Here is a 1,153,433-nt window from a genome sequence, read left to right as displayed (position 1 = left end):
GCTGCGATGAGGGCAGTCTCGGTGCTGTGGTTGGCTCTGAAGCCGGACTGCAAGGGGTCGAGGGATCCGTTCGTCTCGAGGAAGGCGGTCAGCTGTCTGTTGACGATCTTCTCGATGACTTTAGCAGGAAAAGGGAGGAGCGAGATGAGGCGGAAGTTTTTGAGATCGGTAGGGTCCGCTGTAGGTTTCTTCAGGAGGGCGCTGATCTCGGCGTGCTTCCAGCTCTCCGGGAAGGTGGCGGTGTTGAAGGAGGCGTTGACGATGTTCCGGAGTTGGGGTGTGATGGTGGAGTCGGCCTTGTTGAAGACGTGGTGTGGGCAGGGGTCGGTCGGTGATCCGGAGTGGATGGTGTTCATCGTGCGGGCTGTGTCTTCGGTGGTCACCGTGGTCCAGGTGCGAAGGTTGGCGGTGGGGGGCGGTGGTTCGACGGTTGGGTGCGTGGGTGGGGCGCCGAAGCTGTGGTGGATGTCGGCGATCTTGCGGTGGAAGAACGAGGCGAGGGAGTCGCAGAGGTCTTGTGACGGAGTGATGTCGTTGGTGCCGGTGCTGGGGTTGGAGAACTCCTTGACGATAGTGAAGAGCTCTTTGCTGTCGTGGGCGTTGTTGTCCAGTCATTCCTTCAGGGAATTAGGCTAGGAGTAGCGAGACGCGCTGGCCGGCTCCAGGGAACAAGGAGCGCGAGCGGAGCAGTGTCGTCCTCGCTCTAGAAGGCAATTAGGAGAGGAGTAGCGAGACGCGCTGGCCGGCTCCAGGGAACAAGGAGCGGGAGCGGAGCAGCGTCGTCCTCGCTCGAGAAGGCAATTAGGGCAGGAGTAGCGAGACGCGCTGGCCGGCTCCAGGGAACAGGGAGCGGGAACGGAGCAGCGTCTCCTACTGCAACCGGGGATAAAGGAGGAAACCAGAATCGAAAGCAAGGCTCCACACAGAGTCGAAGTTCAGCAACCAAGGAAGGAACACAGGAACAAGGAAGGGGGCGTGGTCACGGTCAGAAACAGTAAGCCAAGCATCGGCTTACAGGGGGGACGGCCTTTTAAAGGAGTAAGGGACCATCTAAAAAGTATCCTCACAGTAAACTAGTGAAGTCTACACATACACTAAAGCTCTGATTTTCCAGTGTCTGCCACCTGTACCTTAACAGTTCTCCCACCCAAAGGTCTATACCCGGGGCGTGGTTTGGTGGGATGGAGTGCATGAGACCTGCAAATTAACACAGGGGCATGAATATTTTCAGCAGGTTCCCAAGACCGGTCCTCAGGGGCATAACCTACCCAATCAATGAGATATTGTAGTTGTCCTCTGTGTCTGCGTGAATTTAGGATCTTATTCACCTCATATTCCTCTTCACCTTCTATCGGTATTGGGGGAGGTGGTGTTTCGGGAATTTGTGGGGGAATGTATCTCTTGAGTAGGGAGCAATGAAAGACAGGGTGTATTCTCATGTCATTGGGCAGTTGTAGATCAAACAAATAGAGAGTCAGGGTATAGACAGCCACTTCTGTACCCCTTGGATCAATACTCATATAACAACAAAAGAGTGATGTGAAGAAAAATATCAATAAATTTCCACTAATTCACCTCCACAGGAGATTAAACTAGGAACACTGGGAAAATACCACATAACCAAGTGAAAAAGAAACAAATTCTTTTAAAAGAACCCTCACTCACCAACCTGGTTGGTGACATGCTTCATCATTGGGTTCCCACTGGAGGGATCGAATGTCCCCCCAGTGTGCTACTACGCCTGTTTACAGCGGAGCTGGTTCTTTTGTGTGTGAAAACAGTGAAAAACCAATTAAGTGTTAAATGTTTGTGAAGTTAGAAAATGCCTAGCTGTGACTTATAATCACTTTATTAAGAGTCCAACTGGCATTAGGTTAAAAAACAAGCGAGATGGGACTGAGTTTTATGGTTGAAAACCCCAGTCCTCTGAGATAATGGTCAACATGTTTCTGCTCTTGAGCTAAATTCGCTCAGCATTCGTCAGGACCTTGCTGTTAATCCCCCGGTGGTATGCGCGCGCTAAGGTGCACCCAGCCGTGAGGATATTAATGTGAAAATTTTAACAAAAAATGTGATTTTACTCACGGATTTACCCGTGGGGGCACAACCAGTATTTTCTGGGGCCCGCTATTGAATTCGCAATGGATTCTCATGTCATGGGCTTACACGGCAGGGGTTATCTTCACGCCGTGCAACTTTCTAGCCAGCGACTCCCCGCGGTCTACCTACTCAGCAGCACTTCCGTGGCCCGATTGACACAGGAGTGATTACTTGTTCTATGGTATAATGACCAATATAACGAGGCTGTAATTTTCTGGGTCCTCCCAATCTCAGGTTTTTAGTTGATAACCACATCTTCTCTCCGACTAGGTAAGTAGGTTCAGGACGCCTGTGTTTATCAGCCTGTTGGTTCATGGATTCTTTAGCTTGTTGTAATTCTGTCTTAGCATCTTGGACAAAAGTACCTCATGATGATCCTTGAGGGCTGGTATACATGGTGGCCCTCACAATTCGAAGCATCCCCCGTTCCTATACAATGTGTAAAAAACGTAGGTCTAAAACTGGATCAGACATTAACAATGAAAGACTATATTGCTGCCACTGCCAGCTCCTGCTATTATAGCCTACATCTACTGCGCAACATTCATCCATATCGGCCTACTAATCATCGTAGAACTCTAGTAGTTCAAGCCATGGTGATTAGCAGATTAGACTATGGTAACGCTCTGTTGGCCGAATTGGAAGAGACCCTGCTCACTAAATTACAGGTGATCCAGAAGACTACGGCCAGAATGATTTTGAACCGCCCAGCAGGTTCCCCCTCTGGCCCCTTGCTGAGAGAGTTACATTGGCTACCTGTAAGGAAGAGATCATACTTTAAAGTTTGCTGTCTCACCTATAATGCTTTGAAAGGCAGAGGCCCTTACTATCTGCAAAAGAAGCTCGTTAAACATGTACCTTTCAGAAATCTCAGATCCAGTACATTAGCCCTTCTAAAGGTACCCAGTATACGTCTGCTCCAAGATACTGGAATAAACTACCCATGGCCCTGCGTTAAATCTCCATGTATAGTACCTTCAGGAAACAACTAAAAGCTTACCTGTTTTAATTTTTGCTGCTGATCCGATTTCTGGTTCTCAGGCTTCATTTCTAGGCAAGCGCCTAGATGCCCCCGGGTGAGTCGTGTTCTATAGAAATAACCATAATATAACAGAACACTGGATCGTATTATTAACGGACTTCCTCCTTATTATTTGGAACTATATAATTGGATCAAAGGTGGGTTTTCTGTGCCTTTGCGCTTTTTTCCCCACATTTATTGTTTTTTTCTACACCGTATTTCTTCCTTGAACCTTGTGCAGTACACAACTGCTTGGTGGGTCTCCATTTTTCTGCTTGCATCATACCAAGAAGGAGACTTTGTTCGGAACTTGTGCAAACAGGTCCCTATTACAAAAAAGTGAGTAGGGATGTTCCTAGATGGTTATGTTCTGGGTAGTACATTCCCTTTCTCTTAGGGGATTTATTTTACTGCTGTCTGGTTTTTTTTCTCCTCTGCAGCATGACTCTCTCTAGGGTTTATTGGTATGCCTGAAGTGTTGCTGCAGTCCCAAGAGAAGCAGTCCTGTGTCCTCACTGCCATCCTTGTTTTCTTTTCCTTCCTACCATTCCCACGGTGCGTTGTCTGCCCGTGCGATAGTCTTGGTTGGTAAGAAGAGTCAAGGCGCCAGGGGTGAACGAGACTCACTTCTTTCCCGCAGTACCTGTAATTCAGGTGAGTGAGGCTGGCACATGCACCTCCACGATATCAGTGACCAATTATTTTTGAAGAATTTATTATTCAAGAAAAGTCTTGAAGCATTCAAAACTATGAGGTACCCATAACTGCCCAGAAGAACTGCCATTATACTGAATCAAATACCTTTCCAGCATCGAGCAGAGTCAGTCCGACGGGAGCCTCTACAGTTGAGGCTAACTCCAAAGCAGTAGGAGCCATATTAAAATGTGAGGTTGTATCATGTCCTGGGATAAAACCATGCTGATTTCTATCGACCAGATCAGAGATCACTGAGGATAACCTGCTGGCTAATATCTGAGTGTAGATCATCAAATCTGCATTGATCAGGTATATCAGAAGATAGGAACCGCAGCGTGTAGGATCCTTCCCTTTTTTCAAGAAAGTAATAGGGGTGGATAAGCTTTGGCCATTCAGAGTCACACATGTCACACGAAGTTCCAGCCAAACTCTGTCAATCGCCACGTGGCAGAGTTTTTTTTCGCGTTCAGTTAACCAACAGTAAATTGCCAATCGAGAATTGGCATCCCGTAGCATGATTTTTGGGTGCTAGGACAGCACCCGTTGAGATTTTCCTAACCCTGGCAGTCATGGGCTGTGAGAAAGCTGCCGCTCAGATAGAAAATCTATTTGAGCAGTAGCAAGATCAACACAAGCAGCAGCACCCTGTGGTGTGCTGCGTGGTGCCCCTCGCCATGATCTTTCAGTGCAGAATGAGCTTCTGGTGCTAAAAATCAGTGTGAGTAGTTAATTTTGCCAACTTTCGCCAGTTCGCAGAACTCTACGGAGTCTCACAGCATTTTCATGTGACTCCGCGAGATTCCACAACCCCCATTTAAGAGATCTTGAAGGACCGGTATAAGGAATTGTGAAAAGACCTGGTAAAATTCCAGAGAAATTTTTATGTTGAGCCTGCCTTACCTTGAATCTGGCAAGTGCTGGTTCGATTTCCAGAGTCTTGCATGCTGTACTTGGGCCATAAAAACAAAGGAAGGACACTGCTGTAGACCTGGTCACGTCAGATCAGGTGGCCATGGTCAACGGTTTCTCTTTGGCTCATCAGGCGATTTCCTCAACTTATTCCAGCAATACAGAAGAAAGGAAACAAAAAGGGAATTCAGTACTCTTCAGGTGGTAACCGTGTGCACACACAAATATTTTGGTAACGTATCATTTTATGTTATTAAGGTGGACTGCATATGTCTGGCGTTTTAGTGCCTTGACCCTGAATAATATTGTAAACAGAGAAAACGAGTGTTACTTTGGCGATTTTAATCTTTTTGAAACAATTTTAATAATTGAGCATTTCTTTATGTTTTATATTGTTATGACTTGAAAAGAGTTTTAGGGTACTTGGATTCATGTTGAGTGAATGACTTTAACTCATTAAGTATCCCCTATAAGTTTCCTATTGTATGTATTTGTTTATAACTGCTCTGAGAATTTAACTTGACCATTGTATTACAGTAAAGCATTGAGCTAAAGATTTTGGATCTATGGTATGTAATCTGTTACGTACACTATTATTTATATCTTCTTGAATCCAGGAACCCAAATACTCATCCAGAATGTTGTCACTCCAGGTTTGCCAATGCCAGAGGTTTTCCTAGGAAATATTCTCTGGGACCATCCGTATAAACGAGGAAGAGGGAATAATCAGGTAGTACGTCTATCACTGGGGTATTGAGGGGAACTTTTTCCAGCACTTAGGGCTAACCCGATCTCTTATTCTCCCAACAAGAAGCAAAAGTGCAGACCTTACCATTGGTTATCAAGAGATTCAGAGCCAGGAGCGGTGTCCTTTTTCTATCATCCCATTCCCCTTTCCCTTAGAGACAGACGTCAACGAGATGAAAGATAGTCTGGTGGTTTGCGCCTAGTGTGAGAGTTGGGACCTTTCCACGTACTTCTCAGCTCACTCCTTCAGTGACCCCAAGTGATTGCTTGACAAAACACCTAGCCCACAACAATTTTCCTTCTTAAGTGAGATGGAATCGCAGGATATCACACTGATTGATTCAGCCTACTTGATAGGTAATTTCCAGAAGGAAACACAAGCCTTTACTCAGAGAGTTGATGCATTGCAGCAGTGAGGTGGGATCTCTTTTTAGCGAAAGTGGCCAGGGATCAAAACCTGCTAGTTTATCTTTTCTGCAATCCTCTTCATTAGGAACTATTGATGCAGGAGGGAGTTGAGTCATCCATATAACCGCACCTCTTGCTGTGCCTCTGGCTCCTCCTGAGAAAACTTCACTGTTGAATCATCAAAATGTTCAACCTTTATTAATCAATGCCAATTGTGCTTCATGTGTAAAGTGCCGTATTTTACTATAGAATAACCGATGGTTGCGTTCGTATAATCATATTTGGGAGGCACTGCAGCTTCTCGGTCTACTCCATTGGGGGAATTCGATGATCCTATCTTATATAATTATACTGCATTCAAAGCAGACATTAAAAAGCTTTTTCATCGGGGGCGCTAGGTGCCGCTTGACCTCAATGGCCGCGCTGTAGCCCGGCTCCTGCCGATCCGGGCGGCTCGATGCACATAACCCCCATCCTGGCAAACCTAATTAGCCAAAACTAACACAGCTGGGCAGCGTAACGAACATTGCAGCCACGGGTCAACTCTGGAAGCCCTCCGACGCACAGGGACGGAGTGGTGTGAGGCTGTTGCTGGCAGTGAGACGGAGGGGTGATGGTGCTGGAGCGCGAGCTGGCAGCTCCCAACTAAGCAAGGCCAGGGATCCACAGGCCTGACCACTCTGCTGCCGTGAGTGCTGCGAGCTTGGAACTACGAGGAGGAGCGGCCCATGGAGGCCAAATTCTCTGCAATTTATACACTGCTGTGGGCACGACCACTGGATGGGCAGCAACATGAACTGGTGCGCCGGGCGAGGTAGGTCTATGGCGGTCTGCGGCCTAGTTCTTGAAGCTGTGCACTGGGACACCACACAACTGGATGTGTCAGAGGAGACATTCTGCTTTGACAGCGGTGCCTGCTGGGGTGAGTCGCTGCTGGGACTACCGGTGGGCAGTGGACACTGATTCAAGCGGCGGCGCTGAGGACACTAGCATTGCCGGACGGGCTGCCGGGTGCCATTTTGAGGGGAACTACTACCGACTATCCATTTGGCACGAAAGGCAGGGACAGCGCTGGATTGCTGGGGGAAGGTGGCGGCTGCCCTCTGTGTTTGGGAGGCCACGCTGTGGGGCTGCTGTACGACTGCCACCCTGAGACCCGAAACAGGGAAGGGGGACCACCGGACCTGTGGAGCTGCAACAGATTGTGGAGGAAGGCGGGGAGAGCAAAAGGGTGCTCCCCATTGCGGATTCCGCGATAATTTCACGTGGGGCGCGCCGGGGCCATTGGCAGCACAACATGGGGCGTACTGAGCCCAAGCAGGCAAAATTGTCCTTTGAGGCCAGAAGGACGGCTGGCTCAAGTTCCAGGGATCGCACTGACCCAGACCCCCCAGAACCACGCGAGGATGATTGGAAGGCGCTCCTGGTGAGCATGCAACAGAGCCTTACCTCCATAGACTCCAAAATGGATGCGATGAATAACCGATTGGACAGAATCGTGGAGAAACTGGATCAACACGAGGAACGACTGACGGAGGTGGAACGCAGAGTGTCGACATTGGAGGACGGGGCAGGCACCGCAAAGCAACACATGCTGCAGATGGACAAACTATTGAAAGTCATTGCGGACTAAAATGAGGAGTTGGAAGCCCACTCCCGAAAGGAATAACGTGAGACTACTGGGCCTGGCCGAATCGACCAACACTGGCAGACTGGAGGACTTCATGGAACGACTGCTGGTAAATTATTCGGCAAATACTCTTTTTCCGCCCACATGTTTATTGATAGGGCGCACAGATCCTTGGCGGCCCGCCCTCCACCGGGCGCCCCACCTCGGCCGTGATAATGCGACTTTTAAATTACCGCGATCAGGACGCTGTGTTGCGACTGGCCCGAGAGAAAGGTGAAGAGCGCTATGACAACACCATTTTGTCGTTCTACCCGGACTTCACACAGGCGGGGCAGGAGGCCCGCCGAAAGTTAGCGGGGGTAAATAAACATTTGCAAGCCAAAGAGATCACATATGCCATGCTCTACCCGGCGAGATTGAAGATTAACCATCAGGGGAATCAGCACCTATTCAACTCACCCCAGCAAGTTGAGGACTATCTGAAGCGGGTCCGCAGCGCCGACCTACGAGAAGAAGCCACCCGAAGACGATCCAGATCCCACTCGCCCCTGTTGGACCCTGGCTGACGGCGTGCTCCTGAGGCAGCGGGCGGACGTAATCATGAACTGTTGGGACTACTAGCTGCTGTTCCAAGCTGGTGATGTATATGTATTGTTTGTTTATAGGTTGAAACTGACATTGCCGCCAGGACACTTGCCGTCGTCCCGTCATTGAGTACTCTGAGGTTTCAGGGGACCTGATGGGTGAAATAGAACGGTTGAGTGAAGTGCGGGAGCCCCCAGCGGTCCCCTTTGGAGGGCATTCCCTGATTTAGAGTTTGACATCGGGCTGTGGGGGGGTGTATGGCTGTTACTGGGTTGGATGACTGGAGGGTGAGTGAGGGACATTCCTGGCAAGTTGGGGGAGCCGGTGTGGGTGGGGGTAGGGGGGGATCGGGAGGGTACAGGCACACAGGGGAATTGAGCAGGGTGGGTATGATAATAGCAATAGGCTGATTGAGTTGTGTATGAAACATGGCCCATAGTACTGGTACTAAGAATTATCTGCACGTAATGACATGGAATGTTAGGGGACTCAATGACCCTAGAAAGCGGAGGCAGGTATTTAGTTATATAGAGCGCCATCAAGTCCAAATTGCCTTGTTACAGGAGACACACCTCCCCCATGGAGGAATTTCTCTGTTTGCCACACGCTGGGCCTCTCAAAGATGCTTTGCTTCCTACTCCAGTTACTCCAGGGGGGTTGCCATACTCGTCAGGAGGGGGGTGAGGTTTGTTCTGGGGGGAATGGACACTGATCCTGAGGGAAGATACTGCCTGCTCTGGGGGAGGCTGAACTCTCATGACGTTGTGATTGCAAATTACTATGGCCCTAATGTAGATGATGTACACTCCCTTCTTCTACTAAGAGGCAAGCTTAACACACTAGGAATCTCCTATGTGATTGGGGGGGGGGGGGTGATTTTAATACCGTTGTAGATCCTAAACGTGACCGTTCCCATGCTGTACCAGCACATTACACTGTTGCGCAACGCACACTACAGGACATACTGGAGTCAGATTACTTGCTAGATGAGTGGCGGCAACTCCACCCTACTGAAAGAGAAGGTACGCACCACTCGGAAGTGCACAATACATGGACTAGACTAGACTACGTGCTGGTGGCAAAGGGTATGGCGGCTTGGATAGGCAAAGCATTACACCTGGCCCGAACGTATTGAGATCACTCCCCGGTAATTGTGACACTGAACCCTCCGGTGGATCTTCCCCCCTTCCTGGGTTGGCGATTGAACCCACGTCATTTGCAGGATGCAGTGTTCAAAACGGAGTTGGAACAGGATATTAAGGAATTTTTTGCTAGGAACATTGACTCGGTGGACAGCCTAACAACGGTGTGGGAGGCATTTAAGGTGACAGTCCGCGGGTGGTGCATTGCCAAAGGGGGGGGGGTATACTTAGGGACCTCAGACGGGACCTGCACAGACTGGAAGTGGAACTGAAAACACTGGAAAGGGAAATTGGGGCTGGCGGGGATTCGGGGGAACTACGGGCTAAATTGAGAGAGAAAATATCTAAATATGAGGATGCAGCAGATAGGGAGAGCAAATTTCGAGGGAAGCATCATGCAGCCCGGGTGTACGGAGAAGGGGATAGGCCGGGTAGGGCACTGGCTGGCGTAATACGGGCCCCTAGGTTTCAGAACTATGTAATGGAACTGCAAGATGAACAGGGGAATGTGCGAAGGGATCTCCCAGACCAAATGGATATTATGGTGAGATTTTATATGAAGCTTTACACGTCGCAGAGGGGCGCTCCATTAGACCCTAGTGGAGAAGTGTGGCTCACTGGTTAGAGGAGGCAGACCTGGAAGCAGAGGTCAGCCCGGGACCAGGGTTCAATTCCCGGCTCGGCGGGGTCTTGAGTCCTAAAATGTCCATGGACTCGACAATTCTCGCTCCGGTGCCTACTCGATTCACGGGTTCACACTCTGCGACTCTGGGCAATAGCTTGCTTAATCTCCACAACGGCCCCTCGCAGCGGGATGCCTGGCTTTCACCTTGCGGATACCCTGCCGGGGTTATCTCACAGGGGAATACCAGGATAGACTGCTGCGCAGAGGAGGAGGAATTGCTATTCTCTTAAAATCCTCTCTTCCCTGCACGATCAAATCACTATCCATGCCTCAAGATCGGTTTGAAGCTTTTTATTTTTGTATCACGTGTGCCCCATCGGCCTCTTTCACAGGGATTTTGATTTATAGGCCGCCGAGTCCTAGATCTGGCTTCTCTTCGGACTTGTTAAGAATTCTCGAACCCTACTTTGGTAAGCCCTGCCTCACCATCTTAGGTGATCTTAATTTTCATCTCGATGAGGCCAACTCAAAAGATACTTTATCATTGGTTGAGTCACTTGGAGCCTGTGACCTTCTCCAACTTGTGAATAGTCCCACTCATAAGGCTGGTCATATACTTGACGGGGTATTTTCTAATGACCTGAAACTCTCTACTGGCCCCCCTCTGCCGCTGGTCTGGACAGACCACTTTGCAGTACCATTGGAATTTGCTCTTCCTGCCCCTTGTTCTGGCACCCAGGCTACCTCTTCACTTACTTTTAGGAGAAATTTCAGGAACATCACGGATGAGGCCCTTACCTCTCTGGTCTCCTCTACTGAATCTCTCTCCCGGAAAGACGCAGCTGAGGCAGCTCAAGATCTGATGGATTCTATTTCCAATGCAGTGGAAAAGCTTGCCCCTGCATCACCTTAGTTCTCTGACCAGCTAAGACTTTTGAGGCAGGGATGCAGGAGCAGTGAGAGAAGTTGGAGGAAATCTTGGGACCCTAATGATCGAGAGGATCACAAGTCTGCACTGCGGGAGTATAAACAGAGAGTGGTCATGGAGAAGCAGGAGTACTTTTCCAATCTTACCAGCTCTCTCACATCTTCTAGGGAGCTTTTTAAAATCGCTGATTCGTTATGCTCCCTTCAACTCCCTGATCCTGTAGTCAGTTCGCAGGAACTATGCAATAATATCTCAGACTTTTTCCATAAGAAGATCCTGGACATTCATGTCTCTTTGGAAGCCCATTGCCACTCTTTAGATCAGAACATCCCTCCTGTCATATCAAATCTTGACTCTTTAGGTAAAGACACTCCCAAATCACTTATGGAGTTTCTTCCCTTGTCTCTAGAGGGACTGAACCTCCTACTTGACAGGACTAAATCCGCTTCCCCCATGGATCCTCTACCTCTTAAAAAACTTAAAGAGTGTAGAAGCAGTCTTCTTCCTCCCATGCTCGTGGCCATGAATAAAGCCATTGTCCAGGGCTCTTTTCCATCTGTATGGAAGAAGGCTATTGTGAAGCCTCTCCTTAAAAAACCGTCCCTCGATCCCGGCCTTCTTAAAAACTTCAGGCCTATCTCCCTTCTCCCTGCTCCAGCAAAAATATTGGAGGCGCATCTCAACCTCCACCTGTCCTCTTTTCTCGATGAGTCGGAATATTTAGACAACACGCAACACGGATTCCGAAAACACCACAGCACAGAGTCCGCTCTTACCCTTGTGGTCGACAACATCCGGCGCAAAGTGGACTCTGGCCAAACTACAGTTCTGGTCCTGTTGGATCTCACGGCCACGTTCGATACCCTGTCTCCCGCCATTTTAACATCTTGGCTCAGGGAGGCAGGGGTTACTGGACCGGCCCTGAGTCTTTTGAACTCCTTTCTTCTTGAAAGGGAGCAGAGAGTAATGCTTGGGAACTACCTCTCCCCTGCCAAGTCTTTGCAATGTGGGGTGCCACAGGGGTCGGCATTGAGCCCGACCCTGTTTAACATCTATGTGGCCCCCCCTTGCTAGACTAGTAAGATCGCAGGGGATGGAGGTGGTGTCCTACGCCGATGACACCCAGATCATGGTGTCTCTGGCTCATTCCTCTGCCATGACATCCGCCTCCAGCTTTAGGGTATGCATGCAGTATGTGGCAGACTGGATGACTATCAATTCCCTCAAGCTTAATGGCGAAAAGACAGAGGTACTGATCTTTGGGAAGGACCAGGATGTTTGGTCGAGCGAGTGGTGGCCTTCCTCTCTTGGCACCTGCCCCACTCCATCCCAATCAGCCAGAAATCTTGGTGTGATATTCGACACCTCACTCTCTCTGTCCCTACAAGCTAACAGGACCGTGGCCACGTGCTGGGGTGTGATTAGGATACTTAACAGAATCCGTGGTTATCTCTCCCCCCAGGCGCGCAAACAGGTTGCAGTCGCTCTTGTTGGCTCCAGGTTAGACTATTGCAACTCTCTGTATATGGAGTCTAACAAGAGCCTTATACATCGGCTGCAAATTGTGCAGAATGCTGCTGCACGCTTTGTTTTGGCTCTTCCTAAGACATCATCTGCCACCAAGGCCAGGAAAGACCTTCACTGGCTTCCTGTGCAGCACAGAATTTCTTTTAAAATTCTCTGCTTGGCGTATAGAGCACTGACGGAGGGATCAACGAGTGCGATTAGTTCCTTACTCACTCGCTACGTTCCAACAAGAGGTCTTCGGTCCGCTGGACTTTTCCAACTTGTCGTGCCCCGCTTTAGGCTGACTAGATGGGGAGCTAGGGCCTTTTCAGTTGTTGCCCCGCAGTTTTGGAACTGCATCCCAATTGAGATAAAAACGCTACCCTCAATTGACCTGTTTAAAAAGGAACTTAAAACTTGGTTCTTCAGGAGGGCCTACCAATGACAGAATGCTACATGTGGTGACGAGCTGTTATTTTCTTGATGTAGGCGCCTTGACGCCCACTGGGCAAAGTTTGCGCACAATAAGAATCTCTTCATTCATTCATTCACAATCAAAAATTGATACCCATTGCCTTTGATTACTATTCTGTTAGATCAGGTTAAGAGAGCCAAGATTTTACAAACCTTAATTTAAGGGGAAATTACCTTCTTGTGCGCGCTCGAGATGGTGATGAGTGAAAGACTGTTTTTTGCACAAAATTTGGTCTGTACAAGTACCTCACCATGCCTTTTAGATTGTGCAATGCCCCAATTGTATTTCGATATTTCATTATCAAAGTGCTCAAAGACTTTTTGGATGTCTGTGCAGTTGCTTATATTGATGATCCTTTAGATACTGCATGACAACCCTCTCTTCATTAAACTAGAAAAGTGTGCATTTCATGTACCTGGGGTGAATTTCTTGGGCTATGTCATATCATTAAGGGGAACAGAAATGGACACCCAGAAGGTTACAGCAATATTGCAATGAAGCTCTCCCCACAGCGTAAAAGAAGTTCAAAGCTTTCTAGGTTTTGCCAATTTTTATGGAAAATGTATAGACCACTTCTCCACCATGGTTTCTCCCATCACTAGACTACTAGTGAAAGGAGATAAGTTTCAATGGAATGCAGAGGCAGAAAAAGGTTTTCAGCAGTTAAAGCAATGTTTCATACAGGCCCCAGTGTTAGGACATTCAGATGCAACACAACCATATGTAGTTGAGGCAGACGCATCACATGTGGCAGTGGGCAGGGTTCTCGCACAAAGGGATGATAATACTAGAGAACTACACCCAGTCTCCTATTTTACCTGTAAATTTAATTTGGCTGAATTTAATTATTCTCTGGGTGATGAAGAATTGCTGGATATAGAGGCCTTTGAATAAAGGAGGTATTATTTACTCGGGAGTCTTCATACAGTAACAATACTAGCTGACCATAGGAACCTAAAGTTCTTAAAATCTGCTTGAGCATTATCCACCCGCCAATCGCAATGGACACAACATTTGAGCTATTATGATTTTGTGATTCGATTCCATCCTCGTAGATGTCACAGTAAAGCAGGTGCATTGTTACAATTAGGTAATTATTTCACAGAACAACCCAGTGACCCTCCCTACATTATCCCTTCAGAACGCTTTCAAAGAGCCTTAATTAGAGGGCATGACTTTCTCACCCAAATAGCTGTAGCACAGAAGGAGTAAGGATTGCTCATGGCTTGTAAGCATCAAGGAACAGACTATCCGATGCCCACCATCTCCACAGATTGCAAAGAGGTTTGCCAGAACTGTGCTATATGTGTCCAAGGTAAAGGTTCCCTTTTGGCTCCCGCTAGACTATTAATGCCCTTACCTACTCCACCAGCTCCCTGGCACACTGTTTCTTTGGATTTAAAGGTAGAATTACCTACAACTGAAAAAGAGTAAATAACTGTGTTGGCAACTGTTGATCACTCAATTTACCCCTTTAAAGGGGTTGCCTATGTCTAAGGAATAAGCAGTAGTGTTTATTCAATCAGTTGTTTGTTTATATGGACTTCCATCAGTACTCATTTCTGATAGAGACTCTCACTTTACATACAATTCTGGAAGCCCCTTTGCAATCTGTTCGAGATGAATGTCCTCTTATCCTCTAGCCACTACCCTCCTACGGATGGGCAGACTAAGAAGATAAATCAGTGCATGGAGAAATATGTGAAATGTCAATGAATGCAGTGTGACTTAGATTGGGTTGAATGTCTCTGGGTAGCAGAATGTGCATATAATAATGCTAAAAATAGCTATAATATTCACTGCCCACTGCTAATCTCGTCCCATAATGCTTTGCAGGGCCTTTGGTTGGGAGTGTTTTTTTGCCAATAACTGTGCTTGGGGTGGTCCTAAAAGGATGGGACCATCACTGAAGTTCAACAAAATGTGCTTTTTGTGTATGCTCTTTGTGTTCAAGGCATCTGCTTAGTCCTCTCCCTAGTTTAGGAGGGACCCCAAAATCATCAGCTCTCTCATTGCCTAATGTTTTCATTGTAAAAGAGCAATTTTGTGAATTGGTTATATGCTTTTAAGCATGTAAAATTGCTTTTTCAAAGCATCTGAGGATGTTGTTGATTTAGCTGCTACGTGATTAAGTACAGTTTTGGTACTGTAACTTTGCATGCTCCGGAAAATCAATTATTTTATTTGATTGATTGGAAGGGTTATAGACCAGAGTGTCGTACATGGGAGCATGCAAGACATGTACACGCCCCCAGATTGGTGCACCAGTTTCATTGTAGATATCCCCCAAACCCAACACCTGTGGTAGGGTCCCTGGGGAGAGTATACTGTCAAGCCTGTCTTTCCTTTAATTTGGGAAGTGCTGACTGGATTGCCACTGAGTCTCGCGTGCTGTGTTCTGAGCCATAAAAACAAAGGAAGGATACTCTCGTAGGCCTGGTTGGGCAAGCCCATGTGGCTATGTTTAATCAGGAAGCTATTGTAGGCACGCTCAGCACAAGGGAAGCGCTTGGCGTTCTAGTGTTCCTGGCTCCAAGTGTTCTCGCTCAACTGTATTTTTGATCTTTTGCGTCTTCGGTGGTTGCTCCCAGTTCCTTGTTTGGCAGCATCCTCGGATTCCTGTTGTTCCCGGTGGTATTGGGTCCCCTTAACGGTTTCTCTCTGGGGGCGAGTTCCTCAACCTACTCCTGCAATGCAGGAGAAAAGAAAAAAAGAGGGAATTCAGTACTTTTCAGGAGGTGACAGCGTTTGTGCACGTCTAATATTTGTGTTACTTAACTTTTTATGATGATCCAGGCAAACTCCACATCTCTGGCACTTTTGTGCCTTGACCCTGTATAATACTGCAAACAAACAGAAACGTGTTACTCTTGGAACTTTAATCTTTTTGAAACAATTCTGATTATTGAGCATTTCTTTACGTTTTACATTGTTATGATATGAAGAGATTTTGAGGGTACTTTAATTCATTAATTATCCCCTAAAGGTTTCTTATTGTATGTATTTGTTTAGAACTGCTCTGAGACCTTACCTTGAACATTGTATTATGGTAAAGAATTGAGGTACAGTTTTCGGAAAACTTCCTTAATTCTATGGTGTGTTTGCTGTTGTGTACACTATTATTTATATCTGCTTTAATCCATGGGCCTAATTACTAATCCAGAATGTTGTCACTCATGGTTTGCCAATTTCAGACGTTTTCTTGGGAAATATTCTCTTGAACTATCCATAAATGCTTGGAAGAAAGAATCAATAGGTAGTACCTCTTTCATGAGGGTATTAAGGGGAACCTTTTCCTGCGCATAGGGCTAACCGATCTCTTATTCTCCCAACAGGAGGCAGAAGCGCAGACCTTACCACTAGTTATCACGAAGTTCTGAGCAAGTAGCTGTGTCTTTTTTTCTGTCTTCCCATTCCCTTTTCCCCCATGGGTAGGTGGCTGGTGCCTAGTATGGAAGCTGGGGTCTTGCCGCATACTTCTTAGCTCACTCCTGCAGGAACAGCAGGTGAGTTCTTGACAATCTGGTTCAGCATGATGCTTTGCCCTTTGCTAGTTGGCCAACAGCTGTTTCAACCTTGATCAAAGTAATTAGGCTCCTCCGGCTGTGAACGATCTTGCTGAATCAATTTATGGAGGTGAAATGTGTCTACATAATTTGGAAACAGACGGTATTGAGGCAACACAATCCTCCCTATACATATTTTGATAACATTTCCTAAATGTATTCTTGATTTTCACCTGATATACAATTTGTTCCCTTTATCATTCCCAATCTTCTGTGCAGCACTGCCATTATCTCTATATTTAACTCTAAAAGCCAGTACCTGACCCATCACCTCACTATTCTGAAAACGAAACATCTGCTTAGCCTGGATCCTTTTGTTTGCTCTATCCCATATATTGTTTTAAGGCTGCATGTAAGTTTGCCAATTGCTCCAAAAGAACAGTGAATCTTTGCCAGTCTTGATTGACTAGATATATCTTCTGATGGATCCTGCCCAGCACCAGGCAAACTGTCACACAAGCCGTAGACACTAGCAGACTCGACAGCACAACTCCCTCTACATAGTAATCACCAAGTAACTCTTGAATAAACTCCAGACCATCCAGAACACAACATCCAGACTCATCCTTGATCTCCCCAGACAGATACACATCAACCCTCACCTCGGGAAACTCCATTGGCTCACAGTCGCGAAGAGATGCCAGTTAAAGCGGATCACCCATGCTTACAGGGCACTACACAACGAAGGCTCGGCATTCCTCAACAAACAAGTAAACTTCCACCAACTTACCAGGAAACTCTGTTCAAGATTCCTCTCTCTAGCAACTACTCAGTGCATCAGTTGGGCGAATAGTAGAGGCCGCTTTTTCTCCCACCTGGCGACTAAGACCTGAAACACGCTCACCCTACATCTTAGAGCAGCTCCATCGCTACAACAGTTCTGGAAGGACCTCAAGACCTGGATGTTCAACCAACAGGAACGGGTAGCAAAATCACACAGCAGGACCCCACAGCACCTCGAGGCCCTCATGGATGAAGCAGACTATACTCTGTACCAACATTTGCTCATTTTCTGACCAAAGGAAGACCACATTCATGCCTTGATGGTGTATCATTTCTTCTGTTGATGTATAGAGAAACCCAAGGTTTGCCCCCTACAAAACATTTTAAGTGCGTCCCCCACGTAGATCACGGATGCTGAGTTGATATTATCATCAAAGTAATCCCTTAACTTTTTGTTCATTGACCAGATATACTCATCATCAAGCAATGACTTCTGGTCAAAGGTCCAGTAATATGGGATAGAAGAGAAGTTGGACCAATCAGAGCTGAAATACATAGATATTTGTTATGGTCCGCTAATATTTTTGCATTTGAGGGAATATTTAACATTCGCCTGAATTAAGTGGCTAGCTAAAACATATCGATCTGTGAAAGGGACTTGTCAGGTGCTGAATAGAATGCGAAACCAGAATCCTCAATCAATCAATCAATCAGGGGTTTATAAAGCGCACTACTCACCTGTGAGGGTCTCAAGGCGCTTGGGGGTGGGGGGAGCCGCTCCGGATCAGGCGAAGAGCCAAGTCTTGAGGTCCTTCCTGAACGTGTGCAGGGTCGGGGAGCGTCTGATGTTCACAGGGAGCTCGTTTCCAGTCCTGGCTGCAATGTAAGAGAAGGCTCTCCCGCCTGTTCTGTTTCAGCAGATGCGGGGGACATCTGCCAGGGTGAGATCGGCGGAGTGGAGGTTCCTCTTGGGTACGTGGAAGGATACTCTATCATTGAGGTATTTGGGTCCGATGTTGAAGGATTTGTAGGTGTGGGTGAGGAGTTTGAAGGTCTGTGGTCTACAACAAAGCCAAACATCCTCTAAAGCATAGGTGGTCATGAGTTGCTTCAGTGCGTCTCTGAGGTGTCCCCCCCGTAACCATGTTTCATGGTCCCCCACAAGTACAGTTAAGACCTAGACTTTAAGTGACGTTAAAATCCCCACAAATGCTTGGGCTATTGATGAAGTTCGGCCAACAAATGACCAAAAGTAGAGGAGTCATCTTCATTAGGGCCATAGATAGAACAAATAGCTGAGTATCCCCCTTTTGGATTATCGCCCCTCCAAGTCAGATTTAGATTTCATCATAACCCGATTGTTGTCCCTGACCAGTAGGGCTACCCCTTCTGATCAGAGTTAGAGCTTGTACAAAACTCTCTAACCCAGATCCATCAATAGAGAAGTTTGTTCCTGAGACAGGTGTGCTACCAGTACACACTTCATGTGTGGTTTTAGAGTATGTAATTCTTCCTTAATTAGCTAATTATATGCTTTTATTCCGTTAATATTCCAAGAAAGAATATGCAAATGCTAGTCAGGACCCATTCCATTGTTAGTCATCATTATTAGTTTGACTTAAGTGACGTTACATGCACTGATTGTCAAACTGCTAGTGAGATTCTCCTGCATCTATGCTATTAGCCTGCTTATTCCAAAATGTCCCTGAGTTTTGAGCCTACTGCTCTCAGCTCCCTCATAAGTGAAATTTACACCACCACCTGATTTTGAACCTTGATCACACTCAACCCTTAGAACCACCCTGCCTCCTGATATCTAAGCCCAAACAATAGGGCATCAACCATGTGTCCCTCTAGACATATCCCAACCACTAGGCTAGACACCAGAACCCCGCCTCCCCCAAAGGTGTACAATAACTAACCATGAGAAGACAGCTAGACCTAATACACGCGGCCATAAGAAGGCAAGAGAGAAACAGAGAAAAAAAAAAAGGAAGAAAACATTTTCTCATAAAGTTCTTATCCAACAGCAGATTAGCAAATTCGTTTAAAAGAGGATAATAACAGGATATAGCTCCAAATGAAGAAAAACATACAGATATAGCTAGATTACTAAGAACCACCAACTAGTCATTTTGCCAATTGCCATTTATGTAACAATTCTGCATCATTAACATTCGTAGTTGATCTGTAGGATGTCTGGCTCCATCACAGAAACCATTGCACCACTATTCTGTAATGTCGGGATGTGTTCATGGAGCTACGAACAACACACTACTGTCTCACGGCAAAAGTTAAACCGTACAAAGTACTTCACAACACAGGGTGTGACCAGAGATCAAAGACGAGCCAGCTGAAAGATCGCCTGCCGCAAGGTGAAATTACCCCACATAAATTAAGAGAGCTCGGGGTTAGTGGGCAGTTCTCTCCTTCCTAGACTTCTGAAATGGAAAACTATGTGCCCTTTGAATCATGTAATCTATATCCCAATCACTTAAAGCTCAATGGCTTCTGTTATACCTGACACCTTTGGCGTGGTTTTTCCCCCATCTTTTTGCCTCTGAATCATGTATTTTTTTATGCTGTGCTGGATTTCGTTTTTGCTGGTTTAGATGTTTTGGACACTCTGCCACTGCTGATCAGTGCCAGAGTGTAAGTGCTCCCTCTGTAAATTGCCATATTGATTAAATATACCTGATTGGCATATTTCTATCACCATGAAGTCCCTAGTAAAGTGCACTATGTGTGCCAGGGCTGGTGATGACAGATGCTACTAGTGGGCCTGCAGCGCAGATTGCGCCACCCACATGAGTAGCCCTAAAAAGGTGACTCAGGCCTGCCAGCGCAGGGCCTGTGTGCAGTCAGTGGACTGCCCTGTCCCCCTGGCCAGTGTCTCCACTGGCTGGGCCTAACCCTTCCCTGTCTGTGCACATCAGTCACCCCTATGGAAGGATCAAGGTACCCCCCTGGGCAGGGTGCAGTGTATGGATAAGGTAGAGCATGTACTAGTGCAGGTCACATGCTCTGGTAGTGGGCAGCAGCCATTTTGTGCGCTCACTGCTGTAAGGCTATCTTGCTCCATAGAATAACATGGGGGAGGCTGGTCCCAATGGATACCAGCCTATCTCCTCATAGGAACAAGATGGGACATAAGTGAAAGATATCCCTGAACTCAGAATTTAATAACACATCTTTTAGTGAAGGTTGTTTTTAGATCCTGTGTTGGAGAATAGTACTTTTAGAAAGTGGCTGTTCTCTTGTCTAAACCTTTCTGTGTGCCTGGGCCTGTCTGGTATGAGGGTGACAGGGGCTGCAGAGCCCCCGGAGGGAGGGGGTCGGAGTCAGCCCGTGGATGAAAGGCCACATCTGCTGCCAGGGAGGCGGGAGGAGAAAGCGCCTGATAGTGCCGGGCTGTGCCTGCCTGACCACCATGCTGGCTCCCCCTCCTGCCGGCCAAACTGTCAACTCTGACCCTGATGCTGACAGGAGACGGAAACCAGAAACACCCAGCGCTCCGCAACCCCCAGAACTGGTTTAGACCGGGCTCAGGGCCCCCTTGCACAAAGACTTCAAAGGACTTCAAAGACTTTCAGGGGTATAAGGGAAGGACCCCTGACTACAGAAGATTAGATTCTAAGATTCTACAATCAAGAAGGAACCTCTGCTGGAAGAAGGACTGCTGGAGAACTAAAGGAAGATTGCCTTGCTGTGTGCTCTAAGGGCTGACCTGTTCTGCTGTGCAACTGAAAGCTGAGGAGGAGAAAGGGACTTTGCTGTGTGCTGTGAGCCTGCCTGCCTGAAACTACCAAGACTTTGCTGTGTGCTGTGTCTACAAACTTGAATCTCCAAGGGCCTGAGAAGAGCTGGCCCCCTGTCTGCAACCCAGGGACATAAAGGTTGCCCAAGGACTACGAAACTCTGCTGTGCCCCCTGAAGCTGCTGTGTGGTGACGAGATCGTGAAACACTGTAGTTTGGCTGTGTAGCGCACTGGCCGCTCTCTAATCTGGGTGAGGGCGCCGCGCTGACCCAGCCTGCCGTGTGGCCGAGATCGACGTGTTCATCGACACGTGTGGGGTGAAGAGCGAAGTTTGGGGGCCTCCCCAGTGCAAGGCGCACTGAAAACCACTGTGGGCTGCGTCACCGCCGCTGCCCGGGGGCCAGGAATATCTCCAGAAGATTACCGATCGCTGGGGAGCGGCAGCGGCGAAGATCGGAGCCGCCGCGCTCCCATTGGATGAAGGAGCCAAGCCCCCTCACTAACGCCGTGACGGGATTGGCCCGTGCGGCGCAGCGTCATCGCCGTGGCTGAGCAGTGATTGGGTGAGAAAGCAGAGCATCACGACAAGCCTGTCCCGGGAGCCGCACTGCCATTGGCTGACTCCCGGGTGTGCCAGAGGCTCGCCCCCGACGCCGCAACAGGATTGGTCCCCGTCATCGGGACCTTCGGAATTGCTGTGTGATCCCCGCTGGGACCGGGGAAGACCCTACCGAGGGAATCCTCGAGGTGCCCCCAGCCCCCGGCCTGCCCGTCGCTGCTCCCCGCCGCTCCCCGAAGGACCGAGAGCGGGCGGAGAGGCTGCTGTGACCGGCCGGAGCTGAGAGCGAGTGTGCTCTGCTCGGCGCGGGGCGCCTGAGGCGCGAAGACACGCGGAACGGCAAAAAGGAGTCCCCAGGGAATCTGGGGAGGCGCGCATCTCGCGCTTGGGCTGCAATTCTTCAGAGAAGGTATTTACCTACTGGCATAGCGTGGTGTGCTCGTTTTGAGAGCCCACTAAACATAAATCAGTGACCATATTTTTGAAGGCTGATTTAAGTGACTTGAGACACTTTTTGATATACGAACTTCCTGAAATTAAGTACCACCTTAAAGATTAACTGCAACCATTAAGATTAAGCGCAACATATTCTTGAAAAAGTGATTGTCGTGCACATGCGTTATTTACCTTGCTGAAACTAGATAAAGATATATATTTTTATAAAATATACTTACCTGTGTGGTCTCAGTTTGTGGTGGATTGGGGATTATTGTTGTGTTAAGTGCAAATATTATCCACATTGCCTTTGGTTAGCCTAGACTGCTCGTGCCATGCTACCTAGAGGGTGAGCAGGGGTTATCTCAGAGGGTTATTCCTTCACCCTGACTAGAAGCAAGGGTCCCTACTTGGTCTAAGGTACGTACCTCTGCCAACTAGAGACCCCCAGATCTAACAGCTTCTCTGAAGAGACGAACAACATAGCCTCCTGGATCATCTCCTTTGCAACCCTCAGGAATACCTAGTATTATGACACTATTCTTTTGAGATCTGTTCTCTAAATCTTCTTTCTTAGATGGCCGACCTTCCACCTTAATGTCTTGCTTCTGATTAATAAACTTAATTGGTCTCTAACCACCTCTTGAAGAGTGACCTGACTATCCTCTACATCTCCCAGTAGGGCATAAAGAATGTCAATGTTTCTTGAAAATTTCTTAGAACCACCTGCGTCTTCAGGTGAGCTGTGCAAATGAATAAAGTAAATAGCCAATAATGTGGGAACACTGGCTGAGATTACTTTTTGCGGTTCTACACTGGATGACTTCACCAAATTAGCAATAGTTAGAGTTTAGGACAATTATTGCACAGAAGGGCATTTGTAGGTGTAAGTTTCAGACACTCAGGATTCCAGAGCAGTTTTTCCTCAGCTTTGCAAATAACATGGTCAAGCTCTCCCTGGACAAAAGCATTGGTGACCAGAACTTCCAGCTGCATTGCCCATAGGGGTCTGGTCCCTGCCTCCATTATACTGCTACAGACTGTCTCACTTCCAGTAACCCCTTAGAACTGAAAACCAATGACTACCTGAGACCCCCCTCAGCCATGTCGCCTGTGTTGCCAACGTAGGAATCGTCATCTAATCTTTGTGATCGGAAAGGCTGCCGGTGTCTGTAAGTGAGCAAAAAGCCTCAGGGGGCTCCTATTGGTTAGAAATGGGGAAGGCAGAGCAGGACCAAGGGGCAGAGCCAAACCAGCCTCTAAATCCCCCTTAGAAGTTATCTTCCTCTGCTGCAACATTGCCCCTGGATAACAATGGAGGTCCACATCTGCCATTAGCTCCACCAGTCACTCCAGGAACATCTCCTTCAGCCAAGTTCTTGCTGCCTTTAACAAGCGCCCTAATGATTGTGTCTGGTTACCCTAGGATAGGCTTATTTGACATAAGCCTAAAAGACGTAGGTGAAGGCACAGAATTAGTGGCCATCTCCTCCCTCTCAACTGCTACCCTTCGGTCCCAAGAGCCTGTACTGCTCAATGAGTTGGGGGCAGGCTCTACCGTATCTAGATCTGCCATTGAGATAGTGTTAGCAGCGCATACATACTGATCAATAGTATTTTGAGACATAGTTGATAAAGAACCCACTGTTGCCATTTGAGAGGACAATGGTGAGCCAGAATCATGCAGCAGATTACCCTTTGCCCCTTGCGTGTTAATACATTGCTTTGGCTTTTAGCCTTTAAGAAAATAATTCTGAACAGTCTATCCAAGCGAGCTTATTGAGGTATCCAGTCCCTCCAATGTCTCCGACTTGCTGAAGGCCATTTTCCCAGCTGGGATTTTCTTACTTACAGCACTGCGTGTGTTTCGGGAGTGTCCAGTGAAAGCTCGACCAGTGCTACTTCTTGTTGCAGACTTTGCTACCATCCTGGAGAAGGTTAGCTTATTGCAGACTTTGCTACCATCCTGGAGAAGGTTAGCTTGTCTGCTGCTATAAGGGATTCAATAAGAGCATCTACATCCTACATTCAGAGCAGCCAGTTTTTGCACACTGCAATCCCATTTATTTAGGCGAGACTCTAGGCCTGCTATCAAAAGCAATAAGTGACTGCCATACTGAGGCATGCCTACTTGTGCCTCTCATGCCTCAGAGGGGAGCAACAGAAGTTTGTGGTCTCCTCCTTCCTACGGCAGGGATTAAGTGCTCACTTCCTCAAGGTGTCCCAAGCCAGTGCTGAGGCCACCCATTGTGCTTGTCATGGACTTCTCCCCTCTGACCCATGAATATTGCAAGCCACAAGCCACCAGTGGCCTGATCTTGAGTCCCTCCAAATTATGCCACCTCACCCATCACTGACTGCCAAGGACCCCTCAGAACATCAGCACCTCCAAGGCCACCTCATGCCAGACCAGAGCAGTAAGCCAGGACTCAACCGCTGGAAGTCAGAGGTACAACTCGGGGAAGCTCTGTGTCTACCCGTGGCTAGCCCCAAGGCGCCATGTTTGTTTCCATAAAGGCTCACCTTTAAAGAAGTTATTCGGGATGCCTTATGGGACAGGGCTCCATATGTATGAGATATTTGGATAACCCTGGTGGCATCCTCAATGAGTATAGAGGTTCCTGTGCTCTGGATAGAGTAGAATTCTAAGGTAGTGGAAATAATAAGTATCTTATTTTTAAATGGTTTGTTAAACTATATAGTACTATTATACTGAACTGAAGGAGGGCTGTGCCCTGGAATTCAGGAGTAGTGATCTGAAATATCTTGTTCCCCTTATAACAGTTGAGGGGGAGCCATTGATTTAATTGCTGTGAACACAGGTTCGACTGAAGGAACTTCAAAGTATAATTTTAATGTAATCATCCCTGCATCATGGATAGCTCCTGAATTTTGAAAACTTCTAAGTGCATCTTCCACTGTAGATTACTATTAGATATCATACCTAGTTACTTATAGGATCAGGCTTTATTCACTAACATTTCTCCATACCTCCACTTAAAGTGCTTACATTTTTCCCCCAATAACAATGTATTCTTTTTTTCTATATTCATTATTAATGTATTAGCCTGGCAGTATTTATTGAAGGCATCTAATTTTCTTTGCAAACCCACCACTATTACATTGAGAAAAACTAAATCATCTGCATACAGTAGACATGTTATATGCCGCTCCTCATACTTGGAGAGGAAGAGTGAGTCATTTGTAAGGCTGAAGAAAGGTCTGCAGGATACAGTGCAAACAGCATCAGTGTCAATACGCACCCCTGACGTGAGCCATTTTTCATTAGAATTTTAAGGGAAAACATGCAATTATTATCTAGCACTACCTTAGCCCAGTTCGCTTGAGGTGATTTTTTTTAACACTGCCATTCAGGAAATGTTCATACTACCTACTTTCCCCCAAAGAATATCTCAATATACTAGTTTGAAAGCGGCATGGAAATTGACAAAACAGCAAAACAGATTACCTGTTGTTTCCATTGCTTTTTGGCCCTTTACCCATAAACTAAAACAGTGGTCGTCGCCGTTAAAACCATTGTCTTCAATGGGAACTAGATCATGATCCTCATGCCAGACCTCAAAATATTCCAATACAGTTTAATAGTACATTTTTACACTTATATCCAGTAAACTTAGATCGAAAACATTTTGTAATTAGAAGGATCATCTCTTTTCAGAATTGGTCTTAATATTTATTTATTTAAAAGTTTTATATAGCGCTGGCTAGACCCAGAGGTATAGGAGCGCTTAACAGAAGCAGGAGCAAGACAAAATCAAAGGAACAGTATTTACTAGCAAAATACAATCAAGTACATGAGAATCTAATCATCAAAACAAGAGAAAGGCAAAGAATCTTGGGTTTCGAGGGTTACATACAGTTAAATAAAATAAGGGAACTATAAGCTAGGAGCAAACAGTAGAATATAAAAAGAAACATTTGTAGAGGAAGAGGGATGAGGTAACTGAAGAGAGGTCAAGACAAATTAACAAAATCAGGGGAGAACGCAAATAAACTTACCGAAAGACGTTAGAGTCAACAAAATAAATGCAAGAACCAAGGAGAGCAAATGAAGGCGTTCACAATAAGGAGAACACAGGGAAAACGAAAGGTCCGCAGGTTAACAGAGATATGACCTGTACAGGAGATCAGAGAATAACAGGATCTGAAAAAAATATTGACTCCAGTATTTATTGAGGAGATGGCATTTTAGGTCTCTTTTGAAACCAAGATAGGAGGGGTTGCAGCGAAGGTCCTTCGGAAGGGCATTCCAGATGCTAAGCGCATTTCCTGAGAAGGAGTGAGTCTGGGTGGATTTCTTTTTTAGTAACGGAGGCACAAGGTGAAGAGTATTAGAGCTTCTCATCGGTCTGGCGCATCCGCTCCTGTAAGTTTATGAGTTAAGTAAACCGGAGAAAATCAGTGAAGAGCTCTGTGAGTGATGCAGGCAGTCTTGTAGATGCATCTTCCTTCGATGGGGAGCCATTTAAGGGATTTGAGGGGAGGCATGTTGTGATCAAACCATTTTCAGTCGGTAATAAGCCTGGCAGCCATGTTAAGCACAGCTTTGAGGGGGGCTATGTGAGCTTTAGGGGCTCCAGTTAGAATAGCGTTACCGTAATAAGGTTTGGAAAGGACTAGTAATTAAACAACCCATTTAAAGTCTTCTTGAGGGATGAATGTTTTTTTTTAGGTGTTTAAGAGTGAAAAGTGCTCCTTTGGCTGCATTGTTGATATGGTCTTTCAGTGCCAAATTTGTATCCAGGATGAAACCTAGGAATTTTGCCGAGTTGAATAGGTTGAGCGGACAGTTAAGGGCGTTGAGGTCAAAGATCCAGCCTTGGATAGGGAGACGGTTGCTTTTGGGGGAGAAAATAATTATTATTGTTTTGTTAGGGATCAATTTTGAATGGTTTGAGTAAAAGCAGGAATGAATCTTGCACAGAGTGTTGTTTAGATGAAGGACATTGCTGTGAGATATGATTTTGTTAAAGACTTGCCTGTCATCAGTGTAAATGTGATAACTGATCCCAGATTGTTCCAGAATGATTGTAAGGGGTTCCATGAAGAGGTTGAAGAGAGAGGGGGAGAGAATTGACGCCTGGGGGACACCCAGAGAGAAGGTTGTAGGATTGGAGAGGCAGTAGATTATTTTAATTTGTTGTGTTCGGTGTTGAAGGTAGGAAGTGAACCATTTAAGGACAGCGCCATTGAGGCCAGAACAAAACTTGAGAGATTCAAGTAAGGAAGAATGATTGACGGTATCGAAAGCAGCTGAAAGGCCCAGGAGGATAAGAAGGCAAGCCTCTCCATTCTCTAGAGAACGATGAATGTCGTTGGCAATGTTCAGCATGGCGGTTTCGATACTACAGCCTTTCCTGAAATCAGATTGAAAGGAATCAAGTAAGTTGTATTTGCCAATGTGGCTGTTGAGTTGTAGTAAGACATATTTATCCATGGTGTTGGCTACGATTGGTGGGTTAGAGATGAGACGGAGGTTATTGGGATAATTAGGGTCAGCCTTTAGATTTTGAGGAATGGGAGTGATTTGCCCAAGATGAAGGGAGTCAGGAACGCATCCAGAGGCAAAGGAGGTGTTAATAATTTTTGTCTAACATGGGGCAATAATGTGGTTAAGGTTTTGTACTAGCTTAGCAGGGAGTGGGTCTTTGGTATGAGAGGTCGGCTTTAATTTTGCAAAGATTTTAAAGGATTCAAGCTCAGTCATGAATTGAAATTAGTCCAGGTGGCGCAAATAATATCTCCAGAACCAATTAGAGTAGAATGGTGAAGGAAAGGATTAGGAGGGTGGGTAGATGTGGAAAAAGGGGGGATGTTAAGAGATGTTCGAGGATTGATAAAGGCCAAGATTTGCAACAAGGATTGATCAAGTTTTGAAATTTTGTCCGTGAAGAAGTTGCCAATTCCCTCACATCTTTCGTTAGAGGCCATTGGTTCCGGAGGGGCAGATGAAGTTTGTCTTCTGACAATATTAAAGAGTTCTCTGGGCCTATTTTTAGCACGATCCAGTTGGAAACTAAAGAAAGATGCTTTTTTCATTAAAATGTGCTTCTTGCAGATCTGAGGAGAGCTAACTGAGAAGGCTGAGGTCTCTGAGTTCTTTCTGGTAGTCTACGTTGTCTTCTTTCATTATTAAGTTCAGGACTGAACCAAGATTTAGATTGGTTTGCTCTTTGTTGTTTTAATGTAAGCGGTGCGACTTGGTCAAGATGTGAAAAACAAGGACCCCCTGGGTAATAGTTATGTAAAACTCCTAGGGCAGGGAAAATCAAGTGTGTGCAAAATTCCTAGGCAGTCTTAGTGATAGACAACAAGTAATGATACCCACTAATAGCTAGGACCTGGCGTGCAAAAATAACATAATCATATGTAAAAAACCAACATGTTTTTAATAGACATAATAAAATTCATATGTAAAAAATACACAATGACATACAATAAATTGTAACAATGGATTAAAAAGACACCACAATAAGTTATTACAGGGTGCCTATAAGCAAATGAAGAAGAAATACTCGACGCGCGTTTCGGCGAAAACGCCTTCTTCAGGAGTCACAAATAACGATAGAATAGCATAAAAACAACCTTCGGTTTGGTAGTTTCACATGAAGAGATGGCCAGACAAGTACCTGTGAAACGCGATGAAGTGTTTCTTTTAATGGTCATCGCTTTAGAAATCACAAGTGTTTAAGGAGGGTCGTTTCACTATGGGTCATATAACTTAAAGTTTAAAACTGGCCATATATTCTAGGTCCATACATTTACGATTTTTCGGAACCGTGGAATTTGATATAGTTAATAAATCTGAAGGAGAGAAAAGGGTGTATGTTGTCTCTCCTAGCGATACAATCGGTCAACATTCACCATTGGGGTACGGGCGTGTTTATTAAAGGGTCATACGATATAGTTGATGTATAGACACGCTGAAAACCGAATGACACCGTCGGCGTTTCCGTGATGTGGCGTGCCGACAGTGAGGCAGTAATCCCAGAGGAGAGACAACATACACCCTTTTCTCTCCTTCAGATTTAAACACTTGTGATTTCTAAACCGATGACCATTAAAAGAAACACTTAATCGCATTTCACAGGTACTTGTCTGGCCATCTCTTCATGTGAAACTACCAAACCGAAGGTTGTTTTTATGCTATTCTATCGTTATTTGTGATTCCTGAAGAAGGTGTTTTCGCCGAAACGCGCGTCGAGTATTTCTTCTTCATTTGCTTATAGGCACCCTGTAATAACTTATTGTGGTGTCTTTTTAATCCATTGTTACAATGTATTGTATGTCATTGTGTATTTTTTACATATGAATTTTATTATGTCTATTAAAAACATGTTGGTTTTTTACATATGATTATGTTATTTTTGCACGCCAGGTCCTAGCTATTAGTGGGTATCATTACTTGTTGTCTATCACTAAGACTGCCTAGGAATTTTGCACACACGCGACTTGGTCAAGGACATCAGAAATAGCCTTGTAGAAATGTTCAGTGAGCTCGTTAGCTTTTTGGGAGTGTGGGAGAAGATGCAGTTGAGCTTGAATTTTTGACTCGAGTTCAGTAGGAGGGACTTTTTTGAGGTTTCTGGTCAACGTCTTGGGTTTGTTATTTAATAGTGGGGGAGGAAAGATGCTGGTGAAGATGTTCAACAGAATGAGATGGTGGTCTGACCAGTCAATGGGTAAGGGTGACCAGATCAGTGCTAGTGATTATTAAGTCAAGAGAGGCACCTTTGATATTTAATTTTATTTATTTTACGGAGTTTTATATAACACAAACATGACCCCAATCGGGTATCAGAGGGCTTTTTTTTAGGCACGGGGAGTTTAAGTGATTTGCCCAAAATCACAGGATGTTCAGCGTCGTTGCCGAGACTCAAACCCAGTTCCCCAGATTTGAAGACAGCCGCACTAGCCGTTAGGCCAACTCCTCTCTACCTATGGGTAGGTTTGTTGCAGAGTTGCTTTAGGTCATTCATCTCAAGAAGGTTAATGAGGCGCCTAACTGTCGGATCATCAGCATTATTCCAGAGAATGTTGTAATCTCCTAAAAACAAATTCTTTGAGGCAGAAAGGGAGAAATGAGTTAGATGATCGGATAACTCATCAGCAAAGGGTAGTAGCTCACCCGGAGGTTAGTAGATATTATGCAGTCTGAGAGGAGGGAAGCCTTTGACATTGAGTTCTACACCGAGATATCCAAAGGTCAAGTATTCAGCTTTCTTCAGAAGGGAGAGTTGAAACTCAGTTTTGTGGATTATGGCTAGGCCACCACCTGTTCTGTCAGGTCTGTCCTGTCTAATGGTGGAGTAGCAGGGAGGAGTGAGCAGGTCCAGGATGTTGAAATTGGCATTGTATATACACATAAGCGGCGTTCATTTGTGTTCACTGTACCCCTTGTTGTAAGCAGAACGGATATCGCTAAAACATTGACTGTGTTATCCCGCTAGCATAGACCCATGCACACACGTACACGACAGCCATTTTAGGTATCATGGTCTCCCAGTTTGCGATCGATCACCAGCGCCCCTTCCCTGACCCTGCAAGCTTCCCCCATGTACCCTGATTGCCCCCGCTCTCACACGCACAAGTCATGAGCCCTCCCCTCCCGCATGACTCTGTCTCTGAGAAATCGCACCCCGCGCCTGACCAAACCCCTCCTGTCCCTCCATGAATACCCCTCCTTTGATGACCTCTTCCTCTGAACCTAATTGTTTGCACGGACCGCTGGTCATCCCTTAGCCCGAGGATACAGTTTATTGCCCACTACTGTATGCACTCGCCTCTCTTGAAAGTAGCCACTATTGATCATGACCACCCCACCCCCTGAGATTCGATCAGGCGCACACATTCCAAAGGAATCAGCAGAACACTCAGCTGCGTGACAGCCCCCTCCTATTGTATGGAGGATAAGGGCCCCTACTGTAGCCACGTGTTGGAATATCTTCACACTTCACAATGTCTTGATTGTAATGAAGGATGTGTGTGCCATAAACCTGTGTATAAAAGACGAAGCCTCAGAGAAAATTGTTAGAGCACCTCCCGAAGACACTATGCGAGTGTCCCAAATGACATGCTCTCCTCATGAGTAATAAACTCTGTTCTTGTTTTCCTACTTCCAGTGCCCGTCTCTTCATTTGGTAATTATTTATGATGGGAACGAAGAGTCGCCCTGCACCAGCAGCCTGGGCATCGGGTGCGATGTGGGCTGACTTTTCCACAATTGGCGCCCAACGTGGGGCCCATCAGCGACATAAGGTCCGGTAAGAGAGGTCCAGACGATGAGGTGAACATCTAAATGATTGGAGTATACCTGCCTTGAGAGGGCCCTCGTCCGGCTGCCGATTGAATGAACTTCACCGATTCCGAACGGACCTCTCTCAAATGACCTATTGTCCTGACTGGAATCCCACAGGAATGCTGCGGTAAAAACATGGAGAAAGAGAACGATCGGGCGCTGGAAAAAGGAAGGCGAAGAACTGTCCACATGGTCCGGTCCGGGTAAGGTCGTGACACACGACAAATTGCGAAATTGATTGATTGATTGTTTGAAAATACTAGTATTACTTATTGATTGTCTCTGAGAGATTCTCTATTTGCAAACAAGCACAGAGTCGCCATACTCTGTTTAGTCTTTGCAGATAGTGAAGGATAGGTAATGCAGACTTTTGTCCCCATTGTAATCCGTCATACCTATTTTTCTCCCCATTGATTGATTGATTGAATCGAGCATTGAATTGTTCGAAGTTGGTTCTCTTAAGGATCTTCTCTGTCTGCAAACGGGGAAGAATAGGAATATTCTCTCTCCCTTTGCAGATAGTGAAGGGAAGGTAACGCAAACCTTTAACACGTCGTACCTATTTCATTCCTCATTGATTGATTGTTTGCCCGAACATTGACTGTTTGGAATTGGTTCTTTTTGGAGGTATTCTCTATTTACAAACAAGCACAGAGTCGCCATACTCTGTCTAGTCTTTGCAAGTAGTGAAGGGTAGGTAATGCGGACCTTTGTCCCCCGTTGTAATCTGTCATGCCTATCTACTCCCCACTGATTGATACGCCAGTTTCACCCGGACCATTTACTAGAGATAGGTCACCTGGCCCGACCAGAGAGCACCCCTAGTGAAAAGGACATATGCAATAATAACGAAGTGATCACTGTATCCTGTTAACAGAAACTTTAGCATGAAACAACCTGGAAAGAAAGGAATAGGAGAACGAAATCAGTAGGCCACTGATGAACTTTTTATTAAATAACGAACAAGGAAACGATAACAATACTGAATGATAAAATCTATTATTGTCCTAGAAACAAGAAACGTTAGAAATAAGCCCGTAATAAGAAACCTGAAAACAGTAAGAGAAACCAAGCGTGGCATTGCAACGGCCACAAGGCAACGATGCTCATCGCCCCTCACTGCCCCAAACGTGTCTGTCCCACCGCCTGCCACGCCCAAATAACGGCAAACTGGGAAAGATACAAGTCAGCAGACATCCGCCCCCATTCTGGAAATTTCCAAAGTGCAACAGGTTTGCGGCTACGCCCAGCCGGAAGCAACACATATAGGGCGGGTCCTGCTGCCAACAGTCGGCCGGAGATCATCACGTAGGGTGTAGCCGGAGGAGAGGCCGAGGCCGAAGGGACCCGGCCAAGGGGACTGCTACGACAACCCTGGAGAGTTGCAAGGGGGGGGAATGTCTATGTCCTCGACCCTCCCCTCTCTCTCCCAGTCATGGCAAGGAGCGTCCGGCCGCCATCAACCAGAGGCCCGGCCCAAAGACGGACGGGGCATTTCTTTTGTCTTCCATAATGGCTGCAACAACACTGGGGGGGGGGATGTCTTGCACATGCCTCCGACCCCCCCCCTCGTCCTCATCGCCTGGTCCGGCCATAACAAATGTCAAGCGAGACGCCGTGGGGTGCACTGGGAGGGAGAGACGGTGCGAACAAGCCTCTCCCGCCTCCCCAGGTGGAGGCTTCCCAGCTGCACCCTCAGCGCTCCAGGCGCCCGGAAAAGGGTTCTTCCACTGTGGCGATGCTGCAACGCCTCGCCCGGCAGGGTGGAGCCCGTCCGCTCATTTGACCCCGCGATCGCCGGTAGCTGCCGAACTCTCAAAATGGCGATCGACCTGGCAAGAGCGGGCCCAGCATGAAGGAATGGCCCGGTCACTTGTTGACTCCACCATCATAGTTCTCCACGACCTTGAAGATTCTAGAGGAGCCGTGGGAGTCCCCGACCCCCGCAGATACCCCCGATGGGGAATGACTGCCATGATTGCCCACGGAACAATGGAAATGTAGCCGCAGGACGTCGACGCTTCCATGCTGTCGCCAGCCTCAGTTTGAATGACTAGAATCCTGCAGACTACAGTTCGGATCAGTTCCGGTGAAAGCACAGTATGACCTGGTAGGAACATTGTTGCCTCCCTCCCCTTTTTGATTGATGGTTCAGACCACCGATCCCTTCTTTTACCCTTTTACGGAACTTTTGGACTGCCGAAAGAAGCTCTGGGCCAACCACGAGTTAGTAGACATTTAGACTATGCCTGGTCTGCCTGACTGCACCCAAAATGGCGCCGATGCAAATGAAACTTTCAACTCCTTGTTGTACCCGGATTGTTCAGCCCTGGTGTCATGAGATATGTATGAAGGTTTTTTTTTAACCACATGAATTGATATAGGATGTGTACTGATTACATGTTTGGACAATTAATGGATTCAGGATGTGTACTGTCAGTTCGGGAAATGAATTGATATGGGATGGGTACTGATTATGTGTTCAGACGGTAAATTGACATCAGATGGGTATTAATTGAACATTCGGACAATGAATTGTTGTTAAGTTTGGCGCATCATGATTATTGAAAGTTGGAAGCCCAACACTCATGACACTCGCTCACACTGAAGTCTCGACATGATCTTGTTGCACTTGTCGCACTTTTAGATTATGAAATAAACGACCACCGACTCCACTAAAGTTTTTACTAATAAAGTATCCCCACATCTACAGTTCCAGCCTGCTCCGTGGCCGGCCCACGGGGTTGTAGGCCCATATTTATGCACCGACATTCTTATTAAAGATTTTTTGGAAAAAGCAAACGTAGTTGTCACGTGTGAATTGGTAATTTTCGAATAAATGACCACTGTTTAAAGGATTAAAAAGTATAGTACGTAGAAATATTGCAAAAATGAAGGGTCCAAGTTTTCGTTGTGTGCGTTTTTCCTTTTTGCAGCCAAAAAAAAAAAGTCACCGCTAAAGATCCTGGTGTTTAGCCTATACTTTATGTGCTACCTGTATAAAAGAGTCACACTAACGGTCCACCCGGGCTTGAACGCCCAGTTGACAGGGACTGCATCCCGTGGAGATAGGCCGAGTATGCAGTAAGTAAAAGCCTTTCTGGATTTATGCACGCTAATGTGTCTATCAACGTAGCCCCTGCCCCCTTCTTTTTCCCTCTCTCTGCAGGTCACATCGGAATATCGATCAATGTATGAAAACGATGATCTAACGGACGAAGAGACGGGAAAAAGGGTTTGATTATGGTACCTAACCGCAACAAGCAAACCACGACTATTTTCTCTCTCTGAACTTAGCGCCTGGGAGGGCAGCCTGAAGGGAAAACCACAAAATATAACTTCGCTTGGCACCCCGAATAGTACAACTAAAATGACGTGCGCTAATGAATAAGCATCCTACAATTAATTGAATAGGGAAAGTTTAAGGAATATTTTGAGGTGAGGTACATTTAAAATCTACTGCATCCTTCTTCGCACCCTCCTAGACATGTAACTCCAAGCTGCCCCATTGTTCTCCAACTGACACCAACCGTTGTCTCAGCCTGGAAACGCATTTGCTAAAAATGACTCGAATAAACCACCGCGAGCATTAGCCCGACCAGGTTAGTTCATGACCAATTGCCAAAGGCGTAAGTGTGTACAATCAAAGCCACCAGTAAGGGCAGCCGACGGTTAAAAGAGAAGAAAAAGGTAAAAAGAGCTTAGGATGCTAAGAATGCACAGCATACAGAAAGGGATAATTTTGGCCAATAACTGTTTTATGTCTTGTCTTGGATTTTCGTACATAATACATGTACTGTCTTCTCCGCCTGAGTTTGTGTATACGTGATGCATGGATCTACGTCATCCCTCTGTCTGTATTTCCGTATTACTTAATCCCTGTTGTTCTGTGTGCACTGGATGGCCCATTATTGTACACGTCTCTCTCTCTCCTCCATGCCATGCGTGTACAGAATGGACCATTTAGAGTGCGATCTCTCTCTCTCTCTCTCTCTCTCTCTCTCTCTCTCTCTCTCTAAAAACCCCCTGTTCCCTCTTTTCTTGTAATGGTAACGTTGTGCCCCTCCCGGCACAACACCTAATTGGGTTTCCTCGAACACAAAGGTGTTTGGAAAAATTGACATGAACTAAAACGACTGTAACTTGCCATGTTACTACCTCTCCTTTCTGCAAAACAATAGGACCCGAGTTGGTCATGAAAGAAAGGACGGGTCAGACGACTAACGTCCCCTAATCTGGCCTTTATAGGGGGACTATAACGTCAATGGCCTCCTGTTTCTCAGTTCGCTAAAAATGCAATTCCCAATGCACAGATTACTTCGCTCCTCTGCACTAAAGGGTGGATGTCCAGAATACCCCACTTCTCCCGATCGACCCCAGCTCCCTGTCCAAAACGTCCCCTTTTCCCCCGATTAACCCCAGCTTCATGTCATCTACCCTCGAAAGCGAAATTGATGACCTTGATTAACGTTCACTCCCCAAGAAGAGCATGTTTTACGTCCACCCCCTCCCCCTTCTTCATGACGATAACGCCCCACTTACAAGAGTTAGCCGACCCCGAAGGGAGATGTAAGATGGTCGATACTTGGGTTAAAGGGAAGGACGAGTCTCTACATAAGGACTCGATTTTGAGTTTGATATAATACACTGTGTATAAAAGTCCAATTTCTCTCCACGTACGTCACGAATGAGCGCCGAACAGGGTTATGAATTCCATAGCAACGCACTCCTACAGACTCCATAAATGACGACTTCTGACTGTGACCGATGAACTTATCCCCCACCTACATAGGATTGGGGATGGAATTGAGATGTATAAATGTCTTCTCCTGCCAGTTTTTCTAAAAACTTGTTTTCTACTCATTTAAAGATATAATAACTGGAGGAGAGGAGCTGGACGTGACGCACAGCCTGGCCACAGATCATGAAGCACATGTGACCGCAACCAAAGGTGGAGCCGCAGAGCAACGAGACGCGGGACGAGGCACAACTCTCAAACTCGGCAGATGAAAGAATGAAGGGCTACCTTGAAGCCCTCGACTTGCTGACCCACTCGTGCCTGAAGTCCCCGTCCCCTTTTGAGTCCGACTGATGGGCCTGCCTGCTCATTGTCCTTTGCTCCCTTGGTCTCTTGGTGTGTTCAAAGATCTGGCCCCATTCCGCCCTCTCTTCCCTCGATTATTCAACAAACTTTTTTCATATAAACTTTGACTATGGACTGGGATTTTGCCACGGAAAAAGAAAGACACGCAGGTGCCCAGCATGAGGCACCCCTAAGAAAATGGGTTAGGAAACAGGACTGTGATCTAACAGCAGAGGACTGATCGCACCCTGCAACGCGTAAGGATGATTCCGAGCTGGACTTATAGCTCCACCGCCGGTGCTCAAAAGCGCCAACGAAAAGAAAAACGGACTAACAGAGTCTACCAGTGGTGGCTCGTCGTTGAAAAAGACATTTTCACTAAGACCCCCTTCCTGAACTTTCTCCCTCAATTCTTGTTGCTTTCAAAAATGTTTTTGGTCACTTAAGTCCAAAAGTCTCATATAGCACTTTTTACTATATGTTGATGTCATTGAAAAGAAAGTCAGAACCTGAGTCTACAATATGTCGGAACGTTTTTCCTGATTGCCCTCGACTACGTGTTATGCCGATCTATGAATAACGCAGCGAATGTAAATTCATATGTACCGTATTCCGCCAATTGTATCGACTGCATATGGCTACACACAATTTGCTAGCATTCGACGAACGTTATTTCATTGGCCACACATGACTATATGTACACTCCATCAGTTGGGGTAAACACAAATGTACTAGCTATGTTTAAAAGCGGCGACTGTTGAAATTGGCATTGTATATACACATAAGCGGCGTTCATTTGTGTTCACTGTACCCCTTGTTGTAAGCAGAACGGATATCGCTAAAACATTGACTGTGTTATCCCGCTAGCATAGACCCATGCACACACGTACACGACAGCCATTTTAGGTATCATGGTCTCCCAGTTTGCGATCGATCACCAGCGCCCCTTCCCTGACCCTGCAAGCTTCCCCCATGTACCCTGATTGCCCCCGCTCTCACACGCACAAGTCATGAGCCCTCCCCTCCCGCATGACTCTGTCTCTGAGAAATCGCACCCCGCGCCTGACCAAACCCCTCCTGTCCCTCCATGAATACCCCTCCTTTGATGACCTCTTCCTCTGAACCTAATTGTTTGCACGGACCGCTGGTCATCCCTTAGCCCGAGGATACAGTTTATTGCCCACTACTGTATGCACTCGCCTCTCTTGAAAGTAGCCACTATTGATCATGACCACCCCACCCCCTGAGATTCGATCAGGCGCACACATTCCAAAGGAATCAGCAGAACACTCAGCTGCGTGACAGCCCCCTCCTATTGTATGGAGGATAAGGGCCCCTACTGTAGCCACGTGTTGGAATATCTTCACACTTCACAATGTCTTGATTGTAATGAAGGATGTGTGTGCCATAAACCTGTGTATAAAAGACGAAGCCTCAGAGAAAATTGTTAGAGCACCTCCCGAAGACACTATGCGAGTGTCCCAAATGACATGCTCTCCTCATGAGTAATAAACTCTGTTCTTGTTTTCCTACTTCCAGTGCCCGTCTCTTCATTTGGTAATTATTTATGATGGGAACGAAGAGTCGCCCTGCACCAGCAGCCTGGGCATCGGGTGCGATGTGGGCTGACTTTTCCACAATGATGGCTATCGAGTGGTCATTGATCCAGGTTTCAGTGAGAAAAGCAATGTCAATAGCCTCACTGAGGACGTTTCATAAATCTCTGTAGCATGTAGTGCTGCAGATCTGCAGTTAACGAGAATGCAAGAGAGATTATTAGGATTATCCTTAACTGATTTGAGGGTGTGGATGGTGGTGAGTTGAGCAGGTTTAGGCGAGTTGCGAGTTGAGGGGACTCAGTTAACGCCCAATATTACTGGGATGTTGGAGTAGGGGAGATGATCAGTTGCCGGGGGCTAAGGGGCAAAGGATTTGCTAAGGGCATTGAGGTCAGCAGTGGAGAGAGAACAAACAGTGCGATATTGCATGTTTTTAAATACTGGGAAATAAACATGTGATGGTAAATGCTTTAATTGCTGTACAAAAAATCATTGACACCAATCTATGATGGTTTTAATTCTAATTGCTGGAAGGTGATCTGGGATTGCAGCCCTAGACAGATTAGACATAAAGATTATCTTTATTATGGCATTTCCTGACAGATAGCACAATAATTGCACGTCTGGTTTGAACCCTTCCCTGATCAATATCTAATTTTCATTAATATAAATTGCTGACAGGTTGCTGACCCAGTCATCTTCGGGGACCATTGAATTTAGGGCTCTATAATATTTGGGTGACACTCTTTGAATATGTTTCCAAAACATTTTCATATCTTTCGTAACCAACACAGATAGCATTTCCTTCCAGTTTAGTTTATAAAGCAGCCTCTTAGCTCTTTTAAACAGTTTAGCATATGCTGACTTAGTTTCTCAAAACATCTTGCCCCCTTGCAGTATTAATCCCCTTATTTTGTCTTAGATTTTTCACTTTCCTCTTTACAACCTGACACTGAGCTTTAAAGGAGTGTGGCGGGGTTGAAGTGAGGGCTCGGAGACTAGATCTTGCTAAGTAAGGTTTTATTTTGGTATAGGTTCTTTTGCTCCTTGAGGAGAGTCTCTCACGAGAAAAGGCAGCGGGATCCGTGGTGAGAGGTTCCCCCTTCTGGGCGTCTTCCTTGGCCTTGCTCTGGTCTCGGTGAAGTCCTCTTCCACTTCGTCCCGATAGAGCATGCAGAAACATAACAATTGAATGGGTCAGGACACCGTCCTTTGTGTTTTATTGCCCGTGAGGAACCAGGGGGTGAGAGGAGCACCGCTGACTTAGTGTTTTGTACAACTTTTATCTACATGGGCGGTGCAAGGGGAGAAGTAGTGAGGAAAGCGTGTTTTGGGGAAGGTACAGGGTTAGGCCGGAAAGGGTATTTACAAGGTAGTCAGAGGTTATAACAGTCGGGTATCTACTAGCAAGACGAGTTTCCCCGCCTCCCCACCCAACCTGTAACCCGCTGACGTACCTGCTGAAGCCACACTCCTCCAGGAGTGTGGCCTGGCGGCTCGTGGTGACGTTGACCTCCTGGCGATCCGACACTCTCGCCCAAGCAGCTCGTCTCTCGGTTCGGCAACCCTTCTCCTTCCGCCTCCTAGATTCCGCTCGCCCCACGGCTCCGGTAATCTTCGTACTCTCTTCCTACTATGCTCTCCAAGACCAACTCCTCCGGGGTGATGTCACACGCCAGGCCTTCTCCTTCCTCCTTTTTGGCCAATCCGACCAGCAGCGCGTCATTCGGGGGCGGACCTTCCTCTTCGGCACCGTACGCCCAATTAAAGGAGCCAAGTCCTAAATCTTCCTCTTGTGTGGTCTATAGGTGTCGTTTATCGTCTCTCCATTCGCTCTGGTTAGGTGGGAGAGAGGGGGCATCATCAGAATCAACGGTCCATCATTCGAGAGGAGGGGGTCCCTTACGTACCTGTTCATCCACCCCGCTACAAGGAGTCAGATCTATTTTTACCTCACTTGTGTACTACTGATTACATTTTTCTTAAGTACTTGCAAATAGTCAAAAGCTCCTTTTATTATCAAAGAGTACTAATCTATTGTCCTCTGTTGGTTTCAGTTCCCAATGTTCAATTTGATGGAAAACTAAAACTGTGCTAATAATGTCAGCTGCTTTTCATCTATAGGTGCTACCAATCATTTAGGGTAACTAATTTGTAAAGGTATTGTTTGTTCTTGTTTTCAAGTCATTTTCACATTTAATGTCAGAGATAAGGGCCAGTGGTCACTGTCTTCTAACTTTAGCACCTGGATGTTTTTACACAAACTCCCAGTACTGAGTAAATATTTAATCAATATTTCTGTTCTTATTGCCTTCAGGTAATATTTGTTTTGCTGTCATATCAGAACCCTCTTGACCATTAAGGGTAATTCCCCTTCAACTATGAGTTGTTTGAAATTACAGTGTAATTTTCATATAACCACATTTTGGATAATACAGCTAATGGTGTATTATGCACAGAAAGCAATTCCCCTGCAAGAACTTCAACCAGAACTTGATTCAGGCATTAATTAAAATCTTCCATAATTAAAACTGGAGTGTTTTCATACACAGCACATAGATTACAGAAAGAAGTACTAAACAGTGGTACTTGCTCTGTTCTATGTAGCTTCCGACCCAAATCTGCAAACGTATTCACCACAGTTATATCAGTAGGTGCAGAATTTAAATTATACTTATAGCACATGCTTGCAGCCATTCACATTCTGTTCTTAATTATTCTTTTCTTTGTGCAATTTTGATTGATACCTGGGTCACTAGGCCTTTGGAGGGACACCCGGGTCCCTAATGACACACTTCCATACAGATTTGGGAAAATTCAAAGCTTTCCCCGGATAGCCATGAAAATTACATTTTCAGCTAAAAGCAGTCTAATTTTGACAGTCTTTGTGGTCCATGTATATCCCAGGAGAATGCATCTATGTTACTTTTAGAGCCCTTATTCTGATCTATTTTGCTGAGATTGGACAAACCCTCTTCCGGATACTTGCTGAGGGAGGGAAATCAATTGTGATCCCTGGGGTCTTTGTCTGGCTTATCATAGAGAGGAATCTTGAAAATATTTTACATTGAACAAATGAAATAAAAACACAATTTAGAAAATAACATGTTGCACTCATTAGATAGAAAACAACATGAAAATTGAGTTTAGAGTAGCAGAAGCACTGTAAAAGAGTGCTTTTCTTAATAAGAGATAAGTATACATGCAAATGTATACCTTTAAATACAATACGTGGAAAGAGAAACTTGTGGCCTAGTGTCATAATGTTGTGCAATGGGAAAATAACATAGAAAAGAAAATGTGGCCAAAACAATTGCTCGACATAAACTGAACACCACTAAAAATTCCATTTTGTGGGATGCTCTAAAGGCAGCACTTAGAGGGGAATCCTTGAGTTCTAGATTATACGTTCAAAAGCAGAAGAGACAGCTTACTGAGGAATTGAATGACAGCCTCAAACAAGCTGAATATGTGTTAACTCGTGCTGTGATGGAAAAGGGGGATAGCTCTCAAGCACAATTCGAGGTAGCACGTTATACGACTGAGATAAATGAGGTATGGGCAAAAGATAACGCCAAAAAATACTAAACATACTAAATATGAAGGGAATGCTGTGAGTATGGGGAGACTACGGGAAGGTGTCTGGCCAAAAAAAATTAGGAATAGGCAGGTAAAAGACGCAATTACCGCAATTAAAGATGCTAATGGGAAAACTGTAGAAACACCGGTGGAGATCTTAGAAGTTTTTAAAGTCTTTTATGAGGGGTTATAATCAGAGGAGTATGAAAATCAGGATAGATCAAGATCATTTTATAAAGACCACATAGGAAAACATTAAGTGTAGAAGACTCTGCATATTTGGAAGAACCTATAACTTTGGAAGAATTAGTGGAGGTGGTTGGATATTTAGCAAAAGGGAAAGCCACTGGGTCTAATAAGCTTCCGCTTGAAGTTTATAAGATTTTCTTAACGGAAATACGACTAGATATGCTGACGGTTTTTCGGGAGGCACACAAAGGGGATGCACCGGCATCATGGGATGAGGCGCGTATAGTTATCTTTTAAAAAAAAGACAAACCATCTATGCTACCTGGATCTTATCGACCCATTTCGCTTTTAAATGGCGATGGAAAGATTTATGCAAAGATTCTGGCAACACGCTCCTCACGTGTACTAACCCCCATAGTATCTCTCCATCAGCATGGTTTCATCCCAGGACGAGTCAACAGAGTAGGACATTGCTAATGTACAGAAAACACCTTGTGGAGTAGTGCTACTTGATGCTGAGAAAGCGTTTGACCGTGTCTCTTGGGAGTTCCTGTGGGCTACTATGAAGTGGCAAGGCTTTGGACCTGGGTATATTCAAGCTTTGTGAACTATGTATAAAGCACCTAAGGCCAAAATATGTGCGATGGGTCTTGAGTTTGATTCGGTTGTAATATCAATAGGCACCCGGGAAGGGTGTCCTTCCTCTACTTTATTATTTGCCCTGTATATTAACCCCTTTTTGAACCTATTGGAAATTAGGTTAAATGCATCAGAAGCTCGGTCTGGAATGGGAGTTACTACATTAGTATATGCAGATGATATTGCTGTTAGTTCACCAGATCCAGCTAAACCTATGATAGAGATTGAACAATAAGCAGCTGTATTTGGGGAAAGATCTGAATTTAAGTTAAATATCACAAAAACACAAATAATCTGCACAGAGCAAGTACGTATTAATGATGCTAGGGTTATAGAAGAGGCTACATATGTGGGGATTCGAATGAACGCATGTTTGGAAAAGATGGTAATATCTAATTGGGAACCTTTGTTATCCAAAATAAGGAAGGATTTGGATAGAATAGATGGCCTGCATTTATTCCTAGTAGGTAGATGTAACTTTTTAAAAATGGATGTTTTGCCCAAAGTGTTGTTTTATTTTAGATGTGTCCCCTTGGAACTTACTCGGAAGCAACTTCAGAAATTACAATCTATTTGAGGTAGCTTCTTGTGGGCACAAGGTAAACCCAGGCGTGCAATGAGGTACAAGACTTTACCACAATCTCGAGGGGGATGGGCTGTTCCTAATTGTTTGTTTTACTATTGAGTATGCTTATTACAACAAATGGGTATATTGCTGATTGGAGAAGCTGAGGGAGAGGTAGAATAGTCCCTGAATATCTATATAATCTTGTTGGGCTCAAAAACAGAGGAATTTTTTTCAAAATTAAGAGCCTAGTTACTACAAAAAAACTTTTAAGGTTCATCAAGCTGCCCATAAAGCATGGTTACAGATTTGTAATATTTTGAAGATTGGTAAACTCAATTTTTACACACCTACCTCCTCCCTAGTACTACCTCCCTCAATCTTTTCTGACGATGTCACGGCCAGATGGCGGAGAAAGGGTCTTATGACCTTAGGGGATTTCATTAATAATGGTGTTATCAAGGCTTACTCTTCGTTGGTGTCCGAATATGATCCCCCTCAAGCTGATTTTTAAAAATATTTACAAATATGGGACTACTTAACAAGAAGCGTAGAAGTAATGAATTTGACTAGGAAAAGTAATTTGCTGGAGATATTGAGAAAGCACAGTAGGATTGGTAATTTATATCAAAGCCTTATTGAATTACAAAGGGATGAACTCCAAATACAGAATCTTATATGGAATAATTAACTAGAACAGGAAGGGGATATCCTACAGGAATCAATTGCGATGGCTGATAAACTTCTGGTATCCTCCAGTCTTAAATCACAATAAAACAAAATCGTATTCAATTTGTACTATACGCCTGCTAAAATAGCACGGTGGGGGGAGGGCTAAATGCGGGCAGATGAACGTGATGTGGGAAAGACCAAGCTGATAGTATTCACATGTTTTATGAAGGTCCAGAGTTGAAGCAATTGATACATAAAATGGAAGTCTTTCTGACAAGGTGATAGGGGAACAGATTGAGATTAACCCCAAAGGGGATAATGTTGGGAGTACTGGATGATTCATTGCCGGAACAGGGGATTTATCAATTTAGATATCTTATTTTTATCGCTGTAGCAGTGGCCAGATTATGTATTGCGTCATTATGGAGGGAGAAAGAACCACCATCTTTTGAAATGTGGACGGGCAGATTTTATGCTATGTATAATGTTGAATATAGTCTGTATGCCCTCAAGGGGATTCTTAAGCACACGCTAGGCATGAGGGACGGAATATTTAAAATAATCATGATTTTGTTTAACTTGTGTTACGTATGTCTTGGCTTTAAGATTTGGGCGTCTCTAAGGCTCTGTGATCCGATATGAGTATTATATTGTTTCCCCCTCTTGATTGAGTTTGATTTGTTGCTAGGCAGATTTGGATATGTAACAACCTTCTTGGTTTTTTGTGTATTGTGTAATGTACTGCAATGATATATATATATATGGTGATCCCTCTCGATTTGCTTTTTGTGTGTAAAGAAAGTTTTCGTAAATGTTTATTGATTGTTTTTGGCTTACAAAAAAAAGAAAAAGAAAATGTTACAGTATTAGTTCTAAATTATGTGCTAGGAACTTGGAACTGTAGAGGATGAAATTAGAAGTGGTATAGATTATGAAATTGTTGAAATGTTTTTTTAGATTGTGAAGTTAGAAACATTTGAGATTTTATAGAATACTTAGGCAAAAGTAATGTGTTATGATAAAAATACATGAATAATAATAAGTATTAATGAAAGTTATTGTGAATTTATATCATTTTAGAAATACGTTTAAATGCATTAGATGAACTGAATGTAAAATGAAGTAAGGCTTCATGCTAGGATGACTAGTCTAAATGTGTTCTACGTCTTAACAATGGCCTAGTGATTATGATAATGTTACTTTTCGTACTGCAAACTGTACATTGCATGATCTCTATTTCGTTTGATTCCCATGAAAATAGTGAGACCCTGAACTGAGATACCTACAACATTAGATATTGCTATTATGTTTCTTTTTGACAGGCGAATTGGACTTGTGTTTCCTTTTAATTCTCAGGGAATACATGGGAAAGGATGGCAAAGTTTTAATTCTCCGAATGACTTAAAGCCCATCATGAACTGGTTATGGTCTTTCGATGGTGGTGTGACACCACCTGACTTGAAACGAGGGGCACCGCACTAAAATGATTTCTCTTTGGGCAAACACACTCACATTTATTTCTCTTATGAGTTACGGATGCCCTACATTTTATTTGTTTTCTCAACTGACTGATACTTTGAAAATTAATAACCATTTTCTTTTTGGCTTTACGGCTTAATGCTACAAGCGGTAGCGGATAGACTGAGCTCTTTCTTGCCGAACCTGAACTGAACTCGAACTAGACTTTTCATTCCTTAGCTAATGGACAATGCCCTTAGAGACATTAAGACTTACATCCTTGGAGTAGAGTAGATCATCTCTTATGACAAATACTGAAGAGATTACTCACACTAATGAATTTTGATTCTTTAATACATTAGCTTGACAATAAGTTGGAGTGTGACTTTAATCTGTGTCTTCATTGAAACTGTACAGATTTTTGAGAGAAATTGGACCCAAGAGAGGAAGTGATGAAGAGGTTTGGTAATTTCTAAAATCAACCCTCCTATCGTTTTAAAAAGATCCATTGAGAAACAAGTGCAGTTAAGATTACTCTAATCGTAGGAGGGCCCAGTGAGGTTTGAGTAAAGTAAAGGAAATTAATTACATGCTATGCTTCCGCACAATGAGATAGTATAGTGAGTTTGATTATCGAAAATATAAAATGCTCCGGCACTTACCATTACTATTTCACAGGGTGGATATTCGTATATTCCCACAACTAAAACATATTGTTTGTTTTTGCACCTTCCAAGACACTTCAACCGGAGATAAATTAATCTGACTTCTGTTCAACTTTGCACGGTTATTAGGAAATGCATTTTCCGCTCTTTTCTCTAGTTCCACTTGATGCACTATGGACTATCTCCCTGGTCATTTAGATTCTTCTCTACATTCAATATTACATGTTCATCCAGTGTGGAGTAGAATCCCACTTTTGTCCTCTCTCTGCCCTTCTTAATATAAAGAAAGGCTACCTGTTTTAGATTTTTTGTAAGGATGGCTTGCTGTGAAGTACACTTTTCAAATGCTTGAAGAAGGTGAAATATATTTAATGGCCTCCATTTGTGAGCTTTCTTTCCTTAATTTACAATGTCGAAGCATAAAATCCTGTTGTTTTCCTCTAAACCACATTCTGGTTTAATGTCTTCCCCGATCCTAGGGGTAGAACAATGTTGCTTTCCCCCTCCCCCCCTTCTGTATCTTGGTACACTATATCACTTCCCTAAACTCTCTTTTACTATTTGTTAGATTGTTTCCCTGACTTTTGTTTTTTTTTAAATGGATCTATAGGGCACCTTGTTGGACTTACTTTATCTAATTTACCGTTAAGTATTCTTTCCTTCGTTCTACATACTTTCGTTCCTCCACTGGGATCAAAGAATTTCGCCAGACATAATAATCCCTTATTTCCAATTTTCAATCTGTTCTATGGCGTCACTTTGGCCTATGAGCCCCTCCCCATAACAGATGGTTTAAGAGGTCTTTTATTGTGGAACCCACAGCTCCGGGACCCATAACACCCACCCCTTCTTTTTATATGCATTAGGACTCTAGAGATGTAAACCGAGGAGAAAGTGATGGCTTTTTTCCTTAGATCTAAAACCTTTTTACAGTTTCACTCTGCTTCTGTTTGAGCACTGGTTCCACTAAAAAGGACATAAGTAACTGATTTGATTTAGTTCTTTGATAATGTTTCTCAGTCTACCAGTCTGCATTTTCATACTGTTGCTATTTTAGACATTGGCTTCAAGTTTTCCTTGTAAGGTTTTTTGCATAAAGAACAACACATCTAACATTAGCAATGGAGCCATTGTGGATGTCTCTGTGGAATATAAAGTATGTTGACATTCTTGATCCACTGACATGGGGCCTGCTGCAACCCTTGATCTTCTGCAACACCTGATCTTGACAAGTCCTGTCTCCCACTTTTGTTTGAATGTTCACTGCTGGTATTGTTACCCATCTCTCCTCTTACCCAATGTCCTCTGGAAAAATGGGAAATTTCAAACGCAATTTGCGACAACTTTGGGGAAGAGGTGAGACCCTGGGTGATTTACCAAGAGACTCCTAGATTTTCTTCTCCAGAAATGATCATGTCCTCTTCCTGAATAGGGTCATCCTAATTTGGCTGGGTACTAGGCATAAGAGACTCACACCAGATTTTTTGCCTAAAATGTTTATCTATTAACGCTCTAACTAAGATTGCCAAATGAACTGCTGATCTGGGGCCTTGTATTGAAACTCCTTAACTTGTAAGGGGCTTTGGTGAGATCACAAAATCCAGGTGATTTATGATGATGTCATTATTTATCGCTTGTAATTGCTCACTCTTCCCATTTCCAGTTGTTTCAGAACCTCCTTGACATTTCCCTTGTCTCTTCCTCAACATTGGTATCCTTTGTACGCTTTTCTTTTTAATGGTGCTTAGTTGTATATTCGACACCCTTCAGACCATAAATAACTTTGGGTTAAATTTAAAAGAGTGCCCAGACCGGACATGGGGACTGCTACTCTTGGAGCCCTTGTTTGCTTCTAAAGTGCCTCCAAAGTAAACATCAAGCTAAAGGTCCCTTGTTGATATACAGTATCCAAATTTGAGTAAATACATGGGTCTCTGGTTGAGCATATGACAATTTCTCCCAAAACTAAAATACAGTACTCACTTACAGGGCAGATTAAATCCTTATTTTCCCAGTTATTGCCTTAATATGTGGATCCTAATTTTAGAGAGAAGGGTAATTATCTCCATTTATTCCGCTCAACATTGCTCTCCCTTTTCACTTCTGCTGGCTCTGTGCTCCTCCTCATGCACTGCTTTCACACATGCTCTCTCCTCCAAGAGCACGAGGCATGAGGCCCTGCAAAGCGCCTGACCTTGCTGAGGGGGCAGACTCAGTGGCAGTGCACCAACAGCCCGGATTCATGGGTTGCAATGGAGGAGTAGCCAGATCCAACAGAAAGGACAATTCAGGAGTAGTTTATAAAGGTTTTCTAAATATACGCAGATTCCAAGCTCCCAAGTTTGAGAGTAAAATTGCCTGTGGGCAGGCTGCCTCGCTACCATTGCGACCCTGAATGCAGAGGGCGGGCATGAGCACGGCGTTATGTGGTCAATGTGGTCTTGAGGGAGGATTGTAATGGAAATGCCTACGTTTATATACAATTCTTCTTTGACTTTGGATCACTTAGAAGGTGCTACTAAATTTACACTGTTTCGTACTGTCAAAATGATTAACAACATCAGGGCTACAGTGGCAACGGATTAGGCCACTCTCCCTACGGCCAAATGGGTGATTTCCTTAACCCATGAAACGCTATTTCATAGGCAATAACCCCAACAACGTTGCTTCTCCCCCAGGACCAACCTACCCCGTTTGAGGGTCACTCCAGGAAGGAAATCCTTGGGCTGGGAGCCTGGGCTTCGTGAAACTCAAACAAACGGAAGATCACACCCGGCCAGCACTACCCGACATTGCCAGTCAGTACCACTCCTCACTGGTGCAACAAGGGAACCTGATGAGTGGGTGCTGACCTGACCATCGACACAACTACCTTGTTGGGGTCTTTTTCGGGTGACTGGGGCTGCCTACCCTTTCAGCTGCTCAGATCTTCCAACTCTAGAGACTACACTATTGTGAAGCCAGATCTAAGCTAACAGATTTATCATTTAACTGTGTGCTGGATGTGAGTTGATGAGCCCTTTCAAAAAACACCTCCTGAGGAACACTGAGCACTCACTGATGAATGCAAACTATCTATCTTAGGGCTCAAAGAGCAGAAACAACAACTCAGCTTCCAGGCTTATGGATCCAGCTGACACGCGAGGGAGGCTCGCTGACTCCCAACTACAGACATCATCCATTTCATTTCAGTCCTTTTGGTGCACATATATAGCTATCTACACTCCACTACATCGTGCATGCCATTACCTGTACACCTAATAAAGAATGACATTGCCAGTCAGAGCAGAGGAGGGATATGAAAGTGCTCTCCTATATACAGGCAATGTCCTGGAAAAAAAAAGATCACAGTCTAAAAGATAAGCTGACCCAGCCTCCTTGTGCCCCGGCTGGGCCAGCACAGGCCACCTACAAGAAAGCGACAGCATGGAGGAACAAGTTACTCTCTCCTTCCTTGAAGCCCATTTTGCCTCTCAACGAGACGATCTCCAGCCGGTCGAACAAGATCTTTCAAACAATATCAAAGAAGTCTGAAGAGACCTAGATATGATTGGAGGGCGAGTCTCAGCTATTGAACACAGGAAAATAACCGTGAAGAAGAAGTGGAGCAGCTACAGCAGGAGTCAATCCACGTCTGGGAACAGCAGATCGACTTGCAGGCTCATGCTGAGGACTTGGAAAATAGGTCAATGTAGAATAATATTCACATTAAGGGAGTGCCATCACAAGCAAAAGGTTCAGACCTTGTCCTCTAGCTTAGAGACCCATTCCTACACATTTTGGAAGCTCCACCAAATTTAAAGATCCTAATGGAACAAGCGTACAGATTGAGTTTTCAATTATCTGAATCAGCTCTCCCTGCTGGTATCCTAACCTGTATCCATGGTTTCAATTAAAAGGAAACATCCTGCGAAAGGCCCACAAAAAATATACAGAGCACTTTAGGGGAAACGCACTGATGCTCTATCAGGACCAGGCTGCAATTACTATACAGAAACTGCAGAACTTTCGCCCAGCAGCTTCTCACTTGCAGAACATTGGTGTTACTTACTCTTGGGGACAACGATTTTGACATATCTTTTGATTAGATGGCAAACTACACCAACTGCATTCACTGGAGGAGACGTGGCGGTTTCTCTGCATTGACGATTTAACTACTAGAGCATACAAAACGAATCGCCAAGAACAGCAGACGTCCACGTGCCAACGGCATATAACCGAAGACATGAGACCTGACCCAGCGACATTTGCAATGGAGTGACAGGTGGTACCAGAGAAGCTATCCGGAGATTAGAGCAAGACGTACACCCTAAGAAATATCTGCGCGTGGACATCAATATTTATTATTGATTAGGCCAGGGAGGGGTGGCTTGTTGCCACAACACCAACCCACTGTCACTGTATTCTGCGGGACTGTAAATTTGCTACGACAGTATCGGACTAGATATTATTGTTCCCATGTTACAGCTGTTGGTTGTTTTGGTTATCTGGAGAAAGTTCTCATTTTTGATAATGGCACAGTATTGATAAGATGCACTTCTACAGGGGTTTGGCGTAGGACGAGAGGGATACAAGAGAAATGCCACTGGGATATCGAGTTTTAGCACTTTTCTACCATACCACAGACTTAAATGACCCATACAACAGTCAAGTCTCAGAATTAAAGGGCAGGCTACTTGCTTATAATATAACCACTGGGTACTGATCCTTCATAGTGTGCTCTATATACACCCCTAACGAGGGACAAGAACAATTTCTATGCAAAGCTGTGTCGGAGGTGATGTCCTTCTCGGAACGGCAAATTCTTTTTGGGAGGCGTTCTCAAAGTAGTGCTCAATAACAAAGAACTATACATTGACATGGCCAAACTCGAGCCCCCTCTGGGGGGCACCCAATGGCAGCAAGACATAGGGCTACCAGACCTTTGGAGAGCATTTCACCCACACGCGCTCGAATATATTCTTTTTTCACATCTCCATAAAACATGTGCACGGCTTGAATACTTACTTGGGATTAAAGGCATGCATGCTTTAACCGTAGCGTCTGAAATAGAACCCTCTGCCCTCTTGGACCATGCAGTGGTATCCCTCACCATGGAACTCCCCCCGATAGAGCACCACACACTGACCTGGGGACTGCTAAGACTTTCCTACACCGCCCGAGGTAGTGACCGACACAGACAAGCAATGAACACCTTTCTAGAACTAAACAATACTCCAAATATCTCCATCACCACCCTTTGCTAGACCCTTAAAACCATCATAAAGGGAGAGCTGATAGCTACCTCAGCTGTGGACAGCAGAATCCGCAGAGGGCCTATTTAACTAACCAGATGAAGGAGCTAGAACGTATCGATCACCGCACAGAGTCCCCGAGAGTATGGCCTCAATTACAGGCTGCTCGATCCCAATTAGCAGGTATAGATGTAGACAGGGACGGATATGCAGCGCTTAGATTACGGCACTGCTATGTAGGGGGGAGATAAATGAAAGTGCCTTCTAGCCAATTGTCGTGTGTAGATTTAGATGCTGTATATAGATTTCCCGATTCATGCCCTTATATAGGTACAATTCACTTTGCCCTTATTTAGGCATAGAAATCCAGCCTTATTTAGGCATTGCTCATGCTAACCAAATACAGGCATGGTCAACTACATCCGATCCTCTTCGTCAGAACGAGTTCTTGGAAAACCAGACTCTTAAGCCTTTAGGACTTCCCCTTGCCTGAATATTGATTTCTCCAAGAACTCATTTATTATGCATGAACATCTATTCCTTAGGGGTTCATTCATGACGTTCTTATGCCCGACTTGTACGTCAATACTGTCATTCCTAAACACCTTCAAGGTATAAATATACCTTCACTTGCTATGGCAAGGCACGGTGCGGTTCGGCTACCTACTTGCACGACGCGGCTTGCCACAGAAAGTCCCGAAGGAAGTCAACTCCCCAACTGATGCACTGACCAGACGCTGTCATCCTCCTCGTAGAGAATCCAGTTCCAGTGTTTCTGACTCCCCTTGCGGGGTGTTAGAGATCGAGTCCCGGGAAAGAGATACCAACCTCTCTCATTCTAAGTTATGGAGCTGATTAGAACCTAAAGAGACTTTTGGCAACTCTTGGCACAACTAAACTAAACTATAGCTAAACAGCACCTACTTCTTCCCTCGTACTACACTGGGGTAGGATTATTTTAGAAGCACCAGTTGAGTATTTTAGCCTGTGTTATTTATGTATGTATTTTTATATATGTCATAGCTACAGACCATGCTATTGCAGTATTACTTTATAGTACTGCTAACATTGTACGTATTATACTTCGCATTCTGTCTTACGATTGTAGCAGTTCATATCTCTTGCATGAGAAAAAAGACTGTTCAATAAACCCTTTTATTGAAACGCCCGTCTCTCTATTTCTGTGCAACTATGTAGAAATGAAGCATGCACGATTGACTGAGTGAAACTGTTATCTATTGTTTCCACGACTCTGAAGATATTGGTCCGAGTCTAAGGGAAACAAAGTTGTCATGTTTATGCGGTAGTAAGAAACTAATCCCTTCTTGTTCATTCAATAAGTTTCTAGTGACCTCTGAGTTAGCTGGCACATGCAAGTATTTAAGTTTAATGTACTCAATAGAGACATACTGACCTCAGTCCTAAGTCAAATCTATAGTGTATATTATTTCAATGCGCAGAGCCTATAAGGGAAATAGGAACTACGCAACACAATAAACTACTTGCTTTGAGAGATTTTTATATAGAACGCTGTATAGTACAAGTTCTAGATCCATACTGCCCCTCTACATATCTACATGAGGTAAACATGACACGACTTTCTCCAGAACAAGCGGCTTCCTTGGATTGCCCTATTCATCTGGAAGAGGTCATTTTTGTTATATACCGGCAAAAACCCTTAAAGCCTCCGGGACCAGATAAGTTTCAGGCTATCATTATAAAAACCTTTTGCTATGCCTTATCCCCAATGTTAACCAGGCTGTTTAACAGGTTTACTGGACCGGGATCCATTCATTCCACCCCCCTCCCCATTTATTGGCAGCCATAGTGGACATCCTGAAAACTGGGAAGGACAAACAACGATGCAGCTCGATATTACCAAAACCTGCATCTATCCCATACTTGGAGAGCCAGCTGGCCTCCTCAGTACAAATGACTGCCATACTGTACTACAGATCTCTACTTTGTCAGCTTAGAGACGATATTTCTTGCTGGACACCATCTTTCCTGGCAGTCATTTTAAGGGGGTCGCCCTTAAAATGACCGCCTTACCTAGAATTCTGTACCTTTTCCAGGCCTTACCGGTGCCACCCCTGGAGGGGATGATCCAAACTTTACAGAAAGAAATGAATCAATTAGCTTGCATGGGCAACAGACCAAAAATAAGAAACGACTTGAGCTAACAACATCCAGATGCAGGAGGCTTGGCTCTACCAAACCTTCAGCAATACTATCAGGTGGCGCAGTTGAACTACCTTGTAGAGAGGAACAAGGACAAATCAGAGAAGGTAAACAACCTTTACAACGCAACTTTTACCACGCAGTGCCTTTACGACGCAACTTTTACAACGCAAACCATTACAACGCATTGCACTGGGGGGCGCTCTAGGATAGGGAATAGGTTTAATGTACTATCCAACACCTTCCCTACTATCCACGGGGACTGGAGTTGGAATAGTAAATTAAACAATTCACTATCCAGCGCCTAAAAGCACTATGCGTTGTAATGGTATGCGTTGTAAAAACCGCGTTGTAAAAGCATGCGATGTAAAAGCATGCGTTGTAATGTCATCCATCCATCAGAGAAACAACGGTTATTCCAAGATAGGGCGATAGCAGGGCTATATCTTTGGAAACTCCCCTTCTTAATGAAGCTACATCGACCAAAGAGTCTATATCTGTCCCCATCGCCAGGGTGACAATGGTGGTCTGGGATCAAGTGAGGCCCCGGCTGGGCCTCACATCATTCCCCTACCCGTTGACACCCTTGATTAATAACGCCGATTTCTCCCAAAACATGGACCCTTGGGCATTTGCACCATGGCGACAGGCAAACTGCCATTCGGCGGGTCACTATTACAACCTTCTAGAGTCCAAGAGGATGCATTACATACAAATATGCCATTGGCTCATGCACCCATCAAATTGCTCTGTGGTACAAAGATACTTCACGCTCTATGAGAAATGGATGGTGACCAAAACATCAGACAAACGACTTATCCCAAACTATACAACAACCTACACCAGCCTTCCATCCCTGCTTAACACAGGATAGAATTAAGCAGACAACTGACCTTAAAGGAATGGGGAGAGGTCTATCACAGAGCGCGACACACAGCATGCAATACTGCTAGCATCGAAACCTCCTTTAAGATAACCACTTACTTGTAATTTACAAACTGGTTTCTATGTTATTCCTCTCTTCAAGGGAGTAGCTGTGTAAGAGAAGTATGGTGGTAGGATCTCACTCTTCCCTATAAAGGGTAGTAGTGGGGATCCTTTTGTTGGATCATAATGCACTCACACACCCTTACAGGTGTCATGCTTCATCATCTGGGCTGCTCCTCGTTGGGGTGGCGGTGCAATCCCCAACGGGCTCCCTAAAAAGGGGCTCTTTGTCTGAGATCTTCTATCCAACTTCCGTATGATGGGTGCGGGTGTGGGGCCAAGGAAGTGTAGATGCTTAGTGGTGGTTTAAAATAGAGCTGGGAGTACCTGGAATGAACACATTGTATTCTGGGGGTCTTCTGTCCTAATTAAAAGAAGTAAAACAAGGCATTAACATGAGCCTCTCTGCGGATCTATGTGCTCTTGTTATTGTGTGTTGGTCGACATGTTTCTCGCTTTTTGGTATATTAACCTGGGGATTCTTCAGGACCTAAATAGTGAGCTATCTACAAACATAAATGAGTGAAAATAAGAAAAGAAAAGAAAATTTGTGTGTCAGGGATAGCAATAATACGGAGTCTTCTTCTACCTGCCTGGATCTACCTGTGTGGGAGAAAGAGACATTCAATCAACGAAAGAAATTTCTTTTAGTACACATTGTTCATCTATACCAACAATGATTCCCTGGTGATTCACAACATGCTACTTATTTATCAGTGAGTCTGCTCACTGGCAGACAGAATACATGGTATTTAAAAACAGGTGAACTGTCTCAGTGAGTGAAGATGATACAGATCCCTGTAAATAAAAGGAAGACATTGAAGGACCGAGCAGTAGGAAAAAATGGCTTGACGGAGGACTCACACACTCTTTGTGGTCCCCAGGCTTCAACAGTGCCCGGTGGAACCTATTACGCGGCTCTGCTCCTGTGCGTGTCAAATAGTGGGAATTGAGGGACAAAATAGTTGTGTAAAGACATTGCAGGAAAATACGGTTGGTTATCTCATGTCCATATGATTAAGAAAAGGTTTAGGAAGGTGATGCCTATACTAACCCATCCCGCCCTATCACAATTATAAGGTTTAGAAACCAGTAGTAAAGTGGTAGACACTGGTTGTGGTATGGTGTGCCTGGTGTCAAGGCAAGTGGTTGCCTGATAAAAATGTCCTTAAAGAATTGTACATTTATAACTTTGTGTGTGTACTGGTCGCGGGCTCATTGCTGGAAGTACATACGGGGTATCCGCCTCATTGTTGTGGTGGGCCCCGTATTGTGGTAGTATCTCAATTCTATGGTCTTATAAACGAGTGAAATAATTGCCATCACTGTTAAGCAGAGGCCTCCGCCGTGTTTTCTCATGTAAAGTCAAAAAGTATCTGCCAATGCTGGGAATTGCTGGAGGAGTTTAAGCATATATGTCGGCAACCGGTAGGAAGTGCCGCACTTAATGGTAGAAAGCGCCGCATCTCTAGGTGATAAAAAAGGGGGGCGGGGGAGAAGTGTACTTATATGAGCCCTGTGATAAGTTGGCATCTCAATGTTAGCTCACTTGTGTGTAACGCATTGTGATAAAGGCGGCGCTGCTCTTTGAGACTGTTCTCAGCGCTTCTCGCTTCTAAGTCCTGGCGTTACTTCAAGACTAAACTGAGTAAATAAATCAATGCCCACATTTGCGCTCTAAATTAGAGTTCAAACACGCACAAGAGAGCAGAGCGTTAAATCGGTGTATTTAATCCATGCCTAGAATGCAACAAACTAATAAATGCTCAGTCTAATAGTGGCTTCTAAGTGATAACTTACTCGTATATAGCGCCTTGTGGTAATGGCAGCGCTGCTCTTAGAAACTACTCTCAGCGCTGCTCGCTAGCGTTAGTCCGAAAAACAACTAAACAATTAAATCACTGCCCACATATGCGATCTAATTGGATCACGCTCGAGAATGCGAAGCATTTCATCCGCTGTGTATTTGAGCCAGGCCTTGACTACAAAAACCACTACATGTTTAGTCTTATTTGTGAGGCTGTAACAATGGTGGGGGTTCTGTGCTGACGGTTGTTTGTTACATTGCTATGTTTGAAACGATATATACATGGCGCATAGATTGTAAAGTCGCTTGAGGTGTTCAGTATCTAAACGGTATTCAGGTTAGGTACTGATGGTTGTTTGTAACGTTTGCTATGTTAGAAACGATATATACATGGCTCATGGGTTATGAACTCACTTGAGGTGTTCAGTCTCTAAACTGCGTTCAGGTTAAGTACTCATGTGTGCTGTATGATTGTGGCGTCCTCAGATCTACCCTCCTCCACCGGGCCCGGAAGATAACTGCGACACCCGTGGAGGGTTATTTTTGAGGAGGAGTCTAGGTCACATGTGGCATCACGTGGATCGTGGTGGGCGCGGTTAGGCGAGTGGCAGCTCAAAAGTGATGTTAATGTGGCGGCCATTACTGAAATAGGTTGTAGTGAACCTTTAGCGTGCATGTAGTGGTTTCAGTGTTAAACACTGCGGTGCTCAAGGGCGATGTTTTTTAACTGGGGATGTAATTCTTTGTTTATCCTGTACATAAAGCCTTTATGAGCTCGAGCCGGTTATCAGATTGTCCGGAGTATGAACCATGTTGCTTACATAACTTCAGGCAACTGTTGTGCGTGTTGGTTAAAAGTCAAACGCCTCATCACTCGAGGGTGATAGAATGAAGGCATTGCCTCGGCATGTATGAATAAGATTGTGCGCAAACTAAGATGATGCATCATGTTGTTTGATATATGAGTCTAGTGATCGCACAGTGGGGTCAATCATAAGGGGATGCCTGTATTCAAGCGAGGCAGTTAATTAAAGATAGTTAATTAAAGGTAATGAGCAAGGACCCCATTGTGGTGGCAGCCTAAACAATTAGTATCTATTTTTCTGTATTGTGGGCAGTAGTTCAGATCTAGGAGCCTAGTCAGTTGTAGGGTGTCATTAGAGGGCACTCCACAGGATATCCTCATTAAGACCATTGATATGTGTCGACAGGCGATGTATCCATCTCTGCTCTTGAAAAAACAGATTTCTTTTGGAGATACCGGGGGAAGCCTCTAGAATCATCCATTTCAGGGAGTCCGGAGAGTGTTTTTTGTCCACATAGTGGGTGCACATCTTAGTGTTGGTTCTTTGGCACCGAAAGTTGCTACGGTGTTCTGAAATGCGTAGTTTAACAGGTCTTGTTGTCATGCCTATATAGTATAGGTTGCACGGGCAATCAGTAGGTATACACAGTTTGCCGTATTACAGTTAGTGTGTGAGCGCAATTCACACCTGAAGTTGGCGTTCATAACAAGACACATAGATCCGCAGAGAGACTCATGTTAATGCCTTGTTTCACTTCTTTTAATTAGGACAGGAGACCCCCAGAATAAAATTTGTTCATTCAGGTACTCCCAGCCCCATTTTAAACCACCACTAAGCATCTACACTTCCTTGACCCCACAACCGCACTCATCATACGGCAGTTGGATAGAAGATCTCCGACAAAGAGCCCATTTTTAGGGAGCCCGTTGGGGATTGCACCGCCGCCCCAACGAGGAGCAGCCCAGATGATGAAGCATGAAACCTGAAAGGGTGTGTGAGGGCATTATGATCCAACAAAAGGATCCCCACTACTACCTTTTATAGGGAAGAGTGAGATCCTACCACCATACTTCTCTTAAACAGCTACTCCCTTGAAGAGAGGAACAACATAGAAACCAGTTTGTAAATTGCTTATATTGAGGCACCTTTATTGTTGGACCTCCCCACTTTATAGGGGGAAAAAGCTTCTAGTCCCTTCCTTTTGTTCTCGGAACCACTTACTTGTACATTATGCCAGTGCATCTCCACAAATGCAATCTGGAGCAGAGTCCAGATTGCTGGAGGGGCTGTGGCTCTCACGGCATTCTGTTGCACCTGCCATGGGAATGCCCCCAAATAACGGATTATTGAACCAAGATTCTGGATGACATAGACCTACACTTAGACACGCAACTCCCCAGATTCCACGCTTATACGATCCTAGGGTTGGCCCAACCACTAAGATCTCGACGTGGAGACAGATGGGACTGGCTTTGGGGGCTGCACTCCTGCATGTATATACATTGTTTTCTTTCTACATTCTTTTATTGAGCTTTTTCCAAACCCCATAAACAGACAGGCCTCTCCAGCATACACAGTTCCCTTTCAACAAGCCACAATATGCCATTGTAGCTTTACAGTTTCGTAAAATACATAAAAGAGTGATGCCTTAATAACCTTGTATATACGTAGGAACCAACCGTCCCTTCTGCAGAGTCTCTTGAACATAAAGATAATATAAAAGAGATGGGAAGCTGGAAAGAAAAGAAAGGGAAAAAACAACAACCAGCCCCCCCCCCCCATCTCCCATATCGAAGCAAAATATTTTTTCACACTGGGGTACAGGTGTATACCTACACATCAGTCATTACTTCATCGCTTAGGGCATATCCTAAGTATGGAAAAGATCACCCGCTCCCTTGCTGCTCCAAGTGCCTCGTTAGGGGAGCTTTACCACTGTTCCTTTCTCTTTAATCAATAGAATTTTGAGAACTCACTTGCCCCAAATACCTATGCATCCTCCGTTTGACAGATGTTCCCCCCACTGTCCTGTTGAGTAACATTAATTAGGCAACTTGTGCAAGGTCTCCTGTGTCGTAACTATAGTTTTACTTAAGTGAGTACTGAGGGAGGTGGGTGAGGGAGGATGGTTTTGTTGGAGGTCCCCTTTTGTTATTTACTAATATTGAATATATTATATAGGTCTTATGCAGTGTGCTGTGACCCTCTTGTTGCTATATCTGATATGAAAATATGTATGGAGAGATTTGAACCAAAAACAGATTTTGACTTTTTTATTTAGAAACTTTGTATGGCCGCAACCAGCGATATGCAGCGTCTTTTAGCTTGAAAAACACTGTTGTTTTATCACTGATCATTCCTCTTTCTTAGGGAAATAGAGTCGGTAGCTCTTCTCACACACTCCCAACTTATCAAGGAATATCCGTTTTATACCCTGATAGGCTATGGTTATGGTTCCTCTGGTATTTACTGCTTGGTAAGCTGCTCGGGCTTCGCCTACTAACAATGGGGTGAGATAATGTTGACACCTGGCCTTTGGCAATTGACTAGTCTGCTCAGCTTGATCGAAATTGATAAGGAAGGCCCCAGGGCTTCTAGAGAAGTATTTTTTTACAAGGAAATGGTGGGTCCAAGTCCTTTACTTTGAACTCCCACTGCCAACTGCAATTGACTTTCTGCAACTTTATGCAGCTGTTCTGCCTGGTTCTTAAGACTCCACCTGTTGTCAGGAGGGGGAAGTGGAAGCACTAGAAATACCATACAAGTTTGTGAGATACAAAGTTGTTATGATTTGGAAAAATTGATTGCAAGGAAAAACTTTGCTGCAAAATGATTGTTCTTGATCTATGGGGAGGAAGAAGTCAAGTTTTTATGTGGTCCTTTTCAAAAGGGCAGATTATTTTCCTTTTTCTCTTCACGGGTGCAGAGCTATTGCGGACTGGAGACCTGCGGGAACATGGAGGCATTCCCCTCTTCTGTTTTCTCTGTCTTCTCCTTCCTCAAGGTATTGTTCTCTCTTTCTATTCTTCTTTGATCTTTATTTTTTGAGGGTTCTTAGAACAGCAAACTCAAAATAGTAACAAAAATAAGGAAACGTCTCCTCCAAAGACATGGACTACAACAACTAAAGGAAAGTGTCCTTCTGTTTCCCCCCTTTTTTTATTGACGAGTGTTCTCAAGTTATATATGACTTATTGCCTTTCACCTTTTATTATGGGAAAGAAAAGAAAAAAACTAAACTCATAATGCGAGATGGCAGTACTGCCCTGTTGGTTAATCCCTCAGCTTACTAGTGCCTCAGAACCTGTCCGCTAAACCGTTTGCACCCTTGTCGCGTATGCACTGAGTAAACTATGTGTGGTAATTGAAAGTCCTTGGAGCCAGGTGTATAAAATAGGTTGGATTTATTAATGCTTAGTTCCAGGTTAAGATCATTAGCAGAAGATGGGTAGATGGAAATTAACCCCACCAGGAGCAGCCTCCTTGCCGCTCAGCCTACCATCAACTAACACTCTACACTCAAGCCAGGCACTCAAACATTCCATGAGGTCATTAGACATTCTAACACTCATACTAGCTGAGCAACAGGAAAGACACAGCCAGAGCAAGGAGAGACACAAGTCAATTATAACACTATGCCCCTCTGGGAGTGGAGTGGGAATCCAGTGTTCCTCAGGTCCTCACTGTAGACCGGAGGCTCAAGAGCTTCTCGGAAAGCCCCCCCCCCCCTTCACGGCTGTGGATCCTAGGAGTGTCCTGTTCTCCACTTGGCCCTGCTACCTCTGGGTCCCACGCAGCGTTAGTTCCCGGGTCTCAGAGTTCTTCTCCCTCTGCACATCTCTGGCGTACCAAGACTGCTTCTCTGGTCTGCCTCATTCTGGTGTCGGGTTCTGGGGGAAAAAAACAGAAGCCCTTCTTTCCACCTTTTCCTACTTGTGGCCCTTGTCCTTTTTCCCTGTTATTGTTTTTTTCTTTTCTCTTCCAGGTCGTTCTTGTGGTGATAGGATGGCTGGATCCAAGGTAATAGGAGGTAGGTTCTCAGTTTCTTGTCCATCCCGTCACACGAGCACCTGTTTTCAAAAGGTGTCTTTCAAAGGCCATGCAAATTTTTTAACCACCCTTTTAGATCAGATCTAAGGCTTTGTCACTCAGTTGGGTGTTAGTATGTTAAAATTTGATTACCTGCACTGCACTTCTTTTGTTGGAAACCTCACATCCACCCAAATCCTTTCAGTAATCCTTGACCAGCTCGGCGCTCGGCCCCCGGATGTTAGACGGGACCGCACTGCACAGGGGTGACGCTCTAGTCTTTTTCCGCCCTCCACCACTATATTTAGCATGCTGGAGCGACCAGCCAAAGGCCCCGGAGCGCGACCAGCGCCAGAACCCCTGGTCGTACTGGGTCCCATATATACGGTAGGCAAAAACTGCGAGGAAACACATGTGCATTCCACCGCATACTCCCTCAGAACCTGGGTGGGGCTGTGGCTCGCTGCACTAACTGCTTCTTTTGCACTAATCCTGATTTTTCTCTGATCCCTATGTTCCCAAATACACCAGGGAAAGGGCGCGACGCTATCGAGTTTGCAATTCAAAGAAACAGAGAGAATGGCTGCAGGGACAAGGTCACGAACCGGACCATCAAGTACTCTAAGGCAACATCTATGGCGTTCGCCAAGTGTCTTCTTCTGAATGCCCGTTCCGTAGTTAAGCAGAGACACGAGTTGGAAGATCTAATCCAACTCACTACACCAGACTTAGTCTTCGTGACCGCAACCTGGACTGATACCACATCAATCAATCAATCAATCAATCAATCAGAGCATTTATATAGCGCACTACTCACCCGGAGGGTCTCAAGGCGCTGGGGGGAGGGGGTCCGCTACTGCTCGAACAGCCAGGTCTTGAGCTGCTTCCTGAAGGCGAGGTGGTCCTGGGTCAGGCGGAGGTGGGTCGGAAGGGAGTTCCAAGTCTTGGCGGCCAGGTAGGAGAAGGACCTTCCTACTGTGGTGGCTCTTCGGATGCGGGGGACGGCGGCGAGGGCGTGGCAGGTCGAACGCAGCTGGCGTTTGGGAGCGTAGAAGTTGAGGCGGCTGTTGAGGTATCCTGGTCCTCGGTTGTGTAGGGCTTTGTGTGCGTGGGTGAGGAGCCGGAAGGTGATTCTCTTGTTGACCGGGAGCCAGTGCAGGTCTCTCAGGTGTCCGGAGATGTGGCTGCGGCGGGGGATGTCCAGGATGAGTCGTGCTGAGGTGTTCTGGATCCGCTGGAGTCTTTTCTGGAGTTTGGCGGTGGTTCCAGCGTAGAGGGAGTTGCCGTAGTCCAGACGGCTGGTGACGAGGGCCTGGGTGACCGTCTTCCTGGTCTCGGTGGGGATCCATCGGAAGATCTTTCGAAGCATGCGCAGGATGTTGAAGCATGACGAGGAGACGGCGTTGACTTGTCTGGTCATGGAGAGGGAGGAGTCCAGGATGAAGCCCAGGTTGCGTGCGTGGTCTGTTGGTTTGGGTGCGCTGCCCAGGGCTGGGGGCCACCAGGAGTCGTCCCAGGCGGAGGGTGAGGATCCCAGGATGAGGACTTCCGTCTTGTCTGAGTTCAGTTTCAGGCGGCTGTTCGACATCCATTTGGCTACGTCGGTCATCCCTTCGTGTAGGTTGGCTCTGGCGGTGGCGGGGTCGTTGGTGAGGGAGAGGATCAGCTGGGTGTCGTCGGCGTAGGAGATGATGTTCAGGTTGTGCTGGCGTGCGATGTCTGCGAGGGGGCTCATGTAAACGTTGAAGAGTGTTGGGCTGAACGAGGAGCCTTGAGGAACGCCGCAGATGACTTCGGTGGCTTCCGATCTGAACGGGGGGAGGCGGACTCTCTGTGTCCTTCCGGCGAGGAAGGAGGTGATCCACTCCAGTGCCTTTTCCTGGATTCCGACGTTGCTGAGGCGCTGTACTAGGGTACGGTGGCAGACAGTGTCGAAGGCCGCGGAGAGGTCCAGGAGGATGAGGGCCGCTGTTTCTCCGTTGTCGAGCAGGGCTCGGATGTCATCGGTGGCTGCGATCAGGGCGGTCTCGGTGCTGTGGTTGGCCCGGAAGCCAGACTGCGAGTGGTCGAGGGAGCCGTTCGTCTCGAGGAAGGCGGCCAGTTGCTTGTTGACGGTCTTCTCGATGACTTTGGCCGGAAACGGGAGCAGAGAGATGGGGCGGTAGTTCTTGAGGTCGGTTGGGTCTGCTGATGGTTTCTTGAGTAGAGCGCTGAGTTCGGCGTGCTTCCAGCTCTCCGGGAAGGTGGCGATGTCGAAGGAGGTGTTGATGATGTCCCGCAGGTGGGGTGCGATGACAGCGTCGGCCTTGTTGAAGACGTGATGAGGGCAGGGGTCTGTCGGAGATCCGGAGTGGATGGAGTTCATCGTGCGGATGGTGTCTTCGGTGCTGATCGGGGTCCAGGCGCGGATGGTGGTGGTGGGGGGCGGTGGTTCGGTCGTGGCGTGCGTAGGTTGAGTGCTGAAGCTGTTGTGTATGTCCGCGATCTTGTTGTGGAAGTAGGAGGCGAGGGAGTTGCAGAGGTCTTGCGAAGGGGTGATGTCGTTGTTTACGGCGTTGGGGTTCGAGAGCTCTTTCACGATGTTGAAGAGTTCCTTGCTGTTGTGTGCGTTGTTGTCCAGTCGTTTCTTGAATGCGGTTTTCTTGGTGGCGTGGATCAGCTGGTGGTGTTTTCGGGTGGCGAGCTTGAGGGCAGACATGTTGTCCGGTGTTGGGTCTCTGCGCCAGGTTTTCTCGAGTGCTCTGCAGTTCTTCTTGGAGCTCTTGAGTTCGTCGTTGAACCATGGGGCTTTCTTGCTGCCGGGTCTGCTCGGCTGGGTCTTCAGAGGGGCGAGGTCGTCTGCGCAGTCGCTGATCCACTTTGTGAGGTTGGTGGCTGCTTGGCTGGGGTTGGTTGTGCTGGTGGGGGGGTTCTTGCTCAGGGAAGTTGCGAGCTGGTCTGCGGTGATCCTGTTCCAGCTTCTGCGGGGAGCCTGTTGCTGGTGATGGTGGAGCGTGGTCCTTCTGAAGTTGAAGTGGACGCAGCTGTGGTCCGTCCAGTGGAGCCCCGTGGCGTGCCTGAAGGCAATGTCCTTGCTGGAAGAGAAGATCGGGTCGAGAGTGTGTCCGGCGTAGTGTGTGGGGGTGGTCACCAGTTGCTTGAGTCCGAGGTTGGCGAGGTTGTCCAGCAGGGTGGTGGTGTTGCGTCGTTGTTGTTCTCCAGGTGGAAGTTGAGGTCCCCGAGGAGGATGTAGTCGGCGGAGGGGAGGGCGTGCGGGCTGACGAAGTCGGCGATGTCCTCGCTGAATTGTGTGCGTGGTCCCGGGGTCTGTAGATGAGGGTGCCTCTGAGGGTGGTCTTGGGGTTGACGTGGATCTGGAAGTGCAGGTGTTCGGCGGGTGCGAGGGTGTCGTCGGTGTTGGTCGAGATGCGGATGGTGTTCCTGTGGATGATGGCGATGCCTCCTCCTGTCTGGTTGGCGCGGTCCCTCCGGGTGATCTTGTAGCTCTCTGGGATGGCGATGGCGATGTCGGGCGCGGAAGAGGCGTTCATCCAGGTTTCCGTGAGGAAGGCGACGTCAGGGTCTGTGGTGTCGAGCAGGTTCCAGAGCTCGACGGCGTGTCTGTGGAAGGAGCGGGTGTTGAGCAGGATGCACTTCAGGTGGGTGCTGCTGGAGTTAGGCTTGGTGGGAGCTGGTGTGGCGTGGGTCCGGTTGCAGGTGAACTTGCAGGAGTGACAGCTGAAGGGTCCGTGGGTGCGTCTCGGTGTGGCTCGGTAGCAACCCGGGGTTCGGCCGGTGTTGAGTGCGTTGAGTTCGGTGGCGTCGTAGGTCCGTCTGGTCGGCTTCCGGCGGTGGGGGCCAGGGGTCATGGCACTGGGCGCGGTCCAGGCGCGGACGGGCGCAGACGGGCTTACCTTTGGCGCACCTTCGGCGCTCAATCGGTGCTCCCGCTGCGCGCGTCCGCTGCGCGGTCGCTGAGGGGGCGTCATAAGAGGGGAGCAGGTAGGGCGGGTCAGCTGGGAGGCGGGAAGGGGTGCCCAATCGTCTGGCGAGGGGGCGGGGCCGCAATCAGGAGGCGCGGGAGCGGGACCGGCAGAGCGGGCAGCCCAGCGGCGGCTGGGGCGCTGCTGACGGCGTCGGCGAGGAGAGGTCTCGGCGAGGGGGCTCGGTGTGCAGGTGAGCAGGGGCACAGAGGCAGGCGCGGCAGGGAGCAGGGGGGCGACCAGGCCAGAGGCGCAGTGGTCGCTCCCTAGATGCAGGTGAGGGTCCCCTTAAGAGGGGAGCAGGTAGGGCGGGTCAGCTGGGAGGCGGGAAGGGGTGCCCAATCGTCTGGCGAGGGGCGGGGCCGCAATCAGGAGGCGCGGGAGCGGGACCGGCAGAGCGGGCGACCCAGCGGCGGCTGGGGCGCTGCTGACGGCGTCGGCGAGGAGAGGTCTCGGCGAGGGGGCTCGGTGTGCAGGTGAGCAGGGGCACAGAGGCAGGCGCGGCAGGGAGCAGGGGGGCGACCAGGCCAGAGGCGCAGTGGTCGCCAGCGCCAGACTGGAATATTGGACTACCAGTAGGCTATGCTTTCCTCTCACAGGACAGGGAGAAAGGCATCTAGAATACAAAAATAACTCTGACACTATTAGACTACTGGATAATCTAGAGGCCTTTACAAGTAATCCTGATGTTACTCTGACTAACCAGTTAGCCCTGCCATGGACAGACCACAAGGCTATTTATTTTAACATCAGAGTTATGCAGCCACATCTCTGTACACAGGCCAAATCATCTAAGGTACACATCAGGCGCTGGAACAAAGTCAAGGGTAGTGACTTCGAGTCAGCCCTTGACCATTTTCCTGCTACGCCAGAAACTGACAACAAAGCAGCATCCCTGCAGTTCAATGGCTGGTTACTGTCAGCAACCGATCAGGTTGCACTAAAAAAACTAGTGACAGTAAAGAGGGTCAAGACATCTTCACCTTGGTATACCCCAGAGCTCAAACGCCTAAAATCAACTCCAGAAGAACCGAGCGCCTCTGGAGACAAGACTACAACCCCAAAGAAATCCACATATCATTTAGCTATTCTACAATACAATGAGGCAATCACTGCCGCAAAAAATCTTTTTTTTACAACTAAAATAAAGGAGGCTGGCAATTCCACAAAGGAACTGTTTAAATCTGTTAATATGCTAGCCAAACCGCAACAGGACAATGCCTTTAAGCCCGATCAAACTTTGTGTAACAAACTCGCCGGGTACTTTCAAGACAAGGTGCAAGGAATCTAAAATGACTTCCTAACTGCCCAAGGACCTAAGGACATAAAAGTACCAATGGGACCCACCCACTGTAGATTGTCCCGCTTCCAGTCAATAACCAGCGAGGAAGCACAAAAACTCCTGCTTTCCATAAAAACCGGCTCACCTACCGACCCTTACCCCCCCTTTATCATGCATCAGTACGCTCACAAGATTTGTGACAATCTCACCCCCCTCCTAATCCAAGTCCTGGAATCTGGCTACTACCCAGAAACCTGGAAAAAATTATTGATCACACCCCTTTTGAAGAAATCCAATGAACCAAAAAACTACCGTTCCATTGCTGGAATGCTGACCGACTACTCGATGTTAATAACTTGGTGGACACCTCCCAGCACGGCTTCCGTTCCCGCCATTCCACCGAATCTGCCTTAATCCTTGCCACAGAAGAGATTCAAAGGGTGCGGGAGGGCGGTCCTCGTGCTCCTGGACCTACCGGCCACGTTCAACACCGCGAACCATACAGTTCTGGTGCAGGGGCTGAGGAACGTAGGGGTTGAGGGGACCGCCTTGGCCCTCTGTCCTCCTTCTTGGAGGCAAGAGAGCAGAGGCTGTTCTGGGATGGCCTGAAGTCGGACAGTTTCCATCTTCCTTGCGGTGTTCCACAAGGGTCCACCTTTTCCCCGACAATGTTCAACCTCTACGTCACCCCACTGGCTAACCTTATCAGGAGGCATGGCTTCGTACTGGTCTCTTACGCTGATGACTCACAACTTGTCATCTCTGTCCCCAATCAGCCTGAGACCACAGCAGCTAGGTTCCATGTCTGTCTCACTGAGATTATGACCTGGAGGAGCCATAGCTTCCTGAAGATAAATACAGACAAGACAGAGGTGATGGAATTCGGCCAGGGCCAGCCTCTGTGGAACAGGTCCTGGTGGCCAACTGAGGCCGGAGAATGCCCCAGCCCAGTGAACAAGGCCAGGAACTTAGGGATCATCTGTGATGATAAATTGAACTTTGGCGCCCAGGTACACAGCCTCACTTCATTCTGCTTTCTCCTAATAAAAACTCTGAGAAAAATGTTCCCATACATCTCTCAAGAGCTGCAAAAGATGGCGATGGCAGCACTTTTCCTATTCAAGCTGGACTATTGTAATGCCCTATTTTTGGGCATCGACAAATTCCAACTGAGAAAACTGCAGTCTTTACAAAACGCCGCAGCGAGACTACTCCTGGGCATACCCAGAGGACAGTCAACCTCTGTTGGAATTAAATCACTCCACTGGCTTCCGATCAAACAGCGTGTAGAATTCAAGTCCCTCAGCCATGTGCACAAGGCAATATATGGAGGTGGAGCAGATGGCATTCAAAAACTGTACCCACCATACATCCCTCCAAGCGCTCTTAGATCTGCCAGCCTGGGCCTCATTAAGATAGCTAAGACCCGACGGGCAAGATGGGGGGCAGGGCAATATCTCAATGTGCGGCAAAGCTCTGGAACAAACTGCCACTATCTATGAAGCTCTAACCCAACTTGCAGCTTTTAAGGAAGAGCTTGAAAATCTTGCTGTTTACATCTGCGTAGGCCTCCATCAACCATAGTGCACTATTCCTGTCCACACACCCAGCGCCAAGACGCCACAGCATTCGAGCGCTATACAAGCATATAAACATAAGCTTAAACATATGTACGGATTGCACCATTTTCTGGCAGTCTCATTGTTGCAGTGCTAGTGATGCTGGCTATCTACCAGGTCAAACAGTTATGGAAACCACTTGCCAGTGTGGTTTATGACGTCAGTCCCAGCACTACCAATTAACAACCAGGATGAAACTGTTTTGAGGTACAGTGAGGTGTGCAGCTATAGGTCTGCAAGAACTGTTGAATGGCAAGTTTAATGTCCTCATTTTGCTTCAGGCATACAAGGATCGCTTTGTTGAGGGTTCAATAAGACGTTCTACCTCAGCATTACCCTGGGGCCAGAAAGGAGTAATTTTCCTATGGTGGATTTCAAATAAACGCACATAAAGTTTAAAATCAGCAGTCTTAAACAGTGGTTCATCTGCATTTTTATTGTCCTTGGTACCCAAAAACTGTAGATCATCTTTTCTAATTTGGGTTGTTCATGATCAAAGGCCATGAAAGCCAGCATCTCCACTACCTGAAATTTAGAGTACGTGTAAGAAAAAACGAGCATGTATCTGCATCAGGGAGAGAGCCGATGCGGGCATCTTGCCAAGGGCCATTACTGGGGTCTTCGGTAATCACAGTTGAAGGTCTGCCAAGATCGCTGGACACTCAACACCACTGACATTCAGCCACTACTAAGTCAATGATGGTATTCACTGTTTCCTGAAGTCTCTATGGCACCATACACTGGCCTATGTGGTAGGCGAGTGTCTTTGAGAATCTGCCACGTTTTCAGGAGGAAAAAGCCAAAGGAGTAAAGTACCTCTTTGCGGGTAAAGTCTTGACACAGTTGGGAAAAGAAAACAATCTAGGAAAACGGAGGGCACGAGGAAACAAGAGAAGGAATGCAGCTTTGTTGCAATGCACCCTTCAGCAAGACTGAGGCTTTTAAGCAGTAAAAGAACAGTTACTGGATTAGGAAAGCCAAGAGGAACAGCCATGATGGAAAGAGAAAAGAAAATGAAAAACTGAAGCGGACTAGCTGTGGAGTCGCTTTAAAAGGCAGCTGTAAACCACCAAGCAGGTGATTGCCATTTTGGAGTTAAGAGAAGGAACATCAGCCTGGTGCCCAGGAGCATGAAAGGAAACAGTCCCAGGAGAGAGACGCTACAAGCATGTTGTTGTGGGTTTTGTACTGTGTCTTTTGAGCCCAGGAACTGCGGGACAGCACAAATTACTGCAGTGTGCCCTAGGGCCTCCAATACTGTGTCAGAGGCAACTATCAAACTGTCGTAACTTTTGCAAAACTACTTGAGAAATGTCGGTGAAGCAGTCAATAGGATACCTCGATGAATTAAACTCAGATATATTTAGTACAGTCAGTTCACTAATTTGATTCTCTGATGTATGCAGACATTGGCAAATCACAATTTTGAATTACAGCTCAGTCTTCGATCCTTCATAGGTCAGCAAAGTACAATTAAACTTGGGTTCCAGTCAAGGCCACTGGTATTATGCAATTCTGCCACATAAACTATCATCTGCTACAAAATATGTCGCTTTTTTTTTTAAAACCAACTTTATTGCTTTTTTCACTAGTAACAGTACCCAACAAACATACACAGCTACCACTCCTATAGTTATCCCTAATCCCCAATACATCATAATTTGACAGTATCAATCGGTTATCAGCTATCAATCCCACTCTTCCTAACCATGGTACTCTCACCATTTGCCCCATGTCTTCCCATGCTTTTGTGGTTAACCCCAGCCTTCATAGGAAGGCTTTTCCTGCTGGGCCCAGCAGTCCACACCCGCCTTCAAATCGGCCATCGTAAGGGTGTCCCACGGATTTCCACTTCTGCGCAATATACCTATTAGCGACCACTGTCGCTATCCCAATGAACAGGCATTCCACCGTCGGTCTATCCAAGTCCTCCTGCAAGCCCAGCAGGATGTCCAGGATCCTGTGTAGGAGAGTTCTTGCTCTATCCTCCTCCAGTATTTTATTATCATTGGGCAAGACCACAACACATGAAAGAGGTCCACAACTGGTGAGAGGCAGCAGAAGCAGACTACCTGGGAAATCATGTCCACCCTGTGTAACTTCTGAAGAGTCATATATGTGAGATTCTGAGCCTTGTGATTATGGCCCATTCTCAGGAAACCATCCTGGCTCCCGCCACTCTGTGTCCTCCAGTTCGCCTACCCATGCTTCCCCCATGCTTCCCACTTCAGTCTGTCTGCCGAAGTGGTCCAGTGCATTGAAAAGTAGGGTGGGTAGGCAGGATATGGCGCCACTGTGGAGCTTCCTGCTTAGTAATTTAGTCTTAAAGCGGCTAAAATCCAGGTGGATGTTGACCAAGAGAGCGTATTTCAACTGTATTTGTGAAAATGATTGTGACAGTTGGAATTGCTGATGGATTTCTTGCAACGCCTGTAAGTGACTAACTGCCAATACATCTCAGAGATACACGATACAAATGGTGTCCCACTTTGAGAACCCCTCTGGCCCTGCAGTGTGATCCATATATTCCTCCGTCAGCAGGGAGTCATCCTCGTCAGTCTACCATCCCTGCCTATGAACCGAAGCGCTGATGTCCAAATAAGGACTATCGCCTGACTTATAACCATCAGAGAGTGTGGGATTGGGCCCCATATATAATGCCCATTATTGTATCAAAGCCCATCAGGTTTAGTTCCACTCGGTAAGCCGGACCCTCTCAGTCTCCCCTTAAAATAATATGCAAATTTCAAGAAAAAAATTGGTTGTGGATCAAATGGATCAAGAGTTGCTAAAAATGTGACTGCACGATTCCCCGTGCAGTGGAAAGTCCTTAGAAAAGGTTGACTGGTCATTTTTCAATTGCCGATCGCTGTATTTGGTGTAAAAAATGCACTAATAAGTGCCAGATAGGGTTACCATGTGGAAAATGGCAAAATTATGAAGTAATACTGCATAAGTGCCAACAGGAACGATTCAGGCAGGAGACACTTTTTTTAAAACTCTAAAATAGCTTTATTTTAGTAATTCTTGCAAACATACCTAGAGCAAATGTCCTAGAACCAGCGTGTACTGCTGTGCCCAAAGGCTTCCAGTGTTCAAAATTAGTCAATCTTAAATCAAAATCCAAACTCGAATTAACAGCAGCTGCTCCAAACAAGCAATCCTTTTAATCCAGTTGATTGTAGAAATCAAGAATAAGTCACCAATGTTGACATCACACTTGTTACTGTAGTTGAAAAAAGCATTAATTTTTTCTCTCAACACAGTGTGTCACCAGTGGCCATGTATAGAACCCAATGCATTTCAGGTATAATCCCCTTCATCACGGGTAACTGGAAGAATAAAAAAGAACAACCAATTTTACAACGAGAGAGAGCATTTCTCAAGGCGCAATCTATTACCAACATAACATTGTGTATACACCAGGAAAAAACAGCTGTGATTCATGTCTATTAGATCACACTAGATTCAACATGCCTCAAGAATCTTATTAGAAAGGAACCAACCTGTATTTTTGAGGGATGAGTAAAGACTTCAAGATTCAGCTTGCATTAGTGTTGTATTAGTAACAAACGATCCAATATTTTAAAGACGTGTGATAAAAGAAATGGGTGCTCAGTGAGAACATGGGAGAAACCCGCAGTGACCGGGGAATACAACACCTGTGAAGTGCGAACAGAAGACAAAACAGTTCAGACACAATGAAATGTCTGCAAAATCTGTAAGGCTAGTCAAACACGTGTCAGAAAACTTCAATATTTCCGTGCTGTCAAAAAGAGTGTTAGAAATCAGCTAATACCGTATCCATAATGGCACAATGATTCACCCCAAAATGAGAAAACAAGCCCCTACGTTTTAGTAATGCACAAAGCGTCTAAGTACATCAAAACAATAAAATAGTCTAAACAGTGTTATCTAAAGAGTACGAAGAACTTAAGTGAGGATTTAGACTCAACCACATCTGTGAGAAACCGGTGGCAAGCTATCACAGGAGACGTGTTCAAGTGAGACTTAAACCTTGCTATGTGCCAAAGTGTTAATAATCAGTGAGTCACAACGCGACGTGTGCGCGTAATGAAAAGGGAAAACAGGCTTTTCCTAGTGCGAGCACCTTGATTAAAATGCTAAGGAAAAAGACAGGGAATGAATAATGAAGATGTCCCGTATCATTTTAAAGAAATAAAACTCTGAAAAATGGCATAGAATGAATTTTAAATCACGCTTAACATATGATCGTACTGGTCTCTTAGCTCTGATGTTGACATAGTGACCAAGGCATGGGGTTATCTGATCACTACAGGCAGATCTAAAGTTCTAACAACAACGATTCCTGAGATTTCAATGCATGATAGGTATTGTGAAAAATAACAAAATATAGTAGTAAACAAAACATACAGTTATATGATCACTGCTAACAGATATAAAGTGTCGGCAACAACAACTCCTGAAATTGCATTGCATTAACATTGATAGCAGCACATAGTAGGGTAAAGGGTGAAATGTAATTTGAAATTAATTATTTCTCAAGTTCAAACTGAAAATTAATGACGTGTGATAAGTCCTGGAACAACATAATGTGTGAATGACAGTCTCTTGAAACTGTGTGACAGGAATCTCTGCACTATTGATGAAATGAAAATGTTTTGCTATTTTGTTCGTGCTTTGATCTCGTTTTAAGTTAGCATTTGCTGCTCAATTTTAGGTTCAGCCGCCATTTTGAATCATGTCGTTAGCTATATATTCCCTGACTCGAGTAGCAGGCTGCGGAAATTTTAATTTCTCCAAGGTTAGGCCTTACTCTGCTAACGAATACACTATTCCTATTAATGCATTCCATTCCCATAGATAGAGACTTTCTCACATTAGCCTTGCTGTAGACATGAACAGAATGTCCTTGGTATGAAGGTAACGTGTGCCCGGTCCCAGAGTCGAAACTCATCTTATTGTACGTCTTTGTTTTAGCTGTGCCTGCTAGTAGATTTCCATTAGGGGCAGGTCATCCTTGATTCAGAAAGCGTACATATTGTATCTCTATGTTTGCTGAAGTCTGTCCCTCTGCAGCAATCTCAGCAGGCTGGTCAGACTGGACTCTGCTCGAGTGTACCTTAATAAAATATACTTGGTTTGTATTCTCTACTGTCTGACCGACTCTGTATGGAAGGCTGAGAGGTAGTCGAGAGTGACCCTAATCGAGTCACTTCCTTCAGTTATCACCTGAACAGGGACTCCATTGGGTGACCCATCCTCGCCCGCAGACGGGTGAGGAGGTCGAGGCCATCGCCGGGTCGGATGGGCGAACCAGGGATCCTTGTACGAGAGAGTCCTGAACTTGCAGCTGCCCCCTCTGTCTAACCGGGGAGTGCCTCTCCCAGCGATCATCCCAACTGGCGTCCTGAACGGCAAAACCCTTGGATCTGACCGTTTGGTCCAAAGAGTCGGCAGTGGAGAATATATTTGTTTGACCTGTGTGCACCAGGTGAGTTTGTTTTAGTTCTTTGTGGATATGGTACCATTGTGGCTTGTCTTTGGTACGGTCTGAGGATCGATTTTGATTTGTGTCTGGTATGGTCTGAGGACCAATTTGGATACAACGTGCTTGTGAGCACGTTGCCAGGCAGTATAACAAATTTGGCTTACTTTTGAAAATGCCAGTGTTTAGTCGCTTTTTGGTTTCTTGTTGTCATTGTTGTTCTGCTGATAATCGACTGGAAGAAAGTCAGCCCGAATTTTGATATGTATGGTAAACATGGCCTTGGCCCTATTATGTTTAGTATGTTATGGCACAAATATACGAGAGACAATGCTGAGTTACAGTGGCCTTTGAGGGGCACCTTTGATGAACACAAAATTGTTTTTTTTACAAGAAAAGTTGTTTGCAAGAAGAAGTAGGCAGTCTATGTTTGATTCCCTCAGAACATGGCAAAAAGAGACTAAACAGAGGCAAATGAAAGCAGAGAAAGAGGCCCGGAAGGGGGAGAATGCAGACATTGACTCAGAAAGCTGTAGCGCATGATAGAGAGAAGCAGGAGATAGGAATTGAGCATGAAGATAGGAGGTTTCGACTGAATATTGATAAATCTTATGTAGTCCAAGAGGAAAATGATGCTTTAGTTGAAGAATTGCTAGATGTTCGACCCCCACCTAGTATGCCCCGCAGAGGGTATATCCGGTTCTTCTGTCTCTGCTGTTTCTGCTTCTACGACTGTCGCTCAGTCTGCCTTGGCCACGGCACCTCCTGTCCTTTCTTTGTCTTCACCTATTGCTTCGGCATCCCTTTCGCTAACTCTTACACCAACGACCCAGCCAGCAGCGACAGTAATGCCCACCAACTCTATTATCACTCCCACCTTTTTCCTCAATTCCCTAACATTGCAGGGTATTGGGACACCAGAATGTGGCCATGAAGATAGAGACTGAACGAAATTCAAGGAACGATTAGGGCGATCATTGATACAATCTGACGTCGGTGAGGCATAAAAACAGGTAGCAGCTAATCAGTCTGTGCAGTGGGCCTTAAATCCCGTTCATGGTGCGGAGTATGCGTGGAATGTGAAGAAAGATTATGAGCCTTTTGTGCAGCAGCATGCCCTTAAACACATGTCGGCTACTATGATTGGGCTTTGGGAGCAGTTTTTCAGTTATGCAGCACCACAGTTTATCTATGATATTAAGGATCATGTCTACATTGCTGATATGGCGCCTAGTCAAGTTTTTGGTAATGTTGCAGTATTGGTTGCTTTTAGGAGTAGGCTGCTGGAGAAGAGCCAGAAGATGGTATCTCAGTTTCCGATGAGGGAGGTCCACCCCATAAATCACCTTGAAATACCAGAGCTACGGGATCAGCATGATTTTGTTACTAGACCATGGGTGGCGGCCCGTTTCCAAGAATAGTGGGTTTATACTCCATGGAAAAGGAGTGAGGTTTTGCCCCTTAAGTCTCAGTTACCGGACCCTAGAAATAAATCCAACTGCATATTATAAAGAATTGACTGAGGCAGCTTCTTCGATGGTGATGACGCTTGCCGATATTGAAATGTTCTTCGGATTGTAGGTTCCGGTTGATATTTGGTGACAGGTACACGCACAGGACCACGTTGCAGAATTGGGTGGTAACTGGGATCAAATTAAAGTATGGGACCAGGAAAGGAAGCCTGGTGAGAAGCCTAAGGCAGAGATATTTGCTTTGAAATCAGTGGTACATGATAAAATATCGCGACCTTACAAGAGGCACAGCTAGTAATGTTTGTCTTCCTTTTCAAATTTTAAAGATATTAAGGATTCTTCAATACGCATTTAAAGTTTTCATAAGATTCTCTTATTTATTCAAGAGTATTTACTCTGATATTTCTATTTTGTGAACTCTTTGTAGTTCAAAACATATTAATTCATTTCAAAATTTGTTACATTCCAATGCAATTTTCGTCATTACATCATTATTAGCACTGCTGTTTTCATTTATATACATTTCATGAACATTTTTCAGCGATAGTTGTGAATGTTGACCCGATGCATTTCGAGACAAGTGTCTCCTCTTCAGGGGCCTCTGTGGAAGAAGATGATACATCATAATTCCATTTATTATTGATAAGAAGAATTAGAACTAAATAAATCAGGTGTGCCAGTGGCCGCTACTTATTATTCTCAGAGATATTTGCTTTGCCTGGCCGAATTATCACTTATATGCATTCTCTTATTCCATCCCGAAAGATTGATTGGGACAAGCTATTGGTTTGTCGCCAGAAGAAAGATAAGTGTGTCTGATTTTTTCACCCGGTCTGAAAGTGTGTTTCTGGATTATAGTGGACAGGATTTGTTGACTGAAGGCGGTATGCGTTTGTTTGTTAGTAAATTTGTTTCATACTTGCGCCCCGAAATCGCGACTCGATTACAGGCTTCCGAGAGTACCTGGTCCAACTCTTCTCCTGTTATCTTGAATATGGCGCAATATTATGAGCAGAGGGAGAAAGAGGATAAGGAAAAGATGGAGAAAAAGCATAAAGATTTGAAGACGAAGGTGTTGTTGCATCAGGCTTCTCGAGGTAATGGCAGAGGATGCAGTGGTGTGGCCCGACAGCTTCCCCGTACTAGTAGGAATACTACGCCTGTAGAACCAAATCAATGTGTGTATTGTAAGGAGGAGGGACACTGGCGCAGCGAGTGTCCTGTGCTTTTGCAAAAGGTGGCGGTCTCAAGAGGATGAGGTTCTCCTGGAAGGGTCGTGGAGATGGAGGCCAGGACAGAGCTGAGACCGCTGAAACATCGCAGGGTCGTAGTGATCAGAACTATTTTGACGACCCTTGGGACAAACAGTACTATCATGATGACTATGATATGGATGAGGTGATGGGGATGTCTTACGGTTAGAACAGCCGAGGACAGGGTGAGGGACCAGTCTTGATACCTGTAGACCAGCGACGTCCGTACGTTAGTGTGGATGTGCATGGTTCAACTAAGGAGTTTTTGTTGGATACTGGTGAAACAAACAGCTCAATATCTCGTCCCTTGGTCCCTGGGGCTGCTCTGTCTGGCCATAATAATGTTTTAGTAGGATTTTCTAGTGTACCGGTTGTGAGCCCCATTTCCAAACCTCTTGCGTTGACCATTGGTCCTTTCACAGTGGATTCGCCATTCTTATTGGCCTCCAATTGTGGAGAGAATTTGATGGGTCTGGACTTGTTGAAGAAATTGCATTCTACAATTTACTGCTCCCCAGCCGGCATATATATGACGATGGACCCTGCTGTGGTGTGCCCTACGCAATGTCTGTCCAAAGATGCGCCCCTCCCTGCTAAATTTAAAGATATGCCACCCACACCGTGGGCAACGGGCGACACAGATGTGGATTTGTTGCAGATATTGCCTGTTTCGATTTGTGTCTAGGAAGGTGCTATTTTACCCCATATTCCTCGGTATAAGATACTGCAGGCAGGTGAGCGAGCTTTCATACGAATTGTGCAAGACTTAATTGAGAAAGGAGTGGTTGAGGAGACAACTGCAAATGTTTGTAACAGCCCTATTCTTCCAATCCTCAAACTGACGCCTTCGGGTCCTTCTGAGTATCACAAAGGTGTTTATCGTTTTGTGATTGATTTGCGTGAAGTTAACAAGATAGTGATTCCTCAATTTCCCATGGTCCCTGACATTATGGCTCTCTTGACAATGATTCCTTCTTTTGCCAAATTCTTTTCTGTCATTGACTTGAAAAATGCATTCTTCAGTATTCACATTCACCTTGACAACATATATCTGTTCAGGTTCACCCTCGCTGGTAGAAGTTTTAGGTTCTGTTGTGCTCCTCAAGGGTATACAGAGTCCAAGTATCTATAGTAAGGCATTGAAAGGTCAGTTGGATTCCATGTCATTCCCTGCAGGTAATTTATTGCTTCAATATGTCGATGACTTACTCATCACCTCGGATACAGAACAAGGTTGCAGAGATAGTACGTTTAAATTGCTGCTACATTTAGCTCAAAATGGCGATAAAGTGTCTCTTTCAAAATTTCAGTATTGTTGACAAGAGGTCACCTACTATCGAAGGAGGGTAGGAGACTGACCACTGAGCACATCAGTACCATTGTTAAATTTTCTGCCCTGAAAACTCAGAAAGATGTGCATGCTTTTATAGGTATCATTTCCTATTGCAGGCAGTGGATACCAGGCTACCCGCTGCTTATTAAGTCCCTGCTTGCGCTAACACTAAAAGATATGCATGAGCCCCTGCCTTGGGCACCAGAGTGGTAGCAGTCTTTTGAGAAATTAAGAACTGTGCTTTGCTCGGCTCCAGTACCCCTAATTATGCAAAGTGCTTGATATTGTACATCCATGAGCTGGGTGGTTGTGCGCTTTCTGTTTTAACACAAACATTTGGAGATAAGCAACATCTGAGTGCTTATTTCTCTGCTGTGCTTGACCATGTCGCCTGAGCCCTCCCGAGATGTCTAAGAGCAGTCGCGGCTGTGGCCGTCTCAATAAGACAATCAGAGGGACATGCACTCGATAGTGACCTCACAATTATGGTACCCCAGGCTGTGGATACCATTTTGAATAAGACAAGGACCCAGTACCTCACCAGTGCACGTCTGACAGGTTATGAGCTAACCTTATTTGAGTTGCACATTACGATCAAACGCTGTGCCACTCTGAATCCAGCCACATTACTACTCCTCCCTTCTGAAAATGAGGAGATTGACACACATGATTGTATAGTCCTAACAGAAGAAGAGACGAAGGGACGGGTAGACCTGACTGATGCTCCCTTATCTGACCCCCAAGGGTAACTTTATGTCGATGGCTCTTGCTTTAAGTTACCAGATGGCACTACAACTGCTGCATACGCAATTACAACACTGCGCACGGTAGTTGAGACATCACGAAATCTCTATCAGTCGGCCCAAGCTGCAGAGCTAGTCGCCCTTATTCGAGCCTGTGAGTTGCGTGAGGGACTGGTTGTTAATATTTATACTGACAGCCAGTATGCCTTCTGGGTCACCCATAATTTTGAGTGGCTCTGGGCAGAGAGGGTTCCTTACTTCCCACGGGGCACACATTCAGCATGGTCCTCTTATACATAGGCTTCTGTCTACTTTGACACTCCCTAAGAAAGCGGTATAGTGAGGTGCAGCGCCCATAAGAAAATTACTGAGGATGTGGGTAAGGGGAACATTGTTAAGGATCAGACAGCTAAGGAAACACCCCAAACAAAGATGAAAAGAATGTTTATAGCAGGTCCCGTCAGTTGGGTGCCCGAGTTCTCCATGTTTGAGGATACACTAGAAAATGTGAAGAAGATGCAGAGTGAGGCCACGCGGAGAAATTAGTGGTGTGGCAAGAAAGTACAGCGAATTTGAATGATGAAGGATGTTGGATTGAAAAGTCAGGGAAACAAAGATGGATGTTACCAGATGCATATGTTCTTCCTATAGTCACTATGGCTCACGGACCAGCTCATTTCAGTGCTAAGGGTATCTGCAAGTTGTTAGACCCCGTATGGCAAAATGACAACATCTCCAAGACAGCTGCACATTTAGTAGAATACTGCATGGTGTGCATGATGCACAATCCTGGCAGGGTACCCCTATGCCACCCGGTAATTTTGCACCTCCCACTTTCCCTTTTGAGGTGCTTCAAATGGACTTTATTGAAATGGACAGGGTCAATAATTTGAAGTATGTGTTGGTGGTTGTTTGTGCATTCAGTAAGTTGAGGCTTACCCCACTAAAGAGAATACAGTCATGGCAACTGCAAAGATGCTCCTGAAGGAGTTCTTTCCTTGCTTTGGCTTGCCCTATTTGACCTGGAGTGATAACGGAAGTCATTTCAATGCCAAGGTTATTCAGCTAGTTTGTGAGGGACTACACATCAGCCAGAAGTTCCATGCTGCCAATCATCCACAGTCAGCAGGTTTGGTTGAGAAGTACAACAGTATTCTCAAACTGACATTGGCAAAGATTCCGGAGACAACAGGGTTGCAGTGGCCAGATGCTTAACCATTGGCCCTTTTGTCCACAAGAACAACAGCGCATTCTAGAAAATGATTGTCACCTTACGAGGTCGTGTATGGACGCCCGGCGAATGTCTGGGGCGTCTAACGACTGCGTATGTTTTCTTGGAAATTGAGTATCCTTTGCTGACAGATTACCTGTGTGAGCTAACTAAAAGTCTGCATTCTATTCACCAACAGATCTACGACTCCCTTCGGCCCATACCAGAGGGCCTGGTCATAACATCTAGGGTGCTACTGAAGAACCTTCAGCGAAACAAAGTGCTTGGAACCCAGCTGGAAGGGGCCAGAATTGGCCCTCCTCGTCACCAGGAACGCAGTGAAAGTCACTGGCCGAAAGAATTGGATACTTTGCACCAACTGCCGCAGAGTGCCTTTGCCCTTACACTGTGACGAATGAGTGACGAATGGTATTGGGGATGCTGAGGGAAGAAGATTCAATTCATCCCCTTTAGTGACGCGCTGGTTTTATGGACCCCAACAGATGCTGAGAACAACGATGCGCTAAATGCAGCAGTCCCCCCTAAGATCCAAGCCATAAAAGAGCCCCTCTTCATTGACCCATCTGTGCCTGGAGTCACCAGGTACAACTTGCATCCTCGGTTGAAGGACGGTGCACCAAAGGAGAAGTCAGATTAGTTAGGGATGGACTGTGCAAGTCAGCATATACTTTGCCACTAGTACCAACAGTGTTATTAGGGTGAGGCAAGATTGGTGCATCATTCTGACATTGGTCAGGATACATCGAACATGCTCCCTTGAAGGGGGGTACATTATCCTGCACAATGTGGGATTCTTCAAGAGCTAGGAGTGAGCAGCTCCACTGCCGGTGCTCAAGAGCGCCAACGTTGATGAACAATAGGAGCCTGTACCAGTGAGGCTCAGGCGGACACTGGGAACAATTGCTCCGTTATTGCTTTTACTGCATTCCCCTTTTACTTCATAATGTATCTTTTGGTCGGCCTATTACTGAGGAGGGACAGCTGTTCGCACCATCGCATCCAGTGTGGGGGTGGTCAACAAAAAGCAAAATTGTTTTTGCATCAATGGTTGTGATTGGGTTAATAATTGTATTGGGGATATCTTGGTTTCTGGAAGAGAAGTATCCTGTGCATTCCTTGATTGGTATAACACCACCTCCCCCTGAACACATATTTCTCTCTTTGGCCCCTCACAAAGTAGAGCACCGAAAGTCTTATAAAGATAATGTATTTCTACAAATGTAGCATCAGGCTCATGAGGTGTTGAATACAACTAAATGTTGGGTTTGTGGATTACTTCCCTCAGTAACTCATTAAAGTTATAACTTCTTGTCCATGCCACTGTCATACATCAATAGTTGTGAGGGTTGGTTTGCATTGCCCAGAATGGTGCGCACCATCCCCAATTCTATACTCTGGATAGGATACCTGCAGATTCTCGCACAGTGGTACAGAATGTACACTTCCATCACAGGGATCCCACCCAATGGTACGACAGGCCAAGAGGCGTGTGGTAAATTGTTTGAAAGGTCCTGTATGGAAGCATACAGAAGTGTAAAGAACGAGACATGGTCTCAAATGGAAATAGCTGATTTCCAAGGGTTTATGTCAGAGTATTTCCAGTTTTTCCAGGCTCGTAATGTTTCTGAGGACCGGCCAATACCAGTGTCAGTGGTCAACACAACAACTAGTTTCTTCGTCCAGGGAACTGGGAGGATAAAAGTGTGGGAAAGCAGATGCAATTCCACATCTAGGTTCAGAACGACCAATAGTCTGCCCGTAATACCACCCCTAATGTCTATTTTGTCTGTGGATCCCAAGTTTATGTCCGGCTCCCGGGGGGATGGTCGGGCAGGTGTTATCTCTCCTTTCCCCTGTGTATATAGCTCAGTCCAATTACCATAAAGATCATCAGCTGCAGAGTAGGAATGTATACTTACCCCGAGTCAGAAAGGTTATTGACACAGAAGATATAGATCAGACAGATACCACTTTGCAACACTTTGAAGATGCCATGAAGTGTATCGTACCATTTTGGGGCCCCATGTCTAATAGCCTTAACATTTGTAGGTTAACAAGGGTTGTTGAAGGGGTTATTAATACAACAGCTGGTATACTGTCAAATATCACTGCTGAGCTTCAGGCTACGAGGTTAGTTACGTTACAAAATCGGATGGTGTTAGACGTCATACTTGCAGACAGGGGTAGGGCCTGCCGTGTCATTGGCAGTTGCTGTTGCGTGTACATACCTGATCATGCCCCCAGGGTGTATTCTGCTATACAGAAATTGCATAGACTATCGTCTGACATACACCAAGAGAATGGTACTTGGACTCTCTCAGGATGCTTCCGGAATATATTCATGTCTTGGGGTTGGAAGATCCTTATCTTTCTAGCTGTGATTGCTGGTAATGTCCTCACATGTTGCCTTTGCATACCCTGTCTCCTGACCTGCTGCACTTATTGTATTAGTGTTCTAACCCCTAAACGGAAAAAAACAGCTCCTGACACTAGTGCTGCCATCATGTTGTAGAAAGACATTGTCAATATGATGCAGATTGACGAGGGAATTTTTGGATCTGCATCATCCCTTGCAATGTCTATCCCCGGTACTGAGTATATGGATAGTTCTGAGTGTTGATGTCCTTTGTTCCGCTGCATATTACATCCTTTCCACCCCAATCCGAAAATGTTTAGCAAATGCTAAAAGGAGGTCTGTTGAAATGAATATGTTTTGCTATCTTTTTTGTGTTTTGTTCTTGTGATCAGTTAGCATTTGGTGCACCATTTTAGGTTCAGCCGCCTTTTAGAATCATGTCACTAGCTACGTATTCCCTGACTTGAGAAGCAGGCTGCGGAAATTTTTGTTTCTCCAAGGTATGCCTTTCTCTGCTATCGAATACATTGTTCCTATTAATGCATTCCTTTCCTATAGATAGAAACTTTCTCGCATTAGCTTAGCTGTAGACATGAACAGAATGTCTTTGGTATGAAGATAATGTGTGCCCGGTCCCAGAGTCGAAACTCAATCTTGCTGTACTTCTATGTTTTAGCTGTGCCTGCTAGTAGATTTTCATTAGGGGTGGTTCATCCTTGATTCAGAAAGGGTACATATTGTACCTCTATGTTTGCTGAAGTCAGTCCTCTCTGCAGCAATCTCAGAAGGCTTGTTAGACTGGACCCGGCTCGAGTGTACCTGAATAAAATATACTTGGTTTGTATTCTCTACTGTACGCAAATAGGAGCATAGAGGGAAACACAAGAAGCTGGTCGCCCTCCACTCATTAAGTCATACAAACAATATTGACCAGGTCCCCTTCGGCAATATCTAATATTTTAATCAAAGTAACTCTAGTTGCAATATTTTAACAACAACCTCCCCTTCTTTTTAAACCTTGGGGTAGAGAGTACAGTGTATTAATTCCAAGATTAAAAGGCCTCAATCCCTTCTAAGACAGTCAAGAACAATGTCAACAACCAACAACACAGTGTATGGTGAAAAAAAGTGTGAGAAGCGAGATGACCCCTCACGGGCGCACCACCAACGGGAAGCCTGGTAGGTACTCACCAGTGTTGCCCTGTTATCATCATCGGCGGTCATCAAGCTTTAAAGTAAAGTGCCCAAAATAATGTGTAGGTGCATTTTAAGTGCAATATGAAGTGCAGTGGATAAAAGTGCAACACACATAAAACAACCAGTGTAATGCAACGAGATAGGACCTGCACACATACACAATTTTTATTCTTCTTCTTAGTGCAGCCTATCCAATTAAAAACAACAGGAAGTGGCTATTAATTATATAGCCTACTGTCGTGTATTTCTATAGGTTCTGAATCGATCCCCCTATTCCTGACCCTATTCTGGTTAAACTACCTAGCTAGTTAACTAACAGTCAGCCCATGAGGCAAGAAATCCCCCATGATGCAGATACCGTTATCTGACGCAGTCACACTACGGCACAGGAACGTGTTATCTGATTAGGTCATAACGCTTGAGATCTAATTAGACAAGCGACATTCCTCCAGCCCCTGATAAGGCATACGACGTTCTCATAACAAATCAAACCTATGACAACCTGGATAATCCGTGCGGCCATTGTTTTGATTTCACAGAGAACTTTAGTAAAGAATGTGCTAACGAGCAAGTCGTATGACATCTTTATTGACGTACCTATGTCCATCCTTACGTCAATCCCGGCACCTTTAAGGTATAAATATTGCCGACCTTGCCCTATGCAAACACACGCGTGGTGACAAGACGGAGCAGCCATACTTGCCGAAGCCGAGAGCAGAAGCAGACCCCGCAGGCAGCAGCCCCGCCTTCCTGACGCGCTGAGAGACGCGCTGCTATCTCAAGCCGAGAGACCCAGCACCGGCGTTTCTGGGCAGCCCTCGCAGGCAGCCTGGAATATCGAGAGCAGAGAAAGAGATACCATTCCTCATTCATCCTAAATTCCAGGTACAGAACTGAATAACCCCTCCTAGAGAATTCTTTAGTTATTCACTTGGCAAAAACAAACTTAACTTAAACTGTAACTTTCTATTCCCGCCCACGCATTAGACTTAGGTCAGGTACACGGGGTAGGCGTATTTAGAAACACCAGTTGAGTACGTTTAGTCAAATGTATATGTGTATGTAAATATATTTTAATCATTTTAAAGCATCATATGGCTCAGAAACCATATCAATGTTTTTACAGTATTATTTTATACTATTGCTTTTAATGTATGCACTTTACTTAACTATAAGTATTGCAATAATATCGATCCATTTCTCTTGTACGAGAAAAGAGACTGATCAATAAATAACATCTTTTATTGAACACGCCCGTCTCTTCCTTTTCTCTACATTCTGATGAGACTAAGAATGCACGTACTGACTGAGTAAAATAATTGCCTTGTGCTCACACAACTCTTGAGATTGACTCTTGATTAGGGGAGAGCAAAGTTGTCATGTTCTATGGTTGTCAGAAACTAAATCCCTTCTTGTCTAATCAGGGGAGTTAATCCTTCCTTGAACATTCGAGAAAGTTTCTAGCGAACTCTGAGCTTAGCTGGCAAACCCAAAAATTAAGTCTAGTATCGACAGTAGTAGACCTAGTTAACGTCTGGTCTAGGCCTTTACTATCGTAGGTACTATTCCAATGCGCAGAGCCTATTGGGAAAATAGGAGCTACACTACATGGCGCCCAACGCGTTTGGAAAGGGCGATAAAACTAACGTAAGACATTTAGAGTAACTCAGTCGTGCTTTCTCACTCAGACCCCTTTTCCCAAATACTCCAAAGACGTCTGGAGTGGGTGAAAGGTTATTATATCCTCCAAAACCTCGCAGGAGGGAACTCCTATGTATGGTTTTTGGTCAAGTCAACGTTGAAGGATAAACAGTTCCAAAATATTGTGCATCTAATCTCTGTTTCCATAAAGAAACCTGATCTGCAAATAAACATAATACCATCCTGTCAGCAAAATGGACAGCGATGAAGAACGAGAGGTTACTAGATTAGCTACTGAAATAGCAGATGCTGATGCTACCATGCAAACAGCAGACCCGGATATAATACTCATCCAGGTCGCAAAAAGAAGATCTATAACCTTAAAACTTATAGAAAATGGACTGACACCTAGAGGTGGCACAGTCATATTCGTAATCGAGGCACACGAATATCGGCAGACAGAGGTATACTATACATGGATACATTTTCCAGCAGCTAATGCTGTAACAAAGTACTTCCACTATTACAAAGTAGAGGAACCTCCTAATGAGTACACTCCTTTCGAGGAGGTGGAAGTACCACTCAAATTCCAAGAGCATTTGCTCTTATTTGATGGCGCCCTAATACATAATCACATTACAAGGCTCGGTCCTTTAGGAAGACCAGGAGCAACGTGGCCGGTCCTAGCCGGATACACACCACATCCAGACATCGAAAGAATGCCTGCAGCGGAGCTGTTAATACAGCTAAAACAACTACTAAAAATTCACAGACAATTAGTTCAGTATGTAATGCGGACTTCAACAATTCAGCCAGCGATTAAACTTCCACAGCTGACCCCTCACCAGGGGAACACAAATAAAATTACACCACAGAACATCCAATCCTGCCTAGGTAAAGTCCCAGCAAAACGGGAACAAATACCATTCTGGTTGGCACAGAAAATTACCCAAATAGAGGCGGTGTTTCCTGACACCACCCCATTAGAAAAACACAGGATTCTGACTATATGTCTCCCAATGGGAATCGCACCACACATTGAGGACTGTGACACTTGGGGTACAGTCTTTGCTTCCATCTACACAAAAACGCACGGTGTTCCATCCATTTCGGTAATACCAGATGTGCTAAAACAAATTCAAGATGAATACGGTCCAGAACCTGCTTTAACTCTTGGTATGAAATTACTGAAAGACTTCAAGCAGGTCTCGGCTATATTACTAGCCAACATAAAAGGTGAAGCAGCAAACGTGGCGATCCGCCAGAGGTTAAAAGAGACAGATATAGCAGACCAACCAGCTGAAATTGCCAGAATCATAGAAAAATCCTATGAAGAACTAGGCAGAGATAGTCTAGGTGGAATACCAGTAAAACCGCAACTGACTACAAGTCCAGAAAAAATGTTTTTTAATAATAATAATAATTCACCAAAAAAGCACTGGGATGGGAACAAACAATCCAATCCTAAAGAAAAGAAATTCCAGTCCAGAGGAAGGTCTCCTAGGCGAAGAGAGAAATCTCCAAACCCGAGACAAAGGTCACCCCAGAGTGAACCCTCTGGGAATAGATATAACCTTAGAAATAGGGATAATATTAAAAAACCTGATAGATATCAAGACATTGATACACGTCCCTCTCAATCTTTTCAGAATTCCTCGCAGAAATCGGAAAGAAGAGGACGATCAGAAGAGCACGCCAAGTCCAAAGACAAGGAACCTGCTCAACTGAAAAAGAAATTACAATTTCCAAAAAAGAAGGTAGCCAGTATCAAGGTAGTTAACAATGCAGAGAATACTGAGGACACAACTGAAAAACGGAGAGTGGGCTCAGACAATGCTAGACAGCGCAGCAGAGGTGAGCATAGCTCGCAAAGTCCTTATGAATCATCTGGAGACAGTGGACACGAATGAATACCTTCAAGTGGAAACTGCAGATACCAGAGTTAGCAAGCCCCACAAAATATACGAGATAACATTACGTATAGAGGGAGATAAGACTAGGAAAATAAGGGGACTATTTTGGGATAACCTCTCAAAGGGTTATGACATCCTTTTAGCTGAAAAAGACTGGCCACCAGAGTTTGTCAGGGAGTGCCCTCATGGCGAAGAAGTAATTATGCCTGCCTTCTCGAATCAAATCCCGATTCATAAAAAATACACACTTGCTAGAAAGTGGGCAGTGGCCTTAGCACCTGCTTTATACAAAAATCATGTAGGATGGGATGAGGATTCTCCTCCTCACAAAATCCAGCTAAAATCACAACCAACTGCACAAAGGCAGTACCCAATTAAGCAAGAAGCTAAAAAACAAGTAAATGAAATACTAGATCAGCTAGAATACCAGGGGGTGATTGAAACTTGCACCTCACAAATGAACAATCCTTTGTTTCCGGTCTCCAAACCAGACAATTCATATCGTCTAGTTTTGGATTACCGACACCTTAACACATGTTGCAAAACCTTTGCAGTGCAAAATTCACACAGTGCTGCACTAATGAATAACATAGTGCGCAAAAAATACAAAACTACCTTGGACATCTCCAACGGATTCTTTTGTCAAAACATAGCACCAGAGAGCAGATATTTAACAGCTTTCTCAGTAAATGGCACTCAAAAACAATTCTGTCGGTTAGCCCAGGGGTACAAGAATAGCCCGGGGGTATTCTCAGCGAGAGTAACAGAATTACTACAACAATATGATGATGAAGCATTATCTTATGTCGATGACATTTACTTAACAGATGATGACTTGGAGACTCACTTGAAAAGAGTGAACACCATAATACTTGGTTTCGCTGCAGAGGGTTACAAATTCAACTTCAAAAAATCCAGAATTGCCCATCTGAAAATCCAGTACGGAGGATATGAACTATCAAGTATTGCCTGGTTGACAGTCTTTTAAGAACTAGAAGAATTGGAAAATCTAAAATATGAAAAGACGTATCCTCTGCCAATCGACATTCTGCCTCTACGACATTACGCCTGTGTAATCTATACAGACGGACATGCTCAACCCTCCGTTTGGGGAGAACATGCATACAATCCCACATGTGAGATTACAAAAGAAGTGTGGCGCGGAGGTAAACTAAGACCTCTATTAACAAAATCACACTCAGTAGAAACTAATTCAGAACTGCAAACTGAAATAATAGCTTTGAAAATGGCGCTAGATAATGCGGATCGCGAATTCCCGACACTTATAGTGTCAGATTCATATTTCTGCGTCAAAGCATATAACAAGGATTTGCAGACATGGATTCAGAACGGTTACAAAGATGACACAGATGCACCAATAAAGCAGAGACTTCTCTGGGAACAAGTAGCTCTTTTGAAGAAAGAACTACCAAAGACTCACGTGACTCACTCACTGAGTCATCAGCGTGATGGCGTTCACGTTGTGGGGAATTCATTGGCTGAGACAGCCGCAGCGGCAGCCACTAAATCGGCTCCCGTAGATCGAAAAAAGCGTACATTAAAATACATTGACGGTGAAACATTGCTGGCGGTGAAAACGTCATCAAAAGGCGACTGCTCAGCGTTACCGATCAACTATCCACTCAATTATACATACATAATCGATGCAAACTCTGTCCCTTTTGCTCGAATCCCTGGAGTGGGGGATAGAGTGATTCCAAACATGGACAGGAGAAGCTTGTTAATCGCAGACGCACATATGGGTGAGGGTCTTGAACACCTCAAACTAAAAGATTCTCTGGAAGATTTACAATCACGGTACTGGTGGCCAGGCATGAGCCTCCATCTTACCATCTTTGTAAAAAACTGCCCAAACTGCAACAGAAATCGTAGTGGGGAGAGAAAAAATAAAATACGGTGGAATCTGACTGCAGATAACATCACCACTAAAAAGAATGGCTTGCGATTAACATATACAGGCTAGTTCCCACTTATAATGTAGATCCACAGCACTCAGCTGACGTCCGGACTGTTATACAAGATTTGCGAGTCTAAATGGCATATACGCTAAGAGCATGCTACGTTCGACCATTTTTTTCTTTTTCTCAGGCAATCCAGCCTGGGGGGGGAAAGAATGGCCAAATGAGCACAGCCCAGCGGGAATCTTCTCACTTCCTTCCTGAGGGTATGGGATGGTGTAAAGAAAAAACCAAGACAGAAAGCAATCTATAATAGAAAGGATATTAGGTTCGGGAGCTGGGTGGGTCAAACATCTAATAAGTGTCCAACGTAGTCTAAATAACTTGCCAAGAAATTCTCTGAAGGGATTCAGTCCGTACGAATTATTATTCGGAACTAGGATGTTGATCTCTGACCTTGATAGTCAGACTTCAGTGGTAATAGAAAAAAGCTTTGATGTCAAAGACCGTTTGGCTATTTTGCAGGACTTAAACAAAACAAGAAAAGACCTGAGCAACATACAGTTGAAACAACAGCCAACAACCACTGAAGAATCACCACCTGTCCCAGCAAGACCTGTCTGGATTCCAAAAGTTGGGGATCTAGTCAGGGAGAAGATCGCGGTAAAGAAGGAATTTGGGCCTTCTTACAGAAAAGCAGTTCCTGTCTTGTCTGTCAACGGGACAAGATCAGTTGTACTACCGCCACTTGCTGGAAAAAAGGAGAACCGAGTTGTATCCATCGACCTGGTAAAACCACAACATGTGGCCGATAACAAACAGTAGGCCAAGTGGACTCCCAATAAGTAGCAGAACACCAAGGTTTGCTACCAGTACAGAGGTCCTAACAAAGAGGCTCATCACATTCGAAACGCCTACAGAAGAACAACAAGGACTATGCAACAATGCAATAGAACTAAGACCTCTGAAAACCCAAATAAAGACATTTAGCAGAGACATACCAATCTATACTGAAGTACCAAGTGAAAATGCAAAAATCAAAAATCCTGAACCAATTGGAACAATTGACAGAACTGCATCCGGTTACTTCATCAACTTCGATGATTCCTCTGAAGGCTTCAGCGAACAAAAGACACAGCCATCATCAAAATCCTTTAAAGACAAAGCAAAGGAACTTTTGAAACAACTAAAAGAAACATATCTGATTTCTCCATGGATTGAATTTTGGGTGGGTTTTGGTGCATTTATCCTCATACTTTGGCTCATCGTGGTATTTACTTTGGGACGCTTCATTGAGGGAAAATATGCTAAAATGGACACAGCAAGTCAGAACATCAACTTGGTCCTCAAACCACACACATCTTCACACGTCGAGAAACGAGAACTTTCTTCAGAACTTTCTTCAGCCAACTTCACAGCAATTCCAATACCTGGTGGGGTAGCCTGGGACAACACTGACTATGAAATTTATGGTCCGGTCGAGATCCTGAAATATCCACACCAAATTAAGATCTCTTTGAGTGACTTTGCAAAACCAAACTCATTTGCTGATGATTGGGACTTTGAAAGTATAAACAATATGATGTCTGACTTAGTAATGTCTGCTAAATTTACAAAACATGATTATTTGCAAGGTTCTACAAATTATGATAGTATGTATTGCTATAACCACTATGGTAACCATTTCTTGCATAAATCTGCACAACCTAGAAATGTTTTAAATTATAATCAATGGGAACATTGTGCTACACCTCCAAAAGGGAGCTCTAGAACCGTTTATGACAAATATTCATACTTTCAAGGTTTTAACACTAGTAATGCTGAAACATTTTATTATAAATTGTCAAACAAGACAGGGACCAAAACCATGATAACCAACACAAAATTGATTTATTCTGATTCATTCTTTGAAAAAATGAATACTTTTGGATTCGATTATTGGGACAAAAATGTTGATTTGAAAAGTGTTTGGGGTACAAAAGAATGGCAAGAACAGGGTATAGAAGCTTTGTTTAGAGCCTGCATGATCCCAGAACAAATGATATTTTTAAATGACACTGTTCAACAAACCACCTGTCTTGGCTTAGCCAAAATCAAAGATTTAAATAACCCGTCTATTCCAAAGCCAACAATGTTTAGCAATAACTCTGATACAGATGAAGAAATAGACATAAACCATATACTTAACCAAAACAGAACACATCCTGATTGGAAACAATGGTTGATCTGGCCCACAGATACAAATAACTGTCAAGATAGATTCCTGAATAAAACACAGGGTTTCAAAATGACCAGGCCAGACCCTAGATATCCCCAAAGACATCACCCAGGGATAATAACAACCTACAGTGTGGGCAAATTATGCCTTCAATGGCTACAGTCTTCCACACTGCCTGAAATTAAGCAACACCTAACTTTACTTACTAATGGTGCTGACTTGCGTGATTTCATAATGGGACCACGCAAACAGCGTCAAAAGCGTTTCATAGCAGCCTCTGTATATGCAGCATACAATGAGGCCTGGAAGGTTACTCAAATTGAAACAGCAGAGAGAATACGTGAAATTGATCGTATTAATTTGGAAAAATCACTTTCTGTAGTGGACAATGGGTTAATGACTCTGTCCTCCAGAATTTTTTCATTGGACAGCATTGTGTCTTCAGCAATCGATATATTATCGCAAGACTTACTGTTATTACAACATGGTCAGTCACAATTGCGTTCTATTGTACAGCTTGGCTGGACGTTACAAAATCTGCGTTCAGGCTATGTGCCTTGGCGTTTAACCAACACAACGTCACTATTCCAAATCTTTAACCTTACTGATAGACAAATCGGTATGGCGCAGAAGGGTGCTGATTATACAATCTTGAGCATTGAAAAACTAGAAAGATTACCGTTGACAATGTCAGAACGACCTGTCAGTGAATGGATAATCCACGGAATCATAAATATTCCAATCTCAACCTTCAGGTTTCAATACTGCCAAAAATATATACAGGCTGGCATGTACGAGAAATTGGGAAAGGGGTACCTTAAAACAACTTGGAACCTGCCCTATTCACATGCATGTGTCAGTAACAAAGGACAGAAAGTGTTTCTTAGTGGCAACAATTGTGCTATGTCACTAAGCGGCACGCTTCTGTGTAACGGTATTAGTTTGCACGGAGCCTGTGAAGGGAATTCATACAACCTTTCATGTCACCAGCAAGGCGCACCTGCAACTGAAATAGAACCATTCTTTCAAAGACTCTATAATGGGAGTTACATTCTTATTGTAGACCGCAGATGTTGTAGTCTTATGCCCGGGACTCCTTATCTCGTCACTACGACGGCGAAGGTCAAGTGCTGTGGACGTTCTTTGTTCCCCAGCTCCTTTCCAGACAGGGAGGCAAGGGCATGGCCCGGTTTGAAAATTACTTCTATTCGAATAGACACTTTAAGCAGAATGAAAACAGTGCTTCTTCAGACGCCTACAAGGCTCACGTCATCTAAAGAAACGTATGATCTACAAGTCGCAAGGACGACTGCAGAGATACATACATTATTATCAACTAATTCCCCCGTACATTTCGCGGAAATCCTGAGCGAAATCTTAAATATTTCTGATACCACTGGGGTCTCAAAGGTATTTAAGACAGTATTTTCGATGGCATTAACACCATTCAAAGCCATACTGGGTATTTTTCCAGATTTCGTCCATTCGATTTTTGGCGGACTTCCCCTGATCCTGGGACTAATTGCAGGAATCCTATTCCTAGTCCTTATTTTTCGTTATGGCAACCCATGTCACAGATCAAACTCTCGCGACAATGGAAGAAACGATCCTAGCCATTGGATACCGGGACCGGATATCAAAATTCCTGGGACTCTCCCGGCTTAGAGACCTGAACATGACTTGGTTTCTATCATTTCGACCAATGTGGCAAAGGTGTGTTTTACCTGTACTAAGGTGTCTGCTATGCGGAGAAGAATGCGTGTTAGACACCTGTCTGACGCTACAATCGGATGCGCCGGTGGATGCAGATACACTGCTGGTTCCTACCAAGGTTCACGCTTTGTGCTGCCCTCAAAGGCTGCCAATTCTGATGACGGCATTCCTGGAATCTTCACCACTGCGATTGAAGGGTAGTGAAGTTCAAAATGAAAGCAGCATCGAACAGGTACGACCTTCTGTCAGCAATGCAAATCAGAATGTCAATGCAGACAATCATGCGCATGAATGCATGGTTACCCCTATTTCCGACTTAGTGGAACTTTCCCATGAAGCTGTTGACAGTTTTTTCGAAAGCCTGAATGATATGATGTTCTCTCCGGAACAGAAATAGAGACTTTTGAGTAAACTCGCACACGGCGTTCCCTGAATCCGGCCTTCAACTTTCAAAATAAAGTCACATGAACAATTACAATCCAGTTCACGGACAGCAATTTTTTCAGAAAGCCCCTTAAAATATTTTTCTATATATTTTTTTCCGGGACACTGATCTTCTGCTTAAAGTAAGAAACTATTCCTAGAGAACTAAGATTTCTATTTTTTAGATACTTTATAGACTTTATATAGACTTTAGCTGCCCGATGGTATGTTCACAATATATTTTATGTGATGAAATGGTTTCGACTTTTTTTCTGTATAGCCATATTAAGAGCCATTTCATGTGTATTTCTCATATACCAACAAGCAATAATGCATAACAATGCGTGTTTACTTTTGCATTTAATTCATAGCTTAAGTGCATACAATATATATGACTGCAATTTTTCAGTATATTTGAAAATTTCAAAATGCATTTATGTATTTTGGGGTGGTAAGGTATACACTATACTCTATAGTATGTTGTACTATGTTATACTATGCATAGATTAGTAGATATGACCATAGTTAGCGTGGAGTGGGTGTCGTGTATTTCTATAGGTTCTGAATCGATCCCCCTATTCCTGACCCTATTCTGGTTAAACTACCTAGCTAGTTAACTAACAGTCAGCCCATGAGGCAAGAAATCCCCCATGATGCAGATACCGTTATCTGACGCAGTCACACTACGGCACAGGAACGTGTTATCTGATTAGGTCATAACGCTTGAGATCTAATTAGACAAGCGACATTCCTCCAGCCCCTGATAAGGCATACGACGTTCTCATAACAAATCAAACCTATGACAACCTGGATAATCCGTGCGGCCATTGTTTTGATTTCACAGAGAACTTTAGTAAAGAATGTGCTAACGAGCAAGTCGTATGACATCTTTATTGACGTACCTATGTCCATCCTTACGTCAATCCCGGCACCTTTAAGGTATAAATATTGCCGACCTTGCCCTATGCAAACACACGCGTGGTGACAAGACGGAGCAGCCATACTTGCCGAAGCCGAGAGCAGAAGCAGACCCCGCAGGCAGCAGCCCCGCCTTCCTGACGCGCTGAGAGACGCGCTGCTATCTCAAGCCGAGAGACCCAGCACCGGCGTTTCTGGGCAGCCCTCGCAGGCAGCCTGGAATATCGAGAGCAGAGAAAGAGATACCATTCCTCATTCATCCTAAATTCCAGGTACAGAACTGAATAACCCCTCCTAGAGAATTCTTTAGTTATTCACTTGGCAAAAACAAACTTAACTTAAACTGTAACTTTCTATTCCCGCCCACGCATTAGACTTAGGTCAGGTGCACGGGGTAGGCGTATTTAGAAACACCAGTTGAGTACGTTTAGTCAAATGTATATGTGTATGTAAATATATTTTAATCATTTTAAAGCATCATATGGCTCAGAAACCATATCAATGTTTTTACAGTATTATTTTATACTATTGCTTTTAATGTATGCACTTTACTTAACTATAAGTATTGCAATAATATCGATCCATTTCTCTTGTACGAGAAAAGAGACTGATCAATAAATAACATCTTTTATTGAACACGCCCGTCTCTTCCTTTTCTCTACATTCTGATGAGACTAAGAATGCACGTACTGACTGAGTAAAATAATTGCCTTGTGCTCACACGACTCTTGAGATTGACTCTTGATTAGGGGAGAGCAAAGTTGTCATGTTCTATGGTTGTCAGAAACTAAATCCCTTCTTGTCTAATCAGGGGAGTTAATCCTTCCTTGAACATTCGAGAAAGTTTCTAGCGAACTCTGAGCTTAGCTGGCAAACCCAAAAATTAAGTCTAGTATCGACAGTAGTAGACCTAGTTAACGTCTGGTCTAGGCCTTTACTATCGTAGGTACTATTCCAATGCGCAGAGCCTATTGGGAAAATAGGAGCTACACTACACTACTGCCATTTGCCAACATGTTTCATTACCCTATAGATTCTGGGCAATTTCGTCAGGGCTAGTAGTTTTTGCCACTGCACTCAATGCTGGACACACCATTCTTCATGACCTTCCACGGCCCAAGTGACTCCTACCAGCCGTGCGGTTGCGATCAAAATATAGACTAAACCCCAATCGTGGGTAGTCTCAGGTCTCGTTTCGTTTTGTAACGATTATTACGGACCCTTTGCGTTACCTCCTGTCTGACCGACTCTTCATTTGTATGGAAGGCTGAGAGGTGGTCGTGAGTGACCCGGGTGGCCCTAATCGGGTCACTTCCTTCACTATGTGTAGAATGTGCAAATGTAGAAAAGAAGGAAGTGAGAAGATATCATATGTGAAGAATGTGCTGGGTTTTGAGCTAGCGCTTATAGATGCAAGTCTTGTGTAATACTTAACAAAAAGCATGGCATTTCCAGTTAATCATTTAATTCTCTGGGTGCCAAACAATCCAGATATTTGATTCAGAATATTTCACGCTGAGACATTACCTCTATGTCGCTCGTCCTCGACCCAGTCATAACTAATGAGGTATATTCCACGGACAGGAAACAAGAAAGGAACCTCTTTTAGGCTCCACCCACACTCCTGCCAAGGGCTATAACCTCATGGCCAGCAGAAAGCACTTCCTATTTTGTTTCCTGTTGGTGGACATGACAGGGGACACTGTGTTAATTGCCAGGCTCTTACCTTGTTGCTGGATGACCTCTGGTTGCCTCCTTTGCCGGGTTATGGGGGTGCTTTTGGACTTTCATGGGAGCAGCTGGAGTCAGGACGAGTGGCCTCCTGGACTCAATGAGTGATGCAGGGTGCCTGAGTTGCTGGGCTTGTCAGGCCTTGGTTGTCTTAGGCTTCTTCTTCCTGCTGGAAGGTGCAAACTCTACGTTCTCTTGGCTCCATGGCGGTGAGGTGATTTGCTTCGTTGCCCCAGGATGGCTGGATGCCCCCGCGGTGTTCTCTGATGGCGCGGTGGGGTGTTGCCGGTTTTCTCCTTTAGTCCAGCTGGTGGGAGAACAAGGGTAATATACATTTTTCCTATTGGATTCTTCTTCTGCTCCACTGTAGGTTTGAGTAGTGGGGATCCGTTGCTGACGAGCTGGACGGCTGCCTGCTCCTTGACGTTGTTGGCTCTCGCTGCTGTGTGCTGCAGCGAGAGCCTCACTGTTTGCAGTGTGCATGGGAGGCACGGTGATGATGGCTTCCTTGTGAGCCAGCTGGCTGTGTTGTCCTCCATCCTCCCCTGTTTGCTCTGGCTGTTGCTGGGTGGAGCTCCATGGTCGTCGGCATGGGCAGGCTCGCCTGAGTCTCGGCGGTTTCGTTCCGGTTCTGCAGCAATGGGAGGCAGCTGTTTATAGGTCTGCTAGTCCACTCCTGTGTTCAGTGTGAGCCCTTCCCACTGCAATTGTGGCCTACAGCGGCCAAAGTTTTCCTTGCCTTCTACGTGTGGTGTCATAGGCCACGCTCCCTCCTTCATTTCTCAAGTCAGCTGACGGCTGGGTGTACTGCCTGTCACTGAGCTCGCTGGCACTGGTGTGAGCTGCTTCTTCTACACCCTTATTTGCATAAAAGGGGGAGAGTACATTTCTTTGTGATCTGCTGTTGATGCTTAGTCACTTACGCTTGTTGCCACTATAGGGAAGCATCACCAGAAGCGCAGGCATGCTTTTCCTGTGTCTTCTCCAGGGGACATTGTGGATTCCGGCCCTCCTGGAAAGGAACCAGGTTAGGAGATGAAGTTTGTTAGAGAAGGCTGATTTTGGAGACTTTGTCTGATTTGAAGTCTTCCAAGAAGTTTGCTGGTGTTTGTTCTGGTGGTTCGTCACCTCTACTCTGGTATTATTAGCTCTGAGTCTTCTGTGGGCTCTTCTTTGGGTGCAGTGGACCTTAGGGGGAAATATATTTCCAAGGATATGCTGCAGGACATTTTTTCCCATGTCAGTCAGAACATGGGTTTCCCTGATGAGGAGGTTGCCAGCACATCCAGGAATAGGGTGTTGCTGCAGTCTCGGAAGCAGGCTACTAAGGCTCTGCCCATTCATCTTACAGAGGTTGGTGGAAGGTTGCACTTTTTCCTGGCGGCTTGGCGTCTCTCTGAGTCCGACCAGTAAGTCCTAGATGTCCTGGAACGGGGTTACCGGATAGAGTTCATATCCCCTCCCCCTGCATCTGGCAGGGTGTGGACCCGATGCCAAAGAGCTTGTCGAATCCTCGAGCCCTGTTGGGAAATTCAGGCTAAATTTCAGAAGAAGCGATTGTGCCTGTACCACGTTCAGAGTGGACTCAGGGGACTTAGTCTGTCATCTTCCTCATGCTGAAGGTTACGGGGGCTTTGGGATCGTAATAAATCTCCGGCCTCTGAACCATCTGGATTTAAGCAAGCCAGGCTGAAGACGGCTGTAATGCCAGAAACCGGTCCTCGGAAGCTTGTTTCCGGTCCAGGGAAGGCATGGCTTGGCAGTTCGGGCTGGACTGTTCCTATGAGGCACAGGGTCAGACTGATTTGCATATAGCCATGTCTGAACTGGGGTGGCAGAGTGGGCTAAAGAACGGTGATGGATCAAACCCAGATCTTTTGACTGGGTGTGAGTGTTTGATTGGTTCAGTTGCTCCGTCCATCATCACCCCCTTTTGTACCGCTTTGGCCGCCATAAGTGTGGCAGGGTATGCTCAGACGTGAGTCCCTTGCTCACTTTGCCACTGGATTCAAGCAAGCCGGGCTGAAGACGGCTGTAATGCCTGAAACCGGTCCTCGGAAGCTTGTTTCCAGTCCAGGGAAGGCATGGCTTGGCAGTTCGGGCTGGACTGTTCCCATGAGGCACAGAGTCAGACTGATTTGCATATAGCCATGTCTGAACTGGGGTGGCAGAGTGGGCTTAAGAACGGTGATGGATCAAACCCAGATCTTTTGACTGGGTGTGAGTGTTTGATTGGTTCAGTTGCTCCGTCCATCATCACCCCCTTTTTGTACCGCTTTGGCCGCCATAAGTGTGGCAGGGTATGCTCAGACGTGAGCCCCTTGCTCACTTTGCCACTGGATTCAAGCAAGCCGGGCTGAAGACAGCTGTAATGCCAGAAACCGGTCCTCGGAAGCTTGTTTCCGGTCCAGGGAAGGCATGGCTTGGCAGTTCGGGCTGGACTGTTCCCTTGAGGCACAGTGTCAGACTGATTTGCATATAGCCATGTCTGAACTGGGGTGGCAGAGTGGGCTAAAGAATGGTGACGGATCAAACCCAGATCTTTTGACTGGGTGTGAGTGTTTGATTGGTTCAGATGCTCCGTCCATCATCGCCCCCTTTTGTACCGCATTGGCCACCATAAGTGTGGCAGGGTATGCTCAGACGTGAGTCCCTTGCTCACTTTGCCACTGGATTCAAGCAAGCCGGGCTGAAGACGGCTGTAATGCCAGAAACCGGTCCTCGGAAGCTTGTTTCCGGTCCAGGGAAGGCATGGCTTGGCAGTTCAGGCTGGACTGTTCCCATGAGGCACAGGGTCAGACTGATTTGCTTATAGCCATGTCTGAACTGGGGTGGCAGAGTGGGCTAAAGAACGGTGATGGATCAAACCCAGATCTTTTGACTGGGTGTGAGTGTTTGATTGGTTCAGATGCTCCGTCCATCATCACCCCCTTTTGTACCACTTTGGCCGCCATAAGTGTGGCAGGGAATGCTCAGACGTGAGTCCCTTGCTCACTTTGCCACTGGATTCAAGCAAGCCGGGCTGAAGACGGCTGTAATGCCAGAAACCGTTCCTCGGAAGTTTGTTTCCGGTCCAGGGAAGGCATGGCTTGGAAGTTCGGGCTGGACTGTTCCCATGAGGCACAGGGTCAGACTGATTTGCATATAGCCATGTCTGAACTGGGGTGGCAGAGTGGGCTAAAGAACGGTGATGGATCAAACCCAGATCTTTTGACTGGGTGTGAGTGTTTGATTGGTTCAGATGCTCCGTCCATCATCACCCCCTTTTGTACCGCTTTGGCCGCCATAAGTGTGGCAGGGTATGCTCAGACGTGAGTCCCTTGATCACTTTGCCACTGGATTCAAGCAAGCCGGGCTGAAGACGGCTGTAATGCCAGAAACCCACTCCTCGGAAGCTTGTTTCCTGTCCAGGGAAGGCATGGCTTGGCAGTTCGGGCTGGACTGTTCCCATGAGGCACAGGGTCAGACTGATTTGCATATAGCCATGTCTGAACTGGGGTGGCAGAGTGGGCTAAAGAACGGTGATGGATCAAACCCAGATCTTTTGACTGGGTGTGAGTGTTTGATTGGTTCAGATGCTCCGTCCATCATCACCCCTTTTTGTACCAATTAATGTTACTTACCGGTAATCTTAATTACTCTGAGTATTGTCTTCCTCGCAACATGAGTTACGTAGTGAGCTTTAGCTCCACACCAGAACCCTCCAAAGTTAATTAGCATCCCATGCCTCCCCAACATGGCCGACCATTGTCAACCTTGACCCAGTTCATGGGGAGGGTCGACCCATCCCTCTATGTAGTGTAGTTCCTATATTCCCAATAGGCTCTGCGCATTGGAATAATATATCCTATAGATTTGACGGAGGACTTATGCCAATAGATCTCTATCAAATATACTAAACTTAATTGTGTGTGTGCTAGCTAACTAAGAGGTCAGTAGAAACTTTCTTGAATTCCCAGAAGGGATTAGTTTCTGACAACAGCATAAACATGACAACTTTGTTTCCCAAGAATAAGTATATATCTCTCAGAGTCGTGGAAACAATAGATAACTAGTTCACTCAGTCAATCGTGCATGCTTCGTTTCTACAGAGTTGCAGAGAAATAGTGAGACAGGCGTTTTCAATAAAAAGGACTTATTGAACAGTGTTCTTTCTCATGCAAGAGAAGTGAACTGCTCCAATCGTTAGGCAGACTGCAAAGTATAATGCGTACAGCGTAAACAGTAATATGAAATAATACTTTAAGAGCATTGTATGGTTTCTAAGCCATATAAAAATACATACATAAATAACATAGACTAAGATACTCAACTGGTGCTTCTAAAATACGCCTACCCCAATGTACCTAACCTAAGTCTAGTACATGGGAAGAAGTAGGTATTGTTTAGCATAGGTTTTTAGTTTTGCCAAGAATCTACCAAAGGTTTCTCTAGGTTTGTTAGCTTGTGGGGGAACTCAAGAGGCAGACACTTAGGTATGATGCTTATTGTGGGGATACAAAATAGTTTAAGGTGGCTTTCCAACAAAAAGGGCGTCTTCTTCAGGGTAGGGGCTTCTCAACCGTCCTCCTCCTTGACGCTTGGTCCCATCCCATGCTTCTCCCTGTCGTCTCCCGGTCTCAGGACATGTAAGGAAAGAGACAAGGGAAACAATTTAGGGAGACGTTTTGTAGTGGGTGTAGGGAATCAGAGGAGTGAGGGAACACACCCGTCAGACGTGAGGAAAACAAGGGGGGGTCCAGACACCAGATGGGTAAGGGCAGTAGATTCTGGATGAACGGCTCTAACCAGAAGCAGGTGTTTGGCCAAGCCCAACCCGAGATCCAGCCCTACCGGCAGTCCCTGCTCCCAAATTCCCGGATTTTGTCACGCACCTGTTTAAGCCATGACCCTCCTGGGCCGTGGCAGAGTGCAGCGTCCTCCTGATAATGCCGCATAGTCCTTGGTTCCTGAGCAGTCGCTCCGTGTTCGTCTCCTGCAGCAGCTCCGAGGGCTCTTGTTTCCGGGCTCCGGTCGATGACGACCACCTGTCCGGCCTCTTCCGCTCTTATAGGCCAAAGAGCTTTGTCGGCGTCATCCCTCCAAGCGGGGTCTTCGTTTACCTCGGAGTCGTTAAAGGGCCAGTCCGCCGAGGAGGAGTGTAACATCCGGGATCCCCGGTCGGCGTGAGTGTCTGGAGGCTGTTGAAAAGAGAAAGAGGCTGTTCGCAAGGGTGAGCGCCTTTCTTGCATGGCTCGGGATGGCAGTGAATCCCGACACATCCCCCCCTAGAGTCTTACCGCTCGGGGATGAATCAGGACAAGAAATCGGCATTAGCGTTGAGTGCCCCCTTATGGTTTAGAATGTCTAAAGAAAAGGGTTGTAAAGAGAGGAACCAACGCATTACACAATGGTTGTTCCCCTTATTCCGACTCATCCATATCAGGGGAGCATGGTCAGTAAAGAGTGTAAATTTGGTCCCTTCCAAATAGTGGCGCAGTTTATCAATGGCCCACTTGACGGCCAGGCGTTCTTTTTCCAGGACAGGGTAATGGTGTTCCCGGGGGAACAACTTTCTGCTGATGAACGGGATAGGGCGTTCCTGTACTTCCTTTGTAATCTGGGAAAGAACAGCTCCGATGCCCATATCAGAGGCGTCAGTTTGCAGAATAAAGGCCCGAGAGAAATCAGGTGAAATGAGGACCGGACTCTGCGCGATGGCATTCTTCAGTTTTTGGAAGGCTGCTCTGACCAATGGAGAGGGCATTTGAAGAACGCTTTTTGGGGTATCCTTCTTTAACAGATCTGTAAGCGGGGCAGCCAGTTCGGAATACTGAGGAATGAATCTCCTGTAATACCCTAGGAGACCCAAAAAAGCCCTGACTTCTTTTGTATTGGTGGGGAGGGGTGCTTCTGTGATGGCTTTTATTTTCTCTTCCTGAGGTGCAATACACCCATTACCCAACACATATCCCTGGTATTTTACCTTGGAGAAGCCCATGTGGGATTTCCTTGAATTGATATGGAGTACTGCGGACCTTAGCTCTCGCAGAACTGCTTGACAGTGTTCCAGGTGATTCTTCCAAGAGGGGCTGAATATGATTATGTCATCAAGGTAAGCAGATGTATAGGCATGATGGGGGCCAAAACCCTGTTCATAAGTCTTTGGAACTTGGCTGGAGCACCGTGTAACCCAAAGGGTAGTACGGGAAACTCGAATAGTCCCTCAGGGGTGGAGAAGGCGGTCTTTTTCTGGTCGGTGGTATGTAGTGGAACTTGCCAATACCCCTTTGTCAGATCTAGAGTGGAAATATACTTCGCATCTCCCAAACGCTCTATGAGTTCATCAACTCGAGGCAAAGGGTATGCGTCCAATTTGGGAATGGAATTGACACGTCTGAAGTCAATACAGAATCGTATACTCCTGTCCAATTTGGAGACTAGAACTATGGGAGAAGACCAGTCACTCAGTGAGGGGCGAATTACCCCCATTTTGAGCATTTTGTCTATTTCTTCTGAGACTGCCTTTCTTCGTGCTGTAGTGTTGTAACTTAACCACAGCCCCAGGAGGGGTGTCAATGTGGTGTTCCACCAAGTAGGTTCTGCTGGGAAGATCATAAAAGAGCGGGGAGAACTCAATCAGGGCGTCTAACAGAGACTCCTGTTGTTGTGGTGGTAACTGTTGGTTAACCATGAGGTGCTCAAGGGTACATGATTCTGTCTGAAGAGTAAGGGCCAACTGGGGGGGGAGGAGGCCCTAACCATTTCTTCAAGAGGTTAATATGAAATACTTGGAATCTGTTAGGGCTCATTTGTAGTCGGTAGGTGGTGTTCCCAATGGTGTTTACTACCTTGTAGGGCCCCTTCCACTCGCTTTTCACTTTTGAGATAGATGTGGTTAGAAGAACCAGGGCCCAGTCCCCTACCTTCACATAACGTATCTTTTTTCCTTTGTCGTACTGTTGTTTTTACTGTTTTTGGCTTTTCTCCGGGTTGGTATGGGCCAAATCCCGTAGTTTCCCTAACCGGGAGCGAAGATGCTGGATGTATTCCAGGAGGCTGGTGGTGTTATCAGGGTTTTTTTCCCAGGCTTCTATGGTCATCTCGAGCAGACTCTGGGGTTGTCGGCCATATAACATCTCAAAAGATGAATAACCCAGGCCACTCTGAACCTGCCCTCTGATGACGAATAGAAGCCTGTCCCATTGCTTTCCTTCAGCCGTCAGCATCTTCCTCAAAGTCAGTTTCGGGGTCCCACGGTATCTTTCTACTAACACTTCAGTTTGTGGGTGATAGACCGACGTTTTTATATGTCTTACGTCCAATGCTCGACAAACCTGGGTCATGAGTTTGGATACAAAGGGAGTACCCTGATCTGTGAGGATCTGTTTGGGAAATCCAATCCGAGAAAAGTACTCTAGAAGCTTATCCGTAATGTTTGTAGTGGTAGGGGCTCGTAATGGAGAAGCCTCAGGGAAACGGGTACAATAGTCCACTAGGACGAGGATGTACCTGTATCCCTTGGTGGAAGGAGTCAGGGGGCCAATAATGTCCATCCCTACCCTCTGAAAGGGCTGTCCAATAATGGGTAATGGTTGTAAAGGAACGCTGGGAGGTTTATATGGATTCTTCCTTTGACAGACTGGGTACTCCTGGTAAAAAGTTTTATCTGAGCATAGATACCCGGCCAATAGAAGTGTCTTAGGATGTTTTGGTTGTTTTCTGAGCCCCCATGTGTCCAGCTAGAAGGTGGGAGTGGGCGTAAAACAACATTTGTTCCTGAAAAGCACAGGGAACTATTAGTTGGGGATCTACTTGGTCATTACCTATCCGATACAAGAGTCCATTGATTACCTGGAAGGACAGATAGCCTACCGTGGGGTTGGGATCACTGGCTTGTTGCCAGGCCACTGCTAGGTAGGGGTCATTGTTCTGGGCCCACCTGAAGTCCTGGTCGTTCTCCCATGGCTCTTGGGTAAGTAGTGATTGTTTGACAGAAATTGTTTTGGCACCCTCCTTAGCTATCCTATCGATAAAGAGGGACATAAACCCAGGGTTGTCTATACCCAATATTAGCTTCTCAGGGAGGTGAGGAAGGACCCCAACTAGGGCCAGGGTGCTACCGGTGCCGGGGCAATGGATGGAAACCCGTGCGGTAGGATAGCTTTTAACATCGCCATGAACACATCGTATGCGTACCTGACCCCTGGGTAAGTATTGTTGGTCTTTGACTAACTCTTTTCCAATTACCGATTGTCGACATCCAGAGTCAAGCAGGGCAGTGACCGGTTTCCCATTAAGTAATAAACTTACATAAAAGCACGCCCCCATCTCTTCTGTATACATCAGATCCCTTGGGAGAAAACTGACATCCATGAGTTCCTCGGTTTTTGTCTAGGACAGGCCCGGGCAATATGGCCCCACTCCCCACAGTCAAAGCATTAGGGTCCCTTTGATGTGGAGGTTTCTGGTCGGGGCAACCGGACCCTTTCCGGTTGTTTAATGGGTCTGAGAGGCTTCTGAGGAGCCAGGAGAGCACATGAGGGTTTCTCTTGGTCCCAGAAGGATCCACAGGGTTGTGCCCTGGAGAAGGAGGCTGCCATTCCTATTGCTTGTTCCGGTGTTAGGTTATTGTGCTGTCTGAGCCAGCGCTGTGTGGGAAAGGGTATCACCTCTATGAACTGCTCTAAGTATATAGCATGCATTATTTCCTCTTTGCTTCTATCCAAAGGTCCCAGCCCCTTGTCAGTGGCCATTTTTAGCTTGAAGTACAGAGTCTTGGGGTTGTCCCCAGGGCTCCCTCTTTGTTTTCTGAATCGCATGCGGTACGTCTCAGCATCCACCCCGAGATGGTCAAGTATAATGGCCTTCACTTCCTCATAGGGGGTCGTTCTCCCTGAATTAGCGATCTAATAAGCTGCTTGGGCCTCTCCCGTCAACAGGGGTGCAAGGAAAAAGGGCCAAAGGGCCATATGGCGACGGGCCAGGAGGAACGCATCCGGGTCCTCTCCTGTTGTAAACTTCTGCAGTGACACAGTAGGTGCAGAGGGAAAACTTCTAGGCGATTGGTGTCCACTGCCGCTCTGACTGGACCCCTCTCCTGCTTTCTGTAGGACGTTCAATTCCCCCTTTATAATGTCCTTTATCATCTCTCTGTCGGCCTGGGCAGAGGACATCTGCCTCTCCACTGCCCACTCAAGCTTCTTCTGGCCCTTGACAATATGTTGCAGCAATGCTTCAATTTTTCTTATAAAATGGATGATCTAGATTGCCCACATTCTCCACCATATGTTAGCGTGTAGGGGTACTCAAGAGGCAGACACTTAGGTATGATGCTTGAGGGTTGATTTATTTTGGGGATACAAAATAGTTTAAAGTGGCTTTCCAACAAAAAGGGCGTCTTCTTCAGGGTAGAGGCTTCTCAACCATCCTCCTACTTGATGCTTGGTCCCGTCTCGTGCTTCTCCCTGTCGTCTCCCGGTCTCAGGACATGTAAGGAAAGAGACAAGGGAATTCATTTAGGGCAGCGTTTTGTAGTGGGTGTAGGGAATCAGGGGAGTGAGGAAACACACCCGTCAGACGTGAGTAAAACAAGGGGGGGGTCCCGACATCAGAGGGGTAAGGGAAGTAGATCCTGGATGTTCTGCTCTAACCAGAAGCAGGTGTTTGGCCGAGCCCAACCTGAGATCCAGCCCTACCGGCAGTCCCGAGGACCTCCTCCCTGCTCCCAAAGTCCCGTATTTTGTCACGCACCTGTTTAAGCCACGACCCTCCAGGGCTGTTGCGGGGCGCAGCATCCTCCTGATAGTCCCGCGTAGTCCTCGGTTCCTGGGCAGTCGCTCCGTGTTTGTCTCCTGCAGCAGCTCCGAGGGCTCTTGCTTCCAGGCTCCGGTCGATGACGACCACCTGTCCGGCCTCTTCTGCTCCTACAGGCCAAAGAGCTTTGTTGGCGTCATCCCTCCAGGTGGGGTCTTCGTTTACCCCGGAGTCATTAAAGGGCCAGTCCGCCAAGGAGGAGTGTAACATAAGGGATCCCCGGTCGGCGTGAGTGTCTGGAGGCTGTTGAAAAGAGAAAGAGGCTGTTTGCGAGGGTGAGCGCCTTTCTTGCATGGCTCGGGATGGCAGTGAATCCCGACAAGGTTCTAATCAGCTCCATACCTTAGAATGAAGGAGGTCTGGCATCTCTTTCTCGGGGACTCGATTTCCCAACACCCCGCAAGGGGAGCCGGAAACACTGGAGCTGGATTCTCGGCAGGAGAAAGGCAGCTTTCTGATCAGTGCATCAGCTGGAGAGTCGGCTTCCTTCGGCACTTGCTGTAGCGAGCTGCGTCGGGCAAGTAGGTCTTCAAACTGCTCCGAACCACCGTATCTTGCTATAGCACGTGAAGGTATATTTATACCTTGAAGGTGTTTAGGAATGCCATAATTTGACATAAAGTCGGGCATATGAACGTCATATATGAACCCCTGGGGAATAGTTGTTCATTGTAAAGTAACTGAGTTCTTGGAGAAATCAATATTCAAGCAAGGGGAAGTTGCTAGTTTTCCAAGAAATCGTTGTGATGTTTGGTGAACGGATGCAAGTAGCCATGCCTGTATTTGGGTAGCATGGGCTATGCCTAAATAAGGGCTTGATTTCTATGCCTATATAAGGGCAATGTGAATTGTACCTATATAAGGGCATGTATCGGGAAAATGTAATCGGAGCCTAAAACGCCACACAACACCCACTCCACTTTCTTTTGTATGACATTACTAAGTTCTAAACACATTAAACATATCTAAACATGATGTGTTAAAACCCACCTAAAATACATAAAAATGCATTGGTTCTGGTTGTACATGAAAAGAGAATTTGTGCTGTACGCATTTAAAGCAATGTTTCATTCAAAGCATACAGTTTGACATTTGAAAATGCTAACCGAATGAATCATGAAAAAATACATTTATGAAATGGCTTAAATACAGAGGAAAAAAGTTCAGACCATTTCATGGCAGATTATATAAACTGTTTGAATGTGGACAAAGTCAAATATTGTCTCTAGAAGTTTTCAAAGAATTCTAGTTCTCTATGAATAGTTCTACTTTAAGCAGATTACTTTTGTGCCAAAAAATGAAAAAATACAAATTTGGACAAACAAAAGTTGAATCATAGAAAAAAAAGAACGGAGTCCCAACGTTAGAACTTTGTTTTGAAAAATGAAGGTCGAATTCAGAGTCACTCAGAACACTGTGTGCCAATTCAAAAGTCAGTGTTATTGTTTGGGGAAAACATCAAATCTTCTAAGTCTCTAAAGAATTTGTCTACCATTGTAGGTGAGAGTTGGATTACCTTGTTAAGAAGATCAACCACACATAAATGTGAAGCATCGCCGTCAGCATTGGTCGCATTAGCAATGTTCGTAGGGGATGATACCCGTGTGCCTGTTTCCTCTTGTACCTCACCGTCAGCATTTTGCGTCTGTGAGATCTCAATGAATGCCGTCATCAGAATTGGTAGCCGTTGGGGGCCACACTGCGCATGGGCCTTTACCGGGTCCAGCAAAGTATCAACATCCGTTGGCATGACAGATGGGAGTGTGAGACAGGTGTCTAACACGCATTCTTTTCCGCTTAGCAGGCATCGTAGAACAGGTAAGATGCAATCTTGCCAAATTGGTCTGAACGACAGAACCTATGTGGTATTCAATTCTTTTAAACGAGTTAATCCCAAAATTTGGGCTATGCGCTCACGACACTTCATCGCCAGTAGAGTGTTCTCCACGGTGAACTGGGTGTCGCTTGTGGGTTGGCTTGCCATATCGAAGCAGTAGGAGCAAAAATAGTATCCCGCAGCTAGCCCCAAAATGAGAGGCAATCCCCCAAACACAGAGTGCACGAAGTTTGGAAATATTCCTAGGTCTGCTTCAAAAGGTGCTAACAGTCCCAAAACAACTGTCTTAAATACATTTACAATACCACTTGTATCAGACATGTTTAAGATACGACTTAACATTTCTGAGAAATGTACAGGGCAGTTTGTAGTTAAGAGGGCATATATCTCTGCAGAAGTCCTTGCGACTTGCAGATCATAGGTCTCTTTGGCCAAGGTCAGTGGCACAGTTTTCTGTAAAAGAATGGCTTTCATTTTGCTTAAAGTATCAATTTGTAAAGAAGAGATGTTCAGTGAAGGCCATAACGGCGTCTTGGTTTTAGGAAACAATACTTGCATACAGCAAGTGACCCCGGCTGACAGTTACGAGATAGTGTAAACCTGGCAACGTGCCACAGTAGCTGTGATCATTCAACATATTGTAACTTCCATTGGAAAGTTGCCTAAAAATTGGATCAATCACTGCAGCTGGTGAGCCTTGCAGGTGGCAGGATAAGTTGTTAGAGGAACCATCGCAGGCCCCGTGTAAATTAATATGCTGACAAAGGAGAGAACCGCTTAGTGCGTTTTCGCAACTTTTACCACTAAGAAAAACTTCTCTACCCCCACTCCAACATTTGTATGTGTATGGTAATTCCCAGGATGTCTTGATGTATTCTTTACCCAACCTTTTAATATGTGCCTGCTGGTATATGTTTGAAGCAATACTGAAAATGGAAAATTGTAACAGGCAGAATGATTGTTCCGTGTATTATCCATTCAATTGCTGGCTGTTCAGCGACTGTAAATGGCAATCTTTCCAGTTATTCAATGCTCAGCACCGTATAGTCTGCTCCCCTTTCTGCCAGTTTGATCTGTTTTTCAGTGGGATTGAATTCTGAAAACAGTGACGTAGTATTGATTAAACGCCAAGGCACATAGCCTGAACGAAGATTTTGTAACGTCCAGCCTAATAGCATGATAGAACGTAATTGCGACTGACCATGATGCAACATGACCAAGTCCTGTTCCATGATGTCTATGGCAGAGTATACTATGCTGTCCAAAGAATATACCCTGGACAACAGTCGTTAACCCATTGTCAACAGAGAGAGATTTCTCTAAGTGAATACGATCAATTTCTTGTATTCATTCTGCAGTCTCTTCTTGCGTAATCTTCCATGCTTCATTATACAAAGCATAGATACCGGCATATATAAAACGTTTATGACGCGGTTCAGTAGGTCCTTGCAAGAAGTCCCTTAGATCAGCGCCATCTTTAAGTAAAGAGTAGTGTTGTTTAACATCCTTTAGTGTAGATCTATGTAACCATTCAAGGCATAGTTTCCCTACACTGTATGTTGTTAGTATTCCTGGATTCTGTCTCTGAACATATCTTGGGTCTGGCCTAGTGAATGTGAACCCTTGTGTTTTATTCAGGAATCTATCTTGACAGTTGTTTGTGCCTGTGGGCCAGATTGACCATTTTTTTCAATCTGTTCTGTTGTGAAGCAAAAAAGGATGTACGTCGACCTCCCCTTATGGAAGTGTTACTGCTATCAGGTGTAGGTATAGGTATAGACAGTTTGTTTAACTCTTTGATCTTGGATAACCCAAGACAAGATGTCTATTGGGCAGTGTCATTCAAAAACATTATTTGCTCTGGGATGGTGCAGGTTCTAAATAAGGCTTCCAATTCCTGCACTTGACAGTCTTTTGTGCCCCAGACAGTTTTTGTCTCAATGTTGTCTTTCCAAAAGTCGAAACCTAACGAAGACAGCTGAGCATAAAAGGCCGCAGAATAAATTTGTTTGGTATTTGTAAACATACTTTTCATTCCTGACCTATTAACATTTTAAAGGAAAATGATTCTGGATTGGATATATTAAAACCAGAAAAGTATGGAAATTTGTCATAACATGTTTTTGAGCTACCCTTTGGTGGCGTCGGACAATGTTCCCATTGGTTATACACCAGTACATTTCTAGGATTTGCAGATTTGTGCAAGAAATGATGACGATAGTGATTGTTCGTAATCTGATGAACCTTCTAAGTATTCATGATTTGTAAATACAGCAGACATTTCTAAGTCTGACATCATATTATTAACAGTTTCAAAGTCCCAATCATTAGAAAAGGTACTAGATGAAACAAAGTCATTTAAGGAAATCTTGAACTGGTGTGGAATCTTCAACAGCTCTGCCGGACCAAAAATGTCATATTCAGTTCTGTCTGAAGCTATACCACCAGGTATAAGAATGGCTGTGATATTCACTGATGACAAGTCTCTTTGTTCACGATGAGATGATTTCCTTGGGATCTCATGCCGGCAAAAATTACTACTTCTCTTGCTAGCCACCTGTCCCCCTTCATTGCACATCTCCTCAATCTCTCCCTGCGAGAAGGACTGGTCCCATTGGAATGGAAGGCAGCACAGGTTATGCCTATCCGAAAGAACTCTAAGGCCCCACTAAATGAGTTTTCCAATCTCCGTCCTATTTCTCTCCTCCCTTTCCTGGGCAAGCTTTTGGAGAAATATATAAACACCCATCTCTCCAACCATGTCGAACGGACGGGCAGCCTTGATTCATCTCAATCAGGCTTTCGCCCAAAACACAGCACAGAATCAGCCCTACTAAAGGTAACCGATAACATCAGGATGACCCTAGATAGTGTCAGGTCGCACTCCTCGGATCGCAAATGTAGCAAGAATGGTCCACCTCCTGATCGCACCAACACCCTGGCAATTATATATACAGAGTGTTTAAGTGATCGGGAAAGGTAAGGAGAGGAAGGGAACTGCAGGGGAAGGAAAACCTGTAAAACAAGAGACACAATTAATACTAAACTCACATATGCAGTCTACGCTCATAGTATCTCGCTAGTTTCTGTTTAATCACCTTGAGAGAGCACCTTGCTTTCCCTGCTCTTGCAAGCATCACATCAGGCTCTCAAGTACTTCCAAACCCCTGCAGAATGAAGAAATACAGGTTAAGAGCTTTAAAGATGTTTCAGCAACTACTATATGTATACTGTATAGGGATGCCAACCTACCCCTGATCCCCAGAGGCAAACTGAACATTAATTGAACACTCTTTTCCTATCAAACAGATTTCACAAGGCTGGTCACGGCTTCAAAAAAGTACAGAAAAGAATAAGGGAATATATCGCACTCGATACTACTAAGGCACATTGAAGAGATCCTTCCTCAGTGTATCCAAGAAGCAGAGTCATAGGACCACGTGGTTGCTTCACCACAACATCAGCTCTGACTATAGAAATACGGCCATGCACAGAAGAAAACAGTCTTCCAAATACAGCAAAGCGTAGTGTTAACCACAGCTTTCCGCTTTGGCAATTGTAATCCACAAGGTAAGTTCTCTAGCTCTGATCATAAACATCCACAGCAAGTCACATAGGAACAAGCCTACCAAACACGGCAAAGCATAGTGTTAACCACAGCTTTCCGCTTTGGCAATAGTATTACACCAGGAAAGGCAAAGTCTTTATCAAAGGAAATATCCACTCCCTTTCTTCGTAGCGGTGAAGCGTGGCGCTAACCACAGCATTCTGCTCTCTCTAACTCCTGACATTAATCACCGCCGTAACTGAAAGCAATAGTATCGGTAATTAGGCAATGACGGGAAACCTCACCGCCTTGCACCAGCTCACCTTCCTTTGGCAGCGGACTTCCCTGCGAGCTCCGGGTGAAGACGGGAAACGGCAGCCCTTAAGGAACACTCCAGCAGCCTCGGAGCGTTCAGAAATCCACCAGCCAGAGAGACGTGCCTGAGTCCTCAAGCACGCCGGTGCATAACTCCTGCTCGCAAAAACTGGAACACAACAAATCACGCACGACGTTGTTCCTGGCAGCCCTCCTAAAGTGTCTTACTTCCTGGCCCTATGCCTCATGGGAGGTGTAGTTTTAGAGGGCCAGGTAGGCGCGGCTGCGCTAGAACCTGACAGATAGAGGTCACTCCACGATTCTGGTGCTGTTGGATCTGTCCGCCGCGTTCGACACGGTTTCCCATAGGATCTTGCTCAGGAGATTGGAGGAGGTCGGACTTAGAGATTTGGCCCTTCAGTAGTTGACGAGTTTTCTTTCCTCTCGCTCCCAGGTGGTCAACCTTGGTTCATATAATTCAGCCACAACAGAACTGTCCAAGGGAGTCCCACAGGGCTCCTGTTTGAGCCCTACTATGTTTAACATCTATGTGGCTCCCTTGGCCAATCTGTTGAGGAACAGTGGGTTTATTCCTGTTTCTTATGCGGCCGATACCCAACTGCTTTTTCCATTTGCAAAGTTTACTACATCAGTGCAGGGCGCCTTCTCCCAGGGCATGAGAAACATCTCTCAGTGGATGAGGAACTACTACCTTCAGTGCAATGTGGGGAAGACGGAAATCATGCTTTTTGGGGAAGCTCAATTACTTTGGACCTCCAACTGGTGGCCCTCAGATCTAGGTACTCCCCCTGCTCTAAAAACCTCTATGAAAAACTTAAGTGTTCGCCTTGAACAGACCCTCACCAGGAAAGAGCAAGCTACTCAGACAGCTGGCTCATGCTTACACGTGTTGGGTCTACTGCGCCGTATCCTTCCTCTGCTCCCTGATTCATCTAGGAAGATGCTAATCCAGGAACTTGTATCAAGCCGCCTGGGATATTGAAATAGTCTTCTGTTGTCTGCCAATGAGGCCGCTCTTGACAGACTACAGGTTGTCCAGAACACGGCGGCTCGTCTGATTCTGAATGCACCACCAAGGACGGCCTCTTGGCCCCTGCTCTGCCAGCTCCACTGGCTCCCGATACGGAAGCGTGTACAGTTCAAGGTTTACTGTACCATTCACAAGGCCTTGTCCAACTCTAGCCCTAGCTATTTGGCAGATAAGTTTATTCCCTACATCCCTTAGCGGTCTCTCTGCTCACAATCTAAATACCTGCTCACAGTGCATAGAATCAAACGAGCCAGGCAAGGCCCTATCTTATTTAGGCCTTTGCCACTGGAACAAGCTCCCTGTACAACTAAGACAATGCACGGAACATCTCCTCTTCAGGAAATAGCTTAAGACCTTTCTGTTTACCTCCGACCCCTAGTTGTTTGGTACTTCCTGACGTGGCCCGTCTACAGCGCAAAGATACCCCTTCGGGGGTCGATTCTGGCGCTTTATAAATAAATAAATAAATACATCTGTGTGGCTTGAGGGGTAAGTTGATGTTCTTACTTGCTGTGTCCTTTTTTACATATCTTCCATTTATGAGCATTCCCAAAGTTATCACCAGAGTCAACCAAAGTAGAAGAAAAAGTACATCCGACACAATCCAAAGATCAATCCATGGTGAAACCAGATAAGTCTTTTCCAGGTGATGAAAAAGTTCTGTGGCTTGTTCTTTAAAAGTTCTTTTTACTGGTGTAGTTTCAGGCTCGCTGGGATCCTCGGAAAACGTATCAAAGTTAATGAAATAGCCAGAGGCAGTTCTGTCAATTGTAGGGATTGCATCAGGATTAATTGAAATCGCTGGAACCACTTGATCACATGTCACAATTGTTTAGTCAGATGCTATTTCATTGTAGACAGGCGTTTCTTGACGATCTGTTATTTGGGTTTCAAGAGGTACAAGTTCCATAGCTTTGTTGCTTAGTCCTTCATTTCGCAATGCAGATTCTTCAAAAGTGTTGAGTCTTTCAGTTTGAACCTCTTGGATGGTAGCCAGATTCGGGCGTCTGCTACATCTTTGGAGTCCACTTGGCCTACTGCTTATGATCGGCCACATGATGTGGTTTGACCAGGTCGATGGACACAAACCTGTTCTCCTTTTTACCATCAAGGGGCGGCAGTAATACTGTTCTTGATCTGTGGATTGCTAGGACAGGTACTGGTTGTCTGTAAGAAGACCCAAATTCCTTCTTGTCCGCGATCTTCTCTCTGACTAGATCCCCAAGCTTAGAAATCCAGACAGGCCTTGCTGGGACGATTGGTTTCTCTTCAGTGACTGTTGGCTTCAGGAACACGTTACTTTGTTTCGTTCTTATTTCATTTAAGTCCTGCAAAACTGCCAAACGGTCTTTGATATCAAAGGGTTTTTGTTCTACCATTGAAGTCTGACAATCGAGATCCAAAATTATTGTTCTGGTTCCAAAAAGGACTTCATATGGAGTGATACCCCATAGAGAACTTCTTGGCAGATTGTTAAGACTACGTTGGACACTTATTAGATGTTTGAAACACCCATCACCCGAGCTGAATACCCTAGCTGTTATATATTGCTTTATGTCCCGGTTTTTTCTAACCACTACTGGATTTCCCTCAAGATGAAATGGACTAGAGTACCGCCATGCAATGCCCAATTTGGCCATGGCCTCCTTGTAAGCTAGAGAGCTAAACACAGGACCCTGGTCAGAATGTAGCGTGCAGACTGCGTATGTGCCGATAAAGACTCGCAAATCTTTTATAACAGTTGGAGCGTCAGCCGAGCGCTGAGGCCACATCCAAATGAATCTGTCCTAATATTTGTGGAACCGCATCTGTCCATAGGGACGTCTGCGTGTAGATGGTCTAACGCTGTCTAACAATGGTATCTGTACTGGATTGGCTACACTGTAGTCAGGTATCTGATGACATTCCCCGCTGCGATCTCTGTTGCAGTCATGGCAATTAATTGCAAATGTGGGAATGTGGGCATTCATCCCTTGCCACCAGTACGTCTCTTTTAATTCTAGTATAGACATAGAGAACCCTTGATGTATCAGACCCTCTGCCAAATGTGCTTCGTGTATCAAAGCTACTCTACGTTTCCTGTTTGGAATTACTCTATCCCCCACTCCAGGGATTCGAGCTAAAGGAAAGGAGTTTGCATCAGTTATATACGAGTATTTGAGTGGAAAACCTTTTGGTAATGTTTTACCACTGTCTTTGCTTGAAGCATTGACAGCTTGCATTATTTCGCTGTCTATTTTTGTTTTTGAACGAGTGATTGCAGCTACGGAAGCCATTTGCAGAGCTGCCTTCGCGGCTTTATCAGCCAATGAATTCCCTGCAACATGCACGCCATCACGTTGATGACTCAGTGTATGTATCACGTGAGCATTTTGTAGTCCTTGTCGTCACTGAACTACTTGTTACCAAAGCAATATATGCTTGATTGTGCCACCTTTTGCATCTTTGTGAGAGTTCTGCGAAGGGTTTTGAGTATTCAGAAATAGTTGGCGCATAACAAATCGCGGTGAAAGAGTCAAAAGAAATGCTGAAGTTGAAAGGTGCTACTTGGTCAGAGGAAACCCCAAACCTCTGAAAAAGAGTAGGGATAGAACCCCCTCTTGTTTACATAAGCAAAGTCCAGAGCACACAAGGGAGTATATTATACTGTGAAAGTAATCACATACGTCATGGAAGGTTAAGATCGCACACCAATGTTTTTTTTTGTAAATAACAGTTTTTATGGGTCAAAATGAAACTCCTGTCAAGGAGATCCAAAAAACATGAAACCAGCCGACACGTGTTTCGTCAATTCGGGATATCACCTGTGACTCTTCAGGGCTAAAAACGTGTAATGGGGGCGGCATCGGGGGACTGGTGATAATTCCAAATCGGTCCTGGTCGGGTAACGTTAAAAAAAACACGAGCCAACTGAGGCTGAGGTATCAAGCGGCCTACAGAGATCTGCAGTAGAGATTCCCTGAACGAGGTCCAGGAGACAGACAGACCCCTGGTAGACCGACCCTGCACGCGGGCAGACACCTCAGAACTCGTGCAACCTAGACCAGCAAGACAGACAGCTGAGCCCAACCATCCAGGTTAGAGAGAGAAGGCTAATGACCAGATCGGACAAGACCAACAGTGACAAACAAGACGTTGCAGCAGCAACAAGACGCAGCCCGTGCCAAATACAGCAACACCGCACGTCGGACAACCAACAGTGAGAGAGCAGAATCCACCCCAGACTCAACGACCTGGGGAAATGTAGGAAACACAACCTTCCAGGTCCAGAGGACAAACGAGGGGACAGAGGGCAGAAGCCCAGGATCTGGATGCAACACAATACGGTCCGGCAGGACCTGCAAGAATGGAGGAGAGCACAGAAAGGACCACAGCTCCCCAAACCGATCTTCAGAAATAAAAGCCACCAAAAATACCACCTACATGGCAAGGAACCAGAAGGCCACAGACCCAAGGCGCTCAAATGGACCTCCCAGAAGGGTCCGCAACACCAGCGGAATAACCCAGGATGGCGCAAGGCAACCTGCCCTAGGACGGTGCAGGAAACAACCCTGAAGCAACCCGGCGTCAAAGGAGCCAAACCGTCCAACAGCGGGGTGCCGAATACATGCAAGGCCTCCCACTGAGCCCGGAGAGAAGAAGGGACCAGGCAAAGCCATCAGAAAGGAAAGCTAACACCCTCTTCGGGCCAAAGAAACAGAGCTGAACCCCCACAGAAACACACCAATAAGAAAAAAAGACCCCCATTGGTATGAATAAGACAGAAAGGAGCTGAAGCAACACCATCACCCCTAGGGAGAAACCCTGAGACAGCAGGCTCAACAAAACCAGAGCCAGGCCCAAGATGAAGACAATGCAGAACCCCCACAGGAAGCGGAAGGCCCGCAAAGGGAAAGGAAGAGCTGAGAATGACCATCACTCCAGGACTGCCAATTCCCTCAGCCGAGGAAACCAAGGGCTGTGTACCCATCCGAGTACCACCAACAGAACAAACAACCCGTCCAGGCCAATCATGCACAGAACTCGTGCAAACAAATGAAACAGAGGAAAAGCATAAAGCAGGGAGCCCAGCCAACAGAACAACAGTGCATCCAGCCACCACGCCCCAGTGCACGGGAGGAGAGCAGAGAAGAAAGGCAAGTGAGCAGTGAATTCGAAAGCAAACAGTGCCACTGACGGGCACCCAAACCGAGCCTGCAACAGAAGGGACACCGCCGCCCACAGGGATAAGGAAGCCATGGGAGGAAAGACCCTGCCCAAGGGAACCGCCATGCAGGTTGCCCTCCCCGGGAGAAAAACAGACAAGAGTGACAACACCATCACCCCTGCTCGGAACAGAAGCACTTGGGAAAGGAACCAGAGGGAACCAGAGGGAGCGACTCCAGCAACCGCTCAGGGGAATGAGGCAGCCCATCACGAGAGGGCTGGGGCATAGGCCAGACAAGCCCAAGAAATGGCCCACATATCCCGCAAGCTGTACCAGCAACCCGCCTGCAGGTGATCCAACTGACCCTGCACAGACCGGGAAACCAATGTCGCCCCCCAGCACTCAGACACCCAATAGACGTAACCACCCGGGAAGGGGATACCAGAAAAGGAAGACTTCAGAAGAGATTGGATACCACCAACCACCAACCCATATTGGACCGAAACTGTGGAGACACAACCACTGGCAGAAAGGAATCCACGGAACAAGGAGACCACGGGGACAAGAGAAGGTTCACCAATGGGAACAGATGAAGACGAGCCCAGGGAAGCACACGACAGCCGTAACCATCCACCCCTGCAACCGCAACCCCTGATGGACAGGGGTGTACACCGAGGCCAGTAGACAACACAGGTTCCCCCTAAATGGGTGCCCTACATCCTGCAGGAAATAACACCATCCCCTTGACCAAGTCCAGGGGACTCCTGTTGAAAACCAAGTCCTGGGTAGAATCCAGATGGTACTACATGTGGGTGAACCGGAACCCATGACAGCCCAGGACCACATAGACCCTCCGTTCAGGAAGAGCCCCCTTTGAGAAAGATGAGGCAGAGAACAGCCAGTCAACGAGGTACAAGAATACCCAAAACCCTTTCCCCGTGGAGAATCCCGACCATGGAGGCCAACCCCATCTCAAAGACCCATGGGGCAGAAGACAAACCAAGGGAAAGGACCTGGAATCGGAAGAGCATGTCCCGCACACAAAAGTGGAGGTAACAATTAGATGAAGGGGGAACAGGCACATGGAGGTAAGCAACCAGCAGATCCAGGAAGCCAACACAACCCCCTGAATCAGGAAGGGAAGAATATCCTGCAAGAGAGAAACAAACGCAACCTCTGGAAATCCAACACCTGACGACAGAACCCAAACTCACCAGAAACAGGACAGAGGAAATTCCAAGTCCCTACCAACAAACAGAAACGGGACGAATGGCCCTGCACGAGAATATCCTGAATGCCAACGAACAGTGCCTCCCAAGTAGGCGTGGCAGAAGACAGGTGTGTCAATGAAAGCCTCCAGAGGGAGGGAGGAAGGGAGGGATGGAGGTAGTCAAAAACAACCGGGTACGTCCTTGCACAATCCGCTTAGCCGACAGCACCTGGAATTCCCAGGCAGGATCCCATCCAGGTACTAACCAGGCCTAACCATGCTTAGCATCTGAGAATAGGTACCTTCAGGGTAGTATGGCAGTAGGCAGAGCCCACGGATCCGAAACTGAGGCCACCCCAGGTCGTGATGAGAGGCAAAAGACGCTCCCCTATCGAACAGGGACGGCTGGTGACATTTGAAAGTGGTGGGGCGCAAACGGATTTGCATACTGCACCATAGCGAGCGAGCGAGCCAGAACCCCATAAGAGGGGATTGGGGGGGTTACCCCCCAAGAAAATTTTGAAAAAAGAGAAGAAAAATCGGACATTTTAATGCAAATTTGAGAAAGCAGGAAGGTTAATAAAGCAATTGCAATTGTGAAAGTGCAGGTATTCCCCCCTTTCTTCTTCCGGGATCATTCGCTGCTCGCCGGATTCCCAGAAATCAGATAAAACCAGGCAAGACATTCAATGACACAGTTATCAAAATGCTCACATGTAATTCCTCCTAAATATCCAGCCAACATTCCTTCTGTCAATTCTTTTAGCTTCTTTGATATTCATTTACACTGACTTTTCCCTTTCACCAATCTAACCTAATAAAGCTTTTTTTGATTGATTGAGCACTAACTTAAAGGGCGCTGAATGTCTTTGTAGTTATGGAAAGATTGACTCTACACAGTGCCCAGAAGCGCGTTGGTTGTGGGGTGTGTCGTGTGAGTTTGAGTGCTGTGCACCACTGTTTGAGCTCGGTGGCACTGTTTGTGTGGGACTGTGAATGGGTGGGGTGGGCTGTGGTGAGTGCCGTGCGCCAATGGCACTGCAGAGAGGGGCTCTGAAAGGCTGGAATGGTACTGTGCTGAGAAGAAGTCTTTCAAGAGGTGAGTGGCGCTACAACAGCCTCGGATGGAACTGCTAAGGGGGTTGATGGGAACTGTGATATTGTTGAATGGCACTGTGATGTGTTTCATGGTGATGACCCGTGCTGTGATGAGGAAACTGAGGCAGGTGCTGACTGGCAGTGTTGAAAGCTGAGTGGTGTTGTGGTAAATGCACTTGGATGACTGGTGAGGGATTCTATAGTAAATGCTGAGTCAATGTGATGATTGCATTGTTGCACTGAGAAGAGTGACACTGAAGTGAGTGGCACTGAGATCAGAGGTGTTTGCCCCTCTGATGGGTGCTGAGTGGCACGCTAAAGCGATGACTTCTGGGAAGCACTTACATGAGTAGCAATGTAATAAGTTCTGAGTTGCCATGCAATGTCTCCTACGTGGCACTAAGATGAGATGCAGTGTTATGAATGGCACTCTGATGAGTGCTGAGTCATGAATGTCGAGGGCCTCTAAGTTGACTGGCACTGTGAGGAGAGTTGAGTGGCACTCTGCTGAGACATTGGTGCCATGACTCTTAGCAGTTTGTAAAATCAGTGGCACTGTGATGATTGCTGTGTGGAAATCGGGTGAGTGGCACATGGCATTGTAGAGTACCACAGTAGAGAGTGCCACAGTGATGGAAGGTGAGTGGCCTTCTGCCGATGGGCACTGTGAGGAGTGCTGAGTGGAACTCTGATGAGTGGCTCCTTAGAGTGCAAAATGCCACAGTAGTGAGTGCCGAGGGTAACTGAAGCGTGGCATATGAAAGTGCTGAGTGCCACATTACTGAATGCAACAGTGATGGTAGGTGAGTGGCCTCTGCCGATGAGCACTGTAATGAGTGGTGAGTGTCACTCTAATGAGTGGCATATGCAAGCGCTGAGTGCCACATTACTGAATGACAGTCGAGTGGCCCTTTGACAAACAGCACAGCGATGAGTGGTTGAGTGGCACGAGGTAAAAGCTGAGTGGCACTGCCACGTGACACTCTGATGACAGGCGAGTGGCACTCTGACAAAGGGTCCTGGAGTGAATAGGACTGTGATTATTAAGTGGTGTAGGATAGGTGCTGAGTGACACTGATGATTGGTGGCTGGCCTTGTGATCAGTAGCATGATGATGATTGATGGGTGGCAGTGTGGGTGCTGGGAAACAGTGTGTATAAGCAGATAATGGCACTGGCTTTCCAGATGTTGTGTCCCATTACACAGATCACCGACCAGCCCAGTGCTTTCCTGGCATAGCAGGAGATATTTAAATGGAGGAACCAGTTATCGACATGACAGAGCAAATAAGACAATAATTTAAAGGCTGGGTTGGCTTTTTCAAGAACATGACAAAGCTGTAGAAAATGACAGGAATGCGGTGCGAATAGTTGTATCAGGTCAGAAATATTCAAAGCAGGAAACTGCAGAATGAAAAGCCGAGCCTCCAAGTGAACAAAAGCAAACCCAATGCCAGACGAAGATGAAACTACAACCTGAAATGCAAACATAAATGCCTAGAGATCTAAAAAGATCTGTTTTCACAAAGGAAAAGCTCACGGAATAAAATTTTGCTCGAGCAACACTCACAAGAGTAGCTGGGTTGCACATACCTAACCGACCTCGAAACTTCTTAAAAGGTTCATTTATGCGCTCCTTTCATGGTAGCAGGCTGGCGAGCCGCTCGCTGGTTTACAGAAGGAACAGAGCCCTTCTGACCTGGGTACTGCTTCCAGAGAAGCCACGGTCCAGCCTCTGAGCAGTGTCACAAAAAACTCTAAAGCACAGAGCTCGCAAACCGCTCCTCCCTCATACAGCCAGACTCATGTGGGCAGCTGCAGAGCCCGTAATGGTAACACACAATGGCACCTGACCCCTGGCCCCTGATGTCGTTCCTGGGTTGCGTACATCGGTACATGATGTTTCGGGGCCCGTGGGAAGGACTGACTATGTGGAAGGGTTCACACCTTGAAGCCGGAGCTTATGTAATACGGCCGGGTGAGATTCGTGCTGGCACTGCAGTGGACTGGACTCGGAGGAGAGGCACTGGCAGTAGTAGTAGCAGGCCGCCGCCTACTCAAAAGACTGACGCTTAGTTTCTCTTAATTAATTACTATTAAATGCACTGTGCTGTGGCCTTACCTGGTAGTGTGTACTGTGTACGCACAGTCGCAGAGCACGTGACGAGTCACGATAACAGTGACAGGGGGTCACACTGACTCCTCGCCCCAGTCGCCCTTTGTAACGCCGGGTGCTGCGGCCCGGTTAAACCTGCACCCCCTATCGCTCTCTCTAAGGGGAACTTTCATATGCGCATGCTCGGGCTAGTTTCAGACCCAAGCTACACTTGCGCTGTCTGCTGCTGCAGTGGACTAGTGTGACGTCACTCAACCTGCGCGCAGCGCACTCGGGATAAATCGGGTGCTGCCTGGATTCCCGGCGGCGGCGTGCGGCAGCGCCGCTTATTAATTCATCATGATTATTATTTATTGCATTCATGCAATATGTGTCCTTGCAGCCACGACGGTGGTCCATGTGGTTAGTGGGGCTACGCCCCTACGCTCCAATGGACGCACCGCGCCTGCTATCGAAGCCCTGACAGCCGGAACTAGAGGATTAGCAGGACTCAGACGCTGGGGAAGAAGCAGCCTGCCAAGACCGGGAGATGGCGGAGAACGGGGTGCCACGGCCATACCACGTGCACGAAAGTGCAAGACCCTCTAGGACCAGAAATAGAAGTAAAAAGCCCACATGGGACTAAAGAATCAGCCCAGGGAAGGACGGACCGGAGCCAACAGCTTCCCTCCCTCAGCAGGCCTGTACACCATATCCTCCAAGGAGGAACCAAAGTCAGGAAAAGGGAATCAGCAGTGCAGGGCCAAATATACCCAATACATTCATAGACTTGGCTTGTGAACCACAAAACCAAAGGGCATGCGACCAGCGCAACAAATGGAAACCATAAGTGCAGATACCCAGTATGGAGAGTACATGTTTTCCCCAGAGAAGTGCTGACACTCTCCCATAAAATGCATTGCAGCAGAGCCGAAGAGGGAAGGAAATCTCCCTTCCAACAATAAAGAAGTGCTCAGCACCAGAATAACTGCACAATGAAAGCACCGACTGCGACCACAAAAGGTCTTACGCAAAGTAGCAGCCCCCATTGCGAAAGTAGATTTAATGAATCATTAGGAATATGAGCAAGTCAGAAGGTGGAGGGAACGGGAAGTCACCACCAACTCGCTACGCAGAATGAGAAGAATCAAAGATATGTGCCCACAATCGCACATACCAAGCAAAGAAAAGATATCAGTACCCCACAGAGGGTGACAACCAAATCACAAAAGGAACATCGTACGTGCACTGACAGCAACATATGGAGAGAAGCAGTCTGTGGGCCGCAGGATCACCGCCTGCCTCCCACTCCCCCACGCTCTCAACCCAGACAAAAATCATGCCTAGTGCTTACTAGCGTGGGAAAGATAATATAAAGACAGTGGCATGCCATCCATAGAAGGAGACCATGCATGCATTTCTCGTCAATCTAAAGGGGTCACAATCAGCATCTGCCCAAAAAATAACTATTAGGTAGGCCATACAGCGTACCCCTGCAAATGTGCAATGTGAGACGTGCATAATGCAAAAAACACAACGACAGGGTTGCAAAATAAAATACTGTAGTGCATTGGGCCCATGAGCAGCGAGAGGCGCTGCCCCCTGGGCAGACATGCCAACCCTCCCGATTCAGGCGTGAGACTACCGATTTCAAGGCTAGTCTCCCGCCTCCCGATTCCTGCAAGCGGAAACCCGATTCCTTGGGGTTTCAGCTGAAAGGGCTTGGTATTGTGTAAAGTGCTAATTCTTCCAGCAATAGTCAGAGTGGCCATGCTGGGGCTCTAGAAGGGGTGAAAAACTAACAAAGCTTCATTAACAAGGGAATGGTCTTTTAAAGACCTGTGAAGTACTGGGGGGGGGTGTCGGTGCGGCTGTGTGTGTGCGTGCGCGCACGGAAAGCCTGTTTCAGCCTGGGCTGTCACACAGGGGGATGGGGCGTGGGGGAGGGAGGGAGGGGGGAGAATGCACTGCCAGCAACCTGCCAGACCAGTGTTCAACACTTGCATCACCCTCTCTCTGCCTGCCATTGCGGTCCATACTTCTGAAAGGTAAGAAAAAAACGTGCATTTGCGTTTCAAATGTCCAATTTGCAGCAGCGCACTTCAAAAGCCCATACATGACAGCAACCCGATTCAAGGCCCCATTCTCCCGATTCTGTTTTTAAAATCTCCCTCTTTGCTCTTCTGAAATGTTGGCATGTATGCCCCTGGGGCAGGACAGGAAGGAAACCGGAGGTCGTAAGAACCTCTGGTCGCTCAACTGCAATATCAGGAGACCCGTAGGAGAGCGTCACGTGCCTCTCAACCCCTCGGAGAGACGCCACAGAGGCAGAAATGCAGAAGTCAAACAGACCACGAAACAGGCACGTCGGTCAGCAAACATTGCTGCATACTCGCGACCACCGCTGGAGCAGAGACCCGGGCAAACCAAGATGAGCCTGCAAGTGCAGAGACGCACAATACGGTAGAGTCCCATGCCGCCAGAGCCCGCTAGTGCAGAGGAAAACCAAACAGCAGAGTCCAAAACCATCAAAGCTCAATAGAGCAGGGCGGAATAAAATAGCAGAGCCCGATACCACCTGTACCCGCTAGTGCAGGGCAGCCACAGAAGCAAACAGCGCAAGGGGAAGACACCCTTGACACCAGCTGGTAGCCGTGAGGCATGGGGGGGGGGAGAAGGTAGGGGAACCCAGAAAATGAGCCTGCGTGCACAGGGCCTCCTCGCCAGGGCCGTGGGACCAGCTAGAGCAAGACCTTGCCCCCACTTACCTGAAACGCGCTCTGGAAGAGTCTGCAGCGAAGAACAAAGAAACAGGTAGGGGATGGGTCGACCCTCCCCTTATACTGGGTCAAAGATGACGGTGGTTAGCCATGTTGGGGAAGGATGGGAGGCATGGGATGGTGGGAGGCTTGAGGGTTCTGGTGTGGAGCTATAGCTCACTATGTAACTCTGGTGGCGAGGAGGTAATATACCACCCCTTGTGAGCTGCAGTCGGCTGAATACTTCAGCTTGATTTGCGTGCCTCTTAGTTGATGTGAGATGAATTTGCTCACAATGACATTGCTGCAATGTATACAATTGTAGCATTTACTTTTTGCCATTGACCACTGCCTCAACAAAAATCAATGTGAAAAATAAGTTCCCGCATTTTTCCAAAATCTTCCTCTTTCCAATATCAAAATGTTTTCCCAGGTCTGTTGACTGGGGTGTGGGTGTTTGATTGGTTCAGATGCTCCGTCCATCACCACCCCCTTCTGTACCGCTTTGTTCACCATAAGTTGGCAGGGTATACTCAGATGTGAGTCCCTTGCTCACTTTGCCACTGGATTCAAGCAAGCCGGGCTGAAGACGGCTGAAATGCCAGAAACCGGTCCTAGGAAGCTTGTTTCCGGTCCAGGGAAGGCATGGCTTGGCAGTTCGTGCTGGACTGTTCCAAAGAGGCACAGGGTCAGACTGATTTGCATATGGCCATGTCTGAACTGGGGTGGCAGAGTGGGCTAAAGAACGGTGATAGATTAAACCCAGATGTGTTGACTGGGTGTGAGTGTTTGATTGGTTCAGATTCTCCGTCCATCACCACCCCCTTTTGTACCGCGTTGTATGTGATGGAGCAGGGTTTGGAAAAATGAAACCTGCTCAAATTTATAGCCTCATAATATGTACTAACAGTAAGTAGTTGAAAAAAAAGGAATGTACACCCAACATGAACGCAAGGGAACTGCTTTGCGCATGCCTGAACTAATACGTAAATAAATATTATTGTAATAACTTTTGTGTTTTGAAAGAAAAACAAAGAAGTTGCATGAATAGGCCGCATGTGCATCAGTATTTTGCATGTTGCATCCTGCTTTAAAGTAATGATTAGCGCCGCTTTTGCAGTGAGCTTATGCTAGGTAACATTAATGAGGAATACAGTAAGGTGGTTGGTAAACAGTGAAGGTTTCATTGTCATATAATGAATAAATGTTAATTTTCATTTACTTCAGTGTGCTGGATGAAGCAGCCATCTTTTAAACTTAGCTAATGTGGGAGGGGTGCTTCAAGGAGTGAGTCTGTTCTGTCATGAGGCAAGACAAGACGCGCTGTGCACCGCAGATGACATGAAAAGGCTGAAGGACAGAATGTTAAACGACTGCCAAGTGCTGTACCCAGGCGTGGGTCCGGAGATGTACTCTGCAGATGATGTTAATTTGTGAAAGGAAAAAGATAAATTTTGTATCTTATGTGGAGATCGTGAGAACGAACTAAGACTAAAACCATGGGAACTAAAATTACACAATGAATTTGTTGAATTAAGGTGATGTCATGGTGGTGTGACAACACCACCTCCCAAACTCACCAATCCCTTTGTAAGTCTGATGATAGTTTGCAACAATTGTGGGATGGACATGTCAGTTTTAGAGTATAACTGGGGTGCCTTTAGGGGTGTGGTTAGAACTTAGGCTGGAAGGAGAGAAGAGGGGAGATGTGTCACTGTCCGTCGGTTTGCAGAGAGGCCTGGTTGTTCCTAACCTGTCCTGTTCCTGTCCTTATATCCTTTGTTGCCTGTTTCGGGGAACCCCCACAACTTCCTAGGCTAAGGGGTTGGTTTTCCTACAGACCAATAGGTTTGTATTTAGCCTAAATCGTTCTCAGAATTTAAATATTAATGTACGTTGTCTCTGAAACTTTTGTGTCCCCCACCTATCCACTCCGTCAATGAAATATTGATATGTATTATTTTAGATGAACCTATTGTCTCTTCATCTATCCCTTCGTTAGGTATATTATGTTGCACAAATATTTTTGCTGAAACTTTTGTCTCTTACTCTATCCACTCCTTCATCTGAATTTCATACATAATTTCCACTTTCGTGAGATGCAGTGTTTGTAATTTGTGAACAAATGCAATTGAGCATTAACCCATTATATTTGAGATAAAATTCATTATTAACCTTACAGAGAGTCTGTGATTAATTTAATTAACTAAATGGTTGGTAAGTTAGTGGTTATAATTGCCATCAACTATTCAACTAATTGGTCCATCGACCAAATAGAAGGAAAGTGTAGAAAGGAAAAATAAGTATCTTGTTAAGTTAGCCTCTGCTCTCTGCCATTTTGTGTTTCTGCGTGGGGTGGGGGGCTTTGTGAGGTCAAGGAGTTACGTGTTTGCCAAAAGCTGGTTGTGCTGATAAAGCTTGCATGCAAGAATAAAGGATTGGCCCTGACGAGCTGCACCAAGCACACAGATGTTCCTATCTACAAACCTACAGGCCCGGACTGGCCGTTGCGGGCACCGGGCAATCCCCCGGTGCGCCGCAAGGGTGGGGGCCGGTTTTGGGCCCTGGGGGCCGTTTTTGTTACAGGGACGTTTTTGCAGCACAGCTGCAAAATCGGCCCTGTAACAAAAACGGCCGAAAACCTGCCCCGGCAATGAGCTCGGTCGCACCCCCGGGGGGCCGGCCGAGCACTTTGCCAGGGCCGATTTTCGTTCTCAGTCCGGCCCTGCAAACCTACCAACGCCTGTAATATTTCCTATCTATCTTTGAGAGTTCTGTGGGTGGGGGCTTATCAGAAGTTAACAGTTTGCATTTGGGCATGACAGAGGGGTTTTAGTGAGTGTCATGCTGTACCAAAACTCTATAAAAAATGTGTTTGAAACCATGCTTAAGTAGTTCCCTCTCAGGCACTTGCAGTGTCTGTAAGATGGAGCCCGCTCATGAGTGTAATAAACTTGTATTTTGTTTCCATTCCAGTGTTGATACTCATTTGTGAACCCATACACACAGGGTGTCCCTGCACCAGTGAGACAGATACAAATCTCACTTCTACAATTGGCGCCGCAACATGTGACCCCATTGAAGACCGCAGCTGGACCAGAAGGAGGTCATTTAGATGAGACAGAAACACTGAGGGGCGCCCGCAACAGCAGAATTGTTCTCGCGGCCAAGGTGATTTTCAGCTAATCGACCTGACCTTTGTGGCGGCTGTGGGCCTCAACTGGGGGCCTTCGGTTGGCATTTGATGGTGATCTATTGATCTGAGGATCGGCAGGAGGGAGTTGAAGAATTACGATCAGGTAGGATCAAAATGGTTGTCTTTTTGGTTTTGTCTCAATAAAACATTTGCAAATGTTTTAGGCAGGTAATGTGAGAAATATTTCTAATTTTTAAGTTTTGGTATAAGAGTCTCTTAGTAACATTGTTAAGAAGAGATTGTTAAACATGCCTGCTTTTAGCTCACTTCGTGCATTGTGTTGTTGTTGCGACAAGAGTAAAATATTAGAAGAAAGACATACCCTATAGAGGGTACTCCTAATTATGAAATGTACATAATTATGGTGTTTCTTCCATGGATGTATGACGTTACAACGCATGCTTTTACCACGCATGCTGTTACAACGCAAGTATTACAACGCAACCCTTTACAACGCATTACACTTGGGGGTGCTGGATAGCGAATAGTTCCTGGAACATCTCTTTACCCAGCAGAGTCATCAAAACATTACTGTGAATAGGGAAAATCCTATTAGTATGATTGTGGCTGCATCTGTTGTCTCTTCGGAACAGGATGGCGCTGACAAGGGATCAAGCGTTGACTGTGCACTAGGGCATACCAGAGGCCCCCGGGAGGTCTCAGGTGGGGATGTTCTGGTTACGGATGAGAAAGTAATTGCATGCAGAAAACCCAATCAAAGGGAAGACTTTACACTCCCAGACATTGCTATAGAAGTACAATCAAAGGGTTGGGAAGTCCCTTTTGACAAAGTTGACAAAGATGGCTATTCTAAGAGCAGATTCAGGGAGAAGAATACCCCAATAGTAAGCTCTTCGCCCAGGCGACTCTCATTGCCTTTCTGATATTGTAGCTCAAGTCATCTGACTGGTACTTCCGTGGAGTCTGATTGTGATGCACTTGATGTACATGATGTTTTCTTGCCTTGTTCTCAAGTGAAGCTGGGAAATGAAAATGAGAAGCAAGATGTGCCCTCTGAATATTTGGTCTGCATTGAAAGAATACTAGGTTCAATTCTTTCTTTACTGGAGAAATCTGTATTGAGTTCAGACCATGTGCTTGAAATGATCTCTATAATGTTGTTCGAAGTGCAAAAGGTAACAAAAACGGACATCATTAACCATTCGCCTTAGACATGTACGCAAACGGGAGACCAGACAGACGCTAGGCCTCTTTCTCTTGCTCCCCGGAGAGAGCTGAGTGATGTGTCGGTTCAAGCAGGAATACCCCTTTTTCTATTAGCCGCCATTGAACCTTTGTGCAATCTTGACAGGGAAGAGCTTTGTTTAAACTCGCTCTTCGGGGAGTCCATAGTGGGCCCTCCTCTGGGAAATGTCACACTAAAACCTTACCCCTTGTTTATCAAGTGAAACAAGGAAGGGGCAGTATGGATAACAAGAAAGATGAAAAATCAGGAGCTATATGGGGCAAAAAGGTAGGAGAGAGATGGAAGGGGAGGCCCCATCCCCATCCACCTCTCAGGGTCAACCCCCTACTTCATCAGGGAAAGGGGGGTTAAAAGCTAGGAAGAAGGGAGGTCTCACAAAATCTCCTAAAGGGGATAATATGAAAAAGAAACATAAAAAGAATAGATTCACAAAATGGGGTCGCACACTGCTAATTCACCAGCGGGATCGCCCCTAAGGACCATGGTAATTGTAGAAATCTTTCGAATTCTCACGTATCTTCAAATCTTCGCCATCCCTGTACACGTGTTTCGGGGTATTTACCCTTCGTCAGCAGGGATTAGGCTATCTTCTGGGGTTGCTGCGTGCTGCCAAATATTACCAGGTATAGTACCACACAAAGGCACGCAGGTGCGGGATCCCGTGCTCGTCAGCACACCGCTCCAAGGAGCATAAACATTCACAAAATGGGGTCGCACACTGCCTGAGTGGTACTATACCTGGCAGATATTGGCAGCCATCGGCAACCCCAGTACACGGCCTATCCCTGCTGACGAGGGGTGATACCCCGAAACACGTGTCCAGGGATGGCAAAGACAGCGAAGATAGCAGAAGATCGAAAGATGGATGCATCGCGAACACTTTACTACATTGACCAGAGTCCTTAGGGGGCGATACCGCCGGTGTGTGAGTAGTGTGCGACCCCACCCCCATTTCTAACTTTAAAGCTCCCGTGAGCAGTGGGCTGACGAGCCTGGCATCCTGCACCTACGCGCCTGAGTGGTACTATACCTGGCAGATATTGGCAGCCATCGGCAACCCCAGAACACGGCCTATCCCTGCTGACGAGGGGTGATACCCCGAAACACGTGTCCAGGGATGGCGAAGACAGCGAAGATAGCAGAAGATCGAAAGATGATGCATCGCGAACACTTTACTACATTGACCAGAGTCCTTAGGGGCGACACCGCCGGTGTGTGAGTAGTGTGCGACCCCACCCCCATTTGTAACTTTAAAGCTCCCGTGAGCAGTGGGCTGACGAGCCTGGGATCCCGCACCTACGCGCCTGAGTGGTACTATACCTGGCAGATATTGGCAGCCATCGGCAACCCCAGTACACGGCCTATCCCTGCTGACGAGGGGTGATACCCCGAAACACGTGTCCAGGGATGGCGAAGACAGCGAAGATAGCAGAAGATCGAAAGATGATGCATCGCGAACACTTTACTACATTGACCAGAGTCCTTAGGGGCGACACCGCCGGTGTGTGAGTAGTGTGCGACCCCACCCCCATTTGTAACTTTAAAGCTCCCGTGAGCAGTGGGCTGACGAGCCTGGGATCCCGCACCTACGCGCCTGAGTGGTACTATACCTGGCAGATATTGGCAGCCATCGGCAACCCCAGTACACGGCCTATCCCTGCTGACGAGGGGTGATACTCCGAAACCATTGTCCAGGGATGGCCAAGACAGCGAAGATAGCAGAAGATCGAAAGATGATGCATCACAAACACTTTACTACATTGACCAGAGTCCTTAGGGGCGACACCGCTGGTGTATGAGTAGTGTGCGACCCCACCCCCATTTGTAACTTTAAAGCTCCCGTGAGCAGTGGGCTGACGAGCCTGGGATCCTGCACCTACGCGCCTGAGTGGTACTATACCTGGCAGATATTGGCAGCCATCGGCAACCCCAGTACACGGCCTATCCCTGCTGACGAGGGGTGATACCCCGAAACACGTGTCCAGGGATGGCGAAGACAGCGATGATAGCAGAAGATCGAAAGATGATGCATCGTGAACACTTTACTACATTGACCAGAGTCCTTAGGGGCGACACCGCCGGTGTGTGAGTAGTGTGCGACCCCATTTGTAACTTTAAAGCTCCCGTGAGCAGTGGGCTGACGAGCCTGGGATCCCGCACCTACGTGCCTGAGTAGTACTATACCTGGCAGATATTGGCAGCCATCGGCAACCCCAGTACACGGCCTATCCCTGCTGACGAGGGGTGATACCCCGAAACACGTGTCCAGGGATGGCGAAGACAGCGAAGATAGCAGAAGATCGAAAGATGATGCATCGTGAACACTTTACTACATTGACCAGAGTCCTTAGGGGCGACACCGCCGGTGTGTGAGTAGTGTGCGACCCCACCCCCATTTGTAAATAAAAAGAATAGATGATTCCCTAAACGTAAAATGGCAAAATTATATTTCCCCCGGACTCCCGATTGTCAGAGTGAACCCCAAATTACAATGGTGGAGGGAGGTCCTAAATTGCCAGTTGAGGAGGGTGCTTCCAGAGTCCCGAATATAGTACATTTTACATTAGACGGGGGTATGGGAGCGACAGGAATGGCAGATATTCCATCAAGCCCAGTGTTGCAGTCTCCACAAGTACCTTATCCCCCCAGACCAGTGAGTTGCCCGTTCCCTCGAGTAGGGGGTTTGTAAAGGGAGGTGGGGCTGTTGTACCGCAGACACAACCTAGAGCATTGGGGGCCAGAGTGGATGTAAGCTTAATGGTGGGGTCTCATGTACTGGGTAACTCACAGATGGGATCCAATAGAACTTTCACAGGGACAACAACATCGTATAACAGAAAATCAGATATCCCAATCACCACTACAGTATCGCATCTAACTACTCTGTTTAAAGAGGAGGCACAAGCTGTCAGTTTTGGCGATAGAGCGCCTCTATGGATCCCTCCAAAAGGCGTTGTAAAGAAAGATAATGGGGTGCAGAAGGTCTCCTCTTCCATTGTGGATTTTATATGGCTATTCGACGGTGAATCCTGCCCGGTAAATAGAGGATTCATGCTCAAGCTCTTTTCTGAGATAGAGGCACTAAAGTTGGTGGAAAGTAGGGATATCTCATTTGTGAAGATTAACTTGCATGAGAGCTTCTTTTATTCCAGGGTCGTTTTTAGCTCTTTGATTGTGGCAGATTTGGTCCTGCAAAACAGCGAACATTTTTTAAAACGAGGGCTGGATTTAATGCCTGTATTAGACTCTAAGGAATATCACACTGTGTGCCCTACACTTCAGTCCCCGAAAGCACAGAGGTCCAGTAATCCTGTGGTGTTAGACACTTTGGGCCCGACTCAGAGTTCCCATCGGGTAACGGTCTAAATATTACGGTGTCATTAGATAAAAGGGGCCGTTCAATACACTTGGTGTCAGATACCATTGGCACTCATTAGGACACAGACATAGATAGGCGATTTGGCTCAGTGGAGTTGGGTCGCAAAATCCTTGAATACCAACTGCCCGCAGGTAGAAAAAAGTGGTTCATTGAGGTAGCCAGGGAGAGGGGGGGGAGTACTTCTGTCCTGGAATATGGCCGGTTTAGGTCATAAAGATGAGAAACTGAATTGTCTAAAATCCTTGAATCCCTCAATTTTATGCTTACAGGAAACCTGGGCGTGTAAAGATTTCGATTGCGATGGCTTTTTTGTTTTTTCTTGTTATGCCAAGCACTCCGAAAGGGGTCAAGCTAGCGGGGGGTATCCATCTTGGTTAACAATACGACAAACTGAAATCAGAAAGTCGTCCGCCATCCAACACATCTTTGTATCTGCCTCAAGCTGTCATGTTTGGGAGAATCCGGCAGCCTTATTTTCTTTCTGGTGGCAAATCTATATATCCCTCCAGGGAGCACCTTTGACTATTTGTTAAGTACAGTTTTCTCATGTATTCATGAGATAGCTACCCTGGAAGAATGCCACTTGGTTGTTTTAGTGGGAGATCTGAATGCGAACATTTCAAATTCTGCGCTGGAGATGTATGCCAATCCAGAAAAAGAGAAGATTTAGCATATTCCAGATTCTGTTCTACCTCATAATATAAAAACTGACAAACGGGGTCTACTTTTGCTTGATAGTATCAGAAGCATGGACTTGGTCATTTTAAATGGTAGGGTTCCGCTTGATAAAATAGCAGATTTTACTTTCAGCTCCCACCATACACAAAGCTTATTGGACTACCTGGTTGTCTCCTACCAAATGTTTAGGGCCTGTGAAAAAGTAGTGGTATCTCCGTCAATATGGAGTGACCACAGTGTACTGGGTTTGACAATTGCTTTAAATTTACCCGCATTGAACCAAGGGAACCTGGACCAGGGCTCAGTGATCTTCAATAAAGCCAATGGCCGCTCCTTTTGGACCCCAAAAGATACCAATGAGGTAGGTGTGATGGTGAAGAAAGGTTACGTAGAATGGCAGGGTACTGATTCCTTAAACATCTACAGTTTTTCGAGGCACAAATGAAGGAGATAAAAAACTTAAGTACTGATTCAACTGGCCCCTGTGTAGCAAACCAGGGGTTGCCACTGCTGAAAGTATTCAATTAAGAAATTAACTTTTTAATCAGAAAACAACATTTACAATTCTCCATTGGTAAACAACAAGAAATCAACCGCCTTAAGAAAGCTAGAAATCGTTTTTACTGTCATTGATAAATGTGTTCGACATTTCTGTGTCTTTATGATTCACGCAACTTGGTTGAAGAATGCTGTAGTGTACTGGACTGAGTTATTTTACTGTATTTGAGATGTTTTGTTTTTCTCTACAAACTCAATAAAAAGAATACAAAAATAAATAAATAATTTAGAGAAAAGAGAAGGGAGTTTGATGCCAAATGGATCGGGTTAAGGGAAACCGCCAGAGCCAAACACTCAAAAAAATACTGCCATCTGATCGCAGAATACTGTGATTCAAGACAGAGGGCTCTGCCTATTCCAATCCCAGAAAAGGAGCGGGTGGTCTATATCTCACTATTATATTAAAATAAGGGTACAGTAGCTTTTTTGACGCCCTCAATTGAGGAGTCTTCTCTTCTGGAATATGGTCCTCCATCAAGGGATGAAGTAGTGGGTTACATAAAGAATAGTAGATCCTACGGCGCACAAGGGCCGGATGGAATTCCGATCGTGTTAATTAACAAGCATTTACAATGCAATGGCCTCGGCATTGTTAAAGTTAGAGCTATTGGCATTGCTCATGACACTATTTTTATTTATGTTTTGGTTTTTAAAACATATAAATAAATGGCATTGTCATTTACATTGCCAATAGCTTAATCTTTCGCAAATGCGAAATGTGCCATAAAAGTTTGGGTTCGAAGTGGGGGTATTTTAATTTACTGACTACTGCCTTGCTCAGGACACTCAGTAACAGAGGGATAGAGAGAGTCTTGAACTGGAAAAACATGGCGGTTCAGCGAGCCAGAGAAAGGAATACGAGAATAGATGGATCGGTTCAAAGAAATGGAGCACAGGTAGGTGACACAGACTCTGGATAGACAGCCCCAGGGAGAGAGAAAGGACCGATTAGAGGAGAAACAGGAGCTAGAAGTAGCAGAGGAAAGGGGTGTAGTAAGAGGAAGAAGGTGGGAAGAAATGGAGATAGAAAGAGCATGCAAGCAAGATAAAGGCTGCGAGAGAATGAGTTGGAGATGTTAAGAGTGGGTGGGAGAGCAAAAGAGAAAGAAGAAGTGAAAGGAGAATTGAACAAAAGAGAAACAGAGAGCAAGAGGAAAGAGAGAAAGGGAGGGGAAGAAAGAACAGAGATGGAGCGAATGTGAGACAGAGAGATATCTAGATAGAAAGGGCGAGGTAAGGGGCATTGCCAGATGAGATGGGTTCTAGAGGGATAGTGAGAGAGGGCAGAAAGCGAGCAGAAGGGGACGGTAAAATTGGTGATCAGGACACGAGAATGCTTTAAAGTGCAAGAGAACAAAAAGAGAGCGATTCAGACCAAGTTAACTCAATATAGTTAATGACGGGAAGAGAGGGGAGCTCTTGGCATAAAGTTAATCATAATAGTGGGACTGTAAAGTGCAGCAGTGGGCGACAGAGTCAGCGCGAGGGAGACACAGGAGATGGAACGTCAGTGAGCCGGGAGGGTCGGGAGAGCTCTCACCTGGCCCCACCTCTCTGCCCTCACTCACACAGAGCGCTCACCTGAGCCGGGAAGAAGCCTCCACACCACCTTCTCAGGACTCCCCCGGCAGGGGCTCCGCTTCATCCGGTGCCCGCTCACCCGGGACATCGCCTCAGAGGGACACCGCCCAAGGGCGCCTCACCTGAGGGCGGAGATGCCAGCAGGAAGGGCCCGGGCGCCCCGGACAGGCAGCGACTAGAGCCCTGCGGACAGGTACGGAGCCTCTGACCCCGGGCTCACTGGACCGAGGGGGTCCAAAGACGGGACCCTGGCAGCGGGCAAGTGAGACAGGCGCAGAGTGGAGAGACAGGGCCCGGGAGAGAGAGCAGTAAGCAGGGGCGACAGAGCATGACACCGGGGAAGGGCAACGCGGCACGCCCCAGGGTCACAGGGCGAGGGGCAACAGGGCCCGGGGAAGGAGGGGAGGATATGAGACACAGGGAAAGGAGTAGCCCAGCAAAATCCGAGAGAACCACAGCTGGTCACACAGAGGGGTAACTGGACATAACAAGAGGCAACAGGAGGCAGGGAGAGGGGCAACAAGACACAATGATGGGGCAGCAGGAAGGACACGGAGACATATTGACACATATTGTCATGGATGCACAGGCAGGCTGGGGCCAGCAGGCCAGCCCTTACGGCTGTTTTATGGCGCACGAGCCCTTCACTGCCCCCAGTCTGCCCGTGCTCTCTCTTCAGTGCCTTTTGCATAGGTTTATACTCGTGCTTGCCCTGCCATAAGTGACCTTATTCTGTCCTCTTCAATCCCACCCGTTCACGAACATCGAAATGACCCTGCAGGGTTCGTATTTCTGCCCCTCATCACGCTGCCTGCACGCGCCAGTCGGCCCTTTGATTGGTTAATAAGGAACAGCAATCAGAGGGCCGACTGGCGCGTGCAGGCAGCGTGATGAGGGGTGTTCTCTCTCCCGATGACGTCAGGGAGAGAAAGAAGAGCAAAAACACACCCCTCTATCCCAAAAAGACGGGGCGTAATGGAGTGACGCCCCTCTCCTCCAATGGCTGGCCAGCATTTACGAGGCCAGCCAATGGAGATGAGGGGCAGGTTTAAGCCCCCAATATCTCAAACATTAAATCTCGGCTGCGACGTGTACGCTAGGCTGAGACCTAAAAAGGAGCCAGCGGCTTGGGGAGCTTTTTTAGCACCTTTGTTTGATTTCTGCTTCTGAACTACTAGTATCCACTCCTCCTGGAAGGGGAGCATTATAGTTCCTTTGTATAAAAAGGGCCCAAATAGTCAAACTACTAGTTTTAGACAGATTGCGCTGTTGGACGCTACAGGCAAATTATTTGCAAAAAGCATACTCTGTCACCTGCAGCAATGGGTCAATGTTCATACCATCTTACCACCAGAACAGGCGGGCTTTAGAAAGAATCACAGAACCCTGGACAACATTGCGGCTGTCCAGACCATTGTAGAGAAATTTACTTACTCACGATGCTTTCCAGTCTATATGGCTTTCATTGATTTTTCAACAGCATTTGATAAAGTGGACCGTCAAACGCTGTGGCGAAAGCTTCATCATCTCGGAATGCCACACCATCTCCTGGGCCTCTTGATAGAATTACATACAGATACTTGGTGTCAAGTGATGATGGGAGGCCAGTAAGGTCTATCTTGCAGGATCGAGACTGATAATGGGCTGAAGCAGGGCTGCCTGTTGGCCCTTCTTCTGTTTTCCCTCTATATATATGATCTTCCAGGCCCGTTAGATTCAGTGAGAGGGGATGCCCCTAGAATTGGTTCATTATTTATAGCTTCCCTACTTTATGCAGACGTTGTTGCTATTTTTGATTTAACTCCTATTGGCTTGCAACTTCAACTGGATGTCCTAACTAAATGTGCGGAGGGTCATTTTTTGAAAATTAATATTTCCAAAAGCAAAATCTTAATCTTCTGCAAGAAAGGTCATAGAATTAAGAAAGGGTATAAGTGGTTGTTAGGGCATGAAGAACTGGAATTGGTCGACTCATATTTGTATCTGGGAAAGGTTTTTGCAAAAAACAGGCGAGACTCAGAACATATTAAATTATGTGTTGGTAAGGCTGCCTCCCAGGCTGGAACTCTGAATAGATTTTATAAAATTTGTGGGAGACGTCATTTTAGTCATGTCCTGTCAGTATTTAAGTTTCAAATTCCGCCCTCATTAACTTATGCTGCAGAAGGGGCGGAGCTTGCCGGCAACCAAGATGGCCGAATAAGCCCGGTGCTCCGCTAAGTGGTTTCCTACTATCCTTTAGAATCCTGCACTAGCCCTCAACTCGGCACTCGAGGCTTGGTCCCCTGCACCGGTGAGGAGCTGAGGTACTCGGAGATACCCTCCCGAAAGCGCTACGACGCCGAGATCCCAGGAACAGAGAGTGCGGCGGGGAGAAGACTCGGTAGGCCGGACAGCCGCGACCTAGAGTGCGGACTCGGCCCGCGCTGCGTCGCAGTGCGTGCGGCTGTGAAGCGACGCTGCCCCAGGGGGGCCAACGGGTCGAATCACACAGACCCAAGCAGGCATCGGAGCCCAGCCTGAGACAACCTCGGTGACAGCGCCTCACTACCGCAGCGCTCTGCACTTCCCCTGCACTGCGGGCGCGTGCCTGATGCGGACAATTTACTCCGGACGAGCATGGGGCCGAGACACAAAGAGCCGACCGCCATTGCTACGCGGCGGGACCTGGAGTGAGTAAGGTGCTATTCGGGGCCGGGCCCCCAGGGAGGTACGCACACTCACTTGATCACTGTGGTCACTTGAGGTTTTGGGACGGCGGTGGAAGGGCTACACAATAGAAGCCTGACCTGAGAGAGATTTGCCCACAAGGGCTGATCGGTTGCCTACGCTGGAGCGGTGCTGGGCTATCAGTGGAGAGCGGGGCCGACCATCGGGAGCTGCACAACGGGAAGAGGCGGTTTCTGGTGGCTGCCGTGCACAACGGAGAGCATGAGAAGAGGGACAGTTGTTTAGGCGCTGAGACCTGTGATTCGGCGTATCTGGGGGTGCTCCTGAGTGGGCATCCTGCACCACGTCCGGCGTGACCATACGGACTGCTTGAGTTCGAACTGCTGTAGCTACACACACAGTATACACAGGTGACTAGCAGCTGAGACCACGATAGGCTCAGCGCGCCCTGCGGAGGTTTGTTCCACCTCAGCGGACTTAGAGCGCGCTGATTTGCACTGAGACTGCACAGGGGGGCAGCCCACACATAGCGAGGCGCTTCCGGAAACCTGCTACGGCTAAGAACTAGCAGAAGCATAGTGCACATAGTGAGGCACAGTGGTGAGTGCTGCTGCTGATATCCTACAGGATGGGTCAAGGCGATAAAACACATACGACACTTTCCTTTGATCGGCGACGCGCGAAGTCGCAGGAAGCCGTGAACATGGATAAGGGTAACCAGCAGACGGGCGGCGACGCTGCAGACGACACCGACATCAAAACTATGCTATTGGCTATGGAAAAGGGTCTCCAGTCCAGCATGTCAACATTAGGCTTGAAGATTGATGCCCTTACCTACAGGAAGGACAGAATGGCGGAACGGATCGATAACCATGCAGAGAGATTGGATATGTTAGAGAGGAGGTTGACGGAGCGGAGCTCGATACAGATCACAAGAAGCTTGGAAAACTGATGCAAGTCCTGCAAGATAAGACTGAGGACTTGGAGGCGCAGTCGCGATGCTGTAACCTGAGAATCACTGGTCTTCCCGAGACGACACAACAGGCAACATGGAGAGATTCATTGAAAAACTGCTTACCACCTTGCTAGGTGAGGAATCTTTCTCCCAAGTCTTCGTCGTAGAGCGAGCCCATCGCTCCTTGGGTCCGCGCTCGCGCCCGGGTGCCCCACCACGCCCGATCATAGCCAAACTGCTCAATTACAGAGACAGAGATGCAGCATTACGCCTGGCTAGAGAAAAGAAATCGCCACAATATGAGGGCTCGGAAATATCTTTGTACCCTGATTTCACGGCTAGGGTACAGGAGGCTCGCAAGCACTTTGCTCCTTACAAAAAGTAACTTAGGGACCTGGATTATGCGATGCTATACTCAGCAAAATTGAGAGTCAACAGACAAGGTCACTCCCAAATATTCACAGTCCCTCGAGCCTTGCAACAAGCCCTGAAGGGCTGGTCGAGGGAACGTGGCAGAGATGCACCTGAGATGCTAGAAGAAGTGGACGGGAGCGGTCACCTCCACGATCAGGAGTGATTACCTTCTTGGCGTCTGCTGCCTGTAGCGGTAAGGCGAGGAGACTGCGCTACCTTGGGTGTCATGTTCGCAGTGACTGTTCTATGAGCTGAGTCAAGGATGGGCTAGCTGTCTCTTGAGCCCGGGAGGGATTGCTTAGCTCAGAAGGGATATGTCCTGTAGCTCATTGGGTTAAATAGACTAATGCGCATCTCTGGGACACCAACTTTAGATAGATGATAAGAGGGTTTGGAATGGATTGTGGAAAAGTAGTATGGCAGTGCTGTTGCTAGGGAAACGAGACTATGCATATAGTCATACCATTCTTCGTAATCTTAGCGTTGCAGTGCAGGTGTCTGCTCTACTAGACTTGCTAGTGCGAACTATATACCACTGCGGGAGGTATGCGGAGCAACCACGACGTAGTGTTTGTTAGCACCGATTGCTGGTGGCAAGGCACTCTCGGCCCCCGCGCGCAATGCTCCCGAAAGACTCTTTGAGGTTTAGAATGTTGGTGGAAGGGAATAAGGGGGGGAGGGGTGGAAATGGGTTCTGCAAGGCCAGGTTGGGGGAGGTCTGCTGTGGGAGGGGAGAGGAATTGTTGTGTTATTGTCATTTGCACGAGATAGGAAGGGGGGTTTGCTGATTCATTGTATACGCACACGGCCTGCCCTGGGGCTGGAGGATAACTTTGCTATCAAGCTACACAGGTACGAGATTGATGGGCAGTACACCTGAAACGGATAAATGTGATACGCCTGCTGTGCTTCGAGCCCTCGCGTGGAACGTGAGGGGCCTTAATGATTATCGCAAGCGTAGGAAGGTGCTGAGCTATTTGCAACGACAGAAGGTGGATTTGGCCCTCCTACAGGAGACTCACCTTCCTCTTACAAGTAGGATGTTGCTTAGTAGGGGTCTGGTAGGAAATATAGCGACTGCAGGCTTCACGACTCACTCCAGGGCCGTACTAACCTGGGTTAACTCTAGATCGAAATTGACTTTGACACCACTAAAGGTTGACTCTGAGGGCCGCTTTGTGATCTCCCACTGTACAGGTTTGGGGCTTGATTTGCTAGTCATCAATGTACACGGTCCGAATTTTGATTCCCCGGAATTCTTCCATAGTTTGGGGACGGTCATACGCACTTACTCCACTGCACAGATATTGTGGGGGGGGGCTAAATTTGGTACTTAATCCGGCACTGGACAGGTCTACTGGCCCTCCACGCAAACCCTCTGCTGCAGCACTGGCGCTACAATTGGAGCTAACTGACTTAGATTTACAAGACGTATGGAGAAACAGACACACGACGCAGGGAGGGTACACACACTATTCGGCCTACCATCACATCCACACCAGGATTGACTACTGGCTAGCGTCCTCCTCCATGATGGCTCGGATCAAGGCCTGTACAGTCCTTACTCGCACACTATCGGACCACTCCCCTCTCCTGATTGTATTGGAGTCACCTAAGAAATTGATTCCTCCATTTACGTGGCGCTTTCCTCCATACTCCTTACTAGACCCGGTGTTTAGGGGAGAAATAGCGGAGGAGATTGATATCTTCTTTGAGGCCAACATAGGCTCGGTGGACGACTTTCGCATGATATGGGAGGCATTTAAAGTTTACATTCGGGGCATAGTTATGTCAAAGCACTCGAGTGTCCTCAAATCAATCAGACAGAGGCTGTCGATGTTAGAGAAACAGCTAGCGGCACTTGAGAAGAGACAACAGACCACAACAGATGTAGCGGTAGCCGATGAAATCAAATCCCTGATCTCTGAATATAATGAAGACGCTGACAGAGAAGTTCAGCATATGGGGAAATATGCGACGGCACGTACCTACGGAGAGCGGGAACGGCCAAGTTCGCTCTTAGCTAGAATACTTAAGGGCAACAGGGGGAAATCTCTAGTCTCGGAGTTGAAGACTTCGGAAGGGCAAGTCGTTACTGACGAGAAAGATATTACAGACAGGTTTAGGGACTATTACTCTGACCTCTACTCCTCTAGAGGTGGAGACCTCACTGATGAGGCTAAAGATTATTTGGAGCACATAGAACTGCCCATGCTTACCAACACGCACTGTGAATTCCTGATGCAGCCCATAGAGAGGGATGAAATAACTTAGGCGCTGGCGGGCATGCGCTCTGGAAGCGCACCAGGTGCTGATGGTCTAATGGTAGGCTTTTATAAAGCCTTCCAGGATAAGCTGATCCCCCATTTATCTAGGCTGTTTGATGATATCTGTGTAGAGGACACCATGCCGCCATCTATGAGGGAGGCTTTAATAGTCACTATACTCAAACCTGGTAAAGCACCAAACGAGTGCAGTTCATACAGGCCACTATCCCTGCTCAATGTAGATGCCAAGATCTACGCGTAGGTGCTGGCGACCCGTCTTGCCCTCCTGGCCCCCGGGCTAGTCACGCCAGAACAGGCAGGCTTCAGCCCCAGCAAAAATTTGACATAAAACATTCGGACGATCCTTGGCACTATGCAACATATTAGGCAGGATACGAAGGCTGTGGCGGTTTTCCTTGATATGGAAAAGGTCTTCGACTCTGTTGAGTGGCCGTTCATGAAGCTAGTGGTGCAGCGACTGGGCTTGGGTGAGCCGTTCCTTCAAACGATAGGGGCTCTATACCATAAACCCACAGCAAGGCTCCGCTTAGGCGATCATGTGACGGACTCCTTTCAGATAAGCAGAGGAACAAGGCAGGACTGTCCGCTATCGCCACTGTTTTATGCACATGTGGATGAGCCTCTTGCCTGTGCCCTGCGTGAATATCATAGTACCGAGCATGTCAACTTCCCGACATATAAGATTGTAATCTCGACATATGCGGACGACACACTGCTATATGTTTGTGATCCGGAGCACAACCTGTCATCAATACTCAGAGAAGTGGTTCGTTTTGGGGTGCTTTCTGGATTGCGGGTCAATTGGTTGAAGTCGGTCGCCTTCCCTCTCACCCCGGTGACTGAGCAGTTTGATATGGAATTCCCCCTGCAATGGACAGTTGACCCGTTCGGTATTTAGGAGTTAGGATGCACACGGACCCGGAAACACTACTCAGAGAAAACTATGGGGTTGCCTACAGCAAGTTGGAGGACGATGTGGAAGTCTGGTGCAAGCTCCCGCTTTCCCTCATGGGTCACATAGCCATCATGAAAATGGTGGTGCTCCCAAGATTCCTTTTCCTGTTTAGCGCCATCCCGATGGTGCTATCGAAGGCCTTTTTCCAAACTATGACACAGCTTATGGTTAAGCTTGCATGGGCAGGCAAACAACCCAGAGCACGGTGGACACTTCTGACGTTGCCGTACAGTATGGGCGGATTGGGAGCACCAGACATAGAGCTCTATTACAGGGTCGCGCAAGCCGCTCACCTCCACACTTGGATACACGGAGACACACGTATCTCTCATGTTCGCATGGAACGGCTCTTTGTTGACCCATTGCCTCTACCGGCTACAATTTTCAGACCTGTGGATCGTAGAACGGGCCTCTTGGATTCTATAACTGCTACGAATCATGCCTGGCACTCCCTCTTGCAGGCACAAGGAGGGGCGTTGCTGTACTCACCTAGCATGCTACTAGACTGGGCTATTTGGCTTCCGCCTCTCAGAGAGCGAGGTGTAATCCAAGCGCTACACAAACTGGGCTTTAAAGTAATGGGAGATCTATTCCTGGATGGCACTGTCAAAACATGGGAACAGGTGGAAGCGGGTGGCGGCGACTTCACATTGCTGCTATGTTTTCAACACCACAGAGTCCACAGAGCCCTTTTGGACCTACTGGGGCCTGATCAGGACAAAGCATGACACCGGGGAAGAGCAACGCGGCACGCCCCAGGGTCACAGGGCGAGGGGCAACAGGGCCCGGGGGGGGGGGGTAGGAGAGGGGGATGAGACACAGGGAAAGGAGTAACCCAGCAAAATCCGAGAGAAGCACAGCTGGTCACACAGAGGGGTAACAGGACATAACAAGAGGCAACAGGAGGCAGGGAGAGGTGCAACAAGACACAATGATGGGGCAGCAGGAAGGACACAGAGACATATTGACACATATTGTCACGGATGCATAGGCAGGCTGGGGCCAGCAGGCCAGCTCTTACGGCGCACGAGCCCTTCACTGCCCCCAGTCTGCCCGTGCTCTCTCTTCAGTGCCTTTTGCATAGGTTTATATTCATGCTTGCCCTGCCTTATAAGTGACCTTATTCTGTCCTCTTCAAACCCACCCGTTCACGAACATCGAAATGACCCTGCAGGGTTCGTATTTCTGCCCCTCATCACGCTGCCTGCAGCCGCCAGTCGGCCCTTTGATTGGTTAATAAGGAACAGAAATCAGAGGGCCGCCAGTCGGCCCTTTGATTGGTTAATAAGGAACAGCAATCAGAGGGCCGACTGGCGCGTGCAGGCAGCGTGATGAGGGGTGTTCTCTCTCCCGATGACGTCAGGGAGAGAAAGAAGAGCAAAAACATACCCCTCTATCCCAAAAAGACGGGGCTTAAATGGAGTGACGCCCCTCTCCTCCAATGGCTGGCCAGCATTTACGAGGCCAGCCAATGGAGAAGAGGGGCGGGTTTAAGCCCCCAATACTTTAAACAGTAAATCTAGGCTGCGCGACACTGCTGCGCAGTGTACGCTAGGTTGAGACCTAAAAAGGAGCCAGCGGCTTGGGGAGCTTTTTTAGCACCTTTGTTTGATTTCTGCTTCTGAACTACTAGTATCCACTCCTCCTGGAAGGGGAGCATTATAGTTCCTTTGTATAAAAAGGGCCCAAATAGTAACCTACTAGTTTTAGACAGATTGCGCTGTTGGACGCTACAGGCAAATTATTTGCAAAAAGCATACTCTGTCACCTGCACCAATGGGCCACTGTTCATACCATCAAACAGAGGTATGGGCTGACAGAGGGCTTTGTATAAACGGTGGCATGGAAGGGGGTCATTATGACCATTCTTACAATAATAGCCCCAAGGTGTATGAATGAATGGGTATGTTAAGCCCCCAAAGGGGCCCCCAAAGGGTTCACCTTTAACTTAAATGTTGCCCTGTCAATCTGTCTCTGGCCAAGAAAAACCTACTAAAGAGTAGGAAGGAAATAATCTTTGTGGAATAAATTTTGTGGAATAACTTTAAACCTTAATACACGATATACGGGGTAATGTTGATAAATATCCCTCATTTGACTATACCATGGATTTAGCTAAATATAAGCCTCTTGATAACACTCAAGTCTAAAAGAACTAAGAAATGTAAAAAAATCCTAACAAAGATCCCAGAGAAAATCAAAGTTGGGGTAAACATTTGTAAAATTTAAATTATTATTTTTGATCGGGTCGAAATAAATCTTGTTCTTTTAGATATCGTTGACCTGATAATAAAACCACAGAGTGGAGGTGCATAATTCAAAGAGCACACCGGCAACTCCAAACACTTGTAGTTGGTGAGTATATTATGGATAGACTATAAGCATTCGCTCCCATGAATCTTCTTGCCTCTGATTTTTGACCCATACATTCCAACAACAACTAAGGGCAGGCATGTATTTCTCTAACAGGACATCCAATATAAATCCAGTGTTGAAAGATTTTACTACTATACGGTGGTTCCTCCGTGCAATGAGAAAACGTTGAGGCATAATCAAAAGGTAAATGGCCTATTTTAGAATATCAAAGCCACCAAGATATCAATAATATAAAATTTAATTGCTCACAGGGGCCCGGAGCTATAATATATCATTTTACACTCTTTATAGCTTCCCAGTGTGACTCAATCACCATAAGCCAGTCCACGCTGAGAGAAAAAATTGAAGACATTGATTAGACTCGAATCTGTAATCACATTGCAGGTATCAGATTTTGATGACTAATAGTAACAAAGTGTACTTTTTGTTAAAAAAAGAGTGGGGTAGGAGAAACTGTTTAGGCAATATGTGGATACTATATATGGCGAAAGTTAGCCTTAAGGGGATGCAATACTGTTTAAAAAGAAGAGAGTAAGCCAACTGTATTGTTATAAGTGTGAAACGTGAAATGGTACTAAACTCCTGTTGTTTGACTTATAGATACTGTGAAATATATGTTTGTCCTGATGAAGGTGTAAAGATTGAAAGCCACCGAAACGCCGCGTCGACTTGTTTTGCATATTGATTTGTCTTGATTTTCTTTTAATATATCAGTTTGAATTTTCAATCCTTTTACAAAAAGGTTGTTTTAGTTGTTTTTAATTATTTTTAGATTGTAACCCATTCGGGAGGTCCAAATAAATCACAAATTGATTTTTCATCTCTTTGTTTATGCTTATTATTCAATTATAGTTGATTTTTTGTTGCTTACTGTTATTGGCTCACTGCTGTTTTCGCCCCGTAATAGTTTCTCTGTAAGAAAACCCCTCAGGGAGTATTTCCCTCAGTAATTCAAGGCTGCTGCAAAACACAGGGACTTTTTGTGTCAATTTTAACTCCCCCTCCCTGACATCCGTCACTAGGGGATCCTCCATTTGTTTGAGTCTTTCTACGCACAGCTTGTTAGCTGGGAGGTTTATTCTTCCATCATTGATATGGTCCAAAAGCGTTCCTAATTGATAATGGACGCCCTTAAAACTTATGGATTCTCAGAAGAGGAGTTTAACAAAATCATAAACGGTACCTCAAAAAATTTTACATCAGTCACTAGTACTAATAATGACGATGATAAATGGCGGGAGCTCTGGAACAACAAAAAGAAATTGGTTCGGACAGAGCTACACGCAGACTTTCTTATTGATTACCTGAAGAAAGGCATAATACCAAATGGCTTACAAATCAAAAACGAACCAGGAGTCTTTATACGCCATCCCAAATTCATAGAGAATTGGACCCTGATTGCTAACAGGTGCAGCAGGGATTGGATGTTGCTTATAATTGAAACCGCCAACACCATTCTGATAGTAGAAAGAAAAGAAATAGATGACTTAGAAGCTAAACTAGATAGCAATGCATACGAAGATGCAAAGAAAAAACTAGAGGAAATCCAAAGGGATGTGACAGGATACAGGGACTTCCTTTATGGGAAAAAATTAACCAAATTAAACAAAGAAATTGCCAATTACAATACGGAGGTAATTTACCCTTACACACAAAAAGATTTCTTTGATCGCCCCAGAGAAAACTTTCACAATAGGAACAACTGGCAACAACCACGTAGAACATACCCCAAAAAGAGAGTAGGGTTCAGTGACTCCTCATACACGAGCACAGACTCTGATAACGATTCCAGAATGGACAAAAATAAGGAGGGAGAAGCCAGCTCTACCCCAGCCCGTGAATCCTTACCTTTTTTAGGACAACGGGGGCGGGGAAACTATCAACACCAACAGAGAGGGAGCGGAAGAGGGAAATTCTACCCTCAACCTCAACAGCAGAGGAGATACTACACACGGAGTCAACCCAAGTGGGACTAAACCAGAAAGCTGCTATTATAAACCTTTCAGATATTACCCTAACCACAGCAGAAAAGACAGTTTTAGAAAAGGGATTAGGATTCGCTATTAATACCAATGTTGATAAGTATAATTTGGAAAGAGACCTTCAAGGGTTTTTTAGGAAAATAAGACTCCATGAGTTTTTTAAAGATAAACCTCCAAGAGAGGGCCCTAGCAATAAATCTGGACTAAAACCAAAGTCAGACTGGACTCCAAACATAAGCATGGTAAACAAACAAGTAGATCTCTTTGAAAGAGCAGTAGAGAGTAATATCACTGACCTACTAACTCATCCACTAAAAGGACCGAGTAACATGAACAGGGAAGAAAGATTAGCTTTAAAGAACTTGGAAAATAATCAAAACCTGACGATCAAACCAGGTGATAAGGGAGGGAGCATAGTACTCATGCAAACAGAGGAATATAACAATAAAATGCTTCTCCTCTTAAACAATCCTGAACATTATTGCAAATCCAATAGGTCAGAGTGGGATGCATTGATCCATAGGGTAAATACCCTCCTTGACTATGCGAAGGAAGATGAAATTATCTGTATGGATGAATACAAATTCCTTAAAAATGAGAATCCGGTCATCCCTGCCTTATACGGGCTCCCTAAGGATCATAAGAATATAACTAATCCCCCCATGCGGCCTATAGTGTCCAGCATTAACTCTATAACTGAACCTTTAAGTAAGTATATAGATAGATTTCTTCAACCCATTGTCAAGAATCAGAAAGCCTATATAAAAGACACCACCCACATGATTGATAAAATAGAAGGTATATCATACAATCCCTCAACCCAATGGCTGGTCACTTTAGATATAGAGGCCCTCTATACAAATATCCCACAAGACGATACCATCAAAATGTTAGAGGGCCTACTTAAAATAGAGGATGAGGACCTGAATGACCATTCAACATTCATTATAGATTGTGCAGAAATTATTTTAAAAAATAATATTTTTCTATTTAGAAATGATCTTTTTAAGCAAATCAAAGGGACCAGCATGGGCGCAACCTGTGCGCCGAGTCTGGCCTGTCTCTACGTGGCAGCCTTCGAAGAGAAACACATATACAATGACATGGCACCCTTCAGTGAAAATATAACATGTTGGTCGAGATATATCGACGACGTTTTTTTCATCTGGAGTGGCACGGAGGAGACGTTGATTGAATTTATTGCATGGTTAAACCTAGGCGATCAGAATTTGAGATTTACCTCAAATTATAACAAAGAGACCATTGAATTTCTCGATATTAAGATTAGAGTAGAAAACGAAGTCCTAGGGGTAGATCTCTATACGAAACCGTCTGATAGAAACACCCTACTGCATTACAAAAGTAATCATCCAAGGAGTCAAAAGGATAATATACCTTTTGGACAATTTTTAAGAATAAGACGCAATTGCAGCAACATCAAGGACTTCGAGAAACATGCCAGCACTCTATCAGAGAAACTAAAGAACCGAGGATACCCCAGGGGCTTAATTAAAAAAGCGTACAAACGCGCAAGATATTACAACAGAGAAGCGCTGTTTGAAAAAGACAAACAGAGGTCTGACGAAACAAAAGACCAATTAATTTTTGTGACCAACTACAGTGCGGCTAGTAATAAAATAAAGAACATCATTAACCGCAACTGGGGGGCGTGGCTTGGACGCCGATCGGGATGGCGGCGTGAGCTCGTAGCTCCGCGCAGGATCCCGCTAATTCTCCTGTTTTCGGAACCCTGGGCGGCCCGGAGACGACTCTCCTGCCCTCTGAAGTGTGAGGGGACAGCTGGGTGCACTTGATGAACTGCTGGGGGACTGCCGCCCCCGAGGAGACAGTGCTGAAGCAGCGGCTGAGGTGTTGCCGAGGGTGCGAAGAAAATGGCGGCGGGGAGGTCGGAAGGCCCCGAACTTCAGCCCTGAGCCGAGTTGTCGCCGACTGGCGAGGGATCCTGGCGAGAGATCCTGCAAGCCGCTGACTGGGGCGCTAGGGTCGGCGGGACTGTGATCTGAGGCCGTGGTGCGCTGCCTTGGCTCGTCCGGAGCTTGGGGACCCTAGCTGGATACCGTCTTGGGACTTCTCCTCTTCCCCTCAGGCTCCCGTGGGGACGGCCGAGTGGAGTGGGCGTCGCAGGCCGTGGCTCTTGTGCCTGTGAGTGTCGGTGGAGACATTGCACTGCCGGCGACCGGTGCTGCCCACGGGCGCTGACGGTAACCGAGCTCCTGGACTTGTGACGCAGCACCCTGGAATGGCGGCGACGAGTGGGTCGATGGCCGCGGGATGCACTGAGGGGGACTCGGCAACTTCCACCCAGCTGGGCGAGAGTCCCTCCTCGGAGCTCGATCGAGACCACCGGCTGAACCAGCGACTAGATGCCATACTTGATGCGATCGCCTCGACTAAGGACGTGTTGCACCAAGACATCGCCCAAGTGGCCGTGGGCCTGGGGCTGCTGCGCGCAGATCACGCGAAGCTAGCGGACAAAGTTAAGGACCATGACCAACTATTGCTGGACCTGAAACCGTCGGTGGTGGCCGCGGAACATAAGATCACTGATATGTTGGCCCGGTTGGACGCGTTGGAACGGAGGGCGGAGGATGCAGAAGGCCGCAATAGGCGGAACAACGTGCGGGTCGTCGGCCTTCCGGAACGGATTGAGGGGGAGGATGCAGTGGCCTATATGGAGAACTGGTTCCGCACTGTGGTGGCGCCGGAGGGGCTCACTCCTTTCTTTACGCTAGAGAGGGCCCACCGGGTACCTGCTCGCCCACCGGGGCTTGGTCGCCCCCCCCGCCCGATGGTGGTGAGACTCCTCCACTACAAAGACCGGGATCTTCTCATTCAGCGGGCCAGGATGTCGGGCCCCTATGACGTGGAGAATAGTAGGGTTACGATCTTCCCGGACTACACCCAAATGGTCCAGAAAAACCGGGCGTCGTTCCTGGCAGTGAAAAAGGAGCTCAGGGAGGAAAGCATTCAGTACTCCTTGCTCTACCCAGCTAAGTTGCGGATCATGTTGGATGGGTCTACGCACTTTTTTCAGACTCCGGACGAGGTTTGGCAATGGCTGGAGTTGTACAGGGCGGGTACGGACAGATCGCATAAAAGCAGGCGAGATGAGCCCAAGCAGCCCTGGGTGAGACAATCGCAACGCATCCGATCCCGCAACAGGCGCCAACGGGAGAGGCGGGAGGCCCAAATGGCGGCGGAAAAGAGGGATGCACTCGCAGCGACGGCGGCCATTACAGGGTCGCAACAGAACAGTGAACGTGCGGACACTGACTCGGGAGGAGAAGGCGGCAGGTCGGGAGAGGAACTTTCAGAAGCGGACAGTTCGAAGGGGCCGGAGGTGACCCCACAGACCTCGGATGGTATCTTTTGCGGCTGACATTGGGTTGGATTGAGCTAGATCGGGACTTCATGGTGGGGCGGTATCCTGTTGATAGGGGGCCGGGACGCCGGGAGGGGGGGATCTGTGCTTCAAGAGGGATGGAGGCGCGGGGCGTGGGCTCCGCTCGCTGAGGTCGGCGGTGACTCACCCCCCTTGGGCCCTTAAGGCCGCCTGTGGTGGAGACCACAGGGTTATGAGTGTGAGAAGTTGTTTCAAGGTTTGGATGGGGGCGGACATTGGGTTCGTGTGCTCTGTCCTGGGGAGCGGGGTTTGGGAAGTTTTTCTGTTTTGGGTGTGTTTGGGGGGGGGCAACTGCACTGGGGGGGTTATGAACATTCGTTATTTGATTTGGACTGTACGAAGTTGGAATGGGGACATTACCTAATCTGAAATGCCTAACGTGGAATGTCCGGGGGCTGCGAACTATGGTGAAGCGCCATAGGGTCCATGCATATCTTGTACGCAGGGGGGTTCAGATTGCTATGCTTCAGGAGACTCATCTCACTAAGAAGGAATGTACTGCCTTGCAGAAAAGATGGCGGGGCCAGGTGTTTGGCACCACCTACTCAGCGTATGCCAGGGGGGTGCTGATCTGGGTGAGGGCGGGGATACCCTTTCAATTGCTGAATCAAGTAGTGGATCCGGATGGCCGGTTTGTGGCGGTGGAGGGGAGGTTATATGGCCGGGATGTGGTTTTCTGCTGTGTGTATGCGCCAAACACTGATCAAGCTCGATATCTTGATAGCCTCTCAGGGGCGTTAGCCTCCTTCCTGGCGGGCCCGATAGTGCTAGGGGGGGACTTTAACTCGATTACTGATGTGGCTCTGGATAGGTCCCATCCCCCTCTGGTGGACTCCCCGGTGCGCAGGCTGACCGCGCACAGGAAGGACTGGCAGGATAGGTGGGGGCTGCTGGATGTCTGGAGGGAGCGGCACAGGGAGACCAGGGATTACTCCTTTTACTCTGCGCTTCATGACCTGCATGTCAGGATTGACTCGGTGCTCTGTGGTGGATCCCTAGCTCCGTTGGTCTCCCATGCGGAGTACTTAGCTAGGACTATCTCAGATCATAATCCCCTATTGGTGCACATTCAGTGGCAGAGGGAGCGCTCAGTTATACCAACGTGGCGGCTTCGGCCGGAGACACTTGAGGATCCTGTCTTCCAAGACGTGGTTCGGCAAGGCATTGATAGCTATTTCGGAATGAATGCGGGCACGGCCACGAGTAGGTCCATTGAATGGGATGCAATGAAAGTGGTGGCGAGGGGAGTGTGTCTGGGCAGGTTCTCGAATGCTCGCACGGCTGTGTTGAATGACCTCGTGACAGCGGAAGATAGGTTGAGGGACCTGGAGCGCCGCAGGCCGGCTAGACCGGACTTACAAGCCCAGCTATTAGAAGCGAAGGAGGTGGTTGCCACTGAGACGGAACGTTTGCGATGCTATGACTATAAGCAGTATATCGTCAGGGCGCATGCGGAAAGGGACAAGGTGGGTACCCTCTTGGCCAGGCTGGCCAACCCGGAACTTAGGGGCTCCCCGATCCTCGGCATTCGCACTGCGCAGGGGGAGATGGTGTACAACCAGGCAGCGATATTGGAGTGCTTTAGGGGGTACTATGAGGAACTGTACCAGAGTCAGCTGGAGGTGGGGGTCCAGGACATTGTGGAATACTTGGGGGAGAGGCTGCTTCCGGTCCTTGCTGAGGAGGACTCGAAGGAACTGGGCGGCCCGGTAACGCTCACGGAAATACGGGCGGCCATAAAGCATATGGCCCGCAACAAAACGCCCGGGGTGGACGGGTTACCGATTGAATTTTATCAGCTGTATGCGGATATTTTGACACCCAGATTGCTGACGGTGTATGCTGAAGCATTCGAGGCTGGGGCGCTGCCCGGATCCATGCGGGAGGCCTTGATTGTGCCGCTCCTGAAGCCAGGCCGGGACGCAGCGGACGTGCGGTCTTACCGCCCGCTGTCCATGCTGACGGTGGATTATAAGATTCTGAGCCGGATACTGGCCACCAGGCTGGCCCCGTATATGACGGGCCTGGTACATAGGGACCAGGCCGGGTTCATACCCACGAGGAGCACGGCGCTGAATGTTCGCCGACTGGTGGGGATAATGGACGCCATCTTGGACGGGGAGGGTGCCCCTGCGGTCCTATCTGTAGACATCGAGAAGGCCTTTGATAGTTTGGAATGGCCGTTCCTGGACGGAGTTTTGGAGAGGTTTGGTATGGGCGAGGGGTTCCGCAGGTGGACAAGGGTCTTGTATGCATCGGCGACGGCGAGAGTACGTTTGGGCGGCCTGGTGTCTGCGGCGTACCCGGTGGGCAGGGGCACGCGGCAGGGGTGCTCTCTGTCTCCCCTGTTGTTTGCTCTGGCAATGGAACCTTTAGCGGTCCATGCGAGGTCGGGTGTCGTGTACTTGGGGATAGCCAGGGGCGAGCAGTGGCATTATATATCGCTTTATGCGGATGACTTGCTCCTGTACCTGGCTGACACCTCCCGGGCGTTGGCCGGTGCTATGGAGCTGCTGTCGGAGTTCGGCCGGCTGTCGGGCCTTAAGGTCAATTGGGCGAAGACTTGTGTGTTCCCGCTGCGAGCAGGCTCACCTGCTCCTGACGGAGACTTGGACGTGGTGTGGGAACCATCTTGTTTCACCTATCTGGGTGTTCGCATTTACCACGCTACCGCAGACCTATTGGAGGGCAACATTGGTCGTTGTGTCCGGGCACTGCGGGGCAGCTTGTCTTTCTGGTCGACCCTCCCGCTGACGGTTCTAGGCAGGATTGCCCTTCTGAAGATGGTGGCACTCCCCCGCTTTCTCTATTATTTCCGGACGCTGCCCATATGGATTCCCCAAGGGGTCTTCAGAGACCTGAGGTCGATGATTATTGGCTTTCTGTGGGGGCATGGCCGCCGTAGAGTGGCCCTGACCACGCTCCTCCGCCCGAAGATGGAAGGGGGTATGGCTGTGCCTGACTTTGAGCTGTATTACTTAGCGGCACAGCTGCAGGTTCTAACACAGAATGTGGCTAGGGTGTTCAGGGGTCCGGAGGAGGACCGGGATCGGGGGATGCAACGCCATGTGTTGTCCTATATTATCATGCAGCAGAGGCTTGAGTTGCGGGCCCTCACCGTGGAGGAAAGGACGCTCCGTTTGTGTTGGCAGAGGAGCCTTCGGAGAGCGAGGGCCTCGCGGCCTTATGCACCGGAGATTCCGATCGGCATGCTGACGGCCTTGCCGCACGGGGGTGATTGGTCCCCGTTGCTGGCTTGGGAAGAGATGGGATTGCAGGTGGTGGGCGACCTGTACATAGATGGGGCGTTGGCACCGTTTGAGGTGCTCCGGGACCAGTTTGGGCTGCCTGACGGGGGGTTCCTCCTACACGCGGCAGTGGTGGCTGCCGTACAGAAGCACTGGAAAGGGGGGCTCGTAGAGCCAACGACGACTATGGCGTGCCAATATGTGGTGATGGCAGCTGGTACGGTTAAGGCTGTGACGTGCCTCCATAATAGGATGCTGCATGAGGGTCTGGAGCCGCTCCTGGGGCTCAAGTCTAAATGGGAGGAGAGTGTGGGCCGCCCCATACCGGATACGGCGTGGGGACACATCCTGCGGCGTACGTGGAAGGGCACGAGAAATGCGCGCTTTCAACAAGTGCATTTCTATGTGCTTCATAGGGCCTATTTAACCCCGGAGAAATTACAGCGGTACTTCCGGGTGCCGGATGCCCGATGCCCACGGTGTTCGTCTTTGGGTGCGGACATGGATCATTTGTTTTGGGGGTGCCCGCAATTGGGGACCTACTGGGCAGAGGTAGGGGAACTCCTGAATGAAGTGTCTGCCAGGGAGGTGGACTTTGATATGGCGGCGTGCCTGTTGCTCTGGTTCCCGCACACCAAACGCACCAAGGTGACGAGCAAATTTATTGACCTGGGTCTGATACTGGCGCAGAGGGAGATATCGTGGCACTGGAAGTCCAGGGGGGGGCCCTCGCTGCGTAGGTGGAGGAATGAATTGCTGCGGTGGTCTGCTTGCGAGAGTGTGCTCCGGATGAAACAGGCTGTTAAGTTGGGGAATGAGAGGGTTCTGGACGCGGCGCGTGCGTGGGAGCAGGTGGTGCAGGCCTTGCGTGACTCTATGGTGGATGACGGGGATGGAGAGAACTGAGCCGGTGGACACCACGGGGCGCACACAGAAGAGCTAATTTCCGCGCTGTGGTAGATCCATCCAACTCGACAGGGCGAGGGGTACTCCTAGCAGTTGCCAGGGGGGGGGGGCCTTGGGGGGGACTGGTTTATGGGACTTGGGGTGGGACGGAAGCCGTTAGGGGGTGGCTAGCCTGGGTGCCTAGGCTCTATTAGGGAGGTTGCGTGCTGTGGCAGTGGGGGAGGGCTGGGGGAGCGGCCAGGCGAGTTGGGGCGGGGGCGCTTAGGGGGAGCCCCGAAGCGCGGGATGTTACTGCATTAGTTTTGGGATGGCTGACGGAGATTTTGTTGTGGGGGGGGGGGTAAAACGCAGATACGTACGATGGCTTTTCGACCATGGTCCCTGTGGGACTTGCACTGTGATTTTCTCCTATTGCTTGGATCAACATGCCGCCCGGCCTCCGGGATGCGGGCTGAATGGCTGTGTACAGTTTGGATTTATTATTGGACAGTGGGGTGTCGCGGGGGCACGGGTTGATTGTTTGTATCCTGTGGTTTCTAACTCTGCAATAAAAATATGTTTAAAAAAAAAATAAATCATTAACCGCAACTGGTCCCTGCTAAATGACAAACAGGGTACAAAAATTCCAAAACCGATGTTTAGCTTTCGCAGAAATAAGACTATCAAGAACTGTCTGGTACATACCTTCAAAGAGACTAAATTAGAACCCCGTCTAACAATCCAAAAAACACCTCTTCCAACAGGAAACTTTGCTTGTAATATGTGCTCCAACTGTGAATCCCAAGTAAAAGGGAACACTATCTCTCATAATGGCATAAATCATAAAGTGAAAAGTTTCATAAATTGTAGGACCAAAAACATGATTTATATGATCAAATGTCCATGTGACAAAGTTTACATTGGAGAGACAGCCAGGGAGATCAGAACACGAATAACGGAACACAAATCCGCAATTCGCACTAAGAAAAAAACTGCCCCCCTAGTGGAACATTGGCTTACTCAGAACCACAGTGTCAATGATTTAAAATGGTGTGGAGTGGAAGCTATTACCCAAAATACAAGAGGTGGTGATATCACCACAAAAAGAAAGAAAAGGGAACAATTCTATATGTCCTTATTTAACTCCTTTAGAACCGGTCTAAACAACAGAGAAGAATGGGAGAGACTTATTTTATAATACTTTAGAGACCCATATATTAGACTAGGAGGGTCAGACAGATGACACAAAACGGGAAACTGTATCCCACTAATGTTGAAGATAAACGGATGTTGTCTTGCAAAAATATTTGTGTCTGTACCAAACGACTCATGTGAACAATAATGTTGTATAATATATGTGTATCAAGTACTAATTTAGTGAAAATAATCTAGTTTTTTCTAAATTACTGCAATGTATTCCGTCCATAATATAAACTGTAACACAATGTTTGCATGAATATTGATAGTATTTGGTGCACGTATATGGTGTATGTCAGTCAGTCAAAAATTTACTTTATTTGGTTTATCACAACCATAAAGCATACATGTACAAAATTCTATTAAAATGACAGTAGGTTAAAAAGTTCATATATTTAAAATTTGTTTTTGCATCCATTAATTAAATACTTCCTCCCCTGCATTATCTGTGGTCTGTTTCTATTTTTTGGAGCAAATTCTCTACAGAGTTCATAAATTTTACCCCGCGGCATATTAGAATGTTTGAACCCGCTCCCATCCAACTGGTCACAGCTTGCCTGCAGGTACGGATCTGTTGCATCTTAAAAATCGGTTTCAGTAAATTCTTCCTCCTTTCTATGGAAGATTCGCATGTGCACAGGAGGTGACACAAGGTCTCACTGTGGTAGTCACATAACCTACAACTTCGTCCCTGATGCGTGGCTTTCCATGATGGAATCAAGTCTTTGGAGCAGTGGTCTCCCATTCTGAGGGCCATGAATTTTGTTTTTAAAGATAGCCGGAAGTGCGCTATGAGGTAGGCTTGAGGTTTTAATTGTTTGTAAGAATTTAAAACGGTCCATGCATGGCGCCGCTTGGCCAAAGTCTTTTTATCTTCTATCAAAGATAAAGCTTTTGCATTTAATTTGCAAATCTTTTTGAAAGATGATTCTTCCAGCGGTTTCTTCCAGATCTCCTCTATTCTGAGGGTTTCTAGTGATGTTCGTAGGTCATTGCCCCATGAGTTGGCTTCATGTCGGTCATATTGTTTTTTAACTTCTTGCCAACATAAGTTGTTTAAAGAGCCCATTTCCGCAGATCTTAGTTTCCAGCACCATTTTGCTAGCGCCGCTTTCCGTTGGTATATTTGGTTTTGTAATCCAAATTCCAGTCTAATTTGGGCCGGGGCTGCTCCTTTGTATAGATGGAACACAGATTTGTATATTTTTGTCTGGAGAGTGTTTAGAATTGCTGCTTCTTTTCCATGCCATATTTCCAGTCCGTATGAGAGTGATGGTAAGACTTGGGCTGCCATTACCTTTAACAGGTGGTCGTATGATGGACATTGCAGTTTGTCTTGAAGTACTTTATAAGCGAAGCTCAATGATTGAGCTTTAGCGGTTATGATTCTTTTTTGATCTGAAAGTGACATGTTTTTGCTTATTGTAACTCCCAGATATTTGTAAGCAGTTGTTTCCTCAATTTGTCTGCCGTTTGTGTACCATTTAAAAGATCTTCTACAATTGCCCGCTAGTCTCACCACTTTTGTTTTTTTGATGTTTAGTTCTAGGCCCTCTCTCTCAAAATAATCTGTTAATTCTGATATTATTCTTTGTAGGCCTATTGGCGTTTGACTTAAGACTACTATGTCGTCGGCATATTGGAGAAACTGAATACTTTCATTGGCTAATTTTGGCGGATGTCCGTTTGCATTCTGTAGATGGTCTTTTAGGTCGGCCAGGTATATATTAAAAAGGCTTGGGGAGAGCACGCAGCCCTGTTTGAGGCCATTAGTTATTTTTAATTTTGCGGATATTCTTCTTCCGTCTCCCAGTTTTATTTTTGCCCATGTTCCGCTATATAGTGCCATTAATGTTTCCATTAATGCCGGCGGTAGACCCCAAAGATCCAGTTTTTTCCATAGGCGTTTTCTGGGGACCCGGTCGAAGGCGGCTTTCAGGTCTATGTAGCAGGCTATTAGTCCAGTCTTTCTTTTCCCTGCTCTTTCGATTAATAACGACAGTGCTGACAGGTTGGTTAAGCAGCCCATGCCTTCCCTGAAACCGGTTTGGAATTTAGGTATTATATTATTGTCTTTTATCCAAAGTTGAAGTAGGGACAATATACAGGATGAAAAAAGCTTCGCCTCCACGTCAATTAAGGCTATTAGTCTGTAATTCCCGGGTTCCATTCTACATCCACTTTTATGAATTGGATGGAAGATGTTTCCTTGCCAGGACGGTGGGATCTTTTTTTCTTTATAAATATAATTAAATAGTGGAGTCAGGTATTTTGCCCAGAAGTCGGTGTCATATTTGAATAGGGCGTTCGGCATACCATTTGGGCCGGCAGCTCCTTCCGCTTTCATTTTCCTTATTAATGCGGTTAGGTGTTTAATCGTTGTCAACGGTGTTTGTTCCTCTTGGGCAGCGCTTTCCTGCTGGACGTTCGTCCATTGCCCGTGAACTGTATATGGTGTATGTAAAAGGGAGAAAATATATATTTCTTCATTAGTACTATGTATTACTGAATAAGAAAATTCTCCTATCCAAAATATTCTTCTATTTTTGATATGTAAATGTTTGAATATATTTGGGCAATGTGAAAAAATGCATATAAACATACTACCTTGGCAAATGTTTACTTATCTAAATTGAAATATGACTGAACTACCTATGTGGTCGCTCTAATACTACCCATGTGACTGTTTAGTCCCTTTTCCGTTTAGATTTTCCCAATCCAAGATGGCCGCGATAGATTTTTTACCGAATTACCTAATATTCCTAAAATAGTGGAAAGAAAGCGGAACAGCGGAGTTTCCCTAGCAAATAATAAGTGTGGGATGGGGTATTTCCAGCACAAGATTGGAATGATTACACCAACGCCGAGAGTACCCGTGAAGTACTTCCGGGATGACGGCTCGAAAATGTAATTAATTAGAGCCCAAATACTTTTTTAAAAAACATACGAGTAAAGTACCATGTGGCACAATAGTAAAAATCTAATCGAATCCCAAGATTCTTGAGATTTTGGCCGCGATAAAACCTCGCAGAGTAGAAAGCCGACTTCAACTTCCGGGTGAAGTCGAGCAGAGCCAGCATAAAAACACAGCGCTGGAAAGTCCAGATCACCCTTTGAATCCAGACGAAGGAGGACGCACGGAGGAACAGGGAGGCCGACTAAGAAAACAGAGGTATGGGCTGACAGAGGGCTTTGTATAAACGGTGGCATGGAAGGGGGTCATTATGACCATTCTTACAATAATAGCCCCAAGGTGTATGAATAAATGGGTATGTTAAGCCCCCAAAGGGTTCACCTTTAACTTAAATGTTGCCCTGTCAATCTGTCTCTGGCCAAGAAAAACCTACTAAAGAGTAGGAAGGAAATAATCTTTGTGGAATAAATTTTGTGGAATAACTTTAAACCTTAATACACGATATACGGGGTAATGTTGATAAATATCCCTCATTTCACTATACCATGGATTTAGCTAAATATAAGCCTCTTGATAACACTCAAGTCTAAAAGAACTAAGAAATGTAAAAAAATCCTAACAAAGATCCCAGAGAAAATCAAAGTTGGGGTAAACATTTGTAAAATTTAAATTATTATTTTTGATCGGGTCGAAATAAATCTTGTTCTTTTAGATATCGTTGACCTGATAATAAAACCACAGAGTGGAGGTGCATAATTCAAAGAGCACACCGGCAACTCCAAACACTTGTAGTTGGTGAGTATATTATGGATAGACTATAAGCATTCGCTCCCATGAATCTTCTTGCCTCTGATTTTTGACCCATACATTCCAACAACAACTAAGGGCAGGCATGTATTTCTCTAACAGGACATCCAATATAAATCCAGTGTTGAAAGATTTTACTACTATACGGTGGTTCCTCCGTGCAATGAGAAAACGTTGAGGCATAATCAAAAGGTAAATGGCCTATTTTAGAATATCAAAGCCACCAAGATATCAATAATATAAAATGTAATTGCTCACAGGGGCCCGGAGCTATAATATATCATTTTACACTCTTTATAGCTTCCCAGTGTGACTCAATCACCATAAGCCAGTCCACGCTGAGAGAAAAAATTGAAGACATTGATTAGACTTGAATCTGTAATCACATTGCAGGTATCAGATTTTGATGACTAATAGTAACAAAGTGTACTTTTTGTTAAAAAAAGAGTGGGGTAGGAGAAACTGTTTAGGCAATATGTGGATACTATATATGGCGAAAGTTAGCCTTAAGGGGATGCAATACTGTTTAAAAAGAAGAGAGTAAGCCAACTGTATTGTTATAAGTGTGAAACGTGAAATGGTACTAAACTCCTGTTGTTTGACTTATAGATACTGTGAAATATATGTTTGTCCTGATGAAGGTGTAAAGATTGAAAGCCACCGAAACGCCGCGTCGACTTGTTTTGCATATTGATTTGTCTTGATTTTCTTTTAATATATCAGTTTGAATTTTCAATCCTTTTACAAAAAGGTTGTTTTAGTTGTTTTTAATTATTTTTAGATTGTAACCCATTCGGGAGGTCCAAATAAATCACGAATTGATTTTTCATCTCTTTGTTTATGCTTATTATTCAATTATAGTTGATTTTTTGTTGCTTACTGTTATTGGCTCACTGCTGTTTTCGCCCCGTAATAGTTTCTCTGTAAGAAAACCCCTCAGGGAGTATTTCCCTCAGTAATTCAAGGCTGCTGCAAAACACAGGGACTTTTTGTGTCAATTTTAACTCCCCCTCCCTGACATCCGTCACTAGGGGATCCTCCATTTGTTTGAGTCATACCATCTTACCACCAGAACAGGCGGGCTTTAGAAAGAATCACAGAACCCTGGACAACATTGCGGCTGCCCAGACCATTGTAGAGAAATTTACTTACTCACGATGCATTCCAGTCTATATGGCTTTCATTGATTTTTCAACTGCATTTGATAAAGTGGACCGTCAAACGCTTTGGCGAAAGCTTCATCATCTCGGAATGCCACACCATCTCCTGGGCCTCTTGATAGAATTACATACAGATACTTGGTGTCAAGTGATGATGGGAGGCCAGTAAGGTCTATCTTGCAGGATCGAGACTGATAATGGGCTGAAGCAGAGCTGCCTGTTGGCCCAACTTCTGTTTTTCCTCTATATATATAAACTTCCAGGCTCGTTAGATTCAGTGAGAGGGAATGCCCCTAGAATTGGTTCATTATCTATAGCTTCCCTACTTTATGCAGACGTCGTTGCTATTTTTGATTTAACTCCTATTGGCTTGCAACGTCGACTGGATGTCCTAACTAAATATGCGGAGGGTCATTTTTTGAAAATTAATATTTCCAAAAGCAAAATCTTAATCTTCTGCAAGAAACGTCATAGAATTAAGAAAGGGTATAAGTGGTTGTTAGGGCATGAAGAACTAGAATTGGTCGACTCATATTTGTATCTGGGAAAGGTTTTTGCAAAAAACGGGCGAGACTCAGAACATATTAATTTATGTGTTGGTAAGGCTGCCTCCCAGGCTGGAACTCTGAAAAGATTTTATAAAATTTGTGGGAGACGTCATTTTAGTCATGTCCTGTCAGTATTTAAGTTTCAAATTCCGCCCTCATTAACTTATGCTGCAGAAGGGGCGGAGCTTGCCGGCAACCAAGATGGCCGAATAAGCCCGGTGCTCCGCTAAGTGGTTTCCTACTATCCTTTAGAATACTGCACTAGCCCGCATCTCGGCACTCGAGGCTTGGTCCCCTGCACCGGTGAGGAGCTGAGGTACTCGGAGATACCCTCCCGAAAGCGCTACGACGCCGAGATCCCAGGAACAGAGAGTGCGGCGGGGAGAAGACGCGGCAGGCCGGACAGCCGCGACCTAGAGTGCGGACTCGGCCTACGCTGCGTCGCAGTGCGTGCGGCTGTGAAGCGACGCTGTCCCAGGGGGGCCAACGGGTCGGATCACACAGACCCGAGCAGACACCGGAGCCCAGCCTGAGACGATCTCGGTGACAGCGCCTCACTACTGCAGCGCTCTGCACTTCCCCTGCGCTGCGGGCGCGTGCCTGATGCAGACAATTTACTCCGGACGAGCGTGGGGCCGAGACACGAGGAGCCGACCGCCATTGCTACGCGGCGGGACCTGGAGTGAGTAAGGTGCTATTCGGGGCCGGGCCCCCAGGGAGGTAGGCACACTTACTTGATCACTGTGGTCACTTGAGGTTTTGGGACGGCGGTGGAAGGGCTCCACAATAGAAGCCTGACCTGAGAGAGATTTGCCCACAAGGGCTGATCGGTAGCCTACGCTGGAGCGGTGCTGGGCTATCAGTGGAGAGCGGGGCCGACCATCGGGAGCTGCACAATGGGAAGAGGCGGTTTCTGGTGGCTGCCGTACACAACGGAGAGCACGAGAAGAGGGACAGTCGTTTAGGCGCTGAGACCTGTGATTCAGCGTATCCGGGGTGCCCCTGAGTGGGCATCCTGCACCACGTCCGGCGCGGCGTGACCATACGGACTGCTTGAGCTCGAACTGCTGTAGCTACACACACAGTATACACAGGTGACTAGTAGCTGAGACCACGACAGGCTCAGCGCACCCTGCGGAGGAGTGTGCCACCTCAGCGGACTTAGAGCGCGCTGATTTGCCCTGAGACTGCACAGGGAGGCAGCCCACACATAGCGAGGCGCTTCCGGAGACCTGCCACGGCTAAGAGCTAGCAGAAGCATAGTGTGCATAGTGAGGCACAGTGGTGAGTGCTGCTGCTGATATCCTACAGGATGGGTCGAGGCGATAAAACACATACAACACTTTCCTTTGATCGGCGACGCGCGAAGTCGCAGGAAGCCGCGAACATGGATAAGGGTAACCAGCAGACGGTCGGTGACGCTGCAGACGACACCAACATCAAAACTATGCTATTGGCTATGGAAAAGGGCCTCCAGTCCAGCATGTCAACATTAGGCTCGAAGATTGACGCCCTTACCTACAGGATGGACAGAATGGCGGAACGGATCGATAAGCATGCAGAGAGATTGGATATGTTAGAGAGGAGGTTGACGGAAGTTGAGGAGGCGCAAACGGAGCTCGACACAGATCACAAGAAGCTTGGAAAACTGATGCAAGTCCTGCAAGATAAGACTGAGGACTTGGAGGCGCAGTCGCGACGCTGTAACCTGAGAATCACTGGTCTTCCCAAGACGACACAGACAGGAAACATGGAGAGATTCATTGAAAAACTGCTGACCACCTTGCTAGGTGAGGAATCTTTCTTCCAAGTCTTCGTCGTAGAGCGAGCCCATCGCTCCTTGGGTCCGCGCCCGCGCCCGGGTGCCCCACTACGCCCGATCATAGCCAAACTGCTCAATTACAGAGACAGAGATGCAGCATTACGCCTGGCTAGAGAAAAGAAATCGCCTCAATATGAAGGCTCGGACATATCTTTGTACCCTGATTTCACGGCTAGGGTACAGGAGGCTCGCAAGCACTTTGCTCCTTACAAAAAGCAACTTAGGGACCTGGGCCTGGATTATGCAATGCTATACTCAGCAAAATTGAGAGTCACCAGACAAGGTCACTCCCACATATTCACAGACCCTCGAGCCTTGCAACAAGCCCTGAAGGGCTGGTTGAGGGAACGTCGCAGAGATGCACCTGAGATGCTAGAAGAAGTGGACGGGAGCAGTCACCTCGACGATCAGGAGTGATTACCTTCTTGGCGTCTGCTGCCTGTAGCGGTAAGGCAAGGAGACTGCGCTACCTTGGGTGTCATGTTCCCAGTGACGGTTCTATGAGCTGAGTCAAGGATGGGCTAGCTGTCTCTTGAGCCTGGGAGGGATTGCTTAGCTCAGAAGGGATATGTCCTGTAGCTCATTGGGTTAAATAGACTAATGCGCATCTCTGGGACACCAACTTTAGATAGATGATAAGAGGGTTTGGAATGGATTGTGGAAAAGTAGTATGGCAGTGCTGTTGCTAGGGAAACGAGACTATGCATATAGACATACCATTCTTCGTAATCTTAGCGTTGCAGTGCAGGTGTCTGCTCTACTAGACTTGCTAGTGCGAACTATATACCACTGCGGGAGGCATGCGGAGCAACCACGACGTAGTGCTCGTTAGCACTGATTGCTGGTGGCAAGGCACCCTCGGCCCCCGCGCGCACTGCTCCCGAAAGACTCTTTGAGGTTTAGAATGTTGGTGGAAGGGAATAAGGGGGGAGAATGGGTTCTGCAAGGCCAGGTTGGGGGAGGTCTGCTGTGGGAGGGGGGAGGAATTGTTTTGTTATTGTCATTTGCATGAGATAGGAAGGGGGGTTTTGCTGATTCATTGTATACGCACACGGCCTGCCCTGGGATAACTTTGCTATCAAGCTACACAGGTACGAGATTGATGGCCAGTACACCTGAAACGGATATATGTGATACGCCTGCTGTGCTTCGAGCCCTCACGTGGAACGTGAGGGACCTTAATGATTATCGCAAGCTTAGGAAAGTGCTGAGCTATTTGCAACGACAGAAGGTGGATTTGGTCCTCCTACAGGAGACTCACCTTCCTCTTACATGTAGGATGTTGTTTAGTGGGGGTCTGGTAGGAAATATAGCGACTGCAGGCTTCACGACTCACTTCAGGGGCGTACTTACCTGGGTTAACCCTAGATCGAAATTGACTTTGACACCACTAAAGGTTGACTCTGAGGGCCGCTTTGTGATCTCCCACTGTACAGGTTTGGGGCTTGATCTGCTAGTCATCAATGTATACGGTCCGAATTTTGATTCCCGGAATTCTTCCATAGTTTGGGGACGGTCATACGCACTTACTCCACTGCACAGATATTGTGGGGGGGGCATAAATGTGGTACTTAATCCGGCACTGGACAGGTCTGCTGGCCCTCCACACAAACCCTCTGCTGCAGCGCTGGCACTACAATTGGGGCTAACTAACTTAGATTTACAAGACGTATGGAGATATAAACACACGACGCAGGGAGGGTACACACACTATTCGGCCTACCATGACATCCACACCAGGATTGACTACTGGCTAGCGTCCTCCTCCATGATGGTTCGGATCAAGGCCTGTATAGTCCTTACTCGCACACTATCGGACCACTCCCCTCTCCTGATTGTATTGGAGTCACCTAAGAAATTGATTCCTCTATTTACGTGGCGCTTTCCTCCATACTCCTTACTGGACTCGGTGTTTAGGGGAGAAATAGCGGAGGAGATTGATATCTTCTTTGAGGCCAACATAGGCTCGGTGGACGACTTTCGCATGATATGGGAGGCATTAAAAGTTTACGTTCGGGGCATAGTTATGTCAAAGCACTCAAGTGTCCTCAAATCAATCAGAAAGAGGCTGTCGATGTTAGAGAAACAGCTAGCGGCACTTGAGAAGAGATAACAGACCACATCAGACGTAGCGGTAGCCGATGACATCAAATCCCTGATCTCTGAATATAATGAAGAAGCTGACAGAGAAGTTCAGCATATGGGGAAATATGCGACAGCACATATCTATGGAGAGCGGGAACGGCCAAGTTCTCTCTTAGCTAGAATACTTAAGGGCAACAGGGGGAAATCTCTAGTCTCGGAGTTGAAGACTTCGGAAGGGCAAGTCGTTACTGACGAGAAAGATATTGCAGATAGGTTTAGGGACTATTACTCTGACCTCTACTCCTCTAGAGGTGGAGACCTCACTGATGAGGCTAAAGATTATTTGGAGCACATAGAACTGCCCATGCTTACCAACACGCACCGTGAATTCCTGATGCAGCCCATAGAGAGGGATGAAATAACTGAGGCGCTGGCGGGCGTGCGCTCTGGAAGCGCACCAGGTGCTGATGGTCTAAAGCCTTCCAGGATAAGCTGATCCCCCATTTATCTAGGCTGTTTGATGATATCTGTATAGAGGGCACCATGCCGCCATTTATGAGGGAGGCTTTAATAGTCACTATACTCAAACCTGGTAAAGCACCAAACGAGTGCAGTTCATACAGGCCACTATCCCTGCTCAATGTAGATGCCAAGATCCACGCGAAGGTGCTGGCGACCCGTCTTGCCCTCCTGGCCCCCGGGCTAGTCGCGCCAGAACAGGCGGGCTTCATCCCCAGCAGAAATTTGACATATAACATTCGGACGGTCCTTGGCACTATGCAACATATTAGGCAGGATACGAAGGCTGTGGCGGTTTTCCTTGATATGGAAAAGGCTTTGACTCTGTTGAGTGGCCGTTCATGAAGCTAGTGTTGCAGCGACTGTGCTTGGGCGAGCCGTTCCTTCAAATGATAGGGGCACTATACCATAAACCCACGGCAAGGCTCTGCTTAGGCGATCAGGTGACGGACTCCTTTCAGATAAACAGAGGAACAAGGCAGGGCTGTCAGCTATCGCCACTGCTTTATGCACTTGTGGCTGAGCCTCTTGCCTGTGCCCTGCGTGAATATCATAATAACGAGGGTGTCAACTTCCCGACAAATAAGATTGTAATATCAACATACGCGGACGACACACTGCTGTATGTTCGTGATCCGGAACACAACCAGTCGTCAATACTCAGAGAAGTGGTTCGTTTTGGGGTGCTTTCTGGATTGCGGGTCAATTGGTCGAAGTCTGTCGCCTTCCCTCTCACCCTGGTGACTGGGCAGTTTGATATGGAATTCCCCCTGCAATGGACAGTTGACCCGGTTCGGTATTTAGGAGTTAGGATACACACGGACCCGGAAACACTACTCAGAGAAATGGGGTTGCCTACAGCAAGTTGGAGGACGATGTGGAAGTCTGGTGCAAGCTCCCGCTTTCCCTCATGGGTCGCATAGCCATCATGAAAATGGTGGTGCTCCCCAGATTCCTTTTCCTGTTTAGCGCCATCCCGAAGGTGCTATCGAAGGCCTTTTTCCAAACTATTACATAGCTTATGGTTAAGCTTGCATGGGAAGGCAAACAACCCAGAGCACGTTGGACACTTCTGACGTTGCCGTACAGTATGGGCGGATTGGGAGCAACAGACATAGAGCTCTATTACAGGGTCGCGCAAGCCGCTCACTTCCACACTTGGATACACGGAGACACACATATCCCTCATGTTCGCATGGAACGGCTCTTTGCTGACCCATTGCCTCTACCGGCTACGATTTTCAGACCGGTGGATCGTAGGACGGGCCTCTTGGATTCTATAACTGCTACGAATCATGCCTGGCACTCCCTCTTGCAGGCACAAGGAGGGGCGTTGCTGTACTCACCTAGCATGCCACTAGACTGGGCTATTTGGCTTCCGCCTCTCAGAGAGAAGATGGCCGAATAAGCCCGGTGCTCCGCTAAGTGGTTTCCTACTATCCTTTAGAATCCTGCACTAGCCCGCATCTCGGCACTCGAGGCTTGGTCCCCTGCACCGGTGAGGAGCTGAGGTACTCGGAGATACCCTCCCGAAAGCGCTACGACGCCGAGATCCCAGGAACGGAGAGTGCGGCGGGGAGAAGACGCGGCAGGCCGGACAGCCGCGACCTAGAGTGCGGACTCGGCCTACGCTGCGTCGCAGTGCGTGCGGCTGTGAAGCGACGCTGTCCCAGGGGGGCCAACGGGTCGGATCACACAGACCCGAGCAGACACCGGAGCCCAGCCTGAGACGATCTCCGTGACAGCGCCTCACTACTGCAGCGCTCTGCACTTCCCCTGCGCTGCGGGCGCGTGCCTGATGCAGACAATTTACTCCGGACGAGCGTGGGGCCGAGACACGAGGAGCCGACCGCCATTGCTACGCGGCGGGACCTGGAGTGAGTAAGGTGCTATTCGGGGCCGGGCCCCCAGGGAGGTAGGCACACTTACTTGATCACTGTGGTCACTTGAGGTTTTGGGACGGCGGTGGAAGGGCTACACAATAGAAGCCTGACCTGAGAGAGATTTGCCCACAAGGGCTGATCGGTAGCCTACGCTGGAGCGGTGCTGGGCTATCAGTGGAGAGCGGGGCCGACCATCGGGAGCTGCACAATGGGAAGAGGCGGTTTCTGGTGGCTGCCGTACACAACGGAGAGCACGAGAAGAGGGACAGTCGTTTAGGCGCTGAGACCTGTGATTCAGCGTATCCGGGGGTGCCCCTGAGTGGGCATCCTGCACCACGTCCGGCGCGGCGTGACCATACGGACTGCTTGAGCTCGAACTGCTGTAGCTACACACACAGTATACACAGGTGACTAGCAGCTGAGACCACGACAGGCTCAGCGCACCCTGCGGAGGCGTGTGCCACCTCAGCGGACTTAGAGCGCGCTGATTTGCCCTGAGACTGCACAGGGAGGCAGCCCACACATAGCGAGGCGCTTCCGGAGACCTGCCACGGCTAAGAGCTAGCAGAAGCATAGTGTGCATAGTGAGGCACAGTGGTGAGTGCTGCTGCTGATATCCTACAGGATGCGTCGAGGCGATAAAACACATACAACACTTTCCTTTGATCGGCGACGCGCGAAGTCGCAGGAAGCCGCGAACATGGATAAGGGTAACCAGCAGACGGTCGGTGACGCTGCAGACGACACCAACATCAAAACTATGCTATTGGCTATGGAAAAGGGCCTCCAGTCCAGCATGTCAACATTAGGCTCGAAGATTGACGCCCTTACCTACAGGATGGACAGAATGGCGGAACGGATCGATAAGCATGCAGAGAGATTGGATATGTTAGAGAGGAGGTTGACGGTAGTTGAGGAGGCGCAAACGGAGCTCGACACAGATCACAAGAAGCTTGGAAAACTGATGCAAGTCCTGCAAGATAAGACTGAGGACTTGGAGGCGCAGTCGCGACGCTGTAACCTGAGAATCACTGGTCTTCCCGAGACGACACAGACAGGAAACATGGAGAGATTCATTGAAAAACTGCTGACCACCTTGCTAGGTGAGGAATCTTTCTTCCAAGTCTTCGTCGTAGAGCGAGCCCATCGCTCCTTGGGTCCGCGCCGGCGCCCGGGTGCCCCACCATGCCCGATCATAGCCAAACTGCTCAATTACAGAGACAGAGATGCAGCATTACGCCTGGCTAGAGAAAAGAAATCGCCTCAATATGAAGGCTCGGACATATCTTTGTACCCTGATTTCACGGCTAGGGTACAGGAGGCTCGCATGCACTTTGCTCCTTACAAAAAGCAACTTAGGGACCTGGGCCTGGATTATGCAATGCTATACTCAGCAAAATTGAGAGTCACCAGACAAGGTCACTCCCACATATTCACAGACCCTCGAGCCTTGCAACAAGCCCTGAAGGGCTGGTTGAGGGAACGTCGCAGAGATGCACCTGAGATGCTAGAAGAAGTGGACGGGAGCAGTCACCTCGACGATCAGGAGTGATTACCTTCTTGGCGTCTGCTGCCTGTAGCGGTAAGGCAAGGAGACTGCGCTACCTTGGGTGTCATGTTCCCAGTGACGGTTCTATGAGCTGAGTCAAGGATGGGCTAGCTGTCTCTTGAGCCTGGGAGGGATTGCTTAGCTCAGAAGGGATATGTCCTGTAGCTCATTGGGTTAAATAGACTAATGCGCATCTCTGGGACACCAACTTTAGATAGATGATAAGAGGGTCTGGAATTGATTGTGGATAAGTAGTATGGCAGTGCTGTTGCTAGGGAAACGAGACTATGCATATAGACATACCATTCTTCGTAATCTTAGCGTTGCAGTGCAGGTGTCTGCTCTACTAGACTTGCTAGTGCGAACTATATACCACTGCGGGAGGCATGCGGAGCAACCACGACGTAGTGCTCGTTAGCACTGATTGCTGGTGGCAAGGCACCCTCGGCCCCCGCGCGCACTGCTCCCGAAAGACTCTTTGAGGTTTAGAATGTTGGTGGAAGGGAATAAGGGGGGAGAATGGGTTCTGCAAGGCCAGGTTGGGGGAGGTCTGCTGTGGGAGGGGGGAGGAATTGTTTTGTTATTGTCATTTGCATGAGATAGGAAGGGGGGTTTTGCTGATTCATTGTATACGCACACGGCCTGCCCTGGGATAACTTTGCTATCAAGCTACACAGGTACGAGATTGATGGCCAGTACACCTGAAACGGATATATGTGATACACCTGCTGTGCTTCGAGCCCTCACGTGGAACGTGAGGGACCTTAATGATTATCGCAAGCTTAGGAAAGTGCTGAGCTATTTGCAACGACAGAAGGTGGATTTGGTCCTCCTACAGGAGACTCACCTTCCTCTTACAAGTAGGATGTTGTTTAGTGGGGGTTTGGTAGGAAATATAGCGACTGCAGGCTTCACGACTCACTTCAGGGGCGTACTTACCTGGGTTAACCCTAGATCGAAATTGACTTTGACACCACTAAAGGTTGACTCTGAGGGCCGCTTTGTGATCTCCCACTGTACAGGTTCGGGGCTTGATCTGCTAGTCATCAATGTATACGGTCCGAATTTTGATTCCCGGAATTCTTCCATAGTTTGGGGACGGTCATACGCACTTACTCCACTGCACAGATATTGTGGGGGGGCATAAATGTGGTACTTAATCCGGCACCGGACAGGTCTGCTGGCCCTCCACACAAACCCTCTGCTGCAGCGCTGGCACTACAATTGGGGCTAACTGACTTAGATTTACAAGACGTATGGAGATATAAACACACGACGCAGGGAGGGTACACACACTATTCGGCCTACCATGACATCCACACCAGGATTGACTACTGGCTAGCGTCCTCCTCCATGATGGTTCGGATCAAGGCCTGTATAGTCCTTACTCGCACACTATAGGACCACTCCCCTCTCCTGATTGTATTGGAGTCACCTAAGAAATTGATTCCTCTATTTACGTGGCGCTTTCCTCCATACTCCTTACTGGACTCGGTGTTTAGGGGAGAAATAGCGGAGGAGATTGATATCTTCTTTGAGGCCAACATAGGCTCGGTGGACGACTTTCGCATGATATGGGAGGCATTAAAAGTTTAAGTTTGGGGCATAGTTATGTCAAAGCACTCAAGTGTCCTCAAATCAATCAGAAAGAGGCTGTCGATGTTAGAGAAACAGCTAGCGGCACTTGAGAAGAGATAACAGACCACATCAGACGTAGCGGTAGCCGATGAAATCAAATCCCTGATCTCTGAATATAATGAAGAAGCTGACAGAGAAGTTCAGCATATGGGGAAATATGCGACAGCACGTATCTATGGAGAGCGGGAACGGCCAAGTTCTCTCTTAGCTAGAATACTTAAGGGCAACAGGGGGAAATCTCTAGTCTCGGAGTTGAAGACTTCGGAAGGGCAAGTCGTTACTGACGAGAAAGATATTGCAGATAGGTTTAGGGACTATTACTCTGACCTCTACTCCTCAAGAGGTGGAGACCTCACTGATGAGGCTAAAGATTATTTGGAGCACATAGAACTGCCCATGCTTACCAACACGCACCGTGAATTCCTGATGCAGCCCATAGAGAGGGATGAAATAACTGAGGCGCTGGCGGGCGTGCGCTTTGGAAGCGCACCAGGTGCTGATGGTCTAAAGCCTTCCAGGATAAGCTGATCCCCCATTTATCTAGGCTGTTTGATGATATCTGTATAGAGGGCACCATGCCGCCATCTATGAGGGAGGCTTTAATAGTCACTATACTCAAACCTGGTAAAGCACCAAACGAGTGCAGTTCATACAGGCCACTATCCCTGCTCAATGTAGATGCCAAGATCCACGCGAAGGTGCTGGCGACCCGTCTTGCCCTCCTGGCCCCGGGGCTAGTCGCGCCAGAACAGGCGGGCTTCATCCCCAGCAGAAATTTGACATATAACATTCGGACGGTCCTTGGCACTATGCAACATATTAGGCAGGATACGAAGGCTGTGGCGGTTTTCCTTGATATGGAAAAGGCCTTTGACTCTGTTGAGTGGCCGTTCATGAAGCTAGTGTTGCAGCGACTGTGCTTGGGCGAGCCGTTCCTTCAAATGATAGGGGCACTATACCATAAACCCACGGCAAGGCTCTGCTTAGGCGATCAGGTGACGGACTCCTTTCAGATAAACAGAGGAACAAGGCAGGGCTGTCAGCTATCGCCACTGCTTTATGCACTTGCGGCTGAGCCTCCTGCCTGTGCCCTGCGTGAATATCATAATAACGAGGGTGTCAACTTCCCGACAAATAAGATTGTAATCTCAACATACGCGGACGACACACTGCTGTATGTTCGTGATCCGGAACACAACCAGTCGTCAATACTCAGAGAAGTGGTTCGTTTTGGGGTGCTTTCTGGATTGCGGGTCAATTGGTCGAAGTCTGTCGCCTTCCCTCTCACCCTGGTGACTGGGCAGTTTGATATGGAATTCCCCCTGCAATGGACAGTTGACCCGGTTCGGTATTTAGGAGTTAGGATACACACGGACCCGGAAACACTACTCAGAGAAATGGGGTTGCCTACAGCAAGTTGGAGGACGATGTGGAAGTCTGGTGCAAGCTCCCGCTTTCCCTCATGGGTCGCATAGCCATCATGAAAATGGTGGTGCTCCCCAGATTCCTTTTCCTGTTTAGCGCCATCCCGAAGGTGCTATCGAAGGCCTTTTTCCAAACTATTACACAGCTTATGGTTAAGCTTGCATGGGAAGGCAAACAACCCAGAGCACGTTGGACACTTCTGACGTTGCCGTACAGTATTGGCGGATTTGGAGCAACAGACATAGAGCTCTATTACAGGGTCGCGCAAGCCGCTCACTTCCACACTTGGATACACGGAGACACACGTATCCCTCATGTTCGCATGGAACGGCTCTTTGCTGACCCATTGCCTCTACCGGCTATGATTTTCAGACCGGTGGATCGTAGGACGGGCCTCTTGGATTCTATAACTGCTACGAATCATGCCTGGCACTCCCTCTTGCAGGCACAAGGAGGGGCGTTGCTGTACTCACCTAGCATGCCACTAGACTGGGCTATTTGCTTCCGCCTCTCAGAGAGCGAGGTGTAATCCAAATGCTACACAAACTGGGCTTTAAAGTAATGGGAGATCTATTCCTGGATGGCACTGTCAAAACATTGGAACAGGTGGAAGCGGGTGGCGGCGACTTCACATTGCTGCTATGTTTTCAACACCACAGAGTCCGCAGTGCCCTTTTGGACCTACTGGGGCCTGATCTGGCGGAACCGCCGGAGGTCCCGGAACTCACATACGTAATCAAAACGGAGACTTCCCGAAAGCTCATAACGAATCTGTACAAGACGGCGATGGCCCACAGAGAGCAACAGCTCATGAAAGCCAGAACGGCTTGGCAAAGGGATCTTCAGGTAACTATTGATGATGACATGTGGCGGTATTGCTGCACGAGCACTAAGAAGATATCGCTGAATGGCAGGCACAGATTGATCCACTTCAAGTTTCTCCAGAAACGTTGGGCACACGATATGCTGTACTGCTGCACGCAGTCTTAGCACTATAGTGAGTTATTGCCACCGACTAGTAGGCCGAAGAACTTTTGGGGCCTGTATCAAACACATCTGAGAGCGGGGTACTCGGAGGCCACAATGGAAGAAGACCCTGATAACGGGAGAGAACGGTCAGACACAGCCAGCCACGCAGAGACAGAGTAACAGTCAACCACAACAGGGCAATCGGGGGGGGAATTCAAGGGGAGTATAGGACCGCTGGGGTGTTAGCAATCTACAGGAAAAGATGGCCCAGCTGGACGGTAGCTTGTCACTGACGTGCAGGGTTGCGCTGGAGGTGTAGGGTAAAGCCACACGTCGCCCATACTCGCATGAGGGGGCACGTCACACATTAAGGCACAATGAGGTATCAGGTTAGCCTAGATCTGGGTGTATACAGTGGTGGAGGTCCTGGGGTCAGGGAAGGGTCTTGTGTGCGTAGGGGAGGTGGGTGGGGGGTCCCTAGCAGCGATGTTTAGCTGTGTTGTAAGTTTACTAAAGGTTGCATTGTATGTAGAAACGGCGGAGATGAGTAGCGACGGGGTGCCGTCTCCCATAAACTACGGCTCTTCTAGGGGGGGCATGACGTGACCCCATTTTATAAGAGTACTGGCTGACGGTATTGGGTGTCAGGTTCACTCCGCCGCCGGACCTCCGGGTTGTCGGCTGAAAGTCTGTGTTATTCTCAATGTGATTTGCTTTCTATTTTGATATTTACTGCTGCCAGCCTCCGGGTTGTAGGCTATGGGCTGTGTGCAACACTTGACGTAAACAATAAAGATTTTTTGAAACTTAAAAAAAAAAAAACGTATCCTGCAGAAGTATTGGATAATAATTACTGGCTCGCCTTTGACAAGGCTGATGGCCGGTTCTTCCGACAAATTTGTAATCTAAATTCTCTGGCCGCCCCACATGTTTTACGCTTGGAATTTGGTTTAGTCTCCTCTTTTATTTAAGCTTTGTCAGCAGTCCTGAGGTGGGGGAACGCTCTCCTTTGGGGAGATGAGGGTTCTCTCTGGGCTGCCCTGAGAGTGGAAATCTTTGACAAGCTAAAGGATCATTCAGCATTTCTTGAATCTTTTGCTTATGCAAATGACTTATTTGGGCTCGGCTTAAATAGTAATTCACCTATGCCAAAGTATGCATTAAAGCTATTCATAAAGTAGTCTGCAAGCTCTCTTAGCATGGCAAGAAATATTGCTCCGACTAAATAGTCCCAAAATGAGTTGGTTTGTGGTAGTGCCTTGGGTAAAAGGCCACAACCGTATTTGATTTGGAATCATCCATACGGGATTAGAAGACTGATGCTTTCTTTGAGAATTAATCTGTTTCCCTTAAGAGATGTTACTGGCATATGGGATAAAATCCCGAAAGAGGAGAGAATTTGCGAATTATGTTATACTCAAATGCAGGATCTTAATCATGTCTTATTTGTGTGTCCGGAATTACAAAGGGCAAAGCGTTTGTTTTTAAGACCATCATTTATTAAATTTAATATTCATTCAGCCCAGGAGGCCAGAATATTTGTTTTAACCCCACCAAATGAAATGGTCTGTTATAGGATATTCCAATAAAAAAATAATTCTGGCTATTTATTAGGGATTACTTAAAATGTTGCTATTAGCTGCTATTACCGTATAAAAAGCATATTTACCCTTTTACCACACTTTTTAATTTATTGTTGTATTTTAGGGAAAAAAGGGAAATATTCTTTGTATTGTATTTCAAATTGTCTGTTTTATTGTATTGATGTATTTAGTGGACCTCCATAGGAGTTCCTTAACAAATAAAACTTCTTGACATGGCACTTGCACTGTGGCACTGAATAGCAGTGGCACAGTTCCCAAAACATGTAACCTGCAAAACATATCAAAAACAGAGGAGACGGGGGCTTGGCTAGCAGCCAACAATGGCGGCCGCAGCTTAGAGAGGCTCCCGAGCGGTGGTGGCTTCCCGCATTCATCCGGCATAATAATCCTGTAGTTGAAGGTGCCAGAAGGGGTGGACTAGACCCGGAGTCCTTGCAGCATCCAGCGCTGCGATTTTGAAGCGGAGACGGCGAGGCTGCAGACCCAGAGAGCTGACGAAGCCTGAGGAGAGGTGGGGCCTGACAACAGCCTGGAAGCAGCGGAGCTGCAGTCACCTTTGGGTCCGACCGGAAGTTGACTCTCGGCGGCCGCAATTGGCCGGAAGTGCCGGCTCGTCAGGGGTGCTGCCCAGGCATCCGTGACCTTCTCCCCGGGAGCCCGGTGGCACGGGCGGAGCTCCGCGGCCTCCGTCAGCGGCCGAGGGGGCCGTGGAAACAGACCCGAGGACTCGACCTACGCCGCTGGTCACGAAAAACAGAGCCGCCATCTTCAGCGCTAGACGCGCATCACATCCCTGCGGCAGCGGCCCCCGTTTGGCGGTGGTCGGGCCGGGGTCCCGGGTGCTTGAAGGAGACTCCGCGACCTCAATTGTCTCACCCTCGGGGGCGGACGGCCGTCGGCGGCCGCGAGCGGCGGGGGACAAGCAATCTCCCCCCCCCTCCTTTCCCAATACGACTTTATCCGGGGTGGTGAGATCATCGGCGGTACACACACCAGGGGGTACGCCTCATGTCGGCGGCACACGGGGTCACACCCGGGAACTTATCTGGACCCACAGCACCCCGCTGACCACAGGAGCTGTGAACAACGTGTCTTGATCGGAGGTGGGGGGAGAAACCGCGCCACTTGCCGTTTGTGGACGCGGCGCCCTGCATTACCCTGCGTGGCGACGGTGGACAGGGCCAGCAATCACGGACACGAGAGAAGTCGCTGTCTACCCTCACGACAGGCCTTACAGTTCGAAGGGTGACCGGCCAGCCCTGACCCGGGCACGCTCTGAAGCATGGCACACAGAGGCCCCTGACAGAATGCCACCCAGGCCAAGCTGGACAAATTCGCCTATGAAAGGCACTCTCCACCCCAGGAACAACGCAAGACGGCCGGGAAAACGACGGAGACGGAGGGGGCCAAAAAGGCCACTATCGAGGACGTCTTGGCGGCATTGGCGCAGGTACAAGCAACAGTGGGAGCTACAGCTACCGAGGTCACCCTGATCCGGGCAAACCTCCACAAAATGTCCGAAAGGGTCAAACAGGTGGAGGTTGTCACCAAATCCTTGGTCGAGGATGTGTCCGAACTGCAGACGGCAATGGAGCGACTGGAACTGATCAAAACCAGGCTCCAGCCTAAGGGGCTATCACATTTCTTCTCGGTGGAGCGGGCCCACAGGGTGCCGGGGGGGAAGCCTAAGACTGGAGGACCACCTCGGCCAATATTGGCAAGGCTATTCAATTTCAGGGACCGCGACGCCATCCTGCAGGCCGCAAGAGTGGCACCGGCCATACAGATCCAAAACTCAAGAATAGCGTTCTTCCCAGATTACACGGCGGAGGTCGCTAGGAGGAGGAGGACGTTTTTGGAAGTAAAAAAAACATTGCGTGAAAAGGAACTACAATACTCGATGCAATTTCCAGCCCGATTGCGAGTTGTAGCAGACAAAAAAAGTATGGTTTTTCGACACCCCGGACGCTGCCCGGGATTGGTTGGAGGGATGGCGTACTGTGGATCGACAGCGGAAACCGCCCAGACAACATCACGACCGCGGAGGGAACAACGGGACAGGCTCACAGTCATCCAGTCGAGGTGGAGCAGAGGGATCGCCCTCACGTGGATTTGCAGGAGCTGGCGGTGAGGAATGACCCCTACTCGGAAAATGGCTTCGGTGAAGACTGCTGATCGTCGACGCATCATTTAATAGCTGCAGTTGGACTCTGGCGACACTACCCCGGAAGCATGCAGGGATGCCGCCTGCTCGGGGAGACACTCTCCCCCTTACACGCAAGTACTCTGGTTGTGGGATGGGTAAAGCGCTCTGCTCAGTTGGGGAGGCGGGCAGTTGAAAGTCCGTTAGGCAGGGATGCAGGGAGGGGGAGTTGGGGGGGGATGGTTTTGTTAAAGTTAGGAACACACTTACACGGTCAAGGAAGGTAACTAGACTTCCATATGAATCTAGACAAGGCAAGAGAAGCGAGCAGGGGGGTACAGCTCCCAGCAGAGCCTTGGACAATGGATCAACCCTAGGCGGGAGGAGAGGACGGGTAGATGGGGCTCCCATGAGGTCCTCCGGATCCTCCATGGGCAATTGTACGCCTGGCACCCAAGCCGCACTTCCCCATCGTTACACTATTAACTCCAGAATATCCAATGGCGGGTGTTTCAATTCCTGAGAGGAGTGATGTAGAAGTTGAGACACGATGCCCCGCCTTGCGTATCATGTCCTGGAACGTGAGAGGGCTGGGGGACAAGGTTAAACGGGGGTTGGTCCTTACCGCGATTAGGAGACAGAAACCCATGATAGCACTACTGCAGGAAACACATTTAACAGGGGGAGCGGTTAAAGCCTTAGATAGACGAGGCTACAAGATGATAGTCCACTCGGATTTCACGTCCGGCTCCAGAGGTACCGGTATCCTGATACAGAAAAACACACGATTTATCCCCCTACTTACAAAAACGGATGACCAAGGCTGTTTCGCAGCCCTGCAGGGGCGGTGGGAGGGGAAGCTTCTCAACCTGCCACTCGCAAGAAGTTTTCTCACTGATTATTGATGAAAATCCGGACATCTTCTTTTTTACCGAAACGTGGCTCCATGACAATTCTATGGCTGTGATTAACTTAGCCCTCCCAGTAGGCTATATCATGCATACATTCCATCGTAATGCTAGAGGTGGAGGCATCGCAGTTGCGGTAAAAACTTGCTATTCGTGTGCCTGGTCTCCCACCACTATAGTTGGATGTGAGAGTGCGTACTTTAACATCACTGTAAGTCCCCATTTCACCTTCGCGGGACTCTTAATCTATAGGCCTCCTGGTCCCGAGGGAGCGTTCCGTGTCAGTCTTCCGGAAGTGGTCTCCTCTATAGTTTTGAAAACCAATAATTTTACGATCATTGGTGATCTTAACCTTCATATGGATGCCCCACTTTCCAATTCAGTCCAAAGCTTGCTCTCTGATCTTGAGGCATTCCAATTAGTCCAACTGGTTGATCTCCCGACCCATATCGGAGGACACCTGTTGGATCCCTTTTTGATGAACATTTCCCCTAATATTGAAGTGCTCCAGCCAAAGCTTATGGCCTGGACTGATCATTATCTGATCGAAACGCACATTACTATCAATATCCCTCCAGCCAATAATAACTTGCCTAAGTGTCCTTGGAGAAACTTGAACCTAGAGCACTTTCATCATCTTCTGCTGCAGCATCATCCCCAACCTCCTGAGGAAGTTTCCCGTGGTTATGACAACTTTTGCAAGTGGCTTGAGCATTCTCTGGATACCCTTATACCAGCTAGGTGGAGCAAGGCCAGGTCTAGCCCCCCCAGTCCCTGGTATGATGAATCCCTTAAATTGTTGAAATCATCTTGTAAAAAAGCAGAACGTGCGTGGCGCAGAAACTATGATACTGATCTTAAAGCAGCCTACAGATCCTGCACCAGAACGTACCATAGGGCCATATGTTCAGCCAGGGCTGCCTTTTATTCACAGGAGATAAAAAATAGTACGAACCCCACCAAGACCATTTTTAGGGTGTGCAAAGACCTCACTAATAAAAGAACTGCCTCCACGTTCATTGCTTCTATGACACAAAGCCCTGTGGCAGAGGGCAGAGGTTTAGCGCGCTGAGCGCTGTGAAGCCTTGTATTTTTAACTTTGTTCTGCTTGCCTCTCTGCTGCTGAGTGCTAGCAGCTTTAAAACTTCATTTCTTCATTTCCCCCGCTGACCACTAGCGGTGAGTGGCACACCTTGTGTTTTAACTTTCCTCCCCCACCCCGCCCTCCTGACTCCTCCCCCTCGGCGTCATCGCCTATTTAGGCTCCGCCCACTTTTTGCCTCGCGATTTACCAAAGCCCTGTGGCAGAGGGTAGAGGTTTAGCGCGCTGAGCGCTGTGAAGCCTTGTATTTTTAACTTTGTTCTGCTTGCCTCTCTGCTGCTGAGTGCTAGCAGCTTTAAAACTTCATTTCTTCATTTCCCCCGCTGACTACTAGCGGTGAGTGGCACACCTTGTGTTTTAACTTTCCTCCCCCACCCCGCCCTCCTGACTCCTCCCCCTCGGCGTCATCGCCTATTTAGGCTCCGCCCACTTTTTGCCTCGCGATTTACCAAAGCCCTGTGGCAGAGGGCAGAGGTTTAGCGCGCTGAGCGCTGTGAAGCCTTGTATTTTTAACTTTGTTCTGCTTGCCTCTCTGCTGCTGAGTGCTAGCAGCTTTAAAACTTCATTTCTTCATTTCCCCCGCTGACTACTAGCGGTGAGTGGCACACCTTGTGTTTTAACTTTCCTCCCCCACCCCGCCCTCCTGACTCCTCCCCCTCGGCGTCATCGCCTTTTTAGGCTCCGCCCACTTTTTGCCTCGCGATTTACCAAAGCCCTGTGGCAGAGGGCAGAGGTTTAGCGCGCTGAGCGCTGTGAAGCCTTGTATTTTTAACTTTGTTCTGCTTGCCTCTCTGCTGCTGAGTGCTAGCAGCTTTAAAACTTCATTTCTTCATTTCCCCCGCTGACCACTAGCGGTGAGTGGCACACCTTGTGTTTTAACTTTCCTCCCCCACCCCGCCCTCCTGACTCCTCCCCCTCGGCGTCATCGCCTATTTAGACGGGCCCCATGCGTCAGTGCAGCGGACGAGCGCAGCGGGCGCGACGTAGGCACGCCGGAGTCGCACCAGAGTCAAGCCCGTCTGCGCCCGTCCGCGCCAGGACGGGCCTAGGGCCTAGGGATGTGGATACTACCATCTCCTACTCTTCCCCCGCCCTGATGCACCTTCGAGCTGCTGACTGCCCCCTACCGTTTGACACCTGGACGCGGATCACTACTTTAGGAATCACTGGTAATCTACCCCCCCACCTTGGCCCACTCACTCCTCCCACTCCCCTCACTATTCCTGAGTCGCAGATCCGCCTACTATATTTGAACACTCGTTCTTTAGTCAGGCATCAAACTGATATTTTCCATCTACTTACGACTGAAAGACCTGACGTTCTTCTACTTTCTGAGACCTGGCTTACGGACGACTCCCTCCCGGACATACTGGCAGCATTACCTCCTGACTACTGCCTGCTTAACACCAACCGCCATGGGGGTCGCCCTGGAGGAGGGGTCGCGGCGGTAATACGTAAGGATATTCAGGTTATCACCCCCACTTCCATGATTTTTCCCGATGTAGATAATCTTGTCTTCAGTCTTGGAACTGAGGTGGGCGCTGTTACCTTTATGGTACTTTACCGCCCCCCACAATCCATGCCCTCTTTCCCCGCACTGTTTATTGAGCAGCTTGCTAGCATTGCTACCTCTTCTCCTCGCATAGTTATTGCTGGGGATTTTAATTATTGGTTTCAGCACAGGGACGCCGGCCCCCATGCCCTCGAATTGTTTGAAGGTCTCTCGAGCCTGAACTTCAGCCAGTTAGTCACCTCCCCCACCCATAGTGGTGGCCATATACTTGATCATATCTGGGTCTATGGGGTGAAGCCCTCCCACCCGCTTATTACACCCTGCGTGTGGTCGGACCACCGCCTCATCGATACCACCATCTCGATGGCTGGTCAGGCCAGGATCCCTTCGCGGGAGGGTGGCATGGCTCGTAAGTGGAAGGCCGTCGACTCTTCCAAACTGCTAACTCATCTGTCTCACACACGTCCGCCTCCCCCCAATAACCCTGACATTAATGAGCTAGATGGGCAAGTCTCTAACTGGCTCATATCAGCCAGCGATATCTTTGCCCCACTAACCAAGTTCCCTCGCTCTCGTCATAACCATTCTCATAAATGGTTTACTCCACTCCTCAAAACTTTACAGTTAGAACTTCGTCAATTCGAACGCAGATGGAGAAGAGACTACTGCCCGTCAAGTAGAGATATCTATGTGGCAGCTCGTAACAGGTACAAATCTGCTATCTCTGCAGCCAAGAAAGCCTATGTCTCCGAGCGTATCCTGTCAGCTCCCTGTAAGTCGAAGGAGATCTTTAGAGTTCTGGACGAGTTCACGTCTGACGCCAGAACGCTTTTGTCCCAGGCCCCTACCCAGGAATCTTGCAATGCACTTAGCACCTTTTTTTTACAGAAGATTGTTTTGATTAAGGGCACTATCCCGGTCACTTCATTGGATGCTGTTCCCATCACACCCCCTCATAATGCTTTCTCTATCACCCAGCTTCCCCCACTAGACGCCAGATCTTTAGCCAACCTGGCTGCCCGGATCAAGTCTGGCTCCCCTGACGACCACTGTCCACCTTCCATACTTTGCGACATCTGCCACTCTCTACCCGACTGTATCCTTCCTCTGCTCAATTCTTCTCTTCTTTCCGGGACGGTACCCAGCTCCTTCAAGGAGGCCGTTCTAGTGCCTCTGTTGAAGAAGCCTGGAGCCGACCCTGCCGTCCCGGCAAACTATCGTCCTATCTCTCTCTTACCTTTTTTCTCAAAAATCTTGGAAGCCCATGTCACTGCCTGTCTCTCGGGGTTCATCGAGAGTTCCATCTTTCTCGAGGCCAACCAGGCCGGCTTCCGCCCTGGTCATTCTACGGAGGCTGTGATCCTGGCTGTCCTAGACACCTTGAGAGACGGAGCTGACAAGGGTACCTCCCAGGCCCTGGTTTTACTAGACCTGTCGGCCGCTTTCGACACGGTGGACCATAACATCCTCCTCCACCGTGTCGAACAGGCCGGCATCCAGGGCCTGGCGCTGGCCTGGGTGAAATCTTTCCTTATGGGGAGATCCCAGTCCCTCAGCCTAGGTACATTTAGGGCCCCTAGGGAACATCTGCCTTGTGGGGTCCCTCAGGGCTCCTCTCTATCCCCTCTTCTTTTCAATCTCTATCTTCGCCCTCTTCTCTCTTCTCTGAGGCAGTGGGACGTCCGCGTCTTCAATTACGCGGACGACCTACAACTCATTTTCTCTCTTAACTCTCCTTCTTCTATTCCTACTTTTCAGGCAGTCATGTCCCATATCTTTCAGTGGATGTGTCAAAACCAGCTGAAATTGAACCCCGGTAAGACGGAGCTCCTCCTGCCGGGTAGGAGCGCCGTCCACTGGGGTCCATATTTCTGGCCGACAGAGCTTGGCTCTCCTCCCTCCCCGGTAACCTCGGTGAAAAGCCTCGGGGTCACTATTGACGCCGGGCTCTCTCTGGGGCCGCAGGTGGGGACAGTGGTTTCCTCCTGCATGTTCCAACTGCGCAGGATCAGGAAGGTGGCCTACCTTCTTACTCCCGATGCCTTGCTTCAAGTCATCATGGCCCTTGTTCTCTCCCGCCTGGATTTTTCAAATTCCATCTATCATGGCTTGCCCAAATGCTCCATCAATAGGTTGCAAGTCATTCAAAACCAGGCGGCGAGACTGGCCCTCGGGATTCCGAAGTGGCAGTCCGCCAAACCCCTCCTTATCAAGCTACACTGGCTCCCGGTTAGCCTAAGGGCTGCCTTTAAGGTTGGCTGTCTTATTTTCAAATCTCTCTCTGGTTCCTGTCCCGCCTTTCTGAAATCCCTTATCTGCCCCTACTGTCCCTCACGTAACCTTAGATCACTTCACTTACATCTTCTGGTGGTCCCTCCCTTCAAACTCTGTAGATCTGGGGGTCGAAGATTTGCCTTTCTCGGCCCCAAACTTTGGAACTCTCTTCCCCTCTCAGTTAGGACTTCCGGTACTCTCATTCAATTTCGCAAATCATTAAAAACCTGGCTTTTCCCACAATCTCGCTAAATTCCCTCTGTTTCCTCAGCACCCTTTCAGCGCCATGACACCTCCGGTGACAGTGCGCTATACAAAATCCCCTTAACATAACACATTGCGAAGATTTGGCTTCGTTTTTCGTCGAAAAAGTGGAGGCCATATACAGGTCGTTTGCTCTGCCTTTTGTCAGGGAAATTAATAGTGCCCCTCCGGTCTCTAAATCCCTGCTAGCCATTCCAGGTCCCACTCAAGAGGAGTTTATAACTCTGACGATCAAAGTTAAATCTGGGCCTCCGGATGACCCTATGAGACCCATGCAATTCCGCGATTTCGCCGACTGCTGTTACCCGGCGATGCAGAGCTTGATTGATCTATCTTTTAGAACTGGTAGTGTTCCTACTGCTTGGAAGCAGGCTACTATTATACCAATCCTTAAAAAACCTTCTCTTGACCCTTCCAAATCAGAGCACTACCGACCTATTTCCCTCCTTCCTTGGATGGCTAAAATAGCCGAAGCTCACGCCAATAGGATTTTATCCTCCCACCTGCAAGAAGCAAACATACTGGACAACTCCCAGAATGGGTTTCGCACCGGCCATAGTACCGAGACTGCCCTCTTGGCTGTGGTGGAACACATTAGAAAAATATTAGACCAAGGTCAGACGGCGGCACTGATCCTATTGGATCTAAGTGCCGCCTTCGACACGGTCTCTCATTCGATCCTTCTACATCGCCTCGTGGAGGCAGGAGTTGGAGAACAAGCACTTGAATGGTTTCGATCATTTCTCACGGATCGAACCTTTAAAGTTTCTACGCCTCCCTATATTTCTGCCCCACGCCCCATTCTGCAGGGAGTCCCACAGGGTTCGGCTCTCAGCCCCACCCTTTTTAATTTGTATGTTGCACCGCTGGCGCAGGTAGCTGCCAGTTTTGGTCTCACAATGGTGTCATACGCCGATGACACTCAGCTGGCTGTGTCACTTAATGGCGATTCCAGCATGAACGCCCCTACCTTTCAGGCAGCCCTTAAAGCTGTGGCCGGATGGATGGCGAATAATCGTCTACAACTTAACGCCACCAAGACGGAGGTCATTATCTTCGGTAGAGACAGCGGGCTCTGGGGAGACCAATGGTGGCCTTCTGAACTGGGTCCTGTTCCCACTCCTGTAGCCGAAGTCAGAAATCTGGGCGTATGGCTTGATGATACACTGTCCTTTATTCCTCACATCAAGCGTGTCGCAGGAACATGTTTCGGCGCTCTACAGTGCCTACGGCCCATTTTTAAATTCTTTGACGCGGACACCAGGCAGATTATAGTCCAAGCTCTGGTGTTGACCAGATTGGACTATGCTAGCTCCTTGTTTCTGGGTGTGAATCAAGCTGAGCTAGCCCGCCTTCAGCGGGTACAAAACGCGGCGGCCAGGATGCTGGTCGGCCTTCCCAAATTTGTTTCTGGTCGCCGCACTATCCACGACCTTCACTGGCTCCCAGTAGGCCAAAGAATTAAGTTTAAGGCTTTGTGCCTTACTTTTAAAATTCTTAAATTGGCCTCCCCTCCTATTCTCACCCAGACTATTTTCCACTATGTCCCCTCAAGAGCTCTTCGGTCTGCAGGGTCTAACTTAGCCATTATTCCTCGCTTTAAAAAGTCCAGAATGGGTGGACGTTCCTTTTCGGTGATGGCGGCTACACTGTGGAATTCTTTGCCTGCATCACTTTGTTCCATCCCAGATCTGTTTCAGTTTAGGAAACTATTAAAAACTCATTTATTCTCCTCTGCTTAGCTTTATTGCTACCTGGTTTTCTCTGTTGTGTTGTGTGCTTCATCTCCAAAAGCGCCGGGACGCCTCTTGGCTGCGGCATCTGTGCGCTATATAAAATAAAATAACATAACATAACATAACCTGGTTTCAGTGTACATTCCGCCGGCATTGCACTCAGTACACCTCCCTAAATTGGGCGATTTTGTTCTGACTCTCCCTGAAGGGGAGGTTATCCTGGGAGGGGATTTTAACGCGATTCTAGACACACAACTCGACAGGTTCCCCATACAGGCCCCCACGGGAGGAATCCCCCGCCTCCAACGATTCTTAACAGCCATAGGCCTGACTGATATTTGGAGACACCTCCACCCCAGCACTAAACAATACACCTTCCACTCCACAGTACATGGGAGTTTGTCGAGAATTGACCACTTTCTAACCCTGGGAGACGGTCTCCAACATGTAGATACAATGGTGATTCACCCTCGAGGGATCTCAGATCACTCTCCGCTTATGCTCACACTATCCTCACAGACACGAACGCACAGGCGCATGTACCCCATACAGGCTACTTATCTCAGGATTCCCCAAGTCCTTAAAGCTCTCAAAAAGGCAACGTCACGGTATTTTACTGAAAATTTACACTCAGTACGCTCCTCCGAGATATTGTGGGAGGCATATAAGACGGTCCTGAGGGGGGAAGCCATAAACACCATCACGGGTTACAAGCGTGAACGTTCTCAGGAGCTGGATGGTATAGACCTGACTTTGCAGGACTTGACGAAGGCACACGAACAATGCCCCACTCCTTCCACCCTGCACGCACTGACACTGCAACAACAGCTTTATAACGACCACCTACGTATACATGTCAAGGGGCATCTGACGGACACCCAGAATTGGGTCTATGAGGTGGGTGATAAGGCGGGGTAACTACTGGCGTGGCTTGACAAGCGGGAAGGGAATTCTAGGGGAATCCTACGTCTGAGGGACAAATATGGAACGCTACATACTGACCCAGAGCAAATTGTGGATCTGCTTGCGGACCACTTTGAGCAGGTGTACACCCCTGACCATGTAATCACCTCGGAAATGGCCAGAGACGTGCTGGCGCCGATCGAGGTCCAGACACTGTCCTCGGAGGTATCCGGTGAACTGGAGGCTGATATCACCGCGGAGGAAATACAATTGGCTATTCGTGCCTTGAACCCGGGTAAGGCTATGGGGCCTAACGGGATACCGGTAGAGTGGTATCAAGCAATACCTGAGACTCTCAGTCTAGATCTGCTGGAAATGTTTAAAGAATGTCAGGAAAAGGGCACACTCCCGCCAGACCAAAGAGTAGCGACTATAGTGACCATCCCCAAGCCGGGCAAACCGCCTGAAGACTGTTCCTCTTACCGCCCCATCTCGCTGCTTAATGCAGAAGCAAAAATACTCGCTAAACTCCTGGCGATGAGACTCTTGCCCCACTTGTCTTCTCTGATACACCCGGATCAGTCCGGGTTTATGCCACACAGAAATACATCGTTGAATCTACGACGCCTACACGGGGTACTGGCCAGAGCAGACTCGGTACCGTCCCAGGCAGTGATATTAGCCCTTGATGCCAAGATGGCGTTTGACCTGGTGGAATGGACGTACTTGTTTGAGGCGCTGTCACGCCTGGGATTTGGGCCCCGATTTATTGCATGGTCAGACTGTTATATACTGACCCGGTGGCCAGAGTGGTGGCCAATGGCCATATCTCACGGATGTTCTCGATGGGGAGAGGTACGAGACAGGGCTGTCCCCTCTCTCCCTTGCTATTTGCGATCTCGCTGGAACCACTCGCCACGCTCATTAGAACCTCGCCCCTGCTTAAGGGCATCTGCTGGAGGGAGGGCTGGGAAGACCGGCTGTCCCTATACGCAGACGACATGCTGATCTACCTAACTAATCCCGACGATGGAGTGCCGGCCCTATTACAGCTTTGTGACGCCCATGGCAGGATCTCGGGATACACATTGAATTGGAATAAATCGGAATTATATGTTCTGAGGGGGCAGTCTCCAGCCCTTGACCCGAGTTGTCCTCTACAGATGGCGGGCTCATCGTTTAAATATTTAGGCATTCATATTACTAGAGACCCCGCAGAGTTCATTGACAAAAATCTGAAACCGCACTTAGATAGGCTCAGACGAGATGTCAAATTCTGGTCAGAACTTCCGCTAACGCTCTTGGGACGAGCTGCACTTTACAAAATGATGGCTCTGCCCAGGTTTTTATATGTCCTTGAGAACACGCCTTACCCGATAGCCCCTAAATTCTTTCAAACGGTCGCTGCATTGGTCTCCAACCTCCTATGGGGGTCCCACCCTGCTCGTATCGCCCAATCAAAACTACATAGAGGTTGGTTTGATGGTGGAATTGCCCTGCCCAACTTAAAATTTTACTACTGGGCGGCACACCTCAAACCCATCAACCACTGGCTTCACGCTTCACAAGCCGAGCCAGCTTTTCAGGCTGACAGGGGACAACTGGGCACTAACAGCATGCTAGCTCCGCTATATGACCACCGTAAAATCCGCACTTTAGTGGGACCCACCAAATTAACGGTCACGATCTGGCATACGGCGACAGCTGCTCTGGGCTGGAAAGGGAAAATTACCAAGCTAACTCCACTGTGGGACTCTCGAGTCCTCGGACACATGAGAAACAGCAAAGGATTTTCACACTGGGACACTATAGGGATCTCCACGGTGGGAGATCTTTGGGAAAGGGGAGGGGTAATACCCTTTAATAGGCTGAAAGAAATGTATGATCTCAGTGAGAGGGAACTGAATAGATACATCCAGATACGGCATGCATTACTAGCGGTTTTGCCCGTAGACACAGATTTGCCTGAGTCATCCCCGCTGGAGGATCGCCTTCTTACGGAATTCATGGTTGAGCGCGCAACATCCCTTACCTATCGCAAATTGCTTAACAATTTACCAGACCCGACACTGACATTAAAGATAAAGTGGGAGGGGGACACTAGCGAGATGGATGAACACGAGTGGAATGAGGCACTGGCGTCACCTAGGGAGGTCGGCATCTCTGCAAGACTACGACTGGTGCAATTGAAAATAGTACATAGGGTATATTATACTAGAACAATGTTACACCGCATACACAGGATAGAACACCCTTACTGCCTTCGTGGATGCGGGGAAGAGGGTACATTCTTTCACACCATATGGGACTGCCCCCGAATTCAAGAATATTGGAAACAGATACTTCGTACAATCTCACAAACACTAGAAACAACACTGTTACCTGACCCGAAGAGATGCCTTCTAAATGTATGGGAACTTACAGATCTCACCAGATTCGGACGGATTTGGGTTACAGTAGGGCTGATGGTAGCGAAGAGAGATATCGCGCAGCGCTGGGGGGCGCCGGAAGTGCCGACCAAGTCGCACTGGTGCTCAAATATGGATAAGGTAATGGTGACAGAAAGGGCGGTATACTCTAACCGTGCCTGCCCGGGGAAATGGAATAAGATCTGGTCCAAATGGAATGTGTATAGAGGCGAGATTTGTGACCCCTTGCCAGAGGTTAAACCAGACGAGTCGGATGATGAAGGGGAGGAATGACAGCGCACGACACGTTGTAGGAGAGCAAGAGGGACGAGCTTTAGGTAAGGGGACCCTCACTATGTGGCTTCGCAAGATTACAGGGCCGGAAGCACATGGAACTCCACGTTAAAGGCCTACTTGACTAGTTACAGATTAGACCCTTATGGGGAATGGTGTGCTTACGCCGGGATCTATCGTGGGACACCTAGGGAAGATACTTACAGATGATCAGTATTCAATTACAAATGACCACACTCTTGTTCCTAACAGTTAATTTGTTTGTTTTCTTGGTTGTAAAAATGGGAAATCAAAAACCACTAATTTCTGGAAAACTGCGATAAATGCCGCACCTTGTTCTTGAGACACCTGTAATGCGATATGTTTTGATGAATGACCCTTGGAAATCTATGTGGTGTTACATCGAGAACTCGACCATACTATAGCGGCCGGCCCATCGGGTTGTAGGCATTCCGCAGTGTAACTGAATGATGCAATAAAAGTTTTTGCTTCCAAAAAAAAACAAAAAAAACAGAGGAGACAACAGCAACAAAAATGGAAGGGAAACTCATGCCAATGGTACCAGGTCTAACACTGGCAAACACCTATTTGTAGATAAATTTGTAGCCAACTTGTTACCTGATATTTCGCAAAAACTACAAGTGGCTGAGAGTACATGGGCCACTTCCACTCCACCTAAAATTCTGTATATGGCCCAATAATATGAGAATCAAATTAATGACGAACGAGACAAGAAAGAAGATAAAAATAAGGACTAAAAACTAAAATATTGTTTCAGCAGCCCTATGGATTAAAGAGAGGTAGGGGGTCGAGGGATTTTCAAGGTTGACCCCCAAGAAGGTTTATGCAAGATCCCCTGATGTCTGACCCATTAGGGCCAAACCAATGTGCGTACTGTAAAAAAAAGAAGGACATTGGTGACCTGAATGCCCAGTACTCCGCCAACAAGGTAGAGGAATGGGAAGGGGAATGACAAGGTGTCCCCTACAATGACCTTTTGTTAGTGACAGATGGAATCACTTTGATAATACTGCCCTGAAAAAAATTATTATGCACATGACTTTAACGCATCAGACGCCACAGGCATGAAGGGATCAGTTTTTATGTCGGTAGATCAGACAGTCCCATATGTTACTGCTGAAATATTGGGGACCCTGCAGCAATTTCTGGTAGATACTGGGGCTACACGAAGTGCAATTTCCCAAAAACTGATCTTTGTGATTCCCTCGTCTGGCTATAACAATCTATCTGTAGGCTTCGCTGGAAAGCCAATTCTTAGTCCCATGTCGAAGTCCCTGGATCTTACTATTGGTCTGTTCACCACCAACACTCCATTCCTTCTCACACCATATGCCTCGACAATCTGCCAGGATTCGACTTACTCAAACATTTTCATGCCCGTATTTATTGTTCACCGGATGGTGTATATATTACGTTTGGTAGGAGTAGTCGCGATAAGCAGTATTTTATTAATGAATTATCACATGAATTATCTACTGTACCGCCTTCTGTGTGGGCAGAGGGTGACACTGATGTTGGCTTATTATCCATTGAACCCCTACACATACAGGTTAAACAGAATGCCGTTTTGCTTTGAATTCCGTAGTATAAGATGTCGCAGGAAGGCGAAGGTGCATTAGTTCAAATAATAGAAGACCTAATTGAAAAAGGGGTGGTGGAAGAAACTGATAGCAATATCTGTCACAGCCCTATTTTACCGGTTTCAATGCGTTCCACCTGTGATGATATGAAAGAAAAAGTCTATAGATTTGTCATTGATCTGCGTGAAATTAATAAAATAATGGTGCCACAGTTTCCTGTAGTCCCACACATTACTACTCTATTGACAATGATCCTGCCAACAGCTTATGTTGTTTCTATCATTGACCTTAAGAATGCATTCTTTTCTACTCCTATTGCACCTTCTAGCAGGTATTTATTTGGATTCTCCATTAAAGGACGATCCTTTCGATTCTGTTGTGCTCCTCAAGGGTAAACAGAAAGCCCGAGCATTTATAGCCAAGCTCTTAAACGCCAATTTGATACCTTACAGTTACCCCCAGGCATCTCTTTGTTACAATATGTTGATGATCTGCTGATAGCAGCCGACAACACAGGACTTTGCATTGAGGCTACATTGATGTCATTGAATCACCTTGCTAAATTGAGCCACAAAGTGACAAAGAATAAGTTACAGTTTTGTCGACCAGAGGTAACCTATTTAGGTCACCTCTTGTCGAAGGAGGGAAGAACATTGACAAAAGACAGAATCTAGACTATCATACACACACCTATTCCTCTTAAACAAAAGGAAGTTAGGGCATTGATTGGTATGACATCTTATTGTCGCCATTGGATCCCAGATTTTTCCCTCATTTCAAACCTCTCCTTGCCCTTACGACTAAGAATACCCCATCCCCTTTGCCTTGGTCTTCAGAGTGTCAATATGCATATCAACAACTTCCAGCAGCACTATGTTCTGCCCCTGTTTAAGGAACACCTGATTACACAAAACCATTCTCTCTCTATGTACACGAATGCAAAGGTTGCGCATTGTCTGTCCTAACACAGCCACACGGGACAAACAACACCCATGCGCATACTTTTCTGCAGTTCTGGATCCCATGGCCAGGGCCCTCCCTGGTTGCCTGAAGGCTGTGGCAGCAACTGCCATTTCAAGCAGACAATCAGCAGGACTTGTACTGGACCACAAATTGACGGTTTTGGTACCCCCACTCGGGTGATGTATTATTGAATCAGACTAAGAAAACACTTGAGTGCTCATCTTACTGGGTACAAACTCACTCTGCTAGCGCCACACATCACACTTAAATGCTGTTTGACCTTGATTCCAGCTACTTTGTTGCCATCACCCGCCGAAAAACCTAGTGACATACATGACTGCATTTTTACCACTGAAAAACAGACGAAGGGTCGAGTGGACCTTACTGATATTCCCCTGCCTGAAGCTTAGGTTGACTTGTATGTAGATGGATCTTGTACCAGTACAGCAGCTTATGCTACCACTACACTGCAAACAATTGTGGAGACAGCTCGTATCTCCTACAAATCTGCGCAAGCGGCAGAACTCATTGTACTTTTGATGGCTTGTGAGCTCAGTCAAGGGTTAACTGTAAACATCTACACGGATAGCCTTATGCCTTTGGAGTAGCACACAATTGTGGACGCCTATGGCAGGAGAGAGGGTTATTGACATCACGTGGCACCAAGATACAACATGGGGAATTAGTTAAAAATGTGTTCATTGCATGAAAACTACCAAAGCAAGTGGACATCATTAAGTGTAGTGCACATCAGAAAATAGCAGATGTTGTGGGCCGAGGTAATGCTTTTGCAGAAAGTACAGCAAAAGAAACAGCATGTAGTCAACAGGAGAAAATGTATGTGATGCACTCTACAGCAGAAAAAATTACAAATGTGAACAAAGAAATCAGGGATATTCAGCAGATGGTGACAGGAAAAGAAATAGAACAGTGGGAAAAGACAGGAATATTGGACAGTGAAGAATGTTGGCGGAAAGGGCCAGATGGGGACAGGTGAAAATTATCCAGCTCTTATATCCTACTGTTCGTCACCATGGCGCACGGTCCAGCACATGTCAGTGCCAAAAGTATAGCTACACAATTAGAACAGCTATGGGAACACCAAGACATAAGAAAGACAGCTGAACACCATGTTAGAAATTGCATAATCTGTTTGCAACATAACCCAGGGAAAGGAGTAGCTACCCCAAAAGGAGGGTTTTCCCCACCCAGTGCACCATTTGAAGTCCTACAGATGGACTTTGTTCAGATTGAAAGATGTAATAATCTAAAATGTTTTAGTAATAGTATGTGCCTTTAGTAAGTGGGTAGAAGCCTATCCTCCAAAAGATAACACTGCACTCACTACAGCTAAAATACTCTTGAAGGAATATTTCCCAAGATTTGGGATTTGCTGAATTTTATGGAGTGATCATGGACCTCACTTTATTGGACAGGTTATCAAATTGATTACTGAGAGTCTAGGTATATGCATGAAGTTTCATGCTGCTAATCATCCACAATCAGGATTAGTTGAAAGATATAATGAAACCCTGAAACTCAAATTGGCTAAAGTACAGGCCTCAACGGGACTCAAATGGCCTGATGCCCTGCCATTGGCACTTATGTCTACTCATGAAGTGGCACACAGCGGAACGGGCCTTACGCCCTATGAAATAGTCTTCGGGAGGCCAATGAATGTATGGGGCCCTCCACGTCCAAAGAAAATACGGAACCTTGAATATCCTATTTTGTTGGATTATATAAGAGAATTAACAGACAATCTTTCTTTTATTTACCAACAGGTACATAATTCATTACCTGACAATTCCAAAAGGTCCCTGGCATCTGTTGCAGCCCAGTGACGGGATCTTGACGAAGACTTTTCAGCGCTCAAAGAACCTGGACCCTTGTTGGAAGGTGCCTGAACAGGTCTTATTGGTGACTTGGACTGCAGTGCAAGTTACCAACAGAAGGAAATGAGTGCTTGCATCGCACTGTAAAAAAGTGCCAAAATGCTGGGGAGAACATGGCGGCTAGCAGGCGTGGCTAGTCGGGAGACTCCGGAGGCTCGGGTGCCTGTGCTCCGCGGAATGTGAGTGAAACGGCGAAAACGGCGAAACAACCTTCTGATTCTTTCAAATTGACGGCGGAGAAATTGCATAAGAATCGCTTACCTATATGCGGTCTACTTTAGTGTAAGCGCTGCAAACAACATAAATAATATAGCCGCTGCAGTAAACAACTCGAGCTGGTGGAAAGCAGGCGGGGGCTGTAGCCCGAGGTACAAGCCGGTTACGGAGGTAATGGCAGCGGCAGCAGCAGCGGGCTGTGCTCCGATATTCTGTTTTTTTCTCTCCTCGTTGGGACTCTGCAATTAAGGCAGTCTGGTGAGGAATACCTGAGTGAAACGGCAAAAACGGCAAAACAACCTTCTGACTCCTTTAAATTGACGGTGGAGAACTGCAGAAGATGCGCTTACCTATATGCGGTTCACTTTAGCGTAAAGCGCTGCAAACAACATAAATATTATAGCCGCTGCAGTAAACAACTCGAGCTGGTGGAAAGCAGGCGGGGCTGTAGCCCGAGGTACAAGCCGGTTACGGCGGTAATGGAAGCGGCAGCGGCAGCGGGCTGTACCACAGGGTTTCGTGCAGTGTGAGGAAGGAGATCGGCCCTAGCTGTCTGCGCCCCGATATTCTGTTTTTTCTCCTCGCTGGAACTCTGTAATTAAGGCAGTCTGGAGAGGAATATCTACATTGATACGGCGAAAGCCGTAACTTCTCTTTTTTTCACGGACTGCCCCTTGTATTTCAAAGGTAGGATCGCATAATGCTTCAGAACAGGGGTTGATACGGTGGTCAAAAGCAGCGTATGAGCTCAGGAAGGGGAGAAGAGCTGGATATAGGTTTTTCTGTTTAGGGGGAAACATTGAAACTATAAAATCAAAACTACCTAGTCCACAATGCAATGGGCTAAGCAAATCTTTTGTTGAAACAGCCCCCTCAGTCTCTAATTTGTGTATGTCAGAAAGAGAGACTCAAGGGTCCCAGGCTTCCGGGTATACCCTCAGAAGCAAGGGAGGAAAGCAACCTATACAAAATGTCCCTATAGATACCCCCTCTTCAGCTAAATCCAAGGCAAAATCCTTAAAGAAAATTGGCAAAAAAAACGCGAAAATACAGAAGTCAGTTGAAAAGGCTAAACCACCTCCATCTTTGAAGGCATATTTTAAAACCGTGCTTTCAGTTCTGGAACTTAAATTGTCGGAAGGGACCTCAGCCGGGGTGTCTTTATGCGGAGTGCAAACTGCTAACAAATATCAACCTCTGGAGGGTTTAGAGATGGACTTGGAGTTGGAGCAACCCTCTGGGTAAAACAAAATATCATGCACAGCTCTGAGGTTAAGGAACCTGAGTTAGAAGGGGAAGTATCAACGCCATTAATGAACACCAATGGTGAGGATGATGTATCTGTAGCTCCCCCAAATATACTAGCTACAGATCAGTCCGTCATAGCAATGCTAAGACCCCTGAGTCATGAGGTAAAAAGTGGTTTTGAAGCGACACTAATCAACCAGCAGGAGATAAAGGAGAAATTCGATGCATTAGCTGCCAGAACTACCAAACTGGAAACTTCAGTGACAGATTTAAAAAAGGTTGCTACCCAGCATAGTAAGAAGCTTGAGGATCTCAGACTAAAGGAGCAAGGACTCCAAGAAAAAATGGAGTCCTTAGAAAACGCACAAAGGCGAAACAATTTGCGCCTACTGAAATTCCCGGAAGGGGCAGAGGGAGGAAATATTAAAAGGTTTGTAGCCAGACTAATTAAACAAACTATTGAGCTTGATGTGTCAGAAGAAGAAATAATAAAATATATCCAACGAGTTCACAGAGACCCATTCAGGCTGAATCCAAATAAAAGCAGACCCAGGAAGATCTTAGTGCATTTTCTGACTTATACCCTAAAAGAAGAGATACTTAATAGACCTTTAAGAACCAGCGAGCTGTCGTTAGACTGATTTTCTTATCAGATTAGATCTGATATGTCCTCTATTACAGCATCTAGGAAGTGGGAGCTTGGTAAGCTGCAAGAGCCCTTTAAACAATTAGGTGCCACTGCCCAGCTTAAGTTTCCGGCATCACTAAAAGTGATGTATAAAAATAAATGAAAGTCCTAAAAAGGTTGGATGAGGCAGAAGAATACCTTTAATTACTCACAGATGAGAACCATAGAGAGCAAGCCAACAAACATTAAAGTTTCTGAAGATTTTAGCTTAGATACTATCTATTATTACATGTTCAGTTATATATTCTTACTGCTCTCAACATACACTGATTAGACACCCGGGGGGAGGAGTCTCAATGGTCCTAGTTAGGCCAAGAAAAAAGGAGGGGGGTTCTCCAGGGGAGCACAGGAGGGTTAGGACAGGGGGAGGGGGAGGTGAGGGCACTGGGTGGGGAGCATCAGAAGAAAAAAAATGTCCAAATCGCCATATTCAAATTCTAATTGTTTATACCTTTGGTAGGAGAAATTGCGCAAGGTAGGATAGCTCCTTCATCATATATTAAGATTCTGTCGTGGAATGTGAACGGGCTACGGGTTAAACATAGAAGAGAGAGAATTCTTCAGTATTTAAGGGATGCACCTGAAAACATTTTTATTTTACAAGAGACTCACTCCACCGAACAAGAATTAAGAGATATTTTTACGAAGGAAAAATGGATCCAGCAGGTGATAACTACCTCACAACAAACCTCCACTAAGGGGGTGGCTATTTTGATTAACAAAGTAATCTCAGAATTAGATTTACAGGCAAAGTCTGATAAAAAGGAGAGATGGGTTATAGCAAAAATAAAGCAACATTCGTATAAATTTACGATCGTAGGATACTACGGTCCTAATCTGGATGATACCCTTCCTCTCAAAGATCTTTTTGTTGAACTTTTGGATTTTGAGGATCCGGTGATTCTTGCAGGGGACTTTAATTTAGTACTTGACCCACAGTTGGACAAGTCACCCATTGTAAGGTTCTCACATAACCCTAAAACCAGGGCTGTATTATTTAACGCGATCACTCAGTTCGGTTGGAAAGATATTTGGCGACAAAAAAGCGGCACAAAAAGAGAATTCTGATTCCACAACAAGAAATTACGACATAAATCTAGATTAGACTTTTTCTTAATTGCAGAACACCAAGGTCAGCAAGTGGAGGAGATAAAACATCTTGGTGCCCACATTTCTGATCACTCAGCGGTTACTTTAACCTTAAAATTGTCCGGTCCACAGTTGCTTAAGAGATGGACTATAGACAGAAGCATTCTGTTGGAGGATGAAGTAATGGATAAATTGCTGGAGGATTCAAACAAGTTTTTCACTTTTAATTTAGGTACAGCTACACTCCCGGTTGTCTAGGACACATATAAAGCCTTTTTGAGAGGGCGGCTATTAGCATTTCAGGCTGCAAAACACACAGCATATAAGGCGCAAATCTCACAGATTGAAGCAAGAATTAAGGTCCTCGAACAAGCTGTATCAGATCCCAGTCTTCCAGATGGAGATAACAGTAAAAAAGATTTGATAACTTGTAAATCACAGCTGGAGCAGGTATTAGATGGAAGGCTGAGGAAACGATGGAAGGCTAGTTCATTAGCACACTTTGATTATGGAGAGGCGAGTGGAAAGCTCCTAGCATGGAAAACAAAAAAGGGAATCAAGAAGAGTAATATTAAGGAAGTACAGACCACAAACACGGATGTGATCTCAGATAATAGAACAGATATTGAACAGGCTTTTTACCAGCACTTTGACGAAGTTTATAAAGAAGGTTTACTTCTACAACAACAATTAGTACAGTCATGGCTTGACCAATACCATGTTCAAGCTTTAGATGATCAGGCTTCACATAATCTTAATAGAGAGATTAGCTCCACTGAAATAGCCCCGGGCCCGGACGGTCTACCTTCTGAGATTTATAAAGTTTTAGCACCAGTAATAATACCAGTTCTAAAACTGTTATTTACCTTTATATATGAGGAAGGAGGCAAAATTCCTGTTTCTTGGAATGATGCCATAGTGGTCCTTATTTTAAAACCAATGAAGAGACCATCCCAGTGTGATTCATACAGGCCAATCTCACTTCTTAATTCAGATTATAAACTCATGGCAAAAATATTAGCGGAGAGATTAAACGGGGTAGCAGGCCAATTATTACACCCAGATCAAAAGGGCTTTGTCAGATGTCGCTCCATACAAGAGCTTACACAAGCTTTGGTGGGCGCAATTGATGTTGCCTCTCAATATAAAGTTCCACTAGCGGTTATCACATTAGATGCCGCAAAGGCTTTTGACCGCGTTAATTGGGAATTTCTGGCTAAAGTATTAGAAAAGGTTAATCTAGGCAGAAACTTTTGCAGGGTAATCGCAGCATTTTACCAAGCTCCGATAGCTAGATTATTAATAAATGGAAGTTTATCTTCTCCTAAAAAAATCCAAAGAGGGACAAGACAAGGGTGTCCGCTATCACCCTTGCTTTTTGATCTATATATGGAATCATTCGCAGAAAAGATCAGACAAGATCAAGACATCCTACCCTTTAAATACAATAATTGGGTGAAAAAAGTCGCTCTATATGCGGATGATTTGATGTTGTATACCACAGACCCTATTAAATCAATTCCTCTTATATATAAAGCAGCAGAGCAGTTTGGCCAAGTTTCTGGATATTTGATTAATCAATCTAAATCAGAATGTATGTGCTGGAATATAACTCAGGTTGACCCCATTTCAATTTTGAAACACCAAATTAGATAGCTGGAAATTCAAATTACGCAGGATATAAATCAACTTGCGGAAAATAATCTTGTAAAGATCGAGAAAGAAATGGCGGAATCCTTAAAAAGCTGGTCATTTCTTCCCTTGACCCTAATTGGAAGAATCAATATAGTAAAAATGATGCTGTTACCTAAAATAATATATATATTTCAGAATATTCCACTCGCTTTTAAAGAAGCCAAACTAACCAAGATCCAAGCTAAATGGAATTCTTTCATTTGGGCCTCAAAAGGCATAAGAATCTCATGGAAGAAGCTCCGCAGAAAGAAAGGCAAGGGTGGACTGTGCGCACCAGATTTGAGAGTATATGCCTGGACCCTATTATTGAAGGCAGGAATAAGGTTATTTGATACCCTAGGGGGGACAGAAACAGACTTTATGTTTCAAAACATGCTTTCTGAGATTCAGGGAGGGTCTCATGCATTCATGTTTAAGTTTGGAGACATGCGTCTTTTTGAAAAAGTGCGATTAAAGGTCCTTAGAGACATGGCATATGTGTGGGCCAGAGTTAGGAAAGTGTTGAACATTCCATATTACTCTGCTACGGCCCCAATTTGGGACTCCCCAGGCTCTCCAGAATGGACTAAAGACCTATTATCCATAGCTCTTCAGAGCGCAAACATCAGATTATGGGGCCAGTTATTGCCTGAAGGGAACCTTTTGAGCTGGGAAGACATTTCTGTTCTTACAGATAAAAACTTATCTAAATTTAAGTATTTACAAATTAAAAGCTGGGCCCAGGCTGTTACAGAGGATAAAGGCGTTAAGACTGTTTTGGATGAACTCTTATTGAAGAAAACAAGAATCCTCAAAACATCAGTGCTTTATTGGAAAATACTTGAGGGAGAAGATGGAGAGTTCAGTTTTCCGGAACAACTATGGAGGGACCAAGTTTTGGATGCTGACTTGCAGAATTTATGGCAAGTATCCTTTGACTTACTACATCTTACGGTTTCACCTGCCAATTTAAAGCGGAATCACTTGTTTTCTCTCCATAGAGTATACTGGTCTCCGGCTAGGCTTGCCAAATTTTCGAAGGGGACTACTCCATGTTGTCCAAAGTGCAATTTGGAAAAAGCAGATGACCTCCATATGTTTATGACCTGCCCCGCACTTAGAGAATTTTGGTTTGAAGTACAAGAAGGTATGAAAGCACTTTTTGGGTATGAAATACAGGTTAGTACGCACCAAGTTTTTTTTTTTTAATCCCTTCTAATTATGAGGAAATAACTCAAGTAGTAAGTTATTTCTTTATTTAATTATCCTAGCCCGTAGGGAAATTTGTAAACTGTGGGTGAGCACTATTGCACCATCATATGTAGATTGGATAAGGGCAATTAGGCATACTCTTAGTTTGGATAAAGTGGTATGGAAGAGAAGTAAGCATTTTTGGATCCATTGTATTAATTGGCTTGATGGACTATGAACAACTTTGTCCAATGATTATGCCTTTTTGCGGAATGAACCACCCTAAGATCAGTTTAAAGGTCTGGTAAATTGGGAGACTGAGCTGACTGTTGACATGGTGGTACCGTGAGATACATACTGGGTGTCTGCAAAAAGAGCATCCATAAAGATTCTCGGTATAATCAATACTGAAAATATCTTTACTGGCTTATGAGGACAAAAAAAAAAAAGAAAAAAAAAAGTGCCAATGGATCTGGTTCAGACAAAGAAAAATGAGAACTCAGGAATCGCACAGAACATTCTCAGTAACGAGGAGAAGACGGCCCATTACCTTGCCACACCTGAGGAACTTCTCTTTGCAGATCTGACAACAGCTGGAAGAGACGGATATAATTTGAGACCTCGTAAAACCAACTAAACAGAGGCATTGAGAAGAAAGGGGTTCCCGTGAGTTCTGGTCCAGTTAGAGGGCCTGCTTGGCGGGAGGCTCTAGGTTACGGAAGCGGCCGAACTAGGTCCAGTGCGGTTTGTGGCCTGAGCATCCTGAATCTGTAGAAACACTCTGATTCTTAATGTTCCTAGTATCAGACTTTGTGGCAAATCCGTCCTACAATATCTGGATGGAAAGAATAAGAGGATTCACAGTGCAGAAAACGACTGACACTCTACGTGTTTACATTACAATACTTTGTCCAGCATTAGAAATTGAGCTTGAAATTTCAACTACTTGGCCAAGGAATCCGGTGAAAAGTAAAATTGCTGCTGCTTGCCTTGGACCACAACTTCAGTTCCCTGACTGGTCCCCGGCTGGATATTATATGGGACTAGAGTTGCACCCTTTGAAAAAGGCAATATATCTAACGGTCCTTCAGGCCGTCGCAGATGAACTTGTGGATGACCTTCCTTGAGTACTTGTTATACTGCTATAGTCATCCTTGGACTGCAAGTTCCAACGATTTTGTTCAAGCTCTTGGTTTGAAACCCGTTGAGGTGAAATTGTGTTCGTTTACCTCCAATGTCTTTGTTTCCTTTGCATCTTCCCCATTGACTAACCTATGAACTGTGCATAAAGTGCAAAATTCGGGAAGGAACATTTACAGACTGAGTTGGCGAGTTATAAGAGGCAATACATTTAGAGAAATTTTGATTTTGATATTGTAAATGCCTATCATGGGGGAAGATCGCCTGAATATTGAACACCAAGCATCTAAAAGGATCAAGCATAAACGGACAATTATTTGCTTGATAACGAGTCTCCTTTATTTATTTATTTATTTAACACTTGTATGGCGCAACGAATCATCCCCGAGGGGATCTCTCGGCGCCCGGCAATACAGAAAAGCAAGCCCCATGGACGTCCAAAGCTTACTCAAACATCCAGGTCTTTAAGCCATTTTTAACATGTGCCAGGGAGGAACAACAACACAGTGGTTCTGGTAGCTTGTTCCAATGGGAGGGGGCTACAAAGGAAAAGCCCGCCCACCCATTCTCACTTTTTAGATTTTGCATGGGGCCAACAGATTTTGGTAGCTAGATCTCAGTTGACGTCCCGACTCATATGCTCTTACCTTCCTTTTTAGAAAAGACGGACGTAGGCCCTGCCTAGCCTTAAACACCATGATCAAAAGTTTAAAGACAGTTCTCTTCTTCACAGGCAACCAGTGCAGAGCCTGCAGCAGAGGACACGATGGCGTGCGTCTTGGCTTATTCAAAATCATTCTCGCTGCAGTGTTTTGCAGTACATGTAACCTAGAGAGCAGATCTTCTCTAGCCCCCACTAGTAGGGCATTTCCATAATCCAGCCTGCCCACAATTAACACCTGAATGAGAGTTTTTCTTGCCTCCACAGGAATCCAGGGAAAGATTTTCCTTAACATTTTCAAGGTGCCAAAGCAAGAGCTAGACAAAGGTTTTACATGCTCTTCGAAAGAAAGGTTGTTATCCAGTAAAATTCCCAGATTCCTGGCCTGCTTCGTGGGGCAGGGACACTCCCCCAGTTCATCCACCCACCACTCTGGAGTTCATAGTTCCTCTGCCTTCCCGAACAGGAGAATCTCGTTCTTATTAGAATTCAACTGGAGGAAATTGTCCCTCATCCAGGCCGCAATGTTCAACATACAGGTCTTAAATTTGATTTTAGTGATCTCAGGATCCAGATCGAATGGGATAATCACCTGTGTGTCGTCTGCATATGAGATTGTCTCAAATCCAGACTTCCTTATGATTGCAGACAATGGGGACACGTAAATGTTGAACAACGTTGGGCTCAAAATAGAACCCTGTGGAACCCCCTTCTCAACTAGGTTGCTTGCTGAAAAAAATGGCTCTAATTTGATCTGCTGAGATCTCTAAGACAGGAAGCTACCCAACCATGCCAGGGCTTGCCCCTCGACACCAATCTCCTGTAGTCTGCAAAGCATGATGGAATGGGAGATGGTGTCGAAGGTCGCCGACAGATCTAATAAAATCAACATAGTAGGCGTCCCTTTATCCAAGGACATTCTAATTATATCCGTTACTTTCATCAGGGCCGCCTCCATACTATGTCCGGCCCGAAAGCCAGATTGGGCGGGATCCAATAGTTTGTTCTGCTGCAGGTGATTTGTTAGTTGTTGATTAATCAACTTTTCCATCACCTTGGCCCCACATGGCAGCAGGGATATTGGCCTGTAGTTCTCCATTTCCAAAGGGTTGGCTAATTGCTTTTTTAGAGCGGTCTCACCAAAGCGTGCTTCCACTTATATGGAAAGATGGCTGTAGATAGAGAGATGTTACAAACATCCCTCAATGAAGGAGCTAAGGTGGCAGCCAAGGCTGCCATGACAAAAGGAGGGGCGCAATCTGATTCTGCTCCTGACTTGATTGCTACCAGGGCTATTTTTATTTGCTCCGTAGTAATAGTGGAGAAGGCATCCAGCTTAGGTAAAGAGGGGATCATAGCCTTTTCATTTGGGGGCATTATGCTGTTTCCTCCCCGCAGAGAGTTATAGATGATATCTATCTTATCTCTGAAGTAACTGCCCACCTTTGTGCAATAAGTATGTTTGTAATAGCTTGGTTTTCACATGTGAAATTTCCTATGCACATGCATGTACGCCCAACACCTACACCTCTCGAACATCAGCACCTAATGCAAAGGTTTTATGTTGTTCCTGTATCCTGCACTATGTATTTTGTATTTTTGTTGTACCTATATTTATTTATTTGTTTGTATACCCACCCTGATTGAATGTAAAGCGCTCTGATATCCGCAAGGATCTTGTTCGCGCTATAAAATTAAAATAAAATAAATAAATACATTTGACCTTTCCATCACTAGACAAAAGGCATAGGCTTTTTTACGTAAATAACTAGTTCATTCAGATGTTGCATTATACCCATAGCATTGCTAACGTTTCTAATTGTTGGGTATGTACACCAGGGGCCAGGCGGAACACCTCTTATACCACTCCCATTCTCCCACAATGGTTCCTGCACGGCCTGGTTTGGAATCCTAATTGCAGCATACGTTAATAAGATTTTTAACTTTGATATAGGAGGTCATAATAAACAGTTGAATTTGCATTGTTATCCAGATGAATGAATGAATGAAATTACACTTGTATAGCGCTATCTACCCGGAGGCCTCGTAGCGCTTATGACTGAAAACTTACTTAGCGCGGGCTCAGGGCAGATCAGCAGGCTTTAGCATACAAGTGAGTTTTCAGGGCTTTCCTGAAGGAGAGATGATTAATAGTTCCCCGGAGGGGTAAAGGGAGGGTGTTCCAGAGCTTGGCCGCCGTATATGAGAAGGAGCGGCCTCCCCAACGGGTTTTCCTAACTCTGATGGAAGAAGCCAGCTGGAGGGTACAGGAACGAAGGGAGCGGGACGGGACATAGGGAGTGACCAAGGACTGTAAGATTGCAGGGCCAGTGCGATGAAAGGCTTTGTGTAAAATACACATAGCCTTGAATTGTACTCTAGCCGCGATAGGGAGCCAGTGAAGCTCCCTTAAGGCATTCCTTGCTGACTGCCAGCGGGGAAGATTGTAGAGTAGGCGCGCCGCACTGTTTTGGGTGACTTGGAGCTTCTGGATGACAAAGGAAGGGGCTCCCATAAAGAGGACGTTCCCGTAGTCCAGGCGAGATAGTATAAGGGCCTGGACCAGGATCCTCCTAGCCTGGAATGGAAGCAGGGGGAGCACCTTCCGCAACATCCTCATCAGCCCAAAACAGGTAGCCGCAGTCTTAGTAGCTTGGACCGAGAAGTTCAAGACTGTATCAAACCAAATCCCCAGGCTTTTTATTTGGGGCTTGGGAACAAGGGGCAGGCCCAAACATGGTGGCCAGATGGATGCAAAGACAGAGGGTGAAGATGACATCTGTCTTCTCCCCGTTGAGTTTTAAACAGGAAGATTGCATCCACCTGGCAACAGCCTCCAGACAGGGGCCTAAGGTGTGGGACGATCCCTCCGCGTGGTCTAAGGAGACTACCAGTTGGGTATCGTCCGCGTAGGTGACAATACGCACACCGAAGGGCTGGACTATCCTGTCTAGGGGTTCCATGTAGGCATTAAACAGAGTGGGGCTCAGGGAGGAGCCCTGAGGAACCCCACACCTGAGTGGATGTTTAGGGGACACTGCCTCGCCCTCAAAGACCTGGAAGAACCGGTCAGCCAGGAAGGATGTCAGCCATTCCAGGGCCGCGCCCGACACGCCCATGTCCGCCAGTCGTTGCAACAGCGTGACATGGTTGACCGTGTCGAACGCGGCGCTATGATAACCGATGATATGATGCCAATGATAACCCGCAGGCAAAAGGATCAGATTTAGAAGTACAGGAATACGGTGGTCATAATGATCTAGCCACCAATTATGTTTTTACCCCACGAAAAATAATAACAAAATTGGAGAAAGGGTTCTCAGTTATACCAGTTACAGAAGCACAAGCACCTCTCTGTATAAGGAGCATTGGTCCTATTTCTGTAGAAAACAGCAACTGCAGTACTGTCTTGACGTTGACAAGTCCGAATCACAGTAGTTTTTTAGCATCTCATACCTATTTTATCTGTGGGAATAAGGGTTATTTTTTCCTACCACAAGGGTGGTCAGGGACATGCTATGTGTCCTTTCTCCTCCCTCCTGTTTATTTGGCCCCTGCTTGTTATCACAAAACTCGAATACTGTACCACAGTCCTTTCTTAGCTAGAACTAAGAGAAAGATAGATGTCAATACAGTAGATCAGACCAATACTTCATTGCAAGAGTATGTTGATGTGAACTTAGGAATATTTTTCCTTGTTGGTCCACCTCTCAATAGTAGGAACATACGAAGTCTCACTAGAGTAGTTGAAGCAGTAGTAAATCAGACGACACTAGCTCTAGGTAATATTACCAAGGAGCTTCAGGCGAAAAGACTCGTGGCTTTGCAGAATCGTATGGTTCTAGACATCCTCCTTGCAGATCGTGGAAGTGCATGTCGCATCATAGGTGTCGGATGTTGTGTTTTCATGTCTGATAACGCACCTTCTGTTTATCAGGCTATCTCCAAGTTGCATACGGTAGCAGCTGAAATACACCAGCCAACTGAACATGTACTTGGTCTAGTTGGTTCTGGTGTATTATAATGTCATCGGGATGGAAATTACTTATCGTAGCGGCCTGTGTAGTAGGGGTTATTCTAGGCTGTTTCGTTTGCATTCAGTGTATGCCCTTTATATGCTCCCTCTGCACTTCTTTATGTATGTCCTGTATCCCTAACAAAGTAAACACCCACGATGTTAATATACAGCTTATACTTCAGCAACAGGTAGATAACTTTATGAGTATAGATACAGGATATTAGAATGCCTCAAGTTATTGCAGTACAACTACACAGACCGATCTAGCTCCCTATTATTGATGTTTTCTAAGCTTTCACTTGCCTAAATTTATCATTAAATATTGCTATGTAATGAGACAAAATGTATTTAGCAGAGGCTAAAAGGAGAGACTGTAGAAAGGGAAAAAGTATCCTATTAAGTTAGCCTCTACTCTCTGCCATTTTGTCTGTGAACATCCATTTTGTGTTTCTGAGGGGGGTCTTTGTGAGGTCAGGGAATTACGTTTTTGCCAAAAGCTGGTTGTGCTGATAAAGCTTGCGTGCAAGAATAAAGGCTTGGCTCCTGATGAGCTGCTCCAAGCACACAGATGTTCCTGTGTACAAACCCACCAACGCCTGTAATGTTCCCTATCTATCTTTGAGAGTACCGTGGGTGGGGGCTTATCAGAAGTTAACAGTTTGCATTTGAGCATGACAGAGAGGTTTTAGTGAGTGACATGCTGCACCAAACCTGTATATAAAATGTGTTTTAAACCATGCTTAAGTGGTTCCGTAAGACAGAGCCCGCTCATGAGTGTAATAAACTTGTATTTTGTTTCCACTCCAGTGTTGATCCTCATTTGTGAACCCGTAGACACAGGGTGTCCCTGCACTAGTGAGACAGATACAAATCTCACTTCTACAAAAGTTGATATAAACTGTTAGTTATAAAAAGATGTCTCACTTGAATCTATGAAAAGAAAAGAATTGTTTGAACGTAACCGCTAAGACGGCCTTATTGAGGACCGAAGTTTGGTCGTGTATCCCTTGCAAACCCTGCCCCTTCAGACGTTTGATTTGCTGACAGCCTGGCCCCGAGGGCTCTTGACCTGGCGCCTTCTTCAACACTCTTTTTATCCGACTTAACTCTCTCTAAGGCAGCTAAATGGACTTGAGCCAGGACTATTGAATTGGTGGTCATTTTCCTCTGTCTGTTCCTGCTCAGCCATTTAAAAGCCAATGTTTTTGTAAAATCCTGAGAGACAGAAGATGTCCTCACATGCCCCTCCTCATAGGAATTGAAAGAGGACTGTTCGAAGAGCCTCTCGGTAATAGAAAGAGGACTGATCGAACTTCAGCAGTGGCCATCTTGGCTTGGGCATACGATCAACAGACTTTTCAATCTATTTGGCTGAATGAGACCTGGTAATCCCCATTGAAAAATGGATGGCATCATTTTTATGTGATATGATTTTCATTTGCAATTGCTATGTGGCTGATCATTTAAGATGGGGCAAGTCTTCATCTAATGCAACAACACCACATAATTCTGGCGTAATCATTACATGATTTGATATTAATTTGCAATTGCTACATAGCTGATTATTTAAGATGGGGCAAGTCTTCATCTGATGCAACAACACCACATAAATCTCCCGCACCCCAAAGTACATACACAATGGCGTTATAGCACATTCTTTAAGTAGGCCTAGCTCATAGGTCATACCTTTTTGGGTTATGTCTACTTATACAGTTCACTATTCTTAACTGACCTACCCTATTAGCAACTAGAACTGACCCAAATACTCACCCTTCCCTAGCATTTTGCCCTCCACCTACCATGGCTACATCTATCCACCGTCCTGCTGAAAGCTTACTTTCTCAAGTTGGTTTCAATGCCTTAAGATTACTTATGCCCCTAACCTTACTAAAAATGGTGCTACGAAATTCAAACACAATATAATCAAAAGACACACGGAATTGCTTATATCTGATACTTATTTCTGACTATCTAATGGCAACATCCTAAACGACCTAATCTTTTTCGTGAACAGAAGAGCCCAATAAAGGAAAACCCTCATATCCTTATTTCAGGTCAAACAGATAAAGAAAACACCTCATGGTTTCAGTCTTTCCGTTCTTTTCCTCTCCAAACTTCGAAGGCGATCTCACCATTACCATTTACAACAAAAGGATCGTTCTCACTCAAGCATCGGATCGAAATCTAGAGCAGTTTCACAAACTCTTTATGAAGATCAAAAACTCATTATCTAACAAAACAGCCTCTTTGCAACAAAATCTAGAGCTAGCAACCACAAGGGTACTCCTAAGCGTTGTTCCCAGTTCCTCTTTGGATACAACTCCCTCCTCGCCCTCCTATCGACCTTCGTCCCTGCAGGGTGGCCGGTTGAATGCTTCACTCACTGCACTACCAGTAACCCTCTCACCTTTACCAACCTCTCTATCAAGGCATACTGGAACACCGCGAATTCTCAGTGACCAACTCCTCCCTCTGGAACCTCTCAATACCGCCACTGACCCATCTGGCACTCAACGAGTCCCTTCCTCTTCACCAGTTCTCCCCACACAACCTCTACCCCTTCCCCAGCACCCAGAATTGGTGGCACGCCTGGATGATATATCCCTCCAGATGCACCTTCTCACCCTCGAACTTCAGGATCTGAAAGCCCTTTCTTTGGAACCTCTTCCCCGGATAAGCTCCCTCCTCCCATGTACGAATCTGCCCAGGGGCCCTGCTAGTGCTAGCGTTAGAGCTCGTTCTGACCAAATCTCGCCATGCTCTATCTCTAAAACCGTACCCCTACCTAATGCGCCCTTCAGTCCCAGAAGATCATTGGCCTATCTCGCCCTCAACGATATCGATGACTTACTCAACTCTTACTCGCTTATCCTAGACACCAACAAGATTCCTGTGGGGCAAATCCAAGCAATTCACGCAAACCCGAACAGAGAACCCCCCCCACAAACTTAGAGTCATAAACAATGACAACCTCATGATAGTGAATATCATACAGACTCCTCCCCCCTTACAAGGCACAACTTAAATGTGTACTACTCAACTGCAGGTCAGCCAGCAAGAACTTCTCTGATATCTTCGACCTCATCCAACACAATGAGATAGACATCACCATCCTCACTGAAACTTGGCTCAATCCCTCCTCTACTTCTATCACAGACCTCCTAGTGCCCCCTAGCCATGACTTAGTTTGTCTAGACAGAGCTTTGAAGCTGGGAGGTGGCCTAACCTGCATGCATTGGAGCACACTCGCGGTTTCCCTCTCTGAGTCTTCTACGCCATCCTCATGTGAATATCTTTGTCTCAACATCTCCAGTTACAATCACGCGGTGTGCAAACTACACACATTCTATCACCCCTCAGGGGACAACCTCCCCTTCATCGAACAATTAATCGAAATCATCTCTGGCAATGTCGATTCCGTTCTGTCCCACATCTGCCTCGGTGATTTCAACCTCCACTGGTCTAACCCTAATGACCAAGCTGTAACATCCTCAAATCTTTCCTGAGTGATCACGAGTTGATTCAACATTGTGACCATCCAACCCATAATAAAGGATAAACTCTGGACCTCATCATCACCAAAGGACACACCATCACATTAGATATCATCACCCCTTGTGATTGGTCCGACCACCACAGCATCTTCTTCCATATTAACATGGAGGCGTCTCGAAGGCAGGGTCCTTGGAAAAGGGACCTCAGAGATATCAACGCAGCCGATGTAGCAACCCACTGTAAATTTGCCCTCTCTTCCCAAGTCGATGTGTCTGAGGGTCACGCACTCACTGATTTCTACAACTCTACCATCTCTAGCATAATGGATTATGTTGCCCCACTCCAATAAAAAAGTGCCTCAACAAAAATATCCAAACCATGGTTCAACTGAAACTTAAACTCGGAAAGTTGCAACCTTAGGGCTATCGAATGACCCTGGAGATCCAAACCAACATCGGACCAGCTAAAAATCCTTAGAACGGTTAGGAGCTCTTATAAGAAGCAAATCAAGAGTGCCAAGGTGGACTGTTTCATATCCCAGCTTAATCAAGCTGCAAATCGCCCCAAGAAACTTTTTGAACTGGTTAAACAACAATCGGTGGAAGCACCAAATCACCCTGACTTTGAAGTTAGCCCTCCATCATGTGCATTATCTGTCAGCAGCAGAATCCATGCAGAAAGACAGTTGCTAGTTGGGGATGAATTGGGAGAGCAGAAGGTCCATTTACCAGGCTCCAGCTTGATTTTATCGAGCTCCCCCCTTTCAACAGGCTAAAATATGTGCTAGCCATTGTTTTTTTGTTCTCTTGCTGGGTGGAAGCCTATCCCACTAGACAGAATGACAGCGTTACAGTAGCTAAACTACTTTTAAGAGAACTGATCCCTAGATTTAGAATTCAAATCACTTTTGGAGACAGCTAGAGGAACACCTTTTAATAATGAGATAATTGGGCTGATTTGTGCAGAATTTATTTTTGAACAGAAGCTGCATTGTGCCTATCGACCTGAAGCATCTGTCAGGGTTGGATTGGGATTAAAAATCGGCCCGGGCAAGATAAAAAATAGTGGCCCACATTTGCATGTTGCCTGTCCACAAAACCCTGCTTCAGCGAAGTATTATTAAAAAAAAGGAGGTGGGTGGTAAAAAAATGTTCGGACTAGCTTGCACTGGTGAAACACACCTGAATACAAGTAAGGCCACTTTTGCTCCGGCCCCCTGCCCCGCTCGATATGCATATGTAAATGAGCCGGCCCCAGCGAGAGAAAGGGAGTGACACCTCTGCCCTTTAATAAAAGGGAGGTAATTGAGCCCACTCAGGCACCCACTGAGCTGCTGGTGGCATCGGAACAATGCGCAGAAACCGCCAAATCGCCCCCCAGACTGCTAAAAAAAAGCAGCCCACTGCTGGAACTGGACACTGGCCCCTCGGGCATTGCCCGAGTGACCGCATTACCTATCCGACGCTGGCATCTGGAGTAGTTGAACAAATCAATGGCACTATAAAATCTAGGTTAGGGAAACTGTGTGCATCCACATCACTGAAATGGCCTGACGCTTTACCCCTTGTGCGAATGAGTCTGCGAAGTGTTCCTGACAAAAAGACAAGATTGAGTCTCCATGAAATTCTCATGGGAAAGGCAATGAGACAGGCATATATACCAGCGAAAAAACTGATGAGTATATCTGATAATCTGGTGTTTGACTATTGCAGAGGACTGACTGAACTGGTACGTTCTGTGTCTCACCAGTTTGGAGAAGATGCCACAACAATACATCGAAATCAAGCTCATGATTTTAGTCCTGGTGAATGGGTTTTCATCAAGAAGCACATAAGGATATTGTGTTTAGAACCCAGGTGGCACGGACCCTATCAAATCATACTGATGATGACAATAGCAGTGAAGCGTGCAGGCTTGCCAAATTGGATTCATTCGAGCCATACCAAATGAACCCTATGTAATGACGTGTTTCTCCTTATGTTTTGGTGCTTCTGTCAGTCACCAGGTCATTACTTACCACATCCTTTCTCAGGTTACAGAAAGACACCACATTTCACAATACTTACCCAAGAAAGGAATAAACACTGACAATATATAATACCATTGCTGAGGAGCTCGCAAATAACAACAAGTCACAACACCTCCCAATCTAAGAGGGTACACAACGCATGCTCCTCCTGGCAATGTAATTTAGACATCCCTGATGGGAGGCATTTTCCCTTCCATATCAACAATTACCCATTAGAGGGGAATCGCCCATCCCTCTGTAAGTACTTGGTAAAAAAGGGCTCAACCTTCCCTCACAAGGAATACCAACAAATGATATGCTCTAGGGTTTCTTTATTACATGATAATAGGATGACAAAAGAAAGAAATAACTAAACATCAGCAATCATCAGCACATAGATATACATAGAGCCTGAAAATAAAAGCATAGTTAGATAAAGTTAGATATACATCGAACACCTCACCATAATCTTAGGCGTCTTGTCATCTGAAGAAGGGTCCGTCTCTCTTTGCCTCACTGGTTGGTTCCGGACTCTCTGTTGCACACACTCACGACTGCACGTCTGCAATGTGATGTATCATCAGACCGCCAAAACACCAGACCAGCATCTCAGCTCAGCATATCAGCATCTCTCAGCATCTCAGAAGCTCTCTGAATCTGACCATCTCTCGGACCCCCTTTCTCTAATATAGAATGCAGCTCTCCATCGAAGTTTCTAGCTAACTCCGCCCACAGTTCTCACTGGATTCCTGTACCACCTCGTACCAAGAGCACAACAAGCTGCTGGCCAAACGTTTTGCTCTGACTCGGCACGAAGAGAGCACATTCCACCCGATAAGAACCGGTTCTGTCTGGTTCACTACTGGTGGACAACACAGGTAATCTCAAATATCACCTCTCACCTACAGAGGCTCAGAAGATGGCTGCAGTTTAGAATATGGAGTTGCTCAAGCATAGGCCTCTACTACTTGGAAAGCAGAATGATATTATACCACGTCAAAGCCAATAGGCTAAAGTCATAATTCACTTAACTCAAATAACACTATGCCCTTAATCCCTCAGTATCCCCTATGGAGCACATGTGTGCACCATCACCAACAACACTGCACCTTGACATCCCATACCTTCTACTCTTTGGCAAGATTATTCTATTGCAAGACCACCCTACATTAAGGCTAAAGGAGCATAGCACACTAAAGTCAGTACACAATGGTGGTGATCGAGGGTCATCACAGATCATCAGACCACTAAAGTGGCTCATTCACTACATTACACCCCTTGACCAACACCATTCACATATATCAAAATTAAAATCACTGAACTAAAGGCACCGCTATGACGAAATCATTTAACTGCAAAATTGGCATGATTGCAAAGTAACTAGAAAAACAAAACAATCATTTGGGCACCATATCTGTTAACTGTAAAAGCAGTATCAATGTATAACAACCAGCAACTGAATAAAATCTAACTGAAGATCTGATTGACATTGAAACATTACATATCTCATATAAAGGCAAAACTGTAAAAAACTAAATTGTCAGAGTGAATCATTCAAGACTGTAGGCCATATTTGAAAGAGTAAAAACTGCACCACAGAATCAAAAACATAAGCAATAACTCTTGTGTTAAAGTGACTACTCAAAAACATTGAATTCAAAGCAGATCATAATTAACTGGTTTTCTCTTTTTGTTCTTTTGAACTTTCATAACTCAGGTAAAATATCTCAAAATAATTCAGCTTGTGTCATTTGAACCACACTAATGAAACTGCAAATTCTACTGCCAAGGCAGCCAACTGTAGCTCAGAAAATATCTACTCCAAGTACAGAACAGTGTCTCTATGGGACAAAAGTGTTCTTTACTGTGAAAAAAGCAAAACAAAAAACACCACTATCTCTTGTCAGGGTGCACAAGCAGTTCTCCTGTGCAAAAGACTTCTCTCATTCTTTCAAAGTCAGCCTCACTCGAAGGGGACAGTTCCAATTGCAGAACACTCTGCTGATCCCTTCTTCGCTTAGAAAGAAGCAGTCCATCTATGTAGATGACAGCTCTCTGGCATCCAACTTCATTAGTATCCCCTCGGCAAAGAAGAACCCCATCAGATTTGGTCCTCCATAGATCATCAGCTCCCCTCTGCCATCAGCCACAGGACATCACCGTCCGCTCCGGTCTGGCTCCAGGCTTGGGAGACTTCCAATTTAAAAAAAATAAACTAACATAACAACATAAAAATAAAAAAGACAAAAAAACAAACAGGGCGGGGCGGGGCGGGGCAAAGAATCACTCGCAGCCCATCCCAGCAACCTGAACGATAAACAAGTATCACATGTCTTGCAAAAAACTTCAATTCAAAAGCAGATAATTTTCTTTTTTACATCTCTCAAAGTTCAATATTTTAATTTCTGTCTGCAAAGCTCTCCTCTAGATCTGGGGAATAGCTTAAGAATGCTACCTGCATTATATTCTCTAAGTTTATTTGGGCAAAATCTAATTTTTTCTTACACAGTCAGAAGGGCTGGGGCAGTCAACTGTACGCTCTTCTCACTCCTCGCTAACATACCCCCTCCCTTCCAGAGATGTCCGCGTCTCAAAGCTGGCTCAGTGTCAACCATAACAGAGACACACTGCTCTGCCTCGCACCCCTCCCTTACAAAGAGCTCACATTCCAAGAGTGAAGCGCATGCCCACTTCTGTCTGCCCTGCCTACCTCCTCATAAGGATGGGGCATGATGGTGATGAAGCCTGCACCTTTGTGCAAGCCTCCCTATCATTCCAATTAAAGGAAGCTTTAAAGTCTTGACACAGAGCTCTTCCATGGACACAATTTGGGTGCTCGCCAAACATAACAAACAGAGAAGAGACTGCCCCTGCGATCGAGCCCCTCCCTTACAAAGAGCCCGGGGAATAGGAGGCTCCGTGGAATGCATGTTATCTCCCAAGGTCAAGGCATGTTAGTTTCCAGCCGTTACCAACGCAAAAGCTGTGGAATTTTCCATTCGTAAATGGAACAGCATGATGTATAAAACAGTGACAACCGTAAAAAGTTGCATACCAACATCACATTACATGTGTGTACTATCTGGGGTAGCATCAGTCAAAGAAGGTCTATGTTTGTTTAATTTGTAACAGTCAACTATCATGGGCAAAGAATTATCACATTTGCGCACCAGCTACATAAAATCATTTTAAACATTAGTTGTTGGGGTCACCAACCCTGCTTCTGTGAAATCCTACCCAACTGCTATTCTGTCTATATGGGCCATTTTACTACTAGTGCAACTTCCCATACGCAACTCACATTTCTTCTCACGCTGTTTTGTCCAGTATCATTTAGTGTGCCAAAGCACATAGTCAGGGGCATTTGTTCAGCATCTGAATTGCTAAAATGGGCACTTTGCTTTTGGGTAAAAATACAAAATACATTTTTAAAACCTGGAAGTAGCCAGTCATACTTAATTCGCTGTTGTACACTTTCAAAATCATATGCTTGCATTTTTCTTTTAAAGTAAAATGTATCGTGCACGGTTAGGTCTGATTTATTTCCACCACTGGTGATTAATTCTAAAACACGGGTCTTCTTATCTGACTGAAAACTCTCTTCGGAAGAATTAATTAAAACAACCTGTGCAATTGGCAACCTGACTAGATTTTCTGTAACATTTTTCACATGTAAATCATGCACGTTTAAGTCTGTTGTCAAAGGAATATTTTCACACTGGGCATCAATTAAAATTTCCTTCAGCTATTTTGGCAAATGCTCAAATTGTGGCTGCACGTTAAACAACACATTAAAAATAATCCCACTATCTCTGTCTGAAACATCATCCCACCTTTCAGGGTTATATTCTGAGATGTTACATTCACGTTGCAGCTGCGCACATTTTAAATGCATTTCTTTTACTGAACACTGTAAAGGGATCCCGCCCTTTCTGCCTAACGTAAAAAAGCTATTCACAAGCCCTTTATACAAAACACATTTAAACACACAGCAATTCTCGTTCAACCAAACACAATTAGCTCATTCCTGAGCCAGAAAACCATATGGGCTATCCCCATGCAAATAAATCAACTGATATCTGAGAGTCTGCTTTCAATTGCAAAAAAAACAATATTTTCCCCTTTTAAAATCAACGTTCAAATCCTGCCGACTACGCCAATTGTAATGACGTGTTTCTCCTTATGTTTTGGTGCTTCTGTCAGTCACGAGGTCATTACTTACCACATCCTTTCTCAGATTACAGAAAGACACCACATTTCACAATACTTACCCAAGAAAGGAATAAACACTGACAATATATAATACCATTGCTGAGGAGCTCGCAAATAACAAGTCACAACACCTCCCAATCTAAGAGGGTACACAACGCATGCTCCTCCTGGCAATGTAATTTAGACATCCCTGATGGGAGGCATTTTCCCTTCCGTATCAACAATTACCCATTAGAGGGGAATCGCCCATCCCTCTGTAAGTACTTGGTAAAAAAGGGCTCAACCTTCCCTCACAAGGAATACCAACAAATGATATGCTCTAGGGTTTCTTTATTACATGATAATAGGATGACAAAAGAAAGAAATAACTAAACATCAGCAATCATCAGCACATAGATATACATAGAGCCTGAAAATAAAAGCATAGTTAGATAAAGTTAGATATACATCGAACACCTCACCATAATCTTAGGCGTCTTGTCATCTGAAGAAGGGTCCGTCTCTCTTTGCCTCACTGGTTGGTTCCGGACTCTCTGTTGCACACACTCACGACTGCACGTCTGCAATGTGATGTATCATCAGACCGCCAAAACACCAGACCAGCATCTCAGCTCAGCATATCAGCATCTCTCAGCATCTCAGAAGCTCTCTGAATCTCTCTGAATCTGACCATCTCTCGGACCCCCTTTCTCCAATATAGAATGCAGCTCTCCATCGAAGTTTCTAGCTAACTCCGCCCACAGTTCTCACTGGATTCCTGTACCACCTCGTACCAAGAGCACAACAAGCAGCTGGCCAAGCGTTTTGCTCTGACTCGGCACGAAGAGAGCACATTCCACCCGATAAGAACCGGTTCTGTCTGGTTCACTACTGGTGGACAACACATGTAATCTCAAATATCACCTCTCACCTACAGAGGCTCAGAAGATGGCTGCAGTTTAGAATATGGAGTTGCTCAAGCATAGGCCTCTACTACTTGGAAAGCAGAATGCTATTATACCACGTCAAAGCCAATAGGCTAAAGTCATAATTCACCTAACTCAAATAACACTATGCCCTTAATCCCTCAGTATCCCCTATGGAGCACATGTGTGCACCATCACCAACAACACTGCACCTTGACATCCCATACCTTCTATTCTTTGGCAAGATTATTCTATTGCAAGACCACCCTACATTAAGGCTAAAGGAGCATAGCACACTAAAGTCAGTACACAATGGTGGTGATCGAGGGTCATCACAGATCATCAGACCACTAGAGTGGCTCATTCACTACACCCTAGATCCACTTGAAATACCAAAAGAGCAACAACTGGTAAAGCAGAGTCAAAAACCAGTGGCTGAAGTGTGTGGTGCTAATGAATCTAGAGTGATAGATCCTGACGAACAAACAGATGGTGAACAGTCGAGCACAAGTCAAGTAGAATGGACGCAAGATTCTAGGATTCAAGAGACTGCTATTGAGCCAGAAAGAAGTGAGTTCACTGATGGTCCAGAAGAAAGTGTACTGCCAGCTGAACTTGAAACAGATGAAACTGTATTTGAACCAGAAGCAAGTGAGTTGATAGTTGAATGCAAAGTTATTGTTGAATCAGAAGAACCCAAAGAAACAGCAAAATCAAGAAGAAGATCAGACAGAAGAAAGGGCAACCAAAAGAACCTGTGAACCAGATACAGAAGGTGAAAAAGTAGTAGAGGCAAAGAGACCAAAAATAGGTGATAATTGGCCAAGTGGAGTGAAAAAACTAAAGTAAACTCTTGTAAAAAGAAAATTAAGAAAAAGACCAGAGCAAAGTAATGAGGTCTCAAGTCAAACAGAACTAGAAGAGTCAGGAGAAGAAATAGTACGAAAAACAAGAAGAATAAGAATTCCAAGTAGAAAATATAGAGCACCTGAATGGACATATGTCATATAGCCTCGGACAATATAGAGATGGCAATGTCCAAATACAACCATGCCGTTCTTACTGCGGTGGACGCCTTTGTCATATAAGAACGGCACTGCGAAGTTTCTAGCTAACTCCGCCCACAGTTCTCACTGGATTCCTGTACCACCTCGTACCAAGAGCACAACAAGCAGCTGGCCAAGCGTTTTGCTCTGACTCGGCACGAAGAGAGCACATTCCACCCGATAAGAACCGGTTCTGTCTGGTTCACTACTGGTGGACAACACACGTAATCTCAAATATCACCTCTCACCTACAGAGGCTCAGAAGATGGCTGCAGTTTAGAATATGGAGTTGCTCAAGCATAGGCCTCTACTACTTGGAAAGCAGAATGCTATTATACCACGTCAAAGCCAATAGGCTAAAGTCATAATTCACCTAACTCAAATAACACTATGCCCTTAATCCCTCAGTATCCCCTATGGAGCACATGTGTGCACCATCACCAACAACACTGCACCTTGACATCCCATACCTTCTATTCTTTGGCAAGATTATTCTATTGCAAGACCACCCTACATTAAGGCTAAAGGAGCATAGCACACTAAAGTCAGTACACAATGGTGGTGATCGAGGGTCATCACAGATCATCAGACCACTAGAGTGGCTCATTCACTACACCCTAGATCCACTTGAAATACCAAAAGAGCAACAACTGGTAAAGCAGAGTCAAAAACCAGTGGCTGAAGTGTGTGGTGCTAATGAATCTAGAGTGATAGATCCTGACGAACAAACAGATGGTGAACAGTCGAGCACAAGTCAAGTAGAATGGACGCAAGATTCTAGGATTCAAGAGACTGCTATTGAGCCAGAAAGAAGTGAGTTCACTGATGGTCCAGAAGAAAGTGTACTGCCAGCTGAACTTGAAACAGATGAAACTGTATTTGAACCAGAAGCAAGTGAGTTGATAGTTGAATGCGAAGTTATTGTTGAATCAGAAGAACCCAAAGAAACAGCAAAATCAAGAAGAAGATCAGACAGAAGAAAGGGCAACCAAAAGAACCTGTGAACCAGATACAGAAGGTGAAAAAGTAGTAGAGGCAAAGAGACCAAAAATAGGTGATAATTGGCCAAGTGGAGTGAAAAAACTAAAGTAAACTCTTGTAAAAAGAAAATTAAGAAAAAGACCAGAGCAAAGTAATGAGGTCTCAAGTCAAACAGAACTAGAAGAGTCAGGAGAAGAAATAGTACGAAAAACAAGAAGAATAAGAATTCCAAGTAGAAAATATAGAGCACCTGAATGGACATATGTCATATAGCCTCGGACAATATAGAGATGGCAATGTCCAAATACAACCATGCCGTTCTTACTGCGGTGGACGCCTTTGTCCCATAAAACTACGTAAACTGTGCCCCGCCCAACGGCAGGAAGTTTAGTTTTCTGACCAATTGCGCTTACAAAAAAAGGCTTGCAGAGGTTGACATAAATTGCTATTATGCTGCTTTGGCCCTATACCACAAAAATATCAGACTGGCCAGAAAGAACCATATTGCCTTGCAACTTACTGAGGCGGGCAACGCTCCCAAGGTGTTGTATCGGATTCTTCAATCCTTTACTAAACCCATTGCCTGTGAGAGTCTAGACTCATCATCACAACAATTATGTGATGATATCTCTCAATATTTCACCAACAAAATAGAGATGATTTATGATAAAATCATTAGTACTAGCCTCTCTTCGGGCTGCCCTTCGTCATCTTCTCTGAAGAGTGGGTTTTCTAACTCTCTCTCGCTATCTGAGTTCCCAGCGGTCTCTCAGAGCGAGGTAGAAGCTTTATTGGGCCAAATTAAGAGTGGATCCCCCCTAGATCTTATTCCAGCTAGAATTATGCCATCATTAGGCAAACTGCTTGGCCCGATGATTCAGCCTTTGGTCAACCTCTCTCTCTCTCTGAGGGTAAAGTACCTCAAGAGTGGAAGACGGCTCAGGTTAGACCTATGCGCAAAAACTCAGCCATTCCCTGGACAGAATTTCCAACATCCGTCCCATCTCTCTCCTCCCGTTCTTGAGCAAATTATCGGAAAAGCACGTCAATATCCATCTGTTGAGCTTTATCGAACATACTGGAGGCCTGGATTATTCCCAGTCTGGCTTCAGGCCAAAACATAGCATGGAATCAGCTCTCCTTTCAGTGACAGATGACATCCGATTGTCCTTGGATAAGGGGAACTCGATGATTCTGGTGCTATTGGATATGTCAGCAGCGTTCGATACGATATCGCATGACATTCTGCTCAGGCGCTTGGAAGAGGTGGGGCTTGAAGGCCAGGCATTGGCGTGGATGAGGAGCTTTTTATCGGGCCGTACACAGTGTGTCGGCAAACACAACAATGATGGACAGAATGTGGATCAATGTCACACATTCACCCCAGTCCAAAGATCTGGGCCCAAATCCATCGTTTTTCCACTCCACACCACCCTGGGTTGGACAATGGCGATATGCAAATCAGCGCTGACCCTGTGCCCCATGGGAACAGTCCAGTCCAAACTACAAAAGCCATGTCCTTCCCAGAACGGAAACAAGCATCCGAGGACCGGCCCGGTTTCGAGGTAACACCTCTCATCAGCCCGGCTAGCTTGATTCCAGTGGTGTGGAGTGTCTGGGACTCACGTCTGAGCATCCCCAGTACACTTAGAGCGGTAACTGCAAACACAACAATGATGGACAGAGTCCCAGGCACTCCACACCACTGGAGTCAAGCTAGCCGGGCTGATGAGAGGTGTTACCTCGAAACCGGGCCGGTCCTCGGATGCTTGTTTCCGTTCTGGGAAGGACATGGCTTTTGTAGTTCGGACTGGACTGTTCCCATGGGGCACAGGGTCAGCGCTGATTTGCATATCGCCATTGTCTAACCCAGGGTGGGGTGGAGTGGAAAAACGATGGATTTGGGCCCAGATCTTTTGACTGGGGTGAATGTGTGACATTGATCCACATTCTGTCCATCACTGTTGTGTTTGCAATTACCGCTCTAAGTGTACTGGGGATGCTCAGACGTGAGTCCCAGGCACTCCACACCACTGGAGTCAAGCTAGCCGGGCTGATGAGAGGTGTTACCTCGAAACCGGGCCGGTCCTCGGATGCTTGTTTCCGTTCTGGGAAGGACATGGCTTTTGTAGTTCGGACTGGACTGTTCCCATGGGGCACAGGGTCAGCGCTGATTTGCATATCGCCATTGTCTAACCCAGGGTGGTGTGGAGTGGAAAAACGATGGATTTGGGCCCAGATCTTTTGACTGGGGTGAATGTGTGACATTGATCCACATTCTGTCCATCACTGTTGTGTTTGCACGTACACAGTGTATCAGCATGGGTTCATTTTGATCTGCCTCTGTAGAGCTCACCAAGGGGGTGCCACAGGGCTCCTGTTTGAGCCCAACTCTTTTTAACATCTACGTGGCCCCCCTAGCAGGTCTTATGAGAACTCATGGATTCATCCCAGTGTCTTACGCTGATGATACTCAGCTTCTTTATCCTTTTAAGACACTTAGCGCCACGGTCAAACAGTCCTTCCCTGAAGGTATGAAGGCCGTAGCGAGATGGATGGCCTCCAACTTCCTACAGTGCAATGTGGGCAAGACTGAGGTGATGCTCTTTGGGGAAGCCACATTAATGTGGACCCTGGACTGGTGGCCGGCAGACTTAGGCTTCGTCCCCAGCCCTAAGCAGGTTGTGAAGAACCTTTGTGTACGGATCAATCAGGGTCTTTCATTAAAGGAACACGTAAATCAAACTGTAGGATCCTGTTTTCACGTAATGGGACTTCTTCGTAGAGTGTTCCCTCTTTTACCAGATTCTGTTAGAAAGACTCTTGTTCAGGCCCTGGTACTCAGCCGCCTGGATTATTGCAACGGATTGTTGCTTTCAGCAAATGACAGCCTTCTTTGTAAACTCCTGGTGGTACAAAATACTGCTGCCAGGCTGGTCTTAAATGCACCACCCAGATCTCCTTCACGCCTGTTGTTGGAAAAACTACATTGGCTGCCGATCCGTCAATGAATTATGTTCAAGACCTGCTGTGTTGTTCATAAGGGTTTACACGGCTTGGGCCCTGCGTATCTGGCAGGAAAGTTTGTTCCCTACAACCCAGTACGCAACCTTCGTTCCAGCAACCAGTCCCTTCTTCAAATTCCAACTATCAGAAGGGCCAGACAGGGTGGAAAGCTCTTTCCTATCTGGGCCCATGCCTTTCCTATCTGGGTCCCTGCTTCCCTTAGACCAAGGGTACTCATAGTACGGCCCGGCAAGCCTTCCCTGGCGGCCCGCGGACCTTGCAGAAAATGTACGTGTAAAATAAAAAAATTAAGAGTGTCTGCAAACACTGCCTGCCGACTCTGCTGCTCTGTGGGGGCCCGGGCATTCCAGTGATAGTCCGAGTGGAGCTGCAGGGGCGCCAAGAGGTGAAATAAGAAAAAAGCCTCATTAACATAGGAATGGTCTTTTAACGACCTGTGAAGTGCTCGGGTGCGGCTGTGATGAAACCTGATTGTCAGTTACGGCTGGGAAGTGCAGGGCTTAAACCTAAAGCCCTTGGTCTGCCTACAAGGCTGATGCCGGAGTGTGTCACAAATGGGGTGGGGGTCTAGGTGTGGGAGACCCCTGAGGCCAGGGCTGGGACTTTGCTTAATTCTGCCGATCTCTGAAGTGCTCCGTCCAAATACTTTCAGCTTTAAAAGTGACTCAAATCGAGTTAAAAGTGAAATTTAAAATCATACTGCCATTGTGCGGCATTGTGACAAGAGTCTTTTGAGTTAATCATATACCCTTAAGGGAGCATCCTTAATGCACTCTATCATCAGTGCGCGTGCTCTGCATTCTCAATGTCTTGTTGTAAAATTGCATAAACAAGGCCCCGTTTAATCCTGACTGTGGGTGTCCCTACTGGTCCAGATCTCGTGTTACATCCCCGTGGAACAGGGGGTTAAAACAGAGGCCGTTTGTTGCAGAGAGCCTCTCCAGCTCTTGCCTGAGCGCCGCACTACTCCGAAGCCCGGCTGACGACATCGAGTGATGTGCACTTTTCACAAGTGCATCTCTACGGTGACCCTGTTCTCCCAGCAACAGCATCCCCCCATGGACTGGCAGGTAATCTTGTACATGGCATCCGCATGCAGCCAGGGAGGGAGGGAAAGGAGGGACGGAGTTAAAGGGAGGCAGCAGAGGGAGAGCGAGGGAGGGAAGGAAAGGAGGGAGGGAAAGGGAGGCAGACGGAGGGAGAGCGAGGGAGGGAGGAAAAGGGAGACAGAGAAAGGGAGACAGAGGGTGACAGAGAAAGGGAGAGGAAGACAGAGAATGGGAGACAGAGGGTGACAGACAGAGAAAGGGAGACAGAGGGTGATAGACAGAGGGAGGGTGGGAGGGAGGAGGGTGACCGACAGAGGGAGGGAGGAGGGAGGGAGGAGGGTGACAGACAGAGGGAGGGAGGAGGGTGACAGACAGAGGGAGGGAGGAGGGTGACAGACAGAGGGAGGGAGGAGGGAGTGGGAGGGCGACAGAGTGAGGAGGGCGACAGAGTGAGGAGGGCGACAGAGTGAGGAGGGCGACAGAGTGAGAAGGGTGACAGAGAGGGAGACAGAGAGGGAGAGGGAAGGAAAGAGAGGGAGACAGAGAGGGAGAGGGAGGAGAGACAGACAGAGAGGGAGGGGGAAGGAGAGAGAGGGAGACAGAGGGAGAGGGAAAGAGAGACAGACAGAGAGGAGAGGGGGAAGGAGAGAGAGGGAGACAGAGAGGGAGAGGTAAGGAGAGACAGAGAGAGAGGGAGAGGTAAGGAGAGACAGACAGAGAGAGAGAGGGAGACAGAGAGAGAGAGAGGGAGTGAGACAGTCAGAGTGAGTCAGACATAGGTAATCAGGGAGAGAGAGGGAGTGAGACAGTAAGAGTGAGTGAGACAGAGGGAATGAGGAAGAGAGAGACGGAGTGAGACAGTCTGAGGGAGAGGGAGAGAGAGGGAGGGAGAGAGAGGGAGGGAGAGAGGGGGGAGAGAGGGGGAGAGAGAGAGAGGGAGAGAGGGGGAGAGAGAGAGGGAGAGAGGGAGGGGGAGAGAGGGGGAGAGGGAGAGATAGAGAGAGGGGGAGAGGGAGGGAGAGAGAGGGAGAGGGGGAGAGGGGGAGAGGGAGGGAGGGGGATAGAGGGAGGGGGGAGAGGGAGAGAGAGATGGAGAGAGAGGGAGAGATAGTGAGAGAGGGAGGGGAGGGGAGAGAGGGAGGGGGAGAGAGAGGGAGGGAGGGGGAGAGAGAGGGAGGGAGGGGGAGAGGGAGAGAGGGAGGGGGAGAGGGGGAGAGGGAGAGAGGGAGGGGGAGAGAGGGAGGGAGAGAGGGAGGGGGAGAGAGAGAGAGGGAGGGGGAGAGAGGGAGGGGGAGAGAGGGAGGGGGAGAGAGAGGGAGAGGGAGAGGGAGAGGGAGAGGGAGAGAGAGATATGTGTGTATGCGGGGTCTGGTGGCTCAGTGGATGAAGCCGTCCACTGTAGGGACCTGTGTTCAACCTCATGGTGACAGTTTTTTTGTTGCTCTAGCCCCGCCCCCTCCCCCAATGACCCCGCCCCCACTGGTGCGGCCCTCGGACACAACACACACTGTAAATTTGGCCCCCGAGAGAAAGTTTGTCAGTACCCATGCCTTAGACAGTGTACCAATCATCTATCTTTCAGTAAACTGTTAAAAACATTTCTGTTTTTACCTTAGCCCCTTCTCCAGCTCTCTAGTTTTTCCATCTTGTTAGCTGTTTTCTTGCCTTGGCGCAGAGATACTCCTTCGGGAGTCGATTCCAGCGCGGTACAAACCCATAAATAAATAAATAAAATTGGAAGAAATTGGCAGCTCAGATCCAAGTGAAGAAAAAGACATTTCTGACACTGAACAAGTTGGTGAAAGCAAAATAAGACCCCCTTAAAAGAACTGTGGGAAAATTAAGGTATAACCTTGCTGATTAAAAGAAAACTAAATAAAGACTCAAAGCTGACTGAAGAAAAAGAATAAAAGAAGGGGGTAAAGAAAAAAGTCTTAAAGTGTAGGATTTCACTACTATTTTTAAGATTTTTTGAATATGTTTAGAATTTAGAAGTATAGATAGATTTTTATTTTTTTATAGAAACAAAATGGTTGAAGCAGAAGTGACTGAACGTCCAAAATCTAGTCTATAACGTAGGTGTATTAAGGCTTGCTTATGTGGTGTATTGTTATTAACATTTATGTGGTTATTTTTAACTGTCTTTGTACTTATTCTAATGGAAACTGATAAAAGAAACAATACTAATGATGTAACAAGTGAAAGAATGAATGATGTCACTAATGAAACCCCAAATACTAATATAGTGCCCTTTGATGGAAGCATTCTCCATCAATTAATGATTTCTCATTAAATGTCTTTACTAAATTACTCAATGAATACATCAAAGCAATGAATGTGAGTGATTTTTACGTATGCATACAATTAGGTCTGTCTCAGAAGGGGTGACCTATCACCACCTTCCATTAACCTATGGTGTGTCTTGCAGCATACATACAAGTCTGTTTTGTTTAACAGGGAAGCTCGAATATCACTTCTCCAATATAGATTTTAGTATTCTCACAAATTCCTGTCATTAAAGAACTAAACAAAGTATTAAGTGGTAAGAATGCACGATATATGGGAGAGTTTTTCCATATTACCAAAATTTTAAACATAGAGTATGCTTATAAGAATAACTTAACTTATAGTTTGCGGGTTGAGGAAAAGATTTTTATAGAGATGGTAGAAGATAGAAGAGAAAGTTTCCAGAAGAAAGCTGCTGAACAGAAGTCACAGGAACCTCCATGGGATTCTATAGAAGGAAATTATGAGAAAGGCGAAAAATACGCTGCAATGTCTCTGGACTGGTCACAGAAGGGAAAAATGTGTTTGCTTAGAACGAAAACTAACTATAATAATTATTTTATTGGTTCTAGTGAATGTGAGCATACCTTCCAAATTACTGGAGGTTTAGGATTGAAAGGTGGAACTGATCCTGTCTTTCCAGGAGTCTATCATATGTGTGGGAAGAATGCCTACAATATGTTGCTTGCACATTGGTATGGAAGATGTTATTTTGCTATTATCTTTCCGAGGGTATATCATATGGACCGCAGTAGTCATAAACTGAACGAAATAAAGCAAGGAAAAAAACGTAACAAAAGAGCACGTTTTTCAGAAATAGTGGGTAATAATTTTGGTACACTGATAACCTCAGTTGGAGTTGTTCTGAATTCACACAAAAATCTAAAATTGTCCAGAGTGGTTGATCTACAGATACTGCTGAAGGATTCTTGATGATTGACACGAAAATGGTTGCTATCAGATCAATGGTTTTGCACAATCGACTTGCCCTTGATATCCTATTAGCAAAAGTGGTATGTTGAAAGTCCAACATTACTGAACATATATTCTTGATAAGAGTAAAGGAATAGAGGGCTATATAAAGAATATTATGAAATTACATGAAGATTTGACCCAACTTGAGGATGACGGCGTTTGGAAGAGACTTGGTAAGAGTTTCTACTCTACAGGTAAATGGTGTTCTCTCTTAGGAAGTAGTCTATTAGTAAAAATAATAATGCCAATAGTCTCAATAGCAATTGTAGTTTTAGTGATAATAACAACATATAAATGTTATAAGTGGAAGGGTGAAAGAAAAGAAGTGTCAGAAATAAAGAGTAAACGAAGAGCGAAAAGGAGAAGAGGTAGAATTAGAAGAAATAAAAGGAGAGTGACATGATGAAATATTTAGATGATGGTGCCATAAAAAGAGAGAAGAACACAGAATTTTAAATTGAATAAAGATGACAATTGGTATGGTAGGTATTTTATAATGGATTCTAAAAAGCCATCAGAGGGGGAAGTGTTGGAGCAGGATTTCGCAAAAATGAAACCTGCTCGAATTTATACCCCCATAATATTTACTAACAGTAAGTAGTTGAAGAAAAACTAATGTACACCCAACATGAACACAAGGGAACTGCTTTGTGCGTGCCTGAACTAACATGTAAATAAATAATATTGTAATAACTTTTGTGTTTTGAAAGAAAACAAAGGAATTGCACGAAAAGACCGCATGGGCATCAATATTTTGCATGTTGCATCCTGCTTTAAAGTAATAATTAGCTCTGCTTTTGCATTAAGCTTATGCTAGGTAGCATTAATGGGGAGTAGAGCAAGGTGGGTGGTAAAGAGTGAAGGTTTCACTATCATATAATTAATAAATGTACATTTTCATTTACTTGAGTGTGCTGGATGAAGCAGCCATCTTTTCAAACTTAGCTAATGTGGGAGGGGGAGCTTCAAGGAGTGAGTCCGTTCTGTCATGAGGCAAGAGAAGACGTGCTGTGCACCGCAGATGACATGAAGAGGGTGAAGGACAGAATGTTAAACGACTGCCAAGCGCTGTATCCAGGCGTGGGACCGGAGATGCACTCTGCGGATGATGTTAATTTGTAAAAGGAAAATGATAAATTTTGAATCTTATGTGGAGAACTTGAGAACGAACTAAGACTCAGACCATGGGAACTAATATTACACAATGAATTTGTTGAATTAAGGTGAAGTCATGGTGGTGTGACGAAGCCACCTCCAAAACCCACCAATCCCTTTGTGAGTTTGATGATAGTTTGCAACAATTGTGGGATGGACATGTCAGTTTTAGAGTATAATTGGGGTGCCTTTAGGGGTGTTGTTAGAGCTTACGCTGGCAGGAGAGAAGAGGGGTGATGCGTCACTGTCCGTCAGTTTGCAGAGAGGCTTAGCTGTTCCTGACCTGTCCTGTTCCTGTCCTTATATCCTTTGTTCCCTAATTCTGTTTCGGGGACCCCCCACCATTTCCTAGGCCGAGGGGGTGGTTTTCCTACAGACCAATAGGTTAGTACTTAGCCTACATCGTTCTCAGAATCTAAATATTAATGTATGTTGTCTCTGAAACATTTGTCTCTCCACCTATCCATTCCGTCAATGATATATTGATATGTATTATTTTAGATGAACCTATTGTCTCTTCATCTATCCCTTCGTTAGGTATATTATGTTTCACAAATATTTTTGCTGAAACTTTTGTCTCTTACTCTATCCACTCCTTCATTGCATGTAATTGTTTAATTTGGATGAGTTTGTATTTCATACATAATTTCTCCTTTCGTGAGATTCAATGTTTGTAATTTGTGACCAAATGCAATTGATCATTAACCCTTTATATTTGAGATAAAAATTCATTATTAACCTTACCGAGAGTCTGTGATTCATTTAACTAACTAAATGGTTGGTAAGTTAGTGGTTATCATTGCCATCAACTATTCAACTAAATGGTCCATCGATCAAATAGCAGGAAAGTTGATATAAAAGTTAGCTAGAAAAAGATGTCTTATTTGAATCTATGAAAAGGAAAGAATTGTTTGAACGTATAAATTGACCCCAGCGCATCAGGGATTTTGCGTGAATGTGCATGGGCCATTGTGTTATGATGTTAATGATTATTAATCCCTGATCCATTTTTGGTATTGCCGCTGGATCATATGATACTATAACAAAATGTGCAGCAAATACCTTGCAAATTCCAATGGCCATGTTTATGGTAAGACATTATTCTACAGCAGTTACAAATAGCACTTGTGTGGTGACGCAGTCTAGTTGATGCACGTCCCGCACCGACGTGACGTGCTGGCGGCCATGTTTAGGCTGCGCGCGCAGAGCACAGGGGCAGTGGCGCGAGAGCCGAGTACGGAGAAGTAGCGGCTCGGCGCTCTTTAGGAGAGAACTTAATAAATTACCTGTTAAATCAATTACTGCAGACCACAATTCAAGGAGTCAAAACAGGAATTACCACATCCGATTAGGAGTCAAAACAGGATTACCACATCCGATTTGGGTGGTAAAGAAAGCCCTCACACACTGACCTGGTCCTCGGGGTCCGACATTGAGGCCACAACCAGGTTTGCAGCGGGTCGAGAGCGCTGAGGGCGATGTGCCAGGTCGCTCCGATCCCCTCCCGAGACCCATGGTGCTAGTAGCGCCCCTTTTGAAAGTGCAGTGACACTCCAAATTTACGGAGTATTTTTTGGAATTGAGTATTTTACTCTTCCAACATTTTTACGCACTTTTTTCACTTTTATAATTTTCACTTTCACGTCCCCAGGTTAGGGTGGGTGATTAGAGAGCCCATACCGCCGGGGTTTAGTCCTGAAGAATGCCTCGGTAATATACCACCCTTATGGCTGAAACAAGTTGACTAAAAGAATTTGAGTATATCCTGTATTTTACCAATCCTGAACCTTGGCAAGTAAATACAGACACATAATACTCTTTGCTTTGTGCCTCAGGGATCATTCATTAAAATTTGTTTTTGATACCCTTTTTTTAGGCACTTTTAATATTTCACTGTAAACAAGAGCACGCCCCCCACACACAAACCTGCTCCGCAGTCTTTCTGGCGTCGTAGCACACCGAAGAGGCATTCGGCCTCTTTCGGTGGGGCCCGATGATGAAGCATGACACTGACCAGGTCAGTGTGTGAGGGCTTTCTTTACCACCCAAATCGGATGTGGTAATCCTGTTTTGACTCCTAATCGGATGTGGTAATTCCTGTTTTGACTCCTTGAATTGTGGTCTATAGAGATTTCACTTAGATTGACCAAGTGTTTGATCTGACCTCTCTTTTCTTGTTTTTGCATAACTGACTGGGGACTAAGAGAGTGTCTCCTTCTCCCTACCTCTCCCTTTGTTGTTAAATCAATTACTGCTGCAGCGTCTTCATTTGGGTGTAACAACAACGTTACAATGGCGACGAGGGGTGCGAGTAAAGTTGGCCACGCTACAAAAGAAAGGAGACAGTAAGTACAGCAAACCTATGCAGGTCAAGGAAGTGCTGGGCAGAGCGGCTCTGTTAAGTGATGGGAACGTGTGGTCACTGGACCGCATGGCAAGATGCAACAGAGTTCTACGATGGGACCAGGCCGGAGCAGACATGGAAGACGCAGAGGAACGAACAGTGGAGCAAGAACAATCGGAGATGGACATGGATGTGAGAAGGAAAGAGCAGCAAGAAGAGAGGGCTGATGACGGCAACCAAGGGTCCGTGAGTGAAGAAGACCCAATTGAGCGAGAGGGAAGTGCAGCCGCACTAGGAAGTGGAAGGAGTAATGAAGGGACTCAGGAAGGAGGGGCCCCGTATACCCCAGTGAGACTGAGGGGGAGAGCGGTGGTCAAACCAGCAAGGTTCAGAGACTTTGACATGAATGGCGGACTGTGAGTTAACAGTTTCATTGTGGGGAAAAAGGGGAGATATGTGGTGACACAGTCTAGCTGATGCACGTCACGCACCGACGTGACGTGCTGGCGGCCATGTTTAGGCTGCGCGTGCAGAGCGCAGGGGCAGTGGCGCGAGAGCCGAGTACGGAGAAGTAGCGGCTCGGCGCTCTTTAGGAGAGAACTTAATAAATTACCTGTTAAATCAACTACTGCTGCAGCGTCTTCATTTGGGTGTAACAACAACGTTACAACTTGTGCAGGTGCTTAATAAAAACGAATTATTATAATTAAAGTTACACTTCAAAGTGTTATTTCAATTATTGCTTAATAAGATAGGAAACCCCTGCGTTACACAAATGTTTGCGAAAGAAACTGATGGTGTCAAATTCTGAGCAGACTTCAGGGGCAAGGTCAGGCAGCGTGTGTCAGTCAAGTCAATTTCTCTTTGACGCTCAATTCCCTTAAATGTACTTTTTAAAATGTTAACAGGTTCCGATGAAAACATGCGAGATGGATCACAAAAATAGGGAATGTATTAATCTTTGTGAGTGCTGTTATTAGGCACATGGTTTTGGGTCGGCGCAACGCTTTCCCTCCCAGCCCTGCGACGACATTAGACGAGGAGCCGCGATTGCCTGACCTGAAATTTCCCAGCATGCTCCGCAGCTACTTCACCTCGTTAGGAAGCCCCGGCGCCGCTTACTGCCGTCAGAGCTCCTGAGTGGACCGATGGGTCCCTTTTAAAGTCGCGTACGGTAAGACACTTTTCTTTTCCGTTTGAGTGCCTGTGGAGGGTCCGGGTGCGCCCCCTGGCTGCACCTGCCTTCCTTAGAAAGGACGGTCTTGTAGGCCACTGTGGTTTGCCGACTACTGCCCGTGGCGGTCGCCATCTTGGGTTGTATGTTACTTTTCGCACTGCCACCCCGAGAGACAGCCAAGTGGCAGCAGGTATTAAACAAAAAAATAGTTCGTCCAAGGCGCGTGGTGCGGCTGAGGTTTCTGCATGAAGGTTTCATCATAACGGACTCGATCTCCGTTTCCCACACTGAGCGTGATGCTGCATTGAAGGCTGCTGACCATCCTTGTTTTGATTTTACGGGGCTCGTGCAGGGGAGGAGTGAAGGCGGGACACGTAGCTTGCTTTGCCCTCTGCTTGTGGTTGGGAAAGTACCTGCTTCTTGCTCGTGGTTCAGACTCTTCTGGGCGGCAGTTAGGGCCCTGGTCCTGTCCGTTTTGTTTATGAGGCAGTGTTTGTGTGCGTGATGGTGCAGCTAGGTTGCATGGGAAGAGGTCAACCCCCCCCCCCTACATTCTCATCAGACCAGCGGAGCTGATACAGGAATTTTAGCTGAGCAGAACTCTTTGTCTCCTGTCTCATAGTCGGGCACCTGTTATACGGGCAACGGCTATCCCGAGAACTAGTTGTAGCACGTGGAAGCCCTTTGGGTCCCATCTCACATTCAAAAACTTGTCGGTACCCACCGCCATCTAATTTGTGTAAGAAAGTGGAATTATTTTGCCTGCGGCTTTCCAATGTAAACCATGTTTTAGTAGGTAGATGAATAACAATTTGCGAAATAAACTTTTTGTTCTGGAGTTTTCTTTTTTAAGTAGGTGGACAGAATGGACATATATATAGTTCAAGATGTTGGAGCGCGTTTCCAACTCTTGCATACATTTTTCCCTTTTTAATTTTGAGTACATTGGGTTTCCAGCTCACGAGATTGCAACAGTGCTTTACCTTCCCTTTCATTCCCATCCAAATTACCCTTTTTTTTTTAACCCTTCTTTACTAAAGTTATTAGTAGTAAGAGTCCCGTGTTTTCATGTGTGTATAGTTGGGCCACCCAGCAAATTCACAGTGAGAGCTGAAACTGATCTGGCCTGGCAGCAGGAGTTCCAGAGCATTGAAAGAAATATGTACTACTATTTGTGTAGCCCTTTCTACTACTAATGTGCTGAAGCACTTCGCTGACGGGTAGCGTGTACTCCATGACATTCTTACAATGCCGTCGACTACAACCTTGTAGTGGTCATGCAGGCCCGAGGGCATGTCAGAGCTCATGTCCTAGTTCAGGGTCATTCCTCTATCCATGATATGCTTACATGCTTTTCACCTAATCTCGGTCTGTGTGTTTGTTGCAACTCAATCTGGTAATATGAGCAGTTTAATTAAATGGGCAATTTAATGACCTTTAATTTATGGCAGATTTTGATCTGGGCTCAGTTTTTGCTATTTTGCGTTTCGATAAATGAATGCAAAATTAGCTGTCAGGCTTCATAACCGTGATGTTCCAGGGACAGACGGCAATAAAAGCAAACCAACCTTCCAGCATGTGAACACAGTGTCGGAGGACAAGAGACTGCAGTAAATCCCTATTCCCATTTGCTTCTTGTATTAAAGTTTCTGTCTGACACTGTTAAGTCTCCAAACTCAATTTATTGAAATTCAAACTTCAAATCTTGATATTTTCTTTCTCAAATTGATAAACTCAATTTTTAAAATGTTCTTGTTTGACACAGTTCGTTGTCTAGCCTAAGGTGTTTTCCATTTTATTTTGTATGTGATCCATAGTGGCTGATGTGCTTATAGTGGGCTTTTGGCTCTAGTTCAATTTCGTCAGGTTTGCACTGCTGAAATGTAACAAAAAGCGCTATCTTTATCACACCGCGACACTGGGTGTGATAAACGTCGCACCACTTGTAATTGGATCCTAATTTAACAAGCCACCTGTAGTGCTATCCTTTGTGGCTTACGAAACAATGGGCACATATGATAACCCACTGTCAGCCACTTTTGTGATGTTTTCCAGTGGGTGAATGTTTTGGGACCGTACTACAAGCATGTTTGAGTGGCCTGACCTATTTGTATGCCTCCAACATAAAGTATGTGATGCTCTGGTGCTTGCACAAAGCTTTTGATCAGAGCCTCTGCTGGTTTTGCTGAAGGCGAGGAGTATGGACCTCGGGAGTTTGTCCATTAGGGTGGAGTATTACTGTTTAAGGTTTAAAGCGGTTTCAAGATTGGTACAGTATCACTAACTACACCCGTGACATCTTAGTGATGGTCATAATTGACTTTAACAATGTATCTTTAGCAGGTTTGGTTAGGAAGGTTGTATCTCCAGCACATGCATCAGGCCATTGGTGCATGGAGGATGCAGGCAGCAGTCCGCTCCATCCGTAGGCAGATGCAACTGTTTGAATGATGGTGGCATCACCAACATACAGCTCCACCTGGCCAATAGCACATTTCATTAAAGATGTGCAATATTTAATGCAAAGATTTAACACCTGTCATGTCAGGGGATTTTCACATAACCCCCTTCACTTTTGGCTGGAGAAAGGGTAACTTGGGGAATTAATTTTCTCCCTGTGATGCAGGCCTACCCAAGAGGGAGGGGTGGTGAATGCATTAACTTTATACACCAATTTTATGAAGCACTCCAGTTCTCTGAATGCATGTGGAAGTAAACAGTCAGCCTGGTAACACCTGGTTCACAAGCATGCCTGTCTTGTAGTTCTCATGGATACAAAGAGTTTGTGTCATCCATAGGTAAAGGAGGGTAAACAAAGTCTAAGAACAATACCATGCAAAGAGAGTGATATAGATATACGAGTTTTGGACATACTTTTAGGCGTCTTTCTTTAATCCATTTTGTGAACACTGCTGTTGCCTAATGGCCTGGACCTCAGAATGGTCTAGAATAAAAGGGACTGGACATACTTATATGCCAGAATTGCAGAAACAACTGCTGCATATGGAAAGCGAGTTCACTAACTGCTGTGTGAGTTTCAGTGCAGCGATGGAGAGGAGTAGTTCTTTGGTCACACTGAGCAGTGTTTCCTTGTGTTCAACACTGCACTGGAAGGAATCTGTCTCTCTCTTTAGATCCAGTTGGTTGTCGGTAGCACAGAGCAATATCTACGACTGATGGGAAAGGGAGGTACAGTAGAGCTGCCTGAAATATGAGATTTGATATACCTGAAATGAATAGTGGATTGATGACTGAGTTGTGGTTATTTGAACGGTTGTAGAAGTAGTGAGTGACTAGCTGAGAGGGGTAGAGCCATGGAGCGAAAAAGTTAAGTGGTTGTTGGGATGGCAGAAACTACCTGCAGTGATGGCTAAGGTAACAGGTGAGGGGCTAAAGGGGTTTACTGAACTGGTTAGTTTAGGAGATTAATTGGAGTGACTTCTGGAGCTGTAAATTAAGTGACTTGATGATGGTCAATGTGGTGATTGGTAAATGAGGTACCAGCCAAGGAGAATACTGGTGTGTCATTGTTGGCAGAGCAGTCCAATTGAAGTAGTTGTGAGGTAACATAAGTTTCAGGGTAATTCTGGTCAAAAGAGTTTCAGAACAATTTGAGACAGGGTATGGAATGTCTAGTTGGATAACTTGATGAAACAGGTTGAAATAGGTTAAGGGACTCTTGTAGCCGTGTCAAGCCTATTCTGGTTTGGGAGTCTATTTACAGTTATTCCCGGTTCTTCTCCCAATTTCAGGTGAGGCGGTACTATCCTCCTGAAATGGGTTTGTGTGCATATACTTGTAAAGATGCTCCTACTACCTTGATTTACTTATACCACTGGAAAAATCCAGGGATAATATAGGAAGAATTTTTTTGAAAATAATGACACATTACTCAATTGTTCTTGCTTTTAGATTTCCTTGTTTGTTCTCCTGATGAAACGTACAGTTTAGACTAATTCTGTCCTGAAGAATGTGGTAAAAATTGGTGCATAGCCACTGAAACGTGCGACGACTGTTGGTGTGTCCAATCTGGACCGATGCCCCGAAAGGAGAAAATAAATCAGTATTTGGCTGATGAATAGTGAATGCAGTTTTCTCTAGACCAATATGTGTTAGGTGTATGGAATGTTGAATGAAAGGTGTCTGAGATGGGAGTGTGATACAGGAGAGCTTATGGGGTGATATGTATGCTGTTAGTACTGATATCGTTTCTGGTTTGAAATCGGTTAATCTATTGTAATAAGAAAATCATGTTCTAATACACGCAATGTTATAAAAAATCATGAAATCGCATTTAAAAAAAAAAGAAATTAGTCTACCAAATAAAATTGTAGAGTCAATCTGGACTAGTTCACGGTGCAAGGTTTTAATTGTTTTCCTTCTTTTTTCCCTTCCCAGTGGTATACGTAAATCAGGGAAGCAGGACCTTCTTTACAAGTTTTGTTCTGTGCTTCCCCCGGTCCTATACCTGATGTTTCAAGGTGGATGAGTTGAGGGGGGGTTTCTTTTTTGTGTGCATATATTTGAGAGATGTATTCATTAACCTGTTGCCACCCCCCCCAATCAGAACATAGTCTGGGTTAAGGAGGCAGTAGCCACTCCCAGTCAGAAGATTGAGTACACATTGGGAGACCCTGGTCACCCAAGCACCATTCGATGACTAACAGGAAAAATGCATCACAGCCAATGGATTTCCATGAGTGTTTAGTTCAATGAAGGAAAACGAGACTTCTGAAAATAATGGACACAGCTGGAATGCACAACTTTTTTTCAGACACAACACCTCTACTTCTAAACTTGACACAGTCTTTTGGGAGGGCGAGAGAGAGACAGAAAATGCAGGATGCTAGAGATATTGTTCTTTGAGGAGGGGTCATAGGCAGAAGGATGGCCAAATGGTCTTTTTGGGAGGGAGTATCCCACTGAGTCATGAAAAAAAAGTAATTCTAATAACTACATTTGCGGCAAAAAAATGCCACAATAAATGCAGTTGTGTGGTATAAAAATTGTCTTGTTTATGCTGTAAAATGTTCAAATCAATGCTGCAGCATCATGAGGGGTCTGAAAAGTATTTAATACATATTTGATTCATTTTCTAAAGGTAACAGTACAATTATTATTGGTGCCATTTCCTTGACTGGATACCCTTGGTTCCAGATGCTTAAGTGTAACATGGTACAATTAGTAATAATCAATAGTTGCCCAGTTGGGTGGATTACTGAAACGCATGGCATTCAGTACTAAAATACCATATCGGAATAGGGTAGTCAGTGTAGTTCTACTACTTATTCACGTCACAATTCTTTCGCTGGGGTCTATTGGGTGCCAGCCCATATCAATTCGAAATATTTACTTCACACCTGGAGTGGCTCCGTGAGTGATCATTTGTGTGTGTTGCATATTTAAGCCATAGGCTCAACAGGACATAATCGGTATTCATTATTGGTGTGACTGACTGAGTAGGTCTGGCCACACCCATGTTTTGTGGCCTTACCTAAGGAAGAGACTGGTCTACACAAACCTCCTTCACCCGTTCACTGCGGTGTGTTGACCAGTGGCTGTTGCAAGCACTACCTCCGTAGTGCTGCGCACGTCCGTTGGTCGACGTGGCCCCGCCCAGTTAATAGAACGTTCTGTACTGGCACAGAACGTTCGAAGCAGTTAAGGTGTAATTCCAGGTGGTTGACTTTGTTTGGCTTTCTTGCCAAGTGCGTTCCAGAGTTAAGCTGCCTGAAGAGAGAAAGTACCACCTATGTGTTCTTATTGAAAGATGGGAGGATCAGTTGTGGTGCTAGTTGATATCCGTGTTCTTTTCTGAGATTCTCACTTAAGCTTTACATTATAAAAAGGCTGAAGCCATGGTGTTAATGGCCTTATGTGTATAGCATAGACCCTTTGATAGTATATCTTCACGCAATAGGAAGCTAGTGAAGAGATTTTCACATGCAGTTGTCTTGCGCCTGCATATTGAAGTCCTTATAACAGTTCAAAAACTTAAGTTAGGATCCAAGGTACTATCAGTTTGCATAGTCCAGATGTGGTGTGATTAGTAAAGGGTCATTTGGATTTTCTGCTGACATCCCTTATGCAGGAAAGGGATTGCATTGTTCACATGGTATGGATGGTACTTCAGTAGTTAGCTTGCCGAGCCATGGTGAGGATGGTATCAATCCTACTCCCCATATTTCTCATTTTTAGGTCTCGCCTATTCCATTCCGCAGGAATGAATATGCGAGTCTAATGCCCTCAAACCAAGACTTAAACCCAAGGCTCCCCAAAAGCGGATTTCCAACAGTTCATGTGAATCACGTGACCACAAGCACGCGCATTTCCCCACATGAAAGGCAGCCCCCCTCCCACAGGCTTCCCCAGCGTGCGCTCGGCCGGCCTCTGCCAGTTCTCCTCCCCTAATTATTTACTTCACTTTTCACGGCCGCAGGCCATGACTCTCATTTCTACTCCCCCCTGGTCTCACATCAAAGGAATCAGCCTCCCACAGGCTTCCCTCCCCCCCCCACCCCCCGTCTGCACTCCCCAACCAGGCTGCCTCACATAATTGCATCAGACCCGAGCCACATGTCATCCTCTTCCTTTTCATGCCCCCCTCTCCTTTACACTTCAGTGTTTACCCCGTCTTCCTCTCCTCTCGCTCACTTACGCTCTGTTTATTCTCTCCTTTTCCCTTATTGTTACTCACTATATTAATGCGTCACTTCCCTTTCCACAAACTCGTAATGCGTGTGTTTTGTGAGCTTACATGAGCCGACAGGTTGCCAGTGCCAGCTTTCCTTCCCTCGTGCACACTGCCGGGGACGCAGACCGAGCCCAGCCATCCAATGAATGCATTAGTCACGCGCCTACCCAGGCCTCGCTCTGGCCTCCGGTCTTCCTGCTACCTCCTCCCCGCCTCCCCTTCTGGTTTACTCACTTCCCCTCTTCCACTCATAGCCAGAACCCGACCCAAAGGCATTGGAGCGCTTTATAGAGCAACAGTTGCATCACACAAGGACACGTTCATTATTGTAGGCACGGGGAGAGCAAGTGACTTGCGCAGAATCACAGGACGTTCAATGAGTTTCCAAACGCAGCTTCCCAATTCCAAAGCCGGAAGCTCAGGCCCGTGCGCCATATCTTCTCCCGGTCGGCACCTTAGAGGCTGGTGGGACATGGGCGTGGCTAAAGAGCAGCAGCCAAACACGCATCGTTTATACAGAGTCCTTCATTGCTGGAAATGTACTGCAAACATGGAAACCGCACAGGGCTGTGTTACAATCTCAAGTGGGGGCTTCCCCGAATTCCACGCAGAGATCTTACTCCACTCTATTGTTATGTTTTATGTTGTTAGTGTACTCATTGTGTGTTCTGTCATGGGCATTTTGTTTTGTTCAGCTACTTTTTGGTGTATTACTATTTTGTATTGCTCATGCACGAGCACATCCCCAAGCCTTCTGCCTGCCTCCTGCCTTGTTGTCGAAGCCTCGCATGACTTCAAAGGCTCACCCAGCGTGCGCTCGGCCGGCCTCTGCCATTTCTCCTCCCCTAATAATTTACTTCACTTTTGATGGCCGCCAGGCCGTGACTCACTCTCGTTTCTCCTCCCACCAGCCCATCGCAGCCTGCCCAGCCTGTGCCGTCTCTCCCTACCCCTTAACCCTGCCCCCACCACCTCTCGATATTGCTGCTTGTTCTGGTGCTGTGCTTTGAAACTGTATCGAACGATGGAATCCTACCATTTGTCATTTTTTTCAGGGAGGAAAGGGTACTCTGTTTTCCCCCAGCAAACATTACCCCACGAATTGGAGTTTGGATTTTTTTTATCTCTGATTGAAAAACGAAAAAAACGATTTACATGTAGTGTCTACTTTTTTAGGTCTCGCTGAGCCAACGCGCACACACAACCAAACACACACAACACCCCCCCCACACACACAACCACACACACCACGCGCACACACACAACCTCACACACACACACACAACCACACACAACCCCAAACACAACCCGAACACAGCACACACAACTCCACACAACCACACACATACAACTACACACACAACCACACACATACAACTACACACACAACCACACACACACACACACACACACACACACACACACACAAAACACACAACTATCTATCTATCGTCCTCCCTCTATCAGCCCTCCCTCTATCTATCGCACTCACTCTATCTATCGCATCACCACAGCATCACTCAGCACCACCACAGAATCACTCAGGGGCACCACATCATCACTATGTGCTACTACAGCATTACTGAACACCACAGCATCACTCATCCCCACCAGAACATCACTCGGCGCCACCACAGCATCAATCTGTGCAACCATTCAACAACAACTGGTTCAAATATGTTCTCTCAATGTTTCAAGCTTTATTACAAATGTCACAAATGTTTCAAGCTATATTACAAATGTCACAAAAAGATGTTAATATTTCACTTCTGTTCTTGGATTTTCGTGACAATAAAATACACTGAACATAATCTTCACAAGTTATTTACAAAAGTTAAAGCTATTGCCATTATAAATTACAATAACTTTTATTTAAGTACTAATTATTTAAAAAAATTAAGCCATTTTTATTAGTAATATCAATACATCTAAGTCACGTAAATACAACACATATTGCATTACAAAAGCTATAGGTGTCACATTTGCAAAAGTTAAAACTATTGGCATTGTAAATGACAAAGCTAATAATTTCGCTACTTTCAAAACCAAAACATAAATAAAATATTTGTCATTTATAATACCAATAGCTCAAACTTTCCTAATGCGAGACCTATTGCATTGCAAATGCTTGTTTTATGATGGGAATATTCAAGTGGCGTAACACAAGCCAACAAGCTCCAGGGCGCCCCCTCAGCACAGTACTCTGGAGAGCTCCAGATTGAGTCTGTGGGAGGTACATGTACTTTGCATGGGGGCTCTCCTCAAGTTTCATTACACCAGTGGGAATATTCCATATACCTGATGACAATTTGCATGGCTTTTTTTTTTTAATTCAGTAAAAGTGCATTGAGCACCGTTTATTATAGCCAGTAAATAGTGATTATAAATTTACCTATAATCTTCAAGAGGACTACTGTAACCAAATACTCCAAAGATGTTGCCAAGAGTGATCTAAAGAGATAATTTAATGTGATATGCCTTATTAAATAGTAGTAATATTGATCTAATACAAGAAGCAACAGTAAGGTTAATTCAGCCATGTATGATCGAGCATTTTGTTTTTGTTCACACACTCAGCTGAGTTAATTTCATTGTGCTTCTCAGTTAGTCCGCCATAGAAAACGATAATGCAAACATGATACAGTGATGAAGAGTGATTATCCTAGAATCACTCAGTTTAGCAGGTTGAGTAGTAGGGGTGAGCAATATATTCCGCTCCGTTGGTGGAATTTTGGCCACTCCAGGTTACGCTTGTAACGCTGAGTTTATGCCAGCTGCCGTGTGGCAAATTATTTTTTCTTGCACATTGCTCAAACGGTAAGTTTGCAAGTGAGGTTTAGTGCCCCAGCACGATTTTCAGTCTCTCTAAGAGGGCATACAGCAAAATTTCTCCAACACGGACTGTCGGGACTGTTGGCGTTTGGAAAGCTGTCGCTCTAGTAAAAAATCTACTTCTGCACCATCACAATCAACTCAAGAAGCGGCGTTGTGCTGTTTTGGCCTTGTTTTTCAGACACAGAATTATCTCTCGGCACAAAATCTCAGCGCAATGTGCCTATATTTTCCCATTTGCGGATCTTGAGGAGTTTTTGTCCTTGAACTCCTCAGAAATCCCGCGAGTTCAGCCTAGAAGCCTACCTGCCACTCGACCACTGTTTCCTCAGCACAGCCGATCTAAGCGCTGTCAGGGAAACCTTCCACGGCTGACGACACTCAGCCCAATCACAGCGGCCACGCCCACCAACCTTAGGCCACGCCCCCTCACCCAGTACTTAGGCGCGCTGAAACGATAGCGCGACCAGAGAACTGGTTAGCTCCTGAGGCGGAAGCCGGGAGGAAAAACGCTAAAATTGCTTGTGTGTTTTAAATACTTTTACTCTTTTGTGATACTGTGATTTTAACTATTTAGAAGCCTACCTGCCACTCGACCACTGTTTCCTCAGCACAGCCGATCTAAGCGCTGTCAGGGAAACCTTCCACGGCTGACGACACTCAGCCCAATCACAGCGGCCACGCCCACCAACCTTAGGCCACGCCCCCTCATATCACATAAATGTGCTTCCCCCGGAAGCGCAGCGGACGAGCGCAGCGGGAGCGCCGTTTGCGCGCCGAAGGCGCGCCTAAGGCAAGCCCGTCTGCGCCCGTCCGCGATCGAACGCGGTCCAGGGCCATACCTTATGCCCCACAGGAGACTAGCATCCGTTGGAGCAAACAGGAACTGGCAAAATTTCGCCACAACACGGCCACTTCCTGCACTCATACCTTACGAGTGGAGGATAACATAGGTTGCGAAAACTGCCACTTCTCCTATGACCCTGACCCTGACGCGAACATGGCCACTTCTGATCACACCTTGCAATGCGGATTACTTAACTTGCGCTCGTTGCGGAAACATAAGCTAGATTTACACGACCTACTCACAGAGAAACGGTGGGACCTCATGTTTTTAACTGAGACCTGGCTTGACGAAGGTTCCACTCCGGATGCCCTTGAGGCACTCCCAGAGGGCTATACTATGCACAGACAGGATAGACCCAAAGGTAGAGGAGGCGGAATTGCAATCATAGCCCAAGAGAAATTACACTGCCAACTAGATCACTCCCCCATCCTACACAGTGAAGCAGGGAACTTCACCATCAAAGTGAATAACGGATATACACTGAAGGGCGTGCTAATTTACAGACCCCCGGGACCACTGGCCAGGTTCGAAGAGAGCCTGGTTGAGGGTATCATAGAGATGGCGCTATGTAAAGAAAAATTCCTGGTACTCGGAGACCTTAACCTTCATCTCAATGACCCCTCCGATAGCGTCAGTAAGAACTTCTGTCAGGCACTAGGAGCCCTCCAACTGAGCCAAATCGTTAGGGGTCCTACGCACCAACTTGGTCATCTGCTTGACCCTATTTTTGTTAACTGGAAAGAAATAGAAGCTTCTACCCCTATCCCGATCCCCTGGTCTGACCACCATTTAGTACCTTTCTCTATATACATTCCTGAAAGGAAAACCCCGCCACCAGTGGCACTTTACCACCTAAGGAGGAGATGGGCCACCTTCTCCCAGTCCAAATTTTGCGAGGCATTAACCAAAGGGGGTAACCCCGGAGGGAATGATGCCGATACAGCTAACATCAATCTGTGCAAGCGCATTAATGAGGCTCTTGACGCCACCGCTCCCCTCTCAAAAGCTAAAATAGGCAATCGTGCTCAAAAAACAGCCCCATGGTTCAATGACGAACTACGAGTCAGGAAAGCCGCACTGAAAAGAGCAGAAAGACACTGGCGGGGGGCACCCTCTAAAGAAACCAGGGACATCTACCTGAGTGTGAGGCGCCTCTATCATGGGCTAATTAGAAAGTCCAAATCAACCTACTATTCAGCTAGAATCAGTGAAGCTGGTAACTCTATGAAGGAGCTCTTTTTGATCTATAAAACTCTTTCTAGTGGAAAACCTGCTATTACCCCAACCGACTGCTCGCCTGAATCCTGCAATCAGATTGCAGATTTCTTCGCGAAAAAAATAACTAATATTTATTCGGCTTTCCCAACCCAGCCCATCACCGGGCTAGAATTCACTGAAAGACCCAGAACTTGGGGGGATAGACAAAGACTGACCAACTTTGTCACCCCGCCCTCAGATGAACTTCTAAAAATCTGTAGGTCCGTGAAATCGGGTTCTCCACGCGACCCTACTACCCCCAAACGTCTAATAGATAGTTTGGCGGTATTAGAACCCTACATACGACACCTACTGGACACATCTTTCAGCACCAAGACTGTGCCAAATGACTGGAAAAAGGCGGTGGTCCTACCCCTTAGAAAGAAACCGAACGTCAGTTTCGATAAACTTGACAATCTGAGACCAATTTCCCTTCTACCCTACCTGGCCAAAGTGGCAGAAAAAACGGTCAACCGGCAACTAATGGAGTTTGTGGATAAGGCAGCCTTACTTCACGACACCCAATTTGGTTTCCGTCCCCGCCACTCCACAGAATCTGCGCTGTTGACAGCGGTGGAGTCCCTACGCCAGGGGGCGGATGAGGGTCACACTATGGCCCTCATCCTATTGGACTTGAGCGCAGCATTCGACACTGTAGCTCACACCACCTTGCTACAGTGTCTGAATAGTGGAGGAATATCAGGAGCTGCACTCCAATGGATCCAATCCTACCTGACTGGGAGGAGTTTTCAGGTCCGCCAGGGAGACCACTACTCCAGGGACATAGATTTGGGCCAGGGAGTTCCCCAGGGATCATCCCTGAGCCCCACTCTTTTTAATCTCTACGTCTCCCCATTAGCCTCCATTGCCACAGGACACGGGCTGCAAATTGTGTCCTACGCCGATGACACGCAGCTGGTAATCTCCCTCTCGCGTGCACCCGACCTTGCTATGGACAGCTTCAGAAGTTGCATGCAAGACCTGGCAACTTGGATGTCCAGCAATTGCCTCAAACTTAACGGCAGCAAGACCGAGGTGCTCGTGATAGGGAAGAATCCGTCTGCGTGGTCATCGGCGTGGTGGCCACCATGCCTGGGGGAAGTTCCAACACCCCGACAGGAAGTCAAAAACCTAGGCATTTGGCTCGACTCGGACCTTTCCTTTGGACCCCAGATAGATCGGGTGGCGGGCGTCTGCTTCACTGTTCTGAAAAGCCTGCGGAAGGTCCTTGTCCTCTTGCCAACTTCGGCCCGCAGAACGCTGGTGCACGCGCTCGTTACATCACGGTTGGACTACGGTAACCTACTGTATCTGGGAGCAACCTGTAAGGCAGCTAACCGCCTTCAGGTGATACAGAATGCGGCAGCCCGCCTTATACTCAATCTCCCCAAAAGATCCAACTCCAAAGCTGCCCTTCAGACCCTCCACTGGCTGCCAGTAAAGAGCAGAATTGCATTCAAGGCCCTATGCACCTGTCATCGCATTTTGGCTGGAAAGGCGCCAGCCCCACTCAATAGCCTTATCACCAGGTATACACCAACACGCGCCTTACGCTCCTCTCACGGAGGCCTGTTAAAAGTCCCTAGGGTTAGCAGGACTCGCATGGGAGGGAGGTCCTTCCGTTACCTGGCGGCGAAGAGTTGGAATGACTTACCCCTCAACCTTCGCTTGGACCCCTCTGAAGCAAGCTTCCGAAAGAAATTGAAAACGCACCTCTTTCAAAATTAATTAGGCCTCCCCCTCCTTCTGTTTCTAAGCCCCAGTTCCAGCGCGGGGACACGCTTTCTGCGTAACCATGCGCTTTACAAAAATCTCTAATAATAATAAGAAGGTGGGAGTGTAGCTCTGGTTTCGCAGTCTGCAGCTGAACCTCAGGAAAATGTCTTATAATATCTGCCACACTCCAGTTTCTTAAAAACGACCAAGACTTTTTGCTAATTTATATTTCAAAGTTTTTTTTAATAGTTTTAAAACAGGTTTGCAGTATACATGTCCTAAAGTAAAAACAGATTGTTGCACACATAACTATAATAAACATGCAGTTAACACCTTAGCTGCGGCGGTTATTTTGCGGCAGTGCTGCAGTTCCGCGGAGGGGGAGGGGGCGCGTCGGTCGTTCGCAGCACCAGTGAGGTAGTGCTTGCGACGGCAGCAGGGAAGGGGTTCAAAAACACTGAGGTACCATAAACCCCTTTTATTTATTTATTTTTATTTATTTTAGAGGTTTTATATAGCGCTGGCTGGACCCAGGGGTATCAGAGCGCTTTACATTTTTGAGACAAGAAGGTCAGTAAGACATGGGTCATACATAGCATAAATGAGTATAAACAACATATAAGTCTCCGCCATACATATTTCAAAATGATAAATATGGGAAATAAGAACACCGAAAAGTGGGAGATGTGATAATCAAAAATAACCAGGCATACATTGAAAATTGCAGAGGAGGATAGGGAGGTTGGTGGTCAGAATTGGGTTTGTAAGGACGAGAGCTGTAGGGTCAGAAATGAGGGCAGACGGAGGACAAGGGAAGGGGGGGTGCAGGGTGGAGTGAAGGTGGTAAACAGGGAGGTGGAAGTGACGAGGAGGAAGGGCGAAGTAAGGCTGAAAAGAAGGGAGGCAGATGTATCTGAGGTCGGACAGAAGTGGCCAGTGGAAGATGGCAGATATGGATTATGGTCCCCAATATTTATTGAGGAGATGTAGTTTGAGTTCTTTTTTGAAGCAAGGGTAGGAAGGGTTGCAACGAAGGTCAGTTGGAAGGGCATTCCAAATGCATGGAGCGTTGCCGGAAAAGGACCGAGACTGGGTGGTTTTCTTTTTTTGAAGGGGGGGGATAAGAAGGAAGGTGTTTGTGCTTCTCAAGGAACGGGAGCAACCGGCTTTTGTGAGTTTGTTAGCGAGGTAGGTCGGTGTATTCTGATGGAGAATTTCGTGTGTAATGCAGGCTGTTTTGTACGTGGATCTACCTTCAATGGGGAGCCATTTAAGGATTTTAAGGGTAGGGGAGATGTGGTTGAATCGCTTGCAGTCAGAGGTAAGCCTAGCTGCAAGGTACAGCACAGATTTAAGCGGTGCGAGGTGGATCTTGGGAATTCCGGTGAGAATGGCATTGCCATAGTCGATGCGAGAAAGAACAAGGGATTGGACTGCTAGTTTGAAATCATCGATAGGGATGAAGGGCTTGATTTTCTTAAGGTGGCGGAGAGTGAAGAGGGCTCCTTTGGCAGAATTATTGATGTGTGTCTTGAGGGTTAGGAGGTCGTCAAGTGAGATACCTAGTGATTTGACTGAGGAGGACAAAGATAAGGAGCAGTTGAGGGCATTAAGGTCAGAGATCCAATTCTGAATAGGGAGCTGGTTGTTTTTAGGGGAAAAAAGAATTATTTCAGTTTTTTTAGGGTTGAGTTTGAGGTGGTTAGTGTGGAACCAGGCTTGAATCTTGATGAGAGTGTTGAGGTGAAGGATGTCAGCATGGGTTTTAATCTTATAATAGAGTTGGGTGTCATCGGCATAGAGATGGTAGTTGATCCCGGCTTGTTTAAGAATGAGTGTGAGGGGTTCCATGAAAAGGTTAAAGAGAGAGGGAGAGAGGATGGATCCTTGCGGAACTCCTAACGAGATGGAGGTAGGGTAACTCAGAACCACCTGAAATGCGACGTACGAGGTGTAGTGATCAGAGCTCTTTCTTCCTGGTGAAAAGTTTGATTTGGTTGAGTCACACAACTGCATCTGAGCCGTCAGGTGTCTTTCATACCGTTTTTCCATGTATATATTTTCCCAAATGAATTGCTATATACCCGGTACTTAATACAAAAATCATTGCAAGACGGTGCTCAGTTATTGGCTCTGGGTTCGTCGGGTTCTTGGTGAACCTACAAGTCCTATATATCCCCACAACCAGAAAGGTCCAGCGGATGTAACTGTATACTGCTTTCAAACAGCTGTCATAAGTAGAAGTTATTACAGGTGAAAACGTTGACACAAATAGCTGTTTTTTTTCAACTAATTTTCAATTTTTCCTTTATTCAATAGTTAGTTTCCATAAAGAAACCTTGAAGGATCTACACAAGTGACCTCTTGCTGAATTCAGACTTTTGTCTACTTTTCTCAAATGTATAGCTTTTCAGGATCCATTATTGCTTTCATACCTGGAAAGAGACTGAAAGCACAAAAAATAGCAAAAATAGTCTTGTGTCCCAACATTTATTTTAAACGGTGTAAAAATCTTTAGTTTTTCTGACAAAAGTCTGCTTGTCCCTGAAAGCTGGGAAGATGGTGATTTCAGCACCACAACCCCTGTTTCGATACCATTTGCAGGGGAAAAAAACAGACACTTTCATCTGTAGGCCCCCCCATGTTGTATTTTGGCTAATTTCTGGGTTCCCTCCAGGGGAAACCACAAACCCGGAGTACCTTTAGAATCCCCATGATGTTGGAAAAAAGGACGCAAATTTGGCGTCGATTCTTTATGTGGTTAAAAAGTTACAGGGGCCTAAGCGTGAACTACCCCAAATAGCCACAAAAGACTTAGCACGGGGGATGGAAGGCCTAGCAGCGAAGGGGTTACGTTTTAGAATTCTGACTACTAATTATTGTCCCTGCATGGGAAGACTTTTAAATTATTCATACCAGCAAGGCACGATGAATTAATCTGAAAGGCAAGAGGCAAAGAGTTTCATATTTTTGGAAATTTTGGAACTTATTGAGTAGTATGGATTTTATTGAGGCATATAGTGTTTTCTTTGTCCATAGTTGAAGTTTTAATTGAAATTCGGCAAAATAATTGATAAGGGTACTGAGAGACAGCCTCTTAACTAAAATGAACCATAGTGAGCAGGGATGTGGAATTCCTATAGCCCGAATCTCGTTTGGGAATTGCTAGTATTCAAACCCTACTATGGAAGGAGCCCTGGCATAATCAGAGAGGTTATTTCGGAGCTCTTCTATAATGAGATTGCTGCCATAATTTGTCACCGCATTGCATAGCACAAAAGGGACGAGCATTTGGTTACAGTACAAGTAGATTTATGAAGCAACCTGCCCCATGGACAAGTAGATACTTTATTAAATTCCACACCCCTTGGAGAGTTTGTAAGTAGAAAGCTTTTAGCCTGGAATGTTAATTGAGTCAAACCAGAACTTAACAGATCTCTAACTTGAGGAAGTGCTATGAGGAAGAAAATTATTTTAGATTGATTAAATGTGAGAGGAGTTTAGGAGCTGGCTCTTTATATAGTATACCAAAAAGTGAGATGCTGTCTAAAGATTACAGGTATTCCTTATAAGTGGACTGGGGCTTGTTTTAACAATTGTAAGGTGCTCTATTTGTGGCAGTGTGGTCGAGCAGCCTTGCGCTTATCAGAGAGAAGTTTTGGGCATTTGTTGCATACACAGTCAGTAGATGATACACACACTCAACAAGGAGATCCACATCAATTAAGAAAAATAGCAAATTTTTTATTTATATTTCAACATCAAAAACTTTGTAATTGGGTAAGTGCGTTTCAAGTTATCACTTTTACAGTTTTTAGCAATGTTAGCACATGGTGCATTTTTACGCAGAAATGTTTAACTGTGGAGAGAAGGATATTTACTGCATGCAGGCATTTGCAATATGATATTGCCCTTTAGGTCGTGGGTTCTTAGAGCGCTAAGTTCCCAAGTTCCACCAGCAGTTTGGTTTTACCTGCCCTGGTGTGTCTGGGATCAGAGGTGCTGGACGTATTGGTAGCCTTGCGCACTACACCGTAAACAAAGAAGGGTTGGCAACCGGAAATAGGATGCAAACGGGACAAGTCCGGGAGCAAAGTGGGGCAGTCTGTGTTCATGGACCCGGGCCGGGAAGCTTGGGTACAGGTAGTTTTAGTCGACTGGCCCTAGTTTGTCGTAGGTGGTCACGGTTCTTGATCTGAACTGCAAAGGGGGACAAACAGGACAGCCAGGCCAATCTCTGTGCTTTCCTCTGCTGAGCTGATATCCCTCATTGGCTGGTTGACCTTCGGATTGTTGCTGTCCGGATTAGTCTCTAAACAAGCGTTGGTCACTGCTAGGGTCCAGTACCCTGGCTATTGGTGCAGGGAGCGGCTACTGCTACAGTGGACCCAGTGGTGAGCAACTACTTCGAATTGGACATCCTGGTTGGTGCCTGTAGGATGCAGACGAGTAGCTCCTTCACTCTAAGGGAGATGCTGACTGGTTTTCGAAGTACTTGCAGGGCTCAAAAAATGTTACTAGTCCTGCAGGACTAGTACCTTGAAAAATCTCCTCGACCTAACTCCAACCTACTTGAGCTCCGCCTTTGAAAAGCGGAGCAAATGTGACAAGATAACAATATTTAAAGGCATCATTATTGCTCATTACTTTTGTGAGCAATAGAAATGCCTTTAAATCTTATCTTGTCACATTTGCTCTGTTTTCACAAACAGAGGACAAAAGTTAGTTTGTCTTCCTACTCACCAGAAAGGGCGAGTAGGACCTAAAAGCAGCTCGACCTCGTTAAATTTAGCTCGCATATGCGAGCGGTCGAGTGGATTTTTCGAGCCCTGACTTGCAACCCTCCAAGACTTTTGGAGGATGCACAACTGCAGGACGAGTTGGATCTTTGCAATTGAGTCTGTAGTGTGCAGGCAGGGTTTGGTGCCAAAAATCCACAGCAGTCTTTAGTTCTCGCATTGGTTGTCTCTTCCGTGTCCTCTTCTTCTTTAGTCAGATAAATCTGAAGTTCCGGTGTCGGGGGGACCTTTGAAATACTCATTGTAGGGGAGTGTAGGGTAGAATCCAATGGGCTACTTACCTACGCGATCGCTGCGCCTCTTATATGATGTCTTCCTGTGGGTAGTGGGCCTAACCCTATCTCAGTGTTCCTAATTCTACTAGCACCAAGATGGTGGAATTTTCCTACAGTCGGGAACATCAGGCAACTCGCCTTCGGAGTGTCTGACCTGGGTGTGCTCCACCCCTCCTCGGATAACTAATTTCCTGCTTGTCCTGGTGCCAAATGGGCTTCAGTGAACGCTTTCAGTGGTTGTCCATTTCGAGACAATGCGGAGGTGTGAGGCCCAATAGTATTCCAGAAGGTTGGGGCATGCTACCCCCCCCCCCTCTGTCCCGCGGTAGCATAAGGATCTTGTGGGAAAACCGTGGTCTACGTCCACCCCATATGAAGTTAGTGATATCTCTTTGAAGGCCCTGTATCTGGTGTTGTGGGATAGGGGTGGGGAGACATTGGAATAGGTACACAATTTTAGAGAGTATCGACATTTTGACGGCATAAGCCTACCCAGCCAAGAAATAGAGATTTCCACCACCTTAGGTCCTCCAAGACCGTTTTCTTGCATTCCCGCCAATTTACCGGAGTTTGTGTCCAAGGAGGGGGTTAGTTGAAGCCCTATGTATCGGATATGATCTGTCGCCCATTGATACGGAGCAAGTGTCTTCAAGGCTGGTATCCCCTCTTCCTGGATCGTAAGGTTTAAAGCCCAAGATTTGTCATGGTTAATTTTAAGGCCTGATGCCTGCTCAAAGGACTGTAGTAGAGTGTGAAGCGCTGGGAGAGATATACGTGGACGCGATAGTGTGAGGATAAGGTCATCCACGAAGAGTGCTACCTTGTTCTGCCGACCTCAAAGAGTGAGGCCGTGTATGTCTACATTCTGCCTGATCATCTCTGCTAAAAGGCTCTATCACCAGGGCAAATAGCAGAGGGGACAGGGGGCAGCCTGCCGCATACCCCTAGGTATGGAAAAGGGTTCTGTAAGCTGCCCATTAACCTGAACCCTCACTTGCGGAGAGAGATAGGAAGCCATGATCCTAGAAATCATGTTTTGTCCCAGTCCGATCTTGTGTTACACCACGCGAAGGTAACCCCAATCCACCCAGTCAAACGCCTTATCCGCATCAAGCCCCAGGAGGCAGGCCGGTATGTTCCAGTGGTATGCTTTCCCCACCAGGTGCGCAATTCTACGCAGATTATCCGTCCCTTGTCTATTGCGAATGAAGCCAACTTGATCTGGCTCCACAAGGTCAGGCATGTGGGGGATCGAGGCGTTTAGCAAGCATTTTGGTGTAGATTTTGAGGTCTGTTTAGCAATGCTATGGGACGGTAAGATGCACACAACATGGGGTCCTTTCCTGGTTTGGGGATGAGGGCTATTTCTGCCATACCCCTGGAGGGTGACGGCCCCTGAGTGTCCGAGAATGAATTATATAATCGCAGTAGATATGGCTGAAGTTGTGCTATGAACATATGGTAGAAGGCCAGCGGCAAGCCTTCCGGGGCTGGCGTCTTTCCGAGCGGGAGGTCTTTCAGAGCTGCCGTCAGTTCCACTGCCATGAGAGGGCCGTCCACTTGTTTGGCGTAGTGTGGGTGTATTTGGGTCCAGGGGCACTGGTTCAGAACGTCGTCGATATGGTCTTGAGAGGGCACATCCACCGCATAAAGGGCAGTGTAATAGGTCCTAAAGGCCTCGCTTTATTGCTGCGCAGGAAGCGAAGCTGACCCCGGAGGTTTGCAAGTCTCCGCCCACATGTGAGTGAAGGTTTTTCCTGGTCCTGCTTCTCCAGTTTCTTAATCTTTGGAGAGGCAATCTTCCAGGCAGCGGGCTTCCCGTGCCATAGATGTGATGTGGCCGCAGATTGTAGCCTTAAAGGCATCCTACACCACAGGGAATGGGGTCTCGGGTAGATTATTACTCGCAAAGTAAGAGTCAATGGCAGTCCGTATATTGTCCACATTGGCTGGGTCCCGCAGGATATGCATGCACCACCGCGGCAAACGGGTGGGGCAAGTGGCCGGATCCTGCAGGAGAAGCTCAACATGAGCATGGTCGGATATCGAAATGGCGGACAGGGATGTCGCTAACGTGTCCCTTATTAGGGCGGGCAATATAAGTAGATAATCAATACGAGAGTACGAGCGGTGGGCATGTGAGTAGTACGAGTAGTCACGCACCTCAGGAGAGTAGTATTGCCAGGAATCTATCAAGCCAAGGTCTGTTATCTGTTTCCGGAGTGCAGAGGACATGGCCTCCGACCCGTTTGAGGAGGCTTCACTGCGGTCCAGCGCAGGATCCCACACCAGGTTAAAATCTCCCCCCCAAATCAAGGAGGGGTCGCCCTGTGGCACTTGTTCCGTAGTAGCGTTCGGAGGTAGGAGTTCTGCATCTGGTTCGGCGCGTAGACATTACACAGTGTGAATAGGCGTTTCCCAAGCTCCACCCCTGCTCTGATGATACGCCCATCTGGGCTACGAAAAACTTTCAGTTCCCCCTGCCTGATACCATTTCTGCATAGAATAGCCACTCCAGCTGTTTTGGTGTCAGCTGTGGCCCAGATTTGGAGGGGATATTTAGGGGTGCGCCATGCGAGGTGTGTCTACTTTCAACATATGGGTTTCTTGAAGAAAAATGATGTCTGGACTGTGTTGTAGTAGGTAGCGCCACACTTGTTGTCTCTTGTACGGAGAATTAAGCTCCTTGACATTAAGGGATAATACTTTTTAAAGGGTCGGGAAGAGCCATAAATATATCTGATCACAAGTTAGGCTATCATGCCACCATAGAAAACTTGTCAGCATAGGGGAATAGGGGCTCAGGAGTGGATCCTCCCCATGGACAGGGACGCACCATAGCCTTGTAGTCTCCCGCCCGCCATACCTAGTAGACAGAAGGAGGAAGAGAAGAAGAATCAGGCAAGTAGGCGGAGAGAAGAGAGAAAAGTGAACAACCAACATTGACCAACTGGGCCACATCGTTCTGTACCAGTCGTGGGCCAGCCTGCACCCTAAGGTTTGGGTGGACCCAGAGACGTCACTCTCTCAGGAACAGATGGGGGTAGGCCTTCTGCTGCACTGGAGTTCATTCAGCTCTGGCACCAGGTACACTGCAAGAGGGGAGTTGGGGTGGCGCCTTCAACGCAGCGGCAAACATTAAAATCGACCAAGTGAGAGCCATGTTCCCCCAGACAAGTCTCGGAGTTTGTTACGGGCACATGAGATGCTCATTAAGGGACAGGGGAATCCGGGCCTGTCTCTGATTTGCCCTCTTCCAAGGACCTGATTTATTTGATAATGTCCTGTTTAGCCTGCGAAGATGTTTGCTCATCAAGGGGTGGTGTGCGTCTGCGCCGACGCACGGTGGACCAGGACGGCTTTGCAGGCACTCGTGTAGGAGGCGGAGGATGGGTGGGGCTGGCAGACCGTGACGTGGGAAGTCGGAGTAGTTGAGCCGCTTCTTGGTAGGACCACTCTACGTTTGGACTCACATGGAAAAATAAGGGTGAATGGGTGACCCCACTGATATTGAGACGCCCAGGCTCCGCAGTTTGTCTGTCACAGGCTTAAAGTCGCGGCAGCGTCGCAAGGTATTGGGTGCTAAGTCCTGGAATATCTGTATCTTGTTCCCATCATATGCAAGATCCTGCTTGGCTCTCGCCGCCCTAAGAATAGCTTCTTTTTCTGTGAAGAAGTGGACCCTGGTTAAAATGTCTGGGAGGAGAGCCGGCTGGCCAACGGGCCTGGAGACCTGGTGAGCCCGGTCCAAAGCCGGAGGGGAGGCGTCCTCATCCCCCCCAGACCTCGTGGAGTAGCTGTGCCACATAAGTCATAATGTCCTTCCCATCCGCCCCAAGAGGAACCACCCGGATGCAGAGGTTGTTCCGGCAACTTCGATGTTCCAGATCCTCCTGCTTCAGTTGCAATTTTATGTGTTGGTCGTCCAGGGCGGCCAGGCGCTGCCAGAGTTCCTCCTGATCCTCCGTGCGGGCGTGCACTGTCTTTTCCAGCCCGTCCACTCGCTCGCTTAGGTCTGTGACCTCTTTCCTGAGTTCCTACTGTCCTCTGCCGCATACTCCAGACCGGCCCCTCCACCTCTAGGACTGTGCTCGCAATCAAGATGGTGGACAGCCAGTGCAGCCGAAGGGTTCTCAGTCCGGTGCGTCCGTCGTCTCAGATATGCCCCACCACCCTTGCCTGGGCAGCACGACACCGTTGGGGTCCAAGGATGTTCGAAGCGGCACTCGCCAATCCCACGTCTGGCCCAGACCTGATGTCGCAAAATGGCGGCCGCCGCGGTCAGAAGGGTGAGGCCGGGACAGCACGGCCATTTCCCCGCAGCCGGCGCAGTCTCAACACCACCAGCTCGTCAGGAGACGCTCCTCACCTTCCGCCACCTATGCGCCCTAAAAAGCGACAGCAGACGGCCCCTAGCTCCGCTTATAATTGCTAATAAAGGTAGCGCTCTGCCGGAGCTCCCGCGGCGTGCATCTCACCTCTTCTGCAGCAAGACCACGCCCCCAGCAGGTATTCAGTCTTAATGCTCACAAGAATCTGGTGGTGGTGTCTTTAACAGAACCATCTTTCAGATAGAGATCTGTATTAACAGTATTAAATTAATAGGACTATCGGAAAAGTTTTGTAGTTCTTTAGGGGTAAAGTGTGTACATTGCAGAGAATGATTCCCCGAATGGAAGCATTGGGGTACTCTTATCTGTAGGAGAACAGGATTTCACGAATCCTTTCTAATTTTTGTTTGTTGAAAGCCATCAGTTACGAAGGATGCAAGCCAAATTACTATCATCTCATTGAAACTCATACGATCTTGAATGTTTTTTTAATAAAGTGCTGTTGTGTTTCTGGATATTAATTATGAGGGATGGTAAGAGTGCCAAAGAAAAGTAATATTAGAACATATAAAGCGATACAGAAAACATATGCAACATCTTCATTTTTCCTGCATCAATAAACTCCTCATTGTGTTTAGCAATCAGATTACTTTGTAATAGAGTACACGCATACGAGTTACACGTGTACAGCTTAAAATATTGCATTGGTTGTTCTGTAATAGAAAGTTGACTGCAGCTTAAAGCGGAGTATTCTACACATGCTAATATGAATGGACTTGCAAACATAGCAAAAGTACAGTTTTAGGACAAGACCAGCACCTTTACAGGGTCAACCAGATAGTGTTATGGTAGGTCCTATAAAGCTTGATTTAAATGGGACAGATTTGCAAAACACAGCTTTAGGACATAGATCTGCCTTTGCTTGCTTGCTCTGCATCGGATGTACAATTCAGTGAAAAAACGCAATACAAAAGATTCTTTTTAGCCTTGCTTCATTCGTATGACATATGCTATCCTTAATTTAGAGGGTGGTAAATATTTAGGCAGGTGAGTCATTGGACAAAATATTATTTCTTATCATCATGTATCTGACTGTTGAAAAAGGCAACAGTGTTACTCATATGGCCTATGACCTACTTGTTACTTGAACTGTGGTGGCCCTGTACTTTAGAGGGAACATTGGAGGAGGTGACCGTAACCCCATGTGAATGCTTTAGGCTACCGGTGCTGACATATCCCCACCTGTTAATCGTTTTATTGATACCTTCATGAGAAACACACCCATTTGTTCATGTTTCAGAGAAATTTTTAGGCCGATCTAGGACAACTTTTGGGGCAGATACACAAAAGCCCCTTTTTACTTTGGAATATTGTATCCTCAAACTTCTTTGACTTTTCTTACTTTTCTCAAATCCCTGATAGCCAACCATTTGTTCAAGCAACTGGAACACTTTTTTACAATGTATGCTAGAGTCTGGCATCAATTTGTGTGCAGATGGGAAGTATTCTTACATTGGAGATTTTTACCCTTTGACTTCTGTGGAACCCCACTGGATCATTAATGGATACGCTGGAATCCGAACATATGTAATTTCTTAGATTTGAGCCTCTATACATAATAAATACTGAAACAAGTGTGCATCGCATAAATTCACAAATGAAGTATTTCATTTAAGTCACAAACAAATACAGGAATATTGAAGTTTAATGGGGAGGTTGGAGCTTTTTCTAAATTCAGATCTTTATTTGAAATGAAGTGGTATACCAGACTCTAGCATATCGGTGTTTTTTTTTTTTTTGCTCCTTATACATACTCTCTTTTTGTCAAAGATTAGAGTCATCCTTTCATACCAAAAGGGACAAGGTGGGTTATACCACAATCAAAAGAATCTCCCTTTTGTGTACCTAACTCTTGTGTGTTCCAAGTGCTGTCTGTCCAATTAGGATGCACTAAATAATATGAAATGCAATATCACGATTGACAGTAATAATGTAAGCTTTACCTCAGTACAATCATACGTCTCCTAATAGTGGGATTATGATATAACTCATGTCATGCATGTTTACCCCAGCTGAAGCAAAGCGTATATATTTAATCGCAATTTAGAGCACTTTGTTACTGGTCGGGGGGTGACAGTATCCTCACAGGTTATCCCCTCATTATCACTAGATGTATCTGCAGTGCTCAACAGATATACCTGGAGAGGTCCCCAGATATCCCTAGGTCTGCATTTCAGTGGTAGTGTATCTGCATATACCGCATGTTGTTCCTGGCTATATGTGAGGTCTAATAACCAATCCTTGAATTTAGGCGCCCTTCCCCAGTCCCCGACGACATGCCACCCTGCGTTTGGCTAGTAGTAATGCTACGTCTATGAATTTCCGATGTTGCTTAGGTATCTGCATTGTGTATCCCAGTAACATTATTAGGGGGTCTTTCTCAAAGGAGCATCGATTGTCTGAAGTGCCGTATGTACTTCCGTCCAGTAATCCCATACTTCAGGGCATTCCCATGCTAGGTGTATGAAGCCTACGCCTTCTGCCCTACATCTTAGGCATCTATCGTCTTCTGATAATTGAAATCTAAGCTTCAGCGCTGGCGTATAATAAAGCCGTTGTAAGAACTTATAGTGTATCACCTTTAGTATCACCTTTAGACGGCAGCTTGCTGATATGCGAGCGGTCATTGCACAGCAGTAACGCCATTGTTCTACTGTGATATCGCCTCCCATATCCATCTCCCATTTCGTACGTGCTGGGTTGTCAGCCTCTGGGCTGTGCATGCTTATATTCTTGTATATATTTGACACGAAGTGTCCATTTATACCCGAGCTCAGCATCTTATCTAATGGGGCGGTTATCTCAGGTTCAGTTGGGAAGTCCGGTAGTACCTTTCTCAATCCCTGTGAGAGGCGTATATAATAGAACACTTCTAGTGGGGTGGGTCGATGTTCCTGGAACAGGTGTTCCTTCTTTCTGAGTTGCCCATCTTTGAATAAATCTCCCCATGTCGCAATCCCTATACGTCTGCACATTGCTTTAAATCCTGATTCCTGTAAAAGAGGCATTAGTGGATGATATGTGAGCGGCATCTTCGGGGAATAGAGCAGTTCCATCTGTAATGTGCGTGCTATACGTTGCCAGGCATCTACCGTGCCTGAGACCATGGTAGAATTGGTGTCAACTGCCGCTACTGGACCGTGTATAAGGCCGGATAACGGGAGCGGATGGGCCACCCAATCCTCTGCTGCCAATTGTGGCATGAATGGTGTTGGGACCATCCAATGATACGCATATTGTGCCTGTGCACTCAGATAGTATACCTCAAGATCTGGCACGTCAAACCCTCCCCTATCATATGGAAGTGTTACCGTAGCCCACTTAAGGCACGGTTGCTTACCTCCCCAAAACAGGCGTATTAATTCCGATCGTAGTGTTTTGAAAAAAAACCTACCTGGATAGTAGGGTATATTCGAAAATAAATAAAGGAAGCGTGGTAAAATCATCATCTTTATGAGAGATGCCCTGCCTGCTAAGGAAATCGGTAGTGAGATCCAACGGTTGGTGATCGCCGTTCCATAATTGAGACGTAACGTCTCTTCCCTATCTATAGATATCTGTATGTCCAGGTACCGAAGGTCAGAGTCGCACCACTCGAGTGGGTAGTCTAGCTGAAACTGCTTGACAGCAGTAGTGAGGGGAAAAAATTGCGATTTATTTTTTATTTATTTTTTTCTCCAATTTATCTGTATATCTGACATCCCACCATACACCAGTATCTCTCGTAGCAATGGATTGAGGTTCATTTGAGGGTCCCTAATGTACAGTGTCAAATCATCTGCGTATAATGATAACCTTATTTGCCTCTGATAGCAATTGAATGCACTTGCCTTATGCAATTGTCTTATCCGACATGCTAGGGGCTCTATTACCATAGCAAACAGCAAAGGAGATAGAGGGCACCCTTGTCGAGTGCCTCTTGTGATCGAGAAATGTGGTGACAGTCGCCCATTAATCAAAACTCTAGCTGTGGGTTGTGTGTAGAGTAATCGGATCCATTCTATGAACAATTTGGGAAATCCCATTCTGTATAATACAGTGAATAAGTAATGCCAGTCAACGGAATCGAATGCTTTTGTAGCATCTAGGAATACTGCGGCCACAGGAAGGTCAGGTGCGATGGTTTGGATCAGAGAGAAAAGGGTACGTAAATTGTCGCTTATGGAGCGTCCCGGGACAAAACCGGCCTGGTCCGGAAGCACTAATTTGGTCATAAGCAACGGACGATAAGAATCTCAATCCGAGGGATCTTTCCCTGGTTTTAGGAGGGAGGTAATAATCACCTCTCGCATCGAGCCGGGTAGTATACCGACTTCTAGTGATTCTTCGTGAACCTCCTTGAGAACTGGCGCCATTATGTCTATGTAATGTTTGTAAAATTCAGCCGGCAGCCCATCACTTCCCGACGCCTTACCGTTTTTAAGGGACATGAATGCTGCCCTAATCTCATCAAGTTCCAGGGGGGCTGCTAGGAACTGCCTATGCCAATCCTCGAGCCAACACAGTGCTATTTCATCAAAATACCGTTCGGCATCCTCCACCATGTGCCCTTGAGTCGTGTAAAGTGTTCTATAATGCGCGTGAAAGGTACTGAGCATGCCCTTCGCGTCTCGGCAGTACTCACCATTCTTTGTAACTACCTCCTGCACATTATTACACGTCCCGGTCTTTCGCCTTCACAGTACCTGCGGGCTACCCAGTGTTTCCCTCTGAACTTCACCTCTCTATCCGCTTCTGCTTCAAATGCCGAAGGTTTCTGCCTGAAGTCTTTATAAAGTCTACCATCGCTAGTTCTCACCATCTGCATTTCCAATGCCTTCAGCTCACGCTCCAGTGTACATATAGTGCCCCTGATGTCTCTCAATATCCCAAAGCTTTTAGATATACAGAACCCTCTCACCGTGACCTTAAACGCCTCCCATATTGTTTCAACACTATTCACTGATCCTTTATTTCGGGGGAAGAAACTAGTCATTTCCTCCCCCACTTCCGTGCTGAAAACATTATCCAGCAAGGCTGTGGGTTGCAATTTCCACGTGGGTCTAACTCCGTCATATCCTGGAAGTTTCAATTGAACTAGTACGGGGCAGTGATCTGAGTAGGTCCTGGCTAAGTGGATGGCCTTGCCTATGTCTACGCTGAGACCCTTAGAGAGGAGACAATTATCAAGCCGGGCCCATGTGTTGGTATAGGACGTGAAGTGTGTGCCTTCTTTCACACAAGGATGTAAAAACCGGCAGCTATCATTTAAGCCTCCCTCTTCTATAATACCGCTTAATACGTCTCTGGATTTCTTATTATATTGCGCATAGCCATCTGCTCTGTCCAATGCAGGTGTCATTGCAATATTGAAATCCCCTCCCCAAAGTACGTGCATTGAGCCAATATCAACCACTTTCCCCCACAACATTGTAAAAAACTCTGGTGTGTCTACATTAGGTGCATAGCAGTTAACAATGGTAATTGTGTCTGTACCCAACCTTCCCCATAGGATGACATATCTGCCCTCAACATCTGAGTTCACCAAGCTTTGTAAACTGTACGGTCTTCTTGACCAGGATAACAGTGCCCCTGGAATACGAGGAGTAAGAAGAGAACACCCTGACAGCCGCCCATTTGCTCGCAAAGGCGTGAGTCAGTCGGGGTGCCAGGTGAGACTCTTGTAGGAGTGCTATGTGCACTTGCTGGCGTTCTAAGTAAGCTATTACATTTCTGCCTTTCCGTGCATCGTTAAGCCCCCGAACATTCCAAGAGAGAACAGTTATGTGAGACATTTCATCAACAGCCATATCCAAATATTATCGTGTTAAACACTTTAGCAAAGAATTCCCCCTGCGCCTCGTCGACATGGACCCCTGAAAGATTGCCAATAGTGATTTGTGCCCCGTACCATGCAGTACCTGTCTTGTCCCTCTTCACCACTGACTGACTGAACATCTGCCCAACCCCCCCCCCCCCACGCCTCAGCCCTTTGTCCTGTGCGGGCTCTTTCGAGGGAAGGGGGAGGTGCCTGGAATACATTACCACCAGCAGTCAAGTATCAGTCCACGCCATTCCGGCGCTGCGGCAGCTGTTCTATTCGATAGAAGCTTACATAGAGACCTCCTAGCAGATGCCATCGGGACATCGCAGTAACTCATCTGTCAGTACTCCGTGTCAGAGGTCGCTTGCCATCAGATTTTCATCCTCCTGCCAGTCTTCTTCACGATGACCATTTCCCGCAAGTGCACCTTTCAGTGTTTTCAGAAAATCTTCCACTTGCTGTGGGTTCATGAAAAAATGCTGTTTTCCTTGGTGAGTCACTCTCAATTTTGCCGGGTACAAAAGTGCATAGTCTATCTGCAGAGTACGGAGTTTCCTTTTTACCTCTAAGAATTTACGTCTCTGCTCTTGTACTATTGGTGTGAAATCATGGTAAATGGAGAAGCTAAAGCCGTCACATGATAGTTTTTGGTTAGACCGTGCAGACCTCCACGCCACATCACGATCCCTGTAGTTGAGGAGTCGTGCAATGATGGGTCTTGGCGGTGCACCGGGTTTAGGTCGCGGACCAAGCGAACAATGTGCTCTCTCAACTATGAACTGCTTGGAAAACGCCTCCGGTCAAATCGCAGCGAGGAATATCTTCTCCACATAATCCTCCATATTTATTTATTATTGACATTTGTTGAGCGCACGGCTACCCCCAACGGGGGTGTCCCGGCGCTGAGGATTGCGAATCGAGGGAGAAAATGTAGCAGACAGAAAATAAGAAGGTCTTTAATTTGCCCCTGAATTGAGATTCGATGTCAATGAGACGGAGGCTGATGGGTAGAGAGTTCCACAGTTTTGATACTATCACAGCAAAAGCTCTACCACCCTTTCTCGCAAGGCGGAATCTGGGGGGAGGGTAAAAGACGGAGGTGGTTGGATCTCCGATTAAGAGAAGATTGGACTGGTTTTAGTCTGTGTCTGAGGTATTTGGGGCCTTTTCCGTTCAGAGCCCTGAATACTAGTACCAGGGCCTTGAATTTGACGTGAGCAGTGATCGGGAGCCAATGCAATTTCCTCAAGTGGGGTGAGATGGAATGTCGAAAGGGGACTTTACAGATCAGCCTGGCAACGGCATTCTGCACAATCTGCAGCCTATGAAGGAGGTAGGCTGGGAGTCCCACATATAGGCTGTTCGCATAGTCCCAGGTGCGAGGTGATTAAGGCGTGCGTCACTGTCTTCAGTGATTCCGTGGGGAGAAAGGGGGAGATTTTTTTAAACATGTGGAGTTTACCAAAACATGCCGAGGTGACTTTCTGGATCTGGGATTTTAAAGGATAATTCGTTGTCGAATTGGACTCCAAGATTGCGTACCACCATAACCGGGGAAGGCGGTGGATTGAGTTCAGCCGGCCACCAGGTGGCGGGTGACATGGGAATCGTTTGATTAAAAAACAACACCTCTGTTTTGTCCGTATTAAGTTTTAACGTGTTAAGGGTCATCCAGGCTAGAATATTGGAAAGACAGGTTCTGAAATTTTTAAAACAAAGGGGCGAGTGATCTCTAAAGGAAAAAATAAGCTGAGTATCATCAGCGTAGGAGATCACTCTCACCCCAGATGACTCAATCACCTTTGCTAGGGGTGCAACGTAAACGTTAAAAAAAAAAAAAAAAAAAAAGAGGACTGAGGGCAGATCCTTGGAGCACCCCACAACCAAGCGGTTTCTTGTCTTTAGACCAAAATGGTCGACACCATACTTGTTATGTACGGTCCGTTAAAAAGGAGGTGATCCAGGCTAAAGGAGTGTCACAGATACCCATCTCTAGAAGTCTGTTCAGGAGGATGGCATGGGAGACCGTGTCGAAAGCCGCGGACAAGTCGAGGAGCACAAGCATGGCTACCTCTCCCCTGTCCACAGTCTCCCGCACGGTCTCTTGACACCTCCAGAAGTGCTGTCTCCGTGCTATACCCGGTCCTAAAACCGGATTGCGAGTCTTGTAGGAGATCATTGCTTTCAAAATAGTCAGAGAGTTGTTCTTGGACTATTTTTTCCAGGATTTTAGCTGGTTTTGGTAGCAACGATATCGGGCGATAGTTGCTGAGAACAGCAGGGTCTGCCTCAGGTTTTTTCAAGAGGGGGATAAGAATGGCCTGCTTCCATGTCTCCGGGAACTGGCCTGATGAAAGAGAGGAATTCCAAATTGATAAAAGGGGTAGTATAATCGCCGAAGCAACTGCAGAGAAAACTTGAGCGGGCATGGGATCAAGGGGTGAACCCGATTTACAAAGCTGAAGTTTATTTAATGCAATATCTAGGGTGATAGATTTAAACGCACTTGGCCTTGTGTCCTTGGAAATGGGATGTGTAGGGGGTATGGCCTCTAAGTCAGATCTATCCGCTGCCTTAAAAGAAGCATAGATGAGATTGATTTTGTCATGAAAGAAATCTGATAATTTATCACAGAGTTCTTGGCAGGGCTCTGTGTTGTGCGTGAGGGCAGCGGGGTTGGTGAAATCTTTCACAATTTGAAAGAGCACCTTGGCTGAATTATCTGCAGATTTAATTTTACTGGCAAAATATTCCCTCATGATGCTTTGTTTGATTTTATGAATTTTTTTTTTAGTGGCACTCTATAAGTTGTTTTAGCAACTGGATCATAGGTCCGGCGCCAAAGGCGTTCTAATCTTTTACATTTGCTTTTTTTCTTCCCGTAACTACTGGGAGAACCAGGGTGCAGAGGGTTTGGTTCTAGCTGAGGTGAGAACGGTAAGGGGAGCTATGCCCTCAATGGCCGTAGTGAGGTATTGATTTAAGTTTGCTACGTCCTCATTTGTTTGTGGATGGTTGCCAATTAAGCTTGGCTAGAGCAGGCTCAATCTCTTCCGGCGTTACTTTGAACCACTTTCTTTCCATCCTTTCTGTCCTACAGACTGGGAGCATAATTGGTGGGAATTTAAGGTTAAAAGGAATAATGAAGTGGTCAGACCATGTCACAGGGAGGGGGGCACGGGTAAAGAGGCCAGGTGAATTCGTAAAAATAAGGTCTAGAGTGTGACCGGCAGTGTGTGTGGGGCCCACAACTTTCTGAGAAAGGTTAATGCCTGCCATAGTTTCTACTAGGGAGCACGCCTTTGCACAGTCACTATCATCTACATGTAGATTAAAATCCCCAAGGACGATGAAATGGGGGTGTTTTAGAGAGAGGTCAGCTAGGACCGTAAGTAAGTCCGTGGTATGGGTGGGGGGAGTGTTAGGTGGGTTGTAAATTAGCACCCCTGCACCAATAAGGAGAGCGGCCTTGGAGATACTGAAGTACATGGCTTCAATAGGTCCCAGGTTATCTAATTTTCTGGAAGAGATTTTCCAGTGGGGTCTAAGGATAATAGCTATTCCTCCCCCTGCTTTTGATCCGGGTCTGTTTAGCCCAACAAATTGATAGTCTGGGGGGACTGCTAGAGCAATATCGGGGTTAGAGGCATCTTTTGTCCATGTTTCCGTGAGGAACATCAAGTCCCAGGCATTCCATGTAAGAGAAAGCCAGATATCACTAGCATGTTTCGGTAAGGACCGGCAGTTGACAAGGCAGGCCTTCAATTCACGTGGGGGAGTGGGGAGGCGTCTCTCTCTCGTGTCCCTGCATGAATTAGGCGGAGGGGAGTGCAGGACATATTGGCAGTTTGAACAGGTGTAATGTTCCTGGGCTGAGGCAGGGTTGTACCTTGTATGATTGTCTGCTAATGAAGGTTTTAGATCTAGGAGCCTTTATCTGGACCATCTGCGGCATTCTGTTGGGTCAAGTTGGGCATAGTGACCGGCGCTGGGCGCGGGCCAGGCGCAGACAGGTGCAGACGGGCTTGCCTTAGGCGCGCCTTTGGCGCGCGCGCTGACACATGGGATAAGTAGAGAGCATACGCCCTGTATTGGTGGATTCCGGCACACCTATAACTTGGATATTGTTTCGCCTGCTGCGCGCCTCCAATTCCTCATTCTTTGCAGCAATCACTCTGAGGATATTGTCCATTCTCGTAAGCTGTGTGGAATGTGAGGCTGTGGTGTCATTGTTATCAGAAATTCGCCTTTCAGTTTCCGTGATGCGCTCTTCATGAACATCTAACTTGTGTGCGATAGCATCCTTTCGAGATGTCATGCGGTCCATCTTATCCACAACAGTGGCAAAGCCTTGTCTCATTTCCTGCACCAGCTGTTGCATATCTGTGGTGGAAGAGCTAGAGCCTGCTCCTGTCGTCGACGGGCTTTGTGATCTGCCTACATCCGTCGTAGTCCTCGTCGCTTTTTTGGGAGCTGTAGACTCAAAGGGCAGCCTAGTTTGCCCATAGTGTCGTTTGTTGCCGAGACTATTTGCTGTAGATGACTTTTGCTTTATACGCACTTGTCGGTGAAGGCCAGAGCCTATACTCTCTTACACCAAGTGGCCTGTCTATGATTCACCGGTGGGAATGATCTCGTGGTTTCTGACCGGATATTATCAAAATTTATGTCCGAGTAGAAGATGGTCAGGGGTACATCACCGTCGTCTCACGCATCTACACTCCGGGTAGCCACGTGGTATCTGCGGTACCGCGACCGCAACGGCCAGTGCAGAGGAGCCGTTAACGCTATATCGATGGCCACCTTGCAGAGCCCTAGAGATGAGAGCTAATATAGGAGACAGGTTATCCGTGATCTGAGCGTCACCAAGCTGCGTCGTCTGGTGAGGGAGTAGCAGCATCTATTCCCAGCCTGGATCAGAGATGCTATATAGCAGTCTGACGTGACCCCGCTTTGTTCGTAGGCTCCGCTGAAAAGTATTGACCCTACACTCGTGTCCGCAATTTCCACTGGGTCTGCAAAGGCACCAAAGCAGCAATTCACACCATACGGCCAGGGATCATACCGAAGCGCTACCATGCGCCGCAGCGTCCAATCCACGGACCCCAATTGCGGTCAGGGCAGTTCACCGTTTCGTGGTGTCTTCGCCGTCAGGCAACAGAGATCCCGCCGGGCCGAATTTCACAATAGTGCAGACATAGGCGTCCACGTGACTCTCTTTCCGTGTGGATATTGTCCGAGTCGTGCCTGAAACAACGAATGTCTATTGGCGCCCCCTCTGTGAGACCAGCTGTCCCCTGTTCAATGACCGGCCGGCCCCAGCACAACTTCCGGTTGCACTCCAAATCTCTGTCCCGCTGCTCTGCCTTTCGCTAGTTGCAGTCTGCAAACCTCCCCTCCGACATAGGGGACAGCAGCGCACTACTGTTTGTGACACTGCGGTGCTTTTTATATGGCCTTATCCAGAGAGATATTGCACCCGGAGTTCATCGCAGTGATGTCATCCACCGGGCCTGCTCTTCCGGCGATCAGCCGCGGTCTATCGTAGCTCCCGGCTGCCGTCCACACTGACCTTCACTCTTCGGCGGTGCTGTCGGCCGGAGGCATTTGTGCTTCTTTTTCCGGATTGCCACGACTGATTCGCTCCAAACTTTCACAGAGTGTAGAGATCATTGCATGAACCCTCATATGCGCTCCGATCTGGCAACTATGCGGGTTTTATAGGATAAATGAAGGATTATAATTCCAGGCGTGCAGGAGCCTCACTTAGGTGCGGCCATTCTGCATGTGCCAATTATTTGAGTCTCCTTGCTTCTTTGCTGGCAATGCTGTAAGCATTGTCTTTTAAACATTATCTTGTGGGATATTGTTTGTTCTTTATATCCTTCTTCCCTGATCCAACCTTGGTTTATGGGTTATACTCCTGTTGTTTTTTTACACAAGATAGTGAGAGGCAGCGTCTCCCACCTATTGCGGTTCAATGTTAAGCCCAACAGCAAGGGGCGGACGTTTCAGCTCCAGGTGAGACTAGGCTCTAAGGCCACCTACATGCCCACATACTGGAAGCTCAGCCTGCACACCGCAGGCCTCACAAGCCATTCTCTTTCGATCTGCGTCCCGTTAGGGGGACTAAAACCGATTTTGGCCAGTTAATAGTAAACCTGACGCTTCCCCATATAACACCCTAGAGATAGATCGTGATAGACAGGTGTGAGATGTAGAGAAGCACATAGTCCGTACCCTCTTCGGAGTGCTCCTCTCCACACTGTTGCTGATAGGAGTCCGGGCCCGCATAACCTTTGTGTGTCCTGCTTTCCGCATTAGTTTGTAGGTCGCACTGCTCTTAATTGGGCTGACCACCCTTGTCCTAGGGATCACAGCCCAGTTTTCACTGCAGTAGCCTGGTGTTGCCTCAATCGAGGGGTAAAAGAGGAGATGGGGAACTCTGACCCCAATGGGCCCAGGGCTTAATTTGATGGTCTCAGCGGTCGCGGTGAACAGTGCTGCTTCAGGGGGTCACCATGTTGGACCTCGCTGCTCCTGTGCTTACAGCATTGTATGCTGGGTCATCGACTAGTGTGACCGTCCCAGGGCAACAAAAACCTGCCACACTCCTGGAAAGCACTGCACCAGGATCAAGTCTGCTTTGGCATGGCCGGCGGGATCTCTAACAAGGATAACGGGTGTTTTTTTCCTTCATTTAATATACCTATTCAAGTCAGCAAGACACTCAAGTCAGGCATCTCGAAGTTAGTTCTGGTGTACATCCAAAAATAACCAGAGGAGTTGGGACAAAATCCACGATTAGCTGTATATGGCATACATTTTCAGTGTGTAAGTTCTTTTGCATCCGTGGTTGTAGCCTAAGGGCAAATTTGATTCCTCACCTGCCACAGTCTAATTTTATTTTGTGTAATTTTCTAGTAAAGACATAACATGTTTGTCAAGAAAGATCTTTTTAGAGTGCCTTCCTTAGACATAATCATAAAATTAGTCAGGATCTACTGTGAGAACAAAATTTCCTTTCAGCAAACGTGTAGAGTTGTGTGACAGCAGAGAACCATTGTGCACCTTGAGGAGTAAGAGCTGATCACTGATATGAGTAAAAGTGGGCAACGCATACACCATTACGCTGTTTCTCAAATGTAACTTTTGAAGAGAAATCCTGGTTCTTCTTGCGTACTAGAAAAAATGCGATATAATCTCAATCAATGATTTAAATGAATCTTATGAGAGTTTGTTGGTTATTATGCCTATCAGGAAAGTTACAGTAGACAATTAACTTAGTCTTCCATGTTTTTGTTCTCCCCTGATGCATAATACATTTTGTCCACCAGTTGACAGTTAGCTTCTTGATTTAGCAATTTTTTGCGTTTTTCATTCACCCCATGGCTGTGGAGGATTAACACAGTGATGTGTTGGACATTGGGGACCACCTATAGAACTTTCCCCCCCACATACAGTATCAAAACCAAATTTGTTGATTTCCCCTATGTTGGGGTACTCAAAGTATGTGAATGTCATATAGAGCACTTAAAAAATAGCCAACATTTGCTACGTTAAGTGTATGTTTAAAAAAAACTATTTTAGAACAGTGGGGGCAAAGTGCTGTGCAAGTAAGTGTGTGTGCATGTATATTTTTTCTTTAAAAAACTTAGCAAAAAATCATTGATGTGCTAAGATCTATTCCCAACTTTCAGGAACAGGCACAGACAGTTTGGAAAAAAACATACTTTTTATTGCCAGACGTTTTGCAGTTTCCAAATATTTTAGCGGGTGGTTACCATATCCTATTTGTGTGGCTTCCACCTACTCGCGAGGGAAAGGTGTGCGACTCATCAGAGCCTGCGAATCTATACATTTTTTAAACCTAGACAAATTTCTGGATTCAGCAAAGGCGCTGTTGTGTATATCGCGCTTGATTTTACCCAGAATAACTATTAGTTGAAATCTAAATATAGTGAAAGTAAGTCGAAAAAAATAAGTAATCCTATTTTCACTTGTATTGTTTAGCACTGAATGGCTACAACTGTATTATACTATTACGTCTCTGAGACTCTTTCAATAGTAGAGATATATAGTATGTGTTGGCAGTCCAGAAACATGCAGCCTTAGAGCTATCAACTGAGCTGTGGCTTACACTTCTTTTTCTTACGTTGTGTTTTGACAATGGAAAAATTCATAAGTTGAAATCTGTTAATTACATTTTTTTTTTAATGGGTATGAAACAAAGCTATGATTTAAAAAAAAAAAAAAGTTTTTTAATGAACTTTATTTAAAATTTGGGTGCAAATAATATTATATCATTTAACTGATTGGATTTTCAAGACTAGCAATCTCGACCCATGACCCTGTCACCAGGCAGGTAGCTCCCCTCATCACCACACAGCCCCCTGTGTGCCTGTGCCCGCTGCTGCAGCCGCTCCTGATTTGTTTGTGCCCGCTTCCTTGCATTCTGTTCCATTGCTCACTGTGCTGCTTTTTTCTTTTCTGTCTTGCCCCTTTTTTTCCCTTTGTGTCTCCCTGTGTCCCTGTCTTTGCCTGTGTCCCCTTGCTTTTGTTACCCCCTCCCGCCTTCGTGGTTTCGCGCCGCTGCGTCCCCTGCGGCCCGCCCCCCTGCATTCCCATTCGCCACCCCACTCCCGCCTCCCAGCTGCTCCTCCCTCCCACTTCCCCTGTTATGGAGGCCGTGCAGAAGGCGTGCCAAAGGCAAGCCCGTCTGCGCCTGTCCGCGCCTGGACCGCACCCAGCGCCAGGACCCCTGGCCCCTCCGAACGCCACTACGCCCGCCTCTGCTACGACTCCAGCACCATCCATGCACTCGACGCCGGACGATCACGCACCTGCTGCCTGGCCGCCCCAAAGCGTGCCAAAGGACCCTTCTCTTGACGGAATTGCAGCTTCACCAGCATCCGGTCCGTCAACCCGACCAACAAGGAACCCAACTTCCTCAGATGCATCCTGCTCAACACCCGCTCCGCCTGCAAAGAAGCCGTCGAACTCTGGGACCTACTTGACACCAACGCCCAAGACGTCGTCTTCCTGGCAGAGACTTGGCTGACCCCATCCTCTGCACCTGACATTGCCATAGCCATCCCGGTAAGCTAGAAGATCACCCGCAAGGACCGCCAAACGGAATAGGAGGAGAAATTGACATCGTCCACAGAAACACTCTCAAAATCTCGACACACGCCGACGACCCCCTCAGCACCGCCGAACACCTGCACTTCCAGATCCTCACCGACCCCCCAACACCACCCTCAGAGGCACCCTCATCTACAAACCCCCCTGACCCAGACCGCAGTTCAGCGACTCCATCACCGACTTCATCAGCACACACGCCCTCGCATCCACGGACTACATCCTCCTCGGGGACCTGAGCTTCAACCTTGAGAACAACAACAACTCCTCCACCCTGATCGGCAACCTCGGACTCCGACAACTCATCATAACATCCACTCACTCCGCCGGCCACACACTTGATCCCATCTTCTCAGCAAGCACCCACGCCTTCTTTGACCGTACCACCAAACTCCACTGGACCGACCACTGCTGCATCCAGAAACCCACCACACACCACCGCATCCAGCAGATGCCGCGCCGCAGCTGGGGCAAGATCACCGAGGACCAGGTAACCGCCGCCTTCACCCAGAGCCCATCCGTGGACCCGACCAATCCTGACGCCGCAGCCTCAGACAATGGATCGAAGACTGCGCCAACACCCTCGCCCCGCTCAAGAAGCCCCCCTCAACACCCACACCAGCATGAGAGCCACCTGATTCCAAACGAACCTGCCGAAAACTAGAAAAAAACTGGACCCGCGAAAGAACACTGGAAAGCTACACAGCCCACAGGAATGCCACCTGCCGACACCTCAAACTCATCAGATCCGCCAAAAGGAACGCCTTCAGAGACCGCATAGACAATTTCGCACACAACAGCTAAGAACTCTTCAGCATCGAGCAGGAACTCTCCAACCCCAGCTCCAGCACCAACTACATCCCACCATCACAAGACCTGTGCGACTCACTGGCCACCTTCTTCCGTCGCAAGATAGCAGACATCCACAACAGCTTCAATGCCGCCACCACCCCGGCAAGCGCCGACGGCACCGTTCCCACGACCACCGCCCGCACCAACCGCCTGCTCGCCTGGACCAACATCAAGGACACCATCAAGATCATGAACACAGTCCACTCCGGATCCCCGGAACACCCCTGCCCACACCACACCACATCTTCAGCAAAGCCAGCTGCATCATCGCACCCCACCTCCGGAAAATCATCAACATCTCCTTTGAGACAGCGACCTTCCCAAGGACCTCAAGAATGTCCGCTTTTGACACAGTCTGCCACAGCACACTAAGAGCACGCCTCCACGATGCCAGAATCCAAGAGAAGGCCCTGGACTGGACCACCTCCTTCCTCACTGGGAGAACCCAGATTGTCCGGCTCCCCCCTTCCGCTCTAAAGCCACCGAGATCATCTGCGGCGTACCTCAAGGCTCATCCCTCAGCCCAACATTGTTCAACGTCTGCATGGCACAGCTCGCCCACGTCGCCCAACAGCACGACCTAAACATCATCTCCTACGTCGACGACACCCAGCTGGTCCTCTCGCTCACCAAAGACCCCCACACTGCCAAAACCAACCTCCACGAAGGACTGAAGGCCGTCGCCGACTGGATGAGGAACAGCCGACTGAAGCTGAACTCCGACAAGACGGAGGTCCTCATCCTCTGTTCCTCAGCCTGGGACGATTCCTGGTGGCCGACGGCACTAGGAGCACCCCTCCACACCCACCAATCACGCACGAAACCTAGGGGTCATCTTTGACTCCACACACTCCATGACAAAGCAGGTCAACGCCATCTCCTCCTCCTGCTTCAACACCCTTTGCATGCTTCGCAGGATCTTCCAAGTGGATCCCCACCGAAGCTTGGACGGTCACCCAGGCCCTCATCAGCAGTAGACTGGACTACGGCAATGCACTCTATGCAGGAGTCCCGGCCAAACTCCTGAAACGACTCCAACGCATCCAGAACGCCTCCGCACGCCTGATCCTCGCCATCCCCGCCACAGCCACATCACACCCCACCTGAAGGACCTGCACTGGCTCCCCATCAACAAGAGGATAACCTTCAAGCTCCTCACCCACTCACACAAGGCACTCCATGATACCGGATCAGCGTACCTCAACAGCCGACTCGGCCACTACACCCCTGCCCGCCAGCTCTGCTCCGCAGACTGCACCCTCGCCACCGCCCCCCACATCCGAAGAGTGAACGCCGGCGCCAGATCATTCTCCCACCTCGCCGCCAATATGTGGAACAGCCTCCCCATCCACCTACGGCAGACCGAAGATCTCCTGACCTTGTGGAAAAGTAAATTTTGTCATGTTCTATGTCACTACGTGTCATCCATCATATGTTATGTGTGCATGACCAATATGCATATGTTATTCCCCATGTCCGATTCAAGACGCAATTATAGTTGTGTCCTCCTCTAGTATGCCAGTTTCCAGTCCTCGTGAATACTACGAATATCAGGCCTATGTAAAGCTACGTTGCCACGTTTCTCAGTGTGCACGTTATTTCATTATAAAGTCCCCGTTTCCAGGCCTCAACAGGGCCCGGACATCAGATTCAGCTCCTGTCTCCTGAACCCTTGCTGAGGAGCGATTCAGCCCCCACCTGTATCCTCGACCCTTCACTTACTTCCTGCCTCGCAGTGCCCGGTGCAGCTTGGCCCTGCCTCTGAGTCTGCCAAGAATATGTTATGATTCCAGTTATCAGTTCAGTCCTCCTTCTCTGCATTCCTAAGCTACTGAACTGCATCAATAGTTTCCGTCATTGTCTAGCCTATGCGGCTCCATGTTATGTTATGTTATGTTATGTTATAGTGGCTTTTATAGAGCGCACGGCTACTCAAAAAGAGTGTCCCGGCGCTTTTAATTAACAGGCTGCAGTAAAACTAACATAACACATTAAAAAGAGAGTAACAGCTACACAATCAACAACAGAAAAAAATAAAACACCGAGGGCCTACTGGGAGAATAGCCACGTTTTAAGGTCCTTTCTGAAGGCTAATAAACTAGATGCTCCCCGAAGAGACAGGGGCAAAGAGTTCCACAATTGGGGCGCCAGTAAACTAAATGAGCGACCTCCCAGGCGTGCACGCTTTACTCGAGGAACGGTCGCCATGTTAAGAGAAATACTGTATTTAATGGTCATTTAATATTCTTCATCACGCACTACATGTAGAATAAATGCATGCTCTAGTCTTAGAGTCAATTAGCTTTTCCCCTCCTAACTTCTAGTTTATATCAACATGTTCCCTAAACATTAGATACTAGATAGGGTTTAGGTACATGTCGCTCCGACCCTCCAGACTTTAGTCTCTGCTCCTAGCACAGAGTTCATAGCCCCCAGCTTCTCCTCGTAACACGTCATTGCCAGTTTGCGCGCACCACCAGGTTAGAGGTCCCGGCTCCTTAGGTAGCCCCCTCCTATGTTTCCGCCCATTCATGACATATTCTGTTACGTTTGCATCACATGTCTGAGTTACACCTTCTTTTTACTCTTATCTTTCGCGACTGCTACGCGTCACGCCTTCTGCTCCACCCACTGCTACGCCTACTGCAATGTAATGCTATGTGTTTGCGCTATGTATATATGCTCATGTATTGTTATTAAAAAGTTAGCGCGCTCATCCCAGCAGCTGCTGGGCCCTGTCATCCTATTCCTATGCAGGTTGTCCTGTTCCTGTCCTTATGCTGTATTAAACCTGCAAAACTCCTACTACCTCGAATCTTGACTCTTATTTATTGAGCTATCTGTTATGATATATGTCTAGTCAAAAATAGGGTATTATTTATTTATTTACCACAACCTTCAGGAGACTCCTCAAGACATGGCTTTTCAAACAGTAGCAGCGCTCCCCCCCGCCACCCACCTCATGCGCCTTGAGACCCTCATGGGTAGGTAGGGCGCTTTACAAATGCTATGATTGATTGAGTCGTATCCTCAAAAATCAATCAGGGGAATTGTAAGTGCACTACTCACACGGGAGGGTCTCTAGGCACCAGGGGGGCGGGTGGGGTTAAGCAGCTCCATTCAGTCGAAGAGCCAGATCTTGAGTGTCATCCTGAAGATATTTAGGGAGGGGGTGTGTCTGATGTTGATCGGGAGCTCTTTCCAGGTAATAGGCTGCGATGTACGAGAAGGCTCTTCCACATGTTCTAACTTTGCGGATCGGCGAGGTTGGCTGAGCTGGGCGGTGGTTTCTCTTGGGTACGTGGAAGGAGACTCTTTTATTGAGGTATTGGGGTCCGGTGTTGTCGAGGCATTTGTAGGCATGGGTGAGTATATCGAAAGTAACTCTCCTCAACTGGGAGCCAGTGGCGGTTATGCAGGTGTTGGGTGGTGCGTTTGTGTCGAGGGATGCAGAGGACGAGTCTGGCTGCGGCGTTCGGTATAGTTTGGAGTTGGGGAGCATAGATTTGTTGATCCCGGCGTAGAGGGCGTTTCCTTAGTCCAGTCTGCTGGTTATGAGTGTGAGGGTGACGGCTTCCTTGATTTGGGGGCGGGGGATCCATTTGTAGTTCTTTTGGAGGATGCAGAGAGTGTTGAAACTGCTGGGGGCGACGCGTTGACCTGTCAGGTCATGGAGAGGGAGGTGTTGAGTATGATGCAGAGGTTTTGGCCGTGGTCCGTGGGAGTGGGAGGGGTGCCTACCGTGGTGGGTCACCAAGTGTCCCATGCTAAGCGGGAGGGGACGAGGACCTGTGTCTTCTTCAAGTTGAGCTTCAGGCAGCTGCTGCTCATCCAGGATGCAATGTCCTTCATTCCTTTTCTAGAAGTTGAGTCTGGTGATGAAGGGGTTCTTGGTGAGGGAAAGGATGAGCTGGATGTCATCTGCATAGAATACTATGCTGAGTCCGTGCTGTCTGACGGTGGCGGCGAGGGGGGCCATGTATTTCTTTTTTTTTTTTTTAACACAAACTTTATAGCATTTTTTCAGATTTATATTCCATCTACCATAATCGCAGTAAATCCCAATATGGACCCTGTGGCACGTCGTTGTGCACACTGCTAATATATACATGAACAAGTTGCCAGTACAACTTTACAAATTGCGTAGTTCTACGACCTCAATACATTACTGTGTATACATCTTCTGACATTAGGTATTCCAGTCTATATATCTTTAACTTACATTATGAGATTCCAATTATTCCTGAAAAAACAACTACCCTGGATCCCTCCCTCCATCCCCTACCGCAGTTATCTAACTGGGAACACCATCTATATCCGCCAAATAATCAAAGTAATATGACATTTCGCGTAGAGACCTGCACGAGAACTAGGACTTGCAACACAATCCACCCCAACCAGATATGCTCAAGGATAACTTATGATCGACATCTACCCTCCTCACACTGTTCTCCAGCCTCAGCCGTGCTCATGCCTCTTCTACCTGCGTTGGATCCACCCAAATTTTAAACGCCTAACACAGCACATACCACACCATCGCTGTTGGTATCTTTCTCAGTCCCTTCTGCTCTTCCCTGCGTATTGCAGCACTTTAAGTGAGACTCCATTTTATCACTTCCTCCACGACTCTAAGTTGGGCGGCCTAGCAGCCTTCCACCGACTAGTAATATGTCTCTTGTGAAGCCTACGCAGAGTGAGGTATGCTCTCTGAACAATCAAAAAGAGGGGGGCCATGTAGATGTTGAACAGCGTGGGGCTGAGCGACGATCCTTGGAGTACTCTGCAGTTGATTTGCGTAGGTTCAAAGTGGAAGGGTGGCTGTCTGACTCTTTGGGTTCGGCCGGAGAGGAGGGAGCGGATCCAGTCGAGGCGGTTCCCTGTATGCTGGCGTCATGGAGTGTGACGGTGAGTGTGCGGTGGGAGAAGGTGTTTGAGGCTGCAGAGAGCTAGAGTAGAATCAGGGCCGCAGTATGTCCTTGGTCGAGGAGGTTGTGGAGGTTGTCTTTGACTGCAAGTAGAGCGGTGTCAGTATTGTGGTTGCTGCAGAATCCAGATTGGGAGGGGTTGAGGATGGAGTTTTCTTCGATTAATTTTGTTAACTGGGCATTGACGGTCTTCTCAATGACTTTGGCTGCAAAGGCGAGGAGGGAGATGAGTTGGAAGTTCTTGAGGTCCGTGGGATCTGCAGAGGGCTTCTTGAGGAGGGATCTGACTTCTGTGCGTTTCCAGTTGTCAGGAAAGATGTCGATCTTGAGGGTGGCGTTGATAGTGCTTCGTAGTTCTGGAATGGTGGCAGCTCTGTGACAGATGTGCGGCGGGCAGGGGTCAGTGGGGGCTCCTGAGTGGATGCCTTTCATGGTTCAAGTGGTCTCTTCGGTGGCGACTATGGTCCAGGAGGAGATGGTGGGCTGGCTGGCGTTGCTGGAGAAGGAGGTGATTTTGGAGTCAGGTGTTTGGTAATTGAAGTGGTCGTAGATGCCCTTGATTTTCAGATGCAAGTAGGATCCGAGCTTGTTACAAAGGCCTTGGGAGGGAGTGATGTCCGTAGTTTCGCAGAGTGGCTTGGTGAATTCCTGGTGACGCTGAAGAGTTCCTTGGAGTTGCTGGAGTTGGCGAGGATCTTGTTTTGGATGAAGGTCTTTTTGGTGGATCTAATGCGTTGGTGGTATTCCGTCATGGCGTTCTTGTAGTTGGTGTGATCTTCTGACGTTTTGCTGTTTCTCCAGTTCTTCTGGAGGCATCTGGAGGTGCATCTGGATACTTGGAGGTTGGCGTTGAACCAGGTGGCCTTCCTGGGGTGCTGTCTGTTGGAGTTACGTAGAAGTGCGAGCTCGTCTGCGCAGTTGGAGATCCATCTGTGGAGTTCTCTGGCTGCGAGGTTGATGTTGGTCGAGGTGGTGGGGGCATCGTGGTTGAGGGTGGAGTTGAGCTGCCCCTCAGTGACTTTGCTCCGGTTCCTACTTGGAGTGCGCGGTCCATGTTTGGACGTTATGGGTTTGTCAACATGGTAGTCCGTCCATGGGGGTTTCGTGGTGTGGCTGAAGTGGATGTTATCGCCCGTGAAGATGGGGTCGAGGGTGTGTCCTGCCTTGTGTGTGGGAGTGGTGACTAGCTGTTTCAGTCCGATGTTGGCAAGGTTGTCCAGGTGGGTGTGGGAGTTGGGGTCGCTGGGGTTGTCGAGATGGAAGTTCAGGTCTCCGATGAGTATGTAGTCCATGGAGGCGATGGCATGGGGTGCGATGAGGTCGGTGATGGTAGTGGCGAATGATGCGCAAGGTCCGGGGGGGGGTCTGTAGGCAAGGGTGCCACAAAGTGTGGTTCTCGGGCTGGTGTGGATCTCGAAGTGAAGGTGTTCGGTGATGGAGAAGGAGTCACTCACGTTGGAGAGTCGGAGAGAGTTCTTGTGTGCGATGGAGAGTCCTCCTCTTGGGCCGTGGGGGTGGTCCTTCTGTTTTTTGAATCCGTCAGGGATGGCCGTGGTGATGTAGGGGCGGAGGAGGCGTTGGTCCTCGTTTCTGTAAGAAAAGCGACATCTAGTGAGTGTGTCGCGGCGGTCCCAGATCTCTACGGCATATCTGTGCAGGGAGCGCAAGTTGGAGAGGATGTACCTCAGGGTTTCGGAGGTGTTGACATTCGGTGTGGAGGTGGTGGCCGTGGGGTCGCGGACGATGTTGAAGGTCTGGCGGCAGTGACTGCAGGAAAACAGTCCGTGTGTGGTGCTTGGTGTGGGCAGCTGGCAGTTGTTGCTCCTCCCGGTGCCAAGTGCCCGGAGGGCAGCTGAGTCATTACGGTGGCTGGTCGGAGGACGGGCGCAGATAGGCTTAACTTTGGCGCGTCAGTAGCGCGCCCTCTGCACGACTGCTGTGCGGCCACAATTAAATAGGGTTGGGGAGGGAAAGCACAGCTGGGAAGCGGGTAGTGGCAGTGGGAGTGGGGCCGCAGGTGCAGCAGTGGCAGGGAAAGGGTGGCGGAGTGGGCACTGAGGAAAACACAGGGGCATAAGCGAACAGGCACAGGTTAAAAATAAAGGCACAATTCAAGGGCTCACAAAACAATATCTGGTATATATGATGCGTTTTATCAACATCATGTTTTCAAGAAAAAATACATTATTCAGGCCTGATATCAATATAACTTTCAATCTGACTTGTCACTAAAACATAGCTAGGGCCTCTGGAAATATGCAGTTTGGTTGCATTGGCACTTTCTGCATAATTATGCATTTTGCATGTGCCACACAATTTATTATCTGCTGCCTAATGTACAGATTTTAACTAACAAAATTTGTTTGTAGCTCAGACATATCAAAAGTTACTAAAACATGTCAGCAGTGAAAGTCCCTTTGCAAAGGTTCACTATATAATTTTCTATTGCTTATTGCTATATTTTGGTGTTAAGCTGGTATTAATGAGGCTGAACATATTCTGTGTTAACAAGTGTAAATAAATAGGCAAAATGATGAAGTAGCGCAGTCACAAAATGTTGCATTATGCCACATAATTGGTCTTTTTTTGCTGCATAATTTAATCAACTGTGCCACAAAATTTGACTGTCCACCCCCAGTCCCCCGCGTTATTCCATAATTCCAAATTCAATCACTATGACGTAGGTAGCTCCAGTATTGAGACCTTGGTTTTTTTGGCACTCAGGGAATCCTACCAACCCCAGACATTTATTAAACAAGCATTGGCATAACCAATAGTTCTCGCCTTTGGGACCTTATACGTTTTTAGCCATGCAGCAGTTCATGTTTTTGCACCAAGGATATTGTGCTGCATACTTATAAGGTTCCAAAAGCGAGACCTATTGGCTATGCAAGCAACGTGGTTAGTGCAGGCATGACTACTAATTTATATCATGATTACCTTGGCGAATGGGTTTGGCCAACTTCTAGTAAAGTAAACTCTTGTTACTGTCCTCTGTTTTTGAAGCACACATGCCCCGATTATTTTCAGAAGCTTTTTTCTACACTTGAGTACAGTTTGGATACCTTAATTAATTTGCTGTTGGACCATTTGTCTTTCATGTAGTATCCAGTTTTTAAGTCCCGCTGAGCCAGCGCATGCGCTGCTCTGTGAGAAATTTATTAAAAGGGCTTTTAACAGTCCTACCAGAGGCTTTTCCTGGCCTCAAGCTTGCAAGCACGTGCACATGCACGCGCACAGCCGCCATGTGGGTTTCTGTCAAGGCTCATTAAACCTTGCGTGCCTCTTTTTGCACTTCATTTTCCTCCCCCTTCCCCACCACAGATCGCGTCACTCTGCTCTCTCGTTTGGGTCCCTGCTGTCTCTTCAATTCTCACAAACAAGATTAGTGTGTCAGTACACTGTGTTGGATGACATACTGATGTGCATATACAAAGTTTTAAAGCCTCTCTTGCACTCTTTATCAGCCATGTACTTCATGAGAAATGTCACACAGTCCCTCTCTGTTCTCTGCTGCTTAGTATGTAATTCCAGACTTAAATGGGGGTGTTTTGCTTTTTTGTCTGCAATCCTGTCTGTTCACATTCCATGGTCTGTCCATTACCCTTTCTGCCAATGCCCTCTGACCTGCTAAGTGAAGCCAATGACCCGTTTGCTGTCAACTTCTAAAAGTGTTTCTATTTCAGTCCCTGTTGTGCTGCATGCTTTTATGTATGTCACCCTGGTCTCACTTCCTTCCCTGATAATCTGCTCCCATGATGTATCCTCCTTCCATGTCTTAATTCTCGACTCCTTCTGCCGCCTGCTTTTCTGCCTCTCTGCTCCTACGGTGACATGCTCACTGCTCCATCAGGATTCAAGCAAGCCGGGCCGACGAGGCTGAAATGCCAGAAACCGGTCCCCGGTAGCTTGTCTCCTCTCTGGTGAAGAATTGGCTTGGTAGTTTGGTCTGCCCTGTTCCCATGATGCACTGGGCCAGGGACAGACTAATTTGCATATAGCCAGGTTCTGAGCTGGGATGGGGCAGTGAGCTAAATAACGGTGATGGATCAAGCCCTGATCTTTGGACTGGGTAAGAGTGGTCTGCTTAATTCAGACACTCTGTTCATCACCACCCCCTTTTCTGAATCGTTTTTGGCCACTATAGGTGTGGCAGGGTATACTCAGACATGAGTCCCTTGCTCACTGCTCCATCAGAATTCAAGCAAGCCGGGCCGACGAGGCTGAAATGCCAGAAACCGGTCCCCGGTAGCTTGTCTCCTTTCTGGTGAAGAATTGGCTTGGTAGTTTGGTCTGCCCTGTTCCCATGATGCACTGGGCCAGGGACAGACTAATTTGCATATAGCCAGGTTCTGAGCTGGGATGGGGCAGTGAGCTAAATAACGGTGATGGATCAAGCCCTGATCTTTGGACTGGGTAAGAGTGGTCTGCTTAATTCAGACACTCTGGTCATCACCACCCCCTTTTCTGAATTGCTCCTAAGTTGCAGCATGCTTCTCTGCTTACTTGATCCCATGATGTCGCTGCTACCCTGCCTGTTTGCTCCCTTGGGTCAGCCTGCACTGCTTATCTGCTCTTGGGTCCAGGCGTCCCTGTGAAAGATATGTGGCGGGCAGGGGTCGGTGGGGGCTCCTTAGTGTATGCTCCTCATAGTCTTGACTAAGTCTACTGTAGTGACATGGGTCCATGCGGTGATGGTAGGCTGGGTGGTGTTTTCGGTGTTAGGTGTAGTTGCGGTACCTTGGTTCCGTTAATTGAAGTTGTTGTAGAGTGTCCTGATCTTGTGATGGAAGTAGGAGCCAAAGGTTTTGCAGAGGACCTGGGAGGGAGGGGAGTCTGAGGTTTTGCTGTGGGGTTTGGTGAATTCTTGTATGATGCTGAAGAGTTCCCTAGAGTTGCGGGAGTTGGAGAGGATTCTGTCCTGGATGAAGTTCCTCTCCGTGGATCTAATGAGTTGGTGGTGTTCTGTCATAGTGGTTTCTTAGGCAGTGCGTGCTTCCGAGGTTTTGCTGTTCCTCCATGCTTTTTCGAGTCGTCGGCCCGCGTGTTTGGATTCTCAGAGGTTGGTGATGAACCAGGTGGCTTTTGTAGGGCGTTGAATGTCGGAGTTCTGGAGGGGGCGAGCGTATTTGCGCATTCATTGATCCATCTGTTAAGTTAGTTGGCAGCAGAGTTGGCTTCGGTCGTCTTGGGTGGAGAAGTGTGGTTGAGGTGCCCTTCGGTGACCTTGCGCCAGATCCTGCGCGGGGGTGTGGTGTAGGCCTGTGTGCAGTGGGTTTCGAAAAGGAGAAATGGGTGCAGTGGTGGTCCGTCCGAAGGGGTTGCGTGGTGTCCTGCCTTGTGGGTGGGGCTTGTGATCGGTTTCAGAACGATGTTGGCGAGGTTTTCCAATTACATTTTCTTACCCTGAACGTTCTGCAAAGTTAATTTTCTGGTTTTCTATTGTGTCTAGAATCTAGCATATGAGTCTGTATTTCTTGAGTTATTTGATTACGCTCTTCAAGTTGGCCTTTAGAGCATCCAACCATACCTGAGGAGATGTGCATTTTCCTTAAAGTAGTTCCAATTCTATCTTGTTGTTATTGTTTGGAACATTCATCCTCCACACATTTTTATTTGGATTCGGTTCACCAAATAATTTGTGCATGGATACTGAGGTGTGATTTGATGTTAGCCTTTACACTGTTTTGACGTCACCACCACCCTATCAATCCTCATAAAGAGAGCCTTTTTTCTTTGTGCTAACCTTGGTTTCCTAAATAAAATTGACTTTAAGTTTATGGTAGTAGTGTAGGATCTTTATGCTTTTTTACTGGGTGATTTAAGGTCTTGTATTTAAACGGTGTGCTAAAGATCAACCATAGTAGTAGAGCAAGACTAGTTTTAGAGTGGAGGAGTAACATTGAGAATTGTAGACTAAGGAGGATCGTGTACATAATGTACATGAGAACCTTATGCGGAATTGCATACTAGCCGCTTCTAAGATCAGAGTTATCAAGCTTATAGATTCACAGCGTATATTAAATTGAATCACTAATGTATATTGAATATCAAAAGGATAGAGGGCGAGGAGGGCCAGCACACCCACCCAGACTAACACTTCACTCTTTCATCCGTGCCATTATATTGAGCTATCGGTAAAGCACACACACAGACTCTGTTTTCATCCTGGTAGATCATTAACTGTAACTGTGAGATACCCCGTACAAGGACAAAACTGTAGCACGCTAAACTCAGAGCCTTGAAAAACAGGGATTATCTATATTTCTAAGGATCGACTTGGGATGAGAAAGTCAATGTAATGTACACCCCCAGAGGCAAAATCTGATTGAGGCAAGCAGTTTGAAGAGATGAGCTAATTTTATAGCTTCAAGCAAAATCCAGGGGTGTGCAATATCTGCACCATTAGTGTTAAATGTATTAAAAGTGAGGTGCTACTCTTGTCATCTTGTGTTTAGAGATGCAGTTTTGACCTGCCTATTGTTTTCCCCATTTAATTGCAATATTCCAGAGACCTTGCCTTTGGCATTTTCCCTAGATATGTAAACCTCTTTTTCCCCCAATCATTAATTTATGTCCGCGGATTATGCCTTGAGCATAACTATTCCACAATGTGTATTATGCTTTTGAAAAAAATTTTAAACACCTTGTACGACACGTTGATTTTGAGTCATTTAAAGTGTACTGCATTGTAGCAATTATACTGAGCACTTATTATTTATATTTCAGCAGAATGGATCATTTGGTCCCACTTGGGTTTAGATCTGAACATATGTGAAAAGACGTAATACAAGTGCACGCACACTTTTTTTTTTTTCTCCATTGTGTTTAACTTTGGAGAAATCTGTATTTGTCATTACATGTATCAGTAAATTTAAATAGCTAATACTTTTGTCTGGTAACCTATCCGCTGTAGTCCCTCCACTCCATAAGAGCAAAGTACTTCTCTCTTGTACCCTCAGTTATGTTCCCTGCACCCTTCTCATGACATTTGGCTCATTAGATGGTTTAGCGTTCAAAATTTTATTTTCCCCAAGTTATATTTTGTTTAATTTAGCATCCCTATTTCTAACATGTTTGCTTTGTACTTTGAAATGGTCTGTGAAATCATTATTTGACCAAAATAATTTTGTTATGCTATTTGTTGTTTACATGAGATTTTGCAAATAGCGTTAGTGTTTTGTTTTTGTGGACACTCAAAATAGCCTCACTAGGACACCTGGGGCCCCATTACTGATTGAGCAATTTGCGACTCGCAGTTAAGGAATTTGTAGGAATCGCTAATTTATTTGCAATTCCTACATGCATAGCCAATAGCGAATCTTTAATTGCGATTCCTTTAAAATCGCGATTAATGATTTGCTATTGGCTAATTTGATGCATGTGGGGGAAGGTCTTGTGTACCAGACAGTTAATCTTAAAACGTATCCGTTTACTTATTGGGAGCCGGTGGAGAGTTTTCAGACTGGGCGCTAACAGGGACTGAGGTGGAAGGTTTAGTACCAGCCTGGCAGCTGTGTTCTGTAAGACTTGGAGTCTGGTGACAAGCTCTTCATTAATTGAGGCCATCATCGCATTTCCATAGTCAAGACGACTGATGATTAAGCCTTGGTCAAACAGTTTTCTTGACTATAATGGGATCCATTAGAAGATCTTTCGTAGGCTCCTCAATAGGCCATAACCGGTGCTCACTATTTGGTTTACCTGATCTTTCACAGATAGTTTGTCATTGATTTTTACTCAATGGTTGCGTACCATGGGTTTAGGAGAAGGACAGGGGCCAATACTTTAGGGCCACCAGTCATTTATTCACTTTCCAAATCAGGAATTCCTTTCTTCTTACATTGATCTTAGAACTAAGGCAATGGACCTTTCTTAATACGGTTGGCATGCAACCAGTGTTTGTGTCCCATGCACTTAAACAGCAGTCTGAGTGGCGAGTAGCACTCTCACCGGTCCTTTCCAGTTATTGGACCAGTGTTCACGAGCCTTGCCAAATAGAATGATCTTGGTCTTACTGGCATTGAGTTGCAGATAGTTAGCTTGCATCCAGAGGTTAATATGAGTCATACAGTTTTTAACTCTAATTCTAGTATCAGTTGGATTGGGACCAAGGGTGATTAGTAGCTGGGTGTCATTAGCGTAACCATACACGTCAAACCCATAAGATCTGATCACCTTGGACAGGGGTGCCACATAAAGGTTGAAAAGCGTAGGACTAAGTATAGATCCCTGGGGGACCCCCTTGTCGACCATCTGGCTAGGAGAAGCTAGGATGCCCCTTTGTACAATGATAGTTTGGTCTTTTAAGTAGCCTCTGAGCCAGCTTAGGGCTGTTCCTCCGATACCCGTCTCCCACAGTCGTCGTTCTAATATACTGTGGGAGATGGTGTCGAAATCGGCCAACAGGTCCAACAGGACAAGTATGGCTGACTGTCCGAGGTCCTGGGCAAGTCTTATATTGTCGACTACCTCAACCAGAGATGTTTCAGTGCCATAGATTCTAACAGCATTTGGCCTGCATAGATAATAAAGGTGATCCCTAAGCTGGCTTCTGTTCTGTTTTATTAGTAACGTTGATATGAGAAGCAAAATTCAGTTTCCACCAGGCACTACAAGACCCATTATAGGATAAAGGTAGAGGCTAAGAGGTGCCTTACTTTTGACTGAAGACTGCAGGAAGCCACATATTCAACAATCTGTAGCATTATATCCAAGATGGGAATTATGTAAAACCTGAATGAATGTATTATTCACATACTGCCAGTGCTGTACTTGCTTATAAGGGGCAAGGATTATGTACTGATTGATGCTCTGGTATTGATGTAGTTACCGATGTCACTGATTTTGAAACTAGGTTGTTTTCTTCCAACCACCAGAACAACCCTAGCATTCCTAATATTATCAGAAGACACAGAAGCACAACAATTTTCACTTTCCTGGCCCAAAATTGTTGTATACCAGACACTGGAGTCTTCTCCTCCTGCCATAAATCAGAAAGTGATTTCCCAAACTGTCTCAGTTCAATACTCCTAATCTTACCCATATTGTATTCTTTGTGTGTGATGTACAAATACCTGTTCTTTATGAGTGAAGCTTCTCATAATATTTGCCTTTATGCTCAGACCCTCTCCTTTTTTTCTCTTTTCTACCCTTCCTTTCCTTGGTCAGATAATCTTGTTTCTGCAGGCCTCTTCTTTGTTTTCTTTTCAAAAAGAGAAACGAACCAAAAACAGCTAACAACCAAAAGCAGAGTCACGTGGCTAAGACCTCCTACAAATCCTTAATCTATCCTACCAAAGAACATCAAGGGTTTCTCATGTCCTTTACTTCAGAGCCTCACTGGCAAGCTTATTTACAGGTCCAGACGTTGGCGGTCTTGACCACTGGCATGGGTTGCTATCTCGCCAGAGATTGTTTTTTTATTTAAAGTCTATAGTTTTTGACAGTCCTAGGTCTCGAATTATACCTAGGCAAATCACAATCCGGATGCTCAAATAGTGGTATTGGTATCAATTAGGGTTCAACAGAAGTGAAGTTGATCAGTGGCTGCGCCGTGTGTAGTGAGTTTCCCCGGAGTGTCTGCCGGCAGTCCAATAGGACAACCACTTAAGTTGCGCCGCTAAGAAGTATGACTCGAAGGCAGGGGCGCCCAGGGCCCCCTGTGTGGTGGGTAGTTGGAGTTTGCCAAGGGATATTCTGTGGCGGACGTTTCCCCACACGAGTCTGCGTAGCAGCGTGTCCAGCTCTCGGAAGAAACTTTTGGGTGGGATAACCGGAAGGTTGGTAAAATAGTATAGTAGTCGGGGGACGATTATCATTTTAGCGAGAGCCACTAGACCGATAGGGGCCAGTGGGAGGTTTTTCCAGAATCCCACCGAGGCGCGGATGCTGCTGAGGACTCTGCGATGGTTACCCTCGTATATGTCGGAGGGCGAGCGATAGAGGCGAACACCTAGATAGCGAGGGGCGCCCGTGGCCCAGGAGAGGTTCTGCATACCGATCCGGACTTCCTGAGGGTCCAGGGAAGAATATAGGGGGTACACCACCGATTTCTCCCAGTTCACTCGGAGGCCAGATGCCTCTGCGAACTCGGATAGGATCGTCCAAATGGGGTTAGGTCCCCAGTGATGTCCCGAACATATAATAGAACATCGTCCGCGTACATAGAGACACAGTGGATCGTATCGGCTATGGGGATGCCCCACTCTGCGCCCTCCTGGTGCAGACGAATCGCCAGCGGCTTTCCAGCCAAGGCAAAGATCAGCGGCGAAAGGGGGCAGCCCAGTCTTGTACCTCGTTCGACTCGTAGCGGGGCTGAGATGTATTTGCCGAGTCTGACTCGGGACGTTAGCTTAGTGTAGAGTAGCCAAGTGTATTGTAGGAGGGTGGGACCTATGCCGTTCGGGGAAGAACGTCAAAGAGGTATGGCCATGTTACGGTGTCGAAGGCTTTTTCGAGATCTAAAATAATACAGGCCGCGCGCGGAAAGGCGTCACCCACCTGATCCTGAATATGAAACACCCGCCTGATGTTCTGGGAGGTGTTCCTGCCGGGGACAAAACCGTTTTGGTCTGGGTGTATTAGGGGACGGAGTATATGCTCAAATCGGGTTGCCAGAATTTTCCCCAGGATTTTGCAATCCGCTGGGAGAAGCGTGATGGAGCGATAAGAGGACAGCAGTTCCGGGTCCCTATGCGGTTTAAGAAAGGACACAATCACTGAGTCCCTGAGAGAGCTTGGGAGTTCTCCACGCTCGAGGGCATCGGCAAACATGGACGATAACCGGGGGGGTCAACAATTTGGAGAAGGTACTGTAGTACTCGAGAGGTAGTCCGTTTAGGCTTGGGGCCTTGTTCCGAGCGAGGGAGCGTATCGCACTAGAGACGTCGGCCGCTGTGATTTTCACGTCCAGGGTATCCCTGCCTGCCTCCGCTTTATGGGGAAGTGGCAGTGGATCGGGGGATCGCCTCCCCCCGTTGGTGTGTCTGTGTGCTGTACACGGTGGCATAATAGAGCTGGAACGCGTCGAGTATGTTCTGCTGGGACCGCACCAGAGTGCCCGCGGGGGTCCGAATCTCGGTAATGGGTGTCGCGTCCAAGTCCTGACGCGCCAGCTACGCCAGCAGTGTGCCCGTTTTGTCCCCTCCTTGTGGACACGGGTGGCATAGGCTCGGAAATTGAATTTGCGCATATCCGCGACAGCGGTTGCATGTTTCGATTTGGCCTCTGCCACCTGGGCCACTGTGGGCCGACTGAGTATCCTCCTTCTTGGTGAGGGTTGCTAGTGTCTGCTCCGCGTCGGCGAGTGTGCATTCGAGCGTGCGGCGGGCCCCGGCTATCTGTTTAATGCATCCCACCAGTCTGGTGGTGGCGGTCCCGGCGTTGCAAGAGAAATATTCTTGAATTGATTGCGCATGATCGTGTCGAAATACCTGATCCGTGAGACAGTCTCTCGGAAGGCGCCAGGTGGGCACCGGAGGGTGGGGCGGTCTCCACCGGAGCCGCAGGACGTGTGCGTCATGGTCGAAGATCACCTGGCCCAAGTAATCGGTTTGTTGAACTTTGGGTATGAGCGACGGGGTGCATAGAAACCTGTCCAGCCTGGTCCGCAGATTATGTGGAATGGAGTGGAACGAATATAGCCGACTATCAGGATGGTGCGCTCTCCAAGCGTCCATTAGGGACCAGTGTGTAACCCAGCGACGGAACCTCCCGGATCGTGTGTGGGCCGGGGAATGTGGAGGTGGTGGATGGGATCTGTCGAGTGTAACGTTGAGCTCACAGTTGTAGTCGCCCCCTAGTATCCACGCTCGCTCGAGAGGGAGTCCAAGTACCTATCTTGCTCCGTGTTGGGTGCGTATATGCTACCTAAGAGGACTGGCTGCCCGTCCAGTAGACCCTCCAACAGGACATATCTTCCCTCCTTGTCTACCACCCTACGTGTCTCCCTACGTGTCTCCCGAAAGGGGGCACCAGGGCGGACCCGGATTAGCGCGCCGCGCGCGAATGCTGAATAGGACTTGGCGCAGATGAGTCCGCGCCAGCGGGATCTGAGTTTGTCTGTCTCCGCTTCTGTGAGATGCATCTCTTGCAGCAACGCGATTTGGGCTTGTTGGCACTTAATATAGGCAAAGGCCGTATATCTCTTACGTGGTGTGTGTAAACCACGCACTTTCAGGGCGAGTATGCTAAGATCTGCGTGCTGCATGAGATGGTAGAAGAGGGGTGGCTTGCGCCTATACGTGGCTTCCCTAGCGTAGGATAGAAGGGCGCGCCTACGTGTGTGAGCGCGCGGCGGTTGGAGAAATCCCCCGTGTGCCTTTCTCTACGCGTGTCGTTTGCCCTTGCGCTCACGTCTTCTTTGAGGTGTAGGGGAGAAGAAAACAGGGGAAACGAAACCAACAACAACTGAATGAGGAAACTGTCCCAATACGTGGGGCGCATCGGCAAGCTCGATGCGTCCAAACTAGCTCTCCTGGAATCAGGGAGCAAACAGTCAAATCTAGGGGGTGGCTGGCCTGGCTTGCAAGGCAAGTTCCGTATCGGGCGTTTGCAGGAGAAGTGGTTGTCCATACGGGGTGTACTGTGTTCATCGTGTCTTGACGGGGGTTGTGAGCAGACCCCAGAAGGGGTGCCCATCCGCAGTGGTTTTTCAGCCAAGCACATCGTCTGTGGGCAGTCCGTGATATCGCTATTGGGCAGAGTCAGCGATCAAGGGTGTGACCGGGGGCAGGGTAATGGGGTCAGCCGTGAGGTGGGTTGCTGTCCTCTTCACCACTTGACGTGAACAGGTGTAGGATCCCCTCAACGTCGTCCTCCGACTGGGGTGCCCCGAGGTCAGTTACAGCTTGTAGGGTATTGCGCCGTTCCTGCATAAGCTGCTCCAGGTCTGGGGATTCAACGTCGTGGCGTTTAGCAGGATCTCTCCAGTTCCATTGCCCTTGCAGATGTGTATTCATTGTGGCTCTCTTCCTATTACGGGGTGTTATTTTACTGCGTCGCTGTGGTTGGGTCGCAGCCGGGCCACGCGTGCAGTGGAGATCCGCCCAGTCGCACGCCTCCTCGAGTGTGGCAAAAAAAAGCGTGGAGCCTGCGTGGATTACTTTCAGGCGGGCAGGGAAGAGCAGAGAGTACTGCACGCCATTCTCTCGTAGGCGTCGTTTCACCTCCAGGAAGGACACCCGAAGTTTTTGCACCGCCTTGGCGTAGTCCGGGAAGATCATTACGTGTTGGTTTTCGACCTGCAGGGGGCCCGCACGCCTGGCAGCCCGCAATACAGCATCCCGATCTTGGAAATGGAGAAATTTCGCCAGCAGGGGACGTGGAGGGCGGCCGGGCATTTGTCTCCCGTTTGGGACCCGGTGGGCCCGTTCCAACAAGAAGAAGGCGGTGCGGTCTTTCGTCGGAGTAAAGGATTTTACCCAGGCTTCAACATATTCGATGGAGTGTGCTCCCTCGACCCCCTCCGGCAATCCAATTACACGTTTGTTGCAGCGCCGGGAGCGTCCCTCCAACTCGTCCACCCGGTCCTCCACCGTGGCAAGACGGTCCATGGCCGAGCGGAGTGTCGTTTGCTGTGTCTTCAAGGTTGGGTGCACGTCCGCCAAAGTCTTCTCCCCCTCCAGGACCCTGTCCGCTAATTTCCGCTGGTCGTCACGGAGTAGGTTGATGTCTGTGGTGAGAGAGCCCAGGCGTTCCTCCATGGAAATCCTGGAGAGTTCAATGGCCACCAGGACTCTGTCCAGTTTGTCAGATATGGTGGGGTCCGGCTGCTGCGAGGACGTCTTGGCGAGGGTGCTAGCGCAGGGTTGGTTTTCCGGCGCAGTTTTGGGGACCGTCGTTTGCTGCACGGCTCTTGGTTTCCCCATGGTGTTGGCCCGGGGCGCAGCGTCCGCATTTTGGGCCTGCAGACGTGGGAGCGTGGTCGGGGCGCTGTCTCCCGGTATGGCTCGCCGCTTTCTTATGATAGGGGGCGTAGTGTGCCCTGAGATCGCCCGCGCCCCAACGGGGGCCGCTTCGCTGTGTCGCCAGTCGGGCTCATTAGGTGGGGCCCACTACACTTGGCAAACCTCGCGTCAATCCACACCTCGCACCCGCCTCAGCCAGCGAAGCGGGAGATCACCCCTCGAAGGACGCTGGACGCCAGTCTGATATGGATGGACAGGTGTAGCCCCAGGAACGCTGTCTGCTGTGGAATGATCGAGAAATCAGTCGACCCCGGTCGCCATTTTAGGGTCAGGCAGTGAAAGTCGTAGCTGTCTGTGTGCCAGCAGGGTGCTCGGGCCGTTGGGGGGGCAATCCGCAGTAGAAGGGAGAGGGGGGACCCGGGATCACACTCACCCCAGAAGACTACTCACAGGGTCGGGAGCGTCTAGTGATTCAATGGTGTTCCTGTGTGGGCGCCATGTTGAAGTCAGGCAGGCTTCGATGTCCGGCGGCTCCCGCCGATTCTCCGTGCCCCGGGGTTGGGGGGGGGGCTGGGGCTGACCCACCGGTCCCCCTCGGGTGCACGGTGTGTGCCGGGGAGGGGGGGTGGGGGTGGGGGTGGGGGGAGTCCTCTCAACCCCCTGCAGCAGTCCGCAGCAGCGCGACGGCACCCAGTGCCTGCCGGGCATCCCCGTCGGTTAATCAGGTTACAAGCGCGGGCTTCTGGCACCGAATCTGATGGCAGGAGGGGGTCACCATGATGGTAAGATCGGCTCTTGCCTCTGCCGATCAGCTCTAGCCTGGGCAGGACGTAGTTGGCCTCCCAGTCACCACCACCGACAGGCCGCCGCAATTGCAGTTTCTGGCGCGCAGCGCCGGAGCGATGCAGGATTCTCGCTCCTCCAGTGAAGCGAACCCGGGTTTCACCGACACGCTTGGCGCTGCAGGTGTTCCCGTGGATGGAGGGGGGTTCTGTCCCCAAACGGACCAGGAGAAACTGGCTATTAGGCCGCCCGTGTCAGGAGCCTCAGCAAGCAGCAGCCGCCATCGTGGCTCGCTAAGCCACGCCCCGATTACTATGGGATCTATATCCATCTTTCCAATATCATTTTCTCCTGATGCCCAGAACGTTTTATCAGTTGCTTAGTATTCAGGTGGTAGGTGAGTAACATCTGTCATTGTAAAACATTTGCTTAAATTATCAGAAGCTATTCATATATAGACACCCATCAGGAGAACAATACATTTTAGCATTCAGTCTTTTCACTAGGTCCAGACCTAGTAAGTTCTCAGCACAATTTTTAGTGAGCACAAATGGCGCAGGGGTGGTGAAGGGACCTATAGTAACATCTAGGTGTTTGGTGATGGGGCTCTGGATGGGGATACCTGAGAATCCCACTGATGTGTTCATTCTGCTGGGGAGAGGGGAACCCCTGGAGATTGGTCATGAGCCACAGAGGTGCGTGTGGCACCTGTATCAACAAGGATGATGTGTAATTCCCCTTCTAGATCCACGGTGGCATATGGACCTGCTTGATTAACAGGAATCATTACCTTATTTCCACACTTTTTTATTGCTATCCTATTTTGAATACTCAAGGGTTTTGTAATGAGTCAGTAAAATCCAGGGGTGTGGAATTTAGTAAAATATCTACTTGTCCATGGGGCAGGTTGCTTCATAAATCTACTTGTCCTGGAACAAAATCCACTTTTCCCTTTAGTGCCATGTAGTGCGGCGACAAATTATGGCAGCAAGCTGTTATATAGTCTCTCCGATTGATGCCAGGGCTCATACCAAAGTAATGTTTGAATACTAGCAATCCCTTTACCACGTTTCCACAGATCCACATACTGGGACTGAAGGTAGTGGTAAGCAATAGCTCCAGGCTTGGAATGCCCTTTTGATCTGTGCAAATCTACTAACTTGCATGTTTTAAGGGTTTTCAGCAACTCTTCTCTAATCTTTTCCCATACTGAGAAATGTTGGAAATTCACTCCTGACAACAGCAGATGTAAACCTTCTTCCAGAGTTGGGAAAAAAGTGGTTGGAGGGAAAATGAACTTTCAAACACTCAGGTTTTCGCATGAGCAAATCTACACATGCAAATTTGCTCATGCTAAAATGCAGTTCACAAATATTTTCTAGGAGTACTATTTATTGCCCTGCTTCTGGAAGTTCTTGTAAGTTCTTGGAAGTCTCTTTTGAGACTTTCTTTAATAATTGGGCCCCACATTTTGGTCTGGCGTCAACCATGACCTTTTGTGTGTATTAAAATTCTCTCTCACTCTCTGTATCGGCTGGCTTCACTGAGAGTGACAGCAGTCTGCTCTTTCGCAAGTAGTTTTGTTCAGTGCTAGTAACTAATTTAGCAGCGTGTGCTTTTTTGAGATCAAAAATCATTTTTGATTTTGCCAATGTTTGTTACAATGGTGAGGGCGCGGCAGCTCTCACATCAATAAGGTTTTACAAAAACCATGCCAAAACAAGTCACGCATTGCCAAATAAAAAACTGACCACCAATTTCAAATCTACTGGCTTTGCCAATGCTTGTTTAATTTTATGTTTCCCATATTCTTATTGAAATTGGTTACACTGATTTTTCTAATATGAATATTTTTGAGAAATAAGAGCATGCATCAACACAGTCATAAATGATGCTGCAAAGAAATGGTACGTGAAATTTGATAGTAGTTTAACAAATTGTCTTTTTTTCCTACTTTCATTTTTTGGGGAACATTTTATATTGAAAGCAAAGAATCCTTAATCTTGCTTTAAAGCTTCTGCAAATAATTACATCTAATCAGAGAGCATTCTGGGAGCAATATGCATAGCCTCATATTGCCAAACTTTTAAATCGTGTGTACACATTTTTATATTGGAACCACTGTCAGCAGTGCATTAGAACTTCCATTTACTTAGAGCGCTCACTCTAAAAATAAAGGCTTTCAATTAATAAACCATAAACACAACTATGAACAGCATTAACATATGCACACAAATATTAACTTAACTGCAGGCAGTGCCCTTCCCTGATCCTTAATGTGGTACTGCAAACTTGGCAGCCAAAGGGTTTGTGCTGCAAGGGGTTGGGCCTACTTGTCCCAAGGACAAAATACCATTAAAACTTGTTGCCCTTGACCCCAAACAATATGTCCTGGGCGTCGGGCTATAGGAATTCCACATCTCTGAAAATCTTCAGTTTAAAAATGTCTGTCAACTTGCTGACCATCAAAATAATTCTGACGTCTGTTGTCATTCTGATGCTGGGTAAAATCTGGCCTATTTGTGCCACCTTTCCCTGTACCCCTTGACACTGAACTACCTCTTGCCACAGCTGGTTGGCCCTGTAGGCTAGGGCATCCATCCTTCCAATGAGCTTCCTGAAAGCAATAGGCACACTGATTTTGGCCTAATCCTGCTCTGTGTTGCTGCGCAGGAGCCGATGAGACTCTGCCAGCCCCTCTTCCACGTCTTCCTCCCCTCAAATTTCCCATACCCTTTTGTTTTCCCCAGACAAGGTAAGATTTCAGGGACTCTTTATTAGCCATCCACTCTCCGAATCACCAGTGGACTTCAACATTCTAAGGTAGACTCCCATGGGAGAGTCCACTGGGGAACAAGGGCAGCGGTGGAAGGGACGTACCAAGGTACGGAAAGGAGATTACAACACACCTCCCCAACAATACAGGTTTAAACATTTGACAATCCTGTCACAACTCCACACTTGTCCATTCTCAAATAGTACCACATTGTTGTAGGACTTGGCTACATGACAAGGAGGGTAAAATGTACTTTAGTTCTGGTAGACTTTAACACTCCTTTTGACTTGGACCCAATCTCCTACCCTCCACCTGGGATCTTTCACCCCATTCTTCCCATCGTACCACTCCTTGTATTTCCCTTGGTTTAGTTCTCGTTTCTTTCCTGTTTCCTTAAGATTGGACTCAACCACCCTACCATCCCTCAACCAGATGGGGTTAAACTTTGTATAGGGTTCTCTTCCTCTGAGAGCGACAAACGGGGACACCTCTGTGATGATGTTGAGTGACGTGTGGTAGGCCCATAAGCAGTCCCGCAAGGATGACTCAACCTTGTGACCATTTACTACAGCTAGTTGTATGTGTTCCTTAATAAGTCTATTGGCTCTTTCAAATAGGCCGTTTGCCTTAGGGCAATATAGTGCTGTTCTCTCGTTCTTGATATTTTCTAGAAAGTCCTTTATCTGTTGGGAAGGAAACTGTACCCCATTGTCTGTGACCAGGGTAGATGGAATACCCTCCCGTGAGAATACGCCGTTGAGGAAATCTAAGACCGCATTTGTGTTGACCCCATGGATGAACTTGTGTGTGACCCAGTGTGAGGTGTAATCAACCAGCACCAGCATGAACTTTCTGTGCATCCCTAAATTGTTCATTGGCCCAATTATGTCAATGGCCAGTTTGCAGAGTCCATCCTAGGGAACCAGTCGTTTACTCTAACTCTTTTCTTTGTCATGCTCCGCTCCAGGTGTCCTTCATGGGCTAATTACACACCTCTGGGCTAATTCCACAATTCTTCTCCTCAACCCTTCTGGAGGTATAATCTTATTGTTGCGAAATCTTTCCCTCTTATGGTGCTCAATTCAGACCTGACCTCCCAAAAGTCTGATTGCCTCATCAGCCTCCCTGTATTTACTGAGCCACCCTTCTACCATCATCTTTTAACTTATACAGCCCCTTATCTTCTTCCAAAAGACACACAATTGATGGTTGGAATGCAGAACAAATCAAAACATTCTCCTCCAGTCAATAGATCTGGGTTAAATCCATAATTATTTTGCTCACCATGTTTAGACCTGGCCATATGCAAATCATTCTTGACCCTGTGCCTCATGGGAACCGTCTAGCCTGAATTGCCAGGGTCAAGACTGATTTGCATATGGCTGGGTCCAAACTGGAATGGCACGGAGAGCAAAAAAACGATGGATTGAGGCCCAGATCTCTGTACTGAGGTGAATGTATGACATTGTTCTGCATTCTGTCTATCAATTGTTCTTTTGCCCTTATCTTCTTCCATGTTTTTACCCCACTCTTCTTCTGTTAATGCAGTATCAGTTATGGCTAGAATGGGACTGTCTAGCACTTCCTCACACGGTTCACTGTGTAATTGTGAACAGGACAAGAAGTCTGCAGTTTTGTTTTCACCCCCCGGAACATACTCCACCCTGAAGCAAAAATTCTCAAGTCCTAATATCCATTTGCAAATGTGGGGTGTGCCATGTTCCATTCCTTTGACCGTGAACATGAAGGTAAATGTTGTGGTCAGTGTGGATAGTGACATTCACCCCCCACAGGAAGAACTTAGTGTTTCACTTCCCAGTAACATGCTAGGGCTTCCTTCTCCACTACCGAATAGTTGCTCTCTGCTTTAGTAAGACAGCGGGAGGCAAAGGCAATGATTTTTTCCGCACTGCCTTCTTTCTAAGACAGTGTTTCTCCCTGGCACTTGCTTGAGGAGTCTGTAGTAAGAATTGCTTTTTGCCCCACCCCGGAGAACTATCAATTTCCTCTTTTAATGTATCCACTGTACACTTTTGTTCCTCTAGCCACTCAAACTACTTATTTTTCTTCAATAGCTCACAAAAGTATTCACACTCCTCTGAAAAGTTTTAAATGTAGTTTGCCATATAGTCCAGTAAACCCAAGAATTATTTCAACTCATCCCTGCTCTTGGGATGCAGGGCGTCTCTCACAGCTTTCAACAAGTTGTTTTTTGGTCTAAAACCATTTTCTGAAATGGAGTGCCCCCTATATTCCACTGATGTCACTCTGATGTGGCACTTAGATTTCTGTACTGTCAATCCAGCCTCCATCAGCCTTTTGTAGACGTCCCTGAGGGTCTTGTCATGGGCCTCAGATGTCTGTTCATACACAAGGATGTCATCCTGGAAACTCATGGTGTTGCCCACGTCTCTCAAGACTTGGTGCATTATCTTTTGAAAGACTGCCGCACCGATGCCAGACCGAACAGCATTCTTTGGAACATGTATGTTCACTGTGGGGTGATAATGGCTGTGAACGATCTAGAGTCTGGGTGGAGATCTACCTTGTGGTAGGCCATGAAGAGGTCAATGACCCTAAAGAACTTAGCTGGTCCCATGGTATTAAGCATTTTGTTTATGTTCGGGAGTAGGTGTCTTTCAACCCAGATGCTTTCATTGAGGCTGCGCAAGTCCACTCATAAACGAATGCTGTTCCCCCTGGCTTGAGATGAAATCTCGATTGGGGCCAACCTTTCGGACGTATAAATTGGTTAGATGACGCCCATATTGCACAATCTTTCCAACTCCTTCTCTAAGGGTTCCTTCATTAAATGAGGTACCTGGGGCGAAGCTTGTACATAGTTGGTCTAGCATTAGATTTGAACTTAATCTTATGTTGGAAATCCTGGAGAAGACCAAGCTTCTCCGAAAATAACTTGGGGAACTCCTCACATATACTTGCTCCGGTTTGTGTAACATCCAGCACAAGCACTTTTTGGTTTTAGGGGTTAATCATTATGCCCAACTCTTTCTGATGTTGCCATCCCAATAAATTGGATCCCTTTCCTTCCCCTCCTTATTCCTTCCTTTAAATTCAATGTGCATTTTTTAAATTCCCATTAATGGTATGGGTTGTTTGGTATAACATGAGGGTGACAGATCGGGCTTTTCTAGAATCACATTCACATCAACATTCATGTTTACAAAACTGGCATGGCTCAACAAAGTATGTGGCGTACAAGAATCTGCATACATGGTGACAACATTCTTGTTTAGCATCACATCACATTTGGGATAACTGACATTTATACTTCCCACTGTGTCTGTTACTTGGAGGACAAATCTTCTTTCACTAGGAGAGACATTGTGAGGAAACGCACTGAAGGGGGGGGAAACAACAACCAGCAGAAGAGAAGGCGCTCCACTCAGAGTTTGATATAGAGGTGCGCTTTTATTCTGCACGTCAAAAGTCCAACAGAAACAACAGGGCTCTCGGGGTTCCGAGATAACACACAAAAGGTCCTCAGTTCTGGACGTTTATGGCTTCCTGAGCCGGCCGGTGTGGATCGACTTGCAGCAGGGGTCCACGTCTCAACAATAGAAGGTCTCCAAAGGCACTCAAAATAAGGAAAGAAGAGACCCGGGGTTACTGGCGCTGCCAGATTTCTGAATACGAAGGAGGGGGAAGGGGGAGTGAGGGGGATCACCAGGGACCGCTACCACAGTGTAAAATAGAAACTGCAAGCGTTTGTGTGCATACAACCGGGGGGGGGGGGGGTGCGAAAACGCCTAACATGTCCTGTGACCACCCGCAACCACCCCTACCCTCCCTGTGAGAACAGTCCCCTTAACCTGGCCCGTACCTTGTGGAGCCACACTTCTCCTCCTGAAGTGTGGCGGGCGGAGCGTGGTCTCGTTGGCCTCCCGGCTTTATCTCTTCTTGGGGCGAAACGGCTTCCGAGTCCTCCTTCCTGGCTTCCTGGGACGATACCGCTTCCGCGTTCTCTCTCCGTGGGGCACCGTAGTCTTCACGAGGCTCGCTGGACGTCTCCTGCTCTCCGGTCCTGTTCGCCGCGTTCTCTTCCGGGTCTCGCGCTGTGAGCGCCACCGTTGTTCCTGATTGGAGGGAGGGTGATGGCGGCAGCGGCGGAGTTCCCTCCTCCGGGAAGGCCCACGCTGCCTTAAAGGGACTGTATCCGTTCTGTAGTTGGGGCGGAAAGGAATACGGGCTAATGTCGTCACCCGTTCCGTGGCAGGCAGGGACCCCCTGACGGACATAACTAACTGTTTTTTACTGAACTCCCTTCTTTTCCCCCACCCTCTTGAACTCCCTTCTTTTCCCTACCCTCTCTATTGTTGGGGTCATTTTCTCTACATACTCTTGCGAAATGCCTCCTACGTTTGCAATTCTTGCATGTCACGCTTTTGTCTGGGCATTGAGCATTGTTAGCTAGATGGTTGCTGCTGCCACGTCTGTAACATCTGTGTTTCCTTTCATTAAGGTGCGATTTTGTTCTGTATACTTTCCTTCCCTTTGACTTTACAAATCTTGGTCTCCTCTACATACTCTTTTACGCTGGCGACCAACTCAGTAGGAGATTCAATTTCTCTGATACACTTGCCTGTGTGCTTTACAGATTGGGCAATGGCATTGTTTCCCGGAGAGAAGGATTTTTGGCCAGCAATTTTTCCTGTATGCGCAAATTATTCGCGCAGCGTACCAGCTGGCCCTTTATAAGAGAATCAGTTAGGTTCCCAAAGTCACACAATTGGCTTAGGCCCCATAAGGTAGCTATGTAGTTGCTGACAGACTCCTGTTTGCCTTGTGTTCTGCAGAAGAACCTATGATGTTCCAACACCACGTTTATTTTGTGTCCAAAATGAATTTCTAGTTTTGCCACCTTGTTTGCAAAAATGTCCAATGCTCCCTCTTTCCCTTCTCCATTATTCTCTGGTTCTGGCAGTGTCTCATAAATTTTCCGACCTTATACACCCAAATTATGTAGTAAAATGTGCTGTTTCCGCAACAGAGAGAACCGTCCCCCTCCCATCCCAATCTCTACCAGATAAGATTCAAAAAGTTTGACCCAGTCTTTCCAATTTCTCTCTGGCTCTCCGCTCTCATTAAGGAATGATGGGGGTTGGCTCATGCTCGCTGCGGCCATCATTGTGCACAGTAGGGGAGACTTACTGCACAGGGAAGCTAACAGACAGCGGGACAGGGAGACAAGTCATACCGGAACCCAAGAAAACGGCAACGGGTGCTGTTCTAACAAAAGCAAAAGAAAACACCCAAGCACAATACTACGCTAGGCTGGTGCTGGTTTAACTGGGTACCGGTGAATCAAGCGTGTCCCCCCTCTCCCCCACCTCCTACCCCCTCCCCCCAGCCCACACACACCCTCAGGCAGAGTGTTGCTGAGACACTGATATAGATGTCTCTTGTAGCACGCTGTTGAAATAGGCGATCTTTCAACCCAATCGATATGTGTTGAAAACAACTCTCACCCTTCGCGCAGGCTCCGTTCCTCTCGAAAGACACTGCTTCCCTGCAGCTGTCTCTGGAGCACGCCTGCACTTTTAGAAAACCGCGCTCCCTCGTCTAGTAGACTGTTTTCTGTCGGGGAACGGCTCCGCCACACACATGTGCAATACATGACGAGGCTACAGCACGCTGCACAACCCCCTGCTCACGGAAATCCAGTTAGGAGGCACCCCATACACTCGACACTGCTGCAGAATTGCTGCTCGGATTGAAGGGGTCACTCGCTTCGTGGATACTGTAATTCTGAAACACCACGAATAACCCTGCGACACACAGCCAGAAGGGAATTCTCCTCCACTCCAGTCAGGCGGCACCCCAGACACTCTAAACCACTGGAGGTTTGCTGCTTGGCTAAAAGATTGAGCCCTGCGGTACCCCGTGTCTAAGTGATCGTACTTCTGATTTGAAAGGTGGGCAATGGACTTGGAATTGTCTATTTGCCAGGAATGCGCGCATCCATTCGTGAGCCAGGTCCTCAATTCCAGCCTCGCTAAGGCGCGAGAGTAGTAGGGGGTGTGAGACGGTATCAAATGCCGCGCTCAGATCTAACCAGAGGAGCGCAGCTGTCCTCCCCTTATCTACTCTACCTCTTAATAGCTCTGTGGAAAAGAGAAGAGCTGATTCGGTAGAATGATACGCTCTGAACCCTGACTGCGAGGGTTGGAGATAATGACCCTCTTCTAAGTGTTTTATTAGCTGGGCATTGACTATCTTTTCCACCACCTTAGCGCATAAGGGCTGGATTAGCGAGAAAAGGGTCCTAAAATTTATGGGACGTGGCCCTACCAGGCACAAAGGCCGATTTGTTAGGTAGTACAAGCTTATCAAGTAATAGGGACAGTCGATTGGCTAAAACTTTCACTAAACGTTTTGTGTCGCTGTTCATCAAGGACAACGGCCTGTAGGAGTCGCAAGACTCCAGCGGCTTCCCAGGCTTCAGAAGTGACGTGACTATCGCTTCTCTCATCGAGGATGGTAATATGCCCACCTCTAATGACGCCTCATACACCTCCTTCAGTACTGGAGCCATATCCTCAATATAGGCCTTGTAGAATTCGGCCGGGAGGCCATCCGACCCCGGCGCCTTCCCATTCTGAAGCTGCATAATAGCTTCCCTGATCTCATAGAGTTCAAATGGAATACTTAAAAATTCTCGCTGGGTATCTCCAAGCAGCCGAGCGCCACGTCCCCCATGAATTCCTCTAAATCAAGACCCCCTGCCTTTGAGACGTGTATAGTGTAGTGTAATGTGTAGTGTAATGCGTAGTGAATGCTTTGCGAGTCTCGATGTGCTGAACCATCCACCTCCTGAATTTCTATGATGTGCGCTCTAAATCGAGGGTTTCATGTCACCGCTGCCAACACCTTCCCTGGCCTTTCATCCTACCTATATCTACGCGCTGTCCAGTACTTGCGCCCGGAACTTCGCCTCCCCATGCGCAGTATCCTCGTATTCAGTCAAAGTTGTACGGAAATCTTTCAACACTTGTCCCACCTCTCCCCGTCCCATGCGCCTCACCATTTCCTTCAGATCTCGATCCAGTTTACGTATCGTGTTCTGTAAATCCCTCGGAACCCCAAAGCTCTTAGACATGCAGTGCCCACGAATCGTGACTTTGAATGCTTCCCATATCATTTCAACATTGTCAACTGTACCTTTATTTTGGACAAAGAAGTCTTTGATTTCTTCCTCTAGTTCTGCGCGGAACACCATATGCTAGAGAGCCGTGGGTTGTAACCGCCAGCTCGGCCGAGGCCGATCATACCCCGGAGGTGATAGGGAGACCTTAACCGGGCAGTGATCAGAAAAGGTCCGAGCAAGGTGTACGACATTTCTAATGGTCGGGCACAGTCCTCTTATTAGCAGGCAGTAATCTCTGCGTGCCCAGGTCTCTCTACAGGGCGTAAAATGTGTACCTTCGTGCTGTAGGGGATGCATGTATCTCAAACTATCTACCAGTTCACCTTCGGCTATGATTCCCTGTAAAACTTCCTGCGCTTTCGTGTAATGTTGCAGACCTGTATTGGATCTGTCTATGTGTGGTTGAAGGGCAACATTAAAATCGCCCCCCGAGATAATGTGGGTCGAGCCAGCCGCCAGAATTTTACCCCATAAATTTGTGAAGAATTCCGGGCAATCCAAATCGGGACCATAGCAGTTAGCTATTGTAACCGTTTCACTGCCCAACCGCCCCCACAGTATGGTATACCGCCCTTGTTAATCCTCTAGTACTCCCATCTTCTCCAATTTTGTATGTTTACTAATTAGTATGGCCGTACCTCGTGCATAGGACGAGTAGGATGAGAAAACACGGCAGCTCGTCCAGCGACTAGCGAAGACATTTGTAGCACTTGGTGCAATGTGTGTTTCGAGCAGGAGTGCCACTTGAACCCGCTGCCCGTCCAAATATGCCAATACCTGTCTCCGTTTCCTCGGATCCCCAAGGCCCCGAACATTCCAGGATATCACCCTGAAGGTGTTACTATCCTCCTGTGTCATCAAACCGATCCCTTCCCACCTGACCTATGTAATGTAAGGGTGTATATTCCAAGATTTGCGTGCAGCCACACCCAACTGGAAGAAAAAAAACCTGTGTACTTAACCCACTGTGATTATCAAACTCCCCTCCCCCCCACCCCCTCCCACTGAAGCATCCCAAACATGCCAGTAGATAGCTGCCCTCCCACCTCCCTCCTCCCCTACAACCCCCATCTCCTCAGGTAGTCCAACTGGGTCTGAATCATGTCCTCGTACACCTGTATGGAGATGCTCGAAAAACAACAACATCTTAGTAGCAAAAAATGGGGTTCTCCAAGTGGGGAATATGCCTATGTAGCACACGAATGCCTCTCATCAGACCGCACTCCATGTTCACACAGCGGTGTCCAGGTCTGACTCGAGGGTGACAGACAGTACATTACCCACTCTCGTCTCTCCTGTTGTCTGTGAAGCAAGGGCTTTGATGCACACACACTCAGCGTCCTGTCCCATGCTTCTCTTGTGGATTAACGCATCAGCCATATTTGTATAGTATGAGGTGCATCTCTACAGTACGAGGAATCCATGTGCTGCAGTGTTCATTCTTGCTCAGGTGATTGCGATCTGGGGGGGGTCTTCCGGGTCCCGTTGCATCCTATTCTGCCGCTTAATGTGTTTCAAGTAATCTTCCACCTGCTGTGGATTAGTGAAGAATTTTTGCCTCCCCTGGTGGGTAACTTGCAGGCGAGCAGGATATAACAATGCGTAGTCTATCTGAGCTTGTCTGAGTTTTTGTTTGACTCCCAAAAATTTACGACGTTCCTCCTGCACTTGAAGCGTGAAGTCCGGGTGCATAGTGAAGGGTATAACATCATGCGTCAGATGCTGTTTCTCCCTGGCAACTCTTAAGGCGACGTCCCTGTCCCTGCAGTTCAACAGGCGAGCAATAATAGGCCTGGGGGTATTGTCCGGGGAGAGTCTCGGCCCTAGGGATCGATGTGCCCTTTCGACAACTAAGTGAGGAGAAAGCACTTCCGTACCCACCACTGCCTTTAGCAAGCGCTCAACGTACTCCTCCATTTGCCCTGTATTCGTACTCTCTAGTATACCTAAAATCCGTATATTATTCCTCCGGCTTCGTGCCTCAATGTCCTCTTTTTTTTGCCGCTATGACCCTGAGTAGCTTATCCATGAGTAGCTTATCCATTTGCGCTGCCGCCTTTATCAGTTTGGCCGTGGTGTCCTCTACCTCTGAGACGCGCTGCTCCGCTTCCTTGAGTCGCGTCTCGTGCACTTCTATCGTTCGAACTATGGCGCCCATCTGCGTTGAGACTGGTTCCATTTTCTGTGCCACGGTCGCTAAACCATGTCTGACTTCATTAAGAAGCGACTTGAGATCGTCGCTAGGTGCTTGCTGAGGTTCTTGCTGAGGGGCTTCTGCTACAGTATCTGCCTCCGCGTGTTGCTGTTTGGAGGTTTTTTTGGTCTCAAATGTGAGACGTGGCTGGGCGACATCTAAACTCCCCATCCTGACGCTGACTCTTAGCCCCGGGTATTCTCTGCCACCCGTCAACGCGAGGCACAGCTCGTCTTTTCTTTAGACAGCCCTCTAGCCCTAAGGAATATTTAAAAGTTCACCCACTGCTATGTGTCAGCAGGGCTGGCTGGAGCTCCGGGCTTCACTAAGGCATAAACAGCGCACACGCGTATAATGGCTAGCGCAGGCCTAGTCTGCCCCTACTCCAATGTTACTTCACTCAGTCAATTCAATGTAGCACGCTCCCTGTTGTTTTTCACCTCTACGTCGCTGACAAGGAGCAAAATGTTCCACACCGTCTTCCCCAATCCTCAAGACATGCAGCCCCTGTCTCGCTGCGCAGGACTCTCTCCCAAAGTCTGCAAGCTGAATCCGTTGTTCCCGCCAGTTAGTTCAGCACAGGGGCAAGCACACTCTACTGCCTCTCCCTATGCTCATCCCAGCATTACATCGGGTGGAGTGCAGCGCAGTATCTTCTCACTCGAAAGTCTATGTATAGCGCTGCCCCTCTCTCCTCTCGCCGCTAGCACCTCAGGTCATCCACTCTCGCCTCCAGCTCTCCGTACATCAGTAGCGGCAGTCCCTGTCTCAAGACCTTCCTCGCAACCTCGCTCCTGATTGACAATTCCCAGCATCCTCACCTGCACTTCTCAGTCGATGCAAGCGGAGGTCAAGTGCTAACTATATGATGCCTTCTCCTGGCCCAGTCTTCCTCTATGGCCATTAGTTGGCTGCGCCGTTAGTTGTCTGCACCCCCCACAGCGCGCCTGCCTCCTCAGCCTGCTCTTTTTCAGCCTTCAGTAATCAGGCACACAGCGGTGTCGGACAGCATGCAGGAAATCATACCCGTCTCCCAGGCAGATTATCGTGTGTGCTGATGGTACGTGCTGGCACCTGCTGCGTTGCGCTGACGCTAGGATCGTGGACAGGCAGTGTTGGGGTCCGGAGCCCCGCATCCAAGATGGCCGCCATGTATGTCTATGAACTGCGCCTCACCACCATTAAGTCCCTGAGGCCAGCCCGCCGCTAGTACGATGCAGCCTATATCCCTCCCGTCTCACCGCACTCTCAGGTCGCCGCAATGTAGTTTCCATCTGATGCTCTTCCAACGTCCTGCTGCACCGCAAGCCTGATCGGTGTTTTCTCCTGCTGGCTGAGCTGCCACGTTTGGGACCAGGGTCTCTCTTACTCAGCAGTGCCGCCCGTACGTTCCAGAGGCAGCAGGCTCCACTCCCGGCTCTCACTGCTCCTGCCTCTCAGCCGCTCCGAACAGCACTGCCAGCCGAGATTTCAGCACCTCTGGGATTGCAGGGCTTGTAGTTTGTCACCTCACACTTTTTCACACAAAAATGTAGACGATGAGCCGGATAATTAATGGTTTTATATGCTGCTCTGCGGGAGCCTCACTCCATGGCGGCCATTCCGCTAGTGCGCCACCTAGCGCCCCAACTCTTTTGGATCAGCTCTCTGCGATCCATATCTAGTATTAGGTCTGTCCCACTCCTATCTCTCAAATTACCACTATACTTGTGAATCGCAGGTGGGGTACTTGCAGGTGTGTTTCCAGCCTATTGGGATGCAGAAGGGGTTTGTCCAGTCACTAGCTTTGGTAAAAAATGTACCTGCGGGGTAGTCCAATTAATTTGGTGCAGGTATTGCTTGTCCTGCTTGTGACTGCTGATAAATTAAGTATTGGTCTGGGTAGGACAGGCAGTGGCTGACCTGGTAATGGTGAATAGGTAAGAGTGCCAACAAGGGATTTACTTTAGAAAATCAAATAAACACCAATCACTTGAATAAATCTGGTGTCAAGTCAAACAATGGTGGCTGACTCATGAACAATCAAAATTAGAATAAACTTATTTAAGCTTTGAGAAAATCTCCCAGAAAACGTTTTAAACACGGGTGTGTAGTTTCGCAAATCTAAATATTTAATGCAAACAAGTAAACTGGGTACAGAATTCTATACCTACATACAGAGACCGAGGTAAATCAGTTTTGTACAAAAAATATGACCTCTGGGTACAGTATGTGAACATCTATTCCAAGATTTCTATGTAATATAAAATGTTTTCCTGGAATTGTTTTCTGTTGCTCCCGATTCATTTTCCATTACAAAGAAATCTTTCCGGTCTTTTCTCCCTCTGCGTCCCTGGACCATTGCTTCCTTGTAGGCCTGAGCCTGGTGTTTCTGTCGATTCTTGTCTACGTCTTATAGGGAGCCACTCTTAAAGCCAGACCCAGGCCCCTTCTAGAGTTTGGAAAAAGTGTGAGGTGTCCTGGAATATCACTCTGAATTTTTCTGGGAATAGCAGCATATACTGGCCTTAACAGAGTCAAAGGTTCAACGTTGTTTCTGCACGTCCCGGGAGTAATCTGGGAACACCATTATCCGTGTATTAGTATACTTAATGTCACCTTTTTGCCTTATTTCTCGCAGTATGAGTTCACAGTCTTGGAAAATAAGGAAGTGTGCAATCAGGGGTCTAGGTGGGGCTCCCGGAGGTGGTTGAAAACTCTGTATCCTATGAGCTCTCTCCATTATAAAGCAAGGTGAGAACTGTGTGTTTGGGAGAGAGTCTTTGAGCCATGTTCTGAGGGAATTCACCGGTTCCTTTCAGTCAGATACCTCCGAGAAACCAACGAAGCGCAAGTTATTCGTCCAGGCCCTGTTTTCCGCATTGTCTACCCTCCAGGCCACCTCCTACAATGAGGCAGTCAGTCCTGTGACCTCCTTCCGCATGGAATTGGCTATGTCTTCTACTTCGGATATGCGCGCTTTCGTCACACTTTCCGAGACTTTACGTAGGTCCTGGTGCAGCAGAATCACCTCTGTATGCACCTCCGCCATCTTCCCCTCTAAAGCCTCTCTTGAAGCATGTATGGCCTGCAATATGGCCGCGTTGTCCACCTCACCCTCCGCTCCTTGTGATTGGAGGACTACTTCAGTATATTTTTCCAGTTTACCCTGTCTTGTGGGTTTTGGGTCTTTGTCGCATGTCATGTTTACGCCTGTAACTAGGATAATAAAATAGTTTTGTCAGGGTTTGGGTTTCTGTACCTTCACCGGGAGGGGAAGGGGGCACCCCATGGTATCTATGTCGTGTTATTCTGGGCAGTGAGAAAGAACCCACAGTGCCTCGCCTGTGACAGCCAGTTTGGACCCTTAATCGATCACTCCTCCTGCACGCTCTGGCCTTGACTACTTGTCTTCCTGTTGGTTCGGGGTCCCCCGATCATCACAACGCTGCCTCAGACGTGGAGCAACTATTCAAGCGTATTTGCCCAGGGAGGGGGTAACCGATCCATAACACAGCTTCAGGGTATGGCACATTGTCCTGTACTGCTCGTTGGCCCTTGGTGTGGTTCCGACACCCCTTGTCATCAGTTTGCTCTCACTATAAATCCAGCGCTGGAGCAAGGGAGAGCCTAGAGGAGCCCACAGTCTAAGTTCGCCTCCCGTTCACCTGTTCTCGTCCCTACCGGGGGCGTGTCTCCCTTCTTGCCCAAGTGACCCCTTCTCGACCTGCGCACCTAGGCTTGGAAAGAGGGGTATATTTCCTCCACTATCTTAAAGAAATGGGGGGCCAGAGTCTCGGATCAATACATGGAGCAGTAGCCCCCAGGTTCTCTTTCTCCTTCTTCAGAGGTATTCTTGGCACCTTCCTCTTGCCGCCACCGCCCCCCTCCGTTCTCCCCGTCCCAGCTCACCGCATCCGTCCTGCTCGTCTTTGTCCACTTGGCCGCTGGTCTTGCTGCTAATATTCAAAATGTGGGTGATGCCTGTGTGCTGTGTCCCCACGCTCGTATACTCCTGCACAGGCCCGGCATGGAGTGGTCACTTCTAAATTTCCTTTAGGCAGGTCCTCCTGTCTTCTCTGCGCCACTGGTCCTCCCCTATTACACCATCACCTCAATTTGTGCGTCTTGCTGTGGCCCTCTCCGGTGCCCACGGATACTCCCAGTCCCTGTCTCGGGTGTGTGGCAGTGAATCAGGCTTACCAGGCCTCCAAGGCCGCGTCTCGCTTTTCCGCTTCATCGGCCCTTCCTGTTATTGGCCAGTGCTCGTCAATCTGTCCTTCTTGGTCTTTTCTCCCTGCTCCTGCTTTCTTCAATGGAGATCACTTTATTATTGTTTTGCTGGGTTCTTGAGATGTAGCTCAGTGCTCGTACCTCCGCACTCCTCAGTCCTCTACTTTGCGCTTCACCGTGGGGTTAAGTCCCCCACTCGTTAGAACCGGGCAGCGCTACCCTTTGTGACTCTGGACGGGGCTCCGCGACGGCGGTCTTCCCGATCTCAGCCAGGGGGATGGTGGGGCTCCTGTATCCTACCTCAGCCCTCAACGGTCTCTTGAGCGAGTTGGTCTTCCTCAGTCCTCTCCTCTGGTCAGCTGATATCCTCCGTTGCTCCTGTAGTTCCGGGGTCAGGTCTCACCTTCTCCTCACTCTCAATCCGCCGTTAATATGTCAGGCAGAGGGGAGGCTGGATGCCCGCTTCTCACTATACTCTCCTAGTCACCACCGTCATCAAGGTGTACTCTGTCAGCTTATTCCACTAGCTGGCTGCTGCCATCTAGGGAACACGACTACTGCCACCCCTCCACTCTCCAGGGACCGTATCTCGCCCGTTATGATTTTTTGGGGGCTCCTCCGCAGCAGCAATAGACATGCGTGGGTATACAGTCCCCACCAGTACCTCAATGGTTTTCTAAGGCCAGGATTAATATACAGGATTCCTATCGGGCTGTCGGAGCCGCAAAGAGGCACAGCTACTCTGTCATCTTTCTGGCCACGCCCTGCATATACATACTTTTAAACAATTTTGAAACACATTGCTAAAATAAAAAATTTATATTATTTATGAGTATGCATATGTGCATCAATATGGGTTGACATTTCTATAGTGATATGTTTTAACCGCATGCGCGCTAGCGGTTTTCCCGCTGCACACTGCGATTTAAAAAAACCCGCGTTACGTGACGAGCTCAGGTCGTCTGCGTGGCGCAGGTTACGCCCATGACGAGCAGAGCTCGTCATCCGCCCCGAAGGGGTTAAAGATAGAAGTATGTCATATATATTGATAAGTGTAGATGAGTGCCTGTATATTGGCGTGCGTGCCTTTCTATGGCCCATAAATATATGCCTACCTATGTAACTGTGATCATACGAAAGGTACTTATAAGGGTATAAGAATATTTTTTAGATCTTAAAAAATATTGCTTATGTATAATTTTGCACAACATACATGTGTATTTGACCATGTAAATATTATATCATATATGTACATACAGGTATAGATAAATTGGGATCAGTTAAGTTCATTGTGCATGTATAAGTATATATGTGTATATATTTAGAAATGTGGGTTTGTCTGAGTACATGTTTATATTAATATTGTTAGATATATTAGAACAAAAAATGCTGCTGCTTACCATGTATGTGTCATATAGATAACATGCGTAGATGACACTGCTTAGTGTTTTTGTTTTAATTATACGTATATATCGCAGTATTACAGGATGTATATAGGATTATAGGGAAGATGTGTAAGTGTTAAACAATTTATTTAAATATGAAGTAACTGACAGCTCTGGCATGTGGAAGCAATTCCAGAGGTCCTTGAGGAGCATCACAGGCTTACTAATGAGAATATAGAGTGGCCCTTTAGGATTCAATCTCCTACAGGACATACTTCTCAGTTTACACAAAGCTGTGGTGCCTGTTGTAAGAACAGGCCTCCTTGCATAGATAAATTGGCATAAGCCAATAAGTAGCTGCATAACTATGTGCTGAATGGGAATGTAGGTCTAGCGTATGTACCAATTTCTTCTTGGTCCTTGGGTCGTTTTCATGGCTTGAATGAGTACTTTGTGTCCCTCATAAATGGGCCACCCAGGAAAGAGAAAATGAAAGGGGCTCTTTACCCAGTTCCGACTTACAAACAGGCAACAACAATAGGCCTACCTGAATGTTCTTTTATTTGATCGTCTGGCTGGTTTTTGAGACCGTGTGACGTTCACTGATAAGCTCTTTTAATCACTGCCAGAGTCCACATGTGAAGACTTTTCAAGCTATGGTTGCCAGACCAAACCGGCTGCATACACTTTGGAAATGAATTCTCCTGTGAGGGGCATGTTTACCTTTCTTTTTTGAGCTCGAACACTGGCCTCAGAAACTATAATGAAATAAACTGTATTTGAAGATAAGAGGTCTTGGAGGATTGGGGGTAAGGGGGATATTAAAAAACTATTTAAATACTATTGCAATCATACGGAATGTGGTCACTGGATAGCATTGCTGTAGACTGTGCCTCGTAAACTACATTTTTCATGTTTTCACATTATTTACATTGGTTTATCTTTTTCCAATAAGACTACAGCAATATAGTGGAAATTCCTTATGTGCATTACATTTAACCCATGACAGCTGCATTGTTTGTAAATTTTTCCGACTCTTTCACCATTTTTACTTTATGAGGATTTTAACCCAGTACAGGCATAGATATGAAGCATGTAAATGGTTACACTTTATTTACTATAAAATAATCCTATGTTTTTGTTGTTTGCAAGTGTAGTAAAGATGCTTAAATAGTGTCATCCTGTTTGTTTAGGTTCACAATGGCTGAACTATTCATGGAGTGCGAAGAAGAAGAGCTGCAACCATGGCAGAGAAAACTGAAGGGAATAGTAATAGAGGATGACGATGATGAGTTAATATTTGTTGGTGAAATTGTCAGTGCCAAGACCGCCAGTACAAGTAATTTTCTTTTTATTGCTATTTGCATAGATTTGCTCGGATTGCTTTGGGCATGATTGTTTTATCAACATATTTTTGTGGTATCTGATTGTGTGATATCGTGCAGTGCAATGTTTGAACCAAAACCAATCTTGGGAACATGTAATACGTTACTTTTTGTAGATCTCCAAAACTCTTTAGGCTTAAGTATTTATAAGCTTAAATGTTTGTATCGATCTGTGCAACAATACATATTCTGGACTCGTTCGTAATGGGAGTTTACTTTAAAAAAAACTCACCTTAGGCTTGTAGGTCTCATTCCGTTGGCTGTTCTGTTAAAAAATCCATAATATGGAAGTATAATTATGTATTTTAGAAACGCAAGTGTAAAATGCTCTGCATACTTTTCTTTCAAGTTTCTTTACAACTATTACACTAAATTGGCATTTGCAATATTCCCTTTTCTGCTTGATGGACACAAGTGATTCACATGGCTGGTCACAGACAACCTTTCCATACAGCTTCCTAGAAGTCTAGAGTGCTTACAAAAACTGGTCATTGGTTTTCCAAAGAAGCGTGTGATTTGTTTTAAAGATTCCTTTCCAGGCGTGGCATCTTGGACTTGGTAAGTGTGCATCTGCTGTGATTTTATTCTTGTACCCCTGACACTTTAAATATCCTAAGGTACTGCGTGTTATCTCTGAAAAGAAACAATTGAGCACGGATGGCAAGCATTCAAAAGAAAAAGAATGCAAGCTTGATTAAGCGCGCCTTTAAAAAAACGTTAGCAGGACCGGCAGAATACAAGCTGACCTTCCAACACAGCCCCAGCCCAGCCAGCTCCAGCCACGGAAGCTGCCGGACGGGCAATATCCCTCAGAGCAGGGCCGGTCCTAGGGTTCATGGGGCCCTGGGCAGAATAGGAAAATGCGAGGCCCCTATAATTTGCATATGATTTAACTTAACAGGAAGTGACATCATAGGAAGTCATTTTAATTGGCCATTAATTATATTGATATTGATATTGAAATTGTTTATAGAGCATGCCAATGTGGTACTGCCATCTGCAGCTGTAACAGTAAATGAAGCTAATTGGGCAACATAGTTGAAAAAAGCCAGGTTTTACGTTTGTTTCTAAAACAGATAGAATTGTACTGGGCTTTAAAAATGCAAAGATGTTTTGTTTCAGAGTTTGCAAGGAATTAGATAAAGCTTCTGCCACACCAGGACTCTTTGTTTATTTTAGGTGTTTCCACTGTTTCCAAGGGGGTTGATCGAAGAGCTCCCCTAGGTGTGTACCATATGAATTTTCTCCAAGGTACTGAGGACCTATGTTGTGAGCAGTATACAGTGCCTTGAAGGCTACTTCCTTTCTAATGGGAAACTAGTGTGGCTCCAACAATACATGTGAGAAAGATTTGAACTTTGGAATTCTCATTAAGAGATGAGCTATTGCGTTTTATAAAATGTGCAGTTTATTCAGAGATCACAGATTATATGGCATTATTGAAGCCTTTTTGCAAGAAGCTACTTACTGAGTTTGGATGCGAGTATAATGGTTAAAAATTAATAATACTTAGAAAATGCATACCTATATTTTACATCTGCATTAAATGATTTACAATGTGTTATTGTTCTATTGAATGGGATAAATGAATTTGATAGGCTAACCGGGCCTCCTGGCACCAAGAGAGCTCCAAAGGAGAGTTGCAGACTTTACTAATGTGGAGAAGGACAGTTTTAAGTGTTTTTGCAAAAGATTGGAGTTACACCATAGTTCAAGAGGGAGAAAGTTCCAGTCTTGCACATCTAAAAAGGAGAAGGATCTGCCTCCAATTAGGGACCTCTAAATTGTTGGTGGCACAGGAGTTTGATTGGCACAGAGTATAGGATTCTGGAAATAACATAAGGAGTGTTGTACAAAGAGAGAACCTTTTTAATAAAGTGCCTAATGATGAATGGATGGTGCCTTGTAGATAGAAGGTTTCAAACCAAAATCCCAGCAGACAGCCTCCTTCACACACATTTGCACAGAATCACACCTGCAATTTGAATACTGTATTGTTGCACTGTGTTCTCTGCAGAGAGGCCGTGTATTGAATGATCATGCATTCTGAACACCTTTTTGATCCCCAGGTAGGCACAGTGAGAAAGGTATACTGCCTTCAGCCTCAAATACAAACCTCTCAATTGTAGCCTGTTATAAACACCTGGATGCAACTCAATACAAAGTGTGCACCATACAAGAGTAATATGCTGTGAAACGAATTACAGAAACACACATCTTGGAAATACCTAAGATTTTTAAGGAATGCAAAATTAAGTGAAGCAAGTGAACTCCAAACAGGAACTAATTTGTTGCCATGTATTACCCTAACATACGTTGTCAGACTGAGACAGGAAATAGGCCCCCGCACCGAAATAAAAGTGGCCCCCATTAGTGAATTAGGCAGCTAGAAAAATGTCTGTATTTGCAAATTATATCAGTTTTTAATTTGTAAAGAAATGCTGTATACGATTTTGTAAGGTATGGAAGACTGCATATATTTGAGTTTGCTGGAAGCAATGTTTGTTTTAAAATATCATGAACATCAACAGTAAAAAAAAACGGCTCACATGACCATAAAGCAGACCTCTAAACATAAAAAAAACAGCCTAAATACTGACCTGACAGATTAGACCGTTGGGCACACACAGCCTGATTTGACAGCCCTATAGGTCAGTCCGACCCTGTAAACGTGTCATACCTCATCATTGTGCAGACACTAGACCAGTTTTTTTAGCAGGTCAGGTTAGTACATGAATTAGGAAAAGATATGGGTCCGTTTCATCTCCGTTCTAATTAATTGCTGGGTCTAAGACACGTAAAGCCTTCCTCCAGCCACTTGTTAACGCTGTTTCTGCTCCTTTGCCTGCACCCCTTGTCTCACTGTCATACGGATCATGTCTGGAAAATGGGTGGACAAACAAATCGATTAATAGGGAAAGACCAGCTGGAGCCAAACCAGGGGTCTGAATTGACCTGAAAAGCCAAAGTATGAGCCGAGAAATCAAAACATTTGGCATGTAAATCAAGCAATAGACCTCTTGTAAAACAAGCATTTGCAATGCAATAGGTCTCGCAGTTGTTAGACTTTGAACCATTGGCATTGTAAATGGCAATGCCTTTTATTTATGTGTTGGTTTTTAAAACGTAAATAAAAGACATTGTCAATTACAATTCCAATAGGTTAAACTCTTGCAAATGCGAGACCTATTGCATTGCAAATGCTTGTTTAACTGATTAGTATATCATAAAGCAAAGTACGTACATGTCGTGAATTACAATGGCGAAAAAACATGAATGAATGAATTGAAATTATAAAAACCACAAGTCCCATAATACCTCGCGTGAAATGAATCCCTCAGCGGGGGCCGAGTACTTTTAAATGTTGAGCGAGCTGATTTGTCGGGGGTAGCTCTCACGCTTTCAGGCATATTAACATGGTCCGTCGGAGCCTTGCTTCCTGTGCGGGGGTGCGTGCGCCCCTCGAGAGGTAATTCTATCCCTTGCCCTTTGATCTGTGCCCTTGTCTACACTGTGAGTAGATGCTTTTTTTTTTACAAAACTTAAAGAAAAATCAACATATGTTTGTGAAAAGTTACAGTGCTGAGCATGAATGAATGACAATTGCGAGACTACGAATACCATGATGCAAATGAATCTAAAGGGGCTGGACCTGCCCAACCTGAAAAAGCGTGTGATCTGCAATTACTTTATATCAATTTCATTTCCTGTGTTGTCATTGGGACATCCTTCAGAGCATTAGATTTAAATATAGCACCCAGAAGCGATCCAGTCTATACAGTGCTCTGTGAAACTAGAAGTTTGCACTTAATGCTAACAAAGCGCACAGGGAAATAAATAAAATGTCATGCAAACTCAACCTCAGCCTCAAGTACCTCTGGCGCTATTACCGGACTGGTGGTCTGAGCGCCTCTTAAGATTTGTGGGCGCTATGTGTGCGGTTGGGGGTCAGGGGTCTGGTTTCAAACACATAAGGGCAGCATTGTAAAGAACAGCAGTGACAGAGTGTCTGAACTGTTTTGTGTGTTGAAAAATTGTCATGTAGCGCTCGTATCTATGCTGCCTGTCTGCCGTTTCAAAGCGCTTTGAGACACTGTAAACATGCAGGCAAGACAGGGCTCGGAGAATACAGCGATAGTGTAATATGTATGCAGGGTAGAGCCCCCCCCTGGGTTCAAAGTGTTCCAGCCAGCAGGATATATTCTAGTTGTCTATCTGTCCACCCCAGCTGTCAACGCGTATTTACAAAACAAGCTCCTGGCATTGGAGGGGGAGGGGAAATGCGGCTCGGGAGCAAATGGTAACGAGCGCGTGAATGGGAATAGCGGCCGTGGGAGGTGGGAGGGGAAGTCGGAGAGTGCGAAGTGCAGGCGGGGGGCGGGAGCGGAGCCTTTGAAGTGTGTGAAGCTCTCGGCAGGCAGGCGGAGCGTTCACGAGACCACATGCACTTCTTGTTTGTAGTGGCTCGGCTTCCTCTTCAGAAAGAATCCAAAGGCAGCTTTGCAAACCCTTGGACTCTCTCAGCTGAGGTCTTAGAGTGAGAGGCATGACGTTTAAACTGCCCACTTCTAATACCAAATGTTTGTGGAAAAATATTTGTTGCTTCTGTGCTCAGAATAGCGCCTATGTGGTGTGAAGCGCTATTTACAACACTCCCCCGATCGCTGAGGCAGAGTGGATAAGTGAGTCATCTGCCATTACCCTAGCCTGGACATTATTGATGATTGAGGAGGGGTATGCACATATGTACTACCGCTGAGTTGTGATTTGGTCCGCCCAGATTAGCACTGCACCACTGTAATCGGTGAGCTGTACTTACAGCACCGCCACTTTAAAACAATATCTTCTCTTTGTCTGGTGCAGCAGCATCGTTTTAAAGTGCTCCGTTCTAGCTCTCTGCTGCAGCCGGCAAGCAGTCTCTCTTCAATTGCGCTTTCTCTTCAAACCCGATGTCGTTTCCTGACAGTGCACACATATCACGCTTGTGAAACAGGCATAAGGCTGATCAGGGAGCTTATGTGGGACGATGGCGCGATTAAGAAGAACAAGACTGCACTGAAAGTGTAAGCGCAACGACGACGAGGCAGCGCTGGAGAGTGTCAGCTCCGATCGTCAACGTAGCACTTGAATGAATAAGGCATGCCTTTGAAGTGAAGCTCTTGGCGCGCTAGAGAAGCGTGAGCCTGGTGGGGGGGCGGCGGGATGCTAGTGAGTGGGAGGGAACGGGCCAAGCGCGCGCTCGAGAAGTCACGGATGAGCAAGGCTGTGTTTGCGCGCGATTAAGGGAAAGGACAGCTGAAAATAATTTAAGACATTGCGCGGCCTGGCAGATGCCAGCTGTAAAGTAAAAAAAAGGTTTTTCTTTCTAATTATTTTGTTTTGCATCAATTGGCGGAGTGAATGCGAGCGAGCGAGGAGGGAAGCCGGATGGGGGTGGGAGAGCCTGGGAGAGCCTGGGGAGTGAATTCGAGCGAGCGAGGAGGGAAGCCGGGTGGGGGTGGGAGAGCCTGGGGAGTGAATTCGAGCGAGCGAGGAGGGAAGCCGGGTGGGGGTGGGAGAGCCTGGGGAGTGAATTCGAGCGAGCGAGGAGGGAAGCCGATTAAGAAGAACAAGACTGCACTGAAAGTGTAAGCGCAACGACGACGAGGCAGCGCTGGGGAGTGTCAGCTCCGATGCGGGAGAGCCAAGGCTTCTGGCGGGGGGAGAAAGGAGGGGCAGCGGAATGGGGAGGAGAAGTGTGGCAGGCAGATGTGCGGCCTGGTGAGGGGGCGGGAAAGCGAGCCTGGTGGGGGCAGGCGGATTAGGGAGATTCTCGTGCTTGTGTGGTCACGTGACCCGCTTTGTGGCCACGTGACCTCACATGCACTGTGAAGAAACGCCAGTGGTTTCACTAGCCGATCAAGCACTATAATTCTCCCCCATTTCCCATTGCTTCGCAATGGAAAAGGACGAGACCTAAAAAACTACAGTAAAGAAAAAAACTACAGTAAAAAAAATGTCAATTTCTTTAACATTTTTTCAATGGGGTACATGAGTGTATATCTCTGCTTAGAATGGCATGTATTATAAATGCTAGTTTTACACTAATTTACAAATATTCATGAACTCCCTTTGTTCTGCTTATAATGCAATTAGTTAATCAAGAATTACAAACCCGTTTGTCATGCTAAAGAACATATTATACATTGATTAACAGTATCGTCTGTTTAATGATATAAAAGTGAGTTTTTGTATTACACACATCCTGAACTGAATTACTTCAAAGTGCTCTGAAATTTGACAGTCATTGACCAGGGCGTGCAGAGACACAAAGTGGTTTACTGAGGATAACACTATTTGGTCAAGTGGATGATCGGTATTTGAGTGCAGGTTTCCTCATCCCTCACTCACTGTGCAGTTCACCTACTGATATCTCCTCCTGTCTCCCAGATACAGGGCAATGTTTTTTGTCTAATTGTTTCAGGAGTTAAATTAGTAAACAAACTTAATAAAATACATGAATCGTGTTAAATAATTCGGATGCAAAAAGTAATAAAAGATGCATAGGAGAAGGCAGGTAATTTTTTTAATGTTAATACCGCTACATTCACCTGACGTAGCAAGCACAATGATTTTCAGAACAGCTCAACACATCATTAAAGGCAATTGCAATAGTTAGCAAAATAAAGGGGTCAGCTTATCTCACAGATAGCTCACAATTTAAGAGCTATCTATAGACGAAATGCAAAGCGAACGTGGCAACAGACAAACTCTGTTTTTAACTTTTAGAAACGTGTTAAAGCTGTAATTCTTGTACAGCAGTATCATTTGAGACTTCCTTATTTATTTACATGTCTGATGCTACAGCAACCCAACGAGCTCTCCTGCTGCTCAGCTGCAGGGCCCTTTCTGATGGGCGCTCCTGATGCTACCCTGTGCATTGAGAAATTGGAGACTGAGTGACCGCCCCACTCACACCTATCTGCCCCCCCCCCTTTTTCTCACCTCTATGCTTCCTTCCCCAATTTTCCCTCATCGTAGGTGAGCAGTTTTCAAGTGACAGGACGTCATTCTATCCTTTGTTGTGCGCCCTGCAGGATATCCTGCTTTTCATTCATACAGGGGCAGGGCGCACTTCACACATAATGGCAGTTTAAGGACCTATGAAATCGCTGCCATCATCATGCAGCTGCAGCGATTAGGCCCTGCGAGAGGGGCCAGCAGGGGAAATGGGTTTAACCTTTAAACTCTTCGGGGGCCCTGGCCTCGAAACACGTCTTTAAAGGTGCGAGGCCCCCCTCCTGCGAGCAGACCGGGGGGCCCTGGGCAGCCGCCCATGCTGCCCATGCCTAGCGCCGGCCCTGAGTGTGCCAGTCTGAGACAGATGCCCTGCTGGACCACTACCACCCCACGATCCACTGAGCATGATTTGAGTGGGATGCGTTCTAGGTAACCATCTTTCCTGTGAAATTTCACCGGGATCGTTATTGAGAGAAACTCAAACTCTATTTCGCTATCGAAAGGTGCTATTAAAAACAGAGTCCAGAAATAATTTAATCGATTTCAAGATCAATTTTAAATCAAAATGCTATCCTAGAGCATATAGTATGAATAGTAACTGGTATAAAGGTAAATGATAAACAATATGGGTACGTTGTGATGCTATCTTAAAGCTACTTTATAACAATCTCTTTATCATCTCCTTCCCGTCTGCTTAACGTGGCACCAAAAGAAGGCTTCTTAGAGTTTCAGAGATGGTTCACACCTGCATACCTCTTCTGAACAATAGAACTAATGTTGAGCAAAGAATCTGTGTCCGCAGGCAGGCATATAAGGCTTCTACGTGAAGGCTGGTTGTGTCTTCCCTGTAGCCGTCAGTAAAGGAAGGTGATAACTGCTCTCTATGACCCTTAGTTTTGAATCTGATACTATGTCCCCCTCTAGCTCATCGCACTCAGTTTATACATGAACATTTTCAGAATAAACAATTGGTAGTAAAGTCCTGGCAGCCTTTCACTTACCGTGCCTAATGTTTAAAAACAATAAACAAGAAGTGAAGCTATCCGCTTTTATAAAAGCTTGTTTCTTACTTAAAAATAAAAATCCATACTGAAAAAAATGAATATTTTCAAGCAGATTCAATTATCATGCTCCAGTGAATAACAACCTAAATAATTGTGCATTTATATGAAACCTGTACCTAAATAGACAGCTTGTATTATCTGAGAAGGGAGCTGCCCAGAGAAGAAAATAGGGTAATTATAATGTGTGCATATCATTGAATTGGGCTTTGCGAATGAGTTGCTTGACACTGTTTGACAACACTGTAGTAGCAATACTATCTTCAGAATGTAGACTAACATTTATGATTTTATTGAATATTAACAAGAATATTTGCCTGGTGCTAAACACCCAGGTCAGTGTAGCTCATGTGGCCATATGATTTCATATTTCTAAGAGTAGAACACAACTGTATAAATATAAAAATCAATCCATCTTTGCTCTTTAATAAATAAAGTCTCTATTTCTATCATAAATTTCTTCAATTTCCAAGATATTTTTGAAATACTCATATCACTATGCTTTATACCACTGTAACAGTCGATCGTATATTAAAGTAGCAGCAGCACATCTTTTGTGACACAATCGCTTCTTCAAGGCTGTTAATAATAATAGTTAAAATTGACCTATGGCCCATATTTATACTCCTTATTAACCTCAGTAGCATAATAACAAGAATGAAAACTTAAATTTACCAAAATTACACATATCACATGTACTGTAGTCAATAAAATTAAGGTATTGTCAATCAGCAATCATTTGTGAACATGGAACTGTTGATTACACGGATTGTAATCAATTGAGAGTAAGGTTGTCCTTTGATATATACTTATTAACATTTTTACAATATTGCTCTTTTGGAATTAGCAGTCAAATTTAAAATATTGAGAGAAAACACAATGCATACCCAATCCCTATATCATCTTAGGATCTGTTAATAGATAAAATGACTAAATATATTTGACTAACATGACTTAGTTGCTCAAGTCTTTCACTACATTCTCTGGTGAGAAGATTCATACTCAAATTTGTATCTTTAAAATTCATTGCTTGGGTTCCTAAAGTATGAGTTAATGGACCAACAACACTAGTACTGCTTGTGCTATCCTAGAATCCAATTGGATATGCAAAAACAAACATACACAAATTTACCCACCTCACCTAGGTTACTTAAATAGTGATGCCTTCTCGCCCTTCACTGATTGTTCCCTTCTACCTTAGCAAATCATCACTTGATTAAGAGACATTAATTATTATTGCTTGTATATCGAAGTTTGTAAATGAAAATGATCATTACTAACATGTGGACACCATTTAGTTCTTAAATGTTGTCTAAACCCCCATGGATATGTGTTGCGTTGACACTTTTTTAACAACCCTCTTAAACACAAATAAATAGAGTTGGAATAAATCAATAATGATCATATGTCTTAATTGACCCAACAGTCCATATCTGAAAGAGACACGTTAGTGATAGATTCCTTACCTTGGAATTTCCCCTAGGTGTTAGACTGGATCCGGAAAGGTTTCGTCAGCAGTACCCCTGAACGTCAGAAGGAGGCGTTGTGCGGCTCCACATCAGTCGTAGGCGTCGTGATCACTGGGATGACGTTAGACTGGGACCTCGCGCGCTGGCGCCAGTTCTTTCTTTTTCCGCCCCAGCAATCGCAGATCCGGAGAGAGCGGATTCCCCCAGTCAATTTTTTATTGAGTTTTTGGGATTTTAGCCTGTCTTTTTTTTAATCTATCGACTCCTTGTGCTGTAGGGATGCCCGGTTTTAAATCTTTCAAAGTTTGTCCCCGCATGATGTCAGTGACAGACCCACAACGCTAGTGTCTCTACTGCCTGGGTCGCGACCATGACTCCACATCGTGCCCCAAGGGACCGGTCGCTGAGCAGCCATCATCGTTCGAAGTCTTCGCACTCGGGGATCAGGTAAGACAAAGAACAAGAAGTCGAAGAAGTGATGTCGCTCTTCGCCTAGCCTGTCGCGCGACATGGCTGAGTGCCACCCGTCAGCCATGGCTCGCCTTTTTGGCCTATTTCGTCATCTGCTCCGGCCCCGACATCGTCAACGGTTCCGGCCTCGGCGCAGCGAGACCCCCATGGATCCATGCATGGATCACAGCCGATGTCGGTTGACCTCGTACGACCTCCACAGACATCTACGGCACCGGCCGGCCACCCTGCCGATGTCGGCCCCGGCGTCAATCCCGACATGGAGACGTGCCGGACTGGTGTTGATTGACCATTTCTCCTTCTTTTCCGCCTGCCCAGCAGGTTACGGAGGACGGGGATGACTGGGAGGGGCCAGAAGACCCTCTTGCAGCGCAATGCGAGTTAGAAACGGACTGGGCAGAGGATTCGGATGACGAAGGTCAACCTGGCGCACTGTCTCCTTTTACCGTGGCTACGGAGGAGGGTGGTACTTATTCAGTGGTGTTGCATAGGGCAACCGAGGCTCTCCACCACAAGCTCCCTACAGTGGACGTTCGGACTAACCTCCTTACAAAAGTGCTTCGGCCGGAGGCTTCCTCTGCGGAATCTCCTCAAACGGAGTTTAATCCGCTGGAGCTTCTTCATGTGTGTAGTTATTTAAAAGTTTTGTTAGAGCATCTGCTTCTGGGAATGTAACCCAGGAATAGAATACCTCTGTTTTGAAATCTTCGTGTACCTCTATCACGAATATTACTACACCTCCTCTGGGTTGTAACCCATGTTTGAGTAGTTTGACTGTAAGTGTTTCTTACTTTGGGTGCAATATGTATTGCATCCGTATCTACCTCACCAGTCCTATTCAGTACCTGGTCTAAATCTCCCTCTTGTTCAACCATTGTGTTTTAGAACACAGGCTAACTTTCCAAGGAAGTTTATGAAAGGTTTTATGCACAATTTGGAGAATATTTCTGTTATAAATGATGACAGGCGGCACACCAGCGTCGTGTAGGTTAGGGTCTTTTATTAAGCAGAGACGTAGAAAACCCAACCATCAGGAACGGGACCAAACGGGCAACTAACCGCCGTTGGACAGAACACTGGACATGTCACAGAGTCAGGAAGCATGAGCTCAGCGCGCGACATAGGCTGAGACACAGAGCGAGCAGGGTGAATATAACACATCTCTTTCCCTTAAACAGAGAATGGAAAAAGGTGCAACAGAACAAATTGGACAAAAGCTTATAGCAACCTTTTGCAAGAGAACAGGTGTGATATCAAGAAAACAACACAGCATTGAATACATTTCATACTCTTGAGAATGCAGGGCCAGGTAATACAGGCCATGTAACCCCACACCCCCCCTTAAACAATCAAAATTAAACGTAGTCTTTTAAATAGGCAGGAGCAACCCTACGGCGAAGAGGTCTGTAAATCCCTTCAGCAACAATATTCTTAGTGATTGGCACTGAACAATCAGGCTTAATCTTTTTCTGGTAAAGTGCCACCCTGCGGAGGTTCCACGTTTGTCCATTCTGCAACTTAACGTAGTTGCCAACTACCGACCTTACTTGGTAGGGCCCTCTAAATTTGTTGAACATCCTCTGATTGCCGCCAGGTTTCACTTTTACCAGGTCCCCTTCAGCTATTTTAGTAGAGACGCATTTTCCCGGGATGTTGCCTCCCACCTTTTTTTTCTCTCTCATGTAGCCAGGTAGGAATTAGTTTCGTACCTGCCGCCCTCCCCCTCATGAGCTCAAAGGGTGTCACGGACATGTTGCTATGGACTGTAGTGCGGTATGCCCACAGCATTTCTTTAATTTCCTTCTGTACCGAACGGCCTGAGGCTAAAGCAAGCTGCATAGTGCCCTTAACAAGTCTATTTACCCTCTCACAAAGTCCATTCCCTTGGGGGTTGTAGAGCGAAGTACGCAAATGCTTTAAGCCCAGAAATACAAAATAATCCTCCATAATGGCAGAGGGAAGCTGTGTGCCATTATCTGTCAAAACCATGGAGGGAATCCCTTCACGCCTAAAAACCTCATCAAGTACCTTGACAGTGGACTCTGCAGTGATACTTTTCATAAAGGCAACCTCCACCCACCTGGAAGTTGAATCCACCAATACCAAAGCGAATTTCTCAGAATCTAATAGGTCATGAAAAGGACCTATGAAGTCAACGCAGACCTTCTGCCACACACCATCGTCAGAAACAATCTTTCCCATGCCATCCTTACTTGCACGAACCTGTAACCTCTTTTCAGACTCCTTGCATAACTGGCATTGTTCAACCCAACTCTTTACCTGTGCATCTACCCCCGGCCACCAGAAGTCAGCTTTGATGCGTTTGCCAGTAAGGGTTTGGCCTAGATGGCCCTCATGCGCCAAAGCAATGATACGGGGTCTAAGGGATACCGGAGGTATATATTTTTCGCCCCGCACAAGAATATACTCTCCCTGTAAAGAAATCTCATCCTGTAACTGAACATAAGGCCTAAGAGCAGGTGAGACCGTACTCTGCCTTGACACCCCTTCCTTGCACATCTTAATTAAACCAACCATGACAAGATCTTTTCTCATTTCCTCCATCCATTCCCGCCTAGATATAGAACTGGGTAAATCACTTTCTAAGTCATCTAAAAACGCGACCACATTCTCAGTCACCAACTCTTTAGGCAGCTCTTTAGTGTCGGGCAATCTAGATAAACAGTCCGCAACACTGTTACACCAACCAGGTAAGTATTCCACATTGCATGTGAAATCTTGGACACTGACAGCAAGTCTCGCTAACCTCCCTGAGCAATTTCTAATTCCCTCAGGGACTAGAACCTTCAACAGAGGCTTGTGGTCCGTTCTGAGCGTGAATGTGATTCCCCATAAATACACTCGAAAATACCGGGTTGCCCATGCAGCCGCCAATGCTTCACGCTCTATGACCGAGTAATTCCTTTCGGTCTCAGTCAGAGAACGCGAAGCGAATGCAACAGTGTTTTCTTTACCACCCCCTTTTTGTGTCAGGACCGCTCCAATACCAACAGAGCTGGCATCGACAGTGAGGATGGTGAAATACGACTGTACAAAACTTGAGAGAATATTAGCATCTAAAATGTTTTGTTTGATCAATAAAAAGGCATTTCTTTGATCTGCACCCCAAGTGAAACCTTTCCCTTTCCGCATGATGATTCGCAAGGGTTCTACCTTTTCTGCAAAGTTTTTAACGAACTTCGCATAGTACTCAACCATGCCCATAAAAGACCTTAGTTTGTCTTTGTCATCAGGTTCAGACACATTACATATTGCGCTTACAAGGTCTTTTTTGGGTTGTATCCCAATGCCAGACACGTGGTACCCCAGGTAATCTACTTCCTCAACAGCAAATACACATTTTTCTCTTCGCAATGTCAAACCAGCCCTTGAAAGAGCAGTGAGAACCTTGTCAAGAATAACATTATGGTCATCAATGTTCAAACCATGAATCAGGATGTCGTCCTGAAAGAATACTACCCTTTCAATGTCTTTGAGGACATCTGTGATGATTCTTTGGAACGCACTTGCAGCCGAACAGAGGCCAAAGGGAAGTCTTTTAAATTGGTATGTACCCTCCGGAGTGATGAAAGATGTGAATTGCTTCGAGTCCGGATGAAGCTTTACCTGGTGATATGCGCTGCGGAGGTCCAATTTTGAAAAGATCTTTCCTCCACCCAAACTCAGGACAATTTCGTTTATGTTGCGAAGTGGAAAGTTATCCATTATCACAGCTTTATTAAGGCTTCGCATGTCCACACAGAAGCGCAAGGACTTGTCCGGTTTCTGTGTGATCACTACTGGACTCAACCACTGTGTGGCCTCCACAGGTTCAATTATGTCATCCTCCAATAACTGCTTGATAATCTTTCTGACCTCATCTCTTGCAGATAGGGGTATCTTCCTTGCGGTGTGTTTGACAGGTGCTGCACTCTTCTTGGTTTTAATAACATGTTGGTACCCAACAGCCTCCCCCAATTTCTCATTGAAGATGTTTTCATGTTTTTTAAGAATGGCTTCTAAGTTATCGTGAACTATATTGCAAACATTTTCTCCTTCCACACACATTACAGGTGGATCAGCTCTCGGGTTCACTCTTATATTTAGCTCATATTGGTGTAACCATCCCAAAATTGCAGGGCCATGAGGGGATACATAAACCTTTCCCTGAGTAGTTCTCCCTTTAAACTTAATATTTGCCTCAAAGAACCCAAGGACACCAATGCTCACCCCTTGATAACCTCTTAAAGTGATGTCAGATTTTACCAGAACAGACTCGGTGCAAGATGAGTTATACAATTTCTTTGGGATGATTGTATAAAGTGACCCAGTATCCACCATTAAGTTCACAACATTCCCATTCAGCTCAAAATCTGCTTTAGGCCGAGATAGGACAACACCCTCTGTTAACTCCTGGCTGCCAGCGGACGTAATCATCATTACTTCCGCTTCATCATCAGTAGCTTCACTCTCAACCATAGCAACTTTTTTTGCACTATTTGTTCTACACATGCGTGCATAATGCCCTTTCTTCCCACATTTTAAGCAATCCCTAGACAAAGCCGTACAATTCTTGGAATCAGCTAAGTGAAAAGGGCTTCCACACCTGTTACAAGACCGAGTGGTCTGTTTAAACTTGCTTGTTGTCCCACTTCTATTAAAAGAGGTTGTGGGTTTCCCCCCTTTATTTGTTTGTCTCCCTTGTATTAAACCTATGCTTTCTAAAGCATCTGCCTGTAAAATTGCAACTTCTTGACTACTTGTGTGTCCCAGTTGTATCCTTTTAAGTTCCTTCATGCACCTATCGCTTTCCTCAGCAACTTTAGCGATAGTAATGGCCTCAGTGAGAGTGGGGTTTTTGGCTGCCCACAACTTTTCTTGTGTTTTTTTTGCTAAAACATTGCACAATTAATTGATCCCGAATCATCTCATCCTGTATGTTCCCAAACTGGCATTTCACAGAAAGTTCTCTTAGCCTAGAGATAAATTCATCTATTGTTTCATTTTCCCTTTGAGGAGCAGTGTAAAATGTATGTCTGCGCATTACTACATTCTCCTGTTTAGCAAACCTAGTATACAGTCTAAATAGCGCATCTTTATACACATCATCAATATCTAAAGGCGGATTCGGCAAGTATTTAAATACTCTTTGTCCCTCCTTCCCTAAAGCACCCAGTAACAAAGCCTTCTTTCTGATAGCAGAAAATTTTGTACCATCTAAGGCTATGATGTAATTCTCAAACGCCTCACACCAATCATCCCATTCTATGGATGGTTCACCAGGAGCACTTAGGAAGGGGACAGGGGCTTGGATGGCATTATTCACATTCATAGTGAAAACCCTAGAGTAACACTTACAATAATGTGAAAAAGTTTACCCAACACAGATCACTGAAAGACGTGAGGTTCGTTATTCCCCAATTTAAAGTGTGTGTGTCACTGTTGTTTATAATTGTAGATGCGTGACACACTGTGACGAAGATAGCTTTAAAGTGCGTGTGTTACCGTAGATTGGGCTTATCTCCAAAAGCGGCCGTTTTTAATGATGATCGCGTTTACTTATTTAAAGTACAGTTCCCTTGTGATTGCGTGACACACGGTGACGAAATTGCTTTAAGGTGAGTGTGTCACTGTAGCTTGAATTACGCTTGTGTCTGTTTTAAATGCACCTCCTTTGCTCGAGTGCGTTTCCCTTTTTAAGTTGTTCCCTCCCAGTGGTGGGGCTCACTGGTACTGCCTTTCCGTTTTATAATCGTTTCCCCTTTAAGAGCAATGGCACCATGGGGGCGCTGTTGCTTGCGTTGACGGGCTGAAGATCAACAGTTAAGACTCCGTCACGCCTCATACGAAGACAGTTCCCTTCACGGTGAGAGATTTCTCAACATACCTTCTCTTGAGGCTTACGTTACTTGTTTTAATTTCGATCCGCCTTCACTGGACTGCGGGTACTTCCCTTGGTCGGGTTTTCTTTCTTGCGTCGTCTCTTCGTTAAACTCTGTCTTTGCCTTCTCACGTTAGCCTCCGCCTTCGACTGTCGCCAAAATGTTATAAATGATACCAGGCGGCACACCAGCGTCGTGTAGGTTAGGGTCTTTTATTAAGCAGAGACTTAGAAAACCCAACCATCAAGAACGGGACCAAACGGGCAACTAACCGCCGTTGGACAGAACACTGGACATGTCACAGAGTCAGGAAGCACGAGCTCAGCGCGCGACATAGGCTGAGACACAGAGCGAGCAGGGTGAATATAACAATTTCCTTTCAAGCTTGATTAACCCACAGTCAATACGTAGGATATCTCGCCTACTCAGCTGTGGAGGAGTTTCTTCCCACCTACTCCAGACGACTCTGGGTTTTGTAAGTAGGGTCTCTGAGAAGAAGCACGACTGAGCTACTCCGATTCTACTTTTGAGTATGTGCGCCATGTATTTACCACGTTGGGCAAACCGTGTTTGACACGTTGTGTGCCATTAGACCTCGTTGGGCGCCATGTAGTGTAGTCCCAAAAGTACCCTGTCATGCAGGACCTACGACAATTATGGATAACATGTACTGTCGGTCTGGTTGCAGACTGACTCTGTGTACACCCCTGCCGCATATATTAGCTTATGGTTCGCATTAGCTAGCTCGCAGTGGCACTAGAATCTCCTGTTATCAGAGAGATTAGTATGTGCAACTTTAGAATACAATAACCTCAGACTCGTGGAAACAATATATTACTTTTCACCCAGTCAATCGTGCTTGCTTGTTTTTGCTGTCAGAGATACAGAGAAGAAACCGTCGAACGTGTTAACAATAAGAATTTATTGAACAATAGTTCTTCTCATGGAGAATAAGTTCGCTGTTACAATTGTAAGACAGTAACAGAGATATAGAGCCAGCAGTACAGTGAATAAGAAGAAATTGTATTGTTCTACCATTTTTGCAGCGGTCATGAACCTATACATGAATATAGAATGCATTTATAAAATATAGGTCTCGCTCCTAAGATGCCTGACTAGATGTACTTAAGTGTGAATAGGTGCGAAAGAGATAATGAGCCTAAGAGCCTAGAATCTAAGAGCCAAGAATCCTGCTAGGATTTAGTCCAATCCCCAATACCTGAGTGGTACTTTGGCCTGGTCTCGAGTTGGACACCCCGCCAGGGATCGTCAGACCACTGTCAGCTGGAGTGATGGCATGCCGGAGCCCCAGCGTCTCTGGTCAGTGTGTCAGCCTTTTAGTCTTGGTTCCCTCCTACTTACTGATAGCAAGAAGTGATGTATTTATACAGTGTATGTATCTGTGTTACCCATTGTTCAGTATGAGTATGAGGATGATGTTTGGGGATTAAACCTTGTGTGTCGATGGGAGAGGTGAAGTGTACCTCCTGGAGAGTGTACTCCTTAATTATTCATATTTGCTAAGGATGACATCTTAGCAGTATTCATCGGGAAGAACCCACCCTAGACATGAGCTAGGTGAAAGGTTTAGTCCATAAAAGGCTGCAGACCTTATAAGGTTTCCTTATTTGGAGTTATATCCTTATGAGGTTCGTTCATATGAAATGACGGGAGCTGATGTAGGGAAAGTGTACGATGTTCCCTGGACCTATATTAGGGTACCGATATCGAATATAACACTGTGGGTCCCGGAGTAGCATGTTACTTGCCGAAAAAGCGCTTCAACGCCTCGTTGGGGGTAGTAAGTGCTATATAAATTCAATTATAATACAATACGATGCCTTGACTCTCCTTCGTCCACTGTGGGTGAGCAGACCAGGCTCACTCATGGGAGGTGGGTTAGTGACCAGGGCCAGTTGTACGACCTCTTTTTGCAGCCTCAAATGGGATTTCTGACCGTTTGCTACCGCAAAATAGGTTTGCCCCATGTACAAACCCTATTTTGAGAGTCTGTAATCTATCACCGACTCGCAATGTAGGGTTTGCGACTCACTATTAGGAAGGGGTGTGCCAAGGGGCATCCCTTCCTAATAGCGACTTGCACTTCTATGTAAAATTGTTTTGCGTCCACAAAACACTCGCACTTTACCACCTACTTGCAGATGGAAAGGGGTCCCCAAGGGAAAACATATAGATGGTGCTATCCAAGATATTAAGGAGGATACAGAAACAGCAAAATCCTTAGGGACTCTGCAGTACCGCAAGTTCCCATTCCGAGGAGCGAGGGGGAAGAGGTAACTCTACATATAGGGGAGGTTACCAACAGCAACGGTACTCCTCGTATGGTTCACAGTCACATTCCTACAAGCCGAATTATAATCAACGGCAGAATATATCTTTGTCTTCTTTCTCTCGAACAACAGAGGAAGACCAGGTCGCCAGGGCGGATACAACTCTAAGCGCCAATAGCTCCTTGCTGGCTCTGACTACTGCCCCCTCTCCTCCTGTGTCATCAGTGGGAGGCAGAGTTTCATATTTCCTCCACAACTGGCAGCTAAAAACATCAGACAGTTGGATATTGAACATCATTCATTATGGCCATACACTGGAGTTTGTCCAACCACCATCATCCAAGCCCCCTCGCGCAACGAAATTGAAACATCTACGCCTGCTACGGTTAAAGGTCCATTAAATGCTCCTCAAAGGAGTTATAGAACCGGTCCCTAGCTCTCCAAGGGGAAAGGGGTTTTACTTCCGGTACTTCCTGATCCGGAAGACGTTCGAAAAATGGCACCCTATACTAGATCTGAGGGAGCTCAAGACCTATCTCATCAAACAATCCTTTTGGATGGTTTCTCTACAAGACATCCTCTGACTTCTCCACTCAGGGGATTTCATGGCCACTCTGGACTTAGAGGACGCTTTTTTTCACGTACCCATTCACCCAGCTCACAGAGGTTTCTTCGCTTTACAGTAGCCAAGAGCCATTTTCAATTCAGGGTTCCTCCCTTTGGACTGCGATCTGCTCCACGGATCTTCCCAAAGGTATTGGGTCCGGTAGCAGCCTTTCTGCGGAAACAAAAGCTTCAGGTCTTCCCTTACCTGGACGACTGCTTGCTAAAAGATCCTACCAAACAGGCAGCCTAGGAAGCAGTCATAACATGTACACGCCTGTTTGCCAATCTGGGCATAACAATCAATGAACAGAAGTCTAATCTTCGTTCGTCAAGGACAGCCAGATTTCTGGGAGCCATTCTAAACACTTTCGTGAACAAGGCTTTCCCGACCTTGGAGAGGCAAGAGAAGCTGAGATCCATGGCTTCCCTATTGTTAAAAAGGTCACTTTCAGTTTGCCTCTACAAGTCCCTGCTGGGTTCCATCTCCTCATGCATACCCCCGATTCCTCACTGCAGATTAAGAATGCGTCCACTCCAGGAAGAGTTAGACTTGCAGTGGCGCCAAGTCGATGGATCATTCGACGACAAGATCTCAGTTACTGAGGCCATGAGAGAGGCCGCATCATGGTGGATGACCAAACAAAACATTTCTCAGGGTCTATCTTTCAGGCTAGCCCCGGCTCCACACATAATAACTACGGATGCCCTTCTCGAAGGCTGGCGAGCGGTGTTACAAGACTGTCATGTAAGCGGCCGGTGGCAGCCTCAGCATAGTCTGTTGCATATCAATCTGCTGGAGCTCAGAGCGATTCGCCTAGCCTTGCAAGCCTTTATTCCACAAATACAACAGTCGACAGTTCTTATACGTATGGATAATACAACGGCCATGCATTATATCAACAAAGAAGGAGGCACCAAATCTCGACTGTTGTTGCAAGAAGCCCAATCAATCTGGGAGTGGGCAATTCGTCAAGTGATCACTCCGAGCGGAACATCTTCCAGGTGTCCTCAACAAAGCAGCAGACCCTCTCAGCAGACTGAGGTCTGTCAGCCACGAGTGGGAACTGGACAACTTCACTCTTCAGAAGGTTTTTCACAGATGGGGCACACCTTCCATAGATCTCTTTGCCACTCCGGAGAACAAGAAATGCTGGTTCTATGCAAGCAGGATTCGCCATTTGGGATCATTGGGGGAATGCGCTTTCGATGGCCTGGTCAGGCGCATTTGTTTATGCTTTTCCCCCCCATTCCTCTGATCTCAATAATAATAATAATAATAATCCACATTTGTAAAGCGCACAATCACCCGTAAGGGTTTCTAGGCGCTGGGGGCCGTCGGGAAGATTAAGCAAGCTATTGCCCAGAGTCACATGGTGCTGGGCTAATCTGCCGCCGGTGCCGGGGATCGAACCGTGATCCCCAGATTCCGGAGTCAGTCGCCCTGGCCGCGGCGCCACACCTCTTCCCCATTCTCAAGACTTCTCAGGAAGCGCAAGGCAGAACCGTGCAGGATGATTCTGATAGCCCCTGTGTGGCCCAGACAGTTTTGGTTCACAGAACTTCACTTTCTCTCCCTGTTCCTTCCTCTGCCTTTGCAGCCGATTCCTTCGCTGCTGATGGTGTCCCAGGGCCAAGTCTGGCATCCTGATCCTCAGTCTCTTCAGCTCTCGGCATAGCTCCTGAGCAGCGACAATTTCTTGGTCTGAATCTCTCGGCAGAATGTAAAGAGGTGCATTCTCAGACAAGAGCCCCAAGTACGAATAAAACTTACAGATTGAAATGGAAGCGTTTCTGTATTTGGTGTCGACACAACTGCCTCCATCCTTTTGAATCGGAGCAGCATGAAGTTCTTCCATACATGCTATCGTTAGCAAAAGTGGGACTGGCTCACTCTTCTATCAAGGTGTATCTGGCGGCAATTTCTCGCTTCAGAGGCACGTCTTCAGGCCTTTCTCTCTGGTCGGCAAGGATAGTTAAACAGTTTCTCAAGGGACTTTTCCAGAGTTTTCCCTCCAGTCAAGACTCCTCCTCCTCTTTGGCATCTGAACTTGGTTCTCGCCCAGCTTATGAAGCCTCCTTTCGAGCCTATTCACAAAGCAGAGTTGAAATTCCTCTTCTGGAAGGTAGCGCTTCTTCTAGCTTCTGCGAGGCGTGTGGGAGAAAGGCAGGCTCTCACCATTCTGTAGCCCTTTCTACAGTTAAAAAAAAGGAATAGTAAGTCTACGTACTAACCCAAGATTCATTCCTAAAGTTCCTTTGGACTTTAATTTGAATGAGCTGGTAATTCTTAAGACTTTTTTCCCTCAACCGACTACACCAGCAGAGAAATCACTACACTCTCTGGACATTCAGAGATGCTTAAAGATCTATCTTCAATGAACTAAAGACTTCAGAAAGTCTTCTCGAAACGTTTGTGTCTTTTAGTGACCCTCGTATGGGATTTCCCCTTTCCAAGCAGGAGATCGCTCGTTGGATCACCAATGCTATCAAATGTCACAAGGCAGCGGGCAATCCCCTGTTTGGTCGAGTCCGGGCTCATTCCACGAGGGCGATGTCTTCTTCCACAGCCCTCTTTGCTGGTGTTCCTATCCAGGAGATCTGCCTGCAGCGACCTGTAGCAGTACTCCTACGTTTAGAAAGCATTACTGCCTGGATTCTGAGGAACCAGGACTTCAGTAGATGTGAGCTTTCCCTTTTATCCCTCCTTCCATGTTACTGTTTTATCAGCTCTAGCACATTTTTTAATCTTATGTATTTATGTTTGAGATTTCTAAGTATGTTGTTGACCATTGAAAATGTCTTTATGATTTGTTTACTACGGCTTTGTTCCTAGTTTGATATTGGTAATGGTTCCAAAAAACGTGCTGATAACGGCCAGCTACTCTGATACAAGCATGGGAATCTATGAAAGTTCCAATACTGGAGCAAGAAAACAAGTTATTTACCTGTAACTTTGGTTCTCCGGTATTGGAAACTTTCATAGATTTCCATGCGACCCACCCTCTCCCCTGGGAAAGCTCAGCCTCTTCCATTTACAGTTGTTTGGTTACACAACTGGCTACGGTAATCTGAGGTTCTGAGCTTCTCTCAGGAGGGTTCTAAGGGGTGAGGCTATTCTGATTGGTGGTTCATTTTTTTTGGTCTCTTCTACAAAAAGAGGTGGATAGATTGCAAAACAGCAATGGGCCTAGGTTCTGTTTTAGTGATGGTTTCTATTGTTTTTTTTATGTACACCGGGAACTCCCATTCAGACGATTGGGAATGATACAAGCATGGGAATATATTAAAGTTTCCAAAACTGGAGAACCAAAGTTAATGGTAAGTAACTTGTTTTCTTATCCTTCAAGGGCAATGCATCCCAAGTTTAGAATTCCATGCCACCAGCAATTGAATCCTTATCTTCTTATGAAATCTTGAAAACCACCAAACCTGCTGCTCTGTTAGCTAAATGACAATACTTGTCTGAGATCCAAATGATAAGGACTCGGAGCTAACTACTTAATTGTAAAGATTATAATTTTTTTCATTTCTGTTTTGTGTTTCAGTTGTTCACCTCACTTACTGTATGCATTGTAGCTCTGTATGTACTTCATGAATGCCCGCATTTAAATCAACCTCAGCCTATGTTAACATTGTATTCAATGCAATAAAAACCTATGTTAAATGCTCTCTTCCATTTCTAGTTGGGTATGCATCACATTAAACAAAATGGCTAATAATCACATTATAAAAAATATTTCTTCATCTCAATACACGGAACGGAGGTCTTTTTAACTTAAAACCTTTGCTCTCTTGAAAGGACTTGCCAGTAATTTTCCTAACTTGATGGTCTCTTCCAACTGCCTGACATTTATCGAGCCATTTTGTACAGACCAATAAATGGACACCAGCATTAGGAGAGAATTCATATTTCTGATGGATATGTCTTCCTACATATTTCTCATCTCCTGACTCCTTTACAACACTGTGCTGAATCTAAAAACTTGCAGTAGCTTTCCTGCGTCAGCAGGTGTAGTTTTGGTAAGCGCTTTACTCAGTGCCTCCCCAGTCCGTGCACTAACTTAGGGTAATTTTTTCACAACTATCCATGTAGTTCCTTTTTTTAAATACCTTTTTGGACATCTTGCCTGACTCAGTGAGCAAGCCAGTCGTATATGTTCTTATTACATCCAGATGAAATTATGCTAATTTACTTTGTCTTCCTCAATGTTTGGTTAGGCATCCTCAACTGGTACAAAATGCAGCAGCCAGCCTTCTTTTTGAAGATACCACAGCTTCAACGATCTGAAAGAGACGGTTAGTTACAGATTCGTTACAGTAGAATTTCCCCCCAGGATCAGACTGGATTCGGAGAATTTTTCTTAGCAGTACCCCTGTGCGTCAGTAGGTGTTGTTGATCAACTTCATGTCCTTTGTGATCCATTGTGGTCCATTGTGGTCTCCGGGATGACATCACTGTGCCTACTTGGACGCCACACCTGCGCGCTGACAGCAGTTCTTTCTTTTTCCACGCCAGCCTAGCGCAGATCCGGAGAGAGCTATCCCTTTAGTCACTTTTTGACTAAACCCTTTTTGACGTTTTGTCAGCTTTTTTTCGAGTCTTCGACTCCTGGTGTACAATTGATTTCTCATCGGACCAGCTTCAAGCCTTGCGAGGCCTGTCACAGGCCGATGTCGGTGACAGACCCACATCTCGAATGCCTTCGGTGTCTAGAGGGCGACCACAACCCGAAGTTGTGCTCCGACTGCCGGGCCATGAACACTAAGTCTTTGCGGGAGCAGTCCTGAAAGCTCTTGGAGGCCCGTCGGTCGGCTCTGCATCATTCCTGGTCTCGCGTGAGGGGAAGGTCTCGAGACCGGTTGCGAAGCCCCCACACCTCTTCCCATAACAAGTTTTCAAAGTCTTCAGGTAAGACTAAGCACAAGAAGAAGGCGGAGAAGCACCAGCGCTCTTCGCCTTCTCCCCGCCGGTTGGTATCTGAAGCATTGTCGCTCTAAGGCTTTGTCTCTGGTGCGTGATTCTGGGACGACCTGCGCCTCCCCAAGTTTCCAGGAGCCGGGGTGTCCCCTACCCAACTTTGTACATTTTATGAAGCCCTCCACTGTATCGTTTGGCAGCCTGAATTCTCTGGCGCGCCGTAGGTCCCCGCAGAGCCGGTCGGGGCCCTGGGCATTCGATGCCGGCGGCTCCAGCCCCGGCAACAGAGGGCCCCTGTGGATCCAGGCCTGGATCCGAATCGACGCCGGTCTATGTTACTTGACCTTCCCCTGCGACGATGCACCTGTCATCAGGTGTGTCCCCGGCTGACGACGTCTCCATCCTCATCCCTGAAATGGACCCAGAGCCGGAATGACGTCAAAGTCGACTCTTGAGGGTGCTTTTGTTCCCCTGTTCAACCCTGGTGTTCCCTGTCACCCAGAGGGTGGTAGTGAGGACTGGGAGGGTTCATCAGACCCTTTGGCAGACCAGCTTAAAGAGCCAGACTGGAGAGACGACCCTGGTGATGCCAGTGGTCTGGACACTTCTCCAAACCTTGTCATGCTTGCTCCCCCAACCGAAGGAGGGAAACATCCTACTCTGTAGTGGTGCGAAGGGCAGTTGAGGCCTTAGGCCTAGAGCTCCGTTCAGGGCTAACCTCCTGACAGAGGTGCATCAGCCTGAGGCAACCTCCTCTGAACCCCTCCTGCCCTTCAACGAAGCCCCCTCTGACGTCCTTCATGGCACCTGGTCCATGCCCAGCTCAGGGGCTCCTGTAGATTCTCGAGATACGGCCTGATCATTGGGCGTCACTGCGTCTTCCCGTCCACCACAGTCTGCCTTTCGTGGCAACGGATGAGGCACCCCACCACATCTGGCCCAGTCTAACCACCAGTTCATGCAAACTGCCCAGCCACTGCGAGGCTGCGGATGCTTGGGACCCAGCGACCACGCAGGCGAGTTCACCGGTTCCCCCCTCTGCAGCAGCCTCAAACCTTCATAGTCTGACCTTTCAAGACCACCAACGCCCAATGGGTGGCAGGATTCGCATCACCTCCCCCTCGCCATCACCTCCCCCTCCATGTCAGACAGGTGGGCTTTTGCAGATAGTCCTAGGGGTCTACTCCCCCCGGCCCCCCAACTCCCTCCCTCCCTTTGAGACTAACCCTCTCTCCGTGCCACTGTCTTTTGATCGCATGTCTGATGATCATTTGGCACTTCTCCACTAGGAAGTTTCAGCTCTTTGGCCAAGGGAGCTATCGAGAGGGGCCGTGCGGCAGAAGTAGGTAGTGGTTGCTATATTTCCGCTACTTTTTGGTACCCAAGAAGGACAAAGGCCTGCATCTTATCCTAGACCTGGGGCCCGCAACCACTTCTTCTGGAAGGAGAAGTTCAAAATGCTCACGTTGGCCCAGGTCCTGTCTGTTCTTCGACCCTGAAGACTGGATGGTGGCATTGGACATGCAGGATGCCTATTTCCAAATCCCCGTCCTTCCAGCCCACAGAGGCTACCTATGGTAGGCCAGAAGGATTTTCAGTTCACTGTGCTCCCCTTTGGCCTTACCAGTGCCCACGGGTGTTAATCTGCGCAGATCAGGGGTTCCAGTTTTCCCCTATCTCAACAACTGGCTGTTGAAGGCAGCTTGCCCCAGGCTTCGTCTTGTGGTAAATAAATAAATAATACCTCTATTTTTGGATGAATAAATGAATAACAGCTCAATAAATAAGAGTCAAGATTCGAGGTAGTAGGAGTTTTTGCAGGTTTAATACAGCATAAAGACAGGGACAGGACAACCTGCACAGGAATAGGATGGCAAGCCCTGGCAGCGCTGCCAGGATCTGGACAAGAAGGCTAGGAAGGATAACTTTTTAATAACAGTACATGAGCATATATACATAACGCAAACACATAGCATTACATCGCAATAGGCGTAGCAGTGGGGAAGAGCAATAGGCGTGACGCGTAGCAGTCGCGAAAGATAAGGGTGAAAAGAGGTGTAACAGGGCGTATACATAGACATGTGATGCAAACGTAACAGAATATGTCATGAATGGGGTGGAAACCATGGAGGGGGCTACCTAAGGAGCCGGGACCTCTAACCTGATGGTGCGCGCAAACTGGCAATGACGTGTTACTAGGAGAAGCTGGGGGCTATGAGCTCTGTGCTAGGAGCAGAGACTGAAGTCTGGAGAGTCAGGGCGACATGTACCGAAGCAGTATCTAGTATCTGATGTTTAGAGAACATGTTGATAGAATCCAAATGTTATCGGGGTAAAGGCGAACAGACTCTAAGACTGGAACATGCATTATTCTACATGTAGTGCGTGATGAAGAATATTAAATGATCATTAAATGCAGTATTTCTCTTACATGGAGACGTAGAGGCTAGACAATGACGGAAACTATTGATGCGATTCAGTAGCTTTAGGAATGCAGAGAAGGAGGGCCGTACTGATAACTCGAATCATAACATACTCTTGGCAGACTCAGAAGCAGAGCCAGGCTGAACCGGGCACTGTAAGGCAGGAAGTAAGTGAAGGGTCGAGGATACAGGTGGGGGCTGTATCGCTCCTCAGCGAGGCTTCAGGGGACAGGAGCTGAATCTGGTGTCCAGGCCCTTTTGAGGCCTAGAAACGGAGATTTTACAATGGAATAACGTGCACACTGAGAAACGTGGCAACGTAGCTTTACATAGGCCTGATATTCGTAGTATTCACGAGAACTGGAAACTGACATACTAAAGGTGGACACAACTATAATTGCGTCTTTAATCGAACATGGGGAATAACATATGCATATTAATCATGCACAGATAACATATGATGGAGGACTCGTAGGGACACAGAACATAGCAAAATTTACTTTTCCACAGTCTCCCACCTCCAGACTACGGCAGACCTCCTGCACTCTCTGGGGTTCACCATAAACTTGCTGAAGTCACACCTGACTCCCTCGCAATAGCTCCTTTGCAATGAAGCAGTTCTGGTCATGGTGCAGTTTCGAGCCTATCCTGTCAAGCAGCGAGTCCGGGATATTCGGGCTATGATACTGATGTTTCAACCTCTATTACAGATTTTGGTGAGAATGACCCTGAGGCTGCTGAGCCTCAGTGCCTCGTGGATCATGCCAGGTGGCATATGTGGGCTCTGAAGTTCTAGTGGGCAGCGCATCAGGAGACTCTTTCCAACTATGTCCAGATCTCGTACGGAACTGCACAACAACTGAAGTGGTGTTTAACTGACCAGGATTAGGTCAGAGACAGATCCCTCTCCCTTCCCCAGCCAGAACTAAGCGTGGTGACCAATGCGTCACTTCTGGGATTGGGCGGCCACCTGGGAGAGGCAGAGATCAGAGGAGTCTGGTCTCCCCCAGAGTCCGTATGCGTTGGAGTTTCCATGGCGGCACTCGCTCTGCGGCAATTTTCGTCGCAAGTGGAACTGCTGCCTCCTGTACGCCTTCCGCTTGTACCACTTTTGCCCCGAATGCTGAAGATCAAGCGCGACCGGGCCCATGTCATTCTTGTGGATCTGGACTGGGGACGAAGAGTCTGGTACCCCGAGCTTCTGAGCATGGCCATCGACCCTCCAATCAAACTGCCCCTTCAGTAGGTTCTTCTGTCTCAGCAACAGGGAACGTTCCTCCACCCGAACCTGTCCTGCCTCCACCTCCTTGCGTGGTGATTGAGTGGCGTCAGTTCACAGCTTTCGACCTTCCGCCTGAAGTCTGTAATGTAATCTTGGCATCCAGGCGTCCCTCCATTAAGATGGTATAAGCCTGTCGATGGAACAACTTTGTGGCATGGTGCGCAGCAAAGGCTGTGGACCCCCTCTCTGCCCCTCGTTCTGAGGTTCTCTTGTTCATTCTTCCTTTGGCCCAGCAGGGCTCTGCTCTGGGCACTCTAAAAGGCTATCTGGCAACCATTTCTGCTTTCCTTCGGCTACCAGATCAGCCCTCTTTATTCAAGTCCCCTATTAAAAATAGTTTAAGGGCATTATTCATCTATATCTACCATCTCCTTTCATAATGCCCCAGTAGGTCATAAATCTTTTCTTAACTTATCTTGTGTGCGCTCCATTCGAGCCTCTTCACAACTGTCCTCAGAGGCTCCTCATTCTGAAGACTGCCATTCTTGTTGCCATCACCTCTGCTCGCAGAGTGAGTGAGCTTAAAGCTCTTTCTTCTAAGCCCCCTTTCTTCTCTGTACATCCGGACAAAGTGGTGCTTATGGCGAGACCTTCGTTCCTTCCTTAAGTAGTTACACCTTTTCACATAAGACAAACTATCACTCTGCTCACCTTTTTATCACCTGCGCACCCTTCCAAGGTGGAGGAGAGACTCCACCGTCTTGACCCAAAATGTGCACTGTCTTTCTATCTGGACCACACTAACGATTTCCGGGTGGATGATCAACTCTTTGATGGCTATGTGGGTGCCAAGAAAGGTCGGGCTGCCCAAAAGCGTATCATCTCCCCATGGGTTGTCCTTTGTATAAATATTTGTAAAGCTTTAGAGAACAAGCATTTGCAATGCAATAGGTCTCGCATTAGGAAAGTTTGAGCTATTGGTATTGTAAATGACACTTTTTGTATTTATGTGATGGTTTTGAAAATAGCGAAATTAATAGCTTTGTCATTTACAATGCCAATACTTTTAACTATTGCAAATGTGACACCTATAGCATTTGTAATGCAATATGTGTTGTTTTTACGTGACTTAGATGTATTGATATTACAAATAACAATTGTTTTTAAATTTTTTAAATAATACTTCAATAAAAGTTGTAATTTATAATGGCAATAGCTTAAACATTTGTAAATAACTTTTGTGAAGATTATGTTCAGTGTATTTTATTGTGACGAAAATCCAAGAACAGAAGTGAAATATCAACATCTTTTTGTGACATTTGTTACAAAGCTTGAAACATTGAGAGAACATATGTGAACCAGTTGTTGTTGAATGGTTGCACAGATTGATGCTGTGGTGGCTCTGATTGATGTTCTGGTTGCGACGAGTGATGCTGTGGCGTTCAGTGATGCTGTGGTAGCGCATAATGATGTTGTGGTGCCCCTGAGTGATGCTGTGGTGATGCGATAGAGAGTAATTATGTGGGGTGTAACTATGTGGCACTGAGTGGTATTTGGAGTGATTGTTGCATTGAGTGCAGTGGTATTATGTGGCATGTCATTATGTGGCACTGAGTGGTATTTGGAGTGTATGTTGCATTGAGTGCAGTGTAATTATCAGGGGTGTGGAATTTTTAAAATAGTCTACTTGTCCAAGGACTAAAAGGAACAGAAATCTACTTGTCCTGAAAAGAGATCAACTTGTCCCAGGTGTTACCTAAATGGATGTGCTGGCCTATGGGTGCTAAACCTATTGGTTCCTTTATTCTCACACACCATAGGCTTTCATATCCCCAAACACATTAGACAGAGTCATGAGCTCCTTCTCTCAACTATTACAGTACTAGCAGCCCGTCCCGACGTTGTCCGGGAGCAATCCGGCTTCTGGGCCCCCGCCCGCCCCGACGTTGTCTCAGGCTTCAGGGCCCCCGCCCCAACGTTGTCCATGGGTCCCCCGGAGGGCACCCCCCACTTTCAGGGCCCCCAATGAGCCGCACACGGGCAGCTTCACCTACCTCAGCCGCCGCTCCTCTCCGCTCCTCACCACTCCTCCCCGCCTGTCCGCCGCTCCTCCCCGCCTGTCCGCCGCTCCTCCCTGCCTGTCCGCCGCTCCTCCCTGTCTGTCTGCCGCTCCTCACCGCGCTCATGTCCGCCGCTCCTCCTCGCGCTCCTGTACGCCGCTTCCCCCCGCGCTCCTGATGTCAGCACGCACGTCGCGGCCAGCGCTACTTCCAAGGGACTACTTTGTTTAATTGTAAATATTTTAAAGAACGTATATTTTATTTTTTTATATAGCCTATGTCCATCTGCAGACCCTGACAATTACAACGATGTATCGGGTGTTTGGATTGGCGCTGTGGTTCCCGAGTTTACCCGCCTCAAAGGTTCAAAGTTCTCTCTTTATAATAGTAGTATAGATACCATACATTCCCTTTATCCTCTAGTTCTTTAACTCTCCATGCTTTCCCCCTGCTCTCCCTTCTCAGCCTACATGTTCCCTTTTCGTATATTCTCTTACAATGCAGTCTTCCATTTTGTTTCACTATTTCCCCAATTCCTTTCATTGCCAATTTCTCATCACAGGTCCAAGCTTGCCTTATGGTATCCATTCTGTCACCAGCAATGCCATTCCCTTTTGCTTCCAATCTTTCACCACAGGCCTGCTTCAGAACTCTTGCAATATTAGTCACCCACCTTTAGCTACATACCTATTTTACCTCAAATTTATAACCATCAGCAGGCTGTTCTGTCTGCACAGCTACTCTCCTACCACACTCTGCATGTTCCACTTTCCTCTACTCTTTTAACAAAACGCCCCATTCCACTTCACCTCCTCCCTGTCACTGCAGACTCCATTTCATTTCCACATCACACCAGAGGCCCGTTCCCATTCATTCTCCAGCACACTTGCTCGAAATCCCCTTTTGTTACCTGACAACTGCTCCTACTCCATTGCCCCCTGCTCACAGCCCTTAGGCTGCTTACAACTCCTTATTCAACATGTAAATTGAGCTGTGCTTGCCAGTGGTGAGAATTCACAAAGTGGAAATGCAGTCAGAAGGTAAAACACTTGCACGCAACCACCTATTATTGCACTGGAAAGCAAGACAAAAAGTAATATTTTAATAGTCATTTGAAGTGGCAATTGCCACCATGATAATGCAAAAAAATATAAGTTGCTCTGTTATTTGTCACTAGAATAAGTGGGAACTGAGGGGACTGTGCTTTGGTGTCGGTGACTTAATAGACATATACCAGAATGTACTTCATTTTTTTCTGACAACTTGGGGTTGAAAAAAGTGGTCCATGGTAGTTGCTGCTGCAGTAAAAAAGGAAAAGTTGGATGAAGCTGTAGGGGCAGGATTTTCTTTTCCTAACAAAATAAAGGTCATGTAATACTGACTGCAGTTTGAAATATAAAGGGCATGCAGGTGTTGCGGCTATAACATGTTCTGATAGTCACAAATGTAGATTAACCACTGAGAAAGAACACTCCACTCTGTGCCAGATTAGAAGTTGGAAATCGTGCATTAGATTTTGTTTTATGCACATTTAATTGTAACAAGAATTGTTACTTTGTCACAAATTGAATCTTTTAAATGGACATGTAAAAAAACGTACTTCCACAGGTCGACCTTGATCCAGCGCCCTTATAGAAAATATGTCATAGCAACACTACCCAACACCACAATACTCACCATTAACTATAAATACTTATAAGGCCCATAAACTAACAGGACGTATTTTTGAGCAACTGAATCATGTGACCTAATTAATAAAACCTATTCACAATTTATATACACATTTATATACAATTGCGGTAAAATGACTTTACCATGGATTTTTCAAAATACTGCATTTAATTAAGTCACTTAGGCAAATGGATCTGCTGATGGTAACTAAAACTCATGAAATAACAAGGCCAGCTTGTATTTTCAAAAATCTTATTTATTAACTATTTATTCAAAGAAAAGTGCATTTTAATTAGAATCTTTATTATTCAAGCAGCATGGTTTGAGGAATTGCAAATTAGTCAGACAGTTTCAAGCAGAATCAAATAGCATGTTTAAGACGAATAAACCGTTTTTCCATCACCTAAGCCCTGTCTAAAACTCACTTTGTCTAAAAGAAATAAAGAATTAAAGTCATTTAACCCTATTGATCCTTACATGCTCCAAAAGTCCGTCTGCCCGTCACGCCCTTCTGGATTCGAAAAGTGAGAAGCGCCCTCCCTCTAAAGGGGTCAGTTTTTTTACCTTTTTCCCTAACTAATCTAACTAAAATGAATACTTTTCCCTGCCATCCAAAGTTCTGATTGGTCAACAAAACGTCAGACCACATAATGTCATCGCATTTTCGAAGCCCAGTTCCGACTCTTTCTTAGAGTCTATTGTCCCTTATTCTCAAGTCACGCAGCTTCCTCCAATTTGAAACATTTGTATTAGTCAGTCCGTGACTTCCTTAGCTTGACAATCTCTCTGCCGGTTTCCGACCTTGCTAGTCCGTCCAAGAGCACGAATAGTTCATTGTTCAATTAAGTTTGCATTTTTTTGTTTATAAACATGACAATTTTTCCACACTGGGCTTTTGCTTTTTCTGAGCAGGACTTTGCCAATTCCATATTAAAGATGTGCTAGGCCTCAAGCCTTTTTCTCAGTAACTAGTATTCAAACAAACACAAAAGAATAATTAATGCAAGAATTAGAAATCATTCTGTTACCCACCCACCTTTGCTAAATAATAACCCATTAATAAATGTTATCTAGCAGAAGCAAATAAAGCAACGAACAGATTTGTGCAACATGAAAACGAAAAGACAAAACATGAGCACACAGAAACTAGCACATGCCATTAATAAAACAGCCGCATTTTAATACTGACAAAACACTAGACAGGATTAGTTTATTATTTTTTAACAAACAAGTCCAAAGATCAGGGCTTGATCCATCACCGTTTTTTAGCTCACTGCACCATCCCAGCTCAGAACTTGGCTATATGCAAATTAGTCTGTTCCTGTCCCAGTGCATGATGGGAACAGGGCAAACCAAACTACCAAGCCAATTCTTATACTGGGAAGGAAACAAGCTTCCGGGGACCGGTTTCTGCCATTTCAGGCGTCGTCGGCCCGGCTTGCTTGAATCCTGATGGAGCAGTGAGCAAGGGACTCATGTCTGAGTATACCCTTCCACGCTTATGGTGGACAAAATGATTCAGAAAAGGGGGTGGTGATGAACAGAGTGTCTGAATTAAGCAGACCACTCTTACCCAGTCCAAAGATCAGGGCTTGATCCATCACCGTTATTTAGCTCACTGCCCCATCCCAGCTCAGAACTTGGCTATATGCAAATTAGTCTGTTCCTGTCCCAGTGCATGATGGGAACAGGGCAAACCAAACTACCAAGCCAATTCTTATACTGGGAAGGAAACCAGCTTCCGGGGACCGGTTTCTGCCATTTCAGGCGTCGTCGGCCCGGCTTGCTTGAATCCTGATGGTGCAATGAGCAAGGGACTCACATCTGAGTATACCCTTCCACGCAGACACTCTGTTCATCACCACCCCCTTTTCTGAATCATTTTGTCCACCATAAGCGTGGAAGGGTATACTCAGACATGAGTCCCTTGCTCACTGCTCCATCAGGATTCAAGCAAGCCGGGCCGACGACGCCTGAAATGGCAGAAACCGGTCCCCGGAAGCTTGTTTCCTTCCCAGTATAAGAATTGGCTTGGTAGTTTGGTTTGCCCTGTTCCCATCATGCACTGGGACAGGAACAGACTAATTTGCATATAGCCAAGTTCTGAGCTGGGATGGTGCAGTGAGCTAAAAAACGGTGATGGATCAAGCCCTGATCTTTGGACTTGTTTGTTAAAAAATAATAAACTAATCCTGTCTAGTGTTTTGTCAGTATTAAAATGCGGCTGTTTTATTAATGGCATGTGCTAGTTTCTGTGTGCTCATGTTTTGTCTTTTCGTTTTAATGTTGCACAAATCTGTTCGTTGCTTTATTTGCTTCTGCTAGATAGTGAGTCTAGTGAGTCTAGACTTACTAAGGCGTTGCACCGCTGCAAAGTCATGCAAACCCTCGCAAAGTCTGGAAAGGGTGTTTTACTTTCCAGTACAAAGGATTCCTGGACAAGGTGCAACAAGCATTTGCAATGCAATAGGTTTCGCATTATTAAAGTTTGAGCTATTGGCATTGTAAAGGATAATGCCTTTTATTAATTTGCATCGGTGCGTAAACAAGCACTTAGTACTTATAGTCCATGCTTATGAGAAGCAAGGCTGGTAGTCTCTTTTACTGCCAGCCTTGCTCATCGTAAGTAAGGACTATACGTTCAAAGTGCGTATGTATGCACTGATTGCAGGTTTTAAAAACAAATGAATAAAAGGCATTGTCATTTACAATGCTAATAGCTCACACTTTAACAATGCGAGACCTATTGCATTGTAAATGCTTGTTCTTTTTCTCCCTGCCCCACCTCTTCCCCTCATTTCCCCCATGCCCTTTTTTCCCTCCTTCTCCCTTTTTTCCCTTTGACTGGTTTGCCACTATTCTTATTACAGGCTTCTAGCTTGATCTCATCTGCATTTTCCCCTGGTGAGCATTTGGATTTTTTGGATGGACAATGAAGATCAAGAGGGCAGTTGCTCTCCTGGTTCAGGTCCGGTCATGGAAGGATTCTCGTCTGGTGGTGCTACTGTAACAGGTCTCTTTGTCTGGTTCCCTGACTTCACACTTGGTGTTGTCCTCTAACTCTGCTCCTTCCCAGTTGGGCTGAGGCCTGTCACCGTGTGCCTGACTTTGTACCCAACCCTGCCACTTGGTCTCACTCTCTTCCAAGTGTCTGGTGCCAACAAAACTTCAATGACTCTGTTCACCTAAGCTCTCCTGGTAAACTTCATCCTCATTTGGCCTTTGTTGTTTTTTCAATGTTGGTTCGACCTTGACTGGTGTGATTCTTCTGCCAGAGGCTTTGTAGATTCATTCACCCTCTGTACCTGTGATGGCAGCTCCAACTCCCTTTTCCACTGTTACTCTTGCTGGGAGTCAAACCTTTTAGTAAAGGTTTGTCTGGCTGATGAGCTCAAACTACATGCGCTGCTGGGGTTCCGGGATTCTCTTTTTTTTGGGGGGGGGTTTTGCCTCTAGCGCCTGCTATGAGTTGTAGCCCATCAGAGTCATGTTCTGATACTGGTGTTGGAAATGGGACAGCTGTTTATGCTTCCTCCTCTGTCTTTGAGGATGTATAGTCAGGATTTACATTCTGCCTGTAGTTTGGCTTCTGAATCGGATGTCAGCCTAGATTAGATGTCAACCCTCTATCGAGGATATCCTATCTTTCTATTAAAATTCATGTACATCGGTCTCATTGCCCTGTACTGTGATGTAGTTGACAGCTAGCTTAATGGAGAGATCCACCAGACTTGTTAGTTCGTATCAGAATCTTTGTTGCCCTTCCATGATGTGCTCCAGGCCCCCTGTTAAGGCAGTATGGGGTAAGCCTGCTTCTGCTGTGGATGTTATTGCTAAATTCTTGCGCAGGTATCATTCAGATGGGGGGGGAAGGATCAGCCTTTTTGTCTCTGTGCCCATACTTGGTGATTTTAAGCCACCTTCCTCTCTGGTCAATGGTCCTGGACCCTGAATCATTTCTTTTGCTTCTTCCTCTGTTCTGTCTGAGGAGTGGAATCTTGTTGATGCATTGAGGAGGAAAGCATTTTTGTAGGAGCCGTAGCCCTACTATTTGCATTTCTTTGTGCTTCTTGGTCAGTTACTATAATGCCCTCTGGAAGATTGCAGAGCTCGAAAATTCCGCTCGCATAGTCGAGCTAAATTTAACAAGGTCGAGCTGTTTATAGGTCCTACTCGCCCTTTCTGGCGAGTAGGAAAACAAACCAACTTTTGTCGTCTGTCTGTGAAAACGGAACAAATGTGACCAGATTTAAAGGCATTTTTATTGCTCACAAAGTTAATGAGCAATAAAGATGCCTTAAAATCTTGTTATCTTGTCACATTTGCTCCGCTTTCAGAGACTGAGGTCAATTAGGTTGCAGTTAGGTCGAGGACATTTTTTAAGGTACTAGTCCTGCAGGACTAGTACCATTTTTTTGGATTTTTCGAACCCTGGATTGTAGTTCTGTTCCAACTAGATCACAGTTGATACCCTGTTCGCATCTCTTTGTGGTACTTTGACACCACCAATGAACGTCTGTGGTCTGACCTTGACTCTGTCGCTAGAGACTCATAATTGTACCAGAGTCCTTTTTCTTGTGTGTCAGGCTTTGGCCTCCCTGGGGAGGTTTGGGATAGCTAGATAGATTCAACCTTTGATGGCGATTGCCTTTTTGTGCAAGGGCTTTCCGTCTCTGGAAACATTTAGCCAGGATGGACCTTTAGTCATTCTGATGAAGGGATCTTTTCTGCTATTTGCATATGGAGACCAGATAGATTTTTTGAATGTTGCTCGAAGGCTAGATACCACAGAGGGCAAAGATGTAGGTGGCAGGTATGTTCTAGATAAGATTTCCCTGTCCCTACATAGAAATGTTATCCTGCCTTGTACTCCTCCTTGAGTACCAAACTGCTGGGGATGGGTTTGCTGTGTTTTTGTTTGATAGTCTGCTCCCTCCAGTCAGCTGGATTGCTATTTTGTCCTTGTTGATCTTTTTCCCTGGTGTATGCTTTCACCATCCTGTATACATGTTACTGAAATGGCTGATAAACGTCCCTTAGTGGTTCTGTTTGTGTGATGTGCCATTTCCCATATGGCTGAGGTCCCGTTTGATTGTTGTTCAGATACCCATTTACCTAGTGTATACTTACTTCAGGCTTCTTTGGGCTACTTCTGTTTTGGAACCGTATGTGTCTCAGTTCCTGAAATCTAACTCTCGGTTGGACGATGTTCAGTTCGGCTTTCGACCTGGCCATGGAACTGAGACCGCTTTAGTGACCGTGTTAGATGACCTTCGGCTGCGGGCAGACGGGGGGGAAATCGGGTATTCTTATTTTGCTTGACCTGTCTGCTACTTTCGACAAGGTCAGTTATGGTATTCTGCTGACCAGGTTGGAAGAAGTCTGGGTGTCAGGGACGGCCCTAGAGTGGTTGCGCTCTTATCTAGCTGAGAGATGTCAGGCGGTTTCTCTTCCGCCATATTAGTCCAGGTTTTCCAACATCCACCATGGCGTTCCTCAGGGCTTGGCGATAAGCCTTATTCTTTTTAATATCTACATGAGAACCTTGATTGGAATTATAAAGTCGCATGGTGTGAAAGTAGTGAACTATGCCGACGACACCCAACTCTTCTTCTCCCTAGAGGGAAATCAGTCGACTTCTTGGGCAACTTTTCATGACTGTATGCAGGATACTGCCCACTGGTTAAGAATTAACTCGCTTCAATTCAATTCAGATAAGACTGAAGTCTTATACTTGTCCCAGGGCAGGGGAAACCTCTATGTCGGATTCGGGGCTCTGGGAACTAACCAGGGGTGGAGAAGGAACGATAGAGACAGAGTCTTTTAACAGTGCTTTTAAAGAGGGCTTTATTTTTATATAGCAGCGTCTCTGCCGACTCGTTATCCGTTCCCGGGCAAATGCTGCGGAGTCAAAGGGCGGCTTTCACGGTGGCTCCAGTTTGCTTCACAGGATCCACGGGGCTGTCTTCCTCTCTCTTCATCTCCAATCACGCCAGGTGGGCCCAAAACAAAAGAGAAACGGAAGTCAGGCAGCCATACGCGACCATACAGTTCTTAGGGCCAGGGGTAAGGTAACAACCGGTGAAGGTGCTCAGCCTGTACACGCAGTGAGGGAGTGCTCGTGCTGGGAAGGGTCTTGGAGGGGGCTAAATTACAAGGGACTGTACAACTCTTCGGTCGGCGGTACGTGCTGAGCCACCCAACCTCCTGCCCCGTACCTGTTGTAGCCACGCCTCTCCCTTGGGTGCGTGGCGGGGTGACTCGTGGGTCCGTGGGCCTCCTGGCTTCGTCTCGGCTCCTCCGCTCCACGCCTCTCGTCTCGGGTCTCCTTCACTGGCCTCTCCTCTGCTCTCCGCTCTCGATCCACCTCGCTCCTCCAGGGATACGCCGTCCGTCGTTTTCGGGGCCGGTCTCTCTTTTGCTGTTTCCGGCCTGCCGATGGGCGGGGCTGCGTCAGTCCATGCCGAGGAGTTAAAGGGACCTCCGTCCAACTTCTCACTCGGCCAACCTGATTCCTGTTCTTCCGTCCATGTGGGGTCAGGCAGCTGTTGGGAACCAAAGGTAGTGGGTGAAAGGGGGGTGGTTTCCCACCAATTGCTGAGTTGCTCAGTGTTCGGAGGAGGGACCCCGTCACAATACTGTACCCTGGGGAAGGTCCCTCCCCCTTTTCCGGACAATTTTTGGCCTTCTCCAACTACGTCCACGTTGGCTCCGGCTAAAGCAGTAAGTAATCTGGGAGTTATGCTTGATGCTTACTTAACCATGGAAATGCATGTAAATAAGGTGATGGGGAACTACTTTTCCCTGATTAGAGCTTTAAGGAAGATCCTCCTACTGCTGCAAAGATGTCTAGAGCGTTGGTTGTTGGTAGTATCATTCTCAGTAGACTGGACTACTGTAATGCCCTACTTTTGGAGGCCCCTAAATTCTTGATTGAACGCCTCCAAAGAGTTCAAACTATGGTGGCCAAATTGCTACTGATGAAACCACGACGCTCGTCTGGCTCATTGGCCCTTGCAGAGCTTCATTGGTTGAATATAATGCAGAGGGTCCAGTTTAAGTCTCTTTGTATGGTCTTCAAGGCCCTTCATGGCTTTGGACCCCTACCTCTTCAAGAGACCTTTGCATGGTATACTCCAACAAGGTGTCTTCGTTCTGCCACCGCCTGTTTGGTGAAAGTCCTGAAAATTCGAAGAGCTAAGTCAGGAGGCAGGGCGTTGAACTCGGCCGCTGCCAAGTTCTGGAACAGCCTCCCTTTGGAATTTAGACAGTTCCATGATCATCTGCAGTTCAGGAAGAAGGTCAAAACATGGTTGTTTCCCAGAGCCTGAGAGCTCTGGAATTGCCCTGTTTAGTTAACGCCTGTTTCCCTCTACTGTCTGATGAGGATTCATGTTCTATAGCTCCAAGATACCCGTTGGGTGATAGCTGCGCTTTACAAATGCCGTATACAATTCAATACAATTAATGGTAGTGGTTGACCTGTGGTAACTTCCAGTTGGGGTGCCGGGCAAGGGTCGAGTTGGGAGTTGATCTCCATATGTAGAGTTTATTACCAAACATTGCATTTATGGCCTATGTGTATAGTTTTCCCATACATGTTCCTACACTTCGTATTCTGTTATCTTGGGAATGTGGAAGGTATGATACCCCTCTGTGGGTGTCCTGAGTAGCGGAGTGTGTCGTGTGTCTTGTGGATTGCGTTGGTAGTTGGTTTTTCAGGCTGGCATCCTTAGGCATTCACACTCCAATTTGGTGGGCTACACATGGCTATTTGGTTGTGTGGCTAGTCCTTGCTTGTTGGTCTCTGGGCAGTTTGTCCCGGGGCTTCCTGTTCTCACGATTGGTTTAACAGGCGTCATGTGTGCAGGTCTTCTGTTCTTACTGGACTTGATGTTTCTTTTTTGGGTTCCATGGCACGATCCGATGTCTGTCCTTGAGGATGGCTGTTCTGCGTTCATGTGGCCTTCCTGGCCTCTATGCGAGCAACAAGGAAATCTTGTCTTGGATCTCACTAGGATGGGGTAGCTACTTGCTTGTTATGTGGTTCTTAATTGTTTGGCTTCTCCTCTGCTTACAATAAGTTTTTCTTATCCATATGTTGTTGGTTCACACATTTTGTGGGTTGTTGGGCGCCATACTGGAGAGATATTGCTCCGTTTTTGGTATATGTGTTTAGGAATTGCGTTGGGTGCCCTATGTTAACTGATGTATTCCCATGTGTTTTCCTAAGTGGTGGTCTCTCTACATTCTTTTTGCCCAACTAGCCATGGACACTTGCTGAGGATAGTTATTCTTGTTTTAGCCTTGCGCTGTACCAACCAATTTCACCTTCTGCTGCTGTGGCGTTTGACCCTGGGGTCCCATGGTGGCTTGTTTTATTTCTCTGTTAGGCGCTGTAGTGAAGTAGACGTGTCCCTGTTTCAAGAATCTTTACACTTTTGGACCCTTACTGCCCTCTTGGTATCTCGGTCTACCCTAGTAGTCAAGAGCTGTTATGCCGTTTGAGCTTGTACTTCGCTTTTGATTGCGACTTCTGGTCCAATGTATCTAACCTGTCCTTTCTGGTGAGGTACTCTATATAACTGCATATTCCTCCCCCTTTCTCACCTGCCTTCCCTCGCGGGTGGTGGTTATGTGGGAGCCTTGTCCATGACTATCTTAAGCCACGCCTTGCTGCTTCTTTCGTTGGTTCCATCTCTGCCTGTAGGGGTTTGGGAAAAAAAAAAATTGAAGCAGACGTCATTCCACCAAATCAAGCCCTATATGACTCCATGATGTCATGACTGGTGAGTCAGCCAAGGGGTTAACGGGGTCTGGTGACTTAGTGGATTATTGCATCAACTGTAGGGGTCTGTGTTTGACCTCATGGTCTCAGGTTCAAATACTGGTGGGTCTGCTCAGCCTTTAATTCTTCCGAGGTCAATACAATTAGTTCCATTGAGTTGGATAACACTCCACATCTGTTATTAGCACCAAGATACCCTTCTGTGTGAACGTGCGCTTTACAAAGGCACGTTATGCTAAATCTAATGTTCGCATTGGATACCTATTTCAAGTTGAGTCTGAATAGGGAAACCACCAGAAAGATTTCCTGAGGTGAATAACTTTTTCTTTGGTGTTTTGGTTCTCTTTGTGGTGAAGGGATCTGCAGCTATCTGGAGATGTAATTATTTAGTAAATTTCCCCACCTTCTTAGCAGGAATGACTTAATCAGTTGTTCATGTTCAGCTGCTTAAGCCATTAGTTTATATAAACAGCACACTTAGTTGAACCTGAACACCAACACTAATGTTAAGCTTGAGAGATGGCTTTTTTTTTTTGCTCAACAGTTTTTTGTAAGTATCTGTTGTAATGTTGGAATTAGATTGGACGCTTGTCTTTAATGTAAGCTTAATTGTTTTTCAGATAATCTAAACCGAGTTAATCCTGGCTCTTCACCAAGAGGAATGCAGAATGGTTCACCAGGCAGAGGTACTAACCGTTGAAACAAACATGTGCTAGTTGTAATTGTCTTGAGTAAATACAGTATACTATGTATTGCTTGCAAGATCCTTTATTGAAATGTCTAATTTAAAATTAATAGGTGTGGTTACTACTTTCAAGTCTCCCAGTCCACAGTACAAGAATCTTCCCTCAGCTGGTACTATGGCTGTTGCGCCAGTTTATCAAGCTGCATCCAGACCTACGACAACCTCTGTAGTCCTCCAGCCAGTATCTAGGTCGAACGCTACTGGATCAACACATTCATTACTAAGACCTGTTCCTGGTAGTCTATCACCACAACAAACGCCTAGACCAACTTCTGGAGTGCTACAGCCAGCTAGCAGACCTGTAACGATTCCTGTAACATCTCAGCCAATCTCAAGAAATGCAGGCATTCCAATAACTGCTCCACCAGGACCCAGACCAGTCGCTACAGTAACAGCACAGCCAGTGACTGCAAATCAGGTAACGTGTGGGCACACATTTATCAAATATCTGGTTAAGAAGTCATTTGGAATTATTGGCTCACACATGTTGGTTAAATGTTTAGTTCTGCATGGTAAATTACCAATTAGAAAATGTTATTTTTCAGCTCACTCAGACTTCCAGTAACAAGAAATCAAAATGGCAACATATATAATAATTTTCAATCCTTAATTATGCAGTTAATCAAACGATCGCCTACGGCGCTCTGTATAATATGAAGGCAAGCATATCTGAGTGATTATAACCCTTCCTTTTCGAAATTGAACCACTCAATAAAGTCCTGTTATATTCGAGTATGAGACCGTCAACTGATATCACCACATTTTCAGAATCTTCTTTGTGGTATGCCTTTTTACTCGTATATGTCTTGGATTTATAGTGGGCTAATAACCTATTAGGAGTTTTTAATGCATGTTTCTCATATCTAAATCTGCTGTAATATGGTGACATGCTTTTTCCATTTTCCATTGTTAAACGTGTTCCTAATAGGAATTCTTGCAAATGCAATTTAGGTGATAAAATAGCATGAAGATGAAGTATATTAATTAAAATCTTTTTAAACTATTGACAAAGCTATTTAAAGAAAGGCTATGCACTTTCGGTTTTAAATTTGCTTAGGGTCTTTAATATTTGGTTCCTTGTTTTATAAAATATAACCTTCTCTCAACAATCTTTCTCTTCTAGTAAATTATTTCCTTTTAAAAGCATCTGCATCTGTTATTGATAAAACCTTATAGTATGCCACTAGGAATTATATTTTGTACTATGCAAGGTTATTATAACTTATTTTCGGTAGTAAACCTACAATATAAATGGCTAAAATGAGAGATCTCAGTGGGGGGGCCAAGCAGGATACGATGGCGGATGTGCTCTGCTGAGGCTCCGCGATTGGGCAGACATGTAGACCGCACCACATCGTCGATTCTGGCACCAAATCGCCTCAACTGAAATCGGAACTGAAGCTGCACGCAGTGATACTAACACAATTCTGAATGCTGCGGTACTCGCAGAGAACACCAAAGTTGTTTCACCCCTTGGCCCGATAGCGTCCACCCGCGTTCAGTCCTGACTTCTGCGTGGCTGTGCTTTGATCGCCGAAAAACGCATCTCCAGGCCGGGAGTGCATAACTACGGCTTCCGACGACGACCGGACAAGACTGTGCTCACTCGGCTGTGATCGCCCTCGCCAGTTGCCGCATACCCAGTGAGTTGTGGAAAGGGCTGGGGGCAGTCAGCGGCAGCCCGGCACAAGTGACAGCGCGACCTCACCTGAGCGGTGAATACCCATGACGAGCGCCGAGAGCTGCCACTGAGGTGGACTTTACCGGCACCAGCGTGCATTAATTGGGGCGTTTTCGCGCCAGATTCCAAAATGGCACCCGTGAGCTGAGACAATTTGGACCACCAGGCGAATATCCCCAGTGGACCTTCGTGCGGCATCCCAGGAGGTGAGAGGCGGGGACCCGATCCAATTTCACTGGTGCTTGTTATACAATCCTCCCAACCCACTGCAATGCCTAAGTGTTGGCCGTGCATAGCGACAGCCACTGCCTGACCCTAACATGGAGGCCTCAAGAGTGGATTGCAACCGGATATCACGTTGCCGCTTCACCCACAAAAACTGCGGATGGGTGCCTGGAACGCCCTCGGCGCTAGCCTTATATATACTGCACCGCCAGCAGTGCGCATAACCGCCCAGCAACTAGCATTGACGCTTTGGGTGCACAGAGACCCTCTGAACGCCAATAATGGGTGTTGCCATGATGAGAACGCCAGATGGTATAGACTGGTGCTGAAATAAACACTGGGTTCAGATAACACACGCCACACGTGCTAGGAAGCAAGAAGCAAGCCGGACAGGGTGAGACTGCTGCTGAAGGGGCCCACCAGGAGCGTGACTGGCGACTCGACGGAGCAGGCCCCACTGGGGCGGGAGTGACCTGCAGGGACACTACACCCTATATACATTAAGCGGTCAACAAGAGCGCTAATTTGGCCACAAAGAGGCACCAGACCGACTACATCCCTACTGCCGACAACACAGGGCACGAAGAACTTCACCCCAAACTACAAAATGGGAAAGCCCAGAGCTACGCAGCAGACGACGGTCCCAGAAACGCACCGGAGAACCTACCGCTCACTCATGCACTGGCCAAGCTGTCCACGACCCAGCCGGAACCGACCATCTCGAACAAGCTTGGCCAAGTACTAGCGGCAATCGAACTTTCTAGAGTCTCCATGGAGGAACGACTTGGCACCTTAACCACGGACATTAGTCTCATCCGTGACGATCACCGGAAACTGGCCGACAAGGTAAAAGATGGAGAGAAGTCTATAGCAGACCTGCAACCCACCGTTAACGCACAACAAAAAACTCTCTGGTCCGTCCTGGGCTGCCTAGCCACCGTGGTGGAGCGTATGGATGACTTGGAGGGGCGCTTGTGGTGCTGCAACATCCGCGTGCTTGGCCTTCCAGAGGGAGTCGCATACATAGAGGCCTGGATTAAATCTTTCACCTCAACGAAGGAACGAACAGCTTTCTTCTCAATAGAACGAGCCCACTGGGTTCCAGCCCGCAAACCGCTGCCCGGAGCCCCTCCCGGCCGATGCTCTCTAAATTTCTGCACTTCCAGGACTGCGGTGCTCAGGGCTGCCAGAAGCACAGGCCCCCTACAGTTGGAAAACAAACACATCATGATCTTTCCTGACTATGCACCGGCGTTGCAGAAACAAAGATCATCGTTCCTAGAGGTGAAACGCCGACTGCAGGCGAATAACATACAATATTTATTACTATTCCCAGCCCGCCTAAAAGTCATTCATGCTCGCACCACCTATTTCTTCTGCAATGCCGAAGAAGCGTGTGAGTATGCAGACCACCAATGCACCCAGTGCTCCACAGAAGAGGCCATTCGGGAGTGGAAACAAAAAGCACCACGAAACAGACGGCGCAGCCCACAACAAACACAAATGCAGAGACTGCATGGAAGGAGAGAGATGACAGAACACCACGTGCTGGAATCCCCGGACCTGGAGCAAATCACGCAGGAACGGTGCAAGGACCGGCATGTGGTAACATATCTGGGGACCACTCCGCCGGGGAAGACCTAGACTGAGCCCCCCACGTTTTCTCATCGGAAGGAGAAGACGATGGCGATGAGACTCAATCAAAAAACAACTCCATCACCTGGCCCCAGATCACCCCACAAACTGCTGATGATATGTAATAATGGATGCGAAAGTTTGTGATCGGAAGTGTCCTGTCCGACCGGTGGACATAGGCTGCCACGCCCAAATAGAACACACCCACACTGCATCAGGGCATCCCTGATGATCCACATTCTAGATGATGAACATTTATCCTACAGATGCCCCGACGGGACTCCGCCTCGCAGGCACGAACTGCCACCCCCATGTATCAACTGTTTACTCTCTAGTTCCATGAGAGTCAGTTTGGACGTATCGGCCCCGGCGATAGGTCCCAGGTATTAGGACGGTTTCCCAACCCCGTTTCTTGTTTCACCGACCCAGTTTACTCCAACCCTTTACTCCTCAGGGAACGCATTACACAGGGCAGCCATCACACTTGGGTGGATGTCACCGACCTCCATGTCTGGCGAACACAGGGCTAGGGCTCCGCCAGAATCCATGACGCAGCCACCCTTCATCACACCAAAGTGCACAGGTAATGAACACCGCTTACCCAAATGCAGAGCGCAGACGTTAGTATTATAACCTTAAACACAAGGGGCCTCCATATGCCAAGCAAAATGTACACAACATACTCTTACATTAAACGTCAAGACTCACAAATTGCATTTTTAAAAGAGACGCTCCTCACAGCGCCAGAAATCAACAAACTACGGGCCAGATGGTGCGGTACCATATGTGCCACTTCATTCTCTGCATGTACATGAGGCGTGCTGGTCTGGGTCTGCACGGGCACCCCTTTTCAAGAGCTCCGGAAAGTGGTGGACAAAGAGGGTAGATTTGCACTGCTAGAGGGGCTCTTGTACAGACAATCCATCCTATTGGGTAGCATATCTGCCCCGAATATTGAACAGGACAGGTTCTGGGAATCCCTTACTGAGGTTCTAGCCCAATTCGCATAGATCTCATGGATCCTAGGGGGCCGACTATAACTGCACGCTCAATATTGCACTATACAGATCTCACCCGCCACCGCCGCATTCTCCCGCTCCGAAACAAACGGAGTGCTTTCGAAGTTGGGTCACTCACTGGGCATTAGTAGACGCATGGAGAACACACCACCCTCTATCACGACTATACACGTTCCACTCCATTCCGCGCAACTTACGGATCCGATTAGATAGATTTTTATGCTCCCCATCATGGATTCCCAAAGTTCAGCACACGGACTACTTAGGCCGTGTTATTTCTGACCACGATGCACATATCTTAGGCATTAATTGGAGGCCCCTACATCCCCCGGTGCCCACTTGGTCGCCTACCACGTGACTGTCTGACGGACCAAGTGTTCAAGCTTGACCATGATGAACAACACATACAGGACTACTTTACCAATAACGTGGGGACAGCAACTTCCAAACTGATAGAATGGGACACATTTAAGATTGTAGCTCGGGGAGCAGGCATCAAGCAAATAGTAGGGGTGAAACGCACACTAGAACAAACACTCACCACTACCGAAATAAAGTTAGCTACCCTCACAAGACGAGAAGATGCAGATGCTGCGACGGCGGCACAGGTGGCGGAGGCCAAAACACAGTAGTCTACTGCCATGGCAGACTTGCGCAAATACAAGTTGAGAGCCTACGCTACTCGAATGCATAAGGAGAGAGATAAAACGGGCACACTCCTAGCATGGCTAGCAACAAAATCCATCACTGAGATAATAGACCCCTCTGGTAACTTAGTGCAATCCCAAATGGACATCTAATGTGCATTCCAGCATTATTATACCACGATTTACCTCACCCCGACACAGCGCAGACAGGAGGCGATAAGCCACTTTCTGGACCCCATACCTATCCTACACATTACAGAATTAGAGTAAACCACACTAGATGCCAAAATAATGCCGACTGACATAACCCATGCGATCCGTGCGCTAGCGCGGAACAAGGCACTGGGCGTGGACGGTCTACCTCTCGAATATTACAGCACATTCTCCTCCCTGCTAGTCCCTTGTCTCGCAGAGATTGTTTGGGACCGCACTCGAAAAGAGAGAATTGCCCAGTTCCCTTCGCGAGTTGGTCATTGTAACATTCCTCAAACCACACCGAGACTCAATTGTCTTCTTACCGCCCCATCACGCTCCTCTCTTTGCCGGCTGCAAAATACTGGGGAAAATTCTGGCGGATAGGTATGAAAAAATTCTGCGACCCCTAGTCCACCCGGATCAATGTGGGTTTGTACCCGGCAGGATTACGTCCCAAAACATACGTTGCTTGTTCCACATTCAGGATCAAGTGGGAGATATGCACCCTAACGCGGCCTGCTTGTTTTTAGAACTCGAAAAGGCCTTCGATACCCTCACTTGGTCATACCTTTTCGCTGTTCTGCAACGAGCAGGGATAGGTTAAACTCTCCTAACGTACACGCAGCTTCTCTACACCAAGCTTACATCTCATATTCAAATGGGGCGATACATATCATCATCATTCAAGGTAGAGCGAGGTACAAGACAAGGGTGCCCACTATCGCCCCTGATCTTCGCCCTGGCGGTAGAGCCTCTGACAATACGATTACGCCAGGAGGGAACCGAATGGGGCGTCCCATTAGCGGACACCATCCATAGCGTCTCCATATATGCGGACAAACTCCTCCTATACATCGGAGATATCAGCGCGGACCTCACACCCATCTGGACACTCTTGACTGAGTTCCCGGAGGCGTCCGGACTTAAAGTAAATTGGGACAAATCTGCAATCTACCCACTACACCCAAACCTCGTGCCGCAGGAGGTACGAATTGGTATGCAGAGCCTGCCTTGGAGCACAAACGCCCCCGATATCCCAGCATCCGCCTGTACCACTCTCCTACTGACATTTGAGGCCAATCATCGCAACGTGCTGGCTGGAATCAGATTGGCGGTGGGATTTTGGAAGAACCTTCCGCTGGCCCCGATTGACCCTGTGGCCTTAGCTAAGATGATCATTGTCCCCCGGTTGCTGTACCACTTTATGAATTTACCGGTACTTCCACCCAAAGCCTTTTTTCATGACCTCGACACGCTCCTCCGCTCGTTCATCTGGGGAGCAAATCGACACCAGACAGCCCTCACTTAAATGCAATTGCCCACTACACAAGGCGGTCTAGGGACCCCCTCCTTCGCTATTGTACTGGACGGCGGGTAGGCATACAAGTGAAACACATACGACTCGGGCCCAGTTCCTACCCTGGAACTCCGTCGCCTGCTGCTCCCAGGCACCAAACCACGACGGATATATCCGTTCCAGGTGTCGGTGGCCCGTCGATGTTTTCAAAGAATCCACCGCATGTCGGCAGAGACCCCACACTACTCACTTCAGCTGCCGCTAGTCAGTTGGCTCAAACAGGAGAAATACTTCACAACTACCATGCTCCGAAAGTGGACAGACCGCGAGATAACTGAGGCTTAATCGCTGTTCGCGGATGGGCAGCATAGAACTTATGGCTAGCTCATGGAGGACTACGATATCCCCTCAGGACAGTTTTTAACCCACCAACAGCTCCTAGAAAATTATCGGCACCTAGTTACATGGCTGTATAAGTCCATAAAAGAACTAGCTCTCCGAGCCACATGGGAAGACAAACTTGAACGTCAATTACACGACAGAGAGTGGGAAAGGGCCTAAGAGTTCCCCAAAAAAGTATCAAGGAACGCACGTTTAAAAAATATACAGTTTTATGTCCTACATAGAGCGTATCAAACACCAGCGCGCCTACAGCGGTTCTACCCGGACACCCAATTTCTCTGCCCCAGATGTCACTCACCAGACGCCCACTTTTGTCACATGTTCTGGAGCTGCCCCACCTTCCAACCGTACTGGTCTATAGTCCTTGAGACACTCTAGGAACTCGCAGGTCTTACAGATATGCACATTTCAGAGGCAGTCACCCTCGGAATATTCCAAAGACACAAAGTGCCCGTCCGCTTCATGTCACTAGCAACGCTACTTGCTAAAAGAAGTATTGCCATGAACTGACGAGCCCCATTGAGCCCCCGATAGAGGCGTGGGTGGGAGCGGTACAGAAGTGGGCGACAGCAGTAGAAGAAACACAAAGGGAGGAGGTGAAAGGACTGCTAAAACATCCCATATTTATGGAATGCGCCCTATTATCACACCAGTTCAAGCAATTACACACAAGCACCGACCCTAGCACTTCTCAGCCCAACTCAACAGACTTGGAAGCACGAACCTCAAACAGGAGTTCACATGACACCGCCCCCACCACCCCAACCAACATGTGATGCACAAAAACTCCACCGTGCACTGCACCATATACTGCAACTGGCAACGTTGTCCAAATGATAGCCCATGAACAACGCTGTGACACACCTACAGACTATGGTTGACGTGACCCAGATGCCCTACCAGATGCACACACCCTGACTCCACCCTCAATGCATCCCCAGTTAATTCTCCCCAGTACCCCCCCGACATCACTTTACGGAGAGGATATGTAGACTGTAACAGATAACCCCTTTGAGTGCAGGGTGTATGTTCTACTGCTGAACAGCAATACTACTGTCGCTCATATAAGTATAACGAGATGTAATCTGATTTTATTGCAAAACTGTTAATAAAAATATTAAAAATAAATAAATATGAGAGTTCTCAGAGGTGGTTAGAAAACGCTCATCTACATAATCCCTTGAAGTTGGAAGTTGTTTAGCGGTAAATGGTCTTTGACTGTTTTGTATGTTTATAGAATGGTACAAAATGTTGAGTATGTTTAAGTCTATTACCACTGCTTTTAACTCTGCATAGAAGCCTTGTTACTGTATTAAATATAGAAATTCATTTTTTTTCCCTGTAATGTTTGGATGAACCAGAATTTAGTAGGTTGCCAAATTGAACAATGCTTCTTTGTGATTTTATGGTATGATTCATGTAAATCACATTTCCTTTTGTGAATTTAATTGCATATATATTTTTATCTGACTGCACATCACACTGTTTGGCAAATGTCTTCTTTTTATCTAATTCAAACTGATCAAAAGTCCTTCATCCCAAATTGTATTTGTTATTAAACTCCTCGTGGCAAAAGATATGTTACGGACAATAAATCCGTTTTAGGTCAGTAATCACTTTCTCAATTAATTTTCTGATGATCCTGTAATTTTCTTACAATAAGTTGCATTGTACTTAGCTACATTATTATTTTGGTATTCCTTTCATGTTTTCTTACAATAACTTCCATTGTATTCAAGTAGCTAAAAAAATCCCAAAATCTTGCTAGTCTGAAGAATATCTGTAACTAGATGGTTAGGATGTTACCCCATGTTATGTTCTTTAGTTTCCACATATTAACATGTTAAATGTATGTGTTTGCCACAAAATTGTGTTGTATATTTTTTTTTAAAGATTGTCTAACTCTTAGAAAAGACTGCAGAGTTGTGCTTCCCCAAAACATGTCTACCTTCATTCAAGGAAGATATTAGTGCTTTCTTCAATTTCTGCAGTTGGATGCATTTTACAGTTCGAGAATATTATTTTGGATTAATTTGCAAAGTGAATTTGTCTTGATGTTTGGACAAATGATTTATAGAATGCAATTCAGTGCTAGAAAAATACAGTAACCTATGCTATACAAGGTCTTCTTAAGTAGACCTTATACTATCACAATCAAAACATGAAAAAACAAGTTCTAACTGGCACTCTTCAAATTAAGTTTATGCAAATAAAAAAGACCACTTTCCAACCTTCAACCTGCTTCTACTATTCTCTAGATAAAAATAATCATCTTTGCTCCCACCCCAAACTACCCCACTGTTTACTGTGCAGAAAATCATGGGGCAGGAGAATGAAAGCATTTGAAAGCATAGTCCGAGTCAGACAAATCTTTATTCAAATTTATATACAAATTCATAAAAGATAAACATGTTCTTAAAAACTTAGCATCCTGTTGCGCCATTATGCTAATGATTATTGTATGATTGCTCAGATTTGTGTTCTGCAAACACACACGCCATATCTAGTTTTCTGTGTCTAATCAGCAGTCACATTTAACATTTTTGGAGTGAGGGGGGGGGGGGGGGGTTTAAGCGACTTTTCTGCTTTTAGACATCATGTAATCTCAGTTTTTCTGGTTATGTACATAGCTTAATGAAAGCTTTTATGATGGACATTCTGTCATCCGTAAAGAAGAGCAAAAAGAATGAATCGGTTAACAACTTGCAAGCAGCTTTAACACTCTATAGCAGGCATAAATGACAAGATATTGGGCAGCTATTTGTCTGATCATCTTTGTAGAAGGGCAGAAGAGTGGAGCTAGTGGTGCAAATCATGTCATTTCAAATGCTAGTTCTCTGTGTTCCTTGGAGGTAGCACATTTTTACATAGAGACAATTCCGCACCAGTATACCTGTTATGGATTCCGCACAGAGCTAGTCCCTTCATTTTGTCACCCTACCTTTTGTTGGGTAGCACTTTTTGTTTGGCCCTCTTGTGGATGACTTTCAGAAAAATTCAAGCTCATTGACACAGCTAGTCATGGGTGCCAATAACTGCAGCAACTGTCTACATTGTGTTGTGGATAAACATGTCACTTGAGCAAAATGTTGGCAGTCTGTCAGCCATTGTATTCAATTTGACACAAAAGTAATACAGGCAAGGTCAGTGCTCCAGCTGAACCGTATATATTAGTGGGTGCTCTACGGATTACAAACCATTTTTTCCTGCGATGCTCCAAGACGAGAGGTGCTTAAGGAAGGGAGACCTCTTTCACCAAGCATTGACTTTACATACACGTTCACAGACCACACAACACTGGTCAGACGAGGACTTTGGAGTTACCTTCCAGAGTGAGTCAGCATAACCTTATACCAGCTGTTTTTCTCCACCATTGTCCACTGATAATGTTTGAAGAATAATTCTGTTCCACTCAGTCACCTTCACGAGCTTCATAAAATCAATCGATTATGGGATAAAATACAATTGTTTTATTTGCTCAGGGGCTGTAGAGATTGTACATATACATTAAAAACTAGCTTTGGAAACGTGAATCTTTGTTTAGACTGAAAGATGAATAAATAGAAATGTTGGTTTATACATGAAAAGGATGAAGAGTTTACAATGTAACCATTTCTATCCATCAAATAGATCAAATTTTAAATGTTAGTCACAGGAATGCATTTAACAATCCCTGGCAGCTGGATTTAAATGTCTGGTGGCTTTCCAAGCCTTTTTTGTGAAACATTTTTTGTATGGTATTAAGTTTTTCACATCTAGCCAATCAATCAATTCTTTCTTTATAGCCACTCTATTGCTGCCTCCACCGCTGTTTGATGGAGATGGGCTTGCATTTATGTTGCGTTGTTAGGGCCATCAAAGATGCCCTTGTATCAAGGTAATTTCCACATGATTAGGCCTGAGGTTGATGTAGGAGGTCAGGTTTATTTGAAGTAACCCCCCCCTTACCCCTGCCCCACACACTTTTTGCCAGATTACTAATGCACTTTGACTCGATATGCCCTGGGTCCCTGACAATCGGTTACACAGGGCCTGTTTTTTTCCCCCCCAAAACTGTACCTTTGTAACCCAAATTGGTACCTCTATGGACACATGTAAGTGCCTTGTAAAAGGTACCATGGGTACCACAGGCACGGCGACCAGGAAAGGCCTCTAAGGGCTGCAGCACATATTTTGTCACACTTAGAGGTCCTGTACCTTGACATACACACACTGCCATTGCAGGCTGCGTGTTTTGGTTCAGAGAAAAGTGAAGGGTCAACATGGCACCCACTGCCTATAGTATATGGAATGTGTATAACCAGAGGGAAAAGGAGGTACTAAAGAGCAGGTCGCCCTCCTAGGACGTCTTGTAAAAAGTGTGAGCCCACCTTCCTGGGTTCAGAGACCTGTCTTGTGTTGTGGCTCTTCTCAAACAAATTATAAGTAGAGCCAAAACATTACAGAAAGAAAAAAAAAATTCTTTCTTGAGTCCCCTCACTCACCGCAGTTTCCTCACGGTGACATGCTTCATCATTGGGGCCATCCCAGTTCTCTACGAAAAGGGGCGTGCTGCGACTTGCGAACTACGTAGGAGCACTTAGTTGTGAAGGACTATGTGTGGTGCAAAAAAAGGGTGTAGTGAAGTGGAGTGGTGAAGGTAAATTAAAAATACCGTGCTAGTGGGCCTCAATAATTTATTCTGCTCCTAGGTTGGTATGCTTAAAAATGGGGTACATAGTGAAATCCGACCAACTATGAAGGTAGGGTCAGTATATTTATTTATTTATAAGATTTCTAAAGCGCATAGCTGCCCGTAAGCGTCCCAGCGCTGACCCATTACTGATGAGATAGGAAGAGGGGGCTCATGGGAACAGCCATGTCTTCAGTGCTTTCCGGAATGCAAGCAGATTGGGTTGTGCCCGAAGGTCAGAGGGCAGGGAGTTCCACAATTTGGGCGCATTATACGAAAAACAACGGCCTCCTGTTCGTGCTCTGTTGATCTTAGGAACTCGTGTGAGGTGGGCGTTAGAGGTGTGAGCCCACCTTCCTGGGTTCAGAGACCTGTCTTGTGTTGTGGCTCTTCTCAAACAAATTATAAGTAGAGCCAAAAAATTACAGAAAGAAAAAAAAATTCTTTTGTCCCCTCACTCACCGGAGTTTCCTCACGGTGACATGCTTCATCATTGGGGCCATCCCAGTTCTCTACGAAAAGGTGCGTGCTGCGACTTGCGAACTACGTAGGAGCACTTAGTTGTGAAGGACTATGTGTGGTGCAAAAAAAGGGTGTAGTGAAGTGGAATGGTGAAGGTAAATTAAAAATACCGTGCTAGTGGGCCTCAATAATTTATTCTGCTCCTAGGTTGGTATGCTTAAAAATGGGGTTCATACTGAAATCCGACCAACTATGAAGGTAGGGTCAGTATATGGTCAACATGTTTCACGCCACCCCTGGCGTTTCTTCAGGACCATACAGGGTCCAGCCCTGTATTTCCACTCCTAAAAACCTAAAATAAAGGTTAGGTAATTAATTAATGAAAAAAGAATTATGCACTTGTGACCGCTGCTCAATATAGAAACATGCGTGGTTCAAAATACATACGCTGTTGCTTACTGGCGTATGTTTAGCTCATTGATGAACCTGTAAAAAAATTGACAGAGTTTAAGGCACCTTGCCCTTTCTTTAAGCGATTGGGTACATATATGTCCTTCATGCCGCACATTTAAGAAATATATAATGGTGCAGATTGCCCCATATTGGTGCGTGCAAGCTCTCCGGTCCGGTGCATAGTCAATATAATACACACAGTGTGATTGTGGTGTGAAATCACACACGTAAATAACACACGACTTAGACCCGAGCTCAATCAAGGTTTTCCAGAACACAAGCAACCTTGAGCTAAAAGCAATACAGGAACTGTCCAAAAATGATCAAATAACCATAAAACAAGCTGACAAAGGTGGGACAATTGTGCTGCAGGACTCTGAAAACTATAGACAGGAGTGTCTACGCCTCCTTGCAGACACAAGGAATTACACCATTATAAGGGAAGATCCTACTGAACGCTTACGGATATGCATTGCACATCTGATTGAAGAAAGCATGGTGAATGACTGGATGGACAAGAAAGAATCAGGATTCCTAGTAAATACAAGACCTACTATCCCTTACTTCTATACAATTCCAAAAATTCACAAATGTTTGGACAATCCACCCGTGAGGCCAATAGTCTCCGGCATTGGATCTATTCTGGAACCCCTATCAAAGTACGCAGATGCGTTCCTACCACCCATAGTACAGAAGACAGACACCTACCTACGAGACACGAAGGATGTACTGTGCCTACTGAAGGACCAAAACTTTGACCCCACATCTAGCGTCTTAATCAGCCTAGATGTGGAGAGTCTATATACCAGTTTGCCACACAAAGAAACACTGGAAATCCTGGAAGAAGTCCTTTTTGAAGAGAACTGGACTTATCACACACCTAGACATATAATCCTTGAATGTTGCCGCCTAGCCCTTACTGAAAATTTCTTAGGTTTTGAAGAGACACTGTACCGCCAACAACACGGGACCAGTATGGGCAGCACATTTGCGCCGAGCGTGGCCGGATTGTACGTCTATCAATTAGAGAAGAAGATCCTCAACAGGAACAATCCATACCTAAACCAGATCAAACTGTGGAAGTGTTACATTGACGATATCCTACTGATCTGGGACGGAAAAGAAGAAGAGGCTCAGAAATTCTGCTCTTGGCTAAATTAGCAAGATTTGTTCCTCAAATTCACGAATACTATGAGTAGATCACATTTGGTGTTCTTGGATCTAAATATCTGGGCTACCGATGGGATCCTAACCACAACAACCCACCATAAACCAACTGTGAGGAACTGCTTGCTCACCTACAACAGTTTTCACCCAAGACATCTGAAACAAAATCTCCCGTTTGGGCAATTCATACGGTTGAGAAGAAACTGTTCAAACAAATTGGATTATCACTCACAAGCTGAAGAGCTGAGTAAAAAACTAAAAGAAAGAAACTACCCCAGGAAATTGATAAAGGATGCTAACAAGAGGGCAGGCAACAACAACAGGGAAGCCCTCCTGGAACCTAAGGTGAGGAGCGCTCTGACAAACGATAGACCCATTTGCATCACCACCTTTTACAAGGCATCTGACCAAATCACAAAAATAGTGAAGAAGCATTGGCCCATACTGAACAGTGGCGACCTAAACATACCCACACCAATGTTTAGTCATCGCAGAGGAATGAATCTGAAAAACTACTTGGTGCATACTCGCCCAAAGCCTATGGAAACCATCAACAGGTTGCAGCCACTACCAAACGGTCATTACCCAGGCAATAATTGCAGCGTCTGCCATTTAACATCAGTTACGAAGTCAGTAACTTTCAACAACAAGGCAACTAAGGCATTACTCAAACTGCAATACAAGCGGAGTAGTTTACCTTATCACCTGCACCTGTAACTTACACTACGTGGGCATGACCTCAAGAAAGGTCAGCACCCGCATTGTGGAGCACAGAAGCAACATCCGCTGCAAGAGGGCCACAACACGCATGACCAACCAGTTCATCGAAAGAAACCACACACCAAATGATCTCAAATGGGTGGTTTTAGAATGCATCAAGAATAAAGAGAATCTCGAGAGAACCCTTCATGAACGTGAACAACGTTGGGTCTTCAAGCTCCGAACTGATACACTTGGGCTAAACGATGACATACCCTGGGGTGCGTTTAACCACTAAGAGCTGAAGTCTGAATAGGCAACAAGTACTTTTGAGAATCACTGCCCTTACCCAGCGCAAAATAATTTATATGAATAACTTGGGTCGAAATGTACCCGTCTATACACCACTTGGACCCAAGTGACTACTTTATATTGAGATACCCTGCCAGAGAACCCCTTCTCCACGAGTCATTAATGATGTTCTGAAGGAAATGCCTAAAAAAAATTCGTTTCCTCTGAATTTCAAGTGAAGTAAGATCTAATTATTTTTCCTCATTTTTCTAAACATTTTTCTGCAAGAAAGCATTCCTTAACTAGTTTCACACCGGGACACAAGTGACTACTTTCTAGCTAGATAGCTTACGAAAGAATCACTACTCGTTGAACCATTATGCCGTTTTTTATGAACTGCCCAAAAAACGATCGTTTTCGCTCAAATATATCTAGTTTTTGTTGTTCATCCTCCGAGAATTACAAAACTTTATTGACAGGAGGAATCACATCCTCCTAAAATGGCCTCCGTGATCTAACGGTCTAGTGTTTCCCTACCAACAAACCCGGAATCGAAGGCAACTTAAACATCCCCCCGCCGAACGCACTTAGACACGGTCCGACGGGGAAGCAGCTAGGTAATAACGCGCGGTGTGGCTGATCAGGAAGTAAGTCTACCATTCCGTTTCAGTGAGGAAGATAGAGCAAGACTTTAGTAGTCTGCCCGCTCGTTACAAACACTTTGTTTCTTAAAAACGAACCGAATTTTTCACTAATCCCGATTTTTCAGCAATGCTTCCATAGAAGGGACACCGCCCCATCTGAGACCATGAAGTGCTATTAGGCACCCGCAAATGTAAATATCGAGATTCTTTTTCTAATTTTGTGTTATCTGCAGTGTATGTTTATCGTCTTTGTCACAATAAGTCGTGTGTTATTTACGTGTGTGATTTCACGCCACAATCACTCTGCGTGTATTATATTGACTATGCACCGGACCTGAGAGCCTGCACGCACCAATAAGGGGCAATCTGCACCATTATATATTTCTTAAATGTGTGGCATGAAGGACATATATGTACCCGATCTCTTAAAGAAAGGGCAAGGTGCCTTAAACTCTATCAATTTTTTTACAGGTTTATCAATTAGCTAAACCTACGTCAGTAAGCAACAGCGTATGTATTTTGAACCACGCATGTTTCTATATTGAGCAGCGGTCACAAGTGCATAATTCTTTTTTCATTAATTAATTACCTAACCTTTATTTTAGGTTTTTAGGAGTGGAAATACAGGGCTGGACCCTGTATGGTCCTGAAGAAACGCCAGGGGTGGCGTGAAACATGTTGACCAGGATCAGTGGCAGTGATCCTCCTGGACCTAAGCGCGGCCTTCGACACGGTCAACCACCAGATCATGGTCCAGCGACTCAGAGACCTTGGGATCACAGGCATCGCCCTGTCTTGGCTGAAATCATTTCTGCAGGACCGCTCATTCCAGGTCATAGAGGGCAATTTTACATCGAAAGAGACCCCTATACGTTGCGGAGTGCCTCAGGGCTCCTCCTTGAGCCCTACACTCTTCAACGTATATATGTCCCCCCTGGAAAAGATAGTTACCCCACACGGGATAAAACTCCTGACATACGCAGATGATACGCAGCTGGTGGTTTCCCTCTCCCAGCAGGAAAATTCCACCATAGACCTCTACTCCTGCTTAAAAGACATAGTCAGCTGGATGAACAGATCTCACTTGAAGATGAATAGCGACAAGACCGAGATCATGGTGATGGGGAACCAAGCCCACTTCCATCCAGACTCCCTCTGGCCCCCCTGTATGGGTAAACCCCCAACTCCCAAGCCTGAGATTAAAAGCCTCGGTATATGGCTTGACAAAAACCTCACCATGCAAACCCAAGCCAGGAAAACGGCTGGAGTTTGCTTCGGTATCCTACGGTCCACCCGAAAAATTCTGCCATTGCTCCCTTTTCAATCAAGGAAACTCTTGATCCAAGGTCTTGTCCTATCAAGACTGGACTACGGCAACGCACTGTACCTGGGTGTCTCCCAGAAGGTTATAATTAAATTACAAGTAGTACAAAACGCTGCTGCTAGGATCTTGACCAACACTAAGACCCGTTGTTCGGCCAAACCAGCTATCCGCGAACTACACTGGTTACCCATCATAGAAAGAGTACAGTTCAAAGCGCTCTGCCTCACGCACAAAATTCTCAATGGAAAAGCTCCCCCCATACTCAAAGATCTGGTCACTCCTTATATCACCTCCAGACCCCTCCGTTCCTCTAACGCCCACCTCACACGAGTTCCTAAGATCAACAGAGCACGAACAGGAGGCCGTTGTTTTTCGTATAATGCGCCCAAATTGTGGAACTCCCTGCCCTCTGACCTTCGGGCACAACCCAATCTGCTTGCATTCCGGAAAGCACTGAAGACATGGCTGTTCCCATGAGCCCCCTCTTCCTATCTCATCAGTAATGGGTCAGCGCTGGGACGCTTACGGGCAGCTATGCGCTTTAGAAATCTTATAAATAAATAAATATACTGACCCTACCTTCATAGTTGGTCGGATTTCACTATGTACCCCATTTTTAAGCATACCAACCTAGGAGCAGAATAAATTATTGAGGCCCACTAGCACAGTATTTTTAATTTACCTTCACCACTCCACTTCACTACACCCTTTTTTTGCACCACACATAGTCCTTCACAACTAAGTGCTCCTACGTAGTTCGCAAGTCGCAGCACGCCCCTTTTCGTAGAGAACTGGGATGGCCCCAATGATGAAGCATGTCACCGTGAGGAAACTGCGGTGAGTGAGGGGACTCAAGAAAGAATTTTTTTTTTCTTTCTGTAATGTTTTGGCTCTACTTATAATTTGTTTGAGAAGAGCCACAACACAAGACAGGTCTCTGAACCCAGGAAGGTGGGCTCACACTTTTTATGGTATATGGAAGACACCCCTATAACTGGGAACACTGATGCCACTTTTGAGGGTATAGTTGAATGATCACTGTACTCCTGCAGTGTTAAGTCCATACTTGGGTATTGTTAGCGCAGTAAAGCCATAAAGAGTATATCGTCTGGGAGGTTGTAATTACAAACTCCACATCACCATAATGGCATTACTGCATTTGTGGAAGTTTTGTATCAAACTTCTCAGCATAATAAACCCACACTGATGCCAATGTGGTATTTATTATACCATCCACTCAGAGGGCATCTTAGAGATGACCCCTGAAAAACTACCAGCCTCTGGTGGGTTCCCTGACTGGTAAACATCAGCCTGCCACGCAAGACCTGTTTCTGGAACCATGGGGTGGGAACCTTCGCTCCCTGAGCCCGGAAATAAAGCCTTGTCTGGACAGAGGAGGCAACACCCACCCCTCCCCCCAAGTGAGGAAGAACCATCTATGGCTAGAGAGCTTCAAAGGCCTTGCCGCTTTGCAACGCGGCTCCAAGCTTCTCCTGCTATCAGGAGCAGGCACCCCTCGCAGGTGGAGTAGGCGAGGTGAAGCCCATTCTTCAGTGCCCACCATCTAGCAGATGGCAGGCACTCTTCAATCCGGATTAGGGATTGTGCCCCCTTCTCCACGTGGGGTGAGCACACCAAGGGTGTAGTCACCCTAAGGTCAGTAGCCCATTGGCTACAGACCTTGAGACCTCTAAAACGCCCCCTAAATACAGTATTTAGGGAGCAGCACCGAACTAAGGAGACAGATCCCTGCAACCTACGAAGAAGGACGAAAGAAGACGCCCAGCAGAGGAGACTGGAGAGAAGAACTGACTTGGCCCCCAACCCTGCCGTCCGTGTGCAGTTTCCAGAGACCCTGCGCCAAAAGTCACCTTGTCCTGCAGCCAGCGACCTCCAGAACCTTTGGGAGGACTGACTGCCTTCAATAAAGACCAGATCTTCTGTGAACAGCAGCTCTGTTCAAAAGAAACTCCCAAGGCAGACTCTAAGCCTTCCCCAGTGGTCTCCTTAACCCACGCCTAATTTAATCTTAAAACTTTAAACTACGAAATATGTTAAATGTACTGTTTTGATTTAATACAGTTGTGAATGTTTTTTAAACTCTTATGGTTTTTATTAAAAAATAAAATATTCAGATAAAGACATTCTAATTTGGGATGACTTTCTTTAAATAGTTATCCCACAATCTTTTAATCGTTTGTCTGTGAGCTATATGTGAAAAAATGTTTTTCATAGTTTATAAATACCATATCACATTTCATCTGCATTCTAAGGTTTGCCGGTTTGTCACATAAACCTTATATTTTGTATTCGGTTGATGAGGAAAAGGGTTCCTTTGTTGTTTGTCTAATATAATCTGCCACATGACTCATAGGCCACCTGTCAGATGCTCTGGGATTACGTATTTCCATAGGGTCAAACAACTTTTGACCTAAAGGATCAACCACAATTTTATCTCCTCTCATGTTGCTATTCTCACTTCCAAAATCATCCTCTAAATAGTCTTTATAATTTGAATTCAATATATATTCGTCCAAGTCAGTATTATCTGCAGGGTTATCCTGCCCATCATTGCTGTTGCCATAACACCCAATCTCTTTGAGACGCTTTGGACTCAATATCCTTCAGCACTGGAACCCAGATGCTTCCTTTTGCTATTACATTTACCCCCTAGGCCTCTATGAGCTTTTTCTTCCCTTTCCGATATTTAAAAATAATTATCATAATCATTCATCGTCGTCGCATCCATCATTCATCCATTATCTTCATTCATCATCATCTTCATCCATCATCATCATCTTCATCCATCATCTCCATCCATCATCATCTCCATCCATCCATCATCATCTCCATCCATCATCATCATCTCCATCATCATCATCTCCATCCATCATCATCATCTCCATCCATCATCATCATCTCCATCCATCATCATCATCTCCATCCATCATCATCATCTCCATCCATCATCATCATCTCCATCATCTTCTCCATCCATCATCTTCTCCATCCATCATCTTCTCCATCCATCATCTTCTCCATCCATCATCTTCTCCATCCATCATCTCCATCCATCCATCATCTCCATCCATCATCATCTCCATCCATCATCATCTCCATCCATCATCATCTCCATCCATCATCATCTCCATCCATCATCATCTCCATCCATCATCATCTCCATCCATCATCATCTCCATCCATCATCATCTCCATCCATCATCATCTCCATCCATCATCATCTCCATCCATCATCATCTCCATCCATCATCATCTCCATCCATCATCATCTCCATCCATCATCATCTCCATCCATCATCATCTCCATCCATCATCATCTCCATCCATCATCATCTCCATCCATCATCATCTCCATCCATTATCATCTCCATCCATTATCTCCATCCATTATCATCTCCCTCCATCCTCTCCCTCCATCATCTCCATCCATCCATCCATCCATCCATCCATCCACCCACCCACCCACCCACCCACCCACCCATCCATCCATCCACCCACCCACCCACCCATCCATCCATCCATCCACCCATCCACCCATCCACCCATCCATCCATCATCAATATCGATCCATCCTCATCAATATCGATCCATCCATCCTCATCAATATCGATCCATCCATCCTCATCAATATCGATCCATCCTCATCAATATCGATCCATCCATCCTCATCAATATCGATCCATCCATCCTCATCAATATCGATCCATCCTCATCAATATCGATCCATCCATCCTCATCAATATCGATCCATCCATCCTCATCAATATCGATCCATCCATCCTCATCAATATCGATCCATCCATCCTCATCAATATCGATCCATCCATCCTCATCTATATCGATCCATCCATCCTCATCTATATCGATCCATCCATCCTCATCAATATCGATCCATCCATCCTCATCAATATCGATCGATCCATCCATCCTCATCTATATCGATCCATCCATCCTCATCTATATCGATCCATCCATCCTCATCCATATCGATCCATCCATCCTCATCCATATCGATCCATCCATCCATCCTCATCCATATCCATCTTCATCTTTCATCATCCTCCATCTTTATCCATCTTCATCCATCATCTTTCATCCATCATCTTTCATCCATCATCCAGAAATACATTCCTCCCAAGGCTGCCCAATGTACTAGACCAGGGGAAGAACCATTTAAAGATCCTGCTGCATGCAAAGCTATCACACCAAGAGCAGAAAAGTATAAACACTCCTCAAAGGATCCTATGTACATCAGGGGATCTGTGCCAGCTGAATATTAGTACTTCAACAGCAAGGAAAAGAGCAAATGTACCAACTACAGTGGGACCACCTCCAGACAAAGAATGCAAGAGAATGGACCTGGTAGGAAGTAAGGTAGAAAGAAGTGCAGCGAATCAATGGCGCTTAGCCAATTCAAATGCCTTGTTGAACAGACCTGCTTATGGCCATGTCTGAATTGGGGTGGCGGAGTGAAAGCTTGGCAGTTCGGGCTGGACTGTTCCCATGAGGCACAGGGTCCGACTGATTTGCATATGGCCATGTCTGAACTGGGGTGGTGGAGTGAGCTAAAGAATGATGATGGATTAAACCCAGATCAGTTGACTGGGGGCGAGTGCTTGCAATGTTCAACACTCCGTTCATCATCCCCTCTGGTTTTGCTTCAGACATGCTTATCAACATTAGGAGGAATTAGGAGAATTGTTAAGAAATCTACTTGAACAATTCCAAGAAAGAGCTAGCCACCTGATAGAAGAGGGTAAAAACATTGCAAATACATGTTTTAAATCAGCCCAGAATGCTGCGGAAATATCAAGCAGACAAATGATGATTGGTATCACAGAAAGGAGGAACGGATGGCTAAGAATCTCAGGCTTCAAGCCAGAAGTGCAAAGTAATATCATTAACTCGCCATTCAATGGGGAGCAATTGTTTGGGAGTGTGGTTGATGAAAAGCTCAATCAATTAAAAAAAGGATAACGATTCTGCAAGGACCATGGTGGCTGTACAGTTCAGAGGCATGTTTGAAGGTACACCATCAAGGAGACCAGCGGTTCAAGATGACAGTCCGCGGCCTCATATACTTATCCAGAGCTGGGGATCTGAAGTGAGGACAGCGTCGCGGGCACTGCTTCGCTGCCAGACTCCCTGGGCCTCCGCCTCAATCTGCAGAGATGAAGTGGATAAGTAGACGCCCACGGCCCCACTTACCGACAGGAGGCTCGGCACTAAAAGCTGCGGCGGAGCGTCTGGCATGGATACGATGCTAATGAGAGGCTCCTGATTCTCTGGAGGTAGGCAAGGGCTCCTACCTCAAGTAACCGGTCCAAATCACCCGTGGGAGACAGCGGGAGGACATGGGGGGGGGGGGGGCCCGTGAAGCAGCAGCAAGGTAGTGGGGAGCCCTCCTTTAATACTGCCTGACTCCAAAATGGCGGACTCAGGCCCACAAAGCTGTGTTTTCAAGCACACAGCACTGGGCACCCAGCGCAAGCACCGAAGCTTAAAGATACTGAAGATTGGGGAGTAGCTTGCCTCCAACTGGGCACAACCGATAAATAGGGAGTGCCTGACCCTAAGATGGCCACCACAGTGTGATCTTCCTCCTAAGCATTCTCTCCTCTTTTGGGGCTGTGGGAGCTAGCATTGTTTATGGGGCCGCAGGGGCCTTTTAGTGAGTGCTTACAGCGGCACGAGGGGAACATTAAGGAGAAGCTTGGAAGTCTGAGGTAGCCCCGGTTCCTAATAGAGACCGCATCTATGCCACCTAAGAAAGTGACCTCTAAGGTTTCTAGCTACTTTACGCCTGCAGAGAAGAGGCAAGCCCAGGAGAAAGAAACCCCCGATCCAGTCATGGCTCTGACCAAGGTAGACCTGCTCTTTGGAGGACATTAAAGCAGAACTCCGCGCGGAACTTAAAGGAGACCTGCAGGCCTCCATGGCTCTATTGAAAACCGATCTCTCTGAAAAAATGGTCTCTCTACAACAAGACGTGGACTCCATCGGTACCAGACTGATGGACACAGAGTCCCAAACCCAGGAGCTCGACAAGCGAATGACATCAGTTTGCAGGCGCGCTACCAGCTGGTGTCTTTTTTATGTTCCCCCTTGCTGATCTTTTACTTCTACTTTTACTTAGGACTGTGCCTGATCTCAAGAGGATTTCTGGAATTCTCTCAGACCATGGCTACCCCCCACCCCCCTCACCCGCACTATACTGACATTCCCCAGAGTACACCTGACCCCTACCTGGACAGCGGAGTTCAAGCATTTTGTCCGACGCCCGTTGGTGCTGCTCTGTTCAGCTAATTGAGGAGATTGGCCTTGGTTCAACCCCTGACCGTCACCTGCTCAGCCGGACACTGGACACAGTTTCTCCCCTTCTCCTGTCTTCGCCATCCCCTCTGCGTATTTCTGCCGTTCTGCCTTTTCCTTGTCTCCTTTCTTTCCATTTTTGACTGATGCCCATAGGAGCTTCCTAGATAGCTATAGGGAAGACTGGCTTTGGATTTCCTCCCTGGCCGTCACCTACCCTTCCGGTCTTTGGGCAGACTTTCTCTTTATCTCTCATTCCAGCTTCCCCCTCGTCCACTCCCTTCTCACTCACCCTCTCCTCCTTCCCTCTCTTCTTGTCTTGTCCGTAGTACACATGATCTCTACCCTGACAGCGGAGTACGAGCATTTTGTCCGACGCCCGGTGGAGCTGCTCTATTAAACTATTGAGGAGATCTGTTTTGGTTCATCCCCTGACCGTCACCTGCCCAGCCGGACCTTGGGCACAGTTTCTCCCTTCTTCCCTGTCTCTCCCCCCACCCTTTTGTCGTATTTTTGGCGCTCTGCTGTCTCCTCGTCGTCGTCTTTCTTTCCAGCTTTCGAACCGATGCCCTTTGGAGCCTCCTAGAGAGCTATAGAGGAGACTGGCTTTGGATTATCTCCCTGGCTGTGTCCTACCCACTCAGTCTTTGGGCTGACTTTCCCTTTATTTCTTTTCCGTCTTCCCCCTCGTCCTCTCCCTTCTCACTCCACCTCTCCCCTTTCTCTCTCCATTTGTCTCTCTGGACATTGGACACAGTTCTTCCTCGTCTCCCTGCTATAGCTCCCTCCTTTCCTATAAATTCTCTCAACCTTGTTGTTTGTTTACTGTACCTTACTACGCTATTGTAACTGATGTAATTTGTAACGCAATGTTCCTCTGTTATAGCGTTCTGATACCTAGGGGTCTAGCCAGCGCTTTATAATCCTTTTGATGTACCGTCTAATACAACGTTTCCCTGGTTATGCGCTCTGTTACCTCCGGGTCTAGATAGCGCTATATAACCTTCGCAAATCAAATAAACTAAACTTTTTTTTCCTGAACGCGAAGACCTGAGCAACATGGCTGAGGACCGTTGGAGCTGCTTGACAGCTAATGAGGAGATTGGCACTGCTTTCCCCCTTGACCGTCACCTACCCAGCCGGACATTGGGCAATGTTCCTCCTTGTCTCCCCGCTATTACTCCTTCCTCTCCTCCCTCATACGAATTACTGAAACATTGTTTATGTGTACTGTACCTTACTATGCTCTTGTATCTGATGTAACTTGTAACGCAACGATCCTAAATTTAAAGTGCTCTGATACCCTCTTGGGTCGAGTTCGCGCTATATAAAACTTATAATAATTCAATAAGAGGTATACACCAAACTACTACCTCACATCAAGGTTACCAGCAAACGTATCAAACTGGAAACCAGGGCCCACAACAGGGACAGCCGCATGGCTGGCAATACCAAGAAAGAGCATCCTTTTGAGGGCGTCCCCGTGGCAGAGGTCAGCCACAAAGAGGTGGACAACAAACCTCTACTAAGTGATTGCACTCACAAAAAGGTACATTCACGAACAACAGCAGTGAGGGTACACACAGAAAAACAACATATACAAAGACAAAAACAAACCAGTTTACAGGTCCTCCAACATACCACCCCAGTAGGTGGCAGACTACGTTTTTTCCAGCAAAAATAGAGGGAAATAACCTCAGACAAATGGATTTTAAACATAATACAGTACGGTTACTGCACAGAGTTAACAAAACAACCTCCAAACATGAGGTCAAAGCAAAAGAGACAACCGAAAGAAGAATTATCTCACCTAATCCGAGGTGCAGGAACTTCAGCGAAAACATGCAATAGAGCACGTAACTCACAGAGAAAAGAACAGAGTATATTCAACATACTTCCTAATTCCAAAAGAGGACGAGCATTAAGGCCAATATTAGACCTAAGGTTTCTAAACATATTTATAAAAACACAAAGATTCAAAATGACTACACTGCAAGAAGTGTTACATCCGTTGCAAAAAGATTACATGGCAACAATAGACTTAAAAGATGCGTACTTTCACATCCCAATGAACAAGGGACAAAAGAGGCTGTTCAGATTTGTCGTGGACAAAAAAACACTACCAATTCAAAGTACTCTCTTTCGGACTAAAATCAGCACCAAGAGTGTTTACAAAGTGCTTGGCAGCAGTAGCAGCACATCTCAGAAGGCAGGATATTCATTTTTACCCCTATTTGGAGCAAACTCTTACAGTCTATGCAAACGGCATATACAACAAGTGATACAGACACTAGTAAATCTGGGCTTCTCCATACATGGGGAAAAGTCATCAATAGAACCAGAACTCATAAAGGTGTTCTTAGGTGCAGAGATAAATACAGTGTTAGGGAGAACATTCCCAAGTGAGAAAAGAAGATCAGCCCGATTGAAGGAGACTCCTCTATACCAGAGGGGGCATCATCTGACAGTAAAGACAGTGGGGAAATTGCTAGGAATGATGGCCTCATGCATTCATTTAATTCCCTACGTACGTCTACACATGAGAACATTTCAGGAATGGCTCCAGACACAGTGGTCCCTGGCAACAGGGAGTTGGGAGGATCTATTGGTTGTCACAAACAGAGTTCATCAAGAGACGGCATGATGGAACAAAACAAACATAACACAGGGGAGAATTTTAACACCACCAACCCCAACAGTGACCATAACAGATGCGTCCCTAATAGGATGAGGAGCACACATGAACAACCTCAAAGAAAGGGGATTTTGAACACAGCAGGATGCAGTGTAACACATCAACATCTTTGAGCTAAAAACACTATTCTTAGCCTTAAAAGCCTTTCCGAAAGAGCTCTACGGGAAAAAGGTGTTGATGCAAACAGACAACACAACAATGTTTTACATAAACAAGCAAGGAGGGACTCCGTCTGTAGTACTCTCAACGCTAGCTCAAGAGTTTTGGAGATGGTCAATCCCAAGGAGAATAGACAATATAGCAATATACCCACCAGAAAAAGACAATATGGAAGCAGACAGACTAAGCAAATTCATCCCTCAAGTGGGAACTAAATCAAACAGAAGTGCAAAAGATTTTCATGAAATGGGGTACATCACAAATAGACCTATTTGCAACACCCCACAATGCAAAATGCCAAAGCTTCGCAACCAGGTGACCTTGCAGTTAATCCCTAGGGAATGCGCTATGGATAGACTGGTCAGGGATATTTGCTTACGCTTTCCCCCCAATACCATTACTGAACAAAGGGATCAGCAAATGCTGGATCAGCAAAATTACAATGATACTCCTCGCATCAGACAAACATGGTTCTCAGAAATAATGGAAATGTCTTGAGGAACAATGCACAAACTTCCAAAAGGAAAGGAATTGCTAACAATGCAAGACGGGAAAGTGCTTCATCCAGAACCAGAGAGCTTAGACCTAGCTGCAAGGCTCCTGAGGACTTAGAATTTGCACATCTCAATCTACCAGAAAGCACAATGGCTGTCCTGCAAGAAGCTAGGAAACCAACAACAATAAAATGTTATGCAGCTAAATGGAAAAGATACACACAATGGTGCCTTAAAAGACGTCTTTCAAAAAAAGTTTACAAAAGAAAGAACTGTGCTAAAGTATTTGACCCATTTACTACGAAGTCAATTATGTTACACTTCGCTAAAAGTACACTTAGTAGCAATTGTAGCGCATACAAGAGGGGAACCGCGAAGAGTTTCTTCACTTCATATGTGGTCAAATGATTCCTTGAAGGAGCAAAAAGATTTGCACCACCAAAAATGGCACCAGCACCAACATGGAATCTGAACATAGTTCTAGCGCACCATTTGGACCCCTCCACAAAGCAACCCCACAAATGCAGACGCTAAAAACAGCCTTTTTAGTTGCAATTACATCCCTACGTAGAGTTAGTGTACTGCATGTACTAACACTACAGGTACCCTACTTCCAAATACGTAGTAACTGGATTGTCATGAGGATAGATCCTCCGTAAATAAGTATCAAAATTCCACATAAATCAGAGTATTCAGATACCAAGTTTCTTTCAAAATCCAAAGACCAAAGCGGAAAGTGCTTTGCACACACTTGACGCAAGAAGAGCAATCATGTATTACATTGAAAGAACTAAGGAATACCGAAAAACAAAACAGTTATTTGTATCCTTTGCAAAAAGTTTTCTGGGAAGGCAAGTAACCAAAAACACAGTTGCAAGATGGATAGTGCAAGCCATACAATTATGCCACAGGCAACGAGGACAAACTTTACTAGATGCCCCACGGGCACACTCAACAAGGAAGAAAGGAGCAACTATTGCATTTCTAGCTAACACTCCAGTTCAAGACATCTGCATGGCTGCAACATGGTCTTCAGTACACACATTCACAAAGCATTACTCTATGGACATTCAAATGAATAAAGAAGCACAAGTAGGACAGAAGGTCTTACAGCATCTATTTACAAACCAAAGTTCATCTTTCACCCAGCCCCCACAAGACTAGCAAACCGCTACAAAGTCTATGCACAGCATGTGATTCAAGAAAAGATTCATGCTGCAAAACACATAGTTTATTACCGGTCAGTGTAGTTTTGCAGCTTGAAGCTTTTCTGGATTCACTAGCGAACCCACCCTCCTCCGCCAAGGAGGCAACCGAAGATGGCAACCAAAGGTGGGAGCTACCGGAGGAAGCACATCGACATCACAGAAGACTACAAATGGTGGTATGTCAACGCCCACCAACAACAACGAAAAAAAAGAGAAGAAATTCTACAATTCCAGACCCAACCACTAGATGGCGGAATAATGCACAGCATGTTAATCCAGAATATTCTTCAAGCTGCAAAACTACACCGACGGGTAAACTATTCAATATCACGCTGGGGCATTTCATAGAGAAAAGGTAAGTAAAACAGTTTTTACACTTTTGCAGTTTCTTAGGGTTTTAGACAAACCAACCCACACTTAGAACATTTTTCATAGAAAAGCAGTCCATGTAGTCCAATGGGAGGAAACAGAGTTATCGGAAAGTATTTGAGTTTAGTAGTTGGTATTCAGGGGTTAGAACCAGGGTTACCCACGGTCCAACATGCACTCTCAAAGCACCCTTAGCGGCACTAGGGTAGCCGGGGACAGAGTGCTGAGGCCCAATGTTATCCAATGGAGTATTGGGGGCCTACGGTTGGTGGCTGCTTACGAGCAGGCTACAAGGTTGTTGGAGAAAAGCTCCTTGTGTTAGGCACAGGGCAAAGGGGGATCCGATTTAGAACACAAGGTGCACCCACAGCAGCACAGAGGCGGCCAGGTGCTGTTTTAGCATTGGGTGCCCTGTTTGCTTCCCTTACTTTGGTCAGATCAGTATGCTGTTCACTTTACTATCAACATCTCTAATACTAACATGTGCCGTAGAAACCGACCCCCTGTGAGCAAAGTACGTGCTTGGAAAAAATTATCCCAACAAGAGCTGACCACAGCCTTGAAGGAGAATCTAATCTGTAGAGCAGATCCCAATGAGGCAGCTACTGATTTCAGTAACTGGATCACCCATGCAATAAATCGGTCGGCACCTGAAGTTACCAAGACGGCTAGGAAAAGACTTCTGTCCGCTCCTTGGTACTCAGCAGAGCTGAAAACAATAAAAATAAAATGCAGCCTTAAGGAACACATTTGGCGATCCTCATATAGTTTGGCCCTTAAGATCGAATATGGCTCAGTCCTAAAAGAATATAAGGGAGCATTAGTATCGGCTCAGACAGCCTACTTTACTTTAAAAATTCTAGAATCCTCAAACTCCCATAAAGAACTGTTTAAAACAGTAACAGCACTGTCTCGCCATCTGAGAGACACTCTTTGTCCCTGATCAAGCCTTTGTGGATAAACTTGCGGTTTTCTTCCAGACCAAGGTCCAAATGGTTTATGAGGAACTTCTGAAATCAGCGGAGGTTAACAGTACAAACCATCTAGAGACACGGGAAGAACACTCTCTCCAAGGTAGCCTAACACAATTCACCGTTCTGAATGAAGAGCAAGTGGTAGACATACTCTCACTAACCAAGTCTGGGTCCCCACTTGACCCCTGTCCCCCACACATTCTACATCTAGCTATGGATGAGGTTGGCGCGTCGTTGAACCCTCTGTTAAATCTAGTTATTAGAACAGGGACCTAACCCTTAGGATGGAAAATGGCCTGTATCAGACCTATCCTAAAAAAACCATCACTGGAACCCTAGGAGGCTAAAAATATTTATTTATATATTTATTTATTTTAAAGGTTTTATATAGCGCTACTGGACCCAAGAGTATCAGGGCGCTTTACAGATAGGTAAACAACATAGAGACAAATTACAAAGTGAATTAAAATAAACATATGATAAGGCATTTCAGTTATATGAGGGAAATGAGGAAAGAGGGAAACTAAGAGATAAATAAGGGAGACGAGGGGGAATAGAGGAGTAGGAGAGAGAAGGGAAGAAGGAGAGGAGGGCGAAAATAGGAAAAGGAAGACTGAGGGGGTGTGTTGAGGAGAATACAAAGTAAGGACAGTGTCATTTATTTCAGTGACGTTAGGTACCCCAGTATTTGTTGAGAAGAAGCACCTTGAGTCTTTTTTTGAAGAGAGGGTAGGAGGGGTTGCAGCGAAGATCTTTGGGGAGAGAGTTCCAAATCGTTGGGGCATTCCCATAGAATGCCCGTGATTGGGCCTTTTTACATTTGAGTCTCGGGGGGGGGGGGGCGGGGGGGAACAAGGGCGTTGGTGCCTCTCAAGGATCTGGAGCAGCCAGCTTTTTGTAGTTTTTCAGAGAGGTAGGAGGGGGTGTTTTGGTTAAGGGCTTTGTGAGTGATACATGCCATCTTGAAGATGGATCGACCATCAATTGGGAGCCAGTTGAGGTTTTTGAGGACAGTAGAGATGGGATCAAATCGTTTACAGTCAGAGATAAGCCTGGCCGCCAGCTTGGGAACAGATTTTATCGGGGCAAGGTGGACTTTAAAGGTGCCTACAAGGGTGGCGTTACCGTAGTCAATTCTGGAAAGTACAAGAGATTGGACAACGATTTTGAAGTCATCAGCAGGAATAAAGGTTTAATTTTTTTAAAGTTGAGAAGGGTGAAGAGAGCACCTTTGGCATCATTTTTAATGTGAGGGTTGAGGGTAAGATTCTGATCAATGCTAATGCCTAGGGGTTTGACAGAGTTGGAGGTGGAGAGGGAGCAGTTGAGAGCTTTGATGTAGTTGATCCAGAGTTGGATAGGCAAAGCACTGTTTTTGGGAGTGTAAAGGATGATTTCCGTTTTTTTGGGGGTCAGTTTGTGATGGTTAAAATGGAACCAGGCTTGGACTTTATTCAAGGTATCATTGAGGTGAAGGATGTCATGGTGGTAGTTGATCTTGTAATATAGTTGCGTGTCGTCAGCGTAGAGTTGGTAACTGATATTAGCTTGTTTGAGAATGAGGGTGAGTGGTTCCATGAATAGATTGAATAGGGTTAGGGAAAGGATAGAACCTTGCGGGACACCCAGGAAGACGGGTAGGGATTTGGAGAGGCAGTGACTGAGTTTAATTTGTTGAGATCTATTTTGCAGATATGAGGTGAACCATTGGTGGACAGTGCCCTCAAACCCAAAGAGGTCTTTGAGAGTGTTAAGAAGGGTGGGATGGTGGACAGTATCAAAGGCCGCAGAGAGATCAAGGAGGATGAGGAGGGAGGATTCGCCTTTGTCAAGAAAGCGATGAATATCATCAGTAATACTGAGCATAGCAGTTTCCGTGCTGCATCCTTTCCTAAAACCTGATTGGAAAGCGTCAAGGAGATTGAAGGAGATGATATGGTTGTCTAATTGGGACAGGACTCATTTTTCAAGGGCTTTGGAGAGGAAGGGAAGGTTAGAGATAGGGCGTAGATTGTTAAAGTCATTAGGGTCAGCGGTGGCGTTTTTGAGGATGGGGGAGATTTGACCTAGTTGAACGGAAGCTGGGACACAGCCAGTGGCAAAGGAGGAATTGATGATATTGGTCCAAATGATGGGCAATGATGTGCTTGAGTTCCTGAACCAACTGAGCGGGAAGAGGATCTTTGGTGTGTGAGGAAGGTTTTAGTTTGGAGAAGATGTTGAGGACAGTAGATTCAGATACTGGACAGAATTCACTCCAGGAGGCATTGTTTTTAAGCATGGGTGTTCTTAGAAATAGAGTCAAGGTGGGGTAGACTAGGGAGGGGTAGAGCGGGGTCAGGACACGCTGGGGAAGGGGAAAAAGGAGTAGTAGGAATGTTAGGGAGGTGGAGTTGGCTGAGGGTAGATTGGAGTGGGAGAGGGGGGAAGAGAAGGATAGTTCAATCGAGTTGACTTTGTCCGAAAAGTAGCAGGCAATTTCTCCGCATCTTTCAAAAGTGGCTGGTATTTTAGGGGGACCAGAGGAAGTTTGTTTTTTAACAATATTAAAGAGTTCTCTGGGACGGTTTCTAGCCTGGTCAAGTTGCGAATGGAGGAAGGAAGCTTTTTCGTTGAAGATGTGCTTCTTATACTTGGCTCTGGCGTTTCTCAGGAGTAACAGGTTATCGGAGGAGGGATGATTCCTCCAAGAACGTTCAGACTGCCTGAGGGCCCGTCTTTCATTATTAAGTTCGGAATTGAACCAGGTTTTGGGAGGTATTTTTTTTTTTTGTTTAAGTTTGATTGGGGCAATTTGGTCAAGGGCTTGAATTATTGTAATGTTCAGTTAGGTTATTAGTGCTGTGAGGGGGGGAAGAAGTGGGTAATGATTGAGGATTCCATCTCGCCCGGGGGAATAAGGTGAAGATTACGGGTTATGTTTCATGGGTAAAGTCCAGATAGGGGTGTGGCGAGTAACGGAGCAGTTCAAAGTGAAGAGGATAAGGTGGTGATCCGACCAGTCAACGGGAAGGATCGTTGAGAGAGAGGCCAGATCCTTGCTAGGCATAATAGCATCAAGGGTGGTGCCTTTGGAGTGAGTCGAGGATTGGCAGAGTTGAGTCAGGTCAGTAATGTCCATGGTGTCTTTAAAGAGGATGACAGCAGGGTCATCATTTTTATTCCAATGGATGTTATAGTTGCCAAGAAAGAGATTCTTGGAGTGAGTGAGCGAAGATTGAATGATAAGGTCAGACAGCTCCTCGGTGAAGGGGATTGAATTACCGGGGGGGTGGTAGATGGTATGTAAACGAATGGTGGGGGAGCCAGGAATAGTAAGATCAGCGCAAAGGCTCAAAGGTGGAAGGGTCCTGGAGATGGACTAGCGTGAGATTAAGTTCATCTTTAAAGATAAGGGCAAGGCCACCACCTATTTGCTCGATTCTGTCTTTCCTAATGATGGAATATCCAGGCGGAATGAGCAAGTCAAGGATAGGACTGGAGTGGGGGTTGAGCCAGGTTTCAGTTAGGAATGCAATGTCGATGTTTTCATTGAGAATGGTTTCCGCAATATCAGTCGTGTGGCAGGAGGCGGATCGGCAGTTAATCAACATGCAGTAGAGGGGTGATGGGTCAGGGTGTTGGGTGGAGGGATCAGGGAGGAGAGATGTTAGTTGTTGCGGAGGTCTAGGTGATGTAGGGTAGAGGGGGAGTCTGCTCGTTCCCAGGAGAACTGGGATAGTAGACTGCGGGTAGTGGGGACTAGAGGACGAAGATGGAGTGGGAGAGACGGGGGGTTCGGGGATAAGCTAACCTCCGAGGATATTGGGCATGCCGCATGTTGAGGAGTGGAGATCGTAGTTGCCGCGTAGGTGGGGGGGGGGGGGCATTGGAAAGGTCAACGGGTTTGGGTGGGATTTGGGAGTTAGTAGGGAGGGGTGGGCCTTGTGGAGCGTAGTCTGTTATTAGTACTAGGGGAGCTGGTGCTAGGGGAGGTGGGAGGGGTGCTAATTTGCGATAAGTAGTTAAGGTAAGGGTCCGATGTGTGTGCGTTATCCGAAGAGTGGGCTTTGACAAGGAATAAGAGATCAGATCTGAGGGAGGAGAGTTCTAAAACAAGGGAGAGATTCAATGTTAAGGAGTGATGGTGTGAGAAGTGGGGAGAGGAGTGGATCAAGAGTTATTGGGAGGAGGAGAGCAGAGTGGGAGTCATCGGGGGGGGGGGGTTGGGGAGAGGAAGAGGTGGGTAACCTGGGGGGGGGGGGGGGGGGGAGAAGTGAGTTAGGATGGGTTGGAGGTTTCGTAATGGGGGGCAAAGGAGGTAGGAGTGGTTGAGGCATTAGGTTTAGGAAGATTGTTAGTTGAATGAAGGGGGGACAGTATGGGGGTAGGGGCAGGTAAAATGAGGTTTGTAGGATAGGTCAAGGGAGTGTGCGAGGGAATTGTCAGCGGAGGGATGTGAGGGTGGTTGAGGGGGTATGGGGGGCGGTTAAATGAGGGGGGAGAAGATAAAGTGCATCAAAGGGGGAGGTGTTACAGGAGTCAGAAGGAGAGAGGTGAATGGACGAATGTGTGTTAAAGAGAAGAAAGGGTATAGGGGGTCTGTGAGAGCTGCTGGGGAGGAAGAGTTGTGAGAAATGGAGGGTGGAGGGCGTTTGTTCAGGGGGAGATCACAAGGAGTGGAGTGTTCTGCAGGACTTAAACACTGCTGAGTTATAGGGGAGGCAGGAGTAGGTGTGCAGGCAACAGGTGTATCAAACAAGTTTGAAGGCTTAAGAGAAGTGAGTTGAGTAGACCCTAATTGAGGGAGGCAGTGGGCAGGGAGGTGTGGGGAGGATGGAAGGGTAGGGGAGGGAGAAAAAGACGGGGTGTGGGGAGAGGTGGACAGAGGGTGGTGTTGGGGAATAGAGGGATGTGGAAGCGAGGACGTTAAGGTGGGAGACAAGGTAGGAAGAGGGTGGTGTAGGGGGATAGAGGGGTGAGGGAGCTCGGACGTAGGGGTGGGAGGCAAGGATGGAAGAGGGTGGGGAAGGGACAATGGGGGAGTGAGTGAAGGAAGGGGATGTGAGAATCATTGGTGGAGGTGGATGGGGGAGAGGCAGAAAAACTAGGTGATTGGGAGATAAGGGCATCATTACAGGTTATAGTGTTAAGAGTAGGGGCGGTTTGTAGTGATGGAGAGAGGACGTCATGGTTAGTGCAAGAGGTGGTGGAGACAGTGAGAGGAGATAAGGGGAGCGAGGGTTAGGGGAGTCAGTGCTGGTAATATAGCAGTCAGCTAGGGAGGACAGCTGCGGTAGAGTGTGTGCATCAGGTCTGAGTGAAAGAGTGGATGAGTCAGTGAGGAGGGAAAGTGGGGATAGGGGATGTAGGGAGTCGATGCTAGTAACGGATTCGAGAGTTCGAGTAGTCAGTGGAGGTTGGATGTAGACATCGAATTTGGGAGAGGTTGTAGGTAGAGCAGAGAGAGGAGTTAGGGGGTAGGAGACGAGGGGCGAGATGATGGAACTAGGAAATGAGGGGGTGGGGAGGGGGGTCAGGGACTGAGCGAGGGATTGGGATAAGGCGCTAAAGTGGAGTTCAAAGATGTAGAGGTGATTTTCAGACGCTTGGATGAGAATGTTTCCAGATTTGAAGATTTCACCAGTTAAGGAGGAAGAGGGAGTGGTGGAGAGTTTGAGACCGTAGGGAATACTGCGAGAGTTAGTGATAGGGAGGTGTCGAAGAAATAGGCTTTTCCATTTTGAAGGGCATTTGGAAAAGAAGATATAGTTGGTGATTAAGGAGGAGTTAAGGCTATTATGGTAATCGGCAAATAAGGTTTCATGGTGGAGACAGAGGAGCTTGTGTTTAAAGTTTTTCTTACCATGCTTGGAGAGGTGGGAGGGGTAGAGGATAGACCAAGAGTTAGGGCCAAGTTTTGAGATAGGTGATTCTGAGGAAGAGGGGGAAAGAGAGGGGGGAGGCATGATTGGGAGAGTAGCGCGACGATTAAACCATAGGATAAATCGGGAGAAGAGAGTAGAAAGGCGGAACCATGGAAGAGATAAAATTTAGCCAAAGCAAAATTACAACAATGAAATGGGGGAGAACAGAATAAAAGAAAAGAACATCCTCTGGGGGGACAACAAAATCAAAACAAATAAACAACAATATACAGCATAGTTATATAAACTAAACAACAATAATAGAACACGTCACAATGTACATCCAAGGATAAATATTAAGAATGAGAAAGATGTGAAGTAAACAAAAAATGAGAGGAATGTGAGTCAGCTAAAGCAAGTAAGCACCAGCGAAAAACAGTAAAAGCTATATAGATATCACACTAAGGCTACGTTAGGCCAAAAGCAAACCCCAAAATTAAGAAATGGGGGTGAACCATATAAAGGAACATCTTTAAGGGGGACTACAAAGTCAGACTAATTACAAAACAGTGATAAAACACATCTAAAGGAACAATCGAGGATTAAGGATAAGCGTAAGAAAGATGTGAGTAAGGTTAGGAGAGAAGGAGATGACTAAAGAGTAAACATCGAACGAAATAGGGTGCAAGAGGCACCTAATCAGTAGAATACATATAAAAATGATATATAACACAATATTCTGTACAGTGAGAAACAGGATAAGAAGCAAATTAGAGCAAGGTGGATGGGGGTGTAATAGGGGGGTGACAAAAGAGCGCACTAAAAAATACAATTGTATAGTGTAGGGATAGGATTGATAGGTAATATAGATGGCCTAGAGTTGAGAAGTAGCGTAGAAGAAGGCATCAGAAGGACGGGTAGCGAGCTCAGGGAGAACGCATGTGCAGGATAGTTGAGGGTGGACAAGGAAAGGGGGGAAAAAAAATTAGATAACGATAAAGTAAAGAGGTGGGGACAGTTTAAAGTGATAGAACTACAGAATAAAAGGATAAAAAGTAAAGAGGTGGGGACAGTTTAAAGTGAGAGAACTACAGGATTGAAATACCAGCGGAGTTGTATGTGGGGCTCCATTCAAAGATGGCCGCCAAATTGGGAGAAAGTGGGGCAAGTCCTTTTTGCGAGGAGTGTAGGGAGTTCTTGTCTATTGCTGCCACCATCCGCACTCCTTCAAATCCCCTAATGTAGACTCCTGTCTACCTCTACCCTCTAAAATTTTGGAGAAAGCCATAAACCTGGAACTGACAGCTTACCTTGAGTATAACTCAGCATGGGTTCAGAGCTCGGAATTCTACAGAATCAGCTCTGATCATGCCCACAGAGGAAGACTTCCAGGAAGAACTAACAGCTGGTCAGGTAAGTTGGAGGGCTCCTCGAGTGCACTTAGAGTGCTTTTCTCCATGGCGCATGGCGGCTGGAAGCAGGGGTGTGTATTGAGGTCGGATTTCACCTTACCAGGCCACTGGAGGTTGGGGGGTGGTGCAAGGGGGATACCAGGGGGGTTGGGGGAGTCTCCATGCAGAGACTGCAGACAACAGCGGTGAGTCCTGGAGGGGTCAACCACGGTGGACTGTGGCTCTAGAGCATTGGGGGACCTAGCCGGGACTGGTGGGCCACCTGGATTTGGGCCGTAAGTGAGGTAAAGTGGTGGTTACAGGCATCAGATTTCTTTGTTTAAGCAACAAAACATATTGAAAGAAGAAATAGAGCGTATGCTTTTCAAGGGGGCAATTGTGGAAGTAGAAGAAGACCAGGTAGGCTTCAGGAGTACGTTATTTCTAGTAGAAAAGGATAAAGGATGGAGACCAGTGATCAATTTAAGGGAACCAAACTATTGTATGATATACTAGCAGCCCGTCCCGACCTTGTCAGGGTGCAACAGGCTTCTCCGACCCCTGCCCGCCCCGACATTGTGCAGCAGCCCGGGCCCCTACCCGGCCCGACCCCCGCCTGTCCCGACCTTCGCCTGCCCCGACCCCTGCATGCCCGACCCGGGGCCCCTTACCTGAACCGCGCCACGTCTGCCGCTCCTTTACGTCAGCCGCCGCTCCTCCAGCCTGTCCGCTGCTCGCACCGCCGCTGGCCTGTCTGTTGCACCTCACGTCACCACTCCTCCCCCCGCGCCATGTCCGCCGCTCCTCGTCGCGCTCCTGGACGCCGCTCCTCCCCGCACTCCTGACGTGAGCACCCACGTCGCGGCCGGCGCTACTTCGGAGGGACTACTTTTATTTTCTTTACTGTAAATTTTTTAAATCCCGTTTAAAAAATTTTTTATATAGCCTATAACCATCTACACACCCTGACGACTCCAACGGTGTATCGGGTGTGTGGATTGGCGCTGTGGTTCCCGAGTTTACCCGCCTCAAAGGCTGAAAGTTCTTCCTTTATTATAGTAGTATAGATGTAGGCTTTTTAAGTTGGAGGGAATTCATCTGTTGAGAGATGTTGTACAAGATTTAGATTGGTTAGTAAAGTTGGATCTTGAAGATGCATACTTTAAGATGCCAGTGTTGGAGAACAGTCCGAGATATCTCCAGTTCATGTGGGAAAGACATGTCTTTCAGTTTGTTTGTCTACTTTTTGGATTGTCCTTAGCCCCTCTGTGTTTTTAGAAGGTGATGAGATCAGTTGTTACTTTTTTTTAGAGAGAGGGGAATTTGGATGATTGTGTATTCAGACGATCTACTGATTATGAATCAGGAGGTGATGGTTTTGAGGTCTCAATTAGAGACTGTCAAAGATTGGTTACAATCTTTGAGTTTTATGATTAATGTGGAGACATCAATTGTAGAGCCTGCTCAAGCTTTAGACTATTTTAGATTTGTAGTGAATCTGTTCAAAGGTCGTTTGTTACCACAAAAGCAGATAAAGAGATTCCACGGAAAGTGAAATCTTTATTGAGGAAAGTTTGTGAAAGTTAGCAAGGCTAATAGGTAATTTCTTCAGTATTGAATCTTTCATAGATTCACATGCTTGTATATTCCCTGTCGTCCTGGTGGGAGTCTCACGGTAACAGAAAGAAAAACTGCATAGAAAACCCCATAGGCAATGGCATAATTTGGTAACCAGGCCTCCTTATTGTTTGGCCCAAAACTCAGCCAAGCAGCAGAAAACCCAGACATCACACTCCCCAGCAGAGTTCTCCTACCTCAGATTTCCAACCGCCTTCATGTGAAAAGGAGTCTCCCTGAGCTTTGCTCAGTTCTGTTCCTGAGTGAACTTTTGACCTTTTCAACTGACAAGTTTCCTTCTGGATTGAAGGTACTGTGCTTCATCCAGTGTCTTAATATGGCTGAAACCTCTAAAAAGAGGCTTTTCAGGCCCTGCAGATCTTGTGGAAAAGCTAGACTTTATTCTGAAGATCCACATAAAGACTGCTTATATTGCCTTCATCCCAAGCATGTGGGTAAGGACTGCAAACACTGCAGAACCTTTTCAGCTAAAACTTTGAGGGATAGAGAGGCACTCTTCTGTTGTGGATTCAGAAGAAGAAAGCCACCTCAGATTCAGAGGAAGAATCCACGAGCCAGTCTACTAAAAAGAGGAATTAGTGGATCCTAAAAAACAAAAAACTAAGGGAAAAGAGACCTCTTCATCTTCTCTCCCTCAGACTCCTCTGAAGAAATCCTCAGTTTCAAGGGGAGTGTCTTCTGCTCCGTCGACGAAGACTGTGGTGTCTCCAGGGCTAGTATCTGTGAAGACATCATCGACGCAGTCGATGACAACATCGTCGATGCGACTATCTCGACGACGACTGCGGCGTCGATGGCAGTGACCGAGACTACACCGTCGACGGGAAGAGCAGCATCCTTGTCGATAATCCCAGCGACAATAACCTCTTCGACGACTACTCCGTCGACGACCATTCGATTCTCGACGACGGGAGCTTCGTCGGCTGGGGCTCCGTCGACGACTACTTTTAAATCACCGAAGTTGGAGACTATGACCTCTATCAGATCTTTCCAATGGTCGACAGGCTCGTCGACGGTTAAGAAATCCTCTGGGTTCACAGCGTGGACAAAAATTAATCCGCTTCCTCACTCAAATTTACTAGAACTGCAGGTGTCGGGTGACGAGGAATCTTCAGGAGTGGCTCACAGTCCCTCTCAACTGCAGATTAAAAGTCAGGATAGTGACGAAGAGGAAAGCCAGGAGGTTCAAGAGGTTTATTCTTTTAAGGATCGTCCTGAGGCAAAATCTAAGAGATACGAGCCATTTCAAGAATCATATGACTAGGGAGGAAGAAGAACCACATACCGAGGAGAGGGAAGAATCCATCTCAATGCCTGTCTCTCTGGTGACTGATTTACGTCATATGATTAACGACTACTATTGAGGTATTCCCGAAGCTAATGCTCCCGCTGCAAATGCTCCAGTCACACCTGCCCAGGTTCCAGTAGTTCAGCCTACGGTGCAAAAATTGCGATCTCCTCCAGTTGTCACAATATGGGATGACTTTACAGGGAGTGATGGAGAAGACCAGCCAGAAGAACACTTCTTCAAGATACTCCACTTGGTTTTTAATGGGATGAATATATTTTGCCCACAACTCCTTCGCCATCACCTTCACCAGCCAACTCTCCTCCACAGGACATTGGAGGATTCCATGATATTATGGAGAAAGCAGCTAAAAGGTTTGAGCTCCAGCTGCCAGTACAGGAAACAGAATGTTTCCTATATGATTTCAAGGAGGATTCGAGGAAGTCGGTAAGATCAATCCCAATCATCCAACACATCTGGGATGAAGGTTTGAAAATCTTGAAAACACCAGCATCTGTGGTGGCTTCTGTGCCTAGGATAGAGAAGAAATACCGGGCGCCAGAATCTTCGCCTGCGTGTTTGATTGGGCATCCATGTCCAGAATCGGTGGTAATGCAGGCAGCACATCCACGTCCAGAATCGGTGGTAATGCAGGCAGCACAGAGACAATCTAAAAATCCTTTCTCGACATCAGTAGCTCCCCCTGACAAGAAAGGAAGATGAATAGATGGAGCAGGGAAGCGTTTTGCAATAATGGCAGCGTCTTCCATCCAACTGGCAAATGCTATGGCTCTCATCATTCGTTATAACAGACAGATGTGGTCCGATTTAGCGCCATTATTGGCTCACCTTCTGGAGGATAATAATGAGGAAGCAGCAGCTATTTTACAGGATGGGGCTAGGGCGGCCTCCGAATCCATTGATATTGCTATGGACATCTCTTCAGTGACGTTTCGTCAAATGGCGGGAGCAGTGGCTCTCAGAAGACAAGGTTGGCTGAAGGTCACTTCTTTTAGACCGGAAATACAGGCAAAAATCGTTGACATGCCTTTTGATGGAGAGAATCTCTTCGGTAAACACATCGATGATGCTCTCCAAGGAATCAAGGCGGATACAGACACAGCGCGGGCGCTGGGGTCTCTTCAACAGGGCAGATTCCAGTCCTTTCGGAAGAGAGGATCTAGAGGCCAATTCAGCCAAAGATCTTCGTACCAGTCGAACAGGTACCAGCCATACAGTCAGCAAGGTTATCGTCAATATTCCAGTAACCAGCAATATCGTTCCTCAAATCCCTCTTACCATCCGCAATCCAGAGGAAAAATGCCGCGAGGGGAAAAGCACAGCAAACTAATAGACTGCACAGACTTCATCAAGGTGCCCCCCACTTGGTCAGACCCCGACAACGACCATTATCTCTTTCTTTTTTTGAAACAATGGCTGTCGATAACAGACAGATGGGTACTGGATATAATTCACCAAGGCCATACCCTGGAATTTGCACAGAGGCCACCAAATCAACCTCCTGTCTTCAGACAGCAGCAACATCTATCAGCTCTCAAAGCAGAAGTATTATCTCTGATAGAAAAAGGGGCTATAGAGGAAGTTCCGTTTCCTCAACAAGGGAAAGGATTTTACTCACATTTCTTTCTGATAAAGAAAAAAACAAACATCAAAATGGAGGCAGGTAATGGACCTGAGCGATCTGAACCTATTCATCAAGAAAATTCCGTTCCGCATCCTCTCACTTGAGGAGATGCTCTTCTACGCAAAAAAGATTTCATGGCATCCCTTGATCTCTTAGATGCTTATTTCCACATTACGATTCATGTAAAGCACAGAAAGTATCTGTGTTTTGTAGTGGAAGGGCGCCACTACCAATTCCAAGTTCTGCCTTTTGGACTAAAGTCGGCTCCAAGGGTCTTTACAAAGTGCATGGTGCCAGTGGCAGCTCACCTGAGACTACAAGGGCCCCACATCTTCCCATATCTGGATGATTGGCTTATAAAAGGATCATCTTACAAGGAAGTCCAGATCTCTCAAAAATGCTGCATGGATCTATTTAATTTCCTGGGCCTACGAGTCAACCTGCAAAAGTCGTCCCTAGTACCTTCGCATTCCCTTCAATTTCATGGAGCCATACTTCACACAAGAGAAGCGAAAGCCTATCTGTCCGAGGAGCGGACTCAAAAAGTTTCAAATCTGATATCAACCATACAGTCAAAGTACACTTCAGTGAGAATATACAAGTCCTTGTTGGGGATGATGTCTTACTGTATCCAATTGATACCAAATTGCCGTCTACATATGAGACATTTGCAGGAACTCCTCGACAAACAGTGAATTCAATCCCAGGGGTCCTTCGACGATCGGATCTCCATATCTCCTCAAATCTGACAAGCTTTGTCATGGTGGAAGATAGGAAAACATTTATTACAAGGTCTAGTTTTCGAGCCCCAACGTCCCAGTTACGCAGTGTCAGATGGTTTGCTTCAAGGTTGGGGGGCACATCTCCAGGACCTCGATATCCAAGGTAATTGGTCCAAGCAAGAAGCTCAACTATATATCAACATGATGGAACTGAAAGCAGTGTTCCTGGGTTTAAAAGCTTTTCTCCCCAGGATACACAATTCTACAGTTATGATAAGAACAGACAGTACAACAACAATGTTCTACCTCTGGAAACAAGGAGGTACAAGATCGAAGCTGCTGTCAGCACAGGCACAAAAAATGTGGAGATGGCTACTGCTTCACAACATCTCCAATCAGTTACAACACATTCCAGGGATAAGCAACACAAGGGCAGATATTCTGAGCAGATCAACCAGTGTGTCTCAAGAGTGGGAGGTAGCTCAAAATCATCTCCTAAGAGTGTTTCGTTGGTGGGGCACACCAACGTTAGATTTGTTATCAGACCAGAACAACTCAAAATGCAAACATTTCGCAAGCAGGTTCCAGCAGGCGGGATGATAGGGCAATGCGCTGCACCTTCGTTGGACAGGAATGTTTGCTTATGCATTTCCGCCATTCCCTCTGATATCGAGAGTACTGCGGAAAATTAGATCAGAGCAATGCCACTTAATCCTGATAGCCCCAGCTTGCCGAGGCAAACTTGGTTCTCGGAGCTTCTCCATCTTTCAATAGCTCCCAGGATTCAGTTTCCGATATCACAGTATCTGATCTCTCTGAACAATGGACAAATTCTCCACCCAAATTTGACATAGCTGAATTTATCAGCATGGAACCTCACAAACAAGAATTCCGATCTCTAAACCTCTCTAAGGAATGCTGGGACATACTTTCTCAGTCTCGGGCAATTTCAACAAACAGAAAATATACAGCAAAATGGAAGAGATTTTGCCAGTGGTGTGCATCTCAGGGTTTACACCTATTCACGGCCTCTCCGGAACACATTTTGCCATATATTCTTCATTTATCTAAAGCAGGTCTTTCTCATGCGTCCTTAAAAGTACACTTGGCAGCAATTTCAAGCTATAGAAGAGTTCCAAATCAACCATCTCTCTGGTCACAAAGAGTAGTTAAAGAATTTCTCAAAGGACTTTTTAGAGTGTTTCCTCCGATTCAACATCCTCTGGTCCCTTGGCACCTTAATACAGTTCTATCACAACACATTAAGCCTCCATTCAAACCGGTGCACAAAGCAGATTTACAGTTAATTTCGTGGAAGACGGCTTTTCTGCTGACCCTCACATCTGCAAGGAGTGTTAGCGATATTCAAGCTTTCTCAATTGCAGAATCATTCCTTCAGTTTCGACAAGACAAAGTAATACTGAGGACAAACCCAAAATTCATTCCTAAGGTTCCTACAATCTTTCCTCTAAATCAACCTGTACTGTTACCTACATTTTTCAGAAATCCTTCGACAGAAGCCGAGAGAGCCCTGCACTCTCTAGACATTAAACGAATGTTTAAAGTTCTACGTCGACAGAACGAAATTGTTTAGAAAACCAAAGCAGTTGTTTGTAGCTTTTTCTGGACAGAGGAAAGGTCTAGCTTTATCCAGATCAAGTATCTCGAGATGGATTGCATCGGCCATTCTCAAGTGTCCCGAGAAGGCTGGGAAACCCCTGCGTTCCAAAGTGCAAGCTCATTCCTCCAGGAAGATGGCGACCTCAATGGCCTTGTGTGCCGGAGTGTCACTTCCAGACATCTGCAGAGCAGTAACTTGGAAGAGCGTACACACTTTTACTAGACACTATTGTCTAGATCCTGCATGGAAGGAGGACACAGCAGTGGGACAAGCAGTTCTTCGATGTTTATTTCAATATGGCATTTTTTGTTTCAAACTAAATGCTTCTTTGGCAAAGTATACATGTGTATAAATATAGATTTAGAGGCTTATGGATATATGTTTGGATTATGCACTAAATTAGTCCTGTTCTGTGTATGCTGCATTTCCCCTTCATGGTTAGCGGAGACTATTTATTAATACTGGATGGTGTCCAAAGTTTATACATCACAAGGTTTAGGAGCAGAGGCCAGAGATATTAGGGTTCTGTCCTGGAAACGCTATGATATATGTACTACTTGCTACTCTGATACAAGCATGTGAATCTATGAAAGATTAAATACTGGAGAAAAAACAAGTTACTTACCTGCACACTATGGTTCTCCAGTATTATCTTTCATAGATTCACATGCGCCTGCCCACCTCCCCGTTTCTCAGGTAGAACATTTTACCTCCGGATATATCCATGTCTCTCACTTGGGGCTGGAAATCTGAGGTAGGAGAGTTCTGCTGGGGAGTGTGATGTCAGGGCTTTCTGCTGATTGGCTGAGTTTAGGACCAAACAATAAGTTACCAAATTGTCATTCCCTATGGGATTTTCTATGTAGTTTTTAGGTCTCGTGACCTACAATGCGCGGGAGCGAGAATTCAAGTAGCCAAAATCCTCGTCAAACCAAGGGCTTTCTGCTGCGGTTTTCTTGAAGTTCACGTGAATCACGTGAGCAAACAAGCACGCGCATTCACGGCCAGCCCAGCACATCAAAGGGCTTCTCCTCCCCTAATTATTCATGGCCGGCCGTACTTTCAGTTTCCCGGCCGCTCTCCCCAGCCAGCTTCCCCCAGGCCGTAGCAGCACTCCTCCCACACCTTTGAAGTGAAGCTTAGCTTCACTTCAAAGGCCCATGCTGCATAACACCATGTCGCATTTCTCCTCCCCCCTCCCCTTCTCTGCCTTCCCTCCGTCTTGTTTGTCTTTGTCTTAGCCTGCTTTTGACTTCAAAACAGAAAGAGCCACTGGTACGTTTCATTAATAATATTGTGCATGGGTATTTCTTACACTTCGTTGTATAAAATGCTTTTGACTTCAAAACAGAAAGAGCCACTGGTACGTTTCATTAATAATATTGTGCATGGGTATTTCTTACACTTCGCTTTATAAAATGCTTTTGACTTCAAAACAGAAAGAGCCACTGGTACGTTTCATTAATAATATTGTGCATGGGTATTTCTTACACTTCGTTGTATAAAACGGCAGTCAAATCTTTCTAAAGTGTCCTCATTTTAAATGTCATTAACTTGTGTGTGCCTGTGCACGTGTACTAAGTACCTGGCACACTTCCGACTTGTTGAAGCCATGAAAGTTCACTTTGTCGTTAGATTTGACTGGTCTGTTCCGACCCAATGTTTAGATTGATTCTGGATCGTGTTGTTGTTCTTCTCATCCTTCCGTGACTCACAGTACTTTGCGAGCGCGGTGGGGCCGCCCCGGGCTGCACAGTGAACATCTCCAGCGATGGGAGTGCACCAAAAACTCTGCACACAGTATGTTACCAAAGACCATCTGGCTCATGGAAAGGAAATGTTTGCTCAACTTATATCGATAGAGAGAAGGCGTAAGATTGTCCTATGTCATCATCTGAAAATTAAATCACGAGTGTGGATAGGCGATCTTAATTTAATTTTACACAGGGGCACATTATATATTAAGCAAGCGTGATTTACGAATCGCAACTGCAATCGATCAGACACTTTGAAACATACACATTTTAAAAGGTGAAAGCGGCAACTAATAACTTTCCTTATGAAGCAATCCCTTGTTTAAAGAGGAGTTACATTGTCACAGCTATGAGATAATGTAAACAAAGTTGGTTCCTGCTGAATGAGATAAATAGATGTGTTGGTTTACATTATGATAGCTGTTCAAACAACCGCCTTTATTACGGAAACTAGATGAACGCTCTTCTGCGCTAACTTGCAGTTCCGTCGTTGCTGTCGGCGTCTGACAGAGTTCTCCTATAAAGCCACTCCCAGTAGTAACGATTGTTCTCATGGTTTTGTTCTGATGGTTGTAAAATCAGTTTTATTCTTTTGAACTTTTATACAACACACCTACGGTTCAGAAATTATATGCATAGCTGACACGTTTTTAAGATTGTGTGTTTTGAAAGGGAGTCAGTGATACAACCAAACGTGCAGCCTGCGGCACTGACACCAGGAAAGCGCTTTGATCTATATCTCTTCCCCTCTCCCACTCCCTCCTGCTGAGCCTCACAAGTGGTTGCATCTCACCTACAGACTTCCTGGCTCGCATGCGTTATGTTAAAAGACCAACAGTCTATTTAATGCTGCCAGCTCCCTCAGTTTCCTACCAGGGCACCCATCATGGGGCATTACAGCACCTCATCCCTCTGCATTGATAACTGCGTCACAGCTCACCTCTCGTTCCTAAGCCTCCCGCAACGTCCATATTTGACGCCGCTTCTCATTCTTGTGCCTCACCCCGTGCCCCAACAGGCTCTCGTTTTTTTTGTCACAGCATTGCCGTCCCATGCCTCACAGTATTACAACTGTGTAACATAATCACACCACGGGACACTCCTCCATCAAGCGCTTCACATCTCAATCACCCGAGAGGCATATTTGGTGCTTTTTTAGCAGCCTGTGCGTTACAGCACAAGTCAACATCTCGACAGGAATAGTAAGGCGCTATGTAAATAAATATATACATCCTGTTCATGCCACCCTGTTAGCCTATTGCAATTGCGTCACATTGCATGGCAATACTGCATCTAGCGCTTTGCATCTCACCAGACGCCTCTAACTGCGTCAGAGGTGACCTCAACAGTATATATGGTGCTTCCCAGCCTTGTGAGTGGCACTCAACAGGACACACACACAACCACGCACACAACCCCCCACACACGCAACCCCCCACATCCCCCACATACAACCCCACACACACACACACACATACCCACACACACGCACACACACACACAACCCCCCACACACACAACCCCCCACACACACAACCACACACACACACAAAACCACACACACACACAAAACCACACACAAAACCACACACACAAAACGGCACACACACGCAAAACCCCACACATGCAAAAAAACCCACACAAACCCACACACACACACAACCCCACATACACTCACAACCCCACATACACTCACAACCCCACATACACTCACAACCCCACATACACTCACAACCCCACATACACTCACAACCCCACATACACTCACAACCCCACATACACTCACAACCCCACATACACTCACAACCCCACATACACTCACAACCCCACACACACACAACCCCCACACACACACAACCCCCCCACACACACCCACACACAAACACACACAACTACACTTACGCACTGCCCCCTCACGCACTGCCCCCTCACGCACTGCCCCCTCACGCACTGCCCCCTCACGCACTGCCCCCTCACGCACTGCCCCCTCACGCACTGCCCCCTCACGCACTGCCCCCTCACGCACTGCCCCCTCACGCACTGCCCCCTCACGCACTGCCCCCTCACGCACTGCCCCCTCACGCACTGCCCCCTCACGCACTGCCCCCTCACGCACAAACACACAACCCCCCACACACAAACACACAACCCCCCACACACAAACACACAACCCCCCACACACAAACACACAACCCCCCACACACAAACACACAACCCCCCACACACAAACACACAACCCCCCACACACAAACACACAACCCCCCACACACAAACACACAACCCCCCACACACAAACACACAACCCCCCACACACAAACACACAACCCCCCACACACAAACACACAACCCCCCACACACAAACACACAACCCCCCACACACAAACACACAACCCCCCACACATACAACCCCCCCCACACACACATACAACCCCCCCACACACACACACAACCACACACACACAAGGATAGCATAACAACACATAGCATAGCATAACAACACATAGCATAGCATAACAAAACATAATATAGCATAACAAAACATAATATAGCATAACAAAACACATACACTCCAAATACCACTCAGTGCCACATAATTACGCGCTGCCAATAGGTCTCGCAGTAGGAAAGTTGGAGCTATTACAATTGCAAATAACAATGCCTTTTATTTTTCTTTTCATTTTAAAAACATAAAGGGCTTTGTCATTTACAAAACCAATAGCTCCAACTTTCCTACTGCGAGACCTATTGGCAACGCCAGTGCTTGTTCTCTATGGTACTGCTATGGTCATTCTGTTACCGTGAAACTCCCACCATGACGACGGGGAAGTGTGAATCTATGAAATATAATACAGGAGAACCATAGTGTACAGGTAAGTAACTCATTTTTTTATCTTCCTCGATAAAAGCAGTGTTCACAAAGGCGTTTGCATTACATAGCTTTGCAACATTTAAAGACGTTGGGTCTAGCAGTTGGCTTATGGTACGGGGATTGTGTACGAGTGATAGAAGAAGCAAGGAGAGAGCTAGTTTGGTGGTTGGAAATCTGGAAGCCTGGAATGGGCGAGCGATTTTTGGTACAGAACCGGATTTTGTGTTGAAAACAGACGCAAGCAACTTTGGTTGGGAGGCAACATGTTTGAATACGGAAACAGGTGGGATTTGGAACAGATTGAGCATATACATTATTTGGAAATTAAACAAGGGAGTTTTGCATTGCAAAGTTTCAGGTCTCTATTCCAAGGCAATTCATTTCTTCTCAAAATGGACAATATCACAGCAGTCACTTATATAAACAAGTTAAGCGGAACCAGATCAAGGAGATTGATGTTAATTGCCAAAGACATTTGGGAATTTTGCATGGAACACAGAATTACTCTTCAGGCTCAATATCAACCAGAGCAGCAGAACTTGGTAGTGGATTGGTATTCAAAAAAATTGATAGATTTCAGCGATTGGATGCTGAACACAGAGGTTTTTTGAGAGATTTAAAGTCAGCTAGGTCCCTTGGACATAGATCTGTTTGCTTCCAGGCTGACATATCAGTTGGAGGATTACTTCAGTTGGAGACTGGATCCGGGGGCCTTAGCAGTAGATGCTTTCACTCAGAATTGGAAGGAGAGGAGGGGCTGTGTGTTTTTCCAGTTTGCATTAATTCAGAGGGTGTTGATACAGTTGCGGAAACAGGTTACTCGAAGTGACCCCGTTTTGAATTTCTCAATCATGGTTCCCTTCAGTATTGAATATGGTGATGGAGAATCCCCATTTGATAAGGACTTACAGTCAAATGTTTATTGGACAGGAAGGGATAGAACATCGTTTGGTGGAGGAAGTTACGCTCAACCTGCTAGTGTAGAAAATATCAGGGGATCCAAAAGCTTCTCAGGCCTTTCGGGAACAGCTTCAGCATTACTCAGTTAGTAATGGGCTCCTGGGACTCTAAAGAGATAGAGGGGGACGCGCTAAACTATCTCTCAGCTTGCCGTGAGGGGAACGGCTACCTCAACTGTTTATCGGGCCGTGAGGGGAACGGTTCCACCAGACATCACAGCGCCGTGAGGGAAACTGCTTTGCGGTATTTACAAGCAACCGCCTACAACTCCCAGTGGCCCAAGGGGGAGCAACGTCAGACGCACGCCGGCGCCAGCCCTCATAGCGCTCCCGCCCCCACGCATCGCGGGACGCGCGCGGGTGTGCGCCGGGCAAAGGGCGGGCCCTCAGAGGCCAGAGGAGGCTGGGCTGGGCCACGGACTTTGGCGATGACTTCAAGGATCTTTGACTTAAGTGAATCCCATTTAAATGTTACCTGAGTAAAGTGCCTGTGATTATTTGTATTTGTATCCTGATTAGCCTTGTGGAAACTATGTCTATGGTGAAGACAAACAAAACTGCACCTGCCCTCGGAACCATGGATAATTACCTGGTAAAAAAAGTGACCCAAATTAATACCGAGCGAAGGGCTTCATTGGGTCGAGGGAATCATTTTGATGTACATAAAGAGTCGTCTTTCCCAATGGCTGATCTGGTCGGAACTGAGAATCTGGATCAAGGCAATGGGGGTACTACTATTATAAAGGCCGATGCACAGGTCCATGTTGAACCAAATGATGATCGACCTGATTTAACTAACGATACAGTAGAAGAGTTACTACCATCCCTTAGGCCAGTCAGATCATGCAGAAAGCCCCAAACCAAACGGGGGGGTAAGAACAGTAAAAGAAGAGTAGAAAAAGGTCACACAGCCTCAAATAGTGCTGCAGATATAACTGACCTGCAGGAAGGAAAAACTGCGGATGGTATAAATATAAATTCGGAGCAATTTACCCTCCTAATCCACACAATGGAAGCTAAGATAGAGGAAAAAATTGCAGAGCTGATGAAACCCCTGATCTCTAAATTCGATACCGTGGCTTCAGAATTGGTGAGACTGGGTGTCATGTTGGCAACACACTTGGCCTCAGCCGCTGCTGGAAGATCAATAGCGGTGGATAAGAGACCAGCTGCTGAGGGGCAAGGAGCTGGCAGAGTGACTCTACAGCAAACCAGCCAGCTATCACCTGTAATCGAGCCTTTCCCTCCTTTGTCTGTCCTCCAATTACCCGGAATATAAAGGCCACTGCAGACCCAGAGGGAACGACAGCTCCTATGTATGCAAAGAAAAGCCGCCATGCTAATCTTCCTCCGGATTGCGCACCATATGTGGTTGTTCTTACAAATGTCCCTCCCACTGAGTGTCATTTTCTTCAGTCCCATGAGGAATCTCATGATTCACAAAAAAAACAGAACCGTATCATGGCTCAACAAAAACTGTGGGTTCCCATTTACATTTGCTGATCAAGTTCTGTCAACAAGGAGGGTCAACTGGGTTGGAACTTCCAAAAAGACAATAAATGGAGACTGTATTATTGTCAACTTTAAACATCCCCAACATGTTGCCACAGTCTTACTAAGACGATTCAAAAAAGGGGGTGGTGATGAACAGAGTGTCTGAATTAAGCAGACCACTCTTACCCAGTCCAAAGATCAGGGCTTGATCCATCACCGTTATTTAGCTCACTGCCCCATCCCAGCTCAGAACCTGGCTATAGGCAAATTAGTCTGTCCCTGGCCCAGTGCATCATGGGAACAGGGCAGACCAAACTACCAAGCCAATTCTTCACCAGAAAGGAGACAAGCTACCGGGGACCGGTTTCTGGCATTTCAGCCTCATCGGCCCGGCTTGCTTGAATCCTGATGGAGCAGTGAGCAAGGGACTCATGTCTGAGTATACCCTGCCACACCTATAGTGGCCAAAAACGATTAAAAAAAGGGGGTGGTGATGAACAGAGTGTCTGAATTAAGCAGACCACTCTTACCCAGTCCAAAGATCAGGGCTTGATCCATCACCGTTATTTAGCTCACTGCCCCATCCCAGCTCAGAACCTGGCTATCACCTGTAATCGAGCCTTTCCCTCCTTTGTCTGTCCTCCAATTACCCGGAATATAAAGGCCACTGCAGACCCAGAGGGAACGACAGCTCCTATGTATGCAAAGAAAAGCCGCCATGCTAATCTTCCTCCGGATTGCGCACCATATGTGGTTGTTCTTGCAAATGTCCCTCCCACTGAGTGTCATTTTCTTCAGTCCCATGAGGAATCTCATGATTCACTAAAAAAACAGAACAGTATCATGGCTCAACAAAAACTGTGGGTTCCCATTTACATTTGCTGATCAAGTTCTGTCAACAAGGAGGGGCAACTGGGTTGGAACTTCCAAAAAGACAATAAATGGAGACTGTATTATTGTCAACTTTAAACATCCCCAACATGTTGCCACAGTCTTACTAAGAGCGGCTTCTCTAGTTTACACTGTGAACAGTATATGTGTACGCCCTCATGGTTACTTTTATACCCACTTGATTAAAGCTCCACTGAATCCTGGGTCATTTAGACCATTTACTCCTAGTCAGCCGCTGACCCCGAATGAATGGAGCATATCAGTACAATGTTGGTAATCAGTGTGGAAATTGGTTCAACATTGGAACACAGAATAGATATGACACACTTTCAGGTTTAGAGTCCTGTGATTGACTTGAGGAATCTGTGGGTCAGGGAATTGATAGTTTGGAGGAAGTGGGGTGTATAGAGCGAACCCGTGCAAAAACGAGGGAGAATAATGTAATTTCATGGAACATTGCGGGCCTAGGTACCAAGATGGAGGATTGTAATTGGATCAAGTACATTAAGCAGTATCAAATTATATGCCTGCAGGAGACTTGGTCTATTGAATGCAATCACTTTCTTGAAGGGTACAAGGCTTTTTATATCCCTGCAACGGCAACCATTAGGGGCAGACCCAAGGGGGGAATGGTTACGTTTATCTCTGTTGCATTATCTAGCAAAGTTCTTAGAGTGCCAACTTGTAATACTGGTATTATCGGTCTAGTCTTATCGAGGGATAACTGTATGGCCGGTGTGGTAAATTTTTATAATGCGATTAATTCTTGTTCCGCTCCTAGTCAGATAGTAGCATTGAATGTTTTTATCAGCACTTCAATGAAGGCCTGCCTGCATAATCTTTCGATTATAGGGGATTTTAATGTTCATCCATGTGGGGACCCCCTCCTCAAATGTATTAGGGACCTTCACTGTGCACAGTCCGAGGGGTTTCATCTTGAACACACTACCGAGGGGGAACATTTAAATGATATGCTTAATGATCTGGACTTAACAGCGACAATGGCTCTGATGGACCCTACTATGCTTTTTGAGATACCGACCTTTAAGGGTCATGGGAGGGAACCTTCATTGATTATGTATTTTTAACATCATCAATGCAGTCCTTTGTGGACTCCTTCATTATTGACGACAGTGAATTTAGTGACCACAATCCACTCACTGTACATATGAGGGGCCCATGGATAGCTAAAGAAGGGCTGAATCACACTTTAGGTAGGGTGACCACGACAGATGGGAGACGGCGATTAAGATGGTCCAAGATCACTCCAGACCTGCTGTACAAAGAGATTAAAGTTGCCTGTGCAGATGAGTTCATGGTCTGTATGCAAGAAGGCGCACAGCCAAATAATATCCTTAGCGCTTTCCAAAATCTAACGGTCAAGGTTTCAAAGCTGTTGTCAGCTCCTGCTAAGAAGATGGAGATCGAGGGACCTAAATGGTTTAATCATGAACGCTCAAAAGCAACCAGAAATTTAAGATTAGCACTGGCTACTAAACCAAGAATAAAGGCAAATGTACAGTTATGCTGGAAGAGCTATAAAACTATTATCGCCAGTCATAAGGACTCGCTTAGGAAAGAGGCCTGGAGCGAGATTCTTGATCCCACTACTCTGCAGTGTAGTACTAGATTCTGGGCAATGATGAGGAAACCTTTCTTGTCCCAGGTGCAGGGTGATGGTCTAGAATGTCACATATCTAAGGATGACTGGGAAGAACATTTTAAGAAATTGTATTGTTGCTCGTTGGATGTGTCTCATAATACTGCCCCTTTAGTCAGTGGGGGTGAAATGACTAGTTTTAATAGAGGTGAGGTTATTAAGGGCATTGTTGGACTAACAGCTGGGAAAGCCCCAGGGCCTAATGGGATCCCACCGGACACATTCAAGTCCGAGCCCAATATCTGGGCACCTATACTAGAGTCTGTTTTTAATGCTGCTGTGTAAGATGGTTGTCTGCAATCATGGGGTGTTTATACAATTGTCCCGGTCTTTAAGAAGGGGGACAAGGGTAGCCCACATTGTTACAGACCCATCTCACTAATCGACTCCATGGTTAAAATTGTGGGGACAATGGTACTGCAGAGACTATCTGATTGGGCAGAGGAAAAAAATATTATGTCCATTGCTCAGTATGGATTCTGTAGCGGTCGTTCTACAATAACCCAGTGCCTGAATCTTTAATACTAAGTAAGTACACTGTAGTGAAAAGGGGCACCATCCATCTCGCCTTCATGGATTTGTCCTCAGCCTTCGACTGTGTCAACAGGGGAAGGCTGTGGCAGTCCATGAGGGAGAAGGGGGTGGATGATGGTCTGGTAGGTTTCTTGGCTGATTTGCATAACAATACCAGAGCTAATGTGAGATACTCCCAAGACCTGCGTGTAACGAATAATTTTAACATTGGAAAGGGTGTTCGCCTAGGATGCATCTTGGCGCCCTTCCTTTTTAATTTTTACAACAATGAACTAGATAACGTGCTTCAGAAAGTGCCGGCAGATTGCCCTAGAGTAGGAAGGCGGGGAATTCCGATTCTCCTGTACGCAGATGATGCGGTTTTAATATTGAGAACTGAGAAGGGACTCCAATCTCTGCTAAACGCTTTTAATTTGTTCATGACAGATAGAGATCTTTTGGTTAACAACTCAAAATCATTTGTCATGCAAGTAGGCCAGCCATCAAGAAGAACTTTCTTTTTTTTTATTTTTATTCGAGAAGCTGTAATCCCTTTAATAAAGACGTTTTCTTATCTTGGGGTTCTTTTTGACACTAAACTCAATTGGGCCCCTTATCTTGCAAAAAAGAAAGGAGAACTTGTGCAGGTTAATGCTTCCATTTTCAATTTTGCTGCAAAACTGGGGCAAAAACCTATCTGTGCCATGCTGAAATTGTATAATGCTGTACGGGAGTGAAATTTGGGGGTATCTTGGTGGTGAACACTTGCAGATCGCTGAAAACTGCTTCTTGAAGCGCCTTTTGTGTGTCCCGGTAGGCACCGCCAACTTTTCTGTACATGAAGAGTTAGGGACACAATATTTAAGTGATCTGTTCTCTCTACGTCCCTTGATTTGCTGGCTAAGAATGTGGTTGAACCAGGATATACCACTTATGCATTTGATTGTGAGGGATTTTCTGTGTCAGGATAATGCAATGTGTACCCCTTGGCTGAAATATTTGAAATCTAACTTTGCTAGGCTGGGTCGCCTGGATCTGTTTGAACATCCAAGTAAAATTGTAAAAGGGGATCCGGAGCTCATTAAACGGGCCTTCCTTCTGGACAGGAGAATGCAGAGAGAGGAAGTGGAGCTTCAGAAACAAAGTGTGAGGAAATTTGCCATGCTGAAAACTTGTGAAACTATAGAACCATACCTGGCTGGCTCATTGACCTCCCATGAAAAATATCTCCTAACGAGGTTCAGGCTAAATTTATTCCATCATCTGCTGATCACACCAAAAACAGACATTTTTAACAAACTGGCAGCAACCCCGCGGCTGCGACGGAAAGTCTCCGCAGGACATGCTGCATTTTATATTTTTATGCAAGTTTTATGAATTCCCACACAAGCGTTATCTGGTAATACTTTTAAAAAAACTTAATTTTACACAAATCAGACCGGCGTTAATGTATTTATAACTTTTGTATAGTGACAGTATCCTCCAAATTAAGGAATTTTTAAAACTGACTGTTAAATTGTGAAACTGTTTGGATCAGTAATGACTCACTGTGAATTTTGCATCATTTTATATCTCCATTATTTGTCTTGATCCTATTTTGTGGAAGAAAGTAGATCTTATTTTTCACTTTTGGCGCTTTACATAATATGTATTTACATCTATCTGTGAAATATGATTTTATACTGTATGTGTACTTTTATGGTTTGCAATATAACCGAAATAAAGTTTTTATTGATAGAGGGATGCATGTTCAATTTGGTTACGTTGGTGCGTGGAAAGGGATTTGGATCCCGTGGAGGCTGATGAGATGATGGTATCACATTTTTTCGCTGCACAGTTTGGAAAAGGATTGTCACACAGAACTATAAATTGTTACAGATTTGCAATTTCAGCTGGCCAGCCCTTTAAGCCAGGGTGTATATTGCTTGGTAGGAGTCCAATGGTGTGTAGAGTACTGAAGGACAGTAGGTTGAAAAGACCTCCTAAAGCAAAGTATAGTTCTGTTTGGGATGTTAATTTGGTTTTAAAGTTGTTTGAAGGTTGGCCTGCTAATAAGTATTTGAGCTTGAGAGAATTGTCGTGGAAATTGGTGACTTTGGTTATGCTTGGTTTCAGTCCAGAGTGTTTCAGTTGTAAAGGCATTGGATGTTAGTTCTAGGTTTTTTCAACCTAAGGAGTGATGTTTGAAATTTGGAGAAGAACTAACACTATGTCAGGGTCAGGATTTTATCCTTTGTTGGATGCATTCCTGAAGTTTTGTATAAAGTGTTTGAAGGAATACGAGAGCAGGGTTTTGGCGTTTAGAGCTGATGGTGTAGATCAGTTGCATATTTCGTATGTTAAACCTTATAAGGCGGTTTCTGCAGGAATTATTGCTAGATTGGTAAGATGAGTTATGAAGGAGGCAGGTGTGAGCTTAAATGTTTTTACAGCACAATCTGTTAGGTGTGTGATGACTAGTAAAGCCTTTGTGTTAATGGTGGAAGTTTAGATTGGTCAAATGCTGAGGTTTTCAGAACATTTTATTTCAAACAACTGAAGCATGTTGCAAAAAAAGTTTGTTGGCTTTGAACATGCATAATGCTACCCTCCTGTCGTGCCATAAAATGCTGATTCTCATAGATTTATTGCATAGAGAATCGTTATTTGAATAAAGACAAGCAGGCGAGTATTATCCCTCCCTCCAACCCTGGGTTTGAAGTAAGCTGGGATGTGTTTTATGATGAGCGCTTTTTTAAGAAGCATATTTATTTAAGAATATTTCTTTAGTAAGTTAAAGTCTTGAATGTGTAAAAGTAATGGTTTAGAGTTTTGCTTAAATAAGTAATTTTTATAATTTACAGAAAATTAGGATTATACATTTTTGAATTTGTGTGGTTACAAGATACAGTTACAGAATAAGTTAAGTTTTGTTCAAGAGGATGTTTGGAGAAGAAGAAACAGAAGAGGTAGAAGATGGCAGATGACAGGATCTTATAGGAACTTAGAGAGTTTTTTCTATTGTTTGATGTTGAGGGTCTATTCTAAAGTTCTTTAAAGTGCTGCTCAGAAGTGGTAAATAAAAGCTATATGCATAATGCTAGCCTCCTTATCTTTAATAAAATCATGATTCTCTATGCAATAATCTATGTGAATCGACATTCCCTGCCAAATCTCTAGCGGGCAGGCAATCACACAATGCTCCCACCTGATCGGAGCAAAAGAAAAGCTGCTCCCATGGGGTGGGAGCAATGTGTGGCCAGCTGCACTAGAAATGGATGCAGGCAATGGAGCAATTGAGGCCGAGCGGTCCTCACACCACTTGGATAGGCCAAACTGTCACACCAGAATGGCTCTCAAGTAGCATCAATAGTATGTCTTGACTTCTACCAGTGCACAGCATGCTTTTGATTATCTTGGTTTCATCAGCACCATGTGTGTTCTCTTTTTAGAAAGCTCAAATTAAATTCCAGGTAATGGTCAAGGGAAACCTTTTTTCATAATTTATAATTTGAACAAAGTGTTTCTAGATCCAGGTGAGTGCATATATTTCTGTAGTAAACACATAAAACAATTTAAATAAGATGTGTCAAATTCAGAAATTATAGCTTCATGCTTTGTTTTTTCTAGGGCTACATTTTGACTTCTCCGTCAGTAACACAGAATAATTCTCAGGGTACAATGTTTGGTGTGCAACAAAAAGAAATTAAGCAATACCCGAGTAGTCCAACAATTCCTCTGGCTGGTGAGTAAGTAAAATAGTTTTTGAGGGGAATATTTGTTGGATGGGTATGAGAGTGGACTTGGATTGTTGTATGCTGTGAACTGAAAATATTTTCCAGTTCTTCTCTTTAGGGAAGTTTTCTTGCCCTTAACATCGTCCTGATATGGTACACTTCACAGTTGGATCCAATTTAGATCTGTTCATACTGCTTTGGGTTTCTGTTACATGAGAAAATGGATTCAGAGAAATGTTTCATCTGTGAATTCTATTAGACTGCATTGTATTGGGATATGTATGTAGAGCATTGTGCCACTAGATATGTTTCTATGTTAAGCACAAATAAGTGAGTTTTGGTTGCTATTTTGCTTAATTTTTTTGTCAGGCACTCTAAAGCATACATCACGGTTGATTAAGTCCCCCTTAATTTTTTTTCCCTGGGTTTAACATAGCGCAAACTTGACCCGAAGGTATCGGAGCGCTTTACATGAGCACAAGTTGCCTTACAAAAGGGCACATTCATGTTTTGTTAGGCATGGGGAGATTAAGTGATTTGCCCCGAACCACGAAAGTTGCGCGGCCCTACCGAGACTCGAACCTGGTTCCCCAGCTTCAAGGTCGACCGCTTTAGCCGTAAAATCACATTCCCTCTTTATTGATCCTCTTTTGCCAATTTTTCAGTCTGAGGCAACTGGAGCCCCTCTCCACAGGTCTTTTTTTTAAGCCAAGTTGGCACGCATGTACCTGCTGATATGCACCAAAAGCTCCATTCCTGCTCTCTCTCTGTTGCAGGAAAAGGCACTTTCATTAAATACTTATGACATATGTGAGTATTTATGTAGCAAAAACCATTTTATGAGCAGGGAGTACTGTACTTAACAGCAAGAAGACGTGAAAATGATTTCAGAGAAAATTAGGTAATGCTAAAGAGTGTGCAGTTGCAAATTGAAGGAGGAGGAATTCGTGTAGATGAGTTAGCGGCTGAAGATGCTGAAAAGGCTCTGTTTGTAGTGCTTATTGAAGAAGTAGGTCTGAAGGTCCTTAGTTCATGAGAAGGTGATAAAAGCCAGCTTTAAGAGGGATGTTAATCAAATGCTCTGTCATTTGTATTTGTGATGTTCATAACGACTGATTACCTCTGACCGATTTTCCTTTCCTAATTTACATATTCGGTCTTGATTCTGCTTTGTTGCACTTGATAGAGCATAATTATGGTTTGAAACCCCAATGTTAAGCTGACAATACTATAATGAAAAGGTAAGAAGATGGAGAGAGAAACTGCGGGTATGGAGGCTCACTTTGTAGTGGTATTCCTGGTTCCTCATACGGAAGAGTGAGCATGTTTGTAAATATGAAGAATTGAAATAAAACCTATAGTGCAAAATTAAACACATCAAAATCTTTTGTTGCAAACAGTTCAGTACAAGCCAGTTAAAAAAAAAAAGAAGCAGCTATAGCTCAGAAAGTTAAGAAACATGCAGAAAGATCCAGCTTTTCTCCATCTAAGGAGTGCAAAAAGTTAACATATTCTCTGTGATTGTCATTGTAAGTTATTAAAATAGAGCAGAAGAAAGACAAGCAATGTTCCGTTTGTTGTTTTACACAGCTGCTTTAATTATGATCCATGACCTGAGCTGCCTTTCACCTCCGCTTCCGGATCCGGCAGCAGCCATTATTATGTCGGAGCTCAAATGTAATAACAGCATAGTAGTGGAGTTCTGACTTCTTTTGTTTAAAATTGGCGACGTGGTGCGTCACAAGCTGCTGAATATAAATAAATTAGTTACCGGTGTTTTACAGGGATTACAGAATCCCATGTGTCATTTATAATAATTTTAGAAAACTATCAAAAAGGTATTTGGCACTCTTTTTCATGCCATCCAGAAGAGTGGAAAGTTCATAGCTGTTCAATAAGTAGCAATGGAGCACCGGTGAATCGAATATTTCTCAATGTAGTTCCATACTCTATCACTGTTAAGTAAATCGCTGGCTACATCCCCAGCAAAGAGCACACCAGCATCAAAATGAGCTGTAATGTGAACAGTTCCAGCAATATCAAAGCATTCAACATTGAATGATCCACCACAATAAAACAATGCAGGAACATCAATAGAAACTTAAATGCTTAAGAAAATTATTGTAAACTGGTGGCAGAGGACCCAATAGTTCAAGGGCTGGCAAGGCACTAGGGTCAATTACACAAACTGCGTGTTCATCAAAGTTGCCAACATGCTATTCACTAAGTGGTCTAAGAGAAGGTTTTAAGACCTTTGTCGTCCTGGGGCAACTATCATGCTGTATTTTGCTTGGGGACTCTTATGTACCAGTGGTGTCTGAGAGCCAATAGTGCTACTGCACTCCAAGGTATAACTGAGTTGGTTGGTTTGGGCACTTGACTTCTCACATGTAGCAAAGTATAGGAGTGAAACCTTGCTCGAGGTTGTTAAAATCAAAGTTGAGTCCATTTGTTATCTGAAATTTAGATTTCTCAACCCAATGTCTCCCCCCACAGGGAATTCTTTCAAGCTATTAAAAGGACTCACACACACTAGAACACAGGCTAGTGGTATGATTCACCATTGAGTCTTCACCCAGGCACCTAGGGTGTCTGGGATCAACCTTCCGATGAAAGGAGCTCTTATCCAGGTACTGGGTTCTGTGCTAAGAGTTAAAATTGCCTTGAGATCCCTCTTATCTAATTTAATCTAATACTGAGGGACTACATGTTTCTGCCACCTCCTCACAGCTCAGAGGGGTCTTGTGGCTTTTCTCTGGATCTATAAAATCAGATTCCTAAATGTGAACAGAGCAATTTCCCCTTAGTTTCAACTTTGTTGTGGCCAAACAATGTATTGATCTCTAGAATATGCGAGACAAACGCACTCCGTCATGCATATCAAACTTACACAGCCATGCATATCAAACTTACACAACCAAAGGATTCACTGGCTGTTTCTTTAATTTGATTTAGGTCTTGCTGTGCCCTATAGGTAGTTTAGATGCACAAATTTGTCAAGGTGTCCTCCCTGACTTCTGCATTCTCCAAAATCCTGCATGTTCTCTCAACTTTTATTGTTGTCTATGTTTAGTCATGTTGTTCCACAGTACTACTGCAGCAAGACAAAGAAAGAAAAGTGCTATGACATGGACAGCAGTGTCCGCATCGTGCATTTTATTTTTGTCATGGTGGATGGGTAGGTTGAAGCAACGATGGGGGGAAGAAGGTGCTTTCTAAATGTAAAAATCATACTGCTGTTTTGTTATAGCAGGTGAGTGGAAGGGGCAACATGTACAATGGGAGTGGGATAGCAATAACACTTGAGAGCTGGAGTGGGCAGACAACACGAAGGGTCAGTAGGGTCAAGCAACAACACGAACAGCGGGAGGGGGCAGCCATTATTATTATTTATTTTTGCAGTATGGCTGAATAGCGTACTTTAAGGGTTGTTTTTGTCTTATCGCCTGCATTCCCCGAAAGCATAAGCTTTAGCACACACAGGCTTTTATAGCTCTGAGAGAAGAGCTATACTCTCCACTCAGTCGGCTGGCGTTGAAGGTGTACTTAGCATGATACTTCTCTTGGCGGACTATAAATCTACACCCTGGGCTACTGCAGAGAATTTAAGTGGGTACAAGCATTGGAAAGTAAACTAGGCTTTGGCAAATGTTTTTAACATTTATTTTTTATTGATTTTAGCATAGGTACATACAGTACATCTACTGTTCAGCAGCACTTCAAGAATAAACAATACAGGTCACTTCTTGTATCAATCTCTCTTCCAACAAACTGCTTAAAACAAAGTATATACACCAAACAAATACATCGATTGGTCCATGTCTATCAGCTAACTTCCAAATGTCATAGATAGTATTAGTTGAGCTGGCAGTAATATCATCCTAGGCACAATACAGTTCAAGCATAACACAGTCCCATTTGTAACCCACCCAATCTGTACTTGGGTGTCACATCCACTGGTGATTACTGCAAGACCGCAGCAGGAGAGGCAACAGTCTCAAACAATGGCAACTACATAGTATATCTAAACATCCTGTTCCGAAGGGGCATTCTCCGAACCCTCTGTGTCTCGCAATAGGAGATAATCACAAAGCGGCCCCCACATATCCCTAGGTCTTGATGCCTGTGGAAGTGTCTCCGGTTAAATAGCCAACTGCTCCTGACAATTGATCAGATCTCCCAACCAGTCCTTGAACCGTGGAGCTCTCCCCTTACCCCATCTACACACCACTCTGCGTTTTGCAAGTAAAAAAGATACAGCCACAAATGTGCGATGTGCTTTGAGTATCTGCGCAGTGTAACTTAAAAGCTCCACCAGGGGATCCCTGGCCAAGGTGCTATTTTTCATTGTGTCAAGCGCCTCGTGAACCTGGTCCCAAAACTCCCGCACCCGGGGACACTCCCACGCCAAGTGGAGAAATCTAGCTGCTGACCTCTTAAACCTCTCAACGGTCAGTATCGGACAACTGATATCTAAACTTTTTTACCGGAGTATAGTACAAGCGGTGCAGAAATTTATAATGTATCACACGCAGCCTACAACTAGCAGAGATCTCCGTAGTCTGAATACAACAATATGACAATTTTTCGTCATCCACCTCCTCCCCCAGTTCCACAGCCCAATATGCTTGGGCAGAACAGTGAGCACCCTCCTGCTGTGTGCGTATGTTATTATACAGACAAGACACCAAATGTTTGCCATCCTTGGACCCCAGCATGAGATTCAAGGGGGCTAGGTCCACGGGCTCCTGTGGGAAATCCGGGACGATTGAGCGTATCCCTTGCCGCAACTTCACATATAAAAGAATATCCAGAGGGTTGGGCTGCACTTCATGGAAAAAAGGCCAGACGAGCGGAACACACCTTCGTGAAACAAATCCTCCCATGTCGCGACCTTAACCCTCTGACACATCTTTTGAAAGCCTGTTTCCTGCAACAATGGTATGCTGGGGTGGTAAGACAGTGGTAACTTCGAGGAGTACAGCAGGGGAGCACTGAGAAGGCCTGCGATTCTATGCCAGGCGTCCCCCGTACTAGTAACTGTGGTGGGCGGTGAGGCACGCTTGCGAACTGGAGCATGTATGAGACCAGTCAATGGGATAGGGTCTGCAAGCCAGTCCTCTGTGGCAATATGTGGCATATATTTAGGGGGGGGGTTAACCCTGTAATATGCATAGTGGACCTGTGCACTGAGTAAATAGACCTCAAAGTCAGGTATATCAAAGCCCCCCTGGGCATCAGGTCTTGTAAGTACAGACCATTTCAGTCTGGGCTGCTTTTCTAACACTTCCTTGGTATTTTTAAATTCTCTGCAGTTTCCTCAGTGAAACGTGTTTAGAAAAGGCACCCTGACGTTATAAACATTTGCAAACTTTGAATTCAATGTGCAGTTTTGTGATAGCATAAGATGTTTGGTTTTTCTTCACAATTTTGAAATGTTTTTTCTTTTACTTTTTTTTCAAACAATATATAACAAACATTGGCATACCCAACAGCTTGGCACTCATAAAGGCGAGACGTTTTGGTGATAGTTTTACAGGATCCAATACAAAATAAATGTGAGAATAACTGAATTGTCCCAGTTGGTTTACAGCATAACAAATTAAAAACAAATAGTTTTATTCTGTCAAAAATGAACTATAATAACACAACAAGCAAGACAATAAAATGTACACAGAGCATTTGATTAAGAGACTTTAACAATCTGATCTTATATGCATGGCCATTTTTTTTTTTTTTTTTTTATTTCACAAAAATTTTATTGAGAGAGATAGTTGAGCATTACAATAATGAGCATATATCGGACATGGTTCCAGTAGCTACATAATCAAGTATACCGGGAAAAAAGGAGGGGTAAATAAGAAAAAGAAAAAGAAAAAAAAACAAATCAAAAACAAACAGAAAACAAAAACAAAACCCCATTAAGGAAAAAGAAACAGGCATTGCATCAGTACCTTTACAAGTTACACATCCATAGGGGTGCAAGATAAACACGCATTTAGTGAGGTCAGTAGATTGGTTAAATTGGCAGTGCACACAAAGACATAGCGTAGAATCACAATTAAGCCGGTGGTTGTTGAAGGAGTTCCACCGGGCAGGGTGTATATATGCAACCGACGATCATGGTGGTTTGAATAAGTCAAAATGGACGTCAAGCGAGGTCCATATTTTCCTATAGGGGGGACGCCATGGTGTAGCGGCCAGCGCAATATTGTCGGCTCCTCTGAGGTTCGAGACCCAGTTGAGCCAGTGGGGGAAAGAGGCTTTGCCGGTGTCTTTCCAGTTATTCAGTATGATTTTAACCGCCGCTGTCAAGAGCAGGTCAAGTAGGGTTTTGTCGTTTTCCTCGAGGGTGTTAGCTTTGGTGAAGCCCAGGACTAAGGTTGCAAATTCTCTCGGGAGCGAAACATGTAGCACTTTGGTTATGAATTCGAATATTCTATCCCAGTAGACCGAGACACACGGGCATTTGAATATTAGATGTTCAAGGTCCCCACCCTCCGCCATACAGTTCCAGCAGGAGTCATCTTCCTTGATGTTGTGCAAGAAGAGTCTCTTAGGGGTCCAGAAAGCTTTATGAAGTAGCCAGAATTTAGTTTGGGATAGTGTAGGGCTGATTTTGTTTCGTGTGGTAGACTCCCAAACTTTGGCCCATTCTGCTTCCGTGGTTGGTGTGGAAGAGTATGAATCCCAGAAGGACTGTGCTGATGTTGTCAGTTTGGTGCACTGAGGGCGGATCAGTTTGTATATCCTGGACACCTGGTGACCCAGTCTATTAAGTGCGTGAAGGTAGCTAGGGAGGGAGGGGGTGGTATTGGTTAGGTCTGCTTTGGAGAGTGCCACTTTGAGGTGTAAGAAGTAATAGAAATCTATGCTCTGGAGTTGGAATTTATTTTGTAGCTCGCTGAAAGTGAGAGGTGACGAGCCATCAAATAGCTGGTGTGGGAAGTGTATACCCTTCTCAATCCAAGTAGGATTATTCAGTGGTTTCCCTTTGTATAGGAGTTTGGTATTATGCCACAGCGATTCCCACTGTGATTTACAAAATTGGTGGGGAAGAAGTTTGCTTACATGAAGGAGCGCAATCTTCGTGTTTCTGAAGATGGTACCTGAGGATACATTGGGATGCGGTTTGGAAGTGAGGAGGGTGGAGGGGGGAAGGCCTTGTAATAGGGATTCTTCCACCATCAACCACACCGGGGTGTAGTCTGAGTGTGGAGTTAGCCAAAAAGACCCTTGTCTGGCCAAGAAAGCGGTTTGATAGAGTTTAAAATCAGCCAGATTGACGCCTCCTAGTGATTTATCAAGCCTTAGTTTTTTCATACTAATTCTGGCTTTTTTCCCCTGCCAAAGGAAAGAGGAAATCATTTTATCAAGTTTGGAGAGGAATTCTTTGGAGAAGGTGAGGGGTAGCATTGTGCTCAGGTAGTTGATTAGTGGTGATATCATCATTTTTATAGATTCGACCCTTCCCCACCAGGTAATAAATCGTGGGGACCACCCATCAAGGATTCTTTTAACTTTTGTCAGTGTCAGCGTTTCGTTGTGTTTAATGGTGCTTATTAATTTATCGGTGAACTCTATACCTAAATATTTTATAACACCTGTTTGCCAAGCTAGACCCGAGTTACCAAGAACGTCTTTGGTGGTGAAGATGTTTAGTGGTTTAACCTCGGACTTGTCTCTATTTAGTTTGTATCCCGATAGGTTCGAGTATTTGCTGATTGATGTCATGAGACCCTCGATTGATTTGGCCGGGTTTTCTGTCGCAATCAATATATCGTCAGCATATGCTGCAAATTTTATTTGAGTATCCCCAAAGGAGACTCCCTGAATGTCCTCATTCCTTTTGATGTCTGTTAGAAGTGGTTCAAGGGCCAAAAGGAAGAGCGCCGGTGAAAGTGGGCAGCCCTGTCTGGTGCCTTGGTAGAGGCGGAATGGGTTGGAGAGGGTGCCATTGATTGCTATGCGAGCCGAAGGGGCGGAATAAAGGGCCATCACCATTGTGATGAAGGATTGACCGAGGTTGAATGAATGCATACATTGTTGAAGAAAAGACCATGATACCTTATCGAAGGCCTTTTCAGCATCCAGGGTGATCGCGACCATCGGATATTGGCAGTTGTTAGCTTTCTCTAGTATATGACACAGAAGTCTGGTATTGTCATTCGACATCCTGTGTTTCAGGAAGCCAACTTGCGATGGGCTTATTAATGTTGGAAGTAGAGCGTTTAGGCGGTTTGCCAGGATCTTGGCATAAATCTTGCAATCAAGATTTATTAAAGAGATGGGACGGTAGTTCTTGGTGTGGAGAGGGTCTTTTCCTTCTTTCGGAATCACGATTATGTTAGCCTCACTCATTGAAGATGAGATACATCCCCTGGATGCCATAGAGTTGAGAGCAGTGTGGAGTGTAGGGGTAAGTTGGTTTTCAAAGGCTTTATAGAAGGATGCCGTAAAGCCATCGGGGCCGGGGGCTTTGTTAGTCTTTAGAGATTTGATGGTCTCTGTGATCTCTGTTTTACTGATGGCGGAACCTAGTCTTAGTTTGTCCGCTTCTGATAGTTTAGGAAGCTCGAGAGATTCAAGATAGTCGGTACAAGCTGCTATGTCCAGCGGCTTTTCGTTTTTGTAGAGCTCTTCGTAGAAGGATTTGAATGTATCTAGGATTTTAGTCTGATTGGTATGGGTGATGTTCGCGGCGTCTTTTATTGATGAAATGGTTGATAACTTTTGTTTATGTTTAAGATATGAAGCTAGCAATTTACCTGCTTTATTACCATCGCATAGCTTTAGGGCTTTGAAGCGGTTAATCCAGACGCCCGCCCTTTTACTAGTTATGGCATTATATTCATATTTCTTTTTAGTGAGGAGGTCGAGGGGTTTCAGGTCTTGGGGGTTGGACTTGTGCTGGTCTTCCAGGATTTTGATATCTATTTCCAATTGTTCCAGGTCTTTGTTTAGTTTTTTATTGGTTTTAGCTCTAATATTTATGATGACTCCACGGATTGTGGCCTTAAGAGCATCCCATAGAGTATTAGGCTTGGTATTAGCGGTATTGTTTAGGAGTAAGTATTCCTCAATAGCGTTTGCTATCCTGAGTTTGTCTTCCGGGTTGGTTAGAATTTCATCATTAAAACGCCATCTTCTGGGTGGGCGTATCGAGCGGGAGCCTGCGAGTTTGGTGTGAATACAAGCATGGTCGGACACCAGTTTGGGGGCAATACCAGTTTCTTCGATCAGGTGTGCGAATGAGGTGGATAACAGGATAAAATCAATTCGTGAGTAAGAGTTATGTGGAGCGGAGTAAAAGGTGTAGTCTCTCCCATCGGGGTTCTGGAGACGCCAAGAGTCTTTGAGGCCGTAGCGCTCACAGAGGCGTAGAAGGGCCTCATGTGACCGTGATGGTTGGAAAGAGCACTTGGATTGTCTATCTATTAAAGGGTCTAGGGGCAGGTTGAAATCTCCCCCCACTATAAGTAGTTCATCTTGGGGGATATGTTCGATGGAGCGAGAGACAGAGTCCCAGAATGTGGGATCGTCGGAATTCGGGCCATATATATTCATTACGTGAATGGGATCATCCTCTCTGCGCAGATGAGTCACTAGTAATCTGCCTTCCGTGTCGTGAGTGTGTGATAGCAGTGTCAGATTGGCTTTTTTCGACAGCAGTGTTATTACTCCACCCTTCTTTTGTGGCGCAGGAGAGGACAGGACATGGGACGACCAATGGATGTTCAGGAATCGCAAGTCATCTTCAGAAAGCTTGGTTTCCTGCAGAAGGACGATGTCCCCTTTTGTTTTTGCCAGATATTCGAACACTTTCCGCCTTTTCACCGGATGGTTAAGTCCTTTGACATTTAGTGATATTATGTTAAGATCGTCTTTGATTGAGTTGGAGTTAGCCATCGGTGATATATTTTATCGCTCGCTGGGAAGCTGGCGGTGAGGTGTGTGATAAACGAATTGTGGCGATAGATTCGTGCACCCTACTCAGCCTAAATCGGATGAGTGTCGATGCAGTCTGTATTAATAAGACGTAAAAGTAGGATAATTGAGATGCGAGCCTACAACAAGGGGTGTAGAAATAACAAAGGAAACATTGGTCTTGGTGTGATGATTCGTGCATGGTATCTCTGTGAAAATTAAATAACATCATAAAGAACAGGGTGTGAAACAGAATGAGGATGAACCTATTGAAACCCTGACAAGCGCATGCTACTATATACTCTCTCTTTTCCCCATCTACCTGCTGACCCCTCCCTCTCCCCCCTCCCTCCCTCCCCCCCAAATACGTACGTAGGGAGTACGACGACAGTACCACGCTACGCACAACAGGAGTAACAATAACAGAAATGGGTAAATATTAACAATCCCAAAATGAACTCAGCCGGTTAGCTTAATTAACAAGGGAATGACACAGAATACATTCTTAGTAAAAGAACGAATAAACAGGTCAAAGTAGGCTTGGCCTGGTCTAAAGTAAGTAGGCAGAGGATTGTTCCAAAATTGTTCCAAGATTATAAGTCTATCTAGTAAATACGCCATTGTGTACCAATTGGGATGAGCTACACCCCATCAGTGGGTAAGTTCGTGGGGTATCAGGACCCTGTTTGGAGGCGCTAACTGGAAATTAGCAATTTGCATTGTTGTACACAATATACTAATTGTAACAAGCTGTGTGAGACAACTCAATCAGAATCATAAGCATTCATGCATTAAGGAAGTCCCTGCGGGGGCCACAGAGGCCACTTATACATAACTCACGGTACTGAGGAATCGACTAACTCGGCATGAAGTGTTTAGGGGCGCGTGCCAAGAGCCGAGTGTAGTTCTACGAAGGAAGGTCCTAACGAGGTAGCCGCTGCAGGACCACTGGATCAATGGTGCAGTAACTAGAGGCAGGTGGTCTATTTAGCTGGCTGCGTCTTGTTGACTTGGAGAAGTGGTCTTTCTTTTGTTAGATAGGCCTGAAGATTGGTCCATTTCTTGAGTTGGGCATTCCTCGAGATGATGTGCCAGGTCTCTCGGGTCCGTGAAGAATCTTGGACGTCCATTTATCATAATTTTGAACTTGGCTGGTCCTGCGAATGAGAAGGGGATGTTCTTGGATCTAAGTTTGGGACGGAGGTCCAGGAAGCCCTTGCGTACATCCACGGTGTCTTTGGAGAAGTCCTGAGTGAAGATGATCTTGTGACCTTCCCAGATAATGGAGTGATTCTTCCTCGCATATTGGAAAATCAGTTCAGCATGTTGAAATCTGAGCGGTTTGCAGATCATTGGTCTGGGCCCTTTAGCGTGCTTACTCATGAAGGTAGGGATCCTATGTGCCCTGTCCAGTTCGAGGCCATGTTGGAACTCAGTTTTCGTAATCATGGGGATCCACGATTCTAGAAAGGCCACGCAAGAATCAGCATCTTTCTCAGCGTTTTCCGGAATGCTGAAAATTCTAACGTTGCCCCGTCTGTTACGGTCCTCCAACTCCGCGTTATGGCGTCTGAGGGCTTCGGTGGTATTTTCCAGGCGCTGGATTCTGGATGATGATTGTCGCGACAGATCCTCCACATCGCTAATCCGTTGTTCTGCGGCACCCAGACCTGAGTTTAACGCGCTCATGTCGGCTCTAATCGCGGTCAGTTCGAGTTGCATTGAGTCCGTGTTAGCTTTGGTTGACTTGGAGATTTCCGTGAGGTCTGACAATTTTCTCAATATCATCTCCATCGTAGCCGCCATGTCTGCCTTGCTTTTGATGGGTGAGTCGGAGATCAGAGGTTCTGGTTTCACCTTCTTAGGATTGTTCCTGTCTTCTCTGTTCGCCATTGTGTTTGGCACTATTAATTCCGTCGGCCTCGTGTATCAGGAGCTTGATTCAAGAGGGACCAGATGTCGAGTGCGAAAGAGCAGTGGTCAGTGACCGGAGCGTTGGTAAGGTTTGGTGGGCAGGAGACGAAGGTAACACGACTCCAAGAATGGTACCTGTCAGTCACCAGACGCACAATAACGTGGGTAGAATTTTTTTCTTTTTTTCGTTAGTGCTGGCTTTGGGTTGGGAGCACACTTCACGTGACAGTTATAGCAATAGCAACACCCGTGCCCATATTTCCTATGCTGGTTCCGGTGAGGTAAATTGCTGTACAGGGGCTATGTAGGGTGAAGATTCTGCCTCTTGACCTTGGTCCTGCCGGTTTGATAGAGGAAAGAGGTGCTCTCACTACTATCCCTGTGTTGGTTGTATAGGAGACACCACAGTTGGAGATAGGCAGTTGGAGAGTGACCCAGACTATATATGGCCAAACGCTGGATAGATCGCTGGATAGAACGCCTCACACAGTGTCAGGGAGAGGAGGTTAATCAAATTCCCTTCTTTAGACACGCTTGCTTGCTCCCTAGGTGCTCGTTGAAGGCGCTCGCGTTATTGAGGAGCCGCCATCTTGGGGTCAGGCAGGACGTGCCGGTCCGAACGACGGTGCGGGCAGATAGGTGATAATCCTCACCTTATTAAAGTAGATCCGTGTGGTTGTGGAGCGGCCCATGTCCCCACTTGAGCTTCGGTCCAGAATCGCTGTGTTAGCGCGCAGCGGCGCTACTCTCCGTCAGGCGGCATCTTTCAGACACCGAGGCGCCATTTTGGCTCACCTAGATGCCGGCGCGTGGAGGGGAACCAAAGGACTGTTTTCGTCCTCAAATATGAGTCAGCCACCCCCGATCAGGACTGCGGAGGGTGCCCCATGACATTAGGCAGCAAAGTCTGCGGGCAGCGGTTGCAGCAAGTCCTGGTATCTGTGGAGAAGGGATCGATGTCGCTCTCCTGTCGTACGGAGCTCCAGGTTAGGCGGCCATTCCCACTGCCGTCCAAGCCACGCATGGCCATTTTTAAAGATCCCACTGCATAACTTTGGAGTACTTCCCACTTTTTCTTTCAAAGGCAGTTCCTTAATGTGGGAGGGGGCAGTGCATGTCTAAATTCAGGATATTTATACAATTGTTGTTTGTTCAAACAAGCATATAGTGTGATCAGTCATAATGTTACCAAGTTTGGATGGAACCCTGTTGGAATCTCCAGAGTAGTGTCGCTCTATAGACTTCGGTTACGCTGCTGTATTCTCCCTAGTGTTTCATGCCATAGTTTAATGACCATGGCAGGTGTGAGTCTCCCATTATCCATTTTTCTGTCCTGAAGGTGAAATCCTTCTGTAGGTCACCAAGTCAGTTGTTTACAGTGATAAAGTATTCTGCATGGTAGTATGCCATACCGTCTGTCGCACATATTCCACCATCCTGAGGAGATTTACAGCAGTTGGTCAAGGTAGTCCACGGGATAGCCCCGCCCCCAGCCCCTTGGAAGTACTGGATAATTGCATCAATGCATTTGTAAAAAATCACGTGGGATATTTTATGGATAATTTTGTAACTGATACAGCAACCAATGTAGTGAGCCTATATTAAAGATGGCTGCATGACCCATCGATGGCAACCGGAGAGGGTTCCAGAAGGCGTAGTTGATGTGCAGCCTTGCTATCTGGGGAATGAGATTACTCTCCCAGTCACATCCTTTATGTCTGGCTATGTAAATTCCAAAGTATTCATTCCCTTAAGTGGCTTTCATTAATCCTGCAGCCCATTAGTGGTTTGGTGTCTGAGGTTTTACTAGTTATACCACTGTTTTCTCTCCATTTGATTGCAGGCCTTTGTTTTTTTCAAACATTTAGATCATAATTCATGCTCTCTTAACAGAGTTTGATTTGGAGCCTAGAGGAGAAAACTAGGACCTTCTGCAATTCCTTCAGCAGCCTGATAAGCCTGGGACAAGTAACAGTTGTGCCAGTCATTAGAATGAGAATGACCAGTTGGTGAATATCCTCCACATCAGCAAGTGGGGCAAATCTATTTGATAAGAAACAGGGATTGATTGATGTTGGTACGGCGACAGACAGGAGAATCTTTTATGGAGCAAGTTTGCGAAGCTCTACGACTCAAGGAGTGAACTGTCTTTGGACTATTAAAAAATAACGAGGGGTCTTCTTTAATGAAATGTAACGCCTGACAGGGTATACTCAAGGTGAAGCGACACTTGAATAAATTGCTTGAAAGTGACAGCAATTCAGCCCCCGTCTTTCAACTTGCTCTGTGTCCCTACTTTTCTAACCATATTGATATCCTTATGGGATACCCTTGACACTCTAATGTACCTTCTGCTTAAGTTAAAGCAGAGTACTACTTTATTTTTGAGGTCAGCGTAGTTTTCTTTAGTTTCTTAGACAAACAAGAGGCCTTGTTCAATACTGTTATGCAAGGATATAATTGTTGAGGTAATTGAAGTTCATTCAGAGTTGAAGTGTATTGTTAAATTGGTTTCAACAATGGTATGCTCTTTAGCTTTGAGACTGATTGGTGAACAAGATCACACTGGATGTGTTGGCTAAAACACCCTGTCAATGGCCTGGCCAGGAGGAATCCTAGATTGTGAGATTGAAGTATTTTCACTAGGACCACACAAAGTTTTCTCCTCCACAGGGTCAATAATAAAACCAATTTGTAATTATAATCATGCGTTATAATGTTACTCTCATAATATGTAATGTTACTTAAACAAAATTCAATGAAATGTACTTTACTCCAGTATTGGAGCGTTCATAGATTCACATGCCTGAATCATTCCCCGTCGTCGAGACGGGAGTCTCCGGTATATAACAAAGCTAGGCTTAGTAGTAAAGCAAACTGAAAAAAGGCCTAGACCCATTTTCCCTTTGCAACCCATTACATTTGTTATGTAAAAAGGACCAAACTTTTCTCTGAACCAATCAGAGCCCCTCACCCTCTAGAACCCTCCTGAGAAAACCTTTTGCCCCTCAGATTTTCTATCGCACGTTGTGCTAGGGAGTCTCCTTTGAGCTCTGCTCAAACTCTTCAATTCATCTTACTTTGACTGGGATTTGAGGTTCTCTCATTTTCTAGTTTCTTCTTATTGAAGTTCCTTATTCCTCTATCATGACTGATAAAGAGAAGAAAGGATTATTTAGAGCTTGTGCCACCTGCTGTAAGAAAAGGCTTTATACAGATGACCCTCACAAAGACTGCCTGATGGTCTGGATAGAGGCAGTATATGCAAAGGATTGCAAGGTTTGTCGAACCTTTTCAAATAAAAAACCTTGAGGGATTGTGAGGGAAGATTACTTCTTTGGCTCCAGAAGGTTAAAGCCAGAAAGGAGAACCTCTCAAGTGAGAGTGAGGAGGAGTCATCTTCGTCTAGGAGATCTCAAAAAAGGAGTAGATCTCCTCAGGCACATACCTCAGGTGAGAGACCTGAGAAGGCCCCAAAAAAGACCACTCCAGGGTCTTCAGGGCACAGTCCCTCAAAATCTCCTTCAGGCAAAACTAAGGAGAAGTAGGGTTCTGAGTCGGAGGTGAAACCGGGGAAGAAAACTGCCTCGGAACATTCAAAATCTCCTCCAAGAGACAAAATTACCATCAAAAAGACTTTCTCTACACCTTCTGAGGAGAAAGTGAAAGGATCTACACTGTCGACGTCCGGGACGTCGACGAGGAAGATGACATCGTTGACGACGAAAACACCATCATCGTTGACTAAACAGGAGGTAAAGACTGTTGCTAAGACGCCGTCGACACTTTCACTGTCGACGGCAGTATCGATGACGGGTTCGTTGTCGACGACTATGGCTACATCAACATCGGCGATGGTCCGTCTACGACGGTGACGACGCCGGGAGCGTCGACGTCGAGATCGTCGACGACAACAGGAGGGTTGACGACGACTACATTGACGGTGACTACAACGTCGACGATAGCGTCGACTACGATAATATTGTCGGCGACGGGGATGTCGACGAGAGAAAAGACCCCAGAAAAGAGGTTTTCATCCTGGAAAAGGACAATAACGCCAGAAATTACGTCTCCAAGCAAGGTGTCTCCATTAGTCCCTACTCACCTTCTGGAAGAGGAGGACACATAGGACGAAGAGGAAGGTGGTCCTTTTGGATATGCGAGTAGTCCTTCGCAATTAAGAGTGACATATCAGGAAGATTCGGAGGAAGAATATGGGGAGTTTCACCATCATCCCCAAGAATAGCAGCAATTCCACCAAGAGCATCATGAGGAGATGACTAGTGTGCCTTCATCTTTACTGAAAGATCTACAGAGCATGCTGGAGGATTATGGAAGAAGGTATCCAGTGCCTCAAACCTCTCAGGAAATTCCTGAGGTTACGCCTCGACCTCGCTCTGTACCGGGTACACCAGTACGAAGAAGGGTGATCTTGCCGGAGTCCATTCCTAGGTCTCCACCACCAAGATCTCAACGTGATCCAGATACCTCGGACGATGACGATGACCATGAAGATGGAGAGATTGCAGTAGAGAATGGGATGACAATTTTATTCCTTCTCCTTCAACTCTGACTCTCCACCAGAGGACATTGGTGGTTTTCATAACCTAATGGAAAGAGCCACTAAAAGATTTGCACTTACCATGAAGGACGATAAGGCAGAATGTTTCTTGTATAACTTTAAGGAACCCTATTGAAGATCTGTTCGTTCTTTACCTATTGTTAGTCATATTTGGGAAGAAGGCTTGAAGGTTATAGAGACGCCGGCTACAGTGACTCCGGTTCGAGCCAGACTAGATAAGAAATATAAAGTGCCTTCAGATGCACCAGCGTGTCTTTTGGGTCATACAAAACTGGATTCAGTGATTACGCAGGCGGCGCAGCAGAAATCGAGAAATCCGTCCGCTACAATTACAACACCACCAGACAGAGAGGGTAGGAGCCTGGACAACGCAGGAAAGAGGTTTTCCTTAATGTCTGCCCTGCTGGTGAAAGCTGCAAATGCCCTCGCTATTCTAGGAAGATACAACAGGCAAATGTGGTGCGACCTGTTGCCCTATATTGACCGGGTGCCGGAGCCAGAGAAACAAAAGGGCAGAAAAATTCTTCTGGAGGGTGAGAGGGCTTCGGCGGAAGTCATAGACTGCGGTATGGATATAGTGACCATGGCATTTAGGTCTCTGGGAGGAGCGGCAGTTCTGCACAGACAAGGATGGCTATAAGCGACAGCTTTTAGGCCTGAAGTGCAAAATAAGATTTTAGACCTGCCCTTCAATGGTGAAGATTTATTCGGTAAACATAATGATGTCACACTACAGAGTATCATGAAGGATATGGATACTGCGAAAGCATTGGGAACTCTACAAAACAGAAAGGTTCCTTTTCGAAGCTCTAGAGGTAGAGGGCAAGCTTCTTAGAGAGGAGAATATCAGCCGGGGAGATATTCCTCTTACTGCGCTTCATCCCAGCCCTACCGCCAGCAGTATTCTCAGCGTCAATCAGGAGGTTATATGAAATCGACTCCGAGAGGCAAAGGAGGTCGTCAGGGGAAGGACAACACCCAATGACAACCTTCAATCTCCGGCTACATCAACGCCTCTAAGATCAAGTGCTCCCCTGGGTGGAAAGATTGCTTTTTATTTTCAAAATTGGCAAAAAATAACAGACCAATGGGTCCTCAACATTATTCGATTCGGCCACACTCTAGAATTTCTACAGACACCTCCTTGTACGCCACCGGTGCATCAAAAGGTCAGTCATCTGCATCAACTCCGGAAGGAGATTCGGACAATGCTCCGAAAGGGAGCAATAGAACCGGTACTGAATTCCCAAAAAGGAAAGGGATTTTACTCCCGATTTTTTTCTGATCAGGAAAAGCATCCTCCAATGGCGTCCTATTCTGGATCTCCCATCCCTAAACACCTATCTAAAAAAAAAATTCATTCAGGATGGTGTCTCTTCAGGACATCCTTCTACTGTTGAACCCAGGGGATCATAGATGTTGGACAGGCCGCATGTTCGAGCTGTACCCCCTCCCCGCAATGGGACCAGGACCCTGGCTCTCCCTGCATCCCCAGCCAGAGTCCATCAACGACCACCCGAAGTACCCTGCAATCCCTCCACTACAAGACACCAGCTCCGGACCCCGCTGGCCCGGGTCACCATCTACCCCACGACATCGACCCGGCCGCCATCTTGGGGCGCTGCAGCACGAGGCCGCGTGGCCTCAACTCGACCCTCACCCTGGGCCCGGCCGGGCCCGACATCGAGGCACCAACCTCCCCCCAGGAGGCAGAGTGACCACTTGGCGAGTCAATGGGAGAAGGAATCGTCAACGGCTCTCCTCCGCCAGGTGTCGATCACCCCAGGCCGCCTGGGCGCTGGCTCCACCCCCCTGCTGGGTGTCTGGACTCCCTCATCCCGGACCTCCCGGCCCCCAGGCGCGAGGGTCCGGACATCAAAGGGGACCAGACCTATAACTGGGGCAGGACCAGACCAGGAAGGCAGTTGTATCCTGGAGTCGAGAGACCCGAGAAGAACTCATCCGTGACTTGGCCTGCTGGCGCTGCCGCGGCCCTCTGCCTCGTGAAACCATCGTCTTGGCCTGCTGGCGCTGCCGCGGCCCTCTGCCTTGTGAAACCATCGTCTTGGCCTGCTGGCGCTGCCGCGGCCCTCTGCCTCGTGAAACCATCGTCTTGGCCTGCTGGCGCTGCCGCGGCCCTCTGCCTCGTGAAACCATCTTGGCCTGCTGGCGCTGCCGCGGCCCTCTGCCTCGTGAAACCATCTTGGCCTGCTGGCGCTGCCGCGGCCCTCTGCTTTATGAGACTATCACCTTGGCCTGCTGGCGCTGCCGCGGCCCGATCTACAGACCCTCCAGCTCGAGGATTGTGAGCTCGCCTTTTACCACCACCTGTACCGATCCGGTACTAAGACTGTCCCGCTACCCCCTTTCCCTACAGAGACTAGAAGTGAGAGGACCCCCGGGTCCAAGTTATCCTGTATCGCTGATATCCTTGCCTTAAGAACCTTATATAAAGCCTTGAACTCGACTTGGTGTGGTGCCTGTTTGTGGGGAGGGAGGGTACTTGTCTGTACGATCGCCGGAGACGGTCCCCCTCGGGGATCTCTCCCTCGGTATCCGGCCGACCCTCAGGGTCCCCGTCTAACATTGGTGGCCAGCGACGGGATCCGAACCTACGCATAATCGTACAGAAAGTCACTCGCCCCACCACACACAACAACCATGTCAATAGAGAGCGGAACAACGGAAAAATTTCAGATGGAAAAATTGGAAGACTACAACCACCGGGAACTGAAGCAATATTGCATAGAACTTGGACTTCCAACCACAGGTCTTAGCACAAAGGAAGACTTCAAACGAGCCCTAGAAGCTTGGGCAGAAACGGGTACGGCCGTACCCCGAACACAAACAACCGAAACGAGCCCCGCACCAACTAAAGAAAGAACGGATCTCTCCCTGGAAGAGATCCGAGAAAGAGAAAAAACCAGACTCCACGAATTAGAACTTGCCCGACTTCGCTTGGATGGGGAACTCAAGCTGGCAGAACAAAAAATAACCCTGGAACACTTACGACTCAGGGAAGAGCGGGAAGACAAGCAAAGACAGAGGGAGCTAGAGGAAAAGAGACTAGAATACGAACATGAGCGCAATCTCAAAGCACTGGAGATTCAGAAACAGAATAAAGACCTCGGGCTCCCCGAACGACCGACCCCGTCTGCCTCGACCGAACCCAAGGTTCACATCCCCAAAGATGTCATCCGGGAATACCACAAGAACGATGATATCCAGCAGTGGTTTAAAGCCTATGAGGTGGCAATGACCTCCCACCGGATTCCCCGAAGCGATTGGGGAGCCGGATTATGGGGGAGGTTTGTCAACGAAGGGCGGGACGCCCTGCTGCAACTCCCGGACCAGCTGATGACCTCCTACGACCACATGAAGGCCGCCCTCCTCACTCGATACGGGCTCACACCTGAGATGTACCGCCAACGGTTCCGCGACTGCAAACGGATTCCGGGTACAACTTGGGTGGAGTACGTGAACTTTTTTAGCCGAGCCTTCGAGGGGTGGATCAAGGGCAACAAAGTAACCACCTACGACCAACTCTTTGACCTTATCGTATGGGAACACCTGTCGAACAACTGCTTTGTGGAGCTCCGGCAACACCTCCTGGACAGCAAGCTAACCGACCCTCGACAACTCGCCGCCGAAGCCGACCGGTGGGAAAGCACCCGAGTTGGCCGGAGCGCACCCAGCGAAGTATCCAGATCGTATCGCCCCCGAGGGGGAGGAGGAAGTCAGGGTCGGGGGAGAGACCCCGGCCCCTCGTCACCCCCCAGAAACCCCTCGACCCCGGTTGGCCGGGGAAGCCCTGCCGTCCGGGCCGGTTTCCGGGCCAACATTACGTGCCACAGGTGCCAGCGACCCGGCCACTACGCCAGTGATCCCAACTGCCCAAAGAATCCGAACACTACTCCCCGCCAAGTTGCAGCGGCGGCCCTAGGGGAAGAAATAATCCCGGAAGACCAAGAGGAGTACGAGACCGATCCCTCTGAATGGGCACCCGCCGCCATGGCACTGGTCTGCTTAGGGGAGAGAGACATGATTCCGCGGGCCCCCCTTCCCGCCAACACACAGAAGTACGGTCAATGGGTCAACATCAATGGCCGCCGGGCGGAAGCCCTCCGCGACACCGGGGCCAGTGTAACGGCGGTCCGACGCCACCTCGTCACTCCAGACCAAATCTTGCCGAACATTCTTTGCCCTGTTCGATCAGCCGACAACTCCGAAAGCCTATGCCACATGGCCTGCGTCCCCTTCGAGTGGGGAGGAGTAACAGGGATGTTAAAAGTAACTGTCCGCGATGATGCCCCCGTGGACTGCCTCCTAGGAAACGACCTTGAAAGCTCTCCCTGGGCAGCTGTCGAACGGAGAGAGCACCTGGGGATGCTTGGCCTCCCCGAATGGGTCTGCGTCACGACCCGGTCCATGACCGCCCGCGCGGTCCCCAGCCCAGAAGAGCCCGAGTGGCCAGAACCTCCTCCCGCGCTCATCCCAGAGGAGGCCGCCCCAGAAGCCATTCCCTTGACCCAAACCGAAGAAGGACCCGACCAGCTTCGGGACGTCCCTGACCTGGCACAATGGCGGCAGGAGGGAGGCCCCACGCAGGAACAATTCCGGGCCGAGCAACAAACCTGTCCTTCTCTCGAAGGACTCCGGCAGCAAGCCCTGGCCCAGAGCACCGGGGATACCTCGGGGGCCCACTGGATCTACTGGGACCAAGACCTGCTCTACAGCGAGCAGAAAATTGCAGAACTAGGGGCCAGTCGGGTGCTGGTGGTGCCCCTTCGCTTCCGAGACTTCCTCCTGAACTTAGCCCACGATGTCCCCCTTGCCGGACACCTGGGGCAGGATAAAACCTACGACCGCCTGGTGACCCATTTTTTCTGGCCCCACATGCGGAAGGATGTCACCAACCACTGCAAGGCCTGCCCCACCTGCCAGGCCAGCGGAAAAAGTGGCCGAAAAATCAAAGCACCATTACAACCCTTTCCTGTCGTCACCACCCCGTTTGAACGAGTGGGAATAGACATTGTGGGGCCCCTCGACCCTCGAACAGCCCAAGGACACCGGTTCATCCTGGTCCTGGTAGACCACGCCACCCGCTATCCCGAGGCCATCCCTCTTCGGACTGTGACGGCCCCCGTGGTGGGCCGGGCCCTGATGGGGATCTTCTCCCGGGTGGGGTTCCCCCGGGAGGTCGTCAGTGACAGGGGCACGAACTTTATCTCCAGATATATGAAGTCCCTCTGGCAGCAATGCGGGGTCACCTACAAATTCACGACCCCCTATCACCCGCAAGGAAACTGACTGGTCGAGAGATTCAACCGCACCCTCAAGGGGATGATTATGGGTCTAGAAGAACCCCTTCGACGCCAGTGGGACGTACTGCTGCCATGCCTCCTGTTTGCCTATCGGGAGGTCCCGCAGAAGTCCCTCGGCTTCAGCCCCTTTGAACTACTGTACGGACACCCCGTCCGGGGCCCCCTCAGCCTAGTCAAGGAAGGTTGGGAGCAGCCTCCCCAGAAAACTCCCCCGGACATCTACCGGTATCTCCTGGCTCTCCGCAACCAGACCCGGCGGTTCCGAGACACCGCCAAAGCCAACCTCGAGGCCAGTCAGGAGGACATGAAGAGGTGGTACGATCAGCACACGTCCTCCATTGAGTTCGAACCTGGACAACAGGTCTGGGTGATGTCCCCGGTTGAGCCCTGTGCCCTCCAAGACAGATGGTCCGGGCCCTTCAAGGTAATCGAACGCAAGGGGCCCGTCACCTATTTAATCGACATGGAGACTGCCCGGAACCCCCTACGGGTCCTCCATGCCAACAGGCTCAAACCCCATTTTGTGCGATCCGAACTCAGCCTCCTAATGGCTACCGATACTGGGACAGAAGAAGACTCCGAACCCCTTCCGGACTTACTGAGGGCCTTCGAGCAGGATGGCTCAGTGGAAGGGGTCCAGCTCTCCGAGGCCCTGTCCCCGGAGCAACGCCAAGACTGCCAAACGCTCCTGAGGCAGTTCGCCTCCCTGTTCTCCCTCACCCCCGGAGTCACCCCTTGGTGCCTCCACGATGTGGACACCGGGGACAGCCCTCCTATTCGACACCGAGCATACCGCGTACCAGACCGGGTACGAGCCTGCATCCAGACCGAGGTGTCCAAGATGCTGACCCTAGGAGTGATCGAACCCTCAGACAGTCCCTGGGCGAGCCCAGTCGTCCTGGTTCCCAAGGCAGCTGCCCCGGGCGTTGCCCCTGAGCTCCGGTTCTGCGTGGACTATCGAGGGCTGAATGCAGTTACCCGGACCGACGCTCATCCCATCCCCCGGGCAGACGAGCTAATTGACCGGATGGGGGCCGCCCGCTACCTGAGCATCTTCGACTTAACAGCGGGCTACTGGCAGATCGGCCTCACCCCCAGGGCCCAAGAACGATCCGCCTTCTCTACCCCAGACGGGCACTACCACTTTAAAGTCATGCCCTTCGGCATGAAAAACGCCCCGGCAACGTTCCAACGGCTGGTAAACCAGGTACTGGCGGGCCTGGAAGACTTCAGCGCCGCCTACCTGGACGACATTGCTGTGTACAGCCACCAGTGGACCGACCACCTCCGCCACCTGCGGGAGGTTCTACTCGCCCTCCAGCAAGCCGGGCTCACCATCAAGGCCAGCAAGTGCCAAGTTGGCCAAGGGTCCGTGACCTACCTGGGACACCAAGTGGGAAGCGGGCTGGTGGCCCCTCTCCAACTCAAGATTGCTGCCATCCAGGCCTGGCAACCCCCTACGAGCCAAACGGAGGTCCGGGCCTTCCTGGGGCTCACCGGATACTACCGGCGGTTCGTGAAGGACTATGGCAGCATCGTGGGGCCCCTCACAGAGCTCACCTCCAAAAAGAGCCCCAAAACCGTCAACTGGACCCCGGGCTGCCAATCAGCCTTCGAGAAGCTAAAGACCGCCATGTGCACGGCCCCCGTGCTCCAGGCTCCCGACTACAGCCGGGAATTCATTGTGCAGACGGACGCCTCCGATCATGGTGTGGGGGCCGTCCTCTCCCAACTCAACGCCGAAGGGGTCGACCATCCGGTGGTCTTCATCAGCAGGCGCCTCTTGCCCCGAGAACAGCGCTGGAGCACCATTGAGAGGGAGGCCTTCGCCGTAGTCTGGGCACTCAAGAAGCTCCGGCCATACCTCTTCGGCACCCACTTCCGGGTGCAAACAGACCACCGACCCCTGCAATGGCTGATGCAAATGCGGGGGGAGAACCCGAAGCTGTTGCGCTGGTCCATCTCCCTGCAGGGGATGGACTTCACGGTGGAACATCGTCCAGGCCAGGACCACGCCAACGCCGACGGCCTGTCACGCTTTTTCCGCCTCAGCGAGGAGAGTCCCCAGGAAGATGGCTGACTCTCCCCGCCTTCAGCTGGGGGGGACGCATGTTGGACAGGCCGCATGTTCGAGCTGTACCCCCTCCCCGCAATGGGACCAGGACCCTGGCTCTCCCTGCATCCCCAGCCAGAGTCCATCAACGACCACCCGAAGTACCCTGCAATCCCTCCACTACAAGACACCAGCTCCGGACCCCGCTGGCCCGGGTCACCATCTACCCCACGACATCGACCCGGCCGCCATCTTGGGGCGCTGCAGCACGAGGCCGCGTGGCCTCAACTCGACCCTCACCCTGGGCCCGGCTGGGCCCGACATCGAGGCACCAACCTCCCCCCAGGAGGCAGAGTGACCACTTGGCGAGTCAATGGGAGAAGGAATCGTCAACGGCTCTCCTCCGCCAGGTGTCGATCACCCCAGGCCGCCTGGGCGCTGGCTCCACCCCCCTGCTGGGTGTCTGGACTCCCTCATCCCGGACCTCCCGGCCCCCAGGCGCGAGGGTCCGGACATCAAAGGGGACCAGACCTATAACTGGGGCAGGACCAGACCAGGAAGGCAGTTGTATCCTGGAGTCGAGAGACCCGAGAAGAACTCATCCGTGACTTGGCCTGCTGGCGCTGCCGCGGCCCTCTGCCTCGTGAAACCATCGTCTTGGCCTGCTGGCGCTGCCGCGGCCCTCTGCCTCGTGAAACCATCGTCTTGGCCTGCTGGCGCTGCCGCGGCCCTCTGCCTCGTGAAACCATCGTCTTGGCCTGCTGGCGCTGCCGCGGCCCTCTGCCTCGTGAAACCATCTTGGCCTGCTGGCGCTGCCGCGGCCCTCTGCCTCGTGAAACCATCTTGGCCTGCTGGCGCTGCCGCGGCCCTCTGCTTTATGAGACTATCACCTTGGCCTGCTGGCGCTGCCGCGGCCCGATCCACAGACCCTCCAGCTCGAGGATTGTGAGCTCGCCTTTTACCACCACCTGTACCGATCCGGTACTAAGACTGTCCCGCTACCCCCTTTCCCTACAGAGACTAGAAGTGAGAGGACCCCCGGGTCCAAGTTATCCTGTATCGCTGATATCCTTGCCTTAAGAACCTTATATAAAGCCTTGAACTCGACTTGGTGTGGTGCCTGTTTGTGGGGAGGGAGGGTACTTGTCTGTACGATCGCCGGAGACGGTCCCCCTCGGGGATCTCTCCCTCGGTATCCGGCCGACCCTCAGGGTCCCCGTCTAACAATAGACATCACTTTAGACCTGCAGGATGCGTATTTTCATCCTTCCTATCCATCCTTCACACAGACAGTGCCTTCGATTCATGGTAGCCGGAGAGCATTATCAATTCAAGGTACTGCCATTCGGCCTAAAGTCAGCACCTCGAGTATTCACAAAATGCCTGGCTCCAGTGGCGGCGGTGTTGAGGAAGCAAAAAATCAAATATTTCCTTACCTCGACGACTGGTTAGTCAAAGCACCATCGGAAACACATGCCAGGTCGTCGACACAGGCCTGCTTAGACTTATTTACCAAACTGGGTTTGACTCTGCACGAGGGAAAATCAACCTTTCAACTGACAAAACTGATCACGTTTCTGGGAGCAATACTGGATACGGAAAGAAACAAGGCATTTCCCTCCAAAGAAAGGCAATTGAGGATCCTGTCTCTCTTCCAAGACTTTATAAAAAGAAAGTATCTTTCAGTACGCAAGTACAAGTCATTACTGGGCATGATATCATCTTGTATTCCCCTCGTGCCTCACTGCAGTTTAAGGATGCGCCCGTTGCAAGAACAGATCGATCTTCAGTGGCGTCAAGTGGAGGGATCCTTGGAAGACACAATCCAAGTGACACCAGTCATGGTCCAAGCTGCGACATGGTGGACGCAAAAAGAAAAGGTCTCTCAGGGTCTGTCATTTCTTTCAAAACCAGCTCCATTGGTAGTGACTACAGATGCGTCCCTGGAAGGATGGGGAGATTTTCTTCAAGACCTTCAAGTCAGCGGTCGTTGGAGATTGCACGAGCAGCAATTACACATAAATCTGCTAGAACTCAGGGCAATCCGCCTCGCATTGCAAGCTTTCCTACCAAGAATAAGGCGCTCGTCGGTGTTAAGAACAGACAACGCTACGGCAATGCACTACTTAAACAAGCAAGGAGGAACAAGATCACTCTCACTGGCCCAGAGAATATGGGAATGGGCGCTACAGCAGGGGATATCCTTGACAGCAGAACATCTCCTGGGAGATCTGAACATCAAAGTGGATACTCTCAGCAGGCTCAAATCGTCCTGCCACGAGTGGGAGCTGGATCAGGGGATCCTGGACAGCATTTTTCAAAGATGGGGAACACCAACAGTAGACCTCTTCGCCACAAGACAGAACAGGAAATGCTGGTTCTTCTCAAGCTGGCTTCCTCAAAAGGGGTCTTGGGGTTATGCGTTTTCGATGGCATGGTCCGGCGTCTTTCATTACGTTATTCCCCCAATTCCTCTCCTGCCCCGAGTGCTTGTGAAGATCAAGAAAGAACCGTGCAGGCTAATCCTGATAGCCCCCTGGTTACCCAGACAGCACTGGTTCACAGAACTCCTGCTGCTGTCTGAGGATCGTCTAGTTCGTCTCCGACCGATTCCATCGCTTCTGACAATGTCCCGGGGGCAAGTGCTCCATCCGGACCCGAAATCCTTGCGCTTAGCGACCTTTCTCCTGAACACTGTGAATTTCAACATCTGAAAATCTCAGAGGAATGTAAGAGAATCCTCTCCATGGCTAGGGCGGATAGTACCAACAAAACCTACAGAATGAAATGGAAGAGATGTTGTCTATGGTGTCAGAGAAATACCATTCACCTTTAACTGCGGCACCTCATGAAATTATCTCATACATCTTACTTCTAGCCAAGTCTGGATTGGCTCACACTTCTATTAAGGTGCATTTAGCTGCATTATCCCGCTACAGGAGGTCTTCCTCGGGTCCATCCTTATGGTCTGCAAGGATCATCAAACAATTTATGAAAGGGCTATTCAGAGTTTTTCCTCCAATTAAACCACCACCGCTTTGGCGTTTAAATATAGTGCTGTCTCAGCTAATGAAACAACCCTTCGAACCTATACATAGAGCAGATTTGAAATTCCTATCATGGAAGGGGGCGCTTCTCATTGCCTTGACATCAGCAAGACGGGTAGGAGAACTACAGGCTCTCACGATGCAAGCTCCTTTTTTGCAGTTTCAAGAAGACAGGATGATTCTTAGAACTAACCCAAAGTTCATTCCTAAAGTGCCAACTGACTTTCACTTAAATGAACCGTTAGTATTGAAACGCTTCTTTCCTCAACCCGTGACAGCGACAGAAAGTGTACTGCATTCACTGGATGTTCAGCGATGTCTCAAATTCTATTTGCAGGAAACTAGAGCTTTTCGTAAGTCCTCACAGCTCTTCGTCGCTTATAGTGCACCCAGGAAGGGTTTCCCTTTATCAAAACGAGGGATTGCCCGATGGATTTCCAGTGCGATTGTCTACTGTCACCAAGCGGCTGGAAAACCTCTGAATGCACGGGTTCGTGCTCACTCAACGAGGGCAGTGTCCACATCCACTGCGTTGTTTGCAGGAATGTCGATCGAGGACATATGCAGAGCAGCAACCTGGACATTCACGCATACCTACACCAGGCACTACTGATTGGAAGCGACAGCTGAGACAGATGTGGGGGCGGGAGAAGCAGTTCTGCGAAATATCATCCATTGACGGTGAGCCTCTTTACATCCCTCCTTCCTTTATTTTTGCTCACAAATGCACATTTTTATTACTTGCTGTGTATAAGATTATTCATACTGTTTTATATGATGTAAGAATGCAGAGGACAAATATGCTTTGTTATATCACTGCTCGCTATTCTGATTCAGGCATGTGAATCTATGAAAGCTCCAATACTTGAGTAAGAAAACAAGTTACTTACCTGTAACTGCAGTGCTCCAGTATTGGAAGTTTTCATAGATTCACATGCAACCCACCCTCCTCCCCTGAGAGGCTCAACTTGGATTTGGCACAGAAAGTGTTTTATGCACAAGTGCGCGAAAATCTGAGGGGAAAAAGGTTCTCTCAGGAGGGTTCTAGAGGGTGAGGGGCTCTGATTGGTTCAGAGAAAAGTTTGGTCCTTTTTACATAACGAATGCAATGGGTTGCAAAAGGAAAATGGGCCTAGGCCTTTTTTTAGTTTGCTTTACTACTAAGCATAGCTTTGTTATATACCGGAGACTCCCGTCTCGACGACGGGGAATGATTCAGACATGTGAATCTATGAAAGCTTCCAATATTGGAGAACTACAGTTACCGGTAAGTAACTTGTTTTCTTCTCACGTAGAATCAGAGAAGCTAATTAATTATATACAATTCTGTTCTCTGTGGAACAGTGGTTCATGTGGCGCTGATATTGCATTTCTCCTCTCCATGAACACTAGACTCTTCAGATAATTTGCGAACATCTGCTTTACCTATAATTTAAGTTCCCTGGGAATTAATGGACTGATTCAATGTGGCCACTTGCAGAATGCTAGAACGGTTGTCTGTAGTTAGCAAAGCAGAGACCTACCGTAATGCTTTCAGACTGCAAAACATTATTATAGGAAACTGCGCAAGCAATTTCTTTATCTAGTATCCCAGTCACTTTATATAAAAATGTATCAATAGTGGCAGAAGGCATTCTGTTCTGACTAGCAGAGACTAAAGCTGGTGGGCGCAGTGACTTTCACTTACCCATAACGCATAACGGGTATATGACAAAGGACGAAGAGGTAGCCCAGTCATACCTCTCTGGCCACTTGTACGCCATTGACAGGCCCGGGTGGGCGTTGTCTAGAAGTTCATAGCATAACAAAATACACATGGAAAGTTCCAACAATAAAGTCCTTTCGCTGAGGCCTTCCCCACCCAGACTGTTTAGTACAGATTTTGCAGACACACTGAGAGACCCTCAGCATTAAACCGCACAACCAATTGGGTTCAAATGACTGTGTCATTCCGTTCTATAAACGTGCAAACCCACTTTCCTTCCTTGTTTAGTCTCTGCCTTGTAGTGAATCTGATAAAAAATCCACATTTTGCAGTGCTTTTCCATTTCAGATATGAGGAGGCAAACATGCCCAATGTGCTAGTTTGCACCCTTATCTGGACTGCAATTGGACTTGAAAAACTGCTCAGAATAATCTTGGCCAACTGCTGGATCCCAGAACATTTGGAAAATGGAGAGAGAAACAATTCTCAATTAAAGCAAAATAAGACCGCACTTGTCAGCATTCAACATTCTCAACATTTTATTTTTGTTTTACAAAAAGATGTATGATAACAAAACCTGCAGTACATTTTTTTGTTCAAATCTGTTTTTATTGTGAACACAGCGATAAGCCTACAACCCCTTTCCGGAGCCGGCCGCGCATGGAAGAGCCAGTAGGTAGAACTAGACAGGGGAGATGGAGTTATTAACACAGCGCCCTGCCTACAACCCCCGGAGGGGGGGCCGGCCGCGTGGCTTAGGGGAGAGCAGAGCAAGAGGTGTCCATAAGCTGGCAATGCGCCGTTGCGTGGGGTAGGCACGTATGTGAGGAATAGCAATGGTGTCACATTTTCAACAGGCCCAACAGGGACCTAACTGCCCCAAAGAGGGGTGGAAGCCAGAGTGGCAAGTAGGAAGGAAGTAAAGTCAGGAAAGGAGCTAGCAGTGACAAGGTGAGGAGGAGGTAGAGGGGCACACCCGTGGCCACAAACAGGGAGTGCAGAGCACAAAGCGGCGCTGTGGTTAGCGGTTAAGAGTCTCTAGTCTGCTGGGGTCAGCAGGGATGAGGGCGTCCTCGAACAATTGCAGAGCGCGGAGCCTGGGTGGCATGTGTCGGGTATAGCTAATCGAGCACAAGAGGCGCACCAGGGGTTCCCACACTGCCTTGAAGCGCACCCCCCTGAATTGTATCCGCGCTGTGAGTAGTTCCAAAGTCAGGATCTGCCAGAGGCGCACGAACCAGGATGCTATCGGCGGCGCCTCTGTTCGCTTCCAGTACAGGGCAATGAGCTGTTTGGCAGCACCTAGCATGTGGAGGGTGAGGATCCAGTCGCTGCGCGTGAGGGCCCTAAGTGTGGGGGGTCGGATGCCCAGTAGGAGTGTGCAAATCTCTTCAGGGAGGGGGAAACCCAACACCTTCTTGATGTGACTGAGGACCTCCTTCCAAAAGACAGCTAGGGTAGGGCAGGACCACCAGATGTGTACGAAGTCGCCAGTCGCAGTGCCACACCTCCAGCACAACGGCGAGGAAGCGGGGAACATTTTGCTGAGTCGCAGGGGGGTGTAGTACCATTGCGTCAGCATTTTGTATGCGTTTTCCCTTTGCGGGATGCTGCGGTAAGTTTTGGGGATGTCGTTCCAGAGTCGAGTCCATTGAGAGGGCGTGATGTCAGCGCCTGTCGCCGACTGCCACTGTTTCTGATAGGGGTGTACAGGTGAGGCGGTGGGGTGTTGCAAGATGTTGTAGATCTGGGAGATGAGCCGTTTCAGCCCCCCGAGGGATCGTGCCAACTTCTCAAAGGGGGTATACGTCCTAGTAGCAGCTTGGTACATGTCCTCCCCCGAGGTCCAGTGGCGCAGCTGCGTGTACTGTAAGTGGGCGGTGGGGGGAAGCCTAAATTCCTCCTTGCAGTCTAGCCATGTTTTAGGCGATCCGCCAAGAAAAAGGTCCCCTGCAACTCTGCAGTCGCCTTGCGTCCAGCTCTCAAAAGCTCGGGTCCGGGCGGCTGGAGGGAAGTGTGGGTTACCCGCAATGGGAGTATGCGGAGAGGGAAACGTGGTGAGACCCTTGGCCACTGCCACCCTGTCCCATACCTCAAGAACCGTCCTCGTGGGGACCGCAAGATATGCACTTCTGGAACGTGCCACTCGTGGCAACCAAGGCAGGTCCCATATGGTGCGCCCCGTGACCGATCGGTCCATGTGGAACCAGTGCTTGTCGCTTTCGCGTGCACCCCATTCGATCACGTACCGGAGGTGTGACGCCCAATAGTAGTGGAGGAGATTCGGGCAGGCAAGACCGCCCCTGTCTCTCGGTTCCATCAGGACTTTCTGCGAGAACCTGGGTCTTTTGCCCCCCCATATGAAGGACGTAAGGTCGCGTTGAAGGTTTCTGATGCAGTGAATCGGGATCGGGGTGGGGAGGCACTGGAAAACATACAGAATGCGGGGAAGGACGGACATCTTGACAGCGTTGAGCCGCCCCAGCCAGGAGACCATCAAGGGTTTCCATTTTCGCAGGTCAGCCAGGACTTCCTTGCGGCAAGAGGCCCAATTCCTCGAGGACCACGAGTCAAGATGGGGCGCGAGATCCAGGCCCAGGTACTGAATATGGCTGTCCGCCCAGCGATAGGGCATGACCCCCTGCAGGAAAGAGATCTCCTCGTCGGGGACGGTGAGGTTAAGCGCCCAAGACTTGGCATGGTTGATTTTAAGGCCGGACGCCTGTTCAAACAGGGAAAGGACTTCGTGCACCGCGGGGAAGGAGACCCGAGGGTTCGTAAGAGTAAGAATCAGGTCATCGGCGAAGAGTGCTACCTTATTGGTGCGCCCTCCGAGGGGGACACCATGAATATCAGGGGTACGCCTAATCAGTTCCGCCAGCGGCTCAACCGCAAGGGCGAACAAGAGCGGCGACAGCGGGCATCCCTGCCTCGTACCCCTGTGGACCGAAAGCGGCGATGTCAATTGGCCATTGACCCGAATTCGGGCATGTGGTCCTAGGTAGGGGGCCATGCACCTGGAGATCATGATAGGGCCAAGACCTAGTTTCTTGAGGACCGCCCGCAGGAAGGTCCAATCGATCCGGTCGAAGGCTTTTTCTGCGTCCAGCGAGAGGAGACAAGCCAGTAGTTTCCAATGATGTACCTTTCCCACCAAGTGCGCCAGCCTGCGGACATTGTCGGCTCCCTGGCGGTCTCGGATAAATCCCACCTGGTCCGGATTCACCAGGCCCGGCATGTGTGGGTCGAGTCGTTTGGCCAAGACCTTGGTGTAAATCTTAAGATCAGTGTTAAGGAGGGCAATGGGGCGGTAGGAGGCGCACAGGTCCGGGTCTTTCCCAGGTTTGGGGATCAGGGCTATTTCCGCCAGTCCCATGTCAGGGGAGGGGCCGACGGTGTCAGAAAAGGAGCTGTATAGTCGCAACAGATATGGGCGGAGCTGGGTCAAGAACAGACGATAGAAGGCCAACGGTAGGCCGTCTGGCCCCGGGGTTTTCCCCACGGGGAGATCCTTAACAGCCTCCGTTATTTCCTCCTCCTGTAAGGGGCTCTCCAGCGAGGCCGCACATGCCGGGGACAGGGTAGACCCTCCGTAGTCTGCGAGGACGGCCTCTCGGGCCTCCGGGGAGGTGGGCTCCTCGGCATATAGGGAGGAGTAGTAAGCAACAAAGGCGGCCTGCTTGGTCTTCTCGGTGGTGGCGCAAGTGCCGTCCTGCTGCTTGACGTTGGCGATGTGGGCCCTAGCGGTACGTGCCCGCAGCCTGCCGGCCAGTAGTCGGCCAACCTTGTCCCCACCCTCGTAATATCGTTGCTTGAGTGCTAGCAGGGAGTGTTCCGCCTTGTTGGTGCGCAGGGTGCGGAGTTGCCCCCGTAGGTTAGCTAGAGCTCTCTTTGACGCCCGCGAGGGGGAAGTCCGGTCTCGGGCCTCCGCAAGCTTGATTTCGCTAGCCAGGTCGGTTTCCATCTTGGACTCCTCCCTCCTCCGTGCCGCCGCCAGGGAGGTGATGTGACCCCGAATGGTGGCCTTGAAGGCGTCCCAGATCGCGTGGAACGGCAGGTCAGGGGTGTCGTTAACGGCGAAATACATGTCTATGGCGTCACGGATGCTGGCGACGTCGTCCGGGTCCCGAAGGATCCTCGGGGGGAGCGTCCATCGGCGTTCACGAACGGCGTGGGACAAGGGGTCCTGCAGCAAGAGCTCCACGTGAGCGTGGTCTGACAGGGAGATGTCGGAGATAGCAGCAGCCAAAGAGTCTCGGGCCATCTCGAGGGAGGCGAAAAGATAGTCGATCCGGGAGTATGTCCTATGAGAGTGTGAGTAGAAGGAGTAGTCCCGGGTCCCCGGATTGTGGTAGCGCCACACATCCACAAGTCCCAGGTCCCTTAGCTGTGATTTAAGAGTGGAAGACATTGCTCCCGCTCCATTTAAGGGGGCTCCCGCCCGATCTAGCTCGGGGTCCCAAACAAGATTGAAATCGCCGCCCAGGATCACATTACTATCGCCCGATGGGAACTGCTCCCGCAGGAGTGTCTGGAGGTATTTGTCCTGCGACTGGTTGGGAGCGTAGACACACCCAAGCGTGAACTGCGCACGGCCCAGCTGTACCGTGGCTCGGAGGAAGCGCCCGTCAGCACTTTTGAAAGGTTTCACGGATCCCCGCCTAATGCCAGCCCTGCATAGGATTGCCACCCCCGCAGTCTTGGTGTCAGAGGAAGCCCAGAACTGTGTAGGGTATCTAGGGTGGGCCATGCGTTTGGTGTCTCCCCTGAGAAGGTGCGTCTCCTGGAGGAGGATAATGTCAGGGGCGTGGTGTAGGAGGTAGCGCCATACCTGCCGCCGCTTGTTGGGGGAGTTGAGCCCTTTGACGTTGAGAGAGAGGACTTTCAAGGGTGTAGGGATGTTCGCTGTCATAGCACTAAGGGGGAGTGGAGTCGCGCATAACCCAGTGTAGCAGACCCTCCCGTAGACAGCACAGCGGCAGCCGCTTCTCGCCTCCAGCGCGGCAGCCCCCGCAGAACCCACCCCTCCACCCCACCGCAGGCGCAAGAGGGGTAGTATAAAAGTAAAGCAGGAAGAGAAAGGTGAGAAAAAAGAAGAAAGGCACAAAAAAGAGATCGAACCAAAACAGGCCAACAGGGCCAGCATACAATGTCCCAGGTACCGGACATCCTCTACCCGAGGGTTTGGATGAATCCAGGAATGTCACTTCCTAAGGGACAAGGGGAGGAAGCGGAGATCTGGGCAAGTAGAGTATAATCAAATCGTCTCAGAGCCCGTCCACCCCGCTGCCCAGAGGTAGTCCGGGGGTGTGTCAGGCTGCGGGGCCACTCAGTCCGTTTAGGCGCCAGTGGGGCGCAGGGGCCCTGCGGTGAAGTCCATGACCTGAGGGAGGCAAGGGGCGACGTCTTTTCCGCGAACATTGGGGGTAGGCCAGCATGGAGCAGGGAGACACGCTGAGGTGCCTAGAAGGCGAGCGTGTGTACGGGGTAGCTGGAGTCACAGTGGCAACGTTCAATGGTCAGCCGGAGTTGAGGGGCGATCCCCACCCTCAGATCCTGAAGCAGGGGGCTGGGAGGCTCGCTCCTCGCGGTCGCCCTCGAGGGAGCGGATGTGGGCAATGATGTCCTGCTTAGTTTGCTAGGTAGAGAGTGCGTCCACCGGAGGGGACCGCCGTCGTCTGTGCACAGTGGACCATTCAGAGCGTGGAGGAGCCTTCTCCGAGGGGGGAAGACGCGTCGGGCTGTGATCTGGTGACTCCGGCAAGTCCAGCAGTTGCGCCGCCTCTCGGTAGGATCTAAGTGACCTGCGCTTGCCTTCCCATCTGAAGATGAGTGCAAAGGGATGCCCCCACTGGTAAGAGATGTTGAGGGTCCGGAGCTTCTCCGTGATCGGGCGGAAGACTCGCCGTCTGTGGAGTGTGGTGGGGGCCAGGTCCTGGAAGATCTGGATCTTGTGGCCTTCGTAGCGCAGGTCCGGGTTATCCCTAGCCGCCTTCAAGATGGCCTCCTTCTCGGTGAAGTAGTGGAGCCTGGTGACGATGTCAGGCAGGAGACCCGCTTTTCCCCCCGCTCCGAAGACACGGTGCGCGCGGTCCAGGCGCGGTGGGGGGGCGTCTTCTTCGCCCCACACCGCTTGCAAGAGTAGGGCCACATAGGCCATAGTATTAGTCCCCTCTTCTCCGAGTGGCACACCCCGTATGCGGAGGTTGTTGCGGCGCCCCCTGTTTTCCAAATCTTCCTGCTTGATCTGGAGCTGGATATGTTGTTCCTCGAGGGTCGCCACTCTCCGCCAGATCTGTTCTAGGTCCTCCGTGCGGGAGTCGACCGTTCTTTCTAGACCGTCGACGCGATCGCCAAGGTCGGTGACTTCTCTGCGCATTTCTTTGACGCAGGTGTGGACCTCCGTCCTGAGGGACCCAATTTCAGTCTTCAGATCGGCCATAAAGGAGGTCATGAAGGCCTGCGTCACCGGTGGGGAGTCGGGTGACGGTGGGGGCTTCCCCCCTGACGATGCCGAGGACCCACCGGAGGGTGATGACGAGCCTGCCTTACCCCACATAGAGGCTACTGACGCCCCTCTGGTCGTCGTGGGTGTGGGGTCCGGTTTACTCCCCTTGCCGCGGGTCATGGTCCACGTGGGCCGCACTCAAATAGGGGAAGTCCAGGCCGTGGGGGGGCCGCCGGAGCTAGGGCGGGCAGCGCACCTGAGAAGATGAGACAGCGCGGAGGCAGGGGAGGCGGCGGAGAGGTGAGGACTGTAGATGGGCCACAGCAGGCCGGGCCGGTGTTCGCAGGCGGGTGGCCTCTCGCAGTCTCGTGGTGTGACTCAGTACCCCGGCGCCGTCCAGGCCAGGGCCTCCTCCCAGCGTCGTGCCCAGCCGGTCCCACCGCAGCCGGCAAGGAGTGTCCAGGAGGGTCCCTGCCTCCCAGTTCAGTGGCAAGGGCCAGTAGGCAGCAGAGATCCCTGAGGTCCCCGCGCGAGTACAGCAGGGTCACCCAGTCCGGGGTCCGCCAGGCGTGGTCGGGTCGGGTCGGGTCGGGTCTCGGCGGCTAGGTGGCCAGGGGTCAGTTGCTGCAAGGCCGGGGCCCACCAAGGCTCAGGGGTCGCCAATGCACCGCGGTCAGCAGCGCGCCAGGCCGCAGTCCATGTGTCCAGGGCGGCTGGGGGCGTTCAGGCAGGGATCGTCGGTGCGTGGGGTCGGCCCGCCGTCAGAGGTGGGGAGTGGCGGGAGGAGCAAGCGTCGGGCCCCCTCGGGAGATGGCAGGCGGGGGGGGGGCAGCGTGCTGCAGCTCACCGTCTGGGCCCAGGACGGGCGATGGAGTTCCGACCAGGATTCGGGGGCCGCCGGCAATCCCACAGGTCAGGGCCTGGGTTTCCCGCCGAGGCCGGGGGCTCAGGTAGGAGCGGCGTCCGGGCCGCCGCTGTGCCTCTCGCTGGTGGCAGCCCGGCAGTCCGGCTCCAGCAGCTCCGGCGCGGCTCCGCCGGCGACAGACTGGGTCCGCTGCACCCGCACGGCCACAGGTGAGGCCAGGAGTGTTCCGGTGTCCCCTCTGGGCCGCAGTGTCGGTCCCCTCCCCAGGGGCTCGTCCCGACACCACAGCAGCAGCCTCAGGGCAAGATGGCGGTCTGCAACCGTTGGTGGATTCCCCGCCGGCTGGCGGTGTGGCCGCAGGAGCTTTCGCGGCCACGTCTCTCCGTCAAAGAGGGGCACCAGCAGGGACCGTGATGTGTGGGGGTCCCCCGGAGTGATCACCCCCCGAAAACTACGCTGAAGCAGGCGAATTAAAGCAGCGGGGCGACGGAGCTCAAGTGAGACACGTCTGCTCACATTGCCGCCGTAGCCACGCCCCCCTGCAGTACATTTTTAAATGCATCTAAACCACATATGAGCGCTTTGCTGTGGAGAAGCTATTCTCATTCCACTGCTTCTAAAACTGTTCCTCTTTTTAATTTGGTACGGTACTTTAAAAAGGATTTCAGACATGCTGCTTTAGGAAATGTTTCATATTTTTGTGTTAATTTGAATATATTAGTTTACATTTAGTGTACATTTTGCCTAGGTTTTCACTTGCAGAAGACATGCTCTTTGGGAGCCACTGTGACTATTACGAAGAAGTTTCACAGTTTTTTCTCTTTTACAACTTTTCTCTTCGAGATGGGTTTTTCTCCCTTGAAAGGGGTAACTGAAATGTTTACAACTTTTTGCTGTTCGAGAGAGTTGAACCCTGTCTAGAGTTTCTGTGTATGTGTATATAATATGAGAATGTACTTTTTTTTAAAATCCTTGTTCCTTATTGGCTTTTCAGTGCAAGTGACTGATACAGTTTGTATATTTCTATGTGTGCACCAGTAAAAATACAGAAGCTACAACTCATACAGAAACTACAGATCATTTATATATAGTATGTAGTGTGTGAAACTACATTGAAGATAGTTAAGTATATTGTTGTATCCACACTTTCACCCTCAATTACAAGGTGGATCCATGTCAGATTTTGCTTCTGACACTTAGTATTTTGACCCAGACATTCATAGCCGTCTGTGTGGTGCTTCTTCTGTTGAGTGCCCATGTTGTCTTTCGCTTTGCCCCTTTATTCAAGTCCCTCAATCACTTCACACTAGGAGCAGTGTGCCCCTTCCAGTCCATAAAGATGTTCCTCTTGGCCACGGTTAAGGTCAAATCTATTAACTGATATTGGTGTCTGATGGATTTACAGCTAGGAAATTGGCCCAATTAACATTGCAGTGGTACCATTAGAGTTATGCGTTCAGTGATATCATTTGCAGCTCCCAGTATCTCCCTCCATTAGGTCTTTATTAGAGTGCACTCTCACACCATCTGGTAGAAGTTGGCTTCAGGTTGCATGCATTTGCGTCCAGTGTCAACGGCTCAAGTACACATTCTGTCACGTCTATCTTGAGGGGATAAGTGGGTCTGATATTGGTAATATACCTATGTGAATCTGAAACAATTGTTCCTTGAAAGCTAGTGCACATTTTTAAGCAAGTTTTCTCTAGTACCATCCACGAGCTCATTGCTAAGTTCACCTGTGGCGTTTCTTTCATGTCTCGATATGGAAAACTGTGATAAGTGCACTGTGTAGGAGTGTTAATGCATTTGTACTTGTCATGGTTAAGGATCTATGATGGTACTAGGACGCCTTGAACATTCTGGATCTCCGGCCAGCCAAGTTGTTGGTGTCACGAGGGCTGCATGTGCCATGAATTGACCCACTGGTAATTCTGTTTCATAACATTTAACATCAAAGGACCTAAAGGATCAACCTCCTGACCCACCAGAGAACAGTTTACCCCACCCTCCCTAGTCTGACATTGTTCTTTTCTGCATATCATAGTGTTTAGGCAAGCAACTAAATCGCTGGTGGCACCACAGTGGGACCTCCGGAACATAGATATTTTTGGCCTCCAATATTTTGTGCAGCAATATCGATGGGCAGTCAAATGTTTCTTAGTAATCTATACCCTAAAGTAGTGCAGCTACTGACCATCCTGAACCAGCTCATTGGCCAGACCAGTTCCGCTGCCAGGTAATCAGATTCCATGATTGCCACTTCCAGCCCTCCCTCACACAACAGCAGCATCATCCTGCTAAAGGCTAGTCTCTCCCTTTTACCTAGCCCTCCACCCCCTACCCCAAATATCAGACCAGAATGTAACATATTTGAATCGACAAAAAAGCATTGGTATTGCTTGAAAGTGGCCTATTTTCATAGTGATTGAGACCCTGCATAGAGGGGACAGTTAACACCCCCCTCACCCACCCCGTCCAAGAAGGTCCTTGAGGATTTCCCCCTGATACCACAGCCTTTTACTGATTTATTCTTCTCTGGTTGTTGCAAATATGAGAATGTACATAACGGTTAATTGTGTAATGTGGGCAGTATTGCAATTGAGGGGTTCTGGTGACATAAACCACAAAGCAGAAATGTCAATAAGCATAGTCTGAACCCTGAGATGGCAATATGATACTTTACTGCATGCATTTTTATATTCTGATTTAAAAATTTAGTTTATTACTCTTCAGAAGTGTACGGAGGATTTAAGCACTCTGTTTAGTAATGTTATGTTAAGGGTTTGTTGAGCGCGACAGCTGCCCCAGCAACGGGGCGTCCCGGCGCTAAGAACGAAAGCACAACCTACTGGGGTGAGGGAAGGGAGAGAAGGGACTTATAGACATGCAAAAAGGTGAGTTTTAATAGCTTTGCGGAAAGTGAGTAGGTTGTCGATGCAGCGGATGTGGAGGGGTAGGGAGTTCCATAGTTTAGCCGCCAGGAGTCTGAAAGAGCGACCTCCGATGCGGCTGAACTTAGTGCGGGGGACTGCTACTAAGTGTTGACCCATGGAGCGCAGGTTGCGCTTGGGGGTATATGGAGTAAGCAGCGATTGGAGGAGTTCAGGTCCCTCCGCATTCAAGATTTTAAAAGCAGTGGTGAGGGCCTTGAATTGAATGCGAGCTTCCACAGGAAGCCAGTGTAGTCTCTGGATGGTGCCTCTAACGGAGCACCTTCTGGGGAGGCCTACAATTGCCCTGGCCGCAGAGTTCTGTATTCGCTGGAGCCTAGTAGTTTCGGCTTTGTTAGCGCCTAATAGTAGTACGCTCGCATAGTCCAGTCGGGACAGGACTATGCTATAATCATTGTTGTAAATGTGTGTTTTTTTAAATTAACGTGTTATTCAACAATGTGCAATAATGCAAGTCATATTGCAAATGCAAACCTCATTGTAAGGTAATTGAAAACACAGATTCTAAAATAAAATATGCCTTCTTCTGTAGAGTATTGATGCTATCACGTAGGCTTAAGAAGCTCTTGTTTAGGGGTCACAGGGCAGACAAGGGTCGCGGGCGTAGTGATTGAGGTGGTTTTTCACTATTATCTGACCTACTATGGTTGCCGGCAAGCCTCTTGATCTGTCGGCGGCATTTGATACAGTGCTGCATCCTATTCTGATTTAATGTCTCCAGGAGATAAGAATACCTGGAACCGCCTTACACTGGTTTACCGACTATTTGAAGGACGTGGATCAAGCTATCACTTTTGGCCTTTTTCAGTCTAAGACTTTGTCCCTGAGCAAGGGAGTTCCTCTGGGCTATGCCTTAAATCCAACTATTTTTAACATTTATATCGCTTGCCTTGCACGGCTAGTCAAGTCATGTGACGTAGAAATGTTTTCTTCTGCAGATACTCAGCTGGTCATCGCTTTTGGTCAAGACATGGCGGATGTTACACAGCGCTTCACCTCCTACATGAGAAAAATTGCCAAATGGATGTCCCTAAACTGTCTGCAATTGAATGGGGACAAGGCTGAGATACTACTCTTTGCAAAACACATCTTCACTGGACAGAGGATTGGTGGCCTATGGAGCTTTGCTCTGCCCTATCTCCCAGAAGCACAGTGTGGAACTTGGGCATTCTCTTTGATAACAAGCTATCAATGAAGGACCATGTGGCATGTGCTTTGGGACAATGTGACTTCATGGGATTGTCCGGTGGCTGCCACTGGCCTCTCGCAAGACTCTCATCCAGGCCCTCAGAATCAGCCGTCTGGGCTATGGAAACCCGCTTGTGGTAGCTTCAAATGCATCTCTTCACGCCAAGATGCAAGTGGTACAAAAATACGGAAGCTTGACTGGTTAATAAACAGCCATCAGGCACCTCTTCAGTCCCCCTGCTCATAGCCTTGCATTGGATTCCCATAAAGAAGAGATACATTTTCAAACTCCTTTGCCGGACATATAAAGATCTGGCAGGTAAGGGACAAAAATATCTACAGGACAAATTTGTTCCTTATCTTCCGGATAGAAACCTTAGATCAAGAAATTTGCTCCCTCTCTGTCCTCGACAACGCATTTGCACATCCAAGTATGATAGTTGTGCCTTTACTTAACTTTCCCCCTTACTACTGGAATAAACGCCCCTTTTTATTAGGCCTTACACTCATTTCGTAGGTTTTAAAAAACAGCTAAAAACGTAGCTGGTTTAATGACTTCTCTTGACTTATCGGTTACCTCAGCGCTGAGATGCACTCCGGGGGACGAGTCGAGCGCTATGCCAAATATGAATTAACATATATCATGGCTTTGCAAACTGGGCAAAGTACACCTCTTTCTGCATTTGACTCTCTGGCTAGAAAAGACGAGCCCGTCACATGCCTCTCATAGTCGTAATGACGGTGGCGTGGGGAGCAAGAGCTCAGAAATCAACACTCCTCCAATAGAAACAGTATTGCAGGGTTCATCCCAGTACTTCTCTTTTAAGGAAAACGTAAAGTACTTAAATCACAGCACAATATAAATGGTTGCAAACTAAGTTGTGAGGCCCTATAGCTCTTCTTCCCGGTGTACTCCTGGTATCATCCTTCCTCTTACAATGGTAGATATCCCAAACGTCAGTCACTAACTCACTACGGGTTTAGATTGGATAAGGTGAAGATGGCTCATATAATCACACAAGTTCATGTGCTACTCTGTTCAGTATCACTTTACCCCTTCGTCAAAAAGTCTTGATGTGTGTGGCAAGCTGAATCTGTGTGTGTTTGTCTTGTTCCTGGTGAAGTGTTTTCCCTGCGTTTTTACATACTAGTTATTTTAGTGGGTAGTGCTATGTGTTGGATGCAGTCTGAGCTGCCCCCCTCATGGCAGCGTCTCCTCTCCTCCAGTGCTATTAGCAGCCTCTCTCTGAATGAAGTTGGTGGGGTAAATTAAGTAAGAGTGGAATCTGCAGTCAATTCTTGTCTTGGGCTGAAGTGGCCCTCCAGGCTTGCTACAGAGACCGGTGTTCTATTTTGGCAATAGATAGTCTTTGACAAAATATTTTTACTGTCTTTCTGAAGGTTACTTTGCCTGCAGTGGTGTTTTCATCTCTCGCCATCTGCAAAGAGTTTGCTTACTGGATAACTGGTAATGTTTGGTACAAGGGGCAAGGAGTGTTTCTCTTTGAAAAGTGGAATTTATTTTGCGGCAAGGACCAATGTTGAAGGTGTAGGGAATATCTGAAAACAGACTACTGAGTCACAAAACAGAGCAATAAAAAATTGCAGGGAATAGTAATGTGGCCCTCCAGGCTTGCTACAGAGACCGGTGTTCTATTTTGGCAATAGATAGTCTTTGACAAAATATTTTTACTGTCTTTCTGAAGGTTACTTTGCCTGCAGTGGTGTTTTCATCTCTCGCCATCTGCAAAGAGTTTGCTTACTGGATAACTGGTAATGTTTGGTACAAGGGGCAAGGAGTGTTTCTCTTTGAAAAGTGGAATTTATTTTGCGGCAAGGACCAATGTTGAAGGTGTAGGGAATATCTGAAAACAGACTACTGAGTCACAAAACAGAGCAATAAAAAATTGCAGGGAATAGTAATGTATCTGATGGCAAAATCGAGTGGCAGATTCCCTACCTTAGGTCCTATCCTGGACGTCAGGCTAGATCTGGTAACTTTTACTCTGTGCGCTAGTAGGTGGCATCGGCGTTGTCCGTGCCTGGAGTGATGTCCGTGTCGGCTGTATAGGCTGCCACCACGTCATGTCGGTGACGGATCCACACTTAATTTGTCTCTGGTGCCTGGAGCGTGACCATGACTCCTCATTGTACTCCGATTGCTAGGCTATGAAGGCTTTGAGGGAGTCCCCTCACCCCACCCCGCGCGTCTAGTCATTGAGTAGCTCAGGTAACCGGCATAAGAAACACAAGAAGTCGGTACATTGTTTCCTGTCCATCAGCTGACCCTTGCTGCTCCAGGTCTTGTTCTGCTGAACCTGCGCTTGGGCCGGTTCCATGCCTCCCTACATTTCTGGGAGATGGAGCAGCCCCTGACCAGCTGAAAGATATCTGTGACGCCATGTGCCCTATATTTGGGCGTCCTGACCCTCCCGTCAAGCCTCATTGCCCTGGAGGCATCTAAAGGGCTCCATCGGGTTCCAAGACACCGGCTCCGGCCCCAATGGATCTGGTGGTGTATCGGGCCGTTGCCGGCTATCCCCCTGTAACCCCCCCCGCTAAGACTTCTGGCGCTACCATGATGGCGCCAGTCCCATCCCATCCTTATCCCCAATAACCCGGAGCTGGATCAGCGCCTATTGATGCAGATGCCGACGGCACCTTTGTGGAGGGGCTAGGTATGGAGGAAGATTGGGAGGGGTTGCTGGGCCCTTTACAAGACCAGACTGAGCACGAAATGGACTGGTATGAGGAACTGGGTGAGGCCAGTGGCCTGAATACCTCCCTGGATTCTGTCCTGCTTTCTCCCCCCTATTGTGGCTACGGAGTAGGGAGCTTCATATATTATGGTGGTGAGAAGGACAGCCGAGGTCCTGGACCTTCAGATTCCTTCAAGGGACATCAAGACTAACATCTTGATGGAGGTCCTGCAGCCAGGTGTATCCTCATTGGAACCCATCCTGCCTTTCAACATGCCTAAACTGATGTCCCCCTGTTCACTTGGTCCAAGTCCAGCACAGGGGATCATGTGAATAGGCTCCTCACCCGGCTACATCGCCCTGTGCCGGGCAATCCCAAAATTCATTACTAACCACCCTGCCCAGAGACCTTGGTGGTCCAAGCCTCAACCTCACAAGGAGTGTTCCCTTCTGCACCCTAATCTAAGAGGCTGGGTAGTTTGGGTAAGAAAATGTTCTCCTCCGCCAGCCATGCATTGCTGTCCGTGAAGACTGTATGACTATTGAGCCGTTATGCCCGCTCCTTGTGGGAAATGGTTGTGCAGGTGCTCCCATAGGATCCGGAAGAAACCTGGGCCCTTCTCTCCCAAGTGGTATCGAACAGGCGAGATGCGGGCAAGTTCACAGTTTAAAGTAGGCATGACATCACTAACGCATCCAATGCAATGTCGTCAACAGTGCCTGGCTGTGGACTTCTGGCTTTTCTGGGGATGTCCAGGCTTCCTTTATGGACATGCCCTTTGATGGTGCAAGTCTCTTTGGAGACCAGGCAGACATGGCCCTGGAGCACTTTAAGGACTCGCGGGCTTAGGCAAAGTCTTTGGGCCTCTCGGTGTCCACTCGTTCCCAGTCTACTTTTCGGCCTTTCGTGGCAACAGAAGAGACTATCAGTCATATCTCTGCCACAAGCCTGCTCAAGTTCAGCACCCTTTGAGGGCCCGTGGACACAGCTCCTATCCACCCAGAGGATCGGGTTGCCAGGTATCCAATCAGTCCACTCCTCCCCCTGCAGCCTCTAAACTTTCCTAGTCAGGCCCTTCAGGATCCGAGGCGGCTGGTTGGTGGCAGGATCAGTCATCACCTCCACAGCTCGCAAACCATCACATTGAACAAGTGGGTTCTTCATGTAGTCCGGAAGGGCTACTTCCTACCTAAGGTGACTATTCCTCCCTCCATGCCTCCAGCTTACGACCGGCTGACGGAGGACCACTTGATCGTGTTTCAGGAGGAAATCAAGGCTCTGTTGACCAAGGGAGCCATATAGATGCTTCCGGTGCCAGAAGTAGGCTGTGGTTGCTATTCCTGCTACTTTTTGGTCCAGAGAAAGGACAACAGCCTTCATCCTATCCTAGAGCTACGAGCCCTCAATTACTTCCTAAACCAGGGACAAGTTCAAGATGCTCACTCTAGTACAGGTCGTGTCTGCCCTAAATCCCGAGGAGTGGATAGTAGTGTTGGACTTGCCTGATGTCTATTTTCACATTCCTGTACTGTTTGCACAACGGTGTTACCTGAGATTCATGGTAGGCCATGAGCACTTTCAGTTAACAGTGCTAGCCTTTCGTAGTACCCCTTGGGTGTTCACCAAGGTGATAACAGTGATCACAGCTCATCTGCGCAGAGCAGGAGTGCCAGACTTCCCCTATCTGGATGACTGGCTGTTGGAGGCGAGATCGCCCCTGGCTGTCGTCTCCAACCTCCTGACTACGGCAAACCTCTGGCTTTCCCTGGGTTTCACTTTCAATGTACTGAAGTCACACATGCCTCCTTCTCAGATGCTCCCTTTCATCAGAGCTGTTCTGGACACAGTGCTGTTCAGGCCTATCCTTCAGAGTGGCGAGTCCAGCATATTCAGGCTATGATACCGATGTTTCAGCCTCTATCCTGGATTTCCTTGAGCCCGACACTGAGGCTGCTGGGCCTCATGGCTTCGTACTTCCTGCTAGTAGCACCTTCCAAATGGCATTGGAGGGCTCTGCTGTGGGACCTGAAGTTCCAATGGGCGCAGCATGAGGGAAATCTCTCTGACATGAAGGGAACTGCACAGGACATGCCTTGGTAGCTGCCTAACCGCGTTTGGGTCAGAGGCAGACCTCTCTTTCTTCCCTAGCCAGATCACACAGTAGTAACAGATGCGTCACTCCTGGGATTAGGCGGCCATCTGAGAGAGGTTGCAATCGGAGGACTCTGGTCTCCATCGAAAATCAGAATCCACATCAACTTGCTGGAGCTCAGAGCGATTCGCTTGACTTTGAAAGCTTTCCTTCCTTTCATCAAAGGTAAGCTGGTTCAGGGATTCACGAACAGCGCCACCTGCATGTGGTACTACAACAAACTGGGCAGAGTGGGTTTTTGGACCCTGTGTCAAGAGGCCCTGCATCTCTGAAAGTGGCTGGAACAAAGGGCATATCCCTGGTGGTTCAACACCTGGCAGGTTCCCGGAGTCTATGGTGGGCGAACTCAGCCATCATTGTCTAGCGGATCAGGAATGGTGTCTCCATCCAGAGGTGGCCCAAGGTCTCTCTCCTAAGAACACTTTGGGTGGGCTCTTAATCAGCAAGGCTGAGCCAAAATTATGAATCAACAAAAAACAAATGCCTATACTGATATTGTTTAACAAAGATTTTGCCACCAGAGCAAAGAATGTTTATCCAAGCTGGGAAGTGCTTATAAGTAGCCTTTTATTAAATTGTCTTGATCCAAAAAACACAGGGGTATATTTGTATTAGTCATATACATTTGAGAACAAAAGCAACACTTTTACATACACTAAATACAATACGGACAAAAAAGGGGGTGAATAGATTCTTTAAAAACAATTCAACAAACATACCAAAGTCAGTCGTATCACAATCATACCTTACCATTCATACATGGAAAACATACAAAAACAAATACATACACGATTAAGTAAACAGATAAACAATCATGTAATGTATTAGGTCTGCTGCAATCTATACAATTTATATACACAATAATATTTACAAGTATAATTCCAAATTACTCAAAGAAATCAAGTATCAGCTTGAGATGTAAACAGCAATTTTTTATACGCCAGTAATGTGACACTGTATTCACACTAAAGGACAGAAACCTATCGAAGGAAAGCAGACACTGAACATGGAACGGCCTACGCGTTTCAAATCCCAGGGTTTTTAGCCGGGATTTTCGTCAGGGCCAGGTCATTCTAAAAGAAGAAGAAGAGAAAAAAGAGAATTCTATCGTGTGGATCTATAAAACTATTATAGTAGAATATCAAGAGCGCTCTTCAGCATAACCACCCAAGGAGCTTTCTGCTTACCACTATGGAAAATATCCAGGGAAGGAGTAAAACCTGTGTGATGAAAAGAACAACATGTAGAGGACTATATGAGTGAGTTGAAAAACACGCAACGAAAATGAGGTTTGCCATGTGTCAAAACAAAGTTTACCTTAGCGGTATCTTGTGTTGTTGCAAGTTCAAGTAGGGGGCCTGTAACAGAGCAACGTTCGTTTTAGTGTGGCATGATCGAAGACAGGGCTCATGAACCAAACCAAAAAAGGGGGTTGTAGAGTGCTTACCAGCCAGTTATGGTCAAATGCGTCCTTGAACGAGGACAATGCGGGTACAGATTTGAATCAATTTCTTCCAAAAAAGCGGCCTCTATTTGAAAGGAAAAACAAATCTGCTTCCAACAGGCAAGTTTGTGTAACTACTTATTGTCCAAACGCCAATAATCTTAAAAGAATCATCCTGCAAAATTGGCACCTTGTAAAATACTTGGACAGTAGTATGGAAGCCCCTCCTTTATTTGCATTTAAAAAGGAGAGTAGCGTGGCCAATCATGTGATTAGAGCAGGAACCAAAAAAGACAAACAGCCATCGCTAAGACAGATGATGGGATTACCACCGATCACAGGCCACCACAAATGTGGCACTTGCCTGTGCTGCGAACTGACCGTCGAGGGATCCCTCTTCCAACATCGTGGGATATCATGGAAACATGACAGTTTCAGCAACTGTAGAACTAAATATGTCATATATGGCATTACCTGTCCATGTGGGTTACTTTACATCGGAAAAACTAATCAGGAAATTCGGACACGAATCACACAACATAAATCCAGAATAAAAAATGGGATCGACACTGCCCCGTTAGTTAACCATTGGAAACGTTGTAAACATCTGTTCAGTGACCTTAAATGGACTGTGATCTCACGTGTTGAAAAAGATGCACGAGGAGGAGACATGGAGCTGAAATTATCCAAAAGGGAAGCCCACTTAATTGTAAAGTTTGACACAGCAGTCAAAGGACTTAATGAGATTTCAGAGATATATAAGCTATAACTTAGGAGTTATAACACCACACAATGAATCTATGGGACGCTATACATGCGCAATCTATACTACACCAGGAAATGCCCCCCCGGCCTGCCTTTGTTCCGCGCATTAGCGCTATATATTGATTAGACCTGCAATGTTTCCCTACTCTCCACGCATGCGCGAGGAAATGCCCTCTCGGCCTGTCTTTGTCCCACGCATGCGCATTTGCGTTACATATATTGAGTAGCCTTGCAAAGTTTCTCTACTCTCCACGCATGCGCGAGAGAGCAGTGCTACAGGGGACGCCGATTGATTGAGAACAACGGAGCTTCATGCCGGTAAGCCCGAACAGGACTAGGTTGTTTGTCAAATATGCCCACAGTAATCTGGTACATGGAATAAACGAGCCCTTCGTTTTTCCCTTTCAAATAGAGGCCGCTTTTTTGGAAGAAATTGATTCAAATCTGTACCCGCATTGTCCTCGTTCAAGGACGCATTTGACCATAACTGGCTGGTAAGCACTCTACAACCCCCTTTTTTGGTTTGGTTCATGAGCCCTGTCTTCGATCATGCCACACTAAAACGAACGTTGCTCTGTTACAGGCCCCCTACTTGAACTTGCAACAACACAAGATACCGCTAAGGTAAACTTTGTTTTGACACATGGCAAACCTCATTTTCGTTGCGTGTTTTTCAACTCACTCATATAGTCCTCTACATGTTGTTCTTTTCATCACACAGGTTTTACTCCTTCCCTGGATATTTTCCATAGTGGTAAGCAGAAAGCTCCTTGGGTGGTTATGCTGAAGAGCGCTCTTGATATTCTACTATAATAGTTTTATAGATCCACACGATAGAATTCTCTTTTTTCTCTTCTTCTTCTTTTAGAATGACCTGGCCCTGACGAAAATCCCGGCTAAAAACCCTGGGATTTGAAACGCGTAGGCCGTTCCATGTTCAGTGTCTGCTTTCCTTCGATAGGTTTCTGTCCTTTAGTGTGAATACAGTGTCACATTACTGGCGTATAAAAAATTGCTGTTTACATCTCAAGCTGATACTTGATTTCTTTGAGTAATTTGGAATTATACTTGTAAATATTATTGTGTATATAAATTGTATAGATTGCAGCAGACCTAATACATTACATGATTGTTTATCTGTTTACTTAATCGTGTATGTATTTGTTTTTGTATGTTTTCCATGTATGAATGGTAAGGTATGATTGTGATACGACTGACTTTGGTATGTTTGTTGAATTGTTTTTAAAGAATCTATTCACCCCCTTTTTTGTCCGTATTGTATTTAGTGTATGTAAAAGTGTTGCTTTTGTTCTCAAATGTATATGACTAATACAAATATACCCCTGTGTTTTTTGGATCAAGACAATTTAATAAAAGGCTACTTATAAGCACTTCCCAGCTTGGATAAACATTCTTTGCTCTGGTGGCAAAATCTTTGTTAAACAATATCAGTATAGGCATTTGTTTTTTGTTGATTCCCAAGGTCTCTCTCAGCAGTGGGGAGAGCCTGGGTTATTTGCCTCTGCCGAAAACGCATACGGTCAGCAGTTATGCGTGTTGGAGCTTCCAAGGTGGTTGTCGCTCTGAGAAGCTTTTTGTCTTATGTGGAGCTCAGGTCTGCTATATGCCTTTCCGCCCATGCCATGGCTGCCCAGTGTACTCAAGAAGCTCATGAGAGACTGGGCCCAAGTCACGGAGAGTCTGATACCCTGAGCTTCTCCAAATGAACATCAGGCTTCCGATCAGGCATCCCCTTTGGGCGGACCTTCTGTCGCAGAGGACGGTCCTCCACCCAAACCTGTTCACTGTCCGCCTTGGTGTTTGGAGATTGACCGGCAGCAGTTGACAGCATACAACCTTCATCCTGAAGTCTGTGATTTGATATTGGAAGTCGGGCATCCCTCTACTAAGACAGGGCACACCTGTTGGTGGCAGAAATTAGTAAAATATTGTACAGAAAGGTCTATTGACCCTCTTCCTGTTTCTCTTTCTCAAGTCCTTCTCTTTATTTTGACCCTTGCCCATCAAGTATTTGCTCTGGACACTCTTAGAGGAAACCTTTTGGCCTTGTCTACCTTCTTGAGGCTGCCAGAACACCCCTCTTAATTTAAATCCCATGTTGGTGGTGTGAACAAATTTCTTAATGGGCTTATACATATGTACCCACCTGCCCCACTGATCATACCTCATTTGGATCACAATTTGGTTCTCACCTTCGTCATGTGTACTCTATTCGAAACACTGTACAACTGCCCCCTCAGGCTGCTTACCATAAAAACAACCTTTTTGGTGGCAATAACTTCTGCCAGGAGGTTGAGCGAAAAGCAGGCTCTGTCATCCAGCCCTCCTTACCTGACCATCCTGATAAGTTGGTGCTTCTCCCTAGGGCCTCTTTCTTACTGAAAGTTGTAACACCGTTTCATGTTGGTGCTTCTCCCTAGGGCCTCTTTCTTACTGAAAGTTGTAACACCGTTTCATGTGGGGCAATCAGACCCCTTGCCCACTTTCCTTGCTCCACCACACCCCTCTAAAGAAAAAGAGTGACTCCACATTCTGGACTTAAAGTGAGCATTGTCGTTTTACCTTGACCCCACTGAAGAGTTGCAGGTGTACGACCAGCTCTTTGTGGTGTACGTTGGATCAAACAAAAATTGTGCAGTGCAAAAGAGGACTACCTCACAATGGTTCGTCCTCTGCATAAAACATTGCTATGCTCTGGCCAAGAAGCAGCCTCCTGAAGTCTAGAGAGCTTATTCCATTAGCTCTAAGACTGCTACAACAGCATTGCAACGTGGTGTTCCAGTCCTTGACATTTGTCAGGCAGCAACGTGGGCATCACTGCACACATTTACCAAACACTGCTGCCTGGACAGACAAGCCCTTTGGGATTACTTTTTTGGGTGATCTGTTCTGCAGTACTTCCTTGTCCGCAGTCCCTCCTCTAGGTTAGTATTGCTCGGGTATCCGTTCTAAGGTAAGAAATCTGCAGCTATAGGTCTCTATCAGATGGAAAAGTTACTTACCCTCGGTAACGCCTTACAGCTGTGGATTCCTAACCGACCTACCCATCCTCCAGGCACTGCGAACAGGGTTTCCGAGTCGGGGCTGATGCCTTTCAAGGTCCTAATTCTATGCACACCACTGTTGGTGCACTTGATGGAATTCGTGAACAGTAACTGACGTCAGCGTGCCGAGGTGGCACCTATGTAGGTGACGCTGGCATCTCTTCCAGCGCGGACAATGTCAAGCGGAGCTGATCAACGCCATCTACTGGTGCACAAGGGTATTACTGAAGCAAATGTTTACGGATCGAGCCTGCCTCCTGGGATGTTCTTAAATAAGGAATCTGCGGCTAGATTATGTCCATCAGAAAAAGCGTTACCGAAAGTAACGTCATTTAGCGTCATTTAAAATTGTGCTGAAATTTAGCCTGTTTCATATGTGATACTTTGTTATGTTTACTTACAGCCACTTTAAACTTGAAAGACAACATGTTTGCGAATAAGCGTCCTGCTACATCTGAAGTAAATGTGGTTCCCCCGAAAATCTCAAAACCCATTGAGGCAGTTAAAGGAAACCGTGTATCCAATACATTGCCTCCAGTTCAACCTGCCGCAGTGTCCCTATCCCCATCAACATTAAGTTCTTCCAAAGGTAGGTGAAGTCAATTCATGTCTTGTGAAATACATTGTAAATGCTGACTTAAAACTGCTAAATGTACAATTGATGTACATTTAAACCCAAGTACCTTTTTACAGTGGTTTATGTACAATCTTGGCACTCCATGTTTGTTGGATTGAAAACATTCTGAAGTAAATCCTATGTTTGTACTTGTCTTTTTAGGTATAAGTGCTGTATCCAACCACATGAAAAATGGAACATCTATTCCTAAAGCTTGTCCAAAATGCAGTATTCACTACAGTCTCATGGATCCATTAAAAAACCATATGAAGGTAAATATTGAAACCAATAAATTACATTATTTGAAAGAGACACGTTAGTCTTAGATTCCTTACCTTAGAATATCCCCAGGCGTCAGACTGGATCCGGAAACTTTTGCGTAGCAGTACCCTTGCGCGTCGGTAGGCGTCGTCTGCGGCTCCGCGTCCGTCGTCTGCGTCGTGGGCGCCGTGATGACGTCGTCGGAGTACTTACTCCAGTATTGGAACTTTCATAGATTCCCATTGCTTGTATCATTCCCCGTCGTCGGAATGGGAGCCTCAGTAATCATATATATATATATATATATATATATATATATATATATATATATATATATATATATATATATATATATATATATATATATATATATATATATATATATATATATATATATATATATATATATATATATATATATATATATATATATATATATATATATATATATATTCACCACAAAATGCCCAAAGCATCTGGGGGCGTACACACGGCAAGCAACAGACATCAGGCTTCACTTTGAAGAGTTACACCATCCGCCGTTTATTATTATTGCCGTGTGTGCGCCCCCAGATGCTTTGGGCATTTTGTGGTGAATAGACTTGCACGGCAGCCCTGCCGTGGGGGGCAGCAATGTCCAGTTAAGAAAGGAAGCCGAGGGTGGAACAGAATCTGCCCGAATTCGGCACAGCAAGTGGGACTAACCACGAACACGAGCGCTGCTTTGGGACTCACTCAGAGATTAAATATGATGAATAAATGCCAGTAACAGGACCTACTTAAGGTTTTAAACATTGCTCTGCCATGAACTCAAGGCTCCAGAATGCAAAGCGCAGACAGAGCGCAGGTAATTAAAGGCGGAGTCGGCATGGTCGAAACTGACGACTAACAGAGCTTCCTGAAACTGCCAGATCAGCCACGACCTTTGATAAAGAAGTATGAACTTCGAAACGCGTCAGGTCTTTAATGAATCAACTGCAGAGCAGCATTGCGTGTTCCTTCCTAAATAATAAACGGCGGAAGGTGTAACTCTTCAAGGTGAAGCCTGATGTCTGTTGCTTGCCGTGTGTGCGCCCCCAGATGCTTTGGGCATTTTGTGGTGAATATATATATATATATATATATATATATATATATATATACACACACACCTAGGTAAATACACCCTAGTAGGTACAAAAAAAATAGGCCTAGGCCTAATTATATTTTGTAGCCTATAGGTGTCCTTATGTAAAAAAGACCCAAACTCACCTTAGCAACCAATCAGATTAGCCTCACCCTGTGGAACCTTCCTGAGAAAGCTCAGAACCTCAGATTTTCTACCTCATCGTTGGTGACAGGGAGTCTCCTTAGAGCTCTGCTCTAACTTCTACTTTGAGGTATTATTTAAACTGTTTTCTGACAGGATTTGTTCAAGATTTAACAATGGCTGATAAGGAAAAGAAGAGCCTATTCAAGCCTTGTGCCACTTGTGGCAAAAAACGGCTTTATGTTGAGGACAAACACAAGGACTGTATATATTGTTTATACCCTGACCATAAAGCAGAAGATTGTAAAATATGCAGGATGATGTCTGTTAAGACCCTCCGTGATCGTGAGGTAAGATTACTTATTTGGCTCAGGAAGTTGGGAAAGAAGGATGGAGTGGTATCAAGTGATGAGGAGGATGCCAGGTCAACGTCTTCTAAAACGTCTCTAAAGAGGGGTAGATCTGTGGAGGTATCATCTGAACCCCCCTCAAAGGCTGTGCGTGGGACCTCTGATAGGTCTGGCAAGCCCGAGCCTGGCGAATCTCCTCACGGAAGTGTAAAGGAGAGGGAAAGGCAAGCACCTCAGGTGCAGAAGGCAAAACTTGATGAGGGCTCGGCCGGGCCTACACATCAGGATAAAGTTTCTAAGTCCTTCAAGAAGCCAACTGTAGAAGTCTCAACAGTGGTTAAAGAAGGCTCTAAGGCCTCTTCAGTGACTTTGTCTCCTCATCCGTCGACGAGCCATCCAGCGTCGACGAGGACGTCGACGAGGACTTCAACGACGATGCCGTCGACGAAGACTGGGGCGACGACAGCGTCGACGACGATAACTACGTCGACGGTTACCACCTCTTCGACGAAGACAATTCCGTCGACGATGACAATCCCGTCGACGATGGCAGTCTCGTCGACGACGACAGTCCCGTGGACGATGACGAGCCCGTCGACGGTGACGGGCCCGTCGACGGTGACAATAATCTCGTCGACAGCCCCGTCGACGATGGCAGTACAGCCTAGGGATATGGTGGACTCATTTATGACGCCTTCGACGGCAGGTGCAAGGGAAAGCACCAGGAAACGGAGGATAACTCCGGATATGACTTCACCTAGAAAGGTGGATCCATTACCCCCAGCCCTATTATTGGACGAAGAGGACTACTCAGAGGAGGAGAATGAGATGTATGGAGATGCATATAGTCCATCACAGTTGAATCTTAAATACCATGATTCTGACCAAGAAGATGAGTATTATTATCAGCAAGAACAGCGACAGCAAGATCAAGTCGCATACCAGGAAGCCCAGGGACAGCAGGGCACGGTTACTATGCCTATGAGTCTGTTGACAGACTTAAGAGCTATGCTGGAAGAATATAGAAGCAGACAAGGGTCGCGGCCAGTGGAAAGTAAAGTGCAAGTTCAGCCACAGGTGGTGGCGACTCAGTCTGTGCCTCCGTCACATGTGGATGAAGAGAGGGAATATCCTAGGCATACACCACATCGGGATGACACCTCGGATGAGGATGCAGCAGGTGACAACCAGGATCAGAACCCGGATAGTGAATGGAACCAGTATATTATTCCGGATCCGGCTTCTCCGGTGCCTGACCCGATAGATTCACCTCTGGCGGAGGTGGGAGGTTTCTTCAGCTTAATGGAGAGAGCCATGGCACGCTTTAAACTAGCCATGCCTTCAACATCTACGGATTGTTTTTTATATGATTTTAAAGGGGCTTACCGTAAGGCAGTGCGTTCGATTCCCATTGTAGAACATATATGGGAAGAGGGAAAGAAGGTGATGCAGGCCCCGGCGACGGTCATTCCAACCTTACCACGCCTAGAGAAGAAGTATAAAGCTCCTGATGACAGTCCCGCCTGCTTGATTGGACAACCTCGACCAGACTCAGTCATATCACAGGCAGCACAGAAAAAATCGCGAAATCCTTCGGCCACCCTCACAACTCCACCAGACAAGGAGGGTAGAAGGTTAGTCAACGCTGGGAAGCGTTTTTCATCAATGGCTAGCCTGCTGGTGCGGGCGGCCAATGCCCTGGCGATTCTAGCAAGGTACGACCGTCAGATGTGGAGTGATATTGCAGCCTATGTAAACCTACTGGCGGATGACCCTAAGGCTGAAGCACAAAAACTTCTGGAAGGTGAGCAACGTTCTTCTTCAGAAATGATTGACTGTGCGATGGACATCGCAACCACTTCTTTCCGTGCTCTGGGTAGCGCGGCTGTTCTTAGACGGCAGGGTTGGCTACGAGCTACTTACTTCCGACCAGAAGTTCAAAATAAGATTCTGGACTTAACCTTTGATGGGAACATGTTTTTGGAAAACATATCGATGACACACTGCAAGGAATAAAAAAGGACACAGAGACGGCTAGGGCTCTTGGTACCTTACAATATAGGAAAACACCGTTCCGTGGGGCAAGAGGAAGAGGCTTCACTTCGACAAGAGGTGGTTATCAACAGCAACGGTACTCGCAGCAGTCGCAGTCGTACAGACCTCAGTACGGCAATCAGTATTATCAGCGGCAGTCACAATCTCAGTCGTTCTCTCGTCAGAACTCTCGTGGAAGTCAAAGCAAGGACGCTGGCAAGCGTCAATAGCGGCCTCCTGACTCTGCCAACTGTTCCTCCGCTCCATGGGTCTCCAGTGGGCGGCAGGATAACTCAACATCTGAGCAGCTGGGAAGAAATAACATCGGATCAGTGGGTATTGAACATCATCCGACATGGGCATACGTTAGAATTCCAGGAATTTCCACCTACAAGAGCTCCCCAGCCACTACTTCAAAACATCTAAACCTTCTGCAATTGGAAGTTCAACAAATGCTTCGGAAAGGGGCGATCCAACGTGTTCCCCCTATCGCAAAGAGGAGAAGGTTTCTATTCAAGATTTTTTCTGATCCGCAAAACAAAGGAAAAGTGGCGTCCGATCCTGGATTTAAGGGAGCTCAACACCTATCTCCTAAAACTGTTGTTTCGGATGATTTCGCTCCAGGACATATTGGGCCTCTTAAATCCAGGCGACTTCATGGCTACGTTAGACCTGGAAGATGCCTATTTTCATATCCCAATCCACCCAGCTCACAGACGTTTCCTTCGCTTCACAGTAGGCAAGAGTCACTTCCAGTTTATGGTGCTCCCATTTGGATTAAAGTCCGCACCCCGGATATTCACAAAGGTGCTGGCCCCGGTAGCAGCGTTTCTGAGAAGACAGTCGCTGGAAGTATTCCCGTACTTAGACGACTGGCTGCTGAAGGCACCAAGTTTCCAAGCGGCAACAGAGGCGGTGGAAACATGTTTAAGTCTCTTCATTCGGCTGGGTTTACAACTCAACAGAGAAAAATCGGTTCTTCGACCGGCGGGTACAGTGAAGTTCCTGGGAGCAATACTCGATACTCAGGTGTGCAAGGCCTTCCCTTCGGAAGAGAGACAAATGAAACTCCTGTCTTCAGCCGCTCGATTGCAAAGGAGAAGTTGGATGACAGTCAGGATGTACAAATCTCTTCTAGGGTCGATTTCATCCTGTATTCAATTGATTCTGCACTGCAGGCTGCGAATGCGCCCCTTGCAAGAGGAACTAGACCTTCAGTGGAAGCAGGTGGAAGGGTCTTTCAACGACAGGGTAACTGTCACCCATCAGATGAAACAGACGGTTTCATGGTGGATGAAAAAATCTCACCTCTCGGTGGGTCTCAGTTTCAGAGCGGCGCCGGCTCCTCGCGTCATTACAACAGACGCCTCCCTTCAGGGTTGGGGAGCGGTCATGCAAGATCTCCAAGTCAGTGGACACTGGACGCCCAAAAAACGTCGCTTGCATATCAATGTTCTGGAGCTACGAGCTATTCGATTGGCAATGTTGGCTTTCCTTCCAAAGATTTCAAATACTGCATCCTAGTGCGTACGGACAACACCACCGCAACGCATTACGTCAACAAGCAGGCAGGCACAAGATCGCCACTGCTTTCTCAGGAAGCCCAGCTGTTATGGGAATGGGCAATCTCACAGAACATCATGCTTGTGGCGGAACACCTTCCAGGAGTATGCAACACGAAAGCGGATACGTTAAGCCGCCTGAGGGCAGTCTCACACGAGTGGGAATTGGAAAACGCAGTGGTCAAGGACATCTTCTCCCGCTGGGGGACCCCAGCGATCGAATTGTTTGCCACTCCGATGAACAAGAAATGCCGGTGTTACGCAAGCAGGGAACACCATCGAGGATCGCTGGGGCCCTTTTGATGTCTTGGTCCGGCACATTTGTTTACGCCTTTCCGCCATTTCCCCTGATTCCTCAAGTCCTCAAGAAGCTCAAGATGGACAAGTGCAGGATGATACTGATAGCGCCCGCCTGGGCTCGCCAGTTCTGGTTCACGGAGTTGCTTCTTCTGTCAGAGGAACAGCCTCTTCACTCCAACCAGACTCTTCTATCCATGTCCAACGGCCAGGTTCTCCACCCAAACCCGAGCTCGCTTCAATTGACAGCATGGCTCCTGAACACAGAGAGTTTAAGGATCTAGACATTCCGGAGGAATGCAGGAACATCTTCGGACAAGCACGAGCTCCTAGCACTAATAAAACATATAGAGCGAAATGGAAAAGGTTTTGTTTATGGTGCCAGAGAGAAGGAGTGCATCCATTCTCATCAGCTCCGCATCAACTCTTGCCATACATTCTTTCTTTGGCAAAGGCAGGTCTGGCTCATGCTTCCATCAAGGTCCACTTGACGGCTATTTCCAGGTATAGAAGAACAAGATCTGGTCCTTCTCTGTTATCAGCAAGAGTGATAAAGCAGTTCCTGGAAGGACTCTTTAGAGTGTTTCCGCCAGTTCGGCCTCCACCTCCGGTTTGGCATCTGAATGTGGTCCTGGCTCAACTGATGAGATCGCCATTTGAGCCGATACATAAGGCGGACTTGAAGTTCCGGTCATGGAAAGTGGCGCTTCTTCTGGCACTCACCTCGGCAAGGAGAGTGGGAGAACTTCAGGCTTTAACTATCAAGGAACCTTACTTGCAGTTCAAAAATGATACCTTGATCCTCCGAATGAACCCCAAGTTCATTCCGAAGGTACCGACAGACTTTCATCTTAATGAACCGGTGGTTCTGAATTCCTTTTTTTCTCGGCCTTCAACCCAGGCTGAGAGGACACTTCATTCTTTGGACGTACAGAGATGTTTGAAATTCTATCTTCAACGCACAGCTGGATTTCGGAAGACGCCCCAGCTGTTTGTCGCTTTTGGAGCCCCAAGGAAAGGGTTTCCTTTGCCAAAGCAGGGAATTTCCAGATGGATATCGAGTGCGATCCGTTTCTGCCACCAGGCGGCAGGCAAGCCGTTGGAAGGACAGGTGAAGGCGCACTCCACAAGATCGATCTCATCGTCTACAGCACTGTTTGCGGGAGTATCGATAAAAGATATTTGCAGAGCGGCCACCTGGAGCAGTACTTACTCATTCACGAGACACTACTGCCTTGAGGCGGCTGCAAAGGGGGATTCGGCTGTTGGTCAAGCAGTCCTGAGAAATCTCTTCCAGTAAGAGGTGAGCTTTCCTCTCTTCCTTCCTTCCTGTTTTTTCTCACATTTCGTTGATTACGCTATGGTTACTGATTGATGATTATTATGATGTGTTATATCATTGGTTGATAATAGATTTGTAACTATAAACGAAATGTTTGAGGCATGCTAACTGCTATCTACTCTGATACAAGCAATGGGAATCTATGAAAGTTCCAATACTGGAGTAAGAAACAAGTTACTTACCTGTAACTTTAGTTCTCCAGTATTGGTAACTTTCATAGATTCCCATGCGCCCACCCACCTCCCCTGGGAAAGCTCACTTCTGGTCTAGGTGACTCTGTGGCAAGGCAACCGCTACGAAAATCTGAGGTTCTGAGCTTTCTCAGGAAGGTTCCACAGGGTGAGGCTAATCTGATTGGTTGCTACGGTGAGTTTGGGTCTTTTTACATAAGGACACCTATAGGCTACAAAATATGAGGCCTAGGCCTATTTTTTACTTTTTTTGTACCTACTAGGGTGTATATATATGATTACCGAGGCTCCCATTCCGACGACGGGGAATGATACAAGCAATGGGAATCTATGAAAGTTACAGGTAAGTAACTTGTTTCTTAGACGCCGCCTCCGCGTGCTGACGTCAGTTCTTCTTTTTTCCGCGCCAGCAAGCGCAGATCTGGAAAAAGCAGTAACCCTTAGTACATTTTTGACTAACTTTTTGGATCATTTTTGATCATTTTTCGAAGTCTTACGACTCCAATCGGTGCCGTAGGGATGCCTGGCTTTAAGCACTGCGAGGATTGCGACCGCACGATGTCGGTCACGGATCCTCACCACCTGTGCCTAACTTGTCTAGGCGTCGACCACGACGACAAGGCCTGCTCCGACTGCCAGGCCCTCCCTTCGAAAGCCAGGCGGGAGCGGTCCCGTAGGCGACTCTAACTCCGGCAGTCGGTCCCGCGCCGCGAGAGGTCTCGGTCCCACGGGAGGTCGAGGGACAGGTCGCGGGCTCGGAGCCACCACAGTTCCGAGAGTAGGCCGAACTCCTCCGGGTCAAAGTCGTCGTCAGGTAAGAAGCACAAGACGTCCAAGAGGCGTCATCGCTCTTCGGACTCCCCCCCCGACGCTCGCGCGATGCGGCCGGGGGTTCGGGTGACACCACCCACGTGTCTCCGGCGCCGCGTCCAGCTCCACACCCTCCGGTCCCTTGGCAAGACGCGACGCCGGAGGAGATCGAGCGCCTCCTCATGGCCATGAGGAAACTCTCTCCTCCGACGGGCTCCGCGGCGCCTCCGGGCCCAGCGGACCCGTCTGGGGCCTCTAGCGGGTCAGGGCTTCGGCCCCGACGCCGTCGGGTGCTTCGACGCCTTCGGGCCTGGCGCCGCAGGGCCCCACAATCCCGACACCGTCGGTGCCTTCGGGGCCGGCGCCGCAGGGTCCAGCGGTCCCGGCGCCTTCGGGCCCCGCGCCGAGGGACCCCGCTAGACCTTCTTCGGGATCTGGGTCGTCGCCGGTGGACCTTACGACCTCCCCGGCGTCGGACCATCAGGTGTCTCCTCCGGCGCCGTCCTCGATACCTCCTTCGTTCCTGTTCCGTCGCCGGGACGGCCCCGATGGGCGCCGCTCCCGACGCCGCTTGGGGAGTTTCACTTCTATGAACAGGCCCCATTGATTGAGAACCCGGAGTATCAGGAGATGGGTGATGAAGGGGATTGGGAGGGGTCTGAGGACCCTCTGACCCGAGAGTGTCAGTCTTATGAGGACTGGGCAGGAGACCTCGGGGAGGCCAGTGGCCTGGACACCTCTCCAGACACTGGTTTTGTCTCCCCTCCTACCGTGGCTTCGGAGGAGGGGGCAACCTACAGTGTGGTGTTGATGAGGGCTGCCAAGGCCTTGAGGACTAATCTCCTCACTGAGGTCCTTAAACCGCAGTCAAGCTTGGCCGAGCCTCTGCTGCCCTTTAATGAGGCCTTGACCGACGTTCTTCTGGGCACTTGGTCCAAGCCCGCTACGGGTTCGCCCGTAGATAGGAACGTGGCCAGACGCCAGACGCCACCGCCCACCCCCGGGCGACCCATGTTTCCTGTCCACCCATCCCACCCCCGAGAGCCTGGTCATCCAGGCCTCCAATTCCCAGACCGCATTCCCGTCGGCGCCGCCGGACAGGGAATCCAAGAGGTACGAGCAGTACGGTAAAAAGATCTTCTTGTCCCTTAGTCTGGGTCTGCGGTCTTCCAATACCGCATGCCTCTTGGGCCGCAACACTCACTCTCTGTGGGATACAGTTGCGGAAGTGCTGCCAGAGTGTCCGTTGGAGGTACGGGCCAAACTCGGCCAAGCCCTTGTGGAGGGCCGGGATGCAGCCAAATATTCTATCCGGTGTGGGCTGGATACCACCGACTCACTAGGTAGAGTGATGGCAACGACGGTGGCGGTCAAACGCCACGCCTGGTTGAGGTCCGCCAACTTTTCGGCCGATGTCCAAAACACACTGATGGACATGCCGTTTGATGGCCGTCGCCTCTTTGGCGACAAGGCAGACCATGCGCTTGAGTGCTTTAAGGACTCCAGGGCTACGGCCAAGTCCTTGGGCCTCTGGGCCCCGCGCCAGCAATCGGCTGCCTTTCACTCCTTTCGTGGCCACGGAAGGGGTGTACCCACACGTGCTGCCAGCCACGCTCTGCAAGGTAATACCCAACGCGGTGGCGGCCGTGGGAACCGCCGTCCCGGCGGTCGGGGACAACGGCGAGGTCAGTCCACACCTTCCCCCGCAGCATCCGCCTCTAAATCCTCCTAGTCCGTGCTGTCAGGCCCATGTGACGCCAGTGGGGGGCAGGGTTCGCCATCACCACCTCCACTGACGCACTGTCACTTCGGACAGGTGGGTGCTGCAACTCGTCCGAAGGGGCTACTCTCTCCCCTTCAGGGCGACTCCTCCAGCCATGCCACCGCAGAACCACCGTGTATCGGGGGATCATTTGCGACTTCTGCAGGAGGAAGTTACGGCCCTCTTGGCCAAGGGGGCCATCAAGCGCGTTCCTGGGCCAGAAGTAGGATGTGGTTGCTACTCCCACTACTTTCTGGTACCCAAGAAGGGCAAAGGGGGCCTACGCCCTATCTTGGACCTAAGGAACGTCAACGGCTTCTTCCGGAAGGAGAAGTTCAAAATGCTGAAACTGGCTCAGGTCCTAGCTGCCCTGGACCCAGGAGACTGGATGGTAGCGTTGGACTTGCAGGACGCTTATTTCCATATCCCCGTCCTGCCGGCCCACCGGCGCTACCTGCGGTTCATGGTTGGCCGCGAGCACTTTCAGTATACCGTGCTCCCCTTCTGCCTTACCAGCGCCCTACGGGTGTTCACAAAGGTGATGGCGGTGGTCGCAGCTCATCTGCTCAGGTTAGGGGTTTCAGTCTTCCCCTACCTCGACGACTGGTTGTTGAAGGCGGGCTCGCCCCAGACAGTCGTCAGCCACCTCCAGACTACGGCAGACCTCCTGCACCGGCTGGGGTTCTCCATCAATGTGCCGAAGTCACACCTGTGCCCCTCTCAGAAGCTCTTTTTCATCAGAGCAGTTCTCGACTCGGCGCGGTTTTGGGTATATCCACCCGAACAGCGGGTCCGGGATATTCAGGCTCCGATTCCCATCTTTCAGCCGTTATCCCGGGTCTCGGTCAGGTTGACGCTGTGGCTTCTGGGGCTGATGGCCTCGTGCATCCTACTGGTGCATCACGCCAGGTGGCGGATGCGGGCTCTGCAGTGGGACCTGAAGTTTCAGTGGGCCCAGCATCAGGGCAACCTGTCCGACCACGTCCTGATTTCGGAGGGCACTGGTGGCTCACGGACCGCGATTGGGTCAGCGGCAGATTCCTCTCCCTTCCCCAACCGGAGCACGTAGTTGTGACGGACGAGTCCCTCCAGGGCTGGGGGGGCCACATGGGAGAGGCCGAGATCAGAGGCCTTTGGTCTCCGTTGGAGACCTGGCTCCACATCAACCTGTTGGAGTTACGGGCGATTCGTCTAGCACTGAAGGCATTTCTCCCCTCTGTCCGGGGGAGTGTAGTGCAGGTGTTCACGGACAACACCACCGCCATGTGGTACTGCAACAAACAGGGCGGGGTGGGGTCGTGGACCCTTTGCCAGGAGGCTCTGCGCCTCTGGCAATGGCTGGAACGCCAGGGCGTGACCCTGGTGGCTCAACACCTGGCAGGTTCTCTGAACGCCAGGGCGGACGAGCTCAGCCGTCGGTGCATGATGGATCACGAATGGCGTCTGAACTCGGACGTGGCGCAAGGCCTCTTTCAGCAATGGGGAGAGCCTTGGTTACATCTATTCGCCACCGAAGAGAACGTGCAATGTCATCAGTTCTGCGCGTTGAAATTTCCAAGGCTGCACTCGCTCGGAGACGCTTTTCGTCGCGAGTGGAGTTGCGGTCTATTGTACGCCTTTCCGCCTATACCACTTCTGCCCAGAGTGCTGAAGAAGATCAAGCGCGACCGGGCCCAAGTCATCCTGTGGCTCCGGACTGGGCACGAAGGTACTGGTATCCAGAGCTACTCAGTATGTCAGTCGATCCCCCGGTTCGTCTGCCTCTTCAGGAGGACCTTCTGTCTCAGCAACAGGGGACGGTCCTCCACCCGCACCTCTCCGGTCTCCACCTCCATGCTTGGAGATTGAGCGGCGACAGTTGAGGCCATTTGACTTGCCTCCTGAAGTCTGTAACGTCATTCTGGCAGCCAGGCGTCCCTCCACAAAGTCGGTATACGCCTGCAGGTGGAACAGATTTGTGGCATGGTGCACAGCAAAGGCTGTGGATCCTCTTGCTGCCCCTCTTTCTGAGGTTCTTCTCTTCCTTCTTTCTCTTGCCCAGCAGGGCTCTGCTCTGGGCACTATCAAGGGCTACCTTTCTGCCCTTTCAGCCTTTCTAAGGTTGCCTGATCAACCTTCTTTGTTCAAGTCCCCTATTGTAAATAGATTTCTAAAGGGCATCACACACACATTCCCTCCTGTTCCGTTTGTGATGCCTCAGTGGGACTTGAACCTGGTACTTACGTTTCTGATGTGCGCTCCCTTTGAGCCACTTCACAATTGTCCTCTCCGCCTTCTTACTCTGAAGACTGCTTTCCTGTTGCCATCACCTCTGCCAGGAGAGTGAGTGAGCTCCAGGCCCTTTCTTGTACTCCACCTTTCCTTTCTGTCCATCCGAACAAGGTTGTGTTGCGTACTAAGCCATCTTGCCTGCCCACGGTTGTCACAGCCTTCCACATCGGGCAGTCGATCACCTTGCCAACGTTCTTCCCGCCACCGCATCCCCTAAAGAGGAAGAGCGGCTCCACCGTCTGGACCCAAAACGTGCGCTCTCATTTTACTTGGATCGCACACGCCAGTTCCGGGTGGATGACCAACTCTTTGTTGGTTACGTGGGCGCTAAGAAGGGGAAAGCGGTGCACAAGAGGACCATCTCCCGGTGGATCATCTGGTGTATCAAGGCATGCTACTCCTTGGCTAAAAAGGAGCCCCCTGTTGGATTGCGGGCTCATTCTACTCGAGCCACGGCGACTACAACTGCCTTGGGCCGGTGAGTGCCCTTACAAGCCATCTGTCAGGCAGCTAGGTGGGCATTGCTGCACACGTTTGCAAGACACTACTGCCTGGACAGCCAAGTCCGGAGGGATGGCTTCTTTGGCCGTTCTGTCCTCCAGGACTTTCTGGTGTGATTATTGGTTCGCAGACCCACCACCGGGGTTGGTATTGCTGGGGTATCTATTCTAAGGTAAGGAATCTAATACTAACGTGTCTCTTTCAGATGCACAAGTTACTACTTGTGTAACGATATATCTGTAAGAGACATTAGTTAGTATTCGATTCCTTACCGACCCACCCATCCTCCCCGTTCTGCGAACCGATATCTAGGGTTAGGGTTACCCCCTTTCAGGGCCCTAGTTGCATGGCACCAGTGTTGGTTTTTAACATGGCTCTGCGTTTCTGGCGCGGAAAAGCTGTGTCTAAGAACTCTGACGTCAGCACGCGGAGGCGGCGTCTAAGTACTCCGACGACGTCATCACGGCGCCCACGACGCCCACGACGGACGCGGAGCCGCTGACGACGCCTACCGACGCGCAAGGGTACTGCTACGCAAAAATTTCCGGATCCAGTCTGACGCCTGGGGATATTCTAAGGTAAGGAATCTAATACTAACTAATGTCTCTTACAGATATATCCTTACACAAGTAGTAACTTGTGCGTTTAGAGAACAATTATGTTGGAAGCTCAAACTCTTAAGACTGATGATGACAATTTAACATTTGGATATATTCTATACTTTGAAATCGCCATGATAGGAACGTTATTTTTTCAGATATTTATTTGTATATTTATTTGCATAAAACATCCATGCTCACAGTTTTGTTAATAGTCAAACTTTGTTTGTTCTTTCTAGTATTGTTGCCCAGATATGATAAACACGTTCTTTGCTGGAGTGGTAACAACAGAACTCCCAAGTTCACCAAGGTATGAGGAAGGAAAGCTGATCATGTTAGTTAGCGATTTCTACTATGGAAAACATGATGGTGATTTGGAACTGGTTAAGCAGGAGCAGAAAACGCATACTACCTTCAAATGCTTCAGCTGTGGGAAAGTTTTGAAAAATAATGTGAGGTATGTCTGCTTCTCCATTCTATTTACAATTTTTGCAAATGTATTTAACTTCACTTGGATGCATGTGGGCAGTTGTGCTACCCGTTGACAATAGAATATAATTTCCTTAATTTTAAGGTATCAATTACGACATCTTTAGGGTTGGCAGTCGTCATGCATGACAGAATGGACATAGTCTGAAGAAGGTGTACCTTCCAATTGTATTTACATTTTATTTTTGTAATGCTTTAAAAAATAAATTCAGACAGGTAAATACTGTTTGCCCTGTATGTTTATGTGTGAGAACAAATACTTTGGGAGACTACTTGTTCCAGTTCTGTCTGAATTGATAAACATCCTACCTGTATCTGGAACCAAGTGGGTAGAAGACTCTTTACTGGTGAGAGTCTTGAGTTGTTCACGCAAAAATCAACTGCCAACTGACCCTGCAAACCATGGTGTACATGAGTAGGTCATGATCCACTATGTTGAAAGCAAAGAATATGTCTTGTTTTCTTTATTAATAGTGTGTGTAGAGGGGGATTCAACTACTCGTAGTTTATAATATCAATTTTGAAGTTGACGTTTAAAAATGCTTATTAAATGTGCTCCAGAATCTTCTGCATGAAGTATTCTTACGTTAAAATTTGAAAAAAACTCTGTGATGTAAAACTAGGATTACCCTATGTATTATTTCCTATCTTGTTGCTCAGGAGTTGCAGTGGGACAGGCTGATCTGTATTACTTTATTGCCAGGTTTTGGGCTGAAATCCACTTAAAATAAATGTTTCCATGCTCATGCAGATAAGAGTAGGTTACACAACTTTGATGTCCTATGTATTATGACTTTATTAATACATGTATACTGAAATCAACTTTCTTTTGTTGTACATTGATGCTGTAAAGTAGGTTTAAGAAGATTCCATTTAAGGGCGGGCAGGGCAGACAAGGGCTACTGGACTCTGTTGTGGTGATTGAGTTAGTTTGTCACTGGTATTTGTCCTCCTTTGGGTATGAAAACTGGGCAAGGTCTCTTGACTCTACATTTGACTCTGGGTAGAAAAGGCAATCTAGTCACAGGCCTCTCATGGTGGTGGTGATGGTGAGTTGTGGAGCAATAGCTCAGAAGTTAAACATCCTCCAATAGACACAGTATTGCTATGTTCATCCCAGTGCTTATCTTTTAAGTACAAATAAAGTGCTTTAATCGCGGTTTGCTCTTTACTGACAGTCCTTTGTAACATTTGGTAAAAGATGTTAGTAGGTCTGCTTTTAAAGACATTGTGCAATGGATTACTTCTTACATTATGACTGCTACACTTTACACAGATCATAGCGAGTATTCAAGCTCACTCCATCAGAGCTAGGGCAGTTTCACTGACTTTCTCCAGACGTGCCCTTTAAAGTGCTGGTTTTTACTACATTGTATGGGGCTTACTCTGCCTCAGTAGCTGTACTCATTCCTTTGTACAAGTTAAAAGTTTTAACTTTGCTTTCAGTCAATCCCTGTAAATTGAAAGCCTTGTTAGAAGAAAGGAAGGAGGCCCAGTTTCATTCTTCCGAATTGGATCTTTCATAGATTCAGATGCTTGAATCATCAACCCTGCCGTTGATCTGATTGCAATACTGTAATTTAAAAAGTGTAATGTCAACACCGCCTAGGATTTGAACACTCACTTTATTAGCACAGATATCTTACTGAAAGAACCAAACTGCGACCATGAGGTGACAACTTTGAGACTGTTCATAAATATTGGATTTATTGTTTACATCCAACCCACAAGGCTAAGGGCTACAACATAAACAGGGGCTTTTCCAGTACAACCTTGAAGGACAGAGAGGGCTTATTGCTGTTGTGGCTGCCAGAAATCCAGAGCTATAGATAACCCCTCTTTAGCAGATGAACCAAATGACTCATTTCAGGTGTCTAAATATCTTCCCACGAGGACTGTGGTGAGGCTAAAAGGCATCCTGCGTACACCTAGTTACCCTTGCCAGATTAGACATGAGACCAATTCAGGATTGGCTATGGTTGCAAGCAGCCAGGTGTTGGGAAGATCTAGTAGTTGTCGCTAAGATGGTGCAGAAATAGTCCAATGGTGGAATACAACGACTATCACAGTGGACAGGCCCTTCCAAGAGCCAAAGTCCTCTGTGACCATCACAACATATTCAATTAAACATCATAATCTTATCAAGCCTAGAGGATACAGTGAAACAGATGTGTTGGAAACTGTACACAGTCTTCTTATAGCCCTGAAGGCCTTCCGTCAGGGGTAGAATGGTTCAACTCCAGACAGAACATACAGCCACCATGTTTTATCACACCAACCAAGGAGGAATAAAGTCACGCTCTGTCCAGACTAGCGCAGGATGTATGTAGATGGGCTGTTGAGAGACACAGCCATAGTTGCCATAAACCTGTCAGGACTTCAAAACACAAAAACAGAAAGGCCTTGCAGGTAGAACTTTGCCTCACATGAGTTGGAGCTAAACCAAGACCTACTGGAGATCTCTTTGCAACACCAGAAAACGTGAAAACCAAAACTTTGCCTTCAGGTACCAACATACAACTGGTCACAGGGGAATGCCTGTATGATAAATTGCTTATGGACATTCCATTTTGAATTGCCTAATTTCTGAAGATTCATCTGGTGCTGGAAAAGTACAAGGAAACACCCAATATATTAATTTTAAAAGCGCTTCCATGGCCCAGGCAGACAAGGTTTTCTGATATTGTGGTGACTGGACAGGAAAGGGTGATGAGGCTACCAGTTGTAGGAAGCTGGCTCTTTTTATAGTATACCAAAAAAGAGGTATATTGTGTAGAGTCCAGGTATCTCCTGTGAGTGGCCAGGAGCTTGCTTGAATACTCCCAAGGTGATTTCTTTTTTGATAGTGTGGTTGATCAGCCTTACGCTTTAGAGGGAGGACTGTTAGACATTTGTTGCATAGACAGTCAATAAATGATACACACACACACGGAGATCCGGACCAATATAGAAAACTAGCAAATTTTTTAATGAAATTTTTAACACCAAGAACTTGGTTATTTGGTTAAGTATTTTTTTTAAAATGGCAGTTTTGAAGAAAACCAGTAAATATCCTTGTATTGTCTCTAATGCAGTAATGTTAACCTATGGTAAAAAATTCACATACTGCATACGTGTACTTAGCAATGACTTACAGGACTAATCTTCTGGATTTAGGGAAAGTGTTTGGCAAGGTCCAAGGCAACACCAACAGGTCACCTCTGTAAGGTTTTGGGGTGTCTGGTTGGAGAGGTGCTATCCGGCTCCGGGTCCCTTGTTGGTTTTAAACGGTCCTGTGGAAAAGAGGCTGCGAGCTGGGACTGGGTATCTGGTCTGGTTGAGCCCAGAGAGGGGCTCAGTTCTCAAGATGTTCTGACACATAGAGACACTGTCGGTCCACTTCTCCTCTGGCTGTAGGGCTCGGGTGCAGTGGTGATTTTAGGCATCTACCCCATGCGGCGGGAGATCTTCGTGGTTTAGGGAGCCTACACAGAGAGGCTGCAGGTTGCAACTGAGAGTCCAGTCCGGGCAAACAAAAGGTGGGGTTCGACTCTGGAGAGTCTCTGGACCTTTGTTTGCACCATTGTCCTACTTCGACCCGCGTTAGGGGCACAGGTGAAGTGGTGCTTTCCGGTGTCATGCTTTCCAAATCCTCACGGTTCTTCTTGGATGCCTGCAAAGTGAAGGAAAGTAGCTCTGCTGCTCTACGGGAGATACTGGCAGTCCTCCCAAGCCTTTTGGAAGCAAAGCAGTTGCAGGAAGAGTTGTCTTTGGCACAATTGTTGGAGACAGCAGGCAGGCAGGCTGGGTTGGCTCTAAGTCGGTTGCTGCTCCTCAGAGCTTGCTCTTGACAGCTTTTCGGTGTCCTTCTTAGTTCTTTAGAATCTGTTTCTCTGGTGCCAGTGGCTCTCTCAAATATTAAATTTAGAGGCTTTAAGGGAAGTAAACGGTGGTAGCCAATGGGCTACTCATCATTGGAATCACTATACCCCCTACATGACCTCTTTGTGTGTAGTATAGTGCACCCTGCTTTAGGGCTGTAGGGCCTGCTGTAGGGGTGACTTACCTATGCTGCATGCAGTGTCTGCTGGCATGGCTCACATGGCTGTGTGCCATTTTTTGTTTTCACTTTTATCTGTAGCTAGAAGGTAGGGCAAATTGGGGGAACAATTGTGCAGTTCAGGGAAAGTCTGGCACTGGAGACCTGGTTAGCAGGAAGCTCAATGCTTGTCTATCAAAATGGCACGAGATACCAGGCAAAAAGTGGGGGTGACCATGTCAAGGTGCACTTTCCTACATCAGTCCATTATTTGTTTACAATACAAGGTGGTTAGGTGAGTCACTCTCCACTTATCGGCATGGCACCTGAAGACCTCAAATTCAGATACCTAGGTCTCACCTCAAAGATACATGGAACGCTAGGAGTCCCACTACATAAGAACATAAGAATGCTATACCTGTAAGTGGAACTGTTTTGTTTTTTCCACTGGTGTATCAAGACAGCCCTTATGAACAGTTAAGTACCTCTCATACTTCCCACTTGTCATCCATAGTGGCATACAAACTGGGCATCATAGGGAGGCGTTTCTTCACGACACTAGTCATCAAAGATTTCTACATGGAGCAAAATGAATGCCTCTCCAAGGTCTGTACCGAAGCCCTAAAATAGCTAAAGAAAGTGTCCTTTGAGGGAACATGTTTAAGGGTGGACTCAAATGCTTAATACTCAGGACGACCTTCTTCATAACCGTCGCATCATTACGTAGAGTAAATTAATTGTAGGCAGTCTTTTTTTTTATTTTTTACTCTTTTATTAGGTTTTCATCATATTCAACACAAGGTTACATCTCTGTTGATCAAGATACATTGCTGGTGATACATGCATTTGATTTATGATTAAATTGTTTCTATTAATGTATGATAGTTATCATTCTAACCAGCACCTAGCCAGTGTTCTGTTGGTCCATAGATGTCTTAGTTTCGATCTATTGCGATGTATCTGCAAAACTTGTATCTCCTGTACGTTATCCAATGTTTGCATCAGAATAGTGCAACCACATTAACCTAGGGGAGATAAACTGAACTGGGGCCACACAATGTATGAAGGTGTACTATAATGGATGTGAAAGAACGATACTGCGAGTATACATTTATAATAGAAGATCCTTACCTGCACACACCGCAGAGATTAGATTACTAATAGAGAGCGAAGAACTCGATGTCCTGTTTATGACTGAAACATGGCTGAAAGACGACTCGTCCCCTGACATAGTCCAAGCGTTACCCCCAGACTTCCTCATACAGAGACAGGATAGGGTGGGAAAAACGGGAGGTGGTGTAGCTATCTTGTACAGAAATGTTCTAGATTGCGAACTCACCCCAAATATTACAAACAGTGAGACAATACAATTCAGCCTCAGACTCTCCCCCAATAGTTCCTTATCAGGCAGACTAGTATATACACAACCAGGCCCGCCTCTCCGTTTATTGAGGAACTACCTGGTCTTATTGCAGATATGGTGTCCTGTAAGAGCTCCACCGCGATACTGGGGGATTTTAATCTTCATCTTGATAAACAAGATATTGCCACTACAAGAAGATTAATTCAGGACATGGAGGCCATGCAACTGAAACAGTTGATAAACTCTAGCACTCATGTAAAAGGACATCTATTGGATGCCATATTCTCAAATGAAGGTAATCTAATGATAGGGACTCCAATGCCAATAACATGGTCAGACCACTACTTCATCCCGTTCTCACTCGCGGCACTAGAGCACAAACAGCCACAGAGGCCTTGATATCGCTCTCTCTGTCCCAAAGCCTGATCCCTAAATCCTGGAAACACGCGATCATAGGGCCACTATTAAAAAAAAAAAAACACAGCTAGATCCAACAGAACCTGGAAATTATCGCCCCACTTCCCTTTTACCACTGCTAGGCAAAATTGCCGAAAAAAGTGTTTACAAGACTCTATCCCATTATCTAGAAGACTACCATCGGCTCCGCCATACACAAATTGGATTTTGACCCCATCATAACACGGAGTTAGCCTTGTTGGTAGTAACCGAGGAACTAAAGAAAGTCCTGGATCAGGGGTGCACAGCGGCAATCCTGCTACTGGACCTGTGCGCCGCTTTGGACACGGTAGAGCATTGCACATTGATCAATAGATTAAAGGATGCAGGCATCACAGGCACAGCGATAAAGTGGCTTACCTCATTCCTTGAAGACAGATCCTTCCAACTGATGGAAGAGGAACATCCTTCACACACCCTCTAACTTTCATGCGGAGCCCCACAAGGCTCAGCATTAAGTCAGACACTTTATAATGTAAATATATGCAGCCTTTGGCTGAGATAGTACAAGAATTCAGCATATCCATAGAATCATACGCCGACAACACGCAACTAGTGCTGTCAGTGACGAATGATTCCCTGTCCATACACCAAAATCTAGGCCCCTGCATGTCAAAGATAGCAAACTGGATGTGTAAATTCTCCCTGAAACTGAATGGAGACAAAACAGAGCTGATGTTCTTAGGAAATCAAACCATACCCAGGAACATCATCAGCTGGCCAACTCAGTTAGGGGAACCCCCAACCCTGCCATAAAAAACTTAGGAATCTGGCTGGATGACAATTTAAGTATGGAGACCCAAGCAAAGAAACTATCAGGCAAACGCTTTGGAATACTCAATATGCTCCGGAAAATCTTACCCATCCTACCTTTACAATCCTGCAGAACGTTGGTACAAGCTCTGATTAAGTCGCAGCTGGACTACGGGAATTCACTATACCTTGGAGCACCAAAATATGTTATCCATCGGCTACAGGTAGTACAAAATGCCGCAGCAAGGACCCTGCTCCAAATTCCGAGAAAGGTATCAGCCAAGACTGCCCTGAAGACCCTACATTGGCTCCCAGTTCAGGCAAGGATCACCTTTAAAGCAACCTGTATTCCACATAGAGCCATGAACAATGGAGGACCTGCTTTAATAAAACAACTGGTGGGACATTACATACCAGGCAGGGACCTAAGGTCCTCCTCAGACTTTCTCATGCAGCAAGTCAGAATAAACAGAGCTAGATGGTTAGGAAGATCCTTCCGACACCTGGCTCCCAAAATGTGGAATTCACTGCCCAAAAGATGTACACTTTACTAACTGATGAAGTAGCCTTCAGGAAAAGACTTAAAACATGGCTCTTTCCCTAAAATTCTCCCCGCCGACTTAACCAAGATCACTGATGCCATTTTCTCCTAGTGCTGGGAAGCCTACGGGCAGCTATGTGCTTTATAAATCCCTAAATATAAACATACTCTTCTGTGGACAGTACGCCTGGGGTTTAATTGTGAACGGGTCTCAGTGGGGGGCTGCTCCTAAGAATGCTTGCTCGTGTCGTGGGTGTTGCATCTATTTGATGGTTCCTCGTGCTCAGGCTCAGAGGTGGGCGTAACCGATGGGATCGGTTGGGGATGTGGTGATAAGGGTGACCTTGTGTGTGCTGTTGTGTGTTTAAAGTTATGTAATAGCGTCACCCATTGCATAGAGATTTGCCGCTTAAGTATGCCCTGGGCTTCCTCATGTCTTAGAGCATCCTGTTCCAATGCTCCCCATTTAACTACCGCTCCCACCCAGGCTGCCAGTGGGGGGTCCTGCTGGGGTTCTCCAGTGCATGGTGATTCCCCTTATTGCTAGTAAGAAGGCCAGTGATGCGAAGCGCGTTTTGACTTTGTGGTGTTTGTGATGCTTGAATATGCCCGGAGCACATGCATCCCAAGTGGCAAACTCTCTGAGCTCTGTCACTTCACGCAGTATGGTGTGAATTATGTTCCAGTACGTGTGTATTATTATGCAGTCCCCAAACATGTGAAAGAAATTCGCGCTGGGGTTGTGGCACCTAAGGCATGCGGATTGTTCGTTTGGGTAGTATCGTTGCAGGTGCTCTGGTGTCAAGTACGCATGGTACAGGACAAAGAGTTGTATGTTTTTAAACCGGGAATTCCGGGACACTTTCTTCAGGTATTCAAGTGCTTTTTCCCCCCTCCTTCTCGCATAGCGGACGCTGGAATTCCTCTTCCCATTTGTTCCCAGGGTGGTGAAGGGCACCACTTCAAAGTCACAAATGGCTTTATATATCCATGCCACTATATGGCGCCCGGGATCCATCTGCAGAATAGTATGGAGGACCGGGTGCGTTGCCTGTTCCCTGTCTATTGTTTGCCAGGTCCTACGTCAATCGGCCACCAATTGTCCATAAAGAAGGAACTGACCTCTTGGGAGATCCGTCCCGTTTACCAACTCAACCTTCTGCAAACAGAGAACCTATCTCTGTATGTGAGTGGACTGTCCAGATTTGGAGGGCTCACGCAGTATAGTGTCCCCGATCTTGTGGAAGGTCTGCCAATGGTAGCAAGGGGGTATAAGGCGGAGTCTCATATGACATTCGGTGAATTTGTTGCATGCAATTACTCTCCACTGTCACTGGCAAGGGGCGTGTTGCTCTTGGTCTGGATCCCTGCAGTAACAAACGCCTAAGTGCTGGAATGGGCATTGGCCCAGCGGCTGTATTTGTCTGCCCTAGTAAGCATCCCGCTATTGTAGGCATTTTTAACACAATAACCCTACCTGCATATATATATTTATAGGGTCTTCACTAAAGAGTGCCCCAGGGATCTGCTCTAAGCCCCACGCTCTTCAATGTATATATGAGGCCAAGGTCATCCAGCCGTTTGGGATTAAAGTAGTCACCTACATGGATGACACTCAGCTGGTGGTATAGGTAAACCATCTGCAGTCTGATCCTTCAAACCTGGAACTCTGCCTGGAAAAGGTTGCGACTTGGATGCAACATGTGTGCCTTAAACTCAACGGGGACAAAACTGAAATAATGTACTTGAGCAACTCAGCCAAGTTATTCCCCACACTGTCCTGGCCTTCCTGCCTGGGCTCCCATCCCCAAAGAGCCTTGGTGTGTGGCTGGACAATTCTCTCAAACTTGACCAGCAAGCAGTGCCAGTGTCAGGGGCGTGTCACGGCATCCTCAGAATACTGCGGTAAGTCCTCCACCAACTGCCCATAGAGCCAAGGAGAGTCGTGGGCCAGGCCCTGATTCTTTCGCGCCTGTACTACTGTAGCTCACTGCATTTGGGAGCTCCAAAATCTACTCTAAGGAAGTTTCATGTGGCACAGAACTGTGCGGCCCGACTTTTGACAGGCTGTTGTAGAACCAGTCGGCTAGGCCCAGTCTGAAAACCTTACACTGGTTGTTGATCGAGGAGAGAATCTCTCCTTCATGGCCTTATACACTGCTCACAAGACTCTTATAGGCACAGGCACCCACATCAACCAGTCTCTGATCACCACGTACCTCCCTAAGAAGTCTCTCCGTTTGGCGAATCTACATTTAGCCAGCATCCCTAAAATTAATAGGATGTGTAGCGGAGGTCGCTCCTTCTCATACAACATAGCCAGACTGTGGAATACGCTCCCTCTTAATCTGCGGCTTGAAACCTCCCACCTTACCTTCCGGAAATGCCTTAAAACTTGGCTATTCCGGAAAAGTAATTGCTAGCCATCTCCCTACGATCTGTTTTGCCGTTAGCGCTTGGATGCCTTAGGGTAGCAATGTGCTCAATAAATGCTAATTAATAATAATAGTGATGAGGACAATCTCTAATTTCCTTTGAGGAAAAGGATTGTTGCAAGATTGTAGGAAGCTGGGTTTCTGTTGCAATAATCCCCCCACTTTTTGCCATATATCTGATGCACTTTGACTTGATGTGCCCTGGGTCCCTACCAACCAGATTCCCAGGGCCTGTGTACATACCCAGACCTATACCTTTGTACCCTCAAATAGCATCTCTCTGGTCACGTGCAAGTCCCTTGTAAAAGGTTCTATGGGTACAAAGCTACTGTGGCCAGGGAAAGCCTCTAAGGGCTGTAGCACATCGTGTCAACCTTAAAGGTCCGGTACCTTAACACACACACACGTGTACACATACGTACACATAGGTACACACACACACACGTACACCCACACATACGTTTTTGTGCGGAAAGTGAAGTCGACATAGCACACATACCAGTGTGCCATGCCTGCTACCCACTGTCTGTGGTATAGGAAAGACACCCCGCTGGCATGAGCACTGTATCCCTTAAGGGTCTACGTCCATTCTTAGACATTGTAAGTGCATTAAAGCCATAAATAGTATATGCTCTGGGAGTTTGTCATTATAAGCGCCACAGCACCAAAATGGCTTTACTGAATTCTGGGAAGTTTGTATCAAACTTCTCAGCATAATAAACCTACACTGATGCCAATGTGGGATTTATTTTACCATGCACTCAGATGGCATCTTGGAGATGCCCCATGAAAAACTACCAGTCTCTGGTGGGTTCCCTGATTGGTAAACACAATCCTGCCACCACAACACATGTTTCTGGACCCCAGAAACAAAACCTTTCCTGGGCGGAGGTCATCACACCTCCCCCAGGTCAGGAAGAGCCATCTGTGGCTGAGGTGCTTCAAAGGCTTTGCTGCCTTTGTAACTTGACCCGCAGCCTCTCCTGCTATCAAGAGCATGCCCCCTTCCTGTCTCCCCTCCTTTTTGTCAGTAAGACCGGCGGGAAAACTTAGCACAGCCCAGAAAGTGTCCCCACTTCTGCCAATCCCACCCCTCAGGTAGGGGAGGCGAGGTGAAGCCTGCCTGTAGGAAGCTGGCTCTGTGAATACTATACCAACATGAGGTATAGTGTGCACGGAATTCAGTGGAAAGGTAGGCATAGGTAAAAGTAGATATCACCTTACACTCACCCTATTTGTGGCTGTGTGGGCGAGCAGTAAGCCTTTATCACAGGGTAGCGTTAAGCATTTGTTGTAGACGCCCTGGCAAGAAATGATGTCACACACACTCAAAGACTGAACTCAGACCAATTTGTTTGTATCAACAATATTTAGTTATTTTATTTCTAGAACGAAGACAAGCCTGGTCCAGGTAAGTGAAATAATACTTAGCAAAATCTTATGCAGGGATTTACAATTGAATGCAGGTTCAAACGCAGTTGGTTGGATTTCTGGTAAGTCAACAGTTCGAAGTTACTTTATAGATTACTGTGCATGTTACTTTTTAGATTACTTTTTAAGTTCCTTTTTCTAATCAGTGCGATATGTCTATATATCACACAGAGACATTTCTTGGATAAAAGGTAAGTAATTCAATTTTTATGTACATTTGCAGTTTTTCAATGTTTCATACAAACCCATGCCATACTTAAAAGAATTTTCAAGGAAAAGCAGTCAATGCAATACTATGGAAGGAAATGAAGTTATCGGTTTGCAGGTAAGTATTTATTTTTGAGAGTTGGTATTCTGGAGTTAGAACCAGGGTTCCCCCAGGGTCGAGGATGCATTCTCAGCACACCCTCAGCGGCACTAGGGCGACCGGATGCAGAGTGTTATCCAATGGGGGATAGGAAACCTCCCGTTGGTGGCTGCTCACGAGCAAGCTACAAGATTGTGGGAGCAAAGCTCCTGGTGTTAGGCTCAGGGCAAAGGGGGAACCGAGTTAGCACACAAGGTGCACCCACAGCAGCGGCTGAGTGTAGGGTGTTGATTTGGTGTCGGGTATCCGGTTGTTTTCAATTGTAGTTGCTGGTTTTAGATTTTAGCAGCAGTCTCAGTCCAGGAAGTCTTCCAGGAGGAACTAACCGCTGAGCATTGAAGTTGGAAGGCTCTGTGACGTTGCACCTCGGGTTCTCTCCTACATGGTGTAGGGTGGCTGGATGCAAGGGTGTCTTTTGAGGTCAGATTTCACCTTACCGGGCCACTCACCGTGGGGGGGGGGGGGAAGTGGGGTAGGAGGGCTCCATGGGCTCCATGCAGATGCTGCAGGTGACGGAGTCCTGAAGGGGGTCAACCTACAGTGGACTCAGACTCTGGAGTGCTGGGGGATCTCGCTGGGACCGGTGGGCCACCCGAATTTGGGCCTTAGGCATCGGGTGCAGTGGTGGTTCCAGGCATCTGGTGTCCTTAGCAGGCTCAGAGTTTGTCTTGGGAGTTTCTTTTGAGCAGAGCTGCTGTTCACAAAAGATCCGGTCTTTGTTAAAGGCAATCAGTCCTTCCATGGTTCTGGAGGTTGCTGGCTGCAGGACAAGGCAACTTTTGTTGCAGGATCTCTGGAAACTGCAGACGGGCCGGTAGGGCTGGAACAAAGTCAGTTCTTCTCTGCAGACTGCAAAATGAAATGTTTACCTACCTGTAGGAGTAGTTTTGCAACTTAAAGTTTATGTATGCACATGTGACCCTACCACCGCCACAAGCAATGAGGTGATCAAAAATAATAAATAATCTGAAGATGGCTACCGCACATGAGTGCTTCTGAAGTATGTCTGACTTCACAGGAGGATGAACCTAGCTCCAAATGGTCGACACCCAGAAACAAAAAGAAAAACACCAGACCATTCCAGACCCATTCACTGGATTGCAGAATAATGCTCAGCACATGAATCCAGAAATGCCATTTGTTTCAGTACACACGCACAACTGCTTTTCAATAAAGGAAATATTTGATGATGCCCCTTCATTTTTTTTTTTTGTTTGCTCATTGTTGAGACATGCTTAGTGAAAGGATGATACCCAATCAAACCAGCCTTAAGTTGTGTAAATGTTTAATCGAAGCCTTGCAAATGTCCCCTATTATTCCACATATGTGTTTGCTGTTCTGATAACTGATTTTGGTTTAATTGAATAAGGAGAGTGAGCATTTATGATGATTCGGTCCGTTGCAGGCACTTTCCTTTCAGTTACACACCGCGCCGTCTTTTTTTTCTTTCTCCTAAACATGCTATTATTGTATTCTCTTGCTACCCACAATAGGACCAAAGGTGATTGGTCATGCAACTGTTGCCTGAAGAAGCGCACAGCACACTGGCTCTGCATTTTTTGTTTTTGTGTGGAGAGCCTAATTGTTTCTTGTTTGGTGCTGCTGCTGCTGCATTTTGAGGCTGTATGTGCAAATCCATCTTGCATGACAAACCGATATTGATAGTTCATTCAAGTACTGAAAAAATGTTGGGCTGTCAATGAAAATGTATATGGGCTGGACATTAAAGCTTTTCCACGCAGTGCAGAGAATATTGATACCAGCAGCAATTGAGGAATGGGGGTAGGGGGGGCTATCAAGTGTTCACCTTCTGGGTTATAAGAAAGGGTGTCTCTATAGCACATTAATTTGGCAAAGCTTACTTTTCTTGCGGTCTTATTGTTTTAATTATTTCTGAAAGAAGCTTTTTGTGGTATTTTTCTCAGTTGGGAAACCGGGTCTTACGTTTTACTATGTCATTTTAGGTTTATGAACCATATGAAGCACCATTTGGAGCTCGAAAAGCAGAACAGTGAAAGCTGGGAAAGCCACACGACTTGCCACCACTGTTACAGGCAGTTCCCAACTCCTTTTCAGCTGCAATGTCACATTGAAAGTTCACATACCCTTTATGAATCTACTAGTAAGTTGAGTTGCAATACTTAATGAACCTAAATTATTTTTTTTGCCAAAGAAATACCAAGTAACCACAATCTGAATGTGAATGGCAGTGAACTTTCCCCTAACCCGCAAACACGTCAAAAAGATCATGCTGGGATGCTTTATCCACTTGTATGTCCTCTCTTTATCTCTAGCGTCAATTACAAAGCAGGTGGAGCCAGTCTGCCTGTAAATGGGGCCATCAATGACTGTCAAAATATCTCTCAAAACCCAAGGAAACGTCATTAAACAACGCCACATTTTAAAATACTTATCATTGCCTATTGTTGGTGATGTGGGACTGGGTAAGCAAACATTTCTATTCACTGTCTGGCCCATTGGAAAAATATGATTTTGCAGGATATCAAATATGATCTGCATTAATATCAGGGATGAGGTAGCCAAAAGCTAGGCACATTGGAGTTATTGAGTGTTTCTGTAGTTTTTTTTTTTTAAATAAATCTTTGTTCGAGGCATATGGGCTGCAGATGGTACATTTATGAATAGATCGCCATCTGGTGTTGGGCTCGGATGATTGCACTTTGTTTTTCTCTTGGAGAAGTCTTTGTCGTCATAGATGACTCCTCCTCTTGGTGTTAGTGCGCATGGGCATCGGCTCCATCCTTAGATTGTTTTTTTCCGCCATCGGATCGGGTTCGGATGAGGATCGAAGCGCTCCGGACCGACTTCAACAAAGAAGGTTATAACCGGCGCGTACTCCTTTCCAAATCGACGGTATCGTTATCGAACGCAACTTTACTCCATACCGACGCGGTTCGAAGGACGACGACTACGAGAAACTCGACGTAGTCCAGCCCGGGGTCCATGGAAAGGACTCCATTCAAAAAATGTCCGTGTGGTGCTAAGTTCCCACACAAGGACCTACACGAGGTGTGCAACCTCTGCTTGTCCCCTGAACACGAATCCAGGGACTGTGAGGCCTGTGCAGCGTTCTCTTCAAAGTCGGCGATTAGAAACCGTCGAGCCCGAAGACACGAGGTATCGAGAATGCAGTCACAAGCAATCCCGGAGCTGTTCGAGGACCAGCACCCAGAAGAGGAGGAAGAAGAGGCCGACGAGGCGGGGTCAGAAGCGGACGAGTCCGACGTCGAGGAAATCGACGTCCAACAAACCGTGAGTGACGACGTCCCTTTACCAAAGAACAGACCCCGCACGGTGTCGACCCCGCCCTCGAGCCCGGTCAGACAACCGAAAAAAGTTTCCAACGCCCCGCCTTCGAGCCCGGCAACGAAACAGAAACCGAAACACTCGGTCTCCCGTCATAGTGGTTCCGGTTCCGATAAACGGACCACATCGACACCGAAGCACCAAGTCAAGGAAAGCTCGAAGTCGAAGCAGTCCATGTCGACACCGAAGCACGCTTCGGCGTCGAAAACACCCTCGACACCGGGGACATCTTCGATACCGAAGAAATCGGATCCGAACAAAATCTCGGCACCGAAAATACAAATGGACATTCAAAAGAAAAAACACCTTTCGGAACTGAAAACTGCGGTACCGACACAGGAACACGGGACTGATCCTAAACAAAAGACTTTGTTTATTGACCCAAAGACTGGCAAGGTAGTCACAGAACTACCTAAAAAGAGGAAGAATGAACATTCGGACGACAAGACTCATCCGAAGAAGAGAACAATGGGGACGAATACAACTCCTCCCTCTTCTCCCAAACCTCACACACCATCTTCTCCTCTTCCTCACAATAGGCCAAATATTCCTCCCACACGACCATCTACACCTACAACAGATGTAGAGAGTGACACAGGGGAGGGGGAACATCCTGGGGATGATGAGGACACAATCCCAGAGGAGGCAGACCCATGGGAAGAGTATAATGTAGGGTCAGATAATGATACCGACCCTGAATCGTATCCCTCAAAACCTTCACCTCCTGATGACAATACTGGGTTTGCACAACTCATTACTAGAGCAGCAACATATCATAAGGTAGACCTACATACAGAACCTCAAATACAGGACTTCTTATTAGAAACACTACCTACTGCACAAAGAACATCAGGAACACTACCAATGCTTAAGGGCCTTCTCAGTCATACATCAGAGATATTCAAGGACCCAGTGAGGGCTAGGGTATTGAACCCAAGAATCGATAAAAAATATAGGGCAGCTCCAAAAGACCCAATATACATTAAAGGGCAAATTCCTCTAGACTCACTAGTGGTCACAAACGCTCGCAAGAGAGCAAACTCTTTATCTACAGGAGAAGCTCCACCTCCTGACAAAGAGTCTAAACTAATAGATGCCTCTGGCAAGAGAGTAGCATCTCAAGCGGCAAACAGTTGGCGCATAGCTAATACGCAAGCACTACTTGCAAGGTATGACAGAGCGCATTATGATGAGTTAGAAAAACTCATCACACATCTCCCTAAAGAACATCAAAAGAGGGCAGATCAACTCATACAAGAAGGGAAGTTAATTACTAACACTTCAATAAAGTGCGCCCTAGACGCGGCAGAAACTGCGGCAAGGTCTACAAACACAAGCATCATGTTAAGGAGACATGCATGGCTCAGAGTATCAGGGTTCAAACAAGAGGTACAAACATCGTTACTGAACCAACCTTTTGATGGGAAAACACTTTTCGGCACAGGGACAGATGAGGCCCTAGAAAAGATGAAGAATGATACCGAAACGGCTAAATCAATGGGAGCATTGCAACAGCCGACACAAAGAGGTTCCTTTCGTAGATCCACCTATAGAGGAGGATCCAAAAATACAGGTACAAACCAGCAACAAACCTCTTTTACACCTACATCACCCAGAGGTAATTCTAGAGGTGGCTACAGGGGTAACAACAACAAGGGTAGAGGTCGCGGAAACAACAACAACCGCAACTCTCCAACCCCAAAACAGTGACTTCATAGAGCTTCCCCCAGACCATATAACACCGGTCGGGGGACGCCTATCACAGTTCCTACCTGTCTGGGAAAACATCACATCAGACAGGTGGGTAAGACAAATTATCCAACATGGTTATTGCCTAGAACTCACAGCTACCCCACCAAACATCCCCCCCAAACAGCGTCCAATGAAACAAGATCACCTGACACTGTTAAAACAAGAAGTACTATCACTGCTAGAAAAGCATGCCATAGAGAAGGTTCCACAGCAACAACAAGGAACAGGAGTATACTCCCTATACTTCCTAATTCCCAAAAAGGACGGGTCTCTAAGGCCAATACTGGACCTAAGACCTCTCAACGCATACATAAATTCGGAACATTTCCACATGGTCACGCTCCAACAAGTACTTCCTTTACTGAAGAAAGGGGACTTTCTTTCTACACTGGATCTAAAAGACGCTTACTTTCATATCCCTATTCACAAAGCCCACAGGAAATACCTCAGGTTTGTGGTAGAAGGACAACATTATCAGTTCAAAGTCCTTCCGTTTGGTGTCACAACGGCACCAAGGGTGTTCACAAAATGCCTGGCAGTGGTAGCAGCTCACCTAAGAAGACAACAAATTCATGTCTTCCCATACTTGGACGACTGGCTAATAAAGGCCAGGTCACAAGAGGAATGTCTTCAAAACACACAAAAGACAATTCAGCTACTACACCAGCTAGGGTTCACGGTGAACTACACAAAGTCACACCTACAACCAAACAAGGTTCAACAATATCTGGGGGCTACTATAGACACAGAAAAAGCCAAAGTGTACCCCAACCCAGTCAGGATCCAAACAATGCTTACAATCATTCAAAGATTTCAGCCACAACACTCACTAACAGCAAAAGTGTTCTTGCAGCTATTAGGCATGATGTCATCCTGCATACTGCTAATACCATATGCCAAACTACAAATGCGTCCGCTACAAGAATGCTTAGCGACACAGTGGAATCAGGCTCAAGGGCAGATTACAGATCTGGTGTTGGTAGACGACCGCACACACCGCTCTCTGAAGTGGTGGAACATAACAAACATTACCAAGGGGCGGTCGTTCCTAGAACCAATTCCACAGGTGACAATAACAGCAGACGCATCGCTCACCGGATGGGGAGCACATATGGACAAATACACAGTACAAGGAAGGTGGAGTGTGCAGGAAAGAACACTGCACATCAACCATCTAGAACTACTAGCAGTGTTTCTAGCATTGAAAGCATTCCAGATACATGTTACCAACAAAGCAGTCCTGATCAGAACAGACAACATGACAGCAATGTATTATATTCAAAAACAGGGGGGGACGCACTCTCTCCAACTATCCAGACTAGCACAGGAAATTTGGAGATGGGCCATTCCTCAAAACATCTATCTGTTAGCCGAACACCTACCAGGAGTCCAAAACCAGATAGGAGACATCTTAAGCAGACAGTCGGAACAAATACACGAATGGGAACTGCACCAACAAATACTGCAGCCATTCTTCCAAAGATGGGGACAACCAGAGATAGACCTCTTTGCCACTCATCAGAACGCAAAATGCCAAAGCTTCGCGTCCAGGTATCCACATCACCTGTCGCAGGGCAATGCGTTATGGATAAATTGGTCCAACAAATTTGCATACGCTTTTCCCCCTCTCCCACTAATTCCATTAGTGGTCATAAAGCTGCAACAACATTCAATGACCATGATACTAGTGGCACCCACGTGGGCAAGACAGCCGTGGTACACCACGCTACTGCAACTCTCACAAGTGCCACACCAAAAATTACGAATTCTACCCATGCACCTTACACAGAACCATGGAGAAATAATGCACCCAGATCCAACTCAATTGAACTTAGCGATCTGGCTCCTGAAATCCTAGAATTTGGGTACTTAGATCTACCTCCAAATTGCATGGAGATAATTAAACAAGCGAGACGTCCAACCACCAGAGCATGTTATGCAGCTAAGTGGAAGAGGTTTGCTATACACTGTACTAGTAACAATATCAACCCTCTGGACGTATCAACAAGGGAGATTATTTGCTACTTATTACACTTACAGCAATGTAATCTAGCGTACACATCTATCAAAGTACATCTAGCAGCTATAGCAGCGTACCTACAAAACAGGCAACACATATCACTGTTCAGAGTACCAGCTATAAAGGCATTCATGGAAGGCCTTAAAAGAGTCATTCCACCAAGATTACCACCTTCCCCAGTCTGGAACCTCAACGTAGTACTCCAGACTAATGGGGCCACCCTTCGAACCTATGCATAGGTGCGAAATACAATTCCTTACATGGAAGGTGGCTTTCCTTATAGCCATTACCTCACTCAGGAGAGTAAGTGAATTACAGGCATTGACAATACAAGAACCATTCCTACAGTTACACCAGAACAAAGTGGTTCTTAGAACAAACCCAAAGTTCTTGCCTAAGGTAATTTCAGCATTCCACATCAATCAGCCAGTGGAATTAACAGTCTTCTTTCCAAAGCCACAGACGGTGGCAGAAAGGGCTCTACATACACTAGATGTCAAAAGAGCCATTTTGTACTACATAGAAAGAACACAAAACTTCAGGAAAACTAAACAACTATTTGTAGCATTTTCCCCAACACATAAGGGCAATCCTATCTCTAAAGCAGGCATCGCTAGATGGATTGTAAGATGTATACAAATATGTTACATCAAAGCAAAGAGAACATTAACTGTTCCTCCTAGAGCTCATTCTACATGAAAACTAGGAGCATCTATGGCATTCTTAGGGAACATTCCCCTAGATGACATATGTAGAGCAGCAACTTGGTCTACACCACATACATTCACAAAACACTACTGTGTTGATGTACAGGCTGCACAACAAGCCAGAGTGGGCCAAGCTGTATTAAAGACTCTATTTCAAACAGTTGCGACAGACACTGGTGACCACCGCTAGGGAGGTAACTGCTTTACAATCTATTTATAAATGTACCATCTGCAGCCCATATGCCTCGAACGGAATATGCTACTTACCAGTATGCATCTGTTCTTGGCATAGAGGGCTGCAGAGTGGTACATGCCCTCCCAGCCTCCCCGGAAACCTGTGTCTGTCCCAACATTATCTTATTTAGATACACTTACATGGGCATATCTTTATGTACTATACTACACTACTCCATCTAACCCTACTATGGCAAAACAATCTAAGGATGGAGCCGATGCCCATGCGCACTAACACCAAGAGGAGGAGTCATCTATGACGACAAAGACTTCTCCAAGAGAAAAACAAAGTGCAATCATCCGAGCCCAACACCAGATGGCGATCTATTCATAAATGTACCACTCTGCAGCCCTCTATGCCAAGAACAGATGCATACTGGTAAGTAGCATATTCCTTACTAAACATACATTGGTTCAAGAGAACATTATAGAGGAATCAGACCATCCATGCACAGCAATGACACTGAAGGAATCATGGTACACCATTACATGGAAAGGGAATGTCATGGGGAAAGTGGATCATCATGTTCAATACAGCGAGGTGGCTAACATATTTCTCCCCGATATGTATTCCAAGGGTCCCAAACACTGGACCACTTTTTGGGGCAGCCCCTGGCCAAGTACACCGTCTTTTCCATGTACATACACCAGTCGAGATCGTTTTCCCCAGCTTCTATTGTGGGTGCTTGAGTTGCTCCCCATAGCTGTGCAATTTTTCGTTTCGCAAGCATGAGCCCCAGTGTAGCCCATTGTGTCTAATTACTGTTCAGGTCAGTTGGTCCCCAAATGTTTAGTAAGCATCTTCGCGCTTCCAAGTGGAGACTAACCGAGAGTACCTTATTGATGATGTTGTTTACCCTGCTCCAAAAGGAGCTTATGTAAGGACACTCCCAGATTATGTGTATAAATGTTCCCAAGTGCCCACAAAGTCTCCTGCACTCACCATTATCCGCTCTATGTATCAGACGGGGACCTGTATTATACACCCTATGAAGGATTTTGAGCTGCACTAACCTAAGTCGTGCTGGCATGGCGACCACTCTAGGGCAGGACACTGCCTCTTGCCAGTCCTCATCTTCTAACTCAATCCCATCTCTTATCCATTTCTCCCGCAGTGGTTGGAGGGGGCCCTTCATGTTGTTTATTAGTTCTTATATGTTAGGGAGATAGCTTTTTCCGGTAGGTGACCGTCTAATATTCTGTCTTCGAGCGGTAAGGAGTCAGGAGGAGCAGAGCCCCTTGGTGCATGAGAATGAGGTGCACGAAGTTCCTGTGCATATCTGAAATATTCAGTGTCTGCCAATTCATACTCCCTCTGCAGCTCAACAAAGGGCCTGACCTCGCCCTTCCCCCAAACATCTTTGATACGTGAGATTCCGATGAGATCCCACCTATCAAACCCTTTTGACCTCCATAGACTGCCAAGCCTCTCAGAGTCCCATAGTGGAGTCGCTAATGTCAACTTGTTATCACACGCAAGTGCGTTAGTGGCGTCATGCCAAATCTGGATGGAGTGTTTTGTGGGGCTTGTTAGAGTGTATCGTTTCAGCCGTGAGTATCGTGCCCTACCATAGTTCCTTCCGGGGAGGAGCCATCTATCCATGGCATAGCCATGATCCGAGGGGCGACCGTAGGTGCCATGATTGATGGGTCTAGGGTGTTCTGTAGGGCATAGAGGAATCTGGGCAATGGCATTATTTTAAACAGGGCGGCCCTACTCAACAGTGAGAGGGGGAGTGATTTCCAATTGGCAATGTCCCTCCTGAGCCTTTTTCAAGGGTGGGAGAAGATTTGGGAGTATATCGGAGCGAGGGGTCAAGGGAGACAAAAATCCCCAAATACTTGAAGCCAACAGTGGTAATCTGTATTGGGCATTTCCTTGACGGGATGGGTGGGTCCTCTCTAAGGACGTATAGGAGGGATTTACCCCAGTTGACGGTAAAGCAAGAAAATGTGCCAAAGATAGCCAGGATGTCCAGAGCCACTATCAGGGATCTCCTAGCGTTGGCCAAATAGAGCAATATGTCATCGCATAGAGTGAGATGCGGTCTTCCCAATTAGGGGACCACCTCAACCCTCGTATCATTGGGTCTCTGCGGATCCAGGCCGCAAGTGGTTCCAGGGCGAGGGCATAGGGAAGTGGCGAGAGTGGGCATCCCTGGCAAGTCCCCCGGTTGAGTTGAAACGTGGCTGAAAGTTTATTGTTGACCACAATCTGAGCCAGAGGTTCACTATACAGAAGACGGACCCACTGGATATATTTTGGCCCAAATCCCAGCTTAGTCAACACTTCCCAGAGATAGGACCATTCTATGGTATCAAACGCCATGGTGGCTTCTAGGAATACGATCACAGCTGGCTCTTGGATGGTAGGCACCCTGCTCACGACGCCATGCTCTCTGCGCAAGTTCAGGGCCGTGTTTCTGTGGGGCATGAAGCCCGATTGATCCAGGTGGACTAGAGTTTAAACCACTTTAACCAGGCGAGTAGCCAAAAGTTTGGCCAAATTTGTGGGCTCTGCATTTAGGAGGAAAATAGGCCTGTATGAGGCACAGTCAGCCTTGTGTTTACCTTCTTTATAAATTGCGACTATAGTGGCAATCCTCTGCTCTCTGGGCAACGTCCCACTCTCCCTGGATTCCTCAAACATGGATTTCAAAAATGGTGCCAATTTATCCGGTCTGAGTTTGTACAGCTCAATTGGAAGTCCAATGGGCCCAAGGGTGTTCCCGGAGTTTAGGGATCGGATGGCTTGCGCTATCTCATCCATTGCCAGATCGATGTCCGTATATTGCGGGTCCTCTAATGTAAGTTGGGGAAGCCTAATGTCACGCAATAAGTCTTGAGAGTCCTCTTCGGTGTATGGGAGACAGTCGTGTAAACAGTACGAAAATGATTGGCATAGCTATCTACTATTTCTTGTGGCACTTTAAGCGAGGCGCCTCCATCAACCCTAAGTTCCTTTACCAGCCTGGTCGCCTATTCCTTCTTGTTAAGCCACGCTATAAGGTTCCCTGCCTTGTCCCCAAGGTCATAGATCCTGCCCATTCGTTCCCTGCCCAGAGCCTTGGCCCTATCCTTCTCTAAGGCCTTGTATTCATGCTGTTTCAGGTTCAGCAAATGTAGCTTCTCTGGCGTCACTCCTGATTCTAACTCGCCCTCGAGTCTGTGAATTTCAGCCTCAATGTCCAAGACTTCTTTGTGTTCTTTGTAACCAAGGATTACAATCTTAAGAGCTTCCCATAATGACTGGGACGAGGACACAGACCCCTCATTGTCCAAAAACTAGTGATCTATGGATTCAAGGAGGTCTTTAGGGATTTTCGGGTCTCGTAAATACCATGGGTTAATGGGGGCTAGTCTCCCCACAGTGTGCTGATTGAGGATATGCCCCTGCCCAGATGCCTGATTTCGTGTTTGTAGGAAACTTGTGCTGGGGGGACGAGGTATTAATCCAGACGGGAGAGACTGTGGTGGGCCCCAGACTGGAAGGTGTGCTGTGCTTCATCTGGATGATATATTCTCCACCCATCCACCAACCCCATGGTGTCTAGGAAGTCTAGTAACCAGCGTGAGGATGGACCCATCTCCCATGTAAAACTCTGCAGAGTGCCTGTCGCCCTGTAGTTGAATTAAAAGTAGAAAACGTAGGGATGTGACATACTGCCTCCCTGTTCCACCCCCACCTCTACCCCCACTTGATGACTATAAAGTTCCCTAAGAGAGTCTCGTATCACAGTTCTGGGTGACGGCCATTGAGCGGGAGTAACCCCTTAGATGATCTTCCACCACACACCCTGTTACCTATCCCAGTCTATCACAGGGATGCATCCTCGCAGTAGGGCCTCTGAGTGTGTCCCAGTCGTATCAGACATGGGGCTTGAGGGCATTGTCTTCTGCAGCAGAATCAGCATGGGTGGCACGGTCAGTGCGGAATTCAAGCCAGTGCGCTGCTTCCTCCAATTGTTCGAAGTACCTGATTCTTCCCTCCGCTTCCACACGAAGGCGTGCTGGGAATAGCATGGAGTATTTAAGCTCTTTGCCTCTGAGCTTCCACTTTAGAGCGATGACTGACCTTCTCTGTTTTTAAACTCGTTGTGTAAAGTCCGGAAAGAAAGATGTCTACATTCTCGTAGCTGATGGCACTTCCCCGTCTGGCATTTTGGAGAATTACATCCCTGTCCCTGAAGTTTAGCACTCTTGCCAGTATCGGGCACGGGGGGCCCGGCTTGAGACGCCCTCCGGGTACTCTGTGCGCCCTCTCGATAATGAAGAACTTGCTGAGGCCATTAGGTCGTAGGTACTGCAGAATGAGGTCCTCCACAAAGAGGTCAGGAGACTGTCCCTCATAATCATCCAGTTTGAGTTCAGTAAATTTATGAAAAGAGCGAATGTCCTGGATTTCCCCTTGGAGCTGGGCAACACCTCCCACCATGCTAGAGGTAGTAATTTCCACCTGTTTGACTTTTTCCTTCAGTGTGGTGAGGTCAGCACGGATCAGGTTGACGTCAATGACGATGGTGTCCATTTTATGTTCCAGAGAAGTTTTGCCGCTGGATATCGCGTCCATAACGTCTTTAAGTGAAAGTGTTTGATTGTCTCCTCCTTGATCACTAGTAGAGCTACCCCTCCATTGTCTGCTCTGGAGCATGTCTTTAGGGAGAGTATAGCGGTCAAGTTTATTCGACTGAACCGTCTTGGGCCCTTTCACACCCGCTGTTTTGCCCCTCTCCATTGCTGTCTAAAGCGGATTTCGGAGCCCCTTGATACGTTTGCTCCCAGCTCGGGTCCCCACCACTGTTCACTCCAGGGCACTGTCAAACCCCAGTCAAACTCAAGACACCTGAAGAATCGATGTAGGGGAGCGAGGAGCGGCGGCACCACCACATGGTGGGCCACCTGCGGCAAGTCTGTGTCGCAGTAGTGATTACGGCAATGGGACCCGGTCAGTCCTGGTCAAACCGGGGTTTGCCCAGCAAAAGCCAAGCAAATCTCCCCCCTCCACCCCCCCTTCCAGGAGGAGCTCATTTATTGAGGCGATATGAGCCCTTCTTCAGCTGCCCATGGAGCTCCAGGCTGCACAGGAATGGGCCTTGGAGAGTCAGGCCTTCTGGACATATGCAATGTCTGAAGCCTCAGGAAAATGGGGGAGGGGCGGGTCCCACGCCTCCACCCGGTCACTCACGAGGGGGGCAGGCCAGCGGGAACGCAATGGACACTTGGCACCAGCCGCCTCGGGGGCCCTCCACCTTCTCACCTCGCTCCCGGTGTACTCTTTAGTTCGAGAGAGGCTGAAGCCGATTGCGCTTCCCCGTCCGGCCCTCAGTTCGAGTGGTGTGTGAGGGCTGCAGCGTAGTTCTCGGTGACCCGCCGGGTGCCGCAAATGACCAGGAGATCCGCCGCAGGTCCGGACCGTTATCTGGAAGGTCCTGACAGGCGCTCCGCTTACAGTGCGCCGGCGAGACAAAGGCCGGCTCCGCAGGGCTCTACAGCGGCCCGATGCATAATTGGAGTCCCCGGCTTAGTCCGCTCGGTAGGACGACACTTTACGGGACTCACGATCTCTAGATCTGGCAGGCGTCGGCGTTGGGAGGTGGCGCAAGTCGTTCCGCTTGCTTTTCTGCAGCTCTCCCGACCTCAGGGAACCGGATACATGTGGGGGATCGACGTGAGGAGGACAGATGCTATGGAGCTAGAGGTTAAGGCAGCCATCTCGCTCTGGGTCTTGGCCATGCCCCCGATTCTGTAGTTCTTGGATCGGTTGCGGACGTTTGTGGTCAAACTGGTGTCCTCTTGCATTGGTGTGACGTGAAGAGAAAACATCTCACAAACTCATCCACAAACTAGCAACATTTCTTATCTTCACACTTGTGTTGTGCTATTGAATTCTTGGTGTACCATAATTGCTAAGTTCGAGGCATGTGGGCTGCTAAATTCACATCTTTTGCATTAGATCGCCGCCTAGTGTTGGGTCCGGATGATCGCACATTGTTGTCCTGGAAGAGTCTTCGAAGTATCCTGAGATAGGTGGCTCCTCCCCTGGACTACAGTGCGCATGGGCATCGGCTCCATCCCCAGATTGGTTTTTTCCGCCATTGGGTTCGGATGCGGTCTCGACGTCTCTCTGTCCGAACCGAGAAAAACTAGCTTTTTTACGGCCAAAAGGCCTTATATTCTTTGCGTCGGTATTGTTTGCGCACGGTCTCGAGTTCTTCCGTCTCTTTGAGTCGGAATCAGCGGAGTCGTTTCACTCTTCGGACATCGAGGCCTTCTCATCGCAACACGACCGCAACTTTTCAGCATGGAGCGGAGCCCGTTTAAAAACTGTCCACTCTGTGGGTCCAAATACCCACATATCGACGTGCCCCCGGTCTGTAACAAATGCCTTTCACCAGACCATAACGAGGACAACTGCATGGCCTGCTCCAGGTTCAGGTCAAAGAAGACACTCAAGCTTCGGCGCGCGGTGCGCCTTGAGGCCAGACATGCGGCCCCGGATCCAGAAAACATCTTCGGCGACCAAGAAGAGGAGGAACAGGGCCATCATCTTCAAATCTCCCCGCCCGAGACGGAGGTCGAGGCGGATCCGGTAGACGACGACGGAGTCGTGGGTCAAGGCCTTGAATACGTCGACGAGGTAGGGGACGTCGAAGAGGTTTATGGGGCCGCGGTAGATAGCTCAGGGGATGAGCTATGCCCCAAAGGTTACGAAGATCAGGATCGGGTCACGGGATCGCCAGTAGGCCTTACCCAAGACCCCGTACCGCAAGCCACGGCCCCGCCTTCAGGCCCGGCCACGGACATACTTGCTGCGCAGCCCGTATCGAAACCGAAACTGAAACCTACGGTATCGACTACACCTAAAATGGCCGACCCGAAATCGAAACCGAAACTTACGGATTCGAGCGTCCCTAAGATGGCGGCCGTTACACCAAAAACGCCTAAACCGGCTGCCTCATCGACTCCGTCGGCCACCGGTCCACAGAAGTCGAAGAAAACTGTCGATTCCACAGTGTCGAAACCGTCGCCAGAGGAGGTTTCCTCTAAGAAGGGAGTTCGGCACGGGTCAACCGCTGCGACGCCGTCAAAGCCCGCCAAGGCCAGCGACAAGGATCCGGTTCCGACTGGGACTTCGTTAGTCGGACGCGTGGTGGAGACGGACCCGGCGAAATCACACGGATCGAAAGCTGGAACGTCAACGCATCGGTCCAAGGACTCTGGGTCGGCGGCTGCGGCATCATCGTCTAAGACTCAGAAGGGCCAACAGGACGTCGGATCCGAGGGCAAGGTCAAGACCTCCTCGTCGGCGCCAAAGGCCGCTGTAAGTGACGCGTCCCCCATCGCCTCTTCACTACAGAGAATCAGGGAGAAGGCCTCTGCTACGTCGGCTCCGATGCCGTCGCCACAGAAGCCGATGGACATTCCGGCAAAGCCTGCTAGTAAACTTCTCTTCCTTCTGCCGCCAAAAGAGGCGCCGAAGGCCTTTACAACAAAATCGACGCCAAAGAAGTCGGATTCTTCAACGTCTGGAGCACTTTCAGGTCAACTACTCCACTCAGAAGAGGAATCTGAGCGTTTTATCGACGCAGACACAGGCAAATTGACCCTTTACAAGAGGAGAATCACTTCACAGCCAGTGGACTCCTATGTTATCCCCCTAAAGAAGAAAAGGCTTGCTCAGGACGCTTCAGCCCTGATGGAACCTATCCAGCCTCCTCCTAGAAGGAGCCCAACACCTTCCCCAGACCACTCTGAGGGTGAGGGATATGGTGAAGATGACCAATACACTTTCCCCATCAATGAACCCGATGCACAGCAAGATTCCTATGATGACATAGGTGACCAAGGCACACAAAATGTGGGGCAGGACCCACAGCCTTTCAGTGCACGTGCATCCCCAACAGAAGACTCTGCAGGTTTTCATGCACGTATTGAACGGGCAGCAGCTAATCATGATGTGGACATGCATGCTGACCCAGTAGAAGAGGACTTTCTATTTGACACTTTTTCAGTCTCTGAAAGGACTGTAAAGACACTGCCTATGCTCAAAGGGGTCATTAAACATGCTGCGGACCTCTTTAAAGAACCTACCAGGGCAAGAGTGGTCAATCCGCGTATCGACAAAAAGTACAGACCAGCACCTGCGGACCCTGCATACATTCGGGGACAGTTGCCGCTTGACTCTCTTGTGGTCGCAAATGCCCGCAAAAGGGCGAACTCCCAAACAACGGGTGAAGCTCCTCCCCCGGATAAGGAGTCAAAAGTGCTAGAGGCAGGGGGCAAAAGAGTAGCTGCACAGGCTGCCAATTTTTGGCGTATTGCGAATACACAGGCACTCTTGGCACGTTACGACACCCTAGAGCACGTTTTAGAACACCTGCCTCCGCAGTTTCAAGAGGGCACCAAACTGCTTATAGAAGAGGGAAAACTGATCTCCAACGCAGCCATAAAGTGTGCACTTGATGCCGCACACACAGCAGCTAGGGCTATTAACACTAGCGTCATGCTGAGACGACAGGCGTGGCTCCGCATATCGGGGTTTAAACCAGACATTCAAACAACCATACTTAATCAGCCCGTCAATCCTGATAGACTGTTTGGTCCAGATGTTGACACCACCCTAGAAAAGATTAAGAAAGACAACGAAACTGCTAAGTCTATGGGGGCCCTACAATCACAACAGTTCCGTGGCAACAATTTTCGTCGCTCAGGTGCACGTGGAGTCACCAGAGGACAGATGGGTCAACAATCACAATTCTCTAGAGGTGGAGCACAATCCTCGTACCCCAAGCAGAACAAAGGGGGTTACCGAGGAAACAGCACCAGAGGACGTGGCAGAGGAAACAACAACTCCCGCTCCTCTGCCCCCAGCAAACAGTGACTCTCTGTCACTGCCCCCCGACCACTTAACACCTGTCGGGGGGAGACTACAGCAGTTCCTGCCCGTCTGGAGAAACATCACCACAGACAGGTGGGTGCGACAACTTGTCCAGTACGGTTATTGTCTAGAGTTAAAGTCCACTCCACCCAACATTCCACCAAGGCAACGGCCTATGTCCGCAGAGCATTTGCACTTATTGCAGCAGGAGGTAGTGGTGATGCTGCAAAAAGGCGCAATCGAGCTCGTGCCGGTGGAGGAGGAGGGCACAGGGGTATATTCCCTGTACTTCCTTATTCCAAAAAAGGACGGATCTCTCAGACCCATTCTGGATCTGCGTCCCCTCAACATGTATATACTTTCAGAACATTTCCATATGCTTACACTGCAACAGATTCTTCCCTTGTTAAACCAAGGGGACTTCTTAGCAACCTTAGACCTCAAGGATGCTTATTTCCACATTCCACTACACCCGTCCCACAGAAAATACCTCAGATTCACTATCCAAGGCAACCATTATCAGTTCAAGGTCCTACCCTTCGGAGTGACCACAGCCCCAAGAGTGTTTACCAAGTGTCTGGCGACAGTGGCGGCGCACCTCAGGAGGCAGAACATCCATGTCTACCCCTACCTAGACGACTGGCTCGTTCAAGCCAAGTCGGAACAACAGTGCGCCGCGGACATGTCGACTACCATTCACCTCCTTCACGATCTGGGCTTCTCGTTGAACTACCCAAAGTCGCATCTTCAGCCGGCGCATGTCCGGCAGTTTCTAGGTGCGACAATCAATACCCTGACGGCCATGGCCCAGCCAAACCAAGTCAGGATAGACAGCATGCAGTCGCTAATCCAAAAGTTCAGACCGCAACACTCGCTTCCAGCGAGAGTGTTCATGCAGTTGATTGGCATGATGGCCTCCTGCATCTTCATAGTCCCTCACGCACGTCTACATATGCGTCCGCTCCAGGAGTGCTTAGCAAATCAGTGGACGCAGGCTCAGGGACAATTGACAGACCTAGTGTTGGTTACCAGTCGGGCATACGACTCTCTGCATTGGTGGACTCCACACAACCTTTGCAAGGGCCGACTGTTCCAGGAGCCAGTGCCACAGATTATCCTGACAACGGACGCATCTCTCCAGGGATGGGGAGCTCATCTGCTCACTTACACGGTGCAGGGACTATGGACGACGCAGCAACAGAAGATGCATATCAACTATCTGGAACTGATGGCAATCTTCATGGCGCTCAAGTCCTTCCTTGTACATCTGTGCAACAAGGTAGTGTTAGTCCGGACGGACAACATGACCGTGATGTACTACATTCAAAAGCAGGGGGGCACCCACTCGCCACAGCTGTCTCATCTGGCTCAGGGCATGTGGAAGTGGGCCATTCGGAGGAACATTTTCCTCATGGCAGAACACCTCCCGGGCAAGGACAATCAGATGGCGGATCTGCTCAGCATATACAGCCATCAAATGCACGAGTGGGAGTTACACCCATCTGTACTCCACCCGTACTTCCAGCAGTGGGGTCATCCGGAGATAGACCTGTTTGCCACAAACGAAAACGCAAAATGCCAACACTTTGCCGCCAGGTTCCCTCACCCACAGTCGCAGGGGAATGCGATATGGATGAACTGGTCAGGCAGATTTGCGTACGCTTTTCCGCCAGCCCCTCTGATACCGCTGGTGGCAAGAAAGCTAAGGCAGCACTCGATGACTCTCTTCCTGGTTGCTCCAACGTGGGCGCGCCAAGCATGGTACACCACGTTCCTCGAACTCTCGGTGGTGCCGCATCAAAGGCTGCGCCTCACGCCCAGACTTTTGACGCAGAACCATGGAGACATTCAGCATCCAGATCCGCAACAGCTCAACCTGGCGATCTGGCTCCTGAAGTCCTAGAGTTTGGATACCTTCACCTACCTCCAGAATGCATGAACATCATCAAGGAGGCAAGAAAGCCAACTACCAGAGCATGCTATGCTTCAAAATGGAAGCGTTTTGTCATTTACTGTACAGCCAATAACATCAACCCGCTAGATGCATCTATCCCTAACATCATTTGCTATTTGTTACATCTTTACAAGTGCAATCTAGCGTACGCTTCTATTCGGATACATCTATCCGCCATAGCAGCTTATCTTCAGAATAGGCAGCATCTCTCTGTCTTCAGGGTGCCTGCCATTAAAGCTTTCCTTGAAGGCCTGAAACGAGTCATTCCCCCAAGAACACCGCCAGCTCCGGTGTGGAACCTCAATGTGGTCCTCACCAGACTGATGGGACCACCTTTTGAGCCACTACACTCGTGTGAACTCCAGTTCCTAACGTGGAAAGTAGCTTTCCTAATAGCTATTACGTCACTGAGGCGTGTTAGTGAGCTACAAGCGCTCACAATCCAAGAGCCATTCATTCAGATTCATCCAAATAGGGTAGTACTACGTACTAACCCCAAATTCCTTCCGAAGGTGGTGTCAGTTTCATCTCAACCAAACTATTGACTTGCCAGCATTCTTCCAAAACCCACAAACGGTGGCGGAAAGAATGCTTCATACTTTAGATGTCAGGAGGGCGTTGATGTACTACATTGACAGGACACAACACTTTAGGAAAACAAAACAGCTTTTTGTTGCCTTCTCGCCACAGCACAAGGGCAACCCTATTTCCAAAGCAGGAATAGCCAGGTGGATTGTTAAGTGCATCCAAATATGTTATCAAAAGGCAAAACGTACCTTAACAATACCCCCAAGGGCGCACTCCACACGCAAATTGGGGGCATCTATGGCTTTCCTGGGGAACATTCCTTTAGAAGACATTTGCAAAGCAGCCACGTGGGTTACTCCACATACCTTTACAAAACACTACTGTGTTGATGTACATTCCAAGCAGCAAGCAGCTGTAGGACAGGCTGTTCTCAAAACACTTTTTCAGGTTTCTGCAGCTGGCACGGGCAACCGCCGCTAATGGAGGGACTGCTATATATTCTATGCAAAAGATGTGAATTTAGCAGCCCACATGCCTCGAACTGAAAATGCTACTTACCAGTATGCATCTGTTCTTGGCATGTAGGGCTGCTAACATTCATATCGCCCACCCTCCTCCCCGGTGCCTGTCGCAGCTGCAGACATACTCTTGTATTCAATCATTAGCATGGACATCCTTTACACTTTACACTCCATCTCTGCCACAATGGCTAAAAACAATCTGGGGATGGAGCCGATGCCCATGCGCACTGTAGTCCAGGGGAGGAGCCACCTATCTCAGGATACTTCGAAGACTCTTCCAGGACAACAATGTGCGATCATCCGGACCCAACACTAGGCGGCGATCTAATGCAAAAGATATGAATGTTAGCAGCCCTACATGCCAAGAACAGATGCATACTGGTAAGTAGCATTTTCATTTTATATTTCCTTCTATTTATTTAATTTTCGTTTGTCCATAAAGTAGTTGGTGGGATAGTGTAATGTCTCTTCCCTACTCCTCGCCCAGCATCGTTATGGCTTGAATCCTCCCTGCTTTAGTGGTCACTTGACTGCTGTGGTGCTTCCTTTCTGTTCTCTTATCCTTCTGCACTACTGTTATTGATTATACCGCTCTACCCTAACAGTTAGCCTAAAGGCAGCTAGTTAATTGGCATCACTGGCATCTTCCCTGTTTGAGCAGATTTGTTCTTGGGTGACCTAAAGCCAGACCTTTTGCCCTGTGCGTTCTAGGCGCACCAGCAGGAGTACATTCGTCAATTGGGACCATAGCTGCAACACACATTTAGCTTGACACCTGTTTGTGTTCGGCCATACCCTGGTTCCAAAGACTAGATAGCTATGGTCTTTAACAATTTTCCATAGCAAATTACTAATCCACAATACTTTTTTTTTTTTTTTTTTTTTTTTTTTTTAAACCTTTATTGAGACAAAAAACAGGAGATACATGCGCAGGCCCACAACCATCATGGCCGGCCGCAAAAATAGACGAGAATAATAGAGAACCACATATCAATATACAATCAGGATATTGAAAAGGACGCCAAAAACGACAGTGGGGCGCGCAACTCAGGAGAGGAGGTTTTACATTTTTAAAGCAAAAGGGAGCGAGGGGGCTGCAACAGGAAGGAGTAGACACCGCACATTTAGAGCCCCAAAAGAAACGCGGCAAGAGGGGCGTGCCCCATATATAAATAGTGGTGGGCTATACATGCAAAAACTATACAGGAGCAATAGGCAGCAATTCACACAATAACAGTGGGAAGCGTAAACCCAGAAAGCCCATCCCAGGGACAAGAAGCAAAGATCCGATGAAACATAAGAAAACAAAGGTTCTAAGGACCCGAAACAGCCTACCCCACTTTAGGAGAGTAGGGTCTGCAATCCTATGATCACCCAGATTTTTGCTTTTTGCTGCACTGGTTTACGACTTTCCCTGGCTGTGGGCCTGCTAATCAGACCCACAGCCTAGCTGTTCTCTCTATCCAAATTGTACTCAGGTACTGAATTGGCACTGGGCCCTCTCCAAGTCCCTGTACCCAGGGCTGAGGTGTACCCAGAAGTCTCCCAGGGGCTGAAGCATGTAGTATGCCACCCCTGGGCTGACTAACTAAACTGACACAACTGGCTGCACGACAGCTGGGGCAAGGTGGTGTACTCACCCTTTGCTTTAGATATAGTATACCTATATCTAACCCTAAAATGGACACACAGATCTCCTATCAGTCACTCCTATGGCAGGCCTTAACAATCCTGAAGGCAGAGTGCTTGGAATCGTGTGAGATGGTGCTCTGGCATGAGCTGAGCCTGTCTGCGGCTTTCGGGATCCATCCCTTAGCCGTTTCCATGATATCGCATACCATATACTCTTAAGTGCATTATAATCCTCGCGGTTATATGCCAACTCTGGTATCGCTTTATCAAAACATGTCGAGTAAGGTGTCATACGAATTGGAATACTAACCCCTCGCCAATTCTGGCGACGGGGTTAGCATTCCACCCTTCTAGAGGGACACGACATGTATGTAACCCCTAACCCCGGTTAAAGTCAAACAGAGCCTCAGCTCCACAAAATGGATGCTGCCACCGAGACACAAGTCTGCCCTTCTGCTGCTGGGAGTCCTCCCAGAGCAGGAGATAAGGACAAAGGGTTTCCTGCCAGGGGCGGTGCCAGCACCGTCCCAGACAGGGTTTTGTGTATTGTAGGTAGGCAGGGCTTTAGAGGAAGGTGACTGCACGTGGCACCCCGGTGCTCACTGTGCATAGGCTGGCTGGAACCAGTTCCAGGGTCACTCCAGACCCTGTGCTGGGGAAAAGCCCGCCAAGGAAGTGGGTGTAACCACCCCCCTCCTAGTCCCACCCCTAGGGCAGGACTTAGTCGCGTGCCAGCCCCTTTTTACAGGATAAAGGTAGGAACTGGCCCCCTTCCAAATCAGATCATCTTTGAATCCTGAAACTACTTTCCACGAAAGGAACTCAAGACTTCTTCCTAAGATTTCTCCCTTGTGACTAAGGAGTAGTCACCCTGCATCCGCAGGCACCATCTTAAGGACATTGCGGTCTGCTGCAAGTCTCTCCTCCGGATCAAGACTGCCCAGCTCGACGAGAACCGGCTTCCCTGGCACCTCTGACCTCTACCTACATCATCAGTCACGCTGAGATTCGTGGGTGTGACGAGACCTCGAGGGACCGGCCATCTTCAAGACTGCACGACTTCTTTCCAGCAAGCCCGCCGAGTAATTTCCTGGTGAGTGCTTTGAGGTCCGAGAAGCCCCGACCCTGAGCAGCTCCAGCACCGAAGTGCAGCCTCCCAGCATCTCCACGATCTGCGTGGGGCCCTTCTGCTTTTTGCTGCTCACCGCGTTGTTTGGCTACTAGCCCGCTGGCTTGTGGCCTTCTGAACGACGCCCGACGACATTTCTGCTGCTGGTCTGGTTGCTCCAGGCTGGCCCTTGCTCCCTTCCAAAAGAGGAGCACCCCGGACCCTCCTGGTCCACTCAAGACGCCATTTTGAGTCCACCGCGTGGGCTTGAATTAGCCAAGGCTTGTTGCCCAATCCTGGGTAACTTCGACGCCGACAGCTTCATCCATCATGGGACAGCTCGCCTCTCCATCCTGGTCGCCGACAACGCCTCCTGGTCCGTGAGATCTGCAGAGCCAGCGTCGCCCACTCACCTAGTCGAGGTGACTTCGCCCGGTGCCATCCTGGTGCCCACTTAATCACTGGCTAGTGATTCAAGAACTTGGTCCCCTCTGCTTTCAGGTTTCTTCTTCCTCGATCCAGGCTTGGATCCAACAAACTTTCCTTCACTGGTCGCGCCTGCCAGCAACTTCCTTCTTCCAGGCTCCTGGTCCGGCAACGAGATCCCCGACGTCTTTTCAGACCTATGCAGCTGCAGCCCCTGGGCTAGGTAACTTCGGCACTTCGGTGTCCCAGCATAGCCTCACTATCCTAGGGTCAGGATCCACTGTCGTTTTCTTCCTACCAGGTCGGGTTCGCCCGTGAACACTAACTTTGCCTTTACTAGCTCCCATAGACTTTGTCCCGCATCCCGCGTGAGAGTACACACTCTGCACCCGAGTCCCCTAGGCCTCCTAGAAGTAATCTAACGATTCTATAGTCAAGTCCTAGCGAGTCCAAAGCCTATTAGTACTGTACTTACCTGCTAGTAATTTCGCATTCCACTTTTAAAGTATATGGTTTTTCGTGCCCCTCGGGCATTTGTGTATAACGTGCTAACTTAAGTATTTTCGTAAGAGTTTTGTTGTGTGCCTAGCACCCTGTCCTCATAAAGAGTACAGGGTTGTTGTGATTCTAATAAATACACTGTTTATTTTCATAACACTTGTGTGGTGTCCTTTCACTGGGTGTTCAAGGGGTAATGTGATGGTAAAACAGCTGGCTTAACACGCCCTCTAGAGTCTTAGCCTTAGACTGCTCGTATCCATGCTACTAGGATAGCTGGTCTATAAGGTTGACTTACAACCAATCATCAATAAGGGTTGTTTGGACTGATATATAGTGATCACTAGAATAGTGAACACTGCACATCAGGCCAACTTCTCACATTGGTGAGCAGCGGTTGGGATTTGAGCTTGCTGTTGTTTTACCACACATGCCCTAAGAATATCTTGTGAAAAATCACATAAGTACTAAAGGTACATATAACTTAGCTTAGAATACTCTGAGTTCTGCTGAACCAGCTGTTGTAGCTCCTAGGGCTTAGCACACCCTAAACTACAACTCTAGCAAGGGATCAGTAGGCAAACATATAGTGTAGGTAAGTGCACCACTTAAACCTCACTAGAAAAGCATGTCTACCCAGGGAGATTCTACTGAGACTCCCCTGGTCAGTGTTGACCCTCCACAGGTCACTTCAAGATATGCAGCTCTCAGTTTCCAGGAGATGAGACAGATCTGTGTCTCCAGAAAACTGAAGCAGGGGTCTAACCCCACCATTCCCTTTCTGATAGGTCTCTTAGAGACATATGATGCCAGAAAGCTTTCTCAGTTACATGAGAACATGCCAGCCTTAGAGGGAACCTCTGGGGATCCAGATCTCCCCAACATTGCTACTGCAGTTGAGGAGGAGGATCAAGAGGAACTCTCTGGGGATGAGGTAGACAAAGGTCTTGAGGTAGTCAGAAGGCTAACCAGGGCCAACTTAGACTTACTTGGGCTAGGATCTGGGGGACCCCCAGTACTAACCCGAAGTGGGCCTAACCTTGGAGTTAGGAGAGATAGATCTCTTTCTAGGGACTCCAATAGATCTCTGCACTCTAATGCCTCTTCTCAGGGGAGAAGGAATCCTCCACAGAGGAGATTTACTTCCCCTCAGAGAAGGGAGCATGAAGCTAGGATGAGACAAGCTGAACTGAGGATTGAAAGGGAAGAAATTGCCCTGGCCAAAGAGAAGCTTGCCCTGGCAAGAGAGCAGCAGATGAGTGGGTTAGCTCCCACTGGTGGCAGCAATCTCCCAAGAGATAGAGAGAAGGGTTTAGATACTAAACACCTGACTAAGATAGTGCCCCCCTTTAAGCAAGGGGATGATATCCAGAAATGGATGGCTGCTCTGGAGAGGGCCTGCACTGTGCAGTGCATTCCCCAGAGTCAGTGGGCAGCTATACTGTGGCTCTCCTTTGATGGTAAAGGTAGAGATAAGCTCCTCACTACAAGAGTAGAGGATGCTAACAATTACCAGGTCCTGAAGAATACACTGGTTGATGGGTTTGGTTTAACCACTGAGCAGTACAGGTTGCTGTTCAGAGACACCCAGAAAACTCAGTCTCTGACTTTGTGGATTGTGCCACTAAGGCTTTGGAGGGCTGGTTGCTGGGTAGCAAGGTTACAGATTACACAGGATTGTATAATCTAATGATGAGAGAACAAATTTTAAACAATTGTCAGAACCAGTTGCTGCACCAGCACCTTGTTGATTCAGATCTGACCTCTCCCCAAGAATTGGGAAAGAAGGCAGACAAATGGGTCAGGACAAGTATCAAGCAGAACCAGAACCAGAACCAGGGTGGTCAGAAGAAAGCAGACCAGAAGGGTAATGTTAGGAATGAGCAAAATGACCAGAAGTCTTCACCAGGTCCCCAACAAACCAAAGAGGGTGGGGGTCAGGCTTCCCAGAAGAAGAAGACTCAAGAAGGCCAGTCAAAAAGGTGGTGCCAGTACTGTAAAAGTAAATCTCACTGGTTTAGTGAGTGCACCAAAAGAGGAGGACAAACTCCTGCCACTACAGCCCCTAAGGCAACTGCACCCCCTAGTACAGTCAGTAGTGGTAGTGTACCTCCCAAGGCATTAGTTGGGTTAACCTTGGGTACTGAGGGGTCTGACAACCTAGTTGGCACACTCACTCAGGCTGTCCTTGTCTGTACAGGGGATGTGGATATGTCCCCTGAAATAAGTCCCAATACTTTGGGCAAATACAGGCAGACACCTTTGATTAATGGCAAAATGGCTCAGGCCTATAGGGACACTTGTGCCAGTGTCACCATGGTGACACCTAACTTTGTGGACCCTGGACAGATCATGCCAGGTACTGATTTCCTGGTGACCAATGCCAGCAATGTCACTACTAGTCATAGTGTGGCAATTGTGGCTTTCTCCTGGGGTGGAGTGAAGGGACAAAAGAAAGTTGTAGTCAGTTCAGACCTCCCAGTTGATTGTTTGTTGGGCAATGATTTTGAGTCATCACAGTGGTCAGAAGTGGAGCAGAGGACTCACATGGAAATGTTAGGCTTGCCAGCACATGTGCTTGCTGTGACTAGGTCACAGGCCAAAAAATGCCCCACTGAACAGGTGCTGGATCCTGAAATGATGGACCAGACACCTTCCAAGAAGAAGAGCAGTAAGGGTAAGGCTTTGCCTTCCCCCTTGCCCCAGGTTGAGGATCAAGTCTCTGAGGAGGCTGATCTGGAAGAGCTGAGGGAAACTGAGCCTAAAGAGCTTGAACTTGATCAAGTTGAGTTTCTGGGCTCAGGGGGACCCTCCAGAGCAGACCTGGGGAAGGAACAGTTGAGCCGCCCTTCCCTTGAACCCCTCAGACAGCAGGCTGCTGCTGAGGCTGCAGGGAATGCCACAGGTGCCCACAGGGTATACTGGGAAGATGGACTCCTGTACTCTGAGTCAAGAGACCCCAAGCCTGGTGCAACCAGGAGGCTGGTCATCCCCTTGTCTCTGAGAGGTTTCCTTCTCACCTTGGCCCATGAGATTCCCCTTGCAGGTCACTTAGGTCAGACAAAGACTTGGGACAGGCTTGTCTCACACTTTCACTGGCCCCATATGAATGAGAATACCAAGGAGTTTTGTCGCTCCTGTGTCACTTGCCAAGCCAGTGGTAAGTCAGGTGGCACAACAAAGGCCCCCCTCATACCACTACCTGTGGTGGGGGTTCCCTTTGAAAGAGTGGGGATTGACATTGTTGGTCCAATGGAACCCCAGACAGCATCAGGGCACAAGTTTATACTGGTGGTGGTGGACCATGCCACCAGGTATCCTGAAGCTATTCCCCTGAGGACCACCACAGCCCCTGTGGTGGCAAGAGCCCTAGTTGGAGTGTTCTCCAGAGTGGGTTTTCCAAAGGAGGTCGTTTCTGACAGAGGTACAAACTTCATGTCAGGATATCTGACTGCCATGTGGAAAGAGTGTGGTGTGAACTACAAGTTCACCACACCCTATCATCCACAATGCAATGGGCTTGTTGAGAGATTCAACAGGACCCTCAAAGGGATGATTCATGGACTACCTGAACCTCTTAGGAGAAGATGGGATGTCCTGATCCCCTGCCTCTTGTTTGCTTACAGAGAGGTCCCACAGAAGGGGGTTGGCTACAGCCCTTTTGAGCTTCTGTATGGGCATCCTGTGAGAGGACCCCTGTGTTTGGTGAAGGAAGGATGGGAGAGACCTCTCAAAAAGCCTGCAACCAACATAGTGGACTATGTACTTGGTCTCCGCTCCAGGATGGCTGAGTACATGGAAAAGGCATCTAAAAACCTTGAGGCCAGCCAGGAACTTCAAAAAGCTTGGCATGACCAAAAGGCTGTTCTGACTGTGTACCAGCCAGGACAGAAGGTGTGGGTGCTGGAGCCAGTGGCCCCAGCAGCTCTGAAAGACAAATGGTCTGGGCCCCACACCATCATTGAGCAAAAGGGAGAGGTTACCTACTTGGTGGACCTTGGAACTCCCAGGAGCCCTCTCAGAGTGCTCCATGTTAACAGGCTCAAGGCATATGTTGACAGGAAGGACATGAGCTTGCTCATGGCCACAGATGAGGGACAGGAGGAAGAGAGTGACCCTCTCCCAGACCTGCTCACTCAGAATCCTGATGATGGATCAGTTGATGGTGTTGTCTTTTGTGGCAGCCTCTCTGAACATCAGCAACAGGATTGCAGGCAAGTTCTGCAATCCTTCAGACATATGTTCTCTCTGACACCCAGCCAAACTGATTGGTGTACCCATGATGTTGACACTGGAGACAGTCTGCCTGTCAAGAGTAAAATCTACAGACAGCCTGATCATGTTAGAGACTGCATCAAAACTGAAGTGCAGAAAATGTTGGAGTTGGGAGTCATTGAGCCCTCAGATAGCCCTTGGGCTAGCCCAGTAGTTCTAGTGCCAAAGCCTCACACCCAGGGTGGTAAGAAAGAGATGAGGTTTTGCGTAGACTACAGAGGCCTCAATGCAGTCACTAAGACTGATGCCCACCCAATACCAAGAGCAGATGAACTTATAGATAAATTGGCTTCTGCCAACTTCTTAAGTACATTTGATTTGACAGCTGGGTATTGGCAAATCAGGTTAGCTGAGGAGGCCAAACCCAAGACAGCATTTTCTACCCCTGGAGGGCATTATCAATTTGTGGTAATGCCCTTTGGACTGAAAAATGCACCTGCCACCTTCCAAAGGTTGGTGAATCAAGTCCTCACTGGGCTGGATGACTTCTGTGCAGCATATCTAGACGATATTGCTGTCTTTAGCTCCACCTGGGAGGATCACCTGGTCCACCTGAGGAAAGTGTTAGAGGCCCTGCAAAAGGCAGGCCTCACTATCAAGGCCACAAAGTGCCAGATAGGGCAGACACAGGTTGTATACCTGGGCCACCTTGTAGGTGGAGGCCAGGTTCAGCCACTGGAGAGTAAGATACAGGCCATCAAGGACTGGACTCCTCCAATCACCCAGACTCAGGTTCGAGCTTTCTTGGGCCTGACTGGGTACTATAGGAAGTTTGTCAGAAATTATGGGTCCATAGTGACCCCTCTTAATGACCTGACAAGCAAAAAGATGCCAAAGAAAGTTCAGTGGACAGCAAGCTGTCAGAAAGCATTCAATGACCTAAAGCAGGCCATGTGCACAGCACCTATCCTAAAGAGTCCAGATTACTCCAAGCCATTCATTGTCCAAACAGATGCTTCTGAGTTGGGTGTGGGGGCTGTTCTGTCTCAACTGAATTTTGATGGTAATGATCAGCCTATTGCTTTCATTAGTAGGAGGTTGACACCCAGAGAGAAAAATTGGTCAGCTATTGAGAGGGAGGCCTTTGCTGTTGTCTGGGCCCTGAAGAAGCTGAGGGCCTACTTGTTTGGCACTCACTTCACCATTCAGACAGACCATAAGCCCCTCTTGTGGCTAAATCAGATGAAGGGTGAAAACCCCAAACTGCTTAGGTGGTCCATTTCCCTACAGGGGATGGATTTTACAGTGGAGCATAGACCTGGTACTGATCACAGCAATGCTGATGGGCTCTCCAGGTATTTCCACTTAGAGCAAGAAGACTCACCTGGTCAAGGTTAGTTTATTGTCCCAAAGTTTGGGGGGGGGGTCATGTAGGAGAGTAGGGTCTGCAATCCTATGATCACCCAGATTTTTGCTTTTTGCTGCACTGGTTTACGACTTTCCCTGGCTGTGGGCCTGCTAATCAGACCCACAGCCTAGCTGTTCTCTCTATCCAAATTGTACTCAGGTACTGAATTGGCACTGGGCCCTCTCCAAGTCCCTGTACCCAGGGCTGAGGTGTACCCAGAAGTCTCCCAGGGGCTGAAGCATGTAGTATGCCACCCCTGGGCTGACTAACTAAACTGACACAACTGGCTGCACGACAGCTGGGGCAAGGTGGTGTACTCACCCTTTGCTTTAGATATAGTATACCTATATCTAACCCTAAAATGGACACACAGATCTCCTATCAGTCACTCCTATGGCAGGCCTTAACAATCCTGAAGGCAGAGTGCTTGGAATCGTGTGAGATGGTGCTCTGGCATGAGCTGAGCCTGTCTGCGGCTTTCGGGATCCATCCCTTAGCCGTTTCCATGATATCGCATACCATATACTCTTAAGTGCATTATAATCCTTGCGGTTATATGCCAACTCTGGTATCGCTTTATCAAAACATGTCGAGTAAGGTGTCATACGAATTGGAATACTAACCCCTCGCCAATTCTGGCGACGGGGTTAGCATTCCACCCTTCTAGAGGGACACGACATGTATGTAACCCCTAACCCCGGTTAAAGTCAAACAGAGCCTCAGCTCCACAAAATGGATGCTGCCACCGAGACACAAGTCTGCCCTCCTGCTGCTGGGAGTCCTCCCAGAGCAGGAGATAAGGACAAAGGGTTTCCTGCCAGGGGCGGTGCCAGCACCGTCCCAGACAGGGTTTTGTGTATTGTAGGTAGGCAGGGCTTTAGAGGAAGGTGACTGCACGTGGCACCCCGGTGCTCACTGTGCATAGGCTGGCTGGAACCAGTTCCAGGGTCACTCCAGACCCTGTGCTGGGGAAAAGCCCGCCAAGGAAGTGGGTGTAACCACCCCCCTCCTAGTCCCACCCCTTGGGCAGGACTTAGTCGCGTGCCAGCCCCTTTTTACAGGATAAAGGTAGGAACTGGCCCCCTTCCAAATCAGATCATCTTTGAATCCTGAAACTACTTTCCACGAAAGGAACTCAAGACTTCTTCCTAAGATTTCTCCCTTGTGACTAAGGAGTAGTCACCCTGCATCCGCAGCCACCATCTTAAGGACATTGCGGTCTGCTGCAAGTCTCTCCTCCGGATCAAGACTGCCCAGCTCGACGAGAACCGGCTTCCCTGGCACCTCTGACCTCTACCTACATCATCAGTCACGCTGAGATTATCCAGTATTTGGGTGTCTTTCATAGATTCACATGCCTGAATCATTCCCCGTCGTCGAGACGGGAGCCTCCGGTATATAAAAAAGTAATGTCCTAGAGACATACATAGAGAGAATAGGCCTAAAGGTCTCACCTTAGTAGCCTATCCACGTCCTTTTGTAGGAAGGACCAAACAGAGCAGGCCCCAAGGGTCCCACCTTGGTGGCCTATCTGGGTCCTTTTGTAAAAAAGGACCAAATAAAGTGAAACAGCCAATCAGCTACTACCTCCTTCTAGAACCTTCCTGTCAGGAGCCCAAGTCTCTCAGATTTTCTACCGCACGTTGTGCTAGGGAGTCTCCACCTGAGCTCTCCTCAGGAAACTTATTTTCTTCATAAAAACGAATTATTAATCTTTTCAGAGCATGTCTGAAGGTCAGAAGAAAGGTCTGTTCAGGGCCTGTTCTTCCTGCAGCAAGAAGAGGCTTCACATCGACGATAAACATGATAGATGTTTATATTGTCTTTACCCTCACCACCAGGCCAAGGAATGCAAAATCTGCCGGACCTTCTCTAACAAGACCCTCAAGGACCGGGAAGGTCGACTTCTGTTGTGGCTCAACAGGCTCAAGACCAAGACTGCTGACTTGGCATCAGAAGGTGAGAGTGGGTCCGGAGCGTCCCAATTTTCTTTGAAGAGGCCAAGGGTTTCTTCCCCTAGCCCCACAGACACCCCTCCTATGAAGACTTCTAAAAAGTCCTCAGAGGGCAAGCCATCTGTGTCTGTCAAGGACCCGCCTGTCTCCAGGAAGGTGCCACTGGTCCTGGCGACGACGACGACATCTACGGTGCTTTCGGCACAGAAAACTGTCTCGACGTCGACGACGACAGTGTCGACGACGACGGCGTCGTCGGCCTACTCCTCGACCACGAGGATGACGCCTTCGTCGTCGTCGAGCAGACCTACGTCGTCGACCATTCCGGTCACTCCGTCGACGACGACGACAACATCGTCGATGACGAGACCATCGTCGAAGTCATCGACGACGACGACCCCGTCGACGAAGTCGGCACCGTCGACGAAACTAACCTCGTCGACGAAGATCATCCCGTCGACGATGGGAAAACCGTCGACGGCGAGTGCACCGTCGACGATGGGGACCTTACCGTCGACGAAGCTGCTGTCGATGAAGACATCGTCGTCACAACCACCGTCGACGACGACGACGAACTTCTCGTCGACGAAAATGCCTGCCAAGGCACCGTCGACTCCAGCATTGCCATCTACAGGACCATGGAAGGAGTCTGCACTCCTATCCCATGCTATGGATGCCTTTCCACCGCAAGTGAGCCACGTCATGGTAAAAATCACTAAAAAGCCAATTACGCCGAGTCAGACGTCACCAGGCAGGATACAACAACTACCACCTGCCTGTATACTACAAGGTCAGGAGTCGGACGAGGACTCCTTTACGCAAGCTACTAGCCCGTCGGATCTAGTGCTGAAATGTCAAACCACAGATGAGGAGCCGGAAGAGGAGGAAGACCTTCCTGAACAACAGGTCCACCCTCCGCCTCAGTCTCAGGTTACTCCTATGGTGTGCCTTCCGGCTTCTATAGTCTCGGACCTGCAATACCTTATTAAGGATTATAAGGAAAGGTTCCCGGAGAAGCATTCCGCGCCAACACCAGCACAGGCGCCAACACCTTCTTCTCGCCATAGACCCACTCCTCTGGTCATTCCACAGACACAGGTGCCCATTCAAACTGTTTCCTCATCTGAGGAAGAAGAACGAGAACAAGAGGAAGGGGAAGTGGATGACGACCAATCGGACCCTGACGCTGATCAAGACTATGTGGCACACTCTCCAGCCTCTCCAGCTCCACAGACTTCGGAGTCTCCACCTGCAGACATCGGTGGCTTTCACAACATCATGGAGCGGGCTGCCAAGAGATTCCACATGTCCATGGAATCTCAGGAGACAGAATGTTTCCTTTATGACTTTAAGGAACCCACAAAGAAAATTTCAAGGTCGATACCAATTATTGAATACATCTGGAAGCAGGGCAAGCAAATCATGCAATCACCCGCTTCTGTACAGGTGGTGGTGCCCAGGCTTGATAAGAAATATAAAGCCACATCAACGGCGCCGGTATGCCTGACTGGTCACCCCAAACCAGATTCCGTAGTGACTCAGGCGGCGCAGAAGAACTCAAGGAATCCGGCCTCGCCTTTATCGACACCACCGGATAAAGAGGGTAAAAAACTGGATGCCGTGGGCAAACGGTTTACGACCACATCAGCTATGACTGTTAAAGTGGCTAATTCTATTGCTCTACTTGGCCGTTATAATCGCCAACTATGGGCGGACATTGCGCCCTATCTGTCAAATCTGCCGGAAGATGTCAGAGAAGAGGCACATTCACTTCTTTTGGAGGGACAAACCTCTGCCTCAGAAATTATCGACTGTGCTATTGATGCCGCCATGACTGGCTTTCGGCAACTGGCGGGAGCTGCAGTCCTGAGGCGACAGGGCTGGCTCAAGGCCACCACTTTCCGCCAGGAGGTGCAAACCAGGATCTTGGACATGCCTTACGATGGCCAGCATCTGTTTGGTGAACAAATTGATACGGCCCTTACCACCATTAAAAAGGACACAGATACCGCCAAGGCTTTGGGTACTCTACAATTTCGGTCCCAGTCCTTTCGTGGCCAAAGGGGAAGAGGACAGTCTTCATACAAAGGTTCCTTTCAGAATCGGTCTTCGTACTCGTATTCACAGTCCAAGCCGCAATTTCAACAGCGACAACCCCAACAGGGAAGGCAGTCTTCCTATGGCAGATCCAATTACAAAGGAAAGGGACAAAAACGGCCTGCTGGCAACAGACAATGACTTGTCTCCCTGGCTAGCCCCTCCACCACTACATTCTTTAAGACTTGGAGGGAAACTAACATACTTCCTACGAAATTGGCAATCCATAACGACGGATCGTTGGGTTCTCCAACTCATTCGTTTTGGACATTCCCTAGAATTCACCTCTACTCCCCCAACAACACCTCCGTGCCACCGTTCGCACAGGCACCTGCGATTACTTCTTCAGGAAATAACTTCTATGTTGCAGAAGGGAGCGATAGAGAAAGTTCCACGGGCCCACATGAATCAAGGTTTCTACTCCCACTTCTTCCTAATCCACCAAAAAGGAAAGAAGTGGAGACCGATCCTGGATCTCAGGGCACTCAACGTGTTCCTAAAGAAACAATCGTTCCGTATGGTGACTTTGCAAGAAATCCTGGGTCTTCTGGAGGAAGGGGACTACATGACGTCTTTAGACCTTCAGGACGCCTACTACCATATACCTATTCTCAAAGGACACAGAAAGTTCCTCAGGTTTGCGGTGGCAGGACACCACTACCAATTTCGTGTCCTTCCATTCGGTCTCAAATCGGCCCCGAGGATATTTACGAAATGCCTGTCTCCAGTGGCAGCGTTCCTTCGTCAGCAAGGCCACCAGGTTTTTCCATACCTAGACGACTGGTTGGTGAAGGCACCGACGGAGGCCGGCGCAGCCTCATCCTCCAGCGCCTGTCTGGATATTTTCCACCGCCTGGGACTGACCCTCAACGCCGCAAAGTCGGTTCTGGAACCCAACAGAGTCATCACGTTCCTTGGAGCAACTCTGGATACGGAGCGGGTCAGAGCTTTCCCCTCTCGGGAGAGAAAGAACAAACTCATCTCCTTAGCCAAGGCAGTGGCTTCGAGGAAGACTCTCCCAGTCCGCACGTTCAAGTCCCTCCTTGGGATGATGTCTTCATGCATACTGCTCATTCCGCACTGCCGTCTGAAAATGCGTCCTCTTCAGGAAGCACTAACAAGACAATGGACGCAAGCCACAGGTTCTTTCGAGGACCGCATACGAGTCACTCGACCCATTATCAACCATTTGCAATGGTGGATGTCACTCCGCCATCTGTCGAAGGGTTTGCCATTCCTACTCCCAGCGGAGCCGCACGTAATAACTACGGATGCGTCACTGGAAGGCTGGGGGGCAGTCCTCCAGGAACTACAAATCAATGGGAAATGGACGACACAAGAAACAAAACTGCATATCAATCTGTTGGAATTACGAGCAGTTTTCCTAGCTCTCCAATCGTTTCTCCCACGCATTCGTCAATCCCCGGTGCTCGTCAGGACGGACAACACCACGACGATGCATTACCTGAACAAACAGGGGGGGACACGTTCGATCTCATTATCAAGAGAATCGCAAAGAATTTGGAATTGGCTTCTACAACACAGCATAGAATTAAAAGCGGAGTATGTCCCGGGCAAGGACAACGTTTTGGCGGACGCACTGAGCAGAGAGACGTCTCCTTCCCACGAATGGGAATTGGACATGGAGGTGCTGAACCATATCTTCAAGGAGTGGGGCACTCCCGCCATAGACCTCTTTGCCACCAGAGAGAACGCCAAATGCCCAAGCTTCGCAAGCAGGCATCACCACTCAGGAACCCTCGGGAATGCATTTTCCATCGCATGGCGCAACGTCTTTGCGTACGCCTTTCCGCCATTCCCACTAATACCCAGGGTCCTCAGAAAGATGAAATCGGAACCCTGCACTCTGATCCTCATTGCTCCAGCCTGGCCGAGGCAGCACTGGTTCACGGAACTTCATCGCCTATCTGCCCGGCCTCCTCTTCGCCTGAAGCAGTTTCCGGCCCTGATCACGATGTCTCAAGGGCAGGTTCTCCACCCGAACCTGAGCTCTCTGAAATTGTCAGCCTGGCTCCTGAATACCGCGAGTTCAGCCACCTGAGCATCCCGCAGGATTGCAGAGATGTCCTTGCAAAAGCTAGAGCTGTCAGCACTAACAAAACATACTCACTAAAATGGAAGCGATTCTGTTCCTGGTGTGTGGATCATGGCTTGCATCCCTTCCATGCCACTCCACAACAGCTGCTGCCATACTTGTTACATCTTGCGCAATCAGGCCTTGCGCATACATCCATCAAAGTGCATCTTGCAGCAATTTCAAGGTTCACGAGAACGGCTACGGGCCCTTCTTTGTGGGCGGACAGACTCATCAAACAATTCCTGAAAGGTTTATATAGGTCCTTTCCACGACCGCGACCTGTTCCTCCATCGTGGCACCTGAATGTGGTTCTTCATCAACTAATGAAGCATCCCTTCGAACCCATCCATAAGGCAGACATCAAGTTCCTATCTTGGAAAACGGCCCTCCTCCTGGCACTAACCTCTGCTAGAAGGGTCAGTGAATTGCAGGCTCTATCTGTTCAGGATCCTTTCCTTCAATTTCGAGAGGACAGAGTAATTCTGAGGACTAACCCTCGTTTCATTCCAAAAGTCCCCTCGGACTTCCATCTTAACGAACCAGTGGTGCTTAGATCGTTCTTTCCGAATCCTACCACGGCAGCCGAAAGAACTCTACATTCTCTAGATCTGAAGAGGTGCCTTAAATTCTACATTGATAAGACACGACACTTTCGAAAGTCAACACAGCTCTTTATTGCCTTTAGTAGACCAAGACTGGGCATGCCCCTGACGAAGCAGAGCATCTCAAGATGGATCTCTTCTGCGATCACCTTTTGTCACGACAAGGCTGGGCGACCTTTAGACTCACGTGTTAAAGCTCATTCGACTAGAGCCATGTCCACATCGGCAGCGTTGTTCGCTGGAGTGCCGATATTGGACATTTGCAGAGCGGCGACGTGGAAGTCCCCGCACACCTTCACCAGGCACTACTGCCTGGATACTGAGCTGATGAAGGATGCAGCAGTGGGCCGAGCAGTGCTTCGCCATCTATTTCAGTAAGGTGAGCCCTACTACATCCCTCCATCCTTTACGGGTATGCACATTCTCTTATTGTATGTATATTGCATTGCATTTTGTGATTTATGGTCATGTGATATGCTTTATCTACATGCTTGTACCTGATGTTCACACAGAATGTGCTTTATGTATTGCTCGCTACTCTGATTCAGGCATGTGAATCTATGAAAGACACCCAAATACTGGATAAGAAATGCGTTACTTACCTGTAACTGCAGTTATCCAGTATTAGTGTCTTTCATAGATTCACATGCACCCTCCCGCCTCCCCTGGCAGGGCTCACCTTTCTCTCTAAGGAGTTTACGCCTAACTAGCTTGGTGCGTACGAAAATCTGAGAGACTTGGGCTCCTGACAGGAAGGTTCTAGAAGGAGGTAGTAGCTGATTGGCTGTTTCACTTTATTTGGTCCTTTTTTACAAAAGGACCCAGATAGGCCACCAAGGTGGGACCCTTGGGGCCTGCTCTGTTTGGTCCTTCCTACAAAAGGACGTGGATAGGCTACTAAGGTGAGACCTTTAGGCCTATTCTCTCTATGTATGTCTCTAGGACATTACTTTTTTATATACCGGAGGCTCCCGTCTCGACGACGGGGAATGATTCAGGCATGTGAATCTATGAAAGACACTAATACTGGATAACTGCAGTTACAGGTAAGTAACGCATTTCTTCGTGGGTGTGACAAGACCTCGAGGGACCGGCCATCTTCAAGACTGCACGACTTCTTTCCAGCAAGCCCGCCGAGTAATTTCCTGGTGAGTGCTTTGGGGTCCGAGAAGCCCCGACCCTGAGCAGCTCCAGCACCGAAGTGCAGCCTCCCAGCATCTCCACGATCTGCGTGGGGCCCTTCTGCTTTTTGCTGCTCACCGCGTTGTTTGGCTACTAGCCCGCTGGCTTGTGGCCTTCTGAACGACGCCCGACGACATTTCTGCTGCTGGTCTGGTGGCTCCAGGCTGGCCCTTGCTCCCTTCCAAAAGAGGAGCACCCCGGACCCTCCTGGTCCACTCAAGACGCCATTTTGAGTCCACCGCGTGGGCTTGAATTAGCCAAGGCTTGTTGCCCAATCCTGGGTAACTTCGACGCCGACAGCTTCATCCATCGTGGGACAGCTCGCCTCTCCATCCTGGTCGCCGACAACGCCTCCTGGTCCGTGAGATCTGCAGAGCCAGCGTCGCCCACTCACCTAGTCGAGGTGACTTCGCCCGGTGCCATCCTGGTGCCCACTTAATCACTGGCTAGTGATTCAAGAACTTGGTCCCCTCTGCTTTCAGGTTTCTTCTTCCTCGATCCAGGCTTGGATCCAACGAACTTTCCTTCACTGGTCGCCTGCCAGCAACTTCCTTCTTCCAGGCTCCTGGTCCGGCAACGAGATCCCCGACGTCTTTTCAGACCTATGCAGCTGCAGCCCCTGGGCTAGGTAACTTCGGCACTTCGGTGTCCCAGCATAGCCTCACTATCCTAGGGTCAGGATCCACTGTCGTTTTCTTCCTACCAGGTCGGGTTCGCCCGTGAACACTTATTTATTATTTATTAATTAATCTTATAGAGCGCGACAGCTACCCATAAGGGTTTCCCGGCGCTGATTGACAGTAAGCACATAGTTGATCCTGAGGAGAAGAATTATTAGGCAAATAGCCAGGTCTTTAAGGCTCTTCGAAAACGGAGATGGCACTGCTCCATTCGTAAGTCCATAGGAAGAGAGTTCCACAATTTGGGTCCCAGTACAGCAAAGGAATGGCCTCCCATTCTAGAAAGTCTGAATCTAGGTACACAGAACAAATGTTGGGAAGAAGACACTAACTTTGCCTTTACTAGCTCCCATAGACTTTGTCCCTCATCCCGCGTGAGAGTACACACTCTGCACCCGAGTCCCCTAGGCCTCCTAGAAGTAATCTAACGATTCTATAGTCAAGTCCTAGCGAGTCCAAAGCCTATTAGTACTGTACTTACCTGCTAGTAATTTCGCATTCCACTTTTAAAGTATATGGTTTTTCGTGCCCCTCGGGCATTTGTGTATAACGTGCTAACTTAAGTATTTTCGTAAGAGTTTTGTTGTGTGCCTAGCACCCTGTCCTCATAAAGAGTACAGGGTTGTTGTGATTCTAATAAATACACTGTTTATTTTCATAACACTTGTGTGGTGTCCTTTCACTGGGTGTTCAAGGGGTAATGTGATGGTAAAACAGCTGGCTTAACACGCCCTCTAGAGTCTTAGCCTTAGACTGCTCGTATCCATGCTACTAGGATAGCTGGTCTATAAGGTTGACTTACAACCAATCATCAATAAGGGTTGTTTGGACTGATATATAGTGATCACTAGAATAGTGAACACTGCACATCAGGCCAACTTCTCACACCCACTAAGAGGAAAGAACCCTCCCAAAGCCGGAAAAGAGCGATAGGGACCATAGAACAAAACAAACTAAAATAACAAACCCCCCCCACACCCACCACCCTGCACCCCTGTAATGGCTACGGCCTAACCCACTAACAGCGTGCCTGTCGCCCCGGAACTGCCCCACAGTAGGGAAATTTATATAAAAGATTATATAAAAGAATGGAGGAGGAGAGAAACGAACCCACTCTTGGAATTCAATACTCAGGCCGCCCAACCCTAGACCCCATCGTCAACACAAACTGAATGCATCATATCCCCGGCTATCAATCAACACCCCAGCGGCACGAGCAACAACAGTATAAACACATGAGAGGCGCACAAAGGCTTACAGGAGCCCGGGCGGTGTAACATTGTCGCAATCGCCGCCAATGTATCCCCTTCGCATAAAGGGGCAGAGCGGTGAGATGGAAAACACGGAATGCAGCCACTGCACTCCGTCGGCTGGTCCGGTGCCAAGTACAGCGGCCGCTGTTGTTGCGTGCAATGGCGGCCGCACCCGGAGAACAAAGACCCGTCCACACCAGGCAGCGTCCGGGAGAAGGCGAGGGCGCCCAGCCGCTGTTGCCGCATGGAGCGACGGAAGAAACACACCAGCGGAGTCGGGGTCACCTCCCGCGCCCGAAAACAGCACGCAGGATCAGGACCAATGCCAGGATAGGTCGCGGGGCGGGAGGGAAGCGAGAAGGTCGGCGGAGCCGAAGGATTAGGCGGCCATCATGGCTGCAGGCTAGGCTCCTCCCCCACAATACTTTTTTAAATGTCCTTTTTTTTTCTTTTAGCCCAATCATTTTCACTAATCAAAGCCCGTGCAGCACCGAGCAGGCTAGTTTAGGCAGTCTGATTTTGGGATCTGGTGATTGCCTTGGACCTTTTTAGGTTTGTTGAAAAGGCAGAAGCCTATTGAGCGTGACTACAGTGTAGGATAGATAACTTCCTCAGATGTTTTTTCCAGTACCTTCCGGAGACCGTAATAAAATAGGTCCCACTTGAGGTAGATTTAATTACTCTAGTTCTTATCTACCTCTGGTATTAAGAGATCATGTGGGATAGTCTTTCAGCTCTTTCTCTCTCACTGGAACATTTTCTACTAAATTCCAATGAAAACTTGGGTTATGATTTAGGGTTCAGAGCACAAATTGTACTCCGAAGCACACCTCTCTAGACATTGCCATCAAAATGACGGTACTGTTCGTGAAATATTTAACTTGTTTTAATGACCACCACACCAAGAGAGTGTTCTTCCATGGTGTGGGGGTCATTTAAACGTTTTTACGGTCCCGTACCATCTAATTTTTCATGGCCATAAGAGAAAGTAAAAATTGGCCATTCGACTGCCCACTCTAAATCGGGCTAGAGGTCAAGTGGCCAAATCTCTGACAGCGCTTAATCTGTTGAGCTGTCGAAGAAGTATGTAAGTGACAGAAATTGACTCCTCTTTGTCACTGACCTGCTTTAGGTTCTCCAAACTGTAAACCAAGTGGAGCGGGTACTCCATGACAGAGTACCTTCTTTGCTCTCTTAATAAGCCACTTTATTACAAGCGCTCCAACTTTGTATTGGGCTCCCACCTGTATCATGAGAAATGTTCCATTTCAAGTGAACAACGGACCTCTGGATGATGCTTGCAACACTTGGGTGTTTACATTTAAAAAAAAAAAGAAATGACATTTCTAATGCTGTACGTCACAATGCATTCCTACTTTTTCTCCAAGGGGGAAAGAACTTAAACATCCTCAAATTGGTTCTTTCCACCGCCATGGTGTACTGAATGGCCTCCACAGTGGCCACTTGTCACTCCTAGATGGGCCCCATAGCATCTTGATTTGTTTTTATAAAGACATGTTTACAATTAGTATATTGAAATCCATGTATGAAATATTCAACTAATCATTTTCCTGTTTTTTTTTTTCAGCAATATGTAAAATTTGTGAATTATCTTATGATAATGAGCAAGTTTTGTTACAACACATGAAGGATAATCATAAGCCAGGTGAAATGCCGTATGTTTGCCAGGTACTCAAGTAATCCATTTAAGCAATTTTACTTGTGCAACTTCATTTCAGTTAATGTATCAGTGTTTTTTTTTTTATTAGGTGTGTAGCTACAGGTCTTCATTATTCTCAGATGTAGAAAGCCACTTTAGAACAGTTCATGAAAATACAAAAGCCTTGCTTTGCCCCTTCTGCCTCAAAGTTGTCAGAATTGGAACACTGTATATGCAGCATTACATGAAACATCAGGTGAGTTGGTGGTTTGTCTGCAAGTTTAGTAGTAAAGGAAATATGTCTTTATGTTAAGAGCTGTTTCATTACAGAAAGCAAAGCTTCTCTTTATAATTATAACTCCAGAACAGTCCTATAGTTGGGTTCCTAAAGAGAAACTTAGTCTGATTATTTGTGAAGTATTACATACATGTATATTAACCCTTAAAAGTGTACATATGTGTGTGCGTGTATGTGTATATGTGTATAGATATTTATATATGTCTATGTATATATATATATATATATATATATATATATATATATATATATATATATATATTTGCCTTTTCTTTAGCTTCTGCAGCAGCCAGTGATTGTTGGATAGTATCCAAATTGGCTACTGTTTATCACTAGGTCTTATTACTCACCAAGATTATAGCATCTGTAGAGACTTCTAATCGCAGATTCTGCACTTTTGAGTTATCGCCAGGCATCAGACTGCATCAGGATAGTTTTCATGAGCAGTACCTCTGTGTGCCAGTAGGCGGCATCATTCGGATCCGCATGGTGCAGTTGGCAAAGTCCGCATCAGAAATTACTTGTGCGGGACTTATATAGGTACTTCCCCAGCGCACTGACTTCAGTTGTTTTCTTTCTGCATAGACTTGGAGAAGAGATACCCCCAGTCACTCTTTGACTTACTTTTTTTTAACCTTTTGTCAAAGACTTTTCAGGTCCAGTCTAGCACGCATACACTGCTCTACGAGACTTGTTGTACTGGAGTATGTAATAGAAGCCCTGCCCACGCTCCGCCCATATTTTTCATTGGTTTGTGTCATTGTTCTTCGTAAATGCTGGCTTCTGATTCCTAAATAGGCTTGTAAGTCCTTCCTTAGTACCGCCTTCTCTTAATTTGTAACCTCCCATGTTACTTGTTATTTATTCTGTAAACACTATTTTCTTAATTGAGTTTCTCTTGCTAAAGGCATGACGTGCTTTGCTTACATTCCGCGCACCATGCCTGCTTTCTCTTTTCAAGCAGCCGGGACAATGGCGGGCACTTCTTTCCAATGCCATAGGTATTGCACACTTTTTTTTATGTTGCTTTTGCTAAACCTGTCTTTTTTGTGCCTCGTGTCACTGCTTCAACCCAAATCTAACTTCTGAGTTTCTTCCCATATCCCTTGTGTATTAAAGTCTTACACCTTCTCTGAGCATTATGAATGGGTATGCTACAGGAAATTATGTTTTATTCTCCTGCGGGAGTTGCCCTCGTTTGTAGTGACAATACATACATCAAAGAGCAAACTATACATTATTTGCAAAGATGTCATTTTAACGAATGAATGAAGAGAAAGAAAAAAGGGAAGACGAGGAAAAAATTAACAGGAAACCTATGTACGACACAAGCAAATATGAATTCGTAGAAAATGTATTAACAAATGTCATAAATACTAAAACATATAGAACAATGGCGCTCAACAAGGTACACAAACAATAAAATAATCATTAATACATTGTGTAAACAAACAAGTGGCTACGGGAAGGGATTATTCATAAATAGGAAGTTCAGAACAAAACTGAAACACAAAACAAAAATGTGTCCTTCATTAAATGTGTCGACATATATTCGTCGACAACGTTTCGACCGTTGTAGATATTGACGTAATCATCGGGACACAAAGACAACTATCAGAGAGTCCAGAACAATTAGATAAGACATCTATTCAAATGGGACAGAAAATCCAACCAGAGTTTCAACGCTGCATTTTTTGCCATCCAGTGATTGGCTGAAAAAACGGTTATTCCAAAGTAAAATAATGAAGGTAACCTTCCATCGTTCTAAATATGGGACACAGTGTCAAATGGGCCCCCACAAAGGAACAACAAGAAATTCAAGGAATTTTCAAAAAGCCAATACAATTGGCAGTGAGCGAATCAGCAACTTGTTCCCATCTTTGAAATTCATGACCATGAGATTGTGACTAAAGTTCCGGTATGTGTCCCAAAGAACTCTTTAAACCACCATTAAAGTGTTCTCGCATTTGTGAGAGATTGAGCTATTGGCATTAAAATTAACAAAACCTTTTATTTATGTGTTGCTCTTCAAAAACAAATAAAAGGCATTGTCATTTACAATGCCAGTAGCTTAAACACTCGCAAATGCGAGACCTATTGCATTGAAAATACTTGTTAAGACATTGTCTCCTGGTTTAGTAGGATGTCCACAAAGAAGGCTGGTATCTGAAAGAGACACGTTAGTGATAGATTCCTTACCTTAGAATATCCCCAGGCGTCAGACTGGATCCGGAAATTTTTGCGTAGCAATACCCCTGCGTGTCGGTAGGCGTCGTCTGCGGCTCCGCGTCCGTCGTCGACGTTGTTAGCGCCTGAATGACGTCGTCGGAGTACTTAGACGCCGCCCATGCGCTCTGACGTCAGTTCTTCTTTTTTCCGCACCAGCTAGCGCAGATCCGGAGAAGCTCTACCCTAGTCATTTTTTGACTAAACTTCTTGATCTTTTTGATAATTTTTCTACTCGAGTCTTCAACTCCGACGGTGCCGGTAGGGATGCCCGGGTTCAAGCCCTGTTCGAAGTGCGACCGACTGATGTCGGTCACGGACCCCCATCGCCGGTGCCTAAAGTGCTTAGGCCTCGACCACGACGACCGCACCTGCTCCGACTGCCGGGCCCTGACGTCGAAGGCTAGGCGGGAGCGGTCCCGCAAGCGGCTCAAGCTCCGGCAGTCGGCCTCGCGCCGTTCCAGGTCACAGTCCCACGGAAGGTCGAGGGACCGGTCACGGGGTCGGAGTCCCCGCAGCTCCGGGAGTGGCCATCGGTCGTCGGGATCCAAGTCCTCAGGTAAGAGGCATGAGAGGTCGGAGCGGCATCATCGCTCCTCCGACCCACAAGATGCTCGCACGATGCGGCCAGGGGTTCGGGCGACACCGCCCACGCGGCTCAGAGAGAGTCGCAAGCGTCGCCGCCTGCCCCACACCTTCGGGTCCCTGGGCACGGTGCGACGCCGGAGGAGGTCGAGCGGTACCTCATGGCCGTGAGGTCCCTTCCTCCTCAGCCTGGCCCCGCGGCGCCTTCGGGCCCAGAGGTCCCGGCTGGAGGCCCTAGCGGGTCGGGCGCTTCGGCCCCGACGCCGCCGGGTGCTTCGGCCCCGACGCCGCCGGGTGCTTCGGCCCCGACGCCGCCGGGTGCTTCGGCCCCGGCGCCGCCGGCGACTTCGGTCCCGGCGCCACAGGGCCTCACCGGACCAGCTTCCGGGTCGTCGCCGGTCGACCTCACGACCTCACCGGCGCCAGCCCCGAGGGTGTCGCCCCCGGCGCCCATTGTGGACGCCGTCCCCAATCTTCCCTTCGGTCCGCCTCTGGCGCCGCTTCCGACGGTCTGTTGACCCTGAGTTACAGGAGACTGGTGGCGGAGGTGATTGGGAGGGGTCTGAGGACCCTCTGGCACAGGAGTGTCAGTCTCAAAAGGACTGGGCATATGAGCTTGGGGAGGCCAGTGGTAGTGATACCTCGCCAGACACTGGATTTGTCTCCCCTCCCACCGTGGCTACGGAGGAGGGGGCTGCTTATAACGTAGTGTTAACGAGGGCAGCCAAGTCCTTGGGCCTTGAGCTCCTCGTTGCGGCCGTGAGGACTAATCTCCTCACTAAGGTTCTTAAACTGCAGGCAAGCTCCAGTGAGCCTCTGCTGAAGTTTATTGAAGCCTTATGTGACGTTCTTGTGGGCGCTTGGTCCAAGCACGCCACGGGTCCGCCTGTGGATAGGAACGTGGCCAGACGCTACCGCCCGGCTCCGGGCGACCCTTGCTTTTTGTCCACCCATCCCACCCCCGAGAGCCTGGTTATCCGGGCCTCCACTTCCCAGACCGCATTCCCGACGGTCCCGCCCGATCGGGAATCCAAGAGATACGAACAGTTCGGGAAGAAAGTGTTCTCGTCCCTGAGTGTTCTCGTCCCAGACTGCTGTCTGTCAATACCACGTGTTTCTTGGGCCGCTACACCCACACACTGTGGGAAACTGTCGCGGACGTGCTGCCACAATGCCCGGAGGAGGTCCGGGATAAACTCGCCCAAGCCCTTGTGGAGGGTCGAGATGCCGCACGATACTCTATCCGGTGTGGACTGGATACCACGGACACACTGGGCAGGGCGATGGGAACGACAGTGGCGGTTCGCCGCCAAAGCCTGGTTGAGGTCCGCCAATTTCTCGGCCGATGTCCAGGCCACCCTCCTGGATATGCCCTTCGATGGCCGTCGCCTTTTTGGCGACAAGGCAGACCATGCGCTGGAGCGCTTTAAGGACTCCAGGGCTACGGCCAAGTCCTTAGGCTTCTCGGCCACGCGGCAGCAATCGGGTGCCTTTCGCTCCTTTCGTGGCCACGGAAGGGGCGTTCCCACACGTGCTGCCAGCCACGCACCGCAGAATACCCAGCAGCGCGGTGGCGGCCGTGGAAACCGCCGTGGCGGCGGCGGTCGGGGTCAGCGGCGAGGCCAGTCCACACCTCCCTCCGCAGCACCTGCCTCCAAGCCTTCCTAGTCCGAGCTTTCAGGCCCATGTGACGCCTGTGGGAGGCAGGGTTCGCCATCACCACTTCCACTGGCGCACTGTCACATCGGACAGGTGGGTGCTGCAAATCGTCCGAAGGGGCTACTCCCTCCCCTTCGAGGCGACCCCTCCAGCCATGCCACCGCAATTCCACCGCGTGTCGGGGTGTGGAAAAGTAAATTTTGCCATGTTCTGTGTCCCTACGCCTCATCCATCATATGTTATGTGTGCATGATCAATATGCATATGTTATTCCCCATTTCTGATTAATGACGCAATTCCAGTTGTGTCCACCTCTAGTATGTTAGTTTCCAGTCCTCGTGAATACTACGAATATCAGGCCTATGTAAGTAATGTTGCCACGTTTCTCAGTGTGCACGTTATTCAATTATAAAGTCCCCGTTTCCAGGCCTCAAAAGGGCCCGGACCACAGATTCAGCTCCTGTCTCCTGAAAGCCTCGCTGAGGAGCGATACAGCCCCCACCTGTATCCTCGACCCTTCACTTACTTCCTGCCTTGCAGTGCCCGGTGCACCCCGGCTCTGCCTCTGAGTCTGCCAAAAGTATGTTATAGTTCCAGCTATCAGTTCAGTCCTCCTCCTCTGCATTCCTAAGCTACTGAACTGCATCAATAGTTTCCGTCATTGTCTAGCCTTCTCGTCTCCACGTTAGAGAAATACTGTATTTAATGGTCATTTAGTATTCTTCATCACGCACTACATGTAGAATAATGCATGGTCCAGTCTTAGAATCAAGTTAGCTTTTCCCCTCATGACTTCTAGTTTATATCAACATGTTCCCTAAACATTAGATACCAGATAGGGTTTAGGTACATGTCGCTCCGACCCTTCAGACTTTAGTCTCTGCTCCTAGCACAGAGTTCGTAGCCCCCAGCTTCTCCTAGTAACACGTCATTGCCAGTTTTCGCGCACCATTAGGTTAGAGGTCCCGGCTCCTTAGGTAGCCCCCTCCAATGTTTCCGCCCATTCATGACATATTCTGTTACGTTTGCATCACATGTCTATGTATACGCCCAGTTACACCTCTTTTTACTGTTATCTCTCGCGACTGCTACGCGTCACGCCTTCTACTCCACCTACTGTTACGCCTACTGCAATGTAATGCTATCTGTTTGCGCTATGTATATAAGTCAATGTTTTGTTATTAAATGTTAGCGCGCTCATCCCAGACCCAGCCCCGGCAGCTGCTGGGCCCCAGTTGTCCTGCTGGGCCTTATTGTCCTATTCCCATGCAGGTTGTCCTGATCCTGTCCTTATGCTGTAATAAACCTGCAGAAACTCCTACTACCTCGAATCTTGACTCTTATTTTATTGAGCTATCTGTTATGCTATAAGTCTAGTCAAAAATAGGGTATTAATTATTTATTTACCACATAATGGCGCCCGAATAGGGACTTGCCCTTTCCCCACGCGTCGGTGAAGCCACGCCGACCCCCTGACCCTCTGCAGTCGTGACGGAACCATACCGTGCACTGGCAGATATTTCTGCTCCAAGTATCCCTCAGGCCCACGGAGGAGACGGAGGAGGCGGTCCAGCATCCGAACGAGACGGTGGAGGAACGCGGCGAGTCCCGACCAGAGCCCAAGCCGAGAGTCCAAGGTCCGAGGTATCCGGAGGCCCACCCGTAACTGAAGTCCGAAGTCCGAAGTCCGTCGTAGTCCAGTCCCGTTCGAGGCCTTCCGTTCCGTGCTGCCCGGTGAGTACCATTGCTGGGGTAGTGTCTAGACAGGGTCAGTCTAAATTGACTCCTGGTCCGTGGGTTGGTGGTACCCAAGCCCACAAACGAAGTGTTCACCTGGGTGGATACGGGTCTTGATGCGTTCCTTTATGGGACCGGTATGTTCCGTACTGTTACAGCAGTGCATCCAGAACTCTAGTCTGTTCCGTTCTCGAGAATTCTGTTCTGTTTCTGTTTTCAGTATTTTCAGGTAGTATTCTGTTCGAACTGTTATGTTATGATATTGTTTAATGTATTTCCAATGTCGTGGTATGCCTGAATTGTTTTCCCAATTGTTATTGTTTTTCGTGTATTGTATTGTGTTCCGATTCAAGTTCAGAATGCCGCTCTTTTCCAAGTTACGTCAGTTAAAAACTAGAAAGGGTCTGCTGGAAGCAGCAGTTCCTGTTCCGCCTAGGGACAGTCCAGGTCACTTTATGTATCAGAAACATGGCATAAGCGCCATATTGTATCTAGATTTATGGGTAGAGTATACCAAACAGTTAGAAGAAAAGTATAGATGGCCCGTATCGGGTACATGGGATGCCGAATGTATCATGCGAGTAGAAGAAGCATTATGGAAAAAGAAAGCCAGACAGTCACAGAAAGATGCCATCGAGTTATGGCGTAAGGAAGCTCATAAAAGAACGGAAAAGGAAGTCAGAAAGTCAGAGTTAAGTAGAGAATCCCAAGAACGAGCCCAAGAAAGAGAATTAATCGAGATAGGTGAACAAGTCAAAGCCGAACAGTCAGACAGACAGAGGCATGCCCTTATTAAGGGTATGTATCCTCTCCTTGCCGAAGGCTTGCCGAAAGCGACCCCAGAGGCACCCAGTAATTTCCCGCCACCATTAGTTCCGACCAAGCTGCGTCACAAACCGACTGCAGCTGATATTTTTATTTCGTCCTATTTGGACGACACAGTTCCAGAATATGCAAATCCAGTTCGCGCTCCACCTGTCCCTGTAAATCAGGCACTTCCCGTTCCTCCAGACACCGGAGTACCTGTTACGGTACCCCCGGGTCAGCCTGCCATACAAGTTCAGCCCACGTTACAATTACCGACCCTGCAAGCACGAAGAATGTCAGTCGACGATTCTAGTATAGGGGCCGCAGGAGGAGGTCCTCCTCAAACCCCGCCGCCACACAAACGTTTATCAGCACTCGAATTACATGCCCAAGCATCACAGCGTACTCCTAAAAGTAATAAGTCTGTTACAGAAATCAGACAAGCCCTTGCCGAATGTGTCTATGACACAGTCCCAGGCGAGTATAATATGGTTTTATATTCCGTACGCGTAAGGAGGGTGACCGAGTATCTAGTCACCTTACCAAATATGAAAGAAGATCTAGACAGAATATATCGTTTCATCCGTACAGGGGATGATCCAGAAAGTATTGGCGAGATTATGTCTCAAAGGAAAGCCGAGATTCAGCTCATGATATTAAAGTTCCTGATCAATTGTCTAATAAGAGAACAAGATTACCCGTCTAAAGATCCCGCCGAAATGAGAATCCTGACAAGGTGGAGTGATAATATAGCCGAGGGTAAGCACAAGACCATTAGTGCCATGGAAAGTATGTACAAGAAAATTCGTAAAGAAATAATAAGGTTACACGAACAGCGTAAAGCAGCACAAGTAAGCGAGAAAGAAAGTATCTCTGATCCTGAAGAGGAAGACGAGAATCCCGCCAGAATAGCGTATGTAGGAAAATCCAGATTTCCAGATCGCCATTTACGTCTAGAACCTAAGTCTATTTTTCATCATCCAGCACCAGAACGAGGTTCTCTAGAACAAGTATTTCAAGCTACCGATCACATTCTGAAATCACGAGTCGGTTATAGCGAATTAAGTACCATGCATGAACAAGAACTAGCCCGATCAGCAGTCCGATGGATTACTGATTCTACCACTTTTCCAGACGAAATAGTGGCACAAATGTTTCTGAAATTGCCCCCAGCCGAGCAACGACTGGTGGGTATGTATATGATCCAGCACCTCATTACCCTGTATGAGGGTCAACATTCTGATCCAGGCCCGTTACATGATATCCTGAACGAGTTACTCCAGTATAGATGGAGAGGTCTAGGTACCGATTTAATAAGTGTCATTCTAGAACAGCGTCACAAGTATAGAACGTTCCTGAACCCGCATTTTGTTCATGTTTCACCCCCAGAAAGTAAATCATTCTACATAGACAGACAGAATCCGTTACGAGAAGTCCACCCAGTCCAAGGGGCGGGTGGCGTAATGCAACGAGTGTTTGTATACACTCCGATATCAAAGATGGAACTTCTTGAAATGAAGAAATTAATCCCCTGTCATGACAAAGATCCAGCGGGGTTCCATAGAGAATTAAAAGACATGCTCCGTATGGGAGAATACACTTACCCAGATATCATTAAAATGTTAAAGGTCCTGCTACCCGCAGGGGTGTATGAAAAGTTAAAGGAAAAAGAATGGGAGGTGGGAGAGAAAAAGATCGATTGGACAGCTCTAGAAGCTGAAGACAAGGCACGAGTACCAGGTACCGGTCTTGGAGATAAATGTAAAGAATTACCAGAATTATTGATTCAAGTTTTACCCAGATTATTGACAACTAGGAAAGAAGACTGGGATGCAATCTCAGCCTGTAAACAGAAACAAGATGAAGACATTAGTGATTTTTATTCTAGATTTGAGAAATGTTTCAGTATTAACAGTGGTCTCAAGACAAGTAGTGAGTCATACCCTCATCTTTTCGTTACTAAATTAGTCGAGAATTCAAGTCCACAAATTAAAAACCGAGTTTTGAAAGTCGAAAGCACCTGGCAAGCAAATACTCCGTCCCAGATGCTCCAGATGCTCCAGTATCACCAGAATAGAATCAGAGAAGAGCAAGAACACGAAAGAAAACGTATGAAAGACACGAAAATGAAAGTGCTAGTTGCACAATCTATTCCTCAAGACAGTCAGAAGAGGGGTCCGAATCAAGCCAGTCATCCTGCAGCTCCCGTTAAAGGGAACTGCAATTATTGTAAACAGCCAGGTCATTTTATAAACGAGTGTGCAGTTCTGAAACACAACATAGCTACTGGTAAGACTAAAGAAAGACCACGTCCGCCGAGACAAGAACAAGTTTCACAGACTCCTCAGTCACAGAATGCACCACAGACAGTTACAGTACCGCAGCCTATTGCTGCAACACAGCACGTTACATCACAGATGTACCAGTATGCACAGTCCGAGTATCCAGAGTACCAGTCATATTCATGAAACAGCCTAGAGAGGGAGGTAGGCTTGCCTCTCATCGAGATACCTGTAGATCAAGAAGGTCCCTATGTTCACAGTCAAGTATTAGGGAAAGACAGAAAGTTTTTGATCGATACAGGGGCAAGTAGGACCACAATTAGTAATGCCGAAGTTCCAGGGGCTCCGCTCTCAGGCTCAAGAAATGTTTCCCTTGGATTTTCAGGAAAACCCATAGTTAATGAGATATCTAAGCCAGTTACTCTAGAAGTAGGTCCATTGTCCCGTACTACTGATCTGTTACTTACTAAGTCATGTCCAGAAAATCTATTAGGCATTAAGACATTGAAAGAATTAGGTGCAGTTATTTGCTGTTCCCCAGAGGGAATACGTCTGTTCCTACGTGACTTTAAGGGTCACTATGTATTACGAGATTTTGATTCAAGATTGTCTAATGTTCCGCAGCATTTATGGGCGCAAGGTCCAACTGATGTAGGTTACATGCAAATCACACCCCATCGTGTGACTCTCAAACCAGGTGTAGTGTTACCACGAATCAGGCAGTACAGATTGCCACCTGAGGCCGTAGCAGCCTTATCCAAAATTATTGACGAGCTCATGGCTCAAGGAGTAGTTGTAGAAACTGACTCCAATGTATGCAATTCTCCGATCATTCCAGTCATGAAACGTACTGATCCAAATGCACCCCCAGTATATCGATTAGTGATTGATTTACGAGAGCTTAACAAATGTATTATTCCTCAATACCCAGTTGTCCCAGACATTTCTTCCCTGTTAACAGCCATTGATTCCGAAGCCATGTTCTTCACTGTCATAGACCTCAAGAATGCATTTTTTAGTGTTCCAATTCATCCAGACAGCCAGTTTCTTTTCGGATTCTGTTTAAATGGAAGGAGCTATATGTTTACACGCGCTCCTCAAGGTTTCACAGAAAGCCCTAGTATTTACAGTCAAGCACTCAAGAGACAACTAGATAATATTCACATGCCAACTGACACTGCCCTGCTCCAGTATGTCGATGATCTACTGATCACAGCCCGTTCTGAACGTGCTTGCGAGCGAGCATCACTTACAGTTCTGTATTTCCTTGCCGAGATGGGGCACAAGGTGTCACCTTCGAAGCTTCAATTCTGTGTCCAGCAAGTGGTATACTTAGGACACTTGCTGTCCAAGAGGGGTAGGCAGTTGACACCCGACCGTATCCAGTTAATAGCGAGTCTTCCCCAGCCCAGAACCCAGAAGGAGGTACGTGCCTTTATCGGCCTTACTTCTTATTGTAGACAATGGATTCCCCAGTATGCATTCCTAGCCAAGCCACTGATACAGTTAACGACACAGGAGGCAGCCGTATCGACTGTCCTCCCTTGGACATCTGACCATACACTTAGTTTTAACGAGTTAAAGAAAGCCCTATGTCAAGCTCCAGTTCTAGCTACACCGAACTACAGTAAGCCTTTTACACTTTTCGTTACTGAACGCGAAGGTACAGCATTATCTGTTCTCACACAAGATCAAGCAGGTCAATACAAGCCCTGTGCTTATTTTTCGAGCACATTAGATCCAGTCGCCCAGGCGTTGCCTGCGTGCCTCAAGTCAGTTGCAGCCACAGCACTAGCTATCAGACAAAGTGATTCTATAGTTTTAGGACATTCCCTGACAGTACAGGTCCCACATTCAGTAGAAGTTCTTTTAAACCGAACACAAACTCAGCACTTGACAATTGCACGTTTAACAGGTTATGAATTGACACTGTTCCAGCCACACATAGAAATTAGACGCTGCAACGTCCTGAATCCCGCTACACTGTTACCATCAGTTAGTTCAAATCCAGACACACATGATTGTGTGGAAGTAGTTAACATTACGACAAAGCCAAGACAAGACCTGACAGACATTCCGTTACCAGATCCTGACCTGACACTTTATGTGGATGGTTCATGTATGAGAACTAGTACAGGAGAACTAGTCGCCGCGTATGCAGTGACTACCGACACTGAAGTTATTGAAACACACCGTATTGATACCCTGTCCGCTCAAGCAGCAGAGCTAGTCGCTCTGACACAAGCCTGTATACATGCCAAGAACCTGAAAGTTAATGTTTACACAGATTCACGTTACGCATTCGGAGTTGTACACGACTTCGGAGTGCTCTGGCAGGAGAGAGGTTTCATGACTTCTCATGGAACCAAGATTCAGCATGGTCTCCTTATTCAAGCCCTGTTAGATGCCATACATTTACCGACATCTATTGCTATCATGAAGTGCAAAGCACATACGAAAGTCACTGACATTATTTCCCAAGGTAATGATTTAGCAGACCGCACAGCCAAGCTTACAGCACAGACTCCAGACATTCCAGTTAATCAGACACATATTCCAGATCTGACTACATGCATGACAGTTAAGGACCCTACACAAGATGTCATAGATATTCAGTTACATGCTACCCCCGATGAAATCAAGAAATGGTCCGAACAAGGAGGGGTCCAGACAGATCAAGGATGGTTAACGAAGGGTAGAGCCACATGGTTTCTCCCCGATTCTATGGTTCAAGTCATTATCAATACCGCACATAGTCCAGCCCATTTAGGAGAAAAAGCTATGTTAGACAGTATCCAGAACATTTGGTTCAACAAGCATTTACGAGCTGCAGCCAAGCAGAAAGTCCGTACTTGTATGATATGTTGCCAGTTTAATCCAGGTAAAAGTGTCCCGGTGGAACAAGGTGGTTTCCAGCCCCCTGACCACCCTTTTGAGGTCCTCCAGATGGATTATATTCAAATGGAGCGATGTCGAGGTTTCAAGTATGTCCTTGTAGTTGTGTGCGCTTTGTCCAGATGGACAGAAGCATATCCAGTCCCAGATTACACAGCCGCGACCACTGCCAAGCAGTTGGTTCGTGAATTTTTCCCTAGATATGGACTCCCTAGAGTCTTATATTCTGATAACGGTCAGCCATTCTCCTCAGAATTAATGAAGCACGTTTCCCTTTTGTTAGGGTACCAGTGGAAGTTCCATTGTGTACGCCATCCAGAAGCAGCTGGACTAGTCGAAAGGCATAATCAGACTCTGAAAATCCGCATTGCTAAAGTCTGTAAAGACAAAGGTGTAGACTGGTTAATAGCTCTGCCAGTCGCTTTATTTTATATGCGCATGGTCGCACATTCCAGATCAGGTCTGTCCCCGTATGAGGTCGTATTCGGCCGCCCCCCTAACATGTGGGGTACTCCTAGACCCCGAAGTATTACCGATGTTTCATGTAATATGCTGACAGATTACCTAGCTTCCTTGATGTCTGCCCTCAACTCATGTCGTTCACAGGTTGCCGCCGCATTTCCAGACAATACCGAGGTGGCACCGCACGAGATCGTTCCAGGCTCCCTTGTGATGATCAGAAATTTCGACAGATCAAGTCCGCTGGAACCACGTTGGAAAGAGCCACGCCAGGTCCTCTTGACCACCCGAACTGCCGTCAAGTTGGAAGGCAGGAAGGGGTGGGTCCACCTTTCTCATGTAAAACTTTTCAAAGGATCGAAACCAGTCTTCAAAAACATTTCCAAGAACATTTCCCAGGATTCGAAGGATTGCCAGAACATTGTTTTAAAGGACTGTCCCGCACAAGACATTATTACAACCCCTCCCTTGTTAGAGAAAACTCCGCAACAGGAGTATAAGTTAAAACTCAGGTCTAATAAGTCAGTCAGTTTGATTGTATAAGTCCTCCCCTAGGTGAAACGGTTAAATTGTTTCTGACATGTATAAAATAGACCCCCATAGTGAGAGAGTCAGTCAAAGTTCAATCAAATGTATCGTTTTTCTGAGTTTCGTATTATTTCTCAGCATAATGATTTCCTGCACTAGTTACGCACTTTTTCTGTGTTTTCCAGTTCCTCATGTAAATATGTCTGCTCATGCTACAGTAGAGCACACGTTTAGTGATCTGCCTCCTCACGAATATTCATACCGCCTCGCTATGCGTAATAACACATTTATCCGTATGTTACATTATTCACACCAGACCAGCAATGCCACTAATTGTTGGGTGTGTGGTCGACTCCCCCCTTTCCAGACACCGAAGGGAGTTCTGCCACTCTTTCCTTATCCATTCTCACACAATGGTTCGTGTGGAGCATGGTCCACGTTAACGTCATCCTCAACAGATATGTCTTTTCTTAACAGTACATGTTTTCCAGACAAGCAAGGTCTCCCCCACAGAACAGGTTTAGATTTAGAAAATGAAGTATATAATTTAGGAAATTATTCGTCGAATTTCATGGTTCTGAATGTTCAGTCTGATACTACTCCAGACTCACCCGCTATTTCAGTACTACCAGTCAAAGGCGAATTATGTGTCCGTAGTTATGGTTCTGTACATATAGGTCATAGTGAATGTACTACTGTTGTCAAGTATAGTGACAGTGGGAAATCTATTTTCAAAGCTTCACGTCATTCTTATTTTATTTGTGGTCAAACTGCATATGTCCGTCTGCCCCTCGATTGGGAGGGAACCTGTTACATTGCTTTCCTACTGCCACCTGTTTTTCTAGCCCCACCTGACTATCATAGGAATTCTTTCTTAGTACACACTAGACACAAGAGAAATCTCCCGATTGTCGATTATACTGAAACCGCCGCAGAGCAATTCATTGATATAGATAAAGGTGTTTTCCCTTATTTAGGCACAGTTGTAAATAGTAAGCTAATCCGTAGGTTAACAAGAACCCTTGAAGCAGTAGTAGATGAGACTGCCTCTGCTCTAGGTAACTTAACTGAAGAGCAATCCTTTATGAGAATTGTCGTTTTACAGAATCGTCTCGTCCTTGACGTCATACTGGCCGATAGGGGCGGGGCCTGTAGAGTTCTCGGATCCAGTTGTTGTATTTTCATTCCAAATAACGCGCCGTCTGTTTATTCAGCTATAACCAGACTCCATAAGATTGCCCATCTGTTACACCAAGATCCAGGCACCTGGACATGGTCCGGTTGGTTCTGGAATATAATTTCCGCATGGGGATGGAAAGTCCTGTCCTTTTTAGGTATTGCAGTAGCGATTATGTTTAGCTGCTGCCTCTGTATACAATGTGGCCCTGCGATTTGCAGCATGTGTGCTACCTCTTGTATTCCTAGTCCCAAGCCCCGTTCTAAATCCCGTTCCAAGACAATTCGAGACGAGCAAATGGTACTGTATGAAATGATAGATGGTATCATGAAAATTGATGTTTCCTGATGGAAACGTAGTGACAAGGAGGGAATGTGGAAAAGTAAATTTTGCCATGTTCTGTGTCCCTACGCCTCATCCATCATATGTTATGTGTGCATGATCAATATGCATATGTTATTCCCCATTTCTGATTAATGACGCAATTCCAGTTGTGTCCACCTCTAGTATGTTAGTTTCCAGTCCTCGTGAATACTACGAATATCAGGCCTATGTAAGTAATGTTGCCACGTTTCTCAGTGTGCACGTTATTCAATTATAAAGTCCCCGTTTCCAGGCCTCAAAAGGGCCCGGACCACAGATTCAGCTCCTGTCTCCTGAAAGCCTCGCTGAGGAGCGATACAGCCCCCACCTGTATCCTCGACCCTTCACTTACTTCCTGCCTTGCAGTGCCCGGTGCACCCCGGCTCTGCCTCTGAGTCTGCCAAAAGTATGTTATAGTTCCAGCTATCAGTTCAGTCCTCCTCCTCTGCATTCCTAAGCTACTGAACTGCATCAATAGTTTCCGTCATTGTCTAGCCTTCTCGTCTCCACGTTAGAGAAATACTGTATTTAATGGTCATTTAGTATTCTTCATCACGCACTACATGTAGAATAATGCATGGTCCAGTCTTAGAATCAAGTTAGCTTTTCCCCTCATGACTTCTAGTTTATATCAACATGTTCCCTAAACATTAGATACCAGATAGGGTTTAGGTACATGTCGCTCCGACCCTTCAGACTTTAGTCTCTGCTCCTAGCACAGAGTTCGTAGCCCCCAGCTTCTCCTAGTAACACGTCATTGCCAGTTTTCGCGCACCATTAGGTTAGAGGTCCCGGCTCCTTAGGTAGCCCCCTCCAATGTTTCCGCCCATTCATGACATATTCTGTTACGTTTGCATCACATGTCTATGTATACGCCCAGTTACACCTCTTTTTACTGTTATCTCTCGCGACTGCTACGCGTCACGCCTTCTACTCCACCTACTGTTACGCCTACTGCAATGTAATGCTATGTGTTTGCGCTATGTATATAAGTCAATGTTTTGTTATTAAATGTTAGCGCGCTCATCCCAGACCCAGCCCCGGCAGCTGCTGGGCCCCAGTTGTCCTGCTGGGCCTTATTGTCCTATTCCCATGCAGGTTGTCCTGATCCTGTCCTTATGCTGTAATAAACCTGCAGAAACTCCTACTACCTCGAATCTTGACTCTTATTTTATTGAGCTATCTGTTATGCTATAAGTCTAGTCAAAAATAGGGTATTAATTATTTATTTACCACAGGGGGATCACTTGCAACTTCTGCAAGAGGAAGTCACGGCCCTCTTGGCCAAGGGGGCCATCGAGCGCGTTCCTGGGCCAGAAGTAGGGTGTGGATGTTACTCCCACTACTTTCTGGTACCCAAGAAGGGCAAGGGGGGCCTGCGCCCGATCTTGGACCTACGGAACGTCAACGGCTTCCTCGGTCAAGAGAAGTTCAAGATGCTGACTTTGGCTCAGGTCTTAGCTGCCCTGGACCCCGGAGACTGGATGGTAGCGTTGGACTTGCAGGACGCTTATTTTCACATCCCCGTCCTGCCGGCCCACCGGCGTTACCTGCGGTTCACAGTAGGCCACGAGCACTTTCAGTTTACCGTGCTCCCCTTTGGTCTTACCAGCGCCCCACGGGTGTTCACGAAGGTGAGGGCGGTGGTCGCAGCTCATCTGCGCAGGTTAGGGGTGTCAGTCTTCCCCTACCTCGACGACTGGTTGTTGAAGGCGGGCTCGCCCCAGACAGTCGTCAGCCACCTCCAGACTACGGCCGACCTCCTGCATTTGCTGGGGTTCTCCATCAATGTGCCAAAGTCGCACCTGTGTCCCTCTCAGAAGCTCCTCTTCATCGGAGCGGTTCTAGACTCGGCGCAGTTTCGGGTTTACCCTCCCGAAGAGCGGGTTCAGGATATTCAGGCTCTAATTCCCATCTTTCGGCCTTTATCTCGAGTCTCGGTCAGGTTGACGCTGCGGCTTCTGGGGCTGATGGCCTCCTGCATCCTACTGGTGCGTCACGCCCGGTGGCGGATGCGGGCTCTGCAGTGGGACCTGAAGTTTCAGTGGGTCCAGCATCAGGGCAAACTGTCCGATCACGTCTTGATCTCGGAGGGCACTGCAAGACGGTTGCAGTGGTGGCTCACGGACCGCGATTGGGTTAGTGGCAGATCCCTCTCCCTACCCCACCCGGAGCACTTAGTTGTGACGGACGCGTCCCTCCAGGGCTGGGGTGGCCACATGGGAGAGGCGGAGATCAGAGGACTCTGGTCTCCGGCAAAGGCCCGGCTCCACATCAACCTGTTGGAGTTACGGGCGATTCGTCTAGCGCTGAAGGCATTCCTCCCCTCTGTCCGGGGGAGTGTAGTGCAGGTGTTCACGGACAACACCACCGCCATGTGGTACTGCAACAAACAGGGTGGGGTGGGGTCGTGGACCCTATGCCAGGAGGCTCTGCGCCTCTGGCAGTGGCTGGAAAGTCAGGGTGTGACCCTGGTAGTTCAACACCTGGCAGGTTCTCTGAATGCCAGGGCGGACGAACTCAGCCGTCGGTGCATGATGGATCACGAATGGTGTCTGAACTCGGACGTGGCGCAAGGCCTCTTTCAGCGATGGGGAGAGCCTTGGTTAGATCTATTCGCCACCGAAGAGAACGCGCAATGTCATCAGTTCTGCGCGTTGGAATTTCCAAGGCGGCACTCGCTCGGAGACGCTTTTCGTCGCGAGTGGAGTTGCGGTCTGTTGTACGCCTTTCCGCCTATACCACTTCTGCCCTGAGTGCTGAAGAAGATCAGGCGCGACCGGGCCCAAGTCATCCTTGTGGCTCCGGACTGGGCACGAAGATACTGGTATCCCGAGCTACTCAGCATGTCAGTCGCTCCCCCGATCCGTCTGCCCCTTCGGGAGGACCTTCTGTCGCAGCAGCAGGGGACGGTCCTCCACCCGAACATCTCCAGTCTCCACCTACAAGCTTGGAGATTGAGCGGCGACAGTTGAGGCCATTTGACTTGCCTCCCGAAGTCTGTAATGTCATTCTGGCAGCCAGGCGTCCCTCCACAAAGTCGGTATACGCCTGCAGGTGGAACAGATTTGTGGCATGGTGCACAGCAAAGGCTGTGGATCCACTCTCTGCCCCCCTTTCTGAGGTTCTCCTCTTCCTTCTTTCTCTTGCCCAGCAGGGCTCTGCTCTGGGCACTGTCAAGGGCTACCTTTCTGCCTTCTTACGGCTACCTGATCAGCCTTCTTTATTCAAGTCCCCTATTGTAAATCGTTTTCTTAAGGGCATCACGCACATGTTCCCTCCTGTTCCCTTCGTGATGCCCCAGTGGGACTTGAACCTTGTTCTTACCTTCCTGATGTGCGCTCCCTTTGAGCCACTTCACAACTGTCCTCTTCGTCTTCTGACTCTAAAGACTGCTTTCCTGGTTGCCATCACCTCTGCCAGGAGAGTGAGTGAGCTCCAGGCCCTTTCTTGTACTCCACCTTTCCTTTCTGTCCATCCGGACAAGGTTGTGTTGTGTACCAAGCCATCTTTCCTGCCCAAGGTTGTCTCAGCCTTCCACATCGGGCAGTCCATCACCTTGCCAACCTTCTTTCCGCCTCCGCATCCCTCTAAAGAGGAAGAGCGGCTCCACCGTCTGGACCCAAAACGTGCGCTCTCATTCTATTTGGATCGCACACGCCAGTTCCGGGTGGATGACCAACTCTTTGTTGGCTACGTGGGTGCTAAGAAGGGGAAGGCGGTACACAACAGGACCATCTCCCGGTGGATCATCTTGTGATTCCAGGCATGTTACTCCATGGCTAAGTAGGAGCCCCCTGTTGGATTGAGGGCTCATTCCACTCGGGCCACGGCAACTACAACTGCCCTGGGCCGGGGAGTGCCCTTACAGGACATTTGCCAGGCAGCGACGTGGGCCTCGCTGCACACGTTCGCACAACACTACTGCCTGGACTGTCGAGTCCGGAGGGATGGCTTCTTTGGCCGTTCCGTCCTCCAGGACTTTCTGGTGTGATTATTGGTTCGCAGACCCACCACCGGGGTTGGTATTGCTGGGGTATCTATTCTAAGGTAAGGAATCTATCACTAACGTGTCTCTTTCAGATGCACAAGTTACTACTTGTGTAACGATATATCTGTAAGAGACATTAGTTAGTGATAGATTCCTTACGACCCACCCATCCTCCCCGTTCTGCGAACCGATATCTAGGGTTAAGGTCATCCCCTTTCAGGGCCCTAGTTTCTTGGCACCAGTGTTGGTTCTATCATGGCTCTGCGTATCTGGCGCGGAAAAGCTGTGTATCAGAACTGACGTCAGCGCGCATGGGCGGCGTCTAAGTACTCAGACGACGTCATTCCGGCGCTAACAACGCCGACGACGGACGCGGAGCCGCAGACGACGTCTACCGACGCGCAGGGGTATTGCTACGCAAAAATTTCCGGATCCAGTCTGACGCCTGGGGATATTCTAAGGTAAGGAATCTATCACTAACTAATGTCTCTTACAGATATATCGTTACACAAGTAGTAACTTGTGCTTTAAGCCCTGTGGATACAGTCATTTGCAGATGTTAGTGATGGATCTACGTCTCGTCAGCCTCTGGTATCTTGAGTGCGACCATGACGCCAAGACCTGCATCAGTTGTCTCGCCATGCACCCCAAGGCAATCGAGTGGTACCTCAAGCTCTTTGCTACTGGACGTGTGATGCTGTGACCGTCCCTATCCCTGTTAAGAGGAAGGTCTCCGTATCAGTTGCTGAGCCTTCGATCTTTGTCAAAGTCATCCAGTCGTTCGGGTGGAACCCACAAGAAAAAGAAAAGCAGGAGGTCAAAGACGACTTTGGCGCCCAATTGAGCCATTCCCTCCTGGCCGAAGCCGGAGTCCTATTCCTATGGGCTAGGACTTTGGGAAGATTGGGAGGGGTCACTGGGCCCTTATGAATACCAGCCCCTAGACCTTAATGAGGACAACTGGTGTGAGGATTTGGCAGAGGCTAGTGGACTGGACGCTTCCCCCAGAACCTAGCTTGGTTTTTTTCTTCTACGGAGGAGGGAGCCTCAATTGCAATGGTGGTGAGAAGGGCAGCCAAGGTCCCGGACCTTACACTAACCTCAGTGGCTGTTTTGACTGAGGTGCTTCAACTGGAAGTCACCCCATCTTAACCATTTCTCTTGTTTAATGAAGCCCTCATGGATGTCCTGGTTCAAGCCCTGCACAGGTGTTCATATGAATAGGAAATTAGCCCACCACAATTGACTTGCCCCAGATGACCCTAGCTTCCTCACCCATCACCCCGAAGAGCTTGGTGGTCCAAGCTTCCACGTCCAAACTAAATCCTGGCGCATTCTCTACCATTTCACTTGACAGAGAATCCAAGCGGCTTTGATACCTTAGTCAGAAAGATGTCTTCTTCCATAAGACTGGTACTTTTGGGCCGATACTGCCACTCACTCTGGGACTCTGTTGCACAGGTGCTGCCTATGGTGTCGGAGGAGGCTCGAGACATACTCTTCCTAGCTATTCAAGACACGAGAGACACAGCCAAGTTCACCATACACTGTGGACTACATACGATCGACTCACTGCGCTGAGCGGTTTCATAGTCTGTGACCCTTCGGCACCATGCCTTGTTGAGAACCACTGCGTTTCTCTGGTTTTCCATGGCTTGCTCATGGACATGCTCTTGTATGGCTCCCATCTCTTCGTAGACCAGGCATACTCTGCTCTGGAGTGCTTCAAGGACAGCAGCGCTTTTGGACAGGTCCTTGTAAAATTCCATGGACCCTTGTAGCCCCAGTCCACGTTTCACTCCTTTCGTGACTATGGGACGGGCTTCCAGCCATGTCTCTACCCGGATAACCACCATGGCACGCAAGCCTCCCATCACCTGCATGGCTGAGGATGCTGCACTAACAGGTCTTGTGGGTCAGGTAGCCAGAGGTAGGGCCAGTCCACTACTCCTCCATCAGCTACAGCTTTAAAGCCTCTTTAGTTTGCCCTTCGAACTTGATGTGCACCCTGTGGGAGGCAGGATCCACTATCACCTGAACTGCCTGAGGTCAATAACCTCTGACCATTTGGTTCTCCAGATCTTCAAACTCGGAGGGCAGCAGGACCCTGGGGGAGACGCCCAGTCTGGGGGACACTCACCAAATCTCCAGCCACCGCGTCTGTGCAGTGCACCAGGTCCGCCACGGCAACAATGTCGCTCCATGTCGGCAGGAGATCCAGGTAACTCCCCGGCTCCACACCAAGCCGCGCCCTCAGCAGGCAGCGTTCTCTTTCAGTCGCCGCACCGCCACCTCCGGTCACTCCACGAGGCTGAGACCGGCCCAGGTAAGGGACATCAGTCTCCGATGTCAGCGGGGCAGCTTAGGGACTCGGAGTATGACCGGAGAAGCAGGATGATGAAGGATCGGTATTAGGCTGGACGGAGCGCTCACAGCACACGCCCGCCATGATAGCTTGCCAAGCCACGCCCCCCTTGAGTTCATTTTTAACTAAGAACTGCAATAAATAAGTGTTGTTTTCCTTTTAAAGTTAAGTAAATGCTATGTTTATTCTACATTATAAGGCTATGGATAGCAATGCCTTATAATGAGCTGCGCTCAGTCAGATGTATAATTCACGTGCATCACAGAGGTTCAGAACTGAAGCATGAAGGTATTTAACTATATAATAAAAATTGTTCTCAACTCCATATTGGAGCATGAAAACTAAATATTTTGGAATGCTTTAAAATTAAAAGATGTTTAAAATGAAGAATTAATAGTTAATTCCATTTTATTTTTCTCCCTTTCTAAAGTGTCAACTGTCATCTTACTCCTAGTGCTAGTAGACACGCTGCCATATTTATACCTGAAACATGGAGCCATTTTTTTAAAAGGGAGAAATTTAAAGTGCAGAAACATGTTCCTTATTAACATTTTTGCAGAACATTTTTCTGCACTTTAAATTTCTCCCTTTTAAAAAAATGCTTGTATGTTTGTGTTGTACATGTAACAATACACAATAGAGCAGATCAGGTCTAGAGAAGGAGTGTGCCTCAGCCGGACTATGAAACAGTTGGATGCCCGTGTAGGAAAAGTACTGTTGAAGAAAAAATGCAGTTTAAACACATAATGTTGTTAAAAGCACAGAGGCTAGGATGATTCCCATCAGACCACCGTTATGGTGGAAGTTGCGTCATGTGGGAATACCTGAACAATCCATCGCGCAACCGACCGTGTAGTGCCGGTGCGGGAGTGGATGTCAGTAGTCTAGCTCTGGTGTCTTACTTAGACTGATATAAAGAAAGTGCAGTGCTCAAATGATAATAAACATAAAATAGACTACATAGATCCTTCTAATATTGAAGAGGACATCTAGGTGTCTAAGGTTAAAAAACACGCTGGGTAGTAAGACTACCCTGTAGCGCAATGCAGAACGGTCGACATGTTTCAGCCATAAGGGCGTTGCCCCGGCTTTCTTCAGGACCTTTAAAAAGACTAGCTACTGCAATTACACACAATAAGTTCAGTGAAAAAACAATCAATTTAAGTGAAAAGATTCATCAATAGATGTACTTAAAAGTTACATATCTGTCAGGAGCCTTGAGCATTTAGTCTTGCCCACTGAAGGAAGAAAGATATAGCTTGGTCACACAACAGGGGCACCGACGGATAGAGCGGGGCCTCCTACTCCCGAGCGGTCGCCGGGTGAGGTGAGGCCTTCACCCACACAAAGCTGGGAAGAAGCTATATCTTTCTTCCTTCAGTGGGCAAGACTAAATGCTCAAGGCTCCTGACAGATATGTAACTTTTAAGTACATCTATTGATGAATCTTTTCACTTAAATTGATTGTTTTTTCACTGAACTTATTGTGTGTAATTGCAGTAGCTAGTCTTTTTAAAGGTCCTGAAGAAAGCCGGGGCAACGCCCTTATGGCTGAAACATGTCGACCGTTCTGCATTGCGCTACAGGGTAGTCTTACTACCCAGCGTGTTTTTTAACCTTAGACACCTAGATGTCCTCTTCAATATTAGAAGGATCTATGTAGTCTATTTTATGTTTATTATCATTTGAGCACTGCACTTTCTTTATATCAGTCTAAGTAAGACACCAGAGCTAGACTACTGACATCCACTCCCGCACCGGCACTACACGGTCGGTTGCGCGATGGATTGTTCAGGTATTCCCACATGACGCAACTTCCACCATAACGGTGGTCTGATGGGAATCATCCTAGCCTCTGTGCTTTTAACAACATTATGTGTTTAAACTGCATTTTTTCTTCAACAGTACTTTTCCTACACGGGCATCCAACTGTTTCATAGTCCGGCTGAGGCACACTCCTTCTCTAGACCTGATCTGCTCTATTGTGTATTGTATCTTGTGAATAGGGGTTTGAGCAGACGGGTCATTAAACATTCCCCTTGACCCTCCCACACCTTTTGTTTTTTCTAGTACATGTAACAATGCCACATATGGTAAGCGTTATGTCCTGTGCCATATTTAAATAAGACACAGCCTGTCAGTCACACATACATCCCATTGATTCACACACTTTTTTACATCCCCACAGACCATAAACTCACTGATGCACATGGCAGCCCTATTATAGTACCTCTAGTGACAGTTTTTTGTTCAAACCATGGTACTGGGCTCCATGGACATTAGGTTTAATGTCAAGCTGCACAAGGGGGTGTCTGGTAACAGTGCCCGAGTTACTTGGCCTTCAGTAGCTCTCGACAATTTTCACTGATCAGAAGTAGCTCTAATTACAGTAAAGGTGGAGACACCTGCACATGTTGGTGCAGCTTTATCTATAATATTCCTTGTGGGTGTGATCCACCTAGCTGTCATGGATCTATCTAATGGTATTATGATGAGAATCATCAAGTGACCATGTCTGTTTTAGCTCTCTGCCTTTATTAATTTAGTTTCAAATTTAATATCACTGATAGTGTGATCACATTGGTCTTGAATTGAAATAAAATTCTTATTAAACGTGATTTGTAATTCTTCATGTGGGGAGTTATTGTACAGTTAACGAATTAAAAAAGAGTGCTCGTAACGGAGACCCAGGATTAATAGTAAGTAACTCTGCCTTTCAGTCTTGCTGCCGAAACCTAAAGCAATGTAAACTTACTTTAAGCCCTTATTCTAAATGCATGAAATACAGAGAAATAACCAAATGTCAATGAGCGCCTGTACGAAGAGTACAAAGCTTAGCATTGTATATTTAGGTGAGTCCTGAAACGTTTGAAGAGGGGAAACCAATTTTGTCTCATTAAGCAAACCTTTCTTTCTTGGAAATATCATCTGTAATCCAAAAAAGAAAGGGAGGATGTACTCGCGGTTATAGAAACGTGCTAATCATTGTTTTCTTGTATATAGAAAAAAGGAGTATATCGTTGTGCTAAATGTCGATTGCAATTTTTGACAAGTAAAGAAAAAATGGATCACAGAACTCAACATCATCGCACATTTAAAAAACCTAAGCAGTTGGAAGGATTACCTCCAGGGACAAAGGTAACATTTTGACTTGCTTAAATTGTTATTAGTGTTGGAAATCACCCTTTATCGGTTTGTGCTTTGGAAAGGAGAGACATGTTATAGTATAGTAAATTTGCTTTATAACACTAATTATGTTGGAGAGCCTTTGAGGTTTTTTCCTAAACTTTTATTGTAGTACTGTAAATGTAATTACACACTTTCATGTATTGTATTTTTTTTGGGGACTTTCAAGGCAAGCTATCCAGAAAGAGGTTTTGCAGGACATTCAGAAGACAACTTCTGTCCTAAGCCAAATAAGTCTTGATGTCAATCTTTTCAGTGGCTGCTCAAGGGTTTTCCTCCCAATAAGCAACTCTGGACATAACACAAGTAAAACTGTTTCTTTTAGAGATTAGTGACATCAATCTTACAAGTGTGATTGTAACAAAGCTCTGAGACCTACAGCTAATTAAACAGCTCCCTATTAATATCAGTAACTCTATATATCCTAGTTGTTTACATTGAGCAACTGCAACAGTATCTGGAGCATGTAAAGAAAACGTGGCCTTTAAGTATTAGTCGTAGTAGTTCTTTATTCCAAAGACCCCAATCAGGAGAAAGACTGAGCCGCAACTGCTCCTGATCCATTACTCTGCCAATGATGCCCAACAAAACTCACATATGTCATCCCCACCGCAAATCATGACACCTCAGCATCAGAGAGCACCGATGTATGCAGTGAGAAGACAATTAGGTGGACAAGATCCTACTTAAAATACAGAAAGCACTTTCTTCTATGAAGTAATTGACAGGTTGTTGATGGAATTATTCTTCTATCCAACTCCCTACACCCCGCACGTGATAAAGTGCCCACTTCCTGCATGGTTGCCCCCACTTTCTGCTGAACTGCTAATGTGCTTTGACTGAGTGTGGCCTGGGCTCCTGCCAATCAGATACTCTGGTCCTATGTGCTTTCCTTAAAACTGCAATGGAGACCAAACCCAATTGGAACTCTCTGGCCACAGGTCAGTACCTGGTAAATGGTACCCAGGGCACTGTGACCAGGGAAGGCCTCTAAGGGCTGCAGCACTTATTGTGCCAGCCTTAGAGACCCTGTACCTTTGCACTCACATACTGCCTTTGCAGGCTGCGTGTTTTAGTGCAGAACAAAGTGAAGAGTCAACATGCCGACCACCCACTGCCCTGGCATAGATCAGTCACTCTGGGTGCACTATTCCAGTGGTGAGGGTACAGGTTTAGGAGCCCTACAGTGTCTTAAGTCCATTCTTGGACATTGTAAGTGCAGTGCGGCCATTAAGAGTATATGGTGCTGGGAGTTTGTCATTATGAACCCCACAGTACCACAATAGCTGCACTGAAAACTGAGAAGTTTGTTATCAAACTTTTCAGCACATTAACTCCACACTGATGCCAGTGTGGGATTTAATGAAAAATGCACACAGAGGGCATCTTAGCGATGCCCCTTGAAAAAAGACCTACCACTAATGTCCAGGCTGAGTGACTGCTTTCAGCTGCCACCACCAGACATGTTTCTGGCCCCTTAGTCGGGAGCCTGCTGCTCTTGGGGGTCTGAAACAATGCTCATCCTGGGACGAGGTGCCAAGCCTCCTCCACTGGGATGGGCAGGGTCCATGAGGGGGAAGCTTCAAAGGCTTGCCCGGCTTTGTGAGCTTCACCAGGTCTTTTGCTGCTTCCAGCAACTGGTCACCACTGGTTGTGACCCCCACTTTAGACTGGAGAACCAGCGGGAAAACCAAGTGAGGAAGGGAGGTGTGCCCACCTCTGCCAACTCCTCCTCTCTGGTGGGGGAGGCTAGGTGAAGCACACCTTTCAGTCCCTGCCATCTTGCAGATGGGGGCCCAGCCAACCAGGGTGAGGCTTATGCCCTCCTCCCACTAGAGGGTGGCATAATCAGGCCACCCCAGGGAAGGGACCCATTTGCCCTAACCTTTTACCTACCTGTAACGCCCCTAAATTTAGTACTTGGGGGCACTGCACCGAGTTAGAGTGGCCCAACACCACGAGGAGGTCTCCCTCCACTCTGCACCAGGCAGCCCTAGTGCCACTGAGGGTGTAACAAGAGTCCATTGTTGATCCTGGGGGACCCCCTGAGTCTACCCCAAGAATACCAACTCCCACAACCGAATACGTACCTTTGAACTGATAACTCTATTTTCCAACATAGGATAACATAGAAACTTTTCACAGAAAAACAGTCTGTGTGGAAATGGAAAACCTTTGAAAACCTTTTAAACTGAAACCGAAAAACTACAATCAATGTTCCCTCTAATTATTTTCCTCTGTTTGCGGCAGAGTAAGGTCTGTGTGCGCTGCGGCCAAGGCTATGTGCACCAAGAATCTGACCGCGCGTGTAGACCAGGGCTTTGAGTGGGATGAAAATACTCTGTGATCTTTCAAAGGGGCGTAACCGATGCAAGTAAGGGTGTGGCTTAAAAGCAATTACGCAAAAAATGTGTGCATCGCATAGTGTGCCACCCTACTGATATTTTGCTGCTTCCGTCATTGCATCCAGATATAGAATACAAGTAACATTACACCTACAAGAAGCCAAGACTATTCTTCCAACAAAGAAATCAAAGACAGAGCTTATGTATACCCTGTTCAAAACGATTTGCTCTTCTCTCAAGCCTCGGTAAACAAGACTGACAGCAGGTGGACTCTGGGATCCTTGAGAAATCTAGTTGGCTGAGGGATAAAGATACAAGGGGTACACAGCAGTGTAAGAAACCAAGTGAAAGATGTCTTGCTAAGATTCTAAACATGAGATCTTGGAACGTAGCAGGGATCAAAAACAAAATTGGTAACAAGTAATGGCAAATTTATATTTACTCCGTGCAGCTGCTGTTTCTACAAGAAATGTGGCACGCACAGAATTTTAATATTGATGTATGTGTCACAATAAATTCCCCTGCAAAACCCTCACTCCATGGGAGGGCCAAAGACAGCTTGGCAAAATTGATATCCACTAGTGTCCCAGTAACTGTAAAGAAAACCTATACAAAATCCCCATTCTTTTAACCAGCTCTTTTGCAGATGGATATGAAGCAAACATTTGTATTGATAAACTTTTATGATAATGTTATATATGTTTAATAGTACAAGGTACAGAGTCATGGAATACCTTGTTGCTGTGCTTGAGAATTCTGTAAAGTATATGAGCCAAATTGTATTTTTGTTTGTATGGGGGATTTTATTATTATTAAATGTCGATTTTCAGGTTTCGACATTTGTGGTTATGCTGATGATTTCGGAACCATCAGAGGGCCCAGCCAGGCTTACTGGAAGAATACTTACCTTTAGAATACCAGGCGGCGCTGTCATCTCCGAGGCACTTTAGTATACCAGACAGCGCCTTTAGAATACCAGGCGGCTTTGTATCACCTCAGAGGTGCTTAAGAGTACCAGACAGCGCCTCAGAATCCCAGGCAGCGCTGTTTCACCTTCCAGGCGCTTTAGAATACCAGACAGCACCTCAGAATCCCAGGCAGCGCTGTCTCACCTCCGAGGCGCTTTAGAAATCAGACAGCGCTGTGCCATCTCCGAGGCTCTTTACAAACCAGGTGGAGCTATGCCATTTCAGAGGCGTTTCAAAGTACTTGGCGGCGTTGTGCCATGTCGAAGCATGTGGCACGTGCCACGGAGGACCATTCCCGAGAAGGCCAGGAAGATTTAAGAAACCAGTCAAGAGGTGGATTCAAAGGGAGGGTTTGGTGGCTGTTGCTAGCGCGAGACCTCTTGGAAGTTCAAGAGGTGAACGCGCCTGCTGAAGACATTGGGCCCCTCTTGCTGGTTGAGTCCGGGCAGGGCTAAATTTACCTTTCATCCTCCTCAAGTCGAAAAAAATTAAAAAAATGTATTTGAATGTATTTTTATTCATATATGTGTAATAAAGATTAGATCTGCCTGATGTGGGCATTATAGTTCTGTACAACAGATAACTTGAAAAGAGGTGGTATTTCTGTTCTAAAATCAACGCATCGTTCATTAAGTAAGTTTGATACTGACGCATTTAAACTCTGTAAGATAGCCAGTGAGGTTAGCAGGTTACCGTAGCGCATTGAGGCACGCCATACTGTAGTTATGTAGTGCTTTACACCCCTGTCGAAGCACTAGAGTGCACTGGTGACCTGCCTGCACACTCCTCCGTGGGGGTGGGGCTGTTGTTGGAATAGTGCGTGTCTGGCCGGTGACTTAAGTGCGTAGTGTTTGCTGCTCTCTTTTCACTGTGTACTTTCGTGAGTGAGGTGAGGCGAAGGGAAGGCCAGGACACTTAGGCTTTAGTATGCTAGTGGCTAGAGTCTAGGCACTAGATGGAAAAGTGTGATTATAGTGAGACCTTTGTGGCAAGGACGCTGGAGTGTGTGTTCTTGGCAGAGAAGGCTCAAACCACATCACACTAAGCGTGCAACACTCCCTACTCCTTTGTGTAGGAGACCGTTCTGATAAAGATGTGTGGTGAAGGCGGGCACCTACTGTCTCCAAAGAGGTCTGCACAGAGCGTGGTTACATTATTGTCACCCTTCACGTCACTACCTCTCTCGTGTGCACCCAGAACCCTTCCCCGGGAGCGGCCTGGAGTAAACATAGCATTTTGTGTCCAGACAGTAACCATTATAGGTCCACAAGGGACGGGGAGAGAAAGTGAGTGAAGAGAAAGAGAGAGACAAGTATGGTGGTATGGCAGTGAGAAAGAAGAATGGAGGAAGAGAGAATTGAAGAAAGAAGGGGTGGGAAACAAACCACACGGGCTTTTAGCAGCTGTCAAGATGCATTCCCGCAGGTGTAGTTTCACTTTTTAATTTATTGGTTAGGTTTGTCTCTCCTGCCTCGATAATTCTCGTGCCTGCTGTCTTTCCCGGTCACTCTGTCACTGTTTAATTCTTCTCTTGCTGTCTGCCTCTGGTTCTCTCTTTCCATCTCGATGTCTCTGTCTCTCCTGCTCGCACTCTCCCACTGCACACTCGTACTTTCCCTCCCCCTCACTCCACCCTCCTACCTCAGGCTCCTGTTTACACACCTGCACAGGAGAAGTCCAGCGCAAACCGCCCCTCCTGCCAGGGCAGGATTCGGAGGCCCGGTGGATCCGTGGTTTCCCACTTCCTTCCTGCTCACCCGTGGGTGTGCCGGGACAGGAGTGACGCCGTGCGTGCGTGGCCCCTGTGTTTACAAGCTACTAATGCCAGGCTACTCTCACACTCGTCACACTGAGGATTAATGCAGTAACGGGAGTGAGAGAGAGAGAGAGAGAGAGAGAGAGAGAGAGAGAGACTACTTCAGTGACTGCCTGGACACCTGGGACTAGAGGGTTATTGCAGTGCAGGCTAGGATTGGTAACACGTGCATTCGGGCAATGCCCGAGGGGCCGGCGTCCGAGTTCTGCTGTGGGCTGCTTTTTTTGAGCCAGTGGGTGTCTAAGTGGCCTCTAGATGCAGATGGGCGCTCATTACCTCCGTTTAGCACCAGGCAGAGGTATCACTCCCTTTGTCTCGCTGGCAGGCTCATTAATGTGTGCACACCTACTGAGCGGGGGCAGGGGGCCTGAGCAGAAGTGGCCTCACTTGTTTCACCAGTGTAAACTAACACGTGCAAATTTTTTAATTTACACCCCCCACCCTCTCAAAGTTTTTTTTATAAGATTACGCCAAAGCAATGATTGTAGGAGTGATTATGTAAATGTGGGCCAATTTTTTGTTTGTTGCGGGCCCGGGCCGATTTTTAATCCCAATCCAACCCTGTTGCAGTGACTGATGAGAAACAGCTTCAGTGACTGTCAGGGCACCTGGGAATTAAAGCAGTGAGTGACGAGAAAGAGACCGCTTCAGTGCCTCTCTGGGCACCTGGGACCTGGGCATTGATGCTTGTTTTACTGTATGTAAAATTATTGTGTTTCTATCTAGGAACCTAATTCGATATTTCTATTTTATGCCCGTGTACGGTTATAATAAATAATATCCTTATAAAGGCATAAGAATCATATCCATATTTAGTCGTAGCCCATGCAGTCCACATTAAGCAAGGCTACTTCCCCGGACTCCTAGAAAGCACGACGAGTTCTCTAAACAAACCAAACCTCCAGCAACCTTAGAAATCCCCATTGCTTTTGTTTTGATTTCGTCCTAGTACTCCTGTGAGCACTGTAAGAACGGCCAGTTCTTAGTGACATCTTTATTGACGTCTTATGTCCAACCTTACGTCAAACCCGGCACCTTTCAGGTATAAATATACCAACGTTGCCTTAAGCAAACGCACAGTGGTTTGGAGCAGAGCTTCTGGTTTGCCCGAGAGCCCAGCTGATGCGAGAGCCCACGGACGCCGCCCCTCCCCTTTGACGCACTGAGAGAGACGCTGTCTTTTCTGCTGCCGAGAAATCCAGCTCCGGTGTTTCCAGATACCCTCGCGGGTTACTGGGATATCGAGTCCTGAGAGAGAGATACCAGACCTCCTGCTTTCTATTACCCAGGTACGGAGCTGACTAAACCCTTAAAGAGAATTCTTGATTCAGATTCTTGGAAAAACCAACTTAACTTAAACTGCTACTTACTTACTCCTTCCCACGTATTAGGCTTAGGTCAGGTACATCGGGGTAGGCGTATTTAGAAGCACCAGTTGAGTACGTTAGTCAATGTATATATGCATGTATATCTTTTATCTATTTTAAAGTATCATATGGTTAAGAAACCATATCAATGCTTTTACAGTATTATTTCATAGTACTCCTTTTACTGTACGCACTTTACTTTACTATGAGTATTGCAATTGTGGCAATTCATTTCTCTTGCATGAGAAAGAAGACTGCTCAATAAATAACACCTTTTATTGAAAACGCCCGTCTCTCTATTCTCTGCAATCTAGTGAAACTAAGTATGCGCACTTGACTGAGTGAAATAGCTGTCTATTGTTTTCACACGACTCTAGAGATACACTCTTATTCTGAGGGAGCAAAGTTGTCATGTTTTATGGTTGTCAGAAGTTAATCCCTTCTTGTCTATCCAGGGAGGTTAAACTCCTCCTCGTTTATTCGAGAAAGTTTCTAGTGACCTCTGAGCTAGCTGGCAAACCTTAAGTCTAATATAGTTAGTAGAGACCTAGATGACCTCAGTCCTACGTCTACACTGCTGTTTATATTATTCCAATGCGCAGAGCCTATTGGGAATATAGGAACTACACTATAAAATCAGCCCCTCAGCTGTGAACGGTAAGAATCGTCGTCTCCCGCAACGAGGAAATGGCAGTGTTTTGCGCTGCTCGCATTGTAAAAGCGGCGGCACGAACGGTGTCGCGGGAGTGCGCGCTAAATACAGCACACTGCGCGCTTAGGGTGACTTCTGTGCACACAGTGTGTAAGAAAAGTAATCTGAAAAGTAATTTACATGACCTGCTAGTGAAAATTCAATACAAAGTATATGTACAGTATTCCACAGTATTGCATTACCAGTAATTCAAACTGTAAACAAACCAAAGTATATATACAACTGCAATTCAAAACTGCATTATTCCTACAAAGAATCACTTACCTGTGCCGAGTCTTGTTTAGTTCTAGGAAATAAAATAACTAAAATAATATTTTTATACAAACAAAATTGGTCTGAGTTCAGGCTTTGAGTGTGTGACGATCATTTGCTGATTGAGTGTGTACAACAAATGATTAACACTTCCCGCAGATAAAGCTTTGCTGCTCGCCCACACTACCACAGCTAGAGAGTAAGGTGCTATCTACTTTTACCTCTCCTCTCCTCTCCTCTCCTCCTCAAAGTTGCAATCTGCATTATTTTGGTGATCTTATTGCCCTCAACTCAGTTTTTTTAAATTTTTTATTAATGAGTTGTTGTTTTTATACCTATAATAGGGTTGGATTATCGTCATCTACCAACCAGGGGTGGCTAAGGCGGAGGAGGATCGCCCCACTTCCTTTCAGCACTGCAAAAAAGGAAAAATAAAATAACACAATGGTATTATCATTTTATTTTTCCATGCTGAGGCAGTTTTGCGGGCCGGGGCAGTGCTGGGCTGGTCAGAGACTGGGGGAGGAGGGATGGCACTCTCTAAGAAAACCACCAGAATCCTCAGGTAGCCCATCTAATCAACCCGGTGGAGGGGGCTAGAGTTCCAACCCTCCTCTCAGTGGCACCAGCTATCAGATTCTTTCCCACATGGTATTTGACAACAAGGATTTAAACTTTTTCTACATTCCCTTTCTTTATTTTTACTGACTTAAACACCAACCAATAAAAAATACAGTATAAAACAAAATGCAAACTATTAATCCCTTGAGTTCCATGACCATGCAACCACACCTCCCTTCTTGAAGTCAACTAAGCACCAACACTTTAGGCCATCAAAACTGAGAAACAAACGTTTAACATTCAGGAACATAAACTCCTTGAATGCAAATGCCATTATTACTGGAAACCAATGGACTCCAATCTCTTCTGGAACAAAAAATCTCCTGAGTTGTCTCCATATTCTTGCTTGTGCTCCAAACTTGGAACATGAAAACAAAATGGTAATCCTTGTCATAATCCGTGGTGGGCAAATATCAAAGGGGCAGCTCCAGTAACATACAATGCATTGTGTAACCTGTTAACCAACAATTGAACATTATACTAATAACAATAATAATCCACACATTTGTATAGCGCACAATCACCCGTTAGGGTCTCTAGGCGCTGGGGGCCGTCGGGAAGATTAAGCAAGCTATTGCCCAGAGTCGCATGGTGCTGGGCTAACCTGCCGCCGGAGCTGGGGATCGAACCCTGATCCCCAGATTCCAGCGTCAGTCGTCCTGGCCGCGGCGCCGCGGCGCCACACCTCTCCCAAGATAATAGGTAGTCAAACATCATAGATAGATAGAATATAGAAGTTATATGTGCTCTTCATTCAAATGGGATGATCCTCATTTCCATGTCCTTAACGGAATCGACAATTCTTGTTGCGAGTGCTAGACATTTTTTAATTCTGTCAGGACCAGAGGCTCAGATTATGCTTGAAAAAAATGTTTTTAAAGGTGATCCACCACAGAAGTAGCAACATGCATGATCGGTTTATAGTAGAAATGTTTAAATGTATAATCCGAGGGCCAATCCACCATTCAAAGAATGTCCTCTTATCAGGAGCTTGATAAGAGAGCTGTAGTAGCCATCGCTTCCCTAGCAAAGTGCGCTCCTAATCTACTTGCATCAATACCGGCTTCTGCCATGATCCACTTGACCCATGCTGACCCGGTTTGAAAGGTTTTTGAATCAGAACGCATAGCCCTAGTGTTGTGAACGTATCTAGGACCCCATTTAAATATTCCCGATTTATGCCCTTATGTGGTTATAACTAATCATATCATTATAAAGGAATAAGAATCATATCCATATTTAGTCATAGCCAATGCAGTCCAAATACGGCAAGGCTACTCCCATAGACTCCTAGAAAGTACAACACGTTCTTTAAACAAACCAAGCCTCCAGCAGCCCGGGAATCCCCCCTGCTTCTGTTTTGATTTGTCCAAGAACTCCTGGAGTCCTGAAAGAACTGCAAGTTCTTAGTGACGTCTTATGTTCAACCTTACGTCAAACTCGGCACCTTCCAGGTATAAATATACCAACAGCTGCCCTAGCAAACGCATGGTGGTTTGGAGCAGATCGACTATCTACTTGCCCGACGCCCTGCTGTGGCAAGTGCCGAAGGAAGCCAACCCTCCCATTGACGCACTGAGAGAGACGCTGTCTTTTCTCCTGCCGAGAAATCCAGCTCCAGTGTTTCCAGTCACCCTTGCGAGTTACTGGGAGATCGAGTCCTGAGAACGGGATACAAGACCTCCTTCATTCTATAAACAAGTTATGGAGCTGATTAGACCCTTGGAGAATTCTAGATTCAGATTCTTGGCAAAAACAAACTTTTTTTTTTTTGTAAAAACAATTTTTATTGGCAGTCAGGTACGAAAGTAGTTCGGTACAGTGGATAAAACAATGCAGTAATAACGAACAGTCTAGGATAATAATGCATTCCTGCCAAGATGCCTTTTATGTAGAACAATCCCCCCAACCGTCCCTCCCTGCGTCCCACCCCCCTTGTCAGTGTGCCATTGACCTCTCTCAAGCAGCTGTGAACCAGCAGTGAGTCACCTCCCCAATAGGAACAGTAGTAAAAGGTAAGTAGTGCGTATCAATGGGGGGTCCGATCCCTCAGAACCCCTGCCTTACTCGTTGTTATTGTGTGCCTCAGTGGAAGTGGGGTATCCCTAGAGCTAATATTCCTACGGTGTCGCTGCCCCCTCATCTTCACTCTGTTCGCTCTCAGGCAACTGAAGCCGCAATCACCAGGGCCTCCCACGCTCTAGCTACCTCTAGGGCCTTATCATTGTCTAGTCGCCTGGCCTGTTGCAGCCGCATCGCGCTCTCCGCCTTCGCCCATCGCACCAGAGTGGTTCTCCAACGCAAGTAGCTGGGTCCCTGGCTAGATTTCCAGTGCATGGTGATCTCTCGTTTGGCCAGTATCAAGCTCAAATCGTAAAATTTACTGGTAACTTGAGTACGGGGGGTGTGAGGGAACCATAACAGTAAGCAAGCACCCATATCTGCGTCTATCTGCCGGTCCGTGACAGCATTCAGGCAGGCCATCACCGCTTCCCAGTAAACAGTTAGCTCACCACAGGACCAAAACATGTGTGCGAAGTCCGCTTCCGCCATCCCGCATCTAGGACAGAGCGAAGAAGCACCCTCAAAATATTGCGACATCTTAATCGGCGTTAGGTACGCTCGGTGTAGGGTAAAAAACTGGATCAACTGGAACCTGGCATTCCTAGTGCCTTTCCACGCCCGCCGCATTAGCTGCGGCCATGTCGATTCGGGGATCGGTCGCCCAATATCGCCTTCCCACTTGGCTTTCAGCCCATCCATGGGCTGCAGGGCTTCAGTCGACAACCTCCGGTAAAGGCAGGTGACGGCCTTGTAAGTACCAGCTGCCATGACCACGTATTGACAGCACTCTGATGTCGGTGGCTCGGTGAGTCCTCCCTTCCAGTGTCTCCGAATGCAGGCCACCAGCGAGGCGTGCAGCAGGAAGTCACCTCTAGGGAGGTCGTAAGTGTCTCGCAGCTCCTGGAATGTGAGCAGCGATCCGTCTTTGTAAAGATCACCGAGCATTTGCAATCCGAGCTCCTCCCCGGCCGCCAGCGCGGTCCAGTCGACTCCATGTGGAAAGGCCGTGCACATCCCTAGTGGGATCTCAGGGGCATATGGGCGAGCGGTGCCGGAGCGCCTATGGCAACGAAGCCAACAGCTACGAAGCGTACGTTCCTCCAGCGTGAGCTGGGAGAGGTCCAGTTTCTGACCCAGGATTATAAAGGAGATAACATGTCGTGGAAATAGTCTGCCCTCTACCCCCTCCGGACCCCGGAATTCTAAAGCCACTGCCTGGGTAAGCCACTGCAGCTGTGCCGCCAAGTAATACCACTCGAAATCCGGGACCGCAAGTCCCCCATCTGCCCTGGGGCGCACCAACGTGGCCAGCGCAACGCGCCATCTACCCGATCCCCAGATGAACCCGGAGATTAAGGAGCGGAGTCCGTTAAAAACCGACGCCGGGATTCAGATCGGCAGCGTGCGAAACAGATATAACAAACGGGGAAGCGCCACCATTTTCAGTAATGCCACTCGTCCCGCGACCGACGGCGGCAGTGTCCGCCAGAAACCCATGCAGCTCCGCAGATTCTGGATCGCTCTGTCGAAGTTACCCTCCAGGAGGGCCAATGGTGAATGATAGATGTGCGTACCTAGATAAGGGAGGCAATGGTATTCCCATTGCAGCTCGCCCTCCGGGCGGGAGTCATCCGTTCCCGGTGTCAGCGGGAAGAGGCAAGATTTCCCCCAGTTGACTCTCAATCCTGAGAGGTGGCCAAAATCTGAGAGCAAGCGCTCGGCCCCACGCAGGGAATCGTCAGCGTCTACTAAAAACAGCAAACAGTCGTCTGCATAGAGGGAGATGTAGTGGGCATCGCCTCTCAGTTGTAGGCCTGCATACGCTCGGCCCATACGGGCGTGAGCGGGCAGAGGTTCCATGGCGAGTGCGAATAGTAGAGGGGACAAGGAGCATCCCTGCCGAGTCCCCCTACCAACCCTGTATGGGGCAGAGATGGTGGCACCCGTCTTGACTCGGGCAGTGGCCGCGGCATAAAGCAAGGCAGTCCACTTCACAAATCGGTCGCCCAGTCCAAAGGCCCCCAGTACCCGGAGCAGGTACGGCCACTCAACACTGTCGCATGCTTTCTCGATGTCGATCGAAAGGACAGCAGCCCCCGGGAGGCCGGCAGCATTGCCCCCCATGACCCGAAGCAGCCGACGCACACAGGTGGCGGTGGTGCGCTGGGGAATAAAGCCCGCCTGATCAGAGTGCACCAAGGCACGCATGTGCGCCAAGAGCTGTGTCGCAAGAACCTTGCTCAGGATCTTGTAGTCTGTTGTGAGCATGGATAGTGGGCGGTAGGCCGAGGGGAAGCCAGCATCACCACCACGCTTCAGTAAGGGTACCACCAAAGCCTCGCGAGTAGTCGCTGGCAAGGCCCCGGCGTCCCAGGCCTCCCGATAAACCGCTTGCAATCGTGGTATCAGTACATCCGCGTAGGCTGCGTAAAATTCAATCGGCAGCCCATACGTACCGGGGGTTTTGCGGCGAGCCATGTGTTTAATGGCCACGCGGATCTCGCCTTCGGAGATATCCCCGCCCAAGTGGTCCACGTGGTCCGGGTTGAGCCGGGGAAGCCGTGCCGCTAATAGGAAGTCATCTAGCTCCACAGGCGCACTCGCCATCTCGCTCCTATAGAGGTGTGCATAATATGTCAAGAATTGATCGTTGATCTCCGATTGAGTGTAAACCATGTGTCCCTCCGGGGTGGCCAAAGCTACAATCGGAGTGCCTTGGGACCCAGGATTGGCCAGCCAGGCCAGCAGCGAGCCCACCTTGTCACGTTCAGCATGAGCTCTAACTAGAAACTCCTTATAGTCAAAGCAGCGTAGCTTCTCCATCGCTGACGCCACTTACTCCCGCGCAGTCGAAACCGCTCCGAGAGCCTCAGGAGTCGTGTGACTACGACGATCCTCCTCGCTTAGCGCGACATCCTGCAGGAGGGTCTTACGGACCCCAGCGGTAGCCGAAATACAGACACCCCGAACCACCGCCTTAAAGGCGTCCCATTCTAGCGCCCTACTCGATGCTGTACCTTCGTTGGTATCGAAATAGCCTTCCACCCCAGTGCGTACTTCAGCCTTAACCGCCGCATCCTCCAGCGCCAATGGGTTCAACCGCCATGTCGGGATAGCTTGGCGTTGCCGCGTCCATTGGACCACTACCAAGCAAGGGTTATGATCGGATATAGTTTTAGCCAGGTATTCGCTGTGGCGGACCAAGCACTGAGCGTCCGGCGAGCAGAGAATGCTGTCAAGGCGAACATGCAGGGCGTGTGGGGGGGGAATAAAGGGAAAAATCCCTCTCCTTGTAGGGTGTTGGGTTCGCCATGCATCGACCAGGCCCCAGCTACTTTGCCACTCTCCCCTACTCTTCGCTAGCCTGTGAGCTGCCACCTGCGCCAGTGGTGGGTGAGATCTATCTTAATTCCACATCCAACACAGAGTTAAAATCCCCCCCCTAGTAGGACCGTATTAGCCAGGACTGTCGCCAGTTTCCCGGATAATCGCGCAAAAAAGGCAGGCTGTTCCACATTCGGGGCGTAGACGCTGCAGAGCGTCACATCCCTTCCATCTAGGCGGCCCTGAACAGCCACAAACCTCCCCTCAGGATCGACCACAGTCACCAAGGGTTGGAAGGGAACCCCCGCCCGTACCCAAATCAAAACTCCCATTGCAAAGGCCGAGTAAACAGTGTAAAACAGCTGTCCCCGCCACCTGCGCTGCAGAGCCCGCCCCTCTGTCTGGTCAATGTGGGTTTCCTGCAGGAAGGCTACCTGGATCCCCCTACGAACAAGATAGGCATGCACCTTGTGACGTTTCAGCATGGAATTCAGTCCCCGCACATTCCAGGTCACACATTTCAGCTCAGGTAAGATACCCATTCACAATAGTAAGTACAGTTCTGAGTAAAGAAACAACCCTAGGCACACTGACAACACCCCAAAACCAGAACCCTAAGATCACCCAACAGTCCCATACCCCACCCATCCCCAGAATAGGCCCCAAACTGTAGAAACCCATCCAAAAGCCAAAATCCCAAAATAAACTGTCTCTGGTAACTACCAGAGTCTCACAATAGGTGTGAGATGGGGGGGGGGGGCTTGTCGCTATTTCCAACAGACCGCGAGCTACATACGCCTCTCGATCGGCCCGCCCCAGTGTGACCCAGGTGTCCCACATCCCCACCCGACAATGGCAAGATCCACAAAGTGTGCAAGGCAGCCGCCCAACAACAGTACTCTGCCCGCCCGGGTTGCAAGTCTCCACCCCAAACACAGATCAGGAGTACAGCAACATATACAATACCACTGCGGGGGGAGCATTAGGATCATTTGTCCAGTAAGTCATCTGCAGTCCCAGGTGTGACATGGGGAGGCCCGGGGTCGCTGCCGCCCGACTCCTCCGAAGCCACCTCCTCAGAGCCCCCACAGGAGCCCGACTCCATCGCCGACGTCGATCCCACTGTCTTGGAGATGGTAGAGACCGCTCGGAGGGCCTCTTTGCGTTCCAGCTCAGTTTATGAGACGGAGGGAGTTCGAGCATTCGGTGTCCGTCTCCGTGGTCTCCTGTTCCTCTTGAGTCTCGGTGCGGCTCCCCAGTTGCCAGATGAGCATCCACGCCGGTCCTGCATAATTCCAGCCAGTCCCACACCTCGTCAGGAGAATTGTAGAAGGAGGATTTACCTTCCATCATGATCCGCAGGCGGGCTGGGAACAAGAGAGAGTAGCGGATACCCTCCTCCCGAAGAGCCTTCTTGACTGCCAGGAAGGTTGAGCGCTGCCTCTGAACCTCAAGAGAGTAGTCCGGGTAGATGGAAACCTGAGCATTGTCCACCTTATAGGGCCCCAGTGCCCGCGCCTTTTGCAGAATAAGATCTCGGTCCCTGTAGTGCAGCAAGCGCGCCACCACCGGCCGAGGAGGCCGACCCTCAGCCGGGGGCCGGGCCGGCACCTGGTGGGCGCGTTCCAGAGTGTAGAACGGCATCAGGCCCTCCGGGGCCACCACGTCGCGCAGCCAGGTCTCCAAATAGCCCAACATGTCCGACCCTTCGATTTTTTTCAGGCAGGCCAACCACGCGTACATTATTGCGGCGGTTGCGTCCCTCCGCGTCCTCCGCCCTCTGTTCCAGCAGGTGCACCCGTCGTTGCAGCTCCCCCAAAGAAGCCTCAGATGCCTTGACCGTGGGTTTCAGTGCGTCAATCCGAATTTCGGCCTGCTTGACCCGGTCTGCTAGTTTGCCGTGGTCCGCCCGCAGGAGCCCCAAACTCGTGGATACCTGACCGATGTCGTGGTGCAGGGCCTCTCTGGTGTCGGCGATGGCCTTCCAGATCTGCTCCAGTTGGTCCTGCGGTAGGCCTGTCGTCGATCCATTGGCCACTGTGGAGTCCTGACTGCTTGCCGCATCACCCGCTGCGTCCAGAGGAGGTTTCAGGCGCTTCCCCATGGCGGCAGCCGGTCTCAGCGCTCCCCGACAGCAGGTGTCCCCTCACTCAGTTCCACCGGTAAATCACGCCGCGCTGGGGGGCCAGCACACAAGCCTGCAATCCCAAGGGACTCTCCCCGTATCGCGCACGTGGCAGCGTCGTGGGTCCCAAAGTTCAGCACCCCACTTCCAGCACTGGGCAAGGGTGCCCTGCAGCCCAGGACAGATGCCGCGAGTAGGACCCAAGGTCTGGCCGCCCCTCCGGGTCGACGGGCAGGGCACCCGGTATGTGGCGGTCAGTGCATCCTCCGTGGTGCGGTGGTATCAGTGGCGGGCGGAGGGCCCCGGTCTCGGCCATGGGGAGACAGTTGTGATACACGCCAGGGGAGAGCCGCCCCCCGGGCTCCGGTCTCGCTATATTCTTAGACCCCCCGTCCGGGCCCCGGCACCTCACGCCAGCAGCAGCCGGTAGGGCACCTCAGGAATTGGCCGCTGCAGGGACCCACAGTACTGGCCCGCAGGCCTCCCGCCTCCTCAGAACAGTTATTCAGCGCCAGCAAGGCTCTGTCGGTGATGCGCTGCAGGATCGGGACCGCCCCGATCTCGCGTCCAGCAGGCCCCGGCAGCTACAGGAGACCTCCAGCCCTCTCACCTGCGGGCACTTCGAATGAGGTCCCACTGCTAGTCCACTTCGAGATGGTCCATCCACCGCCGCCGCCGCCGATCGGCCGCAAATCCGCGGCCCCGACTCGCGCGGCAGCTGGCGGCCGGCCGGCCCCCACCGCAGGTCGGCCCTCTGCGAAATCGACGCCGGGGATGAAGCAGGGCGCACAGGCCGCAAATATGGCCGGCGCCGTCCGCGAGAGCTCGGGCGCGGCGCAGCTCCACACCACCGTCGGGTCGATCTCTCCGCCCCCGATCAGGCCTCACTGTCCGCAGGTGGGGATGTGGTCAGGCCCAGGCCGGTAGGGTCATCAGGATAAAGGATAGCAGGATAATCGGAGAAGGCCGTCACGGAGCTCAGAGCTCACGCGTCCATTTTCTTCGGCGGCCAAGCCACGCCCCCTGGCAAAAACTAACTTAACTTAACTGCAGCTCACTTACTCCTTCCCACATACTAGGCTTAGGTTAGGTACACCGGGGTAGGCGTATCTTAGAAGCACCAGTTGAGTAGGTTTAGTCAATGATTTTATATATGTATGTATTTTATCTATTTTAACACGGTATGGCTTAGAAACCGTACCATGCTTTTACAGTATTATTTCATAATACTCCTTTTACTGTACGCACTTTACTTTATGACCAGTATTGCAATTGTGGCCACTCACTTCTCTTGCATGAGAAAGAAGACTGTTCAATAAATTACCACTGTTATTGAAAACGCCCGTCTTTCTATTTCTCTGCGCTTCTGGTGAAACTAAGCATGCACGATTGACTGAGTGAAATAGTTATCTATTGTTTCCGCGACTCTGGGGATACTCTTTATTCTGGAGGGAGCAAAGTTGTCATGTTTATGTGGTTGTCAGAAACTAATCCCTTTTTGTCTATTCAGGGAAGTTAACACCTCCTTGTTTACTCGTGAAAGTTTCTAGTGACCTCTGAGCTAGCTGGCATTCATAATTAAGTCTAACATATTCAATAGAGACCAAGTCGACCTCAGTCCTACGTCTAAACTATCGTTTATGTTATTCCAATGCGCAGAGCCTATTGGGAATATAGGAACTACACTACATAGCGCCCAACGTTTGGTAAGGCGATAATTTAACGCTAGATGCTAGAGTAACTCAGTCGTGCTTTTCATACAGACCCCTTTTTCCCGTAAAAACTCCAATAGACGTCTGGAGTGGGTAAAAGGTTAATATCCGCCAAAACTTAGTGGGATGAGAATCCTATGTATTAGTTTATGGTTTAGTCAACGTTGAAGGATACAGTGTTCCAAAATATTGTGCACCTAATCTTGGTTTCCCTGAAACTTGCTCTGCAAACTTTCTGTCAGAAAACATTTTAGCGGAAGACACAAGTCTACGGGAAGAGGACCCAGGGGCTATACTAATACTAGTCAATGTAAGAAAGAGTGTAACTTACAAACGTATAGAAAATGGAGTATCATCAAGAGGTGGTACAGTCATATTTGTGGTAGAGGCCCATGAATATTGGCAGACAGAGGTATTCTATTCCTGGATACATTTTCCAGCAGCACATGCTGTGACACGCGATTTTCACTACTACAAAGTAGGGGAATCTCCAACGGAATACGTTCCTTTTGAGGACGTTGAAATTCACCTAACATACCAAGAGCATCAGCTCTGGTTTAATGGCGCCCTAAAACATCAAAATCACTTCACCAGGCTCGGTCCACTAGTTAGACCAGGAGTCACATGGCCGGTTCTAGCCAGCTATACACCACATCCTGACATTGAAAAAATGTCCAGCAGAGAACTTTTAGTTCAGCTAAAACAACTAATTAAAATACATAGACAATTGGTCCAATATGTCATGCGGACTTTAACAGTCCAACCAGCAATAAAAATTCCACAGCACACCCCTCATCAGGGGAACACAAATAAAATTACACCACAGACTATACAATCAGTCATTGGTAAATTGTCCGCAAAACGGGAACAAATTCCATTCTGGTTAGCTCAAAAAATCACTCAAATAGAGGCAGTATTTCCTGATACTACAGCTAATGAGAAACACAGAATTCTGACAATCTGCCTTCCAATCGGGATCGCACCATATGTGGAGGACTGTGACACTTGGGACACAGTCTTTGCTGCGATATACACAAAAACACATGGTGTTCCGTCCATGGTGGTTATACCAGACGTACTAAGACCGATTCAAAATCAATACGGTCCAGAGCCTGCCTTAAATCTAGGCATGAAATTACTGAAAGACTTTAAACAAGTCTCTGCTATACTATTAGCCAACATAAAAGGAGAAGCAGCATCTGTGGCGATCCGCCAAAAATTGAAAGAAACAGATATAGCAGAACAACCTTTTGAACTTGCCAGAATAATTGAAAAATCCTATGAAGAAGTAGGTAGAGATAGTTTGGGTGGGAAACCACTAAAACCCCAACTAACTTAAAATTCTGAAAAAAAACTTTATTAAAAATAATCTCATTAATCCAAAAAAGAAGTGGGAGGGTAATAAACAAACCACTCCCAGAGAAAAACAGTTTCAGTCCAGAGGAAGGTCTGCCCAACGGAGAAATAGATCTCCAGAACGTGGAGGCAGGTCTCCACAACGGGAGCCCTCTGAGAAAAGATACAACCTTAGAGATAGGGATAAATTAAGAAAACCTGACAGATATCAAGATATTGATACACGTCCCTCTCGATCTTTTCAGACTTCTCACAGAAATCGGAAAGAAGAGGACGGTCAGAACACAAGGAAGAGCACTTCAAGTCCAAAGACAAGGAACCTGCTCATCAAAGTAAAAAATACAATTTCCAAAAAAAAAGGTAGCCAGTATTAAAATAAGATATGCTGAGGATTCTGAGGACACAACTGAAAAACGGATAATGGGCCCAGACAATGCTAGACAGCGCAGCAGAAGTGACCATAGCTCTCAAGATCCTGATGAATCTTCTGGAGACAGTGGACACGAACGAATACATTCAAGTGGAAACTGCAGACACCAGAGTTAGCGTGCCTCATAAAATATACAAAATAACATTACGTATAGAAGGGGACAAAACTAGGAAAATAAGAGGTCTCTTTTGGGAGAACCTATCTAAAGGCTATGACTGGCCACCAGAGTTTGTCAGGGAGTGCCCACATGGCGAAGAAATTATTATGCTGGCCTTCTCAAATCACATTCCAATTCATAAAAAATACACATAGAAAATGGGCAGTACCCCAAGCCCCTGCATTATACAAAAATCATGTAGGATGGGATGAGGATTCTCCTCACCATAAAATTCAGTTAAAAAATCAACCAACTGCACAGAGGCAGTATCCTGTTAAGCAAGAAGCTAAAAAACAAGTCAGGGAGATCTTAGATCAACTTGAATATCAGGGGGTAATTGAAACATGCACCTCACAAATCCTTTGTTTCTTGTCTCCAAGCCAGACGATTCATATAGTCTAGTTTTGGACTACAGACACCTAAACTCTTGTTGCAAAACCTTTGCAGTACAAAACTCACACAGTGCAGCACTAATGAATAACATCATGCACAAAAAATATGAAACGACATTAGATATTTCAAATGGTTTCTTCTGTCAAAACATTGCACCAGAAAGCAGGTATTTGACCGCTTTCTCCTGTATGGGGGCTCAAAAGCAATTTTGTCGTCTCCCACAGGGATTCAAGAACAGCCCAGGATTATTTTCAGCCAGGGTAACAGAATTACTACAAATGTATGATGATGAGGCATTATCCTATGTCGATGATATCTATCTAACAGACGATGACCTGGAGACACACTTGAAAAGAGTGAACACCATTATACTTGGGTTCACAGCTGAACGGTACAAATTCAACTTTAAAAAGTCACGAATTGCCCACCTCACTGTCCTATTTTTAGGATATGAATTATCAAGTGAAGGCAAAAGCCAGCAGACAACATCTTAGAGAAGTGTGTAGAACTCCAAGCTCCAAAAACGCTGAAAAACTTACAATCAATTCTAGGTTTCCTGAATTTCGGAAGAACTTACACTCTAAACTATGCAGAGAGGGTTAAACCTCTCTACAAATTAATAAAATATGATTTCAAACCAATCAATTGGACTCAGAAACACACAAAAATGTTAAGATCAATACAAACAGACATGTTAACCAAAACAAAACTGCAACCACGCGCAAATGAACGCAACCTGGTAATCCGAGTCATCCCAGGAAGATGCGGATTCACATACCTGACCTCTAATGAGGGAGAAACGGTACCAATAGCTTATAAATCACACTTATACACACAAGCTGAAATGAAATTCAGTTCTACGGAAAAAATTCTAACTGCGGTTCAAACTGCTGTAGCAAAAGAAAGAGCCCTAGCCCAAGGGAAGAGCATATCTGTTTTAATAGCAGTATCAGCCCTTGAGGCAGTAACAAGACCAAGCATTCCAAATGCTATGGCATTAGATCCAAAATGGATACAATGGGAAAATTCTCTTGCTGCAACAGACGTGAAACACGCATTTGATCCGAAAATGAAAAAACTAGAAGATCTGGAATACGAACATGAATGTCCTCTGTCAATCGAAATTCTGCCTCTCGAACAATACACCTGTGTAATATACACGGACAGATTTTCACAACACTACGTTGTGGAAAAACAACTTTACAATGCAGCATGCTCGATTGTTAAAGGTCGCTGGCGTTTAGGTAAATTTAGACAGATGGTCACCAAAACTGAATCGCTCAGAAACTGTACAGCTCAGCGAGCTGAAATAAGATCTTTAAAGATGGTGCTTGAAAATGCCGATCGCGAATTCCCCACACTAATAGTGTGCGATTCGCATGACTGCGTCCAGTCTTACAATAATGACATGCAGACCTGGATCAAAACCGATTACAAAGATGAGACATGTGCGACAATAATGCTATTAATCCCCAATTCACTTTATCTGGCCTTTTAATATATCGCCCTCCTGGCAATGCTCACACCTGGATATCTGTGCTCGCCAACTCTATAGCCCCTCTACTTCTTAAAGCCGCAAACTTTACTATTCTTGGTGATTTAAACCTACATCTTGATGACACTTCTTGCGCCATCAGTAAGAGTTTTTTAAATGATTTAGAGGTATTGAGCCTGACGCTGTGTAACTCGGGGCCTACTCACTCTGCTGGGCATGAATTGGATCCAATCCTCTCCAATCTTCCCTTTGACTGCTCACAGAGTGCTCGTCCTTTGGATTGGACTGATCATTTTGCAGTCCATTTCGCACTATTTGACATCAAACTGCCTATTCTGAATAGACAGGGTAAAGGCAAACTAATCCATAGGTGGGGTAAACTAGATATTTCGAAGTTTAATCAGTATCTTTTTGATACTCGCCCCCCGAATGACGTAGCCCCCCTTAAAGAACTGAACATGGTAATTACATCCTGGCTCACGAATGCTGTAAACATCGTGCTTCCCTCTACTCCGAGATTATCTAAACTCCATCGATGTCCGGCCCCATGGTTCTCGGCCGATTTAAAGGTCCAAAGAACTAATTGTAAGGCCTTGGAAAGAAAATGGAGGCGCACTTATTCGGCCTCCCGGAAGACCGTTTATAAAGAAGCATTGAAGGAATATCATTCCAGGTGTAAAGAGGGCAAGAGCTACGTATACGACAAACACAGTGACGGAAGCCCAGAATTGCCCTCGCACTCTATTTGCAGTGGTTAAAAAACTGACTGGTGCTGACACCTCACCGACCCCCCTGTCTTGGAAGAAGCTCAATGTAATTCCATTGCGGAATTTTTTATCGCCAAAGTTGAGCGTATTAACAACGCCATGAGTTCCTCCAATATAGCATATCAATCCCAATCAGGGTGCGCGACCGGGACTGCACCTTTATCCCCGAGGGTAATGATAACCAACTGGCTTCTGTTTGATGATGCCTCGTTCCTTGCTTGCCTGAACAGTGTAAGATCTGGCTCACCGCGTGATCCGGTGCCTGCAAAAATTTTACAGCTGCTCGATCTTGAGTGTCGGCGCCCTCTTATGAGACTCCTAAATACTTCCTTGAGTGAGTCTCGTGTGCCACAGGACTGTAAACATGCGATGGTGGTCCCACTTTTGAAAAAGGCTGGTGCGGACACATCAAACCTTTCCAACTTCAGACCTATCTCCTTGCTGCCTATCTTCTCAAAGATACTGGAGAGGCATGTCAACACGCAGCTTACTCTTTTTACTGAAAATCAGGGCTTTTTTACATCCGTCTCAATCCGGTTTTCGGGCTCACAACTCTACCGAGACTGCACTACTAGGGGTAACGGAGAGGCTTCGGCACGGTATCGATCGCGGTGAAACTTCTGCTCTCATCCTTTTGGATTTGAGCGCAGCGTTCGATACCGTGTCTCATTCCATCTTATTAAACTCTCTCCGTTCCCTTGGAATAGCCGGCCCTGCACTTGCTTGGTTTGCCTCCTTTTTAAGCGAGCGCACATTCCAAGTTTTCTCTCAGAAAGCTGCATTTACGATCTGTCCATCGGCGTATGGTGTCCCTCAGGGGTCCATTCTCAGCCCATTGCTATTTAATATTTACATCAAACCTCTCGCTACCATCGCAGAGGAAGCTGGGCTGACTATTTTTTCATACGCCGATGACACGCAAATCGTTTTTTCCCTCTCCAGCACCGAAGATAACAGCGTGTCTGGTCTGAAAATTGGTCTGTCACTTGTGGCTGAGTGGATGCAGAGGCATCTCCTCAAGCTTAACGGTGACAAAACCGAGATTATCATCTTGGGGAAGCAGAAGGATCTATGGGGCCCACAACACTGGCCCAGTACTATGGGTCCTACCCCTCAACCAGTCCCGGTGGTACGTAACCTGGGTTTTCTTATAGATGATAGATTGTCTATGAGGCAACAGGCCACCAAGGTGGCGGACATCTGTTTTACCACCTTAAGTTGGCTCCAGAAAATTCTTTGGATGCTGCCTCTTGCCACCAGGAGAACCGTAGTCCAGGCGCTAGTAACATCTCGCCTGGACTACGGTAATGTCCTCTATCTTGGCGCAGATGCTGCAACTGTCAAAAAACTATAGGTCGTACAAAATTCATCAGCCCGTCTCCTCTGTAATATTCCGAGGAGGTCCTCGGCTGTACAGGCTCTCCGCGATCTCCATTGGCTTAAGATCTCGAGTCGAATTAAATTTAAAGCCTTATGCTATCTTTTTAAAATTAAACAGGGTTCTGCCCCACTGTATCTTCAAAGCTTAGTCCAACCCTATAGGCCCTGTCGAACCTTGAGATCATCGGCCAATTGCGACTATGTCATTCCCAGATTTAAACTGGTGAAGATGGGTGGAAGATCTTTCTCTCATCTTGGCCCCAAATATTGGAATGCCCTGCCCGTTGCCCTGAAGACCGAGACCAATATGCTCTGTTTTCGGAAAAAACTGAAGACCGTACTCTTTTAAATCATTCCCCGTAGTTCCGTTGCCAAAATGTAGCTGTGTTGTTGTCAGTTTTCTTCTTCAGTCTATCCCTTGCGCCGGGAAACCCACTGCGGGTAGCTGTTGCGCACTATAAGTTTTAAATAAATAAATAAATAAAAAACTTTGGAACAAGTAGTTCATTTACAGAAAGAACTACAAAAGACTCACGTGATACCTACACTGAGTCATCAACTTGATGGCGTTCACGTTGCGGGGAATTCATTGGCTAACAGAGCCACAGCGGCAGCGGTTCAACCGGCTTTTGTAGCTAGAAAAAAGCGTTGTAAAAAACAAATAGATGGAGAAACGCTACTAGCAGTAAAAGCCCCAATGGAAGGCAACTATGCGGCGTTACCTCTAAATTATCCACTCGGAAATATATACATAATTGATGCGAACTCTGTTCCGTTTGCTCGAATCCCTGGAGTGGGGGATATAGTAATTCCAAACACGAACTGGAGAGCTTACTTGTTTCAGGAAGCACACATGGGAATGGGTCTGAGGCACCAAGAGTTCTTGAAATCTCTGATAGAATTGTAATCACAATACTGGTGGCCGGAGATGAGTGTGCAAATTTACAACTTTGCAATGAATTGTCAGGACTGCAATAGAGATCGCAGTTGTGAACCAGACCAGACACCAGCCCAGATACCTCTATTAGAAAGCATTAGGCTATCTATACGCAGACATCCAGACGGAGAAATGCGATCCCATAATTATTAAGACAAGATTCATTTAGATGAGACCCCAGCGCTCGGCTGACGCCAAAACTGTTATAAAAGATTTGTGAGTCTTTATCGGCACATACGCAGTTGGCATGCTACATTCGGACCAGGGTCCTGCGTTTAGCTCTCGAGCTTACAAGGAGGCCATGACCAGCATGGGTATTGCATTGCGGTACTCTAGTCCATTCCATCCCGAGGGAAATGCGGTAGTGGAGAGAAAAAACCGTGACATAAAGCATTCTATAACAGCGAGGGTATTAGGTTCGGGTGACGGGTGGGTCAAAATCTAATAAGTGTCCAACGTAGTCTTAATAATCTGCCAAGAAATTCTCTAGGAGGCTATCACTCCCTACGATTTTTTGTTTGGTACCAGAATGGTCATTCATTACCTCGATTGTCAGACTTTAGTGGTGGAACAAAAAACCTTTGATATTAAAGATCGTTTGGCTTTTTTACAGGACTTAAATGAAACAAGAAGAAGTCTAAGTAACAAAAAGCTAAAGCCAACGGCCACTGAAGAAAACCCACCTGTCCCAGCAAGACCTGTCTGGATTCCAAAAATTGGGGATCTGGTCAGAGAAAAGATCGCAGTGAAGAAGGAATTTGGGCCTTCTTACAGAAAAGCAGTACCTGTCTTAGCGGTCAGCGGAACAAGATCATAGTACTACCGCCCCTTGGTGGTAAAAAGGAGAACAGAGTTTTATCAATCGACCTGGTAAAACCACAGTCATGTGGCCAATAATAAGTAGTAGGCCAGTGGACTCCCAAGAAGTAGCAGAAGATCAAACCTTGCTACAATCCAAGAGGTTCAAACTGAAAGACTAATCACTTTTGATAAACCTGCAGTGAATTAAAAATGACTATGCAACAAAGCCATGGAACTTGTGCCTCTTGAAACCCAAATTGCAACAGTTCATCATGAAACACCAATCTACAATGATGTAGCCTCTGACTACACACGTACTAAGACAAATGAAAATCCAGAAGCTATTCCAACAATTGACAGAACTGTATCTGGCTACATCATCAATTTCGATGACTTTTCTGATGATCCAAGTGAACATGAAGAAACACCAGCAACTAAAACTTTCAAAGAAAAAATGACTGAACTCTTTCATCAACTCAAAGAAACATATCTGATTTCACCATGGATTGAATTATGGCTTGTGTTAGGTGTCCTTTTCCTCCTACTCTGGCTCATTTTGGTTTTAAGTTTGGGAAAATTCATTGATGGAAAATATAGTACAATGGACACAGCAAGTCAAAATATCAACTTGGTCCTAAGGCCTCACAGATCTTCTCACATCGAAAAAAGAGAACTATCGTCAGTGAACATCACAGCCATTCCTATACCTGGTGGTGTAGCATGGGACGCTACTGATTACGAAATCTATTACCCGATTGAACTCTTGAAATATCCACATCAGTTCAAGGTTTCATTAAGGGACTTTGTGACACCAAGTACTTTCTCTGATGATTGGGACTTTGAAAATATTAATAATAGGATGTCAGATTTAGAAATGTCAACAAAATTTACAGAACATGATTATTTACAGGGTTCGTCAAATTATGAAGAAATGTATTGCTATAATCATTAAGGTCATCACTATTTGCATAAATCTGCTAATCCTAGAAATATTTTTACTCATAATCAATGGGAACATTGTCCAACACCGCCAAAACGCAGTTCGAAAACATTTCATGAGAAATTCCCATACTTCTCAGGGTTTAACAACACAGATCCAGAAACGTTTTATTTTACAATGTTAAATAAAACAGGAATGCAAAACATGTTGACAAATACTAAATTGATTTATTCTGAAAAATGTTATGAAAAAATGTCTACATTTGGATTTGAATTTTGGAAAAACAACATTGAAACAAAAACCATCTGGGGGACAAAAGATTGGCAGGTACAAGGTCTAGAATCATTATTTAGAGCCTGCATGATCCCAGAACAAATAACGTTCCTGAATGACACCATTCAACAAACAACCTGTCTTGGCCTAGCCAAGAGAAAAGACTTAAACAAACCGTCTATACCAAAGCCCATACCTGATAGTAATAGCACTACAGATGTGGAAATAGACGTATCCCGTATTTTACACCAAAACAGAACAAATCCTGATTGGAAAAAATGGTTGATCTGGCCAACAGACACTAATAACTGTCGAGATAGATTCCTGAACAAAAGACAGGGGTTCAAACAGAACAGGCCAGACCCAAGATATTCCCAGAGACAACATCCAGGGATAATTACAACATGCAGTGTAGGGAAACTATGCCTTGAATGGCTACAGAGATCCACACTGCCTGAAATTAAGCAACACTTGACTTTACTTAAAGAAGGTGCTGACTTGCGAGATTTCATATTGGGACCTCGCAAACAGCGTCAAAAACGTTTCATATACGCCGGTATATACGCTGCTTACAACAAAGCTTGGAAAGTACGCTAACGTTAAGCAACTGATAATTTTAAAAACTGCATTTTAATGATTTGACTTGCAAAATCAATCTTTTAGAATTTGTATTATAATTGACTGAGAATTGTAGTACATTATTATTTGAGATCAGACGCTATTCTTTAGCGCTAACAGGGGCTCCATAACAGTGAATACTCAGTTTTGCTCTGTGTTACAGCCTGCCCGCCCCGTTCCGACTCGGTATCCAATACCGTTGAGCGGAGGGCGGGGCAGGTACGAGCCTGAGTCACACACTTCCTGGTTCCTGATACACTTCCTGGTTCCCGCCCTAGATTCGAGCGGTTAGCGCTCTAGCCTTGCTGCAACAGGGGCTACTTAGCCACTCGTCGGTACTGGCGCGCAGCGGTTGCGCGCAGGGGGGGCGCCTTCTGACGCGCCGAAGACAAGCCAAAGACCTGCCCGTCTGCGCTCGTCCACGCTAGAACGGGCTAGGGGCTATGGCGAGTCCTGCTGCTTCTCCCCATTCCCCTGCTGCAAATATAATTACATATACTTCCAAGGTATTGCGCTGCCTAAATGCTCCCTCCCTTCCTGATGCTAGCTGTACGGTCCATCTAGAGGTTGAGGGCCCCTTTTCATGTCGTCTTTGTCATACTCAATTCTCTTGTGATCAGATATTGACCCATTGCACTTTGAGTCGCGATTCTATGATACTTCCGCCACCTCTAATCACAGACACCACCTTACCAGGAAGGAAAAATCTGTTGTGTAACATCAGGTCCCTCTCTAAACATGCTGCGGAGGTTTGGGACATGATTGTTTCCAATCAACCTGAGCTGTGTTTTCTCACAGAAACATGGCTCAAGCCACACTGCACTCCTGCTATTACTCTTGCAATTCCAGACAATTATAAAATATTGAGACTGGACCGCCCTTTGAAAACTGGCGGTGGCATTGCTGTGGTGTATAAGGAGGAATTAAGAGCTACAATTTTAGAGGAACTTAGTTCCCCTGACATGGAAATTCTGATTTTTTAAATACAATCAGCTTCTAAAGAGAACTACAAAGGTGCCTTAGTTTACAGACCACCAGGTCCACAACAATTTACTAATAATTTAGTTGAACTACTTGCCCCATATATTGCTGATAACGATGAGTTCACGTTAGTTGGAGATTTCAATGTCCATTGTGAGAAAACGGATTGTAGTGACGCCCAATCACTAATAACCGACCTATCACCACTAGGTTTATTGATGAAAAATAGTGGCCCTACTCACCAGGCTGGCCACACTCTAGACTTAGTTTTCTCCAATGTTCAGGCGATATCATGCCCACCCGCTACTCAGGTGAGCTGGACCGATCATTTCATCGTGGAATTTACCACACCCCGTCGAGAACCTAGTCTAACATACCCCAGCACTTTGCCTTGCACTCGTAGACAGTGGCATAAAGTTACTATGTCTACTTTTACAGAAAATTTTATTCCTCCTGTCTTTCGGCCTTCGGATGATATTGAAGTAGCTCTCAAGAAATTCGGAGGCGAAATAAGGATAACTATTGATAAAATCGCCCCACTAAAGCTTTTTAAACCTAGGCCAGCAAAAAAGCATGAAGTCTGGTTCTCTGACCAACTACGAATTCTTAAACAAGGAGCCAGGAAACTGGAGAAAAGATGGAGAACTTCCCATCTCCTTGAGGATAAAGAAAGATACTGGGCTGCCCTATCCTCTTATCACAAAGCAATACGGGGTGCACGGAAAGCACATATTGCTACCCAAATACAGGAGGCTGGGAACTCGCCTAGAGTTCTCTTTCAGATAGTGCAGACACTGGCGAAACCGTCAGCATGTGAAGCCCCTGACATATCATCGCAAAAATTGTGTGACGAAGTTTCCTGTTTCTTTACTAGCAAAATTGATAGAATTTATGATAAGATTTTATGTACAAATCAGTCCATACCCATCAAGGAGACATTCCCCTCTGATCCCATGAATTCCATCGTGGACACACAATCCCTGGACAGTTTTCCCCTTATCTCATGTCTAGAAACCTCTACCCTTTTAAAACAGATTAAGAGTGGAAGTCCAGAGGATTCTATTCCTGCTAAGTTAATGCCTATTTTGGAAGAATATTTAAGTCCACTGGTTACAGAACTAGTAAACCTATCACTCACTTCGGGTACTGTCCCCAAGGAATGGAAGCGAGCACTCGTCAGACCTACTAGGAAAAATACCACCATACCTTGGTCTGACTTGAGTAATTTAAGACCCATCTCTCTGCTACCCTTCTTGGGGAAAGTTATAGAAAAACATGTTAACAAGCACCTGTCCATCCACATTGAACAAGTGCAAGCCCTTGATGAATCCCAATCAGGATTCCGCCCCAGATATAGTACTGAATCCACCTTGCTGTCTGTTACCGATGACCTCCATACCTACCAGGACAAGGGTTTCTCTGTCATACTTGTTCTATTAGATCTATCGGCAGCGTTCGACACCGTGTCACATTCCATCTTGACTCAACGGTTGTCGAACGCAGGCCTGAAGAACAAAGCCCTTGATTGGATAAGGAGTTTCCTAACAGATCGCACCCAGACAGTCACCATGGGTGCATTTCGCTCGGCGGAAACAGAGATTTCTAAGGGGGTGCCACAAGGCTCATGTTTGAGCCCGACGCTCTTTAATATCTATGTGGCACCCCTGGCAGGAGTGCTGCGTAGATACGGGTTTGTTCCCGTATCTTACGCAGATGACACACAGCTCCTGTTTCCTTTTAAAACTCTTTCCGCTGAGGTTAGGAACTCTTTTTCATCTGGTATGGAGGAAGTGGCTATTAGGATGTCCAACAACTATCTCCAATGTAACGTCAGCAAGACGGAGATCATGCTATTTGGGGAAGCCAAGATACTTTGGACCCCTGACTGGTGGCCACCTGAGTTGGGAGCAGTCCCTGAACCCAAACAGGTCGTGAAGAATCTTGGAATTCGACTTGATCACGACCTGTCCTTAAAACAACATGTCAGCTACATTGCAGGGATATGCTACCACACTATTGGTTTACTCCGGAAAATCTTTCCACTCTTACCCAACTCAACAAGAAAAACTCTGGTTCAGGCTCTTATCCTGAGCCGGATTGATTATTGTAATGGGTTGTTACTTTCTGTCAACGAAGGGTTACTGGATAAACTGCAGGTTGTCCAGAACACGGCGGCTCGCCTTGTTCTGAATGCCCCCCCGAGAACTGCATCCAATCCCCTCTTTGAACAATTACACTGGCTCACTGTTAGACAAAGGGCAAAATTCAAAATATGCTGCTTAATCCACAAATGCTTAAATGGACTAGGACCCACTTACCTGGAGAGGAAATTTAGACCATATGTTCCTTCACGATCTCTTAGATCAAGCAATAATTTTCTTCTTGTGGTTCCGCATATCAAAAAAGTTAGACACGGAGGCAGAGCCCTGTCAACTATGGGCCCCAAGATGTGGAACAAGCTTCCGCTGGCCCTAAGGTTATGTAAAGAGCACTTAACCTTCCGGAAACAGTTAAAAACTATTCTGTTTAAAAATGAAATGTAATCATCTTCCATTGTGTAGTTGCTAATTTACAGGGCATTAAGCGCGGAGATACTCCTGGCGGAGTGATTCTAGCGCTATACAAACTCATAAATAAATAAATAAAGTAATGCAAATTGAAACTGCTGAAAAAATACGAGAAATTGATCGTATTAATTTGAAAAATCACTGTCTGTAGTGGACAATGGGTTAACGACTCTGTCCTCCAGAATGTATTCACTGGACAGCATTGTATCATCTGCTATTGATATAATAGAACAGGATATGCTAATGTTGCAACATGGCCAGTCCCAATAGCGTTCTATTGTACAGCTAGGCTGGACGTTACAAAACCTCCGTACAGGCTACGTCCCTTGGCGTCTAATCAACACAACGTCATTATTTTCTATCTTGAACCTTACAGATAAACAAATCTCTTTGGCACAAAAAGGAGCCGACTATACGATACTGAGCATTGAAAAACTTGAAAAATTACTATTAACAATGTCAGAACGACCTGTCGTTGAATGGATAATACATTGTACAATTACAATTCCGATAACGACATTTCAGTTTCAATATAACATAATAGAATGGTGATGGATTAAACCCAGATCAGTTGACTGGGGGTGAGTGTTTGATTTGTTCAAACGCTCCGTCCATCATCCCCTTTTGTAAAAGTATATACCAGCAGGCCTGTATGAAAGGTTGGGTAAAGGATGCATCAAGTCAACCTGGAATTTACCTTATACACATAGATGTTATAGTGAAGGGAAAAAAGAGGTATTTCTTAGTGGTAACAACTGTAAAAATTCACTAAGCGGTACACTTTTGTGTCAAGGTATTAACTTGCATGGAACCTGTAAAGGTTCATCAAATAACCTTTCATGTCACCTGCACAGCACTCCTGCAACACAGACAGAACCTTTTTTCAGACAGCTTTCCAACGGCAGCTACGTTATAATAAGTGACCACAGCTGTTGTGGCATGGTGCCAGGAATAGCCTATCTCGTGAGCGTTACTTCCAGGGTCATTTTCTGTATGCAAGTATTGTAACCAGACAAGGAGGCAGCAATATGGCCTTCTCTGGATATCTCTTCTATTCGGATTGATACATTAAGCAGAATGAAGTCTATTCTTTTACAGACAACTGTTCCTTTAACCTCGTCCAAAGAGACGTATGATCTGCAAGTTGCAAGAACAGCGGCAGAGATACATACACTACTATCGACAAATTGCCCCGTGCATTTCGTTGAAATGGTATGTCACATTTTAAACATGTCAGATACCAGTGGCATAGCACATGTATTTAAGACAATTTTTTCGGGACTGTTAGCACGCTTTGAAGCAGTCCAAAGCATCTTCTCGAATTTCGTGCACTCTGTGTTCGGCGGCCTGCCTCTCATCTTGGGACTCGTAGCAGGAATTTTATTTTTGGTCCTTCTGCTCCGATATGGCAAGTCAAGTCACAGACAAAACCCAGGCAACAATGGAAGAAACGATCCTAGCGATGAGATACCGAGAAACGATTACTAAGGTCCTCGGCTTGGCTCGGCTAAGAGATCTGAATACTACCTGGTTTCTTTAATTCATACCAATCTGGCAAGATTGCATCTTACCTGTTCTACGATGCCTGCTATGCGGAGAAGAATGCGTGTTGGACGTCTGTCTCACACTACCATCAGCAGTACCTATGGATATCGATACTTTGCTTGGCTCATGCAACGTGTTGTCCCCAGTGGTTACCTATTGTGATGACTGCATTCGTTGAGACCTCACCATTACGATTAGGTGGCGGTGAGGTACAAGATGAAAGCGGCACACAGGTGCAACCTTCTGTGAGAATTGCTGATCCAGACATCGATGATAGCAATGAGTCTCACATATGCACTATTTCTACTTTTTCAGACTTGGTCCAACTTTCACCTACTGTTGTAGACGAATTCTTTGCCAGCCTATCTGAGTTAATGTTCTCTCCTAGCAACGAGAATAATTTTTAAATACATTTTGAAAACCTGAGCACACAGCGTTCCCTGAACTCTGAATTCGGCCTTCAGTTTTGATAAACAGAACTCTTAAAAAACATTTGGAACTATTTTTTGCCCTGAAAGCGAAATTCTTTTCCCGTTCCCAAAATATTTACCCTTTTTTGGCACATGGTACTCTGCTTAAGGTAGAACTATTCTTAGAGAACAAGATTTCTATTTTTGAAACTCTAGAGACAATATTTTGATTGAGCCTCTAGCACATGTACAGTATTGTATCAATAAGTGATGAAATGGTCTCGACCTTCTCTTCTGTATTAAGAGCCATTTCATAAATATAATTTTATTGATTCATTCAGTCATCATCCAATGTACGATATATGCATAATCTGAATGATATCATTGCTTGAAAAGCGTACAGTATACTACTCATTTTTCGTGTACATACCATTTCAAATGCATTTTATGTATTTTGGGGTGGGCTGGAAAACACATGCATAGTTATATGTTTAATATTGCTTAGTATTTAGTAATGATGGACATTATACGTGGAGTGGGTGTTGTGAACGTATCTAGGACCCTATTTAAATATTCCCGATTTATGCCCTTATGTGGTTATAACTAATCATATCATTATAAAGGCATAAGAATCATATGCATATATAGTCATAGCCGATGCAGTCCAAATACGGCAAGGCTACTCCCATAGACTCCTAGAAAGTACAACACGTTATTTAAACAAACCAAGCCTCCAGCAGCCCGGGAATTCCCCCTGCTTCTGTTTTGATTTGTCCAAGCACTCCTGGAGTCCTGAAAGAACTGCAAGTTCTTAGTGACGTCTTATGTCCAACCTTACGTCAAACTCTGCACCTTCCCGGTATAAATATACCAACAGCTGCCCTAGCAAACACACGGTGGTTTGGAGCAGATCGACTATCTCCTTGCCCGACGCCCTGCTGTGGCAAGTGCCGAAGGCAGCCGACCCTCTCATTGACGCACTGAGAGAGACGCTGTCTTTTCTCCTGCTGAGAAATCCAGCTCTAGTGTTTCCAGTCACCCTTGCGGGTTACTGGGAGATAGAGTCCTGAGAACGAGATACAAGACCTCCTTCATTCTATAAACAAGGTATGGAGCTGATTAGACCCTTAGAGAATTCACTGCAGCTCACTTATTCCTTCCTACATACTAGGCTTGGGTTAGGTACACCGGGGTAGGCGTATCTTAGAAGCACCAGTTGAGTACGTTTAGTCAATGATTTTATATATGTATATATTTGATCTGTTTTAACACGGTATGGCTTAGAAACCGTACCGTGCTTTTACAGTATTATTTCATAATACTCCTTTTACTGTACGCACTTTATTTTATGACAAGTATTGCAATTGTGGCCACTCACTTCTCTTGCATGAGAAAGAAGACTGTTCAATAAATAACCACTTTTATTGAAAACGCCCGTCTTTCTATTTCTCTGCGCTTCTGGTGAAACTAAGCATGCACAATTGACTGAGTTAAATAGTTATCTATTGTTTCCGCGACTCTGGAGATATACTCCTTATTCTGGAGGGAGCAAAGTTGTCATGTTTATGCGGTTGTCGGAAACTAATCCCTTCTTGTCTATTCAGGGAAGTTAACACCTCCTTGTTTACTCGAGAAAGTTTCTAGTGACCTCTGAGATAGCTGGCATTCATAATTAAGTTTAACAATATTCAATAGAGACCTAGTCGACCTCACCCTACGTCTAAACTATCGTTTGTTATTCCAATGCGCAGAGCCTATTGGGAATATAGGAACTACACTACACTAGTACATTCCTCATGTGCTTTAAGACATCTCACGACACACAATTTATTATGTGGAAAAGCAGTTTAATCAATACATCTATAAAACATTTTAGTTATTCTGAGACTCTGCAACAAGACACCAAGCATAGAAACATAGTCAACTTAGGCAACAACTGCTTACAAGACAAAAGAGTTGTCCGGCCAATGCTCCAGTTAGCGCAAAATGACTACAACATTCACAAATGTGCTTAGCAACTCTGATACATTGGAGTAATCTACAGACTAAGGATGCATGCTGACAGGCTTACCTGCCAAGTGCGCATGACCTGCAGAAATAGCTGATCGACAATTATTTACTGACCAGTAATATAAGCCAGCATTTGTCATTTCCGAAAGATAGTTAAGTATATCCTTCTTTTTTTTTTTTTTTTTTTTTTTAAGACCTTTATTGAAAATCGTGCACATCAGGTTACAATATGAACAAGCATTTACAATGCAATGGTCTCGGCATTGTTAAAGTTAGAGCTATTGGCATTGCTCATGACATAATTTTTTTTAATGTTTTTGTTTTTAAAACATAAATAAATGGCATTGTCATTTACAATGCTAATAGCTCTAACTTTTGCAATGCCGAGACCATTGCATTGTAAATGCTTGTAATTAGAGTGTGTGAAGCCGCTAGGAGCACAGCCCTTCCTGGAAATGGGCCTGCTCGGGAAATCCTAATTACTGGAGCATTAGAGGCTTGAGCGCTAACAGCGCCAAAGCCTGTGCCTGTACAACCAGCCTATAACTCCAGCAGCCGGCCTCGATCATTACAGAGATCGAAGGGATACCCCGAGCAAGATCTGTCGATCGATAAAGAACAACGTCCGGCACCCGAGAACTCTAATAACTTGAGACGGATTGATTCGGGCATCTTTAGTATGCTACAACCAACATGTTGGGCCACATGCTGCACTGCACGTCGGTGCGCAATGCAAACCTACGAGTCATGTTGTGCACCGCTGCGATGCACGGAGCAGTCCTCGCTGTTCATGTGCCCCAAGCTCCTCACAGCTTGCACAGGCACTCTGAACTCCTCTCGCTTGTTAATATTAGTCCTGGTATTTCTTAAAGACAGAATGCCCCAATTATTATTCTGTTTCACTGCGAGGCAGCGGTATAGCAAGCGAGAATGCTGTGATGCATCATAATAAAGGGAGAGCCTCGAGGCTACACGAAGGGAATAAAGGCATCAACTGTTAATGTACCAAAACTACTCACAGTAGGCATATGTGCTTTATTCTCTCCCTGGCTGCACATGAGGATGTGCAGTAACGGCCAGAGCTGTCGACTTTGAGGTTTGAGTCTCGGCGTCGGCTCAACATCCTGTGATTCTGGCCAAATCACTTAATGTCCCCGTGTCTACCAATATATGAATGTGTCCTTGTGTAATGTAACTGCGGCTCATGTAAAGCGCTCCAATACCCCGCTATGTAAAACGGCCACAAAAAATGTACACCACTCTAACAGACTGTGTGCTGTCTAAGCTCCTGGGATGCCCTTGTAGCTCAAGTCCCCCAGGAATTGCTGTTTCGGTTTTGGCAGGGATGCAGGGTCGAGGCATTGTCGTACCCTGCTGCGACCTGGAACAAAGGCCCCTGGTTCTCGGAACACAATCGCTGGGACAGAGCTGCGCTGGGACGGAGACAGCATTTTAACGGCGAGCAGAGGGCCCCATATATGGCGCGGATTACCAGTAGCTGGCGTTAGTTCCCAAAATTCTGAAAGAAGAATCTGATATCACGCAGCATCTTTGAGCCATGTGCTTGCCTTGGGCATGGGCCTCCGACCCCAATGTATAGCAACTCTATGACGTGCAAGAACGAGGAGCATAGCCTTGAGTTGGCGGGAGGCATCAGGGCATTGTCTCACCAAGCCGAGTAGGCAGGTCCGGGGATCTCGCCTGTTTTGGCGCGCGGTTATCTCTGTAATTATGGTGCACAAGTCACACCAGTATGTAGAGACCAAAAGACACAAGCCAGATGAGAGAAGTCCGCCGCAGGGGATGAGCACTTGAGACATCTATCACTAAGGACTAGCCCCATTCTGAATAACTGAGCAGGGGAACGGTACAGCCGGTGTAAGTATTTAAAATGGATAAGGCGCAGGCGGTAGTTAGGAGACCGGTGTTTAGTCTGCCTACAACAGTACAGCCTGTCCTCTGATAAAGCTCAATACTTAAGTCCTCACTCCAGGCCATGCGGGCGCGATCAGCAGGGGTAGAGGAGGCAGCTAGCCTGGTGGCATAGAGCCTAGAATCCAGTCTACGAGGAGAGGGCGAAGTGTATGTCAGGTCGAGGGCAGCAATTGAAGGAGGGGGCTGCGGGAACTTGAAATGCAAATCGCGAAGGAAACACTCTTAGCTTGTAATATAGCAATGTGTCCATAGGGCTAGACCCAGCCGGTAGCGAAAAGAAATTGTCACTGGGGTAGAGGTCCTATAGGGTGGTCAGACCCATTCCAGCCGCTCGCTACTCCATTCCTGCTGTGTGCAGTGAGCGGGAAGCCGGGTGATATGCAACAGGCATGGCACCGGCGGAGAGCAAGCCCGAGCCTGAATATTTGCAAAGACCGTCCCAAGCCCAGCGCAGGGTCTCAACCGTGTCCATTTATACACGTGGTGGCTTAGCAGGGGCGAAGATCGTAGTCTGTACAGGCTAGGGGGCAGCCAGGTCGGCTTTGACCGCCACTTGAGGCTAAAACGGCGTCGGATGGAGCCAGAAATTAAGGAAGCTGGCCTGGGCACTAAGAGCGCATAATTTAAAATCATGGGCAGCCATCCCGACGCACGCAAGGGGAAGCGGGAGGGTGTTGTACAGGAATCTGGGCTAACGCCCTGCCCAAACAAGGGAAATGCTGAGGGAATGGAGAGTGCAAAAAAATTGAGCAGTGAGAGGGATGGGCACATTCAGAAACAAATACAGAAATTTCGGGAGCACTACCATCTTAGTGAGGGATAGAGGTAGGCGCCGCCAGAGGGGGATCTTGGTCTCCAGCCAGTCAACTGCCCTGCCAAAATTGGCTCTCCAAAGTTCCTCCATATTCCGACTGACCCAGACACCCACACGAAAGGGTAGTCTGGAGTGGAGGGCATAGTGGCATCCGTCAATGGGAATAGAATAGAATCGCACCACCTCACGGACCATGGGGCAGAGGTTCTCCTGCGGATGGCGTACATAGTGTGACATCGTCCGCGTACATTAAGACGACCAGGGCTTGGGCTGCAAAGCCTTGGCCCCTCTGAGTGTGGTGCTGCCGGAGCCTGGCTGCAAGGGGCTCCATTGCCACAGAAAAAAGCATAGGTGAGAGTGGGCCTGCTTAGTGCCCCTCAAGACTCGGATGGGTTCTGAAATCTGACCATTGATTGCAGTCGGCCGATCGGGAGGGTGTAGAGGAGATGAACTTTGCGCAGAAAAACTGGGCTGAAACCAAGACTGGGAAGGAGCTAAAAAGGAAGGGGCATTCGGGAGTATGAAATGCCTTGGTGGCATCTAAAAGAGCCGCCAAGGTCAGTAGAGCGTAGTTGATCTGATGGAGCACCGAAAGATCTTGCGGAGGTTATGTGTCGTTAAGCGCCCAGTGATAAACCCGGACTGATCCGGGCGAGCAATCTGGTATGAGGGGCAGAAGGCGGGAGGCCAGAAGCATGGCGAAGTTACTATTGTCGGTATTAATAAGTGATAGGGGGTGATATGAGTCCAGAAGCTATGGGGGGGTTTGTCTGCTTTTAAAAGCAGCGTCAGCAGGGCCTCGCAAAGTGAGGGGGAAACGGCCTGATTTGAAGGAGTCGTTGTACATGGCGACAAGATGCGGGATGAGGACGGGCGCAAATATTTTATAGAAAGAAGCGGGCAGACCATCGGAGCTGGGCGCCTTATCTCCAGGCAGACTATTGATGGCAGCCAGGATCTCTTCCTTAGACAAGGGTTCATCGAGGTATTCCCGATGGCCCTTACTCAGCCAGAGGAGCTCAAGAATGTTGTAGTACTGGTCTAGGAGGTCGTGTGAAGGAGTAGGCTCGGCGGTATAGAGTTGAGTGCAAAAGCAGTGATTTGTGAAATTACCTCAGTGGGAGAGGTTGTGCATTCCGAACCCCCGTCCTGCAGTGCCGTGATGTTGGAGTCAGCATGAGGTCGTCGTAGAAGATTGGCTAGAGTTTAACCGGGATGGTTTCCCTCACCGTAGCGACGCGCTCTTGCCTCCTTCCTCAAAAATGAGAGTTCCCTGTCAGCTTCTTGTTCGAATTCAGAGAGTTTACCTCTGAGTTGTGACAGAGTGTCGGGATGGGGGCTGACGGAATGCTGAGAATCAAGGGCCTTAATTTCTCCCTCCAGGCGCTCAAGAGTGCCACGGATAGAGCGCACTACACCTGACTTAGAGATGCATTCGCCCCTGACCACCACCTTGAAGCCCTCCCAAAGTGTCGAGGGGGAGTCCACCGAGCCGGCATTAAGTTCGAAATAGTTCTCTATTACAGTTTGGATTTTGACACAGAAAATCGAGTTGCCATGCGCTTTGGGGGCAGGCGCCAAGCAAATATTCGCTTTGGGGCATGCGAGGGGATCAGACTGAGACTTACGGGTGCGTGGTCCGAAAGGGTGCGCATCATGTGCCCAACCAATGTGACCCAGGCATATGCATCACGGGTTGTGATCCAAAGGTCCAGGCGGGGCCAGCAGTGCCGTAATGCAGGTGCCCTCGCGCTCGTCCTGGTGGGTATGGCGCCAAGCATCTATCAGAGAATTGTCGGCCAGGATGGAACGCAGAAAAGGGAGGGGGAGGGTGGATGCAATGCGCGGGCCCAGATCGGTCCAAAGCGGCAGAGGGTGTCCTGTTAAAAAAGCCCCCATACCCCCACAGCAATGCAGCGGGGCCCAGGGAGGATATGTGTCGCCATACCTGCGCAAGGAAGTCGGGGTTATCAGAATTAGGACCATAAATCGAAGCAAGGATCAATGGCTGGGCTGAGAGGGTACCAAGCAGGATGACAAAACGCCCCTCGGGATCAGTGATGGCCCTGGTGGTGCGCCAGGGGAGCCCTCTACGTAAAAGGATAGACACTCCGCGTGAATATCCAGAATAGAAGGAGGAGTGGATTTCGTCTCCGATCGGGAGTGGAGCCTGGAGGCGGTTGCGGGGAGCAGATGAGTTTCCTGGAGGAAACCACCAATGTCGACTTTGTGGCTATTGAGGTGCGCATATACGAGGCGGGCCTTTCGATAATCGTTCAGGCCTCGGACATTCTAAGTCCAGAGTGTAGTTGCCCGTCATAGAGCTGTGCTAAGAAGGAGAATGCCGGATAGGGCCGTGTGCAATAGCAGAACCTGAGAGGTGTAAGATGTGGTGTGCAAAACAAAGAGCAGCATCTCAGACAGTACGGTACAAAATAGGTCCGAAAAGAAAAACAAAGAAAACAGGCCTCGGAGAGGCAACAGCACCTAAAGAACCCACCACTCACACTAACCCCCCAATCAGGTTGAGAGACCAACCCCACCCACGGAACCCCCAACTAAAAAGAGAACAAGCAAAGTGAGAACAAAGGGGAATCATCCCGTAGAGACGTGGCTCGGTGCTGCGTACGCCCCTGCTGCTAGGGCAGGGTGGCCAAGCCATGGGTAAAGGCGGACTGCAGGGTAAGGGGATGGGGACTCGATATAGCTCCTCAAAACCCAGGACCAACCAGGTAAGTAAAAAACAAAAGCAATGCAGTATAACTGACCTTGCTGCATAAATAAGGAGAGAGAAATGCAGGTCAATGGGGACCGGTACATTAACAAAAGTTCCATCAGCGGAACAGGGCAGCCGGATACAGGAGCTGGGGAGCGTGAGGGCAGTCACAGTGAGTCAACTTAGGAACAATGGATTGACAACATAAGCGAGGACCAGGACGGGCAAGTTCGTGCCACTTAGCGCAAGGGATCTGAGTATATGAGCAAAGGTTATTCTCAGTCATTGTCACTTAGATCGTCGGTTGCAGCCGCTTGAGAGCCGGAGGGAATGGAGCACTTGGATTTGTCCAGTTTCTTGGCATAGGCCATTGCCGCTTTGGGTTCCAGAAAGGTGTGGACCTGCGAGCCGTGTCTGACGCACAGCTTGGCCGGGTACGCCAGGTAGTAGGAGATTTTGTGTTTCTGCAGCAGAAATTCGCGGCGGGCATCCTGAACCGCCATTGTATATACAGGGTAGAAGGAGTTCGAGTTCTCCTGATAACAAATTTCTCCTTTTTCCCTGGCAGCTCGAAGGAGCTTGTCCCGGAAATTTTGTAGTTTGGCGATGATGAGTCGAGCTGGAAGACTAGGAGCAGGCAAGGGTCCCAGAGCATGGTGGGCACGCTTGACGATGAATACTGGGGAAAGGACATCACCGAATAGGTCTCGGCTCAGATTTTCAACAAAAATCTTTCATTTTGGCTATGTTAGAGGATTCGGGCACTCCCGTGATACAGAGATTTTGCTTCTGTGGGAGCGTGCCTCCAAATCCTCATTCTTGTTTTTAATGACCTCCAAAACTGTGTCCATTTGTACAAGAGTGTGGTGTTCCCGGGCGGCAGCATCCTCCTGGCCTCGCCTTGAGTTAAGCGTGTATCATGAGAGTCCACTTGTACCTTGACAGTGTCAAGGCGGATAGAGAGCTGAGCGGTGATGCCAGTGTCTGTGAATTTAACGTCCGGCTTGTTAGCTTTAAGGTCATCCTCGCGAAAAGGGTAATTTTCGGGCTGGGTAGCGAGTTCGCCAGGGTCCGTGACTGCCCCTTCTTGTCGTAATAATTTGCACTGGTCGAAAACTATCTTCGGTTGCTTTGGATCAGTGCGCCCCACGGTCAAGCACCGGCGCGCCCTGCAGGTCAGGGAGCGACGGAGCAGCGTATGCCGAGGCCAAGGCAGGCAGGAGAGGCAGGGGTAGAGAAAAGGCACCTGGGGAGATGATGGCAGCCAGGCCCACAGGGCAGAGCAGGAGCAAGTGTGACTCGGCGACCAGGCCTACGAGGAGAGTCTTGGTGCTAAACAGGGAGGGGAGCCCAGCGAAGAAGAGGCAGGCCGTTCGAAGCAGCAGAGCTGGCTAGGGCAGGTGTGACCGCAGCGTGCTGCCATGAGATCCTGGGGAAGTCAGGCAGGCTGAGTAAGAGACAAGAGGCCTGGACGAGTGAGCCTCTCCCAGGGGTGGGCTCACCAGGCAGAATGTTCTAAAGCAGGTCCTTGTGAGTCAGGTGGCTTTTGAGCAATGGAGGTGATGGCCCACTGGGGAGAGAGGTCCCCCCTCCCAACATAGTGTCAGTCTGTAGGAGCCCGGGGGGAAGGCGAAGTGAAGGAGCAGAGCGCCAGTAATCCATTGCAGAGCCAGGCCCAGCTCGGGATCGAACAAGCTAGGAGAAACTGATGAGGGGCCAGCTCGGTGTTGCAGGCGGCACGTCCATATCTGGGTGAAGGAGAGAGCACTCCCAGTGTTAGGCCGCGTTGGGCCGTGCAGGCAGCAGAGGAGGCGCGGGCTGCAAAAGCACAGCAGCTGGCCGGCAGGAGAGGCAGCTGGGGGCTCCGATGTCCTCTGCCAGGAGCCAGAAAAACAGCTGTGAGCATACGCCCGCGGGCCGCTGGAAAGCGGTGAGTCGTGGGGAGGTGCACTGCCCCCATTGCTAGGCCGAAGCAGGTAGGCCGAGGCAGCGGGCGCCAGAAGGAGGACAAAGGCGCACGCGTGGAGAGCCGGCCCAGGCCCGGCGGTGCGGCGCGCGCCCCCCCACTCTGCCGCAGGGCACCTTTCCCAAGGTGACTCTCCGGATCCGGAGGAGCAGAGTAGCAGGTCTCCGATGAGGGAAACCGGTCCACTAGAAGCCGATCAGGCAGAATGTTGGAGCAAGGGAGCCGTAGCAGTTGAGGCCGAGCTCCCCCAGAACATCAGCCGCGAAGCCCAGCCGCCACACCAGGCCCAAGCAGAAATCTTGGAGTGTCTGCGTTCGTGGAGGCTCGGGAGGGCAGCAACAGAAGCCCCGAGGTGAGGTGAAGCTATGTGACCGGTATCGAGAGGCAGCACCTCGGGAGTCCGCAGGATAATTACGGATTATTGGCTTGGCCGGCAGAGCCCACCTAGAGTGCGGCCATCTTGCAGCTAGCCAAGCCACACCCCAAGTATATCCTGCAACTCTGCCCCTGATGGGTTCCAGTTGTAGTTCCACTCACCAACCCACCCATCGTTTCGACACTAACTAGGGCTCTGAAAAAGGGAGAGGCCTAACCAATGAGTCTGCAGAGGGAGGAGGCATGGAAGGGTGTGTGCCCTACTGGACATATTTTGGCAAAAATACCTTCCAAAAGGAAAGTTAGTTCAGAGGACACTAATTATAAATTTCCTCTCAAGAAGAAAAAAGGACATGGCTACAAGCCCTATTCATCCTTATCCATAGTCCCCTCCACCATCACCATCTTCACCACTACCACAAATGCCAGGCTCAGATCCTCTACACGTAACACCCCAGGGGTCTCCTCATACACAGCCTGATATAGGAGATGATGACAAAAATTATTTACCAACAGATTCATGGGATGACTATAATATTGATCCATCGATAATGATCCAGATTTATACCCGGCGAAGCCTTCACTTCTAGATGATAATGTAGCTTATCAAGAGATGATTTCAAGAGCAGCAGGATATCATGAGGTCACATTATACAAAGTCTTTAGAAGACGACTTTTTATTTGAAACACTAGGGTCTACAGGTAGGACAAGTCAGAGTCTTCCTTTGTTTAAAGGGCATGTAGTGTATTTTGTAAAGCGCACAGCTGCCCCAACGGGGCGTCCCGGCGCTGTATAACGCTGTGGAACCCTTCCTGGCTCTCCCTGTGAGAAGCCCCTCCTGGGCAACCCCAAGGTGAAGCCAGGCATCCCAGTGTTGTAGGGGCCGTTGTGGAGATTAAGCAAGCTATTGCCCAGAGTTGCAGCGTGGGACCCATGATTAGAGTAGGTGCCGAGGCGAGAATTATCGAGTCCGCGGACATTGAGCTCAAGACCCTGCCGCGTCGGGACTTGAACCCTGGTCCCAGACCTGATCTCTGCTTCAGAGTCTGCCGCTCTAACCAGTGAGCCACACTTCTCCACTGCATGAGACATGCTGATAAAATATTTAAGGACACTGTTCGTGGCTGCATTCTAACACCTAGGGTTGACAAAAAAAACCACCTTCCATCTGATCAAATTTTTATTAAGGGACAGTTGCCTTTAGACTCACTAGTGGTCTCTAATGCTCGTAAGAGAGCAAACTGACAGATCTCTGCAGATGCACCTCCCTGAGACAAAAAGTCTAAATTGATCGATGCATTGGGTAAAAGGGTAGCTGCTCAAGCAGCTGACCACTGGCATATTGCCAAAATGCAGGGCTTACTAGCTAGATATAACAGGGCACACTGGGATGAGCTGGAAGACCTACTTCAATACCTCACAGAAGAGCACAAGAAGAAAGCACAGGAGTTAGTACAAGAAGGCAAACTCCTAACTAATTCCTCGATTGGATGTGCTTTAGATGCAGCTGACACTGCAGCAAGTGGAATTAACACCTGCATTCTCCTACGATGACATCCGTGGCTTAGAATTTCAGGTTTTAAACCTGAGGTTCAGCAGTCTATTTTAAATACCCCTTTTAATAAGCAACATCTATTTGAGAGGAGAATCTCGTTCAAAGCCTTGTGCCTAATGCATAAGGCACTTCATGGAACTGGCCCCTTTACTTTCAGGAGCTATATACGTGGTATACGCCGAGTAGAATATTGAGATCCAGCACAGAACACAAGATGCAGATTCCGAGAATCAAACGATTAGAGTGGAGCAGGAGGACTCTGACATTTCGGGGGGGGGGGGGAGTTATGGAATTCCCTCCCCCTGGCTCTCCGCTCCCAACATAGGCTGCAGCTGTTCAGAAAGCAGCTGAGGACCTTGCTATTTCCGCCAACTTGGCTCCAGGGTCTGGCGAGTCATCTGCCTGGCTGCTGCCTCCTCTTTTTCGTACAGTTCCGCCCAGCGCTAAGACACCCTTGGGTATTGAGCGCTTTATGAACCCAATTTATTCATTCTAGAGGTTTCTATAGAGGAGGGCACACAGGATATCATTTCAGGGTTAGAGGTAAGAGCACGCCAATGCGTAACTCCCCTTCCCCCAATAAGCAGTGAATTGACTACATTTACCCAGCTCATGTAACACCTGTTGGGGGAGACTTCAGCAATTTTGCCACATTTGGCAGTCGATAATTTCAGACAAATGGGTACTAGACATTATCCGACATGGTTATTACTCGAGCTAACCAGCAATCCTCCGAATATTCCACCGGGCACTCACAAACTCGCATCAGAGCACCTACAGCTCTTTTAACAAAGGGAGCCAAAGAACCAGTTTCATTACGCCACCATGTTTCTGGAGTTTACTCTCTATACTTTCTAATCCCAAAAAGGACGGCTGTTTAAGACCAATTTTAGACCTAAGAATGTTATACCAACTCCCAGAACAAAGTACTTACCTTTAAACCGTTAACACTATTTTCTTCCATAGGATAACAGAAACATTTCATAGAAAAACAGTCAATAAGCGTGGAAAACCTAAAGAAATTCTTTAAAATTGTACTAACTAAAACAAACGATTTTACTTACCTGTTTACAGGAGATGTCCCAGTGCAGTATCCAGGCATACTGCACTGTGTAAGAAAAGTAATCTCAAAAGTAACTTACCTGTAATTTTCCCAAAAATCCTATACAAAGTATATGTATCCTGAAAAACATTGCATTGTCAGTAACACTATTGTGATCAAATCAAAGTACATTTACCATTGCACTTCAAACTGTTACAACTATATTTACTGAAAAGTATTTATCACTTACCTGTGCCAGGCTTGCTTGGTTCTAGAAAAAAAAAAAACTAAAATAGTATTTTTATACAAAAAACAATTGCTCTGAAGTTCACTCTGAGTGTGTGAATTAATTTGCTGATTGAGTGTACAACAAATGCTTAACATTGTCTTCTGATAAAGCCTTATTGCTCAACCACACTACCACAAATGGAGGGTAAGGTGCTATCTAACTTTACCTCTGCCTACCTTTGGGGTTCCACTGGACTCTGTGCACACTATACCTCACTTTGGTATAGTATATACAGAGCCAGCTTCCTTCACCAGCACATCACAAATATCTCATATTTGTGATATCAGGAAATCACTATCAGTTCAAAGTACTCCCATTCAGGGTGACTACCTCTCCCAGAGTGTTCACAAAATGTCTAGAAGTAGTGGCAGCTCATCTCAGAAGACAGCAAATTCATGTCTTCCCATACTTAGACGATTGGCTAGACATAGTCAGCACACCCCAAAAGTGTTTACAACACACTCAGACTACGTTAGACCTACTCCACCAAATGGGTGTTACGGTCAATATACAAAAGTCTCATCTTCAGTCTAGGAGCGACTCTAAACACTTACACAGCTCTAGCCTCTCCGAAGGCAGCCAGAATTCGAAATACTCCAATTCTGTTACTACAGTTTCAGACCAACCAATCAGGACTTTCATGCAATTGTTAGGAATGATGGCATCATGCATTGCTATAGTACCTCATGCAAGATTGCAAGTGTCCCCTACAAGAATGCTTATCTGAAAGACTATTAGTTATGGATTCCTTACCTTGAATTACCCCCTGCTGTCAGACTGGATCCGGAGAATTTTTAGGTCTCGCCTGTCGATGCGCATGCGCATCGAGCAAGGCGAGAGTATTGCGAGTTATCCACTCTTTATCCACACTGCAAGGAATCGTGGCGATTCCTTGCAGTGCCCGTGACTTTTAAGGTCAATGCGCATGCGCATTAAGCTTATGCGCATGCGCATTGACCTTAAAAGTCACGGGCGCGTGCATGTCCGTCTTTGTTTACCCGCTCCGCCCCCTCCCGCCGTGTCGCCTTGCCTACTCTCTTCCACAGCCTCCCCCAGCTCCGCCCCCTCACTACTTGATTGCACGGCCGCTAGGCCGTGCCTCCCCTACTCTCCTCCCCCCTCCTCCCCTGCCTGCCTGCCGCTAGCTGAGTCCTCCCTCGCTCTGGTTTTCCAAATTCCACCCACTTCACATTTCTTTCGTGGCATCGTGTTACTGTAAATCTGTATGTGTAATGGGATTAACAGGGTTACAGATATACAAAAAACACTCTCAATTCGATAAGCAACTCACAACTAGAATCTTGAAGGACTCTGCTGCAGTGCACCCTTAATTCCCGCCTCGGTTATTGCAAGGGAAGGGCGCTCTCTGCTACGGTATCTTTAGGTAGTATTAGTTTATGACAAGCTCTTGGAAGCGATGGGTGCCCATGCCCAACGAGAGGATACTGGTGCTCCTTCGAAAGGACTGATACTCCGAGTCTTTCACTTCTGCCTATGAAGTAGCCTGTTCTCGGATCTCCAAGTCTAAAGCACTAAAACCTCACTAGACATTGGCTGTAAATAAAATACTCCAGAGGAATCGTCAATAAGCACCTGCAACTTCTGTTCCTCCTCCAGGTGCCGCTTTGAAAAAGTTAAGTGCCCTGTATGAAAATCAAAACTTCCTCGCTAGCAACTCTCGGCTCTCGCGACACCCCTGAATGTAATAGAAATCAAGGAAGGACAAGAAACACGCCTAATCCCATTTCCAGATATGAAGAGCGTTCTCGGCAATTTAAGTGTGTTGTACTTATTGTTTACATTTAGCGGCAGCAAATTGACGAAGATCGTTAATCCCTAATTGCGTGTGTTCTCTACGATTGAAACAAAATGTATAGAAGAAATTAAAAAAACCTTCTAATTTTGGAGTGGTTTGAAACATTTTTTACTGCATGTATTCGTCATATTTGAGTAAAAAACAAAATACGTTTGTTTTTGATCGGAGAACTGGATTAATTTTCAGACGTTTAAAAAATCCGTTGCCACAAATGTATTTCTTCAAATGGTTTAGGGAGTTTGTTAAAAATTTCAAGATGGCTGATTCATTCTACACATACACCATTCACCTTTATCCTGACTCTTCAAATTACAAAAGTAAAGCCTTTTTGGAAATTCACAGCCATGTAGGAAGAGAGTGACACTAATGTCCAGTTTTTTTGTTTTTTTTGCATATTTATATAGCGCGAACTCGACCCAAAGGTATTGGAGCGCTTTACATGAGCACCGTATTCACATTACACATTCAGGCACCTAGGATAATAGTGAGACATGCCATGTCGATTGTGTTGATTAGATCATTTTGGCTTACTGCATTAAAGAAGTCCGTTTTCTCTTTTTCTGCAGTAAGATTCAAAGGAAGTGTTTTGAAACCTTAGAATCTTTTGAAGTCTTGCAAAGATCTGTTTGTTTCCATGGTAATATCGGAGAAAGCTGCTTTACTTTCATTAAAAATCATTTTTTTCAAAGAGGTGAGAGATGTTTTGAAGGATTTTATCTCAAACTGCATTCCATCGCCCTAATAGCACATTTGCTGGTCTATATTTTTGCTGACCTTGATCCAGACAACGTTGTTTGTCATGATAGTTTACTTCACATTAATCTGGTATATTCCTATGAGTGGAAGAAATCTTAGACTCTATTAAATTGGGACTGCTGTCTTTGAAGTTTCTGACACAAAGCAGTTTAGTTTGACCCCACGATGATATTTTGGTGCATAGTGGATAGAAAGGTATTTGGAACTGGACAAACCAGGACCCTGATATAGGTTTTGAGCTCTTAGCTATTTGGAGACCAAATATTGCCCCCTTTTCATAAGTGGGCGCAGACCAGAACTATTTAGAGTGGTTATTGAGTATAAAGCAGGACAGTTGTGAAATGGCCACATCCACTTTAATCCACCCTCACTCACCCTCACCCTCAACACCTCACTCACCCTCACTCGCCCTCACCCTCACTCCCCCTCACTCGCCCTCACCCTCACTCACCCTCACTCACCCTCAACACCTCAACCTCACCCTCACTCACCCTCAACCCCTCACCCTCCCTCACTCACCCTCACTCACACTCAACCCCTCACTCACCCTCACCCTCACTCACCCTCACCCTCACTCACCCTCACTCGCCCTCACCCTCACTCACCCTCACTCACCCTCACTCACCCTCAACCCCTCACTCACCCTCACTCTCACTCATCCTCACTCACCCTCAACCCCTCACCCTCACTCACCCTCAACCCCTCACCCTAACTCACCCTCACCCTCACTCACCCTCAACCCCTCACTCACCCTCTCACCCTCAACCCCTCAACATCAACCCCTCACCCTCACTCACCCTCACCCTCACTCACCCTCACCCACCCTCACTCACCCTCACCCTCACTCACCCTCACCCACCCTCACCCTCACCCTCACTCACCCTCACTCACCCTCACCCTCACTCACTCTCACCCTCACTCACCCTCACTCTCACTCACCCTCAACCCCTCGCCCTCACTCACCCTCAACCCCTCACCCTCACTCACCCTCAACCCCTCACTCACCCTCACTCACCCTCACCCACCCTCACCCTCACTCACCCTCACTCACCCTCACTCACCCTCACCCACCCTCACCCTCACTCACCCTCACTCACCCTCAACCCCTCACCCTCACACAGTGCAATAGGTCTCGGAGCATTTGAGTTAGAGCTTTTAGAAATGTTTATGGCTTTTTTTTTTAATTCTTTAGCATTGGCTACAGGAAACAAAAATGCTAAAGATTTACACAAAAACCCATAAACAATTCTAAAAGCACTAACTCTAATGCTGCGAGACCTATTGCATTTCCAATGCTTGTTCTTCAGCTGTACCCATGCGTGTCGGTAGGTGGCGTTGGTCGACTCCGGGTTTGTCGTTAGCATCGTGATCGCCGGAATGAAGTTGCTGTATCTACTTAGAAGTCGCCCCTGCACGCTGACGTCAGTTCTTTCTTTTTCCGCGCCAGCCATTGCAGATCCAGAGAGAACGATACCCAAAGTCATTTTTTGACTAGTGTTTTTTTACATATTTTTTTATTTACATCTTTTTCGAGTTGTTAAACTCCTGGTGTACGCAGACAGGTCACTAGCTGATCTCAGTCACAGATCCACACCTCGTTTGCCTTTGGTGCCTGGAGCACGACCCGAAGCCCACCAGGAAGCTCCGGACCAGCCCACTCTGCACCCCGAACCAAGACCACGAGGACGTCCCCCCGGCGACTGGGACCCGAAGTCCAGTGCCCAAAGACCCTCCTCAACGAACCAGCCGACGCCTGCAGACTCAGCCGAGGGTAAGCTTTTTCCGACACCCAAAGACACCCCTGCATCCGGTGCCCTACAGCCCCCTGTGCCTCACTTTGGGGTACCTACCTGTGCTCCAACATCCCAACTTACCTCTCGAAGTACTGGTCGCCTCTGGAGAGTCACCGGCCCCGAGCCTGCAGCCTTTGTTCCTTTTTCAAGATCCTCATCAGATAACATTGAGCGCCCGACCGCTCAAAAGCACCCTGCACCCAGCTGCCCGAGTGCCGCTGGCTATGACCTCTTTGCCCTATCCTACTCCCCCCCCTCCCCTGCCCAGAGCAAGTGACCAGGAGCCCAGCTCCCAGAGCCGCGTGGCCTGTTAGCCAGCAGCCACCAACCGAAGGCCCCCTTTCCCTCATTGGATAACATTGGGCCTACCTACCTCTGCACCCTGCGCCGCTGGGACTGAACTAACTGTACTCACCTGACCCTGGGGGACCTCTGAGTCTATGCCCAGAACCCTAACTTCACCAATCAAGTACTCACCTGGAAACCGGTAATTCACTTACCTGCCATTGGATAACATTGACCCATTTTTGACTCGAAAATGTTATGAAGTTTTTAAAACTGAAAATATTCCTATAAAATCAGCCAGTCCGAATTCGAAAATACTCACCTGTGATCAGGAGAGAAGCCAGTACTGTACCTTTCAGCCCAGTACTGAACCATAAAAGTAATCTCTAGCAGGTTTACTAGTAACCTGTATTTTCTCCATAGGACCCATTGTCTGCTTTTCTATGAAATTTCTTCTAAGTGTCTACTTTTGAAAACTGCAAATATTCTTTAGAAATCGTACGAAATACTGAAACGCAATTACCTACCTGTTTTGAGTTAAGCCCCCAGTGCTGGCCCTAGGAGACTAGTGCCACGTTACAAAAGTAACGCGATCGTACTTTACCTGTAATCTGAAATTCCTCTCATTGAATCACATTGTGAGAATCACCTCGAAAAGTTTCTAAGTGTGAACTTTTAAAACAGCTTCATATTCAGGAAAAATCATCACTGTAACTAAAACGTTTTTGCAAATCTGGTTTCAGCTTAGACCCCAGGACTGAATCCAAGATCTAGTCCTGGAACTACCAAAATAATCCATAAAGTAATCAACTGTACTTTCCTATGAAAACCCATTGAGCTCAATGCTAGTGTGTTTTAGAACTGTATTGCTATTAGCTAACCTGTGATTATTGTGTGTACAAACTTGTTGCTCCTCTGCAAAGTATTTACATGAGAGTACTCAAAAGTATATTTTTATAACTGTTGGTTCTAAAAATAAAACAACCATGTTGTTCCAGCCTGCACCCCATTAGGAACTGTGACTTCAGCAACACTTATTCGGACCCAACGTAGACGTATCCCTCTCAAAAATGAAGAAGGATACAGACACAGCAAAATCTATGGAAGCCTTGCAGGCGCAGGCTCCCAGACGTTCATTTCGACGCTCATCCTAAAGAGGTACAAACAGAGATATGCTTCAGACACACCTTCCACCTCCTACAAAGACCCCACACAATCTACATATAGTAAGGGTTACCAAAGGGGTGGTGACAGAGGTAACAACAACGGCAAGACCAACAATTCCCGCTCTGCCTCCACCCCTACCCAATGACTCCCCTCTCCTTCCCCTGCCTCATTCCACTCCGGTCGGGGGAAGACTACAGCAATATCTACCAGCCTGGGAAAACATCACATCAGACAGGTGGGTGCTTCAATTAATCCAGTCAGGTTACTGTTCAGAACTAACATCCACCCTCCCCCCCCAAACATACCACCCAGACAGCGTCCAATGTCACAAGAACATTTGACACTGCTCAGACAGGAAGTGGTATCTCTCCTGCAGAAAAATGCAATAGAAATAGTTCCAAAGCATCAGCACAACAAGGGAGTATACGCCCTATATTTCTTAATTCCAAAGAAGGAGGGATCTCTGAGACCTATTCTAGCCCTCAGACCTCTAAACATTTACATGCAGTCAGACCATTTTCATATGGTCACACTTCAACAAGTCCTTCCGCTCCTGTTACAAAACGACTTCCTTGTCACTCTAGATCTCAAGGACGCCTACTTCCACATTCCCATCAACATAGCGCACATAAAATATCTTAGATTTGTGCTAGACGGGCAGCACTACCAGTTCAAAGTGCTCCCATTCGGAGTCACAACATCACCAAGAGTGTTTACCAAATGCCAAGCAGTCGTAGCAGCACACTTAAGAAGACAGCAAATTCACGTCTTCCCATATCTGGACAACTGGCTCATAAAAGCAAGCTCATACGGCCAGTGTGTACAACACACTCACGCCACAATTCTACTACTCCACAACTTGGGATTCACAGTAAATCACACCAAGTCACATCTGCTACCCTCGCACACACAACAATACCTCGGTGCTACAATAAACACCCACTTAACACTAGCTTATCCCTCTCCAGCCAGGATAACAAGTGTACAAACGCTCCTAACAAAATTCAAACCACAACACTCGCTTCCAGCTCGAGTGTTCATGCAACTCATAGGAATGATGGCATCTTGCATATTTATAGTACCTCACGCACGACTGCAAATGCGTCCACTTCAAGAGTGCCTAGCACGACAGTGGAACCAGGCTCATGGTCAATTAACAGACCTAGTGTTGGTAGACAGTTGGACTCATCGCTCTCTGCAATGGTGGAGCACAAAAAAACCTTTCAAATGGCCGATCGTTCCTAGAGCCAGTTCCCCAAATAATCATGGCAGCGGACGTGTCGCTCTCTGGCTGGGGAGCTCACCTACTGCATCACACCATGCAAGGCAGGTGAACACCGCAACAAAAGTTACTCCACATCAACCACTTGGAGTTGCTAGCTGTGTTTCTAGCCCTAAAAGCATTTCAAACTCAAGTGTCAGGCAAAGCTGTCTTAGTCCGCACAGACAATATGACAGCGATGTACTACATGAACAAACAAGGCGGGACACACTCTCTGCAGCTCTCTCAGTTAGCACAGCAGATATGGAGATGGGCTATACCTCTAAAGATCTTCCTCTTGGCCCAACATGTCCCAGGAGTACCAAACACCATGGCAGATCTACTAAGTCGACAGACATAGCAGATCCACGACTGGGAACTTCATCCGCAAGTTCTTCAACCGTTTTTCCAAACGTGGGGACAACCTCAGATAGACCACGAAAATGCAAAATGCCCAAACTTCGCCGCCAGATACCCACACCCATTGTCCAAAGGCAATGCGATGTGGATGAACTGGTCAGGACAATTTGCGTATGCTTTTCCTCCTCTCCCACTACTTACATTAGTGGTACGTAAACTAGAGCAACATTCCCTAACACTCATTATAGTTGCTCCAACTTGGGCCAGACAACCGCGGTACACCACACTGCTGCAACTATCTGTGGTGCCACACCAAAAACTAAGCCTATCTCCACGCCTATTAACACAGAACCATGGAGAGATCAGACACCCGGACCCAGCTCAGCTCAACCTAGCGATCTTGCTCCTGAAGTCATAGAGTTTGGTTACCTTAACCTTCCTCAAGAATGTATGAACGTCATCAAAGAAGCTAGACGTCCCACTACCAGAGCATGTTATGCTGCTAAGTGGAAAAGGTTTGTGATATACTGTCAAAACAATCACATAAACCCCCTGGATGTGTCTATTCAGCACATTTTAGGATACCTCCTACACCTTCAAAAGTGTAACTTAGCATACACGTCTATCACATTACACCTTGCTGCTATAGCAGCATACTTACAAAATAGAGAACATCTATCTCTTTTTAGAGTACCAGCTATAAAAGCTTTCATGGAGGGACTGAAAAGAATAATCCCTCTCAGAACACCACCTACACCAGTGTGGAACTCAAACATAATTCTCACACGTCTCATGGGGCCTCCCTTTGAACCTTTACACAAATGTGAATTGCAATTCCTAACTTGGAAAGTAGCTTTCCTAGTAGCCATTACTTCTCTTAGAAAATAAGCGAACTGCAAGCATTTACCATTCAAGAATCTTTCATGCAAATGCATCCTAACAAAGTGGTTCTTCGTACTAATCCTAAATTCCTTCCAAAAGTCATTTCACCATTCCATCTAAATCAATCTGTGGAGCTGCCCGTATTCTTCTCGCAGCCACAAACATTCGCTGAAAGAGCTCTACACACTTTAGATGTTAAAAGAGCGCTACTTTATTACATAGAAAGAACACAAAGTTTTCGCAAAATAAAACAGCTTTTTGTGTCCTTTTCACCACCACATAAAGGCAATCCCATATCAAAATCAAATCAAAATCTGGAATTGCTAGGTGGATTGTCAAATGCATACAAATCTGCTACCAGAAAGCCAAACGTACGTTAACAATTCGTCCAAAAGCCCATTCTACAAGAAAGTTAGGGGCTTCTATGGCATTCTTAGGGAACATTCCCTTAGATGACATATGCAAAGCAGCTACATGGTCTACACCGCACACATTCACAAAACACTATTGTGTAGATGTGCAAACTAAGCAACAAGCCACTGTGGGCCAGGCTGTACTGAAAACTCTATTTCAAACAACTGCAACAGATATGGGTGGTCGCCGCTAAGGTGGGTACTGCTTTACAATCTATGCACAGTGTGTAATCTGCAGCTCATATGCCTCGAACGGAAAATGCTACGTCCAGTATGCATCTGTTCTTGACATATAGAGCTGCAGAGTTACACACGCCCACCCGCCTCCCCGGCTACCTTTATCTGTTCCAGTATTATCTTAATAAGATACAAACCACATGGACATCACTACTTCTTGTACAGCTCCATCACTTCCCTAATGGCGAAAAACAATCTGGGGATGGAGCCGATGCCCATGCGCAGTATCATCCAAAGGAGGAGTCACCTATCCCATGACTTCCAAAGACTTTTCTACAACAAAAACAAACATGCCACGAACAGATGCATACTGGTAAGTAGCATTTTCCATCTGTAAGAAACATTTATTAGTTATGGATTTCTTACCTCCCCACCCATTCTATCCGTTGCGCCAACTGACTTCTAGAGTAAGGGACTCTTTCAGGGCCCTAGTTTTGTGCACTAGGGGTCAGTTTCTTGCATGGCTATGCACTTCTGGCGTGGAATGTCATGTAAAGAACTGATAGCGCGCAGGGGCGCTTCTAAGTAGATAGCACGTTATCATTCCGGCGATCACTACGCGACCGACGCCACCAACCGACGGGCATGGGTACTGCTGAAGAAAAATTCTCTGGATTCAGTCTGACGCCTGGGGGAATTCTAAGGTAAGGAGTACATAACTAATATATGTCTCTTACAGATTATATTGTTACCGAAGGTAAGTAACTTGTTCAGCGTGTCAGTGAAATCAGTCACAGGGTCAATTAACAGACTAGTGTTGGTAGACAACCGCACCCATTGCTCTCTGTAGTGGTGGAACTCCAAATACTTATCAAAAGGGCGTTCCTTCGTCGATGCTGTTCCACAGATCGTACTAACAGCAGATGCATCTCTCATAGGTTGGGGGACCCATCTACACAATTTCACAATTCAGGTTGTGTGGGACAACTAGCGCAAAAGTCTCCACATCAACTATCGAGAGCTTCTAGCTATGTATCTAGCATTGAAAGCTTTTCAGTCTTGCCTCATAAAGAAAATGGTCTTAGTCCGCACAGACAATATGACAGCTATGTGCTATGTACAAGAACACAGGAGGGGACACACTCTGCAACTATCACGCCTCTCTCAGACCATTTGGCGTTGGGCAATACAACACAAAATTCATCTTCTGGCAGGGCACCTACCAGGAGTGAACAATCAGTTTGCTGATCTCCTCAGCAGTATGCGACAACAAATACACGAGTGAGAACTTCATCCTCAGGTACTCGTTCCATACTTTCAAGATTAGGGATTTCCACAAATAGATCTGTTCGCCACAGTGGACAGCTCAAAATGCCCAAACTTCGCCTCCAGGTTCCCATACCCTCTATCCGAAGGCAATGCCCCATGGATGAATTGGTCGGGGATATTTGCCTACGCTTTTCCGCCGCTCTCTCTCCTTCAGCTTCTGGTGCGCAAGCTCAGGCAGACATTACTCAAACTGATTTAAGTGGCTCCTACATTGGCCTGTCAACTGTGGTTCACCACACTTTTGGAAACATCAGAGGTTCCACTTCAAATACTGCATCTCAGTTCCAGCCTTCGCACTCCGAACCTTGGACAAATCAGACACCCAAACCCCACGGAGCTCAATCTAGCGATTTGGCTCCTGAAGTCAGTTTCAATGCTTAAATTTGCCACAAGATTGTATGACTATACTTCAAGAAGCAAGAAAGCCTACCACCAGAGCGTGCTATGCAGCAAAATGGAAAAAATGTGTTGTATATTGTAACAACAATATTGATCAGCTAGATGCCTCTATCCAAAATATTTGTTACCTGTTACAAATACAGTGAGAAGGTCTATCCACACATCTAGTCGATTGCACCTTGCCGCAGTAGCCACATATTTGCAAAACAGACAACATTTGTCTTTGTTCAAAGTTCCAGTAATTAAAGCCTTTATGGAGGGCCTTAAGAGTAATTCCTCCTGCACCAATTTGGAACCTAAACATTGTGCTTACAAGACTCATCGGTCTGCCTTTTGAGCGATTACACAATTATCAGTTACAGTTAATTTCATGGAAGGTTGACTTCCTCATTGCTTTCACTTCATTAAGGAGAGTGGGTGAGCACAAGTATTAACCTTAGAAGAACCCTTCTTTCAGCTTTGTAGGAAAGTAGCAACTGCTTTTATGGTTACGCTCACTTTTTGCCTGGTGCTATACTGTTTCTGACTGGTATCCTGCTAGTCAAGACCCCAGTCTCTATGCTTTCTCCCATAAATCGGTATGGTAATTACTCTGGTACATCCCAGATTGAACACTGCTGTACCCTGATCAGTCCCTAGTATATGGAACTAAGGTACTCTGGGCATAAGTACACCAGAGGTCCCCATGGGTTGAAGCATGAATTATGTCACCTGTGGGAGACCACTCAATTTGTAACTACAGGCCTGCCATTGCAGCCTGTGTAAGCTGGTGCTAACACCCATTAGGAAAGATAAGCCTATAAGTCACACCTAGGGCAGGCTTTACAATCCTGAAGGCAGGGTGCTCGGTTCTAAGTGTGAGATTGCCCCTGCATGAACAGAACACCCCTACAGCCTACAAAGTCCATTCTCCTAGGTTGTGAGACAGCTATATAACCTACAGAGGGTCACCACGTCTTTACGCGTTGACCATCTCGAAACTGGCTGTAACAAATCCGATCATGCCCCCACACAGTAAACAGAGGCTTACCTGAGGGTGGGTCCCTGGATACGTGGTGGGACAAGATTAATTTCAGGCACCACTTCTTCAACAGTCTGAGCACCTTGGACTTCGCTCTGGGCATCAATGCAGCAACTGGGAAGAGTCCTGCTGCCTCTGATCTCCTCACCCTGCTCGTCTGCTTCAATGTTTGTGCCTGTGCACCACACAGGAACCTTCCAATGCCTGTGGGCATCCAAGACACCTGAGGAATCTCCCTTGAACTGAAGGAGTTACTTCCCTGCATTAGCAGGCACTGCAGCTATGCTGACCTGCCCGCTGACCCTGAGCACCCACAGACTCCGAAATGCTTAGCAACACATGTCGTGGTTCTTCACATCCCTCCAGGCCACCCTGTCCTCTCACCAAGTTTTAGGTCAGTATCCCTCGTCGGAGTGCAGGAACCAAACCCCTATGCACTGCGTCGACTTGCAGTTGTAAAGGCTTGTTGGCTTCCTTCCAGCAAGATCTTCGGGCTCCAAGTAGCCTGAACCTCCAGCATCTCCTGTGACCAAGATCTTTGTCCCCACCGCGTCACATGCATTGTGGGCATGCATCTTTGGTGAGCTGCTCGAGATCCTCTTGCGACTCCAGTGCCTCCGGCCTGTGGGTCATTTTTGAATTCTTTGGGCTCCCCTGAATGCTCGTGCCTGTCCTGACTCCCCTATTTGTGGTAAGTCACCTGGAAGTTGCTGGTCCCGACACTGCCCCTTCTTCGCTTTCCATGTTTGCAGTTGCCAAGGCTTGTTGGCACTCGCGACGGACAACGACTCCCTCAACATCCCCCCTCAACGACTCCTGGTCCTCCACAGCGTCGCTTGATACTCACAGCTGCAGCTCAAAGGTCACCGTCCTCTCTCCTGCAACACCTGACAAAGGTGGCAATTCGTCTTCCTTACCTCCTGGTCACCCCTGAGTGGCATAGACTCTAGCCCACTCTGCTTGCAGTTACTTATCATCTTGAATCCACCTTTGGGTTCCACTGCACACTTTCACCTTCTCCAGCAGCTACATCTTCCTGCAGTCCTTCATTGGGTTCCAATGCCACTTCGCACATATGCACCCAGCTTCCCTGGTGTAGGTATCCTGGTTCCTAGGGTACCCACAGTGAGGTGGCTCTCCAACCTTCTGTCTTTCACGGGCCACCAGGAAGGGTCCTTCTTCTTTAAAATTGCAACAGTGACACCATTGACTTGCATTGAACTTTGGTTGCATTCTCACTCTACGCACAGCCTCCGTGGGGCTCCTGGTTACTTACCTTGGGTGGTTCCTTGGGTCCCTGGCTCCTCTACGTCTTCAGGGGATATTCTTGACTTGAGTTGTGGTTCGCATACCACTATTTTAGGATATGGTTTGGTCTCCCCCTCGTGACCACCGTGTATTTCGTGCTACCTGTTTCTATTGAAAAGTATTGTGTGCATTGTGTATATCTCCGGATGGGAGATACCTGTATGTGTTAGTGAGTGTTCTATAATAAATACATCTTTTTATAAATACCCTGTGTGGTTCTTTTTCACTTGATCTATATCAATAAGATTATGTTCTGGTAGAACAAGCTCCTTTACACTCCTTCTAGACTAAGCTTGAAGGCTGCTCTCCACAGCTACCACTTAGAGAGCTTTCTAAGGTTGTCTAAGAGAACTAAAATCATCATAAGGGTTGTCTGGATTGATGTGAGGTTCTCACTTACATACATTTACACCATATTCCAAGACCGCTTCTCACAAGCTTCATAAAGATATAGTAATTCTTCACACCAACCCAAATTCCTTCCAAAACTGGTTTCTACTTTCCATATTAATCAATCAGTTGAACTAACTGTATTCTTCCCTCAACCTGCTTCAGTAGCAGAAAGGGCGTGACACACACTTGATGTCAGAAGAGCGTTACTTTAGTATATTGGAAGGACAAAAGATTTTTGTTGGACAAAGCAACTATTTGTTGCATTTGCTACTCCTCACAAAGGCAATCCTATCTCTAAATCTGGTATTTCAAGATGGATTATTAAATGCATTCATACCTGCTATGCTAAAGCATAAATTAACTTTATGCCTCCGAGAGCACAATCCCCTCTTAAAATAGGAGCATCTACGGCCTTTTTAGGTAACATTCTTATAGCTCACATTTGTAACTCAGCAACATGGTCCACACCACATACATTTACCAAACACTTTTGTGTGGGTGTGTTAACACGCCAACAAGCCAATGTAGGGCAAGCAGTGCAAAAGACACTTTTTCAAATAACTGCAACACCTACTGGTTAGCCTCCGCTCTGGGTTAATACTGCTGTATAGTCTATGCAAGCATGTGTATCTACAGCACACATGACTCAAACGGATTGTTACTTACCCAGTAAGCATCCTTTCTCGTCATGTAGAGCTATATATTGACATGCACCCTCCCACCTCACCTGGTACCTGTAGTTGTTGCAGTTCCCACTATTTACATTACATACGCATGGACATCTCTATACTGCACTCACTTACTCCATTTTCACCCTCTTGCGGGAAAACAATCTAACAATGGAGTTGATGCCCATGCGTACTATCACCGAAAGGAGGTGTCACCTTACCTCGTGACTAGAAAAGACTTCTTCGAATAAAAAACAACTTGCAAACATCCGTACCCAGCAATAGATGGCAGGAGTGTGCTAAGCATGTGAATCTACAGCTCTACGTGCAAAAAACAGATGCTTACTGGGTAAGTAACATAATTCTTTTGTGGGATTACTCCCACTTCTTTTTGTCCCCACTTTGTGAAAAATTTAGAGCTGGTTTACTGACTCTGTGCTCTGGTCACTGACGTCTAGCATCTAGTGCATCAGCTCTGACCCATAAATAATATGTGTAATTGGCTGGTACCTGATTGGCACATTTAGATTATGTGTAAGCCCTATGTCTATGCTACTCTGGATACCCAGGGCCTATTAGTTAAAATGTCACAATGGACTGCATCATCTATTCTGCCATCACTACAGTTACAGTGCAAAGCATATATGCAGGTCTGCCCCTGCAGCCTGAGTGTGAAGTTTCAAAATTGCAAATTCAATTTTCTAAAAGGAACCTGTAGTGTAGTTCCTATATTCCCAATAGGCTCTGCGCATTGGAATAATATATTCAGCAGTGTAGACGTAGGACTGAGGTTATCTAGGTCTCTACTGACTATATAAGACTTAAGGTTTGCCAGCTAGCTCAGAGGTCACTAGAAACTTTCTCGAATAAACGAGGAGGAGTTTAACCTCCCTGGAGAGCCAAGAAGGGATTAGCTTCTGACAACCATAAAACATGACAACTTTGCTCTCCCTGAATAAGAGTGGATCTCTAGAGTCGTGTGAAAACAATAGACAGCTATTTCACTCAGTCAAATGTGCATACTTAGTTTCACCAGAATGCAGAGAAAAGAGAGACTGGCGTTTTCAATAAAAGGTGTTATTTATTGAGCAGTCTTCTTCCTCATACAAGAGAAATGAATTGCCACGAATGTAATGCTCATGGTGAAGTAAAGAGCGTACAGTAAAAGCAGGATTATAAAATAATACTGTAAAAGCATTGATATGGTTTCTTAGCCATATGATACTTTAAAATAGATAAAATATATACATACATATATACATTGACTAATCGTACTCAACTGGTGCTTCTAAATACGCCTACCCCGATGTACCTGACCTAAGCCTAATACGTGGGAAGGAGTAAGTAAGTAGCAGTTTAAGTTAAGTTTGTTTTGCCAAAAATCTGACTCAAGAATTCTCTGTAAAGGTTTAGTCAGTTCCGTACCTGGGTAATCGAAAGCAGGAGGTCTTGTATCTCTTTCTCTGGACTCGATATCCCAGTAACCCGCGAAGGTATCTGGAAACACCGGAGCAGGATTTCTCAGCAGGAGAAAAGACCGCGTCTCTCTGTGCGTCAAGGAGGAGGGGCAGCGTCCGTGGGCTCTCGCATCAGCTGGGCTCTCGGGCAAGTAGATAGCTGCTCTGCTCCAGAATCACCACCGTGTGTTTGCTCAAGGCAACGTTGGTATATTTATACCTGAAAGGTGCCTGGGTTTGACGTAAGGTTGGACATAAGACGGCAATAAAGATGTGACTAAGAACTGCCCGTTCTTACAGTGCTTTACAGGAGTTCTAGGACGAAATCAAAACAAAAGCAAGGGGGATTTCCCAGGTTGCTGGAGGCTTGGTTTTGTTTAGAGAACTCGGTGTGCTTACTAGGGGGCTGGAGAAGTAGCCTTGCTTAATGTGACAGCAGGTGCTACGACTGAATTATGGATATGATTATTATGCCGTTGTATGGATATTATTGATTATAACCGGACAAGGGCATAAATTAGGAATATCGATTCAGGTTCCTAGATAAAACACTACAAACCTTCATCCAGACCAAAATCTGCCCTTTTCATACTTGTAAATCACCCCTAAGGTAAGCCCCAAATGCCCATTGGGAAGGGTGGATGATAGACAAAAAATAGTAGGATATGTGAAATTGTTTTACGTGTCCTGACCGTGACAAATCTCCAAAGTCGTTTTCACTGTGGCAAGGCTGGCATTCCCATAGAAAAACACTGGCTAACATTAAAGCAATTTATAATGTATAACTTAAGTATGGGAATTGCTAACACTATGCTTCAACCACACTAATTAATAGTAATTTGAAATCCAAACTGATGGTCAAGGTGGATTTAAAATTAGTATTTTGAAAATGCCGCTTTTAAAAAGTTTGCATTTTTCGAACTAAAGCCTTCATTCACCACGCGAACGTTTGGCGCACACGGAACCTTCTCATGAGTTGTCGACTTTTGAAATTTAGGATATCTTTTTCAGAGAACATAAAAGAATGGCGTGCTGTACTCTTTGAAGTCGTCCCACCGATGATACTGGGGATAACTTTATCAGAGCCTATTTCGTTTCCAACTCCAGGATACCCTACCCAGAGAACATAAATAGAATGGCGTCCTTTAATTTGTGAAACCTATTCACCGAACATACTGGGGATAACCTTATCAAAGCCAATTTTGGTTTTCCAGGACATTTGAATTGGTGAACGCATGTATGTGGATGCTGCAGCAGCTTCACCTTGGCTCCCCAGATTATTTTGCATAAGCATCGATTCCAACTTCCTCTAGTTCAGGGTACACTTTGATCTTCTATTTCCTTTGGAGAATTATTTGAAATCGTACCGTACCAGCGTTTCAGGGCACTTAATCGCTGCCCTCGCATTATGTACTACTAGAGCTATTTTGCCAATTTATTTGGGATATCAACTAAGCTTTTTATGCTGATAGCTGTTGCGCTATCTGTCCTTTTACATTCGGACGAATGTATAGAGTCTTCTGAACAGTACAATAAGACGGTGACCTGATGAAGGCGAAAATGCCAAAACGCGCGTAGTCCCCACTACCGCCTTGTTTCCATCCATCTGTCTATGTTCTGCTTGTACTGTCTTTCAATTATTAAATTTGTGACAATTAAGTAATTTTTTGATAGGAATGTTTAAACATATAAAAAAATATATACAATGAAAATATGACTGTTAAATAAAATGATAATCATTTTGAATGATGTGGTCCTACATATGTTATATATAGGTCATAACTTTACGAGTTAATTCAGTGGGCTTTCCTACGAAATTGGTCTTTATTGCCTACAGCTAGTTTAACTTGGCTATAGACCTTTATCTACAGTAAAGCTTCCAGTAGCCCATACAGAGTTAATCTCCATCTGGCTGGGGTGAATTGCTCCCAGGAAAGGAAATAAAAAGGCCATGGCTGGGAGAAGGTGCGACCTCCTCACAGGATAGCCTTTGGGATATGACCAAGTGCACATGCTTCAAAGAGACAGCCCCTGCAGATGTAGCTCTCACCTAGATCTGCCATTGTCTAAATAGCAAGAGTGGCACCAAGCTCATTAGAGGAAAAACATGTTGCTGAAGCTGTTTTCCAGGGGTAGTTACTCATTATAATTTATAATGGACCCACCTTGGGGGTGTGTCCACACCTCTGACCTAAGGAATGAAGGGTTTCCACAGCTTGGTTTTGGGCAGACATGCACTTAGGATTGTTTAGTGCCAACTCCCCAGGAATGATGTCAGAGTAGGAAGGGTTTCTTCTGGGAACTTTTTCTCTATTGTACAGGGAGTCTCCCTCACCCACACGTTAATGCCAAAGGTAAAATGTGTACCCCTGCAGACCCTCTTCAGAGCCCTGTTGGGCCTGTGGAAAACAGGCGGAGGACTGCACCTGCACAACCAAAAGACTAGAACTCAAGAAGAACTGAGCTTGTTTTACGTGTGAATAGAAACCCCAAGGGCTGGACCAACTTCCACTTGATCCCAGTACAGGCGAGTGGACTTCTTTGGCTAGTTGGCTAGTATTCCGTTTTGCTCCAAGAACAAAAAAAGCTGCAGGAAGCCTACAGCAAAGAAGAGTCCAGCTGGTCAGTGCCAACTGGATTTGCCCTAGACCCTGATGGTAACGTCTGAGAGATTGAGCCCTAACTTGGGTGTAAACTTTACCACACATATCCCTTTAATAGTTATGCCTTTACCATGCAATTTCATGGAAAACGAAATGACTACTAAAGGGATATGTGTGATAAAGGAATGTGTTTTTCAGACGCTTATGTGGTTAGGGCAGCGTTTTAGAGGCACACGTGGTTTAGCCATGTGTGCCACTTTCATACAGATTAGAGATGCAAGGTGGAATGGGTGAACTGAATGGGACTCTTTCCTGTTGGCTTTGCATGCCAACACATATGAGAATCCTCTTCCCGCCCCCATAGAGAGAAGATGAATTTTCTCAAAAAGCAGGGGTTGTGTACAATTACCACATTGTCGCTGTCTCAATCGTGCGCATAGTGCGATGAGAATATAGCTTGACCTGGGACTTGGTCCTCCCACTGGGCCCTTCCAACAGGAATATGGAGTCTGTCGCAATTTGTGCCGGTTTTAAGTAGTACTTAGGGTGCATTATGGGTCAGCAATACTCTATGATGCTTACTGTTGCTTCCGAAGAGCCTTGTTTTTTGTTTAAGGCGTTTTTTCACATATATTGTGGATGTGAGGAAAAACACTTGTAATGGATAACCAGAGTACTAATTACAGTGGTAAAGCATATCAGAACTCTTGTACTCCTGTATTGGTCGCGTACTAGTTTAAAAAAATATATTTTTTTTAAACTGTGTCATATAAACTGTGATTCTTGAGGTGGAGGAAGAGTCTCTATATAGTGTTCCAAGGAAGCCTACCCATGTCTGCAGCGAGATGTCAACTGTTTGCATATTTGTACTAGCGATAGCTTGCCAGAAGAATTTAGAGTTTTTATCTCTGTGTGTTCTCTGCGGTTTGCTGCGATTTATCTTTAAAAGCGGTTAAGCATTCATTGGCCAAAAGTGTAGCTTTAGAATTCTGGATCACCCAGACACTTGTCTTTGTGATCTGTTCTGCCTCTCAGATTCATGAACAGATCTTGTTTGATGAAAAGCCATTTTAAGCAAAGAATCATATGATCACTTAAAGAATTCCTGGCATCTTCCCTTCAGTAAGTAAATTAAATAGGGCATAGGTGGCCACCTATCTATTGGTTGAGACCGGGATATGAACAAGACTTCCATTAATTCTTTGTTTTCCCTAATTCTCTAAAATATGGCAGGTAGGAGAATACTTTGTTTATCTGCCGTGCAGTTGTCCGAGGATTGTGTGGCGATTGGCCATGATTCTTTGACAGTCTTATCTGGTGACCCAGAATTAACCATGCTTATAACTATAGTTGTCTCAGCAACTGAGACAGCTCTAAACTCAGCGAAAGACTAAGCAATTCTAACCAAGTAATCATTTTACCTAGAGTTTAGCCTCCACTAAGACCTAGAGACCCAAGCACTCCTGGAGATTTCAGAGCTGACCAATTCGCAGCTTATCTGATAACATTGGCCTTCTCACCACTGTTGTAAATTAGAATGCCTAGCATTAAGAAAACTATGTAGAGTTTTAGATTGACCCCAAAAGCTACTAGCACCTTATCTTCATCATTAAAGATAATAGTTTTAAGTGTTTTGAATTAGTTCTGTTTATTATGGACGATGTGTTGACATGCCAATGGCAAGCCCATTTGGGGCCATCCAGGGCCTGAGGCCGAAACACTGCCCGTTTGACCTCCCCACAAAGAGTTTACTACTCTGCCCTCAAACTCAGCAACTTAGCACCAGCACCACTGAGGGACTGCGTGAATTATATGCAGGTTGGTGGCTCCCACTCTAAATGCTATTAATGTGGCTTCACCCTAGAGCTAAATATAAGTGGGATCCAAAGTCTGACTCTCACTAGACACTTTGGTTGTCTCTCGATTAATTGCGGCTTTTTATCTAAACCTAAACAAGAAGTTTTTGATATCTTGAACGACATGCACCAAGATGCCCAATTCCTCACGGAAACTTGGCTTTCTGAAAACCTCAGCGCCCTATATCTTAGATGCATTGCCGACTGGCTTCGGGATAGTTGGAAGCGATTGCTCGTCCCAGCGTGATGGAGGCATGGCAATTTTTTTAAAACTCACCTTTAAGTCCACCTTCATTGAGGTGGACACAGACGGATGTGAGGCAGCACATTTTTCGCTAGCTCTTTCAAGTAGTAGCACTCTAACGGGACTGGCCATTAAATCTACCTCAACCATTGCAGATATCATCACCCTTTGGCTCTACGCCACAATAAGCTGATAGTCTTGGGTGATCTCAACCTTTATTTTGAAGATAGCTCTTGCCTAGGAGTGACTTCTTTAACTAGTGACCTAGAAACCATACGTCTGCTCCAACTTGTGTCCAGACCCATGATGTCAAAGGGCTCTCGTTGGATCCCATTTTTTCCAACTTTCCTTCTCTTTCAGTGAAAACGCTGCCCTGATCACGATTTGATCCCCTTTTCCTTTCCTCTTTCTAAACCTTCCAACTACGCATGCAAGGGACAATCTGTCATTTCTAGGAAATGGGCCAAGGTCAACTCTGAGACCTTCACAGCTGCCCTAGCTGCTTCTAATCCTAATATAGGAGCGATGCATGGCTCACCCTTAGATGGTATAGACCACCTAGCTCCCAAATGGAATACTGAAACCCTTCCTTCTGCGCCTTGGTACTATGAGCACTTAGAGGCGGCCATGAAATGCTGCAAGTGCCTTAAACGTGACTGGAAAAAAGATTGTAGTCCGACCAGCCACTCTCGCTATAAACTAGCGCTAAAACTGTACCACAAGCTCATCAGAAGCTCACAAAGAAAGTTCTATGTTCAGAAAATCAACTCTGCAGTTAAACCATCTAAACAACTCTTCTCCATACTTAAATCATTATCCTCTCTCGAAGGGGTCTACTACTGCCGCTCTTTCTATGGAAAATTCCAATAACATAGCCACCTTCTTTTTCTTGAAATTGGCCAAGTTTTATGACACCTTTCCCATCTAAACCCAGAAGGCAGGTTCTCCACCAGCCATGGTCAACCACGGTGGGCTGGTCAGTCTTACCGTCCCTCTCCCTTGATGAAATACATACTCTCTTCCTGCAAATCAAGTCCGGCTCCCCTCTGGACCCAGCCCCGCACAACATTCTTCGCTTGGGTTCAGCAGCTTTTCTTTCTCATCCTAAATAGCTGGTACCATGTCCCTCAACTTAGGTCTAGTCCCCAAGAAATGGAAGCATGCTACGATGCACTAGTACGTAATAAAAACTCCCTCTAGATCCTTCTAGCCTTGAAAACCTTAGACCCAGCTCTCTTATGCCATTCTGTGCAAGAATCCTCAAAAAACATGTGAATAATGTGCTACCTAGCTTCATTGAATCCAATGACCTGCTCCATTCCTTCCAATCTGGGTTCAGGGCTAATCATTCTGAGACAGAGCACTGACAAAGGTCAGACCTCGTCCCTGATATTGCTTGACCTGAGCCCGGCTTTCGACACAGTCTCCCATGTCCTCTTGGTACAGAGGCTAGGGGAGTGCGGGGTTAGATGCAGTGCGCTTAAATGGTTTACTTCCTTTCTTCATGATCAAACCTTCCAGGTTATCCAAAAGCCTTGTGCATCTGAGTTTCTTACTCTGCCACAGGGAGTCCCGCAGGGCACTGTTCTTAGCCCCATTCATTTTTAATATATACACCGACCCCTAAGCAGAGATCATTGACAGACACAAGATGTAATTAGTGTTGTATGCTGATGACACTCAATTAATTATTACGTTCTCTGTCTGAAGCTGCTTCAGCAAATCAATTTAAATCCTGCCTATCTGAGGTCGCCACCTGGATGGCGGACAGCTGTCTGAAATTAAATGCCAATAAAACAGAAATCTTGAAAGTGAGTAGAGCCCCTTGACCTGGACTTAGGCCTAGTAGCCGGACACCCTAGGCCAGCTCACAGAACCCAAATTTAGTCAAAAACATGGGAGTGTGGTTTGAACTCACCAGATCAGCGGTGTCGCTGGGAAATGTTTTGGCATTCCAAAGACCCTTTGAAAAATCCTGGATCCACTCCCGCTGGAGTCAGGGAACCCAGTGTTCATGCCCTAGCACCATCACAGCTTGATTACTGCAACGTCCTATATCTGTGAGCCATCAAGGGCAACTTGAATAAGCTTCAAGTGTTCAAAATGCTGCGGCTTGGCTGGTACCGTCTTCCTAGAAGATCTTCTGGTACAGCGGCTTTGGGCCAACTTCGCTGGCTTTCAGTGGCAAAAGAATCAATTTCAAAGCCATGTGCTTCAGTCGCATAATTCTATCCCAGCAAGGTCCCAAATATCTCCTATCTTTTATCCAACTGTATGCTCCTTCTCGTGATCTTACATCTTCCACAGTTAAGCTAGCATGGGTGTCTCTGGCAAATTGAGCCAGACTAAGGGCACGCTCTTTCCTTTATAGCTTTGGAAACCTGGAATTCTCTACCACCATATCTGAGAGCAGAACCCACTGAGAAAATCTACAGGAGCAAACTGAAAACTTTACTATTCTTCTCCCCCTAATCCGTACATCCTCTACGCCTCCATCCCCCATCTGCAATTTGTTATCGTTCTTGCCTCCGTAGGTCCTTTGTCTCAGCGCGGGGACACAATGTTCTCGTGTATCCAGGCGCTTTATCAATCAATTGTTAGAATTATTATTTTCATTATTATTATTACTCAATAAATCACTGACTGGACATTGATGTTAAGAATGATGGACGTTGTCCTTGTGAATAAGTCTTATGACTTTTTAAGTGCCTCCACCAGTATAGCTCCGCTTCCTGATTTTGACCAAGTAAAGTGCCTAAATGGAATAAATGTACTATTTCAGTAGTAATTACCAGTATTGTGATGCTGAAACACCAGTGTTAAATAGAATCCTCAAATGATACTCCCAAGTCATAACTCTCTGTCCCAGGGGCCAGAGAAAAGTTATCAAACTGAATGACAATTACCAGTGCACATATTTTAATGCATGGTTCAGTACTGTGCCCTTACTAAAAAAGAGGAATTTTTTACACTCTTGTAGGAAGCTGGCTCTCTATATACTATACCAAGATGAGGTATAGTGTGCACAGAGTCCAGTTGAACCTCAAAGGTAGGCAGAGGTAAAAGTAGATAGCCCTTACTTTATATGTGTGGTAGTGTGGACGAGCAGTAAGGCTTTATCAGAGGTTACTGTTAAGCATTTGTTTTAAACACTCAAGGACTGAACTTAAACTAATTTTGTTTGTATAAAAATACTAAGTTATTTTATTTCTAGAACCAAGCCAAGCCTGGCACAGGTCTCCAGTCGGGATTGCCGGGGAGACCTCATTGTGGTGTGGGCCACTCAAACTCGGGCCGTGGGCATTGCATGCAGAGTGGTGCAGACTCGCATTTTTGGCTGGAGCCTGAGTCTGTGGGTGAACAAATCCGGCGTTCACGGGAGACAAAGTCTTTGGGCTGGAAGGCAGGGCAGGTCTTTCAGGTTCTTGGGGCTGCTGGCTGCAGGAGACACCAGGATTTCGCTTCTGCAGGTTCGAAGTGGGGACAGACCAGTAGGGCTGGGACCAAGTCCGTGGGCATCCTCCTTCCTTAACTTTAGCATGGCTTCTTTGGTCCTCCTTCTTTTCTTCTTAATCGGTTCTTGTCTGAGGAGGCAAGGTTCAGGGTCTCCCTAAATACTAGATTTAAGGTAGTTACAGGTAAGTAAAGTTTGCTACCTATGGGTCCTTTGGGAAACATCCTTTACAACGCAACTTTTACAACGCACTACCATTACGACGTAACTATTACAACGCAAGTCATTACAACGACTTGCGCTGGAGGGCGCTCTAGGATAGGGAATAGTTTAATTACTATCCAACACCTTCCCTACTATCCACGGGGACTGAAGTTGGAATAGTAAATTAAACTATTCACTATCCAGCGCCCCCCAACGCAAGTCGTTGTAACGACTTGCGTTGTAACAGTTGCGTCGTAATGGCTGGCGTTGTAAAAGCATGCGTTGTAATGTCATACATCCGGTCCTTTCCTTGGGGTGGGTGCAACCCCTATTTTGCCACCCTCCAATGGGAGGGGGGCATATGCCTCACTCTGTTTGACTGGGTCCCCCCATCTGCAAGATGGCGGGGACTCAGAGTTGTGCTTCACCTCACATCGCGAACCTGAGGGGTGGGGTTGGCAAAGGTGGGCAAACCTCCCTTCCTCACTTGGTTTTCCCGCCGATTCTCAAGCCCTAAATTGGGGTCTGAACCGGTATGGGCCAGTTGCTGGAAGCAGCAAAAGGTCTGTGGAAGCTCACAAAGACGGTCAAGCCTTTGAAGTTTCCCCTCCGTGGATACTGCCCAACCTGGGGGAAGAGGCTTGGCACCTCGTCCCAGGTTGTGCATTGTTTCAGACCCCCTAGAGCAGCAGGCTCTCGACACAGGGGTCCAGAAACCTGTCTTGTGGCGGCAGCTGGACCTTAGTGTTAGGTCGTTTTTCAGGGGACATCGCTAAGATGCGCTCTATGTGCATTTTTCATTAAATATGTGCAGAGAAGTTTTATACCGAACGTCCCAATTTCTTAGTGAAGCCATTTTGGTACTGTGACGTTAGTAATGAGAAACTCCCAGCACTATATACTCTTACTGGCATTACTGCACTTAAAATGTATAAGAATTGGCTTAGACACTTAGACACTGTAGGGGTGCAGGGCTCAAGTACCTGTACTCTCACCGCTAGTATAGTGCACCCAGCTAGAAGAGTGGCTGATCTATGGCAGGGCAGTGGGTTGTAGGCATGGTACAGGGTTGTGCGCCATATCGACTCTTACCTTTGTTCTGCACCATACCACACAGCCTGCAAAGTGTGTGTGTGTGTGTGTGTGTGTGTGTGTGTGTGTGTGTGTGTGTGTGTGTGTGTGTTCTTGTGTGTGTGCTTGTGTGTGTGTGCTTGTGTGTGTGTGTGTGTGTGTGTGCTCGTGCTTGTGTGTGTGCTTGTGTGTGTGTGTGTGTGTGCTTGTGTGTGTGTGTGTGTGTGTGTGTGCACGTGCTTGTGTGCTCTCTATTCCCACCCCCCCTTGCTTCTGCAGCGTCCTTGTGCATCTGTCACAAATGCCCAGTAGGAACATAATCCCCACACTGCTTTCAGTTAGTAAAGAGGTACCCACATGCTTGGTAAAAATCAATACTTAGATGTTCTTGGCTAGCTTTCAAAGGAAAAGAATCATACAGACACGGCACAACAATGTAAAAGAAAATGATTTCCCATAGTGAACTGCTTTTTCAAATGACCCACACGTTTTCCAGATGATGAAACTTCTTTGCACCCTTGGCTACACAGCATACTACATAGTTTAAGGCCACCAAAGTCCATAAAGCTAATAGTATGCATATTAATTTAATAGCAAGCTTCTTCCCTATCAGGTAATACAAATATTATCCCAGTTTTTCTTTGTTTCTCAAGACAAGAAAGACCTATTGATGCCTCCTTGTAATAACTGAACACAGAGCACCGGGCTAACTTTATCTCATGACCTAAATAGAAATTCTTCATTGAGGAAATCTTTATTTGTCTGATGGGCAGAGCATCAGGAAGGTCCATTAAATGCCCACCTTTAACCCTTCCTCTACTACAATCAAATCTTAATGGGGTGCTAACTAACTCCATTACTGAACTACTGAAAAGGGATTTAAGTACATGAGTGTCTAGACAGACACGTAGTTGCGAGAAATAATGAATGTTTTTTGAAACAGCAAATTCAACAAAAGAGTTGAAGACAAGTGCAGGAAAGAATATATGAATAATTGACAATAGCAATCAAAGAGGGAAGCAGTGAAAAAAAAACTGATTATCTACACAGGAAAAACCCATAAACCATGATAACCACTGCTTTTTACAGGTTTTAAAAACATTGAAACATTATGGAAAAAACCGTAACCCGGTATTACGGCAAATTGAAACTTAATATAGGAAAGCCTATACATCTAGTTTGATAGCTCTTGCAGTATGTAGTTTTCAATTTGGACCGCACTATCATGTCACTCATCATAATCCTGATTACTGCTTCCTCTGAAGTATAGCCCTGATCATGCGGTCTTTCCTGTAACCACGTTGCCGTCTTCGCAAATGGGTAAACCAGCCCAGTCTCTCTTTAGGTGTTCTTGTAATTGTACAACCTGATAAGCATGTGGAAGGGGCTGTGCAAGAATTGTGTGTGCTGGGATTGTGTAAAATTAACAAGATGATCCTTGTACCAACTGAGGAATTTGTGCTTAACCAATAAATGTTATTCTGGTAAATTCATTTTAATCCAGTTTTTCACTATTTCTCTAAAACAGCTCATTATTTGTATCATCCATCAAATCAACATCTGTGTCTTCGTATGGTACACTTTTTTGCAAAAATTGTGAACCTTTTGTGAAATTTACACAGTTGTCTCTGCTGATTTGGCCAAAGATTCTGTTGCCTTCTCTTTTATTGGATGCATTTTGGTGTAGTTATAAAACTTGGGTAATTGTTAAATTTAGATAAACATAAATCGTATCAGAACTATAACTCTTTATTTGCACTTAATTCTGTAAACCTAATTAGTATATACTTTTTGCTTTGAAATGTAGGGTTCAATTAAACATGGAGAATCCTATACAAATAAATGTTTGTTATATTTCTCTAGGTTACAATACGAGCTACTTTTGGATCTCTGCACGTTGAATCATCAGCCACATCTCCTGAAAGTACAAGCTCTTCTTCACATTTTGAGCCCACTTCAAAATTTAAGAATCTTAACTCCAAACCAGCAAGCGCTGCAGCCAAAGCTAGCACATCCAAATCACAACCTGATGCAAGTAATTCAAAGTCAAAGCCTAGTACAAGCAGTTCGAAATCACAGACTAATGCAAACATTTCAAAATCGCAGCCAAATGCAAGTCAGTCTAAATCTCAGTCAACAAGTCAGTCAAAATCCCAGTCAAGCACAGTTCAAACAAAGCCACGGCCTAACACAGGTCCTTCAAAATTGCAAACAAATGCCGGTTCTATTAAAACCCAATCCAGTGCAAATCAGTCAAAAGTGCAGCCTCCAACTCTGAAGAAAACGAATACTGTCACCAGCATGAAAAAAACAAAAACTGGCAACACTGCTTTAAAGAATTTAAGGTATGGTTATTATGTTTGCTATTTTCACACCTCATTAAATCAAGAATATTAAGAATAACTATTTTGAGCTTTTTAAAGTCTCACCTTCCTTAATGGTGCAAGCTACAAAAGACCGGTTGTCAACATGTATTGGCCTTCCATTGCTTATCATTAGTTGGCTTTATTGTTGCTTTGTTTTGCTTGCTTCTCATCCTATGGCCTGCTTTCCTCTTCTTCGTTGTCCCTCCCCTGGGGTACAGCCTCTCTACAATCCTTTTGATTAGATGAATTGTAGCCTTCCAGTACTCCTTCATGTGTTCACTACGAGTGAGGAACACATATTCTATTTGGTTATTCACCTAGAGGGCATGATTTCAAACTCCGTCCGTGTGCTCCTACCAAATACTTGCCCCTGCGCTCAGTGTTGCTTTCTCCTTCATGTGCAGCTCACTCTCTCGTTGATTTCTCCCACTGCCAAACTACATCATGTGTAATAGTTTGCGCTGTCCCTTGTATACTTCTCTTACCCCATTCAGTTTTATTTCCCCCCTCGTGCAAGTTTTTCCCATCCTCCACCCACCTTTATTTTTACTACAAATGTCACGCCTCCCCATCCACCCCCATTTCATTCCCCTCATTTGCTTTTTGGTTCCTCTTTCCTCCAATGTCCTTTTTAGGTCTCGCCTGGCTTGAGCAGCGTATGCGCTGCTCTCGCCATGCAAGGGCTTCTTGGAATCAATACGATTCCAGAAGTTGTGTTGCTGCTCCTCCTACAATTTTGATTAGTGCACATCGCTTTGTTTCATGGATGATGCAAAAGACTGTGTAATCATTACACTGCGGGTTGCTACCCTGTCTGCTTTTAGCCCGCCCATTGGGATTGGATTGTTTACTTGCGGCGGGGACAGTGTCTCTTAATTAGCCGCTAAGCACTTTTTTTTTACTATTACCGCGTTTAGATTCAACAATGGCTGACGGGCCTTTTCATTTTTCTGGCATGGCGGCTTGTAGTTTTAGATCGCGTGAACCGGACCCGAAGGACACGTTCAATTTTGGGTAGGCATGTGGAGATTGAGGGATTTGCCTCAATCACTTGATGTTGAGCCGACGCCGAGGCTGGTTTCATTTATCTGGCGTGACGGCTTGTTTTTTTTTAATGAACAGTCTTAAACGGACATGCACGCTGGCAGGAGGAGCGCTCACTGTTCCGTTTAATGTTGACTGTGGGTAGCAGTGCACCAAACTAGACAGGTTGGCAAAAGTACCTGCTCTGGTGGGAAACCGTCGCACAGCTCATCTGACCATCCTCGCTGTGGCAGTAGCACTGTCCGCCTCATCCCGGGACAGCTCCACTCAGTGCCGCTGGAGTAGCACCATTCACATGCGAAGCTTCACTTCTTTTTTTTCCTCCCATGTAGTTTAGGGAGGAGGGGGGAGTTAGTTCCACGATAGCAGGGAGGGGTAATGTGTGTATTTATTTCTTTGCCTTCCCAGCGATAAAATTGGCCCGTGACGGAAGTCCCCGCTGGGCCGCCGGCCTGGAATTGGCTGCTGCGTCAGGCTGGGTGCTGCTTGCATTCCCCCCCCCCCCCCCCCTTCCCGACCCCTCTCCTTCTGGTTATTCCTGGAAGTGCTGAGGGAGCTGTTTGTAAGGGGTAGGACTTTTCTCAATCTGAGCTCTTTCAGCTTTTTATAAAATATTTTTATTATGCTTCCCTACAGTGTGTTGTAAATGTCGTTAGACAACATGCACAGTGTGAATAGCAGGAAGTCAACCCCTCCCCCTCCTCCCCTGGAAGCGCAGCTCTTTTATATTATCCAGTATTATGGGTGTCTTTCATAGATTCACATGTCTGAATCATTCCCCGTCGTCGGGATGGGAGTCCCTGGTACATAAAAAGTAATGTCCTATAGACATATATATAGAAAAGTAGGCCTAGAGACCTCACCTTAGCAACATATCCATGTCCTTTTGTAAAAAGGACCAAACTATAGAGAAGAGCCAATCAGCTGCCACCTCCCTCTAGAACCTTCCTGTCAGGAGCCTCAGTCCCTCAGATTTTCTACCGCACGTTGTGCTAAGGGAGTCTCCTCTGAGCTCTGCTCAGATTCTGTGTTTTTTCAGTTCATTAAATAACTTTGTTGTCAAGGATTCTTTTCTACTATGGATTATCTTCAAATACATTCGTTAAAGAAGGTCTGGTAAGGAAGGGCGACTTTTAATATGGTGTCAAACACTAAGACCAGAAAGGAGGTATATTATTTTCTCCAGTGACCGTGATGAGGCGTTGACCTCAACATCTAGGAGATCTCAAAAGAGAAGAAAATGTCCTCAAACTCATTCCTCAGGGGAACGTCCTGAGAAGGCCCTCAAAAAGACCACTCATGGGTCTTCTGGGCGCAGTTCTTCAAAATCTCCTCACTCTGTGGAAAAGGAGAGTAAAAAACTTGCTTTTGGAGAAAAATCATGTAAAAAAGACGACTTCTGAGCCGTCAAAATCACCTCCTCTGGTCATAGGACCCTTCAGGAAGGCGTCTTCTATACCTCCTGAGGTAAAGACTAAGAAGCCAACATCGTCGACGAAGAAACCATCATCATTGCCTATTACAGCCTCTTCGTCTACGATCGCCTCGTCTACGATGGCCTCATCTACGATGGCCTCATCTACGATGGCCTCGTCTAAGACGGCTCGTCGACGACGGCCTCGTCTATGACTGCTCGTCTACGACGGCCTTTTTACGGCGTCGACGATGGCCTCATCTACGATGGCCTTGTCTACGATGGCTTCATCTACGATGGCACTAAAAGGTATGATCCATTAGTCGCATCCCTATAAGCACACGCTGATTCCTCTGTCAAGAAATGAGGATTCCACACTAGGTCATAACGTGGGTATATTTAATTTTTATTCCAATTTATCTTGTTTTGAATTTCTTTGGTTTTATTAAAATTGTATAAACATATTCATAGTGGCATTACTGAAGCAAAATCCAATGCATTTTGGGCATATGGAACGCCCTTCATCAGGGAACAATACTGAAAAATGAAACAATAACACAAAATATATACTGAAACTATCGTTATGATCTACCAGTTATATGTCTGGCGACGGGGACTCTGTCGTCTGTTTCGTTGAGTCACATGATCGGACTTCCAACCAATAGAAACACGAGCACTAGAATACTAGGAAATGCGCGGAGTATGCCAGTTTGTTTGGACCGTTCGGTATAACTTGTTGAGTCGGAAGGTTGGAAGCTGGACTAAGAAGCTTCAGTAATGCTGCTATGAATATGTTTATACAATTTGAATAAAACCAAAGAAATTCAAAACAAGATAAATTGGAATTAAAATGAAATATACCCACGTTATGACCTAGTGTGGAATCCTCATTTCTTGACAGAGCAATCAGTGTGTGCCTATAGGGATGCGACTAATGGATCATTAGGAGCACACCTTTTAGTATATGACAGACGCCCACGGACGGAGGATGCCACCTATAGAGCACCCAATAAGTTTGGAAAACCATAATTAAACGCACAAACGCAATCACCAAAGGAAAGGCTGTGCACCCAACTCAACCAATCAGATCCTCATCTACGATGGCCTCATCTACGATGGCCTCATCTACGTTGGCTTCATCTACGTTGGCTTCATCTACGTTGGCTTCATCTACGTTGGCTTCATCTACGGTGGCTCGTCTACGATGGCTCGTCTACGATGGCTCGTCTACGATGGCTCGTCTACGATGGCTCGTCTATAATGGCTCGTCTACAATGGCTCGTCTATGACGGCTCGTCGACGACGGCCTCGTCTATGACTGCTCGTCTATGACGGCCTGTTTACGGCGTCGACGATGGCCTAGTCTACGATGGCCTAGTCTACGATGGCCTCGTCTACGATGGCCTCGTCTACGATGGCCTCGTCTACGATGGACTCGTCTACGATGGACTCGTCTACGATGGACTCGTCGACGACGGCCTCGTCGACGACGGCCTCGTCTATGACTGCTCGTCTACGACGGCCTGTTTAAGGCGTTGACGATGGCCTTGTCTACGATGGCCTCATCTACGAGGGCTCGTCTTCGATGGCTCGTCTGACGGCATCGTCATCGACGGCCTCGTCTATGACTGCGTCTACGACGGAGACGATGGCCTAGTCTACCATGGCCTCGTCTACCATGGCCTCGTCTACTGTGGCCTCCTCTACGATGGCTCCTCTACGATGGCTCGTCTACGACGGCATCGTCGACGACGGCCTCGTCTACGACGGCATAGTCTATGACGGCAATCTCGTCGACGGGCTCGTCGACGAGGGAAAATCCGACAATTGTGAAATCTCTTATAATGTGATAGAGAGGGCTGCTCAACGTTTTAAGATCTCAATGGTCTCTCAAGAACAGGTGTGCTTCTTGTATGACTTCAAAGATCCTCTCAGGAAGGCAGTAAGGTCAATACCGATTATCGATTACCTATAGTCAGAAGGGGTAAAGGTCATGCAGAACCCCTCCTCTGTATCACCAGTGATCCCTCAGTTGGATAAGAAGTATAGGGCGCCAGATACAGCAACGGCGTGTTTAACAGGACATCCTAAGCCGGACTCCGTGGTGACACAGGCGGCCCAGAAGACCTCCAGGAATCCTTTGGCCCCTTTGTCGCTTCCTCCTGGGAGGGAAGAAAATTGAACAACATTGGGAACAGGTTTTCCTCAATGTCGGCAATGACGGTAAAGGCCGCGAACGCCCTAGCGCTCTTGGGATGCTATAATAGACAATTGTGGGCACACATAGCCCCACACTTGTCGGAATTGCCAGATTCATCCAAAGAGGAAATAAAGAGGATTCTGCTAGGTGGTGAAGCATCGGCGTCAGAAACTATAGACTGCGCGATGGATATCGCTATGACAGGGTTCCGCCAGTTGGCTGGAGCAGCAGTCTTGCGGCTTCACGGATGGCTAAAGGCAACCTCTTTCCGTCCTGAGGTGCAAACAAAGATTTTGGACATGCCATATGAAAGCCAGTTACTATTTGGCACAAAAAATTGACGAAGCAGACACTGCGAGAGCTTTGGGCACTCTTCAGTATAAGAACCAGTCCTTTAGTAGAAATAGAGGAACAGGACAGTCTTCCTACAGAGGAAATTATCAATAAGTCTTCCTGCTCTTCAGGCCAGAGTAGACCGCAATACCAACAGCGCCAATAACAGCAAAACAAGCAATCCTCTTTTGGGAAGTAGTCCTTTCAAGGTAAAGGACAGCGGAAATAACAAAAATCTACGGCTGCTTCTTCGGGAGATCTCGATTATGCTGCAGAAAGGAGCAATAGAGAGAGTACCTCCATCTCAGAAGGGAAAAGGGGTTTATTCCCGCTTCTTTTTGATCCAGAAAAAAGACAAGAAGTGGAGACCAATCTTGGACCTCAGGGCCCACAACAAATTCCTAAGAAGCAGTCGTTTCGCATGGTAACGATCCAGGAGGTCTTGCACCTACTGTAAGAGCAGGATTTTAGGGCGTCCCTAGACCTACAGGATGCTTACTTCCATATCCCAATTCACAGGAATCACAAAAAGGTACTTGCGATTTGCAGTAGCGGGCAGACACTTGCAGTTTCGCGTTCTGCCCTTCGGGCTCAAGTCTGCACCGCGCATATTCACAAAATGTCGTATCCCGGTGGCGGCATATCTCAGACAGTGACATCACCAAGTCTTTCCGTATATGAATGACTGGCTGGTCAAGGCTCCATCCTTAGACGCGTCCAGGTCTTCCAACACCTGTTTAAAACTTTACGTTTGCTTCGGTCTCACCCTCAATCAGGAAAAATCGGTCCTACAACCTTCTCGGTGCATCAGTTTCCTAGGTGCAACCCTGGACACACGATCAGCAAAAGCTTTCCCATCCAGAGAGAGGATGAACAAGCTCCTTGCACCAGCTGCTATAGTAGCCTCGAAGAAAGTCTTGACAGTCCGCCTCTTGAAATCTCTCCTGGGGATGATGTCATCGTGTATCCTCCTGATTCCTCACTTTAGACTACGAATGAGACCTCTACAGGAGGTGCTCTCGAAGCAATGGGTCAAATGCACAGGGTCATTCGACGTCCACATAAAAGTGAATCCTCAGATGGGCGGAGCCCTGCAATGGTGGATGTCATCTGAAAACCTGTCTCAAGGCTTGTCACTCCTGCTTCCGCTTGCTCCTCATGTTGTCACAACAGGCGTCTCCTTGGAAGGCTAGGGAGTTTTTCTGCAAGAGCTACAGATAAGCGGGAAGTGGTCTCCTATGGAGAAGAAACTACATATCAATGTGCTCGAACTGAGGGCGGTCTTCCTGGCCCTTCAAGATTTCATGCCAAGAATCAAACATTCCCTGGTGCTCGTCCGGACAGACAACACCACGACTATGCACTACCTCAACAAACAGGGAGGGACACGCTCGCTGACACTCTCTCGCGAGACGCAAAAAAATCTGGAATTGGCTCATACTCCACAATGTAACCCTAAGGGTGGAATATGTCCCAGGCACGGACAATGTGCTCGCCAACGCGTTGAGCAGGCAGAAAACATCATCACACGAGTGGGAGCTAGATCAACAAATTATCGACCAGATCTTCTCCAGATGGGGCACACCGCAAATCGATCTATTAGTGACGAGAATGAACGCCAAATGCCCACACTTGGCAAGTTGGCATCCCCAGTCAGGGTCTCTAGGGAATGCATTTTCCATCGTATGGCGCAACGTCTTTGCGTACGCCTTTCCGCCATTCCCGATGCTTCCCAGAGTCCTCAGGAAAATTTAGGTGGAGCCTTGTACTCTAATTTTAATAGCCCCAACTTGGCCGAGGCAACATTGGTTCACAGAGCTCCACCGTCTATCCCTGGAGCCGCCGATTCACCTGCGGCAGTATCCATCTCTGCTCACAATGAACAACAATCAAGTTCAACATCCGGATCTGAAGTCCCTCAGGTTAGCTGCCGGGCTCCTGAGTTCCGAGAGTTCCACAATCACATTCCAAATTCTTGCCAGAGCAAGGGCGGATAGCACGACCAAAACGTATTCCCTGAAATGGAAGCGCTTTTGTTTGTTGTGCAGATGAAGGCATTCGGCCTTTTTCCTCCTCACCGGAGCAAATCTTACTTTATCTATTACATCTGGGACAGTCGGGCCTAGCCCACTCCTCCATTAAAGTACTCTTAGCAGCAATACCTCGTTATAAAAGAACTTCAACGAGTCAATCTCTCTGGTCAAGCAGGTTGATTAAGCAATTTCTAAAAGGATTATACAGATCTTTCCCGCCAGTAAGGATGTTGCCACCTACCTGGCATCTCAATGTGGTTCTTAACCAGCTCATGAAACATCCATTCAAACCAGTACACAGAGCTGACTTGAAGTATGTCTCGTGGAAAACAGCACTCCTCCTGGCGCTCACATCTGCAAGGAGGGTCAGTGAGCTACAGGCGTTTTCAATCCAGAATCCTTTTCTACAATTTAAAAACGACAGAGTAATCCTGAGAACCAATCCCAGGTTTATCCCAAAAGTCCTGTCCGACTTCCACCTAAATGAACCTTTGGTTCTGCGTTCCTTCTTTCTAAACCCAAGCACGGCAGCTGAGAGATCGCTGCATTCTTTGGATCTCAAACGATGCTTGAAGTTTTACATTGACAAAACGAAAACATTCAGGAAATCTAACCAGCTATTCGTAGCTTACAGCACACCTAGGAAAGGTCTACCACTTACCAAGCAGAGCATCTCCAGATGGATTTCTGCAGCCATTGCTTTCTGTCATGACCAAGCTGGACAGCCATTGCATTCCAAAGTGAGAGCGCACTCCACGAGAGCTATGTCCTCTTCTATGGCTCTTTTTGCAGGGGCGCCAGTCATTGGCATTTGCAGGGCGGCAACATGGAAGTCGCCGCATATCTTCACTAGGCACTACTGCCTGGATACGGAGATGATGAATGATGCGGCAGTGGGACAAGCAGTGTTACGCCATCTATTTCAATAAGGTGAGCCTTCCTCCGTCCCTACATCCTACTCTAGTATGCACATTTCTTTACTAATACTTATTGTGGATGTCTAATGATGGTTCATGCTCGCATAATGTGTATTATCTTAGGACTTGTATATGCTGTTCCATCAGAAATGTGCACTCTGCATTGCTTGCTACTCTGATTCAGGCATGTGAATCTATGAAAGACATCCATAATACTGGATAAGAAATGCGTTACCTGTAACTGCAGTTATCCAGAATTGGTGTCTTTCATAGATTCACATGCAACCCTCCCGCCTTCCCTGGAAGGACTCACCTAATTCTCTCCGTATCACTCCTACTTAGCTTAGTGCGTACGAACATCTGAGGGACTGAGGCTCCTGACAGGAAGGTTCTAGAGGGAGGTGGCAGCTGATTGGCTCTTCTCTATAGTTTGGTCCTTTTTACAAAAGGACATGGATATGTTACTAAGGTGAGGCCTCTAGGCCTACTTTTCTATATATATGTCTATAGGACATTACTTTTTATGTACCGGGGACTCCCATCCCGACGACTGGGAATGATTCAGGCATGTGAATCCATGAAAGATACCAATACTGGATAACTGCAGTTACAGGTAAGTAACGCATTTCTTCGCACAAGCGGTTTTTTTCTAACCTACGTCACATGCATTCTTTCCCCGCTTCTACACTCTCCCCAATAGCTGTCACCATACATTTAATTCCCACCTGTTCACCACTATTCTATTACACCGCCCTCTATTATCCAGCCGTTACTACCATATACCCTGTTGCCTCTTTCGCATCAGACTGCCTTCTAACCTCAATTCACTCATTATTGACTGTTTCTCTCGAGACCCCACTCTCCCCAATACGTTCTCATGCTTTGCTGCTTCTTCCTCTACAGACACTCTCCCTTCTCTTTTTTGCACTGTTGCACATCTGTCTGTTCAGCCTCTCTCTCCTCCCTACACTCTCTCTGTCCTCATATACCCTTTCTCCTCGTACCCCATGTCTTTTCACTGCTTCCAGTTTCTCTTCTATATGAAACTGTCTCTCCTCATTACAGACTCTCCCCTCTCTTTGTTCCCTCTTAACCCTCAGATCCACTCGCTTCTCTCCCCTGTAGTGACCCTAATCCTCAGATCCCCTCACTCGTCTTTGCACTTTTTATCCTTTCTTCTGCCCTGCATACCCTAGAACAACCTCTTCTAAGATAACTACCCTCCATTCTGCTACACAGTCTTTCCTTCGATGCTCTGTCCACCTTCCTCTCTCACTGCCGTCGGTCTTTATTCCAGTCCTTTCTCTTCATCCACCGTAGCACATATGTACTGTACCATCTCTCACCACAGACACCCTCTCCTCATCCCAGTTCCTTGCAATCACAGTTTGGACATGGGTCGGGTTACAGCACCCTCCCTCCCCCTTATCTGGTTACAACACCGGTTTCTCTTCATTTTTTGAAAAAAAATAACAAACCGTGTCTGCTCTGTAGTTCAATGTAAGCAGCAATTAAAACAAGAATTTACAATGCAATAGGTCTCGCACTTACACAAGTTTAAGCAATTGGCATTTCAAATGACAATGCCTTTTATTTATCTTTTTTAAAACAAAGACAAAAATAAAAGGCATTGTTATATTCAACGCCAATAGCTCAAACTTGCGTAAATGCGAGACCTATTTCATTACAAATGCTTGTTTAGGCTTAGCAGCGCAGTTATCACCAGAATAATGTGATCAGCCCAAAAAGGACTACTAAAGAGAGAGGCTATGGCTTCATCCACATGTTGGTAGCGAGGAGTAAATGTTTTGACAGGACTGAAGTTGTGTGGCTTACACAAAAAACTGCTTCCCCTCCACACTGCTGAATTATTTTATTTATCTAGTTGGCCAAGCCTGCAGCAGTATGGCTGCTTGAGCCTAAACTTCAAGGGGCATGGACATGGTATTATAATGCTGTTAAAGTGTCCTAGATAATGTACAGTGTTTGTTTTTCTTGAGTCAACAGCACAGATGGTAAGAGCGCAATTACCAGGAATGTATTCCAGCACCCTCACCTTCTAACATTAACTTTAGAATTTGGTGTGGAGTTTGTTTGAGAGCAGCATGGGTTGCCCGGGGATCCACTAATCTACATGGATTTTTAGATTTGGCTTCAGAGTGCAATTTTTGCAAGAGTGAGTGAGTGAGTGAGTCTGAGAGAGACTGAGAGAGACTGACTGACTCGCTAGGACTTTCTTTCACTGTGAAAAGCATGTTTTAAAGTCAGAGGCGTTTACACGTGGATTGTTATTACGTGTGTAATAAAGCCCACAGAGAACTATTTTTTACATGTAATCTTACAGATTATTGTGACAGACAGTGGCTTTGGTGTTTGTTATCACATGTGGCAAACAGTGGCTATAAAAGATTTATTCTGTGAAAATCCTTGTTAGGTTATTTTAAGAGAAAGGAGTAATTTACTTGGCCAACTATAATTCTGTATACTTTCCTAATGTTATGTTTGGGTTTGATGGTTGCCTTATTGAACAGCTTGTCCTCGAAACTGTAGGCCTGAGTTGATTATGGTGACCCACTATAAACCTGATTGGAGCATTGGGAAATTGTGTCCCATGCCATAAATCTGGTCTGCTTATTCTAAAACGTTAAGCCAAAAGCCAAGCTTATTAATTATGAAAATCATTTGTTCAAACCACTAAGCTTTAGCAGTTGGTTATTATCACATTGTGTTACAGGCTATATATCGGTATTTCGTTGCACATATTCCCACAGATTACAACAGTAGGAGAGGTTTTTGGTGCGGACCATCCACTCTTGGTAAGAAATCTTAGGGCCTTCTACAGAGCAGCAGGGGTCTAATTTCTAATCCTCTGATGCAAGGACTTAGTTCAATGCATCAACAATGAATTAAAAAGGCAGGTGGACTGCATCCCTGACACTGCCCCGCAGAGAAACCTTATGCAGGCAGTATTTTCAGGTTACTTTTTCTCACTCTAGATGAGCTCCGGGATACAGTGGCCATTAAATAATATATCATTTATGAATGGCACACTCAAAAATTGCAGTAAGAAATGTGGCATTTAGTTTAGTGTGAAAGCATTAAAGAAGTTGGATTGCAACACAGAAGAGAATAAAAGAAGATAAGCATTGAAAATAAATTAATGTTTCTAACATTGTTAGAGAGCCGTGTCCTCCTAATACCCCAATGCTATTATTAAGCGCAATGCTAAACTTTAGCTACAACATAAAATAGCTTAATCTGGCTTTACGTTTCATAGGACAGATTCACGGCATACATTTGAGTAGCTGGCTGCAGCTATTCCTTATCAGAGCTCTGCAGCGGAAACTGGATATGTGATCTTAAGGAAGGACACCACAGGCACAGTTTTCGAAATCAACTCTCCTACTGAGAGCAGGGGGCTCGGCATTCTGGCGCGAATATCTCCCCCAATTAATAGTTAAATCCCTGAGTTGTATCATTTGATCACTGTTTTTATCACTTATTTATAAAAGAAAGCATGTTTTGACGACAACAAACCCTACTGTCCGATGAAACCAGCATGGTTTAAACTTTGTCATCTTTATCCACATCTTAACATTAAGCATCGATCTTTGTAAACCGTAAGCGTACACTGCAACTGGCCATATTGTAATGGTTGAGCCTAGAAACAAAAAAATTCAGACTGCAAAGTAGTCGGCCACGATATCTGCATTTTTGCATGTACTTTAAGAACTTCACACTTTCTATTGAAGTTAAGGAAAAGTTGGGGGCGTGCTTGGTAGGAGAGAAAGATTGCTGCCTTGGTGAGCTGCTCTGTCCCGAAGGAACCACCAATCACAATCCTGCCGCTGCTGTTGGCTTTCAAGTGACTCCTAGTCATGAATTGACAAAAAAACACTAAAGCTTCAGTCGATCCTAGTTTTGGAGAATAATTCCTTAGGAGAGGAAACGGCTGCTGTTGTCTTATGACACTAGAACATTGAGATGCATGGCAGAGAGCTGCAAATCCCTCTTTCCATTAAACATCCCAGCCAAATGCCACTATGTGAGTAAGCCAGCAATCGCTTTTTACATCTCTAAGGTGTATAGTCTTTTACACAATCATTGTTAGGGGGTGCTATGTTGCACTCCTAGGTCGGAGAGGCTTCAGATATAAGGCCTATGTTAAGCTAACCGAAGTAAGATATAAGGAGAGGCATGCACCCGCTGGACTCTTTGTGAAAAAGTGCCTTTTTTGACATGGTTAGCCCCCACTTTTTGCCTGGTATTGATGTGGTTTTGATTGTAGTGGACAGGGTCCCTGCCAACCAGGCCCCCTGTACCAGTGCTTCTTCCCTAAAAACTATTCCACAATTGGCCCTTAAGACCTCTTTAAGTCCCTAGTAATTGGGCTTGGTTAACTAGGGTATTGGGTTTGGAGAGGGTCCCCTAGGGACCCCTCACTTAGGCCATGTAGACTGCCACTGCAGCATGCGTGGCCTGGTGCAGACAAAGTCCGCATGGCACACTGCCTGTGTGCCATGCCAACTAGCAGTGCCTACAGTATAGGTAAGTCACCCCTCTAGCTGGCCTTTCACCCCTAAGGCAGGGTGCACTATACCACAGGTGTGGGAATATCTGCATGAGCAGATAAGCCTCTACAATATTTAAGGCCATTCTTGGATATTGGAAGTGCCAGGGAACCCATGGAGAGTACATGGGCTTGAAACTCAACAACTCCTTTCAATAAGCCCACACTGATGCCAGTGTGGGATTTATTGTGCCATGTACTCAGAGGGTCCACTGAAAACCTATCAACCCTAGTGTGGTCACAGACTAGCTGTATGCAGCCTGCCACCACCAGACATGTTTCTGGACGGGTCGAAAGCCCCTGTTCTCTGGGACCAGAAACTATGTACATCCTGAGCGTTGATGTCCCACCACCTCTCCCAGGATGGGCACAGTCCTCAAGAGGGAAGCTTTAAAGGTCTTCTGCCTTTGTAATGTGTCCCCCAGCCTCTACTGCTAGCTGCAGATGGCAGCCCCCGGTTTCCACCCCCACTTTGGAAAAACTTAAGAGAATAGGATAGGAGGTGTGCCCACCTCTGCCAACCGCACCTCTAAAGTGGGGAAGGCAAGGTAAAGCACATCTTTCCGTCCACACCATCTTGAAGTTGGGGAGACCCTTCCAATCAGGACTATGGGCTCCAACCGTTCTCGTCAGAACCTACAGAGATTAACTGCGGAGTACCCCAGTGCTCCTCTCTGAGCCCCACCCTCTATAACATCTACATGGCTCTACTTGCAGCCATCTGAAACCAGACTCCACATTGTCTCCTACGCCGACGACACGTAGCTGATTCTCTCCCTCGCCGATAAACCTACAGCCACTAAGAGCAACTTCCACGATGGGATGAAGGCAGTAGCCGCTTGGATGAAGGAGATCTGTCTCAAATTCAACTCTTAACAAAACCGAAATCCTCATCCTGGGCTCCACACCCTCTGCTTGGGACGACTCTTTGTGGCCAGCAGCACTTGGAATCCACCCCCCACCCACGGACCATGCACGCAACCTCTGCATCCTCCTTGACTCCTTGCACTCAATGAAGTGCCAAATTAATGCTGTATCATCCTCCTGCTTCCATACGCTCTGCCTGCATCAAAAGATCTTAAAATGGATCCCCACCCAGTACAGGAGAACAGTCACCCAGGCACTCGTCAGCAGAAAGCTCGACTACAACACCACACTCTATGCAGGTACTACCCAAAAACTCCAAAAGAAGTTGCAACGCTTTCAGAACACCTCCGTCAGATTTATCCTGGACATATCCCGCCGAAGCCATAACTCCGGTCACCTGAGAGACTTCCACTGGCTTCCGATCAACAAAAAAATCACCTTCAAGCACCTCATGCACGTCTACAAAGTCCTCCACAACAGAGTACACAAATTCCTCAACCACTGCCGCTCCTCTACACACTGACCAGACTTCTCCGACCACCCATCAGGCCCTGGCCACTATCCCACAGATCTGCAAGACCTTGGCTTGAGGTAGTTCCTTCGCCCTACCTTGCTGCAAAGACCTGAATTTCTCTACCTCTGCATCTCAGGCAATCACTGTTATTACCTCAATCCAGGAAAGACCTCAAGAACCTTGCTCTTCTACTGAATTGCTGAATCCCCCTCAAACCGCCACCACCACAGCGCCTTGAGACCCTAACAGGTGATTAGACGGGGTGTACAAGAACCTTGATTGATTGAGGTCTATGATGTAGTCACCCCAGGTAAGGTAACCATTTGCCCTACCTGCTACTCCCCTAAAACGCCACCTAAGTTAGTATTTCGGTGGCTTCCCAGACTTTGAAACTAGTTTCTGCCGACCTAAAAAGGACAAATAAAATACAGTGCAGATAAGCCTGAAGAAGACTACTGACTTTGCCCCTACCCTACCGGCCTGTCTCCCGCTTCAAAGACCCTGTGAAGAAGACAACGCCTGTCCTGCAGCCAGCAACTTCTAGAACCTGATTAAGACATCCTTCTCTTCTACAAAGACTAAATACTCTTGAGGACAGCTGCTCTGTCCCCAAGAAACCTACACAAAGTACACTGGTGCCCTCCGGACCCTGTCAGATGCCTCAAGCCGGTGTCCAGGTGAAGCACTGACTCAGAACAGACTCTCCAGGGGTTCTGACCTCAAGTCCAATGTTGGTTAACCCCTTCTGGACTCTGATGCTGCAGCCTGAATCCAGAGTTTCCCCCTGACCGCGACCAGCTCTGTTAAGACTCACACGTCTAAAGGAACCTCTGCACCTGAAGCCCCTGGGCCTTAGTGAGCTGAACTGACAGTGCCCCTACAACCCCTACATCTCAACTTACCTCTGATTTCGCTGGTCTCTCTCTTGCAACCTCCAGTGTGACACCTACAGCCTGTTTGTCTGAAGCAAGTTCTTCGTTAAAGAGCAAGGGGGGCCCAATGCTGTAGTTGCACTCTGCACCTGGCCACCCTTGTGCCGCTTGTGGCATATGTTTGTTGCCCCCCCTGTGCTGGCTCTAACACCCAAAGCTTGGCCCCTGCAAACAATTGAAGTACTTGCAAGCAGTGAGGCTTTGAACACTCCCAATCTCAATTAAAACACATTGGGTAAAAAAAACGATTTTGACCTTGCTCCCGGCCACCCCTGTGCCGCTGGCGGTGCATATTTGGTATTCACCTGACCCTTGCCTCTTGCCGACCTTTGGTCCCGAAGACTAGAACTGTAAGTTGTATACTTGCCTGTATAACTTCATTATTGTTTTCCTCTGTAGGGTAACATTTAAAGTTTTTCCTGCATAACATACTTATTGCGAAGACCTTTGTCTTAAACCTCAAACAAACTTTATTTTCATAAAATTGGTGTAGTTCTCCTTTTTGAATGTCTTATACTCCTCTTTAGGACTAAGGATTCTCACCCACCTTACCACTAATAGAACACTTTGGGTTTTGGATTGAGCCCTGTACACTTATGGGGAATCTCTGGTTTTGCAGCTTGAATCCTTTCCTCAATTCACATGCGGTGCATCATTCCGCCATCTAGTGGTTGGGTCCGGAATTGTCCTTTATTTTTTTCTCTTCTCTTGTTTCGGTCGCTGTCGACCACCATTTGGTGTCCGGTACATTCCCTGTATGATGTCAAGCATCCTGGAGGTCGAAGTACACGGTGGCCATCTTCAGATTCTTTTTTTCTGTTGGGTCTGAAAGGAAGATGGGTAGCTCCGAAGAAAGCTTGCGTTTTCCCGAAAAACTTCAAGAAAAGAATATAGTCATTGATAGGATCAACGAGAAGAGATTGATCAATGACCCAGAGTCGTAGACAGAAGAAGAGCGGCCTTTTTCTCAAAACCAGAGGACCACTCCTGGCCACAAATGGTGAGGTAGGGGCCATGGAGAAGACTGCTTTTAAATTCTGGCCAAAGTGCCATCACAAGTATGCACAGCGTGATCCACACCCTGTGTGCTACCTCTGCCCACCCAAGGATCACCAGGACAAAGACTGTGAGGCCTGTGCAGCGTTCCTGCCGAGACAGGCCCACTACACCACGATGTCGCCGCCAACGAAGAAACCTTCCATGAGGGAGATGGGTTACTCGAGCGTGTAAGAAGAGGATGCAGCTCCTGCGGATTCAACACATGAAAGATCAGACGTCAGTTATAGAAAATGATGCTGAAAAAAAATGCGCTGAAAAAAAGGCAAAGGAGTCGAAGGAGACTGAGAAGGTAAGACCTAAAGATGCGTTGGAACTGAAGGGCCATGAAACGAAAACAGCCACGGCAGCCCCGACCCGGAACAAAAAGCCGATCGAAGGTAAGCCTCGAACAAAAGAAACCCACTGCACCCACCCAAGGGTTGCCGAAGAGGGGATATCGCACAAGACTTCAAAGCCAAGGGTCGATGACGGCGAACCCGCCAAAAAGGCCTCAACACCGAAAACAAACAGAAGACCCCGACATCCGACGCCGAAAGGGCCCTCGAAGTCGAAAAGAAAAGGAGACTTGAGGAAGAAATGACTGCGCAATAACAAAGAAAAAAGGAATTAGACGAATCATTAAAGGAGTATTGAATCCTTAATGCACCGGAAGTCGAACCGGAAACAGTCAACGCCGAAGAGACTAAAGACGCCGGCCGAAGAAGATGCTATCCTCCAATCCCCACCAACGCCGGGACCTCAAGGCGAAGATCCCGAGGAATGCGGAAACGTACCATAGGCGGAGGAATACGAAGAAAACTTCGAGAACGAATGGAACGATCTCAGCACCAAGAGTCCAGAGGAGGAAATCTGCAACTATCCCTCGAAATCATCTGTCTGATGAAATTTTTTCCTACAATGAAATTGTTAAAAGGGCTGCAAACCAGTTTGGGGTGCCCCTAGAGGAAAAAAGGTGGATACATGTTTCCTGCTGAAAACCCTGGCACCTGCAACAAATTGAACATAATATCTACCCCTGTTGCCATGTATTCTGGACCAAGGCAAGGAAGCCTACAAAGAGCTAGCTTCTAACAGAGGGGTAACTCCTAGGGTGGAGAAAAAATATAAACCCTCTTTAAACAGCCAGAAGGAAAGCAAATGCAGTCTCCATCACATGGACCTCCACCAGAAAAGGAGAGCAAAAAGAATGGACTAGGTGGGCAGAAGGATGGAGCAAGAAGCAGCAACGCAGTGGCACATTGCCAACTCAAATGCCCTGCTGAACAGATATGTCCACCAACAGTGGGATGAAATGGAGGCGTTTATAAACAAACTTCTAGTGGAGGACAAGAAAAGAGCAAGAGCGGTGGTCCAAGAGTAAAAAAAATGTAGCTAATACATGCCTAAAATCTGCACTAGATGCAGCAGATACCGCAAGCAGGCAAATGTGCTCGGAAACTATACTCCGAAGACATGCCATGCTCACGATTTCTTGATTCAAACAAGAAGTTCAGACATCAACTATGAACAGGCCCCTTAACGGAAAAGAGTTATTTGGCAAGGAAGTGGATGAATCCCATCAACATAGAGAAATGGGGCCCTACAACAAAGAGGACTTTTCAAAAGAGGCGATTTCTCTAACAGAGAAGTATTACATCAATCTACAGCTGCATAGGGATTCCCAGTTTTAAGTCTTGCGCAGCCTGTCCCTGCACGATGTCGATGACGGACCCGTACTGTGAGTGTCTCTATTGCCTGGGGCTCTACCACGACTACGCGTCATGCCCCCACTGCCGGGCCATGGCTCCGAAAAGTTTGCGGGAGCGATCCCGAAAGTGGCCGGAGGCCCGGGAGTCGGTTCCGCATCGTTCACGGTCCCGGTCCAGAGGGAGGTCAAGGGACTGGGCACAGAGCCATCACCATCACTCGAAGTCTTTGCACTTGGAGTCCGGTTAGGCGAAGCATAAAAAGTCGAAGAAGCGGAGTCGCTTTTCGCCTTCCCCTAGCCAGTCTCGTGACGCAGCTAAGGTGGGCAGCCCCTATTCTGCCACTCTCCAATGGGAGGGGGGCAGGAGCCTGTCCCTGGTTGGCTGGGTCCCCCTATCCCCCCATCCTCAAGATGGCGGGGACTCGAGGTTGTGCATCACCTCGCCTCCCCCACCTTAGGGGTGGAGTTGGCAGAGGTGGGCACACCTCTCTTCCTCACTTGTTTTTCCGCCTGGTCTCCCGCCCAAAGTGGGGGTTAGAACCAGTGGGGACCAGTTGTTGAGTACAGCAAGTGGTCTGGAGAGGCTCACAAAGGCGGAATGCCTTTGAAGCTTCTCCTTCGTGAACCCCGCCCATCCTGGGAGAGGAGGCTTGGCACCTCTTCCCAGGATGTGCATTGTTCCAGGCCCCCAAGAGCAGCAAGCTCTCGACCCAGGGGTCCAGAAACATGAAGCATGAACTGAAGTGCCAGTTGGATGACGGAGTTGGGACCTTCCCCAGTTGTCTCCAAGCCTGTGGCCAAATAGCCAAAGTCAGTGGCCTCTAGTCCCCCAAGAAAAGGTTTTGTTTACCTGTAAGCAGCTGCTGATCCTGCTGTATCAGGAAGGACAGTTGAACAGCTGTAACTGGACTCCTCTGCTGCAACGTGAACATAGTCCTGAGACCAGAGATGGCCTTTGAAGTTCATGGCCCCAGGAATACTTGCAGCATCATTTCAGCATCCTTCATCCCTAGCATCAAGACCACTTTTTGATTGCTTTAAAGAGGGCTGCTGACTACTAGAGGACCTAAGTGGCCCCTCTGACTGTTCCAGCATGCTGTGTCTGGTCAAGAACCAGTGTTTTTTAAGCAGCTGGCTACTAACCGCTTGCAACACTTTATTGCATCCAATTCGATTAAAGTATGTTACTTTCCTTTGAAAAATGATATCGGTTTCCCCTCTTTATTGTTTTGTTGTATTGGTGTTGAAGATAAAAAAAACACTCTTTTTTTATAAATTGATGTCAGATTTTGTGTTGGTTCTTACTTGCCAACTCCTAAATGCTTTACACCTGTAGCTTTGATTAGGCCTAACTGCACTGTACCAAGTATTTTGTTAAAGAACCTGGTAGAGAGAGTGACATTACCCCGTGAGGTCTCACAACCATACCACACAGTAATTGACTTTCCTTCAGCTGGATTTTGAAAAAAACTGACTGAATACTCAGTCCTCTGCGACAGAGGGGAAATGGACAAGCGAATAATGTGGGACACCCTCAAAGCAGTCATTAGCAGAACTTTTATTCAGGAACCTGCTAGATGTAAATGTATAGGTGAGCTGCCTAGAACTCACAAGTCTACAGACCTGGTAGCCCTTTGGTGAAAGGACCTGGCAGCACAGGGTCAGCTACACACAGAACTTGACAAAGCAACTTGAATTCTCACTCGACCAGGGGGCCGCCTCCATGAAGGGGGTATCAGAAAAATTACAGATAATGGCACCACTCATATCTCCATAGAAGGCAAGCTTTAAGCCTTTTCCTCTCTCTACCAGTACCCATTTACAGCTCACTAAATGCCTCAGGAACTCTAAAGCACCTCTCTGTCATCCTCCCTCGACTGTGCTAGACAAAACTTTTCTCGCTCGCTGAGATATTTGGGACCCATCAGCCATCTTAAACCCTTGAAGGTTCTGGTTCCAGATAGGTTACCACAATCTTTTACAAGTGATTCACTTCTGTAGGAAGCTGGCTCTCTATACCATACCAAAGTGAGGTATAGTGTGCAGAGTTCAGTGGAACCCAAAAGGTAGGCAAAGGCAAAGTAGATAGCACCTCACTCTCTCTTTGTGGGAGTGTGGTCGAGCAGTAAAGTTTTATCAGAGGACAGTGTTAAGCATTTGTTGTACACACTCAGTCAGCAAATGAATCCACACACTCAAATACTGAACTTCAGGCCAATTGTTTTTGTATAAAAATATTCTGTTCGAGGCATGTGGGCTGCTGAATTCATATCTGTGCATAGATCGCCACCTACCGTTGGGTCCGGATGATTGCACCTTGTTGTCCTGGAAGAGTCTTCAAAGTATCACAAGATAGGTGACTCCTCCCCTGGACAACAGTGCACATGGCCATCTTCTCCATCCTCAGATTGTTTTTTTCCGCCATTGGGTTTGGATGTTATTCCTATACTCCAACTTCGGAATCGAAACTAAACTTTTCTAGAGGCCAAAAGGCCTTCGACTTCGACTGTATTGTTCTCGCTCGGTGCTTCTTGACTCGATCAAGCTTTCCATCTTGACCTGGTCGTCGACGCGGGCCGTTGGGCTTTTTCGACGCCACGTGGGCCTGCTGTCGATGGAAAGGAGCCCGTTCAAAAGGTGCCCACAATGCCACTCCAAGTTCCCGCATACTGACAAACACACAGTATGCAACAAGTGCCTATCACCAGACCACAAGGAAGAAACCTGCCCAGCCTGTGCCCAATTCCGTTCGAGGAAAACCATCCGGATTCGACGGGCCGCTAGAAGGGTGTCGAACCAAAGAAGGCCGTACAGCCTAAGAGCGTCGATCCGAAGAAGGCCATCGAGCCAAAGGGCGCCGAACCAAAAAAGGCCGTCGAGCCAAAAAGCGCCGAGCCAAAGAAGGCCGCTGACCAGAAGGGCGCCAACCCGAAGAAGGCCGTCGACCCAAAGAAGGCCGCTGCGCCGAAGGTCGTCGAACCGAAGAAGGTCACAGACACAGAGGGCGTCGTACTGAAGCCTGTGGCCCAGACGAAGAAGGTTATCGGGCCAAACAAAGGCACCGACCCAAAGACAAGTGCTCCTAAAAAAACAGTCGATCCGAAAAGAATCGTCGACTCGACACAAGACCGTCAACCTGAAAAACCTGTCGAGCACAGAAAGCGCATCGAACCTTAAGATCCGGTCAATCCGCAATCAGTCGTCGACCCGGACAAAGAGGCCGAGCTGAGAAAAAGCAATAAGGCACCGAAAGTCGTCGAACCAAAAAAGGTTGTCGACACGAAGGCAACAGTCGATCCAAAAAAGACTAAGCCAAAGAAGTCAAACACACAACCACGGACAGTGGAAGAAGAACTCTTCCATCCAGATCCGTCAGAGGACCAGGCAGAAATATATATAAACCCTGAGACTGGTAAAGTCACAATCCTACACAGGAAGAAGAGGCCATTGGACACGGACTCTCATTCCCCCATTCCTCTAAAGAAGAAGGACTTTGGGACTTCTCCCTCTAGACCCTTCATTCCTTTCTATCCCACTATGCCTACTATGCCTTTTGCTCCTTACTCTCCTACGCACTCTGGGGACAATGAGGGCGACACATGATGGATAGTTATGATTATAACTATCCAGAGGATCCTAACCCTCAAAATGAACCATGGGCTGAGCCGACTGATCCATATGACACGCATCTCATCCCTGACACCTCCTCATACCCAACAAAGCCGTTACCTCCTGACAACACCATTGTCTTCAACCAGCTAATATATAGGGCAGCGCAGTACCACAACGTAGACATGCACAATGACCCTATAGGCGAAGACTTTTTATTTGACACATTCCCTACTTCTGAGAAAAATGTCAGAACACTTCCTATGTTGAAAGGGGTATTTAAAACACGCACCTGATATATTTAAAGATACAGCCAGGGCACGCGTAATCAATCCCAGGATTGAAAAGAAATATAGAGCGGCCCCTACAGACCCTACTTATATCAGAGGTCAGTTACCATTAGATTCACTAGTAGTGGCTAATGCACGCAAAAGGGCCAACTCACAGACAACAGGAGAAGCTCCACCTCGTGATAAGTAGTCCAAAATACTAGAGGTCTCGGGTAAAAGGGTAGCATCACAGACCTCCAATTCATGGAGAATTGCAAATGCACAAGCTCTACTAGCTCGTTACGACAGAGCACACTATGACCAGCTTGAAAGTTTAATGCAACACCTGCCTGAGCCTTTCAAAGCCCAAGCTAATGACCTCATACAGGAGGGAAAATGTATTACAAACGCCTCCATAAAATGTGCGCTTGACGCAGCTGACACTGCAGCCAGGTCCATTAACACTAGCGTCTTACTACGAAGACATGCATGGCAACGTATTTCTGGCTTTCAGAACGAGGTACAATCCACCATTCTTAACCAACCAGTTCATCAAGACTTCCTTTTCGGCCCTGCAGTCGACACCATTTTAGACAAAATGAAAAAGGATACAGAAACTGCAAAATCAATGGGTGAATTGCAGTTTCAACAACACCGAGGTTCCTTTCGACGCTCCTCATACAGAGCAGCTACACGGGGCAATACTTCACAAACCTAATCTACATACAAAAGCAACACCCAAGGTTCCTTTAACAAGAACTCCAACAGAGGAGGTTATAGGGGCAACAATAATAAGGGAAGAGGACGTGGCGGCAATAACACCAGAGCCTCCACTGCCGCAAAACAGTGACTTCATCACACTACCTCCAGACCATCTAACACCGGTCGGAGGCAGGATCCAACCATTCTTACCAGTCTGGAACGCAATTACCACAGACAGGTGGGTGAGACAAATCGGACAGGTGTGTGAGGCAAATTATCCAGTATGGTTATTGCCTAGAACTCACTTCTACTCCACCAAACATACCACCCAGACACCGCCCTATGTCCAAAGAACACATCGCCCTGCTACAACAAGAGGTGAAATGCATGCTGGAAAAGGGGGCCATAAAACCAATCCCTTTCCAACATCAAGGGACAGGAGTATACTCACTATACTTCCTTATTCCCAAGAAGGACGGTCCCCTCAGACCAATATTGGACCTCAGACCCCTAAATCAATACATACTGTCGGAGCACTTCCATGTGATCACGCTACAGCAAGTGCTCCCGTTGCTCCAGCAAGGAGACTTACTAGCAACATTGGATCTCAAGGATGCGTATTTTCACATACCCATCCATCCAGCACACAGAAAATATATCAGGTTCACAATAGAAGGTCAGCACTACCAATTCAAAGTTCTCCCCTTCAGGGTAACCACGGCTCCAAGAGTGTTTACAAAATGCTTAGCGACAGTAGCTGCACATCTCAGGAGGCAACACATCCACGTGTTCCCATACTTAGACGATTGGCTAATACAAACAAAATCGTACGAACAGTGTGCAAGAGACACGTCTCAAACACTTCAGCTGCTACACAGCCTAGGTTTTTCGATAAAGTACCCAAAATCGCATCTACAACCATCCCACACACAACAATATCTGGGATAGATACCTCAGTGGCAAAGGCATATCCAAACTCAGCGAGGATAGCCAGCATGCAAAAGCTCATTCGCAAATTTCTGCCACAACACTCTTTGCCAGCCCGAGTCTTCATGCAGCTCATAAGCATGATGGCCTCTTGCATATTCATTGTCCCCCATGCCCGACTTCAAATGCGTCCATTGCAAGAATGCCTAGCACGGCAGTGGAACCAAGCTCAAGGACAACTAAAAGACCTAGTGTTGGTAGACAGTCGCGCTTACAACTCTCTGCAGTGGTGGAACACACAAAACCTTTCCAAGGGGCGACTGTTCCAAGAGCAAGTTCCACAACTAGTACTAACAGCGGACACATCACTGACGGGTTGGGGAGCCCACCTACTTCAATACACACTACAAGGGCTCTGGACACTCAAACAAAATAAACTGCATATCAACCAACTAGAGTTGCTAGCAATATTCCTAGCCCTAAAAGCATTCCAAAAATACTTGTACAACAAGACTGTGTTGATCCGGACGGACAACATGACCGCCATGTACTATATCCAGAAACATGGAGGAACACACTCTCCACAGCTGTCTCACTTGGGGGATCTGCTCAGCAGACACAGTTAACTACACGAAGGGGAGATTCACCCCCTAGTTCTCCAGCCATTCTTCAAACAGTGGGGGCACCCAGAGATAGACCTGCTTGCCACAAACGAAAACTCAAAATGCCGGTACTTTGCCGCCAGGTTCCCACATCCGTTGTCACAGGGCAATGCGATATGGATGAACTGGTCAGGCAGATTTGCGTACGCTTTTCCCCCAGCACCACTGATTCCGCTGGTGGCATGCAAACTGCGGCAACAGTCACTCACACTCATCCTAGTTGCTCCCACATGGGCGAGACAGCCATGGTACACAACGTTCCTGGAGCTTTCAGTAGTTCCTCATCAAAGGCTGCGCCTCGCACCCCATCTTCTAACTCAGAACCATGGAGAAATCAGACACCCAGATCCCAATCAGATGAACCTAGCGATCTGGCTCCTGAAGTCTTAGAATTTGGATACCTTAACTTGCCTCCAGACTGCATGAACATCATTAAGGAGGCAAGACGACCAACTACTAGAGCATGCTATGCAGCTAAATGGAAGAGATTTGTTATTTACTGCAACAATAACCAAATCAACCCATTAGATGCTTCCATACAGAACATTATATGTTACCTATTGCATCTTCAAAGATGCAAACCTAGCATACTCTTCGCTAAGACTACACCTCGCTGCTATAGCAGCATACCTTCAAAACAGGCAACACCTTTCACTATTTAAAGTACCAGCAATCAAGGCTTTTATGGAGGGTCTTAAAGGGTGATTCCTCCAAGGCACCCACCTTCCCCAGTCTGGAACCTAAATATAGTACTTACCAGACTCATGGGACCTCCTTTCGAACCTCTACACTCATGCAAATTGCAATACCAACATGGAAGGTGGTATTCTTGATTGCCATTACCTCACTCAGGCGAGTTAGCGAGCTACAAGCACTAACAATTCAAGAACCCTTCATGCAAATACATGCTAACAGGGTAGTTCTTAGAACAAACCCTAAGTTTATGCCAAAGGTCATATCCACTTTCCATATTAATCACCTGGGGGCAGGGTACATTGTCGCAATTAGTTTTGAAAGGGGGGTCAAATACATTTTAATGTGATCATGCATATTTATTTGTCATTTGAAACTCATAGAAAAAGATGCATTTGCAGTTGCCTGGGTTACAAGCTGGGAGAGAGTTTGTTTATTGATTGACACGGTCTTTCCTACATGTCCAACACAGTCACGTGGCAATGGAAGTGTTCTGTCTGGTGAATTTGCGTACTAGCCTAACAGAAACATGAGAAAAGAAAGTAGTACTGATTTTGCCTTTAAATATTCTTACTAGCTAATTGTGCGTTGACAAACCATAAAGGAAAACAAATGTTTCTCAGATGCTTACTTCCTATATGGTATAGACAATAAAATATAGTACCTGCATTTCGCTAACTGGTTTAATTTTAATGCGCGTATATAGCATTCTGGAGAACGGCGTGAGTTCGGTGAAAAATATACGTTTATTTCTTATGAAATGAAACTGCTTGTTGTTCTAGCGTTTCAACGATGGCGACTGAGGTGGCAATGAATACTTAGAAAATCATAGTTCGAGTGTCTCCTGTTAATGTGTAAACACGGTTGCCATGTTAAAATAACAAAATCTGTCAACGTTTTGTCAATTCTCTAACACGTAGATAGTGCAAACTACTCAATTAAGCAGATCAGAAAGGAAAATTGCATTTAGTTATGTAATGTTAGCTTGTTGGATTTCACAGGTGTGGCAATATTTTTGAGTATCGATTAATATAAATAGTTTTTAATGTTTAATTGTTATATTTTCAACAGGTAGTGTAAAACTCTTTGCTTTTAAGGTTTGTTCTCTGCTATTGTGTACAGGTTTGAACTGTGCGGCGCTAGTCCGCTCTCTGTGTCCATGGTGCCGGTGCCTGCAAGGGGTTGCCTCTGAGTTAGCTGTAAGCGGACTGCTCTTGGAGAAGGGCTTGGACATTAGCGTGGCTGCTCTGCGTAGGCATGAATCCTATATTCGGGGAATTTTGGATGTAGCCAGCCAAGTAGCACTCTACACTTTCAGCCACACAGCGAGCGAATGGGTGAGTGCAGAAGGAAAGGCTCACTGAGAGAGGCAGAGAGTTGAATATCAAGCATTGAAAGGCATGCGCGGCCCCGGGGCCACGAAAGTTAAAGTCCATCTACAGCGTTTACCTTACGGGAGCGCGCAGCGGCGGGCGCGATAATTGCAAACAGATGGCACCACTGATCGCTTCCGCAAGGTAAATGCCGTACATGCACGAGGGCTCATTGTATACAGTGCAGTACATGCACGAGTTTCCAAAAAAGTACGGAGTGATTCCAAAAGTTCACTCCAAAGCAGCACTTGTGCGCTGCGTAGGTGAGACCTAAAAATCAATTTGTCCTCATGTAAAGCAGCGGGTGCTATGTAAAGCGCTCTGATACCCGATACCTTTGGGTCAAGGTCTCGCTATATAAAACTCCGGAAAAAAACCTGAAAAAAAGAGTACATATACTTTATACAGGCTTTTTAGTAAAATGACCTGTAGATTACTTTGCAAATTAATTTTCTTTCACAGTACAGTATACCTGGATACTGCACTGGGACATTTCCTGCAAACAGGTAAGTAAAAGTGTTTTTTTTATTTAGTACAATTTTAAAAGGATTTCTTAGGTTTTCGAACTCCACGCTTAAACACTTTTCATAGAAGAACAGTTATTGTTACCCTATGGAGGAAAATAGTATTCTCGGTTAACAGGTAAGTACTTTGTTGTGGGAGTTGGTATTCTGGGGTTAGACTCAGGGGTCCCCCAGGGTCAAGGATGCACTCTTGTTACACCCTCAGCTGCACTAGGGCGGCTGGTGCAGAGTACTGAGGCCCAATGTTATCCAATGTTGGATAAGGGGCCTCCGGTTAGTGGCTGCCGACAAGCAGGCCACTCGGTTGTGGGAGCAATGCTCGTGGACTTAAGCTCAAAGCAAATGGGGGTTTAGGCCAGCACAAAAGGTGCACCCTCAGCGGCTGGGTGCGGAGTGCTGTTTTGGCATCGGGTGCCCTAAAACTTTCAAAGGGGAGAATTTGGTTTGCAAACACACTGCAGACTCGGAGACAAATGTCTTCTGGGTGCGACCACCACTTGGAGAGGTAATTTGGGATGCTGGGAGTTGGTTAGGCACCGTAGGTTGGGCCACCCAAGGCCGTGGGGCATCGGGTGCAGGGGTGCCTTTTAGGGTTGGGTCTTCTTACCAGCTCCTGATCACGGTTGAGGACTCCTTCCGGTTTGAGGCTGCAGGCATTGGTTGGAGTCTTGAGGCAGGTCAGGGGTCGAGATTCAGTGACCCCTGACCCGCCAACACCAAGAGGAGGTCTCCCCGGCGATCCTGACCTGAGAGATCACCATGGAGACCTCCTCTTGGTGTTGGGCCACTCAAACTTGGGCGGTGGGCTCTGGGTTTCTAGTGGTGCAGACCCGCGAATCTCTGCGGAGCTGGAGTCTGTTGGTAAACAAATCTGGTGTTCACGGGAGACTGAGTCTTTGGGATGGAAGGCAGGCAGGTCCTCCGGGTTTCTTGAGGTTGCTGGCTGCAGGACACACCAGGTTTTGCTGGATCAGGTTCGAGGTGGGGACAGGCCGGTAGGCCTGGGGCCAAGTCAGTGAGCGGCCTCCTCTTGTTAGCTTCGGCACCGCTGTTCGGTCTTCTTCTGGTTTCTTACCTGAGGAAGCAAGGTTCAGGGGTGCCCCTAAATACTAGATTTAGGGGCGTTACAGATAGGCAAAAGGTTTGGACCAATGGGTCCCTTCCCTGGGTGGGTACACCCCCTATATGCCACCCTCCAGCGGCAGGTGGGCATAAGCCTTTCTTTGGTTAGCTGGGTCCCCCCATATGCAAGATGGCAGGGACATAGTTGTGCTTCATCTCGCCTCGTCCACCTGAGGGGTGGAGTTGGCTGAGGTGGGCACACCTCTCTTCCTCACTTGTTTTTCCCGCTGGTTCTTCTGCCCAAAGTGGGGGTCAGAACCAGAGGGGACCAGTTGCTGAAAGCAGCAAGTGGCCTGGGGAAGCTCACAAAGGCGGCAAACCTTTGAAGCTCCCCCTTTGTGGACAATGCCCATCCTGGGGAGAAGGCTTGCACCCTGTCCCAGGATGTGCATTGTTTTAGGCCCCCGAGAGCAGCAGGCTCTCGACCCAGGGGTCCAGAAACATGTCTGGTGGTGGCAGCTGAAAGCAGCCTCTCAGCCGGGACACTAGTAGTAGGTCTTTTTTTAGGGAGCATCTCTAAGATACCCTCTGTGTGCATTTTTCATTAAATCCCACACTGGCAAACTTCACTGTGCTGTGAAGTTTGATACCAAACTTCTCAGTTTTGAGTGTAGCCATTATGGTGCTGTGTAGTTCGTAATAACAAGCTCCCAGCACCATACACTCTTAATGGCAGCACTGCACTTACAATGTCTAAGAATGGACTTCGACCCTGTAGGGGTACAGGGCTCATACACCTGTACCCTCACCACTGGTATATGGCACCCAGCTAGAGGGGTGACTGATCTATGCCAGGGCAGTGGGTTGTAGGCATAACTCACAGGGATGTGTGCCATGTCGACTCTTCACTTTGTTCTGCACAATGACAAGCAACCTGCAAAGACAGTGTGTGAGTGTAAAGGTACCGGACATCTAAGGGTGGCACAATAAGTGCTGCAACCCTTAGAGGTCTTCCCCGGTCACAGTTCCCTGGGTACCTGTGGTACCATTTACCAAGGGCTCACCTGTGGCCAGAGATACCAATTTGGTTTTAGGGAAAGAACCTAGGCCCTGGGTACCTGATTGACAGGAGCCCAGGGCACACTCAGTCAAAGCACATCAGATGTTCAGCAAAACGTGTGAGCTACCTTGCAGAAAGAGGACACTTTCTCACAACTTCTCAGGTCCTTCCTATTCTACAGAGTCTGTTAACAATCTTAATGCAGAGATGTACGCCACCTGAAGCCAGACCGAAACACGTACTGCACTGATACTTAAATCAGACAACGATGCTGCTCTTTGCCTAAACTATTTGCCAATTTCAGTACTTAATCTTGATCTGAAACTTCTCCCCAAAGTCTTGGCCAACCGTTGATAAACTGTTATTGGATCGAGCAATTAACGACAAGATCAAACTTCCCCCTCATTTCATTGGCATTGTCTGGATAAAGAGGAAAGTAGTAGTCCTGTCACTGGACATCTAAAAGCACTTGACAGGAAGGACTGGGAATGCGTTTTTTTTGTCCTGTAGAAATTCCGCCTGGGCTGGATCACAGCTTTACATTGCAATCCCAGAGCAATGGTTAAGGTCTGCAGCCAATTGCTTGCCCTATTTCTCATTTGCAGAGAGACTTGCCAAAGATGCCCCCTATTACTGATTCTGTATAACCTCTGCCTGGTACCTCTCCTTCAGAAAACTCCTACAGATCCATTGTATATCATTTTGCTGCAATCATTTTAAGGTGCCAACCATTACAAACAGTATATTTCACATGATCACGGAACCCCAGCACTCACTTCAAGGCTTGATTCCTCCCAACCCCTCCTGAGGAATTTTGCACAGTCAATGGCCTACAGATCAACATGTCTAAATAGAAGGGCTTAATCCTAATGGGAGGAAAATCCTTAGCACAGTCAATATCCAAGGTAACAAGGTATCCCTGGGCCATGATCTCCATTTAGGACTTGGCATCTAGATACCCTACTTCCTCATGTGCTAGGACAAACTTTGAACTTCAACATGAGGCTAAGACCACGCTGACAGCCTGCATACACTGTTCCATTTTTTGGGTGGAGTGTATTGCTGTGCATAAAATGTATCTTGTACCAGTTTTAAGTGGTGCCTCTCCCTATTAGTAGTGACACCACATCTCTCCTCCAGGCAGTTTGTATGTATTATATCTGGGAAGGAAAGTGATAGAAACTGGCATTCAAGACCTGCACAAAACACCCCAGAGAACTGTGGGTTGGGAATCCTGCATTTATTAGACTCTAACCATTCATCCCAGCTCTGCTACATGATTGAATGTCTAAGAGGAAAAACTGATAAACTGACGTCCTACAAAGACCAAACTCTTGAAGCAAGGCCATTAGGTGAGGTACAATGAATCCCTAAAAGCATGAGGCCAGCTCATGTATGTCTCCTCTGTCACTAGAGCGAAGTTCGCACTTAAGGACTCCATTGCTGTATTGCCTTTTCTTCCCTCCCACACCAGTCATAGTAAAGAGTTTAAACTTGGAAGGCCCGCACAGGCCTTTCAGATGTTCACAGTTTTTATAAGGTTAAGAAGTGCTGACATAGAGCATAAATATGTGTGTGGCATCTGTGACTGTTGATAAACCTGCTCTGCCTGTTCCTGCGATGTAGTGTTAGGCCCGGATGTTTGCATCTCAGTTTTCTTCATTGACGTTTCCAGTCACAAGACCTGTTGTGAATCCTCCCTTAGTCCACAAAACACCAGGAAAAAGACTCCACTGCACATTATGTGTTTTGCTCAGAGGGTGAGTACTGTAAGTTAAGTGGAGTGTCAATGACAAGTGGTCTGCATTTTGTAAGGTGAAACAAAAGTAGAACATTTCTGGGATCATCTGGCTTCTGGGCAAGAGGGTTGTGCATGTGATTCTACAGCACTACATGCTACATGCTGAGTCTGCAAAACTGCTATAAACAGGTGGTTATAGTGCAAGGAACATTATCGGTTTGATGGATACCGATATGTGTAGAGGCCTCAACGTTAGCATATCTCCAGGCACCAGACAAGAGCTGGAGAATTTCAGCATGAGTGCTCCCCCATGCTGGACTTGATAGAATGGAGCTGACCATAAATTCCACCCGTGTGTGCTGTCAGTAGTGTCTTCCAGCTTTGATCTGAAGCCCTACTCTGAACGTTGTCGTTCTGTGATCACTCACAACATTTTCTACTAATTCATGTCTCCTCTGACAATTAGTCTTCGAGCCATGCCAATGTTGCTGGAAGCACTTTTTAGTCACAGACCTCCATGAGGTATGCCTTTGTCGCCTGGGCTTCAGTCAAAATCCCAAGTGGGCTTCAGTCAAGTTGTATAGTGGTGGCTTATCAGGTTTGACCGGGGGAAGGTCGCTTTTCCATCCCACCCAGAGCTCACAGCTTCTCTTGGGTCACATGGGTGAAGGTGGAGTGGCCTTTGGGGTCCGCAGAAAGGCTGCTCCTGCATAGTCTGGTGGAGCTTTGAGCTATATGTTTTGTCCTCCGCCTTTCTGCCGTCCATGAAAGAGAAGCTGGAGCAAGTTCTCATGGACAGCACTGCTGCTATGCAGTACTGCAACGAGCAGGATGTAGTAGGGGTTATTTGAATTGTGCCAGGAGGCTGTGTCTCTCTGGAGTTGAGAAAAGACTTCCACCCTACACATTATTTCCTCTCTTTCATCTTCCTCCCACACCACATCACATTTTAAAGGAGCACTTACCGACCCTGACGGAGGAGGTAAACCTTTTACCTGCCCAGGGTAGCATCAAACAAGTACCAGACTGAGAAAGGTGGAGGATGCTGTTCACGCTTCTTCCCCCACCCGGAGCAACATTTTACGGATGTGAATTGTTATGCTTCTTTGGCATGTGGAAAGTTGTGTGCCATGCTTGCTCCACCATCCCTTGCACAGGGCTACAACACACAGGCAACTATCACTACACCTTCAATTGAATATTTAAAGCCTGGGGTGTTTAGCAGTTGCCCTACTATTAATATTTGCATGTGAGCAAAGAGGGCCTATGTGTCAGATGGATTTATGTATGTGTATGCTAAAAAAGTGATATTCACACTGGCCAAGATTCCTATGAGACAAACATTTCTCCAATCAGTGACAGAGTTAAATCTGTAAACAGCAGCCTTTAAAGAGGTTATCTTAAAATGTGGTAAATTCTTATGAAATATATCTTGCTGCCACTGTCTTGAACGCAAGGTGTGAGTTGTCAAGAAGGGAAAGTCTAGTTATCGGAGACCTAAAGCAGAAGTCTTATGATTTCAAAAGTGCAAAAAGATATATGAATGTAATGCTCCGCTGAAGGTCATAAAATAGACTAGGCATGAAAAGAGAAAACAAAATGAAAGAAACCACTTTTTAGTGACATTCCTTAAGAACAAAATGCAAGCAGACTAATCTTCTACCAGTCTTTCTTGATGCATGCTGCCCTGTATAACAGAACAGGGTGGCTGGACAGGATTATTCGTGAAACAATTCCCCAGACACACAGTCAATCTGTACCGTGTGACCACTGGATTTAATTTTCCAAACAAGTTTATTTTTCTTTTTTACATTTATCAGCAATTTTTTGAAACACAAGCACAAACAAAACCACTGTCAATTCAAAAGGTTCATATATACAGTATCTACAAATGCACACATTTACAAATTTACAACAAAGAATCAAACAAAAGATTGGTTAGACACACCAAAAGACAATCACAAATGTATAATAATTCAAATAAATTGCAATTATATACAGTGCAGAGATTAATCCATAAGCGAACAAACGGGAACCAGTCCTAGAGATTGAAAAAACCAAGTGACAGGCGGGGTTGAGATCAAAAACAAGCCTGCCTGTCAACGAAAGCCTGTGGTGTAATGTTAAATAGGGTTGCAAGGCTAGGATACAGAGTGGTGGTATGATGTACATCCTAGCGGCACCCTTTGTTGTAGCCACAGGGTGGTATTGTCGACGCGTTTCGAACCTAAGTATTCAAGCTTCTCTTCAGGACAGGGACTGGGAAACAGATTCTGCACGCGGGCACAAAGGTTGCCGTGGCGTAGGTATGTCGTGTTCACACCTGCAATAGGCGCAGAGCAGGACTTAAGGCGTGGTGTCAGGCTTCAGAAGCTTGCAGGTATCAGGGCGGCTCACATTATTTTGCGCGTGTAGGTCTGGCTATGCAGACCACAGGGAGGGAAGCGGCCGGTCACTGGCCTCAGTTCAGGCTGGCAGTTAAAGTTGGCCCGTTTTCTGAATGAAGTAATCAAGCCACAGATCCTTCTGTGGCTTGATTACTTCATTCAGAAAACGGGCCAACTTTAACTGCCGGCCTGAACTGAGGCCAGTGACCGGACGCTTCCCTCCCTGTGGTCTGCATAGCCAGACCTACACGCGCAAAATAATGTGAGCCGCCCTGATACCTGCAAGCTTCTGAAGCCTGACACCACGCCTTAAGTCCTGCTCTGCGCCTATTGCAGGTGTGAACACGACATACCTACGCCACGGCAACCTTTGTGCCCGCGTGCAGAATCTGTTTCCCAGTCCCTGTCCTGAAGAGAACCTTGAATACTTAGGTTCGAAACGCGTCGACAATACCACCCTGTGGCTACAACAAAGGGTGCCGCTAGGATGTAAATCATGAAGTAATCAAGCCACAGAAGGACCTTATGTGGCTTGATTACTTCATTCAGAAAACGGGCCAACTTTAACTGCTAGGATGTAAATCATACCACCACTCTGTATCCTAGCCTTGCAACCCTATTTAACATTACACCACAGGCTTTCGTTGACAGGCAGGCTTGTTTTTGATCTCAACCCCGCCTGTCACTTGGTTTTTTCAATCTCTAGGACTGGTTCCCGTTTGTTCGCTTATGGATTAATCTCTGCACTGTATATAATTGCAATTTATTTGAATTATTATACATTTGTGATTGTCTTTTGGTGTGTCTAACCAATCTTCTGTTTGATTCTTTGTTGTAAATTTGTAAATGTGTGCATTTGTAGATACTGTATATATGAACCTTTTGAATTGACAGTGGTTTTGTTTGTGCTTGTGTTTCAAAAAATTGCTGATAAATGTAAAAAAGAAAAATAAACTTGTTTGGAAAATTAAATCCAGTGGTCACACGGTACAGATTGACTGTGTGTCTGGGGAATTGTTTCACGAATAATCCTGTCCAGCCACCCTGTTCTGTTTTTCCTATTGTTGAGATCCGGGTTGGTCAGATGTAGGATCCAATACCTTTACTGTTTCACAGCCCTGTATAACAAGCCCATTGTGTTGGGCAAGTTAGGAAAAATAATAAAAAACAACACATTATTGCAGCCTTTATTTTCTTTGTCATGTTAGATGGTGGACCTGCAGGTGTTAGTCAAGTTTCTGCGCTGAGAATTATAAGGGCTATTACCCTCTTGGTGGTGTTTTATCAGTTCTTGGAGGATTAAACCGAATGCAGGAAAACCTATGCATAGCATATGTGAGTGGCAAAGCAACTCTGCTTGAAAACCATCTGAGTAACTTTTTTGTTGTTTAGTGCACCAGTGAAAGTCCTAAATCTGATAACCTCAAATTGAAGTGTAATTTAAGGCCTTTTTTTGGGATGGGGAGGGCGGTAAACCATTTTTTTCATTGTAACACTTAGCACTGTTTTTTTTCATTTTTGTGCTCAATTTGCTTACCTAGAATGTGTAATGCCGTACCCTTCTTCAATTATTCAAAATAGTTAATGCAATGGTGTGATTTGATTTTGCACTTGTAGGAACCCCTTTGGAACTCAGAAGTGCATTGAATGCGATTCTGTCGTGAAGGATTTTGCAAGCCACTTTCCAGCGTATGTTAATTGCAGTTTATGCAGATACAATACTAGCTGTGGTAAGGCATACGCAAATCATATGGTGAGGTAAGTCACATTCATAATCTATTATCTGTGTATAATTTGTGTTCTCTTTCTATATAAGTTTATTTAATTGTTTAAATAATGCATATTTGGTGGATGTTTAAGTTGAAAAGCGAGAACTCTGCTTATTGTCCGTACAAATTGGGCTTCGTTCAAGTATATGAGAAAGTATTACGTTCTAAAAATAAAGGAAAGGAAGTGGCTGCTATTCTGGTCCCCTTTAATATATCATTTTGTCCTATCACCTATTGTAAAATGACATGCTCATTGTTGTCAATGAAAATCTTCACTCACATTTGCTGTAATATACTATTCATGCCATATACAAGGGAAATACTATGGAGAAATGTGGTAAAGAAACATTTGCACTAGAATGTGGAAAAGGCAGAATCCTTTGACTTGTCTTGAAACGTGCAGCCTTTTTTATTTTGTGTGCTGATCATAAAGATCTAACACAACTGTATGGATACTAGCCAACCATTTAGACTCCCTAATTCATGATTTCAGGCTCACTACTGGGTTACAAGATTGCTCACGACCCAACAAAATACCATGCCTCCAACACATTGCAGTTATGGGAAGGGTGAATTGCCCTGCATTCACACCTGTGTGCCCCACAGATTCCTCCCCCAATCCTCCAGGCGTAAGCCCACAACTACAGACACAAGTGGTTACGTCAGCCAAGAGGCCAAGTAATTGTTGACCACTTAGCTATGCAAATACTCCCAACACCACTCGCATGCTCCCTCAAAGGGAGATCGAGGATAACACGATAGTCGAGGGTACTGGTGGACAGTAGTACATGGAGCCAGGTATATTGCCTGGCTGGTGTTGCAATGAGGAAATCACAAATGCTAAGAGATTTACCTATTTTGACTGCCTTAAACAGCAATTTAAAAATCAAACTATGAGATTATGCAGGTCACCAATCTTGCTGTCTTACTTTAGAATCAACTTAAAAACTCTCAGATTTACAGTGGGCACAATGCATTCCACCAACCCACACACACCTAGGAATGTACATTTACACCCCATGTAGCTCAAGATCTGCCACAACTCCCACAAGACTGATTTTAAGCCCAGCTGACATTTGTAGGGCCCAGATAAAATTACACAAATATAGGTCACTACCACTCTGGACCCAGCCACGCAGATCAGAACCACACACCCATTACAAGAATTCACCACTACTGACTGATCATCACAACACAACTGCTTGTGTTGCTTTCTTTAAAGTCTTGTCTCTGTATGTATGTGTGTGTGTATATGTAGGTATGTGTATATGAAGTGAAGCTGCTAGCCGTGTGTGTGTGTGTGTGTGTGTGTGTGTGTGTGTGTGTGTGTGTATATATATATATATATATATATATATATATATATATATATATATATATATATGGCGCTCCCTGTCCCACTAGAAGAGTCGGGGCACTCGCGGGCGGGTGCAGTATGCGGTAATGGGTACCCGCATTCACATCAAGCTCAGCCTCAAAAGTAATCCAACTCCAAAGAACTGCACTCGTGGAACCAAACAGCTTAGCAGTGCTCACGCCAAATTTTAATCACAGATTGTTGTTAACAGACGCGTTTCAGCTTACGCCTTCCTCAGTGTCAACTACTCATTGAGGACGCGCCATGGATATAGCAAACATTAACATAGAAGATGGACTCACTCAAGGTAACGGGCGCGCCATCTTGGAACATGTTAGATACAGTTCAACATAAGGTGCTGTTTGCCCTTTCGTGGAAACAACTTTTATCTCGCCGTGGATCGGCGTGGTCCCCCGTCTATACACATCCGGGGTGGGTGTTTGGTGCTCAAAATAAGTCCCAAAATAAAGTTTCCAGAGTCCATCCTACCATGCATTGGTAAATCTCATGTTCAATTAAATCTCCGGTGCCCAATATGTACAGTGTCCCCAACAGATTGCCAAACCCAAACCCCAGAACCCACGCTGCTGCGTATACAAAGTTTCCAGAATGTCTGTATGTTACATCTTATTTTACTTTCCCAAATGAACCGCCAGTTCTTCCCCATGGTTCAATCCCTTGGGGGCCTTTGTCATAAGGTCAATTATGTACCTTGACTCCAACCGTCTCAGTGTCCTTAATCTGTCCCCTCCTCTTGGGTTCTCAGGTACCGAGTCCAGGCCAAAGTATTGTAGTTTGGTCCTGTCCCTTTGGTGAACCTGGTCAAAATGTCTCGCCACCGGATACGTGGGATCCACTTTCTCTATGGCCCTTTGGTGCTCAAGGATCCTGATCTTAAGTGGGTGAATCGTGCTCCCAATATATTTTAGTCCACAAGGGCAAATTAGGCAATACACTGCATAGTTGGTACTGCAGGTTAGAAATCTTTTGATGGGCTTGGTGATGTCTGCTCCTGGGATCTCGTATGTACGTACTCTCTTGCATCCCACGCAGGCCTTGCATTTGCCGCAAGGAAAAAAACCCCCCATCTCTGCAATTTTGCCTGTTCTCGGTGTCACACTTTTATGATGGCTTCTCACCAATGAATCTCGCAGTGATCTTGCTTTCCGGTACGTGATCAGGGGTTTTGTTGGAATATCATCTTTAAGTATTGGATCTGTCCCCAGAATATGCCAGTTCTTTTGCATGATTTTCCTCAGTTCCATGGAGTCACTGGTGTATGGAGTGATTAGGCGGAATTTGCCCTCCTTTTTGGTTTGGTCATTTGGTGCTTTTGTTTTCAAGAGATCTTCCCTTTTCATTTTCCTAACTCTTTTCAGAGTTTTCTCCAGAGTCGCTGGATCGTATCCTCTCCTGGTGAACCTTTCTACGCAGCCTGCTGCTGCTGTCTCAAAGTCGATTTCTAAAAGTTGTTTCCACGAAAGGGCAAACAGCACCTTATGTTGAACTGTATCTAACATGTTCCAAGATGGCGCGCCCGTTACCTTGAGTGAGTCCATCTTCTATGTTAATGTTTGCTATATCCATGGCGCGTCCTCAATGAGTAGTTGACACTGAGGAAGGCGTAAGCTGAAACGCGTCTGTTAACAACAATCTGTGATTAAAATTTGGCGTGAGCACTGCTAAGCTGTTTGGTTCCACGAGTGCAGTTCTTTGGAGTTGGATTACTTTTGAGGCTGAGCTTGATGTGAATGCGGGTACCCATTACCGCATACTGCACCCGCCCGCGAGTGCCCCGACTCTTCTAGTGGGACAGGGAGCGCCATTTATGGACGGGCACCGCTGCAGAACCTAAACGCGCTACAAAGAATCTATCAACCGGAGGAAGTGAGCGAGCCGCAGAGGAGTCGGAGGACGACGCGGATGACGCAAACCTTACGGTGAGAGCGCGAGTCCGGATCATTAACGGACATAGGGGCAGAGGCAGCAGGGCGACAGTGGTACACCAAACGAGTGCTCACGCCATCTCACAGAGTTACTGTTATCAATACAATCCATGATAGGATATGTATTGTGAGGATTCGCGCAGGGATGCAGCGAAAGGAATGTTCAAAAGACAAGAGAGCATAGTGACAAGCTCCGCTGCCAGTGCAGCGCCCCAACAGCCGAAGACCAAACTCAATGAACTGCTGGTAAAGCTTGAGCGACTTCACGAAAGAGAAATCAGGAAGTGGTGGGAGGCTACCAGTCTCCAGAGCTACATAGACGACAAACGGGTACCGAGGGGACTACGAGTGTACACCATCCCGTCTTATGAAAACCCGGACCCCCAACTCCTGACAGACTGGGCTGAGCATACTGCACAGTATTGCGAAGGAACTCTGACAATATTAGTCAAATACGCGTGGAGTGACCGCGCAAAAACTCTAATTGATATAGAATCACTAGAGCAAGAATTGTTACAGGAGGAAAAACCTGAGAGGTTAGCATTATTCAAGGACCAACTTAAAGCTCGTCTGAACAAATACGAGGAAAAGATCAAAACATGTAAACAGGAGAAATATACAAGAGACGAAAACGATTACCTCTCGGGTAGAATCCTGACCTTCGCTAAGAAATACGACGCCCCAAGAAAAGAAGTCGACAGAAGAAGGGCACAGGGAACGTTATCACCACTGAATACGTCGGAATCAGAAGTCACCGACAGTGAAGCAGTGGATGATCAAAGGAAGAAAACAACGACCGGGAGACAAAGAGGAAGCCAGGCATCCCTCCCTCCTCCTTTTCACAACGAGTGTACTGTAATCCGCCAGTCATGGTTGCGAGGCGGCAAGAACAAGCCACCAGAAACCGGGGGAGCAGGAGAACAAGGAGAGCAGGGGGAGGCGGGAAGAGGAAAAGCACAGAAGTGGAAAAACAGAAGGAAACCCAGCAAAAAATGAATAAAACCACTGTGGACGACCTCACTGTAGTTAACTTATCAGACAGAAAGTTAACGGATGCAGAACGGAATCTTTTAAGTCGAGGACTGAGTTTCTGCCCTAACAATAAAAGTGAATATACACAGATGAGGATCGATCTACACGCATTCGTGAGGAAACTGAAGCTACATAAGTACCATCAAATCAGAGCAAATACTAAAGGACCAAGACTAGCTCAGAAGAGACTAACTGCTACCGATATTCTATCCTGTGATGATCTAAGAGGGATAGAGACTTTGGAGAACTTAAGACTGGATAGAGAGTCGCAGATCACACAAGCAGATACCATGATCAATAGAGCCCAGGAATATGCAATCGAACAAGAAAGAGAGGAAAGTAACTTTAAGCCAAAGTCTACATTCTGTCCGATGATGCCGTGGGATGCGATAGATGCATTCTCTGAAACTGTTCTCAAAGATCTGGTGTCTCTAAGGGGCAAACGAGAGACGTCCAACAGAAGAGATAACATCACTCCACAGGAAAGGGAGGCTCTACGTAAGTTGGAAAAGGATGAAAATACAATCATCAAACCCTCAGACAAGGGTGGGAACGTTGTGCTTCTGTCACGTGAATACTATGAAAGAGAGGCACTGAGGCAACTATCAGACACACAGTATTATCAAAAGACCGATGACAAAACATACAAGGAGGGCATAAGGAGGTATGACGATCTAGTGAACAAGTGGTACAAAAAATCCATGTTGGGAAGTGAAGAGAACATGTACCTGAGGAGTGACCATCCTATGATCCCAACCTTCTATCACCTACCCAAGCTACATAAAAACGCGAGGGAGCCCCCAGGAAGACCTATAGTGTCATCAATAAACGGACTAACGGAGAACATGTCCAAGTTTATAGACAGCTACTTATTCCCCCTGGTAATACAGCTCAAATCCTATGTGAAGGATACCAAAGACTTTCTAACGAAAATAACTGAAGTATCATGGGATCCAACATACCTAATGATTGTGTTAGACATTACTAGTTTATATACTAACATCAAGCACGATCTAGGGTTGGTGGCAATGGAACATTTTCTGAATAAGAGACCGGCTAGATTTGCTCTGCACAATCGCATGCTGCTGGAATTTATAGAACTGTGCTTAACGAGCAACAATTTTCTGTTTAAAGATCAGCTGTATACCCAAGTCTCGGGGACCGCGATGGGCACCTGCTTTGCTCCCAGCTACGCGAACTTGTTCGTGGGCTGGTGGGAGGAGCAGGTGCCCAGGGTCCTTCAGATTGAGGGGCAAGAAAAGGAGAGAGTAATACGGTGGTTCAGGTACATCGATGACCTCTTCATCGTGTGGCAAGGGACGATGGAGGGGGCACAACAATATATAACAACCCTGAACGACAATAATTGCAACCTACACCTCTCAGGCACCATAAGCACGATTGCAGCTGAGTATCTGGACCTGAGGGTGGAAGTAATTAACAACGAGTTGCACACGTCACTGCACCGCAAAGCAACAGCAGGCAACTCTATCCTGCGAGCCGACAGCAATCATCCAAAGAGGCTAATACAGAGTATCCCGTACGGGGAACTGCTTAGGATGAAGAGAAACAGCAGCAGAGAAATCGACTTTGAGACAGCAGCAGCAGGCTGCGTAGAAAGGTTCACCAGGAGAGGATACGATCCAGCGACTCTGGAGAAAACTCTGAAAAGAGTTAGGAAAATGAAAAGGGAAGATCTCTTGAAAACAAAAGCACCAAATGACCAAACCAAAAAGGAGGGCAAATTCCGCCTAATCACTCCATACACCAGTGACTCCATGGAACTGAGGAAAATCATGCAAAAGAACTGGCATATTCTGGGGACAGATCCAATACTTAAAGATGATATTCCAACAAAACCCCTGATCACGTACCGGAAAGCAAGATCACTGCGAGATTCATTGGTGAGAAGCCATCATAAAAGTGTGACACCGAGAACAGGCAAAATTGCAGAGATGGGGGGGTTTTTTCCTTGCGGCAAATGCAAGGCCTGCGTGGGATGCAAGAGAGTACGTACATACGAGATCCCAGGAGCAGACATCACCAAGCCCATCAAAAGATTTCTAACCTGCAGTACCAACTATGCAGTGTATTGCCTAATTTGCCCTTGTGGACTAAAATATATTGGGAGCACGATTCACCCACTTAAGATCAGGATCTTTGAGCACCAAAGGGCCATAGAGAAAGTGGATCCCACGTATCCGGTGGCGAGACATTTTGACCAGGTTCACCAAAGGGACAGGACCAAACTACAATACTTTGGCCTGGACTCGGTACCTGAGAACCCAAGAGGAGGGGACAGATTAAGGACACTGAGACGGTTGGAGTCAAGGTACATAATTGACCTTATGACAAAGGCCCCCAAGGGATTGAACCATGGGGAAGAACTGGCGGTTCATTTGGGAAAGTAAAATAAGATGTAACATACAGACATTCTGGAAACTTTGTATACGCAGCAGCGTGGGTTCTGGGGTTTGGGTTTGGCAATCTGTTGGGGACACTGTACATATTGGGCACCGGAGATTTAATTGAACATGAGATTTACCAATGCATGGTAGGATGGACTCTGGAAACTTTATTTTGGGACTTATTTTGAGCACCAAACACCCACCCCGGATGTGTATAGACGGGGGACCACGCCGATCCACGGCGAGATAAAAGTTGTTTCCACGAAAGGGCAAACAGCACCTTATGTTGAACTGTATCTAACATGTTCCAAGATGGCGCGCCCGTTACCTTGAGTGAGTCCATCTTCTATGTTAATGTTTGCTATATCCATGGCGCGTCCTCAATGAGTAGTTGACACTGAGGAAGGCGTAAGCTGAAACGCGTCTGTTAACAACAATCTGTGATTAAAATTTGGCGTGAGCACTGCTAAGCTGTTTGGTTCCACGAGTGCAGTTCTTTGGAGTTGGATTACTTTTGAGGCTGAGCTTGATATATATATATATATATATATGTGTATATATATATATATATTCACTGAAAAAACCATAGGTTTCACACCAGTTATAGTTAGGTGGAAATTTTACTCTCATAGAACCATTGAAATTCCCACGTTATAGTTAGTTGGACTCACTATAACTTGCGCTTGCAATGCACTGCTGACGTCACATATTACATCACTCATGACATGGTCAGTGACATCACTGATGACATCACTGATGACATCACAGATGACATCTCAGATGACATCACTGATGACAACATCCTTGTGACAAAGTGGCAGACCTCCCATCAGCATAAAATAACCTTTGACACACACATTCAAAAATAGAAACTAACATTTTCTTAAAAAAGGAGAAACCAATACCAATTACAACAACTTATTAGGTAATTCCAACATCTACATACACATCCACTCATTCACCAACAGTTCTATATAGTCACTCATGCATGTACTTACTCATCATATGTACTCATACACCTATACATCCTGTTACACACTAATACTCATCCATATAGTTACTCACACACAAATTCACACATGCAAATAAACTATCAAAAAAACATATACTTGATTTTATTGCTATATACACACCACTACACATACTTCTACAGAAACGGAAACATATTTACTCTCTGAAACAATCAATTATAAAAACACATACTCACTAACCCACCCATACACACAATCATCCACCCATACAGTCTTGCACACATGCTGTCTTCAAAATACATACAAATAGTGAGTCACTCATTCATGCATCTGTGCTCTAAGTAATATTCCCCCACCGAACCATACAGACACTGATACTGATACTCAAAAAAACAACTAATAACCCATATACACACTCATGTAGCTACTCACCAACCCATGCAGCCACTTATACACAAAGTGAGACACAGATACAGATATTTAAATATTTAAACATTACTCGCTAATATATGTATTCACTAAGCTACATTTAATAAGTCAGTTAACCAATCAATTTTACACACAAAAAACATCCATTTAGACATTTATTTACCCATTTATTCTTCCATCAACCTTTAGATATACATATATAAAAAATATTTATTTTTCAGAAAGATACACATTCACTGGATGATGTCATCAGTGATGTCATGAGTGATGTCACTGACCATGTCATGAGTGATGTAATATGTGACGTCATCAGCAGTGCATTGCACGCGCAAGTTATAGTGAGTCCAACTAACTATAACGTGGGAATTTCAATGGATTTATGCGAGTAAAATTTCCACCTAACTATAACTGGTGTGAAACCTTTGGTTTTTTCAGTGAATTTAATAGGTTTTTTTAAATGCTAATTACTAACTATAACTGGTGTGAAACCTATGGTTTTTTCAGTGAATATATATATATATATATATATATATATATATATATATATATATATATATATATATATATATATATATAATAATTTCTATGGCAAAATGAAACCCCTCACTGTGTTCCTTTTCAAATTAAATGTATTAAGTGTTACCACTTTATTCCAATCAAGATGACTTCAGGTGTGCCATACTTTTGTCATAAGTAAGACTGTTAGCGCTCTAGTTGTTCTTTAGAACACTCTGGGACATTCTGTCATTGGGCTATAGTTGGGCTACATCTGGGTGATATTTGGGCTACATTTGTTTTTTTTGTCTCTGGTGGCCATCTTTGGGCTACATATATATAGCCCAATGTAGCCCAATATATATTTTTTCAAAGCTAATTTTTGTAAAAACCACTGGAGCATATATCTTGAGACATAGCAAAGGCACATCGGGGTACCAGTCCCTACAATTTTGCCAAGTTTGGTGGAAATCCATTCAGCCGTTCGGGCTAAAAGTGAGTCCAACCGCCCTATGGAAATTAACATGGGGAAAACACGTTTTGGGACCCCCTTTTATCTCGGCCCCCGCTTGACGGATCCCCCCGAAACTTTCAGGGAAGGAGCGGAGCGCAGCGAGGCAAAGTCAAGAAAAATTACAGGCAGATCCCTCATTCGGCGCCAAAGTTCTTCCCAATAGAATGTTGCGGATTTCCTATGGAAAACGATCCTAACTATAACTACCTACTGGCGACCGCCAGTAGGTAATATATATATATATATGTGTGTGTGTGTGTGTGTGTGTGTGTGTGTGTGTGTGTGTGTGTGTGTGTGTGTGTGTGTGTGTGTGTGTGTGTGTGTGTGTGTATATATATATATATATATATATATATATATATATATATATATATATATATATATATATATATATATATATATATATATATATATATATGTATATATATATTTATATTTATATTTATATTACCGGAACTTCGTTTTCTTAGCTTTCTTTCGGTTTTAGGCGCAGAAAAACGAAACGGACCCAAAGAGGTAGAGTTGCTTGATTTATTTCAACGTGTGCACCACTCCGTCCGCCATGATGCTTTTCGGGCCCTGAAGCCCTTGATCACATGACATGGTCAGCCAAACATTAGTGTTTATAACGAGTATACGAGCATCATCTGACCAGTGGGCCTGTAGAGATAAACAACAGACTTCAGCCTGATCATTTGGACATCAATCACGAAAATTACTTTCCTTCCCCAAATACATTGTACAAAGATTAAAATACCAATGTACATCCTAAATTTTGATCCCCCTAAAAAACATTTCCTAATATACACCTTGTCACCTTATGATAATTAAAACTGCATTTGTATCTGGCAATTTCACAAACCATAGTGAAGTTAATCATAAGTGCATACGTAGACATGTATCTCTTTCCCCATGTGCAAATCCCGCAATTAAATACATAAATATACTTTATAAATAAAACCAGTATTATTTGATCTACATAAAATATATAAAATTCATGATCTGGTAATATTAACATAATACATTCAATATACATTATGTGCAAATAAGCAAAGAGTGTGCAAAATTTCGCTTTTGAAATAAGTGCAAACCAGCAATGTTATGGTAGGGAGAAATATCTACAGGGGGATTAGTGGGGAGAGAATATAATAAAGCCCTAATGGGCTAGATCGATGTCCAGGATCACTGCCTCTATATTGCCCTCGTGGTTCAGTTTTCCGATACTCGTTAAAAGGAATCACATAATAAAATGAGAATTTTTTTTAAATAGTGTATTTTTTTCTATGTATATACCCTTGTGCTTAAAAAAAAGGAGGAATCTAAAAGGCTCTTTTTTTTATCTTGATTTATAATCAACAGCCAGTTAACATTCTTAACATATACTGTTCCCTGTTACGAAACCGATGCTCAACTCTTACTCAGCAATGTTGGAGACAGGTATACAAATCCTCTGTGGCATTAAGCCCGTTGGGAGTCTTGGTATTTAACTCCAGAATATATCTTGTTTCCAGTGTTCTTAAACGGGCTTCCATGTCTCCTCCCCTGCGGAGAGGCAATACTGTGTCAATTGCATAGTAGCTGAGACAACTTAAGTTCCCCCCATGGTGTGTATTAACATGACGTGCCACAGGGTAAGACTCATCCTTATTATGGACCGCCCGCATGTGCTGGAGTATGCGTTTGTGGACCTGCAACTTGGTACTTCCCACATACCGCAGGCCACACGCACACTCCAGCACATACACGACGAAATCTGTCTTACATGTGATTTTTTGGGAAATCAAAGTTGGTGTCTCAGAAAAGGAGGTCATGTATGCAGTTTTGTTTTTCCCCATTGTGCATGCTTTACATACAGCGCACTTAATGAATCCCTTACTTTTGTGCAGCCAGTCAGCTTTTTTGGCTATCTCTGGGCTACTCTTGACCAGCATATCGTTCATTGACCTCACCCTGCTATGCGTAATCGCAGGGCGTAATGCCAGGGTGCCCCCAATTACAGGATCACCCTGGACAATAGGCCAATTTCTGCCAATGATCTTATGTATCTGTTTGTGCTGACGACTGTAAGCTGTTATCAGTCTTGGTTGGTCATTATCGCTACTGGTTATCTTATGAGTTTGATCTAAAACCCCCTCATGCTGTGTGGAGGTACCAGTTATGTTGGCTCTTGCTATAGCTTTTTCTATCATGCTTGAAGAATAGCCCCGTGCCAAAAATCTGTCTTTGCTGCTTTCCTGTGCTGCTGTACGAGATTCCTCTGTACTGCATATTCTCCTGAGCCTTAGCATCTCCCTATAGGGGATGCTTCGGATCAGGTGGGCAGGATGATGGCTTGATGCATGCAGGACCGTGTTACCTGCTGTAGTTTTACGGTGCAACCTAGTCTGCAATTTACCTTCTTCAATGTGTACCTCCACATCAAGGAAGTTGACATGACTCTCACTGATTGTCCCAGTAAATTGTAAATTCAGGTCGTTAACATTAATTTCAGAGATGAAACGCTCGGCCTCATTTCTTGATCCTCTCCAGATCAAGAAAAGGTCATCAATAAACCTGTGTAGTGACACTATGTTGTTTCTCACTGTTTCAGCATGTGCGGTTCCTAGGACCCGCTCCTCCCACAGCCCCATGTGCAAGCACGCGTAGCTGGGAAGAAGCAGGCCCCCATCGCAACTCCTCTCAATTGCTGAAATACTTGGTTCTGGAACAATAAGTAATTATTAGTGAGGCATACCTCAATCATTTCAGTGATCATTTTATTGTGTTCCAACATACTAGCTGGTCTGGTCTTTAAAAAGTGAGTTACTGCTTTCAGACCATCATAGTGATTTATACTTGTGTATAAAGACACAACGTCAAGAGTGATTAATAGATAATCATTCTGCCAAATCACTTTCTTTACTTTGTCCAGAAAATCCATAGAGTCTCTTAAGTACGATGGTAGACTTTTGACATGTTCTTGGAGAAAATGGTCAATGTAGCGTGAAGTGTTCTCAAAGGCTCCCTGTCTGGCCGAAATAATAGGCCTTCCTGGTGGTTTTAACAGGTCCTTATGAACTTTAGGAATCATGTAAAAGACTGGCATCACTGGGTAGTTTGTTTTAAGGAACTTAAGTTCATCACCGCTTAAAAGTCCCTTACCTTTCCACCCATATAATTTGGTGTTGAACTTGTCCCATGCTGATTTGGCTTTCTGGGGGTCACTCCTACAATAACATTGTCTATCGTTCAATTGTTTCAGAGCTTCCTCCATGTACAGTTTTAAAGGCCAGAGGACAATATTGCCCCCTTTGTCCGATTGCCTGACAATTATGTCCTTATTATTCTGTATTTTCTTCATTAAGCTGCCAAAAGCATTATTACAACGATTACTCTTCTTGTCTTCACATATTGATGCTTTGTGTAATTTCGTTATCTCTGCTGTTACCAGATCATTAAAGACATCAATGTTGTCATGGGCCATTATTGGATTGAACGTTGACTTTGGTCTGAAAGAGGTGGCCCCTGGGGTGTTATTTCTCAAACTCCTCTCCTCCTGTGTGTCTTCCTCAGTCCCACCTTCCCTATTTAAATCTTGTAAGTCACAAAAAAGGTCAAATTCTCCTGCCGTGACTCCCAGGGTTTCAACATTACCCCCACTACTGGCTACAGTGGTCTTGGTGTTTTTGTTCATCCGATATAGTTTGCGCAGTTTTAATTTACACACAAATTTAAAAACATCCATTCTGGTGCGGGCATAATTAAAAGTACTAGGTGGACAATAGGTTAACCCCAATGACAACGTTCTAATCTCACTTTCGCTTAAGTGCATTTCCGTCAAATTAATCACAGTCATTGCATCTCTTACTTGTCTTATTGCCGGCGATCCCATCTCTTGCGGGTTTTTCTTTTTTGGTGCTTGTCCTCCCGTTGGGCCTTGCAGTCCTGCACTTCCAGCGCTGTCTGCGTTTAAAGTTTTTCCTTTGGCTGATGCTGAGCTTGCTGCGTGGGACCTCAGTGTCAATTTGCGGTCGTTGCGGAGGCAGTCCACCTCCTGAGCCAACAACCGCTTTGTAAACCCCAATGGCATAGTATTTGGGCGTTGTTCCTGTTCAGAGTCACTGTCAGGTACAGAGCTAATATCCGTGGAAGACGCTGAGGTGCATCCTGTATTGGCAGCTCCCTGCGGATTGTTTTGTGCTGCAGTATTCTTTGGAGGGTCATACTTGCGTGAGAATGTAAAAATCCGCCCATTTTGATAATCCAGCTTGTCACGCTGGAATTTGAAAGTTTTACTTTTTTTATGATATCCTCCTCTTTGGCTAGCCTCAGCGTCATTTCTTCTCTGAGTCTTTTCTCTTGTGTCTGGTCTGTAAGTGCTCCTATCTGTTCATTCAAGTCCAGGATCTTTTTTTGTAGCTTCACCCCATCACTTTCTGCATATTGAAACGGCTCGAATTTTCCAGATTGCATTTGGCCCAATCCTGTAACATATCTGGATCAGGGTTTTCAAAGTTGGGGGCCAGCATTATCCGTAGGCCACGAGGTATGCGTCCCACTTCCAAGTAGCGGGTGAGAGACTTCTGCTCCCACCACTTGGCTTGCTCCGTTTTCATCGCCTTTTCTAGCTGTTTAAAGAGGTCCCGTATGGTGCTGACCCCTCCTTCCGTTTGTACATTGCTGATTGGCAGTGGAGCATCGGTTATCGGAGAGTTGTCAAACATCTCCACTGCCGCTTCTTCCCTATTCCTGACCACGTCGGTGGCGGACATGGCGGTGCACTCGTTTTATTTGCTGATAGTTCTATTCAAGCACCCGGACTGTCGAGCTGTATGTATATATATCCAAACACCAAGTTCCCACACCGTCCAAACTCCGACGAAAAGAAAGTATACGGACTCCTCTTTTCGTGCCAAACTTCTGTTTAATTAGTTTAACCGCTCCAGCATGTTTTGACGCGTTTCGGTCACTGACGTCACCTTGATCATATAAGGAAGCGTCTATAGAGCAGAGTTTGAAACCATTACATTTCCTGTCACATGGTTACCACTCGCAGTGGATATGGACAACAGACTATGCACATACATTTTTGTTGTTTTTTAACTCATTTCATAGTGTGTTGAGTAGGAATAAAACAGGGTTAATCTTGTTGTTTTAATTACATTAATAACTATAAATACATTAGGATTGATATTTGTCACTTTAAGACCAGTTCTATTGCAATTTCAGATCGTAATTTGTGTAAAATATTTCATTAATCTCGGACATGAGTTTAGTCTCATTAGGTCTCCCTAACGATGAGAAATAATGCCCATAGTATAGAAACCAATCACATATTGAATATATATCTATCGACCATGAAGTGCACCATGACTCATATAAATATGTGAATATAAATACATGATAAATATATACAAAATTGTCAATATACAAGTGTCACAGTGGATGGATGTCATCTGTATAAAAGGAAAACCAACTTTAAAGCTTCCAATATGTGTAGAACAAATGCATACCCCTGAAAGGTGGTTTGCACAGTGAGCCTAGAGGACTTTAGGACTTCTCTCTGCTTAATACTTGTCGTCACCTCACCCCTAGGTATACATTACTGCTTAAATGCTTTTTTACTTGGCAAATGTATGTCCATCTGATTCCTGCATAAGATGTTGTAACACAAGTAAAACCCATATATAAAGTGCTATATGTGCAATATCTCCCTAAAAGTACTAAGTCATATATAAATACTCAAGTATAAGTGTACCCAAGTAAAAAATGAAAAGATTTAAAAAAGAGACTTTTCTTATTTCAGGCAGCTCTATCATTGATATCATACAAAACGAATAGTATTCTTCTTGTGTTTTCAAGGTTAAATCCTGAATATTAATATGTGTATGTTGGACCTGGGGGGAACCTAGTCCAATTTGTGTAGTCTAGCACAGAGTGGATAAGACTAATCTCGGAGACAAATTGTGTTAAGCTTGCATCACACCCAGATACAGTAATTCAGTGCCCATCCACAAAAAGAATGACACTACACCAATTTGGAAAAATACGGATTGCTTTATAAAAATTCTCTAGTTTCTCTTTGTTTCTTAGCAGACTTTAGGTTCAGTACATTAAATAGCTTCACATGTAAGTATTAGCAACAGGTCAATTTCATAAAGCATAAACAACACTTTTCTCCCCTTCTTTCTAAAAGGAGGGTTCTGTAACAACTCCTGCACCTTATACAAGCAAAATATATTTCATAGTTTTAGTTTAGGTATTCAGCAAGTAAAGAACTTCCTTACAATTAGGCTAGGATGTTCATTAACCGTGAGATCTCAATGCAATTATAAGCCTGAAGATACAGGTATCGGTTCTACTATTAGCTCAGTAGTACCAAGGTTCATGGGGCTGAAGCTCTGAATACCCACAGGCAGATTATCCTAATGTTCACATACAGCTCTATGGATCGCTCTGCCCAGAGTGTAGTAGCAAGCTATCACAGTTCCGTTCTTTGGCACTAATTGATTGGCATTACAGTGGTAACCCCGTCCTCCTTAAGCTGCAATTTACCCTTCAATCAGCAGTATGCTCTCCTGCAGGCAGCCTTTTTAAGTAGGTAAAGTAGGTCAGTCACGGAGCCACACACTTTTGGAGACTGGTACATTAAGCCGCCAAAACAGATGGAAGGGAAATTGCCCCAAGCCCGGTGATAATTTCCTGGCCCTTTCTGACGACTGTCAGGATGTGAATGCGGCCTATGAATTTGGGTTCGGCAGACTCTCCCCTCCCTCTACTACTCCGTAGTCAGTTGCGAGGCCCTCTCAGACCCTGGGGCCCCGCACTTCGCTTCACGGCCTTACCGGGTTGTTGAGGGTCTCGTCCTGGCCTCTCACTCGATCCTGCTAGTACCTCAGTCCACAAGTACCCCGGCTCCGTGGTGATTCCGACCCCAGCGCTGCAGGTTCTGAGCAGCTGACTGGGCCGGAGCTACGCCGCGTCTTTCTCGGCGTTCCTCACAGCTCTGTGTCCCGCCCTCTCCTCGTTCGTCAGAGGGGGAGGGAGCTTCACAGGCCGGCCTCCTTCAGTTTCACGCCGTCCTTCTTCCGGGAACTCGCTCGCCTGCCCTCACTGTCCTCCGCAATGCTGGCCTCCAAGTTCACTGCCCTGCTGACCCCAGGCAGGCCCTCCCAGCTAATTTTCTGCCACAGGGACCCAAGAATCAGCGGCAGTAGACCGGTGACAGTAGTCACTCGCCAATCGCTGCCAGGTAAGTCTATTCTCCTATGGCCAAGAGGTCTCTCAGGAAAGGGGGCGAAGATGTATTTTAACTCCACACCTCCTAAGAGAGCAGTTCAGTCGGGGTCACTCAAAAGAAAAGGGGGAAAACGAAAGCTGAACGATCTCCTTTTTAGTCAGGACCTTTCCCTGGTGACTTCCCCAGCCAGTTATCTACGTCTATATGAAGGAGGTTTAATGGCTTCAGGGGCCTATAGTTGATGGAGTGCTGTCAGGGCTCAGTCAGTAGGTAGAGGGCCACGTCAGCAAGGTAGGGCAGCTGACCCAAGGGACAGTCTATCTCCTAACAATGCGCTTGCCTCCCCACACTAACGCTTCACTTCTCACTTGGCTTCACTCAGGCTCACTGGTCACTTCTCAAAATGGCCGCCCTGGTTCTGACCCTTATATAGGCTGGCCTCAGGCTACCAGAACCAGCTGGAAGGTTCTGGAGCTTCTCCCATACTCTCCTATGGCGCCAGTTCCTGAGGTGATCAGTTGTGGCAGTTACCAGCCACCATTTTGTGTGACTAAATTTTCACCATTAGAAGGGACACCTAGGCCTAAACAATTATAGGGACAAGGAAGCACCTAACCCCAAGGATAACACCCAAACATTTCCGGTGAACATAAAAATGAAAAATACTAGGAGGCAAAAAGGGACAGAATTAATAAATAATAGGAGGGACCACCCAAAGGGCTGTCCGGTCTAACAGTGTATGATCTGTTTTTTAGTACTAATGTAATGTTAACACAAAGGACCATGTGGATTTCATAAATCTTGCACATAATGACTGTTGATCAGAAATTAAGAGTACGATGTTAACAAGGATCAGTGGAATAGTGACCATAACGTTTTTTTTAACATAAAGTTTTTCTGAGAGGAACTTAATTGTCTATAGCCTTTCCTTGACATTGTGCATTAAAGCGACCCATTTTCTTGAACGAATTATGACCACATAAATATAATGTGCTCAATACAATAAATACAACTAAATACAATAAATAAAACTATACAAGCCACTCTATAAAGGAATTGCCATTTCGGGAATAATAATAGGATATTAGTGAATGATCAAAACATGCCCTCATAATGATTAAAAAAACATGTAAAAAATTCATTTATAATACAATAATATAATTTATAATCCATTTCAAACTCCGGCTTATCCAGCACCACTATTAATCAATGAAAACATCGGACAACAAGTGCGCCAAATACCTTCAAATTGTGCCTTTAAAGGAGCCCGCGGGAGAACTCGCCATAGGAGTCTACTACTGGGAACAAGAAGAACCAACAGCAGGGCCATCTGCCACAATAAATCAGCGATGTAATAAGGAACCAATATCACGCACCGTAACCAGATGTATAGAGCAGGACTGACCCGATCCACAAGATAGAACCGAAGGAAGACCAAAAAAGCCTCTCCTTAGAGTTTGTTCATGGAATATAAACGGACTAGCAGCTAAAATAGACGACCCAGACTTCTTAAATTACGTCACGACCTATGACATAATCCTGTTTTAGGAAACCTGGCTTACGGCTCCGATACAAATTGAGGGATACATGTGCTTCGCTACATCGGCTACAAGGATTGGCAGATTTGGTCATAATTCTGGGGGGTTGACTACCTATGTTTCAACCACAAGCATACCGGCTGCAACTTTGATGGCCCCTAAATCAAATGTAATAATAGCAGTCAAAATTCCCATTTTTATTGAGGACGAAGAAACAGAGGTGTCCCTATTTAACTCGTGCAGCCATCCCAAAATAAAAATAAAAAACGTAACCGAGTTGGTCAATCAAGTGTCAAACACTGTTACGGAGTTGGAAAACCCGCTGCTAATTCTGACAGGGGACTTAAATCAGTACCGTATAGGCTCGTCCCAAGGAGAAGAGGCAGCGGCACAAACAGGAATTTACAATATTCCTACACAGCATGCCCCACATGACGGGAAGAAGAAATGTCGCAACACCAACTATTAGAAGATCTGGAACACTTAAATCTCTGAGCACTAAACGAAAGATTCCCTGACGATACTCCACCAGTTGACTCGCACTACTCTGCAACAACTAGCTCAATTTTGGACTATACGTTTGCAAGTCTCTGCCTTTTTCAACATATTGGCGGTTATAGAATGGGGGATAAAGGAGACAGCGACCACCGGCCCCAAGAATTCCACATAACAGCCAAGGCAGCAAGAACGATTAGGCCTGACGTAACTCTGGGGACTATTTACACCTCAAACCTCAGGAGAATCAAATGTACAACAATTCAACTACGAAGGCCGAAGCCGCAATACAACTTTTCAATCAGCTACCTGACAGCCTAGAAAATAAAATTGCAACCTGGGAAAAATTCACTGATACACTAATAAAACAATATGCAGACACCACTGGCAACAAACAGAATGTACATAAAACATGGAGAAAGAACAACATCTCGAAAGAACATCGAGCACGATTAAGACTCTCAAAAAAACAATAAACTCAGCTCTCCACAACCTAAGAAGTTCTCCTAGGAATGCCACCGTGCGAGCAACCTTGAAAGAGCAAGGGGCGAAACTAAAAAGATTAAAATGGCACATCACCAGAGAATCGGCTAATGATCACTGGGCAAAATTGCTAAGCAATATAAAAAGCAATAACAGCAGTCGCCTCTGGAAAACAGTCAATGGGATCATCCGCCCATATCATACGGGAATTGGGTCACATATTCCGGAATCAACCTGGGTGAAATACCTTTCAAATCATTTTAACAACTATTCCGAATGCCATGGACAACAGGTCAGTAGTCAAACGCCACAAAAACAAACTAGACAAAGCTCAACTGAGAAGAGTGAGCAGGTATTTCCACCCAAAGAAAATAGACCACTGGGCGTCGTCAGTCACCCTCTGCCCACAATCACCAAAAAACAGATCGCAAAAGGGAGGAAAGAAGGGCCCCAGGGACCAAATGGAATCCCACCTGTGCTATTTATTGCAAAGAGTGAAGATCAGGCGGAAATTTTGCACCCCCTATTCATGGATGTCAGGCGGTTGAATATAATACCACAATCCTGGAAAGGATCAATAATAGCACCAATCCACAAAAAGGGGGACAAAGCAGAGCCCAACAACTACCGCCTAATAGCACTGATAGATAATGAGGCAAAGTACTTTGCTGGCACTATACTTGAAGATCTTACAACCTGGGCCGAGGCGAGTTCTATCATACCATGGAATCAGACTGGGTTTCGCAAATCGACCAGTACAACAACGAACATCCTCACAATCTCCCTAATAATCGATGCAGCCAAAGTCTCCAAACTACCTCTACATCTATGCTACATTGACTTCAGTGCTGCTTTCGATAATGTGGGGAGAAGCAGATAGTGGGGGAAACTGGCAACATGGGGCATACCACAGCCCACCCTAAATATGCTGAAGCTCCTCCACACAAATACCTTGGTGCAGGTGAAATTAGGAGGTGGCACCCATGTTTCCACAAAAATCAATACAACAAAAGGTCAGAAACAGGGTTGTCCAGTGTTGCAGATCTGGAGACTGGAGTTGGCGTCTTTGCTGGACAAATCCGGTGTCCACGGGAAACAGGAGTCTTTGTCAAAAACAGCATAGCTCCTTTGGGGGTTCTTGAGGTTGTTGGCTGCGGGCCATGCCGGTTTCTTGAAGCAGGGTCGCTGGAGGAGGAGACAGGCTGGTAGGGCTGGGACCAAGTCCGTCTTCGTCGTCTTCTCCACTGCTGCTAGGCTTTTTGGTCCTTCTTCTTAGGTTGTCGTATCTGAAGAGGCAAGGTTCAGGGGTGCTCTTCTATACTAGAGTTAGGGGCGTTACAGGGTTGGGCAGGTCAGGACCAATGGGTCCTTTCCTTGGGGTGTCTACACAGCCTATAATGCCACCCTCCAGTGGGAGTTGGGCATAGGCCTCTTCCTGATTGGGGTTGTCCCCTCATCTTCAAGATGCAGGGGACTGAGGACTGCTTCACTTTACCTCCCCCACCTGTGGAGTGGGGTTGGCAAAGGTGGGCGCATCTCTCTTCCTGGCTAGGTTTTTCCTGCCGATTCTCCCGCCTGAAGTGGGGACCAGTTGCTGATAGCAGCTAAAGGCTGGGGTGCTAACAAAGGCGGCAGGTCTTTGAAGCTTCCCCTTCGTGCTGAGTAGTTTTCTACCAAACCTCCCAGTTTTCAGTGGGGCCATCAGGGACCTGTGGAGTTTATAATGCCAAACTCCCAGCCCCTATACTCAAAATGGCCACAGTGCACTTACAATGCCTGTGAATGGCACAGCCACTATAAGATAATGGATTGAAGAGCTGCGCACTGCATGTACACTTATATTCTGAGTAAGTTAGAAATTTTGTAGGTGCTCTTAGGCTTCACCCATCACCCTCGGGCGAATGACTAAACTTAGAAAATGCGTGTGATCAATGGACCATTGATAACATCCCCAAGGCACTCAATCTGGTGTTTTTCCTCCAAAAATTCAAATGAGAAATTGATATTTGGACATTCAAAATGTATTTATTTTCATACGTTCATTGTTTGTCAAATTAGTATGATTTACTAAATCAAGCCGAATATTTCATTCATATCGTTATAATTCATTTCTGACAAAACCATTCCTGGTCAGAGGTATATTTCTATTTCAAACGTTCGAAGACTTAGCTCCAATGCATTTCGGGCTATGACCCTTCATCGGGGAGCATCTATGATAAAAAACAATGATAACGCTATTGTAATATTCATGTGTAACTCGGAAGTTGAACAACAATACAGTCACCTGAATCACGCAAATATAAACCATTTAAAAATAAAACAATTTAACTTGACTGTACGACGTACATTCATTAGCAGATATAAAATAAACGATATAACATATTCGCAGTTAAAGTCATCCTAAAGGACTGAAGTTAAATTCCTGGCCGCTAACAATGTTATGCCTGCGCGTTTAACTTACATATCTCCGTGTTTCATGGAATTCCAATGTCGCGGCTCGACCAAATTCAACCGGAAGTATTCCGGCGGTTGTAAAACTACAGCCGGGTTAGGCTGGGTGATATCCTAGTATTAGAAGAAGGACTGTGGTGTCCAGGCACCTATGGAGCTAGAAGGCAGACTCCATGTGTGCGCACGGATCTGAAAACTATACTCAGTAATGAAATGAATATGCAATAGTCAAATCTGATAGCCAAATTATACATGAATACGAAGCAAGAAAATAAAAATTAAAAATGAAATAAATATTACACATAATGAATTACATGCGTATGCAACAAGCAGAATTAGCGAACAGATAAGCACTAGGATAGTGCATTGTCTCATAAATAACAGGCAAATTCCACCCGTTCATTGAGCCCAAAAGGCTTAATCGAATTCAGTTTGTAAATCCAATAATTTTCGCGTTGCAGTAACATCCTGTTATTGTCTCTGCCTTCAGCTTTGTGGATGATTTCTAGTGCCATAAATTTCAATTGAGATATATTGTGATTCATGTCCAAAAAGTGTGTTGCCACTGATGATTTGAGATTTTTTGTTCGTATACTAGATTTATGTTCATTTAAACGAACCTTAAGTTTCCGTTCAGTTTTACCTACATATACTTTTCCGCAAGGACATTTTAAAAGATATATGAGGTTGTGGGAATCACACGTAGCTGTAACATTAAGATGAATATTAAATCCTTTCATGGGGTGTGGAATTGTATTTCCTGTGATGACGTTATGACAATTGTTACAGTTATTGCAAGGTCTCGTCCCTTTAGCCGGGGGATGTTGTTCCATAGGCTGTTTGAGTATCTCTCCTAGATTCTTGCTCCTAGTGTGAGCAAAGATGGGCTTCTCTTTGAACATATCATGAAAGTCAGTTTCTAACTCTAGCATTGGCCAATGCTTTAAGATGATTTTTTTGTAGCTGTTACTGACATTGGAAAATTTAGAAACAATGACCATCCGGTCACTAGACTGGTCTTTCTTTGACTGCTTTAGCAATTTTGATCGATCCATTTTGTCAACTTCTTTCTTGGCTGATGTCAGTATTTCCTCTGGATATTTTCTCTCTTGAAATCTGTTGATCATTTCCTTCATACGTGTTTCTGTTTGCACTGGGTCTGAACTTATTCGTTTCACTCTAATCAACTGTGATTTAGGTAGATGGTTTTTTAGTGAATTCTGGTGAAAACTACTGTAGTGTAACATGTTGTTACGATCCGTTGGTTTACGAAAAATATCCGTTTTGATTTGGTTGTTTTCAAGGGTAACTTGGACATCAAGAAAAGTAATTGATTTGGAATCTATTGTCCATGTGAACTGGATACGTGGATTCGCTGAATTCAATGCAGTTAATGCAAGTTCTAGGTTTTCTCTTGTATCTTTCCACAGTATAAATAGATCATCAATAAATCTTGTATACATTTTTAAGTGCTTGTTCCATTTTGTGTTAGTCCAGATGTGGGTCTGTTCGAATTCACCCATAAAGGTGTTAGCGTATGCTGGAGCAGCGCTATTTCCCATGCTGGTCCCCACTAGTTGCAGAAACCAATTGTCTTTGTATTTAAAATAACTATGGTACAATGTGAACATTGTAAGTTCCATCAAGAACATTTTCATTTGTTCGTCCACTTCAAGTTTAAGGATTGCCTGTTCCATGGCCTCTATTCCTTCTTTGTGAGGGATGTTCGTATAAAGTGAGTTGACATCCGCTGTGCACAACCATAATTGTTCTTCAGGCTCTATTTGGACAGATTGAAGTTTGTTCAAAAAGTCTGTGGTATCTCGGATGTAGCTAGGTAAAGCTTGAACAATATTTTGTAGATGACGGTCCAGAAATTGACCTATTGGTTGATGTATACTATTGCGTGTTGATACAATCGGCCGGATCGGAGGATCCATAAGGTTCTTGTGTATTTTCGGTGTAGCATATATGTATGGGCTTTTGGCATTGGTTTTCAGCAAAAAGTTTTTGGTTTTTTGATTGATCACGCCCAGTGAAGTTGCTTTCTCAATAATTTCTGTTAGAGTTTTCATATATTCTACTGTGGGGTTACCTGGCAATTTTAAATATGTCTGATCATCCGATAGGTGTTCATGTAGTTTCTGATGATACATGATAGAATTCATTATCACTAGTCCGCCACCTTTGTCCGCTTTTATGCATATTATGTCCTGCATATTAGCTATTTTCTTTAATGTATCACGGTCTTTTTGTGTCATATTCTTGTGTAGATTTTTGTTGAAATTCATAGATGATAAATCTCGTTTGACCATTTGTTCAAATAGATCTATGGTTTTGTGGCTCTGGGGAGCTTGAAAAGTGCTTGTTGTCTTAAGACCCATTAGCGGATCTGGTTCCTTGATCCCTGTTGATGGTAGGATATTGGTGAAGAAATGGCGTAATTTGAGTTTCCTTATTAGCTTAAATGTACTGATTTCGAGTTCTAATAGATTCGTGGTTGTCGTTGGTACGAACGAAGTGCCTTTTTGAAGTAATTTCATTTCTTGTTTTGTGAAAGTGTAATCAGATATATTGATAACCAACTGATTTTCTATTTCTTCCTGAGATCTTTTTTGGGCATTGTTAAACTCCTTGTTTGAGGCTGACCCGTTTTTGTTTTTGCTCCTCCTGGATCTTCTGGTTCTACGACCTGTTCTAAACAAGCATTGAAAATGCAATAGGTCTCGCAATAGAAGAGTTTAACTTTTTTCGTTTTGCAAATGGATGAGTGGCGTTGCGTGGATGAGTGGCGTTGCGTGGATGAGTGGCGTTGCGTGGATGAGTGGAGTGTGAGTGGCGTTGCGTGTGTGAGTGGCGTTGCGTGTGTGAGTGGCGTTGCGTGTGTGAGTGGCGTTGCGTGTGTGAGTGGCGTTGCGTGTGTGAGTGGCGTTGCGTGGGTGAGTGGGGTTGGAATGCAATAGGTTTCGCATTAGAAAAGTTGTAGTTATTGGTCTTGTAAATGACATAATTTATTTATTTTTTCGTTGTTAAAATTGCTAAATTGATGGCTTTGTCATTTACAATGCCAATAGTTATAACTTTTGCGAATGTGACACCTATAGCATTTGGAATGCAACATGTTTTGTATTTACGTGACTTATATGGCAGCTCTGGTCGTTATGCTACATCTCTAGATAGTTTTATCTTTCGCAAATGTGACACCTATTGTAACACAATATGTGTTGTGAGGGTGAGGGGTTGAGGGTGAGGGGTTGAGGGTGAGGGGTTGAGGGTGAGGGGTTGAGGGTGAGTGAGGGTGAGGGGTTGAGGGTGAGTGAGGGTGAGGTGTTGAGGGTGAGTGAGGGTGAGGTGTTGAGGGTGAGGGGTTGAGGGTGAGTGAGGGTGAGGGGTTGAGGGTGAGTGAGGGTGAGGGGTTGAGGGTGAGTGAGGGTGAGGGGTTGAGGGTGAGGGGTTGAGGGTGAGTGAGGGTGGGTGAGGGTGGGTGAGGGTGGGTGAGGGTGAGGGGTTGAGGGTGAGTGAGGGTGAGTGAGGGTGAGTGAGGGTGAGGGGTTGAGGGTGAGTGAGGGTGGGTGAGGGTGAGGGGTTGATGGTGAGTGAGGGTGAGTGAGGGTGAGTGAGGGTGAGTGAGGGTGAGGGGTTGAGGGTGAGTGAGGGTGAGTGAGGGTGAGGGGTTGAGGGTGAGGGGTTGAGGGTGAGTGAGGGTGAGGCTGAGGGGTTGAGGGTGAGTGAGGGTGAGGCTGAGGGGTTGAGGGTGAGTGAGGGTGAGGCTGAGGGGTTGAGGGTGAGTGAGGGTGAGGCTGAGGGGTTGAGGGTGAGTGAGGGTGAGTGAGAAGGGTTGAGGGTGGGTGAGGGTGAGGGGTTGAGGGTGAGTGAGGGGTTGAGGGTGAGGGTGGGTGAGGCGTTGAGGGTGAGTGAGGGTGAGGGTGAGTGAGGGTGAGGGGTTGAGGGTGAGTGAGGGTGAGGGTGAGTGAGTGTGAGGGGTTGAGGGTGAGTGAGGGTGAGGGGTTGAGGGTGAGTGAGGGTGAGGCTGAGGGGTTGAGGGTGAGTGAGGGTGAGTGAGAGTGAGGGTGAGTGGTGGGTTGAGGGTTGAGGGTGGGTGAGGGTGAGTGAGGGTGAGGGGTTGAGGGTGAGGCGTTGAGGGTGAGTGAGGGTGAGTGTGGGTGAGTGTGGGTGAGGGTGAGTGAGGGTGAGTGAGGGTGAGTGAGGGTGAGTGAGGAAAGCATGTTAATAAATATAAAATAAAATACTGGTGGTTGTGAGTGGGAAGCGGTATACAAACGAGGGAGCAAGAAAGCAAATGGTCTCCGACGAAGTGCTGAGAAAAAATTGATATAGAGTAAACACTTGTATAAAATTCAAAATAAGCTATATATAGATTTGTCACAACTACACAAAAACTATAGTTCATCAAAATGTGCTCCAAGTCGCAGCACAGTGCAAGTGAACAAGTATTAGGTGCATGGAGAAAGTTAATTAAAAAGAGAAACAACGTCTCTTTTTTGGCTTCTACAATAAATTATTTGCAAGGGCACCGACTTCACCCAATGTGAAGGCTGCAATGCATAGAATTATTTGCAAACGGTATCAGTGGAAGCATAAGCGTTTTGACCCCTTGCAACACCTTTTCATGTGTCTTCATCAAGACAAACTAAATGTAGCATACTACAATATAAAAAGGTATAGTTATGGGCCCTACCAATGGCAGCTAGAAGACTATGAACTGCTGAGGTAGCTACACATCTTACCTCTACTACAGCAGTCCAACAGTATCCAGAAGATTAAATAAGAAATATGTTTCATAATACACACAAAATGCAAGTGTTAATGATTAAGTGCCAACGGTCACACCAGTAGACTCCTGCTGAAATTAAGCCCCCAGCCCAAGAACGCGCTCATTCTGGGCGCTGCCTACAAAGGTTCTAAGTAGAAGCAGCGCTTACAAACATTATTGTATCTATTAGTTTGAACAGTTCCACCTGTGCCCGTTAAAGGTTTGTTTAGATAAATGAAAACAACTTTTAAATTCAGAAACGTGAAAACAGAAAATGAATTTACATCCTTCACATTTACAGGTAACCCGCAATCCACCAGGTGCCAATGTTAATTATTTACAGAGGCAAAAAAAAAGAAGGCCAGAGAGACGTGGAAGTGTGCCTTTGTCACAGTGTGTATCGCAGTTTGTCGAAAGGGAAGTAGTTATAACAACGTGCTCAGCTCACTGTGATACATGTTGGAGTGTTGGATATTTCTATTGCCACCCAATTATTAAAGTAAGTCAGTTATTGCGACCTGCACAGTGAGGGGTACCGAATGTGCTTTATGAATTACACTTTATTATGCGTGAATGTGAGGAGCACAGATAGGCATGAAATTCACCAGTAAAAGAAGCGCGGACACAAAAGTGAAAGCGACCTCGACTGCACTGTGTTAATTAGTGGTAAAATCTTCAACACCAGGGGAGGAATGCAGCTGTGTGCCACTGCTCTCTCCCGAGATCCAAACGCCATGGGAAGGAATGTTTAGAGAGGAGTGAAGGGGGCGGGTGAGGAGCCAGTGAACGGAGATAGATTGCAGTGATAAGAAGCAGTACACAGACTGTTTACTGTAGAGCTGTTTGTTAGAAGTATGGGAGAGGTGCTGGGTCTGCCTCCTATTACAGTGAGGGGGCTGGTGTGCTTCCTGTGTGGGCAGCACAAGAGCACAAATGTTGCCGTGGCCCAGACACCTAGGATGAATAACATAATAAGCAGAACACAGATAACTTACACTTTTGGGTGTTAAAAAACGGAAACAGCATATTCCTTAAGTAATATGTATTACAACATGCCCAGAGTAAGCGCCAGGAATTAAACGCCAATGTGCGCACCGGTAAACCCCGGCTGAAATTAAGCCCTAGCACAAGAACACGCTCAGTATAGGCCCTGTCTACAAAGGTTCGAACTAGAAGCAGCGCTTGCAAACATGATTGTATCCACAGTGAGAACAGTTACAACTGTGCCAGTAAAAGGTTTGTTCAGATAAATGAAAACAAACTTTTAAATTCAGAAACGTCAAATCAGAAACTAAAATTAGATCGCTTCACATTTACAGGTAACCCGCAATACCTCAGATGCTAAATTTTAATTATTTACAGAGACAAATTAAGACGAGGCCAGAGAAAGGTGGGAGCGCGCAATGTACCTTGGACTAGCACTACCCTTCCCTAAGAAATATAATCATAATACGCCCACAATGCAAAAGTAAATGACAAGCTGCGAACAAAGCATCCGAAAGCAGCCTAAAGGGGAGAAAGGAGGGGTGAGTGTAAGCCGAGGTGACAATAAGGGCCGCTGTGGAGGGGGAGGGGCGAGCCAGCAATGCGGAGGAAGATATAACAAACAAGGAAGAGAAAATAAACAAGAGATGTTACCACTGTTGCTGACTGTGGGACTTTTGTGGGGGCTACGGTACAGTACACACAGAAGTTGAGAAAATGGCAGCTTATTTCCACTTTTGGTGATGCAAATGTGTTATTTGCAGATCAGTTGGAACGACAAGTAAGTAATATGCAATGCAGGCGCTGCCACAAGGAAGTACACCGTGGATAACTTACAAAGCCCGAGGAATGCACTTTCCATCTTCATTTGAACACATATAAAGTGCAGCAGTGTGTACAAGGTCGTGCGTGAAAGGGAAATTAATGGCATGTAACGGCGAAATAATAATCGTACCTGCTCTAATTCGTTTTGGCCGCAGGCCTGGATTTTGTGGGGTGGGGCTGGGGTGTTAACCATGCCGGACTGTGCATATCAGAGCAGTGGGCGTGCAGCTGCTACTCTATAAACGCTGGCTCCCGTGAGGCTCCGAGGCCGCCAAAGGAATAGTTGCTCACACTTTTCAAAACCCCAAAATGAAATGATAAAGCGAGGCATATGGGTGAAGGAACGGGTCCTGCTGATGTCAGAGTGCCCCCATCTATGCGCCCATATCACACATGGGAGAAGCTTTGACACGTATGGACCTTGAAACAGCCTGCACCTTAATCGATTGAATTACATTCCTATCCCTTATGAGGTACACATACAATGTTCTACTCTATTGATCATGGCGTACAAGAGTAGAGGCATAGGTTTGACCTTCAACTCACTCAGCGGGGACACTTCTGTCTCCTACTGCTGGCTTAACACTGTCCAATGAAAATAAAGTGTATCAGGTGCAAATCACAGGACCTCCCACACCCCTACCACCGGTACCTGGTGCATATTCTGTGCAAGTGACAAACGCATGTTAGAACAGCAATTTTTGCACATGCGTCTCGCGTGCAGATTCATTTTGTCATTATGAACATGCGTAAAAAGTGCCGCATTTCCGATCTGCGTTAGAGCCTATTGAAAACTACGGCTGTCTGTGGCCTTTTGTGCAAGTCCCTCCTTTTCCATATTCCCCTTTGGAATCATGCCTTTGTTTTTTGAAGCTGGTGCAGCCATGGCGCACCAGAACTCTCTTTTTTTTTTTCTTCGTATCTGTGTAAACTCCGCTGCTATTTCACACAGCTGCATGCTAATATGGCAGCGGGAACCAAAGCAGTGAACGGCGGGAGGGATAACAGAATCATGGCGCATTTCCTCTACCTGCTCGTAAATCATCTTGGGACAATGTAATGTATTCCGAACTTGACTTTATAAAACTGGCAAGTTATCTCTTTTACAAACAAGATTGAAGCTCGCTCGGGAGAGTAGGTGGAGGAGGGGGGAGGAGAGTAGGAGGAGGAGGGGGAGGAGGAGAGTAGGGGAGGCACGGCGAAGTGAAGAGACAAGACGGAGGGAAGGCAGAGAAGGGGAGGGGGGAGGAGAAATGCGACACGGCGGGCAGGGGAGGGGGCGGAGCGGGGAGGGGGTGTGAAAACAGCAGGGGCCTGGAGTGCGGCTGAGGGAACTGATGTGCACGCGCTTTTAAGCTCAATGCACATGCGCATTGAGCTTAAAAGTCACGGGCACTGCAAGGAATCGCCACGATTCCTTGCTTCTTAGTTAAACGTTGTTAAAGCCGCAATAGGCTCGCAAGCTCGATGCGCATGCGCATCGACAGGCGAGACCTAAAAATCAACATTGGATGTTGTAGCGGTTGAGCTTTGTGTGTGTTCAGTAGATGTTGTTGGTCGTGTAGCTGGTGGTCTTCTCTGCCGATTGGACATGTCACTGTCTGACGATGATGTTTCAGTATTTTGGGTATAAGGGCGATTTCGTCTTTTTTTGAGCGTATACCTCCGCCCAGGTGTACACCTCCCCCAACTTGTAGTCCAGTGTGTCACGACGATACTTCCTCAATTTGCGTTCACTTATCTCATTAGTGTGTTTGTCCAACTGTTGTTTAATGTTGTTCATGAAGGAGTTTAATTCGTCCGCCGACATATTCTTCTTGAGTTCCTCATTGGTTTCAATTATTTCTTTTTCAAGCTCTACTAATATGTTGGATAATTCTTCTATGATCAACAAAATCAAATCTAAACTGCACTTGTTTAATATCGCGTACCAGCGATCTTGGAAGGTTTTAGAATTCTTACACAATGACGGTTTCAATGCAATTCGCAGTCCTCGGGGAATGCGCTGTGTTTTATGATACTTCACTAAAGTATTGGCGTGCAACTTCTGGTTAATTTGTCTTTTGGATAGATATATAAGTTGTTTTATAGTCTGTTCTTTACTTCTGCTTGTTGAGGATTGTGAGATGTCCTCATCTATGAGAGCGTATATTCTAGAAGCTTCTTCATTAGCAAATGCGAAAGTCTCGGCTCTTGCTTCTATTAGAACTCGAAATCAGTACATTTAAGCTAATAAGGAAACTCAAATTACGCCATTTCTTCACCAATATCCTACCAATATCCTACCATCAACAGGGATCAAGGAACCAGATCCGCTAATGGGTCTTAAGACAACAAGCACTTTTCAAGCTCCCCAGAGCCACAAAACCATAGATCTATTTGAACAAATGGTCAAACGAGATTTATCTATGAATTTCAACAAAAATCTACACAAGAATATGACACAGAAAGACCGTGATACATTAAAGAAAATAGCTAATATGCAGGACATAATATGCATAAAAGCGGACAAAGGTGGCGGACTAGTGATAATGAATTCTATCATGTATCATCAGAAACTACATGAACACCTATCGGATGATCAGACATATTTAAAATTGCCAGGTAACCCCACAGTAGAATATATGAAAACTCTAACAGAAATTATTGAGAAAGCAACTTCACTGGGCGTGATCAATCAAAAAACCAAAAACTTTTTGCTGAAAACCAATGCCAAAAGCCCATACATATATGCTACACCGAAAATACACAAGAACCTTATGGATCCTCCGATCCGGCCGATTGTATCAACACGCAATAGTATACATCAACCAATAGGTCAATTTCTGGACCGTCATCTACAAAATATTGTTCAAGCTTTACCTAGCTACATCCGAGATACCACAGACTTTTTGAACAAACTTCAATCTGTCCAAATAGAGCCTGAAGAACAATTATGGTTGTGCACAGCGGATGTCAACTCACTTTATACGAACATCCCTCACAAAGAAGGAATAGAGGCCATGGAACAGGCAATCCTTAAACTTGAAGTGGACGAACAAATGAAAATATTCTTGATGGAACTTACAATGTTCACATTGTACCATAGTTATTTTAAATACAAAGACAATTGGTTTCTGCAACTAGTGGGGACCAGCATGGGAAATAGCGCTGCTCCAGCATACGCTAACACCTTTATGGGTGAATTCGAACAGACCCACATCTGGACTAACACAAAATGGAACAAGCACTTAAAAATGTATACAAGATTTATTGATCTATTTATACTGTGGAAAGATACAAGAGAAAACCTAGAACTTGCATTAACTGCATTGAATTCAGCGAATCCACGTATCCAGTTCACATGGACAATAGATTCCAAATCAATTACTTTTCTTGATGTCCAAGTTACCCTTGAAAACAACCAAATCAAAACGGATATTTTTCGTAAACCAACGGATCGTAACAACATGTTACACTACAGTAGTTTTCACCAGAATTCACTAAAAAACCATCTACCTAAATCACAGTTGATTAGAGTGAAACGAATAAGTTCAGACCCAGTGCAAACAGAAACACGTATGAAGGAAATGATCAACAGATTTCAAGAGAGAAAATATCCAGAGGAAATACTGACATCAGCCAAGAAAGAAGTTGACAAAATGGATCGATCAAAATTGCTAAAGCAGTCAAAGAAAGACCAGTCTAGTGACCGGATGGTCATTGTTTCTAAATTTTCCAATGTCAGTAACAGCTACAAAAAAATCATCTTAAAGCATTGGCCAATGCTAGAGTTAGAAACTGACTTTCATGATATGTTCAAAGAGAAGCCCATCTTTGCTCACACTAGGAGCAAGAATCTAGGAGAGATACTCAAACAGCCTATGGAACAACATCCCCCGGCTAAAGGGACGAGACCTTGCAATAACTGTAACAATTGTCATAACGTCATCACAGGAAATACAATTCCACACCCCATGAAAGGATTTAATATTCATCTTAATGTTACAGCTACGTGTGATTCCCACAACCTCATATATCTTTTAAAATGTCCTTGCGGAAAAGTATATGTAGGTAAAACTGAACGGAAACTTAAGGTTCGTTTAAATGAACATAAATCTAGTATACGAACAAAAAATCTCAAATCATCAGTGGCAACACACTTTTTGGACATGAATCACAATATATCTCAATTGAAATTTATGGCACTAGAAATTATCCACAAAGCTGAAGGCAGAGACAATAACAGGATGTTACTGCAACGCGAAAATTATTGGATTTACAAACTGAATTCGATTAAGCCTTTTGGGCTCAATGAACGGGTGGAATTTGCCTGTTATTTATGAGACAATGCACTATCCTAGTGCTTATCTGTTCGCTAATTCTGCTTGTTGCATACGCATGTAATTCATTATGTGTAATATTTATTTCATTTTTAATTTTTATTTTCTTGCTTCGTATTCATGTATAATTTGGCTATCAGATTTGACTATTGCATATTCATTTCATTACTGAGTATAGTTTTCAGATCCGTGCGCACACATGGAGTCTGCCTTCTAGCTCCATAGGTGCCTGGACACCACAGTCCTTCTTCTAATACTAGGATATCACCCAGCCTAACCCGGCTGTAGTTTTACAACCGCCGGAATACTTCCGGTTGAATTTGGTCGAGCCGCGACATTGGAATTCCATGAAACACGGAGATATGTAAGTTAAACATGCAGCATCGTTTTTTAACGCGCAGGCATAACATTGTTAGCGGCCAGGAATTTAACTTCAGTCCTTTAGGATGACTTTAACTGCGAATATGTTATATCGTTTATTTTATATCTGCTAATGAATGTACGTCGTACAGTCAAGTTAAATTGTTTTATTTTTAAATGGTTTATATTTGCGTGATTCAGGTGACTGTATTGTTGTTCAACTTCCGAGTTACACATGAATATTACAATAGCGTTATCATTGTTTTTTATCATAGATGCTCCCCGATGAAGGGCCATAGCCCGAAATGCATTGGAGCTAAGTCTTCGAACGTTTGAAATAGAAATATACCTCTGACCAGGAATGGTTTTGTCAGAAATGAATTATAACGATATGAATGAAATATTCGGCTTGATTTAGTAAATCATACTAATTTGACAAACAATCAACGTATGAAAATAAATACATTTTGAATGTCCAAATATCAATTTCCCATTTGAATTTTTGGAGGAAAAACACCAGATTGAGTGCCTTGGGGATGTTATCAATGGTCCATTGATCACACGCACACTATAAGGTCATATTGTTCATGCAGTTATGCCTTCACTGGTGTTATGGCGCACTCTGCCTTTACGGCTGTAAGGCCTGCTAGAGGGGTTACTTACCTATGCCACAGGGAGTTTTGGGCATGCCACCCAAGGATGGGTGTCATGCTGACTCTTCAGTTTAGTTTGCACCAGAAGACACATCCTGCAATGGCAGTGTGTGGGTGTTCAGGTGAGGGGGTCTCTGAGGGTGCCATAATACATGCCGCCGCAATCCGAGACCCTCTCTGGGCTATAGGCCCTTGGTACCATGGGCACCTTTTACAAGGGACATACATGAGGCCCAGAGGTGTGCCAATTGTGGAAAAAAGGTACAGTTTTGGGAAAAACACAGGCATTACACAGGCCCTGGGAGCCTGATTGGCCGGGGCCCAGGGCACACTCAGTCAAGTTGGCATCTGGTATCTTGCAAAAGGTTTTGGGGTAACCATGCAAAAAGGGGCCCTTTCCCACAAAGAGGAAACTTTTGAGCTTTAGCACAAGGCCTCACTAAAGATGCTCACCCTGAAAACCGCATTCCTGGTTGCAAAGACATCTCTTCGCAGGCATTTACAATCCCAGAGCCATACTTGCACATCCACAAGGACAGAATCGTCATGAGCACAGCTCCTCAATTTCTACCCAAAGCCATTTCACATTTCCTCTTAAATTTGTCAATTCAAAAACCATGTTTTTTTTCCAAGAACCTATAGATCAAGCGGAACGAACTTTACATACACTGGACGCAAGAAGAGTGATCATATACTAAATGTAAAAAACAAAAGCTAGTTGGAAGACAAAGCAGTTATTTGTGTCTTTTGCAGACAACAACATAGGGAAACCTGTGACAAAGGGTACTATCTGTAAATGGATTTCAAAAACAATACGACTGTGTTACAAATGCTGGGGTACAGTTAGATTCCAAACCAACGGCATGCTTTACACCCAAGAAAGGAGCACCTTTCTTGCAAATACACCTTTGCAAGACATTTGCATGGCAGCCACTTCGTCATCAGTGCAAACTTTTACGAAACATTACTGTATAAATAGTCCAATGTACAAGAAAGCTCATGTGGGGCGAAAAATATTAAAACATATATTTACAAGTTCACTTCATCCCAACCTTCACGAAGTTTAACAAACCTCTACAAAACCAATGCACAGCATGTGGATCCAGAAAAGATTCATACTGCAAAACGAAATAGTTTCTTACTTGTAGGTATTATTTTGCAAATTGGAAATTTTTACCAGATTCACAGGCGAATCATCTAGCTCCCCTTGAAGATGGGATAGAAGAAGAAAATAAAGACTGAAGATGACAACTATGCGTGGGAGAGGCTGTATGATGTCAGAGGAGCCTGGATAGGACACCAAATGGTGGGTTCATCTACACCAAATAAAAGGACTACGAAAAACAGATGGCTAGCTTGACATCTATTGTAGTAATCAGGCATGTGCTTGTTATAGATGTGTTTAGTGGTGGCGTGCTACCCCAAGTGCATTCTGGCAACACTGCTCTCTTGAGGCTTTTTCCTGGAAATCTGCAAGATTTGACTCTCAACCTCACTGTCTATGTTTTAGCTGCCTAATGGTGCCTTCATCATCTTTTTAGGTCGAGCCTAGGCAGCATGTGCGCTCTCTCTTTGAGACATGCTGTTTTCACTCTGGGCTTACAGTCCGGCCACTGCTTTTCATTTGTTCATTTGAGTGCCCTTTAGAAAACCCTTGCTACTAAGTGGCTTGTTGTCCTATTTGTTCCTTCTGTTTCGTTATTTTTTCTCTCTCAAGGAGAAGGCCCCACTTGTTTGTTTTCCCCAGTGGCTAAGTAATCTTCCCATAGTTTCAGAATGGAACTGATACATGATGTAACAGTAGAATTAAGTTTACTTTATTGGTAACTTATCTACACACACTTATTCCATCTTTCTTTTTCCATTGTCATTGGCCATGCCTGCGCCTCAGCCATTGGCTTAAAGCCAAGTACCTGTTAGTTTGTTTTTCAGTTTACAGGTTTCTGTCAAAACACACATAGGAACGGAGATATGTTGTATATGACTTAAGCATTGCATTCATAATAAAACATATCCACATATTTGTTTATGGACCACGTCCTGCTTGTGTTGCACTGAATATCTTTGGTAATGCAGTTCAGTTTTGCTCTATTACTTCTGAAGTGCGCCGGTAAGATTTCATTTTAGGATGCTCTTGCTTGTGCAATTAAAGAACGAATTTACCTCATTAATGATCTTAAGAGCCTTTACTCAATATGTTTGTTTACTAACAAAACTAGTTGTTAAGTACCATTGTATAAAATGTATCATTGCATTTTAAATAGCTATAAAATTAACAGTTCAAACGTATTATGATGCAACTATCGTGTTTTTTCCCTTTTTATAGTTTTCACAGTAATCGTGCAAGTAAGCGATATTCGATTTTTAAGAAGCCGTCGAAAGAGAAGAGGTAATCAATTTCTAATGCTAATGCCTTTTTTGCCAGTTGTCACTTGAACACATCACTGAGACATTTTAATGGAAGTAATCTGTTAAATATAATACATAGTAAACTTAATATGTAAATGTGATTCAAATTAAACCGTGTTAATAAGGAACACAACTTGACATATAGATGTATTTTACACCTGACTTTCTTGCCAGTCGCCCATTTTATCACTATTGACACTGAAATGGTGACCTAACCACCATCTTTTGTCATTCTCTGTTGGTCGCTCTACAAGTGTCTCCTTTCTGTCTGGTCTCAATCTGGACCTTAGCAAATTCCTTAGTGCTACAGCACTCTTGTTGGACCTGGCCCTTTTTGCAGGGTTCTCACCAAACCTTTTGCCTTCCTATATATATGAGGCACCCCTAAGGTAGGTCCTAGGTAGTCCTATGGGAAGGGTGCTGTATAGGTAAAAGATAGGACATGTACCTTTGTGCTTGGCATGTCTTGGTAGTGACAAACAGCCTATACCATTTTTCACTGCTGTGAGACTTACTCCTCATAAAGGCTTGTCTTGGGAATTCCTTATGTACTTTTAAGTGGTAATTCCTTAGCAGAAAGGAGTGGCGTTGCCATGTGCGTTATGTTTAGAATGGTAGTTATAAATCCTACTTACTGGTGTGGTTGGATTTAACATTACTGTTTTATGAATTCCACTTTAGAAGAGCCATTTCTCTGTGCTTTTGACTTTGTGCTTTGCAGCCTGTCTCCAATACGCGTCTGGGCTGTGTAATAGCGTCCCTTTGTGCGTACTTTCTAGACAGCCACAACAGTGCAAGGGCTAGGTGTGACTGGATACATCTGCATTTATCTGCATACTGATAGTCTTCCTGGGTTGGAAGAGGGAGAAGCGGCTTATAATTAACATTTGTATAGGTTGTGTCCTGTCCTCATACAAAGGGTTGATTTACTGCCTACTAATTGTCTGGGGCCAGGGCTTGAAAGAAAGGGATTGTTGTGCACTTCTGAGGGTTCCTCTGAAGTCACCCCTTTAGCAAAGACATTTTTCGGTACAAGTACTGGGGCTCTGACCCCATGTTATTAGACACTGCGTGAGACTTGTAGCCAGACACTGCTGTCTTTATAATCAGCACATTAGATTACAGCTTATAAAGCACTTGGTTACTCCAACGGAGTGTCCCCGCGTTAAGACATCCCAGTCCTTACAGAGAAGCCCTTTCAAAAAACCCTTGTCCTTACAGAGAAGCCCTATCCCTAAACAGAGATTAACACCAGTCCCCCGAAGGTGAATGAAAGAACCATGTCTTAAGTTTACTACAAAACCGCACTTCCGAGGGCTGCATCCTCGGCTCCAAAGGCAGTTAGTTCCAGGCTTTAGCTGCTAAAAAGCTAAAGGATCTGCCTCCCAAACAAGCCTTTTGAATTTTTGGCACTACCAACTTAGCGGTGTGCGCAGACCTAAGATTCCGGATAGGTTTCTAAGGTGTGAGTAATGGGTCAGGTAGCTATGTCCTTTCTCATTCAGATTTCCTATGGTGTAAAGAAGTGGGTTTCTGTTGCAGTAACCCCCCCCCCCCCCTTTTGCTATTTTTCTGATGCACTTTGACTTGATGTGCCCTGGGCTCCTGCCAATCAGGTGCCCATGGCCTGTGTTCCTTCCCTAAAACTGTACTAAAGCCTAAACCCAATTGGCATCTCTGGCCACCTGTGAGCCCACAGGGCATTGTGACCAGAGAAGACCCCTAAAGGCTGTAGAACTTATTATGCCACCCTTAGGGGATATATTTTTATATATATATCTATCTATCTATCTATATATATATATATATATATATATATATATATATATATATATATATATATGTGCGCTCGCGTGTAAGGACACGGTCACACTCGCGGGGAGAAACTTGAACTCGCCTTTCTTGCCACAGCGTGCTTGAATAGCTGAGGAGCTCAAGAGAAAGTGATTCAATCCCATTTCGCCGTGGAATTCCTGACGCGTTTCGAAGGCTCCCGCCTTCTCTTCAGAGGATTTGGCGAACTGATGATGGGAATGCAGGTACCAGCCCTGATACTGATCATGGCACGCCCCTGATGGGCAGTCCAAATGTCCCAGTGCCTGCTGGGACTGGTAGTCCTGTTTAGTCTTGGCGCCCCATGTGTGGATCGAGGCGGACGAGTGGTCTCCCCTCGCCAACCAAGCGACCTCACGATATCTGAGTAGCAGACGGATGTATGCCCGTCAAACTAGCAAGCTGGATGCTTGCCCTGGTCGGCTCCTACCTTGAGGCTGCTTGGCGGTGCTCAGCGTGTATGCAGGGGCTCTGCTCGCTCGTTACCATCATGGCGCTGCTGCACTCTTCTGGCGGGTGCGGTAAAAGGATGGTATATATAGATAGATAGATAGATAGATAGATAGAGATATATATATATCTATATATATATATATATATATATAGATATATATATATATATATATATATAGATATATATCTATCCGGCTGAGTGTCCCGGTGCAGAACTAAACAAAGAGTCGACATGGCACACATCTCTGTGTGCCATGCCCACAAACATACTGCCCTGGCATACATCAGTCGCCTCTCTAGCAGGCTGCTCTCTGCCAGTGGTGTGGGCACAGGTGCATGAGCCCTGTGCAACTACAGTACCCAGGGCCATTCCTGGGCACTGTAAGTGCAGTGATGCCATTTAGAGTATATGGTGCTCGAAGGTTGTCAATACGAACTCCACAGCACCATGATGAATACACTGAAGACTGAGAAGTTTGATATCAAACTTTTCAGCACATTAAACCCACACTGATGCCAGTGTGGGATTTAATGCCAAATTCACGACAGAGGGCAACTTAGAGTTGGCCCCTGAACCTAACCTACAATCCACGTCTTGTCTGAGAGGCTGCCTAGGCTGCCACACAGCAGATATGTTGCTGGACCCCTGGGTAGAGAGCCATCTGCTCTCCTGGGCCTGCAACAAAGCACGTCCTGGGCAAGTTGCTAGGTCTCCTCCCCCAGGATGGGCAGGGGAAGCTTCAAAGGCATGCCACCTTTTGTGAGCTTCTCCAGGCCACTTGCTGTACTCAGCAACTGGCCCCCACCAGTTCTGACCCCACTCTGGCAGGAAGACTGGCGGGAAACCCGAAGGAAGGAAAGGGGTGTGCCAGCCTCTGCCAACCCCACCCCTCAGGTGGGGTAGGCGAGGTGAAGCACATCTCCGGGCTCTGGCCATCTTGAGGATGGGGAGCCCTGGCCAATCAGAGATAGGGTCCTGCTCCCCTCCCACAGGAGAGGAGCAGGCTAGGGGGTGTACTCACCCCACGACAGGGACCCATTGGTCCCTGCCCTTGCCCTACCTGGAACGCCTCTAAATTTAGTATTTAGGGGCACCCTGAACCTTCCTTCCTGAGATCCCAATTGCAAGAAGAAGAACAACAACAACAACAAGAAACAAGAAGACCTGCCGTGCAGCTGCCAACAAGAGGACGACACCAACTGACTTGGCCCCAGAACCCTACAGGCCTGTTGATCATTGAACCTGCCCCTGCGAAACCAATTGCATTGGACCTACTCTCTCTGCACCCGGCTGCCCCTGTGCCGCTGAGGGTGCAACGACTGTACCTTCCCGACCCTGGGAGACCCCTGAGTCTATGCCCAGAACCTTAACTCTATCAGTCGAGTACTTACCTAAAAGCCGATAACTCCTTTTCCTTCCATAGGACGACATTGACTGGTTTTACTTGGAAATTCTTCTACATGTGGAGTTTTGAAACTTTAAAATATTCATCTAAAATAAGCCGAGTAACGAATGTAAGAAAGCACCGGATACTTCCTCTGGCGCTCCGAGTACTCAATATGCAATGGGGTGGCAACGAAGAGGGAGGACTATGTGCAACTCAAAGCTCTTGTTTTTGTGAAAGTAGCGGTGTACCCATTGCTGAAAATATAGAAAGTTAAGTGAAGCGAGACAAACAACAACAATAAGACTCTGTATAACAAAGTTGGAGCCCGAGTGGTGGGGTGGGATCCATAGGGGAGGGGGGAGCGGAATGGGTGTTAGCTTAATTCTGCAATTGGAGAATAGTTTACCACCTGTCATGTGGAAAAGATACCATATATAAAAATGTTCTGTTATTATCACTGCTTCATATTGCATGCTCTTTTGTGGGTGGCAAAGGGAACACCTAGGAAACCATAGCTCCTTATATGCAACTTTGTTGGATTGTCGACGTGAAAGCTTTCACAAGAATGTATGCCAATGACTGTATTAAACGTGACAATAATTAAACAAAAGTGTTCCCTTGGTAGATCCTTATTCGTCTGATCTAGAAATTTTTATAACCACAAATAGTTTCACTCCACTGATCACTCACTCCTGTTAACACCACACCATCATCATACTACCGGCTTTACTTACCCCATTGTTATAAGTAGAACCACAAAGGTTCTTAACCCACTGAAAAATATTGTTCTCAATGCCAACTATACAAAATATTCCAATTCATTAAAACAATTACATTTTTTTTTCAAAACCGTCTTCAATGTGTAAATCGAAATATTTGCTTCTCTATTAGTAGCAACACAACACATGTCTACACTCCGAAAGGGCAATTGCTACATAGTCACACTTAGCAATATATAATGACCATTATTCATCATATCATAAACAAAAACAAAATGATATATATATATATATATATATATATATATATAAACAATTTAAATAAAACCACAGAGGTTTGTTGGCGACGCGCTTCGGTGGATCCTGCTATCGCACCACCTTCCTCAGGACAGTTAAAAAAACACAATGATCTGTGAATAAAAAAGCCCAAATCACTCAAGTATATTGGCATATAATTCAATACAGGTTTTTTTTACAGAATTTTGTAAATATAATCCTTGTCAGCAACTATTAAATATGAATGTTTGTAGTCCCACTTAGGTCAAAGCGTGAAAGTCATGCAAAACATTCTTTCAGCCCCATATCTCAGCATCGCACACTTGGCTTCTCTATTACCCCCCACAACTCTATCAATCCTCACAGGTTTACACCATTTATTCTTCTGGATGTGGTATTTTAAACCATTAGTCTGTTTCTTTAAAAAAAAACTTGTGCAGTTACTCTGCTAAACCATCGAAGGAGCTCATATATGCCCTCATACTATCTCTCAATCACTCCACACGTCTACCATTCGTTCTTCCAGATATGATTTATTTAATCACTATTTTGCATACCTCTAAAAACGTATACAGATTCCCTGCTGTGTCATCTAGGGAGACTGCGGTCACCTTCACCACTTGTTAATACTGGCAACTGTAAGGTTAAATGATTGTATGTTATAGTTCCTAAATGGCCACTATTTCTTTTATTTAGCATTTTTTATCTGACTTTCACCATTCGATCTTCCAGGTTTTTTTAATCACTATCTTACATACCTTAAAAACCCGTACAGACTCCCTCCTGTATCGTCTAGGGAGATTGCGGTCAACCACACCCCTTATTAATGCTGCCAACTGTGAGGGTAAAGGATTATATATTATAGTTCTTTAAAAGACCACTACTTTTTAAAAATTTTAATTGTTTTAATAAATTGGAATATTTTGTATAATTGGTATTGAGAATAATATTTTTCAGTGGGTTAAGTACCTTTGTGGTTCTATTTATAACAAGGGGGTAAGTAAAGTCGGTAGTAAGATGATGGTGTGGTGTTAACAGGAGTGAGTGATCAGTGGAGTTAAAACTATTTGTGGTTATAAAAATTTCTAGATCGGATGAAAAAGGATCTACCAAGGGCACACTTTTGTTTAATTATTGTGACCTACCCAGTTCCATTTGGTCAAAGGGTGACTCTCTATTTTTTTCCCTTGTATTAAACGTGAGAAATTATAATAACAGAAACAAAAAGAAAAGAAAAAATGGAAAAACCCAATAAAGTTTGTTTAGAAAGAAAAAAAAAGAGGCTGAAGCACGTGCCGGCCAGAGCCGGTATCTGTTCTGTAAAAGCTAAGGTATTGTCAAACCAGACTCTTAAATTTGTAATCTTCAGTTTGGGAATTGGAGTCGGACATAGTTATTGTGGCCACCAGCTATGAGACGAGATGGAAGGCTGTTTACCAATTACCATGATATCACTTTTGCCTGCATTTAATTGAAGGCAACTGAACTTCATCCAATTTGCCAAATCAATTTGGCAGGCTTTGAATTTAGGCGCAGCCTCGATTTCCTTCTGCTCCCATGTGATAATCAGCTGAGTGTCATCAGCATATGACACTACACCCCATGTTTAAGTACAATGTCTGCTAGTGGGCGCATATACACATTAAATAACGTTGGACTGAGGCAGAACCCTGTGGCACCCCTTGGATCTTCTTCTTAAAGAGGCCTTGTAGAACCTAGAAAGATCTATCTCGTAGGAAGTGTTTGATCCATTCCCATGTGCTACCTCTGATAAAGGCATCCCACAGCCGCTCCAAAGGAGGGCCTTGGGATACCGTATCAAAAGCCGCCCTTAAATCCAACAAGATCAATGCTGCCGTCCTTCCTTCATCAGCTGCTATTTTTAGCACCTCTGAGGCCTGGAGTAAGGCAGATTCAGTGCTACATAAAGCCCTAAAACCAGATTGAGTTTCATGCCATTGCCAGAAGGGCCATTCCTGGTGGCCTGTGGCAAGCGCAAGCTCTCTGCGCTCGATCTGCCCTCTGTCTACCTGGCAGTAATTGTGCTTCTGCTCCTGCTCCTGTATTGGTATTAGTTGTATTTCACCTATCTGAAAGAGACACGTTAGTGATAGATTCCTTACCTTAGAATATACCCAGGCGTCAGACCGGATCTGGATTTTTTTTCTCGCTATCAGTACACTTGCACGTCCGTTGTGCGGCTCCGCGTCCGTCGCTGGCGTCGTATGCACCGAGATAACATCACAGAGACTACTTGGGTGCCAACCATGAGCGCTGATATCAGTTCTTTCTTTTTTCGCGCCAGTAAGCGCAGATCCGGTTAGAGCACGTACATTAGTCACTTTTTTACTATCTTTTTGAGACTTTTGTCTCTTGTAAGTTTACTCTGGTCCACGTAGGGATTACTGGTTTTAAGTCTTGTGGGGCCTGCCATCGCAATATGTCAGTGGCGGACCCCCACAACGTCTGCCTCTACAGCCTGGAGTCCAATCACAACTCCCGGTCCTGTTTGGACTGTTGAGCCATGGCCCCGAAGGCCTTGAGGGAGCGGAGCCAGAAACTCCTGGCGGTACGGAACTCGTCCCAGCGCCGTTCACCGTCCAGGGGCTGTTCCAGAGAATGCTTGTGGGGCCATCGTCATTGCTCCTCGGGCTCCAAGTCTTCATCCTCGGTCTCGGGTAAGAGACGACACAAATAGAAGTCGAAGAAGCATTGTCGCTCTCCGATGTCCCCTCTTTTGTCCCCGTATGTGGACGCGTGGGACAGGGGTTCTCCCCTTGCAGCTCCTTCGGAGCCCGGGAGTCTCGCCCCCTACCCACCTTATACGTGTCCGTCGGCGACTCCTGCAGAGGTGCAAGAATTTCTTGCTACCATGGACCGCATGTTTAGGCCTCGGGCTCCCGCCTGCATGCCCTCGGGCCCAGCGGACCCGTGTCAAGATCCTCTCAGCACCGCCGGCGGAATCATTCCCGGCGCCGCAGGATCCTGCGCTGCTGGCTCTGGCCACGGCGCCACAAGGTCCCACGCTGCCGGCTCCGGCCCCAGCTCCACCTTCGGCTCGGCCTCCGGCGTGGCAGCGGGTGCCATTTGTCCTGCCCCTGCCCAGGTCCCAGGACAATTTTGTTCTTACCTGGTATCTACATTGGGACACGGGCGCCGGTTCGGCCCCGTCCGCCGCTGTTTGTTCTTTCCCCGGTCACTGCCCTGCCACCGCGATCTGTACCACATACTGCGGAGGTGGAGGACGACTGGGAGGGGTCCAAAGACCCTCTTGTTCATCAGTGTGACTCTGAGCATGACTGGGCAGATGATTTGGAGGACGCCGGCGACCTTGATGTCTCCTCTGACCCGGGGTCTGCCTCTCACCCGCCTACCATGGAAGAGGGCGCTTCTTAGACGATAGTGCTCCGTCGGGCAGCTGAGGTCCTCAATCTTACTCTCCCTACGATGGCCCTAAAAACTAATCTCCTCACTGAGGTGCTCCAGGCGGCGTTGGGCTATGGCCAATTCCTTAGGTCTGTCCACCACACGCCCGGCCACGTCTACCTTTCATTCCTTTCGTGGGCACCCAAGGGGCGCCCCTGCACGCTCGTTAAGCCAAAAGCCTGCGCAAAAACAAAATCAGCGCGGGCGTGGATGCCGCCATGGCGGCACAGGGGGACAGCTGGCGGGTCAGTCCACCTCCGTTCCTGCAGCATCCGCTTCAAAGCCTTCCTAATCTGAGCTTTGTGGTGCACCCCACGCCTGTGGGAGGCAGGATTCACCTCCTTCACTGGCGTTTGATAACGTCGGACAAAATTGTCCTAAGGGGTTACCCCTTCCCCTTCGAGTCTTGCCCCCCCTGCCATGCCACCTCAGTTCCACCGCATGTCGGGGGATCACTTTGCCCTTCTCCAGTAGGAAGTTGCGGCCATCCTGGCCAAGGGGGCCATCAAGCACGCGCCTGGGCAAGAAGTAGGACGTGGTTGTTATTCCCATTACTTTCTAATCCCCTTCTTCTTGCCAAAGGTTGTCATGCCCTTCCACATCGAGCAGACCATCACTTTGCCCACCTTCTTTCCGCCTCCGCATCCTTCAAAAGAGGAAGAGAGGCTCCACCGTCTGGACCCAAAACGTGCGCTCAGTGCTAGAAGTAGGACGTGGTTGTTATTCCCACTACTCTCTGGTCCCCAAGAGGGACAAAGGGGGCCTGGGTCCCATTTTGGACCTCAAGAATATCAATCGCTTCCTCCAGAAGAAGTTCAAGATGTTGACTCTGGCTCAGGTCTTGGCTGCCATCCACCCTGGAGACTGGATGGTAGCGTTGGACTTGCAGGACACATATTTTCACATTCCTGTTATTCCAGCCCACCAACGCTACATGCAGTTCTCAGTAGCCAGGAGCATTTTCAGTTTTCCGTACTCCCCTTCGGCCTTACCAGCGCCCCTCGGTTGTTCACGAAGGTGATTGCGGTGGTCTCAGCTCATCTGCGTAGGTCGAGGTTGTCAGTCTTCCCCTACCTCAACGACTGGTTGTTAAAGGCGGGCTCGCCCCAAACAATCGTCAGCCACCCTCGGACTATGGCCGACCTCCTGCATCTGCTGGGGTTCTCCATCAACGTGCCGAAGTCCCTCTCGGAAGCTCCCATTCATCGGAGCGGTTCTGGATTTGATGCGGTTTCGGGTTTATCCTCCCGAACAGCGAGTCCGTGATATTCAGGCTAGGATTCCGATCTTTCAGCCTCTATCCCGGGTTTGTCAGGATGGCCCTCCAGCTCCTGGGCCTGATGGCCTCCTTCATCCTGCTGGCGCAACATGCCAGATGGCATATGTGGGCTCTGCAGTGGGACCTGAAGTTCCAGTGGGCGCAGCATCAGGGCAACCTGTCCAATCACGTCCAGATCTCGGAGGGCACCTTATGACAATTTCAGTGGCGGCTCACGAATCGCCATTGGGTCAATGGCAGATCCCTCTCCCTTCCCTAACCGGAGCACACAGTGGTGACGGATGCTCCCTCCCGGGATGGGGAGGCCACTTGGGAGTGGCGGAGATCAGAGGCCTCTGGTCTCCGGCGGAGTCCTGGCTCCATATCAACCTTTTGGAGCTTCGGGCAATCCGACTTGCACTGAAAGCATTCCTTCCCTCTGTCTGGGCAAGTGTAGTGCAGGTGTTCATGGACAACACCACCGCCATGACGTGTGGCTCACTGGTTAGAGCAGGCAGACCCTGAAGCAGAGGTCAGACCAGGGTTCAATTCCCGACGCGGCAGGGTCTCGAGCTCAAATTTCCACGGACTCGATAATTCTCGCTTCGGTGCCTGACCTAATCATGGGTTCACACTCTGCAACTCTGGGCATTAAGCTTGCTTAATCTCCACAACGGCCTCCCGCGGCGGGATGCCTGGCTTTCACCTTGGGGATGCCCTGTAGGGGCTATCTCACAGGGAAAAGCCAGGACGGGTTCCCAAGGCAAAGCGCTTAGAGACCCCTGGGTTATAAGCGCTATATAAATCCAAACATACATACATACATACATACATACATATGGTATTGCAACAAAAAGGGCTGGGTGGGGTCGTGGACCCTGTGTCAAGGGGCTCTGCGCCAGGGGACGGTCCTCCACCCGAACCTGTCCAGCCTCTACCTCCATGCGTGGAGATTGAGCAGCGACAGTTGACAGCTTTCGGTCTTCCTCCCGAAGTCTCTGATTTTATTCTGGCAGCCAGGCGTCCCTCCACTAAACCGGTGTACGCCTGCAGGTGGAACAAGTTTGTGGCTTGGTGCACAGCTAAAGCTGTGGATCCCCTTTCTGCCCCTCTTTCCGATGTCCTTCTGTTCCTTCTTTTTTTGGCCCAGCAGGGCTCTGCTCTGGGCACTATCAAAAGTTATCTTTCGGCCATCTACGCCTTTCTACGACGTCCAGATCAACCTTCCCTTTTTAAGTCCCCGGTTGTTAACCATTTTCTGAAAGGCATTACGCACACATTTCCTCCCGTGCAGTTTATCATGCCTCAATGGGACTTAAACCTTGTCTTGACATATCTGATGTGCGCTCCCTTCGAGCCCCTTCATAACTGTCCTTGCGTTTTCTTACTCTCAAGACTGCTTTCCTGGTAGCTATCACCTCTGCCAGAAGAGTGAGTAAGCTCCAGGCTCTTTCTTCTAAACCGCCTTTCCTTTCTGTTCATTCAACAAGGTGGTTTTAAGGACCCGTCCTTCTTTCTTGCCAAAGGTTGTCACGCCCTTCCACATCGGACAGACCATCACTTTGCCCACCTTTATTTCCACCTCTGCATCCTTCAAAAGAGGAAGAGAGGCTCCACCGTCTGGACCCAAAATGTGCGCTCTCGTTCTATCTGAAGCGCAGACAAGAGTTCAGGGTGGATGACCAGCTCTTTGTTGGCTACGTGGGCGCCAAAGAAGACGGGCCGTGCACAAACAGACCATCTCTCGGTGGGTCGTTCTTTGCCTCAAGGCCTGTTACTCGTTGGCTAAGAAGGAGCCCCCTATGGGGCTGCGTGCTGCCCATTCCACCGGGGCGACAGCAGCCACTACTGCCTTGGGACGTGGCGTTCCGTTGCAGGACATTTGTCAGGCAGTTACCTGGACCTCGTTGCACACGTTTACCAAGCATTACTGCCTTGACAGGCAAGTCCGGAGAGAAGGCTTATTTGGCCGTTTGGTTCTCTGTGATTTTCTGGTGTAATCTTGCTCGCAGACCCACCACCGGGTTTGGTATTGCTGGGATATCTATTCTAAGGTAAGGAATCTATCCCTAACGTGTCTCTTTCAGATGCAAAAGTTACTACTTGTGGAACGATATATCTGTAAGAGACATTAGTTAGTGATAGATTCCTTACCACCCCACCCATCCTCCCCATTCTGTGACCTTATTTCTAGGGTTAAGGTCATCCCTTTTCAGGGCCCTAGTTTCGTGGCACCAGTGGTCAGTTTTTTGCATTGCTCTGCGTTCCTGGCACGGAAAGTCGTGTCCAAAACTGACTTCAGCGCAGATGTGTGTCGCTTAAGTAGTCTCCATGACGTAATTTCGGCGCATATGATGCCCGCGACGGACGCGGAGCCGCACGATGCCACCTACTGACACGCAAGGGTACTGCTAGCGGAAAAAAACATCTGGATCCAGTCTGACGCCCGGGGATATTAAGGTAAGGAATCTATCACCAACTAATGCCTCTTACAGATAGATCGTTCCACTAGTAGTAACTTGTGCTTTTTCCCTTTTTTGCACTGTTGTACTGTTTGTACCCTTTTTCCATTCTCTACCCTCCGCCTGCTCTACCCTCCCGTTTCCTGCTGCTGTGGCCCGCCCCCCTGCTCGCCCATTTGCCACCCCGCTCCCGTCTCCCAGCTGCTCCTCCCTCCCACCTCTCCTTATATGGCGGGCGCTGGTGCGTGCCTTGGGCTAACCAGCCTGCGCCCATCCGCACCTGGACCGCGCCCACCGCCAGACCCCCTGGCCCCCACGAACACCGCAACACCCGATGCCGCTACGACGCCAGCACCCTCCACGTACTCTACACCGGATGAGCGCACACCTGCTTCCTGGCTTCCCGAAGCACACCAAAGGAGCTTTCTCCTGCCGGAGCTGCAGCTTCACAAGTCTGAGTTGCCAAACCACCCACCGTGACACGTTGCAATCACCTCAGATGCATATACTGAACACATGCTCCTCACGCAAACTCGCCGTCGACCTCTGGGACCTGCTTGACATATCCTCCCTGGACGTCGCCTTTCTTACAGGGACCTGGATGAACGCCTCCTCTACACCCGACAGCGCCATAGCCATCCAGGATGGCTACAAGATCACCTGCAGGGACCGCACCAACAGAGTAGGAGGTGAAATCGCCATCATCCACAAGGACACCCTCAGGGTCTCGACCAGCACTGACGACACCCTCAGCACCGCCAAATGCCTACACTTCCAGTTCCACACTGATCCCAACACCACCCTCAGAGGAACTCTCGTCTACAGACTCCTCGGACCCCGGCCTCAGTTCAGCGACTCCTTCGCTGACTTAGTCAGCATGCACGCCCTTGCCTCCACAGACTACATCCTCCTCGAAGATCTGTATTTCCACCTCTAGAACAACCAGGACACCAACTCCGCCACCCTGATTGACAACCTCGCCAACCTCGGTCTCAGACAGCTCATCACAACACCCACCCACCCACCACCCACTCCGCTGGCCACGCGCTTGACCCCATCTTCTTTGCTAGCTCCCACATCACCTTCAGCCATACCACCGAACTCCACTGGAACGACCATCGCTGCATCCACTTCGCCTTCCAGAAACCCACCACGCAACACCGCACTCAACAGATCCCCCGCCGCACCTGGAGGAAAATCACCGAAGACCAGCTAAACACCACCCTAGCCCGAAACCCGCCCGCCGACACCGCCGCCCGCAACCTCAGGCGTTGCATCGATGACTGCACCAACACTCTTGCCCCGATCAAGAAACCCTCCAACAAACGCACTGACAAGAAAGCCAACTGGTTCACCCCGGACCTTTAGGCCTCCAAGCAAACCTGCTGAAAACTAGAGAAGAATTGGCACCGCGAACAGACACCGGACAGCCATGCAGCCCACAAGAACGCCATCCGCAGACACCATCACCTCATCAGATCTGCCGAAAGGGCCTCCTTCAAGGACCGCCTCGATAACAATCTACACAACAGCAAATAGCTCATCATCGTGAAGGAACTCTCCAACCGTAGCTCCAACAACATCCCACCATCGCAAGACCTGTGCGACTCCTTTACCACCCTTTTCCATCGCAAGATTGCAGACATCCACGACCGCTTCAACAACCTGACCGCCCCAACAGCCACCAACATCTTTGACCACATGGACACCACCCACATCAACCCCCTGCTCACCTGGACCAACATAAACGATGGTGACACCATCAAATCATGAACATCGTCCACTCCAGCTCTCCGTCAGACCCATGCCCACACCACATCTTCAACAAAGCTAGCACCACCATCACACCCCATCTCCGCAAGACCATCAACATCTCCTTCGAGACCGCAACCTTCCCGGAGAGCTGGAAGCACGCTGAAATCAACGCCTTACTTAAGAAACCCAAGGCAGACCTGAGGGACCTCAAGAACTTCCAGCCCATCTCCCTGCATCCGTTCCCGGGGAAGGTCACTGAGAAAACAGTCAATAGACAGCTGACCTGCTACGTAGAGGAGAAAAACATCCTGGGCCAGTCCCAGTCCGGGTTCCGCAGCAACCACAGTACCGAAACTGCCCTCATCGCCGCCACCAACGACATCTGGGCCCTGCTGGACAACGGCGAAACCGTGGCCCTCATCCTCCTAGACCTATCAGCCGCCTTCGGCACTATCTGCCACCGCACCCTACGCACTCGCCTCCACAACGCAGGTATCAGAGGCCAAGGCTCTGGATTGGACTATCTCATTCCTCTCCGGCAGAATCCAGAGCGTCTGCCTCCCCCTTTCTGCTTAGAAGCCTCCGAGATCATCTGCATCGTACCCAAAGGATCATCCCTCAGCCCGACATTGTTCAACATCTACATGGCACCGCTCGCCCACATCGCCTGATTGCACAACCTCAACATGATCTCTTACGCCAATGACAGCCAGCTGATCCTCTCCCTCACCATGGACCCCCTCCCCGCCAAAACCAACCTCCACAAAGGAATGGAAGCTGTCGCTGAGTGGATGAAGAACAGACAAAACAGAGGTCCTCATCCTCGGCTCCACCCCCTCAGCCTGGGACGACTCCTGGTGGCCCACCGCACTGGGAGCGGCATCAACACCCACCGACCACGCACGCAACCTGGAGTTTATCCTCGACTCAACACTCTCCATGACCAAGCAAGTCAACGCCGTCTCATCCTCCTGCTTCAACACCCGCCGCATGCTCCGCAGGTGGATCCCCACTGAGACAAGAAAAACGGTCACCCAGGCCCTCGTCAGCAGCTAGCTGGATTACGGAAACACCCTATATGCTGGAGTCTCAGCCAAACTCCTGAAACTAAAACGCTTATAGAACGCCTCTGCACGCCTGATCCTCGACATCCCTCGCCACAGCCACATCACACCCTACCTGAGAGACCTGCACTGGCTCCCCGTCAAAAAGGGGATCACCTTCAAGCACCTCACCCACAAGGCACTCCACAACACCGGACCGGCATACCTCAACAGATGACTCACCTTCTACACCCCGAACAGCCAGCTCCGCTCCGCCGACCTCGCCACCGTCCCCCGCATCTGAAGAGCGACCACGGACGGCATATCGTTCTCCCACCTCGCTGCCAAGTCCTTGAACACCCTCCCGATCCTCCTACGGCAGACCCAGGATCTTCTAGCTGCTCAAGACCTAGCATTTCTAGCAGTAGCAGCACCCCTCCCCTCCCCCCCCCCCCCGCCCCCCTCCATCCCCCCAGCACCTTGACACCCTCACGGGTGAGTTGTGCGCTCTACAAAAATTTGATTGATGTGCTTCAAGAAGGAACTGCCGTTGGGGCTACCTGCTTGGTTGTGCAGGGGTAATGGAGGGATGCCACTCTGCAACATGACTTATGTGCTTGCTGTCTGCTGCTCCCTTTTTGCCCCCAAGTGTTCTCAAAGAGCTTGTTGTCTTGCCGCTTGTTATTGCAATGTCAGGGCCTTAAAAGATTGCCTCGCAGCACCTCTGCCTTGGGACTCTTTCTCTTGCAAGTTCGACTGAGCACTGAGTGAGGAATCATACCTGACTGCTCCTTACTGGACACGCACAGAGTGGTTGGAACGCTTTGTTCTTCCCCCAAACCTTTAGTGTGGTCACTTTCTGGAAGCAGTTACCAGCCAGCGCATGTCAAGTGCTTTCCCTGTTCACGAGGGCCAGCGTGTGCTTCCTCTGTCCTGGGTACAGTGCGTACCTCCAGTGTGCTTTCTGACCCTCCCCACCCTCATTATCCCCCTCAGCGCCTCCCTCTCCAGTAGGAGAGAGACCCCATCGACGGTGCAGAGGAACTCCTCTTGAGTCAGGTTGAGGGCATGGCCTGATCACCAGAGGCAGCGCATCGAGGCAGACACACCAGCTGAGTCCTATCTGGGTGCCGATGTTTTCTGCGGTTAGTCCCTGCGGAGGAGACACCTCCAGTCACCCTGTGCAGGACAGTGCCACACTAACTGCTCTGCTTGGTAGCTCCCTGTAGCGCAGCTCTGGTAATGGGATTGTCCGCTCCTTGACAGCCGCCGAACTCCCCAACAAAGAGATCTCAGTGTGGTGCTAACTGTGAGGGGAGGCACTGTAGCGCTTATCTCCTTGATGTGGAGCGCCGTGGCATTTTGATCGCCGCCTTGGTTCCCCCCGACGGGTACTGTGGTATGGAGAATTGCAATGGTTTAAAGGAGCCACTCTACATGGCCTCACAGGTATTTGGGCTCACCTGGAGGCCCCAGCCTCGTCATCCGTAAACTCACCCAATAAACCTTTTTGCCAGCAATGCTTGCCTAATTTCATAGTACAGTGTCAAGTTCCTGGGCAGAACGGTAAATCCCAAAATAGTAGCGCACTGGTCAAATTCCAGCAATGCATCAAAACACCGCTGGAAGCGCCAAAGTCCCGGTGGGACCATAAACTCCTGTATAGTAGTGCTCCGGTGCTTCCAAGGTGCACTGATAATATAAAACCTGTTGTTTTGCCACACATGAGCCTTCCTTTGTTTTGCCATTTGAACTTTTTGTTTGCACCTATTGCACTGATTTTATAATTTGTGTTATTTTGTAACCCATGAGCCTTCCTTTCGGTCTTCATAATTTCTAAATTATTTTTTAGTGCATATCGTTTTGGTCTTTGGTGCACAATATAGAAAGTTATTTTTATATACCCCTGGGTGGAGTCTCATTTGTGTGGTTTATTTATTGTATTTCAGTGTCAGTGTGTTACACAAACGATTTACACGTCGCCTCTGATAAGCCTGCCTGCGCCACACTACCAGAGGGTGAGCACAGGTTATCTTTGGTGGGTAAATATGTCTTGCCCTGACTAGAGTAGTGGGTCCTGCCTGGCTTAGGGACTTACCCCAGCCAACCAGAAACCCCATTTCTAACACCCCACCTCTTCCAGATTGATAATGTTCCCTGGCAGCCTGCACACAGACTTTACCAGTGTGAGAGTAGAACATTGCGGACTGCAAAAGCATGGTCAGTTTGGTGTCTGTTTGCAGGGATTATGCTGATTTACGGAACTAATCTTGGAACCTTAGAAGGCTGGGACACAGTCATCCTACCACCTTAGTACCCATGAGCCCAGGACCGACTTGCTATAGTGTCTCACTTGCCTTCCTACTCACTCACAGAAGAACAAGTGATTAGACCCCTAGAACACAACACTCCCAACCATCTCGAGAATCGCGGTGACAGGACACATCCTATCGCTCTCACACTATTACTTGTCCACAATAAGATCTGACAGACACAAGAAAAGTTTTAAATATGTATTACTATTGTGCTCTAGTATGCAGTATACATGCGACAATAAGTAAGAAGATGCCTAACACAAATACGGTCAGCATGGTATGTAATCCATAAATCATAAAAGAAGCTGTCATACTATTTATTCAGGGTAGACTGACCCCTCCCATCCTCCCCTTTTGCAGAAGCAAGGAGTTTATATAGCAAAAGATCTGTTTGTTTGCAGTTGGCCCTGTACTTTAGCATGCACAGATGAATGTTCTACATTTCTGATGGATACATCTGCCAGTGGATTCCTCACCTTGGAAATATCCCCTGCGCCATCAGCATTTGGAAATTTTTCGTAGCTCTCCACGCCGACATCACAATTGCATGACTCCGCTCGCGGATCCGCTGACGTCACCGGAGCCATAAGAGAGCCTCGTTGGCGTGATGATGTCAGTTCCCTTTTTTTCCACGCCGTCGACTCTAGCGGTTTTCTGGGACTCTGTGTTTTTCTAGTTACTTTGTGTTTCTGTCAGGCTTCACTTGTATCTTTTTCAAGATGTCTTTGAGGAAGTCGGGTTTCAAGCCTTGTTGTGAATGTGGGTGACATACGTCCGTCACAGACCCCCACCAGGAATGTGTTTGGTGCCTTTCATCGGATCACGATGTCGAGGGTTGTTCTTGCTGTCGCAAGATGAACCCTAAGGCTTTAAAGGATAGAGAAGCCAAGTTATTTATGGCTAAGATGTGAAAAGAAAAAATAGGTCGAAGAAGATCGAGGTCCAGGTCAAGATCGAGGTCGAAGTCAGGGCATGCTTCAAAGTCAAAGACTAGAAAACAAGAGAAGTGCCAGTACTGATTATCATTCAGAAATATTTGACCTAAATGCATAAACCATACACATTTGGAAGCTCATTAGTAGCTTGTTTATTTCAAAAATATGCTATTTGTATCACATAACAATTTAACACATAGTCAACAATCAAAGAAAGTAATAAATTATGGACAAGGGGGCTGGAAAACAATTCACTCATAGCTTCATTCACTCAATCACATATATGCTTTTGCACAACATACCTCATTCATACAATCCAAGCAGTACACGCACACCAAGGGGAAATCAGTAAACCCAATGTGGGGCACCTGGTCTGCCAAACCTACCAGTTTTAACAGTTTTTTTTCTTTTATCTGCAACTAGTTTTAATCAGTTCAACTTAATTTACTTAAACACCAGTACAACATTAGAATTTAATGCGACACAGTCACAACTCATTCGTGGAAAGACAATTTTGGCAGAACCGATGGTCTACGCGTTTCGAATCCCACTACTTAAGGGATTCTCCTCAGGACCACACCAATCTGTGAAAAAAACAACAAAAATATATATCTAACTCTATCCTACTCAAAAAGTCACTGAGCAAAAACACTATTCTCAAGCCACAACCTACCAGTAGTGCAGATAGCAATCAGACTTTGAATTCTAAAGAGATATTTGCCGCAAATTCTAAAGAAAAAGAGAGAAGAGGGGGAGAGATAGACATAACCAAAAATTCAAATCATGGCCTCAGTCTGGTAATATATGGTCCATACGAACAAAACTTTGCTATTATAGCCTACATTCCAATGTTGATCTTACCCAAAAATTCTCCCCTACGTCCACTTGTTATATTTTAATGAACGGCCACAAAGGGGGCGACAGCAACTTGGTCTGAAAATGAATATGACACCATCATAATATGCCCCGTGACCGGCCTGTTCTTTAAACAATTGTAAAGCGGCACATTGAAGGCGCTTAATGCCTTTCTTACCTCCTGCCACTGGCCGGCGTGGAGGACACTCGCGTTCTTCAAGCGCTGCGTCTATTTCAAGCAGAAAAGGGAGGGGAGAGCCGACAAGTACTTATTAGTAGATGGCTCTCGCAGAGGGGGATTGAAAAGGAATCTTGATGGGGAAGGTAATGTCTTACCGGGTACGAATAAATCCACCGCTTATCTCACTGGGGTCTGCTTGCTAATCCAATAGACCAACCTCCGCGTCTGGTAATGGCGTCACGGTCAGGCAATGGCTTCATGGGTAATGTAGGTTTTTTTACAGTTCCGCACATGCGCGTTTGACTCGTTCGGTCTGGGACTGTTTGAACCGCGTAGTTGAGCTATAATAAACCTAATAAATGTACATGAGTCGCTAAATGGGAAAATAAACCATCTTTCTTAATGTCCATGGTAGATATTTCCCTTAGCTGGCAAAATGGTTCATAGTTATTGAAATGCATGGTGAAGACCAGGTGTAGAAGAATGCTGTGCCCCCTATAAATTTGGAGTCAAATGGCCCATCTTGGGGACGGATTAATAGCAAATGGGCTCGACCAGGGATTGCTCAATTAGCTAATCTAAGATTAGCGGGCTCAAGATGGCAGCTAGATGGATTGGGGATAGGCTTGAATCCGACTTGTATGCCTCCAATTCTCTCAACAGCACGAGCCTTAGCAGCCACTACTCATTATGTTACGACAGCAGAATCCATTTTAAGCTTGAAGAACATCAACCAGTGATGGTTACAGTTTATACATTTCTGACATTTCATTTAGACCTGACACGGCCGTGTCAAATTTAACAATCAGGAATGCCTCTTTTTGCCCAATTTTAATTCGATATTGCCTCCCGTAGGTCTCTTTAAACCTTCGAAATGACAGTCCACAGTAAAACATTTATACTGTGTGCCTTCTTTTTCCAGTGATTTACAAGTGGTGCAGTCTCAACATTTGTTTTAATGCGTGATTTATGCTGGGAGATTCTTTGTTTTACTTCTTGGTTAGTTTTCCCAATGTAGAGCAATCCACATGGACACGTAATCCCGTAGATTACATTCTTTGTTTTACAGTTGCTGAATGTTTCGTGCTTCCAGAAGATTCCATGGTGTTTAAAAAGGGAGCCTTCTACTGTAAGTTCACAACACACACAGGTGCCACATATATGATGGCCTACAATTGGTGACAATTCCATGAGTTGTCTTAATGTTGGTTTCAGGTCCTTTTGAATAGATGCTCTTACTACATGGTTTGATATACTGCTTTCTTTCTTGAAAGTGAACAGCGGTGGGGATGCTAGACTGCTTTCTAGGTTCCTAACAAGATGCCAGTTCTGAGCAATTATTTTTTTCATTTTATTCGAGTTTGGACAGAACGTTGTAACGCACACTTGGCGTTCCATCTTTGATTTGTTCTTTCTCTCAAGGAGGGACTTTCTCGGGGTCCATTGCGCACGTTTCATTGCATTTTTCACTAACTTTTTGGGATATCCTCGTTCCCGTAGTTTACCCTTAAGTTTGCTTGCATGTAATTTAAACTCATCTGTGTAGAAACAATTTGTACGAATTCTTAAAAGCTGGCCGTACGGCAAGTTTTCGCGCAGACTCCTTGAGTGGTTGCTGGAAAATAACAAAGCTTTATTCCTATCGGTTGGTTTTGTGTATAGAGTTGTCACCAGCCCTCCATCAATGGGATAAACCTCTACGTCCAAAAATGATATTTTGTTTGCTGAGTGTTGAATGCTAAATTTGATGTCAGTTGTTCTTGCATTCAACCAGTCTGCATTAGTTGTTCCTCTCCGCCCGTCCACACCATAAAAACATCGTCGATAAACCGTAGCCACCTAGTAATGTACTGTGAAAATGGATTATTGTTGTGGATGAATGTGTCCTCATACATTGACATAAAAAGTACTGCCAGCTCTGGGGCAAAGGGACACCCCATTGCGGCTCCCTTGACCTGAAGGAAAAAGTCATTTCCGAATGTAAAATAGTTTTTCTTGAGGGCAAATGCTGCCAGATTGACTATGAATTGAGTTGGCACTTGGACCGATCTTGATCTTTTTTCCAGATAGTAGGAAAGCACTGCCACTGCTTCATCCTGTGGGATTTGAGTGTACAACGACGTGACATCTAATGTCACCATTAGATCTTTTTTCTTGTTGAATTCTACTGTCTCCAGTTTGTTAATGAAGTCAGTGGTGTCTTGTAGATAGGAGATAACATCACTCATGAAACCTTTAAGAAAACAATCCACATATTTGGAAATAGTTTCTATTAAAGATTCACACCCAGAAACTATCGGCCTTCCGGGTGGATTTTTGGCACTTTTATGAATCTTTGGCAGTATATAGAATACTGGTACTCTTGGATGTTTATTCTGTAGGAAATTGTACTCCTTAGGACTGAGGAATCCTTGTTCGAATCCTTCCTTCAAGATCACGAATAATTGATTTTGAAATTCTAATGTCGGGTCTTTAGAAATCTTTCTATAGCAAGCGGGGTCATTAAGTTGTCTAAGGACCTCAACCGTGTAATCCGTGGTACCCCAGACTACTATCGAGCCCCCTTTGTCCGCTTGTTTGATTATCATAGTTGAATCATTTTTTAATGTAGTCAAGGCTTCCCTTTGTTCTTTTGTGATATTATGTTTGACATAATTATTACCCTTTTCCATGTCTGAAATAGCTGATAGAACTGTTTTCTCAAACAGTAAAACCTCTTTTGGTATTTTATTTCCAGGTGGACAGAAGGTTGACTTGTTTCGTAATTCTGTAATTTCCAATGGTGCTTTTGTTTGATTGTCAACGAAAAACTTTGTTAGTCTGATCTTTCGACAGAATTCGATGAACTCAGTTTTCATCTTGACAATATCAGTTCTTTTTGAAGGCACGAAAGATAAACCTTTACTAAGGAAGCTTTCCTCTGCCTCAGTCAAAACTCTATCAGACAAATTGAAGATCGGGGAGACCACTAGTTCTTGTAATGTTGTCTTCGTGTGGTCATCTCCCATGGTTGAGTATTGTATCTCACCCTGCCTCTCGGTCTGGGCTGACCTCTCCCTAAAAAAGAGGAGGAATATGGGGATCACCACTGTAAGCTTATGGCACGGGGGGGGGGGATCCCAGTGAGGTAGCCGTAGATCTGGTTATTGCTATAATACGTTTTATTGAAATCAACAGTTACAGAGGATATATATGTATATATATGATTTGCCAGTGTCCCTCTTAGTGCAGTTCTGTCCTCTCAGTCTTCCTGGAGGAAAAAGGGGAATTTCGCTTTCTCCTGATGGGTTGTTTGTGGCGTCCCAAATGTCAGCAAATGGTATCTTCACTCGGAGGTGGTGCAAGGTCTCGGTTAGAAGTGGGGAGAGCCTTGGTTAGATCTATTTGCCACCGAAGAGAACGCACAATGACAGCAGTTCTGCACATTGGAGTTTCCAAGGTGGCACTTGTTCGGCAACGCCTTTCGTCGCTAGTGGAATTGCAGCCTCCTGTACGTCTTTCTGCCTGTACCACTTCTACCGAGAGTGCTGAAGATCAAGCCCGACCGGGCCCAGGTAATTCTTGTGGCTCTGGACTGGGCGCGAAGAGTCTGGTACCCCGTGCTCTTGAGCTTGGCCATCGATCCTCCTATGAGACTGACTCTGCAGGAGGATTTTCTTTCGCAGCAGCAGGGGACGGTTATCCAACCGAAACAGTCCAACGTCCACCTCCTTGTGTGGAGATTGAGCGTGATAGTTGATGACTTTCGACCTTCCTCCCGAAGTCTGTAACGTTATCTTGGCAGCCAGTCGTCACTCCACCAAAACGGTATACACCTGTAGATGGAACAAGTTTGTGGCTTGGTGCGCAGTAAAGGCTATGGATCCCCTTTCTGCCCCCCTTTCAGACGTTCTCCTCTTCATTATTTCTTTGGCCCAGCAGGGCTCTGCTCTGGGCACTCTAAAAGGCCGTCTTTCAGCCATTTCAGCCTTCCTTCGGCTTCCTGACCAGCCTTCTCTTTTCAAGTTCCCTATTTTAATTCACTTCCTTACGGGCATTACTCACTAGTTTCCTCCAATTCCTTTCGTAATGCCCCACTGGGACTTGAACCTGCTTCTGACCTATTTTATGTGCGCTCCTTTCGATCCGCTACATAACTGTTCTCTCAGACATCTGACACTTAAAACTGCCTTTCTGGTTGCCATCACCTCTGCTTGCAGAGTGAGTGAGCTTCAGGCTCTTTCTTCCAAACCTCCTTTCCTGGCTGTTCATCCGGACAAAGTTGTCCTTCAAACTAGGCCTTCTTTTCTTACCAAATGGTTACTTCTTTCTGCATAGAACAGACCATCACTTTGCCCACCTTCTTCCCACCCCCGCACCCTTCCAAAACGTGCACTTTCATTGTATCTGGATCGCACAAAACCATTGCGGGTGCATGACCAGCTCTTTGTTGGCTATGTGGGTGCCAAGAATTTTCGGGCTGTGCAAAAACGAACTACTCCCGATGCATCAAAAAAATCTGCTATTCCTTAGCGAAAAAGGAACCTCCGGTCTGGTTGCGCGCTCATTGCACCAGGGCGACGGCAGACACTACTGCTTTGGGACGTGGAGTCCCCCTTCATGTCTTCTGCCAGGCAGCTACGTGGGCTTCTTTGCACACATTTACTAAACACAAATGCCTGGACAACCAAGTCCGAAGAGACGACGACTTTGGCCGTTCAGGTCTCCCGGACTTTCTGGTGTGAACTTAGTTCGCAGACCCACCTTGGGGGTTGGTATTGCTGGGGTATCTATTCTATGGTGAGGAATCCATAACTAATAGTCTTTTTCAGATGAACAAGTTACTTACCTTCGGTAAAGATATATCTGTAAGAGACGTATAAGTTATTGATTCCTCACTGCCCCTCCCATCCTCCCCGTTCTGCGAACTGACAGGCTCTAGTTTTGTGCATCAGTGGTCAGTGTCTTGCATGACTGCGCTTCTGGTGTGATATGTCGTGTAAAGAACTGACGTCCACACGCAGGGACGGCGTCTAAGTAGGTACCACAATGGCATTCCGACTACCACGACGAAAGCAGGGTTGAGCGCCGCCACCTACCGACATGCATGGGTACTGCAGAAGAAAAAGTCTCCAGATCCATTCTGACGCCTGGGGGTAATTCTAAGGTGAGGAATCCATAACTAATATATGTCTCTTACTGATATATATTGTTAACGAAGGTAAGTAACTTGTTCAGTGGGTGATGAATAAGATCGACGCTGAAGATTTAAAAACCAATAAAACCCATAAAATCTACCAATTGTAGTTTAGTGAGCTAACTATAATTTGCACTCCTGCCACTGCTTATTACCTCACACATTACATCACTCATGATGTGATGAATGCAGTCACAATGACTGGATTATAACATCTGTGATGAATCCTAAAGGGATGTTGGTGGGATTTAACTGAGCATGCTAAACTTGTGGCCAATTTTCTACTCACCTTAATGGGATTTCCCTCTTAAAGACTTCACATCACCTCCAGTTTTATGTCTAGGTTGACAGCTATGCATTTGCCACTGAGAAGACCCCTTTCGCCAGACACTTTTAATAAGCCTTCATAGTTTGGTAAAATACACTTGACACATTCCTGAGATGGGTGCCATGGCTTACAACCACAGAGTCATGCTTGCAACACCAGTGTCATATCAACCACCTCCAAGTGGGACACGGGTACAATTTGTAATGTCTCTTCAGCGCAATTCTGGAAGTAAACATCCACACCTTTAGGAAGCTGGCTCTGTATATACTCTACCAAAGTAAGGTATAGTGTGCACAGAGTCCAGTGGAACCCCAGAGGTAAAAGTAGATAATACCTTACTCTCTATTTGTGGTAGTGTGGACAAGCAGTAAGGCTTTGAGAGGGTAGTGTTAAACATTTATTGTACACACCCAGGCAAGAAATGGTGTCACACACTCAAAGATTGAACTTGGACCAATTTGTTTGTATCAAAATATTATTTAGTTATTTTATTTCTAGAACCAAGCCAGGCCTGGTGCATGTAAGTGAAATAATACTTTGCAGGTATATTGCAGTCGAAATACAATTGAAATGCAGTTGGATCCAATTGGTTTGTTTACAGGTGGGTCAACAGTAAAATTTACTTTACCGTTACTTTTTAGATTACTTTGTACATTACTTTTTAACATACTTTTTCTACTCTGTGTGATATGCCTAGATATGGGTGGTGTGGAGTGCAAAAAACCAATGGATTTAGGCCCAGATCCTTGTACTGGGGTGAATGTATGACATTGTTCTACATTCTGTCCAACTTTGTTTTTTGCAATTTTCACCCCGAGTGGGCTAGGTATGCTCAGACGTGAGTCCCAGGCTCTCCACACCACTGGAGTCAAGCTATCCAGGCTGAATGAAGGCTGATAGCCAGAAACCGGTCCTTGGATGCTTGATTCCGGTCTGGGAAAGACATGGCTTGGTAGTTCGGACAGGACTGTTCCCATGAGGCACAGGGTCAGACCTGATTTGCATATAGCCAGTGTCTAACCCAGGGTGGTGTGGAGTGCAAAAAACGATGGATTTAGGCCCAGATCCTTGTACTGGGGTGAATGTATGACATTGTTCTACATTCTGTCCATCAACTGTGTTTTTTGTAGATATCACACTGGGACATGTCCTAGAGAAAAGGTAAGTAATGCAGTTTTTGTACGTTTGCAGTTTATCAAGGTTTCATACAAACAAACTCCACATACAAGAATCTTCAAAGAAAATCAGCCAATGCAGTCCTACGGGAGGAAATGAAGTTATCGGTTTACAGGTAAGTACTTGGTTATGGAAGTTGAGTGTCTAAGGTTAGAACCAGGGCTCCCCCCCAGGGTCAAGTATGCACTCTCAAAGCACCCTCCGCGGCACTAATGTGGCCGGCTGCAGAGTGCTGAGGCCCAATTTTTTCCAATGGGGTAAGAGGGCTTCCGGTTGGTGGCTGCTCATGTGCAGGCCACATGGTTGTGGGAGCAAAGCTCCTGCACTTAAGCTCAGGGCAAAGGGGGATCCAGTTTAGCACACAAGGTGCACCCACATCGCTGGCTTGGTGCAGGGTGTTGTTTTGCCGTCGGGTCCCCTATAGTTTTTAATGGGAAAGGTATATGCTGCAGCCCTTAGAGGCTTTCCTTGGTAACAGTGCCCTTGGTACCCATGGTACCTTGGTACCTTTTACAGGGGACCTACATGTGGCCAGAGAGGTGCCAAATGGGGGTACAAGGGACAGTTTTCAAAAGAACACATGTCCTGGAAACCTGATTGGAAGGGACCCAGGGCAGATCAAGTCAGAGTGCATCAGAAATCTGGCAAAAAGTGGGGGGGGGGTGTTACTGCAACAGAAACTCAGCTTCCGACAACAAGTTATACATGTCCTTGGTACATAGAATTTGTCTATTGCACTGTTGTAGGAAAGTGCCCATTTTTTGCATGGTTTCCCCCACTTTTTGCCCTGTGTTGATGTTCTTTGACTGAGTGTGCCCTGGGTTCCTGCCAACCTGGTACACAGGGCCTATGTTCTTTCCCTAAACTGTACTGATGCAAAACTCAATTGTCAACTCTCTGGCCACATGCAAGTCCTTTGTAAAAAATACCACAGGTATCAAGGGCACTGTGACCAGGAAAGACCTCTAAGGGCTACAGCACCTATTGTGCCACCATTAGAGGCCCTGTACCTCTACACCCACACACTTCCATTTCAGGCTGTTTGTTTTGGTGCAGACAAAGTGAAGAGTCGACATGGCCCACATCACGGTTCACCATGCCTACAACCCACTCCCCTGGCATAGGTAGGCCACCCCTCTTGCTGGGTGCACCATACGAGTGGGGAGGGTACAGGTGCCTGAGCCCTGTACCCCTACAGTGTCTAAGCCAATTCTTAGACAATGTAAGTGCAGTAATGCCATAAAGAGTATATGGTGCTGGGAGATTGTCATTCTGAACTCCAAAGCACCATAATGGCTTAACTGAAAACTGGTAAGTTTGGCATCAAACTTCTCGGCACATTCAACCCACACTGATGCCAGTGTGGGATTTAATGAAAAATGCACTCAGAGCGCATCTTAGAGATGCCCCTAAAAAACGACCTAACTCTAGTGTCCTGACTGAGTGGCTGCTCACCAGCTGCCACCACCTGACATGTTTCTGGAGCTCTGGGACGAGAACCTGCCGCTCTCGGGGTCCTGAAACAAAGCGCATCCTGGGACAAGGTGCCAAGCCTCCTCCCCCAAGATAGGCCGGGTTGACGAAGGGGAAGCTGCAATGCCTTTGTAAGCTACCCCAGCCATTTGCTGCTCCCAGCAACTGGCCCCCACCAGGTCTGACCCCACTTTGGGTGGGAGAGTTGGCGGGAAAACCAAGTTAGGAGGAGAGGTGTGCCCACTTTTGCCAACCCACCCCTCAGGTGGGGCAGGAAAAGTGAAGCTCAACTCTGTCCCTGCCATCTTGCAGATGGGGGACCCAGCCAACCAGAGGGAGGCGGCTTATTATTATTAAACATTTCTTGAGCGCATTGCTACCCTAAGGCACGCCAGTGCTAGCGGCAAAACAGAAGTGGGAAGAGGCTTCCAGAATAGTTTTCTGGAACAACCATTTTTTCAGATGCTTTCGGAATGTGAGATGGTGGGCCTCAGAGCGCAGATACAGGGGAAGGGTATTCCAAAGCTTGACTATGCTGTAAGAAAAGGAGCTACCCCCGCCACGCATCCTTTGGATTTTAGGGAAACAGCCACGCTCTGAGTTTCCTAGGGCGGTAAAGGTGATAAGGGACTTATAAATGAAAGGTCCTTTGCCCATAAGAGTCTTATGGGCTACACAGAAGGATTTGAATTTAATCCTCTCCAGAATGGGTAGCCAATGTAAGGTCTTCAGGCACGGCGTGGCTGATTGAGTTCTAGGGGTACCAAGTAGCAACCTAGCACCTCAATTCTGGACAACTTGGAGTTTCCTTGTGGTGGATGTGGGCGTACCAAGGTACAAAGAGTTACCATAGTCCAGGTGCATGAGGACCAGTGCCTGGACCATGGTCCTTCTTGCCCCGATTGGGAGGAGGCGGAGAACTTTCCTCAGCATGAGGATACCATAGCAAATGCCTGCCACTTCCACTGCTTGTTGGTCAAATTTTAGTGATGTATCTAGACAGACACTCAGGCATTTGATCTTGTCTTTTGTGGTTGGTGAGGGCCCTAGACAGATTGGCCATTGCAGTTTGAGATCCTGATTAGGCAGTTTATCTAGATAGATTATTTCAGATTTGTCTCTGTTGAGCCTGGGACAGGAGTGTTGCATCCAGGTTGCCATCTTCTCCAGGCAAGATTGCAGATCGGAAGGAGGCATTGTGCGGATGATTAAGTGAGACCACCAGCTGAGTATCCTCCACGTAGGTGACTATTTTAATCCCACATGGCAGGACGATATTGTAGGAAGCTGGCTCAGTATATGCTATACCAAAGTGAGGTATAGTGTGCACAGAGTCCAGTGGAATCCCAAAGGTAGGCAGAGGTAAAGTTAGGTAGAACATTACTCTCTATTTGTGGTAGTGTGGGCAAGCAGTAAGGCAGTATCAGAGGACAGTGTGAAGCATTTGTTGTACACACTCAGTCAGCAAATTAATTCCCACACTCAAAGATTGAACTTCAGACCAATTGTTTTTGTATAAAAATATTCTTTGTTTTATTTTCCTAGAACCAAGCAAGCCTGGCACAGGTAAGCAATAAGTACTTTAAGGTAGTAATGCAATTGAAATGTAGTTTGAATGATACTTGTATATGCACTTTGATTTGATTTACAGTTTGGATGCAGAGCAATGCAATACTTACTAAATGCAGTACATAGACTTGAATAGGCTTTTCAGTAAAATAGCAGGTAAGTAACTTTTGAGATTACTAGGCTTACACAGAGTAGTATACCTAGTTACTACTCTGGGACATTTCCTGAACACAGATAAATAAAATCGTTTTTGTTAGATTATGTAATTTTAAAGAATTTCTTTAGTTCCTCAAACTCCACACTTTTTACAGAAAACAGTCAATGTTATCCTATGGAGGAAAATAGTGTTATTGGTTTTGAGGTAAATATTTGGTAGTGGGAGTTGAGGTTCTGGGGGTAGACTCAAGGGTCCCCCAGGGTCAAGGATGCACTCTTGTTACACTCTCAGCGGCACTAGAGCGGCCGGGTGCAGAGTGCTGAGGCCCAGTGTTAACCAATAGGGGATAGGGGGCCTCCGGTTGGTGGCTGCTGGCAAGCAGGCTACTGGGTTGTGGGAGCAAAGCTCCTGGACTTTAGCTCAGGACAAATAAGGAAACAAATTAGCATCAAAGGTGCACCCTCAGCGGCACTAGGGGCGGCCGGGTGAAGGGTGCTGTTTCGACGTTGGACGTCCTGTTGGTTTCAATAAAGTACGTCCGGTTTACAAAAGCACTGCAGGCAGGGAGACTAAGGACTTCTGGGTGCGACCACCACTTCGAGGTAATGTGGGAAGTTAAGCGTTGGTTTGGGTACACAAGGCCGTGGGGCGTGTGTTGCAGGATGGCTTTAGGGGTCGGATCTTCTTACCAGCTCTTGGTCGTGGTTAGGGGGGGCCTTCTGGATTTAGACTGCAGGGGACGGCTGGAGGCTTGAGGCAGGTCAGGGGTCGCCAGATCTCGGGTCAGGATCGCGGGGTTGACCTTCTTGTGGTGTTGCCCACTCGAGCTTGGGCTGTGACCAGCGGGTGCAGAGTGGTGCAGATTTACGGTTTCCGGCCAAGGCCAGAGGTTGCAGATGTACAAATCCAGTGTTCATGGGAGACCGTCTTTGAGGTTGAAGGCAGGCAGGTCCTTTGGGGTTTTCGAGGTTGCTGGCTGCAGGACACACCGTGATTTCGCATTAGCAGGTTCGAGGTGGAGACAGGCCTGTAGGGCTGGGGCCAATTCAGTGGGTGTCTTCCTCTTGTTAGCTGCTGCACGGCTGTTTGGGCCTTCTTCTCCTTCTACTTGTAGTTTCTTCTTGTCTGGATCTGAGGAAGCAAGGTTCAGGGTTGCCCCTAAATACTAGATTTACGGGGCGTCACAGGTAGGTAAAAGGCAGGAACCAATGGGTCACTTCCCTGGGGTGAGTGCACCCCCTATTATGCCACCCTCCAGTGGTAGGGGGGCTTGTGCCTGTCCCTGGTTGGCGGAGTCCCCCCCCATCTTCAAGATGGCGTGGACTGAGAGTTGTGCTTCACCTCACCTCCCCCACCTGAGGGGTGAAGTTGGCAGAGGTGGGCACACTTTTCTTCCTCACTTGTTTTTCCTGCTGGTTCTTCCGCCCAAAGTGGGGGTCACAACAAGTGGGGACCAGTTGCTGGAAGCAGCAATTGGCCTGAGGAAGCTCACAAAGGCGGCAAGCCTTTGAAGCTTCCCCTTCGTGAACTCTGCCCATACTGGGGGAGGAGGCTTGGCACCTCTTCCCAGGATGTGCATTGTTTCAGGCCCCAGAGAGCAGCAGTCTCTCGACCCAGGGGTCCAGAAACGTATATGGTGATGGCAGCTGAAAGCAGCCACTCAGCCTGGGCACTAGTGGTGGGTTCGTTTTTTCTATGATGCCCTTTGTGTACATTTTTCATTAAATCCCACACAGACATCAGTGTTGGTGTAATGTGCTGAGATGTTTGATACCAAACTTCTCCGTTTTCAGTGTAGCCATTATGGTGCTGTGGAGTTCATAATGACAAACTCCCAGCACCAAATACTTAATGGCAGCACTGCCCTTACAATGCAACGTAGCAGCGCAATTCTGGACAACTTGGAGTTTCCTTGTGATGGATTTGGGCGCACCTGGGTACAAGGAGTTACAATAGTCCAGGTGCGAGAAGACCAGGGCCTGGACCATAGTTCTTTTAGCCCCGATAGGGGGAAAACTTTCCTCAGCCTTCCGAGGATACCATAGCAAATGCCTGCCACTTCCACTGCTTGTTGGTCAAATTTTAGTGATTTATCTAGCCCAACACCAAGGCTTTTGATCTTGGCATTTGTGGTTGGTGCAGGTCCTAGACAGATTGGCCATTGCAGTTTGAGATCCGCATTAGGCAGATTACCTAGATACATTATTTTAGATTTGTTTCCGTTGAGTCTGACAGGGTGTTGTATCCAGGATGCCACCCTCTCTAGGCAAGATTCTAGATCGGAAGGAGCATTGTGCGGATGATTAAGTGAGACCACCAGCTGAGTATCATCCGCGTAGGGGACAATTTTAATCCCATATGGCAGGACGATATCAGCCAGCGGCCTCATGTACCCACTAAATAATATGGGGCTAAGGGAGGATCACTGAGGTACTCCATAACTGAGGGGTAGACACCTAGGTGGATTCTCCAGCAAAGACTTGGAATGTTCTGCCATTGAGGTATGATTGAATACAGGTAATGGCGCCCCTGGATACTCCAGCGCTCCTAAGCCTATTAAGGAGGATGCCAAATTGACCGTGTCGAGGGTGGCACTCCTGTCGATGAGAATAATGGCTACTACTCCCTGGTCTATTATCTTTTTCGATTCTTCGACTATGGTAATCCGAGCTGGTACCGTTCCAAGAAGGGGACCAAAACCAGTCTGAGAATGATACAGGAGATCATGAGATTTAAAAGGTCTGAGAGAATAAAATTAACATGTTTTTCCAGGACCTTACAAACCATTGGCAGCAAAGATATCTGACGGTAGTTACTCAAGACCTTGAGACTTAAGCTTGGTTTCTTCAATAAAGCTTTCTCCATGGCGTGTTTCCAGGAAGGTAGGACGTGGCTATTGGTGATTGAGAGATTTATTAAATCCAGTATTACTCGGAGCACCACCTTTTTGACCTTGCACAACTGGTGGGGGTGGTGGAGGAGGAGACTAGGTCACAAGGGGAACCCGACTTTATTTGAGCAAAGATTTTTGTGTGTCCTGGTCCAGGAGTGGGAATTCCTCTAAGGTGTGCTGAATAAGGTCTGGAGGCCTGTTGATGGCAGGAAGGTCACTGGGACATGGAATGGCAGGGAAGGTACTATATATGTTCTGGATTTTTCCATGAAAGTAATCCGCAAATTCATTGCAACGGTCAGCGGATACAGCTGTCAAATTTTCGGGGGAAGGGCGCTCAAAAATAGTCTTCATGATGCGGAAGATTTATCTGGGAGAATTAGCTGCTGAATTAATTTTTACTTAATAGTAAAGCGCCTGGGCTCCTTTAATTTCCACTTGATTACATTTTATGGACTCTATATATTTCATTTTACTGGTCTCGCTGTAATCCTTCCTCCATTTCCTTTCCATCCATTTGCATGCCTGTTTAAGCAGCCTAAGCCGGGGCGAATACCACGGTGCGATTCTCTTATCCTATAGGAAATAGCTTTAACAGGAATCACTTTGTCTAGTGATGATTCTATCCAGACGGTGAGATAGGACTAGAGTCTACAGTGGGTTTACCCGCCATCCCACTGGTGGGTTTACCTTCCGTCCCACTGGTGGGTGGCATAATAGAGGGTGTACCTAAGCAAGGAACCTATTGATCCTGACCTGTACCTACCTGAACGCCCCTAATTGTAGTATTTAGAGGCAGCACTGAACCTTGCCTCCGCAGACAAGAAGAGAGAAGGACCAAAGAAGTTGTGTTGAAAGAAGAGGAGGACACCAACTGGCTTGACCCCAGCCCTACTGGCCTATCACAACCTCTATCCTGTTCCAGGGAAATTCTTGTGTGTCCTGCAGCCAGCAGCCCCCAAGAATCCAGAGTACCTGCCCTACCTTCCCAAATCAGACTTTGTCTCCCGTGAACACCAGATTTGCTCACAAACACACTCTGGCTCCGGCCAAATCTGCAAGTCTGCACCACTCAGCACCGGACACCTACGGCCTGAATGTGAGTGGGCCAACACCACGAGTAGGTCTCCCTTGCGCACCTGACCTCTGGTGAGCCCTGACCTGCCTCAAGGCTCCAACCGATGCCTGCAGCCCATATCCTGTGGATCCCTGCGACCGGAGGCAGTAAGACAAATCTGATGCCAAAAGACACCCCTGCACCCGACGTCATATTGCCTTGGGTGGACCAACCAACGATGTCTCAGCATCCCCAGGCATCCCAACTTACCTCTCCAACCGGTTGTCTCCTCCATAAGATATTCGTCCCTAAGCCTGCAATGTTTGTTGCAACCACAGAATCACCATTGAAATAAACAGGGCACCCGATTCCAAAACAGCACCCTGCACCCAGCCGCCCCTGTGTCGCTGTTGGGTGCACCTTGTGTGCTAAATCAAATCCCTCTTTGTCCTGAGCCTAAGACCAGGAGCTTTACTCCCACAGCCTTGTGGCCTGCTCATAAGCAGCCACCAACCGGATGCCACCTATCCCCCATTGGATAACATTGGGGCTCAGCACTCTGCACCCTGCCGCCCTAGTGCTGCTGAGGGTGCTTTGAGAGTGCATCTTTGATCCGGGGGTAACCCTGCTTCTAACCCCAGAATACCAACTCTAAAACCCAAGTACTTGCTGATAAACCAATAACAATGTGTTCGAGGCATATGAGCTGCAGATTACACACTGTGCATAGATCGCCGCCTAGTGTCGGGCCCGGAAGTTTGCAGTTTGTTTTTGTCCGGAAAAGTTATTTTGAAGTCACGAGATAGGCGACTCCTCCTTTGGACCACATTGCGCATGGGCATCGGCTCCATCCTCAGATTGTTTTTTTTCTGCCATCGGGCTCGGATGTGTTTCCTGCGCTCTGGTTTGCAAACGAACTTCCTTCGGCGCGCAATCCTCACCCAGTTCGACGGTATTGTTTCAATCGCGCTCCCCATCGATGCGATTCTTCACCACTTCAAAGTCTTCGATTCCGGTCGTCGACGAAGGCATTCGGGCCTACCTGAGCCTTACTCTCTGGCTCATGGAAAGGACGCCATTCATGAAATGTCCTCAATGTGGGTCGAAGTTGCCCCACACATATATACATGAGGTGTGCAAACTTTGCCTCTCACTGGAGCACGAGGCCAAAGACTTTTCCGCTTGTGCCTCTTTCTGCTCCAAAAAGACGATTCGGGACCGACGAGCTCAAAGAACTATGGCTCGCTCGTCAGCTTCGATCCCCGACGACATCCTTGAAGAGGGCGTCGACGTGCCAGAACACCAGCGGACCGAAGAAAGTGCAAGCTCCTCTGATGCCGAGGACATCACTCCAGCTCAACGGGTCGTAAGTAAGACTGTCGACCCCAACCCTTCCTCGACACCCTCAAAAAAGGCTTCGTCATACCCTCACCTTCGGGCTCGGGTGCACACCTAGAGACTGTTCCCACGCCCTGCCTTCGGGCCCGGCAAAGAAGCCTACTAAGCCTTCAGGCGGCTCGGGCTCGAGCCAGCCTATTCCCGGTGGAGATCCCAAACCGACACCAAAGAAGAAGCCATCTTCCTCAACCACGCCGACCGCTGCTCCGACACCTAAGCACTTGGCGCCGAAGACTGGCACCGGCTCATCGATGCCAAAACCGCACTCGGAGCGGAGTAAAAAAACGCCTAAAGGTCCAGACTCTCATGCTTCGGAGCCGAAAAAACACCCGGAACCTAAAAAACACATTCCGGTAAAAGACATTTCGAAAGGTCATACTTCTAAGCCAAAAGACCCTAGACCAGCTACCGAGTCGGTGCTGAAAACTTCGACGCCGAAGGATCTGCCCTACACAAAAGAACTTTTTACACCTGATCCTACTAAAAAAACTCTTGTAAAGGATCCTAAGACTGGCCGACTAGCTCTTAGCTCCAAGAAGAGACCACTAGACCCCTTCCCCCCCCAATAATCCACTCCTGTAGGGGGAAGACTGGAACAATTCTTTCCTTCCTGCCTGGACCAACATCACATCAGACAGGTGGGTGCGACAAATTATTCAGTCAGGTTACTTTCTAGAGCGAACATCTAACATCTAACCCCCCAAACATAACACCCAAACAGCGTCCAATGTCACACGAACATCTATCACTATTAAAGCAAGAAATAATATCTCTGCTATAAAAAAGTCCAATAGAACCAGTTCCTCTGCACCAACAAAACAAAGGGGGTTACTCCCTATACTTTCTTATCCCAAAGAAGGACGGCTCTCTAAGGCCTATTCTGGACCTAGACCGCTAAACATATACATACAATCAGACCATTTTCACATGGTCACACTCCAACAAGTCCTTCCTCTCCTGTTACAAAACGACTTCCTTGCTACTCTAGATCTCAAGGACTCATACTTCCACATTCCCATTCACAAGGCTCACAGGAAGTATCTCAGATTTGTAATAGACGGGCAGCACTATCAATTCAAAGTACTTCCATTCGAAGTTACAACAGCACCAAGAGTATTCACCAAGTGCCTAGCATTAGTGGCAGCACATTTACGAAGACAGGACATCCACGTCTTCCCGTACCTCGTCGACTGGCTCATAAAAGCCAGCTCATACAACCAGTGTGTGGAACACACTCATGCCACAATCCAACTGCTCCACAACTATAAACACCTCAACAGCGCTAGCTTATCCCACTCCAGTAAGGATAGCCAGCATGCAAACTCTTCTCACAAAATTTCAGCCACAACACTCCCTTGGAGCACGAGTGTTTATGCAGCTCATAGGGATGATGGCCTCTTGCATTTTCATAGTGCCCCATGCAAGACTTCAAATGCGTCCTCTACAAGAGTGCCTATCACGTCAATGGAACCAGGCTCGAGGTCAATTAACAGACCTAGTGTTGGTAGACGGTCAGACTCATCACTCTCTGCAATGGTGGAACACCAAAAACCTTTCCAAGGGACGACCGTTCCTAGAGCCAGTTCCTCAGATAATCTTGACAGCGGACGCATCGCTCTCCGGCTGGGGAGGCCCACCTACTGGAACACACCATGCAAGGCAGGTGGACACCGCAACAAAAGTTACTCCACATCAATCATCTGGAGTTACTAGCTATATTTCTAGCACTGAAAGGTTTCCAACAGCAAGTATCAAACAAAGCGGTGATAGTCCGCACGGACAACAGGACAGCCATATATTACATACAGAAACAGGGCGGAACACACTCCCTGCAACTCTCATCTAGCACAAAACATATGGCGGTGGGCTATACCTCAAAACATTTTCCTCTTAGCCCTGCATGTCCCAGGAGTACAAAATACCATAGCAGATCTGTTAAGTCGTCAGACACAACAGATCCACGAGTGGAAACTTCATCCGCAAGTTCTTCAACCATTCTTTCAAAGGTGGGGACAACCTCAGATATACCTGTTTGCCACCCACAAAAACTCCAAATGCCCAAGCTTCGCGGCCAGATATCCACACCCACTGTCCAAAGGCAATGCGATATGGATGAACTGGTCAAACAAATTTGCGTACGCTTTTCCACCTCTACCACTCATGCCACTAGTAGTATGCAAACTACAGCAGCATTCTCTGACCCTCATCCTAGTTGCTCCAATGTGGGCCAGACAGCCATGGTACACCACACTGCTACAACTGTCTGTAGTACCGCACCAAAAACTATACCTGTCTCCATGCCTTTTAACACAGAACCGTGGAGAGATCAGGCACCCGGACCAAGCTCAGCTCAACCTTGCGATCTGGCTCCGGAAATCCTAGAATTTGCATATCTTAACCATCCTCCAGACTGCATGAATGTCATAAAAGAAGCTAGACTTCCAACCACTAGAGCATGTTATGCAGCTAAGTGGAAACGCTTTGTAATATATTGTCACAACAACAATATTAATCCACTAGACATGTCTCAACACATAGTAGGATTCTTAGCCTACACGTCTATTAGACTGCATCTTGCTGCAATAGCAGCATGTCTGCAAAACAGCCAGCATCTATCTCTGTTCAGAGTACTTGCTATTAAAGCCTTAATGGAAGGCCTTAAGAGAATAATTCCTCCCAGAGTACCACCTTCACCTGTGTGGAATTTAAACATTGTTCTCACACGGCTAATTGGACCTCCCTTCGAACCTTTACATAAATGTGAACTACAATTTTTAACATGGAAGGTTGCGTTCCTAGTAGCTATTACTTCTCTGTGGAGAGTTAGTGAACTACAAGCACTAACCATCAAGAACCCTTCTTGCAAATGCATAACAATGAGGTCGTTCTCCGTACTAATCCAAAATTCCTGCCCAAAGTCATTTCTCCCTTCCACCTCAATCTGTGGAACAGCCTGTTTTCTTCTCGCAGCCACAGACAGTAGCAGAAAGAGCTCTTCATACCCTAGATGTCAAAAGAGCTATACTACATCGAGAGAACACAACCCTTTCGTAAGACAAAATAACTTGTTGTGCCTTTCTCACCACCACATAAGGGTAATCCCATTTCAAAATCTGGGATAGCTAGATGGATTGTCAGCCGTCTTCAGGCAGGATAGCTTGACTCCAGTGGTGTGGAGAGCATGGGACTCATGTCTGAGCATACCCATCCCACTCAGGGTGACTAATGCAAAAACAACAATTGATGGACAGAATGCAGAACAATGTCATACATTCACCCCAGTACAGAGATCTGGGCCTCCACACCACTGGAGTCAAGCTATCCTGGCTGAAGACGGCTGATAGCCAGAAACCGGTCCTAGGATGCTTGATTCTGGTCCAGGAAAGACATGGCTTGGCAGTTCGGGCTGGACTGTTCTCATGAGGCACAGGGTCAAGGCTGATTTGCATATGGCCATGTCTGAACTGGGGTGGTGTGGAGTGCAAACAAACTATGGATTTAGGCCCAGATCTCTGTACTGGGGTGAATGTATGACATTGTTCTGCATTCTGTCCATCAACTGTTGTTTTTGCCAGTGTGATATCTAGACATATCATACTGAGTAGAAAAAGTAACTTAAGAGTAATCTGAAAAGTAACATACAAAGTAATCTCAAAAGTAACTTATTTCAATTGTATTTCAGATACAATATACCTGCAAAGTATTTTTCCACTTACCTACACCTGTCCAGGTTCTAGAAATAAAATAACTAAATAATTTTTTTATACTAACAAATTGGTCTGAGTTCAGTCATCGAGTGTGTGACATCATTCCTTGCCTGATTGTGTACAATAACTGCTTAACGCTACCCTCTGATAAAGCCTTACTGCTCGCCCACACTACCACAAATAGAGAGTAAGGTATTATCTACTTTTACCTCTGCCTACCTGATGAGGGCCACTGTACTTTGTGTACACTATACCTTACTTTAGTATAGTATATACAGAGCCAGCGTCCTACAACTGTATTACAACTATTTAACATGGGCACTTGCCCAGATTTTCACTGGTGGGTCATCTATTGTCAACGGAAACTGTGGCATTTCTCACAGATTTTGTGAACAGGCTTTGGCTTTAAGCTACAACCTACTTCAAAGCATACCACATCAGGTGCACTCAGCCTTTACATTGTGTAACATTGAGTAATACTTGCACCCCAGACTTGAGTTTTTTGTAAATGATTCACCTTTAACTTTCAACATGCCTAGTCAGGTTTGCTCCAGGACTTCCCCTATTTTTGTGACGTATGTACAGTCAGTAACTCAGTGCTGTGTATCACTTATCAATGATGTCAACATTGATGTCATTTAACATGCCATGAGTCGTGTAGTATGTGAGGTCATAAGAAGTGCATGACATGGGTGCATTTTATAGTTAGCAACGTACTATAATTGGTGTATTTCAGTTTTTTTGGGGTGAGTTTAAATGATAGTTGCATCTCTTTTCAGCACCCAACTCTAACCTTACTTAAATGTTTGGTGTTTTTCTTTATTTAACATAGGATCAGATCTTATACCCATGCGTTACTATTATGTCACTTTAACCTTAGGTTTTTTTTTCTCCAGGGAATTTGTATTTATAGCCCTCTCAGGCAGGACAGTCAAGTGCTTACGACTTTGAGGTTTTCCCAGGAAGAGAACTATGTGGAAATGGGGTGTATTATATGGTATTGCTGTGCAACCTCATCGTGTAATGCACTTACTAACCGCTGAGGCCAATAGGTTTCGTCTTTCAAACCCTCGGGTATATCCATTGTAGCTGTGGCATTGAACAGTATTGCTTACACAGAGGAACTAGTGTAAAGCATTCAAACTGTACCAAAACAATTGAACAAGAAATTGATATGGCTCTCAAGAAATCCGATACCAATTTATAAAACTAGACTACATTTTCGTAAGAATTTAGATACTAGTACGAAAAAGATTCACTGGAGGGTTTCGTAGATATGGATTTTACAAGTATTGATAAACTAAAGTATTTTCACTAAACCGCGAACAAGCCTTGGCAGTTTTGAATTTGACACTTGAAAATCTTTTCAAAGAAAACTTGAATAAGTGGCAATGCACTCAGATAGAAGTACTTGGGATGACCAACTCCGGCAGGGAGCTTGTCAGGCGGACCAGGTAGGTCATTAGAAACAGTTGCCTCAACTGAAGGAGCATTTTCCATACACTTCATCCATGTGGCAATGGATTGGTAGGGAGTGGTCCTGATTCAAGGGATGAATGATACTGCTCAGGAGATTGAAGAAGGTCGGACTTAGAGACTCTGCTTTTCAGTGGATGTCGTGTTTTCTATCTTCTCGCTCTTAGACCGTCAATCTTGGTCCGTATCGTTCATCGCCTATGGAATTGACCAAGGGAATGCTCCAGGGCTCCTGCCTGAGCCCAACCTTGTTTAATAAATATGTGGCTCCCTTGGCCAACCTCCTTAGGACATATGGGTTCATTCCTCTCTTACCCCGACGATACACAGCTGCTTTTTCCTTTCGACAAATTTACTCCATCGCTATAGTCGGCCTTCTCCTCTAGCATGAGAGCTATATCAAACTGGATGAGGAGTAACTTCCTCCAATGCAATGTTGGGAAGACAGAGATCTTGCTCTTCGGAGAGGCACCCTTACTATGGACCCCTGAATGGTGGCCGGCTGATGTGGGTATTCCACCTGATCCAAAATCTCTTGTTAAGAACTTGGGCATTCGCCTGGATCAGGCCCTTCCTCTGAAGGAGCACGCTGCTCAGACAGCTGGCTCCTGCTTCCATACGCTGGGTTTGCTAACCCGAGTCTTTCCATTGTTTCCCGACTCTACTCGGAAGACTCTGACTCAGGCACTTCTATTAAGCTGTCTGGACTACTGCAGTGGCCTGCTGTTGATCTCTACTAACGAGTCTTCACTTAGCAGACTGCAGGTAGTCCAGAATACTGTGGCGCGATTGGTCCTTAACGCCCCTTCCAGGTCTGCCTCCTGCTCTCTTCTCTGCCAGCTTCACTGGCTCCCAATACGCGAACGGGTTAAGTTTAAAGTTCGTTGCGGGGGGCGGAGCTAGCCGCGAAGAGCAATGGCCGCACTTTGAGTGAGCTCCTCCGTGGGCCCACCAACATCATCCTGATCCTGCACTGACGGAGTGACCACCACAACATAACTCGACTGAAAACTGCAGCCTAACATACTAACAGCACTCGGTGGAGAGCTAGCGCGTAACAGGACATTGTGAGTGCACCTTTGGCCTCTACATCAGAACGCGGCCTACGGATCGGCGACATCAGCGGCGCATCGGCCTGGGGTGCGTTGCTGAGCCGCTACGTACAGCACGTCGCCCGGACGGGGTTGGCCCCGCCCACCGCTGCGGAGCGGAGAAGAAGGTCCGATCGAACGGGAAACACAGAAGCCAGCTGCGGAACTCTGGGCACGTCCTGGCGACCTTCAGGTACCGCAGTCAAGCCAGTGGGGAAGGACCATAAGTAGCAGAGCCCCTAATCCGACCGCGGTAAATATTGCGGTGCTGCCCGCGGTGCTGCTGTGGCGGGGAATACCCAGTGACTTGTGGTGGACCCGGGCGCAGGCCCGGGCGGCACAGTAACAGCCCCATCAGGGAGAAATTGAGGCAATACCACATTAAAGGGTGATCGGCGCAATAGCACACCGAAAAGACTGTTACCACCAGACCACTGTACCTATCACCAGATAGCCCTGATAAGATCCAAGGCGGCAAAGGGCGAGTGGGCCGGGTGGGCTCCGCCATAGCACCCGGGTGAGTGGCTGGATCGGATCCAGTCCTCTTGAACTATCGGTGGCCTGCCAGATCCGCCGAGCTGCTGGGCCCCTGAAAGTGTGCGACAAGTGGATTTTGGAGGGCGCAATCGAATAGGCCCCAGCGACGGAGGCCAGCCGGCCGCAGCAAAGACACGCGACAGGCAACACAGAGGTGGGAATCAGTGATACATTGTGAGGCGAGGCAGTAAGGTACCACGATGGGCAAACCAGACAAAAACCAACCCAAAATAAATTTCGAACAATCAAAGAAAATACAAGAACAAAATGGCGACGGTCAGCAGCAAACCTCTCAATCTGCGCAGGCAGCGGGAGAACTTGCGACAGATAACATACAATCAATGTTCCATACGATCCAAACGGCACTGACAAACATCGATGGTAAAATTGACAATCTTACGCATAGAGTCGACCGAATGTCTGAAAGATTGGACAGACCTACTGAGAGGATCGACATGGCCGAGCGCAGGATATCGGACGTGGAAGACGCGAATACCCAAATCTCTGCGAAACAAACGGGAGTAGAGAAACAACTAGCATCACTGACAGCTAAAGCCGAAGATTTGGAGGCCCGGTCCAGAAGAAGTAATATACGGATTATGGGAATTGCGGAAACCACCAACACAGGCCCCATGGAGAAGTATGTGGAGAAACGTCTGGTAAACCTGCTGAGTAGAGAGACTTTCTCTGAAGTTTTCCTGATCGAACGGGCTCATAGATCCTTAGCCCCGAAGCCACCAGTGGGCGCTATACCGCGGCCCATCATCCCGAAAGTACTGAACTATCGGGACCGGGCGCAGCACTGCGTAAAGCGTGCATATTGGGGACATTGAAACATGAGGGAATGGACATAGTGCTATACCCCGATTTTACTCGATCTGTCCAGGAAGAGCATAAGAGATACCTACAAGTCAAGCAAAAACTTCGAGATCTGCAGATCCCATACGCCATGCTGTACCCGGCCAGACTGAAGATCACAGATGACGGAAATACAAAGATATTCAATAACCCCAAAGAGGTTTTGAAATATCTGCAACTGAGGAAGTCGAAAGGAGAACGCAGGAGATCACCAAGAGACAGACAGCAAGAACAGGGACCCATGTCAGATGTGGAATGACACAGTCAGCATGGTGGAGAAAAACACGAGGACAGCAGCCGCCTTTGCCTAATGAGACCCTGACCAGAAGTTCTATCGCATGGATACAGTGCTAGCATCTGGTGGTAGTATCCACAACAGGCGGGGGCGGTCGGCGAACCCTGATACTTCGAACTCTACACATCACGTGAAATCCGAAATGAAGACGGAAGGCTCAGATAAGTTGAATGCGGGACACACTGACCTATACGAGGAAGTGTAATGTTGGTTTTTGAATGTTTGTTTGGTACAGTACACCTAGAGTTAGGTAATATTAAGCTAAGTTGAGTTAGAATGAGCAGAGTGGTCCACAGACGCAGTGTGCTTCCATCTTGACGGAAAGGCCTCCCCACCCTAGTATTTCAGGCGAGTGGAGGGCTACGGCCAGGCAGTTCCCGCCCACTTGTGTGCACCACAACTCTTGGCTAACAGGAGGAGAAGGAAACAGAGGGGAGATGTCTTTGTCCAGGGAGTTGCGACAAAGTGGGAGGGGGGAGGGATAGGGGGGGGAAAAGTTGAAAATCACCAAGCAGTCTGACACCACTACTACCAGTTCACGTGACAACAGCGTCTCAAGATCAGACACTATTACATGATCTGCTCAATATGACTGGGGCACATGAGATGGCCAGGACACAACAGGTTAGGACATTGACTCTCATGGAACGTGAGAGGCTTACAAGACCCACGCAAAATTAGGAAAGTAATTGCGTACTTAGACAGACACAAGATAGATGTTGCATGCATTCAGGAGACACACACTGCGCCCCAAAGGGAAAGCAGGATAGGGTATAGATGGGCTCAATACCGGGTGGCCTCATCATATTCAAATTAGGCCAGGGGTGTGCTGTTCTTGGTCAAACGCAACATACCGTTTACACTCAGTAACTCGATCACGGACGATCAGGGGAGATACATAATACTTAGGGGAGATTTTGGAGGTACTGATCTTACAATTGTCACGTCTTATGGCCCCAACACGGATGACCCAGTGTTTTATGATAATATCTGGACCAAACTCCGTGAGACATACCCGAAAGCAGTAATTTGAGGCGGAGACTTCAATACATGTTTAGATCCGCTGCTGGATAGAGCCACCGGCGCCGACAGACATGGAAGACGAGCGGCGAGATCTGTCCTGGAGGGCATGAAAGAATGGGATATGGTAGATGTGTGGCGACTGAGACACCCGGGGAGGAAGGAGGGCACGTGTACTTCACTGACCCACAACACCTGGTCAAGAATAGATTACTGTCTGTCCACACAAGAGGTCGGCACGTAGATCACGGAAGTGGAACACCTGCCTAAAACCCTGTCGGATCATTCACCCGTGAAGTTGGTACTAGAGGTGCCTACTCATACCCCAAGACAGTTCACATGGCGACTCAGACCATCAGCACTGAAGGATCAGGTGTTTCGTGAGGAATTGAGACAAGCCATCGAGGGGTTTTTCCAAACTAACACGGGAACACTGGATAACTATAGGACATTATGGGAGGCCTTTAAGGTGACCATAAGGGGACACTGCATAAGTAAACATGCCGGAATACTCTGGGATATCAGGCAAAAGTTGCAGATGGTGGAGAGGGACATCCAGAAACTAGAGTTGGGATATGCAGACACCCTACAAGACTCCATTCTAGCGGATATACGCAATAAGGTGGCCACATATCATGACTACGCTGAAATAGAGATAAAATACCTATCTACACAGAATAGAGCCAGAACGTATGGAGAGAGAGGACGACCAGGTAGGGCACAGTCGCAAAAAATCAAGCCAATGTCAGGCACTTCCTTGATAACGCAAATTACTGACGAGCAAAACAAACGGGTATATGATACCCCCTCTATATTGGAACAGTTCCATACATATTATGCTGCATTATACACCACTAAAACAACGCATACTCCACTAGACATACATGACTACCTAGATGACGTGGGGCTCGCTTGGTTGTCGGACTCGCACAGGGAGTATTTGGGCCATCACATAACGGAAGAGGAATTTACTGAAGCGAGCACCTCACTGCCAAATAACAAAGCCCCGGGGCTGGATGGTTTGCCAGGGGAATTCTATAAGGAATTCAAAGACCTTCTGATACCACAGCTGGCTCCGATGTTAGAGGAGGCATATGAAGAAGGAGCTCTCCTGCCAACGCTGCGAGAGGCGCTATTGATTGCGCTTCCAAAGCCAGGCAAAGACCCCACGCTCTGCGAATCATACCGCCCTCTCTCCCTTATCAACATAGACGTAAAAATACTTGCCAAAATCCTAGCTACCAGATTACAACCACTGTTGAAGATGCTGATACTCCCAGATCAGGCGGGATTTATACCCACGCGCTCCACAACACAAAACATACGTACTATATTTACGATGTACCACAGTCTGAACCCTGAACTGCCGGCAGTGGCCGCACTGCTTGACGCGGCAAAAGCCTTTGATTCAGTGGAATGGGACTTCATGATGACTGCACTGTCCAGGATGGGTTTTCCGCAAGCTTTTCTAAAATGGGTAGCGCTCCTCTATGTAGAACCCAGAGCCGGAGTGCGCATTAACGGGCATACCTAACAGCCATTCGCGATAAGCCGCGGAACACGGCAAGGATGCCCATTGTCACCGATCCTATTTGCGCTCATACTGGAGCCGCTGGCCTGTAAAATCAGGCAGAACCACCCAGAAACGGCACTCCAGTTTAGCCTTCGCCCCGTGAGCATCTCGCTCTACGCGGATGACATGGTGCTGTATATCAGACACCCGACACAAACCTGAACCTGCTGATTAGGGAATACATAAAATTCGAACAATATTCTGGTCTCAGCATAAATTGGGATAAATCCGTAGTGATCCCCCTGACGCCGACGACATCCGAGCCACAAATGGATTATCCACTGAAATGGAGGTCGGACCCGGTGAAGTACCTGGGAGTCTGGGTACACCGAGACCAGGAGAAGGTCATCAATGCAAATTACGGGGTGGCAGTGAGCAAACTGGAAGACCAAATTGATAGATGGATTAAACTGCCATTGTCAATGACGGATCGCATAGCACTTCAGAAAATGGTGGTATTGCCCCGATTTCTGTACCTGTTCTGGAAAATTCCGATATGGCTTACACAGGCATTCTTCACACGACTGCGCACAGCGCTGCAGAGACTTGCATGGGCTGGGAAGCAGCCAAGGGTGAGCTGGTAGATCCGCACTAAACCTTATCACCAAGGGGTATTTGCCGCCCCCGACCTACAGCTATACTATTATTGTGCGCAAGCACAACATGCGCACTACTGGACACAACCGCACTCTCACATTCCGCACATAGCGGTGGAAACGGACAGCGTACACCCGAACAAATTGATACAATACATAGCAGACCCGGTAGTGAATTGCGCCAACGACACAATACACCGTGTCAAGTGCACCTCAAAGGTGTGGCATACACTAGCATCACGAGCGCAGAAATTACCAATTTACGCACTGGCGCTACCACTGGCGCATCATCCTAAACTATCAGTCACGCTGGAACAGAATATGAGGGGTATTCTGGGCGAGATGGGATTAACAACCCTAGGTGCGATATTCCCGCACAACACATTCATTTCCCTTCGAGACCTGTCCCTGTGTGCCCATCAAACACCACTAAAAACATTTGCATACTTCAGATTGAGAGCGGCACTGAGATCTATATGACGAGTTTCCAGCTGAACCCATTCCATTGCAGGCTCTCCAAATGTTACTCACTGCACCGAACAGAGTAGCGTTGGTAACTAAACTATATAACGCATCACAGAATGAGCAAACAACAGACCAGGACAGGGCGCGGGCAAGGTGGGAGGAATTGACTGGGTCTGACATCTGAGGAAGAGTGGGGATATAGTTACGCACAGTTACACCTACTTACGCCGAACTGCAATCTACGCATTATACATTTCAGATACCTCCACCAGGCATATTACACGCCGACTAAACTATACAGATACGGGCTTAGAACAGATGATAAATGTAAAACATGCTCTGCTCCGGGAGCTGACTTTCTCCATGCAGCATGGGCGTGCCCCGCACTGGAAGGGTTTTGGCGGGAGGTGACGGATGCACTAACCCAAATGTTGGCCGAACCAATCCCAAACACACCCACCAACTGTTTATTAGGAACTTATAAGCTTAAACAGAATAGGCGGCGTAAACTGCTGGCAGTGGCGCTGCTGATGGCGAAAAGACGTGTAGCCATGAAATGGGGTGGCAAGTGACCACCCCGGTTCAAAGACTGGCTATCTGATTTAACATATTGCAGAGAGACACTGAATACATATGAGGAGGAATTTCCACAGGCATCTAGGCCAAAAGACTTATGGCAACCGTTTATGAACTATTTGCAGCATCAATTGGGCGTCTCCCCAGAGGAACAAGGGGGGGAGAGGGCTGCAGCCACCCAGGACATTGCACTGGGGGAGCAGAATACAATCCATGGACTTATATAACTGACCGAATGCAGTGTGGCCGTAGCTTGTTGGCATATACAAGAATTGAGGGGAGTGGCAGAGGTGTCTCTGGTACTGCTGAGTAACCTATGGGAGAATCCAATGAGATGTATTACTGTTTTCATATGATGATTCAGTGTATATAGAAAAATGTGATGTGAACTGTGCAAATATTTCATTGTGCTACTAATCGGTGTAAATGCAATTACTGCTTGGTGAACAAAAAATAAATAAAAAATAAAAATAAAAAGTTTGCTGCACCATCCATAAGGCATTATTCAACCTCGGCCTGTCTATGTTTCCGAGAAATGTATACCTTGTATGCCTTCTAGGTCCCTTCGCTCGGGATCTAAGTCCCTTCTCGTGGTTCCCCAAATCAGGAAAGCCAGATAGTGCGGGAAGGCTTTCATATCTCGGTCCCCTCTACTGGAATGAGCTTCCAATGCACCTGAGACAATACTCCGACCACCTACAATTCAGAAAGCAGCTTAAGACTACTCTCTTCTGTCTCTGATTTTGCCTTAGAAACTCCTCCTCTTGTCATCCGTCCAAGCGCAGAGATACCCATCCGGGGGTCGATTCAGGCGCTTTATAAATAAAAAATAAAAAAATGATGCTGAAGATACTGCAAGGATGCTGTGGATGCGATGCAGTCAATGAGGGACTTTTTGAGGGCATTCCTTAGTCCATGAAAATGGTGAGGGGGTCCTGGTAGAAGGGTCGATGTCCCACAAAGTCCGCTCTAGTCTGGCTGAAGTGCAGTCTTTACTGGACTACAAGTCGCCTGGTGTCGCGGACACAGTCCAATATTTCCTTGGCCGATAACTTGACTTTTGCGGGTCCCAGTAGCTCTGAGACAGCACTTTGGGCTTAGCGAACTAGTGTGCAATTCTGTGCATCGGTCTTTGTCCTTGTTGGTATACGGCGGAGGTGGTAGTGGTTGGAGATGTGTGGCTCAGGGGTTAGAGGCAGCAGACCCGGAAGCTGAGATCGGTCCTGGACCAGGGTTCAATTCCCCGCCTCGGCAGGGTCTTGGGCTAAAAATTCCACGGACTCGATAATTCTCGCCCCGGTGCCTCCTCGACTCACGGGTTCACACTCTGCGACTCTGGGCAATAGCTTGCTTAATCTACACAACGGCCCCTCGCGGCGGGATGCCTGACTTTCACCTTGTGGATACCCTGCTATCTCACAGGGGAATACCAGGAAGGGTTCCCTAAGCAAGCGCCGGGAAACCCACTGCGGGTAGCTGTGCGCTATATAAGCTCAACTACATTTACATTTACATTTGAAGACTTTGGGCTACCAATGTGCCCCAGCAGGCTTCTTCAGCTGCTGTCCCTGTCGTGCAAATAGGAGGCCAGTCAGCTGGCACTTGGAGTCACTTTGCTTTGTTGGGCTCAGGAGTCAGCTTCTCCTTTGAGCAGGACACAGCAAGCACAGTCCCTTCCTTCTTTAGCCGCCAGTTACAGCAGATCCAGTCTTCTTCCTTGCAGACTCTTTGCTGGCTCCCTGGTGCAGCAGGGCAGTCCTTCATTGGTCCTTCTTTCAGTCGGTAGAGATCTGAGGTCTGTGTCCCAGAAGAGCCCCCTTTTTGCTCAGAAAATGTCCTCTGAGCAGGATGTGGATGGTAGCCAATGAACAACGGGGTTCCCTCTCACCTGGTGACCCCTTCCTGTGGATTGTGGCATCTGGCTATCCCGATTTGCACCATTCTGCCCACTCCTAAGATGGCAAGACCCCTCTCTTTTGGTGTTCAGACCTCCCTAGCCCATCCCTGGAGTGTGGCTACCTCAGGGCTCAATGTGCCTGGGGAAACCGGTTCGGCAACTTGTTCCCCGGCCCCACCACCCCTCCCACCCTCTGCTCCCCTTGCCAGCCTGTCTGCCTACGCAGTGGGACAGCCTTCTTCCCTAGTGTGACACATCTTCCCTTTAAAGGCTGCTTCACCTTTGAAGCCTGTCTTCTGGAGCTCACACCTACATGGCTTCATGCGGGAGGGAGATAACACCTTCCTGACCTGCAATTTCTCATTGTTGTCCTTCCTTAAATTCACTTGATCTTCTTTTCCAGGTCGCATGTGTTCCCGAAAAGCAAGGCAGCAGTGGCAGCTTTGTGAAAGCTGCACTCTGGAACAAGTTACATTAATTTCAACTTGACATACTGGTCTGCCTTAATGTTGTTTGATAGCTTGGAGTCCCCACATTAGTCGCACCGTTTAGGAGTTAGCACTTATGAGGGGTCAGTGTGTAATCCTGTACCTGTCAATTGGGCAACCAAGTCTTACCACAGTAAAAATAGTATCTTGCGTGTTTACTGTCATGACGTGAAAAATACATGTCCTGCCTGTGACATATGTTGCACTCTGTCTTAGAACTCATTAGGCCTGCCAGAGGGGTGACTTGACCAGGAAAATAGTGGCTTTACCATTGCGTTCAATGGCAGTTGGGCTAGCAGTGTACAACTTCTCTGCCTGTCTGCAGTACCCCTCTTATTTACATTCCATGGGTACATATACTAGAGATTTACTGGTAAGTTAGCCATTTCCAATTGGGTATTGCTAATTCGACGTACACATTAGGGTCTGGACACTGGCGCTGGTTAGCAGGCCCCAGTGCATTCTCAGAGTTGAAAAACCATAGCGGAATTTCATTACAAGAACTTTCATTACAGGTAATTAGGTTTTCCTTTGGCTTTTGTAAATTGCATATATTTTCTTGTTAGTGATTTTTCCAACAAATGCATTAAAGATTCCTTCTCAAGGTATTTAATTCCAGAATGAAACGGGGAATTATGCTTTTTTGTGTATGAACTTGTTTTTTGGAGACGCATGCAGTCTACTGCAGAACTACCCTTTGTATATTGCCACTATTTAGAATCAACTGAGGAGCTTGATCTTCAGTATTACTTATAGGACACGTAGCTTTAGACAAGGAGCGTTCACAATGTTTGTTAGCCTCCCACACAAATGGAATAGGATAATGGTCCAACAAAGGTAGCATTATGAGACTTTTAGTAGTGTAGAGTGGGACCGTTGGTGAAAATATATCCAGTACTGTTGATGCATCTATATCTAAAAGTGCTTATGTAGTAGAAATCAACGATGGCGCACTAGAATTACAGGTAAAAACATTGCTTGTATTATTTTGACATATGGGGGAACATTTGCCTAGCTGACCAAGCCGACAAGCCGGATAGCACTTACCAGCTCTTCGTTCTTTGTGTCCTTGCCTGCGGACAGACAGCGCCAGGGGTCTCTTCGCCTGCCCGCCTCCCGCCGCCTAACTCCCTCACCAACGTGGAGTAGGGCCGCCGAGTGGAGCGTGGGCGGGCGCTAGAAGACTACATTTCCCAGCAGCCCCAGCGGGGCAAAAACTACAGCGTTTGGCGCCAGGAGGCGCTCAAATAGCGCGTCGGCCCTGACGAGTGGGGGAACATTTGCCTAGCTGACCAAGCCGACAAGCCGGATAGCACTTACCAGCTCTTCGTTCTTTGTGTCCTTGCCTGCGGACAGACAGCGCCAGGGGTCTCTTCGCCTGCCCGCCTCCCGCCGCCTAACTCCCTCACCAACGTGGAGTAGGGCCGCCGAGTGGAGCGTGGGCGGGCGCTAGAAGACTACATTTCCCAGCAGCCCCAGCGGGGCAAAAACTACAGCGTTTGGCGCCAGGAGGCGCTCAAATAGCGCGTCGGCCCTGACGAGTGGGGGAACATTTGCCTAGCTGACCAAGCCGACAAGCCGGATAGCACTTACCAGCTCTTCGTTCTTTGTGTCCTTGCCTGCGGACAGACAGCGCCAGGGGTCTCTTCGCCTGCCCGCCTCCCGCCGCCTAACTCCCTCACCAACGTGGAGTAGGGCCGCCGAGTGGAGCGTGGGCGGGCGCTAGAAGACTACATTTCCCAGCAGCCCCAGCGGGGCAAAAACTACAGCGTTTGGCGCCAGGAGGCGCTCAAATAGCGCGTCGGCCCTGACGAGTGGGGGAACATTTGCCTAGCTGACCAAGCCGACAAGCCGGATAGCACTTACCAGCTCTTCGTTCTTTGTGTCCTTGCCTGCGGACAGACAGCGCCAGGGGTCTCTTCGCCTGCCCGCCTCCCGCCGCCTAACTCCCTCACCAACGTGGAGTAGGGCCGCCGAGTGGAGCGTGGGCGGGCGCTAGAAGACTACATTTCCCAGCAGCCCCAGCGGGGCAAAAACTACAGCGTTTGGCGCCAGGAGGCGCTCAAATAGCGCGTCGGCCCTGACGAGTGGGGGAACATTTGCCTAGCTGACCAAGCCGACAAGCCGGATAGCACTTACCAGCTCTTCGTTCTTTGTGTCCTTGCCTGCGGACAGACAGCGCCAGGGGTCTCTTCGCCTGCCCGCCTCCCGCCGCCTAACTCCCTCACCAACGTGGAGTAGGGCCGCCGAGTGGAGCGTAGGCGGGCGCTAGAAGACTACATTTCCCAGCAGCCCCAGCGGGGCAAAAACTACAGCGTTTGGCGCCAGGAGGCGCTCAAATAGCGCGTCGGCCCCGCCTCACGGGACGCGAGCGGGACGCCGGGCGAAGCCCGGGCCAAGGGCGGGCCCGTTTCAGCCCGTTCCAGACTGTGAGAGACTGGACTGGGCCACGGTATTTGCGTTTTCTTCTCTTGACCTTTTGATTCGTACTCTCTCATTGCTAAAAACTGCGGTAAACTACACTTCCATTCTTGTATACTTCGAAGCTTAGTCTCATTGTTCCTCTAGTATTGCTGAGCCAGAAACGTATAGTGCGCGACCATGAATAGAGCTACCAGGAAGAGAAAGACAGAAAAAACCACTGATAAAATTACTGATATAACTGGTCCCATTGATGTATTTTTAAACAAGACAAATGCAGTTATTGATAATACCATTCAACTGATAGAACGAAGGGTGTCACATGAACTGGAGGCTGCTAGAAGAAGATCCTCTATGGGTCCCCTCGCTTCAGCACTAACTCCAATCCTTAAGGGGCCGATTATTCCCTTGTTGAATCAAGCAAGTGCACTAGTTCACACAGTTCCAAACACCGTGGACTTGTCTGCAACACAATTGTCATCAGGGTCTGATTCGGTGGATGACTTAGAAAAAACACCGGATTTACAACTCCTACACAACCAAGACATAGTTGTGGAACCTAATCCAACGGGTGAAAGGGAGGGCGCCATACCCAAGAGGTTAAGTAGCGGGTTGGTTATACAGGAGACTACTTCTGCCCCATCAAATATTGTCTATCCCTGCAACCCGAATAAGAACAGTCATATTATTGTAGTTCCGCAAATCCATTCTTCCACCGATAGAGTGGTTCTCAATACGTTTCCACAGAACACTGAACCACCGGGGAACCTAGATGAAATAGGCGCTGTAGGTGGTATACATAAACCTTGCACCACATGTGTGTCACTGCATGATTTTCTCACAAACAGCTTGGGGGAATTGTTAAAATACCATCTGCAACCCTTGGAAAAAAGCATAAGGATTATCGAAAAACAACTTGCAAAACTAAATACCCCTGTATTTACTCAAAAGTCACTGGGCACCCTAGATATGGGGGAGGGGAAACCCAAAGAGCCAAGTAAAACGGCTCAACCGCTCACTTTATTAGCGGCGTGCCCAAAGCCCCTTGCACAAGATAGAGTAGCAAACTCCAAGACTAATAAAAGCGCCAGTTCAAATTCACAAAATACACCTAAACCCCCGACTGTAGAGGGGAAGGGTCAATCTGATACTATCAGTGGTAATGTGCAACCCACCCCGGCCCTTGTGGCCCTAAATACCCAGTTAGCTAATTTTAAGGAGACCTTACATTCATCACAAAAAACTCAGCCTCCCCAACTCCAGGGTAGAGAGAGAAAGGGTACTAGGTTTAGGCGCCCGTTCCATCTGCCACCTGAGGCTACCCCTTACACAGTTGTCCTAACAGGGGTGCCAGAATTGACAGATGGCTCGGACGAGCCCCCGTGGTCATTGAGGAACAAAGTTCTGCAATGGTTAAGTCAAAATAGACCTCTCCAGTCATCACACCACAGCAGAATAAATTCTGTGAGAAGAGTGTACTGGATTGGGGACACGAAAAAAAGCCTACAGGGTGACTGTGTCATAGTCAACTGTGACGACCCTGCCATGGTTGACTATATTTCTTCTTGGCCAGCGCTCGAAAAAAGGGGGGGGATCGACGTACAGCGTCTTTCCTTTTTCTATCCCCCTTTAAATATCCCCAATTATGCTGTTCCAACTGGCTGGGATGAAGTGCAAGACTGGCCTTGGACGCAGGTGGGACACTCTAATAGAAACAGGAATAGTAATAATTACTGGTCCAGAGGCTGGGATTCTCGCCCCTGGTACCATAGTAGAGGAAACTCAAATCCTGATTTCTGGAGGGGGGTTCCCACAAGGAACAGATACGACTGCTTAGATATGGTCGATTGACCAACAAAGGTCATTCCTGGGGCTTCAGCAACCTCAACCCCCTTAATTAAGACCCATGATGTCCTTACCCAGGCAGAAAGTACTAATCCCGTGGCGTCAGGGAGCCCACTAGATTATGCTATGGGGGGTGGAAACCTGTTAGGCCTACACCTAACCGAGCAATCTAGTATGCCACCAAATGACCAAGGTCTCGGGACCACAGCCGAAACTACCTGCATGTATGCACACCAATGCAGAGCAGATAATATTCTAACTCGTAATGAGTTTGGAATTCTGCCCGTGGGTATTGCCCCAGTAATCAGTCAGGAAGAACCGAGCCCACGCAATGAGGGAAAAAATTTGTTAAAAATAACATCTTGGAATATTGCCGGGCTAGCTAAAAAAGTGAGGGACCCGTTATTCCTAACTTTCATGGAAAGGCAGGACATAATTTGCCTGCAGGAGTGCTGGGATTTAGATGAGACCCATGTTGAGGGTTTTAGCACATTCTATGTCCCTTCGATTCAGGGTACTCGAGGTAGAGGCTCGGGGGGACTGTGCATCTTTACCTCTAACCTCTGCAATATAGAAAAGTGTATTTATGAGGTTAGTGGATCGAAGGCAGGGGTAGGGAGCCTACTACAAGGTCTGTTTATCAAACTAAATGGGCGTTCTTTCTTTCTAATAAACATCTATAGTAACGCGCCGAAAGTGGAGGTCAAAACCTTTATAGCGGAGCTGGACTCACTGCTAAAGAGAGGTGGGCAGGGGGCAGACTGCCTTCTCATAGCAGGGGATTTTAATTGCCACCTATGCCCCTATAGTCAAACAAAAAACTGTGGTATTTTTGACTTAAGGGGAGACCCGACCACGCACTTTGAACACTCCATAGTGGGCAACCTGCTAAATCAATTTATGCACGATTGGGATTTGGCTTTCGCCAATGAACTATGTGAGCCATCTGTGTCATTTCAGACTACCTACTTTGGCCGTGGAGCAGGCACTGTAATCGACTTTATTTTAGTCTCAAACAGGAATCAGGGCTGGGTGGTGGGTTTTGATACGGAGGATTTAGCAATAAGCGATCATTTTCCTATCAGCACTTCCCTTAGTCTAGGGAAATTGGGAACCCTAAAAACAAGCACGATGAATATACTTCATGGTCGCTCAGTGGCGCTGGCCAGAAAAAACGGCTACGCCATAAAATGGGCAAAAATTGATCCCACAAATTTCCTGAAAGACTTGGTTCAGAAAGAAATGGGCCAGTTTTCCATTTGCCTAGAATCAAGCTCTAACCCCGAGCAAATAATACAGGCGTATGACGGGATTACCGCCACAATAAACGCCAAGTTAAATAAAAAACAAAAGTTAGGGGAGGCAAAAAGATTACATGGCTGGTTCAATCGAGCCTGCACTAAAGCACATAAAGTCCTTTTACAGGCCTTAAAGACAGTCCCAAGGGATAGCGGCAGAGTTAAGGAGGCTAGGCAAGTATATAAGCAGACCCTACGAACTAGACAGTTAGACCTCAAAAACGCAGCCTGGGAAGCCCTTATTAAGGCAAGTGCCCTAAGGGACAATACTATGTTCTGGAAAGAAATCAATGCCCCCTTCTTCTCAGACAGGAAGGAAGATTCTTTGGAAATAGGCATACCAGAAGATACCTGGGTTGACTATTTCACCTCCCTCTACAAGAAAGAATCACTTGCATTGCTCGATCAAGATGAGTTGGAGGCGGGGCGAGAGGTTCATTTACCGTCTCATAGAAATTTTCCACTAAATATAATGTTTACCCCTGCAGATGTGGAACAAGCGATCTGCCAGAGTGCTAGTCAAAAGGCCCCTGGGCCTGATGGAGTTCCCATTGATCTATTCAAGGGGAATGTGGATCTCTGGGCCCCCCTACTAGCAAATGTCATGAACGCTTACACTAATTTAGGTTTCCCCAATACATGGCATGAAGCAATAGTCATCCCAATATTTAAAAAAGGGGACAGACAAGACCCAAAATGTTACCGTCCCATCTCCCTGCTAGACAACCTAATGAAAGTAGCAGGGAGGGTTCTCTTAACTAAACTACAAGTCTGGTCCGAGAGTAAGGGGATTCTCTCAAAATTCCAATATGGATTTAAGTCCGGTTTGGGAACCGTAGAGCAGGGTCTAAACCTGTCCCTGATAATAAATAAATATATTGGAGCAAAAAAAGGGAATCTTTTCCTAACATTCGTTGATTTAACCTCGGCGTTCGATTGCCTAGATCACGGAATGTTGTGGAAAACCCTGGCCACAATGGGGATAGATAAAAACATTTTAAGTTTTATTCAGGAGTTGTATAGAGACGCAGGCGCTACGGTGAGATTTGGCAAAAATGGCGAGCAAACTAGAAAATTCCCCATAGCAAAGGGTGTCCGCCAAGGCTGCATACTTGCGCCATTTCTATTCAACTTATATATTAACGAGGTAGCAGTTTCGTTAATTGCTCTGGAGGTGGACTACCCAAAGATAAATGGTCTCCCAGTCCCACTATTGTTATACGCCGATGATGCGGTGATTATGGCCCGCACTCAGCGGGGACTCCAAAAGGCGTTAATGGGTTTTGCAACTTTCATGAGCTCTAGGGGCCTAAAAATAAATGTGGGGAAAACGTTTACGATGTCTTGTACCACCAGTAAAAAAGTGCCTGACTGTAAAACCTTTGTTAATGATTCAAAGATAGCTATGTCTAAAACGTTTTCTTATTTGGGCATCATTTTTAATAACAGGGGGACATGGTCCTCAGCGATCACCTCCCGGAACCTGGCCTTTGCACGCTCGATAGGGGCAGTTAAACAATTTGCCAAAAAACTTGGCGGGAAACCGGTAGACACACTACTTAAGATTTATGCAGCAAAATGTGTGTCTACGGCGGTTTATGGGGCGGGGATCTGGGGATTTGCGGATCCCTCTCAAATACAAAGGGTGGAAAATGCTTTTTTGAGATACCTTCTAGCAGTCCCGCGCTCCACATCCACCACCATATGCCACAATGAACTTGATAGACCCCATATTAGTGATTTGATAAAGATAGCGCCAGTCATGTTATGGTTCAAGATTTGGACATGCGAGGATACGACTTTCAATAGGGAAGTAATTCATGATTGCTTGGGGCAAGCCGAGGGCTCCAAGCAGCCGTGGTTGGCATATGTGAAGAAATTTCTGAATTCTATTGACCAACCAGAGCTATTTTCAAATCCAACATCATGTGCCCTAATCTCAAAAAAATCACTAAAAATGTCATGCCTTGGCTTACTGGAGGACAGGAGATATTATCTGGATGGGCACAAGTCTACTATCGTTGCCCATCGCCAGATCCTCCATGATCAAGGCCTGCATCCTTATTTGGCGCCAAATTTCTCATGTTACCACAGAATGCTCTTAGCACGAATGAGGACGGAATCTTTTTTTAGGTTAACAACGTTCCCTGTGCCAAATGATTGGTCCGGGAAACTGATAAAATGTCCGTGTGATGGTGTAGCCACCCAGTCTAATATACACTGTATCCTCTTCTGTCAGTATTATCAGTGGGGGAGGAAAAAATACCTGATACCACTGTTAAAGTCATGGGGTCTGAGAAGTTGTAAATCCGCCCTTCATAGATTGTATCTGCTTCAAGATGAGCTTACCATTGTAGTGATGATAAAATTTTTGTCGTTCATTATAAAATGCAGAGGAACCATGAGAAATGATTAGGAGCATGAGGGTTTGCATGAGTATTATTTTGTGCCTAATAACATCATATAATACACAAATATGTTTATATTTACCTCAACTGCTCCATCGACTTAATGAATTTACCTCCCTATCAAATGATTTTAATGCAAAGTTTTTAATGGTTTTTTAGATTAGATTAATTGATAAGTGTAATGAATTGTATATTTGTGTAGTGTCTTTTTTAAATTTATCAAATTTTATCATTATGTCTAGATTGTATTTTGTACTTATGCTCGCTTTTATGGTGTTTGTTAAATACCGAATAAAGCTATCTTTGAATCTTGAATCTTTGAATCTTGACATAAAGTTAAGTTTTAAAAATGTGTATCTGAAAATTTACTCCAATTCAATTCTAATTAAGTCCTGTTTTATTCAATAAAAAATGTGCTTCTGGAATTTTCAGAGTGCAATCATTTTCTCTTCCCAGAGGTGTAACAACAGTTTGTCTTAATTGTGACTTCCTGATGGGTGATTCCGGAATGGATATTATGGCTAAACACATGAGCGAAAACACTCATTCATGCCAAATTGTTGAGAACGGTAAGAGCGTTTCAAACCTGTACTATTGATATCGGATCATAGAAAATGTTGTACCTTTTGCTGTTGATACATTCTCACTTTTCTTACTCTTTGTGAAATGAATAATGTGTATACTTTTAGTGACATCTGTTACCTAGCATCCAGGACTAAAATAATGAAGACACACTACTAAAAGGGAACCTATACAGTCCTCGTTGTAAGACCCCCAATAATAGCCAGGAAGGACGCAGATATCTCAATTTTGGTGACATTTTGGCAGAAGATCCTTATTCGCAAATTAGAAATATTCTGGATGGAGTTATGTTTTTGTGTTCATTGGGAGTGTCTGAGCATTATTTTGTCTCACAAGCTTGTGTAGGCGTACTAAACTCTACATTCTGTGCCTGCAAAGCATGTGTCAAGCTCATTGATGCAAAATAATTACCCCTTAAAATAAGTCCTTAATCTAACACTGCAAGGCTATCTGGATTGATGTCACATAACCCTTTTACACTGCTTGACTATTTGTGACTGTAACTATTAGAAAACACTGCAAAGATTAGAGGCCATTGCTACTAATATGAAGTTCACCTAGGCAGGGAAATACATACTGAAAAGTTCCTAGGGCAACTTCAATATATGTTTAAAAATTCATCATGAAAATGGTTTCAAGAAGAGGAGACAGTCACTCTATGTGCAAAAATGTTTTATTAAATATTTTCTACATCAAATATACCATATTTAACTTATTGTAATAGAGAAATCACTGTCATTCTACATGCATACTGTACTCATTCATGTACCCATACATACAGATAACGCGCATGATTTGAGTTCTTTTGAACATTCTATAAATTTGATTTGTAAGAATTGCAAATGGTTGATGATACAGTATCCCAATGTTAATCACAATTTATATATTCAGTCGAGGAATGCAACAAAAAGAGATGTGGCAGTAATTCATCAAGAATGATATTGTGATTTCTCTGTTACAATAAGGTAAATATGGTTTATTTGATGTAGAAAATATGTATTAAACGTATTTTTGTACATCGAGTGATGGTCTCCTCTTCTTGAAACCGTTTTCATGATGAATTTTCAAACATCTATTTAAGTTACCCCAGGAACTTTACAGTAAACAATCAGAAAACACTCAACAAGCAGTGGCAACTGCTGTTGTTCTATTGGAACTACTGCACGTACTGCAACTATGTCACCATTGTTTCTTTTGTAGACTGATATTTGCCAGTCTTTTCAGTGGTGTGATATTCCTCCATCAATCTGCTCAAATCTTGAACACATTTCTCTCTTGCTAGTCAGTCTGTTTAACGGCAATCTAAGAGATCCTTTGGACATTGGGATGGAACATGATCTGCCCTCTGCTGCTTTTCTCACCAACAGTTATCTCGAAGAAGCTCGTGGCTTGCAGGATCGGTTCATCAGACACTGCCACACTCAGCATCTACTTGGAGTCAGAAATGCCCTGACACGGGCTCAGACCTATTACATTTAGGGCTGTCACGACACCTGAACAGCTCCCAGTTAAAGTTATTGTTTCACATTTATTGAACGTCAACTGTAGATATTTCCATATTTTACAGCTGTCAAAAATGCCAAACTTGACATTTAAATAGAATAAACACTAGGTGATGCCGGACGTTTTTTTATAGTACCGTGGTCCAGCGTGTGCTTCTCTCATTGTCCTGGTTACATAGATTGTCAGCGGACTATGAACACTTGGATTGGTTTTTGCTCAATGCTTTACAGCAATTGAGTGTTCTGTCACGTCAATTGTTGCTCTACCTGTTGCATTTTTTTGTGAGTTGTCTTCAATAATCGTATGTAATGGCTAATCTATTTGCAATAGCAAAGTACTGTAAGAGAGAAACAGACCGTTTACTGTTCACAGACCATGTTTCATAGGACACAATTACTTTATCCTATTGGCAAACAGCTCCAGCTTGAGAAATGCAGTATTCTCCAGCATTAAATCGTTCATTGATTCACATGCTTGAAGCATTCCCTGTTATCTAGGTAGCAGTCCCACGGTAACTTTACAGTGGCAGTATGAAACGATCATAAGCCTGATATGCCTAAACCAGTGTAACATGAGTAGCACACTCACGTTATTGAAAAGGTCTTGATGTGCAACAAATAAGGGAGGTTGTCTGAACCTCACCCTTCCCAAAGGCCATATCACCTCAGATTTTTTACTTCATTTTGTGTGGATAGTGAGTGCTAGAGCTTCCAGCTTTATTCAGATAAGTCTTTTTTCCACCAGACACTTCAACGTAAACCTTCCCTTCGGTTTTGTGTGTTGCATTCTTCCACTATTACCTGTGGATTAGATATATTTGCACGTGGAAAGGCCTTAAAAAATGATACGCTTCAAAGCCAGTGAGACTTGTGGCAAGACGAGTCTTGACTAATGAGCCTCACATAATGTGCTTTTATAGCCTTTATCCAAATTGTAAATAATGAGCAGATACAATTGCAGGAAATGGTCTACCAAAGCCCTTTGCGACAATATGGAAAGACTACTGACATGGCTACTAAACGCTGCTGATATCCCCTTGTATAGGGATGAAACGGTCCTAAGTGCAAGAGCAGGAAGAGAGAAAGCTTAATCTGGAGACCTCTAAAGAAAGCATAATTTAAGGATGTTAGCCTCCACCTCTTATAAAGTACAAGAAAAAATCATAAAAGGTCTGAGAAAGCGTTTGTGCTCATCTGTGCCCCCACAATCTCCTTGAGTAAAAATGACTAAGTCGACATAGATATTCTTGTTGTTGAAGAAACCGAAACCCTTTCTAACGTAGTCAGCCTTTGCAGCTGACTAACAAGCATCAGCTGACTGGTCTGTCTATGGTAATCCAGTATATGATAGCTTCTCCAATAACCACCTCCCAGGGATGAAGGGTGCTAAATGATTAAAGGGATACCTAACATTTGTAGTATTGCTGGAGTTACCTACTATTATGTTGAAGATGGAGCCAGTGGAGTAGTCTGATACAAATGATCCAAGTGGTGCAGCGTCCAACCCAACCCAGGCCAAGTGAAAATCAAATGCCGGGACCTAGAAGAGCAGGGTTACTCATCCCAAATTAAGCTGGTTCACCGGTCACAGAACTCAATAACCATATGACCCGGTATTCCAATGCCATGAGTGTCAACTTGCTCAGACCTGCAACCACTTCCAAAATGGAAGCATGCATTAGATGACAACCAGTATCGGGAACTTTAAGATTCACTGCATGCAGAAGGGAGTTGTGTATGACTGCAGTGTTCTGGTGGTATAACCAGAAGCGGGCATGCCTTTCCCCACTCTCTTATCTCCCCACTACCACCACCAGTGATTCCTACTGATAACCAGACAACATTGACAGATTTTATTTGCTTTTATGAAAAAACCTTGAGAAGATTTGATATTCTGGCAACAAGAAAGGAAAATGATTGCATCCTATATTATTTTATGGAGCCAGTCAGGAAATCACTCAAAATAATTCCACTTGTATAGCTCAAATTAATTTCACTCCTATGTCATCTCACTGAAGTAAACTTTAAGCTAATGCAGATGCCGACTACAGTAGCTGCAATCATCCGAGACTGGACATAACAGTGTCCAGACAACACCCCAACAGGTCTTGTCGGCAATCGCAAGTCTGATTCATTAATGCTGCAGCTGGCCCAGAGAAGTTCAAGTAAGCCAGGCACACCCTGTGTAGCTCCCCTAGACAGGGAAGTAAGAAAAATGGCGACCTTAGGGAAGAGGGTGTCTTCTATGGCAATTACATGAAAGTAACTAAAACCATGACGCTCTTGGGCAGGAACAAGAATCAAATGTGGTCAAATATAGCACCTACTCTTGTGGTTTTGCCAGAGGATAAAAAGCATGTGTGGGTTGTTCTTCATGAAGCGTGCATGGCATCTGCAGCGATCATCAATAGATGTGGCTAATCTTGGTTCCTTCTAGTTAGCGGGTACTGTAGTATTATATAGACAGGGCTGCCTTAAGACAACCTCGTTTAGCCCTGTGCCCAAAATTGTATACTGGATATGCTGTTCAATAAAGAATTGATGTTTGGAAATCAGTGGCAATGCCCTCCAAGATCTAAAGAGAGGTAGTGACAGGGCTAGTCACCCTTGGTCTTCTATAGAAGTGTTGTCCGCAGCCCTTTTTCGGGTGCTAGAGATAGAAGCCAGACCGAGAGTGCGTTATTGCGGACTTACAGATAACTGCATTATCAGCCACAATTTTCCCTGAGCAACCCTCCTTCCCACCTGAAGGAGCTATATGGGGCCATGCACCTCATATTTGTGTGGCCTAGCACCTCTAGAGCTCTTTTGGCTCTGTGGGCATGGGGAGGGAGGCGGGGGGCTTGCTGGACCTATGCTAGGCACCAGTCGAGCCCTATGCATCGCTTGATCTATTTGGAGAAAAGCCATCGGGGAGACTAAGACATTTTGCAGCGCCCGCGGTTCTGCTGATGCCCCTAGACCGCTCCACCCCATCATTATTCCGACTCTGGCACGAAGCTAAATGGTCCATGCTTCCTAGAGCTGAGCTTGTGCCTTATTTGTTTGATATCTGGTTATCACAAGCACAGAGGCTTGAATTTGTTGCGCACGCTTCACCTGGTGTCAAACACCACAATATAAACAATCAATTTCAACAATCTGTTATGTTATTTATTTCTGTGTTTTCAACTCAATTTTTGAAACTCAAAAATTCATTTTTCATTATAAAACTTTTACATTGTCATTGTATCAATGAATAAATCATACAATCATTGTATTCTTCACATACATGTACAAAAACAATAACCATCATATGTGTAAATTCATTCTCTGTTCATTGCTGGCGCCCAATGCTTCGGAACTGGTAGCAGTTCCTTCATCATGGGCTAATCTGTGAATAAAACATATGATAAATACAGTCAAGTTCCATAAATGGTTCAAGATCACTAAACATAGGGTACAACCACTAAAACCACTGTGTGGATTTTTATTATACTGATACCCAATGTGTGTAATGCATATCTGCTGTGCCCTACCTTCCTCTAATGTCTACAAGCCTCAGTCTCCTATGTACCTACGAATGAACTGACAACAACCAAAGACACCAAAGTTCAATACCACTATCATCGCACTGAAAACTCTAGTAGTAATATCCAAAGAGCCTAGAATCGCTAACGCTTACCTCTATGGCCGAATCTCAGAATCTGTAAAAAATTGCCAACCAGATATATTAGTACCATCCTGATGTACTGGGTGCTAAAAAAAAGAGACTCGCTCAATCGACTAGTTGTTTCAAACACTATGCCATAAGGGCTTACCTTAATCCTTTGCCGTTAAGTCATGTATTCTGTGGAAACAGACAAACAGAATACTAATCAGTTTCCTAAATCCAAACTTCCGTGTAACTAGAGCAACAAAAAAAGAATGACCCGCAACAAACAGATACCTTATCGCGTACTTGGATGGGCTTCTATCACCAACTTCCGTGTTTTGCCGTGGCCGCCAAAGTGCTGCCGTGGGAATATTAAAGGCTTGTGACGTTAGATTACTAAGCACCGAAAACGGACTAATGTAGTGATGGGGATGTCATGACATACAAAAATAGTCATTTCCTTACAGCAAGATGCAGCAATGTTCACCATAAGGTAGGGGCTCGGAACGAACGACTCGCTGGGCAGATCGGTTTCTTAGTTCATCGCTTTGCGGCACCATACTTGGCTGAGGACAACTAGCTTTCCAGTGGATGTAAAGGCTTCTCTCATGGACATATCCTTTGATGGCTCTTACCTTTTTGGAGAGAAGGCGGATTCAGCGTTGGAGTGCTTCAAGAACAGAGTTACGGCAGGTCCTTGGGCTAATCTATGGCCCCTTGCAAACCCCAATCTACATTTGTGGCCACGGATGGGGTCTCCACCTACGTCCATTATCTCTGTCACCATGTGCCGCAGGCTTCCCATCCGTTTCATGGTCGAGGGCACAGGTCCCATAGACAATGTGGGACAGGCGGCTAGCGGTTTTGCAGTCCAACCCCCTTATCTTCCCCTGGCAGCCGCTTCCAAGGCTCTTTAGTTTACCCTCCGACCATCCTGTGCACCCAGTAGAAGTCATAATGCCATCACCTGCCCCACTGGGCGATGTGTAGGACCCAGCAATCTGATGTCACTCACCGCCAGAGGAGCTACTCCCTTCTCTTTGTGACAAACCTGCCACTCATTTACTATCACCTAACTGGGCATCATCTGTCCTTGCTCCGTCGATAAGTGTAGGCTCTCTTGGCTGAGGGAGCCATTGAGAAGGTGCCTGCATCAGAAGCAGGCCATAGTTGTTATTCCCACTACTTTACTGTGATAAAGAAGGAAGGAGGACTATGTTCTTTCCTAAACCTGCACCTTCTCAACCTCCCCTTGAAAATGCTCATGCTCGCCCAAGTTCCCTCTGCCCTGGGATACTTGGTGCTAGCGTCTGACTTGAAGGACGCATATTTCCACATCTCTGTCCTGCCTGCCCACAGGTGTTACCTGGTGTTCAAGGATGCCCAAAATCACTTTCAGTTTGTTGTGTTCCTGTTTGACCTTACCAGCTCCGCTCAGGTGTTCACGAAAGGGATGGTGGTGGTTGTAACTGATATGTGGAGGTCACAAGTTTTAGTATTCCCCTACCTTGATGACTGGCTTTTGAAGCTTGGCTTGTTCCAGGCAGTCGTTTCCCACCTTCAGAATATGGCAAAACTTCTGCACTCACTGGGGTTCACTATCTACACACCAGTCACACCTGACTCACTCTCAGATGCTCCCTTTCATCAGAGCTGCTCTGGACACAGTGGGGTTTAAGGCCTATTCTCCTGGGCAGCGAGTCCAGGATATTCAGCTATGATTCCGATGTTTGAGCCTCTATCCTGGATTTCGGTGAAACGGACTTTGAGACTGTTGGCCTTACAGCCTCTTGCTTGCTACTCATTCCAGTTTGCATATGTGAGCTCTGCAGTAGGACCTGACGGCTCAGTGGTAATCTCTCCGACATGGTCCAGATCTTGACGGGAACTCCAAGAGACCTGCACTGGTGATTAACAAACTGCAATTGGGTCAGTGACGAACTTCTCTGCTTTCTCCAACCAGATCTGACTGTAGTGACAGATGCGCCTCTCCTGGACTGGGGTTGCAATCTGGGAGAGGTGGAGATCAGAGAACTCTGGTCTCCGGCAGAGTCCGAGCTCCATGTCAACATGTTGGAGCTTCGGGCGATTTGCTTGGTGTTGAAAGCTAGGAATACTTCGACCAGAGAAAGATTGGTGCAGGTGTTAATGGACAACACCACCACCATGTGGTACTCCAACAAACAGGGCAGGGTGAGGTGATGGACCCTCTGCCAGAGGCCCTGCGTCTCTTTGACCTGGCTGGAATGTCAGGACATTTCCCTGGTGATGCTACACCTAGTGGGCTCTCTGAACGCCTGAGCCGCCAAACGCAGCCGAAGATGCCTAGCGGATCACAAATCTGATCTCCATACGGAGGTGGTGCAAGTCTTTCAAACAGTGAGGAGAGCCTAGGTAAGATCTGTTTATCACTGCTGAGAACGCTCAAAGTCATCAATTTGATAGACTACTAGCCGCAGATTCCATCAACGTAGAATTATCCCCAGATGTGGGACTGGATCCGGAAAACTTTTCTGCCACAGCATCCCGGCACCCCGGGGGGACAACACCACGTGACTCCGCCCTGACGTCGTCCGCGTTTGTGACGTCAGCGAGGATACACAAGTCCCACCCCGGCGCGCCTATGTCAGTTTTTTCTCTTTCCGCGTGCAACGCAGATCCGGATTGTGTCCTGGCCTGTTTTCAAGCCTTCTATTCTTTTTCACGCTTTGGCGTGAAGTAGAACAGTGTGCGAATGCCTTCGGGCTTCAAGATGTGTACCTCCTGTGCATGTCCCATGTCGGCGACGGACCCTCACCCGAATTGCATGTGGTGCCTGGGCGAGAACCACGACTCGGAGAGTTACGACGCCTGCCAGCACCTTAAGCCTAAATCCCGGCGGGAGCGCCGGATGAAGTTGCTGTCGGCGCGCAAGTCCATGTCGATGGCGTCCCAGCGTCCGTCCCCTACCTCGGAGGCAGGGAACTGCCGGTTTAGTCTTTTTTTACCAATGCTTTTCTTTTGTAAAGTAATGTTGATATGCATTGTGTAAATAATATAAACGTACATGTATAAACTCTTAGTGTGTCTGGTCCCTCTTTCTATGACATCTTATGCAACCCTTTTTTTATTGCGATTGCGCATAAATATAATCATACATAGCTATACGTTTCCCACAAGCATCACTGTTTCCTTGTTATAACTAACTACCCTGGTTCCTCTGTGAGTAGGGTTCCCTTGTTTCCCTTTTCCGGCCTGTTTCGTCTACGACATAGTCTTTCGCCGCGGCCCCTTGGGCATGGCTCACCGGCTGGTAGGTCCTTCAGTTTGTCTACGAAGCCCTGTCCTCCTTCCGCGGTGGGTGCCGTCTCCCCTTGGGGAATCCGCCCCCGCCTGTCACCTCCCTACCTGCCGTTTCCTGGCGCGGAGGTGACTACCGCCCAAATGACAGGCTATGCTGCGGCTCTGCAGGGTTCTTTGGCCCTTCCTCCACCTCCTGAGACGTCCGAGGATACCTTGCTTCACGCGGGGACTTCTGCGGAGTCACCAGCGGCTCCGGCGCCAAATGTTTTGGCTTCAGGTCGTAGGAGGGTGGCGTAGTTGAGGTGTTGTTCTTCGGGGCTCTCCTCTTTGGTTCCTAGCGTCCCTGCCTCGCTGCAAATCCCTAAGGGGCTCCCAGTGGCGTCGCAGGTGATTGCCAGGACTCCGGGCTTACCCCTGCGCCCCCCTCGGTCCTCTGAGCAGGCAGCACCCTCACCAGAGGTTGAGCTGGCGCTGTTTAGGCGCCGGGAGCCTTCCTACCCGAATCCGGTGGAGTCCAGGACCTGGTTTGCCTTCCCGAGTCCCTCTGGGTCCTCGACGCAGGCGGCTGCCCGTTCTGAGGCCGAGCCAGCGCCGCTCCTTCGCCCTTCTGGCAGAGACCTCACCCCATTCTACTGGAGAGCACATGGTGGCAGAAGTCGCCACGGCTGCCCATTCCGGCGCCGGTCAACATCGATAAGCGCCAATGGTGGACTCCACGGAGCCACGCCGGCGTTGGGTTCTGGATTTGTCTCCTGAGATCCCTTCTTCTCCAGAGGTCTGTCATCTGTTGGTGTTGTCCTCCCCGGATACAGGGTGCTGTGTTGGTGCCTTTTCACTGGCATCTTCCAGGAAAGGCTCTTCGCCGTCCTCACGGCCTAAGTCCTCGAACCCTTCTTGCAGTGGCTCGTGGCTGGCTTCTCCACCGGCCTCTCCGCCTTCCCATGGGGCCCCCTCAGGTTCCCCATTCATCTGTGGATCCTGCTCTATTCCGGGGCTGTCCGCTCCCCCCTGGACTTGGGGATGGGCGGCTCAGTCTACAGCCGTCACCCACTGAGGAATTACTTTCCCCTCCGCAGCGCCCTACTGAAGCCAGTGTTGCCTTTGTTTGTGCTATTTCCACGGCTGCTGGTATTCTGGGTGAGGAGGGGTGAACCTGTCACTCCATTTCCTACAGACAACCTCTTGGAGATTCTCCACCAGGGCTCTGGTGGAGGGGAGTTATTCCTTCCTTTTGAAGCGTCACTCCATAATTCTCTTAAGGGTGCTTGGGGGAGCCCTGCCACAGGTGATCTGGTGCCCCAGGCACTGCTGCATCGCCATGGTGCTGCTCCGCACGACCCGGTCTGTCTTTCTTTCCACCTTTCTACTCAAGGCGCTCTTCTGCGGTACTCCTTTCCATGTTTGCCTGTGGTGTTGTTTTCTCTGTCTAGGGAGGACCGGTGGTTGGATTCATGGGGGCGTAATGTCTTCGCTTCTTACAGCGCTGCCTTGCGGGCGCTTAACACCTTGTTTGTGTTGACCAGTGCTACTTCCAGCCTGTAGGACTTTGTGGAGCCTTTTCTTTCTCATGTCTCCCATGAGCGGGCCCGTGCTGATTTGCGGGGCCATTTGTTCGATGGTAGAGAGTTGGCAGCGTTTATTCTTTGTGCTGCCTTGGATGTTGCCATTGCTCTTGGCCATAATATGGCCACTTCTGTGGCTCTCTGTCACCATGCATGGCTACGTGATGCTGTTTTTCCTCAAAATATTAGAGAGCATCTGGATGACCTACCTTTTGACAGGGTCCTTCTGTTTAATACTCATGCAGACTCCACCATTCAGCGTCTTCTTGCGGGGCTCCGTCCTCCTACTCCTCCTCCATCCTCTGCCTCCTCCTCCATCCTCTGCCTCCTCCTCCTCCTCCTCCTCCTCCTCCTCCTCCTCAGTAGGTTGGTTTGCTGATCCTGCGGGTCTTGGTGGGAGGCGTTATCCCACTTGCTCCTGGTTTTGTTTTTTTGAGTGTCTGTTACACATTCTGTGAGGGTTACTGTGCCCTTGGGGTCTTTGGTTGGCCCCTCTCTACAGTTGGCTGCTGGTTCAGCCCCTTTTTTGGTACGGATGTGCTTTTTGACTGATTACTAAGCCTTCTGTGGTTTCTGCCGCAGGTCTATGATTTTGTCCTCTAATGCGGGATTGTTTTTTCCCTAAGAGTGGTTCCCATGCTTCTTGGGACGTGTCCTACCCTATGTGGGGTACATGTAGCTATTGTATAGCCCTGTCTTACGCGGGGAGTGTGTGGACTCCCTCTTGCGGGTTCCTCACCCTTCCTGGTGTTGCTGTATTACAATGATGCGGTTTTTGGTCTTCACTTTGGCATGGCTTGGCTATCTACGCCGTTGTGCTGCGGTGTTTTTGCCCTTTGCCTGCCGTTTGCTCTGGTCCTCTGTCTGGTGTTTCTGAGGGAAAAGTTTCCTGTGTTGACGGCCTGGTCTGTCCTACTAGTTTCTCCTCTTATCTTCTAGCTGATCGCACTTCTTCGTGGATAGGTTCTGTCTGGAGTGGTCCCCTTTAGGGGTCGTTTGGGACGTTTTACTAACTTTGCCTTGTTCTGAGCCCGACATGGTCTGGGCATTTAGTTTCGTGGCGCTTGTCAGCGGCTGGCTGCCCCAAGGCCTCCTCTTCTGTTCTGTGGCCGGAGGCCTTTGGGTGGGCCCTGGCTCTCCTGATTCTTGTCCTTCAGGGCTATTGTGGTGATTACGTTCTTATTCTTCCGCCAGCCTTATTGCTGAGGCGCCGTTCTGTCTTGTCTCTTGACTTCAAGCTGTGATGGGCTCGGCTGCCCTCTTCACTGGGTATGTTTCCCTGTGGAGGGCTTTGCTGTGCTTCTGCTTCTTCTCCTTGGAGTCTGTGGGAAGCTCTTCTTCCTCAGTACTCCTCTGCATTGCCTGTACCTCTGGGGCTTCCGGTGGAGGTTCCATGTGTAAAAGTGGCTCTGTATATACTGGACCAAAGTAAGTTACAGTGTGCACAGAGTCCACAGTCCCCAGAGGTTTGGCAGAGGCTAAAGCTAGATATAACCTTACTCTCCAAAGTGGTAGCTTGGTCGAGCAGTAAGGCAGTATCAGAGGACAGTGTAAAGCATTTGTTGTACACACTCAGTCAGAAAATCGTCTCACACACTCTAGAACTGAACTCTAGGCCAATTGTTTTGTATATAAAAATATAGTGGTTTTATTTTAGAACCAACAATGTATCAAAATATACTTTATCAGAATGAATTACTTCAGTTAAGTACTTTTCAAATAGCAATAGACTTTTTGATTGCAATAGTTACAGTGGTTGCAATCGGCAACACAATTTCAAACACAATGATACATGAACTCAGTGGGAATTTCTAGTTAAATGCTATTAGTTACTTTGTAGATTAAGTTTCTAACCATAGGACTGGATCCTAGATTCAGTCCTGGGACATCTCCTGTAAACAATTGAGCAAAAGCGTTTTGGTTACAGTTGTGATGTTTAAGGAATATTATTGTATTTTAAAAGTTGACACTTCAAAACTTTTTCACATAGAATCACCAATGTTATCCTATGGGTTTAGAAAGCTTTATTGGAGGAAATTCACTTAGCAGGTAAGTACTGTTCCTTTTTCTTACTCAGTGATGGATCCTGGATCCAGCACTGGTGCATCATCTCCTGTAAACAATTGAAAGAATTTTATTGTCATACAGGTGATTTTTAAGGAATATTTGTAGTTTTTGAAAATTGACACTTAGAAACTTTTCTGGTGAAAACCAGACAATGGATTCCTATGGAAGAAAATTGAGTCAACTGTAAACACGGTTATAATTACTTTTCAGGTTCAGTGCTGGGCTGAAAGATACACCACTGGGTCCTCACCTGATAACAGGTGAGTACATCAGAATTCGTTGATCGGCTGTTTTTAGGTGAATATTTTAAAGTTTCAAAACTCCACACTTAGAAGAATTTCCAAATGAAACCAGTCAATGTTACCCTGTGGATGAAAAGTGAGTGATCAGCTTTTGGGTAAATTCTCGACTGGCAGAGTTAAGGGTCTGGGCATAGACTCAGGTGTCTCTCAGGGTCAGGTAGGTACAGTTATTACACCCTCAGCGGCACAGGGGCAGCGGTAGTAGGCCCAATGTTATCCTATGGGAGGCAGGGGGCCTATGGTTGGTGGCTGCTAGCTAGGAGGCCACGCGGCTGTGGGAGCTGGCGTCCTGGTCACTTGCTCAGGGCAAATGGGGAAGTAGATTATTACAGCCGTTGTACTGCCAGGGGCACGCCGGCGGCTGGGTGCAGGGTGCTTTTGAGCCGCCAGGCACTCAATGTTATTCAATGGAGAACTTGGAAGATGAACAAAGGCTGCAGGCTCTGGGAAGGAGATTCTTCCTCATGAGCGACCAACACTTCGAGGGGTAAGTTGGGATCTTGGAGGATAGGTAGGCACCCTAGAGTTGGGCACAGAGAGCCGTGGGGCGCCGGGTGCAGGGGTGTCTTTTGACGTCGAGAAATCTTACCGTCTGCTGGTCGCGGTTAGAGGGGTCCCTGGTTGTGAGGCTGCAGGCGTAGTTTTGGTCGTGAGGAGGGTCCTTGGGCACTGGATTTCAGGTCACAATCGCCGGGGGGTCCTCAGGGTCTTTGTCCGCACAGGCCGGGCTCGGCGGGTGCAGAGTGTACTGGATTCGCGGTTCTTGGCTGGCACCAGGGGTGTTGCTTTTGAGCAGAACCACTGCTCGTGGGAGTCCCAGACTTGGTAGAGTCTCAAGGCAGTCAGGTCCTCCGGGGTTTGTGAGGTTGCTGACCACTGAAGGCGCCGGAGGTACGCAGGAGGAGGTTCACGGATCAACAGGCCGGTAGGGCTGGGCCAAGTCAGTTGGTGTTGTCCTCTTGTGAGCAGCTGCACGGCAGGTCTTCTGTTTTCTTGATCTTCTTGCTTGTTTCAAATCGGGATCTGAGGAAGGAAGGTTCAGGGTGCCCCTAAATACTACATTTATGGGCGGTACAGGTAGGGTAAGGGCAGGGGCCAATGGGTCCCTGTCCTGGGGTGAGTACACCCCCTATTCTGCTCCTCTCCTGTCCTCCTCAAGATGGCCGGAGCCGGAGTTGTGCATCACCTCGCCTCTCCCACCTGAGTGGTGGAGTTGGCACAGGCTAGCACACCCCCTTTCCTCACATAGGGTTTCCCGCTAGTCTTCCCACCAGAATGCGGGTCAGAACCGGTGGGAGCCAGTTGCTGGGTACAGCAAGTGGTCTGGAGAAGCTCACAAAGGCGGCATGCCTTTGTAGCTTCCCCTTCCCATCCTGGGGGAGGACACCTAGCACCTCACCCAGGACGTGCATTGTTGCAGGCCCAGGAGAGCGGATGGCTCTCTACCCAATGGTCCAGCAACATATCTGCTGTATAGCAGCCTAGGCAGCCTCAGACAAGACGTGGATTGTAGGTTAGGTTCAGGGGGCAACTCTAAGTTGCCCTCAGTCGTGCATTTGACATTAAATCCCACACTGGCATCAGTGTGGGTGTAATGTGCTGAGAAGTTTGATATCAAACTTCTCAGTCTTCAGTGAAGCCATCATGATGCTGTGGAGTTCGTAATGACAACCTCCCAGCACCATATATTCTCAATGGCAGCACTTCACTTACAGTGCCCAGGAATGGCCCTGGGTACTGTAGGGGCACAGGGCTCATGCACCTGTGCCCACACCAATGGCATAGTGCACCCAGTTAGAGTGGTGACTGATGCCAGGACAGTGTGTGTGTGGGCATGACACACAGGGATGTGTGCCATATCAACTCTTTGTTTAGTTCTGCTCCAAGACACACAGCCTGCAAAGACAATGTGTGTGTCTCAGGCTACAGGGCCCCCAAGGGTGGCACAATAAGTGCTGCTGATTCAGAAAAGGGGGTGGTGATGAACAGAGTGCCTGAATTAAGCAGACCACTCTTACCCAGTCCAAAGATCAGGGCTTGATCCATCACCGTTTTTTAGCTCACTGCACCATCCCAGCTCAGAACTTGGCTATATGCAAATTAGTCTGTTCCTGTCCCAGTGCATGATGGGAACAGGGCAAACCAAACTACCAAGCCAATTCTTATACTGGGAAGGAAACAAGCTTCCGGGGACCGGTTTCTGCCATTTCAGGCGTCGTCTGCCCGGCTTGCTTGAATCCTGATGGTGCAATGAGCAAGGGACTCACATCTGAGTATACCCTTCCACGCATATGGTGGACAAAATGATTCAGAAAAGGGGGTGGTGATGAACAGAGTGCCTGAATTAAGCAGACCACTCTTACCCAGTCCAAAGATCAGGGCTTGATCCATCACCGTTTTTTAGCTCACTGCACCATCCCAGCTCAGAACTTGGCTATATGCAAATTAGTCTGTTCCTGTCCCAGTGCATGATGGGAACAGGGCAAACCAAACTACCAAGCCAATTCTTATACTGGGAAGGAAACAAGCTTCCGGGGACCGGTTTCTGCCATTTCACCACCCCCTTTTTTGGTCTGCCCTGTTCCCATGATGCACTGGGCCAGGGACAGACTAATTTGCATATAGCCAGGTTCTGAGCTGGGATGGGGCAGTGAGCTAAATAACGGTGATGGATCGAGCCTTGATCTTTGGACTGGGTAAGAGTGGTGTGCTTAATTCAGACACTCTGTTCATCACCACCCCCTTTTCTGGAACAATAAGTGCTGCAGCCATTAGGGGCCTTCTCTGGTCACAATGCCCTGGTTACCTAGGGTACCATTTACCAGGGGTTGACAGGTGGCCAGAGATGCCTATTGGGTTTAGGCTTTAGTACAGTTTTAGGGAAGGAACACAGGCCCTGGGCACCTGATTGGCAAGAGCCTAGGGCACATCAAGTCAAAGTGCATCAGAAATTTAGCAAATGGAGGGGGGTTACTGCAAAAGCAACCCACTTCTTTACACCTGGTACGTTGACTGGGATTGTGGTGTTCTGGCCTCCTTCGTATTGCCTTTGCTTTCTCCTGTTGGTGAAGGCTGGGTTGCCTCTTTGTCGTTCTAACACATCCCCTGTAGGGCAGGTGTTCTTCCACGATGCTAAGGTTCTCTTCAGTTTAGGGCCTGTGGCTCATCCCCTTTTGCGGTGGACTGGGATACTTTTCCCTGTCCCTGTGACTGGTCCCCTGTTGGGGGTCTTGTGCTCTTCTGAGCTGGAGAGGTCCTCTCACAGACCCATCTCCCCTTTGGTTATGGCTAGGGTATCTATTCTATGTTAAGGAATCTGCGGCTAGTAGTCTCTATCAGATGTATGAGTTACTTACCTTCGGTAATGATGTGTTCGAGGCATATGGGCTGCAGATGGTACATTTATGAATAGATCGCCATCTGGTGTTGGGCTCGGATGATTGCACTTTGTTTTTCTTCTGGAGAAGTCTTTGTCGTCATAGGTGACTCCTCCTCTCGGTGTTAGTGCGCATGGGCATCGGCTCCATCCTTAGATTGTTTTTTTCCGCCATCGGGTTCGGATGAGGATCGAAGCGCTCCGGACCGACTTCAACAAAGAAGGTTATAACCGGCGCGTATTCCTTTCCAAATCGACGGTATCGTTATCGAACGCGACTTCACTCCATACCGACGCGGTTCGAAGGACGACGACTACGAGAAAATCGACGTAGTCCAGCCCGGGGTCCATGGAAAGGACTCCATTCAAAAAATGTCCAACGTGTGGTGCTAAGTTCCCACACAAGGACCTACACGAGGTGTGCAACCTCTGCTTGTCCCCTGAACACGAATCCAGGGACTGTGAGGCCTGTGCAGCGTTCTCGTCAAAATCGACGATTAGAAACCGTCGAGCCCGAAGACACGAGGTATCGAGAATGCAGTCACAAGCAATCCCGGAGCTGTTTGAGGACCAGCAACCAGAGGACGAGGAAGAAGAGGCCGACGAGGCGGGGTCTGAAGCGGACGAGTCCGACGTCGAGGAAATCGACGTCCAACAAACCGTGAGTGACGACGTCCCTTTACCGAAAAACAGACCCCACACGGTATCGACCCCGCCCTCGAGCCCGGTCAGACAACCGAAAAAAGTTTTCAACGCCCCGCCTTCGAGCCCGGCAACGAAACAGAAACCGAAACACTCGGTCCCCCATCATAGTGGTTCCGGTTCCGATAAACGGACCACATCGACACCGAAGCACCAAAGCAAGGAAAGCTCGAAGTCGAAGCAGTCCATGTCGACACCGAAGCACGCTTCGGCGCCGAAAACACCCTCGACACCGGGGACATCTTCGATACCGAAGAAATCGGATCCGAACAAAACTTCGGCACCGAAAATACAAATGGACATTCAAAAGAAAAAACACCTTTCGGAACCGAAAACTGCGGTACCGACACAGGAACACGGAACGGATCCTAAACAAAAGACTTTGTTTATTGATCCAAAGACTGGCAAGGTAGTCACAGAACTACCTAAAAAGAGGAAAAATGAACATTCGGACGACAAGACTCATCCGAAGAAGAGAACAATGGGGACGAATACAACTCCTCCCTCTTCTCCCAAACCTCACACACCATCTTCTCCTCTTCCTCACAATAGGCCAAATATTCCTCCCACACGACCACCTACACCTACAACAGATGTAGAGAGTGACACAGGGGAGGGGGGACATCCTGGAGATGATGAGGACACAATCCCAGAGGAGGCAGACCCATGGGAAGAGTATAATGTAGGGTCAGATAATGATACCGACCCTGAGTCATACCCCTCAAAACCTTCACCTCCTGATGACAATACTGGGTTTGCACAACTCATTACTAGAGCAGCAACATATCATAAGGTAGACCTACATACAGAACCTCAACTACAGGACTTCTTATTAGAAACACTACCTATTGCACAAAGAACATCAGGAACACTACCAATGCTTAAGGGCCTTCTCAGTCATACATCAGAGATATTCAAAGACCCAGTGAGGGCTAGGGTATTGAACCCAAGAATCGATAAAAAGTATAGGGCAGCCCCAAAAGACCCAATATACATTAAAGGGCAAATTCCTTTAGACTCGCTAGTGGTCTCAAACGCTCGCAAGAGAGCAAACTCTTTATCTACAGGAGAAGCTCCACCTCCTGACAAAGAGTCTAAACTAATAGATGCCTCTGGCAAGAGAGTAGCATCTCAAGCGGCAAACAGTTGGCGCATAGCTAATACGCAAGCACTACTTGCAAGGTATGACAGAGCGCATTATGATGAGTTAGAAAAACTCATCACACATCTCCCTAAAGAACATCAAAAGAGGGCAGATCAACTCATACAAGAAGGGAAGTTAATTACTAACACTTCAATAAAGTGCGCCCTAGACGCGGCAGAAACTGCGGCAAGGTCGACAAACACAAGCATCATGTTAAGGAGACATGCATGGCTCAGAGTATCAGGGTTCAAACAAGAGGTACAAACATCGTTACTGAACCAACCTTTTGATGGGAAAACACTTTTCGGCACAGGGACAGATGAGGCCTTAGAAAAGATGAAGAAGGATACCGAAACGGCTAAATCAATGGGAGCATTGCAACAGCCGACACAAAGAGGTTCCTTTCGTAGATCCACCTATAGAGGAGGATCCAAAAATACAGGTACAAACCAGCAACAAACCTCTTTTACACCTACATCACCCAGAGGTAATTCTAGAGGTGGATACAGGGGTAACAACAACAAGGGTAGAGGTCGCGGAAACAACAACAACCGCAACTCTCCAACCCCAAAACAGTGACTTCATAGAGCTTCCCCCAGACCATATAACACCGGTCGGGGGACGCCTATCACAGTTCCTACCTGTCTGGGAAAACATCACGTCAGACAAGTGGGTAAGACAAATTATCCAACATGGTTATTGCCTAGAACTCACAGCTACCCCACCAAACATCCCCCCCAAACAGCGTCCAATGAAACAAGATCACCTGACACTGTTAAAACAAGAAGTACTATCACTGCTAGAAAAGCATGCCATAGAGAAGGTTCCACAGCACCTACAAGGAACAGGAGTATACTCCCTATACTTCCTAATTCCCAAAAAGGACGGGTCTCTAAGGCCAATACTGGACCTAAGACCTCTCAACGCATACATAAATTCGGAACATTTCCACATGGTCACGCTCCAACAAGTACTTCCTTTACTGAAGAAAGGGGACTTTCTTTCTACACTGGATCTAAAAGACGCTTACTTTCATATCCCTATTCACAAAGCCCACAGGAAATACCTCAGGTTTGTGGTAGAAGGACAACATTACCAGTTCAAGGTCCTTCCATTTGGTGTCACAACGGCACCAAGGGTGTTCACAAAATGCCTGGCAGTGGTAGCAGCTCACCTAAGAAGACAACAAATTCATGTCTTCCCATACTTGGACGACTGGCTAATAAAAGCCAGGTCGCAAGAGGAATGTCTGCAAAACACACAAAAGACTATTCAGCTACTACACCAGCTAGGGTTCACGGTGAACTACACAAAGTCACACCTACAACCAAACAAGGTTCAACAATATCTGGGGGCTACTATAGACACAGAAAAAGCCAAAGTGTACCCCAACCCAGTCAGGATCCAAACAATGCTTACAATCATTCAAAGATTTCAGCCACAACACTCACTAACAGCACGAGTGTTCATGCAGCTATTAGGCATGATGTCATCCTGCATACTGCTAATACCATATGCCAAACTACAAATGCGTCCGCTACAAGAATGCTTAGCGACACAGTGGAATCAGGCTCAAGGGCAGATTACGGATCTGGTGTTGGTAGACGACCGCACACACCGCTCTCTGAAGTGGTGGAACAGAACAAACATTACCAAGGGGCGGCCGTTCCTAGAGCCAATTCCACAGGTGACAATAACAGCGGACGCATCGCTCACCGGATGGGGAGCACATATGGACAAGTACACAGTACAAGGAAGGTGGAGTGTGCAGGAAAGAACACTGCACATCAACCATCTAGAACTACTGGCAGTGTTTCTAGCATTGAAAGCCTTCCAGATACATGTTACCAACAAAGCAGTCCTGATCAGAACAGACAACATGACAGCAATGTATTATATTCAAAAACAGGGGGGGACGCACTCTCTCCAATTATCCAGACTAGCACAGGAAATTTGGAGATGGGCCATTCCTCAAAACATCTATCTGTTAGCCGAACACCTACCAGGAGTCCAAAACCAGATAGCAGACATCTTAAGCAGACAGTCGGAACAAATACACGAATGGGAACTGCACCAACAAATACTGCAGCCATTCTTCCAAAGATGGGGACAACCAGAGATAGACCTCTTTGCCACTCATCAGAACGCAAAATGCCAAAGCTTCGCGTCCAGGTACCCACATCACCTGTCGCAGGGCAATGCGTTATGGATAAATTGGTCCAACAAATTTGCATACGCTTTTCCCCCTCTCCCACTAATCCCATTAGTGGTCAGGAAACTGCAACAACATTCAATGACCATGATACTAGTAGCACCCACGTGGGCAAGACAGCCGTGGTTCACCACGCTCTTGCAACTCTCACAAGTGCCACATCAAAAGCTACGAATTCTACCCATGCACCTTACACAGAACCATGGAGAAATAATGCACCCAGATCCAACTCAATTGAACTTAGCGATCTGGCTCCTGAAATCCTAGAATTTGGGTACTTAGACCTCCCCCCAAATTGCATGGAGATAATTAAACAAGCGAGACGTCCAACCACCAGAGCATGCTATGCAGCTAAGTGGAAGAGGTTTGCTATACACTGTACTAATAACAATATCAACCCTCTGGACGTATCAACAAAGGAGATTATTTGCTACTTATTACACTTACAGCAATGTAATCTAGCGTACACATCTATCAGAGTACATCTAGCAGCTATAGCAGCATACCTACAAAACAGGCAGCGCATATCACTGTTCAGAGTACCAGCGATAAAAGCATTCATGGAAGGTCTTAAAAGAGTCATTCCACCAAGATTACCACCTTCCCCAGTCTGGAACCTCAACGTAGTACTCACCAGACTAATGGGGCCACCATTCGAACCTATGCATAGGTGCGAAATACAATTCCTTACATGGAAGGTGGCCTTCCTTATAGCCATTACCTCACTCAGGAATAAGTGAATTACAGGCATTGACAATACAAGAACCATTCCTACAGTTACACCAGAATAAAGTGGTTCTTAGAACAAACCCAAAGTTCTTACCTAAAGTAATTTCAGCATTCCACATCAATCAGCCGGTGGAACTACCAGTCTTCTTTCCAAAACCACAGACGGTGGCAGAAAGGGCTCTACATACACTAGATGTCAAAAGAGCCATTTTGTACTACATAGAAAGAACACAAGACTTCAGGAAAACTAAACAACTATTTGTAGCATTTTCCTCAACACATAAGGGCAATCCTATCTCTAAAGCAGGCATCGCAAGATGGATTGTAAGATGTATACAAATATGTTACATTAAAGCAAAGAGAACATTAACTGTTCCTCCTAGAGCTCATTCTACACGAAAACTAGGAGCATCTATGGCATTCTTAGGGAACATTAGGGAACATTCCCCTAGATGACATATGTAGAGCAGCAACTTGGTCTACACCACATACATTCACAAAGCACTACTGTGTTGATGTACAGGCTGCACAACAAGCCAGAGTGGGCCAAGCTGTATTAAAAACTCTATTTCAAACAGTTGCGACAGACACTGGTGACCACCGCTATGGAGGTAACTGCTTTACAATCTATTCATAAATGTACCATCTGCAGCCCATATGCCTCGAACGGAATATGCTACTTACCAGTATGCATCTGTTCTTGGCATAGAGGGCTGCAGAGTGGTACATGCCCTCCCTGCCTCCCCGGAAACCTGTGTCTGTCCCAACATTATCTTATTTAGATACACTTACATGGGCATATCTTTATGTACTATACTACACTACTCCATCTAACCCTACTATGGCAAAACAATCTAAGGATGGAGCCGATGCCCATGCGCACTAACACCGAGAGGAGGAGTCACCTATGACGACAAAGACTTCTCCAGAAGAAAAACAAAGTGCAATCATCCGAGCCCAACACCAGATGGCGATCTATTCATAAATGTACCACTCTGCAGCCCTCTATGCCAAGAACAGATGCATACTGGTAAGTAGCATATTCCATCTGGTGGACACGATTCTAGACGCAGATTCCTTCATGACTAACCCGTCCTCCCCGTTTCTGCAAGGCCCCTTCTCGGTCTTCTGCACTTGACTGCTTCGGGGCGGTGGTCCTCTATGAGTGCCCTTTTCTTACTCCCTCCCTAGGGGGATGCTCGCGTTGTTGTTGCTCCATTCCTTCCTTTCTGGTGATTGGTGGGCGAATGCCTGGGAACTTCTGCACCCATGCATTTGGTCTCCAATGTAGGGTTCATTGTGCCCTGCTTACTTGTGTCGCTTGCACTTCTGACTCTTACAGTCTTTGGGGTTGAGGTCCCCTGGCTGGGTCTCAACCCACAGTTCTTTTTAGGAGATCCCCTCTGCTGACGTTGTTGGGGGATGACTTGTCATTGCTCTTCCATTCTGGCTTGGAACCCTTGTCTCCGGGCGGTTGTTGCAGACTTCGTCTGCTGTGCCCTTTTCTCACATGCTTTCTGCCTCCAGGGAGGCTGTTATGTTGGTAGCAGGCTTGCTAACAGTAGCTGCATTCTATTCTTTTATTCCATGACTTGGTGCCTAGGTACTTGGCACTATTCTGGATGGTGCTTTTCCTCACCATTCATTTCTTTCCCTTCTCTATAGCTGGATTTTCGCACACTGTTCCAGTATTCTCACAGTTTTGTTTGTGATGCCTCCAAAGAAAACTGATGTAGGCGCACCGGGGTGGGACTTATGTATCCTCGCTGACGTCACGAACGCGGACGACGTAAGGGTGGAGTCACATGGTGCCATTCCCCCGGCGCACAGGGATGCTGTGGCGGAAAAGTTTTCCGGATCCAGTCTCGCTCCTGGGGATAATTCTACGTTAAGGAATCTGCGTCTAGAAACGTCTCTAACAGATACTTCATTACCGAAAGTAAGTAGCTCGTACGTTTTACGTGCCGGAGTTTCCAGGGTGACTCTCGCTTTGAGATGCTTTTCATCTCGAGTGGAGCTGTAGCTTCCTCCTGTCTTTCTGCCAATACCACTCATGTCCAGAGTTCTCAAGAAGATCAGGGACGACCAGGCCCAAGTAATCCTTGTGGCTCTGGATTGGGCATGGAGAGTCTGGTATATGAAGCTGTTGAACAGGACTATTGGTCCTCCAGCCAGTGTCCTTGTTCGACAGGATCTTCTGTCACAGCAACAGGGGAGAACCTGCAACCAAACCTGCGCACACTCCACCTTTATGCATGGAGATTGAGCGGTGACATTTGACAGCTTTCAACCCTCCTCCCGAAGTCTGTGATGTTATTCTGGTAGCCAGGCGTCCCTCCACCAAGGTATATGCCTGCTGTTGGGATAAGTTTGTGTCATGGTGTGCTTACCGCAATGTTGACCCACTTTCTGCACCTTTATCCAAGGTTCTGTTGTTTGCTTAGCCTCTTTCAGATGCTTAACATTTGGCCCAGCAGGGCTCAGCCCTGGCCACAGTTAAAGGTTATCTCTGCCACCTCAGCATTTTTGCAGTTTCCGGACAAACCTTCTCGAAGTCACCATTTGTAGCTAGGTTCCTCAAAGGCCATTCTGCATGCCTGAGTGGGACCTCAACCTAGTCCTCACCTTCCTCGTGTGCACCATTTGAGCCTCTTCACAATTTCCCTCTAAGGTATTGACCATCAAAACAAACTTTTTAGTGGCCCAAACTTCGACCAGAAGTGCCAGCAAAGTGAAGGCATATACCACCTTCTACCCAGAAAAGCTGGTTCTGCTGAGAATTGACTCCTTCCTTCCGAAGGTTGTGTCTCCCATCCATATAGGCCAGAACATCACACTACTTACCTTTTTTGCTCCGCCTCATCCCTCCAAAGAGGAGGAGAGACTCCACTGCCTGGACCCAAAAGAGCATTGTTCTGCCTTGATTGCACAAAAGTATTCCATGCTGACGATCAACTCTTCATGGGATACATAGGAGCTAAAAAAGGGAAGGCAGTGCATAAATTGACCATCTCAAGATGGATTGTTCTATGTATCAAGCTCTGCCACGCATTGGCCAAGAAGCTCACACTTACGGTGCGACCACTGCGTTAGTGCATGGCGTCCCGATAATGGACATCTGTCAGGATTCAACATGTGCTTAGCTTCACACGTCCACTGCATGGACAGTCGGGTCGCTCATGACGGGCGCTTCACCTTTCCGGTCCTGCAGTACTTTCTCATTTAATAGGCTTCACAGTCCCACCTCCAGGGAGGTATTGCTTGGGTATCTATTCAAAGGTAAGGAATCTGCGGCTAGAAGGCTTTCAGATAAACAAGTTACTTCCCTTCAGTAATGCCTTATCTGTTAGAGAGAATATTTAGCTGCAGATTACTTACTGAGTCCCCCCAACCCCCCCCCCGTGGGCACGGTTTTGTGTTGTGTATGTCCCATCCTGTTCTGTTGGCTGTGAATTTGCACACTAGAGGAATTACTGGACATGTAGGTGGATATCTGGCTCCTTTCAAAACAGAATTTAGGGCACAGCAAGAAAAAGATGCTGCCACATGGGGGGCGTCTGCCAATAAAAAGCCTCTAGTAGCTTCCATCTTAACCCATCTTGGTTACTTATGACCATGGACGTGTCAGTTGAAAGATGGGAATCTCCTCTTTAGAAGAAAACCTGTACATCCGATGCATAATAATTGCACATGATTGAGCATTATCGGGAAAGGCCTACAGTCTTATTTACCTCCCAGAGTATTTTGTTTGATGCTAATTGGCATGGACACAACATCAATATTTAATGTCCACAAGCAGAGAGGCTCTCTGCTGTTCCAGAGAAGCTTGGTGTCTGGGCAATATCACACCAAAAGCAGAGTGCTTTCCCGGAGCAGAGAAGGATCAAGTTGATTGCCTCAGCTGCACAATTCAAAGATTGCTACTCGTCTGTTGTGACCCAATAGGAAACGCCTGTAATACAGTAGCAGGTAGCCAGAGGCGAGAGCATGGGGGAATGCATTTTTCATTGCATGGTCAGGTACATGGCTGTATGCTTTTCTTCCTCTTCTATTAATACCAAAGGGCATCGCAAAGCTGAAAAGAGACCTATCCAGATGATTTGATTGCTCTGACGAAGCCCAGACCGTACTGGTTCATGGAGCTGTGACCCACTCCACTGGGTCACAGACAAGCCTTCTCTCCAGGCCACATACACTGTTCCTGCATAACAATCAGGTATTTTTTCAAGTATCAGCCTGGCTCCTGTGTTACATTATTATTCCCAGTTAGAAGTTTAGGTTGACTTTAGAGAGATTCTTGATCAGGCTAGACTACTGCTTACAAACCATACATGTACAGCTAAATGAAAAATGTTTTGTATGTGGAGTTCATCCTCTCTCAGTAAGGTGCCACAGCTAGTTGGTTCAAGCATGAGGCAATGAGTAAAGTGCTCCTGGTAGCCATGTGAAGGTGTCTTCGATCTCCGAATCACCCTTATGTTTGGTTTGACGAGGTAATTATAGAATAGATAAAAGGCCTTTTTATATCCTTTCATTCCTTATGCAATTCACCAGTAAAATGAGAGCTGAACACAGTGTTTTCCCAACTAATGAGGAATCCTTTTGAGTTGATACATAGGGCTAGGATCAAATACATCGCCTTGAAAACAATGCTGCAACTGAAATCCAGCCACGTTTAGTTAAGACACCCTGTTTGAAAATCACGAAAGACTTAATATGTGACCGCATCAGTAGTGGATTGCGGGCGCGCGAGTTATAGTTAGCTCAACTAACATAACAGGCAAATTTCTCTAGTTTTATAGGAGTCAAATACTCAACTAACTATAACGTACCTGAAACCAATGTTTTTTCAGTGAATTTTTAAGGTTTTTAAAATGTTAATTTCATATTTTAATGTTTCTAAACTATATTTTTACAAACATTTTTTTTTAATATGTGGAACTCTATTATACCTCTTCTTTTTTTTTTTTTTTTTTTTTACTTTAAAACTTATGTAATGTTTGATATCTTCTTTTTTGGGAGAAAACTGCACTCCCATACTGGTAGCGTACCAAGCTCCATCACCACACGAATCCTATCTGCCATATTGCTAAACTCATAAATGATGCGCATTTCATATCCGATGACTTTGTGTCACCCGGTCCCGTGTAACATCATATACGCATGACGTCACCCCAGGTGCTACTTTGGTATCCGACGGGTACGCAGTACCAAGCCATGCGTTACGTCATGTACGTATGGGTTCGCGCCCGCTGTGCTTTGCGTATGCGACGAGTACACGCTGCTAGGCCCTGTGTTACGTCAGACGTATAGTATCGCGCCGGGTACGCCATTCCCTTTTTTTTTGTCTCAAAAGTATATCTAAATAACTTTAAACAGTATATGAGAGTAAGCGATCTAAAATATTTTAAACATTTATATATTTCTAACTGTAATAAACTTATATAATGATAAATATATTTCGGCAAAATCGCGTCGGATGCGGCCTCCTTGCGCGCTCGGTGCGCTATTGCTATCTGACCTTTAAAAAAAGCATTTGATTGGTTCAGAACATTTCCCATTGTAACAGTTGGATGACCTCACCCATTTTACTCATTCTCTCTCCAGCGTTTGATGAGACACCTCTTCTGCTTAGAAAGCTTTTTTGAAAAGTGTTTTCCTTTATACACATCTTATACTCACAACGTGCAACGATCATCTTGATCAATATTCATGCTCTGTACATTAGCCTTCCATTTGTAATTGCCATGCATCTCAAACGTTCCATGAAAAAACAAATATGTGTGCCCCTGGTGTCTATGTGTGCACATTATTGTGCTCCTTTTTGGCCTCTGTATCCGTGGCTTTAAGAAGTGTCGGGACCCACGGGCAGAGTGCACATCCTAAATCACATGTGACAAACCGTAAACAGCAATGTGTAAATTTCTTTTCCTGTACTCTGTTGTCAGGCTTTACCATTATGGTAGTGTATTATGTGTAAGACTTTCAGATTCACATTTGACATGCATTGCCTCCCTGTAAGGAGTGTTATCACTGTGTATGACGTAGCCTCACTGCTGATCCTCCCTCCATCCAAGCGCAATCACATCTGTAACTTCGCAATAGCAACACTTTCAATAATACCGCACACCATTAACATGCGTGTCTGCGCATATTCACAACCTTGACAACGACATGTAATGTTCACCATTCAATCTTTTCAAACACTATCTCATTACCGATAGTTTCCGCCCTCCCGACACATGCTTCACTAATGTAAATTCTGCAAGGTCAAAACTACAAAACAAACACACATAAGTACACTTCCTGGCCAGACAGGAACTGGACAACGCCTAGGTCCCCGGAATAATTATTTACACCCCTACGCTGGCCTGGTGTACGCAAGCCCAGCCCACATTGCATACGTATTTATAGGATAACCACGACGCCACACGTCCCTCTTCTGCCACACTGCCTCAGGTGCTATGCCGCATCCATCTCGCATATCACAAAGCGCAATAAAAAAAGAAATGGATCCATGAGGTGTACACCATCCTGGCAATCAACACTGGCTTTAAATTGTGAGCCCTACTGCCCGTCATCTACGAAAGGGATCCATGAGGTGTACACTATCCTGCAATCAACACTCTATCTGAATTGTGAGCACTGCTGACCGTAGTGTTTGTTCACACAACAATGACAGCAGGTAAGCACAGCGGCTACAATTGAGCGCGATGCTGCGGGAGGGGTGGGCTACATCAGCCTGAGTGCGCAGGTGCGAGCAAGCGATGTTTCAGTGCGTAATTATGTGATCTCTGACCTCATTCAGTCTCATCTCTCTCTCATTTTAAAGACCTCCTGGACCGTAGGCCTGAGCCAGCGGGCAGAATTTAATGTTATGCCTGGCCAATAAATTAAAATCTGTGGGAACGGAGAGATACACCTTTTCTTTCTTCTCAGATTAAGTGCCCTCGTGCAGCTATAAAGCCCTATCAGTATTATGCAGGTAATTCTAGACCTAACCTACTGTTTCTGCGCTAGTCGCCCATTGGCCTTAATCAGTATCTAATCTATACTCATCTCTCCGTTCCCACAGATTTTACTTTATTGGCCAGGCATTAAAGGAACCTGCCGACCTTGAGGGAGCTAAATTATGTTCCTCCGCACTGTAAGTAAAATTTTATGTACATAGAGCATAGGATGCAGGCACTTTTTGGCCAGCCACTCGTATGTCACTTATTGGACATATGGGTTATCCTTACCTCACCTTATTGTTTCAGGTGCGGGTAGAACGCTCTCTTCTCCCCCGGATCCCATGAGCCCGACACTTCTATATATCAGCCCTCTGTGTAGGGCCATCCCCTTGGTAATTATTTGGAACACTTTTTGGCCGATAGTCTTCTTAAACGTTATTAATTTTGCGGTTTTGACCTAGTTTCTTTTATCCTAGGAGCCTGTCCACACTCCACCCCCATTATTTGATTCCTGAGAAAGGCCCCACAGTAAGGTCAAAATGAACCAACATTGAACAGGGGTCGAAACGTCGGCATTCTCTCCAATTCCAGCCCCTAAAGAACTGATTATTCATACTGTATTTGATTGTATGGGCATGGCTAGCAATTGTTTAAACCTCTTATGAAGCTTATTAATAAGCATTTTGGAAGTCAACTGTGAATTGTGTGACTACACAAATCCTTTTTGAACCATTTACAATACTTTATCCCTCACCAATCACTTACCTCCTCCACTACCCTCTCGTTCCTTTTCCAGGCACAATGTTTTCATATTATTGAAGTGCTTTTACATATGTGTGTTGAAATGAGGATGTGATTAAATAACATCTCTCGACATTTGAGTATAAGTATTTCTTTATGTGAAAAATTGTGCAAATATTGTTGTTATTTAATAGTATCTACTGGGACCATTTCCCCTTGTACTTTTGAATACCCAGGTTCCAGTACCATTGGGTTACCCTATATGTAACATACCATACTGTAGGCCTGAGCCTACGGGCAGCGCTGCCCTACAGACACATGTTGAGCGCGATGCTGCTGGAGGGATGGGTGCATCACCCTGAGTGCGCACGTGCAAAAAAGCAATGTTGCCATGCGTAATGATGTGATCTCTGACCTCATTCAGTCACATCTGTCTCATTTTAATCTGCTGGACCCTACTGTAGTCCTGAGCCAGCGGGCAGCGCTGCCCTACAGACCCGTGGCGTTGGCTTTTAGGACACTGTAGTGAGCTCGTTACTAAGTGTACATGCACACAGGCTTCCGCCACTGCATTACACGCGCACATCATGCTTCTAGCATGCGCTCGGTTCCTTTATATGTGAACCTTGGTATAACATTATTATTTAACCTTGTGTAGTCTTGTGCATGCCAACTCCTCTTTAAACTACGATTACCGCTAACACTTGGTAGATCGTACTTCAAAAACGAAGGATGCACTCAACTCCTATTTTCTATCAAGCTTGAAATAAACCTTCATTTACCTCCAGACGTTTCCACCATTACATTATTTCTCCCTTTTCAGACATTCCATTGATTGCCTCAAGAAGGGCGGAGCGGGAGCTGACCCCGCAATGATGCCCTGGGCATTCTGACACCTTCCATCGTGGTATCAAGACACTGTCCCCGACCGGAGACCTGGTCTACCGTACAAACGTACCCCGGACTCTGAGCTTGCACCAACATGTCGTGGGACACACCGTTGGTGGCAGGTGCGCAGTGAAGCCTCGGTGTGCAATACCTACAATTGAGCATAGTGCGGGGGAAGGGGCTGGGGTGCAGCACCCTGGGTGCACAGGCGCATGCAAGCGATTTCCCCGTAGCTAATAATGTACGACTATATTATCAAAGAACGGCGATAACATTATCACCACTTTAGCGGCAGGAAACTGCTGCTAAAGGGGCAATTATGGGCTTAATAATATGCCCTTGTGAATTCCTATAGAAGCCCAGGTTCACCCCAGAACCTGGGCTTCTATGGGAATTCAAAAGGGCATATTATCAACCCCTTATCGCCGACATAGCGGCAGTTTCCTGCCGCTAAAGCGGGGATAATGTTATCGCCGTTCCTTGATAATATAGCCCATAATCTCTGGCCTCATGTGTTTAATTTTAAGGACTTGCTGAACCACACTCTTTCTCGCAGACCCCAGCGTCCCTACACAAACGGGTGACGGGAGGGTAAAGACTAAAGGGCAGGGTGCCGTAGGGACCCCAGCATCCTAGACAAACGGGTGACTGGAGGATAAACGCTAAGGGCTGAGTTCAGTAGGCCGACGCTCTCTCCTCCTCCCTCTCTTCTTGTGACTCTCCCTCCCCTTCTCCCTTCCCTCCACTCCCCCACTTCCACTGGAGTCCAACCCACGTTTTTTTTATTATACTGTTTCTTCTATCAAAGTTACGTTTCTATTTATTTCTGTTTTAATAAAGGTTACTTTTTTTTCAAATAAATAACTGAGTGTATAGGTCTACTTTTTCTGACAACACTTGTCTATTATTTATTGTGAAAATCATCTGTTTATAGGAGATTTTAAGGACAAACTTCTCTAATATTAGAGTGCACCTACCAAACATAATCTAACTGACTATTAGACAAATGAAGCCCGGGTAATTGTACAACTGCAAGAGTTCTATGAGTGTATCACTTTATAACACCATAAGTACTGGCCGTGTTCTTACCGTACAAATACGTCACTGCCTAGGCCTACAGAGGCTTCAGGGACTGCCGAGGCCCACCCTGCATATTTAAATAAAGCCCCGGAGTGTGGCGATCCCCGGACTTCAGTTGACCTCGAAACCCCTGTACAATTAGTAAACAATACCCCGGAAGGTGGCGGTCCCCTAGCCTGCAAAACATCTCTGTGCCCTTCTACGCCTAATTTACATGTGACATTAGTATCCCTAGTCCTACAAAGACCCCTCAATATATTAATTGGATTGGCCACGCTACATTAACCACCTGGGGCCTCATTTAAAAGAACGGGTGAGACCCCGCTTTTTTGTTTATTTTCTCTCTCTCCATTTTTACCACCCGCATCCCCTCTATTAAAGCGATACGAGGTTTTCCTCCTCTCGCTTCAAGTAGGCAGACAAGTATTTGCTATCACAGGGTGGAAGCCATGCTACAGCCGTCCAATAGCAAACACAAATGTCCCGCGAATGCACACCCTGGGACATTGTATGCCCTGTGCCTGACAAGTCGCCCTCCCTAAGACCATGATACATTTGTTAGTATAAATAATACTAACACTACTTACACACGTGTAGTACAGCGACCAGAATGTAGTGAAGAAGCAGAGGAAGCGGAAAATATCAATCCTACCAGAAGTCGGATGACCGTTCAATGAGCCGCCGATCATGGCATGAGTAGAAACAGCTGCACAAACAAAACGGGTCTTCAGCACAACGCAAGGAATTTTGAAATATTGGTGAGTGCTGCCTTCTTTTTACTTCCTCCGGCTTGTCACCAAATTTATGTGGTGAAGAGGCAGACCCAGTGGATCCAATAAGTAGATTTATTACAGGAAAACGAGACACCTGAAACAGCCACCAACAGGAGCAGACCGCAAGGCAACCGTCTTCTCCAGTATCGTGTACAAACTCTGCAAGGTTCCCCTCATGACAGCCCTACATTCTAACATTACATACTTAGATTCTCGTAGAATTACATACTAACATTCTACTATGACTTACATTGGAATACTACACAGAGCACATGACTTTACAGCAATGAGCTCATGGATTCATCCACGAGTCTTGAGACCGGTAGGGGTAAGTATTTCGCTTCCCACTCTCTCTATTGTATAAACGTAAACGAACACTTTTTCCACAGGTATGCTACAGCACCCAGAGCACATCACTTTACAGCAATGAGCTCACAATTTAGGCTTATGGTTTAATCCCCGAGTCTTCACACCAGTCGGGGTGAGTAGTTTGCTTCCCACTCCCTATATACTATAAACGCATACTGACACTACTTACACACTTATACTACAGCGGCTAGTATCCTACAGCACCCAGAGCCCATCTCTTTACATCAATCAGCTCGGTTTGATCCCCGAGTTGGCGTGAGTACTTCGCTTCCCACTTCCAGTATAGTATAAACGCACGGTAGCGGTCAGTAGTTTGCTTCCCACTCCCTGTATGGTATAAACACCTACTAACACTACTTACATGTATACTACAGCGCCCAGAGCCCATCCTTTTCCAGCAATCACCTCTATTTCATCCCCAAGTCTTCACATCGGTAGGTGTACCTAGGTCGCTTCCCACTTCTAGTATACTATAAACACACAGTAGCAGTCAGTATTTCGCTTCCCACTCCCTGTATGGTATAAATGCCTACTAACACTACTTGCACACGTATGCTACAAATACCAGACCACATCACTTTACAGCATTGACCTCACGGTTTAGACTCTCGGTTTCATACCCAAGTATAACCGCCAGTAGGTAATAAAAACAAATTAGAATAGTCCCTTCATTCTTTTAGCTTTCAAAACTTCTCTCTATTACTGTCTTTCTAATTTTCCATATAAACAATTTTATTAATATTCAAGTACACAAAGAAGTCAGAAGTGCAACGTATTCTATCAACACACTCTAAAACATTCTACAGCACGTGCAGGTTAAAAGTTCATGCTTGTTTTAAGTTCGGGCACTGCCTTCCAAATGCAAGTAGCAGGTGTGGTTGAGTTGAGCAAATTTTATCCTATAGTAAGTACTCCAATCACGAAGATGTTTTTCCGCAAAACAAATGTGCACCCTCTCCCAATCAGGTACCATTTGTATGCAAAAAGAAACTAGTTCCCCATCTTTAAACATATCTCTTATTCTACGAAGGACCTGCATGAGCTACAGACCTCTTTCCATACCTTCAAAATGCTAGTGTGAATCGTAGGACATAGCTATGTTTTCTGGTGCAAGAGGTATACAGAACAGAGACGTATTGACTTAGACCTAGGTTTACAAAATGTGGATATTAAATGGTTTGGACAGAGAGGATTGAAGTGGCAACAATTGTTGCCTTTGGTTAAAACCTGTTTGCATCTCCAACACCCTGACCTCATGATTGTGCTCTGTGGTGGAAACGACCTAGGCACATTGACTGGGGTAGGTTTGGAAATGTTTATGAAGGACTCCTTTGGACAATTGAAGTTACTTTTGCCTCAAACTGTCTTGGTATATTCCAATATATGCCAAAGACAGAAGTGGAAATGGTCCAAACAATTTTATCCTCAGATTAAAAAATCTCGGAAAAAAGTCAACAAAGCTGTCTGTGCACACCTCATAGACCACAAAATGGGGTCCATATACAACAATAATATACGTTTTGATTTTGCGGATATATACAGAAGTGATGGAGTACACTTCACAGATCAGGGAAACAGTTTTCCTGAATAACTTGAAGGTGTGCATTCGCACTTATATGTAGCTCCAACTAATGAACACAAGGGCCCTTTTTAGAGCCACCCTATAACTGACAACTTAAGCCTGCTATTTTAGGGCCAGATAACGGCAACTCCCGGACCCTCGCCAAAATGTATTCTCCACACAGCTGTGGCGCAGCGGCCAGACCATCTCACTTTGCAGCACAGAGCTCTCGCTTTGATCCCCGGCTCTACTCACCCATAAGGGTCAGTAGTTGTCACTTTACAAATACCGTATTGATTTACGTTCGCACTCCCTATACAACACCACCTAAGCACCATATACAAGTTGAACACGTGTGGCACAGCGCCCAGAGCGCATGACTTCACAGCATACCACACACAATTTAGTCTCACGGTTTCATCCCCGACTCCAGCAGCAGCACAATTTAAAAGCATGACACTCGAGGCAATACCTCACTTAATTTCCGTACCCCGCACTTTCAGACCGGTAGGGGTCAGTAGTTCAGCAACTTTACCCCGAGTCCATCAGCATCTCCGCTTACGCCCCCAGCCCCATCACACCCGTAGGAGTGAGTAGTTAGCACTTCACAAATACCAGATTGATTTGATACGTGCAAATTTACCTTTGACAGGGGTGGGGAATTCCTATCTCCCGACGCCCAAGACATCTAGATTTCTTAGGAGGGCAAGAGGTTTTAATTTTTATTTTGTCCAAAGGACAAGTAGACAGTCTTATGGTAATCCGATACACTGCTGTTCAACTCTGTTGGTCACAGCCATGTTAATCAGTAGCTCTGAGCAGTTTATTGGCAGTGTAAGGGTCCATGCAAACGCTGGGGGCCTGCACTTTAATTTCCCCAGAGCAGAAGAACAACATGATAAAGAAGAGCTCAAAGTTGCAGCCAGCTCCATTGGCTCGTGTGGCTCCCAGCCTCGCGTTCCTTTTCTTTTAGAGCATGAGACAAACATCGTGCTTCTGCAGCTCCAGAACACTCACAGCACTGGCATGGAAGAGGCTGCCGTATCTGCCTCTTGGCCCCTTGCTCTGACTTGAACTGTATGACCCCTGCCTTTTAATCTCTGCTCCACTCTTGGGCCTCATACGGCCCCAAGCTCCCTGCTCATCTTCAACTCACTTTGCTTTTTCAACTTACTTTGCTTTCTCTTCTCATGCAGCTCGTGCCCCTCCTCCTTTGCACTTTACCTTTCCTGTACACCTTATGTTTCACCGGCTGCCTAAACCTGCTAACCCCACCCCACCACCCTCCACAGCCTTCCCTGACAGCCCTGACCCGCTCCCCTTGGCCTCTCATATCTTACGTCATCCAGGGCTAACATTAAAGCTAATTAGTTTCTCCATGAGGCTATCATGCAGGCCTAATGCCACCCACATTTCTGTCCTTGCACTAGGCCTCTCATCTCACTTTGTGCATGCACCAGGGGCATTTTGAACACACTGCCATAGCAATCACAGCTCCTGTGGAGTCCTTGATGGGCCTCTTCAGTTTGCAGGTCCGCAGACAAAGGCCCATAATGGATTTGAAATTGAGTGATAGGGTGGATGAATAGATGCATGGATGAATAAGTGAGAGGGTTGATGTATAGATACATGCATGAATAAGTGAAATAGTGGATGATAGATGCATGGATGAATGAGTGAAAGGCTGGATGGATAGGTTCATGGATGAATGGGTGGAGTGAAAGGGTGGATGATAGATGCATGGATGAATGAGTGAAATGATGGGTGTAAGGATGGATAAGTGCAAGGGTGAATGAAGGGATGGATGAGGGGATGGGTGGGGTGAAAGAGGATGGATGAGTGAAAAGATGAATGGCTGAATAAAAGGGTGGATTAATGGGTGAGAGTAGATGAATGGATGGCTGGGTCGGTGGGTGGATGGATGGGTGGGTGGGTGGGTGGATGGATGGGTGGGTGGATGGATGAATCAGTGGGTGGATGAATCGGGTGGGTGGGTGGCTGGCTGGGTGGAAGGGTTGATGGGTGGATAGTTGAGTGTAAAGGTGGATGGTTATATGAGCGAAACGGAAGATGGATGGGTGAAAGGGTGGATGGATGAGCGAAAGCATAAATGGAGGAAGTGAAAGGGTGGAAGGATATAGGAGTGAAAAGGAGGATGGATGATCGAAAGGATGGATGGTTCGAGGGATGATTGAAAGGGTGGATGAATATGAGCGAAAAGGAGGATGTGTGGGCTGAAAGGATTGATGGATGTGCAAAAGGATGGATGAGTGAAAGGAAGGCGGGATGGATGAGTTTAATCAATAGGTTTGGAGTTGGAAGGATAGGTTGAACAGGGGTTTTGTGAATGCGCCACGTTAGCAATTACTGTAGAGGTGGAGCACTAGATGGGTCTCTTCTGTCTACAGCTCGACAGACAAAGGCTCATAATTAATGTGAAAGGGTGGGCGTGAGTAAAAGAGTGGGTGGGTGGGTGGGTGGGTGGATGGATGGATGGATGGATGTGTGGGTGAAAGGATGAGTGAGTAAAAGTGTGGCTTGCTAAATGAATGGAGGAGTGACATGGATGGTTGAGTGACGGAATGGTGGATGGACAAAGGATGTTATAATGAAGGAAAGAGTAAATGGATGGATGGGTTACAGGGTGTATGGATTAGGGTGCGAAATGATAAATGGATGGATGAGTCGAAGGATGGATGGGTAGAATGGTGGGTGGATGGATGGATTAGTGAAAGGATGGCTGTATGGATGAGCGGAAAGATGGACGGATGGCTGAAATGGTTAGGTTTGGAGATGGATGGGTAGGTTTGGAGATGGATGAGCGGATGGACTGACGAATAAACAGATGGATGAACATATTGGTAAAAGGCTGATGGATGAAAGAATGAATGGATGACAATGTAAAGGTGACATGCTAGATATCAGTGGGTGAAATGATGAATGGATAGATGCTTAGATGGAAGAGACAGCAATTCTGGAGAGAATTCAATGACTTTTTTCGCTTACTTGGTGGCATAAGAGCTTTGGATCAAAGTGGGGGGTATTTTAACTTTCTGAGCACTCACTTGGCCTGCACTATGCTCCTTTCTCTACCTGGGGACTATCCGGTAGGCGTGGTGCTGTTTGCCAGCGCGTTCTTACTGGACAGCCAGTATTTGGTTGCCATAGAAATTCCTGGCATTGAACAAAACTACTTTGTAGAAGAGCAGAATGCTTTCACACACAATGAAGCCAGCTGATAGATAGGAAGAGAAAGCATTTTAATAAAAACAAAAAGGTCTTGGTTAACTCAGATTGAATTAGGGGCTTAAATGTTAAAGAAAGTCACAAAAGTGCCCCCATGATATATGTCCTTATATTAATGTTGATTTACGTTTTTCATGAATTCACATGAATTTCCTTAAGTAGGCCAGAAAACCGTAATCCTATAAAATTTTTGTAAAGTGCATTTTAGCATGAGCAAAGATGAATGTGTCCCAGTGGAAATCTGTTGAGTGTTTACAAGTTCACCTTTCCTCCAACCACATTTTTCCCTGCCCTGGAAGAAGCTTTACTTCTGCCGTTGTCAGGGGAAATTTACAACCTTTCTCAGTATGGGAAAAGATTACAGAAGAGCTGGTGAAAAACTGCAAACGTCAAATCCTTCTATAGTATTAGCCTGACATTAACCAGAGAGGCTATTATCAGAGCTCTTCTATAATGAGATTGCTGCCATTATTTTACGGTGCACTGTGTGGCACCAAAGGGACAAGTGGATTTTATTACAGGACAAGTAGATTTATGAAGCTACTTGTCCCATGGACAAGTACATATTTCATTAAATTCCACACCCCTGCTTTGAACTCCCTTTACAACGCCCCTTAAGCACCATACACAAGCTACAATGTTCAAAACAAAAGTTCATCCAAGTAACTAAAACTACATGCTGACACTACTTGCACAGATGTGGCACAGAGGCCAGAGCACATGACTTCTCAGCATATGACCCACAGATTGGGCTCACGCTTTAATCCCCGCGTCCGGCACCAGCTCAGCTTAGCTCACAGAGACAGTTCCTCACATATTCTCCGTACCCCAGGACTTTCAGACCAGTACGGGTCAGTAGTTCACCCTAATAGTTATAAACACGTGCTGACACTACTTCCACAACTGTAATGCAGCGACCACGGCACATGACTTCACAGGATAAGACGCACACTTTGGGGTCACACTTTAATACTGTACTACATGCCTGACCCCTTTGCCTACTTGTATGAGTTGTCTCATTGCTCACATGATTGGCTTTGCAGTCACCATGTGTACTGTTTGATTTACTGACTTATCTATCTGACTATGATCCCTCATATACCCCTTCATGTAACCTATGTGTACTGTTTGATTTATTGATTTATCTATCTGAATATGCCCCCTCATATACCCCTCTATGTAACGTATTTGTACTGTTTTGACCTACTGATTTATTTGTATGATTACTCCCCCTCATGTACCCCTCTATGTAAAGCGCTCTGATATCTGCAAAGATCTTGTCCGCGCTATATAAAACTTTTAAAATAAATAAATAAATTAAAAAAAAAAATCCCCGAGTCCCGCACCAGCTCACCTTACCAGCATCAGACTCTAGGCAATACCTCACTTAATTTCCATAGGCCAGCACTTTCACCCCGGTAGGGGTGAATACTTTGATTCGCACCCCCTCTATAGCACACCCTAAACACCCCACAGACGTTACAGTGCTCCTACCCTTCTTTTTACCACTTTTTTCACCCTTTTTTCCCCTTACTCGCTTCAACTGAATCACAAAATGGCGGCCAACACTACCTAGTTGCAACCGCTCGCACCTCTTGCAGCCAATCAGCAGCAAGCTCGTGCTTGTAACGCCTCAGCCAATCAGATGGCAGAATTCCCAAATATCGATATCTGTAAATTTTGTTATTTCTCAAAAACTACTGAACGGATTTACACCAAATAAACAAAAGCGTACTTTCTAGACCAAGACCCTTCTCCGTGCCAAATTTGGGGTAATTCTGTTCAACCTGTAGCCTTGTCTAAAGTTTTTTTATGTAGGTGTATAGGTGTGGAAGTATTGTATACTTTATGATCTGGGCATATATATATATATATATACATATACACACACACCACACACACCACACACACCACACACACACCACACACACCACACACACCACACACACCACACACACCACACACACCACACACACCTTCCAAACCCATACACCTACATATGTGTGTATGTATGTATATATGGTTTCATACAAGAATCCTTTATTTTCCAGAAAAGAAGGAAGAACAGATAATTGCAGGCAGTTTGGCCCATAGGCTGCATAGGAATATCTGTCCTAGTACAGAAAAGAGAACTGGCACCTTGCCTTTAAGGCATACAAGATTCCAAACACTTTGCCTTTAAGACCTCCAGGGAACACTCCCCTCCCAGCATGCCCCACAGGTGACCGGTCAGTTTTTTTTGTTACGGCGTACTGGGTTTTTCAGAACCGGTGCTTAACCGGTAACCCAGCGGTGTCAGGGAATACACACCCAAAGACCTCGAGTCCTTTTCCTGATTCAGACCACAGAAACTCAGAGACTGCGCATTCTGGGGGACGTTTCCACGTCCTCTACCTCTAGGTGCTTGCTGAACGCCTCTACCTCTTGCGTTCGAAACACCGTTCGCACGTTGTAACAAGATAGGGCAACTATACTTGAAATGACCTTCCTCCTTGCAATATGAACACTGGTTGGGACCTATATTGACACGTGGCTGATTATACTCGACTCTTTGTGAGTTCCCTTGATACTGTTGTGGCTGCCGATAGTTATTCTGATAGGTGTTCTGACCACCGTTATTCTGGCCATTACCACCACCACGTGGCGGATAAGCCTGCTGCAGTAAAACCGTAGTCTTTAATTCTTTCGTTTTCTTTTCTACTCTATCTTTCTCGTCTTTGTCTCTATTCTCGTAATATTGCGCAGTTGCTAATATCTGTGCTGAAGAGGAAACAGCCCAAGAACTCTCCGAATCTTTTAACTTTTTACACAATTCTGGAAGCAGATTGTGCACGAACTTATCGACAAATAATCGCTGACCACCTTCTGTGGTCATGTCTTGGCCACTATGATCGACAAACGTTTCTTCGAACCTGGTGAAGAAATCTGAGACCGTCTCGTCTTTCTTCTGTTTACATGCAGATAACTTATCCCAATTCACACGTATTGCAGGCATTATCGTTTTCATGTAATCAACTATTTTACCAGGAAGTTCTGCTATTAATGGCTCAGGTTTAGCACCACCAACTTGTCGGGCATCTACAGCAGCGATATTGGCCCATGAATCGCCTAATTCCTGATCATGATCTGAATGGCGAATCTTACTCCATAAAGGCTGTGGAACAACGTTCCCAAATAACATATCGATATCGGCTAAGTTCATTATACATGACCCAGCAGTCTGCGACAATTCCTTGTAATACCCTGCAGGATTCTTACGCGGATCTGGTAATGTCTGTTTAAGTGCTAAAACTTCAGCTCTCTTCCATGGGACATGTACCCATACACGCTGAAAGTGTGGCGGAATAGGAGGTTCAACAGATGTGTCACCCTCCCTCCATTTCGGGGGAACTTCTCTCATGGGATACTGTTGTGCCTTTTTTGCTAGGTGTATCGCGCTCAGACTGTGAACCAGAAGTGTTCCCTTTACTCCGATAAGACAACAACATCTCAACCGCTTTTTGGACATCGGGACCTACGATCATTCCTTCCCCAAACTTGAACCGTACATGACACAACTCCTGCGGGTTACTTTCTAAATCATTATCTTCCAAATCCTCACTGAGAAAAACACACATTTGTTCAAAAACATATCTCTGTGTCGGTGCTTCCCACTGAAGGAAGACTTTAATGATAGATTCAACGTCATACTTTGCAGTATCTATGATCAATTTATGAGCTAAACGATTCAATACATCTCTCTCTTGGTAGTCAGGCAGTTGACTTCGCAACTGTCTTCGTTCCGTGTTAGGGGTCGTTTTAGGCGACCGAAAAAGGGGTGAAGGAATGTTAGTGACAATGCTGGCCATTTTATGCCAAACGGAAGGTGAAAGTGAGGGAGGAACGGGTGGAAAAACAGTGTGAGATAAGGCTGAAGTAGAGGTAATAGCAGAGGGAGCATTATGAGAGATCGAAGATGCACTAGGCAAAGTCATAGAAGGTGTAAGCGAAGTAGATGTAGCCGGTGTGCCTTGAGGAGGCTGCACCGGAGGAGCGGAGGCCAGCTGAAGAACAGCTGGTGGGTGCTGTAGAAGGGCAGGCATAACAGTCATGGGCGGCGCAACTAAGGGTTGCGGAGGCGCCGTGGCTGTTTGTGCATAGGGGGTGGTGAACTTAATAAATGCGACATTAATGGGTCTTTTTCACGTTCTTTAGCTGTCTCTTGCTGAAGAGACGGCAAAACTGGATAGCATTTATCTGTTGCCATTTTACGTTGCCTGTGCAACTGCTCACTCATCTGTACCTCTTCTTTGTCTTTAAACCGCATAGCAGCTTGTATTACTGAAATATTCCCTTCTCTCTTATTTTTCTTCTCTAATTTGATTTCTTTTTGTTTGGCTTCTTTACGCCATAAGCGGAAAGAGTCAAACATCGCCGGCTGGGCTTTCTTTTTAAAGAGTTTAACTTCAAGGTTGTCTAAGATTTCGGAATCAAAGCTACCATATTGGGGCCATTTTAGAACACCATCTTTCCTGGTGTATTTAATCCATACTTCGTTGTAGGTGATGGGACCTACCCCATGTTTCACATATAGCTCGTAAGTCGGAGTTCCAACTGGAGGAACCGGACATGAGTCCTCCAATCGGGAGTCCCTATTATTATAACCAAGACAAAACAAATTTCCAAGTCTAAGACTAGGCATCTCTGCTCTCTAGTCTAGTTCCAAACGTCGAAGGATTATCGATTACGATATTTTCTCGTGAAAACACGAGTCCTTCGGTTTTGGTGCTTGCAAGTACCAACACAAAACTTTCCCAAAGGATACCCAAAACTAAGAACCAACTAAGGACTAGGAGACGCTCCACTTATACTTAACTGAAATGTCGATGACGTAACTAGAAGACTCGTCTTAGTGTTTCGCTCTACCAAACTTCAAGTGCCCAAATCAGGGCGATAGCCAGGGCAGCAGTCCTTTGTAGCCGTCGGGAAGCGGGGAACCTCGCAGCAAAGACCTTCGGACCACGTCGACATGTAGGGGTCGCTGAAGTGGCGGCCTTCCTCCGGAATTTTCACACGAAGCTCCTCACGAACCTCTGGCTGGACCGGTACCGCTGGAATCGCCCAACGTTGGGCGCCAACTGAGGTACTGGGTTTTTCAGAACCGGTGCTTAACCGGTAACCCAGCGGTGTCAGGGAATACACACCCAAAGACCTCGAGTCCTTTTCCTGATTCAGACCACAGAAACTCAGAGTCTTCTAGGTGAAGTCAAAGATCGGTTTTATTGGCTGCAACCAAGGTAACAAGTGTCCTAGAAGTACAACACATGGAAGTATGTTCTCAGGAGACTGCTTCAAATCACGAAGTCAGGCTTCTCTTCTTATACAAAATAATAAGCTTCAGGCAAACATTCCTAGATTTTCAGGATACTATTCACATGTTTCGAACACGAATAAGTAACAGAGTTATGATGACAAGCTCACATTTCGTTTGTCTGATACATAATAAATTACTCGGCAAGGTCCGGTATTTCAATCAGATATCGGTGTTCCCCAATAAAATGAGCACGTTCTCATCATAAAACAAGTAGGAAAGAAGGAGCGGGGTCAGGTGTGGGCAAGATTCGGCAGGGTGAGGATGTGATGAAAGGGTTTTATGGCCGGGTGCGCCTAGATGCTATCTTGACCGGCCACTGGGAGAGGAACTGATCAAATGGGTTGGCCTGGGGCGATGGTTTCAACCTGCCCAGGTCACGAAAAAGTCAATCGAGGAGTGCTTGTCCTTATGATATTGGATTAAGCCTATGTGAAGGGCAACATACAAAATGGCTGCAGTATACAAAATGGAAGCCAAGGGTTCAGGGTAAAAGCGAGGTGAAAGCAACCTTCGAATGCGACGAAAATGGTTGTACATAATGTACTCGCCATTCTCGGTCTTTTGATACTAAATCTGTCGTGATACAATGAAGTTTTATTCTTGCGTCTGAATGGTTACACGAGTTTGGATTTTCAGTACTACAGTACTGAACTGCTGTAAATCTTGTACTCTGCTCTGGGCACGATCAAGGGCTATCTCTTAGTTATTTCCGCCTTCTTACTGTTTCCAGATCATCCTTCTCTTTTTAAGTCCCCGGTTGCTAACCGTTTTCTCAAAGGCATTACGCATACGTTCCCACCCGTGCCTTTCATAATGCCTCAGTGGGACTTAAATCTTGTTTTGACCTTTCTGATGTGCGCTCCCTTTGAGCCCCTTCATAACTGTCCCTTACGTCTTCTCACTCTCAAGACAGCTTTCCTGGTAGCTATCACCTCTGCCAGTAGGGTGAGTGAGCTCCAGGCTGTCTCTCTTCTAAACATCCGGACAAGGTGGTTTTAAGGACTCTCCCTTCTTTCTTGCCAAAGGTTGCCATGCCCTCCACATCGGGCAGACTATCGCTTTACCCACCTTCTTTCCGCCTCCGCATCTTTCACGGGAGGAGGAGAAGCTCCACCGTCTGGACCCAAAACGGGCGCTCGCATTCTATCTGCAGCGTACACAACAGTTCCGGGTGGATGACCAGCTCTTTGTTGGACACTTGGGCGCCAAAAAAGGTTGGACTGTGCACAAGCGGACCATCTCCCGTTCTGTGCATCAAAGCATGTTAATCCTTGGCTAAGAAGGAGCCTCCTGTGGGGCTGCATGCCCATTCCACCAGGGTAACGGCAGCCACTACTGCCTTGGGTCGCGGCGTTCCCTTGCAGGGCATTTGAAAGGCAGCTACGTGGGCCTCGCTGCACACTTTTACCAAGCACTACTGCCTTGACAGTCAAGTCCGGAGAGACGGCTTCTTTGGCCGAACTGTGCTCCGTGACTTTCTGGTGTAATCTTGTTCGCATACCCACCACCGGGGTTGGTATTGCTGGGGTATCTATTCTAAGGTAAGTAATCTATCACTAACGTGTCTTTTTCAGATGCACAAGTTACTACTTTGTGTAACGATATATCTGTAGGAGACATTAGTTAGTGATAGATTCCCTACTGCCCCACCCATCCTCCCCGTTCTGCTAACTGATTACTAGGGTTAAGGTCATCTCTTTTCGGGCCCTAGTTTTATGCACCAATGGTCAGTATCTTGCATGGGTCTGCGTTCCTGGCGTGGAAAGTCGTGTACAGAACTGACGTCAGCGCGCATGGCTGGCGCCTAAGTAGTCTCTGTGACGTCATCTCGGCGCTTACGACGCCAATAACGAACGCGGAGCCGCAGAACGCCACCTACTGATGCGCAGGGGTACTGCTAAGCAAAACTTTCTGGATCCAGTCTGACGCCTGGGGATATTCTAAGGTAAGGAATCTATCACTAACTAATGTCTCCTACAGATATATCGTTACACAAGTAGTAATTTGTGCTATAAGTAACTGACTATTCCTTTGTTGTGAATTATCCAGTCCTGAAGTTCAGTTAATTTTAAATACAGGTCCAAGTCCATTTTAAATACAGGTCCCAGTCTGAAGGTGATTGCTTAAAGCTTGTGAATCAAGAAAACATAGCAATATTAAGGAACATTCTTGATTAAACTAATGTAATTTCGCCCATTTAGGAACTAAGTCAACCTGCATATTTTCATTTGTTTTGAATTGTATTAAATAAAATTATACGTTTCCAATATTTTCATAAGCTTTGCTCTCTTCCCTAGATGCTGGACAAGGATTACAAAAGTAAGTTCAACTCTACTAATGATATTTTAATAGTTAATAATGGCTATGTAAGTATGTATAACGTTATGTATTTAGATATGTGTTCTATTGTGTATATCCAGTGTCCAGCCTATGGACTCTTGGGATGATGCAGTAACCGGCGAGGGCACTGCATCTGCTTTTACCGACGCTTAAAAGAGCATAAGGAAAGAAAGGAACTGTATTTTGGATTCATGCGTGACCACAGGACTGACCCTTTGTATTGTCCGAAAAGGAGACAGGGCGGTAGCGTAATGACAACAGTTTCCCCTTTCTTCTGTCTCTCTCACCGAGTAGAGCACGCAAAAACCGTATGCTAGAGACACGATTGTTTAAAAAACGGCACCCGCGCTTTACCTGCGCTTTTTTCTGAAGGGGAGTCAGCGCCATTTTGCAGCATAATAAAAGGAAATTGCGATGGGGTCCATATTTTATTCTTGCTGCAGTTGGGGTTAAAAAAGAAAGTTACTCCGCTTGAGTGTCCTGGCCGAGCCGTACCGAGAAGAAGAAACCAAGAATGGCTGACGCACCTTTCATTTCTCTGGCGGGGCTTGTTTTCTATTATTATTGTATTTCCACCTTTATCTTCAAGAATAGCTGCAGCGGCGGAAGAGGAAATGCACACGTGTTTGACAAACACGCTCCTTGCGCTAGCAGGGGGGTTACTAAAACTTCCTAACAACACTTTCACCTTTTTTTTCCCACATTTCTTTTACTGGTTCAATTCCGGTTATATCCTGATGCCCGGGCGCCAATGCTTTCTTGTTAATTAGCATGTTTATTTTACTTCCCCAGTAAGTGAACAGACCTACTATTCCAATAATTAATAGGTTTTTTTCTATGTACGTAAGATAAACGCATATTCATTTACATTTTGTAGTCAATATTTCATTAGAGTGGTATTTAAGGGGCACGAAAACGCCAAATGCCCAACCTTCGCCACCAGGTATCCACACTCATTGTCCAAAGGCAATGCGATATGGATGAATTGGTCAGGCAGATTTGCGTACTCTTTTCCGCCTCTCCCACTCATTCCACTAGGGCTACGCAAGCTACAGCAACACTCACTGACGCTCATCCTGGTTGCTCCAACATGGGCCAGACAACCATGGTACACCACATTACTGGAACTCTCAGTAGTCCCCCACCAAAAACTACACCTCTCTCCACACCTCTTAACCCAGAGCCATGGAGAGATCAGACATCCAGATCCAGCACAACACAACCTAGCGATCTGGCTCCTGCGATCTTAGAGTTTGGTTACCTTAACCTTCCTCCTGATTGCAAGAACATTATTGAAGAAGCTAGACGCCCAACCACTTGAGCTTGCTATGCAGCCAAGTGGAAAAGATTTGTTATATACTGTAACAATACCAACATCAATCCCTTAGATGTGTCAATCCAAAACATCATATGTTACCTGCTACACCTCCAAAGGTCTAACCTAGCATACACATCTATTAGGTTACACCTTGCTGCTATAGCAGCTTACTTGCAAAATAGACAACATTTGTCATTATTTAGAGTACCTGCCTTCAAAGCCTTCACGGAAGGACTCAAAAGGATCATTACACCTAGAGTACCACCCCTCACCTGTGTGCAACTTAAATATTGTCCTCACAAGACTCATTGGTCCTCCGTTCGAACCTATGCACAAATGTGAATTACAATTCCTTGCTTGGAAAGTCACTTTCCTAGTAGCCATTACTTCTCTTAAGAGTCAGTGAGCTTCAAGCACTTACCATTGAAGAACCATTTTTACAAATACAATCATAATAAAGTGGTTCTTAGGACAAACCCAAAATTCCTACCCAAAGTCATTTCTCCTTTTCAAAGTTACCAATATTTTTCGCGCAACCACAAACAGTTGCAGAAAGAGCTCTTCACATCCTAGATGTCAAGAGAGCACTCCTGTATTATATTGACAGAACCAAACCATTTCGTAAATCAAAACAACTTTTGTATCCTTCTCTCCACCACAAAAAGGCAATCCTATATAAAAATCTGGAATTGTAAGGTGGATTGTAAAATGTATTCAAATTTGCTATCAGAAAGAAAAACACACCTTAACTATTCCACCTAATGCCCACTCTACAAGAATAGGGGCTTCAATAGCTTTCTTAGGGAACATTCCCTTAGATGACATCTGCAGAGCAGCTACGTGGTCTACACCACACACTTTCACAAAACATTATTGTGTAGATGTGCAGGCATAGCAACAAGCTAGTGTGGGCCAGGCTGTACTCAAAACATTATTTCAAACAACTGCAACAGATACTGGTGATCGTCGCTAGGGTGGAGTACTGCTATACAATCTATGCATAGTGTGTAATCTACAGCTCCTATGCCTCGAACGGAAAATTCTACTTAACAGTATGCATCTGTTCTTGGCATGTAGAGCTGCAGAGTTACACACACCCACCCGCCTCCCCGGCTACCTATATCTGTTCCAGTATTATCTTATTTAGATACACCATACATAGGTATCTTTTCTGTTTCTCACAAAACTCCATAATTTCCCTTCACTGGCGAAAAAACAATCTGAAGAAGGAGCCGATGCCCATGCTATGGTAAACAGGAGGAGTCACCTATCTTGTGACTTCCAAAGACTTTTCCAGGACAATAACAAAGTGCAAACATCTGAGCCCAACACCAGGTGGCGATCTATGCATAGTATGTAACTCTGCAGCTCTACATGCCAAGAACAGATGCATACTGGTAAGTAGCATTTTCCATCCATCGCACCAAGAGCTGTCGGGTGACGATCAACGCATCTCTGGGACGAAAAGGAGAATAACGGTGTATAAACAAACTATATAAGTTGGACTGTGCATTGCATAAAGATCTGCTATAGAGTAGCCTAGAAACAGCCTCTGGAAGGTCTGTAGGTGCAATCGAACAGGTCCTGGGCTGCTACCACCACACTGTAACTTGCTGCTAGGAGTTCTTGTGTTGGACATCTGTCAGGCTGCTGCATGGAAATCCATTCACGTGTTAATGAGGCACTATTGTCTGGATACCTTGAGTGGTGCGGGGGCAGCACTTCTTGGTCTAAGCCAGTTCACAGACCCACCACCTGGGAAGGGACTGCTTTGATATCTATTACCAAGGTACCTTTTGATAATGCTCTTTCTGGTGAATACTCTTATCTGACTGCAGATTCCTCACCAACCCTCCTTGCTCCATGTTCTATGATATAGGTTTTATTTTCTAAATCTAAAAAGGTTCCTTTTAGAGATCTGCACACTGTCAAATCTGATTAATAAGGGCTCTACACCAGACATCGACACATGGAAGTGCCGGTTATACGTGGCCGGACATAAATTACACAGCAAGATGAAACTGATGCTTCGCCGCACAAAGCCACGTAAAGGAATCTGATCAAAATATCCAGATTGTCTGTCTTCTGGGGTATTCACAAGGTGAGGAACAAGAAAGAGCAATACCGAAGAGAAGTAACTTATTTTTCAGGAGCCACAAGTTTATAGTGTATACAGAGCATGTGTATCTACAGCGCCACATGCTACAAATGGAAAAAGTTACACAGTGGCCATCTGTAGCATGTAGTGCTGTAGATTTAAACAGTCCCTTATCCCCAGAATTGTGACCCATAATTCAGACTATTTTCACATGTTCTGTTGTTTCTCACATTGTACAATTAATATGGTCTGCCCAGCTTCTCAACTATCCATATTACTCATCCGCTGGGGTAAATACAATATTATGGTAGACTCTTTGTGCCAGTGCATTGTGGACTAAGGTAGGTTTCCCACGGTTTAAGTCCCAAGACTTCTTCAGAGAAGAACAACTTGGCAAAGCATGTGAATCTGCGGCAGTACACACTGATGGGTACAGAGTAAGTAACGCTTTCCTTACTGTTGCAGATTAATGTTACTTGCATTCACTGATGTACATGTATCTTGCACATTCAGTGTGCTTGTATTACATCTTGCCCATTAGATATCTATTTTCGGTAACTTTATTTGTAAACCTGTGTAAGACATTCATAATGTTGAAAAGTACAATTTAATCATTTCTCCCCACTAGTTACTCGAAAGAAATATGAGTGCAAATTTGGCTGCGTTTGAGTACTTTATTGTTGGAGACTTATTCTATAATATAACCATTCAGTGCATAGTTATGTTATTTTACTATGGGTCTGAAGTAATCTTTTCTTATTCTGCCATAGGCATAAGACTGAGGCTTCAATTGAAAAGAAACTACTCAATGTTGAGGTAAGAGGTAATGGTACTGCATGTAGCAGATTTGAAAATATGTTGATAGGAGCATGTTGTGGTCCTCTGTTAGACAACATGAGAATCCACGTCAACACCCATCTACCTTGCTAATATTTTACGGATGAATGTTGCTGGTTTATTCCGAAGCTGATAGCTAGTTCAGGGCATAGAGTTTTTGTGAATGCATACACACACTGTGATAAGCATTGGCACACATAGATGTGTTATTTGTGCATGTATATACTTGCATCAAGCATGGTCTGTAGCATTGCCTGAACCAAGCTTGATTGCTACCGGGCCATGTCCAAGGCTAGTGTCAATCAAGTAACTGATTTGGTTCCACCACTTGTGCTTCGAGATTTTGCCGTGCAAGTACCATTTTTGGGTCATGATATTTTGTTTCATAGGAACAGGTGTACTCAATTTGTGCAACTAGGCATTTCTAATGGATACATCTACCTGTGGATTCCTCACCTTTTGAATATCTCAATGCGCCAGCATTCCACTGAAACTTTTCTTTACAGCTCTCTCAGGTCGAGGAGGATGTCATAATGCCACGGTTCCGGACATGACTGCTCGTGACGTGATAGGAGCCATAAGAAGCCCTCGTCTGCGTGATGACGTCAGTTCACTTTTTTCCGCACCTTTGACGCGTAACAAGTTTTTCTAAGCTCTCTGTAGTACTATGAACTCTTGTGACATTTTTGACTCCAAATAGCAAAGTTGTTGCAGGGGAAGAATATTATCTCAGAGGAAGTCTGTATTCAAGCCTTGCAGGGAATGCAAGAGTCAGATGTCGATCACAGACCTTTTCAACGACTATCTTTGGTACTGACGTTCGTACCACAACGTCAACGCCTGTTCCTCTTGCCAGAAGATTAACTCCAAGGCATTGAACGCGAGGGAAGTGAAGCTTTTTATGGCCAAGGCGAGAAAGGAGAAGACAAGACGTTCGATCTCTTTCTTGGTCGAAGTCACCATCTCCCCACTTTTCGCTGTCGTCCTAGAGAAAGCATAAGAAGAAGCAGCATTATGGTTCCCGCCGCCGTTCTTCGAAAACTCGCCGAAGTCTGTGTCCCAGCAGTTCTTCAAGAGATGACTCGCCGTAGTCCTGTGTCCCAGAATTTCATAGACTCATGAAGACAGAGATCAGACTTCATCCCCGGAGGATGCTCAAGTGTCATCCTCGAGTTCTAGGGCCTTGACTCTACTTGGACGCCCTGATTCGGAGACTGTCCCAGATGCAGTTTTGCCACCGCCTATGCATACTAGACAGGAGCAGAAGTACCCGGCATTTCCGACTCTGGGGTCTGACCCGTCGAGTTTACTGAATGCTATGTATAGCATTTTTAGTAGATCGTTGGCTCCATCTTGTGGGCATGAGGGCCTCATGGGGCCACTATCTTACTCCTTGTGTGCTATTCCGGCACACTATTAGCAGGCGCTGTTCCTGTCATTTATTACGGTGGCCCAGGTTTCCTCGTCTCCTCCAGCACCGAGAAGAGCTACGCCATCACCAGTGCATGAGGTTCGCTGAGAGTCTCTGGCGCTGGTTGAATCTTCAGCGTCGGCTGGATCCGTGCTGGTGTCATGCTGCTTCACCGGTGTAGCTGACTTCTACTGATCAGGTTGCTGAGTATCCTGCACCATTGCCAACACCAGTATTGCCTTCAGTGATGTTTATGGTCAAGGATAGGTCTCAGGCCCAGAAGCTTACTGAGGAGGATTAATATTTTTATGAGCAGAATCCGCATGTGGAAGAGGGTGAAATCGTATCTTTAGATCCAGAGATTGCAAGCCTTGAGGTAGCAAATTGTTTGGCTACCTCCCCATAATGGGAGTTGCTGTCTGCAAAAGAAATTCCACTGTCTGAAGTCACAGTATATCACTCTGATTAAAAAGGCTGACAAGATGATGGAGTTACCTGTGCCTTCTACCGAACTTTAAAGTAATTTTCTTCATCATCTTCTACAGAGCCCCTTGCTACCTTTATTTATTTATTTTATTTATTTATTCAAAGTTTTATATAGCGCGAACAGGATCCTTACAGATATCAGAGCGCTTCACAAAGACAGGGAAGGGGCAATAGGAGTAAACAGAGATAATGGGAACAGTATAATAGTCAGTGACATGGTAATAACATGGATGATAAAAACAAACATAAAACCAATCCATATATGATCAGGTAAGTAACATGGTAACATGGTAATACCATGGTAATAACATGGTAATAACATGGTAATAACATGGTAAGTAACATGGTAATAACATGGATGATAAAAACAAACATAAAACCAATCCATATATGATCAGGTAAGGGAGTAGTATAGAGCAGCACAAGTCATTGATCCCAGTACAATGGTGTACAGGTGGATCAGTAAACCAACGTGTATCATATCTTGGTCGGTAGTAAGGGAGTAGCGTAATAGTGCCCCCAACAAGTCGAGTATAGTGCCAGGGGATAGGCAGAGCAGCGGTATAAAGCAATGCAGAGTCTCTGACCCAACATCTGTAACGATCAGGAGATCTTGGCCAGAAGGATTGTTTTCACCTCTTTCTTGAAGAGTGCAGTGGAGGTGATTAGCCTTGTTTCAGGAGGGAGCGCATTCCAGATCCTGGGTGCCATTCCTGAGAAGGAGCGTTTGTAAGTTTTCGCTTTCCGAAATCTAGGAGGTTTCAGGAGTAGATTTTTAGTAATCCTATTGGATCTCGAACCTCCTGATATAGACAGCTTTTGAGCGAGGTAGTTGGGTGCCTTGTGGTGCACGGCTGCGTGTGTCATAGTTGCAATTTTTAGCTGTATTCTGGCTTCAAAAGGCAGCCATTTTAGAGACTTTAAGTCTGGGGATATGTGCGAGTGCTTTCTAGAGCCAGTAATGAGTCTCGCGGCAGCGTTCAGGGAGGCTCTTAAGGGTGCTGTTGTGGATAGTGGGAGACCGCCGAGGGTCGCAATTCCGTAGTCTATTCGAGGGATGACTAGAGCTTGTACAGCAGTTTGGAAGTCTTTGGCCGGGAGGAAGGGTTTAATTTTCCTCAGCGTGTTAATTTGGAAATTAGCTGCTTTTGTGGCTTTGCTGACGTGCTGCTGCATGTCGAGCTTGGCGTCGAGTGTGATGCCTAGGGATTTCGCCGAGTCCACGATGGTAGGTTGGACATTGAGTGCTGTTAGGTTGTTGAGCCAGGTTTGGGTGGTGGAGATTTTCGCCGGAGGTGAGATGAGTAGGAACTCAGTTTTTAGAGCATTTAGTTTGAGGTGATTATCGGCCAGCCAGGATTGGGTGTTAATAAGCGTGGAATTCAGCTGTTTGATATCTTCCGGGGACTGTAACTTTAGGTAGAGTTGTGTGTCATCAGCGTACATATGGAATTGAACATTGGATGCTTGAAGCAAGGTGGCGAGGGGTTCCATAACGAGGTTGAACAGTGTAGGAGAGAGGGTGGATCCTTGTGGAACCCCAAGATCTGCAGGCACAGGTGTAGATAGTACATTGTCGATCTTGAACCTCTGAGACCGGTTGTGAAGGAAAGACGAAAACCATTTGAGAACAGTTCCCGATAGCCCCATCCTAGTACTTAGCAGCTCCAACAAGTTCTCATGTTTGACCGTGTCAAATGCTGACGAGAGATCAAGAAGGATGAGGAGGCAGGACTCATTGCGATCCAGAATTTGGAGGGCGTCATCAATTATGTGTGTCATAGCTGTTTCCGTGCTATGTTTCGCTCTGAAGCCTGATTGATGAGGGTTGAGGAGGTCAAATTGATCAATGTGTTTTGTTAGTTGGAGTTGGACACATTTCTCCAACAGTTTGGCCAGGGTGGGGATATTGGTGATGGGCCGATAATTGTTTAGGTCAGACGGATCAGCTGTAGGTTTCTTGAGTATAGGCGTGACTTGCCCCACCTTAAGGGAGTCTGGAATGTGTCCTTGTTGCAAAGAGCTGTTGATGATCTTGGTCCAGAGAGGGAGGAGCAAGGGGATAAAGTCTTTTACAGCATTAGCAGGTAGAGGGTCTGTGAGGTGATTAGAGGGCTTCAAAGTGCAGAGCAGTTTGTGTATAGCTTCTTCCGAGTAGGTGTCGAAGTACTGCCAGGATGCCTTGTTTTTAGGTTGAGTGTCAGCCATTCTGGTGTAGTTGGAGTATCGATTTACATCCATGATGAGGTCATTTCTTTTGTTGTCAGTCTTATGTTTAAAGAAAGCAGAGAAGGCTTCACAGTGTGGGGTGTCATTTGTTGTGCTATTTGATTGTGTGGGTTGTGCCTTTGTTTGGGTCTTGATTAGCTCGAACAGTTTTCTTGGCCTATTCTTCGCTTGGTCCAACTGGCGGCTGAAGAAGTCCGACTTTGTGCGCTTTATTTTCCTAAAGTAGGCATTTCTCTTGGTCTTGAGCTTTTTGAGATGCAGTGCTGAAGGGTCCGATCTCCAGGTGCGCTCTGCCATTCGCATATTACGCCTTTCGTCATTGAGACTGTCATCATACCAGGGGTTAGAAATTTTGGTGGAGACTCTCTTCAGTTGCAGAGGGGCGACTTCATTGACTATTGTATTCATAGAGTCAAGGTAGTGGTCAGTCAGTGATTGAACATCTGAGGCACCTGAAGGGGGAAGGAGGAGGTTGCCGATGTGGGGAGGTAGGGTGGAGGGGTTAAGATTCTTCAAATCCCTTTTCCATGTTTTGGATTTGATTGGTTGAGTAGGGTTAGGTTTAACTTTTTCGTTGATAAAGAAGGTGATAATGTGGTGATCTGACCAATCGCAGGGTAGAATCGCTTCCAGTTGAATAGCGTTCTCTTTGGCAATGATGAGATCGAGTATCGCGCCTTTGTCGTGTGTTGGTTTATCGCATAATTGGGTGAGGTCAAGCGCATTGAGGAAAGTTTTTAGACTATTCACCGCAGTGTCTTTCTGATCGTTCCAGTGGAGATTGAAGTCACCCAGGTAGACTTGAGTGGTCTGCCGACCGGCGTTGGAAGTGATCAGGTCCATGACTTGTTGGGTGAATATGAGATTGTCACCAGGCGGGTGATAAATGAGATGTAAAGTACATACTTGTTTGCCCTCACTGATGATGTCTAGGCAGAGGAGTTCACAGGAGGAAAGGGAGGGGGAGGTGACTTGAGTAACGGAGAGGTTGCTCTTAAAAATGCATGCAATTCCCCCGCCCGTCTTGCCAGGAGACCTGTCCAGCCTAATGATGTGATAATTGGGGGGGACTAGTATGTCCATAATTGGGGTAGAGGCTTCAGTGAGCCACGTTTCCGTTAGAAAGGCTAGGTCTAGCTCCCTATTTGAGACAAGATCCGCGATGTCGGAGGAATGTCTCTGGGCCGATCTGCAGTTTAGTAGGATGCATTTGAGTTTGGGAGAGAGAAGGGTGGTCGAGCTTTCTAGTGTGAGGGGAACTTTCCTGAGGTTGTTAGGGACGGAGCCTCTGTTGTTGAGTGTTGGGAGCCTCAGAGCGTTTGTGGGTATGGGGATGTGCGAATTGGAAAAATCTTTTACCGGACCTGGGCCATAAGAGCGTAGGAGAGAGCAAAGGTCGAGGTCCGACAAGGGGCTGAGAACACGACGGGGGCGGTGGGAGTTATTGCGAACGGGGATAGTGGACCATTGCTGGTGTCGTCGGGGGCGAGTGTATGTAGGAAGGGTGCGTCGTTTGTAGGGTAATGGGATGGTGGGAGGTAGACTGGGCCTTTAAATGAAGTTCTCACTGAGCTGAGTCTTCAAATGTTGCAGAAACCTAGGACATCGGCAGCAGTGTCTAGGTCTGTTGCAAGAAGGTATAAGCCTGCTCCTGGTGATCTGCAATTTGTGTATTCTCATTCTACGCCTAAGAGTTTGGTGGTAAAAACTTCCTGTTTCTCACAGCTAACGCAGGGATAATTTTCAACAACTCCTGCAAAATGGCAGTCCGAGAGAATGGAACAGTCTGCAAAGAAAGTGTTTTCTTCCTGTAGCATGGACTTGAAGTCGACTAATGCAACCAGTTTGTTGGGGCAATACATCCATGCGTTACTAGAAACAGCCAAGGCAGTGGTCCCTTAGTTGCTTGACAATGTTCAGGGACATTTTTCAGAGTTACAGAACAATAGTCAAGGGGCAGCCCATCAAGTCATTCAGTTGGGTTTGGATACCAGTGATTCAGTCGCCAGGACAATGGGATGTTCAGTCACCACAAGGAGATACGCTGGGTTAAGGGGGGGATCTGTCTTCTTGCCAGATGTGCAAGCAACTTGAATAGACTTACTTTTCAATGGTTCATGGTTCATGGCTTTTTGGCGCCAAAGCGAATCCTGCCCTGAGAGGTTCAAGGACCGCAAAGCAGCAGCGAGATCTGTGTGCCTTCAGTCACAGCCTCAAGATTATAGGCAGTGTAAGAGACTGGCTTAGTATATAGTGCACACTTATTTAAGTGAACCACCTTCCACTAATCCAGACAACCCTTATGGTGATTTTAGTGGTCTTAGACTAACTTATAAAGCTCTCTAAGTGGTAGCTTTGGAGAGCAGCCTTCAGGCGTCTCCAGAAAGAGTGTTAAGCAGCTTGATCTACCAGATCTACTCATGTAGTGTAGGTTAAACAAAAACGAATCAAACACTTTGGTATATCTCCTACCCTGAGATATCAACACAAATACACATCAATGCATTAAATTTCAAAAGGTAAGCACAATACACAGTGGTGTCCAAGGGGAGACCAAACCATATACTAAAAAAGTGGAACACAAACTGCGTCCGAAGTAGGAACTTGGACAAGGAGACTCGGGAAAGCTGGCGACCCCAGGAACCCCACAGAGGCTGTGTGCAGAGTGGAAACACAGCTGCATACTCAATAGAAATCAGCGCGAAAGTTGCAGTTGCAGTTTTGAAGGACCCTTCCCAGTGACCCCTGAAGAATCCAGGTGGAAGACAGGAGTTTGGCGAGTCAGCCCACTCGTGGATTCCCCAGAAACCAGGATAACTACACAAAGGAAGCCGATGCATAGGTGCTTAGTGAGACCGGAAACCACTACAGACTAAAATGGAGGATTTCAGGAAGATGCCGCTGCTGTAGAAAGTGAAAGTGTACAGTGGAACCCAAAGGTGGTTTCAAGATAAGTACCTGCAAGCAGAGGGGACAGAGTCTATGCCACTCAGGAGTGACCAGGAGGCATGGAAGACGAATGCCCACTGATGTCGGGTGTTGAAGGAGAGCTGACGGTGACCTTGGAGCTGCAGCTGTGCAGACCAGGCAACACTGTGGAGCCGTTCATGAGCTGTCCCACTTTAGATGTCAAGAGTTATGGGGTCGGTGTTTGTTGGGAGCAACAACAAGCCATGGCAACTGCAACCAACGTGGAAAGCGAAAAAGGTGCAGTGTCCGGACTAGCAAGGTCCAGGTGACTCACCACAAGCAGGGGAGTCAGAGCAGGCCCCGAGCAATCACAGGAGGCTGCTGAATTCAAAGAAGACCTCAAGAGGACCTGCCGGAGGCACTGGAGTTGCAAGAGGACCTAGAGCAGCTTTACGAAGATGCAGGCCCACGATGCAAGTGATGCAGTGAGGAAGAAGATCTTGGTCACAGGAGATGCTTGAGGTTGGGGCTCCTTGGAGCCGAGGATCTTGGTGGAAGGAATCCAATAAGCCTTTGCAACTGCAAGTTGACGCGGGACACAGGGGTTCGGTTCCTGCGGCTCCGACGAGAGATACTGGCCTCAAACTTGGTGAGAGGACAGGGCAGGTCTCGAGGGATGTCAAGAATCACCACCTGTGTTGCTGAGCCTTGGAGTCCGTGGGAGCCCAGGATCATCAGACTGGTCAACTTCATTGTGGTGCCTGCAGATGCAGGGAAGTGACTCCTTTACTTCAAAGCAGATTACTTCAGGTGTCTTAGATGTCCACAGGCCTTGGAAGGTTCCTGTATGGAGCACGTGCATGGACGTTGCAGCAGACGAGCAGAGCGACAAGACCCCAAGCAGCAGGAGTCTTCCCAGTTGCAGTCTTGATACCCAGAGCCAAGTCCAGCGAAGTCTTGAGTGCCCAGACGGTCGAAGAAGTGGTGTCTTGATATGAATCCTGTCCCAAGACAAATCGAGGGACCCACCTACAGGGAAGCCCTTAAGTACCCTAGAGAGAGGGTTGGGACAATTCAGGGTTCTCTCTCAGAGGAGGGGTCGGACAGTGGGGAGGATTCTCCCATGTCCTTTGTCCAGTTTTGCGCCAGAGCGGGAGTCAACGACTCCCTGCGCTGGTTTGAACTAGACTATGCAAGGAGAGCAACAATGTGCCCCTCAAACACATCGCTTGAAGGGCATGGGTGTGTCGGGCGCGGCCCTGGCTTGGCTGACGTCCTTCCTGGATGAGCGATTCTTTCAGATGTTTGAGGGCGAGGCGGTATCATCTAAGCATCTGCTCAGCTGTGGGGTTCCCCAGGGGTCCTCCCTAAGCCCCACTCTTTTTAACGTTTATATGCAACCTCTAGAGAAGATAGTCCACCCTTTTGGTGTGCGGATTGTCACCTACGCAGACGATACCCAATTGGTGGTCTCTCTGGACCACGCTGAGGGTTCGTCTAACACCTTGGGCCCTTGTCTAGAGGCTGTTGCTGAGTGGATGCAATCCTCCCACCTCAAACTCAATGGGGAGAAGACCGAGATCATGCTATTAGGCAACCCCTCCTTGACCACCTTGGCTTCCATCTGGCCCTCATGTCTCGGTGCCCCCCCCCCCCCCCCCCCCCCGAAACCCCAGATAAAGAGTTTGGGAATCTGGCTTGATAAAGCGCTGGATTTTTCAGTCCAAGCCAGTAAAACCGCCTCCACATGTGTAGGGCTAATGAAAATGCTCCGCAAAGTGCTCCCTTTGCTTCCATTCCAGGCGAGAAGGGTCATGGTGCAGGCCCTGATACTTTCTCGCCTGGACTATGGAAATGTCTTATATCTAGGAGCCCCGGCGGTGGTGACCAACAGGCTTCAAGTCACCCAAAACTGCGCCGCCCGATTATTGTTTAACATCCCTCGCTGGCAATCAGCGAGGAAGGCTTTAAAAGAACTCCACTGGCTCCCTGTGGCTGCCAGAACGCAGTTTAAGGCCATGTGCATTTTGCACAAATCTTTCCATCGAACTGGCCCCGCCATCCTGTATGATTCCAATATGTTTGATACCAAACATGACCGGGTTCTTTACAGTCAGTTTAGAGATGGTAATTTCATAATGATGCAAGCCCACTCTATGCATCATAATGGCTGATGCACTTACAACCCGGAAGAATGGACTCCGAAGCTTGTAGGGGTGTCCTGCTCATGCAGGGGCACCCTCACACTTGGAACTGAATACCCTGCCTTCAGGATTGAAGGCCTGCTTTAGGGGTCACTTAGAGCTTTTAAGTACAGTGACCTTAGATATAGGGAAACCTATATATGTCGTAAGTGGTGCTAGCACCAGCTTACGTAGGCTGCAATTGTAGGCCTGTAGTTACAGTTGGAATGGTTTCCCAAGGGGGGACATAATGCATGCTTCAGCCCACGGGGGACCCCTTGTGTACCTATGCCCTGAGTACCATATACTAGGTGTGAGAAAGTGGCTCTATATATACTGGACAATAATGAAGTACGGTGTGTATAGAGTCCACAAACCCCAAAGGTATAACACAGGTTAAAGTCAGGACTGACCTTTCTCTCCAAAGTGGTAGCTTGGTCGAGCAGTAAGGCAGTACCAGAGGGCAGTGCAAAGCATTTGTTGTACAGACTCAGTCAGCAAAGGATTTCACACAATCAAAGACTGAACTCCAGGCCAATGGTTTTTATTCCAAAGATATAATTTTATTTTTAGAACCAACAGGCATAAAAATATACTTTGCTAGATATGAGAACTCTCATGTAATTACTTTGCAAGGAAACAATAAAGCTGGTGAACACAATAGGTACAGGAGTTGCTGAAGGCAACTCAAGTCTAGACACACTTTAGCATTGAGCACAATGGATTGTTACCATAAAAGTACAGTTGATTACAGTACAGATTACTTTAGTAGTTCCATGACTAGATCCTAGACTCAGTCCTGGGGTCTAAGCTGAAACCAGATTAGCAAAAACGTTTTAGTTACTGTGGTGAATTTTCATGAATATAAAGCTGTTTTAAAAGTTCACACTTGGAAACTTTTCAATGACAATCTGGCAATGTTATTCAATGGGAGAAAATTCAGGTTGCAGGTAAAATATGATTGCGTTACTTTTGTAATCCAGTACTGGGCTTCTAGGGCCAGCACTGGGGTCTGAACTTAAAACAGGTAGGTAATTGCGTCTCAGTATTTCTAATATTTAAAGTTTTCAAAAGTAGGCACTTTAAAGAAATTTCATAGAAAAGCATACAATGGGTTCTTATGGAGAAAATACAGATTACTAGCAAACCTGGTAAGGATTACTTTTGCGGTTCAGTACTGGGCTGCAAGGTACAGTACTGGCTTCTCGCCTGCTTGCAGGTGAGTACTTCGGAATTCGGACTTCAGCTGATTTTATATGAATATTTGTAGTTTTCAAAACTTCACACTTCGAAAATTTTTGAGTCAGAATGGCTCAATGTTATCCAATGGCAGGTAAGTGAGTTACCGGTTTCCAGATGAGTACTTGGCTGGTGAAGTTAAGGTTCCGGGTATAGACTCAGAGGTCCCCCAGGGTCAGGTAAGTACAGTCGGTTCCGCCCCAGCAGCGCAGGGCTGGCAGGGTGCAGAGGTAGGTAGGCCCAATGATATCCAATGAGGGAAAGGGGGCCTTCTGTTGGTGGCTGCTGGCTAGCAGGCCACGCGGCTGTGGGAGCTGGGCTCCTGGTCACTTGCTCAGGGCAAGGGGGGGGAAGTAGGATGAGACGAAGGGGGCACAGCCAGTGGCACTCGAGCGGCTGGGTGCATGGTGCTCTTGAGCCGTCGGGCGCTCAATGTTATCCAATGGGAAAGGTCAACAAGGAACAAAGGCTGCAGGCTCGGGGACGGAGACTCTCCAGGGGCGACCAGCACTTCGAGAGGTAAGTTGGGATCTTGGAGCACAGTTAGGTACCCCAAAGGGAGGCACAGGGGGCTGTAGGGCGCCGGGTGCAGGGGTGTCTTTGGGTGTCAGAAAAGCTTACCCTCGGCTGGTCGTGGTTGGGGTGGCCCCTGGTTCTTAGTCTGCAGGCGTCGGCTGGTTCGTCGAGGAGGGTCTTGGGGCACTGGACTTCGGGTCCCAGTCGCCAGGGGGACGTCCTCGTGGTCTTGGTTCGGTTGGACCCGGCCCGGGCTCGGCGGGTGAAGAGTGGGCTGGTCCGGAGCTTCCTGGTTGGCACCAGGTGGGTTGTTGCAACAGAGCCTCTGCTGATGGGAGTCCCAGTCTTTAAGAGGGTCAAGGCAGGCAGGTCCTCCGGGTGTCCCAAGGTTGCTGTCCGCAGGAGTCGCTGGGATTAGGCAGGAGCAGGTTCCAGGATCGACAGGCCGGTAGGGCTGGGTCCAAGTCAGTTGTTGTCGTCCTGTTGCTAGCAGCTGCACAGCGGGTCTTTTTCTTGATCGTCTTTCTTTTCGTATCGGGATCTGAGGAAGGAAGGTTCAGGGAGCCCCTAAATACTGAATTTAGGGGCGTTACAGGTAGGGCAAGGGCAGGGACCAATGGGTCCCTGTCCTGGGGTGAGTACACCCCCTAGCCTGCTCCTCTCCTGTGGGAGGGAGGCTGAAGCCTAGCTGGGATTGGGCAGGGCTCCCCATCTACATGATGGCCGGTGCCCGGGGTCGTGCTTCACCTAGTCTTACTCACCTGAGGGGTGGGGTTGGCACAGGCTTGCACACCCCCCTTCCTGACATAGTTTTTCCCACCAGTCTTGCCGCCAGAGTGGGGGTTAGAACTGGTGGGGGCCAGTTGCTGGGTACAGCAAATGGTCTGGAGAAGCTCACAGAGGCGGCATGCCTTTGAAGCTTCCCCCCCTGCCCATCCTGGGGGAGGAGACTTAGCCCCTTCGCCCAGGATGTGCATTGTTGCAGGCCCAGGAGAGCGGGGGGCTCTCCACCCAGGGGTCCAGCAACATGTCTGCTGTGTGGCAGCCTCTGCAGCCACTCATCCCAGACGTGGATTGTAGGTTACGATTTCAGAGGGCATCTCTAAGATGCCCTCTGGTGCATTTTACATTAAATCCCACACTGGCATCAGTGCGGGTTTAATGTGATGAGAAGTTTGGTACCAAACTTGTCAGTCTTCAGTGTAGCCTTTATGGTGCTGTGTAGTTCGTAATGACAACCTCCAAGCACCATATACTCTTAATGGCTTCACTGCACTTACAGTGCCCAGGAATGTCCCTGGGTACTGTAGGGTCACAGGGCTCATGCACCTGTGCTCACACCTCTGGCATAGGGCACCCAGCTAGAGGGGTGACTGAAGTATGCCAGGGCAGTGGGTTCTGTGGGCATGGCACACAGGGATGTGTGCCATGTCGACTCTTGGTGTAGTCCTGTACTTCGGCACTCAGCCTGCAAAGGCAGTGTGTGGGTGCCATGGTACAGGGCTCCTTAGGGTGGCACAATAAGTGCTGCAGCCCTCAGTGGTCTTCTCTGGTCACTATGCCCTGGGTACCTAGGGTACCATTTACTAGGGGCTGACATGTGGCCAGAGATGCCAATTGGGGTTTTAGTTTCAGCACAGTTTTAGGGAAGGAACACAGGCCCTGGGTACCTGGTTGGCAGGAATCCAGGGCACACTCAGTCAAAGCACATCAGCAGTTCCTAAAAAAGTGGGGGCATACCAAGGCAAGAAAGATGGCACATTCTCAAACTAGGGACTTGGAAGGGTACACCAGTAGCCAATTGGGTGGGTACCAAAGTACTTACCATGACCAATTTAGGGGGAAAAGCACAGAGAGTGGGGTCCTGATTAGCAGGATCCCAGTCAGTCTAGTCAGAAACAGCATAGCACCAGGCAAAAAGTGAGGCTAACCATAAAAGCAGATCCTCCTTTCCTACACAGGCATTGTGTAAAACCTCCCTTCACGACTTTCTATGCAGAAAAATTGATATTGATAACCAGGTCTGGTTTCCCGCCAAATGTGGTTACATCTCTTCCACTTAGGCCAGTCTATCACTCTTCCTACTTTCTATCCTCCCCCTCAAGGTGCTTGAAAAGAATTGTAACCACGAGCGGGGTAGCACGAAATAGATCTAGAAACGACATCACATTAATTTTTATTAGGTTTCGCCTGTCTAAAGCTGCGCAAGCAGCGATTTGTGCAGGCAAAATCTAATGAGAACAGTAATGTGGCTTGATCACCGCCTCTCTGTTCCATTGGCTAGCTCCATAAATGGAGGCCATTGGAAGAGAGATCTGCTCGTCATTCTGCGAGCAGATTCGTGGGCGTTCCGGCGATTTTTAGGCTTTTCTCTACGTCATGTTGCTGTGGGCGTGTTTTTTTTTGGGGGGGGGGAGGTTTTTTTTTTGGTCATTCCGCCGGAAGAAGTCGTCCTTGGCGAGTGCTTGCTGTCCTGTCTTCCCCCGCCCCCCTCCCGCTGTCCGTGTGCCCGTTACCGACCCCCCTCCCGCTGTCCATGTGTGCCCGTTCCCGCCCCCCCTCCCGCTGTCCATGTGTGCCCGTTCCCGCCCCCCTCCCGCTGTCCGTTCCCCCCCCCCTCTCCCGCTGTCCGTGTCTCTGGCAAAAGCTTCCCCTTTGCCCAAGCGACTTTATTTAATAGCGACAGCAGCAAAAATGTTCGGAAACGGCATGGTTTTGATAGTGAAGCGATGAAAAAAGTGGAAACTGGCTATTAGTGTGCATCGACTGAAGAAATGATATATTTTTTTCTTGTGTGTTATAATTCGGACAAGAATGCGCGTGTGCTTTAGTGCGGGGGCGACCTCTACTGAATTGTAATTGGATTTATACAGCGTTTACTACCCCTGGCGAGGCGTCGAAGCGCTTTACGGCAAGTATTTGCTGATATCACTTAACCACAACTGTTATTGATTATTGCATCCCCGTCTAGATGCAGCACACATTTGAGCAGCCAGATATGGCAAACTGTAATGTCGTGCTCATCAGTGATTTATGTGTATTCTGTTGTGTAATATCCTGACTGTTTTCCGTGCGAAGCCTCCATTGGTCTCCAGTAGGACTCACAATGGGCTGTCATTGGTTAGGGAGTCCTACGGTGAAGCTAGACCATGATTGGCGGGGCAGTGTCCAAGGGACGTCTGTTATTTGTCTAGACTTGCTGCTCGCAGGGCTGTGTCTGACCCGGGTGGTTGTGGGCGGGGCTTAGTGCTGATTGGTTAGAGTTTCCTGCCTGCAGCAGCCTGTGCTGTAATTGGACAGGGCTTGCTGGGCCGGGGGTATTCTTTAGACACCCTTCGCTCCCTGTCTCGGTTGTCAGCTTTTAGTGCCTCCGCCGTAGTCGGTTTACCTCTGCCTCCGTGTCCTCCCCTCTCCAGCACCATGTCGCGGCCTCTGACTGACCAAGAGAAGCGCAAGCAAATCAGCGTGCGCGGTCTGGCAGGTGTGGAGAATGTGACCGACCTGAAGAAGAACTTCAACCGGCACCTGCATTTCACCTTGGTGAAGACCGCAACGTAGCCACCCTCCGCGACTACTACTTCGCCCTAGCCCACACTGTGCGCGATCACCTGCAAGCTGAGCAGTGATACTGGTACTCAGGTGACTGAGGACCCCCATTACGCAGTACAACCTAAGGGGAAGTGTCCCATTTTGTTCTTGTTTGCTTTAGGGTCCATTTCACACTGGCTTTGCTGCTAAAGGGGCCCATTGCGCAGACTTGCAAATTCAGCTACTATTACAGTTAATTGAGTACCTCAGTCCGTGCTATAGCGTTGCTAGTTTAAGATAATAGCTGCCACTATGGCTGCTCCTCCTTAGTCTGTCATTTCTCATATTTTAATTGTTTTCTGGAAACTTTAAAAGATGTTCAAAAATTAGCAAAAGAGCCAAAATCTGTGGTAAAGTAACAAATCTGTGGTAAAGTAACAAACACGCTATTTCTACACAACAGTCTGTGCCGTGGATATGGGCCATTGTCTACACACACATTATTTGGAGACGCCCCCCCCCTCACCCCAGGGAGGCTCTACCATAGCGAGGTAGCAGGTCTGCAGAGGGCGCACAGGGGCGATGATCGGGGGCTCAAAACATGCCCTCCTACGGACGGCTGTGTGTGTGAAGCTCTGTCTGTGTGTGTTAATCTGTCTGTGTGTGTTAATCTGTCTGTGGGTGTTGCTCTGTCTGTGTGGGTGTGTTGCTCTGTCTGTGTGGGTGTGTTGCTCTGTCTGTGTGGGTGTGTTGCTCTGTCTGTGTGGGTGTGTTGCTCTGTCTGTGTGGGTGTGTTGCTCTGTCTGTGTGGGTGTGTTGCTCTGTCTGTGTGGGTGTGTTGCTCTGTCTGTGGGTGTGGCTTTGTCTGTGGCTCTGTCTCTGGGTGAGGCTGTGTGTGTGTGTGCAAATGCAATAGGTCTCGCATTTGTGAGAGATTAAGCTATTGGCATTGTAAATGACAATGCCATTTATTTATCTGCTTTCAAAACCAACACATAAATACAAAATTTGTCATTTACAATGCCAATAGCTCAAACTTTTACAAAGGCAAAACCGTTGCATTGTAAATGCTTGTTATGTTATACCTCCAATTAGTGAAATTGATAGCTGGTGCCATAGTCTGATCCGGAAGATAAATTTGGAGAGAAAGCTCTCGTGATTAAGCTTAGAAATTGAGTGCATATTACTCGATATAACACCTAAATGTGTAGGATGGGTAGTAACCCTTGACTCAGGTATTTAACATGGTTGATTTAATATAATTTGTGTTTAGTTTGTGTATAATTTATAATCAGGAACCTTTCTGAAGTCTGATGCCTCTTGCTCTTTATTCAGTATATCTGAGATTGCATTGCCAAAATATATACCGATATCTGATAGACTTCTTGCTTCATATTCCTTACCTTTGAATTTCCCAGGCGTCAGGCTGGATCCTTAAACTTTTGCTGACTAATACCCCTTCCACACACATTGAGTGGCTCCATTCGGCTCTGCGTTACTTCTTCGTTGTTTGCTTCAGTTATGACGTCGCAGTACCTATTTAAGCACCACCCAGGTGCCCGGACGTCAGTTCTTTTCTTTCAGCGCGAGTTAAGCGTTGTTCCGGGAAGCGCTACCCCTCTGTCGCTTTTTGACAAATTTTGTTTTAGATGTTTTGTAGAATTCTGAATTTTCAATCGTGTGTGAGGAGGTCTTCGAGGAAGACCGGATTTAAGCCATGCAGGGCCTGTCCCCAAACGATGTCGGTCACCTATCCCCATCTCGTCTGTCCATGGTATCTTGAGCGTGACCATGAACCGAAGTTGTGCTTGGACTGTCGGCCATGGCTCTTAAAACCTTAAGGGAGCAGGCTTTGAAGCTCCTTGCGGCCCTGCAGTTGACACAGTCTTGCAAGATTCTGTGGAGGTCCTGGTCACGATCGAGGAAGAGGAGATTGCAGGACCACTCCTGGAGCCCAAAGTCCTCTTCGTTCCAATCGAGGTAATCCGGACTGTTGAAGAGGCGTAAGAAGTTGTCGTCCAAGCAGACTTCGTCTTCACCTCGATTGTCATCCGTTGATTAAGGAGGTAAGGAGCACTGATGCGCTAAGCACAGTTCTGTGGAGCTGGAGCCAGGGTCGACTTCACGCCTCCCTCCTTTTCCGAGTTTTATGAGGCTATGCGCTGCGTATTTGAGCAGACCGACCCCTCTGGTGAGCCTTTGTTCCCTGCCGGATTCAACACGGTCTGATCCGGTCACATCGCCAGTGGAGCCTCAGGGATCCGATCCAGGATCTGGGTCAGTGCTTGTCGTGCCACCGCAACCTCCTCAGGCATTGGACCCGAAGTCTGTGCCTGCAGTGTCAACCCCATCCTCATCCCCGACGTCACAGGGCCGGAATGACGTCGCTTGATTCCGATGTCGATTGAACCCAGAGATTCTATGTTGTCACCTGAGCACTTTGTGGACGTGTTTGGCTCGGGAGAGGAATAGGAAGAACCTCTAGATCACCAGGATGACTGCAGAGCAGTTGGACTGGAATGGGGAATTTGGGGAAGCCACTGGACTGGATACTTCTCCAGATACTGGAATGCTCTCTCCACCGACTGTGGCTACGGAGGAGGGGGCATTGTATGCCATGGTGGTTAGGAGGGCAGCTGATGTCCTTGAACCTCAGTGGAGGTCAGGACTAAAGTTGTGACCGAAGTGCTGCAGCCTGAGGCTTCCACCTCAGAACCTCTTTTGCCCTTTAATGAAGCAATTACTGATGTAAGCGCCTTGTGATCCTCACGGGTGAGTAGCGCGCATTATAAATGTATGATTGATTGATTGATGTCCTTCTAGGCACGTGGTCCAGGTCTAGCAGAGGGTGTCCAAATTGCATGCCACCCTCGCCCAGCTCTGAGCGACCCAAAGTTCTTCAGCCAACACCCCACCCCAGACAGGTTGGTGGCGCATGCCTCTACGTCCCAGTGCACGTTCGTTTCCGCTCCTACCAATAGGGAATTCAAGAGGCTTGATTCATTTGGGAAGAAAATGCTTTCTTCTTTCAGCCTGGCATTTCAGTCGTGAATACTTGGGCAGTCTCCCACTCCCCATGGGAGACTGTTGCGCACATGCTGTCATAAGTCCTGAAGGAGGCCCGGGCTATGCTCTTTCAAGCTATTAAAGAGGGGAGAGATGCTGTAAAATTCACCATCAGGTGTGGCCTACTTGCGACCGATTCGCTGGGCAGATCGATTTCGATGACAGTGGCCTTGAGGCGCCACGCCTGGCTTAGGACAACTGGCTTCTCAGTGGATGTCCAAGCAAATCTGATGGACATGCCCTTTGGGAAAAGGCAGATTCGGTCCTAGGGAGGTTCAAGGACTCTCGAGCTATGGCCAGATTCTTAGTCCTTTGTACTGCTCCTCGTGGCCAGTCTTTCTTTCGTGGCCACGGAAGGGGTTTCCAGTTGCGTCAGCCATATACCAGCCACTGTCCTGCATAGGTTTCCCTAGGTGGGAAGATAGCGTGGTTCATTCCGACCTAGAATTGAAAGTCAGAAGTCGTCAGCTCCCATGCCCCCGGCCACCGCAGCCTCTAAGCACTCCTTGTCTGACTCTGCAAGACCATGCCATTCCAGTTGGTGGGAGAAACCTCTTCCTTTCCCCCACTGGAGGTCCATAACATCAGACAAGTGGGTCTTGCAGGTCATTCAGTAGTTTGTACATAAAGTCTTATTCAGCGTCTGGCTAATTCATCATTGCTAGCTATGGTAATACATTGCGCCTATGGTGGGGTTAATACCCAATGACCGCATTGCAGATCCACACAACTCAAATAGGTACGCCCGTAAAAGGTCCTATATGTCCATGGGGCAGGAGGGAGGCGGTAGGAGTTCATCGTAAATTAGTGATTGTTCTTGGAAATATATTAAATCTTCAGCCATTTCTTAAACTTAGGGGCTTGCCCCCTCCCGCATCTGCAGGCCACCCTTTGTTTAGCCAGTAATAACCCCAGGGAGACCTATATTTCGGATCAATGCTGTAAGTGGGGTAACAGGAATTACAGATCCCGTCATCTGCTCCAGTGCTTTGAACACCTTTGCCTAGTATGCTTTAACCGGCACACACTTCCATGCCAAGTGTAGGATGTCTGCCCCCATCCCCCACATCTATTGCATTGGTCATCTGCTCGTAAGTGAAAGCGATGGAGTCTAGCAGGGGTGCAGTACAGCCTATGCAAAAATTTTAAATGTACGATTCACAGCATACTACTTGCTGATATCGGTCTTGTCTGTTGGAAGCAGTATCGCCATAGACCCACTTTGAGTGGCGTATCCAATTTCCGATCCCAGTGCAGTCGCGAGCTTTGATCTATCCCATTGCTCTCAGCCTGAGTAGTATGGTGGAGTAGCGACATCACATGTGTCGGGCTGTCGCTGTGGAGGAGCCAATGCAAGGCATGCAGCAGTGGAGATTCACTGGGAAAGGCTGGGGTGACTTTCTTAACGTCTTGTCTCGCCACACAGATAGAAACCGTTCCATCGGGGTAGACTGAGTTCCCTGAAAGAACGCCCACTCGTCTCAGACTATGCCCTTCTCATACAGGTCTCCACACTCCCAATCCTTCTCCCCCATCTCCCTTCCCCCTTCCCACTCTCTGTACCAACTGGCGACACCCAGTTTTGTGCGTTACCGGTCTGGCTGCCAAGAAATGGCCAACAATGGGGAGTACAGAATGGGCGCTTGCAGTAGTGTAGCCAAACCCCACCAAACTACCGAGGTACAAGCATCTGTTGATGGGTCATCATTTCTGGGGCGAGTGGGCGCCCCGAAGAAAGCAGACAGTGGTACTGGATCTATGTAGCCCTGTTTAGTGGCCTAGTGGGGTATATATGGTGGGGGTTTAAACTAATATGTTGTGAAATGTGCCTGGGCATATAGGAAATAATGCTCTATATTCGGAGCCTCATATCCGCCCCTGGAAAAGGCTTAGGTCTGCACTTCAGAGCGCAGTCTAGGTTGCTTCCCTCTCCAGGTCAGGCGGATCAACTGGGTTTTCAAGATTTTGAAAAAGTGTATGCCCGGGTTAAATGGGATGTTAATAAAGAGATAAAGAAGTCTTGGCAATATTACCATTTTAATTAATGAGATGCGGCCTGCCAGAGAGAGAGTCATGGAGATTCATCTTGTTATGGAGTCAGTAAACGCGTCCATTGCTCCTCCATAATTTGCACGTATCAATTCTATTTTCTCTCTTGCGACTACTATACCCAGGTATATAACCTCCGAATCACACCGGCCAGAGGGTAGTCTGTGATGAATTTCTGGGTCTTTGCAGTAAGAGGGAAAATTTGGGATTTCTCCTTCATCTGAATTCAGGAGCACATGCCAAATGTAATGAATTCTCGCAAGAATGGAGTGAGACTGAACTCGGGGTTCCGAAGGTATACTGTAATGTCGTCTGTGTAGAGAGAGATTAAGAAGTGCCGTGTGGGGTATTGGAGCACGTATTCCAGGTGATGCTGTGCTCGTGGCTGGCTATATAGCAATTGAATCCAGGCTAGAAAACCAGATGGGAGTCCCATGCGACGCAAGACATCTAGAAAAAAAGTCTTGTGTATCCTGCCCAAACTCATGTTGAACCACAGCAACTAGAAGGGTGAGGGGGAAGAGTCGCCAAGTCAAGTGAGGAGACTGGGCGTCAGGAGGCGCCAATTTCATCAAGACAGTGGAGTGGTCGGAATAAGTGGTCTCCCTCAACCAAGGGCCAAGCCCTTGAGAGATCAGCCAGTAGTCCAGTCGTGACCACGATGACTGGACTGCTGAGTGGCATATTCCCTCAGCGCCTGAGGGACGTAGAGATCTCCAGGCATCTAGCAAGTGGTTTGACTTTTATATTCCTGACATGTCGCTGGGTGTGTGTAGTGGTGGGAGGGGTGCAACTTATCCTGCTGCGGGACCATGGTAATGTTTAGGTCTCCTCCCCATATGATATGCATAGAGCCTATATTAATGGCCTTTCCCTATAGATTGTTAAAAAATTCTGGTTCATCACTGTTGGGTCCGTAACAGCAGACCAGTGTTGGGGATTGTGAAGTTAGCCTGCCCCACGTGATATTGTATCGTTCTAGCATGTCCTGCATGGACCTCATTGCTACATAAAGGACGCCCTTTTTAATAAGTATCGCCGTGCCCCTGGAGTAGGTGTCATATGCTGCAAAGCTGCTGTGGGCTGCCCAGCGACAAGCAAAAGTGATCGGGAGAGAGGGATTCTTGTGTATCTCCCAGAGCATAGCAATGTGTATGTTGTGCCTCTCTAAATAAACCAGGATGTGCCTGCGTTTACGGTGATTACCCAGACCTTGGACGTTCCATGTTAGGAAGTTATACTCTCATCTAGCATGGTTGTGCATTACGGTAGCTGTCTATGATAGAGCTTGGGCGGTTGATGTATACATCCACGTACCCTTCCTTTAGGTAGTGCCAGAGCACAAATTAAATCAAAACAAAAATACTTACATACACTTCATATGTACAGGACATAGACAATCAATACATCTAAATCACATTCATATATATGATACACTACATATATACAATATATACAACATGTACAATCTATACAAAAACATACAAAGAAAAACACAGAAAAAAAAATAATAATACCCCTACTGGGATCAAAACAATCAGAATGTACACTCGTTATTCTGAGCAGTACACTCAAAGGTAATCCCTATATAGCGCCCGAGGGATAACACCTCCAAGCAAATTATTTTCCAGGCGCTTTCCTTTTTTAAAACCACTCATAAACTTTGAATGGTTTTGTATAGATTGTACATGTTGTATATATTGTATATATGTAGTGTACATGTTGTTTATATGTAGTGTATCATATATATGAATGTTATTTAAATGTATTGATTGTCTAATTCCTGTACATATGAAGTGTATATATGTATTTTTGTTTTGATTTAAATTGTGCTTTGCCCCGTCACACGTATATGTTTGAATTGTGAATATAGTATTTTGTGAACATTCATTGAGATCATCAGGGTAATTAACTGTACTCTGTATGAAAATTAATGTTGGATTGGTCCCTCTATGCCTTTTTTTCTTGGATATACATCTTTGATGTTTTTTGGTCAGGTATATGAGGATGATTTGGGCAAAACCCCTATCTAGTATGTACCTGTTTAAGTAGTGCCAGAACACAGCATAGATTTTGTAGCAACCTGAAAAACAATCAATTTCGCCTTCCCTCCCCTCACCGGCAGGCCCAACTTGCCAGTCATTACCCCTCCCTGTCCCCACAAACCCTGAAGAAATAGAGATAAAGTTATAAGTATACATGTTGGCCGTATTGTAGCATGTATCGAGGTTTTGCTGAAGGCGCTCGCTTTGAACGCATCTTGCGACCTGTATTGGGTACAATAGAGCGAGGAAAAGGGAAGAAGAGAGAAAAAGTGATCCATTGCTAGAGTAGAGTCGAGAGGAAGCAAGTAAGCATAGAACACAGATAGGAAAGAGTGCAGTCCTACAGAGAGAATGTTCTTGCATTAGAAGTTTAATTCTGGGATGCTGTCAGGGGGCGCAGCAGGGACCCCCCTCACCTAAGCGAGGGTGCCCGGGAAATTTTGGATGTGGTTCCAATAGGCCGGTTTAGAAAACAGGTAGATTGAGGATCAGCCTGGTCAATCACTTAATTGCTGTGTCCCAGTAGCTCCTTCTATTCTGGAAAACGACAGCCGCTGCATCGTGGGTCTCTTAGTCTTCGTAGCCCAGTTCATGAATCAAATCTGTTATTATGCAGTTCAGATCACGCCATGTGGGGTCAGCTGCGGGCTCTCAACCCAGTTCAGACATAGGTGAGGGAGACCGGGAAGCAGCCTGGGCCGTAGTTTCTGGAGGCTATCCATGAGGCCTCTTCTTCAAGAATTTTTGTTCCCTGTTGCCGGGTAGTGAAGAAATGTGGTCTTCCCAGGTGTGTGGAAAAGTAAATTTTGCCATGTTCTGTGTCCCTACGTGTCATCCGTCATATGTTATCTGTGCATGATTAATATGCATATGTTATTCCCCATGTTCGATTAATGACGCAATTACAGTTGTGTCCACCTCTAGTATGTCAGTTCCCAGTTCTCGTGAATACTACGAATATCAGGCCTATGTAAAGCTACGTTGCCACGTTTCTCAGTGTGCACGTTATTCCATTGTAAAGTCCCCGTTTCTAGGCCTCAAAAGGGCCTGGACATCAGATTCAGCTCCTGTCTCCTGAAGCCCTCGCTGAGGAGCGATACAGCCCCCACCTGTATCCTCGACCCTTCACTTACTTCCTGCCTCGCAGTGCCCGGCTCAGCTTGGCTCTGCCTCTGAGTCTGCCAAGAGTATGTTATGATTCTAGCTATCAGTCCAGCCCTCCTTCTCTGCATTCCTAAAGCTACTGAATCGCATCAATAGTTTCCGTCATTGTCTAGCCTTCACGTCTCCATGTTAGAGAAATACTGTATTAATGGTCATTTAATATTCTTCATCACGCACTACATGTAGAATAATGCATGCCCCAGTCTTAGAGTCTGTTCGCCTTTACCCCGATAACTTCTAGTTTATATCAACATGTTCTCTAAAACATCAGATACTAGATACTGCTTAGGTACATGTCGCCCTGACTCTCCAGACTTCAGTCTCTGCTCCTAGCACAGAGTTCGAAGCCCCCAGTTTCCCCTAGTAACACGTCATTGCCAGTTTGCACGCACCATTAGGTCAGAGGTCCCGGCTCCTTAGGTAGCCCCCTCCATGTTTCCGCCCCATTCATGACATATTCTGTTACGTCTGCATCACATGTCTATGCATACGCCTCTGTTACACCTCTTTTCACCCTTATCTTTCGCGACTGCTACGCGTCACGCCTATTGCTCCTCCCACTACTACGCCTATTGCGATGTAATGCTATGTGTTTGCGTTATGTATATATGCTCATGTACTGTTATTAAAAAGTTATCCTGTCCTTCCTAGCGCGCTCATCCCAGATCCAGCCCCAGCAGCTGCTGGGCCCTGCCATCCTATTCCTATGCAGGTTGTCCTGTTCCTGTCCTTTATGCTGTAATAAACCTGCAAAACTCCTACTACCTCGAATCTTGACTCTTATTTATTGAGCTATCTGTTATTCATTTATTTATCCAAAAATAGAGGTATTATTTATTTATTTACCACAGGTGTGTGACTCTTAATGGAGCGAGGTAGAGCATGGCATATGCCATATTCGCTAGCTGCAGCATCTTTTTAACCAGTAGAAATTGTTTGCGTGCCCCTTAAATTGTCAGGGTAAAGTCTAGGTAGATAAAAAGGGTGGTCTCTCAAAAGTGAACTGGTGTTGCTCCCTGGCTAGGCGGAGTGCAGTATCCCGGTCTCTAATTCAGAAGCCAGGCAATGATAGTCCTCGGGGGTGGCCACCCCTCCAGCACCCTATGCACTCTTTCCACCACAAGTTGTGGTGAAAATGCTCTGGCCCCAAAGACCGTGGTTAGCAGCCGCTCCACGAAGTCTTCCATCCGCCCTGCGTTTGTGGGTTCAGAGACGCCAATGATGCGTATATTAATACGGGGCGATCGCGCCTCTAGTACTCCGTTTTTGCCCGCAATCTCTTTCAGTAGGCTTTCCATATTCAGTAGTTTTTCCCAGCTGCCCTCCGATGTATCTTCCAGCACCGATATCTGTTGCTCAGCCTCCTTGCTCAGCCCATCGTGTTTTACACTTTTCTTGCTCATCACATCTTTACGTCTACACATTGAGTCCATTTTCATTTCGATGGGCGAGAGGTTGTGCTGCATTGTGGTGCACACTGTTTTGAGATCTGCCGGAACTTGGCTGCATTCATGGGACCCTTCCGCGAAGGTTGAGTCAGTGACGCTAATTGGCACTTGAAGAGGTTTTCTGACTTCAAACTGTAGCTTGGCTTGTCTTCCTTTGGTCCTGCCCATGACTATTTAGTAGTGACCCTGATATTCTAGTGTTGTACTTAGTGTTGACGTCAACCTCTAAGCCGGGCAACGTAGTCTACACAGCGTAATTTCTGGGCTTCAAGGAGGGGTCTGACCTAGCTGCTGCTGTTCTGCTGCCGTCTATCTTCTTTCCCTCTTCAGAGGCAGTCTATCCGCCTGCTTTCTAGAGTTAGCCAGTGTGCTGCAGCTCACATCCTGACAGGCTGGCAGATGCCTAATCCAATTTTGGTGAAATGGATAGTGTCGTTGGCTCGAAGGTTTCCCCCTGCTCTCTAGGGGTGAAGTCACCTGGTGCTTATGTTTGAAAATGGCACGAAGGTCTCAGATCACCATCATGTGAATGTCGAGAGCTCGTACATTCAGCGTGTCAGTCCATGGCTTCAATGCCCATTTGCCACCTGTGTATGTCTTGCCTTATTCCCCACCTGGGATTCAGCTGTAGTATACTACAGGTCGTCCCGCCCCAGATTCAACTAGTCCTCCCCGCGCTGGCAGGAACCCTCGTACGGAGCAGCAGAAAGTCAGGAGGCGCTCTGTTCCCCATGTGCCGGAGGTCTCGCAGGTCGGGACTGTGGCCCGCCTGCTCGGCAGTTAAGAGTGGCGCTCCCAATCTGCCCTACGTTGTGGCACCTTGCACATTCGGTCTTCCGCGGCCGCTCCCCAGGCGTCTGGGTGTTTGCTCTGGCTCCCCACCTAAGCGTCAATGCCAGTTTGTCTTTCTACCTGCAGCCAACGTTCCCACCAAGCTGGGGAAACGCGGTGAGGGCAGCAGCCACAGTCGTCCTCACTTACTGTGGCCTCAACGATCAAAAGGTGGCTGGGAGGCCGCAGCGTGGGAGGTCTCCAGGAGCATTGATCTCTGGGTAAGTCACCCACCACAGCATGCCCCACAATCTGTACGGCCCGCTTCTCAGGCCTCAGGGCGTCCCATCTATTAATGCTCCATCATCTGTGACATAAGGAGCTTCTCGGGATCACTGTCGGTTGTGCGATCCATTGCCTCTCAGTGTAGGCGATCGATGCTGCCTGCTGGGACAGGATGCCAATTTATGTCCCGGACCGCCGGAGCTTCACACCAGTGCAGCCATCTTGCGCGCGCCCTCGCTCAAGTAGGAAGTTACAGTTCTCTTGGCCAAGGGAGCTATGTTTCAGAAGTAGGCACCGGCTGTTATTCCTGCTACTTTCTGATTCCGTAGAATAACAAAGGGCTGCGGCCCATTTTAGAGCTTCGGCCGGTCAATCTCTTCCTCAAGAAGGAGAAATTCAGGATGCTCCCTCTGGCTAAGGTCTTGAATGCCCTAGACTAATGAGTCGATGGACTGGACGGTAGCGTTGGACCTGCAGGATTTGTATTACCACATCCCCATTCTGCCAGGCCACAGGCTTTACCTGCGGTTCAAGATAGGCCCAAGCACTTTGTTTACTGTGCTCCCCTTCAGCCTCACCAGCACCCCTCGAGTGTTAACCAAGTTGATGGTGGTGGTTGCAGCTCATCTGCGCAGGTTAGGGGTATCCGTCTTTCCCCTACCTAGACAACTAGCTGTTGGAGGCGTCCTCACCCCAGGCAGTCGTCACCCACCTTCATACTACGACAGACCTCCTACATTCGCTGGGGTTCTCTATAAATGTGCCAAAGTCATACCCAACTCCTTCTCAGAGACTCCCTTTCATCTGAGATGTTCTGGACACAGTGCCATTTCGGGTCTTTCCTCCCGAGCAGCGAATCCACGATATTTGGGCTATGATACTGATATTTCTGCCTCTAGCCTGGATTTCAGTGAGACTGACTCTGAGGCTGTTGGGCCTCATGGCCTTGTGCATCCATTAGTGAGGTATGCCTGGTGGTGTTTGCGGGCTCTCCAGTGGGACCTGAATTTCCAGTGGGCACACCATCAGGGAAATCTCACCAATGTGGTTCAGATCTTAAAAGGGAATGCAAAAGATCTGCTGTGCTCGTTGAAGAACTGCGATGAGGTCAAGGGAAGATCCCTTTCCCAACCAGATCTCACACTCGTGACAGATGCGCACTTCTGGGATGGAGCGTCCATCTGGGAGAGGTGGCGATCAGGGGGCACTGGTCTCCGGCATAGTCAGGCTCCACATAAATTTGTTGGAGCTCTGAGCTATTCGGTTGGCGTAAAAGGCATTTCTGCCCTCTGTCAAGGGGAAGTTAGTGCAGGCGTTCACGGACAACAGCGCCATTTGGTACTGCAACAAGCAGGGCATGGTGGGGTAGTGGACCATTTGTCGAAGCCCTGCATCTCTGGACATGCCTGGAACAGCAGGGCATAACCCTCGTGGTACAACACCTGGCAGGTTCTCTGAATGCCAGGGCAGACAAACTCAGCCGTTGATACCTAGCAGATGACAAATGGCGTCTCCATTCAGAGGTCGCACAAGGTCTTTTTCAGCAGTGAGGAGAACCTTGGTTAGATTTGTTCGCCTCCGAAGAAAACACGATGTGTCCGCAGTACTGCTTGCTGGAGTTTCCAAGGCGGCTACTGCTTTCGTCGTGAGTAGAGCTCAGGTCTACTGTACGCCTTTCCACCCATAATACTCCTGACCATGGTTCTGAAGATGATCAGATGCGACCGGGCCCAAGTCCTTCTTGTAAATAAGGACTGGGCAAAGAGTCTGTTATCCAGAGCTTCTGAAAATGAGAATCGATTCTCCAATCAGGCTGCCCCTTCGGGAGGATCTTCTGTCACAGCAGTAGGGGAGGGTCCTCTATCCGAACCTGTCAACTCTGGACCTTCATGCGTGGAGATTAAGGTGCAGCAGCTTATGGCTTTTGACCTTCCTCCCGCAGTAAGCAAAGGAGCGTATCCACCGACCTGACCCAAAAAGAGCATTGTTGTTCTAGCTTGACCGCACAAAAGAGTTCCCGAGAATGCCCAACTGTTTGCGGGATGTGTGGGAGCGAAGAAGGAAAGGGCACTGCAGAAAAGGAAAATCTCTCGCTTGGTCGTTCTCTGCATCAAGATCTGCTATGCCCTGTCAAATGAGCAGCCCCCTGAGGGAATAAGGGCCCATTCCACCAGGGGGAAGGCTGTGACTACGGCCTTGGCTCGGGATGTCCCAGTCCTAGACATCTGTCAGGCAGCAGTGTAGACATCTTTGCACACATTTGCCAAACATTACTGCCTGGACAGTCCGGTCCGCAGGGATGGGCATTTTGCCCGTTCAGTCCTGCAGGACTTCCTAGCTTGAGGTATTGGTCCGCAACCCACCGCCGGGATGGTATGGTTTGGGTATCCAATTCAAAGGTAAGGAATCTGCAGCTAGAAGTCACTTATCAGATGAACAAGTTACATACCTTCGGTAACGCATTATCCGGTAGAAAATCTATCTAGCTGCAGATTCCTAGAGCCCCAACCATGCCTCCCTACTTTTCGCACTAATGTTCTAGGGCTAGGGTTACTCCCCTTGCCAAGGCCTTGGTTTTGTACATGACTGCGTCAGTTGCTTCATGGCTCTGCTCTTCTAGCGTGGAACAAACTAACAGTACTGACGTCCGTGCTTCTGGGTGGTGCCTATATAGGTATCGCGATGTCACAACAGATACTAATGGCGCCGACGACGTCTCAAGGCGCCAAATAGAGCCTCTCGACGGTGCGCACAAGTGAAATTACTCAGCAAAAGTTTCTGGATCCAGCCTGACGCCTGGGAAATTCAAAGGTAAGGTATCTGCAGCTAGATAGCTACTACCACATAATGCGCGTATATGGTTAGCGGGACTCTAGAACCATTCATATCTATAGTGGATAGAGAGTGATTGTTAAAAAGTTGAGATGAAAAATAGCTCAAGATATATAATGAATAGTAGTGTAGACTATAAACACACCTGACAAGTGCCACACTTAATCATGAAAGCTTCACATGCTTCCCCACCAAAAAGTACCCAGCCGTTGGAATTTTGATAGAGACTATTAACCCGGTTCATGTACCTTTCAGAGGCCTTCTCAGGATCATGGAGACAGACAGATCTCCGTAATTGATTTGCTGCAACATGAAGATATGGATGGACCAGCGTGTGTTTTAGATAGTTTTATGAACGCAAACTTTAATGATGCAGCTTTGTTTTCCATCATTTGAAGATGCTGTTTACAGGTTACTATTTACTGAAACTCCAACCCTAGGTATTTTTGGGATTGTACTTTTTGAATAGTTTATTTCTCCATCTAAATTCCAGATGTGCCCAGTGCGCTGGCACCAGGTGAATTCCAGTACTTTGATCTTAACATAATTGAACCAATGTTTGTTCAAACTACAGTACCTGCAGAGTTTATCTCATAGAGACATCTAGCTGCAGATTCCTTACCTTTGACGTTCCCAGTCGTCAGACTGGATCTGGCAGATTTTTCTTTGAATAATACCTCTGCACACCGGTGGGTGGCGTCAGACGGCTCTGCTTGGCCATGCCATCTGCGCTAGAAGTGATGTCCGCATCACCTACATAGGCACCACCTCGGCACACTGACATCCATTCTTTTCTTTCTGTGCCAGCCAGCCCAGATCCATGACAATCCATGACGAGAGCTACTCTCAATTACTTTTTGACAGCCTTCTTTTTAATGTTTTGTCTACTCCCTTTTTCTTTTTAGTGTGTAGGCTTTTTCCACCATGTGTAAGAAGACTCTGGATTCACACTGTGCGGTGCCTGTCACCACGCTATGTCGGCAACTGACCCAAATTGATGGTTCAACCAAGATTGTGTAAAAGGTCGAAGGTGACCAGGATGTGGGCCAAACACTGCTGCATGCTTGCATTCTTTATCAGCCAGTCATCAAGTTATTCCCTTAGGAGTGTACAAGGGCTTACTCTAGCAATCCCGAGGTGCTCTTCTAGGGGGTAGTGTGGTCGAGCAGCCTTATGCTTATCAGAGAGGAGTGTTAGACTTCTGCAAAATGCCCAATCAATAAATGATGCACATGACTCAATAAGGCGATCCACACCAATTTATAAAAATAGTAAGGATCTTCTATATATTGAGGCACCAGAATCAGTGCAATCAGATAGGAATACTTTAGGTTTTCAAAAGTCGACACTTAATGTATTTTTCAGAAGCTGCATTGTTATCCCATGGGAGAAAAAACAAATACGACATACAGGTAGAGTACAGCCACTTACAAGACCAATCTCCTGCACTTAAGGTGAGTATGGTGCAAGGTCCAAGGCAGCACTAGTAGGTCACCTCCTGGTTCTTTGGGTGAAGCCCTGGCAGTTCTCCCAGGCTTTGGAGAGACAGCAACCACAGTACAAGTTGTCTTTTGATGCAATTGTTGAAGTCAGCAGATAGACCGGCAGGGTTGGCACCAAGTCGTTCAAAATTTACTTCAATCAATGGTAGAGAAAAAAAAAAACATCTTGTTGAAAACCAAAGAGTTAGAGTGACATTAACCCTGGAATTTAAATTCACAATTAATAAAAACAATTAAATCACACCTCTAGCTGTTCATGCACATACACATAATACTACAGAGTTAATGTAATACCCCAAAATAATCACAAGTATTGGTAATGTGATCAACGCAGAACCTATGAATCAGTTAACAAATTCTAATCGGAATAATCAAGCCTCAAACACAGAATCAGAAGCCATTGGGAAAAAGAATCGAGAATAAATTTGTCCAAAGCAACTGAAAGATGTGTCAGAAATTGGGGAGTCAAATTGTTATTGTTATTTGACATTTTTTAAGCGCATATATCACCGTACGGTCTCATAGCGCTGATACAAACAATACCAGTAAGTGACAGAGAGGGCGAGCTGCGGGTGAGTGAAATTAGAATAATAGAGTTTTGATGGACTTTCGGAATTTCTTATGGTTGCTCTCTATTCGAAGGTGTATGGGCAGAGTATTCCAGATAGTGGGGGCGATTTTGGAGAATGATCTGCCACGGTATTTGACGGTACGGGTCTTTGGTATGGTTAAAAGATGTTTACTGGTTGAGCGAAGGGTTCTAGTGGGTTGGTACGCGATTAGTTTCTGCGCTAGGTAGCGGGGTCCCTTTTTGTTTAGAGTGTTATGTACAAGGCAGCATATTTTAAAGGTGATCCGCTGTTTAATGGGCAGCCAGTGAAGGGACTTCAAGCTTGGGGCAGAGGGAGAACGAGGGGGGAGTTTGAGGACCAGTCTGGCCGCAGTGTTTTGCAGGACCTGGAGTTTGGTAAGGTGAGCTTCATTTATGGATGCCAACAGAGCGTTACCATAGTCAATGTGGCTGATCAGTCCTTGCACTAATGGCATACGTGAGGAGAGTGGTATCCATTTAAAGATTTTTCTCAGGCTGCGCATTAACCCATAGCAAGTGCGCACTACCTAGTTGACGTGGTCCGACATTGAGAGTTTGGTTTCAATTGTCACGCCTAGGTTGCGTTCTGCCTCTTTAGGAGACGGGCAGGGCCCTAACGTGGAGGGCCACCAGTCGTCGGGCCACAGTTGCTGGGCCTTACCGAAGAGTAAGATCTCTGTTTTTCCGGCATTAAGTTGGAGGTGGTTAGTAGTCATCCAGTGCTTAATGTCAGTGAAACATTGTTTGAATTTAAGTTTCGTGTAGGTGGGATCTGAATCAAGGGTGATTATTAGTTGGGTGTTGTCAGCGTACAACACCGTATCAAAGCCATGGGCTTTGATTATCTTGGCCAGGGGGGATCGATACAAGTTGAAAAGAGTGGGGCTCAATATGGAACCCTGGGGGACGCCCTTATCTATAGGCTGGCTACTGGATGTGAAAGATCCTATTTGGACTTTCGATGTGTGGTTGGTGAGGTAGTTCTTGATCCAGTTAAGCGCAGTGCCCTCGACACCATGCTCATACAGTCGATCCAGGAGGATGCTGTGGGAGATGGTGTCGAAGGCTGCCGATAGGTCTAAAAGTACCAAGATGGTGGATTTTTTGGCAACTAGGGCGAGTTTGATGTTGTTGACCATCTCCAGAAGTGTTTATGTTTATTAGATTTGTATTGCGCACAAATACCCGAAGGTGTCTCGGCGCAGAGGATTTTCAAATGACATTTATCATGCTGAAGGAAATCATTGGTCAAAGAGCCAGGTTTTCAGTTGTTTCCGGAAAATTAAAAGTGTTGGACTAGTCTTAATGGTAAGAGGAAGAATGTTCCAGAGCCTCGCAGTAGCTACTAGGAAACGTCTGTCTCCCCAGGCAACTGTTCTGGTGCGAGGGAGAGGAAGGAGGTGAGTGGATGCCGAACGAAGGGGTCTGATCGGAGTGTAGATCTTAAAGGCCTTTATTAGGAATTATGGATGGCCTTGTACGCAATACAGAGGGCTTTAAATTTTATGCGGCTTCTGACTCGCAACCAATGCAGTTGACGTATGGCCGCAGAGAAAGAGTGGTGCTTTGGGATGGAAAGTAATACTCTTGCGGCCACATTTTGGACAGACTGTAGTTTGTCCAGAACCTGCTCCTGAGCATTCAGCAAGAGTGCGTTGCAGTAGTCTAATTTGGAGAATATTAAAGTGGTTATAAGAGTTTTTCCTGCCGTAGGAGGTAAGTAAGGAAGTATTTTTTTGATTTTTCTGAGAATGAAAAAGGAGGACGTGATCACTGCGTTAACATGATGGTGAAATGTTAATTTGGTGTCGAATATGACGCCAAGGTTTCTGACCTTGGCAACCGGTACTGGGGGGGGGGGGGGGGGGCGGGGCAGGTCAATTGGCCACCAGCTGTCCGGCCATACCGGAAATAGGTTGCCGAAAGTCATCACCTCAGTCTTGTCCGAGTTTAATTTTAAGCAGTTCCTCGACATCCAGGAGCCTATGGCTAGCATACCCTCCTGGAATCTCGACGCAACTGCCAGTCCATCCTTGTGGACAGCCAACACCAATTGGGTGTCGTCTCCATAGGTGGTTAAACTCAGCCCATACGATTTTATGACCCTCGCCAAGTCCGACACATAGATATTGAAAAGTGTCGGACTTGGCGATGATCCCTGAGGCACTCCGCACGGCAATGTGGATGTGGGCGAGTAAAATGTGCCCAGTTTCACCGATTGAGTGCGGTTAGCCAGGAACGAGGCTACAAGATCTCTGGCTAGATGATTGCCCCCAGTGTTGAGACACGGTCGATCAAGATGGAATGATCGACCGTGTCAAAGGCGGCGGAAAGATCTAACAATATGAGGGCCGCCGCCCCGCCATGATCTAGAATTGTCCTGATCTCATCAGCCACCTTTATCAATGCAGTTTCTGTCCCATGGCCTTGCCTAAACCCAAACTGGGTATCATCCAGCAAATGATGTTGATTGATATATTCCGAGAGCTGGTGGTTCATAAGTGATTCGAAAATGTTTGCTGGGAAAGGGAGGCAGGCTATGGGTCTGTAACTGGCTAGTTCTAAAGGGTCTAAAGATGTTTTTTTTAGCAGGGGTTTAATTACTGTTTTTTTCCCTATCTCCGGATACTCACCCGCGAGAAACATGGAATTACAAATGTCTGTAAGAGGCGGAGTAATGGTCTCATAAAGCAGATTAAATACCGAAGGTGGGCAATGATCTAGAGGGGAGCCTGAAGTGATGGTAGCTGCATATTTACTGATCGTGTCAACTGAAACGGGGTGAAAAAAAGAAAAGGTTGGGCCAACCGGAGTAGGCACAGGTCGAGAGTCCAGGTCTTGTGAGTGGGTTAACGAAGAAAATATTGAGTATATATTGGTAACCTTAGTGGCACAGTAATCTGCTAAGGAGTTGCAAAGGTTCTGAGATGGCTCAATAGCAGGGACTGATGGAGGAGTCGATAGGATGTTGACTATTTGAAACAGTTTTTTGGATGAATTTTGTGCGAGCTCAATTTGAGATAGATAAAAAGCATTCTTATGAGAGATTATGGCACGTTTGTAAATGGCTATGGCAGCTTTATAGCATTGTTTGTCCTGAAGGCTATAATGTTTACGCCAGTGTCTCTCGAGGTTCCTGCAGTGCTGCCTCTGCAGTCTGAGTTCCTCCAAAAACCATCTTGCGGACGGGGTGGATCGATTAGGAAAAATTAATTTGGTGGGTCCTGCCATACTGAGTGCGTCCAGGAGCCAATCCTGGTATCTGGTGGAAGCCTGAGTGGGATTAGCGGAAGCCTCAAAAAGGGAGGTGGTGAGTATTTGCGTGATAAGGGAAAGATCAAGATTTTTCCAGTCTCGAATACTTTGCGCAGTTTGCGATTTAGACTGTGCTGGATTGGGGTTATGTGCTTTTATGTTAAAGAGGACTACTTTATGGTCTGACCAGGTCAGGGGCAGCACGTTAATCAAGGATATAGCCGAGCTATTAGTAAACAGCCCATCAAGGGTATGACCAGCTTGATGGGTCGGGACTGAGACTAACTGATATAGTCCTAGCGCTGCCAGATCGGTGGTAAGTTGGATTGTATCTTTGTCCAATAGGGATTCAAGATGGAAATTAAAATCTCCCAGGATTGTGTAATCCGATGGTCCTGTCAAAGGTTCTATTATCTTACCGAGATTTGAGAGAAAACTTTTACGTGGACCAGGGGGTCGGTAAAGAAGAGTACCATTAAATACTTGATTATTATTTAGTGAGATGGAAAACTTAAGGGCCTCACAGTCCAGACTAGAAATAGGTTCAGTTTTTATAGAAAAACTAGCTTTATGAATTATAGCGAGTCCCCGCCCCTACCTGAGGGCCTGTCTAGTTTGGATACACAGAAACCCTCAGGGATGGCTGAGCAAAAGTCAGGTCCTGAAGCCGCATCACCCCAGGTTTCTGTGATGAACAGAATATCCAGCTCTAGGCTTGTAGTTAGCTCCAAGATTTCCAAGTTATGTTTAGGTAAAGAGCGTGCATTAATGAGAGCGGCACGATAGGGGGGCCGTAGCTTTGGAAGGGAAGGCTGAATAAGTGGACGAGGAACAGGGAGAGTGAAGAGGCATGTGGAACGAGGACTGATAGAGGATGTGGAAAACGACACAATGGGCAAAGGAGAGCAGCAAGATGGAGAAACACTTACTTTTATCTCCTTTAACTGGTCAGCAGTGTAAGAAATACGCGGGGCTTGACATGGAGAGGTGTTTCGCACAGGGGGAGCGGCCCTGGGCCCGGTCCCGACGTGGACGGCCGCAGACGGACTTGCCTTAAGCGCGCCTTTGGCTCGCTCTCGGCGCGCCCGCTGCGCTTCCGTGAGGGCATAAAGTTTAAATAGCGGAGGAGGCGAGCAGCTAGACTGCTAACCTCTAGGACCCGGAAGTCAAGTGTAACACTTCCCCACTATGGCGGTCTATCCCTCCACAACAATCCGAATCATCAGTGGTGGAACGGGGATCGCGCCTGTACCAGCAAACACACAAGGTAATTTTGTATTCAAATTATATTGTGCATAGAACAATGGTGCTGAAAATAAAATACAAACAGTTTAAAACCGCTAGGAGCCCAGCTTGAATGAGCGTCCGTCGGCGGGTTCCGTTTTAAAATCGGTATCTAGTGGCAGGAGGCGCGCTAGTACCAGCATGTGTTGTCAATGAGCATTCGCCATAAAATGTCCCAAGAGAAAAAAAAATGTGCCGTTTCGGTGATATGGAAAGCTTGGAACCCGGATTGTGAGGGGTCAAACAGGTTATTATTCTCAAGGTGCGCAGATAATTGCTTGTTTACTATTGTCTCCAGTACCTTCCCAAAGAGAGGTATGAGGGAGATTGGTCTGTAGTTATTATGCACTTTTGGGTCAGGGTTAGGTTTTTTAAGAATGGGTTTCACTATGGCCTCTTTCCAGGTGTTGGGTACCGTGGAGAGAGACAGTGAGTTGTTGAGTAGATTAGTCAGTCTGGGTGGGTCCGATTTTAGATATGATCTGTGCGGAGGCAGGGTCAGTGGGGGAGCCGGATTTGATCCTAGAGAGGGTTAGTAGGACTTCTTCCTCTGTAATTGGGAGGAATTCTCTGAGGGGTATGAGATGGGGACTAGGGGTGTCAGAATTCCTAGCTGAAGGGGGTGTGCTTCCAGATTGTGGAAAAGAGCTGTGGATGATGTTGATTTTATTCACGAAAAAGACCGAGAGAGAGTCGACCCACTCTTGTGAGGAGGTAAGAGTGGGTTGGCAGGAGGGGGGGATTGGTGAATTCTTTCAGGATTTTATAGAGCTCTTTTTGTGAGTTGGATGCTCGGTTGATTTTGTCCCCTAAGTAGGTTTTTTTAGCGGCAGCAATGTGTTCCATGTAGCGCCGATGACTAGTTTTATAAACCAGTTTATCTGAGGGATTTGGTGTGTCTCCATTTGCGTTCGCCTTTCTGGTTGCTAGTTTGTCATTTTTTAGATCAGGTGTGAACCAGGGGGAAAGTTTGTGGGGGCATTTCGTAGATTTGAATGGGGCAATTTTATTTAGCGTGGATGAGATGGCTTGTTCGAGTGACTTGGCCGCCTCATCAAGGCTCTCTGGCTTGGGTGGTGGGAGGAGGGCAAAATTAGTGGTGAAAGAGTATAAGTTTATTTTGTTCTATGGCCTGCTAGGTCGTGACTCCATCGATGGATTAGGTTGGGCAGCAGTACCCGTCATTTGAAACTTAAGGACATAATGGTCAGACCATAAGACAGCGACAGGTTGGGCGACCTTTACTTGGGAGGAGTTAGTGAATAGGAGGTCTAGGGTATGGCCTGCTGCGTGGGTGGGCCCAATTACCCGTTGGTCACGGCCGAGAGTGTTGAGGCTCGTGACAAGGTCGTCTGAGTGGGTGTCAGATGGTAGTTCAGCGTGGTAATTAAAATCCACCAGAAGAAAATTGTCCGGCGAGGACGTGAGGTGCAGTTGCCTCCATTAAATGGCTGGTGACGAGACTTTTGTTGCTCGATATTGCATTGTGTAGGAAATCCCCTTTTTGACATGGACGCCCCCACTTTTTGACTGTTATTTGATGTGATTTTGACTGGTAGTTCACTGGGCTCCTCCTAACCAGGTCCCCAGTGCCAGATCTTTTTCCCAAAACTGTACAATTGTTTGCCCCATTGGCAATATGTTTAGCATTCCCTATACCTCACTAGGAAATGAAACATCTGGTACCTATGGCAAGGAGGCTAAAGAGGGTACCTATGGGCTGCAGCATGTACTGTGATAACCTAAGGGACCCCTCATCCAACACATATAGAATAGCACTGCAGGCTGCGTGTTTTGGTGCAGACAAAAGTGAAGACATGACACACATCTCTGGGTGCCATGTCCCCTAACACGACAGACCTTAAAACCATAAGGCAGGGTGCATTATATTACACATGCTCACATATCTGCATGAGCAGATGTGCCTTTGGGGTGGTCTTTTCCAATACTGCCAGTACAAGTGACCAGGGAAGCCATGTTAAGAACATGGGCTGGACACTGTTGAAAACTAGTTTCCCAGCTACATTATGGCTTCACTGAAAACAGAGATGTTTGGTATCCAACATCTCGTGTTAATAAGCCCACACTGATTCCAGTGTTGGATTTATTAATACATGCACACAGAGGGCACCTCAGAGGTGCCCCCTGAAAAACCTACCAACTAGTAGTGTCCTAGCTGACTGGTCTTTGCAAACCTGACACCACAGACGAGCTTTTGACCACAGGGATGAGGGCCTTTTCTCTCAGGAGGTCAAAAACAAAGCCTGCTTGGGCGGAGGGTATTTACTCCCTGTGCCACAGGATGACCTGCAAATTAGCATTCCAAGGCAGTGAGCTTCAAACCTTTCACTGCCTTTATTATGCAAATCAGGCTTTCCTCACATGAGAGGATGCTGACCCCCCCGGACTAGGGCCTGTTTGGCACCTGGGCAAGGTGAGAAAATGATTAGTCGGTGGATGGGTGTGCCCACCCACAGGCTAGTACCAGCCGTAAGGTGGGCTACTTGAAATGGATACGACTTTTTAGAGTCAACTTACTTTGTGAAGGCAAACTTAGGAACTCTGTGACAGGGTTATGCCCAATGACACACTGCCTCTTCTCAAAATCTGTTTATGCTGGGCACTGGGATAAGTTTATAGCCTGGCATGGCACCTCCAGAACTGAACCGTTACAGTGCAAGCTATTAGATGGTTTATTTGTTTCATCCCCTCGCCCATCAAGGACTTGCTGTGTGCAATGTTCTTTGTGGGGGGATCTATGGTAATGAAAGGCAGTGCAGTGCAAAAAAGAACGTTGTCACTGTGTATAGTCCTCTGCATCAAGAGGTATTACTCCCTGGCCAAGAATCAGCCTATGGAGGAGTTGAGGGCCCATTCCACCAGGGCCAACGCTGCTACCACTGTGCTGGCAAGCAGAGTGCATGTCTTATACAACTGGTAGACGGCGTTGTGGTAGTCCGTGCACATAAGGACGCCCTATTGCCTTGACAGTCATGTCATTAATAAAGGACATTTCACTCTTTCAGTTCTAGAGACTTGTGACCTCACACATATCCACCTCCTTGGGAGGTACTGCTTTGGTACTTATTCTAAAGATGAGTAATTTGGGGTTAGAAGTATCTATCAGAATAACAAGTTACCTACTTTCATTAAGGCTATTTCTGGTGGATACTCTTTCTAACTGTAGATTCTTCACTGCCCTCTTGCCTCCTCGTTCTGTAGACCAATCAAAGAATCTGCACTCTAGGATTATTGATTATTATTGGGCTCTGCGTCCAAGGGTGCAGACATAGTCAAGAAGGAAACTGATCTCTCTGCACAGGAGTGGCACATATAAGTAGTTCTGTTCATCACTTCTGGGATGACATGAAGTTCATGCAGAGCTGGGCGGCTCTACCTACCGGGGGCAGAGAATAGTTTCTGTTAAATCTTCCAGGTCCAGTCTGGCACCTGAGAATAGCCTACAGGTGAGAAATATGCTGTTAGATAGACTATCCACCAGAAAAAGCGTTACTAAAGGTGAGTAACTTGTATATTTCCCATTCAATACTTAAACCTTATATATATATTGGTGAAGTGAATGTTAGCTTCTCGCCCAGATCCTACAGAATTAGGGTTGGTATGTTTAAAAGATTTGTCAAAACACCACTGGGTCCTTCAATGCAGTATATTAGAGTATGACAATATCATATATTTATGCTAAACCCTTTTTATTTAAACATCCAAGACATGTACCTATGTGCACTATACCAAAAAGTAAACCGGATTCATTTTTTTAGTGGAGCATTTATGTCCCAAATAATTGATAAATTTGGTATTTACAAATCATTCTTAAGTAATGTATTTAGATTGTTTTCAATGACATTGACACCATTGTCTTAACTAATTTCAGGAGTTCCCCAGACATGTTGAGTTAAATGAAGACAATGCGGATTCAGACAATGCATCACATGAAAGGTTGTTATGACGTTATTGCTTCATTATTAAGTGAAATATTACATTTTGAGCTATAATAAGTTGTTAAAAGAAGAGGAGTATAAACTCGAACATTCATCTTCTCTGTCACAGGATCTTCATTAATAACTATTAACAAGTATTCCCTACCTGTGGGCAAGATCCCGAAAACGCCTATTGGATACCATGGATTACAGAAAAGTCTTACAGCTTATCTAAAGACAATTGCCCTGTTTTGTTTGTAACTGCAATACTTGTTAAAAAGTATAACTTTTTAGCTGGGTTGATTAAACTTTTCATTTTCTACTTCATAGAAGGAAACGTGCAGAAAATGTAAATAAATGGCGGGATGTCTTTTTAAGGAAATATTTACCAATTTCTGAGAACAGGCTGCTATTGTATTCTTGGTTTCCGTGCAGTGACAATAGGTACATAAGTTAGTTTGTCTGTTCTAGAGCAAGAATCCTAAACACTATCCTAAGACTGTCCCCTTTTTTACAAAATCTTCCTTCTTAATCAGAGTATTTCTTTTCCTCTTGCTCTCGTTGCTCGTCTTCTGAGACAGAATGTTTTTTGTTTTGGTTTTTTCCTTTCTCTATTGTATGAATGTCTTCTGGACAGGGTTGAGCCTATGGTACATGCATTGTGGTGAACGTTATACTTCAGATCAAAATGGGGAGGAAGACGATGCGATCCATTCAGCTTCCTTACAGTAATCCATTATCAATGGAGAATGGATCACTTGTACCTTTACCAGGGTCAGGTATTCTGGCCGTCTTAAAACCTTCATTCACATATGTAGGTATTCTGGCTGTATATCTTGATTGTCTGCCTAATTATAAACGTGACCGTATCATCATTGTTTTTTATTTTTGTTAAGTTATACTCCACCTGGAGGTAGACCCACTGGTTATAGCAGTAGTGATCAGTGATAAATGGTGCTCAAGAGAAGTGAGTTTAAATTGTCTTCATTGCCAAATGTAAAAACTTTATTCAGTTCGGAATGTAGGAAAGTAAAAACAGTGTGGTGCGTAAAAAGACAAGTTACCAATCTAAGGCACTCATTCGTCCATGTGAGTGGTCAACATGTTTCAGCCCCATTTATATGCCCAGCCGGGTCAGGGGGCTTTCTTCAGGACCTAAGGTTGTGCAGGCTAAAATACTTTTACAGCCTAGGTGGATGTATCATTGACTCACCAATCTTGTTTGTACTAGTCATGAAAATTCCCTAACTTGGGGCTTCCCAGGGGTGCCGGCTGGCATATTAACCTGCTGGCGAAGCCGGTTGTAGCGACTTGTGCATCAGTACTACGTGACCGATGACTAGTACAAACAAGATTGGTGAGTCAATGATACATCCACCTAGGCTGTAAAAGTATTTTAGCCCAGTACTCGTACAGTAAGTGAACTCGTATCCGGATGCTCGGTATATACTCACAGTTGGAGGCTTATCGCGGCAACTTGTTTGGTTCAATTTATTTTCCTTAGCACAGTGAGGCAAAATGGGAAGATGGAATTTTGCAACTGCTGAAGCGTAATCAAACACTGAGTCTGCTTGTGGTTGTCATAATATTGCCTCTAAAGTTTCCAACACTGTCAGAAACGAAAATTGATGGCTCAGGCAGGCGTCTGACTTAAGAGCAAGGCACATTTTAAAAAGATCTGGCTGCAACGTAGATGGGCATGTGTCGGGTGAGCTTTGTAAATATAACAGTTCTGCGTCTCCACGGTATAATGCTGTGAATATTTACACAGGCACCTAGATCAGGGTATTAAGTACCCAGAAGTAGACTGGTTGTAAACATTCCAAGACTTATGCATAGAGCTGATTAGTTTATCCTGAACCAAAGGCAATTCGACATATATGATTGGAGTATTAATTTTGTGAGAGAAGGTGACAAATTGCCTACTGACCTTAAGGGGGCTAGTGGTTTTGAAAAATGTGATGAATGAGATTTTAATTACTATGCCATATCATTAACTCTGTTCATACTTTGCCCATGGGTCTAAATTGTCCAGCATCACAAGAATGTAATGTTTTAAGAAAAAATAGGAAACAAGGACCTTTTCGCCCATAATTGCTTTTCGTAGTGTATGCTGCGACTCCATGAGAGGAATTATTTAAGGCTAGAATTGCCTCCATGGTGGGGAACAATGTTCTCTATGGATAAAGAACTGTTTGCCATTTGATTTTTGGAGTGTAGAACAGTTGCAGCATTGTGCAAAGATTTAAACACTGAAGACCTTTATCCCCTTGGTGGAGAGAATGAGTTTGAGTTTTTTGGCATACAATACAACAATGGTGCACCACGTATCCAATAAGAAAGGAGTGGTTTGGACACAATTAGGGTGACTTGACCGAGCAGGCTGACTTTGTTCAAATGAGAATAGAAACTTAATTCAGAGGAGCTTTTTCTTATATTTGATGATTAATGTTTCTGATGGATACTTCTACCTGCATATTTCTTTACCTGTGAATGTCCCTTAAGGCATCAGACTGGATCTCATTTTTTGTTTTTAACCCTCTGTGTTGATAGGGAGGGGCATTGGTGTTCGAAATGGCATCCTTTTAATGCCATGTAAGCCCACAGCTAACTGATGTCAGTTCCTTTTTTTTGCAGCTACTGATGTGGATCGAGAGCTATTCTTCAAGATAAATTTGACCTTGAGTAACAAATGATTTCATTGGTTTTTTTTCTCACCTAGATCAAGGGGTAAGTCATCAGCTCCTTTGAGGTCTTCTACATCAGAATTTGAACTTATTCGTCATAATTTATCCTTCAAAAGGCAACCATGTATCTCCCCCAGCATCGCTTATGGCTCCACTGTCCCAAGCTCCTCTGTCGCCAAAGCTGTATCCACCAGTGATGGCTTAAGTGGAGTTCCCTGTTCTGGAATAGATTCTTCTGCCTTCCTGCATGCAGTGCAGCACATGCTCCTGTTAGGTTTTGTGCTTTGTCCGCCTTCAAGCCCCACGGGTCCAAATGTGGTCCACTCGGGCTAATACCTATGTGACGTCACATGGCGCCAAGTGTTCCTCTTATAGCCTATATATAGCTGGCTCAGTACAGATTCCGTTGCCACTGATTCTACCTCCTCCTCCAATGTTAGAAATACCTTTTCCTCCTATTAAACGTCACTTCAGGAATCAATGGAGAATTGAGAAGAAATAATTCCATTTGGTGTGAGATTTTGGACAGGCTTCCTTACAAATAATGAATGACCTCTTTGGCACTAATTCAGGTGCATCTCTTACCTTTCTATGCTATAGACATATTTGTTTACTTCGTATTGCAAAATGCCAATGGATTGGATACGTCACCCGACATAGAAATAGACCCTTCCCCTGGTCTTGTCTGCACTGAAATGACTTCTATGTGAACAATGGTGAGAAAGCCAGTGGAAGTCCTGGAGCTGCTTTTGTCCTCAGTAGAGTCTTCTCCAGCATTCTAACAGATGTTCTTCAGCCTGCTATGTCTTCTGAACCTCTATACCCTTTAAGCCTTCATGAAAACTATTAAAGACTTGTGGAGCAAGCTCTCTTCAATGCTTGCTGGCAGCAAGGCTGTGGCTAGGAGATGTAGGCCAGCCCCAGTAGACTTACCCTTCTCATCTTTCTTATCCATCACCAGAGAGCCTAGTGCTGCAGGTCACTTCATGTGGCAAATGAGTCCGGAATACTTGCCATCTAACTCAAGACAGAAACTAAAAAACTTGAACCCTCAGCAAGAAGACTCTCTGCTGGGAGTCTGGCTTTGTGATTGATACATGCTTTATCCTTATTTGCTGGATGTGGGACATGGCTGTGATGGTTGCCCAGAGCCTCCATCATCATCCAAAAGAACATTTTGCTGAGGTTGTTAAAGACTGAGAATATCCACACAAGTATATCACCTAGGCATAGCTAAATAAGCTGAATTCTGTGGCCATGGTGCTAGGCACCCCATCATGGTCAAGGCTCCCAACTCCAAAATAAACCCCAATACATTCCCTACTATGCCACCTGATAGGGAATCTAAAAGGCTGAATACCTTCTAGAAGAGGATGTTCTCTTTTCCCAACCTGACACTGTGGTCGGTGAACACTGTGGCCACGTGGGCCGATACTCCCATATGATCTGGGATTTGGTGGTGCAAGGCAGCGGCCACTGTCTTAGCTCGCTGAATTCCTCTCCTGGATATGTATCAGACTGCAAAGTGGGTTTCCTTGACACATTTAGGAAGCACTACTGCCTGGGCAGTCAGGTCCTGCGTGACGATCATTGTGCCCATTTGGTCCTACAGGACATTTGTCTAATCCGCTTTGCAGCCCAACTTTCCGTATTGAAATTGGTCGACAGAATCACCTTCGGGAAGGTATTGCTTGGGCGTCTATTTTAAGGTAAGGCATTTGTAGCTAGAAGTCTCTATCAGATGAACTAGTTACTTGCCTTCGGTAACACCTTATCTGTTAGAGACTCAATCTAGCTGCAGATTCGCTACCGATCTTCTCGCTTTGTGAATGGATTTTAGTGTAAAGGGTTTACCCCTTCTAAGGGCCCTAGCTTGGCACACCAGTGGGCAGTGTTCCTCATGGCTCCAAGCTTCTGAAGTGTGAATTCAGGAAAAGAAACACAAGCCTGTGCACTCGGGTAGCTCCTACAAGGGCACCACACATCACTTCCAGTGTAGATGATGCCACGTGAAGCTGAACGATGCCACCTACCAGCACGCAGGGGTACTGCTCACCAAAAGGTTCCGGATCCAGTCTGACGTCTGGGGAAATATTGTGAGGTAAGGAATCTGCAACTAGATAGTCTCTATAAGTTAAGGCGTTATACAATGTATCCTTAAACCGAAAACTCCACTGTGCAAGGAAACAATATTCCTTCTTAAGATTACAGGTTTCCTATCATGCAGTGAGTGTAGAAAACTGATGTCAGTCACAAACCCTCACGAGGCAGTTCTCTGGTCCTGGAGCTTGTGACACATCCCTTAACTTATGCAACAAGTATGATCGAAGGCAGTCCGGGTCCAAAAAGCAACGCTGCACGTCACAGAACCCAAGATGAAGTCATGGGCCCCGTGTAAGTCCTGCTCCAATTTGTAGGCATAGATTTGCCCCAGAGAGAGGTTAACTTTGGGGTGAGTCACTCGCTAAGTCAAAATCGAAGTCCAAACAAAAACACAAGTGAGTCAAGCAGGACTTAATCCCAAGAGAATACGCAAGGTTATCATGCTGTCAGTCGGTCTCCTTCAAGATGCCAAGTTGCAGAGCAGATTCCACAGTTTGTCCTGATGCTCGCTAAATTTCCCAGGCCATCTGCGGCGCAGCAGCAAATGAAAGCCTTTAACGAAACTGTGCTGCAGATATTTAGCACTCTACTGGCTTCCTCCAGTGTGCCTTTGGGTCCCAGGGTACTACAAGGGCCCTCAGTCAGGTTATCACCAGCAAATCAATTAGTGTACTGTCTGATCCCCTTGGACTGGTTACAGGCTCCATACCTGCTTGGGTACCAACGTTCACCCGGCTCTACAATCTGCTCTGGTCCCTCCCTCATCTGTTCTGGAATCAACATCGCTAGAGGAGAATCTGTTGCTGGTTCCGATGCCTGACACCAAACCAACTTTCAGACCTACCCGACAAATGTCACTTTGCAAAGTTACTGAAGTAGGATTGGTCACCATGCAGCCTGATGCTTATCCTTTACCACTGCTAAGGTGGACGTTCCATCAGAGGCTTCCTTATCTTCTTGGCTTAGATTCTGATCAAAGCTTGCTCCCACCCAAAGATAATGATGAGGATGATTTAAGCCCTAATTATCATGATGACAATGTATACATGGACTTGTAGGCTTGATGCTTCCCCTAAACAGATTAACCTTGCCATTTAGACATCCAAAGGAAGAGGGATCCTCAATTTCAGTGGTAAAACAATGAAACACTGAGGACTTGGATCTACAGCTGTCCTCTATTAAGATTAAGGCAAACTTTCTTATTGACATTTTTAAATCTGGGCCATTCGCACATGAAAGCTTGTTCCCTTTCAATCAGACATCACAGACCGGCTACTAGCTACACTGATTTTCTCACTGACCAGCCTACTCCTGAGAGCCTGGTTTTTCAGGATTCAACCAGCAAGGTAACCCAGTTTTTTTGGCACAAAACCCCCAGGTATGGAGTTAAAAGGATTAAGATTATCGAAAAACATATTTTCTCTTCAGCTAACCAGGCATCGAGTCCGTCAATGCAGTCTGTCTATTGGGCCAATATATGCCTGTGTTCTGGAACATGGCCAGTGAGATCTTGCTACCAGTTTTGGAAGATTTTAGAGCCTCACTGGCTCAACCCATTCAGGAGGCTCAAAATTTGGCCAAATATGATTTGTGCTGGCCTTGATACTGCTGATTGTCTGGGAAGAGCAGTTGGTGCCAGTGTGTTGCTGCTTCTATCCAATTCTTGAGGTCTTATATAGCGCATGGCTACCAGAAAGCCTTCCAGCGCTGCCAGACACTAAAGGGAGCGAGATCAAACTGATGAGCAAGACCAATTGTAGAAAAGCTGTCTTTAAGGCCTTGCGGAACGGAAGTTCACCCTCCAGTAGACGCAGTTCCAGTGGTAGAATGTTCCAAATTCTGGGGGCCAGAAAGGAAGTGGATCGGCCACCCCAGCGGGGTCTGTGAATCCTTGGACCCTTCCGTAGATGGGCTGATGAGGATCTGATGGCTACTCCAGGGAGATAAGGAGATACTAATGATCTTAACAAGGGAGGGCCCTCTCTATGAATTGCCCTGTGCATAATGCAGAGTCTAAAACTGCACTCTGCATTCCACTGGGAGGCAGTGCAGATCTCTTAAAGCCTTGGTGTCCAATTGGTGTTTCTGAAAGTTTGTCAGGCGATCTCCGGTAGCATTTTGCACAATCTGCAGTCTCCCTACGACTTAGAGGGGTGAGCCCAAAAACGGGGCATTCCCTTAGTTAAGTCTGTTAAGCATAAGGCCCTAAATGATCACTCCTCTGGCTGTGGGAGTCAGTAGGTTAAAGCCTTTCCAAAATAGTCTGACTGCCATAACAGCAGGCAGCAAGTTTTTTGGCTTGTTGGTCCGTGGTAAGACCAGAATCAATGCAAATCCCAAGGCTCTTCATAGAGTTTTTGGAAGTGGCAGTTTGCTCAGACAGTCTGGGAGGGGGAACAGAGCAAAGTTCCTGAGATTGTTATCCAGCAACATGACTTCTATTTTATCTTCATTGAGTTATCATTAGTAACCAGCCATCCAACTGGCTACTTCCTGAAGACAAGGAGTCCGAGATAGATGGCCTGAGCTAGAGTCAGGTTAGATTGACACAATCAACTGTGTGTTTTCGGCGTAAGAAACAAACAACGATCCAGTTAGTAAGGGCTCCTTCACTTTGCGTGGATGTGCTCTCCAGGATTCCCTGGAGACTTACAGGCTTCTCTCATGGATATGCTTGTCAATGGCTCGCTCCTGTTCAGAAAAGGCTGATTCTGCCCTGGAACATTTTAAAAAACGTAGTACCAGGGCATGCTTCTGGGTCTTTTGATCCCTGACATACCTTCTCCTCACCAGTTTATTAAATCCAGGGGTTAATCTAGGGGCCTGGTATATAGGCAGTGGCAGTCTCCCCAGCCACTTCTACAATCATCCCAGTCCTTACGAGGCCAGGGATATGAATCTGGTAGGTAAGGTGCATGCCTACCTGGGCATAAGCCCTCCCAGTTGCCTTCCCGCTGTGGCAACAACTACCAAGCTGCTTTACCTTTTTAGTAGCACACAAACACCCTGAGTAATGCTGTATCCGGCATTTACTTCAAGGGTGATATCATCAATGCGACAGATGGGTAGTTTAAATTGTTCAGCATGACTGTGCCCTACCCTTTCTTTCTGCTCTCCAACCACCCTTAAACCACCCCTCCCCCTCATCAGCGCAAATCTCAGGTGAACACCTGGCAATTCGGTTGCAATAATTGTGAATTTTACTTTCCAATGGAGCCATACACAGGGTTCCAGACTCTGAAATGGGGAGGGGTGCTACTCTCTTTATTTCCTCTTGTGCCGCAGGAGGATGGTAGCTTCAGCCCATCTTAGACCTTCATCCTCTCAATGCCTTCCCGCAGAAGGACAAATGTACAATTCTCATGCTGGGCCAGACCCTGTCTTCTTTGGATGCAGGTGACTGGAAGGTGTCCTTGGACCAGCAGGACGCATATTTTCATACACCCTTCCTGGAGTTACACAGATGTTACCTGTGGTTCAAGGTAAGCCAGGAGCATTTTCAGTTTGCCAGGCTCACTTTCAATCTTACCAGTGCCCCTTAGGTGTTCACAAAAGAAGTGGTGGTGGTGGCTGGCCATATTTGGAGTTCTAGGATACCAGTTTTCCAATACCTTGATTATTGGCTGTTCAAGGCTGGTTCTCCACAGTCAGTCGTAGACTACCTTCAGATGATGCCGAGCCTCCTGACTTCATTGGGGTTTACGATCCATGAGCTGAACCCACTTCGGACTACTTCAGAGGCTTTGTTTCATTGGAGCGGTTCTAGATACGGTATAGGCAAGTGCCTTTCTCCATTTGCAGTGAGTCCAGTACATTCAGGCTATGATCTTGATTTTTCAGCCTTGGTCCTGGATCTTGTTGAGAACAGCTGTAAGGCTTCTTTGCCTTTTAGTCTCCTTTATCCTCCTATTCTGCTACTCTAGGTGGCATATGTGGGCTCTGCAATGTAATCTAAAGTTCCAGTGAGACCAGCAACAAGGGAACCATCTGATTATATCCAGGTTTTTGAGACGACTGCCAAAGATCTTCAGTGGTGCTACTTGTTCACAGTTGGACCAGAGGCAGGCTCTTCTCCCTACCTCACCCAGATCTGACATTTGCGTCACTTCTGAGTTTTGGAGGGCATCTGGGAGAATTGGAGATCAGAGACAACCCAGTTCCATATTCATCTGTTGGAGTTGTGGGCAGTGTGTCTGCTGTTGAAGGCCTTCCTACTGTTCAGAAAGGGGAGGCTAGTGCAGGTTTTCAACCACCATCACTGCCCTGTGGTACACTAACAGGCATTCTGGAGAGGAATGATGTGTCCGGGGCTCTCCACCTCTGGAGTTTGCTGGAGCGTCTGCAATATCTTGATCGATAACCACCTGGCGGGTACCTTGAAAGCCAGAGCGGACGAGCATAGCACACAGCATCTGGCTGATCATAAATGGCGCCAAAATCCCAACGTGGTGCAGAGCATCTTTTGACAGTAGGGAGAATGTTTAGTAGAACTTTCCACCATTGTTGAGAGTGCGCAGTGTTAAAACTTTTACATAATGGAGTTCCTGCACAGATGCTTCATATGAGATGCATTCTGGTTCAAATGAAACTTAGAACTGGTGTGTGACTCTCCTTTCCCCAGTTACAAAAAAGATTGGAAACAGCCGGTCACAAATCTTTCTAGTGGCTCTGAATTTGGGCAGAAGAGTGGTACCCAGAACATCTGGGCGTAAGCATCTGCCTGCCCGTCATGGCAGGTTTCATTGCCGAATCCTGCTCTGTCTACACCTCCTTGCGTGGAGATCGAGCAGCAGCAGTTAACTGCATTTATCAGTCAACCAGAGTGGATCTCATCCTTGCCACCAGTTTCTTTTCTATGAAGTCAATTTATTTCAGGTGCTAGGACACGTGTGGCTCGATGTGGTCTTCAACACAGACCCTATAGAAGCCAAAATGCTGGATGTTTGGCTGTTCACTTGTTCTTCGGGCCTACAAATGCCTTGCAGTGGGCACTATGAAAGGTTATTTGTCGTCCCTTTCTGCTATGTCAAGGTGGATAGTACTTGCAATGAGATTTTCTATTTACTGACCAAGAAGCAACTGCCAGAAGGTCTAAGAGCCCACTTCACTAGGGCTAAGGCGGATATCAATGTGATAGCACATAGGCTGCCTGTCCTTGACGTCTGCCAGGCTGCGACGTTGGAGTCAGTGTACATGTTCACCAAGCATTATTGCTACAGCAGCCAGGTTTGGCGAGAAAGTCTTTATGCCCTCTATGTCTCACAGAACCTTTTGGTCCAAGTCTTCTCGACAGATCCTGGGGAGATCATGTTTCGGTGTCTTTTTGTAAAGTGAAGAATCTGCAGTTAGAATTATCCATTAGAAGAACAAGTTACTTGCCTTTGGTAACCCTCTTTCTGAAAGAGACGTTGTCTAACCGCTTATTTGTCAATGCCCTCCCACTTCCCTGTTCTGTGGAGTAGTCTTTTTAATATCGAAAAAGATCCCAAGTTAAAAATCTGCTTACCAGTTCTATCAATTGTTCATGCTCTGAGTCGGATGGCATTGAAAGAGACAAACTAGAAACCTATATCAGCATGCAAGGCTGACACTTGTATGCAGCTCACTCTGTCACTTCTGGGGCGCAATGTAGTCAACATAGAGCTGCACAGTGCCCCCTCACTGCATGGGAGAGCATTGCTGGTGAAGGATTTACATATCTTGGGAGGCTCCTGCTGGGCCTTCTGTGTTCAAATCGGTTTTATTGAAATTTTATGCAACAAAAGAAATAAACAAGTACAATACAGAAAGAATAATTTGTACATGCGTAAATGAGTAAGTGATCAATATAAAATGCAATAAACCAAAAAACGAAGAGGAAAGGGAAGGGGAGGATAGGGGGATGAAGATATCATAGAATCATGAAAACCAGATCATATAGAGTTACCAACTAATTGAATATAACAAAGATGGCAGCTAAAGAAAAATTAATCAACAAGAGATAGAAAAGCATAATAAACATATCATTGTAGAACATACAAATCAATAGGTGACCAAAAAGATTGAAATGACTGTGAATTGTGAGTGACACCTTTAAGAGACAGCTGAGCTCCTCTTCTTGTAAAGGTAATCCAAGACCACCAAGCATGAACTGAAAGAGAAGAAGCGTCTTTCCAACAAAAAGTAATGGACTTTAAAGCAGCTGTAATTAAGAAATTAAATAACTTTGCCTCTGAATCAGTAAGAGGATGAGAAAGGGCAACTGATTTGCATATTAACACCGCATAAGAAATATCATCATGTAAAGGTAAAATTTTCAGAATGACATTCCAAACATCCACCCAAAATGTCATAATAATTGTACATTCAAATAACATATGACGAAGTGAGCCTAAAGTTGACTTGCAGTGCCAACAAACATCAGAGGGTATCAGTTTTGCATGACTTAATCGAGATGGAGTCCATAAAGCGATAAATAAAATATAAGCATTAGTCTGATAAAGGGACACCGGAAGCCAACCGGAGATGCTGCTGAGCCAGATTGAGGTCCATGAATCATCTGAAAGGGAAATGGAAAGTTCTGTGTTCCAAAAAGATGATATTGCACCAACATTGGAGCCCTGGAATGTAGAAAGTTTTTTATAAAAAACAGAGACAGCTTTGGAAGATGACGTAACAGCCATAAGATAAATCAAGAGGTCATTAGTGGTGGACAAGGGAATACCATTGGGAAAGGAGTCTAAAATAGAGTTACATAAAGATTGGTATTTTGACAAATCAGAAACAGGGATACCAAACTTTAACTGTAGTTGTTCAAAAGGAATAAAGGCAATGTTACAAAAGACATCTTCAAGATATAAAATTCCTTTTGATATCCATGAGGACCAGAAATTAATGTTTCTGTTTCATTTAAGTAGGGCACTGTGCCATAAAGACAAGTGTACTGTAGAAAGCAAGGGTAATTCAAAATTAGAGTCTAAATCATTAAGTATTAATCTAGAAGATTTAATTATAGATGACCTATGAACAACCTTAGAAGCAGACGACATTGACATCAAAGAGAGTAATGTAAACATGCGTATAATTGAGGTTTCAATATCTAACCATATTGGAGGTTTGACCACATGTGAATTTGAAAACCACAAGGAGCTTTGTTTTAAGATAAAAGCTTTATAGTAAAGGTAAAAGTCTGGAAGGGCAAATCCTAACTGGGACTTGGGGAGTTTTCATTTTCTGTAAGCGATACGAGGAACTTTGTTGGACCAAAGGAATTTAAATAGCAGTTTATCAACATCGTTATAAAATTTGAGAGGAAACTGAGTGGGAATCATAGCCAAAGAGTAAAAGATTTTTGGTGCAATATTCATTTTTATAGCCTCCATTCTCCCCCACCAGGTGAGATGAAGGGGAGACCATTTGGATGTTTTGTCTTTGATGTAATCAAGGATAAAATCCGTATTAAGTTTTAATGTAGCAGGCATTGAAGAAGCAAATAAAATACCCAAGTACTTAAGCTTAGTGCTTTGCCAAAGAATATCTGCGTTTGGTAGCATATCCGGTGTACAAAAAGCATTTAAAGGAAAAAATTCAGTTTTACTGACATTCAATTTGTAACCTGAAACTACAGAATAGTGTGCAATAATGTCTAAAAGGGAGGGAACAGAGGAGAGAGGATTGTTAATAAACAATAACACATCATCTGCATATGCTAAAGCTTTAACAGTGACATCATTTATTATAACACCTTGAATAGTATCACAGCATCGAATATCATTAAGAAAAGGCTCAATTCCTAATCAAAATAACAGTGGGGAAAGGGGACAACCCTGCCTAGTACCTCTAAAGAGTGGAAATTGAGTAGAAATTTGACCATTAATAAACAAACGAGCAGTAGGGGCCAAATATAAGGCAGAAATCATACGAATAAAATGGAAACCAAAATTAAAAGACAATAAAGTTCTAAATAGAAATTGCCAATGAATTTTGTCAAATGCTTTTTCTGCATCTAAAGCCATCACTCCTGCAGGAGAAGTAAGGTGAGAGCTCTGTTCAATAACGTGTAAAAGCGTTCTGGTATTATTTGCAGAGTATCTATTTTTCATGAAACCAGATTGATTTGGATGAATGATGGAATGAAGGATAGGAGCCAATCTTGTGGCAAGGATTTTAGCATAAAGCTTACAGTCCTGGTTTATGAGGGAAATGGGACGATAATTAGAAACCAGGGTAGGGTCCTTATCAGGTTTTGGTAGAACAATGATTAAAGCATCCGTAAAGGAGCCCGAAATAGTACCAGAGGAACCAAAATGGGAAAAAGGGCACTTAAATAAGGTAAAAGGTGAGAATCAAATTCTTTATAAAATTCAGCTGGGATACCATCCGGGCCTGGGGATTTATTCTTAGGAAGGGATTTAATAGCTAGTAAGATCTCAGCACAAGTAATTGGGGAATCTGAGGTTAATCTATCGGAGGGAGAGATTTGAGGCAAATGACATTTATTTAAAAATGAATCAATCAAAGAGTCATCACAGGTATCAGGTGTACTATATAAGGTAGAGTAAAAATACAAAAATTCTTGGACAATGTCATTATGGGAGATAGCAATTTGGCCATTAGTACCTCGTATCGATGTTATTTGGGTTTTATCCTTCTTGATACGTAAATAATTTGCAAGGAGTTTCCCAGACTTGTTGGCATTAAAGCGAAATTTAGCATTGGATTTAGCAAGTTGAATCCCTGCTCTAGTACTAAGTAGAGCATTAAATTCGTAACAAAGCTTTTGTAATGTAAATTTGTGTTTAGGGTCATTAGAAGAAATAAATAAACGTTCATATTTAGCAATTTGTTTGTCCAAAAGTTTAACTTGAGAGTTAAATTGCTTGTTTGCATGGGCCATAATAGAAATTGTGGTACCTCTAATGTAAGCCTTAAACGCATCCCATCTATTGACAAGTGAAGATGATCCCTCAGGGTTAAATAAAAAATAGTCCTGGACAGCTTGTAATAGTTTAGGTTTATGCGTGTCATTAAGTACCACATTCGTGTTCATACGCCACCTATTTTGTTTGGTAAAAGTAGAGGAGACATTTAAAACAAAGGAGATTAAAGCATGTCCGAGATATCAATATTACCTATAACAGGATTGTCAGCTGATTGGAGTAAAGAAGGCGAAAGCCAAAAATAATCAATCCTTGAATGAGAATTATGGGAATTTGAGAAAAAAGAAAACCATTTATCAGTAGGAAAGTGTAGTCTCCAAATATCCGCCAATTTGGTTGTTCTAAGGAAAGATTTAAAGGCATAAAAAACTTTAGGAGGGCGGAATTTTGCAGAGGAAAGCCTATCTAATAACTGATCAATAATCACATTAAAATCCCCCCCCAACAATCAAAGGAACTTGTCCTAACTTCAGAACTTCAGTGGTTATAGCAGACCAAAACGAAGGGTCATCAGCCATAGGGACATAAATATTAAGCAAATAGAAGGTTGAGTCATAAACTTTTACCTTAACTACAATATATCTACCTTCTGCGTCATTAAACTTACTAAGAATCTGACAGTGTAACCGTTTTGCAAAGAAAATCGCCACCCCATTTTTCTTCCCCAACGCAGGCGAGGAGACAATATTATCAACCCATTTTTTCTTCATATATTGCAAAACCTTCTCATCAACATGTGTTTCTTGAAGGAAACAAATGCCAGCTTTGCATGCCCCCAGGTAGTCCAAGATTTTCGTGCGTTTTACTGGATGCCGCAGGCCCTTGACATTGAGTGAAACAAGTTTAATAGAGTGAGTATTAGCCATTAGGAGCTAGAAAGAAGAGGAGAGGAAAAGAATCAAAGGAAGAGGAGTTGAAAAGCAGCCACAGAGAAAAAGTAACTCTACGTAGAGAATAAGAAAAGGAAGGACACAAAAGGAAGAAACACAAAGGAAGGAAGGACGAACAAACAAGAAACAGAGACATAAATAAGAAGATAGAGACGCACACACGTTCCTCAAGCATGGCCATGTGAACCGTTGGAGCCAGTGAAGAGTGAGAAATATAGATGTCAGGAGAAATCAGAGTAGACGTCTTCAAGTAACTGGATCATGAGTGTCCATTTACGATGAAGCTTGTTGTGCTAGAAAGAGTCTCAAATCTTCAGGACGATGAAAAGATTTAGAAAAGGCATCTTTCCAGATTCGCATCATAGAGGGATCAAATAGACCATACTTAAAACCAAGGCATCGCAATTGTGGACGAAGATAGGAAAATTCCTTACGAATAGCAACCGTTTCCTTAGCAAAATCTTGATGGATAAAGATTTTACAACCATCTACTAAGAGGGAGGGAATGTCTCTTGCTGCTTTCCTGATAAGGACCAAATGATGGTGTCGCAAAACCTTAAAAATCATCTGCCTGGGCTTCGAGTGGCGAGGATTCCTGTGTGAGGGAATTCTGTGAGCCTTATCAATTTCAAATTTTTCAGGAAATTTGATATTTAGGAGACCAGGGAGCAAGGATTCTAGATATAATCGGCAATCAGATCCCTCAATCTCTTCTGGAAGATTGAAAATACGAAGATTGTATTGTCTATTACGGTTTTCCAATGCCAGCAATTGAGTATGCATTGGTACTATTTGATTCACCAAAGGAGTAAAAGCGTCTAATTTATTTTTATTGTCCTGAATTTTGATAGTATTATCAGACACTTTCATGGAGATAGAAGCCATATCTTTGCGAACATTTTTCACTTCAGTGACAATAGCGTCTGTATTAAGACGCAGCGCTTGAATTTCTTCGAAAATCAAAGCAAGGGAAGGTTCAGAAGATTCAACAACTTTAGATTTAGTTGGAGGAGGTGATATCTGCTGTTTCCTTTTATTTGTAGGTAAATTTTTATTTTCCATATTGAGGTGAAAAAATAATCTTTTGTGTCAGAAAACTGCAAAAAAGTAAAAATCACCTCAAATTTTAATAAATATGTGGGAAAAAGGATGTAAAGTCCCCAAAAGTACTGCAGAAAGGCTTGGTGCAGCAGCTAAACAGGAGCGTGGGTGTGGCCAGGCCAAAGCCAGGCCCTTTCTTTGTGTTCACTCCGCCCCCCAGGCAGTGCAAGCCGGCAGAAGCTGGGGCAGAGGCAGGGGAGAGTACCAAGGAGCAAGCAGAAGCGCTTTCCTTCGAGGAAATCGTCCAAAAATAAAGCAGCAGGTAGGAAACAGCTAAATGCAACAAGCGCCGCTAAAAATTGATGAGACCTGACAGAAAATTCATCGTTATCCGGCTAATTGGGCCGGTGGACTTACGGAGCTCCGGCGGTGGCGGCCATCTTGGTCGACGCGCTCGTGCGACTCCCTGCTGGGCCTTCTAAGGCAAGAAATCTGTGGCTAGAATACCCACTGGAAAGAGCATATAGACACGTGTCTCCTTTGCCAATAACATTTTTGCATTGTTGGCTAAGATTATATGCCTGATACGGAACAATTCCCTGCAAAGATGAAATGTAGCTAGATACTTTATAGATTCAAATGATGACTCAGCTTTTAAAAAGGCAGATTTAGACCCAAGTGCTCATCTGCTGCGTGTTTTATGTAACTCCCTAAGTGGCCAGGTGTAGGCGAGTCCCTTGTTCACTGGGCTGCGAGTGACACACGGGACAAAAAACGATGCTTTGGAATGCTACCGCAAGCGATGGCCAGTGGTTAGACTATTTGTAAACATTCATCTCAATGACCTTTGCATGTACTTTAGACCCAAGTGCTCCTGTTATCCACAGAATGATATCTACTTTATCGTTTGTTGAAAATGTAATTTGCTCTAGGTTAGTTACAGGAGTAGATGGAGAGGTAGTCCCTGGTTTTAGATTTTCAATCAGGCTTTTTCTAAGACACTGTGTGGTATTCTTGGTTAAGCCTTCTTGCTGATGTCATATACTGTGGCTTAGACATGAGCATAGTGTTCTTATGTAGAATGTACTTTGTTTAGAATGTTTGGCCTCAAGCTTAAGTCAGTTGTATGTTGGTCTTTGGAGGATGAGGTCTCAAGCTTAGAGTTTACAATAAAACTCTTTTTAACTTCATCTCTGCTTTGCTGCTTGTCATTTCATCGACACTACACACTGCTTTCTGAATAATAGAAACAGTTGTTGATGAATGCTGGCAAATTGCATTTCTTATCTTTTTGGAACATGTTTGTTAGAGATTGTGTGCCCACAAAATGGATAAAATAATTTGACAAATCGCCGGGTCCATCCTGGGCTGTTTGTTTTCAAAATGTAGATCTTGAGAACTCGCATACCTCAGGCTGTCACCTTATTGGAACTCTTATCACCCATGTGATTCTGCTGGCAGAGAACATAGGGGGCCCTTGGTCTGTCAGATGCATGCCTATGATACTCAGCATGTACTGGTCCTCCATATAGGTACCAGTGATGTTAATCATCCGAGCTTGCCTGTCATCTACAAATTACTAATGTCTCAGTGCAAGTAAAGCAGAGATTTGGGGACTGGGCGCTGCTATACTTTCAGGATCTCTTTGCATTGACAATTTCAGTTTTGCTGTTCTCAAGGTCACCTACTAGCATTTGTACAGTTATGAGAAATGTGTCCAACCTCGGAGTTGCAAATAAGATTTACTTTCTTCAAGACATTGCATTGCTCAGTAGTTACTCAATATTTGACAGTTTCTTATGACAACTGCAGTATGTTAAATATTAATAAATAATGTTAGTGTTCAGTCTAATTGGTTACTTTCCTGTGACAAGCATGCAACAAGACATCGATTTGATGCTTGTGGCAACTTAGCTTAAACTAAGCGTGTTTCTCATTATGTGGAAATCAATAAATTAACCCGCTACTTGTCGAGAACTGTTATCGTTGGGGAGATGCAAACTTGAGATCTGCAGCTGATCTCAAACTGAATTCCAAACATTTGCGGTGCTAAAACCTGACACAAAACACCTAGCAGTAGTCCGTGCCTCATTATGGAACCAGCTATCCATTTTGCTTCTCCTGATTTCCAATTTTCTTTAATTCGAGCTGAGTGGACGATCTGTAAGGAAGAAGCCTCAATGATACACCGTTTTGCTAATGGCTTGAGTACACTGCAGCTGTGCTTCACAAGAAGTAAGATGAGGACCTACAATAATAGTGCCTAGTTCTTGGAGTTTTCCAGTAACACCGTTTGAGAGTCCATCCCAATAAATGTAGGAATTGAAATGGCAGTATCTGGCTATTCCTGCTAGCCCATAAGAAATTCCAAAATTTGTTTAGGCTAATCCACATTTACCCCCGGGCCTCATCAATTCACGGATGTTTGGTAACTACTAGGCATGCTTTCAGCGCACTGAGTATCCGAGGTGTACGAAGAATAAGAATCCTCTGAAGCAGAGGGCCATACATATTGTAGTAAGATTGCTATATCGTATAATTGTCTCATTGACTATTGGAACAGTGTTCATTTTATAAAATAATCTAGTATGTAAAATCTTTTTTTTTTTTTAAGTTCTAGATCCCCAACATCTCGACTTTGCTGCGGCTCTAAAGTTTAGTTTTAGAACTTAACTTCATTCGGCCTCAGCTGGCGCAATGCCTTGCCACGAACTCTATGCCACAGGTCCTACCAGTTGTGCCCAGCTTAGCACCTGTCTCAACTCCAGTAGTGCTAGTTTCCCCTACTGTTCTCTTGTCTCAGCTTCCCTCATTGAAGGTTGGAAGCCGTTTTAACTTATGATTCCAATGCATTTTAGGCCTTTAACATATTACACACAATGAAGATGATAATGAGGATGCGAACAATGTACTATCCCCCTTATACTGTTACTGACCTTTAGCTCGACATCCAGAATGCTACTTGGTATAGCCAGTTCATCTGAAACTGAATTGGAATGCTGAGGAGAGTGCATTTCTTGCAGTGGGTATTTGCAAGAATGCAGAGGTTTGGATTTGCAGAACATGCCCGACAATTTTTGCATTAGCTACTGAGCCTTTACCTCCATTTAATGAGGCTGTGACTGAGAATCTTGTAGATACCTAATCCAAACTGGCACCAAAGCCCGCTCTTTTGGTCCCATCTTTCCTGACGCAATATTAGATTCAAGCACATCATTTAAGGTTTTGTCAAGCAAGGTGCACTTTAATGCTTTCACTATTGCTCCTGCAATCCAGGAAGATTGTTGTTCTAAGCAAGAGATTGTACTACTACCAATTTGGCTTTGTGTCCCTTGGGTGATATATGCATGTTGCAAATGTTACACACACTTTGAGGCCAGGCAAATAAGTTTACTCTCCCTGAGGACTTTTTGGCTTAATTTGCTCAGTGTATGACAACCAGGATGTGAGCACTAGTGTCCAATGTGTGCTACAGAGTTCTTCAAAGGCATCCAAGCATAATTTCTGGATATGCCTTTTAATGGAGCCAGGATCTTTGGTGTAAAGGCGCATTCAGATCTGGTGTGCTTGAAGGATAATCAGTTGGAAGCTCACCTCTGGGGCTACTTTCCCAGTTCTACCAACAGTACTGGAAGTTCCATAGCTGCTATATGAGCCTTTAAACAACAGAGGCAGCCATCACCGCTTGTCCCACCTTCAAATGGCTCTTTAGGGCTAGGTAATGGCAGAAGTTATGGATACCAGAAGATGAAGCAGTCCTCGTCCTTTTCCTCACTGACAGCAGCTGCAACCAATGTTTCCCTTCCACGGGTTAGATGGGGCCAATAATTTTAGTTACACCCTCTCCTTTTTGTCCATCACTGCGCATGTTATTTACTATAAAAGGTGTGATCGAATAGATGCCCGTGGCAGAGAGGGGGGCTTGAGGTGAAACTTCTGGTAGTTCTTGGTCAAAAAGACGGACTGGTGTTTGAGGCGGTTATAGGATCTAAGGAAAATCCACCCAGAAATGGGCTTTACTGGGAAAACATATTCAAGGAGGCACCTACATGTGAGATCTCTGTCCCCTCTTCTGGAGGCTTAATGGAGTCTCCATGGAGTCCTTCTGGTGCCACCTCCCACCGTGCAGGTGCTCCTCCAGACGTTTTTCCCGATCCAGTCTGGGACCATAGAGGATTGAAAAGGTGAGTAATCTGCCAGAATGAGTGTGCCCCACGGAATGTAACTTGTTCATTGGCAACTAAAGCAAGTTTATGGTGCCACACCGTTGAGTGGGTAATAACTCCTTAGTGGATCTATGTGAACTGGTGCCATGTGGGGTTAATTGCTGAAATAATTCCACATACAGTTTGACATCCGGTAGTATATTGAAATGAAGAAGCTAGTGTATCACAAAAAAAGCTATTGAAATTATGCAACTTATTTTTCATTTGCTTTGATTTACCAGGTGTGTGACTTTGTTCACAACATGGTTTTTAACCCTCATAGTAAATTGCAGTAGAATGCAGGTTCCATAAGAATTTGAATATTCTTTCATTTGTTTGCAAACCTTAAACTCAACATTTTTGCATGAGTTAAAAAAAATTGTGCCCCTGCAATAGTAAAGTTTCTCTGTTGAGTAGTTGTTGCACTGTAAAAATAATCCTAAAAATGGAAGTAGTCTTTCGAACCTTATTTGAGAAATTGCCTCTTGTTTAAATTGTTAGTTAAAGTGTTTTCACTTTGACCTTATTTGTTGACTTTTTGCTATTGGGAGTTCCAAATAGCGCTGCTCTACAGCAGTTTTATCGACTGAACGTTAAAATTTGCTGTGTTCTTCATAAAGGTTATTATTAGCATATAATGCGGAGAAACTGCAATGAAACCATACCCTGAGCAATTTTGATTAATTGTGGCCCCTGTTTCGAGGAAAACAAAAGGATCAGTCCTCTATGCAGAGCTTGTTTGAATGTTTCTATGTATATGGTATATCTGTAGCGCAAACTTTTCCAAAAGGCATTAGAGCGCTGCACAATGTCAAAAGTAAGCCTACATTTTAATGAGTAAGAAGACAGGAAACTGGGTTGGGGACCACTAATGCATTGATGGTGTGTCCTTTAAAGAGTAGTCTCTTCAACTCTTTATTAAATGGGTCCAGCATTGGGGCTATCATGATGGATACAGCAACGTTGTTCCAGATCCTGGGTGCTACTGTCTTGTTTAGGTTTTTTTTTATACTTCTTAGTTTGCAGTATTATGGTGTGCTGGAATGCCGAAATCAACCAGAGATGGTGAGCTTATCTGCAGGATCAGCAGGGGCGCTGGTCTTGATAGCTTTGCAAATGATGCCGCTGGATTCGAACATGGTGCGGGCCGAGACGGGGACCAGTAGAGATCTATCAGGATGGAATTGATCAGATTTCTCCAGGCCCTGGATAAGAAGTGCTGCAACATATATAATGCCCCAAAGGGGTACCAGTGTGGAGTCTGGGAGGCCATGGAGTAGGGAAGAAATAGTTTGACTTGCTTTGTTTTTTGCGGTGTGTTTCTTATGAGTGATGTTTGTGTCCAGGGTGAATCCAGTTGACTGATTTGTACCGTGCCCTGGTGATTATTCTTGGCAGATAACACGAATGCTGTCTTGGTTGAGTTGAACTTCAGTCAGGTGCTGGACACTCTAGTCTAGATGATATGCAATCAGTGTTTGAGATTTTGGATGTCCGATGCAAAGGAGACATGTTTTTGTAGTATTTAATCTTAAATTTTGATAACCATATAAATGGAAATTATTCAGGATAAAAATGGAAGACTTACCAATAGTTCTAGTTCTTTCTAATTCTTATTTTCATTAGATTAATAAACAACCCACTATCCTCTATTGTACCTCAAACAGGTATGTTGAAATTGTAATAGAAATCTTATTTCCTCCTGCCGAAATTTACTGTCACTGCACTCAATTTGGAGATACACCAGCAGCCTGCTGCTTTAATGTTACAATGTCTGACTCCTAGGCTCCTGCCCTACCTATAAACATTTTCTGCTGTTAAAAATATTTATTTTCAGTCCAGTTAAAAACTTATTTATCTTTCTATTTGCATTTAATGGCAACAAATTCTGTCTTTAGATAGGCAGTTTGAAATGTTGTGTTTATTTTTTTAAACAGTAGTTTCTGTTTGATATAGGTGTTTCCAGGATCTCACCCAGGGAGGAGTTCTCAGTGTTAATGAATTCAATGCAGCTACCCATGATGGAGAACTAGGACTGCAGGTAAATAACTTGTTTTCTCCTGGTACAGAACAACAAGTACTTTAGTGAAGTACTCTGTCCTGTAAGCTCTGTTGTCTACAAAGTCTTTTTCTTCAATAACATCAGTAAGAACTTTTTTAAAAGGTATATAGGAATAGATGACACTGTACCTATAATTCATGTTCTGCAGGCGGCAGTCTTCGTAAACTCCTTAGTGACTATTATATTAAATTAAGTGGTGCACTGTGACTGTATTTGTTTTTCATTGGATATCATGAGTCTCTTTTGCAGTTCATGCAAGTGTGATAACATAATATTATCTAAGTCATTCCTATGCAGTTCTGGTCAAATATTTTCTTAGTTCACATTTATGTTCGGTACGTTTTCAATCTCCAGTTTTAACCTCCAGGGCCTGATTGCTCTTTGATCTAAGCCCAAACCTGTGGCAAAAATTATATTTGAAAGATGTGTGTTCTTGTGAAATGAATATATGAAATAAAAGGAGACCATTCTAAATTCAACATTGTTTCCAGGTAGAATCAATGTTTATATTATAAGAACTTTACCTGAAAATCATACTCAATTCTCTTGTGCATCACCCATACTAGTGGGGATTTTGAACTGAAATGCCCCACCAAATAAACTCAGTGCAGTGCCAATTAGCACAGTTACGAAGGTTCAAATAAGTATAAGAACTCATTTGGTCGTCCAGGTATCGGAGGTAGCAGGAGGAGGGTTAATAAAATTGAAGCTTTGTTGGAGAGGTAAGTTTACTTATAACTTGTCTATCGCTGGATTTTCTTTATTTCTCAATATCGAGATGTAAGAGCAAGCTTTTGTGCAAGCCATATATCCAGAATTTCCGGATAGGTGACCCAGTTTACAGGGAGTCTCCTGCCCACTTCTTCAAATAGGAGAACGTATGGTCAGTCTAGAGCAACGACAGGCCTCTGTCCTAGATCCGAACCTTTGGTTTGGAGATTTATGGCCAGACGTCTATAGCAAGTTTATCAAAAGACCATTATTATCTGTAGTGCAACTCTGGGGACTTGGATGCAAAGTTTCAGCATTTTACTTCTCTTGCAGGGGTGAAAAATGTACTCATTGGATGTACTCGGTCATTAAGCATTAATTAGTATTCCCCCAGGAGATGTGTTCTCCTTTTATGTGCCTTTGCTTTTTGATCAATTGAATTTGAATTGCCTTTGCTTGTTGATGAGTCACATTTTAATTTCCTCTATCTGTATGTCTCTGGCTTAAGCCACAGATCAGATGACCATCATTTGTGGAAATCCTGGATTATGTACCTCCGTGCTCTGAGGTATAGTATGCCTTCTTCTCCCTGAAATGCTTAGTGAACCTATGTGGTTCCTACCAGTAGTTAGCAGAATGTTCATGAGCTGTCTTGGACAATGGATGCAGAAAAGGATCCAGGAGCATTGCCAAGACTTAGTGGACAGGCAGTGCTTCACTGCCAGTGTATTTAATCAATAAATAGTTTTAAAATCTATTATGCTACTGACTGTCCGCATTTCTGCAGTTGTTTAATAACACTTCGATCAAGAGACAGTCCCACAGCATCAATGTATTTACCTGACACTTTGCACAGCTCCAATCTGCCATTTTTCGAATACATTCTATAAATGCTTCCATTGAGTGTGTAACACATTTGGGTTTCGTTCACTGAACATTTTTACAAACTGTTTAAAATTGTTATGCATTTTGAAGACCAGTGACAAACAACCTTGAGCAGAGTTATATTTGTGGTCTCATTCTTTGTGCCCGTCCAAGAGATCTTATTGCGGGCATACAATAGAAACTGTCATCTAAGCTGATATCTCCTACCCAGGTCCTGCTGCGCTCTCACTGTAGGTTATGGAAGAAGCAGTTTAAGTATTGTAATATTTCATGTTAATGTTTATCACCAAACTTTTTAAGTTATGCAATTTTCAGTGACCTGTATACAGTTCTGCAGTTATTGTTTGGTTATCGTTTATTTTGTTTCTTCCCTGGTAATGTTTATGTATGTTTCTAGAACAGACTTCTAATTATAGATTCCTCACCTTCGAATATTCCCCGGGCGTTAGACTGGATCCACCTCTGCCACTTTTTTTACCACTTTTTTGCCATTTTGCTGATCCTCTTTTGAGCTCTGTCTTCCAGTGTGTTAAGGGACATGTCCCGCCAAAACTTGCAGGTTTTAAACATCGTGGGGACTGCCAAAGACTATGGTCAGTGTAGGACCCTCACTTAGTTTCTCTCTTGTGCCTGGGATCGGGCCATGACCCCCAAGACATGTGCGGAGTGTGTGCTGAGTGAAAGTTCATGCACCCCAAGGCAATCCGCGAGTAGTTGCTGAAGCGCCTGGCAACACTGCGAAGGCTCCGTGGAATTTTCCATCTCGATGTAATCTCTGGACAGTTTCCGCAGACGTTAATTTCTCTCTTCAAGTCGTCCTCTTTATAGTCTGGTATAGTCAAAGAAACACAAAAAGAATTCTAAATACTTTTCGGCTTTCCTTTCTCTGCCTCGTGCTTCGAGCCCCCACTTCGATACTCCACCTCCGCACTTCCTAGAGTTTCCTGGGGTCATAGCAACTTCTGCTCAGTTAAAGGAGTTAAACTTTATGCATGCCCACTTTGGGCCATCGACTCTCTGTGGTGAACCGTAATGACTTACGGAGCTGAGAAGTGCCTCAACTGTTTGTTTGCCGGTGGGTCTACCAACCCATGGACGTACTGCCCCCTAGATAGACCCTTCCTTTCTGAAGGCAGGAGACCAGGAGGCAGGGTTTGGTCCCCTAGAGGAGGCCCCTGAGCCAGAAGAAAACTGGTATAAGAAACTGGGTTACGCCAGTGCATACATGTCAGCAGAACAGAATAAGGCCGGAGACTCAGGATTTTTGAAGCTCCCACCTGAAATTGTCTGTTCTTCAATATTAGTCGCTGGGGAAAATACTATCGCCCAATTTTCTCTCCCAAAATCTCCAACTTTCCTGTTTAAAATATTGTATGTATGCCAGTGCGTTGGAGGATACTTCTCCAGACTTTGGCAGGCTTTCCCCTGTGGGTCCTTTGTCACAGGGGGTTCATCCTTCGCCACCATGACTTCCTGTACAGCTGAAGTCCTTGTCCTACAGCTGCCAGCAGTCTAGGTGGAGAGCAACATCTTGACTGAGTTGCTTCATCCAAGAGTGGTCTCAGCTAGACCATTGCTCCTCTTCAGTGAAGCCCTCCTCAGTGTTCTCCTGTAAGCTTTGGCCAAACCGAACCTTTTGTGGAACGGGCATTGGATCCCAAAAGAAGACATGGGAGCAAGCTACAATGTGCTGTCCAGTTCCCCCACCTATCGGTCAGCCTCACTTTCTAAGCCTCTTTAGTGCACCCTCCATCCAGCGCGGCCTTCCTGTTGGTGACAGTATCAGGCACTCCCTACCACAATGGTCCGCAGTTACCTTCAAGTCAGTGCTTACAATTTTGCAGAAGGGGAACACCCTTCATTCGTGGAAACCTCTCCAGCCTTGCCACCATCCCACGGGCGGCTGGTGGAGGACCTTCTCTCCTTGCTCCACTAAGAAGTGCAGTCTCTTCTGGCCAAAGGAGCCTGCACCCGCAGTTGGACATAGATGCTATTCCTGCTACTTTCTAGCACTGAAAAAGAATGGAGGACCTACGCAATCTCTACACCCTCTCAACGCCTTTTCCACGGTAGGAGAAATTCAAGATGCTCGCCTTGACTCAGGTCTTGTCTGCCCTGGAGACTGGATGGTAGTGGTGGGCTTACAGGACGCTTATTTTCACATCCCCATCCTACAAGCTCACAGGCGTTACCTGCGATTCAATGTAGCCCACAAGCATTTTCAGTTATCTCTGCTTTCCTTTGGCCTCACCAGTGACCTAGAGTGTGAGAAAGTGCCTCTTTTGCAATGGTTAGCCCCCCACTTTTTGCTTGGAAAATTATGTAGTCTCGATTAAAAGTGCACAGTGTCCCTGCCAACCAGGTCCCTTGTGCCAGAGCTTCTTCCCTAAAACTGTACCATGATTGGCACAACTTCAGACCCCCTTGTTACTCCGTAGTAAATGGTACTCCTGGTTCCTGGGGTATTGGGTCTGAGGGTCCCCTCCGGAACCTTCACCAAGGCTATGCAAACTGCCACTGCTGTCTGCATGCCTTGGTGCAGAGAAAAACAACAAAGTCAACATGGCACACAGCTTGGGTGGCATCTCAAGCAGCTCTACCTAAGGTATAGGTAATTCACCTCTCCAGCAGGCCTTACAAGCCTTAAGGCAGGGTGCACAATATCTCAGGTGTGGACATATCTACATGAGCAGATATGCCCCTACAATATTTGTCTATTCTTTATATTGTAAATGCCAGGTAAGCCATAGAGAGTACATGGGCTGGAAACTCAACAACTCAAGTTCCCCAGCACTATAATGGCTTCACTGACCCCAGTAGTGTTTGGTGCCAAATAACTCCTCCTAATAAACGCACACTGATGCCAATGTTGGATTTATTGAAACATGTACCTAGAGGGCACCTCCGAGGTGCACCATGAAAACCTTAGACGGCTTGTCACCACCAGACCTCTTTCTAGACCCAGGGTGTCAGAGCCCTTGCTCTCTGACGCCAGAAACAAAGCCCATCCTAGGTGGGTTGTCATATCTCCTTTCCAAGGCAGGCAAAGTACACGAGATGGAAGCTTCAAAGGCATTGCTGCCTTTGTTGTGCGCCCCCGGGCTCTGCTGCTAGAAGTGACTCCAAATATTCCTTAAACCTCTCCATCCCACCATTACTGATAATGACACTGGATACCTTTACACTTTAGTAAGGCATGGCTTACCAGTAGGGGTGTGCGGAATTTGCCTAGTCGCGCTAAGCAAAGCTCAGCGAAACGGTAAAAAATCTCTGTGAGCACGTTTGCGATGCTTTTTTCCTGTTCACGAACGCTGTTTGCATGCTCGGGGGGGAAATATCTTGCGAACGCGCATATTGAAAGCGCGAACAAGCATAAAGTTCCGCGGATCGTGTCATTTTTTGCAATTCTACGCTCGCCGCGGAACACGAAATTACCCAAAAACTGAATTTACCGCCCATGCCTACTTACCAGAATAGTATGTTTGGCAATCGTGTATTTGATTGCGTTTTTAAAAAATGTAACAGAACTTCACTGCAACATTTAAATATGTGTAGACATATTTAAACATTGTAGATGTATTAGAAGAATTGTTAGAAATTCTAGAGGAGGCATGATTTTTAGTTTATATTTACAGGGCAAGGCTTTAAGAAATTTGAAGACCATTGCTTTAAGAAGCCAGGAAGTAGTGAAAGAAAGGAAAATAAAAGAGGAGGACCATACAAAATGGAAGAAGTGGGGAAAAAGTGAAATGAGGAAGAAAGAAAGGAGGGGGGAGGAAGAAAAAGACAATGAGAAACAAATGTAAGGAGAGGACGAAAGAAATGAAAGCAGTAAAGAAGAGACCGAGCATGCCAGTGAAAGAGAAGAGACGTAAAAAGAGAAATACAGGGGGAAAGAAACAGTTGTGAATGAGAGACAAATAGGGAGAGCTTGAGAAAGTGAAGGAGAAAGAAGCGAGAACAAAGGAGAGGACGAAAGACCAGGACTATAAAAACAGAAAATAAGAGGAAACAGGCTTGTGAAAATGCAGAATAAGAAAGTGTAAGAAGAAAAAAAGAAACAGAAGACATAGGTAATATAAACGAAAAATGAGCATAGAAGCATAAGAAGTGAAAGTAGAGAAAGAAAAAGAAAGGTAGAACAATGAGAACAAGGAAAAGGGCAAGTCAGAAATGAGAACAGGAAAGAGAAAAAGAGAGCGAATAGAGCAGAAGTCGAGATAGAAAGAGGAAGATGAAAGAAACAGTCAAAGGAAAGAAAGAAAAGATAAGAAATATAAGTGAAAGAGAAATACAGACAAAAAAGGAAAATCAAAAAGATTGAGAAATGAAAGGGAAAGGAAACAAAAGTGACGAAAAAGAGAATACAGTAAGAAAGGAGAAAAGACAACAGAAAGGTGATAGGAAGACAGCAAGAAATCAAAAAGAATGGCGGAAGAATAAAGAAAAGAGACCAGATAATTTGAAAAAGTTGTGAAAGAAGAAAGAGTAGGAGAAAGAGAGTGAGAAAAAAATGAAAGAAACGGAGCATAATAAAGACACAAATAGCGAAATAATGAAATGTAGTGGAAGGAAGAAGAAAAAAAAAGCTTTTTTTTTTTTCCGAAGAGGGCAATGCATGTTCCTGCAATTTCTGATTCCTAGGTCACACAGAAAGCTTTGTACTGTGTTTTAAAGTGCTATCACAGCCTTTGAGCAGCTGCATGTTGTCGAACCAGCTGACAGTTAATTGTCATTTGTGAGCCTCTCTGGGGCAGCCTAAGAGCTACTGGTAATTCAATTCAATTTGTTTTTGTTGATTTAGACCTCTACAGAAGGCAACAATATAAAAAATCAAATAATTTCAACAAAATGTAAAAACTTTTCAAACTCTACATTTTTCTTTGGTTAATACAAAGATAAAAACAATGTAAAAAAATGTATACAGGTTATAGCACACAAATTCACCAGTATGTGGCCTTACTAATGCAATCAAATCGTTGAATCCAGACACATTATATTTAAAAACAAAAGGTTTTAAAAAGCAAAATCTTCGCTTGTAGCTCAATATTAATTTTGAAGGCATAATAACACGTGCACATTGTCTTTATCCCGAAGAGCAATAACATCTTTGTAAAGCACCTGCATGAGCGATAGCTTAAAACCCAATATGAGAGAAGTGCATGGTACATTCTAATGACTGGGAGAAGACCCTCCCTAAATAGGTATATGTTCTTACTACTTCAACAGCCATTCCACCCAGCTTCCAATCAAAGGGACTGTATCATTCCCTCCCTCTAAATGGTACCACCTTTGTTTTTGTGATATTTACTTTTTAAAACAGTTTCTTCTGTATACTTATAAAGCTATGCAAATTACTCTGTAGACCGATATGTGTAAGATCAAAAATTACCACGTCATTGGCGTACATTAGGACATATTTAGTTTGAGATGCAATTTTTTGGGGAAAATGATTTGCATTCAATAAAACAATCTGGTAAGTCACCAAGGAATATGGGAAACAAAGTGGTGCTAAAATCGATCCCTGTTTAAGGACATTTTGAGTTGATATCTTAGGGGCAACCCCATGTTTCCTCCCATAAGAAATCAGCACCAAGTGGATGTATGGAGTGCAATTGTACCATTCTCTCAAGTGTCCTACACACAGTGGGTACATCAACCCTATCTAATGTGGTTAAAAAATCAACATACAATATACCACTTGCGATTAGGCTACCACATACTTATCTTTTACCGTTTGAAATACTACAGTATTATCTGTAACAGAATGATTGGGCTGAAAAGCTGCTTTGACTATGGGTATCACCTCCCTAGAAAAGGCCCAATCCTTGAGATAATCCAGAACACTGGTGGGAAAGTTCTTCCCTGTTGCGTCCAGAAGTGCAATTTGATGGTAATTCCAGGGGGAGAGGCGGGAATCTTTTTACTGAAGAGGCACCACTATACTTCCAGACTGTGAGCTTGGAGTTTGTTTTGTTTCATAGCAGTGAGACGAAAGTGGTGTAAGGACCTTACTCCATTCCGAAAGATCACCCTGAAGGACTTTTATGGGTATCTTGTTGGGGCCTTTCGCTGCCAGGGGTCTTGCTTTTCTTATATATGCCTTGATCAATTTGTCCCTAAGGGCTGCTATGTGCTGGTTTAGCTCAGAGGCTCACGTGAACTCAGTGGACACCCCGCTGTTAGGCAGGATGAGATTTTTTTTTCAGAAAAAAACTGTATCCGTTCCTTTTGTGGGATGGGAATTGCAGATGGCTTTTTCCTACTACCCATAAACTTGGAAACAAGCAGCCAGAAGGTTCTGCAGTTGTTTATAAGGCTGCTTGCTGCAGTTCTGCCCAGTTCTTCTCCATGGTGACTCAGTTTTTCCAGTGAATTTTCCTCCGTATCTTCCGTAGAGCTGATATTTCTATTCCCCTGAAAACTGAGAAGGCGATGAATTGATGACTGATTAGTTTATTAAACTTGTGGGAAAGTTCTGGAAACACCTTTGTTCCAGGCATATGGGCTGCAGACCACACACTGTTGCATTAGATCACCATCTGGTGATGGGCCCGGATGATTACACTTTGTCTTGGAAGAGTCTTTGTCTGCTAGGTGACTCCTCCCTTAGACCGTAGTGCGCATGGGCACATGGGCATCGACTCCATCCTCCTTTTTTTCCGCCATCGGGTTCGAATTTGTTCATTGTTCTGTCCCGTTACCGATCTCTTTTCGAATCCATAAATCAATCTACAACATATATAACATCTTTGACACTGATTCCGGTCACCCGCGTCGAAAACAGGATCCACTTTTCCATTCCAACGCTCGTCTGGGCCGTTGGGCCCAACTGCGCCATTGGGCCTTTGGCTCATGGAAAGAACACCGTTCAAGAAGTGCCCTCAGTGTGGAAACAAGTTTCCCCACACCGATTTGCATGAGGTTTGCAACTTGTGCCTGTCTCCAGAGTATGAGAGTCGAGACTGTGAGGCCTACGCGTCGTTCCGGTCCAAGAAAACAATCAAGGACCGTCGAGCTCGAAGAGCCATGGAGCAGTCATCATAGTCGACACCAGACCTCATCATAGACGAATCAATCAATCAATCAATCAGTGACACTTGTAGAGCGCGCTACATACCCGTAGGGTCTCAAGGCGCTGGGGGGGGGGGGGGGGGGTGCCGCTACTGCTCGAACAGCCAGGTCTTCAGCTTCTTCCTGAAGGAGAGGTGGTCTTGGGTCAGGCGCAGGTCGGGAGGGAGGGAGTTCCAGGTCTTGGCGGCCAGGTAGGAGAAGGACCTTCCTCCTGTAGTCGCTCTTCGGATGCGGGGGACGGCGGCGAGGGCGTGGTTGGCTGATCGGAGGTGGCATTTGGGAGCGTAGAAGTTGACTCGGCTGTTGAGGTAACTCGGGCCTCGGTCGTGTAGGGCTTTGTGTGCGTGGGTGAGGAGGCGGAAGGTGATTCTTTTGTTGACGGGGAGCCAGTGAAGGTCTCTCAGATGTCCGGAGATGTGGCTGGTTCGTGGGATGTCGAGGATGAGTCTGGCTGAGGCGTTCTGGATCCGCTGGAGTCTCTTCTGGAGCTTGGCGGTGGTACCGGCGTAGAGGGCGTTGCCGTAGTCCAGACGGCTGGTGACGAGGGCCTGGGTGACGGTCTTCCTGGTCTCGGTGGGGATCCACCAGAAGATCTTCCGTAGCATGCGTAGGATGTTGAAGCACGCCGAGGAGACGTTGTTAACTTGCCTGGTCATGGAGAGGGAGGAGTCCAGGATGAAGCCCAGGTTGCGTGCATGGTCTGTCGGTTTGGGTGCGGTGCCCAGGGCGGGAGGCCACCAGGAGTCGTCCCAGGCGGAGGGTGAGGAGCCCAGGATGAGGATCTCCGTCTTGTCCGAGTTCAGTTTCAGGCGGCTGATCGTCATCCACTCGGCTACCTCTTTCATCCCTTCGTGCAGGTTGGCTCTGGCGGCGGCGGGGTCGTTGGTCAGGGAGAGGATCAGCTGGGTGTCGTCGGCGTAGGAGATTATGCTGAGGTTGTGTTTGCGTACGATGGCCGCGAGGGGGCTCATGTAGACGTTGAAGAGGGTGGGGCTCAGAGATGATCCTTGGGGGACGCCGCAGATGACTTCGGAGGCCTCTGACTTGTACGGTGGTAGGCGGACTCTCTGTGTTCTTCCGTCGAGGAAGGAGATGATCCATTCCAGAGCCTTCTCCTGAATTCCGACGTTGCTGAGGCGCTGCACTAGGGTGCGGTGGCAGACAGTGTCGAATGCCGCGGAGAGGTCCAGGAGGATGAGGGCCGCTGTTTCTCCATTGTCCATCAGGGCTCGGATGTCATCGGTGGCGGCGATGAGGGCGGTCTCGGTGCTGTGGTTGGCTCGGAAGCCGGACTGTGAGGGGTCGAGGGATCCGTTCGTCTCGAGGAAGGCGGCCATCTGCTTGTTGACGGTCTTCTCGATGACTTTGGCTGGAAACGGGAGAAGCGAGATGGGGCGGTAATTCTTGAGGTCGGTGGGGTCCGCTGTTGGTTTCTTGAGTAGAGCGCTGAGTTCGGCGTGTTTCCAGCTCTCCGGGAAGATGGTGGTGTCGAAGGATGTGTTGATGATGTCTCGCAGGTGGGGTGCGATGACGGCGTCGGCCTTGTTGAAGACGTGGTGAGGGCAGGGGTCGGTCGGTGATCCGGAGTGGATGGAGTTCATTGTGCGGATGGTGTCTTCGGTGCTGATCGGGGTCCAGGCGTGGAGGATGGTGGTGGGGGGTGGTTGTTCGGTCATGGTGTGCGTTGGTTGGTTGTTGAAGCTGCTGTGTATGTCCGTGATCTTGTTGTGGAAGTATGAAGCGAGGGAGTTGCAGAGGTCTTGCGATGGGGTGACGTCGTTGTTTCCTGCGCTGGGGTTGGAAAGCTCTTTCACGATGTTGAAGAGTTCCTTGCAGTTGTGTGCGTTGTTGTCCAACCGGTCCTTAAATGCTGTTTTCTTGGCGGCGCGGATCAGCTGGTGGTGTTTCCGGGTGGCCAGTTTGTAGGAGGTCCTGTTGTCCGGTGTCGGTTCCCTTTTCCAGACTTTCTCGAGGGCTCGGCAGTTCTTCTTGGAGCTCTTGAGTTCGTTGGTGAACCATGGGGCCTTCTTGCTGCCGGGTCTGCTAGGCGGGGTCCTCAGAGGGGCGAGTTCGTCCGCGCAGTTGCTGATCCACTTCGTGAGGTTGTCAGCGGCCTGGCTGGGGTTCGCTGAGCTGGCAGGAGGGTGCTGGCTCAGGGAGGTGGCGAGCTGGTCTGCTGTGATCTTGTTCCAGCTTCTGCGGGCGGCCTGTTGCTGGTGTTGGTGGGTCGTCGTTCTCTTGAAGGTGACGCAGCTGTGGTCCGTCCATTGAAGCTCTGTGGCGTGGCTGAACTCGATGTCTGTGCTGGAAGAGAAGACTGCGTCGAGTGTGTGTCCGGCGAGGTGGGTGGGGGTGGACACCAGTTGCTTGAGTCCAAGGTTGGCGAGGTTGTCGAGCAGGGTGGTGGTGTTGCGGTCGTTGTTGTTCTCCAGATGGAAGTTGAGGTCTCCCAGGAGGATGTAGTCAGCGGAGGGGAGGGCATGCGGGCTGACGAAGTCGGCGATGTCCTCGCTGAATTGTGTGCGTGGTCCAGGGGGTCGGTAGATCAGTGTGCCTCTGAGGGTGGTGTTCGGGTTGGTGTGGATCTGGAAATGCAGGTGTTCGGCGCTGGTCAGGGTGTTGTCGGTGCTGGTCGTGAGACGGATGGTGTTCCTGTGGATGATGGCGATGCCTCCTCCCATCTGGTTGGCGTTTCGGTCCCTCCGGACGATCTTGTAGCCCTCTGGGATGGCGATGGCGATGTCGGGAGCTGAAGAGGCGTTCATCCAGGTCTCCGTGAGGAAGGCAACGTCAGGGGCTGTGGCTTCTAGGAGGTTCCAGAGTTCGATGGCGTGTCTGTGGACGGAGCGGGTGTTGATCAGGATGCACTTGAGGTGGGTGCTGCTGGTGTTCGTCTTGGCGGGTGCTGGTGCGAGGCAGGTCCGGATGCAGGAGAACTTGCAGGCGTGGCAGCTGAAAGGTCCGTGGGTACGTCGTGGAGTGGCTTGGTGGCAGTCTGGGAGTCGGCCGGTGTTGAGAGCGGTGAGGGTGGCGGCGGCGTATGTCAGGCGGGTCGGTCGGGGTCTTCGTGGGCCAGGGGTCCTGGCCCTGGTCGCGATCCGGTCGCGGACGGGCGCAGACGGGCTTACCTTTGGCGCGCCTTCGGCGCACAATCGGCGCACCCGCTGCGCGTCAACGCTGCGCGTTCGCACGGTCGCCATTTAAGGCCAAGTGCGCGGGTGGGCGGAGCAGCTGGGAGGCGGGAGCGGGGAGGGTACAGAATAGAAAAAGGGCGGGGAAAAGCGGCGTTGGCGGGAAGGGAGGGCGGAGGGCGGCGGGCAACAAAGGAAGGAAAGGCAAAACACGGGGAAAAAGAGATTAAAACAAAATAGGCACAAATAATCGCAAAAACAAGGGAAAAATCAGATTGAGACAAGCAGGCACAAATTCACGTCAAAACAAAGGGCAAAAACAACCGCAGCGGCGGCAACCGGCAAACGAGGCAGCAGCGAGGCACAGGGAGGCAAGGGGCACACGCAGCAGCTGGTGGCCGTGCGGCGCGGGGGTGTCCCACAAGTGGGTCACACTCACCTGCGTCGCACGGTCGCCATTTAAGGCCAAGTGCGCGGGTGGGCGGAGCAGCTGGGAGGCGGGAGCGGGGAGGGTACAGAATAGAAAAAGGGCGGGGAAAAGCGGCGTTGGCGGGAAGGGAGGGCGGAGGGCGGCGGGCAACAAAGGAAGGAAAGGCAAAACACGGGGGGAAAAAGAGATTAAAACAAAACAGGCACAAATAATCGCAAAAACAAGGGAACAATCAGATTAAGACAAGCAGGCACAAATTCACGTCAAAACAAAGGGCAAAAACAACCGCAGCGGCGGCAACCGGCAAACGAGGCAGCAGCGAGGCACAGGGAGGCAAGGGGCACACGCAGCAGCTGGTGGCCGTGCGGCGCGGGGGTGTCCCACGAAGCGCCAATCGAGATAGACGTCGAAGAACAGCAAGAAAACATCGCTTCCGAAGCAGAGGACTCAGCTTCCGGAGCCGAAGATCGATCCGAAGATGACGATCTTCTTCCAGCTGGTCAACAGGTCGTAAGTAAGAGCATTGACCCTGTTCACCCCCCATACCGGGATAGGCTTCGGTTCCACCCCCATCTCCGGGTCCGGGTGCACACCGATCGAAAGCTTCCGACGCCCCGCCTTCAGTCTCGGCAGCGAAGAGTATTAAAAAGCCTCCAGTCGACTCGGGTTCGAGTCAGTCTGTTGGTCCCGAAAAGCAGAAAGTGCTTAAGCCGAAGTCAACACCGGCACCGAAACACCCATCAATACCGAGAGTTACCGAACCAAAACCAAGTTCGGCACCAAAAGAGGTTCCGAAACCAAGTTCGGCACCGAAAGAAGTTCCCAGGGTTACCGAAACAAAAACGGCTCCGGTAACTAAAAAAGCGGACGTGAAAGCAGTTTCCATACCAAAACACACTTCGGCACCAAAGGCAGATGAGTCTAAACACTCGGCAACAAAAGCTTCGGATCCAAAAAATACAGATCCAAAGAAAATGCAAGAAAAGTCTTTGGAACCGAAACCACGACCCGTTCCACAGATAATAGACACTGTGAAGCCTAAACCTGTCGGCTCCAAACAAGAGAAATCGGCGCCGAAAAAAGATTTACCAGTAGAAGACCTTTTCCAACCTGATGTAAGGCAAAAGACTCTAAATATTTATCCAAAGACTGGACATGTTTACACAGTGCCTGAAAAGAGGAAAATGGAATGTCCTAAACCATCACCTGTTCCTCCAAAGAAGCATGTTCAAACTTTCCCTATAAGACTTCCTTCACCAGAAGTAGAAATACCAGCCGATAATTCTCCTGTACACTCACCAGCTAGCACACATAGCCTTATACCACAGGATGAGTATTATGGGGATACATACTCACAAGAGAGTTATCAAATAGATGATATTAATGACCCAGATGATATGGCTGGGCCATCAGGTGACCCATGGGAAGATTACAATGCACCAGATCTACCACAAGATGAGGCATACCCGTCTAGGCCATCTCCACCAGATGACACCATTGGGTTCACACAACTCATCCATAGAGCAGCTACTTTCCATGGAGTAGATTTGCATACAGATCCAATAGAAGAAGACTTTTTTTATGGATACACTGTTAACGTCACATAAAACCACAACCACACTTCCAATACTTAGTGGAGTGGTAAGACATGCACCAGAAATATATAAAGACCCAGTCAGGGCCGGGTAATTAACCCCAGACTGGAAAAGAAATGCAAAGCGGTTCCCTCTGATCCAGCATATATTAAGGGACAATTGCCACTAGACTCACTGGTAGTGCCAAATGCGAGGAAAAGAGCCAACTCGCAAACAGGGGATGCTCCACCCCCTGACCAAGAATCTAAGCTTTTAGATGCATCAGGGAAACGCACACTCTCACAAGCTGCTAATATATGGAGGATTGCTAACACTCCAGCTCTGTTAGCAAGATATGACAGAGTTCATTATGATGAGTTAGTCACTCATGCAACAACTGCCAGAACAATATAAGGCTAGGGCTGCTGACTTGATACAAGAGGGCAAGGTTATAACTAATACCACCATAAAATGCGCATTAGACACTGCAGACACAGCATCTAGAGCAGTAAATACAGGGGTACTGTTGCGCAGACATGCATGGCTACGAATTTCTGGTTTCAAACCAGAGGTACAAGCCAGTATATAAAAACCAGCCATTTGACCAACAACATCTTTTCGGTCCAAATGTAGACAGTGCACTCGAAAAAATGAAAAAAGATACCGATACGGCAAAATCAATGGGAGCTTTACAAACGCAAGCCCATAGACCTTCCTTTCGTCGCTCCTCATATAGGGGCGCCTCTAAAGGTTTCCAAACTGACAACACCTCATCTACTTGCAAACCGCCCAATCAGACCTCGTCCAGTAAGGGATACTATAGAGGAGGGTATAGAGGGAACAACAATAAGGGCAGAGGCAACAACAATCGCAACGCCTCTACTCCCAAAGAGTGACTTCCCTTCCATCCCCCCAGACTATTCCACTCCAGTCGGGGGAAGATTACAACAGTTCCTACCTGTCTGGAACTCCATCACTACAGACAGGTGGGTGAGACAAATAATTCAGTCAGGTTATTGCCTGGAGCTCACTTCCAACCCTCCAACAATACCACCAAGACAACGTCCCATGTCACAGGAACACTTCTTACTATTAAGACAAGAGGTGGAATCACTACTGCAAAAGAATGCAATAGAACCAGTACCAAAATAACCTCAGAACACAGGGATTTTATCTCTTTATTTTCTCATACCCAAAAAGGATTGGTCTCTCAGACCAATTCTAGATCTACGACCCCTAAACATGTACATACATTCAGACCATTTTCATATGGTCACATTACAACAGGTTCTACCGTTACTAGAGAAAGGCGACTTCCTTGCCACATTAGACCTCAAGGACTCCTACTTTCACATTCCTATTTATCAGTCTCACAGAAAGTACCTAAGATTCGTACTAGAAGGTCAGCACTACAAATTCAAGGTGCTCCCCTTCGTAGTAACAACAGCACCTCGAGTGTTCACAAAGTGTCTAGCAGTAGTAGCACCACACTTAAGAAGGGACAACATTCACGTATTCCTATATCTCGACGACTGGCCAATAAAATCCAAGTCATACAACCAATGTGTACAGCACACGCATCAGACAATTTGCCTGCTGCACAAGTTGAGGTTTACAGTGAATCAAAAGAAGTCACATCTACAACCATCCCTATCTCAGCAGTATCTAGGTGCCATAATAGATACTTCCAAGGCAATAGCGTGCCCCAATTTAGTAAGAACACAAGCTATACAGAATCTCATCAAAAAATTCCAGCCACAACACTCACTACAAGCTAGAGTGTTCATGCAGCTAATAGGAATGATGGCATCTTGCATTTTCATAGTACCATATACAAGACTACAAATGCGCCCCATACAAGAATGCTTAGCAGGTCAGTGGAATCAGGCTCAACAAAAAATAACAGATCTGGTGGTGGTAGATGACCGGACGCATCGCTCTCTGCAATGGTGGAACACCAAAAACCTTTCCAAGGGCCGGCCGTTTATAGAACCTGTTCCACAAATCATACTGACCACAGACTCTTCTCTCACCCGATGGGGAGCCCATTTACAAAGTCACACAGTGCAAGGTTCGTGGACAATGAAACAAAAAGTACTCCACGTAAATTATCTGGAGTTACTAGCAATCTTTCAAGCTCTAAAATCGTTACAACATTACATATCAAACAAAGCTGTACTAGTCCGGACCGACAATATGACAGCAATGTATTACATTCAAAAGCAAGGAGGGACACACTCCCTACAGCTCTCCCGGCTGGCGCAAAGCATTTGGAGATGGGCCATCCCTCAAAACATTTTTGGGTAGCAGAACATCTACCAGGAGTTCACAATCAATTAGCATATCTGTTAAGTCGTCCGAGACAACAGATACACGAATGGGAGCTTCATCCTCAAGTTCTTCAGCCATTTTTTCAACAGTGGGGACAACCAGAGATAGACCTGTTTACCACACACCACAATTACAAATGCCCAAGCTTCGCCGCCAAATACCCACACCCATTATCCAAAGGCAATGCGGTATGGATGAACTGGTCAAACAAATTTGCGTACGCATTTCCACCTCTCCCACTAATTCCATTAGTGGTACGCAAACTACGGCAACATTCTCTCATGTTGATTCTCATAGCACCAACGTGGGCCAGACAACCATGGTACACAACGCTACTACAGCTCTCTGTAGTACCACATCACAAACTAAAACTCTCCCCACCTCTACTAACACAGAACCATGGAGAGATTATGCATCCAGACCCAATGCAGCTCAATCTAGCAGTATGGCTCCTGAGGTCTTCGAGTTTGGATATCTGAACTTACCTCCTGATTGCATGGATGTCATTAAGGAAGCAAGACGTCCTACCACTAGAGCATGCTATGCAGCAAAGTGAAAAAGATTTGTTGTCTATTGCACAAATAACGTTAACCCATTAGATGTTTTTATACAGAACATCATATGCTATCTCTTACATCTACAAATAATTAATTTAGTGTACTCCTCGATCAGATTACATCTTGCTGCTACAGCGGCATATCTCCAAAACAGACAACATTTGACATTGTTTAGAGTACCTGCAATCAAAGCGTTTATGGAATGTCGATGTCGATGACATAGAAAGAAAGGGAGGACAAAGCGGAATAAGGGTTTGTTGATATGGGCCCCTTTGTTAGATTGGATGCATGAGGAGTGAAATGCTTCAATCGCGTAGGTCTTATATCTAATGTCTCCCTCTCTATTTGCTTATGCTTTGTTCTTAGTTTGTTAGCGTAAATGTCCATTGTACAAATATATATACTTTTCTCCATATCTGTTAAAATTAACAGTAATAGATTGTGCTACCTGTTCTGCAGGGGTGGGGGGGGGGGGGGGGGTAATGATGGTATATAAAACTTAAATGCAAATAAAAATTGTTTTAAAAAAAAAAACCAAAGGGCTTAAACGAATAATTCCTCCCAGAATACCACCTTCTCCAGTATGGAATTTAAATATTGTTCTCACAAGACTTATGGGTCCACCCTTTGAACCATTGCATAAGTGTGAGTTACAGTTTCTTACCTGGAAAGTTGCTTTTTTAGTAACAGTTACCTCACTCAGAAAGAGTAAGTGAGATCCAGGCATTAACAATTCAAGAACCATTTATACAACTTCATCATAATAAAGTCGTTCTCAAAACAAATCCTAAGTTTCTGCCGAAGGTCATTTCACCATTCCATCGCAACCAATCAATTGAGTTGCCAGTATTTTTTCCACAACCGCAAACAGTTGCGGAAAGAGCTCTACACACATTAGATGTAAAAAGAGCAATTCTATACTACATCGATAGGACAAAAAGTTTTCGTAAGACTAAACAACTGTTTGTGTCCTTTTCACCTCCACCTAAAGGCAGTCCTATTTCTAAATCAGGCATTGTTAGATGGATTGTTAAGTGTATTCAAATTTGTTACCAAAAAGCAAAACACACTCTATCCATTCCTCCTAGAGCTCATTCTACCCGTAAGTTAGGAGCATCTATGGCATTCTTAGGAAATATACCATAAGATGATATCTGCAAAGCAGCTACATGGTCTACTACGCACACATTTACAAAACACTACTGTGTAGATGTGCAGGCAAACCAACAAGCAAGTGTGGGCCAGGCTGTACTTAAAACATTTTTTCAAACTACTGCAACAGATGTGGGTGACCGCCGCCTAAGGGAGAAACTGCTGTGCAATCTATGCAACAGTGTGTGGTCTGCAGCCCATATGCCTCGAACGGAAATCCTACTTACCAGTATGCATCAGTTCTTGGCATGTAGGGCTGCAGAACCACACACGCCCACCCGCCTCCCAGGCTACCTATAGCAGTTCCAGTATTATCTTATTTAGATACACAATACATGGTCATCCTTATCTGTACTGATACAACGCCATCATTTGCCCAATGGCGAAAACAATCTGAGGATGGAGTTGATGCCCATGCGCACTATGGTCTAAGGGAGGATTCACCTAGCAGACTAAGACTCTTCCAAGACAACAACAAAGTGTAATCATCAGGCCCACCACCAGATGGTGATCTAATGCAACAGTGTGTGGTTCTGCAGCCCTACATGCCAAGAACAGATGCATAGTGGTAAGTAGCATTTTCCTTCTTAAGTGCTGAATTGCAGACCTCCTCTGAAGCTTGAGGACTGCTGCAGAAATGATCTTTTCGAAGATTAGAATTGGATAACTTGCTTCAAATGCTCGATATACTTGCCATGAAATAATTTCTGCATTAATCTTGGTTTCTTTGGTACAGTTCCATATGATTCGACCCTGATAACAGGCTATTGAAGTCTCTGTTTCCTTCTGCTACTTGCCATAACAGTTTTATGTATATTTAGCTCTAGTTCTGAGTATAATATTGCATGGTCACTACCTTGTACAAATTTGGTTTTAAGAAGTAGAAAATACTGAAGTAAATCTTGACAAGTTATGATATAGTCCAGTATAGAGAAGCTGGTGACCCCTTTTCTGGTGTAGGCTACTGGAACATCCCATCCCCTTCCCTTCTTCCATTTAGGATCACTCCATTATTACATATAGTGATTCCAGTAGTATTCTTCTGCATTTATCAGCCTTAATAGTGTCAGCATTGGAGATTTTTCCATTGAAGTCGCCCATTATTATCATATATGAGTTTCCACCGGACTCTAGGGTAGATTCTATTAAATCCAACATCTTCACCAAGAGAGGATTGAATTCGGAACCCGGAGGAGCATATTATATATTTAATACGAATAGAGAATCTGCTGAAATAGCTCTTCCTTTTGGAAGATTTATTTCAATGCATCATACATTATCACTTGGGAGATTAATTATTTCAAAGTCCCACTTCATCTCAACAATGAGCAGGATGGCAAGGCCTCCCTTGGCATGACCACATCTGACTCTTGTTGCAGGGACATCAAAGACAAAATAATTGTTCCAATCTAGTTTAGCCTTGGACCAAGAGTCTTGGAGGCAAACAACTTCCGGAGAGAATCTAAAGCTGCGCAACTTTGATGTTTCCAGTGCAGCAATGTTTCAAGAGAAGATTGCAATATTATTGCTAAAAATGGAGATTAAAGCCACCACTTGGTTTGTTTTCATTTAGACTCCTTAGGAGCCGTGACCAGGATGCATCAGTTTTTGTTTTGTCCACTTTGGGCAGACTTTGATTCCATATCTGTCTACCTCGATTCTCAATGTGGATTGTTAGTGAATCCACTTGACCATCGCTGTACTCATCGTCCTTTCAGCTAGAAGAAGAAAACAAAGTATATGCTCCCCTGTTAGGCACGAACAGTGGAGGAGGAGATGAAAGAGATTTATGACGAATACCCACCATGCCAAAGCCAACTATGTGGAGTCTGTCACTTTCCTACAGCACCAACGGTGAAATCATGCTGGATCAAAATTCTACCTGTGCTGTAGATGAGTCCTGTATATTAGGAAAATACACCAATTTTATTTTAGAAGAAGTGAGAGATTGAAGTTGAGGAAGGTTTTGCAGAAGTTTTAAAATTCTTTGACGATTTAAAGTGTCATTCCCGGTCGTAATGAGGTGCGAAAATTCAAGAATGCAGTGTGGGTTTTGTATTGGGCATGCCAACGCCGACTGTCCAATAGAGTTTGTCAGAGCTGGTTGTGCAGGGATTGGTTTTTTTCTGTGGAAGCTTTAAGCTTACGAAGTTAGAGACCTGAGGATTTTTTTATAACCAACTTTATTGAAAGTTTTGCGGCAAACCTGAGGATAGCACAGTACGATATTTGATCTACATACAAGTACGGCATAGTGACCAGCTCCGACATCAAAATTGTGTAACAGTACTTCATCATATGGATATGCCTTAATAGAATAGTCCCACCACTACCCCCCCCCTCATCCCCCCAATCCCCCATTTCCGGTCATGCTTCTGCGGGCAACCACAGGCATCAAAGATAGACTTCTCGCGCACACCAATCTACTCCTGTACGGCAACCTCTTAACAGTCTGCGGTTGTTTTTGCTTCCAGACTCTGGCCACATCCCGCTTAACAACCAAACATGCTGTCCCCAGAAGGTACGGTCTGCCCTCGTGCCTCCCACCTCCTCCATGAGCCCTAGTAATGCAACACAGGGCGTCCATTACCGGGCATGGTTTAAGACAGCAAATAGTGTGTGACCCACCTCATCCCAAAAGGGCCTCAATTCCAGGAACTCCAAGGCAACATGGAATATATCTGCTGTAGGAAGTTCGCAGCGTGTGTACACTACCTATGCATCTTGGTGTACATGTTGTAAGCATCTCAGGGCAACATATGTGGCATGTAAATAGTTGCACCATTCGCAGCCGTGCCGAAATTGCCATCTCACTGGGCACATTGCATACCTCCCTCCAATCATCCTCATCCGGGTCCTTCACCTAGGATGCCCATCTCTGTCTGGCCCTCCCGAGACCGTCCGGAGTATGAATTACTAAAGAACGATAAATCGCAGACGTGGCCCCTTTACCCAACCTCCCCAAGAAGATTTTCGCCTCTAACGTATTATATTCCGGGAGAGCTTCACCTGAAAGATGCAATGGAAGATATCGAAAGAACAGTGAGCTAGATAGTAGTCTGCTTTTAATTCCTGAAATGTCAAAATAGTTCCTCCCTAAAAACATTTCCCATGTATGTGATCCCGATGCAACCCCACACCAAACAACCCTCTGTCGGCAGCTAACCAAGCCACGTCCCGCACCATAGTGGTGGCCATCCCATTCAGACGATTGTCCTAACCTGTGAGACCAAGAACCGCCCTCCAGCAGTTAAGGTAAACCAGTGTGCAGGAAGACCGCGCATTTGGTAATCGCGTCCCATAGTGGTCGAGCACCCCGTCTATGCCCAATGAGCAAATTTCCAGCCGATATGCCAGATCATCCCACGCACCAGTGAACCAGCCGTTAATCTCACCATGTGGGATGCAAGGTTAGTACAGGTCGGATAAGCCCAGGCCAACATCAAAAGGAGATTTGCGCAACAAATAGAATGCCACCTTGTGCCGACCCCCAGCCCATACAAAGTTAGTAATTTGAATGTTCACTGAGTGAAACCATTTGCGAGGAATACAAAAAGGATACTTAGCCAACATACAGATAGCGCGGGTGACATCCCGTTTTGAACAGTACTCTGCGCCGCATGGGATTCAGTGGCAGTTTGGCCCAGTGGTTAAGGTCCTGCTCAAGCCGCCGGTCCAGTCCCGGAAATTAAGAGTCCAAGTTAGGTCCGGGATAGGAGACACGTGCACCGCTAAAAACTTCAGTGTTATGTTGAATGGGAATGTTGGGGCACCAGACTTGCCCCAGGTCCCCCCTCACCTCCACCAAGCAGGACTTGCCCTGATTGACCTGGCACACCCAGATGCCTCGCCATTCAGCCAAAGAAGTGTTAGGCAGCAGGGCCCGTATGTTGTGGATCCCTCAGAAACATGAACATATCGTCCGTGTTTTACCTCACGCAGTCTTCAAATCCCGTCGCCCATCTCTACCCTGAAATCTGAGCTTTGCAGCGCATTAGCCGCACCAGAGGCACTATCGCCAATGTAAAAAGCAGTGGGGACAGAGGGCACCTCTGGTACATGCCCTGTTCAGTGGGGAAGGTTGGGTATAAGACTCAGTTCACCCAGAACTGTACAGTCGGGGAGTTGTGGAGGAGCCGAACCATCTGACGGAACCCCTCCCCAGCCCAACGAAGGACTCCATCCATAAAGGCCTATGACACTGTGTCATATGCCTTCGTGAAATCGACTAGCAAAATGGCCGTATGCAGTGACGTTTGTTATGGCCCGGCATGAATCTACATGTATCCAGGTGGACAAGATGAGGTAAAGCCTGACTCAGCCGCTTAGCCAATGCTTTTTCGTAAATGTTGATGTCGTGTTGATCAGAGAGATCAGGCAGTAGGTGGAACACTGGTACCTCTGGAGGCCTTTTTTGGGCAGGACAACAATGATCTCACAACCCAATTTCCATGGAAAGGACCCTTGCTGCAAGGCGGCCATGTAGAGGTTCAAGAGATGGGGACAAAGGATCTCAAGGAAGCCCTTGTAATATGCGATGGAATACCCCTTTGGACTGGCTGTTTTCCTGGGTTACAACCCCAATACCGCAGCATTCACCGCAAGCATCAAGGCTTGGTCCAGCTCCTGAGCCAAGGCACTGGGTATAGTCTGCAGCAGCTCGGTGTCTATAAGGTGGTTGGCAGCCTCCTGTGGCGGGTTACACTGTGAATATAAAATCAACATAGGTTTGGGCAATTGCGGGAAGTAACCGGAGGATTTCATTGTAACTGCACTTCCTTCCTTAGAGGATGAAGAGACCTGCTCGTAGCTTGAGTGACCTCTGTGGTTAGCATATTTTTATTTGCAGGGCCACTTACTCTCTTTGCCCCACCCCCAGTAGGGACAGCAGACAAGGAAAATATTATTTTACAAGACTTCCGCTGTATGATTCTGCATTTTATTAATCTTTTTCCTCACAGGCATCATGTCTGGTAAAAATTCTGTGAACAAACTACGGAGCAAATAAACTGATCCTGCACCTGTTCTCTTTTTTTCCCTTTCGCAGGTCTCTTGAGTTGCACTTGATTTTTTGTATATTTCTAGTGTGAGTTGTGTTTTGAGGCGGTCTTGTTTGCTCTCTCACTTCGAGGTCAACCCTTGCAGCTGTAGGCAGGTTGTTTTAATTCACTAAACTCTAGTTTTATAGTCTGAATTTCCAGTAAATGGTCAGAGTTAACAGTGCTAGTATGGATATTAGTGGCCTCTGCAGGGAATGTAGAGATTAGAGATGACTGTGTGTTCGTTTGTTGGATGAGATGATGTCAGTAGAGGAAAATTCGGTGATTGAGTTAAATTGACTTCAAGACCTGATACCTTTCTCGGGGTACTGTTGAATAATTGAAGTCTCTTCCAGTGGTTTGCGCCCAACCACATGAGGAACCTGGCTCAGGTCTAAGTCAGGAAGTGTGAAATAATTTATTAAAGCAGTCTGGGGGTTGACTGCTGTTGACTTGGGACAATCTATCTAATTGCTCCCATCATTTCCTTTGGCTTTTAACTCTTGTTCCACTGTGCCAGTTGTGATCTCACTTGGCTTTATGCCTATCTCTGCAATTCCTCCTTTTGCCATTTTCCCATTTCCATTTGTTGAGGACAAGATCATAGGGAAAAAAATCAGGTATCGCTGTTAGCTCATCGAGAGCGCCAAAATGCACATGTTTCTACTTGCTTCGCCTCACTGATTGCACCGTTTCCACCTCTTCATAACCACAGTGATTTCTTAGCTTTTTCATTGTCATGGTAGAGTGATAGATTTCCTTTTTTAATTAGATGGATTCACAGCCTGCACTAATTGCAGTCGAATGTTCTAAAATCGTTGTAATGTAGGAGCAATTTCTAGGTCTGAAGACTGTATGTAGCCTCTGTAGCTGAAACTGCAGTTACTAGGTGGCCTACTGCTGGCCATACACTCACACTTGTTCGGCACCACCTCTGCCATCTGGCCACGGTCGACATGAGACTACGTTTCCAACGGCCAGCCTCCAGGCTCTGCTCCGAAACACCCTGTCAAGCCTTCTGGGTCTGTACCTACTCACCAAAAGTCCTCTTCGGATCCGAAACCATCCGGATCCAAGCAGAAATCTAGCTCAGAGCGGAAACTTTCCATGCAGAAAGCGAAACAGTCTTTGGAACCAAATTCTTCCGCTTCCAAAAAGCATCACATGTCTGCGCCGAAAACAAAACATGGCTCGTCGATCCGAAAGTAGACGTCCCACCAAAACATAGTCGGAAACAAAAAGAACTCCATATTAACCCTGACACAGGTTGTATGCACATGAAAGTTTAGGCCACTGTGCATAGTCCACAAAGCTATGCACGGCATAGGTCCAGCCCTGCTACAGTCCCTCGTCTCCCCATATGTCCCTAACACGTCCCTCAGGTCTTCTGACCATCTAATGTTTAAAACGAAAATAAAAAGAGCCAGATAGGGTGGAAGATCCATCACCCATCTGGTACCAAAACTCTGGAACTCAATGATGTATGAAATGCAACTTCTAAAAGACCTATGTAGCTTCAGGAAGAAACTTAAAACCTGGATCTTTCCTTGACCTCTACTACACACCAATCCTCTACCCTCTCTGCGGCGCTGAGAAGCCCCATGGCAGCTATGCACTTTATAAATCATAAAAATAAATAAATTACCTCAAAAACACAAACTTCCAGATGAGAACACAATCCTTTAAAGAGGAAATCTGTTGCCACCAGTCCGTTTTATTTAACACCGCCATCCACTCCACCACCATACTCTCCTCCTTCAGACCATTTACAAATTACACCTCAGGATTCTCAACAATGTCATCATGTTGGTGATATTGATGAAGAGGGTGCACATTTACCTGCAGACCCATGGTCCGATTATACTATTGATCCCCAACTGATAACGACCTAGACCTCACCCCCCCAATCCCCCATTTCCGGTCATGCTTCTGCGGGCAACCACAGGCATCAAAGATAGACTTCTCGCGCACACCAATCTACTCCTGTACGGCAACCTCTTAACAGTCTGCGGTTGTTTTTGCTTCCAGACTCTGGCCACATCCCGCTTAACAACCAAACATGCTGTCCCCAGAAGGTACGGTCTGCCCTCGTGCCTCCCACCTCCTCCATGAGCCCTAGTAATGCAACACAGGGCGTCCATTACCGGGCATGGTTTAAGACAGCAAATAGTGTGTGACCCACCTCATCCCAAAAGGGCCTCAATTCCAGGAACTCCAAGGCAACATGGAATATATCTGCTGTAGGAAGTTCGCAGCGTGTGTACACTACCTATGCATCTTGGTGTACATGTTGTAAGCATCTCAGGGCAACATATGTGGCATGTAAATAGTTGCACCATTCGCAGCCGTGCCGAAATTGCCATCTCACTGGGCACATTGCATACCTCCCTCCAATCATCCTCATCCGGGTCCTTCACCTAGGATGCCCATCTCTGTCTGGCCCTCCCGAGACCGTCCGGAGTATGAATTACTAAAGAACGATAAATCGCAGACGTGGCCCCTTTACCCAACCTCCCCAAGAAGATTTTCGCCTCTAACGTATTATATTCCGGGAGAGCTTCACCTGAAAGATGCAATGGAAGATATCGAAAGAACAGTGAGCTAGATAGTAGTCTGCTTTTAATTCCTGAAATGTCAAAATAGTTCCTCCCTAAAAACATTTCCCATGTATGTGATCCCGATGCAACCCCACACCAAACAACCCTCTGTCGGCAGCTAACCAAGCCACGTCCCGCACCATAGTGGTGGCCATCCCATTCAGACGATTGTCCTAACCTGTGAGACCAAGAACCGCCCTCCAGCAGTTAAGGTAAACCAGTGTGCAGGAAGACCGCGCATTTGGTAATCGCGTCCCATAGTGGTCGAGCACCCCGTCTATGCCCAATGAGCAAATTTCCAGCCGATATGCCAGATCATCCCACGCACCAGTGAACCAGCCGTTAATCTCACCATGTGGGATGCAAGGTTAGTACAGGTCGGATAAGCCCAGGCCAACATCAAAAGGAGATTTGCGCAACAAATAGAATGCCACCTTGTGCCGACCCCCAGCCCATACAAAGTTAGTAATTTGAATGTTCACTGAGTGAAACCATTTGCGAGGAATACAAAAAGGATACTTAGCCAACATACAGATAGCGCGGGTGACATCCCGTTTTGAACAGTACTCTGCGCCGCATGGGATTCAGTGGCAGTTTGGCCCAGTGGTTAAGGTCCTGCTCAAGCCGCCGGTCCAGTCCCGGAAATTAAGAGTCCAAGTTAGGTCCGGGATAGGAGACACGTGCACCGCTAAAAACTTCAGTGTTATGTTGAATGGGAATGTTGGGGCACCAGACTTGCCCCAGGTCCCCCCTCACCTCCACCAAGCAGGACTTGCCCTGATTGACCTGGCACACCCAGATGCCTCGCCATTCAGCCAAAGAAGTGTTAGGCAGCAGGGCCCGTATGTTGTGGATCCCTCAGAAACATGAACATATCGTCCGTGTTTTACCTCACGCAGTCTTCAAATCCCGTCGCCCATCTCTACCCTGAAATCTGAGCTTTGCAGCGCATTAGCCGCACCAGAGGCACTATCGCCAATGTAAAAAGCAGTGGGGACAGAGGGCACCTCTGGTACATGCCCTGTTCAGTGGGGAAGGTTGGGTATAAGACTCAGTTCACCCAGAACTGTACAGTCGGGGAGTTGTGGAGGAGCCGAACCATCTGACGGAACCCCTCCCCAGCCCAACGAAGGACTCCATCCATAAAGGCCTATGACACTGTGTCATATGCCTTCGTGAAATCGACTAGCAAAATGGCCGTATGCAGTGACGTTTGTTATGGCCCGGCATGAATCTACATGTATCCAGGTGGACAAGATGAGGTAAAGCCTGACTCAGCCGCTTAGCCAATGCTTTTTCGTAAATGTTGATGTCGTGTTGATCAGAGAGATCAGGCAGTAGGTGGAACACTGGTACCTCTGGAGGCCTTTTTTGGGCAGGACAACAATGATCTCACAACCCAATTTCCATGGAAAGGACCCTTGCTGCAAGGCGGCCATGTAGAGGTTCAAGAGATGGGGACAAAGGATCTCAAGGAAGCCCTTGTAATATGCGATGGAATACCCCTTTGGACTGGCTGTTTTCCTGGGTTACAACCCCAATACCGCAGCATTCACCGCAAGCATCAAGGCTTGGTCCAGCTCCTGAGCCAAGGCACTGGGTATAGTCTGCAGCAGCTCGGTGTCTATAAGGTGGTTGGCAGCCTCCTGTGGCGGGTTACACTGTGAATATAAAATCAACATAGGTTTGGGCAATTGCGGGAAGTAACCGGAGGATTTCATTGTAACTGCACTTCCTTCCTTAGAGGATGAAGAGACCTGCTCGTAGCTTGAGTGACCTCTGTGGTTAGCATATTTTTATTTGCAGGGCCACTTACTCTCTTTGCCCCACCCCCAGTAGGGACAGCAGACAAGGAAAATATTATTTTACAAGACTTCCGCTGTATGATTCTGCATTTTATTAATCTTTTTCCTCACAGGCATCATGTCTGGTAAAAATTCTGTGAACAAACTACGGAGCAAATAAACTGATCCTGCACCTGTTCTCTTTTTTTCCCTTTCGCAGGTCTCTTGAGTTGCACTTGATTTTTTGTATATTTCTAGTGTGAGTTGTGTTTTGAGGCGGTCTTGTTTGCTCTCTCACTTCGAGGTCAACCCTTGCAGCTGTAGGCAGGTTGTTTTAATTCACTAAACTCTAGTTTTATAGTCTGAATTTCCAGTAAATGGTCAGAGTTAACAGTGCTAGTATGGATATTAGTGGCCTCTGCAGGGAATGTAGAGATTAGAGATGACTGTGTGTTCGTTTGTTGGATGAGATGATGTCAGTAGAGGAAAATTCGGTGATTGAGTTAAATTGACTTCAAGACCTGATACCTTTCTCGGGGTACTGTTGAATAATTGAAGTCTCTTCCAGTGGTTTGCGCCCAACCACATGAGGAACCTGGCTCAGGTCTAAGTCAGGAAGTGTGAAATAATTTATTAAAGCAGTCTGGGGGTTGACTGCTGTTGACTTGGGACAATCTATCTAATTGCTCCCATCATTTCCTTTGGCTTTTAACTCTTGTTCCACTGTGCCAGTTGTGATCTCACTTGGCTTTATGCCTATCTCTGCAATTCCTCCTTTTGCCATTTTCCCATTTCCATTTGTTGAGGACAAGATCATAGGGAAAAAAATCAGGTATCGCTGTTAGCTCATCGAGAGCGCCAAAATGCACATGTTTCTACTTGCTTCGCCTCACTGATTGCACCGTTTCCACCTCTTCATAACCACAGTGATTTCTTAGCTTTTTCATTGTCATGGTAGAGTGATAGATTTCCTTTTTTAATTAGATGGATTCACAGCCTGCACTAATTGCAGTCGAATGTTCTAAAATCGTTGTAATGTAGGAGCAATTTCTAGGTCTGAAGACTGTATGTAGCCTCTGTAGCTGAAACTGCAGTTACTAGGTGGCCTACTGCTGGCCATACACTCACACTTGTTCGGCACCACCTCTGCCATCTGGCCACGGTCGACATGAGACTACGTTTCCAACGGCCAGCCTCCAGGCTCTGCTCCGAAACACCCTGTCAAGCCTTCTGGGTCTGTACCTACTCACCAAAAGTCCTCTTCGGATCCGAAACCATCCGGATCCAAGCAGAAATCTAGCTCAGAGCGGAAACTTTCCATGCAGAAAGCGAAACAGTCTTTGGAACCAAATTCTTCCGCTTCCAAAAAGCATCACATGTCTGCGCCGAAAACAAAACATGGCTCGTCGATCCGAAAGTAGACGTCCCACCAAAACATAGTCGGAAACAAAAAGAACTCCATATTAACCCTGACACAGGTTGTATGCACATGAAAGTTTAGGCCACTGTGCATAGTCCACAAAGCTATGCACGGCATAGGTCCAGCCCTGCTACAGTCCCTCGTCTCCCCATATGTCCCTAACACGTCCCTCAGGTCTTCTGACCATCTAATGTTTAAAACGAAAATAAAAAGAGCCAGATAGGGTGGAAGATCCATCACCCATCTGGTACCAAAACTCTGGAACTCAATGATGTATGAAATGCAACTTCTAAAAGACCTATGTAGCTTCAGGAAGAAACTTAAAACCTGGATCTTTCCTTGACCTCTACTACACACCAATCCTCTACCCTCTCTGCGGCGCTGAGAAGCCCCATGGCAGCTATGCACTTTATAAATCATAAAAATAAATAAATTACCTCAAAAACACAAACTTCCAGATGAGAACACAATCCTTTAAAGAGGAAATCTGTTGCCACCAGTCCGTTTTATTTAACACCGCCATCCACTCCACCACCATACTCTCCTCCTTCAGACCATTTACAAATTACACCTCAGGATTCTCAACAATGTCATCATGTTGGTGATATTGATGAAGAGGGTGCACATTTACCTGCAGACCCATGGTCCGATTATACTATTGATCCCCAACTGATAACGACCTAGACCTTTACCCTGCCAATCCATGACCCCCAGATGACAATGTATCCTACCAAGAACTCATTGCCAGGGCAGGTCAATATCACGGGGTGGCACTACACCAAGAAGCATTAGAGGAAGATTTTTTTTGTTTGAATCCTTAGGGCCCACACATAGGTCATCGCAAACACTGCCTATGCTTAAGGGCATGATGAGACATGCAGATGACTTATTTAAGGATCTTGTGCGTGCTCGCATTTTAGCTCCTAGAGTTGATAAAAAAATATAAGGCCTCCCCGACTGACCCAGCATTGATCAAGGGACAATTACCATTAGATTCACTAGTTGTATCTGATGCTCGTAAAAGGGCTAATTCCCAAATACCTGGGGACGCTCCTCCACCGCATAAAGAGTCCAAGTTAATGGATGCTTCTGGCAAGCGCGTAGCGGCTCAAGCTGCCAATCACGGGCGCAGTGCAAATACGCAAGGCCTCTTAGCCAGATACGACAGGGCTCACTGGGATGAAATGGAGCAACTGCTTCAATATCTTCCAGATGAGCATAAAACAGAGCCCAGGACTTAGTAAACGAAGGGAAACTAATTTCTAACTCTGGAAATAAGTTGTGCGTTGAATGCTGCTGATACCATAGCTAAAGAGGCCAACACCAACCTTCTTCTTAGAAGACATGCTTGGTTAAGGATCTCTGGATTTAAGCCAAAGGTACAACAATTCATTCTGAACACACCCTTCGACAAAAAACATCTTTTTGGGCCTGATGTTTATCAGGCTTTGGAAAAAATTAAAAGACACCAAAGTCACCAGTTCCCTTCCAATAGAGGTTACGTTTGTAAGTCCTTTTATCGAGCAGGGTCTAAGACCACTCACTCAAACCAAAATATATCCACCTATAAGGGTAACAACCAGCCGCCACCTTCTTTCGAGAAGGTTACAGAGGGCACAATTCTAAGGCCAGAGGTAAAGGAAGCCGCCCCATAATTCCCCTTCACCTAATAAACAGTGACTTACCCCACACTCCCCCAGCCCCCACCCCGGCTATACCACACCTGTTGGGGGAAGACTGCAACAATTTCTCCCCATTTGGCAGTCCATAACTACAGACAAATGGGTGTTAGGAATTATCCAACATGGTTATTGCATGGAGCTTACCACCAGTACAACATTCCACCTAGTTCTCACAAAATGTCACCTGAACATTTACACCTGCTCAAGCAAGAAGCCCAGTCTTGTTTGCTAAACGGAGCCATAGCGCCTGTACCATTACTATATCAAGGGGCAGGCGTATACTCCCTGTGTTTTCTAATTCCCTAGAAGGACTGCTCCTTGAAACCTATTCTAGATCTCAGAGAACTAAATCACTACATACTGTCATAACATTTCCAAATGGTGACACTTCAACAAGTGCTCCTACTCCTACAGCAGGGAGACTGTCTACTCTAGACCTAAAAGACGCATATTTCCACATTCCGATTCATCCTGCTCATTGCAAATATCTCAGATTCATGATAGCGGGTCATCGTTACCAATTCAGTACTACCGTTTGGAGTCACCACCTCTCCCAGAGTATTTACCAAATGCCTTGCAGTGGTCGCAGCTCATCTGAGAAGACAGCACATCCAATTTTCCCATACCTGGACAACTGGCTTATCAAAACCAGAAGTGTCACCAACACACTCAAGACACAATCCACTTGCTACACAAACTAGGGTTTACAGTGAATGCGTTGAAGTCCCATTTGCAGCATTGCAACACACAGACACTCTGAGTTCTAGCCTCTCCCAATGAGGCCAGAATTCTCAGTATTCAGTCTCTTCTCACTCCGTTTCAGCCCAACCAATCGTAATCTGCAAGAGTTTTAATGTAACTGCCAGGAATGATGGTGTCTTGCATCATAATTGTCCCCCATGCAAGATTTCACGTGCGTTCCCTCCAAGAATGCTTAGGAAGTCAGTGGAACCAATCACAGGGTCAATTGTCCAATCTAGTGGTGGTAGATGGCGGCACCCATTGCTCTCGGACGTACGGAGTTTAGTCTGAGGGACGCTAGTTTGAGAGAGAGAGGAGTTTATGACAGGCAAAGGGTATTGGGCAAGAGGCAATGTGAAATAATAGTGACAGTTTCTTGCTTGGAAAGAGACGATAGAGGTAGTGCGTGAGGAAAGCAGAGTAAGCGAAGCGGGGGAGAAGGAAGGCATGTTAGTAGGGTTTCTTACGTTAGACATAAGAAGTAGCAGGGAACATGATGATGAAGAGGCTGTTTAAATAGCACAAGGTTGTAGGACATATACTGGTTATCTGGCAGGTCGTGCTAGGTGGAGTTAAGTAACAGTTAGGAGGATATTTGCGTTGCAGAGGGATTGATTGGTGAAGGAAGAAAGCGCTGTTAGCAGAAAGTTGGGATTGACAGGAGAAGTAGAAGATGGAGGGATGAGTAGCATGTTGATGAGCCAATGCAGCTAGAACTTTGTGGCATGGAGTTTAGGTTAAGGATCGTCCTGGAACGCAGGCCTTCATTTGTGCGTGTTGCACAAAGGAATAGCTTCTCTCTGACATAGGTACCATTGTGCGTATAGGTATTGAAAAGCTTGGTGCATTTTTTCCGGTGCAGAATTCTTTGTTTTGAGTTTGAGGTGTAGCCTTAGTTGTTTATTAGTAGTAGGAGTTACTTGTGATTGTAATTCTTGTTCACGGGATCGCCAGTGGTAATTATAAGCACTGAGTAGTTCTCCCATGTGCAGAGATCCCAGAGCACTTTTTCAAAAGTCAGATTTTGTGTAGTATTTTTACTGTCCTTTGCAACTGACGGGTAGTACATGTGACACAAATGTACAGTTTAGCAGCTTAAACAAGCTATACTGCCAATTCTATTACTTCACTTTGAAAGATGGAAATGTGTTCTAGAAGAAAGAACACACTTTAGAAACATCCTTCGCAAATGTTGTAGGAAGCTGGCTCTTTATATACTATACCAACATGAGGTATAGTGTGCAGAGTCCAGGGCAACCCCAAAGGTAGGCATAGGTAAAAGTAGATAGAACCTTACTCTCTATTTGTGGTAGTGTGGGCAAGCAATAAGGCTTTATCAGAGAGTAGTGTTAAGCATTTGTTGTACACACTTGGGCAAGAAATGATATCGCAAACTCAGACTGAACTCAGACCAATTTGTATAAAATATATTATGTTCAAGGCATAGGAGCTGTAGATTGAGTACTGTAGCATAAATCGCCATCTGGTGTTGGGCTCGGATGTTTTCACTTTATTGTAGAAGTCTTTATAGTCACGAGATAGGTGACGCCTCCTTTGGCTAGTGTGTATGGGCATCGACTTCATCTGTTTTCCCCCATCGGTTTCTGATGGGAATTGCTGCGCTCCGCTCGGCACCGAGTTTTCTCAACATTTTCGACGCGCAACCTATCATATTCTATGGTATCGTCTCGTTCGCGTGCCTTCGACGCGCTAACTCAAATCTCTCTACTCCGGTTGTCGATGCGGGCCGTTGAGCCTATCAACGCCATTCGGGCCCACGGTTAATGAAAAGAACTCCATTCAAAAAATGCCCCCAGTGTGTAACTAAATTTCCACACAGTAACCATCACAAGGTCTGCAACGTTTGCCTATCGCCAGAACGCAAGGAAAAGGATTGCCAAGCCGCCTATCGCCAGAAAACGAGGAAAAGGATTGCCAAGTCTGTGCCTCTTTTCAAACGAAGAAATCCATCTGTGATCGCCAGGCTAGACAACACGTCAAGGCTCACAAGCTGCCCCCAGGCCGGAAAACATCTTCGATGAAGGCCCTGATGTTTCAGAGGCAGAGGATTCGAAAGAGCTTGAGATCGCCTCCGAAGATGACTCCGAGTCCAATTACATCACTCCAAGTCAATGAGTGAGTACAAAAGCCCCAGCTCCTGCCCCACCAGAAAAGCAAAAGGCTCTAGTCAAGACTTTGCCTGCACACCCTAGTCGAGACAAGAAGAAAACTTCAGAAGCCCCGCCTCCGGGCCCGCCTCCGAAGAAAAAAGAATAGCCTTCCGGCAGCTCGGACCAAGCAAGCCACATATCACTTCCTTAAACCACCATTGGTGCCGAAATCGGGAATACCCCCCATTCCAAAAAACGCCTCGATATCGAGCCCTTCGTCACCATAAGGCCCAGGAAATGGACAAACACAAAGTCTTCGGATCCAAAGAAAAGTTCCGACTCGATGCCAACTTCGAAGCCGACTGAGCACAAAACTCCTTCTAAGGCTCAAGACACCAAACTAAAGCCACGCTCGGAACCGAAATAATCGGCACCGAAAATAGACAACCAGGATGAACTGTTTCAACCAGATCATGTCGACCCAAAGCAAAAAACATTACAGGTGGACCCTAAAACAGGCCATATTATCAGTATTCCTGCAAACAAGAGGAAATCTGATGCCTCACATACACCTGAGGTGCCTACTAAGAAGAGAGACTTTGCAACTTCGCCCTTAAGACCCTCTTCTCCTATTCTGCCTGCTAAACCTTTCTCTCCTATAAACTCTCCTATACAATCTCCTAGATTATCTCCATGCTCACCCTTATTACCACAGGATGATGATGATGATTTAGGTGGTGGGGAGGAACACTGTAATGATTCTGTAGATGACCCTAATGATAATAACACTACCCCTCCACAGGATACATGGGATGTTTATGACGATCCTGCCGACCCTCCAGACATTCCTGATCCAGATGCATGCCCATCTAAGCCATCACCCCCAGACGACAATATAGGATTTAGCCAACTTATTAGTAGGGCTTCTCAATACCTTGGCGTGTCACTGCATTCAGACCCCATGGAAGATTTCTTATTGGACACTTTTGCTCCGTCCCATAAAGTCATACACACATTGCCCATGCTTAAAGGGGTAATTAAACGTGCACCTGACATATTTAAAGACCCTGCCAGGGCCAGGATTCTCAATCCACGGATTGAGAAAAAATATAGACCAGCCCCTAAGGATCCCATGTACATCACGGCACAACTCCCATTAGACTCCTTGGTAGTCTCCAATGCAAGAAAACTGGCTACTTCCCAAACCTCTTGTGATGCACCACCCCTAGACCCAGAGATAAAGAGTCTAAACTAATGGATGCATCAGGTAAACATGTTGCTTCCCAAGCAGCCAATCACTGGAGAATAGCCAATGCACACGCTCTACTTGCCAGATATGACAGGGCTCACTACGATGAGCTTGAAAATCTTATACAACACTTACCTGACCAATACAAAGCCAAGGCCAGTGGTTTAGTCTAGGAAGGCAAGTTAATTACAAATGCCTCCATCAAATGTGCCCTTGATGCAGCTGACTCTGCCTATATATCTGTTTACACAAGTGTCTTACTCCGCAGACATGTATGGTTACGCATTTCCGGTTTCAAACAGGAAGTGCAAACAACTATTTTAAATCAATCATTTGATCAAGAACACCTCTTTGGGCCAGCTGACACAGCTCTAGAAAAAATGAAAAAAGACACTGTCACTGCTAAATCTATGGGAGCATTTCAATTTCAGATAACACAGGGATTCTTTCGTCTCTACTTCTATGGGGGCGGATCCAACATTACCACAGAGGCTACAACTTCCTCCTATAAAAATCCTACAAAACATTCCCCAACAAGGAATATTTCAGGGATGGGTACAGAGGCAACAATAACAAGGAGAGAGCATGAGGTGCCTACAACCAAACCTCCCCTACTACCAAACAATGACTTCCCCCAGCTTCTTCCGGGCTATTCCACTCCGGTTGGAGGACGACTATCACAGTTCCTACCTTTCTGGAACAAAATCAGCACAGACAGGTGGGTGAGACAGATTATCCAGTATATGCTAAAGATACAGTGTTTTTATTTATAGGAAGTAGTGGCGCTCAGCTTATAGACGTTAGTGTTAGCGTATAAGAATGGCCAAGTATGGTGCTACCTTGAAAGGGGAGACCCTAATAACCCCTTACTCTGTGTAGGCCGACCCTACCACAAAACTATATGCATTCTATCCAGTGCACACATACAATTTCAAACAGACAATACAAGTGTAATTAGATAAATAATACAACAATATTCTTTGTTGGTGTCTTGGTTCCTTTAATTAATGTTTGTACAACGAAGCCAGCCGACACGTGTTTCGTCACGTAAAAAGTAGTCCCCGACTCTTCAGGGCTGAATGACTATATCAAGGCTCAGTGTAGTCCCTATACCGGTGATAATTCCCACCCGGTAGGGCATAAGGTTCCGTAACTTCCAAACTTTCTGGTAGAATGGTAGGCAGTTGTCTGACAGGTGAGGTCGTAGACGGTGTAATTGTGATGCCTGTGATAATTCCAACCCGGTACAACCGATGATTGGTCAGCTCACTTTGCTCATGCGTTTGAAAAATCTTAAATATGTATGTTGTGAAGCAAGTATCGCCAGTACGCTCGCAAATATAGAATAGAATTCTGACGTCAATCAGAGACCCAGATGAGTAAACAAACTGTATGAAGAAAGCAAGTATAGGTCGGACACGGGTGTGTGTCTACCTGTAGCACCAATTTGATGCGCGTTGCTGGCGTCCTGGCGGCTCCGATTCTTCCTGGGAGACAGATTATCCAGTATGGTTACTGCCTGGAACTCACCTCTGCCCCTCTTCACATACCACCCAGACAACGGCCAATGTCCACCGAACATCTTACGCTTCGAAAACAATATGTTCTCTCTCTCTTGCAAAAACATGCAATAGAACCGGTTTGTCCACATCATCAAGGTACAGGGGTTTATTCCCTTTACTTTCTCATCCCAAAGAAGGACGGTACTCTCAGGCCAATATTAGACCTCAGAACCTTAAACCTGTACATACAATCCGACCACTTTCACATGGTCACTCTGCAACAGGTTCCTTCCACTGCTCCAACAAGGTGATTTCCTTGCCACTCTAGATCTCATGGACGCCTACTTTCACATTCCCATTCACCCTGCTCACAGCAAATACCTTTGGTTTGTAGTGGACGATCAACACTACCAGTTCAAAATCCTTCCAATCGGAGTGACAACAGCACCCAGAGTGTTCACAAAATGCCTCGCAGTGGTAGCAGCCCACTTAAGAAGACAATACATTCATGTGTTTCCTTACCTGGAAGACTGGCTCATAAAAGCCAAGTCACACACAGATTGGCTACAACAAACACACAAGACAATCCAGCTGCTGCACGACTTAGGGTTTACTATAAACCTCACCAAGTCACATCATTAACCATCCCAAACCCAGCAGTATCTAGGTGCAACAATAGATACTTCCAAGGCACTAGCTTTCCCCAATCCTGCCAGGATAGCCAGTATGCTAGCCCTCGTAACTAAATTTCAACCACAAAAATTACTACCCGCTCAAGTTTTTATGCAGCTCATAGGGATGATGGCCTCTTGCATCTTAATTATCCCTTACGCAAAACGCCAAATGCATCCATTACAGGGAAGTTTGATACATCAGTGGAACCAGGCTCAGGGTCAGCTTACAGAACTGGTGTTGGTGGACAGCTGCACACATCTCTCTCTGCAGTGGTGGAGCACACAAAATCTTTCCAGAGGGCGGCCGTTCCTGGACCCGGTTCCACAGATAGTGCTAACAGCGGACGCATCGCTCACCCGCTGGGGAGCTCATCTCCTAACCCATACCATTCAGGGTATATGGACCCCTCAACAAAAACTCCTTCACATCAATCATCTGGAAGTTACTGGCCATATTTCTCGCTCTCAAATCAGTTCAGGTACACCTCGTAGGCAAAGCTGTCCTCGTCCGGATGGACAACATGACAGCAATGTACCACATACAAAAACAGGAGGGACACACTCCCTACAGCTTTCACAACTAGCACAAAGCATATGGAGATGGGACATTCCTCAAAAGATATACCTCTTAGCAGAGCATTTACCTGGGACACGCAATCAGATAGCGAATTTACTCAGTCGTCAGCTACAACAAATTCACAAGTGGGAGCTTCATCCCAAAGTTCTTCATCCCTTTTTAGGTTTTGCCTGGCGAAAAGATGCGCTCTGCGCATCTTTTTCGCGCAGGCGAAATCCTGATGAGTTCTGTAGTGTGGCTTTGGGTCGGCCCTCGTCATTCATTGGCTGGCTCCATAAATGGAGCCTAGCCATTGGACGAGGGGCCTGTCCGTCAATGCCGGACCAGATTCGGGGGCGTTCCCGCGTTTCTTTGGCTTTTGCCGACGTCACGCGACGCCGGGAACGCCCCCGATTCTGTTCCGGCATTGCCGGCACCTCCCTTGCTCCCCCTCCCGCTTGTTTCCTGGTGCCCGCCTTCGTGCTCCGGCCGGCCGTCGTCAGCGTCTCTCCTCCCCCTTTCCCGCCCCCTCCCGCTTGTTTTGGTGCCCGTCTTCTGCTCCGGCCGGCCGTCGTCAGCTCTCTCCTCCCCCTTTCCCGCCCCCTCCCGCTTCTCTCTGATGCCCGCCTTCCGGTGAGACACTGTGATGAATGCCACTGAAAGGCCTGGATGGACTGGGCTGGGTCCGGGTCAGTCTGCTCGGTAGTGGGCTGACTAAAGCGTGAACGCTTGAAAACAGCTTGAAACATTGAAAGAACATATTTGAACCAGCCTTTGACAATAAATTATGACGTAATGCAGCTAACACAAATGTAACGTGTGAAACTGCAGACTGTTATGTTCAGCCAGAGTGGAGCTTCAGAGTGGAGCTTCAGAGTGCAGAGTGGAGCTTCAGAGTGGAGCTTCAGAGTGCAGAGTGGAGCTTCAGAGTGGAGCTTCAGAGTGGAGCTTCAGAGTGGAGCTTCAGAGTGGAGCTTCAGAGTGGAGCTTCAGAGTGGAGCTTCAGAGTGGAGCTTCAGAGTGGAGCTTCAGAGTGGAGCTTCAGAGTGGAGCTTCAGAGTGGAGCTTCAGAGTGCAGAGTGGAGCTTCAGAGTGGAGCTTCAGAGTGCAGAGTGGAGCTTCAGAGTGGAGCTTCAGAGTGGAGCTTCAGAGTGGAGCTTCAGAGTGGAGCTTCAGAGTGGAGCTTCAGAGTGGAGCTTCAGAGTGCAGAGTGGAGCTGCAGATTCAGAGTGGAGCTGCAGATTCAGAGTGGAGCTGCAGATTCAGAGTGGAGCTGCAGATTCAGAGTGGAGCTGCAGATTCAGAGTGGAGCTGCAGATTCAGAGTGGAGCTGCAGATTCAGAGTGGCGCTTCAGAGTGGCGCTTCAGAGTGGAGCTTCAGAGTGGAGCTTCAGAGTGGAGCTTCAGAGTGCAGAGTGGAGCTTCAGAGTGGAGCTTCAGAGTGCAGAGTGGAGCTTCAGAGTGGAGCTTCAGAGTGGAGCTTCAGAGTGGAGCTTCAGAGTGGAGCTTCAGAGTGGAGCTTCAGAGTGGAGCTTCAGAGTGGAGCTTCAGAGTGGAGCTTCAGATTCAGAGTGCAGCTGCAGATTCAGAGTGGAGCTGCAGATTCAGAGTGGAGCTGCAGATTCAGAGTGGAGCTGCAGATTCAGAGTGGAGCTGCAGAGTGGAGCTGCAGAGTGGAGCTGCAGAGTGGAGCTGCAGAGTGGAGCTTCAGAGTGGAGCTTCAGAGTGCAGAGTGGAGCTTCAGAGTGGAGCTTCAGAGTGCAGAGTGGAGCTTCAGAGTGGAGCTTCAGAGTGCAGAGTGGAGCTTCAGAGTGGAGCTTCAGAGTGCAGAGTGGAGCTTCAGAGTGGAGCTTCAGAGTGCAGAGTGGAGCTTCAGAGTGGAGCTTCAGAGTGCAGAGTGGAGCTTCAGAGTGGAGCTTCAGAGTGCAGAGTGGAGCTTCAGAGTGGAGCTTCAGAGTGCAGAGTGGAGCTTCAGAGTGCAGAGTGGAGCTTCAGAGTGCAGAGTGGAGCTTCAGAGTGCAGAGTGGAGCTTCAGAGTGCAGCTTCAGAGTGCAGGGTGGAGCTTCAGAGTGCAGCTTCAGAGTGCAGAGTGGAGCTTCAGAGTGCAGCTTCAGAGTGCAGAGTGGAGCTTCAGAGTGGAGCTTCAGAGTGCAGAGTGGAGCTTCAGAGTGGAGCTTCAGAGTGCAGAGTGGAGCTTCAGAGTGGAGCTTCAGAGTGCAGAGTGGAGCTTCAGAGTGGAGCTTCAGAGTGCAGAGTGGAGCTTCAGAGTGGAGCTTCAGAGTGCAGAGTGGAGCTTCAGAGTGGAGCTTCAGAGTGGAGCTTCAGAGTGGAGCTTCAGAGTGGAGCTTCAGAGTGGAGCTTCAGAGTGGAGCTGCAGAGTGCAGAGTGGAGCTTCAGAGTGGAGCTTCAGAGTGCAGAGTGGAGCTTCAGAGTGGAGCTTCAGAGTGCAGAGTGGAGCTTCAGAGTGCAGAGTGGAGCTTCAGAGTGCAGAGTGGAGCTTCAGAGTGGAGCTTCAGAGTGGAGCTTCAGAGTGGAGCTTCAGAGTGGAGCTTCAGAGTGGAGCTTCAGAGTGGAGCTTCAGAGTGGAGCTTCAGAGTGCAGAGTGGAGCTGCAGATTCAGAGTGGAGCTGCAGATTCAGAGTGGAGCTGCAGATTCAGAGTGGAGCTTCAGAGTGGCGCTTCAGAGTGGCGCTTCAGAGTGGCGCTTCAGAGTGGAGCTTCAGAGTGGAGCTTCAGAGTGCAGAGTGGAGCTTCAGAGTGGAGCTTCAGAGTGCAGAGTGGAGCTTCAGAGTGGAGCTTCAGAGTGCAGAGTGGAGCTTCAGAGTGGAGCTTCAGAGTGCAGAGTGGAGCTTCAGAGTGGAGCTTCAGAGTGCAGAGTGGAGCTTCAGAGTGCAGAGTGGAGCTTCAGAGTGGAGCTTCAGATTGCAGAGTGGAGCTTCAGAGTGGAGCTTCAGAGTGCAGAGTGGAGCTTCAGAGTGGAGCTTCAGAGTGCAGAGTGGAGCTTCAGAGTGGAGCTTCAGAGTGCAGAGTGGAGCTTCAGAGTGGAGCTTCAGAGTGCAGAGTGGAGCTTCAGAGTGCAGAGTGGAGCTTCAGAGTGCAGAGTGGAGCTTCAGAGTTCAGCTTCAGAGTGCAGAGTGGAGCTTCAGAGTGGAGCTTCAGAGTGCAGAGTGGAGCTTCAGAGTGGAGCTTCAGAGTGCAGAGCTTCAGAGTGGAGCTTCAGAGTGCAGAGTGGAGCTTCAGAGTGGAGCTTCAGAGTGCAGAGTGGAGCTTCAGAGTGCAGAGTGGAGCTTCAGAGTGCAGAGTTCAGCTTCAGAGTTCAGCTTCAGAGTGCAGAGTGGAGCTTCAGAGTGGAGCTTCAGAGTGCAGAGTGGAGCTTCAGAGTGGAGCTTCAGAGTGCAGAGTGGAGCTTCAGAGTGGAGCTTCAGAGTGCAGAGAGGAGCTTCAGAGTGGAGCTTCAGAGTGGAGCTTCAGAGTGCAGAGTGGAGCTTCAGAGTGGAGCTTCAGAGTGCAGAGTGGAGCTTCAGAGTGGAGCTTCAGAGTGCAGAGTGGAGCTTCAGAGTGCAGAGTGGAGCTTCAGAGTGCAGAGTGGAGCTTCAGAGTGCAGAGTGGAGCTTCAGAGTGCAGAGTGGAGCTGCAGATTCAGAGTGGAGCTGCAGATTCAGAGTGGAGCTGCAGATTCAGAGTGGAGCTGCAGAGTGGAGCTGCAGAGTGGAGCTGCAGAGTGGAGCTGCAGAGTGGAGCTGCAGAGTGGAGCTGCAGAGTGGAGCTGCAGAGTGGAGCTGCAGAGTGGAGCTGCAGAGTGGAGCTGCAGAGTGGCGCTTCAGAGTGGCGCTTCAGAGTGGCGCTTCAGAGTGGCGCTTCAGAGTGGCGCTTCAGAGTGGCGCTTCAGAGTGGCGCTTCAGAGTGGCGCTTCAGAGTGGCGCTTCAGAGTGGCGCTTCAGAGTGCAGAGTGGAGCTTCAGAGTGGAGCTTCAGAGTGGAGCTTCAGAGTGGAGCTTCAGAGTGTCAAGAGCAATGCCAATAGCTCTAACTTTAACAAAGGCAAAACCATTGCATTGTAAATGCTTGTTTCAAATGTGGGGCCATCCAGACATAGATCTGTTTGCCACACACTTAAACACAAAATGCCCAAGCTTCGCATTCAGGTATCCACACCCACTGTCCAAGGGCAATGCGATATGAATGAAATGGTCTGGCAGATTTGCATACCCTTTTCCGCCTCTCCCTCTCAATTCAATTCAAAATATCTTTATTCGATTGTTGTGTGCAATCATAAAAGTACAAATAGATTACAAATATACAATTTAAAAAGAAAATATAAAAATACAATAATTCATTGGATTCATAAGCAGAACAATTACATTTTAAAGTGCAGTTACAATTATAAATACATTTGTAAAGTGCAGTTATGTAGTCGTATATTTCCTGATAATCATCACGTTCCTTAGGTACAAAGCTGTTGTCGCTACAGATACATGATTATCTAGCGCTTGCATGCTAATCATCGCCGCACGGCAATGACGAAATCCTAAAACTCTTAAGAATGGCAATAGGACAATTTTCCTCAATTCATGATACAGTTTACAAAATAAAAATACATGAATGGTACTCTGGGGGGAGACATTATTACAGGGACAACATGGTAGATCATGCGTCCAATTGTTAATCGTAGGAAAGCTAACCAGTCTGTGGAAGATATTGAATCTGAAGCGTGAAAGTAAAAAATGCTCGTAATTGTTATTTACATGAATTAAATAAGGCTGAATCTTAAAAGTTGCTAAAACCAATTGGTGCTGCTGGACAGAAGGTTAAGACCTCCACAGCAACCCGGTGAGATTCTAAGAGGGCTAAACACTCCTTTTTAGGTCTCGGCTAGAAGCGATCGAAGCTCTCTCTCGCCAGAGACCTATAGTTAGCGGCTCAGCTTCCGAGGAGGACAGCACCTGGCCGCGCGCATTTCTGCCGAAGGAGGCGATTTGCGCCGGCCACGAGCGCGCTCGCAGTGGCCAGGTGCTGTCCTCATGGAAAGCAGCCTCCCACAACTCAGAACGCTGCTCGTGCTCACGCCTGCTCACAGGGCACGCACTCTCTCATCTGTGCGACTTGGTAGAGCAGCTTGTAGTGTTCCTGCCTCTTCTCAAAAGTTCACAGGTCGCAGTCTTCTCTTTATGCTGGATGGGCAGATCGCCCGACAAACGCTGGTTCTTTTATTTCACCCACGCTCGCCTGCCTCCCGTTGATATTAAAGCATTTCTGGTGCATCGAAGCATCGAGGGAGGGAAAGTGCTTAAGTTTATTTTCTCTTCCTACAAGTACACCACATGTGATAAGCATGTGTCATTGTAGCATCACCCAAATGTAAATGTAAATGTAAATGTAAATGTACAGGAATTTATATAGCGCAAATCACCGAGCGGTTTCTAAGCGCTTGCTTAGGGAACCCGTCCTGGTATTCCCCTGTGAGATAACCCCGGCAGGGTATCCACAAGGTGAAAGCCAGGCATCCCGCCGCGAGGGGCCGTTGTGGAGATTAAGCAAGCTATTGCCCAGAGTCACAGAGTGTGAACCCGTGAATCGAGTAGGCACTGGAGCGAGAATTGTCGAGTCCATGGGCATTTTAGGGCTCAAGACCCCGCCGAGCTGGGAATTGAACCCTGGTCCCAGGCTGACCTCTGCTTCCAGGTCTGCCTCCTCTAATCAGTGAGCCACACTTCTCCACCCAAACATAGATAGTACATGCTGTTTCTGCAACGAAAGGCATGACTCAGTTAACCTGCTCCTGCATTCAGTGGTAAGAAGAGAGGAGTTGGCCTAACGGCTAGGGCGCTCGACCTCGGAGCTGGGGAACACGGTTAGAGTCTCGGGAATATCGCGAAAACCTCCTGTGATTCTGGGCAAATCCCCGTGCCTCACAAAATGAATGTGTGCTATGTAAAGCGCTCTGAACGTATTAAAAATCTTTTTACATGGGAAAATAATGTGCTTTCTTTTGATACTCCATTGTAGTAACCCCGCTGGTCTTTTTCTCACTTTTGGGGCTACACTAAATAGTGCGTCCACTTCTCCTTGAGGATTCCTCCTTTTTGCATTTCAGCGGAACATAAGTTCATTTTATCTCGGAGACAGACTTGGGTGGTGCCTGTCTTCCGCATGTGCTTGTTCTCGCCGATCAGGTCTGTGTGGTTAATGTTGTGCAAGCCACTCATATTGTGTGTACCTGCATGGGTGTTCTGTGAGGCTGGTTTTATTTTACCACTTCAAAGCACGGGCTGTTTCCACCATTAGGCCAGACTAGGCGGTTGCCTAGGGCGGCAGAAGGGAGACGGCGGCAAAAACAAGAGTTTGGGAATTCTGCTAATTTGCACTCGCTCACTGTGACAGTATCAAAGCGGTGCCAGGACTCTGCGTCCCAAACCTCGCCTCCCAGACGGGGACAGGAAATCTGCAGCTGCGGCGCACAACATGCCCTTGAGAGGCACTGGGTGCTGAAGGCAGACCTGGACACAGGACGTTGGGTGGGCCGGGCATACTGGAGGGCCACCCTGTACAGGAGGAGACAGGCGGTGGCGCTCTGTGCTCAGCTTGAGACCCCAGGCCCACAGCCCCGCCCCAACCTCCGGGCCACCATGGAGGAGGCACCGCTGTGCCTCACCAGGGTGCTTCTGGTGCTGGCCGTGTCCTGCGTGTCCATCAGCCTGGCGTCCAACAACGAATGCCACAACACCTTTGATTAAAACGGCTGGAATGCCAGGGTGAGGTATAGTGCCTGAAACTCAACTTTTGGCCTGGGAGCCTTTCACGGGATTGGAAATGAAAGCCTGTGTCAGACTCGTCAAGGGCCTTGAGTGCACAATTCCAGGAAGCAGCGTTGGCTGGGCTGATGAGAGTTGTACACGCCATGCCGACATCACTCCCTCCCCGTACCTGCGCATGGCATATTACAGGCACACAGTCGACCTTTCTTCTCTTGCTGTGTGTACTCGACCTTCCGATCCAGACTGGAAGGAACAGCTAGAAGTCCCGGGGTTAGTGGCATTTAAGCGCTGCACCTAGCACCTAGAGGCAGTGTAGCGGCTAGGCCTAGCACGCCTGGGTGTTCTTCGCATTTCTTCCATTAGCAGCACTCTCTTCAGCGCCGAGGGAACCGGTTGTTGTGGACACATGGTTCGCCTCTAGATAGCAGGCCAGGGCGGCAAAGGGATCAACTGCTCAGGTACAGCCACCCGTGGAAAAAAGCTGCATGGGTTGGCGAGTCACGCCCTGTTCACTTCAACCACCAGGGCACATCGGCACGACCTTTCCCTGTGTACCATGTTGGAGAACTGCCCATAGCCCATCCGTCATTCTCCGCATGTTCGTTTATTTTCCCTTCTTCTTACTGTGCAGCTGCAGACACCCCTCCCCAGTCTGCGATCCAGTGAGTCACATGCCTCTTTCCCCAATCCATCTGGTCCGATGTGCACTTTCCCTGCAGCTGCGGTACTTCTAGTTTTGCAATTAGGAAGCATCAGTGGGCCAGCTCTGAAGGGACGGGGAAGCCTTCACTGACTGACCGTGCACTGCAGGATGTTATTCATGATTCTACCCCCCGCCCACCAGAAGGACCCTCACTTTCAGGCACTGAGGCCACATTGCCAACCCTCGGCTCACGCCGATGAACCAAGAGAACAGTGTCAGACGCGGGATACGGGCGCTTCTGTGAAAGTGGAGCCTGCATCTGGAATTCCCTCCCTGGAACATCTGTACCCCCCTCTAATTTAATGCTCTTCACAACCCCCCTCCCACTCCCTCGAGATACTGGCGCCCGTCATCGCTTCAGCATAGCATGCAACCTTCCAGTGATCAGTGCAATGCTGTGACGTATCACACAATGAGTGTAATGAGCATGTGCTGCCTCTCTGACGGCTCTCGGAATACACTCAGCGAAAGCATGACCCCGGGCCATGTACATGTGAAGCTCTGCAAGAGCTGTATGTACCTGACTGCTCTCCTACTTTGCCTTTGTGCGTCCGCTCCTCCTTGCATTTGATGCTCACGGCCAGCTTGCACATGCGTAGCCTGGGATCAGTGCTTGCGTTTATTCTTAGGTGCTTTGGCAAGGTGTGCTTTTAAGCGGAGGCATGGTGCAACATATACCTATCTGCGGAGCGCTTCCCTCCATAAAGGTACTTGCACAAGCTTGCACTGCTAACTGTTTTCGTTGGCGAGTGTTGCTCCATTGATAGATTCTTCCCCCTGATTGCTCTTGTGTTTTTCTTGCTTTCTGCCCCGCTGTCCGTGTATGATTGCACTCAAGAGATTAGGGTCTGGTCTCCTGCTGGTCACCTTCTGCACAGCCTCACTGGCATGCCGCGGAAACTGTGAGGCATTGAGGCATAGGAGCTAGGATCAAGGTAAGAGGTCTGTGGTCACCTGCGAGCCACCCCTCTCACTACCTTACTCTCTATCTCACTACATAACAACTTCACTCTCTCTCTCTCTCTATCTCACTACCTCACTCACTCTTTACCTCACTACCTCACTCGCTCTCTTTCTATCTCACTAACTCACTTTCACTCTCTCTTTCACTACCTCTCTCTCTATCTCAATACCTCACAACATCACTCTCTGCTTATATCTCACAACCTCACAACATCCCTCTCCCTCACTACCTCACTCTTTCACTACCTAACTCTCTCTATCTCACTACCTCACTCTCTCTCTACCTCACTCTCTCACTACCTCACTCTCTATTTAAATACCTCACTCTCTCTCTGCTAATGCAATAAGTCTCACATATGCAAAAAATTAAGCTATTGCCAATAGAAATGACAATGCCATTTATTTAGGGATAAACATTTTTTTTTTAAAAGAGCAATGCCAACAGCTCTAACTATAATATTGCCGAGACCATTGCATTGTAAATGCTTGTTTAAATCTTTTCGTGAGATTTCTTAAATATCCAAAGGGTTCGAGAAATATTCCTCTCTCCCAATATCTTTCAAAAAATTTAAAAAATACTTCACCCAAGGTATTTTAGTAGCACCCTCCAGCTTCAAAATGTCTGTTAGAACAGCTCTATTTAGATGTGTTGCCTCTTGAGTCCAGAGTCTGTGCCATAACAGCACTGGCTCTACTTTGATCAGATCTGAAATGTAACAGAGGCCCAGTCCAGAGTGACAGTTAAAGGAGCTTTTGGGAAGTGTCAATATACATTTTAAAAAGGTATTTTCAGAAACCTGAATGGGTAGTGAGTTTGCAAAACCCCAGACCCCGCTACCGTAGGTAGCACCTGCTACACATTTAGCTTTGTATATTTTTATCAATTCTACAGGGGGTCTGGTCCCTAATTTTCTAGAAAAGATTTTAAGGGCAGCGGTTGATCTAGTAAGCTCAAGTTTTTTCACAGAGACAGCTTGGGACCATGTCTCATTTTGGGCAAAAAGTATCCCCAAGTAAGAAAAATGGTTAGCGAATTCGAGCTTCTGTCCCGCTATAAAAATTGGCCTCTTAGATTTAATTTGTCTGCCACAATACATAGTGAAAGTCTTTGAAGTATTGACTTTCAGGCCTAACTCATTCATAAAGCGGGAAAAGCTGTCAACCACCCGCTGTAGACCCACTTGAGTACGTGACATGAGTACAGCGTCGTCAGCGTACAAAAGTGCTGGTATTGGGCGACCACCTACAAATGGGGGATCTGAACTGTCTTTGCACAAGGCTTCTTCCAATCCATTTATATACAAATTAAGAAGGAAGGGGGCCAGGACACAACCCTGTCTGACCCCACTCCTGATTGGTATTTGGTCTGTGCACTCTACCTTAAGGCCATAACGAACGAGGGCCGACGCGTTGCTGTAAAAACGTTTAAGATAATAAATAATGTTTAAATCAACCCCTAATTTTTCCAATATCATCCACAGTTTAGAGTGCACCACGCAATCGAACGCGGCCGTGAGATCCACGAAGGCCAAAAACAAGTTACCTTGTTTAGCCCTCGTGTATTTCCCGACCAGCATCATCAGATTCAGTCCCTGTTCTACGGTCCCCAAGCCGGACCGAAAACCATACTGAAGGTCGGATAGAACGTTGTTTGCCTCCGCCCAGTCCAAAAGTCGGTCCAAAATGACTCTGCCCGCTATTTTAGTAAAGGAGTCCAGTAAAGAAATGGGCCTATAACAGGCTGAGTCCTGTCTATTTCCTTTTTTATAAATCGGGACAATGACAGATTCCACCCAGGTGGGGAGGAAGTCAGTAGCGCAACTGGCATTGAGCACCTGGACCAGAAGGGGCGCCCACAGAGATGGAATACTTTTAAATAGATCTATGGGAACCCCGTCTGGGCCAGGCGCCTTAGCGCCCTTACTTCTACTCAGGACCTTTTCAACTTCCTCGAGAGTAAAGAAAAGGTCACTACTCGGGGGATAGTCAGGAGAAGGGGTCAAAGACCCCATGTATTCTTCACCTTCATGCTCGCCTCCCTGGTATACTCTCGAGAAGTGACTAACCCAGTCTGTTTACGGTATTGCTATATCTATTTTTGGCCCCACCTCCTCACTAAGAAAGGGGGTTCTCACTGTTTTTAAAAGCTCGCGCTGTCATTTCTTTTGGAAGCTGAATAAAGAGCCTCCCAAGCTTCTGACCTTAGGGTATTTTTCCTGTCTCTAATGGCCATTTTATAATCTTTCCTGAGTCTGCGGATGTCCTTTGCAGATTTAGGTTTTTTTATGCAGCGCCTTTTTTAGGGCTGTATAAGCCCTAGTGCATCTGGAATCAAACCAACCTCTCTCCTTCTTCTGGTTCTTCAATTGCCTAGTCAAGGAGTTTTTAATTTCGTTCGAAATAACTAAAAAGGATGCAAGATAAGTTTCAGGTGGTAAGTCTGTCTCTAAACATATAGCTATTTCTGAGAAACATTTTTCAACCACCTTTTTTGTTGTCTCTGCCTCGTTTATCATAGCCCATTTCAGAGTGTAACCATTAGTCTTACCGATAATTAAATCGGCGACTAAGCTGTTACCGACCCCAGCACTAAACAATAGTGATGGGGTGGGCAACAGGACAGACACACAGTGGAAAATGGTCACTCAGTGCTATATCATGGACATTAAAGGAAAGTATTCTGTTCCCATAAGTATTGGAAACTGCGATATAGTCTATAGTTGAGGAGCGACCTCTACCATTGAATGTTGGGGCTAATGTGGGGGCAGAGTTACACATTTTATTTGCAAATCCTAAATCAAAGTTAGCTAGCAAACTATTAAATTGTTCCCCTAAGAAATTACGTTTAAAATGGAAGCGTCCCACACCATCATCTCGTGCTACACCGCACCTGTTGTCCTTAATCAATTCACACATTTTGCAGGTAAAATCTCCCAGTATAATCAACATCAGTTTGTGATTAAAAAGTTTCCCCTGGGTATACAGCACTTTAGTCAATTTCCTCATAACATTTGTGACATCCTCACAAGGAATGTTATTATATATATTAACAACGACAATTGGGATGTCTCTGGTCTGATGGAGAACCAACATCAGAACGCCTCCGCCCGACTCATCCTGGACATCCCCCAACCACATCTCCGGCCACCTGAGAGACCTGCACTGGCTCCCCGTCAGCAAGAGGATCACGTTCAGGCTCCTCACCCACGCACACAAGTCTCTCCACGACCTGAGCCCCAAGTACCTCAACGACCGCCTGACCTTCTACACTCCCACCCGCCAGCTACGATCGACAAACCACGCCCTCGCCGCCGTTCCACGCATCCAAAGAGCCACCGCCGGAGGCAGATCCTTCTCCTACATGGCGGCCAAGACATGGAACTCCCTCCCCATCCACCTTCGACTGACCCAGGACCACCTCTCCTTCAGGAAGCAACTGAAGACCTGGCTATTCGAGCAGTAGCGAACTCCCCTCCCCAAGCGCCTTGAGACCCTTCCGGGTGAGGAGCGCGCTATACAAATGTAATGATTGATTGATTGATTGAAAGTAAGTGTCTTTGACAGGTTCAGTAATTTTCTCAAAGACCAATCTATTTGATAGATAAACACTCAGACCACCTTTCGGCCTCCCATGAGGAACCGCTACAGCCGGGGAATAGAAAGTTCTGTAGCCTATCACATGCACAGGTTCAACACTCCATGTTTCTTGAAAGCAAAGCAAGTCCTGAGAGTGAACAAAGTCCATAAAAATAGAATGATCCACTTTGGAGCTAATACCGGCTATATTCCAGGAAGAAATTTTAAGCCACGTTAAGCTCTTTGATGGAATAGGCTGTGCTGCAGGGGATATCAGGGTGGAGTTGACATACAGGGGAGGGGCCAGGTGATTACCCCCCTGCTCCAAGTTATCTTCTGCTGCCCGAGCATCCCCACCGAGCTCCACGATATCACACGTGGTTAACATAGCTGGTAAGTGTTTTCCCCCAAGTTCATCTGCATATTCAATGCAGATTGTGTTACCTCGTTTAAACCTGACACTGTGGGAGTTGTTGAATAGAGCACAGTCAGTCAATATTTTCGAGCCCACTAAGGGTGTCATAGTAATTAAAGGTAGGAATTCCATATCTTCTGTCCCATGGTTGTTCACAGTTCATAGTAGGGTAAAGATCATGGGGTATACGCCTAATAGGTGGAAGAGGAGGGTAAAAGTAACCAAGGGGAAAGATGTTAACAGAATGCGAATCGTAAGGCCCCATTTTCCGCCTCTCCCACTCATTCCGCTACTAGTCCGCAAGCTGAAACAGTCTCTCACAATGATCCTATTGCTCCAACTTGAGCCCGGCAGCCATGGTTCACAACACTACTGGAACTCTCAGTAGTTCCTCACCAAAAGTTACACCTTTCCCCAAAGCTTCTCACCCAGAACCATGGAGACATAAGGAATCCAGATCAAGCTCAAATGAACCTAGCGATCTGGCTCCTGAAGTCTTACAGTTTGGATACATCAACCTCCCACCAGACTGCATGAATATTATCAAGGAGGCTAGACGTCCTACTACTAGAGCTCGCTATGCAGCTAAATGGAAAAGATTTGTGATTTACTGCAATAACAACCTAATCAATCCATTAGATGCTTCTATTCAAAACATTATTTGTTATCTCTTGCATCTACATAGATATAATCTAGCATACACATCCATAAGATTACATCTTGCTGCCATAGCAGTTTACCTGCAAAACAGACAACAATTGTCATTGTTTAGGGTGTCTGCCATTAAAGCATTCATGGAAGGTCTTAAAAGGATAATTCCTCCCAGGATTCCACCCTTTCGAATCTGGAATCTAACCATTGTCCTTACCAGGCTCATGGGTCCCCTGTTTGAATCTTTACACAAATGTGAGTTACAATTTCTCACATGGAAAGTAGCCTTCCTTGTGGCCATCCCATCCCTCAGGAGAGTTAGTGAACTCCAGGCATTAACCATACAAGAACCATTTTTGCAAATACATCAAGACAAAGTAGTTCGTAGGACACACCCTAAATTCCTACCTAAAGTAGTCACTCTATTTCACCTTAACCAGTCGGTTGAGCTCCCAGTCTTCTTTCTTCAACCAGACTCAGTAGCAGAACGGACTCTTCATATGCTTGACGTTAAAAGAGCTATTCTTTACTACATTGACAGAACAAAAAGTTTCAGGAAAACTAAGCAACTTTTCGTAGCTTTCTCACCACCACATACCGGCAATCCTAGATCAAAATCTGGAATTGCCAGGTGGATTGTTAAAACCTTTAAAGCTATCAAAAAGCAAAGCGTGCATTATCAATTCCCCATTGAGCGCATTCCACACGCAAAATAGGGGCATCTATGGCATTCTTGGAGAACATCCCCATGGATGACATTTGTAAAGCAGCAACATGGTCTACACCACAATCATTCCCTAACCATTACTGTGTGAATGTGCAAGCAAAACAACAAACTAGTGTGGGTCAAGCTGTATTAAAAACACGGTTTCAAACTACTGCATTCGATACAGGTAGCCACCGCTAAGGCACAACTGCTGTATAACAAACAATTCAATTTAAGCAGGGTCTATGGGAATATTTATAGACCTAGCGTGGATATACTCCCCCATGTAAGACAGATACAAAACACTACTATCCACGGGTCTAAACAATCGAATAAAACACGAGACCTGAAAAAGTGTGATCGCTGACGTCTCTAATTCTAACAGACTATGAAAGAACAGAAACAAGGACAAAGAAATTCTCTTGAGCAAATTTATTGAAGTCCTTCTCAAAAGGATGGATTCCCATCACTCACCAATGATGACATGCTTCATCATCTGGGTCTCCTCCTGGTGTCACACTAGTGATACTAAGGGCTGCAACCCTTTCAAAAGGAAAGGGGAGCTTGCGGATATTTTGATCAAGAGCTGTTAATTACGCACTCAATATAACACGCTTTCCTAGTGGACCTACAGATATGAGCAATTATTCTGTGTGGGAATAAAATGTGCGGTTGGGAGGGTCTCCGTGCAAAGGCTGCAGGCGACGTCCGGGAATCCTGGAGGGGTCAATCCATGGGCGACTCGGAATCTGGAGTGCTGGGGGACCTCGCTGGGATCGATGGGCCACCCGGATACGGGCCGTAGGCGTCGGGCGCTGTGGTGGTTCCAGGCTTTAGGTTTCTTTGTCCTCTGTCTGTCTGTCTTGGGAATTTCTTTTGAACAGAGCTGCTGTTCACAGGCGATCCAGTCTTTGTTGAAGGCATTCAGTCTTCCCAGGGGTTCTGGAGGTCGCTGGCTGCAGGACAAGACGACTTTTGGCGCAGCATCTCTGGATACTGCAGACGGGCCGGTAGGACTGGGGCCAAGTCAGTTCTTCTTCATAGGTTGCAGGAATCTGTCTACTTGGTTCAGAGCTGCCCCCTAAACACTGTATTTAGAGGATGTTTTAGGGGTCTCTGTCAGTAGCCAGTGGGCTACTGACCTTAGGGTGACTACTCCCTTGGTGTGCTCACCCCACGTGGGGGAGTGGGCACAATCCCTAATCCTGATTGGAGAGGGCCTGCCATGGCAGGCACTGAAGAGTGGGCGCCACCTCTTCTCCCCCACCTAAGGAGTGGGGTTGGCAGAGATGGGCATACCTTCTGGGCTGTGCTAATTCTTCCTGCCGAAAAGGAAGGGAGACAGGAGAGGGGCCAGTTCCTGATAGGAGGGGCTGGGGATCACGTGTTACAAAGGCGGCAAGGCCTTTGAAGCTCCCCTGCCAAAGGTGGCACTTTCTGTCCTGAGAGGAGGGCAGGGGGGTGAAGGGGGGGGGACACCTCTTCCCAGTATAGGCTTTGTGTCTGGGCTCAGGGAGCGAAGGCTCCCACCTCTTGGGTCCAGAAACATATCTTGTGGTGGCAGGTTTGTGTGTATCAGTCAGGGAAACCACCAGAGGCTGATAGTTTTTCAGGGCGCATCTCTAAGATGCCCTCTTAGTACATTTTTCATTAAATCCCACACTGGCATCAGTGTGGGTTTAATATGTTGAAAAGTTTGATACCAAACTTTCCAGTTTTCAGTAAAGCCATTATGGTGCTGTGGAGTACGTAATGACAAACACCCATCATCATATACTGTTAATTGCATTACTGCACTTACAATGTCTAAGAATTGGGCTAGACCGTGTAGGGGTACATGGCTCATGCAGCTAGAGGGGTGGCTGACCTATACCAGGGGAGTGGGTTGTTGGCATGGCACAAAGGGATGTGCAATACTAACAAATAAGAGTGGTAGGCCTGCACACCAGTGTAATCATATGACTCTAATGTATACCTATTTGGAGTATATTTTAAAACTAATTGTGCGTGCTGTCACGTGTGAGGGGTTTAGCCCAAAGACCCTGGAAACTATAAGACAATGAGAGGCAATGGAGACCACTGCCTACGTGATGCACTGCTTGGGACACCTCGTGTCTTCAGTAAAATTCAACACTCTTTACTGTTTATGAATCACATATTTATGATTATTTCATCATTGTTTGAATCAACATCACAGAAAATTATGAATCAAAGTGTATGTCCAAATTACATTAAGTTCGCATTTCAACAAAGCATCACCATGATAAATTCCATCTACAAGAGATATGCATGTTCCAACTTAAATATACATATTCAATTGTTAAAAACACTCCCAGGGGAAATGTAACACTTCCATAAGAAACAAATATTCAAATCTTCATGGTCTACTCGTGGACCTACAAACCAATATTAAAAACCCGTAACTGAAGATGACCAATATTACTAACAGTCAGTGAAATACATGAAAATCTGTTAGGATTTGCACTCCAAGAAAAAGGACAGGAAAAAATGTGTAGAAGAAGTGTAGTATAACTACCAACAACCCAAGACCTATGTGCAGCTATGCTGACCAAATATGTTTGAATTGTTGAGACCAATCTTGCCAAATGCTTGTACAGCAATGGAATGTGCTTCAACCACCTTATAGCCCTCACACCCATGTGTAACATCCTACGGTGACATGAAGTGAATCAATCCTCAAGAGTATTAGAAATGTATCCATCAGTGAAAGTAAAGGTTAACCCCCGAAGCTACCATGATTAAAACTCTATGTGCACCATTCTAACACATGGTCTTACCACAGCAACGCTGCAGAAGTCAAAACACTTGAAAGCTGTGAAAATAAATCGTACGTCATGATGACTCAATCTCATGTATCCAAAAAGTAGAATGCACATCAAGTTTGTGTAATGCCCGATACGTTCTAATCACCCACACAACCTTGTCATCAAGAATCTGTAAGATTAGTAAAGCAATGATGAACAACCATTGTTCACAACGTGCCGTCAATGCAGTATCCCGATCTGCCTATTATGTGTATTCACTATACCATGTATGAATGACTGAAAGCCACGAGCTTCTTGCATATTCATAAAAAAATTAAAAATAAACGATACGTCATTCCTATCTGTACTGTGTTTAAATGCACTCGCTGAGTGTATTGGGTGTGTTCAATGTTTTCACTGCTGAGATAAATAATCCTGTGTTGTGCCGCTTGCAGCAACCTGTGTCATTGCCATTTGTTAGGTGCCCATGGGTAGCCACGTAACCTGCTGCTTAAACGTTGAAACTGCCTGTCTGATACGTACGGTGCCAGTATCTGCTTTGGTAAATTTTCATATGTGTGATCAACTGAAAGAAGAAGAAGAAGAAACGTAGAGTGCAAATCCCTTACAATGGTTAACTAGTGGTTAACATCATAATCTTTTATAAAAAACATAACAATTCGTAATGATCATTTAATCCGCCTGGATAAACTGTCCCCAAGGTTTTCATCCAATGCGTTTCCCTCCGTGCCAGGGAGATGTTCACATCAGAACCCGATTCAGAATTAATTTTTTCTAAAATTGTGAACCTCAGTTGGGGAATAGTATGTGCTGCCTCTAGCCAGTGAGCAACTAAAGGGGATGTAGTGGTTTGATTCCGAATTCTACTATTATGTTCCACAATTCTTGTTTTTATTTTTCGGCTTGTTCTACCTACATACACTGAACCACAGGGACACTTGATAGCGTAGATAACCCCCTCTGTGTTGCTGTCTGATGTGTGTTGTAATTTAATCTTGCGACCTGTGTGAGGGTGCGTAAACGTGTCTCCCAGAATGACATTCCCACATTGTCCGCAGTTGTGACACATCCTCATGCCTTTGTGACCCTGTTTAGTTGTGATCTTCCTTGTTTTCAGAAGTTCTCTTAAGTTCTTTGATCTATTGTGTGCAAACAAAGGTGCACCTTGGAATAATCTTGCGAAATCTGGTTCTTGCTCTATTATGTCCCAGCGCTTCCTTATGATAGCTTTGATCTTAGGTGCTTGCATAGAATATTTTAATACAAACACTTGCCGTTTATCTGTTGTTTTTAAGGATTTATTCAGTAGATTTTCGCTTTTTTTTTTTTTGAGTGACCTTGTGTTTGGCTTCTTCCAAGATATCATCTGGGTAACCTCTGGCCTTATACTTGTCCAGTTGATCTTTCATCAAAATTTCACAGGTGTTTACGTCTGAAGTTATGCGCTTAATCCTTGTTAGTTGTGACACTGGTAGGTGTTGCTTTAGGGAAGTGGGATGTGAACTTGAGTAGTGGAGTGCATTATTAACATCCGTTGGTTTGGAATATACCCTTGTCTCTAAACCTGTATTTGTCTTGCAGATTTCAATATCCAAAAAATGGATTTTATCTTGTTGTGCCTGTTCAATTGTCCCTGAAAGTTTAGACTATCTGGAAATGGCTAGTGTCCAGAAGTCTCAGGATTACAGCTGGCATAAAAAATGTTCAAGTGAACACTTTAAGCAGTACCGTTTAAGAGAACCATTAATGATCCTTGAACAATGCTATTTGGCAAAACATCTTTTGCAATTGGGGTTTTCCTCAAATAGATCTCTTTGCAAACAGAGAAAACAAAATTCCTAAAATTCACCTCACCAGGCACGTTGGAGAATGCCCTATGGATCAGCTGGTCAGGAAAATGTCTCTGCACAGTTCGTCCAATTCCCTATTGCCAACAGTAATCATCAAGCTGACTTTCTTGAAAGCCAGAGTTAACCTTTTTGCTCTGGAGTAGCCCTGTCACTTTTATTTCATGGATCTCTTCCACCTTTCAGAAAGACCACACAGTACTCTGCCATGCAGACGAGACCCCGTACACATGTTTGGTGGCCAAATACTTAACATCTACCTTCAATCCTTGAACTTGGCAGCTTGGCTGCTAAACTCATACAGTATGGTCACTTTAATCTTCCTCAGGAGTATATTAACCTATTTAGCGTAGCCAAAATACCATCTACAAGAGATTCCTACTCTTAAGTGGAGATGATTCTGCATTTGGTGTGCTGAGAACAAATTTGAACCTTACCTGCCAAGTAGAGTCAGTGCTTCAATATCCGCTTCATTTGGCCCACGCAAAGCTGCAATTTTCTTCTATTAAAGTTCACTTTGCAGGAGTCACCACCTACAGTAAATGCTGTTCATATTTCCTTTTGTAAAATTCCTATAGTTGGGGATTTTCTGGAGGGCAGTAACAAATTTTATCCTCCTATTCGGAGACCTTCTCCTCCATGGGAGTTGGCTTCAACTCCTATGGACTCTGTTTGCTCCTATCCATAAAGCTTCCTCGCAGCATCTTTCATGGATAACTTCTTTCCTAGTTGCTATAATCTCTGCACACAGGGTAGCAAAATACAATCCCTTTGCTCTCATGTACCTTACACTTTCTATTACAGTAATATGGTAGTAATGAGAACGCTTCCCAAATGAAAGGGATCTTGGATTTTCATGGTAATCAAATCAGATAATTTACCTTACCTTGTTTTTTTCAGAATTCTTCTCTGGCTGGGTATGTCTTCACACACAATGTGAGAAGAGTGTTAGTTTTATTTTGATAAAACCAAAGACTTAAGATTGCTTAAACAGTTGTTTGAAAATGATGGTCGATTGAGGACAGGGTTTACCACTTCTAAACAGTCTCTCTCTAGATAAATAGTTTCTTGCATCCTACTATGCTATCAAAAAGTTATCAATTCTTTACCCGGTAGACCAAAAGGCTATTTAGCCAGAGGTAAAACAGCTACTGCTCTATTATATCTCAGTCTCTGAGACCTGCAAGGCTGCAAGACGGAAATCCGGTAACACCTTTACAGCAACATACTGTGTTGATTCAGATTTTAGAGTGGATGTCCAACTAGGTCAAGACTTCTTCCTCTCTTGTATTGCTGTTGCCTACCAGTTAAATTGCTAAGTCGACCCTTTCATACACTTTAAATTATATTAAAAAGGGTCTGTGAAGAATGTTTTAAAAATTTCACTTTTCTTTCCTTTAGTGACATTTTCGTAGCTTTAAGTAGTTAATTCCATATTTTACAGTAAATTAATAGAATTGACAATTTTGCCTCTTTTGCGGCTGCTAATTTATACATTTGCATCACATGTAGTTCCTGGCCTTTCCACAGTAAGGCAACAATACTATGCAATATGTGAGTTTAGTAAAAGTGCTCTAGGATACCAGCACATGGACATAGACTATTCAGTGCTTATGATTTCGATGGAGATTCCCATGAAGGAGAATTATGTGTAATAAACTATTCCTTTCTGCTGAAGATGAGTTTTGTGTGCATTTTTGTATGTTAATACAAGATCCTAGCTGGAGCACAATTTGGTTTCAGCAAATCACACAGGATGGACTTGTGGTGGCAACAGAAGAGATTCGTGGAATCTTGGATATCTGTGGGAAGGCTATGGTGGTCCTTTTTGACCTATCCACTGCCTTTGACACTGTAAGTCATCTATCCACTGACTAATGGAAATCAAGCTTAAAGGAACTGCCATCAATCTCTTGGTATCTTTCCTCAGCAACAGAACCCAGTCACTCTCTTTTGGAGACTTTACTTTTCTTTGCCATTTAGGGTACCGCAGAGGTCCTCATTAAGCCCCACATTGGTCAACGTTTATGTGGCACCACCGGCAGCACTGAATAAACATTTTGGCTTCAACACAATATCTTATGCGGATGGCCTGCAAATTGTTCTCTGTGCACGCAAAGTAGCCATTAGATTTAAGAACTGTATGACGGCAATTGTCAATTGGATGGGAAGTCAATGCTTAACATTGAACTCCGATAAGAAGGAGGTGCTTCTTTTTGGGTCAGATTTGTCTTTTTTAAATTCTCCATGGTGGCCCTCTACGATTGGCCCTTTACACACTCCAGTCACCAAAGTAAGAAATCTAGGAGTGATCTTTGATTCCAAATTAATATTTAAAGACCAGAAGAATCAGCTGATCCTCCTCTTGCTTCTGTCTCTTGAAAATAATTTTTTTTTTAAATACTGCCTTTCATTACTACGAATCGTCAGAGAACAGTGGTTGTTTCTTTAGTGCTTTCTCGAATAGACTGTTGTAACAGCATCTATTCGACCATGCAACAAGGACTGCTAAAAAAACTCTAGAGGCTGCAGTTTACAGCAGTCCGTCTTTTGAAAAATGTTAGGTAATATGAATATGCAGCCAAAGGGCTCAAGGAACTTCATTGGTTGCCTATTAAGAGCAGAGTTGTATTTCAAGTGCTCTGTATGGCACATGAAGCCTTGCATGACCCCGTCTATCTGAAGTAAAAAGAATTATGGTACACTCCCAGAAGATGTTTGCGATCAGCTTTTGCTAAGACTATTCAAGTCCCCAAGAACCGTAAACCCTTCTGGGGTGGCAGAGGTTTTGTGCATGCCATCTCAATTGAACTTGATGAGTTTTAGAAAACATTAAAAAACTTGGCTTTCTCCCCCTCCGCCACCCTGCTCTCCCCCCTCCCCCCCAACCCCCACCCCCCTCTGGTCATGCTTTTAGTGATCCCTGGTAGTATAGATGTCAGCACGCCAAGACGCCTTTGGGCATTCGTTGCACTTTACAAATTTTAATCAAATCAAATGGTGCAGTTGATGTTCAGTTGCTAGGGCATTTAGAGATCAATTACTTTCCCTATACTTTTTCAAGTTTAGTTATTTTATTTGTATAAACACTCTTGTTTGAGAGTGTTTATTAGGAGTCTCATTTTACCATTGTTGAGTGGATTTAGTTTGAAGTGTCTTTCAGCGTGTGGAGAATTTGATTGCGTTGCAGCCGCTAATTAAGGCAGGAGGTTGAGAGACACGCCGAAGCCTGGGGTTCTTGCCCGACCACATAAAGATGCGGATGGTTTCTGTGTGTCTTTCAGCTTACTGCCTTCATTAGTGACTGCAACGTAATCAAATCCTTTGCTTGCCTTTCGCACCCAGTCTTGTACTGGGGGAGCTCTCTGCATTGCTAGGGCTTCCTCTACTCCCTGGCATTGTCCCATTGCATAGCATTGGTGCTAATTCTCCACGGTTGATTGGTCCCTAGTCTCCACCCTTTGATAAAGTATACCATCCCTATTTCTACTGAGTAATACTCTCAGGCATCATAATGTAATGTCCTGATGATGTTCCTTGCATTAATATAGGAACAAAACGTCAACCCTGTACTTTTTATATATTATCTTATATGGGGCAGAATTGCTGCTATATGTTCATATGTGATGGAGTGTTTTTCTGTTTTGCGCCACATATAACTGCCTGAATTTGTTCTTATTATTTGTTTTGTATTTTCGGTCTCCACCGTGTTACTTGCTTTCATAGACATTGTGTCTGGTTCAAATTTTTCAATTTATTGAATGTGTGACTGTTGACCATGTGGGACCCTTGTTCCTTTAAAACAGGGTCTTCATCTGAACAGGTACAGGTATCATATCCAAACTGAACATTCTAGTTGGTGTATTAATGTATCTGCAAGTAACTGTTTGCAACTTCTCAGTTGTGCACTTTAACACTCCTGTCACTATTGATTGACTGCAACCAATTCTTTTTCCAACTTTTTTAATGTACTCATGGGAGTAATATATGATTGATTCTTAACTTGACCTTACTTCTGTCCTATAAACATGGTTTCTGGCATTCCAAATCTGAGGGCACTGTTGTGTATGTTTACCAGATTATCACCTAGAGTCCCAATAATAATAGGTCTTGGTGCTGAATTTCCGGATCCGGTTTCATTTGAACACCAATATATTTATGTATAGTGCCAAATTTAAAAGTAGTTTTCCTTTTAGCAGAAACAAGCAGAGTGGCATAGCTGTAAGCATTATCGGTTAACCCGAAACAAAACTTTCCTCTAAAATGTCGTTTGATAGTTAGCCAGCTTTGTATTAAACATATAAGCTTTTCTGTTGTCACAAAAGACACTTTCTGCATTTTTTTTTATCTGATAGACTTCTAACCTCAAATTCCTTACCTTAGAATATTCCCCAGGTGTCAGACTGGATCTAACAAAACACCCCAGCACACTTTTAAGTATCAAATGTGTTAAATACACCGTGAAAGAAATTTATAACAAGATTGTATTCCCAAGAAAAGAATCGATATGATCTTGCGATTTTGAAGTTCATCCTTAATTCATATTCTTTTTTTTTTTTTTGAGTTTTTCCCAACCAACGCATTTTGTCCTCAATCGGACGACTTCAGGGCTACAAAAGTACATAAAAGAACACTATTCACAACATTGAATACAGACATTTAAAACATAAGAGCCAGATCAATTTTAGAACAGACATCAAGATCATTTGTTCACTAGTTATTATACAGGGAATTTTTTTTTACATAAAGGATTTACATGGAATGCATACAATCCAAGTACCCTGTTCCTTTAATCAAAAAATGGAGGAGCAACCCTATATAGGAATGAGGTCTTGTTTTTTCATTGTATTTAGTTATCTTCTTCCATAATAACATATCTACAATGAAATCCTTTGTTGGTATATTGGGTGTTTACATATCTCATGGACAAGGATAGTGCTTGAATATATTGCATCATCATAAAAGACATCATGGACAAGTATACCCATACCTCAAAATGTAAACTGTGATCGTTCGTATTGCTGTTGCCAATGTATTAGACCAATTGATCTATAGGAATCAAGATATATGTACACATGTATTTACTGGTCTTATATTTAACCACATTATAACTATTCAAATGGACAACACTTCTGTTTTCCATAATCCTTTAGATCAAATTACCTTTTTCCCCTTAGACAGCATAACATGTATATCAAAAAACATATTCAACATTTTATTTAGGGGGGGAAAAAAAGCCTAGCTCTTTAGTCCACTTTTCCTCATGTAACATAGGTAAGGAAGGACTTACTTGTAAACACTGTATGTTCAAGAAAGATAGACAGGTCATATCACATCATTTGAATAAAGCATCATCTAAAAGAAAATTACAGACAGGCTACATGTCAGAAATACTATCTCTAAGTCAGGGAAGATTTGTTCCAACAATTTTCAGTTTGGCAAGTCCTCATTAATCAACTTATTTGAAAATACGTATGTCCAAGCAATGACGTATCAGTTCAAGGGCTCAATGATAAAAGTGTATCTTACAAAAGAGTACACAAATGAGCAATGTATCAAAACCACTCTCTCTAGCCCAACGTAGCTTTAAAATAAGAGACCCTTTCTTGATGTATTAGTTATTATACATATAAGATTTAGGAAATTAATTGACAGTGATTTTAATTCATTTGTATTAGCTTGACAATAGCCTTTACAGCATACAAAAGTAACCATCCCGGTTATATGATGCCTAAGAACTGTATGGTTCTCATAGATAGTTAACAGTTCTTGCTATAGTGATCAGAAAGGCCCTAGTGGAACACATACAGGTAAATATACTGGTAAAATAAACCAGGGGGTTTATTGCGGTTATAACGGCCATCTTGTCACATGTAGGAGGTCAAACAAACAATGGGACAAGAGCTAAAGGTTTTGGTTTTCAATTTAAACCAAAAATTGCTATGGCCATTATTTCTGTGCGTATTTGTTCTAAGTACTGAGTGAGTCGACCTCACGATCTCATATTTCAAAAAGTTGCATATCAGCGTCTCAAAAGTTTGAATACTCTATTTAACCCGAACCTCTTTATGGTACGCGGTAGTTCAGTATCATAGCCACAATTCTTCAGTTTTCAGTTTAACCAGAACCCCGTTTTGGCAGTCATCATAGTACAGTTCAAATTCCAGAAGTAAATAAAACACGCACCTTGTGTTTTTTGTAAAAAAAAGATGCGCGCCAATATCACAAAACATAATATCGTCTCAAATTTAATAGGCATTATATAAATGTCTCCTCATACTAGACCTCCACCTATGTGATTCAGATGTAAGTTTAAAATGCCCCACGTACTCACGGTGAATGAATGCACCCGTCTCCAGGCGGTCATCTGGCTCAAAAAATAATTCTCACAATGTCCCAGGAGCCATGCTCCTTTATACACTACACAAATTGGTAAATTGACCAATAAGTAGAAATTAGTTAAAACTGTGTCCCTATCGGGAAGTCGCGTTAGAAATGACGTAAATGAGAGATCAGAAAAAAGGGGGCGCCATCTTGAAATGGACAATCCTTCCCTAGAGTGAATATTCAGATCGCACAACGTATGCTCCATACCTAACACATTTTCGCGTATATTAAGATACCTCCAGTTTTATTCTTGACATATCGATTTGTTTGGATATCTAAAAGGTGACATAAACCCGAATTTCTGCCACAGATCGCACTGTAGAGGACGTCGCGCTAGAAAGGACATAAATGAAAAATCAGAAAAAGGCACGCCATCTTGAAAACGATTATCCGTCCCTAGAGTAAACATTAAGATTGCACAACATATGCTCTATATCCAACACATTTTCCGTATATTAAGATATTTGCAGTTTTATTCTCGACATATCGCTTTGTTTGGATATCTAAAAGGTGACATTAGACTGAATTTCCGCCACAGATCTCAGTCAATGATGTCAACAGCACGCTCCATCGGGCGCCATTTTGCAGTGGTCTATTGAGCTTCAAGATAGACATTTCAATCTCACGGAATGCGTGATGTGCACAACTTTTTGGCCTACAACTAATCCAGTATACCAGTATATTGTTTTATTCGTAGAGGCATTCTTAAAACGAGTCATATTTTTAGAATGCGCACAAAAACATGGTCCGGTCATGTGATCTTACTCAAGATACATAAATCACATCAGACACATCACTTGGATTGTGTCTGCTGTCTGCCATCTTTGAATATACATTGATAGTAAGGAAGGACAGATAACCTCTAAATGAGCATTGTCTCGATTTTACCATTTGCGAGCATTTTTGTCTATTTTGGGGCAATAAAAGCATCATTGTTCCCACATTCTCTGTTTGCAGATGTAGCACACACCAATGTATTTGATACATTGTTTACACCGCAGCGAACATGGCGTAAATAGGAAGGGCCTCCTGCTAGTACGGATCAGTCAAAGTTCTAAAAATTACTTAACCCACAGTTTTTACACTTTATCTCAGTTGGCCCATATGACAATAATGAAAGACCCGTTTTAACCGTAATACGAGCATCCTATTAGGTGTTCGATCTAATTCACACTTAAGTATCTGACTTACATATAGTAGGTAAAAAAGAGGACCTTATAGGAAGTAATTAAATTGATTGTTAACGTTCAACCCTAACGTTACACATTGTGTAATCTACAAATACAACGTGCTTCCATCTGTCTGAGTTGTAACGTCCTGTCACCTCCTCTGGCATTACCACCAATACAGTTCATTGCATGAAATGTGATGTCCCTGTTATTTGGGTGGACATCAACAATGTGTTGTGCTACCGGATTCCTCACATCCCCATTCTTTATACATCTTACATGTTCTTGGATCCGGATTTTTAGACTCCGGATACTGCTCCCCACATACATTTTATCACATGTGCAGATGATTACATACACGGCATATGTTGTGTTGCAATTGATTAATGACATTACTTGATATTCCCTATGGCCGTTGAATTTAAAGAATTTCTTTTTGTTTAATCCATATTTGCAGATCGAACAACCGCCACAGGTGTAAAAACCTTGCGGTTTCTCAGGTAGCCATGTTGATAGAGATATCTTAGTGTCGGAGTGTGGGTCAAACAGAAGCGAGGAGGCCGTAGGTGTTCTATATTGCGAGATTTTTATTTATGAGTGTTCAACAATTAAATTAGAAGGGAAAAGCAAGGGCATAAAAGAGAAACAAAGTCTGTTGAATCCGCACAGAAAAAGTGGTCAGGGACGGTTGTGGGGATAGTTCCAGTGAGGTGTTCTCTGTGTTCCTCGCCGCTGGTCGGGTTCCCGTAGTACTGAGGGACACTCGAAACAAAAACAGGAGGATGGCTGTCAGTATCTAGTATGCGATAACATTATGGCCTCCACCACACACCGAGTGAGGGTGTTCCGAAAAGAGTGAGGCTTAGCATAATGGGGAAACAAACAATCAAGCGTGTTGGTGCCGGATGTTGGCTCGATAAGGGAAGAAAGAGGTGCAGAGAGCTTAAAGTGAAAGGCTGGGCGTGTAAGGAATAGAGGTTCTTTACGGTCAGTGAGGGGGAAAGAAGAAGAGACGTGACAACCACCCCCTTACTCTGCCCACCCTTTGCCCAAATCACGTACCGCACTCCGGCGCAACCCTCCTGGATTGCGGATGCTCATCAGCTTCCTCCGGGAACCATCAGTCCTCTGTCCACTCGTCCGGGGCCTCTGGTCCTCGTCTTCTCCGTTGGAGTTTCGGCTCTCCTCACGACTCTCTGGATCCTCTGCGTCTTCTTCCTGCTCTGCAATGCTCCTTCCGCTCCCTGGCTTCCTCTGGTCAGCTGACAGACTTGGTATGTCCCCACCTTCCTTTTTCATCCACTCCGGGGAATCCTTGGTCTTTCCTGATTGGATGCCCTGACTCCTTTCCCTATCCTTCCGGGGCTGGACCTCTTTCGGGTCGGGTTCACGGATCTATAGTTTAGAGGAAAGACCCTGGGTTAAGGGAGAAGTCCGATTGTCGTGTACATAGTCCTCATCCACTGGTGAGAGCGGTAAGGTATCCAGGGGACAGATAATGTGGTCATTTCAATGTTGGGGAGTACATGGGCGGGGGTTTCCTCACATCCCCCTTCCCTAGCATTCTTGTTTACAAGAAAGGGGTCCCTCGGATATCTAGACAGATAATCCACATTGGCTTGGTCTTTCCCCTTTCGATGGTGCACCGTGTATCTAAAGGGCTGCAGTGACGGGAACCACCGTAAAACCTTTTGGTTGTGTCCTTTATTTCTGGACAACCATTCAAGGGGAGCATGGTCCGTAAAAAGATGGAATTCTCAACTATCCAGATAGTAACGAAGGGCTTCAGCAGCCCATTTGATGGCCAGGGCTTCCTTCTCTGACTGCGTACCTGGTCTCCCTAGGGAACAGTTTGCGGCTTATAAAAAGGATGGGTTGTTCCTGTTGATTGTCGTCTTGTTGTGATAAAACGTCTCCTAGGCCTTTGACAGAAGCATCAGTTTGAAGTAAGAAGGGTTTATTTTAGTTCGGACTTAGTAAAAAAAGGTTTGGATGTGATGTGGTGTTATAATTATTGGAAGGACTGTAGGGCATTCGAAGAAGGGTTTTTAAGTTGCTTTTCTGTTTGTACTGATTTTTTAGCAGGTCTGTTCGGGGAGAAGCAATTTGGGAAAAACAAGGAATAAACCTCCTATAATATCCAAGTAAACCCCAAAAGGCCCTAAGATCTTTTCTTGTTTTGGGAAAGGGGATCTGGGAAATTGCTGCCACTTTTTCCTCTTGAGGTCTAATACCCCCTTCTCCTAGCAGATACCCTAGGTATTTCACTGTTTTGGCGGCCAAATGGCTTTTGGTGGGATTGATGGCGAGTCCTCCCTGCCCTAGGGGGTGAATGACCTGTTTGAGATGGGTAAGATGTTCCTTCCAATTAGCACTATAGATGATTATATCATCTAAGTGGGCTGCTGAGTAATCTTTGTGGGGTTGTAACACCAAATAAGGCATAAGGCACTGAAAGGTAGCAGGCGCCCCATGAAGTCCAAAGGGTAACACCTTGAAGTGGAACAGACCCCTGGGTGTACAAAAGGCTGTCTTTTCCCTGTACTCGGTCCTGAGGGGCACATGCCACTATCCCTTACAAAGGTCCAACGTGCTGATATATTGTGCTTTCCCTAGTTTCTCAATCATTTCATCGACTCTAGGGAGGGGATACGCATCAAACTGTGATATTTTGTTAACCTCTCTAAAGTCGATGCAGAAATGGATGGATCCGTCGGGTTTTGGCACAATCACAATAGGAGAGCACCACTCGCTTTTAGAAGGTTCTATGACTCCTAACTGAAGCATCTGAAGGACCTCGTTGTCAATGGCTTCTCGTCTAGCCTCAGGGATCCGGTAGGGTCGTAAACGTACTGTTTTCCCTGGAATGGTATGTATTTCATGTTCCACTAAGGACGTTTTGCCCAGTACTAAGGAAAATACTGTTTGGACAGGACACAGAACTTCAAGTAATTCTTGTCTTAGGGAATCGGGTAACATAGGGTCTACGCTTTGCTCTGCCAGTGTTTCTGTTTTTGGGGTTGCTAGGACCGGGGCGGGACCCTCCCATTTTTTTAACAAATTGATGTGATACACTTGTGTGTGGTGGGGTCTATTTCAATCTTATAGGTGACGGGGGTTACCTTTTCTAACACTAAAAAAGGGCCTTGCCACTGACTCAGTAATTTGTGTTCGGAGGTAGGTCGTAGCAGTAACACCTGTTCACCCACCTGTAAAGTTCTCTCCTTGGTTTTCTTAGCATACTGCCTCTTATGACTTATCTGTGCTTGTTCTAAATTGTTCTTTAAAATTTCTCGTACCTGGTTAAGGTGAGATTTAAGGCTGGTTACATATTCTAGTAAAGGTGTGGTTGTGTTGGTCTCCTCTTCCCACTCTTCTCTTGCCATGTCCATAAGGGTACGTGGGGCCCGGCCATAAAGGAATTCGAAAGGGGAATAACCCAAGCTCTTTTGCTTGGTGCATCTAATCGCGAAAAGAGCTAAGGGGAGCATATCCTCCCACCTTCGTGCTTCCAGGTTTAAAAGTTTTTTCAGGGTGGTTTTCAAAGTGGAGTTTTGTAGCATGAATCTTTCTGGATTCACTATGCTGTGCATATTCCGCAATCTGGTGGTTGGGTCCGGAATCGTAGTCTTTTTTCTCTTTTTTTTTTTTGTGTGTCGTAGCCCAGGTGGGCGTCGACGTCCCACCATTTGGTGTACCTTCGGTGACGTCGGCGCGCTTCCGGCGGAAGCTACTACTCTTGGGCGCCATCTTCGGATTTTTTTTTCCGCCATTGGGTCTGGATCGTCGCTTGAAACTCCAAAAGTTTTGGAGGAGAAAAGGAGGAAATACAGCAACTCTTCAACGGTAAAGACCTGAGAATATCGGGAGAAGAGGACCATCAGAGAAGAGACGACGAAGAAAGGAAAGAACTTCGAGATCTTCGACGTCCTTGGAGGAATGCGCACACAGGGGGCCCCCTGAGCGCAGGGATGTACAAGACACCCTTTAAATTCTGCAAAAACTGCCACCACAAGTTCGCGCAGAAGGACCAGCACCCGGTCTGCAACCTCTGCCTGCCAATCGACCACGAGAGCAGAGACTGCAACGCCTGCTCCGTCTTCAAGACGAAGACACTCCGAGTACGAGAGAGACAGAGGACAGCTCACCAAACGATGCAGGGCAAGGGCCAGGCCCCGATGCTTTATGAACTGGGCCTCTCCACCAACGACGAGGACAACAACGCCGAAGGTCCAGATGACTTCACGGTCGCAGAGACCGATAAGAAAACGCCTGACAAGGTAGGAGAGTCTACGACCCCGAAAACACCCACAGGGTCTCGAAAGCCAGAGGGAGACTCTCGAAAGTCAGAGCCCAGAGCCTCGAAAGGAGCACCGGCGCCGAAAACTTCGACGACCGAAGCTGCATCCTCCGAAAAAGAGCCCAGCGTATCCTTCGAGAAGGACTCCCGGAGGCCGAAGACCAGCGAAAAGCAAAGGTCATCGAAGCAAGCCCCCGAAAAAGGGACTTCGAAGGAAAAGAGAGCCGAAGAAAGTTTCGACGACGACGCCGCCGAAAAGAGCAGCCGAAACGCTCGACGACGAGCAGGCCGCAGAGATGCAGAAAAAGAAAAGAAGGCTCAAGGCCGAAATGGAGAACATCCTTCAGAGAAAGAAGGACTTCGATGAAAAGATGAGAAGTTACAGGATCCCCTCGAAGCCGGCACCGACCGTCGCTGAGGTACAGGAGCTCGAGGAGTTCGACGTCGAAAACTCCGGATCCCTCAGAGCACGAAGAGGAAGAAGACCTCTAATACACAGAAGGGGATTACGGGGAGCAGCAGTTAAGCTACGGCTCAGGTTCCTCGACGGCCCAAGACCAGGAATGGCAGGACATCGAGGCCGAAAACCCGGAGGAGGCTGTGGAAACATACCCCTCGAGGCCTTCGCCACCGGATGACATTGGGGCATACAATGAGGTGGTCAGGAAGGCAGCGGCAGCTTATGGAGTTAAGCTGGAAGAGGAGAAGCCAAAAGCAGATTTTCTGCTGGAGACATTGCTCCCCATACAGACAAGAAGCCAGTTCTTGCCCATGCTAGTATCACAGACCAGGGGAAGGAAGCCTTCAAGGACCCGGCTACATGCAGATCAGTAACGCCAAGGATGGAGAAGAAATACAAATTCTCCTCCCAGGACCGAGCTTACATCAAGGGATCCGTCACAGCAGATTCAATAATCGCTGCAACGGCCAGAAAAAGGGCAAACGTCCCAACAACATCGGGACCTCCACCTGACAAGGAAAGCAGGAGGATGGATCTAACTGGCAGGAAAATAGAGAGGAACGCCGCAACGCACTGGCGGATGGCGAACTCCAACGCCCTCCTGAATAGACATCAATACCAGCATTGGGATGAAATGGGCCAATTGCTCAAGCACCTCCCGGAACAATACCGTGAGAGGGCATCACACCTTGTGGAAGAGGGGAAAAGCATTGCTAACCCGTGCCTGAAGACAGCCTTGGATGGGGCAGAAACATCCAGCAGACTGATGGCTATAGGCATCACAGAGAGAAGGCAAGCCTGGCTCAGGATCTCAGGCTTCAAGGCTGAGGTTCAGAACAACATCCTGAACACACCCTTCAACGGTGAAACACTGTTCGGAGCCCCAGTTGATGAGAAACTCATCCAACTGAAGAAGGACAACGAGACGGCAAGGTCGATGGGGGCCCTGCAATTCAGGGGGAGGAGGAGTTGCACTCCTACACGGAGGCCGAACGGCAGAGGTGGAAGTCAGTGAGGAGATTCACACCAGAGTTTCCATCAGGGGCAACAGAGTGACAACCAAGGTCACCAGGGCCAGCAGAGGCAAAGCTGGAACTACCAGAGCAGGGGCCAGTCCTTTCGATCAAGAGGAAATGGACGGGGCCAGAGAAGGAGATGCGGTGAACAACCCCCCTCTAAGTGACTTCACACGGAAAAAGGTGCTCTCCCACTCGAACCCTCCGGGGGAGGAGCACGAGAAAACAAAGAGTAGAGGGCTTCACGGACAAGACACAAAGGAACATGTGACGCCAGTAGGAGGAAGATTGAGATTTTTTCTCCAAGAGTGGAGAAAAATTACAACAGACAAGTGGATACTCAACATTATGCAGTTCGGATACTGCATAGAGTTGGAAAAGAGACCACCAAACAGAAAGCCAAAGAAAAGAGAGCACTCTGGAAGAGAGCTGCGATTACTGCAAGAGGAAGCTCAAGAACTCCTCCTCAAAGCGGCCATCGAACGGGTTCTATTCAAAGAACGGAACAAGGGAGTGTACTCAAACTACTTCCTGGTGCCAAAAGTGGACGAAAGTCTAAGACTCATCCTGGACCTACGGTTCCTAAACAAATACGTAAAAACTCAGAAATTCAAAATGACGTCCCTACAAGAGGTCATCCCACAGATAAAGGCCGGGGACTTCTTGTCCACCATAGACCTCAAAGATGCGTACCTGCACATCCCCATGAACAGGCAGCACAAGCACATGCTAAGATTCACAGTGAACAAGGATCACTACCAATTCACGACCCTGGCATTCGGCCTAAAGTCCGCACCAAGGGTGTTCACCAAATGCCTCGCGGCAGTGGCCGCACATCTAAGAAGAAAGGGGATACATGTGTACCCCTACCTCGACGACTGGCTCGTAAAGGCAAGCTCTTACAGGACATGCAAAGATCATGCAGAACAGGTGACAAGAACGCCAGCAAGCCTGGGATTCTCCATACACTGGGGAAAATACTCCATGGAACCAGAGCAAGTGAAAATCATCCTGGGAGCTCAGATCGACACCGTCCAATGCAGGGTGTTACCCAGCGAAAAGAGAAGACTCAGCCTACTGAGGGAGAAACGTCACTACCAGAAGGGGCGAGCTCTGACAGTGAGGACTGTGAGCAAGATCTTGGGGATGATGGCGTCATGCATACACATGGTCCCCAATGTACGCCTACAAATGAGACCACTCCAAGAGTGGCTGCAACAGCAATGGTCACAAGCTACAGGAAGTTGGGAGGATCTAGTGGTTGTAACACACAGGGTGCAGGAAGAAATAAGGTGGTGGACCAAGGAAAGAATAACAGTAGGGATACCTCTAATACCACCGGACCCAACAGTGACCATCACCACAGACGCATCCCAGAAAGGATGGGGCGCACACATGAACAGGCTCAAAGTGAGGGGTCTGTGGAGCCCTACAGATGCAGTCAGACACATCAATTACCTGGAATTGAAAACAGTGTTGCTAGCCCTCAAGGCTTTTCAGAAACACCTGTACAACCAGAAGGTGCTAATACAAACAGACAACACCACAACGATGTTTTACATAAACAAACAAGGGGGAACTCAATCATTCCCTCTGTCAAGCTTGGCACAGGAAATCTGGAAATGGGCTATACCACTAAAAATAGACCTGCTAGCCATACACCTGCCAAGGAAGGACAATGTAGAAGCGGATTGGCTCAGCAGGCAGACTTCAGCGTCCCACGAGTGGGAACTCTATATCCAGGAAACAGAGACTATTCAGGAGATGGGGCACCCCAGCAATAGACCTGTTTGCAACACGCCGGAATGCAAAATGCCAATACTTTGCATCCAGCACCCAGAGGCACTATCACAGGGGAATGCCCTATGGATAAGCTGGTCAAAAACATTTGCCTACGCTTTTCCCCCGATACCACTGATCCCCAGGGTTCTCAACAAATGCATGACGAGCAACATGACGCTCATCCTGGTGGTACCACAATGGGCCAGACAGACCTGGTACTCTCAGATAATGGAGATGGCGCAGGCCCCCCCCCCCCCCCCCCCCCCCACAAGTTCTCAAAAAGAAGAGACCTACTCTCCATGGAAAACGGAGAAGTTCTACACCCAGAGCCGGAGAGCCTCAAGAGTTCGCACACCTAAAACTACCAGAGAGCACCCTGCAGGTGCTGCGAGAGGCAAGAAGGCCCAGCACACGCAAGTGCTATGGGGAGAAATGGAAAAGATTCACTCAATGGTGTTGCAAGAAAAAACTCCATCTCGCTGAGGGTGCACCTGGCAGCGATTGTGGCATACACAAGAGGAGAAACAGGGAGAAGCTTCTTTACATCCCAAATCATAAAAAGATTCTTGGTGGGGGCTAAAAGAATAGCGCCACCAAAGAGAATGCCGCCACCGGCCTGGAACCTAAATGTGGTACTGACGGAGCTCATGAAAGCACCTTTCGAACCCATCCACAAAGCATCACTGCAAATGCTAACGATGAAGACGGCCTTTCTGGTAGCAATCACCTCGCTACGAAGGGTGAGCGAACTGCAGGCACTCGCACTGCCGGAACCCTACATCCAGATACACAGTGACAGGGTCGTGATGAGAACAGACCCACACTTCATGCCAAAGGTGGTGTCAAGGTTCCACATGAATCAGTGTATTCAAATCCCTAGCTTCTTCCAAAACCCCACTACAAGCGCTGAGAGGTCGCTCCACACCCTAGACGCAAGAAGGGCTGTGATGCACTATATTGAAAGGACGAAGGAACACAGGAAAACAAAACAGTTCTTCGTGTGCTTCGCAAACAGTTACATGGGCAAACCAGTGACTAAGAACACCATAGCTTGATGGATCGCACAGACAATACAATTCTGCCACAAGCAAGCCGGCCAGGAGCTAACAGGAGGGGCACAGGCCCACTCCACCAGGAAGAAAGGAGCAACAATTGCCTTTCTGGCCAACACACCAATTCAGGACATATGCCTGGCGGCAACATGGGCTTCAGTGCACACGTTCACTAAGCACTATTGCGTGGATGTACAAATGAACAAAGAAGCACAAGTAGGACAAAAGGTGCTTCAACATATATTCAACAACCAACGCTCATCTTCCACCCAACCGCCACAAAAGTAACGAAAACCGCTACAAAATCTATGCACAGCATAGTGAATCCAGAAAGATTCACGCTGCAAAACAAATAGTTTCTTACCTGTCGGTGTAGTTTTGCAGCTTGGAGATCTTTCTGGATTCACTAGCGAACCCACCCGCCTCCGCCAGAAAGATGAGGCTGGAGAAAAAGGTGGAAACGCATAGAAAAGAAAGCAAGTTGAAGCTTACAAGTTACGTGAAAAGGTACGTGAAAAGAATTACGTTGAAAAAACGGTTAACAAACATAACCATGGATTCACTACAAAGACAAAAAGGGAAAAGAGACAGAAAAAAGAATCCGAAGATGGTGCCCAAGGGTGGTAGCTTCCGCCGGAAGCACGCTGACGTCACCGAAGGTACACCAAATGGTGGGACGTCGAGCCCACCTGGGCTACGACACAAAAAAAGAGAAAAAAGACTACGATTCCGGACCCAACCACCAGATTGCGGAATATGTTCAAGTTCAAGTTCAGGAATTTGTATAGCGCACTACTCACCCAGAGGGTCTCAAGGCGCTTGAGGGAGGGTAGGTGAATTACTTATCGAATAGTGCACAGCATAGTGAATCCAGAAAGATCTTCAAGCTGCAAAACTACACAGACGGGTAAGAAACTATTCGTTATAGTGCTCTACCAAGCCATCTGTCTGGGGGTGGTAGGCGGCAGTGCGAATTTGCTTGATCTTTAACTGCTGGCATACTTGTCTCATGAGTTTTGAGGTGAAGGGGGTGCCCTGATCAGTTAGTATTTCAGTAGGGAAGCCTACGCGTGTGAAGATGGAGATCATAGCTTTGGCCACTTGTGTAGTGTTTGGCAGTCTCAACGCGGCGGCTTCAGGGAACCGTGTAGCGTAATCAACTATCACTAATACATAGCGACATCCGCTACGAGATGGTAAGAGAGGGCCAAGTATGTCCATACCTACCCTTGAGAAGGGAACGTCAATCACTGGCAAGGGTTTGAGGGGCATCCGGGGAGGGGTATAAAGACTATTTTTTTGGCAGATTGCGCACTCGCGACAATACTTCCTTACTTCTCGATAAATACTTGGCCAGTAAAACCGTTTAAGTATGAAATTCTCCGTTTTTTCACTACCAAAATGTCCCCCCAACAGGTGGCTGTGTGCCAGGTACAGGACTTTTTCACGAAATGGAACTAGGAAGAGGTACTAATAGTTGGACTGGTAAGTCCCTCCCCCCTTTTCTATATAATAAACCCTTTTTAGTAAAGAATTGGGGACCTACTTGTAAGGGGTCTTCCTGCTCTGTGGCTTGCCTCCAGGCCTCTTTTAGCGTATTGTCTTCTTGTTGGGCCGCTCGGAAACTCCTATCATGTTCCCATAGAGGAGGAGTGTTGGTTAAGAGTACAGGGTTCCAATTCTTTTTGTCTCTTCTCTTTTGTTGTCTACTTTTCCTATCCTTTCCCCATGTCCACCCTGGATCATCGAATTAGGAAAAGGGGGCCTCTTTTCTCCACTGAGCTCCTTCTTTCCATGACTCGTCTAAGAGCGAGTGTATGTGAGGATAATCTGTTCCTAGGAGGATGGGTTAGGGTAGGTGAGGGAGGAGACCCACTTCCATGTCTGTGGGAGTTTGTGTGGGCTGATGCTGGATGGTTACTTTGGTTACGGGATAGGTCTTGGTGTCCCCGTGAATACATTGTATGTTGACAGTCCCAGTGGTGATTGGGGAACCCCCATGGATGGCTTGGGGTAGCATTTCAGTGTGACGGCACCCTGTATCAAGTCAGGCTTCCCTTGGTTCTCCATTAACTATTATATCTCTATGGAAAGGAAGGGTGTCTCTTTCTGAGGTACAGAACAAGACTCTGGTGTAACCCACCTCCATCGGTTCATCTTTCTGTGGGCAAACTCTCGCTATGTGGCCATACGCACCACAATGATAACATTGAGGTCCCAAAGGATCTGGGAGTCGGGGTTATGGGGTTTGGTACTACAGTTATTGTTTCCGTTTTCCTGTATGGTTTTAGGGTTCTCACACCTTGATTTCCGGTCTGTTTCCAGTGTCCATCTCCTTTCCCTGTTGCCACTCATGGGCGCGGAAGTAGGCTGATGCAATGTCCACGGCTTTTTCTTGAGTTAAGTCCGTGTGTTGACGGACCCACCTCTGTACGGGGAGGTGGAGGGATGTTAAAAACTGCTCCAAATAAATTTTTTCTACAATGTCCTCTTTGGAGGAGGTAAGAGGCTGTAGCCACCGGCCGGCTAGATCCTTTACACAATAGCTTAGGGCTCTAGGGTTTTCCTGGGGGCCTTCCTTTATTTGTCTAAATCTCATTCGGTAGGTTTCGTCATCAATACCCATTCGCTCCAAAATATTTCGCTTGATGTCGGAATGAGGTGTAACCCCAAGAGGGTTCGCGGCCAGGTAGGCAGATTCTAAGTCCCCGGTGAGAAGTGGCCCCAAGTACTGCCCCCATCTGTCGTCTGGCAATTGGGAAGCTCTAGCCACCCGCTCAAAGTTCGATATAAAAAAATCAGGATCATCCTGTACATATTTCTGGATCACAACTGAAGGGGGAGTGGTAAGTCTGCGTGCCTGTCCTAGACCTCAGTCAGTCTCCCTGAGGAGGCTTCTTGCGTCTGTCCCTGTCATGTGAGCGTTTTGTGTAGGGCCTTCCTCTCGGCCTCGGCAGTTTCAAGGAACCGGGCCATGATCTTTTCTAATTTTTTCGGTGCCTCCACAATTTTCCTTACTACGGCCTCCATTTCCTCCGATCCCACTTCTGACACCACCTTTCGGAGTGTGGGTCAGAAATTGGAAGCGAGAGGCCGTAGGTGCTCTATATTGTGAGATTTTTATTTATGAGTGTTCAACAATTAAATTAGAAGGGAAAAGCAAGGGCATAAAAGAGAAACAAAGTCTGTTGAATCCGCACAGAAAAAGTGGTCAGGGACGGTCGTGGTGATAGTTCCAGTGAAGTGTTCTCTGTGTCAGGAGTTCCTGTGTTCTTCGCCGCTGGTCGGGTTCCCGTAGTACTGAGGGACACTCGAAACAAAAATAGGAGGATGGCGGTCAGTATCTAGTATGCGATAACTTTATGGCCTCCACCACACACCGAGTGAGGGTGTTCCGAAAACGGGGAATCAAACAATCGAGCGTGTTGGTGCCGGATGTTATATCGAGAGGGGAGGGAAAAAAAGAGGTGCAGAGAGCTTAAAGTGAAAGGCTGGGCGTGTAAGGAATAGAGAGGTTCTTTACGGTCAGTGAGGGGGGAAGAAGGGACATGACCACTACCCCCTTACTCCGCCCACCCTTTGCCCAAATCACGTGCCGCACCCTCCTGGATTGCGGCCACTCATCAGATTCCTCCGGGAACCACCAGTCCTCTGTCCACTCGTCCGGGGCCCCTGGTCCTTGTCTTCTCCGTTGGAGTTTCGGCTCTCCTCACGACTCTCTGGATCCTCTGCGTCTTCTTCCTGCTCTGCAATGCTCCTTCCGCTCCCTGGCGTCCTCTGGTCAGCTGACAGACTTGGTCCCCGCCTTCCTTTTTCAGCCACTCTGGGGAATCCTTGGTCTCTTCTGATTGGATGCCCTGACTCCCTTCTCTATCCTTCCCGGGCTGGACCTCTTCCGGGTCGGGTTCACGAATCTGTAGTTTAGAGGAAAGACCCTGGGTTAAGGGAGAAGTCCTATTGTCGTGTACATAGTCCTCATCCACTGGCGAGCGGTAAGGTATCCAGTGGGCAGATAATGTGGGCATTTCAATTTTGGGGAGTACATGGGCGGGGGTTTCCTCACATCTAGGTACCTTAACATGGCTTGGGCATAGGATAGTCTTTATCGTAGACCCCTTTCAATAGATCACTTTAGGTTTCTTTGGAACAAAGTCAGATGGAAGAGTATCGGATTTAAGTAAATGCCAATTTTTTCTGAGTATGTTGAAGATATGATTACTGTACACCCCATACTCAGTTACAAACGCATACTGGCCTTGAGTTGTATTATCAATAGTCCGTTTCCGATGAACTAGGGTATCCTTCCTTTTGCATTTTCTCATCTTACTTTCGGCTTTCTTGAGGCAAATAACATCATAGCCTCTAGCCTTAAAATCATGTTTGACCTTACTTATGATGTTCTCAAAGTTACAGTCCTCACTACAGTTTCGGTGGACTCGGACAATCTCGCCATACGGTGTTGAAATTAATCTCATGTTTAGAGCTTCTTAAAGTTAGCTTGGTGGTACAGTCATTATCATTAAGATTAAGAAATTATTCGTTGAGTTCTTCAGAACTCCCTTTCCATATCAGAAAGATGTCAATTATATATCGTGCATAAAAGAGGATATTGTCAAACCAGTTTCTTGCGCCGGGTCCCAAGTGTGCTCCATCTCATACAACCCCATAAAGAGGTTAGCATAAGATGGAGGAAACCTGCAGCCCATGGCTGTTCCCTGTTTTTGGAGGAACCAGTCTTCCCCATGCATAAAGGCATTCTGAGTCAAAATCATTTCTGGCATCACCAACAACATCTGGGTGTGCCTCAAGTGGCATGCGTTACGTTTAAATAAGAAATGTTTTTGTGTCCCGAGTCCACTATCTAGCCCTATGCAAGTATATAGACTCTCCATGTCCATAGTTACGAACGTGAAGAGATCATCCTCCCACCCAAAGTCTTCTAGTTTACAAAGAAGTTCTCTACAGTCTTTGAGAGAAGACGGGAGATTCTGTACCAGGGGCTGAAGAAAGGTGTCCACATACTCAGCCAGATGTTCAGTTGGGCCACTATTGCCTGGTCTTATGGATCTGCCTGGGGGGAAATGACCCCCCCTTGTGGATATTTGGAAGCACATAAATGCAAGGGTGCCTGGAGTTATTGGCCAGTAGATATTTATATTCTGGGCCAGTTATTAAGCAGGACTCATACCATTTGGTTAGCCTGCCATTGATATTCCTCTCAGTCATAGTCTGATTTAACTGCAATTTCACGTAGCACTCTGTGTGTCCCAATTGTCTATCGATCTCAGCTGTATAATCATGATAGTTCATTATGACGATATTACCGCCTTTATCAGCCTCACGGGTGACCAAATCCGGGTCATCTCGTAAGGACTGAAGAAAGGCTCTTTCATCCCTGGTGATGTTATAATGGTGTGCACATTTCGCATCAGTAACCTGACTATCTTCCAGGTTGTATAAATCCTATGTAACTCACAAAGAGAATTCATCAGTCACTGATTTGGTGCAGCTGGGAGGTATACAATTAGAGGTATTCCTTAGGCCACTGTCTACAGTTGTATCCTCGACTCCATCAAGATTACGTGCATGTTCTATTAAATCCCCTATGTCCTCTTGATCTTGTAATGTAGCAATTACATAGGAGATATTTATTTCAGATATCGTGAATTCAGCGGCACATGGCATATTCAATACCGGAGGACGGACATGAGGATGTTCAGAAAAATATTTCTTTAATTTCAATTTTCCTATGAAGCTAAATAAATCCATGTGTACATTGTCCAATGCTTGTTTCCAAGTTAGACGGTCATTCAGGCCTTTCCATAGAATTGCAGTTTCCTGAACACCACATTGCCTGGATGAGAAATTCACAATATTTACAGCATTCATTTCAACATTTTCTTCTATACGGCCCACATTGCGGTGCACAATCTTATTGGCTGTCATTATTTGTTGTTTCCCATTTTTGCCTTTGTGACCGATCTGGTGTATCTTGCCACCCCGCCTAGTTCATCGGCACCAGTTTTCTTTGTGTTGCCTAGGCGGTACCTCTGAACCTCACGTAAAAAATCAGAGGCCAGATTAGAGTTAGAGGTAGCAGTGCTAGGGCCCTAACCTGGATCACTATCAACCGAGGAGATAGAAGGAACAGAAGTGCTGCTAGACAAAATTCTAGGGGCCCTGTTTTCATTCAGGGTACAGTAACCTTTTTAGCAACCACATCATTCTATTTACGTGCAAATGTGAAGATGCGGCCTCGCTCATAATCATTTTGATCCCTTTCTGTTTTTTGCTGCTTCTTCCCCTTCAAATAGAGTTGATATAATGATAATTCTTTCTTAAGGATCGCATAGTTCTTTTGTACACCGGTAGATGGCGTTTGATGCTCCGCGTGGCATTGTCTGCTCCTGAAGTGACGTGTGCAGTGCCTATATAGGTGTCACCACAACGTGCAGTCAGTACTTTTCTTTCAGCGCCAGTCAGCGCAGTTTCGGAGAGAGATACCCTCAGTCACTTTTTGACTGACCCTTTTTAGTCATTTAGTCGAAGAATTTTTGCGACTTTGTCTTCTGCTGTGCAGGATGTCCACCAGAAAGGCAGGTTTTAAACCATGCACCACCTGTCACTGGATAGTTTGCCTCTTTTGACTTGGGTGAGATCATGACGCCAAGACATACAAGGATGGTTGTGCCATGTATTCCGAGGCACTGAGGAGGCGATCCCTCAAGCTCCTCACCGCCCGACATTGAACAACTCTGTGACACTCCAGATCTTGGTCACAAAGGAGGTCCTTAGATTTTGTTTAGTCGTACGTGGCATTTGTTGTCCCATTCCAAGTGTCAACCTTTCCCAGGTACCCACTCCAGTGCTGATATTCCTCTGTAGGAAGCTGGGTTTATGTTGCAGTAACCCCCCTCACTTTTTGCCAGACTTCTGATGCACCATGACATGATGTGCTCTGAGACCCTGACAATCAGGCTCCCAGGGCTTGTGTTCTTTCTCAAAAATGTACCTCGTACCCCCAGTTGGCACCTCCCTGGCCACATGTCAGTCCCTTATAAAAGGTACCCTGGGTAACTAGGACTCTGGCCAGGGAAGACCTCTAAGGGCTGCAGTACTTATTGTATTACTCTTAGAGGCCCTGTACCTTTACACACGCACACTGCCATTGCAGGCTCCGCGTTTTGGTGCAGATCAAAGTGAAGAGTAGACATGGCACACTTCTCTGTGTGCCATGCCCACAACTCCCTGGCATGGCATAGGTCAGCCACCCTTCTAGCTGGGTGCACTATGCCAATGGTGTGTACAGGTGCATGAGCCTTGTACCCCTACAATGTCTAGACCAGTTCTTAGACATTGTAAGTGCAGTATGAGTATATGGTACTGGGCGTTTCATTACCATCTCCACGGCACCATAATGGCTTTACTGAAAACTGGGAAGTTTGGTATCAAACTTCTCAGCACATTAAACCCACATTGATGCCAGTGTGGGATTTAATGAAAAATACACTCTGAGGCAGCTTAGAGATGCCCCCTGAAAAACGACCAGCCTCTGGTGGTTTCCCTTGACTGGTACACACTAGCCTGCCACCACAAGACATGTTTCTGGACCCCTGGGGTGCAAACCTTCGTTCCATGAGCCCAGAAACAAAGCCTTTCCTGGGTGGAGGTGGTCACACCTTCCCCAGGCCAGGAAGAGCCATCCGTGGCAGGGGAGCTTCAAAGGCCTGCTCTTGTAATGCGACCCCCAGCCTCTCCTGCTATCAGGAACAGACACCCTTTTCTGGTGGGAAGCCAGGTGAGAAAAATTAGCACAGCCCAGAAGGTGTGCCCACCTCTGCCAACCGCACCCCTCAGGTGAGGAAGGTGAGGTGAAACCCACTCTTTCGTGCCGGCCATCTTGCAGATGGCAGGCACTCTTCAATCAGTATTAGGGATTGTGCCCACTCCCCCCACATGGGGGGAGCACACCAAGGGTTTAGTCACCCTAAGGTCAGTAGCCCATTGGCTACTGACCTGGAGACCCCAAAAATGCCCCATAAATACAGTATTTAGGGGACAGCCCTAAAACCAAGAAATTGGATTCCCACAACCTACAAAGGCGGATGAAAGAAGACGCCCAGCAGAGGAGACTGCAGAGAAGAACTGACTTGTCCACAGCCCCACTGGCCCATCTGCAATTTCCAGAGATCCTGCACAAAAGTCACCTTGTCATGCAACCAGCGACCTCCAGAACCCCTGGGAGGACTGACTGCCTTCAACAAACACTGGATCTCCTGTGAATAGCAGCTCTGTTCAAAAGAAAATCCCAAGATAGACTCTAAGCCTGCTGAGGACAAAGAAACCTGATGCCTTGAACCACCACTATTTTGAGGAACAAGGGAACCCACTGAGTACGCAAGGACCAGGGGTATTAGTATTATGAGTCAACAACGGTCCTTAGCAATTTAATGTTCAAACTTTAAATAATTATAGGCCACAATCTGCGCTATAATAAGAAAGGTGTCCAGCCGGACCCTATAGTTTTAATAAATGACAGAAATAGAAAGAATTTCAGAAGAACACATATAAAGTGGGACACAGTCCTGTATCCACAACAAACAACAAGGCTAAACAATATACACAAGGGTGGGAGGTTTCTCAGGCAATTTTACAATTTGTGAGCAGCTAGAAGAAATGGAAATAAATAAACCTAGCTATACTCATGTAGTGAAAACATAATTATGTCACACAGTGGTGCACTAGTGTTTAAACTACATCAACTGTCGACGGCGTTTCGATCCTGTTAAAATAAAGGATAATCATCAGGACAACCAATGCACTGCCTGAATTTACAAGCCTAATAGTGAAGCAAGGTCCAGCGGGGCGATGGCTGTCCCTGGAATTGCTGGAAGCCGGTATCAAAACATTGGAATAGAGCGCGAAGGGGACAACCTCTCTATTAGCTAGGGCTAGAATTAGCAAGGCGTTCCGTCCGGTGGCGACGCTGCAGTGGAGGTATTGACCCGAAGTGAGGGAGATATCTGAGAGTAATTAATATTCTGGATGTCCAGGATGGCGAGGGCTTGTCGGTTAGTATTGCGGTAATTACCGGCAAGAAGTACCTAGGGCTAGGATAACCAAGGCGCCCCGTCCGGTGGCGCTTCAAAAAGGTGGAGGGTCCCCTGTTGTTAATATCAGGGAGGGGGATTTCGATTTCACAATTGGTGGAGTTCCCTGTTTTAGTTGTAGCAGACTGGGATCGCTGAAGTGAACTGGGGGGGGAAGTTATTTGAGGTTTTAGACTATACTCAAATATGGCCTAGGTAGGGTCTTACATAAACAACAAGAAAAATGGATATAGAGAAGTAACTGACGGACTCAAGAATTTAAAAAAGGGGGAATGTGCGAAATTTATTTCAAACCTCCCGATCTGGGTTACAATCTAAAACATAATATAAAATAATTAAAAAACCACTAAAGGCAGTGGTACAATTTATAAAAGATAGTCAAAATGTACAAAGTCGACGCGGCGTTTCGGTGTATGTCAGTCTTGACACCTTCTTCAGGACATTAAGGACATTTGACTTGATATCTACAAACAAATAACAATATTTTAGAATCATTGTGTCATTTTTTCTATTTAGTTCTACTACCATGTTACTTCATGATTGTTTACTAGATCCTTTCCTATTGGTTCCCCTTAGTAGCTAACGTTCACATTTTATATGCATACTCACAAAGAAATTTATTGCTAGTTTTTCATTACTTTAAGTTATGGCTTAATGTACCTGTGTCTGTATTTTATGTAGAGACTGCTTATCAATTGCAGTTCAGTTTGATATCGAATTCAAAAGGCAGATCACCGGCTATATATAAATCCTAAAACAAGAGAAATGGAGATCAATGTATCCCATTTGTTACTCAATAGGGCTCAACACTACCCCTATACTCTCAAAGGTACATTAGTTTACCTTAAAGATAGATAATCAGAATTTTATATTTGCACGGAGGGGCCACCAAGGTCAGTAGCAGTTGATTCTTTATGTTGATATACGAAAATATAATTCCTCTTGTTGCCTAAATGTGGAGAATGTTACCAAAGGATTAAACTCATTCACTCATTTTTCTATACGGATTCGATCTTTTTTGTTACATATTAATCGGATGAGTGAGTACTCACCAACATCAATGCTTGCAGTTATGTGGGTCTATGGATATCCACAAAACAGAAAATCCTTTAGATCAGGAGATTTTGATTTCTGTGAAAAATAAATGAAATAAAAAGTTGCTTATGTCTCTGTTTTGCCGGTTTTTCATGGTATTATCATACCTAAGCTACTCAGTGTTGAGGTATTCTTACTGACCCCATTGCTTTTTTAAGTAAATGGAAACGAGGTATATATCTATTGATTGTACTCCCAAGTCGGTGAGAATACCGTCATCATGATTAGTTGGAGTTAGACCTCAATATAACCCGCCCAGCGGACGGGACGCCTTGGTTATCCTAGCCCTAGGTACTTCTTGCCGGTAATTACCGCAATACTAACCGACAAGCCCTCGCCATCCTGGACATCCAGAATATTAATTACTCTAGGATATCTCCCTCACTTCGGGTCAATACCTCCACTGCAGCGGCGCCACCGGACGGGACGCCTTGCTAATTCTAGCCCTAGCTAATAGAGTGGTTGTCCCCTTCGCGCTCTATTACCACGGTTTGATACCGGCTTCCAGCAATTCCAGGGACAGCCATCGCCCACTGGACCTTGCTTCACAATTAGGCTTGTAAATTCAGGCAGTGCATTGGTTGTCCTGATGATGATCCTTTATTTTAACAGGATCGAAACGCCGTCGACAGTTGATGTAGTTTAAACACTAGTGCACCACTGTGTGACATAATTATGTTTTCACTACATGAGTATAGCTAGGTTTATTTATTTCCATTTCTTCTAGCTGCTCACAAATTGTAAAATTGCCTGAGAAACCTCCCACCCTTGTGTATATTGTTTAGCCTTGTTGTTTGTTGTGGATACAGGACTGTGTCCCACTTTATATGTGTTCTTCTGAAATTCTTTCCATTTGTGTCATTATTAAAACTAAAGGCTGGACACCTTTCTTATTATAGCGCAGATTGTGGCCTATAATTATTTAAAGTTTGTACATTAAATGACTAAGGACCGTTGAACCACCACTGCACCGAAAGCCTGTGCACCACCGATCCCAGCGAGGTCCCCCAGCGCTCCAAAGTCCAAGTCCACCGTGGGTTGAACCCCGCCAGGACTCCCTGATGTTGCCTGCAGCCTCTGCACAGAGACCCCCTACCAACTGCCAGTGACCCAGTATGGTAAAATCTGACTTCAAAAGACCCCTCTGCATCCAGCCTCTCTGCGCCCTTGACAAGAGAACCTGAGGTACACCTGCGTCCCGAACCCTCCAACTTACCTGCCCAGCTGTTGGTTCCTCCAGGAAGTCTTCCTTGACAAGCCTGCAGCCAAAATCCAAAACTGTCAGCTCCCATTGAAAACAACAGAGCACCAGATGCCAAAACAGCACCCTGTGCCGCTGTGGGTGCACCTTGTGTGCTGACTCTGATCCCACTTTGCCCTGAGCGGAACACCAGGAGCTTTGCTCCCACAACCCTGTGGCCTGCTTGTGAGCATCTACCAACTGGCGGCCCCCTATCCCTCATTGGATAACATTGGACCTCAGCACTCTGCACCCGGCTGCCCTAGTGCTGCTGAGGGTGCATCCTCGACCCGGGGGTAACCCTGGTTCTAACCCCAGAATACCAACTCCCACACATAACTACTTACCTGTAAACAAATCACTCCATTTCCCCCATAGGATTGCATTGACTGCTTTTGTTGAAAATTGTTCTGTGTGTAGTTGGTTTGTATGGAATATTGAAAACGGTATATGTACTAAAAGTGAATTACTTACCTTTTGTCTGAGATGTTGCAGTGTGCTATCTAGGCATATCACACTGATTAGCAAAAGTAATCTGTAAAGTAATTCACCTAGTAATCTGTAAAGTAACTAAAAAGTTATTCTAAACTGTTTATTTACCTGTAATTACCTGTAAAAAACCGCTATTGGGATACCTTTTTAAAAAGCATTTTACTATGTTTTTAAAAATGTGCATTTACTTGTACTATAATTGTTAGGTTAAGACGCTCATAACATATGTACAATTTTATCGTGTAAAGCTATCGTTGTGGACCCCCAGCCCCGTTCCATCGCGGCTTCGTGCCGTTTGTGTGGAGGGCAGGGCGAGCTTCAGTACCTCAGAGCCGCCTCCCAGAGCAGAACGGAGTTAGCGTTCCAGCTGGGGGCGTGGCTTAAAGTATAACTTTAGCGCGATCAAGAGCTCTGGTGACTTACAGGGTGGTGGCAGCTCCTTGGTAGTTTGTTTTACTAGAGCTCGTGCAGATTGCGAGGGGCTCCTCCTCTGCACGTTGAAAACGCGCTATTGGGATACCTTTTTAAAAAGCATTTTACTATGTTTTTAAAAATGTGCATTTACTTGTACTATAATTGTTAGGTTAAGACGCTCATAACATATGTACAATTTTATCGTGTAAAGCTATCGTTGTGGACCCCCAGCCCCGTTCCATCGCGGCTTCGTGCCGTTTGTGTGGAGGGCAGGGCGAGCTTCAGTACCTCAGAGCCGCCTCCCAGAGCAGAACGGAGTTAGCGTTCCAGCTGGGGGCGTGGCTTAAAGTATAACTTTAGCGCGATCAAGAGCTCTGGTGACTTACAGGGTGGTGGCAGCTCCTTGGTAGTTTGTTTTACTAGAGCTCGTGCAGATTGCGAGGGGCTCCTCCTCTGCACGTTGAAAACGCGCTATTGGGATACCTTTTTAAAAAGCATTTTACTATGTTTTTAAAAATGTGCATTTACTTGTACTATAATTGTTAGGTTAAGACGCTCATAACATATGTACAATTTTATCGTGTAAAGCTATCGTTGTGGACCCCCAGCCCCGTTCCATCGCGGCTTCGTGCCGTTTGTGTGGAGGGCAGGGCGAGCTTCAGTACCTCAGAGCCGCCTCCCAGAGCAGAACGGAGTTAGCGTTCCAGCTGGGGGCGTGGCTTAAAGTATAAAATGGTCACTTTAAAGCGCAGCGGTCGAGCGCAGCGGGAGCGCCGACACCGCGCCGAAGCCGTGCCTAAGGGGTGCCAGTCCGCGCTGGTTCCGCGCTATGCGCCAAACCTCCTGCCTCATGTAACAACTATAATCTTCTTAAGGTAATAACCTACACTCGATCTCAACTTCTTAGTATTGGCAATATTTTTACTGATAAAAGATGTTCCCATTTCTGTGCAGACTCTTTAGCCAATTTGCCTATTAATCCCTGCCCAAATTGCTCCTTTAAATCCATTCCTCCTCACTCTAATTTAGCTGCCCCTAGGTTGCCACTAACCCCTGATAAATCTATACATTGCTCTCTTATAAATGCCCGTTCCCTTGTTAAACATAGAGATGAGGTCGCTGAACTTATAGCCACTCAAAATCTTGACATCCTGTTTATAACTGAGACCTGGGCTGACTCTGCTTCTGGCCCGGATTTCAAGATCGCTACTCCTGATGGCTATTATGTCACCCGACTAGATAGGTCTTCGGGAAAACGAGGGGGTGGGTTAGCTATCATACATCGTGCTAACATAGCTCTAAAAACTGAGCCAATGATCCTTGATTCCATGGAAGCCTTATGTTTCACCTTTACTCTTTCCCCTACTCAAACTTTTAAAGGCACATTACTATACCGACCTCCCACCCCACGCACATCCTTCTTGGAAGCGCTTAATTCTCTATTAGAACCAATAGCTGCCCACAAAGAATATACAATACTGGGTGATTTTAATTTTCATTTAGAAAATCATTCAGATAAAGATACCATCAAGATTATCGCTGACTTTCAAGCTGTAGGCCTAGAACAACGGGTCTCCTCACCCACACACCAAGCTGGTCATATCTTGGACGGACTATTTACAAATAATTCATATATGAATCAACCTACAGTGATCCCACTTATATGGACTGATCATTCGGCAGTCCTATTTTCTATAATAATTAGGAAACACAAACACGACACGTCCTCTGCACGCCCACAGATCAAATGTCGTGACTGGAAAAATATCGATCACCATGCCTTTAATAATGCATTAAATACTACTAATTTTAAAAACTCGAATGACCCAGGTAAGGCATCTAACAACTATGTACACTGGCTGAACAAGGCACTAGATCATGTGGCACCTTTCAAAAAATTACAGCCTAACCGTAACAAACCCTCTGCTCCATGGTTCTCTGAATCATTAAGGCTTGAAAGACAACATTGTCGCAATCTAGAGAGACGTTGGCGCAGCAATTATGACAACAATGATAAAGATAGATACAAGACAGCCCTGCACAACTATAAGAATCTTATTACAAAGGAAAAATGTAATTTCTACACCACTCAAATAGAATCAGCTCAAAACTCGAGCAAACAGTTATTTCAGGTGGTAAAAAAGTTATCCAACCCGACAGTACCTGATTCTACAGAACCTTCTCAAACCTTCTGTAATGAAATCGCAGATTTTTTCAAAGGAAAAGTTACAGATATTTTTAATAATTTCACACAAAAAATTTCTGATGCTATAGTTGGCCCAACTGCTCCTCAGTTATCTACCAGACCAATTCTGGATGCATTCTCCTCGCTTCCTCAAGCATCTATAGAAGAAATTATGAATGCAGTCAAATCAGGATCTCCTTTGGACCCATGTCCCCCGAGTATACTTAAACTAGTATCTGATCAGGTAGCCCCGGTGCTTACCCTCATCTGCAACACGATGTTCCAGACAGGAGATTACCCTAAAATCTGGAAGAAAGTCATCGTGAAGCCCCTTTTAAAAAAATCAACATTAAACCCAGCAGAGCTAAAAAGCTATCGTCCCATTGCCTTACTTCCTTTTCCCTCTAAGGTATTTGAGAAAGCAATTAATTTACAACTCTCTAGCTTTATTGACAATAACAACCTATTAGACGAGACCCAATTTGGGTTTAGAAAGGGTCATGGCACTGAGACCGCCTTAATAAAAGCAACCGAAGAAGTTAGAATAATTCTAGATCAAGGCGGTACAGCAATCCTGATACTCTTAGATCTATCGGCTGCATTCGACACGGTCGATCATAACATCTTGATCGACCGTGTCGATGCCATGGGTATCCAGGGCAAAGCAAAGACTCTTCTGGCATCGTTTCTATCTGACAGAGTACAGTCTGTGAAAATGGGCAGCTACTATTCGCCCAATTTCACTTTACCTTGTGGAGTTCCTCAAGGCTCCTCGCTAAGTCCGACGCTTTTTAATATCTATGTATCGGACTTAGCGAGGGTGATCAAGTCATTCGGCATAGGAATAACATCATACGCCGATGACACTCAATTGGTCCTGGCTATTCATAGGAACGGAGCTGCAGTGGCCGCTAACTTTCAGGAAGGAATGAGAGCAATTTGCACCTGGATGGACCAGAACTGCCTAAAATTAAACTCTGACAAGACGGAGGTCATGCTTTTTGGTGATCTGACCCCGTCTTGGTCACCAGTTTGGTGGCCAGCAGAGCTGGGAGATCCTCCTCACCCTGTGAAAAAAGTCAGGAACCTCGGAGTTCTACTTGACAATAAGCTTACTTTCCATAGCCATGCTAATGCAGTGGTCTCGGCGTCTTTTTACACTCTGAGAATGGTAAAAAAGCTTCTTCCTTTTCTTCCTCCTGATTCAGGCAAAACCCTAATGTCTACACTAGTCCTTTCAAAGATTGACTACTGTAACGCATTATGGCTGAATGCACAGGAACAAGTTATGAACAAACTACAATTAGTGCAAAATGCTGCAGCAAGAATTTTAACTGGCACACCTAAATTCTCATCCATATCGCCCATCATTCGCCAACTTCATTGGCTACCAGTGAGAAGCCGTACAAAGTTCAAGGCCTTGTGCATCATTTATAAAACACTGAACAACACCGGACCGGTTTTTTTAAAAAAATCCATTACTCCATACAAACCTAAGCGCTCTCTACGCTCTGAGGCATCCCAGCTACTCCATATTCCACGCACTAAGAAAGCAACTTGGGGCGATAAGCGCTTCACAATTGCTGCTTCTAAATTGTGGAATGAGCTCCCTCTTAATATCAGATCAAGTTCTTCCCTACTCATATTTCGGAAGCACATCAAAACATGGCTTTTCAACCAGTAAAGCTATGTAGGAGCTCTCTGCAATCTTAACGAACTCTAGCGCCGAGACACCGGAAGGTATTTGTGCGCTTTAGAAATTTTATAAATAAATAAATAAATAAATAAATAAATAATTCAACCAACTGCATTTGAACCTGCTTTCAACTGGAAAACACTGCTTAAGATTTTGCAAAGCGATTTTTTTCACTTACCTTCACCAGGCTTTGCTTGGTTCTAGAAATAAAATACCTAATATTTTTGATAGAAACAAATTGGTCTGATTTCAGTCTTTGAGTGTTTGACATCATTTGCTGCCCACGTGTGTACAACAAATGCTTAACGCTACCCTCTGATAAAGCCTCTACCACAAATAGAGAGGTGCTATCTTCTTTGACCTCTGCCTACCGTTGGGGTTCCACTGGACTCTGTGCACACTATACCTCATTTTGGTATAGTATATACACCAGCTTCCACACCATGGCACCACGACTCACAGCAGTGGCATCGCGCCCATCTTCTTTCTCGATTCCGATATAGAGCCAGACTGACGTCGTCCAACGCAGACTCCGGCTCACACTGGGGACAGGCTCCCCATATCGGAGCCAGTGCCTTATTACCATGACTGGTCTGGAATGGATGATGAGTGGGAGGGGTCTGAGGACCCTTATGGTTATCAAACATTAGAAAATCTGGAGGACACCTAGTATGTGGATCTGTTGGATGCCAATGGACTGGGCACCTCGCCAAACAATCCCTATACCACTGCTAAAGAGCAGGGTGCAGATTGCAGCTGAGGTCTTGGACCTTACGCTACCCTCAGTGACAATCACGACAAACTTCTTGCTGAAAGTGCTTCAGCCAGGAGTTGTCCCCACTGAACCATTGCTCCCATTTAATGAAGCTCTTACCGACATCCTACTTGGGCCTTGTCCACGTCCTGCGCACTGGCTCCTGTTCATAAGACAATTGCCCTGTGCCATCACCCTGCCCAAGGGGACCTCCGTTTCCTCTCCCACACCTCAACCTATAGCGCTTGGTGGTCCACACCTCCACTGTAAAAAATTACCCTAGCTCTTTCCCTTCCACTCCATCGCATAGGGAATCCAAATGGCTGGATACCTTTGAGAAGAGAATGTTCTCTTCTGACAGACTTGCACTGCTGTTGGTGAACACCACTTGCCTCTTGGGCCGATATATGTATATATCTGGGACTCGGTAGGGCATGTGCTGCCCATGGTCTTGGATGATGCACAGGGCATACTCTCTCAAGCAATTGCTGATGGAAGGTATGCACTAAGTTCAAGACGCAACAGACTTGCTGGGCCGAGCCATTTTATCGTCTATGGCCCTTAGGCCACCCGTCTGGTTGAGAACCACTGGCTTTTCGGGGGATGTCCAGGCTTCGCTCATGGAAATGCCCTTTGATGGCTTCCATCTGTTCAGTGAAAAGACAAACTCTTTTCTGGAGCGCCCCTTGGGCCTTACTGGGGTCAAGGGACAACCCCAATCCGCCCTCCGTCTCATTAGTGGCCATGGAAGGGGGTTATAACTGTCTCTGCACTACCAGCCACCACGGCCAGCATGTTCCCAATCTTTTTGTGGATGAGGAAGTGGCAAACTGCTTTACCTTCCGCAACCAGAGCTGATCTTAGTGACAGATACAATGCTCCTGGTCTGGGGCAGCCATCTGGGAGAGGTGGAACATGAGAGGACTCTGGTCTCTGTCGAAATACTGGCTTCAAATCAATCTGTTGGAGCTATGAGCTATCCGGTTGGCATTGAAAGCCTTTCTTCCTTCAGTCAAGGGAAGGCTGGTACAGGTGTTCACAGATAACACCACCGCCATGTGGTATTATAACAAACAGGGAGGGTGGGGTCATCGCCCCTCTCTCAAGGGGCTTTGTATCTCTGGACGTGGCTGGAACACCAGGACATATCCCTACTGGTTCAACACCTGGCAGGCTCTCTTAACGCCAGAGCAGACAAACTCGGCTGTTCGTGCCTAGGGTATCATGAATGGTGTCTCCATCCGGAGGTGGGGCAAGATCTCTTCCTAGAGTGGGGAGATCTGTTTGCCTCTGCCGAGAACTTGCAATGTCAGCAGTTTTGGATGCAGGAGTTTCCAGGCAGCTCTCGCTCCAAGACGCTTTTAGTCTTGAGTGAAGTTCCAACCTCCTGTGAGCCTTTCTGCCAATACCACTATTGCCCAGAGTTCTTAAGAAGATCAAAAACTACCAGACCTAAGTTATTCTTGTGGCTCCGAAGTAGGTTACAGAGATTTTGGTATCCCGAGCTGTTGAGCATGAGCATTGGTACTCCGGCTGCCTCCTTGGTAGGATCTTCTGTCGCAGCAGCAGGGCAGAGTTCAGTAGCTGAACCTGAAAACTCTTCACCTTCATGCATGGAGATTGAGCGGCAAGAGTTGTCAGCTTTCGACCTTCTAAGCAAAGTCTACAATGTTATTTTGGTAGGCAGACTTCCCTCTATCAAGACGGTATCCACCTCCCGCTGGAGCAAGTTCATGGCATGGTGTGCAGATAAACAGGTTGACCTTCCTCCTCCACCCCTTTCCATTGTTCTCTTGTTTATTCTTTCCATAGCCCAGCAGGGCTCTGCTTTCCATACGTTGAAAGGTTACCGTTCTGCCATTTCTGAGGTTGCCATCCCCCTATTATACATAGGTTCCTGAAAGGTATCCAGCACATTTCCCCATCAGCACCTTTTATTATGACCCAGTGGAACCTCAACCTTGTTCTTATTTTTCTGATGTGTGCTCCCTTTGAGCCGCTCTGCAATTGTCCACTGAGGCTTCCGACCTTCCTAGTAGTGATAACGTCTGCCCGCAGGGTCAGTGAACTACAGGCCCTCTCTGCGCATCCTTCATACCTTACCTTCTACCCTGACAAACTGGTTCTTCCAACTAGAGCATCCTTCTTGCAGAAGGTCCTTTCCGTGTAAGCCACTCCATCACTCTGAGTGATGGAGTGGTTTACATGGAAAGCCTCATCCTTCTAAAGAAGAGAAGCAATTCTACCGACTGGACCCAAAAAGACAATAGTCGTTGTACCTTAATCGCACTCCTGAGTTCTGAATGGACAGTCAGCTGTTCGTGTGGTATGTCAGAGCAGAGTACGGGAAGGTGGTGCAGAAGTGCACCATTTTTCGAAGGATAGTTATATGCATCAAAATCTGGTACGCATTGGCCAAAAAGCACACCCTGAGGGTTTGCATGCTCACTGTACCGGAGTCAAAGTTGTGACCAATATTACAATGTAAGGAATTTGTGGCTTGTCTCTATCAGATAAGGCATTACCAAAGGTAGGTAACTTTTTCCACAAAGCATCTATCTGAGAAAGCTGAGGCCTAGTAAGACTCAACCCAATGAAGGAAAGAAGTTGAGGTTAGATTTTTTGAAGTATAGAAAGGGAAAGTAGTGAGACATCATGTTCTGTTTAAACATATCTGTATGTTTGCTCACTGATGTCCCCTGACGGCATTGGAATTCGGTCTCTGAAAGTCAAGGCAGCTACCTTTTCACTCTCAGGAAGCAACTTTGTGTCATACTTCTGTGATGCATCACTCTGATCATTACTTAAAGCGTTCCCCAAAAAGAGCACCTGTAAAGTTCCAAAATTACTTGGTTAGTAGCTCGAAGATGCACAAAACTGTTTTCTGAAATGTGTGGCACTGGCAGCTGTTCAAAGATGAAGATTCTATGCATGAACCATGATCCAGATGTACCAGTTACTTAATTTATCTGATATAGACCTTTAGTTGTAGATTCCTTACCATAGAATTTCCCCCAGGTATCTGTCGGAATCTAGAGATCTTTTCTTCAGCGGTAACTTCTGCGCGTAGTTAGGGTGTTGTCAGCCGGCTCTGCATCCGGCGTCGTGGGTGCCGGGATGATGTTGCAGGACCTACATGGACGCCGCTCATGAACCCTGACGTCAGTTCTTTGTTTTTCCGCACCAGCCCAAGCGCAGATCCGGAGAGGTCTACCCCTTAGCTGTTTTTTTGGCTACTCTTTTCCCACTTACGTCAAATTCTTTATCTGACAGAGACAGTTATAGATTCCTTACCTTAGAAATACCCCCAGGCATCAGAGTGGATCTGAAGAATCTTTTGTCTCAGCAGTACCCCTGCACGTCTGTAAGTGGCGTTGGTCGACTCCGTGTCCAAAGGCAGCAGCGTGGTCGCCGGGATGACGTCGCACTGCCTACTTAGACTCCACCACTGCGAGGTGACGTCAGTTCTTTTCTTTTTCCACGCCAGCCTAGCGCAGATAGAGAGAGCTTACCCCTTTAGTCATTTTTTGACTAAACATTTATCTACTTCTTTTTTCGAGTCATTGACTCCTGGTGTGCTAGGGATGTTCTATTGTCTGACCAGCTTCAAGCGCTGCGAGGTCTATCGCAGACTGATTTTTGTGACTGACCCGCACCTCATGTGCCTTAGGTGTCTGAAGCGTGACACAGTCATGCTCCGACTGCATGGCCATGAATCCGAAGTCTTTGCAGGAGCGGTCCCAAAAGCTCTTGGAGGGCCAGCAGTTGGCTTCTCGTCTCGCTTGAGGGGAAGGTCTTGAGACAGTTCACGGAGGCAGCACACCTCGTCCAAGTCTTCGCACTCCTCTGGTAAGTCTAAGCACAAGAAGAAGGCAAAGAAGCACTGCTGCTTTTCGCCGTCTCCCTGTCGATCTGCTGGCAAGGCGCGGAATCCGGAGTGTCGTCGCTTTAAGGCTCCGTCTCCCGTACCTGATTCACAGACGACTCTGCGCCCTTCCCTCCCCATTCGGCCCATCCCCCCCTCCGCCTCGTACGAAGCCCTCCACCATATCTTTGGGCAGCCCGACTCGTGGAGTCGGTCAGAGACCCTGGCCTTCGATACCGGCAGCTCCAGCACAGGAGGGTCCACGTGGATCCAGATCAACGCAGGTCGACCTTACTCGACCATCCCTGGCAAGGACGCTCATAGCGTCGACAATAGCCCCAGCCGATGCTGTCCCCATCCTCATCCCCGAGATGAACCTGGAGCCGGACCAATGTGTAATCCGACACAGAAGGGTACTTTTGTTTCCTTGTTCATTCCAGGTGTTTCCTATCACCCTGAAGGGAGGGGTCGCTGGACCCTTTGGCAGACCAGCTGGAAGAACTGGACTGGCGAGAGAAATTGGGTGACGCCAGTGGTCTTGACACTACACCAGAACTTGGCATGCTCTCTCCCCCTACCGTGGCTACTGAGGAGGGAGCGTCCTATGCTGTGGTGGCCGATACTTCCATACAATCTGGGATATGTTGCGCAAGTGCTGCCTCAGTGCCTGGAGGAAGCCCGGGACATTCTCTCACAGGCCATGGCAGATGGGAGGGACGCAGCTAAATTCACGATTCACTGTGGACTGCATACCACCGATTGCCAAATCGGTAGCCCTTCAGCGCTACTCCTGGTTGAGGACGTCTGGCTTTTCGGGGGATGTCCAAACTACTCTGCTTTTTGGCAACTAGGCAGACTCTGCGCTTGAGCACTTTAAGGGTTCTCGAGCTACGGCCACATCCTTAGGCCTTGTGGCTATGGAAGATCCACCTCAGTCTGCCTTTAGTCAGTCTGCCTTTCATGGCTACGGAAGGGGCACCTAACCACTTCCTATCCAGCCTAGCCACTGAGTCACGCAAGCTGTCCCACCTCTGCTTGGCCGTGGACGTGGGACCCAGCCTCCTCGGGGTCAGGGAGCCAGTGGGCTTATTTCCCCCCCTGCAGCAGCCTCCAAACCCTCCTAGTCCGACCTTTCAGGCCCATCATCAGCCAGTTGGAGGCAGGATCCGCCATCACCACCTCCACTGGCAATCCATCACATCGAACAGGTGGGCTCTGCAAATAGTCCAAAGGAGCTACTCCCTCGCCTTCAAGACTATCCCTCCCTCCATGCTGCATTCGTTTTTTAATTCTTTTTATTAACCAGTTGCTTAGTACACATTGATCTACATTGTCACTACAGGCTGAAATAGGGCATCCTGTTAGTTTGAAGAGCAGTACTATTTCAAACAATTAGATCGCACGATTCGTAGGCAATCATCTTAAGCAGTATTCCCTTACATTTTTAACAGTTTCCTGGCTCCAGTGTTTATTAACTTCTATATTTTTCCCACAGGGTCCAGACTTTCTCCCTTTCTTTGGGAAAATCTCTTCTCGTATCAACCACTTTTTTGGCCTGCTGACACCAGTCTAGCTCTCGTTTTCAGGCCCTCACCCTTGAGAGTCTGGTATCCTGAGCTGCTCAACATGGCCACTGATCCTCCGATCCGACTGCCTCTTCGGGAGGATATTCTGGCGCAGCAGCAGCGGACGGTCCTCCACCCAAACCTGTCCAGCCTCCACTCCTTGCGTGGAGATGGAGCGGCAGCAGTTGACATCATTTGACTTGCCTTCTGAGGTCTGTGATGTAATCTTCGCAGCCAGGCGTCCCTCAAATTAAGACAGTATACGCCTGCAGATGGAACAAATTTGTAGCATGGTGCACAGCAAAGGCTGTGGATCCCATTTCTGCCCCTCTCTTTGAGGTTCTCTTGCTCCTCCTTTCTTTGGCCCGGCAGGGCTCTGTTCTAGGCACTATCAAGGGCTATCTGTCGGCCATCTCTGCCTTTCTAAGGCTCCCTGATCAGCCTTCTCTCTTCAAGTCCCGGGTTGTAAATCGTTTCTTAAAAGGCATTACTCATCTCTGTCCTCATATTCCCTTTGTGATACCTCAGTGGGACTTGAATTTGGTCTTGACCTATTTGTTGTGCTGTCCTCTTTGACTCTTAACAATTAAGACTGCATTCCTGGTAGCCATCACATTTCCTAGAAGAGTGAGTGAGTTCCAGGCTCTTTCATCTAAGCCTCCCTTTCTGGCTGTATATCCGGACAAGGTTGTCCTAAGAACTTGTCCATCCTTTCTTCCCTAGGTGGTCACCTCCTTTCACACCTTCTTTCCGCATCCTTTGAAAGAGGAAGAAAGGCTCTGCACTTTCCTTCTATCTAGATAGCACCATACCGTTCCGGGTGGATGACCAGCTCTTTGCTGACTACATGGGCGCCAAGAAAGGTTGAGCCGTACACAAGCGCACCATTTCTATTTGGGTCGTTTTGTGTATTAAAGCCTGCTATACCCTTGCTAAAAAGGAACCTGCAGTGGGGCTGCGCGACCATTCCACCAGGGCGACAGCTACTACTGCTTTGGGACGAGGAGTTCCTCTGAATGACATCTGTCAGCAAGCTACTGGGGCATCGTGGCACACGTTTACGAGACACTACTGCCTGGACAGCCAAGTCCGGAGAGACTGCTTCTTTGGCCGTTCTGTTCTCCAGGACTTTCTGGTGTGATCTTGGTTCGTGGACCCACCTCCGGGGTTAGTATTACTGGTATCTATTCTAAGGTAAGGAATCTATAACTAACGGTTTCTTTCAGATGCACAAGTTACTTACCTTCTGTAACGATATATCTGTAAGAAACATAGGTTAGTTATAGATTCCTTACCGCTCCACCCATTCCCCCCGTTCTGCAAACTGATTTCTAGGGTTAAGAATATCTTTTCAGGGCACTAGTTTTGTGCACCAGAGGTCAGTGTCTTGCATGGCTCTGCGTTCCTGGCGTGGAATGTAGTGTACAGAACTGACGTCAGCAAGCGAGGGCGGTGTCTAAGTTACCTCCGTGGCGTCATCCCGACGACAGACACGAAGTCTACAGACGCTACGTACCGACGCGCAGGGGTACTGCTGACGAAAAACTTTCCGGATCCAGTCTGACGCCTGGGGATATTCTAAGTTAAGGAATCTATAACTAACCTATGTTTTTTACAAATATATCGTTACCCAAGGTAAGTAACTTATGCTTCTACCAGATACATAGTTACCGAAGGTAAGTAACTTGTTCTTTAGGTACACTGTATTTTCTTTCTGATTTCTCATTGACCTACCAGCATCTAAGCAAGTGAATACTTACATGGTAACTCTTTCTGGTTCTACTGTAGAGCTTTATGAAATGCTCTAGTGCTTGGAAATTGGACACACCCAAAGTCAATGGTACTGTAGTCCCTTTAGAAAACTAACGTTGCTTCCAAGGATTACCTATAGCAGATAGCATCATAACAGCACTCCCAAGTGTATATTGGTATATTGATAAAAGTAATTCCAGATCCAGTGTGACTGCTGTGGAAACTTCAAAGACACAAATGTGCAGTAAATGATGTGCAACAACCAGAGAAATCTTTACCCAGTGGTAAGTAGCATGTTAATCTTGCACATCTCCCAAAGAGTATTGCTTGCATCACCATTTTTTTACGTTGATAAATAGAAGTTCATTTGGCCAGGATGCATACCAATAGTAGCATCATTTTTATTTAAATTTGGTTATATTGTTTGACGAATTGTTGATTTTTTTTTTTTGATTTTAGTAAAAGGGAGAGTGACCCGTTACTGGAAAAGAGAAAGAAATGCAATGATCCTGGAATTGCTAAAAACGCTGTTAAAGAGAATGAAAATAGCAAATCATCATTAAAGCATGAGAATGACATTATTGAAGAGCTCCAAAAAGCAACCTCAAAGGAACAGACCTCTGAGAAAACACTGACCAGTGATAATGCTGAACAGACTGAAGCCCACGTTGTTAAATCAACAAAACACATTTGTGTAAGAAGTATTGTGAAGATGCCTCAAAAAATGGAGAATTCTTTGGCCATTGATCAGATAAAAGAAAACAAGGAAACTGAATTCAGTGAAGAAGCAGATGACAAAGCACGCATAAAACCTGCATCAGGTGTTGCTACTTTTGAGCAGTTTTTGAGAAAGGATGAACCTGAATACGTCTGTTCTGATATCAGCGATCAAGGCAGTATTCATTTGGAGCCTCTGACACCATCAGAAATGCTAGAATATGAAGCAACTGAGATTCTTCAGAAAGGCTGTATTTCACCTTCCACAAAGAAAGCAGAACACTCGTCTCGGCAGACAGATGACATTCCTTTAGAATGGAGTCCTAGCAAAACAGAGACAAATTTAAGTCTGAAACAGGCCAGTAAGGAAAGCTGAAATATCAGACTTTTTTTAAAAATTGCTAAAAGATTTAGTATTAACATATGTTGACCTTTCTCCCGAGTATTTTGATTGATACTGATGTAGTGGTAGCCCACAAAAGAGCTGAATTTTCCATGTTACAACATTTACACAAGTTCACCTTTTTATAGTTTGACATTCTTGCAGAGAATAAAATAATACTTTTATTCAAGGTAGTATTTGATTACAACGCCTTTCATGGTTATTAACATCAAATGATATATCCTCTGTGACATTAGCAGCGATAAGTATTTGAAGTTTATCAGTCGAACAATAGACTTTTCATTTGAAAAATGTCTATACTATATTAAAAGTATACCCCCGTTGAGGTAGTGTTCATGATGCTTCAAATAACTTAATAGGATCTAATTACACAGTACAGCAATTTGTAACGAGTTGGTTCATGATATCAAAAAAATACTGTATTATTTTATCAGTAAGGGAGGATGCCCCATCTGTGGTGGCAGCTTCTTGGTTTTAAGCCACTTTACACAGTGTACGCTTACTTTGGAAGTAAAGTTACATTCCTGTATGTCAAAGCATGTCAACTGTTTAAAAATCTATACACCTTTCTATACAGGTGTCATCCTACAAAGCTGATCTTTAAACTTTCAGTGAAAGTGAAATTACAGTATAAAGTAATACATATATGCAGACAAATACATTTGTGGGTTTTGTTGGTTTGCAAGCTGCACAGAAAGGCCCGATATCCTAATCCTATACTGTACACTACAACGTAACGCTCAAATTGCTGTAGATTTAGGCTGTTAAAGAATTAATGGTCCTTGCTAGTGGTAGACCCCGTGCACACAGTCCCTTAATTAAACCAAAGTATGGTTTTAATGTAGGCAATCTAAATCAGTAAAACTGGAAACACACTGTCAACTGCCATTTTTATAGCAACTTCTTGCTAATTATTGCAAGAAATGTAAAGAATATGGGGAATTGTTAACATACTTTTTAGTTAAGTTAGGTTATGTACATAGACTTTGAGTGATTCTTTTGTTTTTGTCATGTGGTTAGCAAATAGAACTGCGTTTTGTAAATAAAAGTAGCTTGCCCTCAAGTATCAACAAACGTCATTGAAAACATTAAATCCCGTAGACTGTAGATCGGACTCATGTCAGTTAATTAGATTTTGATGAATGTTAAATGTTTTAAAACCGCTGTAAGTAATTACTGCTTTTTGAGTAAATATTTGCAACAAAACTGAAGTTCTTGTGCTCTCTTTACATTACACATTTAGACTGTTTTGTAATGTTTCCCTTACGAGGGCAAAAAATACCAGAGTGTAGCTCTGAAGAACATTATGATAATTTTAGTAGTGTTAATAAGAATATTATGATTTTAGTAGTGTTAATGTATTAATGTACTGCATATGTAGAATATTATCCACCAATAACCTTGTCTTCAGTATTGTAATTTGAAATACTCCACCTTATTTCTGTAAAATAGATCCAATGTGTGACCATGGTAATTAGCAAGCAAGTAGAATACATATTTTTCGCTCTTCATACAGATAAGTGTCAAACATTGCTACATTTCCTTTTCAGGTACAGAGTTCAACCCAAATGACACCCATTTGATTATATTTCATGTGTAAATAAGCAGGATTAACATAATTTTTAACCTTCACCTTTTTTACAAAAAGAAACAGGCCATTTCTAAGTGTTGACTGCTAGTGCTGTTTCATGCTAAAACATTGCTGTGCATCCAAGACCTGCTTAATGTTATCCAAAAGGAGACTGGATTCAAACAGAGTTAACTTCAGCACATACGCTTGAGCTAGGATAAAGGGATAGTACAGTGGTAATATTCATCAAATTCCCTATTGAAAAGGAATTCTCAACTTGTGGCAAACTCTGTGGCATGAGAATACCACAAGCTGTTCAAAATCTAGGAAACTAAACTGAGTGTAAACCTATAACTTTACTGTATCACTGTATCAGGAGCTGTGTCTGCTTTAGACTTGTCTGACCTATTGCGCAATTCTAACAGTGTGTCGGGTAGAGCAGTGACTGCAGTTTTTAGCACTCTTTCCTATTTGCAGCCTTCTGCAGGGCACCTATGTGATAATGACTTTACTTACACTGAGGTAGTTGAAAGGGGAATCTCTGATACAGCAACATATAGTGTGGTGCTGATGAGGGCTGCCAAGGCCTTGGGCCTTGAGCTCCCCGTCGCGGCCGTGAGGACTAACCTCCTCACTGAGGTCCTTAAACCGCAGTCAAGCTCGGCCGAGCCTCTGCTGCCCTTTAATTTATTTATTTATTTATTTATTTATTTATTTATTGGTTTGTATAGCGCTAGAATCACTCCAAAGGAGTATCTCCGCGCTTTGGAACCGGTAAACAGCAGGCGTGAAAAATGGAGGTGCTGTTAGACATCATTTTTAAACAGGATGGTTTTTAAACGTTTTTGAAATGTGAGATAATGAGGCCTTGACCGACGTTCTTCTGGGCACTTGGTCCAAGCCCGCTACGGGTTCGCCCGTAGATAGGAACGTGGCCAGATGCCACCGCCCAGCCCCGGGCGACCCATGTTTCCTGTCCTCCCACCCTACCCCCGAGAGCCTGGTCATCCAGGCCTCAAATTCCCAGACCGCATTCCCGTCGGCCCCGCCGGACAGGGAATCCAAGAGGTATGACCAGTATGGGAAGAAGATCTTCTCATCCCTTAGTCTGGGCCTGTGGTCTTCCAACACTGCCTGCCTCTTGGGACGTTACACCCACTCTGTGTGGGATAAGGTCGCGGAGGTGCTGCCAGAGTGTCCGTTGGAGATGCGGGCCAAACTCGGCCAAGCCCTTGTGGAGGGCCGGGATGCAGCCAAGTATTCCATGAGGTGTGGGCTGGATACCACCGACTCGCTAGGTAGAGCAATGGCAACGACGGTGGCGGTCAGACGCCACGCCTGGCTGAGGTCCGCCAACTTCTCGGCAGATGTCCAGAACACACTCATGGACATGCCGTTCGATGGCCGTCGCCTCTTTGGCGACAAGGCAGACCATGCGCTTGAGCGCTTTAAGGACTCCAGGGCTACGGCCAAGTCCTTGAGCCTCTCGGGCCAGCGCCAGCAATCGGCTGCCTTTCACTCCTTTCGTGGCCACCGAAGGGGTGCGCCCACACGCGCCGCCAGCCACGCTCCGCAGGGCAATAACCATCGCGGTGGCGGCCGTGGGAACCGCCGTCCGGGCGGTCTGGGGCAACGGCGAGGTCAGTCCACACCTTCCCCCGCAGCATCCGCCTCAAAACCCTCCTAGTCTGTGCTTTCAGGCCCATGTGACGCCAGTGGGGGGCAGGGTTCGCCATCACCACCTCCACTGGCGCACTGTCACATCGGACAGGTGGGTGCTGCAAATCGTCCGAAGGGGCTACTACCTCCCCTTCGAGGCGACTCCTCCAGCCATGCCACCGCAGAACCACCATGTATCGGGGGATCATTTGCGACTTCTGCAGGAGGAAGTTTCGGCCCTCTTGGCCAAGGGGGCCATCGAGCGCGTTCCTGGGCCAGAAGTAGGGTGTGGTTGCTACTCCCACTACTTTCTGGTGCCCAAGAAGGGCAAAGGGGGTCTACGCCCTTTCTTGGACCTACGGAACGTCAACGGCTTCCTCCGGAAGGAGAAGTTCAAGATGCTGACACTGGCTGAGGTCCTAGCTGCCCTGGACCCAGGGGACTGGATGGTAGCGTTGGACTTGCAGGACGCTTACTTTCATATCCCCGTCCTGCCTGCCCACCGGCGCTACCTGCGGTTCTGGTTGGCCACGAGCACTTTCAGTTTACCGTGCTCCCCTTCGGCCTTACCAGCGCCCCACGGGTGTTCACCAAGGTGATGGCGGTGGTCGCAGCTCATCTGCGCATGTTAGGGGTTTCAGTCTTCCCCTACCTCGACGACTGGTTGTTGAAGGCGGGCTCGCCCCAGACAGTCGTCAGCCACCTCCAGACTACGGCGGACCTCCTGCACCAGCTGGGGTTCTCCCTCAATGTGCCGAAGTCACACCTGTGCCCCTCTCAGAAGCTCCTCTTCATCGGAGCGGTTCTGGACTCGGCGCGGTTTCGGGTTTATCTGCCCGAACAGCGGGTCCGGGATATTCAGGCTCTGATTCCCATCTTTCAGCCGTTATCCCGGGTTTCGGTCAGGTTGACGCTGCGGCTTCTGGGGCTGATGGCCTCCTGCATCCTACTTGTGCATCACGCCAGGTGGCGGATGCGGGCTCTGCAGTGGGACCTGAAGTTTCAGTGGGCCCATCATCAGGGCAACCTATCCGACCACGTCCTGATCTCGGAGGGCACTGCGAGACAGCTGCAGTGGTGGCTTACGGACCGCGATTGGGTCAGCGGCAGATCCCTCTCCCTTCCCCAACCGGAGCACGTAGTTGTGACGGACGCGTCCCTCCAGGGCTCGGGAGGCCACATGGGAGAGGCGGAAATCAGAGGCCTCTGGTCTCCGGCGGAGACCCGGCTCCACATCAACCTGTTGGAGCTCCGGGCGATTCGTCTGGCACTGAAGGCATTCCTCCCCTCTGTCCGGGGGTGTGTAGTGCAGGTGTTCACGGACAACACCACTGCCATGTGGTACTGCAACAAACAAGGCGGGGTGGGGTCGTGGATCCTTTGTCAAGAGGCTCTTCGCCTTTGGCAATGGCTGGAACGCCAGGGCGTGACCCTGGTGGCTCAACACCTGGCAGGTTCTCTGAACGCCAGGGCGGACGAGCTCAGCCGTCGGTGCATGATGGATCACGAATGGCGTCTGAACTCGGACGTGGCGCAAGGCCTCTTTCAGCGATTGGGAGAGCCTTGGTTAGATCTATTCGCCACCGAAGAGAATGCGCAATGTCATCAGTTCCGCGCGTTGGAATTTCCAAGGCGGCGCTCGCTCGGAGACGCTTTTCGTCGCGAGTGGAGTTGCGGTTTGTTGTACTGTAGAATCTAGGTTGCGGGGACAATCGATATTTGCCCGGCGGTATCGCCTCTTAAACCCATGAAAATATTAATCAATGAAGAGGCAGGCGCTGGAGACGGGAAGGCAGGAAACAAGGTTTATTCTCTCTGGAGGAGAACACATCAGTTAGACAGCAGGTATCGTTCTGAGGTGCTCTAACTGCATCTCTGAGGCCTGGCCTCTTATATACAGGTTTTATTGCTTTATTACAGATTACATGTTCATGGCAATGCTTTGATGTACGGAAAGACATTCCCGGAATCTCCCCTTCGGGCCCGTTCCCACACACATTTACAGTAGAAGTCCCCACCCCGGTCACAACAGGTGATGATTATCGCGCAGCTGGATATTCCGCCGATTCATGGAATGTGGGGGGTTCGATCGGATCTCATGGGGTGGGGGCTTTGATCAACTCGGGGGTCCTTTGATGAGGGAAGCTTTCTACTGTATGGGGAGGGGCGAGGAATAGTACCGGCAGAGCTGGGTGTCGGCCTGGGAACGAGGAAGACAAACGGGCACACGAGGAAAAAAGGGGGTTTGCATCAAAGGGCCTGGGACCATGAAAAGGAATGAAGGGAGGTGTCGCGCTGGGAACAGGATGGGGTTCTGAGGCAGAGCTGCGCTGAAGAGGGGTTTATGACTCAAGGCAGGTGCGAGCAGGGGGGTTGGTCAGCGTGCAGGCTTGGTGAGGTCGAAGGGCTACGTCGGGGGCCAGTGGCATGCAAAAGGGCTATTCTGATCGAGGCACCTAAAATGGCGGGCGCGCACGACAAAAAGTGTGGCATCAGGGGGAAAGGCAAGATGGCGCAGATAATGTTCACCAAAATCGTACTAATTTTCCACAGTCCTCCCTTTAACATATTCAAGACATCTTGCTGGTCTATTTCCTATTCATGTCTATTGTGGTAGTCATAGGTAAAAAGTAGGAACCCAGGTGAAGGAGCTATAAACATTACATTTCAAAATCGCTCATCTTAGGAGGCGGGTCCATCGAAAAAAACTCGTTTGCAGGAAAGTTATAGTAATGCAGACAAAAATGATTCTGTAGTGAGAGCATTGCGTACATTTCATAGCTACTTATAGTCGGTTGGAATGTAAACTGATAGGTTATTACATATCCGAGTTCTGTTCATTGTTGGTTGCTGCATAATCAATACATTGGTGGCTGGGAGAGAAATGAGACATAGTAGAAACGATAATTAAGGAATGTTCGAAGTTAGCGAGTTCTCAGCATTTTGGTTTCCGTCTTCCGTTGGCACTGTGGAGCACCGGCGGTGGAGCTTATGGGTCCAGCTCTATTCTAGATTCCGCGTTGCAGGGCATGACCTTTTTCTTGCTTTCCCGGTCAAAAAGGTCCTTTTCGCCCCGTGTCCTTCGGAGTCGATAGTCAGAGTTCAGGAGGAAGAAGAGTGTGTAAGTAGTCCATAGGGTAGGTCGGAGAAAAAGGGGGATGGAGCAGGGCCAGATCGGGAACAGACCAGGGGGCGGAGAATTCCAGGTAGGCGGGCTCATGACTGAGTTCAGAGAGCGGGGACTTTTCGGCACACATTTGAACATGGAGCAGGGGCATCAGGTCAGCCCTTTCCTCTCATTTTGTCGGAAATAGCGCCTCGTCCTGCAGCTCTTTTCTGTCGCGGCCTCGCCTTGGCCAATGTCGCAGATGTTCCATAGTCTGTAGTCAGGCCACGTGCTCCCACATCCGGTCCTTCTTTCCTCCGACAGTCGTACCCTTAAAATGAGTTTGAAAAGACAGTCTTTAGAGAATTGGTAGAGGAAGGTAATCAGATAAGTCTATTTCTCTCCCAGCTCCAGGCACAAAATGAAAACGTCCGTTATATTAGGGTTCACAACTAACATATAAATGACCGATGATGGGCCTGTTGGATTTACTATGACTTTCCTTCACAACTATTTATTACAGTTACGACAGTTCATCTGATGGAGACCCCCCTTCGTAATACGAGCCTGACAAAGCTATACCGTTCTCTAGGGCTTTATATTTATAAAGGGTGCTGTGAGCTATCAATATGGTACTAATAGGTATTTTGCTGAGGGACGAACATAGGAAAATCATTTTTCATTCTATCAATGCATCTTGCCTTTCAATTAAACATTTTCGCTTTCAACAGTGTTCATTGCAATGATTTTCTTCGCTTCGGTCTAATCCTTTAACTTTGTAAAACATCATTCTGGTTCCTATGTGGCCTCTTATGGCCTGATTACTAAATTAGAAAAGACAGGGGTCTTATGGGAAACAACTAGGGACATAGAAAACTGAGGTAAGGGCGTAAGTAGACCCATCTCTTATGACCGGGGGTGAGGGACAGTTTTATAACTCTCGTCTGGGGCAGCTGATACGAAACAGGGGGCGTTCCTGGAATATGAGGATGTTTCGATCATTTCTACTGTTTGGGTATTGCGACAATTCGGGACGGGGAAGGTCGCGCATTCTGAGGCATTTTATTTCATCATAGGAGCCGCTGACATGTAGTTCCCTTATTACGGGTCAGATTAGGGAACCTCAGTCGTCTTACCTGTCCTTTCCCTCATCGCCAACTCTCGGTTTCGTTAATTTAGCAGAAAGGAGAGGCAATGACACGGTCTCAGGGTGATTGTATTAAAGACAAGTTTTGTGCAAATACTGGCAGTATTTGAAGCCAATTGGGTGGTGTGCTAGGGGTGGCGGTCTGCCAATTTAGGTGCTAGTCGTTCGGAAGAGTGAGAGTGTGGAGGAGAGAGAGAGAGAGAGAGAGAGAGAGAGATGCAACAATAGGCTAGATAGTACACGTGCAACATAGGGAGCGGCTGTGTATTTAAGATAGATTATTCAGCGCATTACTCGATACAAGACATCGCAGGTCTGTGTTAGTATTTTGAAAGCATGCGGTTCAGGACGGACGAGCATTAGGTCGGGTACGGGGGACATGCATTGTGAAAAAGGAAAAAAGGGCACTATTGTGTCGCACTCCTTGCATTCTTGGTCCGTTGACCAGTTGAGTCGACGCTTCAGTCACGCACAAACATTCTTTCATAGTTTCAGACATACGTGGCATGTGTCCACTCGCGCAACCGGGATTAAGGGTGATCATTTCTCAACAAGTCATACTATTGATTGGCTCGTTTGTTACATGAGCAGTTGGTGGGTGTGCTTAGGTGCCACCTTGCGGCGCTAGCCTGCTTCGCGTATCAGACATGGCAAGGCTTCAGATCTTCGCCACACCTCGGTTGTGATCTCCGATGTAACCTGCAGAGGGAGGGAAAAGAGGGGAAGGGAGGGGGACAACATTCGCGCATATCAAATACATGGATTCAAGAGTCCTTTACTTACCTCATACCCGTCTTATCTCCTCGGGATAGAATCCCTGAGGTTGTGGTTTCTGGAGCCAGAGGGGGGGCAGTGTGTCCTTATAGGCTGTGAGTAGGAAAACGTTAGGGAATCAGAAGTACTTAGCGCAAAGTTTCTAGTTGGTAGGTGTATTTAACTATCGGGGTCCTTAAATCTCTTTCAACGCTGTGATGTTTTAAGGTTTTTCAGCTCTTCGGTCAACTCTGTTCCCTAGTACCTTTGAGTGTCGTATCTTTATAATATTCTATCATTTACATCGTTTCACTTTACCCATCCTTTATATTCCATTTTTCACACCACTTCGCTTTTACCCATCCCCGGAAATCGAGGTCTTCCTCCATGTGCGAGTCCCTGAGTCAGTCGCATATTTGACGGTAGGGCGTCGTGTCTCAGATTCGATACTCCATCCGGGGCTAGGCAACCATCTTCTTATTAACCTTAAAGAGAGAGCAGAGTAGGGTGCACAGAAAAGAATTCTCCCGCCGATCCCACATTTTTAAATAAAGCATGCAATACCCGTTCATAGTTTCGAAAACCTTTATTTTGTAAAATCATTTCAGCACGTGGATTATGAGGGTGCAGTCGTATTTGGCCGGACACGGCAATGGCTAAAGTGCGTACAGTGGGGTAGTTTTGCAACAAAAAACACTAGAAAGGTTTATCCATTCATTTGTAGGAAACTAAAACATCTATCAATTGGTTGGGGGATCGGGGGCATTTATTTCATAATTTAGAAGCATAGTCAGACTAGTTGCAATCAGATTTCCTATATGCATACCGTGTGCGTGCGTCATAAGCGAGGTTATACATCAGCTATATAAAAATATAATACATCGTACATTTGTAATCAACATTTTTGACGGGATCCTTTTACATGTTCGTCGAGTGAGCTCTCCTTCTTTCTTGTCGAGTGTACAAAGGATCATATATGTCTCAGAACATCAAGTTTTGTATTAGTAAAAAGGAACACCACGAGGTGTTCGTAAGTTCCTATTGATACCGGCGCCATTTTGGGCGGGCCGGGTTAGTCCGGAAGTAGCATCAGGAAAAAATGTTTCCTACAACCGGCAGTTGGACCAGAATCCTTTTCGGCAGTTCTAGAATTCCTGCTAACAGAAAGAGTGGCAATGTCATGCTTGTTTCGTTAGTGATCAAGGCAGTCGTCCCTTACCGGAAGCCTGCAGGGGCCGAGGGCTCCGCCGGGGACCTTTCTAAACTCTTCAAGGCTGTGGAGATGCTGTCGGAGGTGGGGGCTCGTGCTCCGGTGGGCGAGCGACCGAGTTACATTGCTGTTCAAAGTTACTCTAGCGGCCGAGACCCGCCTTCCAGCGGGCCCAGACGCCATTTTGAGGCCCTGCAGCAGTCCCCTCTCGTCGAGTCTGCAAGAGTGGAAGAGACCTTTCTGAGGACAAATAGGGAATGGAACTCTGTGTTGTGGAAGCGGGACGTTTGGCTGGGGTGCAGCTGTGATGCCCCCACCTGGGGGGGGCGAGGGAGACTCATTCGCGCCGTCTCCTTCTCCCGGTGCACTCCAGGCCGCTCTCTTTCATGGGCATGCACGATGGTCTCGCCACACCCTGTGTTCCACAAGGCCCATGCCCAGTGCTGTGGAAGTATGGCCACCTGCGGCGCACATTCGGTGCTGCACAAGTATCGGTGCAGCCATTGCATATTCGGTGCTCCGAAAATATGGGCACCGTTGCATGTTCGGTGCTGCGCAAGTACTGGGGCGCCACCATGGTATGTTCGGTGCTACGCAGGTATTGGCACCACCGCCTGGCTGGGGGAGTTCGGCGTTGGGCCGGGGGCTGGGAAACCTCCCATCCGTGGAGGTGGGAGAGGCTCGTCCGCGTCGCCTCTCCCTCCCAGCCCGACCAGGACTAGCTTTCGTGGAGGCATGTACAAGACATCCCGCCGCCCAGAGTTGTCGCGGCCATTGTTCATGACAGAAGTGGCGCCTGGCGTGTTGCTGCGGCTATCACGGAGGAGAAAAGGAAGAAGTGTCCTGTCCGTTTCTGGGCCGGGCTTCCTTAGGTTATCGGCTGCAGCCGGATCCAGCTGGCCCCGGTCCCTGGCCATTGGTGGCCGGACCGGGAGGACATGTGGCGGGACTGCCTGCAACTATCCAGGGCCGCTGCGGCCGGACTCCGCTGGCCCCTGCCTCTCCTCCGGCTCCCCCCTATGTTATGATTTCCTGACCGATTGTTGGCAGCAGGGCCCGCCTTATATGGGTTGCTGCTGGTTGGGCGTAGCCGTAACCCTGCCCTACTTTGGAAGGTTCCAGAGCGTGGGGGGGGCGAATGTTCTGTTGACTTTCATTTTCTAGGTTTTACCGTTCTTGTTTCAAACGTTTTCTGTTGTTAGGGTATTAATAGGTGTTTATTATTACGTATTGTTATTTATTTCTTGTTCGTTATGTTAAATAAAAGTTCAAGTTCATCAGTGGCCTACGGATTTCGTTTTCCCATTTCTTTCTTTCCAGGTTGTTTCATGCTAAAGTTTCTGTTAACAGAGTTTAAGTAACACGGAAGCACATGCAGAGGGATGACGTAGATTCATGCCTCACATACACATAGACTCAGACGGGAGACAGTACAAGTATGACATACAAAGACCCAAGACAAATATAAAACAATTATTGGCCATAATTATCCTTCTCCGTCTGTTAATTTAGAGCTAGACTGGGTTCCCGTCTTAACATTGTCCGATCTATGAAAACTCGAACATGTCGCTGAAATCGGTCTGGCGAAATCTGTGCCATCGGGCATAATCAAACGTGGTGGTTCTATCTGGTCTGACCATGTCACACTGATTCTTCTTTGTCTGGCGCTTTTTCCCTTTCTTCCGGGCTGCTATTCCTGTCGGTCCTCTGTTCCTACTCTCGCTCAGTAAAGTCGGGCATTGGGCTTTCCAGTGTCCGATACATTTACAAAAAGCACATTGGTCTTGCCCTAAGTCTGGCCGTCCTGTGCGTAGTGTCGGGGGGTAATTTTCGGGTCGTGGTGTCCAGGGGTTGTCCTGTTGGTATATTCCTCTACCTGCTCTGTCCTCGTCTCTTCTCTTTCGTTGCATTGCCTCTTTTCGCCACATACCGAGACTGTCGAGCATAATAGGCGTTGTCTTATTATTACGAAGGGCTATTTCTAACGTTTCTATTTTATCAAGACCGAAGGATCCTACCAGTGGCCACTGTTTGTCTTGACTTTCTTTGGTATACCTGTGCCACAATTTATTATAGGCTATGGTAACTAATCCATAGTTTATGAACATGTCCTTATTAGGGGTGCCTTCCAGCGGAGCTAGATGATCCACCTCTAATAAACGGTCCGGGCTGAACCAGTTATCAATCAGTGGGGAGAAGACCGACATGACGGCTCGCAACGAGGGACAAAAGTCAGCACTGCCTATCTTATCACTGTGTGCAAAGACTAGACAGAATATTTCTATTCTACGTTGTTTGCAGGCAGTGAATACCTCATGAACCAATAACAAAAAACAACCAATAAAAATAAAATAAAAATCAGTGGGGAGAATAAGTAGGGGCGCAAAAGTCTGCGTCCTCTACCCTTTCACTATCCGTAAAGAGGAATCTGTTATTTCCTGTTTGCAGACAGAGAATCTCCAGAAAACAATCCGTGAACAGTAGTTCGGGGTCAAAGAACCCAGTTAATCAGTGTGGGAGAGGGAATCTCCCGAAAACCGTTAATAAATAATAGGAGTCAGTGGGGGAGAAAAATAGGCACGACGGCTGCGTTACCTATCCTTCACTGTTTGCAAAAGGGAAAGAGCCTACTGTTTCTCCGCGTGCAGACAGTGAATCTCCAAATAAGTTAACAAAGAGTAATACTAGTATTTTCTGAACAATCGATCAATTATTTTGCAGTTTGTCGTGTTTACACGACCTTACCCGGACCGTATGGACAGTTTCTTGTCTTCCGAATCCAGCGCCCGATCGTCCTCTTTTTCTCGTATTCCTCGCAGCACTCCTAATGGTTCCCAGTCAGGACCGTAGATCACTCGAGAGAGGTCTGTTCGGAACTAGTGAAGTTCGGATGATCGGCTGCCAGACGAGGGTCTATTGGGCAAGAGCTCTCCCGATCGTTGCAGTCGTTCACTCTGTCGTCAGGACCTCTCCCACTGGATCCACGAGTCGCTGATGGGCCCCACGCTTGGGACGCCAATTGTAGAATCTAGGTTGCGGGGACAATCGATATTTGCCCGGCGGTATCGCCTCTTAAACCCATGAAAATATTAATCAATGAAGAGGCAGGCGCTGGAGACGGGAAGGCAGGAAACAAGGTTTATTCTCTCCGGAGGAGAACACATCAGTTAGACAGCAGGTATCGTTCTGAGGTGCTCTAACTGCATCTCTGAGGCCTGGCCTCTTATATACAGGTTTTATTGCTTTATTACAGATTACATGTTCATGGCAATGCTTTGATGTACGGAAAGACATTCCCGGAATCTCCCCTTCGGGTCCGTTCCCACACACATTTACAGTAGAAGTCCCCACCCCGGTCACAACAGGTGATGATTATCGCGCAGCTGGATATTCCGCCGATTCATGGAATGTGGGGGGTTCGATCGGATCTCATGGGGTGGGGGCTTTGATCAACTCGGGGGTCCTTTGATGAGGGAAGCTTTCTACTGTACGGGGAGGGGCGAGGAATAGTACTGGCAGAGCTGGGTGTCGGCCTGGGAACGAGGAAGACAAACGGGCACACGAGGAAAAAAGGGGGTTTGCATCAAAGGGCCTGGGACCATGAAAAGGAATGAAGGGAGGTGTCGCGCTGGGAACAGGATGGGGTTCTGAGGCAGAGCTGCGCTGAAGAGGGGTTTATGACTCAAGGCAGGTGCGAGCCAGTGGCATGCAAAAGGGCTATTCTGATCGAGGCACCTAAAATGGCGGGCGCGCACGACAAAAAGTGTGGCATCAGGGGGAAAGGCAAGATGGCGCAGATAATGTTCACCAAAATCGTACTAATTTTCCACAGTACGCCTTTCCGCCTATACCACTTCTGCCCAGAGTGCTGAAGAAGATCAAGCCCGACCGGGCCCAAGTCATCCTTGTGGCTCCGGACTGGGCGAGAAGGTACTGGTATCCAGAGCTACTCAGTATGTCAGTCGATCTCCCGGTTCGTCTGCCTCTTCAGGAGGACCTTCTGTCGCAGCAGCAGGGGACGGTCCTCCACCCGAACCTGTCCAGTCTCCACCTCCATCCTTGGAGATTGAGCGGCGACAGTTGAGGCCATTTGACTTGCCTCCTGAAGTTTGTAACATTATTCTGGCAGCCAGGCGTCCCTCCACAAAGTCGGTATACGCCTGCAGGTGGAACAGATTTGTGGCATGGTGCACAGCAAAGGCTGTGGATCCCCTCAATGCCCCTCTTTCTGAGGTCCTTCTCTTCCTTCTTTCTCTTGCCCAGCAGAGCTCTGCTCTGGGCACTATCAAGGGCTACCTTTCTGCCCTTTCAGCCTTTCTCAGGCTGCCTGATCAACCTTCTTTGTTCAAGTCCCCTATTGTTAATAGATTTCTTAAGGGCATCACACACACGTTTCCTCCTTTTCCGTTTGTGATGCCTCAGTGGGACTTTCTTACATTTCTGATGTGCGCTCCCTTTGAGCCACTTCACAATTGTCCTCTACGCCTTCTAACTCTGAAGACTGCTTTCCTGGTTGCCATCACCTCTGCCAGGAGAGTGAGTGAGCTCCAGGCCCTTTCTTGTACTCCACCTTTCCTTTCTGTCCATCCGGACAAAGTGGTGCTGCGTACCAAACCTTCTTTCCTGCCCAAGGTTGTCACGGCCTTCCACATCGGGCAGTCTATCACCTTGCCAAACTTCTTCCCGCCGCCGCATCCCTCTAAAGAGGAAGAGCGGCTCCACCGTCTGGACCCAAAACGTGCGCTCTCATTCTACTTGGATCGCACACGCCAGTCCCGGGTGGATGACCAACTCTTTGTTGGTTACGTGGGCGCGAAGAAGGGGAAAGCGGTGCACAAGAGGACCATCTCTCGGTGGATCATCCTGTGTATCCAGGCATGCTACTCCTTGGCTAGGAAGGAGCCTCCTGCTGGATTGCGGGCTCATTCTACCCGAGCCACGGCGACTACCACTGCCCTGGACAGGGGAGTGCCCTTACAAGACATCTGTCAGGCAGCTACGTTGGCATCGCTGCACACGTTTGCAAGACACTACTGCCTGGACAGCCAAGTCCGGAGGGATGGCTTCTTTGGCCGTTCCGTCCTCCGGGACTTTCTGGTGTGATTATTGGTTCGCAGACCCACCACCGGGGTTGGTATTGCTGGGGTATCTATTCTAAGGTAAGGAATCTAATACTAACGTGTCTCTTTCAGATGCACAAGTTACTACTTGTGTAACGATATATCTGTAAGAGACATTAGTTAGTATTGGATTCCTTACCGACCCACCCATCCTCCCCGTTCTGCGAACCAATATCTAGGGTTAGGGTTAGGGTTGTCCCCTTTCAGGGCCCTAGTTTCAATGGCACCAGTGTTGGTTTTTAACATGGCTCTGCGTTTCTGGCGCGGAAAAGCTGTGTCTAAGAACTGACGTGAGGTGGCGTCTAAGTACTCCGACGACGTCATCACGACGCAGACGACGGACGCGGAGCCACAGACGCCTACCGACGCGCAAGGGTACTGCTACGCAAAAATTTCCGGATCCAGTCTGACGCCTGGGGATATTCTAAGGTAAGGAATCTAATACTAACTAATGTCTCTTACAGATATATCGTTACACAAGTAGTAACTTGTGCGTTCAGTAGCAGGTTTGACTCATCTAAGGTAGCACAGAGGGTTAATATGCCTGCCGCAAAGAATGTGTACCATGCATTGCAAAAAAAACTGTCGTTTATGTGCATAGCTCAGTGGGTAACTGCTTTTGTTACAGAGATTATTTTGTTACTGTGCAGTTTATGAGTTACTGTCATAATCTAGCACCTGAAGCTATGACCTGCCATCAAACGGCTGCATGGTACAAGTTAGTATGCTATCTTTTTTTCCCCAGTCTTTCATAATTCTCATTTTGCCAAAAAGGTTTGTTTGGGTAGAATTAAACTGTTATAATTAAAGTCAAAGGGTACCCCTATGTTACATTCTGTATCAAGATTTTGCGCTTCTCTAGACCCAATCATTCTTAAAAAATGCTCACCAGTATGGATGACATTTGAATCCTACATCTTGAAGTCCCCTTTGCCTTATATAACATAACATTTTCTATACAGCGATTTACACACGTACGATTCATTGTCTGTATGTGTGTGATGTAAAGTGCTCTGACACCCTACACTTGTATGAGAGATGCTATAAAACAAATGAAATACATGTGACAGAGGGGCTATTGAGAGAAGAGAGGCACTGTTAGAGAGTGATAGTGAGGGATTCACAAAAGAGCCCCAAAAAGATTGTTGTATTGGTGCATAGTAAGGTCATCATTTTCTATGCTTTAAAAGCAAATTCAATTCAATATATAATGACAAATGTGTTGCAGAATGCACCATTTTCCCCCAAATTTCCTTGGTGGGAGAGCCCTCCAAAGTTTGCTTTGCAGTGGCCAGGCTCCCGAACTGCACTTAGTACTGGGACTGGTCTGACAACATTTGCTAGGGCAGCTTTGAGTTTGTCTGGCCCTGCCAGGAGCCTCGTGCTGAGAAATAGAACCAAATATTGAAAAGTTAGTTGCCGAGATGCAGCACTATGCATCCCATTAAAAGATTTTGATATTGATAATTCTTTCTATATAAAATATAAAAATCTTTAGTGAGTCGAGTATTTGTTTGGTGTGCACAAGTGTGTGTTTACTTTTTTCAAACTACTGTTTTAATGTTTGATAGTTAAATCGTACAAATTGTTTGGGGGTCCTTGGCTTCCAATAGTGACTCAATAGGGGTCCTCAGGAGTCAAAAGTTTGGAAACCACTGATCTAATAATCTGGTATGGATATTATGGGACACATTAGCATGAGTAGAGAGTTCTTTTCGCAAGTGTGTGATGATAGAGCTAAAATGTCCATTATTATAAAAGAGAAATATTAGAGGTGATAATTTTAAGAGACAAAAAAAGGAAAACAAGAATACATTACTTTCGGTTCGCTGGTTAAAAAAATTATCATTAGGCAGAGGTTTACGATCAGTCTTCCCCTCCCCCCTCTTGTTTTAGACGTGATGCTGCATTTAGTCGAATGTCCGCTAGATGAATTCAAGGCTTCCTACCATCTACCTGGAGGGCAGTGGCGGCATCCCTTGTCACAGTGAAAGGCCATTTTTGGTCACTATCGCCTTTGTACTCAATTGGGATGTCGACCTCGGTGGTGGCACGCTTCTCTTTTGTTTCCTGTTTAAAAGTGAACTTCACAACTTTAGTTAATTCAGAGTTATAAACATGCATTTCATCATTCAAAATTTTAGCTGTACTTTCTCCCTGTACATTACATCTAGTGGCAGATATTTGCGTATTCATAGGTCTCTGTCACTCTCTATCTGAAAAAGACTATTAGCTATGTCTTTATGTCTTTACTTTAGTAAGTTCACAGGACCTATAGTGATATTCAAAAACAAACACAGCGGAAATGAAAAGTTAGTACCCAACACAGGGCTTCATGAAGCCACAACAATGTGAACGTACAACATGTAAAACAGACACAGTAGGGTAAGTCCACTAGTACCTGAAGGCTGCCAGCTACTGCATACCTGCAGCCATCAAGCGCTTTAGACACCGTGTCAAGAGATCACACGTCTGCTGGTGGCGTACTTAAAATCTGGCCCCCTGAAAAGCAAATTACATCCGTACAGTGTGGCCACCAAAAATTCAAATATATATCGTAACCCTAGGCCGAGCATGTTGTGCCCTGCCCGAGAAAGCCACCTCGCTCTCCCTTGGTCCAACGTGCGTTGCCCTCTCCCACAGACAGATACTGATCAGATCGCTGCTGCTCGGCGTTGACCCTGAAATTATCCGCAAAAACAATACTCCCCCCTGTGGTGTCGCTGCAAGGCTGGGCGTTTTAAAATCATTCTAGTAGTGCCGCAGTCTGTACCGAACAGCTTGTGCAGCAAGCCTCGGTTGAAAGGACTCTCTTACCGCTACCGAGTGCACTCGATCCTGAACGCTACTCCCGCTTGATGCTGCCTCCGCTTAAGCCCTATTGCAACTGCTTAAAGAACGTGCTGATGCGTAACGTTACGCGTCTTGCGGCGGCGGGCGGCCATCTTGGAAGGGGTCCAAATACTTCAATAAAGTTGGTTCAAAAATGAAATGTCGGGGGGGTACCTCACTAAGACCCACTCTCCCTGGGAGGAGAAACGTTATTAAAATATCAGGGAGGTTGTAAGCGGAACAGCGAGCGCTGGGTGCTGTTCTAAATAAAAGAGTCATAATATGTATGCAAAGTGTAAAACATTATCTTTCTTTACAGAGCCATTGTAAATACAGTTACCACAAAAGGGACATTCACAAAACGTTAGCAATGCTAATGTCAGATATTCATATTTTTCGGTGCCTGGGCTAAGGTCACGTGAGAGTCCAGGGGTACTCATCAAACTGCAGCCTCCAGCAGAGTAAAAGAGCCAGGCTGCCCAAGCACAATCCTGCGTCATACATCATGTCCACAATTCACTATAAAATAGTGTGAACGAAACTAACTCAAAAGGGTGGGGGAAATGGAAATGAATGTGTGAACAAAAACACAGGGGATATATGTTTGCTGCTGACTAGTATGGGTCACTGATGGTACTTATCTTAATAGGAACTTATAAAGCGCACGGCCACCCAGAGGTTTCATGGCGCTGACTAGGCAGGAGTCACACTGAAGGAAATCACCCGAGTGCTTGCTCGTATAACCAAGTTTTAAGCATTCTTCTGAACGTCAGGAGGTTATTACTCATCCGGATTTGCAGTGGCAGAGAGTTCCAGAATGATGGAGCGAGATGAGAAAACCTGCAGCCCCCTGGCGCTTAAGCTTGAAAGTAGGAACAGACAGGAGCTGAAGGTGGGCTGAGCAAAGGTTACGAGAGGGTGTGTGCCTGACTATTCTGCAGCTAATGAATTTTGGGCTGTTGCCGTGCAAAGCTTTGAAGATGATACACCCAGTCTTGAAGGCGATGCGTTGGGCCAGAGGGACCCAATGGAGCTTATCCAATATCGGTCTGGCCGATGACCATATAGGTTGTTTATGGATTAGCCTGGCGGCCTGATTTTGAACCCGTTGGAGCCGCTTAAGTAGGCCCAGAGGGAGGCCCAGATAAACGGAATTTGAGAAATCCAGACGTGACCGAACCAGAGCAATCACAACCTGTATTAAAGCAGAGTGAGTAAGCAAATGAGCAATTTTTCTGATCCTCCGTAGCTGAAATAGACAGGAGGAGACCACTGCGCCCACTTTCCCTCAGAGAGAGGTCGGCGTTAATATTGACCCCTAGGTTTTTTACCGACGGAGAAGGGGAGGGTCCCAGGTCAGCCGGCCAATAATGGGGTCCCCAGACAAGTGCACTTTTCCCAGGTAGGATTATTTCAGTATTGCCCGGGTTGAGTTTCAGATGGTTCTGATCCATCCAGCTCTGAATATAGAGCATGGTAGTTTGAAAGTTGAGGATGGAATCGGTGGAGCCATCCAAGCTGAAGACCAGCTGGAGGTCATCCGCATAGTTAAAGGTGGTGACCATCATATTTTTTAGAGAGTGGATCAGGGGCCAAAGATAGAGGTTGAAAAGGAGGGGCGACAAGGAAGAGCCCTGTGGGACTCCACATGAGGTTGCCAGTTTAGGAGCAGTGAACGGGGTGAGACGGACTGCTTGAGTTCTGCCCTCAAGAAAAGAACCAATCCAGTTACGGGCGACGCCCAGGATGCCGGCCTGTCTGACACGGTCCAACAAGATCTCATGGTCGACCGTGTCAAAAGCGGGCGACAGATCTAATAACACCAACGCCTGGGCGACACCACTATCTACATTGGCTCTCATAGTATCCAATAAGGTCAGAATTACCGCCTCAGTGGAGTGGGCCTGCCTAAAGCCTGCCTGGTGCGACTCTAGGTATTCTGTTAGTTCTATAAAATTAGATAGACATTTAGTCACGTGCGCCTCCAAAATTTTAGACAAAGGGGAGGAGAGAAGTGGGCCGGAAATTAGAAAGATTTGCAGAGTCAGCCCCAACTTTTTTAAGTAGGGGGACAATTATGGCGTTCTTGAAAGCTGAAGGGACTCTACCCTGCGACAATGATTCATTGAGGAGAGGTAACACACTATGTGGTAAATGAGAGAGGACATCCCTCATGATGTGGGGAGGGCAGCAGTCATTAGGAGAGCCTGATTTGACACGAGTCAGTAGATCCAAGAGCGTTGAATGGCTAATAGGAGGGACATTTTCTATGATAGAGGTATTGTTTACCAGGTTGTCCTTCGGGTCTCTGACCGTTGTAGTTGGAATACTGCCCTTGATAGTCGCAATCTTCTGTAGGAAGAAATTGTTAAGGGAGTCACAAGTGTCTTTAGATCATTAACTATCGAAAAGATTTCTTTCGACTTATTCTGGGAGTCTAGTATTCTTTGTGAGAAATAGCTAGCATTGGCTCCAAGAATGGCGGTTTTATACTCTTTCTGAGCTAGGGAATACTGGAGTTTATCTTCCGGGGAGTAAAATAATCTCCATTTCCTTTCCTTTTGGCGGAGCTCAAGTTTCTGTTTTTCTAAAGCAACCGAGAACCATTTTTGAGAATCTGAGTGACGAGAGTGGGTAAACTTTGTAAGTGGGACATGGATGTTACTGGCCGACAGTAGCCAAGAGGAGATGTCAGCTTCCATGTTATTAACATCTGAGTTGAAAGGGGGTACTGTGCTAGTCAGTGTGTCCATGAAGGCTTGACTATCTAAAGCCCTCCATTTTCTAGTGACCCCCCCGAAGAGGTGTTCCTAGGCATTGAAGGCATAATGATATTAAATTGTATTAAATAATGGTCTGACCATTTCCAGGGAGTGATACTAAGGTCTGTCAAGGAGAGATTGATAGGCCAGACTTGGTCCAGTGCATGACCTGTGATGTGAGTAGCGGCATGGATATGTTGGACAACATTTAGGTTCAAAAGCATATCAAGGAGATCTGTAGCATGGGGTCCACCTGAGGGGTCGTTAAACCAGTAGTTCAGGTCGCCTATAAATAAGATATTAGTGAAGTTCATGGATAAATTGGCCAGCTATTCACATAAGAAGATGGGAAAATTAGGCATGGGTTGGGGGGCCGGTAGAGTAGAACGAAAATGAGGGCGCTAGAGTCTAGTTTGATGACTAGATTGTCCGCCGCCGACACGTCCAGAAGTATGGTGTTTCAATATAATGGCAGGAACTCCCCCACCAGGTCTACCTGAAGATCGATTTGCCTGTAAAATATAATAATCCTGGGGTAACGCAGCTAAGATATAAGGGATAGAATCCTGAGTCAGCCAAGTTTCAGTGAGCAAGAGTATATCTGGTTTAACTGTAGAAAGCAAAAGAAAGATATCGAGTTGGTGTTTGACAAGGGACCGTGTATTAAGATACAAGACGCTGAGAGCAGGGTGTTTCAGGGTGGCAGATACAGACATGAGGGGGTGATGAGGAGTACACGGAGGGGCAAGGAGAGAGCTGTGTTTATGAAAGATACCATTAGCCTTAAGGCAGTTATTAATAGCTGTCTTGAGCGGAGGGTTTTTGTTAGAGAGGGACCTCAGTTCCTCTGAGGTATATTTGATTGAAGATCCAGAATGCCTGGCTCCTGGACCCGTCGGGGCGCAGACTGGCTTGACTTTGGCATGCCGTCGGTGCGCCCGCTGCGCGCTTCCGCTGCGCGCTTCCGCTGCGCTCCCCCGGCATTGCCGGCATTTGAACTTAAGCTCCACCTCCAACTCCTTCCACCTTGCGGACGATTGGCTGAGGCCTCAGGGTGGTGTCAGGAGCAGCGAGAGGGCAGCGAGATTTCCAATCAAGTGCCAGTTCGAGCACACAGACAAAGGTGACACAATTCAATATTCAATTTTAAAAATATCGGTTTTAAAAGCAGAGAGACGAGCGGCAGCCAGTCAGCGTGATAGCAGGCCTAGAATCGCCTGAAATTAGCGCTGCAGGGAGATTTCTAACTTTCCTGACCTAGGCTCCACCTCAAACTCCTCCCCCCTTGCGGCCGATTGGCTGAGGCCTCAGGGTGGTGTCAGGAGCAGCGAGGTACTAGTGGACTTACCCTACTGTGTGTCTGTTTTACATGTTGTACGTTCACATTGTTGTGGCTTCATGAAGCCCTGTGTTGGGTACTAACTTTTCATTTCCGCTGTTTTTGTTTTTGAATATCACTACAGGTCCTGTGAACTTACTAAAGTAAAGACTGAAAACAGAACCCCAATTTTGCCCTGACGAAGTTGCTGAAGTTTATGGCAATGAAACATGTCGGCATTGAGTAAATATATATGGTATATTAAGAACCATTTTTAACTGGGAACTCTTGCAGCATCAGAATAAAGTTGTATAGCTAGCAAGTCTCTCCCTTCTTTTAGCAGTGGTGGCAGATTGCCCTTGGCTATCACAGGGGTTCTAGATGCACACATACACTTGTTTTTATCTTAATTTAGATGAGGGAACACAGGTTTTTCATTTGTGCACTACACTTACATTAGTTAGGGAATCACTATTTGTATTCTTCCTTTTCGTTCTTTACTCACACAAAGAGAGAGTGGCCGATGATGAGAAGTGGGTAAACTGGCAATTGCTTGCCAGGAACCTACTTGGGTGTTGTTACCATGAGGCACTCTCTCTTTGCTCACTTTATTTTCAATTTTTAGAGTGGGACTAGACCTTGGTGTAACTTTTTATGTGAACGTGAACACACCATGACCCTGCAGATTAGTGTTAAGGTACACATCTAGGGTAGCAGTATAAATTGGACGTTTAACTCTGCTATTGGTCGAAAGAGAATTGGTGTTTGATGGGGAAGGTCTTTTGTTGTTAAATAATGATTGAGTGGGGGCGGCCTTTTTCCCTTTGTTCCCCCTAGGGCTCCTTTTTTGATTGAATGTGGACAAAATATGTGCCTGGCGCAAAAATACTGCAGACTTGCGCTTTCAAATGGCCTGCAGGAAGGTGTGAGGTGGCCTGCAGGCTAATTGCTTAGGAGAGGGCGAGTTGCATTTCAAAGGCAGGCGACAGAGGGATTTATCACCTCTGCTGTCTGCCTTTTGTTCACCCTCCCTTTAATGGCTCAGTGGCAGCAGACACCCAGTAAAGAGAGGTTGAACTGCAGTTTTTTGTTTTTTTTTTACATATGTTGCGGACACTTTTGTAAAAATCGCATCATTTTTACAAACTGCCGATTTTCGCGATTTCTTTCCGCATCACAAAATCCAGTGGATTCTGGCTAGGGGATTCGCAATACCCTTGAGGCAAATGAGAATACAAATCTTGAGTCTTGTGATAGGAGAACCCTGTGAAATAATGACTGTCTCGATGGAAAGTGATGCTAAGAAAGGCATTTTTGAGATCTGTAACAGAGAAATATTTAGCATCCTGAAGGATATTTGTCAGAATGATGGAAGGGATAGGGATCAATTGCAAATTCTGCTCTTACTACTACATCATTCAAGGGCGCATGTCTTGAACCATATGCCAAGTATTTCCCTTTGATTTCTAAACCAGGGTAAGTAGGTGTATTAGAAGGGGACACTCCAGGGTAAATCACTCCTTGCTCTAGCAAAGCCTGTATAGTAGGGGCGATGCCCTCATGTGTTTGTTTAGAAAGAGGATACTGTATTATTCTAGGTACAATTGCACCTTCTTGCAATGTAATTCTGAATGATGTAGTTGTACAAATAAAGCCTACATCCTGGGCGTTTGGTGCTTGGGAAAGATCTGAATCCTTAACAGAATCAAAAGCTCTACCCGGTGTGGGCGTCCTTACTTCCAATACAGTCTTCAACAGCATTTCATTCTGAAAGACTGCAACTGTTTTCTTAGTGTTATCTTCAAACAGTTGATCATCCAGTATTTCCCATACTTTTTTCAGCTGGCTCAGTCAATATAGCACATGCCCACAAGACATGGGTATGATCTCTGTCTATGAGAGCGCCATACTGTTGGTGTTCTCTAATTAGGGCCTCTCTTTGCAATATCAATTCATTGTCAGGTATCCAAAAATGTTGCCCTGATGATGCAATGCCCATTTACTGGGTGTATGAGGGAGTGGACAGCAGTTAGGCACATAAAAAGGAAAAAATTCAAAAATAGCAATGCAAATAATAAACTATGAGCAACTGTGAAACCCTCTTGACGCAATTGATTGTTGGTGCACGCTGCTTGTGAAAACCCGCGCTGCTTCCCTTAGTAAAAACGCGCTTTTAGACAAATTGATTGAGAATTTGTATGCGTTTTTAAAAACTGTTACTCACCTAACTCGAATCGCGATCCCTTAACCTAACACCCCCCCTGCTCACTTCCCTGAGGCCTCAGCCAATCGGTCTTGACGGGGTGGAGCCTGGAGGTGGGCCGTTAGTTGAAAAGACGTTACAAAAGGGGGTCGTGATGGACGGAGCATCTGAACCAATCAAACACTCACACCCAGTCAAAAGATCTGGGTTTGATCCATCACCGTTATTTAGACCACTCTGCCACCCCAGTTCAGACATGGCTATATGCAAATCAGTCTGACCCTGTGCCTCATGGGAACAGTACAGCCCGAACTGCCAAGCCATGCCTTCCCTGGACCGGAAACAAGCTTCCGAGGACCGGTTTCTGGCATTCCAGCCGTCTTCAGCCCGGCTTGCTTGAATCCAGTGGCAAAGTGAGTAAGGGACTCACGTCTGAGCATACCCTGCCACACTTATGGCGGCCAAAGCGGTACAAAAGGGGGTGGTGATGGACGGAGCATCTGAACCAATCAAACACTCACACCCAGTCAAAAGATCATCCTCTTTTGTATCGTTAGTTGAAAAGACAGCCTCTCGCAGTATGCAGGCAATTTTGATTGTTGGTGCACGCTGCTTGTGAAAACCCGCGCTGCTTCCCTTAGTAAAAACGCGCTTTTAGACAAATTGATTGAGAATTTGTATGTGTTTTTAAAAACTGTTACTCACCTAACTCGAATCGCGATCCCTTAACCTAACACCCCCCTGAGGTCTCAGCCAATCTGCCTTGACGGGGTGGAGCCTGGAGGTGGGCTGTCTCGGCCAAATGCAGAACCCCCCACGGGAGCGCAGCGGACGGGCGCGCCAAAGGCAAGCCCGTCTGCGCCCATCCGCGCCAGCCCGGGCCCAGGGGCTAGGAACCCTGTGCAGCTCATCTCTTACCCCGCCAAAGTACTCAGAGAGCTGCAGTCCTTGCATACACCGCTCCCTCCAGGCGTGCACGAGCACATTCTGTCCTTGGGTATCCCATGCAATGTTCCGAGCTCCCCCGCTAGTAGTGAGCACGGGGCTACCCCCCTCTTAACATTACACCTCAGATACTAAGTAATGACACATCCCTCCGGGTGATGTACCTTAACACACGCTCCATGGTGAAACACCAGTCCGATATATTCATCCTACTCACCACTGAAAAACCAGACGTGCTGCTAATCACCGAAACATGGCTTACCATGGACTCCCACCCGGACATTTTGGCGGCCCTCCCCCAGACTACTACATTCTTAATGTCCACCGTCCATCCAGCCGCCCTGGGGTGGTGTAGCAGCTATCGTACAGAAATTTTTTAAATTTATCGCTACTGCCTTGTTGGCATTACCACAGATAGACAACCTAGTTATTAATCTCGAAACTGATGCAGGTGCTCTCGCGCTTATACTGATTTACCGGCCCCCTCAGCCTATGTCCTCGTTTCCCATCTCTTTGAGCGAACAGATGGCAAACTTGATGATGCACCATACCAGAATCGTACTCTTCGGCGATCTACTGGTTTGACGATGACCAAGCAGGACCGCACGCTACGGAATTATTCGAATCACTAATCAGTCTCAATCTTACACAACACATCACTGCACCCACTCATATTAAGGGTCACATTCTCGACCACATCTGGACACACAATTTAGTACTTTCCAGCCCAATCATCTCCCCCTGCATCTGGTCGGATCATCACCTGATCGATGTTACCGTTACAGTCAAAGGCAGGGTCAAGGCCCCTATTCTGGCAGGTGGACTGTCCCGCAAATGGAATTCTTACGACTCCCAAGGCTTCTTAGATCTCTTGACCAACACCTGCCCCACCATTGACCCCGAATCTAGTGTCGACTCGATGGAGGGAGCCATTATCAATTGGCTACAGACAGCTAGTGACAGGTTTGCCTCTCTCACTAAATTTGCGCGTACCAGGCACGGCAATTCACACAGATGGTTTTCTAGTGACCTTAAGGCATTGAAACTAAAGCTACGCCAACTGGAACGGAACTGGAGACGTGGCTACTCCAACTCCAATAGACTGCTCTTTGTTGCGGCCCGCAAAGATTATAAAAGCGCGATCTCCACGGCTAAAGCCTCATATGTTTCAGATAGAAGCCTCCGAGCCCGTAATAAATCTAAAGAGATCTTCAAAATCATGAATGATTTCTCTTCGGATGACAGAATTCTTCCCGCCCAGGTTCCTACACAAGAGACATGCAACGCACTGAATACCTTATTTATCCAGAAAATCGTGGATATCAAGAATACCATTCCTTCTCCCACATCTATCAGTCTATCAGACTCTTCCCCTTCTAACCCTCTTTCTTTCGCTCACTTTTCCGCTATAAGCCCCAGCATCCTCTCAGAGCTCACTACCCGTATCAAATCGGGGTCCCCATACGACTTCTGTCCTCCTTTTGTCCTCAAGGACATCTTCTCCTCTCTACCAGACAGTATCCTCCCCTTCCTGAACGCATCCCTCAATACTGGCACGGTCTCCAACGCCTTCAAGGAGGCCACACTGGTCCCCCTACTGAAGAAACCGGGGGCCGACCCCACCAACCTCTCCAACTATCGCTCCAACTATCGCCCCGTCTCCCTCCTGCCCTATCTGTCTAAGCTCCTCGAGGCCCATGTAACCATGTGCCTATCAAAAGTCATTGAGAGCTCTAGCCTTTTTGAACCCAACCAAGCAGGTTTCAGGCCGGCACACTCTACTGAGACCGTCATCTTGGCAGTACTAGATGTCCTGAGGGGGAATGCGGACAGGGGGGCCACACAGGCACAGGCACTAGTGCTCCTGGATCTGTCAGCCGCATTCGACACGGTGGATCATGACATCCTTCTCCACCGTGTCAGACGGGCTGGCATCCAGGGCCCCGCCTTCGAGTGGATCAAGTCATTCCTCTCAGGCAGAGTACAAACGGTCCGTTTAGGCCCATTCACTGCGACTAAGACGCCCATGACATGCGGAGTTCCTCAGGGTTCTTCCCTCTCACCCCGTCTGTTTAATTTGTATCTCCGGCCATTGATCCACTCGCTAAAAAATTGGAAGATTACTGTCTTCAATTATGCGGATGATTTGCAGATCATCTTCCCTCTGGACTCCCCCCAACGCTGCAACAGATTTTTAAGCAGTGATGCTCCATATACAGTTGTGGATGAATCACAACCAACTCAAACTGAACCCAGGGAAAACGGAACTCATCCTGCCAGGTAACAGCGTGGCTCATTGGGGCCCGCAGTTCTGGCCAACCGAGCTGGGCTCCTCTCCCGCTCCCTCAGGCTCGGTGAAGAGCCTAGGGGTGACCATCGACTCGGATCTTTCCCTTAAAGCCCATGTGGGGGCAGTGATCTCGTCCAGCATGTTTCAGCTGCGAAAAATCCGTAAGATCTCTCATCTGCTCTTGCACACGGCACTGGTACAAGTTGTGATCTCCCTGGTACTATCCCGCCTCGACTTCTCCAATTCCCTTTACCTAGGCCTACCCCAGTCACTGCTCCACCGCCTTCAAATCGTGCAAAACCAGGCAGCAAGACTAATTCATAAAACACCGAAATGGCAATCAGCTAGGCCCTTGCTGCGCAAACTGCACTGGCTACCAATCGAACAAAGGGCCGCCTTCAAGAATGGCTGCTTAATATTCAAAGCCCTTTACTGTAACAGTCCAGATTTCCTGAAGGCCCTCATTGTAAAGCACTGTCCGGCTCGTAATCTTCGCTCGGCCTATTTACACCTACTGACCACCCCTACTATCAAACTCAAAAAACTCGGAGGCCGCAGATTTGCTTATCTGGCACCTAAGCTGTGGAACCCCCTCTCCCTGGCGATCAAGACCAGTAGCTCCTTACTGTGTTTCAGAAAGACCTTAAAAACCTGGTTATTCTCTAGGTCCGGTTAGCCTGCATCGCCGCACTCTCGGCAATCATCACTCAGCGCCAGGAAACTTACGGTGTCAGTGCGCTTTATAAGTACAGCGTAACATAACATAACAATAACCGCTACTAGTATAACAAGTATTAAACACCCCACACCCCATACTTTGAGAACTGGACGTATGTCTCACGGGACAGACCGTCAATAGACCACAACTGGGAGCCCATTGCAGCCCGTCCCAATTAATCCCCTCATCCAACTATCTATGGTAGCGAGAACACCTACTCGCCACATTGTGCGGCCACCTGTAGAAACATACACAGGGAAGTCCAAGATAGGCCCTACCTAGTGTACAGTTATTCCATTGTCACTTAGGAGAGCTGGTATCTGAGAGGTAGGGGGGCCCACCTCAGCAGCCGGAGCGTCAGTCACCTTCTTGGGATGTTTTTGTCTACCCAACAATGGATAGATGGCACCCACAGAGACACCCATCGGAAACCGGGCCAACACATATATCATCCTTTATCACATCTCTGGGTCTTACAGATGTGTGGCGAATTCACCACACTACACCTGGAGGCTACACCTTCTCGGTGGCTCGTACTCTAGGCTACATTATTTCCTGGTTCCCCACAATTGCTTGCACAGAGTAGCAGATATCAGAGTACATCCTAGAGAACTGTTGGACCATTCCCCAGTGGTATTGGATCTCTGGGTGGGTTACCGGCACCAGGCATTCTGCTGGCGCCTATCGCCTTGGCATCTTCAGAGCCTCGACTATCGAACGCTCTATAGATGGGTATTTTGTGCATAATGTAGGTGCAGGGCATCCTCTCGGACACTGTGGGAGGCTCTGCAACCCCCCCCCCCCCCCCATAGATGGGCAGACATCAGCTTCTGCACCGGGGTGAGACGACGGCCAGGGTGCACATAAACAAATTGGTCTAGTGAAGTAACAGTACCATCAGGCCCGGATAAGCGAGACTCCATTAGCCTCCCAAAGCTGTATCTACCAAGGTCAAGTTGAGCCAAAAGCTTCATAGATTGTGCCAGGGTGTTTTTACAACACCCCCTTCACCCTGATCAAAGAAGAATTGGGTACACCACTTATAGACCCGAGGGAAATAGTGCATAGTTTTGCTTCCTACATTGAACGGGTCTGTGCCAAGGGAGAGTTAGTGTTTCAGGCACAGAGAGAGGAGTTTGTGTGGGTGTTTGGACAGTCCCTCTCCGGCGCTCTGTGAATCACTAGATGCTATGCTCACAGGAGAGGAACTTATGTCAGCCGTGGCCAAAGAATACTGGCAAAGCTTCCGGACCAAATAGGTTCCTCTTGCAAATTTTTCAAAAGCTCCATGCCTAAACTCGGGGACTGCAGCCGCAGTGATCATTCCACCAGAGTGGCACCACACGGAGATCGTAGTTTTTCCAAAAAAGGGTCGCCCTTAGGATGACATCACTTGGTATTGCCCAATTTCATTATTAAACCTAGAGGTAAATATTTTAGCTAAAGCATTAGCGAATAGACTGATACACCATATCCTGGATCAGGTCCACCTTGATCTGTCAGGTTTTGTGACCTGCCACAGTGTTCGTCAAGTATATAATGCAATGGCGATAGTGTATAGGCTGACAAAGCCGACCGTGCTTCTTCTGGGAGTCATAGACAAAGCTTTTGACTCTGTGAGCTGGGAACATTTATTTATCCTCTCAAACGCCTCAACTTTGGTCCATGATTAATTCCCTATCTCCAATTATTGTATACATACCCGACTGCTTCAGTGGCCGGAGCCCTGTTGGACACCTTCCCTGTTCAGTGGGGGATGCAGCAGAGATCCCCCTCGGGTTTCCTTGCTGTTTGCTGTTGTCATAGGGCCGCTAGCGGTGTGGGTGAGGATGGTTGCACAGGTACCAGGCTTTGAATGGGGAGATGCGCTGTCGGACAGAATAGCATTCATTGCCGATGATGTCCTTGTCTTTATTATGCACCCAGACACGACAGGACCGAAACTACTACAGATCATGCGTACATTTGAGGAGACATTGGGCCTCCACGTCAACACTTCTAAGTCTACGGTTTTCATGGTGGGCTCTGGCCCGCACAAACTTGGGTGGGTGTCTGGATTATGGGTAGCCACTAACAGGTTCAAATACATAGGCATTTTCTTGTCCTTGAATGAGGCAGTGGTGTGGGATGTTCATGTCAAACCAGGGCTAGATCGCCTTTTTATTTTTTTTTATTTTTTACACTTTATTCGTGATTATACATCCAGGACAAACATATACCACATAACTACAGGCATGTTATACATCACGGTTTTTTGTTTTTACCTCGTGCAGAAATAGAACAATCAGGACTCCTTGCCCGGATTTATCCGTGTGCGAATGAGCCCTCATCGTCGGATTCATTCAACAATAAGAGAACATACCCTGTACCCGCCCACTCCCACCCCAACTATCCCTCCCCCAACCCTCCCATCTCCTGGGTGTAACCATCTCTCAACAGTGCATATCTCTGCTCCACAGTGCTGACTACTCTGTTCCAGAAGAATCGAAAAAGGCACATACTTAAACCTCCGATCCATATTAGCGTCTCGTATACCTGGCCAGCTACACTCAGTGTATAGTGTGCGATCAATCGTGTTGGGACAGCGCTGGATCTAGTCCGTCTAAGGCCAGTATCATAACTTCCCAGTCCATTGCTATGGGGATTTTTCGCCTCCCTCCCTCCTCCTCCCTTCTAAGGGTAATACACTCTGCTCGGCCCCATTTCACCATTTCCATTCTCCATGTCTCCGCACTAGGTGCACTAGGGGATTTCCACCTCATCGTAATCGTTCTAATCGCCAAAAGGAGGGCAAGGTCTACAAATCGCAGTTTAGCTTTGTGATTTTGGACGCGGGCGGGCAGCCACCAAACAATATAAAGCGCTCTCCCGCACCTTTATCTGCGCAACCTCTCCCAATGTCTGGCATATCTCCCTCCAATAGGTCCCCACCCGTGGGCATGTCCAAAGCATGTGGAGTAAACCCGCCTCGTCCGCTCTGTATCGCGCGCAGTGGTGGGGAGAGTCCGGGAACATCCTGTGAAGTCTATCCGGGTTGAGGTATGCCCGATGGAGGACCATAGTCTGGATGAATCTAAATTTCACGTTTCGTGAGATCCTCTTTGGATGCTCAAGAACCACCCGCCATGTAGCCCCCGCCCCCATGCAGTACATCAGATATACTAGTTTGTGTTGCAGTGGTTTAGTGCGCTGCGGCGCCCAGGTTGTCCTGACATAGTGGGATACTGTGGCATGCAATAAATAGTGCCTGTCTGAGGTCCCAGTCACTTGTACGAAGGTGTGGTGGTCTAGAAGCGAGTCGTCCCCAAAGAAACTGCCTACCTCCTCCACCCCGCTCTCTGTCCAGTGTCGCAATATATTCTTCGTTAGTTTACCCTGTGGTATCGGGATGCCTAATAAAGGAATGTTACCAGCATAGGGCGCCGTCGACGCAGTTTAAGCCAGTGCCTTCTTCCAGCAGATGAGAGCAGTGCGAAGCAGCGGGTGGCCTGCCCCAGGTACCCTACGTTTGGGCAGCAACAAAGTGTGTAGGTCACCCCTTTCTAACTGCTCCGTCGAAAAGCCAATCTCGTGTAGGTTCCTTCCGGCCAACCAATAAGACAGCCGTTGAAGCTGACTGGCATAATAATAACCCCGAAAATCAGGGGCGCCCAGGCCTCCTTGTTTAGTTCCAAGCTGGAGTTTACGCAGGCTAATCCGTCTTCTGCCCTGCCCCCAAATAAGCGTGATCAGCAGAGTATTTATTGTGGTGAAAATTCGATGCGGGAGACATATGGGCAGATTGACGAAAAAATACAATAAGCGAGGAAGCATTACCATCTTCGCCAACGCGATGCGATCCATGACTGACAGAGGCATTGATGTCCAGAAACCAATACTGCCACGGAGACCAGCAATGGTCCTGGAGATATTACCGTCTAGCTGGTCGCCCGCCGTCCTGTATATACGAATCCCCAAATACTTAAAGGTAGACTGAGCCACCGGGATCATGTAGTCTCCAAGGGTATGGAGGGTGGACGAGGCGCATCCCAGAAGTAGAAACCCACTGACTTGTCCGGGTTTATAGCCAAGCCCGACACTATTTCGAACCTACGGAAAATGTCATACAATTGCGCATGATCGGCCTCCAGATCCCGGAGATATATTAGCATATCATCCACGTATATGGAGAGTATATGAAAGGACCCTGCCACTGGGATACCCAAACCAGCCGCGTGCTTACGAAGGGCTATGGCTAATGGCTCGAGCGCCAGGACAAACAACATCGGGGACAAAGGGCACCCCTGCCTGGTACCCCGGTGTACCGGGTACTCTGCCGAGATATAACGTCCCGTTCTCGCCCAGGCAGTGGGGTCGGTGTACAATAACCTAATCCATCGCAGTAGTGAAGTAGGGAAGCCAAAACGCCGCAAAGCCTCGAACATGAAGGGCCAGGAGAGCGAGTCAAACGCTTGCTTGAGGTCCAAAGCAATGCATCCCGCCCGCTTCAGTTCCTTCGGCGTCGCCGCCATCAGTGCATGCAGGCGCCTCGTATTCAGGGAGGTACTACGCCCGGGCAGGAACCCACATTGGTCTCGGTGAATTAGAGCGGTCAGGTGAGGCTGAATACGCAGTGCAATAGCTTTCCTCAGGATTTTATACACTGTTGACAACATGGATAGAGGTCTATAATTTGCCAGATCTAAGACATCCCTACCCGGTTTGGGTATGGAGGTCACTAGTGCTTGCATAGTTGACCTTGGTAGACGGCCTTCTTCGAATGCTGTCTTGTATATCTTTTCCAGGATTGGTACCAGGGTATCAGCATAGGTGGAATAGAACTCCACGGGGAGCCCATCCATACCTGGTGTCTTATTTCTATTTAGGTGTTTAACCGCCACACGTATCTCGTGCTGAGTTATAGGCCCTGCATGTCCGCAGTCAATAATGGAAGGGGGAGACCCTGCATTAAATCAGTTATTAGTGCAGGGTCTTCCATTCCGGTCAGAGCATACAGTGCCTGCAAGTGGTCGTGAAACGCCAGGTTGTTGTCTGATTGGGTACTCACTAGAATGCCCATCCTGTTGTGTGTTTGAGTAATTATCGGGGAGTCCGGACGATCCTGCACCAGACGGGCTAATAGAGCGCCGGAGCGATCTGCCTCAGCGTGTTGTCTCTGCAGATAGGCCTTATAATCCATGGTACGCAATGATTCTAACGTCTCTGCGTGTGCAATATGTTGTTCCTGTAAGTCTTTCTTCTTTTCGGGGTCCCTGCCCACCTCCCCCTCAAGCGCCATCAGCCGGGCCTCCACCTCACACAGTTTCCGGTGCACCTCTTGCCTGGCTCCCACCAACTTGCCTATCGCTACTCCACGTACCTCCACCTTCATCGCATCCCAAACTACCAGGTCGGAGGAAGCAGAACCCCAATTAGTATCCCAGTAGTGTGTCAGGGCTTCCGAAAGGGCCGCCCTGAACGGTCCGTCCTCTAAATGTTGTGGGTTGAGTCTCCATGTAGGTACAGGAGCCGGCACTCTGCCCCAGAAAAGAGTGAACCTCAGGGGCCTGTGGTCCGAAAAAGTTTTTGCTAAGTATTCTGGGGAACCCGCAGTCGTGACCAGTGTGTAAGAGCATAGGAATCGATCGATACGTGTCTGTAGGTCGTGTACCGGGGAATAAAAGGAATATTCTTTGTGTGTAGGGTGCATCATTCGCCAAACATCACGCAGTCCCCAGCCCGCCACCCATGTGTTAAAGACCTCAGTCAGCTTCGCAACACCAGAAGCCTGCAGAGGGGGGTGTGACCTATCCATGGCCATATCTAGCACAGCATTCCAATCCCCCCTAAGTACCCAGGGTATATCCGCCCAACCAGACAGCGCCAGCCCGACCCTCTGCAGGAATGCGTCCTGGTCAAAATTTGGGGCATAGATTCTGCCCAGGACTATCAACTTCCCATCCAAGGTGCCCTTAACTAGGATGTACCTGCCCTGATCATCCATTTTCCGTTCCAGCTCTACAAACGGCGTCCCGTGTCAGACCCATATAGTGGCCCCCCTGGAAAAGGCGGTATAGGACGTGGAGTATATGGTGCCCCTCCATTTCTTCCTTAACTTGAGTGCTTCAGAAGCCGTGAGGTGCGACTCCTGCAGAAAGGCTCTTTGAGTCTGGTGTCTGAGGAGGAAGGAGTGGACTCTGTGTCTTTTCTGCACTGCCCCAGACCCCGCACATTCCAGGTAATACATTTGTACTGTCTAGCCTGCTCAGCCATAACCATCTGGTGTCAGATCTAACTCTATCAGCGGTCGACGATCAGGATCATATGAGATTAAAGCCCAGGAGAATATGCAACACAAAACGTCTAACCTAAACAAAACGAACTTGGCACAGCAATAAAACGTAGCTGGGCCCAACATAAACCAATAGAACAGAAAGGTCCAAAGTCTTGTGCATTCGCCATTGGGGGGGGTGGCCTAGCACACACTTAGCCATGCTGTTATTAACTCCATGCTCCACCGGCTCAACGACAGCCCGGCCAGGGCTATTAACACTTAAAGTCAAATGTTCCAGAGGAAATCCAAACAGTAGCCGCGGGATTATCAGTGGGTTAGCCAAGTCCCTATTGAAGGGCGCCCACCGTGGGCCAGCTCCGGAGGTGTAGGGAATTCAAGGGAAAGAAAAGAGCATTTCCAAGAGTTTTGCAATGCAAACCAAAGTTACATCCCGCCTCCCTCATACAGAGCCCCTTCGGAAATTAGCAAGTACTATGTATAATAATTGCAAAAAGAAAGGATACAGTACGGTGTCAGCTAAGGAGATTCTGATTATAGTCACCATCCACAGGGTCAGTTATCTATTAGCTCATCAGCAGCTTGAGGGTTGACCGTAGGGAATAGGAGCACACTATTCCCCGAGTCCGAATGCAACGTGCTGTCTTCCGAGTCTGTGGTAACCTTCGTCGTCTCTTCTCTGAAGGTACCAGCTATCGACAGGGCCACAAGTTGTTCCTTCTTCTGCCGGTCCCGAGACGGTCCCCGTCGGTTTCCCTCCCTCTCAGGCCCAGGCGATCGGCGACGAGCCCGTCCCGAACTGTCCTCAGAAGCATCGGCTGCAGCCTCCTGGGAGCCGTCTTGGCTGCCATCAATGCCCATCACTTCCAGCCATTCCTCGGCGTCTGTGGGGCTTTCGAAGAAGTGGGTTTTCCGTCCATGAATAACTTTCAGGCGGGCTGGAAAGAGTAACGCATATTTCAGCTGTGCGCCTCTGAGTTTCTTTTTTACTGCTAGATATGAGGCCCGTTGTTTCTGCACCACATTTGTGTAGTCCGGGTACAGGGCCACCCTCTGGTTTCTTGAAGTGAATGGTGGATTTCTCTCGGGCTTTCCGTAGAAGTACATCCCTGTCTCGGTAGTTCAGGATACGGACAATTAAAGGACGAGGTGGTCGCCCCAGCCTGGGCGGTCCTGCCGGGATCCTGTGCTCCGTTCTACGCAGAAGTGCGGGGAGAGTCCGTCTGCCGTCACGTGATCGCGGAACCACTGCTCCATAAAGTCTGCGGCCTGCGACCCCTCACATTTTTCCGGCAGGCCGATTACCCTTACATTATTCCGCCGATTACGCCCTTTCGCGTCTTCCACCCTGTCCAACAGGGCGGCGACTTGACCCTGCAACTCCCGGATAGATGTGGTGTGTTCCGCCACGGTAGGCACAAGATCTGTAACGACTAGCCCTTGGTCCTTGACTTTGTCTGCTAGCTTGCCGTGATAGGCCTTCAGGAGGGATAAGTTAGTGGTGAGGGCCCCCAGCTGATGCTCCATCGCCAGTTTCGAGTCTCGGATTTCCTGAAGGATAAGGTCTAACTTATCCGGTTGTTGTGCTCCTGGGTCGGCCTGTGCCCGTGCCAGCCCCTGTCTGTGGACCGAGCCCCGCCTGTTCTCCCTGGCCCTCTGCAGTCTTCGGGCCCTTTCGCACCATGATATCCCAGTTCCTGGGCCACTCACCTCCGCAGCGTGTGTGTATGCCGCGTGGGTGTCTCTTTCCGGCAGCTGCAGACGCCGGGCTCCCGGTGGAGCTCTCCTGGATAATCAATCAATCAATCATCGGAATTTGTATAGCGCGCTACTCACCCGTAGGGTCTCAAGGCGTGAGAAGAAGGCGGGGGAAGACAAGATGTCAGGCAGTGGGTGCCGGGCCCAGCACAGGACCACACGGCCAGGGACCCAGATCATCGTCCCCCGGCAATCCCCCACGCCCCCTCGAGGTCTCACCAGGCAGGCCCCCACTGCATGGCAGTGCAGGCACCCTCTCAGTCCCCAGGCCGGGCCGGCGCCAAGGGAGTTCCGGTCCCGTGCAATCCGCCCGAGTCGCTATGCAGGACCCCACCGGGCCGTCCCGCGCAGCCCTCCTCCTCGCCTATTTTCCTAGCTCCTGATGTGTCCAGCCCGCAGACAGGGGGGAAGGAGGGCGCCAGCCCCGAAGCGCCTCATCGCGGCCTCCGAGTCCCCTCCGAATCTGCAGCTCCAAAATGGCGCCGTCGGGAGTTTCAATCGACCTCCAGGGCCGCCGCGTGTAGCTCAGCGCACTGTCCCTCTGCAGTCCACTCCTCACCCGTCCTTCCCAGGCCGCGCTCAGCAGCGCGGGGAAGGTCCCAGCGGGGCCCTCAGCCGTCGACAGGATCCCGGGTCCGCCCTTCGCAATCCCAGGGTAAGCCCTCAGGGTAGTCTCGCGGTCCCAGACCCGGGTGCTCCGGCTCGCTCCACCACTCTAGGCCCCGACTTCCAGGGCCCTCTGCCGCAAACAAAGGCGTACTCGCCGCCGGCCGATTCACCGCCTATCTGCGTCCAGCCGGACCCCAGCACCTCGGGTCGGCCTCGCTCTCTTTTCCGTCAGTTTTTGAGCTCCCGGTGGCACCCAAAGCTCCGTTTCTACCGGATAACTCCCCAGCCGGGCTCGGAGCTCTAGTGAAAGCCGGCCACCATCGTGGCTGTTCGGCCACGCCCCCGGGCTAGATTGCCTTAACCCCTTCGCTGCTAGGCCTTTTCCCCTCCTGTGCTAAGGCTTTTTTTGGTGTTTTGGCGTAGTGCGCGCTTAGGCCCTTGTAACTTTTTGACCACCTAAGGTATCCACGCCAAATTTGCGTCCTTTTCTTCCAACATCATGTGGATTCTAAAGGCGCCCAGGGTTTGTGGATTCCCTTGGAGGGGTCACAGAAATTAACCAAAATATAGTGATTTTTTTGTTTTTTTCAGAGAAATGGGAAAAACGGGCTGCAAATGAAAGCCTCTGGGTTTTTCCCTGAAAATGTTATCAAAAAAGGGTTTGTGGGGCTGAAATCTCCATTTTCTCAGCTTTTAGGGAATGACAGTCTTTTGTCAGAGAACCGACATTTTTCACACAGTTTTGGCATTTTTCTGGGACATAGCCTATTTTTGCTATTTTTAGAGCTTTCCACCTCCTTCCAGTTAATGGTAGAAATTAGTTTGAAAGCAATAATGCATCCTGGAAAGCTGTACATTTTCGAAAAGTAGACACAATTCTGAATTCAGAAAGGGGTCATTTGTCTAAATCCATGAAGGTTTCCTTATAGAAACTAACAGTTAAATATTGGAATAATTGAAAATTTGTTGAAAAAAACAGCCTTTTGTCTCAACGTTTTCACCTATAACTTTTTCTAATTTTGACAACTCTTGGAAAGCAATATACCGTTACATCCGTTAGACCTTCCTGGTTGTGGGGATATATAGGACTTGTAGTTTCACCAAGAACCCGACGAACCCAGATCCAAAAACTGAGCAGCAACTTGCAATGGTATTTTTTCATTTACTGGGTATAGAGCACTTTGTCCTGGAAAATGTATACATGGAAAAATCTGTATGAAAGACACCTATGTATTTCTGAATTGGGTACAAATTATAGAGTTCAGAAACAGTATATAATTGCACATTTTCAAAATTGGGAATACTCATACTAGCATGAGAATTATTGGTCATTTTTCAAAAATTTGTTTTTTACACAATGTCTTTCATTGAAAGGGAGAAACGCATGAAAGCTCAATTGGCAATCACAGTTGATTTACAAATCTGAATGACCCCAAGTCTCTTGATAAAAACGGTACCTCACTTGTGTGGGTCGGCCTTGTGCCTGCAACAGGAAACGGCGCAAAATGCAACGTGGTCACACCTAAATTTTGCAGTTACAAATTGACCCTTTTTTGGCAAAGTGCCTACCTGTAGTTTTTGCACCCTAGCTCTGGCGGCACCTAGGGAAACCTAGCAAACCTATACATTTTTGAAAAGTAGACACCAAGGGGAATTCAGGATGGGGTGACTAGACTGCCTACCACCAGGTTTTGTTACCCAGAATCCCTTTCAAAGCTAAGTTTTTGACAAAAAAAACACATTTTCCTCACATTTCTGTGGTGGAAAGTTCTGGAATCTGCGTGGATCAACAAATTTCCACCCACCCAGCGTTCCCCCAGGTCTCCCGATAAAAACGGTACCTCACTTGTGTGGGTCGGCCTTGTGCCTGCGACAGGAAATGGCGCAAAACGCAACATGGTCGCACCGCAATTTCCCAGTGAAATCTTGCGCTCTTCGGACAAAGAGACTACCTTTTGTTTTTGAGCCCTAGCTCTGTCAGCACCTAGGGAAACCTAGCAAACCTATACATTTTTGAAAACTAGACACCCAGGGGAATTCAGTATGGGGTGACTCGTCTGCCTACCCCCAGGTTTTGTTACCCAGAATCCCTTGCAAACCTAAACATTTGACAAAAAAACACATTTTCCTCACATTTCTGTGGTGGAAAGTTCTGGAATCTGTGTGGATCAACATATTTCCACCCACCCAGCGTGCCCCCAGGTCTCCCGAAAAAAATGGTACCTCACTTGCGTGGGTAGGCATAGTGGCTGCGACATGAAACAGCGCAAAACGCAACATGGTCGCACCTCAATTTCCCAGTGAAATCTAGCTCTTTTTGGACAAAAAGACTACCTTTTGTTTTTGCGCCATAGCTCTGCCAGCACCTAGGGTAACCTAGCAAACCTATACATTTTTGAAAACTAGACCCCCCGGGGAATTCAGGATGGGGTGACTCGTCTGCCTACCCCCAGGTTTTGTTACCCAGAATCCCTTGCAAACCTAAAAATTTGACAAAAAAACACATTTTCCTCACATTTCTGTGGTGGAAAATTCTGGAATCTGTGTGGATCAACATATTTCCACCCACCCAGCGTGCCCCCAGGTCTCCCGAAAAAAATGGTACCTCACTTGCGTGGGTAGGCATAGTGGCTGCGACATGAAACAGCGCAAAACGCAACATGGTTGCACCTCAATTTCCCAGTGAAATCAGGCACTTTTCGGACAAAAAGACTACCTTTTGTTTTTGCCCCCTAGCTCTGCCAGCACCTAGGGAAACCTAGCAAACCTATACATTTTTGAAAACTAGACACCCAGGGGAATTCAGGATGGGGTGACTCGTCTGCCTACCCCCAGGTTTTGTTACCCAGAATCCCTTGCAAACCTAAAAATTTGACAAAAAAACACACATTTTCCTCACATTTCTGTGGTGGAAAGTTCTGGAATCTGCGTGGATCAACAAATTTCCACCCACCCAGCGTTCCCCCAGGTCTCCCGAAAAAAATGGTACCTCACTTGCGTGGGTAGGCATAGTGGCTGCGACATGAAACAGCTCAAAACGCAACATGGTCGCACCTCAATTTTCCAGTGAAATCTAGCACGTTTTGGCCAAAAAGACTACCTTTTGTTTTTGCGCCGTAGCTCTGCCAGCACCTAGGGAAACCTAGCAAACCTATAAATTTTTGAAAACTAGACACCCAGGGAAATTCAGGATGGGGTGACTCGTCTGCCTACCCCCAGGTTTTGTTACCCAGAATCCCTTGCAAACCTAAAAATTTGACAAAAAAAAACACATTTTCCTCACATTTCTGTGGTGGAAAGTTCTGGAATCTGTGTGGATCAACAAATTTCCACCCACCCAACGTTCCCCCAGAACTTCCGAAAAAAATGGTACCTCACTTGCGTGGATAGACATAGTGGCTGCAACAGGAAACGGTTCAAATCGTACGGTGGTGAATTTAAAATACCCTGAAGCAATATAACCTTGATTTTTTTTTGGGGGGGGGGGCACCTGAGTTTTTGGCCCGGGGCTCGGTGGCCATCTTTGGAAACTACCAAACCCAAACAGTTCTGAAAACTAGACACCCGGGGGAGTCCAGGGAGGTATGGCATGCGTGGGTCCCCCAATGTTTTCCTACCCAGAACTCCTTGCAAACCTTAAAATTAGGTAAAAATAGCACTTTTCCAAACTTTTTTGCGTGGGATCGCCGTGCCGGCAAATATGTCCTACCACCCAGCTACCCCTTGTTCTCCCGAGTAAAAGGATACCTCACTTGTGTGGGTGCCCCGAAGCAGAACAGGCCAAAAATGAATTTTGAAAAAAGTAGTATTTAAGGTTTACAAATTAAGCCCCCCTGCCTTAGTCACAGGCCTTTGGCCCACCCACACAAGTGAGGTATCATTTTACTCGGGAGAACAAGGGAAATGCTGGGTGGTAGGACATTTGTGCCGGCAGCGAGATCCCACCCAAAAAAGTATGGAAAAGTGGGGTTTTTGACCTAAATTTAAGGTTTGCAGGGGTTTCTGGGTAGGAAAACATTGGGGGACCCATGCATGCCACAACTCCCTGGACTCCCCCGGGTGTCTAGTTCTCAGAACTGTTTGGGTTTGGTAGTTTCCAAAGATGCCCGCCAAGCCCCGGGCCAAAAACTCATGGGAACCCCCTTGCAAAACCAAATTGTTTTGAATGAATTAAGTTTTCAGATGGAGAACGTGCGATTCAGGGGACAATATCGCATGAAAATTGTGACAGACAATTTCAAGTTTGCAAGAGATTGTGCACAAAAAACAACAATAGAATTCACCAACAAGACATGACCATATACTGCCATGAATTGCCAATAATATCTAAATTTGGAACCTAATTTATAGCTATAATATACACCATAACTGAGTTACTCAAAAGACAAAGAATCAAGCACGGCTATCTATTCCTCAAAGACACACACATACAGGTTGGATTTGGCACGAGGGCGAGTGATGGTTCAGTACATAAAATTTTATTAACATGATATTTCAAAAAAATGAAATGCTCTGTTAATAAATAAATGCATAACAACCGAACCAGTGACTCGCAACTCGTGAGCTGTAAAGCCCCGACAAGGCACCAATCGTTTTACAGGCCATTCACGCACCTTTCATACCTGATACAAACAAGACCACTGACACCATCTGGAAGAAAAGCAACACATTACAACAATCACAATAAGGGACAAGGTACACCCTACTGCAGAAAGAGAAAAAATACTGCACAGCCATCTAATCCGCAAGCACACACACATACTGGTTGGATTTGGCACGAGGGTGAGTGATGATTCAGTACATACAATTGTAATCGCAAGTAATTTCACAAAAAATGAAATACACTGCGTATAATTGAAAGTATGATTAACTGAACCACTGACTCACAGCTCGTGAGCTGTAAAGCCACGTCAAGGCACCAACCTCTTTACAGGCCATTCATACACCTTTCGTACGTGTGACACATTCAAAACATTCACACCGCCAGCCGCGGACCCATCACATTTCAACACTCACATCAGCAAACAGCGCCATTCAAGGGCCCATCACTTTCACACGCCCACATTTCTGACACTGCAACTACACAAATTGATGGACTGCGTGGAGTGTCACTCAACTTGCAGTGTGTGTAGTGACCAACAGAAAGTAACTACTCACACACCGCCAGCCGAGCGCCAGTCCACCCACACCACCATCCAAGCACCAGACCATGCACACCGCCAGCCAAACACCACTCAGCGCACACCGACAGCCAAGCACAACTCCGTGCACAGACAGCCAAGTACCACTCCACACACACCACCAGCCAAGCACCACTCCGTGCACAGACAGCCAAGTACTACTCCACAAACACCACCAGCCAAGCACCGCTCCAAGCACACCATCCAGCCAAGTACCACTCCACACACACCGCCAGCCAAACACCACTCCACACACACCACCAGCCAAACACCACTCCGTGCACAGACAGCCAAGTACTACTCCACAAACTGTGGTAAATAAATAATTAATTACCGGTACTATTTTTCTATACATTAACTAAAACAGATAGCTCAATAAATAAGAGGCAGGATCCGTGATATCTGAGTCGAAAATGGCTTTAATCGGATGGCTCGAGCCTAAAGACCATGAAGTGGCATGCAATGGACTGGAATGGCAGCTGCAACGTCTCATCAACATTACATAGTATATATAGTAAAATAGTACAATTGCATTACATACAGTAGGCGTAACAAGTGACAAACGTAAGATAAGAACATATGGGCGTACAAAGAAGGCGTGTACGGGGCGTGCACGGAGACATGTGATGAAAACGTCACAGAAATGTCATAAATGGGTGGATACATGCAGGGGGCTATCTGGGCAGCTGGAACCTTTAACCTACTGGTGCGCGCAAACGGGCCATGACGTGTAACTGGGGAGAGCTGGGGCTCTGACTTCTGCACTAGAAGAGGAGACTAAAGTCTGGGATGTCAGGACGACATGTACCTATAGCATATCTGATATCTGGTGTTTGGAGAACATGTTGATAGAATCTAAAAGTCATCAGGGCAAAAGCTACTTGACACTAAGGCTGGTGCATGCATATATTTCTTTATGTATTGCGTGTGCTATGAATCTTCTATGGATACTAATTCAGTAATTCTCTTGCATGGAGACAGAAAGACTAGACTATAGCTGAAGATGTGTATGTGGTTCGTTAGCTTAGGAATGTGAAGCCGGGGAGCTGAACTGATAACTAGAGGCATAACATATTCTTGGCAGACAGGCAGGCAGGCCAGGCCGGGCACCGCGCTGCTTGGCAGGAAGTAAGTGAAGGGTCAGGGATGCGGGAGGGGCTGCATCGCTCCTCGGAGTGATTTCAGGAGACTGAAGCTTGAATCTGGTGTCCGGGCCCTTATGAGGCCCAGAAACGTGGACAACTCGATGAATTAACGTGCACAATGTAAAACGTTGGCAACATAGGCCTAATACTCGTTGCTTTCACGAGGACGGGAAACTGGCATACTAACGTTGGACACAACCATAATTGCGTCTTTATTCGGTCAAGGGGGAACATATGCATATCGGTCATGCACATATAACATATAATGGGGAACACGTAGGGACACATGACAAGGCAAAATTCAATTTTCCTCAAAACACCACCAGCCAAACGCCACTCCACACACACCGCCAGCCAAGCACCACTCCGTGCACAGACAGCCAAGAACTACTCCACAAACACCATCAGCCAAACGCAACTCCACACACACCGCCAGCCAAGCACCACTCCACACATACCGCCAGCCAAGCACCACTCCACACACACCACCAGCCAAGCACCACTCCACACACACCGCCAGCCAAGCACCACTCCACACACACCGCCAGCCAAGCACCACTCCACACACATCGCCAGCCAAGCACCACTCCACACACACCGCCAGCCAAGCACCACTCCACACACACCGCCAGCCAAGCACCACTCCACACACACCGCCAGCCAAGCACCACTCCACACACACCGCCAGCCAAGCACCACTCCACACACACCGCCAGCCAAGCAGCACTCCGCGCACAGACAGCAAATGTCCACTCCACACATACCACCAGCCAAGCGCCACTCCACACACACCGCCAGCCAAGCACCACTCCGTGCATAGATAGCCAAGTAACCCTCCACGCACACCGCCAGCCAAACTCCACTCAGCGCACACCGACAGCCAAATACCACTCCACACGCACCGCCAGCCAAGCACCACTCCACGCACACCGCAAGCCAAGTGCCACTCACCGCCAGCCAAGCACCGCTCCACGCACACCATCCAGCCAAGTACCACTCCACACACACCGCCAGCCAAACACCACTCCACACACACCAAAGGCCAAACACCACTCCGTGCACAGACAACCAAGTACCACTCCACGCACACCACCAGCCAAGCGCCACTCCACGCACACCGCCAGCCAAGCAGCACTCCGTGCACAGACAGCTAAGTAGCACTTCACGCACACCACCAGCCAAGCGCCACTCCACACACACCGCCAGCCAAGCAGCACTCCGTGCACAGACAGCAAATGACCACTCCACGCACATCACCAGCCAAGCGCCACTCCACACACACCACCAGCCAAGCGCCACTCCACACACACCGCCAGCAAGCACCACTCCGTGCATAGATAGCCAAGTACCCCTCCACGCACACCGCCAGCCAAACACAACTCAGCGGACACCGACAGCCAAGTACCACTCCACACACACCGCCAGCCAAGCACCACTCCATGCACACCGCAAGCCAAGCGCCACTCACCGCCAGCCAAGCACCGCTCCACGCACACCTTCCAGCCAAGTACCACTCCCCACACACCGCCAGCCAAACACCACTCCACACACACCACCAGCCAAACACCACTCCGTGCACAGACAACCAAGTAGCACTCCACGCACACCACCAGCCAAGCGTCACTCCACACACACCGCCAGCCAAGCAGCACTCCGTGCACAGACAGCAAAGTAGCACTCCACGCACACCACCAGCCAAGCGCCACTCCACACACACCACCAGCCAAACACCACTCCGTGCACAGACAACCAAGTAGCACTCCACGCACACCACCAGCCAAGCGTCACTCCACACACACCGCCAGCCAAGCAGCACTCCGTGCACAGACAGCAAAGTAGCACTCCACGCACACCACCAGCCAAGCGCCACTCCACACACACCGCCAGCCAAGCACCACTCTGTGCACAGACAGCAAAGTAGCACTCCACGCACACCACCAGCCAAGCGCCACTCCGTGCACAGACAGCCAAGTACCACTCCACACACACCACCAGCCAAGCGCCACTCCACACACACCACCAGCCAAGCACCACTCCGTGCATAGATAGACAAGTACCCCTCCACACACACCGCCAGCCAAGCACCACTCCACGCACACCGCAAACCAAGCGCCACTCACCGCCAGCCAAGCACCGCTCCACGCACACCATCCAGCCAAGTACCACTCCCCACACACACCACCAGCAAACACCACTCCGTGCACCGACAACCAAGTACCACTCCACGCACACCACCAGCCAAGCGCCACTCCACACACACCACCAGCCAAGCACCACTCCGTGCATAGATAGACAAGTACCCCTCCACGCACACCGCCAGCCAAACACCACTCAGCGCACACAGACAGCCAAGTACCACTCCACACACACCGCCAGCCAAGCACCACTCCACGCACACCGCAAACCAAGCGCCACTCACCGCCAGCCAAGCACCGCTCCACGCACACCATCCAGCCAAGTACCACTCCCCACACACACCACCAGCAAACACCACTCCGTGCACCGACAACCAAGTACCACTCCACGCACACCACCAGCCAAGCGCCACTCCACACACACCGCCAGCCAAGCAGCACTCCGTGCACAGACAGCAAAGTAGCACTCCACGCACACCACCAGCCAAGCGCCACTCCACACACACCGCCAGCCAAGCACTACTCCTTGCCCAAGGGGGTCGCTTCCTAAAAACAAAATATTCCCTGGTGCTAGTGGGCATTTTCTGCCCCCCCCCGGGGGCAAAACTGCAAAAAAAAAAGGGCCGGTTTGCCCCCAGAGTCACAGAAAAACAAAAACACAATCATGGCCACCTGGAAGCGACCCTTACCCAAGGGGTCGCTTCCCAAAACAAACACATTGCCCCAACAAAAATCCCTGGTGCTAGTGGGTAATTTCTGCCCCCCCTGGGGGCAAAACGGCCGAAAAACGGGCCAATTTCCCCCCAGGGGGGCAGAAAACCAAAAACATATTTGCTGCCCGCCTGCAAGCGACCCTTGCCCAAGGGGTCGCTTCCTAAAAACTAAAATGAAATCCCTGGTGTCTAGTGGGCATTTTCTGTCCCCCCTGGGGGCAAAACGGCAACAACAAAAAAACGGGCCGATTTGCCCCCAGGGGGGGCAGAAAAACGAAAACATATTTGCTGCCCGCCTGGAAGCGACCCTTGCCCAAGGGGTCGCTTCCTAAAAACTCAAATGAAATCCCTGGTGTCTAGTGGGCATTTTCTGTCCCCCCTGGGGGCAAAACGGCAAAAAAACCGGGCCGATTTGCCCCCAGGGGGGACAGAAAAACGTAAACAATAGCCATGGCCGCCATCTTGGCTATAAAAAAATAACCCTGGTGCTAGTGGGGAATTTCTGCCCCCCCTGGGGGCAAAACGGCCGAAAAAACGGGCCGATTTCCCCCCAGGGGGGGCAGAAAAACGAAAACTTATTGGCAGCCCACCTGGAAGCGACCCTTGCCCAAGGGGTCGCTTCCTAAAAACTAAAATGAAATCCCTGGTGTCTAGTGGGGGCATTTCCGCCGCACGATCGCGACGCTGTGCGCGATCGTGAGGCAGAAATGCCCTGCAAAGAGACATCAGGGGAGAGGAAAATCTCTTTCCTCTCCCCTGATGCCTCTTCGCTGCCCCAAACCCCCGCCAGCAACGGAAAACCTACCTTTCTCTCCAGCGCTCGGGAAGCAAATGGCTTCCCGAGCGCTGGGAATCCCTGATGTCAGCACGCGCTGTGCACGCTGACGTCATCAGGGATTCCCATGGGGGGGGGGGCGGGGGCGGCAGCGGAAGCTCTTCCGCTGCCGCCCCCAGCGAAAAAACGAAGATCAGAGACCCTCGGGGGGAGCGCCAGCGCTTCCCCCGAGGGTGGGGCTGATGACGAGCTGGCTTTGTCATCAGCGCACCACAGGTAAGCGCGATGACGAGCCCAGCTCGTCATTAGCCCCGAAGGGGTTAAGGATGATATAAAGATATAGTCGGTTCTCCCACTGGCCCTGATTGTATGGTTGGCGATCTTTAAAATGGTCTTGATGCCCAAGTCCCTCTACCACCTTAAATTGAATTCTATCCTCAATGCCTTCCTGTGGGATGGGATACTCCTCGTGTAACACTAAGCAAATGTTTTCCGCCCACATTCTGTGGGGGCATCGCAGTAGCAGATGTTGTCATTCTACCGGCAGCTCAGCTCCTTATTATACATCAGTGGAGGTGTGGCGCACGGGCACCCAGCTTATGCTTTAGATAGATCGATGATGGGTAACACTTGACTGATAGCTTAGCTGTATGGGAAGGGGGACCGTACTACTCTATCCCCACCAACTAAAGCAGTCCTTAATATGTGGCCGTCAACGCTTCAATGGATGAAGTGGTGGGGTAGATTAACGGAGCAGATGTTGTTATTGAATTGGAAAATACAAGTGGCCACGTTAACTGTTTTTCTGAAGTGTAATCTCATTGGGATCTCCACTTTGGGGAACGTCATGCAAGGCACAGTCCTCCAATCATTTCAAACCCTCCCGACTTACTTTCAATTACACCACAGTAAATTTTTGCAGCTGGAATTATAACCTTCTTTATTTGTTTATACCACACAGCAGGGGCTTGTGGAGCTTAAACTAGGCCAGCTCCAATCTTCCTCCCTCCCCTGTTGAAAAGACCACTGTTAACATAAGGGGTACGCTTTGGTAGATGTTATGGATTCAGTATTTAGTGAGTTATAGGAGATCATACTGATTTATTCTATTACACCCATAGGTTGCTAGTGGCCACTCTTCTATGGACTTCTGAATGCAAGGCTTCACTGCGTTATTTTCCTTTACAGGTATATTCCCTATTTTATGCAAACTGTGAAGATACCTTACAAGTGCATTAGAGAGTTTCTTGTTTCTATATGCATTGGTGTATGTGTTTGTCTCATAGTGCCTTGTTCTCGTTACAGGTCTCCCTCCCTGCTGTCCCCATCCTTTCCTTCCCTCACCTGATCACTCCAACGTGTCTGTTGTTTAACTCAGACCTTGGGGCTGTCGGTAGGTGGAACCCATTTAAGCATTGTACGATTCTAAGGATTCAAGGACCTGACAGTTGTGGAGTTGGAAAGTGAAGATTGGACAGAGATTCTGGGTTCCCTGCCAGAAGCAACCATAGCGACTAGGCTTCGGCTGATCCAGTTCAAGTACATCCACAGAGTATTCCTTACACGTCACTGACTATGGCGCATGTGGGTGATTGCCTATCCTGCCTGTCTCTGATGAGGTGCAGACAGGGGCATGTTCATCCATATGGTATGGAGTTATCATAAATAGATTTTGGCCTGGGGTGCTCTCCTATCTGATTGGGGACCTATCCGATGTTTGTGGTTAGCCGTCCTTTACCTAACAGTTGACTTGGGTGGGAATAGATCTAAATAGTCCTTACTTTCCCTGGGACTGACGATCTCCAAAAGCGATATTGACAGAGAGTGGAAGGCAGTCGCCCCTCTGTCTTGGACGGAGTCAAAAACAGCATGGGCCATTGCATGGAATTAGAGATCATGGTGTATAAGGCACAGGGCTGCCCACAAATACACCCCAAAATATTGGGGAAATGGGCAGATTACAGAATAGAGCTAAAACCGGTCCATCAGACACACCAATTGTTTGATGAAGAACTCAGGGCATTTCACGGAGGTGGGTGGATTGTACAGGGGTAAGCAGATAAACTGCTTCTCATGGTGCATGCTTGATGTTTCTCATTGCGCCAGTGGATGTAGAGGTGGGGGGAGGAGAGGGTTAGGCAGGGCAATTGTTTTTTTATTTTGACTGTATCTTGGTTGTATTAACCTTTTACTGTATGGGCCGTGTCTGCCGTTCTGGATTTTACAAATGAAACTTAATAAAATGTAATTTCAAATACATTGTTTAACAACACGGCATTTCCCCCTGTTACTTCCCAACCCTGACCCACTTCTTAACTCCATTTTCCCTTAAACCTGCTAAGAAGCTGAGCAGGGTCCTCATTCAGCTACATTGATTGTGCCATGAGGGACCCGATGTCTGGCCTGTCAGGGTACATTTCCCTCAGCTGATCCTAAACTACTGTCCTAACTAGATTCATCATACCTAGTCTAAATGAAGGTAACATTTCTCACTCCAGCCTTATGGAAAACAGTATTGGTCTCATCTCCAATAAGAAACCTAAGTAAACATGTTATGTCTCCCTACTGCCAAGGTGATGCCTGCAGTTTGCTTTTCAAAAACACTAAGCCATTTCCCTGCTCCCACTATAAGATTTTCCTTGTCCATTTGTGGCCAAGAAACATAATGAGGTGCCCCAGATCTCTTGCGTATCTGAGGCATCTGATATATGGGAGTGACAGAATGTTGGGGGTTGTGCTGTTTGGCATATTCTTCCACACACACAAACATAGCGCATGTAGGGTTGATCCCAGTATGGCTCTCCCTCACCATAAAGAATACAATCCTCAGCATTCGCCACGTCATGTGGATCAAAGGACCCTTCCCATGGCCAAGGGCTCATCTGTGGGACTAAACCTTCAGTCCATTTGATGGAGCAAGGTGGCAAACGCAACATTTTGTGTACCCCTCGTAAAGTTAATGTCCCATAACAATAACGTTCACTAATTGCATGTTTTTTTAAATTAACCAACCATAGAGTAAAGTGCACACATTATTTTTTATTTACACATGGGGAAAACTAACGTTGCTTGCACGTTGCTTGCATGTTGCAAATAATAAACTCAGCTAATATGTATTGTTATCGTATTGTGAACTAATGTGCAGCTTATTCGTAAACAAATGCAATTTAAACGTGCTATTTGTATTCATTTATGTGATGGAGAAGTCGAAATGTAAGTATAAAATGCATTTCTGTGGCTTGTGTGCTAGGTAACAACTAATTGGGAAACATTAGTAAGGTGGGAGGTAAACAGAATGGGTTTAAATTCAAAATGTAACATGAATCTGTGTTTGTTTCTATGATAGTTCCAAAAGTGGCCTCTGAGGCCTGTGCAAAAATGGCTGCCTGGGTAAAACTGTGAGCAAGAGTTGGACAGCGCAGGCGCGTCAAAACCTGCAAGTCAGAGTGAACTGCCTGTGCTCGAGGAGGTTCAAGGCTGATGTGGCCCGGAACCTAGGAGGTGTGCCAAGCAAGGATGATGTCGTGCTCAAAGCCTGGGAAGAAGTGTGGATGTTGCCACTGGAGGAAATGCCTAGGCCAAAGACTGTCCTAAACAAAGCCCCTTTTCTTGTTTCGCTGACACGTTGAGAAATTAATGCTGTAATGTGAGATGATGCTCACCCACCCCGAAATTGCCCAATGAAATTCTGAATAAGAGATGTTAGTTACTTTTTAGATAGATTAAGACAGGGATTTAGGGTATAAAAACCCCTGGTTTTGTCAAGTCGGGGTCGCTTTTTCCATTTCCATCGGAGATGCTGCCCGATTGCTGACCGATTCCTGGATGTAAGAGATCTAATTTTTCTTTACTTGTTTGCTTTGCAGGATTTAAGGATTAGATGAGGGCGTTAGTTAGGGATGTCAGGGATGTTGAAAGAAAATTGTGATTGGAACTATCTGTTCTTTGCTAATTAATCAATATAAAGCGATTCTTTCCTTGAGCTCTAAATAAAATGATCATTTTTGAGAATAAAGTTTAAGATTTACTGAATAAAGATTTACTAATGCATAAATGTCAGACATAAATTGCAGTTTTGCTTTGAATAAAAATTAGAGAAATGAAGAAGTAAAAAAGCTGGTCTTTGAATTCTTCCTACACCTAATTTTCATTCTAACAGATCCATTGCCATTATGGTGGTGTGTTTGAATAATTTAAGTCTGAGTAAAACCATGGTAAATGTTTAAATCTGCAGGTGTAAATATTAGTTAAATAGGTTTAGACGCTCCACCAAATGATACAGCGTTTCTCCAGTGCGATTCACCAGAGCCTTGAAGCCCAGTGTAAGTGAACAGGGTAAATGCGCAGTGTCATAAGCCCCACTGATTCATGAATTGTGTGTTTTAAGGTTTCAGGGTAATGGTGAGTATTGATTAGAAATTATTTCTGGAGCTGCGCTGCATCAGTTAATTACTTGGTAGCAGAGTAGTGATTGTTAAGGAAATTAGCTAGGGTTATGGTAAAGTACTATATAGAGTTTGATGTACAGAATTATGACTAACATCTGTTGAGTTCGTATTACGTTATATGTAGTCTTGGAAAGGCTTCATAGAGTAGGGTGAAGCCAGTGCCTCCGTCTGCAGGTGGAGGAAGTGTGGCAAGGTAGTCGCACAGTGAATTAGTCTGTTTCAAAAAAGGAGTATTGTCAAATACTGCGGTGGTATCGGCGCATATCACTGTTTAGGGACCTTAGGTGTGAAAGGATAAATGTATAGTGAGGACAGTCTATAAAATTTCAGCCTTCAAGTATAGGGATCATTCCGTGCTTCCCGATTAAAACTTACTGCTGGGAGAGTAATAGTTCTTAACCCAAGCTTGTTTGAAGGGTAAAGGGAGTGGCGTCTCTCTTGTGCTAACGAAAGAGGAATTCTGTGGTGGGTTAGTGGACGCGCTGCCTACTGGTAACACAGAGATCATGTATATATGAATAGGGTTTTCCATATGAACGTGTGTAAATGATATTGCAATACGCGTTCAAGCGAAACTCTGGGACTGACTCTATAATATGTGCTTTCCTAGAGAAGCGAGATCGTTATTGCCTGATAGAAAGGTAAAGCCAGTAGTGTTGCTTTATCGGCGAGTCTAAAAATTCTGAGGAGATAAGCGTCGTCTACTCCGGCTATAGAATACTTGTGCGAATGAAAATTCTATCACTTTATTAGCGAAACAGATTAGTGGATTTGTTTTGTGTAAAGTTACTAACCGATTTTGTAAAATATCTTGTAAATACGGCTTCTTGAAAAAACCCTGTAAGTGAGGGCTCAGTCGGCGCTGCAGAAGCCGGAGCGCTGGTGACGTCAAAAGTGTCGCGCTGGGATTGGTCCGCGTGACCTAGACAGAGTAGGAGTTGATTGGTTCATCACAGAAAACAGCAAAAGCTATTGGTTAAGCACTATAGTGACGTATAGTGTTCTAACTGGTGCATTAGTGCGAACCGCGCTGTGATAGGTTTGTGTTACGGAATCAACAACAGAATTAGTACGCGATCTTTTGAAAGCAGGAAAGTTTACCGAAAATGTCATACTACTATTATGATGATGACAGGAAGAAATCTTTGTGGTTTAAAAAGCTGAAAAATGTGTTTGTAAAAGACAAAGAGATAGTTACGAGAGAGGGAAAAATACTTCCTTCACCGAAAACGCCTGCTTCCTATATGTTGACAAAATATGGTTACCATACGTGTGTCTGGTTGGAAAATTGGGCACAGTATACTAAGGATGATGGTGTGTTAGCCTTTCCGGAAGGAGGATCATTTGATTTGGCTGTTTTGAGAAATTTGAGAGACAAAATGATGAAACTTGAGCCGAGACCCAGACCAACTCAATTTGAGGCGTTAGTTGAGTGGGAAGATTAATTGCATCAAATGGAGAGCGAGAGGTTGATTAGGCATCTTACACCGAGAGGTAAAGGCAGAGATTTGTGGGGAGAAACACATGAGACTAGAATGCGAAGATGGAGAGATTATAATGTGTGATGGCATGTATCCCGTCAGATTGGTTGAAGATTATGAGGGACGAAAGAGTACAGAAAAGAAAAAGAATATAGAATTGGGAAATCAAAGCTATGGTGAAAGCGAATCAGAGGATGCTGTTTTAGAAGAAATATTATATAGAAGACCGCCCCCATATCAGCCAAGTTCTTTATGGACTACCGATGTCAGAAGAAAGAGTAAATGAATCACCAAGACAACCATCAAATTTTAGAGATTTTCCCGAAAGAGTAGAAACAAGATATGTCCCGTGTACACCAATAGGAGAAGCTAGAATTACAGGAACTCCTGTACAGAATAATGATTTGCACAGGATTGTGCAAAGTACAGAAAGACAAAGTAATGCACAGCCAAATATGTCTGATTATGAACGTTCTGCACATGAATTGATTCAAAACCTTACCAGAAATATGGAAGCTGTAACTGTACCAGTAACAATAGGACCTGTGATACCAGTATTCGAAGATCAGAAAATAAAAGAGCCTAGATTAACAATCCCATTACAGCAAAGTTTACAAAGAGCAAGAGAAAATACTTGTCCTGATCTATCAGAAATAAGGCAGAATATAAGTGTAAATCCTGGAAAAATAGGGGGACCCCTACTCGTGATATATTCACTACTAGTAGGGCTAACAAAAAATTATTTTTGGAAAAGGAGCAGTAGTGAATTACAATAGAGAGCTACAAAAGAGCTAAATATCAGAATAGGGAAACCCTCTTTGAACCTAAAATCAAGGCCCAACAAAAAGAATCTAACATTGTAATGGTATCGGATTATAATGGTATGAGCTATAAACTTAAAAACCTCATCAATAAGAACTGGACAATTTTAAATAAAGTGGGCCAAAAAACCTTATCAAAACCTACTTTTGCATACAGAAGAAACAAAACCATTCGCAACTGCTTGGTCCAATCATATAGAGAGCCGAGAAGAGGGCCCCAACTTAGTATTGATCAGGGTATTCCTATTCGTGGCAATTTGCCATGTGGAACATGTTCCCACTGTAAATCTATTGTGAAATCAGACAAAATTGAACTAACTGGATGAATGAGCATGTGAATTGTAGAACATCCAATGTCATATACCTATTAATTTGCCCCTGTCAGAAAGGCTACATTGGAGAAACAGGTCGAGAGGTGCGGTTACGCCTAACAGAACACAGATCAGCCCTAAAAAATCATAGAAAGAATGCCCCACTGGTAGAACATTGGTTGGCAGAAAACCACAAAGAAGACGACCTGAGATAGTTTATTGTAGAAAAAATTAAGACTTCCATGAGAGGAGGGAACACTGAGATGAGACGCAAACAAAGGGAACAATTTTTTATGTCCAAATTCCAAACATATACTCATGGGCTTAACAGTAGGGAAGAATGGGAAAGGATGGTTAGGTGATAATAGCTGTATATTGATTAGAGCTGCAGTAAAAGACCAGTCATTATGAGAACAGAACTGTGATGGCACTGACTAAGAGCATATAAGATGATGACTGTATAAATATATATCTGCTGAAATGTACAGAATTGTGACAATATCAATTGAATATTTAAATGATGATCATATAAATGTATAGGCACAGCCCCTAACAGTACAACCAGAATGAACCAACACTGGACTCGTAATAATAAATGTAATACAGAGATTAGAGATTTATGGGCTCTTAAGTATTAAATAAGAATCATAGTAGTATGTCTGGTCTATGGTTAGTGATTTAGAATGACAATATAAGATGGAATAGTGTAAATATAAGCATATATAAGCACCCGGGGTGACATTTAAACCGATGACGACAGCGGGGCTCTACAAATTGAATCATAAATGATGATACTATTGTAATGATAATCACTATAAATACCGCCCGTTGCAAAAATTTGTGATGTAACCAGTTTTGTAGATGGTTAAGTATGATATTATTGGATTGTTGCACAAAATTCGCTATTATAAAAATTGAATGTTTGTTGTATAAATCCCATTATGAAAGTTATTTATTTTTTTGACTGTTATATCGCCGAAAATATGTGAATAAATAGAAGATGTTACTACAACCATGGGCCCCTGGGTAACATATCGAGTTTTAGATCAGAATTTCCTTTGCCACAAAAAACTACAGTAATGGCGGACATAATTGAAAGAGAGATAGGTTGCGTAAGATACCCAATAATTGAATCGGGATACACAATCATTTAAATGATTGTGATAAATGTCCGTGATGTTAATGGGCATAGGTTTAAAATGAGACCCTACAAGTATCTTAAAAGTTAAAGTAGGAAAATATTCATACTTGGGTTGTCCGTTTACGGATTTTTTAGCCCGTTTTCTATTTTTCTCTTTTTTTATGCTTTGTTTACATACTTGAACTATGTTAATCACAAAACTGCAAAAATGGCGGACGCTTCTATATAGCGCGATCCGCACTGAATAAAATTTAGCAAATAAGGAAACAATAACATCTAAAGTAATTAATAAATCGTTGTGATGCCCATGTGAAGGTGTATACAGATTCTCTGATGAAAAACAGAGTTGAAGAGGAGGTCCATCATTTACTGTGACCCCAGGGATATATTTGGTACCCGAATAATTTGATAATAATGTAAGATCTGTTTATGACCACTCACTCTAGTAGCCCGTTAATAAAAAAAAAAAGCTTTTCATATATGAATATAATTCTATTAATTGTATGTATTTAATTTTAGAAAGAAGAATTGACGTTTTTAACCCATACCGTCCTGAGGAAGGTGCACTATAAAAACGAAGCACCGAAACGCGTCGACATACGGATTTTTATAAATATTGTTTTATTGTAATGATGTACTGTGTAACATGTATTAATTCGTTGTGAAATTCACATAAACTGAACTTAATGTTGTTATGAGGAATATGGATGACTGTTTTTTATGAATTGTTAACAAACCTGTATCTAATTTGAAACCTCTTTTAATAAAAAGTACTAAGATATATATATATATATATATTTTTATGTTTTGATTATAGTGTTGTGTACAGGGCTATATATGTAGTTTGAAATTGGTCTAAACAAATGGTGCGTTGGAAAGGAAATGCCAGTATATGATTTGTAACACACAGAAAGGAATTTCTTTATTTGATTGTGAATTACAATAGACCTAAAGCCAAAACCTAGGGGGTTCAACAAGGTATCTTATTTAATGTGACATGTAGACATTATTAACAGAAAACAAACATGATTTGTATATCAAAATAGTGTTTATAATTTATTTATCTTTTTTTCTTCATTTTTTTGGGAATTCCAGATAAAAGATGCATATAGCCATTACAATGAATAAATCAATAAGTAACATGCAATATATAACACACAAATTACAGAAACAAAAGGGGGGGGGAAAGAAAACCCAAATGACTTGGTTGGAATAGTGGGCTGATGGAGTTAGCAAAGCGGTGGATGGAAACTCTACGCGCGTTTCGGCTATTGCTTTCTTCAGGAGTCCGTCATTTGCAACAGGACAGAAATAAATAACAATAATAGTTGGTCATCAGATTCTTTTTGTTTTAGAAGATGTTCTGAAGCTTCCTCATCTAAGGGCAGCACACTAGAATTTATTGTCGATTAACCAACGATCGTTGTAAGTGGCTAGAAGGTGATGACTCCGACTTCTAGAGCAACCTGCTAAAGTTGTCGTTGATCTAGGATAATTATCGACTAATCCTCTGTAGCAACTTAATTAGTATGGTTAGAATATAACCAATTTATATTCCTCAGTGTGATCCTTTTCAAATACATCTGTTTCCAGTCTGTCAGTAAAACCCGCTACGTCGGGGAGTTGTGTAACCCTTCTTTATTTCTTTAAAAATGTGGCCGAATACATTCAATTTAATCCACGTCTTGTAACTGTTAACGGCCGTGTATGAGAGTAGCACTCTCTAAAATCTGTTTATCGGGTCTGTATCTGGGGTTCTATTAGACGATAGCCACTGACCGCAACCGGGTAAAACTATGGCTAGTGGCTATCGTCTAATAGAACCGTGTACACCAGAACGCCACCGTCCGCCACAGCGCTGCCGCCTTCTGCATCTTTAAGATCGTGCTTAGTGACCAGATAAAATGCGGCATTGTTGTTCCCTGATGAAGGGCTGGTTGATATGCCCGAAATGCATTGGATTTGAGATTAATGATGTCGCATATGTAAATCATGAAATCATTGAAAATTGATGAAACCTCAAATAACAAAAGATATTGTGTGAAATAAAAATCGATCATTGAAACACTAAAGACTGTATATTGAATCCTCATTTGGAGTGAGGAGTAATTGTGTGCCCACAGGGATGCATCCAGTGTACCACTGGTAGCACGTGTGAAGAGTTAAATGAGAAGGACATGAGCCATTTTGTCTATAGATTCGTATATGGATTAAGGCCAGAAATCTCAGACATGATTAGACATAGTATGATGGATTGGCAGTCGAGTTCAGTGGATAAGGTCCTGAGACAAGCAAAATACTGTAGTGAGGAGATTGATGCAAAACAAAAGAAGCTAAAAGAGAAAGCCATGTGGGCACAAGTAAAAGTAGCGGAGCAACAAGTAGCACAGATGGAGAATAAAAATTCAGGGAATCAAGGTGGGATTAAAGGTAAACCTAAAATGGTGGGAAATATTGATGAATTGAAAAAGAAAATGCCATGTTTCAACTGCGGCCAGATAGGGCACTGGAAACGCGAGTGTAAATGTCCACCTAGACTTAATGGGGAACATACATCATTAAATCCGCAGGTGCAGTTTGAGGTAAATCAACAGCAACTGCAGCAACAGCAGATGGCAAATCAGCAAAGTCAGGTGCCGCAACCGCCACTGCCATACAGTGGGAATCATCAGAGATACAGTGCAGAGACAGGATTCAGGGGAGGTGAGCAGGTAAAAAGACCGCAAAGAGTAAATGCGAGGCCTCAGTATTGGTTGCAAGAAGAGAGTGGCAGTGAGCAGGACGAAAGTTTCTGACGGTGCCTGAGGAAGGAAGAAGAGTGTGTGCTTGGAGCCACTCTTGAGGTAGATCAGTCAGGTCCATTTGTGAGCGGAAAGGTGATAGATGTGGAAATAACTTTCCTAGTGGACACTGGTGCTACCCGTTCTACTGTTAGATCAGTAGAAGTTCAAAATCTTCCTCTCTCGGGTGAGACCATCCAGGTTGTAGGTGTAGCTAACAGACAAATAAACACTCCCTGGACTGAACCAGTTGAAATAGAGATTGGGACATACAAAGATATGCATCGATTTCTAGTGTGTGACAGCAGTCCTGTTAAGTTGTTAGGCAGGGATATATTGTGTAAAATGAACTGTGCCATATACTGTTCACCAGATGGCATAGAATTACAGACACCAGATGAAGATAGTTTGTATAAAGTGACAATGCTCATGATTGAGGCAGAACAAGACAAACTATTTCCTGTTTTTGATAAAGAGAAAATTCCAGTTGAACTGAAAGAGGCAGTGAAATAGAGTGTATGGGACTTCACTGGAAAAGATATAGGTTTGATGAAAGGAGTTGATCCTGTGAAAGTGTCCATAAAAGAGGGTGCAACTTATCAGAATATACCCCAGTATAAAACGACTACAGAAGTGATTGAAGGAATTACGCCAGTGATCGATAAAATGATTGAGCAAGGAATTTTGAGAGAAATTGAGAGTAGTCCTTGTAATTCACCAATTATGGGATTGAAAAAGCCAAACGGAACATTTAGAATTGTGCAGGACCTGAGAAAAGTTAATAAAATTGTTGTCCCATGTTGTCCAATTGTCCCGAATCCAGCAGTGATTTTGTACCAAATACCACATGATGCAGAGTGGTATACAGTGATCGATCTATGCAATGCGTTCTTTACTGTTCCATTGCATCCAGAAAGCCAACCAATTTTTGCGTTTTGTTTCCAAAATCGAATCTTAGCATGGTGCAGAATCCCACAAGGGTATGCTGAGAGTCCATCGATTTTTAATCAGCTGCTAAAGAAATCATTGGAAAATTTGAACATGCCTGGAGAATCTGTGTTAGTACAGTATATTGATGACCTTTTGGTAGCATCAAAAACAAAAGATGCCTGTGTAACTGATACAGTAGGATTGTTGAATCATTTGGCTGAGGAGGGACATTAGGTGTCTCCATCAAAATTGCAGTTTTGCCAGAAAGAAGTGCAGTATTTAGGCCACAAGATTGCAAAAGGAATCAGACAGGTCACAATTGAGAGAATTAAAATGATACAAGGAATGCAACCCCCTAAAACTCAAAGACAGGTAAGAATGTTCCTGGGAATGGTAGGTTATTGCAGACAGTGGATAAGTGGATTTTCATTGATTGCAAAACCTTTGCAGAGATTGACAAATGCAGACATCAGAGACCCTATTGTTTTGACCAAAACAGAGATGGAAGCATTTGAACAGCTCAAAACTAAATTATGTGAAGCACCAGCTTTGGGAATGCCTGATTACGAAAAAGAATTTGAATTGTACTGCAGTGAGCGAGAAGGATGTGCTTTCTCAGTATTAATTCAGAGACATGGAAGGATGAGAAAGTCAATTGCGTATTTCACAGCTGTGTTGGACCCTGTTGCAAAGGCATTGCCAGGTTGTCTGAAAGCAGTGGCAGCAACCAGTGTAAGTCTGGAGCAAAGTGAAGGAATTGTGATGGGATTTCCGGTGAGGGTCTATGTATCTCATTCAGTGGAGATTCTCCTCACAAGAGCAAAGACTCAATATATGACTAACAGCAGAATGACAAAATATGAGAAAATAATTCTGGGAGCTGAAAATGTGACGATTGTCAGATGTGTGAATGTCAACCCATCAACACTGTTACCTGATACAGTTGAAGCAGAAGTAAAAGGTGAGCTTTATCACAAATGCTTGGACGTTTTTGAATTTTGCACAAAGCCTCGTCCAGATATTAAAGATGAACCTTTGCATGAATCAGACTTTGTAATGTTTGTGGATGGATCTTGCTTGAGAACAGAGAGTGGTGTTCTAAGTGCTGCATATGCTGTTTGTACAGTAGCAGAAGTGTTGGAAGCATCTTGTCTGAAAGGAATTCATTCTGCTGAGATAGCAGAATTGATTGCTTTGATACGAGCGTGCGAGTTGGAAAAAGAGGTGAAAGTAACCATAGTGACCGATAGTCAATATGGTTATGGAGTTGTTCATGATTATGGACAGCTTTGGTCCCAAAGAGGCTATTTGACCTCTGCAGGAACACCTATTCGGAATGCGGAGTTTGTGAAAACATTAATTGAAGTGATACAGCTGCCTGAAAAATTGGCTGTGGTAAAATGTTCAGCTCACAAGAAAAGTGAAGATTATATCACCAGAGGCAACAATTATGCTGATGCAATTGCAAAACATTGTGCTAAAAATCAAATTTCAATAAATCGGGAGAAAACTGAAGAACATGTTCCAAGTCCTTTAATGCTAACCACTGTAGTAGAAACTTGGCAGGAAGTGAAGCAGATGCAGGAAGAGGCAGAAACAGAGGAGAAAGATATTTGGTTAAAATCAGGTTGCAGACAAATAGAGGAAGATGAAATTTGGGTTTACAAAGATGAAAGACCAGTAATGCCAGATAGCATGATTTCAGATATGGCCCGAATGTACCATGGTCAAGCACACATTGGTAGAGACGCTGTGATTCGTCTCTTTAGGCAGACTTGGTATAATCCCAAGGTTAGGATGATTGCTGAAAGGTTGTGTCAAAGATGTTTGGTCTGCCAGCAATTCAATCCAAACAGAAAAACTGTTGTGAGTTTGGGAACCATAGGACGGGAGGGTGGCCCATTTACAAGAGTTTAGATGGATTTTATTGAATTACCTCCATGTAACAGACTCAGATATGTACTTGTGATAATCTGCTTGTTCTCTCGATGGGTAGAAGCTTTCCCCACGAGAAGAAATGATGGAATAACTGTTGCTAAATTGTTTCTACGAGAAATAATACCGAGGTTCGGGTTTCCGGTCACGATTGAATCGGACAGAGGCCCGCATTTCCAAAATGATTTGTTGCAGATGATCTGTGAAGCTCTGGACATTCGCCAGAGACTACATTGTGCATATAGGCCTGAGGCTTCAGGAGTTGTTGAACAGGTGAATGGAACAATTAAAAATAGAATTGCAAAAATGTGTTTGGCAACAGGAATGAAGTGGCCAGATGCTTTGCCACTTGTACTAATGACACTGATAAGCATACCTGACAGGAAAACTGGATTAAGCCCCCACGAGATCTTAATGGGAAGGGTGATGAGACAGGCTTATGTACCAGTTAATAAACTGCTAACTATAAATGATGACATCATTCTGGATTACTGGAAGAATCTATCTGATGTAGTAACTTCTGTGCTCCACCAGTTGGGAACTGAATCAAACACCAAAGAGAAAACTCCAGCTCATGATCTAGTCCCTGGAGACTGGGTGAGAGTGAAAGTGCATCGAAAAAGGAATTGTTTGGTACCAAGGTGGCAAAGACCACGTCAAGTTATCTTGGTCAGTACTACTGCAGTTAAGTGTGCTGGACTGAAAAGGTGGGTCCATGCTAGTCACACCATCCGTGTGCCTGAACCTGAATACCCATACGACGGTGAAAGTACAACTGACTCTGATTCTGAGGGTGAACCAGAAGAGGAAGCAGATACTGAAGATCGACAGGAACGTCGACATCTGGAAGTATCAGAAGCCAGTTCTGCGTCTGAAGGTGAAAGGGAGATTATTGAAATACCAGATTCGAAAGATCAATTTGATGGTCAAGAATCGGTAAAGGCAAGCACCAGTAAAGACGCAAAAGAAAGTGAAGGAAGAGTTGTTGAAAAGGAGAAAACTGTTAAGAAAACTGAAGACTCTGAAAGCAGCAACGGAAATCCTGAAACTGGAGAAAATGAAGTAACTCACGACAAGGATGAGATTCCAAGTACCAGTTATGAAGGTGTTCCTAATAGAGTAACAGTAGAAAGAACTGAAACTGATGAAGACAAAGACATTGTAAAAATCATAATCAATGATACAGTGGAAGACACTAAAAGCAAAACTGATGACAGTGCAGATGAAACTCCAATAACAAAAAGCACAAGAAGAAGAGCTTGGAGAGTTGAGCATAATACAATAGAGCCGAAGACTAAGAAAGTCTGCAAAGGAGATAATTGGCCTAAAGGTGCTGGAGGATTAAAATTCAAAATAGTAAACAAAGCAAAAGAGCAAGAAGACCGAGTGAATGAGATCTCTAGCCAGAAAGAAACATTGGGAAAGTAAATAGAGACTATTCAAAGGCCTAAAAGAGTAAGACGTCCAAATCAGAGATACAAATCACCCGAGTGGACGTACATCGTACTGCCACCCATTGTTGAAGTTAATAGTAGTAAAGAAAACATGTATGACCCAAAACCAATTGGGAAAAGTGAGTAAAGAAGTCAATTAAGAAATGGAAAGTTAGGTGCTCAAAGTATATGATATTAAAGTAAAAAGTCTGAAGTCCTGTAAGACGTTTTTTGTAAAAATAGAAGGGGTCGGAGTTGACATAAGGTCGAAGAAAACTTATTAGAACAACTAATCATAACACTATTAGAATAGAACTTGACACACGGTCAAAGAAAACTTGGTAGTGTGCTAAGTGGTGTCAAATCTATAGGTGACAAAAGGTCGAAGAAACAGTGTTAGTGAAAATGTCAATGAATAATCATAGAACGAAATGCTCTATTTTTAGAAAGTGGTGCAGGTGCTTTTCCATATGTATGGGATTGATGACTATTATATCGATAATTTTAGCTATTGTAATTCCTTTTCAGACTAGTTTAACGAAGTTACAACCAAATGTGAGTTTAAGTAAGCCAATTGAGAAAGAAAAAGTGCATGAGAGTTATGTGTACAAGCCAGAGTTGCATCAAGATAGATCTATTAGCGACTATGTTAATGTTAATGTTAATGTTAAAATAATTTTATATAGCGCACGGCTACTCCGGGGAATGTCCCGGCGTTTTGATAAAAACGAGAGGCAGACATCGGGGGAAAGAGGGGACTATACTAAAAACACTTTTTCAAAGTTATTGTTGGAATATGTTAAAACAATTAATGTTGATGACTGTTATGTTTGTGTAAAATTGCCAGCGTCAGTGTCAGAAGGGGTGACCTATCACCACCTTCTTCTCACATATGGAGTGACATGTAGTGTAATTGCAAGTTTGTTTTACAAGACTGGGAAATTGGAATATCATCATTCCAATGTGGATGAAATATTTGCAAAATTGAAAATAGATGCTACACTAAATAAGATAAAACATGCGGAGGTAATTGGAGAATATTTCTTTGAACTAGATGAATTAACACATGAGTATGCATTTAATAATAATTTGACATGTAAAAGGAGAATTGAAGAAAAAGCTTTACTAAATATGGTTGAGGAAAGGAGAATTGCTTACAAATGAAAGGAGAAAATGAAGCATGCAAAGTCAAAATATTATACATTTAATGTTGAAAACATTGAGGAGAAAAATGTGAATGTGGCAATCAATATAGATGCACCAATGTTGGGAAAAATTTGTATTAGGAGAGATAATTCAATTTATGACAATTATTTTGTGGGTGCAAGTCAATGTGAAGATACCTATAGAATGATAGGAGGTTGGGGATTTAAAGGAGGAAATTATCCTGTTTTTCCTGGAATTTATTTTATATGTGGAAACAAAGCATATTATAGATTGCCTGACCACTGGTATGGGACATGTTATGTGGGTTTGGTCTTTCCTAAAAATTTTCATGTAGATAGAGGTACTAATGGAAAGCATGAGATGGGTAAAGTTTTAAGTAGAAAAAGAAGAGAAAGTGCCTTAGAAATAATAGGGGATGTATTTGGAGCACTGATACCAGCAGTGGGAATTTCGTTTAATGCAAATAGGATCAGAAAATTGTCCACAATAGTTGATAAATTATCAACAGATACAGCAGGAGGATTCCTGATGGTTGATACTGAAATGATTGCTATGAGAGCTATGGTTATGCAAAATCGACTTGCTCTTGATATAATTTTAGCAAAAGAGGGAGGAGTCTGCGGAATTTTGAAAGTTCAACATTGTTGCACTTACATTGACAAAAGCCAGAATATTGAAAATTATATTATAAATATTACAGATTTGCATAAACCACTGGAGGTTGAAGGTGTTTTTGATAAATTGGGTAAAAGTTTTTCAGCAATTAAGCACTGGTTTCAAGTAATAGGTAGTTCAATTATAGGTAAGATACTAATACCAATAACAGTCTTAGTAGTAGTAATCCTTATGATAAGATTATGCTGTATATACAAAGGTAGAAGAGATTTCAAAAATATGATAAAGAAAAGGAATGAAGAACGATTAGCCAGGATGAGAAAGAATGAAATAGAAATGGAGGAAGTAAAAGAAAAGTTTTCAAAAATTCAAAAGAAAAAGAGACAAAGTTATAGATGTTACTAATAACAAAGAAGTTGAAACATGTTCTGCTAAATTTTCCAAAATTTTGAGGGTTATTTGGTGATGGAGTCACCAGATGAGGGAATTGATGGAGCGAGGTGGCAAACGCAAAATGTTGTGTACCCCTCGTAAAGTTAATGTCCCATCACAATAACGTTCACTAATTGCATGTTTTTTTTAAATTAACCAACCATAGAGTAAAGTGCACACATTAATTTTTATTTACACATGGGGAAAACTAATGTTGCTTGCATGTTGCAAAAATAAACTCAGCTAATATGTATTGTTATCGTATTGTGAACTAATGTGCAGCTTATTCGTAAACAAACGCAATTTAAACGTGCTATTTGTATTCATTTATGTGATGCAGAAGTCGAAATGTAAGTATAAAATGCATTTGTGTGGCTTGTGTACTAGGTAACAACTAATTGGGAAACATTAGTAAGGTGGGAGGTAAACAGAATGGGTTTAAATTCAAAATTTAACATGAATCTGTGTTTGTTTCTATGATAGTTCCAAAAGTGGCCTCTGAGGCCTGTGCAAAAAAATGGCTGCCTGGGTAAAACTGTGAGCAAGAGTTGGACAGCGCAGGCGCGTCAAAACCTGCAAGTCAGAGTGAACTGCCTGTGCTCAAGGAGGTACAAGGCTGATGTGGCCCGGAACCTAGGATGTGTGCCAAGCAAGGATGATGTTGTGCTCAAAGCCTGGGAAGAAGTGTGGATGTTGCCACTGGAGGAAATGCCTAGGCCAAAGACTGACCTAAACAAAGCCCCTTTTCTTGTTCAGCTGACACGTTGAGAAATTAATGATGTAATGGTGAGATGATGCTCACCCACCCCGTTATTGTCCAATGAAATTCTGAATAAGAGATGTTAGTTACTTTTTAGATAGATTAAGATAGGGATTTAGGGTATAAAAACCCCTGGTTTTGTCAAGTCGGAGTCGCTTTTTCCATTTCCATCGGAGATGCTGCCCGATTGCTGACCGATTCCTGGATGTAAGAGATCTAATTTTTCTTTACTTGTTTGCTTTGCAGGATTTAAGGATTAGATGAGGGCGTTAGTTAGGGATGTTGAAAGAAAATTGTGATTGGAACGATCTGTTCTTTGCTAATTAATCTGTTTTCTAAATAAAGCGATTCTTTCCTTGAGCTCTAAATAAAATGATCTTTTTTGAGAATAAAGTTTAAGATTTACTGAATAAGATTTACTAATGCATAAATGTCAGACATAAATTGCAGTTTTGCTTTGAATAAAAATTAGAGAAATGAAGAAGTAAAAAAGCTGGTCTTTGAATTCTTCCTACGCCTAATTTTCATTCGAACAGATTCATTGCCATTATGGTGGTGTGTTTGAATAATTTAAGTCTGAGTAAAACCATGGTAAATGTTTAAATCTGCAGGTGTAAATATTAGTTAAATAGGTTTAGACGCTCCACCAAAGGATACAGCGTTTCTCCAGTGCTATTCACCAGAGCCTTGAAGCCCAGTGTAAGTGAACAGGGTAAATGCGCAGTGTTATGGGCCCCACTGATGCATGAATTGTGTGTTTTAAGGTTTCAGGGTAATGGTGAGTATTGATTAGAAATGATTTCTGGAGCCGCGCTGCATCACATTCTGCTAAATTATCCACATAGGGTACAACACTGTACCAACTATTTTCTCAGTTATCTTACTAGGGGGTGAAACCTGGACTGCGTAAAACTGATTGAACACATCTGCTGCATTGGTCTGTCATTTAGTGTCACTCATCCCATAGCCTGGGGTCTGGCTCGCCATGTGTTCCCTGAAACCGCTCCAGCTCAGTTGCTCGGGGTTTCCTAGTTATTGAGAATGTCCTGTTCTCCTCCTCTAGTGTTGATGCAATTAGGCAATCCCATCTCTCCCTTTGTAAGGTGAATATAAATAAGGGGCCTTTCTTGAATGTTAATGTCATAAGTAGAGGGTCTCACCTCTGGAGGTCGAAGTATTTCACCCATCCTGTCTACTGACAGGCAGGCTCATGGTTCCTCAGGAGCAGTGCCCTCAAAGCATACCTTCCAGCAGCACTGACTCTGTGATATAATAATCACCAGAGGTTTGAAGTGGCTAGATGAGGGTAAGGGAACTAGGGAGCGTACTGCGGGAGGGAGGCCTGAAAGAAAAACGTTAGCAGTTGCACTCACATCAAGAGTCAATGAGATCTCTTGGATACAAACATTCATGGCAGACAGAGTGCATCACATGATCTCTGGTTCATATCATAACTGTGAATAACCATGGAGCCTTCTTGAGGTTATGCGTTTCATAAACCAGGTAGATGATAACTTCAAAGCTATTAGTAGGGCTTCAAGAATACTGTGCCCAAACAATGTTTCCCAAGAGAGTTTTGATACAGTTTGTGCTTCTCACCAAGAGCGTTTGTACAAAGTTTCAAGAGTTCTTCAATTTGTAGATGATTGACCAAAATGGCTTCATTAATGATTTATGCACATTCACCAAAAGTGCCTCATCAAGTCTGTGCGCTTTCACCAAAAGTGCTCATTCTCCTTTATTTGCAAATTCACCAAAAGCGCTTACTTCACAGTATATGCAAATTCCCCAATGGCACTTATTCCACAGTATATGCAAATTCAAAAGTGCTAATTCCACAGTATATGCAAAGTATCCAATGGCTTCTCTCACTGAAAATGCTGTTGCCGACTTACAGCGTTACTGCTATTAACTATTCTACAATTAATGAGGGTTTTAAAAGAAAAGCAGCGCATCAAATTGATACGCCTTACAGTAATCACCATGATAGCCGCTGAAAACTCAAGGTGCTGCTTTAACAGGAAGTCTTCATTGCAAGTGTGGGCATGGCAGGCTTTTACACCTAAGGCTTGGCCTGGTAACGCTGACGGCAGCGCTTGTTACGGGACCCACAGGCCTCTTAGAAACGTGCAGCACATAATTCCAGCAGTGCTCTGAACGCAAAGGAAGGACAAAGTCCCAACCTAACATGGCATAAACATTATAATAGGACTGTACTCTGCAACAGAGCGAGATGGGCAATACCATTCGTGAAAGTGTTCCTTGTTTGCACGTGGTATGACAAGAACACCGAGGATGTTGTAAATAAGGGTGCACAGAAATCACAGTCAGTGCCAACTAACAGTCCGCATGAGTTCAATGCATCATAAGACCTGTGCATTTTAGGAGATCTGATTGGCATGATACTAAATGCCTATGTATTGACTCTACTCTATTTGCCATCCTCCCAACACTTTCCTGATCGGTCCTGAAAGATTATCACTATTCTTCTCTCCTCACTTCCCTCCTGTCCTCACTTTGTGATACCCATTCCTGAATGCTCTCTGGTGAACATTCACTCCCCTTCTCCTTCTGCCAAGCGGGTAGATTATCTTCAAACCTTCTAAAATCCTCACCTCTTCTTTGGGATACGGGCCATCGCACCATAGTAACAGCTCTGTCTACATATTCATTCAATCTAGCCTCATCTGCATCTCCCCATTGTGGGGTAGAAATTCACTCCCTAATTACCCTTCCTGTTGCAGCTCTCTTCTGTAATAGATGTGATGTTGCTGATGAAACATGTGACTGGTCGGCACAGTCTCCTGGACCCTGCTCTTCACCTCTACCCTCCTGGGGAGAAACTGGAACTAAATGCAGTGTAAACTGCACTTCTAGTTGGCCTGAAAACTGAGAGTCACCCACCCTTACTAGTTGTCTTGGTTTTGACACCCGTGGGGCAACATTAGGGGGGCGAGTTGGGGATTGTGAAGGGGTCTCAACTTCAGGATTCTTAAATCCCACTGTGGCTTTCTGTAGCTGTGTTAGTGGATAAATACCATGTACCTTAGGGGAAGTGATCATTGAGTCATAGGGAGGGGGGAGAACGGAAGTGGTGCTAGGGGTATCAACATTTTTTTTTAATAAATATGTTTATTTGGAGATAGTTCATAAATCCACTAATACAATACCATTTAAAGGAAGAAATACATTAGTATCACGAGCGATATATCCACATGATTAGAGCCAATATTAAAACTATACAAGGTTAAAACACCGTAATTTATAAAGTGCAATAATTCACATCAATGATCGTAAAATCTGATTTAACAATATTCTAAAAGTATATCCATTCCGGCAGCATAGTAACCCCAACCTACATTTTAACCAGAGATATCCCATAAGGCGTTAAACTTCCTATAGGAGCCCACTCTTAAAGCATACTTTTTTCGTGCTCCTTAATCTTACTTAATTTACTAAGTAGCTGTGAGAAAGTTGAAATATCCTCCGACTTCCACCTTTGAAGGATCAGCGACAGAGCAGCCAGGACCAATATATATATGTATATATATATAAATATATATGTTTTTTTGTATGGCAGTTGCTGTTAAGTGTGTGGAATATCCTAGAACCATTGTCTGGATATCCAGCGTCTGAGAAACTTTTAGTGTGTCCCTATTAATCCTCTCCCAACATCCTTCTAGTTTCGGACACCCACAGATGGTATGGGCCCAGTTACCCCCTCCCTCTAGATTACAGCGGAAGCAATTTGACGAGATCTGGGGATTGATTTTATGCAAGAAGTCCGGAGTGCGGTACAGTAACCATTTAGAGTAAATTTGCATCCGCTTAAAGTTAGCTGCCGCTTAAAGTTAGCTGCTTACAACAAGGAACTATTAAACTTATCAATCTGAATACATTCTATACTAGAGATATGCACCCTTCTTGATTTTCCCATTTTCTCTGTACTTTCTGATAAAGTTTATCTGCCCATCTGATCCGGAACAGCGAGACCCAGACACTTATTAAAAAACAATGTGTATGATTTAGTAGGCGCTAATATGTGTGGGAATAAGTTCCAACAGAAAGCCTCTAACCCTAACAAACGACCATTGCATAATAATTTTACTATGTTTAAGTAATGGTTCTATTTCAGACCAGGTTTTCCAATCTCCCAGTAGAAAGTCTCCTACTTTGCTAAAGCCCTGACTTCTCCAATTAGCCATAAATGAAGTGTATAGTTATGGATCGTGGCCTACGTAGACGTCCGAGCGGAAAGTTTCTCCATTTAAAGTGGGGAACGAATAATACCTAAACAGCTGTTTTTTCGTATTATGCTCTATTTATATCTCACTTTTTGGGGGGGTTTTATTAAACGTATAAAATCTCGGATTAGATATTACTTATAAATTAAATCTAAAAGGAAATTATCATACCTGTTAATATTTTAAACTTTTGTAGTTCCTTATATGGTATGTGCAAAATTAGCATAGTAGTACTCTTTCAAGTCGGGGAGAGTGAGTCCCCCTTCTGACACTGGTCTAAAAAGCATGTCCATTAAAAGCCTAGACACCTTACTTGCCCATATGAATGTTAAAAAAAGGTCTTGGACTTCCTTAAAAAAATTATTTGGACCACGGTGGAGATACCTAAGAAAAGCAAGTTGCATAGTGGTAAAATCATCATGCAAATTATGGCTACTCTGCCTATTATTGATACTGGAAGATCTTTGCATTTTAACAGTTTATACTTTATTTTATTGTTGAGGGGTAATAATTTAAGGCGTAAATTTGATTAATATTTTCCATTACGTATACCCCTAAATACCTCTTGGGCCGCTTATTAACCAGTAATACTAAATCTGTCAATAATGATTCAGATGTGCAATTACAAAGCAGAATCTTCGTCTTGGATGTATTAATTTTATAGCCCCCAATGGATTGCCCTAAACAAATTAAAAATGTGCATTTGCACTTCCCTGTCAGGTTTTAAAAAAGGGCTATATCATCGGCATATTATTTGACGTTAGGAGATGTTATACTGCTTATAGAACGGGTGGCTATGGCTAGAGGCTCTATAAAACACGCAAAGAACAGAAGGGAAGAGGGCAGCCTTGTCTAGTCCCCCTAACTACTCTGCAAAAGCCCACCCTCTTGGCATTTACTATTATTTGAGCCGTAGCCCCATCATAAAACTTCGAAATAACTGCAATTAACTCCAGAGGAAAAAGAAATTTAGCAAGTGAGTAGAACAGGATTTCCCAACATACAAGGTCAAAAGCCTTATCTGCGTCTAAAAATATATTCAGACAAGGAATTTTATTTTTGGTAAAATAATCCAGTGCTTCGATTAGAAAAGTAGTGGTAAAAGATCATTGTCGCCTTGCAACGAAGCCACATTGATCTTTATGGATTATTGACCCTGTGCATTTACTAATCCTATTAGCAAGTAATTTGGCTATAATCTTGAAATCTGAGTTCAGCAAATTGATGGGTATATGAATTTGTGTCCTCCTTATATTTGTCTTTTTTCAAAAAGCTGATGACCACAGCTATTGGAAAAGAGGATGGTATTCCCCCGCCGTGTAGAATATGTTTGGCCAAATATCACAAGCCTCTATCTCCCTTTGGATTCCCTTACACCAATCTTCATCTTCCAGCAGAATTCTATTAAATGTCCATTTTGGGGTATTTTTATCCTTGCCAATTCCAGATAGTTCCAGTTTTAATAATGCGTGGTCCGAAAAACTATTTTGTGTATGAGTGCAGTTGGCCTGAGATAATTCCCTAGAGATTAAAAAGTAGTCGAGCCTGGTGGCCAAGTTATGTTTTGCTGAATAACATGAATACTGTTTTTTCGCCTGCGTATTTTAACTGCCAGCTGTCTACTAAGTTTAGTTTGTCATGCATTCCTTTAATGCAGCTCCTTCCCATGATTTCTTTTGTTTACACTGTGAGAAGTTAGCATTGCATATGTTGTCCACTATTCTAGTGGGCACCTTGCACCAGTCTAAACGACCCTTATGATGGTGGTTGTAAAGTCAACTTATAGACCAGCTATCCTAGTGGTAGCATGGACAAGCAGTCTTAGGCTAAAACTTCAGAGAGCATGTGAAGCCAGCTGTTTTACCATATATAATCCCTTGAATACCATATGAAAGAACACCACACAAGGTATATATCAAATATATATGTATTTATTACTAACACAACCCCTCTGCACTCTTTATGAGGTCAGAGTTCGAGATACGTTACATGTTACTCATTAAGCATACTATAAGTTGCTCAAATACAATTCTGCCCTAGGGGCCTCACAAACCATATACTAAGTAAGTGGTATAAGAGCCACTTCAGGAAAAGTGAATAGGCCTAGAGCCTGGGGAATCGCTGGGACTACATTACAGGACCAAAGGTTGGGAAGTAGGAGACCCACAGGAGACGTGTGCAGTGTGGGAACAAAGACACAAGCTACTATTGACTTACAATGGAGAACGAAGAAGTCACAAAGTTAATGATTAAGGACACTTCCGGGTGGACTACGGTGAAACCCCTTTAAACTAGGACACTTGGATAGTCAATACCCATGGAAGCACCAGAGTACTCGAGTTACCTCACCCATGGAAGCCGGGTGCAAAGGTGCCTTTTCGTGTCGGGTTTCGTTGATGCTTTCAATGGAGACCTGCAAAAGAAGTGCTGCAGGAGGCCGAAGGAAGAGTGTTCGGTTGGATCCGAGGGTGGACCAAGGAGCTGAAGAACCTGAACGCAGAGGGGATAGAGTCTGGGTCACTAGCCAGTGACCAGGAAGGAACCAGGATGGAACCAGGTGATGTCGCGATGCAAACAGGTGAAGAGGTGAAGCTTGTCCCTGCAGCCACGAGGACCAGGAGGCGTCGACGATGACCAGGAGCTGGAGTCAAGTTGTCCCACAAAGGATCTAGTTGCCTGCGGTGTTGGTATCCAGATTGGACCCAACAAGCCTTGGTAACCGCAACCCATGCAGGAAATGAAGATTCACTTCAGGTCAGACCAGCAAGGTCTGAGGCGCTTCTCTTTTGGAAGGAAGCTGGAGCAAGACCAGAGCAACCAGGCAAGCATTGGAAATGTAAAGGATCGTCTTCAGAGGGCTCACTAGCCAACAGGCTAGCAACCGGGAAGACGCATCAAGTTGAAATGCAGGAGCGAGCTCCACGCGGCACTCGTGGAGGGCTGAGCTCTGGTGCAGATGTTGCTCTAGTCTCGGGCTTCTCTTGCCCCAATGCACAACTGTTAGTTACCTCAGGAGTCGATGCAATTAGCAATTTACAGGATGTCCAGGGAGTCTGGTCCCACGTCTCTCGTGTCTGCCACGGGTCTCAGCTTTGCTGTGGATGTGGGTCGGAGTCCAAGAAGTCTGGAAGTCCAGTCCTGAGTAGCTGAGTCGTCGGGTTCCGTTTGGAGTATCGACAAAGCAAACCGGCAAGTTACTGGTGGTGCCTGTTTGAACAGGGTGGTCACTCCTTGACCACAAGGGAGATCTTCTTCAGTCTTCTAGTCAGCATAGAATGTCGAAGTCCAAGAGTTCTGTTTCGTAGTTTCTTTCCAGGGTAATCTGATGTCTCTAGACACAGCTCCTAACTTTATACCAAACTAAGGGGCTGGATTACCTGCTAGGTTCCTCCTATGGGTGGACCCTGAGAAGGGGGTGGTTACACCCCTTTCTCTTTGTCCAGTTTCGCACCAGAGCTGGGGCTGGAGTGCCCCAGCAACTGGTTTGAACCGGGCTATGCATGGAGCCCCTTGTGTGCCCCAGGCAGTGTCTCATTTTGCAGCCCTCCCTGCCCCAATACACTAAAAGCCTGTCTGGGGAGGTGCTAGCACCTCCCAAGGCAGGAAACCTATTGTCCAGGCCTCGCCTGCCGGAGTTTCGTCCAGCAGACTCGTGTCTGTGGCAGCAGCATCCATTTTGTGATGCTGAGGCTCTGTTTAACTTTAACCGGGTACAGCAGTAACCAACATGTCTTCTCCCTCTAGAAGGGTGGAATGCTACCCCGGGGTAGTATTCCAACGCGTTTGACACCTTACACAACATGTTGTGATAAAGCCAAATCAAAGTTAGCATTTAACTCCGAGAATTATAATGCACTTAAGAGTATATGGTATGGCTATATCATAGAACAGGTATAAGGACATGGTTCCGAAAGCTGCAGAGGGGCTCAGCTCATGCTAGGGCACCCTCTCACATAAAACCAAGCACTCCGCCTCCAGGATTGTCGGGGCCTGCCATAGGAGTGACTTATAGTTGCATATGTGTCTATATATAAGGTTAGATATAGGAATACTATATCTAAGTAAGGGGTGATTACACCACCTTACCCAAGCGGAGTGATCAGCCTGCGTTGTCAGTTTGGATGGCCAGCCAGGGGTGGCATAATACATGCTGCAGTCCCTGGTAGACCTTGGATGCACCTATGCCCTGGGTACCTATGGTACACTATACAGGGGCTCACAGAGGTGACCCAATACCCAATCAGGTACGTACCTAAAGTACATGGAGTCCATTTGACAGAGAGAGTAGGTAGCCTGGGCCCTGAATAGCATGATCCCAGGCCAACTAAGTCACAAACCAGCTAAACACTGGGCAAAAAGTTGGGGGGTAACCATAGTCAGATATCCACCTTCCTACACAACCCCCCCCCCCCCAAACGAAAGGAGATGAGGCTATCCTTGACCAGGTAAGCCTATATCTCCTAAGTGGCCATATAAGGAAGTACCTGCACTAGCATGGTTACCCCCTGTCTTATGGTGCACTAAGCAATCCCTCACCCTAAGGGTATCAGAGGGTCTCCACCATAGGGAATCTCTACCTGTGGTGTGTTTTGGCAAAGTAAAAGGCTGGTGCTGGGATGGAGTACTGAAGTGAGGCTCCACTAATGTTGGGCTCAGCTTCCTCCAATCACTATCCACCATATAGGCCTTTCTTTCCATGACTAAGTTGCGCTGTGCTCTCAGGGTCAACCTCTGGCTACGTACAGCTGGAGGTTGGGTCCCTTTGGTTGGACTACTGGAGGGACAGCTCAGGTTTGGGACCACTGGGTTTCAGGTTTGCCTGTGTCCAACAGAGTCCATCTGAGGGAGGTTCCTACACCTGACTCTGAATATTCTCCCCTGTCTTCTTCTTCTCTGCCATGCCGCTATTATCCGCCTCCTCCTTGCTAGCCAATACAGGGCAGCCATTGTGGAAAGGTTTGTGATGCATTCTGGGTGTCTTTTTTAGGTTGTACCTGATTACCACCTGTTGCTGTTTAGTGGTAAATTGCATGCGCAATTTTGTGTTTTTGCAATTTGCGATTGTTATGTACATGCTATTTTGCGACTTGCAAATTACGATACGCAATTTGGTAGTCTCATTTTTAGCGTGCGCAAATCATTTTGAGACTGATTTTGTGCATGCTAAATGGTCGTACATCTGGTCCTTAATCTATAAATCGTATAGGTATAAAGTGACATTGCAAATAAAAGGGCTTAGCAGAGTTTCGCAATGATTTAATATTTCTAGAGAATTTTACGTAAAACAGGTCTAAGAACATAGGGCCATATGTATCATTCCAAATTGCGATCGCAATTTGGCTCAGTGGTATGTATGAAAGCAAAACTGCCTCTAAAATTAAGGAATCGCAAAATTTGCGATTCCTCTTTTTGCGAGCATTTAAGGAATCGCAAATTGCTATTCCTTAAATGCAATGTAAGAAGCACAGAAAAAGTGCAATTTGGCCTTAAGGAATCGCAAATTACCACCAACTTCAAGTTGGTGGTAATTTGCGATTTCTTTGAAAAATACACATTTTTAGCATTTTTTAAAGTGCCATGTGGCGCACATACATGTCCTTAGGGCATGTATGTGTGCCACATGTGCACACATGCACATTTCAGGGGTGCAACAGGGTGTCCTTTTGACACCCTGGCACCCTTGAAATTGCATTCTCAATTTGCGATTCTCTAATTGAGAATCGCAAATTGAGAATGTCTTTCCATTCATTCCTATAGGCTTCTAGGTCCATAGGAATGATTGGGGAGGTATTCCTTAATTGCGAATTGCGATTCGCAATTAAGGAATATGTAAGATTCGCAAAATGATTTGCAAATCCTTCATACATAGCATTTTGCGATTCTGAAATAGCGATTCTCTAAAAATCGCTATTTGAGAATCGCAAAACTTAAGTGTCATACATATGGCCCATAATCTGTAAACTGATGACAATTAAAGTGATAGCGCAAGTAAAGTGCTTGTTTAAGATAAACGGACCTGTGGTTTCCTGAAGGCATACTGCCCCTTGATCTTCAAGAAACTCTATCAGAAATCTTAGGGCCATCCAATACCTATCTTGGCACTCATAATCGCCTCCAAGATGACTGATATACATTCCAGTGCTAAAAGTTTTAACAAAAATAAAGTGTCCCTGCAATAAAAGTCTAAGTAAAGTGACCATATAGTGACCACATAGTGACCATTAGGTGCAAATAGGGCCTAAAGTGCATATGAAAGTTACAATACTACCCAAGGCTCTCGCTTGATTTTTATAAGTTGCTTTACCTGCCATCTTGTGGATGCCTCGAGATTTAAAAGAGCCATCTCCATTTTTACCCCATGCTTCCCCTTTACCCACTGTGCACCCCCACCCTTAACCCCTTCAGTGCACAGGACGGCCACAATCGTCATTCTTCATGGAGGGCGTGTGCGGAGGACAGCCGGGGGCCGTCTGAATCCTGCCCACTATTTAAATCGCCCGCATAGGGCGAAAATGTGCGCAGCGCCCAAGGGGCTAAAGTGTCCACCCCCCTGTGTGTGTGGAAGAGTAACCCACTTCTCCTCCCATCCCCCAGATCACTGGGTGCCATGTGACTACACACCTCCAACCGTAGATTAGACCTTCTGTTGAAATTTTCCATGTCCTGCAGTTTGGAAATAAAGATCCTCTGTATTTTGTTTTAATTGGGAGAATTCCTGATCATAAGTTGTTATTCTGTCTTCAAGACTGGATACACACTCTTCAACTTCATTCAGCCGTTCTGGAATTTTCCCCAAAGAGTGTTCTATTTGGGAAAGCCTAGTGTGCAGTGAGGCGATTTCCACTGCCTGTGGACCCGAAGGTCTTTGATCTCCGAGAAGGTTACTTCAAGCATACTTTGAATTGCTGGATCCGTCCCTTTCCCAACCTCTGAATTTTGGAGGGCTGCGCCATTGCTGATTGGAGCTGATGAAAGGTGAGCTGTGGGCTCTTCGGTATCATCCAATTGTAACGTGCATGGGAGTAGAGGTGCAGGAGCCTGTGGTGGGGTGGCTTGCGTTAGCAATGAGACCAAGGGATGGCTGGAGGGAATTGTGGCCACTGTTGCGAAGTGAGACTTCGAAAACAGCAGGAACTGCTTGCAACAGACGGGGTGGAAAAGGATTCTGCCATAGGCGTTTTCTGAGGGAGGGCCGCTCTTCCCTTACTAGTGTTCACTTCTTCTGATCTTAGTTTGGAGGAGACCCTCCCCCCCCCCCTTGTGATTGAATACATTTTGGCATTATCAGATGACTGCCCCTGGGCCTGTTCTCAGGCACAGCAGCCTGTACCCCCGAAGACTGTTCTTTTTTCTGGCGCTTGACTTTCAAGTCCATGCTTTGTTGTGTTTTCTGCAGCGTACGAGAGCTGCCCGTTGCCTTCTCCGCACCTGATTTGCTGCAAAGCTTTCTCTGGGTCCCAATCAGCTGGTCGCCAGTTTGGATGCCAGCTAAAGAGCTTGTGCTTGATTTCTTTTGTTTATTCGTGCACATGCTTCTGAGCCCCCAATGCTGCTTCCTTTTGTCGGCGGTCCTCGCATTCACCCTCCTCCTGGGCCCACTTTTCTGTCCTTTCCTTTTGGTTTTTTTTAGCAACAAAACATATGCATTGGTGCCTTCCTTGATTCTGTCTTTTTTTTTTATGTTTGAAAGCTTTATTGAAATAAAGAATTAGCAATACAATAAGGTGACACCAGCAGAATAAAATGAGAAAGGGGTATACATAGGAGAAACAAAATGAAATCAGCTGGTGACACAATGAAAAAAGCAAAGCATTTTTAAATTTTTAGGGAGGGGTTGGAGGGGAGGGGAAGGGAAATTAGAAACAATGTAAAATACAGTTAAGACTACAATATAAAACAAGCAAATTAAGTGATGGCAAAAAGTTACAGTAAATGCACGAATAACTAGTAAATGCGCGAATTAAGAACATTATCAAAACATGAATAAACAAGAGAAAAAGAAACCTTCATTAGTGAAATCGAAAGCATAAACTTACAAGCAGGAGTACAATTGGTCAAGGAGGTTTAAAATTGTCAGAGGAGAGTGAAGTGTATTTCGTTTTGGTAGATTGATCTAAATACAAGGTGAGAGGTAACCAGTAGAGTTCAACATTGCGAGAGGGCTTGCAGGTGGATGCAAAGGCAACATCCAATCTATGAGAGTGACATAGTAAGTTCCACCAGGAAATTATGGAGAGATTGGTCAAAGACTTCCAATTGGAGGCGATATGTTGGAGAGCAAGGGCTAGCATAAGGTCAAAAAGACCACGTGAATGTGGGGGGAGATCAAAAGACTCCGAAAGGCTACCCAAAAAACCCAAAGAAGTAGAAAAAGAAATAGAGAGATTAAAAATACGGGAGATGCGAGACCACACTTGTGTCCAGAAACGACGGACAGAAGGACAGAGAAAGAAGAGATGATAAAGATCAGCATTGGGAGCATCACAGGTCCAGCAGTTGGCTGTAGAAGAAGAGAGAAAACAAGAGAGAGAAAGAGGAAAAAGGTAGAGTCGGTTATAGAAGAAGAATAAGGATTGAGTGAGAGATGCAGTGCGGGAGGTCTTCAAGGATTTAGCCCAAAGTTTGTCCCAAAGAGAGGTTGGCCACAGGCAACCTAAGTCTTTTTCCCAAGAAAGTTCCAGTTTTGATTTGGGACAATCAGGGTCAGGAGCTGAGAAGTATCGATAAATAAGAGAGGCCTTAGGGATAGTAGAGAGGATGGTGAGTAAAGAGGAGAGTGAGGTGGGCAGTACATCTGATGGTAACGAATAGTATCGATCAAGGACGGTGTCCATGAGAGTGTAGTATTTCTTTGCAAACGAAGGAGGACATTGAAACTGGGTCTGAAAATGGGGAAAGGAACGAGGAGATGAACCGTCAAAAAGATGGTGAACCCAGATGATACCCTTTGATCTCCACGAAGCCCAGGCAACAGGTCTATTCCGTATTAGAATGAGTGAGTTATACCAAATGGGTGACAATAAAAAGGATTCACGAGAGACAGAGGTCTCGGATACCAAGGGCCGCAAGAGAGAAGAAGTATGTTTGAATAATGGAGGATTAAGACAAGGAGCCTTGGCAGTAAAGCGTATTACATCATGAAAGGAGTAAGGAAGCAATAACTCCCGTTCAACCGATAGCCACAGGGGAGCAAAAGGGGCCATGTCTTGTGATAACCAATCGGAGGCTTGACGAAGAGAAAAGGACTTATGATAAAGACGGAAATCTGGAAAATTAACCCCACCATTTGACTTAGACTTACGAAGGGCTGAAAGAGATATACGAGCTTTCTTCTGTTTCCAGAGAAATTTAGACAAAACAGAGTCGATGCGACGGAAGTAGAGAGTTGGAATATGCACTGGGAGCATGGAAAGTAAATAAATCAAAATCGGAGCAATCATCATTTTAACCGAATCGAGACGACCCCACCAGGAAAGGTATAGGGGATTCCAAGAAGATAGTAGAGAGTCAATTCTAGAAATGACTGCATTCATGTTAAGTTGGATAGAAGTTGAGATAGAATTAGAGAAGAGCACGCCAAGATATTTTATTTTCTTACTATTCCAAGCAAAGCCAGTGGATGCAAAGAAATGTGGAAGGCAGAATTTAGTTATAGGAAGGATCTCCGTCTTATCCGAGTTTATTTTATATCCTGAAACCAGGGAAAATTTCTGAAATTCATCCAATAAGGAAGGGATGGAAGTAGTTGGATCCAAAATGAATAAAAGTATGTCATCCGCATATGCCGATAATTTAAGCTGCTGCTCACCGTATGGGAAGCCAGAAATGGATGAGTTGTTACGAACAGAAGAGATGAAGGGCTCAAGTGCTAAAATGAAAAGAAGAGGGGAAAGAGGACAGCCCTGACGAACACCTCGTTTAGGGGTAAAAGGGGAGGTAAGTAGACCATTGACAAGGACTGATGCTTTGGGCATAGAATATATTAAAGAAATAAATTTCGGACCAAAGCCATGCCATTTCAGTGAAGCCAGCAGAAAGGACCAATCAACCTGATCAAAGGCTTTTTCAGCATCGACCGAGATAGCCGCAAGAGGAATAGAAAGAGAGGAGGCCTTGTTGAGGACATTGAGGAGGAGTCTGGAATTGTCTGAGGTGAGGCGGCCCTTAACAAAACCACATTGTTCCTTCCCAATAAGGTGCGGCATGAATGGGTCAAGACGAAGAGCCAATAATTTTGCAAAGATTTTATAATCCACATTGACTAGGGATATTGGTCGATAATTTTTACAGAATTTTGGGTCCCGCCCTTCCTTAGGTATGAGGCATATGGTAGCATCTTGAAATGAGCCTTGAGCGAGACCAGCGGAGCAAAAAGATTTGAAAAGAAAAAGAAGTTTGGGTAACAGAAGATCAGAGAAGTGTAAGTAAAATTCAACCGGAAAGCCATCAGGCCCTGGAGTCTTGCCTTTGGTTAGAGAAGACAGTGCAGTGGATAACTCAGAAAGTGTAAACTCTGTATCAATGTTCGAGAAATTAAGTTGGGCGGTGTCTGGTTTAGGCAAACCCTCAAAATATGATTGGAGGAGATCTGGGGTAGGGGGGTTCTCAGGAGAGTATAAAGACTCATAGAAGGACTGGAACTGTTCCAGAATGTCGTTATCTGTGTGTAAAAGGACATTGGAAGGGGAATAGATAGAGTCTATGAGAGTTAGTTCTTTTCGTGATTTTAGATAGTTAGCAAGCAATTTGCCCGATTTGTTACGTCCTCCATAATACCGTGCACTAGGAGGAAGGAGGAGGCTGAATCCGTAGTGAGTTTGTTAAATGCAATTTTAGCTCGAAGAAGTTCAGAAGGCATATGGTTCGGAGAGGAGGTATAAAATTGGTGTTCAAGTGACTTGATATGAGCAAGAGCAACCTTACGCTTTTGGAGAAACTTTTTCTTTTTTTTGGATACATAGTCAATAATAAATCCACGGGCTGTGGCCTTGAAAGAGTCCCAAAGAACATGGGGAGAAATATCAGGGTCAGAGTTAAGCTGGAAGAATTCAGACGAGAAAGAGCGAAAAGAGGAAGAGAAAAGAGAATCTGTAAGTAGAGAAGAGTTAAAGCGCCAACGAGAAGATTTAGGAGTTGGAGGGAAAAGATCAAAATCAGTGACAATAGGAGAATGGTCAGAGATGACAATAGGCTCAATAGACGAGGATATAAGATTTTGAGATAAAGAGGAAGAAAGGAAAATATAATCTAAACGAGAAAAAGAGGCATGTGGTGGGGAGAAAAAAGAAAAATCTATAGTGTCCGGGTGTGTGAGCCTCCATGAGTCCACAAGGTGAACTTGTGTGATAGTATCAAGAAACAGTTTATGGGGTTTGTGGGGGGTGAAGCGAACAGAGGACTTGCGGTCTAAAAAGGGGTCAATGATCTGATTACAGTCCCCGCCCAAAAGGAAGGAATCATCTTTATGTTGGATACATTTTGCAGTAATCACGGGCCAAAAAGAGGAATCAAAACACGTAGGGCCATAAACATTGAATAAAGTAATTGGGATGTTATTAATAAGCAACTTGACTAGAATCCAGCGACCCTCATCATCTTTTTCCTCAAGAATTACTTTACGTTTGTGACGCTTATGGATTAAAATAGCAACACCATTCTTTTTAAGAGAGGCTGGAGAAAACAAAACAGTGCCAACCCACAATCTTTTTAGTTTCAAAGATTCAACATCTGAAAGATGGGTTTCTTGAATGAGAACAATATCAGGATTATAAGAGGAAAGGAGGGAAAGTACTCTCTGCCGCTTAATAGGATGGTTAAATCCTTTCACATTCCATGAAACAACTTTGAAGATCAAAACATATTAAATTTTTCAAAATTGAAAAGTGCAAGAACATACTGTACAAGCAATAAGCCAAACATTAGCAAAGTAGAAAACAAGACAACCATTAGAGTAGTAGAAGAAGGAATAAGGAAAAGTAGAAGAAGAAGGGGAGAAAGGAGAAGGGATAGGAAAAGAGGAAGGGAAGATAGTGGAGAAAAAGGAAAAGGAGCTGTGGAAGGAAGAGAGGAAAGAAAAGAGAGAATGCATAGAAGACAGTACAAATCCATAAGGATGACTGCAAGAAACATACCTGAAGGGAGGGTTACACAAAGGGAGATGGGGAAGTGGTGATGCGGAACAAGACGGGTAGACCAGGATCAGAAGCACAACCGCGCCGAAACCTCACAGAAGTACAAAGGATAACACATGGTGAAGGGGAAAACTAAGACACATCTGTATAGGGGAGGAAAGAAAAAGCAATTAAATCAGGAACATACTTATATATTCTAAATACTATGAGAGAAGACATAAGTAATGGAGGAATCCAACATAAAGGAGGTCAATTGAAAAACTGTTCAATGAAGTCAAAGAGCAGAACGAGAACAAATACACAGGGATTATAATAGTATTTATCAGCCACTATTGGAAGGCGAGGATTCCATTCCATCGTTGTTGTGTAGAAGAAGGAAATTACGGAGTTCGCCAGGTTCTTGAAAAGACCAAGACTTATTCTGATGAGTGACTCTGAAGGTACATGGGTGGAACAAGCCATATCGGGCCCCTAGAGAGCGCAGAGATGGTCGTAGAGCCAGAAATTCCTTGCGCCTAGATGCGGTGGCATTAGAAACATCTTGAGAGATGTAGATACGTTGACCCTGATAGGATAATTGTCTTTTGGCTCTAGCAGCAGATAGGATGGACAGTAGATCCGTGAATTTCAAAAAAAGGATGATAACACCACGAGGTTTGGTAGAGGTGGACGAGCGTGCTCCAAGTCTGTGAGCCCTTTGTATTCTGATGGACGTGGACGGTGGCATGTCCAATAACTTCGGAAGGAAGGAGGTAAAGAAAGTGACTGGATCATCCCCCTCAAGAGTTTCCGGCAAACCATAAACGCGAAGGTTGTTCCTTCTATTTCGATTTTCCAAATCCTCTGTGTGCCGTTGTAAAGAGAGGACAGTCTTTTCTAGAGACTCAATACGTTGCGCGTTAGAGTGGACTTCGGGAAGTTGTTGTTCTATGGAGGATATGCAGGTGTCCATTACCTCCGACCTGTCCTTCAAAAGTTGCATGTCTCTGCTCGTGTCCTCAATGAATGGACGAAGCCCGGATCTCTTCCAGAATTAAGTCAATGGAAGGTGAAGGAGAAGAATCTGGTGTGGGAGAGTTCTGCTTCAGCCTTTTGCTAGACAAAGCGGAGGGTGATGACTTATTTGACGGTGGATTGCCTGAAGAAGAGCGCTGAGCGGAGGGAGTCGCCATCTTGATAGATTGTGAGGAGGCACCCAAAGTGGAAGAACTTACAGGAATCTTCTTAGAGGGAATAAACACAAATTTGGGTTTGCGCATCCACACCATAGATAAGATTGAGTCAATAAGAACACACCTGTCCAAGGAATTTATATAGAAACTCCGTAAAGTGAAGAATAGAGAATTCGAGTCACCGGAATCTCAATGGTAAAGGTTCTGGTATATTGAAAACATTGAAAGTTCCAACTAGAATGTTCCATACATAGCCTGTAGTGAGTCCGTATACATCAACTCAATTGTAAGTAATATTTACTATATCAGCGTCAAAGATGCGGGCTCCCGTTATTCTTGTGTGCTTGTCTGGCATCAGACGACAAGAAACATAAGATGTTATCATGCATAGTATCAGGTCGTATACTTAGTGAGTTGTACCTGCTGATAAGCTAAGTTAAAGCCCAACGATAAAATCCAAGAGAACTTTAAGTAAAAGTATGAATTCCTCAGAGAAAAGAAATGCGCCAACCTGAGAAAAACGGCCAGCCTTGAATTTTGCATCAACACGAAACGTTATGGGGTGTGAAGAAAAGCTACTATTTGATCATAGCAACCAGATGCTCATCATAACGTCGTCATGATATGAAAGTACCACACTATGTCGCATAGAAAAACTTGTGCATGCCTCAGAAACTGATATCCTGTGGAAAACCATATAACAATAACATTAGGACATATCGAAGGTATTGATCCATAGGAAGCAGAAGGTCTCAGCTACAGTAATAAAAGTAAGCGAGTAGCAGGGTGCAGGCAACTTGCAAAAAGCAGGAACCGCGACTCTCAAATCAGCCGCGGTAATCCGAAAATGGCGGCTGCTGCATCACTTGAAGGTGAAAACGCGCCTGAGCATGAAAGAAGGTGACAACAGCCATGAAGTATCCCCCAAAGCTCACCTCCAAGGTCCTTTGAAATATTGCAGGCAATGAAGTGAGGAAAATCTCTTCAGAGAGGGGAAGGATAAAAGTCCGTCGGAGAACCCGCTGACGCTCAAGCACTTCGCAAAATGGCGGATCCCGGCATCGCGTTCCTGATATCCGGCTCCAAATCCTCAGAGAAGGTCTGAAAAAGGCACCATGAGGTACCAACTGCTCACAACATGTTCCGGTTTGGAAATCCGGTGAATTGTGATAGATACAGCCCTCTTCACCGCCGGAAAGCCAGAAGGAGGTAATACGGCACGGAGGAGCTCTTCACCTAGCCGTCCATCTTGCGCGGCACCCAAGTCACGCCCCCCCATTGATTCTGTCTTTTAATTCTGACTCTACGTTCGGCACCCTGAATTTGGCCCTTAAACAGTGGCTGCCACTTATTCTTCGTTAGTGTGGAGCAGACTCCCCTTCACCTCATCTCACCTCACCTCATCAAAAACGCCACCCACCCATCTTCCGTTGCAGACCGCTCCGACCTGTCGCAGCGCAACTGGCGTTTTTACGGCAGCGACAGGTGCATGGAGTTTCGAGGAGTCCCTGTTTGACTCATTATTGCGCTGCAATTTTCCAACAATTCATCACCTCTGCGGGCCTCACTTTTGTTTGTTTAAAACTTTTTTCCCGGAGCACTGTGGTTCTCCTGCAGCTCCGACCTCCGTCCTGCACCGGCTTCCAAGCTTACTTCCGCGGGGCAAGGCATGACCACGGAGAAACGCACTAGCCATGATGCATGTGGGAAGCGTCCGGCATGGCCGGCCTTAGGCATGTGCAAGCTGTGCACCTGCACAGGGCCGCCACACCCCAGGGGCCGCCACACCAATATATATCCTTAATATAGTAATCCTCTGAGGGTGGATACATGTTTGTGTGGTGGCCCCAGTGGCAGGGATTTCGGCGGCCTCCGGCTCTGTTCCACTTCCAAACACCCTGACCCCCTTCCTTAGCTCCAGGGTGCGGGGGGTTGGGGGGACTGACCCCCTCTTCCGGGGCCCCCCTCCTACGCTCCCTGCCCAGGGCCGCCATGAGCCTAGAGCCGCCCCTGTCCTGCCAAGCAGACATCGTACTTCTTGTCAGTAGTTCTTGCCATGTTAGGGATATCAACATTTGAGGAGTCCTTAGACTTCTCACAACAAACTCGCCATAAAGCTAAGGTGGCTTCTAGCTTCTGTAATTTAGCTCCTGCATATTTACTCTTGAGGTGTGTAACAATGTGCTCTAATATTTTATCATCATATCTCCCTTCCTTTGGTGAAGGATTCGTGTACTTCTGAGTAGCCTTAAACCACTCCTGACAACATTTTAGAATTTTTTTCAGGTCACCTGGAAAGGTCTTTTGCATATATCAATTACAATAACCTGATGCAATAGCATTATACAACAGCATTACTCTGTGGCCCTATGGCTATTCACATGCACACACATTCACCATCAACATATTTAAAAAATGAACACTTCAACTACTTCTAAATGTTAATCACCATTGTTTTGACTCAAAACTGTAAATAATGTTGGCAGCAACTGGCCAATTCCCTCCACGCTCAAGAGAGGATAACCCTTTAACCATGCATCTCGTAGACCATGGAATGACTTCTGGACATTAGGTCCAGGACTGTAGTTGAAGTGTTTAGATGGTCCTTGGGGGTAAAATGTAGCGACATCAGCCTTTCAGCTGTCCCTCTATGTCAAATATTGGAACACATATTGGAAACCCGATTTTGAATCACCCACATTGACGACTTTCAACTTTATATTGGGATAAACACTCTACTGCCTACAAAGCGACTTAAATTAACATTATGCAACACATGTACACAATCTTGCAAGTGATAATCTTATATTTACATTGAATCTGTGCTTAGCATTGACAAAGAGACAAGTCATATAATATATAAAACATGGAATGAAGTTTGCATTGTCCTCACCGGAAAGATGGCAATTGCTGGCTCCTTGTATGTGGGTAGACCTGCACACCTCTTAGTATAAACTCAAATATGGATACAAAATTAATCAAAAGGTTTAAAGTGTTTCTGCATGCTATCTTGCTGTGGGGTATAGCCCAAACCCCTCTCTAATAATATTTGCCAAGGCCTGGGAACACCCAGGTCTGCGAAATTCACAGCGTTTGTCCCTAAGGTTTCAAATTCTCAATGCAGTCTTTCACGATTTTCATGAGATTGAACCAGAATAAACACAAGAAAAGTTTCAAAAAAGGATTCAAAACACATATTGTTGTGTACAAGCAATTTTACATAACTCAAATTTCTATCAGAAAACTTTAAAGTAAACGTAAGCAACTGTCTGTTGCTTGCTATTGTGTTAAACAAACACTAAATTACCACATGATATCAAAAATTCAAATGGTATTCCCAATGCATTTCGGGTTATTTTAACCCTTCTTCAGGGGTACTTCCAAATCCTGATGTGAAGATTATGCGCTCCCTCCGCGAGGAACTACAACAAAATCGAGATTAGGAGGTAATGTCACTAAGTGACCCAACTTTCTTTTTAAAAAAACAGTACAAACAACAATAGGATTTGCACATGAACACGAAAGCTCCCAGAAAAAGAAAAGAGTATGTGTTTAATAAACTGGTCGTGAGACAGCTAGGGCTAAAAGAAGATTGAGTAATGGTCCAATGATGTCCAACAAGGACTTGTGCATCCCCCAGTGGAAGATCAAATATGGGTGGTGCCTATATTATAACATTGGTAACGCTGTGAGTCATACAGAGTTCAAACGACGTGTAACATTGCGAGCGTCTGTTATGAACGCCGTATTTAATAGACTGGTCGTAGGCCTGCTGGGGTTAAAAGAAGATTGAGAAATAGTCCAATGATGCCCAATTTGGACTCGTACAGCACCCGGTGAAAGACCAAATACAGGTTGTGCCCATTTTAACGATGTTAGTAACGTTGTGAGTCATGCAGAGTTCAAATGACGTGTAACATTGCGAGCATTAGTTAAAACGCCCTGTTTCGGTGTGAAGTAGAATCTTACCCGCGCCGCAAAATCTTATATGCTCAAAGTCCGTCTCTACAAAAGTGAATAAATGTGCAATATAAAACTCGTAAACTAGACGCCGAAAGGTGATATTTAGTAGGTATGGAAGGTTAGTAGGTATGGAAGGACTAAACCTTACCAGGAACAGAACCGAAGACACGTTGGCTGAAGAAAAATAGAGACGTCCTCACGTTCATAAACAACGCATGTAGGATTTTGAATGCACTAAAAAAAAGTAGAAGATACGGCATCCAAATGTCTAATACACGATGCTCACCTTTGAGTGTACATAAAGAGCTGCCAAAACGCTACCGTCCTCACCAAACTGACGTGATGACGTATCCTGATACGTTCTGTGTTTAAAGGCACGGGACCTGACAACCGTGCGGAGAAACCTAGCAACCCAAAAAACTTTATTGTACATCTGTTTACATGAACAAACCTGTCGTGAAGAATGTGGATAAAATCAATGCACCTAGTTACAAGGTGGGCAAACTGAACAGCTGTGAGTTAGTGAAATGAGAAGGTGAAAAACAGAAGTATTTAGCGGACTGTAAATGAAAAGACCGGTCGTGAACGGTCAAGAAACCATTTCTGAGAAAAAATGTATGATGAACAATAAGAAGTGTGAGAACAACTCTCCCACAATAGAATTAACATGTGCAAATCCTGTACATGGAAATATGGATGCTCTTGTTCAGCATTCAAAAGAGAACAACATTATATATACAAAATCATGAATATAAATGATTATAAAAAACACACTAATTCATAGTGATCTTTAAGACCCCCCCGGAATGATAGTACCCAGGTACTTAATCCAGAATGTTTCTCTGCGTACCAAAGACGTATTGTAATCTAGCCCTGGAACTTGATCTATTTTCTCTAGAATCGTGAATTTGATCTGAGGAATGGTGTGTGATGCATTGACCCAATGTGTGGCAAGACAGGAATGCTGGTTTTTGTTGCGAATCATACTTTTATGTTCAATGATTCGTGTTTTAATTTTTCTGGATGTTCTGCCTACGTAACCAGCCCGCATGGGCATTTATGTTCACTGATTCGTGTTTTAATTTTTCTGGATGTTCTGCACGTAACCAGCCCGCATGGGCATTGAATGGCCTATATCACGCCCTCAGTGTTACACTCCGATGTCTGTTGTCAATGAAATCTTCTTGCCTGTGTGGGGGCGAGCAAAAGTGTTACCTGGAATGATGTTGCTGAATTGACTGCAGTTCCAGCATTTTCTCATCCCTTTCTGATTAGATGATGTACGGATTTGTCTAGGTTTCAGTAGTTCCCATAGATTCTTGGATCGGTTGTGCGTGAACATAGGTTTTTCTCTAAATAGAGTGGTGAAATCTGGTTCTTGCTTGATGATTTCCCAACGTTTTTTTGATTACTTTCTTAATTTTAGGTGACTGTACAGAGAGTTTAAGAACAAATACCTCTCGTTGGCTCTGGGTTTATTGGATTTCATTAATAAATCCTCTCGTTTTTTTTGTTCAACAATCAGCCTTGCTTCAGACAATACTTAATCTGGGTATTTACTGTCTTTGTATCGATTGAGTTGTGCCGTGATCAGGTGGGTACTCTGATCAGGTTCAGATGTGATTCTTTTGATTCTGATCAGTTGCGATACTGGTAAATGATTTTTAAGGGAAGTCGGGTGTGCACTTGGATAATGAAGTGCGTTGTTCACATAAGTTGGTTTTCGGTAAACAAAAGTGGCCAGTCCAGTGTGTGTTTTTCAGATTTCAATGTCAAGAAAATGAATTTTTTCAACCTGAATATCATATGTGAACTGTATTCTAGGATTACATAGGTTCAATTCCCGTATGCTGTCTTCTAATGTTTCTTGGGTGCCTTTCCAGATGACTAATATATCATCTATGTAACACATGTATGCAATGATGTTTTCTTGCCATATTGGATTGTGTAAGATATGAGTGTCCTCAAAGTGAGCCATGAACGTATTGGCGTAGGAAGGTGCTCCGGGAAATACCATTGATGCACCTGTTTGTTGTAAGTAATAGTTATCGTACCAAGCGAAGGAACAGTGGTATAATGAAAAATGAAGTAATTCCAGCAGAAATACCCCTTTATCTTCCTCTGTGAAGGTATTCAGTAATCTCCATTCCACGGCCTCCAAACCTTCATTGTGAGCAATGGAGTTGTAGAGAGCAACAGCATCTATAGTGCAGAGTAAGATCCGGTCCTTGAAATGATGACTAAGTGGTTCAAGTTTCAAAAGGCAGTCTGTGGTGTCCTTCACGTATGTCCCCTAGCTTTGCACTAGAGGTTGTAGATGATGGTCCAAGTACTGTCCGATGGGTTCATGTATCGACTCGCAGCCGGCTACTATGGGACGAAATGGGGGATTTATCGCGTGCTTGTGTATTTTAGGGAGCATATAGATATGCGGTGTCTTAGGTGTCATAATCTGTAAGAACTTTCTTGTGTTGGTATTAATCATGCCTGTGTCTTCCACTTTAGTTAAAATGGACCCCAATAACTCCATGAATTCTTTGGTCGGGTCTGTGTTCAACCTGATGTATGTCTGCTCGTCATTGACATGAAGACTTACACTTTGTTCGTAGAGCTCAGTGTCCATAGCAACGAGTGCTCCCTCTTTGTCCGCTGGTTGAAATGTTCAATCAATCAGCAGATTTGTAAAGCCCCTACTCACCCGCTAGGGTCTCAAGGCGCTGGGGGGGGGGGGGGGCGGTGCTGCTACTGCTGGAAGAGCCAGGTCTTGAGTTGCTTCCTGAAGAAGAGATGGTCCTGGGTCAGCGGAAGGTGTGCGGGGAGGGAGTTCCATGTCTTGGCCGCTAGGTAGGAGAAGGATCTTCCCCCGGTGGTGGTTCTGCGAATCCGTGGGACAGTGGCGAGGGCGAGGCTGGCGGAGCGGAGCTGGCGGGTGGGAGTGTAGAACATGAGGCGGTTGTTGAAGTATGTGGGGCCCGTGTCGTGGAGGGCTTTGTGTGCGTGGGTGAGGAGCCTGAACGTGATCCTCTTGTTGACCGGGAGCCAGTGTAGGCCTCTCAGGTGGGCGGAGATGTGGCTGTGGCGGGGGATGTCCAGGATGAGCCGTGCAGAGGCATTTTGTATGCGCTGGAGTCTTTTCTGTAGTTTGGCTGTGGTTCCAGCGTAGAGGGCGTTCCCGTAGTCCAGCCGGCTGGTGGCGAGGGCCTGGGTGACTGTTTTTCTGGTTCCGGTCGGGATCCACCGGAAGATCTTTTGTAGCATGCGCAGGGTGTTGAAGCAAGATGATGAGACGGCGTTGACTTGCTTGGTCATCGTGAGGGAGGAGTCTAGAATGAAGCCCAGGTTAAGTGCGTGGTCTGTGGGCTTGGGGGTGGTACCCAGTGCAGGGGGCCACCTAGAGTCGTCCCAGGTGGAGGGGATGGTCCGAAGATGAGGATTTCCGTCTTGTCTGAGTTCAGTTTCAGACGGCTGAGCTTCATCAATTTTGCGACGCCTTTCATTCCTTCCTGGAGGCTGGCTCTGGTGGTTGCGGGGTTGTTGGTGAGGGAGATGATCAGCTGGGTGTCGTCAGCGTAGGAGATGATGTTGAGGTTGTGTTGGCGTGCGATGGCTGCGAGGGGGCTCATGTAGACATTGAAGAGGGTGGGGCTGAGCGAGGAGCCTTGAGGCACGCCGCAGATGATCTTGGTGGCTGCTGAGCGGTAGGGAGGCAGGCGGACTCTCTGGGTTCTGTCGGCGAGGAAGGAGGTGACCCATTCCAGGGCCTTTCCTTGGATACCGGCGTGGTGGAGGCGTGAAGTCAGGGTGCGGTGGCAGAAGGTGTCGAATGCGACCGAGAGGTGGAAGAGGATGAGGGCAGCCGTTTCCCCGTTGTCGAGCATGGACCTGATGTCGCCGGTAGCTGCGATGAGGGCGGTCTCGGTGCTGTGGTTGACTCGGAATCCTGACTGTGATGGGTCGAGGGAGTCGTTTGTCTCGAGGAAGGCGGTCAGTTGTTTGTTGACGATCTTCTCGATGACTTTGGCGGGGAAAGGGAGGAGCGAGATGGGGCGGAAGTTCTTGAGGTCCGTGGGGTGCGCGGTGGGTGTCTTCAGGAGGGCGCTGATCTCCGTATGTTTCCAGCTCTCCGGGAAGGTGGCATATGCGAAGGAGGAGTTAATGATGTTCCGGAGTTGGGGTGCGATGATGGTGTTGGCTTTGTTGAAGATGTAGTGTGGACAGGGGTCGGATGGGGAGCCGGAGTGGATGGTGTTCATCACGTGGGTGGTGTCTTCAGTGCTGACGGGGGTCCAGGTGCAGAGGGTGGTGGTGGGGGGCGTAGGTTCGGTGGTAGGGGGTATGGTGTGGGTGCCGAAGCTGTTGTGTATGTCGGCGATCTTGTGGTGGAAGAACGAGGCAAGTGAGTCGCAGAGGTCTTACGAGGGTGTGATGTCATTGTTGCTGGCATTTGGGTTGGAGAACTCTTTGACGATGCTGAAGAGCTCCTTGCTGTTGTGGGCGTAGTTATCCAGTCGTTCCTTAAACGCTGTCTGTTTTGTGGTCCGGATCAGCTGGTGGTGTTTGCGGGTGGCGTTCTTGAGGGCTGTCATGTTTTTTGTTGATTGGTTGTTGCGCCAGGCTTTTTCAAGGGTCCGGCAGGATTTCTTGGAAATTTTGAGGTTGTTGGTGAACCACGAGGCTTTGTTGCTGCCTGGTCTGCCGGGGGCATTCTTCATTGGTGCAAGGGCATCGGCGCAGGTGATGATCCACTGTGTAAGGTTGCGGGCTGCTTCGTTGGAGGCCGTAGTGTTGCTGGGGGGTTCTGGCTCAGGGAGGTGGTGAGCTGGTCGGTGGTGATCTTGCCCCAGCATCTTCGGGGAGCCTGTTGTGGGTGGTGGTGGGTCGTGGTTTTCCTGAAGCTGAAGTGGACGCAGCTGTGGTCTGTCCAAGGTAGTCCGGTTGTGTGGCTGAAGGAGATGTGGTCGCTGGAGGAGAAGATGGGGTCTAGCGTGTGGCCGGCGTAGTGGGTGGGTGTGTTCACCGGTTGCTTGAGTCCGAGGTTGGCGAGGTTGTCCAGCAGGGTGGTGGTGTTGTCATTGTTGTTTTCAAGGTGTAAGTTGAGGTCCCCTAGGAGGATGTAGTTGGAGGATGTGAGGGCGTGCGGGCTGATGAAGTCTGCGATGGCTTCGCTGAATTGTGTGCGTGGTCCCGGGGGTCTATAGATGAGGGTGCCTCTGAGGGTGGTCTTGTGGTCGGTGTGTATCTGGAAGTGAAGGTGTTCGGCTGCGGTGAGGGTATCGTCGGAGTTGGTTGTGATGCGGATGGTGTTTTTGTGGATGATGGCAATGCCTCCTCCGGTTTGGTTGGTGCGGTCCCTTCTAGTGATCTTGTAGCCCTCTTGGATGATTGTGGCGATGTTGGGGGCTGAGGAGGCGTTCATCCAGGTTTCTGTGAGGAAGGCGACGTCCGGCGCTGTTGTATCGACGATGTTCCAGAGTTCAACGGCATGCCTGTGGACGGAGCGGGTGTTGAGGAGGATGCACTTGAGGTGGTTGTTGTTGATGCTTGGTCCGGCGTGTGGGGTGGAGGTGCGGAGGCAGGTGAATTTGCAGGCTTGGCAGGTGAAGGGTCCGTGGGTGCGTTTCGGGGTGGCTCGGTGGCAGGCGGGGGTCCGGCTGGTGTTGAGTGCGTGGAGGATGGCGGCGTAGTAGATCCATCTGGTGGGCTGTCCTCGACGGGGGCCAGGGGTCCTGGCACTGGGCGTGGTCCAGGCGCAGACGGGCTTGCCTTAGGTGCGCCTTCGGTGCGCCCGCTGCGCGCGGCCGCGCAGCGGCCTGCACTATGAAGGGGTCGAGGGAGCGAGGAGCAGCTGGGAGGGAGAGCGGGGTCCAATCGGGGGTCAGGGGTCAGGGGGCAGGGCCGCGGGGGAAGCAGGTGCGGGAACAAGGGGGAGCAAGTGGCACAGAAACGTGGAGGGAAACAAACAACGTGAACAGAACGCAAAGAGGCACAAAAGAAAAAACGCTAAGGGAGTACAGGCAACACAGTACAGTCAATGGGGCACAGAACGTGAATCAAAAAGAAAAGGGTAACACAGTGGAGACAGTACAATCGGCAGCAGAATAAAGGCAATAAAGAGCAGAATAGAGAGCAAGCTTACGCCCACTGGACCACCAGGGATCGAATCGGCGGCAGCAGCGGGGCACAGGGCAGACACAGCACTATCACGGCGAGCTAATGCGTCGGGGGAGTGACCTGGCCTGAACCCAGGGTTCTATCTTTGTCTTGTCTGAGAGCATTGAGAATGCGTAACTCCCTGGTTAGATTGGTGTATTTTGGTTGTGTATATTTGATCTGTTCCAAATCTTTTCTGACGAGCATCTCAAAATTATCAAGGCTTTTATGAGATAGTGGGGCTATGAATTTACTTTTTGGATGGAAAATTTCAGGTGGTTTGGCTTGATCTTGGTGCACTGAAGTAGTGAAAAAGAACCATTTGAGTCTCAGTTTGCGTGTTAAATTGAATAGGGCAATTTCAGTTTCTAGTGCGTTGGATGTATATGTGGGAACATATAATGTTCCTCTGTTGAGTACCCATATTTCTTCAGTACTTAATTTTCTTTTCGAAATGTTCATGACTAGGTTACTAGTACATGTACAGGATTTGCACATGTTAATTCTATTGTGGGAGAGTTGTTCTCACACTTCTTATTGTTCATCATACATTTTTTCTCACTTATATTAGACTCGGAAATGGTTTCTTGACCGTTCACGACCGGTCTTTTCATTTATAGTCCGCTAAATACTTCTGTTTTTCACCTTTTAATTTCACAAACTCACATCTGTTCGGTTTGCCCACGTTGTAACTAGGTGCGTTGATTTTATCCACATTCTTCACGTCAAGTTTGTTCGTGTAAACACTGGTACAATAAAGTTTTTTTGGTTGCCTGGATTCTCCGCATGGTTGTCAGGTCCTGTGCGTATAAACACAGAACGTATCAGTATACGTCATCACGTCGGTTTGGTTTGGCTAGGACGGTGGCGTTTTGGCAGCTCTTTCTGTACATTCAAAACTGAGCATCGTGTATTAGACATTTCGATGCCGTATCTTCTACTTTTTTTAGTGTATTCACAATCCTACATGCGTAGTTTATTATCGTCTCTATTTTTCTTCAGCCAAGGTGACTTCGGCTCCTTTCCTGGTAAGCTTTAGTCCTTTCATACCTACTAAATATCAACTTTCCAAGTCTAGTTTACAAGTTTTACATTGCACTTTTATTCACATTTGTAGAGACGAACTTTGAGCAGTATGGTTGTCATGTAACTCCTACACCTTGTAGTCCTTAGTCTTATGTAACATTTCCTATATGGTGATTTACACATGTATACATTGATTGTCTCTGTGTAATGTGTGTGATGTAAAGTGCTCTGACACCCTACGATGGTATGAGTGGGGCTGTAAATCAAATTAAATGCATCTGAGAGAGAGTGGTTATGGAGACTTGGGGGGCACAGTTAAAGAGAGGTAGTGAGGGAATCCATGGCAGAGGTGGTCATTGGGGGGCACTAACAAACATTAATGCACAGGACACCACCAGTGCTATGGCTGGCCCTGCCCTTGAGGCCAGTCTGCCTCACCCATAGGTACCTCCATTGGCCTTGTTTCAGCAATAGTAGCTGCAACTCACCAGAGATTGCAAATGCAGGATTTGCACGCACACCAAACTAAGTTTGCAAACTTCACAGTCTCCCTGCTTCATTTACAAGTACTTTTAACATGTGCTGCCTGCTGTGGGGCTACTGGAATTAATTATGCAGCAAAGGATGACAAAAGTATGCTGTAGTGTTGACTAAATTATGCTTTAAAAAAAAGGCTGCAGCGTAATGCAGTATATTTTCAGATATTTTATTATTTTGACGTGTGTACACATGCTAACAGTCTCTGGAAAGATGTTGCCTTATTAGTACCAGTGTAACATACAAACGCAGCAGTGAGAAAGGTGACCAGTCAACCTTTGCAATAGGCCATCCACTCCGCAGCAACACAAGTCACCTTTTTTATTAACTTTTGATATGTTTGAGGTACAAACAATTTATTAGTTTAAATGGTCAGATCATGCAGCAGATCTTGCATTATGAGGCAAATATGGCAGAGCCATAATTTTAGAGAAAACATTTGCAAACTAGGATATTTTGCTTTCTTGTGGAAAAAGGGAGAAGTGCTGATGACAGAAACTCCATGGCTCGGAGACAAATGGCTTGTGTTTTCACATTTTATCGTATTCGGTTCATTCTGTGATTAGAAGCGTACTTTGTGAATATATTTTAATGTCAATAACTCATTATAACCTTAAATAATCATGTGTATCCATTGGTTGATTAAACTGGGCAGTGAAATCCCAAACAAATACAAAAAATTGGGCTCCTCCCACAGATCCAATCCTTGGGTTATTCCGGCCCTCTGATTCTCCGCCCATTGTTCTCCTACTTTTTTTTATCCCACTTCGATCACTGTGTAAGACTCAGCATCCCTGGACTTGTGATGTGCCGCCGCTGCGGGCTCCGCAGTGCCACACATTTACGGTGCAGGGCTTCCGTATAAGGGAGCTGGCCATTATTGTATCCCTAAACATGCGCACATTGTCAGTTTGACATTGACTACAAGTAGAGGGACTCTAGGTTTCTTTTAAAAAATATTGCTAACATTTGGACCTATACATTTTACTTTGTGTAAATTAATTGAATGTGTGTAAAATTTAGCAATGCCCGGGAAATTCTAGTAAAGGGAGCACCCCTTGGCGAATCACTAGCGTGTGTGATTGCTGCATTATTTATTACTGAGTGAAGTTGTGCTTTAACTTTGGGTAAAAGTTATCATGAATTATAGCGCCAAAAAGCCAATATTGGTAAATATGTGCGCTACAAATAATCCCTAACGTACACTGTGCATACAGTATATTTAATCTGGTGCTTTAATCATAGGCTGTTTTAAAGTATTCGGTGCTGAAGACAGCCTTGATTGGTGTTGGATCGAGGACCCGGAAGTGTGCACACCTAGGAGACAGAGATAAAGCAGCTTGTCAGAAAGTTTAGCGTTTTCCCTACAGGCGGTGTTTGTTGGCCTGTGGCAGGGTCAGTCACATGTCCTGGATTCCTGGCATTTAATTGAGTCTATCCCAGTTTTGCGCCCCAGTGTTTCTTGTGCCCCACACATCATGTCGGAGGATGGTTATGACATTAACATTTTGCCCCCCCCCCCCCCTGTTGTATGTCCCATCAGGTGAGGCCACAGCCATGAACATATCCAAGTGACGAGGACTTCTCTGCCAGTCCCTGCAGCAACCAGCTCGGAGAACTCGCCACATACATCAATCTAAGCGCATCGAACTGGACATTAGTACTTCAGCACTATTCCCCTGCAGACCAGCCACTGCACGCGTACTGCATTTGAGAGAACCCCAGCTTTGATTCCCATAAATAGCCACATGTACGTATGGCAGTGAGACACCAATACAAGGATTGCGTTGGTGCCCCTGAGCTCTGTGGGCCCGGACAGAACTTCCCTGACACTTTAACCCAAGAAGGGACAATTGGAGGGTAATATGGATAAAACAGATTCGCGGGACTGACCCAAGAGGGCGAGAGAAGACGGAGAGCTGTAGCTTCCTCGATTTCTGTAAACCCTCTGTCTGGGTGAAGCCAGTGTCGGGGATGTAAAATGTGCTGCCTTTTCTAGGATTAAACATGACTAGATTATTAAACGCTGTTTTCAGCACCGAGCGCTTCCTCAATGCTGTTTCCTCCCTAATCTGAATTATATGCATGCCGCGGCGGCTCCCAAACATCTGGGCACTGCAGCTTTTTACTCCCCCACCTGCAAGCCGCCGCGAACATAAACACAAATGGAATTAAATCTTTCCCTTAGCCCGGGGAGACGAACAACCGACATGACGCTCCGGGGATCGGAATGACACGCACCAAGCTATCAACAAGCTGGGGAGGATTTCATTTTTGTGACAAGCGCCAGCGGTGGCTTCTGACAGGGCTTCAGCACGGGCAGCCATTCAGACACAGAAAGGCATTGGACTTACTGCACACATTAAAACTCTTGGAGCACGCTGCGGCATTTCATCAAGATGCAGGGTTGGCAATCGGAGAGAGCCGGTGCTCATAATTGTCTTCATTTTAGAATGTTACCAGCCGGCCCGGTCTTGCTAGTTATGTTTTTTTTTACGCACACGCACGTTGGTTCCCTGGATTGGATCAGTTTCCACTAATAGTTAGTCATGCTCAATAAGGTATCCGACGTTATAGTCCCGGGGCAGCGGTACAGTTATTAAAACACAACTCAAACAAGAAATTGCTTGTCTCATCTTGGCTTGTTGTTTTTCAGCTCAATTGGAGAAAGTCACCAGAATTAAGCAGAGCAGCCGAAGTTTGGCCGACCCCTTTCCTCACGAGGAATTATGAGGCCTATGAAATACATATTCTCAGTGGGGAAGAGCTCAGTGTTTGGTGCGAGGCCTCTACCGCTGTGTCTATGAAAGTGGGCTGCAAGCAGAGGTATTGTTTGATACGACTTTCGGAACATGTTTAAGCGGACAGGCACAGCTGCTGGGGTACAATCACCACACAGTAATACAACGCCACGACACAATACAAGAACATACAGAGCTTTGTATTACATTAATAAAATAGAATAACACTACTTTGGCACAAAATAAACTCAAAGCAACACTTTAAAATTCAACAACACAACAATACAATAGAACATGCCAACACAATGGAATACCAAAACACAGTTAAACACCAGCACAGTAACGATAGAACACAACAACAAGGTAACATAACTCACAATCACAACCACAGCAACATATTACAGCAATATACCAGTATAACAGAACGATGAAACGGCACAACATAATCGTGCTGTGTGGTTGTGGTGTATTGTTGTTTTGTGCTATGGGTGTTTTTGTGTATTATGGTGTTGTCATGTTGCGTGAGTTGGTTTGTGGTGATGATGTTTTGTGATGATGATGTTGTGCTTGTTTTATTTTTTTCTGTTGTGTTTGGTTATTGAGATGTTGTACTTTTGTTGTTGTTACGTTATTAATATGTTGTTGTTCCTTTAGATACCTTAACAAATGCTGCTACATTTCTATCCACAAGCAACATATTTTGTTGGAATCTATTAAAAACAAACAGTTACCAACGTACAATAATGCAAAAAAAGTTTCTGCCTCACTTCTACATCTTTACATGATACCACTCAGCTTATGACCAGTTCAAAGACTTGAAGTACTGGCTCCAAATTTGGTTTTGTCCAGAAAGATTTCTAGTTCAAGACCACAGCCTCCACCAATGCCCGTACAGCATATTCGCTGGCTATACAACAAAAGTTTAATATAATGCAAATTCTGAAACACACAAAAAATATATACCAGTTGCCTTAGAACTTAATGTTGTTCATTCTCTCTGATACCGGCTTGTCTCAATCATATCTTCCATCAACTTCTGTTCTGAACACCAGCCCTTTCTTTCCCTTCATTTCACTTCATGTTCTTCCTCCTTGTCTCATCATTTCCACTTTAGATTCTCCTCATCCATCTGTTCCTTCTCAATCTCCAGAGAAGTTCCAGACATCAACACACTTCTGCCACAACTCCCTGTTTTCTTCCATTATCCAAACCTACTACCTCACAATCTAACTTCATCCACAGCACCCAAATCATCAATTTCATAAACGTCATTTTCTTAGCAACCACTCCTCTAGGCTAATACTCTATACGCCAAACCTGTGTGTAGAACGATAACCAAATAAGAAGCCACATTTTACTGTCTTCCATGCAATTGAAACTCCCCTCATTTTTTTTTGCGACTGAATAGACTTTGCTTCAATTCTCTTTTGCACTAAACCACTTTCCTTGTATCAATGACACAATATCATGGCAAACAATATCGATGACAAAAATATTGTGTCAAAAATACTGTTTACCATATTATTGTGCTCCTCTACTTATAACATATTAGAAAAAATATAGTTTACACTCATCCAAATATATTGAAGTTTTAATATCAATAGGTATATAGGCCCTGATCACGATGTTGGTCGGAATGACCATCCTACCGACACGGCTGCAGTGAGATTCCAACCCACACTACTGCAAACCTTCCGACCACTGTATCATCACGTATACCAGGTAAATTTCTAACCGCATTGATTGGCAACAAGTTCAATCCGACCGCGTTGGTCGGAAAGGTTGTTTATATAGGGATTCCGACTCCACAAATGCATCGGTTGTACCACCGAGCCGATTATGATGCATCCGACGCGATAGCGGTTCCATGGTGGCCTGTTTGCCACATGGCACGTATAAATAACAGAAACTGATGATAACTAACTCCACAACAACCATAGTATGCCCTAAAAAAACACAGCTGATGACAATTCTAGGAGTAAACACACCCACCAATCCACATATAAAAGAAGAAAAATACCAGACCATGATCCTTTGCTATCACAATCCATCTGAGTCTGACACAGCACATTGCTGTTCCTAACCACATACATAGCAAACACAAGGAGATGATGGACGGAGCGCTGAACTTTTCAGACACTCAACCCCAGTTACAGATCTGGGTTGAATCCATCATCGTTCTTTAGCTCACTTCGCCACCCCAGTTCAGACCCAGCTATTTGCAAATAAGTCTTAACCCTGTGCCTCATTCGAACAGTCCAGCCCGAACTGTCAAGCCAGGTCTTCCCTGGACATATACTGCAGCCATCCCTTCACACCGTCATGCACCACAATTGCACCACTCACTGCACATTTCATTTTTTTGGGGGGTTCCTTCTTATTCTGCACACCTTTTCAATCTCACACTCACTAACTCACAATGGTCAAAAGGAGGCAGCCATGTTTTATAGATGAGGAGTTGACAGTGCTTGTGGATGTAATCCTCAATGTAGAGCCACAGTTATTTAGGACCCAAGTCCAACAGACTTCCATCACCCAGTAAAACCATATGTGGGATAGGATAGTCAACAAGGTGAATGCAGTGGCTAACAAACCACGTACAAGGAGGATATCAGGAAGAGGTGGGACAATGTCAGAAGGAGGTTCAAGATCATAGTCAACAGAAACCACTGGGTCGCACAGCAGACTGGTGGTGGCCCTCCTGTGACTTCTACTCTCTGGGAGGAGAAGGTGTATGGCATCATGCAGCCAAATACCTTTTTATGTAATAGAAGAAAGACTGAAGTCTGGTAAGTGAACTCCAAACATCAGCCACAACACCTTACCACACTGAACTGCAATTATCCAAGTCTTGTATTTATACCTTTTTGGAAATGTAGCAGTACCAAAAGTATTGTAGATTATAACTAATGCAGACAACCAGTATAACTGCACTGGACATTCAAATTTACCCAAACTATTACATTTTCAAATGTCTACATGTCGGTAGTCAGTGTATAACCATATAACTCATCATAGCACCAACATCTGTCAACATTTCCCTAAAATGGCCCTCAACTGGAGTAAGTAGTTACCAGGTATATAATGCAATCTGCTTCATCAAGAAATTAGATCTCCTTCAAGGAAGGACTACACCCACCATAAGCCGCTTAAACTCCACCTAAGAACAACAGACTCCTGTGTAAGCCATCTCTCCTACCAATTGTCACTCACTGGTAGCCAGCAATAGGCCCAGGTGGGCTGGCAGGGCTGGCTAGGCTGGCTGGGTATCCACAGCACTGACCACCCATCTCAGCAGGCCTTACCCTCCAAACTCCATCCCCCTTCTGTCATCCATCTTGCTATTACACACACCCTTACTAGTCTGCAGTCATTGATCACATGGGGAGGAGGGGGAGGAGTGTTAGAAAAGACCACACATCCCCCTCTGTCATCCATCTTGCTACCACACACACCCTCACTGGCAGGAAGTAATAGGACCCGGTGGGCTGGCTGGGGGAAGGCCTGGGAGGAGTACCCACTGCACTGACCACACTCCAGTAGGACTTCCACTTCAAACTCCACCCCTCTCTGTCAGACAGCTTGCTTCTACACACACCCTTAGTGGCAGGAATTCATTGATCAAGTGGGGAGGAGTTTCAGAAAAGACCACAAATTGCAGCAGGCCTTCCACTCCAAACTCTATCCCGCTCTGTCAGCCATCTTGCTACTACACACACCCTTACTGGCAGGAATTCAATGGTCAAGTGTGGGGGAGGGGGAGTAGTGTTAGAAAAGACCACACATCCAAGCAGGCCTTCCACTTCAAACTCCATCCCCCTCTGTCAGCCATTTTGCTACTACACACACCTTACTTGCAGGAAATCATTGGTCATGTGGATAGGAGGAAGAGGAGTTTTAGAAAAGACCACACATCCCAGCGGGCCTTCCACTCCAAAACTCCACCCCCTATGTCAGCCATCTTGCTACCACACTCACCCTCACTGGCTGAAAGCAATAGGCCCAGGTGGGCTGGCTGGGAGGAGTACCCACTGCACTGACCACAAATTCCAGGAGGCCTTCCACTCCAAACTCCATGCCCCTCTGTCAGCCATCTTGCTACTACACTCACCTTTTCAGGCAGGAAGCAATAGGCCTAGGTGGGCTGGCTGGGAGGAGTACCCACTGCACTGACCACACATCCAAGTGGCATTCCACTCTATACTCCACCCCCACTCTATCATCCACCTTGCACCACACTCAGCCTTACTGGCAGGAAGCCTATTGGTCAAGTGGGGAGGGTAGCGAGTAGTGCTAGAAAATACAACATAACCCAGCAGGCCTTCCAATCCATCCCCCGCTCTCAGTCATCTTGCTACCACACTCACCCTCACCATATTGGCAGGAAGCAATAGGTCCAGGTGGGCTGGCTTGACTAGCTGGGAGGGGTACCCACTGCACTGACTACACGTCCCAGGAGGCCTTCCACTGAAAACTCCATCACTGCTGTCAGTCATCATGCTACCACACTCGCCCTCACTGTCAGGATGCAATAGGCCCAGGTGGATTGAGTGTACTGTGTGGGAGGAGGACTCACTGCACTGATCACTAATCTCAGCAGGCCTTCTAACACAAACTCACAGAAACACCTGTAATGTACCCCCAAAACCCTTTTCCTCACATCTTACTATGGAGGGCAAGGTCAAAATCACTGAGCTGTGTATACACAATGCTAGGCACATACACAGATACCAACCAGGCTGAAGTACGACAGTCTCTTCTGTAGAAAAGAATGAGACCATCACTCACAGCATGACTAAATTACATGGGAGTATATACAAACTGCTCAGGGTTTGGCTGTTACTTCAATGTGTCAGGTGAGACATAGACCATGCACAGCACATACAAATTACAAGTAGCATTAACAATAGATGAGTCTGTATGTCATGCAATCCATGTAGATTTTGAACTCACAAATCCTCAAGTGTCATCTACAGAGTGTCAGGTACAAGTCAATGTCAGTAGATATATTACAGTCCAATTTCAGGACCGTACCATATCAGCACAGATGTGGAGTAAGACCATAATCCACATCATGATCAAGTGGAACTGACAATGCCAAATAATGGGTAACATCATGTCGTTTGGTGACAAATCAGCCATCTAAAACTGTTTATTCATCAAGGCATATTCTCAATGTGTACCAGATAAAGTATGATGTATCATCACATAATTGACTGTGTCATATCTGTACCAACAGGCCAATCTGGGAACACATCGATGTAAAGTGAAGAAAACAGTCATGCCAAAACTCCAACCTTGGATGAGCTTCCCGGTGAAGAAGAGTCTCCCTTACCTTTGGACGAGGAGGAACCTGGCCCATCAGGTTTGGCTCGTCAGATGGCATCAGCACGTCAGCGGGATACACGGCGACAACTCTCACTTCAGCTACCAACACACAGCTGACCCTTACCACAACAGATGCACCATCAACTATAGGCAATAACACTATCACCGCTGCACAGTCCACTCTGGAATTAACAGATACAAACTCAGTCAATGAGGAAGGAGGATCTGTTTCGACTGTGCAGGCACAAAGAGTGCCACCCCATAGGCGTAGGGGTGGTGGGAGGGGACGTGCGGATCCCCGTCACCAAACAGCTGGTGTCACTGATGCCCAAGCCAACCTTTCCCGGGTACTTAAGGCCAATTAGGGGTACCAGGGAGCAACGCTTAGTCTGGTGGAGAGTCCTCAGTACCCTATGAGCCTGTAGTTGTTGTTCCCGCCCCCAAACGTGGGGTGGGTCGTCCAAAGAAAGATACAGGAGGGTCAGATGGCAACTCACTAGCCTCAGGAAGTAAAAAAAGAGCACTTGATATCTTTCTGTGTGCACTACCCGTTCAATTTGTTGACTATCCATTCCAACTGTTCCACATTAGATGGAAGTACACTGTTGGACTTTGGACCCTGATAACTGTGGCTGTGACTCTTTGAATTTCAACCAACACCACTGTCAACTTCTCTATTTTCTTTTTGGTTCATTTTCACTGAACCATAATGTGTATCATCACCTATCCATTATGTTTTGTAAACAAAAATACACTTTGCACATCAATACCAGCTCATGTTGTGCCTTTGAAGTCTATCTCAATTAGTTGTGAGTATTAGGTTTGTAACTCTGATGAAAGGGTAATCCACCTAAGTCAACAAAGACATATATATTGTACCTTAAGTGCCACAAAGTCAATCAATCGTGGCACCACAAGATAGTCATACAGATTCAGTGTATCATACAAACTTTAGTCCACAGTACCTTTTCACAGATTGTCATTTTTTAGAACAATCATCACAAGTTGACATCCCACTCAACAATCTATGCCACCTAACTAGTTTGTTGTGTTCAAACAACTAGACAAATATTCGGAGGGGCTACATCAGACAATGCAAACGTCAATGCAAAGCTGTGAACACCTGGTAGCAGATCACAATCACCTTAAATGGCATACACAATCAGTGGACAAAAGAAAAGCGCACATGACTGTACTACTGGCCAGTGCAAATAGGTACCATTACAAGAAGTTGGGCTGCATCTATAGCTAGGTTACAACCATATGTCAGTGGTGTGACATTTGCACTGTGAAATTCAACAAGGACACATATTTAGAGCGACATCAAGTTTTCAAATATTGATCATCTAAGTTTTTGAATGGGAACTACCATGGTCTATCCCCACAACCACATTGATGTTGAGCACATTATGGTACACTTATTGCAAACAAAGTTCACACATTGGGATGAAAGTTCATTGGTGCTGTAGCAACTTCCATTCCTACAATTGCAAGCAGGTGTCATACCAGTTATGTAACCTCATAGTCTGTGTCGGACATTCACAGGATCATTCCATCTCCAGGTTGCACTCAGACACAGCATCATATGCCTGGTTATGGCACAACTCTGAAACTTCCCTCAGTTAATGACATGGCAAAGTGAAATGAAACAACAAAATTAAATAAAATAAGTGAGGGCAAATTATGTCTCACAAGTAAGAGCAAACTGAAACTTTAATGAGAACATTGTTACTGTTAACACTACTTAGGCCTGAATGGGACCGTATGTATGTAACTATGATCATTTCCCAAACCTGTCCTGCATAAACATTGGCTCTTTGATTTGTACATAGACATAGTCCACACAGCTACACAACAACAAAAACACTGTGAAATGGGAAAGGCATCTCAGTGCATACACACAGTCATGAAAATACGTTTTTTTATAAGCTGTTCTGGCAAGTCAACTCCTTCTTCCTCACCACTGTCTTCATTACCAGTCCCGAATCCTCAGCAAGTGGCAATTGTTGGTCTCCTTCATCTTCAATCAGAGGGGTTTCCTTCCTAATGGACAGGTTGTAGAGCATGCAGCAGGCATAGGTGATATGGCACCCCTTTCCTAGAGAATATTGTAGGGCTCCTCCAGTTTTGTCAAGACAACGGAATCTTGCCTTCAGGATGCCAAAAGTCCACTCCACTATCCACCTTGTCCTTCCATGGGCATTCTTGAAGTGGAGTTCTCTTGGAGTGACTGGATTCTGCAATGGTGTTAGTAACTGTGGCTGGTTTGTGTATCCTGCGTCTCCTAAATGGAAGATAGACATAAGTACAATCTTCAAGCAAATATTTACTGATAAGACACAAAAACAAACAGCATTAAAAAGTGTACTTACCAACAAGCCAGGCCCGCTCTGGCAGTAGCTGGTCCTTAGAATGTGCAAGTTGTGGGCTGACCCGGGAAAATTGGGCACAGATGTGGGAGAAACACATATTTGTCAAACACACCACCTGTACGTTGATTGAGTGGAAGTGCTTCCTTTTCCGATATACTTGCTCATTGGCCTAGGGTGGAATCAAAGCAATATGTGTTCTATCAATTGCTTCACTGACATGTGGGATTCGCCCAAACGCATCAAAATCACTTTCATATTGGTAATTTCCCCTTGCTTTGGAAACTTGATGTAGGTGTCCATGTGTCTGGTCAATGTCTGCAGTACATCACAAAGTACATTGCTAAACATGGGCTGGGACATTCCTCCAGATGTTACCACTGTGACCATGGCCAAGAAATGCAGTAGTGCAATCACCTTGACTTTGGGCGTCAGTGATGTAGGCCCTCATCCGGTCCCACGGCATAGGAAATTCTGGGATGCACTGTTACCCGCCCCCTTAGAGGAGAAACAGGGGGGCTCCTTATACAAAGATACCTTCGTACATAATTGTTCCATATGTTTGTGAGAAGAACACTATAAAGTCGTGTATGAATGGTTTCTGCATCCCCAGGAACTACCAGAAACAGGGGGGCTCCTTATACACTGGCACTTGAGAGGATGACGGTCATTGTTGATGATTCACGCATGGGCTTTGATTACATCTGTAGCCCGCTGGTGAGCCTGTGGTTCCAGACTGCAAGCCCTACACCTCTTCCAGACCTAGTGGGCCCCCTACCCCTCTGTGCCACCCCCTGTCCCCCAGCCCTTGGCTCGTTCACACGAAACACCACGGAAAATGTTTTTTTAAATGTTGTTGCCTTTATCCTTATTTGTTCTTGATTTGTTCTCTACAGATAATGTTCCTTTTGAACTTTTGAGTTCTATTGGAACCTGAGCACGAACGAGCAATGTATATCGGAATTTGTTTCTCTAAGAGGGATTTTGCTTCTATCTGAAAGAAAAAGTATGATTTTCCGAGACCTCGTTGAAAAGCTGTGTGTCATACTCAGAGATCTGTAACTCTTGCTATAAGAAATGTGCTCAGGAGTGATTCCATGGTTGTATATCATTGTGTCAGGACTCCGCTGACGACAGGGAAACGGAATTGCCTCATGACTCTGTTGACGGCATAATATTGTCTTACATGCAGGCAGGGCTGGAGCCTGTCATGTCCTGACATAAAGAATGACAGACTCGTGCTTTCTCTTAACTGAGCTTTATTAAACACGTCTGTTCCAGTCCCTGCCCCTACTCTATCTGCCCCTTTCCTGCCACTGCTCCTCCTCTTCCTCCAACCCCTAGACTCCTCCCATCCCAACTACTAGAACGTGTACATCATCACATCTCCCCCCTTGTTAACAAAGAACTTTAAACATTCTCAATCCATCTCTTCAATTAATCTCTTTGGCTTAAGTATGTCTCTCCGTGATCTGAGACGCGTTCCAACGTCTGTAGGCACATCTTCCTGTGGCCTGTCAAGTCTCAGGGTTGGACTCGGTTGACTCAGTCCTTCAACATCTTGTTGTGCTGTATTCCCATCAAGTGTCTCTCTCATGCTCGGGGTACATTTCTGAAAATGAGATACGTTTCGGGTAATTCTTCTTTGCTCAGACTCAGCAGTGATCATGGTTCCTTTTTGTTGAGTGATGATCAATGGCTCTTCCTTGAACCGACAATCCGTCTTCTTGGTCTGCTCTTGTTTGACCACTACACAGTCTCCTGTCTGAAGGGAGGGAGACTTGGCGCGCCGTCTGGTGTCAGCATATGCTTTCATCCTGCTCTTCCGGTCAGCTCTTGCTGTCTCTCGATGGGTGCGTGTTGGGGGCACCGGGGCTAAAGCTCCTTCCCACGTCGGGATCCTGGTCCTGATGGGTCGCCCTAGCATGAGGGTAGCAGGACATTTTCCAGTGGTGGCGTGAGGAGTAGTCCGATACGCTCTGAGCACTTCGTTCATAGCTGTTTGCAAATCTTTCTTTTCCAACGTGGCCTGTTGAAAAGTCTTTTTCAGGGTGGCCATGAACCTCTCAATGGTACCATTGGCTTGTGGCCACAACGGTGTAACCTTCCTATGCCGAAAGTTTAGATGTTTTGCAAATTCGCTGAACTCATGACTATTGAAAGGAGGACCATTGTCTGTCTTGAGTTCCTTGGGAACACCCCATGCGGCAAATACTTCGTCTAGCACAGCAATCGTGCTGGAGGCGTTGGTTGAAGGCACGAACCGAGCTATTGGGAATCTCGAGTATTCGTCCATGATAGCCACCACGTAACGACCTGACTGGAGGGGTCCGTAGAAGTCCATGGCAAGTTCCTGCCATACCCCTTTGGGCAATGGAGTCATCTGAAGAGGAGCTGGAGGCTCTCCTGACTTCACCAGTTGACAATGGGGACAGTCCTTCAGAGTGAGCTCAACCATTTGATCGAGTTGCGGGAACCAGACTCTTTCCCTTAGATCTCTCTTTGTGGCAACAACTCCCCGGTGACCTTCGTGTGCGAGGTTGACCACTCCTTGACGTAGTTGCCTCGGGATGACAATCCGATGGTCCCTTAGCAGGAGCTCCTCTGAGGTAGCTGACAACTCGTCACTGACATGTCGGAAGGTTTGTATTTCCTGACGTACTTGTGGGTCACTTGTTTCATCCTCACTATCCTTTTTCCAGCGATGTGTGCGCAGCCGGCGCACTACCTTCTGAAGGATATTGTCCTGCGCCGTGGCGTCCTTGATTGCTTCTAATGGGATTACTGGTGGTCGGTCTACATCTACCACAAAGTGGATATATTCCTCAGCCATTGACGGAGGTGAGTCATGGGATGCTTGAGGGTGCCTGGACATGTAGTCCGCCGGATTCTCACCTTTCCCGGGTTTATGAATGATGGTGAACGTGTATTCCTGCAATCGCAGACCCCACCTTTCAATGCGGGGTGGCAAATTGGCTTTGGGATTACCGAAAATGGTGACAAGGGCCTGGTGATCCGTGATCATGGTGAAGTGTTTGCCGAAGATAAACACATGGAAATGCTCACACGCCCACACGACGGCTAGGCTCTCTTTCTCGGGCTGAGAGTAGGCCTTCTCAGTGTCGGAAAGACTGCGACTGGCGTATGCCACGATGTGACGCTGCTCATTGTCACTGTCATACTGAGCCAAGATGGCACCCAAACCCACTGGACTGGCATCCACCGTGATCTCCGTCTTCCTTTTGGTGTTGAAATAGGCCAGATTGTTCGCCGATTCCACTGCTTGCTTGATTTCCTGGAAAGCCCGCTCACACTGAGGGCTCCACAATAACGGTTGTCCTTGCTTCGTAAGGGCACGAAGGGGGTGACTGATCATTGCATAGTCTTTGATGTATCTAGAGCAATAGCTGGCCATTCCCAGGAATGATCTGACATCGCTGACATCTTGAGGGCTCTTGGTGGTGTTGAGCGCAGTTACTTTCTCGGGGTCAGGCTTCATTCCAGCCCCGGAGAACACGTGACCAAAGAACTTGAGAGTGGACTGATGGAATTCACACTTGTCCTTGTTCAAAGTTAAATTTGCTTCCAGGAGAGCATGGCATACTCGATCCAGGGCTTTGTCATGTTCTTGTGTGTCTGATCCATATACCAATATTTCGTCGCTGTAATTTAGGGAATTCGGGATATGCCTGATGGTTTGGCGTATCACCTCTTGGAATATTTCCGCTGCGGAAGAGATGCCAAAACTCAGTCTTTTGTAACGAAACAGGCCCAGATGGGTGGCAAATGTTGTAATGTATCTTGATTTTTCGTGCAGCTCCAACTGATGATATCCCTTGTTGAGATCTAGCTTTGAGAATACTCTGGCTCCATTCAGTGCCGCTATCATGTCACTCAGGTGAGGACCTGGATGCCGTTCCTGTTCTATGGCTGTGTTGGGCAGCCTCATGTCCACACACAACCAAATTTTCTCCGGGGTACCCTTCTTGGGGACAATTACATCTGGTGACACCCAGGGTGTGGGACCGTCCGTTTTTTCGATAATGTCCGCTTGAAGTAGTTCCTGAATTTCGTCCTCTACTGCCTGCTGAAGGTGGAAGGGTACTCGCCTTGGCTTGGGTGCTGAGCAATAGGGCGCACTTGGTCATTTATGTGTAGATGAATTATACACTTGTTCATCTTGCCGAGCCCACTGAACAATTTAGGAAATTTTCGAACAATGTCTGGATTGTCATGTACCCAGTATAGGATTTCAACCAGTCTGAGTCTCTCTGCTGTGGGCAAACTGAGGAGGCAGTCAGCCTCCGGTCCCTCAATAACGTGGATGTAAGCCGTACTGCTGTGGACTCGTGTTTGAGCGTCATTGCAAACTCGCCCAGACAGGGAAGTGGTTTCTTTGCCATCCAGGAAAACACCCTAGCATGTGCGGTACTCAGTATAGGCGGTGGTCTCATCTTGTTGTATTCAGTCACGGGCATGTAATTTAACGATGCCCCACTATCAAGTACAAATTTGGTGGCATGAGTCCCCACTTTGATGTTCAGCGGAGGATACTTTTTTAGCTGGTCCGGGTCAGCCACCATACATATGTACTTATCCGTGAATGTTGTCTCTTGAGAGGTCGACCTCGATTCCTTCAACGGTGACCTTCTGATCCATTGAGACCTGTGGGATTCCTTGCTGGAATGTGACGAGCCAGAAGACGACAGTGCTCTGTCTTATACGGCTTTTGCGTGGTGTCGCTTTTCTTCTGGTCGAGATCTGGTTGTCTCACTACTGCTCTCCATGCTGTATACTCCACACATGACTTCAAAATGATTCTTGCGCCCACATTTCCGGCATTGCTGGCCCATTGCTGGACAGGTGTCTGTGTGCGGGAAGTCATACCCACATCGGTAGCATTTCTGTGGGCGTTCTGGCTTCTTGGTGTGACTCGATCTCTTGTCTCTCCTTCTCGATTCGTAGCGTCGATGGCTTCGATGTGTGTGTCTGGACGCTGGGCGTGACCTTCTCTGAGGATCACCTGATGTTCTCTGAGTGCTGGAGCTTTGCGTCCAGTAAGCTTGTTCTTTTTTCTCGCTCCGCCCTGTCTCCATGGTTTTTGCGTGCTCCTCTGCCTGGTCGTATACCCTTGTCATTTCCTCAATCTCATCAAGGTTATGGCTCTTTCTTAGCAATCGCCTTCTGAGTGTCTCTGAATGACAGCCTTCAATGACTCTCAGTCGGAGAGCATCTTCCGTTGAAAATGAGTCAAAATTGCAGTACTGCGACAGTCGGCGCAGTCGTGATATGAAGGTGCTCATAATTTCCTCTTTGTCTTGACGTGCCTGATGAAACACGTACCTCTCGTAATCCACGTTTATTTTGTGCACAAACTTTCTGTTGAGTGCATCGCGCACTTTGTCATAAGTGCCTTTGTCATCCGTCGGTAGTTCTTTAATCACCTTTCCAATCTCCCTGCCAATGAGATTGCGGAGTGCAATTAGTTTCTCTCTGTCTCCTGTGACTCTCGACCCTTCTAAGTAATCTTTGAAATCCTCCAGCCACTCCTGCCATCGAGGGCCCATACTACCACCCGCCACCAGGGTCAGCGATTCCGGGGGGCGTAGGTGTGAGACGATGGGCACGACGGGAGCAGCCACCGCTGCACCACCTCCGTTCCGATGTGGCGAGGTTGACATGGTTGTGCTGAAGTGTTAGCGACGCACCTGTATGCTGGCTAGTGTTCGCTTTCGCAAGGTCCAATGCTTGCTTTGCATTCGTCACTGTTTGCACTTGTGTTTACCAATGCTTGTTTTGCAATTGTCAGTACTTGTCCTTGCACTCACCAGTGCTTGGTTTGCAGCTATCAATGCTTGTTTCTGCAGTTGTCACTCTTTCTTGCTTTGCACTTATCAATACTTGTCCTTGCACTCATCAGTGCTTGTTTTGTATTTATCAATGCTTGTTTTTGCCTTTTCAATGCTTGTTTCAGTCTCAAACTTGGAATGCCTGACTTCAAAATGGCCGCTCATGCTTTGCACACGGGTGTCCTTCACGACTGCCTGACTCTAAGATGGCCGCCACACAGAAGTTCTCATCACCCACGAGGTTTGATTTTCATTCATTCCTCAGCTCACTCGGTCTCACTGGACACTCACCGAGGATCTCTCTCCGGACAACAGGACTTGCGCAGCCCAACTCCCACTTCCAGGCCACTTTCACCATCAAGGTAGGCCAGGGGCAAGCTCCGGTTTCTTCCGTCCGCTGCGTGCCGTTTCTCACGCATCGGGGGTGAGACCCGATGGCGGCAAAAATCGGCGCTTTTCTTCTGGCGCCTCTGCGGGGGTCACTTGCTTCTCCGGACGCTCCCCACTCCTTCGGGACACTTCAGGAGGACTAGGGTGGGCTCTCAGTACCTTCTTGGTTAGCCCAGGCATCAGGGAACACTCACGATTCGCTTTTGGCGTGAAAGATCGCGTCTGGTGCCCGAAGGGCAGCGCTCCAGTCACGCTGTTCCGGAGGGGCTCTACACGATCGCCTGATCGTGGAGCGGCTCATCCATCGCTCGCCTAGGGCTGTAGGCGGCGGTTTCGTGGGGCACAGACGGAGCGACAGCGACCTCGTCTTTGCTAGTGCCCGGGACAGGGTATTTTTCCATTCAGCAAGGATGGCAGGTCACCCGATCCCACCCTCGTCGCCAGTTGTCATGTCCTGATGACAGACTCGTGCTTTCTCTTAACTGAGCTTTATTCAACACGTCTGTTCCAGTCCCTGTCCCTACTCTATCTGCCCCTTTCCTGCCACTGTCCCTCCTCTTCCTCCAACCCCTAGACTCCTCCCATCCCAACTACTAGAACGTGTGCATCATCACAGAGCCCTTTAAGAAAACTCCCTCAGAGGAACCCCTGGAGGCGTGGCCTGTGATGTTTACCTCCACCATTCAATCCGGCGAGAGTGGACGGAATAGGAGAAGAGGAGTGTCAGAAGCGTGGAGGCTGGGGAACACAGACGAACCGAGAGATTCCGAGAGGAGAAGCGCTGCGGCAGAGGAAGACGCCAAGCCAGGAGGCCCACGAGATCGCGTTCCGCCCCGCCACCCTCCAGGAGGAGGGTGGCTTGATACGGTATGGGCCAAATTGCAGGGGTTTTCTGGGCACGGGAAGGGGTGGGGAACGAGAGGGAGGTCACGACAAGGCTCACATGGTGTCGGCGTTCTTGCGGTGACTCGTTCCTCACTCCCTGCTACCCCTTATCAGGAAGAGTGTTGCTTCCCCACTGATCGTTCCATTTTTTTTCTTTTGTATTCTTTTGGTTTGGTCTACTTCCGGTACCTGAGCTACGGATGTCCTAAGAAGCCAGGACTACCCTTACTTCTCCCTTCCACTGGATGCAAGCAGGCAAACTGAAGACGAGGCACATACTAGAGGAGAACACTAGCGTACCAAACTCTGACTTCAAGAGATATTAAAAGACCCTTTTATGCACTGTCTTTGGTCTCATTGTCCTTTGATACCCCTCCAAACAGAGACCCCGTTACACATTGTAAAACCTAATAAAAAGATCTTGACAAAAAACACAGTCCGAACAAGAATATCCTCTCCCGAATTAAATAATGCCTCTAGATCATTATGAATTCATCATTTACACTGACGAATCTGCCCGGCCTGTCGTAAGAAGTAAACAACAATACAGCACAGCATGTGCGATTGTAAAGGGGCGTATGCAGGATGGCAAGTTCCGTCTTAGCAATACGCAGACACAGTCTCTAGAAGATTGCAAGGCACAGCTGGCAGAACTAAAAGCCCTGATATTGGCACTAAAAAATACGGATCGGGAATTGCTCACACTTATTGTGTGCGATTCGTTTTACTGTGTCCTGTCATAAAATGAATATCTTCACTATTGGGGCCAGAATGGTTTTAGAGATTCCTAAGGTTACACAATAAAACACAAGTTGTTTTGGAGCAAGTGGCAGAGCTGAAAAAAGGCTTGCCACGGACTCATGTAATTCATACATTGAGTCATTAGCGTGCTGGTGTTTACGTTGAAGGGAATTCATTGACTGATGAAGGAGACAGTGAGAACTGCTGGCGTTGCTGCAATTACTCGTTCTAGTACGAGGACTGATGGACAGATAATGATAGCTGTGAACTCTAAGCATATCAAAAGCTCAGCCTTGCCAAAAGGTTTTCCACTTAAGTACTCCTACAAGTTAGATGCTCAAAATATTCCATTGGCTCAAATTCCAGGAGTGGGAGATAGAATAATACCAAACATGGATCTCAGATAAGTTTTAATTCTAGCTGCAAGGGTCTATGTACAGCACACACAGGTATTAATGCAACAATTTCTCTTCTAAAACAACACTATTGTTGGCCAGGTCTTACTAAACAGACAAAAGGTTTGGTCCTAAGTGCGACATCTGTCAGCAGATGAAGTGTTCCACCTTAGCACGTCCACTGCGAACACAACTACTGATATCAGACCGACCTCTCGCACGTGTCTATTTGGACCACTGGAACCCCTTACAATCTGACAGGGTTTGCAGGTACATCCTGGTGTCAGTGGATTCATGCTCTAGATTCCTGTGGGTTTGGTGCTCGAATTGTTATAAAGGATTTGCGAGTTTTTATAGGGACAGACGCAATTGGCACATTACATTGTGACTGCGGCCCTGCGTTTAGCTCTCGGGCTCACAAAGTAGCCATGAGTAGTTTGGGTGTGGTCTCGGGGTACTATTCTCTGTATCGTCCCCAGGGAAATTCAATTGTGGAGAGGAAGAACCGGAACTTAAAGCAATCCTTAACAGCAACGGTATTAGGCTCGGGTGGCAGTTTGGGCAATTACCTATATGGGGTCCAGAGGGCACTTAATAATTCCCTGGGCGGCCATACTACTCAATATGAAGTCCTGTTTGGGACTAGAATGTGGGTACCCGACCTCGATTGCGGCAGCGCAGTGGCAGGTAAAAAAACATTTGACATCAATGATCGTTTGGCTGTTTTACAGGAACTCAAAGAAGGACGGGCATTACGAAGAAATGTCCAAGTAAAACATGCCGCCACTGGGGAAGTGAAAGTTGTTCCGGCAAGACCTGCCTGGGTCCCGAAGATTGGGGACCTGTTCAAAGAAAATAAATGTGGACAAAAAAGAATTTGGGCCATCTTGCATGCATCTGTCCTGACTATCGAAGGAACAAGGACAGTACATCTTCCCCACCTTGCAGCAAGAAAAGAGATTTGTCTCCATTGATCTGATCAAACCACACGATGTGGCCGATACTGAATAGTAGGCCACATGGGCTCCTGGGTAGCCACCGATCTCCTCTCGCTACAATACAGGAAGTTCAGACTGAAGGATTAATAACATTAGAAGATCTTACTCTACGAAGTGACGGAGTTACCAGCAACGGAATGGAACTTGTGCCTGTTGAGATTGATCAACAAAAAAATACAAATGAAACATAAACCTCAATTCAGCTTAATACCGACATTTATGTGAATATGTCTCGAAACAAGTCATCTGCCAGTTCTACAAAACCTGCTGAGCTACCAAAGATAGATTGAACTGGCTACTTCATCGATTTTGATACTTTCTCATTGGATCCAAGTGAACCTGAGTCATCGCCAGCTCCTGTTTCCCACAAACAAAAACGACTTGATTCCTAACTTTGACTGAAAAATACTTACTTTGTTACTCTGGCTACAGTTCTGGATTGCAATTGGTCTACTTTTCCTAGTCCTTTGGATAGTTGTAGTGACTGTCTTTTTCCTGCTCCTGAATGCACATTATCTCCCAGAATGCTCCACAGTACAACATGTGAACTTGGTCCTGAAACCACACGCATCATCACACCGTGAGCAGAAAGACCTGTTCTCAGTTAACATTAGAACAGTTCCGGTTCCTGAGGGAATTGTGTGGGACAGGGTTGCATAGGATTTATATGGTCCAACTGAACTTTTGAAAATACCACACTTGTTTAAAATTTCTTTAAGTGATATCATCACCTCCAGTACTTTTGCCGATGATTGGGATTTTGAAACTGCAAATACCATGCTGTCAGAGTTAGAACAAGCTGCTGCATTTTTAAGTAAATAGTTGGATGATGATACATCTGATACATCTGATTTTAACACCATGTATTGTTACCAACACTATGGTCATCATTTCCTGCCCAAAGCAGGTATCACGCATAACATTTTTACCATCAATGGGAACATTGTCTGACACCACCTAAAGGTAGTTCACAAATGTATGCACAAAATTGTGCTTTTTTTCTGGGTTTAAAACTTCAGACATGAGATCTTAATATTATAAGCTTGCACCTACACCTGCAAAGAGGATTATGCTAACTGTCACGAAACAGGTATTTTCTGCTTCAGTTATTTCCGAGCTGTCTTTTTAAAAAAAAAAACTTTTTATTGGATTTTTATGCTATCATACATGGTGTACAGCAATCAGGTACACTTTTCAGTGTATTAAATGTGGTATCAACATTCCAACAGGTGATAGCTGCGTGTCCGTTGAGGTGGGGGGGGGTGCCGCTCTGCTTATCTATGGGATATTGGAACCATCTTTGTAGGTGAGGTCGAGAGGACTACTGTGACACCCGGTCCCTCATGACAGTTGCTAGACCTTTCTTGCCTGTAAGTGGTAAAGAGAAGGGGTAATCCATATTCATAACCATTCCCACACTGGGAATGTAACTTGGGAAGACATGGGGGGGAGTTGAGGGGGTGGTGGGTGGATTTAGCGGGCAGCGGGCGTCGCTCCTCTATGATTCGTTATCTATGGGCAATGGTCCCGTCGCTGCTGGTGGGATGGTCTACTGTGGGTGGCAGGAGGGGTGGGCTAGTGCGGGGGGGGGTTGTGTGGATCATTGTGTGTTGGGTTCTGGTTCCTCTTGGGTGGCCTGCGGGGTCTCCCGTGCAGCCCGTGTGTTTGTGTAAAGTTATGGAGGATCATCACCCATTCCATTGATATGGGGTTCCGTCGCATACCACTTGCTTCTTCCTGCCTGATTAGATCTTCTTCGGCCGTGCTCCATTTCTTGATCGACCACACATGCGGCTATTGGGGAGCCCCCCCGGTGATCGCCAGTTCATAGCTATGTTGGCTAGTGTTGCAAATTTGGTCTCTATCTTTTTTTGTTTATGTCGTTGGAAGATGCCAAGGGCGCACGCTTCCCATGTGGGAAGTTCTGTCAGGCCCGTGATCTCTCGTATTGTATTGTGCACTAGTGTGGGGCATGTCCAAAACATGGTGATAAAGGGGGCGTCAGGAGTGTGGCAGCAGGGGCAGTCAAATTGTGATGCCGGAAAGAAGCGCTTAAGTCGAGCCGGCATGAGGTAAGTGCGATGTAGGACGTTAAACTGGAAATTTTTGAATCTTTGGTTGCGGGACAGTTTTTTGTGGTGTTCTAGGGCTGTGAGCCACTCTTTGTCATGGGAGGCTCGGTCAAACTCCCCCTCCCAGCAGAGCCACAGTCGTGTCAGTGGTGTGTGTGTGAGTTCCATAATGGATTTATAGATCCATGTGATATGATGCCTTCCCGTCCCCATGTGTAGAAGTGTGTGTAGTACTAGGTGTGTCTTGGGTTCTCCCAGGAATTGTCTACCGGGATCCCTCTCTCTTCGGTCAATGCTGCGAACTATGTCAGCTGACCGTCAGTGAACAAGGCTTCGTTCTCTGTGAGCGCATGCTCTGTCCAGATTTGTAGTTCTCCTGAAGTGTAGTGCCCTTGTCCCTTGGGGAGGCCTACTAGTGGCAGGAATGGGAAATACATGGGGTGTGGTCCCAGACAGGTGGTCAATCCGCAGGATGCAGGATTTGACTACTTAAACCAACAGGGAATACGCAGGATTGGGCTTGGTCCTTGGGAGAAGCATCCGGATTAACTCTGGGATTGCTACTTGTCCGTCGATTTCCCAGAGGTTGCGGTGCGCTGTCTAGCGTGACAACCACTGCAGCTGTGCTGCGAGAAAATACGCTTTGAAGGATGGGGCACCCAACCCTCCCCTATCTCGTGGCAGTTGCATAGTTGATAAGGCTACTCTGTGCCGGCCTTTTCCCCATATTAAAGAAATTAGTAATGAGTTTAGCTCCTGAAAAAAGGAGCATGGCGGAATGACCAGGACATTGGCGAAATAGTACAGGAGCCGGGGTACCATGATCTTTTTTGATAGTGCTACCATTCCTATTGCGGCTAGGGGAACAGTCCACCAGAAGTTGATTTGGCCTTTTAGTCCTCGGAGGGCTCGGTAGTGGTAGCCCTCCAGGAGGTCCTGTGGCGTGTGATAGAGTCTGAGACACAAGTATCCGTCTCCGAACCCAATTTCCCTGTGAGGTGCATTCTGGTGTAGGAGGTAGATGGAGGATTTATCCCAGTTTACTTTCAACCCTGCGGCGTTCTCGAAGTCTGTGAGTGTGGTCCAGAGAGTAGTGAGGTCTGCTGTGGTATCCTTGACATAGATGAGGAGATCATCCGCGTACTGGGATACGCTATGTGTACGGCCCCCCAGCGGTATACCCCATTGCTCGCCCTTCTCTCGCAGTCGTATCGCCAGCAGTTCCATGGCTATGGCAAATATGACAGGGGGCATGGGGCATCCCTGGCATGTTCCGCGCGTGATCGGGATGGAGGGTGAGATGTGCCAGCCTATTCTGACCCGGGTGGTGAGTCCTGTATATAATAGCTGAGTGTACGCCATAAATTGGGGACCTAGGCCCACCCGCTGTAGCACCTCAAATAAATACTGCCATGCCAGGGTATCGAAGGCTTTCTCAAGATCCAGTACGAGCCAGGCCGCATTTGGGAATCTGCCCTGCACACTGTCCTGGATCTGGAACAGCTGGCGTATATTTTGGAAAGTACTTCTCCCTGGGACGAATCCACACTGGTCGGAGTGTATTAGTCTGGGGAGTACCTCTGTAATCCTGTACGCTAGGATGCTCCCGAATATTTTGCAATCCGCAGTCATGAGAGTGATGGAGCGCTATGAGGTCCGGTGTAGAGGGTCTCGGTCTGGCTTGGGGTACGTCGCCAATATAGATTCCCGCATAGTCTGGAGGAGTTGCCCTACCTCCAATGCATCTTGATAGATTGTGTCTAGCTGTTGGACCAAGTATCTAGCGAATATGGCATATAGCGCTATGGGGAAGCCGTCGTGTCCAGGGGTCTTGTTTTTGGCCAGGTGGTGAATGGCGTGTTTGACCTCTGTCACCGTGAGTGGGTCGTCCAAAGACTCCTGTTCTTCATCTGTTATCTGGGTTATGGTGTCTGTGGCCAGTATAATACGAATATGTTCCTCCCTGTCCTGGATCGGTTCCCCATAGAGTGTGGTGTAGATTTCCCAGCTGTCTTTACAGGGGGCCGACTTTTGGAGGCACACCATAGACACAAAATCTGTCTGGGAGACTAAATATTGGCAAGTTCAGGGAACTGAAGCCTTATTTAGAGCATGCCTCATACCACAGCAAATTGTCTTCCTGAGCAACACAGTGAAACAGACTTACTCTCTTGGACTAGCCAAGATAAAGGACCTGATTAGTGAGGATACACTAGATGACATTCTAAATGATGGTTCATACAATTCAGCAGACCCCAATTGGAAGGGATAGTTGGTTTGGCCTAATGACATAAATAGGTGTCAGTAAAGATCAGGGGTACCACTGAAGACTGATGGGCATCCACGGAAATTAGAAGCACCTGCTTTCAAACCCAAAAGTTATTGTAAAAACACAGCGACACCCACCCTACACACTTCGTAAGGTCAGTGCCAGGTGCGGCTGCACCAGCATCCTAAACCCAGCCCTGATTGAATACACACAGCCACAGCATTAATCCATCTTGTGTTATGTGAAACAAAGAAAACAATAAAAGCAGTAGTGAGCTTTTGAATATCAGCACTATTCACCAACTGCTTCATGCTGGGCTGAAGCCAGTCCAATCGGAAACAGCAATTTCAATATTTTATTTTCATCAGCCTCAACGAGAGGCATTTGTCAAGCACACTTTCTAAAATTTAGTTGGAAAGTAGCTTCAATACCTCATTGTGAACAAGGGCTTACAAAATCATAATACAATAAAGCATTGTTTTTTGTCACTGAAATGTAAAGTAAGCATTTCTTGTGAATTCGAGCACCGATGACACAAAAAGGGAAAACAGCATGTATAATGCTGCCTGCTCCGGGCTCTGTTAAGGCTTTCCACAGGGGGCCTACGGCAAAAATTACATGGAGGTCGTGCCAACACCGTAATGCTACTGCACTTGAACACCAAGAAAAAGACTGTACCTGTCATGGCCTGCAAATTTAAAGCACGTGGCTGGTGCCCGTCAAGCAACTACGTGTGCGCTTTGCAAGAGTGTGTGTGCGCTGGTGAAAGGCAATGTGCACGTGCACAGGTAACAGGGAACAATGGTCAGGAGTCATTCTTCCTTCAGAGAATATGTGCCCAAATAACTTAAGTATGTTCTTGTGAAACTCACACATTGCTGCATTCAGAGTGAGATCTGCATCAACAAGTAATTGGCACTCTTGTGTAAGAGCTTTGTCATGTTCCTTCTATGTTGTTCCAAATACCAATAAGTCATCACTGTAAATGAAAGCATGTGTAACAGTTTGAATTATTCTGAGTATTTTTTATTTATTAATTTAAGTTTTATATAGCGCAAACTTGATTCCGAAGGATATCAGAGCGCTTTACAATTTGAGGCAAAGGAAACAAATCAGAACATTAGTCTAACATTGGGAATCTAATGGGCATTGAATCAGCAGATTCAAAGACTATACTGAACAAAAAAAACATTAGATGAAAATGTGTTACCTACATAACGTTTTCCATGTTCAAGTTTATTGTAGTATGTGGATCCATCGAACTTCGTATACGCACCAAAAGGCCATCCTGAACTTCTGAGACTCATAGTCCTGAAGGAAGCAAAACAGTTGTGTACATGAATCCGAAACTTAAACTTATGCAAGACGTGCCAAAGTTTTTTGGGGGACAATCTTGGTGAATGTGACTGTAAATCAAGCAACACCACTAAATAGGTGACCTTGCCATCCAATTTAGTAACGTAGCTGAGACTAACAACTGATAAAAAATTGAGAATTTTGTCAAAAACAGGAAGGAAGTTAATAATTTGGGAGTTTATCCATATTTCTGCATCTTAAGTACAAGTTCTTGCAACAGACTGACCAGTTCAATTTTTTTTAATATGATCATCGTCAATCAGTGCCCTCTATTAGACAAAGAATGGCTAAAACTTAACTGCTGCATCAATAACATAGAAAAGATATTCAACAAATTTAGCAGGAGGATTATCCTCAACATAATATGTTGGTTTTTTACATTCTCAAACAGCAATCCGCTCACCTACACCAATTTCATCGAAGGCTATTCAACTTGACTTTTCTGAAAGGTGCTGCATTTGAATAGTCATTATGTATGAAATTTGATTGACACAATGAACAATTGTTGTTTAATTGGGAGTGAGATGCTGTGGTTTAGGCACGCCTGATGCTTTGTCCCTTACATGAAGAACTGGCCCAAAAAGGCAAAAAGGAAGAGGGAAAGAGCAAGTAAGGACACAATCTAAATGTTTAAGATAGATGGTAGCACAGTAATATTTCCTGCAATTAACTTTATAAATAAATGAATAAATGATAAATATTGTCTTTGGTTGTTGCTCACAGTAAAGATGGATAAAGAGCCCCTCCCCCCCCACCCCCAAACCAAGTTCTTAGCATTTCTCAACACACACCTGCATTAGTCCATCTTTTGATGATGCTATATAGCTGTGCCTGGAGCACAGCGAAAACAGACCTTTAAACTAAATAGGTCATGTACGTTTTATGTTTTTCTAAAATTCATATTTTGATTGCCATAAAGTTTTTCAATTGGGAGAAGGTTACTTCATGTCACAAGTGGCTTACTCATTAATTTAGAGGAGTCAATGTAATTTTTTACTGAACAAAAACTTTGTGAATCAATGACCATGAGAAACTATTCTTAAGCTTGAAGCAAGATACCACTGTTTACAGAAAATGACTTGTGTATAAAGCCTGAACATTCAGGAGTAGTTCATACCAAAAACTGTTATAAGATCCAACTACTCACAAAAAAAGCTCTGTCAATCTGGCCCACTGACTTTAAATATTGAAAGTGTGGTCCTTGGTTTGAGGGGCGTGTTCTCTCCTGTCCACCACGTTAAAAAAAAATGGAAAAGAGATACTTTAAGGATTTACCTGGCTATACATTCAAGGAAAATTGCTGTGAGGTTTTCACTTGTCCATCTTGTTTTGCTGAACATACATAACATCCTTCAAAAGACTACAGCAACTACTCGATATGGTGCAGTAAAGATTAGAGGTGAAGACTGGTTTAGCCATTTGCCCTGACAAAGTTCTTTCAACAAATTCATTCATCGTTTCACCAACCTGTTGTCATGCTTGGCAGAAGATGTATCTTTCATAGTCAATGTTCTGCATTGACTTGAATTTGTTTTCCAATGCTTCTTTTACCTTTTCGTGCGATTTTGCTTCAGTTTGTGAGACTTTCTTTATCACTTCTTTCACTCCATCCCCCGCATATTTTAAGTATTTGATAATTTTCTTTTCATCTTCTTCTTCTAGTGCATCTATGAAGTCATCAAATGTTTTAATCCATGCAGTGCATCTGGCAACAATGTTCTGTTTCTTATCTATTTCTAACGGCAGAGGTGGTTTCAGGAACGCGTATGCGGTATATTTCATGTTCACTTGCCGACATTGTGTTGGCCTGTGCCATTCATGTGATTGCAATGGGGGCACCACTTGTAGTTTCTTCAAACACAACCCGTGTGTATGAGCTTGGGTCCCCAAGCCCGATCAGAGGTCATATGACACTTCACATACTTGTGCCAGTAAGATGATTTCTGCTTACGTACCTGGTTGTCACTGCCTTTGGTGTTTGCTCTGCATGGATGATGGCTCTGTGTTCTGGTTCAGCGTAGTATCTCTTCCTTCAGCCTTACTAGTGAAGTTCTGGTGGGCTTTTCTGATGTGCTGCTCTGCTAGGCTTTTAACTTCTCCAAGGGCCACGATGGCTTCACACATGCCGACCTCATACTACTTTGCATTGATCCGAAATGCACGTGGCACGCACAAGCAGTTTGCTATTTCGTTGCAAACTCTCAGGGAGAGCAGTCCTGTTCCTTCAGTGCACGTATCAATTACTCGTCGCTATTTGCTGTATCCTCCCCATCCCAGAAGCACATAAATTAAACAAACCATTCACGTAGCTATATAACATATGTCTTTATTCTTCAGCATTCTATCACACAACTCCCTAATGGTACACATTAGATAATCTTTTTTGATAACAGCTTAACACCCCCCAGCAGCTTATTTAATTCCTGTTTGAAGTTCTCTCAGAACCGTGAGGGTCCTAATGCTCATAATATCAAGACTCTACAACAATTAGCCTGAGAAGAGGCATGCAGAGTTACACTAACAACCCCTCAACAATGCAGTGCATGCCATCTCTTACAGTAAACGTTTTAAGAAGATTATCAAGAGACTATGGATAAGTAAGACGCACAACATTACTTATTTTTCAGTGTTCACTGAATTACAGTATATACATACAGATGGTACCCAGTAAATTGGTGAAGTGTGTGGACTATGGAATGCGTAGCTGAAACAGGCTCAAACTTTATCTCTTGTGTGTGTGAAAAGACACTTTCTATTGTCACCAAACATACTAAGAGTTATCAAGAGTTCTCGGAGGCTAATGGACGTGGCATCATCTTGCATGTATGACTGGGGAGTGTTATAGTAATGTTCCTTGTTTATTCTTTATCATTTTATCAAAAAGATAAATGGCCAAAATTTGTTTGACGAACCGTACAATTACATTTGTTGCTTCATCAGGGCTGAGAGCTAATTTAACGTATAGATACGAACCTCCTCATAGGCTAAGGTTTAATTTCTTCATCAATATTTCAATTTCTCCATTAATGTGAAGAGCATTTCTGTCCTAAACGTTCGAAAGTGGTAAAGGATAAGAGGATAAGTGATTAAGTGAGTTTTGACCAATTTTTAAAACTTTTTCAGCAGAAATCTGTTGTAGTATAAAATAATTCCAATTGCCCAGCAGCTGTTATCAGGACGGTTTTGAAAAACAGTCTAAACTCACCTTATCACTCATCCAACATTTGTTTGTTTGTTTTTTGAAAATCTTTTTTATTAAACATATAGCCGATCCATCATTATAATCAAATAGCAGCAAGTAGATGTATTTTGGCGATATCAGGAATAAGAGATACAAAACTACATACACATGTCACAACTCCTATTCTACCTGGTCCAACCCCAACAGGATCCAGCCGAGACAGATACAAACCATCCACTCGAACCTGTACAGAGAACCTACTCGCAATCTTAGAGGTAGCAATAATGACAACCTCACTCGTGTGAAGGTCACCCAGACTCCTTCCCCCTAATCCGTTACGACTTAAAAGTGTATTACTTAATTGCCGGTCAGCCTATAAATATGCCTCCGACATCTTCGAGCTCATCCAACACAATGACTTCGACATTATCATTCTCACTGAAACTTGGTCAAATCCCTATTCCACACCAATCCTAGACCTACTAGTACCTCCCACTCACAACGTAATTAGGCTAGACAGAGTTCTAAAGTTAGGTGGTGGCCCAGCCTGTATTCATAGAAACACACTCTCAATTTCTTACTTGGAGTCCTCTAAGCCTTCCTCCTGTGAATACCTCTGTCTCAGCATCTCAAGTATGAACCTACCGATTTGTAAACTTCAGACCTTCTACCAACCCCAGGGAGACAATCTCTTCTACATCGAGCAACTAATGAAAATGATCTCTGTCAATGTTGATTCAACTGTGTACCAAATCTTCCTTGGTGATTTCAACCTTCACTGGTCTAACTCCAACGACCTCGCTGTTTCTTGCCTTACATCATTCTTAAATGATCAAGAACTGACTCAACACTGTGACCAGCCAACTCATATTAAAGGAGAAACTCTAGATCTCATCATCTCGAAAGGTCAGACCATTGCCTTGGTCTCCATTACCGCATGTGACTGGTACGACCACCACTGCATCTTCTTTATATTAACAGGGAAGTGTCAATGAGGAAGGCTCAACCAATGAAATCAAACATATGGAAAAGGGATCTCAGATCAATAAACTCTAATGAACTTGCTGCCTAATGTAAATCGGCCCTCACCTCCCAAGCTGACTTGGTTGAGGTGCAGTCACTCACCGACTCCAACAATTTGACCATCTCAAACATCATGGATGCCATTGCTCCACTCCAACAAAAAAATGCCTCCACAAAAACATCCAAACCCTGGTATAATGACAACTTAAACACGAAACGCCGCAACCTTAGGGCAGTTGAACGTTCCTGATGATCCAATCCCTCCTCGGGCCAACTTAAACTCCTTAAAGATTCTAGGAGCCTCTACAACAATCAAATTAAGATCGCTAAGGCTGACTACTTCAGGCTCCAACTGGATCAAGCGGCAAACTGCCCCAAGAAACTATTCAAATTGGTCAAACAGCAATCAGTTGCAGGTCCAAGCCACTCCGACCCAGGTGGCAGCCCACCCTCTTACGACGAGCTTGCTGCTTTCCTCACTGAGAAAGCTAAACTCATCTCCATTGACCTCGCCTCTAAGAAGGGCCTTCTACCTTCCCCCAGGGTCGTATCACCGCCTGACCTCTTAGATAAGCGCAGAACTACCAGCCTGATCACGAAGAACAATGTGTCATTGGGCACCTTCACCCCATTCAGTGAAAAAGACAACAACAAGATCCTTCAGGATATCAACCCATCCAACCACTTCAGTGACCCGTTGCCCCCGGCCATCTTCAAAAAATCAAGAATGTACTCATGCCCTTCTGGACAAGTATCGTAAACGCTTCTCTTTCACAAGGCACAATTCCTGATTGCCTAAAAGCAACCCAGGTTTCTCCTATTCTAAAAAAGACGAACGCAGACAAAGCAGATCTCAATAACTTCCGCCCTATCTCCAACATCTCCACCCTAGCAAAACTCATAGAAAAATGTGTACAATCTCAACTTTGTGCTCACATAGAGAATTAACAACTCCATGACCAGCATCAATCCGGATTTCGAAAAGGGCACAGCACCGAATCGGCGCTCACTAACACCATGGCAACATCTTAAAAATGCTTGACCAAAACGAATCCTGCCTCCTGACCCTCCTCGACTTTTCCTCCGCATTCGACACGGTTAATCATGAAAACCTCCTTGCCATTTTGAAAAATAGGATGAGCTTCTCTGGTCAGGTGCTACAATGGTTCTCCTTCTTCCTTCATCACAGATCTCAAAGAGTCAAGGCAAATCATTCTCTCTCTCAGCCCTCTCCAGTTCTCATGGGAGTTCTCCAAGGGTCCGCCCTATCTCCTATCCTCTTCAACCTGTTCTTGGAACCTTTAGCTAACTCATTAAACTCCACTAACATTCTCTTCCACATGTATGCGGACAATACACAATTCTATTTGAAAATCTCTTCCCCAGAAAACATCATCTCCCTCAACACTACCCTAACGTCTACTCAAAACTGGTTAACTGAGAACCATCTCCTGCTCAACACCTTCCAAACGGAATTCCAGCTCATCTACCCTCCTAACCACATCCCCAAGATAAACATGTGGTTGAGTCACCTCACTCTCTTTAACTGCAGCCCTCTCATCATTGATTCAGCCAAATCGCTTGGAGTCACCATGGACAAGCACCTAAATATGAAAAATCATATCAGCAATGTGTGTAATGGAGCAACTTGATGAGGACACTCAGAAATATCAAACCTTTCCGTCCACAAAATGATTTCAAGTAGGTGGTCCAAGCACTTGTCTTGCCGAGGCTTGACTACGGCAGCGCTACCCTCTGTGGCCTTCCCAAATACACCCTGACTCCACTAAGGTTATCATTGAACATAGCGGCTAGACTGGTTACAGGCACCAAAGGAAATGAGCATATATCCCCAGTCCTAAAATCTCTTAAGTTGTTGCCCTATGAAGCACGAAATTCAGTTAAACATTGCAGTTCTGGCACACAAAGCCTTCTCTTCAATACTCCCAGGTACCTTGCGCAAAAACGTGAGCTATCTTGTGGTGCAAGAGCCTCAAGAAGTGCCAATACATTCCTCTTGAAACCACTCATTCTCGGCAAAAAGAAAACTTGTCACAGAGCTTTCTCCGGCGCTGCCCCAAAGATATGGAACTCTCTTCTACCGGAAGTACGCAGAATCTCCTCAACGATGGCGTTCAAATTGGAAGCCAAAAGATTCCCTATGAATAAATTCTTACTCTAATTGGGCTAGGCTCATCTGCTCAAGGACACTGTTTCTTACCTCCGTTGTACCATCATTTGTTACTGCTCCTCTTTACCGCAGACTGTGATCCCCTTCATTGCCTGTTTATACCTGTTTTTTTTTTTGTAATACCCTCCATGGTGCAATTGTCCTGGAATCTGCGATGAATCCTGTTTTTGTATTTTTTTACCCCTACTTGTTAACAATTGTTTATTTATGTCCTTCCTTTGTCCTATTATAAAGCGCTCTGATATCCTTTGGGATTTAGTGTGCGCTATATAAAACTTTATAAATAAATAAAACACGGCACAGATTATAGTGGTAGCACCGAATACACCTCATGTTTACTACTCTATTATTGCCTCGCCCTGCCTCCCCATCCATCTAGGTCCTATATTTCTTCCATTGGTTCCACATTTTTCTCCCTTTTTTTTTTACATACTCTGCTTTTGTATACAACTCTTTCTGCCTGCACCAGTCTAGATCCTACTTCCAATTGGTGAGTCTCGGTGGGTCTAGCGCCCCCCCCCCCATGTCCTTGCTATCTTTCGTATTGCCACCCCTGAGGCCAGCATAAGCCGAGGCTTCATGTGTGTAGTCTCTCTTTTCCAACATTTTAATATTAGAAACAAACTAAATACACCTAGTCTACATATGTATGCAAAGTATTAAAGACACTTACCAAGCAAATAGCACCCCTTAGAGTCTCCTCTAGATAGTAAATCACAAAACCCACTGTGGAAGAACATGTCAGAGTTGTGTGTGCTGGCTGGAAAAGGTGCAACAAGGTCGGTGATAGCACAGGATGCATCACACACATCATATATATTTAAGGAGTGACTTTGTCTGATTACGGAATAAAAACACATTTTCAGATGATGGACATATTGCTACACGAGTCCCATCCACACTACCAATAAAATGTGGGAATAGGGCAATACAGTAAAATGAAAGTTTGTCTGCAAAGTGATAAGTCACTTTGGGAAACACCACCTTCTATTGAAATTACTTCCTTGTACCTGTACTTGGACATGAGCTGGTATAGCATTACTTCTCTTTATATGTCTTTCTAGGAGGGGTTTAAGTTTAGCTATTAAGTCTATAATTATCTGACTACTAAGCCTATATTTTCAAATATCTCCTTTTCAGTTGGTTCAAAAAGGGTTAACCTAACCCAAAAGTCCTTTCCTGTCTTCTCCTCTACAGATCAGCCAGTACTTGCAACCTCCTCGCCATCACTTACGAAGCAGCCATTGTGAAAGGGCCTGATGCATTCTAGGGCTCTTTAAATAGTTTGCACCTGTTTAGCACCTGATTCCATTTGGTGGTAAATTGCACAAGCAAAATCATAATTTGCGGCTATGTGCAATTTGCAAACACTTCATTCATTTATATACTAAATCGCTATAAGGAAATTCCTAACAATGATTCACAATTTGGAGTCTCTAAATTCACTCTTCCTTCTATTTGCAAAAAGGACCATTAAAAATGCCTTTAGTACATTAGAAACCCCTATGTTTGCAACTGTTTACCAAACGGCTAAACGTTCGTACATATGGCCCTTAGAGACGCCAAAATTACTGTATTATGTGATTAACAAAAACAAGGCATTGTTTTTAACATTCAGGTCTAATTTTGCTTGAACGAAAATGGGGCTGGGGGGGAGGAGGGCGGCTGACCGCCAGGGAGGCTTGCACCCCCTGGGTTTTGGGGCCAGTGGTGTAGCCCAAGCACAATTAGGCTCGAGGGGGGATATTTAACCAGCCATTTCAAATTCTGTGCTACCATTTTGGATAAGGTGACACAGCAGCCGGTGGGATTTTAGAGTGAGAGGGGGGTTTGGTGAAAGCTTTTGTAAGCCTTAACGGATGATCAATTTCACAATAGTCGTTTTGGGAGGCTCAAAAATGATTACATTTTCTTCACTCACGACACCCCCTCTTGGTCCACCAGCTTATACAATTCCCTTAACGTCACCTCCTCCTCCTCTATCCCTCATGGGAAACAGCTAAAAATCTCCCACTCTGCGCGTTTCAACGGTTACCTCACTATCTCACTCTATAACAACGGTACTGTCATGATCCAAGGCAATGATACCTGTCTCTCGCTCTTTGACCACCTCTTCCCTGCCCTACTCCCCTCCTCTGTGACCGGGTTTTCCCCCGACTCTCCCTCTAGCTCCACCCATTACTCCCTCTCTCCTCCCCTGACCGCCCTACACTCCAATTGGCTACACTCTCAAGAATCACAGGTCGGCCCTCTTCCCACCCCCTCCCCTGTGATCTCCTCTCCTATTCCTCCCCCCTCACAATATCCCCCCTCCCACTTCACTTCAGCCTCACCGCTAGCCAATGCGCTCCTCGTCCAATCTGCATCATCCCGGTACTCCAATCTCTTCTCCTCCCCCATTTTCCGTCCAGTCACCCCCCTTTTTAGCCCACCTCTCCTCCAACCTTCTCCCCCAGTGAACTTTCCCTATGCTCCCCTTATCCCTTTTTCCATACCTCCTGTCCACCCCCCCTCCCCTCGTTATTCACCCGGATTTCTCCACAATCCCACTGCATCTCTTTCCTCCCTCCCACTCCTCCAGCAATGCTATGCTACTCCCTTTCCCCCCCTGGTAACCCTGTCCATTTCCCTCCCTCGGGTCCAACAGTACCACTTCCTTTCCCCAACTTACCTTTCTCTCAACCACCCCCACTCTGCCAGATGCCCGTTCCCTCACAGCCTCCTCTCCTGCCTGACATGCCCTCCACAACCACCTCACCTCTTTTCCTCCCAAACCTCCTTCATTCCCATGACTCCACACAGTCCTCCCCTCTCCTTCTTCCCTACCGCTGTGTTCCGCACCCTTCTCCCCCTAAAGTTATCCCTAATTCCTCTCCTTCTTGCAACACCAACAAAGGCAACTCTCCCTTATCCTTCGATTCATTAACTCCCGCTCTCAACCTCTACCTTTCCCCACTTTTGAACCCTACACCACAACTCACCTCCTGCCCCCCACCTCTCCCTGCCTTCCACCACCAATTCCACCCCCCCCGTTTCCATCGATCCACCCAACCTTCCGTGCTCTGCATTACTCTCGCTGGAAAATAAGCTAGGTTCCCTTATCACCTCCATCTCCCAGGTGCAATTTCACTTCTACGCTCTAAGATTTCCACCTTTCCTTGCACCCCCTCTCCTTCCCAACTTCCCACGAGATGCACCTCGCCCCCTCACCTCAATTTAGCCAAGCTCAATCAGTCGTCTGCAAACTTTGTTAACTCGCACAAGCCTTTGAACGCCGCCCTTCCTCAGCCTGCATACCCTAGCAACCCTACTATCTACACTATTCCAACCATCTCCTCTGTCAGAACCAAGCATCCACCTAAACCCTCCCGAGCACCCCCACATAAGCACAACATCCCGATCACCCTTCAGAGCCCAAGTGCCCCCGTCACCAAAACAGTCCTGACAGAGCTGCGCTGTCTGCTCCACAACTGCAGATCTGCAGTAAAACACAAACTTGAAATCTCAGATACCATCACCCACCACAATATTGACATGCTCTTCCTCAGAGAGACCTGGTTAAAAGATACCTCGCATTCTATGTTTGATCTCCTATTACCTACAGGCTATTCTACACTTAGGAATGACAGAACTGACAGCACGGGGGAGGTGTTGCAGTTATCTTTAGAAACTCCCTTCAACTTAAGACCTCTCCTATCAGCTCCTTCCACACCTTTGAATGCCTTTCTCTTGAGTTACAAGTGCACCACCGTTCATCCCTTAGATTCCATGTCATTTACCGCCCGCCTCGTAGTGGCGCTTCGTTTTTGGAGGAACTCACTGACTTCATCAGTGACCAATACTCGCAAAGTGACAATCAGACCTTCATGGGTGACTTCAATCTCGACTGGGGCTCTCCGCAAGACTCTTCCTCAAACTCCCTGGCCACCTTCCTCTCTGTAAACGATCTCATCCAACACTGCTCAGAATCAACACACTCTAAGGGCTCAATCTTGGACCTTGTTATTTCTAAAGCAGGCATGCTTTCCATCACTACCCCTATTCATGTAGACTGGTCTGACCACCTCTTCATCCCATTCTCTATTCAACTATCACACTCGATAACACTTGGCCAACCCAAGAGGGCTATCTCCTGGTTCCGTGATGTTAAAAATATTGATGTCGGTCCCCTCTGTGAATCAGCTTTGTTATCACTTCCAAGGCTAGACGCGAACCTAGATGTTGACGATCACACCTCCCAATGCCTCACAGTTCTTGCAGATGAAATCAATAACGTCGCTCCACTTAAAAGCAAAAGGTTAAGGCCCACACCCTCAGCACCTTGGTTCAACAAATCCCTCTATGAAGAAAGGAAGAAGCTAAGATTCCTAGAGAAACAATGGAGGCAAGTGCCCTCCACCGATAACTTGTCCACACTTCGCTCCGCAAGATCCAAGTACCACAAACACATCTTCCTTGGGAAAGCGGCGCACTTCAAAATCCTCCTTGACTCAGCCAAAAATAGACCCAAAAAACTATTCGATCTCATCAAGATTCCTGACTGCTCTCCCCCATCCTCCAAGTTGGAGGATTCTGCAAAGAGAGCAGCGGATTTCGCTATATTCTTCGACGAAAAAGTGAAATCACTTGTGGATCAGGTCGCTCATCCTACCCCTCCAGAGGAGTCCAAATCCTTAGCCATTTGGCAAAACTTTGACCCCATATCTGATGATGCCCTTCTCAAGTGCATCCACCAAACAAAGCCCTCCAACCATCATCTGGACCCCATCCCCAGTGCCATTGCCATTGACTTTTATACCCTTTCCCTCTCCTACAGGACCACTCTGGTCTACCTTTCCCTCTATCAAGGCTCCCTTCCTGTCTCCTTCAAAACTGGGCAGGTCACCCCGCTTCTTAAAAAACCAACTGCTGATGCGTCTGACCTCAACAACTTCCGCCCCATCCCTAACTTACCCTTTCTTGCGAAGATTACAGAAAGATGTGTAGCGAAACAACTCTCTCGTCATATCAAGGACAATGATTTTCTTGACAATTTCCAGTCTGGCTTCATTCAAAACTGCAGCACTGAAACAGCCCTACTGCAAGTGGTTGATGACGCGCTGAGGATCCTCGACTCGGGGAGGTCCTGTCTTCTAATTCTCCTTGACCTTTCTGCAGCCTTTGACACTGTCAATCACAACACCCTCCTCAACATTCTTAAACAGAGAATGGGCATGGACGGCACTGTGCTTAAATGGTTTGCCTCCTTCCTCTCTGATAGATCCCAAATGATCAAAATAGCGGACAGTCTTTCATCTCCTGTGGCGGTAAGTCAAGGTGTTCCTCAAGGCTCTATACTTGCACCCACATTGTTCAATCTCTATTTAGAACCACTAGGAAATCTCCTAAGTAAATCCGGGATCCACTATCATCTCTATGCTGACGACACTCAAATCTACCTCAAGGTTGCCTCCACTCACGATCTCTCTATCCTAAGATCTACTCTCGACTCCATTCATAACTGGATGTTTACTCATCAACTGATTCTGAATCCCTCCAAAACCAAATTCCTCCTCTTCAATCTCTCCTCCCCCGGTGCAATCATGGATGGATCAGTTGAATCTACTTAACACTAAACCCATCATTGCCGACAGCGCAAAATCCCTGGGTGTCATTTTCGACAAAAAACTCAATCTAACCCCACACATCAATTCCATTGCAAAATCTGCTCGATACCATCTGCGCTTTCTTTGGGGAATCCGTCGCTTCTTCCCGGAGCAGGACCTTATAATCCTAGTGCAATCGCTGGTCCTCTCCAGACTTGACTACTGCAATTCTCTTCTTGCTGGCCTCCCCAAATCCCACCTGTCCCCCCTTAAATCTGTTCTCCATTCAGCAGCTCGTTTCGTTTATGGGGCCAAAAGAAGCGACCACATTACACCGATGTTATCCACCCTCCGCTGGCTTCCAATCGAGGCTAGAGCTATCTACAAGACTGCTTGTATCACCCACAAAGCCTTGCACTCCTCCTCTCCTCGCTACCTGGTGAATAAACTGAAACTCTCTGGAGGCTCTAGACCATCACGTAATGCGGAAAATCTGCTGCTTGAACCTCCCACTTTCAAGAAGGAAAGAACGATGGCATAATCCTTTTCAGGCAACGCGGTGAGAATCTGGAACTCCCTTCCGCCGCAGCTCCGGACCACCACCTCCTCCCAGGCCTTCAAAACTAACCTCAAAGTTCTCCTCCTTCAAAGACACTTCCAAATGTAATCCATGCCCTCTCTATTATCTGAAGGAAGCCCTTCAATTATAGAAAAATCTACTTTACATGACTATGGAAGTGTCTTCCCAGTGTGTTCTTGTGGTCTGAGAGTCTGCCATTTAGTGCAGTATTATCTTTCTACCTGTGTTTGGTACTCGTGTGTAACATGCACCCGTCACTTTCTCTTGAAACACACTGTTTTCTACCTCTTACATTTGTTTATTTTAGATACCTGCACAAGTGCCACCATTGCCTACGTAACGTTTGTTCTTGTGCTTGAGTGTCCTCCATATATTGCAGTATTATACCTCTATGTTTACTTTGTACGCTTTTGTAACCTGCACACGTTACTTTTTCCTCCTGTAATGCACCGTTTGCTACCTCTTTTATTTTGTTGGTTCACGATTGTCACTTTTATAATGCACCGTTTGCTACCTCTTGTATTTTGTTGGCTCACGATTGTCATTTTTGCTTCATTTAATGCAACGTTTGCTTTTGTAATTTGTTTGCTTGTAATGTTCTCATGTATCAGTTCTGTTCCTATTGTGAAGCGCCCTGACACCTTCGGGTAAAGTCCGCGCTATATAAAAACGCACAAATAAAATAAATAAATAAATAAATAGCGTAGGTAGGAAATAGCATATCTCTAATGGGGAACACAGTTCGCCGGATGGGGGAGGCAAGGCGTCTACTGGCAGTGGTGGAGCGGGACGCATGAACCTCGTGGTTCCAGCAGCGAGAGAGGCAGCGCAGCCTGCTTTGCATTCGGCCAGTGGTGTGGCTGTGATGGTGTGGGCGTCCTCAGCGCAGCGGGCTGAAGGAGTTGAATGAAGAATAAGGTATGTAGGGGCCATGGAGTAAGGGCAGCCCCAGGTATCACACAAGCAGAGAAAAGGGGAGGGGCGCCGGACGTCATCCCACTCTTCAGTTGGAGGAAGGGAAGGGCGGGTCCACAATGGGCAGGCAACGGGATGAGGTTACAGCAGCTGGGGGAGCCACGCGTGAGACACAGGAGGGAGAGAGGGAGCGGGTCTTAAAGCTGAGATGCGGAGGAAGGAGAGGGCAAAAATGTCTCGTAAGGGTGCGGGGTGAAGGGTTTTAGTGGCATCAGAGGCAGTAGGGGAAGGGCCAGTGGGCCCCTCTGCGGTACAGCAGTGGGGTGACCAGACGTTTGGAGAGAGGCCAGCGGAGGAAGAAGACCATCTTGCAATTGAGGGAAAGTGTGTCCTGGTTGGGGTCAATAGCAGTCATCAGGGGAAGAGGGCCTATGGTGGGGAGGGAAGCAAGCAAAAGGAGGGAGGCCGGTTGACCCCCAGTGGGGCGCCCCAGCATCACTGGAGTTGAGGGGGTGGTTGAACAGGGCACCTTGTGGGGTCATATTGCGGTGGTCAGAGGAGAGGGGGTGGAAACAAGATGTGTAGTCAGGGGCCAAAGAGGTGCCAGCAGTAAGAGAAGGGGAGGGGGTGGGGGCTGAGGGGAAGGAGCTGGAACAGAATCCAGCGACTGCCACAGTGGCAGCAATGCTATAATGAAGTGAAGAGGAGGAGGAGGAAGAGGAAGAGGGTATGGGGAGGGCGAAGCAGCGGTATGTATGCAACCAACCAAGGTATACATGGGCAAGATTGGGGCCAGCGCCAAGAAGGGCTCTCGGCAGATTTAGGGAGGGACGGCGTAGTGCAGCCTGGAATGGGAAAGTGCAAAGGTGATATATGGGGAGCATGGGGTACCCCAGGGGAGGTGCAGGGTAGTGAGGAATATTGGCAGTGGTGCTCGATCCCAATGCAAGAAGCAGCAGGCAGGGACACTAACCTCGGCTTGCCGGACCCTACTTTTCCTTTACAGGATCAGCAAGCAGGATTAGGCAGTCTGGGGTGAGTTGCATGCGGCTCCATGATACAGAGGTGAAGAGATGGCACGGTCTGGGGCGGCCAGCCGGAATGCGTCAAGAGTCAGTAGGAACACTGCCACACGAAGGTTGGAGGTGGGCTCAGGGGTGCAAAAGCCTAGTTGGGTCAATGTGACCTCTGGGGCAGAGGTGAGATGGTTAGGGCAAGAGCATGTGGCTGGGGCCGAAGGGCGTCATGCGGCCCATCAGCGCCTGGTCATTGCCTTAGAGGAGGTCTTTCGCATTAGGTGACGGAGTGCGGAAGCACATATGGGAGATCAGGCAGGTCTTGGAAAGGGAGAAGTGGATGTCACACAATTGAATTATGATGAGGTTAGCATAGAGGAGGGGGAGATCATTGAGGAGGACACGGGGGGCTCAGACGGGATAGGGGGTCCCAGTAATAATGTGACTAGTATGTTTCAGATACAAGAGAAAGGAGATGGGTACCTGGCCCAGGTCAATGCCATTCAACCCCCCTGCACAACTGGTTAGGCGGCTGGTTCCAGTGCGGACACCAACCTTGTCACCAGGTAAGGCTGATGAGGGTATGCTCCTCATGTTCTTCCCAAGCACACGGTGTCAGCTGGGACCGACGTAGGGGGAGAGGTGGCGGATGGGGAGGTACGTCACCGCAAAGGGCTGTATGTGAAGGATACTAGGGTAGACACGGATGCCCTGGTGCCTGAGGGGGAGGCAGTTAAAGCGGGGATGACAGACAACATAATGGGGATGGCATAACGCAAGGATGAGGTAGAAGAGGGGGTAAAGGATGGCAAAAGGTCGTAAGAAAAGGGTGCACAGGAAAGTCATGAGATTAAGCTACAGACACTGCCATGCATGGATGTGACGAAGCCACTGGGGGCACACCCCATGCTGACCACAAAAGAAAAAAAATGGAATGGAGAGTATGTAGATATGCTGAAGTTACTACACAGGGAATTGAGGTCAACAGAAGGAAAGAAGGAAGAGGAGCTGAAGTTGTCAAAGAGGCCTAAGGTGCCCATGACAATAGAAAACTGGACAGTGGCTTTCCCGATATTTACGAGTGTTTATTGCAAAAAGTTCCCAGAGAGGTGCGTGTCCTTGTTTAAATACATGGGTGTGATTAGGAGGGCACAGATGACTTATGGGAGATATGCGTGGTCAGACTATGATGAAGAGTGCAGAGCCAGCCTTGCATGGAACCCGGATGCCAAATGGGATGAGATTGATTTGGATCTGTATCAACAAACAATGGGGTCGGTTAAGTTTGGGAAGACCACATACACGGCCAGTGGGCTCCCTTCAGCATACCGCCTCTTTCAGAACCGTCCCACCTTGGGGGCCGGGGGGAGATTCACACCAAAGAATTCAGGGGGTGACCAGGCGAGCTGTTGGGATTTTAATAAGGGAGTCTGCACAAGAAAATACTGCAAATTTAGGCACAAGTGCTCAAAATGTGCGGGGAGGCACCCATTGGTGCAATGTCTTTGAGCAGGATACAACGGTCAAGGGAAGCAGTCTGGCCAGGGTGTCCAACAAAATTGTGTGTACAATGGGCAGCAAGGACAGCAGATGGCTGGGGACGTGGAGGTAGGAAGCACAGGGTTACATGGGAAAAGGATCGTACACCCATTAGGCAAGAGTGTCTAGATGCTTGCTACTATCCACGCAGGAAGGATGCATTGTTATTGAGTCTCAGTTTCAAAGAAGGGTTGAGGCAGGGGTATGAGGGTCCTAGGTCTAGCAGGTGGGCTGAAAATTTGAGGTCAATGGCTTCAAACAAAGCAGTAGTGCGGGACCAATTGCTCAAATAGGTTAGCAATGGGTGCATGGAGGACCTGTTCACAGAGTGGCCGCTCAGGGACTTGATAATTTCTCCTTTAGGGGTGGTGCCGAAGAAGGAACCAGGCCAGTATAGATTGATACAGCGCTTGTCCAGCCGGAGGGAGTTTCAGTGAATGATTTTATAGAAGTTGGCCGGAGGGAGTCGGAGGGAGTTTCAGTGAATGATTTTATAGAAGTTGGCCTAATGCCTAGGGTGGTCGACCTCGAATCTGGGGAACTATGTTCGAGCCTCTGCATTGATGCTGAACAAACGGTGATTCTGTGCAAATCACTTAATCTCCACGTGCCTATGCAAAAAAATAAAGAAATGAATGTGTCCTCATGTAATGCAACTGGTGCTATGTAAAACGCTCTGATACCCAAATCTGTTCAAGTTTGCGCTATATAAAACTCTGTAAAATAAATAAAAAATAAAAAATTATCAGAAGAACTGACATTCGTTTTGTGACACACTACCTTAATGACTTATTCCTGGTTGCCAACCTGGTTTGGCAGATTGTCAGCAGAAGCTGGCAAGGTTCCAGGAGCTCATAGGGGTACTTGGGGTGCCCCTGGCACCAGAGAAGACACACGGTCTAAGCACGCTGTTGTCATTTCTGGGTATTGAATTGGCCTCAGTGGCTATGGAAGCACGCTTACCGAAGGATAAAAAGCTGCATATGCAAATGTTGATAGATGACATGTTGACCAGAGAGAAAGTGATGTTGAGGGAGGTGCAAGTGCCGCCAGGGCATATAAAATTTCGCATGCTGGGTGGACAGGTTTGGAAGAACATTTTGTAGGAGAATGAGCAGGTCATTGGTGGGGCTTACGCTGCCGCACCATCACATGCGCTTGTCTGCAGGGACGAAGGAAGACGTAGGCATGTGGCACAGGTTTTTGGACGAATTCAATGGCATCCCCATGACAGCGCCTAAGAATGGGATATCCAAATATATTAAGATGCAGCAGGTGCTAGTTGGTTTGGTCTGTACTGGAAGGGCAGGTGGTGCGCCGAGGAGTGGCTAAGACATTGGAAGAATGGGGGCAGGATTATTGGCTTTTTGAGCTCTTTCCCCGAGTGGTAGCTGTCACATTGTGGGCACAGAGTTTAGCACACAAGAGGGTCATCTTAAGGGTGGACAACATGGCTGTTCATGTGGTCAATAAGCAGTCCACCAGGGACAGACAGGTGTTAAGTTGTTGAGAGTCTTAGTGACGTACTGGTGGCGCAGGTGGCTCCTCCATATTTACAAGGAGAGGAAAAGCCACCCTACGTGACTTTTCCGCTCCTCACGAGTGGTAGTTGTCACATTGTGGGCACTGAGTTTAGCACACAAGAGGGTCATCTTAAGGGTGGACAACATGGCTGTTCATGTGGTCAATAAGCAGTCCACCAGGGACAGACCGGTGTTAAGTTGTTGAGAGTCTTAGTGACGAACTGGTGGCGCAGGGGGCTCCTCCATATTTACAAGGAGAGGAAAAGCCACCCTGCGTGACTTTTCCGCTCCTCGTAAATATGGCCCCTTCACAGGCAGCACTGTGTGTGGAAGTTCCTAGGGTGTTGCTGTCGGTGTTCCCACGCAACACCCATGGAACAAGCACAACTCCAGATTTACGAGAAATCGTAACTCTGGAGATGCGTGTGAATGCTACGCCACCCTAGAGGCGTAACAAGGAGAAATGTTTTCATTTCTCCTTGTTCTTTCCTCTTTCAATGCGTGCTGCATTCTACAGCACGCATTGAAAGAGGAATGATTGTGATTGTTTTTGTGCAGGAAGGTGTCCCTTCCTGCACAAAAACAATCTCTCCATGACGCAGGCCTCCTTACACCATGGTGCAAGGGTGCCTGCGCATGGCTGCAGTTTGTGCGCCAGCGCAGGGGAAGCACAGAGATATGACATATTCTTGTAGATATGTCGCATCTCTGTGCTTTCCAAACTAACGCAGCACGGCGCAGCAAAATGACTTGCTGCACCGCGCTGCGTTACTTTGTTGTAAATCTACCTGTTAAATCTTAGTTGTCTGAAGCATGATATTTTGTTTCTAGCCAGACATGTGCCAGTGGTGGACAATGACATTGCGGATGTTTTGTCTCGTTCGCAGTGGGAGAAGTTACATGGGCTGGCCACAGAGGTGAACATTTGCAAGACACCAGCAGGTATGTTATCCATTGGAGAGATATAGTCAAGCGTGGCAGGAATTTTTGGAAGGAGGGGAGCAGAAGAGGGCAGAAACATGAGGGAGAGAGGAAGATGTTGTTTAGTTTATTTGCCTTTGATTGGCAGAGGTCTGTCTAAGGTCTCCATTGTAGGCAAGCTGGCAGGGACTGCATTTATGGGTAAGCTATGGTGTTGTTATGATCTGTCCGTTGGAGAGTTGGGCAGACGTATTCTTGAGGGTTGGGCCAGAGAGATGGGTCCAAGGCCCAGGGTTAGGAAACCAATGGCAGGGGAACTTTTGGCTAGGTTCTTAAGGGTTATACCAAGGACCCGCAAGAATATTGGGGAAGCGTTGTTGTTTTCTGCATTAATGTCATGGATGTATTTTGAAGCAGTCAGAGTTATTAGGGAAGAAAGAAGTGGCAGGGCTAGAATGGAAGGGGATAAGAGTTGGGGGGGGACTAGGTGCAGTAATGATCATGCTCAAACACCCTAAGATGGACCAAAGGGGAATAAGAAAAGTGGCATTAGTGGGGGCCAGTACTGATACATTTGTATGCCCAGTACATTGGGGGTGCACTGAAGGGTCCAACCACTAGGGGTCTACTGGTCATTTTTTGCAGGGTGTCTGGGCAGGTGGTAACTGCTGCACAGGCATTGTGGGTGATGTGGAGATCTTTGATAGAGATGGGGGAGGCACCGAGAGAATTTGGCACTCACTCATGCAGGATTGGGATAGGCACTGAAGCAGTGAGGCAGGGTTGGGAAAGGGACAGAATCATGACTTTTGGGCGTTGGACTTTGGATTGTTTTAAGAGATATGTCAAGTTAAGGGAGCCTGGAGATTGTAACATGTTGTTTTCTATGTAATCATGCATGTGTCTTTTCAGGTGCAGTAGCAGGGCCGGAATCGTCAGTGCTGTCCATTTGGATAGTCGATCTTTCCTTTGTTAAATGGGTGTAACGGCATGAACTTCAGAAGGGAAAAGGTTTGAACCATGGGTTGGTCAATTCCTTGTTTAACATATTTTGGCACTAAAAAAGGTGGTATGACTTGGCACAAACTCCGCCCTGACGTTTTAATTGTACACTTAGGGGAGAATGGTCTGGTGGTATGCAAAGGATTAGCTTTACTGAAGCAGATGAAAAGGGACTTGTTGGAGATCAGACAGCATTTGCTTTGTCATTTGGGTGGAATTTATACCTAGAAGGCAATGGAGGGGGGCCAAAAGACCCCCCGCTATTGATAAGGCAAGGAGGAAGATTAATAAGGACATGAGATTATTTTGTAGGGATGAAAGTTTTGGTAGAATAGAGTGTCCTGAATTGAAGTATGTGGCAGTATATTTTTTCATCGGGCATGGAGTGCACTTATCTCACTTCGGGATGGAGCTATCATTGATTCAGATAAAAAAGATTTTAGACAAGGTCTTAGACACACCAAGGTATCCTAGATCTTCCTAGGTTGGGGGGGATCGGAAAAGTCATAGAGAGGGAGGGACTTTTCTGAGTGGCATCTGGTAGCTCGTTTTTATATGTTTTCAGTTCAACTTTATGGTTGTGAACAAGTTACTCCGGGAGAGGGCAATATGGTTAAGATAGGAGATACTTAGTTAGGTAGATATTTACGACCAGCCTTAGAATTATTTAGAGATAAATCAATAGAGGCTAAAACAGGGGCATGGTATGAAACAAAAATGGAACCAATTTCTGAGGATTGTTTAGAAGTGAGTAAGAACTTAAAAAACCTATAGTCAGTTCTGGATATGGTCTAGTGTATAGTGGAGAAAAATGTCAATTCACATGCATCATGGTTGTCACAATTGAATTTACACTCAGATTTCTTGTCAGTAAAGGGGTCCAACCATTGATTAAAATCACCAACTATAATAATTAATAGAAGCATGTTTTATTTTAATGCTGTGCAAGAAATCAGGGTCAGGTTGACTGGTCCATAATTAAAAGATCTGCTTATTATTGACAGTGGCAGAGAAGATGGTCATCGCCCATTGGTATCCCATTCAGTTGATATAATCTGCACATTTAGCAATTTGTGACATAAAATGGCCACCCTTACGATTAATTACTGGAGAAAAAACAACCTGGCCAACCAATTACAATGAGTTTCTTGTAAAAAGGCAATATACTAATAAGGTTTTGAGAGATGAGAGAGTACCTTTTGTCTTTTGACTGGATGTCACAGACCACAACATTCCACAAAACAATTTTAAACATATTGAGGAATACTAAAAAGTGAACCAGAAACATGGATGACAAGCTGCAAAAACGGTGAGGGAAACACAAGGGCATATTCTCAAGAACGTGTGATAAGCATCGCAAAAGTAACTTGACGCAACTCTCAACATCGCAGTCCATTGCGGGAAAATTACGCTGTGTTAACCAAGTATTCTCAACACGACGGTATAATGCGATAGTCTCCAGATAAGGTGTCAAATAACCGTGATAAACCCAACGCCACACCGCAAAAAATGCAAAACACGAACACAAAAAAACCCTGCAATGAGGCCAATCGCGATGCAAAAATCAGCAAAAAAAAAGTGACAGGCCTGCAATTCTCATGCGTCAGGTGGGAAAAATCACAATAAAAGTAGAAAAAAGCAGACAAACAAATGCCAAACACCAGCGAAGCATAATGGATGTTGCCGGAGCAAGTACGGAAGAGAACCAGAACCCCACAAGCCCCCTGGAGGAACAGCCTGGGACCTTGGGGTCAGGAAAGGGCAAGGAGAAGAAGTGGTTCAGGCCTGCAGGAAAACAGGATCCTGATAACGGAGGTGGTAGAACACCATAAACAACTCCACTGTGTCATTGGCAACCAAAAATGGACTATGGCAGTCCATCATGGACAAGGTGAATGCAGTGGGAGTGCTGAAGAGGACAATAGAAGAGGTCAAGAGGTGCTGGAATGATGTGAAGCGCAAAACCAAGCTGAAACTCGCCAACAACTGGAAGGCAGCAATGCAGACTGGAGGTGGGAGTCCTGCGCCACAGGAGGAGCTGGATGATATGGAGGAAATGGTGTCCACAGTCATCAGTGGGGAGACGGTGGCAGGAGTTGGGGGACTGGACACTGCTCAACATGACTGGATACAACAGCAACAGGGTGAGTAACAACCAGGGAATGGGGGGCCTGGGGGAGACGGGCACAATGGCACACATGCACAATTGAGCTGAGCACATCTGCGGACAAACCATGCCCCAGCCCCCAACTCCCACCAAGAGACCAATGTACCCAAGTATGCAAGATCTCAGCACTGTACAAGCACAGAAGTCCATGGCACATCACATGAAATAGAGAAGGGGCAGCAAAATCAGTGCTGAAGGGGTGACTCTCCCGAAATGCAGCACACACACATAACATGCAGAGCACATCAGCACTGACAACTATACACCTACAATAGAAGACAGGACACAACTGGTGCCGCATGGGTGTGCATACTGGCCAATCACATTTGGCATTGCAGGAAAATGTGAGTTGATAAGGTACAAGTACAAACACACACACACACACATCTGTTGTCAAAATGTCCACTGTCCCCATCGAAAAGGCAGCTCCTCCCAAACAGCCACAATGTACACATTCATGCAGTCTGTATGTAAACATGTACAATGCGACAACATACATGTGAACACATTGTTAAACTGCATCTCCCCTTCACATTGCAGAGGGAGAATCAACACCTCCTGCAGAGCAGCCCAACCCTCTCTTCTCTAATGACGAAGAGGACCACCAAAGCTTTGACTCCGACGCCCTCCAAGAGTTCATTGACAACCTCCGCACCTCACCTCCAGGAGCAGGGCAGCCCAGCTGCAACAAGGAGACCCCACCCCCTGCACAGACCACACAGCAGGCAGCACTCAACACCATGCTGCCTCCCAGGGCCCCCACGAAGAACACATGGCCTTCCAACACCGTGTGTTGGGGTGCCAGGAGCAGCTGGCTGAACATGTGCGGGTGGGCTTCGACCGCATGGCAGACAAACTAGATGCCTTACGTGGGTATCTAAGTCCCATCAGGGACCACTCACGGTCTCTAAAGGACACCCACAGTCCACTCCATGCCCTCCAACAGACCATGGCTGACATCGCTGGAGCCCTGACTCAGAGAATAGAACAACTCTTCAGTCAAAGTAGCTCTAGCGATGTCACACTGGAGTTGGGAAACATGCGGAGGTTAATGGAGACCATGGAGCGGGCGAATGCAGAAAGAGTGGCTGCCACCGCTGTACAACAGCGAGTGGTAGCTGGGTTCCCCAATGACCTCAAAACATTTATTTATTTAAACACTTGTTAAGCGCAGCGAAGGCCCGTGGGCATCTTGGCGCTAAACAAAACATCCTCATGGCATTGCTGCCACAAGGCCTGGTGATGATGCATTCTGCTGCAACCACTACATCCACATCTCTGCCCCCTGAAGTGTCAGTACCACACAGTGCGGCAGACATTCCACCTCCGGCCCCTGAAGTGTCACTGCCACACAGTGCTGGAGAAAGGCCACCACCACCCACACATGAGGCACATGAAACATCAGTGGACGAAGATGCAGATGAACCTGCTTTCGTGGTACGAAGGACGCAGTAGCATTCATCTCCGCCATATGGCTGGTTTCTGCTTGGTTCTGCCCTCTGCATAATCACCTTCCACTGTCCCCTGATGCCCCCGTGACATTCACCTTGGACCTTGACATGGACTGCCATATACTGTTTGATCGCCAATGACAGAGCAATCAGACTGCGGACTGAACTCTTCCTCTTCCTGAAGGACTCTGGCTGGCCGTCCACGGGCCAACATCGTCATGTGGGGTTTGTACGGCCCTGTACTGCTCCATATGCAACACTCCACTAAATGTGCATTGAACATTCCTAATCACACAGACGTGTCATGTCTATGGTCTTTCAAGTGTGGAAGTATGGATGAATGTAGCGTCAGTGAATTCCTCTTACGTCCATGTTGCTCATGTCTTTGAACTTGGGTTACAGCGTGACACATTGCCCAATGTTTTCCAGGTGATGCCGACGCAACAATAGAGACACACGCATTAGCTACTTCCTTGTCCAGCCCTGTATGGAATCACGCCCAGAGCCCAGGTCATTGGTCAATCCCTTACGCTGGACTGACATACGCCAGGCCAGCCCACTCCGCTTATGCTCACAGGGGAGGACGGCAACGCTACATGTCCCAGGTCTACCCTGTAGTGATCTGCTGATCACAGGTCTAGTTGTCAGCATGCCATAGCCACTCCCTAACGGCCGGTATACACCCACACCCCACCCATCCAGAACACGTGTCACAAAACATGTGACCCTGCCAATAAAAAGGGCCGGGCACACGTGCTCGATGCCATTTCTAACCTCTCTCGGGATGTATCCGTGTGGTGTTCATATAGGCCTGGGGGCCCAGGGGCCTGCAACATCACATTCCGCCGGCCCGAGGTGACATGATGGCGTCCGCACCACAATACCCAATCATGCAGGGTCCATGACTTGGGGGGGCACAGACTAGGTGGCACCGGATATATTGTGCCCAGCACAGGCACATCGCCACGGGACGGTGACTTACGGTGCACTAAGGTAGGGGCACCTTAAGTGCTGAGTGGGTGTGCAGCCTGCGATGATGCCCCGTCCCAGCGGTCTGGACTGCTCAGGTTCTGTGTGCCCTGCTGGACCTCAGTGTAGGCCAGAACCACCGGGCAGCGGGGGCCTAACGCCACGTGGCGTCACCTCCTGGATCACAGAGTTAGTGCACCTCAAAGGCTGAGCGGGTGTTCAGCCTGCGATGATGCTGGGTGCACTCGTATGTCCTCTGCCATGGCAAAATCAAGACCTAGAATCAAAAGTGAGACCTGGTGGCCTGCGGATCGGGGCTGCATGATGTGGAGGGTGCCATATTCGCGGGCCCCGGGCTTGGGGCTTGCAGCGGAATGTGGTGGGCACTCATTGCTACACGCCGGTGGCGGAAGGTGAGCAGTGAGGCCTGGGTGCACATGGGACGGGCATGCACCACTGGGTGGCGGGAGGGGCTGGGGTGCATCTGCCTGGTTGCCCAGGGGCGGACAGGCGATAAATGTTGTGTACAATTGTATGTACTTTTCCATTCTTGTATTTGGACTGTATTTCAGATGACGGATCTATTTCAGATGTGGGACCTGGTGAACTGCACTACATACGGCACCTCCACCAGAGCTAGACCTTCTGCTCCCTGGTTTTCCCCTGCTCTGAGAGAGGAAAAGAGCCGCTGTAAACAGCTAGAACGTAAATGGCGGCAGACTTATGATTCTGAGTCTAAAACTATCTATAAGATAGCTTTGAATAAATTCCAAAAATTGAAACGGTCCACGATGAGAGTTTTTTATTCTCAGCAAATTAAGAACGCTGAGAATTCTACTAAAACTCTTTTTAAGATAGTTAAGGACTCGCCATGACATCCCAGAGCTCTCCTAGCCAGGCTCTTTGCAATGGCCTATCGGATTTCTTCCAGGATATAATAATTAAATTATCCTCCTCATTTGAGCCAGTCCTTCCCTCCCTTTCGATCAATGATATTGGCTCTCGGGAAGGTGCGCTGAACTCTTTTAAAGAGCTTTCTCCTGAAACTGCCACTAAGCTATTTATCCAAGGCAAATCTGGATCTCCGCTTGATCCAGCCCCCGCCAAGGTGATGGGCAATCTGGCCCCGATTCTGCTCAGCCCTCTCCTTTCCATTTGGAATTCCTCGCTTCGCTCGGGTCAATTTCCCATGGCATGGAAACAGACAATGCTAGTTCCGATCCTAAAAAAAACTGATGCTGACTCCTCAAAATTCTGCAACTACCGCCCGATCTCCTTCCTGCCTAAGTCAGCTAAAATCTTGGAGAAGGCGGCTCAGAAGCAACTGGCAGACTATTTTGAAGCCAACCAGTTGCTACATGATTCACAGTCGGGTTTTAGAACCGGCTATAGTACGGAGACAGCGCTCCTAGAGGTATCTGAGACGATTTGTTAGTGTGTGGACAGGGGCGAGGAGGCCATGTTGGTACTACTCGACCTGTCCGCCGCTTTCGACACTGTGTCCCACGAAATACTACTGAACCGGTTAAGACAGTTGGGAATCGGTGGTACTGCATTGTCTTGGTGGTACTGCATTGTCTTGGATTAGATCCTTTCTTACAGGGCGGACTCAGAAGGTCTTCCTCCGGCCCGTTGAATCTGAGGGAAAGCCTCTTCTCTGTGGAGTGCCTCAGAGCTCGGCTCTCAGCCCTCTATTCTTTAATGCTTATTTGGGCCCGTTGGCTACAGTGGTTGAATCTTGGGGGGTCAGAGTGATCTCCTACGCTGATGATACTCAGCGGGTGTTTTCATTTAGAGATCACTCTGACCCCAATTTCACCAATTTCCGCCACTGCCTCAGTAATATCAGTTCCTGGATGGCTTTTAACCACCTAGTATTGAATACAGACAAAACCGAGGTTCTATTTTTTAATCAAAAAGATCCTTTGCCCGCTATTCAGTGGTGGCCTGCGGAACTAAATCCCCCTCCGGTTCCAGTTCAAACAGCCCGGAACTTAGGCTTTCAATTCGACAACGCTCTGTCATGCCAATCTCAGATCAACAAGGTTACATCTGCCTGTTTTGGCAAATTACGCATGATCAGGAAGATCTTTCCTTATCTCCCTTTGGATTCTCGCAAGACCATTGTTCATGCCCTGATCACGTCGCATTTAGACTATGCCAATAGTCTCTATGCTGGCGCTCCCCTTTACCAAATTGAACGCTTGCAAATTGTGCAAAATGCTGCTGCAAGGCTGATTGGTAATATTCCTTTCCTCGGTTGCCTCGTATCGAAAAAAACTCCACTGGCTTCCCATTGCCCGCCGCATTCAGTTCAAAACCTTGACCCTGGCCTTCCGCGCCCTCAATGGGTTAGGCCCAGGATATCTGAGAAAAAGACTTAAACCATCTCAGTCCGTCAGATCTTTGCGATCAAACAGCTTACGCCTCCTGGTGATTCCCAGATTCCGTCGCGCCAGAAGTGGGGGCAGAGCATTCGGAGTAGTTACAGCTAAACTCTGGAACAGCCTCCCACTGGATCTCAGGTTCATTGACTCAGAGTCTGTGTTCCGAAGTAAACTCAAAACTTGGTTGTTTACCATCTCCTAGTAGCCCTTCTCTTAGCTCGCAGTCTGCAGCGCCGGGACACCCCCGATGGGGGTAGCTGTGCGCTTTATAAGCTTCTTAAATAATAAAATAATAATAATACGGCACGTGGTGGGAGACACACCAGTGTCAGCAGGTAAGCAGTGTGGCCTGAGTGCGCATTGTCGCCACTCTCTCCCCCTTCTTTCCATCTCTTATGTTATCTGTGTCTTTCTCCCCTCTCTGTTCATCTTTCTCTCTCCCTCCCTCTCTGTCTGTCTTTCTCTCTCTCCCCCTCTCTGTCCGTCTTTTCTCTCTCCCCCCTCTGTCCATCTATCTCTCTCTCCCCCTCTCTGTCCGTCTTTCTCTCTCTCCCCCCTCTGTCCATCTTTCTCTCTCTCCCTCTCTTTCTCTCTCTCTGTATCTCTCTCTGCTTCGCTCTCTCTCTGTCCTCTGATGTGCGCAAGATACACCTTCTCATCATGATTTTTGTCGTGCAGGCTGTGACCTACGGATTGTCCCGAGGGGAGCCGCCATGTGTCTTCATTTCTGTTTTGTGTCTATTTGAATACATTTTCATTTGTTAATTCGAAGGTGAATGTGAGATGCTCTATTTTGTGATGACACATGCATATCACCAAATGTGATTGTGCAACATCAGGCGGATTATTTGGTAGTGTAGTTGATGTGGCATGTCTTTGGCCTGGGGGGTTGCCCTTGGAGGGGGGTCCTGGGGGTGGTGGCGGTGGGTGTTGTGGTCCTGTTGGGGCTCCCAGCTGCATCATCTGTGGCTCCATGGCATCTGTTGACCTTCAGGTGTGGCTCTGGACTGGGCTCCCTTTTGTGGTGCAGACTGTGGTCCGACTTTACACCAGGTCAGAGCAGGTGTTAATTTCCTGCTGATAACGCGCCTTATCGCATGTTTTGTGGTCGTATCGCCGATTTGGTTGGTCATTGAGAATGTTGCTGAGTGGTGTTATCACGGCTTTTGGCACGGGAATGCCTACTCTGCATCTCAATAGCTATAGATGCGAGGGTCATCTGTGGTGATATTTTTTGCGGCTGCTATCACAGGTAAACTGGTGCTATGGGCTGGTAGCATCAGCTTATGAATGGAGTGATAATTTTATCGAGACATTGGCTATGATAAAGTGACGATAACTCCACGATTAATCCTTGAGAATACGCCCCACAGTGTTTTAACAACAACAAAGCATATATATAATGCAAACAATATAATTGAAAACATATAGCCACTCACATAATAGAGAGACCATAGAAAAAAGGACAGAAAGTATAGACAACAGGATGAAGTGACAGACCAGAGACAGTATCCAGATCTGAGGAGAAGAGCATAAAAAAATAGCATGAGATGTTTCAGCACCAGAACAAAAGCGACAGCAGGGAGATGAAAAGCACATTAAAGAAGCCAAATACTGTAAATGTAAATTGATACTTGTATAGCGCACTACTCACACGCAAGGGTCTCAAGGCGCTTGTACGAATACCGCTGTGGAACCCATCCTGACTTTCCCTGTGAGGTGTCCACTCTTGGGCACCCCCAAGGTGGAGGCCAGGCATCCTTAGCGTTGTGGGGGCCGTTGTGGAGATTAAGCAAGCTATTGCCCAGAGTTGCAGAGTGGGACTCCATGATTGGAATAGGCACCGAGGCGAGAATTATCAGGTCCGTGGAATTTTTTAGCCCAAGACCCGCCGAGGCTAGACCTCTAACCATTGAGCCACACTTCTCCACTGTAAAATTTAAGAAGAAACATGAAGAAAAAGGAAAAAATGGGCATGTGCAGAACAAAGTTCTTAAGAATGTTAATCACTATTATTAACAGTATGAGATTAAATATTCCGAAGAAGCATCGTTAATTTTGCAGTATCATCAAAGGATCATGAGGTGACTTCATAAGTAATTTTGCGTAAACAGGGCTGATTAATGCCATAGAGGATGTTCAACTATCTCATTAGAGGACGCAGGGCAAGAAACTTCTTTTTTCTGGCGTTATTTGCATTAGATTGGTCTTGCGATATGAAAATGTTGTGGCCTGACCAAATTAGGCAAAACTTTTCCTTGGCAGCTCTCAAGATGCACAAAAGATCCATGAAATCCAAAAATAGCATGATGATACCTCTGTGTCTAGAAGAGTTTGATTGAAGACGACCAAGAAGGTGTGCCCACTGAATCTTCAGATGAGGAGTACTTGGTAGACCAAGAAGATCAGGTTGAAATTTCTTCAGGAAGACAACTAGGTCAAGGCTCACCAAGGTCTCCGGTAAACCATATTAACAAAGATTATTCTGTCTATTTCTGTTTTCGAGATCCTCACTATGCAGTATACGTTTTTAGATTTCTGGTTCCCAAAAGGGAATTTTGGTGGCCACATCTTGAAGTTTGCTCACACGTTGCTCCATTTCAAAAAAATTTCCCTCCATTACAATCCAGCTGTCCTCTATTTGTTGCAGTTTTTCATTAGTAGCACACATGAAGGGTTTTAAAGCCCTCATCGAGAATAGTGACCAAGACTAGACTGTGAGAAGTAATCATGGGTAATGGAGGATCTTTTTTTGCCCTTCTCGGTTTTGTGCCAGAAGAGGTGGATTAAGCGGCGGAAATTAGATTGCTAGTCATTTTGACGTAATATTTAGAATAATATGGAATCATATGGAAAGGTCTTGTCCTGCCCATACAGAGTGAAGTTGGCGTAATGAAAGATTGCAGTTAATAAAACGAAGCACAGCAACTTCAGTCAAATTAGAAGTGAGATGACTAGGGAAAGAAAAAACAGCTGCATGTTCTTTCAAGTCATCAGTAAAATATAGTGCTGTGTCAGAAATATGTAAGAGCTTTCTGAGGGAAGTAGAAGATAAAAAAAGCTTAACTCACAAATGTTTACTGAATATGAGAAGGAGTCCAATTATAAGTAAATGGCACTGAAAAAGTAGGCAGGTAGAAGGACTCAGCTGAGAAGATTATCCGGAAATGACATTCCACAAACAAAAGAAGTACGAGCAACGGTAAACAAAATGGTGGCAGCTCGCTAAATATTCAAATTCCATCACTGCGGAAGCAGAAGAGAAGATAGCCTCCACACAGGAAAAAAGTAGAAATAGTCAAAGTGCTGAAGCGCTGATGTCACTTAGCAGAGAGGAACACAATGAGGCTTTGCAGAAACATAGCGAGTGTCAGGCAACAAAAGGTAAAGAATGCGAGCGTCGCGCTGCTGAAAAGGTGGCCACTTGCGTCTAGCAGAACTTACCGCTGCAGCACCAGGTAACACAGGAACCTTCTTGGGGAATACCCGCCAATTAAAAACGTAGTAAGGATGAACGGAAGCATGAAGATGTGTGCAAGTTAATAAGGCTCATCTTAAAAGTGGCTAAAATGAAACTTATTGCCCCGCGTCTCTACAGAGCTCAGGAGACCGCTGCCATATTGCTCGGCTTGGAAGCCACGCTCCTAAGCTACTCTCCTGAGTGACCCTTTTCCCTGTGTGAGAGTTGGTGTCTGGGAGTGTGAGTGAATGCTGCTGTAATGGAATGTTGGAGTGTGTGTGCTTCACTAGACGTATCCAGATGGTAACGCACCTAAAGGAATAAGATATAAAGAAAGAATGTGCCACCCTTTACACGAGTAGCTCCAGAATCATACATGAAGAACCATCTTCCAAATGTAACTATTAAATAAAAACAGATGTGCCGCTGCACCAGGACTTCCCTATCACCTGCAGCGAGGTGATCTCAGAACTTGTCAGGTGTATGTGCAGCCTCTTAATCATCTTATTTATTATGTGCTTCATTAGAGTCAAGCTCTGCTGCATTGGCTGTCGTTTAGCCAGAGTCTTGATGAAGCTTATTGTCTCTAGGGAGCTCCCTTCCTCCTGATAAATTGGTCATTAGCTAAGCTTATGCCTTGGACTGAGGACATGACAGGAGAGACTGTTGTGGATCGCGCTCTCTATATTGTTTATTAATTGTCAGTATTAAAAGGAGTTTGAAATGTGCAACTCAGATTCCAACTAGTGATTAACTGAGTATTGAACTGCACAGTGTGTACTCTGTTATGCAGAAATTAATACGTTTTTTGCATGTTAGACATTTCCTTTGCACAGAAACACAAAATAAACACTTTTGTGGCGAGTGTTACTGATTTTGAGCAATGCAGGACAAAGGTCCTGATTCTGAGTTGGTCAAAGGAGTAGGTGCTATTTATTGCACCCGATAACATCTGATACACCTGTGCTGGGAATTTATTGAGTGTGATAAATAGCTCCTATTCTGAGTTTTTTGGGAATGGCTTTCACATGTTGGTGCTTAAGGCACCAAAATCAGCATAGTACTGTAAAAACCAACAGTTTTGCCCTGCGGACATTTAATGAAGGCAAAAGACACACAAGTGATGGACAGAATGCACAGCAAATCAAAACATTCACTCCCAGTCAAGAGATCTGGTTTAAATCCATCATTCTTAATGGAGGTATTTGATGCACCCAGTAAATACCGGGTGTGGTAAATACTACCCAACTTTGAATTGCAACTCCTGCACAAACCCCGTTTGTGCAGGAGCTGGAAAACACAGACCAACTTGGAATCAGGGCTAAAATCTTACTTTTTGCTCCAACATAGAGCAACTCTTGAAGAGCAGGTAGTTCATAGCTTTAATTTAATATAGCATTACAGCAGTCTGCAAGAATTATACAGGTTGTTACAGGCCCCAAACCATTGTTACTATTATAAGGCCTGGAAGAAGTATTTTCAGTTAATGTAGTGTGGCTACTGATGCAACAAGGCTGTGTATGGAGGTACACAATTTTTAGTAAATTGAAGGAGTTTCTTAAATTATAAATGTAAGTTATAACTGCTGATGCGCAAATTAGAAATGAAAGTTAAAAATATAACTTTAACATTTTTAAAGTTCGTATAGTTTAAGTTAGGTTTCTATAGAAAGAATGAAGAACGTTTTCCTAACTATACTTTAGCTTTAACCATTGGTTCTTTCATTCGATTTAAATGTTTTAGATTTTTTAATAAAAATTTATTTGAAATCATAGTCGAGTGCCATTCAGTTGAGTGTTGATAAGTGAAGTGTGGTACAGTATAGGGGAGCACAGTGCCATAGAATGTAGTGTCATAGACAGTGCTTCATTTGTGAAAAATTAAGTGCCAGGGCCCTTCTTGGAAGTCCACTGCAGCTTGCACTATCAATGACAGTACCAGCATAACACCTAACCATCACACTCCTACAAGTGTAACAATTCAGTCTATTTCAGGCCACACAAAGCTATAATAAAGGCGTAAAAGGCTGGCATTAATCATTTTTAATGTGAATTGCACAGTTGTTGTGCTCCTTTCATAATTAAACAGACAGTGCCAACATGTGATAGACTGTCACTAGTGCCGGTGCTGACAATTAAGTGCTGGTGCTGAACACCGAAACCACTGACTCAAATCAAGCAACGGTCGTAAAGTGTAGTGTTGTACAGTGGAATACCGTAGAGTGAAGTGGCATACAGTGGAGTGGCATAGAGTGGACTAGAGTAGAGTGGACAAGAGCGGTTTGGCATAGAGTAGGGTGGCTAGATTGGAGCGAGGTAAAGCATAGTGGTGTACAGTGGAGTCGCATACAGTGTAACAGTGTAGAGTGGAGTAGAGTGGAGTGTTTCCCCAGACACGGTCGCTCCTCCTCATGCTGCTCCCTGACCTGACTCCAGACTGGTATCGTTATCACAAGCCCTCCGCCTGCATTGTAGACGCATAGACGCATATTTAATATTGTATTCAGCCAGGTCGCCAGACATCGCCTTAAACGTGCTACATTCGTCTAAATTAGCATATCCCAGTAGCGCGAGTCGCCCATAGCGCGCTGCAACGCTCCTGTAATCTGTGCTGCATTTATCTCATTGTGTACCTGCCTGTGTGACTACATTAGCGTTTTTCACCATCTTGCCCCCCAAGCCTGCATCGCTTTTAGTTGTCTGCCATTTTGCCTTGTTTGTTGTTGTCTTTGCCCTCCCCAGCTCCACACCCCGCCTCCCGCCTCCCGGCTGCCCCTCCCTCGCCCCTCCCCTTCCACTATCCACATATGACCGATGCACTCGCGCGCAGCGGTCACGCGCAGCGGTCGCGCCGAAGGTGCGCCAAAGGCAAGCCCGTCTGCGCCCGTCCGCGCCTGGACCGCGCCCAGCGCTAGACCCCCTGGTCCCCGCCGCACCCAATCCCCTAAATTCACATACGATGCCGCTACTCTCCTCGTCCTCAACCCCGGACGCGCACCACACTGCTGCAAAGCCACCCCAGGACGCACCCACGGCCCATTCGCCTGCCTCTCCTGCAAGCTCAACTGTTCCAGGACCCTCACCAAACCCACGTCCTCCACACACAGCTCCAAACCCAACAGCCTGAAGTGCATCCTACTGAACACCCGCTCGATCCACAGACATGCAACAGAACTCTGGGACCTATTGGACTCTGCGTCACCTGACATCGCCTTCCTAACTGAAACATGGATGAACACATCTTCTGCTCCCGACATCGCCATAGCCATACCGGATGCTTACAAGATTATTCGAAAAGACCGCACCGATCAAACAGGAGGAGGCCTCGCCATCGTCCACAAAAACACCATCAAAATCACAACCAGTCCCGACGACAATCTCACAACAGCCGAACATCTCCACTTTCAGATCCACACCGACCCCAGAACCACCCTTAGAGGCACCCTCATTTACAGGCCTCCAGGATCACGCACCCTATTCAGCGAGGACATCTTGGACCTCATATGCCCGCAAGCCCTTGCCTCCGAAAACTACATTCTTCTTGGTGACCTCAACTATCACCTTGAAAACATACTCGACAGCAACACCACCACCCTTCTGGACAACCTGGACAACCTCGGACTCAAACAACTTGTTGACACCCCAACCCATGTAGCCGGACACACGCTCGACCCCATCTTCACCTCCAGCAAACACATCGCCTTCGATCGCACCACAGCTCTCCACTGGACGGACCACTGCTGTGTTCATTTCAGCTACAAATCCACCCTGACCCACATCAGCCCACAACCAATTCCCCGAAGAAACTGGAACAAAATAACCTCCGAACAACTCCTAACATCACTCAACCAAAACCCCCCCACCCTCTCATCGGACCCAAACCAAGCGGCAACCAATCTCAAGCAATGGATCACCCACAGCGCTGACGAATTAGCGCCCTTAAAAAAGCACCAGATCAAATCAACCAGCAAAAAGGCTCCCTGGTTCAATGACGACCTTAAAAATTCCAAGAAGCTATGCCGCATCCTGGAGAAAACTTGGAGAAATAACCAAACCACCGACAACATGTCCACCCTCAAGGCAGCCACCCGCAAACACCACCAACTGATTCGTTCCGCCAAGAAATCAGCATTCAAGGATCGTCTCAACAACAACACCCATAACAGCAAGGAACTCTTCAATATCGTCAAAGAATTCACCAACCCCACCGCAGCAACCAACGACATCACTCCCTCCCAAGACCTTTGCGACGCGCTATCCTCCTTCTTCTACAACAAAATTGCCGACATCCACCACAGCTTCAAGAACTCTCCCAGCGATCACCACGCCCCACCCCCTCCAGACCCTACTCCCCCTACTAACAACCTCAGTGCCTGGAACACAATCTCCACTGAAGACACCATCCGCCTCATGAACTCAATACACTCTGGCTCGCCTTCTGACCCTTGTCCTCACCACATCTTCAACAAGGCTGACTCCATCATTGCACCCCAACTCCGCGATGTAATCAACTGCTCTTTCAACTCCGCCACCTTTCCAGAAAGCTGGAAACACGCCGAACTCAGCGCCCTTCTGAAAAAACCCACAGCAGACCCCTCAGAACTAAAAAACTACCGACCCATATCCCTCCTCCCATTCCCGGCCAAAGTCATCGAGAAAGCCGTCAACAGCCAACTCGCTGCCTTCCTTGAATCCAACAACTCACTTGATCCATCTCAAGCCGGGTTTCGAGCCAAACACAGCACCGAAACAGCCCTCATTGCAGCGACCGACGACATCCGATCACTCCTGGACAACGGTGAAACAGTTGCCCTCATCCTACTCGACCTTTCCGCCGCTTTCGACACAGTCTGCCACAGCACCCTTATACAACGACTCAGCAACATCGGCATTCAAGGAAAAGCCTTGGACTGGATCACCTCATTCCTCGCTGGAAGAACTCAAAAAGTCCGACTTCCCCCATTCTACTCAGAGTCCACCGAAGTCATCTGCGGCGTACCTCAAGGTTCCTCACTCAGTCCCACCCTCTTCAACGTCTACATGAGTCCTCTCGCCTCCATCGCGCGTCAACACAACCTCAACATCATCTCTTACGCCAACGACACCCAGCTAATCCTTTCCCTCACCAATGACCCCAACACAGCCAAATCCAACCTTCACGAAGGCATGAAAGAAGTAGCCGAATGGATGAAACAGAGCCGCCTTAAACTCAACTCAGACAAAACCGAGGTGCTCATCCTAGGATCCTCCCCTTCAGCTTGGGACGACTCCTGGTGGCCATCCGCTCTGGGCACTGCACCCACACCCACAAACCACGCACGCAATCTGGGCTTCATCTTGGACTCCTCTCTCTCGATGTCCAGACAGGTCAACGCCGTCTCGTCCTCCTGCTTCAACATCCTTCGTATTCTCAAAAAGATCTTCCGCTGGATCCCACTCGAGACAAGAAAGACTGTCACCCATGCTCTGGTCACGAGCCGACTGGACTATGGTAACACACTCTACGCCGGAATCACAACAAAATTACAGAAAAAACTCCAGCGCATCCAAAACGCGTCAGCGAGACTCATATTAGACATCCCGCGCCAAGATCATATCTCCGGACATCTAAAAGACCTTCATTGGCTCCCCGTCAACAAAAGAATTACTTTCCGCCTTCTCACCCATGCACACAAAGCCCTCCACAATATAGGACCCGAATGCCTCAACACTCGACTATCCTTCTACAAACCCAACCGCCAACTAAGATCGTCCAATCAAGCCCTCGCCACAGTCCCACGCATCCGGAAATCCACCATGGGTGGCAGGTCCTTCTCCTACCTGGCTGCCAAGACCTGGAACTCACTCCCAACACACCTTCGCCTTACTCAAAACCACATCTCCTTCAGAAAAGAACTGAAAACCTGGCTATTCGACAAATAATGAACCCCTTCCCCAAGCGCCTTGAGACCCTCTGGGTGAGTAGCGCGCTATACAAATGCCCGAACTTGAACTTGAACTAGTGTCATACAGTGGAACAGTGTACACTGGAGTAGCATAGAGTGAATTAGATTGCAGTGTCGAACAGTGGAGGGGCGTACTGTGCAGTAATGTAGAGTGTAATGGAGTAGACTGGAGTGGGATAGAATGCAGTGGCGTACAGTGCAATAGTGTAGAGGGGTGTGTAGTGGAATGGAGTGCAGCCTCGTAGAGCGGAGTAGCGTAGAGTTTAGTCTCGTAGAGTGGAGTGGCGCGTAGTGCAGTGGCATACAGTGGAATAGTATAGAGTGGAGTAGTGTAGAGTGGAATATTGTTGATTGTAGTGGCGTAGAGTGAAGTGGCATTGAGTGGAGTGACATACAGTGGAATAAGGTAGAGTAGACTGGAGTGGCGTACAGTGGATTAGCGTAGAGTGGAGTGCCGGAGAGTGTAATGACATGAACTGGAATAGCGTATGGTGGAGTGGCATACACTGGAGTGGTGTAAAGTTAAGTGGCGCACAGTGTAGTGGCATAGACTAGAGTGGTATACAGTGGAATAGCATAGAGTGGAGTGGCGTAGAGTGTCGTGGAATAGTGTGGAATGGAGTGGCATAAACAGGAGTGGCATACGATGTAGTAGCATACAGTATAGTGCCAAACAGTGAAATAGAGTAGAGTGGATTGGCGCAGAGTGGAGTGGCACACAGCGAAGTAGTGTACAGTGGAGTGGTGTACAGTGGAGTGGCATAAAGTCGAGTAGCATAGAGTAGAGTGGTGTAGCGTGTAGTATAGTTTAGTAGAATAGCATAGAGTGGAGTATCGTATAGTCTAGTGACGTACAGTGCAGTAGCATATAGTCGAATACAATACAATGGGCTGGCATAGAGTGGAGTTTGATAGAGTCGAGTGGCGTACAATCGAACAGCGTAAAGTGTAGTGGCATAGAGTAAAGTTGCGGAAAGTGGAAGAGTATATAGTGGTTTGGAATAGTGTGGAGTGGGGTACGGTGAAGTGGCGTGGACTTGAGTGGCAAAGAGTGTAGTTGCGGACAGTGGAATAGCGAACAGGAGAGTGGTGTGGAATGGCATAGACTGGAGTTCAAGTTCAAGTTTAACATTTGTATAGCACACTACTCACCCAGAGGGTCTCAAGGCGCTTGAGGGAGGGGGTACTTTACTTATCGAATATCCAAGTTTTTAGTTGTTTTCTGAAGGAGAGGTGGTTCTGTGTAAGGCGGAGGTGGGTGGGGAGAGAATTCCAGGTTTTGGCCGCTAAGTAGGAGAAAATCTTCCCCCCATGGTGGATCTATGGATGCGCGGAATTGCGGCGAGGGCTTGACTGGACGATCGAAGTTGGCGGCTGGGGGTGTAAAAAGACAGGCGCGTGTTGAGACATTCGGGTCCTAGGTCGTAGAGGGCTTTGTGTGCGTGGGTGAGGAGACGGAACGTTATTCTCTTGTTGACGGGGAGCCAGTGGAGGTCTTTCAGGTGACCGGAAATGTGAGCTTGGCGGGGGATATCTAGTATGAGTCTGGCTGAGGCGTTTTGGATGGTTGAAGTTTTTTCTATAGTTTGGTTGTGGTTCCGGCGTAGAGGGTGTTTCCGTAGTCCAGTCAACTTGTGACCAGTGCGTGGGTGACCGTCTTTCTTGTTTCGGTGGGGATCCAACGGAAGATTTTTTTGAGCATACGTAGGATGTTGAAGCATGATGATGAAACGGCGTTGACTTGTCTGGTCATCGAGAGGGAGGAGTCCAGGATGAAGCCCAGGTTACGTGCGTGGTCCGTAGGTATGGGTACGTTTCCCAGGGCCGGTGGCCACCATGAGTCGTCCCAAGCGGAGAGGGATGGACCTAAGATGAGGACTTCCGTTTTGTCCGAGTTCAGTTTTAAACGGCTATTCTTCATCCACTCGGCAACTTCTTTCATCCCTTCCTGTAGGTTGGTTTTGGCGGTGTTTGGGTCTTTGGTGAGGGAGAGGATCAGCTGGGTGTCGTCTGCGTAGGAGATGATGTTGAGGTTGTGTTGGCGCGCGATGGATGCGAGGGGACTCATGTAGATGTTGAAGAGGGTGGGACTGAGTGATGATCCTTGTGGTACGCCGCAGATGACTTCGGTGGCTTCTGATCTAAAAGGGGGAGGCGGACTCTCTGCATTCTTCTGGCAAGGAACGAAATGATCCAGTCCAATGCATTTCCTTGTATTCCGACGTTGCTGAGGCGTTGTATAAGGGTGCTATGACAGACTGTGTCGAAGGCAGCGGAGAGGTCAAGTAGGATGAGGGCAGCTGTTTCTCCGTTGTCCATAGAGTTCGAATGTCGTCTGTTGCTGCGATGAGGGCTGTCTCGGTGCTGTGTTTGGCCCGGAAGCCGGACTGTGAAGGGTCGAGGGATTTGTTGGATTCGAGGAAGGCGGCGAGCTGACTGTTGACGGCTTTCTCAATGACTTTGGCAGGGAATGGGAGGAGCGAGATGGGGCGGTAGTTCTTAAGTTCAGTGGGGTCTGCTGTGGGTTTCTTCAGAAGGGCCGTGAGTTCGGCATGTTTCCAGCTTTCCGGGAAGGTGGCGGAGTTGAGGGAGCAGTTGATGACATCTCGGAGATGGGGCGCGATAATGGAGTCTGCTTTGTTGAAAATGTAGTGGGGACATGGGTCGGTTGGCGATCCTGAGTGGATGGAGTTCATCAGGCGGATGGTGTCTTCAGTTCAGTGGTGATTGGGTTCCAGGCGCAAAGGTTGTTGGAGGGGGGTTTTAGTTCGGAGGTGGGTGGGGTGGACTGGTCTACGGACTGGTTGTCAAAGCTGTTATGTATGTCCGTGATTTTGTTGTGGAAGAATGAGGCTAGGGAGTCGCAGAGATCTTGGGAGGGAGTGATGTCGTTGGTGCCGGCGGTGGGGTTGGTAAATTCTTTGACGATGTTGAATAGTTCCTTGCTGTTGTGGGCGTTGTTGTTCAGTCGGTCCTTGAATGCTGATTTCTTAGTAGATCGGATCAGTTGGTGGTGTTTACGGGTGGCGTTCTTAAAGGTGGCCAGGTTATCCGTGGTTGGGTTTTTTCTCCAGGCTTTCTCGAGGGCGCGACAGAGCTTCTTGGATTTCTTAAGGTCATCGTTGAACCAGGGGGCTTTTTTACTACCTTGCTTGGTTTGATGTTTATTCAGGGGTGCCAATTCGTCAGCGCTGTGGGTGATCCATTGTGTGAAGTTGGTGGCTGCAAGGTTTGGGTCCGATGATTTTGTAGGAGGGTTTTGGTGAAGCGATGTGAAGAGTTGGTCGATGGTAATTTTGTTCCAGTTTCTGCGGCAAATTGGTTGTGGGTAGTAGTCTTTTTGTAGCTGAAGTGAACTCAGCTGTGGTCTGTCCAATGGAGAGCTGTGGTGTGATTGAAGGAGATGTGCTTGCTGGAGGTGAAGATTGGGTCAAGCGTGTGACGGGCATAGTGGGTGGGGGTGTCAACAAGTTGTTTGAGTCCGAGATTGGCGAGGTTGTCCAGGAGGGTGGTGGTGTTGCTGTCGTTGTTCTTTTCCAGGTGGTAGTTGAGGTCTCCCAGTAGAATGTAGTCCTCGGAGGGGAGGGCGTGTGGGCTGATGAAGTCGGTGATATCTTCGATGTATTGTGTGCGGGGTCCTGGAGGCTTGTAGATGAGAGTGCCTCTGAGTGTGGTCTTGGGGTCGGTGTGGATCTGGAAGTGAAGGTGTTCGGTGGCTGCGAGGTGATCGTCGGAACTGGTCGTGATGCGGATGGTGTTCTTATGAACACTAGCGATGCCTCCTCCTGTTTGCTTGGTGCGGTCCTTTCGGATGATCTTGTAGCCATCCGGGATGGCTATGGCGATGTCGGGTGCTGATGAGGCGTTCATCCAGGTTTCTGTGAGAAAGGCGACGTCCGGCGATGTGGTGTCGAGTAGGTTCCAGAGGTCAATAGCATGTCTGTGGACCGAGCGGGTGTTGAGCAGGATGCACTTCAGGTGGTTAGTGTCGGAGCTTTGTTTGGAATTTGTGGATTTGGTATGGGTCTTGATACAGTCGAACTTGCAGGACTGACAGGTGAAGGGTCCATGGTGTGTCCAGGGGCGGCTTGGTAGCAGTTTGGTGGTCGACCTGGATTAAGGGCTGAGAGGGTTGCGGCATCGTACGTTATGCGGGTCGAGTGGATTTGGCGAGGACCAGGGGGTTTGGCGCTGGGCGCGGTCCGGGCGCGGTCCAGGCGCGGACGGGCGTAGACGGGCTTACCTTTGGCGCACCTTCGGCGCATGGGGCGCCCGCTGCGCGTGAACGCTGCGCGTCTGTTGCTCTGACATATGTGGATAGTGGAGGGGAGCGGGGCGAGGGAGGAGCAGCTGGGAGGCGGGAGCGGGGTGAAGAGACGGGCTCTGAGGCACAACAACAACAAAATGGCAGAAAAAAGAAAGTGAAACAGGGCGAGACTGGGGCACAATCAGTGGTGACTCCTAGATATTGGCAGAGGCACAATCGGGCACAAATAATGTTAAAATCAATGCGAGCAGTGCAATGCGAGCAATATAATGTAGGTTCACGCTACCAGGCTGGACAAATGACAATATGACAATACAGGTAATGGCAGCAATGCAGAGGCACTATAGTGCTAGGAAATCACAAACAATGACAATGAAATCGCGCAAATGAAATGGCAGCAGAGCGAGCGAAGTGCAGACCAACTATCAGCAGCGGTGATCAAATCAGCTTGGAAGCGCTACGATACCAAAAGCCTTGGGAGCGTGGGGAGCGACCGCTTCTGAGCGAGTCAGGAGGGTCACAGCGCAGGGACAGACATGACGGTCTACAACTATCTGTGGGAGGGAGGAGCAGCTGGGAGGCGGGAGCGGGGTGGAGAGAAGGGCTCTGAGGCACAACAACAACAAAATAGGGCACAATGGAATTGCATAGGGTAGAATAACATTGAGTGTAGTGGTGTACAGTGGAGGGACGTAGAGTCAAGTGCCATATAGCATAGAGTGGAGTGGTGTAAGGTGGAGTGTTGTACAGTGGAACAGCACACACTGCAGTAGCATACAGTGCAATGGCATACATTGGAGTGGCATAGAGTGGAGTGGTGTAGACTGTAATACCATACAGTGGAGTGTTTTATAGTGGAGTGGAGTATATTGAAGTGGCATACAGTGGAGTGACATACAGTGGAGTGGTGTACATGCAGTAGTGTACACTGGAGTGGTGTGGAGTGGGATAGACAGGAATAGAGTGTAGTGTAGCATCGAAGAGTGGAGGGGCATACAGTGTACAGGCATACATTGCAGTGGTGTAGAGTGTAATAGGACACAGTGGAGAGGTTTAGAGTGGAGTGGTGTACAGTAGATTAGAGTAGAGTGCAGTGGCATACAATGGATTAGCATAGAGTGGGGTGGGGTATAGCCTAGTGATGTAGATGGAGTTGTGTAGAGTGTAACTGCGTAAAGTAGAGTGTTATAGAATGGATAGCGGAAAAGTGGATGAAAAGATGGAAAGCTAATGTGCCATAAATATAGATTATGGGGTGTAAGTGCTAAATGTAGGTAGTAGGTGTAAATAGTGTAAGTATTGTTACAGCTGTAAGTGTCAACATACTTAGTAATATATTACACTGTAGTATACTGCAGTACATGTTGATAAGAAGGCAGTATCTGATTGTGTCATGAAGAAACTCTTGGACCCAAGTTGGTTCCTCCGCATCTTAGCTTTATTGAACATTTGGAATTTTATCTATTTTAGCCACATCACCTTTAGTAATTACATTTTACATATTTTATTTCAGCTTTGCTTGCATGATATTATCCCAGGAATATATTGTACGAGTTGCTTGTTTTAGTTAGCCTTTCCTCTGCATGTAATCTGTACATTCTGTTCAAGGCTAGGAACAGTATTTCATATCCTAGTGCCAATGTTGCCCATTCAGGAGACAGCTTCTAACATCCAGACATAGCATTACATCAGAGCTGTGCCTTTGGTACAGTATGATTTTTATCATGTAAATGATGCACTGACCCAAAAGGGGCAGAGGGGCATTCCAGCCGCGACCACATTGGGACAACTGATGTAGTCACCATGCAGCTTCGCTGGTGCTAATCTACCAGCAGCCTGAGAGGATTGCCATTCACACTACAGGCTGATTCCTGACTCTGTTCCAAGTATGGGGTTAAGGCCAATTCTATAGATCGGGCAGGCAGAAGGGTACACCTGTTAAGCTCCTATAATAGCCTTAGAGTTAGGTAGGAACCTCTCAAACTCAGTTATCATGATTGGATTGTTCATTATCTTTACCATGTTTATAATGCTGATATGCTTGCTTTGCTTTATCTACCTGATTAACACAGCCCATTCTATCTGTGCAAGACTGTGATTGTTTCAATAAATGTATTCAAAACTTATTTTGTACTTCTATTGTGTTTCGCCTCGGTATGCCCCACTAGCTCAGAGCCAGCAGTAAAAAAATAAAATGATATTTTGTTATAGTTTATATTTAAGATGCTTGCTCAGGCAGCATGTGCAGGGAAGGGTGGGGCTGAGGCATGGGAGCGGGAGGAGGAGGAGTGCTAGTGCACCCCTAGGTGCTCATGTGTGTTTGGCCGTCTGTCTCAGGCCGACCAAAGCTCACATGCCCACTTAGGTTTCTCTAACAGCCGAGTTAGAGAAACCCCACAGACTCCCTGGTCTGAGCAGGGGATCTTTCTAGCCTGGTCAGGCCAATCCCCACACTGCAATGCAGCACGGGGGTTGGACAGGGAGTCTATGACTAGCCTGCAGTGTCTGCTGGGATAAGGTAGTCCTAGCACCAAGGTGCAACATGGGAGGAGGTAGGCAGCAGGTAAGTTTAGTTTGTTTTTTTATGTTTTATTATTCTTATTTTTATGTTCCCCCACCCTCCCCAGTGCTCCCTCCCGCGCTTTGTCCTGCGCTCCCCCTGTCCCCCGCCCCTCCACTTTGTGTATGTGGCAGCCAGCAGTGTTTCCATGCCTTCCTTGGGAAGTCAGAGTGTCATGTTTAGGTTGCCGCAATCACCTTTCACCCCAGCAGGATTGGCACTGTGAGCTAGCAAGAAATTGGGTCCACTTTTTACGATGGCGTGAAAGGACTCAGTTACCCATATTCGAAAGTGTTGTTGTCCTAATACGCAGTCCTATTATCATAGTAGGAGCCGCATAACAATTAGCTAACGGCTGTCTTTACAAAATGTAAAAGGCAGCCATGTAGTTTTCAGCACACTTTCGCTATGTTTTAGGTTAAGACCTAATAAATAGGTAAGCATCAAGTTTAATATTTGTTCCCTACCTATTGCCACTTTATAAAAGTGATATTACTTTCAGAAATGTATTTATAATTTTCGACATATTTTTCCACCAGTTTAGGGAGAACTGTGCTTTAAAAAAAAATTAAGTAGCGTGGAATTTTTTTTGTATTACAGTGGTACTCCGTAGACTTTTTTGATAAGATTTAAATATGATAAAAATTGAAATAGAGTGTATTTGTTTTTTAAGTACCACGCTACTCAAGTGACCTGGAATGCAAAATGTATATTCATACAGTGTATGATACTACACAGGGCTTACCTTACACCGCACCACTTACATAGGATGTATGCCCACACGTAGCAACATTGCCCTAGATCTCAACTGGAGGAGGTGGATTTAGTTCACATGCTAGGGGCAGGACCACATCTGAGGGAATACTGAGTAGCGATCCGCCAACTTGTACACTCAGTCACAGGAGCGGTGCGTCCATTGGGGTGTGGGGGCGTAGCCCCCCCCCGCCCGCAGCTCCCTCGGCGTCTTTGAACTTAAGTAAACTCTCAGTTTACTTAAGTTTAAAGACGCCGAGGGAGAACTGACAATCATGTCAGTCAACATGACGCCGGACCGCCCGGTCCGCGTCATGTTGACTAACATGATTGTCAGACCAGTGGGGGGCAACAGGCATCAGCACAACACAAGTGCGCATGAGTGGGGACGGAGGGCACCGTGCCCACTAATGCGCACTTGTGTTTTGACCTGTTTTGACCTGTTTGCGCATGCCCATTATCCTAATGGGCGTGCTACGGGCGAAGAATAGCCATGCCCTGGCGCTGCCAGGATTGGCTTAGAGGGGCTGCACCTTTGGTGGTGATCCTGCCTCCCATCTGTGTGTGGAGGCGCTGCGCTCCCTCATCACACAAAATGTCCTAATGCGAGGAGGGTTAAGGGTAAAGAAGGGGACCGTTCATGTATAACCATAATTGTTTAAAAAACACAGACCCTCCTGTGATGTAACGTGGAATTTATTGCCTTAACATCTGAGCGCGGAAGACTGTGTTTCTATGTTTACATCAGTACTGACAAGAACTATCTGCACCTGGGGTTTCACAGCTGGCGAGCTGTTCTCTCTACGGTTTGATTGGCTGGTACCAGGGCTATTGTTTCAATAATAAATCCACGAACTGAAGTGTCCACCTATCCAATAAGTATCTTTTAGGCATTTGCAGGACATAAACCTGGCCTGAGGGGCGGCGAATCGCTTTACATAATGAAAACAGAGATATGCAAAGCGAGTAGTCTCAAATATAATGATACATTGGGGCAAGTAGGAAGGTGGGGGCACGGAATGTTAGGGCCACTGTTTGGTTTTAAAGTGACCGTAGCTTATTTTTATGACATGAAAAATACAAATACACTGCGGCACCCAGTGGTGGATATCAAGCACAGCAACCTGCCGGGGATACTGGTGGATGGGGGGAGGGAGAAGGAGGGTGGTCCTGGTGGCTGCGAGAATGGATGAATTGAATTCTATTGATGAAGGGTAGATGGATGAATGTCATGTGGGAGAGTTTGAATTCATGGCTGCAGGTGGATGGGTGAACGTCATGGATGCAGGTGGATGGATGAATGTCATTGAATCAGGATGGATGGATGAATGTCATGGATTCAGGATGGATAGATGGATGTCATTAATGCAGGATGGATAGATGGATGGATGAATCATGGATGCAGGATAGATGGATGAATGTCATTGATGCAGGATGGATGGATGAATGTCACGGATTCAGGATGGACGGATGAATGTCATGGATTCAGGATGGATGGATGAATGTCATGGATTCAGGATGGATAGATGGATGTCATTGATGCAGGATGGATAGATGGATGGATGAATCATGGATGCAGGATGGATGGATGAATGTCATTGATGCAGGATGGATGGATGAATGTCATAGATTCAGGATGGATCAATCAATCAATCAATTCATTTATAGAGCGCACTACTCACCTGTGGGGTCTCAAGGCGCTAGGAGGGGGGGGTGCCGTTACTGCTCGAACAGCCAGGTCTTGAGCTTCTTCCTGAAGGAGAGGTGGTCTTGGGTCAGGCGCAGGTCGGTCGGGAGGGAGTTCCAGGTCTTGGCGGCCAGGTAGGAGAAGGACCTTCCTCTTGTTGTCGCTCTTCGGATGCGGGGGACGGCGGCGAGGGCGTGGCTGGTTGATCTGAGGTGGCGCTTGGGAGTGTAGAAGTTGATTCGGTTGTTGAGGTAGCTCGGGCCTTGGTCGTGTAGGGCTTTGTGTGCGTGGGTGAGGAGACGGAAGGTGATTCTTTTGTTGACGGGGAGCCAGTGCAGGTCTCTCAGATGTCCGGAGATGTGGCTGTTTCGTGGGATGTCGAGGATGAGTCTGGCTGAGGCGTTCTGGATCCGCTGGAGTCTCTTCTGGAGCTTGACGGTGGTTCTGGCGTAGAGGGCGTTGCCGTAGTCCAGTCGGCTAGTGACGAGGGCCTGGGTGACAGTCTTCCTGGTCTCGGTGGGGATCCACCAGAAGATCTTCCGTAGCATGCGTAGGATGTTGAAGCATGACGAGGAGACGGCGTTGACTTGTCTGGTCATGGAGAGGGAGGAGTCCAGGATGAAGCCCAGGTTGCGTGCGTGGTCCGTCGGTTTGGGTGCGGTGCCCAGGGCGGGGGGCCACCAGGAGTCGTCCCAGGCGGAGGGCGAGGAGCCCAGGATGAGGACCTCCGTCTTGTCTGAGTTCAGTTTCAGGCGGCTGGTCGTCATCCATTCGGCTACATCTCTCATCCCTTCGTGCAGGTTGGCTCTGGCGGCGGCGGGGTCGTTGGTCAGGGAGAGGATCAGCTGGGTGTCGTCGGCGTAGGAGATTATGTTGAGGTTGTGTTGGCGTGCGATGGCCGCGAGGGGGCTCATGTAGACGTTGAAGAGGGTGGGGCTCAACGAGGATCCTTGAGGGATGCCGCAGATGACTTCGGTGGCCTCTGATTTGTACGGTGGTAGGCGGACTCTCTGTGTTCTTCCGTCGAGGAAGGAGGTGATCCATTCCAGTGCCTTCTCCTGGATTCCGATGTTGCCGAGGCGCTGCACTAGGGTGCGGTGGCAGACAGTGGCGAAAGCCGCGGAGAGGTCCAGGAGGATGAGGGCCGCTGTTTCTCCGTTGTCCATCAGGGTTCGGATGTCATCGGTGGCAGCGATGAGGGCGGTCTCGGTGCTGTGGTTGGCTCGGAAGCCAGACTGTGAGGGGTCGAGGGATCCATTCGTCTCGAGGAAGGCGGCCAGCTGTTTGTTGACGGTCTTTTCGATAACTTTGGCCGGGAACGGGAGGAGCGAGATGGGACGGTAATTCTTGAGTTCGGTGGGGTCCGCTGTAGGTTTCTTGAGAAGAGCGCTGAGTTCTGCGTGCTTCCAGCTCTCCGGGAAGGTGGCGGTGTCGAAGGAGGTGTTGATAATGTCCCGCAGGTGGGGTGCGATGACAGCGTCGGCCTTGTTGAAGATGTGGTGATGGCAGGGGTCAGTCGGGGATCCGGAGTGGACGGAGTTCATTGTGCGGATGGTGTCTTCGGTGCTGATCGGAGTCCAGGTGCGGAGGGTGGTGGTGGGTGGCGTTGCTGCGGTTGTGGCGTGCGTTGGTTGGATGCTGAAGCTGTTGTGTATGTCCGCGATCTTGTTGTGGAAGTAGGACGCGAGGGAGTTGCAGAGGTCTTGCGACGGGGTGATGTCGTTGTTTCCGGCGTTGGGGTTGGAGAGCTCTTTCACGATGTTGAAGAGTTCCTTGCAGTTGTGTGCGTTGTTGTCCAGCCGGTCCTTGTATGTATTTTTCTTGGTGGCGCGGATCAGTTGGTGGTGTTTCCGGGTGGAGAGCTTGAGGGTGGTCATGTTGTCCGTTGTTGGTTCCCTTCTCCATACTTTCTCGAGGGCTCGGCAGTTCTTCTTGGAGCTCTTGAGTTCGTCGGTGAACCATGGGGTTTTTCTGCTGCCGGGTCTGCTGGGCGGGGTTCTCAGAGGGGCGAGTTCCTCCGCGCAGTTGCTGATCCACTTCGTGAGGTTGTCGGCGGCCTGGCTGGGGTTCGCTGAGCCGGCAGGAGGGTGCTGGCTCAGGGAGGCGGTGAGCTGTTCGACTGTGATCTTGTTCCAGCTTCTTCGGGCAACCTGTTGCTGGTGGTGGTGGATCGTCGTTCTTTTGAAGGTGAAGTGGACGCAGCTGTGGTCCGTCCAGTGGAGTCCTGTTGCGTGGCTGAAGGCGACGTCTTTGCTGGATGAGAAGACGGCGTCGAGTGTGTGTCCGGCGAGGTGGGTGGGGGTGGACACCAGCTGCTTGAGTCCGAGGTTGGCGAGGTTGTCGAGCAGGGTGATGGTGTTGCGGTCGCTGTTGTTTTCCAGGTGGAAGTTGAGGTCCCCCAGGAGGATGTAGTCGGCGGAGGGGAGGGCATGCGGGCTGATGAAGTCGGCGATGTCCTCGCTGAATCGTGTGCGTGGTCCCGGGGGTCGGTAGATCAGGGTGCCTCTGAGGATGGTCTTCGGGTCGGTGTGGATCTGGAAGTGCAGGTGTTCGGCGGTGGTTAGGGTGTCGTCGGTGTTGGTCGTGATGCGGATGGTGTCTCTGTGGATGATGGCGATGCCTCCTCCCGTCTGGTTGGCGGTGCGGTCCCTCCGGGTGATCTTGTAGCCCTCTGGGATGGCGATGGCGATGTCGGGCGCTGAGGAGGCGTTCATCCAGGTCTCCGTGAGGAAGGCGATGTCAGGGGCTGTGGTGTCGAGGAGGTTCCAGAGTTCTACGGCGTGTCTGTGGACGGAGCGGGTGTTGAGCAGGATGCACTTGAGGTGGTTGCTGCTGGTGTTCGGCTTGGCGAGTGCTGGTGCAGGGTAGGTCCGGATGCAGGTGAACTTGCAGGCGTGGCAGCTGAAGGGGCCGTGGGTATGCTTCGGGGAGGCGCGGTGACATCCCGGGATGCCGCCGGTGTTGAGTGCGATGAGTTCGGCGGCGTTGTAGGTTCGTCGGGTCGGCTTCCGACGGTGGGGGCCAGGGGTCCTGGCGCTGGGCGCGGTCCAGGCGCGGACGGGCGCAGACGGGCTTACCTTTGGCACGCCTTTGGCGCACAATCGGCGCGCCCGCTGCGCGTCAACGCTGCGCGTTCGCACGGTCGCCATATATGGCGAAGTGCGCGGGGGGGCGGAGCAGCTGGGAGGCGGGAGCGGGGAGGGTACACAAGGCAAAAGGGGCGGGGTTAGCGGCGGTGGCGGGAAGCGGGGAGCGGGGAGGGGGGACGAAGGGGCTGGTGCAACAGGAGAAAACAGAAGGAAATAAAACACCAACAACAGGAAAAAACAGAAGGAAATAAAACACCAATTACAGGGAGACAGGCAACAATATCAGCAAACAGTGAAACACAGCAAAACCACGGGGGCAGGTCGCGGACCACGCTGCAAGGAGGCAGGGGGCGTGGCCACGCGGCGGAGCTCGGCTGGCGAGGCAGCAGGCAGGGAACACGCACACAGCAGCTGGTGGCCGTGCGGCGCGGGGGTGTCCTAGAGCTAGGTCACACTCACCTGCGTCGCACGGTCGCCATATATGTCCAAGTGCGCGGGGGGGCGGAGCAGCTGGGAGGCGGGAGCGGGGAGGGTACACAAGGCAAAAGGGGCGGGGTTAGCGGCGGTGGCGGGAAGCGGGTAGCGGGGAGGGGGGACGAAGGGGCTGGCGCAACAGGAGAAAACAGAAGGAAATAAAACACCAACAACAGGAAAAAACAGAAGGAAATAAAACACCAATTACAGGGAGACAGGCAACAATATCAGCAAACAGTAAAACACAGCAAAATCGCGGACCACGCTGCAAGGAGGCAGGGGGCGTGGCCACGTGGCGGAGCTCGGCTGGCGAGGCAGCAGGCAGGGAACACGCACACAGCAGCTGGTGGCCGTGCGGCGCGGGGGTGTCCTAGAGCTAGGTCACACTCACCTGCGTCGCACGGTCGCCATATATGGCCAAGTGCGCGGGGCGGCGGAGCAGCTGGGAGGCGGGAGCGGGGAGGGTACACAAGGCGAAGGGGCGGGGTTAGCGGCGGTGGCGGGAAGCGGGGAGGGGGGACGAAGGGGCTGGCGCAACAGGAGAAAACAGAAGGAAATAAAACACCAACAACAGGAAAAAACAGAAGGAAATAAAACACCAATTACAGGGAGACAGGCAACAATATCAGCAAACAGTAAAACACAGCAAAACCACGGGGGCAGGTCGCGGACCACGCTGCAAGGAGGCAGGGGGCGTGGCCACGCGGCGGAGCTCGGCTGGCGAGGCAGCAGGCAGGGAACACGCCCACAGCAGCTGGTGGCCGTGCGGCGCGGGGGTGTCCTAGAGCTAGGTCACACTCACCTGCGTCGCACGGTCGCCATATATGGCCAAGTGCGCGGGGGGGCGGAGCAGCTGGGAGGCGGGAGCGGGGAGGGTACACAAGGCAAAAGGGGCGGGGTTAGCGGCGGTGGCGGGAAGCGGGGAGGGGGGACGAAGGGGCTGGCGCAACAGGAGAAAACAGAAGGAAATAAAACACCAACAACAGGAAAAAACAGAAGGAAATAAAACACCAATTACAGGGAGACAGGCAACAATATCAGCAAACAGTAAAACACAGCAAAACCACGGGGGCAGGTCGCGGACCACGCTGCAAGGAGGCAGGGGGCGTGGCCACGCGGCGGAGCTCGGCTGGCGAGGCAGCAGGCAGGGAACACGCACACAGCAGCTGGTGGCCGTGCGGCGCGGGGGTGTCCTAGAGCTAGGTCACACTCACCTGCGTCGCACGGTCGCCATATATGGCCAAGTGCGCGGGGGGCGGAGCAGCTGGGAGGCGGGAGCGGGGAGGGTACACAAGGCAAAAGGGGCGGGGTTAGCGGCGGTGGCGTGAATCGGGGAGCGGGGAGGGGGGACGAAGGGGCTGGCGCAACAGGAGAAAACAGAAGGAAATAAAACACCAACAACAGGAAAAAACAGAAGGAAATAAAACACCAATTACAGGGAGACAGGCAACAATATCAGCAAACAGTAAAACACAGCAAAACCACGGGGGCAGGTCGCGGACCACGCTGCAAGGAGGCAGGGGGCGTGGCCACGCGGCGGAGCTCGGCTGGCGAGGCAGCAGGCAGGGAACACGCACACAGCAGCTGGTGGCCGTGCGGCGCGGGGGTGTCCTAGAGCTAGTTCATGGATTCAGGATGGATAGATGGATGGATGAATCATGGATGCAGGATGGATGGATGAATGTCATTGATGCAGGATGGATGAATGTCATGGATTCAGGATGGATGGATGAATGTCATGGATTCAGGATGGATGGATGAATGTCATGGATGCAGGATGGATAGATGGATGTCATTGATGCAGGGTGGATAGATGGATGGATGAATCATGGATGCAGGATGGATGGATGAATGTCTGTCATTGATGCAGGATGGATGGATGAATGTCATGGATTCAGGATGGATGGATGGATGTCATGGATTCAGGATGGATGGATGGATGTCATTGATGCAGGATGGATAGATGGATGGATGAATCATGGATGCAGGATGGATGGATGAATGTCATTGATGCAGGATGGATGGATGAATGTCATGGATTCAGGATGGATGGATGAATGTCATGGATTCAGGATGGATAGATGGATGTCATTGATGCAGGATGGATAGATGGATGGATGAATCATGGATGCAGGATGGATGGATGAATGTCATTGATGCAGGATGGATGGATGAATGTCATGGATGGATGAATGTCATTGATTCATGATGGATAGATGGATGGATGAATCATGGATGCAGGATGGATGGATGAATGTCATTGATGCAGGATGGATGGATGAATGTCATGGATTCAGGATGGATGGATGAATGTCATGGATTCAGGATGGATAGATGGATGGATGAATCATGGATGCAGGATGAATGGATGAATGTCATGGATTTAGGATGGATGAATGTCATGGATTCAGGATGGATGAATGTCATGGATTCAGGATGGATAGATGAATGTCATTGATTCAGGATGGATAGATGGATGGATGAATCATGGATGCAGGATGAATGGATGAATGTCATGGATTTAGGATGGATGGATGAATGTCATGGATTCAGGATGGATGGATGAATGTCATTGATGCAGGATGGATGGATGAATGTCATGGATTCAGGATGGATGAATCATGGATGCAGGATGGATGGATGAATGTCATTGATGCAGGATGGATAGATGTCATGGATTCAGGATGGATGGATGAATGTCATTGATGCAGGATGGATGGATGAATGTCATAGATTCAGGATGGATGAATCATGGATTCAGGATGGATGAATGAATGTCATTGATGCAGGATGGATGGATGTCATGGATTCAGGATGGATGGATGTGGTGGAAGTGTAATTAGAAGGTATGCTCCGCTCGCTCGCTACATGCCGCTCATCCTGAACTTTTACGCCCCACCACTTTCAAATGTCACCAGCCGCCCCTGGTATCGAAGACTCGATTTTGGAATGTTTACAAGGTCTCCGTAAGCGATCGTCCTCCCACAAGGTCCAACTCCGCTTTCTTGATTTGGCAATTATATTAGCGAAAAGATCCATCACTATGAGGTGGAAATCGAAGAGGCCACCCACAATATATACATGGCACAGTAAAGCGCTGCGAAGGGAAGGAGCTGAAAGTGCAGCTATCCGTCGCGAAGAGGCGCGTGGTCTCCGTAAAAAGCAAATATCCATGGAATGGGACATAATGCTGGAGGCACTCAAAAGTATAACTACAGATCACGCATCTAGTCCCACTGAGACACAATAAGCTACATTAATAATATGGCACGCTGTAATAAATGAGTTGGTCACCCAGACGGGAACACAATATCGTTGAAAATTCTTACATCTAGGTCAGAAATACGGAGCGGTGACACGCTTTAATTAGCTACAAATACTAGAACGCTGGGCGGAGGGATTGGGTATGGTATCATAAATTTGTGACGGTTTATATGACTAGCCATACCATGATTAATAGGACAAATTGTATGACCATCTGTCACCTATGTAACAGTTAAAATGTCACGGACTGTAGCATGTATATGTTAGAATGCGACTTTGAATCTACTCTGTATTAAGTATGTGTAAACGATGATGCAAAACATTAAGATGTCAATGTCCTATGAGTATGCTCATGAAAATCAATAAAGTATGTTGAAAAAAAAAGTACCACGCTACTCATGAGGCAGTACTGTAGAACTCCGTACACGGTTTTAAAATATATTTAAATGTATAAATATTTATCCCTACTTATTACCACTGTAGGAAAGTGGTAATAGGTAGAGGAAAAATATCAAATGTAATACTTACCGATATTTAAGGACGAAATGCAAAACACAGCCAAAGTATTCCTAAAAACAACATGGCTGTCTTTAACTTGTATAAAGGTAGTCATAAGCCAATCACAAAATTAGTTGTCATCACATTGTACCACTGTACTTTCGCCAAATACCAAGAAAATCCGCTAAATTTCGCTACAGTACTGAAACACCAGATATCACTAATGTGTTATCACTTTAAAATGACTTACTTTACTTATCAGTAGTCCCCAAAAGGATCATCTTCACACCATAATGTACAATACTGACAAATGGCATTGAAATCCGACTGGGCCTTTGCCCGCAACGCATGAGTACAAAAGCACTTATAACTTTGCTCACCCTCAACCAATCATCGTGAAACATTCCATACTCCGCCTATGTTGAAAAAGGAATAGGTCTGGAAAGTTTTGTGTAGATTCATCAAACAGTCGCAAAGTTATTAATGGTTTAAAATAAGAGGAATTCCTATCTCTAGCCTAACTATAAGTACAGATATATATGTTTATATACACACACACAGACACCCAAACATACCCACACATGCACTCACATACACGCACACGACATTCCAATGATATGGCATTTATTGCTTTCTTAACAGTTTGGCCCTATTTGATGAATCTGCACAAAACTTTTCAATAAACAGTTGAACAAATTTGTGTTCAGCTTGGCAAGTTTCTTATCAATGTGACACCCGACACCAACAAAAAGGGTGGGGAATTCCCATAGGATTCTTAACTTTTTGATACAGAATAAAACCGCTAACTTGAATTACACTAAACTTGGCATGAAAGTAGAACTTTACTCAAAGAAGTGCATTTGCTTTGTTTGGTGTACTTCTTTCAGTGTTTTTGGAAAATGTGTGCTTAAGTTGCTTTTCTTGGTATTCATGAAAGAGTAAAAAGATAGTGATATTCGGAAAGTTATTTATCGGATCCTTCGCAGATTTTTGAATCTATGGAGGAATTGTGAAACACGTTAAAAGATATGAAGGCACACTATTGGATGAGGGAGCTTTTCCCCCGTCGTCTAATGCAAACTCACAAGTCCAGCTGTGTATTCACAAACCCAGTCGCATATTTGCACATCTGCTGGGCTCTGATCGGCTGGCCTTCAGTAAAAATTCTGTAGGGGCCACCATTAGATGCATTGCTTAACACTCCTCCACTGGGTCTACCCGAATTCCTTCTGCTAAGATGATCTTAACCAGGATCCAAGGAGCATGCCGGAGCCCATAACTGGAGACTCCAGGACCAATGAGAGGATAACTCATGGGCTACCAGAGTCTCTTACACATCCTGAATACACACCTACAACACCAAACACTAACAAATCAAGCCACCAAACAAACCTTCAAAAGTGTAGGAATCAGAACCTAGCCAAAAGCGGTGCAAACAACAACAGCTGAATGCAGTAAGACCTAGCCAAAAGCGGTGCAAACAACAACAGCTGAATGCAGTAAGTTCCCTACATTGAGGGAGGGTAACATGGACTGAATATTCAGGAACAGTCACATCACAACCATGATCTCTGTGGGTCTGATTCTGAAAACCCCAAAACTCACTATCTTTACTATCAAGTGCAGCTACACATCGAGGCAACACAGTGCCCACTGCCATCAGACGGGAAGGGATAATCCACCCAACATGGAGCAGATCCGAAGGCACATATTCTGTTGTAAAGCCAACTGTCAGGGTACTTTACTCCATCCCGCTGCTTCACCGAAGCCATAGCACAGAAGCACACTGTTACTGTAGGAAGCGCTATACTTTGGCTTCACAGTGTCCTCATAAGAGAGCAAGGGAACAAAATAATGTCATTTATATTGCACATAGGTTTAGGAGCTGCATGTTATCCGCTCCCCTCCCATTTACAAAAGCACAAATTCGCGTCACTTTAGCCTGTCGTTGGCATTCACTTGGAACCTAATGCTGAAATAAACTAAGCCGAGCACATCCTGTATGTTGTCAAATACCCCTGATGCAGGCACTTTGTTATCTGCAGTACAGCGATAATGCAGTGCCATCTTTGCTGACAGGCAGAACCGTGGCAAGGTAATGTCACCGGTGGTTTAATTACAATGTCTGAAGATAACCTCTCCACCAGCCCCTCCCCCAGAACTACCACAGCAATATTCACTAGATTACATCATCAGCCGCATTGATCTGAGCCCGCTTTTGTCATTGTCTTGGCACTTAATAGCGTTTTTAGAGACAGAAATAAGTGTGAGTTAATTAAAATTCAAAGCGGAGCAGAGTGTGAGCTCAACAGGGCACATACTCACCTGCACTGCACCTGCCTCTACAGGGGAAAGATGACCATTCACATGAACGTGAATTATAATATTGTTTAATGTTATTAAGGAACCTACTCTAAGTAATCTTGTTTCATCCCTATAGATTATTTCCCTGCATCACAAATGATCTGCTTCGGCTGTGGCACTGAATACGAGGTAATGGGTAAAATGAGGCCCCCAACAAACATACGTTTGCGCAGGGTTAGGGATTTAAAGTAAATGTAGTAACTATCATACCCACTGCCCCCACAGGCCGCTTCTTCCACCTCCCCTCAAGGTCAAGCGTGCCAAAATTCTTACAGCGAGCTGGCAGATCAGTATTTACGGGGTGCATGAAAAGCTTCACATTTCTCTTGGCCTCAACTCGAGGACTCCTAGAAGGGACCAGGATTTTTAGGTCTTGTCTGAAACATCGCATGATATTTCACTTGTGAGACATTTTGTTTACATAAAGGGGGCTTAGCGACCGCCTATTGTTCATCAGTCGTTGGCTTCATTGTCAGTAGTATTTGCTGGTCAGACTGTGCAGGCTTCACATTGGCTTCACTTTCTGTCTGTGTGCTTCCCCTGGCTCCGGAGTGAGGACCAAGTAATGCTTCCAGTTTTTGGAAATGCCCTTCCGGTGCTTCTGCTTTCCGTCTCAGCCTATTTTTTTCTTCTATTTGCAGCACTTTGTAAGAATGTATGTGTTTTTAGGTTGTCTTGCTCCTTGTTTTGCTCCGAGCTGTTGCTTTCACTGCTCCTTTCGCGTGCTCGTTACTTTTTACTTTTCATACTCACCTCTTCTGCTCTTTGGTGCAGCATAACAACACCAGCAGGCCACAGGTTGTCAATGTCACTTTTCGGACTCCTCCTCTTTAGGAATCTGGGTGGCAACTTTGTGGGCAGTAGACATTGCTCCAGGGGACCACTGCCAAGTCTCACTGAAGTTTTTAGAAAGGGAAAAACGTTTCCTTTTAGGAAATCAGCCTGCTTTAAAACAGTTATCTGTTTTGAAATGCAACACAGGGACGATGATCTTTGTGATCTTAACCCATTTCAGGGGGTTGCAAATTGAGATATGACGAATGAATGTTAATTAGGCAGGTCATTCTGCATCTGTTAGCGTAGCCACTCACCTGAAAACCAGGTCTTCTGCAGGGGTGATGATAGGCCACCCAGATCCTCCTGAGACATATCTCAAGACTCATTGAGGAACCATGAGTGGTGGCAGATGCCCCAAAAGGGAAGAGGAATGGGAAGAGAGAATGAAAGACACTGAACTCCATGGTCCAAGTTCTCACTGGTGTAGCAAGGGAAGGTATAAATACTGTTCAGTTCTCTGTGGGTGGAAAACTCAGTATCTCTCTAAAGCAGTTATCTAGGTGGGAAATAGACACTGATCAAACACCCTTCATTCAAAAACATATTTCTTAAGGAAAAAAACATAACTCATTGAGAGTGACCTCACAGCACTTACCTTGCATGAAATTATCTTTCTTGTGATTTTAGAATAATGTTCAGGACTGCTGACTTCACAATATCTAAAGTTCTACACAATTGGACTTTGCCTCACACGCAAGTCTGTAAGTCTTTTCAGGTTGTCAGGCGGAATGTATCTTAAATTATAGTTTTTCTATGAAGTCTGCAATGGTTGAGTCATAATCTCATGTTTTGTATTTCAATAAGTTTCACACTAACTGGTAAGTGATTTTCCTTGGTTAGGCACTGCCTTATGCTAGAGGGTATTGTGTTCCTTTGCCAACATTTGGCTTGTTTCTTTTTTGGGAGAAGACGATACAGGAACAGACGAAGTCGAAGGGAAACGCCAGGGGGCAAGGAACCAACAGTGGAGGATGGCATGACACAGGTAAGTGATTTAGAGCACAGTCCTTGTGCTGCCTTCAGGTGGGAACGACTGCTGCATATTATTTATACCTGCCCCAAACAAGATGGCTGCCAAGACACATGGAGAAAGGAAATCTCAAAAGATCTCGCGGGATAATTGCGAAATCCAGCGGGAAGCAGCAGAAACAGATTAGGAGTTTTCTGCTGGTCGGATCGGAGGTCCTTTGGTGGTCCCACAGTGGTGAGTGCTAAGGCTCATACATGAGCCTTACCAAGGCAGCACCATGGTAGCGCCAAAGCCTGTTCCTAAACGGCATGGACTGTGAAGTCCATGTTGCGCAGGAAAAGGGGGTACATGCACACAGGAGGGCAAACCATGTGCCCCCCTGCATGCATCCCAGCATTGAGGCAACAGGGGGCCCTTTGCTCACTCACTACCACATTTTCATGGTGGGATCACCACCATCAAAAGTGTGGTGGGGTGAGGAAACTCATATTATGCTTGGCAGTGCCGCAGGGGCACCGCCAGCATATTGTGAGCATCTGACCCCCACGCCACTGCCAAGAGGTCATGGATCCCCAGCTGTTGTGACAGTTCAATGGCGGTCTGACCGCCAAACTTGTAATAGGACGGTCAGACCGCTAGTGTGATGGTTGCCGCACCGCCTGTATGCCAGTCCATTGTACCGCCAAACTCATAATTAGGTCCTTAGTCCTAATAAGAGGATGAGGGCCTTTCCAAAGCCCATACTCAAGCTGTGGAGGCCATTTTTAAGGAGGCTTTATGTGGACGATGGAGAGGTCAAGGATTTGATGAGGATGAACAGGAACAGGGCAGGGCAGGAATAAAATGGTTCAACAGGGGCTTATGGGGGAGCTGGCAGACTGCAAAGGAATTGGTGAGGGCAAGAACTCTAACAGCAGACCCCTGTGTTTCCCTATTTTGCAAACCAACCTCCTAGAATAAAAAGTTGGTGCTCAGTCTTAGACCAATTTTTATGAATCCAGTCTTAGTGCATGCTTCCCTAAGTGCTACATGTTGCCTCAGTGTTAAGTCTATGGCAGTGCTATTTCAGTGGTACTCACGACTGTCAGGACCACTACGGTATGGTACGAGGATTCAACAGTCAAACTAGCATGTGCTAGCTTAATTCCTTCAGAATAGTCCAGCAGCCACACGGTCAGGTCTCTACACTCCAAAGGGAAACTATATCAGTATGTTTCCTTAGCAAAGGGATTGCTTGGTGCACAACCTTATTATCTGGAACATAAATATTGTCAGTTGTTAATATATTGTAGTAATATCATGCTGTCATATAGTGTTATCATATATTGGAGGTAACAATATTACACATTTTTTTTAATATTGCTGCATTTAGTATTGTGTTTATAAAAATTGTTGTATGTAATATTGTTTATTTAAAGTTATTTATTTAAGTTATGTATTGTGTATTTTCAAAATTATTTTAATGTTAAGTGTTTTAAGAAAGGCAAGCTTAGTAGAGGAATGGGTGAGGAGTGTTTTGTTTAATAAATATAGAATACTGAAATTGTTTTTTTTATGATTGTTAAATTCTTATGTGTTTTGTTTAGTGATTTTCTTTTATTTGTAAATTTTTTGATTTTAAAAATAATAATTTGGTAATTAATTTTTTACATTTTGTGTTTATGTTTTCTCACATTGTTTTGACATTCTTATTGTTTATTTTAATTTTGTTACTGGTTTAATATTTTTTCTTTTTAAATATATGTATATTATTTTGGGATTTTTAAATGTAATGTGTTAGTACATATAAGGGTTTTTTAGGTTTCTGATTTTACGAAATTGTTTGTTTTAGTGATTTCTTTTTTAAATCAACCCAATATGGGTAATTTTGGAGTAGGATTAGTAAATTCAATTGCCCTACAGTAAAAAGAATTCCCAATTATTTTATGTTTGGGTTGGGAATAGTAAATCTAACTTTTAAAAGTCCAACACTTACAGCCAGATTCATCATTGTCCTGTTTTGCGAGTCCTCAATAGCGATTATTAAGGAATCGCTATTAAAGAATCGCAAAATGGGATTCACGTAGAAATCGCAATATTATTTGCGATTTTCACAGCTTCCATATTTGCGGTTAGCAATTTGCTAATCGCAAATAAGGATGCGATTTCAAGGGTGCCAGGGGTGTCCAAAGGACACCCTGTAGCACCCCTGAAATGAAAATGTAGACTGATGTTGCGCACACACATGTCCAAAGAACATGTGTGTGTGTAACATACAACTTAGAAAAATGCACTAAAGTGCATTTTTCTAAGTTTTCGCTATTTACCACGAAGTCAGACTTCGCGGTAAATAGCAGCCAAAAATTGCGATTTCGCAATTCTAAAATGGTTCATGAATTGCATGTAAGGAATCTCAAATAGAGATTCCTGAAATGCAATTCCTCGCAATTTAGCGATTTCGCAATTTGCGATTTTTACATTTGGGATGATGAATCCCAAATGCAAAAATTGCGCTTGCAAAGGGCCAGATTCTAAGAATCTGGCCCTTTGCGAGCCAATTTTCCGTTGATGAATCTGGCTGTTAGGCCTTTCCGAGTTCAGTCCATTAGAAGGCAAGCTCCCCCCAGGGAGGGGTAGGTGCTCACAAAATAACAGAGATATACCACTCACTGGTCACGAACAGTTCAAACATGTTACTTACACTCAGAAGACATGGCTTGGCAGTTCGGTCTGGACTGTTCCCATGAGGCACAGGGTCAAGCTGATTTGCATATGGCCATGTCTGAACCGGGGTGGCTTGGTGAGCAAAATACCGATGGATTAAACCCAGATCTGTGACTGGGGGTGAATGTTTTGCCATTGTGCAACATTCCGTCCATCATCTTGTGTGTTTTACTTACACTCAGAGCGGCGTAGGAAGCCAACATTGACATAGTAGATGATTGGATGGAGGCCTTGGGGGCTCGGCAGAGGCAATCTCAACCTGCCCCCAATTCGTACAACTAAAATACCTACAGAGAGCTTAGTGTACAAGACATAACCAATGGTGCATGGGAGAGATCGACTCCTTAATATGCCTCTGCTGCAGGGCAGATGATGGTACCTTCCTCCACACAATGTGGAGTTGAATGGTGCTGTCTCGTTTCTGGCAAGGAGTGATGTCTTGCTGGGGAAAGTCCTCTCTTTTGTACTGAAGCCTGAGCCTGATTGCACAAATTGCTATGTTAGCATAGGCTTATTAGATAGTTTAAACGCCATTTTACCTTTTGCTGCTTTTGCACATGACAATGCATATAACTGTTGTTGTAAGTTAGGCTGCGTGAATTGCTTCACATGAGAAAAGACTTGTTTTCAGCATTCCTAGACGTTCATCGCGACCCTAGTCTCCACAGTGAGTGCTAAAGCCTCCAAGATTATCATAACAAAGTGGCTGTTGTTTGGGCTGATCGGCTCACGTTTTAGCCATAACATACATGCAGCTGCAGCCAACGTGATTCTGGCGCTTTTAATATTGCACTGTAAGCATGATTTCAGGCACTTGGAAGAATTCCGTTTCCAGAGAGAAAGAGCTTTTGCAGACCCTGATGTGAGTCATTCCTGCTGATCTTAGAGGTAAGGGGTCCCCCACACAACCCTAAGAGACCTTCTATATTTTATAAAACATAGTTCCTAGCAAGGGAGGGTGATTTACTAGGCGCTATAATACCTGTTTTCACCATCATTGTAATATGATTTCACTCACCTGGAAGTTGTGGAGGCTGCCATCCGACCCTGTGCTCTCGGGTCCAACTCTGCTGGGCTGCCCCCTGTTGCCCTGTTGCCGCTGCCTCTCGCCGCACCCGCTCCGCGGGTGCCGCTTCGCGGCTTGTAGGAGGGAGAGGCGAAAACCAAGCGCTGTCACTGGGAGGCGCCTGGACTGACCATCTTGTCGGCGCTAAGCAGGGACTCGGAAGACCAGGAGTCCCTGCTTCCCCAGCTGCACAGGCGGACGCGCCCACAACCAGACACGCCCCCGCCTGACCAGAGAAAAGGCGCGTGCCGCTCTGCTCCCAGCGGGACTCACCTGGAAGTTGTGGAGGCTGCCATCCGACCCTGTGCTCTCGGGTCCAACTCTGCTGGGCTGCCCCCTGTTGCCCTGTTGCCGCTGCCTCTCGCCGCACCCGCTCCGCGGGTGCCGCTTCGCGGCTTGTAGGAGGGAGAGGCGAAAACCAAGCGCTGTCACTGGGAGGCGCCTGGACTGACCATCTTGTCGGCGCTAAGCAGGGACTCGGAAGACCAGGAGTCCCTGCTTCCCCAGCTGCACAGGCGGACGCGCCCACAACCAGACACGCCCCCGCCTGACCAGAGAAAAGGCGCGTGCCGCTCTGCTCCCAGCGGGACTCACCTGGAAGTTGTGGAGGCTGCCATCCGACCCTGTGCTCTCGGGTCCAACTCTGCTGGGCTGCCCCCTGTTGCCCTGTTGCCGCTGCCTCTCGCCGCACCCGCTCCGCGGGTGCCGCTTCGCGGCTTGTAGGAGGGAGAGGCGAAAACCAAGCGCTGTCACTGGGAGGCGCCTGGACTGACCATCTTGTCGGCGCTAAGCAGGGACTCGGAAGACCAGGAGTCCCTGCTTCCCCAGCTGCACAGGCGGACGCGCCCACAACCAGACACGCCCCCGCCTGCAACGCCCCTTATTTTAAGAACAGCTCGACGCTCAGCGGGACGCGAGCGGGACGCCGAGCGAAGCCCGGGCAAAGGGCGGGCCGTCTGTGGCCGTCCGGGGCAGGAGGAGGCAGGGCAGGGCCACCCCCCTTACACCCACCGTACAGGTCTTAGGTTGTGGTGCTTCACTGTGGGGCCGGAACCCAGCATGTCAACACGTTCCGGCAAGTCCTTGAGGGGTGGCGGTGAAAGTGCCCCTGGGGGCACTATGTTCGGCTCTATGGACAAATTCCTCACTAGGGTGGCGGCTGTCATCGACAATGAACTCGCCATATCAGAACGGCGCCTCTCTTTTGACTTTCCTCCTTCCAAAAGCCCATCTCCAGCAATAGTGTTGTCCGCACAAAACTCCATTTCCCCTGCACTCTTGCCTGGGGACCTACCTGGGGATTCTTACATTGTGCCATTAGAGGGTGGTACAGATGGGGCGGAAAGCTCGCAGACTTGTAATCACTCCACCAGCCCTTGTGCCGTGCTTACAGAGCCCTGCACCGAGTCTTCCATAGCATGTCCACCTGGCATCCAGTCCCAACATTGCTTTGATGCTCCTGCTCTTGACCCACAACCTCCGCATAAGATTCGAACTACCCAGGGGCTTAACAAAAGGAAGGGGAAAAGGGCAATTAACATTCGAAAGGGCTGTCCATCCTCGCTTACTAAGCACGCCAGGCACCCGCCCCAGAGGGGTCTTTCCCCCTCGGGCGACGTAGGACCTGTATCTTCAGGGATTCCCATTACCGCTCCAATTGTAGCTGACACAGTATTAGCTTCCCTGCTGGTCCCATCAGCGCCTGACCTAGCCAATGTGGGTCCTCTCTGGAGTCGATCGAGAAGCTGGTCAGGTCTCTTTTGGTACCACTTACTGACCAAGTCAAGAGGTTGGGGGATAGGCTTGACTGCTTTGAACAGGCAACCAGGGATAATTTTTTTTCCCTGAAAACCCTGTTCAAACTTCAGCCAAAGCTCAGTGAGGATAAGACAGACAGGATAGATAAGAACACTAGGATAGAGGTTCCAGTGAGACCCCCTTCAGGAGAACAGTTGCCGCAGCCGCCCAAGCGACCAGTCTCTGGGAATACTACCTCGGTTGCCCCTCAGGATGGCCCTAGGCAGACAAGGCCGAATGTCTCCACCCATGCTGCCCAAGTGCATGCTATCCCTTCCCCAGTAGTAACAACCTCGGCGCCTATTCAAGGCCTAAGGCAACATCAGAAGGGAGGGACGGGCCCAACTTCGCAACCTGGGGCCGCTTCACCTGTTACAACTGGCGGCATAGCATCAATTCCTAAGGCCATACCCATTCCTGTCCCACCGATAAACCCTCCTCCTTCAGGTTTTCCTCAGAATATCAGACGAAAGTGTCCCCCAGTTAACCTCCCCCCTGAGTGTCACCCGTATGTTGCTATCCTCACCAAAGTCCCCCCTATCAGGAGTACCCAGCAGGAAAACCATCAGGCACTTAAGAATAAGGTCATCCACTGGCTGAAAGCCAACAGGCCCTTGCCTCCGGGAGTGGATGGTATAATTCTTGGTGTACGCAGGGTGGGATGGATTGGAAACAGGAAAAAATCTCTTGAAGGGGATTGTGTGGTGGTAAATTTCCAAGATGCCAGGGTTGCCCATCTGATATGCTCCCAAGGACAACCCACGGTTGGAACGGGTATCGACGTAGTCGACTTATCATTCTTTTACCCCCGGTCCATTACGACCACTTCCTCCGCTCACCTTGGACAACCCACCTACATTAGCAGTCCTGGGGGCCAATTTCCTGTGGAGAATATCGTCCACAGCCACTCTGCCCCGGGAGTTTTTCCACAGCGGCTTCTCCTAGCTCCAGTGATATCGAACTGGGGATCTTGGGGTTGCTGACTCTGTGATATTCCCGGGGAGGTCCCTGTGGCTTCGAGCCATGCTGTTGAGCCAACACCTTACCTTAAAACCAATAGCTCCTCGTCCTCATCGCAAATTCAGGCTACAGCCGAGTTCGTAGAAGAGCAAGGGGAGACCGGGGCATCTTTTAACCTTCTGGCTAGCCTCCCTGGTGTGGGTGTTGTGGACTTACCGCTCCCTGTCGAGGATTGTAGCATTGCGGCTGTGACGGACCCCCCGATTAGGGTTTTCAGCTGGAATGTGGCGGGCCTCGAGAGGAAGCTAGCGCTGCCGGACTGGAACGAGCTTGTGGAGCAATACTCCATATGCCTGTTCCAAGAAACCTGGAGTCGGGTGCCCCTACACAAGGCGGGATATTCCACCCACTTTTTGCCGGCAGTACATAGTGCAACTGGTAGGGGCCGCCCTTCGGGTGGCCTACTAATCTGGGTGGCCTCAGAACTTAACTGCAGGGTGGTGGAGCGGGACACCAATTGCCCGGATCTCCTTAATATATTGCTGAGAAATTCCCAGGGCCGAGTCATCTTAAACATTTTTAACATCTACGCCCGAGGCACAAAGGGGGGCAGAGAATCCCCAGTAATAGCCTGTCTGGAAGCCCAGCTCCGCTCATCTCCACATAGGTCTTGTACCTTGTTGGCGGGTGACCTGAACTGTACTTTTGAGCCCCTGGACCTTGAAATCCTAACAGAGCAAGAGGAATATGATAGTGGGTGGGGGATTCCGCCCCTCGAGCTTAGTCCTATTAAAAAGTGGACAGAAGTGGCCCTCCAGATCAACTCACTAGCTATGGAGTTTGGTCTTAGGGCTGCCAATGGCAGGACAAGGTCCGACAAAGTAGGGGCCCACACCTACAACAGGCCAGGGCACATGTCACGGATTGACTATTTTCTCCTTGACATACACCTGTGGAGCTTGGTGGAGGACATGGTGATTGTACCATCGGTTGAGAGTGATCACAATCTCCTGTCCCTCACCTTGTCCTACAGGTGTCTTAATAGCACCGCGAGTAGATTTTCTAGTAACCCCGCCCCGGACCTGTCAGTGGTTACAAACTGTGGACGACGGCTAAAGTGGGCGAAGCTGGCACTTTCAGAGGAGAAAACTTCTGCCATTAGGCAGCTCCTTGCCTCGGCCCTAGTTAATCTCGACCCCCAAGAGGAAGGGCTGATGGAGGTGGCACCCAGGTACTGTGTCATAACTCAGGCTATTAGTGACCTCTTTGTAGTTCCAGCTAATTCGAGTAGAAGGAAACCAGGCTCACGTTCGGGACAGGGCTGGTACAATCAGAAGTGTAGGGAGGCGAAGTCACTTCTCATTGAGGCAGTCAAGTCCAAATTACCGTCCATGGCTAGGGAGGCAAGAAGATACTATGCACTCTGCCAAAAAAATGCTAGGATGGAGTGGGAGGATAATTTCTGGCAGGACCTCCTGGCTGCCAGCCGTGGGAAAGATGCCAAAGGTTTTTGGGACATGGTGGGCAAAAGGAACCGTCCTGACGATACCCGGAGGACCTGTACCATCAATGCCCAGACTTGGTTCTCCCACTTCCAGAAACTTTATTCTGCTGTTGAAGGCCCACTTAATGATTCTTTTAACCTCCCACCCTTTACCCTAGTTTGTGACCTGGAACTTTTTTCTGTTTTGGATGTAACAAAGCAGATTAAAACCCTGGTTCCATTGAAAGCAGCTGGTCCTGATGGCCTACCAGGCGATATCCTCCGCGCTTATCCGGAAGAATGGGGGGTACCAATCTCTGCACTCCTCAACGCAATTATTGGGGGAGGCCCTGTGCCTGACTCCTGGAGAGGTGCGGAGGTGGTCCCCATCTACAAAAAGGGCAGTCGGGACCTACCCGGGAATTATAGGCCTATAAGCCTAATAGATTCAAGCCAGAAATTGGCGGGGAAAGCCATCTTGGGGAGGATCTCCCAATGGGTGGACGATAATCACATCCTGTCCGATATGCAAGCTGGGTTCCGTTCAGGTACAGGAACTATCGAACAGGTCTTCAGGCTCTTGTTATTATACTGGAAGGTGGTGGTGCTGGGCAAAGGCAGTCTTTATTTGGCCTTTATTGACCTTAAGACTGCCTTTGACCTGGTACCTAGGGAGGAACTCTGGAGGGTGCTTTACGGTTTAGGGATGTATGTATTGCGACTTATATAGCGCACGTATCACCCGAAGGTATCAAGGCGCTTGCTTAGGGAACCCGTCCTGGTATTCCCCTGTGAGATACCCCGGCAGGGTATCCACAAGGTGAAAGCCAGGCATCCCGCCGCGAGGGGCCGTAGTGGAGATTAAGCAAGCTATTGCCCAGAGTCGCAGAGTGTGACCCTGTGAGTCGAGTAGGCACCGGAGCGAGAATTATCGAGTCCGTGGAATTTTTTGAGCCCGAGACCCGCCGAGGCGGGGAATCGAACCCTGGTCCATGGCCAATCTCAGCATCCGGGTCTGCCGCCTCTAACCACTGAGCCACGCTTATGCCCCCGTATATACTAAACCTCCTTATCAACCTGCACACCAACACCTATGCCCAGGTTAGATGGGGGTTGAACGGGGAAAAGACCAATAAGATCAGGGTCGAGAGGGGAGTAAGGCAGGGCTGCGTTCTTGCCCCTACCCTATTCTCCCTCTACATTAACGGGGTGGTAGATCACCTACTGGGCGAACCAGCTGACGCTCCCACCCTGGGAGGAGTAAAAATTCCAACTTTGTTGTTTGCCGACGACACCCTCCTCATCTCTAAAACCCCCCAAGGTCTCCAGACACTGCTGAACCGCTTTCAGGACTTCTGTACCACTAAAGGCCTTGTCATCAACGTAGATAAGACTAAGTACCTGGTTATGCATCCACCTCGCAAACTTGGCCGCCCTCCCATTCTGAACTCCATACCTCTAGAAAGAGTGGCAGAATTTGATTACCTGGGAATTCGACTGAACGACGCGATGAGCTGGACTGCCCACATTGACAAAATGACATTGGCCCACAAAAGGGTGGGGGGCGCTCTTCTTAAGGAGTTCAACAACTCTTCAAAACATTGTGTTGCCCCTCTACTTGAGATATACAAAGCACGTGCGGTCCCTGCGTCACTTTATGGAGCGGAACTGTGGGGCTTGGGCAAAGTTGACTCACTGAGCAAGGCTGAAAATAAATTCATCAAGGATCTCCTTGCCATTCCATCGAGTAGCCCGACCATCCCAGTGCTCATGGACACTGGCTGCAAAGCCATAAGGGACCAGGCTAGGCTTCGACCCCTTTTGCTTTGGGCACGTTTGTGGAGGGTCCCGGAGCTAAAATCCTATGCCAATGGTCTGGCAGAGGTGATGCACTCTGACGGTTGGCGTAGAATCAAATGGCTGAAGGACATAAAACACCTTTTAGGGGACCTAGGCCTGGACTCTTGCTGGCATAGCCACTCCGCTCCTCCGAAGGAGACTTTAAAAAAACTTTTTTGGGAGTGGGTTTGTGTGAAGCGCTTGAGAAGCCAGCAGCACTGTAAAACCACCGCAGCTTTTCTGCTGTTAAAAGACGCTGTCATGTATGAGCCGTACATGGACATAATATCAGTTGCTATGGATAGGTCCTTGTACATTAAATTTCGGCTAGGAACCCTACCCTTGGCCGATTTTTGCTCGAGGTGGAATAAATCCCAGCCTATATCATGCTTCTGTGCTCTTTGTCGTGACAAGCCTGAGACGGTGCCACATTTTCTTTTTGAATGCCCGGACTATGGTCGCCCCAGATCACGGTGGCTTGGTCCCATCTGCAGAGAACTGGGTACTCGTCAGCACTCCGTTGCACTCCGGATTCTTTTAACCAACACAGCCCCTCCCATTGTTTGTGCTGTTGCTAAGTTTTTAAAATGGGCTTGGTTGATTAGAATTAGAAGACTGTCCATATCAATTTAATTCTTTTTTTATCTAATTTATGCCGACCTAATGTGTTTTATTCTTATACTAAATGTACAGTCTTACTTTTTTCGACATGCTGTTTTATCTTTTGTACTGCTTTTATGATATGTGCATATCGAAATAAAGCATCAATCAATATGATTTCTCCTTTTGTGTTTTATGGAGTTGTAACAATGCTGATCATATTATTTCTAATCATATGTCTGCTTATGTTAGCAAAAATACTGCATCTTAGAGCACGTTGTTAAAATAAATATTTTAACCCTTCCCGTGTCTCTTTTTTACTCCTGTTGCGGACTGGTATGAGAGTATAATGAAAGCGTGTTCTTGCTTCCCACCACTCCTGAGTATAACTAAGTCGCATGATCTGGGTTGTCTAATCATTGGTTCCTTTGCTATAGGACGAAGAGCTAATGTGACACTGATGCTAGCTGGTTAGGGTTTCGAGGTACTGAGGTGAGTTTTTTGGTCCACCACAATTCACTGAGGTCCTGGGTCTCTGTGCACAGTTCTGTGTAGCAGCAGAATCCTTGCAACATGGCGCACCCAACTTAGTGGTCTTATTTTGAGACTCTTGAGTAGTGCTCATATTAGTCTACGACCCCCCCACTATTGTTTTCGGTTGACAGTGGTGACGGATAAACCTACCTATAGTTACATAGGTCTTTTCAAGCTTGATAATTTAAAAACGGTTTCTCTTGAATTACTACCCAGTTGTGCTACATTACTTTGCATTGTTCTTGATCTTTTCCGTGTCCTTATGGCTGAGGTAGATATCCCCCAGCATAGCCGGATGGCAGTCCGCAATCATTTGCAGACTTATAACATCCCGTTAGAAGGCATGGCAGTTGCGTTTGTGGTGTGTGCGGACGCGGCATACCCATTTGAGCTTTTCGCTTTTCTACTCTTTGGTTACGTTTCCTGCAGTGAATGCAGATACCAATTTGTTTCATGTATACACTCCCACTGTTTTGCCTATGGAATACACTCCATATAGGACTGTGGAAATTCCGATTACAGATTGGCAGCACCGCATTTGGTTTAATGGCGCCGTTCCCCACTCCTTAACGGCGGTGAGATTAGGTCCTTTGTCCATTCCAGGTGTTTCTTGGCCTGTTTTGGCTAGACATACCCCGCCCCCCGTGCTGCAACGGTTCCCGTTGGTGAGTTGAGGCCCCTGTATTACCTCTGCTGTAGGGCTTATACGGGCCTTGTCTCAGTACATATCCCGCAATATAGAGGGCGGGCCCCTGGTGTGGCGGCGCATCCAGTTGGACCGGGCAGGATGAAGCTTAGTCCCGTCATGGTTAATGCGGTCCCCAGGATAAGGATGATATGCCTTATTGACTTGCCGAGAAATTTGACCAACTGGAGGCAGTGTTTCCTAATACGACTCCTGTGGAGAAACACAGGATTCTTACTATTAGTTTGCCTAAAGACTTAGTGTCGGAAGGGACTGATTGTGCTACATGGGGTATGATTTTTGAGGCAGTCTATGCTAAGTGCTTCGGCACTCCATCCATGGTTCCCTCCGTCATTAAGCGTGTTCAAGATGACCACGGACCGGAGGCGGCTGTTGAATTGGGAATGCGACTCATTGGAGTGTTTGACAAAGTTTCCGATCTCGTCCTTGCTAATGTTAAGGGAGATGCGGTAAGCTTCCAGGTGTCTAACGCTTTGCGCGATGTCCCCGATGCCGAGAAACCTCGTCAGTAACCGAAAATTGTTACGGCGGCTTATAAGACCATTGGCCGTAATAGTTTGGGTGTTGAGCCTTTTGCTAAAACAACACAAAAGTAAACCCAGGCGGCAAAGTCTGACAAAAACGCTCGCCCCTTTGTTCCAAAGCAGAATTGGAATAAGAATAAAAAGATGGGGAAACAGCAACAGAAACAGGGTTCCCGTCCAGCTTCACCAATACCTGTGCCTAACGAGCGCACATATGCTACCATTAAGTCACCTGGTCGTTTTTAGGTTCCTGAACAACGTTCTCCTCGCTCTTTGCAGGACACATCGGTCTAACCCACCGGTGGAGTAGGCGGCGGCAGAGGACGGGGTGCAAAACAGGAGGAACCCCACAAGACAGATGGTAAAGGCAAGCAGGACGACTCTACACTTCAAAGACCCTAGTTTCAGAAAAAGAAAGTTGCTGCTTTAACAGCAAAATATTCCACGGATAGTGAGAACACAGTTTCGGAACCTGATATGGGTGCTGACGCTACTAGACAGCGCGGTGGAAATTACCATAGTGCGGGAAGCATTGCGTCCACTTCTGAAGGTGACAGCAACTGACAGGTTTGTTTTTGTTGAGACAGCTGACACTTGAGTGGCTCCCCCTGAAAGACTTTATGAAATAGTCCTTTTTATTGAAGGTGACACACAACGTACTTTAATAGGGGTATTTTGGGAAAATTTAACTCTTACCTATGACATTTTGTTAAGAGAGGCTGATTGGTCCCCACCCTTTGTCCTGTAATCCTCCCTGCTTTCGCGCACACAGTGCCAAAGGAGCAGGCACTGCAGTTTGCAGAAGAGTGGGCTAAGGCGCCAGCTTTGTAACGTACTTACTGTGGCTGGGACAAATTTTTCCCCCGACATGGGATACCATTGCGGTCTATGCCACAGCCTCAACCCCAATATCCCATGCGGCGTAAAGCGAAAGCTCCCGTAACAGAAATCCTTGAGCAATTGGAATATCAAGGTGTGATCGAAACATGTGTGTCTACGATGAATAGCCCTCTTTTTACTGCCACTAAGCCTGATGGCTCGTACCGTTTGGTATTGGAAACTCCCATTGTCGTACGTGCGAGATACAAAACACTCACAGTTCTGCCCTTGTGGATAGTCTTGTGCGAAAAAGGTTTAAGACCACGCTTGACATATCGAATGACTTTTTCGCCCACAACCTGTCCTCTCTTAGTAGTCAATGGACAGCTTTTACCAGTGGTGGCAAACAACGCCAATTCAGACATTTGGCTACGGGCTATAAGAAAAGTCCAGGAGTCTTTGCCGCCCGCATAGTCTCTCTTTTGGGGGGACTCGACCCGGATGCATGTTCGTATGTGGATGACATTTATCTCACAGTCGACGAATTATGGCCGCATCTGTGTCATATTGACCTCATAATTTGCCGTTTTGCGGACTTTGGCTATAAATTCAACTTTGCAAAATCTCACATTGCAGAGTACAGAGTGTTGTTCCTGGGCTATGAGTTCAACAATGAAGGTTGAGGTTTAGCACCTCACTTCCTGGAGAAATGCGCACAGCTGCGCGCTCCGACAACTCTGAAAAAACTACAATATTTGCTGGGATTTTTTAATTTTGGGCGTACTTGCATTCCCGACTATGCCCAGCGTATCAAACCGCTTTATGCCTTGGTACAACCTACTTTTTCCAAATCATGCTGGCTGCTGGTTCATTCAGCCATTTTGCAAACTTTGCAGGCTTTTCTTCTAGAATCTAAATTCTTATTAACTCCTGATAATCACACCAACCTGGTGATAAGAATCATAACAGGAGCGGTGGGTTTCATGTACCTGACTTTTAATGAGGGTGACACAGTCCCTTTCACTTACAAGTCACACTTGTACACTTTGGCTGAGTCGTGGTTTTCCACTCTAGGAAAAGTTTTAACAGCAATGCAAATGGCGATTCAGTGATAATGTGCACTGTCATAGGGAAAACGTATTTTGGTTGTTACTCCGTATCCTGCCCTGGAGGCAGTGACGAAAGCCAGTGTACCTAATTCCAGAGCTTTGCACCCAAGGTGGATACAATAGGCCATGTCCTTGACATCTCCGTATGTCACGTTCATTTTTGATTCCTCTTTACAGACTCAGGAGTTTTTGCAGTATGAATTAGTTCATCCGGCTCCTCTGACCATGCGCCCGCAGGAGTATTTCCATTATATCATTTACACAAACGGTTCTGCGCAACCGGCAACGGATTCAAAGCACGCCTATTCTTCGGCCTGTGCAATAGTGGTTGTTACTATGGTGAATGAAGAGTTCAAGTCCGATGTTGTGCATACACAGACATTAGGGGACTGTACCGCCCAATTGGCAGAGTTCCGTGCTCTGATGCTAGCATTGGAGTATGCTGATCCTAGTGTGGCTACTCTTATCGTAAGTGACTCTTGCTACTGTGTATAGTCTTACAATGACAATTTGTTCTTTTGAACTCAAAATGAATATTGTGATTCAAAAGGTAGCACAATAAAACACAAAATGATCTGGGTCCGAGTAGCTGAGCTTAAAGAACGGCTGCCACTCGTGTTTGTGATTCATACTCTGATGAAGCAGCGAAGGCAGCAGTAGCGACATATGTGGTTGCAGCAGTTACTCGCTTCAAAAATAAGATTGATGATGACATCCTGGCAGCTATTGCCGCAACAGAGAAGGGAAGTAAGTACCCAAGAGGTTTCCCTTAAAGATACTCTTATCATTTAAGTCCTGATAAAGTTCCTTATGTGAGAATTAACGATGTTGGTGACAATTGATTCCCAACGCGGACCGCAGGTCCACACTGATTACAGTCGCTCACGAGGGTATAGCATCCGCTCATGCCGGCGTTTCTGCGACTGTATCTCTTTTACAACAGCGTTACTGGTGGTGCGGATTGTACAAATAGACGCGTGATTATGTCCTTCATTGTGACATTTGCCAACAGATTAAACTGTCTACTGCTGCACCCCCGCCCCAGACACAGTTGTACATATCTAATAAACCATTTGGCTGTGTTTATTTAGATCACTGCGGTCGTTTCTCCTCTGATACTGTGTATAAATACATCTTAGTTGCAGTTGATTCTTGCACGCGCTTTGTGTGGGTGTGGCCCCAAAGGAGTGCTGATTCTCGAACTGTCGTAAGGGATTTGCATGTCTTTGTGGGAATTTTTGCATGTGGTAGCTTCCACTCGGACCAGGGTCCATCGGTTGCCTCTAAGGCGTACAAGGATGCCATGCATTCATTGGGGGTCCAAGTAACATTTTTGTCTCCATACCGGCTTGAGGGCAACAGTGTTATGGAGCGAATGAACCGTGACTTAAAGCAATCCTTGAATAGGGAAAGCAACTATTGTCAGATGGATGCACAGCTGAGTTTTGATCAAATTTGAACTCGAGTTCGAAGATATTTTCTGAGTGTTTTGTGGTGCTCTACCAGGAGGCGTCGAGGGCCCACCGACGTCAAACAAATAATTGAAGAACGTGAGGCTAGAGGATCTCTAGTCTCATCCCTTCGTAGGCACACACGTTGTTGTCATTCCTCAGGTCAAGAAAAACGACTTTCATTCAATGATCCTTGTAATTCATTTGTTTATTCCATGATTCAATGTTTTTGTTTTTAGCGGATTGAGTCAGATTTCTTCAAAATCATTTTCAACAATACAGTTCAGGCACTGTCTATTAAACGTGTCCAATGCATTTCGGGCATTAAGAATATGCCCTTCATCAGGGAATTGACACTAGAAACAATAATATAAACAAACATTAGTATAAAGGATTTAACTGTGTACAAAGGTAATTAGTATCACTGTGTTATAACGTTATGAACTCATGATACAAAGCGGAAGGCATTCAACATTGTGTGTGTGGAAAATCGTTCCATCTATTTACATGCAAGGGAAAAGGTGAAACGGGTCGGTGTCTAACTTACATGCCTGTTGTCAGAGTGCGGTGTACAATCTAAAAAAAGAGGAGATTGAAAAAAACTGCGGTTAGAACCTATGAATCAAGGTGCTTAGTGGTGCACTCAAGATGTTCTGGGTTGGAAGGGTGATGTGGACTAACCTGGTTATGATCGGCAAGTTGAATCGGTCCGGTACTCGTCTCCGCAGAACGCCGGCAAAAGGTTAAGTTTGCCGCGTTCTTTTAATTCAAAATTAGGGTGTCATGTGATCGGTCACATGAGTGAAAAACATGATAGAAAGACTATGAATATCGGCAAATATGTCCACAACAGGGAATAATTTTATAGGTGCATCAAAGAAGTACGGTGAAGTACAGAGTGAATGACTAAATACAATAAAATGTATGCGAAAGCGTAAAAAAAGGTTAAATAGAAAGGAAGAGGGCTGGCAAGGTAAAAAAATGAAACATCAAGTGAAGGATCGAACTCAGGTCTCGGGGGTTGGAATGATCAGTGAGCTACCCGGGTAGCTAAAGGGAGAAGTGGCTGAAACGTGCTAAAAAGGTGGTGTCAATGTGAATGGTAATAGGAACACACACAATGGCAGCAAGATGGGTATTCAGAGCAATTATTTTACAGGTAACAAGAAAATTCAATTCTCTCATTGAGTCCCATTGGTTTCTGGGTCGATAATTTATGAATCCAGTAGTTCTCTCTTCTGAGAAGGAATTTGTTGTTATCTCTTCCTTCTATTTTCAACACGGTCTCAAGGATAATGAACTTGATTTGGGAAACATTGTGCTGAGACTCAACAAAGTGTGCAGATAAGGCTGACTTTAAGTTTTTGAGTCGAATGTTGGACTTGTGTTCCGTAAGGCGCACCTTCATACGTCGTTCGGTTTTGCCGACGTACAGTTTTCCACAGGGACACTTTATGCCATATATCAGATTACTGGTGTCACAAGTGGCGCTGACTTTGAGTTTGATAGGATAGCCTTGTCTAGGATGATGGATGATGTTGCCTTTGATTATGTTATTGCAATTACCGCAATTTAAACAAGGTCTGGTTCCGGTGTATGTTGCGGTTTCTTTAGGTTTGTATTGCACAATTTCTCCCAAGTTTTTGGCCCTAGTGAAGGCAAATATCGGTGGTTGGCTGAATGAATTTCTGAAGTCTGGTTCAATATTGAGAATGGCCCAATGCTTCATAATGATCTGTTTGAATTTTTTGCTGCTAGTTGAATATTTAGAGACCACTACTGTCCGTGATTGTTCGCTCTTAGTGGTGGGTGTTAGCAGTTGGGCTCTGTCCATATTCTCAATCCTCATTTTGGTGTCTTCTACTAGGGTTTTGGGGTAGCCTCTGTTTGTGAACTTGGTAGTCATTTCCGTGAGTCTTTGTTTAAGGGTGGTTGTGTCTGAGGTGATCCTTTTGACTCTTGCCATCTGTGAATATGGTAAATTTCGTATCAAATTGGGTTCATGGAAGCTGGAGTGCAATAACATGTTGTTCCTATCAGTAGGTTTGACGTAAAGGTCGGTAATGAATCCTTGTGGGGTCACAGTGATTTTCACATCAAGGAAATTAACCGAGGTATCTGAAATGTCCCAGGTTAGCTGGATCCGTTGGTCGATGGCGTTAAAATTGTTGAGTTCCATTCTCAATGTCTCCTCCGTGTCAGTCCAAATGATGAAAAAATCATCAATGTATCGTGTTATCATTTTAAGATGTTTGGTCCAGTTTGTGTTCTTGAGAATGTGTTGATTTTCGTACCATTCCATAAAGATGTTAGCATACACGGGTGCTGCTGAATTACCCATAGCCATCCCGGTGAGTTGTTGGTACCAATCCTCCTTGACTCTGAAATAGCTATGGTACAAAGTGTAGTACATGAGTTCCATGAGAAACAGCTGAAATTCTTGGTCTAGGTCAGTTTTCAAGAGAGCAGATTCGATAGCTTCAATCCCCATATCGTGGGGTATGCTTGTGTATAGACTACAAACGTCCGCGGTGCATAAGAGCACCTTTTCTGTAGTGTTGAATGGTATTTGTTGTAGTTTAAGTAAAAAGTCTGTTGTGTCCTTGATATACGTTTGCGCTGATTGTACTGACGGTTGTAGATATTTATCAATCAGTTGTCCGATGGGTTGATGTAGGCTCCCTCGGGTGGAGACTATTGGTCTCATGGGGGGGTTTCGTATGTTCTTGTGGATTTTAGGTGCCATTCTCAATGTCGGGCTTTTAGGATTGGAGGTAGTGAGAAAGGTTTTGGTTCTCTCCGTGATGATCCCTTGTTTGTGGGCTCGGTCAATGATGTTCCTTAAAGTCGTTGAGTACTCCATGGTAGGATTAGTAGCGAGTTTATTGTAAGTTGTCGTGTCACTGACGTGTTCAATCACTTTATTGTCATACATGATGGTATTCATAATGACGATCGCTCCCCCCTTGTCCGCTTTCGTGAGTGTTGTTCGGTCATTTGCTGCTATTTTTCTGAGTGTATCAAGGTCTTTTTGTGTGATGTTTCTTGATTTGGGTTTGCAGTGTTTGATTTTATTAAGGTCTTGTTTGACGATGTTTTCAAACAGATCCAATGTCTTATGGCTTGTGGGTGCTTGGAATGAACTCTGTGGACGTAATCCCAGCAGTTGGTCTTTCTCCTGTTGTGGACGTTCCGGTATGATATTGTCGAAAAAATGTCTGAGTCTAAGTTTTCGCATTAACTTGAAAAAACTCACCTCTAGTTCTAGGTGGTCAGTAGACGTGGTAGGTACGAACGAGGTTCCTTTCTCTAGTAATTCCAGTTCGTAGGAGCTAAATTCTTGATCACTGATATTAATAACTAAATGTTCTGAGGTTGGTTTTTCTTGGGTTTCTTCTCCTTGTCCTTGGTTGTTTCTGTCGTGCTTCGAGTGTTTGGAGGATCCCTTTCTTTCTCCTTTTCTTTTCCCTCTCCTGGGTCTCCTTTTTGGGATTGACCCTGTTCTAAAAAAGGACTGCTGTCAGGTGCTTTGCTGGTAGTGGGTTCCGCTGTTGTGGTTTGGTCTTGTGATGTTCGTGTGGGTTGAGATTTACGTTGTTTTTGGCTGGATTCGCTGTCCGTGGATGAAGTGTCGGTGTTCGAATTGTAGGGACGGTTTCTTCGTTTTTGGGCGTAAATGTCAGCCCATGTATAGACCTCCCCCAGTCTATAATCCAAGGTGTCACGTTTGAATTTACGGATCTTGCGTTCATTAATTTCTCTCGTATGACGATCAATCTGGTTCTTGATGTCTTCCAAAGTTACACTAAGTTCCTCTTCGGTCATCATTTTAGAGAGTTCTGTTGATGTTTCCTGAATTTCAGCAGAGAGTTCCTCTAAGATAGTGGATAGTTCTTGGATGATTAAAAGAATAAGGTCCAATGAACATTTATTAAGAATCTCATACCAGCGTTCCTGAATTTTTTTTTAATGTTTACATAGGGAAGGTTTGAGTGCAATCCTCAGCCCTCGTGGTATGCGTTGGTTCCTGTGGTACTTAATAAGAGTACTGGCATGGAGTTGTTGGTTTGTTCTCCTCTTAGATAGGTAAAGTAACTGTCTAATATTTTGCTCTTTTGACCGACTTGCGGTTTCTTGTGTGAGTTCCTCCCTGATAAGGGAATAGATTTGGTCCACGTCTTTCGCTTCAAACGCAAAGGTGGAGGCTCTGGCCTCAGTGCTCTTGGATATATCTTCATAGTTGCTGATATTGGGGTTATTTGACTGTTGGTTGCAAGTTAAGAGGTGCGTGCTATCAATCCAGTGGACACTGAAGAGGGAAAGCAACTATTGTCAGATGGATGCACAGCTGAGTTTTGATCAAATTTGAACTCGAGTTCGAAGATATTTTCTGAGTGTTTTGTGGTGCTCTACCAGGAGGCGTCGAGGGCCCACCGACGTCAAACAAATAATTGAAGAACGTGAGGCTAGAGGATCTCTAGTCTCATCCCTTCGTAGGCACACACGTTGTTGTCATTCCTCAGGTCAAGAAAAACGACTTTCATTCAATGATCCTTGTAATTCATTTGTTTATTCCATGATTCAATGTTTTTGTTTTTAGCGGATTGAGTCAGATTTCTTCAAAATCATTTTCAACAATACAGTTCAGGCACTGTCTATTAAACGTGTCCAATGCATTTCGGGCATTAAGAATATGCCCTTCATCAGGGATTTGACACTAGAAACAATAATATAAACAAACATTAGTATAAAGGATTTAACTGTGTACAAAGGTAATTATTATCACTGTGTTATAACGTTATGAACTCATGATACAAAGCGGAAGGCATTCAACATTGTGTATGTGGAAAATCGTTCCATCTATTTACATGCAAGGGAAAAGGTGAAACGGGTCGGTGTCTAACTTACATGCCTGTTGTCAGAGTGCGGTGTACAATCTAAAAAAAGAGGAGATTGAAAAAAACTGCGGTTAGAACCTATGAATCAAGGTGCTTAGTGGTGCACTCAAGATGTTCTGGGATGGAAGGGTGATGTGGACTAACCTGGTTATGATCGGCAAGTTGAATCGGTCCGGTACTCGTCTCCGCAGAACGCCGGCAAAAGGTTAAGTTTGCCGCGTTCTTTTAATTCAAAATTAGGGTGTCATGTGATCGGTCACATGAGTGAAAAACATGATAGAAAGACTATGAATATCGGCAAATATGTCCACAACAGGGAATAATTTTATAGGTGCATCAAAGAAGTACGGTGAAGTACAGAGTGAATTACTAAATACAATAAAATGTATGCGAAAGCGTAAAAAAAGGTTAAATAGAAAGGACAGTAGTGGTCTCTAAATATTCAACTAGCAGCAAAAAATTCAAACAGATCATTATGAAGCATTGGGCCATTCTCAATATTGAACCAGGCTTCAGAAATTCATTCAGCCAACCACCGATATTTGCCTTCACTAGGGCCAAAAACTTGGGAGAAATTGTGCAATACAAACCTAAAGAAACCGCAACATACACCGGAACCAGACCTTGTTTAAATTGCGGTAATTGCAATAACATAATCAAAGGCAACATCATCCATCATCCTAGACAAGGCTATCCTATCAAACTCAAAGTCAACGCCACTTGTGACACCAGTAATCTGATATATGGCATAAAGTGTCCCTGTGGAAAACTGTACGTCGGCAAAACCGAACGACGTATGAAGGTGCGCCTTACGGAACACAAGTCCAACATTCGACTCAAAAACTTAAAGTCAGCCTTATCTGCACACTTTGTTGAGTCTCAGCACAATGTTTCCCAAATCAAGTTCATTATCCTTGAGACCGTGTTGAAAATAGAAGGAAGAGATAACAACAAATTCCTTCTCAGAAGAGAGAACTACTGGATTCATAAATTATCGACCCAGAAACCAATGGGACTCAATGAGAGAATTGAATTTTCTTGTTACCTGTAACATAATTGCTCTGAATACCCATCTTGCTGCCATTGTGTGTGTTCCTATTACCATTCACATTGACACCACCTTTTTAGCACGTTTCAGCCACTTCTCCCTTTAGCTACCCGGGTAGCTCACTGATCATTCCAACCCCCGAGACCTGAGTTCGATCCTTCACTTGATGTTTCATTTTTTTACCTTGCCAGCCCTCTTCCTTTCTATTTAACCTTTTTTTACGCTTTCGCATACATTTTATTGTATTTAGTAATTCACTCTGTACTTCACCGTACTTCTTTGATGCACCTATAAAATTATTCCCTGTTGTGGACATATTTGCCGATATTCATAGTCTTTCTATCATGTTTTTCACTCATGTGACCGATCACATGACACCCTAATTTTGAATTAAAAGAACGCTGCAAACTTAACCTTTTGCCGGCGTTCTGCGGAGACGAGTACCGGACCGATTCAACGTGCCGATCATAACCAGGTTAGTCCACATCACCCTTCCAACCCAGAACATCTTGAGTGCACCACTAAGCACCTTGATTCATAGGTTCTAACCACAGTTTTTTTCAATCTCCTCTTTTTTTCAATCTCCTCTTTTTTTAGATTGTACACCGCACTCTGACAACAGGCATGTAAGTTAGACACCGACCCGTTTCACCTTTTCCCTTGCATGTAAATAGATGGAACGATTTTCCACACACACAATGTTGAATGCCTTCCGCTTTGTATCATGAGTTCATAACGTTATAACACAGTGATACTAATTACCTTTGTACACAGTTAAATCCTTTATACTAATGTTTGTTTATATTATTGTTTCTAGTGTCAATTCCCTGATGAAGGGCATATTCTTAATGCCCGAAATGCATTGGACACGTTTAATAGACAGTGCCTGAACTGTATTGTTGAAAATGATTTTGAAGAAATCTGACTCAATCCGCTAAAAACAAAAACATTGAATCATGGAATAAACAAATGAATTACAAGGATCATTGAATGAAAGTCGTTTTTCTTGACCTGAGGAATGACAACAACGTGTGTGCCTACGAAGGGATGAGACTAGAGATCCTCTAGCCTCACGTTCTTCAATTATTTGTTTGACGTCGGTGGGCCCTCGACGCCTCCTGGTAGAGCACCACAAAACACTCAGAAAATATCTTCGAACTCGAGTTCAAATTTGATCAAAACTCAGCTGTGCATCCATCTGACAATAGTTGCTTTCCCTCTTCAGTGTCCACTGGATTGATAGCACGCACCTCTTAACTTGCAACCAACAGTCAAATAACCCCAATATCAGCAACTATGAAGATATATCCAAGAGCACTGAGGCCAGAGCCTCCACCTTTGCGTTTGAAGCGAAAGACGTGGACCAAATCTATTCCCTTATCAGGGAGGAACTCACACAAGAAACCGCAAGTCGGTCAAAAGAGCAAAATATTAGACAGTTACTTTACCTATCTAAGAGGAGAACAAACCAACAACTCCATGCCAGTACTCTTATTAAGTACCACAGGAACCAACGCATACCACGAGGGCTGAGGATTGCACTCAAACCTTCCCTATGTAAACATTCAAAAACATTTCAGGAACGCTGGTATGAGATTCTTAATAAATCTTCATTGGACCTTATTCTTTTAATCATCCAAGAACTATCCACTATCTTAGAGGAACTCTCTGCTGAAATTCAGGAAACATCAACAGAACTCTCTAAAATGATGACCGAAGAGGAACTTAGTGTAACTTTGGAAGACATCAAGAACCAGATTGATCGTCATACGAGAGAAATTAATGAACGCAAGATCCGTAAATTCAAACGTGACACCTTGGATTATAGACTGGGGGAGGTCTATACATGGGCTGACATTTAAGCCCAAAAACGAAGAAACCGTCCCTACAATTCGAACACCGACACTTCATCCACGGACAGCGAATCCAGCCAAAAACAACGTAAATCTCAACCCACACGAACATCACAAGACCAAACCACAACAACGGAACCCACTACCAGCAAAGCACCTGACAGCAGTCCTTTTTTAGAACAGGGTCAATCCCAAAAAGGAGACCCAGGAGAGGGAAAAGAAAAGGAGAAAGAAAGGGATCCTCCAAACACTCGAAGCACGACAGAAACAACCAAGGACAAGGAGAAGAAACCCAAGAAAAACCAACCTCAGAACATTTAGTTATTAACATCAGTGATCAAGAATTTAGCTCCTACGAACTGGAATTACTAGAGAAAGGAACCTCGTTCGTACCAACCACGTCTACTGACCACCTAGAACTAGAGGTGAGTTTTTTCAAGTTAATGCGAAAACTTAGACTCAGACATTTTTTCGACAATATCATACCGGAACGTCCACAACAGGAGAAAGACCAACTGCTGGGATTACGTCCACAGAGTTCATTCCAAGCACCCACAAGCCATAAGACATTGGATCTGTTTGAAAACATCGTCAAACAAGACCTTAATAAAATCAAACACTGCAAACCCAAATCAAGAAACATCACACAAAAAGACCTTGATACACTCAGAAAAATAGCAGCAAATGACCGAACAACACTCACGAAAGCGGACAAGGGGGGAGCGATCGTCATTATGAATACCATCATGTATGACAATAAAGTGATTGAACACGTCAGTGACACGACAACTTACAATAAACTCGCTACTAATCCTACCATGGAGTACTCAACGACTTTAAGGAACATCATTGACCGAGCCCACAAACAAGGGATCATCACGGAGAGAACCAAAACCTTTCTCACTACCTCCAATCCTAAAAGCCCGACATTGAGAATGGCACCTAAAATCCACAAGAACATACGAAACCCCCCCATGAGACCAATAGTCTCCACCCGAGGGAGCCTACATCAACCCATCGGACAACTGATTGATAAATATCTACAACCGTCAGTACAATCAGCGCAAACGTATATCAAGGACACAACAGACTTTTTACTTAAACTACAACAAATACCATTCAACACTACAGAAAAGGTGCTCTTATGCACCGCGGACGTTTGTAGTCTATACACAAGCATACCCCACGATATGGGGATTGAAGCTATCGAATCCGCTCTCTTGAAAACTGACCTAGACCAAGAATTTCAGCTGTTTCTCATGGAACTCATGTACTACACTTTGTACCATAGCTATTTCAGAGTCAAGGAGGATTGGTACCAACAACTCACCGGGATGGCTATGGGTAATTCAGCAGCACCCGTGTATGCTAACATCTTTATGGAATGGTACGAAAATCAACACATTCTCAAGAACACAAACTGGACCAAACATCTTAAAATGATAACACGATACATTGATGATTTTTTCATCATTTGGACTGACACGGAGGAGACATTGAGAATGGAACTCAACAATTTTAACGCCATCGACCAACGGATCCAGCTAACCTGGGACATTTCAGATACCTCGGTTAATTTCCTTGATGTGAAAATCACTGTGACCCCACAAGGATTCATTACCGACCTTTACGTCAAACCTACTGATAGGAACAACATGTTATTGCACTCCAGCTTCCATGAACCCAATTTGATACGAAATTTACCATATTCACAGATGGCAAGAGTCAAAAGGATCACCTCAGACACAACCACCCTTAAACAAAGACTCACGGAAATGACTACCAAGTTCACAAACAGAGGCTACCCCAAAACCCTAGTAGAAGACACCAAAATGAGGATTGAGAATATGGACAGAGCCCAACTGCTAACACCCACCACTAAGAGCGAACAATCACGGACAGTAGTGGTCTCTAAATATTCAACTAGCAGCAAAAAATTCAAACAGATCATTATGAAGCATTGGGCCATTCTCAATATTGAACCAGACTTCAGAAATTCATTCAGCCAACCACCGATATTTGCCTTCACTAGGGCCAAAAACTTGGGAGAAATTGTGCAATACAAACCTAAAGAAACCGCAACATACACCGGAACCAGACCTTGTTTAAATTGCGGTAATTGCAATAACATAATCAAAGGCAACATCATCCATCATCCTAGACAAGGCTATCCTATCAAACTCAAAGTCAACGCCACTTGTGACACCAGTAATCTGATATATGGCATAAAGTGTCCCTGTGGAAAACTGTACGTCGGCAAAACCGAACGACGTATGAAGGTGCGCCTTACGGAACACAAGTCCAACATTCGACTCAAAAACTTAAAGTCAGCCTTATCTGCACACTTTGTTGAGTCTCAGCACAATGTTTCCCAAATCAAGTTCATTATCCTTGAGACCGTGTTGAAAATAGAAGGAAGAGATAACAACAAATTCCTTCTCAGAAGAGAGAACTACTGGATTCATAAATTATCGACCCAGAAATCAATGGGACTCAATGAGAGAATTGAATTTTCTTGTTACCTGTAACATAATTGCTCTGAATACCCACCTTGCTGCCATTGTGTGTGTTCCTATTACCATTCACATTGACACCACCTTTTTAGCACGTTTCAGCCACTTCTCCCTTTAGCTACCCGGGTAGCTCACTGATCATTCCAACCCCCGAGACCTGAGTTCGATCCTTCACTTGATGTTTCATTTTTTTACCTTGCCAGCCCTCTTCCTTTCTATTTAACCTTTTTTTACGCTTTCGCATACATTTTATTGTATTTAGTAATTCACTCTGTACTTCACCGTACTTCTTTGATGCACCTATAAAATTATTCCCTGTTGTGGACATATTTGCCGATATTCATAGTCTTTCTGTCATATTTTTCACTCATGTGACCGATCACATGACACCCTAATTTTGAATTAAAAGAACGCGGCAAACTTAACCTTTTGCCGGCGTTCTGCGGAGACGAGTACCGGACCGATTCAACTTGCCGATCATAACCAGGTTAGTCCACATCACCCTTCCAACCCAGAACATCTTGAGTGCACCACTAAGCACCTTGATTCATAGGTTCTAACCGCAGTTTTTTTCAATCTCCTCTTTTTTTAGATTGTACACCGCACTCTGACAACAGGCATGTAAGTTAGACACCGACCCGTTTCACCTTTTCCTTTGCATGTAAATAGATGGAACGATTTTCCACACACACAATGTTGAATGCCTTCCGCTTTGTATCATGAGTTCATAACGTTATAACACAGTGATACTAATTACCTTTGTACACAGTTAAATCCTTTATACTAATGTTTGTTTATATTATTGTTTCTAGTGTCAATTCCCTGATGAAGGGCATATTCTTAATGCCCGAAATGCATTGGACACGTTTAATAGACAGTGCCTGAACTGTATTGTTGAAAATGATTTTGAAGAAATCTGACTCAATCCGCTAAAAACAAAAACATTGAATCATGGAATAAACAAATGAATTACAAGGATCATTGAATGAAAGTCGTTTTTCTTGACCTGAGGAATGACAACAACGTGTGTGCCTACGAAGGGATGAGACTAGAGATCCTCTAGCCTCACGTTCTTCAATTAAAGCAATCCTTGACAGCCAGGGTTTTAGGTACAGGCCGGAACTGGTTAGCCCACCTCAATAGCGTTCAGCGTGCACTAAATAATCTCCCTAGAAGGTCTCTGGGTGGGCAGACCCCTTACGAAATGCTCTTTGGTATCAAAATGTTTGTTCCGGACCTTGAGAGTCTAGACCAGGCGGCGTCGGCCGCTCCCTTTGACGTAGATGAACATCGTGCTGTTTTCCAGAATCTACAAAATACACGGGACAGTCTTGCAAAGGAACATTTGCCCTCCACATCTGATGGTGCGTTGCAGATTCTGGTAGTTGGCTGGCTATCCCAAGTTGATGAACTGGTCCGAGAGAAGATCGAGAACAAGAAGGAATTCGGTCCCTCATATCGTGCTCCAGTTCCTGTGCTTGGCATGCAGGGTACAAGAACAGTCATTTTACCTCCAATTCCTGGTCGTAAGGAAAACAGGTACATCTCCATTGACAATGTCAAACTACACAGAGTGGCCGATTCTTCATAGTATGACGCCTGCGGTCTCTTGTCCAGCTATGCTGCGAAACTCTGTTGTCGCTCCGGCACCTACCACCAGGCCTGACGTTGCCATCAAGATGCCTACAGTTACAAATCCTTTATTGAATCCACCGGCTGGTGATCCCCTTGATGAAACTGAGTACACTTACCCCACAAACTTATCAATGCCCGATTTGCAGACCTGTGTGGCTCATCAGTCACGTTTTTCATTTAACGGTGACTCTACCACCTCTAAGTCCCCTTCACAAGTTTTGATTTTTGTTTAAAAAACATTTTTTGATTCCCCCTGGACTTACATCTGGCTGGTGCTTTTTTCAATTTTTTTTATTCATGTCCATTGGATTTGTTGTGTATTGTTTTCATCTTGTGAATGGACACTATGTTAAAGAAAGATCTACCATTAGAATGATTGATGGAACTTTGGTACCCCACTCCTCATCACACATCATGAAGAGGGACCAGCCTTTTGTGAATATCACTGCTTGTCCTGTCTTAGATGGGATTGTGTGGGATGCCAATACATTTCAAATACATGGTCCCACAGAGGTTATTAATGTCCCTAATGTACTTCGTGTTTCAATGGGGGATGTGGTTAAACAAAATATACACTCTGATGATTGGGACGTCCAAGCCGTAGAGGCTCTATTTTCTGATTTGAAATATTATGCTGCTTTTGATGCTGAAGATTTGTATTTAGACTCTTCAAACTATGCTGATTTGTTTTGTTACCAACACTATGGCAATCATTTTCTGCACAAAGCAAACACATTTAGAAACGTGTTTTTTTCACACAATGGGTACATTGTCCTGCTCGTGTTAAAGGCAGCCCCAAAACTCTTTTGAAAACGTTTTCTTACTTTACTGATTTTAATCAATTAAACCCTGAAGCATTTTATTTTAAGATGACTGAGAAGTCCTTTTCCAAAGTTAGACTTACCGACACAAAATTGTAAAATTCCAAGTCCTTTATTGACCAATTGGCTTTTGGGGGCTATGAGCTATGGAAAGATACTATTGATCTTAAATCTGTTAGGGGTTCTAAAAATTGGCAAGTGCAAGGCACTGAGGCTTTGCATCGTGCATGTCTCATCCTGTACCATATGTTGTTTCTGAATTCCTCTATTTCTCAAACCACCTGCTTTGGATTGGCAACGTCTAAAAAATTAAATAATCCCTTTATTCCTAGTTTGCGGGAATACACACATTGGAACAATCACACCAGTAGGTCCCTTAGTGATTTACAGACTCTGCTACTAAATTCGTCTTTCAACATTTCCAGTTTGTACATCAAAGGATGGCTGTTATGGAAAACAAGTGCAGATTCATGCCAGCATTGTTTTCTGGGTTTGGGTGGATCCCTGTTTTGAGAGTGACCATTCTGTCA

At 46.6% G+C, this 1,153,433-nt stretch overlaps 1 protein-coding gene and 1 long non-coding RNA gene across 5 annotated transcripts; one reads left to right on the top strand and one right to left on the bottom strand.

Annotated features, from left to right (window-relative positions):
* Positions 1-15,324: 15,324 nt before the first annotated feature.
* On the bottom strand, positions 15,325-56,266 carry LOC144826497 (uncharacterized). The gene is made up of 3 exons (XR_013609835.1): positions 56,165-56,266; positions 15,552-15,615; positions 15,325-15,459 (listed from the first exon to the last, which is right to left on the bottom strand). It is a non-coding gene; the product is annotated as an uncharacterized LOC144826497 (long non-coding RNA).
* A 170,946-nt stretch (positions 56,267-227,212) lies between these two features.
* On the top strand, positions 227,213-950,044 carry ZNF280D (zinc finger protein 280D). Of its 4 annotated transcripts, none has more exons than XM_078684884.1 (21): positions 227,213-227,334; positions 304,491-304,636; positions 345,164-345,229; positions 345,342-345,706; positions 402,234-402,348; positions 452,874-453,059; positions 453,249-453,358; positions 466,555-466,772; positions 480,133-480,290; positions 518,832-518,932; positions 519,013-519,159; positions 543,279-543,413; positions 615,301-615,782; positions 650,000-650,140; positions 685,734-685,796; positions 742,950-743,062; positions 786,849-786,870; positions 791,078-791,123; positions 829,832-829,896; positions 851,678-851,762; positions 948,178-950,044. In XM_078684884.1, exons 2-21 carry the CDS (start codon positions 304,498-304,500, stop codon positions 948,178-948,180), a joined length of 2,760 nt encoding a protein of 919 aa, XP_078541010.1. In that variant the 5' UTR covers positions 227,213-227,334; positions 304,491-304,497; the 3' UTR covers positions 948,181-950,044. The 4 variants fall into 4 exon arrangements, with proteins under 4 accessions (XP_078541010.1, XP_078541009.1, XP_078541008.1 ...); XM_078684883.1 differs by having other exon boundaries at positions 227,231-227,334; positions 742,926-743,062; XM_078684882.1 differs by lacking the exon at positions 851,678-851,762 and having other exon boundaries at positions 227,231-227,334.
* Positions 950,045-1,153,433: the final 203,389 nt, after the last annotated feature.

This window comes from Lissotriton helveticus, chromosome 3_2 (genome assembly GCF_964261635.1).
Source record: "Lissotriton helveticus chromosome 3_2, aLisHel1.1, whole genome shotgun sequence".
NCBI lineage: Eukaryota > Metazoa > Chordata > Amphibia > Caudata > Salamandridae > Lissotriton > Lissotriton helveticus.
Note: the sequence above shows the minus strand (reverse complement) of the source record. Positions and strands in the feature narration are given on the sequence as shown.

Excerpts from the sequence above, each read along its gene's own strand:
- ZNF280D (XM_078684881.1), top strand. The coding sequence starts at position 304,498 with ATGGCTGAACTATTCATGGAGTGCGAAGAAGAAGAGCTGCAACCATGG. Across the intron at positions 466,773-480,132 it reads GTTTTGAAAAATAATGTGAG|GTTTATGAACCATATGAAGC; the intron begins GTATGTCTGCTT and ends ATGTCATTTTAG. Across the intron at positions 786,871-791,077 it reads GCTGGACAAGGATTACAAAA|GCATAAGACTGAGGCTTCAA; the intron begins GTAAGTTCAACT and ends ATTCTGCCATAG.